This window comes from Phyllobates terribilis, unplaced genomic scaffold (assembly GCF_046119375.1).
Source record: "Phyllobates terribilis strain yellow unplaced genomic scaffold, ASM4611937v1 Scaffold_11__3_contigs__length_659146591, whole genome shotgun sequence".
In the NCBI taxonomy this organism is placed as follows: domain Eukaryota; kingdom Metazoa; phylum Chordata; class Amphibia; order Anura; family Dendrobatidae; genus Phyllobates; species Phyllobates terribilis.
This window is the reverse complement of record NW_027362771.1, coordinates 496772093-497925525: the sequence shown is the minus strand read 5'-3', so window position 1 is coordinate 497925525 and position 1153433 is coordinate 496772093.

The following is a 1153433-nucleotide window of genomic DNA, read 5'->3' as shown; positions in this document are numbered from 1 at the left end:
GAAAAAAATTATATTCAATTTGCAATCTGATGGAGGTCAGTATAGATGGAAAAATAGACCAAGTCCAACACACTGCTCGAAGCCCAAATATTTTTTCAGAGCTAGATGCAGAAAAAAATTATATTCAAATTGCAACCTGATGGAGGTCAGTATAGATGGACTATTAGAACAAGTCCCACACACTGCTAGAAGCCCAAATATTTTTTCAGAGCAAGATGCAGAAAAAAATTATATTCAATTTGCAACCTGATGGAGGTCAATATAGATGGACTAATAGACCAAGTCCCATACACTGCTAGAAGCCCAAATATTTTTTCAGAGCTAGATGCAGATGAAAATTATTTTTAATTTGCAACCTGATGGAGGTCAGTATAGATGGACTAATAGAACAAGTCCCACACACTGCTAGAAGCCCAAATATTTTTTTCAGAGCAAGATGCAGAAAAAAATTATATTCAATTTGCAACCTGATGGAGGTCAATATAGATGGACTAATAGAACAAGTCCCACACACTGATAGAAGCCCAAATATTTTTTCAGAGCTAGATGCAGAAAAAAATTATATTCAATTTGCAACCTGATGGAGGTCAGTATAGATGGACTAATAGAACAAGTCCCACACACTGCTAGAAGCCCAAATATTTTTTCAGAGCTAGATGCAGAAAAAAATTATATTCAATTTGCAACCTGATGGAGGTCAGTATAGATGGATTAATAGACCAAGTCCCACACACTGCTAGAAGCCCAAATATTTTTTCAGAGCTAGATGCAGAAAAAAATTATATTCAATTTGCAACCTGATGGAGGTCAATATAGATGGACTAATAGAACAAGTCCCACACACTGCTAGAAGCCCAAATATTTTTTCAGAGCTAGATGCAGAAAAAAATTATATTCAATTTGCAACCTGATGGAGGTCAGTATAGATGGACTAATAGACCAAGTCCCACACACTGCTAGAAGCCCAAATATTTTTTCAGAGCTAGATGCAGATATAAATTATATTCAGTTTGTAACCTGATGGAGGTCAGTATAGATGGACTAATTGAACAAGTCCCACACACTGCTAGAAGCCCAAATATTTTTTCAGAGCTAGATGCAAAAAAAAAATATATTCAATTTGCAACCTGATGGAGGTTAGTATAGATGGTCTAATAGACCAAGTCCCACACACTGCTAGAAGCCCAAATATTTTTTCAGAGCTAGATGCAGATAAAAATTATTTTTAATTTGCAACCTGATGGAGGTCAGTATAGATGGACTAATAGAACAAGTCCCACACACTGCTAGAAGCCCAAATATTTTTTTCAGAGCAAGATGCAGAAAAAAATTATATTCAATTTGCAACCTGATGGAGGTCAGTATAGATGGATTAATAGAACAAGTCCCACACACTGCTAGAAGCCCAAATATTTTTTCAGAGCTAGATGCAGAAAAAAAATATATTCAATTTGAAACCTGATGGAGGTCAGTATAGATGGACTAATAGACCAAGTCCCACACACTGCTAGAAGCCCAAATATTTTTTCAGAGCTAGATGCAGAAAAAAATTATTTTCAATTTGCAACCTGATGGAGGTCAGTATAGATGGACTAATAGAACAAGTCCCACACACTGCTAGAAGCCTAAATATTTTTTCAGAGCTAGATGCAGGTAAAAATTATTTTTAATTTGCAACCTTATGGAGGTCAGTATAGATGGACTAATAGACCAAGTCCCACACACTGCTAGAAGCCCAAATATTTTTTCAGACCTAGATGCAGAAAAAAATTATACTCAATTTGCAACCTGATGGAGGTCAGTATAGATGGACTATTAGAACAAGTCCCACACACTGCTAGAAGCCCAAATATTTTTTCAGAGCTAGATGCAGAAAAAAATTATATTTAATTTGCAACCTGATGGAGGTCAGTATATATGGACTAATAGAACAAGTCCCACACACTGCTAGAAGCCCAAATATTTTTTCAGAGCTAGATGCAGAAAAAAATTATATTCAATTTGCAACCTGATGGAGGTCAGTATAGATGGACTAATAGACCAAGTCCCACACACTGCTAGAAACCCAAATATTTTTTCAGAGCTTGATACAGATAAAAATTATTTTTAATTTGCAACCTGATGGAGGTCAGTATAGATGGACTAATAGAACAAGTACCACACACTGCTAGAAGCCCAAATATTTTTTCAGAGCTAGATGCAGAAAATAATTATATATAATTTGCAACTTGATGGAGGTCAGTATAGATGGACTATTAGAACAAGTCCCACACACTGCTAGAAGCCCAAATATTTTTTCAGAGCTAGATGCAGAAAAAAATTATATTCAATTTGCAACCTGATGAAGGTCAGTATAGATGGACTAATAGAACAAGTCCCACACACTGCTAGAAGCCCAAATATTTTTTCAGAGCTAGATGCAGAAAAAAATTATATTCAATTTGCAACCTGATGGAGGTCAGTATAGATGGACTAATAGAACAAGTCCCACACACTGCAAGAAGCCCAAATACTTTTTCAGAGCTAGATGCAGAAAAACATTATATTCAATTTGCAACCTGATAGAGGTCAGTATAGATGGACTAATAGACCAAGTCCCACCCACTGCTAGAAGCCCAAATATTTTTTCAGAGCTAGATGCAGAAAAAAATTATATTCAATTTGCAACCTGATGGAGGTCAGTATAGATGGACTAATAGACCAAGTCCCACACACTGTTAGAAGCCCAAATATTTTTTCAGAGCTAGATGCAGAAATTTTTTTTATTCAATTTGCAACCTGATGGAGGTCAGTATAGATGGACTATTAGAACAAGTCCCACACACTGCTAGAAGCCCAAATATTTTTTCAGAGCTACATGCAGAATAAAATTATATTCAATTTGCAACCTGATGGAGGTCAGTATAGATGGACTAATAGAACAAGTCCCACACACTGCTAGAAGCCCAAATATTTTTTCAGAGCTAGATGCAGGTAAAAATTATTTTTAATTTGCAACCTGATGGAGGTCAGTATAGATGGACTAATTGAACAAGTCCCACACACTGCTAGAAGCCCAAATATTTTTTCAGAGCTAGATGCAAAAAAAAAATATATTCAATTTGCAACCTGATGGAGGTTAGTATAGATGGTCTAATAGACCAAGTCCCACACACTGCTAGAAGCCCAAATATTTTTTCAGAGCTAGATGCAGATAAAAATTATTTTTAATTTGCAACCTGATGGAGGTCAGTATAGATGGACTAATAGAACAAGTCCCACACACTGCTAGAAGCCCAAATATTTTTTTCAGAGCAAGATGCAGAAAAAAATTATATTCAATTTGCAACCTGATGGAGGTCAGTATAGATGGTTTAATAGAACAAGTCCCACACACTGCTAGAAGCCCAAATATTTTTTCAGAGCTAGATGCAGAAAAAAATTATATTCAATTTGCAACCTGATGAAGGTCAGTATAGATGGACTAATAGAACAAGTCCCACACACTGCTAGAAGCCCAAATATTTTTTCAGAGCTAGATGCAGAAAAAAATTATATTCAATTTGCAACCTGATGGAGGTCAGTATAGATGGACTAATAGAACAAGTCCCACACACTGCAAGAAGCCCAAATACTTTTTCAGAGCTAGATGCAGAAAAACATTATATTCAATTTGCAACCTGATAGAGGTCAGTATAGATGGACTAATAGACCAAGTCCCACCCACTGCTAGAAGCCCAAATATTTTTTCAGAGCTAGATGCAGAAAAAAATTATATTCAATTTGCAACCTGATGGAGGTCAGTATAGATGGACTAATAGACCAAGTCCCACACACTGTTAGAAGCCCAAATATTTTTTCAGAGCTAGATGCAGAAATTTTTTTTATTCAATTTGCAACCTGATGGAGGTCAGTATAGATGGACTATTAGAACAAGTCCCACACACTGCTAGAAGCCCAAATATTTTTTCAGAGCTACATGCAGAATAAAATTATATTCAATTTGCAACCTGATGGAGGTCAGTATAGATGGACTAATAGAACAAGTCCCACACACTGCTAGAAGCCCAAATATTTTTTCAGAGCTAGATGCAGGTAAAAATTATTTTTAATTTGCAACCTGATGGAGGTCAGTATAGATGGACTAATTGAACAAGTCCCACACACTGCTAGAAGCCCAAATATTTTTTCAGAGCAAGATGCAGAAAAAAATTATATTCAATTTGCAACCTGATGGAGGTCAGTATAGATGGACTAATAGACCAAGTCCCACACACTGCTAGAAGCCCAAATATTTTTTCAGAGCTAGACGCAGAAAAAAATTATATTGAATTTTCAACCTGATGGAGGTCATTATAGATGGACTATTAGAACAAGTCCCACACACTGCTAGAAGCCCAAATATTTTTTCAGAGCTAGATGCAGAAAAAAATTATATTCAATTTGCAACCTGATGGAGGTCAGTATAGATGGACTAATAGACCAAGTCCCACACACTGCTAGAAGCCGAAATATTTTTTCAGAGCTAGATGCAGAAAAAAATTATATTCAATTTGCAACCTGATGGAGGTCAGTATAGATGGACTATTAGAACAAGTCCCACACACTGCTAGAAGCCCAAATATTTTCTCAGAGCTTGATGCAGATAAAAATTATTTTTAATTTGCAACCTGATGGAGGTCAGTATAGATGGACTATTAGAACAAGTCCCACACACTGCTAGAAGCCCAAATATTTTTTCAGAGCTAGATGTAGAAAACAATTATATTCAATTTGCAACCTGATGGTGATCAATATAGATGGACTAATAGACCAAGTCCCACACACTGCTAGAAGCCCAGATATTTTTTCAGAGCTAGATGCAGAAAAAAATTATATTCAATTTGCAACCTGATGGAGGTCAGTATAGATGGACTATTAGAACAAGTCCCACACACTGCTAGAAGCCCAAATATTTTTTCAGAGCTAGATGGAAAAAAAAATTATATTCAATTTGCAACCTGATGGAGGTCAGTATAGATGGACTAATAGAACAAGTACCAAACACTGCTAGAAGCCCAAATATTTTTTCAGAGCTAGATGCAGAAAAAAATTATATTCAATTTGCAATCTGATGGAGGTCAGTATAGATGGACAAATAGACCAAGTCCAACACACTGCTCGAAGCCCAAATATTTTTTCAGAGCTAGATGCAGAAAAAAATTATATTCAAATTGCAACCTGATGGAGGTCAGTATAGATGGACTATTAGAACAAGTCCCACACACTGCTAGAAGCCCAAATATTTTTTCAGAGCAAGATGCAGAAAAAAATTATATTCAATTTGCAACCTGATGGAGGTCAATATAGATGGACTAATAGACCAAGTCCCATACACTGCTAGAAGCCCAAATATTTTTTCAGAGCTAGATGCAGATGAAAATTATTTTTAATTTGCAACCTGATGGAGGTCAGTATAGATGGACTAATAGAACAAGTCCCACACACTGCTAGAAGCCCAAATATTTTTTTCAGAGCAAGATGCAGAAAAAAATTATATTCAATTTGCAACCTGATGGAGGTCAATATAGATGGACTAATAGAACAAGTCCCACACACTGATAGAAGCCCAAATATTTTTTCAGAGCTAGATGCAGAAAAAAATTATATTCAATTTGCAACCTGATGGAGGTCAGTATAGATGGACTAATAGAACAAGTCCCACACACTGCTAGAAGCCCAAATATTTTTTCAGAGCTAGATGCAGAAAAAAATTATATTCAATTTGCAACCTGATGGAGGTCAGTATAGATGGATTAATAGACCAAGTCCCACACACTGCTAGAAGCCCAAATATTTTTTCAGAGCTAGATGCAGAAAAAAATTATATTCAATTTGCAACCTGATGGAGGTCAATATAGATGGACTAATAGAACAAGTCCCACACACTGCTAGAAGCCCAAATATTTTTTCAGAGCTAGATGCAGAAAAAAATTATATTCAATTTGCAACCTGATGGAGGTCAGTATAGATGGACTAATAGACCAAGTCCCACACACTGCTAGAAGCCCAAATATTTTTTCAGAGCTAGATGCAGATATAAATTATATTCAGTTTGTAACCTGATGGAGGTCAGTATAGATGGACTAATTGAACAAGTCCCACACACTGCTAGAAGCCCAAATATTTTTTCAGAGCTAGATGCAAAAAAAAAATATATTCAATTTGCAACCTGATGGAGGTTAGTATAGATGGTCTAATAGACCAAGTCCCACACACTGCTAGAAGCCCAAATATTTTTTCAGAGCTAGATGCAGATAAAAATTATTTTTAATTTGCAACCTGATGGAGGTCAGTATAGATGGACTAATAGAACAAGTCCCACACACTGCTAGAAGCCCAAATATTTTTTTCAGAGCAAGATGCAGAAAAAAATTATATTCAATTTGCAACCTGATGGAGGTCAGTATAGATGGATTAATAGAACAAGTCCCACACACTGCTAGAAGCCCAAATATTTTTTCAGAGCTAGATGCAGAAAAAAAATATATTCAATTTGAAACCTGATGGAGGTCAGTATAGATGGACTAATAGACCAAGTCCCACACACTGCTAGAAGCCCAAATATTTTTTCAGAGCTAGATGCAGAAAAAAATTATTTTCAATTTGCAACCTTATGGAGGTCAGTATAGATGGACTAATAGAACAAGTCCCACACACTGCTAGAAGCCTAAATATTTTTTCAGAGCTAGATGCAGGTAAAAATTATTTTTAATTTGCAACCTTATGGAGGTCAGTATAGATGGACTAATAGACCAAGTCCCACACACTGCTAGAAGCCCAAATATTTTTTCAGACCTAGATGCAGAAAAAAATTATACTCAATTTGCAACCTGATGGAGGTCAGTATAGATGGACTATTAGAACAAGTCCCACACACTGCTAGAAGCCCAAATATTTTTTCAGAGCTAGATGCAGAAAAAAATTATATTTAATTTGCAACCTGATGGAGGTCAGTATATATGGACTAATAGAACAAGTCCCACACACTGCTAGAAGCCCAAATATTTTTTCAGAGCTAGATGCAGAAAAAAATTATATTCAATTTGCAACCTGATGGAGGTCAGTATAGATGGACTAATAGACCAAGTCCCACACACTGCTAGAAACCCAAATATTTTTTCAGAGCTTGATACAGATAAAAATTATTTTTAATTTGCAACCTGATGGAGGTCAGTATAGATGGACTAATAGAACAAGTCCCACACACTGCTAGAAGCCCAAATATTTTTTCAGAGCTAGATGCAGAAAATAATTATATATAATTTGCAACTTGATGAAGGTCAGTATAGATGGACTATTAGAACAAGTCCCACACACTGCTAGAAGCCCAAATATTTTTTCAGAGCTAGATGCAGAAAAAAATTATATTCAATTTGCAACCTGATGAAGGTCAGTATAGATGGACTAATAGAACAAGTCCCACACACTGTTAGAAGCCCAAATATTTTTTCAGAGCTAGATGCAGAAAAAAATTATATTCAATTTGCAACCTGATGGAGGTCAGTATAGATGGACTAATAGAACAAGTCCCACACACTGCAAGAAGCCCAAATACTTTTTCAGAGCTAGATGCAGAAAAACATTATATTCAATTTGCAACCTGATAGAGGTCAGTATAGATGGACTAATAGACCAAGTCCCACCCACTGCTAGAAGCCCAAATATTTTTTCAGAGCTAGATGCAGAAAAAAATTATATTCAATTTGCAACCTGATGGAGGTCAGTATAGATGGACTAATAGACCAAGTCCCACACACTGTTAGAAGCCCAAATATTTTTTCAGAGCTAGATGCAGAAAATTTTTTTATTCAATTTGCAACCTGATGGAGGTCAGTATAGATGGACTATTAGAACAAGTCCCACACACTGCTAGAAGCCCAAATATTTTTTCAGAGCTACATGCAGAATAAAATTATATTCAATTTGCAACCTGATGGAGGTCAGTATAGATGGACTAATAGAACAAGTCCCACACACTGCTAGAAGCCCAAATATTTTTTCAGAGCTAGATGCAGGTAAAAATTATTTTTAATTTGCAACCTGATGGAGGTCAGTATAGATGGACTAATTGAACAAGTCCCACACACTGCTAGAAGCCCAAATATTTTTTCAGAGCAAGATGCAGAAAAAAATTATATTCAATTTGCAACCTGATGGAGGTCAGTATAGATGGACTAATAGACCAAGTCCCACACACTGCTAGAAGCCCAAATATTTTTTCAGAGCTAGACGCAGAAAAAAATTATATTGAATTTTCAACCTGATGGAGGTCATTATAGATGGACTATTAGAACAAGTCCCACACACTGCTAGAAGCCCAAATATTTTTTCAGAGCTAGATGCAGAAAAAAATTATATTCAATTTGCAACCTGATGGAGGTCAGTATAGATGGACTAATAGACCAAGTCCCACACACTGCTAGAAGCCGAAATATTTTTTCAGAGCTAGACGCAGAAAAAAATTATATTCAATTTGCAACCTGATGGAGGTCAGTATAGATGGACTATTAGAACAAGTCCCACACACTGCTAGAAGCCCAAATATTTTCTCAGAGCTTGATGCAGATAAAAATTATTTTTAATTTGCAACCTGATGGAGGTCAGTATAGATGGACTATTAGAACAAGTCCCACACACTGCTAGAAGCCCAAATATTTTTTCAGAGCTAGATGTAGAAAACAATTATATTCAATTTGCAACCTGATGGTGATCAATATAGATGGACTAATAGACCAAGTCCCACACACTGCTAGAAGCCCAGATATTTTTTCAGAGCTAGATGCAGAAAAAAATTATATTCAATTTGCAACCTGATGGAGGTCAGTATAGATGGACTATTAGAACAAGTCCCACACACTGCTAGAAGCCCAAATATTTTTTCAGAGCTAGATGGAAAAAAAAATTATATTCAATTTGCAACCTGATGGAGGTCAGTATAGATGGACTAATAGAACAAGTACCAAACACTGCTAGAAGCCCAAATATTTTTTCAGAGCTAGATGCAGAAAAAAATTATATTCAATTTGCAATCTGATGGAGGTCAGTATAGATGGACAAATAGACCAAGTCCAACACACTGCTCGAAGCCCAAATATTTTTTCAGAGCTAGATGCAGAAAAAAATTATATTCAAATTGCAACCTGATGGAGGTCAGTATAGATGGAGTAATAGAACAAGTCCCACACACTGCTAGAAGCCCAAATATTTTTTCAGAGCAAGATGCAGAAAAAAATTATATTCAATTTGCAACCTGATGGAGGTCAGTATAGATGGACTAATAGACCAAGTCCCATACACTGCTAGAAGCCCAAATATTTTTTCAGAGCAAGATGCAGATAAAAATTATTTTTAATTTGCAACCTGATGGAGGTTAGTATAATTGGACTAATAGAACAAGTCCCACACACTGCTAGAAGCCCAAATATTTTTTCAGAGCTAGATGCAGATAAAAATTATATTCAATTTGCAACCTGATGGAGGTCAGTATAGATGGACTAATAGAACAAGTCCCACACACTGCTAGAAGCCCAAATATTTTTTCAGAGCTAGATGCAGGTAAAAATTATTTTTAATTTGCAACCTGATGGAGGTCAGTATAGATGGACTAATTGAACAAGTCCCACACACTGCTAGAAGCCCAAATATTTTTTCAGAGATAGATGCAGAAAAAAATTATATTCAATTTGCAACCTGATGGAGGTCAGTATAGATGGACTAATAGACCAAGTCCCACACACTGCTAGAAGCCCAAATATTTTTTCAGAGCTAGATGCAGAAAAAAATTATATTCAATTTGCAACCTGATGGAGGTCAGTATAGATGGACTAATAGACCAAGTCCATAACACTGCTATAAGGCCAAATATTTTTTCAGAGCAAGATGCAGATAAAAATTATTTTTAATTTGCAACCTGATGGAGGTTAGTATAAATGGACTAATAGAACAAGTCCCACACACTGCTAGAAGCCCAAATATTTTTTCAGAGCTAGATGCAGGTAAAAATTATTTTTAATTTGCAACCTGATGGAGGTCAGTATAGATGGACTAATTGAACAAGTCCCACACACTGCTAGAAGCCCAAATATTTTTTCAGAGATAGATGAAGAAAAAAATTATATTCAATTTGCAACCTGATGGAGGTCAGTATAGATGGACTAATAGACCAAGTCCCACACACTGCTAGAAGCCCAAATATTTTTTCAGAGCTAGATGCAGAAAAAAATTATATTCAATTTGCAACCTGATGGAGGTCAGTATAGATGGACTAATAGACCAAGTCCATAACACTGCTAGAAGCCCAAATATTTTTTCAGAGCAAGATGCAGATAAAAATTATTTTTAATTTGCAACCTGATGGAGGTTAGTATAAATGGACTAATAGAACAAGTCCCACACACTGCTAGAAGCCCAAATATTTTTTCAGAGCTAGATGCAGATAAAAATTATATTCAATTTGCAACCTGATGGAGGTCAGTATAGATGGACTAATAGACTATGTCCCACACACTGCTAGAAGCCCAAATATTTTTTCAGAGCTAGATGCAGATAAAAATTATTTTTAATTTGCAACCTGATGGAGGTCAGTATAGATGGACTAATAGAACAAGTCCCACACACTGCTAGAAGCCCAAATATTTTTTCAGAGCTAGATGCAGAAAAAAATTATATTCAATTTGCAACCTGATGGAGGTCAGTATAGATGGACTAATAGAACAAGTCCCACATACTGCTAGAAGCCCAAATATTTTTTCAGAGCTAGATGCAGAAAAAAATTATATTCAATTTGCAACCTGATGGAGGTCAGTGTAGATGGACTAATAGAACAAGTCCCACACACTGCTAGAAGCCCAAATATTTTTTTCAGAGCTAGATGCAGAAAAAAATTATATTCAATTTGCAACCTGATGGAGGTCAGTATAGATGGACTAATAGACCAAGTCCCACACACTGCTAGAAGCCCAAATATTTTTTCAGAGCTAGATGCATAAAAAAATTATATTCAATTTGCAACCTGATGGAGGTCAGTATAGATGGACTAATAGAACAAGTCCCACACACTGCTAGAAGCCCAAATATTTTTTCAGAGCTAGATGCATAAAAAAATTATATTCAATGTGCAATCTGATGGAGGTCAGTATAGATGGACTAATAGACCAAGTCCCACACACTGCTAGAAGCCCAAATATTTTTTCAGAGCTAGATGAAGTAAAAAATTATATTCAATTAGCAACCTGATGGAGGTCAGTATAGAAGGACTAATAGACCAAGTCCCACACACTGCTAGAAGCCCAAATATTTTTTCAGAGCTAGATGCAGAAAAAAATTATATACAATTTGCAACCTGATGGAGGTCAGTATAGATGAACTAATAGTACAAGTCCCACACACTGCTAGAAGCCCAAACATTTTTTAAGAGCTAGATGCAGAAAAAAATTATATTCAATTTGCAACCTGATGGAGGTCAGTATAGATGGACTAATAGTCGAAGTCCCACACACTGCTAGAAGCCCAAATATTTTTTTCAGAGCTAGTTGCAGATAAAAATTATTTTTAATTTGCAACCTGATGGAGGTCAGTATAGATGGACTAATAGAACAAGTCCCACACACTGCTAGAAGCCCAAATATTTTTTCAGAGCTAGATGCAGAAAAAAATATATTCAATTTGCAACCTGATGGAGGTCAGTATAGATGGACAAATAGAACAAGTCCCACACACTGCTAGAAGCCCAAATATTTTTTCAGAGCTAGATGCAGAAAATTTTTTTATTCAAGTTGTAACCTGATGGAGGTCAGTATAGATGGACTATTAGATCAAATCCCACACACTGCTAGAAGCCCAAATATTTTTGTAGAGCTAGATGCAGAAAAAAATTATATTCAATTTGCAACCTGATGGAGGTCAGTATAGATGGACTAATAGAACAAGTCCCACACACTGCTAGAAGCCCAAATATTTTTTTAGATCTAGATGCAGAAAAAAATTATATTCAATTTGCAACCTGATGGTGGTCAGTATAGATGGACTAATAGACCAAGTCCCAAACACTGCTAGAAGCCCAAATGTTTTTTCAGAGCTTGATGCAGAAAAAAATTATATTCAATTTGCAACCTGATGGAGGTCAGTATAGATGGACTATTAGAACAAGTCCCACACACTGCTAGAAGCCCAAATATTTTTTCAGAGCAAGATGCAGAAAAAAATTATATTCAATTTGCAACCTGATGGAGGTCAGTATAGATGGACTAATAGACCAAGTCCCATACACTGCTAGAAGCCCAAATATTTTTTCAGAGCTAGAGGCAGATAAAAATTATTTTTAATTTGGAACCTGATGGAGGTCAGTATAGATGGACTAATAGAACAAGTCCCACACACTGCTAGAAGCCCAAATATTTTTTCAGAGCTAGATGCAGAAAAAAATTATATTCAATTTGCAACCTGATGGAGGTCAGTATAGATGGACTAATAGACCAAGTCCCACACACTGCTAGAAGCCCAAATATTTTTTTCAGAGCTAGATGCAGAAAAAAATTATATTCAATTTGCAACCTGATGGAGGTCAGTGTAGATGGACTAATAGAACAAGTCCCACACACTGCTAGAAGCCCAAATATTTTTTTCAGAGCTAGATGCAGAAAAAAATTATATTCAATTTGCCACCTGATGGAGGTCAGTATAGATGGACTAATAGAACAAGTCCCACACACTGCTAGAAGCCCAAATATTTTTTCAGAGCTAGATGCAGAAAAAAATTATATTCAATTTGCAACCTGATGGAGGTCAGTATAGATGGACTAATAGACCAAGTCCCACACACTGCTAGAAGCCCAAATATTTTTTTCAGAGCTAGATGCAGAAAAAAATTATATTCAATTTGCAACCTGATGGAGGTCAGTGTAGATGGACTAATAGAACAAGTCCCACACACTGCTAGAAGCCCAAATATTTTTTTCAGAGCTAGATGCAGAAAAAAATTATATTCAATTTGCCACCTGATGGAGGTCAGTATAGATGGACTAATAGAACAAGTCCCACACACTGCTAGAAGCCCAAATATTTTTTCAGAGCTAGATGCAGAAAAAAATTATATTCAATTTGCAACCTGATGGAGGTCAGTATAGATGGACTATTATAACAAGTCCCACACACTGCTAGAAGCCCAAATATTTTTTCAGAGCTAGATGCAGAAAAAAATTATATTCAATTTGCAACCTGATGGAGGTCAGTATAGATGGATTAATGGACCCAGTCCCACACATTGCTAGAAGCCCAAATATTTTTTCAGAGCTAGATGCAGAAAAAAATTATATTCAGTTTGCAACCTGATGGAGGTCAGTATAGATGGACTAATAGAACAAGTCCCACACACTGCTAGAAGTCCAAATATTTGAAGCCCAAATATTTTTTCAGAGCTAGGTGCAGAAAAAAATTATATTCAATTTGCAACCTGATGGAGGTCAGTATAGATGGACTAATAGAACAAGTCCCACACACTGCTAGAAGCCCAAATATTTTTTCAGAGCTAGATGCAGGTAAAAATTATTTTTAATTTGCAACCTTATGGAGGTCAGTATAGATGGACTAATAGACCAAGACCCACACACTGCTAGAAGCCCAAATATTTTTTCAGACCTAGAAGCAGAGAATAATGATACTCAATTTGCAACCTGATGGAGGTCAGTATAGATGGACTATTAGAACAAGTCCCACACACACTGCTAGAAGCCCAAATATTTTTTCAGAGCTAGATGCAGAAAAAAATTATATTTAATTTGCAACCTGATGGAGGTCAGTATATATGGACTAATAGAACAAGTCCCACACACTGCTAGAAGCCCAAATATTTTTTCAGAGCTAGATGCAGAAAAAAATTATATTCAATTTGCAACCTGATGGAGGTCAGTATAGATGGACTAATAGACCAAGTCCCACACACTGCTAGAAACCCAAATATTTTTTCAGAGCTTGATACAGATAAAAATTATTTTTAATTTGCAACCTGATGGAGGTCAGTATAGATGGACTAATAGAACAAGTCCCACACACTGCTAGAAGCCCAAATATTTTTTCAGAGCTAGATGCAGAAAATAATTATATATAATTTGCAACCTGATGGAGGTCAGTATAGATGGACTATTAGAACAAGTCCCACACACTGCTAGAAGCCCAAATATTTTTTCAGAGCTAGATGAAGAAAAAAATTATATTCAATTTGCAACCTGATGGAGGTCAGTATAGATGGACTAATAGAACAAGTCCCACAAACTGCAAGAAGCCCAAATACTTTTTCAGAGCTAGATGCAGAAAAAAATTATATTCAATTTGCAACCTGATGGAGGTCAGTATAGATGGACTAATAGACCAAGTCCCACACACTGCTAGAAGCCCAAATATTTTTTCAGAACTACATGCAGAAAAAAATTATATTCAATTTGCAACCTGATGGAGGTCAGTATAGATGGACTAATAGAACAAGTCCCACAAACTGCAAGAAGCCCAAATACTTTTTCAGAGCTAGATGCAGAAAAAAATTATATTCAATTTGCAACCTGATGGAGGTCAGTATAGATGGACTAATAGACCAAGTCCCACACACTGCTAGAAGCCCAAATATTTTTTCAGAGCTACATGCAGAAAAAAATTATATTCAATTTGCAACCTGATGGAGGTCAGTATAGATGGACTAATAGAACAAGTCCCACACACTGCTAGAAGCCCAAATATTTTTTCAGAGCTAGATGCAGGTAAAAATTATTTTTAATTTGCAACCTGATGGAGGTCAGTATAGATTTACTAATTGAACAACTCCCACACACTGCTAGAAGCCCAAATATTTTTTCAGAGCTAGATGCAGGAAAAAAATATATTCAATTTGCAACCTGATGGAGGTCAGTATAGATGGACTAATAGAACAAGTCCCACACACTGCTAGAAGCCCAAATATTTTTTCAGAGCTAGATGCAGAAAACAATTATATTCAATTTGCAACCTGATGGTGGTCAATATAGATGGACTAATAGAACAAGTCCCACACACTGCTAGAAGCCCAAATATTTTTTTCAGAGCTAGATGCAGAAAAAAATTATATTCAATTTGCAACCTGATGGGGGTCAGTATAGATGGACTAATAGACCAAGTCCCACACACTGCTAGAAGCCCAAATATTTTTTGAGAGCTAGATGCAGAAAAAAATTATATTCAATTTGCAATCTGATGGAGGTCAGTATAGATGGAAAAATAGACCAAGTCCAACACATTGCTCGAAGCCCAAATATTTTTTCAGAGCTAGATGCAGAAAAAAATTATATTCAAATTGCAACCTGATGGAGGTCAGTATAGATGGACTATTAGAACAAGTCCCACACACTGCTAGAAGCCCAAATATTTTTTCAGAGCAAGATGCAGAAAAAAATTATATTCAATTTGCAACCTGATGGAGGTCAATATAGATGGACTAATAGACCAAGTCCCATACACTGCTAGAAGCCCAAATATTTTTTCAGAGCTAGATGCAGATGAAAATTATTTTTAATTTGCAACCTGATGGAGGTCAGTATAGATGGACTAATAGAACAAGTCCCACACACTGCTAGAAGCCCAAATATTTTTTTCAGAGCAAGATGCAGAAAAAAATTATATTCAATTTGCAACCTGATGGAGGTCAATATAGATGGACTAATAGAACAAGTCCCACACACTGATAGAAGCCCAAATATTTTTTCAGAGCTAGATGCAGAACAAAATTATATTCAATTTGCAACCTGATGGAGGTCAGTATAAATGGACTAATAGAACAAGTCCCACACACTGCTAGAAGCCCAAATATTTTTTCAGAGCTAGATGCAGAAAAAAATGATATTCAATTTGCAACCTGATGGAGGTCAGTATAGATGGATTAATAGACCAAGTCCCACACACTGCTAGAAGCCCAAATATTTTTTCAGAGCTAGATGCAGAAAAAAATTATATTCAATTTGCAACCTGATGGAGGTCAATATAGATGGACTAATAGAACAAGTCCCACACACTGCTAGAAGCCCAAATATTTTTTCAGAGCTAGATGCAGAAAAAAATTATATTCAATTTGCAACCTGATGGAGGTCAGTATAGATGGACTAATAGACCAAGTCCCACACACTGCTAGAAGCCCAAATATTTTTTCAGAGCTAGATGCAGATATAAATTATATTCAGTTTGTAACCTGATGGAGGTCAGTATAGATGGACTAATTGAACAAGTCCCACACACTGCTAGAAGCCCAAATATTTTTTCAGAGCTAGATGCAAAAAAAAAATATATTCAATTTGAAACCTGATGGAGGTCAGTATAGATGGACTAATAGACCAAGTCCCACACACTGCTAGAAGCCCAAATATTTTTTTCAGAGCAAGATGCAGAAAAAAATTATATTCAATTTGCAACCTGATGGAGGTCAGTATAGATGGATTAATAGAACAAGTCCCACACACTGCTAGAAGCCCAAATATTTTTTCAGAGCTAGATGCAGAAAAAAAATATATTCAATTTGAAACCTGATGGAGGTCAGTATAGATGGACTAATAGACCAAGTCCCACACACTGCTAGAAGCCCAAATATTTTTTCAGAGCTAGATGCAGAAAAAAATTATTTTCAATTTGCAACCTGATGGAGGTCAGTATAGATGGACTAATAGAACAAGTCCCACACACTGCTAGAAGCCCAAATATTTTTTCAGAGCTAGATGCAGGTAAAAATTATTTTTAATTTGCAACCTTATGGAGGTCAGTATAGATGGACTAATAGACCAAGTCCCACACACTGCTAGAAGCCCAAATATTTTTTCAGACCTAGATGCAGAAAAAAATTATACTCAATTTGCAACCTGATGGAGGTCAGTATAGATGGACTATTAGAACAAGTCCCACACACTGCTAGAAGCCCAAATATTTTTTCAGAGCTAGATGCAGAAAAAAATTATATTTAATTTGCAACCTGATGGAGGTCAGTATATATGGACTAATAGAACAAGTCCCACACACTGCTAGAAGCCCAAATATTTTTTCAGAGCTAGATGCAGAAAAAAATTATATTCAATTTGCAACCTGATGGAGGTCAGTATAGATGGACTAATAGACCAAGTCCCACACACTGCTAGAAACCCAAATATTTTTTCAGAGCTTGATACAGATAAAAATTATTTTTAATTTGCAACCTGATGGAGGTCAGTATAGATGGACTAATAGAACAAGTCCCACACACTGCTAGAAGCCCAAATATTTTTTCAGAGCTAGATGCAGAAAATAATTATATATAATTTGCAACTTGATGGAGGTCAGTATAGATGGACTATTAGAACAAGTCCCACACACTGCTAGAAGCCCAAATATTTTTTCAGAGCTAGATGCAGAAAAAAATTATATTCAATTTGCAACCTGATGAAGGTCAGTATAGATGGACTAATAGAACAAGTCCCACACACTGCTAGAAGCCCAAATATTTTTTCAGAGCTAGATGCAGAAAAAAATTATATTCAATTTGCAACCTGATGGAGGTCAGTATAGATGGACTAATAGAACAAGTCCCACACACTGCAAGAAGCCCAAATACTTTTTCAGAGCTAGATGCAGAAAAACATTATATTCAATTTGCAACCTGATAGAGGTCAGTATAGATGGACTAATAGACCAAGTCCCACCCACTGCTAGAAGCCCAAATATTTTTTCAGAGCTAGATGCAGAAAAAAATTATATTCAATTTGCAACCTGATGGAGGTCAGTATAGATGGACTAATAGACCAAGTCCCACACACTGTTAGAAGCCCAAATATTTTTTCAGAGCTAGATGCAGAAAATTTTTTTATTCAATTTGCAACCTGATGGAGGTCAGTATAGATGGACTATTAGAACAAGTCCCACACACTGCTAGAAGCCCAAATATTTTTTCAGAGCTACATGCAGAATAAAATTATATTCAATTTGCAACCTGATGGAGGTCAGTATAGATGGACTAATAGAACAAGTCCCACACACTGCTAGAAGCCCAAATATTTTTTCAGAGCTAGATGCAGGTAAAAATTATTTTTAATTTGCAACCTGATGGAGGTCAGTATAGATGGACTAATTGAACAAGTCCCACACACTGCTAGAAGCCCAAATATTTTTTCAGAGCGAGATGCAGAAAAAAATTATATTCAATTTGCAACCTGATGGAGGTCAGTATAGATGGACTAATAGACCAAGTCCCACACACTGCTAGAAGCCCAAATATTTTTTCAGAGCTAGACGCAGAAAAAAATTATATTGAATTTTCAACCTGATGGAGGTCATTATAGATGGACTATTAGAACAAGTCCCACACACTGCTAGAAGCCCAAATATTTTTTCAGAGCTAGATGCAGAAAAAAATTATATTCAATTTGCAACCTGATGGAGGTCAGTATAGATGGACTAATAGAACAAGTCCCACACACTGCTAGAAGCCGAAATATTTTTTCAGAGCTAGATGCAGAAAAAAATTATATTCAATTTGCAACCTGATGGTGATCAATATAGATGGACTAATAGACCAAGTCCAACACACTGCTCGAAGCCCAAATATTTTTTCAGAGCTAGATGCAGAAAAAAATTATATTCAAATTGCAACCTGATGGAGGTCAGTATTGATGGAGTAATAGAACAAGTCCCACACACTGCTAGAAGCCCAAATATTTTTTCAGAGCAAGATGCAGAAAAAAATTATATTCAATTTGCAACCTGATGGAGGTCAGTATAGATGGACTAATAGACCAAGTCCCATACACTGCTAGAAGCCCAAATATTTTTTCAGAGCAAGATGCAGATAAAAATTATTTTTAATTTGCAACCTGATGGAGGTTAGTATAATTGGACTAATAGAACAAGTCCCACACACTGCTAGAAGCCCAAATATTTTTTCAGAGCTAGATGCAGATAAAAATTATATTCAATTTGCAACCTGATGGAGGTCAGTATAGATGGACTAATAGAACAAGTCCCACACACTGCTAGAAGCCCAAATATTTTTTCAGAGCTAGATGCAGGTAAAAATTATTTTTAATTTGCAACCTGATGGAGGTCAGTATAGATGGACTAATTGAACAAGTCCCACACACTGCTAGAAGCCCAAATATTTTTTCAGAGATAGATGCAGAAAAAAATTATATTCAATTTGCAACCTGATGGAGGTCAGTATAGATGGACTAATAGACCAAGTCCCACACACTGCTAGAAGCCCAAATATTTTTTCAGAGCTAGATGCAGAAAAAAATTATATTCAATTTGCAACCTGATGGAGGTCAGTATAGATGGACTAATAGACCAAGTCCATAACACTGCTATAAGGCCAAATATTTTTTCAGAGCAAGATGCAGATAAAAATTATTTTTAATTTGCAACCTGATGGAGGTTAGTATAAATGGACTAATAGAACAAGTCCCACACACTGCTAGAAGCCCAAATATTTTTTCAGAGCTAGATGCAGGTAAAAATTATTTTTAATTTGCAACCTGATGGAGGTCAGTATAGATGGACTAATTGAACAAGTCCCACACACTGCTAGAAGCCCAAATATTTTTTCAGAGATAGATGCAGAAAAAAATTATATTCAATTTGCAACCTGATGGAGGTCAGTATAGATGGACTAATAGACCAAGTCCCACACACTGCTAGAAGCCCAAATATTTTTTCAGAGCTAGATGCAGAAAAAAATTATATTCAATTTGCAACCTGATGGAGGTCAGTATAGATGGACTAATAGACCAAGTCCATAACACTGCTAGAAGCCCAAATATTTTTTCAGAGCAAGATGCAGATAAAAATTATTTTTAATTTGCAACCTGATGGAGGTTAGTATAAATGGACTAATAGAACAAGTCCCACACACTGCTAGAAGCCCAAATATTTTTTCAGAGCTAGATGCAGATAAAAATTATATTCAATTTGCAACCTGATGGAGGTCAGTATAGATGGACTAATAGACTATGTCCCACACACTGCTAGAAGCCCAAATATTTTTTCAGAGCTAGATGCAGATAAAAATTATTTTTAATTTGCAACCTGATGGAGGTCAGTATAGATGGACTAATAGAACAAGTCCCACACACTGCTAGAAGCCCAAATATTTTTTCAGAGCTAGATGCAGAAAAAAATTATATTCAATTTGCAACCTGATGGAGGTCAGTATAGATGGACTAATAGAACAAGTCCCACATACTGCTAGAAGCCCAAATATTTTTTCAGAGCTAGATGCAGAAAAAAATTATATTCAATTTGCAACCTGATGGAGGTCAGTGTAGATGGACTAATAGAACAAGTCCCACACACTGCTAGAAGCCCAAATATTTTTTTCAGAGCTAGATGCAGAAAAAAATTATATTCAATTTGCAACCTGATGGAGGTCAGTATAGATGGACTAATAGACCAAGTCCCACACACTGCTAGAAGCCCAAATATTTTTTCAGAGCTAGATGCATAAAAAAATTATATTCAATTTGCAACCTGATGGAGGTCAGTATAGATGGACTAATAGAACAAGTCCCACACACTGCTAGAAGCCCAAATATTTTTTCAGAGCTAGATGCATAAAAAAATTATATTCAATGTGCAATCTGATGGAGGTCAGTATAGATGGACTAATAGACCAAGTCCCACACACTGCTAGAAGCCCAAATATTTTTTCAGAGCTAGATGAAGTAAAAAATTATATTCAATTAGCAACCTGATGGAGGTCAGTATAGAAGGACTAATAGACCAAGTCCCACACACTGCTAGAAGCCCAAATATTTTTTCAGAGCTAGATGCAGAAAAAAATTATATACAATTTGCAACCTGATGGAGGTCAGTATAGATGAACTAATAGTACAAGTCCCACACACTGCTAGAAGCCCAAACATTTTTTAAGAGCTAGATGCAGAAAAAAATTATATTCAATTTGCAACCTGATGGAGGTCAGTATAGATGGACTAATAGTCGAAGTCCCACACACTGCTAGAAGCCCAAATATTTTTTTCAGAGCTAGTTGCAGATAAAAATTATTTTTAATTTGCAACCTGATGGAGGTCAGTATAGATGGACTAATAGAACAAGTCCCACACACTGCTAGAAGCCCAAATATTTTTTCAGAGCTAGATGCAGAAAAAAATATATTCAATTTGCAACCTGATGGAGGTCAGTATAGATGGACAAATAGAACAAGTCCCACACACTGCTAGAAGCCCAAATATTTTTTCAGAGCTAGATGCAGAAAATTTTTTTATTCAAGTTGTAACCTGATGGAGGTCAGTATAGATGGACTATTAGATCAAATCCCACACACTGCTAGAAGCCCAAATATTTTTGTAGAGCTAGATGCAGAAAAAAATTATATTCAATTTGCAACCTGATGGAGGTCAGTATAGATGGACTAATAGAACAAGTCCCACACACTGCTAGAAGCCCAAATATTTTTTTAGATCTAGATGCAGAAAAAAATTATATTCAATTTGCAACCTGATGGTGGTCAGTATAGATGGACTAATAGACCAAGTCCCAAACACTGCTAGAAGCCCAAATGTTTTTTCAGAGCTTGATGCAGAAAAAAATTATATTCAATTTGCAACCTGATGGAGGTCAGTATAGATGGACTATTAGAACAAGTCCCACACACTGCTAGAAGCCCAAATATTTTTTCAGAGCAAGATGCAGAAAAAAATTATATTCAATTTGCAACCTGATGGAGGTCAGTATAGATGGACTAATAGACCAAGTCCCATACACTGCTAGAAGCCCAAATATTTTTTCAGAGCTAGAGGCAGATAAAAATTATTTTTAATTTGGAACCTGATGGAGGTCAGTATAGATGGACTAATAGACCAAGTCCCACACACTGCTAGAAGCCCAAATATTTTTTCAGAGCTAGAGGCAGATAAAAATTATTTTTAATTTGGAACCTGATGGAGGTCAGTATAGATGGACTAATAGACCAAGTCCCACACACTGCTAGAAGCCCAAATATTTTTTCAGAGCTAGACGCAGAAAAAAATTATATTAAATTTTCAACCTGATGGAGGTCATTATAGATGGACTATTAGAACAAGTCCCACACACTGCTAGAAGCCCAAATATTTTTTCAGAGCTAGATGCAGAAAAAAATTATATTCAATTTGCAACCTGATGGAGGTCAGTATAGATGGACTAATAGACCAAGTCCCACACACTGCTAGAAGCCGAAATATTTTTTCAGAGCTAGATGCAGAAAAAAATTATATTCAATTTGCAACCTGATGGAGGTCAGTATAGATGGACTATTAGAACAAGTCCCACACACTGCTAGAAGCCCAAATATTTTCTCAGAGCTTGATGCAGATAAAAATTATTTTTAATTTGCAACCTGATGGAGGTCAGTATAGATGGACTATTAGAACAAGTCCCACACACTGCTAGAAGCCCAAATATTTTTTCAGAGCTAGATGTAGAAAACAATTATATTCAATTTGCAACCTGATGGTGATCAATATAGATGGACTAATAGACCAAGTCCCACACACTGCTAGAAGCCCAGATATTTTTTCAGAGCTAGATGCAGAAAAAAATTATATTCAATTTGCAACCTGATGGAGGTCAGTATAGATGGACTATTAGAACAAGTCCCACACACTGCTAGAAGCCCAAATATTTTTTCAGAGCTAGATGGAAAAAAAAATTATATTCAATTTGCAACCTGATGGAGGTCAGTATAGATGGACTAATAGAACAAGTACCAAACACTGCTAGAAGCCCAAATATTTTTTCAGAGCTAGATGCAGAAAAAAATTATATTCAATTTGCAATCTGATGGAGGTCAGTATAGATGGACAAATAGACCAAGTCCAACACACTGCTCGAAGCCCAAATATTTTTTCAGAGCTAGATGCAGAAAAAAATTATATTCAAATTGCAACCTGATGGAGGTCAGTATAGATGGAGTAATAGAACAAGTCCCACACACTGCTAGAAGCCCAAATATTTTTTCAGAGCAAGATGCAGAAAAAAATTATATTCAATTTGCAACCTGATGGAGGTCAGTATAGATGGACTAATAGACCAAGTCCCATACACTGCTAGAAGCCCAAATATTTTTTCAGAGCAAGATGCAGATAAAAATTATTTTTAATTTGCAACCTGATGGAGGTTAGTATAATTGGACTAATAGAACAAGTCCCACACACTGCTAGAAGCCCAAATATTTTTTCAGAGCTAGATGCAGATAAAAATTATATTCAATTTGCAACCTGATGGAGGTCAGTATAGATGGACTAATAGAACAAGTCCCACACACTGCTAGAAGCCCAAATATTTTTTCAGAGCTAGATGCAGGTAAAAATTATTTTTAATTTGCAACCTGATGGAGGTCAGTATAGATGGACTAATTGAACAAGTCCCACACACTGCTAGAAGCCCAAATATTTTTTCAGAGATAGATGCAGAAAAAAATTATATTCAATTTGCAACCTGATGGAGGTCAGTATAGATGGACTAATAGACCAAGTCCCACACACTGCTAGAAGCCCAAATATTTTTTCAGAGCTAGATGCAGAAAAAAATTATATTCAATTTGCAACCTGATGGAGGTCAGTATAGATGGACTAATAGACCAAGTCCATAACACTGCTATAAGGCCAAATATTTTTTCAGAGCAAGATGCAGATAAAAATTATTTTTAATTTGCAACCTGATGGAGGTTAGTATAAATGGACTAATAGAACAAGTCCCACACACTGCTAGAAGCCCAAATATTTTTTCAGAGCTAGATGCAGGTAAAAATTATTTTTAATTTGCAACCTGATGGAGGTCAGTATAGATGGACTAATTGAACAAGTCCCACACACTGCTAGAAGCCCAAATATTTTTTCAGAGATAGATGCAGAAAAAAATTATATTCAATTTGCAACCTGATGGAGGTCAGTATAGATGGACTAATAGACCAAGTCCCACACACTGCTAGAAGCCCAAATATTTTTTCAGAGCTAGATGCAGAAAAAAATTATATTCAATTTGCAACCTGATGGAGGTCAGTATAGATGGACTAATAGACCAAGTCCATAACACTGCTAGAAGCCCAAATATTTTTTCAGAGCAAGATGCAGATAAAAATTATTTTTAATTTGCAACCTGATGGAGGTTAGTATAAATGGACTAATAGAACAAGTCCCACACACTGCTAGAAGCCCAAATATTTTTTCAGAGCTAGATGCAGATAAAAATTATATTCAATTTGCAACCTGATGGAGGTCAGTATAGATGGACTAATAGACTATGTCCCACACACTGCTAGAAGCCCAAATATTTTTTCAGAGCTAGATGCAGATAAAAATTATTTTTAATTTGCAACCTGATGGAGGTCAGTATAGATGGACTAATAGAACAAGTCCCACACACTGCTAGAAGCCCAAATATTTTTTCAGAGCTAGATGCAGAAAAAAATTATATTCAATTTGCAACCTGATGGAGGTCAGTATAGATGGACTAATAGAACAAGTCCCACATACTGCTAGAAGCCCAAATATTTTTTCAGAGCTAGATGCAGAAAAAAATTATATTCAATTTGCAACCTGATGGAGGTCAGTGTAGATGGACTAATAGAACAAGTCCCACACACTGCTAGAAGCCCAAATATTTTTTTCAGAGCTAGATGCAGAAAAAAATTATATTCAATTTGCAACCTGATGGAGGTCAGTATAGATGGACTAATAGACCAAGTCCCACACACTGCTAGAAGCCCAAATATTTTTTCAGAGCTAGATGCATAAAAAAATTATATTCAATTTGCAACCTGATGGAGGTCAGTATAGATGGACTAATAGAACAAGTCCCACACACTGCTAGAAGCCCAAATATTTTTTCAGAGCTAGATGCATAAAAAAATTATATTCAATGTGCAATCTGATGGAGGTCAGTATAGATGGACTAATAGACCAAGTCCCACACACTGCTAGAAGCCCAAATATTTTTTCAGAGCTAGATGAAGTAAAAAATTATATTCAATTAGCAACCTGATGGAGGTCAGTATAGAAGGACTAATAGACCAAGTCCCACACACTGCTAGAAGCCCAAATATTTTTTCAGAGCTAGATGCAGAAAAAAATTATATACAATTTGCAACCTGATGGAGGTCAGTATAGATGAACTAATAGTACAAGTCCCACACACTGCTAGAAGCCCAAACATTTTTTAAGAGCTAGATGCAGAAAAAAATTATATTCAATTTGCAACCTGATGGAGGTCAGTATAGATGGACTAATAGTCGAAGTCCCACACACTGCTAGAAGCCCAAATATTTTTTTCAGAGCTAGTTGCAGATAAAAATTATTTTTAATTTGCAACCTGATGGAGGTCAGTATAGATGGACTAATAGAACAAGTCCCACACACTGCTAGAAGCCCAAATATTTTTTCAGAGCTAGATGCAGAAAAAAATATATTCAATTTGCAACCTGATGGAGGTCAGTATAGATGGACAAATAGAACAAGTCCCACACACTGCTAGAAGCCCAAATATTTTTTCAGAGCTAGATGCAGAAAATTTTTTTATTCAAGTTGTAACCTGATGGAGGTCAGTATAGATGGACTATTAGATCAAATCCCACACACTGCTAGAAGCCCAAATATTTTTGTAGAGCTAGATGCAGAAAAAAATTATATTCAATTTGCAACCTGATGGAGGTCAGTATAGATGGACTAATAGAACAAGTCCCACACACTGCTAGAAGCCCAAATATTTTTTTAGATCTAGATGCAGAAAAAAATTATATTCAATTTGCAACCTGATGGTGGTCAGTATAGATGGACTAATAGACCAAGTCCCAAACACTGCTAGAAGCCCAAATGTTTTTTCAGAGCTTGATGCAGAAAAAAATTATATTCAATTTGCAACCTGATGGAGGTCAGTATAGATGGACTATTAGAACAAGTCCCACACACTGCTAGAAGCCCAAATATTTTTTCAGAGCAAGATGCAGAAAAAAATTATATTCAATTTGCAACCTGATGGAGGTCAGTATAGATGGACTAATAGACCAAGTCCCATACACTGCTAGAAGCCCAAATATTTTTTCAGAGCTAGAGGCAGATAAAAATTATTTTTAATTTGGAACCTGATGGAGGTCAGTATAGATGGACTAATAGAACAAGTCCCACACACTGCTAGAAGCCCAAATATTTTTTCAGAGCTAGATGCAGAAAAAAATTATATTCAATTTGCAACCTGATGGAGGTCAGTATAGATGGACTAATAGACCAAGTCCCACACACTGCTAGAAGCCCAAATATTTTTTTCAGAGCTAGATGCAGAAAAAAATTATATTCAATTTGCAACCTGATGGAGGTCAGTGTAGATGGACTAATAGAACAAGTCCCACACACTGCTAGAAGCCCAAATATTTTTTTCAGAGCTAGATGCAGAAAAAAATTATATTCAATTTGCCACCTGATGGAGGTCAGTATAGATGGACTAATAGAACAAGTCCCACACACTGCTAGAAGCCCAAATATTTTTTCAGAGCTAGATGCAGAAAAAAATTATATTCAATTTGCAACCTGATGGAGGTCAGTATAGATGGACTAATAGACCAAGTCCATAACACTGCTAGAAGCCCAAATATTTTTTCAGAGCAAGATGCAGATAAAAATTATTTTTAATTTGCAACCTGATGGAGGTTAGTATAAATGGACTAATAGAACAAGTCCCACACACTGCTAGAAGCCCAAATATTTTTTCAGAGCTAGATGCAGATAAAAATTATATTCAATTTGCAACCTGATGGAGGTCAGTATAGATGGACTAATAGACTATGTCCCACACACTGCTAGAAGCCCAAATATTTTTTCAGAGCTAGATGCAGATAAAAATTATTTTTAATTTGCAACCTGATGGAGGTCAGTATAGATGGACTAATAGAACAAGTCCCACACACTGCTAGAAGCCCAAATATTTTTTCAGAGCTAGATGCAGAAAAAAATTATATTCAATTTGCAACCTGATGGAGGTCAGTATAGATGGACTAATAGAACAAGTCCCACATACTGCTAGAAGCCCAAATATTTTTTCAGAGCTAGATGCAGAAAAAAATTATATTCAATTTGCAACCTGATGGAGGTCAGTGTAGATGGACTAATAGAACAAGTCCCACACACTGCTAGAAGCCCAAATATTTTTTTCAGAGCTAGATGCAGAAAAAAATTATATTCAATTTGCAACCTGATGGAGGTCAGTATAGATGGACTAATAGACCAAGTCCCACACACTGCTAGAAGCCCAAATATTTTTTCAGAGCTAGATGCATAAAAAAATTATATTCAATTTGCAACCTGATGGAGGTCAGTATAGATGGACTAATAGAACAAGTCCCACACACTGCTAGAAGCCCAAATATTTTTTCAGAGCTAGATGCATAAAAAAATTATATTCAATGTGCAATCTGATGGAGGTCAGTATAGATGGACTAATAGACCAAGTCCCACACACTGCTAGAAGCCCAAATATTTTTTCAGAGCTAGATGAAGTAAAAAATTATATTCAATTAGCAACCTGATGGAGGTCAGTATAGAAGGACTAATAGACCAAGTCCCACACACTGCTAGAAGCCCAAATATTTTTTCAGAGCTAGATGCAGAAAAAAATTATATACAATTTGCAACCTGATGGAGGTCAGTATAGATGAACTAATAGTACAAGTCCCACACACTGCTAGAAGCCCAAACATTTTTTAAGAGCTAGATGCAGAAAAAAATTATATTCAATTTGCAACCTGATGGAGGTCAGTATAGATGGACTAATAGTCGAAGTCCCACACACTGCTAGAAGCCCAAATATTTTTTTCAGAGCTAGTTGCAGATAAAAATTATTTTTAATTTGCAACCTGATGGAGGTCAGTATAGATGGACTAATAGAACAAGTCCCACACACTGCTAGAAGCCCAAATATTTTTTCAGAGCTAGATGCAGAAAAAAATATATTCAATTTGCAACCTGATGGAGGTCAGTATAGATGGACAAATAGAACAAGTCCCACACACTGCTAGAAGCCCAAATATTTTTTCAGAGCTAGATGCAGAAAATTTTTTTATTCAAGTTGTAACCTGATGGAGGTCAGTATAGATGGACTTATAGACAAAGTCCGACACACTGCTAGAAGCCCAAATATTTTTTCAGAGCTAGATGCAGAAAAAAATTATATTCAATTTGCAACCTGATGGAGGTCAGTATAGATGGACTATTATAACAAGTCCCACACACTGCTAGAAGCCCAAATATTTTTTCAGAGCTAGATGCAGAAAAAAATTATATTCAATTTGCAACCTGATGGAGGTCAGTATAGATGGATTAATGGACCCAGTCCCACACATTGCTAGAAGCCCAAATATTTTTTCAGAGCTAGATGCAGAAAAAAATTATATTCAGTTTGCAACCTGATGGAGGTCAGTATAGATGGACTAATAGAACAAGTCCCACACACTGCTAGAAGTCCAAATATTTGAAGCCCAAATATTTTTTCAGAGCTAGGTGCAGAAAAAAATTATATTCAATTTGCAACCTGATGGAGGTCAGTATAGATGGACTAATAGAACAAGTCCCACACACTGCTAGAAGCCCAAATATTTTTTCAGAGCTAGATGCAGAAAAAAATTATATTCAATTTGCAACCTGATGGAGGTCAGTTTAGATGGACTAATAGACCAAGTCCCACACACTGCTAGAAGCCCAAATATTTTTTCAGAGCTAGATGCAGAAAAAAATTATATTCAATTTGCAACATGATGGAGGTCATTATAGATGGACTATTAGAACAAGTCCCACACACTGCTAGAAGCCCAAATATTTTTTCAGAGCTAGATGCAGAAAAAAATTAGATTCTATTTGCAACCTGATGGAGGTCTGTATAGATGGACTAATAGAACAAGTCCCACACACTGCTGGAAGCAAAAATATTTTTTCATAGCTAGATGCAGAAAAAAATTATATTCAATTTGCAACCTGATGGAGGTCAGTATAGATGGACTAATGGAACAAGTCCCACACACTGCTAGAAGCCCAAATATTTTTTCAGAGCTAGATGCAGAAAAAAATTATATTCAATTTGCAACCTGATGGATGTCAGTGTAGATGGACTTATAGAACAAGTCCCACACACTGCTAGAAGCCCAAATATTTTTTTCAGAGCTAGATGCAGAAAAAAATTATATTCAATTTGCAACCTGATGGAGGTCAGTATAGTTGGACTATTAGAACAAGTCCCACACACTGCTAGAAGCCCAAATATTTTTTCAGAGCTAGATGCAGAAAAAAATTATATTCAATTTGCTACCTGATGGAGGTCAGTATAGATGGACTAATAGAACAAGTCCCACACACTGCTAGAAGCCCAAAAATTTTTTCAGAGCTAGATGCAGAAAAAATATATATTCAATGTGCAACCTGATGGAGGTCAGTATAGATGGACTAATAGACCAAGTCCCACACACTGCTAGAAGCCCAAATATTTTTTCAGAGCAAGATGCAGAAAACAATTATATTCAATTTGCAACCTGATGGAGGTCAGTATATATGGACTAATAGAACAAGTCCCACACACTGCTAGAAGCCCAAATATTTTTTCAGAGCTAGATTCAGAAAAAAAATATATTCAATTTGCAACCTGATGGAGATCAGTATAAATGGATTAATAGACCAAGTCCCACACACTGCTAGAAGCACAAATATTTTTTCAGAGCTAGATGCAGAAAAAAATTATATTCAATTTGCAACCTGATGGAGGTCAGTATAGATGGACTATTAGATCAAGTCCCACACACTGCTAGAAGCCCAAATATTTTTTCAGAGCTAGATGCAGAAAAAAATTATATTCAATTTGCAACCTGATGGAGGTCAGTATAGATGGACTAATAGAACAAGTCCCACACACTGCTAGAAGCCCAAATATTTTTTCAGAGCTAGATGCAGAAAAAAATTATATTCAATTTGCAACCTGATGGACGTCAGTATAGATGGACTAATAGACCAAGTCCCACACACTGCTAGAAGCCCAAATATTTTTTCAGAGCTAGATGCATAAAAAAATTATATTCAATTTGCAACCTGATGGAGGTCAGTATAGATGGACTATTAGAACAAGTCCCACACACTGCTAGAAGCCCAAATATTTTTTCAGAGCTAGATGCAGAAAAAAATTATATTCAATTTGCAACCTGAAGGAGGTCAGTATAGATGGACTATTAGAACAAGTCTCACACACTGCTAGAAGCCCACATATTTTTTCAGAGCTAGATGCAGAAAAAAATTATATTCAATTTGCAACCTGATGGAGGTCAGTATAGATGGACTATTAGAACAAGTCCCACACACTGCTAGAAGCCCAATTTTTGAATCCCAAATATTTTTTCAGAGCTAGATGCAGAAAAAAATGATATTCAGTTTGCAACCTGATGGAGGTCAGTATAGATGGATTAATAGACCAAGTCCCACACACTGCTAGAAGCCCAAATATTTTTTCAGAGCTAGATGCAGAAAAAAATTATATTCAATTTGCAACCTGATGGAGGTCAGTATAGATGGACTAATAGACCAAGTCCCATACACTGCTAGAAGCCCAAATATTTTTTCAGAGCTAGATGCAGAAAAAAATTATATTCAATTTGCAACTTGATGGAGGTCAGTATAGATGGACTAATAGACCAAGTCCCACACACTGCTAGAAGCCCAAATATTTTTTCAGAGCTAGATGCAGAAAAAAATTATATTCAATGTGCAACCTGATGGAGGTCAGTATAGATGAAAGAATAGACCAAGTCCCACACACTGCTAGAAGCCCAAATATTTTTTCAGAGCTAGATGCAGAAAAAAATTATATTCAATTTGCAACCTGATGGAGATCAGTATAGATGGACTATTAGATAAAGTCCCACACACTGCTAGAAGCCAAATATTTTTTCAGAGCTAGATGCAGAAAAAAATTATATTCAATTTGCAACCTGATGGAGGTCAGTATAGATGGACTAATAGAACAAGTCCCACACACTGCTAGAAGCCCAAATATTTTTTCAGAGCTAGATGCAGAAAAAAATTATATTTAATTTGCAACCTGATGGAGGTCAGTACAGATGGACTAATAGAACAAGTCCCACACACTGCTCCAAGCCCAAATATTTTTTCAGAGCTAGATGCAGAAAAAAATTATATTCAATTTGCAACCTGATGGAGGTCAGTATAGATGGACTATTAGAACAAGTCCCACACACTGCTAGGAGCCCAAATATTTTTTCAGAGCAAGATGCAGAAAAAAATTATATTCAGTTTCCAACCTGATGGAGGTCAGTATAGATGGAATAATAGACCAAGTCCCATACACTGCTAGAAGCCCAAATATTTTTTCAGAGCTAGATGCAGATAAAAATTATTTTTAATTTGCAACCTGATGGAGGTCAGTATAGATGGACTAATAGAACCAGTCCCATACACTGCTAGAAGCCCAAATATTTTTTCAGAGCTAGATGCAGAAAAAAATTATATTCAATTTGCAACCTGATGGAGGTCAGTATAGATGGACTAATAGACCAAGTCCCACACACTGCTAGAAGCCCAAATATTTTTTCAGAGCTAGATGCAGAAAAAAATTATATTCAATTTGCAACCTGATGGAGGTCAGTATAGATGGACTAATAGAAAAACTAACACACACTGCTAGAAGCCCAAATATTTTTTCAGAGCTAGATGCAGAAAAAAATTATATTCAATTTGCAACCTGATGGAGGTCAGTATAGATGGACTAATAGAAAAACTAACACACACTGCTAGAAGCCCAAATATTTTTTCAGAGCTAGATGCAGAAAAAAGTTATATTCAATGTGCAACCTGATGGAGGTCAGTATAGATGGACTAATAGACCAAGTCCCACACACTGCTAGAAGCCCAAATATTTTTTCAGAGCAAGATGCAGAAAACAATTATATTCAATTTGCAACCTGATGGAGGTCAGTATATATGGACTAATAGAACAAGTCCCACACACTGCTAGACGCCCAAAGATTTTTTCAGAGCTAGATTCAGAAAAAAATTATATTCAATTTGCAACCTGATGGAGGTCAGTATAAATGGATTAATAGACCAAGTCCCACACACTGCTAGAAGCCCAAATATTTTTTCAGAGCTAGATGCAGAAAAAAATTATATTCAATTTGCAACCTGATGGAGGTCAGTATAGATGGACTATTAGATCAAGTCCCACACACTGCTAGAAGCCCAAATATTTTTTCAGAGCTAGATGCAGAAAAAAATTATATTCAATTTGCAACCTGATGGAGGTCAGTATAGATGGACTAATAGAACAAGTCCCAAACACTGCTAGGAGCCCAAATATTTTTTCAGAGCTAGATGCAGAAAAAAATTATATTCAATTTGCAACCTGATGGAGGTCAGTATAGATGGACTAATAGACCAAGTCCCACACACTGCTAGAAGCCCAAATATTTTTTCAGAGCTAGATGCATAAAAAAATTATATTCAATTTGCAACCTGATGGAGGTCAGTATAGATGGACTATTAGAACAAGTCCCATACACTGCTAGAAGCCCAAATATTTTTTCAGAGCAAGATGCAGAAAAAAATTATATTCAATTTGCAACCTGATGTAGGTCAGTATAGATGGACTAATAGAACAAGTCCCACACACTGCTAGAAGCCCAAATATTTTTTCAGAGCTAGATGCAGAAAAAAATTATTTTCAATTTGCAACCTGATGGAGGTCAGTATAGGTGGACTATTAGAACAAGTCCCACACACTGCTAGAAGCCCAATATTTGAAGCCCAAATATTTTTTCAGAGCTAGATGCAGAAAAAAATGATATTCAATTTGCAACCTGATGAAGGTCAGTATAGATGGATTAATAGACCAAGTCCCACACACTGCTAGAAGCCCAAATATTTTTTCAGAGCTAGATGCAGAAAAAAATTATATTCAATTTGCAACCTGATGGAGGTCAGTATAGATGGACTAATAGACCAAGTCCCATACACTGCTAGAAGCCCAAATATTTTCTCAGAGCTAGATGCAGAAAAAAATTATATTCAATTTGCAACCAGATGGAGGTCAGTATAGATGGACTTATAGACAAAGTCCGACACACTGCTAGAAGCCCAAATATTTTTTCAGAGCTAGATGCAGAAAAAAATTATATTCAATTTGCAACCTGATGGAGGTCAGTATAGATGGACTATTATAACAAGTCCCACACACTGCTAGAAGCCCAAATATTTTTTCAGAGCTAGATGCAGAAAAAAATTATATTCAATTTGCAACCTGATGGAGGTCAGTATAGATGGATTAATGGACCCAGTCCCACACATTGCTAGAAGCCCAAATATTTTTTCAGAGCTAGATGCAGAAAAAAATTATATTCAGTTTGCAACCTGATGGAGGTCAGTATAGATGGACTAATAGAACAAGTCCCACACACTGCTAGAAGTCCAAATATTTGAAGCCCAAATATTTTTTCAGAGCTAGGTGCAGAAAAAAATTATATTCAATTTGCAACCTGATGGAGGTCAGTATAGATGGACTAATAGAACAAGTCCCACACACTGCTAGAAGCCCAAATATTTTTTCAGAGCTAGATGCAGAAAAAAATTATATTCAATTTGCAACCTGATGGAGGTCAGTTTAGATGGACTAATAGACCAAGTCCCACACACTGCTAGAAGCCCAAATATTTTTTCAGAGCTAGATGCAGAAAAAAATTATATTCAATTTGCAACATGATGGAGGTCATTATAGATGGACTATTAGAACAAGTCCCACACACTGCTAGAAGCCCAAATATTTTTTCAGAGCTAGATGCAGAAAAAAATTAGATTCTATTTGCAACCTGATGGAGGTCTGTATAGATGGACTAATAGAACAAGTCCCACACACTGCTGGAAGCAAAAATATTTTTTCATAGCTAGATGCAGAAAAAAATTATATTCAATTTGCAACCTGATGGAGGTCAGTATAGATGGACTAATGGAACAAGTCCCACACACTGCTAGAAGCCCAAATATTTTTTCAGAGCTAGATGCAGAAAAAAATTATATTCAATTTGCAACCTGATGGATGTCAGTGTAGATGGACTTATAGAACAAGTCCCACACACTGCTAGAAGCCCAAATATTTTTTTCAGAGCTAGATGCAGAAAAAAATTATATTCAATTTGCAACCTGATGGAGGTCAGTATAGTTGGACTATTAGAACAAGTCCCACACACTGCTAGAAGCCCAAATATTTTTTCAGAGCTAGATGCAGAAAAAAATTATATTCAATTTGCTACCTGATGGAGGTCAGTATAGATGGACTAATAGAACAAGTCCCACACACTGCTAGAAGCCCAAAAATTTTTTCAGAGCTAGATGCAGAAAAAATATATATTCAATGTGCAACCTGATGGAGGTCAGTATAGATGGACTAATAGACCAAGTCCCACACACTGCTAGAAGCCCAAATATTTTTTCAGAGCAAGATGCAGAAAACAATTATATTCAATTTGCAACCTGATGGAGGTCAGTATATATGGACTAATAGAACAAGTCCCACACACTGCTAGAAGCCCAAATATTTTTTCAGAGCTAGATTCAGAAAAAAAATATATTCAATTTGCAACCTGATGGAGATCAGTATAAATGGATTAATAGACCAAGTCCCACACACTGCTAGAAGCACAAATATTTTTTCAGAGCTAGATGCAGAAAAAAATTATATTCAATTTGCAACCTGATGGAGGTCAGTATAGATGGACTATTAGATCAAGTCCCACACACTGCTAGAAGCCCAAATATTTTTTCAGAGCTAGATGCAGAAAAAAATTATATTCAATTTGCAACCTGATGGAGGTCAGTATAGATGGACTAATAGAACAAGTCCCACACACTGCTAGAAGCCCAAATATTTTTTCAGAGCTAGATGCAGAAAAAAATTATATTCAATTTGCAACCTGATGGACGTCAGTATAGATGGACTAATAGACCAAGTCCCACACACTGCTAGAAGCCCAAATATTTTTTCAGAGCTAGATGCATAAAAAAATTATATTCAATTTGCAACCTGATGGAGGTCAGTATAGATGGACTATTAGAACAAGTCCCACACACTGCTAGAAGCCCAAATATTTTTTCAGAGCTAGATGCAGAAAAAAATTATATTCAATTTGCAACCTGAAGGAGGTCAGTATAGATGGACTATTAGAACAAGTCTCACACACTGCTAGAAGCCCACACATTTTTTCAGAGCTAGATGCAGAAAAAAATTATATTCAATTTGCAACCTGATGGAGGTCAGTATAGATGGACTATTAGAACAAGTCCCACACACTGCTAGAAGCCCAATTTTTGAATCCCAAATATTTTTTCAGAGCTAGATGCAGAAAAAAATGATATTCAGTTTGCAACCTGATGGAGGTCAGTATAGATGGATTAATAGACCAAGTCCCACACACTGCTAGAAGCCCAAATATTTTTTCAGAGCTAGATGCAGAAAAAAATTATATTCAATTTGCAACCTGATGGAGGTCAGTATAGATGGACTAATAGACCAAGTCCCATACACTGCTAGAAGCCCAAATATTTTTTCAGAGCTAGATGCAGAAAAAAATTATATTCAATTTGCAACTTGATGGAGGTCAGTATAGATGGACTAATAGACCAAGTCCCACACACTGCTAGAAGCCCAAATATTTTTTCAGAGCTAGATGCAGAAAAAAATTATATTCAATGTGCAACCTGATGGAGGTCAGTATAGATGAAAGAATAGACCAAGTCCCACACACTGCTAGAAGCCCAAATATTTTTTCAGAGCTAGATGCAGAAAAAAATTATATTCAATTTGCAACCTGATGGAGATCAGTATAGATGGACTATTAGATAAAGTCCCACACACTGCTAGAAGCCAAATATTTTTTCAGAGCTAGATGCAGAAAAAAATTATATTCAATTTGCAACCTGATGGAGGTCAGTATAGATGGACTAATAGAACAAGTCCCACACACTGCTAGAAGCCCAAATATTTTTTCAGAGCTAGATGCAGAAAAAAATTATATTTAATTTGCAACCTGATGGAGGTCAGTACAGATGGACTAATAGAACAAGTCCCACACACTGCTCCAAGCCCAAATATTTTTTCAGAGCTAGATGCAGAAAAAAATTATATTCAATTTGCAACCTGATGGAGGTCAGTATAGATGGACTATTAGAACAAGTCCCACACACTGCTAGGAGCCCAAATATTTTTTCAGAGCAAGATGCAGAAAAAAATTATATTCAGTTTCCAACCTGATGGAGGTCAGTATAGATGGAATAATAGACCAAGTCCCATACACTGCTAGAAGCCCAAATATTTTTTCAGAGCTAGATGCAGATAAAAATTATTTTTAATTTGCAACCTGATGGAGGTCAGTATAGATGGACTAATAGAACCAGTCCCATACACTGCTAGAAGCCCAAATATTTTTTCAGAGCTAGATGCAGAAAAAAATTATATTCAATTTGCAACCTGATGGAGGTCAGTATAGATGGACTAATAGACCAAGTCCCACACACTGCTAGAAGCCCAAATATTTTTTCAGAGCTAGATGCAGAAAAAAATTATATTCAATTTGCAACCTGATGGAGGTCAGTATAGATGGACTAATAGAAAAACTAACACACACTGCTAGAAGCCCAAATATTTTTTCAGAGCTAGATGCAGAAAAAAATTATATTCAATTTGCAACCTGATGGAGGTCAGTATAGATGGACTAATAGAAAAACTAACACACACTGCTAGAAGCCCAAATATTTTTTCAGAGCTAGATGCAGAAAAAAGTTATATTCAATGTGCAACCTGATGGAGGTCAGTATAGATGGACTAATAGACCAAGTCCCACACACTGCTAGAAGCCCAAATATTTTTTCAGAGCAAGATGCAGAAAACAATTATATTCAATTTGCAACCTGATGGAGGTCAGTATATATGGACTAATAGAACAAGTCCCACACACTGCTAGACGCCCAAAGATTTTTTCAGAGCTAGATTCAGAAAAAAATTATATTCAATTTGCAACCTGATGGAGGTCAGTATAAATGGATTAATAGACCAAGTCCCACACACTGCTAGAAGCCCAAATATTTTTTCAGAGCTAGATGCAGAAAAAAATTATATTCAATTTGCAACCTGATGGAGGTCAGTATAGATGGACTATTAGATCAAGTCCCACACACTGCTAGAAGCCCAAATATTTTTTCAGAGCTAGATGCAGAAAAAAATTATATTCAATTTGCAACCTGATGGAGGTCAGTATAGATGGACTAATAGAACAAGTCCCAAACACTGCTAGGAGCCCAAATATTTTTTCAGAGCTAGATGCAGAAAAAAATTATATTCAATTTGCAACCTGATGGAGGTCAGTATAGATGGACTAATAGACCAAGTCCCACACACTGCTAGAAGCCCAAATATTTTTTCAGAGCTAGATGCATAAAAAAATTATATTCAATTTGCAACCTGATGGAGGTCAGTATAGATGGACTATTAGAACAAGTCCCATACACTGCTAGAAGCCCAAATATTTTTTCAGAGCAAGATGCAGAAAAAAATTATATTCAATTTGCAACCTGATGTAGGTCAGTATAGATGGACTAATAGAACAAGTCCCACACACTGCTAGAAGCCCAAATATTTTTTCAGAGCTAGATGCAGAAAAAAATTATTTTCAATTTGCAACCTGATGGAGGTCAGTATAGGTGGACTATTAGAACAAGTCCCACACACTGCTAGAAGCCCAATATTTGAAGCCCAAATATTTTTTCAGAGCTAGATGCAGAAAAAAATGATATTCAATTTGCAACCTGATGAAGGTCAGTATAGATGGATTAATAGACCAAGTCCCACACACTGCTAGAAGCCCAAATATTTTTTCAGAGCTAGATGCAGAAAAAAATTATATTCAATTTGCAACCTGATGGAGGTCAGTATAGATGGACTAATAGACCAAGTCCCATACACTGCTAGAAGCCCAAATATTTTCTCAGAGCTAGATGCAGAAAAAAATTATATTCAATTTGCAACTTGATGGAGGTCAGTATAGATGGACTAATAGACCAAGACCCACACACTGCTAGAAGCCCAAATATTTTTTCAGAGCAAGATGCAGAAAAAAATTATATTCAGTTTCCAACCTGATGGAGGTCAGTATAGATGGAATAATATACCAAGTACCATACACTGCTAGAAGCCCAAATATTTTTTCAGAGCTAGATGCAGATAAAAATTATTTTTAATTTGCAACCTGATGGAGGTCAGTATAGATGGACTAATAGAACCAGTCCCACACACTGCTAGAAGCCCAAATATTTTTTCAGAGCTAGATGCAGAAAAAAATTATATTCAATTTGCAACCTGATGGAGGTCAGTATAGATGGACTATTAGAACAAGTCCCACACACTGCTAGAAGCCCAAATATTTTTTCAGAGCTAGATGCAGAAAAAAATTATATTCAATTTGCAACCTGATGGAGGTCAGTATAGATGGACTAATAGAACAAGTAACACACACTGCTAGAAGCCCAAATATTTTTTCAGAGCTAGATGCAGAAAAAAATTATATTAAATTTGCAACCTGATGGAGGTCAGTATAGATGGACTAATAGAACAAGTCCCATACACTGCTAGAAACCCAAATATTTTTTCAGAGCTAGATGCAGAAAAAAATTATATTCAATTTGCAACCTGATGGAGGTCAGTATAGATGGACTAATAGAACAAGTCCCACACACTGCTAGAAGCCCAAATATTTTTTCAGAGCTAGATGCAGAAAAAAATTATATTCAATTTGCAACCTGATGGAGCTCAGTAAAGATGGACTAATAGACCAAGTCCCACACACTGCTAGAAGCCCAAATATTTTTTCAGAGCTAGAGGCATAAAAAAATTATATTCAATTTGCAACCTGATGGAGGTCAGTATAGATGGACTAATAGAACAAGTCCCACACACTGCTAGAAGCCCAAATATTTTTTCAGAGCTAGATGCAGAAAAAAATTATATTCAATTTGCAACCTGATGGAGGTCAGTATAGATGGACTTATAGACCAAGTCCGACACACTGCTAGAAGCCCAAATATTTTTTCAGAGCTAGATGCAGAAAAAAATTATATTCAATTTGCAACCTGAAGGAGGTCAGTATAGATGGACTATTAGAACAAGTCCCACACACTGCTAGAAGCCCAAATATTTTTTCAGAGCTAGATGCAGAAAAAAATTATATTCAATTTGCAACCTGATGGAGGTCAGTATAGATGGACTATTAGAACAAGTCCCACACACTGCTAGAAGCCCAATATTTGAAGCCCAAATATTTTTTCAGAGCTAGATGCAGAAAAAAATGATATTCAATTTGCAACCTGATGGAGGTCAGTATAGATGGATTAATAGACCAAGTCCCACACACTGCTAGAAGCCCAAATATTTTTTCAGAGCTAGATGCAGAAAAAAATTATATTCAATTTGCAACCTGATGGAGGTCAGTATAGATGGACTATTAGAACAAGTCCCACACACTGCTGGAAGCCCAAATATTTTTTCAGAGCTAGATGCAGAAAAAAATTATATTCAATTTGCAACCTGATGGAGGTCAGTATAGATGGACTAATAGAACAAGTAACACACACTGCTAGAAGCCCAAATATTTTTTCAGAGCTAGATGCAGAAAAAAATTATATTCAATTTGCAACCTGATGGAGGTCAGTATAGATGGACTAATAGAACAAGTCCCATACACTGCTAGAAACCCAAATATTTTTCAGAGCTAGATGCAGAAAAAAATTATATTCAAATTGCAACCTGATGGAGGTCAGTATAGATGGACTAATAGACCAAGTCCCACACACTGCTAGAAGCCCAAATATTTTTTCAGAGCTAGATGCAGAAAAAAGTTATATTCAATTTGGAACCTGATGGAGGTCAGTATAGATGGACTATTAGAACAAGTCCCACACACTGCTAGAAGCCCAAATATTTTTTCAGAGCAAGATGCAGAAAAAAATTATATTCAATTTGCAACCTGATGGAGGTCAGTATAGATGGAATAATAGACCAAGTCCCAAACACTGCTAGAAGCCCAACTATTTTTTCAGAGCTAGATGCAGATAAAAATTATTTTTAATTTGCAACCTGATGGAGGTCAGTATAGATGGACAAATAGAACCAGTCCCACACACTGCTAGAAACCCAAATATTTTTTCAGAGCTAGATGCAGAAAAAAATTCTATTCAATTTGCAACCTGATGGAGGTCAGTATAGATGGACTAATAGAACAAGTCCCACACACTGCTAGTAGCCCAAATATTTTTTCAGAGCTAGATGCAGAAAAAAATTATATTCAATTTGCAACCTGATGGAGGTCAGTATAGATGGACTAATAGAACAAGTCCCATACACTGCTAGAAGCCCAAATATTTTTTCAGAGCTAGATGCAGATAAAAATTATTTTTAATTTGCAACCTGATGGAGGTCAGTATAGATGGACTAATAGAACCAGTCCCACACACTGCTAGAAGCCCAAATATTTTTTCAGAGCTAGATGCAGAAAAAAATTATATTCAATTTGCAACCTGATGGAGGTCAGTATAGATGGACTAATAGACCAAGTCCCACACACTGCTAGAAGCCCAAATATTTTTTCAGAGCTAGATGCAGAAAAAAATAATATTCAATTTGCAACCTGATGGAGGTCAGTATAGATGGACTATTAGAACAAGTCCCACACACTGCTAGAAGCCCAAATATTTTTTCAGAGCTAGATGCAAAAAAAAATTATATTCAATTTGCAACCTGATGGAGGTCAGTATAGATGGACTAATAGAACAAGTAACACACACTGCTAGAAGCCCAAATATTTTTTCAGAGCTAGATGCAGAAAAAAATTATATTCAATTTGCAACCTGATGGAGGTCAGTATAGATGGACTAATAGAACAAGTCCCATACACTGCTTGAAACCCAAATATTTTTTCAGAGCTAGATGCAGAAAAAAATTATATTCAAATTGCAACCTGATGGAGGTCAGTATAGATGGACTAATAGACCAAGTCCCACACACTGCTAGAAGCCAACTATTTTTTCAGAGCTAGATGCAGAAAAAAATTATATATAATTTGCAACCTGATGGAGGTCAGTATAGATGGACTAATAGATCAAGTCCCACACACTGCTAGAAGCCCAAATATTTTTTCAGAGCTAGATGCAGAAAAAAATTATATTCAATTTGCAACCTGATGGAGGTCAGTATAGATGGAATAATAGACCAAGTACCATACACTGCTAGAAGCCCAAATATTTTTTCAGAGCTAGATGCAGATAAAATTTATTTTTAATTTGCAACCTGATGGAGGTCAGTATAGATGGACTAATAGAACCAGTCGCACACACTGCTAGAAGCCCAAATATTTTTTCAGAGCTAGATGCAGAAAAAAATTATATTCAATTTGCAACCTGATGGAGGTCAGTATAGATGGACTAATAGAACAAGTCCCACACACTGCTAGCAGCCCAAATATTTGTTCAGAGCTAGATGCAGAAAAAAATTATATTCAATTTGCAACCTGATGGAGGTCAGTATAGATGGACTAATAGAACAAGTCCCACACACTGCTAGTAGCTCAAATATTTTTTCAGAGCTAGATGCAGAAAAAAATTATATTCAATTTGCAACCTGATGGAGGTCAGTATAAATGGACTATTAGAACAAGTCCCACACACTGCTAGAAGCCCAAATATTTTTTCAGAGCTAGATGCAGAAAAAAATTATATTCAATTTGCAACCTGATGGAGGTCAGTATATATGGACTAATAGAACAAGTCCCACACACTGCTAGAAGCCCAAATATTTTTTCAGAGCTAGATGCAGAAAAAAATTATATTCAATTTGCAACCTGATGGAGGTCAGTATAGATGGACTAATAGACCAAGTCCCACACACTGCTAGAAGCCCAAATATTTTTTCAGAGCTAGATGCAGAAAAAAATTATATTCAATTTGCGACCTGATGGAGGTCAGTATAGATGGACTATTAGAACAAGTCCCACACACTGCTAGAAGCCCAAATATTTTCTCAGAGCAAGATGCAGAAAAAAATTATATTCAATTTGCAACCTGATGGAGGTCAGTATAGATGGACTAATTGACCAAGTCCCACACACTGCTAGAAGCCCAAATATTTTTTCAGAGCTAGATGCAGATAAAAATTATTTTTAATTTGCAACCTGATGGAGGTCAGTATAGATGGACTAATAGAACAAGTCCCACACACTGCTAGAAGCCCAAATATTTTTTCAGAGCTAGATGCAGAAAAAATATATATTCTATTTGCAACCTGATGGAGGTCAGTATAGATGGACTAATAGAACAAGTCCCACACACTGCTAGTAGCCCAAATATTTTTTCAGAGCTAGATGCAGAAAAAAATTATATTCAATTTGCAACCAGATGGAGGTCAGTATAGATGGACTAATAGACCAAGTCCCACACACTGCTAAAAGCCCAAATATTTTTTCAGAGCTAGATGCAGAAAAAAAATATATTCAATTTGCAACCTGATGGAGGTCAGTATAAATGGACTATTAGAACAAGTCCCACACACTGCTAGTAGCCCAAATATTTTTTCAGAGCTAGATGCAGAAAAAAATTATATTCAATTTGCAACCTGATGGAGGTCAGTATAGATGGACTAATAGAACAAGTCCCACACACTGCTAGAAGCCCAAATATTTTTTCAGAGCTAGATGCAGAAAAAAATTATATTCAATTTGCAACCTGATGGAGGTCAGTATAGATGGACTAATAGACCAAGTCCCACACACTGCTAGAAGCCCAAATATTTTTTCAGAACTAGATGCAGAAAAAAATTATATTCTATTTGCAATCTGATGGAGGTCAGTATAGATGGACTAATAGAAAATGTACCACACAGTTCTAGAAGCCCAAATATTTTTTCAGAGCTAGATTCAGAAAAAAATTATATTCAATTTGCAGCCTGATGGAGGTCAGTATAGATGGACTAATAGACCAAGTCCCACACACTGCTAGAAGCCCAAATAATTTTTCAGAGCTAGGGGCAGATAAAAATTATTTTTAATTTGCAACCTGATGGAGGTCTGTATAGATGGACTAATAGAACAAGTCCCACACACTGCTAGAAGCCCAAATATTTTTTCAGAGCTAGATGCAGAAAAAAATTCTATTCAATTTGCAACCTGATGGAGGTCAGTATAGATGTACTAATAGAACAAGTCCCACACACTGCTATTAGCCCAAATATTTTTTAAGAGCTAGATGCAGAAAAAAATTATATTCAATTTGAAACCTGATGGAGGTCAGTATAGATGGACTAATAGAACAAGTCCCACACAATGCTAGAAGCCCAAATATTTTTTTCAGAGCTAGATGCAGAAAAAAATTATATTCAATTTGCAACCTGATGGAGGCCAGTATAGATGGTCTAATAGAACAAGTCCCACACACTGCTAGAAACCCAAATATTTTTTCAGAGCTAGATGCAGAAAAAAATTATATTCAATTTGCAACCTGATGGAGGTCAGTATAGATGGACTAATAGACCAAGTCCCACACACTGCTAGAAGCCAAAATATTTTTTCAGAGCTAGATGCAGATAAAAATTATTTTTAATTTGCAACCTGATGGAGGTCAGTATAGATGGACTAATAGAACAAGTCCCACACACTGCTAGAAGCCCAAATATTTTTTCAGTGCTAGATGCAGAAAAAAATTATATTCAATTTGCAACCTGATGGAGGTCAGTATAGATGGACTAATAGAACAAGTCCCACACACTGCTAGAAGCCCAAATATTTTTTCAGAGCTAGATGCATAAAAAAATTATATTCAATTTGCAACCTGATGGAGGTCAGTATAGATGAACTAATAGAACAAGTCCCACACACTGCTAGAAGCCCAAATATTTTTTTCAAAGCTAGATGCAGAAAAAAATTATATTCAATTTGCAACCTGATGGAGGTCAGTATAGATGGATTAATAGACCAAGTCCCACACACTGCTAGAAGCCCAAATATTTTTTCAGAGCTAGATGCAGAAAAAAATTATACTCAATTTGCAACCTGCTGGAGGTCAGTATAGATGGAATATTAGAACAAGTCCCACACACTGCTAGAAGCCCAAATATTTTTTCAGAGCTAGATGCAGAAAAAAATTATATTCAATTTACAACCTGATGGAGGTCAGTATAGATGGACTAATAGACCAAGTCCCACACACTGCTAGAAGCCCAAATATTTTTTCAGAGCTAGATGCAGAAAAAAATGATATTCAATTTGCAACCTGATGGAGGTCAGTATAGATGAACTAATAGACCAAGTCCCACACACTGCTACAAGCCCAAATATTTTTTCAGAACAAGATGCAGAAAAAAATTATATTCAATTTGCAACCTGATGGAGGTCAGTACAGATGGACTAATAGACCAAATCCCATACACTGTTAGAAGCCCAAATATTTTTTCAGAGCTAGATGCAGAAAAAAATTATATTCAATTTGCAACCTGATGGAGGTCACTATAGATGGACTAATAGAACAAGTCCCACACACTGCTAGTAGCCCAAATATTTTTTCAGAGCTAGATGCAGAAAAAAATTATATTCAATTTGCAACCTGATGGAGGTCAGTATAGATGGAATAATAGAACAAGTCCCACACACTGCTAGAAGCTCAAATATTTTTTCAAAGCTAGATGCAGAAAAAAATTATATTCAATTTGCAACCTGATGGAGGCCAGTATATATGGACTAATAGAACAAGTCCCACACACTGCTAGAAACCCAAATATTTTTTCAGAGCTAGATGCAGAAAAAAATTATATTCAATTTGCAGCCTGATGGAGGTCAGTATAGATGGACTAATAGAACAAGTCCCACACACTGCTTGAAGCCCAAATATTTTTTTCAGAGCTAGATGCAGAAAAAAATTATATTCAATTTGCAACCTGATGGAGGTCAGTATAGATGGACTAGTAGACCAAGTCCCACACACTGCTAGAAGCCCAAATATTTTTTCAGAGCTAGATGCAGAAAAAAATTATATTCAATTTGCAACCTGATGGAGGTCAGTATAGATGGACTATTAGAACAAGTCCCACACACTGCTAGAAGCCCAAATATTTTCTCAGAGCTAGATGCAGAAAAAAATTATATTCAATTTGCAACCTGATGGAGGTCAGTATAGATGGACTAATAGACCAAGTCCCACACACTGCTAGAAGCCCAAATATTTTTTCAGAGCTAGATGCAGATAAAAATTATTTTTAATTTGCAACCTGATGGAGGTCAGTATAGATGGACTAATAGAACCAGTCCCACACACTGCTAGAAGCCCAAATATTTTTTCAGAGCTAGATGCAGAAAAAAATTATATTCAATTTGCAACCTGATGGAGGTCAGTATAGATGGACTATTAGAACAAGTCCCACACACTGCTAGAAGCCCAAATATTTTTTCAGAGCTAGATGCAGAAAAAAATTATATTCAATTTGCAACCTGATGGAGGTCAGTATAGATGGACTAATAGAACAAGTAACACACACTGCTAGAAGCCCAAATATTTTTTCAGAGCTAGATGCAGAAAAAAATTATATTAAATTTGCAACCTGATGGAGGTCAGTATAGATGGACTAATAGAACAAGTCCCATACACTGCTAGAAACCCAAATATTTTTTCAGAGCTAGATGCAGAAAAAAATTATATTCAATTTGCAACCTGATGGAGGTCAGTATAGATGGACTAATAGAACAAGTCCCACACACTGCTAGAAGCCCAAATATTTTTTCAGAGCTAGATGCAGAAAAAAATTATATTCAATTTGCAACCTGATGGAGCTCAGTAAAGATGGACTAATAGACCAAGTCCCACACACTGCTAGAAGCCCAAATATTTTTTCAGAGCTAGAGGCATAAAAAAATTATATTCAATTTGCAACCTGATGGAGGTCAGTATAGATGGACTAATAGAACAAGTCCCACACACTGCTAGAAGCCCAAATATTTTTTCAGAGCTAGATGCAGAAAAAAATTATATTCAATTTGCAACCTGATGGAGGTCAGTATAGATGGACTTATAGACCAAGTCCGACACACTGCTAGAAGCCCAAATATTTTTTCAGAGCTAGATGCAGAAAAAAATTATATTCAATTTGCAACCTGAAGGAGGTCAGTATAGATGGACTATTAGAACAAGTCCCACACACTGCTAGAAGCCCAAATATTTTTTCAGAGCTAGATGCAGAAAAAAATTATATTCAATTTGCAACCTGATGGAGGTCAGTATAGATGGACTATTAGAACAAGTCCCACACACTGCTAGAAGCCCAATATTTGAAGCCCAAATATTTTTTCAGAGCTAGATGCAGAAAAAAATGATATTCAATTTGCAACCTGATGGAGGTCAGTATAGATGGATTAATAGACCAAGTCCCACACACTGCTAGAAGCCCAAATATTTTTTCAGAGCTAGATGCAGAAAAAAATTATATTCAATTTGCAACCTGATGGAGGTCAGTATAGATGGACTATTAGAACAAGTCCCACACACTGCTGGAAGCCCAAATATTTTTTCAGAGCTAGATGCAGAAAAAAATTATATTCAATTTGCAACCTGATGGAGGTCAGTATAGATGGACTAATAGAACAAGTAACACACACTGCTAGAAGCCCAAATATTTTTTCAGAGCTAGATGCAGAAAAAAATTATATTCAATTTGCAACCTGATGGAGGTCAGTATAGATGGACTAATAGAACAAGTCCCATACACTGCTAGAAACCCAAATATTTTTCAGAGCTAGATGCAGAAAAAAATTATATTCAAATTGCAACCTGATGGAGGTCAGTATAGATGGACTAATAGACCAAGTCCCACACACTGCTAGAAGCCCAAATATTTTTTCAGAGCTAGATGCAGAAAAAAGTTATATTCAATTTGGAACCTGATGGAGGTCAGTATAGATGGACTATTAGAACAAGTCCCACACACTGCTAGAAGCCCAAATATTTTTTCAGAGCAAGATGCAGAAAAAAATTATATTCAATTTGCAACCTGATGGAGGTCAGTATAGATGGAATAATAGACCAAGTCCCAAACACTGCTAGAAGCCCAACTATTTTTTCAGAGCTAGATGCAGATAAAAATTATTTTTAATTTGCAACCTGATGGAGGTCAGTATAGATGGACAAATAGAACCAGTCCCACACACTGCTAGAAACCCAAATATTTTTTCAGAGCTAGATGCAGAAAAAAATTCTATTCAATTTGCAACCTGATGGAGGTCAGTATAGATGGACTAATAGAACAAGTCCCACACACTGCTAGTAGCCCAAATATTTTTTCAGAGCTAGATGCAGAAAAAAATTATATTCAATTTGCAACCTGATGGAGGTCAGTATAGATGGACTAATAGAACAAGTCCCATACACTGCTAGAAGCCCAAATATTTTTTCAGAGCTAGATGCAGATAAAAATTATTTTTAATTTGCAACCTGATGGAGGTCAGTATAGATGGACTAATAGAACCAGTCCCACACACTGCTAGAAGCCCAAATATTTTTTCAGAGCTAGATGCAGAAAAAAATTATATTCAATTTGCAACCTGATGGAGGTCAGTATAGATGGACTAATAGACCAAGTCCCACACACTGCTAGAAGCCCAAATATTTTTTCAGAGCTAGATGCAGAAAAAAATAATATTCAATTTGCAACCTGATGGAGGTCAGTATAGATGGACTATTAGAACAAGTCCCACACACTGCTAGAAGCCCAAATATTTTTTCAGAGCTAGATGCAAAAAAAAATTATATTCAATTTGCAACCTGATGGAGGTCAGTATAGATGGACTAATAGAACAAGTAACACACACTGCTAGAAGCCCAAATATTTTTTCAGAGCTAGATGCAGAAAAAAATTATATTCAATTTGCAACCTGATGGAGGTCAGTATAGATGGACTAATAGAACAAGTCCCATACACTGCTTGAAACCCAAATATTTTTTCAGAGCTAGATGCAGAAAAAAATTATATTCAAATTGCAACCTGATGGAGGTCAGTATAGATGGACTAATAGACCAAGTCCCACACACTGCTAGAAGCCAACTATTTTTTCAGAGCTAGATGCAGAAAAAAATTATATATAATTTGCAACCTGATGGAGGTCAGTATAGATGGACTAATAGATCAAGTCCCACACACTGCTAGAAGCCCAAATATTTTTTCAGAGCTAGATGCAGAAAAAAATTATATTCAATTTGCAACCTGATGGAGGTCAGTATAGATGGAATAATAGACCAAGTACCATACACTGCTAGAAGCCCAAATATTTTTTCAGAGCTAGATGCAGATAAAATTTATTTTTAATTTGCAACCTGATGGAGGTCAGTATAGATGGACTAATAGAACCAGTCGCACACACTGCTAGAAGCCCAAATATTTTTTCAGAGCTAGATGCAGAAAAAAATTATATTCAATTTGCAACCTGATGGAGGTCAGTATAGATGGACTAATAGAACAAGTCCCACACACTGCTAGCAGCCCAAATATTTGTTCAGAGCTAGATGCAGAAAAAAATTATATTCAATTTGCAACCTGATGGAGGTCAGTATAGATGGACTAATAGAACAAGTCCCACACACTGCTAGTAGCTCAAATATTTTTTCAGAGCTAGATGCAGAAAAAAATTATATTCAATTTGCAACCTGATGGAGGTCAGTATAAATGGACTATTAGAACAAGTCCCACACACTGCTAGAAGCCCAAATATTTTTTCAGAGCTAGATGCAGAAAAAAATTATATTCAATTTGCAACCTGATGGAGGTCAGTATATATGGACTAATAGAACAAGTCCCACACACTGCTAGAAGCCCAAATATTTTTTCAGAACTAGATGCAGAAAAAAATTATATTCAATTTGCAACCTGATGGAGGTCAGTATAGATGGACTAATAGACCAAGTCCCACACACTGCTAGAAGCCCAAATATTTTTTCAGAGCTAGATGCAGAAAAAAATTATATTCAATTTGCGACCTGATGGAGGTCAGTATAGATGGACTATTAGAACAAGTCCCACACACTGCTAGAAGCCCAAATATTTTCTCAGAGCAAGATGCAGAAAAAAATTATATTCAATTTGCAACCTGATGGAGGTCAGTATAGATGGACTAATTGACCAAGTCCCACACACTGCTAGAAGCCCAAATATTTTTTCAGAGCTAGATGCAGATAAAAATTATTTTTAATTTGCAACCTGATGGAGGTCAGTATAGATGGACTAATAGAACAAGTCCCACACACTGCTAGAAGCCCAAATATTTTTTCAGAGCTAGATGCAGAAAAAATATATATTCTATTTGCAACCTGATGGAGGTCAGTATAGATGGACTAATAGAACAAGTCCCACACACTGCTAGTAGCCCAAATATTTTTTCAGAGCTAGATGCAGAAAAAAATTATATTCAATTTGCAACCAGATGGAGGTCAGTATAGATGGACTAATAGACCAAGTCCCACACACTGCTAAAAGCCCAAATATTTTTTCAGAGCTAGATGCAGAAAAAAAATATATTCAATTTGCAACCTGATGGAGGTCAGTATAAATGGACTATTAGAACAAGTCCCACACACTGCTAGTAGCCCAAATATTTTTTCAGAGCTAGATGCAGAAAAAAATTATATTCAATTTGCAACCTGATGGAGGTCAGTATAGATGGACTAATAGAACAAGTCCCACACACTGCTAGAAGCCCAAATATTTTTTCAGAGCTAGATGCAGAAAAAAATTATATTCAATTTGCAACCTGATGGAGGTCAGTATAGATGGACTAATAGACCAAGTCCCACACACTGCTAGAAGCCCAAATATTTTTTCAGAACTAGATGCAGAAAAAAATTATATTCTATTTGCAATCTGATGGAGGTCAGTATAGATGGACTAATAGAAAATGTACCACACAGTTCTAGAAGCCCAAATATTTTTTCAGAGCTAGATTCAGAAAAAAATTATATTCAATTTGCAGCCTGATGGAGGTCAGTATAGATGGACTAATAGACCAAGTCCCACACACTGCTAGAAGCCCAAATAATTTTTCAGAGCTAGGGGCAGATAAAAATTATTTTTAATTTGCAACCTGATGGAGGTCTGTATAGATGGACTAATAGAACAAGTCCCACACACTGCTAGAAGCCCAAATATTTTTTCAGAGCTAGATGCAGAAAAAAATTCTATTCAATTTGCAACCTGATGGAGGTCAGTATAGATGTACTAATAGAACAAGTCCCACACACTGCTATTAGCCCAAATATTTTTTAAGAGCTAGATGCAGAAAAAAATTATATTCAATTTGAAACCTGATGGAGGTCAGTATAGATGGACTAATAGAACAAGTCCCACACAATGCTAGAAGCCCAAATATTTTTTTCAGAGCTAGATGCAGAAAAAAATTATATTCAATTTGCAACCTGATGGAGGCCAGTATAGATGGTCTAATAGAACAAGTCCCACACACTGCTAGAAACCCAAATATTTTTTCAGAGCTAGATGCAGAAAAAAATTATATTCAATTTGCAACCTGATGGAGGTCAGTATAGATGGACTAATAGACCAAGTCCCACACACTGCTAGAAGCCAAAATATTTTTTCAGAGCTAGATGCAGATAAAAATTATTTTTAATTTGCAACCTGATGGAGGTCAGTATAGATGGACTAATAGAACAAGTCCCACACACTGCTAGAAGCCCAAATATTTTTTCAGTGCTAGATGCAGAAAAAAATTATATTCAATTTGCAACCTGATGGAGGTCAGTATAGATGGACTAATAGAACAAGTCCCACACACTGCTAGAAGCCCAAATATTTTTTCAGAGCTAGATGCATAAAAAAATTATATTCAATTTGCAACCTGATGGAGGTCAGTATAGATGAACTAATAGAACAAGTCCCACACACTGCTAGAAGCCCAAATATTTTTTTCAAAGCTAGATGCAGAAAAAAATTATATTCAATTTGCAACCTGATGGAGGTCAGTATAGATGGATTAATAGACCAAGTCCCACACACTGCTAGAAGCCCAAATATTTTTTCAGAGCTAGATGCAGAAAAAAATTATACTCAATTTGCAACCTGCTGGAGGTCAGTATAGATGGAATATTAGAACAAGTCCCACACACTGCTAGAAGCCCAAATATTTTTTCAGAGCTAGATGCAGAAAAAAATTATATTCAATTTACAACCTGATGGAGGTCAGTATAGATGGACTAATAGACCAAGTCCCACACACTGCTAGAAGCCCAAATATTTTTTCAGAGCTAGATGCAGAAAAAAATGATATTCAATTTGCAACCTGATGGAGGTCAGTATAGATGAACTAATAGACCAAGTCCCACACACTGCTACAAGCCCAAATATTTTTTCAGAACAAGATGCAGAAAAAAATTATATTCAATTTGCAACCTGATGGAGGTCAGTACAGATGGACTAATAGACCAAATCCCATACACTGTTAGAAGCCCAAATATTTTTTCAGAGCTAGATGCAGAAAAAAATTATATTCAATTTGCAACCTGATGGAGGTCACTATAGATGGACTAATAGAACAAGTCCCACACACTGCTAGTAGCCCAAATATTTTTTCAGAGCTAGATGCAGAAAAAAATTATATTCAATTTGCAACCTGATGGAGGTCAGTATAGATGGAATAATAGAACAAGTCCCACACACTGCTAGAAGCTCAAATATTTTTTCAAAGCTAGATGCAGAAAAAAATTATATTCAATTTGCAACCTGATGGAGGCCAGTATATATGGACTAATAGAACAAGTCCCACACACTGCTAGAAACCCAAATATTTTTTCAGAGCTAGATGCAGAAAAAAATTATATTCAATTTGCAGCCTGATGGAGGTCAGTATAGATGGACTAATAGAACAAGTCCCACACACTGCTTGAAGCCCAAATATTTTTTTCAGAGCTAGATGCAGAAAAAAATTATATTCAATTTGCAACCTGATGGAGGTCAGTATAGATGGACTAGTAGACCAAGTCCCACACACTGCTAGAAGCCCAAATATTTTTTCAGAGCTAGATGCAGAAAAAAATTATATTCAATTTGCAACCTGATGGAGGTCAGTATAGATGGACTATTAGAACAAGTCCCACACACTGCTAGAAGCCCAAATATTTTCTCAGAGCTAGATGCAGAAAAAAATTATATTCAATTTGCAACCTGATGGAGGTCAGTATAGATGGACTAATAGACCAAGTCCCACACACTGCTAGAAGCCCAAATATTTTTTCAGAGCTAGAGGCAGAAAAAAATTATATTCAATTTGCAACCTGATGGAGGTCAGTATAGATGGACTAATAAAACAAGTCCCACACACTGCTAGAAGACCAAATATTTTTTCAGAGCTAGATGCAGAAAAAAATTATATTCTATTTGCAACCTGATGGAGGTCACTATAGATGGACTAATAGAACAAGTCCCACACACTGCTAGTAGCCCAAATATTTTTTCAGAGCTAGATGCAGAAAAAAATTATATTCAATTTGCAACCTGATGGAGGTCAGTATAGATGGAATAATAGAACAAGTCCCACACACTGCTAGAAGCTCAAATATTTTTTCAAAGCTAGATGCAGAAAAAAATTATATTCAATTTGCAACCTGATGGAGGTCAGTATAGATGTACTATTAGAACAAGTCCCACATACTGCTAGAAGCCCAAATATTTTTTCAGAGCTAGATGCAGAAAAAAATTATATTCAATTTACAACCTGATGGAGGACAGTATAGATGGACTAATAGACCAAGTCCCATACACTGCTAGAAGCCCAAATATTTTTTCAGAGCTAGATGAAGATAAAAATTATTTTTAATTTGCAACCTGATGGAGGTCAGAATAGATGGACTAATAAAACAAGTCCCACACACTGCTAGAAGCCCAAATATTTTTTCAGAGCTCGATGCAGAAAAAAATTATATTCAATTTGCAACCTGATGGAGGTCAGTATAGATGGACTAATAGAACAAGTCCCACACACTGCTAGAAGCTCAAATATTTTTTCAAAGCTAGATGCAGAAAAAAATTATATTCAATTTGCAACCTGATGGAGGCCAGTATAGATGGTCTAATAGAACAAGTCCCATACACTGCTAGAAACCCAAATATTTTTTCAGAGCTAGATGCAGAAAAAAAATATATTCAATTTGCAACCTGATGGAGGTCAGTATAGATGGACTAATAGAACAAGACCCACACACTGCTAGAAGCCCAAATATTTTTTTCAGAGCTAGATGCAGAAAAAAATTATATTCAATTTGCAACCTGATGGAGGTCAGTATAGATGGACTAATAGACCAAGTCCCACACACTGCTAGAAGCCCAAATATTTTTTCAGAGCTAGATGCAGAAAAAAATTATATTCAATTTGCAACCTGATGGAGGTCAGTATAGATGGACTATTAGAACAAGTCCCACACACTGCTAGAAGCCCAAATATTTTCTCAGAGCTAGATGCAGAAAAAAATTATATTCAATTTGCAACCTGATGGAGGTCAGTATAGATGGACTATTAGAATAAGTCCCACACACTGCTAGAAGCCCAAATATTTTTTCAGAGCACGATGCAGAAAAAAATTATATTCAATTTGCAACCTGATGGAGGTCAGTATAGATGGACTAATAGACCAAGTCCCACACACTGCTAGAAGCCCAAATAATTTTTCAGAGCTAGGTGCAGATAAAAATTATTTTTAATTTGCAACCTGATGGAGGTCAGTATAGATGGACTAATAGAACAAGTCCCACACACTGCTAGAAGCCCAAATATTTTTTCAGAGCTAGATGCAGAAAAAAATTCTATTCAATTTGCAACCTGATGGAGGTCAGTATAGATGTACTAATAGAACAAGTCCCACACACTGCTATTAGCCCAAATATTTTTTAAGAGCTGGATGCAGAAAAAAATTATATTCAATTTGAAACCTGATGGAGGTCAGTATAGATGGACTAATAGAACAAGTCCCACACACTGATAGAAGCCCAAATATTTTTTTCAGAGCTAGATGCAGAAAAAAATTATATTCAATTTGCAACCTGATGGAGGTCAGTATAGATGGACTAATAGAACAAGTCCCACACACTGCTAGAAGGTCAAATATTTTTTCAAAGCTAGATGCAGAAAAAAATTATATTCAATTTGCAACCTGATGGAGGCCAGTATAGATAGTCTAATAGAACAAGTCCCACACACTGCTAGAAACCCAAATATTTTTTCAGAGCTAGATGCAGAAAAAAATTATATTCAATTTGCAACCTGATGGAGGTCAGTATAGATGGACTAATAGACCAAGTCCCACACACTGCTAGAAGCCAAAATATTTTTTCAGAGCTAGATGCAGATAAAAATTATTTTTAATTTGCAACCTGATGGAGGTCAGTATAGATGGACTAATAGAACAAGTCCCACACACTGCTAGAAGCCCAAATATTTTTTCAGAGCTAGATGCAGAAAAAAATTATATTCAATTTGCAACCTGATGGAGGTCAGTATAGATGGACTAATAGAACAAGTCCCACACACTGCTAGAAGCCCAAATATTTTTTCAGAGCTAGATGCATAAAAAAATTATATTCAATTTGCAACCTGATGGAGGTCAGTATAGATGGACTAATAGAACAAGTTCCACACACTGCTAGAAGCCCAAATATTTTTTTCAAAGCTAGATGCAGAAAAAAATTATATTCAATTTGCAACCTGATGGAGGTCAGTATAGATGGACTAATAGACCAAGTCCCACACACTGCTAGAAGCCCAAATATTTTTTCAGAGCTAGATGCAGAAAAAAATTATACTCAATTTGCAACCTGCTGGAGGTCAGTATAGATGGACTATTAGAACAAGTCCCACACACTGCTAGAAGCCCAAATATTTTTTCAGAGCTAGATGCAGAAAAAAATTATATTCAATTTACAACCTGATGGAGGTCAGTATAGATGGACTAATAGACCAAGTCCCACACACTGCTAGAAGCCCAAATATTTTTTCAGAGCTAGATGCAGAAAAAAATGATATTCAATTTGCAACCTGATGGAGGTCAGTATAGATGAACTAATAGACCAAGTCCCACACACTGCTACAAGCCCAAATATTTTTTCAGAACAAGATGCAGAAAAAAATGATATTCAATTTGCAACCTGATGGAGGTCAGTACAGATGGACTAATAGACCAAGTCCCATACACTGTTAGAAGCCCAAATATTTTTTCAGAGCTAGATGCAGAAAAAAATTATATTCAATTTGCAACCTGATGGAGGTCACTATAGATGGACTAATAGAACAAGTCCCACACACTGCTAGTAGCCCAAATATTTTTTCAGAGCTAGATGCAGAAAAAAATTATATTCAATTTGCAACCTGATGGAGGTCAGTATAGATGGACTAATAGAACAAGTCCCACACACTGCTAGAAGCTCAAATATTTTTTCAAAGATAGATGCAGAAAAAAATTATATTCAATTTGCAACCTGATGGAGGCCAGTATAGATGGACTAATAGAACAAGTCCCACACACTGCTAGAAACCCAAATATTTTTTCAGAGCTAGATGCAGAAAAAAATTATATTCAATTTGCAGCCTGATGGAGGTCAGTATAGATGGACTAATAGAACAAGTCCCACACACTGCTAGAAGCCCAAATATTTTTTTCAGAGCTAGATGCAGAAAAAAATTATATTCAATTTGCAACCTGATGGAGGTCAGTATAGATGGACTAGTAGATCAAGTCCCACACACTGCTAGAAGCCCAAATATTTTTTCAGAGCTAGATGCAGAAAAAAATTATATTCAATTTGCAACCTGATGGAGGTCAGTATAGATGGACTATTAGAACAAGTCCCACACACTGCTAGAAGCCCAAATATTTTCTCAGAGCTAGATGCAGAAAAAAATTATATTCAATTTGCAACCTGATGGAGGTCAGTATAGATGGACTAATAGACCAAGTCCCACACACTGCTAGAAGCCCAAATATTTTTTCAGAGCTAGAGGCAGAAAAAAATTATATTCAATTTGCAACCTGATGGACGTCAGTATAGATGGACTAATAGACCAAATCCCACACACTGCTAGAAGACCAAATATTTTTTCAGAGCTAGATGCAGAAAAAAATTATATTCTATTTGCAACCTGATGGAGGTCTGTATGGATGGACTAATAGAACAAGTCCCACACACTGCTGGAAGCCCAAATATTTTTTCAGAGCTAGATGCAGAAAAATATTATATTCAATTTGCAACCTGATGGAGGTCAGTATAGATGGACTAATAGACCAAGTCCCACACACTGCTAGAAGCCAAAATGTTTTTTCAGAGCTAGATGCAGATAAAAATTATTTTTAATTTGCAACCTCATGGAGGTCAGTATAGATGGACTAATAGAACAAGTCCCACACACTGCTAGAAGCCCAAATATTTTTTCAGAGATAGATGCAGATAAAAATTATTTTTAATTTGCAACCTGATGGAGGTCAGTATAGATGGACTAATAGAACAAGTCCCACACACTGCTAGAAGCCCAAATATTTTTTCAGAGCTAGATGCAGAAAAAAATTATATTCAATTTGCAACCTGATGGAGGTCAGTATAGATGGACTATTAGAACAAGTCCCACATACTGCTAGAAGCCCAAATATTTTTTCAGAGCTAGATGCAGAAAAAAATTATATTCAATTTACAACCTGATGGAGGACAGTATAGATGGACTAATAGACCAAGTCCCATACACTGCTAGAAGCCCAAATATTTTTTCAGAGCTAGATGAAGATAAAAATTATTTTTAATTTGCAACCTGATGGAGGTCAGTATAGATGGACTAATAGAACAAGTCCCACACACTGCTAGAAGCCCAAATATTTTTTCAGAGCTCGATGCAGAAAAAAATTATATTCAATTTGCAACCTGATGGAGGTCAGTATAGATGGACTAATAGAACAAGTCCCACACACTGCTAGAAGCTCAAATATTTTTTCAAAGCTAGATGCAGAAAAAAATTATATTCAATTTGCAACCTGATGGAGGCCAGTATAGATGGTCTAATAGAACAAGTCCCACACACTGCTAGAAACCCAAATATTTTTTCAGAGCTAGCTGCAGAAAAAAAATATATTCAATTTGCAACCTGATGGAGGTCAGTATAGATGGACTAATAGAACAAGACCCACACACTGCTAGAAGCCCAAATATTTTTTTCAGAGCTAGATGCAGAAAAAAATTATATTCAATTTGCAACCTGATGGAGGTCAGTATAGATGGACTAATAGACCAAGTCCCACACACTGCTAGAAGCCCAAATATTTTTTCAGAGCTAGATGCAGAAAAAAATTATATTCAATTTGCAACCTGATGGAGGTCAGTATAGATGGACTATTAGAACAAGTCCCACACACTGCTAGAAGCCCAAATATTTTCTCAGAGCTAGATGCAGAAAAAAATTATATTCAATTTGCAACCTGATGGAGGTCAGTATAGATGGACTATTAGAATAAGTCCCACACACTGCTAGAAGCCCAAATATTTTTTCAGAGCACGATGCAGAAAAAAATTATATTCAATTTGCAACCTGATGGAGGTCAGTATAGATGAACTAATAGACCAAGTCCCATACACTGCTAGAAGCCCAAATATTTTTTCAGAACTAGATGCAGATAAAAATTATTTTTAATTTGCAACCTGATGGAGGTCAGTATAGATGGACTAATAGAAAAAGTCCCACACACTGCTAGAAGGCCAAATATTTTTTCAGATCTAGATGCAGAAAAAAATTATATTCAATTTGCAACCTGATGGAGGTCAGTATAGATGGACTTATAGACAAAGTCCGACAAACTGCTAGAAGCCCAAATATTTTTTCAGAGCTAGATGCAGAAAAAAATTATATTCATTTTGCAACCTGATGGAGGTCAGTATAGATTGACTATTAGAACAAGTCCCACACACTGCTAGAAGCCCAAATATTTTTTCAGAGCTAGATGCAGAAAAAAATTATATTCAATTTGCAACCTGATGGAGGTCAGTATAGATGGACTAATAGACCCAGTCTCACACACTGCTAGAAGCCCATACATTTTTTCAGAGCTAGATTTCAGAAAAAAATTATATTCAGTTTGCAACCTGATGGAGGTCAGTATAGATGGACTAATAGAACAAGTCCCACACACTGCTAGAAGTCCAAATATTTGAAGACCAAATATTTTTTCAGAGCTAAATGCAGAAAAAAATTATATTCAATTTGCAACCTGATGGAGGTCAGTATAGATGGACTATTAGAACAAGTCCCACACACTGCTAGAAGCCCAAATATTTTTTCAGAGCTAGATGCAGAAAACAATTATATTCAATTTGCAACCTGATGGAGGCCAGTATAGATGGACTATTAGAACAAGTCCCACACACTGCTAGAAGCCCAAATATTTTTTCAGAGCTAGATGCAGAAAAAAATTATATTCAATTTGCAACCTGATGGAGGTCAGTATAGATCGAATAATAGACCAAGTACCATACACTGCTAGAAGCCCAAATATTTTTTCAGAGCTAGATGCAGATAAAATTTATTTTTAATTTGCAACCTGATGGAGGTCAGTATAGATGGACTAATAGAACCAGTCGCACACACTGCTAGAAGCCCAAATATTTTTTCAGAGCTAGATGCAGAAAAAAATTATATTCAATTTGCAACCTGATGGAGGTCAGTATAGATGGACTAATAGAACAAGTCCCACACACTGCTAGTAGCCCAAATATTTTTTCAGAGCTAGATGCAGAAAAAAATTATATTCAATTTGCAACCTGATGGAGGTCAGTATAGATGGACTAATAGAACAAGTCCCACACACTGCTAGTAGCTCAAATATTTTTTCAGAGCTAGATGCAGAAAAAAATTATATTCAATTTGCAACCTGATGGAGGTCAGTATAGATGGACTAATAGAACCAGTCCCACACACTGCTAGAAGCCCAAATATTTTTTCAGAGCTAGATGCAGAAAAAAATTATATTCAATTTGCAACCTGATGGAGGTCAGTATAGATGGACTAATAGAACTAGTCCCACACACTGCTAGTAGCACTAATATATTTTTTCAGAGCTAGATGCAGAAAGAAATTATATTCAATTTGCAACCTGATGGAGGTCAGTATAGATGGACTAATAGAACAAGTCCCACACACTGCTAGAAGCCCAAATATTTTTTCAGAGCTAGATGCAGAAAAAAAATATATTCAATTTGCAACCTGATGGAGGTCAGTATAAATGGACTATTAGAACAATTCCAACAAACTGTTAGAAGCCCAAATATTTTTTCAGAGCTAGATGCAGAAAAAAATTATATTCAATTTGCAACCTGATGGAGGTCAGTATAGATGGACTAATAGAACAAGTCCCCCACACTGCTAGAAGCCCTTTTTTTTTTTTCAGAGCTAGATGTAGAAAAAAATTATATTCAATTTGCAACCTGATGGAGGTCAGTATAGATGGACTAATAGACCAAGTCCCACACACTGCTAAAATCCCAAATATATTTTCAGAGCTAGATACAGAAAAAAATTATATTCAATTTGCAACCTGATGGAGGTCAGTATAAATGGACTATTAGAACAAGTCCCACACACTGCTAGAAGCCCAAATATTTTTTCAGAGCTAGATGCAGAAAAAAATTATATTCAATTTGCAACCTGATGGAGGTCAGTATATATGGACTAATAGAACAAGTCCCACACACTGCTAGAAGCCCAAATATTTTTTCAGAGCTAGATGCAGAAAAAAATTATATTCAATTTGCAACCTGATGGAGGTCAGTATAGATCGACTAATAGACCAAGTCCCACACACTGCTAGAAGCCCAAATATTTTTTCAGAGCTAGATGCAGAAAAAAATTATATTCAATTTGCGACCTGATGGAGGTCAGTATAGATGGACTATTAGAACAAGTCCCACACACTGCTAGAAGCCCAAATATTTTCTCAGAGCAAGATGCAGAAAAAAATTATATTCAATTTGCAACCTGATGGAGGTCAGTATAGATGGACTAATTGACCAAGTCCCACACACTGCTAGAAGCCCAAATATTTTTTCAGAGCTAGATGCAGAAAAAAATTATTTTTAATTTGCAACCTGATGGAGGTCAGTATAGATGGACTAATAGACCAAGTCCCACACACTGCTAGAAGCCCAAATATTTTTCCAGAGCTAGATGCAGAAAAAAAATATATTCAATTTGCAACCTGATGGAGGTCAGTATAAATGGACTATTAGAACAAGTCCCACACACTGCTAGTAGCCCAAATATTTTTTCAGAGCTAGATGCAGAAAAAAATTATATTCAATTTGCAACCTGATGGAGGTCAGTATAGATGGACTAATAGAACAAGTCCCACACACTGCTAGAAGCCCAAATATTTTTTCAGAGCTAGATGCAGAAAAAAATTATATTCAATTTGCAACCTGATGGAGGTCAGTATAGATGGACTAATAGACCAAGTCCCACACACTGCTAGAAGCCCAAATATTTTTTCAGAACTAGATGCAGAAAAAAATTATATTCTATTTGCAATCTGATGGAGGTCAGTATAGATGGACTAATAGAACATGTACCACACAGTTCTAGAAGCCCAAATATTTTTTCAGAGCTAGATTCAGAAAAAAATTATATTCAATTTGCAGCCTGATGGAGGTCAGTATAGATGGACTAATAGACCAAGTCCCACACACTGCTAGAAGCCCAAATAATTTTTCAGAGCTAGGTGCAGATAAAAATTATTTTTAATTTGCAACCTGATGGAGGTCAGTATAGATGGACTAATAGAACAAGTCCCACACACTGCTAGAAGCCCAAATATTTTTTCAGAGCTAGATGCAGAAAAAAATTCTATTCAATTTGCAACCTGATGGAGGTCAGTATAGATGTACTAATAGAACAAGTCCCACACACTGCTATTAGCCCAAATATTTTTTAAGAGCTAGATGCAGAAAAAAATTATATTCAATTTGAAACCTGATGGAGGTCAGTATAGATGGACTAATAGAACAAGTCCCACACACTGCTAGAAGCCCAAATATTTTTTTCAGAGCTAGATGCAGAAAAAAATTATAATCAATTTGCAACCTGATGGAGGTCAGTATAGATGGACTAAAAGAACAAGTCCCACACACTGCTAGAAGCTCAAATATTTTTTCAAAGCTAGATGCAGAAAAAAATTATATTCAATTTGCAACCTGATGGAGGCCAGTATAGATGGTCTAATAGAACAAGTCCCACACACTGCTAGAAGCCCAAATATTTTTTCAGAGCTAGATGCAGAAAAAAATTATATTCAATTTGCAACCTGATGGAGGTCAGTATAGATGGACTAATAGAACAAGTCCCACACACTGCTAGAAGCCCAAATATTTTTTCAGAGCTAGATGCATAAAAAAATTATATTCAATTTGCAACCTGATGGAGGTCAGTATAGATGGACTAATAGAACAAGTCCCACACACTGCTAGAAGCCCAAATATTTTTTTCAAAGCTAGATGCAGAAAAAAATTATATTCAATTTGCAACCTGATGGAGGTCAGTATAGATGGACTAATAGACCAAGTCCCACACACTGCTAGAAGCCCAAATATTTTTTCAGAGCTAGATGCAGAAAAAAATTATACTCAATTTGCAACCTGCTGGAGGTCAGTATAGATGGACTATTAGAACAAGTCCCACACACTGCTAGAAGCCCAAATATTTTTTCAGAGCTAGATGCAGAAAAAAATTATATTCAATTTACAACCTGATGGAGGTCAGTATAGATGGACTAATAGACCAAGTCCCACACACTGCTAGAAGCCCAAATATTTTTTCAGAGCTAGATGCAGAAAAAAATGATATTCAATTTGCAACCTGATGGAGGTCAGTATAGATGAACTAATAGACCAAGTCCCACACACTGCTACAAGCCCAAATATTTTTTCAGAACAAGATGCAGAAAAAAATTATATTCAATTTGCAACCTGATGGAGGTCAGTACAGATGGACTAATAGACCAAGTCCCATACACTGTTAGAAGCCCAAATATTTTTTCAGAGCTAGATGCAGAAAAAAATTATATTCAATTTGCAACCTGATGGAGGTCACTATAGATGGACTAATAGAACAAGTCCCACACACTGCTAGTAGCCCAAATATTTTTTCAGAGCTAGATGCAGAAAAAAATTATATTCAATTTGCAACCTGATGGAGGTCAGTATAGATGGACTAATAGAACAAGTCCCACACACTGCTAGAAGCTCAAATATTTTTTCAAAGCTAGATGCAGAAAAAAATTATATTCAATTTGCAACCTGATGGAGGCCAGTATAGATGGACTAATAGAACAAGTCCCACACACTGCTAGAAACCCAAATATTTTTTCAGAGCTAGATGCAGAAAAAAATTATATTCAATTTGCAGCCTGATGGAGGTCAGTATAGATGGACTAATAGAACAAGTCCCACACACTGCTAGAAGCCCAAATATTTTTTTCAGAGCTAGATGCAGAAAAAAATTATATTCAATTTGCAACCTGATGGAGGTCAGTATAGATGGACTAGTAGACCTAGTCCCACACACTGCTAGAAGCCCAAATATTTTTTCAGAGCTAGATGCAGAAAAAAATTATATTCAATTTGCAACCTGATGGAGGTCAGTATAGATGGACTATTAGAACAAGTCCCACACACTGCTAGAAGCCCAAATATTTTCTCAGAGCTAGATGCAGAAAAAAATTATATTCAATTTGCAACCTGATGGAGGTCAGTATAGATGGACTAATAGACCAAGTCCCACACACTGCTAGAAGCCCAAATATTTTTTCAGAGCTAGAGGCAGAAAAAAATTATATTCAATTTGCAACCTGATGGAGGTCAGTATAGATGGACTAATAGACCAAGTCCCACACACTGCTAGAAGACCAAATATTTTTTCAGAGCTAGATGCAGAAAAAAATTATATTCTATTTGCAACCTGATGGAGGTCAGTATAGATGGACTAATAGACCAAGTCCCACACACTGCTAGAAGCCCAAATATTTTTTCAGAGCTAGATGCAGATAAAAGTTATTTTTAATTTGCAACCTCACGGAGGTCAGTATAGATGGACTAATAGAACAAGTCCCACACACTGCTAGAAGCCCAAATATTTTTTCAGAGATAGATGCAGATAAAAATTATTTTTAATTTGCAACCTGATGGAGGTCAGTATAGATGGACTAATAGAACAAGTCCCACACACTGCTAGAAGCCCAAATATTTTTTCAGAGCTAGATGCAGAAAAAAATTATATTCAATTTACAACCTGATGGAGGACAGTATAGATGGACTAATAGACCAAGTCCCATACACTGCTAGAAGCCCAAATATTTTTTCAGAGCTAGATGAAGATAAAAATTATTTTTAATTTGCAACCTGATGGAGGTCAGTATAGATGGACTAATAGAACAAGTCCCACACACTGCTAGAAGCCCAAATATTTTTTCAGAGCTCGATGCAGAAAAAAATTATATTCAATTTGCAACCTGATGGAGGTCAGTATAGATGGACTAATAGAACAAGACCCACACACTGCTAGAAGCTCAAATATTTTTTCAAAGCTAGATGCAGAAAAAAATTATATTCAATTTGCAACCTGATGGAGGCCAGTATAGATGGTCTAATAGAACAAGTCCCACACACTGCTAGAAACCCAAATATTTTTTCAGAGCTAGATGCAGAAAAAAAATATATTCAATTTGCAACCTGATGGAGGTCAGTATAGATGGACTAATAGAACAAGACCCACACACTGCTAGAAGCCCAAATATTTTTTTCAGAGCTAGATGCAGAAAAAAATTATATTCAATTTGCAACCTGATGGAGGTCAGTATAGATGGACTAATAGACCAAGTCCCACACACTGCTAGAAGCCCAAATATTTTTTCAGAGCTAGATGCAGAAAAAAATTATATTCAATTTGCAACCTGATGGAGGTCAGTATAGATGGACTATTAGAACAAGTCCCACACACTGCTAGAAGCCCAAATATTTTCTCAGAGCTAGATGCAGAAAAAAATTATATTCAATTTGCAACCTGATGGAGGTCAGTATAGATGGACTATTAGAATAAGTCCCACACACTGCTAGAAGCCCAAATATTTTTTCAGAGCACGATGCAGAAAAAAATTATATTCAATTTGCAACCTGATGGAGGTCAGTATAGATGGACTAATAGACCAAGTCCCATACACTGCTAGAAGCCCAAATATTTTTTCAGAACTAGATGCAGATAAAAATTATTTTTAATTTGCAACCTGATGGAGGTCAGTATAGATGGACTAATAGAAAAAGTCCCACACACTGCTAGAAGGCCAAATATTTTTTCAGATCTAGATGCAGAAAAAAATTATATTCAATTTGCAACCTGATGGAGGTCAGTATAGATGGACTTATAGACAAAGTCCGACAAACTGCTAGAAGCCCAAATATTTTTTCAGAGCTAGATGCAGAAAAAAATTATATTCATTTTGCAACCTGATGGAGGTCAGTATAGATTGACTATTAGAACAAGTCCCACACACTGCTAGAAGCCCAAATATTTTTTCAGAGCTAGATGCAGAAAAAAATTATATTCAATTTGCAACCTGATGGAGGTCAGTATAGATGGACTAATAGACCCAGTCTCACACACTGCTAGAAGCCCATACATTTTTTCAGAGCTAGATTTCAGAAAAAAATTATATTCAGTTTGCAACCTGATGGAGGTCAGTATAGATGGACTAATAGAACAAGTCCCACACACTGCTAGAAGTCCAAATATTTGAAGACCAAATATTTTTTCAGAGCTAAATGCAGAAAAAAATTATATTCAATTTGCAACCTGATGGAGGTCAGTATAGATGGACTATTAGAACAAGTCCCACACACTGCTAGAAGCCCAAATATTTTTTCAGAGCTAGATGCAGAAAACAATTATATTCAATTTGCAACCTGATGGAGGCCAGTATAGATGGACTTATAGACCAAGTCCGACACACTGCTAGAAGCCCAAATATTTTTTCAGAGCTAGATGCAGAAAAAAATTATATTCAATTTGCAACCTGATGGAGGTCAGTATAGATGGACTATTAGAACAAGTCCCACACACTGCTAGAAGCCCAAATATTTTTTCAGAGCTAGATGCAGAAAAAAATTATATTCAATTTGCAACCTGATGGAGGTCAGTATAGATGGACTAATAGACCAAGTCCCACACACTGCTAGAAGCCCAAATATTTTTTCAGAGCTAGATGTAGAAAAAAATGATATTCAATTTGCAACCTGATGGAGGTCAGTATAGATGGACTATTAGAACAAGTCAAACACACTGCTAGAAGCCCAAATATTTGAAGCCCAAATATTTTTTCAGAGCTAGATGCAGAAAAAAATTATATTCAATTTGCAACCTGATGGAGGTCAGTATAGATGGACTATTAGAACAAGTCCCACACACTGCTAGAAGCCCAAATATTTTTTCAGAGCTAGATGCAGAAAAAAATTATATTCAATTTGCAACCTGATGGAGGTCAGTATAGATCGACTAATAGAAAAAGTCCCACACACTGATAGAAGCCCAAATATTTTTTCAGAGCTATATGCAGAAAAAAATTATATTCAATTTGCAACCTGATGGAGGTCAGTATAGATGGACTATTAGAATAAGATCCACACTCTGCTAGAAGCCCAAATATTTTTTCAGAGCAAGATGCAGAAACAAATTATATTCAATTTGCAACCTGATGGAGGTCAGTATAGATGGACTATTAGAACAAGTCCCACACACTGCTAGAAGCCCAAATATTTTTTCAGAGCTAGATGCAGAAAAAAATAATATTCAATTTGCAACCTGATGGAGGTCAGTATAGATGGACTAATAGAACAAGTCCCACACACTGCTAGTAGCCCGAAGATTTTTTCAGAGCTAGATGTAGAAAAAAATTATATTCAATTTGCAACCTGATGGAGGTCAGAATAGATGAACTAATAGAACAAGTCCCACACACTGCTAGTAGCCCAAATATTTTTTCAGAGCTAGATGCAGAAAAAAATTATATTCAATTAGCAACCTGATGGAGGTCAGTATAGATGGACTAATAGAACATGTCCCACACACTGCTAGTAGCCCAAATATTTTTTCAGAGCTAGATGCAGAAAAAAATTATATTCAATTTACAAACTGATGGAGGTCAGTATAGATGGACTAATAGAACAAGTCCCACACACTGCTAGAAGCCCAAATATTTTTTTCAGAGCTAGATGCAGAAAAAAATTATATTCAATTTGCAACCTGATGGAGGTCAGTATAGATGGACTAATAGACCAAGTCCCACACACTGCTAAAAGCCCAAATATTTTTTCAGAGCTAGATACAGAAAAAAATTATATTCAATTTGCAACCTGATGGAGGTCAGTATAAATGAACTATTAGAACTAGTCCCACACACTGCTAGAAGCCCAAATATTGTTTCAGAGCTAGATGCAGAAAAAAATTATATTCAATTTGCAACCTGATGGAGGTCAGTATAGATGGACTAATAGACCAAGTCCCACACACTGCTAGAAGCCCAAATATTTTTTCAGAGCTAGATGCAGAAAAAAATTATATTCAATTTGCAACCTTATGGAGGTCAGTATAGATGGACTAATAGACAAAGTCCCACACACTGCTAGAAGCCAAAATATTTTTTCAGAGCTAGATGCAGATAAAAATAACTTTTAATTTGCAACCTGATGGAGGTCAGTATAGATGGACTAATAGAACAAGTCCCACACACTGCCAGAAGCCCAAATATTTTTTCAGAGCTAGATGCAGAAAAAAATTATATTCAATTTGCAACCTGATGGAGGTCAGTATAGATGGATTATAGCACAAGTCCCACACACTGCTAGTATCCCAAATATTTTTTCAGAGCTAGATGCAGAAAAAAATTATATTCAATTTGCAACCTGATGGAGGTCAGTATAGATGGACTATTAGAACAAGTCCCACACACTGCTAGAAGCCCAAATATTTTTTCAGAGCTAGATGCAGAAAAAAATTATAATCAATTTGCAACCTGATGGAGGTCAGTATTGATGGACTAATAGAACAAGTCCCACCCACTGCTAGAAGCCCAAATATTTTTTCAGAGCTAGATGCAGAAAAAAATTATGTTCAATTTGCAACCTGATGGAGGTCAGTATAGATGAACTAATAGAACAAGTCCCACACACTGCTAGAAGCTCAAATATTTTTTCAAAGCTAGATGCAGAAAAAATTATATTCAATTTGCAACCTGATGGAGGCCAGTATAGATGGGTTAATAGAACAAGTCCCACACACTGCTAGAAACCCAAATATTTTTTCAGAGCTAGATGCAGAAAAAAATTATATTCAATTTGCAACCTGATGGAGGTCAGTATAGATGGACTAATAGACCCAGTCCCACACACTGCTAGAAGCCCAAATATTTTTTCAGAGCTAGATGAAGAAAAAAATTATATTCAGTTTGCAACCTGATGGAGGTCAGTATAGATGGACTAATAGAACAAGTTCCACACACTGCTAGAAGTCCAAATATTTGAAGCCCAAATATTTTTTCAGAGCTAGGTGCAGAAAAAAATTATATTCAATTTGCAACCTGATGGAGGTCAGTATAGATGGACTAATAGATCAAGTCCCACACACTGCTAGAAGCCCAAATATTTTTTTCAGAGTTAGATGCAGAAAAAAATTAGATTCAATTTGCAACCTGATGGAGGTCAGTATAGATGGACTAATAGAACAAGTCCCACAAACTGATAGAAGCCCAAATATTTTTTCAGAGCTAGATGCAGAAAAAAATTATATTCAATTTGCAACCTGATGGATGTCAGTATAGATGGACTATTAGAACAAGTCCCACACACTGCTAGAAGCCCAAATATTTTTTCAGTGCTAGATGCAGAAAAAAATTATATTCAGTTTATAACCTGATGGAGGACAGTATAGATGGACTAATAGACCAAGTCCCACACATTGCTAGAAGCCCAAATATTTTTTCAGAGCTAGATGCAGATAAAAATTATTTTTAATTTGCAACCTGATGGAGGTCAGTATAGATGGACTAATAGAACAAGTCCCACACACTGCTAGGAGCCCAAATATTTTTTCAGAGCTAGATGCAGAAAAAAATTATATTCAATTTGCAACCTGATGGAGGTCAGTATAGATGGACTAATAGAACAAGTCCCACACACTGCTAGTAGCCCAAAGATTTTTTCAGAGCTAGATGTAGAAAAAAATTATATTCAATTTGCAACCTGATGGAGGTCAGAATAGATGGACTAATAGAACAAGTCCCACACACTGCTAGTAGCCCAAATATTTTTTCAGAGCTAGATGCAGAAAAAAATTATATTCAATTAGCAACCTGATGGAGGTCAGTATAGATGGACTAATAGAACATGTCCCACACACTGCTAGTAGCCCAAATATTTTTTCAGAGCTAGATGCAGAAAAAAATTATATTCAATTTGCAACCTGATGGAGGTCAGTATAGATGGACTAATAGAACAAGTCCCACACAATGCTAGAAGCCCAAATATTTTTTTCTGAGCTAGATGCAGAAAAAAATTATATTCAATTTGCAACCTGATGGAGGTCAGTATAGATGGATTAATAGACCAAGTCCCACACTCTGCTAGAAGCCCAAATATTTTTTCAGAGCTAGATGCAGAAAAAAATTATATTCAATTTGCAACCTGATGGAGGTCAGTATAAATGGACTATTAGAACAAGTCCCACACACTGCTAGAAGCCCAAATATTTTTTCAGAGCTAGATGCAGAAAAAAATTATATTCAATTTGCAAACTAATGGAGGTCAGTATAGATGGACTAATAGAACAAGTCCCACACACTGCTAGAAGCCCAAATATTTTTTTCAGAGCTAGATGCAGAAAAAAATTATATTCAATTTGCAACCTGATGGAGGTCAGTATAGATGGACTATTAGAACAAGTCCCACACACTGCTAGAAGCCCAAATATTTTCTCAGAGCTAGATGCAGAAAAAAATTATATTCAATTTGCAACCTGATGGAGGTCAGTATAGATGGACTAATAGACCAAGTCCCACACACTGCTAGAAGCCCAAATATTTTTTCAGAGCTAGAGGCAGAAAAAAATTATATTCAATTTGCAACCTGATGGAGGTCAGTATAGATGGACTAATAGACCAAGTCCCACACACTGCTAGAAGACCAAATATTTTTTCAGAGCTAGATGCAGAAAAAAATTATATTCTATTTGCAACCTGATGGAGGTCAGTATAGATGGACTAATAGACCAAGTCCCACACACTGCTAGAAGCCCAAATATTTTTTCAGAGCTAGATGCAGATAAAAGTTATTTTTAATTTGCAACCTCACGGAGGTCAGTATAGATGGACTAATAGAACAAGTCCCACACACTGCTAGAAGCCCAAATATTTTTTCAGAGATAGATGCAGATAAAAATTATTTTTAATTTGCAACCTGATGGAGGTCAGTATAGATGGACTAATAGAACAAGTCCCACACACTGCTAGAAGCCCAAATATTTTTTCAGAGCTAGATGCAGAAAAAAATTATATTCAATTTACAACCTGATGGAGGACAGTATAGATGGACTAATAGACCAAGTCCCATACACTGCTAGAAGCCCAAATATTTTTTCAGAGCTAGATGAAGATAAAAATTATTTTTAATTTGCAACCTGATGGAGGTCAGTATAGATGGACTAATAGAACAAGTCCCACACACTGCTAAAAGCCCAAATATTTTTTCAGAGCTAGATACAGAAAAAAATTATATTCAATTTGCAACCTGATGGAGGTCAGTATAAATGAACTATTAGAACTAGTCCCACACACTGCTAGAAGCCCAAATATTTTTTCAGAGCTAGATGCAGAAAAAAATTATATTCAATTTGCAACCTGATGGAGGTCAGTATAGATGGACTAATAGACCAAGTCCCACACACTGCTAGAAGCCCAAATATTTTTTCAGAGCTAGATGCAGAAAAAAATTATATTCAATTTGCAACCTTATGGAGGTCAGTATAGATGGACTAATAGACAAAGTCCCACACACTGCTAGAAGCCAAAATATTTTTTCAGAGCTAGATGCAGATAAAAATAACTTTTAATTTGCAACCTGATGGAGGTCAGTATAGATGGACTAATAGAACAAGTCCCACACACTGCCAGAAGCCCAAATATTTTTTCAGAGCTAGATGCAGAAAAAAATTATATTCAATTTGCAACCTGATGGAGGTCAGTATAGATGGATTATAGCACAAGTCCCACACACTGCTAGTATCCCAAATATTTTTTCAGAGCTAGATGCAGAAAAAAATTATATTCAATTTGCAACCTGATGGAGGTCAGTATAGATGGACTATTAGAACAAGTCCCACACACTGCTAGAAGCCCAAATATTTTTTCAGAGCTAGATGCAGAAAAAAATTATAATCAATTTGCAACCTGATGGAGGTCAGTATTGATGGACTAATAGAACAAGTCCCACCCACTGCTAGAAGCCCAAATATTTTTTCAGAGCTAGATGCAGAAAAAAATTATGTTCAATTTGCAACCTGATGGAGGTCAGTATAGATGAACTAATAGAACAAGTCCCACACACTGCTAGAAGCTCAAATATTTTTTCAAAGCTAGATGCAGAAAAAATTATATTCAATTTGCAACCTGATGGAGGTCAGTATAGATGGACTATTAGAACAAGTCCCACACACTGCTAGAAACCCAAATATTTTTTCAGAGCTAGATGCAGAAAAAAATTATATTCAATTTGCAACCTGATGGAGGTCAGTATAGATGGACTAATAGACCCAGTCCCACACACTGCTAGAAGCCCAAATATTTTTTCAGAGCTAGATGAAGAAAAAAATTATATTCAGTTTGCAACCTGATGGAGGTCAGTATAGATGGACTAATAGAACAAGTTCCACACACTGCTAGAAGTCCAAATATTTGAAGCCCAAATATTTTTTCAGAGCTAGGTGCAGAAAAAAATTATATTCAATTTGCAACCTGATGGAGGTCAGTATAGATGGACTAATAGATCAAGTCCCACACACTGCTAGAAGCCCAAATATTTTTTTCAGAGTTAGATGCAGAAAAAAATTAGATTCAATTTGCAACCTGATGGAGGTCAGTATAGATGGACTAATAGAACAAGTCCCACAAACTGATAGAAGCCCAAATATTTTTTCAGAGCTAGATGCAGAAAAAAATTATATTCAATTTGCAACCTGATGGATGTCAGTATAGATGGACTATTAGAACAAGTCCCACACACTGCTAGAAGCCCAAATATTTTTTCAGTGCTAGATGCAGAAAAAAATTATATTCAGTTTATAACCTGATGGAGGACAGTATAGATGGACTAATAGACCAAGTCCCACACATTGCTAGAAGCCCAAATATTTTTTCAGAGCTAGATGCAGATAAAAATTATTTTTAATTTGCAACCTGATGGAGGTCAGTATAGATGGACTAATAGAACAAGTCCCACACACTGCTAGGAGCCCAAATATTTTTTCAGAGCTAGATGCAGAAAAAAATTATATTCAATTTGCAACCTGATGGAGGTCAGTATAGATGGACTAATAGAACAAGTCCCACACACTGCTAGTAGCCCAAAGATTTTTTCAGAGCTAGATGTAGAAAAAAATTATATTCAATTTGCAACCTGATGGAGGTCAGAATAGATGGACTAATAGAACAAGTCCCACACACTGCTAGTAGCCCAAATATTTTTTCAGAGCTAGATGCAGAAAAAAATTATATTCAATTAGCAACCTGATGGAGGTCAGTATAGATGGACTAATAGAACATGTCCCACACACTGCTAGTAGCCCAAATATTTTTTCAGAGCTAGATGCAGAAAAAAATTATATTCAATTTGCAACCTGATGGAGGTCAGTATAGATGGACTAATAGAACAAGTCCCACACAATGCTAGAAGCCCAAATATTTTTTTCTGAGCTAGATGCAGAAAAAAATTATATTCAATTTGCAACCTGATGGAGGTCAGTATAGATGGATTAATAGACCAAGTCCCACACACTGCTAGAAGCCCAAATATTTTTTCAGAGCTAGATGCAGAAAAAAATTATATTCAATTTGCAACCTGATGGAGGTCAGTATAAATGGACTATTAGAACAAGTCCCACACACTGCTAGAAGCCCAAATATTTTTTCAGAGCTAGATGCAGAAAAAAATTATATTCAATTTGCAAACTAATGGAGGTCAGTATAGATGGACTAATAGAACAAGTCCCACACACTGCTAGAAGCCCAAATATTTTTTTCAGAGCTAGATGCAGAAAAAAATTATATTCAATTTGCAACCTGATGGAGGTCAGTATAGATGGACTATTAGAACAAGTCCCACACACTGCTAGAAGCCCAAATATTTTCTCAGAGCTAGATGCAGAAAAAAATTATATTCAATTTGCAACCTGATGGAGGTCAGTATAGATGGACTAATAGACCAAGTCCCACACACTGCTAGAAGCCCAAATATTTTTTCAGAGCTAGAGGCAGAAAAAAATTATATTCAATTTGCAACCTGATGGAGGTCAGTATAGATGGACTAATAGACCAAGTCCCACACACTGCTAGAAGACCAAATATTTTTTCAGAGCTAGATGCAGAAAAAAATTATATTCTATTTGCAACCTGATGGAGGTCAGTATAGATGGACTAATAGACCAAGTCCCACACACTGCTAGAAGCCCAAATATTTTTTCAGAGCTAGATGCAGATAAAAGTTATTTTTAATTTCCAACCTCACGGAGGTCAGTATAGATGGACTAGTAGAACAAGTCCCACACACTGCTAGAAGCCCAAATATTTTTTCAGAGATAGATGCAGATAAAAATTATTTTTAATTTGCAACCTGATGGAGGTCAGTATAGATGGACTAATAGAACAAGTCCCACACACTGCTAGAAGCCCAAATATTTTTTCAGAGCTAGATGCAGAAAAAAATTATATTCAATTTACAACCTGATGGAGGACAGTATAGATGGACTAATAGACCAAGTCCCATACACTGCTAGAAGCCCAAATATTTTTTCAGAGCTAGATGAAGATAAAAATTATTTTTAATTTGCAACCTGATGGAGGTCAGTATAGATGGACTAATAGAACAAGTCCCACACACTGCTAGAAGCCCAAATATTTTTTCAGAGCTCGATGCAGAAAAAAATTATATTCAATTTGCAACCTGATGGAGGTCAGTATAGATGGACTAATAGAACAAGACCCACACACTGCTAGAAGCTCAAATATTTTTTCAAAGCTAGATGCAGAAAAAAATTATATTCAATTTGCAACCTGATGGAGGCCAGTATAGATGGTCTAATAGAACAAGTCCCACACACTGCTAGAAACCCAAATATTTTTTCAGAGCTAGATGCAGAAAAAAAATATATTCAATTTGCAACCTGATGGAGGTCAGTATAGATGGACTAATAGAACAAGACCCACACACTGCTAGAAGCCCAAATATTTTTTTCAGAGCTAGATGCAGAAAAAAATTATATTCAATTTGCAACCTGATGGAGGTCAGTATAGATGGACTAATAGACCAAGTCCCACACACTGCTAGAAGCCCAAATATTTTTTCAGAGCTAGATGCAGAAAAAAATTATATTCAATTTGCAACCTGATGGAGGTCAGTATAGATGGACTATTAGAACAAGTCCCACACACTGCTAGAAGCCCAAATATTTTCTCAGAGCTAGATGCAGAAAAAAATTATATTCAATTTGCAACCTGATGGAGGTCAGTATAGATGGACTATTAGAATAAGTCCCACACACTGCTAGAAGCCCAAATATTTTTTCAGAGCACGATGCAGAAAAAAATTATATTCAATTTGCAACCTGATGGAGGTCAGTATAGATGGACTAATAGACCAAGTCCCATACACTGCTAGAAGCCCAAATATTTTTTCAGAACTAGATGCAGATAAAAATTATTTTTAATTTGCAACCTGATGGAGGTCAGTATAGATGGACTAATAGAAAAAGTCCCACACACTGCTAGAAGGCCAAATATTTTTTCAGATCTAGATGCAGAAAAAAATTATATTCAATTTGCAACCTGATGGAGGTCAGTATAGATGGACTTATAGACAAAGTCCGACAAACTGCTAGAAGCCCAAATATTTTTTCAGAGCTAGATGCAGAAAAAAATTATATTCATTTTGCAACCTGATGGAGGTCAGTATAGATTGACTATTAGAACAAGTCCCACACACTGCTAGAAGCCCAAATATTTTTTCAGAGCTAGATGCAGAAAAAAATTATATTCAATTTGCAACCTGATGGAGGTCAGTATAGATGGACTAATAGACCCAGTCTCACACACTGCTAGAAGCCCATACATTTTTTCAGAGCTAGATTTCAGAAAAAAATTATATTCAGTTTGCAACCTGATGGAGGTCAGTATAGATGGACTAATAGAACAAGTCCCACACACTGCTAGAAGTCCAAATATTTGAAGACCAAATATTTTTTCAGAGCTAAATGCAGAAAAAAATTATATTCAATTTGCAACCTGATGGAGGTCAGTATAGATGGACTATTAGAACAAGTCCCACACACTGCTAGAAGCCCAAATATTTTTTCAGAGCTAGATGCAGAAAACAATTATATTCAATTTGCAACCTGATGGAGGCCAGTATAGATGGACTTATAGACCAAGTCCGACACACTGCTACAAGCCAAAATATTTTTTCAGAGCTAGATGCAGAAAAAAATTATATTCAATTTGCAACCTGATGGAGGTCAGTATAGATGGACTATTAGAACAAGTCCCACACACTGCTAGAAGCCCAAATATTTTTTCAGAGCTAGATGCAGAAAAAAATTATATTCAATTTGCAACCTGATGGAGGTCAGTATAGATGGACTAATAGACCAAGTCCCACACAATGCTAGAAGCCCAAATATTTTTTCAGAGCTAGATGTAGAAAAAAATGATATTCAATTTGCAACCTGATGGAGGTCAGTATAGATGGACTATTAGAACAAGTCAAACACACTGCTAGAAGCCCAAATATTTGAAGCCCAAATATTTTTTCAGAGCTAGATGCAGAAAAAAATTATATTCAATTTGCAACCTGATGGAGGTCAGTATAGATGGACTATTAGAACAAGTCCCACACACTGCTAGAAGCCCAAATATTTTTTCAGAGCTAGATGCAGAAAAAAATTATATTCAATTTGCAACCTGATGGAGGTCAGTATAGATCGACTAATAGAAAAAGTCCCACACACTGATAGAAGCCCAAATATTTTTTCAGAGCTATATGCAGAAAAAAATTATATTCAATTTGCAACCTGATGGAGGTCAGTATAGATGGACTATTAGAATAAGATCCACACTCTGCTAGAAGCCCAAATATTTTTTCAGAGCAAGATGCAGAAACAAATTATATTCAATTTGCAACCTGATGGAGGTCAGTATAGATGGACTATTAGAACAAGTCCCACACACTGCTAGAAGCCCAAATATTTTTTCAGAGCTAGATGCAGAAAAAAATAATATTCAATTTGCAACCTGATGGAGGTCAGTATAGATGGACTAATAGAACAAGTCCCACACACTGCTAGTAGCCCGAAGATTTTTTCAGAGCTAGATGTAGAAAAAAATTATATTCAATTTGCAACCTGATGGAGGTCAGAATAGATGAACTAATAGAACAAGTCCCACACACTGCTAGTAGCCCAAATATTTTTTCAGAGCTAGATGCAGAAAAAAATTATATTCAATTAGCAACCTGATGGAGGTCAGTATAGATGGACTAATAGAACATGTCCCACACACTGCTAGTAGCCCAAATATTTTTTCAGAGCTAGATGCAGAAAAAAATTATATTCAATTTACAAACTGATGGAGGTCAGTATAGATGGACTAATAGAACAAGTCCCACACACTGCTAGAAGCCCAAATATTTTTTTCAGAGCTAGATGCAGAAAAAAATTATATTCAATTTGCAACCTGATGGAGGTCAGTATAGATGGACTAATAGACCAAGTCCCACACACTGCTAAAAGCCCAAATATTTTTTCAGAGCTAGATACAGAAAAAAATTATATTCAATTTGCAACCTGATGGAGGTCAGTATAAATGAACTATTAGAACTAGTCCCACACACTGCTAGAAGCCCAAATATTTTTTCAGAGCTAGATGCAGAAAAAAATTATATTCAATTTGCAACCTGATGGAGGTCAGTATAGATGGACTAATAGACCAAGTCCCACACACTGCTAGAAGCCCAAATATTTTTTCAGAGCTAGATGCAGAAAAAAATTATATTCAATTTGCAACCTTATGGAGGTCAGTATAGATGGACTAATAGACAAAGTCCCACACACTGCTAGAAGCCAAAATATTTTTTCAGAGCTAGATGCAGATAAAAATAACTTTTAATTTGCAACCTGATGGAGGTCAGTATAGATGGACTAATAGAACAAGTCCCACACACTGCCAGAAGCCCAAATATTTTTTCAGAGCTAGATGCAGAAAAAAATTATATTCAATTTGCAACCTGATGGAGGTCAGTATAGATGGATTATAGCACAAGTCCCACACACTGCTAGTATCCCAAATATTTTTTCAGAGCTAGATGCAGAAAAAAATTATATTCAATTTGCAACCTGATGGAGGTCAGTATAGATGGACTATTAGAACAAGTCCCACACACTGCTAGAAGCCCAAATATTTTTTCAGAGCTAGATGCAGAAAAAAATTATAATCAATTTATAACCTGATGGAGGTCAGTATTGATGGACTAATAGAACAAGTCCCACCCACTGCTAGAAGCCCAAATATTTTTTCAGAGCTAGATGCAGAAAAAAATTATGTTCAATTTGCAACCTGATGGAGGTCAGTATAGATGAACTAATAGAACAAGTCCCACACACTGCTAGAAGCTCAAATATTTTTTCAAAGCTAGATGCAGAAAAAATTATATTCAATTTGCAACCTGATGGAGGCCAGTATAGATGGGTTAATAGAACAAGTCCCACACACTGCTAGAAACCCAAATATTTTTTCAGAGCTAGATGCAGAAAAAAATTATATTCAATTTGCAACCTGATGGAGGTCAGTATAGATGGACTAATAGACCCAGTCCCACACACTGCTAGAAGCCCAAATATTTTTTCAGAGCTAGATGAAGAAAAAAATTATATTCAGTTTGCAACCTGATGGAGGTCAGTATAGATGGACTAATAGAACAAGTTCCACACACTGCTAGAAGTCCAAATATTTGAAGCCCAAATATTTTTTCAGAGCTAGGTGCAGAAAAAAATTATATTCAATTTGCAACCTGATGGAGGTCAGTATAGATGGACTAATAGATCAAGTCCCACACACTGCTAGAAGCCCAAATATTTTTTTCAGAGTTAGATGCAGAAAAAAATTAGATTCAATTTGCAACCTGATGGAGGTCAGTATAGATGGACTAATAGAACAAGTCCCACAAAACTGATAGAAGCCCAAATATTTTTTCAGAGCTAGATGCAGAAAAAAATTATATTCAATTTGCAACCTGATGGATGTCAGTATAGATGGACTATTAGAACAAGTCCCACACACTGCTAGAAGCCCAAATATTTTTTCAGTGCTAGATGCAGAAAAAAATTATATTCAGTTTATAACCTGATGGAGGACAGTATAGATGGACTAATAGACCAAGTCCCACACATTGCTAGAAGCCCAAATATTTTTTCAGAGCTAGATGCAGATAAAAATTATTTTTAATTTGCAACCTGATGGAGGTCAGTATAGATGGACTAATAGAACAAGTCCCACACACTGCTAGGAGCCCAAATATTTTTTCAGAGCTAGATGCAGAAAAAAATTATATTCAATTTGCAACCTGATGGAGGTCAGTATAGATGGACTAATAGAACAAGTCCCACACACTGCTAGTAGCCCAAAGATTTTTTCAGAGCTAGATGTAGAAAAAAATTATATTCAATTTGCAACCTGATGGAGGTCAGAATAGATGGACTAATAGAACAAGTCCCACACATTGCTAGTAGCCCAAATATTTTTTCAGAGCTAGATGCAGAAAAAAATTATATTCAATTAGCAACCTGATGGAGGTCAGTATAGATGGACTAATAGAACATGTCCCACACACTGCTAGTAGCCCAAATATTTTTTCAGAGCTAGATGCAGAAAAAAATTATATTCAATTTGCAACCTGATGGAGGTCAGTATAGATGGACTAATAGAACAAGTCCCACACAATGCTAGAAGCCCAAATATTTTTTTCTGAGCTAGATGCAGAAAAAAATTATATTCAATTTGCAACCTGATGGAGGTCAGTATAGATGGATTAATAGACCAAGTCCCACACACTGCTAGAAGCCCAAATATTTTTTCAGAGCTAGATGCAGAAAAAAATTATATTCAATTTGCAACCTGATGGAGGTCAGTATAAATGGACTATTAGAACAAGTCCCACACACTGCTAGAAGCCCAAATATTTTTTCAGAGCTAGATGCAGAAAAAAATTATATTCAATTTGCAAACTAATGGAGGTCAGTATAGATGGACTAATAGAACAAGTCCCACACACTGCTAGAAGCCCAAATATTTTTTTCAGAGCTAGATGCAGAAAAAAATTATATTCAATTTGCAACCTGATGGAGGTCAGTATAGATGGACTAATAGACCAAGTCCCACACACTGCTAAAAGCCCAAATATTTTTTCAGAGCTAGATATAGAAAAAAATTATATTCAATTTGCAACCTGATGGAGGTCAGTATAAATGAACTATTAGAACAAGTCCCACACACTGCTAGAAGCCCAAATATTTTTTCAGAGCTAGATGCAGAAAAAAATTATATTCAATTTGCAACCTGATGGAGGTCAGTATAGATGGACTAATAGAACAAGTCCCACACACTGCTAGAAGCCCAAATATTTTTTCAGAGCTAGATGCAGAAAAAAATTATATTCAATTTGCAAACTGATGGAGGTCAGTATAGATGGACTAATAGAACAAGTCCCACACACTGCTAGAAGCCCAAATATTTTTTTCAGAGCTAGATGCAGAAAAAAATTATATTCAATTTGCAACCTGATGGAGGTCAGTATAGATGGACTAATAGACCAAGTTCCACACACTGCTAAAAGCCCAAATATTTTTTCAGAGCTAGATACAGAAAAAAATTATATTCAATTTGCAACCTGATGGAGGTCAGTATAAAAGAACTATTAGAACAAGTCCCACACACTGCTAGAAGCCCAAATATTTTTTCAGAGCTAGATGCAGAAAAAAATTATATTCAATTTGCAACCTGATGGAGGTCAGTATAGATGGACTAATAGAACAAGTCCCACACAGTGCTAGAAGCCCATATATTTTTTCAGAGCTAGATGCAGAAAAAATTATATTCAATTTGCAACCTGATGGAGGTCAGTATAGATGGACTAATTGACCAAGTCCCACAAACTGCAAGAAGCCCAAATATTTTTTCAGAGCTAGATGCAGAAAAAAATTATATTCAATTTTCGACCTGATGGAGGTCAGTAAAGATGGACTATTAGAACAAGTCCCACACGCTGCTAGAAGCCCAAATATTTTTTCAGAGCAAGATGCAGAAAAAAATTATATTCAATTTGCAACCTGATGGAGGTCAGTATAGATGGACTAATAGACCAAGTCCCATACACTGCTAGAAGCCCAAATATTTTTTCAGAGCTAGATGCAGATAAAAATTATTTTTAAATTGCAACCTGATGGAGGTCAGTATAGATGGACTAATAGAACAAGTCCCACACACTGCTAGAAGCCCAAATATTTTTTCTGAGCTAGATGCAGAAAAAAATTATATTCTATTTGCAACCTGATGGAGGTCAGTATAGATGGACTAATAGAACAAGTCCCACACACTGCTAGACGCCCAAATATTTTTTCAGAGCTAGATGCAGAAAAAAATTATATTCAATTTGCAACCTGATGGAGGTCAGTATAGATGGACTAATAGACCAAGTCCCACACACTGCTAGTATCCCAAATATTTTTTCAGAGCTAGATGCATAAAAAAATTATATTCAATTTGCAACCTGATGGAGGTCAGTATAGATGGACTATTAGAAAAAGTCAAACACACTGCTAGAAGCCCAAATATTTTTTCAGAGCTAGATGCAGAAAAAAATTATAATCAATTTGCAACCTGATGGAGGTCAGTATTGATGGAATAATAGAACAAGTCCCACCCACTGCTAGAAGCCCAAATATTTTTTCAGAGCTAGACGCAGAAAAAAATTATGTTCAATTTGCAACCTGATGGAGGTCAGTATAGATGAACAAATAGAACAAGTCCCACACACTGCTAGAAGCTCAAATATTTTTTCAAAGCTAGATGCAGAAAAAAATTATATTCAATTTGCAACCTGATGGAGGTCAGTATAGATGGACTAATAGAACAAGTCCCACACACTGCTAGAAGTCCAAATATTTGAAGCCCAAATATTTTTTCAGAGCTAGGTGCAGAAAAAAATTATATTCAATTTGCAACCTGATGGAGGTCAGTATAGATGGACTAATAGATCAAGTCCCACACACTGCTAGAAGCCCAAATATTTTTTTCAGAGCTAGATGCAGAAAAAAATTATATTCAATTTGCAACCTGATGGAGGTCAGTATAGATGGACTAATAGACCAAGTCCCACACACTGCTAGAAGCCCAAATATTTTTTCAGAGCTAGATGCAGAAAAAAATTATATTCAATTTGCAACCTGATGGATGTCAGTATAGATGGACTATTAGAACAAGTCCCACACACTGCTAGAAGCCCAAATATTTTTTCAGAGCTAGATGCAGAAAAAAATTATATTCAGTTTATAACCTGATGGAGGACAGTATAGATGGACTAATAGACCAAGTCCCACACACTGCTAGAAGCCCAAATATTTTTTCAGAGCTAGATGCAGATAAAAATTATTTTTAATTTGCAACCTGATGGAGGTCAGTATAGATGGACTAATAGAACAAGTCCCACACACTGCTAGAAGCCCAAATATTTGAAGCCCAAATATTTTTTCAGAGCTAGATGCAGAAAAAAATTATATTCAATTTGCAACCTGATGGAGGTCAGTATAGATGGACTATTAGAACAAGTCCCACACACTGCTAGAAGCCCAAATATTTTTTCAGAGCTAGATGCAGAAAAAAATTATATTCAATTTGCAACCTGATGGAGGTCAGTATAGATCGACTAATAGAAAAAGTCCCACACACTGATAGAAGCCCAAATATTTTTTCAGAGCTATATGCAGAAAAAAATTATATTCAATTTGCAACCTGATGGAGGTCAGTATAGATGGACTATTAGAATAAGATCCACACTCTGCTAGAAGCCCAAATATTTTTTCAGAGCAAGATGCAGAAACAAATTATATTCAATTTGCAACCTGATGGAGGTCAGTATAGATGGACTATTAGAACAAGTCCCACACACTGCTAGAAGCCCAAATATTTTTTCAGAGCTAGATGCAGAAAAAAATAATATTCAATTTGCAACCTGATGGAGGTCAGTATAGATGGACTAATAGAACAAGTCCCACACACTGCTAGTAGCCCGAAGATTTTTTCAGAGCTAGATGTAGAAAAAAATTATATTCAATTTGCAACCTGATGGAGGTCAGAATAGATGAACTAATAGAACAAGTCCCACACACTGCTAGTAGCCCAAATATTTTTTCAGAGCTAGATGCAGAAAAAAATTATATTCAATTAGCAACCTGATGGAGGTCAGTATAGATGGACTAATAGAACATGTCCCACACACTGCTAGTAGCCCAAATATTTTTTCAGAGCTAGATGCAGAAAAAAATTATATTCAATTTACAAACTGATGGAGGTCAGTATAGATGGACTAATAGAACAAGTCCCACACACTGCTAGAAGCCCAAATATTTTTTTCAGAGCTAGATGCAGAAAAAAATTATATTCAATTTGCAACCTGATGGAGGTCAGTATAGATGGACTAATAGACCAAGTCCCACACACTGCTAAAAGCCCAAATATTTTTTCAGAGCTAGATACAGAAAAAAATTATATTCAATTTGCAACCTGATGGAGGTCAGTATAAATGAACTATTAGAACTAGTCCCACACACTGCTAGAAGCCCAAATATTTTTTCAGAGCTAGATGCAGAAAAAAATTATATTCAATTTGCAACCTGATGGAGGTCAGTATAGATGGACTAATAGACCAAGTCCCACACACTGCTAGAAGCCCAAATATTTTTTCAGAGCTAGATGCAGAAAAAAATTATATTCAATTTGCAACCTTATGGAGGTCAGTATAGATGGACTAATAGACAAAGTCCCACACACTGCTAGAAGCCAAAATATTTTTTCAGAGCTAGATGCAGATAAAAATAACTTTTAATTTGCAACCTGATGGAGGTCAGTATAGATGGACTAATAGAACAAGTCCCACACACTGCCAGAAGCCCAAATATTTTTTCAGAGCTAGATGCAGAAAAAAATTATATTCAATTTGCAACCTGATGGAGGTCAGTATAGATGGATTATAGCACAAGTCCCACACACTGCTAGTATCCCAAATATTTTTTCAGAGCTAGATGCAGAAAAAAATTATATTCAATTTGCAACCTGATGGAGGTCAGTATAGATGGACTATTAGAACAAGTCCCACACACTGCTAGAAGCCCAAATATTTTTTCAGAGCTAGATGCAGAAAAAAATTATAATCAATTTATAACCTGATGGAGGTCAGTATTGATGGACTAATAGAACAAGTCCCACCCACTGCTAGAAGCCCAAATATTTTTTCAGAGCTAGATGCAGAAAAAAATTATGTTCAATTTGCAACCTGATGGAGGTCAGTATAGATGAACTAATAGAACAAGTCCCACACACTGCTAGAAGCTCAAATATTTTTTCAAAGCTAGATGCAGAAAAAATTATATTCAATTTGCAACCTGATGGAGGCCAGTATAGATGGGTTAATAGAACAAGTCCCACACACTGCTAGAAACCCAAATATTTTTTCAGAGCTAGATGCAGAAAAAAATTATATTCAATTTGCAACCTGATGGAGGTCAGTATAGATGGACTAATAGACCCAGTCCCACACACTGCTAGAAGCCCAAATATTTTTTCAGAGCTAGATGAAGAAAAAAATTATATTCAGTTTGCAACCTGATGGAGGTCAGTATAGATGGACTAATAGAACAAGTTCCACACACTGCTAGAAGTCCAAATATTTGAAGCCCAAATATTTTTTCAGAGCTAGGTGCAGAAAAAAATTATATTCAATTTGCAACCTGATGGAGGTCAGTATAGATGGACTAATAGATCAAGTCCCACACACTGCTAGAAGCCCAAATATTTTTTTCAGAGTTAGATGCAGAAAAAAATTAGATTCAATTTGCAACCTGATGGAGGTCAGTATAGATGGACTAATAGAACAAGTCCCACAAACTGATAGAAGCCCAAATATTTTTTCAGAGCTAGATGCAGAAAAAAATTATATTCAATTTGCAACCTGATGGATGTCAGTATAGATGGACTATTAGAACAAGTCCCACACACTGCTAGAAGCCCAAATATTTTTTCAGTGCTAGATGCAGAAAAAAATTATATTCAGTTTATAACCTGATGGAGGACAGTATAGATGGACTAATAGACCAAGTCCCACACATTGCTAGAAGCCCAAATATTTTTTCAGAGCTAGATGCAGATAAAAATTATTTTTAATTTGCAACCTGATGGAGGTCAGTATAGATGGACTAATAGAACAAGTCCCACACACTGCTAGGAGCCCAAATATTTTTTCAGAGCTAGATGCAGAAAAAAATTATATTCAATTTGCAACCTGATGGAGGTCAGTATAGATGGACTAATAGAACAAGTCCCACACACTGCTAGTAGCCCAAAGATTTTTTCAGAGCTAGATGTAGAAAAAAATTATATTCAATTTGCAACCTGATGGAGGTCAGAATAGATGGACTAATAGAACAAGTCCCACACATTGCTAGTAGCCCAAATATTTTTTCAGAGCTAGATGCAGAAAAAAATTATATTCAATTAGCAACCTGATGGAGGTCAGTATAGATGGACTAATAGAACATGTCCCACACACTGCTAGTAGCCCAAATATTTTTTCAGAGCTAGATGCAGAAAAAAATTATATTCAATTTGCAACCTGATGGAGGTCAGTATAGATGGACTAATAGAACAAGTCCCACACAATGCTAGAAGCCCAAATATTTTTTTCTGAGCTAGATGCAGAAAAAAATTATATTCAATTTGCAACCTGATGGAGGTCAGTATAGATGGATTAATAGACCAAGTCCCACACACTGCTAGAAGCCCAAATATTTTTTCAGAGCTAGATGCAGAAAAAAATTATATTCAATTTGCAACCTGATGGAGGTCAGTATAAATGGACTATTAGAACAAGTCCCACACACTGCTAGAAGCCCAAATATTTTTTCAGAGCTAGATGCAGAAAAAAATTATATTCAATTTGCAAACTAATGGAGGTCAGTATAGATGGACTAATAGAACAAGTCCCACACACTGCTAGAAGCCCAAATATTTTTTTCAGAGCTAGATGCAGAAAAAAATTATATTCAATTTGCAACCTGATGGAGGTCAGTATAGATGGACTAATAGACCAAGTCCCACACACTGCTAAAAGCCCAAATATTTTTTCAGAGCTAGATATAGAAAAAAATTATATTCAATTTGCAACCTGATGGAGGTCAGTATAAATGAACTATTAGAACAAGTCCCACACACTGCTAGAAGCCCAAATATTTTTTCAGAGCTAGATGCAGAAAAAAATTATATTCAATTTGCAACCTGATGGAGGTCAGTATAGATGGACTAATAGAACAAGTCCCACACACTGCTAGAAGCCCAAATATTTTTTCAGAGCTAGATGCAGAAAAAAATTATATTCAATTTGCAAACTGATGGAGGTCAGTATAGATGGACTAATAGAACAAGTCCCACACACTGCTAGAAGCCCAAATATTTTTTTCAGAGCTAGATGCAGAAAAAAATTATATTCAATTTGCAACCTGATGGAGGTCAGTATAGATGGACTAATAGACCAAGTTCCACACACTGCTAAAAGCCCAAATATTTTTTCAGAGCTAGATACAGAAAAAAATTATATTCAATTTGCAACCTGATGGAGGTCAGTATAAAAGAACTATTAGAACAAGTCCCACACACTGCTAGAAGCCCAAATATTTTTTCAGAGCTAGATGCAGAAAAAAATTATATTCAATTTGCAACCTGATGGAGGTCAGTATAGATGGACTAATAGAACAAGTCCCACACAGTGCTAGAAGCCCATATATTTTTTCAGAGCTAGATGCAGAAAAAATTATATTCAATTTGCAACCTGATGGAGGTCAGTATAGATGGACTAATTGACCAAGTCCCACAAACTGCAAGAAGCCCAAATATTTTTTCAGAGCTAGATGCAGAAAAAAATTATATTCAATTTTCGACCTGATGGAGGTCAGTAAAGATGGACTATTAGAACAAGTCCCACACGCTGCTAGAAGCCCAAATATTTTTTCAGAGCAAGATGCAGAAAAAAATTATATTCAATTTGCAACCTGATGGAGGTCAGTATAGATGGACTAATAGACCAAGTCCCATACACTGCTAGAAGCCCAAATATTTTTTCAGAGCTAGATGCAGATAAAAATTATTTTTAAATTGCAACCTGATGGAGGTCAGTATAGATGGACTAATAGAACAAGTCCCACACACTGCTAGAAGCCCAAATATTTTTTCTGAGCTAGATGCAGAAAAAAATTATATTCTATTTGCAACCTGATGGAGGTCAGTATAGATGGACTAATAGAACAAGTCCCACACACTGCTAGACGCCCAAATATTTTTTCAGAGCTAGATGCAGAAAAAAATTATATTCAATTTGCAACCTGATGGAGGTCAGTATAGATGGACTAATAGACCAAGTCCCACACACTGCTAGTATCCCAAATATTTTTTCAGAGCTAGATGCATAAAAAAATTATATTCAATTTGCAACCTGATGGAGGTCAGTATAGATGGACTATTAGAAAAAGTCAAACACACTGCTAGAAGCCCAAATATTTTTTCAGAGCTAGATGCAGAAAAAAATTATAATCAATTTGCAACCTGATGGAGGTCAGTATTGATGGAATAATAGAACAAGTCCCACCCACTGCTAGAAGCCCAAATATTTTTTCAGAGCTAGACGCAGAAAAAAATTATGTTCAATTTGCAACCTGATGGAGGTCAGTATAGATGAACAAATAGAACAAGTCCCACACACTGCTAGAAGCTCAATTATTTTTTCAAAGCTAGATGCAGAAAAAAATTATATTCAATTTGCAACCTGATGGAGGTCAGTATAGATGGACTAATAGAACAAGTCCCACACACTGCTAGAAGTCCAAATATTTGAAGCCCAAATATTTTTTCAGAGCTAGGTGCAGAAAAAAATTATATTCAATTTGCAACCTGATGGAGGTCAGTATAGATGGACTAATAGATCAAGTCCCACACACTGCTAGAAGCCCAAATATTTTTTCAGAGCTAGATGCAGAAAAAAATTATATTCAATTTGCAACCTGATGGAGGTCAGTATAGATGGACTAATAGACCAAGTCCCACACACTGCTAGAAGCCCAAATATTTTTTCAGAGCTAGATGCAGAAAAAAATTATATTCAATTTGCAACCTGATGGATGTCAGTATAGATGGACTATTAGAACAAGTCCCACACACTGCTAGAAGCCCAAATATTTTTTCAGAGCTAGATGCAGAAAAAAATTATATTCAGTTTATAACCTGATGGAGGACAGTATAGATGGACTAATAGACCAAGTCCCACACATTGCTAGAAGCCCAAATATTTTTTCAGAGCTAGATGCAGATAAAAATTATTTTTAATTTGCAACCTGATGGAGGTCAGTATAGATGGACTAATAGAACAAGTCCCACACACTGCTAGAAGCCCAAATTTTTTTTCAGAGCTAGATGCAGAAAAAAATTATATTCAATTAGCAACCTGATGGAGGTCAGTAAAGATGGACTAATAGACCAAGTCCCATACACTGCTAGAAGCCCAAATATTTTTTCAGAGCTAGATGCAGATAAAAATTATTTTTAATTTGCAACCTGATGGAGGTCAGTATACATGGATTAATAGAACAAGTCCCACACACTGCTAGAAGCCCAAATATTTTTTCAGAGCTAGATGCAGAAAAAAATTATATTCAATCTGCAACCTGATGGAGGTCAGTATAGATGGACTAATAGAACAAGTCCCACACACTGCTAGAAGCTCAAACATTTTTTCAAAGCTAGATGCAGAAAAAAATTATATTCAATTTTCAACATGATGGAGGCCAGTATAGATGGACTAATAGAACAAGTCACACACACTGCTAGAAACCCAAATATTTTTTCACAGCTAGATGCAGAAAAAAATTATATTCAATTTGCAACCTGATGGAGGTCAGTATAGATGGACTAATAGAACAAGTCCCACACACTGCTAGAAGCCCAAATATTTTTTTCAGAGCTATATGTAGAAAAAAATTATATTCAATTTGCAACTTGATGGAGGTCAGTATAGATGAACTATTAGAACAAGTCCCACACAGTACTAGAAGCCCAAATATTTTTTCAGAGCTAGATGCAGAAAACAATTATATTCAATTTGCAACCTGATGGAGGTCAGTATAGATGGACTTATAGACCAAGTCCCACACACTGCTAGAAGCCAAAATATTTTTTCAGAGCCAGATGCAGATAAAAATTACTTTTAATTTGCAACCTGATGGAGGTCAGTATAGATGGACTAATAGAACAAGTCCCACACACTGCAGAAGCCCAAATATTTTTTCAGAGCTAGATGCAGAAAAAATTATATTCAATTTGCAACCTGATGGAGGTCAGTATAGATGGACTAATAGCACAAGTCCCACACACTGCTAGTATCCCAAATATTTTTTCAGAGCTAGATGCAGAAAAAAATTATATTCAATTTGCAACCTGATGGAGGTCAGTATAGATGGACTATTAGAAAAAGTCCCACACACTGCTAGAAGCCCAAATATTTTTTCAGAGCTAAATGCAGAAAAAAATTATAATCAATTTGCAACCTGATGGAGGTCAGTATTGATGGACTAATAGAACAAGTCCCACCCACTGCTAGAAGCCCAAATATTTTTTCAGAGCTAGATGCAGAAAAAAATTATGTTCAATTTGCAACCTGATGGAGGTCAGTATAGATGAACTAATAGAACAAGTCCCACACACTGCTAGAAGCTCAAATATTTTTTCAAAGCTAGATGCAGAAAAAAATTATATTCAATTTGCAACCTGATGGAGGTCAGTATAGATGGACTAATAGAACAAGTCCCACACACTGCTAGAAGTCCAAATATTTGAAGCCCAAATATTTTTTCAGAGCTAGGTGCAGAAAAAAATTATATTCAATTTGCAACCTGATGGAGGTCAGTATAGATGGTCTAATAGATCAAGTCCCACACATTGCTAGAAGCCCAAATATTTTTTTCAGAGCTAGATGCAGAAAAAAATTATATTCAATTTGCAACCTGATGGAGGTCATTATAGATGGACTAATAGACCAAGTCCCACACACTGCTAGAAGCCTAAATATTTTTTCAGAGCTTGATGCAGAAAAAAATTATATTCAATTTGCAACCTGATGGATGTCAGTATAGATGGACTATTAGAACAAGTCCCACACACTGCTAGAAGTCCAAATATTTGAAGCCCAAATATTTTTTCAGAGCTAGGTGCAGAAAAAAATTATATTCAATTTGCAACCTGATGGAGGTCAGTATAGATGGTCTAATAGATCAAGTCCCACACACTGCTAGAAGCCCAAATATTTTTTTCAGAGCTAGATGCAGAAAAAAATTATATTCAATTTGCAACCTGATGGAGGTCATTATAGATGGACTAATAGACCAAGTCCCACACACTGCTAGAAGCCTAAATATTTTTTCAGAGCTAGATGCAGAAAAAAATTATATTCAATTTGCAACCTGATGGAGGACAGTATAGATGGACTAATAGACCAAGTCCCACACATTGCTAGAAGCCCAAATATTTTTTCAGAGCTAGATGCAGATAAAAATTATTTTTAATTTGCAACCTGATGGAGGTCAGTATAGATGGACTAATAGAACAAGTCCCACACACTGCTAGAAGCCAAAATATTTTTTCAGAGCTAGATGCAGAAAAAAAATATATTCAATAAGCAACCTGATGGAGGTCAGTAAAGATGGACTAATAGACCAAGTCCCATACACTGCTAGAAGCCCAAATATTTTTTCAGAGCTAGATGTAGAAAAAAATTATATTCAATGTGCAACCTGATGGAGGTCAGTATAGATGGACTAATAGAACAAGTCCTACACACTGCTAGAAGCCCAATTATTTGAAGCCCAAATATTTTTTCAGAGCTAGATGCAGAAAAAAATTATATTCAATTTTCGATCTGATGGAGGTCAGTAAAGATGGACTATTAGAACTAGTCCCACACGCTGCTAGAAGCCCAAATATTTTTTCAGAGCAAGATGCAGCAAAAAATTATATTCAATTTGCAACCTGATGGAGGTCAGTATAGATGGACTAATAGACCAAGTCCCATACACTGCTAGAAGCCCAAATATTTTTTCAGAGCTAGATGCAGATAAAAATTATTTTTAATTTGCAACCTGATGGAGGTCAGTATAGATGGACTAATTGACCAAGTCCCACAAACTGCAAGAAGCCCAAATATTTTTTCAGAGCTAGATGCAGAAAAAAATTATATTCAATTTTCGACCTGATGGAGGTCAGTAAAGATGGACTATTAGAACAAGTCCCACACGCTGCTAGAAGCCCAAATATTTTTTCAGAGCAAGATGCAGAAAAAAATTATATTCAATTTGCAACCTGATGGAGGTCAGTATAGATGGACTAATAGACCAAGTCCCATACACTGCTAGAAGCCCAAATATTTTTTCAGAGCTAGATGCAGATAAAAATTATTTTTAATTTGCAACCTGATGGAGGTCAGTATAGATGGACTAATAGAACAAGTCCCACACACTGCTAGAAGCCCAAATATTTTTTCTGAGCTAGATGCAGAAAAAAATTATATTCTATTTGCAACCTGATGGAGGTCAGTATAGATGGACTAATAGAACAAGTCCCACACACTGCTAGACGCCCAAATATTTTTTCAGAGCTAGATGCAGAAAAAAATTATATTCAATTTGCAACCTGATGGAGGTCAGTATAGATGGACTAATAGACCAAGTCCCACACACTGCTAGTATCCCAAATATTTTTTCAGAGCTAGATGCAGAAAAAAATTATATTCAATTTGCAACCTGATGGAGGTCAGTATAGATGGACTAATAGACAAAGTCCCACACACTGCTAGAAGCCAAAATATTTTTTCAGAGCTAGATGCAGATAAAAATAACTTTTAATTTGCAACCTGATGGAGGTCAGTATAGATGGACTAATAGAACAAGTCCCACACACTGCCAGAAGCCCAAATATTTTTTCAGAGCTAGATGCAGAAAAAAATTATATTCAATTTGCAACCTGATGAAGGTCAGTATAGATGGATTATAGCACAAGTCCCACACACTGCTAGTATCCCAAATATTTTTTCAGAGCTAGATGCAGAAAAAAATTATATTCAATTTGCAACCTGATGGAGGTCAGTATAGATGGACTATTAGAACAAGTCCCACACACTGCTAGAAGCCCAAATATTTTTTCAGAGCTAGATGCAGAAAAAAATTATAATCAATTTGCAACCTGATGGAGGTCAGTATTGATGGACTAATAGAACAAGTCCCACCCACTGCTAGAAGCCCAAATATTTTTTCAGAGCTAGATGCAGAAAAAAATTATGTTCAATTTGCAACCTGATGGAGGTCAGTATAGATGAACTAATAGAACAAGTCCCACACACTGCTAGAAGCTCAAATATTTTTTCAAAGCTAGATGCAGAAAAAAATTATATTCAATTTGCGACCTGATGGAGGCCAGTATAGATGGGTTAATAGAACAAGTCCCACACACTGCTAGAAACCCAAATATTTTTTCAGAGCTAGATGCAGAAAAAAATTATATTCAATTTGCAACCTGATGGAGGTCAGTATAGATGGACTAATAGACCCAGTCCCACACACTGCTAGAAGCCCAAATATTTTTTCAGAGCTAGATGAAGAAAAAAATTATATTCAGTTTGCAACCTGATGGAGGTCAGTATAGATGGACTAATAGAACAAGTTCCACACACTGCTATTAGTCCAAATATTTGAAGCCCAAATATTTTTTCAGAGCTAGGTGCAGAAAAAAATTATATTCAATTTGCAACCTGATGGAGGTCAGTATAGATGGACTAATAGATCAAGTCCCACACACTGCTAGAAGCCCAAATATTTTTTTCAGAGTTAGATGCAGAAAAAAATTAGATTCAATTTGCAACCTGATGGAGGTCAGTATAGATGGACTAATAGACCAAGTCCCACACAATGCTAGAAGCCCAAATATTTTTTCAGAGCTAGATGCAGAAAAAAATTATATTCAATTTGCAACCTGATGGATGTCAGTATAGATGGACTATTAGAACAAGTCCCACACACTGCTAGAAGCCCAAATATTTTTTCAGTGCTAGATGCAGAAAAAAATTATATTCAGTTTATAACCTGATGGAGGACAGTATAGATGGACTAATAGACCAAGTCCCACACATTGCTAGAAGCCCAAATATTTTTTCAGAGCTAAATGCAGATAAAAATTATTTTTAATTTGCAACCTGATGGAGGTCAGTATAGATGGACTAATAGAACAAGTCCCACACACTGCTAGGAGCCCAAATATTTTTTCAGAGCTAGATGCAGAAAAAAATTATATTCAATTTGCAACCTGATGGAGGTCAGTATAGATGGACTAATAGAACAAGTCCCACACACTGCTAGTAGCCCAAAGATTTTTTCAGAGCTAGATGTAGAAAAAAATTATATTCAATTTGCAACCTGATGGAGGTCAGAATAGATGGACTAATAGAACAAGTCCCACACACTGCTAGTAGCCCAAATATTTTTTCAGAGCTAGATGCAGAAAAAAATTATATTCAATTAGCAACCTGATGGAGGTCAGTATAGATGGACTAATAGAACATGTCCCACACACTGCTAGTAGCCCAAATATTTTTTCAGAGCTAGATGCAGAAAAAAATTATATTCAATTTGCAACCTGATGGAGGTCAGTATAGATGGACTAATAGAACAAGTCCCACACAATGCTAGAAGCCCAAATATTTTTTTCTGAGCTAGAAGCAGAAAAAAATTATATTCAATTTGCAACCTGATGGAGGTCAGTATAGATGGATTAATAGACCAAGTCCCACACACTGCTAGAAGCCCAAATATTTTTTCAGAGCTAGATGCAGAAAAAAATTATATTCAATTTGCAACCTGATGGAGGTCAGTATAAATGGACTATTAGAACAAGTCCCACACACTGCTAGAAGCCCAAATATTTTTTCAGAGCTAGATGCAGAAAAAAATTATATTCAATTTGCAAACTGATGGAGGTCAGTATAGATGGACTAATAGAACAAGTCCCACACACTGCTAGAAGCCCAAATATTTTTTTCAGAGCTAGATGCAGAAAAAAATTATATTCAATTTGCAACCTGATGGAGGTCAGTATAGATGGACTAATAGACCAAGTCCCACACACTGCTAAAAGCCCAAATATTTTTTCAGAGCTAGATACAGAAAAAAATTATATTCAATTTGCAACCTGATGGAGGTCAGTATAAATGAACTATTAGAACAAGTCCTACACACTGCTAGAAGCCCAAATATTTTTTCAGAGCTAGATGCAGAAAAAAATTATATTCAATTTGCAACCTGATGGAGGTCAGTATAGATGGACTAATAGAACAAGTCCCACACACTGCTAGAAGCCCAAATATTTTTTCAGAGCTAGATGCAGAAAAAAATTATATTCAATTTGCAAACTGATGGAGGTCAGTATAGATGGACTAATAGAACAAGTCCCACACACTGCTAGAAGCCCAAATATTTTTTTCAGAGCTAGATGCAGAAAAAAATTATATTCAATTTGCAACCTGATGGAGGTCAGTATAGATGGACTAATAGACCAAGTTCCACACACTGCTAAAAGCCCAAATATTTTTTCAGAGCTAGATACAGAAAAAAATTATATTCAATTTGCAACCTGATGGAGGTCAGTATAAATGAACTATTAGAACAAGTCCCACACACTGCTAGAAGCCCAAATATTTTTTCAGAGCTAGATGCAGAAAAAAATTATATTCAATTTGCAACCTGATGGAGGTCAGTATAGATGGACTAATAGAACAAGTCCCACACAGTGCTAGAAGCCCATATATTTTTTCAGAGCTAGATGCAGAAAAAATTATATTCAATTTGCAACCTGATGGAGGTCAGTATAGATGGACTAATTGACCAAGTCCCACAAACTGCAAGAAGCCCAAATATTTTTTAAGAGCTAGATGCAGAAAAAAATTATATTCAATTTTCGACCTGATGGAGGTCAGTAAAGATGGACTATTAGAACAAGTCCCACACGCTGCTAGAAGCCCAAATATTTTTTCAGAGCAAGATGCAGAAAAAAATTATATTCAATTTGCAACCTGATGGAGGTCAGTATAGATGGACTAATAGACCAAGTCCCATACACTGCTAGAAGCCCAAATATTTTTTCAGAGCTAGATGCAGATAAAAATTATTTTTAATTTGCAACCTGATGGAGGTCAGTATAGATGGACTAATAGAACAAGTCCCACACACTGCTAGAAGCCCAAATATTTTTTCTGAGCTAGATGCAGAAAAAAATTATATTCTATTTGCAACCTGATGGAGGTCAGTATAGATGGACTAATAGAACAAGTCCCACACACTGCTAGACGCCCAAATATTTTTTCAGAGCTAGATGCAGAAAAAAATTATATTCAATTTGCAACCTGATGGAGGTCAGTATAGATGGACTAATAGACCAAGTCCCACACACTGCTAGTATCCCAAATATTTTTTCAGAGCTAGATGCAGAAAAAAATTATATTCAATTTGCAACCTGATGGAGGTCAGTATTGATGGACTAATAGAACAAGTCCCACCCACTGCTAGAAGCCCAAATATTTTTTCAGAGCTAGATGCAGAAAAAAATTATGTTCAATTTGCAACCTGATGGAGGTCAGTATAGATGAACAAATAGAACAAGTCCCACACACTGCTAGAAGCTCAAATATTTTTTCAAAGCTAGATGCAGAAAAAAATTATATTCAATTTGCAACCTGATGGAGGTCAGTATAGATGGACTAATAGAACAAGTCCCACACACTGCTAGAAGTCCAAATATTTGAAGCCCAAATATTTTTTCAGAGCTAGGTGCAGAAAAAAATTATATTCAATTTGCAACCTGATGGAGGTCAGTATAGATGGACTAATAGATCAAGTCCCACACACTGCTAGAAGCCCAAATATTTTTTTCAGAGCTAGATGCAGAAAAAAATTATATTCAATTTGCAACCTGATGGAGGTCAGTATAGATGGACTAATAGACCAAGTCCCACACACTGCTAGAAGCCCAAATATTTTTTCAGAGCTAGATGCAGAAAAAAATTATATTCAATTTGCAACCTGATGGATGTCAGTATAGATGGACTATTAGAACAAGTCCCACACACTGCTAGAAGCCCAAATATTTTTTCAGAGCTAGATGCAGAAAAAAATTATATTCAGTTTATAACCTGATGGAGGACAGTATAGATGGACTAATAGACCAAGTCCCACACATTGCTAGAAGCCCAAATATTTTTTCAGAGCTAGATGCAGATAAAAATTATTTTTAATTTGCAACCTGATGGAGGTCAGTATAGATGGACTAATAGAACAAGTCCCACACACTGCTAGAAGCCCAAATTTTTTTTCAGAGCTAGATGCAGAAAAAAATTATATTCAATTAGCAACCTGATGGAGGTCAGTAAAGATGGACTAATAGACCAAGTCCCATACACTGCTAGAAGCCCAAATATTTTTTCAGAGCTAGATGCAGATAAAAATTATTTTTAATTTGCAACCTGATGGAGGTCAGTATAGATGGATTAATAGAACAAGTCCCACACACTGCTAGAAGCCCAAATATTTTTTCAGAGCTAGATGCAGAAAAAAATTATATTCAATTTGCAACCTGATGGAGGTCAGTATAGATGGACTAATAGAACAAGTCCCACACACTGCTAGAAGCTCAAATATTTTTTCAAAGCTAGATGCAGAAAAAAATTATATTCAATTTTCAACATGATGGAGGCCAGTATAGATGGACTAATAGAACAAGTCACACACACTGCTAGAAGCCCAAATATTTTTTTCAGAGCTATATGCAGAAAAAAATTATATTCAATTTGCAACTTGATGGAGGTCAGTATAGATGAACTATTAGAACAAGTCCCACACAGTACTAGAAGCCCAAATATTTTTTCAGAGCTAGATGCAGAAAACAATTATATTCAATTTGCAACCTGATGGAGGTCAGTATAGATGGACTTATAGACCAAGTCCCACACACTGCTAGAAGCCAAAATATTTTTTCAGAGCCAGATGCAGATAAAAATTACTTTTAATTTGCAACCTGATGGAGGTCAGTATAGATGGACTAATAGAACAAGTCCCACACACTGCAGAAGCCCAAATATTTTTTCAGAGCTAGATGCAGAAAAAATTATATTCAATTAGCAACCTGATGGAGGTCAGTATAGATGGACTAATAGAACATGTCCCACACACTGCTAGTAGCCCAAATATTTTTTCAGAGCTAGATGCAGAAAAAAATTATATTCAATTTGCAACCTGATGGAGGTCAGTATAGATGGACTAATAGAACAAGTCCCACACAATGCTAGAAGCCCAAATATTTTTTTCTGAGCTAGAAGCAGAAAAAAATTATATTCAATTTGCAACCTGATGGAGGTCAGTATAGATGGATTAATAGACCAAGTCCCACACACTGCTAGAAGCCCAAATATTTTTTCAGAGCTAGATGCAGAAAAAAATTATATTCAATTTGCAACCTGAAGGAGGTCAGTATAAATGGACTATTAGAACAAGTCCCACACACTGCTAGAAGCCCAAATATTTTTTCAGAGCTAGATGCAGAAAAAAATTATATTCAATTTGCAAACTGATGGAGGTCAGTATAGATGGACTAATAGAACAAGTCCCACACACTGCTAGAAGCCCAAATATTTTTTTCAGAGCTAGATGCAGAAAAAAATTATATTCAATTTGCAACCTGATGGAGGTCAGTATAGATGGACTAATAGACCAAGTCCCACACACTGCTAAAAGCCCAAATATTTTTTCAGAGCTAGATACAGAAAAAAATTATATTCAATTTGCAACCTGATGGAGGTCAGTATAAATGAACTATTAGAACAAGTCCCACACACTGCTAGAAGCCCAAATATTTTTTCAGAGCTAGATGCAGAAAAAAATTATAATCAATTTGCAACCTGATGGAGGTCAGTATAGATGGACTAATAGAACAAGTCCCACACACTGCTAGAAGCCCAAATATTTTTTCAGAGCTAGATGCAGAAAAAAATTATATTCAATTTGCAAACTGATGGAGGTCAGTATAGATGGACTAATAGAACAAGTCCCACACACTGCTAGAAGCCCAAATATTTTTTTCAGAGCTAGATGCAGAAAAAAATTATATTCAATTTGCAACCTGATGGAGGTCAGTATAGATGGACTAATTGACCAAGTCCCACAAACTGCAAGAAGCCCAAATATTTTTTCAGAGCTAGATGCAGAAAAAAATTATATTCAATTTTCGACCTGATGGAGGTCAGTAAAGATGGACTATTAGAACAAGTCCCACACGCTGCTAGAAGCCCAAATATTTTTTCAGAGCAAGATGCAGAAAAAAATTATATTCAATTTGCAACCTGATGGAGGTCAGTATAGATGGACTAATAGACCAAGTCCCATACACTGCTAGAAGCCCACATATTTTTTCAGAGCTAGATGCAGATAAAAATTATTTTTAATTTGCAACCTGATGGAGGTCAGTATAGATGGACTAATAGAACAAGTCCCACACACTGCTAGAAGCCCAAATATTTTTTCTGAGCTAGATGCAGAAAAAAATTATATTCAATTTGCAACCTGATGGAGGTCAGTATAGATGGACTAATAGACCAAGTCCCACACACTGCTAGTATCCCAAATATTTTTTCAGAGCTAGATGCAGAAAAAAATTATATTCAATTTGCAACCTGATGGAGGTCAGTATTGATGGACTAATAGAACAAGTCCCACCCACTGCTAGAAGCCCAAATATTTTTTCAGAGCTAGATGCAGAAAAAAATTATGTTCAATTTGCAACCTGATGGAGGTCAGTATAGATGAACAAATAGAACAAGTCCCACACACTGCTAGAAGCTCAAATATTTTTTCAAAGCTAGATGCAGAAAAAAATTATATTCAATTTGCAACCTGATGGAGGTCAGTATAGATGGACTAATAGAACAAGTCCCACACACTGCTAGAAGTCCAAATATTTGAAGCCCAAATATTTTTTCAGAGCTAGGTGCAGAAAAAAATTATATTCAATTTGCAACCTGATGGAGGTCAGTATAGATGGACTAATAGATCAAGTCCCACACACTGCTAGAAGCCCAAATATTTTTTTCAGAGCTAGATGCAGAAAAAAATTATATTCAATTTGCAACCTGATGGAGGTCAGTATAGATGGACTAATAGACCAAGTCCCACACACTGCTAGAAGCCCAAATATTTTTTCAGAGCTAGATGCAGAAAAAAATTATATTCAATTTGCAACCTGATGGATGTCAGTATAGATGGACTATTAGAACAAGTCCCACACACTGCTAGAAGCCCAAATATTTTTTCAGAGCTAGATGCAGAAAAAAATTATATTCAGTTTATAACCTGATGGAGGACAGTATAGATGGACTAATAGACCAAGTCCCACACATTGCTAGAAGCCCAAATATTTTTTCAGAGCTAGATGCAGATAAAAATTATTTTTAATTTGCAACCTGATGGAGGTCAGTATAGATGGACTAATAGAACAAGTCCCACACACTGCTAGAAGCCCAAATTTTTTTTCAGAGCTAGATGCAGAAAAAAATTATATTCAATTAGCAACCTGATGGAGGTCAGTAAAGATGGACTAATAGACCAAGTCCCATACACTGCTAGAAGCCCAAATATTTTTTCAGAGCTAGATGCAGATAAAAATTATTTTTAATTTGCAACCTGATGGAGGTCAGTATAGATGGATTAATAGAACAAGTCCCACACACTGCTAGAAGCCAAAATATTTTTTCAGAGCTAGATGCAGAAAAAAATTATATTCAATTTGCAACCTGATGGAGGTCAGTATAGATGGACTAATAGAACAAGTCCCACACACTGCTAGAAGCTCAAATATTTTTTCAAAGCTAGATGCAGAAAAAAATTATATTCAATTTTCAACATGATGGAGGCCAGTATAGATGGACTAATAGAACAAGTCACACACACTGCTAGAAACCCAAATATTTTTTCACAGCTAGATGCAGAAAAAAATTATATTCAATTTGCAACCTGATGGAGGTCAGTATAGATGGACTAATAGAACAAGTCCCACACACTGCTAGAAGCCCAAATATTTTTTTCAGAGCTAGATGCAGAAAAAAATTATATTCAATTTGCAACTTGATGGAGGTCAGTATAGGTGAACTATTAGAACAAGTCCCACACAGTACTAGAAGCCCAAATATTTTTTCAGAGCTAGATGCAGAAAACAATTATATTCAATTTGCAACCTGATGGAGGTCAGTATAGATGGACTTATAGACCAAGTCCCACACACTGCTAGAAGCCAAAATATTTTTTCAGAGCCAGATGCAGATAAAAATTACTTTTAATTTGCAACCTGATGGAGGTCAGTATAGATGGACTAATAGAACAAGTCCCACACACTGCAGAAGCCCAAATATTTTTTCAGAGCTAGATGCAGAAAAAATTATATTCAATTTGCAACCTGATGGAGGTCAGTATAGATGGACTAATAGCACAAGTCCCACACACTGCTAGTATCCCAAATATTTTTTCAGAGCTAGATGCAGAAAAAAATTATATTCAATTTGCAACCTGATGGAGGTCAGTATAGATGGACTATTAGAAAAAGTCCCACACACTGCTAGAAGCCCAAATATTTTTTCAGAGCTAGATGCAGAAAAAAATTATAATCAATTTGCAACCTGATGGAGGTCAGTATTGATGGACTAATAGAACAAGTCCCACCCACTGCTAGAAGCCCAAATATTTTTTCAGAGCTAGATGCAGAAAAAAATTATGTTCAATTTGCAACCTGATGGAGGTCAGTATAGATGAACTAATAGAACAAGTCCCACACACTGCTAGAAGCTCAAATATTTTTTCAAAGCTAGATGCAGAAAAAAATTATATTCAATTTGCAACCTGATGGAGGTCAGTATAGATGGACTAATAGAACAAGTCCCACACACTGCTAGAAGTCCAAATATTTGAAGCCCAAATATTTTTTCAGAGCTAGGTGCAGAAAAAAATTATATTCAATTTGCAACCTGATGGAGGTCAGTATAGATGGTCTAATAGATCAAGTCCCACACACTGCTAGAAGCCCAAATATTTTTTTCAGAGCTAGATGCAGAAAAAAATTATATTCAATTTGCAACCTGATGGAGGTCATTATAGATGGACTAATAGACCAAGTCCCACACACTGCTAGAAGCCTAAATATTTTTTCAGAGCTAGATGCAGAAAAAAATTATATTCAATTTGCAACCTGATGGATGTCAGTATAGATGGACTATTAGAACAAGTCCCACACACTGCTAGAAGTCCAAATATTTGAAGCCCAAATATTTTTTCAGAGCTAGGTGCAGAAAAAAATTATATTCAATTTGCAACCTGATGGAGGTCAGTATAGATGGTCTAATAGATCAAGTCCCACACACTGCTAGAAGCCCAAATATTTTTTTCAGAGCTAGATGCAGAAAAAAATTATATTCAATTTGCAACCTGATGGAGGTCATTATAGATGGACTAATAGACCAAGTCCCACACACTGCTAGAAGCCTAAATATTTTTTCAGAGCTAGATGCAGAAAAAAATTATATTCAATTTGCAACCTGATGGAGGACAGAATAGATGGACTAATAGACCAAGTCCCACACATTGCTAGAAGCCCAAATATTTTTTCAGAGCTAGATGCAGATAAAAATTATTTTTAATTTGCAACCTGATGGAGGTCAGTATAGATGGACTAATAGAACAAGTCCCACACACTGCTAGAAGCCCAAATATTTTTTCAGAGCTAGATGCAGAAAAAAATTATATTCAATTAGCAACCTGATGGAGGTCAGTAAAGATGGACTAATAGACCAAGTCCCATACACTGCTAGAAGCCCAAATATTTTTTCAGAGCTAGATGCAGATAAAAATTATTTTTAATTTGCAGCCTGATGGAGGTCAGTATAGATGGATTAATAGAAAAAGTCCCACACACTGCTAGAAGCCCAAATATTTTTTCAGAGCTAGATGTAGTAAAAAATTATATTCAATGTGCAACCTGATGGAGGTCAGTATAGATGGACTAATAGAACAAGTCCCACACACTGCTAGAAGCCCAAATATTTGAAGCCCAAATATTTTTTCAGAGCTAGATGCAGAAAAAAATTATATTCAATTTTCGATCTGATGGAGGTCAGTAAAGATGGACTATTAGAACAAGTCCCACACGCTGCTAGAAGCCCAAATATTTTTTCAGAGCAAGATGCAGCAAAAAATTATATTCAATTTGCAACCTGATGGAGGTCAGTATAGATGGACTAATAGACCAAGTCCCATACACTGCTAGAAGCCCAAATATTTTTTCAGAGCTAGATGCAGATAAAAATTATTTTTAATTTGCAACCTGATGGAGGTCAGTATAGATGGACTAATTGACCAAGTCCCACAAACTGCAAGAAGCCCAAATATTTTTTCAGAGCTAGATGCAGAAAAAAATTATATTCAATTTTCGACCTGATGGAGGTCAGTAAAGATGGACTATTAGAACAAGTCCCACACGCTGCTAGAAGCCCAAATATTTTTTCAGAGCAAGATGCAGAAAAAAATTATATTCAATTTGCAACCTGATGGAGGTCAGTATAGATGGACTAATAGACCAAGTCCCATACACTGCTAGAAGCCCAAATATTTTTTCAGAGATAGATGCAGATAAAAATTATTTTTAATTTGCAACCTGATGGAGGTCAGTATAGATGGACTAATAGAACAAGTCCCACACACTGCTAGAAGCCCAAATATTTTTTCAGAGCTAGATGCAGAAAAAAATTATATTCAGTTTATAACCTGATGGAGGACAGTATAGATGGACTAATAGACCAAGTCCCACACATTGCTAGAAGCCCAAATATTTTTTCAGAGCTAGATGCAGAAAAAAATTATATTCAGTTTATAACCTGATGGAGGACAGTATAGATGGACTAATAGACCAAGTCCCACACATTGCTAGAAGCCCAAATATTTTTTCAGAGCTAGATGCAGATAAAAATTATTTTTAATTTGCAACCTGATGGAGGTCAGTATAGATGGACTAATAGAACAAGTCCCACACACTGCTAAAAGCCCAAATTTTTTTTCAGAGCTAGATGCAGAAAAAAATTATATTCAATTAGCAACCTGATGGAGGTCAGTAAAGATGGACTAATAGACCAAGTCCCATACACTGCTAGAAGCCCAAATATTTTTTCAGAGCTAGATGCAGATAAAAATTATTTTTAATTTGCAACCTGATGGAGGTCAGTATAGATGGACTAATAGAACAAGTCCCACACACTGCTAGAAGCTCAAATATTTTTTCAAAGCTAGATGCAGAAAAAAATTATATTCAATTTTCAACATGATGGAGGCCAGTATAGATGGACTAATAGAACAAGTCACAAACACTGCTAGAAACCCAAATATTTTTTCACAGCTAGATGCAGAAAAAAATTATATTCAATTTGCAACCTGATGGAGGTCAGTATAGATGGACTAATAGAACAAGTCACACACACTGCTAGAAGCCCAAATATTTTTTTCAGAGCTAGATGCAGAAAAAAATTATATTCAATTTGCAACTTGATGGAGGTCAGTATAGATGAACTATTAGAACAAGTCCCACACAGTACTAGAAGCCCAAATATTTTTTCAGAGCTAGATGCAGAAAACAATTATATTCAATTAGCAACCTGATGGAGGTCAGTATAGATGGACTTATAGACCAAGTCCCACACACTGCTAGAAGCCAAAATATTTTTTCAGAGCCAGATGCAGATAAAAATTACTTTTAATTTGCAACCTCATGGAGGTCAGTATAGATGGACTAATAGAACAAGTCCCACACACTGCAGAAGCCCAAATATTTTTTCAGAGCTAGATGCAGAAAAAATTATATTCAATTTGCAACCTGATGGAGGTCAGTATAGATGGACTAATAGCACAAGTCCCACACACTGCTAGTATCCCAAATATTTTTTCAGAGCTAGATGCAGAAAAAAATTATATTCAATTTGCAACCTGATGGAGGTCAGTATAGATGGACTATTAGAAAAAGTCCCACACACTGCTAGAAGCCCAAATATTTTTTCAGAGCTAGATGCAGAAAAAAATTATAATCAATTTGCAACCTGATGGAGGTCAGTATTGATGGACTAATAGAACAAGTCCCACCCACTGCTAGAAGCCCAAATATTTTTTCAGAGCTAGATGCAGAAAAAAATTATGTTCAATTTGCAACCTGATGGAGGTCAGTATAGATGAACTAATAGAACAAGTCCCACACACTGCTAGAAGCTCAAATATTTTTTCAAAGCTAGATGCAGAAAAAAATTATATTCAATTTGCAACCTGATGGAGGTCAGTATAGATGGACTAATAGAACAAGTCCCACACACTGCTAGAAGTCCAAATATTTGAAGCCCAAATATTTTTTCAGAGCTAGGTGCAGAAAAAAATTATATTCAATTTGCAACCTGATGGAGGTCAGTATAGATGGTCTAATAGATCAAGTCCCACACACTGCTAGAAGCCCAAATATTTTTTTCAGAGCTAGATGCAGAAAAAAATTATATTCAATTTTCAACCTGATGGAGGTCATTATAGATGGACTAATAGACCAAGTCCCACACACTGCTAGAAGCCTAAATATTTTTTCAGAGCTAGATGCAGAAAAAAATTATATTCAATTTGCAACCTGATGGATGTCAGTATAGATGGACTATTAGAACAAGTCCCACACACTGCTAGAAGTCCAAATATTTGAAGCCCAAATATTTTTTCAGAGCTAGGTGCAGAAAAAAATTATATTCAATTTGCAACCTGATGGAGGTCAGTATAGATGGTCTAATAGATCAAGTCCCACACACTGCTAGAAGCCCAAATATTTTTTTCAGAGCTAGATGCAGAAAAAAATTATATTCAATTTGCAACCTGATGGAGGTCATTATAGATGGACTAATAGACCAAGTCCCACACACTGCTAGAAGCCTAAATATTTTTTCAGAGCTAGATGCAGAAAAAAATTATATTCAATTTGCAACCTGATGGAGGACAGTATAGATGGACTAATAGACCAAGTCCCACACATTGCTAGAAGCCCAAATATTTTTTCAGAGCTAGATGCAGATAAAAATTATTTTTAATTTGCAACCTGATGGAGGTCAGTATAGATGGACTAATAGAACAAGTCCCACACACTGCTAGAAGCCCAAATATTTTTTCAGAGCTAGATGCAGAAAAAAATTATATTCAATTAGCAACCTGATGGAGGTCAGTAAAGATGGACTAATAGACCAAGTCCCATACACTGCTAGAAGCCCAAATATTTTTTCAGAGCTAGATGCAGATAAAAATTATTTTTAATTTGCAGCCTGATGGAGGTCAGTATAGATGGATTAATAGAAAAAGTCCCACACACTGCTAGAAGCCCAAATATTTTTTCAGAGCTAGATGTAGTAAAAAATTATATTCAATGTGCAACCTGATGGAGGTCAGTATAGATGGACTAATAGAACAAGTCCCACACACTGCTAGAAGCCCAAATATTTTTTCAGAGCTAGATGCAGAAAAAAATTATATTCAATTTTCGATCTGATGGAGGTCAGTAAAGATGGACTATTAGAACAAGTCCCACACGCTGCTAGAAGCCCAAATATTTTTTCAGAGCAAGATGCAGCAAAAAATTATATTCAATTTGCAACCTGATGGAGGTCAGTATAGATGGACTAATAGACCAAGTCCCATACACTGCTAGAAGCCCAAATATTTTTTCAGAGCTAGATGCAGATAAAAATTATTTTTAATTTGCAACCTGATGGAGGTCAGTATAGATGGACTAATTGACCAAGTCCCACAAACTGCAAGAAGCCCAAATATTTTTTCAGAGCTAGATGCAGAAAAAAATTATATTCAATTTTCGACCTGATGGAGGTCAGTAAAGATGGACTATTAGAACAAGTCCCACACGCTGCTAGAAGCCCAAATATTTTTTCAGAGCAAGATGCAGAAAAAAATTATATTCAATTTGCAACCTGATGGAGGTCAGTATAGATGGACTAATAGACCAAGTCCCATACACTGCTAGAAGCCCAAATATTTTTTCAGAGCTAGATGCAGATAAAAATTATTTTTAATTTGCAACCTGATGGAGGTCAGTATAGATGGACTAATAGAACAAGTCCCACACACTGCTAGAAGCCCAAATATTTTTTCTGAGCTAGATGCAGAAAAAAATTATATTCTATTTGCAACCTGATGGAGGTCAGTATAGATGGACTAATAGAACAAGTCCCACACACTGCTAGACGCCCAAATATTTTTTCAGAGCTAGATGCAGAAATAAATTATATTCAATTTGCAACCTGATGGAGGTCAGTATAGATGGACTAATAGACCAAGTCCCACACACTGCTAGTATCCCAAATATTTTTTCATAGCTAGATGCAGAAAAAAATTATATTCAATTTGCAACCTGATGGAGGTCAGTATAGATGGACTATTAGAAAAAGTCCCACACACTGCTAGAAGCCCAAATATTTTTTCAGAGCTAGATGCAGAAAAAAATTATAATCAATTTGCAACCTGATGGAGGTCAGTATTGATGGACTAATAGAACAAGTCCCACCCACTGCTAGAAGCCCAAATATTTTTTCAGAGCTAGATACAGAAAAAAATTATGTTCAATTTGCAACCTGATGGAGGTCAGTATAGATGAACAAATAGAACAAGTCCCACACACTGCTAGAAGCTCAAATATTTTTTCAAAGCTAGATGCAGAAAAAAATTATATTCAATTTGCAACCTGATGGAGGTCAGTATAGATGGACTAATAGAACAAGTCCCACACACTGCTAGAAGTCCAAATATTTGAAGCCCAAATATTTTTTCAGAGCTAGGTGCAGAAAAAAATTATATTCAATTTGCAACCTGATGGAGGTCAGTATAGATGGACTAATAGATCAAGTCCCACACACTGCTAGAAGCCCAAATATTTTTTTCAGAGCTAGATGCAGAAAAAAATTATATTCAATTTGCAACCTGATGGAGGTCAGTATAGATGCACTAATAGACCAAGTCCCACACACTGCTAGAAGCCCAAATATTTTTTCAGAGCTAGATGCAGAAAAAAATTATATTCAATTTGCAACCTGATGGATGTCAGTATAGATGGACTATTAGAACAAGTCCCACACACTGCTAGAAGCCCAAATATTTTTTCAGAGCTAGATGCAGAAAAAAATTATATTCAGTATATAACCTGATGGAGGACAGTATAGATGGACTAATAGACCAAGTCCCACACATTGCTAGAAGCCCAAATATTTTTTCAGAGCTAGATGCAGATAAAAATTATTTTTAATTTGCAACCTGATGGAGGTCAGTATAGATGGACTAATAGAACAAGTCCCACACACTGCTAGAAGCCCAAATTTTTTTTCAGAGCTAGATGCAGAAAAAAATTATATTCAATTAGCAACCTGATGGAGGTCAGTAAAGATGGACTAATAGACCAAGTCCCATACACTGCTAGAAGCCCAAATATTTTTTCAGAGCTAGATGCAGATAAAAATTATTTTTAATTTGCAACCTGATGGAGGTCAGTATAGATGGACTAATAGAACAAGTCCCACACACTGCTAGAAGCTCAAATATTTTTTCAAAGCTAGATGCAGAAAAAAATTATATTCAATTTTCAACATGATGGAGGCCAGTATAGATGGACTAATAGAACAAGTCACACACACTGCTAGAAACCCAAATATTTTTTCACAGCTAGATGCAGAAAAAAATTATATTCAATTTGCAACCTGATGGAGGTCAGTATAGATGGACTAATAGAACAAGTCCCACACACTGCTAGAAGCCCAAATATTTTTTTCAGAGCTATATGCAGAAAAAAATTATATTCAATTTGCAACTTGATGGAGGTCAGTATAGATGAACTATTAGAACAAGTCCCACACAGTACTAGAAGCCCAAATATTTTTTCAGAGCTAGATGCAGAAAACAATTATATTCAATTTGCAACCTGATGGAGGTCAGTATAGATGGACTTATAGACCAAGTCCCACACACTGCTAAAAGCCAAAATATTTTTTCAGAGCCAGATGCAGATAAAAATTACTTTTAATTTGCAACCTGATGGAGGTCAGTATAGATGGACTAATAGAACAAGTCCCACACACTGCAGAAGCCCAAATATTTTTTCAGAGCTAGATGCAGAAAAAATTATATTCAATTTGCAACCTGATGGAGGTCAGTATAGATGGACTAATAGCACAAGTCCCACACACTGCTAGTATCCCAAATATTTTTTCAGAGCTAGATGCAGAAAAAAATTATATTCAATTTGCAACCTGATGGAGGTCAGTATAGATGGACTATTAGAAAAAGTCCCACACACTGCTAGAAGCCCAAATATTTTTTCAGAGCTAGATGCAGAAAAAAATTATAATCAATTTGCAACCTGATGGAGGTCATTATAGATGGACTAATAGACCAAGTCCCACACACTGCTAGAAGCCTAAATATTTTTTCAGAGCTAGATGCAGAAAAAAATTATATTCAATTTGCAACCTGATGGATGTCAGTATAGATGGACTATTAGAACAAGTCCCACACACTGCTAGAAGTCCAAATATTTGAAGCCCAAATATTTTTTCAGAGCTAGGTGCAGAAAAAAATTATACTCAATTTGAAACCTGATGGAGGTCAGTATAGATGGTCTAATAGATCAAGTCCCACACACTGCTAGAAGCCCAAATATTTTTTTCAGAGCTAGATGCAGAAAAAAATTAAATTCAATTTGCAACCTGATGGAGGTCATTATAGATGGACTAATAGACCAAGTCCCACACACTGCTAGAAGCCTAAATATTTTTTCAGAGCTAGATGCAGAAAAAAATTATATTCAATTTGCAACCTGATGGAGGACAGTATAGATGGACTAATAGACCAAGTCCCACACATTGCTAGAAGCCCAAATATTTTTTCAGAGCTAGATGCAGATAAAAATTATTTTTAATTTGCAACCTGATGGAGGTCAGTATAGATGGACTAATAGAACAAGTCCCACACACTGCTAGAAGCCCAAATATTTTTTCAGAGCTAGATGCAGAAAAACATTATATTCAATTAGCAACCTGATGGAGGTCAGTAAAGATTGACTAATAGACCAAGTCCCATACACTGCTAGAAGCCCAAATATTTTTTCAGAGCTAGATGCAGATAAAAATTAGTTTTAATTTGCAGCCTGATGGAGGTCAGTATAGATGGATTAATAGAAAAAGTCCCACACACTGCTAGAAGCCCAAATATTTTTTCAGAGCTAGATGTAGAAAAAAATTATATTCAATGTGCAACCTGATGGAGGTCAGTATAGATGGACTAATAGAACAAGTCCCACACACTGCTAGAAGCCCAAATATTTGAAGCCCAAATATTTTTTCAGAGCTAGATGCAGAAAAAAATTATATTCAATTTTCGATCTGATGGAGGTCAGTAAAGATGGACTATTAGAACAAGTCCCACACGCTGCTAGAAGCCCAAATATTTTTTCAGAGCAAGATGCAGCAAAAAATTATATTCAATTTGCAACCTGATGGAGGTCAGTATAGATGGACTAATAGACCAAGTCCCATACACTGCTAGAAGCCCAAATATTTTTTCAGAGCTAGATGCAGATAAAAATTATTTTTAATTTGCAACCTGATGGAGGTCAGTATAGATGGACTAATAGAACAAGTCCCACACACTGCTAGAAGCCCAAATATTTTTTCAGAGCTAGATGCAGAAAAAAATTATATTCAATTTGCAACCTGATGGAGGTCAGTATAGATGGACTAATAGACCAAGTCCCACACACTGCTAGAAGCCCAAATATTTTTTCAGAGCTAGATGCAGAAAAAAATTATATTCTATTTGCAACCTGATGGAGGTCAGTATAGATGGACTAATAGAACAAGTCCCACACACTGCTAGACGCCCAAATATTTTTTCAGCGCTAGATGCAGAAAAAAATTATATTCAATTTGCAACCTGATGGAGATCAGTATAGATGGACTAATAGACCAAGTCCCACACACTGCTAGAAGCCAAAATATTTTTTCAGAGCTAGATGCAGATAAAAATTACTTTTAATTTGCAACCTGATGGAGGTCAGTATAGATGGATTAATAGAACAAGTCCCACACACTGCTAGAAGCCCAAATATTTTTTCAGAGCTAGATGCAGAAAAAAATTATATTCAATTAGCAACCTGATGGAGGTCAGTAAAGATGGACTAATAGACCAAGTCCCATACACTGCTAGAAGCCCAAATATTTTTTCAGAGCTAGATGCAGATAAAAATTATTTTTAATTTGCAGCCTGATGGAGGTCAGTATAGATGGATTAATAGAAAAAGTCCCACACACTGCTAGAAGCCCAAATATTTTTTCAGAGCTAGATGTAGAAAAAAATTATATTCAATGTGCAACCTGATGGAGGTCAGTATAGATGGACTAATAGAACAAGTCCCACACACTGCTAGAAGCCCAAATATTTGAAGCCCAAATATTTTTTCAGAGCTAGATGCAGAAAAAAATTATATTCAATTTTCGATCTGATGGAGGTCAGTAAAGATGGACTATTAGAACAAGTCCCACACGCTGCTAGAAGCCCAAATATTTTTTCAGAGCAAGATGCAGCAAAAAATTATATTCAATTTGCAACCTGATGGAGGTCAGTATAGATGGACTAATAGACCAAGTCCCATACACTGCTAGAAGCCCAAATATTTTTTCAGAGCTAGATGCAGATAAAAATTATTTTTAATTTGCAACCTGATGGAGGTCAGTATAGATGGACTAATAGAACAAGTCCCACACACTGCTAGAAGCCCAAATATTTTTTCAGAGCTAGATGCAGAAAAAAATTATATTCAATTTGCAACCTGATGGAGGTCAGTATAGATGGACTAATAGACCAAGTCCCACACACTGCTAGAAGCCCAAATATTTTTTCAGAGCTAGATGCAGAAAAAAATTATATTCTATTTGCAACCTGATGGAGGTCAGTATAGATGGACTAATAGAACAAGTCCCACACACTGCTAGACGCCCAAATATTTTTTCAGCGCTAGATGCAGAAAAAAATTATATTCAATTTGCAACCTGATGGAGATCAGTATAGATGGACTAATAGACCAAGTCCCACACACTGCTAGAAGCCAAAATATTTTTTCAGAGCTAGATGCAGATAAAAATTACTTTTAATTTGCAACCTGATGGAGGTCAGTATAGATGGATTAATAGAACAAGTCCCACACACTGCTAGAAGCCCAAATATTTTTTCAGAGCTAGATGCAGAAAAAAATTATATTCAATTTGCAACCTGATGGAGGTCAGTATAGATGGACTATTAGAACAAGTCCTACACACTGCTAGAAGCCCAAATATTTTTTCAGAGCTAGATGCAGAAAAAAATTATAATCAATTTGCAACCTGATGGAGGTCAGTATTGATGGACTAATAGAACAAGTCCCACCCACTGCTAGAAGCCCAAATATTTTTTCAGAGCTAGATGCAGAAAAAAATTATGTTCAATTTGCAACCTGATGGAGGTCAGTATAGATGAACTAATAGAACAAGTCCCACACACTGCTAGAAGCTCAAATATTTTTTCAAAGCTAGATGCAGAAAAAAATTATATTCAATTTGCAACCTGATGGAGGCCAGTATAGATGGGCTAATAGAACAAGTCCCACACACTGCTAGAAACCCAAATATTTTTTCAGAGCTAGATGCAGAAAAAAATTATATTCAATTTGCAACCTGATGGAGGTCAGTATAGATGGACTAATAGACCCAGTCCCACACACTGCTAGAAGCCCAAATATTTTTTCAGAGCTAGATGAAGAAAAAAATTATATTCAGTTTGCAACCTGATGGAGGTCAGTATAGATGGTCTAATAGAACAAGTCCCACACACTGCTAGAAGTCCAAATATTTGAAGCCCGAATATTTTTTCAGAGCTAGGTGCAGAAAAAAATTATATTCAATTTGCAACCTGATGGAGGTCAGTATAGATGGACTAATAGATCAAGTCCCACACACTGCTAGAACCCAAATTTTTTTTTCAGAGCTAGATGCAGAAAAAAATTATATTCAATTTGCAACCTGATGGAGGTCAGTATAGATGGACTAATAGACCAAGTCCCACACACTGCTAGAAGCCCAAATATTTTTTCATAGCTAGATGCAGAAAAACATTATATTCAATTTGCAACCTGATGGATGTCAGTATAGATGGACTATTAGAACAAGTCCCACACACTGCTAGAAGCCCAAATATTTTTTCAGAGCTAGATGCAGAAAAAAATTATATTCAGTTTATAACCTGATGGAGGACAGTATAGATGGACTAATAGACCAAGTCCCAAACACTGCTAGAAGCCCAAATATTTTTTCAGAGTTAGATGCAGATAAAAATTATTTTTAATTTGCAACCTGATGGAGGTCAGTATAGATGGACTAATAGAACAAGTCCCACACACTGCTAGAAGCTCAAATATTTTTTCAAAGCTAGATGCAGAAAAAAATTATATTCAATTTGCAACCTGATGGAGGCCAGTATAGATGGACTAATAGAACAAGTCACACACACTGCTAGAAACCCAAATATTTTTTCAGAGCTAGATGCAGAAAAAAATTATATTCAATTTGCAACCTGATGGAGGTCAGTATAGATGGACTAATAGAACAAGTCCCACACACTGCAAGAAGCCCAAATATTTTTTCAGAGCTAGATGCAGATAAAAATTATTTTTAATTTGCAACCTGATGGAGGTCAGTATAGATGGACTAATAGAACAAGTCCCACACACTGCTAGAAGCCCAAATATTTTTTCAGAGCTAGATGCAGAAAAAAATTATATTCAATTTGCAACCTGATGGAGGTCAGTATAGATGGACTAATAGACCAAGTCCCACACACTGCTAGAAGCCCAAATATTTTTTCAGAGCTAGATGCAGAAAAAAATTATATTCTATTTGCAACCTGATGGAGGTCAGTATAGATGGACTAATAGACCAAGTCCCACACACTGCTAGAAGCCAAAATATTTTTTCAGAGCTAGATGCAGATAAAAATTACTTTTAATTTGCAACCTGATGGAGGTCAGTAAAGATGGACTAATAGACCAAGTCCCACACACTGCTAGAAACCCAAATATTTTTTTCAGAGCTAGATGCAGAAAAAAATGATATTCAATTTGCAACCTGATGGAGGTCAGGATACATGGACTATTAGAACAAGTCCCACACACTGCTAGAAGCCCAAATATTTTTTCAGAGCAAGATGCAGAAACAAATTATATTCAATTTGCAACCTGATGGAGGACAGTATAGATGGACTAATAGAACAAGTCCCACACACTGCTAGAAGCCCAAATATTTTTTCAGAGCTAGATGCAGAAAAAAATTATATTCAATTTGCAACCTGATGGAGGTCAGTATAGATGGACTAATAGAACAACTCCCACACACTGCTAGTAGCCCAAATATTTTTTCAGAGCTAGATGCAGAAAAAAATTATATTCAATTTGCAACCTGATGGAGGTCAGTATAGATGGACTAATAGAACAAGTCCCACACACTGCTAGAAGCCCAAATATTTTTTTCAGAGCTAGATGTAGAAAAAAATTATATTCAATTTGCAACCTGATGGAGGTCAGTATAGATGGACTATTAGAACAAGTCCCACACACTGCTAGAAGCCCAAATATTTTTTCAGAGCTAGATGCAGAAAAAAATTATATTCAATTTGCAACCTGATGGAGGTCAGTATAGAAGGACTAATAGAACAAGTCCCACACACTGCTAGAAGCCCAAATATTTTTTCAGAGCTAGATGCAGAAAAAAATGCTATTCAATTTGCAACCTGATGGAGGTCAGTATAGATGGACTATTAGAACAAGTCCCACACACTGCTAGAAGCCCAAATATTTGAAGCCCAAATATTTTTTCAGAGCTAGATGCAGAAAAAAATTATATTCAATTTGCAACCTGATGGAGGTCAGTATAGATGGACTATTAGAACAAGTCCCACACACTGCTAGAAGCCCAAATATTTTTTCAGAGCTAGATGCAGATAAAAATTACTTTTAATTTGCAACCTGATGGAGGTCAGTATAGATGGACTAATAGAACAAGTCCCACACACTGCTAGAAGCCCAAATATTTTTTCAGAGCTAGTTGCAGAAAAAAATTATATTCAATTTGCAACCTGATGGAGGTCAGTATAGATGGACTAATAGCACAAGTCCCACACACTGCTAGTATCCCAAATATTTTTTCAGAGCTAGATGCAGAAAAAAATTATATTCAATTTGCAACCTGATGGAGGTCAGTATAGATGAACTATTAGAACAAGTCCCACACACTGCTAGAAGCCCAAATATTTTTTCAGAGCTAGATGCAGAAAAAAATTATAATCAATTTGCAACCTGATGGAGGTCAGTATTGATGGACTAATAGAACAAGTCCCACCCACTGCTAGAAGCCCAAATATTTTTTCAGAGCTAGATGCAGAAAAAAATTATGTTCAATTTGCAACCTGATGGAGGTCAGTATAGATGAACTAATAGAACAAGTCCCACACACTGCTAGAAGCCCAAATATTTTTTCAGAGCTAGATGCAGAAAAAAATTATATTCTATTTGCAACCTGATGGAGGTCAGTATAGATGGACTAATAGAACAAGTCCCACACACTGCTAGACGCCCAAATATTTTTTCAGAGCTAGATGCAGAAAAAAATTATATTCAATTTGCAACCTGATGGAGATCAGTATAGATGGACTAATAGACCAAGTCCCACACACTGCTAGAAGCCAAAATATTTCTTCAGAGCTAGATGCAGATAAAAATTACTTTTAATTTGCAACCTGATGGAGGTCAGTATAGATGGACTAATAGAACAAGTCCCACACACTGCTAGAAGCCCAAATATTTTTTCAGAGCTAGATGCAGAAAAAAATTATATTCAATTTGCAACCTGATGGAGGTCAGTATAGATGGACTAATAGCACAAGTCCCACACACTGCTAGTATCCCAAATATTTTTTCAGAGCTAGATGCAGAAAAAAATTATATTCAATTTGCAACCTGATGGAGGTCAGTATAGATGGACTATTAGAACAAATCCCACACACTGCTAGAAGCCCAAATATTTTTTCAGAGCTAGATGCAGAAAAAAATTATAATCAATTTGCAACCTGATGGAGGTCAGTATTGATGGACTAATAGAACAAGTCCCACCCACTGCTAGAAGCCCAAATATTTTTTCAGAGCTAGATGCAGAAAAAAATTATGTTCAATTTGCAACCTGATGGAGTTCAGTATAGATGAACTAATAGAACAAGTCCCACACACTGCTAGAAGCTCAAATATTTTTTCAAAGCTAGATGCAGAAAAAAATTATATTCAATTTGCAACCTGATGGAGGCCAGTATAGATGGGCTAATAGAACAAGTCCCACACACTGCTAGAAACCCAAATATTTTATCAGAGCTAGATGCAGAAAAAAATTATATTCAATTTGCAACCTGATGGAGGTCAGTATAGATGGACTAATAGACCCAGTCCCACACACTGCTAGAAGCCCAAATATTTTTTCAGAGCTAGATGAAGAAAAAAATTATATTCAATTTGCAACCTGATGGAGGTCAGTATAGATGGATTTTTAGAACAAGTCCCACACACTGCTAGAAGCCCAAATATTTTTTTCAGAGCAAGATGCAGAAACAAATTATATTCAATTTGCAACCTGATGGAGGTCAGTATAGATGGACTAATAGAACAAGTCCCACACACTGCTAGGAGCCCAAATATTTTTTCAGAGCTAGATGCAGAAAAAAATTATATTCAATTTGCAACCTGATGGAGGTCAGTATAGATGGACTAATAGAACAAGTCCAACACACTGCTAGTAGCCCAAAGATTTTTTCAGAGCTAGATGTAGAAAAAAATTATATTCAATTTGCAACCTGATGGAGGTCAGAATAGATGGACTAATAGAACAAGTCCCACACAATGCTAGAAGCCCAAATATTTTTTTCTGAGCTAGATGCAGAAAAAAATTATATTCAATTTGCAACCTGATGGAGGTCAGTATAGATGGATTAATAGACCAAGTCCCACACACTGCTAGAAGCCCAAATATTTTTTCAGAGCTAGATGCAGAAAAAAATTATATTCAATTTGCAACCTGATGGAGGTCAGTATAAATGGACTATTAGAACAAGTCCCACACACTGCTAGAAGCCCAAATATTTTTTCAGAGCTAGATGCAGAAAACAATTATATTCAATTTGCAACCTGATGGAGGTCAGTATAGATGGACTTATAGACCAAGTCCGACACACTGCTAGAAGCCCAAATATTTTTTCAGAGCTTGATGCAGAAAAAAATTATATTCAATTTGCAACCTGATGGAGGTCAGTATAGATGGACTATTAGAACAAGTCCCACACACTGCTAGAAGCCCAAATATTTTTTCAGAGCTAGATGCATAAAAAAATTATATTCAATTTGCAACCTGATGGAGGTCAGTATAGATGGACTAATAGACCAAGTCCCACACACTGCTAGAAGCCCAAATATTTTTTCAGAGCTAGATGTAGAAAAAAATGATATTCAATTTGCAACCTGATGGAGGTCAGTATAGATGGACTATTAGAACAAGTCCCACACACTGCTAGAAGCCCAAATATTTGAAGCCCAAATATTTTTTCAGAGCTAGATGCAGAAAAAAATTATATTCAATTTGCAACCTGATGGAGGTCAGTAAAGATGGACTAATAGACCAAGTCCCACACACTGCTAGAAGCCCAAATATTTTTTTCAGAGCTAGATGCAGAAAAAAATGATATTCAATTTGCAACCTGATGGAGGTCAGGATACATGGACTATTAGAACAAGTCCCACACACTGCTAGAAGCCCAAATATTTTTTCAGAGCAAGATGCAGAAACAAATTATATTCAATTTGCAACCTGATGGAGGACAGTATAGATGGACTAATAGAACAAGTCCCACACACTGCTAGAAGCCCAAATATTTTTTCAGAGCTAGATGCAGAAAAAAATTATATTCAATTTGCAACCTGATGGAGGTCAGTATAGATGGACTAATAGAACAACTCCCACACACTGCTAGTAGCCCAAATATTTTTTCAGAGCTAGATGCAGAAAAAAATTATATTCAATTTGCAACCTGATGGAGGTCAGTATAGATGGACTAATAGAACAAGTCCCACACACTGCTAGAAGCCCAAATATTTTTTTCAGAGCTAGATGTAGAAAAAAATAATATTCAATTTGCAACCTGATGGAGGTCAGTATAGATGGACTATTAGAACAAGTCCCACACACTGCTAGAAGCCCAAATATTTTTTCAGAGCTAGATGCAGAAAAAAATTATATTCAATTTGCAACCTGATGGAGGTCAGTATAGAAGGACTAATAGAACAAGTCCCACACACTGCTAGAAGCCCAAATATTTTTTCAGAGCTAGATGCAGAAAAAAATGCTATTCAATTTGCAACCTGATGGAGGTCAGTATAGATGGACTATTAGAACAAGTCCCACACACTGCTAGAAGCCCAAATATTTGAAGCCCAAATATTTTTTCAGAGCTAGATGCAGAAAAAAATTATATTCAATTTGCAACCTGATGGAGGTCAGTATAGATGGACTATTAGAACAAGTCCCACACACTGCTAGAAGCCCAAATATTTTTTCAGAGCTAGATGCAGATAAAAATTACTTTTAATTTGCAACCTGATGGAGGTCAGTATAGATGGACTAATAGAACAAGTCCCACACACTGCTAGAAGCCCAAATATTTTTTCAGAGCTAGTTGCAGAAAAAAATTATATTCAATTTGCAACCTGATGGAGGTCAGTATAGATGGACAAATAGCACAAGTCCCACACACTGCTAGTATCCCAAATATTTTTTCAGAGCTAGATGCAGAAAAAAATTATATTCAATTTGCAACCTGATGGAGGTCAGTATAGATGGACTATTAGAACAAGTCCCACACACTGCTAGAAGCCCAAATATTTTTTCAGAGCTAGATGCAGAAAAAAATTATAATCAATTTGCAACCTGATGGAGGTCAGTATTGATGGACTAATAGAACAAGTCCCACCCACTGCTAGAAGCCCAAATATTTTTTCAGAGCTAGATGCAGAAAAAAATTATGTTCAATTTGCAACCTGATGGAGGTCAGTATAGATGAACTAATAGAACAAGTCCCACACACTGCTAGAAGCCCAAATATTTTTTCAGAGCTAGATGCAGAAAAAAATTATATTCTATTTGCAACCTGATGGAGGTCAGTATAGATGGACTAATAGAACAAGTCCCACACACTGCTAGACGCCCAAATATTTTTTCAGAGCTAGATGCAGAAAAAAATTATATTCAATTTGCAACCTGATGGAGATCAGTATAGATGGACTAATAGACCAAGTCCCACACACTGCTAGAAGCCAAAATATTTTTTCAGAGCTAGATGCAGATAAAAATTACTTTTAATTTGCAACCTGATGGAGGTCAGTATAGATGGACTAATAGAACAAGTCCCACACACTGCTAGAAGCCCAAATATTTTTTCAGAGCTAGATGCAGAAAAAAATTATATTCAATTTGCAACCTGATGGAGGTCAGTATAGATGGACTAATAGCACAAGTCCCACACACTGCTAGTATCCCAAATATTTTTTCAGAGCTAGATGCAGAAAAAAATTATATTCAATTTGCAACCTGATGGAGGTCAGTATAGATGGACTATTAGAACAAATCCCACACACTGCTAGAAGCCCAAATATTTTTTCAGAGCTAGATGCAGAAAAAAATTATAATCAATTTGCAACCTGATGGAGGTCAGTATTGATGGACTAATAGAACAAGTCCCACCCACTGCTAGAAGCCCAAATATTTTTTCAGAGCTAGATGCAGAAAAAAATTATGTTCAATTTGCAACCTGATGGAGTTCAGTATAGATGAACTAATAGAACAAGTCCCACACACTGCTAGAAGCTCAAATATTTTTTCAAAGCTAGATGCAGAAAAAAATTATATTCAATTTGCAACCTGATGGAGGCCAGTATAGATGGGCTAATAGAACAAGTCCCACACACTGCTAGAAACCCAAATATTTTATCAGAGCTAGATGCAGAAAAAAATTATATTCAATTTGCAACCTGATGGAGGTCAGTATAGATGGACTAATAGACCCAGTCCCACACACTGCTAGAAGCCCAAATATTTTTTCAGAGCTAGATGAAGAAAAAAATTATATTCAATTTGCAACCTGATGGAGGTCAGTATAGATGGACTAATAGACCCAGTCCCACACACTGCTAGAAGCCCAAATATTTTTTTCTGAGCTAGATGCAGAAAAAAATTATATTCAATTTGCAACCTGATGGAGGTCAGTATAGATGGATTAATAGACCAAGTCCCACACACTGCTAGCAGCCCAAATATTTTTTCAGAGCTAGATGCAGAAAAAAATTATATTCAATTTGCAACCTGATGGAGGTCAGTATAAATGGACTATTAGAACAAGTCCCACACACTGCTAGAAGCCCAAATATTTTTTCAGAGCTAGATGCAGAAAACAATTATATTCAATTTGCAACCTGATGGAGGTCAGTATAGATGGACTTATAGACCAAGTCCGACACACTGCTAGAAGCCCAAATATTTTTTCAGAGCTTGATGCAGAAAAAAATTATATTCAATTTGCAACCTGATGGAGGTCAGTATAGATGGACTATTAGAACAAGTCCCACACACTGCTAGAAGCCCAAATATTTTTTCAGAGCTAGATGCATAAAAAAATTATATTCAATTTGCAACCTGATGGAGGTCAGTATAGATGGACTAATAGACCAAGTCCCACACACTGCTAGAAGCCCAAATATTTTTTCAGAGCTAGATGTAGAAAAAAATGATATTCAATTTGCAACCTGATGGAGGTCAGTATAGATGGACTATTAGAACAAGTCCCACACACTGCTAGAAGCCCAAATATTTGAAGCCCAAATATTTTTTCAGAGCTAGATGCAGAAAAAAATTATATTCAATTTGCAACCTGATGGAGGTCAGTAAAGATGGACTAATAGACCAAGTCCCACACACTGCTAGAAGCCCAAATATTTTTTTCAGAGCTAGATGCAGAAAAAAATGATATTCAATTTGCAACCTGATGGAGGTCAGGATACATGGACTATTAGAACAAGTCCCACACACTGCTAGAAGCCCAAATATTTTTTCAGAGCAAGATGCAGAAACAAATTATATTCAATTTGCAACCTGATGGAGGACAGTATAGATGGACTAATAGAACAAGTCCCACACACTGCTAGAAGCCCAAATATTTTTTCAGAGCTAGATGCAGAAAAAAATTATATTCAATTTGCAACCTGATGGAGGTCAGTATAGATGGACTAATAGAACAACTCCCACACACTGCTAGTAGCCCAAATATTTTTTCAGAGCTAGATGCAGAAAAAAATTATATTCAATTTGCAACCTGATGGAGGTCAGTATAGATGGACTAATAGAACAAGTCCCACACACGGCTAGAAGCCCAAATATTTTTTTCAGAGCTAGATGTAGAAAAAAATTATATTCAATTTGCAACCTGATGGAGGTCAGTATAGATGGACTACTAGAACAAGTCCCACACACTGCTAGAAGCCCAAATATTTTTTCAGAGCTAGATGCAGAAAAAAATTATATTCAATTTGCAACCTGATGGAGGTCAGTATAGAAGGACTAATAGAACAAGTCCCACACACTGCTAGAAGCCCAAATATTTTTTCAGAGCTAGATGCAGAAAAAAATGCTATTCAATTTGCAACCTGATGGAGGTCAGTATAGATGGACTATTAGAACAAGTCCCACACACTGCTAGAAGCCCAAATATTTGAAGCCCAAATATTTTTTCAGAGCTAGATGCAGAAAAAAATTATATTCAATTTGCAACCTGATGGAGGTCAGTATAGATGGACTATTAGAACAAGTCCCACACACTGCTAGAAGCCCAAATATTTTTTCAGAGCTAGATGCAGATAAAAATTACTTTTAATTTGCAACCTGATGGAGGTCAGTATAGATGGACTAATAGAACAAGTCCCACACACTGCTAGAAGCCCAAATATTTTTTCAGAGCTAGTTGCAGAAAAAAATTATATTCAATTTGCAACCTGATGGAGGTCAGTATAGATGGACTAATAGCACAAGTCCCACACACTGCTAGTATCCCAAATATTTTTTCAGAGCTAGATGCAGAAAAAAATTATATTCAATTTGCAACCTGATGGAGGTCAGTATAGATGAACTAATAGAACAAGTCCCACACACTGCTAGAAGCCCAAATATTTTTTCAGAGCTAGATGCAGAAAAAAATTATATTCTATTTGCAACCTGATGGAGGTCAGTATAGATGGACTAATAGAACAAGTCCCACACACTGCTAGACGCCCAAATATTTTTTCAGAGCTAGATGCAGAAAAAAATTATATTCAATTTGCAACCTGATGGAGATCAGTATAGATGGACTAATAGACCAAGTCCCACACACTGCTAGAAGCCAAAATATTTTTTCAGAGCTAGATGCAGATAAAAATTACTTTTAATTTGCAACCTGATGGAGGTCAGTATAGATGGACTAATAGAACAAGTCCCACACACTGCTAGAAGCCCAAATATTTTTTCAGAGCTAGATGCAGAAAAAAATTATATTCAATTTGCAACCTGATGGAGGTCAGTATAGATGGACTAATAGCACAAGTCCCACACACTGCTAGTATCCCAAATATTTTTTCAGAGCTAGATGCAGAAAAAAATTATATTCAATTTGCAACCTGATGGAGGTCAGTATAGATGGACTATTAGAACAAATCCCACACACTGCTAGAAGCCCAAATATTTTTTCAGAGCTAGATGCAGAAAAAAATTATAATCAATTTGCAACCTGATGGAGGTCAGTATTGATGGACTAATAGAACAAGTCCCACCCACTGCTAGAAGCCCAAATATTTTTTCAGAGCTAGATGCAGAAAAAAATTATGTTCAATTTGCAACCTGATGGAGTTCAGTATAGATGAACTAATAGAACAAGTCCCACACACTGCTAGAAGCTCAAATATTTTTTCAAAGCTAGATGCAGAAAAAAATTATATTCAATTTGCAACCTGATGGAGGCCAGTATAGATGGGCTAATAGAACAAGTCCCACACACTGCTAGAAACCCAAATATTTTATCAGAGCTAGATGCAGAAAAAAATTATATTCAATTTGCAACCTGATGGAGGTCAGTATAGATGGACTAATAGACCCAGTCCCACACACTGCTAGAAGCCCAAATATTTTTTCAGAGCTAGATGAAGAAAAAAATTATATTCAATTTGCAACCTGATGGAGGTCAGTATAGATGGACTAATAGACCCAGTCCCACACACTGCTAGAAGCCCAAATATTTTTTTCTGAGCTAGATGCAGAAAAAAATTATATTCAATTTGCAACCTGATGGAGGTCAGTATAGATGGATTAATAGACCAAGTCCCACACACTGCTAGCAGCCCAAATATTTTTTCAGAGCTAGATGCAGAAAAAAATTATATTCAATTTGCAACCTGATGGAGGTCAGTATAAATGGACTATTAGAACAAGTCCCACACACTGCTAGAAGCCCAAATATTTTTTCAGAGCTAGATGCAGAAAACAATTATATTCAATTTGCAACCTGATGGAGGTCAGTATAGATGGACTTATAGACCAAGTCCGACACACTGCTAGAAGCCCAAATATTTTTTCAGAGCTTGATGCAGAAAAAAATTATATTCAATTTGCAACCTGATGGAGGTCAGTATAGATGGACTATTAGAACAAGTCCCACACACTGCTAGAAGCCCAAATATTTTTTCAGAGCTAGATGCATAAAAAAATTATATTCAATTTGCAACCTGATGGAGGTCAGTATAGATGGACTAATAGACCAAGTCCCACACACTGCTAGAAGCCCAAATATTTTTTCAGAGCTAGATGTAGAAAAAAATGATATTCAATTTGCAACCTGATGGAGGTCAGTATAGATGGACTATTAGAACAAGTCCCACACACTGCTAGAAGCCCAAATATTTGAAGCCCAAATATTTTTTCAGAGCTAGATGCAGAAAAAAATTATATTCAATTTGCAACCTGATGGAGGTCAGTAAAGTTGGACTAATAGACCAAGTCCCACACACTGCTAGAAGCCCAAATATTTTTTTCAGAGCTAGATGCAGAAAAAAATGATATTCAATTTGCAACCTGATGGAGGTCAGGATACATGGACTATTAGAACAAGTCCCACACACTGCTAGAAGCCCAAATATTTTTTCAGAGCAAGATGCAGAAACAAATTATATTCAATTTGCAACCTGATGGAGGACAGTATAGATGGACTAATAGAACAAGTCCCACACACTGCTAGAAGCCCAAATATTTTTTCAGAGCTAGATGCAGAAAAAAATTATATTCAATTTGCAACCTGATGGAGGTCAGTATAGATGGACTAATAGAACAACTCCCACACACTGCTAGTAGCCCAAATATTTTTTCAGAGCTAGATGCAGAAAAAAATTATATTCAATTTGCAACCTGATGGAGGTCAGTATAGATGGACTAATAGAACAAGTCCCACACACTGCTAGAAGCCCAAATATTTTTTTCAGAGCTAGATGTAGAAAAAAATTATATTCAATTTGCAACCTGATGGAGGTCAGTATAGATGGACTATTAGAACAAGTCCCACACACTGCTAGAAGCCCAAATATTTTTTCAGAGCTAGATGCAGAAAAAAATTATATTCAATTTGCAACCTGATGGAGGTCAGTATAGAAGGACTAATAGAACAAGTCCCACACACTGCTAGAAGCCCAAATATTTTTTCAGAGCTAGATGCAGAAAAAAATGCTATTCAATTTGCAACCTGATGGAGGTCAGTATAGATGGACTATTAGAACAAGTCCCACACACTGCTAGAAGCCCAAATATTTGAAGCCCAAATATTTTTTCAGAGCTAGATGCAGAAAAAAATTATATTCAATTTGCAACCTGATGGAGGTCAGTATAGATGGACTATTAGAACAAGTCCCACACACTGCTAGAAGCCCAAATATTTTTTCAGAGCTAGATGCAGAAAAAAATTATATTCAAATTGCAACCTGATGGAGGTCAGTATAGAAGGACTAATAGAACAAGTCCCACACACTGCTAGAAGCCCAAATATTTTTTCAGAGCTAGATGCAGAAAAAAATGCTATTCAATTTGCAACCTGATGGAGGTCAGTATAGATGGACTATTAGAACAAGTCCCACACACTGCTAGAAGCCCAAATATTTGAAGCCCAAATATTTTTTCAGAGCTAGATGCAGAAAAAAATTATATTCAATTTGCAACCTGATGGAGGTCAGTATAGATGGACTATTAGAACAAGTCCCACACACTGCTAGAAGCCCAAATATTTTTTCAGAGCTAGATGCAGAAAAAAATTATATTCAATTTGCAACCTGATGGAGGTCAGTATAGATGGACTATTAGAACAAGTCCCACACACTGCTAGAAGCCCAAATATTTTTTCAGAGCAAGATGCAGAAAAAAATTATATTCAATTTGCAACCTGATGGAGGTCAGTATAGATGGACTAATAGAATAAGTCCCACACACTGCTAGAAGCCCAAATATTTTTTCAGAGCTAGATGCAGAAAAAAATTATATTCAATTTGCCACCTGATGGAGGTCAGTATAGATGGACTAATAGAACAAGTCCCACGCACTGCTAGAAGCCCAAATATTTGAAGCCCAAATATTTTTTCAGAGCTAAATGCAGAAAAAAATTATATTCAATTTGCAACCTGATGGAGGTCAGTATAGATGGACTATTAGAACAAGTCCCACACACTGCTAGAAGCCCAAATATTTTTTCAGAGCTAGATGCAGAAAAAAATTATATTCAATTTGCAACCTGAAGGAGAACAGTATAGATAGACTAATAGAACAAGTCCCACACACTGCTAGAAGCCCAAATATTTTTTCAGAGCTAGATGCAGAAAAAAATTATATTCAATTTGCAACCTGATGGAGGTCAGTATAGATGGACTATTAGAACAAGTCCCACACACTGCTAGAAGCCCAAATATTTTTTCAGAGCAAGATGCAGAAAAAAATTATATTCAATTTGCAACCTGATGGAGGTCAGTATAGAAGGACTATTAGAACAAGTCCCACACACTGCTAGAAGCCCAAATATTTTTTCAGAGCAAGATGCAGAAAAAAATTATATTCAATTTGCAACCTGATGGAGGTCAGTATAGATGGACTAATAGAATAAGTCCCACACACTGCTAGAAGCCCAAATATTTTTTCAGAGCTAGATGCAGAAAAAAATTATATTCAATTTGCCACCTGATGGAGGTCAGTATAGATGGACTAATAGACCAAGTCCCACGCACTGCTAGAAGCCCAAATATTTGAAGCCCAAATATTTTTTCAGAGCTAAATGCAGAAAAAAATTATATTCAATTTGCAACCTGATGGAGGTCAGTATAGATGGACTATTAGAACAAGTCCCACACACTGCTAGAAGCCCAAATATTTTTTCAGAGCTAGATGCAGAAAAAAATTATATTCAATTTGCAACCTGAAGGAGAACAGTATAGATAGACTAATAGAACAAGTCCCACACACTGCTAGAAGCCCAAATATTTTTTCAGAGCTAGATGCAGAAAAAAATTATATTCAATTTGCAACCTGATGGAGGTCAGTATAGATGGACTATTAGAACAAGTCCCACACACTGCTAGAAGCCCAAATATTTTTTCAGAGCAAGATGCAGAAAAAAATTATATTCAATTTGCAACCTGATGGAGGTCAGTATAGAAGGACTAATAGAACAAGTCCCACACACTGCTAGAAGCCCAAATATTTTTTCAGAGCTAGATGCAGACAAAAATTATATTCAATTTGCAACCTGATGGAGGTCAATATAGATAAACTAATAGAACAAGTCCCACGCATTGCTAGAAGCCCAAATATTTTTTCAGAGCTAGATGCAGAAAAAAATTATATTCAATTTGCAACCTGATGGAGGTCAGTATAAATGGACTATTAGAACAAGTCCCACACACTGCTAGAAGCCCAATTATTTTTTCAGAGCTAGATGCAGAAAAAAATTATATTAAATTTGCAACCTGATGTAGGTCAGTATAGATGGACTTATAGACCAAGTACGACACACTGCTAGAAGCCAAATATTTTTTCAGAGCTAGATGCAGGAAAAAATTATATTCAATTTGCAACCTGATGGAGGTCAGTATAGATGGACTATTAGAACAAGTCCCACACACTGCTAGAAGCCCAAATATTTTTTCAGAGCTAGATGCAGAAAATAATTATATTCAATTTGCAACCTGATGGAGGTCAGTATAGATGGACTAATAGACCAAGTCCCACACACTGCTAGAAGCCCAAATATTTTTTCAGAGCTATATGCAGAAAAAAATTATATTCAATTTGCAACCTGATGGAGGTCAGTATAGATGGACTAATAGAACAAGTCCCCCACACTGCTAGAAGCCCAAATATTTTTTCAGAGCTAGATGCAGAAAAAAATTATATTCAATTTGCAACCTGATTGAGGTCAGTATAGATGGACTAATAGAATGATGCTATGCCCAAAAGATTTTACTTCACTATGTGCAGTAAAAAAATTGGTATTCTATACGCAGGTGGTATAGCTTGCAACACAGATAGGCTACTCCACTGACTAACACACTCTGCAATAGGCCAAAAAGGATTAGCTTTGCTAGATTTAGCCAAATGCTGTGAAAAAAAACTTGCACAGCACTGGCACAGACCTGCCTGGCAAAAACTGATAGGAAATGATGTAACTTAGTCCTGAAAATGACTGCAATTACAATTAGTCTTTACTCCCAACCTATCTATTTAAGAGCACAGACCTGCCTGATAAAAGTCGCAGGAAATGCTGTAACCTAGTCCTTAAAAGGACTGCAATCACAACTATTCCCTACTCCCAAGCTATCTTTAGATTTGTGCGAAAATTGGCTTGAAATTAACAAGGTATAGTGCACACAGCAACAGCGGTGCCGTCTAACACGCAGCTGCAGCAGTGAGAAAATGGTGGCGACGGGGAAAATGGCTGGGTCTTATAGGGCAAGGACATGTGACATACACTGCCAATGACACATGCCCTTGCTTGTGTGAAAAAAAGCAGTTCGCTCCGTGTGTGCTCTCCTGATAGGCTGACAGATTGCACCTCCCCACTGTAAATGCGGGAAAGAGAAAAAAAAATGGAGATCTTCATTATTCCTGCAGAGATCCATCCCCTGCCCCTCCCCCCGCCCCACTGTACACTCAAACTGCGTATTAACATTAATTTTCATCATTACTGAGAAAAAATCCAGTTATGATTTTGGTGCACGAACAGTTATCGAACATAACCTCTAACAGCCGAATTTTGTTCAAATCGTTCGTGTTCGCCGAACGGCTCGAACACCGCCCAAAACAGCTCGAATTTGAGATTGGCGAACAGTTCGAGTCGAACAACGCTCATCTCTACTTAATACATGCTGCGTAACACATGCAACTCCCTAACTCACCAAAATATAATCAAATATATAGACTAGGCTCCACACTATAGTGACACATAACTTTACTAATTGACTGCTAACTCCTTTTCCTTTCCAGTGTGAACAGGCAGCAAATAACATGATTGACCTTGAAGAACAAACAAACGTAATAACAGAGTTTTGTCTAACTTTGCTGATGGCTAGTAACAGTCAATCCAATTTCACCGGTATGCTATTAGAACCCAATTTAAAAGTACATCATAGTAAATCTGCCGATGCAGGTGCTGTGTCTTAATGAGCTCATTTATCCACAAAGACTACAAATTATATTTGGACAACCATTATTCAATCCCCTTATTCTAAGGACTTCAAAAGATCAATACATTAAAGGGTAAAAACTTTAAAAATAAGTTTATTGGTCTTCCTTATGGCAATATGAAAAGATGAATACATGGTGACCAGCATGCACACTAATGCCACAATGCTTGTTAAAAAAAAGACACTGTTCAATAAAAGTCAAAAACCCAAGTGTATTATCAAATACAATAAATACATTGGTGAGGTAACCCACTGTGCTGTTGGTGGTTTGAAAATACAAAAATAAATTCACCTTCTGGAGCGCTGCCAAAATGTTGCCCATGTTCCCCTCTGTACTAATTGTTTCTTCATTGAGCGAGACACATCATGTGCAGCAAAACAGTGACCTCAGTGGTGGCAATAGGAAGAGAGACAAGATTGGAAAAGGGGACTTCAAACAACTACCCTGAAACCTAGGTGAGTAGTTGAGTATTAAGGATAAATGCTTCATAGTAACATATGCAAATTGCCTCTTGAGAGAGGAAGATGCCTCAAACTGTAAGTAGCAATCCTAAAAGTCAATATCAACCCTTTAAAGGGTTTTGCCACACCAGAACCTCCATTTGCAGACACTTGCTTTGGGTTATTTGCCCCTCATCAGTGCAAAGTAGGAAAACTGATTTGGCTTGTTGTGTGGCATCTGACCAGTGGTAAATGTTCTTCTTCTGGAGAGCGCCAAGTCAGCATAAGGAGATACTACTCTTGGAATTTAAATGTGCTATAGCCTCTTTAGAGATTAAGAGAACAGGAACTCTGATGCCACCTTTTGGAAGTAGCACTCCTAATAGTAATTATCAACTGTTTTAAGTTTCTTACCCCTTATGATTAAGGCTAAGAAAGCAACCAGAAACTCCATTTGCAGACACGTGATTCTAGATATTTGCCATTTATGAGTCAAAACAGCAGAACTTATTTGGCTGGATGAGAGACCTCTGACGGGGTCTAAGGGTTAAAGTTTCTTCAGGAAGATGCCAATGAGCTGTATAAGCCATGCAATGCTCCTGAGAATCTATATATGCAAATAACCTCATCAGGGAGCACGAGGACAGGAACTCTAGTACCATGAAACTGTCTTTTGTAGGGCATTCTACAGTCTCTAACTGTAAAGAAATCTTAACAATTTATATATTGGAATTACCTTTCCTCCACATGTAATGAATCTCAGTCATATTTAGGGATACTCAATACTCAGTTTTATTGCCCTCATGTTCTTTCCTTGCCACCCAGATGTCTTGTTGGATACTTTAGCACCTTTTAGGCTCACTGAGGCCGACATAAGGATGGATCCTATTTGTAGACATTTTGAGCAGATGATAGCTCCAAATTAATAGTTATATGTACTAAATAAAAGTTAGTTGTGTTTTTTGGGTCCTTACCATTTATTCTTAAAAATGTTTTATGCTTTAGATGTATCATTTGTAAGTGGTTTTTTTTTCATAGGCTTATTATAGAGGATAAAACTGCATTAAAAAAGTAGTAAAAAAATAAAATTAAAAAAGTCTGTGTAAAGGATGCCTTAATGTTATTAATCCAAGGTGTAATCTTAATGATGATAATCTGTGTTGTACTATAACTTTAAATGATTTTCGTAATTTTTCAATTAAGCTTTAAAGTGTTATATCCACAGCACAGCGTCTTATAAACTTGGAGTCATTAATTAACTCATATTCTCCAGCTAATCATCTCAATCTATATTTAATCAGGTCATAAGAACCAATTAATTAGATAAAAACTATGTAGCTTGTTAAAAGATCACCTGTACTCTGGGGAATAAGTTAATAATACAAGCAAACAATTTATGGTTGCCCTTCAAATGGGTGTAATAAATTTTCTGTCCTGGTCATGTGTTGATTACCAGGTACCCAGCTTGTTTTAGTACACTTGTTATATCTTGTAATCAATCATTCACCTGTCAAAGATGGTTCCTGTGCAATGACTACAAGCAAATATCTTCAAAATGTTATGAATTGATATTGAAGGCATGTTGCAAAATTGTTAAAATAAATGTTAAAAATATACAATTTATAGCAAAAAGGCTGTGCAATTAAATAATCCCTGACATTTTAGGTGACATTAGAATAAGTTTTTATGTGTGTACCTGATGAAAAATTATCTGGCCAATATGACTTGTATCCTGCATTTTTCCCAATCATCACCCAATCACCAATTTCACGCACTGCGCATGACAGGCGCTCTTGATCAAACGCAGGCTAAGTAATTAACACACAGGTACCGGCTATATAAACAGGCAGATTTGTCTCGTTACCCTGCACAAACCCCCGTCGCCGGCACCTATCTTATGGGCACTCTCCCCAATGAGCTGGTATGTATATGAGTCACAGAGCTCGCACACTAGTGGTTACTACCAGTGATCATTTTTATAAACTTGTGAAATCCAGGTCCTCTCTATATGGCTTTTTTTCTTTTGCACAAAGTCTTATACCCTGTCAGTATCGGATGTGTTACCATATTTCTACTCAAACCTTCATCCAGTGAGTTTAACATTTATTATAAATCCTTCCTATTTTTATGTTTATTTTTTTCTTACTGTAATTTGTATGTTACAATAATGCTACTATAGATGTCTTCTGTTCCATATGAACTAATTGAAATTCTACATGTAGCCATTCATGTCACATATACAATATTACACTATAAGTATGTTTTCACTTTGACAGCCTCTTATATCTGTGTTGTGATGTCGTATCTCTTGGATTTTTATGCCCCTGTTTTTCTCTTTTAGAACAAACCTTGATAAAGACCAAAACTGGTCGAAATGTCTGTTTATGATCACAAAGGTTACTGATAACAAAGTGGTTTATGATCACGAAGGTTCATGTTAACTAAATTTTGATACAAATATATATATGAATTTTTGCCGCAGAGGGGCTTCTTGTTACACGAATAAACTATTTCTCTAGTATCTGAATAATTGTAGAAAAAGACACGAGACACACATCCAAAAATCATATAATGATCTATTGTGGCTAAGCAAAAATGTACAAAACTAAACATGAGGTTCTTACTTTACCATTCTGATCAGACTGTAGGAAGCCACTGCCACATCATGGTGAACCTCTCAGTGAGTTCCTGACTTAGAAGGTGCAGTGCCATGTGGCAGCCACCACCGAAGCAACAGTGCACCAGCAGGGGGAGTAACCAAGTCCCTACAGCACCCATGCTGCAAAGTAAAGCCCCCATGGCTACAGGTCACACCACCCCACAGGCACAGCATCACAGTTATAACGGCCGCCACACAGTACCAAGACCAAATGAAAGGCGCTAAAAACTCACCTTCAACATATCAGACTGTAGCAAATCAAATTTCTCACACTAAAAGCAAGCAAATTGTATAATTTATGTGTTAGTACAAGATGTCAGGGCATATGATAGTTTATGAATATTGTACATGGATAGTACAGTCTACTTTTCTATAGGAGGACGGAATGAAGAATGATTTTATGAAATACTGGTTCAGCACAACTCTCTATGCAGGTGACGTTCATACTATAAACTAGTGCTTATAGCCCTAGATCTTTGATTCATAGCTTACTTGTGCTTGTTCCTTTCCCTGCTGATAAGTATCTGAACCATAAAGTCATTAAATTGTCCTCACAGTGCACAGATTTTTTTTTTTATCATATCACATTGTGTGTAGGTGTTCAAAAGAGACAAAGCGAACAAAGTTAGTAGTGTTTGACAGTTTTATGAAGACAACAGGCTGTGACTTTGCTCAAAGTCTGCTTAAGATAACAAAAAAAAATCACAGTTTTATAGATGATCTTGCAATATGTAACATTTGTCCAATCACACATGATAAAAAGGTCCACTGCTATTCTGCAGGATGGTGCCATAAATCCTAACGAGCTTTGCATTGATGGTTGAATCCACTTGAAGAAAAAAATTCACCATTACTGGAGAAGTATCAGGTATGATGGCAGATAAGAGGTGTCATCCATTGTTTTTCTATTTCAAAAGAAAAAAAAAGACAAGAAGTGTAATAATATTGAGGCTTTGTTTTGTTTCATATTTTTGGTCAAATGCAAAGTCTTTTTTCACTTTTTCTGTATGTCATAGACTAGATAAATTGGTCAGCATTGGTGTGATATCTTAGATTTACTCTGTCTTACTTTCCTTAAGCATTCCAATTTCTCACATTACAAATGCTTTACTTATCCTGGAATATCTCAAGCCAAGAGGAAAAGTAAGAAAGAATTTATTCATCTTATTTTTTAAGATTAGATTGCCGTAAGACAAAAGTGTCAACCTCAGAAGATCAATTATAGAGTGATCAGCTAGTATCCTGTGTAGTAGGCTGGGACAAAATTGGATCTGGCATGCTGTATGTGTACATTTCTAAATAGGAATCAGTGTTCCTAAATTATATTACTACACGGTGCCTAATTATACCCTCATCTGTATTTATTTGTGATATACTACCTACGTGAGTAGATCTCAATACGTTATTGTAATACGTGTATGTAGAATTTCATTCATTTTAATCCATTTTTTGTTCAGTTTATAAATGTTATAATATGCAGTAGTATCCTTACAGAGATTAGGGCTCAGTTACTCCAATAGAAAGCTCAGATATCTCTTCTTTTTTCACCTCCCCATATAGTGATAACAATGTGCCTGGCTAAGTCTACCACTATAAGAAGAGTTCAATGCATATAAGTTGATACAGATATCAGTAAAGTTGATGCTAATAGCCTATTTAGGGAAAAAGGGTTTTATAAGAAGGGAAAATTGACATCTTGATCATCTTCTAGTCTGTACTTTACCTTTCACTGACTATACAGGGTGGGCCATTTATATGGATACACCTAAATTAAATGGGAATGGTTGGTGATATCAACTTCCTGTTTGTGGCACATTAGTATAAGGGAGGGGGAAAACTTTTCCAGATGCGTGGTGACCATGGCGACCATTTTGAAGTCGACCATTTCGGATCCAACTTTATTTTTTTCAATGGGAAAAGGGTCATGTGACACATCAAACTTATTGAGAATTTCATAAGAAAAACAATGGTGTGCTTGGTTTTAACGTAACTTTATTCTTTCATGAGTTTTTTACAAGTGTATGACCACTTATAAAACAACAGATACAGGAAGCCTGTGCTAGCATTTCTTCTGCGGTGTTGCTATCAGTGTGTCAAGAGTGGGAGAAGAGGGTTGCATTGACAATCCAACACAATGGGCAGCACTTTGAACACATTTTATAAGTGGTCATAAACTTGTAAAAAACTCATGAAAAAATAAAGTTACGTTAAAACCAAGCACACCATTGTTTTTCTTATGAAATTCTCAATAAGTTTGATGCGTCACATGACCCTCTTCCCATTGAAAAAAATAAAGTTGGATCCAAAATGGCCGACTTTAAAATGCCCGCCATGGCCACCACCCATCTGGAAAAGTTTTCCCCCTCCCATATACTTATGGGCCACAAACAGGAAGTTGATATCACCAACCATTCCCATTTAATTTAGGTATATCCATATAAATGACCCACCCTGTACATTTTCTAAGGGCTCGCTCACACTATCAGTATTTGGACAGTTTTTTACATCAGTATTTGTAAGCCAAAACCAGAAGTGGGTGAAAAATGCAGACATTGTGACGTGTTTCTTTTATACTTTTCCTCTGATTGTTCCTCACCTGGTTTGGCTTACAAATACTGACCAAATATTGATAGTGGGAGAGAGCCCTTAATGTTCAAAACATATCTATGGTTGGGTTCACACATGGTCGGTGTTGTGCAGTCATTTTCATCTGACTCTTCCATTGATGGAAACTTATGGAGAAGCTGATCTCATTGTTTACAGTAGGATTATTTCCATTTATCCGGGGCAGTCCCCGGTCTGTTGACCTCATTACAAGTTTTTATATAATCAAATTTGGCTGTGGACCACCACCTGGGAGTAAATGGTAAAAAAAGCCTTATGGCATATGATGAATTGTAGTATGAATTATTTTATTATCAGTTCTAACCCATAGAGTTAAATCAGGCTTTAAAAACAAAGACTAATGCAATAGATATATGTGAACCTAGCCCAAGTCCTCAAAAATCTGTCTGCAGTAACCGCACCTCCTAAAATTACATTTAAAGGGAAGCTGGCACATGAAAAAACAGTTTTAGCCTGCAGGGTTAATCTGCAGGTTAATAAAATTCTGAATCTACCCAGCGCCTGCACTGTAGCCCCACTGCAGGGAGGAAATTAACTGTATTCCCCCTTGCAGCGTTCGGCGTTTAGTCATGGGGATGACGCCGGCGAGGGTTCAGTCACTGCTCAATGTATAGAGAGTGGCAGCTGTAAGCTACACTGACTGACAGCAGGCCCTAATGTTGAATGAGCTGTCAGTCAATGCTTTAGTGAAGTTACAGCCGCCGCTTTCTATATACAAAGCGGTGACTGAACTCCACCAGCACCAACCCTTTGACTGAAACCTGAACGCTACCAGGGGGGAATAAAGTTGGTTTCCTTACGGCAGCAGGGATCTAAATGCAGGCACCGGGCAGATTTAGAATGTTATTAACCTGCAGTCTTAATATCTGTAGGTTATTAGCATTTTTTCACATGGCAGGTTCCCTATAAAGTGATCAAAGCATTACATGTACCCGAATATGGAAGCAAAAGAAACATCAGCTTGGCATACAATAAAGCAAGTCTTTACACAGCTCCATTAACCAAAGAATAAAAGTCACGAGTCTTGGAAAATGGCGACACCAACACAAAAAATATATTTTTTTAGGCACTGAATTGAGTTAGTGCAAATTGATTTACAGGATCCAGTGCATTTATCACATCAGCAGTCTGTTACCAGATACAGATTATATAACAACAACGGAAAAGCACTTCATAGGGAAAGTACCTTTGCACCAGGGTGAAAATGAGTGATTTCTTACCCCCATTTATTTTCTGTGGTCTGTTGTGCTAAGAATATAACACCTAGTATTGCTTCTGAGTCTGTGTGGAGATTGCTGTTGCTGACCCCATTCCTGGATCTAATCTGGTCCGTTTGCAGCAATCCAAAATCCCAAATAAACAGTACAAAAAATAATCTTTTATTGAATGTTTATGCATTTCAGATCATTGTCAAAATGTCCTTACAAAGGGATTGGTGCGACGTTGAAACACATAGACCATTCAGTAAAATATTAATTTTTAATAAAGTACGATCACTTGAACTTAGCGGGGCGACTGCTACTCCCATATTTTACAATTTATTTGGGATTTTGGATTAATTGTAGTAATCTATAGCCTTTGAACAGGAGTCCTGAGAAACACGTTTTACATGTCAGCATCTGCAGCTCTTCTTTTGATTATCCGGCCTGATGCAATGTCAAATTCCATCACACTGCAACAATGACGTAACGCCAGCCCAGTGTACATATAAAGAGGAGCCACGGATGCTGTCAGATAAGATGCGGCTTTCAGGTCTTTTGTCCATTAGCCACTGAATACTGACAGGACCGATTGCGCAGGTCTTGCCAATCAATTCACACCATCTCTATCACTAAATTAATCACCATTTAAACCTACTTTGAAAATGTTCTCGTTTCTTTCAGGACATTGTATGGTAAAATGAAAAGAACCATTCTAAACTACTCTTCCAGTAAAAAACAATCCCTCGTACAGCTATGTTGGCAGAAAAATGTTAAAAATGTTGGCTCGTAAACAAAAAACTATGGTAAGCAGCAAAAATGAACAATCGTCTGGTCATAAAAGGGTTATTTAACATATATTTTGTAGATAACTCTGTTTAAAGTGCACCTTTTATAAAAATAATCCCTTGCTTGATAAGGACAGGTGCAGAATGAAATGTTTTATATATAGTTTTTGGAGGCACAATTATAGAATAAGCCATATACCTGTAAGTGTAATGTTTTAAAGATACAATGAAAATTGAAAAAAACTTGTAAAATAAAAATGCATCAGAATTTCTAACTTTGCCTTTGTGATATGTTGAAAATATTTTTAAAAAGTAAGCATTATTATAGGATCTAGTAAAGAAACAAAGCTGCCGTTTTGTTGAGATAATCTCTATTTGCCCCCATGAGAGATATAACCAGTAGTGCATTACATGAGATTAAAAAGTCTTTTTCCAGATAATGATAGAATAGGAAGTTGTTTTATTATCTCTGTGCATTCACAGCATTATGGTGTGGGGTAATTAAGATTTTTGCAGTTTTGTAGACTTGTTATTAAGCCGTTGCGAGGAATGTGATTTTATGAATAATAGAACCTTTGTGAAAAAGTGTCGTGGGTATTTCATAACCTACATCTGACCTTTTTTTTTGAAAGGTAACTAACATCATTTCAACCAAAAGAACTGTGAAATAAAGGGTTAATTATGTATTTCATTATAGATACATGTAAAGAATTTACTGTACTTTCTGAGCCCCATATAACAACTTACAAATGTTGTACCAGTTTCGAGATCGTTAGTTAATTAGTAACTGTTGCTTTGACAAACTTTTCATAAATTAATTACATAAATCAATAAAAGAAACTTTGCAGTCAAGGCCAAAAGTGTTGGCACCCTTGAAATTGTTCGAGAAAATGAAATATTTTTCTCAGAAAATTAATGCAATTATTCATGTTTTGTTATTCATGTTTATTTCCTTTGTGTGTATGTGAACAACTCAAAAACGAGAAATGAAGGCACATTTCACACAAAACCCCAAAATTAGGTTGGACAAAATTGTTGGCACCCTCAACTTAATATTTGGTTTCACACCCTTTGGAATAAATAACTGCAATCAATCAGTTCCCATAACCATTAAATCGTTGGCCTTTTTCCAAAATTGTGGGTAAACAATTTTATTTCAAGCATGTGATGCTCATTCAAACTCACCTGTGGCAAGTAACAGGTGTGGGTAATATGAAAATCACACCTAAAATAAGATAAAAAGGGGAGAAGTTGACTCAATATTTCATGGTGTGTCTGTGTGTGCCTCAGGGAGCATGGAAAACAGAGAAGAGACCTGTCTGAGCATTTGAGAACCAAAATTGTTGAACAATATCAACAATCTCAAGGTTACAAGTCCATCTTCAGAGATCTTGATGTTTCTTTGTCCATGTTGTGCAACATAATCAAGGAGTTTACAACCCATGGCACAGTGACTAATCTCCTTGGATGTGGATGACAGAGAAAACTTGATGAAAGGTTGCAACGCAGGATAGTCTGGATGGTGGATAAGCAGCCCCAATCAAGTTCCAAAGAAATTCAAGCTGTCCTGCAGGCTCAGGGTGCATCAGTGTCTGTCCACGAACTATCCATCGACTTTTGAATGAAATTAAATGCTGTGGCAGGAGATCGAGAAGGACCCCGCTGACACAGATATAAAAAAGCTAGACTGCAGTTTGGCAAGATGTTCTTGAGTAAACCAAAATCCTTCTGGGAAAGCATCTTGTGGACAGATGAGACCAAGATAGAGCTTTTTGGTAAAGCACATCATTATATTGTTTAACGAAAATGGAATGAGGTCTACAAAGAAAAGAACACAGTGCATACAATTAAATATGGTGGAGGTTCAAAGATGTTTTGGTGTTGTTTTGCTGCCCCTGGCACTGGGTGCCTTGACTGTGTGCAAGGCATCATGAAATCTGAAGATTACCAAAGGATTTGGGGTAGTACCCAGTGTCAGAAAGCTTGGTGTGTGGACTAGGTTATGGGTCTTCCAGGAGGAAAATGACCCCAAAATATACTTCAGGAAGCACCCAGAAATGGATGGAAACAAAGCACAGGAGAGTTCTCAAAGTGGCCAGTAATGAGTCTAGATCTAAATCCCATTAAACACATGTGGAGAGATCTTAAAATTGCTGTTGAAAGAAGGCATCCTTGAAATATGACAGACCTGGAGCAGTTTGCAAAAGAAGAGTGGTCCAAAATTCCAGTTGAGAAGTGTAAGAAGCTTGTTGATGGTTATAGGAAGCAATTGATTGAAGTTATTTATTCCAAAGGATGTGAAACCAAATATTAAGTTGAGGGTGGCAACAATTTTGTCCAGACCATTTTTTGGGTTTTGTATGAAATTATGTCCAATTTGGCTTTTCCCAATACACACAAAGGAAATAAACGTGAATAACAAAACGTGTAATTGCAATAATTTTTTGGGCAAAATACTTCATTTTCTAGAACAATTTCAAGGGTGCCATGACTGTATACATTCTGCACCATTGAAATTGCAACACCAAGAAGGAAAAGCTGTGGAATTCTGTAAATCACAGGATGGACAGACATGTTTATGATAGGCAAATAATGAAAAAAAATGTAAAAAACATTTGATTTTTTTCAATATCAAGTGTGAGCAACACACATACAAATTCTTGCACTTACAGCCTTGGCTGTTATCACTGAGGTTATTAATGGTGATCTGAGGAATGTTATCAATATCCGTTGCTGGCAGCTCCCTTTGAAATTGCTGATCAATGATGTCCCGGATGTGCTTGATGATAGAGAAGTTCATATATGCTGTAGGCCATGGTAGCATATTTACGTCACGGAGGCTGCTCACAGTAACAATTGCAATATGGTGCCAGGTGTTCTAGTATTAATAAATAGCTTCAAGGATACATTTCATAAATGGCCATACTAATGGTTACATGACCAAATCAATGTAATGGCGTACTGTTTGTGTAATTGGAATAAATACTAGTACTGTACTTTATGCTATCTCACTGTATAATCACAGGAGTATGATGGGTGTGATGTTCCCTTGTGAAGGCCTCTTTATGGAGTTGCCCACATTGTCTCCTGACCAATCCCAGGCTATCCTGGAGTCTAAGACAAAACCAGGACTCATCTCTGAAGAGCATATTAATGATATTAACTAAAAATATTGTCATAAAAATTAATTATTGGTATTAAAGTCAAGACCTCAAACAGCAGTGTCAGCAAAAATAGTTATCACTCCTAAAATGCAGTGAAACAATAATATGCTGCAGTATGAAGAGTAGAATTAAATAATTTAACGAACAGCTATTTTATCCAATGTAGTAGTAGACTACCAAATGATTTATTTTCCCTAGAGACTAGAGATGAGTCAATCAGGAAAAAACTTAAATTTGCTTGTTTTCACCACAAAATTAATGTCCCTTATTATGCTCCTGATTCTACATAATTAATGCAATATGTAACAGTACAGACCAAAATTTTGTACACACCTTCTCATTTAAAGATTTTTCTGTATTTTCATGACTATGAAAATTGAACATTCACACTGAAGGCATCAAGACTATGAATTAACACATGTGGAATTATATACTTAACAAAAAAGTGTGAAACAATTGAAAATATGTCTTATATTCTAGGTTCTTCAAAGTAGCCACCTTTTGCTTTGATGACTGCTTTGCACACTTTTGGCATTCTCTTGATGAGCTTCAAGAGGTAGTCACCGGAAATGGTCTTCCAAAAATCTTGAAGGAGTTCCCAGAGATGATTAGCACTTGTTGACCCTTTTGCCTTCACTCTGCGGTCCTGCTCACCCCAAACCATCTCGATTAGGTTCAGGTCTGGTGACTGTGGAAGCCAGGTCATCTGGCGTAGCACCCCATCACTCTCCTTCTTGGTCAAATAGCCCTTACACAGCCTGGAGGCTTGTTTCGGGTCATTGTCCTGTTGAAAAATAAATGATGGTCCAACTAATCGCAAACCGGATGGAATAGCATGCCGCTGCAAGATGCTGTGGTAGCCATTCTGGTTCAGTATGTCTTCAATTTTGAAGAAATTCCTAACAGTGTCACCAGCAAAGCACCCCCACACCATCACACCTCCTCCTCCATGCTTCACGGTGGGAACCAGGCATGTAGAGTCCATCCGTTCACCTTTTCTGCGTCGCACAAAGACACGGTGGTTGGAACCAAAGATCTCAAATTTGGACTCATCAGACCAAAGCACAGATTTCCACTGGTCTAATGTCCATTCCTTGTGTTCTTTTGGCCAAACAAGTCTCTTCTGCTTGTTGCCTGTCCTTAGCAGTGGTTTCCTAGCTGCTATTTTACCATGAAGGCCTGCTGCACAAAGTCTCCTCTTAACAGTTGTTGAAGAGATGTGTCTGCTGCTAGAACTCTGTGTGGCATTGACCTAGTCTCTAATCTGAGCTGCTGTTAACCTGCGATTTCTGAGGCTGGTGACTCGGATAAACTTATCCTCAGAAGCAGAGGTGACTCTTGGTCTTCCTTTCCTGGGGCGGTCCTCATGTGTGCCAGTTTCTTTGTAGCGCTTGATGGTTTTTGCTACTGTACTTGGAGACACTTTCAAAGTTTTCCCAATTTTTCAGACTGACTGACCTTCATTTCCTAAAGTAATGATGGCCACTCGTTTTTCTTTATTTAGCTGCTTTTTTCTTGCCATAATACAAATTCTAACAGTCTATTCAGTAGGACTATTAGCTGTGTATATACCAGACGTCTGCACAGCACAACTGATGGTCCCAACCCCATTTATAAGGCAAGAAATCCCACTTATTAAACCTGACGGGGCACACCTGTGAAATGAAAAGCATTTCCGGTGACTACCTCTTGAAGCTCAACAAGAGAATGCCAAGAGTGTGCAAAGCAGTCATCAAAGCAAAAGGTGGCTACTTTGATGAACCTAGAATATAAGACATATTATCAGTTGTTTCACACTTTTTTTTTAAGTATATAATTCCACATGTGTTAATCCATAGTTTTGATCCCTTCAGTGTGAATGTACAATTTTCATAGTCATGAAAATACAGAAAACGCTTTAAATGAGAAGGTGTGTCCAAACTTTTGGTCTGTGCTGTGTATATATATATATATATATATATATATATATATATACTGTATATATGTATAAAAATATATATATATACTCACCTAATCGCTCACCTCTGTGGCTCCTCCAGCACCTCTGCTCCTCACCGTCAACCGTCTGGTCTTCGATGCATCTTCATCCCTTGCTGAAATCCCCAGCCTCTCACTGGGATGGGATTACTGGCTTTAATGAAGCCCAGGAGAGCTCTGCACATGAAAGCAAGGTCAAAGCACATGTTGTGACTTCATGACACCATAACCTTTCACACGCTTGAACAGGACCCTTATCACTGCCAGGAGTCACAGGGCAAAATGGTGGCTCAGTGGTTAAGACTGCAGCTTTGCAACGGTGGAGTCCTAGGTTCAAATCTTACTAAGGACAACATGTGCAAGGAGTTTGTATGTTCTCCCCATGTTTTTGTGGGTTTCCTCACACACTCCAAAGACATACTGATAAGGATCTTAGATTGTGACCCCGAATGGGGACAGTACTAACAATATCTGTAAAGCACTGTGTAATATGATGACGTTATACTGTATAAGTATAAAAAATAAATAAAAATAAGTCCTAGCCCAATGCGAGAGGACCGGGTCTTTCAACGCGAGCAGAAGCGTCTGAAGATGCAGTGAAGACTGGATGGGTAACACGGATGGGCCGGATTGGTGAGTGTAAGGAATTTTTTTTTTACATTTTGATGGCCTGTAACACTTTAGAAAAATGGCTGCTAGCAGCCATTAATTTGCTGAATCTGTGCAAAAGCAAATTACAAAAAATCCGCATTTTGATTTTACTCTTATTGTAAAATTTGAGTGAAATTTAATTCCAATCAAATTTATTTGCTCCTATCTACTAGAAGTGAAATTAGGGAAAATAAAACTCCAAAACACCCAATCTTTCTTTCATTTGCCATCTGCCATTGACTGATAGTCTAGAGGTCTCCTACATGTCAAATCTTGAGCCAATCCCTAAAGATCATTGGGTTCATCCAACTTTTCACTAATTTGTAAGGGTGACCTTACTACTCACTGAGAGAGAGAATTCATTAATTCTAATAGTTGTTTTGAATGTTCACAGTACATTTAGAATTATGGAAGGCAATTAGTCAGCACCCCAGAGTCAGTTGAAGTGAGGACCAAGAAAGACAGACCCCAAAACGAGTTTCCTTATCTTCTCTGGAATTAAAATTCTTGCTCAAATTTTTACGGCAATAAATAACAAAAATCTTAGATGTTACAGTATGTAGCATCAGTTTTATCTTTTTCTATGTGCTTGGAGCAGATAATGTATGAGTAGGAAAGTTGAGAAGATGATTTTTGTGTATATATTACAGTATATAATACAGAAACATAAGAAAATACAAACAGCTTTCTAACTAAACATAACATCTTCTCACTTCTAAGTCTGGTAATACTGCAAAAGATTCCAGATCGGAAGATAAGATCATTCTTTGCTGAATTCTTCTTGGCTATGGAAACCAGCAAAAAATCTATGTAAACAAGATTACATTAAGATTTAGTCATTGCATATCAGTGAAGTAGTATTTTCTAGTAACTGTGGACACATTAGTCTTTGGGGAAAAAAAGCTAAATGAAAAAGCAATACTGAAACATGCAAATGGGGAAAGAAATTAGCCGCAAGATCAAACTGACGGACTGTATTTCTGAAACGAGGCTCAATTCGATGCCTCCCACTCCTCTCTGAGACCCATCACACATAAATACTTCATCTATAATGCATTTAACTCAATTTCTTGTTCAGTTAAATTAATTGCTCTAAGGTCGACCACATCTGTTGCTAGCGAGCAGACTGTGGAAATAAAATGTGCCAGTTAAAAGCCGTAGGCAAATCCTATCTTGTTTTCTATGTGTTGCTGTATAGCATGTTACAATATGTCATTTTCATTTAGTTTTTTATTGAACTATGAGACATAAAACTATCCACAATATTGCATTGGATTTTACACACAACATCATCTACTGGCACGCTACCCAAAATTCAAGCAAATATTGTGACGTAAAACCAGCAGAGTTGTATCAACGTAAATGCATCGACTAGAGCAAATAAAAAATGTGAAAAATGGAGGTGACTTAAGAAACTGACCTTTCAATCAACAGTTTATAGAGATAAAAGAATCACCTTGAAGTTAAATTTTTCTTGTGATTTGCTTCATGTGAATTCAGCCAAAATGGCGCCTAGGTGGCTGCCACTTACAATACAGACATTACAGCAGGGGATCACAGAGGAATCATATTGTGAGGTAAAACATTTCACTGACTGTTTTTAAACAAGATTTTACCTCACAAAATGAATCCTCTGTGATCCCCTGCTGTAATGTCTGTATACTCTTTTGCTTCCTCCCCTGCCCAGGAGCTGTGGTCCCATGTAATGTCTGTATACTCTCTTGCTTCCTCCCCTGCCCAGGAGCTGAGGTATGCTCTGTGCACGGTCAGACACAGTTTTTAAAATTAACATTTGTTCGTGGGAAAACCCCTTTAATATTCTTCTATCAGGCAGATTTATTCTCTTGTTTACTTGTGCATTTGTTTTGGCTGGTTTTGCACTTGCACTTTACTTATGGCCCCTACATATTCTAGTCATGTGCCTGTTATATTGTTTTGTACCTTCATTGTATTTAATTATGTACTTACCAAAGTAATCATTCAGCAGCAAATTTTTGAGTCATCCATCTTTGTTCTTTCAATTGTTCTTTCTTTGTGGCTGTGTAATAGTTAGGGATTATCCCTTCCTTTCAAGGGGTTGTCCAGTACTTTATATCCCCCCCCCATGTATCTCCCCGGCGCCCCTAAGAATTATTGTAAATACCTTTATGTTGCAGATAATGCCTGTGAGCGGCGCTATCGGTGGCCGCTCACAGGCATCTCGTGACCCCCGGCTACAGCCGGCTCTGACATCCAATGATGTCACGACAAGTGCTGGCAGCAGCCGGGTGTCTTTGTCTTCCTGGTTCCACAGTGGATGCCAGGCTGTGGGTGGGGTTACCCCCCCGCGTCACACCCGGCATCCACCGCGCGCTCTGCCTCTCCCCATTCATTGGGAAAGTGCGCGGTGGATACTGGGTGTGACATGGGGGGTAACCCCGCACACAACCCAGCAGCCACTGCGGGGACCCCAGCACTGAGTCACACCTCAACTGTCGTGACATCGGCTCAGGAGTCATGTGATGCCTGTGAGCGGCCACCGATAGCGCCGCTCACAGGCATTATCAGCAACAGAAGGTATTTACAATAAGTCTTAGGGCGCTGGGGGGATACAATGATGGGGTGGGAAATAAAGTACAGGACATATTCTTTAATACAAACATTCTATTTATCTATTTTTCAATCTAATACACTTTTATATGTCTTTTGGTCTTGTACCCAGTACTTTACAGTACTTTACTCAAAATGGCCTGACTTTTTCTATAAAGTTAACAAGAGTCAGGTCTGAAATTTAGGGTTATTGGATCCAGGCATGCAGAGTGGGATACCACAGTCCTCCATGGACCTCTTGCAATGAAAGCTAAAGATGTTGCGTGTTATAACATTGGTCCATATTTAGAAAAATCAACAATCTGATTTTTAATCAGGTACTCTTGAGGACTGCAGTGGGTTGAGAATTTGTACTATACCCTGTAATACTTTAGTATTGCAGTCTAATTATTTACAATCACTTTTGAAGGCCATCCCCAGAATGGATATTATATGAGTGCAAACATGGCAGTCATGGGTAGGTCCTTGGCTGCCATGACAAAACCAGCTGCAGCCCACCATCGGTTTGGGGAGAAGGTGATTGGTGAATAAAATGACCCCCATCCAGGTTTAAAAACTTAAATGCCACTGTCAATGATTGTCCGTGGCACTTAATGGGGTTATCACTGATCATAGAGGCCACTGTTAGCTTTCTAGCATAGCCAGCATTCACCATTTCTTGAGCATTTGTGTTGAAGGAGTTAAATTACCTAATTAGTTTTATTTTTTTGTAATGTTCTGGGAAATTTTTAGTGCTCAATCTTCCCTGTTTCATTGCAGGGACTCCACATTAGAGAAAGCATAAGTGCAGATGAATACTAATTTATTATTAAGGAGAATATTAACTGTATAAGTCTGTGACTGGTCCTCTTATGGTAAGGTATTTTATAATCCATTCCATTGTTTTATGTAATCTACTAGTATAGGTATCGCAGAATGATTTTCCCCGGACCTTCAGGAGGGCAATACATGGCATTATCTGGTGCCCTGTATTCCTCTGGTACTGAAAGGGTTAAATGGAGGGAAGATGTTTTCCCGCTATTTTTCTTGAGTCAAGTCCACAAGGTGATAGGGTTAAGTGATTGGCCACTCAGGGGTCAGTAGTAGGGCAGATAGTAGTTTCTGCCCTGGTGACTGCCCTTGATTGGTCTGGACTTTGGTTACCGGGGGGAGTGCAGGGTGATATAAGTGTGCAGCGCCGGGGGGTGTGTGTCTGTTCTCAGGCGCTGTCATACCTGGGAACTGCAGGATATTAGAATATGGAGGCTCTCCTGGATGAGTTGCGGGTGAAGATGGGAGAAGAGGGAGCGCGGGCGGTGATCCAGCAGTGCCTTACCGAAGCAAGCGCTGATGTTGCTGTGCCGGTGGTCGGAGCGCAAGTGAGCCAGGACCAGAAAGTGAGCGGGGACGTCACAGATAATGCGAGGCCTGGTGAGGGAGCGTCATCAGGACCCGCCGGTGTGCTCGCTGGAGCACGCATGAAGAGGAGGTGGATTGCCTTTTCACCACCGCAGGGCACCGGGGCCAGACGGTCTGACAGGAGGAGGAAGCGGAGAGCACCAGGAGCAGGTGCAGAGAGTCTGCGGGCTGGCAAGGGCTCGGTTGACCTCCGGCTGCCTAAAGCCATTGATGGTCCTGGGTCAGGCAGCGTGCAGGCTGGAGGTGCTGGCGGTCACAGCGGCAGGATCCAGAAAAGCACAACGGGTGGTGAGTATGACACTGCTCATCCCCACTACCATGTCTCAGCTAGTTAGTTTATTAGGGTCGCTGAAGGGTATGCTCCCCTGTCAGTCTGACATGTCAGCCTCAGTGAGCCAGTCTTCTCAGCTTCAGGATGCTGCTGAAGTATGGAGGCATTTGGATGAGGGTCTGGACGGGCCAGTTGGGGGGCATGACTCAGTAGTGACACCCATAGAGTCAGGAGTCAAAGGGGTTGGGGAGGCACTAACATGCGTAGTTTCGCTGTTAGGTTACCATTTGCCTATGTCTATTAAAGAGAAAATATGGCACAGTGAGTTTATAAATGTATTGTCATTGCTACCGGCGTCTAAAGAAGAGTTAGCACGTATAGAGAGGAAAGATGAGGATAATAGGAGGAGACCTAACCTATTGCGAGATCTTTTAATAATTGGTTGCAGGCGTTTTGTATATACGCTAGCATAATGGGGGAAAGTTCCCTGGCTGATGTTCAGGCTTACAGTATGTAGACATTGTCCTTGAAGCATCTAAAAATTTTGGCGGATTAAGCTGGTTCTTCTATGACGAGAATTTCAGGCAGAAATTAGCTGTGTACCCGTCCTTAAAATGGGGGGTTAAAGATGTGGGGCTGTGGTTAAATTTAATGACACCTACTAAGGTTAATAATTTTCAGAAACCACAAACCCAGAAGGTGAGTTCGGACACACGGAGTGCTTATTTGCTGAGAAAAGGGACTTGTTTTGTATTTAATGAAAATCAGTGTAAATGGCCTAACACCTGCAGATATAGACACGAGTGCTCCTTTTGTGGAGAGGCGCACCCGATGGCGAGATGCTTTAAAAAAGCCAGCTTGCCAGGGCAGCCCTCCACAAGGGAGTACCTTAATAAGGGCATTGACGCCGGTAAAAGTGGAGAGTATGCGGGTATGGTTAAATCAGTACCCAAATCACAAGATAGCCAGGCTGCTAAGTGACAGGTTTACAAATGGATTTGATATACCGTCTTTTGGTGGTACTGGTTGTCAATGGGTAAATAATTTAAAGTCTGTAGCTTTGCATCCTGAAGTGATGAAGGCGAAAATTGTTAAGGAAATTGCGGCAGGGAGAGTGGCGGGACCATTTGATGTTCCACCTTTTGCCAATTTTCGGTTATCATCGCTTGGGGTTGTACCCAAGAAAGAACCTAATGCTTTTAGACTTATTCGTCACTTGTCTTATCCTTATGGTGCATCCCTTATTGACAGTATTGATGAGCATCTAAAGACAGTGTGTTATACTTCATTTGATACAGCAGTGGAGATAGTAAAGAGGTTTGGGCCTGGTGCTTTGATGGCTAAGGCTGATGTGGAAGCTGCATTCAGATTATTGCCTATTCATCCAGATAGTTTTAGCTCTTTAGGTTATCAGTTTGACGGTTCATTTTATGTGGATAAATGTCTTCTGATGGGTTGTGCGTTGTCATGTTCATATTTTGAGGCATTTTCTACTTTTATAGAATGGGTTGTTGCTATGCAGTGTGCTAAAAGTGGTGTGGCTCATTATTTTGACGATTTCTTGTTTGTAGGGCCTAAGGAGAGTGAGGTTTGTTTGGAATTGTTGAGGACATTTGAGAATATTTGTCATGATTTTGGGATTCCACTAGCATTTGAAAAGACAGTTTATCCAACTTGTTGTATGGAATTTTTAAGAATTGTCATTGATTAGTTGAGAGGTGAGCTCAGGTTGCCAACTAATAAGGTTGAGAAATGTAAGACGGCAATATTAGTGCTGTATGTTAAGAAGAAAACTAAAGTTAAGGAAATTTAATCAGTTCTCGGATTATTAGCTTTTGCTGCTAGAGTGATTCCTATGGGTAGAATATTTTGTAGAAGATTGTCATTGCATATAGCAGGTTTTAGGAATTCATCATTTCATGTCCGTGTTACCAAGGAAATTAAGGAGGACCTTGAAGTATGGTTGGAATTTTTACAGGATTTTAATGGAAAGACGGTTTGGCAGGAGCCATTTATAAAAAAGTGATGAGTTGAATTTGTGTATAGATGCTTCAAGTGCAGTAGGTTTTGGAAACCTGAACCCAATCGAGATGGTTTGGGGTGAGCTGGACCGCAGAGTGAAGGAAAAAGGGCCAATAAGTGCTTAGCATCTCTGGGACTTCCTTCAAGATTGTTGGAAGACCATTTCCGGTGACTACCTCTTGAAGCTCATCAAGAGAATGCCAAGAGTGTGCAAAGCATAAGGAGGCTACTTTAAAGAACCTAGAATATTAGACATATTTTTAGTTGTTTCACACTTTTTTGTTAAGTATATAATTCCACATGTGTTAATTCATAGTTTTGATGCCTTCAGTGTGAATGTACAATTTTCATAGTCATGAAAATACAGAAAAATCTTTAAATGAGAAGGTGTGTCCAAACTTTTGGTCTGTACTGTATATTGTAACGGTAATTGGTGCGTGGAGGGTTGGCAGCATATGTGGGTAGCTAACAATGTTACAAAGAGGTGTTGTTGGAGCTTTTTCTAGTGGTGGTCACCTTGGTTTTGTGGGGGTGGAGTTTGGCTAATAGAGGTATTTTGTTACAGTCAGATAGCAAAGGATTAGTTTTCGCTATTAATTGTGTTTCCTCTAAATGCTCTTGCGTCATTTAGTCCTTATTTGCCTCAAGCGTAATATTTGGTTGAAGGCTGTGTATGTTGAAGGGAAGGTGAATTTAATTGCCAATGTGCTTTCTCATTTGCAGTTCTGCAAGTTTCTCGAGCTGGTGCCAGAGGCCAGAGCAACGGGAGAAAAGTATCCGGATTACTTATGGGGCTTAATATGGTCCTTATTATGGAACTGTTGGAGCGTTCGGTTGCAGCGTCAACATAGAAAGGTTATTTAGCAGCGTGGGAAGTGTGGGTTTCATTTTGTAGCAGTAGAAGTTGGAATAGGTTTAGGAGTACTAAAACAAGGGCTATTTCTTTTTGCATGTCGATCTGTGATAAAGGTGTGGCATATAGTACGTTAGTGAAGCAGTTGGCAGGCGTTTCATTTTTTCTGAAAATAGCAGGTAAGAGTCCTTTGAATAGTTATTTTATAGTTAAACAGGTATGGAAAGGTTATAGAAAGGATCATTGTGTAAGAGATGGTAGGTGTCCTATCACTCCGGGTATTCTATTTGATTTATGTAAAGCAGCCGAGTCCTGTTGTTATAATGCTTTTGAAGCAGTGCTTTTTTCCCCAGCAGCATCTTTGTTATTTTTTGGGGCCTTTAGAATTGGGGAATTGTTACCTAGAGGGAAAAGAGGAGGCAACGGTTTGAAGATGGGGAGCATATCAGTTGGATCAGGCTATATGTTAATTAATATTGCTAGATCCAAAACTGATCAGTTAGGCAAAGGGATTTGTTTAAAATTGATATGTTTTCCGGAAAGCAATATATGTCCAATATGTTTAACACGTAAATATTTGAGTATGCGCCCTATCAAGGGTGAGCTTTTATTGTTCCACCAGTCTGGCGTGCCTCTGACGCAGTTTCAATTTAGAAGCATCTTTCACAAGTGTATAGCTGATCTAGGTTTAGGTCATAAATACTTCTCCACACATTCTTTTCGCATTGGAACTGCTACAGAGGCTGCGAGACTGGGTTTGGACGCATCAGTTATTAACCCTCCGTCACATACAATAGGCCTGACAGGCACATCTCTTTTACTTTCATTTCTCCTTCCTCACCAGATTGTGAGGAAATCCCCTCCCTCCAGGTAGTCTCCTGTCTCTAGCAGCTCTGTGAAACCTCATACCTCAGTTGGATTGCAGAGCTTCAGGAGGACAGATATAACTGCGCTAATCTCTCAGGCTCATTGTATGTGAACACGTCACACTCAATAAGGTTGGTATTTTATGTTTTTATTCATCACAATTGTTTATTTAGCTTGTTTTATGAATGTATAGCACAAAGTGTGAGGATATTTCATAGAAATAAGGCAGATTAAAAAAGAAAGTGTGCTGCTCAGGCATATACAGTAGTTCCCTAACACATATTCCTTCTCTTGCTTCAGATTATCTGCTGAAATGGAGAGGAAAATGTACAATTTATCAAAAAAACTTGATGTTGAGGAAGTAACAAACATGCTGTTAGATGATGCAGACCCCACACTGAATGAGGATTTAGGAGAGGAAAGTGAGATTGATTCTCATGATGAGGTGGAAGTATGTGAAGTGGATTCTTAAACAGAGCAAGATGGTGACAGTAATGAGGATGAAGATGTAGAATCTTATTATATGGGAAAAGATAAAAAAAAAACAATGGAACAAGAAGCCACTCCAGAAAAAACATAGGGAACCTCAAAACATTATTACTCACCTTCCTGCAGTTATAGGAACTGCAAGTAATGCAAAAACTGCAGTTGAATGCTGGAATAGTTTATTCACAGATGACATTCTGGACTCTATTGTCACATATACCAACCAATATATAGACATTATAAAGGACAAGTTCATCTGCAACAGAACCATCAAGGCCACAGATGAAATAGAACTGCGTGCTTGTTTTGGATTATTATACCTTGCAGGAGCTTATAGGGCAAATAGACAAAGTTTGGAGGAACTTTAGAGTAAAGATGGGGATGGAGTTAAAAAATTTGGCCTTGTTATGTCCATAAACAGATTCAAGCTTCTAATTCGTTGCCTTCGGTTTGACGACAGAACTACCCGAACCGAACGTAAAACACATGACCGACTTGCTCCAATTCGTGATATATTCCAAAAATTTGTTGAAAACTGTAACAAAAAAGCTATTGCCCTGGGGAGAATCTCACTCTTGACGAAATGCTCCCTGGTTTTCGTGGTAAATGTGCCTTTCGTCAATATATTCCATCAAAGCTTAACAAATATGGAATAAAAATGTATGCCCTTGTTGATGCCAGTAAGACCTACACTTACAACCTGGAAGTTTATGCAGGAAAACAACCAGAAGGTCCTTACTGTGTCAGCAACAAACCCAGTGATGTTGTAAAAAGACTGGCTGAGCCCTTGTTTGGATCGGGTCGCAATTAGAGATGAGCGGTGTTCGACTAGAACTGTTCGCCAATCACAAATTCGAGCTGTTTTGGGCGGTGTTCGAGTTGTTCGACGAACCCGAACGATTTGCAAAAAATTCGGCTGTTCGAGGTTATGTTCGATAACTGTTCGTGCACCAAAAGCGTGTCCTGCATGTCTGGCGCTATTTAGAGCACCAATCATGCAGGGATTGTCTGCCACTCACTGTAATGCCACAGCCATGGTGGTTGTGGCATTACAGTGATTGCCCAAATCGATGGGAACAGTGCTCACAGTGAAACATGAAAAGCCGGCAATTCAGCAGCGGCATACACCGGTACCCGACAATATAGAACAGAAAGAATAGAGCATCACACATAGATTAGATAGATATAAACATGTCAGCCACATATATACGAAGTACAGTGACAGTGTTGCTTACTGTACTTGTCATTTAGCGTAAAGGATTTATCAAAAAAAATAATAGTGTTTTCATGCACTGTCTCTTTAAAAAAGCCGGCCGGCAATTCAGCAGCGGTACCCGACAATTTATAACAGACAGAATAGAGCTTCACACATAGATTAGATAGATAGAAACATGTCAGTCACATATATATGAAGTACAGTGATAGTGTTGGTTACTGTACTTGTCATTTAGTATTAAAATAAAGGATTTATTATTAAAAAAATTGGCGTGGGGTTCCCCTTAATTTTAGGCTCTAGCGGAGGTTAAGCAGACGGCTGGGGCAGATGTTTGAAGCCTGGGAAGGGGGTAATACCCACGGAGCTTCCCAGGCTACTAATATCAGCCCCCAGCTGAATACATAGCCTTTACTAGCTATTAAAATGGGGGACCCCCCAAAAAAAATGACGTGGGGTCCCCCCTAATTTAATAGCTAGCAAAGGCTAGGCAGACAGCTGGGGGCTGATATTAATAGCCCAGGAAGGGAGCCATGAATATTGGCCCCCTCCCAGGCTAGAAACACCAGCCGTCAGCCGCCCCAGAAATGGCGCATCCATAGGATGCGCCAATTCTGGCACTTAGCCTCGCTCTTCCACGCTGCCCTGGTGCGGTGGCAGGGGGTAATAGGGTTGGGGTTGATGTCAGCTTATAATGCCAGCTGACATCAAGCCCAGGTTAGTAATGGAGAGGCGTCTATAAGACACCCCCATTACTAACCCCATAGTCAAAGTTAAAAAAAACACAAACACCCAGAATAAAGTCCTTTAATTGAAATAAAGACACAATCCTTTATTGTTCTAAATTAAACCATACTTACCATCACGCCCATTCCAGCTGAAGCCAACGATCTCCTGCAATAAAAGAAAAATAATAAACCAACCTCATCCTTACCTTTCCATGGTTCCCACGACAGCTTCAGCTCTGCTACATCGAGATGACAGGCTGGACCGCAGCAGAACGCTGCCATCCAGCCTCTCATCCCGCAGACACTGAGAAGCGCAGGCTTGCTTGCGCTGCTCAGCGTCTCTCTGTGACGACATCCAGATGAGCCGAGTTCATGTCCAATGAACTCAGCTCACCTCCTGCACGTCACTGACAGCGTGGGAGAATTCTCCTGCACTCAGCGCTTCAGCGAGAGAATTCTCCCGCTGAAGCGCTGAGTGCAGGAGAATTTTCCCACGCTGTCAGTGACGTGCATAAGGTGAGCTCATGTCCAATGAACTCAGCTCACCTCCTGCACGTCACTGACAGCGTGGGAGAATTCTCCTGCACTCAGCGCTTCAGTGTGAGAATTCTCCCACGCTGAAGCGCTGAGTGCAGGAGAATTTTCCCACGCTGTCAGTGACGTGCATGAGGTGAGCCGAGTTCATTGGACAATAACTCGGCTCATCTGGATGCCCTCACAGAGAGACACTGTGGAGCGCAAGCAAGCCTGCGCTTCTCAGTGTCTGCGGGATGACAGGCTGGATGGCAGCGTTCTGCTGCGGTCCAGCCTGTCATCTCGATGAAGCAGAGCTGAAGCTGTCATGGGAACCATGGAAAGGTAAGGATGATGTTGCTTTATTATTTTTCTTTTATTTCAGGAGATCGTTGGCTTCAGCTGGAATGGGCGTGATGGTAAGTATGGTTTAATTTAGAACAATAAAGAATTGTGTGTTTATTTCAATTAAAGGACTTTTTTCTGGGTGTTGTGTTTTTTTTAAATACTTTACTAGAAATTCATGGTGGTCATGTCTAATACTGGCGTGACCCCATGAATTTCGGGCTTAGGGCCAGCTGATAATGCCAAGCTGGCCCTAACCCCTTTATTACCCAGTGAGCCACCGCATCAGGGCCCTGGATGAGTTGGGTACAGCGCCAGAAGATGGCGCTTCTATGAACGCGCCATTTTCCGGGGTGGCTGCGGACTGCAATTTGCAGCGGGGGTGGCCCAGAAAGCTTGGGCCTCCCTGCGCTGCGGATTCCAGCCCCCAGCTGCCTAGTTGTACCTGGCTGGACACAAAAACAGGGCGAAGCCCCACGTCAATTTTCTTTAAATTATTTCATGAAATAATTAAGAAAAAAAGGGCTTCCCTATATTGTTGTGTCCGGCCAGGTACAAATAGGCAGCTGGTGGTTGGGGGCAGCCCGTTCCTGCCTGCTGTACCTGGCTGGACACAAATATAGTGCGAAGCCCCACGTCAATTTTTTTTAAATTATTTCATGAATTTCCTGAAATAATTTAAAAAAATTGAAGTGGGGCTTCGCACTATATTAGTGTCCAGCCAGGTACAGCAGGCAGGAACGGGCTGCCCCCATCCACCAGCTGCCTATTTGTACCTGGCCGGACACAACAATATAGGGAAGCCCTTTTTTTCTTAATTATTTTATGAATTTCATGAAATAATTAAAAAAAATTGAAGTGGGGCTTCGCACTATATTTGTGTCCAGCCAGGTACAGCAGGCAGGAACGGGCTGCCCCCAACCACCAGCTGCCTATTTGTACCTGGCCGGACACAACAATATAGGGAAGGCCTTTTTTTCTTAATTATTTCATGAATTTCATGAAATAATTTAAAAAAAAGTACGTGGGGCTTCGCCCTATTTTTGTGTCCAGCCAGGTACAACTAGGCAGCTGGGGGCTGGAATCTGCAGCGCAGGGAGGCCCAAGCTTTCTGGGCCCCCCCCGCTACAAATTGCAGTCCGCAGCCACCCCGGGAAATGGCGCGTTCATAGAAGCGCCATCTTCTGGCGCTGTACCCAACTCATCCAGGGCCCTGGTGCGGTGGCTCACTGGGTAATAAAGGGGTTAGGGCCAGCTTGGTATTATCAGCTGGCCCCAAGCCCAAAATTCATGGGGTCACGCCAGTATTAGACATGACCGCCATGAATTTCTAGTAAAGTATTTAAAAAAAACACAACACCCAGAATAAAGTCCTTTAATTGAAATAAAGACACAATTCTTTATTGTTCTAAATTAAACCATACTTACCATCACACCCATTCCAGCTGAAGCCAACGATCTCCTGCAATAAAAGAAAAATAATAAACCAACCTCATCCTTACCTTTCCATGGTTCCCACGACAGCTTCAGCTCTGCTACATCGAGATGACTGGCTGGACTGCAGCAGAACGCTGCCATCCAGTCTGTCATCCCGCAGACACTGAGAAGCGCAGGCTTGCTTGCGCTCCTCACTGTCTCGCTGTGACGGCATCCAGATGAGCCGAGGTCATGTCCAATGAACTCGGCTCACCTCATGCACGTCACTGACAGCGTGGGAAAATTCTCACGCTGAAGTGCTGAGTGCAGGAGAATTCTCCCACGCTTTCAGTGATGTGCATGAGGTGAGCTCATGTCCAATGAACTCAGCTCACCTCCTGCATGTCACTGACAGCGTGGGAAAATTCTCCTGCACTCAGCGCTTCAGCGTGGGAGAATTCTCACGCTGAAGCGCTGAGTGCAGGAGAATTCTCCCACGCTGTCAGTGACGTGCAGGAGGTGAGCTGAGTTCATTGGACATGAGCTCACCTTATGCACGTCACTGACAGCGTGGGAGAATTCTCCTGCACTCACCGCTTCAGCGTGAGAATTTTCCCACGCTGTCAGTGACGTGCATGAGGTGAGCCGAGTACATTGGACATGAACTCGGCTCATCTGGATGTCGTCACAGAGAGACGCTGAGCAGCGCAAGCAAGCCTGCGCTTCTCAGTGTCTGCGGGATGAGAGGCTGGATGGCAGCGTTCTGCTGCGGTCCAGCCAGTCATCTCGATGTAGCAGAGCTGAAGCTGTCGTGGGAACCATGGAAAGGTAAGGATGAGGTTGCTTTATTATTTTTCTTTTATTGCAGGAGATCGTTGGCTTCAGCTGGAATGGGCGTGACGGTAAGTATGGTTTAATTTAGAACAATAAAGGATTGTGTCTTTATTTCAATTAAAGGACTTTATTCTGGGTGTTTGTGTTTTTTTTAACTTTGACTATGGGGTTAGTAATGGGGGTGTCTTATAGACGCCTCTCCATTACTAACCTGGGCTTGATGTCAGCTGGCATTATAAGCTGACATCAACCCCAACCCTATTACCCCCTGCCACCGCACCAGGGCAGCGTGGAAGAGCGAGGCTAAGTGCCAGAATTGGCGCATCCTATGAATGCGCCATTTCTGGGGCGGCTGACGGCTGGTGTTTCTAGCCTGGGAGGGGGCCAATATTCATGGTTCCCTTCCTGGGCTATTAATATCAGCCCCCAGCTGTCTGCCTAGCCTTTGCTAGCTATTAAATTAGGGGGGACCCCACGTCATTTTTTTGGGGGGGTCCCCCATTTTAATAGCTAGTAAAGGCTATGTATTCAGCTGAGGGCTGATATTAGTAGCCTGGGAAGCTCCGTGGGTATTACCCCCTTCCCAGGCTTCAAACATCTGCCCCAGCCGTCTGCTTAACCTCCGCTAGAGCCTAAAATTAAGGGGAACCCCACGCCAATTTTTTTAATAATAAATCCTTTATTTTAATACTAAATGACAAGTACAGTAACCAACACTATCACTGTACTTCATATATATGTGACTGACATGTTTCTATCTATCTAATCTATGTGTGAAGCTCTATTCTGTCTGTTATAAATTGTCGGGTACCGCTGCTGAATTGCCGGCCGGCTTTTTTAAAGAGACAGTGCATGAAAACACTATTATTTTTTTAAATAAATCCTTTACACTAAATGACAAGTACAGTAAGCAACACTATCACTGTACTTATTATATATGTGACTGACATGTTTCTATCTATCTAATCTATGTGTGAAGCTCTATTCTTTCTGTTCTAAATTGTCGGGTACAGATGCTGAATTGCCGGCCGGCTTTTTTAAAGAGACGGTGCATGAAAACACTAATATTTTTTTTAATAAATCCTTTACACTAAATGGCAAGTGCAGTAACCAACACTGTCACTGTGCTTCTTATATGTGTGACTGACATGTTTCTATCTATCTAATCTATGTGTGATGCTCTATTCCTTCTTGTCTAAATTGTCGGGTACCGGTGTATGCCGCTGCTGAATTTGCCGGCCGGCTTTTTTAAAGAGAGTGTCTTCTGAGCAGTTTGTCAGCTTTTGGACACCTTTGCAGGTGTTTTCTATGTGTTTCTATGTGTTTTTGTTTGCCTGCCATTGGTTTTAACGGTGTTCGACGGTGTTCGACGAACAGTTCGACGAACAGTTCCTCGAACATCCCGGTGTTCGACGAACCGAACCGAACCCGAACACTACGGGGGTGGCTCAACACTAGTCGCAATATAACAGCTGACAATTGGTTTTCAAATTGTGATCTGATTGATTATCTGAAAATGCAGAAGCTTTCATATGTCGGAACTGTAAGAAAAAATAAAAAAGAATTGCCTACACAGTTTGTAAGTGTGAAAGGGAGACAACAGTACAGCAGTATGTTTGCCTTCCATAATGGAAAGGTTTTGGTTTCCTATGTACCACAAGCAAAAAAAATTATATTTCTTCTATCAACACTTCATGATGATGATGCCATCGATCCTGGGACTGAGGCAAAAAAAAAAAAAACGGAGATAATTACATTTTATAATGCAACCAAAGGGGGTGTTGATACAGCTGATCAGATGTGCTCAACTTTCAACATCAGCAGAAACACCAAACGCTGGCCAATGGTCAAATTTTTTGCTATGTTGAATTTGGGTGGTATAAATTCACAAGTCATTTACCTTGAAAACAAGCTTGAACCACTCCGTAGACGATTCTATCTGAAAAAATTGGCCCATGAACTAGTGCTTGGAGAGCTACGCAGGAGAAGTATGAAAACAATCGGTATCCCCTCTCGCCTTCAAGTTCAGCTCAAAAGATTCCGCCCAGAAGATGATATTGAAAATTCACCACCTGCACCACCTCCCAAAAAAAGGAGATGCACAACCTGCACCACGGAAGCGGAATCGGAAGGCTTTCTAATTATGAATGTCACAAATGTCATAATGCAATCTGCCTGACTCATGCAAAAATGATGTGTAATTCTCGCTCTTTGCTCTGCAAGTGTAATTTTTCTGGGGAAACTTCAGGATCTAATTCTGATTGAATATGTGTTTAATAGTACTTAAGGTACCTTAAAAGTAAGTTTGTTTCCATAAATTTTCTTTGTAGAGTTTTTGGACAGAGTCGAACTGGGGACTATTTGGCGGGAGTTTTGAAATGTTTGTATTTCAGAGTTATTAGTTTATGTTAAGTAAATGGGGTTTTTTTTGCACCTGATTATGTGTAGTCTCTTTTATTACATCCCTATGAAGGTCACTGATCACTTTTAGAGCACTGAAATTGCAAACATTAGATATTATAGGTATTTTTCTAGCCTGCGCCTGACAGTCACATTGTATGTGAATTCGTTAGAACCGATATTGTATGTGACGGATGGTTAAGAAGCTGCGGAAGTGGCAGTCAAATTGTTATAAATTGTATATTAGGAAGTAATATTTAATGTCCATTTATGTAGTTTTTACTGGTTTCACAGTTTGGATCCTAGGCCATTCGTTTGTACATTGGGCAGAACAGAGAGCACTGGAGAGGTGTTATGGACCCAATCTATCTTTGCCCATGGAGCGGGTAAGAGTATATTGGATGGGCGTGAGAGGGCAAAAATGGGATGGACTATTGGAGCAAATTTTGGTTATGGGTGATACCTTTCCAGCCCCGGACATTATAATTGTGCATCTTGGGGGGAATGATATCTGAAAATTAGGAACTGTGGACCTTTTGTTTATGATGAAAAAAAGTTTACAGAGAACCGACAGTTTATTTTCAGGAGTGAAGATCATCTTTTCAGAGATTATCCCTAGATTGTTGTGGTCGGAGTCGAAGGATCTGCGCTTTTGTAACAAGATTAGAAAAAGGCTGAATAGATATATGTGTAACTTTTTGCCATCCTTAGGAGGTTTTGCATTTCGACACATTGATTTAGAGGGTAGTGTCCGCGGCCTGTTTCGGAATGATTTGGTTCATTTATCGGATATCGGTAATGATATCTTTAATTTGAATTTGCAAGCAATGGTGGGGTGGGGCCATGCTTGCCTGCTTAGGCAAGATGGCCGGTTGGGGTTAGTCGTTCAGGGATCTGGCTGGACAGGTAATTTTGGTTAACGGGCTTGAGCCTTATGGCTAAGCTGTGGATTGGTAAATGTTTGAACTTGTTTTTAATAAAGTTGAAATATGTATTTGTTTATACTTAAATTTTATGAGTTTTTAATATTTAAAATATTTAAATAAAGGCCGTGGCCAATTGTTTTCCATCTAGTCAATGTGTCGAGTAGTTTGCTTTCTGCACTGTTTAGATAAAGGTTGGGGTAATGTATAATGCCAGGACTTTTACTTTATTACATGTTAAATCTATCTAAAGTTTCCACTTGCTTTATTACACTTTCAAGCCTACCCTATAAATGACCTAAATTTATGGTCAATGCTCAAGTTCCAATAAGAGAAAAATAGAAAAAAAACAAGACTTTAAACAGCATTTCAGAGACTCGGTTTGGTGTCAGGTACTCAGTATGGAGGTGTAATGAATGATATTTACTGAGCACTGTTCCTAAATTCTTTACCTATAACCTATTTAGCAAGTACAAGCCTTGACAGGAGAAAGTGACACAAACTACCATAAAAAATCAATCTCGTCTAGAACTAGCCTGAGATAAATAATGAATCACAGGCAACACAGTCTAGGCAGTATGAGATATTGAATAAAGATTATACTACATTGTTCCATAGTACACTAGAAATCCTCTGAGATAGGTAAAGATTAATCATAATTCTAAGAAGAAGAATTAGAAGAAGAAGAATCAGAAGAAGAAAATTTCGTTTGTTTTTTTTGTTTCCATGGCACCAAGATGGTTTGCAGTACTTTACAATTCCGAGGGTACACATACAAACAGTTTCAGACATTAGAGTAACACATAGCTCATCAGTTAAAACAAGAGTAGTTAGGACCTGTCAACAAAAGTTTACGAGAAAATAGGGGAAACACAAAGGGTAAAAAGTTCTTGTATTGTAAGGTCCAGCCAAGTCCAGATGTGTTGTGCTGTTGAGTGACTGAAGTGTATGATACACTGATAAAATGGACTAGACTCTGAGAAAACATGTTGAAAGTGATCACTGACTGTTAGATTTGTGAGGTAATGTCATAGGTCTGACAAAAGAGAATTGTTCTTAGGGCACGCTTAATCAAAGATCATTAGCAGAATGGAAAGCATGAGTAGGTTGGTGGACGGAGATAAGGGAGTGGATGTAGGATGGTGCAGAACAGTGGAGAGCTAGGTGTGATGAGTTTCTGTTGTGTTCTGAAGTGGATGGGCAGCCAGTGCAGTTACTGGCAGAGTTTGGAAACATCTGTATAGTGGCTGGACAGAAATATGAACTTGGCTGCTGCATTCAGTATAGATTGGAGAGGAGAGAGTTTAGTAAGTGGAAGATCAACTAATTATAGAGATGAGTGAATGTATTTGAGTGGAATTTAATTTTTCTTAAATATTTCAAAAATAATGCATTCCCCAAAATATGGATGTTTTGCAAATTGATTCCACATGGAAGTATAGGCTACTTTGCCAATTAGTTAAGAGGCATCAAAAGTTAGAAATGAAAAAAAAAAAACTATATTCACCTTGGCGCTCATTCTCAGGCTCTCCACTAGTGATGAGTGAGTATGTTTTGTTAACCCTTTTGGCGATCATGCTCGGGTGTTCGCCAAGTATCTTCAGCGTGCTTAGGTGTTATGTTTGAGTCACTTCGTGTGCATGATTTGCATCTGTTTGACAACTTTAATACATGTAAGGAATACATAAGAAACAAGCATTCCTCACTTGTATTAAAGCTGTCAAATAGTCACAAATCATGTGCACAGAGTGACTCAAATATAACACCCGAGCACCCTGAAAAGAACCGAGCATGCTCACTCATCACTACTCTCCTCTCGACACAATCGACTGTTCACCACCAAGCACTGAATCAATGTTCCTATTAATGCTAGGCCATAATCTCTGGCTCTGGCTCTGGTGAGGCCCAGAATGTTTCCATGCATGCAAGGTCACAGGGTACGTCATGATGTAATGACCTTATGCTCACTTGCTCAGAAATGTCCTAGGCCTCTTCATGGTAAGACGTGACTTCCGCTTCTGATGAGGCACGGGACATTTCTGCGCAAGCGAGCATAAGGTCATGACATGGTGATGAGAAGATGCTCTGAGGATCGTACGGATGATGGTGAGGAACAGAGGGGCCTAAGTATTTTTTTACCTCTTTCTGGAGAGAACCCAGAGCATAAGGTTCATTCAATTCGCAAAGAATAGCTTCGCTATGAATCAATTTTCAAGGGAAAATCTGTGAGAACAGGCAAATTTGAATTTTGCCTGATCTACTTATCTCTAATTACTAGTTAGATGCAGCAATCAAGACAAGAATGAATCAGTGACAGTGAGAGTTTCTATAGTTTCCATGATTAGAAAATGGTGAATTTTGGAGATGATTTTGAGCTGCAGGTGACAAGAGCATACAGTGTGACACAAATGATTGAATATAGTAAGTAAAGAAAAAATCTGAATTAAATATAACCCCAAGATCATAGGCATGCTTCCTGAAAGTTATAGTGGTAGTACGCAATGAAATAGAAATATGAGGTTTAGGTAAATTAATAGAGCAGAAACACAAAATGTTCAGTATGGGAAAATTTCCTTTTCAGATAGAGAGAACATGACGTTAGGGACATTATAGAGATAGTCACTGGTATTTTGTAATAGTGAAGTGGTAATGTCAGGAGAAGATGAGTATAATTTATTGTCATCTGCATAGAGATGCTACTGAGGTCACGTTTACTGGTATTTTGTTTACTAGGCCTGTATAGAAAGAAGAGCAGAGGCCCTTAAGAATAACCATGAGAAATACCAAGGAAGATGGAAAAAAAAGTCAACAAATGATGCACTGAAAGAGCGTTCAGAAAGATAGAAAGAAAACCAAAAGAGAGTGGTATCCTTAAAGCCAAAAGAGCCAAAAAGAGAGAAGCAGAGAAAGAGTAGTTTCTGATCTATGGTAACAATTAGTTTTTGGTGAGTTTTAGATATTTCAGATTTTCTGAACCATTTTGGCACCCATTAAGGAAAATAGATTACTTGCATTTTTCCAAAATATGCAGCTTTAAAAACTCACCAAAAAGTCATTGTGGGAACATAGCCTTAAAAACAGGATCAGCACAAACCTAGTAAAATCAATTCCCTCTCAACTTGTGCAAGACTCTTTCCAAAGGAATTGTCATGTTATCAATTACATTGAGTAAAGGGATTAGAATGGGAAAAAGCACACAACACATCAGTTCAGTATGGCAAACACAGCAATATAATCAGGGGAATTTAGAACTTTGATATTTTGCTATGGGTCCTCTCTTTTCTATGTGTGCTATTTTTTGATGCTCACTTATCCATACATTCTTGTTACAAACAAAATTCCTGCCTTGTAGGCCAGAAGCCACCGCTACATCCATGTTCATGGGTCCAGGAATAGCCACACACAAATTAGGAGACACTTGGTTCATTTTAATAAGTTTAACTTTACTGGACAGTATAGACACAACAGTCTGCAACATGCGGCATCGGGCACAGCACCCTCTGGTTTTTGTTCCATTCACACAGTACATTAAAAGGCTTTGCCTCCATTCCGCTTGGACTTTCTCTACCTCAACAGCTGGTGTTGGTCCTAAGTAGTGACGAGCGAGCATGCTCGCTACTGCTCGGTGCTGTCCCGAGCCTCTCACTGCTCGAGATGCTCGGCTCTCGCTGAGTATATCCGGGTTGCTCGGGCGGGAACTAGGGTCCCCTCCCTGCATGTTTGGCGCTCTTTAGAGAGCCAATGAACACGCAGGGATTGCCTGCCATGCACTGTAATGCCATAGCCATGTTTGTTGTGGGCATTACAGTGGTTGGCTGGCCGCACAGCTTCATCAGGTATATATCAGACCTGGCGCCGCCATGCTCGTCACAGTCACTCCAGATCAGACAGTGTAGGGAGAGCTGCTGCTGCGTTAGGGAGAGATTTGATTGTGTATTAAGTAGTGTAGGGAGAAAAAACACACATTACACATATCCATCTTAACAAACAGTCCTTCTGAGGACTAATCCATCTGCAGAGATATGAGGCAGGCAGGGTATATAGGCAGGCAGTGTATATAGCACAAGAGGCTCCATTCCAATTCTGCCTTCTGCTGCTGTTAGATATTTCTATACAAAGGCCAAGGTCTCAGGGGCCGGGAATACTTTTCTTTGGATCTTAATCCTCATTATTTGGTTAAAAAGCAATCCAGAGAACACCATTTTTTCTGGGCCATTTGCTTGTTGGCACTGCATAATACAGCTAGGTCCTTTCCATATTAGAGTGCTAGAAATCCAGCCAATTAAACTGTGTTTTCTCCGTCAAACGGATCACATATACGGTGCTTGAAAATACTGCCATTTCTGGCCTCCATTAAAAATTTCCTTTAGTGCGTCAGTGAAGCAATTCACCGCAGTTTGCTGGTCAAACTACTTACTTACAGGTCAGGTATTTAAAACTCTGTTTTCTCTATCACACGGATCACATATAAGTTCGCTCCAAACTCAGTCATTTGCAGTGAGCGTGGAAGATACTGTCCTCCATTTAAAATGGGCAAGGCATGTGGCAAGGGATGGGGAACTGGACGTGATGGTGATGGTGCATTCAGAGGCCGAGGACACGGCCGTGGGCAAGTCGAAATTGTGCCGCAACAAACACCCACATCTTCTCGCCTGACCTTCCTGTCCCAATTTCTATGGGACCACAGCACACCACTATTGAACCCAGAGCAGTGTCAAAAGGTTGTTGGTTGGATAGCGGATAATGCTTCCAGTCACTTAGCCACCACCACCACCCTGTCTACAGTACAGTCAAGTCTCAGTAGCCGTGAGTCTGGACCACATATTCCTCACTCTGATCCTCCTTCCTCCCACCATGCCGAGTACCCAGAGACAACTGATCCTACACTTGGACACTCTGAAGAGCTGTTCACTTTTCCATTTATAGATTCGGGCCTCTCGCCCGGTCCACTTGAAGCAGGGCAAGAAGAGATCGTGTGTAGCGATGCCCAAATATTTGAGCAGCCACGGTCACACGAAGGCGACGGTGGGAAAGTGTCACAAGAGGTGGAAGATGATGAGACACAATTGCAAGAATATCAGGAGGGGGACCAGGGTGCGGAAGTGGAAGACGAGGTGGTGGATGATATAATAACTGACCCAACCTGGCAGGAGGACATGCAAGCAAGGACAGCAGCATACAGGGGGAGGGAGGCAGAGCACCCCAACAGGCAGGAAGAAGAGGTGTGGTGGCCGCAGACAGAAGGCAGGCAACTGTTCCCCCTAACACCAACATGAAGGAAGTTGCCAGTACAACTGTTAGGTTTTAAAGACTCTGCCGATAACCCCAAAAAGGCCATTTGCACCACCTGCCAGGTCAGCATCAGCAGGGGTGGCAAAACGACCAGCCTGACCACCACCAGCATGATCAGGCACATGGAAGCAAAGCACCCAACTTTGTGGGCCGAACCCCAAGGTCCAGGAACAGTGTCTGCGGGTGGCACCATTGCTTCTTCCGCTATTGTGCACGCAAGCCAATCCCCTGTCCATGGTGCATGCGAAGACGCCTCCTGCCCTGCACCTGTCGTTGCACACTCTCAAGTAGCAGCATCAGGAATAACGTCCATATCCTTGTTCCAGCGCAGCGTTCAGTTGTCCATACCCCAGTCCTTGGAGGTGCTGGACTGCCCTGCCGCCAGCGTTTTTTCAGAGCGGGTTTTTAGTGCCACTGGTGGAATTATAACTGATAAGCGCATCCTCCTGTCAAATGAAAATGCTGACAGGCTGACTCTTATAAAAATGAACAAGGGCTGGATTAGGCCAGACTTCTCAACACCACCGAAAGATAGCAGCGTAACATAAACTCAAATCCAGTGTCTTTTCTTGGGGGGTGTATTCTCATGCACCTTTTCACACCCACACATGGGTATACGCTTCCTGATTTTTGCTATTTGCTCTTGTCCTCCTCCTTCTCCTCATCCACCACCACCATATCACTAGGGTGACCATGGTCCGTGATGCAGCACCCACATAATTTTTTTAAAGGGTGTTTATGAAGACTGTAAAAAAAAATTTTTATACAGTATGTTCATGTATACCTCCCAGGGGTAAATGTTTGTCAGCCCATACACTTAGTGCATGGGCACTACAAGTATAGCAGGCCGGCTCCTTTCTAATGGGAACATTTTTTATGAGGCCCTCCTCCACGTCTCTTCCAAGGGGCATTGAAGTGCCTCCAAATATTTGACAGCCCTTGCATTCACTGCATAGGCCAACACTATGGCAGACTCTCTCCTTTCTAATGGGAATTTGTCGTTAATGTGGCCCTGCTCTATGTGTCTTCAAATTCTTAGTGAGGTTTTTCCTAAAATTGGTCAGTCGTTGGACTCACTGCATACCCTATAACTGTAGAGCAAACTCTCTCCTTTCTAAATGGAATTTGTCGTTACTGTGGCCCTGCTCTACGTGTCTTTAAATTCTTAGTGGGGTTTTTCCCAAATTTTGGCAGCCCTTGCAGTCACAGCATGGGCATTACCACCCGCTCCTTTATAATGGGAACATTTTTTTTATTGAGACCCTCCTCTTTGTCTCTTCAAAGGGGTATTGGGTCGCGTCCAAATTTTTGGCAGCCCTTGCAGTCACTGGATACGCAATAACAGTATAGGAGACCCACTTGTTAATAATGGGAACAACAAAGCATAGCCGGCTGATGGCTCTCTAACAATAGCTACAGCCGACTGCTGGCCTTTTAAGGGCCATCTGATGTCCCTGTAAAAATAGGCTTTATGACTTTCAGAGTCCCTCCATCATAAATAAAACAAGATGTGTCTGATGATGTGTGACACACCACATTGCCAGATAAGGTTGTAAAATGTTAAAATGACATTTCCCGGTGAATGCATTTGTCTTAAAAAATAACGTAAAAAAAAACAAAACAATAGGATCTTTCTTTAGTATAAAGAACAGTGTCACCAATTTAACCTCAATGTAATCACATTGTTCAGCTCATGCACCTCCTCCTCCACCTCCGAAATGACTATATCAATCACAAGCTGACAGCACTGCAGCACTGCCTTGGCCAAGCGGCAACATGCTGTGCTGAAGATCACATGCTTAATGCATAATTGACAAACCGCCCAGCGATGCAGAGTTGTTGAAAGCTGTAACACAGCAGCCTGATCTGTGGCTCTCACCGCTGAACATATAGCCAGGCATGGTCGTGTGTGACAATGGGCGGAATATGGTGACGGAGAAATGACAGCCGGGGTAGATACGGTTTCCCTCTATGCCAGTCCTTTCACCGAGCTAAAGAATATGGCTGTGGTGAAATACAACTCCCACTAAGAAGCTGTTTCAGATTGAAAAACATTGTGCCCATCAGAGGATTTGATTCTGAGGGATAACCTTTCTCACCCGCTCAGGAGCCCCATAGTAGCTGTAAAGTTAGCGCTATCATGAACTCTCCTGAGGTAGAAGCCAAGGCACACCAGAGGATTCTCTGGTGGGACCGTTCAACCCTGCCGAGAAGCAGTCCTTGCTAAGAAAAGTGTGTGGGAAGGTTCCTGGACACTCTAGTTTTACTGAGGAAACACACGCAAACACGGGGAGAACATACAAAGTCCTTGCAGATGTTGTCCTTGTTGGGATTTGAACCCAGGATCCCAGCGCTGCAAGGCTTCAATGCTAACCACTGATCCAATGTGCTGCCGTTCACCCTCTAATATCTAAAAGGCTGGAGAAACTTGCACCTACTGCCACTCTATCTTCAGCTCCTTTGCGAGAAAATGTATTTGGGCAGCCACTCAGTCTACAAAATAAAATTCCTGAGAAGGAAATTGTGGATGGCTTCACTACTGGTACTGGGGGCAGTGCTAATACCATGGCGTTGTACTATAGTTTGCTGGAAATATTCCAGGCTGGTAGGAGGCAAGCAAATTCCCACAGAAAAGTACCAGCAGTAATGCTCAGGCCACATTTCAAATGCAAGCAGCTTTAGAAGACTTCCTGGGAGAAATGACACACAGGGTAGATACGGTTTCCCTCTATGCTAGTCCTTTCACCGAGCTAAATACAACTCTCAGCAAAAAAAGTTGTGGACTGGCTCCGTACCATCCCTGGCCACATTCACCTGTCCACGTGTTTGTGGTTAGGCGGTCCTTCCCAGTAAGTGCACTGGGGAGGGCACGGGTAATGTTGTGGGACCCGTGCTTGTGGAAGGCGGAGGTGATACCGGGAAATATAGTGGCGGCTGGGGTCAAAGTATGGACACCCAGCCACCACCGGCATGAGGTTGTGAAAAGTTTCCGCCTCCATGAGCTTAAAAGAACATATTTCAAGTGCAAAGAGCTGCCCAGAAATCTGGCAGCTTCGTGTTGCAGCCTGTGGGTGGCTGGCTGCATACTTGCGCTTGCATACCAAGTAACAAAAAACTAAGCAGATGGTGGCCTCTATCATCATCATGGCCTCACCTTGGCACTATGAACTCTCCTGAAGGAGAAGCCAGGGCCCACCGGAGAAGTCTCCGGTTCTCTGGTGGGTCCGTCCAGCCCTGGCTAAGAAAAGTGTGGGGGAAGGTTACCGGACACTCTATGGCTGCATTTTTATTGTGGATCGGCCATGCTTATGCATGATATTTCTCAAAACGCATTTCAGATCAGGCCATTGTCCAACTCTGTATTCAAGACATTAAATGTGCAAAGAAAGATGTGTGTGTGTGTCAAAGCACCACCGACAAGTTCGAGTTGATGTTGGATGGGCTGCCATTGCTTCTGCAACAAGCTCAATTACAGGACTTCCTGGGAGAAATGACACGCAGGGTAGATATGGTTTCCCTCTATGACAGTCCTTTCACCGAGCTAAATACCATTGTCAGCAAAAAAGGTTGTGGTCTGGCTCCGTACCATCCCTGGCCACATTCACCTGTCCACGTGTTTGTGGTTAGGTGGTCCTTCCCAGTAAGTGCACTGGGGAGGGCACAGGTAATGTTGTGGGACCCGTGCTTGTGGAAGGCGGAGGCGATACCGGGAAATATAGTGGCGGCTGGGGACCGAATATGGACACCCGGCCACCGCCGGCATGAGGTTATGAAAAGCTTCCACCTCCACGAGCCTAAAAGGCCACATTTCAAGTGCAAGCAGCTGTCAAAAATTTGGCAGTATAGTATTGCGGCCTGTGGGTGGGTGGCTGCCTGCATACTTGCGCTTGCATTCCAAGGAATGGTGTAGGGACAACTGAATGCTACAGTGGAACAAGGACATGGACGGTGATTGTTGCAAGTCTGCAATGACAGGTGCATGGCGGGGGGCATCTATGCATGCTCCAAGGATCACTTATGATGGGCACACTTTTAGGCAGTGACCTGGGAGTCAGAGATGCTTCCAGAGGTCTTCCCCATGCTGTTCCCATGTCTTTTCAGCACTGTATGCATGTGTCTGATAATGTGTCACACACCACATGGCCAGATAAGGTTGTAAAATGTTAAAATGACATTTCCTGGTGAATGCATTTGTCTTGGTTGGAAGCAATGCAAAAGTGCAAAAACGCATCAAAAACGCTACGTGTGAACATAGCCCAAGTTGTGGAGGAGTATTTTTGTTTTTGGTTATTGATTTTGCCTTATATACAAGTCATTACCCTAGAAAGGACGTTCCTTAACATATTTCCCAGGAATATCCATTTTGATTTAATTTTTGTATGTTTTATTGTGAGTCCGTAAAAGTGGCGTAATACTCTGACCACGTTGCTGACAGCAGTGATCTGGGAGTCAGAGATGCTTCCAGGGGTCTTCCCCATGCTGTTCCCATGTCATTTGAGCACTGTTCCCATCGATTTGGGCAATTTTTAGGCCCTCTGCAGACCTCCGGGGGGAGCCGCCTGAAAAATGCTTGAGTTTCCCATAGACTTACATTGGGCTCGTTGCTCGGGTCGAGCACCCGAGTATTCCAATGTGCTCGAGCTGAGCGACGAGTACCCGAGCATTTTAGTGCTCACTCATCACTAGTCCTAGGGACTCCCAATCCGGCAACACAGCTTTATTGAGACCCCCACCTTTCCCTCTTGCTTTTCCCCTTCCGCTTCAAAAAGAATAAGACATGCATTCCAGTGCCTAATCTGGACCACAGGCCCAAGACCTCTCAGGGATTTCCGCAAGACTTGTGGTGTGTCCTCATACTTTCCGAACAATATATACTGGTAGTGCCTACTGCTGCTTGCACCTCACTGTCTTAGACTCCAACTGCCTAAACAAGGAAATGCTCTCTCTTTTCAAGTGACCCCACCTTCTCCCTTGCTAGGTTGGTGCCAAACACATTAACTCTATGTTAACCTTCTCTGTCTGCCACAGCAGTCTACTGCTGGGGAAATGTAACCTTTCACCTACTTAACTAATTTGCTCAACACTGCATATTTCCCTTTCTTAATCTAACCTCTAAGTGATTTGCTATACCTTATGTCCTAAACCTAACTTTATGCTTTCCCTATTCACAACACAATACTCAAATTGTACAATCATTTAATTACCATACAGTAACCAAATCACTTAGTTCTTATAATGTTCCATGCATTTTCACAATTACGACAGTCAGCAAAATACAATAACATTACATGTCAGAACCATTTTGTAAACACTGTCTTTCAGGAGGGAAGGCACGTGACAGTCCCTGTCACCCCCTTACACTGCTTCAGTAAAACCAAAGCTGTTAGTCACGGAAGACAGGACTGTGAGAGATGAAAAACAAGTAGGTAGATAGATGCATTGAACTACTTGGCCACGCCAAGTATGTACTTAATGCCTGTGCTTGGTTTGCATAGTTATTTTGTTCTGACAGACTCCCTTTAATTTCCTTGAGGTAAATGTTTTTAGCTGTAAAACTGCATGTCAATTAACAGTCAAACTTATTTAAGCTGCGTTCAGTTTGAAAACCATATTAACTGCATGTCAACAAAGTTTTGGCAGCAATATGCAAACTCCTGCCATTAACAGAAAAGGATTTAGCTAATGTCTGCATGTAATCCAGCTGCTAAATCACTATCAAGGGTAGGGCGCAGTCAAATTGTCATTTAAATTGGACTAAGATCGGAACGCAGTGAATGGACCGGCCAGCGGCTCTCCAGACCTGAGTGCAACACCTTCATGTATTTCTATGCAGCTGTCACTCTCAGGTCAGGAGAGCCGCCAACAAGTCCCTGCACTGCGTTACGATTTTGGTCCGATTTATGTGGCCTTCTGACTGCGCCCTTATGCTGAGCCTGGATGTTTTTGCACCCTTCATCTGACTGATAAGTTTCAAAAATATAATTCCTTTGCTGTGTTGTAAGCAGTTTTCAGAATTTATGACTTTTGCTGTAAAATGCAACTAAGAAAATGTCAGGAAAATCCTACTAGAATAGCTAAATTTTATATGGGGTTAATCAGAATCACTATTAATGATGGCAGTTGTGCACTGACTACTATTCAACATGAGATTATTTTTGATTGCCTAATTCTGAATACAACCACAATCCAATTCACACTTATACAACCAAATTGTTTTTGTTTTGTTATATTTAATATCCCACTTTAAACTTTATTTCAGTTTCTCTATCAATGTTTTTGTAGATATAATGGATGACATTAAAGCTATGTTCACACTAGGCGTTTTTTCAGCATTTTTTTAATGCATTTTTTATGCAAATTTTCAGCTGCGTTTTACAGTACCAGCAAAGTCCATGAAATTTCAGAATTCTCATGCACACACATTGTTTTTTTTTGTTAATGGCTGTTGGAAAAACACTGCAAAAAAATGCAGGCATCAGGTTTTGCAGAGTTTTTTTGTGCAAAAACCTGATGAAATAGAATCAGATTATTATTTTTTTTTTGCACTAAACTTGCTTGCACAAGATTACAAATGTAGCATGACAAAAATGAACCAAAAAATGCGTTTTTGCTTCAGCTTCTTTCCTGCCAAGAGATCAGAATTAGCTGCCAATAAAAAATGCTGAAAAAATGCCTAGTGTGACTAAAGCTTAAAGGTGGAGAAAGTTCTAAAATGATTTTTCTTGGTATGTTTTTCATATGACAAAAAGCTGTAATTTTAACAGGGTTTTGTAGACTTTTTATATTTACTGTGTTACTTTTTTATAAAGCAGTTCCTCACAAAGAAACAATATAAAAAATCTGACAAGCGCCTTTAAAGAATATGAAGAAACAGTGGACAGGTGAAAGCTGCAGTGATGGTAGTAAATATAAATCTGAAAGTGCTAAGAATATGGTTGAGTGTGGCTATGAATATATGAAATGTAAGCTGTATTATTATTGGCATATATTACAGACTTGTAAATTTGAGGCACTTAGCACACGAATTGGCCAATTTGTGTGTGCTCACCAGCCAAGACAAGTGGTACATTTTTTGATGGGACCCTAACCTTTTCAATCAGACATACCTCTCCTGTGCCAAACTGCCACTTGTGAAATTTTTCTTGGCCTTTTACTTGGTAAGGAAAGCACACACTATAGCCATAAGGTTATTGTTATTCTGCTCCATTCCTTATGGTTTCTTTGTCTGCAATCTCAAATTGGCTGTCTCATCTATCAAACATATACTTCCTGCACTTGCTGTATGTGCGTGAGCAGTAGAGCATAGAAGATCACTGGCTCTGCAATGTTGGTGGTGTACAGCCTGGATATTGCTTCTGTCCATATCTAGTAGACCATCTGTGCACTGTTTTGCATCTTGCTACGCAGGATGTTTTCACAAATATAATGAGACCCCCAAGGTTTAAAGGTGAAACAGATTGCAAAGTAACATGAGGAAAGCAGGGCAGGAGACGAAAACTGCTACATCAGGAGAGTGGCTATCATCTGTTCAACACAGGGAATAAGAACGGCTTAATAAAAATATAGCCCACAATTAAAATTTCACATAACAAACGCTGAATAATTAATGAATGTTTGTGATTCTAATTGTTTCTATTTTTTTTTTAACTCAGCACTGTATCTGACAGTCTTTTCAGCTCATTCGATCTTCTACAAGCTCACCTGCTCACCTGAAGTTCTCAACTGTATCTTATTTTTAAATAATCCATGTCCTATATCTTCAAAGGAGTTTCCAGGAATATTTTAGGAAGTCTTTCAGTACAAAATGGCTGTGCAAACCAAGTAAAGGCGTTTGGTGCCCCCTTGGTATGTCTGAGCATTTCATCTTCCCACCTACTTGTTTTTTTCATCTATCTCTGCCCTTCTCTCACTCCTATAATACCACAACTGTTAAAAAAGAAGAGGATATTGGAGATTGATGGAAAACAAGTAGGTGGGAGGCGCACTGAACTGCTTGGCCACACCAAGGGGGCACCAAGCACCTGTACATGTTTTGAACAGTAATTTTATACTTACAGACTCCCTTTAAAGAAGCCCTCACATCTATGTAATTTTTTTATGAAATCTGTGTGTATATATGTGAATTTAATGTAGTGTGATTGTATTAATATACTCCCCTACCGCTCAGAAGCTTCCAAACACATGACATTATCATATGGGCAGTCCAGAATTGTTTAAAGGCATAGTATTCTTAGTGTAAATTTTGACTTTGCTGCTTGTAATAAAAATGCCTTAAATATTCTCTCTCTCTCATTATTCTGGCATTTGGCAAATATTAAACATTATGGTAATCCTACTTGACTTAAAACGGGAAAGGTTTATTCTGATTTCATGTCAGATATTGAGAAAAGCAAGCATATGTGTCTTTTTATATAGCGTATGTAAACTTCCGGTTTCAATTGTATATGTATTTGTATATATATATATATATATACAGTACAGACCAAAAGTTTGGACACACCTTCTCATTTAAAGATTTTTCTGTATTTTCATGACTATGAAAATTGTACATTCACACTGAAGGCATCAAAACTATGAATTACCACATGTGGAATTATATACTTAACAAAAAAGTGTGAAATAACTGAAAATATGTCTTATATTCTAGGTTCTATAAAGTAGCCACCTTTTGCGTTGATGACTGCTTTGCACACTCTTGGCATTCTCTTGATGAGCTTCAAGAGGTAGTCACCGGAAATGGTCTTCCAACAATCTTGAAGGAGTTCCCAGAGATGCTTAGCACTTGTTGGCCCTTTTGCCTTCACTCTGCGGTCCAGCTCACCCCAAACTATCTCGATTGGGTTCAGGTCTGGTGACTGTGGAGGCCAGGTCATCTGGCGTAGCATCTCATCACTCTCCTTCTTGGTCAAATAGCCCTTACACAGCCTGGAGGTGTGTTTGGGGTCATTGTCCTGTTGAAAAATAAATGATGGTCCAACTAAACGCAAACTGGATGGAATAGCATGCTGCTGCAAGATGCTGTGGTAGCCATGCTGGTTCAGTATGCGTTCAATTTTGAATAAATCCCCAACAGTGTCACCAGCAAAGCACCTTCACACCATCACACCTCCTCCTCCATGCTTCACAGTGGGAACCAGGCATGTAGAGTCCATCCGTTCACCTTTTCTGCGTCGCACAAAGACACGGTGGTTGGAACCAAAGATCTCAAATTTGGACTCATCAGACCGAAGCACAGATTTCCACTGGTCTAATGTCCATTCCATGTGTTCTTTAGCCCAAACAAGTCTCTTCTGCTTGTTGACTGTCCTTAGCAGTGGTTTCCTAGCAGCTATTTTACCATGAAGGCCTGCTGCACAAAGTCTCCTCTTAACAGTTGTTGAAGAGATGTGTCTGCTGATAGAACTCTGTGTGGCATTGACCTGGTCTCTAATCTGAGCTGTTGTTAACCTGCGATTTCTGAGGCTGGTGACTCGGATAAACCTATCCTCAGAAGCAGAGGTGACTCTTGGTCTTCCTTTCCTGGGGCGGTCCTCATGTGAGCCAATTTCTTTGTAGAGCTTGATGGTTTTTGCAACTGCACTTGGGGACACTTTCAATGTTTGCCTAATTTTTTGGACTGACTGACCTTCATTTCTTAAGCTGATGATGGCCACTTGTTTTTCTTTACTTAGCTGCTTTTTTCTTGCCATAATACAAATTTTAACAGTCTATTCAGTAGGACTATCAGCTGTGTATCCACCTGAATTCTGCACAACACAACTGATGGTCCCAACCCCATTTATAAGGCAAGAAATCCCACTTATTAAACCTGACAGGGCACACCTGTGAAGTGAAAACCATTTCCGGTGACTACCTCTTGAAACTCATCAAGAGAATGCTAAGAGTGTGCAAAGCCGTCATCAAAGCAAAAGGTGGCTACTTTGAAGAACCTAGAATATAAGACATATTTTCAGTTGTTTCACACCTTTTTGTTAAGTATATATTTCCACATGTGTTAATTCATAGTTTTGATGCCTTCAGTGTGAATGTACAATTTTCAAAGTCATAAAAATACAGAAAAACCTTTAAATGAGAAGGTGTCTCCAAACTTTTGGTCTGTACTGTATATATATATATATATACAAATATATATATATATATATATATATATATATGTACACATATGACTCGCCCCCCTGGGCCGTGGGGCACCCGGAACCGGGATTCAGGGTGGTCAGACCAAATGCTGTGGCAGTCTATTTTTAGAGCTATGAATGTCCGACTACGCCACCCGTGGATTGCGGTCAAGGATGATCGCCGCTGCAAGGCAGACCGCTGAGGCTGGTGTTAGTATGCAGCACAGGGATAGGATAACTCCCCACGGGAAGAGTGTAGCCTCAGGGCAGTGTAAGAGGATGCTGGGGGTGGTGGTGCAGGCGCTGCATAAATAACACAGAGTACAATGGTGCAGTTCAGGCCTTTTACTCACAGTTGGTATCCAAATCACTTCTGTCAGCAATGACTGCCCAAGCCGTGCTGCGTCCAGCTGGTGAGGGGCTCGATCAACCCCCAGGTAGTTCAGGAGTATGGCATAGGACCCCCTTCTATCCTTTCTCCGGCCTCTCGTGCCCCACCAGTGACCACGCTTCTGTCCAGCTGCCTCGGGCCTTCTCTTGGTGAAACTTGGCGCCAGTTTCCCTAACCCTATGTGGTGCCCTCCTAGCGGGTGTAGCAGGGGGTCGCACCAATAGATGATCACGACCTCCGGTTTTTGGCTGAGGGATAATTTACCTCCACCAACTTGGGAATCCGGTACCCTTCCACGACCTGACCCTTCACCCGATATAACGCGGGTTTTCAATGGTTGCTGTCCGTTCTGCTCTCTCTTAGGGTCCCTTCTGCCTTCTTGTTTCTGGAGCCTTTCTACTCCTCTGTCTCTCCTCTTTCCTTCCTTCTCCTTCTTCTCTTCTCTTCTCTGGCTCCGGCCTTCTCCCCAGGCCTGCCTCGTGGAGCTGAGCTCAGGCTGAGCCACAGCTCCCTGTCAGCCCTCTCTGGCTGAACTACTTCTCTCAACTGACCACTGACTAATGATGGCTCCCACCTTTTATCTGCCTCTGTGTCTGAGCCCAGGTGACCTGCACCTAATGAGCTCCTTCCTATGCTCCAGAAACCGTCCCCTCTGCTCCTACACCACTGGGTTCTCTCCCCCCTCCCCACTCCAGCCAGGGACATGGTCAGTTGTGTCTGCAATAAATGGGAGCACCGTTGAGCTGTCCCCCGGAAATGGGGAGTGTGTAAGTGTATGTATGCAGCTAACTGAGCCCTGGTCCACACTCCATCCTTACCTGGGAGTGGAATATCACACCTCTGGTTATGATGCAATACCCCTGTAGCAACCGAACCCTCGGGGCACTACATTCCCCCCTGGTAAACCACAGCACGTCCTCGGGCTGGAACAAAGCAAAAGACAATTCAAGAACATGCAATTTTATGTATCCATATACAAAACCATAAACCATTATTATTCATCCCTTTATGGGAGGCAACTTTTCTCTTTTCCAACACTTTTCTTTACTATGACATTATAAGGCATTTTTAATATTAACGGAACTTCTTTTATCAACAACATTTTCACTATTATGTAACTCTTTTAGCAGCATATAAAACTTTTCAGGTAAAACATTTAAATTCTCTTCTTCACTGGCCACTGTGCGACTTGCGACCAGGTGTCCATTTTTTTCAACAAGGTGCAAAACTTCAGCAAACTTTCAAACATGAGGGACGCTTTGTCCAGAGGTAGACGTTGCAGTACATTTATAAAATCAATAGGGGGCGCTTTAAAAAGCGCAACTATTTACAGGGATTGGCCTCTCCCAGTCCTCGGCTGGATGGGAACGGGGAATGGCTGCTCTCAGTCCTCAGCCAGGTGGGGAAGAGGGATGTCTGCTCTCAGTCCTCAGCCAGGTGACTTGGGGGTTAACTTTGAATGGGCAACAGTCCCAACGGGGGCAACAAAAAGAGTTCCTTGTACACACTTGCTCATTAGTAACGGTATCCTCCTGATGCTCCTCCTTCCTCCTCGTACTCTTCAGACCCGTCCGGGTCCTCTTGGTAACAATACTCCTGGTACTGCTCCTCCTCCACCCTCTGCACGTTGAGGGCATACCACCCTTTTAGGCCTCGATGCCGGGTGTATATTACCCGATCTCCCGAGAACAACTCCCGCTTCTTCCGCTGACTGGGGTGAACCCATCCCTCTGTTACAGGGACCGGCTCTCCATCAGGTCCGGCGAGCAGGCTCTACAGATCAGTCCCAAGGGGTGGTGGTTTCGGGACCGGGGGAGCACGCGGTTGGGAGGCACCTGTGGTGGTCAGGCCTTGCGACCGGGCCTGGAGCGGGCCCCTTCCTACCACGTCCGGGGTCAGAGGGCACGACGGGGGGCGTGCTTCAGCGGCGGTCTTCGCGGCTTGCGGCCCAGGTATTTGCGGCGGGAGCGTGGAAGCTGCAGCAGCTCCCGGGACTTCTGGCTCCGCGGCGGGATCCAGGGGTAAGGCTACGGTGTCCGGACCCGGAGCAGGGGCGTCCGCTTTACTTGCCTCCTCTGCAGCGTCGTGCTCGGCCTCCGGTCTCCTCTCTCCGTCCTTGGGGGCAGGCGCACTGCCGGGTGCTGGCAGTGTCTCTCGCAGCCGTGCCGCGACCCGCCGGGCCATTTCCTCTCTCCACCCGGCGACGACGTCCCTCTGCGCTCGGACCATCCTCCGGTCCAACTCCTCCAGCGCAGTCCGCAGGAACTCAGGGTCTTCTGCGGGGAGTTGAGCCATCAGCTCCGTGAGGCTGTACGGGGCCGCCTCGGCCTGCAGCAGGCCGCTTGCCAGGGTGCTGGAGTTGACACTCCTCTCCATCTCCGGGTGCGGTCTGGCGAGACTGATCCAAACCACACCCTGCCCCGCAGTTTTCTTCTCTTTCCGCCCCTGTAGAGGTGGTCCTGGGGCAATCTGCAGACAATCACTCTCAGGGGCAGCCCCCCCACATTGATGGACATCTCCACAGCTGCACTCATGGCTGTTGGGGGTGGGCTTCTTCTTTGGCGCCATTCTGGGACCTGGCCCACGATGGGAGGTGGCTTCCTGTTATCTTTTGGCGTGCACATTATGGCGTCCATTCTGCCGGGGCGGGCGCCATTTTCAATACAGTGAAACAGTCTCTTTTCGGGCACACAATACCCGTTTGAGGCGGGTTGGTCACAATCCTGCTGACTACGCCAAAGCTGACTCGCCCCCTGGGCCGTGGGGCACCCGGAACCGGGCTTCAGTGCGATGATGGGGGTAGTAGTGGCAACCCGATCCCGTGGCTCAGGGTGGTCAGACCAAATGCTGTGGCAGTCTATTTTTAGAGCTATGAATGTCCAACTACGCCACCCGTGGATTGCGGTCAAGGATGACCGCAGCTGCAAGGCAGACCGCTGAGGCTGGTGTTAGTGTGCAGCACAGGGATAGGATAACTCCCCACGGGAAGAGTATAGCCTCAGGGCAGTGTGAGAGGATGCTGGGGGTGGTGGTGCAGGCGCAGCATAAATAACACAGAGTCCAAAGGTGCAGTTCAGGCCTTTTACTCACAGTTGGTATCCAAGTCATTACTGTCAGCAATGACTGCCCAAGCCGTACTGCGTCCACCAGGTGAAGGGCTCAATCAACCCCCAGGTAGTTCAGGAGTATGGCACAGGACCCCCTTCTATCCTTTCTCCTGCCTCTCGTGCCCCACCAGTGACCAAGCTTCTGTCCAGCTGCCTCGGGCCTTTTCTTGGTGAAACTTGGCGCCAGTTTCCCTGACCCTATGTGGTGCCTTCCTAGCGGGTCTAGCTGGGGGTCGCACCAATAGTTGATCACGACCTCCGGTTTTTGGCTGAGGGATAATTTACCTCCACCAACTTGGGAATCCAGTACCCTTCCACGACCTGACCCTTCACCCGATATAACGCGGGTTTGCAACGGTTCCTGTCCGTTCTGCTCTCTCTTAGGGTCCCTTCTGCCTTCTTGTTTCTGGAGCCTTTCTACTCCTTTGTCTCTTCTCTTTCCTTCCTTCTCCTTCTTCTCTTCTCCTCTCTGGCTCCGGCCTTCTCCCCAGGCCTGCCTCGTGGAGCTGAGCTCAGGCTGAGCCACAGCTCCCTGTCAGCCCTCTCTGGCTGAACTACTTCTCTCAACTGACCACTAACTAAAGATGACTCCCACCTTTTATCTGCCTCTGTGTCTGAGCCCAGGTGACCTGCACCCAATGAGCTCCTTCCTATGCTCCAGAAACCGTCCCCTCTGCTCCTACACCACTGGGTTCTCTCCCCCCACCCCACTCCAGCCAGGGTCATAGTCAGTTGTGCCTGCAATAAATGGGAGCACAGTCGAGCTGTCCCCCGGAAATGGGGAGTGTGTAAGTGTATGTATGCAGCTAATTGAGCCCTGGTCCACACTCCATCCTTACCTGGGAGTGGAATATCACACCTCTGGTTGAGGTGCAATACCCTTGTAGCAACCGAACCCTCGGGGCGCTACACATACAGTACAGACCAAAAGTTTGGACACACCTTCTCATTTAAAGATTTTTCTGTATTTTCATGACTTTGAAAATTTTACATTCACACTGAAGACATCAAAACTATGAATTAACACATGTGGAATTATACACTTAACAAAAAAGTGTGAAACAACTGAAAATATATCTTATATTCTAGGTTCTTCAAAGTAGCCGCCTTTTGCTTTGATGACTGCTTTGCACACTCTTGGCATTCTCTTGATGAGCTTCAAGAGGTAGTCACCGGAAATGGTTTTCACTTCACAGGTGTGCCCTGTCAGGTTTAATAAGTTGGATTTCTTGAATATAAATGGGGTTGAGACCATCAGTTGTGTTGTGCAGAAGTCAGGTGGATACACAGCTTATAGTCCTACTGAATAGACTGTTAGAATTTGTATTATGGTAAGAAAAAAGCAGCTAAGTAAAGAAAAATGAGTGGCCATCATTGCTTTAAGAAATGAAGGTCAGTCAGACCGAAAAATTGGGCAAACTTTGAAAGTGTCCCCAAGTGCAGTTGCAAAAACCATCAAGCGCTACAAAGAAACTGGCTCACATGAGGACCGCCCCAGGAAAGGAAGACCAAGAGTCACCTCTGCTTCTGAGGATAAGTTTATCCGAGTCACCAGCCTCAGAAATCGCAGGTTAACAGCAGCTCAGATTAGAGACCAGGTCAATGCCACACAGAGTTCTAGAAGCAGACACATCTCTTCAACAACTGTTAAGAGGAGACTTTGTGCAGCAGGCCTTCATGGTAAAATAGCTGCTAGGAAACCACTGCTAAGGACAGACAGCAAGAAGAAGAGACTTGTTTGTGCAAAAGAACACAAGGAATGGACATTAGACAAGTGGAAATCTGTGCTTTGGTCTGATGAGTCCAAATTTGAGATCTTTGGTTCCAACCACCGTGTTTTTGTGTGACGCAGAAAAGGTGAACGGATGGACTCTACATGCCTGGTTCCCACCGTGAAGCATGGAGGAGGAGGTGTGATGGTGTGGGGGTGCTTTGCTGGTGACACTGTTGGGGATTTATTGAAAATTGAAGGCATACTGAACCAGCATGGCTACCACACATCTTGCAGCGGCATGCTATTCCATCCGGTTTGCTATTTGACCAAGAAGGAGAGTGATGAGGTGCTACGCCAGATGACCTGGCCTCCACAGTCACCAGACTTGAACCCAATCAAGATGATTTGGGATGAGCTGGACCGCAGAGTGAAGGCAAAAGGGCCAACAAGTGCTAAGCATCTCTGGGAACTCCTTCAAGATTGTTGGAAGACCATTTCCGGTGACTACCTCTTGAAGCTCATCAAGAGAATGCCAAGAGTGTGCAAAGCAGTCATCAAAGCAAAAGGTGGCTACTTTGAAGAACCTAGAATATAAGACATATTTTCAGTTGTTTCACACTTTTTTGTTAAGTATATAATTCCACATGTGTTAATTCATAGTTTTGATGCCTTCAATGTGAATGTACAATTTTCATAGTCATTAAAATCTTTAAATGAGAAGGTGTGTCCAAACTTTTGGTCTGTACTGTATACAGTACATGTCCACATTTTTTCACATTAAATCCACAAACTTAAATGTATTTTATTAGGATTTGATGTGACATACCAATAAAAAGTAGCAAGTATTTGTGAAGTGTAAAAGAAATCATAAATCGTTTGTTTGTTTCTAAATATTTTAGAAATACATCTGAAAATGTGAAGTGCATTTGTATTCAGCGCCCACCTTCCCCCTCTTTTCCCCCGAAACTGTACATTGTAGGACATCTTTTCACTTAAATTACTGCTGCAAGTCTTTTGGTGAATGTCTCTACCAGCTTTGCACATCTAAAGGAAGGAATTTTTGACCATTCTTCTTTACAAACTAGATTTAGCTTGGTGAGAGTGGATGGAGGAGTCTGTGAATGGCAATTTTCAAGTCTTGCCACAGATTCTCAACGTAATTTAGGTATGGACTGTAACTTTGCCATTCACACACATAAATATGCTTTGATCTAAACCATTCCTTTGTAGCTTTGGCAGTATGTTTAGGGTTGTTATCCTGCTGGAAGGTGAACCTACACCCTAGTCTCAAGTCTTTTGCTAACTCTTAACTGTTTTTTCTCCAGGGTTACCCTTTATATAGCACTATCCATCTTCCCATCAACTCTGACCATCTTCCCTGTCCCTGTTGAAGAAAAGCATCCCCACAATCCCCAGAGCACAATGCTGCCACCACCAAGTTTGACGGTGAGGATGGTTTTTCAGGATGATGTACAGTGTTAGTATTTTGCCACATGTAGGATTGTGCATTTAGCCGATAAAGTTCTACTTTGGTCTCATCTGACCAGAGCACCTTCTTCCACATGCTAGCTGTGTCCCTTACATGGGTTTTTGCAAACTGCAAATGGAACTTATTATGGCTTGCTTTCAAAAATGTCTTTTTTCTTGCTACTCTTCCATAAACGCCAGATTTGTGGAAAATATGACTAATATTATCTTGTGGACAGGTTCTCCCACTTAAGCTGTGGATCTCTGCTACTCCTCCAGAGTGGCAGTGGGCCTCTTGGCTGCTTCTCTAATTAGATCTCTCCTTGCTTAGGATGTTAGTTTAGGTGGACAGTTATGTCCTCGTATCTTTGAAGTTGTGCCATACTCCTTCAATTTTTTGATGATGGATTGAACAGTGATCTGTGAGATGTTCAGAGCTTGGGTTTTGTTTTATAACCTAACCCTGCTTTACTCTCCTCCACATCTTTTTCCCTGACCTGTCTGGTGTGTTCCTTGGTATTCATGATGCTGTTTGATCCCTAATGTTCTCAAAGAAGCCTCTGATGCCTTCAACGAACAGCTGTAGTTACACTGGAAAGAAATTATACAAAGGTGGACTCTATTTACTAATTATGTTACTTTTGGAGGCAATTAGTCACTCAGGGATTTGTTTAGGTGTAGCAGACCAGAGGTGGCTGAATCCAAATGGATAACACAATTTTCAGATCTATATTTGTAAAATATTTAGAATACCATGTATAATTTCCTTTACACTTCACAAATACTTGCTACTTTGTGTTTGTATATCACATTAAATTCCAATAAAATGCATATAAGTTTCCTGGGTGCAACGTGAAAAAATATGAAAAAGTGCACGATTACTTTTTCAAGGCACTATATATATATATATATATATATATTAGATCAGAAGAATTGACTGAACTGATTATATATATATAAAAAAAAAAAGTTATGGCAGGATTTCAGGAATCAGACAGCATAATAACCAGGTCATTAGCCACAGGGTGTTCCTACCTCTCATTTATAATTTGCAGCCTCTTTCTTGTATGTGATTGTAGATCGATAGAACAGGCACAGGGAGGTATCAGGGGAACTTCTTTTTCCCTTAATAAGCCCGTGAATGTCTGGCATCCATAGTTTTCCGCACAGATACAGGAGCTAGAAGGTTAAGGCAATGTTTCAGCTCCTTCTATCATGTAAAGTTTGCAGCCGTTCCTCCCGTCTTCTGGACAGCAGGAAGATTGTTTGGCACTTTATAATAACCTGTTGGAAAACCCTGATACGCACCTTTCTATTTTGCTCTGTTGGAAAGTCTGCATTTCACTTCTACATATTGAATACTGATTTCATTTTTTTTTTTGCTTTAAGTCACCGAGCAGAGCTTTACTTCACGGAAAATGCCACAATTCGCTTCGGGCTACAAACATGAGTCTTTTGATATTTTTAATGTTTTCATCCCTCTCAAAGGATGCCTGTCTCTTTAAGGGTAGAAGATTTATTGTTTCACGATTTCACACAGGGACTGTCCATCCTTTCTCTGATGGAAGCCATAGTCTGCTTCACTAAAGAGGTCAATATTCTCAATTCAGCACAGGTGTACAGGAATAGAGCTCAATACACTACACGTATAGGTATGCGGTGAATCCTTTTTCTTTTATAACCTATAAGAGGAAGCCATTTCCTTGTCGTCTGTTATCATATAGCAGGCTTTTTTTCTACACACTAACCATAAGTGACTGATAAAGATAATCACTGTGTGTAAAAGGGTTGATCATATCTATTGGATTTGGAAAGAATGACCTGTAATATTATCACTACAAGAAAAAAATCTAAGTGATTATCTTTATAGTAGACTCAATTATGCAGTCTTTATCAAGTGCAGAAATTACTTAAATGGCTCCAATCTTGACAAAATAATTCAGACCATTAATATGATAATAAATAATTGGATGTCAGGGTCAAACTCTAGAGAAATAAACCTGCATTAATACGAGCTATCACAAAAAGGTTTACTCTGATTTTCAGCACAGTTTAAAGAGCTGGAGAAAATGCAAAGACATGGGCCTTTATTCAATGAGAGACAGACAGAGCCATAGATAATGAACAAATAAAGTAGCACACTGTAACACTGAGTATATAAATATGAAATATGAAATATGAATAGCTTAACTGCTGTAGAAAAGAGAAATAAATGAAAAAAATTTTTGAAAATTTTTTTAGCGCATGTAAATATGAAGTATGGAAAATGAATAGCATTACTGCTGTAAATAAATGAGAAATCTTAGCGCATAAATTGGCCAATTCATGTGTACCTGACAGCCGCGGTAAGGCGTTTCTCGATGTCAGGACCTATCAATGTGAATACCTCTCTAAGAGACCTCCGTCTGCTTATGTGTGGGAAAGACAGATCCTGATGCATTTAAAACCACCTGCGGCATGGGGGTGGGGGTGGAGTGCTCAGTCAACGCTAAATCTAGTAACAAAGAAAATGACGGCACTTCCACTACAAAAACTAGGTGTGAACAGGTGCTTACTAAGAGCAGCTACCTCCATATATAATGAACAAATAAAGTAGCACACTGTAACACTGAGTATATAAATATGAAATATGAAATATGAATAGCTTAACTGCTGTAGAAAATAGAAATAAATGAAAAAAATTTTTGAAAATTTTTTTAGCGCATGTAAATATGAAGTATGGAAAATGAATAGCATTACTGCTGTAAATAAATGAGAAATCTTAGCGCATAAATTGGCCAATTCATGTGTACCTGACAGCCGCGGCAAGGCGTTTCTCGATGTCAGGACCTATCAATGTGAATACCTCTCTAAGAGACCTCCGTCTGCTTATGTGTGGGAAAGACAGATCCTGGTGCATTTAAAACCACCTGCGGCATGGGGGTGGGGGTGGAGTGCTCAGTCAACGCTAAATCTAGTAACAAAGAAAATGACGGCACTTCCACTACAAAAACTAGGTGTGAACAGGTGCTTACTAAGAGCAGCTACCTCCATATATAATGAACAAATAAAGTAGCACACTGTAACACTGAGTATATAAATATGAAATATGAAATATGAATAGCTTAACTGCTGTAGAAAATAGAAATAAATGAAAAAAATTAGAAAATTTTTTTAGCACATGTAAATATGAAGTATGGAAAATGAATAGCATTACTGCTGTAAATAAATGAGAAATCATAGCTCATAAATTGGCCAATTCATGTGTACCTGACAGCCGCGGTAAGGCGTTTCTCGATGTCAGGACCTATCAATGTGAATACCTCTCTAAGAGACCTCCGTCTTCTTATGTGTGGAAAAGACAGATCCTGATGCATTTAAAACCACCTGCGGCATGGGGGTGGGGGTGGAGTGCTCAGTCAATGCTAAATCTAGTAACAAAGAAAATGACGGCACTTCCACTACAAAAACTAGGTGTGAACAGGTGCTTACTAAGAGCAGCTACCTCCATATATAATGAACAAATAAAGTAGCACACTGTAACACTGAGTATATAAGTATGAAATATGAATAGCTTAACTGCTGTAGAAAATAGAAATAAATGAAAAAAAATTTTTAAAAATTTTTTAGCACATGTAAATATGAAGTATGGAAAATGAATAGCATTACTGCTGTAAATAAATGAGAAATCTTAGCGCATAAATTGGCCAATTCATGTGTACCTGACAGCCGCGGTAAGGTGTTTCTCGATGTCAGGACCTATCAATGTGAATACCTCTCTAAGAGACCTCCGTCTGCTTATGTGTGGGAAAGACAGATCCTGATGCATTTAAAACCACCTGCGGCATGGGGGTGGGGGTGGAGTGCTCAGTCAACGCTAAATCTAGTAACAAAGAAAATGACGGCACTTCCACTACAAAAACTAGGTGTGAACAGGTGCTTACTAAGAGCAGCTACCTCCATATATAATGAACAAATAAAGTAGCACACTGTAACACTGAGTATATAAGTATGAAATATGAAATATGAATAGCTTAACTGCTGTAGAAAATAGAAATAAATGAAAAAAAATTTTTAAAAATTTTTTAGTGCATGTAAATATGAAGTATGGAAAATGAATAGCATTACTGCTGTAAATAAATGAGAAATCTTAGCGCATAAATTGGCCAATTCATGTGTACCTGACAGCCGCGGTAAGGCGTTTCTCGATGTCAGGACCTATCAATGTGAATACCTCTCTAAGAGACCTCCGTCTGCTTATGTGTGGGAAAGACACCTGTTCACACCTAGTTTTTGTAGTGGAAGTGCCGTCATTTTCTTTGTTACTAGATTTAGCGTTGACTGAGCACTCCACCCCCACCCCCATGCCGCAGGTGGTTTTAAATGCATCAGGATCTGTCTTTCCCACACATAAGCAGACGGAGGTCTCTTAGAGAGGTATTCACATTGATAGGTCCTGACATCGAGAAACGCCTTACCGCGGCTGTCAGGTACACATGAATTGGCCAATTTATGCGCTAAGATTTCTCATTTATTTACAGCAGTAATGCTATTCATTTTCCATACTTCATATTTACATGTGCTAAAAAAAATTTCAAAAAATTTTTTCATTTATTTCTATTTTCTACAGCAGTTAAGCTATTCATATTTCATATTTCATATTTATATACTCAGTGTTACAGTGTGCTACTTTATTTGTTCATTATATATGGAGGTAGCTGCTCTTAGTAAGCACCTGTTCACACCCAGTTTTTGTAGTGGAAGTGCCGTCATTTTCTTTGTTACTAGATTTAGTGTTGACTGAGCACTCCACCCCCACCCCCATGCCGCAGGTGGTTTTAAATGCATCAGGATCTGTCTTTCCCACACATAAGCAGACGGAGGTCTCTTAGAGAGGTATTCACATTGATAGGTCCTGACATCGAGAAACGCCTTACCGCGGCTGTCAGGTACACATGAATTGGCCAATTTATGCGCTAAGATTTCTCATTTATTTACAGCAGTAATGCTATTCATTTTCCATACTTCATATTTACATGCGCTAAAAAAATTTTCAAAAATTTTTTTCATTTATTTCTATTTTCTACAGCAGTTAAGCTATTCATATTTCATATTTATATACTCAGTGTTACAGTGTGCTACTTTATTTGTTCATTATATATGGAGGTAGCTGCTCTTAGTAAGCACCTGTTCACACCTAGTTTTTGTAGTGGAAGTGCCGTCATTTTCTTTGTTACTAGATTTAGCGTTGACTGAGCACTCCACCCCCACCCCCATGCCGCAGGTGGTTTTAAATGCATCAGGATCTGTCTTTCCCACACATAAGCAGATGGAGGTCTCTTAGAGAGGTATTCACATTGATAGGTCCTGACATCGAGAAACGCCTTACCGCGGCTGTCAGGTACACATGAATTGGCCAATTTATGCGCTAAGATTTCTCATTTATTTACAGCAGTAATGCTATTCATTTTCCATACTTCATATTTACATGCGCTAAAAAAATTTTCAAAAATTTTTTTCATTTATTTCTATTTTCTACAGCAGTTAAGCTATTCATATTTTATATTTCATATTTATATACTCAGTGTTACAGTGTGCTACTTTATTTGTTCATTATATATGGAGGTAGCTTCTCTTAGTAAGCACCTGTTCACACCTAGTTTTTGTAGTGGAAGTGCCGTCATTTTCTTTGTTACTAGATTTAGTGTTGACTGAGCACTCCACCCCCACCCCCATGCCGCAGGTGGTTTTAAATGCATCAGGATCTGTCTTTCCCACACATAAGCAGACGGAGGTCTCTTAGAGAGGTATTCACATTGATAGGTCCTGACATCGAGAAACGCCTTACTGCGGCTGTCAGGTACACATGAATTGGCCAATTTATGCGCTAAGATTTCTCATTTTTTTACAGCAGTAATGCTATTCATTTTCCATACTTCATATTTACATGCGCTAAAAAAATTTTCAAAAATTTTTTTCATTTATTTCTATTTTCTACAGCAGTTAAGCTATTCATATTTCATATTTATATACTCAGTGTTACAGTGTGCTACTTTATTTGTTCATTATATATGGAGGTAGCTGCTCTTAGTAAGCACCTGTTCACACCTAGTTTTTGTAGTGGAAGTGCCGTCATTTTCTTTGTTACTAGATTTAGCGTTGACTGAGCACTCCACCCCCACCCCCATGCCGCAGGTGGTTTTAAATGCATCAGGATCTGTCTTTCCCACACATAAGCAGATGGAGGTCTCTTAGAGAGGTATTCACATTGATAGGTCCTGACATCAAGAAACGCCTTACCGCGGCTGTCAGGTACACATGAATTGGCCAATTTATGCGCTAAGATTTCTCATTTATTTACAGCAGTAATGCCATTCATTTTCCATACTTCATATTTACATGCGCTAAAAAAATTTTCAAAAATTTTTTTCATTTATTTCTATTTTCTACAGCAGTTAAGCTATTCATATTTCATATTTATATACTCAGTGTTACAGTGTGCTACTATATTTGTTCATTATATATGGAGGTAGCTGCTCTTAGTAAGCACCTGTTCACACCTAGTTTTTGTAGTGGAAGTGCCGTCATTTTCTTTGTTACTAGATTTAGCGTTGACTGAGCACTCCACCCCCACCCCCATGCCGCAGGTGGTTTTAAATGCATCAGGATCTGTCTTTCCCACACATAAGCAGACGGAGGTCTCTTAGAGAGGTATTCACATTGATAGGTCCTGACATTGAGAAACGCCTTACCGCGGCTGTCAGGTACACATGAATTGGCCAATTTATGCGCTAAGGTTTCTCATTTATTTACAGCAGTAATGCTATTCATTTTCCATACTTCATATTTACATGCGCTAAAAAAATTTTCAAAAATTTTTTTCATTTATTTCTATTTTCTACAGCAGTTAAGCTATTCATATTTTATATTTCATATTTATATACTCAGTGTTACAGTGTGCTACTTTATTTGTTCATTATATATGGAGGTAGCTTCTCTTAGTAAGCACCTGTTCACACCTAGTTTTTGTAGTGGAAGTGCCGTCATTTTCTTTGTTACTAGATTTAGCGTTGACTGAGCACTCCACCCCCACCACCATGCCGCAGGTGGTTTTAAATGCATCAGGATCTGTCTTTCCCACACATAAGCAGACGGAGGTCTCTTAGAGAGGTATTCACATTGATAGGTCCTGACATTGAGAAACGCCTTACCGCGGCTGTCAGGTACACATGAATTGGCCAATTTATGCGCTAAGGTTTCTCATTTATTTACAGCAGTAATGCTATTCATTTTCCATACTTCATATTTACATGCGCTAAAAAAATTTTCAAAAATTTTTTTCATTTATTTCTATTTTCTACAGCAGTTAAGCTATTCATATTTTATATTTCATATTTATATACTCAGTGTTACAGTGTGCTACTTTATTTGTTCATTATATATGGAGGTAGCTTCTCTTAGTAAGCACCTGTTCACACCTAGTTTTTGTAGTGGAAGTGCCGTCATTTTCTTTGTTACTAGATTTAGCGTTGACTGAGCACTCCACCCCCACCCCCATGCCGCAGGTGGTTTTAAATGCATCAGGATCTGTCTTTCCCACACATAAGCAGACGGAGGTCTCTTAGAGAGGTATTCACATTGATAGGTCCTGACATCGAGAAACGCCTTACCGCGGCTGTCAGGTACACATGAATTGGCCAATTTATGCGCTAAGATTTCTCATTTATTTACAGCAGTAATGCTATTCATTTTCCATACTTCATATTTACATGCGCTAAAAAATTTTTCAAAATTTTTTTTCACTTATTTCTATTTTCTACAGCAGTTAAGATATTCATATTTCATATTTCATATTTATATACTCAGTGTTACAGTGTGCTACTTTATTTGTTCATTATATATGGAGGTAGCTGCTCTTAGTAAGCACCTGTTCACACCTAGTTTTTGTAGTGGAAGTGCCGTCATTTTCTTTGTTACTAGACAGAGCCATAGGACACAGGCCTGGACTGGCCCACAGGAGAACAGGAGAATCCTCCGGTGGGCCCCCTTTGCAAGAATGGGCCACCACCCTCTTATATGAGCAGTACTTGCCACAGTATTCTTGAATCACTATGTACTGACAGAGGCAGCATCTTATTCAATTAGCAATCTACCTAGTTCATCATTATATAAATGTATGATTGAGGATAATGTCATATTTGCATGCAATTGAAAAGTAGGGCTCTGGAGTTACTAACTAGCGGGCCCTTGGCACCCAAGCCTGACACTGGGAGGACATCAACTGAGCAGCAGTTGTGCAAGGAGGAACAGGTGAAGCACTGCCAGAGTCTTTACAAAAAGACCTCCATTGGGCTACTGGCATCCATTTTTTTGATCAAACTGTCAGAAACAGACTACATGAGGGTAGCATGAGGGTCCAACATGGTGTTGTAAAACCTGCCCAGCCCAGTACCAGGAGCTCACTTGACATTCTTCAGAGAATACCAGAGTTGGCTCTCCGATCTCTTCACAAATGAGAACAGATTCACACTGAGCACATGTAACAGCAAACAAAAAAATAAATCCTTATATTAGGCCAAAGTACATTTAGGGTACTCCCAAACATCACAGAAAAAACTACAAAAAATGGAAGCAAAAGGCCCAACTAAAAGTAACAAGCTTTATTTATAATTCATCACAAAACATGAAATATGAAAAAAACTTGTAATAAAAGAGTGTAGCACATAGATCTACACCACCCAGGAAAACAAAATAAAAATGACACATATAGCTTACAATGCACGCTGTGTATATATATATATATATATATATATATATATATATATATATATATATACATAAATGTTATAATGGGCTAAGTGGCCAAATGACTAAGTCAAATATAGTTGAATAAATATAGCCCAAAAATGGCTGAAATAGTAGTACAAATATAACATAGTTTGTAAAGCCGAATAAAGACTTGCGTCCATCAAGTTCGACCTGTTAGTTCTGTAATTGCTAAAGTTGATCCAGAGGAGGGCAAAAACCCCAAATGATTTGGCCAATCTTCACCTGAGGAAAAATTCCCTCCCGACTCTGAAACCAGCAGTCAGAATAAATCCCTGTATCAACTTACTATTTTATTTTATTTTTAAGTATATGCTGAAATCTGCCTGGTATCTAGAAATGCATCCAGTCCCCGCTTGAACTGGTGTAGGGAATCTGACATTACCGTCTCCTCACTCAGTGAATTCCATATTCTCACTGCTCTTACCGTAAAGAACCCCTTCCTATGCTGGTGCTCAAACCTTTTCTCTTCCAGTCTTAGTGAATGCCCTCTTGTTACCGTAATATTCCTCATTTTGAACAAATCCCGGGCAAGATCTCTATACTGTCCCCTAACATATTTTTACACATTTATTATGTCCCCCCTCAACCTTCTCTTTTCCAGGCTGAATAGTTCTAGTTTTGCCAACCTCTCTGGGTATTGCAGTCCCTCCATTCCCTTTATTAATTTTGTTGCCCTCCTTTGTACCTTTTCAAGCTCATTTATATCCTTTCTATATATTGGGGCCCATAACTGAGCACAGTATTCCAAGTGTGGTCTGACCAGTGCTTTGTACAGTGGAAGAACAATGTTCTCATCCTTTGCAGCTATACCTCTTCTGATACATCCCATTACCCTGTTTGCCCTTACAGCAGCGGCCTGACTTTGGGCACTCCAATTTAGTTTGCTATCAATCAAGATGCCCAAGTCCTTCTCCATCTCTGAATTCCCCAATGATTTCCCATTCAGTGAGTACTGGTGACTTCCATTTTTCCTTCCCATATGTATGACCTTACATTTCTCCTCGTTAAACCTCATTTGCCATTTAATGCTCCACATACCCAGCTTATCCAAATCCCTCTGTAGGTCTGCACTGTCCTCTTTTGTATTAATTGTTTTACATAACTTTGTGTCATCTGCAAATATTGATATTTTACTATTTATCCCGTTGACTATGTCGTTAATAAAGATATTAAATAACATTGGGCCTAGTACAGACCCCTGTGGTACCCCACTAGTGACGCTTACCCAATCTGAGTATATTCCATTTATAACCACCCTCTGCCTTCTATCCTTTAGCCAGTTAGCTACCCACTTGCAGACATTTTCCCCCAGCCCCATCATTCTCATTTTGTATACCAACCTATTATGTGGCACGCTATCGAACGCTTTTGAGAAGTCGAGATACACGACATCCACTGTTTCCCCCTGATCTACTCGAGAGCTAACCTCCTCGTAGAAGTCAATCAGGTTTGTTTGGCAGGAGCGATTCCTCATGAATCCATGTTGGTTCGGGATTAAAAGATTATTAGCATCAAGATGCTCCGTAATTGCCTCTTTAATGAAGCTTTCAAAAATTTTGCCCGCAACGGACGTCAGACTCACCGGCCGATAGTTTCCGGCGTCACTTTTCGCTCCCTTTTTGAATATTGGCACTACATTCGCCTGTCGCCAATCAAGTGGCACAGACCCAGTCTCAACAGAGTCCTTAAATATAAGATATAATGGTCTGTCTATCACATTACTTAGTTCCCTTAGTACCCGTGGGTGTATGCCATCAGGTCCTGGTGATTTGTTTATTTTAATGTTACTGAGGCGTTTCTGTACCCCAGCTTGAGTTAGATTTGTCATACTTAGTGGAGGATTAAGTTTGTCACTTCTCATTTCTCCTGTTAGTTCTATTTCCTTTGTGAAAGTTGTCGAAAAAAAATTATTTAATAGATTAGCTTTATCCTCATCTTTCTCTATGATTTTGCCTTCCTCACTTTTTGTCGGTCCAATATTATCCGATTTAATCCTTTTACTATTTATATACGTAAAGAACAGTTTGGGATTTGATCTACTTTCCCTAGCAATACGTCTCTCTGTTTCCTCCTTCGCTATTTTTATTTGTTTTTTACAGGTTCTCGTTTTTTCCTTGTAACACATTAGTGCCTCCTTAATGTTTTCCTGTTTTAATCTCTTGAATGCCTCTTTTTTGCTATTTAACGCCCCTTTATACATAGTAAATAATTGGTAAGAAGAGTCTCAAGTGCAAATAGACCAATTTGCCAAAACAAAGCCGGAAAATAGCAGCACGGTCTTAAGTCAGTGGTGCAATCCTTAATATGGCAGTAGGTAAAAAAAATCCTCTGGATATATAGAAAAAAAGCCAAAACTGAAGGCAGAAGTCAAGGGGCCCAAGTGAGAAAAATTTGGAGTTTTATTAATTTGTCTAAGTGCAATGTTTCAGCTTCCAAAAGAAGGTCTCCAGATAAAACATTGCAGCTGGATTGGTGAATAAAACTCCATATTTTATTTCACTTGAACCCCTTGAGTGCTTTCTCCATTTTTTTGTATTTTTTTACATATCCAGAAAGCTATGTTGGCTACAGCCCCAGGAGGGATTGCTGTACAGCTATTGGTTTGTTTGCTGTTACATGTACTTAGTGGGAACCTGTTCTCATCTGTAAAGAGATAGGAGCACCAATTCTGGTATTCTTTGAAGAATGTCAATCAAACTGCTTGGTTCTGGGCTGTAATCACAAGATCTACTACAGAACGTCAGGCCCTCAATGGCCTACTTGTGGCCAGGAGCCCCGGCCAGGGTGAACAGAGGCCCAAAGATGTGGTGAGACAGATGCGTGGAGAACTGGAATGTGTTCAGGGAGCAGTGGAGATGCCCGAAAAGGTAAGCAGTGAGATGAGTATGTATTTTGCTGAATTTGTATGGAGCAAATTAAAAAAAATCCATATTCTTCAAAATGTGGATTTTTGCAAAATTTGAGTAGGATTAAATTCCACTTGAATCTGTCTCCTGAACTAACATGCAATCTGAAAAAAGTAATAAAATTGTTTGCAAAACAGTACAGATCGCCATGTCACTGAGGGTTCAAATTATAACTGCCTAATGATGTCTATACGAAAAAAAACAAGGGGAAGTCTAGGCAGAGAAAAAGGCAGAGAGATGGATCTGTATGCAGGGCTACACTGCTCAGTACTGATATGTCATGCTTTTCATATTGCTGCTGCTTCTTCGCAAGTGTTACATAGAGACAGGAGAGCTGGAATCCCTCATGTCTCTGACCTGTGTATGGAATATATCAGCTAGTCTCCACCTTCTTGCTCAAAGACATCTGAAAATCTGAGCAAGTGTCTGCAGAGAAGAAAACTCACTCTGGACAGTCACCTTCTGTATAACAACAGATACACTTTAAGTTGGGAGTATATCCACAATAGGGCAGAAACAACTAGTTCACTATGTCAAACAATGTATAAATTGGGTTATTTCCTAGTGAAACTAAGCATTTAGCTATATTCTTCTTATCAGTATTAACCATCTCAACATTTTTCTTACAAAATAATCTATTATTCAACTTTACTCTGTATTTGTACTTTTTACCAAAATAACTGCAGTGGTCTACCACTTTCACCTTGGCACATTTTCCCATTCTCCATCAGAAGCTATTTAAATTCTCATAGCATTTTGGAATGAAATACTCTGTAAACTGCTAACTTTTATAATAAGAATAAATCATTTACGGGCTCCGTAGCTTGCGGTGAAGCTTTTATTACGTCGCTTAACAGTTTTGTGTAAATAAATTTAATAGGCTTGTGATATCATAGAGTGCATAGTGCAGCGAGACATCGTAAATACAAGATGGGTTATGTTAGAAACAGGCGTTTCCCTCCCCTTATTGTCCTTGCTCAGAAATAATGATGTTATGCACAGCACCTAACACTTAACCCCCTCTGCATACCAGAGTCTTCTAAAATGTATTCTTCCAGTCTGGTAAGGTAACTTATGCACAGGAATATTCACATGGCAAAATATTGAATTAGGGTTTAATATTGTAAAGCGTGAAACAATAATGAATTCAATGCCATTAAATATTTACATACTATAAAATAGTTGGTTATCTAAGAAATGGGTATGTTGTACTTGTTTCAATGGCATAATACACTACTTGAGGATCATGTAGCTGCCATGAGCTTCTTGGGGAGAACATCCTTGGCTTCTGTTGCACCATCTTTCCAAGTTTCATATATATTGCTACTTCAATCAAAAGTAAAACTAATAAAGAAACTATGAAAGAGAGTAGTTTTTAATAATACAATTAATATAATTCTAACTCAAAAAAACTTAAAAGTTACTCCAGATGAAGAACAAATTTAGGGTTACAGACAATGGCAATTAGCTTAGCAGATAGGGTGTATTGTACCTAGGCTTGGCCAGAAGTTTTACAGTTACAGTATATGGTACAGCAGCTTGATGGTTACAATCTATGGTACAGAGGTTTGGCTTTTACAGTTTGTTTTCATTGGAAATTTGATTCGCTGAGAAGTTATTCTCCGCAAGAGATTAGCTTCACACAGGCGTCTTCAGTCACAGTACTCACAGGTAAATTGAGACTGTCTTTGATCATCCTGGAGCTGACCATTGGCTGAGCCTTTGCCATTCTGGCTATTTTTCGATCCATTCGAATGGTAGTCTTTAGTTTTTTCCACGTCTCTCTAGTGTTGCTTTCCATTTTAAAGCATTGGAGATCATTTTAGCTAAACAGCCTATCTTTGTTTGCACTTCATTATAAGCTTTACCCTCTCCAATCAGTATGCCATTCTTCTGAAAAATGTCTTGAATGACTCATGTTTGTCAGGCTTTCAAGGAGAAATGCATGTACAACATGTGCTGGCTTCACCCTTAAATAAAGGCCACCTGATTCATACCTGTTTCTTGACAGAATGATTGACCTCACTAATTGAACTCCACACTGCTATTATTTTTAACACACCCCCTTTCAATTAATTATTCAAATATACAGACTCAAAAACATGCAGATCATGAATGCAGAGTCTGGTGGTTTTCTTAGAATCTACAGCACCAACTGGTAAATTGTTTGACATGTGGTAATATAATTTATACCAAAAACAGTGATTAATCTGGTTAGTCATGTTGGACTGCTTTTTTTTTGGAACACCACTGTATGTCAAAGATAGCTGAGGGGTTAAAAATCCTTTCTTTTTTCATCAGTCTTGAGTGCCAAGTTTCTTACATCTTAATGAATGAAATGAGGCACAGGTTGAAAAGTACATGAAGAGATCACCTTCTAGGTAATATATAAGTTCCCATTTACACTTATTGAGTGCAATATTGACTGGTCAAATGCTGGTGATAAGATTTCAAAAGTTATCTGCACACAATGGAAAAGATTTATTACTAGCGCATCTTTCAAGAAGTATGTCGGACCTTCAGTAGGTATAGTATGCAGTAAATTTATTGCAACACATGGTCCAGCACTTCTTGGAATAAAAATGTCTTCTCTTATGAATCCATAGCAAAGTAAAAAGCAAAGGTCCATACATTATTATGCATTTCGAGCTCAAATCACTTTGCTTTCAAAACTAGTAAGAATTTAAGGATGTAATTTTTTATATTTGCTATGAATTAATGAAATAATAAATTTTTATTCGTAGAAGTTCTGAACTGTGTGTTACATGGTGTTATCTATGCAAGCTTGGATGTAAGATGTCGATGCATAGCACTTAGAAGAATTGGGATAAAGCTGGTGTTAATTCAAAAGCAAGAAATACGGTAAGCACACTTTGTTTCATAGATTTGGCACTATGCAATTTTATGGTAAAGACATAAAATAATTCCAGGTTAGACTTTAAAAAATTTAAAAGGTTGATAAAAATAAAATTTTCTGTTTAAAAAAGTGATTTTTTTTTTGTAATTATTGTGTTTGGTCATGTTTTTACTGTGTAAATAAAATTTGGAAATTAAAACTGCTATTAGATTCTAGCAGATCATTCTTACAACCTATCTAAGGTAGTACTCTATCAATCCGAGTGCTAACAAACTCTCTTGGATAAATGTTGACCAAACATGCTGATTTCGGTGGGAACAAACAAATTTTTAATATGTATGTATGCTTCCAGAATGTCCCCGGTAGATTATGTTGAATGATATAAGGGTTGGGAGGTTGGAATTCAACCACCAACCTTTGAGTATTCCAGGTAGTCAAGCGGAGCTTTTCTGTTTATTGAGAAGTTGGGAGTGATAGCTTTCAGTTAAACAGACAGTTCTGTTTATGACCAACTTCTTATGGATTTTTCCAAAATTCTGGCTTAGTATCTTTTATTTTCTCCACTACTTAGCTTTAAAAGAGTTTTTCTGGGCAAGGTCTAATGTCAGGCAGGTAGTCCAATAAGGAGAATCAGAACACTGTTAGGATTCTGTTCTATTTCACAGATCCAGAGGTTGTCACATGACTGCTCATATGAGATTTGCATACTTGCGGTCATGCACCCTATTGCTTTCTCTTCTGCTTCTATCAATGCATCATTGATAGAAACAGAAGAGAAAGAGCTGATTCATCAAAGATTTCATGACAGAATTCTGCAATAAACATTTGAAAAGTCGTAAAATTTAATTGCAACTAAGAGTTGTACCTAAATTTTGTGACTTTTGGTAGAGCTGGGGTCGAGTGGAGGCTTGACCAGGATGTGACGCAGCATCTCATCTAATGCATGATGAGCTGAGGCATTCCTTAAGCCAGATTTCTGGCGTAGCACATGGTGGGGCATGCTACTCGTCAGATACTCCATATTCATGAAGAGGTATGCACCTCTTCATGATTCAAGAGCGTCTGACTCCAGCATGTTCCCTCATCGATACCGGCGTGAACAACTCCAGTCCTGATGAATCGGGCCCAAGGTGTTCTGTTCTTGTCACAAATTTGCAAATCCCAAGCTGTTAGATATTGACTGCTGGACCCATGAATCACGGTCAGGATCCCATCTTAGTCTTCCTGCCTAATTTACACCTGGTCCAGAAATCGCCTTTAATAATTCTTCTCCCATATCTTGATTTCTTTGCATTATTGTATCTATCCACATGTTCCAATCTTTATTAATTTGGCAGTGCATGTTCTCGCTTTACACCTTCTCATACTGATTTTTGACAGTGTTGCCTACAAGATTCAATATTTTTATTAGCGGGGCTTAAATAGTTTAACTGAAGGCAATTATAAAACAAGTGCTAGTAAAATGACCTCCTATTTAGCCCTTAATGCAGTAAAATTATACCCAATTATTTTCTATTCCTCTCACCAAAGGTACAAACGCTTTATGATTAACAATAATACTTACATCAGAGAAAAGAGTGAAAAGTGAAGTTACAGAAGGAAAACAAAGAAAAAGATACCACAGCGGGCCCTGAATACCATTGTGGTCTATGATTAACACAGTGTTACCATAAGTAGCAAAGCAATATGAGGTCTACAAGTTAAAATTAAAATAAGACCTAATGATCCTTATGCAGAATATCTGTAAAATGATGATACTGTGGCACAATGACATGTGAAGATTACTGTATAATGATATATTCATGTATCATCAATGATTGAGAGAGAGACATTGTTAAACTTTGGCCTAATGTACAGATCTTTATACACATGTATCTACTATGCTGAAAAGGTTTGTAATTTTAGAAATATTACAGTGCAACTGTACAATATAGAAATAAAACGGTCTCCAGTTTTGTAGACTTTTGTATTTCTCTTAATACGGACATATTATAATTTCAGAATTTTAGGGACAATAAAGCCACAACCCAACCACACCCCTCCCATGAATATCCTGTAACGTGGTGCGGGGCGGTATCCATGGGCAAGGAATGCCACTGCATATTACATGAAGATGGGAGTCCTGGCTGGGTGTGTTGACCATTTATTTTGGTTGGCCAGGGCCAGATATTTGGTAATTCTAAGAGGGATACCACCAGTCAAAAATAAACTTTTTACTTAATGATAACTTTGTGGGAATTATATACATTAGATTGTGGATTCACATCCTGACGAACGTTTCCTTCGCAATAAGTAGCATTTTTCACATACAGTTTCAATCTTGTCCTCTTCTCTCATTACTATCTCTCAGTTTCCTCACTACTTCAACACAACCTAACTCAGCACTACAGTCCAACTAGCAAGAGTCCTTTACTCAACCCATGGTTCCGCGTCTTCTTTCCCCTCTATGGAACTATGTTGCCAGTATAACGGTACTTATCTTTTCTGAGGTTGACTCTCTGGAACTCTCGCCTGGGCACTCTTCATCTCACACACACTGTCCTGTCCTGGCCCGTTACCTCTTTGAGTTATAAACTCCTGGGCCATACTATTTGGCAATCTGACCCAGGACCGGTGTCTGATCGATCACTCTGTTCTTTTGGTCATTTCTTTCTCTTTCTCTTAGTTAGGATCTCTCTATCCTCTGTCTCTGTCTCCCCTCTCGTTAGGGACACCTATATCATTCGGCACTGCTCACATTAGACCTTAGGTCTGTTTTCTAGGCACTCTCAGCCCTTTCTGTCTTATTGACAGGAAACTGTCTCTTGTCCCTTCAGCTTAGATACTGCCACTCTGGGCTTTTCCCAACCATTAACTCTAACATTCTATACTGTCAAACAATTCACAATACCAACACCATTAACACATATCACAGTTCACATTACACAATATAACAATTCACATGCTTGTTAAAGCTGAATGTGGGCACTATGTCCATCTCTTTATAATCACACCTCTTCCATTAATGGCCACCTTTAGGTGAGGTTAACATAAATCCAGCCTCTTTGAGTTGAAGAGTCCTAAGAAATCCACAACAGTTCGCATCCTTGTAAGTTGGAGCAGTCAAGAAAATAGTTCTTTGAAACTTCTGCTGTTCACAGGGTGGAATTATTTTGCAGATCTTTAGTTAATATTACTGCAGATGTGAATGGTTCTATTATTTGAAGATGGTGAATAATTTTTCTATCTTTATTATTGTTAGTGATCTATAATGCAACCAGTAATCAAATGCACAGTGAACAAATCAATGTACATCCAATAATTAAAGGGAACCTGTCAGTAGGATGAACCCTCCTGGCTGTCACGTAGTGACTACGGAACGTTGGCACCTACGCAATCCCTCAAACTAGGGGCGTTCTAGTTTATCCATGTCCCTTGGATTACTCCTGAAGGTGGAGATGCTGGGTTCTCGTACCTATCTATGCTCTTATTTTAACCCTCATCTATTCCCTCTCCCCAGTCAGGGAGGTGTGAGGCCGAAGTTTATAGGATAACACTAACCAGAAAGACAAGGGAAGACATACAGGGATAAATGAAAACTACAATCATACAAAATACACTCACCAAACAACAGAGTGGAACATAGGGGAGATATAGGAAGGTGAAACCAAATAGGAGAAGATGAGGATGAACACACAAACAAACTCCACACTGAAACCTCCAGAACAACTCTCCAACCACCAAATCCAAACACTGAACACTGAACTTCACCTCCAAGTTCTAACCAGTCAGTAACAGTAAGAACTATCACTGGCAATTCCCCAAATTTATTAAAAAAGAAAAACTTAAATATCACATGGTCTTAAGTATTCAGACACTTTGCTCAGTATTGAGTAGAAGAACTCTTTTGAGCCATGAGTCTTCTAAGGAATGATGGAACAAGTTTTTCACACCTGGATTTGGGGATCCTCTGCCATTCTTCCTTGCAGATCCTCTCCAGTTCAGTCAGGTTGGATGGTGAACGTTGGTTGACAGCCACTTTCAGGTCTCTCCAGAGATGCTCAATTGAGTTTAGGTCAGGGCTCTGGCTGGGCCAGTCAAGAATGGTCATAATTTCCCTGATGAAGCTGTGGTTCACAGCGATACGTGTGGGGCTTATTATCTGATTCACAGGACTTAGCATCTGATCCACATATGACCCTTTGGTGATATGGCTATTTACATTCAGTGATTGTGCTTATTATATGACCCATACTTGACTTTTGAGTGGCGATATGGTTATCCCTATGCAATGACTTGATTGGGGTTTGGTTTATTCAGACTATGTTAAAAAGATATATATGTATGTAATCTGTGATATGCATGGTTGGTTCATGGCATATGCTGATATATATTAGAGGTTTGCGACTGGGATTGTATGGTATACATTGAGAATTAGCTGAATATTATTATATCATATGTGAGACTCTGTATAGGAGTTATTTGCATTGAGAATACTATCTTATGGCATGCCAGAGCTAACATTTATCATTATTATTGGGATTCAGTATATTTGAACCTTGCAATCAATTGTATATGAACTTTAATCATGTATTAGATTTGCATTTTGCATATGTCACGGGTGTGTTGCCACGAAGATCGTCACGAGTACACAGCCTGACTTCTCGCAGCTGACTTGTTGGTGCTTTGTGTTTCTCGGCAGTGAGGGAGTTAATTCTCTCTCTCTGGGCTAGATGAGGTCCAGCCTCGCCCAGCTGCAATCAATATTTCTGTAGTGAGACTCCTTCATATACCTGCTGGTCTGTTTGGGAGGTGTCGGTGAAAGCATTTCATTCAGACTGACAGAGCGGATCGTGGTGTTTGGAGTTGCTGAGATAAGTGTATTTGGAAGTGTTTTTTCCCTTTCCTCGCTTTATCATTTATCTCCTTTCCTGTTGGTTTTCCCTCTGTTGTAGTTGAGAAGTTGTTTGTATGCAAGGTGGTTTTGGTTTTTCCCTTGTACTGTCTCGTTCGTCTAAATACTGTGTTTGGGCATATTATTTCTTGTTCCCTTTGGTTGTGATCGGGGTCCTTCTCAGGACTAGATTACTTAGGTGCAGGGATCCTCAGGAGGTAGGGGTTACGCTGGCGGCCTGGACCTCTGTACCTTTAACAGTACCTCCAGGTTGAGGGATTAGTCAGGGCCCCAGCTTAGGGTCAGCTTAGGCCCCCTACCTCCAGTATACAGAGACAGCGTGACATTTTCACCGACCCACTTAATTTTTCTCCAGCTACTATGGATCCAGTAGCCGGTCTAGCTCGGCAATTGCAGAGTTTGTCCATGGAGCTGGCGGACGTTAGGTCCAAGGTTTGGCATCCTCAGGAGCAAGCCGGACCAGAACCTAAAGTAGCTCTCCCTGATAGGTTCACTGGGGGGCGGGACAAGTTTTTTGTTTTCCGGGAGGCATGTAAATTGTACTTTCGGCTGCGGCCTCGGTCATCGGGGAGTGAAGAACAAAGGGTGGGAATTGTTATCTCGCTCCTACAAGGGGACCCACAATCTTGGGCGTTCTCTCTTCCCCCGGGTTCCCCGGCTCTCCAGTCAGTGGATAGGTTTTTCGCTGCCCTGGGACTCGTATATGATGACCCAGATCGGATCTCCCTTGCTGAGTCTAAGTTACGTAGGATCCAGCAGGGAGATCGTCCGGCGGAGGAATTCTGTTCGGAGTTCCGTAGGTGGGCCACGGACACCCAGTGGAATGACCCGGCTCTTAGGAGCCAGTTTTGTCATGGTTTATCCGACAAATTACAGGATGTGTTGGCACAGTATGACTCTCCCGTGTCTCTGGAAGCCGCTATGGCCCTCGCTATTCGCGTGGACAGACGGCTTCGGGAGAGGTGCGGGATAACTCTACCCCCTGTGATGACTCCACCTCCTACAAGGTCCCCTCATATGGTGGTTCCCCTGGTCAGTCCTGAGGAGCCTATGCAATTAGGAGGGACATCATTTCGGGGGAGGGGACCGGTGGTGCGCCATAAGGCAGGAAGGTGTTTCTTCTGCGGGAGAAAGGGACATTTTATTGGGGGGTGTCCATCCCGTCCCTTGCAGAGTGAAGAGTCGTCGGAAAACTGTTGATCCCAGGTTGTGTGGTGGACGGCAATCTGGGAGTAGGTATTTCGTCCCTAGGTTCGTCTCAGTTTCTCGTACCGGCGGAGGTGGTGGTGGGTACGAGAACTGAGAGGATATCTGTTCTTCTGGATAGTGGGGCCGGGGCCAATCTGGTTGATGCTCGGTTTGCCCGGGTTCAAGGTATGCGGTTGAGTGAGTTGGCTAAACCCATCCCCATATTCTCGATCGATGCCAGGCCTCTCGGGCAGGGAAGTTTTTTGCAAGTTGTGCATGACGTAAAACTTCAAGTGGGGGCAATACATAAAGAACTGTTGTCTTGCTACGTGTTGGAGGGTCTTCCCACTCCTATTGTGTTGGGCCTTCCTTGGTTAGCTAAGCATAACCCGGTTATTAATTGGCAAACCAGGGAGATAAGCCAATGGAGTAAATTCTGTAATAAAAACTGCATGAACACGGTCATTGGTGCGGTTACTCCTTGGGTCTTACCTCCATTTCTGGCGGACTTTGAGGATGTATTCTCGGAGAAAGGGTGTCAGGAACTACCTCCTCATCGTGTGTATGACTGTTCTGTAAAACTGCTCCCTGAGGCCAAGTTACCTAAAGCTAGGTTGTATAACCTTTCTGGTCCTGAGAGGCAGGCCATGAAGGATTATATCTCAGAAAGTCTGGCTAAGGGGCATATTAGACCTTCATCTTCACCGGTGGCTGCGGGGTTCTTCTTTGTTAAGAAGAAAGATGGAGGCCTACGCCCTTGCCTGGATTTCCGTGAACTTAATCGGATTACGGTCCGAGATCCGTATCCGCTCCCACTTATTCCCGATCTCTTTAATCAGATCGTGGGCGCCAAATGGTTTTCTAAGTTGGATCTCAGGGGGGCGTACAATCTGATTAGGATGAAGGAGGGGGATGAGTGGAAGACGGCGTTTAACACTCCGGAGGGGCATTATGAGAACCTTGTCATGCCATTCGGTCTGACTAATGCCCCGGCGGTGTTCCAACACTTTGTTAATGACATTTTTCGCCGCTTGGTGGGACAGTTTGTTGTCATATATCTGGATGATATCCTAATTTACTCGCCGGATCTGGTGTCTCATCAGGAGCACGTTAGGCAGGTGTTACAGATCTTGCGGGATAATAAACTGTATGCCAAGTGGGAAAAGTGTGTGTTCGCCGTACAGGAGCTCCAGTTTTTAGGCTTCCTGGTTTCAGCGTCCGGTTTTCGTATGGACCCTGGGAAAGTGCGGGCAGTTCTTGAGTGGGATCGGCCAGAGAATCTTAAGGCACTACAACGTTTCCTGGGGTTTGCTAATTATTACCGGAAGTTCATTCGTAATTTCTCGTCCATGGTTAAGCCTCTCACTGACATGACTAAAAAGGGGACGGATTTTTCTAGGTGGTCTGACAAGGCTTGTCAAGCATTCTCCTCTTTGAAAAAATGTTTTGCCTCGGCGCCCATACTCGTTCAACCTGATGCGTCTCAGCCATTCATTGTAGAGGTAGACGCTTCCGAGGTAGGGGTGGGAGCAGTATTGTCACAGGGTTCGTCCCCTGGTAAGTGGCATCCGTGCGCCTTTTTCTCTAAAAAATTGTCGTCCGCTGAGAGGAATTACGATGTCGGCAATAGGGAACTCTTGGCCATTAAGTTAGCTTTTGAGGAGTGGCGCCATTTTCTGGAGGGGGCTGTTCATCCGGTCACCGTCATCACCGATCACAAGAACCTGCTATATCTGGAGTCCGCGAAACGTCTGAATCCCAGACAAGCTAGGTGGTCATTGTTTTTTACCAGGTTTAATTTTGTCGTTACATATCGTCCTGGGTCAAAAAATGTAAAGGCGGATGCCTTATCTCGTAGTTCCCCGGGGGCCGGGAATACGGACGACCCGATTCCTATCCTTCAGGAGGGGGTGGTGGTTTCGGCAGTATGCTCTGAGCTGGAGGAGGAGGTATTGGAGGCTCAGGGGGACGCCCCTGTTGGACCTCCAGGGAGATTGTTTGTTCCAGATCAGTTGCGACAAAAGGTGATCGAGGCACACCATAACTCAGTTTTTGCAGGACACCCGGGGAGTAAAGCTACTGTGGATCTCCTCTCGCGTCGGTTTTGGTGGCCTAATTTACATAAGGAGGTGGTAACTTTTGTCGCGTCCTGTGGGGTTTGTGCGCGCTCTAAGACCTCACATACCCGTCCGTCTGGGGCCCTCTTACCTTTGAAGATCCCGGAGCGTCCTTGGACTCATCTGTCTATGGACTTTATTACGGACCTCCCTCCGTCTTCGGGTAAAACGGTCATACTCGTTGTAGTGGACAGGTTCAGCAAGATGGCACATTTTATCGCTCTTCCGGCTCTCCCTAATGCTAAAACTCTTGCGCAGGTGTTCATTGGGGAGATTGTGAGGCTTCACGGGGTACCCTCCGAGGTGGTGTCTGATCGGGGGTCTCAGTTTGTGTCTAAGTTCTGGAAGGCGTTTTGTGCTCGGCGGGGGATGCAGTTGTCATTCTCATCGGCTTTTCATCCTCAGACCAATGGTCAGACGGAACGTATGAACCAGAGCTTGGAGACATATCTCCGGTGTTTTGTGTCAGAGAACCAGGAGGACTGGGCTTCTTTCTTACCTCTGGCAGAGTTTGCTCTTAATAATAGGCGGAGCGAGTCCACTGGTAAGTCCCCGTTTTTTGGGGCATATGGTTTTCACCCCCAGTTTTGTACTTTCAGTGGGGGGGGCTCTTCGGGGGTTCCTGAGGAGGAACGATTTTCCTCATCACTCGCTTCAGTATGGAGAGGGGTGCTGAAGAATCTGAATACTATGGGGAACCGATACAAACGTATGGCTGATAGGAGGAGAGTGTCTGGTCCGGACCTAAGTGTGAACGATCGGGTATGGTTGTCTACCAGGAATATAAAACTTAAGGTTCCCTCCTGGAAACTGGGTCCCAGGTTCATCGGGCCGTACAGAATCAGTTCTATTATTAATCCGGTGGCATTCCGTCTTGACCTCCCCCCTACGTTTAAAATTCACAACGTGTTTCACAGATCATTGCTTAAGAGGTATGTGGCGCCGGTGGTACCGTCACTTTTACCTCCCCCTCCAGTGGTTGTCAATGGTAACTTGGAGTTCCAGGTATCGAGGGTCATTGATTCACGCTTTAATCGCCGGTCCCTTCAGTACCTGGTTCATTGGAAGGGGTATGGTCCTGAGGAGAGGATGTGGGTTCCTGCGTCGGATATTAACGCAGACCGATTAGTTCGGGCCTTCCACACGACTCACCCGGATAAACCTGGCCCTGAGGGTCCGGAGGCCCCTCGTAGAAGGGGGGGTACTGTCACGGGTGTGTTGCCACGAAGATCGTCACGAGTACACAGCCTGACTTCTCGCAGCTGACTTGTTGGTGCTTTGTGTTTCTCGGCAGTGAGGGAGTTAATTCTCTCTCTCTGGGCTAGATGAGGTCCAGCCTCGCCCAGCTGCAATCAATATTTCTGTAGTGAGACTCCTTCATATACCTGCTGGTCTGTTTGGGAGGTGTCGGTGAAAGCATTTCATTCAGACTGACAGAGCGGATCGTGGTGTTTGGAGTTGCTGAGATAAGTGTATTTGGAAGTGTTTTTTCCCTTTCCTCGCTTTATCATTTATCTCCTTTCCCGTTGGTTTTCCCTCTGTTGTAGTTGAGAAGTTGTTTGTATGCAAGGTGGTTTTGGTTTTTCCCTTGTACTGTCTCGTTCGTCTAAATACTGTGTTTGGGCATATTATTTCTTGTTCCCTTTGGTTGTGATCGGGGTCCTTCTCAGGACTAGATTACTTAGGTGCAGGGATCCTCAGGAGGTAGGGGTTACGCTGGCGGCCTGGACCTCTGTACCTTTAACAGTACCTCCAGGTTGAGGGATTAGTCAGGGCCCCAGCTTAGGGTCAGCTTAGGCCCCCTACCTCCAGTATACAGAGACAGCGTGACAGCATACGGTTAATCATGTATTTTGGATCTTGGGTGTTGATGATCATGTGTGTAGTTTTTTAGTGTTTTTAATAAAGCTTGCATTTTTTATTAATTAGTGTATTGAGGTGTGCGCATTTCTATATATGTACCTTCTTGTCTCTTTGTTCCTTTATATTGTGGTTGGGTATATTATGACGCACACTATTTTATGACTGGGGTTGTGCATCCTTCTTTTTGAGTTTAAACATTGTCACAGAGTAGTTCTGAAGCCACTCCTTTGTTAATTTAGCTGTGTGCCTAGGGTCATTGTCTTGTTGGAAGATGAACCTTTGACCAAGTCTGAGGTCCAGAGCACTCTAGAAGAAGTTCTCATCCAGGATATCTCTGTACTTGGCCGCATTCATGTTTCCTTTAATTGCAACCAGTCGTCCTGTCCCTGCAGTTGAAAAACACCCCCATAGCATGATGCTGCCACCACCATGTTTCACTGTTCGGATTGTATTGCGCAGGTGATGAGCAGTGCCTGGTTTTCTCTACACATACCGCTTAGAATTATCACCAAAAAGTTCTATCTTCACCTCATCTGACCAGAAAATCTTATTTCTCATAGTCTGGGAGTCCTTCATGTGTTTTTGAGCAAACTCTATGCGGGCTTTCATATGTCTTGCACTGAGGAGAGGCTTCTGTTGGGCCACTCTGCCATAAAGGCCCAAATGGTGGAGGGCTGCAGTGACTTTATGGAACTTTCTCCCATCTCCCTACTGCATTTCTGGAACTCAGCCTTAGTGATCTTGGAGTTCGTCTTTATCTCTCTCACCGAGACTCTTCTCCCACGATTGCTCAGTTTGGCTGGACAGCCAGGTCTAGGAAGACTTCTGGTGGTCCCAAACTTCTTCCATTTAAGGATTATGGAGGTCACTGTGCTCTTAAGAACCTGGAATAATGCAGAAATTCTTTTGTAATCTTGACCAGATCTGTACCTTGCCACAATTCTGTCTCTGAGCACCTTGGGCAGTTCCTTTGAGCCCATGATTCTCATTTGGTCTGACATGCACTGTGAGCTGTGAGGTCTTATATAGACAGGTGTGTGCCTTTCCAAATCAAGTCCTATCAGTTTAATTAAACACAGCTGGACTCCAATGAAGGGGTAGAACCATCTCAAGGAGGATTCGCAAGGAAATGGACAGCATGTGACTTAAATATGAGTGTCTGAGCAAAGGGTCTGAATACTTATGACCATGTGATATTTTAGTTTTTCTTTTTTAATAAATTTGCAAAAATGTCTACATTTCTGTTTTTTTTCAGTCAAGATGGGGAGCATAGTGCACTTTAATGAGAAAAAAAAATGAACTTTTTAGAATTTACCAAATGGCTGCAATGAAACAAAGAGTGAAAAAATTAAAGGGGTCTGAATACTTTCCGTACTGTATGCAATGCAAATTATGTTTCCTGTTCTAAGTTGAGCAAAACTTACGAATCTGAATTCGTGCTAATCTGATAACTAATGTGATCTCTAAAAAAAACTGCAATTAACTGTTTTTACTTTTAAGTTTCTACCTAACAATCATTTTAAATTGGAGAAGACTAAAATTCCCATTTTCTCCTTATGTAACTTTTAGCGTTGAGAGAGTGTGCTCGGTTAACCCCTTCACCAAGCACGCTTGGGTGCTGCCCAAGTATTTTTGGCGTGCTCTGCATCTATACTCGAGCTACCGTGGCTGCATGTGTCTCGGCTGTTAGACAGCTCGAGAATAGATACCGAGCATGCCGCAAATACTCCGGCAGCACCCGAGGGTGCTCGGTGAAAGGGATAAACGAGCACACTCGCACAACACTAATAACTTTCTGTCCTCTGCCTGCTGTTATATGAAAAATCATTCTCCAGCAGCAGAACTGCTGAGAAGGGCTACCATAAGTGAGGATGGGTGTGGTCTCTCACCACCAGCTTTACTCACTGTCAAACTGCACACAGACATAACATAGAGTTGGGCTGTCATTTTGAGGCAGACATGTGATTGGACTGTAAGGAAGAAAATAAGGACCAGTGTGTATAGTGCTGGCAGGCTTCTAACATTGCATACAAACCCCCCAGAATGGAGTGGATAGTCAGACAAAGAGCAACAGACTCGGGCGGCTGTGAAGGGGAAAAATGAGGCAGAAGAGACACAATCTTTATGAATGCCATAGGTAAATTGAGTTGCATTAATTTCATATTTGAGCAAAAATGTCAGATGCAATGTATATATGCTCATAACAGTAAGTTATACAACATAATAATATATATAACACTTATCAAAGGTGATCCACAAGATAGGTGTTAACTTTTATATCTGTGGGGTTTAGCCACTGAGACTCCATATGATCCCCAGCTTGAGTCCAGTGGTACATGATCAACTGCTAATTCATTCCCTTTTGGTTGTCAAGAATCCCAAGCACTGTACAGCTATCTTTAAAAGTACTACTATATTGCCCAACGTTTCCATTTAAGAACAAGTATATTGTTGTATATTGTGTAATGTGAATTGTGCTATATGTTAAAAGTGTTAATGATGTGTGTTGTTTGACAGTAGGGAAGATAAGAGTTAATGATTGGGACAAGCCCAGAGTGAGAGGGGCTAAGCTGAAGGGACAGAGGTAGTTTCCAATCAGAATGTCAGAAATGTCAGTGTGTATAGAGTGAGCAATGTCGCATGACGTGGGTGTCCTTAATGAGAGAGAAATCAGAGACAGAGGATAGTGAGATCCTAGAGGAGACAAGAGAGAGACGTGACCAAAAGAACAGAGTGATTGATCAGAATGAGCAGTGCGGCTCAGAATTTATAACTCTGGAAGGTAATGGGCCAAGTCAGGACAGAGTACATAAGATGAAGACAGTTCCCCCTGGCTGGGGGTTCCAGAGCTTCAGAGACAATAAGTACCGGCCATACTGGCAATATAGTTACAAAAGGGGGAAAGAAGACGCAGAACCGCGAGTAGAGAAAAGGACTTTTGCTAACTGGACTCTAGCACTGAGCTGGGCTGTGGTGAAGTAGAGAGGAGCGTTGAAGGTACAGGACAAACAAGTAAAGAGGAAGGAATTAAAACTGTATGTGGAAAATTCTCCATATTATAAAGGAAACCTTCATCAAGTTATGTGCCCGCTAACTACTGTATATATTCCCCTCCAAGTTATTGTGGACTAAAAAGTAACTTTTGACTGGTGGTCTCCCTCATTGAACTGTCAAACATCTGGTCCTGGCCAACCAAAGTCATGGGTTACATGCGGCCTGCAAGGGTATAGTGTCCCCACTGTTAGAATCTTGTTCTTAGGTTTTTTTCCTTTGCTGGTCACATGACCTTGTTGGCCTATTTAATCCTGCTCCGCCCTTCTGGCTTTGCTGGACTTCATTGTTTAACTACTTTCTAGCTAGCCTGTTCTCTGTATCTAACTCTGTTAGTTTGCTTGGTCTACGGACCTCTATGTTCTATATATTTTGTTTGTTCGTCTGTCTGCTACTATTTCTGTTAGGAGGTGTCCCATTTTCCTCCCAGTCCTTAGTACTTGTAGGGATTCCTTCCCCACATCTATAGGTCTCCGTACAGACTAGCTTAGGACTTTAGCAGGTCTGATCGCAGGATCAGGTCCCCTGTTACATCGTAGGGATATAGCTGAGTTCTATTGTAGGGACAGATCTCCTCTCTTTCCTTAGCTCTGGTAGCAGAACATAACAGTAAGTCCAGCCTGCAAATTCTCTAAGGAAAGATTTTTCTGTTCCATCATGGTGTCAGTTCAGGATTTGGCTCATCGCCTGCAGGGACTCTCTCTGGAGGTGGCCGAGCTCCGTCAGCACGTGAGTAACTGTCCTGGAGCACATTTCTTGGAGCCTAAGGTATGTTTGCCGGATTTATTTTTTGGTGAACACCGAGAATTTTTTTCATTTAAAAATGCTTGCTTATTGTATTTTCGTTTGAGACCCAAGTCCTCTGGGGATGAATCCCAGCGCATAGGGTTCATAATGTCACTTTTGCGCAAAGAGCCTCAGGAGTGGGCCTTTTCTTTGCAACCTAGTGATACATGCTTCAGATCAGTGGATAGTTTTTTTTCTGCTTTGGGACTATTATATGATGATCCTGACCGTGTCGCATCAGCTGAGACTGAGTTGAGACATTTGAAACAGGGATCAGGTAATGTGGAAAAATATTGTACTCATTTCCGTCGTTGGTCTACTCAAACAGGGTGGAACGATTCTGCTCTGAAAAGTCTATTTCTTGCTGGGCTCAATGAAAGGGTTAAAGACCTGCTAATTGCTTATCCTACACCTGAAGATTTGCAACAGGCTATGCAATTAGCTATACGGGTGGATAGGAGACTGCGTGCAAGGGTTAATGAGAGCAAATCCTCTGCTATGTCAGTTTCTGGTTATGAGAATGTGTGTACTAACAGTGGTGAACCGATGGAGATTGGATCGGTGGCACCTCGCTCTCAAGAAAAAGACCGTAGATTTTTTGAAGGCTTGTGTTTCTATTGCGGAAAATCTGGTCATTTGATTAAAGGCTGTGAGCTTCGTATGAAGAAAGAAAAAAAAATGGTCAGTCATGCCCGTATTGCCTGTTTAAATTCCAAGGGTGTATTTTTAGCTGCTTCCACGATTGCTCAGGAAAAATTAATGGAATTTCGGGTGTTTGTTGATTGCGGGTCTACTCTGAATGTAATTGATGGGGGATTCTTGGAAAGACTCAATTTAAAACCCGAACCTTTATCATCCCCCATTGCTGTGGTTTCTGTGGATGGTTCCCCTTTGAAGAATATTACTCTCAAGGTCTGTGAATTTCCTCTCACTATTATTGGTGTTCACCATGAGAAATTGGATTTGGTAGTTTTGAATAACTTGCCTTCTCCAGTAATATTGGGATTGCCCTGGTTAAAATTTCACAATCCTGTACTGGATTGGTCTACCAGTGAAATTAAATCCTGGAGCCATAAATGTTATGACAAGTGTTGTAACAGGCGTATTGCAGTTTGGATAGGGGAGAATTGCCTGTTCCTATTCAGGATTTTTGGAGAGTTTTTTCTGAGAAGGAATCGCAGGTTTTGCCTCCCCATAGAGACTATGATTGTTCTATTGAATTTGTCCCTGGAGCGATTCTTCCTAAAAGTCGTTTATTTAACCTTACTATTCCTGAGAGGAAGGCTTTGGAGGAATACATACAGACAAGTTTGGCCGCCGGTCACATTAGGCCTTCTAAGTCTCCTGTGGCGGTTGGATTTTTTTTTGTAAAAAAAAAAGGACGGCGGTTTACGTCCTTGTCTGGATTTTCGTGAGATTAACAAAATTACTGTACGCAATCCTTACCCACTGCCATTGATTCCTGATCTGTTTAACCAGTTAATGGGGGCCAAGTGGTTCTCTAAAATTGACCTTATGGGGGCATACAATCTGTTGCGCATGAAGGAGGGTGACGAATGGAAGACTGCTTTTAACACTCCTGTGGGTCATTTTGAGAATCTGGTTATGCCTTTTGGTCTTACTAATGCTCCTGCATTTTTTCAGAATCTTATTAATGACATCCTTAGACCTTTGATCGGCAAAAATGTGGTTGTGTATTTGGATGACATTTTGATTTATTCGCCGGATCTGGAGTCTCATTGGCGGAGCGTACGTGAGGTACTACAGTTGTTAATGGACAATTCGCTTTTTGCTAAGCTGGAGAAATGTGAGTTCGCTGTACAGAGAATTAGTTTTTTGGGCTACATTATCTCCAGCGAAGGTTTTGAGATGGACCCGGTTAAAGTTCAAGCTGTACAGGAATGGCCTAGGCCTATTGGTTTGAAATCGATACAGAGGTTTTTGGGTTTCGCCAATTATTACAGAAAATTCATAAAAAATGTTTCTAGTATTGTCAAACCTCTGACCGATCTCACCAGGAAAGGTGCTGATGCGGTTCAGTGGTCTTCTGAGGCCATTGAAGCTTTTGTGTTTCTCAAGGAGAGGTTCACCTCTGCTCCCATCCTTATGCAGCCTGATGTGACTAAGCCGTTTTTGGTTGAGGTTGATGCTTCCTCTGTGGGGGTTGGCGCAGTATTGTCTCAGGATAACGGGGATGGATTACATCCCTGTGCCTTTTTTTCAAAAAAATTTTCGGAGACTGAACTGAATTACGATATTGGTAATCGGGAATTATTGGCTATTAAACTCGCATTTGAACACTGGCGCCACTTCTTGGAAGGTGCGGAATTTCCCGTTCAGGTTCTTACGGATCATAAAAATCTGATATATCTTGATGCTGCCAAGCGCCTGAATGCCCGTCAGGCTAGGTGGGCACTGTTTTTCTCGCGGTTTAATTTCTCCGTTACTTACATCCCTGGTACTAAGAATGTTAAGGCGGATGCCTTGTCTCGCAGTTTTTCTCCCATAGTCAGTGCTGAGAAAGAGGAGAACATTTTACAAGAAGGTGTTGTGATTAGTGTTGAGCCACCCCCGTAGTGTTCGGGTTCGGTTCGGTTCGTCGAACACCGGGATGTTCGAGGAACTGTTCGTCGAACTGTTCGTCGAACACCTTAGAACACCGTCGAACACCGTTAAAACCAATGGCAGGCAAACAAAAACACATAGAAACACATAGAAAACACCTGCAAAGGTGTCCAAAAGCTGACAAACTGCTCAGAATACACTCTCTTTAAAAAAGCCGGCCGGCAAATTCAGCAGCGGCATACACCGGTACCCGACAATTTAGACAAGAAGGAATAGAGCATCACACATAGATTAGATAGATAGAAACATGTCAGTCACACATATAAGAAGCACAGTGACAGTGTTGGTTACTGCACTTGTCATTTAGTGTAAAGGATTTATTTAAAAAAATATTAGTGTTTTCATGCACCGTCTCTTTAAAAAAGCCGGCCGGCAATTCAGCATCTGTACCCGACAATTTAGAACAGAAAGAATAGAGCTTCACACATAGATTAGATAGATAGAAACATGTCAGTCACATATATAATAAGTACAGTAATAGTGTTGCTTACTGTACTTGTCATTTAGTGTAAAGGATTTATTTAAAAAAATAATAGTGTTTTCATGCACTGTCTCTTTAAAAAAGCCGGCCGGCAATTCAGCAGCGGTACCCGACAATTTAGAACAGAAAGATAGAACATCACACATAGATTAGATAGATAGAAACATGTCAGTCACATATATATGAAGTACAGTGATAGTGTTGGTTACTGTACTTGTCATTTAGTATTAAAATAAAGGATTTATTATTAAAAAAATTGGCGTGGGGTTCCCCTTAATTTTAGGCTCTAGCGGAGGTTAAGCAGACGGCTGGGGCAGATGTTTGAAGCCTGGGAAGGGGGTAATACCCACGGAGCTTCCCAGGCTACTAATATCAGCCCCCAGCTGAATACATAGCCTTTACTAGCTAATAAAATGGGGGACCCCCCCAAAAAAAATGACGTGGGGTCCCCCCTAATTTAATAGCTAGCAAAGGCTAGGCAGACAGCTGGGGGCTGATATTAATAGCCCAGGAAGGGAGCCATGAATATTGGCCCCCTCCCAGACTAGAAACACCAGCCGTCAGCCGCCCCAGAAATGGCGCATTCATAGGATGCGCCAATTCTGGCACTTTGCCTCGCTCTTCCACGTTGCCCTGGTGCGGTGGCAGGGGGTAATAGGGTTGGGGTTGATGTCAGCTTATAATGCCAGCTGACATCAAGCCCAGGTTAGTAATGGAGAGGCGTCTATAAGACACCCCCATTACTAACCCCATAGTCAAAGTTAAAAAAAACACAAACACCCAGAATAAAGTCCTTTAATTGAAATAAAGACACAATCCTTTATTGTTCTAAATTAAACCATACTTACCATCACGCCCATTCCAGCTGAAGCCAACGATCTCCTGCAATAAAAGAAAAATAATAAAGCAACCTCATCCTTACCTTTCCATGGTTCCCACGACAGCTTCAGCTCTGCTACATCGAGATGACAGGCTGGACCGCAGCAGAACGCTGCCATCCAGCCTCTCATCCCGCAGACACTGAGAAGCGCAGGCTTGCTTGCGCTGCTCAGCGTCTCTCTGTGACGACATCCAGATGAGCCGAGTTCATGTCCAATGAACTCGGCTCACCTCATGCACGTCACTGACAGCGTGGGAAAATTCTCACGCTGAAGCGGTGAGTGCAGGAGAATTCTCCCACGCTGTCAGTGACGTGCAGGAGGTGAGCTGAGTTCATTGGACATGAGCTCACCTCATGCACATCACTGACAGCGTGGGAGAATTCTCCTGCACTCAGCACTTCAGCGTGAGAATTTTCCCACGCTGTCAGTGACGTGCATGAGGTGAGCCGAGTTCATTGGACATGACCTCGGCTCATCTGGATGCCGTCACAGCGAGACAGTGAGGAGCGCAAGCATGCCTGCGCTTCTCAGTGTCTGCGGGATGACAGACTGGATGGCAGCGTTCTGCTGCGGTCCAGCCAGTCATCTCGATGTAGCAGAGCTGAAGCTGTCGTGGGAACCATGGAAAGGTAAGGATGAGGTTGGTTTATTATTTTTCTTTTATTGCAGGAGATCGTTGGCTTCAGCTGGAATGGTCGTGATGGTAAGTATGGTTTAATTTAGAACAATAAAGAATTGTGTCTTTATTTCAATTAAAGGACTTTATTCTGGGTGTTGTGTTTTTTTTAAATACATTACTAGAAATTCATGGCGGTCATGTCTAATACTGGCGTGACCCCATGAATTTTGGGCTTGGGGCCAGCTGATAATACCAAGCTGGCCCTAACCCCTTTATTACGCAGTGAGCCACCAGGGCCCTGGATGAGTTGGGTACAGCGCCAGAAGATGGCGCTTCTATGAACGCGCCATTTTCCGGGGTGGCTGCGGACTGCAATTTGTAGCGGGGGGGGCCCCAGAAAGCTTGGGCCTCCCTGCGCTGCAGATTCCAGCCCCCAGCTGCCTAGTTGTACCTGGCTGGACACAAAAATAGGGCGAAGCCCCACGTACTTTTTTTTAAATTATTTCATGAAATTCATGAAATAATTAAGAAAAAAAGGGCTTCCCTATATTGTTGTGTCCGGCCAGGTACAAATAGGCAGCTGGTGGATGGGGGCAGCCCGTTCCTGCCTGCTGTACCTGGCTGGACACAAATATAGTGCGAAGCCCCACTTCAATTTTTTTAAATTATTTCAGGAAATTCATGAAATAATTAAAAAAAAATTGACGTGGGGCTTCGCACTATATTTGTGTCCAGCCAGGTACAGCAGGCAGGAACGGGCTGCCCCCATCCACCAGCTGCCTATTTGTACCTGGCCGGACACAACAATATAGGGAAGCCCTTTTTTTCTTAATTATTTCATGAAATAATTTAAAGAAAATTGACGTGGGGCTTCGCCCTGTTTTTGTGTCCAGCCAGGTACAACTAGGCAGCTGGGGGCTGGAATCCGCAGCGCAGGGAGGCCCAAGCTTTATGGGCCACCCCCGCTGCAAATTGCAGTCCGCAGCCACCCCAGAAAATGGCGCGTTCATAGAAGCGCCATCTTCTGGCGCTGTACCCAACTCATCCAGGGCCCTGATGCGGTGGCTCACTGGGTAATAAAGGGGTTAGGGCCAGCTTGGCATTATCAGCTGGCCCTAAGCCCGAAATTCATGGGGTCACGCCAATATTAGACATGACAGCCATGAATTTCTAGTAAAGTATTTAAAAAAAACACAACACCCAGAAAAAAGTCCTTTAATTGAAATAAACACACAATTCTTTATTGTTCTAAATTAAACCATACTTACCATCACGCCCATTCCAGCTGAAGCCAACGATCTCCTGAAATAAAAGAAAAATAATAAAGCAACATCATCCTTACCTTTCCATGGTTCCCATGACAGCTTCAGCTCTGCTACATCGAGATGACAGGCTGGACCGCAGCAGAACGCTGCCATCCAGCCTGTCATCCCGCAGACACTGAGAAGCGCAGGCTTGCTTGCGCTCCACAGTGTCTCTCTGTGAGGGCATCCAGATGAGCCGAGTTATTGTCCAATGAACTCGGCTCACCTCATGCACGTCACTGACAGCGTGGGAAAATTCTCCTGCACTCAGCGCTTCAGCGTGGAAGAATTCTCACGCTGAAGCGCTGAGTGCAGGAGAATTCTCCCACGCTGTCAGTGACGTGCAGGAGGTGAGCTGAGTTCATTGGACATGAGCTCACCTTATGCACGTCACTGACAGCGTGGGAGAATTCTCCTGCACTCACCGCTTCAGCGTGAGAATTTTCCCACGCTGTCAGTGACGTGCATGAGGTGAGCCGAGTTCATTGGACATGAACTCGGCTCATCTGGATGTCGTCACAGAGAGACGCTGAGCAGCGCAAGCAAGCCTGCGCTTCTCAGTGTCTGCGGGATGAGAGGCTGGATGGCAGCGTTCTGCTGCGGTCCAGCCTGTCATCTCGATGTAGCAGAGCTGAAGCTGTCGTGGGAAATATGGAAAGGTAAGGATGAGGTTGCTTTATTATTTTTCTTTTATTGCAGGAGATCGTTGGCTTCAGCTGGAATGGTCGTGATGGTAAGTATGGTTTAATTTAGAACAATAAAGGATTGTGTCTTTATTTCAATTAAAGGACTTTATTCTGGGTGTTTGTGTTTTTTTTAACTTTGACTATGGGATTAGTAATGGGGGTGTCTTATAGACGCCTCTCCATTACTAACCTGGGCTTGATGTCAGCTGGCATTATAAGCTGACATCAACCCCAACCCCATTACCCCCTGCCACCGCACCAGGGCAGCGTGGAAGAGCGAGGCTAAGTGCCAGAATTGGCGCATCCTATGAATGCACCATTTCTGGGGCGGCTGACGGCTGGTGTTTCTAGCCTGGGAGGGGGCCAATATTCATGGCTCCCTTCCTGGGCTATTAATATCAGCCCCCAGCTGTCTGCCTAGCCTTTGCTAGCTATTAAATTAGGGGGGACCCCACGTCATTTTTTTTGGGGGGTCCCCCATTTTAATAGCTAGTAAAGGCTATGTATTCAGCTGGGGGCTGATATTAGTAGCCTGGGAAGCTCCGTGGGTATTACCCCCTTCCCAGGCTTCAAACATCTGCCCCAGCCGTCTGCTTAACCTCCGCTAAAGCCTAAAATTAAGGGGAACCCCACGCCAATTTTTTTTAATAATAAATCCTTTATTTTAATACTAAATGACAAGTACAGTAACCAACACTATCACTGTACTTCATATATATGTGACTGACATGTTTCTATCTATCTAATCTATGTGTGAAGCTCTATTCTGTCTGTTATAAATTGTCGGGTACAGATGCTGAATTGCCGGCCGGCTTTCTTAAATAGACGGTGCATGAAAACACTATTATTTTTTTTGATAAATCCTTTACGCTAATTGACAAGTACAGTAAGCAACACTTTCACTGTACTTCGTATATATGTGGCTGACATGTTTATATCTATCTAATCTATGTGTGAAGCTCTATTCTTTCGGTTCTAAATTGTCGGGTACAGGTGTATGCCGCTGCTGAATTGCCGGCTTTTCATGTTTCACTGTTGGCACTGTTCCCATCGATTTGGGCAATCACTGTAATGCCACAACCACCATGGCTGTGGCATTACAGTGAGTGGCAGACAATCCCTGCATGATTGGTGCTCTAAATAGCGCCAGACATGCAGGACACGCTTTTGGTGCACGAACAGTTATCGAACATAACCTCGAACAGCCGAATTTTTTGCAAATCGTTCGGGTTCGTCGAACAACTCGAACACCGCCCAAAACAGCTCGAATTTGAGATTGGCGAACAGTTCTAGTCGAACACCGCTCATCTCTAGTTGTGATAGCTGCTTTGGACTCCGTTTTGGAAGATGAGATTCTTAAAGCACAGGAGAATGCCCCATCTAACACTCCTCATGGGAGGTTGTTTGTGCCTGGGACCTTTAGTAGAGATTTGTTTGTTGAGTGTCACGAATCTCGGTTGGCAGGTCATCCCGGAATCTCTGAGACCAAGAGACTGGTGGGTCGCAGTTTTTGGTGGCCTGGATGGCAGAAGGAAGTCATTAAGTCGGTGCGCCAATGTACTATTTGTGCTAGGTCTAAGTCCTCACATACTCCTGCTGCGGGGTTGCTTTGTCCTTTGGAGGTTCCCAGTGCTCCTTGGACACATTTGGCTATGGACTTTATAACTGACCTTCCCCCCTCTGAGGGTTTTACTGTCATCTATGTGGTCGTGGACCGTTTTAGCAAGATGTGTCACTTGGTTCCCTTCGTCAAACTGCCCTGCGCTAAAACTCTCGCTAAGGCCTTTGTCAAGGAAATTGTCAGACTTCATGGCGTTCCTACTGACATTGTTTCTGATAGAGGTCCTCAGTTCGTGGCTCGTTTTTGGCGTGCCTTTTGTGACAGGTTGGGAGTTCATTTGTCGTTCTCGTCCGGATATCATCCTGAATCTAATGGCCAGACAGAAAGGAAAAACCAGGATGTTGAGCAGTTCTTGCGTTGTTTTGAGGCAGACAATCAAGAGGGGTGGTCTGAGTTTCTGCCACTTGCTGAATTTGCTCTGAACAATCATACATCTTCTTCTGCTGGTTGTTCGCCTTTTTTCTGTTGTTCTGGGAGACATCCGTCGTTTGGGTCGTTCTCCAAGTTGGGATCTGCCGTGCCTGAGGAGGAGAATTTTTCCGGTGATTTGGAGAGAGTTTGGACGGATGTGCGTGGTAATCTTCAGGAGGCCAACAGAAAATCTAAAGACTACTTTGATAGGAAACGACAGGAGGTTTTGTTCGCTGTTGGTGACATGGTTTGGTTGTCCTCTAGGAATCTGCGGTTGAGGATTCCTTCTAAGAAATTGGGTCCCAAGTTTGTAGGGCCCCTTAAGGTGCTTCAGGTTGTCAACCAATCTGCTGTTAGGTTGGAGGTTCCTACCTCCTGGAGAATTAATCCGGTATTTCATGTCTCTCTGTTGAAAAAAGCTGTTGTATAGGATTGTGATGCCTCTGCCTCTGTTCCTCCGGTGGTGGAGGACGGGGAATATGAAATTTCTCGCATCCTTAACTCTAGACGGTATAGAGGTAGTTTGCAGTATCTTGTGGCCTGGAAAGGTTTCGGACCCGAGGATAACTCTTGGGTGAGGTCGGATGATGTTTCCGCGTCCAGACTTATCAGAGCATTTCACAGGAGATTTCCTGATAAGCCTGGTCCTAGGGGATCCGGAGGATCCTCTTAGAAGGGGGGGTACTGTTAGAACCTTGTTCTTAGTTTTTTTCCTTTGCTGGTCACATGACCTTGTTGGCCTATTTAATCCTGCTCCGCCCTTCTGGCTTTGCTGGACTTCATTGTTTAACTACTTTCTAGCTAGCCTGTTCTCTGTATCTAACTCTGTTAGTTTGCTTGGTCTACGGACCTCTATGTTCTATATATTTTGTTTGTTCGTCTGTCTGCTACTATTTCTGTTAGGAGGTGTCCCATTTTCCTCCCAGTCCTTAGTACTTGTAGGGATTCCTTCCCCACATCTATAGGTCTCCGTACAGACTAGCTTAGGACTTTAGCAGGTCTGATCGCAGGATCAGGTCCCCTGTTACATCGTAGGGATATAGCTGAGTTCTATCGTAGGGACAGATCTCCTCTCTTTCCTTAGCTCTGGTAGCAGAACATAACACCCACAGCACTAATCCACACACCAAGCCAGGACCCCCACCTTCATGTAACATGTCAGGGTGTAAGAGATGAGTACCTTGACCATGACTATCCCCCCGCGCCACGTTACACTACAGAGTAAGTATGTAGTTGTGGTTGAGTATGGGTTCTTGCTTCTTTAAAACAAATCTATGAGCAGGTTTATACAATGTAATCTGTGAGCAGCATGATATAGAGGCTGAGAGCTTGAGTCCAGTGATGTGTAACTTACTAGGTTGTGTGTTGCAATTTCAATAAAATCACTGTTTTATTAGCAGGAGATTATCACTATATGACTAGGTGTGTCGTGTCTTCTGGTCCAGCCACGCCTCCACCTCTGATTAGCAGCCTTCTGCCAATGTACAATATACGCAGACATCGGCCAATCAGTGGTGTGGGCGGGGTATACAGAGCTCACCATTCTAAGCACTGATAGATCTGCAGCCGAGAAAACACTGATTGTATCAAAATGAAAGCAAGCAGACCAGCAAGTGACACGTCGCTGGAATCAGGGTCTCAGCTCCTACATCATGCTGCCCTCAGATTCCATATCAAAAACCTGATAACATATTCCCTTGGGGACAATTTCAGGCCATTCGTGTGCCATTAGATTTTTCAGCATTTTGCATTGAGTGCTTTTGATTAGAGCTTATACCTTATTCTTCCCCAGTTCATTTGAGGCTTAGATATAACTCCCAGGTCCAGCTATGATATCTTTTTTTCTCGAAGTTAATCTTTCTGTAGCTTTCCAAATCTTCCCACCTCCCTCCTTTTTCTCTCTTGTGCATAAAGGTCTAATATTGCTGCTATTTTCTGTGACATTTTGACCAGTGGTTTCCAATAATGGTGCTAAACATAGGCCTGAACCTCAGCTCAGTACATAGGGATGAAATGAGTTTCCAAAAATAGAAAAGCAGTTGGAAACCATCAAACTCTTAAGTGTTGGAAAATGTGAAGAAAATCTGCTTTTTATGTGGCTAAAGTCTGGCAGTTAATACATAAATCTCCAGTTAAAATATGAGAGCCTTTCCCACCTTCTTCTCTTTAGCATTGGTTGCCAGGTAACGGTTCCATGCCAGTGTGTGCGCCCGTCTCCGCTCCCGGTCTGACAGGCTTGTACGAACCCTCTAGAGGGATGAAGTAACAGGCTGCATATCGTTAGATATACCTCAGTGTGTATAGGACGTTCTCTCTAGAAGCCATAAGGCCAAAGATCTTAGAAATAGCCTCAAAGCCCGATTATTTGCACGTCCATCCAATCTTCTGCATTAGGCTTAGTCCTGTCCTCATTAATTGTGATTTGCCACGCAGAGCTGACTTCTTTAAATATTTGACACTACTAGGTTTTTCCCATTTACATTAACATCTACCATAATTATTGGTAAAATGCTGCTTTTGTATGTTTTGGGACATTCTTTACATATGTTATACTATATGTCTCCAATATGACATTTTTCTAATTAGGAAGATGCATTACATACAGGGGAAAAAAATAAATCACATACAGGTGAAAAATAAATCACATACAGGAAAACAAAAATCACATGCAGGGGAAAAAAAAAACACATACAGGAAAAAAAGTAAATCACATACAGGGAAAAAAATAGATCACATACAGGGGAAAAAATGAAATCACATACAGGGGAAAAAAACATACAGGGGAAAAAAAGACACATACAGGGGAAAAAGAAATTACATACAGGGGAAAAATAAATCACATGCAGGAAAAAAAATAAATCACATACAGGGGAAAAAAAATCACATACAGGGAAAAAAAAACACATACAGGGGAAAAATAAATCACATACAGGAAAAAAAATAAATCACATACAGGGAAAAAAAACATACAGGGGAAAAAAACACATACAGGGGAAAAATAAATTACATACAGGGGAAAAATAAATCACATGCTAGAAAAATATAAATCACATACAGGGGAAAAAAAATCACATACAGGGGAAAAACACATACAGGGGAAAAATAAATCACATACAGGAAAAAAAATAAATCACATACAGGGAAAAAATAGATCACATACAGGGGAAAAAAATAAATCACATTCAGGGAAAAAAAAAAATCACATACGGCTGAAAAAACAAATCACATATCGGGGAAAAAAAAACACATACTGGAGAAAAAAAATAATTCACATACAGGGGAAAAACAGCAGTTTTTTTGTGTTTTTCTGATTTTCCTTCATAAACTGGAAACCTAATGCAAAAGGAGACAATCTGTACACTCATCAATGGAGTAAATGGTTTCTGGCTGCTCTTATAAGAAATAATACACAATATACAAGGTATTTCAAGTCAGGCCTCATTCTAACGCCAATGTTTGTCATACATGAGCTTTTCATTATTTCCAAGGATGTCACAGACAAACATAGACAGCCCACATTAAAACAAAGATATATTCTGCTCTGATTTATTTTGCAGACAGAAGTAGATTCACAAAAATACAGATATTTGGGAAACTTCTAGCCGATTTTGTTGTGTATGAGAAAGTTTTCTTTAGTGGTTTCCTGATCAACACCTGAGGTTATCCAGTGAAGCAATGTATCAAAAATGGATTTTCCTTGGAAAATATTCTGTGTATAGCTGATGAGTGAAAGCATACACCGTGAAAGTAAGCATGCTGTTACTCATCTGTTACTCTCTTGTGATGGCTGGCTCCAACACCAGGCTGTGCTCCATGTAGCAAGCGGCAAGCACCACTGATGTCCTCATTCAAAGTCTTTTAAGGCCAGCTTAGGCAGCTGCGCACTGCTTGATTATTGAGGTAGTAATGCACTCTACTATACTACAGTCATGGCCAAAAGTTTTGAGAATGACACCAAAATTATATTTTCACATGATCTGCTGGCCTCTGGTTTTTATTAGTGTTTGTCTGATGTTTATATCACATACAGAAATATAATTGCAATCATATTATGAGTACCAATAGGTTATATTGACAGTTAGAATGAGTTAATGCAGCAAGTCAATATTTGCAGTGTTGCCCCTTCTTCTTCAAGACCTCTGTAATTCTCCCTGGCATGCTCTCAATCAACTTTTGGACCAAATCCTGACTGATAGCAGTCCATTCTTGCATAATCAATGCTTGCATTTTGCCAGAATTTGTTGGTTTTTGTTTGTCCACCCGTCTCTTAATGATTGACCACAAGTTCTCAATGGGATTAAGATCTGGGGAGTTTCCAGGCCATGGACCCAAAATCTCTATGTTTTGTTCCATGAGCCATTTTGTTATCACCTTTGCTTTATGGCAAGGTGCTCCATCATGCTGGAAAAGGCATTTTTGGGCGCCAAACTGCTCTTGGACGGTTGGGAGAAGTTGCTCTTGGAGGACATTCTGGTACCATTCTTTATTCATGGCTGTGTTTTTAGGCAAGACTGTGAGTGAGCCGATTCCCTTGGCTGAGAAGCAACCCCACACATGAATGGTTTCAGGATGCTTTACAGTTGGCATGAGACAAGACTGGTGGTAGCGCTCACCTCTTCTTCTCCGAATAAGCTGTTTTCCAGATGTCCCAAACAATCGAAAAGGGGATTCATCAGAGAAAATGACTTTGCCCCAGTCCTCAGCAGTCCACTCCCTGTACCTTTTGCAGAATATCAGTCGGTCCCTGATGTTTTTTCTGGAGAGAAGTGGCTTCTTTGCTGCCCTCCTTGAAACCAGCCCTTGCTCAAAGAGTCTCCGCCTCACAGTGCGTGCAGAAGCACTCACACCAGCCTGCTGCCATTCCTGAGCAAGCTCGGCACTGCTGGTAGTCCGATCCCGCAGCTGAAACAGTTTTAAGATACGGTCCTGGCGCTTGCTGGTCTCTCTTGGGCACCCTGGAGCCTTTTTGACAACAATGGAAGCTCTCTCCTTGAAGTTCTTGATGATGCGATAGATTGTTGACTGAGGTGCAATCTTTGTAGCTGTGATACTCTTCCCTGTAAGGCCATTTTTGTGCAGTGCAATGATGGCTGCACGTGTTTCTTTAGAGATAACCATGGTTAACTGAAGAGAAACAATGATACCAAGAACCAGCCTCCTTTTAAAGTGTCCAGTGATGTCACTGCGAACAACCGCTTCCGGTAACCATCAATGAGTTTCTTACAATGCTCTGCTGGAATTGTAGACCATTCTTCTTTGGCAAACTGCTCCAGGTCCCTGATATTTGAAGGGTGCCTTCTCCAAACTGCCATTTTGAGATCTCTCCACAGGTGTTCTATGGGATTCAGGTCAGGACTCATGGCTGGCCACCTTAGAAGTCTCCAGTGCTTTCTCTCAAACAATTTTATAGTGCTTTTGGAAGTGTGTTTTGGGTCATTGTCCTGCTGGAAGACCCATGACCTCTGAGGGAGACCCAGCTTTCTCACACTGGGCCCTACATTATGCTGCAAAATTTGTTGGTAGTCTTCAGACTTCATAATGCCATGCACACGGTCAAGCAGTCCAGTGCCAGAGGCAGCAAAGCAACCCCAAAACATCAGGGAACCTCTGCCATGCTTGACTGAAGGGACCGTGTTCTTTTCTTTAAATGCCTCTTTTTTTTTCCTGTACACTCTATGTTGATGCTTTTTCCCAAAAAGCCCTACTTTTGTCTCATCTGACCAGAGAACATTCTTCCAAAACGATTTAGGCTTTCTCAGGTAAGTTTTGGCAAACTCCAGCCTGGCTTTTTTATGTCTCGGGGTAAGAAGTGGGGTCTTCCTGGGTATCCTACCATACAGTCCCTTTTCATTCAGACGCCGATGGATAGTACGGGTTGACACTGTTGCACCCTCGGACTGCAGGGCAGCTTGAACTTGTTTGGATGTTAGTCGAGGTTCTTTATCCACCATCCACACAATCTTGCATTGAAATCTCTTGTCAATTTTTCTTTTCCGTCCACATCTAGGGAGGCTAGCCACAGTGCCATGGGCTTTAAACTTCTTGATGAAGAAGACACAGGAACATTCTCAAGTCCTCAAACAGTTATTTGGTCTTCTTTCTTTTCTCAATGCTCAATGTGGTACACACAAGGACACAGGACAGAGGTTGAGTCAACTTTAATCCATGTTAACTGGCTGCAAGTGTGATTTAGTTATTGCCAACACCTGTTAGGTGCCACAGGTAAGTTACAGGTGCTGTTAATTACATGAATTAGAGAAGCATCACATGATTTTCCAAACAGTGCCAATACTTTTGTCCACCCCCTTTTTTAGGTTTGGTGTGAAATTATATCCAATTTGGCTTTAGGACAATTCTTTTTGTGTTTTTTCATTGAAGACAAATTAAATGAAGATAATAATACTAAAGAATTTGTGATTGCAATAATTTTCAGGAAGAAACTGAGTATTATCTGACAGAATTGCAGGGGTGCCAATACTTTTGGCCACCACTTTATAACTCTATGGAAAATAAGGTACCTGTTAAATGAGCTCATATCTGCTAAAACTGATGCTCTTCACAGCTACAACTCTTCTGCAAAAAGGTACCTGGTTTATGCTTTTCTGGTGCTACTGCAACTACAACACTGCTGTGTATTGGTACCTAATAACAAATTAGTTTCAGCGTCCTGGTGCTGCTGCATATACAACTCTGCTATGTCAAGTTCCTGATTACTAACACATCTAAGCTATCTTGGTGCAACTGCATGTTTTCTTCTGTTGTTTCAGTGCAGTCTGCACGTTTGTCTCTGCTGCATCTGGTGCTTCCTGCTTCATTTATCCATCTGTCTTCCTGAATTTCCAGCTGTATTACTCCGCACTGTTCCAGAAGTCATCTGACAAATCCAGCTGCACTGCATCTGCCTCTGATCTTTGCTGAAAAAAATGAGCCAAATGTGTTTTTTCCGCACTGCTGGTAGGCAATGAAGATCCAAATGGAAGAATAATAAAAGATTTTTTATTTCAAGTTCTTTAGTCCTGAGGATGAAGTCTGGAATGACTTTGAAACGCGTTGACTAAAGAACCTGGAATAAAAATCTTTTATTATGCATCCATTTGGATCTTCATTGCCTACCAGCAGTGCGGATAAACCACATTTAGTTCCTTTTTATCTCTTTCCTTGTCGGAAGACCGGTGGATCTGCAACAGCTGTTTTCAAGCGTATTCATGCTTCTGTGTCACAAACTTATAAGGTTATCATATCCTTTATTTGCATAATTGTTATTCTCAGATAAGACCCTATTTGTGCTTTTTTGCTTCTAGTTTTCTACTCAAATTTGAGTACTCACCCAATCGCATGGCTTACAGAATCCCCTTCACCAGGTGAGCCCAGAGCACATATAATCCTATAAGCTGACTATATTTGCAGTCACACTGTTATATATAGTGCACCATGCCACCTTGAAGACTATTAGTGATAACCATTCTCTTAGTTTATAGGAAAAGCAGCAGCACTGGAAAGTTGGAAATGGGGGGTGCTGTCATGCCAGGTGTGAGTGCAACACAGAGGGGAAAGGGAAAGGGAGCCAAGACACTAAGGAAAGGGGGAAGAAGTGACCTCCTAATCTGGAATAGCATCACCCTGTCTTCCCCTAATGTCCCTATACAGCCTCCGCAGCTGCCGCCGATCATGTGCCTCGCCCTACTATCCCTGGCTTAAGGCTACAGCTGAGGATGGAAGGAGATGAGCACTAGTCAACCTCCGCTAGTACTCTAAAGACAAAAGTGGAAGACAACACAGGGGAATAACAACTTAGCTTAAGAAGAACTCCAACAGTACACACGAATTCAAGACTTCAGAGAGGACGTGATGCTGCTTCAGCCAAGTTCCAAGTAGAAATGAGTATAACCGGCGACTCCCACCTAGACACACCAAGTATATATACACCCAGACTAAAGGGAAGCAGTCGCTGGGTCCTAAACACAGCCTCTTATTTAGACAACTGTCTACATTGCCAAACATGGAGATCTCCTGCAAACCACTGCAGGGTGACTGTCTGTCACCTCTGACACACCTGTGACAGGTGCACGCCTTTATGGACTTGATCCAGGAGTCACCAAAAATCAACAAATATGGAGAGTGAAACAGCACATCTAGTAAAATGAACTTTTTATTAACCCATGCGACATTTCACTTCCACTGAAATTTTCTCATTAGAGCTGAAACACGGCATGGGCTACTAGAAAGTTCATATCACTGGGTGCGCTGCCTCACTCTCTACATACATACTCTCAGATTAGGTGGTCTCAGCACCTTAAGAATACACGACACAAAGCCGTGACAAACCACTACCACCAAAAAGACAAATAATATACTGTAAAAATGTGGTATTACTTGATATTTAGTCAAAATACACAAACTCACAACCTGAATGTATGGAACTTGCGAAAAGAGCTCTGCTCATTGTTGAAATGGACCACTTTTCATCCATTTGGTGGTCTTTTTTTCATGTTTGCGCTTTCATGTCCTATTTTATCTGTCAACTTTTTTATATATAAATCGAATGGAGGTTTCTCGAGCATCCACTAGAAACTGGTCCATCTTGTTTGTAGATCCAGTTCAGTTCTTGGACGAAAGTAGAACATGTCTTCATTTTATGTATGTGGGCAATCTGTCTTTGTTGTCTTTTCGAGATCTAGTTATGTTCTGAGGACATCCAAACATTATGCACATTATTTGTAAAGAGTATAGTTTCATAAAGTATCTTCTGAATTGTTTTCCAGTCTTTGGGGACTTTCAATGTATGTATAAAATACCAAAACCTCCTTCTAATCAACAATAAACTTTTCTAAAAAATATCATTCAATGTAGCATTGTCTTCTTACTTTGTTAATTCTATTCTTCTTAATCTTTGCAGTGTCTGACGTCACAACTCATTCTTTGGGTGTCATTGTTTTCAGTCAACTTGTATCCTTCAGCTCCCATTCTTTTATGGCCTCTATGTACTCTTTTATAATATTTATATTATCTGTAAGCATTGTTCATGTTCAATGTTCTGAATTTTTTTCTTCAAAGTTTTGGATTCATGTATTTTCGAATCCTAGACTGAACAACTAACAAAGAAAATCTGAAAGCCACAATGATTACAGTGCGTTATGCTTAATGCAGGCAGAACCCCATAATAAATACTGTCTGAATTAATTTTACACTATTGTATTCCATCACACAAACTCAATGTACCCAGAGCATTTCTAGTCTTCTAATCATTTTGTATTCCACAACTTAACCTGCATGCACTTTAGGCTCTTGTTCTTTTCTTTATTTTCTCATCAAATTTATCTTCCCTTTTGCAATCTTTTGTATTTTTGTCCACTTCCCAGTAAACTCTTGCAATCTCCATCTGTACCATCCACTTTAATTTATTTTCCCCACTCTACATCTTTCTTATTTTAGTGTGCCCACGTCCCCCACTCCTATTAACTATCACAGCTCCACTTGAAAAACCACTTGAGTCAGAGCGCGCACACAGAGAAATGAATCACGCCCCGATGCTTGGATGCTCCAAAATCCCTATTTTTCTCATAAGAGCCCACACAGCTGAGAAAAACAAAATCCACTGCAGATGCCAAATGAATAAAACAAACAGACTATCTGGTCGACTTTTTATGAGTGCCCTTTTAGCCTCTTTGTTGTGAGTTTGCTTTGCCCATGGGGTCTTTCCTAATGTTTAGTGAACTGGACAAAAGGCTCCACTAGGCAACATAGCTTGGACGATTTTGCTTTGTGATGTTTGTGTTACATTTGCTCCTGGGTATAGGAGTTGGGTGGGAGGGGTAGGACTTCGGAGTAAAGAAAGACACAGGTGCACAAGAGGAAATAATTCGACATTTACCCAGATGTAGCAGAATGAACAATAAGATATTTTTTTTTCTGGTCAAACTCCTGAGACCCATCTGTTTTAAAACCTTTGTGTCATAAAGGGCTTCGCTGCGAGATGGATGATTATATCTTAATGCAGAAACCTCAGTTGGAAACACAAACAGCTCTTCCATACAAAGCACTTGTGTACACATGAGAACGACTGCATCCTTTAACCATGGAGATCCACATAATACACACACATTAACCATTAGAGGATATTTTTAGTTTAAAATCTACTTGTACGATACTGTGTTCAGTAGAGATGAGCAGCTCAAGCAAAATCCAAATTCCCCCCCTCACATGGATTTTATTTAGAAATTCGAATTGTAGAGAAGTTATTGTCTGTAAATTTAATGTCACTTATTAGACCCTAGAGCATATTAAATGTAAGATATAAAAAATAAAAAAAGGACCTCACTGATCACCGTTCTCACTGCCTCCGCTTCATCCTGCCCAGACCTGGCCTCCACAGTCATGTCACATCTCCAGCCAGGTGTTCACTCAAGGTCGGAGTTTCTGGCCACAAATACTCAAAACATCGGACTGTAGTTGTGACGCGGTGGAGGCACAAAGGACCGGACTGTCGTCAGGAAGCAGTGATGACTCCCAAAGAGGTGAGTGGTGAGATGAGTATTATTTTTTTCTTTTAACCTTTTGCCAGCCCTCTCCTATTCAGTTACATGGCGACCGCAGCTGGCCATTATTTTACTGAATTGACACAAATCGAATAACAGAAAACCTGTATTCTCTAGAATGTGGATTGTTGTAAAATTAGAGTAGAATTCAGTTCCACTGGAATAAATTCACCCGTCTCTAGTGTTTGGACAATTTGCCGATACACACAGTGTACCCCAGACATATTTACTGGTAAGCATGTATATCTGCCTGCCATTGATACCCACTGAGAAAACATATACCATGGGTTATACTTTTCTTTTTTTTCTGGCAAAGATATACTGGACAAATTTATAACAAACTGAGCAAAGCAGGTTTTATACATCAAACATTCTCAGCTAAGAAAACACAACCTGACTGCCAGGTCTTCTAGCCTGGGATAACTACCTCAAAAAATGCCTATGAGGACATTGAGTTCAGGTCAGGAGAATCACGGCAAGACACTTCACTTTCTGACTCCGGAGGGTGTGGACATGCCTGTCTGCCTCTCTGCTAGATTGTGGAGACAATACGGCGCCGGACTACTGGCAGCCCATTGCAGCAGCAGAAGCTTCTACTTTATTTCAGTTACAGTTTTGTTACAGTTATTTTATTTTATTATTTTATTACCTTCTCTGGATTGCAACGTTCCTGTATACTCGTCTATTGGGGATGGAAGATACAACACTTCCCACACTATCAACTGCTGCTGGGCACACAGCACGAGATCTGCACCTGGATCTTCTTCCACCACTTACAAGTCTCCTGCAGGTACAGACACTCTGGGGCACACAATACGGACCATCTCAGCTAATGCTACTGAAGGATGCATGCTGCTACCCACAGCCTGTGACAGGGATACAGCCATATGTGAGCGGTGGAGGTCACTGCATACGATTTGCCATGGAGAGGACTGGTGTGACGGGTGGAAACAATGACGGGATGGTGGACCCTAGGTCTGTTGCTAAACGAGCAGTGTATTCTAGGGATCGTCTTCTGGAACTGCGCAGGATAAAGTCTTGTCCAGCAGTGGCAATACTGAATGTTCCACAGGAAATAAGGAGACCTTTCAGAGGCTGCAGAGCAGGCAAGAAGATCAAGTCCTGGAGGAGAAGGTTTAAACCAGTGGTCCCATCCATTATCATGGGTAACGTACGATCGCTGGGAAATAAGTCGGATGAACTGCTGGCTCTGAGTAAGACCCAGAAGGAGTTTAGGGAATTCAGTCTCATGTGCTTTACAGAAACCTGGCTGCATGAGGAGGTCCCAGATTCATGTGTCTCGGTACCAGGGTTTCAAATGGTTCGGGCTGATAGAGAGAGAGTTAGATGCGGCAAGAAAAAAGGTGGAGGAGTGATACTCTACATTAACAACAGATGGTGCAATCAGGGGCATGTAACTGTTAAGGAGAAACATTGCTGTCCAAATATTGAACTGTTAGCAGTGGGCCTCAGGCCTTACTATCTGCCTAGAGAATTCACTCTTGTTATTGTAGTTGTGATGTATATACCACCATGTGCGAACCCAGAGGCTGCTGGGGATGTGTTGTCAGGGGTGATGGTCCGGCTTCAGACTAAACACCCAAACTCTCTAACTGTAATTTCTGGGGATTTCAATCGAGTAAAGATCTCATCTGCAATACCAAAGTTCTATCAATATGTCAAATGTCCTACATGGGACAACAACACACTGGATCTCCTCTTTGCTAATGTTAAGAATGCTTATTCATCGGCTGCATTACCCCCCCTGGGGAAATCTGACCACAACCTCATACTATTGTCTCCTGCTTACCAACCAGACGTCCGCAAACAACCAGTGACAATTAAAAAGATAAGGAAGTGGTGTCCAGCAGCAGAGGAGGCGTTACAAGACTGCTTTGATTGTACAGACTGGGAGGTGTTGTGTACCATGAAAGAGAATTGTGATGTTAATGAGATTACTGGCAGAGTTACTGATTACATCAACTTCTGTATGGACATTGTAGTACCTGTTCAAGAGATTCGGTGTTATGCAAACAATAAGCCATGGATTACAAAAGAGTTGAAACATTTACTAAACATGAAAAAACTGGCTTTTAAATGGAAGGACAAGGACGCATTGAAAATTATACAGCGAGACCTAAAGGGGAAAATTAAGATTGCCCGTGAGGCATTGAGAGTTAAATTAGAAAATCAATTTGCACAAAAAAGCTCCAGAGAGGTGTGGGCTGGAATGAAGCTAGTGACTGGGTTTAAGGCAAGGTCGGAGCAGGGGGGTGGTGGACTTAGAATGGCTAATGAAATGAATGAGTTCTTCAATAGATTCAGCAATAAAGGTGCGGTAGCAGCAGGGAAGGGGGAGGAGGCTGGGGAACAACTAGCTAAATTAACAGGGGGTGAAATAGATCATTTCTCGGTCTCCAAAAATGACGTGAGGGACCAGTTTAGTAAGCTGGCCATTGGCAAAGCAGCAGGGCCTGACGGTCTCAGTCCACGTGTCCTCAGAGTGTGTGCAAATGAGTTGTGTACTGTCTTCCAGCATCTCTTTAACCAGAGCTTACAATCAAAGAGAGTACCAGTGCTATGGAAGACTTACTGCCTGGTGCCGATTCCCAAGACTACCTTCCCGGCTTCCCCGGGGGACTATAGACCGGTGGCCTTAACATCGCATGCGATGAAGTCCTTGGAGAGAATAGTACTTGCTCACTTGTGTCCGAGGGTGATGGCGCATACTGATGCTCTTCAGTTTGCGTACCGGCAGGGACTGGGGGTGGACGATGCTGTAGCGTCTCTGCTACAAACAGTACATTCCTTTTTGGACAATGAAGGAACCACAGTGCGTGCTTTGTTCTTTGATTTCTCTAGTGCGTTCAACACATTACAGCCACTCTTACTGCGTGGAAAGTTGATTAAAATGGCGGTGGATGAGGGACTTGTGAATTGGATAATTGACTACCTGTCGGATAGGCCACAGTTTGTTAGGTGGGGGACGGCTACATCAGATAGTGTACTGAGCAGTGTCGGAGCCCCGCAGGGAACAGTGCTGTCGCCATTCCTCTTTACATTGTTCACAGCTGACTTTCAGTATAAATCAGACCGTTGTCACCTCCAGAAGTACTCGGATGACTCTGTGATAGTTGGCGGTATTGGGAAGGACCAGGATGAAGAGGAATATAGAAGGGTGGTTGCGGACTTTGTAGTATGGTGCCAGGCTAACCATCTAGAACTAAATGTTAAGAAAACCAGGGAGTTGGTGATGAGCTATGGAAGGTGCAAGAAGGTATGCCTACCTGTTACCATTGACGGTCAGGATGTGGAGATGGTGGACAGTTTCAAATATTTGGGGGTTTACCTGGATAGCAAGCTAGACTGGAAGTGCCACATGGAGAAGGTCTACAAGAAGGGGATGAGTAGATTGTACTTCCTAAGGAAGTTAAGGTCTTTTAATGTGTGTGGCAAAATGCTTGAGGTGTTCTACCAATCCATTGTGGCTAGTGCCACCTTTGCGGCAATAATTTGCTGGGGTAACAGTGTGCGTGTTGCTGACGCCAACAAGCTCAACAAACTTATAAAGAAGGCTAGCGCGACGGTGGGCCTACAGCTTGGGACTTTTGAAGAGGTGGTAGAGGATAGGATTAAGAAGAAGTGCAGAGCTATAATGGGCAACAACACACACCCGCTTTATGAACTGTTTGCGAAACAGAAGAGCACATTCAGCAATCGCCTAATACAACTAAGGTGTAAAAAGGAAAAATACAGGAGATCGTTTGTTCCAACAGCTATGGGGGTGTTTAACAAATGTCTGAAAAGCAATGTCTAAAGCATTCCAAATGTTATGTTATCATATGTGTCATGTTCAAGATCTGTGTTCTGCTGCTGTGATACCGCAATTTCCTCCGGGATAAATAAAGTATATCTTATCTTATCTTATCTACACTGCAGTTTGTTCTCGGAATTAATGCAGCATGTATCTGCTGATTAGTAGTCTCTTGAGATGTTATTCTTCCATGGTGCCTCAATGTAATGATGTTACAGGGCCTACTAATCGGAAAAGGTACCGGGGTTGCAACAGGTAGTAGGAAGTATGTAGTACTCAGGTCTGGAAGCCACGGACTACTCACATGGCTGCTTGACGAGAGTCCTCATAATCTTTTTGCTCAATTCTAGTAAACAGTGCTCTACATTTGGCAATAAGTTTGTGTGATATCTCTTCTGCTGGTGTACTAAAGACATATTACATCTAGTAAAGAAGTCCCTATGTCTCATACTAGAGATCCGTAGGCTCTCCCTATTGTGCAGGTGTAGAAAAATGTGTTGCCAAACACAGCATGCCATCCCAATAGAACATTCCATATTTTTGGTGCATGTTCTCATGGAAAGCCTGAAAAACTAAAAAAGTGTGCCATCATTTTTGCACTTACGTGCATCTTACAAATTCTTACAATGACCATATGCACGAGTCTCGTCATTCGGATACAACATGAAGTCAATTTTGTTAACATGTATATATATTTGAGGCATTGTAGCATTTTAATTATTTACATTATTATTTGACAAGGAGTTAAAATATAAAGAAAGCAAGGTTGTGTGTATATAGTTTTGTCTTCTATTGATCCAAAATACTTGTATACAGTAGGCGAGGAGCTCATAAAAGAAGTCCTATCAAGTAAACTATGCCTTGACTATTTTGGAGCGATTAGAACATAGGGGTTAATCTGATATTACCCCTCCTGTGAAATATTTGAACTCTTGTTTTTGCTCTAGATTGGACAGATAATGCCCCTTATGATTGCTTTTGAAGATACTGGATCTTCCTTGGTTATATATCAAATGTCAGTTTATTCTGCAACATAGTAATTTTGACTGAAATAGGTACTTATTGAGCTCAGTTTCCCTCAGGCTTCTGCACCATCCTATTATTGTTAAAATGAGACTCAACAAAGAGTGAAACAAAAGGCAGAGACGATCCGTAAACAGAGGACATCAGAATTAATCTGCATTAACAGGTTGCCATGCTAAGTATCTAGTGGTACTGACACCTTATGTTGATGGAGAACATTGATATGACCTTCAGTATCCTCGAGCCACACATACATTTTACCTTGTAGATAAAGTCAAATACTATAACTGCTCAGAATGGTAATATCTCATCGTAGCAGACAGCGAACAGATCTGAAAACTTTGCGGTAGCAATATTTTTATTCAAATGTCAAGTTTGTCAAGTTCTGGGATCAAAGAACTTCAGAAAGCGGGTATCTTACTGGAGTATTTTTAATAACAGGTTTCTGGTGTTCATATTGTTGCATTATGAATTTCACTAAACTCTAACGGAAATGGACATCATGTAACAAATGTCTGTTGCGAGTCATGACTGAGACAGACGTCTGTATATTAATATGGACCACTGGTAAAAGCGTGACCTTTTGAGTAGACATGATCACTGGGAAAGTAAGTATTCACCTCGCTAGAAAAAGAGCTATGGAAAGTAAGATAAATGGAGGGAACAGAAAAAGAGCAATAGGAGCCTCTTATAAGTCAGATATAGAATATTATATATATATTTATATATTAGCTTTTATATTTAAAATGTAGCCATGTTGCTTGAAATACCAAGTTAGCTAGGGCAATGTGATATTTCACACACATTTTTTTATTTTAAAAACTGCAATATGATCATAATTTTGACAGGGATAGTCATAGGAGTATGGGTTTGCACTGGGCACTACCATAAATTTTATTTGGCCATGCTGTATGTTAAGGGACGCATTGCATGTTGTGGGGCACTGTGGAGGGCAACTGTTGGCATCTAAGGCTATTGACTACCATAATCTTATTTGGCCATGCTGTATAATGTGGGGCTCTGTGGAGAGCTTCAGTTTGGCATGTAAGGCTATTGACTACTATGAATCTTAATTGGCCATACTGTATGTTGCGGGGCGCTGTGGAGGGCTTTAGTCTGGTATCGAAGGCTTTTGACTACCATAAATCTTATTTTGCCATGCTGTATTGTGGGGTGCTGTGTAGAGCTTTAGTCTGGTATCTAAGGCTATTGACTACCATGAATCGTATTTGGCCATGTTGTATGTTAGTTTTACCTGAAAACATTATAGTGGTGTTTACTTGGGTTATGTAATACTTTGGCACTGTACAGAAAAGTATTCAGGCAATGGATGGTGCCATTGTATAGCATGCCACACCGTGTAATTATGCACTGTATAGTATGTCTATTTCTACAATATTTGACTGTACACAATATTGAGGTAAAAGATGCTAGCCTGCGGCTCTCATTTTAGCAAATGTCAAATTTATTTGGAGAGATGTATGTCGCATACATATAGTGAGAAAAATTAATTACATTCCTGATTTAAAGGGGTTGTCTTATCATCATAAATGTGTAAAATGCAAAGTTCCTATAAAAATCAAGCAATTTTTCAATTTCACATTATTTGGTATTAAAAATACACTACTTTCTCAAGAATGTAGGGATTTTTAATTTTTATGTTTACTGCTCATTGCATACGTTACCTGCTACTGCTGCAGTGTAGTGGTGGCCAAGTAAGCACAATGCGTACAAGGTCTTCACTATAAAGCTAGTAAACACTGCTCTGATGGTGGCCACTGCCCTCCTCCGATATTGAATGAAGGCTGCATCTACTTGAACTATCAGAGAAAGTAGAGTTTGGCCAGTGGCACAGACATACTTCTGGTAAAGACTGTTGATGATCAAGAGAGTACTGCCCCTAGCAAGGAGAAAACCAAGAGGCAGTGGATGGGTGAGCTCCTAAAGAATGAAAAAGAGACAACCCTTTTAAAGACCTCGAGATTGTGGTTTCAACTAGATCCTAAAGTCCGAGGGGCATAAAAGGTCTCTCTGCACCATATGAGGGGACAAGTACTATAAAGTACACTACATGTGAAAATTTGGGGTCTACAGTTACTGATTTTCCATTGGTTCCATACAGCTTCAAATTACACATAAGGGAAAGATTAAGGAATTAGCTAGAGCTATGAATACCAGGAGATTTCAGCTCTGAAGTCTATAAACTTATGAATACAGGTTGTAACTTAAGATCAATACAAGATAAACAATACACTGCAAAGTAATTTACCTTATTACTTAGCTTTATTCCATATCAACTCTGGAAAATGGTGTCTAAAGGTGAGCATATGCTTAATGTAGACAGTAAAGCCCTCATATCAGAGCAGAAAGACGTATACATAACTCCTGGTGTTTACCTTTCTCCTTATGTCACCACTATTTGTCTTAGGAATTCAGAAGTATTTATGCATTCAATACGTTAGCCGAATCCCATACAAAAATAGAATGAAAAATTCTAAGACATCAATCTTACCGGGGAAATCAGGAGACAAGGGAAGGAAGCCAGTCTCAATCTATTCAGCTGTTTATTCCCTGCAACAAGAAAGACCATTTTCTTTCTGCAGTGGAAAAACACACAGCACTAACTGCATATTATCATAATTACACACTGATCCGTGCAATAAAAATATACAGGCAGTTAAAATGAATTAATTAGCTAATTTTATTGTCCATTCAACAGTTAGCTTGACGTTGGGTAGCATGCTCTGGGAGTGTCAAGATTAAGCAAAGCGACTGTCTCCTAAATTAACGCTTTCCTGCTCTGTTTTGAAGATTTTGTAAATTCTAAAAAAGCCTATGACTGGAGGATGGTGACAATTTTAGGATTATTATTCAAGCAAATCGGATATTGCGCAAATAACTAACAAAGCTCTACTAAGTGGACCCACATGGCCCTCCGTAAAAGTCAATAAAGCAATGCAAACAATGAAGTGGCTGCAGTACTTAGCCAAGTGCCATGGCTGAAAATGAGCAAATGTGTTTGAAGCAAATCAAACTCACCTCAAACTATTAAGAAAATTATGATTATCATTATTATGATCAGAATTTTTTTTTTGCGATTGGTTTTGGCAGATAGACTCCATTTTGTGGGAATAAAGAAGGTCAGGAAGAGTTTTTTTTAAAAAAAAAATCTTATACTCACCTCAAGTCAGCTCTCTCCATACTTGTTTCTCCGCCACTGGTCCTCCGATTGGCTCTTCTGTCTTCTTTCTTTAATCTTCTATCTTTCTTTCAGCAGGGTTTTCCATTCTATATACCTCCCCACTGTCCTGGATCCAGTAGGACAGTCTCAAATTTAGAGAGCAGTCCTGGGAGGTCAGGGGTATTATCCAACTATCTCTTAGAACACACATACTAATGAACACAGTGGCAGAGCAGGGAGCCATCAGCTCCCTCATCTACCATTTAATTTTGGTAAAAACTGAAGTACTTGAAAGAACCTTCAGGTCACCTCATTTACTTTGATCACATGTCTGGGAAACAGAAAGTAGCGCAGAAGAGAAGCAGGCTATACAGAGAAGTGGGATACTTCTGTGAGGGCCCCTATAAGAAATTTGTGCTGTGTGGGGAGACTGTAGTGAAATCATACTGTGAGGGCACTGTACTTTGAGTGGACCACTGTGTGGATTTCATTCTGTGTGTTGGGGGACTATGGGGAATTCATACTGTAAGAGCAGGGACTCTGTGAGGGAGACTGTGGTGGCATCATACTGTGTGGGAGTGACCGTGAGAGCATCATACTGTGTGTGGTGGCATCATATTGTGGGTGGTGGCATCATACTGTGTGTGGAGTTGACTGAGGGGCTGTCATACTGTGCGAGGGGGGAATGTCAGAGGATCATCCTGTGTGTGGGGGGACAGTGAGGGCATTATACTATTTGGTGGAACTGTGGGGGAATCATACTGTGTTTGTTGTAATATTGGGACTAGTGTTGAGCCACCCCCGTAGTGTTCGGGTTCGGTTCGGTTCGTCGAACACCGGGATGTTCGAGGAACTGTTCGTCGAACTGTTCGTCGAACACCTTAGAACACCGTCGAACACCGTTAAAACCAATGGCAGGCAAACAAAAACACATAGGAACACATAGAAAACACCTTCAAAGGTGTCCAAAAGCTGACAAACTGCTCAGAAGACGCTTTCTTTAAAAAAGCCGGCCGACAATTCAGCAGCGGCATACACCGGTACCCGACAATTTAGACATGAAGGAATAGAGAATCACACATAGATTAGATAGATAGAAACATGTCAGTCACATATATATGAAGTACAGTGACAGTGTTGCTTACTGTACTTGTCATTTAGTGTAAAGGATTTATTAAAAAAATATAATAGTGTTTTCGTGCACCGTCTCTTTAAAAAAGCCGGCCGGCAATTCAGCAGCGGTACCCGACAATTTAGACATGAAGGAATAGAGCATCACACATAGATTAGATAGATAGAAACATGTCAGTCACATATATATGAAGTACAGTGACAGTGTTGCTTACTGTACTTGTCATTTAGTGTAAAGGATTTATCAAAAAAAATAAGTGTTTTCATGCACCGTCTCTTTAAAAAAGCCGGCTGGCAATTCAGCATCTGTACCCGACAATTTATAACAGATAGAATAGAGCTTCACACATAGATTAGATAGATAGAAACATGTCAGTCACATATATATGAAGTACAGTGACAGTGTTGCTTACTGTACTTGTCATTTAGTGTAAAGGATTTATTAAAAAATATAATAGTGTTTTCGTGCACCGTCTCTTTAAAAAAGCCGGCCGGCAATTCAGCAGCGGTACCCGACAATTTATAACAGACAGAATAGAGCTTCACACATAGATTAGATAGATAGAAACATGTCAGTCACATATATATGAAGTACAGTGACAGTGTTGCTTACTGTACTTGTCATTTAGTGTAAAGGATTTATTAAAAAATATAATAGTGTTTTCGTGCACCGTCTCTTTAAAAAAGCCGGCCGGCAATTCAGCAGCGGTACCCGACAATTTATAACAGACAGAATAGAGCTTCACACATAGATTAGATAGATAGAAACATGTCAGTCACATATATATGAAGTACTGTGACAGTGTTGCTTACTGTACTTGTCATTTACTGCAAAGGATTTATTAAAAAAAATAATAGTGTTTTCATGCACCGTCTCTTTCAAAAAGCCGGCCGGCCATTCAGCATCTGTACCCGACAATTTATAACAGACAGAAAAGAGCTTCACACATAGATTAGATAGATAGAAACATGTCAGTCACATATATAATAAGTACAGTGACAGTGTTGGTTACTGTACTTGTCATTTAGTATTAAAATAAAGGATTTATTATTAAAAAAAATTGGTGTGGGGTTCCCCGTAATTTTAGTCTCTAGCGGAGGTTAAGCAGACAGCTGGGGCAGATGTTTGAAGCCTGCGAAGGGGGTAATACCCACGGAGCTTCCCAGGCTACTAATATCAGCCCCCAGCTGAATACCTAGCCTTTACTAGCTATTAAAATGGAGGACCCCCCTCAAAAAAATGACGTGGGGTCCCCCCTAATTTAATAGCTAGCAAAGGCTAGGCAGACAGCTGGGGGCTGATATTAATAGCCCAGGAAGGGAGCCATGAATATTGGCCCCCTCCCAGGCTAGAAACACCAGCCGTCAGCCGCCCCAGAAATGGCGCATCCATAGGATGCGCCAATTCTGGCACTTAGCCTCGCTCTTCCACGCTGCCCTGGTGCGGTGGCAGGGGGTAATAGGGTTGGGGTTGATGTCAGCTTATAATGCCAGCTGACATCAAGCCCAGGTTAGTAATGGAGAGGCGTCTATAAGACACCCCCATTACTAACCCCATAGTCAAAGTTAAAAAAAAACACAAACACCCAGAATAAAGTCCTTTAATTGAAATAAAGACACAATTCTTTATTGTTCTAAATTAAACCATACTTACTGTCACGCCCATTCCAGCTGAAGCCAACGATCTCCTGCAATAAAAGAAAAATAATAAAGCAACCTCATCCTTACCTTTCCATGGTTCCCAGGACAGCTTCAGCTCTGCTACATCGAGATGACAGGCTGGACCGCAGCAGAACGCTGCCATCCAGCCTGTCATCCCACAGACACTGAGAAGCACAGGCATGCTTGCGCTCCTCAGTGTCTGACTGTGACGGCATACAGATGAGCCGACAATGAACTCGGCTCACCTCATGCACGTCACTGACAGCGTGGGAAAATTCTCCTCCACTCAGCGCTTCAGCGTGAGAATTTTCCCACGCTGTCAGTGACGTACATGAGGTGAGCCGAGTTCATTGTCGGCTCATCTGGATGCCGTCACAGCGAGACACTGAGGAGCGCAAGCATGCCTGCGCTTCTCAGTGTCTGCGGGATGACAGGCTGGATGGCAGCGTTCTGCTGCGGTCCAGCCTGTCATCTCGATGTAGCAGAGCTGAAGCTGTCGTGGGAGCCATGGAAAGGTAAGGATGATGTTGCTTTATTATTTTACTTTTATTGCAGGAGATCATTGGCTTCAGCTGGAATGGGCGTGGCGGTAAGTATGGTTTAATTTAGAACAATAAAGAATTGTGTGTTTATTTCAATTAAAGGACTTTTTTCTGGGTGTTTGTGTTTTTTTTAAATACTTTACTAGAAATTCATGGTGGTCATGTCTAATATTGGCGTGACCCCATGAATTTCGGGCTTAGGGCCAGCTGAAAATGCCAAGCTGGCCTTAACCCCTTTATTACCGAGTGAGCCACCGCACCAGGGCCCTGGATGAGTTGGGTACAGCGCCAGAAGATGGCGCTTCTATGAACGCGCCATTTTCCGGGGCGGCTGCGGACTGCAATTTGCAGCGGGTGGGGCCCAGTAAGCTTGGGCCTCCCTGCGCTGCAGATTCCAGCCCCCAGCTGCCTAGTTGTACCTGGCTGGACACAAAAATAGGGCGAAGCTCCACCTATTTTTTTTTTAAATTCATGAAATTCATGGAATAATTAAGAAAAAAAGGGCTTCCCTATATTGTTGTGTCCGGCTAGGTACAAATAGGCAGCTGGTGGTTGGGAGCAGCCCGTTCCTGCCTGCTGTACCTGACTGGACACAAATATAGGGCGAAGCCCCACATCAATTTTTTTTTCATTATTTCATGAATTTCCTGAAATAATTTAAAAAAAATTGACGTGGGGCTTCGCCCTATATTTGTGTCCAGTCAGGTACAGCAGGCAGGAACGGGCTGCCCCCAACCACCAGCTGCCTATTTGTACCTGGCCAGACACAACAATATAGGGAAGCCCTTTTTTAAAAAAATTATTTCATGAAATAATTAAAAAAAAATTGACGTGGGGCTTCGCACTATATTTGTGTCCAGCCAGGTACAGCAGGCAGGGACGGGCTGCCCCCAAACACCAGCTGCCTATTTGTACCTGGTTGGACACAACAATATAGGGAAGCCCTTTTTTTCTTAATTATTCCATGAATTTCATGAAATAATTTAAAAAAAAAATGCGTGGGGCTTCGCCCTATTTTTGTGCCCAGCCAGGTACAACTAGGCAGCTGGGAGCTGGAATCCGCAGCGCAGGGAGGCCCAAGCTTTCTGGGCCCCACCCGCTGCAAATTGCAGTCCGCAGTCGCCCCAGAAAATGGCGCGTTCATAGAAGCGCCATCTTCTGGCGCTGTACCCAACTCATCCAGGGCCCTGGTGCGGTGGCTCACTGGGTAATAAAGGGGTTAAGGCCAGCTTGGCATTATCAGCTGGCCCGAAGCCCGAAATTCATGGGGTCACGCCAATATTAGACATGACCACCATGAATTTCTAGTAAAGTATTTAAAAAACACAACACCCAGAATAAAGTTCTTTAATTGAAATAAACACACAATTCTTTATTGTTCTAAATTAAACCATACTTACCATCACGCCCATTCCAGCTGAAGCCAATGTCTTCTGCAATAAAAGTAAAATAATTAAGCAACCTCATCCTTACCTTTCCATGGTTCCCACCACAGCTTCAGCTCTGCTACATCGAAATGACAAGCTGGACCGCAGCAGAAAGCTGCCATCCAGCCTGTCATCCCGCGGACACTCAGAAGCGCAGGCATGCTTGCGCTCCTCAGTGTCTCGCTGTGACGGCATAAAGATGAGACAAGCTCATGTCCAATGAACTCGGCGCACCTCATGCACGTCACTGACAGCGTGGGAGAATTCTCCTGCACTCAGCACTTCAGCCTGAAAATTCTCCCACGCTGTCAGTGACGTACATGAGGTCAGCTGAGTTCATTGGACATGAATGAGCTCACCTCATGCACGTCACTGACAGCGTGGGAAAATTCTCACGCTGAAGCGCTGAGTGCAGGAGAATTTTCCCACGCTGTCAGTGACGTGCATGAGGTGAGCTCATTCATGTCCAATGAACTCAGCTGACCTCATGCACGTCACTGACAGCGTGGGAGAATTCTCACGCTGAAGTGCTGAGTGCAGGAGAATTCTCCCACGCTGTCAGTGACGTGCATGAGGTGTGCCGAGTTCATTGGACATGAACTCGTCTCATCTTTATGCCGTCACAGCCAGACACTGCAGAGCGCAAGCATGCCTGCGCTTCTCAGTGTCTGCGGGATGACAGGCTGGATGGCAGCGTTCTGCTGCGGTCCAGCCTGTTATCTCGATGTAGCAGAGCTGAAGCTGTCGTGGGAACCATGGAAAGGTAAGGATGAGGTTGCTTTATTATTTTTCTTTTATTGCAGGAGATCGTTGGCTTCAGCTGGAATGGGCGTGACGGTAAGTATGGTTTAATTTAGAACAATAAAGGAATGTGTCTTTATTTCAATTAAAGGACTTTATTCTGGGTGTTTGTGTTTTCTTTTAACTTTGACTATGGGGTTAGTAATGGGGGTGTCTTATAGACGCCTCTCCATTACTAACCTGGGCTTGATGTCAGCTGGCATTATAAGCTGACATCAACCCCAAACCTATTACCCCCTGCCACCGCACCAGGGCAGCGTGGAAGAGCGAGGCTAAGTGCCAGAATTGGCGCATCCTATGGATGCGCCATTTCTGGGGCGGCTGACGGCTGGTGTTTCTAGCCTGGGAGGGGGCCAATATTCATGGCTCCCTTCCTGGGCTATTAATATCAGCCCCCAGCTGTCTACCTAGCCTTTGCTAGCTATTAAATTAGGGGGGACCCCACGTCATTTTTTTGGGGGGGGTCCTCCCTTTTAATAGCTAGTAAAGGCTAGGTATTCAGCTGGGGGCTGATATTAGTAGCCTGGGAAGCTCCGTGGGTATTACCCCCTTCCCAGGCTTCAAACATCTGCCCCAGCTGTCTGCTTAACCTCCGCTAGAGACTAAAATTACGGGGAACCCCACGCCAATTTTTTTTAATAATAAATCCTTTATTTTAATACTAAATGACAAGTACAGTAACCAACACTGTCACTGTACTTATTATATATGTGACTGACATGTTTCTATCTATCTAATCTATGTGTGAAGCTCTATTCTGTCTGTTATAAATTGTCGGGTACAGATGCTGAATTGCCGGCCGGCTTTTTTAAAGAGACGGTGCATGAAAACACTATTATTTTTTTTAATAAATCCTTTGCAGTAAATGACAAGTACAGTAAGCAACACTGTCACAGTACTTCATATATATGTGACTGACATGTTTCTATCTATCTAATCTATGTGTGAAGCTCTATTCTGTCTGTTATAAATTGTCGGGTACCGCTGCTGAATTGCCGGCCGGCTTTTTTAAAGAGACGGTGCATGAAAACACTATTATATTTTTTAATAAATCCTTTACACTAAATGACAAGTACAGTAAGCAACACTGTCACTGTACTTCGTATATATGTGGCTGACATGTTTCTATCTATCTAATCTATGTGTGATTCTCTATTCCTTCTATTCCAAATTGTCGGGTACAGATGCTGAATTGCCAGCCGGCTTTTTTAAAGAGACGGTGCATGAAAACACTATTATTTTTTTTGATAAATCCTTTACACTAAATGACAAGTACAGTAAGCAATACTGTCACTGTGCTTCTTATATGTGTGACTGACATGTTTCTATCTATCTAATCTATATGTGAAGCTCTATTCTTTCGGTTCTAAATTGTCGGGTACCGGTGTATGCCGCTGCTGAATTGCCGGCTTTTCATGTTTCACTGTGGGCACTGTTCCCATCGATTTGGGCAATCACTGTAATGCCACAACCACCATGGCTGTGGCATTACAGTGAGTGGCAGACAATCCCTGCATGATTGGTGCTCTAAATAGCGCCAGACATGCAGGACACGCTTTTGGTGCACGAACAGTTATCGAACATAACCTCGAACAGCCGAATTTTTTGCAAATCGTTCGGGTTCGTCGAACAACTCGAACACCGCCCAAAACAGCTCGAATTTGAGATTGGCGAACAGTTCTAGTCGAACACCGCTCATCTCTAATTGGGACATCATACTTTGTGTGAGGGACACAGTAGAGGCCATGAAAGTGGTATTATATTGTTTGGAAATGCTAAAGGACTTCACTAGTAGCAGTATTTCTGTGTGATCACATGTACTGAACTGACTGAGGTTAGGAAAATGGGTTAGTGCATACTAAAAAATTGATGTGTGGTCCTCTTTTCTAACTTTCAAAGTTAGTAGGTATGACTCCCCCACATGGTGTGGCGCAAGTCAGTGATGTGCATCGTACCCCATGTTGGTATAGGCCTAATGAATAGAAGAGGTAGGGAGAATTAAAAAACAGAGGATGTAATTGGCATTCCATCAGCAGTGAAATAGGTTTGGAAAGAACCAACGAGAGGTGAGTATAGGAAATTGTTTAACCCCTTCATGACCAGTTCAATTTGCACTTCAGTAAACTTTGATACGCCATCAGCTATTGATCATTAATATATAGCTTTGCTTTCCTCCAGATACTTCACTGCTCTTTTGTCAAGGTGTATCTAATATAGAATATCAGCCCCATTCACTTGAATAGAGGGAGCTTTAATGAGCTTAAATACTTGATACAACACCTGGACAATATTTTACATTTTTTTAATGCGACTTCAATGCTGCAGCTGATGAGGACTTGACAAAGGGAACCCCGTTTCTTTGTTAGCACAACAATCAGTGTTGATTGCACTGCTTGAGGGGCAAAACAGCCAGAGTTTTCAGTCACAGACAACCTCCTGCTGTTGTATCTGTGTGATCACCGTAACATATGAAATGTTCAGTTTGTATGTAATTTTGTAAAGAGAGGCTATATATGTAATTATACTATACAGTCTATGTATCGTAATGTACTAGGATGTTATAATGGTGTGTGAATGTATTCTCTGTATTCGGACAATGTCATGGTAATGTGTGTAGTTTCAGGCTGAACTCTATTGTGTAATTTATAGGCTGTGTTTGTTTGGTGTTTACATTTTTTATCCTCATTCTCAATGCTCTTCTAAAATGATGTCACAATGTGCTGCTTATGTTTGCAGTCTCTGCTTTATGACTTTTTTATGATGTCAAAACAGTTTAAAAATATATTCATCTCATCAGCTACACTATTGTGATGGTGTCACAATAGTATGTATTTGTAATTTTAGACATTATTATGATGAGAACACAACTGTGTGTGTATTTATAGGCTGTGCTATGTTGTAAACATGTCACAATAGTTATTGTTTTAGTGCGCGCATATGCATTCTACATTCTGTTGCAATAAGGCAAAATACAAGGTGATGTACTTACTATGTTACCACGAAAAATTGCTGTAGCTTCTAAAAGAGACGATCTATCTTACTGAAATTGGGACTGTACATACCTTGGGTTCATGAGAAACTGATATTTTAAAACAAGTGCTAAAAATGTTCACCGCTTGCATCCAAGCACGACTGCATGCGCCTTTCCATATTGTTGAATGTATTCCACAGGACTTCTGGGGTCACATCCTGAATTTCTTGCCGTACAGTCCTGCTCATCGTTATTTGCACCCATGAAGTTTAAGTACATTATGTAGAATATCTCCTGAACAAAATGAATCAAGTGAAACAGTTTTTTTGTATAGAGCTAATCATAAACAATAATTTAATGCACAAAACAATGGGAGGGAATAATAGAAAAACCTAAAGCTTGCTGTGACACTGGTATTGCCACCTTTTACATTAATTTAGTATGGAAACACATTTTGACTCAATCACAAAAGAGATTCTTCTCTGATTAATTGTCAGTGACCATGTGACATGAATTAGCCAATTAATGATGACTTCACTTTTTTAAAAAGCCACATGGTAGGATCTGTTCCTTTGTCACAATGGTAAAGACAAAGGAGCTGTCTGAGGACATCAGAGCTGCTATTATTAACAAACAAAAGACTTCCAAAGGGTATAAGGCCATATCCAAAGACCTTGGTATCCCAGTTTCAACAGTGCGCAATGTTATTAAGAAGTTTGCCAAGCATGGAACCGTCAAGGACTTCCCTGGATGTGGGGGAAAGAGGAAAATTGACAAGAGATGCCTTTGAAGGATGGTGCGAATGGTGGAAAAAACATCATGTCAAACATCCAAAGACCTGAAGGCCAACCTGGAAGAGTCTGGAGTCATGGTTTAAACAAGTACCATATGCCGTACACTAAACCAAGCAGACCTTTATGGGGGAATGCCAAGGAAGAAACCATTGCTGAAAAAAACACATAAAAAGGAACGATTGATCTTTGCCAAAGAGTACCTTTACAAACCACCATCCTTCTGGGAAAATGTTCTGTGGACAGATGAAAAAAATAGAGCTTTTTTGCAATGCAAATTCCAGCTGAGAAGTGCAAGAAGCTTATAGATGGCTAAAAGAAACGTTTGGAGGCTATCATAAATGCCAAAGGGTGTGCAACCAAATTTTAATTAGGATTGCGTTATTGCTACACATGCTGTTTATTCTGTTTCTTCTTTGAAATTGCAACATGGAAGTTGAAAAACAATGTTTTATTGTTGTATTACTTTGGACCACTAATTAAAAAATCCTGGGGATATAACTTTGGTACATTTCCATTTATTTCTAAAGATACTGTATAGTTTATGAAAAAAATGAAGGGGTGCCAATAATGGTGAGCGGAACTGTATGTTCTCTCGGAGTGACAGTAATGTTCATGGCTTGTTACTGTACACCCGACTGTTCAAATGGCCACATAGGGAAATATCCAGCAATAATAAATTATTTTCTCTTGATCGGGCTCTTTCAATTCATGTGGCCAGCAGCAGTCGCAGGTTTGCAGTTCGCAGGGGCGGCAAGGGTGCCTAGCCAGTGCCTTTTTTGAGACTACAAAGGATAACCCAGCTCACATTATCTGCCAACTTTGTAAAAAGCGACTCAGTAGAGGCAAAAAATCCAATAATTTGATTTGTACATGCATGGCACATGCGCGATAAACATGGATTAACCTGGGGATCTCACTGCGTTTATATGCGGACTAGTGGGCCTCGCCAACCACTGGCCTTCCTCCTCCGTCACCATGGTAAGTGTTCTCACACAAGACTCCGGCCGCAGAACCTCCACTTGTTTACCTGCTACAGTCAGGGTGAGTGAGAGCCTGTCAGCTGTTACGGAAGTGGACATGTTTGTTGTTTTTGTTTCACCATGCACACCACATCTTTTTCAATCCACCATAACTTCTCTGCCTGCACCTCTCTCACAATCAAGCTGTTTGTCACGTTCACCCTACTCCACCCTCTTTCAGCACAGCAGCCAGTCCTCAGTCCTGCAATTGTGGTCTCATAACAGATTGTTTCCTCAAACTCAAGCTAAAGCGAAGAACTTGAACTTTACCCTCTCCAATCTGTTGGCCATTGAAATGCTGCTTTTCCGGCTGGTGGATACAGATGGTTTCCGAAAGCTGACAGTCGTTGCAATCCCCTAGTACCAGTTTCCCAGTCACCATTACTTCTTTAAGAAAGCTGTGCCTGTGCTACACTCAGCATGTCACAGACAACATCAACCATTCCTTGAAAAAATCTATGTCAGACAGGGTGCATTTCACCACTGACACCTGGAAGAGCAAGCATGGCCAGGGGCGTCACTTCTCGCTGACTGGGCACTGGGTGACTCTGGTGGCTATGGGAGCAGGCGGAAAAGGGACTGCACCACAAGTGTTGGAATTCCCAAGGCTTGCATGGTGCTTGGGGATGGAGAACTAAACCACTACACACCAGAAGATGGAAAAATAAACAACTAGACAACAGGGGTTGGAGAACTAAACTACTAAACACCTTGGGTTGAAGAGCTAAACCTCTATACACTAGAAGATAGAAAAATAAACTACTAGATAACAGAGGTTGGAGAACTAAACTACTAAACACCTAGGGTTTGAGAACTAAACCACTACACACCAGGGGATGAAGTACTAAACCACTACACATCAAGCGATGGTAAACTAAACCATTAGACACTAAAGTGTCACTAGACACCAAGTCTTGGAATCCCCAAGGCTTGCGGGACAAACCTCTGTATTTAACACTTCCTCCACTACTTCTGCCTCCTCCACCTCCTCTAGGGTCTCCACCTGCACCCTTAACCTCTCCCTTAATGAGACACGCATTAGAACAATGCAACAGTACTTAAATTGATATGCCTTGGAGATCACAGTCACACAGCTCAAGAGTTGTGGACAGCTATCCATTCTGAGTTTGAGCAATGGCTGTCTCCACTAAACCTGGAGCCAGGGATGGCCATGTGCAATAATGGTTTGAACCTGGTGCCGGCCCTACACCTGGTCAACCTAACACACGTGCCTTCCGTGGCTTACGTCCTCAACCTGGTAGTACAGCAAATTCTCCACCACTATCCTGGCCTAGATGGGCTGCTGCAGAAAGCATGGTAACTGTGCTCACTTCCATCATTCTCACCCCGCGAGTCATCAACTTGCATTGCTACAAATATCTTTTTGGCCTACCAGTTAATCGATTGATATGCGATGTGTCAACACGGTGGAATTCCACTCTGCACATGTTGCAGCAACTGTGGCAGCAGTGACGAGCCATGGTGCAGTATATCATTTTGCATAGCTTGGGCCAAAACAGTATAGACTTGGTGCAAACCACACTTGCGGAGTGGGCACAGATGAAGGACCTCTGCACCCTTCTGCACAGTGTTGAAATGGCTGCTAAGATGGTTAGCGCTAACAATGCAATCAGGGGCGGACACAGACTGTAGTGGGCCCCTGTGCAAGAATTTTTTTGGGCCCCCCCCTGCCCTTCATAGGGGGCATGAAGGGCCCCCCCCATGCATCTCTCATCCCCCCGTGCATCTCTGATTCCCCCCACTCCCGGCTCCAGGTTTTTGTGGGCCCTAGGCGACAGAGTTTCAGTGGGCCCCTTTAACACATACCATGATTCATGATGCACAGATACCACAGAGAAATATATATATATATATAGTACAAGGCCAAGGATTTCACTTACTACATTACATGAGCGATATCTATTGTAAATTCTACAATAGCTCAGAAACAGGAAAATCCTCACAGCGCACAGTGCAGACCGGACAGTATAGTCCTCCATACAGTATTATGGGCATCATATAATGCTCCATACAGGATACTGACCCCCTTATAATGCTCCATACAGGATACTGGTCCCCATATAATGCTCCATACAGGATACTGGTCCCCATATAATGCTCCATGCAGGATACTCGTCCCCATATAACACTGCATACAGAATACTGGCCCCCATATAACGCTCCATACAGGATACTGTCCCCCATATAGCGCTCCATACAGAATATTGTCCCCCATGTAATGCTCCATGCAGGCTGTTTCCCCCTTATAATGCCCCATGCAGGATGACACCCCCCTTTTAATGTCCCATGCAGGATGTCACCTCCCCCCCCATATAATGCCCCTTGCTGGATGTCACTTCCCCTTTTTTCAATGCTCCATGCAGTATGTCAGGCCACCCCCTCCCTTATAATGCCCCATGCAGGAGGTCACACACACCCCCTCCTTATAATGCCCCATGCTGTATGTCACACACTCACCCTCCTTATAATACCCCATGCAGGATGTCAAATCCCCCCTCCCTCTCTTATAATGCCCCGTGCAGGATGTCACACCCCCTCCCTTATAATGCCCCATGCAGGATGTCACTACCCCCCTCCCTTATAATTCCCCATGCAGGATGTCACTTCCCCCCTTCCCCTCTTATAATGCCCCATGCAGGATGTCACACTCCCCCCCACCCCCATAAAATGCCCCATGCAGGATGTCACTTCCCCCCTCCCTTATAATGTCCCATGCAGGATGTCACTTCCCCCCTTCCCCTCTTATAATGCCCCATGTAGGATGTCACCCCCCCACTTATAATGCCCCATGCAGGATGTCACTTCCCCCCTTCCCCTCTTATAATGCCCCATGCAGGATGTCACTTCCCCCCTTCCCCTCTTATAATGCCCCATGCAGGATGTCACACACACCCCCACCCCCATATAATGCCCCCATGCAGGATGTCAATTCCCCCTCCCCCATATAATGCCCCATGCAGGATGTCACTTCCCCCCTTATAATGCCCCATGCAATATGTCACCCTCCCATATAATGCCCCATGCAGTATGTCAACCCCCGCCCATATAATGCCCCATGCAGGATGTCACACCCCCCTACCCTATAATGCCCCATGCAGGATGTCACCCCCCCATATATTGCCCCATGCAGGATGTCACACCCACTCTCCCCCCACCATATAATGCCCCATGCCCCCATACATAAAAAACAAAAATCAAATACTCACCTCACTTATCACCTGATGCTGATCCGGATTCCAGCATTGCCCGCGTCTTCGCGCTGTGACAGCTCAGGAGAGATCGCGTGCGGTGTAAACAAATCACCGCACCCTCTGACCTGAGACGTCACAGTCAGACGACGCGGAAGACACTGCGGAGGCACGGGAGGGGTAAGTATAGTGCCGGCGCCGTCACATGACCGGAGATGTCCCTGCGCTCAGCATGGGGCCGGGGAACCATGCTGAGCGCAGGGACATCTCCGGTCATGTGATGGCAGGGGGTCATGTGACGGCGGGGGGTCCTGCGGGGGGGCCCCATGAGGAGACGCACAAGCAGGGGGGCCCCAATGGGGCTCCGAGGGGGCCCCGACCGGCCAGTCCCCATGCTGGAGTCAGGGCAGTCATGCCCTGATGGCGGCCCTGCTGGAGGCTGGAGGGGCCCCCTCTCCCTCGGGGGCCCCCATTCAATGAACCGGCTGCACAGGCGGTAGGTCCGCCCCTGAATGCAATCATCAATATCACTATTCCGGTCATTTACATGCTGGAAAACACTTTAAATAGTGTGTGGGAGGAGGTGGTGGTCACAGAGGAAAAGGAGGAAGCAGAGGGGGATTCCGAGGGGATAACAATATGTCTAAGTTCTGGACTGGACTATCGTCACACAGTTGGGTGCCATAGGAGGGTGGATTACAGCGATCGAGGGGGGCTCATGGTAGCAGACAAACGGTTAGTGTAGGTGCAGGAGCCGAGGAACAAATGGAGGAAGACGAGGAGGAAAAGGTGATTGGTGCACAACAGTCAGGAGATGAAGTTAATAATGATCCTCTCTCTATTGTCCGTGGTTGGCGGAAGGGGATGTCATGGATCTCCAATGACTTTTGCACCCCAGTTGCAGACTAGGCAATGGTGTAGTTTTTAGTGTGCTGCAATGATCTCACATTATTGAAGTCTGTGACACTTTTGTCTTGGCTTCTGTGCCTGCTGTTGCTACTGTTGATGATGTTGTTACTAACAATTTTTGAAATGTGGAGATACCAAGTTGGGTTTCCATCTGGTGGGTTGTCTGTAGTGGAAAGAGTGTCAGAGCCCCATTATACTATTTCTACTGTTGGAAAATTGATGCCACTTTAGTGGTGTCTGCCCTGAATTTTTGGAAATGTTTAGACTCCAAGTTGGGTCTCCTTCATATGTGTTTCCTGAATTTGTCAGGACTCTCAGAGCACCAGGCCTACACCTGTCACTCATCCACCTGTTACTGATCAATGCATAAGATAGAAATGCTGGTCCAAGTCCTGTCCCAGGCCTGTCCCAGGCTGAAATATGGACTAATGTCTGGAGTCTGGTCCACACAATTAGCACAAAGGATTTAGATGCTGAAATGTGACCTGGTTTCTGGACCACCTTATTAGCAAACAGAATTTAGATTCTGAAATGTGGACTCCTGGCAGAAGCACAATTTAAGCACAAAAGAATTAAAAGAGGACCACGCTTTAAGCCCAAATAATTTATATTTTCAGATGTCTACTCCAGGCTGGAGCAAAACTATGAGGGCAAAATATTAATATACTGAAATGTGGCCTGATTTCTGAAGCACGCTATTAGCAGAAATGATTTTGATTCAGAAATATTGACTCCTGGCTTGAGCAAAAATTTGAGCACAAAATATTTATATGCTGAAATGTGGCCTGGTTTCTGGACCACGCTATTAGCACAAATAATTTATATTCTCAAATGTGGACTCCTGGCTGGAGCACAAAATTAGCAGCACAAAACAGTTTTATGCTGAAATGTGGCCTGGTGTCTTTGGAACACACAATTAGCAAAAAGGATTGATCTGCTGGAAGGTTGTTTTCACAGCCATACAGGATCCTATATGAACGATTTGACTGACAATCAACTGCCTAGATAGCTATCTGACTATCCTGTAGCCGCAGCAGGAGAAGCCTCTCTGCGCTGTTACACTGGCAAAATGGCGCCAAAATAACATGTCTGCTCTTTAAATAGAGAGGTACATGAGAATTCGGCAGCCAATGACACAAGCCCTTGTGTCTGGACGTTGTGGATGGTTTCTGTGCACTGATTGGCTGCTGAAATCTCCACACATTAGGTTAAGAAAAAAAATTAAGATTAACAGTCATCCGCTCCTCTGACTTCTCCCCACCCCCCTCATCAAACATATCCCCCACCCTCTAGCTCATCATATAGCACCACTATCCTAGCCAAAATCCAATCAAAAGCATTAGTAGAAATGCAAACATTTACTGAACTTGGACCGAATTTTGCCGATTTTGGGGAAAATGCTTCGGGGTCCGAACACGAATCCGAATGTGTAATGTTCGTGCCGACTTTAGGATTGGCGAACATTTTCAGAACAAGTTTGCTCATCTATAGACATCATATTTCAGTAGTAATCTATTATTAATTAAAGGAGTATTCCCATCTCAGTAAGAATTGGCATATTGATAGAAATTGTAAGTTTTGAGGGCAAAACCTATGAATGTAAAGTTTTATTTCACAGTGCTGCTGATGTATTGTATTACTACATCACAAATATCCTGATTCCAGCAATATATCATGTACTGGACTGCTTGCTGTAGTTTTTATAAAATCATTGTTTTATCAGTAGGAGGTTATCACTAGAGGGCTACCTGCCCCCAACACTGATTGGCAGCTTTCTGCCTATGCACAGTGTTCACAGAAAGCTGCCAATCAGGTGTGTGGGTGGAGTTATACGGAGCTCAGCATTTAGAGAACTGGTAGATCTGCAGAAAATAAAACAGTTTTTGATCAAACAATAGCACCTAATAAAGTAAGTAACACATTGCTGGAATCAATGTATCTGTTCCTTCATCATGCTGCTCTCAGATAGGGAGAAAACATGTGGTGACAGATTCCCTTTAATATAAGCACATTGCCTTAGTTATTTTTCATACATATGTGTAATTTTATGACACGTGCAAAATCTCATTACTAGACTGTAGATCAACTATTGCCTAAAACTACTGCTATTGCAGCTGCATCCTGAACCCTTGACCAAAACACATTGAAACACAAAGCAATTATGATTCCTTTCAATATCATGAAAACATATAAAGGAAATGGATATGCAGTAGCGGTGTAATTTGTTGTACTTGTATGGCCACTGCCTCGTATAATAAAATTAAGGTCAGTGAATGGCAGCCTAATGAAGCCACTTGTTGTTACCTAGTAAAAGCTTGATGGCATCATATATATTTCGTATGATCTGAGCATCCCATGTGCATCCTATTTGGAGAATATCCACGAGCTGTCACACACAGATTTGGCAGATGCCCGCAGCCTGTGGACAACGTTCCATCCCTGCAGCACAGCAATGACAAAATCACACAAGACTCAGCCCTGGATTATGTGCTCGAGACGTGGACCATTAGTCAATTTCCCTAGAAATTAAATGATTATAGATGTAAATTCACCTTCAGGAGTGACGGTGTGTTTCTAAACTCTCTGGCATTTGGGCACGCTTCAGTTGTAATAAGCTTGCCCATGTTCAGTTTTAATTTCCTTAAACCACTCAGGGCAAAATTTGTTTAGAAGATTCTTGGCAGAATGTGATAGCAGAAATTAATAAAAATAAAATTAAAAAAGGGGAAAAAATGGAAATGCCTTAAAGTCTCCTGAACAACTGATATAAATTAATGGTGGACTGCGGGCAAAGAGATGAATGATGTCATTGATGGATTCCTCCTGCAGATCTGTCATCTCCTGGTGGCATGGATGGATAGAGACCGGGAAAAATCATCCTCCCACACACAGGAAACCTTTGTATTATGTCCATATTAAATGACTGTGAAAGTTTTTTTTTTTATATTTGCACTCTATATATTTATATATAACAGCTTGTTTTCCATACTCTGGCTTCTAGATAGGGCCAGGGATATTTTGATGGGGATTATGTATGGTTTCTGGCAAATGCCTTTCTATTATTCACCCTGCTGTGATTGCACTGAAAGATCCATTGCTCTTTGCATCACTCCTCACTGAGATGTATGTGCAGCTATCTGTCACTCATCTCATGCCCTGCTCTGCACACAGCTCGGTAATGTAAATGCTTTAGCCTCGCTTAACTTTGTAGAGTAAAGGAGTTTAGTCAGTTGTGAATAAGTCCAAAGACGTATTTTTCAAGGATACAGACTCGCTTCATGAAGTATATCGGTTCAAAGGAAGAAGTGCTGAGCTGGTGGTATTAGCACCTTTTTTGTTGTGTAAATGTGCGTTCCTCAAAACTCCTAAAATTCTCCATTCTTCGCTCTCTTATGTATTAACGAGACAATCATTATTAGTGGGTTTATTCCTTGGTAGGAGAATATTATACAAGTTCAGGTACCCCTGTGGTCACGTAAGATAAAAGAAAACATTCAGTATTGCATCCTCCTAAATGCCAAAATTACCTATACTTCATCCCTTTTGCAATTTGGTTTGTGCCACAAAAATCTGGACTGTTGGCAAGTATGCTATTGGTGTCCAGTAGTGTTGAGCCACCCCCGTAGTGTTCGGGTTCGGTTCGGTTCGTCGAACACCGGGATGTTCGAGGAACTGTTCGTCGAACTGTTCGTCGAACACCTTAGAACACCGTCGAACACCGTTAAAACCAATGGCAGGCAAACAAAAACACATAGAAACACATAGAAAACACCTGCAAAGGTGTCCAAAAGCTGACAAACTGCTCAGAAGACACTCTCTTTAAAAAAGCCGGCCGGCAAATTCAGCAGCGGCATACACCGATACCCGACAATTTAGACAAGAAGGAATAGAGCATCACACATAGATTAGATAGATAGAAACATGTCAGTCACACATATAAGAAGCACAGTGACAGTGTTGGTTACTGCACTTGTCATTTAGTGTAAAGGATTTATTAAAAAAAATATTAGTGTTTTCATGCACCGTCTCTTTAAAAAAGCCGGCCGGCAATTCAGCATCTGTACCCGACAATTTAGAACAGAAAGAATAGAGCTTCACACATAGATTAGATAGATAGAAACATGTCAGTCACATATATAATAAGTACAGTGATAGTGTTGCTTACTGTACTTGTCATTTAGTGTAAAGGATTTATTAAAAAAAATAATAGTGTTTTCATGCACTGTCTCTTTAAAAAAGCCGGCCGGCAATTCAGCAGCGGTACCCGACAATTTAGAACAGAAAGATAGAGCATCACACATAGATTAGATAGATAGAAACATGTCAGTCACATATATATGAAGTACAGTGATAGTGTTGGTTACTGTACTTGTCATTTAGTATTAAAATAAAGGATTTATTATTAAAAAAATTGGCGTGGGGTTCCCCTTAATTTTAGGCTCTAGCGGAGGTTAAGCAGACGGCTGGGGCAGATGTTTGAAGCCTGGGAAGGGGGTAATACCCACGGAGCTTCCCAGGCTACTAATATCAGCCCCCAGCTGAATACATAGCCTTTACTAGCTATTAAAATGGGGGACCCCCCCAAAAAAATGACGTGGGGTCCCCCCTAATTTAATAGCTAGCAAAGGCTAGGCAGACAGCTGGGGGCTGATATTAATAGCCCAGGAAGGGAGCCATGAATATTGGCCCCCTCCCAGGCTAGAAACACCAGCCGTCAGCCGCCCCAGAAATGGCGCATTCATAGGATGCGCCAATTCTGGCACTTAGCCTCGCTCTTCCACGCTGCCCTGGTGCGGTGGCAGGGGGTAATAGGGTTGGGGTTGATGGCAGCTTATAATGCCAGCTGACATCAAGCCCAGGTTAGTAATGGAGAGGCGTCTATAAGACACCCCCATTACTAACCCCATAGCCAAAGTTAAAAAAAACACAAACACCCAGAATAAAGTCCTTTAATTGAAATAAAGACACAATCCTTTATTGTTCTAAATTGAACCATACTTACCATCACGCCCATTCCAGCTGAAGCCAACGATCTCCTGCAATAAAAGAAAAATAATAAAGCAACCTCATCCTTACCTTTCCATGGTTCCCACGACAGCTTCAGCTCTGCTACATCGAGATGACAGGCTGGACCGCAGCAGAACGCTGCCATCCAGCCTGTCATCCCGCAGACACTGAGAAGCGCAGGCTTGCTTGCGCTGCTCAGCGTCTCTCTGTGACGACATCCAGATGAGCCGAGTTCATGTCCAATGAACTCGGCTCACCTCATGCACGTCACTGACAGCGTGGGAAAATTCTCACGCTGAAGCGCTGATTGCAGGAGAATTTTCCCACGCTGTCAGTGACGTGCAGGAGGTGAGCTGAGTTCATTGGACATGAGCTCACCTCATGCACATCACTGACAGCGTGGGAGAATTCTCCTGCACTCAGCACTTCAGCGTGAGAATTTTCCCACGCTGTCAGTGACGTGCATGAGGTGAGCCGAGTTCATTGGACATGACCTCGGCTCATCTGGATGCCGTCACAGCGAGACAGTGAGGAGCGCAAGCATGCCTGCGCTTCTCAGTGTCTGCGGGATGACAGACTGGATGGCAGCGTTCTGCTGCGGTCCAGCCAGTCATCTCGATGTAGCAGAGCTGAAGCTGTTGTGGGAACCATGGAAAGGTAAGGATGAGGTTGGTTTATTATTTTTCTTTTATTGCAGGAGATCGTTGGCTTCAGCTGGAATGGGTGTGATGGTAAGTATGGTTTAATTTAGAACAATAAAGAATTGTGTGTTTATTTCAATTAAAGGACTTTATTCTGGGTGTTGTGTTTTTTTTAAATACTTTACTAGAAATTCATGGCGGTCATGTCTAATACTGGCGTGACCCCATGAATTTTGGGCTTGGGGCCAGCTGATAATACCAAGCTGGCCCTAACCCCTTTATTACCCAGTGAGCCACCGCACCAGGGCCCTGGATGAGTTGGGTACAGCGCCAGAAGATGGCGCTTCTATGAACGCGCCATTTTCCGGGGTGGCTGCGGACTGCAATTTGTAGCGGGGGGGGGGCCCAGAAAGCTTGGGCCTCCCTGCGCTGCAGATTCCAGCCCCCAGCTGCCTAGTTGTACCTGGCTGGACACAAAAATAGGGCGAAGCCCCACGTATTTTTTTTTTAATTATTTCATGAAATTCATGAAATAATTAAGAAAAAAAGGGCTTCCCTATATTGTTGTGTCCGGCCAGGTACAAATAGGCAGCTGGTGGATGGGGGCAGCCCGTTCCTGTCTGCTGTACCTGGCTGGACACAAATATAGTGCGAAGCCCCACTTCAATTTTTTTAAATTATTTCAGGAAATTCATGAAATAATTAAAAAAAAATTGACGTGGGGCTTCGCACTATATTTGTGTCCAGCCAGGTACAGCAGGCAGGAACGGGCTGCCCCCAACCACCAGCTGCCTATTTGTACCTGGCCGGACACAACAATATAGGGAAGCCCTTTTTTTCTTAATTATTTCATGAAATAATTTAAAGAAAATTGATGTGGGGCTTCGCCCTGTTTTTGTGTCCAGCCAGGTACAACTAGGCAGCTGGGGGCTGGAATCCGCAGCGCAGGGAGGCCCAAGCTTTCTGGGCCACCCCCGCTGCAAATTGCAGTCCGCAGCCACCCCGGAAAATGGCGCGTTCATAGAAGCGCCATCTTCTGGCGCTGTACCCAACTCATCCAGGGCCCTGATGCGGTGGCTCACTGGGTAATAAAGGGGTTAGGGCCAGTTTGGCATTATCAGCTGGCCCTAAGCCCGAAATTCATGGGGTCACGCCAATATTAGACATGACCACCATGAATTTCTAGTAAAGTATTTAAAAAAAACACAACACCCAGAAAAAAGTCCTTTAATTGAAATAAACACACAATTCTTTATTGTTCTAAATTAAACCATACTTACCATCACGCCCATTCCAGCTGAAGCCAACGATCTCCTGAAATAAAAGAAAAATAATAAAGCAACATCATCCTTACCTTTCCATGGTTCCCATGACAGCTTCAGCTCTGCTACATCGAGATGACAGGCTGGACCGCAGCAGAACGCTGCCATCCAGCCTGTCATCCCGCAGACACTGAGAAGCGCAGGCTTGCTTGCGCTCCACAGTGTCTCTCTGTGAGGGCATCCAGATGAGCCGAGTTAATGTCCAATGAACTCGGCTCACCTCATGCACGTCACTGACAGCGTGGGAAAATTCTCCTGCACTCAGCGCTTCAGCGTGGGAGAATTCTCACACTGAAGCGCTGAGTGCAGGAGAATTCTCCCACGCTGTCAGTGACGTGCAGGAGGTGAGCTGAGTTCATTGGACATGAGCTCACCTTATGCACGTCACTGACAGCGTGGGAAAATTCTCCTGCACTCAGCGCTTCAGCGTGGGAGAATTCTCACGCTGAAGCGCTGAGTGCAGGAGAATTCTCCCACGCTGTCAGTGACGTGCAGGAGGTGAGCTGAGTTCATTGGACATGAGCTCACCTTATGCACGTCACTGACAGCGTGGGAGAATTCTCCTGCACTCTCCGCTTCAGTGTGAGAATTTTCCCACGCTGTCATTGACGTGCATGAGGTGAGCCGAGTTCATTGGACATGAACTCGGCTCATCTGGATGTCGTCACAGAGAGACGCTGAGCAGCGCAAGCATGACTGCGCTTCTCAGTGTCTGCGGGATGACAGGCTGGATGGCAGCGTTCTGCTGCGGTCCAGCCTGTCATCTCGATGTAGCAGAGCTGAAGCTGTCGTGGGAACCATGGAAAGGTAAGGATGAGGTTGCTTTATTATTTTTCTTTTATTGCAGGAGATCGTTGGCTTCAGCTGGAATGGGCGTGACGGTAAGTATGGTTTAATTTAGAACAATAAAGGATTGTGTCTTTATTTCAATTAAAGGACTTTATTCTGGGTGTTTGTGTTTTTTTTAACTTTGACTATGGGGTTAGTAATGGGGGTGTCTTATAGACGCCTCTCCATTACTAACCTGGGCTTGATGTCAGCTGGCATTATAAGCTGACATCAACCCCAACCCTATTACCCCCTGCCACCGCACCAGGGCAGCGTGGAAGAGCGAGGCTAATTGCCAGAATTGGCGCATCCTATGAATGCGCCATTTCTGGGGCGGCTGACGGCTGGTGTTTCTAGCCTGGGAGGGGGCCAATATTCATGGCTCCCTTCCTGGGCTATTAATATCAGCCCCCAGCTGTCTGCCTAGCCTTTGCTAGCTATTAAATTAGGGGGGACCCCACGTCATTTTTTTGGGGGGGTCCCCCATTTTAATAGCTAGTAAAGGCTATGTATTCAGCTGGGGGCTGATATTAGTAGCCTGGGAAGCTCCGTGGGTATTACCCCCTTCCCAGGCTTCAAACATCTGCCCCAGCCGTCTGCTTAACCTCCGCTAGAGCCTAAAATTAAGGGGAACCCCACGCCAATTTTTTTAATAATAAATCCTTTATTTTAATACTAAATGACAAGTACAGTAACCAACACTATCACTGTACTTCATATATATGTGACTGACATGTTTCTATCTATCTAATCTATGTGTGAAGCTCTATTCTGTCTGTTATAAATTGTCGGGTACCGCTGCTGAATTGCCGGCCGGCTTTTTTAAAGAGACGGTGCATGAAAACACTATTATTTTGTTTGATAAATCCTTTACGCTAAATGACAAGTACAGTAAGCAACACTGTCACTGTACTTCGTATATATGTGGCTGACATGTTTCTATCTATCTAATCTATGTGTGAAGCTCTATTCTGTCTGTTATAAATTGTCGGGTACAGATGCTGAATTGCCGGCCGGCTTTTTTAAAGAGACGGTGCATGAAAACACTATTATTTTTTTTGATAAATCCTTTACGCTAAATGACAAGTACAGTAAGCAGCACTTTCACTGTACTTCGTATATATGTGGCTGACATGTTTATATCTATCTAATCTATGTGTGAAGCTCTATTCTTTCGGTTCTAAATTGTCGGGTACAGGTGTATGCCGCTGCTGAATTGCCGGCTTTTCATGTTTCACTGTTGGCACTGTTCCCATCAATTTGGGCAATCACTGTAATGCCACAACAACCATGGCTGTGGCATTACAGTGAGTGGCAGACAATCCCTGCATGATTGGTGCTCTAAATAGCGCCAGACATGCAGGACACGCTTTTGGTGCACGAACAGTTATCGAACATAACCTCGAACAGCCGAATTTTTTGCAAATCGTTCGGGTTCGTCGAACAACTCGAACACCGCCCAAAACAGCTCGAATTTGAGATTGGCGAACAGTTCTAGTCGAACACCGCTCATCTCTAGTGTCCAGGGGTTCCTATATTACATACCACTGCTTTATCAAGCTAAATGTGCCAGAATTTTCGCACACTTTGCACCTAAAAATTGGCCGCCATTTTTCTAAACCTAATAAAAAAAATACTTATACTGACGTTATTGCTCCCCTCTACACCCCCTCTGCTCCTCACTTCCGATGAGCACTAAATGTCTGGGACTCTTGTGGTAGGACAAGATATTCTGGCTCTGATGAAGCATGAAACGGTTTTGAGCATGGACGAGTAAGGTCACTATTCACCTCCCCGGCTCCACTACTCCTCACCGCCACTCATCCATTCCGTATGTTCTTATCTCCCCTTCCGAGCTGATTTCCTGGGCCTCTTATGCTAGAACAAGACATCCTGACTGTGATGAAGCTCGGGTGGTTTGTTGCATACGCGTTTATGGTCATAGTGCACATTCTATGCGCGCTTGTGCAGAAACAGCCTAGGCCTCTTATGCTTGTCCAGATCTTCAGCGCTCGGCAGTGGAAATAAGAAGATGTGGCGAGGACCTTATGGGTGATGGTGAGATGCAGAAGGACCAGAAAGGTGAGTGGTGAGGTGAGTATAAAGATTTTTTAACATATTTTACATGTATTATGCATTGAGGTCTGGAGATACTGCAGAGGGACATTCAATTTGCAGACAGTAACTTTACTGTGAATCAAATTTCTTGGGAAAATTCTCACAAAGAGTCAAATTTGAATATTGCCTGATCTGCTCATTTCTAAAACTAACCAATATATGGTGTAAACTTAGGGGAAGATGGATTCATCAACCTCTATGCGCAAGAAAAGTGGAATTACAAAATAACTATTTTTTGCTGAATAATTTGTCGACTTTCAATATTTTTATGCCAATACAAACAATTTTTGAAAAGCAATGGAACTTAGCTAAAGAGGCCATAGTCAATCACAACCCAAAATTTAAACACCAAAAAAGTGGTGCAAACTATAGCAGAAATGCATCCCAGTCAATGACTGCAGTACATTTCTTACTCTTGCACATGGATAGCTTCATAATGAATTGTACACGTCTTATTGCAGAGGGTCTTGGATCAAGACTAGAGTGTGAAACGCCAGTGTTGATGAATTTCCTCCCATAGACTAGACAGTCTAAAAATGTGCCTGATTTATCAAACAGCATGAGACACTTTAATATATTAAAAATATATCTGGCACATTTTAAGACTTTCTAGTCTACGTTTGCATTGTCTAAGAATTAGAAAGTCTTGATAAATATGACTCATTGTAACTGCCCAACTGGAAACTTACTGAATAAGTAATTTTTTTGTTTGTTTACCAAACTAAATATTGAAGTTTAGAAAGTCCGTTATGAGAACCAGGAATATAGCATATCTTTAATGGTGAGGTGGTATTTGGTCAGTTTTCGGTCAGTATTTTTTCTCAGGAGTGGGAAACAAAACGAGGTGAGGAACAATAAGAGAAAATGTATAATAGAAACAAGTCACCAATTCTGCATTTATCACCTGCTCTGGTTCTGGCTCCCGCTCCTGAGAAAAAATACTGACCGAATTCTGATAGTGCGGCCGTGACCTAAATCTGAAATTCCCCACCCAACAAGACCTTTGCTTGCTTGAGAGCATCTATGCTGTGTGATTTCAAAGGATCCATCAGTCAAATAAAGGAATGGATCTGGGAAGGGAATAGAGCTGGAGAGATAGAGGCTTCAGATTTGCTGTCTTATTTGCATATCAATACAAACGCTGAGTTCTCAGTAATGGAGGAATGGACTGGCCATGTAATGGTATTGCTGGTCTTGTCTTTGAAAGGGCTACATATAAAAAAACTAAAGATAAAAATAAAATAAGCAAACACCCTGTAGTAAGTAATTAAAGAAATAGGAATACTACATGTATATAATATACTGTACTTAGTTGACACTATTATGATCAAAAAAGCACAAAAGCTATCCCACCACGACAAGGTGTATCCAATCAGGACAGTCCTATCTGTAGTATTAAACCTGTCTATGTGTTAGCAGATTTTAATATAGATGGGGCAGAGCAGGACCTAAGCCCGACTTAACAATGCAAAGTTGTACAGACAAAATGCACAGCTCAAAAAGGGGGAGCCAAGCCCTTGTTTATGTAAAGAGCAAAAAAACTAAAGTAAAACCAAAAAATTGAGCTGGAACATATGTTGGTATAAGTGAAAAGTATAGATTTACGCATACAGTGGGTACGGAAAGTAATCAGACCCCTTTAAATTTTTCACTCTTTGTTTCATTGCAGCCATTTGGTAATTTCTAAAAAGTTCATTTTTTTCTCATTAAAGTACAGTCTGCACCCCATGTTGACTGAAAAAAAAACAGAAGTGTAGAAATTTTTGCAAATTTATTAAAAAGGAAAAACTGAAATATCATATGGTTATAAGTATTCAGACCCTTTGCTCATTATTGAGTAGAAGCACCCTTTTGAGCTAGTACATGAGTCTTCTTGGGAATGATGCAACAAGTTTTTCACACCTGAATTTGGGGATCCTCTGCCATTCTTCCTTTTAGATCCTCTTCAGTTCCGTAATATTGGATGGTGAACGTTAGTGGATAGACATTTTCAGGTCTCTCCAGAGATGCTCAACTTGGGTTTAGGTCAGGGCTCTGGCTGGGCCAGTCAAGAATGGTCACAGAGTTGTTCTGAAGCCATTCCTTTGTTATTTTAGCTGTGTGCTTAGGGTCGTTGTCTTGTTGGAAGGTGAACCTTCAGCCAAGTCTAGAAGAGGTTTTCATCCAGGATATCTCTGTACTTGGCCGTATTCATGTTTCCTTCAATTGCAACCAGTCATCCTGTCCCTGCAGCTGAAAAACACCCCCATAGCATGATGCTGCCACCACCATGTTTCACTGTTGGGATTGTATTGGGCAGGTGATGAGCAGTGCCTGGTTTTCTCCACACATACCGCTTAGAATTATCACCAAAAAGTTCTATCTTCATCTCAACAAACCAGAGAATCTTATTTCTCATAGTCTGGGAGGTCCTTCATGTGTTTTTGAGCAAACTCTATGCGGGCTTTTATATGTCTTGCACTGAGGAGAGGCTTCCGTCAGTGCAAGACATGCCAACCCATCGGCGACCCGCGGTCATGTGCAGTCCTTTCGCTGGATCGAGATTCCAACCGCGGCTGTTAGGGGCACATGACAGCTGTACAGATTAGCTGTCATGTCATCGCCGGAGCCCACACCAAAGTCATAGACCCGACATGTGCTGTACATATATGGCACATGTCGAAAAGGAGTTAAAATGATATCCATAAATATATATAAATGCTTAATTACTTTTTACTCCTGTTTAACAAGCTGATGTTCATCCTGTCAATAACTCTAAATTCTGGCATAAATGGTTTATAAATGTGTCACAGAGCAGAGTATACATGACTAGGGTATTGAAAAGCATCTACGGCATTAAGAACATTGTTCTACATATTTTCAAAAGTTGTCAGGTTAAGTTATGAAATGAGCCATTTCTTAATGATTTTGACCTCCTGAATTCAAATCTGACAATGAAAAATTTTAGTTGGCTCTTGTTTCTATGACATCAAAGCGTTTTCCTTTTACTGCTACATATAATTAATGCATAAAAGTTTCAGTACTTTGGAACATTATTATTTTTGCAAATATAAAGATGCAGAATATTTTGTTATGCCAAGTTTCTGATATTTATTTAAAGGAAACTTAGCAACAAATCAAAGAAGTAAAACATTTCAAAACACTATTGCAAATTATTGACAGTTACAGAAATTGCTCTACAAAATTTGGTCCTCATTCAGTGACAACTCTTTTTGCTTGTCTTTTGTACTCCTATATCTGATCATCTCTTACAATTGTCCAACAGTAATCTGCAAGCATTGATGGATTCCATTTTTCTTAATTTCTTTTCTCCGTAGCCGCAATATCTTGGTGAAATCTCTCATTGTGCTTGTCGATTACTGCTTCACAATTTGGTGGAAAAAAGTCTACATGCGAATGTAAGAAATGAATCTTTAAGGACGTTGAAATAAATGGCCACAGCAACCTTTATTGATTATAACATATATCAAACAAGCATGAATGCAATACTTCCTGAGAAGATCATGGATGGCCTGACACCATTGGGCAGCACCAGAATAAATACACCTCAGTTGCACCACTCCAACTCGGGATTGACAAATGTCACGGTGCTGTCCACTCTACAAATTTCAACCTGCACCCTGGGAACCGTCCCAGCGGCAATTAACCATAACTCAACCGTGAAGGGTGAAAAAACATACCTCCGATGTGAACCTATCCCCATTAACCAAGGCCATTCTTGACCTCCTCACTTCCAGATGCTATGACTAAAATATAGAATAGCCATTGACCGTCACAACAACACCAGAGATTATATGTTAGCAAAAATAAAAGGGGGAATAACATAAGGGCGGTTGGGTAGGTCATTCACTGGTCCTTGATCTGAAGAGAAGATGACATTCCCTAGCCTTATAACTAAAAGCACCATCTGGGACCTGGCTCCCTAAAAGGCCATTGAGGGGTTTCTTGTATCTCCTGAGGAACCAGATGGGAGGCCGCTGTGCAGAACTAACAGAAGAGGGAACGTGTGCAAAGGGATATGACCACCCAAGGTGATGAAACATAAAGCACATGCACAAAGGAGTTATAAGGAGAACTAAAAGAATACTAAATAAAAAAGGAATAATGTGCCATCAACCTAACTGAGTAGAAAGGAAAGGTGCTGGGATTGCAGACAAACAAACACACACGGAAATACAAATGGTGTTTGTCTAGCAGGGAAAATCTCTTCACTGAAAGCCTGGAACTCCTTAGCACCAATTCACTTAGAAATATAGCCAGCAAGGCTAGTGAAGGAAGTACATATATATAGCCCATCCCAGAATGTGATAAGGCAACCAAAATGGGACATGGGAAACACCTGAAGAGTGGCAAACCCAGAAAGGAAAAATGAAGGCAATAGGAACCATCAGTATGAGGAAAAGGAAGAAAAGGGCAATAGCTCAGCACAAAGGAGACGAGAACATGGAGCAAAAGGTCACTGGATCAAATCCCCAAGCAGAGGCATGACATATAGTGATTGAGAAGGGGTTGTCTGAGTTCGTGTCCTACCTCTAAGTGTTTTTTTTTAATTAATGGTATGATAGGATGGTGAGTTTGCTCAGTTATGCACTGTTTAGATATCTTTCTCTTTTTGGTCCATGAGGGACTGCATGAGGGTCAGTTACTATCTGTTTCTTTATGGAGCTTTTTCAGGTTTACTTGTCTGCTAAGAAATAAGATGGGTGTGGGGGGGTTAACCACAATTTTCATATTGAGTAGAGATTCATTCATCGTCCATTTTAGGTTGCCCTGTGAAAAGCTTTACAAGCTTTTGGGCCTTTTTAAGGGTTTCTTTTTGTATATAGAAATATCTTCCCTAAACATTAAAGGGTTGTTCAAATTACCTTTTATGGAGAGACATAATAGATGAAGAACAGGTTAAAGCAGTGGTAAAAATCTGAAGGATCTGATCATGGAAGATAGGGTCAGGCTTGATTAATACAAAGTGCTGTTGGTTTGAAGCAATAGTTTGTGAGCTATTGTCAGAAGGAAAGCGGGAGGGTTTAATTTGCCCTGCCCCATCTATGTTGGCTGGTAAATATTGCCTGCTATCACTTGTGCACATTTCTGTGGTTCCTGACAATAGGAATAGCCATGGTAATGCGTGGAGTGAATGTTGTGAGCTGGCTGGATGTGGAAAGCTTGACAATGGTGCAAAAGAGTACTTGCAGTGGAGGGAATTGGTGGTATTGGTGGTAGTTGCTCAGCATGTATCACCAGAAATTAATCAATACAAGTATATGGATCGAAGCCGTGTCAGCTAGTCGAGTTCTGGCCAGAAGTGTACATACCGCATACATCACCACCGTTCCTGGCTCAGAAACCAGCAAATCCTCGCAGCACACAGTGTATGCGCTGGGGAGATTTATAAGTCTGCAGTCACACATAGTGAATGAAGACTTATCATTTTAGACTGGACAACCCCTTTAATAACATTACTGCAGGACACAGAGGAGATCTATTCTGTTCTTCACCTTTTGAGTCGTCTTTGCTGTTTTTGTCTCTTTTTCTGATCGACAATAGTAGGGATACTTGCCCCATCATTCTGGCCAAACAAGGGGATTGTAAAAGTAGGATGTCACAGTATAAAATGATACTGGTTAGCTTTGATTCAGATGTTGTAAGTCAGACTCTTGTGGTCAAGGTAGGTGGATGTCCTTGGACAGTGTGCAGAGGCTGGCCTATACAGACAGTATTATTATGGAGTATATTGCTTTTAATTTCAGCGAATGCAATTTTATTATTTCTTACTTGAGAGTGACTCATTTTCAGTTCTGCTTGGTCATCCAGTGATGTTAGACAATAGCTTAAAGGGGTATTCCCATCTCCAAGATCCTATCCTAATATGTAGTAGGTGTAATATTTATAACATTACCATATAACTCCAATTAGAAATGTAGTATCGTTTTTCTGATTGGCTATGTCCATTTCCTCAGGTGCAGGCTTTGCAGGGCCTTAGGTATCCATGGTTACGACCACTAGGAACTAGCTAACTAACTGTCACTTTATCAGTGGACATAACCATGGATACCTAAGGTCCTGCAATGCCTGCACATGAGGAAATGGACATAGCCAATCAGATAAACTATACTTCTTTTCTAATTGGAGGTATTTGCTAATATTATTATTATTACGCCTACTGCATATTGGGAAAAGATCTTTTAGAGGGGAATACCTCTTTAATGAAGTCATTAAGGTGGGCCAGGCTAATTCTTATGCCCAGCTTATACAAAATCATGTTGTCATGGGTCTAGAGTCTATTAATTAAATGCTTTTGTCCTTTCAAGTTGGATAACTGGAGCCTCAAGAGGCATGATAGAGGCATTCAAACAAAAGTGATTTAAACATTTTAATCATGGACATGCACAAGCTCATTCAAACATCAGTATTTTCCACATATAAAAAAAAATTATTCTGATCATCCAATATTCTCATATGTGGAGAGAAAAAAAAAGTTTCTCCACCTTCTCCTTTCTGACAGTCCTTAAAAATCGGGCCGTACTCGTATGTCAGCTGAGTACGTAACAATTTTTTTCACAGACCCATAGACTTACAATACCGATTTTGATTCTACCCTGGGATCACAATTGGAAATGTCTCTGATATTTTCCGCTGACCAATTGGTGAGAGGAAAAAAAATTTACATTTGCACAGCCCCATAAACTATCATGGGTACAAGTGCTATCCATGAAAACCACAGATAGCACATGTATGAGAAAATTGGACTTGTGAATGAGCCCTAATAGAGATGATGGGTGGGGGTTGGAATTCCATATGTTGGTACATGGACTCTTCCTTAGAAGTTGGTGGTCATTGTGGAGATGAAGTGGTGGAGTTGAAGGCAGAATTGCTCACTGGGAGTTTGGTAGTCAGAATATTGCTGAAAATATATTAATAATTTACATAAGTCAACTGCTTTAATGTTTGAGTTTTAAATAATATCTGTGGATGACCCCACTACCATCAAGAATTCAGTATATGTGGTGCGTATTATTTAACTAAGAACAGCAGGAAGGACATCAACTGAAAGGGTAAAAATGTTTGTAGTATAGGAAAGTTTGTGGATACAGCTCACCCCATCCAATATATGTATGTTGTTCAATCTGGTTCCCTTCTGGTTGATGTCAGTTTATACTCACACAACACATTTTCTCTGCAATAGCCTAGCTATAATTCATAATTGTAGTGTAAAACAGGCTCACATTGATACAAAGTATTCACAAAAGACAGCTGTTGTCAGTTTGTACTGACACAATACAAATTCTTGTGAATAGCTGTATAGAGGTTTATATTGATATGAAATATTTACTGTCATGTGCTATCAATATGTGATATCATCTAATTAATGGGCTTTAGGCTATGTGCCAACGATCAGGAAATAGCAGGGCCCTCTAAAAACTATTATTATTAGGGCTTTGGACACAGCGTATTTTCATTGCGCCCAATAACGCAGTTAAATTGTGTTCATTGAATCATGCAGATATAATGCATTCAATACATTCTAGCGTCTCACCAACAGAAATGAACATGTTGCGGCTCGTAAACTCGCGCCACTGGTTACTTGATGCAGCCTCAAGTAGAAGCACAGTGAGCATGGGATTTCTATAAATCCCATCCACTGTGCTTGTAATGTAGAATGCATCCGTTTGGATGCAACGCAGATGAGCTTCATCCAAACCGCTGCTGTTCCTGATAGTGGGCACACAGACTTATGTGTTGTTATAACAGTAGTTTTTTCATTTTTGAACTTTTTCTACAACTAAAAATCAGTCTGTAAGGTGCGCAGGGAGGTAGTCAAGGTCAAGGGGCTGCTGTTTCTCCTCGCCCTGGCACTCCACAAATAAACAGTGTCCCAGTTTCCAGGTGCTGTTGGTGTTGTGCATAACACTCACATTTTGTCCGGAGGCCTCCGCTGTCTCCACGATCCCTGATCCAGGAGCAGCCACACATAAATCAAGGGACACTAGCTTCATAACCAACAGTTCAACCAGCAGCCCATGTTCAATTGATGTTATAGCACAGTACGTTTCCATGTTCTCTGTTCGTTCAGCCTGAGCTATCCCTTCGCTTTATGGCTCCCATGGCCCCTAGGATACTCCATCCGGCCCAGCAGCTCTCATGAGTCCCATCCCATCTCCTTCACACTTCTCTCCGTTCGCCTTCCACTTGAGGGAAGGGAATAAGACTCACTTTCCAGTGCCTAGTTGTGGCCGTAGGCCCTGAACACTGGAGGGATGTCCACAGAAGACAGTAGCCAACATTGTCATGCTGCCTGAACAGTGAGTACAGATCATGTCCTGCAGCCCTCTAGCCCCTTCTTTATATTTCCATCTAAGCTCCAACTATCTTTATCTGACTAAAATCAGGATGTGCTCCCCTCCTTAACTAACCCTGCCTCCTCACATGCTGGGGCTGTTCCCAAACATTTACCTGTGTACTAACCTGTCTTCCCCAGAAGTCTTTTGCCGAGGAAACTTCACATTTCACCTACTTAACTTCAGTCACCATCTTCTAACAGATGCACTGAACTTCCTATATTTTGCACTATTTCTTATGTCCTAAATCTTAATCCTATACTTTCCCTATACCTAATACATCAATACATTGTACATTTATCACAACACATTAGTAGAACCACATCACTTAGTACTTAAAAGACTATTGAATTTTACAGTATATATCATAACAATCACACAAATGCAATAAAATCACACACTTTATAGAAACACTGTCTCAAGAAGGAGAGGCATATGACAGCCTCAGTCACACCATTACAAGTCAGACTCGAAATGCGTCAGTATTTTCTATTGCCTTTCAATGAAGTCACAATAAAGAATTTTTTAATTTTAATTTGTTGTGCTGGATTGAAAAACCTTTATCATCAGTTCGTAAAAATGCTGGTCTCTGGAGTCTATTTTTGAAAGTACTGGTAAAAAAAATATCTTTGATACTTAACAGAAAATATACAAATATACATAAAAACCAATAGAGAGAAGGATGCCAGCACACCAATTACTAACAATGAGGGTCCAGTATGCACCCTCATTATGCACCCAGTTTGATATAATAACCTATTTCAGGACTCCAGTTTCTTATGAAGCAAATTTAATATATTATTGGGACATACTAGCAAAACCGTCGACAGGCTGCACTTCACAGCATAATCACTAGATGGCAGCATATCAAATATATAAAAACATCTAATGACAGAGTATCATCAAATTATATATTTTTTGTTCTTTCAGATCTGGTCAGCTAGGGCTGTACATCTTATTTATAATATATTGAACTGAGAAAAAACATAAAGAAGGAAATATCTGTAGTTATGGGGCAAGCATACCGTCAGTACTACTTGTGCTGTTACACAAGAGCTCAGTAGGAGAGGGAGCACACTGTCACCATGAAGCAACTTCTGCTGTCTTTTTCATGCAATGGTTAATGTTAATAAATACAGTTAGTGGTGGATTGCTAGAAAGACTAAAGAAAGTGATCAATCTTGGACCATTCAAGAACAAGTCATTGTGACAAAGTCACTGGCAGAATACTGGAGGGGAGATATGTTACACTGCGGCTGTTAGCTTCAGTGAATTGAAACATGGAAGTCTTCTCCAGCCTGTTATGTGCTGAGAGGATTAATCAGCCAATTTAAAAGGGTTTGTTTTTTTGTGAATGGCCATAGTGCAGGAAGGAGGCCATTCACCATATCTCCACCCCAGGGTGTGGTCTGGGCTGTAAATACTCAGCCTTGTGACACAGGTATGGGTCAGTATCTGGAAAGGCTTTCTCCAGAGAGGAGCTTGCATGTGTTGTACTAAAACTGAACTGTGTGTGGTGAACTTTGAGTGGCCGGACCCCGGCCAATATACGGACTGTGCTGTACCTTTTTATTTTGCTTTTTCCATGATGCCGAATGGGCTGTGTTTACTTCATGAACTCTAGGTTGGTTTATGACATTTTTAATACACCGATCCGAAACTTAAAGAGACTGTGTTCTGTGTCTACCTTCCCGTACAGCCGAGCAAGCCGCATTACCACACCATATATATAATTTTCTCAAGGAGGCACTATGACCTGCGTAATTCTCTACTTTAATATTTTCAAAAAAACTATAAAAATTGATTAGTTGAAAGAAAACATTATTTTAAGCTTTCATACTGGAATACATCATTTTTATTCTGTCACTTTCATATTTCTGTCCACAAAGTATCTGCAGCCTAAGCATACAGTAGCTTCCTTTTCAGAATGCTTTTCCTCCTATGATCTGTGACCCTGCATAGAGCGCAAGGACTTTGCAAGTTATCTTATTGGCAAAGGTTTGTCTCTCCCAATAGAGAACATTTGGTATCATGTCAATTAGACAGTTCTGCACAATGTTGAACAATACAGCCTCGATGCATGCCAGCTCCAAACTGCTTGCAGGGGCTTAATTTATGTAAATGGATTGCACCCCAAGGGCATAAAGGTCATGTGTGAACCAAAATTGTATTTGTCCAAAAGCTGACTGACCTTAATAAATGTCATTTTTCTGGAAATTAAATAATGTTAAATAGAAGAAATGTCTTCTAACGATGACAATTTTTACTGAAAGAGAATATCACCCAGATTAATAAATAAATAATAAAAATGAAATATTTAAAGTGGTTGTAAGGAGGAATTAGCACACTTGCACGATTTTCCGGTATTGCCAGTGCAATTGGGCAGTTATGTCACCGAATATATGCGATTTGTATACTTGTAGTCATGTGTCAATTAGACATGTTCAGCTTCTCTCATTAGAAGAGAATTGAGTAAAGACAGATAAGACTTATTGGAGCCGCAAGTGTGCAAATTGCATATATGTGGTCACAAGACCGGCTAGTCGCGTGGGCAATACCGGAGAATCATGCCGCAATTTGGCAGTCTGGAACCATATAGAGTGAATGCATTTCTGGGAGGTTAGAAACTCCATTCAGATCAGCCTCTTTTCTCCTTAAAGGGAATCTGTCATTAAGATCAACCCTACTAAGCAATCTATATGGGTATGCAGTTCATAGGAAGCTGAATAAAATGATATCTGCGATCCAATGTCTTATTCCAGAGAAATCTATGTTTTTCTTATATGCAAATGAGCTGTTAAGATTTATAGGCCTGATATAGATCTCCCTGAGAATCTGCCTCCAGAGCTTATTTTACATGAAAGGAGGTGTTACCAGTGTGAGACATGAAACTAACATAGGACAGTAGAACTGGACTTTGTCTCCTTATAATACAAACACATTAGCTGTTGCAGGTCTCACAGCTCTGTTGTATTTGAACAATATTTCAACCCTGTCTGCTAGTGAGATGGAAGCTGAAGCAATGAGACGACACCAGCAGATGTGTCAGTTATAATCACACACAGCTCTGCAGAGAGATCAGGAAAGCAGAGAGCGGCCATTACATGGCACACTGGTAACTTCCACTTGTGTATAAAATAAGCTCTGGGGGAGGATTCTCATGCACATTAGTGTTCTGCACATAGCCCTAAACAGCTGACTTACATATATTAAAAATGTGGATTTCTCAAGAATAAGACATCGGATCACAGAAATCAAGGTATCATTTTAATCAGCTTCCTATGAGACTGAACCAACAGAAAGCAGGATGTCAGAAATATATATGTTATACAGAGTTATATGTTGTACCAACAAACTTTGCATAAATTAATAATATAGGCGTATGCAAGAAAACTCTGTAATATATCTTATCAAATAAATATGCTTGCTTCTCCACTTATGAGCAACTTCTTCCCCTCCACCTCCTGTCATAGAACTCAACATCCACTCTGAAAAAAATAACTTAAATTCATCTTGGTCTAAGCAAGATGGACTGCCAGCACAGAATGTTGTCAGGTTACAACTTCTTTTATACGGTATGGAAAGGGAAGAAAAGTGAGCCGCACTCAACACAATGAGAGAGCAGCTCTACTGCCTCAAGTAAATTGTATCTCAGTCCAGTGCTGAATTCACAGACACAAAGCTCAGTACTGCTGTATATTGTCCTTTCTTCTGCCGATGCTGCTGTTGCTGCTTTTCTATATGTGTTACAAAGATAGAAGAGCAGGAATTCATCCCTATCTGTGTATCATGTATAGGAGATATTATACTAGCAACACCCCACCTAATAGCTCAAGGGGAACTGAAAATTAGAGATAGAGCCTGCAAAGTGGAATACCGGTAAAGAAACTGTGATGCTAGTAGTCACTACTCACAGACAAGCCGTGAGGCTGAATGATCAAAACGTCAGAGGTCAGAAGCCTGGAGGGTACGTCAAAGAGAGAGGGGTGGTACAAAAGAATATTCAGGTCATGGTCCAGGGATCAAAATACCAGGAAGACAGCGGATCAAGCAAATGGATGGTCAGAACAAGATCCAAGGTCAGACAGCAATAAGATCAGAGCACAAAGCCGCAAGGCAAACATACACCAGTGAGCAAGAAGCTACAATTGGCACTAGTCTGAGGCAGAGAGCAGGTTAAATAGCCATTATCTGCCAGCCAGCCATTATCTGAACAGGAGACACATAGAAGCTCAAGTAATACCCTAACTCTGATTGGACGGCTTAACTTTCAAATCAAGACGCTGACAGCTTAGCACGTCCCTGCTCTAGATTGAACGGCAGACAGTTAATTCACTGCATCCAGACACACAGAAAGGTAGAATTGTGACAGTACCAGAGGGAGGTGGGGCTACTGGACCCCCAGGTTTCCCAGGAAATCTGTGATGGAAAGCCTTGACCAGACGATCGGCCTTTACAGCCTGAGCTGGAACCCAGGATCTCTCCTCCGGTCCATATCCCTCCCAATGGATGGAATACTGAAGGGAATTATGGACTTTCTGAGAACCAAAAATTTTTTGTAACTTGTACTTTAAATTGTCATTAACAGAAACAGGAAGAGGCGGGGATGAGGGAGACAAAACCCCTAAGGAACAAACTTCTTTAACAGTGATCTATGGAACACATTCGGTATGCGAAAAGATTGAGGAAGTTTTAATCTAAAAGCCACCGGATTAACAACCTCCAAAATTTAATATAAACCAATAAACTTCGGACCCACTTTAAATTTAATATTTTTGGATGACAACCAAACTTTATCACCTATTTTGAATATGTCACCCGCCGAACATCTCCTATCAGCCTTCCGTTTCTGGCAAAGCTGAGCCACCCCAATATTTTTCAGAACCTCCCTCCAGACATTATCAAGTTTCTGTATGGCAACATCTACTCCACGATGAGAGGAGATAAGAAGCCGGGCTGATCCTCCGCGCTGGTCCAGAGACACACAAGGATTAATGATAAACCAAAACTTTCTTTATTACTTGGCCAAGTAATAAAGAAAGTTTTGGTTTATCATTAATCCTTGTGTGTCTCTGGACCAGCGCGGAGGATCAGCCCGGCTTCTTATCTCCTCTCATTGTTTACTGATCAGCGGGGTCTCCTGCAGCGGCCATCTGACAGGTGCTTCACAGTTGGTTGTGACTCACACAACCTCAGAAGGTGAGTCAGACTGATTGTGGGACCTGGCATTTACTTTTATACGGATAAAGCCCTATGTGCGCTGTCTTTCCTATCTTTTGCACCATCTACTCCACGACACCCAGAACTCATCCTAGAGAATTCACAAAAATGGGGATGAAAACCATAATTACAAAAAAAAGGCGAGATTCCATTAGACTGGTTAAAGCGACTGATAAACGCGAACTCAGCAAGGGATAAGAATGAGGACCAGTCCTCGTGCTGAGCTGCAACAAAACACCTAAGAATTTGTTCCAAAGATTGATTTGTACTCTGTCTGACCATTGATTTCAGGGTGGTAAGCGGAGGAAAATCACAAATCTATCCTCAATTTATTATGAAAAGATCTCCAGAATTTGGAGATAAATTGTACCCCCTCAGATACTCAGTTTAAAGGAATTCCAAGCAATCTTACTACATGATTGATATACAACCTGGAAAGTGTTTCAGCATTGGATAAACCTGATTAAGGAACAAAATGTTCTTGTTTACTGAATCAGTCAACTACCAACTAAATAACAGTCTTCCCTCCCAACAAAGGCAAATCTGTAATGAAATCCATAGACAAATGAGTCAATGGTCTTTCTGGAATTGGCAATGGAGCCAATTCACCGGCTGTCCGGTTATGACAGATTTTAGCGTGTGCTCAAACCTCACAAGTGGATACAAAATCTTTAATATCATTAAACATGGATGTCCACCAAAAGAACCTAGCAATCACTTTCTGCATAGTTGGTGACCACTCAAGATGGAATCATGAAATTCCTGAAACAGACATAATCTTAAATATACAGTCACATATAATTGATATTCTGGAGTAGCAGAAGGAGCTAACAACTGGACCTCACAGATTTTTGCTTCCAACTCAGAAGAAACCATAGAAAAAACAATACCCTGAGGAAAAATGGAGAACGGAGGATCTAGAGGAGAAACTGAATCAAAGCTGCGTGACAAAGCGTCAGCCCTAACATTCTGGGATCCCGACCTGAACCTGATGGAGAAATTGAATCTAGAAAAAAATAAGGACCATCTGACCTGTCTTGGGGTTAAATGTTTATCAGATTCAATATAAGCTAAATTTTTATGATCCATCAAAACAGTAACCTGATGAATAGCTTCCTCCAAAAATTGCCTCCATTCTTCAAAAGCCAACTTGACAGCGAGCAGCTTGAGATTCCTAGCATCATAATTTCTCTCAGCAGGCGAAAATTTCCTAGAAAAAAATGCACATGGCCGTAAATTGGTCAGAGTTTTGGGACCTTGAGACAAGACTGCCCTCATCCCAATCGCTTAGGCATCCAACGATCAATAGTTTCTGGAGATCGGGTTGGAACAAAACTGGAGCAGACATGAAACACTCTTAATTTTTTAAAGGCCCCAATAGCATCTGGTGACCAAACCTTAAGAGTCTCTCCCGTACATGTGAGGTCAGCAATAGAGATGAGCGGTGTTCGACTAGAACTGTTCGTCAATCTCAAATTCGAGCTGTTTTGGGCGGTGTTCGAGTTGTTCGACGAACAAGAACGATTTGCAAAAAATTCGGCTGTTCGAGGTTATGTTCGATAACTGTTCGTGCACCAAAAGCGTGTCCTGCATGTCTGGCGCTATTTAGAGCACCAATCATGCAGGGATTGTCTGCCACTCACTGTAATGCCACAGCCATGGTGGTTGTGGCATTACAGTGATTGCCCAAATCGATGGGAACAGTGCTCACAGTGAAACATGGAAAGCCGGCAATTCAGCAGCGGCGTACACCGGTACCCGACAATTTAGAACCGAAAGAAAAGAGCTTCACACATAGATTAGATAGATAGAAACATGTCAGTCACATATATATGAAGTACAGTGACAGTGTTGCTTACTGTACTTGTCATTTAGTGTAAAGGATTTATTTAAAAAAATAATAGTGTTTTCATGCACTGTCTCTTTAAAAAAGCCGGCCGGCAATTCAGCAGCGATACCCGACAATTTAGAATGGAAGGAATAGAGCATCACACATAGATTAGATAGATAGAAACATGTCAGTCACATATATAATAAGTACAGTGATAGTGTTGATTACTGTACTTGTCATTTAGTGTTAAAATAAAAGATTTATTTAAAAAAAAATTGGCGTGGGGTTCCCCTTAATTTTAGGCTCTAGCGGAGGTTAAGCAGACGGCTGGGGCAGATGTTTGAAGCCTGGGAAGGGGGTAATACCCACGGAGCTTCCCAGGCTACTAATATCAGCCCCCAGCTGAATACCTAGCCTTTACTAGCTATTAAAATGGGGGACCCCCCAAAAAAATGACATGGGGTCCCCCCTATTTTATTTGCTAGCAAAGGCTAGGCAGACAGCTGGGGACTGATATTAATAGCCCAGGAAGGGTGCCATGAATATTGGCCCCCTCCCAGGCTAGAAACACCAGCCGTCAGCCGCCCCAGAAATGGCGCATCCATATGATGCGCCAATTCTGGCACTTAGCCTCGCTCTTCCCACTGCCCTGTAGCGGTGGCAGTGGGGTAATAGGGCTGGGGTTGATGTCAGCTTATAATGCCTGCTGACATCAAGCCCAGGTTAGTAATGGAGAGGCGTCTATAAGACACCCCCATTACTAACCCCATAGTCAAAGTTAAAAAAACCCACAAACACCCAGAATAAAGTCCTTTAATTGAAATAAAGACACAATTCTTTATTGTTCTAAATTAAACCATACTTACAATCACGTCCATTCCAGCTGAAGCCAACGATCCCCTGCAATAAAAGAAAAATAATAAAGCAACATAATCCTTACCTTTCCATGGTTCCCACAACAGCTTCAGCTCTGCTACATCGAGATTAGTGTTGAGCCACCCCCGTAGTGTTCGAGTTCGGTTCGTCGAACACCCGTGTGTTCGCCGAACTGTTCGTCGAACTGTTCGTCGAACACCTTCGAACACCGTTAAAACCAATGGCAGGCAAACAAAAACACATAGAAACACATAGAAAACACCTTCAAAGGTGTCCAAAAGCTGACAAACTGCTCAGAAGACACAACTAACACATGGAAAAGTGACAAGTACATATAGTCATGCGAAAATAAAAGAGGTGGAGGAGTAAAAGGAGGGGGAGACACAGATATAGGCATGTCATGCCCTTCTAAAATCCAAAAAGTGAGAAGCCGACACGGCCAGTCCGCTCCTGCCCGTGCCACCTCCGTGTCGCCGGGTTTGTGCCAGAGCCGCGGTGAACCCTGATGGCCAGCCCCCCTCTCCCAATACTGGTGCCTGTCCGCTGGTGGGTCGAGCGAGCCCCCCTGTGGTGGAGGCAGCTCTAAGCTTTTTAATTTAAATTGTCTCTCTAATTTGAATGAATACACTTTAAATCCATTTACAAGGATCTATTGGAGGGCAAGTCTCATGCCAGCAGCCGCGTAATTCCAGCTCCAGTAGCGTCCACTAAAGCTGCTGCAGTTAAAAAGCTTTTATAAGGATCGAGCTCGGCTGTCCACCGCAAGGCATCCTCCTGCCAGTCCCAGCCCCTATGCCTTGGGGTGCCTCCTGATGCTCTTCACTGAGTATCCCATGGTCCCGAAGCATTTCCTTTGAAAAAATTAAGTGTCTAAACTACAGGTGGTGTAGCTTGCTTAACAGCCGGGATAATCCGCTGACTAGCAGACACTGCTACTAGGCACAAAGTATTTCCTGGGCTAGATGCAGTTAAAAATTTGTAATTAGATACTCTCGTTGGATGCTGAGAAAGCATTCCATAGAGTCTCCTGGCACGCCATATATGATTCTCTTAAAAAGCTTGGGGTAGGGGTCTAGGGGACCCTTTTATAGCCAAAATCACGGCCCTGTATCGCAATACGTCACCTAGGCTGAAGATAAATGGAACTGTAGCACCCTAAGGGCTCGGTTGCTACAGACATATTGCACCTCACCCAGAGGTGTGATATCTCACTCTCAGGTAAGGATGGAGTGTGGATCAGGACCCGACACCTGCATGCATTACACCACATTGCCGTGGGGCAGGGCGACCAATATGCCCCTGAGATGGGCACGACAGTCCCTGTCCCTGGCTGGAGTGGGGGGAGGGAACACTGAGGAAGGGGAACCCTGTAGTGCAGGAGCAGGGAGGAAGCAGTTCCTGGGTGCATTGAGAAGGGAGTATAAAAGGTGGGCACCATCTTAGTTCAGTGCAGAGAAGTCTGAGCAGAAGTGGCAGGGAGCAGGGGCTCTGCATGAGCTCTGCTCCGGAGGCGGGCCTAGTAACAGAGGCCCAGGCCTGGAAGAGGGAGAAGGAAGGAAGAGGAGCGGAGAAGGCTCCAGGAACGAGGAATGAAGGGATCCCAGGGGTGCGGACGGGCGAGTCGCCACCGCACGCCCGAATCCACCTTCGTGGAGGGGTCAGGCCAAAGGGGGAGACCGGTCCCCGAACTAGTGGAGGCAGGAAACGACCCTCAGCTAGAAACCGGAGGCTCTGACATTTTATGTGGCGCAGCCCCTCGCTACACCCGCTAGGAAGGCACCACATAGGGTCAGGGAAACTGGCGCCAAGTTTACCAAGAGGAGGCCCGAGGCAGCCGGACAGAAGCGTTGGTAAGAAAGGCCAAACAAAGGACACACAAAGGGGGTCCTGTGAAGTGCTCCAAAGTTATCTGGGAGTTGTCTGAGCCCCTCACCTGGTGAGCACAGTACGACGTGGGCAGCCGTTACCTGCAGACGTGGTCTGGATAATAAGAACTGTGAGTAAAGGCCCTGGACTGCATCACTGACTCCGTGTCGTTACTGCTGCTGCCCTGCACCATCACCCCCATCCTCCGCATACACTGCCCTGAGGCTATACTCCTCCCGTGGGGAGTTATGCTACGCTCTGCTGCACCCACAACACCAGCCTCAGCGGTCTGCCCTGTAGCGGCAGTTCACTCTGACCGCAATCCACGGGTGGCGTAGTCGGACATTTAAACATCAAAACCACATAAATAGTTCCGCCACTGGTTTGACCACCCTGAGCCACGGAACCGGGTCGCCGCCACGAAGACTACAACCACCAGCATCCACCAAAAAGGGTCCGGCTCCGGGTGTCCCAAGGCCCAGGGGGTGCGTCAGAACATTTTCATCACCTTTCACAATCACCAATGGGACAAGGCAGGGATGTCCTCTGTCCCCTCTCTTATACATCCTAGTGACGGAGCACCTGCTCTCATCAATTCGCCATAACCCCAATATTAGGTGGATTGAGGTGGGAGGCACCGAGTACAAGTGCTCTCTATTTGCTGATGATGTCCTAGTATATATCACTCAATCACATATATCCATCCATGCTGTTATGGCTGAAATAGATCACTTTGTTACATGGTAAAATTTTAAAATCAATGCAGCGAAGTCTGAGGCCCTCGATGTCTCCCTCCCCAAATCCATATAGGATTCCATCCAGTCCAACTTTCCCTTTGCCTGGCCCTCACAGGGTATCAAATACTTAGGAATTCCTATTCATAGAGACCTCTCCCATCTATGTTATCTTAATTTTGGGCCCTTTATTGAACAATTCCATACAGACCACGGTTGGCAAGTTAGAACTGTAAGATTCACTACGTGAACCGCTGGTGTTTTGTGGAAAAGCACATGTACACCGCGTTCCAAATTATTATGCAAAAAGTGTTTAGGAGTGATAAGGGAAGAATTTGTTTGTTTGTCAGTTAAACTCATTGATGGTGATGTGTGTCAGGGCTCTTTATATCACTGTAAGCAATTGCAGACACCTGTGCTAATTAGTTTGGCAGGTGTGTCCAATGAAAGGCAAGACTACTTAAGAAGGCTCTCTCACATTATTAAGCAGCCTACATTTTCTGCCAAAATGGGAAAGAAAAAGGATGTGTCGGCTGCTGAGAAGCAACAAATTGTGGAGTGTTTAGGTCAAGGCATGACTACAATCAACATTGTGCGATGATCAGGATGAAGTGTCTTGGCAATCAAGAAGTATGTAGCTGATTCACAGTACACACGTGTGCGTGCTGATAAGGGCAAATTGAGGACTCTTTCCTACAGGCAATTACGTCAGGTTGAAAGAGCAGCGGCAAAAAAGCCTTGTCATAGCAGCAGACAAGTTTTTGAAGCTGCTTGTGCCTCCAACGTCCCCCGAACAACAAGATGCAGGGTCCTTCAGAGGTTTGCAGCTGTGCATATGCCATCCTGTCGACCTCCTCTATCCACTTCACACAAGCAGAAACGGCTCCAGTGGGCCAAACATTACATGAAGACTGATTTCAAAACTGTTTTGTTCACGGATGAGTGCCGTGCAGCGCTCGATGGTCCAGATGGATGGAGTGGAGGATGGCTGGTTGATGGACACCCCACGCAAACACGGCTACAGCGCCAACAAGGAGGAGGTGGAGTAATGTTTTGGGCAGGAATCATGGGGAGAGAGATTGTCGGCCCCTTTAGGATCCCTGAAGGCGCTAAAGATGAACTCCATAATGTATGTGGATTTTCTCAAACAGCACTTCCTGCCATGGTTCAAGAAGAAGAACCGTGTATTTCACAGCAAGATCATTTTTCTGCATGATAATGCACCATCTCATGCTGCACATAAAACATCTGCATCTCTGGCTGATATGGGCATAAAAGGGGACAATCTTATGGTGTGACACCCATGCTCCCCTGACCTCTACCCCATTCAGAACCTTTGGAGCATCATTAAAAGGAGTGTCTATGATGGCGGGAGGCAGTTCACATCTAAGCAACAGCACTGGGAGGGTATTCTGTCCTCATGCAAAACAATTGAAGCAGAAACCATCCAAAACCTGACAAATTCAATGGACGAGAGAGTTCAGAAGCTCCTTTCGAACAAGGGGTCCTATGTGAAAATGTAACATCACCTAGAATAAAGTTTTGAGTTGAAAACTGTTTGATTTCAGTTTCTAACAACCTGCTAATGCTTATAATTTCAAAAATGACCATTTTTTTGGTCTTTATTAAAATGAAAAGGTTGATCGAAAAGTTTGGGGGATCTAAGAGTGTGGCAACCCAGTAGTCATGATTACTTCGAATTCTGACAATATGAGGGTCATGCTGCAGGTAGTGCAGCAAGAAGGCACTTATGTGTCTTGCGCATCTCGGAGCCCCAAAATTATTTTCCGGGCTAGATGCAGCTAAAAATTATTTTTAATTTTAAATCTGGTGGAGCTTATTATAGATGGCCTAATAGGATCAGTGCTGCACACTGCTACAAAGCCCAAATTATTTTCCAGTCAAGATACAGATAAACATGATTAGTAATTTGAAAGCTTAAAACGTTTGGTAGGGTGATTTTAACCAATCATCAAGCTTTTACTCTCCCCAGGATGACACAGGGGTAGAAAAGTCGTTTCGGATCCATGATTTGTTCATCTTTATGAATGTGAGTCTGTCTACATTATCAGTGGAGAACCGCGTGCGCTTATCTGTCAGCACACCACCAGCAGCGCTGAACACACGTTCAGACAGAACGCTGGCTGCGGGGCATGACAAGATCTCCAAGGCGTAAGTGGCTAGCTCCGGCCATTTATCCAGATTGGAAGCCCAAAAAGAGCAAGGGTCCAGTGACACAGTCGTGGCTTCAATGTTTACTTGGAGATACTCCTGTACCATCGTCTCTAGGCGTTGACTATGTGTCAGACTTCTTGTCTCCTGTGGCCTTGCAAAGGATGGGCTAAAAAAGTGGTGAAATGATTCCGCAAAATTGATGTTACCAGCAGATACTGTGGTTCTGTTACGGTTTGAGTGCTGAACACTTGACGGTCCCACGGTTGGCAAGTTGGAACTGTGAGATTCACTACGTGCACCACTGGTATTTTGTGGAAAAGCACATGTAAGATTCTGCAACAGTCTCTGCTGATACTCCTGCATGCGTGCATCCCTTTCTATGGCAGGAATAATTTCTGCAAATTTACTTTTGTACCGGGGATCTAACAGTGTGGCAACCCAGTAGTCAGGATTATTTCTAATTCTCACAATTCGAGGGTCATGTTGCAGGTAGTGCAGCAAGAAGGCACTCATGTGTGTTGCGCATCCAGGAGCACCAAGTCCCTGTTGTGTTGGTGGCGAGGTAACAATCATGCTTCCTTCCTCTGTCCTCTCCCCCAAACCTCGCACAACAGAAATGTGATCAAGGTCTCCCTCATCTGATGAGTCTTCCATCAGTTCGTCCTCCACTTCTTCCTGGGCTCCTGCACCTTCCTGTCACACTGTCACAGAATACTGGAGGTAGGGGGCCTAAGCTGACCCTAAGCTGGGGCCCTGACTAATCCCTCATCCTGGAGGTACTGTTAAAGGTACAGAGGTCCAGGCCGCCAGCGTAACCCCTACCTTCTGAGGATCCCTGCACCTAAGTAATCTAGTCCTGAGAAGGACCCCGATCACAACAATAGGGAACCAGAAATAATATGCCCACACACAGTATTTAGACGAACGAGACAGTACAAGGGAAAAACCAAAACCACCTTGCATACAACTTCTAAACAACTACAACAGAGGGAACACCAACGGGAAAGGAGATAAATGATAAAGCGAGGAAAGGGAAAACACACTTCCAAATACACTTATCTCAGCAACTCCAAACACCACGATCCGCTCTGTAAGTCTGAATGAAAAGCTTTCACCGACACCTCCCAAACAGACCTGCAGGAATATAAAGGAGTCTCACTAAAGAAGCATTGATTGCAGCTGGGCGAGGCTGGACCTCAGCTAGCCCAGAGAGAGAGAGAATTAACTCCTACACTGCCGAGAAAACACAAAGCACCAACAAGTCAGCTGCGAGAAGTCAGGCTGTGTACTCGTGACGATCTTCGTGGCAACACACCCGTGACACTTCCTCACTAGTTTGGCTGCTACCATGCGCCCTGGTAAAACCATCTCCCCCACCCTCACATGCCTGCCGCCTTGGTGCTGCCGACCTTCTGGACCTTGCAGATGTTAGCCCTTCCGCATACAACTCCTCCTCCTCTACTTCCTCCACCTCCTCTTGTGCCACCACCTGACTCCGAATTCTGTTTAACATGTGCTCCAGCATGTAAATCACTGGAATAGTCATGCTGATAATGGCATCGTCAGCACTAAACATCTTCGTCGCCATTTCAAAACTGTGCAGAAGGGTGCATAGGTCCCTGATCTGAGACCACTCCTCCAGCGTGATTTGCCCCACCTCTGAATCTTGTTGGCCCAGGCTATACTCAGAACGTATTGCACCAGGGCTTGTCGGTGCTGCCACAGTCGCTGCAACATGTGCAGAGTTGAATTCCACTGGGTATGCACATCGCATTTTAGCCGGTGAAGTGGCAGGCCCAAAGACTTCTGTAGAGATGTAAGTCGCTGAGCTGCGGGATGCGAACGGCGGAAGTGAGCACACAGCGACCGTGCCCTCTGCAGAAGGCCATCTAGTCTGGGATAGTGGGCTAAAAATTGCTGGACAACCAGGTTCAACATGTGAGCCATACAAGGCACGTGTGTGACATTGCCCCGGCGAAGGGCCGCACCCAGGTTTGCAGCATTGTCGCACACGGCCTTCCCTGGTTTCAGGTCCAGTGGAGACAACCATTCATGAAATTGGTTCTCCAGAGCTGACCACAACTCCTCAGCTGTGTGACTCACATTTCCCAGACATTTCAATGTAAAAACCGCCTGATGACGTTGAGCCCTACTGCCAGCATAGTAAGGAGGTGTGCAGGATCCCTTCTGCGCAGTTAGAAAGCTTGTGGCATGACCAGACAGGCTTTGGGTGCAGGTGGAAGACCGAGAGGAGGTTGAGGAGGCAGAAGCAGTGGAGGAACTTTGACATAAAGAGGATTGACGCACAACTCGTGGGGACGGCAAGACTTGGACAGCAGCCCCTTGTCCTGCTGTCACCATAGTTACCCAGTGCCCAGTCAGCGACATGTAACGCCCCTGTCCATGCCTACTCGTCCAAGTGTCTGTGGTGAAATGCACCCTGTCACACACAGAGTTTCTCAAAGAAGCGGTGATGTTGTGTGCGACATGCTGGTGGAGCGCAGGCACACCTTTCTTTGAGAAGTAGTGCCGACTGGGAATCTGGTACTGGGGCACTGCGACGGACATAAGGTCTCGAAAATCCTCTGTGTCCACCAGGCGGAAAGGCAGCATTTCTGTAGCCAAGAGCATGCAGATGGTGAAATTCAACCTCTTAGCTTTCTCATGGCTAGGAGGAAATGGTCTTTTACTTGTCCACATCTGAGGGACCGAGGGCTGGCTATTGTGCTTAGACGGGGTTGATAAGGGTGTCCCCGGCAAACTGCCGGTCTGTGAGGAAGATGCAGGCGGATATGTTAGGTTGCCTTCATCCAAAGGTGGTGCTATCGATGTCGGACAGCGCTCAACACCAGCTGGTGTTACCACCTCCAAAGAAAATGATGACCTGCCAATCACGCTGGCTGTTGAGGGTAAAGAGGTGGCAGGTCTGCGCCCCAAAACAGGTGTGACTGCTGTCCCCCCAGTCACAGAGGATGAAGAGGCCGCGGATGCACAAGATATGGCAGACGGTGGTTGGCCCGGCCGGCTAGGCCGCATTGTAGCACACTGAGCTTTCCACTGCAACTTATGCTTCATGTCCATGTGCCGGTTCATGCATGAAGTACTCAAACTATGTATTTTTTGGCCTCTACTTAGCTTTTGCTGACAAATGTTACAGATAACACGAGTTGGGTCATCTTTATCGATCTGAAAAAATGCCCAGGTTATGCAAGGCTTAGCACCCATGCGACCTGAAGAGCCACCACGACTTGTGGTGAGAGGCAGAGTTGTGTTTGAGGATGCAGTTGTTGACGTGCTTCCAGTACTACGTGTCTGTCCAGGAAGGCGCAACCTGACCTCGTCGTCGCTAGCATCTTCCTCCACCTCCTCTGCTGACCTCATCTCTTGGCTGACTGTGGGTTGACAGTAAGTGGGATCTCCGACCTCATCATCATCACCCTGTGCGTTATCACACCCGTCGTCCTCAGAGCCAACCTGTTCCTGCCCTGACAAAAAACTAAAGTTGTCGCTCCAATCAGGTATTTGAGTCTTATCATCGTCTTCCTCATTGTCTCCACCAACAGGAGTTACAGTTTGGGAATGAGGGTCTACATTATGGTCAGAACCTTCTGCGTCTGGTCCTGGATCCGACTCATAAAGATTCTGGGCATCAGTGCAGATCATTTCCTCGTCTGGATTCACAGAAGCGCTGGAGTCGACCTCTGATTCCCAGGCTATAGTATGAGTAAACAGCTCTGCAGACTCAACCATCTGTTCTACCTCATATTCAGACGGGCAGCTGGAGATTTGGGAGCTGTGAGGAAGCAAGTGCGATTTGGGTGACACCTTTGAGGACTGGAGTATTTGTGATGTTGAAGTTGATGTGGAGGAGAGCCCACTTAAAGGAGCACTTGATATCCGTTGAAGCACCTGCTGTTTTTGTGCCTCATCTGGAATTTGTAGCGATTGGCGTGGCCGTAAGAAAGGGATCTTATCACATTGTCCGCTAAAAGAAGTAGACATTTTAGTTTGGCTGGAAGATGGTCTTTCTTCTGCAGATGTTACTGTTGCTTTAACACCTACCCCACGGACACAACCTTTTTTCCCCTTCCCAACACGCCTATTCCCCTTTCCACCAGCAGCAGGCCTTTTTCCACTCATTTTGGTGGTTAACTAATTCACAACTCTGGAGTTGTTTGCACAAAAAAACAATGGATGGTAACCGAGCAGAGCTGAGTGGCCAAACTGTGGTATTAGGCCAAAACTATTGGCTGGGTTAGATGCAGAAAAAAATTATTTTGAATTTGCAACCTGATGGAGGTCAGTATAGATGGACTAATAGAGAAAGTCCGACACACTACTAGAAAGCCAAATATTTTTTCAGAGCTAGATGCAGAAAAAAATTATATTCAGTTTGCAACCTGATGGAGGTCAGTATAGATGGATTAATAGAACAAGACCCACACACAGCTAGAAGCCCAATATTTTTTCAGAGGTAGATGCAGAAAAAAATATATTCAGTTTGCAACCTGATGGAGGTCAGTATAGATGGACTAATAGAACAAGTCCCACACACTGCTAGAAGCCCAAATATTTTTTCAGAGGTACTGTAGATGCAGATAAAAATTAGTTTTAATTTGCAACCTGATGGAGGTCAGTATAGATGGACTAATAGAGAAAGTCCAACACACTACTAGAAGGCCAAATATTTTTTCAGAGCTAGATGCAGAAAAAAATTATATTCAGTTTGCAACCTGATGGAGGTCAGTATAGATGGACTAATAGAGAAAGTCCGACACACTACTAGAAGGCCAAATATTTTTTCAGAGGTAGATGCAGAAAAAAATATATTCAGTTTGCAACCTGATGGAGGTCAGTATAGATGGACTAATAGAACAAGTCCCACACACTGCTAGAAGCCCAAATATTTTTTCAGAGGTACTGTAGATGCAGATAAAAATTAGTTTTAATTTGCAACCTGATGGAGGTCAGTATAGATGGACTAATAGAGAAAGTCCGACACACTACTAGAAGGCCAAATATTTTTTCAGAGGTAGATGCAGAAAAAAATATATTCAGTTTGCAACCTGATGGAGGTCAGTATAGATGGATTTATAGAACAAGACCCACACACAGCTAGAAGCCCAATATTTTTTCAGAGGTAGATGCAGAAAAAAATATATTCAGTTTGCAACCTGATGGAGGTCAGTATAGATGGACTAATAGAACAAGTCCCACACACTGCTAGAAGCCCAAATATTTTTTCAGAGGTACAGTAGATGCAGATAAAAATTAGTTTTAATTTGCAACCTGATGGAGGTCAGTATAGATGGACTAATAGAGAAAGTCCGACACACTACTAGAAGGCCAAATATTTTTTCAGAGCTAGATGCAGAAAAAAATTATATTCAGTTTGCAACCTGATGGAGGTCAGTATAGATGGACTAATAGAGAAAGTCCGACACACTACTAGAAGGCCAAATATTTTTTCAGAGGTAGATGCAGAAAAAAATATATTCAGTTTGCAACCTGATGGAGGTCAGTATAGATGGACTAATAGAACAAGTCCCACACACTGCTAGAAGCCCAAATATTTTTTCAGAGGTACTGTAGATGCAGATAAAAATTAGTTTTAATTTGCAACCTGATGGAGGTCAGTATAGATGGACTAATAGAGAAAGTCCGACACACTACTAGAAGGCCAAATATTTTTTCAGAGGTAGATGCAGAAAAAAATATATTCAGTTTGCAACCTGATGGAGGTCAGTATAGATGGATTAATAGAACAAGACCCACACACAGCTAGAAGCCCAATATTTTTTCAGAGGTAGATGCAGAAAAAAATATATTCAGTTTGCAACCTGATGGAGGTCAGTATAGATGGACTAATAGAACAAGTCCCACACACTGCTAGAAGCCCAAATATTTTTTCAGAGGTACAGTAGATGCAGATAAAAATTAGTTTTAATTTGCAACCTGATGGAGGTCAGTATAGATGGACTAATAGAGAAAGTCCGACACACTACTAGAAGGCCAAATATTTTTTCAGAGGTAGATGCAGAAAAAAATATATTCTGTTTGCAACCTGATGGAGGTCAGTATAGATGGACTAATACAACAAGTCCCGCACACAGCTAGAAGCCCAAATATTTTTTCAGAGGTACTGTAGATGCAGATAAAAATTATTTTCAATTTGCAACCTGATGGAGGTCAGTATAGATGGACTAATAGAGAAAGTCCGACACACTACTAGAAGGCCAAATATTTTTTCAGAGGTTGATGCAGAAAAAAATATATTCAGTTTGCAACCTGATGGAGGTCAGTATAGATGGACTAATACAACAAGTCCCGCACACAGCTAGAAGCCCAAATTTTTTTTCAGAGGTACTGTAGATGCAGATAAAAATTATTTTTAATTTGCAACCTGATGGAGGTCAGTATAGATGGACTAATAGAGAAAGTCCGACACACTACTAGAAGGCCAAATATTTTTTCAGAGGTAGATGCAGAAAAAAATATATTCAGTTTGCAACCTGATGGAGGTCAGTATAGATGGACTAATACAACAAGTCCCACACACAGCTAGAAGCCCAAATATTTTTTCAGAGGTACTGTAGATGCAGATAAAAATTAGTTTTAATTTGCAACCTGATGGAGGTCAGTATAGATGGACTAACAGAGAAAGTCCGACACACTACTAGAAGGCCAAATATTTTTTCAGAGCTAGATGCAGAAAAAAATTATATTCAGTTTGCAACCTGATGGAGGTCAGTATAGATGGACTAATAGAGAAAGTCCGACACACTACTAGAAGGCCAAATATTTTTTCAGAGGTAGATGCAGAAAAAAATATATTCAGTTTGCAACCTGATGGAGGTCAGTATAGATGGATTAATAAAACAAGACCCACACACAGCTAGAAGCCCAATATTTTTTCAGAGGTAGATGCAGAAAAAACTATATTCAGTTTGCAACCTGATGGAGGTCAGTATAGATGGACTAATAGAACAAGTCCCACACACTGCTAGAAGCCCAAATATTTTTTCAGAGGTACTGTAGATGCAGATAAAAATTAGTTTTAATTTGCAACCTGATGGAGGTCAGTATAGATGGACTAATAGAGAAAGTCCGACACACTACTAGAAGGCCAAATATTTTTTCAGAGGTAGATGCAGAAAAAAATATATTCAGTTTGCAACCTGATGGAGGTCAGTATAGATGGATTAATAGAACAAGACCCACACACAGCTAGAAGCCCAATATTTTTTCAGAGGTAGATGCAGAAAAAAATATATTCAGTTTGCAACCTGATGGAGGTCAGTATAGATGGACTAATAGAACAAGTCCCACACACTGCTAGAAGCCCAAACATTTTTTCAGAGGTACTGTAGATGCAGATAAAAATTAGTTTTAATTTGCAACCTGATGGAGGTCAGTATAGATGGACTAATAGAGAAAGTCCGACACACTACTAGAAGGCCAAATATTTTTTCAGAGGTAGATGCAGAAAAAAATATATTCAGTTTGCAACCTGATGGAGGTCAGTATAGATGGATTAATAGAACAAGACCCACACACAGCTAGAAGCCCAATATTTTTTCAGAGGTAGATGCAGAAAAAACTATATTCAGTTTGCAACCTGATGGAGGTCAGTATAGATGGACTAATAGAACAAGTCCCACACACTGCTAGAAGCCCAAATATTTCTTCAGAGGTACTGTAGATGCAGATAAAAATTAGTTTTAATTTGCAACCTGATGGAGGTCAGTATACATGGACTAATAGAGAAAGTCCGACACACTACTAGAAGGCCAAATATTTTTTCAGAGGTAGATGCAGAAAAAAATATATTCAGTTTGCAACCTGATGGAGGTCAGTATAGATGGATTAATAGAACAAGACCCACACACAGCTAGAAGCCCAATATTTTTTCAGAGGTAGATGCAGAAAAAACTATATTCAGTTTGCAACCTGATGGAGGTCAGTATAGATGGACTAATAGAACAAGTCCCACACACTGCTAGAAGCCCAAATATTTTTTCAGAGGTACTGTAGATGCAGATAAAAATTAGTTTTAATTTGCAACCTGATGGAGGTCAGTATAGATGGACTAATAGAGAAAGTCCGACACACTACTAGAAGGCCAAATATTTTTTCAGAGGTAGATGCAGAAAAAAATATATTCAGTTTGCAACCTGATGGAGGTCAGTATAGATGGATTAATAGAACAAGACCCACACACAGCTAGAAGCCCAATATTTTTTCAGAGGTAGATGCAGAAAAAAATATATTCAGTTTGCAACCTGATGGAGGTCAGTATAGATGGACTAATAGAACAAGTCCCACACACTGCTAGAAGCCCAAATATTTTTTCAGAGGTACAGTAGATGCAGATAAAAATTAGTTTTAATTTGCAACCTGATGGAGGTCAGTATAGATGGACTAATAGAGAAAGTCCGACACACTACTAGAAGGCCAAATATTTTTTCAGAGGTAGATGCAGAAAAAAATATATTCTGTTTGCAACCTGATGGAGGTCAGTATAGATGGACTAATACAACAAGTCCCGCACACAGCTAGAAGCCCAAATATTTTTTCAGAGGTACTGTAGATGCAGATAAAAATTATTTTCAATTTGCAACCTGATGGAGGTCAGTATAGATGGACTAATAGAGAAAGTCCGACACACTACAAGAAGGCCAAATATTTTTTAAGAGGTAGATGCAGAAAAAAATATATTCAGTTTGCAACCTGATGGAGGTCAGTATAGATGGACTAATACAACAAGTCCCGCACACAGCTAGAAGCCCAAATTTTTTTTCAGAGGTACTGTAGATGCAGATAAAAATTATTTTTAATTTGCAACCTGATGGAGGTCAGTATAGATGGACTAATAGAGAAAGTCCGACACACTACTAGAAGGCCAAATATTTTTTCAGAGGTAGATGCAGAAAAAAATATATTCAGTTTGCAACCTGATGGAGGTCAGTATAGATGGACTAATACAACAAGTCCCACACACAGCTAGAAGCCCAAATATTTTTTCAGAGGTACTGTAGATGCAGATAAAAATTAGTTTTAATTTGCAACCTGATGGAGGTCAGTATAGATGGACTAACAGAGAAAGTCCGACACACTACTAGAAGGCCAAATATTTTTTCAGAGCTAGATGCAGAAAAAAATTATATTCAGTTTGCAACCTGATGGAGGTCAGTATAGATGGACTAATAGAGAAAGTCCGACACACTACTAGAAGGCCAAATATTTTTTCAGAGGTAGATGCAGAAAAAAATATATTCAGTTTGCAACCTGATGGAGGTCAGTATAGATGGATTAATAAAACAAGACCCACACACAGCTAGAAGCCCAATATTTTTTCAGAGGTAGATGCAGAAAAAACTATATTCAGTTTGCAACCTGATGGAGGTCAGTATAGATGGACTAATAGAACAAGTCCCACACACTGCTAGAAGCCCAAACATTTTTTCAGAGGTACTGTAGATGCAGATAAAAATTAGTTTTAATTTGCAACCTGATGGAGGTCAGTATAGATGGACTAATAGAGAAAGTCCGACACACTACTAGAAGGCCAAATATTTTTTCAGAGGTAGATGCAGAAAAAAATATATTCAGTTTGCAACCTGATGGAGGTCAGTATAGATGGATTAATAGAACAAGACCCACACACAGCTAGAAGCCCAATATTTTTTCAGAGGTAGATGCAGAAAAAACTATATTCAGTTTGCAACCTGATGGAGGTCAGTATAGATGGACTAATAGAACAAGTCCCACACACTGCTAGAAGCCCAAACATTTTTTCAGAGGTACTGTAGATGCAGATAAAAATTAGTTTTAATTTGCAACCTGATGGAGGTCAGTATAGATGGACTAATAGAGAAAGTCCGACACACTACTAGAAGGCCAAATATTTTTTCAGAGGTAGATGCAGAAAAAAATATATTCAGTTTGCAACCTGATGGAGGTCAGTATAGATGGATTAATAGAACAAGACCCACACACAGCTAGAAGCCCAATATTTTTTCAGAGGTAGATGCAGAAAAAACTATATTCAGTTTGCAACCTGATGGAGGTCAGTATAGATGGACTAATAGAACAAGTCCCACACACTGCTAGAAGCCCAAATATTTCTTCAGAGGTACTGTAGATGCAGATAAAAATTAGTTTTAATTTGCAACCTGATGGAGGTCAGTATACATGGACTAATAGAGAAAGTCCGACACACTACTAGAAGGCCAAATATTTTTTCAGAGGTAGATGCAGAAAAAAATATATTCAGTTTGCAACCTGATGGAGGTCAGTATAGATGGATTAATAGAACAAGACCCACACACAGCTAGAAGCCCAATATTTTTTCAGAGGTAGATGCAGAAAAAACTATATTCAGTTTGCAACCTGATGGAGGTCAGTATAGATGGACTAATAGAACAAGTCCCACACACTGCTAGAAGCCCAAATATTTTTTCAGAGGTACTGTAGATGCAGATAAAAATTAGTTTTAATTTGCAACCTGATGGAGGTCAGTATAGATGGACTAATAGAATGATGCTATGCCCAAAAGATTTTACTTCACTAGGTGCAGTAAAAAAATTGGTATTCTATACACAGGTGGTATATCTTGCAACACAGATAGGCTACTCCACTGACTAACACACTCTGCAATAGGCCAAAAAGGATTAGCTTTGCTAGATTCAGCCAAATGCTGTGAAAAAAACTTGCACAGCACTGGCACAGACCTGCCTGGCAAAAACTGATAGGAACTCATGTAACCTAGTCCTGAAAAGGACTGCAATTACAATTAGTCTTTACTCCCACAACCGATCTATTTAAGAGCACAGACCTCCCTGATAAAAGTCGTAGGAAATGCTGTAACCTAGTCCTTAAAAGGACTGCAATCACAACTATTCCCTACTCCCAAGCTATCTGTATATTTGTGCGAAAATTGGCTTGAAATTAACAAGGTATAGCGCACACAGCAACAGCGGTGCCGTCTAACACGCAGCTGCAGCAGTGAGAAAATGGTGGCGACGGGGAAAATGGCTTGGTCTTATAGGGCAAGGACATGTGACATACACTGCCAATGACACATGCCCTTGCTTGTGTGAAAAAAAGCACTTCGCTCCGTGTGTGCGATACTGATAGGCTGACAGATTGCACCTCCCCACTGTAAATGCGGGAAAGAGAAAAAAAAATGGAGATCTTCATTGTTCCTGCAGAGATCCATCCCCTGCCCCTCCCCCCACCCCGCTGTACACTCAAACTGCGTATTAACATTAATTTTCATCATTACTGAGAAAAAATCCAGTTATGATTTTGGTGCACGAACAGTTATCGAACATAACCTCGAACAGCCGAATTTTTCTCAAATTGTTCGTGTTCACCGAACGGCTCGAACACCGCCCAAAACAGCTCGAATTTGAGATTGGCGAACAGTTCGAGTAGAACAACGCTCATCTCTAATCGAGATGACAGGCTGGACCACAGCAGAAAGCTGCCATCCAGCCTGTCATCCCGCAGACACTGAGAAGCGCAGGCTTGCTTGCGCTCCTCAGCGTCTCTCTGTGACGGCATCCAGATGAGCCGAGTTCATGTCCAATGAACTCGGCACACCTCATGCACGTCACTGACAGCGTGGGAAAATTCTCACGCTGAAGCGCTGAGTGCAGGAGAATTCTCCCACGCTGTCAGTGACGTGCATGAGGTGAGCTCATGTCCAATGAACTCAGTTCACCTCATGCACGTCACTGACATCGTGGGAAAATTCTCCTGCACTCAGCGCTTCAGCGTGAGAATTCTCCCACGCTGAAGCTCTGAGTGCAGGAGAATTTTCCCACGCTGTCAGTGACGTGCATGAGGTGAGCCGAGTTCATTGGACATTAACTCGGCTCATATGGATGCCTTCACAGAGAGACACTGTGGAGCGCAAGCAAGCCTGCGCTTCTCAGTGTCTTCGGGATGACAGGCTGGATGGCAGCGTTCTGCTGCGGTACAGCCTGTCATCTCGATGTAGCAGAGCTGAAGCTGTCATGGGAACCATGGAAAGGTAAGGATGATGTTGGTTTATTATTTTTCTTTTATTTCAGGAGATCGTTGGCTTCAGCTGGAATGGGCGTGACGGTAAGTATGGTTTAATTTAGAACAATAAAGAATTGTGTGTTTATTTCAATTAAAGGACTTTATTCTGGGTGTTGTGTTTTTTTTAAATACTTTACTAGAAATTCATGGTGGTCATGTCTAATATTGGCGTGACCCCATGAATTTCGGGCTTAGGGCCAGCTGATAATGCCAAGCTGGCCCTAACCCCTTTATTACCCAGTGAGCCACCGCACCAGGGCCCTGGATGAGTTGGGTACAGCGCCAGAAGATGGCGCTTCTATGAACGCGCCATTTTCCGGGGTGGCTGCGGACTGCAATTTGCAGCGGGGGTGGCCCAGAAAGCTTGGTTCTCCCTGCGCTGCGGATTCCAGCCCCCAGCTGCCTAGTTGTACCTGGCTGGACACAAAAACAGGGCGAAGCCCCACGTCAATTTTCTTTAAATTATTTCATGAAATAATTAAGAAAAAAAGGGCTTCCCTACATTGTTGTGTCCGGCCAGCTACAAATAGGCAGCTGTTGGTTGGGGGCAGCCCGGTCCTGCCTGCTGTACCTGGCTGGACCCAAATATAGTGCGAAGCCCCACCTCAATTTTTTTTTAATTATTTCATGAAATAATTAAAAAAAAAAGGTCTTCCCTATATTGTTGTGTCTGGCCAGGTACAAATAGGCAGCCGGTGGTTGGGGGCAGCCCGTTCCTGGCTGCTGCACCTGACTGGACACAAGTATAGTGCGAAGCCCCACAGCTGGAGCTGTCCTGGGAACCATCGAAAGGTAAGGATGAGGTTGCTTTATTATTTTTCTTTTATTGCAGGAGATCGTTGGCTTCAGCTGGAATGGGCGTGATGGTAAGTATGGTTTAATTTAGAACAATAAAGAATTGTGTGTTTATTTCAATTAAAGGACTTTATTCGGGGTGTTGTGTTTTCTTTTAACTTTCACTATGGGGTTAGTAATGGGGGTGTCTTATAGACGCCTCTCCATTACTAACTTGGGCTTGATGTCAGCTGGCATTATAAGCTGACATCAACCCCAACCCTATTACCCCACTGCCACCGCTACAGGGCAGTGGGAAGAGCGAGGCTAAGCGCCAGAATTGGCGCATCCTATGGATGCGCCATTTCTGGGGCGGGTGACGGCTGGTGTTTCTAGCCTGGGAGGGGGCCAATATTCATGGCACCCTTCCTGGGCTATTAATATCAGCCCCCAGCTGTCTGCCTAGCCTTTGCTAGCTATTAAATTAGGGGGGACCCCACGTCATTTTTTTGGGGGGTCCCCCATTTTAATAGCTAGTAAAGGCTAGGTATTCAGCTGGGGGCTGATATTAGTAGCCTGGGAAGCTCCGTGGGTATTACCCCCTTCCCAGGCTTCAAACATCTGCCCCAGCTGTCTGCTTAACCTCCGCTAGAGACTAAAATTACGGTGAACCCCACGCTAATTTTTTTTTTAATAAATCCTTTATTTTAACACTAAATGACAAGTACAGTAACCAAAACTATCACTGTACTTATTATATATCTGACTGACATGTTTCTATCTATCTAATCTATGTGTGATTCTCTATTCTTTCTGTTCTAAATTGTCGAGTACAGATGCTGAATTGCCGGCCGGCTTTTTTAAAGAGACAGTGCATGAAAACACTATTATTTTTTTAAATAAATCCTTTACACTAAATGACAAGAACAGTAAGCAACACTGTCACTGTACTTATTATATATGCGACTGACATGTTTCTATCTATCTAATCTATGTGTGAAGCTCTATTCTTTCTGTTCTAAATTGTCGGGTACCGCTGCTGAATTGCCGGCCGGCATTTTTAAAGAGACGGTGCATGAAAACACTAATATTTTTTTTAATAAATCCTTTACACTAAATGACAAGTGCAGTAACCAACACTGTCACTGTGCTTCTTATATGTGTGACTGACATGTTTCTATCTATCTAATCTATGTGTGATGCTCTATTCCTTCTTGTCTAAATTGTCGGGTACCGGTGTATGCCGCTGCTGAATTGCCAGCCGGCTTTTTTAAAGAGAGTGTCTTCTGAGCAGTTTGTCAGCTTTTGGACACCTTTGAAGGTGTTTTCTATGTGTTTTTGTTTGCCTGCCATTGGTTTTAACGGTGTTCGACGGTGTTCTAAGGTGTTCGACGAACAGTTCGACGAACAGTTCCTCGAACATCCCGGTGTTCGACGAACCGAACCGAACCCGAACACTATGGGGGTGGCTCAACACTAGTCAGCAAGGGGTTTAATGTTCTAAGAAAAACCCCTGATAAATTTTCTATAGTAAATGGCGAATCTTAGAAAACGTTGCACAGCTTTAAGGTCCCGAGGTTGAACCCAATCAATTATAGCCTGCACCTTCCCTGGATCCATCTTAAGCCCTTCAGCAGATACAATGAACCCCAGAAACAATATTTCTTGAACAGAAAAAGTAAATTTTTCCAATTTCGCAAACAAGGAATTTTCCCAGAGTTTTTGTAAAACCACCAAAACATACTCATACATACTCATAGTGCAAATCCAGATTAGGTGTAAAAATTAGAACGTCATCCACGTATACCACAATAAACCTTCCAATAATTTCAGAAAAAAATGTCATTCATAAAATTTTGAGCATTTGTACATTGGTTAACCGAAAAGGCATGGCCATGATTCTCAAAGAGACCCTCTCAAAAAACGACGTCTTCCACTCTTCACCCTTCTGAATATGTATCAACTTTTAAGCCTCTCTAAGGTCAAGTTTAGAAAATCACTCAGCCCCAGTAAGCTGATTATAAAGGTCTGGGATGAGTAGAAGTGGGTATGTATTCTTAACTGTAGTCTTGCTTAATTCATGGAAATCGAGGCAAGGGCGGAGACCCCCATCTTTATTTTTCATAAAATAGAAACCAGCAGCTACAGGCAAGGAGGAAGGACAGATATGACCCTTCCGTAAATTTTCGCTCACATATTCTTTCATGGCGGTACATTCAGGTCCTGACAAATTGTACAAAGAGCTTTAGACAATTTAGCATTAGGAAAATCATAAGGATGATGGGAAGGTAGAATCTCTGACTCTTTTTCCGAGAACACATATCCGAAGTCTTTCAGGTATGCCGGCAGACCCTCCAGACTAGCGGAGCATATTTGTACAGAAATAAGACATTTCTTATGACAGTTCAATTCAAAGTATTCTAAATTTAATTGTGAAATCCACCATTTCCAGCTAGACAGAGTTGTGCAGCAATGGTGTCCTGTCAATGGCGACAATTTCAATGGGTCTTTCTAATCTGTCACAAATTGTAGACCGACAGTCAATGAAAGCATGTGTACATAACCACAGTTTCTGAAAACATAATTCCACATTAAGCAGTACTTTATTAGAGGAGTAAAAATGTACCTGAAAGCCTGGTTGACATCCTCGTAAAACACCCAGGCTAAGGTGTTTCCCACGGGCTTGCTTGCTTGAGGTCGTATCATGCAGTCCGGAAGAAAATGCCCAGCGCGACCACAGTATAAACACATTCCAAGATTGCACTTATGTCTCCTCTCAATGGCCCAAGAGCTGGCAGCTCAAACCTCCATCAGTTCCTCCTTAGACAAGTGGACAGGTTCGGAGGGAATGACCAAATCCCCCAGTCGTTCATCAGACCTCTCCCGAATTTGGTGATACAAATGAATAGCCTGGGTCATGGCCTCCTCCAAGGAACAAGGTGAAGTATGTAGAGCCAGAGCATCTTTGAGTGTATCTGAGAGGCCTCTGCGGAATTGACACCTGAGGGCTGCATCATTATACAGCACCTTAGTAGACCATTGCTGAAACACTGTACAAAAATCCTCAGCAGTGTAGTCCCCCTGTGTCAGTGTCATGATCTTAGCCTCTGCAACCTGGATCCTGTCCGGTTCAAAATAAATTAACCCTAACGTGTCAAAAAAGGCATTAACCAAAGACTGTTCTGGAGCTAGTGGGGGCAAAGAGAATGCCCAAGTCTACAGGCCTCCTCGCAATACGGACATCACTATTCCCACCCGCTGGGACTCATCCCCTGAAGACCGGGGTCATAGTGTAAAAAATAACCTACCGCTCTCCCTAAACACCCTGAACTGGTCTTTCTCCCAGAAAATGTATCTTCTCTGCTATTCATTGGTATTAGGGATGAGTAGTGATGAGCGAGCATACTCGCAAGTACTCGGTACTCGCCCGAGCATCTCGGTACTCGAGATGGTCGCAGCTCGCCGAGAACTTGCAAAATGCTCGGGCGGATGCTCGGGTCCCCTCCCTGCATGTTTGGTGCCAATCAACATGCAGGGATTGCCTGCCACTCACTGTAATGCCGCAGCCATGTTGGTTGTGGCATTACAGTGATTGGCTGGCCGCACAGCGTCATCAGGCCTATATCAGACCTGGCGCCGCTGTGCTTGTCAGTCTACTCCGCAATCAGGCAGTGTAGGGAGAAGTGCTGCTGAGTGAGGGAGAGATTTGGTTGTGTATTAGGTAGTATAGGGAGAAAACAACCACATTACACATATCCATCTCAACAAACAGTCCTTCTGAGGATTAAACCATCTGCAGAGATATCAGGCAGGCAGTGTATATAGGCAGGCAGGCAGTGTATATAGCAGACTGAAGTGCAAATAGCACAAGAGGCTCCATTCCAGTTCTGCCTTCTGCTGCTGTTAGACATTTCTAGACAAAGGACCAGGTTTCAGGGCCAGGCATAATTTTTTTTTGGATCTTAATCCTCATTATTTGCTTAAAAAGCAATCCAGAGAACACAGTTTTTCTGTGCCATTTGCTTGTTGGCACTGAAGAATACAGCCAGGTCTTTTCCATATTACAGCACTAAAAATCCAGCTATTTAAAACTGGTTTGTCCGGATCACATATAATTGCACTAAAAATTCTGCCATTTCTGGCCTCCATTCTAATTTTTTGTAAGTGTGTCAGCAAAGTTTTATACACCGGTTTGCTGTTCAAAATAGTTACCTACAGGCCAGGTATTTAAAACTGTGGTTTGTCCGTCACACGGATCACATATACATTTTCTGAAAATTCTGCCATTTCTGGCCTCCATTCTAATTTTTTGTAAGTGTGTCAGCAAAGTTTTTGACACCGGTTTGCTGTTCAAAATAGTTATCTACAGGCCAGGTATTTAAAACTGTGGTTTCTCCATCACACGGATGGCATAGAACTTCACTACAAATTCAGCCATTTTTAGTGAGCGTGGAAGATATTGTCTTACATTTAAAATGGGCAAGGCGCGTGGCAAAGGATGGGGAACTGAACGTGATGGTGCATGTAGAGGCCGAGGCCGAGGCCGTGGGCAAGCTGAAATTGTGCCACAACAAACACCCATATCTTCTCTCCCGACCTTCCTGTCCCAATTCCTAGGGGACCGCAGCACACCACTATTTAACCCAGAGCAGTGTCAAAAGGTTGTTGGTTGGATAGCGGATAATGTTTCCAGTCACTTAGCCACCACCACCACTCTGTCTTCCACATGGTCAAGTCTCAGTAGCCGTGAGTCGGGACTGCAAATTCCTCACACTGATCCTCATTCCTCCCACCATGCCAAGTGCCCGGAGACAACTGATCCCACACTTGGACACTCTGAAGAGCTGTTTACTTTTCCATTTATAGATTCAGGCCTCTCGCCCTGTCCACTTGAACCAAGGCAAGAGGAGATCGCATGTAGCAATGCCAAAATATTTGGGCAGCCACGGTCACACGAAGGCGACGGTGGGAAAGTGTCACAAGAGGTGGACAATGATGAGACACAATTGCCAGAAAGTCAGAAGGATGACCAGGGTGCGGAAAAGGAAGACGAATTGGTGGACGATATAGTAACTGACCCAAACTGGCAGGAGGACATGCAGAGTGAGGACAACAGCACACAGGTGGAGGGTGGCAGAGCACCCCATCAGGCAGGAAGAAGCAGTGTGGTGACCGCAGACAGAAGGCAGGCAACCATTCCCCGTAACACCAACACGAAAGAAGTTGCCAGTACAACTGTTAGATCTTCCCGAGTCTGGTTGTTTTTTAAACACTCTTCCGATAACCTCAAAAAGGCCATTTGCACCACCTGCCAGGCCAGCATCAGCAGGGGTGGCAAAATTAGCAGCCTCACTACCACCAGCATGATCAGGCACATGGCAGCAAAGTATACGACTTGAGGGTCAAACCGCAGGGTCCAGGAACAGTGTCTACTGGTGGCACCACTGCTTCTTCTGCTGTTATGCATGCAAGCCAATCTCCTGTCCATGGTGCATGCGAAGATGCCTCCTGTCCTGCCCTGCACCTGTCGTTGCACACTCTCAAGTAGCAGCATCAGGAAGCACGTCCACGTCCTTGTCCCAGCACAGCGTTCAGTTGTCCATACCCCAGTCCTTGGACCGCAAGCGCAAATACGCAGCCAACGCCCCAGAGGCTACACTACTAAATTTCCACATTTCACGACTGCTTGCGCTCGAAATGTTGCCTTTGAGGCTCATGGAGACGGGAGCATTCCTCAACCTGATGGCGGCAGCCATCTCTTTGTACTCGTTCCCCAACCGCTACTATTTATCCCGGTGTGTCGTCCCCGCATTACACAAGCACGTGTCCCAAAAAATTATCCGTATCCTCAACAACGCAGTTACCGGTAAAGTCCACCTAACCACGGACACGTGGACAAGTGCTTGTGGGCAGGGACGGTACATCTCGCTGACGGCACACTGGGTTAACATAGTGGAAGCCGGGACCCAGTCGGATCTTGGGACTGAACATGTACTCCCGACGCCGAGGATTGCAGGGCCTAGGTCAATCAGGGTTGCCCCCAAAGTCTACAGCTCCTGCACCTCATCCTCCTCAGCCTCCTCCTCCTCTTCAGCCTCCATCTCCAAAATGACTACATCAGTCAGAAGCTGGAAGCACTGCAGCACTGCCTTGGCCAAGCGGCAACAGGCTGTGCTGAAGCTAATATGCTTAGGTGACAAACCGCACAATACTGAAGAGTTGTGGACAGCTCAGGAAGAGCAGGCAGATCTGTGGCTCACAATACTGAACCTACTGCCAGGCATGGTCGTGTGTGACAATGGCCGGAAACTGGTGGCGGCTCTGAGGCGAGCTCACACATGTACCATGCCTGGCCCATGTGCTTAACCTCGTGGTTCAGCGGTTTCTCAAATCCTACCTGAAGCGGCCGGATCTGCTTGTTAAAGTACGCCGCCTGTGTGCCCATTTCAGAAAGTCACCTACAGCTTCTGCCGCCCTTGCTTGTTTCAGCAGCGTTTGCAGCTTCTGGCTCACAGACTGGTATGTGATATCCCCACACATTGGAACTCTACACTGCAGGTGTTGGGAAGAATTTGTGAGCAGAGGAGGGCAGCTGTTGAGTACCAGCATCAACAAGGCCGTCGTTATTCTGTTCATACTCCACACATAAGACCTCAGGAGTGGACATGGATGTCAGACACATGTACCATCCTCCAAAACTTTGAGGACTCCACCAAGATGGTGAGCGGTGATGACGCCATAATTACAGTTATGTGAAAAAGTTTGGGCACCCCTATTAATCTTAAGCTTAATGTTTTATAAAGATTGGTGTTTTTGCAACAGCTATTTCAGTTTGATATATGTAATAACTGTTGGACACAGTAATGTTTCTGCCTTGAAATGAGGTTTATTGTACTAACAGAAAATGTGCAATCTGCATTCAAACAAAAGTTGACAGGTGCATAAGTATGGGCACCCTTATCATTTTCTTGTTTTAAATACTTCTACCTACTTTTTACTGACTTACTAAAGCACTTTTTTTGGTTTTGTAACCTCATTGAGCTTTGAACTTCATAGCCAGGTGTATGCAGTCATGAGAAAAGCTACTTAAAGTGGCCACTTGCAAGTTGGTCTCCTGTTTGAATCTACTCTGAAGAGTGGCATCATGGGCTCCTCAAAACAACTGTCAAATGATCTGAAAACAAAGATTATTCAACATAGTTGTTCAGGGGAAGGATACAAAAAGCTGTCTCAGAGATTTAACCTGTCAGTTTCCACTGTGAGGAACATAGTAAGGAAATGGAAGAACACAGGGACAGTTCTTGTTAAGGCCAGAAGTGGCAGGCCAAGAAAAACATCAGAAAGGCAGAGAAGAATAATGGTGAGATCAGTCAAGGACAATCCTCAGACCACCTCCAGAGAGCTGCAGCATCAATTTGCTGCAGATGGTGTCACTGTGCATCTGTCAACTATACAACGCACTTTGCACAAGGAGAAGCTGTATGGGAGAGTAATGCGAAAGAAGCCGTTTCTCCAAGCACGCCACAAACAGAGTCGGCTGAGGTATGCAAAAGCACATTCGGAGAAGCCAATTTACTTTTGGAAGAAGGTCCTGTGGTCTGATGAAACCAAGATTGAGTTGTTTGGTCATACAAAAAGGCGTTATGCATAGCGGCAAAAAAACACAGCATTCCAAGAAAAATACTTGCTACCCACAGTAAAATTTGGTGGAGGTTCCATCATGCTTTGGGGCTGTGTGGCCAATGCCGGCACCGGGAATCTTGTTAAAGTTGAGGGACGCATGGATTCCGCTCAGTATCAGCAGATTCTTGACAATAATGTTCAAGAATCAGTGACAAAGTTGAAGTTACGCAGGGGATGGATCTTTCAGCAAGACAATGATCCCAAACACAGCTCCAAATCTACTCAGGCATTCATGCAGAGGAACAATTACAGTGTTCTGGAATGGTCATCCCAGTCCTCAGACCTGAATATCATTGAACATCTGTGGGATCAATTGAAGAGGGCTGTCCATGCTCGGCGACCATCAAACTTAACTGAACTGGAATTGTTTTGTAAAGAGGAATGGTCAAAATACCTTCATCCAGGATCCAGGAAATCATTAAAAGCTACAGGAAGCGACTAGAGGCTGTTATTTTTGCAAAAGGAGGATCTACTAAATATTAATGTCACTTTTCTGGTGAGGTGCCCATACTTATGCACCTGTCAAATTCTGTTTGAATGCAGATTGCACATTTCTGTAAGTACAATAAACCTCATTTCAAGGCAGAAACATTACTGTGTCCAACAGTTATTACATATATCAAACTGAAATAGCTGTCGCAAAAACACCAATTTTTATAAAACATTAAGCTTAAGATTAATAGGGGTGCCAAAACTTTTTCATATAACTGTAGCATCACCATCCCGCTTCTCTGTCTTCTGAAATGCTCTCTGCTCACAATCAAAGCGGATGCATTGCAGGCGGAGCACGATGAGATGGAGCAAGGAAACATACAGTGTGATTACACACAGCCCAGCCTCATCTCATCCCAACGTGGATTGGGTGACAATGAGGAAGAGGAGGAGGAAGAACAGGAGCTAGTCTCATGCGCTATAGTCAGTACTACCTGCACAACTGTCATACCGTCTATTCAGCGTGGATGGCCAGATGACAGAGAGGAGGAGGAGGAGAGCATGGTCAGTTATCCTCTTGGTGAGGACACAGAATTCTTGCTTGTTAGCAGTCTGGCACACATGGCTGAGATTATGTTATGCTGCCTTTCCCGTGACCCTCGCGTTCTCAAAATTTTGGGTTACAGTCATTACTGGTTGGTGACACTTCTAGACCCACGCTACAAGGAAAACATTATATCTCTTATTCCTGAAGCGGACTGGTCTACAAAATTGGGGCTGTACCAGAAGGCCCTTGTTGCGAAACTATTAAAAAAATTCCCATCTGAAAACGCTGGCGGCAGAAGTCACAGTTTGTTGGACAACCAAGGAGTACAGGTGAGAGAGACTCAACTTCAATCCAGCAGAGGCAGGGGAACACTGTCAAAGTTCTGGGAGAATTTTCTCAGCCCCTCCCATCACACAGGCCCTGAGGCGTGGGGTACTCTCACAAGGAGTGCAAAGTTTGGGAAGATGCTGAGGGAGTACCTTGCTGACTGTACCAACATCCTCTGGTGATTCCTCTGTGCCTTATAATTATTGGGTATCCAAGCTGGATACGTGGAATGACCGGGCTCTCTACGCCTTGTAGGTCCTGGCCTGACCTGCTGCTAGCGCTTTGTCAGAGCGGGTTTTTAGTGCTGCCTATAGAAATATAACCGAAAGGCGCAATCGCCTGTCAACTGAAAATGCTGACAGGCTGACTCATATAAAAATGAAGAAGGGCTGGACTGGGCCAGAATTCTCAACATCACCAAAACAGTGTAACATAAACTCAAATACAGTGTTTTTTTTGGGGAGGTCTAACTCTATTCCCATGCACATCTGTCTTCACACCCAGACATGGGTATACGCTTCCTGATTTTGACTATTTGCTCTTGTCCTCCTCCTTCTCCTCATCCTCATCCTCCACTACCATATCACCACCATATGTACCATATAACTTTGCTACGTCTCTATTAAGGGGCATTGGAGAGCTTCCAAATTTTTGGCAGCCATTGCATTCACTGCATAGGTAAACAGTATGGGAGACCCACTTTCTAATAATGGGAACATTTTTTTCAGGAGATCCTCCACTACATCTCTTGCCAGGGGCATTGGAGCGCCTCCAAATTTTTGGCAGCCGTTGCATTTACTGCATAGGAAAACAGTTTGGGAGGCCCACTTCATAATAATGGGAACATTTTTTTTAGGAAGCCCTCCTCCACGTCTCTTGCAAGGGGCATTGGAGTGCCTCAAAATTTTTGGCAGCCGTTGCAGTCACAGCATACACAAGAACAGTATGGGAGACCACTCCTTTCTAATGGGAACATGTCATTACTGACTCCCACCTCTATGTGTCTTTAAATTGTTATTGGGGTTTTTCCCAAATTTTGGCAGCTGTTGTCCTCACTGCATACCCTATAACTGGATAGCAGAACAGCTCCTTTCTAGGAGCATGTCATTACTGAGGCCCAACTCTATGTATATTTAAATTGTTATTGGGGTTTTTCCCTAGTTTTAGCTGACCTTGAAGTCACTGCATGGACATTACCACTATAGGAGACCCACTCCTTTATAATGGGAACGTTTTTTTTACTGAGGCACTCCTCTATGTCTCTTCAAAAGGGTATTGGGGTGTGTCCAAATTTTTGGCAGTCCTTGCAGTCACTGCATATGCAATAACAGTATGGGAGATCCACTCTTTATTAATGGGAACAACAAAGCATAGTCGGCTCATGTTCCTCTAACAATAGTGAAGGCCGACTGCTGGCCCTTTAAGAATATTAAGGGCCGCCCGATGGCCCTATAAAAATAGGCTTTGTCATTTTCAGAGACCCTCCTTCTTAAATGAAACAGGAAGTGTCTGATCATGTCTCACACACCACATGGCAAGATTAGGTAGTAAAATGATAAAATGACATTTACCGGTGAATGTATTTTTCATCGTTGAAAGCAATGCAAAAGTGAAAAAACACATCAACAACGCTATGTGTGAACATAGCCCAAGGTGTGGAGGAGCATTTTTGTTTTTGTATATTTATTTTGCCTTATATACAAGTCATTACCCTGGAAAGGATGTTCTTTAACATTTTTTCCAGGAAAATCCATTTTGGTTTCGTTTTTGTACATTTTATTGTGAGTCTGTAAAAGTGGCGTATTAGTCTGACAACATTGTTGACGGCAGTGACCTGGGAGTCAGAGATGCTTCCAGGGGTCTTCCCCATGCTGTTTCCATGTCATTTGAGCACCGTTCCCATCGATTTGATCAATTTTTAAGGCTCTCTGCTGACTGCCAGGAGGGGCCGCCAGAAAAAATGCTCACGTTTCCCATAGACTTACATTGGGCTCACTGCTCGGATCGAGCACTCAAGCATTCCAATTTGCTCGACCCGAGCAACAAATACACAAGCTTTTTAGTGTTCGCTCATCACTAATTGGTATATAAAGCTCATTCATCTGCTGTGTGTTAACCTTTCTGAAGTCTGTATTGCACTACCTTGCCTGTATTGCTCTACTATTCATTGGTTTTGTGGTAAGACGACTCACTCGGCCGCTTTCGGAAGTAGACTCAGGAATAGTGTTGAGCCACCCCCGTAGTGTTCGGGTTCGGTTCGTCGAACACCGGGATGTTCATGGAACTGTTCGTCGAACACCTTGGAACACCGTCAAACACCGTTAAAACCAATGGCAGGCAAACAAAAACACATGGAAACACATAGAAAACACCTTCAAAGGTGTCCAAAAGCTGACAAACTGCTCAGAAGACATGCCCTTTAAAAAAGCCGGCCGGCAATTCAGCAGCGGCATACACCGGTACCCGACAATTTAGACAAGAAGGAATAGAGCATCACACATAGATTAGATAGATAGAAACATGTCAGTAACATATATATGAAGTACAGTGACAGTGTTGCTTACTGTACTTGTCATTTAGTGTTAAAGGATTTATTAAAAAAATAATAGTGTTTTCATGCACCGTCTCTTTAAAAAGCCGGCCGGCAATTCAGCATCGGTACCCGACAATTTATAACAGAAAGAATAGAGCATCACACATAGATTAGATAGATAGAAACATGTCAGTCACATATATAAGAAGTACAGTGATAGTGTTGATTACTGTACTTGTCATTTAGTGTTAAAATAAAGGATTTATAAAAAAAAAATTGGCGTGGGGTTCCCCGTAATTTTAGTCTCTAGCAGAGGTTAAGCAGATGGCTGGGGCAGATGTTTGAAGCCTGGGAAGGGGGTAATACCCACGGAGCTTCCCAGGCTACTAATATCAGCCCCCAGCGGAATACCTAGCCTTTACTAGCTATTAAAATGGGGGACCACCCAAAACATGACGTGAAGTCCCCCCCTATTTTAATAGCTAGCAAAGGCTAGGCAGACAGCTGGGGGCTGTTATTAATAGCCCAGGAATGGTGCCATGAATTTTGGCCCCCTCCCAGGCTAGAAACACCAGCTGTCAGCCGCCCCAGAATTCTGGCACTTAGCCTCGCTCTTCCCACTGCCCTGTAGCGGTGGCAGTGGGGTAATAGGGCTGGGGTTGATGTCAGCTTATAATGCCAGCTGACATCAAGCCCAGGTTAGTAATGGAGAGGCATCCATAAGACACCCCAATTACTAACCCCATAGTCAAACTTAAAAAAAAAAAAACACAAACACCCAGAACAAAGTCCTTTAATTGAAATAAACACACAATTCTTTATTGTTCTAAATGAAACCATACTTACCATCACGCCCATTCCAGCTGAAGCCAACGATCTCCTGCAATAAAAGTAAAATAATAAACCAACATCATCCTTACCTTTCCATGGTTCCCACGACAGCTTCAGCTCTGCTACATTCACATGACAGGCTGGACCGCAGCAGAACGCTGCCATCCAGCTTGCCATGCCGCAGACACTGAGAGGCGCAGGCATGCTTGCGCTCTGCAGTGTCTGGCTGTGACGGCATAAAGATGAGCCGAGGTCATGTCCAATGACCTCAGCTCACCTCATGCACGTCACTGACAGCGTGGGAAAATTCTCCTGCGTATGCGGTGAGTGCAGGAGAATTTCTCCACGCAGTCAGTGACGTGCATGAGGTGAGCTCATGTCCAATGAACTCAGCTCACCTCATGCACGTCACTGGCAGCGTGGGAAAATTCTCAGCGCTCAGCGCTTCAGCAGGAGAATTCTTCCATGTTCGGATGGCATTGAGATGACAGGCTGGATCACAATACAGGCATTTGGAGGCCACACACAATACTGAGCCTCATTTTGACTTGTTTTAAGGACATTACATCAAAGTTGGATCAGCCTGTAGTGTGTTTTTCCACTTTAATTTTCGGGGTGACTCCAATTCCAGGCCTCCATTGGTTCATAAATTTGATTTCCATTGATGATTTTTGTGTGATTTTGTTGTCAGCACATTCAAGTTTGTACAGAACAAAGTATTCAATGAGAATATTTCATTCATTCAGATCTAGGATGTGTTATTTGAGTATTCCCTTTATTTTTTTGAGCAGTGCATATATCCATCTGAACTAACAGTCCTTCTGAGGACTAATCCAGCTGTATATTTTGAGTGGCGAAGGTGATTGCTGGAGTTAGGCAGGCAAGCAGGGTATTTTACAGACTGCACTGCATGATACAGCACAAGAGTGTCCATTGCATGTTCAACTTCTGTTCTGACTGATCCTGCTGTGACAAATATTTGTAGAAATAGCCCCAGATATGAGGGGCCAAGGCTAATTTTTTTTTATCTTAATTCTAATTATTTGCTTAAAAAGCAATCCAGAGTACACCACTTTTCTGTTTCATTTGCTTTCAAGCACTGCAGAATACAGCCAGATCTTTTCCATATTACAGCAATAAAAATCTAGAAATTTGAACTGAACGTGGAAAATATTGGCCTCCATTTCCATTTTGTTGCAGTGTGTTGGTCAAGCTATTCACATGAAGTCCCTGTGAAGAATAGTATTAGTAAACTACAGGCCTGCTATTTAAAACCGCGGTTCTCTGTCAGACGTATCACATATAACTGCGTTCCAAAATCAACCATTTCTAGTGAACGTGGAAAATATTGTCCTCCATTTAAAATGGGCAAGGTGCGTGGCAAGGGATGGGGAAGTGGACGTGATGGTGCATGCAGAGGCTGAGGCCGTGGCTGTGGGCAGGCTGAGATTGTGCCACAACAAACACCCACATCTTGTCGCTCGACCCTCCTGTCCCAATTACTAGGGCACCGAAGCACACCACTGTTGAACCCAGAGCAGTGTCAAAAGGTTGTTGGTTGGATATCAGATAATGCTTTCAATCACTTTGTCACCACCACCACCCTATCTTCCACATGGTCAAGTCTCAGTAGCCGTAAGTCTGGACCGCATATTTCTCACCCTGATCCTCCTTCCTCCCACCATGCCGAATGCCCAGAGACAACTGATCATACACTTGGACACTCAGAAGAGCTGTTCACTGTTCCATTTGTAGATTCGACCCTCTCGCCTGACCAGCTTCAAGTGAGTCAAGAGGAGAATGTGTGTAGCGATGCCAAATATTTGAGCAGCCACCGTCACATGAAGGCAATGGTGGGAAAGTGCAATTACTGTTGCAAGAGGTGGATGATGATGATGAGACACAATTGCCAGAAAGTCAGGAGGCGAACCAGGGAGCGGAAGTGGAAGACGAGGTGGTGGATGATATAGTAACTAACCCAACCTGGCAAGGGGACATGCAGAGTGAGGATAGCAGCACACAAGGGGAGGGAGGCGTAGCACCACAAAAGGCAGGAAGAAGCAGTGTGTTGGCTGCAGACACAAGGCAGGAAAGCATTTCCCATAATGCCAGCACAACGGAAGTTGCCAGTACAACTATTACGTTTTTCCGAGTCTGGTTGTTTTTTAAAGCTTCTACAGATAACCCCAAAAAGGCATTTTGCACCACCTGCCAGGCCAGCATCAGCTGGTGTTGCAAATCTAGCAGCCTGACTACCATCAGCATGAACAGGCACATGGCAGCAAAGTAATGTGGACAGAACCCCAGGATCCAGAAACAGTGTCTGCAGGTGACACAACTGCTTCTTTCGCTGTTGTGCGTACACGCCAACCCCCTGTTCATGGCGCATGTGAAGATGCTTCCCTCTCTGCACCTGTCTTTGCACACTTTCAAATAACACCATCAGCAAGCACGCCGACATCCTTGTCCCAGCGCAGCATTCAGTTTTCCCTTCCCCAGTCCTTGGAACGCAAGCGCAAATACGCAGCCAATGCCCCACAGGCCACACTACTAAATTCATACATATCCCGAATGCTTGGGCTCGAAATGTTGCCTTTTAGGCTCATGGAGACGGAAGCTTTCTGCAACCTGATGGCGGCTATCCCTCAGTATTTGGTCCCCAGCCACCACTATTTCTCTCTGTGTGTAGTTCCCGCATTACACGAGTACGTGTCCCACAACAGTAGCCGTGCCCTCAACAACGTAGTAACTGAGAAATTCCACGTGACCACGGACATGTGGGCAAGTGCTTGTGGGCAGGGATGGTACATCTCATTGAAGGCACACTGGGTTAATGTAGTGGACCCAGTTGATCCTTGGGACGGAACACGTCTTCCCGACAACGCGGATTGCAGGACCTGGGTCAATCAGTACAGCTCCTGCACCTCCTCCTCTTCTTCAGCCTCCATCTCCGAAATTACCACATCAGTCACAAGCTGGAAGCACTGCAGCACTGCCTCGGCCAAGCGGCAATATGCTGTGCTGAAGCTAATATGCTTAGGTGAAAAACCGCATAATGCTGAAGAGTTATGGACAGCTCTGAAAACGCAGGTAGATCTGAGGCTGACACCGTTGACTCCACAGCCAGGCATGGCCGTGTGTGACAATGGCTGGAACCTGATGGCGGCTCTGAGGCGAGGCGAGCTCACACACGTATCATGCCTGGTCCATGTGCTTTACCTCGTTGTTTAGTGGTTTCTCAAAATCTTCCCGGATCTGCCAGATCTCCTTGTCCAAGTATGCCTTGTGCCCATTTTAGAAAGGCAGCTATAGCTTCCGCCGCCTTTACCGTGCTTCAGCAGCTTTTGCAGCTTCCAGCTCACCGATTTTTGTGCGATGTCCCTACACTTTGAAACTCTACACTGCAGATGATGGGAAGGATTTGTGAGAAGAAGAGGGCAGTTTTTGACTACCAGCATCAACAAGACCATCGGTATTCAGGTCAGACTCCACACATAAGACCTCAGGAGTGGACATGGATGTCAGACATCTGTACCATCCTCTAAAACTTTGAGGACTCCACCAAGATGGTGAGCCATAATGATGATGATGATGATGCCCTAATTAGCGTCACCATTCCGCTTCTCTGTCTTCTGAAACGCTTTCTGCTCACAACTAAAGAGTATACATTGCAGGCGGAGCACGATGAGATGGAGCAAGAAGCCATACAGGGTGATTCTACACAGCCCAGCCTCATCTCATCCCACTGTGGATTGGGAGACAATGAGGAAGAGGAGGAGGAGGAAGAACAGGAGCTAGTTTCCTGCGCTATAGACAGTACTACCTGCACAAGTGTCATACTGTCTGTTCAGTGTGGATCGCCTGAGGACAGGGATAAGGAGGAGGAGGATGAGGAGGAGAACATGGTCAGTCGTCATCTTTTTGAGGACATGGAAGTCTTGCCTCTTTGCAGTCTGGCACACATGGCTTTATGTTTATGTTACGCTGCCTTTCCCATGACCCTCATGTTGTTCAAATTTTGAATGACATTCATTACTGGTTGGTGACACTTCTAGGTCAACAAACAAGGCATACTTTCTGTCTCTTATTTCCTCGCCAGGCAGGCCTAATAAAATGATACCGTACCAGAATGCCCTTGTTTTGGAATTATTAAAAAAATTCCCATCTGAAAACGCTGGCGGCAGAGGTCACAGTTCGTTGGACAACCAAGGACTACAGGCAAAAGAGACACAAATCCAACCCAGCAGAGGCAGGGAAACACTGTCAAAGTTCTGGGACAGTTTTCTCAGACCCTCCCATCGCACAGGCCCTGAGGCGCGGGGTACTCTCACAAGGAGGGAAAAGTTTCAGAAGATGCTGAGGGAGTACCTTGCCGACCGTACAAATGTCCTCCATGATTCCTCTGTGCCTTATAATTATTGGGTATCCAAGCTAGACAAGTGGCATGAACTGGCTTTCTACGTCTTGTAGGTCCTGGCCTGCCCTGCCGCTAGTGTTTTGTCAGAGCAAGATTTTAGTGCCGCTGGTGGAATCATAACCAATAGACTCATCCGCCTGTCAACTGAAAATGCTGACAGGTTGACTTAAAACAATGAACAAGGGCTGGATTGGGCCAGACATCTCAACATCACTGAATGATAGCAGCATAACATAAACTCAAATACAGTTTTTTTTAGGAGTTCTAACTCTATTCCCAGGCACTTCTGTCTTCACACCCAGACAAGGGTATACACTTCCTGAATTTATCTATTTGATCTTGTCCTCCTCCTTCTCCTCATCCTCATCCTCCACCACCATATCAGCTCCATATCTACCATATCACCATATCTCCGTCTCTTGCAAGGGGCATTGGAGTTCCTCCAAATTTTTGGCAGCCGTTACATTCACTGCATAGGCAAACAGTGTGGGAGACCCACTTCCTAATAATGGGAACTTTGTTTTCAGGAGGACCTCCGACCTTTACGTCTCTTACAAGGGGCATTGGATTTCCTCCAAATTTTTGGCAACCCTTGCATTCACTGCATAGGCAAACATAATAGCCCTCTGGAAGGTGGCAAGAGCCCCCTGTAGTCCGAACGGCATCCAAGTGTATTGAGAGCACCCATCAGGTGTCGAGAAAGCCATCTTCTCCTTAGCCAACTGGGACATGGGGATCTGCCAATAGCCCTTTGTCAGGTCGAGGGTGGTAATATACCTCGCCAGTCCCAGTTTCTCGATGAGCTAGTTGATGCGGGGCATCGCTTAAGCGTCGCACTTGGACACCTCATTCAGCCGGCAGTAGTCGTTACAAAACCTCCGCTGGATTTTGGCACGAGGACGATGGGGCTCAACCATCCATTCTTTGACTCATCTATCACACTGAGGTCTAACATCCTCTTCACTGCGGCCGAGATCAACTTCCGGTGGGCTTCAGGAATCCTGTACGGCTTCAGGTTCACCCTCACATGCGGCTCTGTTAGTACCTCATGTTCTACCACCTGGGTATGCCCCGGCAACTCTGAGAACAGGTCTTGATTCTGCTGGAGCAGTTCTCAACACTGTTGCTTCTGGGCTGGCGAAAGGGTCTCTGCTATTGTGACATCTTACACTTGGCCTTCGGGAGTGGCTCCCAGGCAATGAGTACCCACAGGTTCCCAATCTCACCACGGCTTGAGCAGGTTTACATGGTGTGGCTTTCTTCGGCCAGGCTGGTGGACTCTGTAAATCACTTCACCGAGTTTCTCCACCATCTCATATGGGCCTTGCCACTTGGAGAGGAATTTACTTTCAACGGTGGGAATGAGAACCAGAACATGATCCCCAGGCTGGAACTGTCTCAGTCTTGTTGACCGTTTATACACCCTCGCCTGGGCTTCTTGTTCCTGAAGGAGATGTTCCTTCATGATGGCCATCACTTTTGCCATTCTCTCCTGTAACTCGGCGACATGTTTCCTTGGCGATGTCTAGGAGATATCTTGCATGTGTTCCGTACAGGAGTTCAAACGGAGAGAAGGCAGTGGAGGCTTGAGGAACTTCTCTGACGGAGAAAAGTAGAAATGTGAGTAGGTAGCCCCAGTCTCGTCTATATTTTTCAATGACTTTCCTGAGCATCGCCTTTAAGGTCTTGTTGAAGCGCTCCACTAGGCTGTCCATCTGTGGATGATAAACTGAGGTCTGAATCTGGGCAATCTAAAGGACTCTGCATCGCTCCTTCATCACCTTGCTTATGAAGCGGGTTCCTTGGTCTGTCAAAATCTCTTTTGGCAGACCTCTCCAAGCAAAAATATGGACCAGCTCTCGGGCTATACTTTTACTGGACGAGTTCCTTAGGGGTATCGCTTCGGGGTAATGGGTCGCATAGTCCATGACCACCAGGATGTATTGGTGGCCCCAGGTCAATTTAACTTCGATTTAACTAAGGGACCCACGAGGACCCACGAGGTCCATGGCAATCCTCTCAAAGGGAACCTCTATCACAGGTAGTGGAACTAAGGGACTACGGAAGTGGGAGGTGGGCACGGTTATCTGGATGGTAAGACAGGACCTACAGTAGTTTAAGATCTCCCGGTAACATCCTGGCCAATAGAACCTCCTCACTATTCTCTCCGGAGTTTTCTCAACCCCTAGGTGCCCCCCCAGAACATGTGAGTGGGCAATGTATAATACCCTCTGACGGTATGCCCCTGGAACTAACAGCTGTTCCACTACCTCTTCACTTTTTAGTTTGGTCACCTGGTATAATAGCTCCCCCTGAACAGCAAAGTGTGGGTACCTAGTGTCCGCCCCCGGCTTTTAAGCAACACCATTACGAACAGTAACATTGTCCCATGCCCCGTTCAAGGTCAAGTCCCGAACTTGAGTTGACCCAAAGTTCTCACCGGGCACCTCTAGTTCAGGGAGATGGGCAACCTCAGTCACAATCTCGTCCTCGTTGCCGACAAGGACTCACAGTGGAAACTCATCCACTTCCGATGTCAACCGGGGTATTTCTCTAGGGTCCTGGCTTTTGTCCCCGTGACTCAGTCTGGATCCCTTCCCCCACAAATCCCAGAACAAGGGAAAATCATGCCCCAATATGACGGGATGTATCAGGTCCTTGACCACCCCGACATCATGGGATTGGGTGCCACAGTCTGTTCCGACTGTCACTCTGGCCACTGGGTAGTTATTGGCATCCCCATGTATGCAGTGGACATCCACAGATTTGGTAGGGATCAGCTGGTGGGGAAGGGTGGCACTAATTAAGGTTACCAGCCCCAGGACCATCACTCCATTAACAGATACGGCACACGCCTGCAGCCCCTCGCCAGGTTGACAGTCCACACTGCAGGCTGGGTAAGCATAATATGAACATCGTCTGCCTAGGCTTCAGTCCATTGGCTCAGCAGACATATAACACTGGGCGTCTACGTGTCGCGGATTGTGACACCGCCAACAGATCACATCCTTAACAACAATCCTTGTAGCACCTTCAGTGGAAGTGGGGCACCCCCCAGTTGTGGCCCTGAACCCCTTCCATAGTGAACCCACCCCCCTTTGAGCATTCCAGTACGGGGTGGTGACTATGTAGGGTTTCCCTAGGGATTTTTCAACCACTTGGTACCTCTTTACCAGAACCATGAGATCGTCTGTATTCCGAGGGTTGACCTGGGCAACCAAGGTCTGCACCGGGCTGGGTTGGGAATGGACGAACCTGTCCATCACCACGTGCTCAACCATCTAGGCAGCAGCGGAAGACTTTGGCTGCAGCCATTTCTGGACTAGATGTAGCAAGTCAAACATCTGTGAGCGTGGAGGTTTATCGCCAGCATACACCCAGTGGACCCTTTGCACTCTGACAGACATAGTCACTCCTGAGCGTGCCAATATCTCAGTTTTTAATTTGTCGTATTCCTTTATGTCCTATAAAGTTAGATCGTAATAGGTCTTCTGCGGCTCCCAGGTCAAATATGGCACCAGAACCCCCGCCCACTGCTCCGGAGGCAATCTCTCCCGTTCTGCCACCCTCTCAAAAACAGTCAGGAACACCTCAAGGTCATCCCCCGGGGTCATCTTTTGCAACGCTCTTTTTACCATCTTACTGATGTAAGAGTCATCACCTGGACTTGGGGGTGGGGCGGTTGTCCTGCTATGTAGCTCCCCTGCTAGGAGCTCCATCTGTCGTGGCTGCTGGATTTATGGTATCAGGAGTTTATTTGTCTCATGCTGCTGCTCTCATTCCTGCTGTAGTTGCTCTAGTTGCTGCTTTAGCTGCTCTCGGTTCTTCTGCTACAAGTTCTGCTGGCTGTCCGCATGCTCTGCTTGCTCTGCACCAGGTGCTTAATTAGCTCTTCCATGCTGCTGGACGTCTCCTGCTTGCTGACAGCCTTCACCCAGGATATCCATCGGTCTCTGTAGCAGGTACATGTGTTCCTGGAATCTTGCACACACTCTCGCACGAACTGTGGCAAGACGACTCACACATTTGGAAGTAGACTCAGGAACCCGCGTTTTCTCTGCAGGCTTCATTGTATGGCATAAAGCCCTGCAGCTCCAGCAGAGTAAAAACGGCCTTACTGGCAAAACAACAAAACAAAAGATAAAGGATTGCACAGTCCATAGGCGTGTGGGGGTCACCAACACAGGTTGTAGCCCAGCCTTCAGTTCCTTCCTGAGCTATGGCTACCAGACTGGAGACCTTGCCTCTCCAAACACAACAGAAAAAAACAGTGACTTAGCATTTAAGCTTGCTCAGCCACACCCTGAGGGGAGGTAGGGTGAATGACTTCCCACCCTCTTTGCCATTCACATAAAACCACACCCTTTAGGTGAGTTAACCTCCAACATATAACATGCAGGAGGAAAGTTTGAAGTTTCAGTTCACAGAGGCTAGCAGCTGGAGTGATACATACCTCCCCTCGCATATAACACCAGTGACTCTGTCACAGTATATATATCAAATTCATCTGCTGTGTGTTAACCCTTCTGAAATTTGCATTGCACTTCCATGCCTGTATTGCTCTGCTATTTATTGGTATATATATATCATTCATCTACATTTTTAAGCCATGATGCTTTAAGGTCATCACACTTACTTGACCAAGTTTATGATCCATGTTGATCTGCCAGTCTGTTTTTGTTTCTGCAGTATTATTGTCTCCTGCTGTCTTAACCTAGCTTATTGCTTGCTAACGAGTTAAATTTGTGTTATATCTAAGCACATACTTCCCTATATATTGAGACAAATCTAAGGGGCTGCATTTATGCGAGGTGCATTTTTACATATTTTATCAAAGTCCGAGCACAGTTAGACATGGCAGTTGGCCAGGAGACAGGTAAGACATGAAAGACAATTAAACAAACTAGCTTCTAGGTCATCTGTTTTGCTAACAGTGTTCACCATTTGAATTTGTGCCATTTATGTTCTGGCTGCTACAATCATCCACATTCACCGTTCTCCCACAAATTCGGCACATTTCATCCATATTAACTCCTCTCTCCTCTCTTTTACTATGTACAGCTCTCATGCTCTCTTCACATTGTTATACCGCACAGACCTATTCATTCCCACCATAAAACCCAAGAAATACTCTCACAAATCACTCAACCATCTGCTCATTCACTCTATTTTCCTTCTCTTAGTCGCAGGTGATATTTCTCCTAATCCAGGAGCGAGTGGCGGTTGTGTATCACCCTCCAGGATCCTCCCGTCAGTTTCTGGATCACTTTGCCACTTCGCTTCCAAACTTTCTATCCTGTGACATCCCCACTCTCATCATGGGGGACTTTATCATCCCAATTGGCGATCCCCTCTCCCCATCTGCAGCTCCTCTTTTATCGCTAACTTCCTCCTTCAGCCTTTCACAGTTTACTAATTCTCCTACACATGAAGATGGAAATACACTTGACCTGATCTTCACCTGGCTCTGTTCAATACATGACTTTACTAAGTCGCCTCTTCTGCTCTCTGACTACAACCTTCTTTCATTCTTGGTTAAGAACTGTCATCCTGCTCAAGACACACCCACTTTCCACACTTATAGAAATATATGTGCCATTAACACCCAGAAATTTGTGAAAACATTGCAATCATCATTGGCCCCCATCTCCTCCCTCTCATGCCCTGGATAAAGCTGCACCTCCTACATAGAGTACAACTCAGCACAGACGGTGACAACCCTGGAACATGCTGCAAACACGTTTTCTCCAGCGGTGCTCCAGGTGTGCCTAACGGCTGTGGAGAAACTCTAATCTGGCTGAAGATTTCCTCCATTATAAATTTATGCTTAAAACATATAACTCTGCCCTTCACCTCTCCAAGCAAACCTATTCATCATCTCACTATCCAATAATCTGAAACGCCTCTTTAACACTTTTCACTTTCTCCTTAATCAATCAGCACAGACCCTGACCACTGACCTCAGCACTGACGATCTGGCCAATTATTTCAAAGAAAAAATCGACCATATCCAACAGGAAATTTTTTCCCAATCCCCAAATGTTATGCATGCTCCTCCCTCCCACATTGCATCTTGCTCACTTTCTGACTTTGAACCAGTTGCGGAAGAAGAAGTGACTTGCATCTTCTCGCCCTACCACCTGCACCAGTGACCCTATTCCCTCACATCTCCTTCAGTCCCTTTCTCCAACTGTCACCACTCACCTAACTAAAATATTCAACCTCTCCGTCTCATCTGGTATCTTTCCCTCCTCTTTTAAACATGCCAGCATACATCCATTACTTAGAAAAACATCCCGTGACCAGAACTGCGCTGCTAACTACAGACCTGTTTCCAAATTTCCCTTTTTCTCTAAACTCCTGGAATGCCTGGTCCACTGCCGTCTAATCCACTATGTTTCAGATAACTCTCTTCTTGACCCTTTACAATCTGGTTTCTGCTCTTTACATTCTACTGAAACTGCACTCACTAATGTCTCTAATGATATACTAACAGCCATATCTAATGGTCACTACTCCCTGCTGATTCTCCTGGATCTCTCTGCAGCATTCGACACTGTGGATCACCAGCCCCTTCTTACTATGCTTGGCTCTATTGGCCTCAAGGACACTGTTCTCTCTTGGTTCTCCTTCTAGCTCTCTGTCTGCTCCTTCACTGTGTCCTTTGCTGGCTCCTCTTCCTCTCCCCTTCCCCTTATTGTCGGGGTTCCTCAAGGATCAGTCTTAGGCCCCCTTCTTTTTTCCTTATACACCGCTCCTATTGGACAAACAATCAGAAGATTCGGTTTTCAGTACCATCTCTATGCTGATTACACCCAATTATACACTTCTTCTCTGGACATCACCCCTGCATTATTACAAAATACCAGTGATTGTCTTTCCGCTGTCTCTAACACTATGTCCTCCCTCTATCTAAAATTTAATCTGTCATAAACTGAACTACTCGTATTTCCTCCCTCCATTAACCTATCTATGGCCGATATTGCCATTTCCGTTTGTGGCTCCACCATTATTCCCCATCAGCATGCCCGCTGTCTTGGGGTCACACTTGATTAAGATCTTTCCTTCACTCGTTCTTGCATCTATATCTCAAAAACATCTCTAGAATCAGAACTTTTCTTACCTTTGGCTCGGCAAAATCTCTTACTGTAGCTCTTATTCATTCTCATCTGGACTATTACAACTTTTTACTAATCGGTCTCCCTCTTTCTAAACTTTCCCCTCTCCAATCCATCCTGAACACAGCAGCAAGGATCATATTCCTCACCAACCGATACACCGATGCCTCTTCCCTGTGCCAGTCATTGCACTGGTTGCACATCCAATACAGAGTTCAATATAAACGTATCACTCTCACCCACAATGCTCTCCACGATTCAGCACCACTCTACATCTCCTCTCTTGTCTCAGTCTACCACCCTACCCGTGACCTCCATTCTGCTAATGACTTAAAACTAAAATCCTCCATAATCCTAACCTCCCACTCCCGTCTCCAAGATTTCTCGCGTGCTGCGCCAATTCTCTGGAATGCACTACCCTGGACAATTCGATTAATTACCAATACTCACATTTTTAAGCGTGCCGTAAAAACCCATTTCTTTAGACTGGCCTGTTGCCTCAACATAGTTATCTAACTGTCCCAGTTTGGCCCATATTAAAATTTTCTTCAAAATCATGTTCATACCATCCATGCACTTTAACAGCCTCTGTCTGGACTGTACACATATTGGCTATTGACAAGTTCATGTAGTGTTAAGTACTATTTATCATATTATGGCTGTATTATAGAATAAATGTACATTTTACCTTTTGTGTCTCCCCTATTTCCTTATAGACTGTAAGCTTGCGAGCAGGGCCCTCACTCCTTTTTAATATCTTTTTGTCTGTACAAGCCCCCCTAAAATTGTAAAGTGCTGCGGAATATGTTGGCGCTATAAAAAGAAAAATGATTACTATTATTATTATTATCATGGAGAGCTACTACTGGTTCGGGAGAGACCAACTATACATCAGAAGGTACAGCTGTCATAGTTAGAGGAGCAGAGGAGGGTTTGGGGTAGCATTCCTCATGCTAGTAAACTGACCCTGCAGTTGAGACTGTGATGCTTCTAATTTCTGGTGCTCCCTGGCCAGATCCTGAACAACTTGAGTCAGATTCATCACTTGATCGCAAAGTGTTTGAATTGGTTCCATACTGGAGGGAGGAGAGAGGAAAAAAAAAGAAAAAAGGTGTATGGCGAGTTGTAATGTGAAGTTTGTCACTACTCACGGAGAAGTCGAGAGGCTGGGTAATCAAAAGGTTCAAGGTCAGAAGCCAGGAAGGTACATCAAAGACAGAGGGGTGATGCAAAAGAATAGTCAGGTCACAATTCAGGGGTCAAAACACCAGGAAGACAGCGGATCAAGCAAAGGGTTAAAGCAAACGGATGGTCAGAAAGAGGTCCAAGGTTAGGTAGCAGTAGATCAGAGCACAAAGCAACATACACCAGTGAACAAGAAATTACAATTGGCACTAGTCTGACGCAGAGAGCTGGCTAAATACCCTGGTAATTATCTGAACAGGAGACACATGGATGAAGCTCAAGCAATACCCTAACTCTGATTGGACGGCTAAACTGTCAATCAAGACACTGACAGCTCAGCACGCCCCAGCATCCGATTGGGCAGATGAACTGTCCATCAAATACTGAGAGCTCAGAATGCCCCTGCTCTAGATTGAACGGCAGACAGTTAATTCACAGCATCCAGTCACACAGAAAGGTGGAATTCATGACAGAAACAAGTCAAATAATGTCCAGCAGTGTTATTCCTCTTGAACACACAAAAGTCTATTCTGAAAAGCTTCTTGAACAATAGACATTCTTTAACCCCTTAAGCCCCGAGGGTGGTTTGCACGTTAATGACCAGGCCAATTTTTACAATTCTGACCACTGTCACTTTATGAGGTAATTACTCTGGAACGCTTCAATGGATCCCCCTGATTCTGAGATTGTTTTTTCATGACATATTGTACTTCATGATTGTTGTAAAATTTCTTCGATATCACTTGCGTTTATTTGTGTAAAAAATGGAAATTTGGCAAAAATTTTGAAAATTTTGCAATTTTCAAAATTTGAATTTTTATGCCCTTAAATCAGAGAGATATGTCACACAAAAGAGTTAATAAATAACATTTCCCACATGTCTACTTTACATCAGCACAATTTTGGAACCAACATTTTTTTCTGTTAGGGAGCTATAAGGGTTAAAAGTTGAGAAGTGATTTCTCATTTTTCCAACAAAATTTACAAAACCACTTTTTTAGGGACCACATCTCATTTGAAGTCACTTTGAGAGGTCTTTATGACAGAAAATACCCAAAAGTGACACCATTCTAAAAACTGCACCCCTCAAGGTGCTCAAAACCACATTCAAGAACTTTATTAACCCTTCAGGTGCTTCACAGGAATTTCTTGAATGTGGAAGAAAAAAATGAAAATGTAACTTTTTTCACAAAAATGTTACTTTAGACCCAATTTTTTTTATTTTCACAGGGGTAACAAGAAAAAATGGACCCCAAAATTTGTTGTGCAATTTCCCCTGGGCACGCAGATACCCAATATTTGGGGAAAAAACACTGTTTGGGCGCACGGCAGGGCTCGGAAGGGAAGGAGCGCCATTTGACTTTTTGATTGTAAAATTTGCTTGAATAATTAGCGGACGCCATGTTGTGTTTGGAGAGCCCCTGTGTGCCCAAACATTGGAGCTCCCCCACAAGTAACCCCATTTTGGAAACTAGACCCCCAAAGGCACCTATCTAGATGCATAGGGAGCACTTGGAACCCCCAGGTGCTTCACAAATTGATTCGTAAAAATGATAAAGTGTTTTTTTTTTCACTTTTTCATTTTTACGAATCAATTTGCTCACTATGCATCTAGATAGGTGCCTTTGGGGGTCTAGTTTCCAAAATGGGGTCACTTGTGGGGGAGCTCCAATGTTTGGGCACACAGGGACTCTCCAAATGCAACATGGTATCCGCTAACAAATTGAATGGAAAATCGTCTCAAATTGTTAGCGGACACCATGTTGCGTTTGGAGAGCCCCTGTGTGCCCAAACTTTGGAGCTCCCCCACAAGTGACCCCATTTTGGAAACTAGACCCACCAAGGCACCTATCTAGATGCATAGTGAGCACTTGGAACCCCCAGGTGCTTCACAAATTCATTCGTAAAAATGAAAAAGTGAAAAAAATAACACTTTTTCATTTTTATGAATCAATTTGTGAAGCACCTGGGGGTTCCAAGTGCTCACTATGCATCTAGATAGGTGCCTTGGGGGGTCTAGTTTCCAAAATGGGGTCACTTGTGGGGGAGCTCCAATGTTTGTGCACACAGGGACTCTCCAAATGCAACATGATATCCGCTAACAAATTGTCGGCTCACATTGTTAGCGGACACCATGTTGCGTTTGGAAAGCCCCTGTGTGCCCAAACATTGGAGCTCCCCCACAAGTGACCCCATTTTGGAAACTAGACCCCCCAATGCACCCATCTAGATGCATAGTGAGCACTTGGAACCCCAGGTGCTTCACAAATTGATTCGTAAAAATGAAAAAATGAAAAAAAAAACACTTTTTCATTTTTATGAATCAATTTGTGAAGCACCTGGGGGGTCCAAGTGCTCACTATGGATCTAGATAGATGCCTTGGGGGGTCTAGTTTCCAAAATGGGGTCACTTGTGGGGGAGCTCCAATGTTTGGGCACGCAGGGGCTCTCCAAACACAACATGGCATCCGCTAACAATTTGAGACGATTTTCCATTCAATTTGTTAGCGGACACCATGTCGCGTTTGGAGAGCCCGTGATGTGCCTAAACAGTGGAGCTCCCCCACAAGTGACCCCATTTTGGAAACTATACCCCCCAAGGATTTTATTAAGGTGCATAGTGATCATTTTGAACCGAGAGGTATGACACAGAATTTGTTTACATTAGGTCATCATATTGAATAACTTGTCATTAGTCTTGAGCGCAAGTGCTCGCTACTTGAGTTTGCATCGGGTACTCAGGTATGCACCATGTACAGCGTGTGCTCGAGTGACATGCTCAAGTCCCTGCTCCGCATGTTTCACGGTTATTAGACACCCAAAAAAAAACATGCGGGGATCGCTCGTTCATGGCAGGCAATCCCCGTAAAGTTTTTTTGGCCGCGAAGCATATGGGGCAGAGACTCGAGCATGTCACTCAAATACCCAGGATACTCAATGCATACCAGAGCACCCGATGCAAACTCAAGTAGCGAGCACTTGCGCTCAACACTAGTCGCCATATCGTCATCTTTTTTTCTTACTTTTGAAAAAAATCCCAACCCCATCACAACCCCAGCCCTAACCCCAGCCCTAACTGTAGCACAACCCTAACCGTAGCACAACCCTAACCGTAGCACAACCCTAACCCTAGCACAACCCTAACCCTAGCACAACCCTAGCCCCAAACCCAGCCCTAACCCTAGTCCAATCCTAACCCTTGAGTTTATTTTTTACGCCGTTCCTTGTGCGGTATAAGTGATTAGATGACTTTATTCTTCGGGTCAGTGTGATTACAGCAATACCAGAATCATGTGGGGTTTTTATGACTGACAGCTGTCACACACTAAAAGACGCATTGTTTGTAAAATCTAGTTTTTGCATCGCCATATTTTGAGAGCTATAATTTTTCCAGATTTTGGCAGACAGTCATGTGATGGCTCGTTTTTTGCGGGATGACTTGACGTTTTTATTGGTGCCATTTTCAGGCACGTGACATTTTTTGATCGCTTTCTATTCCGATTTTTGGGAGGCAGAATAAACAAAAACCAACAATTCAGGAATTGTTTTTTTTGTTTTTTATTATTCTGTTCCGCGTGTGGTAAAATTGATAAGGGAGCTTTATTCTTCGGGTCAGTACGTTTACAGCGGTACCACATTTATATCGTTTTTCTATGTTTTGCACTTTTACATAATAAAAGCAATTTTATATAAAAAAATATTTTTTAGCATCGCTTTATTCTGAGAGCTATATCTTTTTTATTTTTCGGATGATGGAGCTGTATGGCAGCTTGTTTTTTGCGGGACGAGATGATGTTTTCAGCGGTACTTTTTTTATTTATATTTGTCTTTTTGATCGCGTGATATTCCATTTTTTGTTTGGCAGTATGGTGATAAAGCATTGTTTTTTGCTTCTTTTTTTTTTTTTTTTTTTTAGTGTTCACTGAAGGGGTTAACTAGTGGGACAGTTTTATAGGTCAGGTTGTTCCGGATGCGGCGATACCAAATATGTGTACTTTTATTGTTTTTTTTGTTTTTTTTTATAATAATATTTATTGATGGGTACATTATATTTTTATTTTTGGTGGATTATTTTTTTATTTTTTTTTAATATTTTTGCAATTTTTTTTTTTTTTACTTTCTGGAAGCTTATATAGTTTATTACTTTGTCCCACTCTGGGACTTTCACTTTTTTTTCTCTGATTGCCTGCATGGCACAGGAATGCAGCACCATCCCTGTGCCATGCAGGCTGTCAGCGCCGGACAGGGAGAAGATTGTTTGGAGATGCACTGCGCATGTCCAAACAATCTTCCTGCTGTCTGGTGACCCGGATGTTGTCATGACGACATCGGGTCGTCATGGCAACACCTGGGAAGCCTTTGCAGACAGCGCTGGAAGCCGAAGAGGAGGTGAGTATCTGCGATCACCTCCCCTTGCCCCCGCAATGCTGCGATCGACTTCGATCGCAGCATCGCGGAGGTTAATGTGCTGGGAGCGGTGCAGGACCGCTCCCTGCACATAGTATCGGGTGTCAGCTGTGACAATCAGCTGACACCCGGCGGCGATCGCGCCCGCACAGCCTGTGTGCGCGCGCGATAGCCATGACGTACTAATACGGGTCTGGCTCTTAAGTCCCAGGGCCCAGACGCGTATTAGTACGTCAGATGTTATAAAGGGGTTAAAAGAAGCACTCTCATCAAAATTGTTATCCTCTTCATTTATTGCAGCCATGATATTATATAGCACTGTGTACTTGCAAATGCTCATTTTGCCTTTCTACCCAGTTAATTCTTCTCTTTTCCATTACGTCTATGGCAATATATGATTATAAATTGACTAGCTGAATCCTTCTATGCTCTGTGTAGAAACAGGAAGTCAATTTTCTATGTATGAGTCATGAGTCACTGCAAAAGTCCCTGGCAGGGGGGAAAAGGGAGCATCTGAATCAGGAGTTTAAGAAGGGGATGATAAATGGAGGGAAAAAAAGACTTCCTGCTTCTACGAAGAGCAGAGAAAACAGAAGAATGAGCTGGTAGAAAGACAAAATTAGCAATTTTAAGTGCTATATAATATGATGACTGCAATATATTAAGAGGATAAAAACTTTGATGGGAGGAGGAGTGCTTCTTTAAGTCCTAATGAACTCAAGCAGCTTGAGGTGCATTGAAACATTTTTATGTTTTTAAACAGGATGAATTGATATATGTGAGAATGTGAAAGTTGATGTATAAGACATGGATGTACTGTACAGTGTCTTCTCTCCCAGCAGAGAAGTTTATGACAGGACAGACAGTGTTATCAATGAGAGAGAATCTGTTTTTCTTAAGCTGGAGCAAGACTGCAAAATGTAATTGTTCTCGGCAAGTAATTTTAATTGCAATATCTGGGAATGAAGTGTAAGGTTAATTAAAAAGCATAAAATATGAGTGGCATAAAACAAAACCACCTTACAAACGTGTGTGTGCTTTGCTGTACCTTGCATGCTTTCTTTTGTTGTACTTCAGTCTTTATGTGCTATGAGCAATGAAGAATACAATCAATTAGAAAGAGTAAAATGAGTGGGTGTTCAGTATTTTTTGTTTTCTCTAGTTTTTTTGTTTGTTTTATTATTTTTTACAGTCCATATTATCCACAATAAGAAAGTTTTACTTTTGAAGTTGTTACTTCGTAATTCATCATAATCTTGACTAGCGATGAACAAGCACTAAAATGCTCGGGTACTCGTTGTTCGAGTCGAGCAAATTGGAGTGCTTGAGTGCTCAGACCAAGTAACGAGCCCAGTGTAAGTCTCTGGGAAACTCGAGCATTTTTCCGGCGGCTTCCCCCGGCGGTCTGCAAAGGGCCTAAAAATTGCCCAAATCAAAGGGAACAGTGCTCAGATGACATGGGAACAGCATGGGGAAGACACCTGGAAGCATTTCTGACTCCCAGGTCAATGCTGTCAACAACATTGTCAGAGGTATTACAAAACTTTTACGGACTCACAATAAAACATACAAAAACTAAACCAAAATCGATTTTCCTGGGAAATACGTATGTTTCAAGAACATCCTTTCCAGGGTAATGACTTGTATATAAGGCAAAATAAATAACCAAAAACAAAAATGCTCCTCTACACCTTGGGCTATGTTCACATGTAGCGTTTTTGATGCATTTTTGCACTTTTGCATTGCTTTCAACCAAGACAAATGCATTCACCGGGAAATGTCATTTTAACATTTTACAACCTTATCTGGCCATGTGGTGTGTGACAATGGAACAGCATGGGGAAGACCTCTGGGGCTGGAAGCATCTCTGACTCCCAGGGCACTGCTTAAAACTGTGGTCATCTCAACAGACGTGATCCTATATTACTGCGGTAATAATACAGACATTTTTGGCAATGTGACAAATCATAAACTATATTTAAAATGGGCAAGGTGTGTGTTAAGGGACAGGAAAGTGGACATTATGATTATGGTGATGGTGATAGTGCATGCAGAGGCCGTGGGAAAGATGAAACTGTGCCTGCTGAGGGAGCAAAACAAACACCCTAGTCATATCGAACTACCTTCCTGTCTCAATTTCTAGGGGGCCATGGAACACCACTATAGAAGCCAGAGCAGTGTAAAAAGGTTTTTGGTTGGACAGCAGATAAAGCTTTCAGTCAGCTTGCCACTAGTGTTGAGCCACCCCCGTAGTGTTCGAGTTCGGTTCGGTTCGTCGAACACCCGTGTGTTCGCCGAACTGTTCGTCGAACTGTTCGTCGAACACCTTCGAACACCGTTAAAACCAATGGCAGGCAAACAAAAACACATAGAAACACATAGAAAACACCTTCAAAGGTGTCCAAAAGCTGACAAACTGCTCAGAAGACACAACTAACACATGGAAAAGTGACAAGTACATATAGTCATGCGAAAAGAAAAGAGGTGGAGGAGTAAAAGGAGGGGGAGACACAGATATAGGCATGTCATGCCCTTCTAAAATCCAAAAAGTGAGAAGCCGAGACGGCCAGTCCGCTCCTGCCCGTGCCACCTCTGTGTCGCCGGGTTTGTGCCAGAGCCGCGGTGAACCCTGACGGCCAGCCCCCCTCTCCCAATACTGGTGCCTGTCCGCTGGTGGGTCGAGAGAGCCCCCCTGTGGTGGAGGCAGCTCTAAGCTTTTTAATTTAAATTGTCCCTCTAATTTGAATGAATACACTTTAAATCCATTTACAAGGATCTATTGGAGGGCAAGTCTCATGCCAGCAGCCGCGTAATTCCAGCTCCAGTAGCGTCCACTAAAGCTGCTGCAGTTAAAAAGCTTTTATAAGGATCGAGCTCGGCTGTCCACCGCAAGGCATCCTAGTGCCAGTCCCAGCCCCTATGCCTTGGGGTGCCTCCTGATGCTCTTCACTAAGTATCCCGTGGTCCCGAAGCATTTCCTTTAAAAAAATTAAGTGTCCAAACTACAGGTGGTGTAGCTTGCTTAACAGCCGGGATAATCCGCTGACTAGCAGACACTGCTACTAGGCACAAAGTATTTCCTGGGCTAGATGCAGTTAAAAATTTGTAAGTAGATACTCTCGTTGGATGCTGAGAAAGCATTCCATAGAGTCTCCTGGCACGCCATATATGATTCTCTTAAAAAGCTTGGGGTAGGGGTCTAGGGGACCCTTTTATAGCCAAAATCACGGCCCTGTATCACAATACGTCACCTAGGCTGAAGATAAATGGAACTGTAGCACCGAGGGCTCGGTTGCTACAGACGTATTGCACCTCACCCAGAGGTGTGATATCTCACTCTCAGATAAGGATGGAGTGTGGATCAGGACCCGACACCTGCATGCATTACACCACATTGCCGTGGGGCAGGGTGACCAATATGCCTCTGAGATGGGCCCGACAGTCCCTGTCCCTGGCTGGAGTGGGGGGAGGGAACACTGAGGAAGGGGAACCCTGCAGTGCAGGAGCAGGGAGGAAGCAGTTCCTGGGTGCATTGAGAAGGGAGTATAAAAGGTGGGCACCATCTTAGTTCAGTGCAGAGAAGTCTGAGCAGAAGTGGCAGGGAGCAGGGGCTCTGCATGAGCTCTGCTCCGGAGGCGGGCCTAGTAACAGAGGCCCAGGCCTGCAAGAGGGAGAAGGAAGGAAGAGGAGCGGAGAAGGCTCCAGGAACGAGGAATGAAGGGATCCCAGGGGTGCGGACGGGCGAGTCGCCACCGCACGCCCGAATCCACCTGCGTGGAGGGGTCAGGCCAAAGGGGGAGACCGGTCCCCGAACTAGTGGAGGCAGGAAACAACCCTCAGCTAGAAACCGGAGGCTCTGACATTTTATGTGGCGCAGCCCCTTGCTCCACCTGCTAGGAAGGCACCACATAGGGTCAGGGAAACTGGCGCCAAGTTTACCAAGAGGAGGCCCGAGGCAGCCGGACAGAAGTGTTGGTAAGAAAGGCCAGACAAAGGACACACAAAGGGGGTCCTGTGAAGCGCTCCAAAGTTATCTGGGAGTTGTCTGAGCCCCTCACCTGGTGAGCACAGTACGACGTGGGCAGCCGTTACCTGCAGACGTGGTCTGGATAATAAGAACTGTGAGTAAAGGCCCTGAACTGCATCACTGACTCCGTGTCGTTACTGCTGCTGCCCTGCACGATCACCCCCATCCTCCGCATACACTGCCCTGAGGCTATACTCCTCCCGTGGGGAGTTATGCTACGCTCTGCTGCACCCACAACACCAGCCTTAGCGGTCTGCCCTGTAGCGGCGGTTCACTCTGACCGCAATCCACGGGTGGCGTAGTCGGACATTTAAACATCAAAACCACATAAATAGTTCCGCCACTGGTTTGACCGCCCTGAGCCACGGAACCGGATCGCCGCCACGAAGACTACAACCACCAGCATCCACCAAAAAGGGTCCGGCTCCGGGTGTCTCAAGGCCCAGGGGGTGCGTCAGAACATTTTCATCACCTTTCACAAACACCAATGGGACAAGGCAGGGATGTCCTCTGTCCCCTCTCTTATACATCCTAGTGACGGAGCACCTGCTCTCATCAATTCGCCATAACCCCAATATTAGGTGGATTGAGGTGGGAGGCACCGAGTACAAGTGCTCTCTATTTGCTGATGATGTCCTAGTATATATCACTCAATCACATATATCCATCCCTGCTGTTATGGCTGAAATAGATCACTTTGTTACATGGTAAAATTTTAAAATCAATGCAGCGAAGTCTGAGGCCCTCGATGTCTCCCTCCCTAAATCCATATAAGATTCCATCCAGTCCAACTTTCCCTTTGCCTGGCCCTCACAGGGTATCAAATACTTAGGAATTCCTATTCATAGAGACCTCTCCCATCTATGTTATCTTAATTTTGGGCCCTTTATTGAACAATTCCATACAGACCACGGTTGGCAAGTTGGAACTGTGAGATTCACTACGTGCACCACTGGTATTTTGTGGAAAAGCACATGTAAGATTCTGCAACAGTCTCTGCTGATACTCCTGCATGCGTGCATCCCTTTCTATGGCAGGAATAATTTCTGAAAATTTACTTTTGTACCGGGGATCTAACAGTGTGGCAACCCAGTAGTCAGGATTATTTCTAATTCTAACAATTCGAGGGTCATGTTGCAGGTAGTGCAGCAAGAAGGCACTCATGTGTGTTGCGCATCCAGGAGCACCAAGTCCCTGTTGTGTTGGTGGCGAGGTAACAATCATGCTTCCTTCCTCTGTCCTCTCCCCCCAACCTCGCACAACAGAAATGTGATCAAGGTCTCCCTCATCTGATGAGTCTTCCATCAGTTCGTCCTCCACTTCTTCCTGGGCTCCTGCACCTTCCTCACTAGTTTGGCTGCTACCATGCGCCCTGGTAAAATCATCTCCCCCACCCTCACATGCCTGCCGCTTTGGTGCTGCCGACCGTCTGGACCTTGCAGATGTTAGCCCTTCCGCATACAACTCCTCCTCCTCTACTTCCTCCACCTCCTCTTGTGCCACCACCTGACTCCGAATTCTGTTTAACATGTGCTCCAGCATGTAAATCACCGGAATAGTCATGCTGATAATGGCATCGTCAGCACTAAACATCTTCGTCGCCATTTCAAAACTGTGCAGAAGGGTGCATAGGTCCCTGATCTGAGACCACTCCTCCAGCGTGATTTGCCCCACCTCCGAATCTCGTTGGCCCAGGCTATACGTCAGAACGTATTGCACCAGGGCTTGTCGGTGCTGCCACAGTCGCTGCAACATGTGCAGAGTTGAATTCCACCGGGTAGGCACATCGCATTTTAGCCGGTGAAGTGGCAGGCCCAACGACTTCTGTAGAGATGTAAGTCGCTGAGCTGCGGGATGCGAACGGCGGAAGTGAGCACACAGCGACCGTGCCCTCTGCAGAAGGCCATCTAGTCTGGGATAGTGGGCTAAAAATTGCTGGACAACCAGGTTCAACACGTGAGCCATACAAGGCACGTGTGTGACATTGCCCCGGCGAAGGGCCGCACCCAGGTTTGCAGCATTGTCGCACACGGCCTTCCCTGGTTTCAGGTCCAGTGGAGACAACCATTCATGAAATTGGTTCTCCAGAGCTGACCACAACTCCTCAGCTGTGTGACTCACATTTCCCAGACATTTCAATGTAAAAACCGCCTGATGACGTTGAGCCCTACTGCCAGCATAGTAAGGAGGTGTGCAGGATCCCTTCTGCGCAGTTAGAAAGCTTGTGGCATGACCAGACAGGCTTTGGGTGCAGGTGGAAGACCGAGAGGAGGTTGAGGAGGCAGAAGCAGTGGAGGAAAAATGACATAAAGAGGATTGACGCACAACTCGTGGGGACGGCAAGACTTGGACAGCAGCCCCTTGTCCTGCTGTCACCATAGTTACCCAGTGCCCAGTCAGCGACATGTAACGCCCCTGTCCATGCCTACTCGTCCAAGTGTCTGTGGTGAAATGCACCCTGTCACACACAGAGTTTCTCAAAGAAGCGGTGATGTTGTGTGCGACATGCTGGTGGAGCGCAGGCACACCTTTCTTTGAGAAGTAGTGCCGACTGGGCATCTGGTACTGGGGCATGGCGACGGACATAAGGTCTCGAAAATCCTCTGTGTCCACCAGGCGGAAAGGCAGCATTTCTGTAGCCAAGAGCTTGCAGATGGTGAAATTCAACCTCTTAGCTTTCTCATGGCTAGGAGGAAATGGTCTTTTACTTGTCCACATCTGAGGGACCGAGGGCTGGCTATTGTGCTTAGACGGGGTTGATAAGGGTGTCCCCGGCAAACTGCCGGTCTGTGAGGAAGATGCAGGCGGACATGTTAGGTTGCCTTGATCCAAAGGTGGTGCTATCGATGTCGGACAGCGCTCAACACCAGCTGGTGTTACCACCTCCAAAGAAAATGATGACCTGCCAATCACGCTGGCTGTTGCGGGTAAAGAGGTGGCAGGTCTGCGCCCCAAAACAGGTGTGACTGCTGTCCCCCCAGTCACAGAGGATGAAGAGGCCGCGGATGCACAAGATATGGCAGACGGTGGTTGGCCCGGCCGGCTAGACCGCATTGTAGCACACTGAGCTTCCCACTGCAACTTATGCTTCATGTCCATGTGCCGGTTCATGCATGAAGTACTCAAACTATGTATTTTTTGGCCTCTACTTAGCTTTTGCTGACAAATGTTACAGATAACACGAGTTGGGTCATCTTTATCGATCTGAAAAAATGCCCAGGCTATGCAAGGCTTAGCACCCATGCGACCTGAAGAGCCACCACGACTTGTGGTGAGAGGCAGAGTTGTGTTTGAGGATGCAGTTGTTGACGTGCTTCCAGTACTACGTCTCTGTCCAGGAAGGCGCAACCTGACCTCGTCGTCACTAGCATCTTCCTCCACCTCCTCTGCTGACCTCATCTCTTGGCTGACTGTGGGTTGACAGTAAGTGGGATCTCCGACCTCATCATCATCACCCTGTGCGTTATCACACCCGTCGTCCTCAGAGCCAACCTGTTCCTGCCCTGACAAAAAACTAAAGTTGTCGCTCCAATCAGGTATTTGAGTCTTATCATCGTCTTCCTCATTGTCTCCACCAACAGGAGTTACAGTTTGGGAATGAGGGTCTACATTATGGTCAGAACCTTCTGCGTCTGGTCCTGGATCCGACTCATAAAGATTCTGGGCATCAGTGCAGATCATTTCCTCGTCTGGATTCACAGAAGCGCTGGAGTCGACCTCTGATTCCCAGGCTATAGTATGAGTAAACAGCTCTGCAGACTCAACCATCTGTTCTACCTCATACTCAGACGGGCAGCTGGAGATTTGGGAGCTGTGAGGAAGCAAGTGCGATTTGGGTGACACCTTAGAGGACTGGAGTATTTGTGATGTTGAAGTTGATGTGGAGGAGAGCCCACTTAAAGGAGCACTTGATATCCGTTGAAGCACCTGCTGTTTTTGTGCCTCATCTGGAATTTGTAGCGATTGGCGTGGCCGTAAGAAAGGGATCTTATCACATTGTCCGCTAAAAGAAGTAGACATTTTAGTTTGGCTGGAAGATGGTCTTTCTTCTGCACCTACCCCATGGACACAACCTTTTTTCCCCTTCCCAACACGCCTATTCCCCTTTCCACCAGCAGCAGGCCTTTTTCCACTCATTTTGGTGGTTAACTAATTCACAACTCTGGAGTTGTTTGCACAAAAAAACAATGGATGGTAACCGAGCAGAGCTGAGTGGCCAAACTGTGGTATTAAGCCAAAACTATTGGCTGGGTTAGATGCAGAAAAAAATTATTTTTAATTTGCAACCTGATGGAGGTCAGTATAGATGGACTAATAGACCAAGTCCCACACACCGCTAGAAGCCCAAATATTTTTTCAGAGCTAGATGCAGAAAAAAATTATATTCAGTTTGCAACCTGATGGAGGTCAGTATAGATGGACTAATAGAATGATGCTATGCCCAAAAGATTTTACTTCACTAGGTGCAGTAAAAAAATTGGTATTCTATACACAGGTGGTATATCTTGCAACACAGATAGGCTACTCCACTGACTAACACACTCTGCAATAGGCCAAAAAGGATTAGCTTTGCTAGATTCAGCCAAATGCTGTGAAAAAAACTTGCACAGCACTGGCACAGACCTGCCTGGCAAAAACTGATAGGAACTGATGTAACCTAGTCCTGAAAAGGACTCCAATTACAATTAGTCTTTACTCCCACAATCTATCTATTTAAGAGCACAGACCTGCCTGATAAAAGTCGTAGGAAATGCTGTAACCTAGTCCTTAAAAGGACTGCAATCACAACTATTCCCTACTCCCAAGCTATCTGTTTATTTGTGCGAAAATTGGCTTGAAATTAACAAGGTATAGCGCACACAGCAACAGCGGTGCCGTCTAACACGCAGCTGCAGCAGTGAGAAAATGGTGGCGACGGGGAAAATGGCTTGGTCTTATAGGGCAAGGACATGTGACATACACTGCCAATCACACATGCCCTTGCTTGTGTGAAAAAAAGCACTTCGCTCCGTGTGTGCGCTGCTGATAGGCTGACAGATTGCACCTCCCCACTGCAAATGCGGGAAAGAGAAAAAAAAATGGAGATCTTCATTGTTCCTGCAGAGATCCATCCCCTGCCCCTCCCCCCGCCCCGCTGTACACTCAAACTGCGTATTAACATTAATTTTCATCATTACTGAGAAAAAATCCAGTTATGATTTTGGTGCACGAACAGTTATCGAACATAACCTCGAACAGCCGAATTTTTCTCAAATTGTTCGTGTTCGCCGACCGGCTCGAACACCGCCCAAAACAGCTCGAATTTGAGATTGGCGAACAGTTCGAGTAGAACAACGCTCATCTCTACTTGCCACCACCACCACCCTGTGTTCCACATGGTCCAGTCTCAGTAGATGTCAGTCTGGATCACATTATTATTACTTTATTGCCATTTATTCCATGGCACTTTACATGTAAAAAAGGGGTATACATCGCAAAAACAATTACAATAATCTTGAACAAAAATATGAAAGCGACTGGTACAGGAGAGAAGAGGACCCTGCCCGCGAGGGGTCAGTCTACTAGGCATGGGTGAGGATACAGTAGGTGATGATAGAGCTGGTCTTGCACCAGTATGGTGGAGTGAGGGTTACTGCAGGTTGTACGAATGTCGCAAGAGGTGGGTCTCCAGCTTCTTTTTAAAGGTTTCAACAGTAGGCAAGAGTCAGAAATGGTGGGGTAGAGAGTTCCAGAGAAAGGGGGATGCACGGGAGAAGTCTTGTATGTGATTGTGGGAAAAGGAAATAAGAGGGAGTAGTAGGAGATTTTGTGAGGATCGGAGGTTGCGTGCAGGTAAATACCAGGAGATTTTGTCACAGATGTATGAAGGAGACAGATTGTGTATAGCTTTGCATTCCAAGGTTAGGGGTTTGAACTGGAGTTTCTGGGTAATGGGCAGCCAGTGAAGGAATTGTAAGAGAGGAGAGGCCAGGGAATAGAGACGGGATAGGTGGATTAGTCGGGCAACAGAGTTTAGGATAGAATGGAGGAATGCAAGAGTGTTAGAAGGGAGGCCGCAGAGCAGGAGGATGCAGTCATCGAGAATGGAGATGATGAGCGCATGCACTAGTGTTTTTGTAGAATTGTGGTTGAGGAATGTGTGGATCCTGGAGATTTTTTTACTTTTAGTCAACATCTTCCTCACCCTGATCCTCCTTCCTCCCACAATTCCGAGTGCCCTGAGACAACTGATCCCACACTTGAACACTTAGAAGAGCTGTTTGTTCATCTTTCCATTTATAGATTCTGGCCTCTCACTCGATCCACTTGGAAGTGGAAACAGCTTGGATATGTGGTTTGAAGGAGAGATTAGAGTCCAGGGTTACCCCAAGAGCTGTTCACTTTTCCATCAATAAATTTGGGCCTCTCGACCAGCCAGCTTCGAGCAGGGCAAAAGAAAATCACATGTAGCAATTTGAGGAGTCATGGTCACCTGAAGATGACGGTGGGAAAGTGCAAATACTGTCGCAAAAGGTGAATAATGATGAGACACAATGGACAGTAAGTCAGGAGGAGGACCAGGGTGTGGAAGTGGAAAACGAAGCGGTGGACAATGAAGTTACCAACCCAACCTTGCAAAGGGACATGTAGAGTGAGGACAGCAGCACACAGGGGGAGGGAGGCGTAGCATCACAACAGGCAGGAACAAGCAGTGTGGTGGCCACAGACACAAGGTGGGAAAATTCCCCCCAGAACACCAACATGACGAAGTTGCCAGTACAATTGTTAGGTCTTCCCCAGACTGATTCTTTTTTAAAGACTGTTTAGATAACTCCAAAAAGGCCATTTGCAACAATTGCCATCCATCACCAGCATGCTCAGGCACATGACAGCAAAGCACCTGCAAGCTAGGCCAAACACCAAGGTCCAGAAACAGTGTTTGCGGGTGACAACACTGCCGTATCCGCCTTCCACAAGCGTGAGTTCCAGAACATTACCTGTGCCCTCCCCAGTGCACTTAAGTGGGAAGGACCGCCAACCCACAAACACGTGGACAAGTGAATGTGGCCAGGGACGGTACATATCACTGACGCATGTCACTGCTTTAATACTGTGCTCGATCTCCTAGACAATGACCAAATTATTCCTGATGGTTGTATCATCCATCTCCTTAGCTTTGTGTTACTTGGTATGCAAGCACAAGTATGCAGCCAACCACCCACCCATCCACAGGCCGCAATACTAATCTGCCATATTTCTGAACTGCTTGCTTTCACTTGAAATGTTGCATTTTAGGCTCGTGGAGGCAGAAGCTTTTCACAATCTCATGCCAGCTGCGGCCGGGTGTCCATACTCGGTCCTCAGCTGCCACTATTTCTCCTGATATCATCTCCATCTTCCACAAGCTCGAGTCCCAGAACATTACCCGTGCTCTCCCCAGTGCACTTAAGTGGGATGGACTGCCTAACCACAAATACGTGGACAAGTAAATGTGGCCAGGGACGGTTCATCTCGCTGACATATTCCACTGGCTTAATATTGTGGCAGCCGGGACCCAGTGAGACCCTGGGATGAAACACATCCTCCCGACGCAGAGGATTGCGAGCCCTGGGTCAATCATTGTTACTCCTACATTTTACAGCTCCTAAACCACCTCCTCCTCCTCCTCTTGAGCCTCCATCTCCATCACTTGTTTCATTTTTTCAGGACATATTCCAGATTATTTACTTAAACTTTGTGTGTGGCAATAACAATAAGCAGGACTGTATGCTTAGGCGACAAACTGCACACCGTTGCAGAGTTGTTGAAAGCTGTATCACAGAACCTGGTGTCAGCTTTGAAGCTAGGCAAGCTCGCACATGTACCATGCATAGCCCATGTGCTCAACTTAGTGGTTCTGTAGTTTCTCAAAATTTACACGGATCTGCCAGTTCTGCTTGTGAAAGTGCACCGCGTGTGTGCCCATTTCAGAGAGTCAGCTACAGCTTCCTCCGCCCTGGAAGGGCTTCAGCGGTGTTTGCAGCTTCCAGATCACCGACTGATGTGCGTTGTGACTACGTGTTGCAAATCAATGTTGCAGATGTTTGAAATGATTTTGAGCAGCAGAGAGCAGTTCTTGAGTACCAGCTTCAACACGTCCGTCGGCATTCAGGTCAGCCTCCGCACATAAGAGCTGATGAGTGGGCATGGATGTCTGACATCTGTGCCCTCCTCCAAAACTTTGAGGACTCCACCATGATGGTGAGCAGCAATGACGCCATAATTAGCATCACCATCCCGCTTCTCTGTCTACTAAAACGCTCGCTGCTCACAATTAAAGAGGAGGCATTGCAGGCGGAGCAAGGAACTGAACAAGGTGATGCTACCCAGCCCAGCCTCATCTCAGCGCAGATTGAGTGATAATGACTGGCACAGGATAGAGGCGTCGGTGAAGCGGCTTGATAGAAATATGACCCTGGCTGCTGCATTCAGAAGGGATTGGAGAGGAGACAGTTTGTTTAGAGGGAGACCGATTAGAAAAGAGTTGCACTACTGAATAAGAATGACAGTAAGAGTTTTTGTAGTATCAAAGGTGAGAAAAGGTTGACTTTTGGAGAATTTTTAAGGTGCAGGTGATTTGAGCGAGTGTGAGATTTTCCAAGTTGAATAAAGGAAAGTTGTGTGTCAAATATGACTCCAAGATAGCAGGCGTGCCGAGTGGGAGTTATGGTGGTAGCGCTCAAAGAAAATTTCAGCCAGGTATAGCTAGGTTAGTAGAGGGAGGAAACCGAAGGAGTTCATTTTGGGAGATATTAAGATCAGGCTCTTGTTGAAGAATTATAGCAAAAAAAATTTCCATCTGACAACACTGGCGGCAGAGGTCACATTAAGATAGTTCATTGGAGACCCAAGGAGTACAAGCGAGGAAGACACAAACCAGATGCAGGGGCAGGAGAACGCTGTCAAAGGTCTGGGACAGTTTTCTCAGACCCTCCCAGCACCCAGACCCTGATACACGGGGTACTCTGACAAGCTGAACATGTGGCATGCTGAACATGTGGCATGAACTCTCTTTCTATGCCTTTGAGGTCCTGGCCGCTGGCGTTTTGTCAGAGATGGTTTTTAGTGCCACCAAGGGCATTATAACTGATAAAACTGATAGGCACATCCGCCAGTCAACTGAAAATGCTGACAGGCTGACTCTCATAAAAATGAACAAGGGCTGAATTGGGCCAAACTTCTCAACATCACCAGATGATAGCATCAAACATAAACTCAAATCCAGTAGTTATTTTTTGGGGGGTCTATTCCCAAGCACCCCTTCACACCCAGACATGGGTATACCCTTCAGGAATTGTTCTATTTTATGTCGCCCTCCTCCTTCTCCTCATCCTCCACCACCATATCACCAGGGAGACCATGATGCAACATCCACATAATTTTTTTAAGGGTGTTTCTGATTAGAAACTAGCGAATATTTCAATATTCGTTTCGGATTACAATCGCCATTTTTGCAATATTCACCAATGTAATTGTCGAATATTCGCCGAACATTGCCAAACACCATTGGATTCAATGGGTGCCAAAACCAAAAGTATACACAACACCTTCAAACGGGAACAAAAGCTGCCAAAACACATCAATTTAGGGGCAGTCACAAGGAAAGTGCCATCAATTGACCCAGAGTACAAGTAGTATAATTATTATTATTCATTATTATAGCATCATTTATTCCATTGCGCTTTACATGTGAAAAGAAGTCACTGACTCGTACAAGAGCAGAGAGGACCCAGTCCGCGAGGGGCACAAACAGTCTATAATGGATGAGTGAAGGTACAGTAGGTGAGGGTACACCTGGTCGTGCAGCGGTATGGTGGAGCGAGGGTTACTGCAGGTTGTAGGCTTGTCGGAAGAGCTGGATCTTCAGCTTCCTTTTAAAGGAGGTTTCAACAGTAGGCGATATGTTGGGGTACACAGTTCAAGAGTAGAATGGATGCAGAGGAAAAATCTTGTATGCGATTGTGGGAAGAGGAGAGAAGACGGGAGTAGAGAAGTAGATCTTGTGAGGATAGGAGGTTGCGTGCTGGTATGTACCGGTAGACTAGGTCACAGATATATGGAGCAGGCAGGTTGTGGATGACTTTGCATGTCATGGTTACAGTTTTGAACTGAAGTCTCTGGCCAATGGGGAGCTAGTGAAGGGATCATAGATTACAATCTTATAGATTGCTGGAGCCAGTCCACAGTAAAAAAGCAGCCATAGAGTGTTCAGGAACCTTCCCACACACTTTTCTTAGCCAGGGCTGCTTCTTATCAGGGTTTTACGAGCCCACCAGAGAATCATCAGGTGGGCCCTGGCTTCTCCATCAGAAGAGTTCATGATAGCGCAAACTTTGCAGCTCCTATGGGGCTCTTGAGTGGGAGAGAAAGGTGGGCCCTCAAAATCAAATCCTCTGGTGGGCCCAATGTTTTTCTCTGACACTGCTTCTCGGCGTGAGTTGTATTTCACCACAGCCATATTCCTTAGCTCAGTGAAAGGACTGTCATAAAGGGAAACCGTATCTACTCCTGCTCTCATTTCTCCACCTCCAGGTTCCGCCCATTGTCACACACGACCATGCCTGACTGTATGTTCAGCGGTGAGAGACACAGATCAGGCTGCTGTGTTACAGCTTTCAACAACTCTGCAGCGGTGGGCGGTTTGTCATCTAAGCATTAAGCATATAATCTTCAGCACAGCCTGTTGCCGCTTGGCCAAGGCAGTGCTGCAGTGCTTCCAGCTTGTGACTGATTTGGTCATTTTGGAGATGGAGGAGGTGCTGAAGCTGAACAATGTGATTACAATGAGGTTACATTGGTGAGTCTGGTTTTTATACTAAAGAAAGGTCTTATTGTGTTTTTTTTTTTTTTTGTCTCTTTAAATGTGTATTGGAATGCATCATAATTTTTGGCAACCCTTGAAATTGTTGCATATGCAATAACAGTATAGGAGACACACTCCTTTATCATGGGAAGGACAATTCAAATAGATTCTATGTTCTAGAATATTAACTGTCTTATCTGAAATTTTTTTATAGGTGAGGTATTGCAGTATGGATAGCGTATTACACCTATCCAACCAGGTATTATTGCTTTATATTGCGTGCTACTGGTGCTGCCAAAAAAATTTTAAAATCTATTTTATTCCCTATCAATAACGCTGTCAGATGCATTTACAATAGGAACAGGTGCTGCTGCTATGTGGTATCATCACCATCTACACATGAGTGTTCATTCTGGTCACATAAATGTCTTCCACAGTCCATAACGTTACTTTTTTTTATTTCTTTGGCCTTATATACAAGTCATTACCTTGGAAAGAATCTTTCTTAACATTTTTTCCATTTTACCTTGTTTTTTGTATGTTTTTCTTTTTGTCAGTCCGCAAAAGTGGCGTAATAATCTGAAATTTTTCTCAGATATGCTATTTGTCAGTGGCCAACGGAGAATAGGTTTGAACCCTCAATTGCAATACTTTAAATGGAGTGTAATATTTGACACGCTCACAATAATTGCTGGATTATTAGGGCAGTCATATGGGATAACGTCTGATGGCCACGGTTTCAGGCAGTTGCCTAATACTATGGTATTTGTCAGAGAACAAGTGTCAATTGGTTCAACAAAACACAGGTGGCTGACTTTAAAAGCACTGGAATATTTGGCACGCTCCACAGAATTTCTGCATTATTATGGCAGTCATATGGATCACGTGTATCTGATCACTGAAAAAAAGTTCCTGTGCTTCCACAATACAGTAACATGAATAAAAGGAAAAAAATCTGGCAGTATTCTGCGAACAAGCAAATGGAGCTGTAAAATGGTGTACACTGACACACTGCTACAATCTATAAATGGAGTACAATATTTTCCACGTTCACTACAAATGGCTGGATTTGAACCTCAGTTATATGTGATTCGTCTGACCTTGACCCACACACTGCAACAGAATGGAAAAGGAGGCCAATATTTTCCATGTTCAGTTTAAATTGGAAAATGGAGGAGAAAAATGGAGGAAATGGAGGAGAAAAATGGTGTACTCGGGAATACTTTTTAAGCAAATAACAAGGATTAAGAAAAAAAAAAAATTTCCCTGGCCCCTGATATCTGGGGATATGTCTACAAATATCTGTAAGAACAGCAGCAGGAGGAACGTTCAATGGACCCTCTTGCACTATATGCACTGCAGTCTGCCACATACACTGCCTGCCTGCCTGCCTTAATCCTGCTATCACCACTGAATATATGCAACCGGATTAGTCCTCAGAAGGACTGTTAGTTTAGTTGGATATATATATATATATATATATATATATACAGTACAGACCAAAAGTTTGGACACACCTTCTCATTTAAAGATTTTTCTGTATTTTCATGACTTTGAAAATTGTACATTCACACTGAAGGCATCAAAACTATGAATTAACACATGTGGAATTATATACTTATCAAAAAAGTATGAAACAACTGAAAATATGTCTTATATTCTAGGTTCTTCAAAGTAGCCACCTTTTGCTTTGATGACTGCTTTGCACACTCTTGGCATTCTCTTGATGAGCTTCAAGAGGTAGTCACCGGAAATGGTTTTCACTTCACAGTTGTGCCCTGTCAGGTCTAATAAGTGGGATTTCTTGCCTTATAAATGGGGTTGGGACCATCAGTTGTGTTGTGCAGAAGTCAGGTGGATACACAGCTGATAGTCCTACTGAATAGACTGTTAGAATTTGTATTATGGCAAGAAAAAAGCAGCTAAGTAAAGAAAAACAAGTGGCCATCATTGCTTTAAGAAATGAAGGTCAGTCAGTCTGAAAAATTGGGCAAACATTGAAAGTGTCCCCAAGTGCAGTTGCAAAAACCATCAAGCGCTACAAAGAAACTGGCTCACATGAGGACCGCCCCAGGAAAGGGAGACCAAAAGTCACCTCTGCTTCTGAGGATAAGTTTATCCGAGTCACCAGCCTTAGAAATCACAGGTTAACAGCAGCTAGGTTAGAGACCAGGCCAATGCCACACAGAGTTCTAGCAGCAGACACATCTCTGCAACAGCTGTTAAGAGGAGACTTTGTGCAGCAGGCCTTCATGGTAAAATAGCTGCTAGGAAACCACTGCTAAGGACAGGCAACAAGCAGAAGAGACTTGTTTGGGCTAAAGAATCTGTGCTTTGGTCTGATGAGTCCAAATTTGAGATCCAACCACCGTGTCTTTGTGTGATGCAGAAAAGGTTAACGGATGGACTCTACATGCCTGGTTCCCACTGTGAAGCATGGAGGAGGAGGTTCGGTGGTGTGGGGGTGCTTTGCTGGTGACACTGTTGGGGATTTATTGAAAATTGAAGGCATACTGAACCAGCATGGCTACCACAGCATCTTGCAGCGGCATGCTATTCCATCCAGTTTGCGTTTAGTTGGACCATCATTTATTTTTCAACAGGACAAGGACCCCAAACACACCTCCAGGCTGTGTAAGGGCTATTTGACCAAGAGGGAGAGTGATGGGGTGCTACACCAGATGACCTGGCCTCCACAGTCACCAGACCTGACCCAATTGAGATGGTTTGGGGTGAGCTGGACTGCAGAGTAAAGGCCAAAGGGCCAACAAGTGCTAAGCATCTCTGGGAACTCCTTCAAGATTGTTGGAAGACCATTTCCGGTGACTACCTCTTGAAGCTCATCAAGAGAATGCCAAGAGTGTGCAAAGCAGCCATCAAAGCAAATATTATAGAAAGTACAACAAAGACATTAATGAAGACAGGACAAGGAGGAAGTTAATGCCTGTAACAGTTTCTAGTCCAGTTTTGGAGTTTGCAGAACAGGACTAGAGGGCTCTTGTATGGTGTTGAGCCACCCCCGTAGTGTTCGAGTTCGGTTCGGTTCGTCGAACACCCGTGTGTTCGCCGAACTGTTCGTCGAACTGTTCGTCGAACACCTTCGAACACCGTTAAAACCAATGGCAGGCAAACAAAAACACATAGAAACACATAGAAAACACCTTCAAAGGTGTCCAAAAGCTGACAAACTGCTCAGAAGACCCAACTAACACATGGAAAAGTGACAAGTACATATAGTCATGCGAAAAGAAAAGAGGTGGAGGAGTAAAAGGAGGGGGAGACACAGATATAGGCATGTCATGCCCTTCTAAAATCCAAAAAGTGAGAAGCCGACACGTTCAGTCCGCTCCTGCCCGTGCCACCTCCGTGTCGCCGGGTTGGTGCCAGAGCCGCGGTGAACGCTGACGGCCAGCCCTCCTCTCCCAATACTGGTGCCTGTCCGCTGGTGGGTCGAGCGAGCCCCCCTGTGGTGGAGGCAGCTCTAAGCTTTTTAATTTAAATTGTCTCTCTAATTTGAATGAATACACTTTAAATCCATTTACAAGGATCTATTGGAGGGCAAGTCTCATGCCAGCAGCCGCGTAATTCCAGCTCCAGTAGCGTCCACTAAAGCTGCTGCAGTTAAAAAGCTTTTATAAGGATCGAGCTCGGCTGTCCACCGCAAGGCATCCTACTGCCAGTCCCAGCCCCTATGCCTTGGGGTGCCTCCTGATGCTCTTCACTGAGTATCCCGTGGTCCCGAAGCATTTCCTTTGAAAAATTAAGTGTCCAAACTACAGGTGGTGTAGGTTGCTTAACAGCCGGGATAATCCGCTGACTAGCAGACACTGCTACTAGGCACAAAGTATTTCCTGGGCTAGATGCAGTTAAAAATTTGTAATTAGATACTCTCGTTGGATGCTGAGAAAGCATTCCATAGAGTCTCCTGTCACGCCATATATGATTCTCTTAAAAAGCTTGGGGTAGGGGTCTAGGGGACCCTTTTATAGCCAAAATCACGGCCCTGTATCACAATACGTCACCTAGGCTGAAGATAAATGGAACTGTAGCACCCTGAGGGCTCGGTTGCTACAGAGGTATTGCACCTCACCCATAGGTGTGATATCTCACTCTCAGGTAAGGATGGAGTGTGGATCAGGACCCGACACCTGCATGCATTACACCACATTGCCGTGGGGCAGGGCGACCAATATGCCTCTGAGATGGGCACGACAGTCCCTGTCCCTGGCTGGAGTGGGGGGAGGGAACACTGAGGAAGGGGAACCCTGTAGTGCAGGAGCAGGGAGGAAGCAGTTCCTGGGTGCATTGAGAAGGGAGTATAAAAGGTGGGCACCATCTTAGTTCAGTGCAGAGAAGTCTGAGCAGAAATGGCAGGGAGCAGGGGCTCTGCATGAGCTCTGCTCCGGAGGCGGGCCTAGTAACAGAGGCCCAGGCCTGGAAGAGGGAGAAGGAAGGAAGAGGAACGGAGAAGGCTCCAGGAACGAGGAATGAAGGGATCCCAGGGGTGCGGACGGGCGAGTCGCCACCGCACGCCCGAATCCACCTGCGTGGAGTGGTCAGGCCAAAGGGGGAGACCGGTCCCCGAAACTAGTGGAGGCAGGAAACGACCCTCAGCTAGAAACAGGAGGCTGTGACATTTTATGTGGCGCAGCCCCTCGCTACACCCGCTAGGAAGGCACCACATAGGGTCAGGGAAACTGGCGCCAAGTTTACCAAGAGGAGGCCCGAGGCAGCCGGACAGAAGGGTTGGTAAGAAAGGCCAGACAAAGGACACACAAAGGGGGTCCTGTGAAGCACTCCAAATTTATCTGGGAGTTGTCTGAGCCCCTCACCTGGTGAGCACAGTACGACGTGGGCAGCCGTTACCTGCAGACGTGGTCTGGATAATAAGAACTGTGAGTAAAGGCCCTGGACTGCATCACTGACTCCGTGTCATTACTGCTGCTGCCCTGCACCATCACCCCCATCCTCCGCATACACTGCCTTGAGGCTATACTCCTCCCGTGGGGAGTTATGCTACGCTCTGCTGCACCCACAACACCAGCCTCAGCGGTCTGCCCTGGAGCGGCGGTTCACTCTGACCGCAATCCACGGGTGGCGTAGTCGGACATTTAAACATCAAAACCACATAAATAGTTCCGCCACTGGTTTGACCGCCCTGAGCCACGGAACCGGGTCACCGCCACGGAGACTACAACCACCAGCATCCACCAAAAAGGGTCCGGCTCCGGGTGTCCCAAGGCCCAGGGGGCGTGTCAGAACATTTTCATCACCTTTCACAATCACCAATGGGACAAGGCAGGGATGTTCTCTGTCCCCTCTCTTATACATCCTAGTGACGGAGCACCTGCTCTCATCAATTCGCCATAACCCCAATATTAGGTGGATTGAGGTGGGAGGCACCGAGTACAAGTGCTCTCTATTTGCTGATGATGTCCTAGTATATATCACTCAATCACATATATCCATCCATGCTGTTATGGCTGAAATAGATCACTTTGTTACATGGTCAAATTTTAAAATCAATGCAGCGAAGTCTGAGGCCCTCGATGTCTCCCTCCCCAAATCCATATAGGATTCCATCCAGTCCAACTTTCCCTTTGCCTGGCCCTCACAGGGTATCAAATACTTAGGAATTCCTATTCATAGAGACCTCTCCCATCTATGTTATCTTAATTTTGGGCCCTTTATTGAGCAACTCCATACAGACCATGGTTGGCAAGTTAGAACTGTAAGATTCACTACGTGAACCACTGGTGTTTTGTGGAAAAGCACATGTACACTGTGTTCCAAATTATTATGCAAAAAGTGTTTAGGAGTGATAAGGGAAGAATTTGTTTGTTTGTCAGTTAAACTCATTGATGGTGATGTGTGTCAGGGCTCTTTATATCACTGTAAGCAATTGCAGACACCTGTGCTAATTAGTTTGGCAGGTGTGTCCAATGAAAGGCAAGACTACTTAAGAAGGCTGTCTCACATTATTAAGCAGCCTACATTTTCTGCCAAAATGGGAAAGAAAAAGGATGTGTCGGCTGCTGAGAAGCAACAAATTGTGGAGTGTTTAGGTCAAGGCATGACTACAATCAACATTGTGCGATGATCAGGATGAAGTGTCTTGGCAATCAAGAAGTATGTAGCTGATTCACAGTACACACGTGTGCGTGCTGATAAGGGCAAATTGAGGACTCTTTCCTACAGGCAATTACGTCAGGTTGAAAGAGCAGCGGCAAAAAAGCCTTGTCATAGCAGCAAACAAGTTTTTGAAGCTGCTTGTGCCTCCAACGTCCCCCGAACAACAAGATGCAGGGTCCTTCAGAGGTTTGCAGCTGTGCATACGCCATCCTGTCGACCTCCTCTATCCACTTCACACAAGCAGAAACGGCTCCAGTCGGCCAAACATTACATGAAGACTGATTTCAAAACTGTTTTGTTCACGGATGAGTGCCGTGCAGCGCTCGATGGTCCAGATGGATGGAGTGGAGGATGGCTGGTTGATGGACACCCCACGCAAACACGGCTACAGCGCCAACAAGGAGGATGTGGAGTAATGTTTTGGGCTGGAATCATGGGGAGAGAGATTGTCGGCCCCTTTAGGATCCTTGAAGGCGCTAAAGATGAACTCCATAATGTATGTGGATTTTCTCAAACAGCACTTCCTGCCATGGTTCAAGAAGAAGAACCGTGTATTTCACAGCAAGATCATTTTTCTGCATGATAATGCACCATCTCATGCTGCACATAAAACATCTGCATCTCTGGCTGATATGGGCATAAAAGGGGACAAACTTATGGTGTGACCCCCATGCTCCCCTGACCTCTACCCCATTCAGAACCTTTGGAGCATCATTAAAAGGAGTGTCTATGATGGCGGGAGGCAGTTCACATCTAAGCAACAGCTCTGGGAGGGTATTCTGTCCTCATGCAAAACAATTGAAGCAGAAACCATCCAAAACCTGACAAATTCAATGGACGAGAGAGTTCAGAAGCTCCTTTCGAACAAGGGGTCCTATGGGAAAATGTAACATCACCTAGAATAAAGTTTTGAGTTGAAAACTGTTTGATTTTAGTTTCTAACAACCTGCTAATGCTTATAATTTCAAAAATGACCATTTTTTTGGTCTTTATTAAAATGAAAAGGTTGATCAAAAATTTGGGGGAGCTAAGAGTGTGGCAACCCAGTAGTCATGATTACTTCGAATTCTGACAATATGAGGGTCATGCTGCAGGTAGTGCAGCAAGAAGGCACTTATGTGTCTTGCGCATCTCGGAGACCCAAAATTATTTTCCGGGCTAGATGCAGCTAAAAATTATTATTAATTTTAAATCTGGTGAAGCTTTAGTATAGATGGCCTAATAGGATCAGTGCTGCACACTGCTACAAAGCCCAAATTATTTTCCAGTCAAGATACAGATAAACATGATTAGTAATTTTAAATCTGCTGGAGCTTATTATAGATGGCCTAATAGAATCAGTGCTGCACACTGCTACAAAGCCCAAATTATTTTCCAGCCAAGATACAGATAAACATGATTAGTAATTTGAAAGCTTAAAACGGTTGGTAGGGTGATTTTAACCAATCATCAAGCTTTTACTCTCCCCAGGATGACACAGGGGTAGAAAAGTCGTTTCGGATCCATGATTTGTTCATCTTTATGAACGTGAGACTGTCTACATTATCAGTGGAGAGCCGCGTGCGCTTATCTGTCAGCACACCACCAGCAGCGCTGAACACACGTTCAGACAGAACGCTGGCTGCGGGGCATGACAAGATCTCCAAGGCGTAAGTGGCTAGCTCCGGCCATTTATCCAGATTGGAAGCCCAAAAAGAGCAAGGGTCCAGTGACACAGTCGTGGCTTCAATGTTTACTTGGAGATACTCCTGTACCATCGTCTCTAGGCGTTGACTATGTGTCAGACTTCTTGTCTCCTGTGGCCTTGCAGAGGATGGGCTAAAAAAGTGGTGAAATGATTCCGCAAAATTGATGTTACCAGCAGATACTGTGGTTCTGTTACGGTTTGAGTGCTGAACACTTGACGGTCCCACGGTTGGCAAGTTGGAACTGTGAGATTCACTACGTGCACCACTGGTATTTTGTGGAAAAGCACATGTAAGATTCTGCAACAGTCTCTGCTGATACTCCTGCATGCGTGCATCCCTTTCTATGGCAGGAATAATTTCTGCAAATTTACTTTTGTACCGGGGATCTAACAGTGTGGCAACCCAGTAGTCAGGATTATTTCTAATTCTCACAATTCGAGGGTCATGTTGCAGGTAGTGCAGCAAGAAGGCACTCATGTGTGTTGCGCATCCAGGAGCACCAAGTCCCTGTTGTGTTGGTGGCGAGGTAACAATCATGCTTCCTTCCTCTGTCCTCTCCCCCCAACCTCGCACAACAGAAATGTGATCAAGGTCTCCCTCATCTGATTAGTCTTCCATCAGTTCGTCCTCCACTTCTTCCTGGGCTCCTGCACCTTCCTCACTAGTTTGGCTGCTACCATGCGCCCTGGTAAAACCATCTCCCCCACCCTCACATGCCTGCCGCTTTGGTGCTGCCGACCGTCTGGACCTTGCAGATGTTAGCCCTTCCGCATACAACTCCTCCTCCTCTACTTCCTCCACCTCCTCTTGTGCCACCACTTGACTCCGAATTCTGTTTAACATGTGCTTCAGCATGTAAATCACCGGAATAGTCATGCTGATAATGGCATCGTCAGCACTAAACATCTTCGTCGCCATTTCAAAACTGTGCAGAAGGGTGCATAGGTCCCTGATCTGAGACCACTCCTCCAGCGTGATTTGCCCCACCTCTGGATCTCGTTGGCCCAGGCTATACGTCAGAACGTATTGCACCAGGGCTTGTCGGTGCTGCCATAGTCGCTGCAACATGTGCAGAGTTGAATTCCACCGGGTAGGCACATCGCATTTTAGCCGGTGAAGTGGCAGGCCCAACGACTTCTGTAGAGATGTAAGTCGCTGAGCTGCGGGATGCGAACGGCGAAAGTGAGCACACAGCGACCGTGCCCTCTGCAGAAGGCCATCTAGTCTGGGATAGTGGGCTAAAAATTGCTGGACAACCAGGTTCAACACATGAGCCATACAAGGCACGTGTGTGACATTGCCCCGGCGAAGGGCCGCACCCAGGTTTGCAGCATTGTCGCACACGGCCTTCCCTGGTTTCAGGTCCAGTGGAGACAACCATTCATGAAATTGGTTCTCCAGAGCTGACCACAACTCCTCAGCTGTGTGACTCACATTTCCCAGACATTTCAATGTAAAAACCGCCTGATGAAGTTGAGCCCTACTGCCAGCATAGTAAGGAGGTGTGCAGGATCCCTTCTGCGCAGTTAGAAAGCTTGTGGCATGACCAGACAGGCTTTGGGTGCAGGTGGAAGACCGAGAGGAGGTTGAGGAGGCAGAAGCAGTGGAGGAACTTTGACATAAAGAGGATTGACGCACAACTCGTGGGGACGCCAAGACTTGGACAGCAGCCCCTTGTCCTGCTGTCACCATAGTTACCCAGTGCCCAGTCAGCGACATGTAATGCCCCTGTCCATGCCTACTCGTCCAAGTGTCTGTGGTGAAATGCACCCTGTCACACACAGAGTTTCTCAAAGAAGCGGTGATGTTGTGTGCGACATGCTGGTGGAGCGCAGGCACACCTTTCTTTGAGAAGTAGTGCCGACTGGGCATCTGGTACTGGGGCACTGCGACGGACATAAGGTCTCGAAAATCCTCTGTGTCCACAAGGCGGAAAGGCAGCATTTCTGTAGCCAAGAACTTGCAGATGGTGAAATTCAACCTCTTAGCTTTCTCATGGCTAGAAGGAAATGGTCTTTTACTTGTCCACATCTGAGGGACCGAGGGCTGGCTATTGTGCTTAGACGGGGTTGATAAGGGTGTCCCCGGCAAACTGCCGGTCTGTGAGGAAGATGCAGGCGGACATGTTAGGTTGCCTTGATCCAAAGGTGGTGCTATCGATGTCGGACAGCGCTCAACACCAGCTGGTGTTACCACCTCCAAAGAAAATGATGACCTGCCAATCACGCTGGCTGTTGCGGGTAAAGAGGTGGCAGGTCTGCGCCCCAAAACAGGTGTGACTGCTGTCCCCCCAGTCACAGAGGATGAAGAGGCCGCGGATGCACAAGATATGGCAGACGGTGGTTGGCCCGGCCGGCTAGGCCGCATTGTAGCACACTGAGCTTCCCACTGCAACTTATGCTTCATGTCCATGTGCCGGTTCATGCATGAAGTACTCAAACTATGTATTTTTTGGCCTCTACTTAGCTTTTGCTGACAAATGTTACAGATAACACGAGTTGGGTCATCTTTATCGATCTGAAAAAATGCCCAGGCTATGCAAGGCTTAGCACCCATGCGACCTGAAGAGCCACCACGACTTGTGGTGAGAGGCAGAGTTGTGTTTGAGGATGCAGTTGTTGACGTGCTTCCAGTACTACGTCTCTGTCCAGGAAGGCGAAACCTGACCTCGTCGTCACTAGCATCTTCCTCCACCTCCTCTGCTGACCTCATCTCTTGGCTGACTGTGGGTTGACAGTAAGTGGGATCTCCGACCTCATCATCATCACCCTGTGCGTTATCACACCCGTCGTCCTCAGAGCCAACCTGTTCCTGCCCTGACAAAAAACTAAAGTTGTCGCTCCAATCAGGTATTTGAGTCTTATCATCGTCTTCCTCATTGTCTCCACCAACAGGAGTTACAGTTTGGGAATGAGGGTCTACATTATGGTCAGAACCTTGTGCGTCTGGTCCTGGATCCGACTCATAAAGATTCTGGGCATCAGTGCAGATCATTTCCTCATCTGGATTCACAGAAGCGCTGGAGTCGACCTCTGATTCCCAGGCTATAGTATGAGTAAACAGCTCTGCAGACTCAACCATCTGTTCTACCTCATACTCAGATGGGCAGCTGGAGATTTGGGAGCTGTGAGGAAGCAAGTGCGATTGGGGTGACAACTTTGAGGACTGGAGTATTTGTGATGTTGAAGTTGATGTGGAGGAGAGCCCACTTAAAGGAGCACTTGATATCCGTTGAAGCACCTGCTGTTTTTGTGCCTCATCTGGAATTTGTAGCGATTGGCGTGGCCGTAAGAAAGGGATCTTATCACATTGTCAGCTAAAAGAAGTAGACATTTTAGTTTGGCTGGAAGATGGTCTTTCTTCTGCAGATGTTACTGTTGCTTTAACACCTACCCCACGGACACAACCTTTTTTCCCCTTCCCAACACGCCTATTCCCCTTTCCACCAGCAGCAGGCCTTTTTCCACTCATTTTGGTGGTTAACTAATTAACAACTCTGGAGTTGTTTGCACAAAAAAACAATGGATGGGAACCGAGCAGAGCTGAGTGGCCAAACTGTGGTATTAGGCCAAAACTATTGGCTGGGTTAGATGCAGAAAAAAATTATATTCAATTTGCAACCTGATGGAGGTCAGTATAGATGGACTAATAGAGAAAGTCCCACACACTGCTAGAAGGCCAAATATTTTTTCAGAGCTAGATGCAGATAAAAATTATTTTTAATTTGCAACCTGATGGAGGTCAGTATAGATGGACTAATAGAGAAAGTCCCACACACTGCTAGAGGGCCAAATATTTTTTCAAAGCTAGATGCAGATAAAAATTATTTTTAATTTGCAACCTGATGGAGGTCAGTATAGATGGACTAATAGAGAAAGTCCCACACACTGCTAGAAGGCCAAATATGTTTTCAGAGGTAGATGCAGAAAAAAATATATTCAGTTTGCAACCTGATGGAGGTCTGTATAGATGGATTAATAGAACAAGTCCCACACACAGCTAGAAGCCCAATATTTTTTCAGAGGTGGGTGCAGAAAAAAATATATTCAGTTTGCAACCTGATGGAGGTCAGTATAGATGGACTAATACAACAAGTCCCACACACAGCTAGAAGCCCAATATTTTTTCAGAGCTAGATGCAGAAAAAAATTATATTCAATTTGCAACCTGATGGAGGTCAGTATAGATGGACTAATAGAATGATGCTATGCCCAAAAGATTTTACTTCACTAGGTGCAGTAAAAAAATTGGTATTCTATACACAGGTGGTATATCTTGCAACACAGATAGGCTACTCCACTGACTAACACACTCTGCAATAGGCCAAAAAGGATTAGCTTTGCTAGATTCAGCCAAATGCTGTGAAAAAAACTTGCACAGCACTGGCACAGACCTGCCTGGCAAAAACTGATAGGAACTCATGTAACCTAGTCCTGAAAAGGACTCCAATTACAATTAGTCTTTACTCCCACAATCTATCTATTTAACAGCACAGACCTGCCTGATAAAAGTCGTAGGAAATGCTGTAACCTAGTCCTTAAAAGGACTGCAATCACAACTATTCCCTACTCCCAAGCTATCTGTAGATTTGTGTGAAAATTGGCTTGAAATTAACAAGGTATAGCGCACACAGCAACAGCGGTACCGTCTAACACGCAGCTGCAGCAGTGAGAAAATGGTGGCGATGGGGAAAATGGCTTGGTCTTATAGGGCAAGGACATGTGATATACACTGCCAATGACACATGCCCTTGCTTGTGTGAAAAAAAGCACTTCGCTCCGTGTGTGCACTGCTGATAGGCTGACAGATTGCACCTCCCCACTGTAAATGCGGGAAAGAGAAAAAAAAATGGAGATCTTCATTGTTCCTGCAGAGATCCATCCCCTGCCCCTCCCCCCACCCCGCTGTACACTCAAACTGCGTATTAACATTAATTTTCATCATTACTGAGAAAAAATCCAGTTATGTTTTTGGTGCACGAACAGTTATCGAACATAACCTCGAACAGCCGAATTTTTCTCAAATTGTTCGTGTTCGCTGAACGGCTCAAACACCGCCCAAAACAGCTCGAATTTGAGATTAGCGAACAGTTCGAGCAGAACAACGCTCATCTCTACTCTTGTGGTGTCCCCAGGCCATGCTTCCATCACAGATTTTTTCTCCCTCTCATGCTTCTCTTTTCATGGGATTGCTGCAAGTTGGTTCTTTTATGATATACCTGTTGCATGATGTCTGGGTACTGTTACAAATTGCATTAACTTCAGTGCCCAATTAAACCCTGTGGAGGCCCCTAAGCAGTAGAAATCTTGGGGCCACTCCAGTAGATTATTTCCTACTACATTTTAAATGTTCTAACAATTTTAAAACAATCAAAATTCATTGCATGGAACAAAAATTAAGTTCATCAAACTTCATAACCCAGAAAAGGTAATTAACTAAGGTTGACCTTGGGTGTCAGCCTGTATACACTCGTCTGTGTTCCTGAAGCTTCTACTCATAAATGTTCTATTGTGATCTAGAGTAGACGAGAACTGGCGGTCACTTACCTCTCCTCAACTCCCACTCCTCGTTCTAGCCAATCACACAGTTGCCACGTTCGATTGTGTAGCTGCCCCTCCTCTATTACTTGTAAATTCCCGACAACAGCCGAAACATGATTTCACATCCACGTTCTACAATGTTCACATAGGATCTTCATTGCTCAAGCTGACCTCCAATGTCAGCTGGCTGCGCTTGCACACTGATTGTAAATTTCTTTCAATAGCAAATCAATATTATTTTTCATCTGTTGTGCACGGCCCCCAAAGATGCAGGGACCATAGGCTGGTGCCTACTATGCAATTAGTAATCCAGCACTAAGTTCCTCTATTATGATGGCTCTGCTGTAGGCTGTTAGTGGATGCTGGCATTGTTCATGACTGGCACTGATATAGACTGGCTCAGTTATAGGTGCAATATTTTAGGTTGGCTCTGTTCTTTGGCTATGTGGCAGATTAGCTTGTTAGGACTAAAGATGAGCGTTGTTCTACTCGAACTGTTCGCCAATCTCAAATTCGAGCTGTTTTGGGCGGTGTTCGAGCCGTTCGGCGAACACGAACAATTTGAGAAAATTTCGGCTGTTCGAGGTTATGTTCGATAACTGTTCGTGCACCAAAATCATAACTGGATTTTTTCTCAGTAATGATGAAAATTAATGTTAATACGCAGTTTGAGTGTACAGCTGGGTGGGGGGAGGGGCAGGGGATGGATCTCTGCAGGAACAATGAAGATCTCCATTTTTTTTTTCTCTTTCCCGCATTTACAGTGGGGAGGTGCAATCTGTCAGCCTATCAGCAGCGCACACACGGAGCGAAGTGCTTTTTTTCACACAAGCAAGGGCATGTGTCATTGGCAGTGTATGTCACATGTCCTTGCCCTATAAGACCAAGCCATTTTCCCCGTCACCACCATTTTCTCACTGCTGCAGCTGCGTGTTAGACGGCACCGCTGTTGCTGTGTGCGCTATACCTTGTTAATTTCAAGCCAATTTTCGCACAAATCTACAGATAGCTTGGGAGTAGGGAAAATTTGTGATTGCAGTCCTTTTAAGGACTAGGTTACAGCATTTCCTATGACTTTTATCAGGCAGGTCTGTGCTCTTAAATAGATAGATTGCGGGAGTAAAGACTAATTGTAATTGGAGTCCTTTTCAGGACTAGGTTACATCAGTTCCTATCAGTTTTTGCCAGGCAGGTCTGTGCCAGTGCTGTGCAAGTTTTTTTCACAGCATTTGGCTGAATCTAGCAAAGCTAATCCATTTTGGCCTATTGCAGAGTGTGTTAGTCAGTGGAGTAGCCTATCTGTGTTGCAAGATATACCACCTGTGTATAGAATACCAATTTTTTTACTGCACCTAGTGAAGTAAAATCTTTTGGGCATAGCATCATTCTATTAGTCCATCTATACTGACCTCCATCAGGTTGCAAATTGAATATAATTTTTTTCTGCATCTAGCTCTGAAAAAATATTGGGCTTCTAGCTGTGTGTGGGACTTGTTCTATTAATCCATCTATACAGACCTCCATCAGGTTGCAAACTGAATTTATTTTTTTCTGCATCTACCTCTGAAAAAATATTGGGCTTCTAGCTGTGTGTGGGACTTGTTCTATTAATCCATCTATACAGACCTCCATCAGGTTGCAAACTGAATATATTTTTTTCTGCATCTACCTCTGAAAAAATATTGGGCTTCCAGCTGTGTGTGGGACTTGTTATATTATTCCATCTATACTGACCTCCATCAGGTTGCAAACTGAATATATTTTTTTCTTCATCTACCTCTGAAAAAATATTGGGCTTCTAGCTGTGTGTGGGACTTGTTCTATTAATGCATCTATACAGACCTCCATCAGGTTGCAAACTGAAAATATTTTTTTTCTGCATCTACCTCTGAAAAAATATTTGGGCTTCTAGCTGTGTGTGGGACTTGTTCTATTAATCCATCTATACAGACCTCCATCAGGTTGCAAACTGAATATATTTTTTTCTGCATCTACCTCTGAAAAAATATTGGGCTTCTAGCTGTGTGTGGGACTTGTTGTATTAATCCATCTATACTGACCTCCATCAGGTTGCAAACTGAATATATTTTTTTCTGCATCTACCTCTGAAAAAATATTGGGCTTCTAGCTGTGTGTGGGACTTGTTCTATTAATCCCTCTATACAGACCTCCATCAGGTTGCAAACTGAATATATTTTTTTCTGCATCTACCTCTGAAAAAATATTGGGCTTCTAGCTGTGTGTGGGACTTGTTGTATTAGTCCATCTATACTGACCTCCATCAGGTTGCAAACTGAATATATTTTTTTCTGCATCTACCTCTGAAAAAATATTGGGCTTCTAGCTGTGTGTGGGACTTGTTCTATTAATCCATCTATACAGACCTCCATCAGGTTGCAAACTGAATATATTTTTTTCTGCATCTACCTCTGAAAAAATATTGGGCTTCTAGCTTTGTGTGGGACTTGTTCTATTAATCCATCTAAACAGACCTCCATCAGGTTGCAAACTGAATATATTTTTTTCTGCATCTACCTCTGAAAAAATATTGGGCTTCTAGCTGTGTGTGGGACTTGTTGTATTAGTCCATCTATACTGACCTCCATCAGGTTGCAAACTGAATATATTTTTTTCTGCATCTACCTCTGAAAAAATATTGGGCTTCTAGCTGTGTGTGGGACTTGTTCTATTAATCCATCTATACAGACCTCCATCAGGTTGCAAACTGAATATATTTTTTTCTGCATCTACCTCTGAAAAAATATTGGGCTTCTAGCTGTGTGTGGGACTTGTTCTATTAATCCATCTATACAGACCTCCATCAGGTTGCAAACTGAATATATTTTTTTCTGCATCTACCTCTGAAAAAATATTGGGCTTCTAGCTGTGTGTGGGACTTGTTGTATTAGTCCATCTATACTGACCTCCATCAGGTTGCAAACTGAATATATTTTTTTCTGCATCTACCTCTGAAAAAATATTGGGCTTCTAGCTGTGTGTGGGACTTGTTCTATTAATCCATCTATACTGACCTCCATCAGGTTGCAAATTGAATATAATTTTTTTCTGCATCTAACCCAGCCAATAGTTTTGGCCTAATACCACAGTTTGGCCACTCAGCTCTGCTCGGTTCCCATCCATTGTTTTTTTGTGCAAACAACTCCAGAGTTGTGAATTAGTTAACCACCAAAATGAGTGGAAAAATGCCTGCTGCTGGTGGAAAGGGGAATAGGCATGTTGGGAAGGGGAAAAAAGGTTGTGTCCGTGGGGTAGGTGTTAAAGCAACAGTAACATCTGCAGAAGAAAGACCATCTTCCAGCCAAACTAAAATGTCTACTTCTTTTAGCGGACAATGTGATAAGATCCCTTTCTTACGGCCACGCCAATCGCTACAAATTCCAGATGAGGCACAAAAACAGCAGGTGCTTCAACGGATATCAAGTGCTCCTTTAAGTGGGCTCTCCTCCACATCAACTTCAACATCACAAATACTCCAGTCCTCAAAGTTGTCAACCCAATCGCACTTGCTTCCTCACAGCTCTCAAATCTCCAGCTGCCCGTCTGAGTATGAGGTAGAACAGATGGTTGAGTCTGCAGAGCTGTTTACTCATACTATAGCCTGGGAATCAGAGGTCGACTCCAGCGCTTCTGTGAATCCAGACGAGGAAATGATCTGCACTGATGCCCAGAATCTTTATGAGTCGGATCCAGGATCAGACGCAGAAGGTTCTGACCATAATGTAGACCCTCATTCCCAAACTGTAACTCCTGTTGGTGGAGACAATGAGGAAGACGATGATGAGACTCAAATACCTGATTGGAGCGAAAACTTTAGTTTTTTGTCAGGGCAGGAACAGGTTGGCTCTGAGGACGACGGGTGTGATAACGCACAGGGTGATGATGATGAGGTTGGAGATCTCACTTACTGTCAACCCACAGTCAGCCAAGAGATGAGGTCAGCAGAGGAGGTGGAGGAAGATGCTAGTGACGACGAGGTCAGGTTGCGCCTTCCTGGACAGAGACGTAGTACTGGAAGTACGTCAACATCTGCATCCTCAAACACAACTCTGCCTCTCACCACAAGTCGTGGTGGCTCTTCAGGTCGCATGGGTGCTAAGCCTTGCATAGCCTGGGCATTTTTTCAGATCGATAAAGATGACCCAACTCGTGTTATCTGTAACATTTGTCAGCAAAAGCTAAGTAGAGGCCAAAAAATACATAGTTTGAGTACTTCATGCATGAACCGGCACATGGACATGAAGCATAAGTTGCAGATGGAAGCTCAGTGTGCTACAATGCGGCCTAGCCGGCCGGGCCAACCACCGTCTTCCATATCTTGTGCATCCGCGGCCTCTTCATCCTCTGTGACTGGGGGGACAGCAGTCACACCTGTTTTGGGGCGCAGACCTGCCACCTCTTTACCCGCAACAGCCAGCGTGATTGGCAGGTCATCATTTTCTTTGGAGGTGGTAACACCAGCTGGTGTTGAGCGCTGTCCGACATCGATAGCACCACCTTTGGATCAAGGCAACCTAACATGTCCGCCTGCATCTTCCTCACAGACCGGCAGTTTGCCGGGGACACCCTTATCAACCCCGTCTAAGCACAATAGCCAGCCCTCGGTATCTCAGATGTGGACAAGTAAAAGACCATTTCCTCCTAGCCATGAGAAAGCTAAGAGGTTGAATTTCACCATCTGCAAGCTCTTGGCCACAGAAATGCTGCCTTTCCGCCTGGTGGACACAGAGGATTTTCGAGACCTTATGTCCGTCGCAGTGCCCCAGTACCAGATGCCCAGTCGGCACTACTTCTCAAAGAAAGGTGTGCCTGCGCTCCACCAGCATGTCGCACACAACATCACCGCTTCTTTGAGAAACTCTGTGTGTGACAGGGTGCATTTCACCACAGACACTTGGACGAGTAGGCATGGACAGGGGCGTTACATGTCGCTGACTGGACACTGGGTAACTATGGTGACAGCAGGACAAGGGGCTGCTGTCCAAGTCTTGCCGTCCACATGAGTTGTGCGTCAATCCTCTTTATGTCAAAGTTCCTCCACTGCTTCTGCCTCCTCAACCTCCTTTCGGTCTTTCACCTGCACCCAAAGCCTGTCTGGTCATGCCACAAGCTTTCTAACTGCGCAGAAGGGATCCTGCACACCTCCTTACTATGCTGGCAGTAGGGCTCAACGTCATCAGGCGGTTTTTACTTTGAAATGTCTGGGAAATGTGAGTCACACAGCTGAGGAGTTGTGGTCAGCTCTGGAGAACCAATTTCATGAATGGTTGTCTCCACTGGACCTGAAACCAGGGAAGGCCGTGTGCGACAATGCTGCAAACCTGGGTGCGGCCCTTCGCCGGGGCAATGTCACACACGTGCCTTGTATGGCTCACGTGTTGAACCTGGTTGTCCAGCAATTTTTAGCCCACTATCCCAGACTAGATGGCCTTCTGCAGAGGGCACGGTCGCTGTGTGCTCACTTCCGCCGTTCGCATCCCGCAGCTCAGCGACTTACATCTCTACAGAAGTCGTTAGGCCTGCCACTTCACCGGCTAAAATGCGATGTGCCTACCCGGTGGAATTCAACTCTGCACATGTTGCAGCGACTGTGGCAGCACCGACAAGCCCTGGTGCAATACGTTCTGACGTATAGCCTGGGCCAACGAGTTCCGGAGGTGGGGCAAATCACGCTGGAGGAGTGGTCTCAGATCAGGGACCTATGCACCCTTCTGCACAGTTTTGAAATGGCGACGAAGATGTTTAGTGCTGACGATGCCATTATCAGCATGACTATTCCGGTGATTTACATGCTGGAGCACATGGTAAACAGAATTCGGAGTCAGGTGGTGGCACAAGAGGAGGTGGAGGAAGTAGAGGAGGAGGAGTTGTATGCGGAAGGGCTAACATCTGCAAGGTCCAGACGGTCGGCAGCACCAAGGCGGCAGGCATGTGAGGGTGGGGGAGATGGTTTTACCAGGGTGCATGGTAGCAGCCAAACTAGTGAGGAAGGTGCAGGAGCCCAGGAAGAAGTGGAGGACGAACTGATGGAAGACTCATCAGATGAGGGAGACCTTGATCACATTTCTGTTGTGCGAGGTTGGGGGGAGAGGACAGAGGAAGGAAGCATGATTGTTACCTCGCCACCAACACAACAGGGACTTGGTGCTCCTGGATGCGCAACACACATGAGTGCCTTCTTGCTGCACTACCTGCAACATGACCCTCGAATTGTGAGAATTAGAAATAATCCTGACTACTGGGTTGCCACACTGTTAGATCCCCGGTACAAAAGTAAATTTGCAGAAATTATTCCTGCCATAGAAAGGGATGCACGCATGCAGGAGTATCAGCAGAGACTGTTGCAGAATCTTACATGTGCTTTTCCACAAAACACCAGTGGTGCACGTAGTGAATCTCACAGTTCCAACTTGCCAACCATGGGACCTTCAAGTGTTCAGCACTCAAACCGTAACAGAACCACAGTATCTGCTGGTAACATCAATTTTGCGGAATCATTTCACCACTTTTTTAGCCCATCCTTTGCAAGGCCACAGGAGACAAGAAGTCTGACACATAGTCAACGCCTAGAGACGATGGTACAGGAGTATCTCCAAGTAAACATTGAAGCCATGACTGTGTCACTGGACCCTTGCTCTTTTTGGGCTTCCAATCTGGATAAATGGTCGGAGCTAGCCACTTACGCCTTGGAGATCTTGTCATGCCCCGCAGCCAGCGTTCTGTCTGAACGTGTGTTCAGCGCTGCTGGTGGTGTGCTGACACATAAGCGCACGCGGCTCTCCACTGATAATGTAGACAGACTCACGTTCATAAAGATGAACAAATCATGGATCCGAAACGACTTTTCTACCCCTGTGTCATCCTGGGGAGAGTAAAAGCTTGATGATTGGTTAAAATCACCCTACCAACCGTTTTAAGCTTTCAAATTACAAATCATGTTTATCTGTATCTTGACTGGAAAATAATTTGGGCTTTGTAGCAGTGTGCAGCACTGATCCTATTAGCCCATCTATACTAAGCTCCACCAGATTTAAAATTAATAATAATTTTTAGCTGCATCTAGCCCGGAAAATAATTTTGGGGCTCCGAGATGCGCAAGACACATAAGTGCCTTCTTGCTGCACTACCTGCAACATGACCCTCATATTGTCAGAATTCGAAGTAATCATGACTACTGGGTTGCCACACTCTTAGATCCCCCAAACTTTTCGATCAACCTTTTCATTTTAATAAAGACCAAAAAAATGGTCATTTTTGAAATTATAAGCATTAGCAGGTTATTAGAAACTGAAATCAAACAGTTTTCAACTCAAAACTTTATTCTAGGTGATGTTACATTTTCACATAGGACCCCTTGTTCGAAAGGAGCTTCTGAACTCTCTCGTCCATTGAATTTGTCAGGTTTTGGATGGTTTCTGCTTCAATTGTTTTGCATGAGGACAGAATACCCTCCCAGAGCTGTTGCTTAGATGTGAACTGCCTCCCGCCATCATAGACACTCCTTTTGATGATGCTCCAGAGGTTCTGAATGGGGTAGAGGTCAGGGGAGCATGGGGGTCACATCATAAGTTTGTCCCCTTTTATGCCCATATCAGCCAGAGATGCAGATGTTTTATGTGCAGCATGAGATGGTGCATTATCATGCAAAAAAATGATCTTGCTGTGAAATACATGGTTCTTCTTCTTGAACCATGGCAGGAAGTGCTGTTTGAGAAAATCCACATACATTATGGAGTTCATCTTTAGCGCCTTCAGGGATCCTAAAGGGGCCAACAATATCTCTCCCCATGATTCCAGCCCAAAGCATTACTCCACCTCCTCCTTGTTGGCGCTGTAGCCGTGTTTGCGTGGGGTGTCCATCAACCAGCCATCCTCCACTCCATCCATCTGGACCATCGAGCGCTGCACGGCACTCATCCGTGAACAAAACAGTTTTGAAATCAGTCTTCATGTAATGTTTGGCCGACTGGAGCCGTTTCTGCTTGTGTGAAGTGGATAGAGGAGGTCGACAGAATGGCATATGCACAGCTGCAAACCTCTGAAGGACCCTGCATCTTGTTGTTCGGGGGACGTTGGAGGCACCAGCAGCTTCAAAAACTTGTCTGCTGCTATGACAAGGCTTTTTTGCCGCTGCTCTTTTAACCTGACGTAATTGCCTGTAGGAAAGAGTCCTCAATTTGCCCTTATTAGCACGCACACGTGTGTACTGTGAATCAGCTACATACTTCTTGATTGCCAAGACACTTCATCCTGATCATCGCTCAATGTTCATTGTAGTCATGCCTTGACCTAAACACTCCACAATTTGTTGCTTCTCAGCAGCCGACACATCCTTTTTCTTTTCCATTTTGGCAGAAAATGTAGGCTGCTTAATAATGTGAGACAGCCTTCTTAAGTAGTCTTGCCTTTCATTGGACACACCTGCCAAACTAATTAGCACAGGTGTCTGCAATTGCTTACAGTGATATAAAGAGCCCTGACACACATCACCATCAATGAGTTTAACTGACAAACAAACAAATTCTTCCCTTATCACTCCTAAACACTTTTTGCATAATAATTTGGAACACAATGTACATGTGCTTTTCCACAAAACACCAGTGGTTCACGTAGTGAATCTTACAGTTCTAACTTGCCAACCGTGGTCTGTATGGAATTGTTCAATAAAGGGCCCAAAATTAAGATAACATAGATGGGAGAGGTCTCTATGAATAGGAATTCCTAAGTATTTGATACCCTGTGAGGGCCAGGCAAAGGGAAAGTTGGACTGGATGGAATCCTATATGGATTTGGGGAGGGAGACATCGAGGGCCTCAGACTTCGCTGCATTGATTTTAAAATTTGACCATGTAACAAAGTGATCTATTTCAGCCATAACAGCATGGATGGATATATGTGATTGAGTGATATATACTAGTACATCATCAGCAAATAGAGAGCACTTGTACTCGGTGCCTCCCACCTCAATCCACCTAATATTGGGGTTATGGCGAATTGATGAGAGCAGGTGCTCCGTCACTAGGATGTATAAGAGAGGGGACAGAGGACATCCCTGCCTTGTCCCATTGGTGATTGTGAAAGGTGATGAAAATGTTCTGATGCACCCCCTGGGCCTTGGGACACCCGGAGCCGGACCTTTTTTGGTGGATGCTGGTGGTTGTAGTCTTCGTGGCGGCGGCCCGGTTCCGTGGCTCAGGGTGGTCAAACCAGTGGCGGAACTATTTATGTGGTTTTGATGTTTAAATGTCCGACTACGCCACCCGTGGATTGCGGTCAGAGTGAACCGCCGCTGCAGGGCAGACCGCTGAGGCTGGTGTTGTGGGTGCAGCAGAGCGTAGCATAACTCCCCACGGGAGGAGTATAGCCTCAGGGCAGTGTATGCGGAGGATGGGGGTGATGGTGCAGGGCAGCAGCAGTGACGACACGGAGTCAGTGATGCAGTCCAGGGCCTTTACTCACAGTTCTTATTATCCAGACCACGTCTGCAGGTAACGGCTGCCCACGTCGTACTGTGCTCACCAGGTGAGGGGCTCAGACAACTCCCAGATAACTTTGGAGCGCTTCACAGGACCCCCTTTGTGTGTCCTTTGTCTGGCCTTTCTTACCAACCCTTCTGTCCGGCTGCCTCGGGCCTCCTCTTGGTAAACTTGGCGCCAGTTTCCCTGACCCTATGTGCTGCCCTCCTAGTGGGTGTAGCGAGGGGCTGCGCCACATAAAATGTCACAGCCTCCGGTTTCTAGCTGAGGGTCGTTTCCTGCCTCCACTAGTTTCGGGGACCGGTCTCCCCCTTTGGCCTGACCCCTCCATGCAGGTGGATTCGGGCGTGCGGTGGCGACTCGCCCGTCCGCACCCCTGGGATCCCTTCGTTCCTCGTTCCTGGAGCCTTCTCCGCTCCTCTTCCTTCCTTCTCCCTCTTCCAGGCCTGGGCCTCTGTTACTAGGCCCGCCTCCGGAGCAGAGCTCATGCAGAGCCCCTGCTCCCTGCCACTTCTGCTCAGACTTCTCTGCACTGAACTAAGATGGTGCCCACCTTTTATACTCCCTTCTCAATGCACCCAGGAACTGCTTCCTCCCTGCTCCTGCACTACAGGGTTGCCCTTCCTCAGTGTTCCCTCCCCCCACTCCAGCCAGGGACAGGGACTGTCGTGCCCATCTCAGGGGCATATTGGTCGCCCTGCCCCACGGCAATGTGGTGTAATGCATGCAGGTGTCGGGTCCTGATCCACACTCCATCCTTACCTGAGAGTGAGATATCACACCTCTGGGTGAGGTGCAATACCTCTGTAGCAACCGAGCCCTCAGGGTGCTACAGTTCCATTTATCTTCAGCCTAGGTGACGTATTGCGATATAGGGCCGTGATTTTGGCTATAAAAGGGTCCCCTAGACCCCTACCCCAAGATTTTTAAGAGAATCATATATGGCGTGCCAGGAGACTCTATGGAATGCTTTCTCAGCATCCAACGAGAGTATCTAATTACAAATTTTTAACTGCATCTAGCCCACAAAATACTTTGTGCCTAGTAGCAGTGTCTGCTAGTCAGCGGATTATCCCGGCTGTTAAGCAAGCTACACCACCTGTAGTTTGGACACTTAATTTTTTCAAAGGAAATGCTTCGGGACCACGGGATACTCAGTGAAGAGCATCAGGAGGCACCCCAAGGCATAGGGGCTGGGACTGGCAGTAGGATGCCTTGCGGTGGACAGCCGAGCTCGATCCTTATAAAAGCTTTTTAACTGCAGCAGCTTTAGTGGACGCTACTGGAGCTGGAATTACGCGGCTGCTGGCATGAGACTTGCCCTCCAATTGATCCTTGTAAATGGATTTAAAGTGTATTCATTCAAATTAGAGAGACAATTTAAATTAAAAAGCTTAGAGCTGCCTCCACCACAGGGGGGCTCGCTCGACCCACCAGCGGACAGGCACCAGTATTGGGAGAGGGGGGCTGGCCGTCAGGGTTCACCGCGGCTCTGGCACAAACCCGGCGACACGGAGGTGGCACGGGCAGGAGCGGACTGAACGTGTCGGCGTCTCACTTTTTGGATTTTAGAATGGCACGACATGCCTATATCTGTGTCTCCCCCTCCTTTTACTCCTCCACCTCTTTTCTTTTCTCATGACTATATGTACTTGTCACTTTTCCATGTGTTAGTTGTGTCTTCTGAGCAGTTTGTCAGCTTTTGGACACCTTTGAAGGTGTTTTCTATGTGTTTCTATGTGTTTTTGTTTGCCTGCCATTGGTTTTAACGGTGTTCGAAGGTGTTCGACGAACAGTTCGACGAACAGTTCGGCGAACACACGGGTGTTCGACGAACCGAACCGAACTCGAACACTACAGGGGTGGCTCAACACTAGTTAGGACATTGGAACTGGCACTGTAATCACACTCAGAAGAATTCAGAAACAGAATAGGACAAAGACACAAAGAATCTATGAATTGTCACAATGAAGTATAAATGTCTGGGCTAAATTCAGATGCACAATAGTGGTGACAAGGTTTTTCTAATTCTGCCCTACCAGCGGAGGCAAAATTAAAGAAGTTGTTCAATACTTTATATTACCCCCCCCAATGTATTCCCCCGGGGCCCCTAAGGATTCTTGTAAATACCTTACGTTGCTGTTTCTGCCTGTGAGAGGCGCTATCCTTGGCCGCTCACAGGCATCACGTGCCTTCGCGCTGATGTCAAGACAAGTGAGGCGTCACTCAGCGCTGGGGTCCCCACGGTGGCTGCTGGGTTGTGGGCGGCGTTACCCCCCGAGTCACACCCAGCATCCACCGCACTCTTTCCCAATGAATGGGGAGAGGTATAGCGCGCTGTGGATGCTGGGTGTGACGTGGGGGTAACCCCACCCACAGCCTGGCTTTCACCGTGGAACGCAGAAGACAGAGACCCCCGGCTGCTGCCAGCACTTGTCGTGACGTCAGCGGATGTCATAGCTGGCTGCAGCCGGGGGTCACATGATGCCTGTGAGCGGCCAGTGATAGCACCGCTCAAAGGCAGAATCTGCAATGTAAGGTAATTACAAAATTCCTTAGGGGCACTGGGGGGATACATTGGGGGGGGGTAATATAAAGTACTGGAAATAAAGTACTGTATATAAGGTGGGTCAGAGCTTTTAGCACAGTAAGGCTATGTGCCCACGATGCAGAAATGCTCAGGATTTTTTCCTGAGCGTTTCTGCATCTCCCTGGCAGAAAAAACGCATGCGGATTGTACATGCGGATTGTACATTCGGATTGTACATGCGTTTTTCCTGCCAGGGCCAGGGATGTGAAGCGTTCTTCACTTGCATTTCCGCATGCAGGTTGACAAGCGCTTTCCAAGCGATTTTAGCATCACTTGGAAAGTGCTTGTCAACTTGGTCACACTATATAAATCCATGCAAACAGCATGGATTTATATACTGTGACTGAGAGAATCTAAAAAAATAAATATATACTTGCCCTCCGATGGCCCGCGTTGTCTTGCTTCACCGTCCCGGCTGCCGGCAGCGGTAGACTGAAGGACCTGCCGACGTCAGCGTCGCGTGACCCGTCACATGACTCTGACGTCAGCGCAGGTCCTTCATTCCATCACGAACTGCCGAGAAGCAAGGTGGAGCGCAGCGCGGGCCGCCAGAAGGTAAGTAAATATTTATTTTTTATTTTATTCTTTTTTTACAGTTTTCAATGGTACCCAGGTCCGGAGGAGAGTCTCCTCTTCTCTAGACCTGGGTACTATCCGCACATTAGAACGCATGGAATGTGCATCTACAGATCCAGTGATGTGTAATCCATGCGGTCTAATGCAAGTCAATGGCAGCGAAAACGCAGCACTTCCGCAAAATAATTGGTAGTGCTGCGTTTTTTCTGCAATGATAATCCGCAGAGGAAATTTCCGCAACAAGTGCACAGCACATGCGGATTATCATTGGGGAACATGGCAGGCCTTCTACCATTCGTTTTTTAAGTGTTTCTGCAGCGTTTTTGCCGCTGCGGAAACATTTAAAAAACGCATCGTGGGCACACAGCCTAACTGATATTCCAATGTTCTACTTTACTTTCCCCATGTGACAGTATGATCAAGGTCCAAAAAAACAAGGCATTAATATCTTGCTACTGTCATTATCCAAATTAAACTTTTTCTTTATCTATCTTGATGCATTGCTATGAAAAAAATCTGCACCATGATTGGAAAGTTAGCAGGTAAATTATTATCTTCTTGTTATCTCCTTTTTTAATGACTGAAAAATCACTTAACAACAACAATTGGCAACTTTACTGCCTTTATGGAGGACTCATTCGCTGATCATGGGCACTATATAATGATTATATGATTACAGGTAGGGCAGACTGAGGAGTCTCAGCCTCGATGTGGCCGTACATCATAGCAGCTGTGTGGTTTTATCAATCAATGAGACATTGAAGTGACTGCTGAACGCCATTGTTTTCAGTCGCAGCTGAACTGCGCTTGTGCCACATCCACACCATCTGAATGATGCCATCCATTACTCCATCACTGGTTGGTCCTATTACTTTCTCTCCAATTATAACCTTCCTGATAAAGCTCTGCCTTTCCAAAATGTTGCCAACTTTGCCCTTACTACTTGTAATCCATTTATACAATTTCATTTACTGTATACTTATTATCTGAATTCATTTCTTACATGAAAGCTTAGTGTAACATCACATACAGTAAGTTGCAAATAAAATGGAAGTTACTCTGTAGCATTGATATGCTTTCATTTCCAGAAAAATGTGAAATATTTCTGGTAAATTGAACAATATTTTGTCTTACCATTATTGCATCTCCAGCCTAAAAAGATAATACTTTCCAAAATAAATTACAAAATGTTCTATCTGCATTTCAATAGCTTTAACATTCGCGTCTAGTGGCCACAATGTGTATAAATCTATGTTATTATAGCACCTACCACAGTCATTTCTCGCAGATATTATAGTGCAATTAGAATACAGAGGTTATAATGATACGCATGGATAAGCAGTAATGTGGGATTGGGGACATATGCAAAGACTGATGCTATTTTTAAAACACTGCACCTTAAGAAATATCATTTTCTTCACTTTATTAATGTATCCACAATAACACCTGTGGGTGCTCTTTGTATCAAAGACTTTTCTTTATACCAACACGCGGCAATTTCAATTTAGTTCCAATTGAATTGAAGAAGCAAAAACATCAATCTTTCTTCAAATGACATAGTAAAATGACATAGTACAACCCTGACCACAGACTGACTTCACACTGGGGAGACGAATTTCCATACACCCTGGTTTTGTGGGTAACAGGGGCTGAGAAGTGATCAGTAATCAGATTGATTCCAAAAGGGCAGTAGCCTACTATGTAAATAAATCACTTTGGTAGAACAGGAGATAACCAAGTATCTTCAACATACAACTGATCCTCTTAAAGAATTTCTCTACTTTGGACAATCTCTACTTGACCTTCAGGGATCAGCTGTGATCTGTAGGAGAGTCTTGTCAGTACGTTTTCAGTTTCCCTACACTGCCCCCAGAGAGTAAATTAAGCATTACACAGTTCTCATTCTGGTTAGTGGGGTATTTGTGTATTGCTTGACAGTTCAGGTCCTCCAGAGCAAAAGACTATACATAACACCTCATTATGGTCAGGAACCTTGGATTCTAAACTGTTTATTCCTCTTTATAAAAGGGGTTCTCCAGTCATATAGGGATGACTATCCTTAGGATAATGTGACTATGCATCCTATCTTTAGGATTCGTGACAATTCCTTAAGATAGGTCATGAATAACAGATCAGTAGAGTCCAATACTCGGCATCCTCACCGATCGGTGGTGTAGTACCACAAGCAGCACAGCTCAATTCGATGTGTAGCAGCAGTTGTCGAGTCAGATCGAGATAACCAGCTGCTCTGTGGTGGTGGTAGGTGTCAGACACCCACCGACCAGATATTGATGGCCTATCCTAAGCATATCCAATGTATCTAACAGTTATAAGTTAGGTCTCAGACTTTGTCCTAGAAGTCCTCATTACCCATCCACTACCCTGACTGCTCTAGCAATATTCTACACAGTTATAGGCAGATTGATTACATTGTGCACCTGTCATACCTGATCCTCTCTAACCTTTGCCATGTGTTTCCCTCCCAATCCATAGTAATAGCCACTTCATTGTAGGCTGAGTATTACACCACTCTGCCTCCATTTCTTGGCTTCCACAAATGCTCCAGTGACAGATGTTCAAGGAGTAAAGGCTTGGCAAAAATAGAAATAAAAATTGCTTGTTCTTTTTATTATTATGCTTTGCTTAGAAGGTGCCATCATATTCCACAGCACTTTACAGATATTACCATCACTGTCCCCATCTAATTTCCCTATCAGTATGTTTTTGGAGTGTGGGAGGAAACTGTAGTACCCAGAGGAAACCCACACAAACACGGGGAGAACATACAAACGCCTTGCAGATGTTGTCCTTGGTGGGACTTGAACCCAAGGACCCCACTGATGCAAGGCTGCAGTGCTAACCACTGAGCCACCGTGCTGCCCATTTTCTTTAAACATTAGGAGGCTTGGGCTGTGATGCACATGTTATTCTAGCCATTACAATGGTAGCTGTGGCTCGGTCTACAGAGTCAGTGGAGCACAAGCAGATTGGTTTATGACATTTTTTTCTTTTGGCGTCCTCTTTTTTGTTTTACTATTAACCACATTTCAGATAATGTAATTTAAGTGCAGCCAAAGTCGTTATTCTCCATAGAAGATAATATGATTACGAGGGATAACCAGCATAATGTAGGTTAACAGAGCCCTGCAGAAAGTGCTGCATTGCAGCCAAATACTGACTGGCAGTGACGGCATTACACAGCTCTCTCTATTGAAAAAAAAAAAAATAGAATTTGAGTTTTTCTTCTAGCCCATCAAATAGAATGTGCTGGGAACATAAAAACATGAAGCCAATTACAATCGCAAAACCTATTTCCTTCCTTCTCTTGCGTTGTTGTATTTTTTTTTAATGTATAAAGAGGAATTTATTAACGGATTCTTGACTTGGCAGTTTATTATGTAAATTGATTCCATATAATGAAATCATAGGGCCATTTATTAAACTTACAACTGCCGTAATTATAAGCCTTTCACTGCCAATACCACGTCCTGGACTGACTGACAGATGGCAAGGAATGCCCGCTTGTTGGTAGCGGGAAGGTTTCTTAATTATCTCATTATTTCAACAAGTCATTGGTATTTGCGCCTGACACGTGGGATATGAGAGTGGGCTAGGATGGAATTTTATTAATGCTGCATAAGAGCTTGAGAATATATGGAACAAAAGGCAATAGCATCCTTCATACCAGAGCATTTATCGTCCACTGTATATCCTCCCCCACGGTTATTAAGAGAAATTACAGGAAGCAAAGTAATTAAAGGAGCAGTTTAGGAAATCACTTTGTCCTCCCCCATCCACAAATGAATATTCTAAACTGCACAGAGATGAGCTTCTAGTAGACTCTAAATGATGAACACCAAAATTAATATTCTTTACCTCTGTTTAAAATTAAAAGCAACATTGATTAGGTGCAAAAATACAGAAAGTTTTTTTTTTCCTTAACAACATCTTTGTGCTTAAATATATTTTATTGCAAATGGGTTTTTAAAGAGACAATTTCATAACTAGGTTTTGTTTCACAGGGGCAGAAATTCAGTTTACTGCATTAGATCGGTACTTTAAGGGGTACTTTCAGTATGAAGATGTTTTCCTCCTATTTTTGTACACAGCATAGGTGATAACTATACAATTCAGGGGCTGACTGCTGGGACCCCCAAGATTCACCAGAATGGGGCACTTTAATCCCTGTTATCTACCACTCCATTCATTCACTATGGGACTGCCGGAGTGCTGCACTTGGCTTTTTCCAACAATCCTAGTAATCTAGAAGTTATCACCTATCCAGAGAAATAACTTCTATCTTCTGTAATACACATTTAAAAAGAAACTTTCACAATTTTTGACCTTATTATTATTATTATTATTATTTATTGTTATAGCGCCATTTATTCCATGTCGCTTTACATGTAAAAAAGGGGTATACATACAAAAACAATTACAATAATCTTGAACAAAACGTGACGGAGACTGATACAGGAGGAGCGAGGACCGTGCCCGCGAGGGCTCACAATCTACAAGGGATGGGTGAGGATACAGTAGGTGAGGGTAGAGCTGGTCTTGCAGCGTTATGGTGGAGCGAGGGGTTACTGCAGGTTGAAGGCTTGTCGGAAGAGGTAGGTCTTCAGGTTCCATTTGAAGATTTCCACAGTAGGCGAGAGTCAGATATGTTAGGGTAGAGAGTTCCAGAGTAGGGGGATGCACGGGAGAAATCTTGTATGCGATTGTGGGAAGAGGAGATAAGAGGGGAGTACTGCAGGAGATCTTGTGAGGATCAGAGGTTGCGCTCAGCTATGTATCGGAAGACTAGGTCACAGTTATATGGAGGAGACAGGTTGTAGATGGCTTTGTATGCCGTGGTTAGGGTTTTGAACTGGAGTCTCTGGGCAATTGGGAGCCAGTGAAGGGATTGACAGAGAGGAGAGGCCGGGGAATAGCGGGGGGGCAGGTGGATTAGTCAGGCAGCAGAGTTTAGGATAAATTGGGGGGGTGCAAGAGTGTTGGAAGGGAGGCCACAGAGCAGGAGGTTGCAGTAGTCGAGGCAGGAGATGATAAGGGCGTGAACTAGTGTTTTTGCAGATTCGTGGTTGAGGAATGTGCGGATTCGGGAGATATTTTTGAGTTGGAGTCGGCAGGAAGTAGATGGGGCTTGGATATGTGGTTTGAAGAAGAGATCAGAGTTCAGGGTTACCCCAAGGCAGTAAACAGCCATTGATGTTGATAGATAGATCAGGTGGGAAGGATGAATGAGATGGTGCAAAGATGATGAATTCTGTTTTATCCATGTTAAATTTTAGAAATCTAGCAGAGAAGAAGGATGAATTGTGGGATTTTGGTTAGTAGGTTGGAGATATCGGGTCCAGAGAGGTAGATCTGTGTGTCATCAGCATAGAGGTGATACTGAAAGCCGTGAGACTCTATGAGCTGTCCCAGGCCAAAGGTGAAGATGGAGAAGAGCAGGGGTCCTAGAACTGAACCTTGGAGGACACTAACAGATAGGGGGCGAGATGAGGAGGTGGTGTGTGAGTGGGAGACACTGAATGTCATGTCTGTTAGGTATGAAGAGATCAAATATAGGGCCTAGTCTGTGATGCCGAGAGATGAGAGAGTCTGTAGTAAGAGGGAATAGTTCACTGTGTCGAAGGCAGATGACAGGTCTAGGAGGAGGAGGACAGAGTAGTGTCGCTTGTATTTGGCGGTTAGTAGGTCATTGGTGACTTTAGTCAGGGCAGTTTCAGCAGAATGGTGCAGTCGTAATCCAGATTGGAGGTGGCCAAAGAGCAGGAGGAGAGGTGGGAGGACAGTTCAGAGTGGACATGTTGTTCCAGTAGTTTGAGGCATAAGGGAGAAGTGATATGGGGCGATAGCTAGTCAGATAGGATGAGTCAATGGAGGGCTTTTTGAGGATGGGTGTGATCGAGGCATGTTTGAAGCATGAGGGGAAGACACCAGTTGTTAGTGACAGGTTGAAAAGGTGGGTTAGGGTTGGAATGAAGATAGTGGTAAAGTTGGGGATGAGGTTGGACGGGATTGGGTCAAGTTCACAGGTGGTGAGGTGTGATTTAGTGAGTAAAGAGGAAAGTTGATCTTCCATAATGGTGGAGAAGCTGGTTTTGGAGGAGGAGGATTAAGTAGGTGTGACTAGGGGCTGGGGGGACTTTAGGGAAAAACTTTGTCTGATAGTGTCAATATTCTGCTTGAAGAATGAGGCAAAGTCTTTGGCTGAGATGAGAGGAGAGGGAGGAGGCGCTGGGAGGCAGAGGAGCGAATTGAAAGTGTTGAATAGCTGTTTATGGCTGTGAGACAGAGAGGATATAAGAGATGAGAAGTATGTTTGTTTTGCTGCAGTGAGTGTAGACTTGAAGGTAGTGAGGGACTCTTTGAATGCGATGAACTGCTCATTGGAATGGAACCTTTTTCATCTATGCTCAGCAACCCTGGAGACCCGTTGCAGTTCTTTGGTTAGGTTGGTGTGCCAGGGTTGCCTGTTGATTGTGCGAGCTTTGGTATGTGTGAGGGGTCGACCAAATTGAGAGCTGCAGCTGTTGTGGTGTTATATAATGCGGCAGCAACATCTACTTCATGTAAGGAACTGATATCTGTAAGAGGGAGGAGGGATTCAGAGAGTGAGTGTAGGTCAAGGTGTTTAAGATTTCTGTGTGGGTATGCAAGTTTGTGGAGTGGGGATTATTGCCCTGGAGAGGAGAGGGTAGAGAATGTAAGTAGGTTGTGGTCAGAAAGAGGGAGGGGTGAGTTAGAGAGGTTAGACAGGGAACAGAGGCAGGTGAAGATGAGGTCCAGAGTGTGGCCATCTTTGTGAGTGGCTGCGTAAGACCATTGAGTAAGGCCGAAGGAGGAAGTGAGGGATAGAAACTTAGAGGCAGCTGAGAGAGAAGTGTCAATGGGGATGTTGAAGTCGCCCATGATGATAGTGGGATGTCAGCAGAAAGGAAATGAAGTAGCCAGGTGGTGAAATGGTCTAGGAAGGTGGTGGCTGGTCCTGGGGGGTGGTAAATGACAGCAAGTTGGAGGTTGGAGGGGGAGTTGATGCGCACATAGTGTACTTCAAAAGAGGAGAGAGTAATGGAGGGTGGCAGTGGGATTTTCGTTGAAGGAGCAGTTATCTGGCAGGAGAAAACCTACTCCTCCACCATGCTTGCCAATGGGATGGGGGTTGTGGGAAAGGTGGAATCCACTGTATGAAAGTGCAGCTGGAGAGGCAGTGTCAGAGGGGGTGAGCCACGTTTCATTAAGTGCCGAATAAGGAAAGTGTAACGGGTCTGGGAGGCGGAACCTCTGAGCTACTATACAAGGGGGCGGTCCTTGCAAGGGAGCGGGTGGCAATCAGGGATGACGGGCAGGCAGTCACAGCAGGTGACCGGGACAGTCTCTGAGTGGACGGGCAGGGAGTTACGGCAAGTGACCGGGGCAGTCTCTGGATGAACGGGCAGGGAGTTACGGCAAGTGACCGGGGCAGTCTCTGGGTAAAGGGTAGGTACGACCTGTGATGGCAGAGCCTCCGGGTAGGCTAGCAGGCAGATGGTAGATGTGTGCTCCCAGGTGAGCAAGCGAGAGTCTCTGGAATGGTAGGTGGTCACAGCACGTGACGGCGAAGCCTCCAGGTAGGCTAGCAGGCAGGTAACAGGTGGGCGCTCCCAGGTGAGCGGGCAGGAGTCTCTGGAAAGGCAGATGGTCACAGCACGTGACGGCGGAGCCTCCAGGTAGGCTAGCAGGCAGGTAGCAGGTGTGCGCTCCCAGGTGAGCGGGCAGGAGTCTCTGGAAAGGCAGATGGTCACAGCACGTGACGGCGGAGCCTCCAGGTAGGCTAGCAGGCAGGTAACAGGTGTGCGCTCCCAGGTGAGCGGGCAAGCTGGTCCATAGACAGACTGACAGGAGTTGGAAGGCAGACCGTCGGACCTCAGGCTAGCAGGCAGGTGACTGGATATCAGGCAGGACAAAGGCAGCAAGCTGGCAGGAATCTGGCAGGTAACTGGCAGGTAACTGGCAACGGGACCTGAGGGCTGAAGCACAGGTGAGACACAGGTGCAAACAACATTGCTCGGGCACCTCCATTTTGGAGGAGGTGCCCTTTATATGGGAGGTCCTCCGGCAATTGGCCGGGGACTCCTTAGGACGGCGCGCGCGGTCCCTTTAAGAGAGGGGGAGCGCGCGCGCGCGCGCCCTAAGCACACTGCCGGGGAAGGAGCGCGCGCCGGAAGCAGCGGGGAGAGCAGGGCTGGAGGACGCCGCGCCAGGAGCGGGGAGGTGAGAGGGACGGCGTCTCTGCCTAGAACGGGGCAGAGACGCCGATGCTACAGTACCCCCCCCTTTAGGCCCCCTCTTTTTTAGGCCAGAAAGAAATTTTTCAAGGAGAAGCGGGGCGTTGATGTTCTCCCTGGGTTCCCAAGTTCTCTCCTCAGGACCAAACCCCTTCCAATCTACCAGAAAAAAGGTTTTTCCTCTTACCCTCTTGGAGGCCAGAATACTCTCTACCTCAAAGATGTCATCAGCGGAAACCGGAGCAGGAGGGGCACCTGGATTTTTGGAAAAAGAGTTAAAGACAACGGGTTTGAGGAGAGATACGTGGAAGGAGTTGGGGATCCGTAGGGTGGCCAGGAGTTTTAATTTGTAGGCCACAGGGTTAATTTGCCTGAGGACTTCGAAGGGGCCGATGAATCGAGGACCCAACTTGTAGGAGGGTATTTTGAGCCGCACATGTTTGGATGAGAGCCAAACCTTGTCTCCCGGACGGAATTGGCGCGGATCCAGACGTCTCTTATCAGCATATCTCTTCATCCGCTCAGAGGAGAGAAGAAGAGCGGACCTGGTGCTCTCCCAAATAGTAGAAAATTCGCTGACAAGAGACTCCGCAGCAGGGTTGTCCACAGAAACGGAGACAGGAAGTGGAATCCGGGGATGTTGGCCACCAACTATAAAGAACGGGGATTAGGAAGAGGACTCGCTCTCATGGTTGTTATAAGAGAACTCGGCCCACGGTAGAAGATCCACCCAGTCCGAGTGGTGAGCATCCACGAAGTGCCGGAGGTAGCTGGACAAGATCTGATTGATCCGCTCCACTTGACCATTGGACTGAGGGTGGTAAGCGGAGGAGAAATCCAGGGTAATGTCCAGCAGCTTACAAGTGGCTCTCCAGAAACGAGAGGTGAACTGAACCCCACGATCCGACATGATGTGGAGGGGCAGACCATGGAGACGGAAGATGTGGCGGATAAAGTCTTTAGCCAACTCGGGTGCAGACGGAAGACCAGGCAGGGGAATGAAGTGGGCCATCTTAGAAAAACGGTCAGCGACAACCCAAATGACGGTACAACCGGCAGAAACTGGAAGGTCGGTGATAAAGTCCATAGCGATGTGTTGCCAAGGAGCAGCAGGTACGGGAAGGGGCAGGAGATGGCCGGCAGGTAGATGTCGGGGAACTTTGTTACGAGCACAGGATGAACAGGCCGCGACGAAGTCTACCACGTCCTTACGTAGGGTAGGCCACCAGTAATGCCGGGCAATAAGTTGAAAGGTCTTTTTTTGGCCAGCATGGCCAGCTAGTTTAGAAGAATGTCCCCAGCGAAGAACCCTCTCCCGATCTGGCACAGCTATGAACGTCTTACCGGGTGGAAGATGAGTTAGATCCAAGGGAGCCACATTCATCACCTTGGAGGAGTCGATGATGTGCGTAGGTTCCTCCTCTTGATCGGAGGACAGGAAAGACCGAGACAAGGCATCAGCTTTGACGTTCTTGTCCGCCGGACGGAAATGAAGAGTGAAGTCGAAGCGGGCAAAAAACAACGACCACTGGGCCTGACGAGGATTGAGCCTCTGGGCATTTTGGAGATATGCCAGGTTTTTGTGATCCGTGTAGATAATTACCGGGTAGAGAGCCCCTTCAAGCAGATAGCACCACTCTCCTAGTGCCAATTTGATGGCTAGCAATTCCCGGTCTCCAATGGAGTAGTTGCACTCCGACGAGGAGAAGATTTTGGAGAAGAAGCCGCACGTTACCATTCTCCCGGTAGAGGACTTCTGGGTGAGCACCGCTCCGGCTCCGGAGGAGGAAGCATCAACCTCCAGGTAGAATTGTTTATTACAGTCCGGACGGTGCAGGACGGGAGCAGAGGCGAAGGCTTTCTTTAGGGAAAGGAAGGCCTCCTCGGCTTCTGGCGACCATATCCTGGGGTTAGCCCCCTTACGGGTAAGTGCAGATATGGGAGCAGTCCGAGACGAGAAGTGTGGGATGAAAAGACGATAATAATTAGCGAAGCCCAGGAATCGCTGTATCGCCTTCAAACCTTCAGGACGAGGCCATTTTAGAACGGAAGAGAGCTTCTCGGGATCCATTTGCAGACCTGTTTGGGAGATGACATAGCCCAAGAACGGAAGGGAGGTCTGATCGAAGAGGCACTTCTCGTATTTGGCGTAAAGGTGGTTCTGCCGAAGCCTAAGCAGGACCTGACGAACATCCCTCCGGTGTGTGGGGAGATCCGGAGAGAAGACCAAGATATCATCCAGGTATACCACTACGCAGGAGTACAGGAGGTCACGGAAGATGTCATTGACTAGTTCCTGAAAGACCGCGGGAGCATTACAGAGACCGAAGGGCATCACAAGGTACTCGTAGTGACCGTCCCGGGTATTGAATGCCGTCTTCCACTCGTCTCCTTGACGGATACGGACCAGATTATACGCTCCTCGAAGATCCAGCTTGGAGAAGATCCTGGCGCCCTTGAGCCGGTCAAACAATTCGGAGATGAGTGGCAGGGGATATTTGTTTTTTACCGTAATGAGATTGAGTCCTCTGTAGTCAATAGAGGGACGTAGCGAGCCGTCTTTCTTTTTGACAAAGAAGAATCCGGCTCCAGCCGGGGAGGTAGATTTTCGGATAAATCCCCTAGCCAGATTCTCTTCAATGTACTCAGACATGGCTCACGTCTCGGCTGCAGATAACGGGTAGATACGCCCACGGGGAGGAGTGGTGCCAGGTACCAGGTCGATCGGGCAATCGTATGGCCTATGGGGCGGCAACGTCTCAGCTTCCTTCTTACCGAAGACGTCCGCATAGGGCCAGTAGGGAGCCGGGAGACCAGGTAAGTTAGCTGGAGTAGGCTGAGGGCGAAGTGGACGGACCGGAACCAGGCAGGTCCTATGGCAGTCAGGACCCCATCGGAGTACTTCACCGGACCGCCAGTTCAATACGGGTTCATGAGTCTGGAGCCAAGGTAGACCTAGCAACAAGGAGTGAGAAAGTCCGGACAGCACATGGAATGAGATCTCCTCAGAGTGCAGCATTCCCACCTGTAGGGTTATAGGTTCGGTGACGAGCAGGATGGTCTCTGAGAGAAGTCTTCCATCCACGGAAGCAACTGACAATGGCTCCGCCAGGGACTTGGTGGGAATATGGTATCTCTCTACCAGAGACTGGGCGATGAGGTTTCCAGCAGCTCCAGAATCCAGATGGGCGAGTTCGAAGAGACGGTTTTCTCCCCAAGCAATAGAGACCGGTAAGGTCAGAGACGGAGAGGACTTACTTTTGTCTAGGACGACCTCTCCGAGTGGTCCTAGACACTGGGGTTTCCCGGCTTTTCCGGGCAGGAACGGATGAAGTGCTTCTTACTGCCACAATAGAAACAGCTTCCCTCGGCTCGGCGAGATTCTTGGCGAGAACCGACCATCTTGGTCTGGTCGACCTGCATAGGCTCAGGAGAGACGGAGGGAGTGACGGGTTGCTGAAAAGTAGGAGCTAGGCGTGGAAACCTCCTCTCACGGGTGACCTCTTTGGCACGCTCCTGGAACCGCAGGTCAATCCGGGTGGCAAGAGCTATCAGGTCATCGAGGGTGGTAGGAATGTCCCGACCGGCAAGTTCATCTTTAATACGGCCGGACAGACCCTCCCAGAAGACTGAAACCAGAGCGTCATTATCCCAGGCCAGCTCCGAGGCAAGGGTACGGAACCGTATGGCATATTGGCCCACGGTGAGGCTTCCCTGACGGAGGCGTAGCAGTGACGATGCGGATGAGGTCTTCCGTCCGGGTTCGTCGAAGACTTTCCGGAAGGCCGTGAGAAAGTCAGGCAAGTTGGACACCAGGGGGTCTCCTCTCTCCCATAGAGGATTTAGCCAGGCCAGAGCCTCTCCGGTGAGATGGGACATGATGAAGGCAATTTTGGCCCGGTCGGAGTTAAACTGGTGGGACAGGAGTTCAAAGTGCAGGGTGCACTGATTTATGAAGCCCCGAGCCTGAGCGGAGTCGCCTCCGAAGCGAGGAGGTGCAGAAAGCCGGGGTCCGGGGTAGGATACCATAGTGTTGGTGGACAGCGGAGCTGTCAGATTGCGAATCATGGCACTGGCGGAGGTTGCTGGCGGAGCAGTCAGAGTGTCCAGGCGAGAATTGACATTCCGCAGGTGACCCAGGATGGACTCCTGTTGGGACCTCTGGCGGGACAGTTCATGACACAGGTCCGAGAGCGAGGGAGCTTGGGTGCCACCGGGTTCCATGGCCCGAGCAAACTGTAACGGGTCTGGGAGGCGGAACCTCTGAGCTACTATACAAGGGGGCGGTCCTTGTAAGGGAGCGGGTGGCAATCAGGGATGATGGGCAGGCAGTCACAGCAGGTGACCGGGACAGTCTCTGAGTGGACGGGCAGGGAGTTACGGCAAGTGACCGGGGCAGTCTCTGGATGAACGAGCAGGGAGTTACGGCAAGTGACCGGGGCAGTCTCTGGGTAAAGGGTAGGTACGACCTGTGATGGCAGAGCCTCCGGGTAGGCTAGCAGGCAGATGGTAGATGTGTGCTCCCAGGTGAGCAAGCGAGAGTCTCTGGAATGGTAGGTGGTCACAGCACGTGACGGCGAAGCCTCCAGGTAGGCTAGCAGGCAGGTAACAGGTGGGCGCTCCCAGGTGAGCGGGCAGGAGTCTCTGGAAAGGCAGATGGTCACAGCACGTGACGGCGGAGCCTCCAGGTAGGCTAGCAGGCAGGTAGCAGGTGTGCGCTCCCAGGTGAGCGGGCAGGAGTCTCTGGAAAGGCAGATGGTCACAGCACGTGACGGCGGAGCCTCCAGGTAGGCTAGCAGGCAGGTAACAGGTGTGCGCTCCCAGGTGAGCGGGCAAGCTGGTCCATAGACAGACTGACAGGAGTTGGAAGGCAGACCGTCGGACCTCAGGCTAGCAGGCAGGTGACTGGATATCAGGCAGGACAAAGGCAGCAAGCTGGCAGGAATCTGGCAGATAACTGGCAGGTAACTGGCAACGGGACCTGAGGGCTGAAGCACAGGTGAGACACAGGTGCAAACAACATTGCTCGGGCACCTCCATTTTGGAGGAGGTGCCCTTTATATGGGAGGTCCTCCGGCAATTGGCCGGGGACTCCTTAGGACGGCGCGCGCGGTCCCTTTAAGAGAGGGGGAGCGCGCGCGCCCTAAGCACACTGCCGGGGAAGGAGCGCGCGCCGGAAGCAGCGGGGAGAGCAGCGCTGGAGGACGCCGCGCCAGGAGCGGGGAGGTGAGAGGGACGGCGTCTCTGCCTAGAACGGGGCAGAGACGCCGATGCTACAGAAAGTTTGTTAGTGATAAAAAGGTCATGGATGTAGGAAAGTTTGTTGCAGATGGACCAAGCATTCTATAGAGCTCCTGTTAGTGGGACTGGGGAAGCAGGGGATGGGCTGATGTGTATTAGGTTATAAGGGTTGTGAGAGTTTGTGATAGATCATGGATAGGAGATGGTAGTGACTGTGGAGATGTGGTGAGGAGGGCCAGGATTTGGGAAGATATTGCCAGCAGTGAGGAGGAGCAGAGAAAGTGTTAGTAGGTGGGAGCAGAAGAGAGCATGAGGTGGCTGTCTGTGTTTAGAGACACAGAATTGAATGTTGAGGAATAGTTCTGAGGAGGAGGTGGGATGAATGGGGAGGATTGAGGGAGAGATGAAGAGTTCATTGCTAGGTGTACGGATTATGGGTGGATGTAAAAAGTGAAGGATTAAGGGAGTGAGAGTGAAAAACAAACACAAACATTGTTTACAGTGTCCAAGCATCAAGTTATCTTCAGTTCCCTTCAGGTTCAATTCACGTATAATTCATATTTCTCACACTTAAGCATGGACACTTAAGGCGATGGATTGCAGACACGTCTATAGCAGACTCCTTGTATATTATGTATTTCTGCAAACCAAGCCAGACATTTCACTTGAAACAAGGATCAGCAAGCTACGACTCGCCTACTTTAGACACATCAAACGAAGAAAGCAATCAATGGAGAAGGACATCATGGTTAGAAGACTAGACGAAATAAGGTGAAGAAGAAGACCAGAGGAAGATGACTTCATGCTATCAAGATAACTGCGGAGAAAAATCTGGTAGACCTATCTAGGCTTGCACAAGATTAATCTTCCTTCAGAGTGTTCATCCATCAAGCCACCATGGCTCAACATCGAGTGAAGGTCATTATATAAGTAGCAGAAATGTAGATAGTGTAAAAACTTTTTTTCTCCATTGTTATTTTCTCCACACCATTGTGGAGATACAGGGCACTGAAAATAATCTGGTCCAATGTGTTTCATTGCTTATAATTAGTAGTGATGAGGGAGCATGCTCGCCACTGCTCGGTACTCGCCCGAGCATCTCAGTACTCGAGATGCTCGGAGCTCACCGAGTACTTTCAAAATGCTCGGGCGGGAGCTCGGGTCCCCGTCCTGCATGTTTGGCGCTATTTAGAGCACCAATCATGCAGGGATTGTCTGCCACTCACTGTAATGTCACAGCCTTGGTGGTTGTGGCATTACAGTGATTGCCAAAATCGATGGGAACAGTGCTCACAGTGAAACATGAAAAGCCGGCAATTCAGCAGCGGCATACACCGGTACCCGACAATTTAGTACAGAAAGAAAAGAGCATCACACATAGATTAGATAGATAGAAAAATGTCAGTCACATATATAAAAAGTACAGTAACAGTGTTGGTTACTGTACTTGTTATTTAGAGTTAAAATAAAGGATTTATTAAAAAAAAAATAATAGTGTTTTCATGCACCCATCTCTTTAAAAAAGCCAGCTGGCAATTCATCAGCGGCATACATCGGTACCCGACAATTTAGAACAGAAAGAATAGAGCATCACACATACATTAGATAGATAGAAACATGTCAGTCACATATATAATAAGTACAGTAATAGTGTTGGTTACCGTACTTGTCATTCAGTGTTAAATTAAAGGATTTATTAAAAAAAAAATTGGCGTAGGGGTCCATGTAATTTTAGTCTCTAGCGGAGAATAAGCAGACCGCTGGGGCAGATGTTTGAAGCCTGGGAAGGGGGTAATACCCACGGAGGTTCCCAGGCTACTAATATCAGCCCCCAGCTGAATATCTAGCCTTTACCAGCTATTAAAATGGGGGACCCCCCAAAAAAATGATGTGGGGTCCCCCCTATTTTAATAGCTAGCAAAGGCTAGGCAGACAGCTGGGGGCTGATATTAATAGCCCAGGAAGGATGCCATAAAAATTGGCCCCCTCCCAGGCTAGAAACACCAGCCGTCAGCCGCCCCAGAAATGGCGCATCCACAGGATTCGCCAATTCTGGCACTTAGCCTCGCTCTTCCCACTGCCCTGTAGCGGTGGCAGGGGGGTAATAGGGCTGGGGTTGATGTCAGCTTATAATGCCAGCTGACATCTAGCCCAGGTTAGTAATGGAGAGGCGTCTATAAGACATCCCCATTACTAACCCCATAGTCGAAGTTAAAAAACAAACAAACACCCAGAATAAAGTCATTTAATTGAAATAAACACACAATTTTTTAATGTTCTAAATTAAACCATGCTTACCATAACGCACATTCCAGCTGAAGCCAACGATCTCCTGCAATAAAAATAAAATAATAAACCAACCTCATCCTTACCTTTCCATGGTTCCCAGGAGGGCTCCAGCTCTGCTACATTCACATGACAGGCTGGATCGCAGCCGAAAGCTGCCATCCAGCTTGCCATGCCGCAGACACTGAGAAGCGCAGGCATGCTTGCACTCCTCAGTGTCTGGCTGTGACGGCATCCAGATGAGTTGAGTTCATGTCCAATGAACTCAGCTCACCTCATGCACGTCACTGACAGCGTGAGAGAATTCTCCTGTGCATGCGGTGAGCGCAGGAGATATCTCCCATGCTGTCAGTGACGTGCATGAGGTGAGCTCATGTCCAATTCTCCCACGCTGGGATGCCATTGAAAAGACAGGCTGTATCGCAGCTGAGCACTGCCTTCCAGCATGCCATCCTTCATAGACACTGCAGAGTGCAGGCATGCTTGCACTCTGCAGTGGCTCTGAAGGATGACAGGCTGGATGGCAGCGCTCAGCTGCGATCCAGCCTGTCATCAGAATGCCATCCCAGCATGGGAGAATTCTCCTGCTCAAGCGCTGAGCGCAGGAGAATTCTCCCACGCTGTCAGTGACGTGCATGAAGTGAGCTGAGTTCATTGGACATGAACTCGGCTCATCTGGATGCCATCACAACCAGACACTGAGGAGCGCAATCATGCCAGCGCTTCTCAGTGTCTGCGGCATGGCAAGCTGGATGGCAGCTTTCGGCTGTGATCCAGCCTGTCATGTGAATGTAGCAGAGCTGAAGCTGTCCTGGGAACCATGGAAAGGTAAGGATGAGGTTGCTTTATTATTTTACTATTATTGAATTTCATGAACTAATTAAAAAAAAAATACGTGGGGCTTCGCCCTATTTTTGTGTCCAGCCAGGTACAACTAGGTAGCTGAGGGCTGGAATCCGCAGCAAAGGGAGGCCCAAGCTTACTGGGCCCCCCCGCTGTAAATTGCAGTCCGCAGCCACCCCAGAAAATGGCGTGTTCATAGAAGCGCCATCTTCTGGCGCTGTACCCAACTCATCCAGGGCCCTGGTGTGGTGGCTAACTGGGTAATAAAGGGGTTAGGGCCAGCTTGGTATTATCAGGTGGCCCTAAGCCCGAAATTCATGGGGTCACGCCAATATTAGACATGACCGCCATGAATTTCTTGTAAAGTATTTAAAAAAAAACACAACATCCAGAATGAAGTCCTTTAATTGAAATAAACACACCATTTTTTAATATTCTAAATTAAACCATACTTACCATCACGCCCATTCCAGCTGAAGCCAATGTCTTCTGCAATGAAAGTACAATAATAAAGCCACCTCATCCTTACCTTTCCATGGTTCCCAGGACAGCTTCAGCTCTGCTACATCCACATGACAGGCTGGATCGCAGCCGAAAGCTTCCATCCAGCTTGCCATGCCGCAGACACTGAGAAGCGCAGGCATGCTTGCGCTCCTCAGAGTCTGGCTGTGACGTCATCCAGATGAGCCGAGTTCATGTCCAATGAACTCAGCTCACCTCATGCACGTCATTCACAGCGTGGGAGAATTCTCCTCTGCTCAACGCTTGAGCAGGAGAATTCTCCCACGCTGGGATGGCATTGAGAGGACAGGCTGGATCGCAGCTGAGTGCTGCCATCCAACTTTTCATCCTTCAGAGACACTGCAGAGCGCAAGCATGCCTGTGCTCTGCAGTGTCTACGAAGGATGGCAAGCTGGATGGCAGCGCTCAGCTGCGATCCAGCCTGTCATCTCAATGCCATCCCAGCGCGGGAGAATTCCCCTGCTCAAGCGCTGAGCGCAGGAGAATTCTCCCACACTGTCAATGACGTACATGAGGTGAGCTGAGTTCATTGGACATGAGCTCACCTCATGCACGTCACTGACAGCATGGGAGAATTCTCCTGTGCTCACCGAATGCGGAGGAGAATTCTCTCACACTCACCGCATGCGCAGGAAAATTCTCCTATGCTCTCAGTGACGTGCATGAGGTGATCTGAGTTCATTGGACATGAACTCGGCTCATCTGGATGCCGTCACAGCCAGACACTGAGGAGCGCAAGCATGCCTGCGCTTCTCAGTGTCTGTGGCATGGCAAGCTGGATGGCAGCTTTCGGCTGCGATCCAGCCTGTCATGTGAATGTAGCAGGTCTGGAGCCATCCTGGGAACCATGGAAAGGAAAGGATGAGGTTGATTCATTATTTTATTTTTATTGCAGGAGATCGTTGGCTTCAGCTGGAATGGGCGTGATGGTAAGTATAGTTTAATTTAGAACAATAAAGAATTGTGTGTTTATTTCAATTAAAGGACTTTGCTCTGGGTGTTTGTGTTTTTTTTAACTTTGACTATGGGGTTAGTAATGGGGATGTCTTATAGACGCCTCTCCATTACTAACCTGGGCTTGATGTCAGCAGGCATTATAAGCTGACATCAACCCCAGCCCTATTACCCCACTGCCAACGCTACTGGGCAGTGGGAAGAGCGAGGCTAAGTGCCAGAATTGGCGCATCCTATGGATGCGCCATTTCTGGGGCGGCTGACGGCTGGTGTTTCTAGCCTGGGAGGGGGCCAATATTCATGGCACCCTTCCTGGGCTATTAATATCAGCCCTCAGCTGTCTGCCTAGCCTTTTCTAGCTATTAAAATAGGGGGGACCCCACATCATTTTTTTGGGGTCCCCCATTTTAATAGCTAGTAAAGGCTAGGTATTTAGCTGGGGGCTGATATTAGTAGCCTGGGAAGCTTTGTGGGTATTACCCCCTTCCCAGGCTTCAAACATCTGCCCCAGCTGTCTCCTTAACCTCCGCTAGAGACTAAAATACGGGAACCCCACGACAATTTTTTTTTTTAATAAATCCTTTATTTTAACACTAAATGACAAGTACAGTAATCAACACTATCACTGTACTTATTATACATGTGACTGACATGTTTCTATCTATCTAATCTATATGTGATGCTCTATTCTTTCTGTTCTAAATTGTCGGGTAACGATGTATGCCGCTGATGAATTGCCGGCTTTTTTAAAGAGACGGGTGCATGAAAACCGGAGGGCACTATTGTGTTCCAATTGCCCTGCTATGTTTTTCTTGCACCCTCTTATATACCCTGCCTGCCTGTCTGCCTATATATTCTGCCTGCCTGCCATTTAATTGAGCACCGTTCCCATCGATTTGGGCAATTTTTGACCTTCTGCAGACCTCCTCGGGGACCACCAGAAAAATGCTCGAGTTTCCCATAGACTTACATTGGGCTCGTTGCTCGGGTCAAGCACCCAAGCATTCCAATGTGCTCGACCCGAGCTTCGAGCACCCGAGCATTTTAGTGCTCGCTCATCACTAATCATTAGTGATGAGCGAGCATGCTTGCCACTGCTCGGTACTCGCTCGAGCATCTCAGTACTCGAGATGCTCAGAGCTCGCCGAGTACTTGCGCGATGCTCAGGCGGGAGCTTGGGTCCCCGTCCTGCATGTTTGGCGCTATTTAGAGCGCCAGTCAACATTCATGGATTGCCTGCCACTCACTGTAATGCCACAGCCATGGTGATTGTGGCATTACAGCGATTGCCCAAATCGACGGGAACAGTGCTCAGTGAAACATGAAAAGCTGGCAATTCAGCGGCCGCATACAGTTATAACATCGGTACCCAAAAATTTAGAACAGAAAGAATAGAGCATCACACATAGATTAGTTAGATGGAAACATGTCAGTCACATATATAATAAGTACAGTGACAGTGTTGGTTACTGTACTTGTCAATTAGTGTTAAAATAAAGGATTTATTTTAAAAAAAATTGGTGTGGGGTTCCCCGTAATTTCAGTCTCTAGCGGAGGTTAAGCTGATGGCTGGGGCAGATGTTTGAAGCCTGGGAAGGGGGTAATACCCACGGAGCTTCCCAGGCTACTAATAGTACCCCTTAGCTGAATACCTAGCCTTTAATAGTTATTAAAATGGGGGACCCTCCAAAAAATGATGTGCGGTCCCCCTATTTTAATAGCTAGTAAAGGCTAGGCAGACAGCTGGGGGCTGATATCAATAGCCCAGGAAGGGTGCCATGAATATTGGCCCCCTCCCAGGCTAGAAACACCAGCCGTCAGCCGCCCCAGAAATGTCGCATCCATAGGATGTGCCAATTCTGGCACTTAGCCTCGCTCTTCGCACTGCCCTGTAGCGGTGGCAGTGGGGTAATAGGGCTGGGGTTGATGTCAGCTTATAATGCCAGCTGACATCAAGCCCAGGTTTGTAATGGGGAGGCGTCTATAAGACGTCCCCATTACTAACCCCATAGTGAAAGTGAAAAAAACACCAACATCCAGAATAAAATCTTTTAATTTAAATAAGCACACAATACTTTAATATTGTAAATTAAACTCTACTTACCATTACGCCCATTCCTGCTGAAGCCAATGTCTCCTGCAAGAAAAGTAAAATAATTAACCAACCTCATCCTTACCTTTCCATGGTTCCCACGACGGCTCCAGCTCTGCTACATTGAGATGGCAGGCTGGATCGTATTAGAACACTGCCATCCAGCTTGCCATGCTGCAGAGACACTGAGAAGCCTTGCGTTCCTCATTGTCTTGCTGTGACGGTATCCAGATTAACTCAGCTCACCTTATGCACGTCACTGACAGCATGGGAGAATTCTCCTGCGCATGCGGTGCCGGCAAATGACCCTGCTATGTTTTTCATGCACCCTCCTATATACCCTGCCTGCCTGACATGTTTCATTGTGCACTGTTCCCATTGATTTGGGCAATTTATGATCTTCTGCAGACCGTCGGGGGGGACCGCCTGAAAAATGCTCGAGTTTCACATAGACTTACATTGGGCTCGTTGCTCGGGTCGAGCACCCGAGTATCACGATGTGCTCGGCCCAAGCTTCGTGCACCCGAGCATTTTAGAGCTCGCCCATCACTATTTATCATTTAACTGGGTGTTTAATTTCTTTCAGTTCTGTGGGCTTGCACTTTTATTCCACTAGGACACTGTCCAATCATAAAAAGCCAGTGTCATAGGGAACAAAAAATAGATGCCCACTGTTCAGACCAAAATGAAATGCTCAGTGAGAAGGTAAGGGCTGTGCCAGTGTGGTGTGATTTCCTTTAATTGAGTGTATTTGGGGATTTAAATAATTTTTGCAATGGATTTCTGCAATGTGCACTGTTTGGCTTTTACAGGCTCTGTGTTTCCCTACACATTCAATTTTGATGTGGTCTGTAGTCATAAATTAGCTGAGAAGAACTGAAAACTATTGATATAAGACATAGAAATACTCCCATTGGACCATCAAAATGAGCTCACTCACAGATTCTCATTTAACCCATTCTGCAGCCAGCAAAGATAATACAATACACGTCAAACTGTGTGAAAGTTCTAATGAAATCCATTTACAAAAATTATTTTTAACCAAAAATATATGAATTTAAGAAAGAAAAATGTTTCCTTCGGGAGTACAACCCCTTTAATATAACTTTTAATTTTTTCATTTCATTTATCCTTGCTCAATTTGACTTTAGGAGTCTAGTAAGTGGCTCTAATCAGTGACTAACAGCTATTTTGGTTCCATCTTCATACAGGATAGGCTGTGAATAATTGTGCCACTCCTCCCACTGGACTCCTGAGACCAGAATGAGCAAAGATTTCAATCATTAAGTTACATGTTGGTAGATTAGATAGCATTTTGATGGTGAAAGGTTCCATTTAAAGATTTTTTAGCTAGGGACATTATATTGCTGTTATTTGATTGATGAGTTCAAAGTGTTTAGAAGAACCAGTCACTTTCTGACAGTTCATTGTTTTCTCATTCCCATCATCATCTGGCCACAATCAGTTTTTCCAAATTTCCTGGTATTTGCTTAGGAAAGTAACACTTCCCAACTCTTCTCCTTTCTTCTGAATGCCTTAAACTCAGTACTGTTCTATAAAGTTCATATCCGAGACTATACCATGAAATCAGCCTGCGCAGATTCTTCATGAGGTCCCTAGAAGAGGGACAGGTTTTATCTCCATATTAATAAATGGTGAGACCCTATGAAGATGGAATGAGGACAGTGGTCCTTGACAACTAAAATTGAGGTGATGTCAAGCATGACTTGAAATGGCTTTAATTTAGATGTTTGCATTAAGACTTCTATCGCTTTAACCATTAGGACTCTGGCTGACATAACAAACCAGTGGTACCCTGAATCAGGTTTCAGTGGACGAAAGAGGAAGGACCTTTCTCATGTCCAATCATGTAGATACTGCAATTGCAGTTTGCAGCATCTATGGGGTGTGACAAAGTCACTGCTAAAGTACTGAATGGGAGATATGTATCACTAAGGTTGTTAGCTTCTGTGATATGAACCTAGGGAAAATGCTCCAGCACACCAAGTGATGAGAGGGGTTAATCGAATGTTTCTCCTGAGCAGGAGGATCCACGCAACCATATAGACTGTGCTATATGTATCTTTTGCTTTCTCATTATGCCAGAAATACTGTGTTTGTTTTTGCTGAACTTTTCACTGGTTTATGCCGGACCTTTTAATAAACAAGGAGAAGACTCTAACAAGAAACATTCCTGTGTCTACCTCTGTGAGCAGCTGAGTGAACCAATCTACCACAGTTGGTGTTAGAAGTGAGAGCACAGGGAGCACCTGTGATAGCTGTGAATAACCTGAATGTCTTGGGTGAAGACAGCGGTAAGCTAAGAAAGTCAGACAGCATGGAAGAGCTGGTCAAGTACCTAGTCTAACTCCAACAGCAGCAGCAACAGCAGCAGTTAACACAACAGGAGATGAATAAACTGTTGGTGCTGCAGTTCCAACATCAGCAGCAACAGCAACATGAAGTGCTTATGTGGCAGATGGAACTCCTCGTGGAGGCCATTCATGGAAGGCTGACAACCCCTCCCCCAAGTCCAGGTGATGACTTATATGTCCAGAAGGCAGTAAGATGAGCCATGCAAAATATAACCCCAGGTTATTATGTTGAGGCATTTTGACTGTTTGAAAGGGTGGCAGAGGAGGAGAAGCTGCCGCCAGAGCAGTGGGCGGAAGTGCTGGCTGCCAATCTAACTGGCGAGCCCCAAAAATATTATTATGACGTGGCCTTGCAGAATGCCCAGGAGTGTGCCAAAGTTAGAATGAGTGAAATAAACTGCAAGTGAATAAGGTAGAGGCAATACAGAATTGGCGGCAACCGGTCTCCATGAAATAGATTGGGGCATTTCTGGGAATTGTGGCATACTATCGGTGATTTATCACAAATTTTGCCATGATAGCCGCCCCCCTGACTGATATTCTTAAGGCCAAATGGTCATCAATGTCAGTAAATGACATTCCAGGAGATGAAGCTCGCCATATTTAAATAGCCAGTCTTGGTCGCACCTGAGTTCAGTAAGGAGTCCGTGGTCCAGACAGATGCCTCTGAGGTCAACTTGGGAGCCATGTTTTGCCAGGAAATAGATGGGGATGAACATCCAGTCCTATACCTGAGTAGGAAACTCTCCTCCTGTGAAAAGAACTATGCCGTTGTAGATAAAGAATGCTTGTTCATCAAATCGGTAATTGACACGCTGAGGTACCACCTGTTGGGCTGGAAGTTCACGCAAGTGAAGACTCTAACAAGTAATGTTCCTGTGTCTACCTCTGTGAGTAGCTGAGTGAACCAGTCTACCACAGGGGTTAAACAGTCAGTATTGAAATTATTTACTTAGATTTTTTTTTTGATTTTTTAAATCATTTTTTTAATTTAACTTTAATTTTTAGTTTTCTTTAGGGACTTGAACGTCTGATCATTCAATAGAATGTACTGCAATACCATGGTATTGTAATATATGGGGGAATAACGGTTCTCCTATCCAGCTCAACTTGTAGTTGGGATTCACTGGAGGAGCATGATGGCATTGAGTGGGGCCTTCAGTAGGCTCAGTCTGCCATGGTAACATTGGTACCCCAAGATCGCAGCCAGTGACAAGACATTAATCATTTTAGGTCCACAGGACAGAATGTGATCCAACCTTGGCATTAAATATATGGCTAGAATCAAATTATACTTCTTCATAAATGGGTAGAGACAATATTCCATCTAATACATTTATTTTGCCGACATTGCTTTAAATTTGCTGGACCCATGTTTTCATTTAATTGTGTATATCCTTTGTTTGCCTTGTTGGGGAATAAATTGAAGCTGTGTATATGAATAATAATACTATTAATAATGGTCTGCTGGCATATGACAGCGCCCCTATTGCTTTAGAAATACTGAAACCAATTTTAATTAAAATCTTGTTTAAAGTTAACCAACCAGAAAAAAAATACAATATCTTCCTTTTAATTACTTGGTAAAAAGACTTGCTTTATTCCAAGGTTATCAAATCTTTTTGTATTCGTTTATAAATAGTCAAAGGAAACAGGAGTCGTACTCATGCGGTATGTAAATGCCTTTCATCTGACCATATAGGCTTTAGTATATTGGAATAAGTTTGTCTTTTATGCATTATTTTATGGAAGTAGATAATTCTAGAAAATATAACAAATTGCTGAAATTGTCTGTCCGTCTTTTCTAATCTCTGTTCTGTGATTCTCAATATTCTAGCAGTACATGGTAACATGGAAAGTGTTATCAAAAATAGAATTATATCATAACATGGATGAAAGCTGAAGCATTGCATCTGTTTGCAGACAGATGGTATATGATATGACACATCCCAAAATATTAAGAACATTGCAGTTTTCTAGTGTTTCTTTGTTGCATTGTGACAAAGTCTTGTACTCCAGCTATTGTGCTATCGTTGTGCTTCATGAGCTTTGTAGGCTTCTGTTAAATATTAATTATAGCATCATGGTTTTAAATTAAGTGGCTTATTTCACTGTTTTCTCTTTGTTCCTGGTGTTTTGTAATTCATTACTATGTAATAAAGTTTATATAGCATTAATTATATCAATTTATTCATTTTATAAAAGTTTAGACTGCAATATGAACTATTACTAGATACATCCTTTTTAGTAGGAACCAAGATGAGGTGATATATAGAAGGTGCTAGCAGGAAGTGAGTAGGTGTGTGGCAGAAGCCACATAGGTGGCTAAGTAAGAAGCACTGAAAGGTTCCCAAAGTTAAAGTCTCAGGGAAATCACCTACAGGTGTAGTGACTATTTTGATCACATTGGCGCTTTAAAGAAATTAGTACACAGTGGATGTTGTAGATTATATATTGCAAATATGCTATATTAGCGACTGATACGTAGCATCCTGCTTGGCTTCTGGAGACATGCACCCCATAAATTTTTAAGCAGGTTGTCCTAGACTTAACAATTGATGACCTATCTCAATATGAGATCAATGTGGGTCGAAAATTGTAACAATCAGCAGCTGAAGCAACGTCCATAACTAAGTGGTGTATTGACAGAGCACAGCAGCATCATGAATTGCTTAAGATACGTACACACGTTGAGTATTTGATCAGTATTTTACATCAGTATTTGTAAGCCAAAACCAGGAGTGGGTCAAAAATGCATGAAGATTGTTCCACTCCTGATTTTGGCTTACAAATACTGAGGTAAAAAATTCACTAAATATTCACCTACGTAGCTGCAGCAAAGTACTGTACTTTATCTCCTATTGATGTAAATGCAATACTGTCATTCCACGGAAGGGATGTCAGAATCCCACTAAGCTTATATTGAGGTAGGTCATCAATTGTTAAAGAGTTATTCCCAAAATCACAATGTGGTTGTTAAGAGGACGGTTGCAACAACTTTATTAAAATGGAAAGCAACCGAACCCGGGGTCCGCGATGCAGCCTAGAAGACTGCGGCTGAACACCCACCGGGAAAGAATGTAAAACAACCAACTAAAGTATAAATCCCTCCAGTGTTACTACACACCGGGACGGGAAAGGATTTGCACTATCTCCGTTAACTGCACGGGAGATGTGCGACAAATAACGTAGCGTAGCTCTGTTGACTACACAGAGACTACGCAACAGGCGCTAGGAAGTGTGTGTGACTCACGCTGGAGTGTACGTGCTCCCAGCCAGTGTGTGACCGGCCTGCGGAGTAATTCTCCAAGTGGCTAACAGACGGTGCCAGGGATATGGAACCCGCAGTCTGCTCGGGGTGTATAGCAACTCCCTTGCCAGAGCCAGACTGCAAAACGGGAACTATCTGCCTAAGCACATCTAAGCCTGCTTAAGCGACCTGTGCTAATCAGCCGAGCGAACTCTGGCATCGGCAGGTCACGGAGAGAGCAGCTAGGGAGCACGTGGAGCCTGCCTAAGTGACCAGTGCTAATCAGCCAAGCGAACTCTGGCATCAGAAGGTCACAGAGAGACCAGCTAGGGAGCACGTGGAGCCCAAATAGACAAGCGTCCACACAAGAACACAACCTAAACGGAATGATCAGAGCACACCGCCATGCTTGTGTTTTGGCTATTTAAAGACTAAGCCCTGCCCACAGTCGCATTATTGGTCGCACTACTCATGACGTCACCCGTGGCCAATCAGGCGGTACCGGGTCACCGGATAAGCAGATACCAAACCACCAATCACGGTCCGCCATGTCACGGGCATGCTCAGTGCAGTGCACCCTGGACTTAGGCTGTAGCAGCCCTGTTCCCCTCCGCAACCTATGCTTAACACTATTAGGAACAAAGACCCAAGGGACAGCTTGTACATCTCATGCACTAGCTAGGAGTTGGGACTAACGGTGATGCTGAGCAGCATCTGGACCAGAATGGGAGACCACAGAATCCACAGATGATTCTGACCCAGCTTCAGATCCAGCCAACACCCAACATCTAACAGTGGTCTTCTAATAATGTATGCAGTACATTAGGGGGATGAGTGGATTGTTTGAAATTCAAATTCACCCCTTTGTCCAGCACCATTCTGCTCCTCTTCTCCATGACATCACTGCTTTACAGTGACTATTTGGGTCAAACTGTTATCTCTGTGTCCTGGAAGTGTTTTTTGCAATGTAAGTCTATGGAGCATCAGAACAAGGCCTAATAGACTTACATTGTAAGGCCACGGCCCCACTATCAGTATTTGGTCAGTATTCAGTTAGTATTTTTTCTCAGAAGTAGGAGACAAAACCAGGTGAGGAACAATCAGAGAAAAGGTATAATATTATTATTATTTATTTAAATAGCGTCATTGATTCCATGGTGCTGTACATGAGAAGGGGTTACATACCAAATACAGATATCACTTACTGTAAACAAACTAACAATGATAGACTGGTACACAAGGGAGACCCTGCCGGGATGGTGGGGAAGGAGACAGTAGGTTGGGGGGTTGCAGTAGCTCCGGTGTTGTTGAGGTGGTGGCAAGGTCATGGAAGGCTGTAAGCTTGTTTGAAGAGATGGGTTTTCAGGTTCCGTTTGAAGGATCCAAATGTGGAGGCTGATCAGATGTGTTGAGGTACAGAATTTCAGAGGATGAGGGATATTCGGGAGAAGTTTTGGAGGCGATTAGGTGAGGAACGAATAAGTGTGGAGGAGAGAAGGAGGTCTTGGGAGGACCGGAGATTACGCTTGAGAAATATATTGGGACATTAGTTCGGAGATGTACAGAGGAGACAGGTTATGGATGGCTTTGTAGGCCAGTGTTAATGGTTTGAAATGAATATGCTGGGCAATTGGGAGCCAGTGAAGGGATTTGCAAAGGGGGGTAGCAGAGGAGTAGCGAGGTGAGAGATAAACTAGTCGAGCAGCAGAGTTAAAAATGGACTGGAGGGACGAGAGAGTGTTAGGAGGTAGGCCACAGAGGAGGATGTTGCAGTAGTCGAGGCGGGAGATGATTAGGTCATGCACAAGCAGTTTAGGAGATTGAGGGTTGAGGAAAGGAGCTGGACGCGACTGGAGGTGGCGAGAGCTTGGATGTGTGGTTTGAAGGACAGGACAGAGTCAAGGGTTACTCTGAGGCAGCGGATAGTCGGTACAGGGAAGAGCGTGATGTCATTTATTGTGATAGGAAGATCAGGTGGGGAAGATACGCAAGATGGAGGAAAAATTCTGACTTCAGATTTGTCCATATTGAGCTTGAGGAAGCGAGAGGAGAAGAAGGAAAATATGGCTGATAGACATGATGGGGTTCTGGACAGCAGAGAGGTAGATCTGGGTGTCATCAGCGTACATATCGTACTAGAAGCTGTGGGATGTTATGAGTTGTCCCAGGCAAAGAGTATAGTTTCAGAAGAGTAGGGGTCCTCGGACAGAGCCTTGAGATACTCCAACAGAGAAAGGGTGGGATGAGGAGGTAGTATGGCAGGCTCTGAGCTCTGAGGAAGGAAACCGGAGTTTCCGAAACACGTCAGTCTTTCTGATCTACCTAGGCCACAGCACCGGTACTCACCCACGTGACGTGATGTCACGCAGGTCCTAAAGCAGCCAGTGTGCACAAGCGCACAGGTCCTTTACTGCACCGTCGCGTGCCAACACACGGAGACTGGTGAGAGCGGTGGGTTTCCGGCCGGGACCCTGCCCCTAACCTCTCTGCACCACGCTACCAGCGTCCAGCTATACAGTGCAGGAAGCAACTTCCCCCACACGGACCGACAGCCTCATAGGTCTGCTGACACTAGATGTCCACCGTCGATGAGAGGAGCTCAACTTAACCGTAAGTCACATTGCTGACATTCTACAACATGTGCAGAACCCTGGAATAATGTACGCATGCTATATCTGCACCTCCTCTGATTAAGTATCTGCTCTCTTTCATCCACGCAAGGATTCAAATAACAGTGTTTAGGGGCCATCCCCTACTCCAAAGCACCAGTACAAACCAGACAAGCCATCCTCCATCTTTGCTGCAGGAATTTTATCCCGCTCTATTCCATCAAGGAACCTACCTGCTCCGAGCCACTCCTAGGTCCACATCTAAACCCACCAGTGTCTAACACCTGGTAACCAGTATATGCGGGTTTTTCTCTAAGCAGCACCAGCCATTAAACCGAGGTAGGTGATCCTGCCTACACAGGTATACCCTACTCCTGCTCTACAGTAGTTTTCGCTCCTCAAATTACTGCCATATTTCTACTAATCATTTTTCCCTGCTCCCTTTGACCCTTATCGCCTTCACCCTATACAATTGGAACTCGCTCCCTTCTCTGCATCAAAATCTTCCAACTACAATCAACCACTACAGGTACATGAACCTCCCCTAGATAACTAGGATCTCTTGCATTTGAGGCACCAACCCACTCTTGTTCTTCTACAGTCTACCTGAATCTGGATAACCCACACCTGACCGGACCTACCCAACCCTTTATAAATCCAATCAGGTAATTCTCTATCCTAATGATCCATGCAGGTAACCTCTAAAATCTGTCATTAAGCCAATTCCCCTCCTTTTTTCCATAGGGGTGACCCTCCGACGTGGTCGTCCACAAACCTTCCAGGAAGCTCGTATTGCACCTTAACCAGGACAAATCTCCAGTGTCCCTGCCCTTATTAACCTCCCTCTTTCCATCGTTTTTAAGTTCTCCAGTCACCATTTAAAAGAAATATTTTAAACCTTTTATAACTTACGTATTTAATAAATTTGGTTATTTTTTAATATCTTCATTGTTATTACTTCTCTTCACACCCTACGTACCAACGTAAGTTCACCTATTTTTAACACTGAAAATTCTCAGACAGCTGTGGTAGTTATCCTTTCTTGCTGTAGGCATAGGGCATACCCATTAGCACCACCATTCTATTTATTTATTTGAGCATAGAGAATTGTCTGTTAGATTTGGCTGTAAGTAAGTCATTAGTAATTTTGGTAAGGGCAGTGTAATGCACACGCCCGGGCTGAGTGGTTTGTGCGTGTATATGTAGTGATTCCACTGGACCGTGCCGGAGAGTTAATACCTGGAGGGGCGTAACTAAGTATCCACCCGTTCCGAACAGGGTCGCACGACCGCATACGACGCCAGTGCACCAAGGAGGAACCGAGCAGAGGGACCACGTGCTACTCCAGGACAGACCCCGGACACGGCTATTGACCCACACAGGGGAATACAGGAACAGGCAGGTTAGGCTGGCACACAGACTGCTGGGTATAGGCAGACACGGCTGGTATGCAGACTGGCGGATGCTGGTAAGCACGACTGGTATGCAGGCAGGGAGGTACTGGCAGGTACGACAGGTTGGAGCACCGAGTGGATAGGACCCAGTACAGACTAGGACTCAGGAACAGAACCGCAGATGTGGTGGACAAACAGCAGAGTGAGGCCGCCCAGAGCGGCGAGCAAGAGCAGAACAAGATGAGATCGCCTGGAGCGGTGAGCGAGAGAAGAGCAGGACAAGGCCGCCTTGAGCGGTGAGTGAGAGAGGAGCAGGACGAGACTGCCGAAGCAGCAGGCAAAGGGACAGAGCAGAGTGAGACTGCAGGAGCAGCGAGCAAAGGATCAGAGCAGAGCGAGACTGCAGGAGCAGCGAGCAAAGGGTCAGAGTAGAGCGAGACTGCCGGAGCAGCGAGCAAAGGGTCAGAGCACAGAGAGACTGCCGGAGCAGCGAGCAAAGGGTCAGAGCAGAGAGAGACTGCCGAAGCAGCGAGCAAAGGGTCAGAGCAGAGAGAGACTGCCGGAGCAGCGAGCAAAGGGTCAGAGCAGAGCGAGACTGCCGGAGCAGCGAGCAAAGGGTCAGAGCAGAGCGAGACTGCCGGAGCAGCGAGCAAAGGGTCAGAGCAGAGTGAGACTGCCGGAGCAGCGAGCAAAGGGTCAGAGCAGAGCGGAAACCGCAGGAGCGGTGAGCAAGGCAGAGCAGGCAAGAACCACTGGAGCGGTGAGCAAGGCAGAGCAGAGGGGACAGGGCTCTGTTCACACGGAACAGACTGGAAGGGAAAGGCAGAACCAGGTACACACAGGATACTTGCAATGAAGTAGCGAGTGGACTCTAAACTCACAAACGGGAGTACAGGGACAACGCGTAGGAGTTAGGTACGGGATGAGATTCTGCAGGAAAAGGGAAGGTACGGACATAGAGAAAAACAGATAACAGGCTAGGAGAGTATTCAGACAAGAACAGACACAGCAACAAGATACAGTAGCGGGTCTAGGTATGCGGCCCCTAGAAGGTGGAACGAAAAGGCTAGGAGCGTGTTCAGACAGGAACAGGCAAGATACAGGAACGGGTCTAGGTATGCGGCCCCTAGAAGGCGGAAAGAACAGGCTAGGAGCGTGTTCACACTGGCCTGGAAATACAGCCTCCAGGATAGGCAGAAGACAACAGGCTAGAAGATAGTTCAGACAGGACACAGTTCAGACACGGGAGCTGATACCGCAAGGCAGGAAGCATAGACAGGACCTGGCACATCAGTGACTGGAAGCCAACTGACAGAACATAATGCTCAGGCCTGGATTCCAGGAAGGTGCTGGGTTAAATACCAGGTGACAGACAGCAATAGGCTGAGGACGCCCAAGGGGTGTGCCTGCAGCAGCTACAAGAAGCAGGAAGTGATCAGGTGCTGCCCTTAAGCAGCAGAAACAGAGGCAAGCAGACAGCATGGAGGGAAGCCAGGCTAGCAGACTGGACTGGAGATCAAGTGTGCGCTCTTGCACAGAGGGAGATGGACCACTATGCAAGGATGCCGCCAGGTATGTTACAGGCAGATTCGGTGAAATGGTGGGGGCAGAAGCCAAATTGTCAGTTGTCGAAGAGAGAGTTAGATGAGAAGTGAGGGGAAAGTTCAGCGTGAACGTGTTGCTCAAGGAGTTTGGAAGCAAATGGGAGCAGCATTAAGGGGCGGTAGCTGGACAAGTCAGTTGGGACGAGGGATGGCTTTTTGAGGATGGGCGTGATTATGGCATGTTTGAAGGCAGAGGGGAAGTTACCAGAAGTTAGTGATAGGTTGAAGAGATGGGTTAGGGATGGGATGAGTGTGGGGGTGAGGTTGGGGAGGAGGTGGGATAGGATGGGGTCGAGTGCCAAAGTGGTGAGGTGTGATTTGGAGAGGAGATGAGTAAGGTCTCCTTCAGTGATGGAGAGGGAGGTTATGGGGTGGGGCAATGGTCTGGAAAACAAAGGGGTTGTGGTGGTCAGACAGTAAAGACTTGCCTTATTTGGTCGATATTGTTTTTGAAGTGAGTGGCAAACTCCTCAGCAGAGATGACCGAGGTTGGAGGGGCTAGTGGAGGGCAGAGGAGAGAGATAAAAGTGTTGAATAACTGTTTGGGGTTGTAGGATAGGGAAGATATGAGGGTCGTGAAGTAGGCCAGGTTTAACAAGGATGAGGGCTTATTTGAATGCGAGTATTGCTTGTTTGAATGCAGTGAAGTTATCTTGCGAATGTGTTTTCTACCAATGCCGCTCCGCAACACTGGACGCTGGCCGAAGCTGTTTAGTGAGGTTGTTGTGCCAGGGTTGCCTATTGACTCGTAGCACTCTGCCATGCACCAGAGGGGCGACCGAGGCAATAGCTAATACGAGAGTGGCATTGTAGAAAGCAGTGGCGCTGTGTGTGTCGTGGACTGAAGATATGGAAGTCAGTGGGGTATTAGAGTCAGAGAGTGTGTGAGTGTCTAGATGTGCAAGATTTCTGGGGGTGTGCTAGTTGCTGGACATGAGTGACAGGTGAGGAGTAGTGATGGGCAAGCATCTCGGGTGCTCGTTGCTCGGGTCGAGCACATTGGAATAATCGGGTGCTCGACCCGAGCAACGAGCCCAATGTAAGTCTATGGGAAACTCGAGCATTTTTCAGGCGTCTCCCCCTGGAGGTCTGCAGAGGGCCTAAAAATTGTCCAAATCGATGGGAGCAGTGCTCAAATGACATGGGAACAGCATGGGGAAGACCCCTGGAAGCATTTCTGACTCCCAGGTCACTGTTGTCAACAATGTTGTCAGAGGTATTACGAAACTTTTACAGACTCACAATAAAACATACTAAAGCGAAACCAAAACGGATTTTCCTGGGAACATCCCATCCAGGGTAATGACTTGTATATAATGCAAAATAAATAGCCAAAAATAAAAATATTCCTCCACACCTTGGGCTATGTTCACACGTTGCGTTTTTGATGTGTTTTTGCACTTTTGCATTGCTTTCAACCAAGACAAATGCATTCACCGGGAAAAGTCATTTTAACATTTTACAACTAGTGATGAGCGAGCTCTAAAATGCTCGGGTACTCGTTGCTCGGGTTGAGCAAATTGGAATACTCGGGTGCTCGACCCGAGCAACAAGCCCAATTTAAGTCTATGGGAAACTCGAGCATTTTTCAGGCGGCTCCCCCTGGCGGTCCGCAGAGGGCCTAAAAATTGCCCAAATAGATGGTAACAGTGCTCAAATGACATGGGAACAGCATGGGGAAGACGCCTGGAAGCATCTCTGACTCCCAGATCACTGCTGTCAGCAACGTGGTCAGAGTATTGCGGCCACTTTTACAGACTCACAATAAAACATACAAAAACAAATCCAAAATGGATTTTCCTGGGAAATATGTTAAGGAACATCCTTTCCAGGATAATGACTTGTATATAAGGCAAATTAAATAACCAAAAACAAAAATACTCCTCCACAACTTGGGCTATGTTCACACGTAGCGTTTTTGATGCGTTTTTGCACTTTTGAATTGCTTTCAACCAAGAGAAAAGCATTCACCAGTAAATGTCATTTTAACATTTTACAACCTTATCTGGCCATGAGGTGTGTGACACATCATCAGACACATGCATACAGTGCTGAAAAGACATGGGAACAGCATGAGGAAGACCTCTGGAAGCATCTCTGACTCCCAGGTCACTGCCTAAAAGTGTGCCCATCGTAAGTGATCCTTGGAGCATGCGAAGATGCCTCCCGCCATTCATCTGTCGTTGCACGTCCTTGTCCCACTGCAGCGTTCAGTTGTCCCTACCCTATTCCTTGTAATGCAAGCGCAAGTCTTCAGGCAGCCACCCACCAAACCACAGGCTGCAATACTATTATGCCAAATTTTTGACAGCTGCTTGCACTTGAAATGTGGCCTTTTAGGCTCGTGGAGGTGGAATCTTTTCACAACCTCATGCCGGCGGCGGCCGAGTGTCCATACTCGGTCCCCAGCCGCCACTATATTTCCCAGTATCGCTTCCGCCTTCCACAAGCACGGGTCCCACAACATTATGCGTGCCCTCCCCAGTGCACTTACTGGGAAGGACCGCCTAACCACAAACACGTGGATAGGTGAATGTGGCCAGGGACGGTACGGAGCCAGTCCACAACGTTTATTTGCTATGAGTTGTATTTAGGTCCGTGAAAGGACTGGCATGTACCCTGCGTGTCATTTCTCCCAGGAAGTTCTGTAATTGAGCTTGTTGCAGAAGCAATGGCAGCCCTTCCAACCTCAACTCGCACTTGTAGGTGGTGCTTTTACACGCACATCTTTCTTTGCGCATTTAATTTCTTGAATACAGAGTTAGACAATGGCCTGATCTGTAATGCGTTTTGAGAAATAACATGCATAAGCATGGCCGATCCAGATTAAAAAAGCAGACATAGAGTGTCCGGGAACCTTCCCCCACACTTTTCTTAGCCAGGGCTTCTTTTTCGGCTGGGTTGGATGGGCCCACCAGAGAAACGGAGACTCCTCCGGCAGGCCCTGGCTTCTCCTTCAGGAGAGTTCATAGTGCCGAGGTGAGGCCATGATGATGATAGAGGCCACCATCTGCTTAGTTTTCTGTTACTTGGAATGCAAGTGCAAGTATGCAGCCAGCCACACACCCACCCACAGGCCGCCACACTAAACTGCCAGATTTCTGGGCAGCTCTTTGCACTTGAAATATGGCCTTTTAAGCTCGTGGAGGCGGAAGCTTTTCACAACCTCATGCCGGCAGCGGCCGGGTGTCCATACTTGGTCCCCAGCCGCCACTATATTTCCCGGTATCGCCTCTGCCTTCCACAAGCACGGGTCCCACATTACCCGTGCCCTCCCCAGTGCACTTACTGGGAAGGACCGCCTAACTACAAACATGTGGACTGGTGAATGTGGCCAGGGACGGTACAGAGCCAGTCCACAACTTTTGGTACCATAGTACAAACTATGGTACGGCACCATGGTATTAGCACTGCCCCCGGTACCAGTAGGGAAGCCATCCCCTATTTCCTTCTCAGGAATTTTATTTGGTAGACTGAGTGGCTGCCCAAATACATTTTCTCACAAAGGAGCTGAAGATAGAGTGGCATTAGGTGCAAGTTTCTCCAGCCTGTTAGATATTAGAGGGTGAACGGCAGCACATTGGATCAGTGGTTAGCACTGAAGCCTTGCAGCGCTGGGATCCTGGGTTCAAATCCCAGCAGGGACAACATCTGCAAGGACTTTGTATGTTCTCTCCGTGTTTGCGTGTGTTTCCTCATCAGTAAAAAAGCAGCCATAGAGTGTCCGGGAACCTTCCCACACACTTTTCTTAGCCAGGACTGCTTCTCGGCAGAGTTGGACGGTCCCACCAGAGAATCCTCTGGTGTGCCTTGGCTTCTACCTCAGGAGAGTTCATGATAGCGCTAACTTTGCAGCTGCTATGGGGCTCTTGAGTGGGGGAGAAAGGTCAGCCCTCAGAATCAAATCCTCTGGTGGGCACAATGTTTTTCAATCTGAAACAGCTTCTCAGTGGGAGTGGTATTTCCCACAGCCATATTCTTTAGTTCGGTGAAAGGACTGGCACCAGGTTCCACCCATTGTCACACACGACCATGCCTGGCTGTATGTTCAGCGGTGAGAGCCACAGATCAGGCTGCTGTGTTACAGCTTTCAACAACTCTGCAGCGCTGGGCGGTTTGTCAATTAAGCATTAAGCATGTTATCTTCAGCACAGCCTGTTGCCACTTGGCCAAGGCAGTGCTGCAGTGCTGTCAGCTTGTGACTGATGTGGTCATTTCAGAGATGGAGGAGGAGGTGCATGAGCTGAACAATGTGATTACATTGAGGTTAAATTGGTGACGCTGTTTTTAATACTAAAGAAAGATCCTAATGTTTTGTTTTTTTTACGTTATTTCTTAAGACAAATGCATTCACCGGGAAATGTAGTTTTTACATTTTACAACCTTATCTGGCAATGTGGTGTGTGACACATCATCAGACACATCCTTTTTTATTTAAGATGGAGGGACTCTGAAAGTCATAAAGCCTTTTTTTATAGGGACATCAGGCAGCCCTTACTATTCTTAAAAGGCCAGCAGTCGGCCCTAGCTATTGTTACAGAGCCATCAGCCAACTATGCTTTGTTGTTCCCATTATTAACAAGTGGGTCTCCAATACTGTTATTGCATATCCAGTGACTGCAAGGGCTGCCAAAAATTTGGACGCAACCCAATACCCCTTTGCAGAGACATAGAGAAGGGTCTTAGTAAAAAAATTATTCCCATTAGAAAGTAGAGGGTCTGCTGTATAGTTATAGAGTATGCAGTGAGTCCAACGACTGACCAATTTTAGGAAAAACCCCACTAAGAATTTAAAGACACACATTGCAGGGCCACAGTAATGAAAAATTCCCATTAGAAAGGAGAGAGTCTCCCATAGTTTTGGCCTATGCAGTGAATGCAAAGGCTGCCAAAAATTTAGAGGCACTTCAATGCCCCTTGTAAGAGACGTGGAGGAGAGTTCATAAAAAAATGTTCCCTTTAGAAAGGAGCGGGTCTCCTATACTTGTAATGCCCATGTACTAAGTGTATGGGCTAACAAACATTTACCCTTGGGGGGTATACATGAACATACTGTATAAAAAATTTTTTTTACAGGCAACATAAACATCCTTTAAAAAAATTATGTGGGTGTTGCATTAGGACCACGGTCACCCTGGTGATATGGTGGTGAGGATGAGGAGAAGGAGGAGGACAAGAGCAAATAGACAAAATCAAGAAGCGTATTCCCATGTGTGGGTGTGAAAAGCTGCATGGGAATACACCTCCCAAGAAAAAATACTGGATTTGAGTATATGTTATGCTGCTATCATTCGGTGGTGTTGAGAAGACTGGCCCAATCCAGTTCTTGTTCATTTTTATAAGAGTCAGCCTGTCAGCATTTTCAGTTGACAGGCGGATGCGCTTATCAGTTATAATTCCACCAGCGGCACTAAAAACCCGCTCTGTTAAAACGCTGGCGGCAGGGCAGACCAGGACCTCCAAGGCATAGAGAGCCAGTTCATTCCACGCATCCAGCTTGGATACCCAATAATTATAAGGCACAGAGGAATCACGGAGGACGTTGTTACGGTCGGCAAGGTACTCCCTCAGCATCTTCCCAAACTTTGCACTCCTTGTGAGAGTACCCCGCGCCTTAGGGCCTGTGCGATGGGAGGGTCTGAGAAAACTCTCCCAGAACTTTGACAGTGTTCCCCTGCCTCTGCTGGATTGAAGTTGTGTCTGTCTCGCCTGTACTCCTTGGTTGTCCAACAAAGTGTGCCCTCTGCCGCCAGTGTTTTCAGATGGGAATTTTTTTAATAGTTCCTCAACAAGGGCCTCCTGGTACTGCCCCATATTTGTAGACCATTCCGCCTCAGGAATAATAGATATAAAGTTCTCCTTGTAGCGTGGGTCTAGAAGTGTCACCAACCAGTAATGACTGTCACCAAAAATTTTGAGAACGCCAGGGTCATGGGAAAGGCAGCGTAACATAAACTCAGCCATGCGTGCCAGACTACTAACATGCAAGACTTCCGTGTCCTCACTAAGAGGATGACTGACCATGCTCTTCTCCTCCTCCTCCTCTCTGTCCTCTGGCCATCCACGCTGAACAGACGGTATGACATCTGTGCAGGTAGTACCGTCTATAGTGCATGAAACTGACTCATGTTCTTCCTCCTCCTCCTCCTCTTCCTCATTGTCACCCAATCCAAGTTGGGGTGAGATGAGGCTTGGCTGTGTGTAATCACCCTGTATGGTTCCTTGCTCCATCTCATCGTGCTCCGCCAGCAATGCATCCTCTTTAATTCAGAGAAGAGAGTGTTTCAGAAGACAGAGAAGCGGGATGGTGACGCTAATTATGGCATCATCGCTGCTCACCATCCTGGTGGAGTCCTCAAAGTTTTGGAGCATGGTACATAAGTCTGACATCCATGTCCACTCCTGAGGTCTTATGTGTGGAGTCTGAACTGAATACCGATGGCCTTGTTGATGCTGGTACTCAACAACTGCCCTCTTCTGCTCGCAAATCCTTCCCAACATCTGCAGTGTAGCGTTTCAACGCGTGGAGACATCACACACCAGTCTGTGAGCCGGAAGCTGCAAACGCTGCTGAAATACTGCAAGGGTGGCGGAAGCTGTAGCTGACCTTCTAAAATGGGCACACAGGCGGCGTACTTTAACAAAAAGATCCGGCAGCTCTGTGTAGGATTTGAGAAACTACTGAACCACGAGGTTAAGCACATGGGCCAGGCATGGTACATGTGTTAGCTCGTCTCGCCTCAGAGGTGCCACCAGGTTCCGGCCATTGTCACACACATGCCTGGCTGTAGGTTCAGTGGTGTGAGCCACAGATCTGCCTGCTCTTTCAGAGCTGTCCACAACTCTTCAGTATTGTGCGGTTTTTCACCCAAGCATATTAGCTTCACCACAGCCTGTTGCCGCTTGGCCAAGTCAGTGCTGCAGTGCTTCCAGCTTGTGACTTATGTGGTAATTTTGGAGATGGAGGTTGAAGATGAGGAGGAGGCTGAGGAGGATGAGGTGCAGGAGCTGTAGACCGTGGGGACAACCCTGATTGACCTAGGGCCCGCAATCCTTGGCGTCAGGAGGACGTGTTCCGTCCCAAGGTCCGACTGGATCCCAGCTTCCACTATGTTAACCCAGTGTGCCGTCAGCGAGATGTACCTGCCCACAAGCACTTGTCCACGTGTCCGTGGTTAGGTGGACTTTACCGATCACTGCGTTGTTGAGAGCATGGCTAATGTTTTGGGACACGTGCTTGTGTAATGCGGGGACGGCACACCGGGAGAAATAGTGGCGACTGGGGACCGAGTACCGAAGGACAGCCACCGCCATCAGGTTGTGGAATGCTTCCGTCTCCACGAGCCTAAAAGGCAACATTTCGAGCGCAAGCAGTCACGAAATGTGGGAATTTAGTACTGTGGCCTGGGGGTCGTTGGCTGCGAATTTGTGATTGTGTTCCAAGGCCTGTGGTATGGACAACTGAATGCTGCGCTGGGACAAGGACATGCTTCCTGATGCTTCTAGTTGAGAGTGTGCAGGGCAGGTACAGGGCAGGAGGCATCTTCGCATGCACCATGGACAGGGGATTGGCTTGCATGCACAACAGCAGAAGAAGCAGTGGTGCCACCACAGACACTGTTCCTTGACCCTGGGGTTCGACCCACAAAGTCGGGTGATTTGCGTCCATGTGCCTGATCATGCTGGTGGTGGTCAGGCTGGTAATTTTGCCACTCCTGCTAATGCTTGCCTGGCAGGTGGTGCAAATGGCCTTTATGGGGTTATTGGCAGAATCTTTAAAAAACAACCAGACTCGGGAAGACCTAACAGTTGTACTGGCAACTTCCTTCGTGTTGGTGTTACGGGGAACGGTTGCCTGCCTTCTGTCTATGGACACCACACTGCTTCTTCCTGCCTATTGGGGTCCTCTGCCTCGCTCCCCCTGTGTGACGCTGTCCTCTCTCTGCATGTCCTCCTACCAGGTTTTGTCAGTTACTATATCATCCACCTCCTCGTCTTCCACTTTCGCACCCTGGTCCTCCTCCTAACTTTCTGGCAATTGTGTCTCATCATTGTCCACCTCTTGTAACACTTTCTCACCTTCAACTTCATGTGACCATGGCTGTCCAAATATTTGCGCATGGCTACATGCAATCTGCTCTTGACCCGCTTTAAGTAACATAGTAACATCGTAACATAGTTTTTAAGGTTGAAGAAAGACTAAGTCCATCTAGTTCAACCCATAGCCTAACATGTTGATCCAGAGGAATGAAAAAAAAAAACCATGTGGCAAACACTAAGCTCCACAATGGGGAAAAAATTCCTTCCCGACTCCATACAACAATCAGACTAGTTCCCTGGATCAACGCCCTATCAAGGAATCTAGTATATATAACCTGTAATATTATTCTTTTCAAGAAAGGCATCTAGTCCCTTCTTAAATTTTAATAGTGAATCACTCATTGATACATCATGCGGCAGAGAGTTCCATAGTCTCACTGCTCTTACAGTAAAGAATCCGCGTCTGTGATTATGATTAAACCTTCTTTCCTCCAGACGTAGAAGATGCCCCCTTGTCACCTTCTCTGGCCTCAGAGTAAAAAGAGCAGTAGACAGGTCTTTGTACTGTCCCCTCATATACTTGTACATAGTAATAAGATCACCCCTAAGCCTTCGTTTTTCCACAGTAAATAACCCCAAGTGTAATAACCTGTCTTAGTATTGCAGACCCCTCAGTCCTCTAATAACCTTGGTCCCTCTTCTCTGCACCCGCTCTAGATCAGTTATGTCTTTCTTATACACCGGAGACCAGAACTGTACACAGTATTCTAAGTGTGGTCGCACTAGTGACTTGTATAGAGATAAAATTATGTTCTCCTCATGAGCATCTATGCCTCTTTTACTGCATCCCATTATTTTGTTTGCCTTTGCAGCAGCTGCTTGACACTGGCCACTAAATGTGAGCTTGTCGTCCACCAATACACCCAGGTCTTTTTCAGTTACAGTTTTGCACAGTGTTTTACAATTAAGCATATAATTATACATTTTATTTCGTCTGACCACGAGCATTACCTTACATTTATCCCCATTGAAGCTCATTTGCCATTTATTAGCCCAAGCTTCTATTTTACATAGATCCTCCTGTAATATAAAATTGTCCTCCTCTGTATTGATTACCCTGCAGAGTTTAGTGTCATCTGCAAATATTGAAATATTACTCTGTAGGCCCCTACAAGGTCATTAATAAATATGTTAAAAAGAAGGGGGCCCAATACTGACCCTTGTAGTACCCCACTGTTAACTGAGACCCAGTCTGAGCGTTTTCCATTAATAACCACCCTTTGTTTCCTATCACTGAGCCAATTCTTAACCCACATACATATATTTTCCCCTATCCCCAATGTTCTCATTTTATGTATCAACCTTTTGTGTGGAACTGTATCAAAAGCTTTTGAAAAGTCCATATACACAACATCCACTGGATTTCCTTGGTCCAGTCCGGAACTTGCCTCCTCATAAAAACTGATCAGATTAGTTTGACAGGAATGGTCCCTCGTAAACCCATGTTGATATTGGGTCATGAGGTTATTCTTCTTCAGATACTCTAGTATAGCATCTCTTAGGAAACCCTCCAGGATTTTACCCACAGTAGAGGTTAAGCTTACTGGCCTATAATTTTCAAGTTCAGTTTTTGTCCCCTTTATGAATATTGGCACCACATTTGCTATACGCCAGTCCTGTGGTGCAGACCCTGTTATTATGGAATCTTTAAAGATTAAAAATAATGGTATATCTATGACGTTACTTAATTCCTGCAGTACTCGAGGGTGTATCCCATCCGGGCCCGGGGATTTGTCAACTTTAGTGATTTTTAGACGTCCCCGTACTTCCTGCTGGGTTAAGCAAGTGACATTTAATGGAGAATTTTTGTTCTCACTAATCATATTTTCTTGTGTAAATATGGTTGAAAAAAAATCATTTAGCATATTGGCTTTTTCCTCATCCTCATCCACCATTTCACCCAGACTATTTTTAAGGGGGCCAACACTATCATTTTTTAGTTTTTTACTATTTATGTAGTTAAAGAATATTTTGGAATTAGTTTTACTTTCTCTCTGTCTCAATCTTTGCTGCCTTGCATTGTTTTTTACAGATTTTATTTAATTTTCTATATTTATTTAATGCCTCGTCACTACCTACTTGCTTTAGTTCTCTAAATGCTTTCTTTTTGTCACTTATTGCGCCCCTTACAGCTCTATTTAGCCATAGTGGTTTCCTCCTACAGTATTTCTAGCATGTTTTTTCCCATAGGGTATATATTGTGCACAGGTCCTATTCAGGATGCTAATAAATGTCTCCCATTTGCTTTGTGTAGTTTTATGTCTCAGGATATCGTCCCAGTTTATTGCACTAAGATCATTTTTCAACCGTTGGAAATTTGCCTTCCTGAAGTTTAGTATCCTTGTAACCCCTCTACTACACATCTTATTAAAGGATACATGAAAACGTATTATTTTGTGATCACTATTATCCAAATTATAATGACCGGGCGATAGGCCCGAATCTATAAATGGAAAAGTGAACAGCTCTTTGGAGTGTCCAAGTGTGGGATCAGTTGTCTCTGGGCACTCGGCATGGGGGAGGAAGGAGGTTCAGGGTGAGGAATATGCGGTCCTGACTCACTGCTACTGAGACTTGACCGTGTGGAAGACAAGGTAGTAGTGGTGGTGGGGTAAGTGACGAGCTGTCAGAGATTGACAGCGGCATTTAACTGGTTAACAGCCGCGGGTGGATCGCGATTCCACCCACGGCTGTTGCGGGCACAAGTCAGCTGTATAAATCAGCTGACATGTGCCCGGAGCCCTCACTGAACCGGGGGTGATAGCCTGGTGCGTACTATTATGCCCCAGGCTTTAAAGGGGTTAAGCAAATAATGAGGATTATGATCCAAAAAAAAATTATTCCTGGCCCTGAGACCTGGACCTATTTCTTGAAATATCTAACAGCAGCAGTAGCAGCAGGCAAAACTGGAATGGAGCCTCTTGTGCTATACGCACTGCAGTCTGCTATATACACTTCCTGCCTGTCTGATATATCTCTGCAGATGGATTAGTCCACATAAGGACTATTTGGATAGATATGTGTCTCTAATATAGTCTGGTATACCTACACTTACTAGAAACAAGCAAATCTCTCCCTAGCTCAGCAGCACCTCTCCCTACACTGTCTGATTCCAGAGTGACTGTGATGAGTACAGTGGCGCCAGGTCTGATGTAGACCTGATGATGCTGTGCAGCCAGCCATTCACTGTAATGCCACAACCAACATGTCTGTGGCATTACAGTGAGTGGCAGACAATCCCTGCATGTTCATTGGCTCTGTAAAGAGCGCCAAACATGCAGGGAGGGGACCCGAGCTCCCGCTGAGCAACCCCGGAAATACTCGACGAGCACCGAGCATCTTGAGCAGTGAGATGCTTGGGCGTGCACCGAGCATTAGCGAGCATGCTCGCTCATCACTAGTGAGGAGGACAGGGATGAGAACAGTAGATGGTGGTCAGATAGGGGTGGGAGGGAGGTTGTGAGGTTAGATAGAGAGCAGAGTCGGGAGAAGATGAGGTCTAGTGTGTGCTCATCTGTGTGGGTGGCTGAGGAGGACCACTGAGTAAGTCCAAAAGATGAAGTAAGCGACAGGAGTTTGGATGCTGCTGACTGGCGAGTGTCAGTGGGGGTGTTGAAATTGCCCATGATGATTGTGGGAATGTCAGCAGCGAGAAAGTAAAGAAGCCAGGTGGAGAATTGGTCAATAAAGGCAGTGACCGGGCCCAGAGGTCAGTGTATGACAGCCACTTGGAGGTTGCAGGGAGAGTAGATGCGGACAGAGTGGACTTCAAAAGAAGAGACAATAAGGGAAGGTACAGGTGGGATAGGGCTAACGGTGCAGTTGGTAGAAAGGAGAAGACCCACTCCTTCACCATGTCTGTTACCAGGGCGAGGAGTGTGGGTGAAGTGGAGTCCACTGTAACACAGCGCAGCAGGGGAGGCAGTGTCGGAGGGTGTCAACCATGCCTCTGTGATGCCCAGGAAGGAGAAATTACGAGAGGTAAAGAGGTCGTGAATAACATGGAGATTGTTGCAGACAAAGCGGGTGTTCCAGAGTGCTCCATTGAGAGGGAGCAGGGGGGTGGACGTCAGGGGCACGGATTTTACGTAGGAGAAGTTGCGGTACCTTTCAGCTGGTTGAAAGCGATAGGAGGGGGAATTTGTGGAAGGTGTTAGCTGTGGGGGTCCAGGATTGGGAGATTTGTCACCAGCAGTGAGGAGAAGCATAGAGAGGGAGAGCAGGTGGGAGAAGGAGAGTATCTGGCTTGTTTTATGTTTTGGTAGGATAGATCTGAGGTTGAGGAGCAGGTCTGCAGATGAGGTCAGGTGGGGAGGTAAGGGGGAAGGAGAGATAACTATTTGGTTAGAGGGTGCTTGGGTTTGGGGATAGTGAAGGAGAGTAAGGATTAGTGGTTCAAAAACAGTAAGGGCATATGTAAGCATAATGAAAGTTTAAGTGTGAGTGAAAAAGGGAAGCCAAGGTCATATAATAAATACTCTTACCTTCTGTTCACTTCTGGCCCATTTATGGCATATTTCTAATTAGACACTTAAGAGCGACAATTCTGAGCCACAAGTGCACCAATTCTGCATTTAACAGCCACTCATGGTTTTGGCTCCCACTCCTGAGAAAAAATACTGACCAAATGCTGACCAAATACTGATAGGGGGGCCGTGGCCTAAAAGAGAATTCCGACTCACGTATAGCTCATGGAGTGAGCCAGCTAGTCGGAAGTGACGTCACGAAGAACTGAAGCCGAACGCCACTGGATCCTGGAGAGAGCAGCAGTAGGTGAGTATATTAATACACTCACACTACAATACATGCACATACACACACATTCAATTAAAACAATATAGAGAAGAGAGCTTCTTTGAATAAAAAAAAAATTACGGCACCATTTTCTGAGACCTGTAACATTTCTACTTTTGTAAAAAGAGTAGAACTGAAGTCTGAACTGAAACGTAAATTCATGTGCATGCAAAATGTAAATGCATGTTCACATAAGGCCATTAGACCGAAAAAAAACAAAGACAAAAGCGAAATACACAAATACTTAAAAATAAATGGATAAATCGCACAGTGCATAAAAATAATGATAAATAATAAGGGTATTTAGTTAACATAAATTTTGATCAAAATTATGTAAAAGCCATCCCGCAACATCATGGCAACCCTTATGGGATAGTCCTAACTCTAATATTAAAACCTTACCATTTGTCAAGTGACGTACATATGGATAAGGTTAGAGTGCGATTTATCCATTTACTTTTAGGTATTTGCGTATTTCGCTTTTGTCTTTGGTTTATTTCTATTTTTGTGTCCATGAAGATTCATTAGATCCTTTGAGGCTTCTTTTTTGCGAAGTGAGCTGAAATTTATATTGATACCATTTTGGGGTACATATGATTGCATTTTATTGCATTTTTTAAGGGAGGTGCGATAACTGAGAAAAACAATTCTAGCATTTTGATTAGTATTTTTCTGTTTATAGCATTTACTGTAGGAGTTAATAAATTTTACACTGGACTTTTACAAATGTGGCAATACAAAACATGTTTCTTTTTATTTATTTTTAATGGAAGAAAAGAGGGTTGTTTCAAATTGTATCTATTTTTTAACATATATTTGTTACACTTTTTCTTTCTAACTACTTAAAGTGCAGCAGTGAACGCTTCCCAACTACTGCATTGTGAACCCCAACTCAGATCTGCTTATGTGGCACCCCTGAGGGGTCGGTCACCACAAGGGTACTGCATCTCTTTAATGAGGTGTGGTATCTCTCCTTCGAGGTAAGGATGGTGCAGCTGTCAGGACCCCACCTCTGCATCCAACACTACACCTCTCCCACCTGAGGGGGGGCTTATATGCACCAGGGTGCTGCCCCAGCCGGGATAAGTGAAGATGGAGGAACCAAAGTTAGGGGGAACCTAGTAGTGGGTGAGGGTGGAGGCCCCACATTTAGGTTACACTTAATAATTCATATTTAATAGCCAGCCATCTTAAATTCAGGGTCTTTGATTGTGATCTTCATCACTGAACGTGGCTTTCTGTGTGAACCTGCAGCTGATTGAAGATACACGGTCCTCGTGCTCTGGCCTTGAGGCGAGGAGCGGGCTAGAGTTAACGGTTGTCTCTACCCGGTCAAGGTCCCTACCTAAGAAGGCCTGGAGGGGAACAGAGGAGACACGCTCCACAGGCAAAAGGATCCCAGGGGAATGCAGACGGAGCGGCATATGCCACCTGTCCTCACTATTCTGGCCTAGTCAGAGGGAATCCTGCTGCAAAATGGGTACCGGCCCCCGATATCTGGCATTGCTACTTCATGTCCCAGTCAGAAAAGCCCGGAGGCTTGGAGGATCCCACCGGGTAACGGACGGAGCGGAGTCGCCACCCGTACCCTTGTTCTGTGTATAGCCAGAGGGAGACCCAGCCTTGTAACACGTACCGCATACGGACAGGAGAGGACCTAGTGGGAAAGTCTAGGAACACTCTGGTGCAGGGGGTCCTGATTTATGCACCCGACCTACCCGGAGTGTGCTAAACCCCTTCCTGGTGGCCACAGCGCTCCGTGAGGAGCAAGGAGAAGCTTGCAGCTGACACCTAACAACGTGAGTAAAGCTTGGAAGACTGCATCCATTGCCTCCGGTCCCTTATTTCAGCGCGACACTACACCGCACCACCCACTACGACCCCCCTCATTCGTCTTCTCTGCCCTGAGGCCCTGCTCCGACCTGTGGGGAGTAGTACCATCTTCTGCTGCCACTACATCCCGCCTCAAAGGACTGCCTCTGTGCTGGTGGCGAATCACCAGACTCCACAGGTGGCGTAGTCATTTAATCCACTCGATTACCACCGTCCCTCCTAGCCCTTATTTTGAAGTGACGACCCTGGGCACGGGCCGGGCCTAGACCACGACTGCATCCACCTTCCACCTGGAGGCCCGGTTCCGAGTACCCCCATCTCTCAGGGTGGAACCAGGAAGATCCAGCTGAACAAATCTTCTAAAATCCATACTTTATTGGGTCATGCAAAAAATATTTTAAAAGTCCACCTTGGAGAAGAACAGCAAACGCGTTTCGAACTAAAAGTTCTTAATCATTGCAATGATTGATGCAATGATTAAGAACTTTTAGTTCGAAACGCGTTTGCTGTTCTTCTCCAAGGTGGACTTTTAAAATATTTTTTGCATAACCCAATAAAATATGGATTTTAGAAAATTTGTTCAGCTGGATCTTCCTGGTTCCTCATTGTTCGTCTAGTAGCACTCCTGGCTCCGTGCTGTTGATCTTCTAGGTGGGTGAGCTGATTTTTTCCTTTCTTTTTCTGCCATCTCTCAGGGTGGGCTAGCGAGTGAGGAGGCATCACACTTAGTCTGTGTAAAGCCTCGTTCAGACATGATGCATGGATGTCTTAATGAGGTTTTTTACTACCTCTGTGATGCGCTCCTTATGAGATGACTTTGTCACTGGTTACTGCAGTCTGTCCACTGAACTTGAATGTCTAGACCACTGTATGACTTTGCACAGACTGGAGTAAAGCCTCATTTAGTCGTCCATATATCACCTCTGAATGAGGCTTTACACTGACTGAGCAGACCTGAGTCAGTGTTAAGAGCACTGCCGTGTGATGATCACACTGCTAAGCTCTGAACATGGGTGACAGCAGCAGGGAGAAGAGATCGGGAAACCTGACATTGTACAAATGGCAGACTACTTATTTGTTCTCAATACCGGAAGAAGTTACCATCACAGCTCTGCTCTAGTACTGTAATAGGAGTAGGGCTGTCTTCTTGACTTTTTCCAGCAGTGAGACCAGGACATGTCCTCACCGCTGCTACACCGTCTCCATACCTTCTGTTGCCACTGTAAGTAGCGGTGATAGATAGATATTGCAATTTAGTACACAGCACTGAGCTACAAACAAATGGCGCTAGGCTCTCCCCACAGCTGTGAACAGCACATACCAAGGGTGTGCACAGTTCACAGATGTTACGACCAAGGTATAGGAGATGCGTTTGGTATCTGACCGCAGTCTTCTATGGCCTGGGTTTGCCTTAGATGAAGTGTATAAATATTGAGCCCTGACACTTACATGCCAGTAAATAAGAATGGTAGTCCCCAATAGGAAACAAAACTTTTTTTATACAGTAAATTTTATATTGTTTTAAGAATACATGTATGTATTTATTATAAATAAAAAAAAATTATGATAAATTCCTTTTAAGTCCTTGGCGACCTGTTTAAATATATATATGCAGTAATTTCTGGAAATGCAAATGGGATCAAAATAGTCTCTACACCTGTAGATGAAGTCACTGAGGTTTTAATTATGTCAGACGCCCTCTTTGGATCCTTTCAATGTTTCTGCAAATGGCGCTCACAAACTGCTCTAGGAAACTCTGTGCTCCAAAACCTAAATGATGTTCCTCCTCTTCTTAGTCCTGCCGTGTACCCAAAAAGTAGTGCCTGATCATGCAGGTACAGGTGCATCTCACTAAATTAGAATATCCTCAAAAAGTTAATTTATTTCAGTTCTTCAATACAAAAAGTGAAACTCATATTATATAGAGTCATTACAGACAGAGTGATCTATTTCAAGTGTTTATTTCTGTTAATGATTATGGCTTGCATCCAATGAAAACACAAAAGTCATTATCTCCGTAAATTAGAATACTTTATAACAACAGTTTGAAAAATGTTTTTAAAATTCTAAATGTTGGCCTACTGAAATGTATGTTCATTAAATGCACTCAATACTTGGTCGGGGCTCCTTTTGCATCAATTATTGCATCAATGCAGCGTGGCATGGAGGCGATCAGCCTGTGGCACTGATGAGGTGTTATGGAAGCCCAGGTTGCTTTGATAGCAGCCTTCAGCTTGTCTGCATTGTTGGGTCTGGTGTCTCATCCTCCTCTTGACAATACCCCATAGAATCTCTATGGGGTTAAGGTCAGGCGAGTTTGCTGGCCAATCAAGCACAGTGATAATGTTGTTTTTAAACCAGGTATTAGTACTTTGGGCAGTGTGGACAGGTGCCAAGTCCTGTTGGAGAATGAAATTTCCATTTCCAAAAAGCTTGTCGGCAGAGGGAAGCATGAAGTGCTCTAAAATTTCCTGGTAGATGGCTGCGCTGACTTTGGTCTTGATAAAACACAGTGGACCTACACCAGGAGATGACATGGCTCCCAAAACCATCACTGATTGTGGAAACTTCATACTAGCAGCTTGGATTGTTTCCTCTCCACTCTTCCTCCAGACTCTGGGACCTTGATTTCCAAATGAAAATTGGAACTCTGGGACCTTGTGGAGTGTGTCAATGACTGCCTTCTGGACTTCTGTCAAGTCAGCAGTCTTCCCAATGATTGTGTAGCCTACTGAAACAGACTAAGGGACCTTTTTAAAAGCTTAGGAAGCCTTTGCAGGTGTTTTTTGTTAATTATTTTAATTTACTGAGATAATGACTTTTGTGTTTTCATTGGCTGTAAGCCATAATCATCAACATTAACAGAAATAAACACTTGAAATGGATCACTCTGTCTATAATGACTCTGTATAATATATGTTTCACTTTTTGTATTGAAGAACTAAAATAAATTAATATTTTGATGATATTCTAATTTAGTGAGATCACCTGTATATAGGGATTCGCCACTGACACAAATAGCAATTTATGGGGTACTTACTAGCCATGTAAAAAATTAAACATTTTGAGCTAAATTTAGTCATTATAATAACAAATATAATTTTTCATTTTCACACAATCCAATGGTAAAGAAATCAGTAAAACACCTATAGGGTTAAAATGTTCATTCATCCCTAGAAAAATTCCCTGAACGGTGTAGTTTCTGAAATGGGGTCACTTTGGGGTTTTCTGTTGTTCTAGAACCTCAGAGGCTCTGCAAGTTATAGGCTCTGCCAGGATATATTCCTTCCAAATTTGCACTCCAAAAGGCTGAGCCTTGTGTCCAAACAATAGTTTACAACTACATATTGGGTATTGCCGCAATTAGAGACATTGATTTACAAATTGTTTGACTCTGTCAAGAAAGTGAAAGCTTGCTCCAATAGGAAGGGGTTAATCTTGATGTAATCATTTCGAGAGAGATCTTTTTTTTTATCCATTATCGTGAAAATAAAAGGAAGGACAGATTCTTATACATTGGTATGAATCAAGAAATCAGACCACTATTAAGTTAATAATTATAATTATTACCATGCTCTCAGAAGGCAGAACCTATAATTCAGAAAGTACTTAAGTCTTTTAGTCTTTAAAGAGAAATTACAGGCAGTAAATATGCAAAAAGCAAGGGAGAGACGGTAATAAAAATATCATACGAGTGCTAAAAATGACTTTAAATAGAATATTAGAACTATTTAAATGGACTGTGAGCTGCTGGACAATCCCTGATTGATCAATTCCCTAAGAAAAGAAAATATAAACAATGGATACTCACCTCCTAAAGCAGTATCGCTGTCTGTGCTAGTGTTCCCAGTGACAAGACATTGTTGTGTCATGTGACCGTGCTGCAGCCAGTCAGCGATTGTTGATCGGCTAATGCTCCTCAGAATTTTGTCAGAGTGGATATCCGCTCTAATGACATAGTAAAGGCTGCATCTGGTCAGCAACCACTGATTGGCTGCAGCCTTTATATGACATAATGTACTGGAAGTATAAGCTTTTATTTTACTTGAGAGTTGGGAATTTAAAAAGAGTATGTCAGCAGGTTTTTGCTATATAATCTGAAAACATAAACATGTCAGCCCTATATATGCAGAAAGCAAAACAGAATTTTTTTTTCTGATGAGCCTAGACCATGCCAGCATCAGCATGTACATACCAACCCCAAATGCATAATTGATACAGGAGAAAAGATAAGGGGCATAGAGGTAACAGTTATTATGTGTCATTTAAGTGTTTGATTACTATGTGATACTTATTGTTAATAAGTAATTATTTAATAAACTTATATATACCTGTTGTTACCTCTATGCCCCTTATCTTTTCTCCTTTATCAATAATCTGAAAGCAGCATGATGTGGGGAAGAGACCATGGTTCCAGCGATGTGTCACTTGTGTCACTTCCTGGGCTGTGTTTTGCTGTTTTAATACAATCAATGTTTTATCAGCAGGAGATTACCACTACAGTAAAACAGGCCTCATTTCTCCTAGTCGAATCATGCACCGACTACTGATTAGCAGCTCTCAGTCACTATACAACGTACACAGAAAGCTGCCAATCAGTGATGTGGGCGGGGTTATACACAGCTCAGCATTCTGAGCTCTGCTAGATCTGCAGCAGAGATAACTGTGATTCTATTACAACTGCTGCACCGAGCAAACTAAATGATACATCACTGAAAACAGGATCTCTGTCCATACTTCATGTTTCAGTCAGTGTTAAGCACCTGTCTCAGCTTGGCACTTCTCCTCTTCCTGCCCCTATGGCTGCAGTTTACTTCTGTGCTCCATGTTAAGTGTTACAAGTGGCCTGACATGCCTCCATGACATCATCTCCCTAGGCCTTTTAAAGCCCATATATACGCACCCCTATGTCTGAAGGTTAAACCAGAACTGTGTTCTATAGACCTGTGTTTGGACTTTGACTTTATCCCAGTCCCTGGTTTCTGTTGTCTCCTCAAGGCTTCTGTGAACTCTTCATAATTCCAGCAGGTTAACTCATTCCTTGCTGTATGCTCCTTGACCTATTATTGAAGTCTGTTTGCAATACATGTGTGGTAACCTCATGTGGTGTACGGCAGAGGGTTCTACTCCCGGAAGTGTATAATGTGCCTCATGGTGGCCAAGATTTCTGTCACGATGAGCCTCTTTCCCTCTCAGATTACACGTACACAAAGTTCCACAATATAATGTTTGCACAGTAGCAGCGCCTTTAAGTAGATGATGATGGTGGTGATGGTAGTTTGTTCAACCAAGCTCCAATTATGAAGAAGCCGTATGAACTTAAAGTGCATCTGTCAGCAGGATTGTGCTTAGGAAACTACATACACTGTCAGGTGGGCGCCGTTACACTGACTAATATGATACCTTAGTTGATGAAATCCATGCTGTGGTTCTTTTTTAATCTTTATTTTCATTCCTGAGATAATGTGATTCACGTGCTTCGGGCAGGTGCTTTATCTTGTGCTCTGCTTATGTATTCCATTGTATGGCTTCTGACAGGTCACTGTGCTTTCAGTGACCGGCCTACTGCTTGTGTAATCATGGTAGAAATCAAAAAATTTATATGTAGCAAAATGGCCCCGCCGCTCACGCATGCGCAGTAGCATCTCTTGTTTGGCGAGATATGCTACTGGTCAGGCGTGGCCGGCGGCGCCATGTTGATGCAGGGAAATTTCAAAGGAATAATGTTGGTGAAAGGCCCGATAAGCCCCAGGCCCATAGTGACTTTGGGAATGAATATCCTGAAGGAAGTGGAGGAGTTCCTGATTTGAGAACCACAAAGAAGCACCAGGAATCACGTGACCAGACGTCACGCTAGACGAAGGGTTTTTCAAAAACTCATCCGAGTGAGTGAAGTACAGAAGATACCAGACACCTCTTAGCTTCTTGACAAAGTGATTATACCATAATCATCTTCCCTGTAAGGGGATGTGTACCAATCAAGGGGGTGGAGGTGCAAATTGAGCCCATAGAAGGAGGCGAAACAATCCATGGGCTCCTGGCCGCCTGAACTCTCACTACAGTGCGTCACGGGCATGTGCCGATACGCTGTGTCAACTTGAGCGAAATAAATTTACCGTTGAACCCTAGGAAAGAAATCGCCCAGGTGAACGTAATGTCAGAGGATCTTCCCAAACCCGACTCCATTGAAATGACACCCCTGGAAGGAGATCCATGGACTCTGTCAGTGTCTCGCTATGAGAGTGAAAGAAGGGGGAGCACGGGTTGGTCGCTTTTTCCTGGAACAGATGAAGGCTGACCTTACAGAATTTTCCCCCAAGCAAGTAGAAGAAATTGAGGGCCTACTGCAGCATTATCAAGGGGTGTTTGCTTGTCATGAAGATGATTTAGAGTGCACTGCTATCCAGCGTGAGTTCCCTTTGGGAGACACCACTTCCATTAGACAGAGATACCGTCAGATTCCGCTGCAAATGTATCAAGAAGTGAAAGACCTCTTGTCCCATATGTTACGAAATGGAGTAATTTGAGAAAGTCAGAGCCCTTCGGCCGCACCCATTGTACTAGCTCGAAAGAAGGATGGGACCTTGAGGTTCTGCGTAGATTATTGGTGGTTAAATGCTTGCATGGTGTTGGATTCCTATCCCCTGCCATGGATTGAAGAGTCCCTGTCTGCTTTAGGAAAAGCTAAATATTTCTCCTCTCTCGATCCCTACCTTGAAAATCAAAGATCTTCACAAAGAGCCCCACAAGCTTCTGAGATGATCAGATGGGAAACATAAACAACGGGCCATTTAGTGGGGGTCCCGACAGGAATAAGCCTTTTGTGGCCTGAAGATGGCATTAACAAATGCTCCCATATTGGCCTATGCCGACTTCTCCCAACCCTTCTTACTATACACCATGGAAATCTGTATGGCTTAGGAGCAGTATTGGTGCAAATTCAAGAAGGCAAAGAACGAGTGATTGCATATGCTAGTCAGTCACTGAGAGAAACTGAAAGGAATCCTGATAACTACAGTTCATTCTAGTTAGAGCTGCTGGCGCTAGTCTGGGCCATGACTGAAAAGTTTGCTGAGTATCTGTCAAGGTCGGAGGTTCAGGTGAGAACTGATAACAATTTCTTAGCTCATCTTGATAATGAAAAGTTAGGAGCGCTGGAACAAAGGTGGGTTGCCAGAATGTCCAAGTACCTGTACAGAATTGCGTATAGGTCAAAAGCTCAGAATACCCATGCTCATGCACTGTCTCGAGTCACTCCAATAAGACCAAAGTGAGACACAGATGAAGATTAAGATCTAGAAGATGACGAGAAACTGGATTTCACTCATTTCGCAGCCACCGTTGCGGCTGCTCAAGAAAAAGAGGGAGAGCGTAAACCAGGCTAGGTCCTGGGATGCTCAAGGGTTGAGTGGATTTATCTCCAGCAGTCTAATCCTGAACTTGCGGAACTGAGGAAGTGGGTTTCCTTGGGCAAAAACATGATTAGGAGTTAAGAGCATCTCTATCAGCTAGTATGTTGCAGACCTTAGGCCAATGGGAACAACTTGCCTTGAAGAATTGTCTGCTGTGCCAAAAGATTCAGCTGCCTCGGGAGATGGACGTCACCTGGCAAGTGGTGATCTCTGAAGAAATGGCAATGAGTCTGGCAAAGGAAGCTCATTGCCCATTTCGGCACTGAAAAGACTTTCCGATGGCTGCAGCGATTGGTTTACTGGCCTCAGCTGTGATAGACAGTAGAAGAAGCTGTCGAGGGAGTTAACCAAGCCACCAGAAGAAAGGGCACTAGTCCAAACTATAAAGACGTCCCATTGGAAGTATTGATGGTGGATTACTTGATGATCGGAACATACTACAACAGGCATGAGCATTGTTTGGTAATGATTGACCACTTCACAAAGTTTGCTGTGGTCACTCCGACTCGAGATCAGACTGCTGAAACAGGCGCTAAATCAATTTGCCGAGATTTCATCCATGTGTATGGGTGCCCGAAGAGAATTCATTCAGATTAAGGAGCTTGTTTCCAAGGGAAGATAATGGAGGAAGTGCACCATCTCTATGGCATAGACAAATCCCGGGCCATTCCATACCACCAACAGGAAAATGGAGCTTGCGAACGCTTCAACAGAACTCTGTTACAAATGTATGGACAATGGAAGAAGATCAGAAAATGAGATGGCCTGAGTTTGTCTCCGAGCTGGTGTGGGTGTATAACAATTGGGTTCATGTGACCACTGGATACAGACCCTACACATTACTGTTCGGACGAGGTGGTTGAGAAATTACCAAATTAGGACTAGAGGTAGAGGATGAATATCCGCGAAGTCACGTAACTATCTAGGTTTGGGGAGATCGTCATCGACTTCAAATGATGAGACGCTTGTTGGAACAGAGACTTAAGGAGATACAATACCACGTCAAAAGTCCCACACAGAAAGAACCCATTTGGGCAGGAGAGCGGGCATTAATACAAGCCAAGCGACCCAAGAATAAGTTAGATTAAAAGTGGGAAGAAGTGCCCTATAGAATTATGAGGAGAGTCCTCCCAAATAGCCCAGTTTATGAAGTTCGACCGGAAGGTGAAGAGAGTGCTCAGACGCGAGTGTTGCACAGACATATGCTTCTCCCATGCCTTTCTGAGGTGCTTCTTCTGAAGACCCCACTAGAAACAGTTATTGAACTGGCGAACAATCATGATGAAGGGTGGATCAACGTACCGACAGAACTACTGGGCCAACACCCAGTGAACCAACTGAAACCTCAGATCTCTCGGAAGAACCTCTGTTGGGAGAACCACGCAGGAAAAAATGAGGCAATGCAGGCATTCTTCCTAGGCGGCACGCACAAGATGAGTTCATCTGGACACAAATCCAACAGAAAACTCAGGAATGTGTGCAGCTCAAGGCAGAATTCGGACTACCCTTAAAGAAACAACACACAATTGTAAACTTCCCTTGCCCAGGGACTGGCGAGATAAAAGAAGGGAGGAATGTAAGAAGACAAGACACTGTGGAACCAGAACAGCATGGAGGCATGGCAGAGGGGAGGAGTTTGATCAGGACTCTGGGTACAGCATTGTCAGGGAACCGACCTGAGGTTAAAAACAGCGTGTGCAAGTCCGGAGATGATTCTGACACCAAAGAGAGAGACGGGAGGAGCGACAGCTTTGTCCAGAGCTCCTGTCAGCAAGAAAGGTGCTTTTTATCTGCCCAGCACAGACGTCGATGGTCAAACCCCAAAGACTCAAGTGACATCACTCAAGGTTCCCAGCCCAGACGTCGACGGTCAAGCCCCAAATATCTGAGCAATAGTAATCAAGGTTCCTCACCTAAGTGACGTCGGTCGACAGAATGGGAACAGGCTGCTGCGGCATAGTTCTCAGAAGTGTGTGCCAGTGATATGACGTTGTAGAAACTCCAGAGGTGTCAGATCAGAGAGTCACGGTCGGGTCGGTGACCAGGAAGTATGCGCGAGATGGGACATTACCTCTTACAAAGACATATGGTACAAGGCACGGATAGAGGGAAAGAGTAGTCAGACGGGAGCCAGCAGACGCCAGAGCGACATCGCAAAAGTGGATAGAGAGTTACAAGGGAAACAGGCAGCGAGTATTGCCAAAGCTTTAAAAGACTGTCCCTCGCCCAGTAGAGTTAATGACAATCTAGTTCCCCTTCCATCCAGTAGATCATTTTAAACTACTAGCCCCTGAATTCTACTGTATTCTGATAATTTATTCTGTTTTGTGATATACTGCTTATTTTACTGTCAAATGATGTAAAGAAATTGTTACCATATAATACATATTTTACAATAATAATAATATTAGTTGATAAATAAAAGAAATATACTTTTGTTCCGCCTGTGTCTCCGCTGTTGCATTCTGGTACCTTCTTATACTCACACTGTACAGTAGGAGTGGACTGAAATCAAGTAGCGTAACTAAGAGTGAAATGGACTGATTGGAGCAGACAGGACTAAAATAACAGTTTACTACGAGACTGTAGTGATGAGTATGAATCACTTTTGTAAAAAGACTTATAAATTCCATGTCTTGATGGACTGTAATTCCAATAGACATGCAGTCTTTTGCAATTACAGTCTATCAGAACATGGAATTTGTAAGACCTTTTACAAAAATCAAAATCATTCATACTGATCACTACAGTCTCATAGTAAACTACCATTTTAGTCCTGTCTGCTGAAATTAAAACCTTGTTCTAGTTGTGGAATAATATGTGTGCAACCTCTTATTCCACAACTAGAAAAAGAGTTCAGGGTTTGTTCACACAAGTGTATTACATAATATAGTTTTCTAGATAAAAATAAGACATAAGGGCTTCACCACATGTCAGTATTTGGTCAGAATTTTGCATCAGTGTTTGTAAGCCAAAATCAGAAGTAAAACTTACAGAGAAAAACATTATTTGCAAGACTGACACCTGTCCTGCTTATGACATAGAATTACTGCTGTTGAAATGCTGATCAAAAATACGGATGCGTGGATAAAGCCTTAGGCCACGTGCACATGTTGAATATAAAAAACCATGAGAGGGTGATAAATACAGAAGTGGTGATGTGTTTCTATTATACTTTTCCTCTGACTGTTCCACTCATGGTTTTGAATTACAAATACTGAGATAAAAAAACTCACGAAATATTCAACGTGTGAACGTGGCCTTGATTTCAATGTGAGGAAGAGGACAAGAAAGAAGAATACAGTTGAAATTGATCCCTGGCAAGTGAACGACACCATCTGCTGGTCAAAGGCGAAAATAAAGTAAAGAAAGAATTGCAGTAGTAGGAACCTATTAGTGGGAACCTATGTTCCCACAAGAAGTAATTAAAGACGTGACCCGGTCAGGTGACACCTGTGTCACAGTAACTAATTATATAAGACGTGGCCGGCCCGAGAAGAGGCAGTTGGTGCCAGAACCTGTACCAGGACAGGTCGTTTCGCTTCTAAGTGGGCTTACAGACACCATCGCCAAAGAAGGGTCCGAGAGCGATCATATGCCAGAGAAGGCCTGAGCTGTGAGGAAGATTCGAATCCCGCACCAGTAGCAGTGCCACTTGAAAATCCGTGAGCAGCGCCAGTAAAAGATCAGTGAGCAGCGCCACTAGAAAATCCATGAGCAGCGCCAGTAGAATACCGTGCCCCGATCTGAACCAGGCTCGGGGGATGATCTGGCTGTAGCAGAGGATTGTTCCTGTGGGCCATTACTTCCAGTGTAGACATATGGTACAGGGTGTGGGCTGGGGCCGTGCTTCAGGGAATAGAGATGGCCAGTGTGATGAGAACACTGTATACCCAGTGACACACATAACTAGGAATTGTGGCCCAGCTGGCAATACCGTTGACCCTGCTAGGGCCAGTGTAATGATCAAAGGTGTTTATAGAGACTACGACAGGGACAGGCATAGTGCTGAGAGTGCCGCCCATTAAGCTGAGATATAAAGGTATTAATAGTCATTTAACTGCTATATAACAAGAACAGTGTATGTAATAAAACGTTGTATAGATATTGTGTTTAGTCGTATTGCTGTGTCATAATATACTGTATTGACCCTGTTACTGTAACCCGCCATATAGTGCTTACTTGTGTCTGCGTATGTTTGCGTGTATACATATACAGTACAGACCAAAAGTTTGGACACACCTTCTCATTTAAAGATTTTTCTGTATTTTCATGACTATGAAAATTGTACATTCACACTGAAGGCATCAAAACTATGAATTACCACATGTGGAATTATATACTTAACAAAAAAAGTGTGAAACAACTGAAAATATGTCTTATATTCTAGGTTCTTCACAGTAGCCACCTTTTGCTTTGATGACTGCTTTGCACACTCTTGGCATTCTCTTGATGAGCTTCAAGAGGTAGTCACCGGAAATGGTCTTCACTTCACAGGTGTGCCCTGTCAGGTTTAATAAGTGGGATTTCTTGCCTTATAAATGGGGTTGGGACCATCAGTTGTGTTGTGCAGAAGTCTGGTGGATACACAGCTGATAGTCCTACTGAATAGACTGTTAGAATTTGTATTATGGCAAGAAAAAAGCAGCTAAGTAAAGAAAAACGAGTGGCCATCATTACTTTAAGAAATCAAGGTCAGTCAGTGCGAAAAATTGGAAAACTTTGAAAGTATCCCCAAGTGCAGTTGCAAAAACCATCAAGCGCTACAAAGAAACTGGCTCACATGAGGACCGCCCCAGGAAAGGAAGACCAAGAGTCACCTCTGCTTCTGAGGATAAGTTTATCCGAGTCACCAGCCTCAGAAATCGCAGGTTAACAGCAGCTCAGATTAGAGACCAGGTCAATGCCACACAGAGTTCTAGCAGCAGACACATCTCTACAACAACTGTTAAGAGGAGACTTTGTGCAGCAGGTCTTCATGGTAAAATAGCTGCTAGGGAACCACTGCTAAGGACAGGCAACAAGCAGAGGAGACTTGTTTGGGCTAAAGAACACAAGGAATGGACATTAGACCAGTGGGAATCTGTGCTTTGGTCTGATGAGTCCAAATTTGAGATCTTTGGTTCCAACCACCGTGTCTTTGTGTGACGCAGAAAAGGTGAACGGATGGACTCTACATGCCTGGTTCCCACCGTGAAGCATGGAGGAGGAGGTGTGATGGTGTGCGGGGGCTTTGCTGGTGACACTGTTGGGGATTTATTCAAAATTGAAGGCATACTGAACCAGCATGGCTACCACAGCATCTTGCAGCGGCATGCTATTCCATCCGGTTTGTGTTTAGTTGGACCATCATTTATTTTTCAACAGGACAATGACCCCAAACACCTCCAGGCTGTGTAAGGGCTATTTGACCAAGAAGGAGAGTGATGGGGGGCTACGCCAGATGACCTGGCCTCCACAGTCACCAGACCTGAACCCAATCGAGATGGTTTGGGGTGAGCTGGACCGCAGAGTGAAGGCAAAAGGGCCAACAAGTGCTAAGCATCTCTGGGAACTCCTTCAAGATTGTTGGAAAACCATTTCCGGTGACTACTTCTTGAAGCTCATCAAGAGAATGCCAAGAGTGTGCAAAGCAGTCATCAAAGCAAAAGGTGGCTACTTTGAAGAACCTAGAATATAAGACATATTTTCAGTTGTTTCACACTTTTTTGTTAAGTATATAATTCCACATGTGGTAATTCATAGTTTTGATGCCTTCAGTGTGAATGTACAATTTTCATAGTCATGAAAATACAGAAAAATCTTTAAATGAGAAGGTGTGTCCAAACTTTTGGTCTGTACTGTATATATATATATATATATATATATACACAATATATTTATATATATCTATATATAGATATACAGTATATATATAGTTATAAATAGATTTTCCTTCTGCTACTGCTCGGTACTCGCCCGAGCATCTTACTGCTAGAGATGCTAGGCGCTTGGCGAGTGTTTCTAGGATGCTCGGGTGAGAACTTGAGTTCCCGCCCTGTATGTTTGGCACTCTTTAGAGAGCCAGTGAACATGCAGGGATTGTTTGCCACTCACTGTAATGCCGTAACAATCTTGGTTGTGGCATTACAGTGAGTGGCTGGCCGCATAGCGTCATCGGGTATATATCAGATCTGGTGACGCTATGCTCGTCACAGTCTAACCTTCAGACAGGCAGAGTAGGGAGAGGTGCTGCTTTGTGAGGGACAGAATTGGCGATGTAATAGTTAGGCATAGGTATTCTACACCAGGATACATATCCATCTGAACTAACAGTCCTTCTGAGGACTAATCCAGCTGCATATATTCAGTGGTGATAGCAGGAGTTAGGCATTCAGAGATTGTGAATAGAGATGAGCGTTGTTCTACTCGAACTGTTCGCCAGTCTCAAATTCGAGCTGTTTTGGGCGGTGTTCGAGCTGTTCGGCGAACACGAACGATTTGAGAAAAATTCGGCTGTTCGAGGTTATGTTCGATAACTGTTCGTGCACCAAAATCATAACTGGATTTTTTCTCAGTAATGATGAAAATTAATGTTAATACGCAGTTTGAGTGTACAGCGGGGTGAGGGGAGGGGCAGGGGATGGATCTCTGCAGGAATAATGAAGATCTCCATTTTTTTTTCTCTTTCCCTCATTTACAGTGGGGAGGTGCAATCTGTCAGCCTATCAGCAGCGCACACACGGAGTGAAGTGCTTTTTTCACACAAGCAAGGGCATGTGTCATTGGCAGTGTATGTCACATGTCCTTGCCCTATAAGACCAAGCCATTTTCCCGTCGCCACCATTTTCTCACTGCTGCAGCTGCGTGTTAGACGGCACCGCTGTTGCTGTGTGCGCTATACCTTGTTAATTTCAAGCCAATTTTCGCACAAATCTACAGATAGCTTGGGAGTAGGGAATAGTTGTGATTGCAGTCCTTTTAAGGACTAGGTTACAGCATTTCCTACGACTTTTATCAGGCAGGTCTGTGCTCTTAAATAGATAGATTGTGGGAGTAAAGACTAATTGTAATTGCAGTCCTTTTCAGGACTAGGTTACATCAGTTCCTATCAGTTTTTGCCAGGCAGGTCTGTGCCAGTGCTGTGCAAGTTTTTTTCACAGCATTTGGCTGAATCTAGCAAAGCTAATCCTTTTTGGCCTATTGCAGAGTGTGTTAGTCAGTGGAGTAGCCTATCTGTGTTGCAAGATATACCACCTGTGTATAGAATACCAATTTTTTTACTGCACCTAGTGAAGTAAAATCTTTTGGGCATAGCATCATTCTATTAGTCCATCTATACTGACCTCCATCAGGTTGCAAATTAAAAATAATTTTTTGTCTGCATCTAGCTCTGAAAAAATATTTGGCCTTCTAGCAGTGTGTGGGACTTTCTCTATTAGTCCATCTATACTGACCTCCATCAGGTTGCAAACTGAATATATTTTTTTTCTGCATCTACCTCTGAAAAAATATTGGGCTTCTAGCTGTGTGTGGGACTTGTTCTATTAATCCATCTATACAGATCTCCATCAGGTTGCAAACTGAATATAATTTTTTTCTGCATCTACCTCTGAAAAAATATTTGGGCTTCTAGCAGTGTGTGGGACTTGTTCTATTAGTCCATCTATACTGACCTCCATCAGGTTGCAAACTGAATATAATTTTTTTCTGCATCTAGCTCTGAAAAAATATTTGGCCTTCTAGCAGTGTGTGGGACTTTCTCTATTAGTCCATCTATACTGACCTCCATCAGGTTGCAAATTAAAAATAATTTTTTGTCTGCATCTAGCTCTGAAAAAATATTTGGCCTTCTAGCAGTGTGTGGGACTTTCTCTATTAGTCCATCTATACTTACCTCCATCAGGTTGCAAACTGAATATATTTTTTTCTGCATCTACCTCTGAAAAAATATTGGGCTTCTAGCTGTGTGTGGGACTTGTTCTATTAATCCATCTATACAGACCTCCATCAGGTTGCAAACTGAATATAATTTTTTTCTGCATCTACCTCTGAAAAAAATATTTGGGTTTCTAGCAGTGTGTGGGACTTGTTCTATTAGTCCATCTATACTGACCTACATCAGGTTGCAAACTGAAAATAATTTTTTGTCTGCATCTAGCTCTGAAAAAATATTTGGCCTTCTAGCAGTGTGTGGGACTTTCTATATTAGTCCATCTATACTGACCTCCATCAGGTTGCAAACTGAATATATTTTTTTTCTGCATCTACCTCTGAAAAAATATTTGGCCTTCTAGCAGTGTGTCGGACTTTCTCTATTAGTCCATCTATACTGACCTCCATCAGGTTGCAAACTGAATATATTTTTTTTCTGCATATACCTCTGAAAAAATATTGGGCTTCTAGCTGTGTGTGGGACTTGTTCTATTAATCCATCTATACAGACCTCCATCAGGTTGCAAACTGAATATAATTTTTTTTTGCATCTACCTCGGAAAAAATATTTGGGCTTCTAGCTGTGTGTGGGAGTTGTTCTATTAGTCCATCTATACTGACGTCCATCAGGTTGCAAACTGAAAATAATTTTTTGTCTGCATCTAGCTCTGAAAAAATATTTGGCCTTCTAGCAGTGTGTGGGACTTTCTCTATTAGTCCATCTATACTGACCTCCATCAGGTTGCAAACTGAATATAATTTTTTTCTGCATCTACCTCTGAAAAAATATTTGGGCTTCTAGCTGTGTGTGGGACTTTCTCTATTAGTCCATCTATACTGACCTCCATCAGGTTGCAAATTGAATATAATTTTTTTCTGCATCTAACCCAGCCAATAGTTTTGGCCTAATACCACAGTTTGGCCACTCAGCTCTGCTCGGTTCCCATCCATTGTTTTTTTGTGCAAACAACTCCAGAGTTGTGAATTAGTTAACCACCAAAATGAGTGGAAAAAGGCCTGCTGCTGGTGGAAAGGGGAATAGGCGTGTTGGGAAGGGGAAAAAAGGTTGTGTCCGTGGGGTAGGTGTTAAAGCAACAGTAACATCTGCAGAAGAAAGACCATCTTCCAGCCAAACTAAAATGTCTACTTCTTTTAGCGGACAATGTGATAAGATCCCTTTCTTACGGCCACGCCAATCGCTACAAATTCCAGATGAGGCACAAAAACAGCAGGTGCTTCAAAGGATATCAAGTGCTCCTTTAAGCGGGCTCTCCTCCACATCAACTTCAACATCACAAATACTCCAGTCCTCAAAGGTGTCACCCCAATCGCACTTGCTTCCTCACAGCTCCCAAATCTCCAGCTGCCCGTCTGAGTATGAGGTAGAACAGATGGTTGAGTCTGCAGAGCTGTTTACTCATACTATAGCCTGGGAATCAGAGGTCGACTCCAGCGCTTCTGTGAATCCAGACGAGGAAATGATCTGCACTGATGCCCAGAATCTTTATGAATCGGATCCAGGACCAGACGCAGAAGGTTCTGACCATAATGTAGACCCTCATTCCCAAACTGTAACTTCTGTTGGTGGAGACAATGAGGAAGACGATGATGAGACTCAAATACCTGATTGGAGCGACAACTTTAGTTTTTTGTCAGGGCAGGAACAGGTTGGCTCTGAGGACGACGGGTGTGATAACGCACAGGGTGATGATGATGAGGTTGGAGATCCTACTTACTGTCAACCCACAGTCAGCCAAGAGATGAGGTCAGCAGAGGAGGTGCAGGAAGATGCTAGTGACGACGAGGTCAGGTTGCGCCTTCCTGGACAGACACATAGTACTGGAAGCACGTCAACAACTGCATCCTCAAACACAACTCTGCCTCTCACCACAAGTCGTGGTGGCTCTTCAGGTCGCATGGGTGCTAAGCCTTGCATAGCCTGGGCATTTTTTCAGATCGATAAAGATGACCCAACTCGTGTTATCTGTAACATTTGTCAGCAAAAGCTAAGTAGAGGCCAAAAAATACATAGTTTGAGTACTTCATGCATGAACCGGCACATGGACATGAAGCATAAGTTGCAGTGGGAAGCTCTGCCATATCTTGTGCATCCGCGGCCTCTTCATCCTCTGTGACTGGGGGGACAGCAGTCACACCTGTTTTGGGGCGCAGACCTGCCACCTCTTTACCCGCAACAGCCAGCGTGATTGGCAGGTCATCATTTTCTTTGGAGGTGGTAACACCAGCTGGTGTTGAGCGCTGTCCGACATCGATAGCACCTTTGGATCAAGGCAACCTAACATGTCCGCCTGCATCTTCCTCACAGACCGGCAGTTTGCCGGGGACACCCTTATCAACCCCGTCTAAGCACAATAGCCAGCCCTCGGTCCCTCAGATGTGGACAAGTAAAAGACCATTTCCTCCTAGCCATGAGAAAGCTAAGAGGTTGAATTTCACCATCTGCAAGCTCTTGGCTACAGAAATGCTGCCTTTCCGCCTGGTGGACACAGAGGGTTTTCGAGACCTTATGTCCGTCGCAGTGCCCCAGTACCAGATACCCAGTCGGCACTACTTCTCAAAGAAAGGTGTGCCTGTGCTCCACCAGCATGTCGCACACAACATCACCGCTTCTTTGAGAAACTCTGTGTGTGACAGGGTGCATTTCACCACAGACACTTGGATGAGTAGGCATGGACAGGGGCGTTACATGTCGCTGACTGGGCACTGGGTAACTATGGTGACAGCAGGACAAGGGGCTGCTGTCCAAGTCTTGCCGTCCCCACGAGTTGTGCGTCAATCCTCTTTATGTCAAAGTTCCTCCACTGCTTCTGCCTCCTCAACCTCCTCTCGGTCTTCCACCTGCACCCAAAGCCTGTCTGGTCATGCCACAAGCTTTCTAACTGCGCAGAAGGGATCCTGCACACCTCCTTACTATGCTGGCAGTAGGGCTCAATGTCATCAGGCGGTTTTTACTTTGAAATGTCTGGGAAATGTGAGTCACACAGCTGAGGAGCTGTGGTCAGCTCTGGAGAACCAATTTCATGAATGGTTGTCTCCACTGGACCTGAAACCAGGGAAGGCCGTGTGCGACAATGCTGCAAACCTGGGTGCGGCCCTTCGCCGGGGCAATGTCACACACGTGCCTTGTATGGCTCACGTGTTGAACCTGGTTGTCCAGCAATTTTTAGCCCACTATCCCAGACTAGATGGCCTTCTGCAGAGGGCACGGTCGCTGTGTGCTCACTTCCGCCGTTCGCATCCCGCAGCTCAGCGACTTACATCTCTACAGAAGTCGTTGGGCCTGCCACTTCACCGGCTAAAATGCGATGTGCCTAACCGGTGGAATTCAACTCTGCACATGTTGCAGCGACTGTGGCAGCACCGACAAGCCCTGGTGCAATACGTTCTGACATATAGCCTGGGCCAACGAGATCCGGAGGTGGGGCAAATCACGCTGGAGGAGTGGTCTCAGATCAGGGACCTATGCACCCTTCTGCACAGTTTTGAAATGGCGATGAAGATGTTTAGTGCTGACGATGCCATTATCAGCATGACTATTCCGGTGATTTACATGCTGGAGCACATGTTAAACAGAATTCGGAGTCAGGTGGTGGCACAAGAGGAGGTGGAGGAAGTAGAGGAGGAGGAGTTGTATGCGGAAGGGCTAACATCTGCAAGGTCCAGACGGTCGGCAGCACCAAGGCGGCAGGCATGTGAGGGTGGGGGAGATGGTTTTACCAGGGCGCATGGTAGCAACCAAACTAGTGAGGAAGGTGCAGGAGCCCAGGAAGAAGTGGAGGACGAACTGATGGAAGACTCATCAGATGAGGGAGACCTTGATGACATTTCTATTGTGCGAGGTTGGGGGAAGAGGACAGAGGAAGGAAGCATGATTGTTACCTCGCCACCAACACAACAGGGACCTGGTGCTCCTGGATGCGCAACACACATGAGTGCCTTCTTGCTGCACTACCTGCAACATGACCCTCGAATTGTGAGAATTAGAAATAATCCTGACTACTGGGTTGCCAGACTGTTAGATCCCCGGTACAAAAGTAAATTTGCAGAAATTATTCCTGCCATAGAAAGGGATGCACGCATGCAGGAGTATCAGCAGAGACTGTTGCAGAATCTTACATGTGCTTTTCCACAAAACACCAGTGGTGCACGTAGTAAATCTCACAGTTCCAACTTGCCAACCGTAGGACCGTCAAGTGTTCAGCACTCAAACCGTAACAGAACCACAGTATCTGCTGGTAACATCAATTTTGCGGAATCATTTCACCACTTTTTTAGCCCATCCTTTGCAAGGCCACAGGAGACAAGAAGTCTGACACATAGTCAACGCCTAGAGACGATGGTACAGGTGTATCTCCAAGTAAACATTGAAGCCATGACTGTGTCACTGGACCCTTGCTCTTTTTGGGCTTCCAATCTGGATAAATGGCCGGAGCTAGCCACTTACGCCTTGGAGATCTTGTCATGCCCCGCAGCCAGCGTTCTGTCTGAACGTGTGTTCAGCGCTGCTGGTGGTGTGCTGACAGATAAGCGCACGCGGCTCTCCACTGATAATGTAGACAGACTCACGTTCATAAAGATGAACAAATCATGGATCTGAAATGACTTTTCTACCCCTGTGTCATCCTGGGGAGAGTAAAAGCTTGATGATTGGTTAAAATCACCGTACCAACCGTTTTAAGCTTTCAAATTACTAATCATGTTTATCTGTATCTTGACTGGAAAATAATTTGGGCTTTGTAGCAGTGTGCAGCAGTGATCCTATTAGCCCATCTATACTAAGCTCCACCAGATTTAAAATTAATAATAATTTGTAGCTGCATCTAGCCCGGAAAATAATTTTGGGGCTCCGAGATGCGCAAGACACATAAGTGCCTTCTTGCTGCACTACCTGCAACATGACCCTCATATTGTCAGAATTCGAAGTAATCATGACTACTGGGTTGCCACACTCTTAGATCCCCCAAACTTTTCGATCAACCTTTTCATTTTAATAAAGACCAAAAAAATGGTCATTTTTGAAATTATAAGCATTAGCAGGTTATTAGAAACTGAAATCAAACAGTTTTCAACTCAAAACTTTATTCTAGGTGATGTTACATTTTCACATAGGACCCCTTGTTCGAAAGGAGCTTCTGAACTCTCTCGTCCATTGAATTTGTCAGGTTTTGGATGGTTTCTGCTTCAATTGTTTTGCATGAGGACAGAATACCCTCCCAGAGCTGTTGCTTAGATGTGAACTGCCTCCCGCCCATCATAGACACTCCTTTTGATGATGCTCCAGAGGTTCTGAATGGGGTAGAGGTCAGGGGAGCATTGGGGTCACACCATAAGTTTGTCCCCTTTTATGCCCATATCAGCCAGAGATGCAGATGTTTTATGTGCAGCATGAGATGGTGCATTATCATGCAAAAAAATGATCTTGCTGTGAAATACAAGATTCTTCTTCTTGAACCATGGCAGGAAGTGCTGTTTGAGAAAATCCACATACATTATGGAGTTCATCTTTAGTGCCTTCAGGGATCCGAAAGGGACCGACAATCTCTCTCCCCTTGATTCCAGCCCAAAACATTACTCCACCTCCTCCTTGTTAGCGCTGTAGCCGTGTTTGCGTGGGGTGTCCATCAACCAGCCATCCTCCATTCCATCCATCTGGACCATCGAGCGCTGCACGGCACTCATCCGTGAACAAAACAGTTTTGAAATCAGTCTTCATGTAATGTTTGGCCCACTGGAGCCATTTCTGCTTGTGTGAAGTGGATAGAGGAGGTCGACAGGATGGCATATGCACAGCTGCAAACCTCTGAAGGACCCTGCATCTTGTTGTTCGGGGGACGTTGGAGGCACCAGCAGCTTCAAAAACTTGTCTGCTGCTATGACAAGGCTTTTTTGCCGCTGCTCTTTTAACCTGACGTAATTGCCTGTAGGAAAGAGTCCTCAATTTGCCCTTATCAGCACGCACACGTGTGTACTGTGAATCAGCTACATACTTCTTGATTGCCAAGACATTTCATCCTGATCATCGCACAATGTTGATTGTAGTCATGCCTTGACCTAAACACTCCACAATTTGTTGCTTCTCAGCAGCCGACACATCCTTTTTCTTTCCCATTTGGGCAGAAAATGTAGGCTGCTTAATAATGCGAGACAGCCTTCTTAAGTAGTCTTGCCTTTCATTGGACACACCTGCCAAACTAATTAGCACAGGTGTCTGCAATTGCTTACAGTGATATAAAGAGCCCTGACACACATCACCATCAATGAGATTAACTGACAAACAAACAAATTCTTCCCTTATCACTCCTAAACACTTTTTGCATAATAATTTGGAACACAGTGTACATGTGCTTTTCCACAAAACACCAGTGGTTCACGTAGTGAATCTTACAGTTCTAACTTGCCAACCGTGGTCTGTATGGAGTTGTTCAATAAAGGGCCCAAAATTAAGATAACATAGATGGGAGAGGTCTCTATGAATAGGAATTCCTAAGTATTTGATACCCTGTGAGGGCCAGGCAAAGGGAAAGTTGGACTGGATGGAATCTTATATGGATTTGGGGAGGGAGACATCGAGGGCCTCAGACTTCGCTGCATTGATTTTAAAATTTGACCATGTAACAAAGTGATCTATTTCAGCCATAACAGCATGGATGGATATATGTGATTGAGTGATATATACTAGTACATCATCAGCAAATAGAGAGCACTTGTACTCGGTGCCTCCCACCTCAATCCACCTAATATTGGGGTTATGGCGAATTGATGAGAGCAGGTGCTCCGTCACTAGGATGTATAAGAGAGGGGACAGAGGACATCCCTGTCTTGTCCCATTGGTGATTGTGATAGGTGATGAAAATGTTCTGATGCACCCCCTGGACCTTGGGACACCCGGAGCCGGACCCTTTTTGGTGGATGCTGGTGGTTGTAGTCTTCGTGGCGGCGACCCGGTTCCGTGGCTCAGGGTGGTCAAACCAGTGGCGGAACTATTTATGTGGTTTTGATGTTTAAATGTCCGACTACGCCACCCGTGGATTGCGGTCAGAGTGAACCGTCGCTGCAGGGCAGACCGCTGAGGCTGGTGTTGTGGGTGCAGCAGAGCGTAGCATAACTCCCCACGGGAGGAATATAGCCTCAGGGCAGTGTATGCAGAGGATGGGGTGATGGTGCAGGGCAGCAGCAGTAACGACACGGAGTCAGTGATGCAGTCCAGGGCCTTTACTCACAGTTCTTATTATCCAGACCACGTCTGCAGGTAACGGCTGCCCACGTCGTACTGTGCTCACTAGGTGAGGGGCTCAGACAACTCCCAGATAACTTTGGAGCGCTTCACAGGACCCCCTTTGTGTGTCCTTTGTCTGGCCTTTCTTACCATCCCTTCTGTCCGGCTGCCTCGGGCCTCCTCTTGGTAAACTTGGCGCCAGTTTCCCTGACCCTACGTGCTGCCCTCCTAGCGGGTGTAGCGAGGGGCTGCGCCACATAAAATGTCACAGCCTCCGGTTTCTAGCTGAGGGTCGTTTCCTGCCTCCACTAGTTTCGGGGACCGGTCTCCCCCTTTGGCCTGACCCCTCCATGCAGGTGGATTCGGGCGTGCGGTGGCGACTAGCCCGTCCGCACCCCTGGGATCCCTTCGTTCCTCGTTCCTGGAGCCTTCTCCGCTCCTCTTCCTTCCTTCTCCCTCTTCCAGGCCTGGGCCTCTATAACTAGGCCCGCCTCCGGAGCAGAGCTCATGCAGAGCCCCTGCTCCCTGCCACTTCTGCTCAGACTTCTCTGCACTGAACTAAGATGGTGCCCACCTTTTATACTCCCTTCTCAATGCACCCAGGAACTGCTTCCTCCCTGCTCCTGCACTACAGGGTTCCCCTTCCTCAGTATTCCCTCCCCCCACTCCAGCCAGGGACAGGGACTGTCGTGCCCATCTCAGGGGCATATTGGTCGCCCTGCCCCACGGCAATGTGGTGTAATGCATGCAGGTGTCGGGTCCTGATCCACACTCCATCCTTACCTGAGAGTGAGATATCACACCTCTGGGTGAGGTGCAATACCTCTGTAGCAACCGAGCCCTCAGGGTGCTACAGTTCCATTTATCTTCAGCCTAGGTGACGTATTGCGATACAGGGCCGTGATTTTGGCTATAAAAGGGTCCCCTAGACCCCTACCCCAAGCTTTTTAAGAGAATCATATATGGCGTGCCAGGAGACTCTATGGAATGCTTTCTCAGCATCCAACGAGAGTATCTAATTACAAATTTTTAACTGCATCTAGCCCAGGAAATACTTTGTGCCTAGTAGCAGTGTCTGCTAGTCAGCGGATTATCCCGGCTGTTAAGCAAGCTACACCACCTGTAGTTTGGACACTTAATTTTTTCAAAGGAAATGCTTCGGGACCACGGGATACTCAGTGAAGAGCATCAGGAGGCACCCCAAGGCATAGGGGCTGGGACTGGCAGTAGGATGCCTTGCGGTGGACAGCCGAGCTCGATCCTTATAAAAGCTTTTTAACTGCAGCAGCTTTAGTGGACGCTACTGGAGCTGGAATTACGCGGCTGCTGGCATGAGACTTGCCCTCCAATAGATCCTTGTAAATGGATTTAAAGTGTATTCATTCAAATTAGAGAGACAATTTAACTTAAAAAGCTTAGAGCTGCCTCCACCACAGGGGGACTCGCTCTACCCACCAGCGGACAGGCACCAGTATTGGGAGAGGGGGGCTGGCCGTCAGGGTTCACCGCGGCTCTGGCACAAACCCGGCGACACGGAGGTGGCACGGGCAGGAGCGGACTGAACGTGTCGGCTTCTCACTTTTTGGATTTTAGAAGGGCATGACATGCCTATATCTGTGTCTCCCCCTCCTTTTACTCCTCCACCTCTTTTCTTTTCTCATGACTATATGTACTTGTCACTTTTCCATGTGTTAGTTGTGTCTTCTGAGCAGTTTGTCAGCTTTTGGACACCTTTGAAGGTGTTTTCTATGTGTTTCTATGTGTTTTTGTTTGCCTGCCATTGGTTTTAATGGTGTTCGAAGGTGTTCGACGAACAGTTCGGCGAACAGTTCGGCGAACACACGGGTGTTCGACGAACCGAACCGAACTCGAACACTACGGGGGTGGCTCAACACTAATTGTGAACACTATACAGCACAATAGTGTCCATTACACATTCTGTCTGCTCCTGCTGTTACAGATATCCATAGACATAGCCCCAGATATCAGGGGCAAGGACTAATTTTTATTTTTATTTTAATCCTGATTATTTTCTAATAAAAAGGCCAACATTTTACTGTTCCATTTGCTTTTTACATTTGCTGGTAGAATACAGCCAGATCTTTTCCATCATCAGACATGATTCAATATTACAGCGATAAAAATTCAGAAATTTGTAGTAAACGTGGAAAATATTGTCCTTCATTTACAGTTTGGCAGCAGCGTGTCAGTGAATCTATTCACACTTGGTCGCTGTGAATAATAGGAAACTAAAAGCACGCTATTTAAAACTATGGGCGTCCGTCAGGTGTATCACAAATAACAGCAGTACAAATCCAGCCTTTTGTAGCGCACGGCCAGCTTCAAAAGGGGTAAGAGGGTAATGCATGTAGCGATGCCCAAATATTTGAGTAGCCATGGTCAAATGAACGCAACGGTGGAAAATTGCAATTACTGTCACAAGAGGTGGATGATGATGAGAAACACTTTCCAGAAGGTCAGGAGGAGGACAAGGGTGAGGAAGTGGAAGACGAGGTGGTGGATGATGAAATCACTGACCCAACCTAGTAAGGTGACATGCAGAGCAAAGACAGCAGCACACAGGGGGAGGGAGGCGTAGCACCACAACAGGCAGGAACAAGCAATGTGGTGGCCACAGACACAAAGCAAGCAACCGTTCCCCGGAACACTAACACAATGGAAGTTGCCAGAACAGCGGTTAGTTCTTCCCGAGTCTGGTTCTTTTTTAAAGACTCTATAGATAACCCCAAAAAGGCCATTTGTACCATCTGCCAGGCCAGCATCAGCAGAGGTAGCAAAACTAGCAGATTGACCACCACACGCATGCTCAAGCACATGACAACAAAGCACCTGACTAGGTGGGCCGAACACCAGGGTCCAGAAACAGTGTCTGAGGATAACACCACTGCTTGTTCCGCTGTTGTGCATGCACTCCAATCCCCTGTCCATGGTGCATGTGAAGATGCCTCCCACTCTGAGCCTGTCATTGCACACTCACAGCTAGCACTATCAGCAACCACATCCACATCCTTGTCCAGCGCAGCGTTCAGTTGTCCCTACCCCAGTCCTTGGAACGCAAGTGCAAATTTGCAGTCAACGCCCCACAGGCCACACTACTAAACATTTTGCGAATGATTGCACTCTAAATGTTGCCTTTTTAGGCTTGTGGAGACTGAAGCTTTCCGCAACCTGATGGCGATGGCCATCCCTCGGTACTCGGTCACCAGCCACCACTATTTCTCCCATTGTGCCGTCCCCGCATTACACAAGCACATGTCCCAGAACATTAGACGTGCCCTCAACAATGCAGTTACTGGGAAGGTCCACCTAACCACAGACACGTGGGTAGGGACAGCACATCTCGTTGACGGCACACTGGGTTAATATAGTGGAAGCCGGGACCCAGTCGGACCTTGGGACGGACCACGTCCTCCTGAAGCCTAGGATTGAGGGCCCTGGGTCAATCAGGGTTGCCCCCACATTCCACAGCTCTTGCATCTCCTCCTCCTCTTCCTGTTCAGCCCCATCTCCAAAATGACCACATCAGTTGCAAGCTGGAAGCACTGCAGCACTGCCTCGGCAAAGCGGCAACAGGCTGTGCTGAAGCTAATATGCTTAGGTGACAAATCGCACGCCGCTGAAGAGTTGTGGACAGATCTGAAAGAGCAGGTAGATCTGTAGCTGTCACAGCTGAACCTACAGCCAGGCATTGTCGTGTGTGACATTGGCTGGAACCTGATGGCTAGTTTCCAGCTAACAGACTGGTGTGCGATGTCCCCACGTGTTAGAACTCAATGTTGCATACAGTGGTGGCCAAAAGTATTGGCACCCCTGCAATTCTGTCAGATAATACTCAGTTTCTTCCTGAAAATGATTGCAATCACAAATTCTTTGGTATTATTATCTTCATTTAATTTGTCTTCAATGAAAAAACACAAAAAGAATTGTCGTAAAGCCAAATTGGATACAATTCCACACCAAACTTAAAAAAGGGGGTGGACAAAAGTATTGGCACTGTTTGAAAAATCATGTGATGCTTCTCTAATTCGTGTAATTAACAGCACCTGTAACTTACCTGTCGCACCTAACAGGTGTTGGCAATAACTAAATCACACTTGCAGCCAGTTAACATGGATTAAAGTTGACTGAACCTCTGTCCTGTGTCCTTGTGTGTACCACATTGAGCATGGAGAAAAGAAATAAGACCAAAGAACTGTCTGAGGACTTGAGAAACCAAATTGTGAGGAAGCATGAGCAATCTCAAGGCTACAAGTCCATCTTCAAAGACCTGAATGTTCCTGTGTCTTCCGTGCGCAGTGTCATCAAGAAGTGTAAAGCCCATGGCACTGTGGCTAACCTCCCTAGATGTGGACGGAAAAGAAAAATTGACGAGAGATTTCAACGCAAGATTGTGCGGATGGTGAATAAAGAACCTCGACTAACATCCAAACAAGTTCAAGCTGCCCTGCAGTCCGAGGGTACAACAGTGTCAACCCGTACTATCCATCGGCGTCTGAATGAAAAGGAACTGTATGGTAGGATACCCAGGAAGACCCCACTTCTTACCCCAAGACATAAAAAATCCAGGCTGTAGTTTGCCAAAACTTAACTGAGAAAGCCTAAATTGTTTTGAAAGAATGTTCTCTGGTCAGATGAGACAAAAGTAGAGCTTTTTGGCAAAAAGCATCAACATAGAGTGTACAGGAAAAAAAAAGAGGCATTCAAAGAAAAGAACACGGTCCCTACAGTCAAACATGGCGGAGGTTCCCTGATGTTTTGGGGTTGCTTTGCTGCCTCTGGCACTGGACTGCTTGACCGTGTGCATGGCATTATGAAGTCTGAAGACTACCAACAAATTTCTCAGCATAATGTAGGGTCCAGTGTGAGAAAGCTGGGTCTCCCTCAGAGGTCATGGGTCTTCCAGCAGGACAATGACCCAAAACACACTTCCAAAAGCACTATAAAACGGTTTGAGAGTAAGCACTGGAGACTTCTAAGGTGGCCAGCAATGAGTCCAGACCTGAATCTGATAGAACACCAGTGGAGAGATCTCAAAATGGCAGTTTGGAGAAGGTACCCTTCAAATATTAGGGACCTGGAGCAGTTTGCCAAAGAAGAATGGTCTACAATTCCAGCAGAGTATTGTAAGAATCTCATTGATGGTTACCGGAAGCGGTTGTTAGCAGTTATTTTGGCTAAAGGTTGTGCAACCAAGTATTAGGCTGAGGGTGCCAATACTTTTGTCTGGCCCATTTTTGGAGTTTTGTGTGAAATGATCAATGATTTGATTTTTGCTTCATGCTCTTTTGTGTTTTTTCCTTGCAAGCAAATTAAATGAAGATAATAAGACCAAAGAATTTGTGATTGCAATCATTTTCAGGAAGAAACTGAGTATTATCTGACAGAATAGCAGGGGTGCCAATACTTTTGGCCACCACTGTATGTTGGGAAAGATTTGTGAGCAGCACAGGGCAGTTGTTGAGTACCAGCTTCCAAACATCCATCGGTATTCAGGTCAGCCTCCGCACATAAGAGCTCAGGAGTGGGCAGGATTGTCAGACATCTGTGCCTTCCTCCCAAACTTTGAGGACTCCACCAAGATGGTGAGTGGCAATGGCGCCATAATTAGCGTCACCATCCCGCTTCTCTGTCTTCTGAAACTATCACTGCTCACAATTAAAGAGGAGGCATTGCTCACGATGAGATGGAGCAAGGAACCATACAGGGTGATTCCACACAGCCCATCCTCATCTCATCCCAATGTGGATTGAGTGACAATGAGGAAAAGGAGGAGGAGGAGGAAGAACAGGAGCTAGTTTCCTGCGCCATAGACGGTACTATCCACACAACTGTCATACCGTCTGTTCAGCGTGGATGGCCTGAGGAGAAGGAGGAGGAGGAGGAGAGCATGGTCAGTCATCCTCTTGGTGAGGACACAGAAGTCTTGCCTGTCAGCAGTCTGCTACACATGGCTAACTTTATGTTACGCTGCCCTTCCCGTGACCCTCGCGTTTTCCAAATGTTGGGTGACAGTCATTACTGGTTGGTGACATTTGTAGACCCACGCTACAAGGAGAACTTTCTATCTCTCATCCCCGTGGTGGACAGGTCTGCTTAAATGATGCCATATCAGAAGGCCCTTGTTGCGGAATTATTAAAAAAATTCCCATCTGAAAACGCTTGCTGCAGAGGTCACAGTTCATTGGACAACCAAGGAGTTCAGGCAATAGAGGCACAAATACAATCCAGCAGAGGCAGGGGAACACTGTCAAAGGTCTGGGAGAGTTTTCTCAGACCTTCCCATCACATAGGCCCTGATGCGCGGGGTACTCTCACAAGGAGGGATAATTTTACAAAGATGCTGAAGGAGTACCTTGCCGACTGTACCAACTTCTGTGATTCCTTTGTGCCTTATAATTATTGGGTATCCAAGCTGGACACGTGGCATGAAGTGGCTCTCTACAACTTGGAGGTCCTGGCCTGCCCTGCCGCTAGCGTTTTGTCAGAGTGGGTTTTTAATGCTGCTGGGGGAATTACTGATAGGCACATCCACCTGTCAGCTGAGAATGTTGACAGCATGACTCTTATAAAAATGAACAAGGGCTGGATTGGGCCAGACTTCTCAACACCACCGAATGATAGCAGTGTAACGTAACATAAACTCAAATACAGTGTCTTTTTTTTATGGAAGGTCTATTCCCATACACCTCTTTACACCCAGACATGGGTATACACTTCCAGATTTAGTCTATTTACTCTTGCCCTCCTCCTTCTCCTGATCCTCATCCTCCACCACCATATTAGCAGGGTGATCGTGATGCAACACCGACATAATTTTTTAAGGGTATTTATGATGCCCTTAGGAAATGTTTGTTATACAGTATGTTCATGTATACCCACCAGAGGTAAATGTTTTTCAGCCCATGCACAGTGCATGGGCATTACAAGTATAGGAGACCCTCTCTTTTATAATGGGAATATTTTTTTCATGAGGCCCTCCTTTACGTCTCTTGCAAGGGGCATTGGAGTGCGTCCAAATTTTTGGCATCCCTTTCAGTCACTGCATATGCAACAAAAGAATAGGAGACCCGCTCTTTTATAATGGGAACATTTTGTCACTGAGGCGGCCCTCCTCTACATCTCTTCCAAAGGGCATTGGAGTGCGTCTAAATTTTTTGCAACCGTTGCAGTCACTGCATTCGCAATAACTGTATAGCAGAACCGCTCCTTTATAATGGGAACATTTTGTTACAGAGGCACTCCTGTATGTGTCTTTAATTGGTATTGGGGTTATTCCTAAATTTAGGCAGTCGTTGCAGTCACTGCATACACTATAACACTATAGGAGACCCACTCCTTAATAATGGGAACAACAAAGCATAGCCGGCTGATGGCCCTCTAACAATAGTGAGGGCCGACTTCTGGCCCTTTAAGAATAGTAAAGTTCACCTGATGGCCCTATAAAAATAGGCTTTGTGACTTTCAGAATCCCTCCTTCATAAATGAAACAGGATGTGTCTGATTATGTCTCACACATCACATGGCCAGAAAAGGTAGTAAAATTTTAAAATGACATTTACTGATAAATTTTTTTTTTCACCATTTAAAGCAATGCAAAATTGAAAAAATGCATCAAAAACGCTACGTGTGAACATAGCCCAAGGTGTGGAGGATCATTTTTGTTTTTTGTAATTTATTTTGCCCTATATACAAGTCATTACCCTGGAAAGGATGTTCCTTAACATTTTTCCCATGAAAATCCATTTTGGTTTCGTTTTTGTATGTTTTATTGTGAGTTCGAAAAAGTGGCATAATACTCTGACAACATTGTTGACAGCAGTGACCTGGGAGTCAGATATGCTTCCAGGGGTCTTCCCCATGCTGTTCCCATGTAATTTGAACACTGTTCCCATCGAATTGGGCAATTTTAGACCCCCTGCAGACCGCCGGGGGGACCGCCGGCAATATTTGGCAAATATTTGTAAGCCAAAACCAGGTGAGGAACAATCAGAGAAAAGGTATAATAGAAACAAATACACCAATTCTGTATTTTTCACCCACTCCTTGTTTTGGCTTACAAATATTGAGGAAAAATACTGACTAAATACTGAGAGTGGGGCCGTAGCCTAAGTGATAGTTTCTATAGAGGTAAAAAGAATGTTTTTAAAAAAAAAAATAAAATTGTACCCTGAAGAAGTGTGAAAGATTCCTGGTCGAGCACCAACTGCATTGGTGTCAAAGTGTTGCCAATACAACTGAGTCCAGTGATAAAGCCGGCAGTCATAGGTAAGGCCCATAAGGCCCAGCAAATGGTATGCTTGCCAGTCCCATGGAGAGGTTAAGGCAGTTTTACAATCTACCCACGCGTAGAACTAACAGAGTGGAAGACAGTGCAGACACGGATACCACCCACACTCCCGTACTACGCAGGTCAACACGCAGTACGAAAGGCCAGGCCCCTGTCAGGTATAGAGGGTAAATAGAGAAATACCTGCAGTGTAAATAGTAACACAGTTGTGCATTGCTTACTGTTATTGTTTATTATATAAACTTAAATTTATATGTGCATTAATTTACCCGTAAGGGTACAGAGACTTGTAGGCTGAGGACTGTGAGCAGCCCAAAAACTGTCCTGCAAATAGTTGCACTCCCTGGAGTGCCCCCTTAAGTGACCACGGAACAAAAACCCGTTTGGCGTGGCCAAAGACGTGGTCCAGCACCTGGATCACCTATGTCCTGTAGCCACGCCCAGGGCCTACGTTGAGGGTTTTCAGGCGGGTCCCTCATGTTCCTTCATCGGTGAAATGGACACCAGGTTACGGGACTTATTGACCCCTTATTATTGTTATTATTGTCAAATGAACTCAGCTCACCTCATGCACGCCACTGACAGCGTGGCAGAATTCTCCTGTGCATGCGGTGAGCGTGAGAGAATTCTCCTACGCTCACGGCAAGCGCAAGCACAGGAGAATTTTCCCACGCTGTCAGTGACGTGCATGAGGTGAGCTGAGTTCATTGAACTCAGCTCACCTCATGCACGTCACTGACAGCGTGGGAAAATTCTCCTGCCCTTGCCGTGAGCGCAGGAGAATTGTCTCACGCTCACGGCAAGCGCAGGAGAATTTTCCCACGCTGTCAGTGACGTGCAAGAGGTGAGCCGAGTTCATTGGACATGAACTCGGCTCATCTGGATGCCGTCACAGCCAGACTCTGAGGAGCGCAAGCATGCCTGCGCTTCTCAGTGTCTGCCGCATGGCAAGCTGGATGGCAGCTTTCGGCTGCGATCCAGCCTGTCATGTGAATGTAGCAGAGCTGGAGCCATCCTGGGAACCATGGAAATGTTAGGATGATGTTGGTTTATTATTTTACTTTTATTGCAGGAGATCGTTGGCTTCAGCTGGAATGGGCGTGATGGTAAGTATGGTTGAATTTAGAACATTAAAAAATTGTGTGTTTATTTCAGTTAAAGGATTTTATTCTGGGTGTTGTGTTTTTTTTAAATACTTTACTAGAAATTCATGGCGGTCATGTCTAATAATGGCGTGACCCCATGAATTTCGGGCTTAGGGCCAGCTGATAATACCAAGCTGGCCCTAACCCCTTTATTACCCAGTGAGCCACCGCACCAGGGACCTGGATGAATTGGGTACAGCGCCAGAAGATGGCGCTTCTATGAACGTGCCATTTTCTGGGGTGGCTGCGGACTGCAATTTGCACCGGGGGGGGCAGAAAGCTTGGGCCTCCCTGCACCGCGGATTCCAGCCCCCAGCTACCTAGTTGTACGAAAAATACGAAGCCCCACGTATTTTTTTTTTTAATTATTTCATGAAATTCATGAAATAATTAAAAAAAAAAGGGCTTCCCTATATTGTTGTGTCAGGCCAGGTACAAATAGGCAGCTGGTGGTTGGGGGCAGCCCGTTCCTGCCTGCTGTACCTGGCTGGACACAAAAATAGGGCGAAGCCCCACGTCAATTTTTATTTGATTATTTCATGAAATTCAGCGTGGGAAAATTCTCCAGCGCTTGCGCTTGCCGTGAGCGCAGGAGAATTCTCTCACGCTCACCGCATGCGCAGGAGAATTCTCCCACGCTGTCAGTGACGTGCATGAGGTGAGCTGAGTTCATTGAGCATGAACTCGGCTCATCTGGATGCCGTCACAGCCTGACACTGAGGAGCGCAAGCATGCCTGCGGCTTCTCAGTGTCTTCGGCATGGCAAGCTGGATGGCAGCTTTCTGCTGTGATCCAGCCTGTCATCTCGATGTAGCAGAGCTGGAGCTGTCCTGGGAACCATGGAAAGGTAAGGATGATGTTGGTTTATTATTTTACTTTTATTGCAGTAGATCTTTGACTTCAGCTAGAATTGGCGTGATGGTAAGTATGGTTTAATTTAGAAAAATAAAGAATTGTATGTTTAATTCAATTAAAGGACTTTATTCTTGGTGTTTGTGTTTTTTTTTTAACTTTGGGGTTAGTAATAGAGGTGTCTTATACATGCCTCTACATTACTAACCTGGGCTTGATGTCAGCTGGCATTATAAGCTGACATCAACCCCAGCCCTATTACCCCACTGCCACCGCTATAGGGCAGTGGGATGAGCGAGGCTAAGTGCCAGAATTGGCGCATCCTATGGATGTGCCATTTCTGGGGCGGCTGACGGATGGTGTTTCTAGCCTGGGAGGGGGCAAATATTCATGGCACCCTTCCTGGGCTATTAATATCAGCCCCCAGCTGTCTGCCTAGCCTTTGCTAGCTATTAAAATAGGGGGGACCCCATGTCATTTTTTTTTGGGGTCCCCCATTTTAATAGTTAGTAAAGGCTAGGTATTCAGCTGGGGGCTGATATTAGTAGCCTGGGAAGCTCCGTGGGTATTACCCCCTTCCCAGGCTTCAAACATCTGCCCCAGCCGTCTGCTTAACCTCCGCTAGAGACTAAAATTACGGGGAACCCCACGCCAATTTTTTTTTTAATAAATCCTTTATTTTAACACTAAATGACAAGTACAGTAATCAACATTATCACTGTACTTATTATATATGTGACTGACATGTTTCTATCTATCTAATCTTTGTGTGATGCTCTATTCTTTCTGTTACAAATTGTCGGGTACCGATGCTGAATTTCCGGCCGGCTTTTTTTAAGAGAGTGTCTTCTGAGCAGTTTGTCAGCTTTTGGACACCTTTGAAGGTGTTTTCTATGTTTCTTTATTTGCCTGCCATTTGTTTTAACGGTGTTCGACTTTGTTCGACAGTGTTGTAAGGTGTTCGACGAACAGTTTCACGAACATCCCGGTGTTCCACGAACCGAACCGAACCCGAACACTACGGGGGTGGCTCAACACTAGTGTTGAGCGAGTATGTTCTGTTAACCCTTTCGCTGAGTATGCTCGGGCCGAGCACCGAGTATTTATAGCTGCTCAGTGACATGCTTGAATCACTCCCGTGTGCATGATTTGCGACTGTTTGACAGTTTTATTACATGTGAGGAATGTCTATTTCTTACACATTTCTCACATCTAATAAAGCTGCCAAACAGTTGCAAATCATGCACATGGGAGCGATTTAACCTTATCACTGAGCAGCTATAAATACTCGGAGCTCGGCCCGAGCATACTCGGACAGAACATACTCGCTCAACACTACTCAACACTATTCACGAATCTTCGGTAGTACCCGGCAAGTCCCAGGAAGGCCTGAACATCCTTCACTGTCTTCGGGGTAGGCCACTCCTGTACGGCGGCCACCTTTTCCCGGGAGGGCCTGACTCCTTCACCGGACACAGTATGACCTAGATATTCGATCTGTTTGCGGAACAGGTGGCACTTCTGGGGCTTCACCTTTAGGCCATGACTCTGTAGGTGACTCAGTACTTGCTCCAGTCGCTGGAGGTGCTCCTCGAAGGTGGCGGCATAGACAATTATGTTGGCAAGATAAATCAGTGTCGCCTCGAAGTTCAAATCGCCTAGGCACCTTTCCATCAGACGCTGGAATGTCCCGAGGGCATTAGTCAGGCTGAAGGGCATCCAATTGAACTCGAACAGTCCCATGGGTAATATGAACGCCGTCTTTGCATGGTCATGTTCGGCCACGGGCACTTGCCAATGCCCGTTGGCCAGATCCAAGGAGGAGAAGTATCTTGCCTTCCCTAAGGCCGACAGGGACTCTTCGATTCGGGGTAGTGGGTAAGAGTTTCGTACTGTATGTTACGCTCATGCCCAGACTGACTGGCGTGAGCGTGATTAGTGGTCCCACTGGGCCACGAACCGAGGAGTGTCTGGAGGGGCGTGACTAGGGGTATCGCCAGATCCGACCACGAACACACTGCGGCTTAATCGACTCTGTGGTCTGAGGAGGGACGTGGGAGGTGGCCTAGGTGCTACTCCAGGTCAGACCCCGGTCACAGCTGTTGACCCACACCGGGGAATGCAGGAACGGGCAGGCACGGCTGGTATGCAGACAGGTGGGTACTGGCAGGCATGGCTGGTATGCAGACAGGCGAGTACGACTGGTATGCAGACAGGCGGGTACTGGCAGGCACGGCTGGTATGCAGACAGGTGGGTACTGGCAGGCACGGCTTGTATGCAGACATGCGGGTACTGGCAGGCACGGCTGGTATGCAGACAGGTGGGTACTGGCAGGCACAGCTGGTATGCAGACAGGCAGATACTGGCAGGTAGAAACGCAGGCTGGATAGGGACCAGTACAGATTGGTATACAGGAACAGAGCCACAGGTGCGGTGGACAAGTAGAGCAGAACCGCAGGTGCGGAGGACAAGCGGAGCAGGGTAGAGCAAAACCGCAAGTGCGGAGGACAAGCAGAGCAGAGCAAAACTGAAGGTGTGGAGGACAAGCAGAGCAGAGCGAAACCGCAGGTGCGGTGGACAAGCAGAGCAGAGCGAAACCGCAGGTGCGGTGGACAAGCAGAACAGAGCGAAACCACAGGTGCGGTGGACAAGCAGAGCAGAGCGAAACCGCAGGTGCAGAGGACAAGCAGAGCCAAGGTGCAGGCAGATAGGACAGGGCTCTGTTCACATGGAACAGACTGGGAAACACAGGAAGATAGTTAGAACACAGGAGGTAGATACGGAGGCAGGGAAACGGGACAAGCAGAAGCAGATACACACAAGGTACTTACAATGAAGTAGCGAGTGGACACAAAACTCACAAACAGAAGTACAGAGACAACGAGTTGGCGTTAGGTGCAGGTTCAGACACTGCAGGAAAAGGGAAGGTACGAACATAGATACAAACAGGTAACGGGCTAGGACACAGTTCAGACAGGAACTGAACCCAGAACAAGATACAGGAACGAGCCTGGGAACTCAGACCCAGGGTGGCAGAAACAGACTAGAAGTCACAGATACAGGTAACAGGCCTGGGTATACAGCCCCCAGGGTGGCGGAACAGAGTAGAAGTCACACATACAGGTAACAGGCCTGGGTATACAGCCCCCAGGGTGGCAGAACAGACAAGATACAGGACAGGACCTGGCAACTCAGTTGCACAGAACACACTGAAAGAAAGTGTTGCTCAGGCACCTTCTACTGGGTGGAGGGGGTTTAAGTATCCAGTGACTCACAGCAATAGGCAGGGACGCATTAGGAGTGCGCACACTGTAACTTTAAGAATCAAGCAGTAACCGTGCCACCGCCCTAATCAATCAGACAAGAGACATGCACACAGCAAGTACTGAAGCAAAGTGTGCAGCCTGGACTGATAGGTAAGTTGGCGGTCTTGCATGGTGGGAGATGGTAAGCCATGCCAGCACGCCGCCAGGGATGTTACACTGTACAGGCATTCAGTCGTCTATAGTCCACACAGAACCGCAGGGTCCCATCTTTCTTCCTGACCAGGACAATAGGGGCTGCCCACGGACTCTGACTCTCCCATATCACACCATTCTGTAACATATGGGCTAGCATTTCCTTGACCTCTTTATACATCTAGGGAGGTATCTGCCGATATCTCTCCCACACTGGGGCAGTGCTCCCCGTGGGAATCTCGTGGGTAATTGCTTTGGTGCTCCAGTACCTCCTCAACCTGCTGCACCTGTCGAGGTGAAAGTTCAGTCAATTCAGCCCTCATTTGTTCTAGGATTCTTCGTCTCCCCTTCGCACTAGCACGGTGGTATTCCGTCGGCACCGTGACCGCCAGAGTCCCGGGGTCTCCTCATACAGCGGACAGCTGTACCACATCAGGTCGCAACAACTTCTCTGGCATTCCATGAATCTGAACTATTTCCGCCCTGGGAGGGAGTGTGAGAACACCTTTGCCCAGATTAACGCACCGCACTATAACATTGCAACCCTGGACGGTGGCCAGTGTCTGAGCCACCAGGAGTCCGGGGGGTACTTTGTCCATCAATGTTGGTTCTATCTGAACTTCGACCCCCTCAAGACGCGTGCAGGCCCGTGCGGGTAACGTGAGTACAGTTTCTCCTGGAGGTAAGGTGAGCTCCGTAGCTGCTGGTACTATTATTTTCCCCAGGTCCTTCCCTTCACTCGATGTCTCCTGAGCCTGGGGGGCTCGGATTAATTGTTGAAAAAGCCTCCTTTGGGGGGTTTGTGGGTTCCACCGGTCTAGAGGAATCTCCTTCGGCTCACTAATCAGGATTTGCCCGATCTCTTTCAGCACATTCATTCCGAGGGTCACCGGGGGTCCACTTCCGGTTTCCCCTGCGACCAAGACGACCCCTTTTTTTCCCACATCTTTTCCATACACTCGGATCTTCATCCATACCACCCCTGCGACCGGGATGGGTAATTGATTAGCTTCCGTGAGTCTAATTACTGGTACCCATTCAGGCCGCGCTATCTCTGGAAATTGCTGTTGAAAGTAGGTTTCTGTCATTGTAGTCACCTGGGATCCCGTGTGAATCAGGCAGTGAACAGCCCGACCGCTTATTTCAGCCCAGACAGTCGGGCTGGTGGAAACTAGGTCTTTGGGACTTCCTCTTTTTCTTTCCCCTTCCTTAGGCTCCGGGCTGTGTCCTCCAAACACGGAGCCCGTTAGCTTAACGGCTGCGGCGACAGGGGTCGCCCTCGGTTTGCACAGCCCCTGGCGTAATGTCCTGCGCCTCCGCACTTCCAGCAGGTCGTGTCTCTGTCTGTGTAGGGCTGCCTCACTTCTCTACGGAACTCTTCTGCAGGGCGGGGCCTGAATTCAATTCTTTCCCTAACTGGGGCAATCGATCCGGGTATCTCTGGTGTCAGTGCAGGGGTCTTCTTGAGACTAGACCATTCACCTGGCATTTCCTGTATCTCCTTTCGCATCTCTCGAGCCCATTCCGGTTCAGCTGCAGGCAGGGTGGGTACCTCATTACTCCGGACCATCCCTGCCAGGGCCGTCACCCCCATCTACTGCTCTCTCACACGTGCCTCCGCCCCCACTTCTAGAAAAGTCATACATGTGTTAGCGTGCAGGCGCTCCCGCAAGGCCTGCTTCAGCTGTACATCCCTGAGGCCTACCACAAATTGGTCCCTTAAGATCACATCAGGGGGGCCCATTCCCAAATTCCCCATGTCGTCTTTTCTAGTGATATAGGCATGCATCCTCTGTAATGCATTAATATACTGCGTCACAGTCTCCCCCTCCTGCTGCACTTGGTGAAACAGCAGTATCCTCAGCTCTCCTACATTGGTGGGATCCCCATGCATCTCCTCCAATATCCGCACCACTTTTTCTACAGTATCCCGGTCATGAGGAGGGCAGTACATCACGGAGTGCCGGGCCTCGCCGTCTAGGGCCAGTAGGGCTATTTTGGCTTGCATAGCTGGGTTCATCGGATGCATACGTAACATACTCCTAACTCTCTCAACCCAGTCCGACAGCATCATGTTGTCCCCGGTGAATTTTGGGAGCTTGCTGAGCATGGCCCCCAGCGGCAAGCTAGATACAGGGACTCCCATGAGGGACTGATCTGCAGTGTTTGTGTCTAAAGACAGCATACTGCCGATTATGCCAAATGTAACACAGGTACTTTAGATGCAGTGACACAGAAACACAGAGCAGTCAGTACAGGGTTAATAAACAAGGGGGATTTACTGTAACAGGGTCAATCTCCACACAGGGAGTAACAGGGGAAATATGGGGAGTAGCAGGTAACAGAGTATAAACGACAATTCACAGTTTGGCCAGAAGTAGCAGAGTCAACACGGTTGTAATCGGCAGTTTTACACTTAGCTGACTCTTGTTCCCAACAAGGCAGATGCCGGCTGATGCCGGTGTTGTTTTCTTCTGGCTTCCCCGCCTAAACAATGCTCCGTCTTCTGGCGGTAGCGGGCGGTCTCCGGTTTGACCCGCTGAGCCCCTAGTCCATAACACTGCACCTCACTTGCTCGGCTCCACATCTTCTGGCGGCATTGGTCGGTTTCCGGTTTGACCCGCTGAGCCCCTTGTCTATAACACTGCACCTCACTTGCTCGGCTCCAGGGATCCTGCGTCTCTTCTCCTTCTAGTCGGGCTTGACTCTCACTGTCAACTGCCTGCTTTCCCGCTCAAAACTCCTTTTTCTCCCTCTTCCTAGACACGCTTCCAGCTCCCCGGTCACCTGACCCCTGAGCTCTGGCTCTAAACACGCCCCCAGCTTCCCGGTCACCTGACTCCTGTGCTCACAGTCTGTCTTCCCCCTGCAACCAGAGGCACGGCCCCGGCAGTTCCGGATCCCTTGTTCTGAAAGTACTTACCCCCAGGTCTTCTCCCTTACACACGGACACACATATGACACGCGGATAACACATGGATGACACACTGATGGTAAAAATGGACACACAGATGACACGCTGATGACACACTGATGACACATGGATAACACACTGATGACATGATGACACAATTATGGTAAAAACAAACACACAGATGACACATGGATGACACACTGATGACATATGGATGGAAGACTGATGACACTCTTATGGTAAAAACAGACACACAGGTGACACACGGATGACACACTGATGGTAAAAACGGACACACAAGTGACACACAGATGACACACGGATGACACACTGATGGTAAAATCGGACACACAGATAACACGCTGATGACACACTGATGACACATGGATAACACACTGATGACATGATGACACAATTATGGTAAAAACAAACACACAGATGACACATGGATGACACACTGATGACATATGGATGGCAGACTGATGACACACTGATGGTAAAAATGGACACACAAGTGACACACGGATGACACACGGATGACACACTGATGGTAAAAACGGACACACAGATGACACATAGCTGTCCTTCATTTTCTTTTAATAGATCCATCCATATATACAGTATATAAACCCATCAAGTTCAGCTAAGAGATAAAGAGCCAAAAACCTAACAGACAAGTAGTTTTGAACATGAAACGTAGAGATGCAGAAAGCTTTTAATATTCAAGAAGTATGAAGCCTGATAAGCAGAGCGCCATCTGGTGACAAAAAGCAGGATTGCCTTTTTTACTTTATTTTTTGGAAGTATTTTCTGTGCTTTGAGGATTTTGGGCCTCTATTAAAGACAATACGAGTAAGGCAGAACTGCTAACACATTAACACAGTGGTACAAAGAGTAATTAAATAAATAAAAGTCTGCAAGAAACATTTTTGTCAGTCTGAAGGTCATGGCTTCTCTGTCAGCTGTAGCAGGCCTGAGAAGCCCAGAGACATGCTGCCAGCCAACCCTCTAGGACTCCTCTTAATCCATTTGTTTTTCCATTTCTTTCTTGGCACTAGCTCACACTGAGCACCGAGCTGCCACCTCTTGATACTCCTAAGCAATTAGTCCCCAACGCTTACTGGAAACTGCATAGCACAAACCTTAATGATTCCTGATTTCTCGATTCAGCTCTTTTCTTTCTGTCTCATTACTCTAGCTGTTTCATCATTTTTTTTTTTAAATAAAACTGGGCCATGTCTGATCTGAAAGTATAAGATTAATTCCTGCTCACTCTGCACCACTTCCTTCATTCTGTCTTTTACAATGACAAACACATCCCCTCCCTCCTCATTCTCTGCAACTCACAATGTGTCCTTTACTGGAAACTGATTTTCAGCTTAAAATACACTTTGAAGAGCTTCGCGGCAGCGGGATCTCAGCGAGGAGCAATGACAATCACTTCAGACCCATTTCTGTTCCCTATTGGACGGCAGAATGAGCGTCCCTTATGTATCGACAGGGAATCCTGATGTGCGGACTGAAATCACCTGTCCTCTAGACAGCGGTGAAGAAGACGATCATCATCGTACAGAACGCAGTGACTAAAAGTCCTAGGGTGATTTAACCCCGTGTGGTATTTCTTGACATTGTCATCAAAATTCCATGTTAAATCCTGTTATGAGACACTGGTGACCTCACTTCAAGCTTAGTGACCACCTAATCCAAAAATTCACTATGCTGTAGCTGACAGAGGGTAGTAATCTAAATATGAAGATAGGAACAGGTCTCTGGAGGACACAAAGGCTTCAATCGCAACTAGGTCTGTGCCTGGAGCCAATCCGATTGTTGTGCGATTAGACTAGCCTTTTTGATGGAAACTTTTTAGGGCTGGGAGGGGTTAAATAAAAACAGTATACTCATCCATCACCTGATGAGTCATGACATCATGAGTGATGTCATGACCTCGAAGGGCGACCCTCCTCAAGACGTTGTGTGAGGGGTAGAGACTCGGCATCATGGGACATCATAACAAGAGTTGCCCAAGATGTCGTTACATTATGTGAGGCCTAGTCAACGCCAAAAGGTAAACAGGAGAGAAGAACACCAGAACGAGAGGGAGGTCCAGAGAAGGAGCTCCAGCAGAAAGAGATAGGTGAAAGGCGAGTTGAGTGTACTGTTTTATCATCTTTTATCAGCCACCGGGGCTTCTTTTCCTCAGTCTTTAATCTGTAGTAATTGTCATCGACTAGGCCTCGAGTGACATCATGACATTTCAGCACAACCTCCATTAAGATGCCATTAGATCGCATTAGGCCTAGTGATTAGATCTCGTGTGATGTCATTACCCCCCACCGTGTCATTATATTCAGTGACGCTGAGAAGTAAAAACTGAAGAGAAGAAGACCAGAGCCAGAAGGAGAGCCAGGCAATAAGCTGCGGCAGTGCGACACATAATTTTTTTTTCATTTTGTTTTAAGTCTTTTACAGGCTATTGGGTCACATTCAATTTGGGGCCCATTTCCTGTCCAAACATGAGCAAAGTTTCTGAATTTGAATTTCGGCAGATCTGTTCATGTATTAACATAAATTTGGTCCTCTCTTGGAGATTTGGCAGTAGCAAGTCAGTAGATTTCTGTGCAGACTTGTTATATTTGCACAAGATTATTCATGAGTCATTTGTGTAGGGAATGCTACATCTGACCCACAGATGAAAATTACACTACTACAATTTTTGTAGGGAGTTCTAAAAATGCCATAATCTTAACTATATCATTGCCTTTCAGTTAAATATCCCTTATGTACAGGAGACATATCAGTGGCGGACACAAACAGAAGAGGGCCCCATTGCAAAAACAGAATACTGTATGTGTCCTTTACAGCCCAATAGCTCATCATAATGAACTATTCCACCTGCTTTGGAGGTAGATGTTGGCCCCCTTACCCCTCAGCCCCAGATAGCACCAATGGTATATCTGCCCCTGAGACATAGTATACAACTTCATTTACAATTCATGCTCTGGAGCACTGTACCACTTAGAACTTTAATGAATATAGTCCTGAAGCAACATCTCTATTCCCAATCAGTCCTTCTGAGAGGGGCGACATGTGCCACGCAAGTCTGAATACAATAAAAAGAAGTCTAGTAAAAAAAATATATATTATGAATTTAGCACCCAAAAGGGTAAAAAAAAAGCCAAGTGCCTGATACAATCAAACAAAACACTTCCTAATCCTTTTATTTTCCAAAAATTACTGGAAACAATAACTCAAGTGATTGGAGAAGAAACCAATGGCAGGATAACTGACAGGCAGAGTTGGCAGTCACCGAGGGTGTCATTGTGGATTGGGGCTCAATTGAATTTTCTTTAAAACATTGATATTTCTTTAGTTTTTACATCTCTGCTTCCCCATTTTAATAAAAACAGCCAAGATTTGTAGGAAAGGTGCATAGGGGGGGGGGGGGCATTTAAATGAATTACTGTCCAACATGCTACCCTTGAGGGGCAGAAGATCGTGAGGCTCATTCTGAAACCTCTATCTATGGCAACTAAAAAACTCTTCCAGCCTTTATCATCTTATGTTTTCATATAATAAGTGTTAAATCCTGTCGTTGTGCATTCAGGTCAGTGCTCGGTAAGTAATAGCGAGTCACATCAAGTTGTCTATATCCAGCCGATATTGATACATGCTTCAGTGCAATATTTGACCTTTTCTAGCCAAGCAGAAGAAGCAATATGGAAAAATTAGCCTATTCTACAGCACTCCTAAAACTATCAATCTTGTAGAAGAACTGCTTGGCCACTCTATAATACATTTATTGGTTTCACACTCTAGATTAACAGCAGACGATAAAGCATGCTTCATGACGGATGAACAGCAGGAAGCGCTCAGCACTTTCATCAGAACGATGGTTTTCCTCTGAGATAAAAGTGACAGATCACCGAGGAGAAGAAAAAAAAACACAAAAGGGAAATTGTGGCATCATCTGTGATTGTGTTTTTACATAGCGCCAGGCAGCATATGTGAAGAATTGCTTCAAGGGAAACAAGGAATGACACGGGGGTTACAAGATTGGAGAAGATTTCCTGTGACCAACGTGTAGTTAAGTTATAACACATTTACATAGGTGGTTCTTACTGGTAGTTTCTTCCAGTGTAGTCTGACTTCTCTATCATCATTTTTAATTTTTTAGGGGGGAAAAAGCTATAATATGGTAAGCCTATAGCACTTCTGTGCCATCTGTAAGTCCCCACACTCTCCCAGTGCTGTCACTCTTTACTCTGTAGGGCGCTGGCCATGATACTTCAAAGTGGCGCACTTGTAGCTATCGGGACAGACAGAAAAGAGAGTGTCATAATAAAATCTGCCTTTAACATCCCATTAAACTTATTGAATGATTCAAGTACATTGCCCAGCCTACATTTTTGCTGTATCCATTGGACTCCAACATGACTGACTAAATCAGGGCATTATAGACAACTTTTGTTGCTATGTGTTGTCTCACAACAGACATTTATGGCATATCCCAATATATTCGGGTCCTAGCTCCAGGACTCCCTGAATTCTCCATTTCAACTAATAACCAACTGCAGAGACAGGATAGTTTACTGTGCATGCACGATCTCTCCCCATTACCACTCTGCACCTATAGCAGGTAATGAAGAGAGACGGGAATGCAATGCCACCTCTCCTTTCTTTGCGGTTGATGACTAGTCAGGACGGTGGATTGGGAGGTCCCCCCCATCTGCACACTGGCATTGGCCACAGAAGTGGGTCACACATCTAATTATTTTTTGTTGTGTGGCGCCCCTGAGGGTTTCGATCGCCACAGAGGTACTGCACTTCAGCCAGAGGTGTGGTGTCTCCCTTCTTTCATGTAAGGAGGGAGTGCTGCATGGGACCCCAACACCTACATCCAACACTACACTACCCCAGGCAGCAGGAGGGGCACTGTAGTTTTCTGCTGAGCTCTGACCCTGGCTGGGGTGGGGGGAACCCAAAGGTTGGGGGGAACCAGTAGTGGATGTGGGTGGAGGAAGTAGTTTAGGGGAGCACTCATACAGTAGATATATAAAAGGTAGACATCTTAACGGTAGTGTTGGTTGAGTGGGAACAGTCTGGGAGCAGAGTCTCTAGGACTGAGGCCCAGGAAGGGAGCAGGGAGTAAGCTCCGTTCTGCAGAAGGGATCCTAGGGGGGTACGGCAAGTGCAGGCGGCACCTGTACACCCCGAACCTGCGAAGTGTCTTGAGGATCTAGGCCGCAAGAAGGGGACCGGCTCCTGGCCCAGTCGAGCAGCTTCAAGCCTCGGCTGGAAAAACCGGAGGCTTCTGGCTTCTATAGCCAGAAGCCAAACCCCCACTTCAATCCACGTAAGGTCAAGCAGGTCTGTGCAACTCTGAAGAACAGGGGGGACCTCGCAGCACCCGAACAGGAGTCACAGTGGGAAGAGCAGGGCAGGAGAGAGTAAGACCCAGTGTGAAGTCGGTCTAGAGAGGCACATAAGAAAGTGGGGTTCTGCCAGGTACACCCGAGCTGCCTGAGGAAGGACTGAACCCCTGCCCGGTGAATGCAGTGTAACGCGGGAGGCTTGCACCAGTACAGTACCCCTGTGGACTGTCTAAGAACTGTGAGTAAATCTTGGATGACTGCACTGAGCTGCCTCCGTTCCTTTCTTTTGCCGGCGCCATTTCCCTCCCTGCACTACAACGCCCAGCGCACCTCCATTTATTCTACACTGCCCTGAGGCCTGCTCCACCTGTGGGGAGCCGTTCCATCTTAAGCTGCCCTAACACCTGCCTCAGAGGACTGTCGCAGCGCTGGTGATCATCACCAGACACCACAGGTGGCGTCACGACAAATCCCCTATAAATATCCCCTTTTTGCACTGACCGCCCTGGGTCACGGACCAGGCCAGCCACCGTGATCTCCGCCAAAAGCAGCCATAAGGCCCGGCTGCCGAGTAACCCATGGCCCTGGGGGCAAGTCAGTTGCATATGCCACAAATGTCTGTCACGAGACAACCTCCACAAAGAGTGTGACCTGCAAGCACCTACAGTCCTGTGCAAAAGTTTTAGGCAGGTATGGATAAAATGTTGCAAAGTAAGAATGCTTTCAAAAATAGAAGATTCCATATTCTATTTTTTTTATCAATTAACTAAATGCCAAGTGAATGAACAAAAGAGAAATCTAAATCAAATCAACATTTCATGTGACTATCCTTCATTTACAAAAAAGCATCAATTCTTCTAGGTACACTTCAACAAACTTGGGGACTTTGAAGGATTTATAGCCTTGTGTGTATCAGTAACCAATAATACCAACAGGTGATATTGATCATTAAATTTATATGTAGGCTCAGATACAGTCATTAACTGAACCAGAAAAAGGTGAGTAGAAGGCTTAAAACTGGATGAGGAACATTCAAAGTTTACACATAGGTGAGGTTGTGGATGATAGTTTCAGGTCAAAGGTCTTACACTATGGCAAAAGTGAGCATGGCAACATGGAGACAAGGAAGTTATACTGTATCAGCAAGGTTTTTCACAGACAAAGATTTGAAAGCAAACTTGAATTTTCGGATGTGCTGTTCACGCACTTTTAAAGAAGCACTAAAAAATGGGCAATGTTGGGGACCGGAAATGCAGTGAATGGTCAAAGAAATTTAATGCTGCAAATGACAAATGCCTACATCATGCTTACTTTCCTTCCATATTGGAAGATGTCCAGCAAAGCCATCGGGTTTGAACTGGCAGCAATGAGTGTGGCACTGCTACACTGATCTACTGTTTGAAGAAATTTGACCTTGATCTATATACAAGAATTGCATCCGCATAAAAACATACTTTTACCAGGAAAAACAGGCCATTGGATTTGGGGCACAGAAAAATGGCAGCAGGCATTCTGTACAGATGAGTCAAAATGTGAAATATTTGGTTATAACGGAAAGCACCACATCAGCATTTTTTGTTTATTTCGACACTGGAGTGGTAGCTTATTCCCTGCCCCTTATAATATACTTAACAGTCATCATCTGCTCTTTCCTGGCGCCACCCTGGTACCTATCAGCCATCGTGTGACCACAGCCTCGGACTGACCAGAAGTCAAAGACAACAATCACAAGCTCTCAATGCCGGTCTCTGAGAGCCTCATTCTGTCTCTCAAAGACTTACATTGTAAAGTGATCTCCACTGAGAGCCTCGGGCTCCGTGCAACAAGCTGGATTGCCCTCATTATTACCGCCCTGCAAGGAGGAGCATACATAGAGCTTTTACTATAGGGCTCTGTGATTTCTATCGATAAAACCTTTGCTAAGATTCAGCTCTGCTGGTTCCAGCACAGTCAGACTTGCAGTCAAGTGACAACTCGAGTGTCAGCTGTGTCGTTGAATAGAACATTGCAATACATGGCTGACTCTCTAGTTGGCACCTGACAGCAAGTGTGCATAGTGCATCCTCATGGTTATGTGATAACTGCTGGAACCGGCAGAACTCCACCAAGTACTGTATATATTATATTACATTATATGTCTAGTATTTTTAGTAATAAAAATATGGAACAGTGTAGTAGACTGCACTATTCCATACAACAGTATCCTGTAAAAGACGTACTACAGAAAGAGCCCTCACACAGCTCTCCCTATATACAATGTGTGCGCCCACATTGCCTCTCTATTTTCAATATAAGACCCTGCAGAGCCTCCTTATATACCGTATGAGCCCTCACATAGCCCCCTATACACAGCATGAGCCCCCACATATCTGCCTATATACAGTATGAGCCCCCACATAGCCTCCTATATACAGTATGAGCCTCCACATAGCTGCCTATATACAGTATGAGCCCCCACATAGCTGCCTATACACAGTGTAACAGTATAAGCCTTCACATAGCCCCCTATACACAGTTTGAGCCATCACATAGCGCCCTATATACAGTTTGAGCCATCCCATAGCCCCTTACGTACAGTATGAGCACCCACATAGCCCCCTATATACAACATGATGCCTTTATATACAGGAACAAATCCCACACCCACATTAAAAAAGAAAAAACAAACACACAGTCACCTCGATTCCCATTCCCCTGGCACTCTTCTCCGGTCTTTCCTGTGTGCACTGACTCTCCACACAGCAGATGCGATGTAGTGACGTCATTGCATCTGCTGTCTCAGTCACACATGCTGACTGATGGAAGGAGTCGGTGGTTACATCCTCCACCATTATATTCATTGCTTTCTGCATCCTAAAGATGCAGATAGCTGTGAAATCTGGATGCAGTGCGGTCTGTGGGTCAGTGTTTCGGGCTATCTAGGCTCTGAGGGCCGCACTTTGCCCAGGTCTGTTTTATATGAGCAGTATACTAATCTGTGTACTGGGTGTTCTGTACTATACTATGTGCACATACTGAATATACAGTGTTTTATGCACGGACTGAGCACTCCTGGACCAAGCTGCGGGACCTCACAAATTATAATCATACATCCCAACTTTTGAAGAACAGAAAGAGGGACAGAACATGCCCCTGGCCACACCCCAATCCACACCCATTTACTATTTCTTTCTCCCCCACCAGGAGGAGTTGTTAGAGGGGAGCTGGTAATGAGGGCATTCAGCAGACTCCATAGACTGCAGGTCGTAGACCCAAATCCAGGACTATCTGTTTTATCCGGGACGGTTGGGACTAGAGATGAGCGGATGGATTCCCGGTTCTCTGGTCCAGCGTCCAGGTCAGTGCTACCTGGCGGCTGGACAGGAGGCCCCAAATCTCTATCCATCCAGCGTCCCTGGCGGCTTTTGATCATCCAGGGCAGCGCAATGTCATCTGTGTGTCCTGCTCATCTCTAGTTGGGACCTGTGGATTATTTTTTGTTCGTTCATTTAGAGTCAGAGCCGCCAGAACTTTCTCATCTTTATGTAGTGACGCGCCCCCTAGGACCGTGGGGTACTAGCCACCGGGTCGGTCGGTTCCTTGGGATTGTCACGGGGGCTTGACCCGGTCCGGGGCCCTAGGCGGTCATTAAAAAAGCAAGGACAGTTTGTTTAGGAGAAAAGTTTTGTGATGCCACCAGTGGTATGGGGCTATAGGTGGCCGCTGCTGCTTAAAGAGACTGCTGGGGCCTTTGGTGATGCAGCTGGGATGGATTTTCTCCCTACTTGTAGAGCGGGGCCCCAGGGCTACCGGTACGGTTTATGCAGGTGACGCCCACCCTGGGCCGTGGGGTACTCGGCAGCCGGGCCTCTGGATGCCGGTATAGGGAATATCAGGGTGGCTGGCCCGGTCCATGACCCAGGGCGGTCAGTAAAAAGGGGAAATTATATATAGCGGATTTGGAAAGTTTGTGATGCCAACTGTGGATGCGGCTAAGGGGAGCCGCCTCTGCGGAGCAGTCCTCTGGAGCTGGTGATACGGCAGCATGGATGGGGTGGCTCTCCACAGGTAGAGCTAGCTCCAGGGCAGCGTGGGGTGTAATGGACGGCGGTGCAGGGGAGAGACGGCAGGACGGTCCCGGAGGAAAGACGGACACTCACACGGGGGTAAGCTTCAGTACCTTTACTGGTGATGTTGCAGGCACGGTCCAGGGTACTCCGGATGAAGGGCGCACTTTTGGACTCTCCCCAGTGAGTGGGTATAGGGCCTCCTCGCTACTTCTTCCTTCTCCTCTCGCCTTCGGCCACACTCAGAGCCCTCACTAGGCCTTCACACGTGCTGTAGGCCTTGGCTCGCCTAAGCACAGCAGCCAGCTTGCTGCCTCTTCGCTGCTCTCTGAGCGTCAGCACGCTCTCAGCTCAACTCTGAGCTCTGTCCATCTCTGTGTCTCAGTGGGAACTGCCTGCCTAACTCCACCCTCCGGTGTCTATATATGTCCCTAACAAGCCCTCTGCTGGTCTGAGTTGGTAGGGTGGAGGTGTGTGAATGTGTGAGGTCCTCTTGTGGAGAAGTCCATCCATGCACCCTTCTGGGTTCTGTGTCACCAGTGCGTAGCAGGGCGCAACACAGGGGGGCTGTGGATGTTGAGGTGCAGCACTGAAGGTGCAAATAATGACCAGACGACACAAGAATGGCAGTTTCTTCTAACTTTACTTGAGGTTTGATGGTGTAGACCGGGGCACTGGTGACAGTAGGTAATGGTGATCCGGGCGGCCGAGAAGCAATTTGGTAATCCACCTCGCCAGGTGGAGTTGTAGGCCTTCCTTCTGCGCTGTCCTCTTTGGCCCTGCTGCCTAAAGCTATGCTGCGGCCCTCTTTCCTATGCAATCATTTAATCCTTGCCCGTATAGCAGGCAGCTCGAGCCTTTTTCTGGTGTCGCTCCTTCGTGGCGGCTCCGGGCTCTGAGCCGCCGGACGTTTGGTGGGGCCAGGAGACCTGCAGTCTCCTGCCCTCCAGATTTAGCTGCCTGGACTTCAGTAACCGAACAACCACGGACTTCGGTGTCCGGTTCCTCACGCTTTTCTCTGGGGCGAGTTTGGTCACAGCTCCCGTCCCCTAGTTCTCCCTTGTCACTCTCCTGTCTCCAACTGACTTTTCTCACTCCAACCGACTTTTCTAAACCCCGCCTCCAGGCTCCAATTTAAAGGGGAAGCTCCCCTGAAACCGGGCTAGAGCTCCCCCTTCTGGTCTGGAGCCAGGAAATGTGTTGGATGCTGGTGTCACCTGATAAAGGGACCCCTCGTTCATTCCAGGCATGGCATCACCCCCTGTGAGGGAGGCAATGGCAATGTGGCAACCGGACTCCTGGGGTGTCACAGTAGCTTCACTATATGACATTTGGCTTCTGGTGCCTGTAAGGCCTTGTTCACACAGTGCAGAAATACTGTAGTTTTTGTTTTCTGCAGGATCTGCACTAAATTCCACAATAAGAATCAAAGCTTCACTGTACTGTTAAAAAGCGTTAAAAGCTCTGCTTCATTTCTTCCCCAAAATCGCATCAAATAAGCGGTAAAACGCAGAAAAGAAACGCAGAAAACACCAATAATCAGGAGAGATTGTTACTGTGTCGTCTGGTGTGGACACCTGCAAAAAAAAAGAAGCAGAAAGAATGCAGAATTTACGTGTGAACACGGCCTCACCATTACAGTTTTATTACATTTTTATGGGTTTAATAGAGAAAAATATAAATTCTGCAAATTTTTTTTACATCATTTACTGATTCCTATAAATAATCTGATCTCTGTGTCGTGTGGGCTGTTACGATTACACGGACACTAAATATGTCCATGTTATTTGCTGATTTGTGATGTGCATTATTTAAAAAAAAACGGATTAAAAATAACATTTTTTTTCGTTATCAAGTGTTTTTCATTATTATTTTTTTAGTAAGTTTATAAGATGAAAAAATCTCTTAGGGTACGTGCACACGATCCGGTGCTGCTGCGTGATATGCAGTATCCAACCTGCGGCAGCCAGCTTTTACAGCATAGTGGATGGGATTTGTAGAAATCCCATGTCTACTATGCATCACCATGCACCTGCAGATCACTCACGGAAAGTGACATGCAGCATGTCTTTTCAGACCCACAGCATGTCAATTTCTCTTGCGGGTCTACATGCTGGCTTTTTCCGTAGACCTAACCTTTATGAGGAAAGTCCACAGGTGAAAAAAAAATGGTGCCACTCATCTGCGTATAGAGCGAAAGCCGCCGGCTGGAACTTATCGTGCGCACAAACCCTGATTCTCACTGTAGAATAAAAATACATACATTGTACACAGCAGTGTATTCCTATCAGCATAGTCAGATTCTGCAGTACAGATCAAGTACATGGAATTCTGCACTGAAGCAAACAAGTGTTTGTGACTCAGCACACTAAAGCTCTCATCTATCTGTAGTGTGTGAAGGTTTGTGAGTTCAAGACTTGAGTAGACAATAACAAAAAAAAAAACTTTTTTAATTGCTTAATATTTTTAATACTTTTAAGCTACATTAACATGATCAGGAATAGCAGCGCTTTGGACGCAGCGTATTCTCACTGCTTCCAAAACGATGCATTGTAATCACACAGGTAAGTCCACATGTGTTCACTGAACCATCAAATGACATTTTATTGTGGAAATTTCATAGTGGAGACCAGCGTCACCTCAACAGAAATTGACATGCTGCGGTTTGTAAATCCACGCTGCTGGCGCGTTTACACAGCGCAGGTGAGCTGTGTCCAAAACGTTGCCATTATTAAATGTGGGCTTATAGCCTTATAGGAATGTGGCACCCCAGGGGTCTGGTTGCCACAGTGATAGAAATATCACATCTGAGAGCAAGTGGGAGTTTCCTGGTCAGGAGCCCTTAGACATGCAACACCTCCTGTCCCAGACCAGATAGGGGAGGAACCTGCCCTATATAAACTGGGTCTGGGGCGGGGTTAGGAGAGAGAACAGAGATAGAGTTCAGAGAGAGTGTAGTTCCAGACACAGGGAAAGCAACAGCTAGGAGCTCTGTAGGAGCAGGAGCTGAGTGCCAGGGACTGGAAGCAGATATTGCTCGTCCTGGCTGAAGACACTACGACCGGACAACGGAGTCCGAGGCTGTGAGGATCTCTAAGTCCAGCAGCAGAAACCAGCCGGCAGGGGATTCCAGGTCCTCTGGCCATAGAAGCCCGGAGGCTCAGTCACGAGCAAGGGACCAGCACCGCCATCGAGGAGCGGAGGCTATCAGAAGGCCCCAAGTCACCAGCCATACGGGTGAGCACCACACGGTATACTCAGGGACGTGGGCTACTTCCACTCGCTTACAGCAAGGTAGCCAGGAAGAGTGCAGACAGATGGGGAGGCCTATAGCTCCACCTCGCCAGGGGAACTCCTGTTTGTTCACAGACTGACCAGGCCTCTTATGCTAGCCAGTACTCCCGGGAGGGTCTGCCTTATCATCATCAGTAAAGACCCTGAACTGCACTGCAAAGACTCTGAGTCATTCCTGCTTCACCCGTGCACCATCACTCCCATCATCCACACTCACTGCCCTGAGGCTATACTCCTCCCGTGGGGAGTTGTCCCATCCTCTGCTGCGCACACAACACCAGCCTCAGTGGTCTGCCTCGCAGCGGCGGTACACCCTGACCGCAATCCACGGGTGGCGTAGTCGGACATTAACCTAAAACATATAAAAGACTGCCACTGGTTTGACCACCCTGAGCCACGGGACTGGGTCGCCGCCACGGAGACTACAACCCCCAGAGACCCGGCTCCGCGTAACCCACACGTGTGCACACATGGCCCAGGGGGCCCGTCAGGAACAAGATAAATATTTTTCTTCCCCTCAATATACAGCCACCATAAAAATACATTGTTATATATACAATGTATTTCTCTGGAGATGCAGACTTTGCTTCTGGACTTATTGCATTGTAGAGTCAAGATAACCAAAATCTCCTATCTTTGTCTTTATGGGCCATAGCTCAGTGGTTAGAGCACCCAGCCTGTGAGCAATTGGGAAACATGGTATGATGCTGTGATTGTGATGTGAGTTGGAGTCCTGGGTGAGACTGATAACAGGAGTGGGAGGAGGTGAATATATAATTTAACTTATGCACTAAGAAGAGATCCCTGCCCCTGAGGAGAATGAGAAGCTATGGAGCGATGAGAACATCGGAGAAGTAAGTATAGAAGCCTGGGGAACAGCTGAGCCGTGACGGGACTGTCCCACCAAAAACGGGACGGTTGGGAGCTATGTTATAATGTATATCTGATATATAGTGCAGGATGTCCTGGAGCAGGTTCAAGATCAGACAGTGGATTGACTCTGTATACTGGTGTCTGCAGTCTCTATCTGAGGATCACTGTGAGTTATTGCTGCTTGAACTTGCATACAGATAGGGTGATGCTGGTGCCGATGCCTCTCACTGACAGTGAGCTGATCTGTGTAAAAGTTTAAGATGGTGCAATAAATCTCAGATAGTGCCTCTGCAGAAACTAGACAGATCAGGCCCTGGCTCTCTGCTGACCTCATCTCTCCTCTCCAGCAGAATGAAGCAGGTGATGTAAGATCACAAACATGCGATCACACAGGCTGCAGTGTCTGCAATACTAGGATGGCCGGATTGGAACTTGTACACATTTAAAGTACAGTGCTGGCACCGGTCTACTGAAGCAGCAGAAAGCTGGGCCTTTTGCAATACACGCCTGCCTGCAAGGGTGATCCTCCACTTCCGGGCCCTCGTGCACCTGCATCAGTTGCACCAGGGGTATACCTGCCCCTTGTCCACACCAGAGAAGCTCTTGACGCAGATCTCCTGCAAATTGTGAAGATTAGAACAACCCCAAGTAGAAGAAGTAATTAAGTATGACAAATGAAATTGTGTGTTGTGGGCTGTTAAATAACTCTTAAGGTATTTGCACACAAATGTCTATTTCAGGCGGGTTCTGCTCCGAAACCCACCTTAAAAAATGCTAACTAAACACTCAAATGATGAACAGGTGCATTTCTATGTAAATAGAACTTGCTGTTCCTAAGTTCTGACTTATGAGCGTCTTTTAACACCTGCAGATTTTTAAAGATGCCAAGTGGTTAAAAGTGGTGATCAGTCCACTCTTCTGGCATTTTCTGGTCTGAAGATGCAGATACTTTATTAAAGAATTCAATTGGAAGGCTTGAAAAACACTTGGAAAACACATGGGAGACTTTTCTAAATGTTTTCCAGTGTTTTTGCTTCAAGAGCCACTTGCAATTTCTTCAGTGGTGAATGGAGTTAAACAAATAAATGTCTGGAAAACGTCAATACAGGAGAAATAACAAAAATAATGGAAAAATTATAGAAAAATGCTCAAAAAAATTGGTGGTCAAAAATGTTCAAAAAGCACCAAGGAAATGATTTTTATTTATTTTATTTTTTTTAAAAAAGATACTTTAGAAAAAAGCAACTTCCTCTAGAAAACTCAGTGGATTCCTGCCTGGAAAAAATGTCGTGTTCACATACCTTTAAAGCACCATTCAAGCGCATTTTTTTATTTCAGCGCTGGAGTGGTGCTACTAATGCAAGATAACTGCACCTAGTATAATACTGACCACTCGCCATCTTCAGCTCTTCCCGGCTCTTATTTGGTCCCATGTCGCCATTTTGTAACTGCAAGATGGCGGAAGTCAGTCACAAGCTGTCAATGCAAGTCTATGAGAGCCAGAACGAGGCTCCCATAGACTTCCATTATAATGTGACCTCCAGCTTGTCCAGCAAACACTGGAAAGATCATCCAGCAGGTCACAAACTGCTGGAGACCGACCGGAGCAGCATTTCTAAAAGATGAAGGTTGTGGTTGGTAAGTCTGAGAGTAGGGGCAGGAAACTTAGATTAGCAGCACCACTCCAGGGCGGCAATAAACAAAAATGCTGGTGTGGTGCTTTAAAGAGATGTCATATGGAGAACTGGAGACTTTTCATGTGTTAACAATAGAACACATTTGTGCAGATTGCAAATGTGAATGATGTTATGAAACTTTTTTGTAATAAGTATATAATTTATCATTTATTTTTTATCACATAGACTTGTAGACTGTGTAACCTTAGATACAGAAACATAATTTTATGAAAAAGCATATACCGTGACTGGAAAGCATTTAAAATAACAGGCATTATCTCAACGGCCTACGAACACCCTCAAAGCTGAATTTTCGAGAAGTGTTCCGAAGCTGTAACCAGCACCTGTGGAAATCAGTAAGCCTGCTGTAAGAATTGGCCTCAGACTGCCGTTGATATATAAAAATTAAGCTTGTAAACCACACCTAGTATTGATCACAAATCATTCGGAAATCATGCACACGGGAATGATTCAAACATATCACCGAGTACACTGAAGATACTCGGTACTCGCTCGAGTATACTCGGCGAAAGCGTTAACCGAACATACTCGCTCATCACTAATAATTACACAAAACATACACATAAAATAAATAATATATTACAATTGGTTACTTAACTAACCACAGAGACTAGCACGTTTTGTTAACAATGACAATTTCTTTGCTATTGGAAATCACAAACCTGTGAATCAGGTCATAAAAATATGATTCTTAATGATTTCCAAAGGCTAATATTTGTGATAATAATCTGTGATATTGCGATGATATCCAGCACAATTGCTAAGTGTGGTAATCAAGGTATGTATGATCGCAGAGTCGCCAAGTTTTTGAGGTCGAGGTTTTTTTAGGCTGTTAGAAGTTGCATATGTTAGCAATATACTGCTCCAGTCTTGGGTGCAAGAAAATATTATATAACATTCTTTAGAAATTCTGCGTTTTCTCACATTGTCAACTACATCCGAGAAAACAATTAAAATTGACCTAGACGTAAATTCCTTCCACCGCATTACCCCGAACCACTCATCTATCTCTCGCTAAGATCGAGGCTATAAAATATGCAGCTCCACTCAGCAATTACATATCTGAAGTATATGTATTCTTTGCTCCTAGTACTCTATACCAGAGGCGAACGTTATCAGTAATGCCAATCAAGGCAAGTGGCATCGCACTGGCAGGGAGGAGGGAGCGTGGAGGCATCTGATGAGGGACTTAGCAGCTTTTTTTTGCCTTCTGTTCTGCTAAACATTAGCATGACTGTGGCAGTTGAAGAGCTGGCATGTTCGCTAACATAGTTTCATGTTTGATATTTAATGGGGAGCAGAGCAGACGGGCGCCTGATCAGTTTTCGTCGTGTTTACAGAAACAATAGCTGTCATGAGGCGTCTCATACCAATTCTTGTTTGCTTCCTGTCAATTATTTGGGGGGTTAAGTTAGAGAAGTGTGAAACGTTCAGAGAACACAGCAAGTGAAATTTCAGGATAATGAAACCTCTACATGTGGCATCCACACGAGACATCTGATAGACCAGCAATTCATTACTAGAGTTTTCGGCTGTTATGCCCATTGCACAATTCATAACAGTTCGATTGGCGCTGCCACCTGAACGTTATTTGTCTGCATTAATGGTTGATGTAAATGGCTAATCAATTCCTAAATTTATACTTTAACTCATTAATGACCGGAGTGAATTAGTTCTTGAAAGGTTATTCCAGTAGCATATACATAAATTCTGTTCACAGTCATGAGATGAATACACAGATGTACAGCTCATTACGAGATTCTGATCTAATACTTACAACGTACCAGATCTGTTATCATTCCAGTGCCTATGTGTCCATCAGATGATGAGGACAGATTGTTATCCCAACTGGAAGAATGCAAGCAGAGATATTAAAAATCACAAGAAATTATAAACTGATAATACATTTCATTATACAAATAATAACATTATTTTGCCGAAACTAATAAAATAATGGGGTTGTTTAAACTTCGTGTAAAACTGAAATTTTGCAATTTACCTTTTGAAGGAGTTGCCCGGTCTAAAATGAAATGTTTGCAGTCACTCTGAGCAGTGCAGGCATGTGTGGCGCCCCTGTGGGTTCAGTCGCCACAGAGGTACTGCATCTCACCCAGAGGTGTGGTACCCCACTCACAGGTAAGGAGGGAGTACTGCCCGGGACCCACCCACCTGCATCCAACACTACACCATTCCAGACCAGCAGGTGGGGCAAGATGCACTGGCTTATGCTGAGCCCTGTCCCTGGTTGGAAGTGGGGGGAACCGAGAGAGGGGGAAACATGTAGTGGGTGTGGGTGGAGAAAGCAGACAAGGGGAGCACTTGAGTAGGAGTATAAAAAGGGGAACCATCTTGAGAGAGAGAGGCCAGTCAGAGAGTTCAGTCTGAGGAACAGTCCAGTCTGAGAGGAGAAGGAGTGGGAGCAGGAGCTCTGTAGGAGTTCTGCTCAGAGGAGATGGTCTAGATTGAGAGGCCCAGGAGTACAGGCTAGAAGAGGACGGGAGCAGAGGGAAGGCTCCAGGAGTGAGGGGATCCCAGGGGCACGGCGGAAGCCACCCGTGCGCCCGAATATACCAGAACGTGGAGGGATCAGGCCACAAAGGGGACCAGCCCCTAACTAGTGGAGAACTATAAGGCTCAGCTACAAACCAGTGGCTGCAGTATTTTCAGGGTGCAGCTGCTCACATCCGCAACTAAATTTCTAAAAAGGTAGCCGCATAGGATTCAGGGGACTGCACGTTGCCCGCCAAAATCCGAGGTTACCGGCTTGGGACACTGGTTGCGAGGCGCAGGGCAGGAGGGTGAGAGCCAGTGCAGGAAGACGACAGAGGAAGGCACACAGAATGGGGTCCCGTTATGTATTCCTGAAACACCTGGGAGATTGCTGAACCCCTGCCTTGGTAAACAAAGGACGGCTTGGTAGGTTACTATGGCGCTGGGAACCTGGAGTCTGACAACTGTGAGTAGACCTGAAGACTACACCCTACTGTGTCCTAGAATTATTATCTGCGCCATCACCTGCACTACACTGCACAGCAACATCTACCTCATTAAGTCATCACTACACTGCCCTGGAGCTTAGCTCTGCCTGTGGAGAGCTGAATCAACTCTGCTGCGTCACCATCAGCTCCAGAGGATCTGCACCGCAGCGGCGGCTCCATATAGCCGCATACCACAGGTGGCGTCATGAACAATATACATAAGGCTATGTGCCCACATTGCAGAAATGAAGCAGAAAATTTCTGCTTCAGTTCTGCAAGTCCTCTCCCGGAAAAACGCATGCGGAATTCCGCACGCGTTTATTGCGCGTTTTTCGTGCGTTTATCGCGTGTTTTCCACATACGGAATTGCCTTGCGTTTTTAATGCATTGCACAAGGCAATTCCGCTTGTGGAAACGCAAAATTAATGAACATGCTGCGAATTTTTGAACGCAGCATAAACGCTGCGGAAAAATCCGCAGCATGGGCATAGAACTTGCGGAATCCCCTTGGGGACCATGGGGAGCGGATTACCTAGCGTTTCACAAGCGTTTACACTGCGGAAATTCCGCAGCATATACGCTTGAAAAATGCTACGTGGGCACGCAGCCTAAAAACTTTATTCCCCTTTCACTAATCCCCTTTTATTGACCACCCTGGGTCACGGACTGGGTCACTGCCACCGTGACATCCCCTAGCAACGACCGGCCCGGCTGCCGAGTACCCCACGGCCCAGGGGGGATGTCACATGCACTGTACGCTGAGAGATTTCTCCGGTGTCTGAGCGGGGAACGGTGGTGATGTGTGCAATGTGCATACTCCCGGGCAGAGCCTGTCTATTGGGCTCAGCCTCACTCTATATAATTACCTGGAGCGAGGCCGAGCCACTACACATTCGTGCCCATTGGATGACTGAGTTACTAGAAGTGGCGCGGCCTCACTCAATAAATGTTTAAAGGGCGTGTTTGCACCCACTAGAAGGGCTCTGGACAGGATTATGCATAACACATAGTTCACCGCCATTCCCAGCTCAGAAACCGGGGAATCCTCGCAGTGCACAGTGTGTGCCTGGAGGGATTCATAAGTCTACAGTCACATCAATTTAGACTTGACAACCCCTTTAAGGTTATGTTCCCACAATGAGTATTTGCTGAGTTTTTTTATTTTCTGCATAATTCTCAACCTATTCTATACTGTTTGGAGTTTTGATTATGTGGTTGCTTCATAACTTTATTTCATTTTTTCGGTTTCACTTTACATAATGTTTATAGTGAAAAATTTGACTGTTTTACTGTGATTTTATATTGTTAAAAAAGCACTCCCATCAAAGTTTTTATCCTCTTAATATATTGTAAACATCATATTATATAGCATTGCGTATTTACAATTGCTCATTTTGCCTTTCTACCCACCTAATTATTCTCTTTTCTCTGCTCTATGTAGAAACAGGAATTCTCTTGTTCCTGTATTTATCATCCCGTCTTCAATTCCTGACCCAGCCAGCTGCTGCCTCCCCCCCCGCCAAGGATTTTTGCAGTGACTTATGATTCATGCAGGGAAAATTGACCTCCTGTTTCTACATAAAGCTTAGAAGGATTGAGCTAGTCAGTTTTTAATTTTAGTTTTTTTTTAATCAGCTGCTGCTCTAAGATGTCTTCCCACTGAGAATGAATGGAGCAGATAGATGCATGATCAATCAATTTTCCATTCTCACAGGGCTCTTCAGAGCCCCAGTTATCAAGATGAGAACTGGGGGTCTCCATGTTTTTCTTAATATGTATATGAGCATTTAGGATCTATGAGCAAGACACAGATTTCCCTGAAAATCTGTGCCCAAAGCTTATTTTAAATTAATGGGGGCACTACCAGTGTGAGACATGTAGATCAAGAGAAAAGACTGTCAGTCATTACAAGTCTCACTGGTAATGCCGCCTTTCATTTAAAATAATCTCTTAACAGCTCAATTACATATTCAGAAAAATGTGGATGTCTCTGGAATAAAACATCGGATCACAGATATCTTTCTATGACCTACATGCCTATATAGACGGCTTACCGGTTGACCCTACTGAAAGATTTCTTTTAATTCTTTCCAAATTGTCTAAGCACCAAGTTCCATCCACCTCATACCAGTAGTGATCCAAAGGCAGGAAATATAGTTTAGCTCTAGAAATTCTATTGACTTCCTATGGCAAAAAAAATTAAAAATGTATTATGTGTCCGTTTTGCAGAAAAAAGAAACATATCATAATATCACACGCTTATGATTCTTGTTTGTGTGTCTCTACCAGATCTGTATTTAAGACTGAGTTGGTCATCATTTATGATCAATTACAAGCAGCATTCCCTGGAGAGAGCACTCGGAACATGGAGAATAACCCTGTCTCGATAGTTTAGGAGCTCATAAGTAAGCTGTCTGCATACATTAGGTAATGCAAATAGAATCAGACAGAGATTTAGCACTGTGTTGTGTGATGGTTCAAACTCAGAGAGACAATTTAGTGGCAGCCCAAGCATACAAGGAAATCCGATATAAATCTAAATGTTCATTTTTTTTATTATGTGGTTAATCAAGTCATACAAGATACATTTACCAAGACTTGTATTGTGCAATGCCAAGAGTTGGCTCTATGCTACGCCATAGACCCCAGTACAACAAAAGTAAACATTTCACAAAATTAGGGAAGACTAAATGAAGAGGGACATGACAAATTTAGGGTTGCGTTATGACAAAATATGCAGTTTTATGCACTTTACCTCAGGAAAACAATGAACAAATCCTTCCTAATAATGATTTGGCTGAAATTTTTCTCATGGGGCCCATAGACAATTAGCTTAGACACACAACGTAAATACTTTACAGGAAATCAGTAGAAATATCAATGCTAATCAAAATGGTAATGATTTTTATTAGCTGGAGATCAGGCAAAATGCTATAGAATAGTAATGTAAAGATTCCAGAAATAATCTACTCTAAATGCTCCCCCTAGATTTGGATATGCAAACCTATAGTAATTTACTTGAAAGGGAAGGAACCCATTGTGTTGAAAATGCAGTGTAGTCCGCAGGCAGCATGTTATAGAGCAGAAGGAGCTGAGAAGACTGAAAAGATTGATAAATTGTTTAATGGGGAAAAAAACAATAAAACTAGTTATCAGAAATGAGCAAATTGTAAAAAATTCTATTTCGACTCGATTCATCTTATTCAACAGAAATATTTGATTCAGGCTGAATTGATTTGCTGACATTTATTATGCTTTTTTTAGACCCCAAAATATAATAATTGGAAAACTGAGAAGGTGTTAGAAAAAAATAAAATCTTATACTTGCCTATCCTGCTATGCATCTCACTGCTTGGTCCTTTGGTCTTCATTGGTCTTCAGATCTTCTTCCTACTTACTTTGTTTTTCTCTTTGGGTCTTCCAATATTGATTAAGCCTCATGCAGGCACATGCACGCAATGCTTGTCAATGGCTTGTCTGCCCTCAAAAGAATCCAGCAAAATGGTGGTCGGTTGGCCTCAATTTTTATGGGTTAGGTTGAATCGAATCACCAAAAATTTGAATTCTGACATCCAAATTGTCCATGAAGTTTTTGATCAATCCAGTTAGTATAGAATTGATTCACTTACCTCTAGAAATAATTTGTTAATTTAAATCATTCTTCATTCTGAACTTCGAAGTCCAGTTAGTCTAATCCATACATGTTAACCTCTGGCCCGTGGGCCAAATATGGCCCTCGGGGATTATACTTGGCCCACAACACCAGAATCACCACCCCTATGTGGGGCCATTATTCTGTATGGAGGACTTTGTGGAGCCCATTATACTGTATAGAAGGCAATGTGTGGCCCATAACACTATAAGGAGGACTATGTGGGGCCCATTATACTGTTTGGAGGACTATGTGGGGACAATATTTTGTATGGAGGACTGTATGGCGCCCATTATACTGTATACTAGTTGGCCCACGACTTTGTCCAAGTTTTTCATTTTGGCCTTCTGTGTGTTTCAGTTTGACATCCCTGGTATAATCTAATTCATTTACATAGGGATCACACTTGTTTTTCATCAGAAAAAATGTTTAGCTTTAAAGGGACTCTGTCACCAGGTTTTTTCTACCTCATCTGAGAACAGCACAATATAAATAAAGAGACATTGATTCCAGCAATGTATCACTTAGTTTACTGGGTGCAGCAGTTGTGACAAAATCAGAGTTTTTAGATGTAGCATGTAGCAGAGCTCAGAAAGCTGACCCTGCCCACACTACAGCTCTCTATGTATATTGTCTATTGACAGTGAACTGTGTGGCACAGCGCGGCTAGTCCTACATCCACGTTACTTCTCCCATATACTGGCCTGCATATGACACAGATACCCTTGATAAAAGCCTAGGTGGCTGAAACATCAGTTATCTGTTTCATTAGTTGGAGACTAATAATAAAATATCACCAGAGCAAATTACAATTTTTCTCTACTAGTGCCGAAGTTATCTACCTATATACTTAGATCTTTACTCAGTCCTACAGGACATCTATCTCCCATGTCTTTGCTTTTTGATCTAACTCAGTCCCATCTTCAGATGCTACAGTGCAATTCTTCTGGTGCTACATGTTAGGTGCAGGACACCAATGCGAGGGCCCCTTTTGGTTGACATCTCATTCTCCTGTAAGATGACAGCAGTTGTGTAAATTGAGTTTCTTCGACCCCAATGTAAAATCTCCTACAAGACTCCATCTACCACAGGTTTCTCATAGTGTTGGTCTTCACTATTACGAAGAGACCTTTTGGGTCATGTGCAAAAACAACCCCTGTAACCCTATAGTTACACCCCTGGATGTTGTAGGTATCTTCAACCAGTTTCTACTGAACGCGCTAATCATTGCCTGGATTCTGTGGGACAAGTTATCAAACAGAACAGTAAGGAACAACACATTGTCACATACGGGGCTCAGGGGTATAATTGAATAATGGTTCTCTATGCCTGTCATAAATTATAGTGGGCTATAATGGGATGAGTGATTAACTCTTTCAGTTCAACGCCTTACATATGGTCCACTTATAGGAAAAATAAAATGTATATATGATGTAGAGAGCGGTGTATCATGATCTATAGTTAAACACCTGAAAGAACATCCATCCAGTGGTGTCTTCGAGAGTAGATGTTCACGCTCAGTGGCACAGTACGGTCGGTGGCATGGTAGTGCATTGCTGCCTTTTAGTCCTCTACGTTTTACTTTCAAACTGCCTGGAGCTGTTCATTATTTATTCATCCTTTCAGCCCTGATAAAGATAAATGGCAAAGAATTTGCGCATGATTTACGATTCCTGAAAGGTGTTAAGTAAGCAGTATTATATTCAGGGTTTGCATTAATGGTTCGTGATGCAGACTGTGTTTTGTGAATGTAATTATTAGGGAATTATATATCACGCTTCCAAATACTGAGTAAGACAAAGATTATTAAGAGTAAAATACCTCTGATTCACTTAGGTCACTTAATATAAATAGAATAATATTAATTATAGCGTGGGAGTTATTTATCTCGCGCAGAACCTGAAAGCCATCTGTGCCATTATGAATTATATTGAATTGTGTGCTACACAAAGGAAAAATACTTCACTCCATCTGTGCCATCCATACTAAATTAGTGGCAAGATAAGAGCAGATGTTAATCACAACATGAGCCCATGTATGTGGAGGAGATGGGCGCTTGGGGTGCAGAGACTATGGCCCAGATTCATAAAAGTGTTTGAGCTAAAAATCGCTAAAAACACTTTGATAACTCTCACAAATGAGACTTTTAGAGTTTTTATGCCAGTTTCATCCCAGCGGTGCCAAAATAGGCAAAGCTGGGGCCGAAAAGGAGATGTAAGGGGAGAAACAGGGATGTGACGCCATGGCTCATTTAAATAATGGGAATCTAACTTCAGTTCCTGACTGGAGTAAGTTTTGTGGTGAGACACACAGACTCACGTGACATTTTTCAGATGCAACTAATTTCTTAAGAGACATGTGCCTCTTAATGAATCAGGCTTGTCTGATTCCAGCACAGCCCCTCATCAAGACCAGTGTGAACAATGCCGGTCTTGATGAATTAAGGCCTGCATTTAAGAAAATGTTTTCGCTTCCGCCACAGATCCTGTTTTAGGCCATGTCTTTCACACCTCTAATATGCTCACTCCACACATTTAACGTGCCCACTTCCACACCAGTAACACACCCCATGAAGAAACATTTGAGTATTGCCAAATCCTTCCAAATCCTCTTTAATAGGAAGTTCAGGACTATTTTCTGTGGTGATCAGAAAATTTGCCAAATCTTGTGGGAGTTTGGGTGGCATCCTGTTTTTCTGGGAGCCTTCTGGATGTGTGAGAAGAGTTGGCAAGTATGTATTTATTTACCCAAGATCATTCCTGTATTCGGCACAAGAATGGATGGCGGACCCCAGACCATTGGAAGGGGAACACATGGCATTACCATGTATTAGGTGTTCCTCTCCTTAAAGGGTTAATTGTCAGGAAAGGTACCTTTCTCACCATTTTTTCTCTGCATGTCCATGAGACCCAGGGATGGTGAAGGATCAGGAAATGTAACCAGTCAACCAGCCGACGCTGTGGAAGGTTAAAGTTTCTTCCCCGCTGATGGCTATTGATTTGGTTGGTTTATTTGTAAATATGAAGGCAGTGCAGGCATAAAATATGGCGACGCCGAGGTTAGGTCAAGTTATGTCATGGCTTTGGGGTCAGTCGTTCAGGCAACTGAATGGAGAGCATATCTTTTTGGGGGGGTTAATTAGCTTGAACATTGATTATTTGGTGTACAAGTTTAAAACATGGGTTTTTGATGAATTTTGGATATCTCTCTTTGTTAATAATTTAAATAAAGGCCGTGGCCAAAATGTTATCCTCTAAGTCAGTGTGTCATGTTATTAATTGGTATTTTGTTATATTGTATTGGTCTAAATAATATACTGTGTATTGCCATAACCAGTGATAAACCTAGTACATTATACTACTATTCTGCCATTGATTTCAGTTAATCCATGTGTATAGCCTGCAGTTATTATGATTATTGCTACTAAACAGTTTACAAATTTCACATAAAATAGATTATTGAAAAAGAATATGTTGTGCAGATGATTTTTATATTTAGCATAGCAACATAAACCCAGAAAATGTTCTCTCTTGAGACTTATAAAAATATGTGAAGAAATTTGACAGTAAATTGATAGTATTGAGGAAATAACCAAAATAGGTGCCTGTTTTCCACCTAATATAATAGTAATAATTCAAGGGAATATCACACATATGTTATTGTGATTAAATAGATGTAAATCTGTTCTAGATAAATTCTGTTTATTATTTTTTATATTTTTTATTTAATGTTGCAACTATTTATTTTTTATTCTTATGAACTCCCATGGCAGCTTCCATATTGGAAATACATTCTTCATTCATCGTCTGTATAGATATTGGAGCAGAGTTTTGTATGTTTTATGGCAGCTGCATCAAAAAGGAGTTAAAGGGGATATTCGGGACTTTAAAAACAATGCATGTTGTTTCTACAGAGGCAACTATCTGCCTGTTGTACCCGACACCGGTCATTGTCCGCTCCTGCCAGAGATTCAGCTGCTCACTGTCAACAGAGCAGCGGTTTCTCTTCCTGTTGACAAGATGGGACTTCTTGTGTCATGCTGATTGACAGCCGGCTTCCCCCAATTAGGCAGCAGAGAGCTGGCTGTCAATCAGCATGACACAAGAAGTCCCATCTTGTCAACAGGAAGAGAAACCGCTGCTCTGCTGACAGGGAGCAGCTGAATCTCTGGCAGGAGCAGACAATGACTGGTTTGGGGTACAACAGGCAGATAGTTGCCTCTGTTACTCCCGGAAATCTCCTTGAACAGTCAGAAAAGTGTCAATAGCCTACCCATATCTCTAAAAAGTGAATGCATCGCCAATGGAGAACAGAGATTAGTAGAGAAGAGCCTTATCCTTATGTATAGAGTATGGTGTAGTTATCCTGTCTTATGTAGTCCACCAGCAGTAAAATTGAACTGTCATTTGCCTTTTAAAGGATTCTGTCAGAACAATCCCCACAAACTGTTTATATGGTCATGTTGTTCTCTGAAAGAAAATATCCTTCATGCCTTTAATAATGTTGCTCCCAGATTGAAAAATATGTGTATTAATCCGTATGCAAATGAGGCTTAAGTGCTCTTGGAGTTTCAAAGTATTTCCCAAGCCTCTTCCTCCCTAGATCTTTTCCCCATCCCACCCCACCTTCCTTGGTTTGACTGACAGCTCATTGACTGTGTAGTCAAGTCAGTAAGCCATAACTGGAGAAGAGGAAGGTGTGACTGGTCGGGGAATCCAGAGATGCTTGGAGTTAGTAAGTGCTTTGACACCCCCAGAGCACTTAATCCTCCTTTGCATATGAATTAATACAGAGATTTTTCAGTCAGGGAGCAACATGATTAAAGGCATGGATGATATTATCTTTCAGAGCGCAATATGACCATATAAACAGTGGATTGTTTTTACAGATTATTTTTAAAGTATTCCATATATCGTTGATGATAAAGAGCTGACTATGCAGATGGTGGCAAGGCAGAGATTATCAAAATGTGTGGTCTGCGCTCACGGAAAGGATGAGATCCGGAGACTATAAGCAAGGTTTTTTTTATTCACACCAACACATTTCAGCACCACACAAGCACTTTTCTCAAGGTAAAAAAACAAGTGTCACATTTGATTTTTTTACCTTGAGAAAGGAGCCAAAGCCCAAAATGCGTAGGTGTGAATAAAAAACCTTGCTTATACTCTCCAGAAATCATCCTTTCTGTGAGCAAAGTCCACACCTCATGATAATCTCTGCCTTGCCAAACTGCTCTCTGGACAGTGCTCTCATCCAGCAACGGGGGCTGCAGCTCCTGCACATCAGACTTCTACAGGTTTTGTGTCCCTACACAACCCTTACAGGTGAGCGTTACCTTCACCCTCACCCCCATCTTGTTATATGGCACTGCCCTATGTGTGCGCATTTGTCCCATCCAGATCTTCCCAACTATGCAGATCTTGTCTCCGTACATACAGCAAAGCTACAAAGTGACACAAAACTGAACATTTTCAGATTTGTTTATATGTATAGTCAAATTGTAAAATATTTTTTTCCACTTAGAAATGCTTTGCTAGGTCTAACAACATACCCCAATCTATATTATAAGTATCCGTATGACCTGTTTTTGACTCCAGCAGTGCTCTGTAATAGTTAATATATCACAGATCAAATAGTAGGAAAAAAAAAAAGAAAGTGATGGAGGAATTTCAGAGATATTTGGAGTTTTTATGAAGAAGGGGCTTTCTATAGTGTTATTTCTTTTCAGAAATGTTATTATCTTCGAGAAGCAGGCTGGTGATTACAGTGCGTGAAAAGTATTGTTTTAGGGTTCTGGACAAACCAATATTGCAACACAAACAAATTTTTATCCAGTTGAGCTAAGGAAAAAAATCAATATATGGCAGCCATATTTCAACATAAGCCTGCTGAGTATGTCTTAAAGCTGTTTTCTGTTGTGTGCTCAAAAGGCACAACATTGCAGAAAGCAGCTAATTTTACAGGGTCCATTGTGTAGCCATGTGCTATAGAGTGAAGTGCAATACGCAATAGCTTGTGTTGCTAAATCAATGTAAAACTCTGTAGTTTGTTGCCTACAGCAAGGATTGTTCCAATGATTATTGACAACAGTAGACTATGTGAGAAATTGGCATGAACACCTGAAGCCCTACGTGCTGAATGTTTTGCTCAGTTTCTAAGCTGGTGGAGATTTCATTTTTGAAAGAGACCCAAAATGACCATACGTATATTAGTAAATCAGTTTAGTGCAAATATTAAAGTTTAGTAGATATTGTTCTTCTACTTACAGATATATTTAAATAGCGGTCATTTTTTGCAAAAGTGATGATAGAAAGCCATGTTGATCTTAACTTATGAACTACCTATGCTACAGTCGACTACAAGTAGCCTGGAGTTTCATCAGCAGAATACACCTAGAGCATACATGTCAAACTCTGGCCCATGCGCCAAAGCTGGACTGCAAGGTGATTATATTTGGCTCGCAAAACCCACTCTGCCCCCCCCTAGCATCACACTTTCAACTGTATTAGCATCCTGCATGGAAAAGGGAGCAGCAGGGGAACGAGTAAAGGTGCGTAATTATTATTATTTTTTTAATGTGGGGGCCAATTATACAATATAGAGGACTATATGGACCCATACTATTTAGAGAACTACGTGGGGCCCATTATACTGTATAGAGAACTATGTGGGGCCCATTATACTGTAAGGAGGACCATGCGGGGCCCATTATACTGTGTGAAGGGTTGTGTGTAGAGATGAGCGGTGTTCGACTAGAACTGTTCGCCAATCTCAAATTCGAGCTGTTTTGGGCGGTGTTCGAGTTGTTCGACGAACCCGAACGATTTGCAAAAAATTCGGCTGTTCGAGGTTATGTTCGATAACTGTTCGTACACCAAAAGCGTGTCCTCATGTCTGGCGCTATTTAGAGCACCAATCATGCAGGGATTGTCTGCCACTCACTGTAATGCCACAGCCATGGTGGTTGTGGCATTACAGTGATTGCCCAAATCGATGGGAACAGTGCCAACAGTGAAACATGAAAAGCCGGCAATTCAGCAGCGGCATACACCTGTACCCGACAATTTAGAACCGAAAGAATAGAGCTTCACACATAGATTAGATAGATATAAACATGTCAGCCACATATATACGAAGTACAGTGAAAGTGCTGCTTACTGTACTTGTCATTTAGCGTAAAGGATTTATCAAAAAAAATAATAGTGTTTTCATGCACCGTCTCTTTAAAAAAGCCGGCCGGCAATTCAGCAGCGGTACCCGACAATTTAGAATAGAAGGAATAGAGAATCACACATAGATTAGATAGATAGAAACATGTCAGTCACATATATAAGAAGTGCAGTGACAGTGTTGCTTACTGTACTTGTCATTTAGCGTAAAGGATTTATCAAAAAAAATAATAGTGTTTTCATGCACCGTCTCTTTAAAAAAGCCGGCCGGCAATTCAGCAGCGGTACCCGACAATTTATAACAGACAGAATAGAGCTTCACACATAGATTAGATAGATAGAAACATGTCAGTCACATATATATGAAGTACAGTGATAGTGTTGGTTACTGTACTTGTCATTTAGTATTAAAATAAAGGATTTATTATTAAAAAAATTGGCGTGGGGTTCCCCTTAATTTTAGGCTCTAGCGGAGGTTAAGCAGACGGCTGGGGCAGATGTTTGAAGCCTGGGAAGGGGGTAATACCCACGGAGCTTCCCAGGCTACTAATATCAGCCCCCAGCTGAATACATAGCCTTTACTAGCTATTAAAATGGGGGACCCCCCCAAAAAAATGACGTGGGGTCCCCCCTAATTTAATAGCTAGCAAAGGCTAGGCAGACAGCTGGGGGCTGATATTAATAGCCCAGGAAGGGAGCCATGAATATTGGCCCCCTCCCAGGCTAGAAACACCAGCCGTCAGCCGCCCCAGAAATGGCGCATTCATAGGATGCGCCAATTCTGGCACTTAGCCTCGCTCTTCCACGCTGCCCTGGTGCGGTGGCAGGGGGTAATAGGGTTGGGGTTGATGTCAGCTTATAATGCCAGCTGACATTCAGCCCAGGTTAGTAATGGAGAGGCGTCTATAAGACACCCCCATTACTAACCCCATAGTCAAAGTTAAAAAAAACACAAACACCCAGAATAAAGTCCTTTAATTGAAATAAAGACACAGTCCTTTATTGTTCTAAATTAAACCATACTTACCGTCACGCCCATTCCAGCTGAAGCCAACGATCTCCTGCAATAAAAGAAAAATAATAAAGCAACCTCATCCTTACCTTTCCATGGTTCCCACGACAGCTTCAGCTCTGCTACATCGAGATGACAGGCTGGACCGCAGCAGAACGCTGCCATCCAGCCTCTCATCCCGCAGACACTGAGAAGCGCAGGCTTGCTTGCGCTGCTCAGCGTCTCTCTGTGACGACATCCAGATGAGCCGAGTTCATGTCCAATGAACTCGGCTCACCTCATGCACGTCACTGACAGCGTGGGAAAATTCTCAATCTGAAGCGGTGAATGCAGGAGAATTCTCCCATGCTGTCAGTGACGTGCATAAGGTGAGCTCATGTCCAATGAACTCAGCTCACCTCCTGCACGTCACTGACAGCGTGGGAGAATTCTCCTGCACTCAGCGCTTCAGCGTGAGAATTCTCCCGCTGAAGCGCTGAGTGCAGGAGAATTTTCCCACGCTGTCAGTGACGTGCATAAGGTGAGCTCATGTCCAATGAACTCAGCTCACCTCCTGCACGTCACTGACAGCGTGGGAGAATTCTCCTGCACTCAGCGCTTCAGTGTGAGAATTCTCCCACGCTGAAGCGCTGAGTGCAGGAGAATTTTCCCACGCTGTCAGTGACGTGCATGAGGTGAGCCGAGTTCATTGGACATTAACTCGGCTCATCTGGATGCCCTCACAGAGAGACACTGTGGAGCGCAAGCAAGCCTGCGCTTCTCAGTGTCTGCGGGATGACAGGCTGGATGGCAGCGTTCTGCTGCGGTCCAGCCTGTCATCTCGATGTAGCAGAGCTGAAGCTGTCATGGGAACCATGGAAAGGTAAGGATGATGTTGCTTTATTATTTTTCTTTTATTTCAGGAGATCGTTGGCTTCAGCTGGAATGGGCGTGATGGTAAGTATGGTTTAATTTAGAACAATAAAGAATTGTGTGTTTATTTCAATTAAAGGACTTTTTTCTGGGTGTTGTGTTTTTTTTAAATACTTTACTAGAAATTCATGGTGGTCATGTCTAATATTGGCGTGACCCCATGAATTTCGGGCTTAGGGCCAGCTGATAATGCCAAGCTGGCCCTAACCCCTTTATTACCCAGTGAGCCACCGCATCAGGGCCCTGGATGAGTTGGGTACAGCGCCAGAAGATGGCGCTTCTATGAACGCGCCATTTTCCGGGGTGGCTGCGGACTGCAATTTGCAGCGGGGGTGGCCCAGAAAGCTTGGGCCTCCCTGCGCTGCGGATTCCAGCCCCCAGCTGCCTAGTTGTACCTGGCTGGACACAAAAACAGGGCGAAGCCCCACGTCAATTTTCTTTAAATTATTTCATGAATTTCCTGAAATAATTTAAAAAAATTTAAGTGGGGCTTCGCACTATATTTGTGTCCAGCCAGGTACAGCAGGCAGGAACGGGCTGCCCCCATCCACCAGCTGCCTATTTGTACCTGGCCGGACACAACAATATAGGGAAGCCCTTTTTTTATTAATTATTTCATGAATTTCATGAAATAATTAAAAAAAATTGAAGTGGGGCTTCGCACAATATTTGTGTCCAGCCAGGTACAGCAGGCAGGAACGGGCTGCCCCCAACCACCAGCTGCCTATTTGTACCTGGCCGGACACAACAATATAGGGAAGGCCTTTTTTTCTTAATTATTTCATGAATTTCATGAAATAATTAAAAAAAAAGTACGTGGGGCTTCGCCCTATTTTTGTGTCCAGCCAGGTACAACTAGGCAGCTGGGGGCTGGAATCTGCAGCGCAGGGAGGCCCAAGCTTTCTGGGCCCCCCCCCCGCTACAAATTGCAGTCCGCAGCCACCCCGGAAAATGGCGCGTTCATAGAAGCGCCATCTTCTGGCGCTGTACCCAACTCATCCAGGGCCCTGGTGCGGTGGCTCACTGGGTAATAAAGGGGTTAGGGCCAGCTTGGTATTATCAGCTGGCCCCAAGCCCAAAATTCATGGGGTCACGCCAGTATTAGACATGACCGCCATGAATTTCTAGTAAAGTATTTAAAAAAAACACAACACCCAGAATAAAGTCCTTTAATTGAAATAAAGACACAATTCTTTATTGTTCTAAATTAAACCATACTTACCATCACACCCATTCCAGCTGAAGCCAACGATCTCCTGCAATAAAAGAAAAATAATAAACCAACCTCATCCTTACCTTTCCATGGTTCCCACGACAGCTTCAGCTCTGCTACATCGAGATGACTGGCTGGACCGCAGCAGAACGCTGCCATCCAGTCTGTCATCCCGCAGACACTGAGAAGCGCAGGCATGCTTGCGCTCCTCACTGTCTCGCTGTGACGGCATCCAGATGAGCCGAGGTCATGTCCAATGAACTCGGCCCACCTCATGCACGTCACTGACAGCGTGGGAAAATTCTCACGCTGAAGTGCTGAGTGCAGGAGAATTCTCCCACGCTGTCAGTGATGTGCATGAGGTGAGCTCATGTCCAATGAACTCAGCTCACCTCCTGAACGTCACTGACAGCGTGGGAAAATTCTCCTGCAATCAGCGCTTCAGCGTGAGAATTTTCCCACGCTGTCAGTGACGTGCATGAGGTGAGCCGAGTTCATTGGACATGAACTCGGCTCATCTGGATGTCGTCACAGAGAGACGCTGAGCAGCGCAAGCAAGCCTGCGCTTCTCAGTGTCTGCGGGATGACAGGCTGGATGGCAGCGTTCTGCTGCGGTCCAGCCTGTCATCTCGATGTAGCAGAGCTGAAGCTGTCGTGGGAACCATGGAAAGGTAAGGATGAGGTTGCTTTATTATTTTTCTTTTATTGCAGGAGATCGTTGGCTTCAGCTGGAATGGGCGTGATGGTAAGTATGGTTTAATTTAGAACAATAAAGGATTGTGTCTTTATTTCAATTAAAGGACTTTATTCTGGGTGTTTGTGTTTTTTTTAACTTTGACTATGGGGTTAGTAATGGGGGTGTCTTATAGACGCCTCTCCATTACTAACCTGGGCTTGATGTCAGCTGGCATTATAAGCTGACATCAACCCCAACCCTATTACCCCCTGCCACCGCACCAGGGCAGCGTGGAAGAGCGAGGCTAAGTGCCAGAATTGGCGCATCCTATGAATGCGCCATTTCTGGGGTGGCTGACGGCTGGTGTTTCTAGCCTGGGAGGGGGCCAATATTCATGGCTCCCTTCCTGGGCTATTAATATCAGCCCCCAGCTGTCTGCCTAGCCTTTGCTAGCTATTAAATTAGGGGGGACCCCACGTCATTTTTTTTGGGGGGTCCCCCATTTTAATAGCTAGTAAAGGCTATGTATTCAGCTGGGGGCTGATATTAGTAGCCTGGGAAGCTCCGTGGGTATTACCCCATTCCCAGGCTTCAAACATCTGCCCCAGCCGTCTGCTTAACCTCCGCTAGAGCCTAAAATTAAGGGGAACCCCACGCCAATTTTTTTTAATAATAAATCCTTTATTTTAATACTAAATGACAAGTACAGTAACCAACACTATCACTGTACTTCATATATATGTGACTGACATGTTTCTATCTATCTAATCTATGTGTGATGCTCTATCTTTCTGTTCTAAATTGTCGGGTACCGCTGCTGAATTGCCGGCCGGCTTTTTTAAAGAGACAGTGCATGAAAACACTATTATTTTTTTAAATAAATCCTTTACACTAAATGACAAGTACAGTAAGCAACACTATCACTGTACTTATTATATATGTGACTGACATGTTTCTATCTATCTAATCTATGTGTGAAGCTCTATTCTTTCTGTTCTAAATTGTCGGGTACAGATGCTGAATTGCCGGCCGGCTTTTTTAAAGAGACGGTGCATGAAAACACTAATATTTTTTTAAATAAATCCTTTACACTAAATGACAAGTGCAGTAACCAACACTGTCACTGTGCTTCTTATATGTGTGACTGACATGTTTCTATCTATCTAATCTATGTGTGATGCTCTATTCCTTCTTGTCTAAATTGTCGGGTACCGGTGTATGCCGCTGCTGAATTTGCCGGCCGGCTTTTTTAAAGAGAGTGTCTTCTGAGCAGTTTGTCAGCTTTTGGACACCTTTGCAGGTGTTTTCTATGTGTTTCTATGTGTTTTTGTTTGCCTGCCATTGGTTTTAACGGTGTTCAACGTTGTTCTAAGGTGTTCGACGAACAGTTCGACGAACAGTTCCTCGAACATCCCGGTGTTCGACGAACCGAACCGAACCCGAACACTACGGGGGTGGCTCAACACTAGTTGTGTGGGGATCAAAAATGGGACATCATACTGTGTTTCATAATATTAATATCTTTTGGTTCTCATGCCATTTTGGGCAAGGACAGGAGTGTGGCTACCACCACTTTTCAAGTTCATGAGAAGTGCCGACATTCGTTACACCACAAATAGTCCAGCAGGGACTAGAGAGGCAGACACAGTGGTGCTTTCCACTCATCTGGTGCTCCTGATTCACGAAGAGGTACATGCTTCTTTATAAATCAGAAGTGTGTGACTCCAGCCCATCTCCACATGAAGATCCGCATGAACAAAACCTGTCTTAATGTATTGGGCCCTTTGTGACTTCTCGAGTTTACCATTAAACTTTAAGTAGTGCTTAAACTGAAATAGGGCTTGTGGGACACTTTTGTAAATGTTCCCTCAGACCCATATGCTCAGAACTCTCCTGGTTTCTGTGGGTTTTGTTTTTCCTATTTATGAAGAAAAAATGAGATTTGAATGTAGCCATAAACACTGTGTACCATGCCACACAAAAACATCCACATTGGTGAATGAAAAATCTAACTGGCAATACAATATGTTCTGTTCTCGAACTTTGATTCTGAGAACACTTGCTGGAGTGGTGATGGGCTCAATTAACCTCAATTAGTTCCAAGTCACTGGACAAAAGGCTTAATTAGATACTGTTAAGGAAAAAGAGGACCCTATCCAGAAACATTGTAGGTGGCAATCTGTATTTAAAGCATGCAAAGAGAGAACAAAAGATATATTGTTATTGTGTTGGCTTGGCGTGAGGGAAAAACAAAATCATTTTACAGCTTTCATGACGTTAATGGACTTTTCACAATGCTGTTATTTTGAGGACTGTGTACTTGAGTTTTGACCTCATTATTAGCCACAAATACAATGTGCATAAGATGAAAAACAAAAATTCTTTTGATTATTATGGTTAGGTCACTAAGCATTGCCAGAGCATTTATCAGTCAATGAATTAATAGATCATTGTGAGCCCTTCACCTAACCTGGTCAAATATGGATGTTTACCGTAAGTGGCAATTTAAAGATTTAACAATTCATAGAGTTGTTGGCGAGGTTAGAGGTCACTGTCAATGATCAAATCACTTATAGAGATTACACAGTAACTTCAATGTAATAATTATATTATAAGATCACAGATTATGCTAATGGAACAGTCATGTATTAAGGTTAGAGTTCACAGTTTTCTACCATAGAAGTGGTCCCTTAAATTAGAATATTAGTTAATTCAAATACAGTCATTGTAAGTTTAAAATATTGTAAACTGAAACCATAACTGTATAGAGAACAAGTAAGTGGTGTCTAAGCCCCCCAAAATAAAATAAAAATTCGTAAAAAAAATCACATAAATTTTATGAATAAAGCAACTTCTTACATATGACGGACAAAATATAAAAGCTGTGAATCACTTTCTATGAAGAGGACAGTTTCTTCTTCAGTATCATCTACAATATACACAGTGTGCAGTATTTGTTACATAAAGCTACACTTACATGGGGCAGAAAGGAGCAGAAGGTACAGGTAAAGAGCAGAAGAGAACATGACTACATGAGCTGTACTATATTATAGGAAGTCTATGCGGGAACGCTCTTTCTTGTAAAGAGTGTCAAGCCAGAGTAAGGAGACTTGTATGCAATGCAATGCTCCTCTGGGAATGTAAATATGCAAATAGCCTCTTCAAGGAGAAAAAGGACTTGAACTTTAGCATCACTCATTGCATTTAGCAATCCTAAAAGTCAATATTGACCCTTTAGCTTGTCTTGCCACATGACATAGGATAAGAAGCCATACTAGGAACTCCATTTGCAGATATATATTTTGGGGTATGTGCCCTTCTTCAGTACAAAGCAGGAGATCTGATTTGGCTAAGTGAGAGGCCTCTGACTAGGGGCTTAAGGACAGACATTTCTCCTTCTGGAGAGTGCAAATCCAATGTAAGGAATCTTATAGGCCATGCAATGCTCCTCTGGGAATTTAAATATGCAAATTGTCCAGAGAGAAAGAGGACTTGAACTCTATACTCACCTATTGGATGTAGCCAATAAAAGTCAATATCAACTCTTTAACAAGGTCCTAAGTAGAGATGAGCGGTGTTCGACTAGAACTGTTCGCCAATCTCAAATTCGAGCTGTTTTGGGCGGTGTTCGAGTTGTTCGACGAACCCGAACGATTTGCAAAAAATTCGGCTGTTCGAGGTTATGTTCGATAACTGTTCGTGCACCAAAAGCGTGTCCTGCATGTCTGGCGCTATTTAGAGCACCAATCATGCAGGGATTGTCTGCCACTCACTGTAATGCCACAGCCATGGTGGTTGTGGCATTACAGTGATTGCCCAAATCGATGGGAACAGTGCCAACAGTGAAACATGAAAAGCCGGCAATTCAGCAGCGGCATACACCGGTACCCGACAATTTAGAACCGAAAGAATAAAGCATCACACATAGATTAGATAGATATAAACATGTCAGCCACATATATACGAAGTACAGTGAAAGTGCTGCTTACTGTACTTGTCATTTAGCGTAAAGGATTTATCAAAAAAAATAATAGTGTTTTCATGCACCGTCTCTTTAAAAAAGCCGGCCGGCAATTCAGCAGCGGTACCCGACAATTTATAACAGACAGAATAGAGCTTCACACATAGATTAGGTAGATAGAAACATGTTAGTCACATATATATGAAGTACAGTGACAGTGTTGCTTACTGTACTTGTCATTTAGTGTAAAGGATTTATTAAAAAAAATAATAGTGTTTTCATGCACCGTCTCTTTAAAAAAGCCGGCCGGCAATTCAGCATCTGTACCCGACAATTTATAACAGACAGAATAGAGCTTCACATAGATTAGATAGATAGAAACATGTCAGTCACATATATATGAAGTACAGTGATAGTGTTGGTTACTGTACTTGTCATTTAGTATTAAAATAAAGGATTTATTATTAAAAAAATTGGCGTGGGGTTCCCCTTAATTTTAGGCTCTAGCGGAGGTTAAGCAGACAGCTGGGGCAGATGTTTGAAGCCTGGGAAGGGGGTAATACCCACGGAGCTTCCCAGGCTACTAATATCAGCCCCCAGCTGAATACATAGCCTTTACTAGCTATTAAAATGGGGGACCCCCCAAAAAAAATGACGTGGGGTCCCCCCTAATTTAATAGCTAGCAAAGGCTAGGCAGACAGCTGGGGGCTGATATTAATAGCCCAGGAAGGGAGCCATGAATATTGGCCCCCTCCCAGGCTAGAAACACCAGCCGTCAGCCGCCCCAGAAATGGCGCATTCATAGGATGCGCCAATTCTGGCACTTAGCCTCGCTCTTCCACGCTGCCCTGGTGCGGTGGCAGGGGGTAATAGGGCTGGGGTTGATGTCAGCTTATAATGCCAGCTGACATCAAGCCCAGGTTAGTAATGGAGAGGCGTCTATAAGACACCCCCATTACTAACCCCATAGTCAAAGTTAAAAAAAACACAAACACCCAGAATAAAGTCCTTTAATTGAAATAAAGACACAATTCTTTATTGTTCTAAATTAAACCATACTTACCGTCACGCCCATTCCAGCTGAAGCCAATGATCTCCTGTAATAAAAATAAAATAATAAAGCAACCTCATCCTTACCTTTCCATGGTTCCCACGACAGCTTCAGCTCTGCTACATCGAGATGACAGGCTGGACCGCAGCAGAACGCCGCCATCCAGCCTGTCATCCGGCAGACACTGAGAAGAGCAGGCTTGCTTGCGCTCCACATTGTCTCTCTGTGACGGCATAAAGATGAGCCGAGGTCATGTCCAATGAACTCGGCTCACCTCATGCACGTCACTTACAGCGTGGGAGAATTCTCACGCTGAAGCGCTGAGTGCAGGAGAATTTTCCCACGCTGTCAGTGACGTGCATGAGGTGAGCCGAGTTCATTGGACATGACCTCGGCTCATCTGGATGCCGTCACAGCGAGACACTGAGGAGCGCAAGGCATGCCTGCTCTTCTCAGTGTCTGCGGCATGACAGGCTGGATGGCAGCGTTCTGCTGCGGTCCAGCCTGTCATCTCGATGTAGCAGAGCTGAAGCTGTCGTGGGAACCATGGAAAGGTAAGGATGAGGTTGGTTTATTATTTTTCTTTTATTGCAGGAGATCGTTGGCTTCAGCTGGAATGGGCGTGATGGTAAGTATAGTTTAATTTAGAACAATAAAGAATTGTGTGTTTATTTCAATTAAAGGACTTTATTCTGGGTGTTGTGTTTTTTTTAAATACTTTACTAGAAATTCATGGCGGTCATGTCTAATACTGGCGTGACCCCATGAATTTTGGGCTTGGGGCCAGCTGATAATACCAAGCTGGCCCTAACCCCTTTATTACCCAGTGAGCCACCGCACCAGGGCCCTGGATGAGTTGGGTACAGCGCCAGAAGATGGCGCTTCTATGAACGCGCCATTTTCCGGGGTGGCTGCGGACTGCAATTTGCAACGGGGGGGCCCAGAAAGCTTGGGCCTCCCTGCGCTGCAGATTCCAGCCCCCAGCTGCCTAGTTGCACCTGGCTGGACACAAAAATAGGGCGAAGCCCCACGTATTTTTTTTTTAATTATTTCATGAAATTCATGAAATAATTAAGAAAAAAGGCCTTCCCTATATTGTTGTGTCCGGCCAGGTACAAATAGTCAGCTGGTGGTTGGGGGCAGCCCGTTCCTGCCTGCTGTACCTGGCTGGACACAAATATAGTGCGAAGCCCCACTTCAATTTTTTTTAATTATTTCATGAAATTCATGAAATAATTAAGAAAAAAAGGCCTTCCCTATATTGTTGTGTCCGGCCAGGTACAAATAGGCAGCTGGTGGTTGGGGGCAGCACATTCCTGCCTGCTGTACCTGGCTGGACACAAATATAGTGCGAAGCCCCACTTCAATTTTTTTTAATTATTTCAGGAAATTCATGAAATAATTAAAAAAAAATTGACGTGGGGCTTCGCACTATATTTGTGTCCAGTCAGGTGCAGCAGGCAGGAACGGGCTGCCCCCAACCACCAGCTGCCTATTTGTACCTGGCCGGACACAACAATATAGGGAAGCCCTTTTTTTCTTAATTATTTCATGAAATAATTTAAAGAAAATTGACGTGGGGCTTCGCCCTGTTTTTGTGTCCAGCCAGGTACAACTAGGCAGCTGGGGGCTGGAATCCGCAGCGCAGGGAGGCCCAAGCTTTCTGGGCCACCCCCGCTGCAAATTGCAGTCCGCAGCCACCCCGGAAAATGTCGCGTTCATAGAAGCGCCATCTTCTGGCGCTGTACCCAACTCATCCAGGGCCCTGATGCGGTGGCTCACTGGGTAATAAAGGGGTTAGGGCCAGCTTGGCATTATCAGCTGACCCTAAGCCCAAAATTCATGGGGTCACGCCAATATTAGACATGACCACCATGAGTTTCTAGTAAAGTATTTAAAAAAAACACAACACCCAGAAAAAAGTCCTTTAATTGAAATAAACACACAATTTTTATTGTTCTAAATTAAACCATACTTACCGTCACGCCCATTCCAGCTGAAGCCAACGATCTCCTGAAATAAAAGAAAAATAATAAAGCAACATCATCCTTACCTTTCCATGGTTCCCATGACAGCTTCAGCTCTGCTACATCGAGATGACAGGCTGGACCGCAGCAGAACGCTGCCATCCAGCCTGTCATCCCGCACACACTGAGAAGCGCAGGCTTGCTTGCGCTCCACAGTGTCTCTCTGTGAGGGCATCCAGATGAGCCGAGTTAATGTCCAATGAACTCGGCTCACCTCATGCACGTCACTGACAGCGTGGGAAAATTCTCCTGCACTCAGCGCTTCAGCGTGGGAGAATTCTCACACTGAAGCGCTGAGTGCAGGAGAATTCTCCCACGCTGTCAGTGACGTGCAGGAGGTGAGCTGCGTTCATTGGACATGAGCTCACCTTATGCACGTCACTGACAGCGTGGGAAAATTCTCCTGCACTCAGCGCTTCAGCGTGGGAGAATTCTCACGCTGAAGCGCTGAGTGCAGGAGAATTCTCCCACGCTGTCAGTGACGTGCAGGAGGTGAGCTGAGTTCATTGGACATGAGCTCACCTTATGCACGTCACTGACAGCGTGGGAGAATTCTCCTGCACTCAGCGCTTCAGCGTGAGAATTTTCCCACGCTGTCAGTGACGTGCATGAGGTGCGCCGAGTTCATTGGACATGAACTTGTCTCATCTTTATGCCGTCAAAGCCAGACACTGCAGAGCGCAAGCATGCCTGCGCTTCTCAGTGTCTGCGGGATGACAGGCTGGATGGCAGCGTTCTGCTGCGGTCCAGCCTGTCATCTCGATGTAGCAGAGCTGAAGCTGTCGTGGGAACCATGGAAAGGTAAGGATGATGTTGCTTTATTATTTTTCATTTATTGCAGGAGATCGTTGGCTTCAGCTGGAATGGGCGTGATGGTAAGTATGGTTTAATTTAGAATAATAAAGGATTGTGTCTTTATTTCAATTAAAGGACTTTATTCTGGGTGTTTGTGTTTTCTTTTAACTTTGACTATGGGGTTAGTAATGGGGGTGTCTTATAGACGCCTCTCCATTACTAACCTGGGCTTGATGTCAGCTGGCATTATAAGCTGACATCAACCCCAGCCCTATTACCCCCTGCCACCGCTACAGGGCAGCGTGGAAGAGCGAGGCTAAGTGCCAGAATTGGCGCATCCTATGAATGCGCCATTTCTGGGGCGGCTGACGGCTGGTGTTTCTAGCCTGGGAGGGGGCCAATATTCATGGCTCCCTTCCTGGGCTATTAATATCAGCCCCCAGCTGTCTGCCTAGCCTTTGCTAGCTATTAAATTAGGGGGGACCCCACGTCATTTTTTTGGGGGGGGTCCCCCATTTTAATAGCTAGTAAAGGCTATGTATTCAGCTGGGGGCTGATATTAGTAGCCTGGGAAGCTCCGTGGGTATTACCCCCTTCCCAGGCTTCAAACATCTGCCCCAGCTGTCTGCTTAACCTCCGCTAGAGACTAAAATTAAGGGGAACCCCACGCCAATTTTTTTTAATAATAAATCCTTTATTTTAATACTAAATGACAAGAACAGTAACCAACACTGTCACTGTACTTCATATGTATGTGACTGACATCTTTCTATCTATCTAATCTATGTGTGAAGCTCTATTCTGTCTGTTATAAATTGTCGGGTAGAGATGCTGAATTGCCGGCCGGCTTTTTTAAAGAGACGGTGCATGAAAACACTATTATTTTTTTTAATAAATCCTTTACACTAAATGACAAGTACAGTAAACAACATTGTCACTGTACTTCATATATATGTGACTGACATGTTTCTATCTATCTAATCTATGTGTGAAGCTCTATTCTGTCTGTTATAAATTGTCGGGTACAGATGCTGAATTGCCGGACGGCTTTTTTAAAGAGACAGTGCATGAAAACACTATTATATTTTTTAATAAATCCTTTACACTTAATGACAAGTACAGTAAGCAACACTGTCACTATACTTCATATATATGTGACTGACATGTTTCTATCTATCTAATCTATGTGTGAGGCTCTATTCCTTCTTGTCTAAATTGTCGGGTACCGGTGTATGCCGCTGCTGAATTGCCGGCCGGCTTTTTTAAAGAAAGCGTCTTCTGAGCAGTTTGTCAGCTTTTGGACACCTTTGAAGGTGTTTTCTATGTGTTTCTATGTGTTTTTGTTTGCCTGCCATTGGTTTTAACGGTGTTCAACGTTGTTCTAAGGTGTTCGACGAACAGTTCGACGAACAGTTCCTCGAACATCCCGGTGTTCAACGAACCGAACCCGACCACTACGGGGGTGGCTCAACACTAGTCCTAAGTCAATTGGTAAGGCTCATTAAAGTATCAAAATTGAATTTTAGGTTCCTTATATCCAATAAGTGGCATTTTAGCACAAATCTTCTCTCTCTGATGAGTCTACTTGCATATACTATAGAAGGGCACTAATAGACATACAACCAGTGCATACACTTCAGTAAAATGTAATTTACCTGTAAAATACCCATATCAATTGACTGGAACTTCCAGTCAATTACATGCACTGCCGATCGGCACAAATGTATGGTGAATGCGGTTACAAGGCCAGGACGAATTATTGAATACTTAAATTATTGCAGCCTGAGATCTCTGTGACCTAGAGACAAGTATAAAGGCATACTGGAGATAAGGTGCAAATTTTGGGACATACAGTCCGGTTCATCGTTATTGGCACCCATGAAGTGTAAGTACATAAGGTGGAATATCTCCTAAAAAATGAATCAAGTGAAACAGTTTTTTGTATAAAGTACTCGTGTTAAATACAAAAGAGCAAATGGAAAAACAATAATTTAAAACCAAAAACAATGGGAGGGAAAAATAGAAAAACCTAAAGCTTGCTGTGACACTTGTATTGGGACCCTTAACATTAATTTAGTATGGAAACACATTTTGACTCGCCTGTGGTAAATCACAAAAGAGATTCTCCTGTGATTAATTGTCAGTGCCCATGTGAATTAAATTAGGAAATGAATGACAACTTCAGTGTTTTAAAAAGCCACATGGTAGGTTCTGTTCCTTTGTCACAATTGTGAAGACAAAGGAGCTGTCTGAGGACATCAGAACTGCTACTTGTTATGCACACGCCCGGACTGACTGGCGTGAGCATGATTAGTGATCCCACTGGACTATGAACCGAGGATTGCCTGGAGCGGCGTAACTAAGTATCTACTCGGTATGACCAAGGTCACACGGCGGCTCAATCGACTCCGTCAACCAGGGAGGAACCGAGCAGAGGGACCAGGTGCTACTCCAGGTCAGACCCCGGTCACAACTGTTGACCTACACCGGGGAATGCAGGAACAGGCAGGTTAGGCTGGCATTCAGACAGGTGGATACTGGCAGGCACGGCTGGTATGCAGACAGGTGGGTATTGGCAGGCACGGCTGGTATGCAGACAGGTGGGCCCTGGCAGGCACAGCTGGCATGCAGACAGGCAGGTGCGGTAGACAAGGAGAGCAGAGCAAAACCTGCAGATCCGGTAGACAAGCAAAGCAAAGCAAAACCCACAGATGTGGTAGACAAGCAGAGCAGAGGAAAACCCGCAGATGCGGTAGACAAGCAGAGCAGAACAAAACCCGCAGATGCGGTAAATAAGCAGAGCAGAGCAAAACCCGCAGATGCGGTAGACAAGCAGAGCAGAGCAAAATTCGCGGATGCGGTAGACAAGCAGAGCAGATCAAAACCCGCAGATGCGGTAGACAAGCAGAGCAGATCAAAACCCGCAGATGCGGTAGACAAGCAGAGCAGAGCAAAATCCGCAGATGCGGTAGACAAGCAGAGCAGAGCAAAACCCGCAGATGCGGTAGACAAGCAGAGCAAAACCCGCAGATGCGGTAAATAAGCAGAGCAGAGCAAAACCCGCAGATGCGGTAGACAAGCAGAGCAGAGCAAAACCCGCGGATGCGGTAGACAAGCAGAGCAGATCAAAACCCGCAGATTCGGTAGACAAGCGGAGCAGAGCAAAACCCGCAGATGCGGTAGATAAGCAGAGCAAAACCTGCAGATGCGGTAGACAAGCAGAGCAAGGCAAAACCTGCAGATGCAGTAGACAAGCAGAACAGAGCAAAACCCGCAGATGCGGTAGACAAGCAGAGCAGAGGAAATACCCGCAGATGCGGTAGACAAGCAGAGCAGAGCAAAACCCACAGAAGCCGTAGACAAGCAGTGCAGAGCAAAACCCACAGATGCGGTAGACAAGCAGAGCAAATCCCGCAGATGCGGTAGACAAGCAGAGCAGAGCAAAACCCGCAGATGCGGTAGACAAGCAGAGCAGAGCAAAGCCCGCAGATGCGGTAGACAAGCAGAGCAGAGCAAAACCCACAGATGCGGTAGACAAGCAGAGAAGAGCAAAACCCGCAGATGCTTTAGACAAGCAGAGCAGAGCAAAACCCGCAGATGCAGTAGACAAGCAGAGCAGAGCAAAACCCGCAGATGCGGTAGACATGCAGAGCAAAGCAAAACCCGCAGATGCGGTAGAAAAGCAAAGCAGAGCAAAACCCACAGAAGCGGTAGACAAGCAGAGCAGAGCAAAACCCGAATAAGCAGTAGACAAGCAGAGCAGAGCAAAACTCGCAGATGCGGTAGACAAGCAGAGCAGAGCAAAACCCGCAGATGCGGTAGACATGCAGAGCAGAGCAAAACCCAGAGATGCAATAGACAAGCAGAGCAGAGCAATACCCACAGATGCGGTAGACAAGCAGAGCAGAGCAAAACCCGCACATGCGGTAGACAAGCAGAGCAGAGCAACACCCGCAGAAGCGGTAGACAAGCAGAGCAGAGCAAAACCTGCAGATGCGGTAGACAGGACAGGGCTCTGTTCACATGGAACAGACTGGAAAACACAAGAAGATAACTAGAACACAGGATTTAGATACAGAGGCAGGGAGACAGAACGATCAGAACCAAATACACACAAGGTACTTGCAATGAAGTAGCGAGTGGACACAAAACTCACAAACAGAAGTACAGAGAAAACGAGTTGGAGTTAGGTGCAGGTTCAGATACTGCAGGAAAAGGGGAAGGTACAGACATAGGAACAAGATACAGGAACGAGCATGGGAACTCAGCCCCCAGGGTGGCGGAAACTGACTAGATACAAGACAGGACTTGGCAACTCAGTTGCAAGGAACACACAGATGGAAAGTGTTGCTCTGGCACCTCCTACTGGGTGGAGGATGTTTAAGTATCCAGTGACTCACAGCATTAGGCTGGGGACGCATAAGGACTGCGCACACTGTAGCTTTAAGAATCAAGAAGTAACAGCCCCACCACCCTAAGCCAGCAGACAAGAGACATACAAACAGCAGGTACTGGAGCAAAGTGTGTAGCCTGGCCTGATAGGTAAGATTGCGGTCTTGCATGGTGGGAGGTGGTAAGCCATGCAAGCATGCCGCCAGGGATGTTACAGTACCCCCCCTTTACGCCCCCTCTTCTTCAAGCCTGCAAGGATTTCCAGCAGAGAATTTGGAGGCCGATCCTTCTCTTCAAGAAGATTACCTCTTCTGTCCACTAGAGGGAACGAAACTGGTCTCACCATCTTGGTGACTAGGATGCTTCCTCCCATCGAGCCATCCTCAGCAACAGATGAAGTGGGTGAAGTACCAGGAACAGGACACCAGAAAGTCTCTCTCCATTTGTTAATATCGGGTAGTACCCCAAAAGATTCACGGGAGAACTGGAGGTCCTCCACCAGGTTGGAGGCATGCAGAGACTCGGGGTTAACCACCACTTTGACATACACTTTGCCAAGCTTACTGGATGAAGTGGGCGAAGTACCAGGTACAGGGTGTAGAAAAGTCTCACTCCATTTGTTATCAGGTAGAACCCCGGAGGATTCAGGAGACAACAGGAGGTCCTCCGCCTGGTTGGAGGGGTGAAGAGACTTGGAGGTAGCCTCTGCCTTGATGGACGTATTGCCAGATTTATTAGAGATAGAGGATCCTTGCTTAGGGACCAACTTCAGTCTGGTTTCTGAGATAACACGTCTGCGAGTCGGGGCGGTACCTGAAGCCAGATCATTGGTACAATCGTCGAGACTGTGTGGGGACATTGCCTCCGCTTCCCTTCCTTCGGAGACTTCAGCGCACAGCGAGTCAGCGACTAGCAGATCTGGTGAAGAAGAAGAAGAAACTGCTGACTGTCCTGAAGATATGGGGACTGGACACCCCTTGCACCTCAGCAGTCCCCCAGGAAACACCATACAGGATCTCCAGACCTGAGCGGGCACTAGATCTCTCGGCTCTGGGCAACCTGTGGGTAAACCAGACAGCACCTGGATTGTGAACTTCTTCATGTGTAATGCTCCAATCTGGAGCTTAATTTGTAGAGACATATTTTGACTGTTTCTGAGTAGGGCTTGTCCTTCCGCTGACAATTCCCAAACCGGCTTTTGGAGTTGTCGGATGGGAATCAGACACCGACTCTTCAAGGCTTTAAGCCCGAAACTTCCGGTTAATCCGAGGCCTTCACTTGCCACGGAGACAGTCATGGTCATCTGTGGAGAGGAAACACTAACGCCAAGGGCAGCCTCCCCTACAGGCCTAATGTCTTGGGATTCTCCAACCTTCGCTGGACAAAGACGGTCAGGGGGTCCCAAACAACCGCAGCGGGACCGCAATCCAATTTTGTGACTGAGTTCTGGCCTCTGCTTTGCCTGACAAACAAAGTCATCCTTCATGGATTCTTTGCGGATAGCTGCATCTACAGGTTGGGGAACAGGAGGTCTTAGGGAGGACAGAACCTGACGTGACGGTTTACCTCTACGCCTTGCACGTCTGGACTGCCTCTTGAGGTTGGGAAGAGAAGTATCCTGTGGAGCATTGTCATCCTGTGTAGATTCTGTGTGGGCAGCAGTGTCTTCAGGCTGGAGAACTGGTAGGCTACCTACACACATTACCCATCGGGGCTGCTCCAAGATATTGGGAAGGGAAGCTTTAGCAGAAGCTTCAGGATTAGGGTCATCGAAGACCATTACAAAGGCCACCAGGAAGGCCTGCAGGTCCAAGACGATAGGATCCCATGCTTCCTATAGGGGGGTGATCCATTTCAAGGCATCACCTCTAGGTAGGACATCAGAAATGCTACTTTAACCTGATCAGTGGGAAAATAGTGAGCATAAAATTTGAAATGTAGCATGCATTGCTCCACAACCGCAGACTGTTTTGGGTCCCCATAATACTGTGGTGGATCCGCAGGAGCGAGTGCTGATAGCTCCATTTGGGCTGGTGCGTAAATCGCCTGAACCTCAGCTTGAGAAAAAAATTTTCCTTGGTGCATGTATTTGCCAGACAAGGATTCAAATGTCTCTGAGAGCGAAGGGCCGTGGGGCTCAACGGGAACCATGGCCTGAACAAACTGTTACGCACACGCCCGGACTGACTGGCGTGAGCAAGATTAGTGATCCCACTGGACTATGAAACGAGGAGTGCCTGGAGGGGCATAAATAAGTATCAATTCGGTCTGACCAAGGTCACACGGTGGCTCAATCGACTCTGTGAACCAGGGAGGAACCGAGCAGAGGGACCAGGTGCTACTCCAGGTCAGACCCCGGTCACAGCTATTGACCCACACCGGGGAATGCAGGAACAGGCAGGTTAGGCTGGCATACAGACAGGTGGATACTGGCAGGCACGGCTGGTACGCAGACAGGTGGGAATTGGCAGGCATGGCTGGCATGCAGACAGGTGGGCCCTGGCAGGCACGGCTGGCATGCAGACAGGTGGGCACTGGCAGGCACGGCTGGCATGCAGACAGGTGGGCACTGGCAGGTAGAAATGCAGGCAGGATAGGGACCAGTACTGACTGGGAAACAGGAACGGAGCCGCAGGTGCGGTAGACAAGCAGAGCAGAGCAAAACCCGCAGATGCGGTAAACAAGCAGAGCAGAGCAAAACCCGCAGATGTAGTAAACAAGCAGAGCAGAGCAAAACCCGCATATGCGATAGACAAGCAAAGCAGAGCAACACCCGCAGGTGCAGTAAATAAGCGGAGGAGTGCAAGACCCGCAGATGCGGTAGACAAGCAGAGCAGAGCAAAACCCGCAGATGGGGTAGACAAGCAGAGCAGAGCAAAAATCGCAGATGCGGTAGACAAGCAGAGCAGAGCAAAACCCGCAGATGCGGTAGACAAGCAGAGCAGAGCAAAACCCACAGATGCGGTAGACAAGCAGAGCAGAGCAAAACCCACAGATGCGGTACACAAGCAGAGCAGAGCAAAACCCGCAGATGCGGTAGACAAGCAGAGGAGAGCAAAACTCGCAGATGCGGTAGACAAGCAGAGCAGAGCAAAACCCACAGATGCGGTAGACAAGCAGAGCAGAGCAAAACCCGCAGATGCGGTAGACAAGCAGAGCAGAGCAAAACCCGCAGATGCGGTAGACAAGCAGAGCAGAGCAAAACCCGCAGATGCGGTAAACAAGCAGAGCAGAGCAAAACCCGCAGAAGCGGTAGACAAGCAGAGAAGAGCAAAACCCGCAGATGTGGTAGACAGGACAGAGCTCTGTTCACATGGAACAGACTGAAAAACAAAAGAAGATAGCTAGAACACAGGAGTTAGATACAGAGGCAGGGAAACAGAACGAGCAGAACCAGATACACACAAGGTACTTGCAATGAAGTAGCGAGTGGACACAAAACTCACAAACAGAAGTGCAGAGACAACGAGTTGGAGTTAGGTGCAGGTTCAGATACTGCAGGAAAAGGGGAAGGTACAGACATAGAGACAAACAGGTAAAGGACTAGGATACTGTTCAGACAGGATCTGAACCAGGAACAAGATACAGGAACGAGCCTGGGAACTCAGCCCCCAGGGTGGCGGAAACTGACTAGAAGTCACAGGTACAGGTAACAAGCCTGGGTATACAGCCCCCAGGGTGGCAGAAACAGACTAGATACAGGACAGGACCTGGCAACTCAGTTGCAAGAAACACACAGATGGAAAGTGTTGCTCAGGCACCTCATACTGGGTTGAGGGGGTTTAAGTATCCAGTGTCTCACAGCAATAGGATGGGGACACATAAGGACTGCGCACACTGTAGCTTTAAGAATCAAAAAGTAACAGCGCCGCCACCCTAAGCCAGCAGACAAGAGATATAAAAACAGCAGGTACTGGAGCAAAGCGTGCAGCCTGGCCTGATAGGTAAGATTGCGGTCTTGCATGGTGGGAGGTGGTGAGCCAAGCAAGCACGCCACCATGGATGTTACACTATTATTAGCAAACATAAGACTTAAAAAGGGTATACGGCTATCTCCAAAGACCTTGGTATCCCAGTTTCAACAGAGCACAATGTTATTAAGACGTTTGCCAAGCATGAAACAGTCAAGAACCTCCCTGGATGTGGGGGAAAGAGGAAAATTGACAAGAGATGTCTTCAAATGTTGGTGTGAATGGTGGAAAAAACACCACGTCAAACATCCAAAGACCTGAATGCCAACCTGGAACAGTCTGGGGTCATGGTTTCAACCATTACCGTATGCCGCACACTAAACCAAGCAGAGCTTTATGGGCTTAGGCCAAGGAAGAAACCATTGCTGAAGAAAAGACGTAAAAAGGAATGACTGATGTTTGCCAAAGAGTACCATGACAAACCACAATCCTTCTGGGAAAATGTTCTGTGGACAGATGAAACAAAAATAGAGCTTTTTGGAAATACAAAGCAACAGTTTGTTTACAGACAGTGCAATGAAGCTTATAAGGTAAAGAACACCTTACCAACAGTTAAGCATGGTGGAGGATCCATAATGCTGTGGGGTTACTTTGCTGCATCTGGTACTGGAGGCCTTGACTGTATCACAGTAATCATAAAATCAGAGAATTATCAAGAGATTTTAGAGCGAAATGTCCTACCCAGTGTAAGAAAAATTAGTTTGAGTCAAAGATTATGGGTCCTCCAGCAAGATAATGACCCAAAGCACAAATACAAAAGTACACAGGAATGCTTGAAAATTATGGACTGTTTTAAAATCGCCAGCAATGAGTACTGACCTCAATCCCATTGAAAATCTTTGGGGTGAGCTGAAATCTGCCATTGGGAAAAAGAACCCTGCAAACATCCAAGAGCTTGAACAAACTGCAAAGGAAGAGTGGGAGAAAATACCAGCTGAGAAATGCAAGAAGCTTATAGATGGCTAAAAAAAATATTTGAAGGCTATGGTGAAATGATGTTCTTTCTACTTCTGGATTATAGCCCCATCAGTGATGACTGGAACCTTCAGAAGTTTAGAAATTCTTCTGTAACCAATGGCATCAGTATGTTTTGCAACAATAAGGTTGCAAAGGTATTGAGGCAGCTCACTGGTTTTACCCATCATGAGATATTTGTTGCGTGGCACCTTGGTAATGAGTCACCTTTTTATAGGCCATCAGTTGAACCAAATGTTGTTAAGTTGCAGGATTGCTTTCTAATTACTGATATATTTCAGCTGGTGCCATGACTTTTAATGGCTTTTCGCACCTCTCTTGCTTCATGTGTTCAATAATGCTTTCCTGTGTCATTTCTCAATATTATTACACATAACTTAATTTATGGACATCTATGGTTTGATTTCTTTGCCTGTGTGGATTGGATGGGTAGATACTGAGATTTGGTGAGAATTTTATGTCAATAGCACTTAGAAATATATTTACGTATAAAATTGATGACGTCTTCAATACTTATTTCATCCGCTGTATTACTATCATATTCAGCAATGATAATACCAGAATACTGGAATACTGATTAGTAACCAAAACTACTGCACTAAGAATAATATTATCACCATACAGTGACCATATAATGGGAGATATCAGTTGTAAACCAGTAAGCTCTGCAAAGCAAAAATGTGTGTACTTTACACTTAAGTCCAGTGACTCGCTGCTGATGGTCACGCTAATTATAGTAATTTATTTTTCACTTTATCCTTCCATTTGGCCCAGACTGCCATCAATGAGTTGTCTCTGCAGAACACAACACACAGACATAGTTGGCTTGTCACGTTTCCATCCTCCTCCTCACATTACCCACCTCTGCAAAAAACATATTTATTAGTTTTATATCCAGTGCCCTAAAGACAGTAATAATGCTCCCTATGTGCCTCCACATTCCGTAGTAGTAGTGGAACCTTCTATAACTCCTCAAAGTAATAATGCCCCTATGTGCCTCCTTAGGTCTCGCTCCCACTTTAGAATAAAATCGGAAAGTGCAATGTGATACAAAAAATGGCATTGCACTTGTAGCAATGTTATTCAATGGGGCAGTGTTCATCTGCGAGTTTCTCCTCAGTTGAGGAAAAAAAAGCAGCATCCTATGAGTAGCCGCGAATATCAGGCGAGATTCGACAATTTAAGTCAATGGGTGCGAGAAAAAACAAACGGACGGCACACGTACCATTCATATGCCATCTGATTTGTATGCACATATCTCAAAGGAACCACAAAATTTCATCAGCCAAGTACAGTAAATTCACATCCAGAACTCTCAGAATAGATAGATAGATGATAGATATATAGATATCCTGCAGGTATACAGTACAGACCAAAAGTTTGGACACACCTTCTCATTTAAAGATTTTTCTGTATTTTTATGACTATGAAAATTGTACATTCACACTGAAGGCATCACAACTATGAATTAACACATGTGGAATTATATGCTTAACAAAAAAGTGTGAAACAACTGAAAATATGTCTTAGATTCTAGGTTCTTCAAAGTATCCACCTTTTGCTTTGATGACTGCTTTGCACACTCTTGGCATTCTCTTGATGAGCTTCAAGTGGTAGTCACCGGAAATGGTCTTCCCACAATCTTGAAGGAGTTCCCAAAGATGCTTAGCACTTGTTGGCCCTTTTGCCTTCACTCTGCAGTCCAGCTCACCCCAAACCATCTCAATTGGGTTCAGGTCTGGTGACTGTGGAGGCCAGGTCATCTGGCATAGCACCCCATCACTCTCCCTCTTGGTCAAATAGCCCTTACACAGCCTGTAGGTGTGTTTGGGGTCATTGTCCTGTTGAAAAATAAATGATGGTCCAACTAAACGCAAACCGGATGGAATAGCATGCTGCTGCAAGATGCTGTGGTAGCCATGCTGGTTTAGTATGCCTTCAATTTGGAATAAATCCCCTGCAGTGTCACCAGCAAAGCACCCCCACACCATCACACCTCCTCCTCCATGCTTCACGGTGGGAACCAGGCATGCAGAGTCCATTCGTTCACCTTTTCTGCGTCGCACAAAGACACGGTGGTTGGAACCAAAGATCTCAAATTTGGACTCATCGAACCAAAGCACAGATTTCCACTGGTCTAATGTCCATTCCTTGTGTTATTTAGACCAAACAAGTCTCTTCTGCTTGTTGCCTGTCCTTAGCAGTGGTTTCCTAGCAGCTATTTTACCATGAAGGCCAGCTGCACAAAGTCTCCTCTTAACGGTTGTTGAAGAGATGTGTCTGCTGCTAGAACTCTGTGTGGCATTGACCTGGTCTCTAATCTGAGCTGCTGTTAACCTGCGATTTCTGAGGCTGGTGACTCGGATAAACTTATCCTCAGAAGCAGAGGTGACTCTTGGTCTTCCTTTCCTGGGGCGGTACTCATGTGAGCCAGTTTCTTTGTAGCGCTTGATGGTTTTTGCAACTGCACTTGGGGACACTTTCAAAGTTTTCCCAATTTTTTGGACTGACTGACCTTCATTTCTTAAAGTAATGATGGCCACTCGTTTTACTTTACTTAGCTGCTTTTTTCTTGCCATAATACAAATTCTAACAGTCTATTCAGTAGGACTATCAGCTGTGTATCCACCAGACTTCTGCACAACACAACTGATTGTCCCAACACCATTTATAAGGCAAGAAATCCCACTTATTAAACCTGACAGGGCACACCTGTGAAGTGAAAACCATTTCCGGTGGCTACCTCTTGAAGCTCATCAAGAGAATGCCAAGAGTGTGCAAAGCAGTCATCAAAGCAAAAGGTGGCTACTTTGAAGAACCTAGAACATAAGACATTTTCAGTTGTTTCACACTTTTTTGTTAAGTATATAATTCCACATGTGTTAATTCATAGTTTTGATGCCTTCAGTGTGAATGTACAATTTTTATAGTCATGAAAATACAGAAAAATCTTTAAATGAGAAGGTGTGTCCTAAGTTTTGGTCTGTACTGTATAATTTCACAAACTTTTACCCTTTAGTGCCTTTCATATGGCACTAAAGGGTATTAAACTTTGTTTAACCTAATAAATAATTTTAAAAAATGCTGTGCGGTCCCCCCTATTTTTTGATAACCAGCCAAGGTAAATCACATTAGATTCGCCAATTCTGGCCATTTGCCCGAACCTTCCCGATTGCCCTGGTGGGGTGGCAATCGTGGGTAAAGCTAGTTGGGGTTGATGTCAGCTGTGATTTGTCAAAAATCACATCTGACATCAAGCCCTGGGGTTTGTAATGGAGAGGTGTTTATCAGACACCATCATTCCTAACCCAGCAATCAAAACTAAAAACACACACACACAAAAAATACTTTATTTGAAAAAAACACTCCCAGACACTTTCCCTGGTTCCCCAATTTATAAAAAAAAGCCATGCAGGTCGGCTGTAGTCCAGGAAATCCGCCGTAGTCCACTGAATCTGCCATAGTCCAAAAATGTAAACCTGAAAAACATAAAAAGAAAGAAATAAAAACAAGACACTGTCCCTCGTTCACCAATTATTAGAAAACAAAAAGTTCCCAAGCCGGTCCGACGCAGTCCTTGGCGTTCCCACGATGATCCCCTAATCTGATGTCCAAAGTCTATGGAGCCTCGTTCAGAGAACAAAGCTCCATAGGCTGTAGCAGCAGCCACTCTGGGTCTCTCTTTGTTCAGTAACTATACCACACATCAGAATCGCCAAGTCTCATAGAGGGCAGCGTGACTCTGCGAATCTGATGAGTAGTATAGCTACTAACGTCACTGCGGTTCAGAGCCGTCAGGTCTTGCGGAGCAGAACGGGACCCAGAGTTGCTGCTTCTAATGTCTATGGAGCTTCGTTCTCTGAATGAGGCTACATAGCCTTTGGACGTCTGATTTGTGGATCGTTATGAGAACGCCAAGGACGATGTCGGGCCTGCATGGGAACTTTTTGTTTTCTAATAAATTGGTGAACGAGGAATGGTGTCTTGTTTTTATGCCTCTCTTTTTATGTTTTCAGGTTTCCATTTGGGGACTACGGTGGATTTGGTGGACTACGGTGGACATGCATTGTTTTTTTTTTAATAAATTGGGAAACCACAAAAAGTGTCCGGAGTGTTTTTATCAATTATTATATTTTGATATTTTGATTACTGGGTTAGTAATGGTGGTGTCTGATAGACCCCACGGCTTGATGCCAGCTGTGATTTTTCACAAATCACACCTGACATCAACCTCAACTACCATTACTCTGATTGCCATCGCACCAGGGCAATCAGCAAGAGCCGGGCAAAGCACCAGAATTGGCACATCTAATGTGATGCTCCACTTTTGGGGCGGCTGTGCAGGGCCGACGTCAACACCCGGCGCACCCGGGCAAGTGCCGAGGCCCTGAGCAGGCAGGGGGGCCCACTGGCGGTCGCGCACCCCGCTGGGCTATGGGCGGAGGACAGCGGTGTTAGCGCCCGCCCTTCTCTGCCGCTTGCTCAGGGCCCCAGCAGCTTGATACTTACCTCTCCCCGTGCCTCCGCAGATCCGCTGTCTTCCTGCTCTGCGCTCCCTGTGACGTCTCAGGTCAGAGGGCGCGGTGACATCTTTCCACCGCGCGCTCCCCTGAGCCGTCACAGGGAGCGCAGAGCGGGATGACGCCGGGAATGCTGGAGTCCGGACACGAGCAGCAGGCAGCAGGTGAGAAGGAGGGAGGTGAGTATTGGATTTTTTTTTTTTTTTTTTTAATGTATGGAGACATGGGGCATAATATGGGGGGGTGACATCCTGCATGGGCCATAATATGGAGGGGTGACATCTTGCATGGGGCATTATAAAGAGAGGGGGGGTGACATCCTGCATGGGGCATTATAAAGAGAGGGGGGGTGACATCCTGCATGGGGCATTATAAAGAGAGGGAGGGTGACATCATGCATGGGGCATTATCGAGAGAGGGGGTGACATCCTGCATGGGGCATTATAGAGCTCCATATGGAGCCTTATATGGAGGCCAGTATTCTGTATGGAGCCTTATATGGGGGCCAAGTATTCCGTATGGAGCCTTATATGGGGGCCAAGCATTCCGTATGGAACCTTATATGGGGGCCAGTATTCCGTACGGAGCCTTATATGGGGGCCAGTATTCCGTATGGGGCCTAATATGGGGGCCAGTATTCCATATGGGGCCTTATATGGGGGCCAGTATTCCGTATGGGGCCTTATATGGGGGCCAGTATTCCGTATGGGGCCTTATATGGGGGCCAGTATTCCGTATGGGGCCTTATATGGGGGCCAGTATTCCGTATGGGGCCTTATATGGGGGCCAGTATTCTGTATGGGGCCTTATATGGGGGCCAGTATTCTGTGTGGAGCGATTCGCTGGTTTCTGAGCTATTGTAGAATTTACAATAGATATCGCTCATGTAATGTAAGAAGTGAAATCTTTGCATTGTACTTTATATATATATATATATATATATATATATATATATATATATATATATATTTCTCTGCGGTATATGTACATCATGAATCGTGGTATGTATTAAAGGGGCCTACTGAGACTCTTTTGCCCGGGGCCCAGAAAAACCTGGAGCGGGCCCTGCGGCTGTGGGCTGGTATTTTTAGGCTGGGAAGGGCCTAATAACCATGGACCTTCTCAGCCAGATAATATCACCCCACAGCTGTCTACTTTACCTTTGATGGTTATCAAAAATAGGGGGGACCCCACGTTGGTTTTTATATATTTATTTATTAGGTTAAACAAGGCTAAGCACCCTTTAGTGTGGCTTGAAAGGCACTAAAGGGTGAACGTTTATATTTAGGGGGCTGGTAAAAGTATATATCTTTAGGACATCTATCTATTCTATTTATCTATTCTATCTATTTATTATCTATCCATTATATATCTAATATCTTTCTATTATCTATCTACTGTATTTTTCGGACTTTAAGATGCACTGGACCATAAGACACACCTAGGTTTTAGAGGAGGAAAATAGAAAAAAAATGTAAGCAAAAAATGTGGTCATGATGCACTGTTAAGGGGGAGGGGGGTGCTGCTGGCACTGGTATAGGGGTAATGTCCCCCAATTCTGTTAATATCCCCCATCCTGGTATATATGCCCCCCTTCCTATTACACGTGGCCTCCATCCCCATCCTGGTATGCATGATACCCCTCATCCCTATCCTGGCATGCATGGCACAGCAATTCCCATCCTGGTATGCATGACACCCTTCATCACTATCCTGGTATGCATGGCACCCCTTGTCCTCATCCAGGTATGCATGGTACCCCTCATCCTTATCCAGGTATACATGGCCCCCTCATCCTTATCCAGGTATACATGGCCCCCTCATCCTTATCCTGGTATGAATGGACCCCTCATCCTTATCCTGGTATTCATGGCCCCCTCTTTCTTATACTGATATGCATGGCCCCCTCATCCTTATCCTGGTATGCATGATCCCCTCATCCTTATCCTGGTATGCATGGCTCCCCATGGATGTGGGGAGTAGTGAATATTCATTTTTTTAGCAGTGGGGACAGTGTAGGTCGCTACCTCTCTCCCCAGACCCCACACAGTATATATATATATATATATATATATATATATATATATATATATATAGTACAGACCAAAAGTTTGGACACACCTTCTCATTTAAAGATTTTTCTGTATTTTCATAACTATGAAAATTGTACATTAACACTGAAGGCATCAAAACTATGAATTAACACATGTGGAATTATATTCTTGACAAAAAAGTGTGAAACAACTGAAAATATGTCTTATATTCTAGGTTCTTCAAAGCAGCCACCTTTTGCTTTGATGACTGCTTTGCACACTCTTGGCATTCTTTTGATGAGCTTGATTGGTAGTCACCGGAAATGGTCTTCCAACAATCTTGAAGGAGCTCCCAGAGAAGAGGAAAAGGGTGCATCTTATAGTCTGAAAAATACAGTATATCTTTATATAAGATTTATTTATTAGGTTTGTAATCTATCTTTAAGTTACATAGAGTATTACAGTATGTAAAAGATGATGTTAAAAACAAATTGCATGTGCATGTCATATGGATGCCTCGTGAGAAAAAAAATTGCACACTTGCATTGCACTTGAATGACATATAAAGTGGCATAAACAGGACACTCACATTACACTCATTCAAATTTTCAGAATGCACATCAGAGCGATTTTTTATACGCTTTTTCATTTTTACCCCTACTTACAATGCTCCCCATTTTGCCTCTTTATTATAGTAATTCCCCATTGTGCCTTGAAAAGAATGAAAATAAATGAATTTACCCCTGATGCCTCTCCCACATCAAGCAGTGATGCACTCCTCCACTGCAGTCTATGGACTGTTACATAGTTACATAGTTGCATAGTTTATAAGGCCAAAAAAAGTCAAGCGTCCATCCAGTTCAGCCTATTTCTTGTGCACTGCAGCTATTCCGCAGTGTTGATCCAGGGGAAGGCAAAAAAAACCCATGCGGTATAGGCCAATTTACATCATTGAGGAAAAATTCACTTCCCGACTCCAATCTGGCAGTCAGATTAAATCCCTGGATTAATTAACTATCACTAAGCATAAAATGTAATTTTATTGTTCTTAAGAAAGGCGTCCAGGCCTCTTTTGAACTCATTAAGTGAGTTGGACATCACCGCTTCCTCTCCCAGAGAGTTCCAGAGTCTCACGGCTCTGACCGTAAAGAATCCCCTTCTATGCTAGTGCAGGAACCTCCTTTCCTCCAGACGCATAGTGTGCCCCCTGGTCTTTGTCACCATCCTTGGTATAAACAGGTCCTGGGAGAGATCTCTGTACTGCCCCCTGATGTATTTATACATGTTTATGAGGTCTCCCCTTAGCCTTCTCTTTTCCAACGTAAATAGGCCTAATTTTGACAACCTCTCTGGGTATTCTAGTCCCTTCATTCACTTTATTACCTTAGTCGCCCTCCTTTGTACCCTCTCTAGCTTCAATATGTCTTTCCTGAGCACCGGAGCCCAGAACTGTGCACAATATTCTAAGTGCGGCCTTACCAGCGCTTTATACAGAGGAAGAACAATGTTCTCATCATATGACCCCATTCCTCTTCTGATGCATTCCATGACTCTATTTGCCTTCGCAGCTGCTGCCTGACACTGGGCACTCCAATTTAATTTGCTGTTAACCAAGACGCCCAGGTCGTTCTCCATGTCAGATTTCCCCAACGGTTTCCCATTTAATATGTGTGGGTGACTGCTGTTTTTCTTTCCCATGTGCATGACCTTACATTTATTGGCATTGAACCCCATTTGCCATTTTTTTGGCCCAACTCCCCAATTTATCTAAATCCTCCTGTAGCTGTGTAGCTATGTAGCTGTGTAGCTGTGACTGGCTCAGGTGGTGCTAAGAAGTAATTTAATTTAACCTCCTGATGTCTACTGCAGATCATCAACACATTACAGGCCACTGGCCAAAAGGAACTACTTGAGTAACTGGCAGACTAGGGAACCGATGACTCTCTGCTCTGCTATAGTTGTTAAAGTGAACCTGTCACCAGGACAAAAATGGCCAGTCTTTGCTCTTAATTTATTCTAGCTGCTCCCTGAGGTTTTTCAATTGTTTTCTTTCTTTTTAATTTGCTTCTTAAATTCACCATAAGGTTCCAGAGATATGTTTTTTTTTATTCAGTACAAATTTTTATGGATTTTACAAGGGAACGTGGCTCACAGGATTCTCCAGAGTGTTTCCTTAGACTTCTTTGCATTATTACCCTGTGAGCACTGCCCCCTTAGTATAGACCTTAAAAATTAGCACAAAATAAAAATGTCCATATCTCTGGGACCATATAGCAAATTTTAAAGAATCAAAAAAACAGAATAGTCAGGGGAATAGTGGGAATAAAATAAGAGCATGAACTGGTTGGTCACTTTTGACCTGGTAACAGGTCCTCTTTAACAGTATTCCATCCTGAGCTCAAGGATACCATTAAAAGTGTTGTGAGGTTTGCATCCAACTGTTGGCCTTGCCCATATGGCATGTGGTAGAATTGACAGATGGCAGTCTTGCCCTAGTGACTATATAATAAAGTAAAAAGTAGTAGTAAAGTAAAAACGTTGATATATAGATTATGAAAAATAAGTATATTTCGTAGTTTCCCTCTCCAAAATTACCTATGGTCATGTGGGATTTATTTTTGGAATTTTTTTTTTGTCTTAGATATGAACTGACCATTAACCCCTTAGCGATGTACGTTGGCCATGGGCTATCACCGTATGGAGCGGGCTCTGATACTGAGCACATACCATGTAGTGCGGGTAGCAGATGTGTTACATAGCCAGTATCTGACAATAACTGATGCGATCGGAGCTAACTTAATCTTGTAGATGCAACATTTTAAAACATTTCAAGATGGTAGCCATCAATTCTGATGATTGTATGGTGTTGATTGTTTACGGTGGCATCCAAGGACCTTCTGAAGACTGGGCTTTGTGTACCTGGGCTACATAGGAGATTGTCTATTTTGGAATACACTGCAATACTATCGTATTTAAAAAGACTTATTAAAAATGAAAAAAATGTTTAAATATAAAAAAATATAAATATAAGTTTATATCAATCTATTTATCCTCAAACATAAATAACAAAATGTATAAAATAAAAAAGTTACATATTTGATATTACTGTGTGTGTAATTGCCTAAACTAATAAAAAATATTAAATATGTATCATAGTGGTAAAGACAGAATTGGGGAAAAAATGCAAAAAGCTACAGTTGGCATTTTTCGATCATCTCAATTCCACTTAAAAATTCAAGAAAATTCATCAAAATGTAATACGTACCCCAAAATTGTATAAATAAACATCATCTCATTGTGCAAAACAAGCCCTCATAAAGTCCCATCAATGTCAGAGAATGACGAGACAAACCAAATTTTTCAGCAAATTTCTAAATTTGTTTTCACCACTTAGATAAAATAAAACTATGCATGTTTGCCATCACTGTAGTCATTCTGACATGGAAAATTATGTTGTTGGGTTATTTTTAAAGCACAATGAATGGCATAAAAAAAAAAGCAATTGCGGAATCTTTTTTCACCATTTATCGCCACTTGGAATACTTTTTCCTGTTTTTCAGTAAATCTTAGCTTAATTGGTTAGTTTTAGTCAAAACTACAACTCATTCTGCAAAAAAACAAGCCCTCATATGGCTGTGCCAATCGAAAAATAAAAAAGTCATGCCTCTTGGAAGATGGGAAGGAAAAACACATGTGCAAAAACTAAAAAATTGCCTAGTCCTTAAAGAGAACTTGTAAGCATGATTTTTGAAAGTTAAATTAAGGATATGACTGTAATGGTGCAGTTATGCAGAATAAAATTGATACCTTCAGTGAAGAAATCTGCTTTGTTGTTATTCTTTAATCTAATTTGAAATTTCGCACTAGGTCCATTCTTGCTGTGGGCTGTGCGTATAAACAGGATGGGCCATTTATATGGATACACCTAAATTAAATGGGAATGGTTGGTGATATCAACTTCCTGGTTGTGGTACATTAGTATATGGGAAGGGGAAAACTCTTCCAGATGGGTGGTGACCATGGCAGCAATTTTGAAGTTGGCCATTTTGGATCCAACTTTATTTTTTTCAATGGGAAGAGGGTCATGTTTCACATCAAACTTATGGAGAATTTCATACGAAAAACAATGGTGTGCTTGGTTTTAACGTAACTTTATTCTTTCATGAGTTTTTTACAAGTTTATGACCAGTTATAAAATGTGTTCAAAGTGCTGTCCATTGTGTTGGATTGTCAATGCAACCCTCTTTTCCCACTCTTGGCAACACCATAGAAGAAATGCTAGCACAGACTTCCAGTATCCATTGTTTCAGATGCTGCACATCTCGTATCTTCACAGCATAGACAGTTGCCTTCAGATGACCCCAAAGATAAAAGTCTAAGGGGGTCAGATCGGCAGACCTTGGTGGCCATTCAACTGGCCCATAACGACCAATCCACTTTCCAGGAAACTGTTCATGTAGGAATGCTCGGACCTGACACACATATTGTGGTGGTGCACAATCTTGTTGGAAAAACTCAGGGAACGTGCCATCTTCTGTGCATAAAGAGGGCAACACATCATCATGTAGCAATTTCAGATATCCAATGGCATTGAGGTTTCCATTGATGAAGAATGGCCCCTCTATCTTTGTACCCCATAAACCACACCATACCATCAAGATACGAGACCCACCCTGTAGATGAATTTCCCAGCTGATCTTCAAAAAAAGAAAATGGTGCTGGTAGTGGTGCATACATAAGTTCAGATCTCCGCTCAATAATGTTTCTTAGAAATGTTAATCAGCCAAAATCTGCGCATGCGCTGCCCCTACCGCCACCCGCAGCAAGAATGGTGAAAGCGTGACATTTGAAACAGAAGGCAGGTCGCTGAAAAAGCTTTGACCTATTATTCAAACACTGGAGAAAGACAGAGGGGCAGGGGCAGGAGCAGAAGGCCCAGTGCACGGTCTCCTCCACAACTTGGGCTATGTTCACACGTAGAGTTTTTGATGCGTTTTTGCACTTTTGCACTGCTTTCAACCGTGACAAATGCATTCATCGGGAAATGTCATTTTAACATTTTACAACCTTATTTTGCCATGTGGTGTGTGAGACATGATCAGACACATCCTGTTTCATTTATGAAGGAGGGACTCTGAAAGTCACAAAGCCTATTTTTATAGGGCCATCAGGTGGCCTTTACTATTCTTAAAGGGCCAGCAGTGGCCCTCACTATTCTTAGAGAGCCATCAGCCGGCTAGGCTTTGTTGTTCCCATTACTAAAGAGTGGGTTTCCTATACTGTTATTGCGTATGCAGTGAGTGGCAGGGCTGCCCAAAATTTGGACGCACCCCAATACCCCTTTGAAGAGACTTAGAGGAAGGCCTCCTGAAAATAATCTTCCCATTATTAGGAAGTGGGTCTCCCATTGTGTTTGCATATGCAGTGAATGCAAGGGTCTCCAAAAATTTGGAGGCACTCCAATGCCCCTTGGAAGAGACATAGAGGTCAGAGAGCCTCCATAAAAAATGTTCTCATTATTAGGAAGTTGGTCTCCCATTGTGTTTGCCTATGCACTGAATGCAAGGGTTGTCAAAAATTTGGAGGCACTCCAGTGCCCCTTGGAAGAGACGTGGAGGTCAGAGGGCCACCTGAAAAAATGTTCCCATTATTAGGAAGTGGGTCTCCCATTGTGTTTGCCTATGCAGTGAATGCAAGGGTTGCCAAAAATATGGAGGCACTCCAATGCCTCTTGGTAGAGACGTGGAGGTCAGGGGGCCTCCTGAAAACAATGTTCCCATTATTAGGAAGTGGGTGTCCCATTGTTTTTGCATATGCACTGAATGCAAGGGTTGCCAAAAATTTGGAGGCAGTCCAGTGCCCCTTGGAAGACACGTGGAGGTCAGAGGGCCCCCTGAAAAAATGTTCCCATTATTAGGAAGTTGGTCTCCCATTGTGTTGGCCTATGCAGTGAATGCAAGGGTTGCCAAAAATTTGGAGGCACTCCAATGCCCCTTGGAAGAGACATGGAGGTTAGAGAGCCTCCAGAAAAGATGTTCTCATTATTAGGAAGTGGGTCTCCCATTGTGTTTGCCTATGCACTGAATGCAAGGGTTGCCAAAAATATGGAGGCACTACAATGCCTCTTGAAAGAGACGTGGAGGTCAGAGGGCCTCCTGAAAATAATGTTCCCGTTATTAGGAAGTGGGTCTCCCATTGTTTTTGCCTATGCAGTGAATGCAAGGGTTTCTAAAAATTTGGAGGCACTCCAGTGCCCCTTGGAAGAGACGTGGAGGTCAGAGGGCCACCTGAAAAAATGTTCCAATTATTAGGAAGTGGGTGTCCCATAGTGTTGGCCTATGCAGTGAATGCAAGGGTTGCCAAAAGTTTAAAAATTTGGAGGCACTCCAATGCCCCTTGGAAGAGACATGCAGGTCAGGGAGCCTCCTGAAAAAATGTTCCCATTATTAGGAAGTGGGTCTCCCATTGTGTTTGCCTATGCAGTGACTGCAAGGGTTGCCAAAAATATGGAGGCACTCCAATGCCTCTTGGTAGAGACGTGGAGGTCAGGGGGCCTCCTGAAAACAATGTTCCCATTATTAGGAAGTGGGTCTCCCATTGTTTTTGCCTATGCAGTGAAAGCAAGGGTTGCCAAAAATTGGGAGGCACTCCAATGCCCCTTGGAAGAGACGTAGAAGGCCTCATGAAAAAATGTTCACATTATTAGGAAGTGGGTCTCCCATAGTGTTGGCCTATGCAGTGAATGCAAGGGCTGCCAAAAATTGGGTGGTACTCCAATGCCCCTTAGAAGAGACGTGGAGGAGGGCCTAATAAAAAAAATGTTCCCATTAGATAAAAGCAAGACTCCTACACTTGTAATGTCCATGCATCATTCGGTGGTGTTGAGAAGTCTGGCCCAATCCAGCCCTTGTTCATTTCTATAAGAGTCAGCCTGTCAGCATTTTAAGTTGACAGGCGGATACACTTATCTGTAATAATTCCACCAGCGGCACTAAAAACCTGCTCTGATAAAACGATACCGGCAGGGCAGGCAAGAACGTCCAAGACATAGAAAGCCAGTACATTCCATGTATCCAGCTTGGATACCCTATAATTATAAGGCACCGAGGAATCACGGAGGACGTAGGTACGGTCGGCAAGGTACTCCCTCAGCATCTTCCCAAAATTTGCACTCCTTGTGAGTGTACCCCGCGCCTCAGGGCCTGTGCGATGAGAGGGACTGAGAAAACTGCCCCAGAACTTTGACAGTGTTCCCCTGCCTCTGCTGGATTGGAGTTGTTTCTCTCTCGCCTGTACTCCTTGGTTGTTCAACGAACTGTGACCGCTGCCGCCAGCGTTTTCAGATGGGAATTTTTTTAATAGTTCCGCAACAAGGGCATTCTGGTACTGCCCCATTTTTGTAGACGTGTCTGCCTTAGGAATAAGAGATATAAAATTCTCCTAGTAGCGTGGTTCTAGAAGTGTCACCAAGTAATGACTTTCACCCAAAATTTTGAGAACGCGAGGGTCATGGGAAAAGAAGCGTAATATAAACTCATGCGTGCCAGACTGCTAACAGGCAAGACTTCCGTGTCCTCATCAAGAGGATAACTGACCATGCTCTCCTCCTCCTCCTCTCTGTCCTCAGGCCATCCATGCTGAACAGACGGTATGACAGTTGTGCAGGTAGTACCCTCTATAGCACAGGAAGCTAGCTCCTGTTCTTCCTCCTCCTCTTCCTCATTGTCACCTAATCCATGTTGGGATGAGATAAGGCTGGGCTGTGTGTATTCACCCTGTATGGTTCCTTGCTCCATCTCATCGTACTCCGCCTGCAATGCATCCTCTTAGATTGTGAGCAGAGAACGTTTCAAAAGAGAGTGAAGCAGGATGGTGATGTTAATTATGGCAGCTTACCATCTTACCCTCTTGGTGGAGTCCTCAAAGTTTCGGAGGATGGTACATATGTCTGACATCAATGTCCACTCCTAAGGTCTTATGTGTGGAGTCTGAACTGAATACCGATGGCCTTTTTGATGCTGGTACTCAACAACTGCCCTCTTCTGCTCACAAATCCTTCCCAATATCTGCAGTGTAGAGTTCCAACGCGTGGGGACATCACACACCAGTCTGTGAGATGGAAGCTGCAAATGCTGCTAAAACACACCAAGGGTGGCGGAAGCTGTAGGAGACTTTATAAAATGGGCAAACAGGAGGCGTACTTAAACAAGCAGATCTGGCAGCTCCGGGTAGGATTTGAGAAACCTCTGAACCACTAAGTTAAGCACATGGGCCAGGCATGGTACGTGTGTGAGCTCGCTTTGCCTCACCTCAGAGCCGCCACCTGGTTACGGCCATTGTCACACACAACCATGCCTGGCTGTGGGTTCAGCGGTGTGAGTCACAGATCTGCCTGCTCTTTCAGAGCTGTCCACAACTCTTCAGCATTTTGCGGTTTGTCACTTTAGCATATTAGCCTCAGCACAGCCTGCTGCCACTGGGCCAAGACAGTGATGCAGTGCTTCCAGCTTATGACTGATGTGGTCATTTCGGAGATGGAGGATGAAGAGGAGGAGGAGGCTGAGGAGGAGGTGGTGCAGGAGCTGTAGACTGTGAGGGTAACCCTGATTGACCTTGGGCCCGCAATCCTTGGCGTCGGTAGGACGTGTTCCTTCCCAAGGTCCGACTGGGTCCCGGCTTCCACTATATTAACCCAGTGTGCAGTCAGAGAGATGTACTGTCCCTTCCCACAAGCACTTGTCCACGTGTCCTTGGTTAGGTGGACTTTCCCTGTAACTGCATTGTTGAGGGCATGGTTAATGTTTTGGGACACGTGCTTGAGTAATGAGAGGACCGCACATGGGAAAAAATAGTGGCGGCTGGGGACCAAGTATCGAGGGTCGACCGCCGCTATCAGGTTGCGGAATGCTTCCGTCTACATGAGCCTTAAAGGCAACATTTTGAGAGCAAGCAGTCACGAAATGTGCAAATTTAGTAGTGTAGCCTGTGGGGCATTGGCTGCTTATTTGTGCTTGCGTTACAAGGACTGGGGTATGGACAACTGAACACTGCACTAAAACAAGTGACTAGCCCAGGGGATGGGGATAACTCGGTACCCGGGCCTTTAGCCTGGCCTTGGGGATGTCGCGGTGGTCGGCTCCTGGGCCCGTACCCTGGGGTCTCTCTTTAAAAGGGTGGATATTTGTTAAGTTTATAAAAGTTTGTGACGCCACCTGTGGCTTCTGGTGAGAATCACCAGCGCTGCGCAGTCCACTGAGGCCGATGATAAGGCAGCTCGATGGTATAGCTCCCCACAGGTGGAGCTAGGCCTCAGGGCAGCGTACGTAAAGGGGTTGCATGACAGGCGAGACCCAGCCGGGTCAGAGCAAGAACAGGGACAGACACGATAGTCACTTCAGTACCTTTTACTGATGGGAATTCAGGCACGTCCCGGAGCACTGTAGGGTGAAAGGTGCATGTCAGGATCCTCCGCAATGAGCGGGTGTAGGGCCTCCTGTTTCTTGCCTCTGCGTAGTAAGTTTCTGACCTGCCTGGAGCTAGGCCTAACTTTATCTCTGTCCTGCGCTGGCTGACCTTGTGGTAGGGCCTTCTCTTGGAATACACGCTCCTCAGCTTGCGGGGCCTATGTGTCTCCCGGCTCTGTTACGTATCAGCTCTCTAGCGATCCTGGGAGCTGTAGTTCTGCAGGGATTCCAGTTCTGCCTTACTGGGTCGTAGAGATCCCGGTAAGCTTCGGACTCGGAGTCTGGTAAATTCTTTGGGGTGAGCTAGTTAAGCTCCTCTGCCCCCTATGTACTAACTCTCCACTCGCCTTCGGCCTACTCGGGCCCTCACTAGGCTACTCACACTAACGGCAGCTTGCTGCGCTTCACCGATCTTATGGCACCGGCACACCTAAAGCTCACTTCTCTGAGCTACACTGAGTCTTGGTCTGGATAAGCTCCACTGCAGGATAGCAATTGCAGGAACTGGAACAGGCTTTTGTCCTCTGAGGTAACTCTTCTCAGACTGTACTGGACTCACTGCTAAACCAGAATAGACTAGACTCTGACTGACTGCTGCCTGGCTCCACCTTCCCTATATATCTATCCCTAACGGGCTCCCTCTGCTCGTCTGAGGTGGAAGGTGAAGATGTGTGAATGGTTATGGGGGCCTCTTGTGGAGGAATCCATCAATGCACTCTTCCAGGATCTGTGATACCAAGCGCAGCTGGGCATCACACAAGGACGTGGCATGCTTCTTGATGCTGCTACTTGACAGTGTGCAATGACAGGTGTAGGGCAGGAGACTTCTTCACATGCACAATGGACAGGGTATTGGCTTCCATGCACAACAATTGAAGAAGCAGTGGTGCCACCCGCAGACACTGTTGCTGGACCCTGCGGTTCGGCCCACAAAGTCGGGTGCTTTGCTGCCATGTGCCTGATCATGCAGGTGGTGGACAGACTGGTAGTTTTGCCACCCCTGCTGATGCTGGCCTGGCAGGTGATGCAAATGTCCTTTTTGGGGATATCGGCAGAGTCTTTAAAAAACAACCAGACTCAGGAAGACCTAACAGTTGTACTGGCAACTTCCTTCGTGTTGGTTGGCCTTGTGTCTGTGGCCACCACACTGTTTCTCCTCTGCCTCCCTCCCCCTGTGTGCTGCTGTCCTCGCTCTGCATGTCCTCCTGCCAGGTTGGGTCAGTCACTATATCATCCACCACCTCATCTTCCACTTCTTCTTCTGCACCCTGGTCCTCCTCCTGGCTTTCTGGCAATTGTGTCTCATCATCCACCTCTTGTGACACGTTCCCACCTGAGAACTAGGCCTATGTTTAGAAATATCTAACAGTAGCAGACAAAATTGGAATGGAGCCTCTTGCGCTATATGCACTGCAGTCTGCTATATACACTGCCTGGTTGCCTATATACACTGCCTGCCTGATATCTCTGCAGATGTATTAGTCCTCAGAAGGCCTGTTTGTTGATATGGATGTGTGTAATATACTTCTGTTCTACCTACATAGAATCATAGAATCATAGAATCATAGAATGGTAGAGTTGGAGGGGACCTCCTGGGTCATCTGGTACAACCCCCTGCTCAAAGCAGGATTCACTAAATCATCTCAGACAGATATCTGTCCAGCCTCTGTTTGAAGACGTCCATTGTAGGGAAACTCACCACCTCTCATGGCAGCCTGTTCCACTCATTGATCACCCTCACTGTCAAAAAGTTTTTTCTAATATATAATCTGTGTCTCCTCCCATTCAGTTTCATCCCATTGCTTCTAGTCTTTCCTTGTGCAAATGAGAATAAAGATGATCCTTCTACAATGTGACAGCCCTTGAGATATTTGTAGACAGCTATTAAGTCTCCTCTCAGTCTTCTTTTTTGCAAGCTAAACATTCCCAAATCCTGTAACCGTTCCTCATAGGACATGGTTTGCAGACCGATCACCATTCTGGTCGCTCTTCTCTAAACTTGCTCCAGTTTGTCGATGTCTTTTTTAAAATGTGGTGCCCAAAACTGGACCCAGTATTCCAGATGAGGTCTGACCAAAGAGGAGTAAAGTCCGATAATGACTTCACGTGATCTAGACTGTATGCTTCTGTTAATACATCCCAGAATTGTATTTGCCTTTTTTGCTGCTGCATCACACTGTTGACTCATGTTCAGTCTATGATCTATTAGTATACCTAAGTCTTTTTCACATGTACTGTTGCTTAGCTCTATTCCTCCCATTTTGTATATGCTTTTTTCATTTTTATTGCCCAGATGTAGTACTTTACATTTTTCCCTGTTAAAAACCATACTGTTAGTTACTGCCCACTGCTCCAGTTTATTTAGGTCTTTTTGAATCCTCTCTCTCTCTTCTCTAGTATTAGCTATCCCTCCTAGTTTTGTGTCATCAGCAAATTTAATCAGTTTACCCATAATGCCTTCATCTAAATCAGTGATAAAGATGTTGAACAATACAGGTCCCAGGCCAGAGCCCTGTGGTACCCCACTTGAGACATTCATCCAACTGGATGTGAAGCCATTTACGACCACTCTTTGAGTCCGATCACTAAGCCAGTTATGAATCCACCTAAAAGTTGCCTTGTCCATTCCATACTTGGTAATTTTTTCAATAAGGATGGTGTGAGATACTTTGTTAAATGCTTTGCTGAATCAAGATATACTATATCTACAGCATTTCCCTGATCCACCCAGTCAGTGATTCTGTCATAGAAGGAAATTAAGTTAGTCTGACATGACTTGTTAGTTACAAACCCATGCTGACTCTGGTTAATCACTTCATTCTTATCCAGGTACTTACATACATGTTGTTTAATAATTTTTTCAAAGATTTTTCCTGGTATAGAAGTCAGACTCACCAGCCTATAGCTCCCTGGGTCCACCTTCTTCCCCTTTTTGAAGATAGGAACAACATTTGCTCTTCTCCAGTCTTCTGGGACTTCTCATGTTCTCCAAGAATTTTCAAAGATTATGTAGAGTGGTTCAAAAATTTCTTCTACGATCTCCTTTAGTACTCTAGGGTGTAATTCATCTGGACCTGGAGACTTGAACTCATTTATGTTAGCTAAATATTCCCTCACAATCTCTCTGTTTACAGATAACTTGGATTCTTCTATCCCTTTAATAGGACAGTGAAGATCAGTTGATGTTACATTTTCTTTCTGAGAGAAAACAGATGCAAAATAGGAATTAAAAAGTTCGGCCTTCTCAACATCCTTTCTTACCATTTCACCATTTTCATCCTGTAAAAATCCTATAGCATCTTTGACTTTTCTTTTACTTTTGACATACCCCCAAAATCCTTTTTTACTGCTTTTGACATCTCTTGCAAGCCTTAATTCATTGTCAGTTTTAGCTAACCTGATACGTGCCCTGCAGGATCTGCAGACTGCATTATAATCTTCTTTAGATATCTCCCTCTTTCCATTTGATAAACATTTATTTCTTTCTTTTTAGCATGTGTTTAAGTTCTGTGTTCATCCATCCTGGTTTCCTTAAATGCTTCCCATTCTTCCTACTTTTCGGGATTGTTAGCAATTGTGCTTTGAGAATCTCATTTTTAAAAATTTCCCATCCTTCCTGGACATTTTTGTTCTTAAGGACATCCAGCCATTGAATCCCTCCTATTCTCTTTCTGAGTCGCTTAAAATCTGCCTTTCTGAAATCTTACCTAAGAAACAAGCGAATCTCTCACTAGCTCAGCAGCAGGTCTCCATACACTGTCTGATTCCGGAGTGACTGCGACGAACCTAGCGGCGTCAGGTCTGATATAGACCTGATGACGCTGTGTAGCAAGCCAATCCCTGTAATGCCACAACCAACATGGCTGCGGCATTACAGTGAGTGGCACACAATCCCTGCATGTTCATTGGCTCTGTAAAGAGTGCCAAACATGCAGGGAGGGGACCCGAGCTCCTGCCGATCAACCCCAGAAATACTCCCCGCGAGCTCCGAGCATCTCGAGCAGTGAGATGCTCGGGCGAGCACCAAGCAGTAGCACGCATGCTCGCTCATCACTACTGATTACAGAAGAACCACAAAGCGGACTTCTTCACTAAATGTATCAATTTAATCTGTATTACAGCACCATTACTGCTATGTCTTTACCTTACATTACAAAATCATTCTGACTGGTTCCCATCAGGAATTAATTTTCTTAATTATTCAAATGCACGATACTCAAATCAAGTTATACGCATAGCATGTAAATAAAAGCTGTTATGTACATTGTCCATGTGCTAAGAAATATCAAATGTACAATAAACATAACATTTGTGCTTCATGTGGGTCATTTAAAGTGGATTTTAATATCCTACCCACTGCTGGAGTGGATCAGAGAATACATTTGATGATGTTGATACAGATTATGCAATTCAAGTGGAATCTAACATTTCAATGTCTGTAAATTCCTGGTTGGTATTTTCTTAAGACAGAACATGGAGAGGCTGAAAAAATATGTTTCTGTTGACATTAAGAGTCATATTACCCCAAGGCCAAATATCAGTCTAGATATATATTTCTGCTATTGCTTTATGTGCTGTGTATTTGTTAGTTCCGCTTCTGTATCATTTGGCCTCAGTAAAGTTCAAGCAAAGCTTATCAAACAATGCCCCTGGTTGACTATCACTGTCATGCATTCCGGTAAAGCACTGTATTAAACCCTCTCTTTTAATCCTTCTCAATTCCTAAAAGTCTTTCTCTTCTACATGCTGAGAACCTAAAATCAGTTCTCTGACTGGCAGACAGTTTGCCTGTCTAAGAGGACTGATACAAATCAGCTGCTTCATGCCACCTGAAATAAGTGGCGTTAGCAATGGGTCAGATAAAAAAATTTAGAATATGGTGCAAATGGTTTGTTTTGATAATGGTATCTTAAACCACAACTTCGAAAACTTTAAAACCCACATTTGATTAACGCAATCTACCACTTCTCCCCAAGTAATATTCGTCATCGTGGGGGCCTGATCATTGCCATGGTGTCTCGATGTCACCATGGTGATATTTGGGTCACCAGAGCTATCAAGCTTGTTACACCATGCTCAGAGCATGGAGTATCAAGCTTGTATGTCAATGCATCACTGACAGTTCATAAAGGATAGGAATGCTTGTGCATTGCAGTGCTTTATAAGCAGTTAAAGTGAAAAAAGTGAAAGTCCAATAAAGGGACAAAGTTAGAAAGCAAAAATTAAAAAAAAAAAAAAAAATCAACAGATAATAATAAAAAAATATATAACTATATGTTGTACCCATAAATAAATATTTTTAGGAAAAAATTAATAAACAAAAAAAGTACACATATTTGTTAATGCTGCCTAGGGAATGACCTGACCTATAAAAGTGTCCCACTAGTTCAACCCTTCAGTGAACACCGTTAAAAAATAAAAATGAAAAAGGCGAGGCAAACAAAGGATACTTTATCATCATACCGCCAAACACAAAGTGGAATAAATCAAGATCAAAAAGATGAATGTAAATAAAAATAGTATCTCTAAAAACTAAATCTTGCCCCGCAAAAAGCAAGCTGCCATACAGCTCCATCAGCGGAAAATTAAAAAAGTTATAGCTCTCAGAACAAAGCGATGCAAAACTAATTTTTTTTTGCTATGAAAAAGTTTTTGTGTAGAAGCACCAAAACATAAAAAAACTATATAAATGTGGTATCGCTTTTATCGTACTAACCCAAAGAATAAAGCTGCCTTATCAATTTTACCACATGTGAAATGGCATAAAAAAAACAAAAAAAAACACTCCCTGAATTGCTGGTTTTGTTCATTCTGCCTTTCAAAAATCAGAACAGAAGGCGATAAAAAAATGTGATCTGCCCGAAAATAGTACCAATAAAAACGTCAAATTGTCCTTCAAAAAACAAGCCCTCACATGACTTTGTTGGCAAAATTTATAGCTATCAAAATATGACAGTGCTCAGTAAAAATCATTTTTTAGTGTGTGCCAAACAGAAAAACATGATATAAATCTGATATTGCTGTAATCACACTAACCCAAAGAATAAAGTCATCTAATCACTTATACCGCACAAGGTACAGCGTAAAAAATAAATAAAACCAAATCTTTACCTGCTGTTGATTTGTTCACTCTGCCCCCCAAAGATCATAGTAAGGTTGGGCTCACATATATCCTGTGCTCTATGCTGAGCACTTACACTGGGGATTCCATGTAAATCTCTTAAATACGTGATTCAGGTAGCACTCCCAGCAGAAGATTCCTTATAATGAGGCAGAAGGAGGCACTGTGGACTCTGTCTGGTCTGTGATCCAGTGGTATCCGTCTTTTTAGGCGTGCATAAAAGCGCGGTCGGTCACAGTTTTGTGCACTTCTGAAAAGAAGGACATCACTGAACAAAGGCCAGGCAGAGGCCAGAATAACTCTGCTGCCTCATTATAGTGAATGGATCCCTTTGGGGTTTCATCTGAATCATGTCACTTGAAGATCTAGATGGAAACCCTAAACTAAGTGCTCAGAATAGATAAATGTGATCAATAAAAGCTTCAACTCGATCCTCAGAAAAAAAGCAAGTCTCTACTCAGATCCTTCATCTATCAACGGAAATATAGGGGACTTCAACATTACTGGAGATACAAAGGCTCTGGAAAAGTGAAATAGCTCTTTGCTCCCCCCAAAAAATTAAGCAATTCTGCACTCCCAAATCCAAATGCCCCACTCCCTTCTGAGCCCCAGTGTGCCTAAACCACATTTAGCATCCACATGCTCAGCATTTCTGTAGAGATGAGAGCCCACCTAATTTATGGCTGTGTGTCTCCAGAAGCATGAGTTGGGCACTACCACATACTGGGCACAACAATGGCAGTTATCAATTTTCACTTTGCTTGTTTCTGAGTCAAAATCCTCACTACACCTGTACATCTGTAGATTAATTCCCAAAGGGGTATAATATCCAAAATGGGGTCACTTGATGGGGAATTCTGCTCTTTTAGCACGTAGCTGTATATGGAGTCCACAAACTATTCTAGGAAAATCTGCGCTCCAGGAGGAAAATAGCTCTATGTCCCTCTCGAGTCTCGCCTTGTGGTTAAGCAGTACTGTACAGCCACATATGGGGTATTTCTAAATTCAGGAGAAATTGTGGGACAAATTTTGGTGCCATTGTTTCCCATTTCACAGTGTTAAAAGGTAAAATCTTGGGCTAAAACAGAACTTTGGTGGTAAAAATGTAATTATTCTTTCTTCACAGCCCAGTGGTATAAAATTCTGTGACACACCTATGATTGCAATATGATCACTACATCCCTAGATGAATTCATTAAGAGGTGTAATTTGCAAAATGGGGTCACTTATAGGGGTTTCTGTTGTTCTGGCAGCTCAGGGGCTTTGCCAATGTGACATGGCACTCTCACATCAGTCGAGCAAAATCTGAACTACAATTTGTTCCTTCTTCCCTTCTGAGCTTTGCACTGTGCCTCAAAGTAGTTTTCGACCACTTATGGGGTATCGTTGTACTCAGGAGAAATTGCACAACAAATATTAGGGACCATTTTCTACTGCTATACTTGGGAAAATTAAAGAATTTGGAGATAAAACAATTTTGAGGGGAAAACATATATTTTTCATTTTCATAGATCATTATAAAATTCCATGAAGCTCCTGTGGCTTCAAGGTGCTCACCACACATCTAGATAAATTATTTGAGGAGTCTAGTTTCCAAAAGGGGTTCACTTGTGTAGGGTATTCACTGTTTAGGCAAATCAGGGGCCCTTCAAATGCGACATGACACCTGCAGACAATTCCATCAAAGTCTGCATTCCAAAATGTTACTCCTTCCTTTCTGAGCCCTGCAGTGCGCCCAAACAGTAGTTTTCCCCCATATATGGTGTATTTTTGTACTCAGGAGTAATTTCACCTTGTGAAAATAAAAAAATTGTGGCTGAAAGAAAATTTTTGTTGGAAAAATATGATTTTTTTATCATCACGGTATTACATTATAAACTTCTGAAGCACCTTGAGTGTTCACGGTGCTCACTACACATCTAAAGAAGTTCATTTATTGGTCTAATTTCCAAAATGGGGTCACTTATGGTTGGTTTCCACTGTTTAGGCACATCATGGGCTCTCCAAGCACGACATGGCTTTCAATAATTATTCCAGCAAATTTTGCATTCAAAAAGTCAAATGACTCTCTTTTACTTCCAAGCCCTGTCGTGCGCCCAAAAAGTAGTTTTCCTCTACATATTGGTTATTGGCATACTCAGGAGAAATTGCACAACAAATTGTATGGTGCATTTTCTCCTTTAACCCTTGTGAAAATAAAAAATTGGAGCTAAAGTAAATTTTTGGGGAAAAAAGTTAACATGTTCACTTTTTCCTTCCACATTGCTTCGGTTCCTGTGAAGCACCTGAAGGGTTTATAAACTGTTTGAATGTGGTTTTGAGCACCTTGAGGGGGTGCAGTTTTTAGAATGGTGTTTTATGGGGTATTTTCTGTCATATAGATCCCTCAAAGTCACTTCATGTCTGATGTGGTCCCTAAAAAAATGGTTTTGTAAATTTTGTTGCAAATATCAGAAATTGCTAGTCAACTTGCATAAGCACTCAGAAATCACATCCACTTTGCTGGTATTGTAAAACCTGTGTTTTTTTCCCACTGCAAAAAACATAGTTGCATAGGTTGAAAAAAGATCTTGTTCCATCAAGTTCAACCTTTCTCCATCAATTAAACATTTTTTTTTCACTAAATTAACAATAACTCACAATATTATTTGTACTGAGGAAATCATCCAGTCCTTTTTTAAAATCTGTTATAGTGTCTGCCATTACTACCTTTTGTGGTCGGCATTTCACAGTCTGACTGCTCTGACTGTAAAGAACCCTTTCCTGTATAGCTGCCGAAATCGCCTTTCTTCCACCTGTAATGAGTGCTCCCTGGTCCTTAGTGTGGTCTGTGGAAGGAATAAGTCATGTGCCAGTCCTTTGTACTGACCACACGTATATTTATGCATATAAATGAGAACACTTCTGAGGTGTCGCTTTTCCAAGCTAAAGAAGCTCAACTTTTCCAACCTCTCATCATATGAGAGGCCTTCCATCCCTTGTAATCTAGTTGGCACCTTTGAACTGACTCTAACTTCTGAATATCCTTTTTAAAATGTGGAGCCCAGAACTGGATCCCATAGTCTAGATGTGGCCTCACCAGTGATTTATAAAGGAGTAACAGTACTTTGGGATCGGAGAATTTTGTCTCTCTTTTTATACATCGTAAAATCTTGTTTGCTTTTGCGGCTGCTGCTTGACATTAAGTACTGCTGTTCAGCTTACTTGTAACCAGAATACCCAAGTCCTTCTCCTGTTCTGTAGTCCCGAGTATACTCCCATTAAATGTATGTGCAACAATAGGATTACTCCGTCCTTGGTGCATTACTAAATGGGTGGAAAAAAACAAAGCATGTTTTGGCTCACTCATTTGAGAAAGGACTAGACAGCCAAGCTTTAAAAATCAGAAAATATTAAATAATTTGTTATTCACCATTTTAAAATGAAGTAATTAAAGAAGCAAAACAGAAATTAAGAATTATTGCTCGGAGGAAAAAAAAACCTGGGGTGTTGAATTACTACTAAACCCTTAAGCCCCCACCCCTACTTGCTATTTTTTATAACCTAACCATGGTCTCCCCAAATCTGTAGCTCATTTTCCATTAACAAAGTATGTGAAGAACTATAAATTCTTTTGCCTCCTATTCAAACCTGTCACTCCTTTCTCCTAAACTGGGAGGCTATCCTTATCCATTTTAATGGCACACTGGTACTGGCAGTATAATATCTGGAAGTTCACTTTTTTTCCCCTGAGATGCTAGGTCAATTAGGCAATGCAAGCCATCACTGTTGCCTGTAAAATAAAAAATATATAGTAGGAAAAAAAACTGTGAGATAATAATCTGACAAACCCAACATGGATTTTCCAGACAGGGTTAAATAATGGATCAAAAAGCCAGAAAGAACAGTCAGTCAGTAAAAGGACAAGATCAACGTGAAAAAATAAAAACATCATTAAAAGAGAAAGCAGAAAGTCTATAATCAAAGGGACATAACTTTGAAAGAGAAAGCTGGGGCCAGAGACCGACAAGTTCATGACCAAGGCTAGAATAAAACAACAGAGGCTGGAGACTGGGCCATAACATAGTGAATCAGCAATGCTGTGATGCCAGTACAGTAAAATCTTTATGTAGCTGCTGGAGGATATTGGAAACTAGTGCAATTTTTCACATTTTTAACTCTAAAGCTGCGGTCTGTGGTTCTTCACCTGCCTTTTCTAGTTATTCTTTTAGACAGCTTGAAGACTAAGGGGAAATAGTTGATGTGTAATGTGGGCAACAATAATCATCTGTGGAATGCATCCTACCTTGTTTAGGAATAGCAAAACACACAGATAACTATGTTAGACCACAGCCCCATTATCAATATTTCGTCAGTATTCGGTCAGTATATTTTCTCAGGAGTGGGAGCCCAAACCAGGTGAGGAACAATCAGAGAAAAGGTATAATAGAAACAAGTCACCAATTCTGCATTTATCACCCACTCCTGGTTTTGGCTCCCACTCCTGAGAAAAAATACTGACCAAATACTGATAGTGAGGCCGTGGCCTTAAAGAAGCACTCCTCCTATCAATGTTTTTATCATCTTAATATATTGCAATCATTATATTATATAGCACTGTGTACTTACAATTGCTCATTTTGTCTTTCTACACAGCTCATTTTTCACTTTTCTCTGCTCTATGTAGAAGCAAGAAGTCTCTTTTCCCTTCATGAGTCACCCCCTCTTCATCTCCTGATCCGCTTATCCTCCTTCCATGGACTTTTGCGGTGACTTATGACTCATTCAGGGAAAGAAGACCTGCTGTTTCTACATAGAGCTTAGAAAGATTCAGCTAGTCAGTTTTTAATCACATGATAGCATAGACCTAATTAAAGAGAATAATTAACTGGGTAGAAAGGCAGAATGAGCAATTGTAAGTACACAGTGCTATATAATATGATGAATGCAATATATTAAGAGGATTAATTTGCCCGTGATTCTTTAACAAGTTTTTTAAGTATTTTACCAGCTCATGAATGAGAGTCTGAAAGAGGCAGGAGGACTTCAGAGATGGCACATTACAACTGCTGGCCGGGACATAATTACAATAGATGTATATGTAGAAATTGCTCCCAGGGCTTGAAGGCAGAGGGCGCCCAATGTCCACTCTACCACATAATGAGACACTAATATTATAAAGGCACAGGAATACGTAAGCCCTGTTAACCTTTTTTTTTGTATTGAGTTGCTCAGGAGCTTCAATTTATGTGTCTGAAGACTAAACATGCTACATGTAATGGATATACATTTTGAACTGGCAAGTAACATTCTATATTGCTCAGTAAACCCCAAGAATGCATACCAACGGTGTTATGCCAGAATTTTCATTGCTTTTTCCAGTAAAACTGTACTTTACCCTGGGAAAGTTCAGCTTTATAAAGGACAAGTAGCATAATGGAAAGCTATTTTGTTCATAACAGTGGAACAGGCAGAACCATTTGATCGACAATTGCTTGGAACGCTATACAATAGTTATAGGTATCCTGTGTAGCGTACGCTCCTTTCTTGCTCATCTTTTTACGTTGTAACTTTGAAATATGCCTCATGCAGTTCTGTAAAGCTCCCAGTCCACTTCTTAAAACAACTTACCAAAGCAAACACGCACTCGACAAACAAAAGCAGACGGTTATAGCGCAAATCAAACAGAACTTCTCACCTGGGTCAGATTCTGTTTTCTTACGCTTCCTTACCTCTCTTTATTTTAGTATCTCAACTGTTAGTTTGATGTTCACAAAACACAAGTACTAGAAAATATAAGATAAAGAATACAATGTCAAAGTATGACTAAACCCTGCGATTGGCATGCAATTGGCACTGCTTTCTTACGTGTGCATCAAGTCAAAGCTCTTAACTCAATCTTGGTTGGTAGAACACAGGCACTATTCAGATTACAGCGGGCATTAGGATAAAGACAAGTCTTGATCATTTTTCTACTGAAGAACTTGATATGACTTTAAACAAGAACATATATTGTTGCAAGAAACACCATCGATGATTTGGGTGTTGGGTGATATATTGATTAGGCAAGATACCTGGAATTTCAGAGCATCAGTCCATGGAGGAGCTCCTTCAACTAATAGTCAAAGGTGTTCCTTACTTCCAACCGATTATGTGGTACACTGTACCTACAGATGTAGCAATTCTGACACATTTCACAAATATAACAAACATTCATTGGGCGGCACCTGATTGTTTTAATGAAAAGTAAATGTGCATACATGCCCTTAATACTGCCTAGGTGTTCCACATTAATGGCTTAGCGCACCGTGCAAGTTAGTTTTAGGTTTGCTACTGTCTAATTTACAGTACACACAAGTCCATCTTTCCCAATCTTTTACTTTACATTATAATCATACTTTATGAACCCTTTAAGAGGTTTCATAGCGTCTCCAAAATTAGAAAAATGTGGCTGCTTTTCAAGCAGAGTCACACCTGTCTCATAAGTTTTGTCTAGCACAAGAGTCATCTTAACCTGCATAGGGCCTTTGTGAAAGGAAGGTATATGGGCCTCTGCTCCTTTGTAGCTTGATATAGAGTACCCCATTATGTCTCTTGAACTATCAAGATTTGAAATGAATTATCTCAGGAATTGCTTACAATCTCATACATGTGCAGAGCTAATTTTAAAGTGGCATTACACTTCTTTACGTATCGATATGTCCTCCCATGGTTTGATATAGCAGCTTAGCTGATATCAACTGTTTAGCAGAGATGGCATGGTTGTGAAAATAATTTTGGCATCCAGATCTTAGAAACTGCATATTATTAATATACTTTTTTATACATTGATTTATGATACTTTGTGGCACGGCAGATGGAGTATTTCCTAAAAAGGATCCCAGGTAATACAAGCTTAAGCTTCTTGTAAGAAGGTTGTTTTGGAGTGTGGCTGATGACCTTTAACTCAGTACTAGAGATGAGCATTGTTCGACTAGAACTGTCCGCCAATCTCAAATTCGAACTGTTTTGGGCGGTGTTCGAGCCGTTCGGCGAACACGAACGATTTGAGAAAAATTCGGCTGTTCGAGGTTATGTTCGATAACTGTTCGTGCACCAAAATCATAACTGGATTTTTTCTCAGTAATGATGAAAATTAATGTTAATACGCAGTTTGAGTGTACAGCGGGGCGCGGGGAGGGGCAGGGGATGGATCTCTGCAGGAATAATGAAGATCTCCATTTTTTTTTTCTCTTTCCCGCATTTACAGTGGGGAGGTGCAATCTGTCAGCCTATCAGCAGCGCACACACGGAGTGAAGTGCTTTTTTTCACACAAGCAAGGGCATGTGTCATTGGCAGTGTATGTCACATGTCCTTGCCCTATAAGAGCCAGCCATTTTCCCCGTCGCCACCATTTTCTCACTGCTGCAGCTGCGTGTTAGACGGCACTGCTGTTGCTGTGTGCGCTATACCTTGTTAATTTCAAGCCAATTTTCGCACAAATCTACAGATAGCTTGGGAGTAGGGAATAGTTGTGATTGCAGTCCTTTTAAGGACTAGGTTACAGCATTTCCTACGACTTTTATAAGGCTGGTCTGTGCTCTTAAATAGATAGGTTGTGGGAGTAAAGACTAATTGTAATTGCAGTCTTTTTCAGGACTAAGTAACATCAGTTCCTATCAGTTTTTGCCAGGCAGGTCTGTGCCAGTGCTGTGCAAGTTTTTTTCACAGCATTTGGCTGAACCTAGCAAAGCTAATCCTTTTTGGCCTATTGCAGAGTGTGTTAGTCAGTGGAGTAGCCTATCTGTGTTGCAAGATACACCACCTGTGTATAGAATACCAATTTTTTTACTGCACCTAGTGAAGTAAAACCTTTTGGGCATAGCATCATTCTATTAGTCCATCTATACTGACCTCCATAAGGTTGCAAATTGAATATAATTTTTTTCTGCATCTAGCTCTGAAAAAATATTTGTCCTTCTAGCAGTGTGTGGGACTTGTTCTACTAGTCCATCTATACTGACCTCCATCAGGTTGCAAATTCAAAATATTTTTTATCTGCATCTAGCTCTGAAAAAATATTTGGGCTTCTAGCAGTGTGTGGGACTTATTCTATTAGTCCATCTATACTGACCTCCATCAGGTTGCAAATTAAAAATATTTTTTTCTCTGGATTTAGCTCTGAAAAAATATTTGGGCTTCTAGCAGTGTGTGGAACTTGTTCTATTAGTGCATCTATACTGACCTCCATCAGGTTGCAAATTAAAAATATTTTTTATCTGCATCCAGCTCTGAAAAAATATTTGGGCTTCTAGCAGTGTGTGGGACTTGTTCTATTAGTTCATCTATACTGACCTCCATCAGATTGCAAACTGAATATAATTTTATTGTGCATCTGCCTCTGAAAAAATATTTCGGCTTGTAGCAGTGTGTGGGACTTGTTTTATTAGTCCATCTATACTGACCTCCATCAGGTTGCAAACTGAATAAAAAATTTTTCTGCATCTACCTCTGAAAAAATATTTGGGCTTCTAGCAGTGTGTGGGACTTGTTTTATTAGTCCATCTATACTGACCTCCATCAGGTTGCAAATTAAAAATAATTTTTATCTGCATCTAGCTCTGAAAAAATATTTGGCCTTCTAGCTGTGTGTGGGACTTGATCTACTAGTCCATCTATACTGACCTCCATCAGGTTGCAAATTAAAAATAATTTTTTGTCTGCATCTAGCTCTGAAAAAATATTTGGCCTTCTAGCAGTGCGTGGGACTTGTTCTATTAGTCCATCTATACTGACCTCCATCATAATGCAAATTGAATATCATTTTTTTCTGCATCTAGCTCTTAAAAAATATTTGTCCTTCTAGCAGTGTGTGGGACTTGTTCTACTAGTCCATCTATATTGATCTCCATCAGGTTGCAAACTGAATATAATTTTTTTCTGCATCTACCTCTGAAAAAATATTTGGGCTTCTAGCAGTGTGTGGGACTTGTTTTATTAGTCCATCTATACTGACCTCCATCAGGTTGCAAGTTAAAAATAATTTTTATCTGCATCTAGATCTGAAAAAATATTTGTCCTTCTAGCAGTGTGTGGGACTTGTTCTACTAGTCCATCTATACTGACCTCCATCAGGTTACAAACTGAATATAATTTTTTACTGCATCTACCTCTGAAAAAATATTTGGGCTTCTAGCAGTGTGTGGGACTTGTTTTATTAGTCCATCTACACTGACCTCCATCAGGTTGAAAATTAAAAATATTTTTTTGTCTGCATCTAGCTCTGAAAAAATATTTGGCTTTCTAGCAGTGTGTGGGACTTGGTCTATTAGTCCATCTATACTGACCTCCATCAGGTTGCAAATTAAAAATATTTTTTGTCTGCATCTAGCTCTGAAAAAATATTTGGCCTTCTAGCAGTGTGTTGGACATGTTCTATTAGTCCATCTATACTGACCTCCATCAGGTTGCAAATTAAAAATAATTTTTATCTGCATCTAGCTCTGAAAAAATATTTGGGCTTCTAGCAGTGTGTGGGACTTGTTCTATTAGTCCATCTATACTGACCTCCATCAGGTTGCAAATTAAAAACATTTTTTATCTGCATCTAGCTCTGAAAAAATATTTTGCCTTCTAGCAGTGTGTGGGACTTGTTCTATTAGTCCATCTATACTGACCTCCATCAGGTTGCAAATTAAAAATAATTTTTTGTCTGCATCTAGCTCTGAAAAAATATTTGGCCTTCTAGCAGTGTGTGGGACTTGTTCTATTAGTCCATCTATACTGACCACCATCAGGTTGCAAATTGAATATATTTTTTTCTGCATCTAGCTCTGAAAAAATATTTGTCCTTCTAGCAGTGTGTGGGACTTGTTCTACTAGTCCATCTATACTGACCTCCATTAGGTTGCAAATTCAAAATAATTTTTTGTATGCATCTATCTCTGAAAAAATATTTGGCCTTCTAGCATTGTGTGGGACTTGTTCTATTAGTCCATCTATACTGACCTTCATCAGGTTGCAAACTGAATATAATTTTTTTCTGCATCTACCTCTGAAAAAATATTTGGGCTTCTAGCAGTGTGTGGGACTTGTTTTATTAGTCCATCTATACTGACCTCCATCAGGTTGCAAACTGAATATAATTTTTTTCTGCATCTACCTCTGAAAAAATATTTGGCCTTCTAGCAGTGTGTGGGACTTGTTTTATTAGTCCATCTATACAGACCTCCATCAGGTTGCAAATTAAAAATAATTTTATCTGCATCTAGCTCTGAAAAAATATTTGGCCTTCTAGCAGTGTGTGGGACTTGTTCTATTAGTCCATCTATACTGACCTCCATCAGGTTGCAAATTCAAAATATTTTTTATCTGCATCTAGCTCTGAAAAAATATTTGGGCTTCTAGCAGTGTGTGGGACTTATTCTATTAGTCCATCTATACTGACCTACATCAGGTTGCAAATTAAAAATATTTTTTTCTCTGGATTTAGCTCTGAAAAAATATTTGGGCTTCTAGCAGTGTGTGGAACTTGTTCTATTAGTGCATCTATACTGACCTCCATCAGGTTGCAAATTAAAAATATTTTTTAACTGCATCCAGCTCTGAAAAAATATTTGGGCTTCGAGCAGTGTGTGGGACTTGTTCTATTAGTTCATCTATACTGACCTCCATCAGATTGCAAACTGAATATAATTTTATTGTGCATCTGCCTCTGAAAAAATATTTCGGCTTGTAGCAGTGTGTGGGACATGTTTTATTAGTCCATCTATACTGACCTCCATCAGGTTGCAAACTGAATAAAAAAATTTTCTGCATCTACCTCTGAAAAAATATTTGGGCTTCTAGCAGTGTGTGGGACTTGTTTTATTAGTCCATCTATACTGACCTCCATCAGGTTGCAAATTAAAAATAATTTTTATCTGCATCTAGCTCTGAAAAAATATTTGGCCTTCTAGCTGTGTGTGGGACTTGATCTACTAGTCCATCTATACTGACCTCCATCAGGTTGCAAATTAAAAATAATTTTTTGTCTGCATCTAGCTCTGAAAAAATATTTGGCCTTCTAGCAGTGCGTGGGACTTGTTCTATTAGTCCATCTATACTGACCTCCATCATAATGCAAATTGAATATCATTTTTTTCTGCATCTAGCTCTGAAAAAATATTTGTCCTTCTAGCAGTGTGTGGGACTTGTTCTGCTAGTCCATCTATATTGATCTCCATCAGGTTGCAAACTGAATATAATTTTTTTCTGCATCTACCTCTGAAAAAATATTTGGGCTTCTAGCAGTGTGTGGGACTTGTTTTATTAGTCCATCTATACTGACCTCCATCAGGTTGCAAGTTAAAAATAATTTTTATCTGCATCTAGCTCTGAAAAAATATTTGGCCTACTAGCTGTGTGTGGGACTTGATCTACTAGTCCATCTATACTGACCTCCATCAGGTTGCAAATTAAAAATAATTTTTTGTCTGCATCTAGCTCTGAAAAAATATTTGGCCTTCTAGCAGTGCGTGGGACTTGTTCTATTAGTCCATCTATAGTGACCTCCATCATAATGCAAATTGAATATCATTTTTTTCTGCATCTAGCTCTTAAAAAATATTTGTCCTTCTAGCAGTGTGTGGGACTTGTTCTACTAGTCCATCTATATTGATCTCCATCAGGTTGCAAACTGAATATAATTTTTTTCTGCATCTACCTCTGAAAAAATATTTGGGCTTCTAGCAGTGTGTGGGACTTGTTTTATTAGACCATCTATACTGACCTCCATCAGGTTGCAAGTTAAAAATAATTTTTATCTGCATCTAGCTCTGAAAAAATATTTGTCCTTCTAGCAGTGTGTGGGACTTGTTCTACTAGTCCATCTATACTGACCTCCATCAGGTTGCAAACTGAATATAATTTTTTACTGCATCTACCTCTGAAAAAATATTTGGGCTTCTAGCAGTGTGTGGGACTTGTTTTATTAGTCCATCTACACTGACCTCCATCAGGTTGCAAATTAAAAATATTTTTTTGTCTGCATCTAGCTCTGAAAAAATATTTGGCTTTCTAGCAGTGTGTGGGACTTGGTCTATTAGTCCATCTATACTGACCTCCATCAGGTTGCAAATTAAAAATATTTTTTGTCTGCATCTAGCTCTGAAAAAATATTTGGCCTTCTAGCAGTGTGTTGGACATGTTCTATTAGTCCATCTATACTGACCTCCATCAGGTTGCAAATTAAAAATAATTTTTATCTGCATCTAGCTCTGAAAAAATATTTGGGCTTCTAGCAGTGTGTGGGACTTGTTCTATTAGTCCATCTATACTGACCTCCATCAGGTTGCAAATTAAAAACATTTTTTATATGCATCTAGCTCTGAAAAAATATTTGGCCTTCTAGCAGTGTGTGGGACTTGTTCTATTAGTCCATCTATACTGACCTCCATCAGGTTGCAAATTAAAAATAATTTTTTGTCTGCATCTAGCTCTGAAAAAATATTTGGCCTTCTAGCAGTGTGTGGGACTTGTTCTATTAGTCCATCTATATTGACCACCATCAGGTTGCAAATTGAATATATTTTTTTCTGCATCTAGCTCTGAAAAAATATTTGTCCTTCTAGCAGTGTGTGGGACTTGTTCTACTAGTCCATCTATACTGACCTCCATCAGGTTGCAAATTCAAAATAATTTTTTGTATGCATCTAGCTCTGAAAAAATATTTGGTCTTCTAGCAGTGTGTGGGACTTGTTCTATTAGTCCATCTATACTGACCTTCATCAGGTTGCAAACTGAATATAATTTTTTTCTGCATCTACCTCTGAAAAAATATTTGGGCTTCTAGCAGTGTGTGGGACTTGTTTTATTAGTCCATCTATACTGACCTCCATCAGGTTGCAAACTGAATATAATTTTTTTCTGCATCTACCTCTGAAAAAATATTTGGCCTTCTAGCAGTGTGTGGGACTTGTTTTATTAGTCCATCTATACAGACCTCCATCAGGTTGCAAATTAAAAATAATTTTATCTGCATCTAGCTCTGAAAAAATATTTGGCCTTCTAGCAGTGTGTGGGACTTGTTCTATTAGTCCATCTATACTGACCTCCATCAGGTTGCAAACTGAATATAATTTTTTTCAGCATCTACCTCTGAAAAAATATTTGGCCTTCTAGCAGTGTGTGGGACTTGTTCTACTAGTCCATCTATACTGACCTCCATCAGGTTGCAAATTCAAAATAATTTTTTGTATGCATCTAGCTCTGAAAAAATATTTGGCCTTCTAGCAGTGTGTGGGACTTGTTCTATTAGTCCATCTATACTGACCTTCATCAGGTTGCAAACTGAATATAATTTTTTTCTGCATCTACCTCTGAAAAAATATTTGGGCTTCTAGCAGTGTGTGGGACTTGTTTTATTAGTCCATCTATACTGACCTCCATCAGGTTGCAAACTGAATATAATTTTTTTTTCTGCATCTACCTCTGAAAAAATATTTGGCCTTCTAGCAGTGTGTGGGACTTGTTTTATTAGTCCATCTATACAGACCTCCATCAGGTTGCAAATTAAAAATAATTTTATCTGCATCTAGCTCTGAAAAAATATTTGGCCTTCTAGCAGTGTGTGGGACTTGTTCTATTAGTCCATCTATACTGACCTCCATCAGGTTGCAAACTGAATATAATTTTTTTCAGCATCTACCTCTGAAAAAATATTTGGCCTTCTAGCAGTGTGTGGGACTTGTTCTATTAGTCGAACTATACTGACCTCCATCAGATTGCAAATTAAAATAATTTTTTGTCTGCATCTAGCTCTGAAAAAATATTTGGGCTTCTAGCAGTGTGTGGGACTTGTTCTATTAGTCCATCTATACTGACCTCCATCAGGTTGCAAATTAAAAATAATTTTTATCTGCATCTAGCTCTGAAAAAATATTTGGCGTTCTAGCAGTGTGTGGGACTTGTTCTATTAGTCCATCTATACTGACCTCCATCAGGTTGCAAATTAAAAATAATTTTTTGTCTGCATCTAGCTCTGAAAAAATATTTGGCCTTCTAGCAGTGTGTGGGACTTGTTCTATTAGTCCATCTATACTGACCACCATCAGATTGCAAATTGAATATAATTTTTTTCTGCATCTAGCTCTGAAAAAATATTTGTCCTTCTAGCAGTGTGTGGGACTTGTTCTACTAGTCCATCTATACTGACCTCCATCAGGTTGCAAATTCAAAATAATTTTTTGTATGCATCTAGCTCTGAAAAAATATTTGGCCTTCTAGCAGTGTGTGGGATTGTTCTATTAGTCCATCTATACTGACCTCCATCAGGTTGCAAACTGAATGTAATTTTTTTCTGCATCTACCTCTGAAAAAATATTTGGGCTTCTAGCAGTGTGTGGGACTTGTTTTATTAGTCCATCTATACTGACCTCCATCAGGTTGCAAACTGAATATAATTTTTTTCTGCATCTACCTCTAAAAAAATATTTGGGCTTCTAGCAGTGTGTGGGACTTGTTTTATTAGTCCATCTATACAGACCTCCATCAGGTTGCAAATTAAAAATAATTTTATCTGCATCTAGCTCTGAAAAAATATTTGGCCTTCTAGCAGTGTGTGGGACTTGTTCTATTAGTCCATCTATACTGACCTCCATCAGGTTGCAAATTAAAATAATTTTTTGTCTGCATCTAGCTCTGAAAAAATATTTGGCCTTCTAGCAGCGTGTGGGACTTGATCTATTTGTCCATCTATACTGACCTCCATCAGGTTGCAAACTGAATATAATTTTTTTCTGCATCTACCTCTGAAAAAATATTTGGCCTTCTAGCAGAGTGTGGGACTTGTTCTATTAGTACATCTATACTGACCTCCATCAGGTTGCAAATTAAAATAATTTTTTGTCTGCATCTAGCTCTGAAAAAATATTTGGCCTTCTAGCAGCGTGTGGGACTTGATCTATTTGTCCATCTATACTGACCTCCATCAGGTTGCAAATTGAATATAATTTTTTTCTGCATCTAGCTCTGAAAAAATATTTGTCCTTCTAGCAGTGTGTGGGACTTGTTCTACTAGTCCATCTATACTGACCTCCATCAGGTTGCAAATTCAAAATAATTTTTTTTCTGCATCTAGCTCTGAAAAAATATTTGTCCTTCTAGCAGTGTGTGGGACTTGTTTTATTAGCCCATCTATACAGACCTCCATCAGGTTGCAAATTAAAAATAATTTTATCTGCATCTAGCTCTGAAAAAATATTTGGCATTCTAGCAGTGTGTGGGACTTGTTCTATTAGTCCATCTATACTGACCTCCATCAGGTTGCAAACTGAATATAATTTTTTTCAGCATCTACCTCTGAAAAAATATTTGGCCTTCTAGCAGTGTGTGGGACTTGTTCTATTAGTCGATCTATAATGACCTCCATCAGGTTGCAAATTAAAATAATTTTTTGTCTGCATCTAGCTCTGAAAAAATATGTGGCCTTCTAGCAGCGTGTGGGACTTGATCTATTAGTCCATCTATACTGATCTCCATCAGGTTGCAAATTGAATATAATTTTTATATGCATCTAGCTCTGAAAAAATATTTGTCCTTCTAGCAGTGTGTGGGACTTGTTCTACTAGTCCATCTATACTGACCTCCATCAGGTTGCAAATTCAAAATAATTTTTTTTCTGCATCTAGCTCTGAATAAATATTTGGGCTTCTAGCAGTGTGTGGGACTTGTTCTATTAGTCCATCTATACTGACCTCCATCAGGTTGCAAATTAAAAATAATTTTTATCTGCATCTAGCTCTGAAAAAATATTTGGCCTTCTAGCAGTGTGTGGGACTTGTTTTATTAGTCCATCTATACTGACCTCCATCAGGTTGCAAACTGAATATAATTTTTTTCTGCATCTACCTCTAAAAAAATATTTGGGCTTCTAGCAGTGTGTGGGACTTGTTTTATTAGTCCATCTATACAGACCTCCATCAGGTTGCAAATTAAAAATAATTTTATCTGCATATAGCTCTGAAAAAATATTTGGCCTTCTAGCAGTGTGTGGGACTTGTTCTATTAGTCCATCTATACTGACCTCCATCAGGTTGCAAATTAAAATAATTTTTTGTCTGCATCTAGCTCTGAAAAAATATTTGGCCTTCTAGCAGCATGTGGGACTTGATCTATTAGTCCATCTATACTGACCTCCATCAGGTTGCAAATTGAATATAATTTTTTTCTGCATCTAGCTCTGAAAAAATATTTGTCCTTCTAGCAGTGTGTGGGACTTGTTCTACTAGTCCATCTATACTGACCTCCATCAGGTTGCAAATTCAAAATAATTTTTTTTCTGCATCTAGCTCTGAAAAAATATTTGTCCTTCTAGCTGTGTGTGGGACTTGTTCTACTAGTCCATCTATACTGACCTCCATCAGGTTGCAAATTAAAAATAATTTTTATCTGCATCTAGCTCTGAAAAAATATTTGGGCTTCTAGCAGTGTGTGGGACTAGTTCTATTAGTCCATCTATAATGACCTCCATCAGGTTGCAAATTTAAAATAATTTTTATCTGCATCCAGCTCTGAAAAAATATTTAGCCTTCTAGCAGTGTGTGGGACTTGTTCTACTCGTCCATCTATACTGACCTCCATCAGTTTGCAAATTCAAAATAATTTTTTGTCTGCATCTAGCTCTGAAAAAATATTTGGCCTTCTAGCAGTGTGTGGGACTTGTTCTATTAGTCCATCTATACTGACCTCCATCAGGTTGCAAATTGAATATAATTTTTTTCTGCATCTAACCCAGCCAAAAGTTTTGGCCTAATACCACAGTTTGGCCACTCAGCTCTGCTCGGTTCCCATCCATTGTTTTTTTGTGCAAACAACTCCAGAGTTGTGAATTAGTTAACCACCAAAATGAGTGGAAAAAGGCCTGCTGCTGGTGGAAAGGGGAATAGGCGTGTTGGGAATGGGAAAAAAGGTTGTGTCCGTGGGGTAGGTGTTAAAGCAACAGTAACATCTGCAGAAGAAAGACCATCTTCCAGCCAAACTAAAATGTCTACCTCTTTTAGCGGACAATGTGATAAGATCCCTTTCTTACGGCCACGCCAATCGCTACAAATTCCAGATGAGGCACAAAAACAGCAGGTGCTTCAACGGATATCAAGTGTTCCTTTAAGTGGGCTCTCCTCCACATCAACTTCAACATCACAAATTCTCCAGTCCTCAAAGGTGTCACCCCAATCGCACTTGCTTCCTCACAGCTCCCAAATCTCCAGCTGCCCGTCTGAGTATGAGGTAGAATAGATGGTTGAGTCTGCAGAGCTGTTTTCTCATACTATAGCCTGGGAATCAGAGGTCGGCTCCAGCGCTTCTGTGAATCCAGACGAGGAAATGATCTACGCTGATGCCCAGAATCTTTATGATTCAGATCCAGGACCAGACGCTGAAGGTTCTGACCATAATGTAGACCCTCATTCCCAAACTGTAACTCCTGTTGGTGGAGACAATGAGAAAGACGATGATGAGACTCAAATACCTTATTGGAGCGACAACTTTAGTTTTTTGTCAGGGCAGGAACAGGTTGGCTCTGAGGAAGACGGGTGTGATAACGCACAGGGTGATGATGATGAGGTTGGAGATCCCACTTACTGTCAACCCACAGTCAGCCAAGAGATGAGGTCAGCAGAGGAGGTGGAGTAGAATGCTAGTGACGACGAGGTCAGGTTGCGCCTTCCTGGACAGAGACGTAGTACTGGAAGCACGTCAACAACTGCATCCTCAAACACAACTCTGCCTCTCACCACAAGTCGTGGTGGCTCTTCAGGTCGCATGGGTGCATAGCCTGGGCATTTTTTCAGATCGATAAAGATGACCAAACTCGTGTTATCTGTAACATTTGTCAGCAAAGCTAAGTAGAGGCCAAAAAATACATAGATTGAGTACTTCATGCATGAACCGGCACATGGACATGAAGCATAAGTTGCAGTGGGAAGCTCACTGTGCTACAATGCGGCCTAGCCGGCCGGGCCAACCACCGTCTGCCCTATCTTGTGCATCCGCGGCCTCTTCATCCTCTGTGACTGGGGGGACAGCGGTCACACCTGTTTTGGGGCGCAGACCTGCCACCTCTTTACCCGCAACAGCCAGCGTGATTGGCAGGTCATCATTTTCTTTGGCGGTGGTAACACCAGCTGGTGTTGAGCGCTGTCCGACATCGATAGCACCACCTTTGGATCAAGGCAACCAAAATGTCCGCCTGCATCTTCCTCACAGACCGGCAGTTTGCCGGGGACACCCTTATCAACCCCTTCTAAGCACAATAGCCAGCCCTCGGTCCATCAGATGTGGACAAGTAAAAGACGATTTCCTCCTAGCCTTGAGAAAGCTAAGAGGTTGAATTTCACCATCTGCAAGCTCTTGGCTACAGAAATGCTGCCTTTCCGCCTGGTGGACACAGAGGATTTTCGAGACCTTATGTCCATCGCAGTGCCCCAGTACCAGATGCCCAGTCGGCACTACTTCTCAAAGAAAGGTGTGCCTGCGGTCCACCAGCATGTCGCACACAACATCACCGCTTCTTTGAGAAACTCTGTGTGTGACAGGGTGCATTTCACCACAGACACTTGGACGAGTAGGCATGGACAGGGGCGTTAAATGTGGCTGACTGCGCACTGGGTAACTATGGTGACAGCAGGACAAGGGGCTGCTGTCCAAGTCTTGCCGTCCCCACGAGTTGTGCGTCAATCCTCTTTATCTCGAAGTTCCTCCACTGCTTCTGCCTCCTCAACCTCCTCTCGGTCCTCCACCTGCACCCAAAGCCTGTCTGGTCATGCCACAGCCTTTCTAACTGTGCAGAAGGGATCCTGCACACCTCTTTACTATGCTGGCAGTAGGGCTCAACGTCATCAGGCGGTTTTTACTTTGAAATGTCTGAGAAATGTGAGTCACACAGCTGAGGAGTTGTGGTCAGCTCTGGAGAACCAATTTCATGAATGGTTGTCTCCACTGGACCTGAAACCAGGGAAGGCCGTGTGCGACAATGCTGCAAACCTGGGTGCGGCCCTTCGCCGGGGCAATGTCACACACGTGCCTTGTATGGCTCACGTGTTGAACCTGGTTGTCCAGGAATTTTTAGCTCACTATCCCGGACTAGATGGCTTTCTGCAGAGGGCACGGTCGCTGTGTGCTCACTTTCGCCGTTCTCATCCCGCAGCTCAGCGATTTACATCTCTACAGAAGTCGTTGGGCCTGCCACTTCACCGGCTAAAATGCGATGTGCCTACCCGGTGGAATTCAACTCTGCACATGTTGCAGCGACTGTGGCAGCTCAGACAAGCCCTGGTGCAATACGTTTTGATGTATAGCCTGGGCCAACGAGATCCAGAGGTGGGGCAAATCACGCTGGAGGAGTGGTCTCAGATCAGGGACCTATGCACCCTTCTGCACAGTTTTGAAATGGCGACGCAGATGTTTAGTGCTGACGATACCATTATCAGCATGACTATTCCGGTGATTTACATGCTGGAGCACATGTTAAACAGAATTCGGAGTCAGGTGGTGGCACAAGAGGAGGTGGAGGAAGTAGAGGAGGAGGAGTTGTATGCGGAAGGGCTAACATCTGCAAGGTCCAGACGGTCGGCAGCACCAAGGCGGCAGGCATGTGAGGGTGGGGGAGATGGTTTTACCAGGGCGCATGGCAGCAGCCAAACTAGTGAGGAAGGTGCAGGAGCCCAGGAAGAAGTGGAGGACGAACTGATGGAAGACTCATCAGTTGAGGGAGACCTTGATCACATTTCTGATGTGCGAGGTTGGGGGGAGAGGACAGAGGAAGGAAGCATGATTGTTACCTCGCCACCAACACAACAGGGACTTGGTGCTCCTGGATGCGCAACACACATGAGTGCCTTCTTGCTGCACTACCTGCAACATGACCCTCGAATTGTGAGAATTAGAAATAAACCTGACTACTGGGTTGCCACACTGTTAGATCCCCGGTACAAAAGTAAATTTGCAGAAATTATTCCTGCCATAGAAAGGGATGCACGCATGCAGGAGTATCAGCAGAGACTGTTGCAGAATCTTACATGTGCTTATCCACAAAACACCAGTGATGCACGTACTGAATCTCACAATTCCAACTTGCCAACCGTGGGACCGTCGAGTGTTCAAAACTCAAACCGTAACAGAAACACAGTATCTGCTGGTAACATCAATTTTGCGGAATCATTTCACCACTTTTTTAGCCCATCCTTTGCAAGGCCACAGGAGACAAGAAGTATGACACATAGTCAACGCCTAGAGACGATGGTACAGGAGTATCTCCAAGTAAACATTGAAGCCATGACTGTGTCACTGGACCCTTGCTCTTTTTGGGCTTCCAATCTGGATAAATGGCCAGAGCTAGCCACTTACGCCTTGGAGATCTTGTCATGCCCTGCAGCCAGCATTCTGTCTGAATGTGTGTTCAGCGCTGCTGGTGGTGTGCTGACAGATAAGTGTACTCGGCTCTCCACTGATAATGTAGACAGACTCACGTTTATAAAGATGAACAAATCATGGATCCGAAACGACTTTTCTACCCCTATGTCATCCTGGGGAGAGTAAAAGCTTGATGATTGGTTAAAATCACCTCACCAACCATTTTAAGCTTTCAAATTACTAATCTTGTTTATCTGTATCTTGGCTGGAAAATTATTTGGGCTTTGTAGCAGTGTGCAGTACTGATTCTATCAGGCCATGTATACTAATCTCCACCAGATTTAAAATTACTAATCATGTTTATCTGTATCTTGTCTGGAAAATAATTTGGGCTTTGTAGCAGTCTGCAGTACTGATTCTATTAGGCCATCTATACTAAGCTCCACCAGATTTAAAATTAATAATAATTTTTAGCTGCATCTAGCCCGGAAAATAATTTTGGGGCTCCGAGATGCGCAAGACACATAAGTGCCTTCTTGCTGCACTACCTGCAACATGACCCTCAGATTGTCAGAATTCGAAGTAATCCTGACTAATGGGTTGCCACACTCTTGGATCCCCCACACTCTTCGATCAACCTTTTCATTTTTATAAAGACCAAAAAATTGGTCATTTTTGAAATTATCAGCATTAGCAGGTTGTTAGAAATAGAGATGAGCGTTGTTCTACTCGAACTGTTCGCCAATCTCAAATTCGAGCTGTTTTGGGCGGTGTTCGAGCCGGTCGGCGAACACGAACAATTTGAGAAAAATTCGGCTGTTCGAGGTTATGTTCGATAACTGTTCGTGCACCAAAATCATAACTGGATTTTTTCTCAGTAATGATGAAAATTAATGTTAATACGCAGTTTGAGTGTACAGCGGGGCGGGGGGAGGGGCAGTGGATGGATCTCTGCAGGAACAATGAAGATCTCCATTTTTTATTCTCTTTCCCGCATGTGCAGTGGGGAGGTGCAATCTGTCAGCCTATCAGCAGCGCACACACAGAGCGAAGTGCTTTTTTTCACACAAGCAAGGGCATGTGTGATTGGCAGTGTATGTCACATGTCCTTGCCCTATAAGACCAAGCCATTTTCCCCGTCGCCACCATTTTCTCACTGCTGCAGCTGCGTGTTAGACGGCACCGCTGTTGCTGTGTGCGCTATACCTTGTTAATTTCAAGCCAATTTTCGCACAAATATACAGATAGCTTGGGAGTAGGTAATAGTTGTGATTGCAGTCCTTTTAAGGACTAGGTTACAGCATTTCCTACGACTTTTATCAGGCAGGTCTGTGCTCTTAAATAGATAGATTGTGGGAGTAAAGACTAATTGTAATTGGAGTCCTTTTCAGGACTAGGTTACATCAGTTCCTATCAGTTTTTGCCAGGCAGGTCTGTGCCAGTGCTGTGCAAGTTTTTTTCACAGCATTTGGCTGAATCTAGCAAAGCTAATCCTTTTTGGCCTATTGCAGAGTGTGTTAGTCAGTGGAGTAGCCTATCTGTGTTGCAAGATATACCACCTGTGTATAGAATACCAATTTTTTTACTGCACCTAGTGAAGTAAAATCTTTTGGGCATAGCATCATTCTATTAGTCCATCTATACTGACCTCCATAAGGTTGCAAACTGAATATAATTTTTTTCTGCATCTAGCTCTGAAAAAATATTTGGGCTTCTAGCAGTGTGTGGGACTTGGTCTATTAGTCCATCTATACTGACCTCCATCAGGTTGCAAATTAAAAATAATTTTTTTCTTCATTTAGCTCTGAAAAAATATTTGGGCTTCTAGCAGTGTGTGGGACTTGTTCTATTAGTCCTTCTATACTGACCTCCAGCAGGTTGCAAATTGAATATAATTTTTTTCTGCATCTAGCTCTGAAAAAATATTTGGGCTTCTAGCGGTGTGTGGGACTTGGTCTATTAGTCCATCTATACTGACCTCCATCAGGTTGCAAATTAAAAATAATTTTTTTCTGCATCTAGCTCTGAAAAAATATTTGGGCTTCTAGCAGTGTGTGGGACTTGGTCTATTAGTCCATCTATACTGACCTCCATCAGGTTGCAAATTAAAAATAATTTTTTTCTTCATTTATCTCTGAAAAAATATTTGGGCTTCTAGCAGCGTGTGGGACTTGTTCTATTAGTCCATCTATACTGACCTCCATCAGGTTGCAAATTAAAAATAATTTTTTTCTGCATCTAGCTCTGAAAAAATATTTGGGCTTCTAGCAGTGTGTGGGACTTGGTCTATTAGTCCATCTATACTGACCTCCATCAGGTTGCAAATTAAAAAGAATTTTTTTCTGCATCTAGCTCTGAAAAAATATTTGGGCTTCTAGCAGTGTGTGGGACTTGGTCTATTAGTCCATCTATACTGACCTCCATCAGGTTGCAAATTGAATAAAAAAATTTTCTGCATATAGCTCTGAAAAAATATTTGGGCTTCTAGCGGTGTGTGGGACTTGGTCTATTAGTCCATCTATACTGACCTCCATCAGGTTGCAAATTAAAAATAATTTTTTTCTGCATCTAGCTCTGAAAAAATATTTGGGCTTCTAGCGGTGTGTGGGACTTGGTCTATTAGTCCATCTATACTGACCTCCATCAGGTTGCAAATTAAAAATAATTTTTTTCTGCATCTAACCCAGCCAATAGTTTTGGCCTAATACCACAGTTTGGCCACTCAGCTCTGCTCGGTTACCATCCATTGTTTTTTTGTGCAAACAACTCCAGAGTTGTGAATTAGTTAACCACCAAAATGAGTGGAAAAAGGCCTGCTGCTGGTGGAAAGGGGAATAGGCGTGTTGGGAAGGGGAAAAAAGGTTGTGTCCGTGGGGTAGGTGCAGAAGAAAGACCATCTTCCAGCCAAACTAAAATGTCTACTTCTTTTAGCGGACAATGTGATAAGATCCCTTTCTTACGGCCACGCCAATCGCTACAAATTCCAAATGAGGCACAAAAACAGCAGGTGCTTCAACAGATATCAAGTGCTCCTTTAAGTGGGCTCTCCTCCACATCAACTTCAACATCACAAATACTCCAGTCCTCAAAGGTGTCACCCAAATCGCACTTGCTTCCTCACAGCTCCCAAATCTCCAGCTGCCCGTCTGAGTATGAGGTAGAACAGATGGTTGAGTCTGCAGAGCTGTTTACTCATACTATAGCCTGGGAATCAGAGGTCGACTCCAGCGCTTCTGTGAATCCAGACGAGGAAATGATCTGCACTGATGCCCAGAATCTTTATGAGTCGGATCCAGGACCAGACGCAGAAGGTTCTGACCATAATGTAGACCCTCATTCCCAAACTGTAACTCCTGTTGGTGGAGACAATGAGGAAGACGATGATAAGACTCAAATACCTGATTGGAGCGACAACTTTAGTTTTTTGTCAGGGCAGGAACAGGTTGGCTCTGAGGACGACGGGTGTGATAACGCACAGGGTGATGATGATGAGGTCGGAGATCCCACTTACTGTCAACCCACAGTCAGCCAAGAGATGAGGTCAGCAGAGGAGGTGGAGGAAGATGCTAGTGACGACGAGGTCAGGTTGCGCCTTCCTGGACAGAGACGTAGTACTGGAAGCACGTCAACAACTGCATCCTCAAACACAACTCTGCCTCTCACCACAAGTCGTGGTGGCTCTTCAGGTCGCATGGGTGCTAAGCCTTGCATAGCCTGGGCATTTTTTCAGATCGATAAAGATGACCCAACTCGTGTTATCTGTAACATTTGTCAGCAAAAGCTAAGTAGAGGCCAAAAAATACATAGTTTGAGTACTTCATGCATGAACCGGCACATGGACATGAAGCATAAGTTGCAGTGGGAAGCTCAGTCTGCTACAATGCGGTCTAGCCGGCCGGGCCAACCACCGTCTGCCATATCTTGTGCATCCGCGGCCTCTTCATCCTCTGTGACTGGGGGGACAGCAGTCACACCTGTTTTGGGGTGCAGACCTGCCACCTCTTTACCCGCAACAGCCAGCGTGATTGGCAGGTCATCATTTTCTTTGGAGGTGGTAACACCAGCTGGTCTTGAGCGCTGTCCGACATCGATAGCACCACCTTTGGATCAAGGTAACCTAACATGTCCGCCTGCATCTTCCTCACAGACCGGCAGTTTGCCGGGGACACCCTTATCAACCCTGTCTAAGCACAATAGCCAGCCCTCGGTCCCTCAGATGTGGACAAGTAAAAGACCATTTCCTCCTAGCCATGAGAAAGCTAAGAGGTTGAATTTCACCATCTGCAAGCTCTTGGCTACAGAAATGCTGCCTTTCCGCCTGGTGGACACAGAGGATTTTCGAGACCTTATGTCCGTCGCAGTGCCCCAGTACCAGATGCCCAGTCGGCACTACTTCTCAAAGAAAGGTGTGCCTGCGCTCCACCAGCATGTCGCACACAACATCACCGCTTCTTTGAGAAACTCTGTGTGTGACAGGATGCATTTCACCACAGACACTTGGACGAGTAGGCATGGACAGGGGCGTTACATGTCGCTGACTGGGCACTGGGTAACTATGGTGACAGCAGGACAAGGGGCTGATGTCCAAGTCTTGCCGTCCCCACGAGTTGTGCGTCAATCCTCTTTATGTCATTTTTCCTCCACTGCTTCTGCCTCCTCAACCTCCTCTCGGTCTTCCACCTGCACCCAAAGCCTGTCTGGTCATGCCACAAGCTTTCTAACTGCGCAGAAGGGAACCTGCACACCTCCTTACTATGCTGGCAGTAGGGCTCAACGTCATCAGGCGGTTTTTACATTGAAATGTCTGGGAAATGTGAGTCACACAGCTGAGGAGTTGTGGTCAGCTCTGGAGAACCAATTTCATGAATGGTTGTCTCCACTGGACCTGAAACCAGGGAAGGCCGTGTGCGACAATGCTGCAAACCTGGGTGCGGCCCTTCGCCGGGGCAATGTCACACACGTGCCTTGTATGGCTCACATGTTGAACCTGGTTGTCCAGCAATTTTTAGCCCACTATCCCAGACTAGATGGCCTTCTGCAGAGGGCACGGTCGCTGTGTGCTCACTTCCGCCGTTCGCATCCCGCAGCTCAGCGACTTACATCTCTACAGAAGACGTTGGGCCTGCCACTTCACCGGCTAAAATGCGATGTGCCTACCCGGTGGAATTCAACTCTGCACATGTTGCAGCGACTGTGGCAGCACCGACAAGCCCTGGTGCAATACGTTCTGACGTATAGCCTGGGCCAACGAGATTCAGAGGTGGGGCAAATCACGCTGGAGGAGTGGTCTCAGATCAGGGACCTATGCACCCTTCTGCACAGTTTTGAAATGGCGACGAAGATGTTTAGTGCTGACGATGCCATTATCAGCATGACTATTCCGGTGATTTACATGCTGGAGCACATGTTAAACAGAATTCGGAGTCAGGTGGTGGCACAAGAGGAGGTGGAGGAAGTAGAGGAGGAGGAGTTGTATGCGGAAGGGCTAACATCTGCAAGGTCCAGACGGTCGGCAGCACCAAGGCGGCAGGCATGTGAGGGTGGGGGAGATGATTTTACCAGGGCGCATGGTAGCAGCCAAACTAGTGAGGAAGGTGCAGGAGCCCAGGAAAAAGTGGAGGACGAACTGATGGAAGACTCATCAGATGAGGGAGACCTTGATCACATTTCTGTTGTGCGAGGTTGGGGGGAGAGGACAGAGGAAGGAAGCATGATTGCTACCTCGCCACCAAAACAACAGGGACTTGGTGCTCCTGGATGCGCAACACACATGAGTGCCTTCTTGCTGCACTACCTGCAACATGACCCTCGAATTGTGAGAATTAGAAATAATCCTGACTACTGGGTTGCCACACTGTTAGATCCCCGGTACAAAAGTAAATTTGCAGAAATTATTCCTGCATAGAAAGGGATGCACGCATGCAGGAGTATCAGCAGAGACTGTTGCAGAATCTTACATGTGCTTTTCCACAAAATACCAGTGGTGCACGTAGTGAATCTCACAGTTCCAACTTGCCAACCGTGGGACCGTCAAGTGTTCAGCACTCAAACCGTAACAGAACCACAGTATCTGCTGGTAACATCAATTTTGCGGAATCATTTCACCACTTTTTTAGCCCATCCTTTGCAAGGCCACAGGAGACAAGAAGTCTGACACATAGTCAACGCCTAGAGACGATGGTACAGGAGTATCTCCAAGTAAACATTGAAGCCACGACTGTGTCACTGGACCCTTGCTCTTTTTGGGCTTCCAATCTGGATAAATGGCCGGAGCTAGCCACTTACGCCTTGGAGATCTTGTCATGCCCCGCAGCCAGCGTTCTGTCTGAACGTGTGTTCAGCGCTGCTGGTGGTGTGCTGACAGATAAGCGCACGCGGCTCTCCACTGATAATGTAGACAGACTCACGTTCATAAAGATGAACAAATCATGGATCCGAAACGACTTTTCTACCCCTGTGTCATCCTGGGGAGAGTAAAAGCTTGATGATTGGTTAAAATCACCCTACCAACCATTTTAAGCTTTCAAATTACTAATCATGTTTATCTGTATCTTGACTGGAAAATAATTTGGGCTTTGTAGCAGTGTGCAGCACTGATCCTATTAGGCCATCTATAATAAGCTTCACCAGATTTAAAATTAAAAATAATTTTTAGCTGCATCTAGCCCGGAAAATAATTTTGGGGCTCCGAGATGCGCAAGACACATAAGTGCCTTCTTGCTGCACTACCTGCAGCATGACCCTCATATTGTCAGAATTCGAAGTAATCATGACTACTGGGTTGCCACACACTTAGATCCCCCAAACTTTTCGATCAACCTTTTCATTTTAATAAAGACCAAAAAAATGGTCATTTTTGAAATTATAAGCATTAGCAGGTTGTTAGAAACTGAAATCAAACAGTTTTCAACTCAAAACTTTATTCTAGGTGATGTTACATTTTCACATAGGACCCCTTGTTCGAAAGGAGCTTCTGAACTCTCTCATCCATTGAATTTGTCAGGTTTTGGATGGTTTCTGCTTCAATTGTTTTGCATGAGGACAGAATACCCTCCCAGAGCTGTTGCTTAGATGTGAACTGCCTCCCGCCATCATAGACACTCCTTTTAATGATGCTCCAAAGGTTCTGAATGGGGTAGAGGTCAGGGGAGCATGGGGGTCACACCATAAGTTTGTCCCCTTTTATGCCCATATCAGCCAGAGATGCAGATGTTTTATGTGCAGCATGAGATGGTGCATTATCATGCAGAAAAATGATCTTGCTGTGAAATACACGGTTCTTCTTCTTGAACCATGGCAGGAAGTGCTGTTTGAGAAAATCCACATACATTATGGAGTTCATCTTTAGCGCCTTCAGGGATCCTAAAGGGGCCGACAATCTCTCTCCCCATGATTCCAGCCCAAAACATTACTCCACCTCCTCCTTGTTGGCGCTGTAGCCGTGTTTGCGTGGGGTGTCCATCAACCAGCCATCCTCCACTCCATTCATCTGGACCATCGAGTGCTGCACGGCACTCATCCGTGAACAAAACAGTTTTGAAATCAGTCTTCATGTAATGTTTGGCCCACTTGAGCCGTTTCTGCTTGTGTGAAGTGGATAGAGGAGGTCGACAGGATGGCATATGCACAGCTGCAAACCTCTGAAGGACCCTGCATCTTGTTGTTCGGGGGATGTTGGAGGCACAAGCAGCTTCAAAAACTTGTCTGCTGCTATGACAAGGCTTTTTTGCCGCTGCTGTTTCAACCTGACGTAATTGCCTGTAGGAAAGAGTCCTCAATTTGCCCTTATCAGCACGCACATGTGTGTACTGTGAATCAGCTACATACTTCTTGATTGCCAAGACACTTCATCCTGATCATCGCACAATGTTGATTGTAGTCATGCCTTGACCTAAACACTCCACAATTTGTTGCTTCTCAGCAGCCGACACATCCTTTTTCTTTCCCATTTTGGCAGAAAATGTAGGCTGCTTAATAATGTGAGAGAGCCTTCTTAAGTAGTCTTGCCTTTCATTGGACACACCTGCCAAACTAATTAGCACAGGTGTCTGCAATTGCTTACAGTGATATAAAGAGCCCTGACACACATCACCATCAATGAGTGTAACTGACAAACAAACAAATTCTTCCCTTATCACTCCTAAACACTTTTTGCATAATAATTTGGAACGCGGTGTACATGTGCTTTTCCACAAAACACCAGTGGTTCACGTAGTGAATCTTACAGTTCTAACTTGCCAACCGTGGTCTGTATGGAATTGTTCAATAAAGGGCCCAAAATTAAGATAACATAGATGGGAGAGGTCTCTATGAATAGGAATTCCTAAGTATTTGATACCCTGTGAGGGCCAGGCAAAGGGAAAGTTGGACTGGATGGAATCCTATATGGATTTAGGGAGGGAGACATCGAGGGCCTCAGACTTCGCTGCATTGATTTTAAAATTTTACCATGTAACAAAGTGATCTATTTCAGCCATAACAGCAGGGATGGATATATGTGATTGAGTGATATATACTAGGACATCATCAGCAAATAGAGAGCACTTGTACTCGGTGCCTCCCACCTCAATCCACCTAATATTGGGGTTATGGCGAATTGATGAGAGCAGGTGCTCCGTCACTAGGATGTATAAGAGAGGGGACAGAGGACATCCCTGCCTTGTCCCATTGGTGATTGTGAAAGGTGATGAAAATGTTCTGACGCACCCCCTGGGCCTTGGGACACCCGGAGCCGGACCCTTTTTGGTGGATGCTGGTGGTTGTAGTCTTCGTGGTGGCGATCCAGTTCCGTGGCTCAGGGCGGTCAAACCAGTGGCGGAACTATTTATGTGGTTTTGATGTTTAAATGTCCGACTACGCCACCCGTGGATTGCGGTCAGAGTGAACCGCCGCTACAGGGCAGACCGCTAAGGCTGGTGTTGTGGGTGCAGAAGAGCGTAGCATAACTCCCCACGGGAGGAGTATAGCCTCAGGGCAGTGTATGCGGAGGATGGGGGTGATGGTGCAGGGCAGCAGCAGTAACGACACGGAGTCAGTGATGCAGTTCACGGCCTTTACTCACAGTTCTTATTATCCAGACCACGTCTGCAGGTAACGGCTGCCCACGTCGTACTGTGCTCACCAGGTGAGGGGCTCAGACAACTCCCAGATAACTTTGGAGCGCTTCACAGGACCCCCTTTGTGTGTCCTTTGTCTGGCCTTTCTTACCAACACTTCTGTCCGGCTGCCTCGGGCCTCCTCTTGGTAAACTTGGCGCCAGTTTCCCTGACCCTATGTGGTGCCTTCCTAGCGGGTGGAGCAAGGGGCTGCGCCACATAAAATGTCAGAGCCTCCGGTTTCTAGCTGAGGGTCGTTTCCTGCCTCCACTAGTTCGAGGACCGGTCTCCCCCTTTGGCCTGACCCCTCCACGCAGGTGGATTCGGGCGTGCGGTGGCGACTCGCCCGTCCGCACCCCTGGGATCCCTTCATTCCTCGTTCCTGGAGCCTTCTCCGCTCCTCTTCCTTCCTTCTCCCTCTTGCAGGCCTGGGCCTCTGTTACTAGGCCCGCCTCCGGAGCAGAGCTCATGCAGAGCCCCTGCTCCCTGCCACTTCTGCTCAGACTTCTCTGCACTGAACTAAGATGGTGCCCACCTTTTATACTCCCTTCTCAATGCACCCAGGAACTGCTTCCTCCCTGCTCCTGCACTGCAGGGTTCCCCTTCCTCAGTGTTCCCTCCCCCCACTCCAGCCAGGGACAGGGACTGTCGTGCCCATCTCAGGGGCATATTGGTCGCCCTGCCCCACGGCAATGTGGTGTAATGCATGCAGGTGTCGGGTCCTGATCCACACTCCATCCTTATCTGAGAGTGAGATATCACACCTCTGGGTGAGGTGCAATACGTCTGTAGCAACCGAGCCCTCGGTGCTACAGTTCCATTTATCTTCAGCCTAGGTGACGTATTGTGATACAGGGCCGTGATTTTGGCTATAAAAGGGTCCCCTAGACCCCTACCCCAAGCTTTTTAAGAGAATCATATATGGCGTGCCAGGAGACTCTATGGAATGCTTTCTCAGCATCCAACGAGAGTATCTACTTACAAATTTTTAACTGCATCTAGCCCAGGAAATACTTTGTGCCTAGTAGCAGTGTCTGCTAGTCAGCGGATTATCCCGGCTGTTAAGCAAGCTACACCACCTGTAGTTTGGACACTTAATTTTTTCAAAGGAAATGCTTCGGGACCACGGGATACTTAGTGAAAAGCATCAGGAGGCACCCCAAGGCATAGGGGCTGGGACTGGCACTAGGATGCCTTGCGGTGGACAGCCGAGCTCGATCCTTATAAAAGCTTTTTAACTGCAGCAGCTTTAGTGGACGCTACTGGAGCTGGAATTACGCGGCTGCTGGCATGAGACTTGCCCTCCAATAGATCCTTGTAAATGGATTTAAAGTGTATTCATTCAAATTAGAGGGACAATTTAAATTAAAAAGCTTAGAGCTGCCTCCACCACAGGGGGGCTCTCTCGACCCACCAGCGGACAGGCACCAGTATTGGGAGAGGGGGGCTGGCCGTCAGGGTTCACCGCGGCTCTGGCACAAACCCGGCGACACGGAGGTGGCACGGGCAGGAGCGGACTGGCCGTCTCTGCTTCTCACTTTTTGGATTTTAGAAGGGCATGACATGCCTATATCTGTGTCTCCTCCTTCTTTTACTCCTCCACCTCTTTTCTTTTCGCATGACTATATGTACTTGTCACTTTTCCATGTGTTAGTTGTGTCTTCTGAGCAGTTTGTCAGCTTTTGGACACCTTTGAAGGTGTTTTCTATGTGTTTTTGTTTGCCTGCCATTGGTTTTAACGGTGTTCGAAGGTGTTCGACGAACAGTTCGACGAACAGTTCGGCGAACACACGGGTGTTCGACGAACCGAACCGAACTCGAACACTACGGGGGTGGCTCAACACTAGTTAGAAACTGAAATCAAACAGTTTTCAACTCAAAACTTTATTCTAGGTGATGTTACGTTTTCACATAGGACCCCTTGTTCGAAAGGAGCTTCTGAACTCTCTCGTCCATTGAATTTGTCAGGTTTTGGATGGTTTCTGCTTAAATTGTTTTGCATGAGGACAGAATACCCTCCCAGAGCTGTTGCTTAGATGTGAACTGCCTCCCGCCATCATAGACACTCCTTTTGATGATGCTCCAGAGGTTCTGAATGGGGTAAATGTCAGGGGAGCATGGGGGTCACACCATAAGTTTGTCCCCTTTTATGCCCATATCAGTCAGAGATGCAGATGTGTTATGTGCAGCATGAGACGGTGCATTATCATGCATAAAAATGATCTTGCTGTGGAATACACGGTTCTTCTTCTTGAACCATGGCAGGAAGTGCTGTTTGAGAAACTCCACATACATTATGGAGTTCATCTTTACCCCTTCAGGGATCCTAAAGGGGCCGACAATCTCTCTCCCCATGATTCCAGCCCAAAACATTACTCCACCTCCTCCTTGTTTTCGCTGTAGCCGTGTTTGCGTGGGGTGTCCATCAACCAGCCATCCTCCACTCCATCCATCTGGACCATCGAGCGTTGCACGGCACTCATCCGTGAACAAAACAGTTTTGAAATCAGTCTTCATGTAGTGTTTGGCCCACTGGAGCCATTTCTGCTTGTGTGAAGTGGAAAGAGGAGGTCAACAGGATGGCGCATGCACAGCTGCAAACCTCTGAAGGACCCTGTATCTTGTTGTTCGGGGGACGTTGGAGGCAACAGCAGCTTCAAAAACTTGTCTGCTGCTATGACAAGGCTTTGTAGCCGCTGCTCTTTTAACCTGACGTAATTGCCTGTAGGAAAGAGTCCTCAATTTGCCCTTATCAGCACGCACACGTGTGTACTGTGAATCAGCTACATACTTCTTGATTGCCAAGACATTTCATCCTGATCATCGCACAATGTTGATTGCAGTCATGCCTTGACCTAAACACTGCACAATTTGTTGCTTCTCAGCAGCCGACACATCCTTTTTCTTTCCCATTTTGGCAGAAAATGTAGGCTGCTTAATAATATGGGACAGCCTTCTTAAGTAGTCTTGCCTTTCATTGGACACACCTGCCAAACTAATTAGCACAGGTGTCTGCAATTGCTTACAGTGATATAAAGAGCCCTGATACGCATCACCATCAATGAGTTTAACTGACAAACAAACAAATTCTTCCCTTATCACTCCTAAACACTTTTTGCATAATAATTTGGAACACAGTGTACATGTGCTTTTCCACAAAACACCAGTGGTTCACGTAGTGAATCTTACAGTTCTAACTTGCCAACCGTGGTCTGTATGGAGTTGTTCAATAAAGGGCCCAAAATTAAGATAACATAGATGGGAGAGGTCTCTATGAATAGGAATTCCTAAGTATTTGATACCCTGTGAGGGCCAGGCAAAGGGAAAGTTGGACTGGATGGAATCCTGTATGGATTTGGGGAGGGAGACATCGAGGGCCTCAGACTTCGCTGCATTGATTTTAAAATTTGACCATGTAACAAAGTGATCTATTTCAGCCATAACAGCGGGGATGGATATATGTGATTGAGTGATATATACTAGGACATCATCAGCAAATAGAGAGCACTTGTACTCGGTGCCTCCCACCTCAATCCACCTAATATTGGGGTTATGGCGAATTGATGAGAGCAGGTGCTCCGTCACTAGGATGTATAAGAGAGGGGACAGAGGACATCCCTGCCTTGTCCCATTGGTGATTATGAAAGGTGAAGAAAATGTTCTGACGCGCCCCCTGGGCCTTGGGACACCCGGAGCCGGACCCTTTTTGGTGGATGCTGGTGGTTGTAGTCTCCGTGGCGGCGACCCAGTTCCGTGGCTCAGGGCGGTCAAACCAGTGGCGGAACTATTTATGCGGTTTTGATGTTTAAATGTCCGACTACGCCACCCGTGGATTGCGGTCAGAGTGATCCGCCGCTGCAGGGCAGACCGCTGAGGCTGGTGTTGTGGGTGCAGCAGAGCGTAGCATAACTCCCCACGGGAGGAGTATAGCCTCACGGCAGTGTATGAGGAGGATGGGGGTGATGGTGCAGGGCAGCAGCAGTAACGACACGGAGTCAGTGATGCAGTCCAGGGCCTTTACTCACAGTTCTTATTATCCAGACCACGTCTGCAGGTAACGGCTGCCCACGTCGTACTGTGCTCACCAGGTGAGGGGCTCAGACAACTCCCAGATAACTTTGGAGCACTTCACAGGACCCCCTTTGTGTGTCCTTTGTCTGGCCTTTCTTACCATCCCTTCTGTCCGGCTGCCTCGGGCCTCCTCTTGGTAAACTTGGCGCCAGTTTCCCTGACCCTATGTGGTGCCTTCCTAGCGGATGTAGCGAGGGGCTGCGCCACATAAAATGTCACAACCTCCGGTTTCTAGCTGAGGGTCGTTTCCCGCCTCTACTAGATTCGGGGACCGGTCTCCCCCTTTGGCCTGACCCCTCCACGCAGGTGGATTCGTGCGTGCGGTGGCGACTTGCCCGTTTGCACCCCTGGGATCCCTTCGTTCCTCTCCTCTTTCCTGGAGCCTTCTCCGCTCCTCTTCCTTCCTTCTTCCTCTTCCAGGCCTGGGCCTCTGTTACTAGGCCCGCCTCCGGAGCAGAGCTCATGCAGAGCCCCTGCTCCCTGTCACTTCTGCTCAGACTTCTCTGCACTGAACTAAGATGGTGCCCACCTTTTATACTCCCTTCTCAATGCACAAAGGAACTACTTCCTCCCTGCTCCTGCACTACAGGGTTCCCCTTCCTCAGTGTTCCCTCCCCCCACTCCAGCCAGGGACAGGGACTGTCATGCCCATCTCAGGGGCATATTGGTCGCCCTGCCCCACGGCAATGTGGTGTAATGCATGCAGGTGTCGGGTCCTGATCCACACTCCATCCTTACCTGAGAGTGAGATATCACACCTCTGGGTGAGGTGCAATACCTCTGTAGCAACCGAGACCTCAGGGTGCTACATTTCCATTTATCTTCAGCCTAGGTGACGTATTGCGATACAGGGCCGTGATTTTGGCTATAAAAGGGCCCCCTAGACCCCTACCCCAAACTTTTTAAGAGAATAATATATGGCATGCCAGGAGATTCTATGGAATGCTTTCTCAGCATCCAATGAGAGTATCTAATTACAAATTTTTAACTGCATCTAGCCACGGAAATACTTTGTGCCTAGTAGCAGTGTCTGCTAGTCAGCGGATTATCCCAGCTGTTAAGCAAGCTACACCACCTGTAGTTTGGACACTTAATTTTTTCAAAGGAAATGCTTCGGGACCACGGGATACTCAGTGAAGAGCATCAGGAGGCACCCCAAGGCATAGGGGCTGGGACTGGCAGTAGGATGCCTTGCGGTGGACAGCCGAGCTCGATCCTTATAAAAGCTTTTTAACTGCAGCAGCTTTAGTGGACGCTACTGGAGCTGGAATTACGCGGCTGCTGGCATGAGACTTGCCCTCCAATAGATCCTTGTAAAAGGATTTAAAGTGTATTCATTCAAATTAGAGAGACAATTTAAATTAAAAAGCTTAGAGCTGCCTCCACCACAGGAGGGCTCGCTCGACCCACCAGCGGACAGGCACCAGTATTGGGAGAGGGGGGCTGGCCGTCAGGGTTCACCGCGGCTCTGGCACAAACCCGGCGACACGGAGGTGGCACGGGCAGGAGCGGACTGGCCGTGTCGGCTTCTCACTTTTTGGATTTTAGAAGGGCATGACATGCCTATATCTGTGTCTCCCCCTCCTTTTACTCCTCCACCTCTTTTCTTTTCGCATGACTATATGTACTTGTCACTTTTCCATGTGTTATTTATGTCTTCTGAGCAGTTTGTCAGCTTTTGGACACCTTTGAAGGTGTTTTCTATGTTTTTCTATGTGTTTTTGTTTGCCTGCCATTGGTTTTAACGGTGTTCGAAGGTGTTCGACGAACAGTTCGACGAACAGTTCAGCGAACACACGGGTGTTCGACGAACCGAACCGAACTCGAACACTACGGATATCAAGTGCTCCTTCAAGTGGGCTCTCCTCCACCTCAACTTCAACATTACAAATACTCCAATCCTCTGAAGTGTCATCCCAATCGCACTTGCTTCCTCACAGCTCCCAAGTCTCCAGCTGCCCGTCTGAGTATGGGGTAACACAGATGGTTGAGTCTGCACAGCTGTTTACTCATACTATAGCCTGGGAAACGGAGGTCTGCTCCAGAGCTTCTGTTAATCCAGACGAGGAAATGATCTGCACTGATGCCCAGAATCTTTATAAGTCGGATCCAGGACCAGATAAAGAAGGTTCTGAGCATAATGTAGACCCTCGTTCCCAAACTGTAACTCCTGTTGGTGAAGACAATGATGAAGATGATGATGAGACTCAAATACCTGATTGGAGTGACAACTTGACTTTTCGGTCAGGGCAGGAAGAGGTTGGCTCTGAGGACGACGGGTGTGAGAACACACAGGGTGATGATGACGAGGTTGGAGATCCCACTTACTGTCAACCCACAGTCAGCTAGTCGATGAGGTCAGCAGAGGAGGTGGAGAAGGATGTGACTAGCCCAGGGGATGGGGATGACTCGGTACCTGGGCCTTTGCCTGGCCTTGGGGATGTCGCGGTGGTCGGCTCCCGGGCCCGTACCCTGGAGTCACTCTTTAAAAGGGTGGAAAATTGTTAATTTTTTAAGAGTTCATGACGCCACCTGTGGTATCTGGTGAGAAGCACCAGCGCTGCAGCAGTCCACTGAGGCCGGTGATAAGGCAGCTCGATGGTATAGCTCCCCACAGGTGGAGCTAGGCCTCAGAGAAGCGTATGCAGGGGGAATGCAGGACAGGCGAGACCCAGCTGGGTCATAGCAAGAATGGGAAAGGACACGGTAGTCACTTCAGTACCTTTTACTGGAGGAAATTCAGGCACATCCCGGAGCACTGTAGGGTGAAGGGTGCATTTCAGGATCCTCCCCAATGAGCGGGTGTAGGGCCTCCTGTTTCTTGCCTCTGCGTAGTAAGTTTCTGACCTGCCTGGAGCTAGGCCTAACTTTGTCACTGTCCTGCGCTGGCTGACATTATGGTAGGGCCTTGTCTTGGAGTTCACGCTCCCAGTATGCGGGGCCTAAGCGTCTCCTGGCTCTGTTACGTATCAGCACCTTAGCAATCCTGGGACTTGTAGTTCTCCAGGGATTCTGGTTATGCCTTACTGGGTCATAGAGATCCTGGTAAGCTCGGATCCGGTGTCCGGTAAATGCTTTGGGGTGAGCTGGTTAAGCTCCTCTGCCCCTTATGTACTAACTCGCCACTCGCCTTCGGCCTACTCGGGCCCTCACTTGGCTATGCACACTAACGGCAGCTTGCCGTGCTTCACCGATCTTATGGCGCTGGCACACCTTAAGCTCTAACTGGGCTCCCTGAATCTAGCTAGCAGGAGCCTCGTGCTCCACTGCTAACTATTAACTGAGTTCTCTAGACTAGACTGAGCTCCACTGCAGACTGACCTCTCTTAGGCTTCTCTACTGCACGAACTCTTCAGAGGAACTGAACTGCCTAGCTCCACCTTCCCTATTTATATCCCTAACGGGCTCCCTCTGCTGGTCTGAGGTGGAAGGTGGAGATGTGTCAATGTTTATGGGGGCCTCTTGTGGAGGATTCCATCAATACACTCTTCTAGGAACTGTGATACCAAGCACAGCGGGGCATCACACATGCTATTGACGACGAGGTTAGGTTGCTTCCTGGACAGAGACGGAGTACTGGAAGCACGTCAACAACTGCATCCTCAACCACAACTCTGCCTCTGACCACAAGTTGTAGTGGCTCTTCAGGTCGCATGGGCTCTAAGCCTTGCATAGCCTGGGCATTTTTTCAGATCGATAAGGATGACCCAACTCGTGTTATCTGTAATATTTGTCACCAAAAGCTAAGTAGAGGCCAAAAAATCCAGAGTTTGAGTACTTCATGCATGAACCGTCACATGGATATGAAGCATAAGTTGCAGTGGGAAGCTCACTGTGTTACAATGCGGCCTAGCCGGCTGGGCCAACCACCATCTGCCCCATCTTGTGCAACCGCGGCCTCTTCATCCTCTGTGACTGGGGAGACAGCAGTCACACATGTTTTTGGACGCAGACCTGCCACCTCTTTACCCGCAACAGCCAGTTTGATTGGCAGGTCGTCAGTTCATTTGGAAGTGGAAACACCTGCTGGTGTTGAATGCTCTCTGACATCGAGAGCACCACCTTTGGATCAAGGCAACCTAACATGTCCGCCTGCATCTTCCTCACAGACCTGCAGTTTGCTGGGGACACCCTACTCAACCCCGTCTAAGCACAACAGCCAGCCCTCAGTCCCTCAGATGTGGACAATTAAAAGACCATTTCCTCCTAGCCATGACAAAGCTAAGAGGTTGAATTTCACCATCTGCAAGCTGTTGGCTACAGAAATGCTGCCTTTCCGCCTGGTGGACACAGAGGATTTTCGAGACCTTATGTCCGTCGCAGTGCCCCAGTACCAGATGCCCAGTCGGCACTACTTCTCAAAGAAAGGTGTGCCTGCGCTCCACCAGCATGTCGCACACAACATCACCTCTTCTTTGAGAAACTATTTGTGACAGGGTTCATTTCACCACAGACACTTGGACGAGTAGGCATGGACAGGGGGGTTACATGTCGCTGACTGGGCACTGGGTAACTATGGTGACAGCAGGACAAGGGACTGCTGTCCAAGTCTTACCGTCCCCACGAGTTGTGCGTCAATCCTCTTTATCTCGAAGTTCCTCCACTGCTTCTGCCTCCTCAACCTCCTCTCGGTCCTCCACCAGCACCCAAAGCCTGTCTGGTAATGCCACCTGCTTTCTAACTGCACAGAAGGAATCCAGCACACCTCCTTACTATGCTGGCAGCAGGGCTCAACGGCATCAGTGTTTACTTTGAAATGTCTGAGAAATGTGAGTCACACAGCTGAGGAGTTGTGGTCAGCTCTGGAGACCCAGTTTCATGAATGGTTGTCTCCAATGGACCTGCAACCAGGAAAGGCCGTGTGCGACAATGCTGCAAACCTGGGTGCGGCCCTTCGCCGGGGCAATGTCACACACGTGTCTTGAATGGCTCACGTGTTGAACCTGGTTGTCCAGCAATTTTTAGCCCACTATCCCAGACTAGATGGCCTTCTGCAGAGGGCACGGTCGCTGTGTGCTCACTTCCGCCGTTCGCATCCAGCAGCTCAACGACTTACATCTCTACAGAAGTCGTTGGGCCTGCCAGTTCACCGGCTGAAATGCGATGTGCCAACACGGTGGTATTCAACTCTGCACATGTTGCAGCGACTGTGGCAGCACCGACAAGCCCTGGTGCAATACGTTCTGACGTATAGCCTGGGCCAATGAGATCCAGAGGTGGGGCAAATCACGCTGCAGGAGTGGTCTCAGATCAGGGACCTAAGAAGTTGACGTGCCCCCTAGGCCGTGGGGTACCCAGAGCCGGGCCGGTAGACGCTGGGGGTTGTAGTCACTGTGGCGGTGACCCGGTCCGTGACCCAGGGCGGTCAATCCAAGGGTAATTTGTATATATGGGTTTTATAATGTCCGACTACGCCACCTGTGGAGTGCGGCCAAAGGGGCTGCTGCTGTGGAACAGTCCTCTGAAGCTGGTGGTTTTGCAGCAATGGTATTATTACTCCCCACAGGAAAAGTGTAGCTTCAGGGCCGTGTGGGTGGATGATGGTGGTTGTAGTGCAGGGAGTCAGTAATGAACACAGAGTCCGTGTGATGCAGTCCCAAGATCTTTACTCACAGTTGTTGCAGTCCAGATTACAGGTACCAGAGCAATCTCCCCCGTCGTGCTGTGCGTACTCAGTGAGGGGCTCAGTCCACCCCCATATAGCTCCGGAGTACTTAGCAGGAACCCCTTCTGTGTGTCCTTTCTCTGGCCTTCTCCCTGCACCTCACACCCAGTGACACTTCTATCCGGTATCCTCGGGCCTTGGCGGGCGACGTGTGTTCCTTCCCCTCGGTCCTATGTGGCTACCTTCTTAGTGAGACTGGTGTGTAGAGATGAGCGTTGTTCTACTCGAACTGTTCGCCAATCTCAAATTCGAGCTGTTTTGGGCGGTGTTCGAGCCGTTCGGCGAACACGAACAATTTGAGAAAAATTCGGCAGTTCGAGGTTATGTTCGATAACTGTTCGTGCACCAAAATCATAACTGGATTTTTTCTCAGTAATGATGAAAATTAATGTTAATACGCAGTTTGAGTGTACAGCGGGGTGGGGGGAGGGGCAGGGGATGGATCTCTGCAGGAACAATGAAGATCTCCATTTTTTTTTCTCTTTCCCGCATTTACAGTGGGGAGGTGCAATCTGTCAGCCTATCAGCAGCGCACACACGGAGCGAAGTGCTTTTTTTCACACAAGCAAGGGCATGTGTCATTGGCAGTGTATGTCACATGTCCTTGCCCTATAAGACCAAGCCATTTTCCCCGTCGCCACCATTTTCTCACTGCTGCAGCTGCGTGTTAGACGGCACCGCTGTTGCTGTGTGCGCTATACCTTGTTAATTTCAAGCCAATTTTCGCACAAATATACAGATAGCTTGGGAGTAGGGAATAGTTGTGATTGCAGTCCTTTTAAGGACTAGGTTACAGCATTTCCTACGACTTTTTTCAGGCTGGTCTGTGCTCTTAAATAGATAGGTTGTGGGAGTAAAGACTAATTGTAATTGGAGTCCTTTTCAGGACTAGGTTACATCAGTTCCTATCAGTTTTTGCCAGGCAGGTCTGTGCCAGTGCTGTGCAAGTTTTTTTCACAGCATTTGGCTGAATCTAGCAAAGCTAATCCTTTTTGGCCTATTGCAGAGTGTTAGTCAGTGGAGTAGCCTATCTGTTTTGCAAGATATACCACCTGTGTATAGAATACCAATTTTTTTACTGCACCTAGTGAAGTAAGATCTTTTGGGCATAGCATCATTCTATTAGTCCATCTATACTGACCTCCATCAGGTTGCAAACTGAATCTAATTTTTTTCTGCATCTAGCTCTGAAAAAATATTGGGCTTCTAGCTGTGTGTGGGTCTTGTTCTATTAATCCCTCTATACTGACCTCCATCAGGTTGCAAACTGAATATATTTTTTTCTGCATCTACCTCTGAAAAAATATTGGGCTTCTAGCTGTGTGTGGGACTTGTTGTATTAGGCCATCTATACTGACCTCCATCAGGTTGCAAACTGAATCTAATTTTTTTCTGCATCTAGCTCTGAAAAAATATTGGGCTTCTAGCTGTGTGTGGGTCTTGTTCTATTAATCCATCTATACTGACCTCCATCAGGTTGCAAACTGAATCTAATTTTTTTCTGCATCTAGCTCTGAAAAAATATTGGGCTTCTAGCTGTGTGTGGGTCTTGTTCTATTAATCCATCTATACTGACCTCCATCAGGTTGCAAACTGAATATAATTTTTTTCTGCATCTAGCTCTGAAAAAATATTGGGCTTCTAGCTGTGTGTGGGTCTTGTTCTATTAATCCATCTATACTGACCTCCATCAGGTTGCAAACTGAATATAATTTTTTTCTGCATCTAGCTCTGAAAAAATATTGGGCTTCTAGCTGTGTGTGGGTCTTGTTCTATTAATCCAACTATACTGACCTCCATCAGGTTGCAAACTGAATATAATTTTTTTCTGCATCTAGCTCTGAAAAAATATTGGGCCTTCTAGCAGTGTGTGGGACTTGTTCTATTAGTCCACCTATACTGACCTCCATCAGGTTGCAAACTGAATATATTTTTTTCTGCATCTACCTCTGAAAAAATATTGGGCTTCTAGCTGTGTGTGGGACTTGTTGTATTAGTCCATCTATACTGACCTCCATCAGGTTGCAAACTGAATCTAATTTTTTTCTGCATCTAGCTCTGAAAAAATATTGGGCTTCTAGCTGTGTGTGGGTCTTGTTCTATTAATCCATCTATACTGACCTCCATCAGGTTGCAAAGTGAATATAATTTTTTTCTGCATCTAGCTCTGAAAAAATATTGGGCTTCTAGCTGTGTGTGGGTCTTGTTCTATTAATCCATCTATACTGACCTCAATCAGGTTGCAAACTGAATATAATTTTTTTCTGCATCTAGCTCTGAAAAAATATTGGGCCTTCTAGCAGTGTGTGGGACTTGTTCTATTAGTCCACCTATACTGACCTCCATCAGGTTGCAAACTGAATATATTTTTTTCTGCATCTACCTCTGAAAAAATATTGGGCTTCTAGCTGTGTGTGGGACTTGTTGTATTAGTCCATCTATACTGACCTCCATCAGGTTGCAAACTGAATATAATTTTTTTCTGCATCTAGCTCTGAAAAAATATTGGGCCTTCTTGCAGTGTGTGGGACTTGTTCTATTAGTCCACCTATACTGACCTCCATCAGGTTGCAAACTGAATATATTTTTTTCTGCATCTACCTCTGAAAAAATATTGGGCTTCTAGCTGTGTGTGGGACTTGTTGTATTAGTCCATCTATACTGGCCTCCATCAGGTTGCAAACTGAATCTATTTTTTTTCTGCATCTAGCTCTGAAAAAATATTGGGCTTCTAGCTGTGTGTGGGTCTTGTTCTATTAATCCATCTATACTGACCTCCATCAGGTTGCAAACTGAATCTAATTTTTTTCTGCATCTAGCTCTGAAAAAATATTGGGCTTCTAGCTGTGTGTGGGTCTTGTTCTATTAATCCATCTATACTGACCTCCATCAGGTTGCAAACTGAATATAATTTTTTTCTGCATCTAGCTCTGAAAAAATATTGGGCTTCTAGCTGTGTGTGGGTCTTGTTCTATTAATCCATCTATACTGACCTCCATCAGGTTGCAAACTGAATATAATTTTTTACTGCATCTACCTCTGAAAAAATATTGGGCTTCTAGCTGTGTGTGGGTCTTGTTCTATTAATCCATCTATACTGACCTCCATCAGGTTGCAAACTGAATATACTTTTTTTCTGCATCTAGCTCTGAAAAAATATTGGGCTTCTAGCTGTGTGTGGGTCTTGTTCTATTAATCCATCTATACTGACCTCCATCAGGTTGCAAACTGAATCTAATTTTTTTCTGCATCTAGCTCTGAAAAAATATTGGGCTTCTAGCTGTGTGTGGGTCTTGTTCTATTAATCCATCTATACTGACCTCCATCAGGTTGCAAACTGAATATAATTTTTTCTGCATCTACCTCTGAAAAAATATTGGGCTTCTAGCAGTGTGTGGGACTTGTTGTATTAGTCCATCTATACTGACCTCCATCAGGTTGCAAATTGAATATAATTTTTTTCTGCATCTAACCCAGCCAATAGTTTTGGCCTAATACCACAGTTTGGCCACTCAGCTCTGCTCGGTTCCCATCCATTGTGTTTTTGTGCAAACAACTCCAGAGTTGTGAATTAGTTAACCACCAAAATGAGTGGAAAAAGGCCTGCTGCTGGTGGAAAGGGGAATAGGCGTGTTGGGAAGGGGAAAAAAGGTTGTGTCCGTGGGGTAGGTGTTAAAGCAACAGTAACATCTGCAGAAGAAAGACCATCTTCCAGCCAAACTAAAATGTCTACTTCTTTTAGCGGACAATGTGATAAGATCCCTTTCTTACGGCCACGCCAATCGCTACAAATTCCAGATGAGGCACAAAAACAGCAGGTGCTTCAACGGATATCAAGTGCTCCTTTAAGTGGGCTCTCCTCCACATCAACTTCAACATCACAAATACTCCAGTCCTCAAAGGTGTCACCCCAATCGCACTTGCTTCCTCACAGCTCCCAAATCTCCAGCTGCCCGTCTGAGTATGAGGTAGAACAGATGGTTGAGTCTGCAGAGCTGTTCACTCATACTATAGCCTGGGAATCAGAGGTCGACTCCAGCGCTTCTGTGAATCCAGACGAGGAAATGATCTGCACTGATGCCCAGAATCTTTATGAGTCGGATCCAGGACCAGACGCAGAAGGTTCTGACCATAATGTAGACCCTCATTCCCAAACTGTAACTCCTGTTGGTGGAGACAATGAGGAAGACGATGATAAGACTCAAATACCTGATTGGAGCGACAACTTTAGTTTTTTGTCTGGGCAGGAACAGGTTGGCTCTGAGGACGAGGGGTGTGATAACGCACAGGGTGATGATGATGAGGTTGGAGATCCCACTTACTGTCAACCCACAGTCAGCCAAGAGATGAGGTCAGCAGAGGAGGTGGAGGAAGATGCTAGTGACGACGAGGTCAGGTTGCGCCTTCCTGGACAGAGACGTAGTACTGGAAGCACGTCAACAACTGCATCCTCAAACACAACTCTGCCTCTCACCACAAGTCGTGGTGGCTCTTCAGGTCGCATGGGTGCTAAGCCTTGCATAGCTTGGGCATTTTTTCAGATCGATAAAGATGACCCAACTCGTGTTATCTGTAACATTTGTCAGCAAAAGCTAAGTAGAGGCCAAAAAATACATAGTTTGAGTACTTCATGCATGAACCGGCACATGGACATGAAGCATAAGTTGCAGTGGGAAGCTCAGTGTGCTACAATGCGGCCTAGCCGGCCGGGCCAACCACCGTCTGCCATATCTTGTGCATCCGCGGCCTCTTCATCCTCTGTGACTGGGGGGACAGCAGTCACACCTGTTTTGGGGCGCAGACCTGCCACCTCTTTACCCGCAACAGCCAGCGTGATTGGCAGGTCATCATTTTCTTTGGAGGTGGTAACACCAGCTGGTGTTGAGCGCTGTCCGACATCGATAGCACCACCTTTGGATCAAGGCAACCTAACATGTCCGCCTGCATCTTCCTCACAGACCGGCAGTTTGCCGGGGACACCCTTATCAACCCCGTCTAAGCACAATAGCCAGCCCTCGGTCCCTCAGATGTGGACAAGAAAAAGACCATTTCCTCCTAGCCATGAGAAAGCTAAGAGGTTGAATTTCACCATCTGCAAGCTCTTGGCTACAGAAATGCTGCCTTTCCGCCTGGTGGACACAGAGGATTTTCGAGACCTTATGTCCATCACAGTGCCCCAGTACCAGATGCCCAGTCGGCACTACTTCTCAAAGAAAGGTGTGCCTGCGCTCCACCAGCATGTCGCACACAACATCACCGCTTCTTTGAGAAACTCTGTGTGTGACAGGTTGCATTTCACCACAGACACTTGGACGAGTAGGCATGGACAGGGGTGTTACATGTCGCTGACTGGGCACTGGGTAACTATGGTGACAGCAGGACAAGGGGCTGCTGTCCAAGTCTTGCCGTCCCCACGAGTTGTGCGTCAATCCTCTTTATGTCAAAGTTCCTCCACTGCTTCTGCCTCCTCAACCTCCTCTCGGTCTTCCACCTGCACCCAAAGCCTGTCTGGTCATGCCACAAGCTTTCTAACTGCGCAGAAGGGATCCTGCACACCTCCTTACTATGCTGGCAGTAGGGCTCAACGTCATCAGGCGGTTTTTACATAGAAATGTCTGGGAAATGTGAGTCACACAGCTGAGGAGTTGTGGTCAGCTCTGGAGAACCAATTTCATGAATGGTTGTCTCCACTGGACCTGAAACCAGGGAAGGCCGTGTGCGACAATGCTGCAAACCTGGGTGCGGCCCTTCGCCGGGGCAATGTCACACACGTGCCTTGTATGGCTCACGTGTTGAACCTGGTTGTCCAGCAATTTTTAGCCCACTATCCCAGACTAGATGGCCTTCTGCAGAGGGCACGGTCGCTGTGTGCTCACTTCCGCCGTTCGCATCCCGCAGCTCAGCGACTTACATCTCTACAGAAGTCGTTGGGCCTGCCACTTCACCGGCTAAAATGCGATGTGCCTACCCGGTGGAATTCAACTCTGCATATGTTGCAGCGACTGTGGCAGCACCGACAAGCCCTGGTGCAATACGTTCTGACGTATAGCCTGGGCCAACGAGATTCAGAGGTGGGGCAAATCACGCTGGAGGAGTGGTCTCAGATCAGGGACCTATGCACCCTTCTGCACAGTTTTGAAATGGCGACGAAGATGTTTAGTGCTGACGATGCCATTATCAGCATGACTATTCCGGTGATTTACATGCTGGAGCACATGTTAAACAGAATTCGGAGTCAGGTGGTGGCACAAGAGGAGGTGAAGGAAGTAGAGGAGGAGGAGTTGTATGCGGAAGGGCTAACATCTGCAAGGTCCAGACGGTCGGCAGCACGAAGGCGGCAGGCATGTGAGGGTGGGGGAGATGGTTTTACCAGGGCGCATGGTAGCAGCCAAACTAGTGAGGAAGGTGCAGGAGCCCAAGAAGAAGTGGAGGACGAACTGATGGAAGACTCATCAGATGAGGGAGACCTTGATCACATTTCTGTTGTGCGAGGTTTGGGGGAGAGGACAGAGGAAGGAAGCATGATTGTTACCTCGCCTTCAACACAACAGGGACTTGGTACTCCTGGATGCACAACACACATGAGTGCCTTCTTGCTGCACTACCTGCAACATGACCCTCGAATTGTGAGAATTAGAAATAATCCTGACTACTGGGTTGCCACACTGTTAGATCCCCGGTACAAAAGTAAATTTGCAGAAGTTATTCCTGCCATAGAAAGGGATGCACGCATGCAGGAGTATCAGCAGAGACTGTTGCAGAATCTTACATGTGCTTTTCCACAAAATACCAGTGGTGCACGTAGTGAATCTCACAGTTCCAACTTGCCAACCGTGGGACCGTCAAGTGTTCAGCACTCAAACCGTAACAGAACCACAGTATCTGCTGGTAACATCAATTTTGCGGAATCATTTCACCACTTTTTTAGCCCAATCTTTGCAAGGCCACAGGAGACAAGAAGTCTGACACATAGTCAACGCCTAGAGACGATGGTACAGGAGTATCTCCAAGTAAACATTGAAGCCACGACTCTGTCACTGGACCCTTGCTCTTTTTGGGCTTCCAATCTGGATAAATGGCCGGAGCTAGCCACTTACGCCTTGGAGATCTTGTAATGCCCCGCAGCCAGCGTTCTGTCTGAACGTGTGTTCAGCGCTGCTGGTGGTGTGCTGACAGATAAGCGCACGCGGCTCTCCACTGATAATGTAGACAGACTCACGTTCATAAAGATGAACAAATCATGGATCCGAAACGACTTTTCTACCCCTGTGTCATCCTGGGGAGAGTAAAAGCTTGATGATTGGTTAAAATCACCCTACCAACCATTTTAAGCTTTCAAATTACTAATCATGTTTATCTGTATCTTGGCTGGAAAATAATTTGGGCTTTGTAGCAGTGTGCAGCACTGATTCTATTAGGCCATCTATAATAAGCTCCACCAGATTTAAAATTACTAATCATGTTTATCTGTATCTTGACTGGAAAATAATTTGGGCTTTGTAGCAGTGTGCAGCACTGATCCTACTAGGCCATCTATACTAAAGCTTCACCAGATTTAAAATTTATAATAATTTTTAGCTGCATCTAGCCCGGAAAATAATTTTGGGGCTCCGAGATGCGCAAGACACATAAGTGCCTTCTTGCTGCACTACCTGCAGCATGACCCTCATATTGTCAGAATTCGAAGTAATCATGACTACTGGGTTGCCACACTCTTAGATCCCCCAAACTTTTCGATCAACCTTTTCATTTTAATAAAGACCAAAAAAATGGTCATTTTTGAAATTATAAGCATTAGCAGGTTGTTAGAAACTGAAATCAAACAGTTTTCAACTCAAAACTTTATTCTAGGTGATGTTACATTTTCACATAGGACCCCTTGTTCGAAAGGAGCTTCTGAACTCTCTCGTCCATTGAATTTGTCAGGTTTTGGATGGTTTCTGCTTCAATAGTTTTGCATGAGGACAGAATACCCTCCCAGAGCTGTTGCTTAGATGTGAACTGCCTCCCGCCATCATAGACACTCCTTTTAATGATGCTCCAAAGGTTCTGAATGGGGTACAGGTCAGGGGAGCATGGGGGTCACACCATAAGTTTGTCCCCTTTTATGGCCATATCAGCAAGAGATGCAGATGTTTTATGTGCAGCATGAGATGGTGCATTATCATGCAGAAAAATGATCTTGCTGTGAAATACACGGTTCTTCTTCTTGAACCATGGCAGGAAGTGCTGTTTGAGAAAATCCACATACATTATGGAGTTCATCTTTAGCGCCTTCAGGGATCCTAAAGGGGCCGACAATCTCTATCCCCATGATTCCAGCCCAAAACATTACTCCACCTCCTCCTTGTTGGCGCTGTAGCCGTGTTTGCGTGGGGTGTCCATCAACCAGCCATCCTCCACTCCATCCATCTGGACCATCGAGCGCTGCACGGCACTCATCCGTGAACAAAACAGTTTTGAAATCAGTCTTCATGTAATGTTTGGCCCACTGGAGCCGTTTGTGCTTGTGTGAACTGAATAAAGGAGGTCGACAGGATGGCGTATGCACAGCTGCAAACCTCTGAAGGACCCTGCATCTTGTTGTTCGGGGGACGTTGGAGGCACAAGCAGCTTCAAAAACTTGTCTGCTGCTATGACAAGGCTTTTTTGCCGCTGCTCTTTCAACCTAACGTAATTGCCTGTAGGAAAGAGTCCTCAATTTGCCCTTATCAGCACGCACACGTGTGTACTGTGAATCAGCTACATACTTCTTGATTGCCAAGACACTTCATCCTGATCATCGCACAATGTTGATTGTAGTCATACCTTGACCTAAACACTCCACAATTTGTTGCTTCTCAGCAGCCGACACATCCTTTTTCTTTCCCATTTTGGCAGAAAATGTAGGCTGCTTAATAATGTGAGACAGCCTTCTTAAGTAGTCTTGCCTTTCATTGGACACACCTGCCAAACTAATTAGCACAGGTGTCTGCAATTGCTTACAGTGATATAAAGAGCCCTGACACACATCACCATCAATGAGTTTAACTGACAAACAAACAAATTCTTCCCTTATCACTCCTAAACACTTTTTGAATAATAATTTGGAACGCAGTGTACATGTGCTTTTCCACAAAACACCAGTGGTTCACGTAGTGAATCTTACAGTTCTAACTTGCCAACCGTGGTCTGTATGGAGTTGTTCAATAAAGGGCCCAAAATTAAGATAACATAGATTGGAGAGGTCTCTATGAATAGGAATTCCTAAGTATTTGATACCCTGTGAGGGCCAGGCAAAGGGAAAGTTGGACTGGATGGAATCCTATATGGATTTGGGGAGCGAGACATCGAGGGCCTCAGACTTCGCTGCATTGATTTTAAAATTTGACCATGTAACAAAGTGATCTATTTCAGCCATAACAGCATGGATGGATATATGTGATTGAGTGATATATACTAGGACATCATCAGCAAATAGAGAGCACTTGTACTCGGTGCCTCCCACCTCAATCCACCTAATATTGGGGTTATGGCGAATTGATGAGAGCAGGTGCTCCGTCACTAGGATGTATAAGAGAGGGGACAGAGGACATCCCTGCCTTGTCCCATTGGTGATTGTGAAAGGTGATGAAAATGTTCTGATGCACCCCGTGGGCCTTGGGACACGCGGAGCTGGACCCTTTTTGGTGGATGCTGGTGGTTGTAGTCTTCGTGGCGGCGACCCGGTTCCGTGGCTCAGGGTGGTCAAACCAGTGGCGGAACTATTTATGTGGTTTTGATGTTTAAATGTCCGACTACGCCACCCGTGGATTGCGGTCAGAGTGAACCGCCGCTGCAGGGCAGACCGCTGAGGCTGGTGTTGTGGGTGCAGCAGAGCGTAGCCTAACTCCCCACGGGAGGAGTATAGCCTCAGGGCAGTGTATGCGGAGGATGGGGGTGATGGTGCAGGGCAGCAGCAGTAACGACACGGAGTCAGTGATGCAGTCCAGGGCCTTTACTCACAGTTCTTATTATCCAGACCACGTCTGCAGGTAACGGCTGCCCACGTCGTACTGTGCTCACCAGGTGAGGGGCTCAGACAACTCCCAGATAACTTTGGAGCGCTTCACAGGACCCCCTTTGTGTGTCCTTTGTCTGGCCTTTCTTACCAACCCTTCTGTCCGGCTGCCTCGGGCCTCCTCTTGGTAAACTTGGCGCCAGTTTCCCTGACCCTATGTGGTGCCTTCCTAGCGGGTGTAGCGAGGGGCTGCGCCACATAAAATGTCACAGCCTCCGGTTTCTAGCTGAGGGTCGTTTCCTGCCTCCACTAGTTTCGGGGACCGGTCTCCCCCTTTGGCCTGACCCCTCCACGCAGGTGGATTCGGGCGTGCGGTGCCGACTCGCCCGTCCGCACCCCTGGGATCCCTTCATTCCTCGTTCCTGGAGCCTTCTCCGCTCCTCTTCCTTCCTTCTCCCTCTTCCAGGCCTGGGCCTCTGTTACTAGGCCCGCCTCCGGAGCAGAGCTCATGCAGAGCCCCTGCTCCCTGCCACTTCTGCTCAGACTTCTCTGCACTGAACTAAGATGGTGCCCACCTTTTATACTCCCTTCTCAATGCACCCAGGAACTGCTTCCTCCCTGCTCCTGCACTACAGGGTTCCCCTTCCTCAGTGTTCCCTCCCCCCACTCCAGCCAGGGACAGGGACTGTCGTGCCCATCTCAGAGGCATATTGGTCGCCCTGCCCCACGGCAATGTGGTGTAATGCATGCAGGTGTCGGGTCCTGATCCACACTCCATCCTTACCTGAGAGTGAGATATCACACCTCTGGGTGAGGTGCAATACCTCTGTAGCAACCGAGCCCTCAGGGTGCTACAGTTCCATTTATCTTCAGCCTAGGTGACGTATTGTGATACAGGGCCGTGATTTTGGCTATAAAAGGGTCCCCTAGACCCCTACCCCAAGCTTTTTAAGAGAATCATATATGGCGTGCCAGGAGACTCTATGGAATGCTTTCTCAGCATCCAACGAGAGTATCTAATTACAAATTTTTAACTGCATCTAGCCCAGGAAATACTTTGTGCCTAGTAGCAGTGTCTGCTAGTCAGCGGATTATCCCGGCTGTTAAGCAAGCTACACCACCTGTAGTTTAGACACTTAATTTTTTCAAAGGAAATGCTTCGGGACCATGGGATACTCAGTGAAGAGCATCAGGAGGCACCCCAAGGCATAGGGGCTGGGACTGGCAGTAGGATGCCTTGCGGTGGACAGCCGAGCTCGATCCTTATAATAGCTTTTTAACTGCAGCAGCTTTAGTGGACGCTACTGGAGCTGGAATTACGCGGCTGCTGGCATGAGACTTGCCCTCCAATAGATCCTTGTAAATGGATTTAAAGTGTATTCATTCAAATTAGAGAGACAATTTAAATTAAAAAGCTTAGAGCTGCCTCCACCACAGGGGGGCTCGCTCGACCCACCAGCGGACAGGCACCAGTATTGGGAGAGGGGGGCTGGCCATCAGGGTTCACCGCGGCTCTGGCACAAACCCGGCGACACAGAGGTGGCACGGGCAGGAGCGGACTGGCCGTGTCGGCTTCTCACTTTTTGGATTTTAGAAGGGCATGACATGCCTATATCTGTGTCTCCCCCTCCTTTTACTCCTCCACCTCTTTTATTTTCGCATGACTATATGTGCTTGTCACTTTTCCATGTGTTAGTTATGTCTTCTGAGCAGTTTGTCAGCTTTTGGACACCTTTGAAGGTGTTTTCTATGTGTTTCTATATGTTTTTGTTTGCCTGACATTGGTTTTAACGGTGTTTGAAGGTGTTCGACGAACAGTTCGACGAACAGTTCGGCGAACATACGGGTGGTGTTCGACGAACCGAACCGAACTCGAACACTACGGGGGTGGCTCAACACTACTCGGAAGTGCCGTCTGCACAGTCAACACTTGCTGCCATGTCATTGGGGTTCAGTAAGGTCAGCTGTTCCCCTGCTGTGCGGACGGCAATTTCTCCTGCTCTGTCCACATTCTCACTACTACAGATTTTAAAGTTGCTCCAATTACACCTCTGGCTCCTCTGTTTTCAGTATTATCCCTGAGCTCCAACACCGCCAGTTGGTGCTCGGAAGTGCCGTCTGCACAGTCAACACTTGCTGCCGTGTTATTGGGGTTCAGTAACGTCAGCTGTTCCCCTGCTGTGCGGCCGGCAATTTCTCCTGCTCTGTCCACATTCTCACTACTACTGATTTTAAAGTTGCTCCAATTACACCTCTGGCTCCTCTGTTTTCAGTATTATCCCTGAGCTCCAACACCGCCAGTTGGCGCTCGGAAGTACCGTCTGCACAGTCAACACTTGCTGCCGTGTTATTGGGGTTCAGTAACGTCAGCTGTTCCCCTGCTGTGCGGACGGCACTTTCTCCTGCTCTGTCCACATCCACTGTACTACTGATTTAAAACCTCCTCCAAATACACCTCTGGCTCCTCTGTTTTCAGTATTATCCCTGAGCTCCAACACCGCCAGTTGGCGCTCGGAAGTGCCGTCTGCACAGTCAACACTTGCTGCCATGTTATTGGGGTTCAGTAACGTCAGCTGTTCCCCTGCTGTGCGGACGACAATTTCTCCTGCTCTGTCCACATCCACTGTACTACTGATTTAAAACCTCCTCCAAATACACCTCTGGCTCCTCTGTTTTCAGTATTATCCCTGAGCTCCAACATCGCCAGTTGGCGCTCGGAAGTGCCGTCTGCACAGTCAACACTTGCTGCCATGTTTTTCGGGTTCAGTAACGTCAGTTGTTCCCCTGCTGTGCGGATGGCAATTTCTCCTGCTCTGTCCACATTCTCACTACGACAGATTTTAAAGTTGCTCCAATTACACCTCTGGCTCCTCTGTTTTCAGTATTATCCCAGAGCTCCAACACCGCCAGTTGGCGCTCGGAAGTGCCGTCTGCACAGTCAACACTTGATGCCGTGTCATTGGGGTTCAGTAACGTCAGCTCTTCCCCTGCTGTGCGGTCGGCACTTTCTCCTGCTCTGTCCACATCCACTGTACTACTGATTTAAAACCTCCTCCAAATACACCTCTGGCTCCTCTGTTTTCAGTATTATCCCTGAGCTCCAACACCGCCAGTTGGCGCTCGGAAGTGCCGTCTGCACAGTCAACACTTGCTGCCATGTTATTGGGGTTCAGTAACGTCAGTTGTTCCCCTGCTGTGCGGACGGCAATTTCTCCTGCTCTGTCCACATCCACTGTACTACTGATTTAAAACCTCCTCCAAATACACTTCTGGCTCCTCTGTTTTCAGTATTATACCTGAGCTCCAACACCGCCAGTTGGCGCTCGGAAGTGCCGTCTGCACAGTCAACACTTGCTGCCATGTCATTGGGGTTCATTAACGTCAGCTGTTCCCCTGCCATGCGGACGGCAATTTCTCCTGCTCTGTCCACATTCTCACTCCTACAGATTTTAAAGTTGCTCCAATTACACCTCTGGCTCCTCTGTTTTCACTATTATCCCTGAGCTCCAGCACCGCCAGTTGGCGCTCGGAAGTGCCGTCTGCACAGTCAACACTTGCTGCCGTGTCATTGGGGTTCAGTAACGTCAGCTGTTCCCCAGCTGTGCGGACGGCAATTTCTCCTGCTCTGTCCACATTCTCACTATTACAGATTTTAAAGTTGCTCCAATTACACCTCTGGCTCCTCTGTTTTCAGTATTATCCCTGAGCTCCAACACCGCCAGTTGGCGCTCGGAAGTGCCGTCTGCACAGTCAACACTTGCTGCGGTGTTATTGGGGTTCAGTAACGTCAGCTGTTCCCCTGCTGTGCGGACGGCAATTTCTCCTGCTCTTTCCACATCCACTGTACTACTGATTTAAAACCTCCTCCAAATACACCTCTGGCTCCTCTGTTTTTAGTATTTACCCTGGGCTCCAATACCGCTAGTTGCTGCTCAGAAGTGCTGTCTGCACAGTCAACGCTTGCTCCAGTGTTATTGGGGTTCAGTAACGTCAGCTGTTCCCCTGCTGTGTGTCCGGCAAATTCTCCTGCTTTGTCCACATCCACTGTACTACTGATTTAAAACTTGCTCCAATTACACCTCTGGCTCCACTCTGTTTTTAATATTTACCCTGGGTACCAGCACCGCCAGCTGGTTCTCGGTAGTTCCATTTGCTCTTGTACCTTCTACTACCCATCCGGGTTCCAGTACCGTCAGCTGGTTCTCGGCAGTGCCTTTGGATTAGGTGCCTCCTTCTCGGTATCCAAGTTCCACCAACATCTGCTGGTTCTTGGTAGTGCTTTCTGGCACAGGTACCTCCTGCTTAGTAACCGAGTTCCAGTACCGTCAGCTGGTCTTCGGCAGTTCCATTGGCTCTTGTACCTTCTGCTACCCATCTGGGTTCCAGTACCGTCAGCTGGTCCTCGGTAGTTCAATTTGCTCTTGTACCTTCTACTACCCATCCGAGTTCCAGTACCGCCAGCTGGTTCTCGGCAGTGACTTTGGCACGGGTTCTCCCTCCTGCCCAGCCTGGTTCCAGCACGCCAGCTGTTTCCGGGTAGTGTCAACGTCACTTTGCCTCCAATGCGTTGCCCTGTCGTGTTGCGGTCGGGTTAGCCGACTCTATGGTGCCTGCAGTTTAGGTGACTCCTATGTGGGCTGCGGGATCTGGCAATGAAGGCTGGTTCCATAGTGCCAATAGGACAAGCACCCCCTGTAGGACTGTGGGTTTTGGCAACTGCGGCCGGCTCGCGGCCTTGAACTTTTTTTTACATGGTACCTTCTGCTACCCATCCAGGTTCCAGTACCGTCAGCTGGTTTTCGGCAGTGTCTTTGGATTAGGTGCCTCCTTCTCGGTATCCAAGTTCCACCAACGTCTGCTGGTCCTTGGTAGTGCTTTCTGGCACAGGTACCTCCTGCTTAGTAACCGAGTACAGGTACCGTCAGCTGGCCTTCGGCAGTTCCATTGGCTCTTGTACCTTCTACTACCCATCCGGGTTCCAGTACCATCAGCTGGTTCTCGGCAGTGTCTTTGGCACGGGTACTCCCTCCTGCCCAGTCTGGTTCCAGCACGCCAGCTATTTCCGGGTAGTGTCAACGTCACTTTGCCTCCAATGCGTTGTTCTGTCGTGTTGCGGTCGGGTTAGCCGACTCTATATTGCCTGCAGTTTAGGTGACTCCTATGTGGGCAGCGGGATCAGGCAATGAAGGCTGGTTCCATAGTGCCAATAGGACAAGCACCCCCTGTAGGACTGTGGGTTTTGGTAACTGCGGCCGGCTCGCGGCCTTGAACTTTTTTTTACATGAGTACCTTCTGCTACCCATCCGGGTTCCAGTACCGTCAGCTGGTTCTCGGCAGTGCCTTTGGATTAGGTGCCTCCTTCTCGGTATCCAAGTTCCACCAACGTCTGCTGGTCCTTGGTAGTGCTTTCTGGCACAGGTACCTCCTGCTTAGTAACCGAGTTCCAGTACTGTCAGCTGGTCTTCGGCAGTTCCATTAGCTCTTGTACCTTCTACTACCCATCCGGGTTCCAGTACCGTCAGCTGGTTCTCGGCAGTGTCTTTGGCACGGGTACTCCCTCCTGCCCAGCCTGGTTCCAGCACGCCAGCTGTTTCCGGGTAGTGTCAAAGTCACTTTGCCTCCAATGCGTTGTCCTGTCGTGTTGCGGTCGGGTTAGCCGACTCTATGGTGCCTGCAGTTTAGGTGACTCCTATGTGGGCTGCGGGATCTGGCAATGAAGGCTGGTTCCATAGTGCCAATAGGACAAGCACCCCCTGTAGGACTGTGGGTATTGGTAAATGCGGCCGGCTTGCGGCCTTGAACTTTTTTTTACATGGGTACCTTATGCTACTCATCCGGGTTCCAGTACCGTCAGCTGGTTCTCGGCAGTGCCTTTGGATTAGGTGCCTCCTTCTCGGTATCCAAGTTCCACCAACGTCTGCTGGTCCTTGGTAGTGCTTTCTGGCACAGGTACCTCCTGCTTAGTAACCGAGTTAAAAAAGTACCGTCAGCTGGTCTTCGGCAGTTCCATTGGCTCTTGTACCTTCTGCTACCCATCCGGGTTCCAGTACCGTCAGCTGGTCCTCGGTAGTTCCATTTGCTCTTGTACCTTCTACTACCCATCCGGGTTCCAGTACCATCAGCTGGTTCTCGGCAGTGACTTTGGCACGGATACTCCCTCCTGCCCAGCCTGGTTCCAGCACGCCAGCTGTTTCCGGGTAGTGTCAATGTCACTTTGCCTCCAATGCGTTGTCCTGTCGTGTTGCGGTCGGGTTAGCCGACTCTATGGTGCCTGCAGTTTAGGTGACTCCTATGTGGGCTGCGGGATCTGGCAATGAAGGCTGGTTCCATAGTGCCAATAGGACAAGCACCCCCTGTAGGACTGTGGGTTTTGGTAACTGCGGCCGGCTCGCGGCTTTGAACTTTTTTTTACATGGGTACCTTCTGCTACCCATCCGGTTTCCAGTACCGTCAGCTGGTTCTTGGCAGTGCCTTTGGATTAGGTGCCTCCTTCTCGGTATCCAAGTTCCACCAACGTCTGCTGGTCCTTGGTAGTGCTTTCTGGCACAGGTACCTCCTGCTTAGTAACCGAGTTCCAGTACCGTCAGCAGGTCTTCGGCAGTTCCATTGGCTCTTGTACCTTCTGCTACCCATTCGGGTTCCAGTACCGTCAGCTGGTCCTCGGTAGTTCCATTTGCTTTTGTACCTTCTACTACCCATCCGGGTTCCAGTACCGTCAGCTGTTTCTCGGCAGTGACTTTGGCACGGGTACTCCCTCCTGCCCAGCCTGGTTCCAGCACGCCAGCTGTTTCCGGGTAGTGTCAACGTCACTTTGCCTCCAATGCGTTGTCCTGTCGTGTTGCGGTCGGGTTAGCCGACTCTATGGTGCCTGCAGTTTAGGTGACTCCTATGTGGGCTGTGGGATCAGGCAATGAAGGCTGGTTCCATAGTGCCAATAGGACAAGCACCCCCTGTAGGACTGTGGGTTTTGGTAACTGCGGCCGGCTCGCGGCCTTGAACTTTTTTTTACATGGGTACCTTCTGCTACCCATCCGGGTTCCAGTACCGTCAGCTGGTTCTCGGCAGTGCCTTTGGATTAGGTGCCTCCTTCTCGGTATCCAAGTTCCACCAACGTCTGCTGGTCCTTGGTAATGCTTTCTGGCACAGGTACCTCCTGCTTAGTAACCGAGTTCCAGTACCGTCAGCTGGTCTTCGGCAGTTCCATTGGCTCTTGTACCTTCCGCTACCCATCCGGGTTCCAGTACCGTCGGCTGGTTCTCGGTAGTTCCTCAGCTTTCTTGTACCTTCTGCTACATTTCCAAGTTCAAGCTTTTTGAAATGGTTCTTGGTAATCACTCTGGATCTCCCTGACGAGGACCCTGAAGACGAGGACCCTGAAGACCAACCCTAAGAAGACGAGGACCCCGAAGACAATGACCCTGAAGACGAGGACCCTGAAGACCACCCCGAAGAAGACGAGGACCCTGAAGACCACCCCGAAGAAGACGAGGACCCTGAAGACCACCCCGAAGAAGACGAGGACCCCGAAGACGAGGACCCAGAAGACCAACCCGAAGAAGACAAGGACCCCGAAGATGAGGACCCCCGAAGACGATGACCCTGAAGACCACCCCGAAGAAGACCAAGAAGATGACCCTGAAGAAGTTGACCAAGAGGACAAAGAAGAGAAGACAAGCACCAAGATACAGAAGAACAAGAGACAGAAAACCAAGAAGCAGAAATACAAGAAGCTGCAGAACAAAAAGCGGAAAAACATTAAGCATAAGACTAAAAATCAGAGCAAAAGATAATATCTAAATTATAAGCAGAAGATGACTAAGCAGTGTATGGGGGTGAGTCCGTTCCTCCTCGTGGTGCCCCTGGAAAAGACCTGCTGCTGCAGGCCAAACTGAACGCGGACAAATCCTGTTGTAAATCTTTTGTGACGGGCAGAACGAAAGGTGTAATGTCCAACCTTTTATAGATAACAACTACAGGAATGCCTGTCACAAATAAGAATATGATGAAGAAGAAGAATATGAAGAAGATGAAGAAGTAGAATATGAAGAATGTAAAAAAAAAAGAATAATACGAAGAAGGTGAAGAAGAATAAGATGAAGAAGGTGAAGAAGAAGATGAAGAAGGTGAAGAAGAAGAGGATGAAAAAGATACTGAGGATGATGAAGGAGAAAGTGTGGGAGAAGTAAAAAAGAAGGTGAAGAGCATGGAAGTAGTGAAACATAAATATCTGACAAAATATAAAAATACTTAACATAGTCAATATTTCCGTAACTCAGAACGTCTTAAAAAAAATATTAATTCCTGCTATTCCATTTGATTGGGCTAAACCTCTATGCCTTTATTGTCTCCCCCACCTCCCCCAATACATTCTACAATATTCTTAGTTGTTTTCCTTCATGTAGAATTAACCTACAAGGAAAGAAAGGGTTTATTTTCATTCCGATATTTCTGTCCCATTGACTTGCATTGGTTTCCGGTATCGGAATCGGCGATATCCGATACTTTTTCGGTATCGGTCCGATCCAATCTGATCCGATATTTCCCGATATCGGAAGGTATCGCTCAACACTAGTCATCTCCCATTGTGTCCCCATGTCATCTCCAATTGTGCTTAATGTCTCTATTCTTCCCCCAATGTCATTTCCCATTGTGCCCCCATGTCATCTTCCATTGTGCCCCAATTTCTCTCCATGCTGCCTACATGTCATCTGCCTTGCTGCCCCTATGTCATCTCCCATGCTGCCCCCATGTCTCCATTCTGCCCTCATGTCATCTCCATGCTGCGGCTTTACCAAAAAATAAAAAAATAAATAATAAAGTACTCCTTACCTTGCCGCCGGTCCAACGACATCTCTCCTTTTTCGATCAGAGGCGCGGACCCCAGCCAGTCACAGGCTGGCAGTGACGTCATATGCCAGTGATGTGCACGCTGACATCAGCTGCCGGCTGTTAACTATTTCTGTGCGGGAAGTTCGCTGGGGCCCGGTGAGCAGATGGGGACCCCATCTAGGTCCCTCTACTCACCGGGCCCCATATGCCAGAAAGGGCAGGAATGCCCCTGTTGGTACCTATCTGGGAATGGACATAATTTCTATACTTAATGAATTCAAACCATGATCTATACTTTCACTGACATATACCTATATGCAATTTGGGATTTGTATTAAGAAGAATATCCTTAATGACAAGTATACTGACACTTGATGTAATTTCTCTCAAATAAAACTACATTGAAATTAATTTATATTTCTTAAACATACTTAAATAATAAAAAATAAATAAATAATAAATAAATATAATAACATATTGCCTTTATGGATTATTATTCCACACTAATTTAGGACAGAGCAGATCTGTTATGATTATGTTGGTTTATGAGTTTATTCCAAATTATATTGATGGTATATGAAAGTTTATTTAGATCCAGTGATATGCACAGTAACAATATAAGCAAATTGATTAGAGTCCAATGATATATGCAATAGGACCTGCACAGTAATGATGCAAAAAGACTGAATGTTGTCTCTGTTTTACAGGACCTTAGCATGTGACTGTGACATCATCGCAATCCTGGTTTGGCGATTGGCCTGCGATCACCGTAGGACTGAATGTGGTCACTGTTTTACAGGACCTTAACATGTGACTGTGACATCATCGCAATCCTGGTTTATCAATTGGCCTGCGATCACAGTAACAATACAATAGGCATGAATGTAGTCTCTGTTTCACAGGACCTTAGCATTTGACTATGACATCATCGCAATCCTGGTTTGGCTATTGACCCATGAACACCATGTGATTGGGTGACATAATTTGTTGATGTCACAACAGAAGCCTTAAAGACCTTGCACTCTGTTTTAGCTCAGATTAGCCTCAGTCCCCTGATGAAGCTAATCATGGGGAAACATGTTGAGGAGACTGAGTGAATTTTAATCAGCTCTAGTGGTCTTGCAACTAACATCTTTAATTGTCCTTAGAAAAGCTATCCTAGCTAGTTGACTGCAGCCATTAATCAAGGTAGGAGATATATTAGCTGTAAGAGAGTTCTATCCCATAAAGGAGTCCCAAAGAAATGCTACACAGCAAAACCTCCTGAGTTATTTTAATATTTATTTGTTAGACCATATTAATCAATTGCTAGTGATGAGTGAGCACTACAATAGTCAGGTACTCGGGTTGAGTAAATTGCAATGCTCGGGTGCTCGACCCGAGTAACAAGTATAATGGAAATGAATGGGAGGGGTCTAAAAATTGCTCGAATGGGTGGAATCATCGCTGAAATGATATGGGAAAAGCATGGGGAAGACCCCTAGAAGCATTTCTGAAACCCAGGTCGCTGCTGGGAACAATGTTGTCAGAGGTATTACTCCACTTTTACGGACTGACAATAAAACATACAAAAATGAAGCTAAAATGGATTTTACTGGAAAGAATGTCAAGAAACATTCTTTCTAGGATAATGACTTGTATATAAGGGAAAATAAATAAGAGAAAATAAAATGCTCCTCCACACATTGGACTATTTTCACACATAGTGTTTTGGCTGCATTTTTGCATGTTCACATTGTTTTCAATGGTGAAAAAAACATTCACCAGTAAATGTAATTTTAACATTCTAATACCTTATCTGGCCATGTGGTGCTTGAGACATGACCAGACACATTCTGTTTCATTTATGAAGGAGGGACTCTGAAAGTCTCATATATTTTTTTTAGAGCAATCTGGTGTCCCTCACTATTTGTAAGGGGCCATCAGGTGGCCCTTACTAATGTTAGACAGCCAGCAGTTGGGCCTCACTATTGTTAGAGGGCTAGCAGGTTGTCCTCACTATTGTCAGAGCCAGCAGCCGGCTATGCTTTGCATAGCTTTATATATTGTTACTTCAATATAATGTATCCATCTGAGGTGGTCAAATTTCCTTTTTTGTATATATTCTGTAAAGTTTGAAACTTGGAGGGCCAGCAGGTGGCCCTCACAATATATAGAGTGCCAGCATATCATTCAGCTATTTACTGTAAATGGAGTGAGGCCTAAAAAAAACACACTGGGTGTCTTGATTGTGAGCAAGGAATCATGAAATGTGAAGATTCCCAAAGGATTTTGGTTTGCAATGTAGTACCCATTGTTATAAAGCTGGGTTTGCATCCCAGGTCATGGGTTTTCCAGCAGGACAATGAACCCAAACATACTTCAAGAAGCACCCAGAAATCGATAGAAACCAAGCAGTGGTAATTCCAGCTCCAGTAGTGTAAAGTCTCCCACTACTATCTTTTATATACAGAAGGTACAGAGAAACTGCTAATGGACACATTAAATAAGTTAATGTTGCCTGCTTTGATGAATTTCTGAGTACAGATCACTGTAAAAATCATAAATTTGTCAATGAAATGTTTTGAAAAATGTAATAGTTATAGACAGTGGAATAGATGTATGTGACTAGAATGAAGACTCATTTCCAGAAGATGATACCTAGCACCTGTCCCTATACTAAATGCAGCTAACAGCGGTATTAATAGGGAATAGAATATAATTTTTTTTCCATTGCAGCAGCAAGGACTATGAGGCAATAATCCCTGACTAAATGCCTATAATACGCTATCCCTAGTTCAACAACTCACCATACACAAATTGCAAATAAGAGAGGTAATATTGTAGAATACAAAATAGATTTGAATCGGTCCTGAAAAGAGTTTTTTTGGTACGTGGTAGCAACAAACTGTGGACGAATGCAAGCAACCCTGCCTGCGTTGATGAATTTCTGAGTGCAGATCACAGTAAAAAACACATCTGTCAATTAGTTTTTTTGAAAAAAATCAATCAAGTTATAGACAGTGGAAGAGATGTATGTGACCAGAATGAAGACTCTTTTCCAGAAGATGATACCTAGCACCTGCCCCTATACTAAATACAGCTAACAGCGGTTTTAATAGGGAATAGAATATGATTTTTTTTCCCTTGCAGCAGCGTGGACTATAAGGCAATAATCCCTAACTAGATGCCTGTAGTATGCTATCCTTAGTGCGACAGATCACTATATGCGAATTGCAGATAAGAGAGGTAATAAAACAATTAATATTGTAGAATGGAGAATAGATTTCAATCATTCCTGAAAAAAAAAATTTTGTTACGTCGCAGCACCAAGGACTGATATTTCATCAACCCTGCTAGGAATATAGTCTAGCGTTTCTCATCTACTGAGCCTGTTATGGAGGAGATCAGGATCGTATGTACTTACTGTACAAGTCTTCTGTCCCAGCTGTGACATTCTATCTGCAGTGTGAGAACTCCCTATATTATAACCAACTGACAGCCCACAACAAGGAACTGAATGATACACTAATAGAACCTAGAAACCACTGGCTCTTTAGGTTTCTAAAAATGTTCACTCAACTAGAAGGTGGAGTCTCAGAAAAAGTTTTCTTCACATTAAAAGGCAGTAGGTCTCCTAGACTGGTAAAGAATATGCACTATGTGCAAGGGATGGTAAAAATTAGAAGGGGGCATGTAGTAAGAGCACCCACCTCTCGTCAACACGCCCACTTCCATTTTTTGACAGGTACCCCGCCCCTTTTTGGCACCTGTCCGGCCTCCACTTCTGGTTTAACCCCTCCCCTCTCCTCCCCATTCTCCGCCCACTCTCCGCCCCTATGTGTGTCAATATCTGTTACGTCAGTTCCGTCCCCGCCCCCGGAAGCAAACCCTTACCGCCCCTATGTGTGTCAATATCTGTTCCGTCAGTTCCGTCCCCGCCCCGGAAGCAGCCCATGTTCAGACTCTGTTACGTCCCCCATGACCGCCCACATGCCCTTCACCCTAGGTTGTAGGTTAAAATGTAAGCGCCATATGTAAGAAAAACATGTCAAGACATGTTTTTGTGAGAAGAGGCAGCCCCAGGATCCCTAGGGTTAGCTTTCTGTAGTGTTCATAATAATGACGGAATTAAAGTGTTTGAAAAAAATATACATTTATTGTAGATTCACTTAGAGGTATACACAAATCAAGAAATGGAAAAAGGTGTAAATAGATTTCAAAATACAATATTATACAAGCAAATCTATAGGTTACAATACATTTCAATGGTAGTATTTAAAAAGTTAACCATGCGCTCGGCGACAGCGTCTCTGTAAGGTTGTAGGATAATGTGCGTCGAATTTTTGCTTTCCGGAGATGTGAACGAGAGCCATATATTCCCTCACAGCATGTTCAGCGTTAAAATTAGGGTGAAACAGCTTGGCGGGGATCTGCTGTCTGTCCAAATACAGAGCAGCGTGGTTGATCCTATAATGGTGAAAGCAAAGTCGGTTTTTCTGGTAACTGCCGCTGAAGGCCTCGTTGTCCACAAAGCAAAGAATCACCATTTTTGGTATCTGGCCCAGAAAAAGATTTTCATGATTACTATTTCTCGTTCCTCCAGGGATGCTATAGACTTTCAAACAGGCTCTGTCTAGAGAGTATTTAGCGGGGCTTGATAGAAGAGCTTGGCTGTGACCGATCCTGATGGCTGGAGGGACTTGTACTCTTTTTACGTAGAGGGCTGCGTTCACGATCTGAACTTTAACCCTCCGTCACATACAATAGGCCTGACAGGCTCATCTCTTTTACTTTCATTTCTCCTTCCTCACCAGAATGTGAGGAAATCCCCTCCCTCCAGGTAGTCTCCTGTCTCTAGCAGCTCTGTGAAACCTCATACCACAGTTGGATTGCAGAGCTTCAGGAGGACAGATATAACTGCGCTAATCTCTCTGGCTCATTGTATGTGAACACGTCACACTCAATAAGGTTGGTATTTTATGTTTTTATTCATCACACTTGTTTATTTAGCTTGTTTTATGGATGGAATGTATAGCACAAAGTGTGAGGATATTTCATAGAAATAAGGCAGATTAAAAAAGAAAGTGAGCTGCTCAGGCATATACAGTAGTTCCCTAACACATATTCCTTCTCTTGCTTCAGATTATCTGCTGAAATGGAGAGGAAAATGTACAATTTATCAAAAAACCTTGATGTTGAGGAAGTAACAAACATGCTGTTAGATGATGCAGACCCCACACTGAATGAGGATTTAGGAGAGGAAAGTGAGATTGATTCTCATGATGAGGTGGAAGTATGTGAAGTGGATTCTGAAACAGAGCAAGATGGTGACAGTGATGAGGATGAAGATGTAGAATCTTATTATATGGGAAAAGATAAAAAAAAAACAATCGAACAAGAAGCCACTCCAAAAAAGACGTAGGGAACCTCAACACATTATTACTCACCTTCCTGCAGTTATAGGAACTGCAAGTAACGCAAAAACTGCAGTTGAATGCTGGAATAGTTTATTCACAGATGACATTCTGGACTCTATTGTCACATATACCAATCAATATATAGACATTATAAAGGACAAGTTCATCTGCAACAGAACCATCAAGGCCACAGATGAAATAGAACTGCGTGCTTTTTTTGGATTATTATACCTTGCAGAAGCTTATAGGGCAAATAGACAAAGTTTGGAGTAACTTTGGAGTAAAGATGGGGATGGAGTTTATAAATTTGGCCTTGTTATGTCCATAAACAGATTCAAGCTTCTAATTCGTTGCCTTCGGTTTGACGACAGAACTACCCGAACCGAACGTAAAACACATGACCGACTTGCTCCAATTCATGATATATTCCAAAAATTTGTTGAAAACTGTAAAAAAAGCTACTGCCCTGGGGAGAATCTCACTATTGACGAAATGCTCCCTGGTTTTCGTTGTAAATGTGCCTTTCGTCAATATATTCCATCAAAGCCTAAAAATATGGAATAAAAATGTATGCCCTTGTTGATGCCAGTAAGACCTACACTTACAACCTGGAAGTTTATGCAGGAAAACAACCAGAAGGTCCTTACTGTGTCAGCAACAAACCCAGTGATGTTGTAAAAAGACTGGCTGAGCCCTTATTTGGATCGGGTCGCAATATAACAGCTGACAATTGGTTTTCAAATTGTGATCTGATTGATTATCTGAAAATGCAGAAGCTTTCATATGTCGGAACTGTAAGAAAAAATAAAAAAGAATTGCCTACACAGTTTGTAAGTGTGAAAGGGAGACAACAGTACAGCAGTATGTTTGCATTCCATAATGGATTCCTATGTACCACAAGCAAAAAAAATTGTACTTCTTCTATCAACACTTCATGATGATGATGCCATCGATCCTGGGACTGAGGCACAAAAAAACCCGGAGATAATTACATTTTATAATGCAACCAAAGGGGGTGTTGATACAGCTGATCAGATGTGCTCAACTTTCAACGTCGGCAGAAACACCAAACGCTGGCCAATGGTCATATTTTTTGCTATGTTGAATTTGGGTGGTATAAATTCACAAGTCATTTACCTTGAAAACAAGCTTGAACCACTCCATAGACGATTCTATCTGAAAAAATTGGCCCATGAACTAGTGCTTGGAGAGCTACGCAGGAGAAGTATGAAAACAATCGGTATCCCCTCTCGCCTTCAAGTTCAGCTCAAAAGATTCCGCCCAGAAGATGATAGTGAAAATTCACCACCTGCACCACCTCCCAAAAGAAGGAGATGCACCACCTGCACCACGGAAAGCGGAATCAGAAGGCTTTCTAATTATGAATGTCACAAATGTCATAATGCAATCTGCCTGACACATGCAAAAATGATGTGTAATTCTTGCTCTTTGCTCTGCAAGTGTAATTTTTCTGGGGAAACTTCAGGATCTAATTCTGATTGAATATGTGTTTAATAGTACTTAAGGTACCTTAAAATTAAGTTTGTTTCCATAAATTTTCTTTGTAGAGTTTTTTGACAGAGTCGAACTGGGGACTATTTGGCGGGAGTTTTGAAATTTTTGTATTTCAGAGTTATTAGTTTTATGTTAAGTAAATTGTTTTTTTTTGCACCTGATTATGTGTAGTCTCTTTTATTACATCCCTATGAAGGTCACTGATCACTTTAAGAGCACTGAAATTGCAAACATTAGATATTATAGGTATTTTTCTAGCCTGCGCCTGACAGTCACATTGTATGTGAACTCGTTAGAACCGATATTGTATGTGACGGAGGGTTAAACTGTTCCTGTTCGGGAGTCATAAGTCAAAACGAGTCCTTATTTCTTGATAACTTGATCTTAAGATCTAGACCGTTCAAAATGAGTTTCGATTGATTAAAAATGTCACCGAAGATCGGGCCCACGAGTTCCACAGGCCTTGAGAGACGGGTTGCGTGGGCTCTGCGTGTGAACCCATGATTTTGATTTTCGCCGTCGAGTACGGTGGTCTGGTGATGGCCTGCAGTGTCTTTATAGAATAACCCCTCTGTAAATTGCGATCTCAATGCTTGCGTACTGTAGTTTAAAAGCGTTTCAATGTAGGCCCGGTAACTATAAAGGTTATCAGATTGTGAAATCAAACGGTCCCCCAGAGTAATGTCCACCTGATTGAAAAGTGTGGCTATGGGGTAATTAATAAGTCCCACATACGTGCCAGCACCGAGAACCGTACCGTCCTGTTTCAGGATGCGGCAACGGACGTTCAAGAGTGTATTATTTAAATCGTAATAATATTCTCCGCTTCCCGATACGAAAAATTCCAGGGGTGTGCTATCGGCTAGAGCAGCGATGGGTTGCACCTCGACAAAAAACGATTTTTCGACGCCAGTTTGCGTGGGAGGCACGGTAAAGATATCCAGTTTGCTTTTAGCGCACTCTATCGATGCATCGTGAATAAACGCCATGACCTGTTATTAGAAGATGTCACTCGTGAGGCGTCTTGCGGACTTCTGACACGAACTCGATTTACGTTGAGCGGTGTTATTCATGAGGCGCGGCGGGAATCATGGTGAACGGGGTCTTTTCGCTCGTGGTAAAGAGTTTCTTTCTCTTTTTCTTTTACGCGATTTTGTGGTTACGTAGATTAGTCCGTCGCCCTCTTGATTGTTTTTAGAGGTACGATTCAATCTGTCCACTACGGCCGTAGACATAGTCATGATAGCGTCTTTAGCAATGTTTCTTACGGCTGTTTTTACATGCGGTTTGACTAGTTCTAGGCCTTTTCTGAAAAGCGGTACTGCTCTTCTAAAAAGATTTCTAAACAGACCACTGAGACCGGCGCCGTACATGTATTCATCACCGCGAAACCCTTCTAAACCATGCCCTGCTTGAGCTACATAGTACTGGGGGTACAAGGCGGCATCGCCGTAAACTCTTTGAGACATAATTTTTACCGTGGCGTAGTCTTGGGAGGCCTAAAATGTAATCGCACTATACACTTTCCATATCTGAATTTAACCGGCGTACCCTGGTCCGACATGACAGTAACAGTTACGGAGTCAAAGTGTAGTTTGCACAGCGGTATGTAATCTGGCCGCAAGTAGCGCACTGTGACAATATCGTTATCATCGCCGCTAACTTCTACGGTCCGTAACAGTTGAACGTAGCTGTCGCCCACAAGCTGATGTTGAATTATATCAGTGTATACAAAAAGCGAATAAAAACCTGCCTTTGAATCGGGGTAAAAGCAGCGATTCCACGGCATTAAAGCTGTGGGTAAATCATTGACGGTCTGTAGTCCGAAAATAAATTTTAGCTTAGTACCCAGAGCAAACTGTATAGGGGATGGGTCGGGTAGGATTACCTCTCGACGTAGATCATAATAACGTATCCTATAGGCAGGCGTGGATAAATTCAGTGATTCTATTCGTGCATTGACTGTACCGTCCAGCTTTTGAATGTTCGGGTAAAATCCTGATTTTACATGATAAACCGCTAACGGCTCGTTGTGTTTAGCAGCGTAGAAGTACCCTTCAAAAGCGTCGAACGTGTTCCACGTATGGGGGTACTGTATGTCCGTTAACGCCACTTCATAAGCTCCTGAAAGATGAACGGCCTTTGCTAGCTTGGTGGTGTAACTCGAAATAGTATTTTCGGGGTAGATTTTGGATGGTGAATTGCTAGGTAGTGTAACGTAAAACGAATCGTCTTCCATGCTTTATACGGTCATTAATTGATTTTCTTCTATCCAACTATTGAATTTATCGGGATATCCGAGCCACTTCACAAAATAATGAGTTGCACCGCGACGCCTGCGTTTTTTCAACTTTGTAGATCCTATTAGCGTCTTGCGGCACCTTTTGTAGTTCGTCTTCATAAAAAGACCCTTCTACATTTTCAACGCTCAAATCGTTTAATGCGTAGAGAGGTTTTCTGAATCGTGTATTTACGGACGAGACCACGAAAATTTCATGCTTGTAGGTTTGCTCGTAGCCTTTTGAAAAGATATGCTTATGCCATACAATCCGGACGTTATCCCCCGGTTTTAATAGAGGTTTAAATCTTTTCGCTGTAGAGACGCCTTGATAAGCGCTGCGCCATACGGTCATGGAGTTAGCTTTCGTGACAGAGGCAGGACTGCATCTTATAGTGCGATGATAAGCGTTATTGTAAGAGTGCACTAAATCAGGTAATACGTCTATATATCTCAATGTTTTATGAGCCGTTAATTAGCGCCACATATGAGCTTTCAACGTGCGATTAAATCTTTCCACGACCGCAGCTTTCACCGTATTATTCGTAAAGAACTGATGTACGTCATACTCTTTACAAAGCGTAGCGACGGGCTTATTCATAAATTCTTTCCCGCGATCAGTTTGTAGTTTTGGTGGGATACGTCGTTCGCTTTTAAAAATCATCTCAAAAGGCCGATGACCCAGACGTATTTGGATAGAACATCTATGACTGTTAAAATATATTTTAAACCGTCGTTATCGTTAGCGTAGTTATTCATGCAGACGAGATCCGCCTGCCAGAGACTATCCACATCGCTAACTATGATCCGATTTCTGATAAACTGTCTTCTTACGGATTTGTGTAGAGAATACGCTTCTTGATCGCTAAGCCACTCTGCGACAGTCTTTCTACGCACGCCATATTTCTTAACGGCATTATAGAGCGGCTGTATCCCTCGGTAGGAACCAGGGCTCTTTGCTGTATAATAATGCTTGTGTAACAGAGTTTCGACGTTAGGCATTTTGAAAACAAAATGGTGTCGGATTTAGATTCAATCCTTAATTAACTAGCTATTATAGTTATACATGGTAAAACTGGTATGGATTGATTTTCCCATTCTAGGTAACATTTTTAGTATGACGCAGCAAAAAAACTATTCCCAGGCTATGAAGTAACATTAACTAGCCATATCAATCAATACAATAATGTTAATGATTATTGGTTTCTGACAAGATAATTAAGGGCAGTCCTTAATTAACTAGCTAATATAGTTATACATGGTAAAACTGGTATGGATTGATTTTTCCCAACCTAGGGTACATTTTTTTAGTATACCGCAGCAAAAAACTGCTCACGTGACATAGTCAACCGTGTATATATATCCGTGCGAATTGTTCTTTCAGATTATCAGAACACTCAGTCTGAAAAGGTGACAAGATATTGAATACCGTCAATGTAAGTAATTATGTTTTAGCATATCATGGGGCTGTATAATGTTTATTTAATACTGAATGCCTGATTGTCACCATTATTATGTCTTGTTTATTAATTTTTAATTGTAATTGTTGTAAGTATTTTTTAGTTTATGCGCTTATTTTGTCGCTATATAGTGTATGACGTTATGCGTTTGTTACAGAAGAACCATAATTTTAATGATCACGGCGCCGGCGAAGAGCAACTCATGAACAGCCAACTAAGTAAGTAAAGTTTTAGAGAGAATGTGTGTAAATGAAGTTATAGGATGGGGGATACCTACCACGCTTTTATTTTATTTTCAAAGCTAGATTCCTAGGCGCCGATATGGCAGAGGAATGCCACGCAGCGACACAGTGTCTGATGGCTGAAACGCAACGTGAAATGGTCTCTGGGGACCGTCATGTTAATTTCGATCTAGCGGAAGATCCGCAATACCCAGACTCACAGAAACTACTGACCGAATCGCAGCAATTGGACGCTTAAGTAATGGCCGAGTGGTCCCAGGATAACTCCAGGACCTTGGATATACACAGCATACCTATGTATGGTAAGTCCGGTAACAAAAAGCTCTTTGTACTCTACATTATCTTGTGAAGTTTTGTTGTAATTCGATGTCTATTTATTTCAGAGAGTTTCATTGATTGTACAGTCTCTGACGATGACCGTCCGTCCGCCACCACCAGCGACGATGAAGCTTGTACGCAACAACATGTATATTCAGTCACAGGCCGGGATATCTGGAGCCCTACGTACCCGTCAACATCTACGGAAGGTATTGTCAACTACAAATGTCGCCGTGCTCTACAATAGAACGGACAGCTTGTGGTAAATCACCGGTTATTTATTTCAGAGACCATCATTGATTTAACCGGATCAGACGATGAAACAGAAGACAAAGAAAATGCTTCACCACTTCGTACCGGTACAAGAACCGAAGAAAATTATACACACCCGTCAACGTCTTATTCATACCCCACCCAACTGCTCTGGAGACCTATCAACCTGACGTGTAAGTTGCAACAATGTTTACTCTCATTTTCCTATTTTGCTAAGATGCACCATAGATTAATTACGAGCTCTCCATTTTCTTACGCAGACGCGCCTAGAAAGACAGCACGTAGACAAGCCTTCAGAACTATTTTTGAGAAAAAAGAATTTGAACGCAGGCCGCCGCTGGAACATCTGTGGAAGCAACCCACTCAACTTAAAGAAGTAAACCCTCCGCACCCCTCAGAGCAAAAAGCCACAAGTAACTCATTTCATCCAAGCCCTAAAACCAGATCTGTCAACAAAAGCGGCAATCTAAATGCAGGAACCTCGACATTCCATGATTCTGAAACAATCTCTGCGGGACCCTCAGGTAGGTCAATGAGTATTGAACCAAAGGTATTACGGGTTTGTGACATTATAGCTACACCACAGAAGCCTAAAGTTAAGAAACAACCGCGTAACACCACAATACGGCCGATAAAACCAAAAAAACTGAAAACTCGAGACAGTATATCATCGTGCAAACAATGTCCCCTAGATGTAAAAAGAGTATTTAACAACCTATACAGTCATACCATGACGGTTATCAGCGCACACCATCATTTAGCTTACCTGTTGGATCGTTGTACAGAGATGTCCGCACAGCATCCGGATAAAGCCAGCATTTCAGAAATAATGGCTTTAGAACCGCTGTACACAGAGGCTGTTGAAGCTGTTAAAAACCTACTGAGGACTCGTACATTATGACTAGGCATGACGGGTCGCGGTATGAAACGTTGTATTAAAAAAGCAACAAGCGCTACACGCGCGTTAAAGAGGCGAAAAAACTAAAGAATAGGGTAAAGCGCACTGCTATTGACTCACCACATGTTACGCAAGGACGACCCCCACAGAACACTACAACTCTTCAGCTTTCGCCGACAGTCGGCAGTAAGACGGCAGAACGCGAATCCTCGGTAGATTTTCAATTCCTAGACACGCCGCAGAATTCCGCGTCGGATACACCTAAAGTCTCCGGCGTTGAAATCTCGAACGATGATCAACAAGATGCAGCGCCACAGTTTTCACCTCCTCATACACCGGCCATAAGCGAACATTCACGCTTTTTGGAACACTTATTTCATGTTCGTAGGGAGATGAGTAACCTCAACGCCTATCAGTATATCAATCATTTAAGATTTGTTAATTTAGACCGTATACGCTCCTTTGAAGAAAGTTTGGAGATCATACATGGTTCTATTCAAACGTTACTGGATAGGATCGTGAGGGATATCGAGCCGGGCGCCTTAACAATGTAGAGAACAATTTGACGCGACTGCTTTCCTAAATGCCGTGGGCAACGCGTTGCAAAGCAACGCCGAGTGCATAGCCGGAGACTGCTTGAAATTGATAGCAAGCATCGTTAGGAATAGACGGGGAGGTATGAAATGCAGACGACTGAGATCTATAGTTTATACACGAATTATTCATCAGAAACGTCAAATGTTGTTTGATTTTAACAATTACGGCTCTAATCAGTGTTTGGCCGCGTCTCTCTACACCTTACTGGCTGAAGACGACCCGCCTGACGATGATTTAATGAAACGTACGGCGGAGCTGCACAGAAATTTGAAACTACCTGACGATCAACTAGTGAGCTTTAGCGACATTAGAGCGTTTGAGACGCATTTGAACGTTACCATTAAAGTTCTATACTTTAGTCAGGGAGACTGGCGCTATTTTCACACGGATAAAGAACCCACAGACAAAATATTATATATTCTACATCATGATAATCATTATTATGGTATAAAAAATATAAAAGGATTCATAGGAGCTAAATTCTTTTGTGAATAGTGCAGTTCTGCATTTCATCACAAAAATAATCACTCTTGTCAATACTTTTGCTCCGCGTGTCAGAGGTCGGATTGCTCTGATACAGCTGCAGAGCATCTGCAATGCCCACGCTGCCATGTATTTTGTCATTCAGAAAGCTGCTTAGAACTCCACAGAAGTCTCGCTGAGACTGACTGGTCATTTTGTAAACTTAAATTTTTCTGCGAGCGATGCTATCGCTATGTGCCCCAAATCGTAGATGATGAACACCGATGCGTCGGTGTACGATGCTCCGTTTGCGGTGTTCCGGTGAGCAGATTCGATAATCATCTATGTTACATGCAGCGCTATACACCGAAGAAATCTACGGAACAATACATCTTTTACGATTTTGAATGTACGCAAGAGACGGGAACGCACCATCCCAATTAAGTTTTTGCCACAGATTTGCACGGGATATCTAGCTGGGAGTTTGTGGGTAAAACATGTACTACCGACTTTGTACATTTTTTTACAAAGGGTGGGTATGTAGGTTACACTTTTATAGCTCACAATGCTGCTCGATACGATTCCTACTTTATCGTTAAAGAGCTGATCCGTGAGAAGCTGCGCGTCAACATGATAGCACAAGGCGGTCGCCTTTTGTGTGTATCATTACCCGATTTAGACATGAGATTCATCGACTATTTAAATTTCATTCCCATGAAGTTCAGTAAGTTGCCGCAAGCTATGGGATTTTCAGGCGCTAAGGGTCACTTTCCACATTTTTTTAACACTGATGAAAATCAGTCCTATGTAGGGCCTATGCCAGATGCTAACTATTATGGCGTAGAGTACATGACGCACAGTGAGAAAAAGGAATTCACAACATGGTACGAATCGGTGAAAAACAATACGTTTGATTTGCAAGCAGAGCTCAAAGCATACTGTCAACAGGACGTAGAGGTCTTAAGACGCGCCTGCGTAGTGTATCGCGAGTAGAGATGAGCGTTGTTCTACTCGAACTGTTCGCCAATCTCAAATTCGAGCTGTTTTGGGCGGTGTTCGAGCCGATCGGCGAACACGAACAATTTGAGAAAAATTCGGCTGTTCGAGGTTATGTTCGATAACTGTTCGTGCACCAAAATCATAACTGGATTTTTTCTCAGTAATGATGAAAATTAATGTTAATACGCAGTTTGAGTGTACAGCGGGGCGGGGGGAGGGGCAGGGGATGGATCTCTGCAGGAACAATGAAGATCTCCATTTTTTTTTCTCTTTCCCGCATTTGCAGTGGGGAGGTGCAATCTGTCAGCCTATCAGCAGCGCACACACGGAGCGAAGTGCTTTTTTTCACACAAGCAAGGGCATGTGTCATTGGCAGTGTATGTCACATGTCCTTGCCCTATAAGACCAAGCCATTTTCCCCGTCGCCACCATTTTCTCACTGCTGCAGCTGCGTGTTAGACGGCACCGCTGTTGCTGTGTGCGCTATACCTTGTTAATTTCAAGCCAATTTTCGCACAAATATACAGATAGCTTGGGAGTAGGGAATAGTTGTGATTGCAGTCCTTTTAAGGACTAGGTTACAGCATTTCCTACGACTTTTATCAGGCAGGTCTGTGCTCTTAAATAGATAGATTGTGGGAGTAAAGACTAATTGTAATTGGAGTCCTTTTCAGGACTAGGTTACATCAGTTCCTATCAGTTTTTGCCAGGCAGGTCTGTGCCAGTGCTGTGCAAGTTTTTTTCACAGCATTTGGCTGAATCTAGCAAAGCTAATCCTTTTTGGCCTATTGCAGAGTGTGTTAGTCAGTGGAGTAGCCTATCTGTGTTGCAAGATATACCACCTGTGTATAGAATACCAATTTTTTTACTGCACCTAGTGAAGTAAAATCTTTTGGGCATAGCATCATTCTATTAGTCCATCTATACTGACCTCCATCAGGTTGCAAACTGAATATAATTTTTTTCTGCATCTAGCTCTGAAAAAATATTTGGGCTTCTAGCAGTGTGTGGGACTTGGTCTATTAGTCCATCTATACTGACCTCCATCAGGTTGCAAATTAAAAATAATTTTTTTCTTCATTTAGCTCTGAAAAAATATTTGGGCTTCTAGCAGTGTGTGGGACTTGTTCTATTAGTCCTTCTATACTGACCTCCAGCAGGTTGCAAATTGAATATAATTTTTTTCTGCATCTAGCTCTGAAAAAATATTTGGGCTTCTAGCGGTGTGTGGGACTTGGTCTATTAGTCCATCTATACTGACCTCCATCAGGTTGCAAATTAAAAATAATTTTTTTCTGCATCTAGCTCTGAAAAAATATTTGAGCTTCTAGCAGTGTGTGGGACTTGGTCTATTAGTCCATCTATACTGACCTCCATCAGGTTGCAAATTAAAAATAATTTTTTTCTTCATTTATCTCTGAAAAAATATTTGGGCTTCTAGCAGCGTGTGGGACTTGTTCTATTAGTCCATCTATACTGACCTCCATCAGGTTGCAAATTAAAAATAATTTTTTTCTGCATCTAGCTCTGAAAAAATATTTGGGCTTCTAGCGGTGTGTGGGACTTGGTCTATTAGTCCATCTATACTGACCTCCATCAGGTTGCAAATTAAAAATAATTTTTTTCTGCATCTAGCTCTGAAAAAATATTTGGGCTTCTAGCAGTGTGTGGGACTTGGTCTATTAGTCCATCTATACTGACCTCCATCAGGTTGCAAATTAAAAATAATTTTTTTCTTCATTTATCTCTGAAAAAATATTTGGGCTTCTAGCAGCGTGTGGGACTTGTTCTATTAGTCCATCTATACTGACCTCCATCAGGTTGCAAATTAAAAATAATTTTTTTCTGCATCTAGCTCTGAAAAAATATTTGGGCTTCTAGCAGTGTGTGGGACTTGGTCTATTAGTCCATCTATACTGACCTCCATCAGGTTGCAAATTAAAAATAATTTTTTTCTTCATTTATCTCTGAAAAAATATTTGGGCTTCTAGCAGCGTGTGGGACTTGTTCTATTAGTCCATCTATACTGACCTCCATCAGGTTGCAAATTAAAAATAATTTTTTTCTGCATCTAGCTCTGAAAAAATATTTGGGCTTCTAGCAGTGTGTGGGACTTGGTCTATTAGTCCATCTATACTGACCTCCATCAGGTTGCAAATTGAATAAAAAAATTTTCTGCATCTAGCTCTGAAAAAATATTTGGGCTTCTAGCGGTGTGTGGGACTTGGTCTATTAGTCCATCTATACTGACCTCCATCAGGTTGCAAATTAAAAATAATTTTTTTCTGCATCTAGCTCTGAAAAAATATTTGGGCTTCTAGCAGTGTGTGGGACTTGGTCTATTTGTCCATCTATACTGACCTCCATCAGGTTGCAAATTGAATAAAAAAATTTTCTGCATCTAGCTCTGAAAAAATATTTGGGCTTCTAGCGGTGTGTGGGACTTGGTCTATTAGTCCATCTATACTGACCTCCATCAGGTTGCAAATTAAAAATAATTTTTTTCTGCATCTAACCCAGCCAATAGTTTTGGCCTAATACCACAGTTTGGCCACTCAGCTCTGCTCGGTTACCTTCCATTGTTTTTTTGTGCAAACAACTCCAGAGTTGTGAATTAGTTAACCACCAAAATGAGTGGAAAAAGGCCTGCTGCTGGTGGAAAGGGGAATAGGCGTGTTGGGAAGGGGAAAAAAGGTTGTGTCCGTGGGGTAGGTGCAGAAGAAAGACCATCTTCCAGCCAAACTAAAATGTCTACTTCTTTTAGCGGACAATGTGATAAGATCCCTTTCTTACGGCCACGCCAATCGCTACAAATTCCAGATGAGGCACAAAAACAGCAGATGCTTCAACGGATATCAAGTGCTCCTTTAAGTGGGCTCTCCTCCACATCAACTTCAACATCACAAATACTCCAGTCCTCAAAGGTGTCACCCAAATCGCACTTGCTTCCTCACAGCTCCCAAATCTCCAGCTGCCCGTCTGAGTATGAGGTAGAACAGATGGTTGAGTCTGCAGAGCTGTTTACTCATACTATAGCCTGGGAATCAGAGGTCGACTCCAGCGCTTCTGTGAATCCAGACGAGGAAATGATCTGCACTGATGCCCAGAATCTTTATGAGTCGGATCCAGGACCAGACGCAGAAGGTTCTGACCATAATGTAGACCCTCATTCCCAAACTGTAACTCCTGTTGGTGGAGACAATGACGAAGGCGATGATAAGACTCAAATACCTGATTGGAGCGACAACTTTAGTTTTTTGTCAGGGCAGGAACAGGTTGGCTCTGAGGACGACGGGTGTGATAACGCACAGGGTGATGATGATGAGGTCGGAGATCCCACTTACTGTCAACCCACAGTCAGCCAAGAGATGAGGTCAGCAGAGGAGGTGGAGGAAGATGCTAGTGACGACGAGGTCAGGTTGCGCCTTCCTGGACAGAGACGTAGTACTGGAAGCACGTCAACAACTGCATCCTCAAACACAACTCTGCCTCTCACCACAAGTCGTGGTGGCTCTTCAGGTCGCATGGGTGCTAAGCCTTGCATAGCCTGGGCATTTTTTCAGATCGATAAAGATGACCCAACTCGTATTATCTGTAACATTTGTCAGCAAAAGCTAAGTAGAGGCCAAAAAATACATAGTTTGAGTACTTCATGCATGAACCGGCACATGGACATGAAGCATAAGTTGCAGTGGGAAGCTCAGTGTGCTACAATGCGGTCTAGCCGGCCGGGCCAACCACCGTCTGCCATATCTTGTGCATCCGCGGCCTCTTCATCCTCTGTGACTGGGGGGACAGCAGTCACACCTGTTTTGGGGCGCAGACCTGCCACCTCTTTACCCGCAACAGCCAGCGTGATTGGCAGGTCATCATTTTCTTTGGAGGTGGTAACACCAGCTGGTCTTGAGCGCTGTCCGACATCGATAGCACCACCTTTGGATCAAGGCAACCTAACATGTCCGCCTGCATCTTCCTCACAGACCGGCAGTTTGCCGGGGACACCCTTATCAACCCCGTCTAAGCACAATAGCCAGCCCTCGGTCCCTCAGATGTGGACAAGTAAAAGACCATTTCCTCCTAGCCATGAGAAAGCTAAGAGGTTGAATTTCACCATCTGCAAGCTCTTGGCTACAGAAATGCTGCCTTTCCGCCTGGTGGACACAGAGGATTTTCGAGACCTTATGTCCGTCGCAGTGCCCCAGTACCAGATGCCCAGTCAGCACTACTTCTCAAAGAAAGGTGTGCCTGCGCTCCACCAGCATGTCGCACACAACATCACCGCTTCTTTGAGAAACTCTGTGTGTGACAGGATGCATTTCACCACAGACACTTGGACGAGTAGGCATGGACAGGGGCGTTACATGTCGCTGACTGGGCACTGGGTAACTATGGTGACAGCAGGACAAGGGGCTGCTGTCCAAGTCTTGCCGTCCCCACGAGTTGTGCGTCAGTCCTCTTTATGTCATTTTTCCTCCACTGCTTCTGCCTCCTCAACCTCCTCTCGGTCTTCCACCTGCACCCAAAGCCTGTCTGGTCATGCCACAAGCTTTCTAACTGCGCATAAGGGATCCTGCACACCTCCTTACTATGCTGGCAGTAGGGCTCAACGTCATCAGGCGGTTTTTACATTGAAATGTCTGGGAAATGTGAGTCACACAGCTGAGGAGTTGTGGTCAGCTCTGGAGAACCAATTTCATGAATGGTTGTCTCCACTGGACCTGAAACCAGGGAAGGCCGTGTGCGACAATGCTGCAAACCTGGGTGCGGCCCTTCGCCGGGGCAATGTCACACACGTGCCTTGTATGGCTCACGTGTTGAACCTGGTTGTCCAGCAATTTTTAGCCCACTATCCCAGACTAGATGGCCTTCTGCAGAGGGCACGGTCGCTGTGTGCTCACTTCCGCCGTTCGCATCCCGCAGCTCAGCGACTTACATCTCTACAGAAGTCGTTGGGCCTGCCACTTCACCGGCTAAAATGCGATGTGCCTACCCGGTGGAATTCAACTCTGCACATGTTGCAGCGACTGTGGCAGCACCGACAAGCCCTGGTGCAATACGTTCTGACGTATAGCCTGGGCCAACGAGATTCAGAGGTGGGGCAATTCACGCTGGAGGAGTGGTCTCAGATCAGGGACCTATGCACCCTTCTGCACAGTTTTGAAATGGCGACGAAGATGTTTAGTGCTGACGATGCCATTATCAGCATGACTATTCCGGTGATTTACATGCTGGAGCACATGTTAAACAGAATTCGGAGTCAGGTGGTGGCACAAGAGGAGGTGGAGGAAGTAGAGGAGGAGGAGTTGTATGCGGAAGGGCTAACATCTGCAAGGTCCAGACGGTCGGCAGCACCAAGGCGGCAGGCATGTGAGGGTGGGGGAGATGATTTTACCAGGGCGCATGGTAGCAGCCAAACTAGTGAGGAAGGTGCAGGAGCCCAGGAAGAAGTGGAGGACGAACTGATGGAAGACTCATCAGATGAGGGAGACCTTGATCACATTTCTGTTGTGCGAGGTTGGGGGGAGAGGACAGAGGAAGGAAGCATGATTGCTACCTCGCCACCAACACAACAGGGACTTGGTGCTCCTGGATGCGCAACACACATGAGTGCCTTCTTGCTGCACTACCTGCAACATGACCCTCGAATTGTGAGAATTAGAAATAATCCTGACTACTGGGTTGCCACACTGTTAGATCCCCGGTACAAAAGTAAATTTGCAGAAATTATTCCTGCCATAGAAAGGGATGCACGCATGCAGGAGTATCAGCAGAGACTGTTGCAGAATCTTACATGTGCTTTTCCACAAAATACCAGTGGTGCACGTAGTGAATCTCACAGTTCCAACTTGCCAACCGTGGGACCGTCAAGTGTTCAGCACTCAAACCGTAACAGAACCACAGTATCTGCTGGTAACATCAATTTTGCGGAATCATTTCACCACTTTTTTAGCCCATCCTTTGCAAGGCCACAGGAGACAAGAAGTCTGACACATAGTCAACGCCTAAAGACGATGGTACAGGAGTATCTCCAAGTAAACATTGAAGCCACGACTGTGTCACTGGACCCTTGCTCTTTTTGGGCTTCCAATCTGGATAAATGGCCGGAGCTAGCCACTTACGCCTTGGAGATCTTGTCATGCCCCGCAGCCAGCGTTCTGTCTGAACGTGTGTTCAGCGCTGCTGGTGGTGTGCTGACAGATAAGCGCACGCGGCTCTCCACTGATAATGTAGACAGACTCACGTTCATAAAGATGAACAAATCATGGATCCGAAACGACTTTTCTACCCCTGTGTCATCCTGGGGAGAGTAAAAGCTTGATGATTGGTTAAAATCACCCTACCAACCGTTTTAAGCTTTCAAATTACTAATCATGTTTATCTGTATCTTGACTGGAAAATAATTTGGGCTTTGTAGCAGTGTGCAGCACTGATCCTATTAGGCCATCTATAATAAGCTTCACCAGATTTAAAATTAAAAATAATTTTTAGCTGCATCTAGCCCGGAAAATAATTTTGGGGCTCCGAGATGCGCAAGACACATAAGTGCCTTCTTGCTGCACTACCTGCAGCATGACCCTCATATTGTCAGAATTCGAAGTAATCATGACTACTGGGTTGCCACACTCTTAGATCACCCAAACTTTTCGATCAACCTTTTCATTTTAATAAAGACAAAAAAAATGGTCATTTTTGAAATTATAAGCATTAGCAGGTTGTTAGAAACTGAAATCAAACAGTTTTCAACTCAAAACTTTATTCTAGGTGATGTTACATTTTCACATAGGACCCCTCGTTCGAAAGGAGCTTCTGAACTCTCTCGTCCATTGAATTTGTCAGGTTTTGGATGGTTTCTGCTTCAATTGTTTTGCATGAGGACAGAATACCCTCCCAGAGCTGTTGCTTAGATGTGAACTGCCTCCCGCCATCATAGACACTCCTTTTAATGATGCTCCAAAGGTTCTGAATGGGGTAGAGGTCAGGGGAGCATGGGGGTCACACCATAAGTTTGTCCCCTTTTATGCCCATATCAGCCAGAGATGCAGATGTTTTATGTGCAGCATGAGATGGTGCATTATCATGCAGAAAAATGATCTTGCTGTGAAATACACGGTTCTTCTTCTTGAACCATGGCAGGAAGTGCTGTTTGAGAAAATCCACATACATTATGGAGTTCATCTTTAGCGCCTTCAGGGATCCTAAAGGGGCCGACAATCTCTCTCCCCATGATTCCAGCCCAAAACATTACTCCACCTCCTCCTTGTTGGCGCTGTAGCCGTGTTTGCGTGGGGTGTCCATCAACCAGCCATCCTCCACTCCATTCATCTGGACCATCGAGCGCTGCACGGCACTCATCCGTGAACAAAACAGTTTTGAAATCAGTCTTCATGTAATGTTTGGCCCACTGGAGCCGTTTCTGCTTGTGTGAAGTGGATAGAGGAGGTCGACAGGATGGCATATGCACAGCTGTAAACCTCTGAAGGACCCTGCATCTTGTTGTTCGGGGGACGTTGGAGGCACAAGCAGCTTCAAAAACTTGTCTGCTGCTATGACAAGGCTTTTTTGCCGCTGCTGTTTCAACCTGACGTAATTGCCTGTAGGAAAGAGTCCTCAATTTGCCCTTATCAGCACGCACACGTGTGTACTGTGAATCAGCTACATACTTCTTGATTGCCAAGACACTTCATCCTGATCATCGCACAATGTTGATTGTAGTCATGCCTTGACCTAAACACTCCACAATTTGTTGCTTCTCAGCAGCCGACACATCCTTTTTCTTTCCCATTTTGGCAGAAAATGTAGGCTGCTTAATAATGTGAGAGAGCCTTCTTAAGTAGTCTTGCCTTTCATTGGACACACCTGCCAAACTAATTAGCACAGGTGTCTGCAATTGCTTACAGTGATATAAAGAGCCCTGACACACATCACCATCAATGAGTTTAACTGACAAACAAACAAATTCTTCCCTTATCACTCCTAAACACTTTTTGCATAATAATTTGGAACGCGTTGTACATGTGCTTTTCCACAAAACACCAGTGGTTCACGTAGTGAATCTTACAGTTCTATCTTGCCAACCGTGGTCTGTATGGAATTGTTCAATAAAGGGCCCAAAATTAAGATAACATAGATGGGAGAGGTCTCTATGAATAGGAATTCCTAAGTATTTGATACCCTGTGAGGGCCAGGCAAAGGGAAAGTTGGACTGGATGGAATCCTATATGGATTTAGGGAGGGAGACATCGAGGGCCTCAGACTTCGCTGCATTGATTTTAAAATTTTACCATGTAACAAAGTGATCTATTTCAGCCATAACAGCAGGGATGGATATATGTGATTGAGTGATATATACTAGGACATCATCAGCAAATAGAGAGCACTTGTACTCGGTGCCTCCCACCTCAATCCACCTAATATTGGGGTTATGGCGAATTGATGAGAGCAGGTGCTCCGTCACTAGGATGTATAAGAGAGGGGACAGAGGACATCCCTGCCTTGTCCCATTGGTGATTGTGAAAGGTGATGAAAATGTTCTGACGCACCCCCTGGGCCTTGGGACACCCGGAGCCGGACCCTTTTTGGTGGATGCTGGTGGTTGTGGTCTTCGTGGCGGCGATCCGGTTCCGTGGCTCAGGGCGGTCAAACCAGTGGCGGAACTATTTATGTGGTTTTGATGTTTAAATGTCTGACTACGCCACCCGTGGATTGCGGTCAGAGTGAACCGCCGCTACAGGGCAGACCGCTAAGGCTGGTGTTGTGGGTGCAGCAGAGCGTAGCCTAACTCCCCACGGGAGGAGTATAGCCTCAGGGCAGTGTATGCGGAGGATGGGGGTGATGGTGCAGGGCAGCAGCAGTAACGACACGGAGTCAGTGATGCAGTTCAGGGCCTTTACTCACAGTTCTTATTATCCAGACCACGTCTGCAGGTAACGGCTGCCCACGTCGTACTGTGCTCACCAGGTGAGGGGCTCAGACATCTCCCAGATAACTTTGGAGCGCTTCACAGGACCCCCTTTGTGTGTCCTTTGTCTGGCCTTTCTTACCAACACTTCTGTCCGGCTGCCTCGGGCCTCCTCTTGGTAAACTTGGCGCCAGTTTCCCTGACCCTATGTGGTGCCTTCCTAGCGGGTGGAGCAAGGGGCTGCGCCACATAAAATGTCAGAGCCTCCGGTTTCTAGCTGAGGGTCGTTTCCTGCCTCCACTAGTTCGGGGACCGGTCTTCCCCTTTGGCCTGACCCCTCCACGCAGGTGGATTCGGGCGTGCGGTGGCGACTCGCCCGTCCGCAACCCTGGGATCCCTTCATTCCTCGTTCCTGGAGCCTTCTCTGCTCCTCTTCCTTCCTTCTCCCTCTTGCAGGCCTGGGCCTCTGTTACTAGGCCCGCCTCCGGAGCAGAGCTCATGCAGAGCCCCTGCTCCTTGCCACTTCTGCTCAGACTTCTCTGCACTGAACTAAGATGGTGCCCACCTTTTATACTCCCTTCTCAATGCACCCAGGAACTGCTTCCTCCCTGCTCCTGCACTGCAGGGTTCCCCTTCCTCAGTGTTCCCTTCCCCCACTCCAGCCAGGGACAGGGACTGTCGTGCCCATCTCAGGGGCATATTGGTCGCCCTGCCCCACGGCAATGTGGTGTAATGCATGCAGGTGTCGGGTCCTGATCCACACTCCATCCTTATCTGAGAGTGAGATATCACACCTCTGGGTGAGGTGCAATACGTCTGTAGCAACCGAGCCCTCGGTGCTACAGTTCCATTTATCTTCAGCCTAGGTGACGTATTGTGATACAGGGCCGTGATTTTGGCTATAAAAGGGTCCCCTAGACCCCTACCCCAAGCTTTTTAAGAGAATCATATATGGTGTGCCAGGAGACTCTATGGAATGCTTTCTCAGCATCCAACGAGAGTATCTACTTACAAATTTTTAACTGCATCTAGCCCAGGAAATACTTTGTGCCTAGTAGCAGTGTCTGCTAGTCAGCGGATTATCCCGGCTGTTAAGCAAGCTACACCACCTGTAGTTTGGACACTTAATTTTTTCAAAGGAAATGCTTCGGGACCACGGGATACTTAGTGAAGAGCATCAGGAGGCACCCCAAGGCATAGGGGCTGGGACTGGCACTAGGATGCCTTGCGGTGGACAGCCGAGCTCGATCCTTATAAAAGCTTTTTAACTGCAGCAGCTTTAGTGGACGCTACTGGAGCTGGAATTACGCGGCTGCTGGCATGAGACTTGCCCTCCAATAGATCCTTGTAAATGGATTTAAAGTGTATTCATTTAAATTAGAGGGAAAATTTAAATTAAAAAGCTTAGAGCTGCCTCCACCACAGGGGGGCTCTCTCGACCCACCAGCGGACAGGCACCAGTATTGGGAGAGGGGGGCTGGCCGTCAGGGTTCACCGCGGCTCTGGCACAAACCCGGCGACACGGAGGTGGCACGGGCAGGAGCGGACTGGCCGTCTCGGCTTCTCACTTTTTGGATTTTAGAAGGGCATGACATGCCTATATCTGTGTCTCCCCCTCCTTTTACTCCTCCACCTCTTTTCTTTTCGCATGACTATATGTACTTGTCACTTTTCCATGTGTTAGTTGTGTCTTCTGAGCAGTTTGTCAGCTTTTGGACACCTTTGAAGGTGTTTTCTATGTGTTTCTATGTGTTTTTGTTTGCCTGCCATTGGTTTTAACGGTGTTCGAAGGTGTTCGACGAACAGTTCGACGAACAGTTCGGCGAACACACGGGTGTTCGACGAACCGAACCGAACTCGAACACTACGGGGGTGGCTCAACACTAGTCTGGAGGCTTCATAGGGCCGCTTCTAGCTATTGCTATACCGCTAATAATGAGTTTAATAACCAGTAGATGATGGACTGTGCTGAGAAAATGTACTTGGTTCCGGCGCATGAGATTAACAGACTAAAAAACGTGGGTCCGCCGGTGCCTGCCGTGCGTCAGACGACACTCCAAAGGTTAGATGACGAAATCGGCGACATTCTACGCCGCACTGATTTGCCTGACGACGAAAAGATTAAAAGATACACCGAAATACTACAGAGAAGTTTGCTGCATGCTAAGCGCGAAGGTTCTGAACTTACACGTTTAAACCTTGTGATCCCTCCTGACGGTGAACAAGCACCATCACCAGCGGGTGAAATAGAGATACGCCCCTCTGCCCCTCAGTTTGTAGATCACCTCAACCCCCGTTTCCGAAAAAATGCAGATATACTACTCAACAGTTTCTTGCAACACAAAGACATTGCTACATGGACTGTGAAAGGTGAATTTGTCTACAAAGGGACCGTCATTCCCGGCACCCATATGTTGGACCTTGTACGGAGCACTCTGCAAAGTCACAGACTAACCAAAAAGAACACTCCACAAGGATGGTACGTTTTTATGAGGGCTATGGCCGAGTTAAACATACCTTCGAACGTGTTAGGTCACCATACGACCAGAGACGCTCTGAACGAATTAAAAATGATGTTGAGTGCGCCGTCAAATCCCTTCAAAAGACCATCACAAGTACTCGCCACCTCAACCCCAGCCACTAGAGGACGTTTGCTGTCGAAACAGGAAATCGCGCCGCTGTCGCCGAGCGCATGGTTAACTTTTTAAATATTAGCAATGAAATGTATTGTAACCTATAGATTTGCTTGTATAATGTTGTATTTTGAAATCTATTTACACCTTTTTCCATTTCATGATTTGTGTATACCTCTAAGTGAATCTACAATAAATGTATATTTTTCTATACACTTTTATTACGTCATTATTATGAACACTACAGAATGCTAACTAGTGTTGAGCCACCCCCGTAGTGTTCGGGTTCGGTTCGGTTCGTCGAACACCGGGATGTTCAAGGAACTGTTCGTCGAACTGTTCGTCGAACACCTTAGAACACCGTCGAACACCGTTAAAACCAATGGCAGGCAAACAAAAACACATAGAAACACATAGAAAACACCTGCAAAGGTGTCCAAAAGCTGACAAACTGCTCAGAAGACACTCTCTTTAAAAAAGCCGGCCGGCAAATTCAGCAGCGGCATACACCGGTACCCGACAATTTAGACAAGAAGGAATAGAGCATCACACATAGATTAGATAGATAGAAACATGTCAGTCACACATATAAGAAGCACAGTGACAGTGTTGGTTACTGCACTTGTCATTTAGTGTAAAGGATTTATTAAAAAAAATATTAGTGTTTTCATGCACCGTCTCTTTAAAAAAGCCGGCCGGCAATTCAGCATCTGTACCCGACAATTTAGAACAGAAAGAATAGAGCTTCACACATAGATTAGATAGATAGAAACATGTCAGTCACATATATAATAAGTACAGTGATAGTGTTGCTTACTGTACTTGTCATTTAGTGTAAAGGATTTATTTAAAAAAATAATAGTGTTTTCATGCACTGTCTCTTTAAAAAAGCCGGCCGGCAATTCAGCAGCGGTACGCGACAATTTAGAACAGAAAGATAGAGCATCACACATAGATTAGATAGATAGAAACATGTCAGTCACATATATATGAAGTACAGTGATAGTGTTGGTTACTGTACTTGTCATTTAGTATTAAAATAAAGGATTTATTATTAAAAAAATTGGCGTGGGGTTCCCCTTGATTTTAGGCTCTAGCGGAGGTTAAGCAGACGGCTGGGGCAGATGTTTGAAGCCTGGGAAGGGGGTAATACCCACGGAGCTTCCCAGGCTACTAATATCAGCCCCCAGCTGAATACATAGCCTTTACTAGCTATTAAAATGGGGGACCCCCCCAAAAAAATGACGTGGGGTCCCCCCTAATGTAATAGCTAGCAAAGGCAAGGCAGACAGCTGGGGGCTGATATTAATAGCCCAGGAAGGGAGCCATGAATATTGGCCCCCTCCCAGGCTAGAAACACCAGCCGTCAGCCGCCCCAGAAATGGCGCATTCATAGGATGCGCCAATTCTGGCACTTAGCCTCGCTCTTCCACGCTGCCCTGGTGCGGTGGCAGGGGGTAATAGGGTTGGGGTTGATATCAGCTTATAATGCCAGCTGACATCAAGCCCAGGTTAGTAATGGAGAGGCGTCTATAAGACACCCCCATTACTAACCCCATAGTCAAAGTTAAAAAAAACACAAACACCCAGAATAAAGTCCTTTAATTGAAATAAAGACACAATCCTTTATTGTTCTAAATTAAACCATACTTACCATCACGCCCATTCCAGCTGAAGCCAACGATCTCCTGCAATAAAAGAAAAATAATAAAGCAACCTCATCCTTGCCTTTCCATGGTTCCCACGACAGCTTCAGCTCTGCTACATCGAGATGACAGGCTGGACCGCAGCAGAACGCTGCCATCCAGCCTGTCATCCCGCAGACACTGAGAAGCGCAGGCTTGCTTGCGCTGCTCAGCGTCTCTCTGTGACGACATCCAGATGAGCCGAGTTCATGTCCAATGAACTCGGCTCACCTCATGCACGTCACTGACAGCGTGGGAAAATTCTCACGCTGAAGCGCTGATTGCAGGAGAATTTTCCCACGCTGTCAGTGACGTGCAGGAGGTGAGCTGAGTTCATTGGACATGAGCTCACCTCATGCACATCACTGACAGCGTGGGAGAATTCTCCTGCACTCAGCACTTCAGCGTGAGAATTTTCCCACGCTGTCAGTGACGTGCATGAGGTGAGCCGAGTTCATTGGACATGACCTCGGCTCATCTGGATGCCGTCACAGCGAGACAGTGAGGAGCGCAAGCATGCCTGCGCTTCTCAGTGTCTGCGGGATGACAGACTGGATGGCAGCGTTCTGCTGCGGTCCAGCCAGTCATCTCGATGTAGCAGAGCTGAAGCTGTCGTGGGAACCATGGAAAGGTAAGGATGAGGTTGGTTTATTATTTTTCTTTTATTGCAGGAGATCGTTGGCTTCAGCTGGAATGGGTGTGATGGTAAGTATGGTTTAATTTAGAACAATAAAGAATTGTGTCTTTATTTCAATTAAAGGACTTTATTCTGGGTGTTGTGTTTTTTTTAAATACTTTACTAGAAATTCATGGCGGTCATGTCTAATACTGGCGTGACCCCATGAATTTTGGGCTTGGGGCCAGCTGATAATACCAAGCTGGCCCTAACCCCTTTATTACCCAGTGAGCCACCGCACCAGGGCCCTGGATGAGTTGGGTACAGCGCCAGAAGATGGCGCTTCTATGAACGCGCCATTTTCCGGGGTGGCTGCGGACTGCAATTTGTAGCGGGGGGGGGGGGCCCAGAAAGCTTGGGCCTCCCTGCGCTGCAGATTCCAGCCCCCAGCTGCCTAGTTGTACCTGGCTGGACACAAAAATAGGGCGAAGCCCCACGTACTTTTTTTTTAATTATTTCATGAAATTCATGAAATAATTAAGAAAAAAAGGCCTTCCCTATATTGTTGTGTCCGGCCAGGTACAAATAGGCAGCTGGTGGTTGGGGGCAGCCCGTTCCTGCCTGCTGTACCTGGCTGGACACAAATATAGTGCGAAGCCCCACTTCAATTTTTTTTAATTATTTCATGAAATTCATGAAATAATTAAGAAAAAAAGGGCTTCCCTATATTGTTGTGTCCGGCCAGGTACAAATAGGCAGCTGGTGGATGGGGGCAGCCCGTTCCTGCCTGCTGTACCTGGCTGGACACAAATATAGTGCGAAGCCCCACTTCAATTTTTTTTAATTATTTCATGAAATTCATGAAATAATTAAGAAAAAAAGGGCTTCCCTATATTGTTGTGTCCGGCCAGGTACAAATAGGCAGCTGGTGGATGTGGGCAGCCCGTTCCTGCCTGCTGTACCTGGCTGGACACAAATATAGTGCGAAGCCCCACTTCAATTTTTTTAAATTATTTCAGGAAATTCATGAAATAATTTAAAAAAAATTGACATGGGGCTTCGCACTATATTTGTGTCCAGCCAGGTACAGCAGGCAGGAACGGGCTGCCCCCAACCACCAGCTGCCTATTTGTACCTGGCCAGACACAACAATATAGGGAAGCCCTTTTTTTCTTAAATATTTCATGAAATAATTTAAAGAAAATTGACGTGGGGCTTCGCCCTGTTTTTGTGTCCAGCCAGGTACAACTAGGCAGCTGGGGGCTGGAATCCGCAGCGCAGGGAGGCCCAAGCTTTCTGGGCCAACCCCGCTGCAAATTGCAGTCCGCAGCCACCCCGGAAAATGGCGCGTTCATAGAAGCGCCATCTTCTGGCGCTGTACCCAACTCATCCAGGGCCCTGATGCGGTGGCTCACTGGGTAATAAAGGGGTTAGGGCCAGCTTGGCATTATCAGCTGGCCCTAAGCCCGAAATTCATGGTGTCACGCCAATATTAGACATGACCACCATGAATTTCTAGTAAAGTATTTAAAAAAAACACAACACCCAGAAAAAAGTCCTTTAATTGAAATAAACACACAAATCTTTATTGTTCTAAATTAAACCATACTTACCATCACGCCCATTCCAGCTGAAGCCAACGATCTCCTGAAATAAAAGAAAAATAATAAAGCAACATCATCCTTACCTTTCCATGGTTCCCATGACAGCTTCAGCTCTGCTACATCGAGATGACAGGCTGGACCGCAGCAGAACGCTGCCATCCAGCCTGTCATCCCGCAGACACTGAGAAGCGCAGGCTTGCTTGCGCTCCACAGTGTCTCTCTGTGAGGGCATCCAGATGAGCCGAGTTAATGTCCAATGAACTCGGCTCACCTCATGCACGTCACTGACAGCGTGGGAAAATTCTCCTGCACTCAGCGCTTCAGCGTGGGAGAATTCTCACACTGAAGCGCTGAGTGCAGGAGAATTCTCCCACGCTGTCAGTGACGTGCAGGAGGTGAGCTGAGTTCATTGGACATGAGCTCACCTTATGCACGTCACTGACAGCGTGGGAAAATTCTCCTGCACTCAGCGCTTCAGCGTGGGAGAATTCTCACGCTGAAGCGCTGAGTGCAGGAGAATTCTCCCACGCTGTCAGTGACGTGCAGGAGGTGAGCTGAGTTCATTGGACATGAGCTCACCTTATGCACGTCACTGACAGCGTGGGAGAATTCTCCTGCACTCACCGCTTCAGCGTGAGAATTTTCCCACGCTGTCAGTGACGTGCATGAGGTGAGCCGAGTTCATTGGACATGAACTCGGCTCATCTGGATGTCGTCACAGAGAGACGCTGAGCAGCGCAAGCAAGCCTGCGCTTCTCAGTGTCTGCGGGATGAGAGGCTGGATGGCAGCGTTCTGCTGCGGTCCAGCCTGTCATCTCGATGTAGCAGAGCTGAAGCTGTCGTGGGAACCATGGAAAGGTAAGGATGAGGTTGCTTTATTATTTTTCTTTTATTGCAGGAGATCGTTGGCTTCAGCTGGAATGGGCGTGACGGTAAGTATGGTTTAATTTAGAACAATAAAGGATTGTGTCTTTATTTCAATTAAAGGACTTTATTCTGGGTGTTTGTGTTTTTTTTAACTTTGACTATGGGGTTAGTAATGGGGGTGTCTTATAGATGCCTCTCCATTACTAACCTGGGCTTGATGTCAGTTGGCATTATAAGCTGACATCAACCCCAACCCTATTACCCCCTGCCACCGCACCAGGGCAGCGTGGAAGAGCGAGGCTAAGTGCCAGAATTGGCGCATCCTATGAATGCGCCATTTCTGGGGCTGCTGACGGCTGGTGTTTCTAGCCTGGGAGGGGGCCAATATTCATGGCTCCCTTCCTGGGCTATTAATATCAGCCCCCCGCTGTCTGCCTAGCCTTTGCTAGCTATTAAATTAGGGGGGACCCCACGTCATTTTTTTGGGGGGGTCCCCCATTTTAATAGCTAGTAAAGGCTATGTATTCAGCTGGGGGCTGATATTAGTAGCCTGGGAAGCTCCGTGGGTATTACCCCCTTCCCAGGCTTCAAACATCTGCCCCAGCCGTCTGCTTAACCTCCGCTAGAGCCTAAAATTAAGGGGAACCCCACGCCAATTTTTTTAATAATAAATCCTTTATTTTAATACTAAATGACAAGTACAGTAACCAACACTATCACTGTACTTCATATATATGTGACTGACATGTTTCTATCTATCTAATCTATGTGTGAAGCTCTATTCTGTCTGTTATAAATTGTCGGGTACCGCTGCTGAATTGCCGGCCGGCTTTTTTAAAGAGACGGTGCATGAAAACACTATTATTTTTTTTGATAAATCCTTTACGCTAAATGACAAGTACAGTAAGCAACACTGTCACTGTACTTCGTATATATGTGGCTGACATGTTTCTATCTATCTAATCTATGTGTGAAGCTCTATTCTGTCTGTTATAAATTGTCGGGTACCGCTGCTGAATTGCCGGCCGGCTTTTTTAAAGAGACGGTGCATGAAAACACTATTATTTTTTTTGATAAATCCTTTACGCTAAATGACAAGTACAGTAAGCAGCACTTTCACTGTACTTCGTATATATGTGGCTGACATGTTTATATCTATCTAATCTATGTGTGAAGCTCTATTCTTTCGGTTCTAAATTGTCGGGTACAGGTGTATGCCGCTGCTGAATTGCCGGCTTTTCATGTTTCACTGTTGGCACTGTTCCCATCGATTTGGGCAATCACTGTAATGCCACAACCACCATGGCTGTGGCATTACAGTGAGTGGCAGACAATCCCTGCATGATTGGTGCTCTAAATAGCGCCAGACATGCAGGACAAGCTTTTGGTGCACGAACAGTTATCGAACATAACCTCGAACAGCCGAATTTTTTGCAAATCGTTCGGGTTCGTTGAACAACTCGAACACCGCCCAAAACAGCTCGAATTTGAGATTGGCGAACAGTTCTAGTCGAACACCGCTCATCTCTAATGCTAACCCTAGGGATCCTGGGGCTGCATTTTCTCACAAAAACATGTCTTGACATGTTCTTCTTACATATGGCGCTTACATTTTAACCTACAACCTTGGGTGAAGGGCATGTGGGCGGTCATGGGGGACGTAACAGAGTCTGAACATGGGCTGCTTCCGGGGGTGGGACGGAACTGACGGAACAGATATTGACACACATAGGGGCGGTAAGGGTTTGCTTCCAGGGGCGGGGACGGAACAGATATTGACACACATAGGGGCAGAGAGTGGGTGGAGAATGGGGAGGGGAGGGGTTCAGACCGGAAGTTGAGGCAGGGCAGGTGTCAAAAAGGGGCGGGTCACTTGTCAAAAACCGGAAGTGGGCGTGTTGACGAGAGGTGGGTGCTATTACTACTACTGGGGCACAGTGTAACCATCCCGCTTCTCTGTCTACTGAAATGCTAACTGGTCACAATTAAAGAGGAGGCTTTGCAGACAGAGATGGAGCAAGAAACCACCTCCAGGTTACGGCCAATGTCACGCACGACCATGCCTGGATATAGGTTCAGGGGCAAGAACCACTGATCAGTATAGTCTGCTAGACCTTTCAATAACTCTGCGGCGGTGTGCGGTTTGTCACCTACACAGATTAGCTTCAGCAAACCCTGTTGCCACTTGGCTGAGGCAGTGCTGCACTGCTTCCAGCTTGTGACTGATGTTGATGTTCCAGAGATGGAGGGTGAGGAGATGCAGGAACTGCTGTAAAAGGTGGGGTCAACCCTGATTGAACCAGGGCCCGCACTCCTCAGCGTCAATAGCACGTGTTCCATCCCAGGGTCCGACTGGGTCTGGGATCGGCTTCTACAATATTCACCCAGTGTGTCACCATGGAAATGTAGCATCCCTGGCAACAAGCACCTGTCCATGGTAAGTGTACCTTCCCAGTAACAGCATTTTTCAGGGCATGGCTGATGTTATAAAGCATATCCTTGGTAAGGCCGGGACGGCACTCCGGGAGAAATAGTGTTGACTGGGGACCAAGTACCGAGGGACGGCCTCCGTCATGAGGTTTTGGAAAGCTTCCATCTCTACAAGCCTTAATCGCAACATTTTCAGTACAAGCATTCTGGAAATGTGGCTGGTCAGTATTATGGCCTGTGGGTTGATGGCTGTATATTTATATTTGCGTTCCAAGGTCTTGAGTAGACTCAACTGAATGCTGCACTGGGACAAATGTGTAAACGTGGTTGCTGACAGTGGTTGCAATGGTGCAACCTCAGGTGCAGGGTGGGAGGCATCTTTGCTTGCGTCATGGACAGGGAATGGGTGTGCACGTAGAACAGGGGAAGAGGCAGTGGTTTCACCCACAGACACTGTTTCTGGACCCTGGCGTTCAGCCCAACTAGTCGAATGCTTTGCTGTCATGTGCCTGAGCATGCTGGTGGTGGTAAGGCTGGTAGTTTTATTGCCACTGCTGATGCTTGCATGGCAGATGTTGCAAATGGCCTTTTTTGGTTTTACTGGACAGTCTTTAAAAAATCACCAGACTGAGAAAACTTTTCAGTATTTCTTGAACAGAAAATTTAGCACACCTCAGATGGACTTTTTCACTGCTTGCACTTATTAGCGATGCTATTCCAATCAACCAAGTCTGGCTTTATGCTTTTAACGCACAACTTGAGCAGTGTAAATGGCGAATAATACTGTATGTCTTTTAACAACAATTTGCAGGATTACGAGTAAAAAGCTAATTATTAGCCCCCAGATGGGCTATTAGATATGAGTTCCAGCAGCAGAAAGGAAAAGGAAAAGGATATATTGTCCTACACTATCCCTCCACAATCTCTTCCTAACTACTGCTAACAGCAGTATTAGTATTCATTAGAATGAGCCCTAATAAGGGCTGTTGATGCAGATTTCAGAAATAAAAGTAGTGTGGAATCCCTGCCTAAATGCAGCTAAATGTCTCTTTCTGGGGTAGACTGTGATGGGCATAAGGTCCCGGGTTTTATATAGACCCGATGATGCTATGCGGCCAGTCAATCACAGTAATGCCACTACCAACATGGATACGGCATTACAGTGACTGGCAGGTAATCCCCGCATGTTTATTGGCTGTCTAAAAAGCACCAAACATGTGAGGCGGGGTCTCAAGCTTCCATCCGAGATTTAAAAAATACTCGCCGAGTAAAGAGCATCTCCATCACAGTGATGCTCGGGCGAGTTACGAGTAGTGACAAGCCTGCTCGCTCATCACTATTAATTACAATAAAAGTCAAATTTTAATCACATTATCCCTTAAGTTGGGTCAATTTAATTTCTATCGGCACACTCATATGACTGAAAACTAGTGGCTCCTGGGATAAGTTAATTTTCTCCCATGTGCTACACTTCCAGTACAGTGGCTGGGCAACTTTCTAACACTCTTAACTTGCAGGTTAACCCCTCATTTGCAAGTTATTAAAGTTGTCTGGCCTAAAAGTTGACTTATTATAGTCAGTGGGGACAGTCGGGCTCTGCTGTGTGTTCAACGACAAATTTGTTCCCAGCTGTTTTCCATCGTTGTTCTCCTAAAATGTACAGAGCAGGGAAAAAGGTTTAGCAGTAATGTAAACACAGCCTTCAAAAGGTTGTCCATCATTTTTTAAACTTTTCACAATGTGATCAGGTGAATGAATGAAATGGTAAATGGGTGTGGCTGTGGGTGTGGTTAAGGACATGATCTAAAATATTCTGTCCCTTTTTCTCTTCTTTAAATGTGGGGAGATATGAAAAAGGGGGCAGTAATATTTCCCCTCTGCCTTCTGCTGGAATTTATTATCTTGTGTAAAGTTACTTTTCCACTATTAGTGGAAGTTGGCATCAATGTATCCAAAAACCCCTTAAGGAGAATCTGTCAGCAGCGTTTTGTTATGTAATCTGAGGCAAAACCAAAAGTAATGAACTGGAGTATAAATTGGTATACATGCAATGTGCAGGAGCATGTTCACACTGGCCATTAAACAGACAAAACTTGAACATATACCCTGCTGTAATTAAAATACACTGGTGCATTTGTATTGCTTTTAACTTACTTATAGCAGGGTATATGTTCATTATGTTTTTATGTAATCTGAGGGCCATATGAGGTAGCGGCTGAGACCATAATTTCAGCAATATATCACTTATTAGGCTCTGTGCTGTTGTTTCCAGACAATGGGTGTTGTTGCATAAAGCAGGCTCATTGGGTGAGATGGATCCCTTAAGCCCAAGAACCAGGTGGGCACATCGCCACGGGCATCAATACAGCAGCTACGTGGAGCACATGGAATGCAGACATCTGAGGGACTTGAAACCAATCAAGCAGGTGGGATGCTGGAAACAGCTAGCTGGCGGGAGATGTCCAGGGGACCACAGGCAAGTAGGCAGGATTCTGGAAATTGCTGGAATGCAGAAAGCGTCCAGGAGACCGCAGGAAGCAGACAGAATGCTGGAAACCGCAGTCAGACGGGAGACATCCAGGAGACCAAATTCAAGGAGGCAGATGCTGGAATCCGCTGGCAGTTGGGAGACATCCAGGAGATCACAGGCAGATTTCAAAGTTACTGAAATCCTCAGACATATTGCAGAGTTACTGAAGAATGCAGGCAGACTGGAGAATTGATGACTAGAAGTCTAGGCTAACAGGAGGTGTCATGAAGATGCATACAGGTAGAAGACAAAACTCTTGAGTAACATGAAAGTCCAAATACCATGGAAGCTGCAGATGGCTAGGAGATGTCCTGGTAACCGTTGAACATGCAGCAGAAGTCCTAGAAGGCCAGGAGCAGATAGCAGAAAGAACTACAAAGTAATCACAAAATCTCAAAATCATGGAAGCAGAATGGAGAAGTCCTCCATTGACAGCAAGATAACTTTAAACAGGAGACAAACAGGTGAAGTCCTCCACTGACCAGTAGCAAGGTTACTGGAAACATCAGACAAGTAGCGCATGGACGGGAAGCCATAGACAGCCAGGAGACTTCCTGATTAGTGGGAACTAGACTTGCGTGCAGACAACTAAAAGAGTTACTAGCAAGTCTTACTACAACACCAAGACACAGGTTTGAGTATTGGTAGGCCTTATATAAGCCTATGAAATACAATACATGGGAGCAAGGCAGGCTAATTGCAAAACCTGACATGGAGTACAAAAAAGTTTAATGAACTGGGGTAGGTGCGTAACAGGCATTTTATCAGCAGGATAGTATAACTGCCAGAATAGCTTCCAAGTGCATCCTAGTCCAACCATGCCCTCAGCACTGATTAGCAACTTTCTGTTAATGTACACAGAGAGCTGTTAATCATGGGTGTGTTGGGTCAACTTTCTGCGCTCTTCTACATACTACATCTACAAATCTGATTGTTTCACAGCTACAGCACGCCATAAACTAAGTGATACATCACTGGAATCAGGGTCTCTTTCCCTACGTTAACCTGCTCTAAGATGAAGTAGCAAAAACCTGGTGACAGTTTTCCTTTCAAAGTTGTATTTGCCCCTGGAAATTGTTAGTTCTGTTGGCGCACTGAAAATTTTGAAGTCGACGTACATATTTATATACTCACATTATGAGTCACACATTCTTTTCTTAGGGAACGTTCAAACAGAAAACAGCATCACACCCCTATCGTTAACTTTTTTTTAAAACATTTCCTTCATTACAGACTCACATTGTACAAAAAAAAGGAAAAAAAAAGGTTGTCACGAATAACAATGCTGTAAGTTTGAGTGTAGTTATTAAGTTTATTTCTGGTAATCAGTCTTTCTTGCTTTTAAGGTTATGTTGTTGTTCCGTTACTATGAACTGAAATCCTTCACACCTCCACTGTAAAAAGTTAGTGTTAATGATTACACACACAGCACAGCTTTCATGAGCAAGTTTTATTCCTGATAAACCTGGAAATGGAGGGGCAAAGTAAATTAAAGAAGCACTACTCCTCACATCAAAGTTTTTATTCTCTTAATAAATTGCAGTTGTCATATTATATGACTTTCTATCCAGCTAATTCTTCTCTATATATTGTGACTCTAATGTCAGACCTCTGAAAACTCAAGATAATACAAACTTCATTATCCACTCATGACTATTGTCATAGATTTTAACGGTCTCTTCAGGGGTCTCATAAGATACTGCAGAGGTCCCCATTTAAACCGCCTTACATCAGCATCCGTTCCTCCACAATGTGCAAGATCCAGGGCAATAGTCTTCCTACTTTTAAAGGGCAAACAGATATCCAATCATAGGAAATTATTTTACTCGATTCAATATTTTTTCCTGCTACTGCAAATTTGTAGGTGTCTTTCTCAGATTTCTGTTTTGTAGCTGCAAGTTCATGTTGGCACAATAAATGGAGGGATCGACGCAGTAAATTTTGTCATGAACAACATTGCATTCCTAGACGGGCTAGAGACGCATTCTCTATGACTAAGGGTGCACAGAGCGCCAAACGCACTTCAAAATGTTTTTCTATCTCTAATATGTGGATTTTAATTTTTTGGACATATATGGAATAAAATGTGAAGATTTTATCTATTTTACCTATTTTGAATTTGACAATCAACTTTATTTTTCAAGGACATATTTTCTGGCTGTCAGCAGTATTTGAAATGGCAACCATCGTATATAAAGGACAGATTTCATCATACATTGCACGGTGAGCGATTTATCTAATATTTTTCAAAGTCTAATACTTTTCCGGGAGCATTTTTCTATTTTTGAAGTCATCTTTCATCTTGATCCTCTTCTTAATCACATCGCTGGTACAATAGGGAGGTAAGGGAAAGTAGTAGACAGAGCCATTAGTAAGATCATCACCAACCTTCAACACCATGCATGCAATCCCAGGATGTTCATCTTGTTGGGTCACCCAACAGTTTACAGTCCACAATTACAGCAGCAGTGATGGCATCCGAGGCACCTTCCGGCATGGCCAGGATGCCTGTGGGTGCAGATTTGTCATATGCATCTACATGGGTTTCCATTGATTCTAATGCTAATTGTAATTTGTTTATGAATATTTTGGACACGTTTGTGGTTGAAATGTGGTGCCCCTGAGGGTTCGACCGCCACAGGGATGCTGCACTTCTTTAATGGAGTGTGGTGTTCCTCCTCCGAGGTAAGTCCAGTATGATAGTTGTGACCTAATCTTTTGCATCCAACACCACACTTCTCCACCAGAGGGAGCAAGTATGCACTAGGTGCTGCTCCCCTGGTTACAGGGAGACTGGGAAACACAAAGTAGTAGGAACCAGTTAGTGGGTGAGGGTGGAGGACTTACTAGTTAGTTACACTTCAGATTTCATATTTAATAGAATGCCATCTTTGATCCTGGTCCGTTCTTCGCTGGTCCTTTGGTCTAGCCTTTGCTAGTCTGTCGGCTGTCACTGTGCTGTCAAAATACTGTGTGTAATGTGACTTCCCTCCGGGAGCGCAGATCATGTGTGGGCCTGCACCGAGAAGGGACACAGCCCTCGTACCCTGGCCTTGGGATAAGAGGTAGGTTGCAGACAAGGAATGTCTCAACCCGGCCGAGGACCAGGATCAAGAAGGGCCAGGGAGCTTTAGAGTGTGGCTCCCTAGCAAATGGGTCCCGGGGAGGATGCAGACGGAGCGGAGTACGTCACCTGTCCTCGCCTACCTGATCTATTTAGAGGGATTCCGGCTGCAAGAGGGGTACCGGCCCCCGACACCCGACCTTGTACTCCATGTCCTGGATGGGAAAGCCCGGTTAGGCCCTGAGGATCCCACTGGGCATCGGATGGAGAGGAATTGCCACCTGTGCCCTAGTCCTGAGAGGAGATCAGAGGGAGACCCGGCCTATCCACACATGCACAGACGGGAAAGGGTGAAGTCTGAAGTGCAGGAACACTCTGGTGTAGGGTCGCTACCGAACACTGGACTTTCTCGGAGGTAATCGGACCCCCATCCCTGGTGGCCGCAGGACTCTGCGGGGAGCCGGGAGTCGCCTTCCCGCTGACTTCTGTAAGTGAGTAAAGCCTTGGAAGCTTACCCCTATGGCCTCCGGACTGTTCATTATGCGCCATACCATGCGACGCGGTGCCCGTACTCCCCGCACTACTACTACCCCCCCTCCATCCTGTCTTGCCTGCCCTGAGGCCCTGCTCCGCCTGCGGGGAGCAGTGAGAACTTTAGCCGTCACGACATCGGGCCTCAGCGGACTGCGGCGGCGCTGGTGACCCTTCACCAGGCACAACAGGTGGCGTAGTCGTTAATCAGCCACTCAAACCGGACAAGCCCACACCATCTCTTTCTAATGTGACGGCCCTGAGCACGGGTCGGGCCTGGGCCATGGCTGCATCCCATCTCTCCATCACAGGGCCCGACACCGAGTCCCCCAACACCCAGGGCAAAACACGGGCTTCTCTGAGTAGAGGCGTCACAGAAACAGAACGGTTTCTCTTTGTGTTATGCTAGTAAGGCAAATACACCTTCAGCAGTGTAGTTCTCTAGCAGGTTTCAAGCTCAAAAACTTCATATTTTGTGGAGTGCCCCTGTCTAGCACACATTTGTCGGCCAAGTTTAAACAAAAAATCTGGAAGCAGGAATTTGTTCTTGTCTGATTCTTGGTTTCGGTTGACCATCTGAACCCTTGATAAAGAATGTTTTAAGTGAGGAAAAAATAGAAAATTGAAGGTAGCGTAAACTTTTGGCAACAGGCTACAAGGTTTTACAACCGTGGCATGTCATTTGCCAATGTTTCCTAGAAAATGGTACTACTGAAATGACTAGAAAATTGATAAAAGTTAGGATCTCATGTATTTTAAATCTTTTGATGGAATATCCTTTCACCGTCACATGCTGGAAGGTGATATCGTGGATCTGTTGTGCTGAAATTGAGTTGATCTGAATGACATTGGCAATGACATTTTGATTTCTGGTTTCCAGGATGGTGGAAAAGCTCTAGCTTTTCTTGATGAGGTTGGTCTGAATGAACAGTGGTTGTTCACAGCATCCTTCTTGGCGAAAAATGTTCGGTCCTGAAAATGGTTCCTGGTAGGATGCCTAACTACATGAATGCTGCGTGACAGCGATAGCATTTCAGGTTAGGGGATTAACAGAGGGTTAATAAGCTATGAATCAACTTTTCTTCAGGATGATGGTTTTCTTGTTAAACCACCACTCCAGCATTTTTTTATTGCAGCCCTGGAGTGATGCACCTAATTTAAGTTCCCTGCCTCTACTCTTATACATATCTGCTGCCTTCACATTTTATCCGTGCCACTCTAGTCATTCTCCAGAAGATTATGACCTGCATTGAGAGCTTGTGACTGTTACTTCTGACTTCTGATCAGTCAGAAGTTGTGGTCACAAGATGGTGGTGAGGGACCGGAGAGGTGATGGGAAGAGCTGAAGACAGCAGGTGGTGAGTATAATATTAGGTGCAGAGACCTTACGTTAGTATCACCACTCCAGCGCTGGAATAAAAACCAAATACTAGAATGGTGATTTAATGTTCTAAGAAAGTTGAAGAAATGAATCTGTGGCCACCCACCACTTTCCAATAAACTATGGTTGTCTGTGTTATTTAATAGTAGCGGCAACTAAGGTCGGTGGGGAATAGTTAGTCTCTCAAGTCCACACAACTGCAAATAGAGACTGCAACTGCAAAGATGCTTTGGAAATGAGTATTAGTCATTTGCTTTCAACAAAAGGAATTGTGAGTCCTAGCTTCATCAGTAGAGATGAGCGTTGTTCTACTCGAACTGTTCGCCAATCTCAAATTTGAGCTGTTTTGGGCGGTGTTCGAGCCGTTTGGCGAACACGAACGATTTGAGAAAAATTCGGCTGTTCGAGGTTATGTTCGATAACTGTTCGTGCACCAAAATCATAACTGGATTTTTTCTCAGTAATGATGAAAATTAATGTTAATACGCAGTTTGAGTGTACAGCGGGGTGGCGGGAGGGGCAGGGGATGGATCTCTGCAGGAATAATGAAGATCTCCATTTTTTTTTCTCTTTCCCGCATTTGCAGTGGGGAGGTGCAGTCTGTCAGCCTATCAGCAGCGCACACACGGAGCGAACTGCTGTTTTTCACACAAGCAAGGGCATGTGTCATTGGCAGTGTATGTCACATGTCCTTGCCCTATAAGACCAAGCCATTTTCCCCGTCGCCACCATTTTCTCACTGCTGCAGCTGCGTGTTAGACGGCACCGCTGTTGCTGTGTGCACTATACCTTGTTAATTTCAAGCCAATTTTCGCACAAATCTACAGATAGCTTGGGAGTAGGGAATAGTTGTGATTGCAGTCCTTTTAAGGACTAGGTTACAGCATTTCCTATGACTTTTATCAGGCAGGTCTGTGCTCTTAAATAGATAGATTGTGGGAGTAAAGACTAATTGTAATTGCAGTCCTTTTCAGGACTAGGTTACATCAGTTCCTATCAGTTTTTGCCAGGCAGGTCTGTGCCAGTGCTGTGCAAGTTTTTTTCACAGCATTTGGCTGAATCTAGCAAAGCTAATCCTTTTTGGCCTATTGCAGAGTGTGTTAGTCAGTGGAGTAGCCTATCTGTGTTGCAAGATATACCACCTGTGTATAGAATACCAATTTTTTTACTGCACCTAGTGAAGTAAAATCTTTTGGGCATAGCATCATTCTATTAGTCCATCTATACTGACCTCTATCAGGTTGCAAATTGAATATAATTTTTTCCTGCATGTAACTCTGAAAAAATATTTGGGCTTCTAGCAGTGTGTGTGACTTGTTCTATTAGTCCATCTATACTGACCTCCATCAGGTTGCAAACTGAATATAATTTTTTTCTGCATCTAGCTCTGAAAAAATATTTGGCCTTCTAGCAGTGTGTGGGACTTTCTATATTAGTCCATCTATACTGACCTCCATCAGGTTGCAAATTAAAAATAATTTTTATCTGCATCTACCTCTGAAAAAATATTTGGGCTTCTAGCTGTGTGTGGGACTTGTTCTATTAGTCGATCTATACTGACCTCCATCAGGTTGCAAACTGAATATAATTTTTTTCTGCATCTAGCTCTGAAAAAATATTTGGCCTTCTAGTAGTGTGTGGGACTTTCTCTATTAGTCCATCTATACTGACCTCCATCAGGTTGCAAATTAAAAATAATTTTTATCTGCATCTACCTCTGAAAAAATATTTGGGCTTCTAGCTGTGTGTGGGACTTTTTCTATTAGTCCATCTATACTGACCTCCATCAGGTTGCAAACTGAATATAATTTTTTTCTGCATCTACCTCCGAAAAAATATTTGGCCATCTAGTAGTGTGTGGGACTTTCTCTATTAGTCCATCTATACTGACCTCCATCAGGTTGCAAATTAAAAATAATTTTTATCTGCATCTACCTCTGAAAAAATATTTGGGCTTCTAGCTGTGTGTGGGACTTTTTCTATTAGTCCATCTATACTGACCTCCATCAGGTTGCAAACTGAATATAATTTTTTTCTGCATCTATCTCTGAAAAAATATTTGGCCTTCTAGCAGTGTGTGGGACTTTCTCTATTAGTCCATCTATACTGACCTCCATCAGGTTGCAAATTAAAAATAATTTTTTTTCTGCATCTACCTCTGAAAAAATATTGGGCTTCTAGCTGTGTGTGGGACTTGTTCTATTAATCCATCTATACAGACCTCCATAAGGTTGCAAACTAAATATAATTTTTTTCTGCATCTACCTCTGAAAAAATATTTGGGCTTCTAGCTGTGTGTGGGACTTGTTCTATTAGTCCATCTATACTGACCTCCATCAGGTTGCAAACTGAATATAATTTTTTTCTGCATCTAGCTCTGAAAAAATATTTGGCTTTCTAGCAGTGTGTGGGACTTGTTCTATTAGTCCACCTATACTGACCTCCATCAGGTTGCAAATTCAAAATAATTTTTTGTCTGCATCTAGCTCTGAAAAAATATTTGGCCTTCTAGCAGTGTGTGGGACTTTCTCTATTAGTCCATCTATACTGACCTCCATCAGGTTGCAAACTGAATATATTTTTTTCTGCATCTACCTCTGAAAAAATATTTGGGCTTCTAGCTGTGTGTGGGACTTGTTCTAGTAGTCCATCTATACTGACCTCCATCAGGTTGCAAACGAATATAATTTTTTTCTCCATCTAACCCAGCCAATAGTTTTGGCCTAATACCACAGTTTGGCCACTCAGCTCTGCTCGGTTCCCATCCATTGTTTTTTTGTGCAAACAACTCCAGAGTTGTGAATTAGTTAACCACCAAAATGAGTGGAAAAAGGCCTGCTGCTGGTGGAAAGGGGAATAGGCGTGTTGGGAAGGGGAAAAAAGGTTGTGTCCGTGGGGTAGGTTTTAAAGCAACAGTAACATCTGCAGAAGAAAGACCATCTTCCAGCCAAACTAAAATGTCTACTTCTTTTAGCGGACAATGTGATAAGATCCCTTTCTTACGGCCAAGCCAATCGCTATAAAATTCCAGATGAGGCACAAAAACAGCAGGTGCTTCAACGGATATCAAGTGCTCCTTTAAGTGGGCTCTCCTCCACATCAACTTCAACATCACAAATAATCCAGTCCTCAAAGGTGTCACCCCAATCGCACTTGCTTGCTCACAGCTCCCAAATCTCCAGCTGCCCGTCTGAGTATGAGGTAGAACAGATGGTTGAGTCTGCAGAGCTGTTTACTCATACTATAGCCTGGGAATCAGAGGTCGACTCCAGCGCTTCTGTGAATCCAGACGAGGAAATGATCTGCACTGATGCCCAGAATCTTTATGAGTCGGATCCAGGACCAGACGCAGAAGGTTCTGACCATAATGTAGACCCTCATTCCCAAACTGTAACTCCTGTTGGTGGAGACAATGAGGAAGACGTTGATGAGACTCAAATACCTGATTGGAGCGACAACTTTAGTTTTTTGTCAGGGCAGGAACAGGTTGGCTCTGAGGACGACGGGTGTGATATTGCACAGGGTGATGATGATGAGGTTGGAGATCCCACTTACTGTCAACCCACAGTCAGCCAAGAGATGAGGTCAGCAGAGGAGGTGGAGGAAGATGCTAGTGACGACGAGGTCAGGTTGCGCCTTCCTGGACAGAGACGTAGTACTGGAAGCACGTCAACAACTGCATCCTCAGACACAACTCTGCCTCTCACCACAAGTCGTGGTGGCTCTTCAGGTCGCATGGGTGCTAAGCCTTGCATAGCCTGGGCATTTTTTCAGATCGATAAAGATGACCCAACTCGTGTTATCTGTAACATTTGTCAGCAAAAGCTAAGTAGAGGCCAAAAAATACATAGTTTGAGTACTTCATGCATGAACCGGCACATGGACATGAAGCATAAGTTGCAGTGGGAAGCTCAGTGTGCTACAATGCGGCCTAGCCGGCCGGGCCAACCACCGTCTGCCATATCTTGTGCATCCGCGGCCTCTTCATCCTCTGTGACTGGGGGGACAGCAGTCACACCTGTTTTGGGGCGCAGACCTGCCACCTCTTTACCCGCAACAGCCAGCGTGATTGGCAGGTCATCATTTTCTTTGGAGGTGGTAACACCAGCTGGTGTTGAGCGCTGTCCGACATCGATAGCACCACCTTTGGATCAAGGCAACCTAATATGTCCGCCTGCATCTTCCTCACAGACCGACAGTTTGCCGGGGACACCCTTATCAACCCCGTCTAAGCACAATAGCCAGCCCTCGGTCCCTCAGATGTGGACAAGTAAAAGACAATTTCCTCCTAGCCATGAGAAAGCTAAGAGGTTGAATTTCACCATCTGTAAGCTCTTGGCTACAGAAATGCTGCCTTTCCGCCTGGTGGACACAGAGGATTTTCGAGACCTTATGTCCGTCGCAGTGCCCCAGTACCAGATGCCCAGTCGGCACTACTTCTCAAAGAAAGGTGTGCCTGCGCTCCACCAGCATGTCGCACACAACGTCACCGCTTCATTGAGAAACTCTGTGTGTGACAGGGTGCATTTCACCACAGACACTTGGACGAGTAGGCATGGACAGGGGCGTTACATGTCGCTGACTGGGCACTAGGTAACTATGGTGACAGAAGGACAAGGGGCTGCTGTCCAAGTCTTGCCGTCCCCACGAGTTGTGCGTCAATCCTCTTTATGTCAAAGTTCCTCCACTGCTTCTGCCTCCTCAACCTCCTCTCGGTCTTCCACCTGCACCCAAAGCCTGTCTGGTCATGCCACAAGCTTTCTAACTGCGCAGAAGGGATCCTGCACACCTCCTTACTATGCTGGCAGTAGGGCTCAACGTCATCAGGCGGTTTTTACATTGAAATGTCTGGGAAATGTGAGTCACACAGCTGAGGAGTTGTGGTCAGCTCTGGAGAACCAATTTCATGAATGGTTGTCTCCACTGGACCTGAAACCAGGGAAGGCCGTGTGCAACAATGCTGCAAACCTGGGTGCGGCCCTTCGCCGGGGCAATGTCACACACGTGCCTTGTATGGCTCACGTGTTGAACCTGGTTGTCCAGCAATTTTTAGCCCACTATCCCAGACTAGATGGCCTTCTGCAGAGGGCACGGTCGCTGTGTGCTCACTTCCGCCGTTCGCATCCTGCAGCTCAGCGACTTACATCTCTACAGAAGTCGTTGGGCCTGCCACTTCACCGGCTAAAATGCGATGTGCCTACCCGGTGGAATTCAACTCTGCACATGTTGCAGCGACTGTGGCAGCACCGACAAGCCCTGGTGCAATACGTTCTGACGTATAGCCTGGGCCAACGAGATCCAGAGGTGGGGCAAATCACGCTGGAGGAGTGGTCTCAGATCAGGGACCTATGCACCCTTCTGCACAGTTTTGAAATGGCGATGAAGATGTTTAGTGCTGACGATGCCATTATCAGCATGACTATTCCGGTGATTTACATGCTGGAGCACATGTTAAACAGAATTCGGAGTCAGGTGGTGGCACAAGAGGAGGTGGAGGAAGTAGAGGAGGAGGAGTTGTATGCGGAAGGGCTAACATCTGCAAGGTCCAGACGGTCGGCAGCACCAAGGCGGCAGGCATGTGAGGGTGGGGGAGATGGTTTTACCAGGGCGCATGGTAGCAGCCAAACTAGTGAGGAAGGTGCAGGAGCCCAGGAAGAAGTGGAGGACGAACTGATGGAAGACTCATCAGATGAGGGAGACCTTGATCACATTTCTGTTGTGCGAGGTTAGGGGGAGAGGACAGAGGAAGGAAGCATGATTGTTACCTCGCCACCAACACAACAGGGACTTGGTGCTCCTGGATGCGCAACACACATGAGTGTCTTCTTGCTGCACTACCTGCAACATGACCCTCGAATTGTGAGAATTAGAAATAATCCTGACTACTGGGTTGCCACACTGTTAGGAATAATTTCGGCAAATTTACTTTTGTACCGGGGATCTGCCATAGAAAGGGATGCACGCATGCAGGAGTATCAGCAGAGACTGTTGCAGAATCTTACATGTGCTTTTCCACAAAACACCAATGGTGCACGTAGTGAATCTCACAGTTCCAACTTGCCAACCGTGGGACCGTCAAGTGTTCAGCACTCAAACCGTAACAGAACCACAGTATCTGCTGGTAACATCAATTTTGCGGAATCATTTCACCACTTTTTTAGCCCATCCTTTGCAAGGCCACAGGAGACAAGAAGTCTGACACATAGTCAACGCCTAGAGACGATGGTACAGGAGTATCTCCAAGTAAACATTGAAGCCATGACTGTGTCACTGGACCCTTGCTCTTTTTGGGCTTCCAATCTGGATAAATGGCCGGAGCTAGCCACTTACGCCTTGGAGATCTTGTCATGCCCCGCAGCCAGCGTTCTGTCTGAACGTGTGTTCAGCGCTGCTGGTGGTGTGCTGACAGATAAGCGCACGCGGCTCTCCACTGATAATGTAGACAGACTCACGTTCATAAAGATGAACAAATCATGGATCCGAAACGACTTTTCTACCCCTGTGTCATCCTGGGGAGAGTAAAAGCTTGATGATTGGTTAAAATCACCCTACCAACCGTTTTAAGCTTTCAAATTACTAATCATGTTTATCTGTATCTTGGCTGGAAAATAATTTGGGCTTTGTAGCAGTGTGCAGCACTGATTCTATTAGGCCATCTATAATAAGCTCCACCAGATTTAAAATTACTAATCATGTTTATCTGTATCTTGGCTGGAAAATAGTTTGGGCTTTGTAGCAGTGTTCAGCACTGATCCTATTAGGCCATCTATACTAAGCTCCACCAGATTTAAAATTAATAATAATTTTTAGCTGCATCTAGCCCGGAAAATAATTTTGGGGCTCCGAGATGCGCAAGACACATAAGTGCCTTCTTGCTGCACTACCTGCAACATGACCCTCATATTGTCAGAATTCGAAGTAATCATGACTACTGGGTTGCCACACTCTTAGATCCCCCAAACTTATCGATCAACCTTTTCATTTTAATAAAGACCAAAAAAATGGTCATTTTTGAAATTATAAGCATTAGCAGGTTATTAGAAACTGAAATCAAACAGTTTTCAACTCAAAACTTTATTCTAGGTGATGTTACATTTTCACATAGGACCCCTTGTTCGAAAGGAGCTTCTGAACTCTCTCATCCATTGAATTTGTCAAGTTTTGGATGGTTTCTGCTTCAATTGTTTTGCATGAGGACAGAATACCCTCCCAGAGGTGTTGCTTAGATGTGAACTGCCTCCCGCCATCATAGACACTCCTTTTGATGATGCTCCAGAGGTTCTGAATGGGGTAGAGGTCAGGGGAGCATGGGGCTCACACCATAAGTTTGTACCCTTTTATGCCCATATCAGCCAGAGATGCAGATGTTTTATGTGCAGCATGAGATGGTGCATTATCATGCAAAAAAATGATCTTGCTGTGAAATACACGGTTCTTCTTCTTGAACCATGGCAGGAAGTGCTGTTTGAGAAAATCCACATACATTATGGAGTTCATCTTTAGCGCCTTCAGGGATCCTAAAGGGGCCGACAATCTCTCTCCCCATGATTCCAGCCCAAAACATTACTCCACCTCCTCCTTGTTGGCGCTGTAGCCATGTTTGCGTGGGGTGTCCATCAACCAGCCATCCTCCTCTCCATCCATCTGGACCATCGAGCGCTGCACGGCACTCATCCGTGAACAAAACAGTTTTGAAATCAGTCTTCATGTAATGTTTAGCCCACTGGAGCCGTTTCTGCTTGTGTGAAGTGGATAGAGGAGGTCGACAGGATGGCGTATGCACAGCTGCAAACCTCTGAAGGACCCTGCATCTTGTTGTTCGGGGGACGTTGGAGGCACCAGCAGCTTCAAAAACTTGTCTGCTGCTATGACAAGGATTTTTTGCCGCTGCTCTTTTAACCTGACGTAATTGCCTGTAGGAAAGAGTCCTCAATTTGCCATTATCAGCACGCACACGTGTGTACTGTGAATCAGCTACATACTTCTTGATTGCCAAGACACTTCATCCTGATCATCGCACAATGTTGATTGTAGTCATGCCTTGACCTAAACACTCCACAATTTGTTGCTTCTCAGCAGCCGACACATCCTTTTTCTTTCCCATTTTGGCAGAAAATGTAGGCTGCTTAATAATGTGAGACAGCCTTCTTAAGTAGTCTTGCCTTTCATTGGACACACCTGCCAAACTAATTAGCACAGGTGTCTGCAATTGCTTACAGTGATATAAAGAGCCCTGACACACATCACCATCAATGAGTTTAACTGACAAACAAACAAATTCTTCCCTTATCACTCCTAAACACTTTTTGCATAATAATTTGGAACACAGTGTACATGTGCTTTTCCACAAAACACAAGTGGTTCACGTAGTGAATCTTACAGTTCTAACTTGCCAACCGTGGTCTGTATGGAGTTGTTCAATAAAGGGCCCAAAATTAAGATAACATAGATGGGAGAGGTCTCTATGGATAGGAATTCCTAAGTATTTGATACCCTGTGAGGGCCAGGCAAAGGGAAAGTTGGACTGGATGGAATCCTATATGGATTTGGGGAGGGAGACTTCGAGGGCCTCAGACTTCGCTGCATTGATTTTAAAATTTGACCATGTAACAAAGTGATCTCTTTCAGCCATAACAGCATGGATGGATATATGTGATTGAGTGATATATACTAGGACATCATCAGCAAATAGAGAGTACTTGTACTCGGTGCCTCCCACCTTAATCCACCTAATATTGGGGTTACGGCGAATTGATGAGAGCAGGTGCTCCATCACTAGGATGTATAAGAGAGGGGACAGAGGACATCCCTGCCTTGTCCCATTGGTGATTGTGAAAGGTGATGAAAATGTTCTGATGCACCCCCTGGGCCTTGGGACACCCGGAGCCGGACCCTTTTTGGTGGATGCTGGTGGTTGTAGTCTTCGTGGCGGCGACCCTGTGCCGTGGCTCAGGGTGGTCAAACCAGTGGCGGAACTATTTATGTGGTTTTGATGTTTAAATGTCCGACTACGCCACCCGTGGATTGCGGTCAGAGTGAACCGCCGCTGCAGGGCAGACCGCTGAGGCTGGTGTTGTGGGTGCAGCAGACCGTAGCATAACTTCCCACGGGAGGAGTATAGCCTCAGGGCAGTGTATGCGGAGGATGGGGGTGATGGTGCAGGGCAGCAGCAGTAACGACACGGAGTCAGTGATGCAGTCCAGGGCCTTTACTCACAGTTCTTATTATCCAGACCATGTCTGCAGGTAACAGCTGCCCACGTCGTACTGTGCTCACCAGGTGAGGGGCTCAGACAACTCCCAGATAACTTTGGAGCGCTTCACAGGACACCATTTGTGTGTCCTTTGTCTGGCCTTTCTTACCAACCCTTCTGTCCGGCTGCCTCGGGCCTCCTCTTGGTAAACTTGGCGCCAGTTTCCCTGACCCTATGTGGTGCCTTCCTAGCGGGTGTAGCGAGGGGCTGCGCAACATAAAATGTCAGAGCCTCTGGTTTCTAGCTGAGGGTCGTTTCCTGACTCCACTAGTTTCGGGGACCGGTCTCCCCCTTTGGCCTGACCCCTCCACGCAGGTGGATTCGGGCGTGCGGTGGCGACTCGCCCGTCCGCACCCCTGGGATCCCTTCATTCCTCGTTCCTGGAGCCTTCTCCGCTCCTCTTCCTTCCTTCTCCCTCTTCCAGGCCTGGGCCTCTGTTACTAGGCCCACCTCCGGAGCAGAGCTCTTGCAGAGCCCCTGCTCGCTGCCACTTCTGCTCAGACTTCTCTGCACTGAACTAAGATGGTGCCCACCTTTTATACTCCCTTCTCAATGCACCCAGGAACTGCTTCCTCCCTGCTCCTGCACTACAGGGTTCCCCTTCCTCAGTGTTCCCTCCCCCCACTCCAGCCAGGGACAGGGACTGTCGTGCCCATCTCAGAGGCATATTGGTCGCCCTGCCCCACGGCAATGTGGTGTAATGCATGCAGGTGTCGGGTCCTGATCCACACTCCATCCTTACCTGAGAGTGAGATATCACACCTCTGGGTGAGGTGCAATACCTCTGTAGCAACCGAGCCCTCAGGGTGCTACAGTTCTATTTATCTTCAGCCTAGGTGACGTATTGTGATACAGGGCCGTGATTTTGGCTATAAAAGGGTCCCCCAGACCCCTACCCCAAGCTTTTTAAGAGAATCATATATGGCGTGCCAGGAGACTCTATGGAATGCTTTCTCAGCATCCAACGAGAGTATCTAACTACAAATTTTTAACTGCATCTAGCCCAGGAAATACTTTGTGCCTAGTAGCAGTGTCTGCTAGTCAGCGGATTATCCCGGCTGTTAAGCAAGCTACACCACCTGTAGTTTGGACACTTAATTTTTTCAAAGGAAATGCTTCGGGACCACGGGATACTCAGTGAAGAGCATCAGGAGGCACCCCAAGGCATAGGGGCTGGGACTGGCAGTAGGATGCCTTGCGGTGGACAGCCGAGCTCGATCCTTATAAAAGCTTTTTAACTGCAGCAGCTTTAGTGGACGCTACTGGAGCTGGAATTACGCGGCTGCTGGCATGAGACTTGCCCTCCAATAGATCCTTGTAAATGGATTTAAAGTGTATTCATTCAAATTAGAGAGACAATTTAAATTAAAAAGCTTAGAGCTGCCTCCACCACAGGGGGGCTCACTCGACCCACCAGCGGACAGGCACCAGTATTGGGAGAGGGGGGCTGGCCGTCAGGGTTCACCGCGGCTCTGGCACAAACCCGGCGACACGGAGGTGGCACGGGCAGGAGCGGACTGAACGTGTCGGCTTCTCACTTTTTGGATTTTAGAAGGGCATGACATGCCTATATTTGTGTCTCCCCCTCCTTTTACTCATCCACCTCTTATCTTTTCGCATGACTATATGTACTTGTCACTTTTCCATGTGTTAGTTGTGTCTTCTGAGCAGTTTGTCAGCTTTTGGACACCTTTGAAGGTGTTTTCTATGTGTTTCTATGTGTTTTTGTTTGCCTGCCATTGGTTTTAACGGTGTTCGAAGGTGTTCGACGAACAGTTCGACGAACATACGGGTGTTCGACGAACCGAACCGAACTCGAACACTACGGGGGTGGCTCAACACTATTCATCAGTACATACGTGCCATACAGTGGCCTGACAGATCCACTTAAATGTTAATCGTATGTATAATGTGCGCTGTGATTAAAGCATTCCAGGTTAAAAATAATAACACATTTAATGCTAATCAGAGATTTAAGGAAAAAGAACTAACATTTTGAATGTCTAATCTATTTATATTCATCAGTAGTTAAAGAGGACCTGTCACTTGTCATCAATGTGTAATTTATTTTACCTAGTTTAAATGCCACTATTCTTCTGGATCTGGCACTGCTTTTTTGGTCGTGTGCCTCTGTGTTCTCGACATATGTGCTTTTGTATTCCTATGTATAAATCTAATTTTGTTAGTCAAGGGATTGTGATGCGCAAGTAGATGCCCATTAAGATAAATCTAAATAAAAAGGACCAATGTTATTCCCATTATTATCAAATGGGAGTGCTAAAGCAGCGCTGCAGCTATGTCCTTAGTAGGCTTGTTGAGGAATCAGACCCCTATCTCACAATGCAATGCTTCAACTTAGTGCTGAACCAGTACTTTATGTTATAAAGATACTCTGTCACATTGCAAACTATATAACGTAATATACTGATTTGTTTCCCATTTATATAGTACCCTCTTTGCGTTACCGCTTAAGGGTTTTCCATATTTTAGGATAGCTACTAGTGTTGAGCATTCCGATACTGAAATATCGGGTATCGGCCGATATTCGCAGTATCGGAATTCCGATACTTAATTCCGATACTTTTGCAATATCGTATACCGGAATCTGAAGTTCCCATAATGCAATGAGCCATTTTCATTTTATTCAGCCAATGAGGATCCTAAGAAGTGTGGGCACATCCTGTTAGGCATGTAGGCATCTTAACTAATGGCATGGCTGTGATTGGCTGCTGAAATGATGTCATGATGCACTATAAAAGCCGCCGCCGCCATTTTGAGCTCACTCTGCTGTGAATTCAGTTAGGGATATGACGCTGTTGTTCTGAGGGATAGTTTTAGCTACCTATTTGGTCTATTCTGCTTTACCCAAGCTACTTTATAAATCGCTGTGCCTTGCAGTGTTGTGCACAGTTCTCTGTGCTGTTCACCGATTTCTGCAAGGTCTCTGTGTGTGAGTGCAGCTCACCCTGTAGTGTGTGCTTCAACCACGTCTGGTTGTAGTGCACTCAGTGTGTGTCACTGCCTCATACATTGTCCTTTTTTGCCAATTCATAATTTTTCCTGATATCTCCTATTAGTGTGGTGGTTCCATCCGTATTCAGCTAAATTGGTTCCAAACACACTATATAGGAGTAGATAGAGAAATTTTTTGGGGCTTGCAGCGCTAGTGCACAGTGCTCTGCATCTGTACTGTTCACCGCTGTCTGCAAGGTCTGGTGTGTGAGTGCAGCTCACCCTGTAGTGTGTGCTTCAACCCCGTCTGGTTGTAGTGCACTCAGTGTGTGTCACTGCATCATACATTGTCCTTTATTGCCAATTCATAATTTTTCCTGATATCTCCTATTAGTGTGGTGGTTCCATCTGTATTCAGCTAAATTGGTTCCAAACACACTATATAGGAGTAGATGGAGAAATCTTTTTGGTCTTGCAGCGCTAGTGCACAGTGCTCTGCATCTGTACTGTTCACCGCTGTCTGCAAGGTCTGGTGTGTGAGTGCAGCTCACCCTGTAGTGTGTGCTTCAACCCCGTCTGGTTGTAGTGCACTCAGTGTGTGTCACTGCCTCATACATTGTCCTTTATTGCCAATTCATAATTTTTCCTGATATCTCCTATTAGTGTGGTGGTTCCATCCGTATTCAGCTAAATTGGTTCCAAACACACTATATAGGAGTAGATAGAGAAATTTTTTTGGTCTTGCAGCGCTAGTGCACAGTGCTCTGCATCTGTATTGTTCACCGCTGTCTGCAAGGTCTGGTGTGTGAGTGCAGCTCACCCTGTAGTGTGTGCTTCAACCACGTCTGGTTGTAGTGCACTCAGTATGTGTCACTGCCTCATACATTGTCCTTTATTGCCAATTCATAATTTTTCCTGATATCTCCTATTAGTGTGGTGGTTCCATCCGTATTCAGCTAAATTGGTTCCAAACACACTATATAGGAGTAGATAGAGAAATTTTTTTGGTCTTGCAGCGCTAGTGTACAGTGCTCTGCATCTGTACTGTTCACCGCTGTCTGCAAGGTCTGGTGTGTGAGTGCAGCTCACCCTGTAGTGTGTGCTTCAACCCCGTCTGGTTGTAGTGCACTCAGTGTGTGTCACTGCCTCATACATAGTCCTTTATTGCCAATTCATAATTTTTCCTGATATCTCCTATTAGTGTGGTGGTTCCATCCGTATTCAGCTAAATTGGTTCCAAACACACTATATAGGAGTAGATAGAGGAGCCTTTCTGCAGCATTGGGCCCTGCAGCCCCAGCCAGATTAGTATTAGCCTATTTTTTGCAGTCTCATCTATTGCATTGTAGGTTTCCTTCCTACATTGTAATAGCTACAAAAAGTTTGTGATACTATCGTTATTACATCTTTAGGCACATTCAGTGTCTTTTTGTGACAAAAAAAACCTAAATAAAGATCACCAAACACTCCACTTTACAGTTGTGTAGGCCACATTAGCTCATATTAAAGTGTAGTCCACACTTTATAAAATTAGTGTTTCTTATACCTGTTAGCAGCTGTTCAGGAATAAGCACACTAAGCCCTTAGTACTTTTCTGCCTATCTTTATCAGTCTACCAAGATGAATAAGGCAGGGAGTAAGGCAAGTGGGCGTGGGCGTGGGCGTGGAGTTTCTGCAGGGAGAGGACATGAGGATTCTGTGCCTGCAGGGAGAGGACATGGGGATTCTGTGCCTGCTGCGGGCACCAGTGATTCAGCATCCCCCAGTTTTACCAGGGAACAGTCCTTTATGCGCAGCTTTGTAGGAGCTAGCCGTACCCCACTGCTGCGCGAGGACCAAATTGAAGCCGTTGTCGGATGGATGGCAGCTAACGCATCGACTTCAATTAGTTCCAGATCCTCTCAGGTCCTGAGCACTGAAGAGCACCCATCTGTCTCTTCACCACCTGCCAAATTGCCCAGGCAGTCAGAGAGCCCTGGACAGGAGCCATCTCTACTTCTGTTCTCTGAATCTCTTGGCTTGGAAAGAGGGGGCCAGCCAAGCAGAATTCTAGAATTTGAAGAAGAGGTAGTATGCAGTGATGCGCAACCGTTTTGTCTCTCTGAATCTGAAGAGGCGGGTGGGCCAGTGCCTATGGTCAGCAGCACACCTCAGTACGCATCTGATGATGAGACTCAGGTGCCACTTTCTGGTGCGTACTGTGCTGTCGAGACTACCCAGGAGAAGCAGTTGTTTGAAGAGGGTGGTGTAGATGATGAGGTCCTTGACCAATCATGGCGTGAGGGACAGGAAGGTGGTGGGAGCAGCTCTGAGGAAGAGATTCCCCGAACGGCCCAAAAAGGAGGGAGAGGGAGGGGGCAGACTTGGTTGCCTGTAGCCTCCACTTAGGCACCCATTAGGAGCATGGCTCTTCCAAAATCCAAAGCGGGCGCTCCCAAGACTTGCAGTGCCTGGTCCTTTTTTGACACAGTTGCAGATGACATTTGCTTTGTCAAATGCAAGCTGTGTAATCAGAAGGTGAAAAGAGGGAAAAGTGTCAGCAACCTCAATACCACAAATATGTGGAAACATGTGCGGACCAAGCACGTGGTGGAGTTACAAAAACACACTGAAGACCTAGGCCAACCTAAAGCGCCACCTACCACCTCTTCAGCTCATGTTGTAGCCTCTTCCTCCAGCTCACACACGGCTGGTTCGGCTTCCTCACAGGATCGCCATGGAAGAATCTCTGGCACTGTTGTACAGAGACACAGTGTAATTCCACCCACAGCACCACTTTCCCAGTCATCCTCACCCTCCCAGGCTAGTCTACAGCCATCGTTAGCACAGGCATGAGAGAAAAGGCGCCCATACTCGGCAAACCACCCCCGAGCACAGGCTCTGAATGCTGGCATTGCTAAACTACTGGCCCTTGAAATGCTATCATTCAGGCTGGTGGAGACTGACACATTCCGTAACTTTATGGCATTGGCAGTCCCACAATACAACGTGCCCAGCCGCTTTTATTTCAGCAGGCAAGCCGTCCCTGCCCTGCAACATCATGTGGAGGGAAAAATTAAACATGCGCTACAAAACGCCGTCAGTAGCAAGGTCCACCTGACCACCGATGCGTGGACCAGTAAGCATGGACAGGGACGATACCTTTCCCTCACTGCCCATTGGGTAAATGTTGTGGAGCCGGGTACAAATCTTGAGAGTGTCGCTGTACGTGTTCTGCCAACTCCAAGTATTGCAGGAATCCAGTCTGTACACATTGACTCCTCCTCATACTCCAGTTCCTCTGAATCAGCGCTGCAGGAGCCGTCACGGTCTACCTCCACATCGACCCGTGAACGGTTACCTGTTATGATGACCGATATGAACACAGCCGTGGCCAAACGTCAACAGGCCGTATTAAAATTAATTTCTTTGGGGAATCGAAGCCACACAGCGCAGGAGCTCTGGAATGCCATCAAGCAGCAGAGCGACGTGTGGTTTGTGCCAGCGAATCTCCAGCCAGGCATGGTAGTGTGTGACAATGGCCGAAATCTGGTGGCAGCTCTGGGCCTAGGCAACCTCACTCACATCCCATGTCTGGCACATGTGCTCAACTTGGTCGTGCAGAGTTTTTTGAGGGACTATCCGGATCTTGATGCACTGCTTCACAAGGTCCGCATAGAGTGCTCTCACTTGCGGCGTTCCAGCAATGCAAGATCACGCATTGCAGGTCTGCAGCGCCGATTACGTCTTCCGGAACATCGCATCATATGTGACCTACCCACCAGGTGGAATTCAACGTTACATATGTTGGAGAGGTTGTGTGAGCAGCAGGCAGCAGTAATGGAGTACCAGCTGCAGCAGGTAGTCCCAGTGCGCGCCGTTCACACTTCACCACCACTGAGTGGGCCTCTATGAAGGACATTTGCCACGTTTTGCGTGCCTTCGATTATTCCACGCGGATGGCGAGTGCAGATGATGCACTAGTCAGCATGACTATCCCCCTTATCTGCCTGCTTGAAAAAACACTGCAAGCACTAAGGGACGAGGTTTTGGAAGAGGTGGAGGATGAGGAGTCACAAATGCCATCTGCTTCTCTACAGTCTGCGCAACGTGGTTCCTCACAAAGGCCTAGGCAGGGGACACTTTGTGAGGAGGATGAGGAGGAGTCAATGGATGAGGAAGACATCTGTCCAGAGGAGGGAGGTACACAATGCTCTAGTAGTCAGTATCTAGAGCGAGGGTGGGGTGATGCAGAACAGGCAGAGATCACGCCTCAAGCAGGGGACAGTGTTTCTTGGCCAGTTGGCAGTCTGCAGCACATGGTTGATTTCATGCTGCAGTGCCTGAGAAACGACCGCCGCATCGCCCACATTCTCAACACGGCTGATTATTGGGTGTCCACCCTCCTAGATCCTCGCTACCGGGACAATTTACAAAGCCTCATAACACCGTTGAACCGGGAGCGTAAAATGCGGGAGTACCAAGACGCACTGGTGCATTCCATCATGTTCTCCATTCCAACCGAGAGCAGTGCTGCTAGTGCTTTACAAAGCAGCTCAGTGCGTCGAGGCAGTGGAGGAAGCTCTGCACAAAGAGGGAGCAGAAGCAGCGCCTCAGCACAAGGCAAAACCAGTATGGCCGAAATGTGGCAAAGTTTTGTGTCCCCGCCGCCACAAATGTCTACACCATCACAGACGGCTCCAGTCAGCAGGAGGCAACGTTTCCGTCAGATGGTGACAGACTACATATCTTGCCCTCTTAGTGTACTCCCAGACAGCTCTTCTCCCTTCAAGTTTTGGGTCTGTAAGCTGGATACATGGCCAGAGCTTAGTCAGTATGCATTGGAGGTGCTAGCTTGCCCTGCTGCTAGTGTATTATCGGAACGCGTCTTTAGTGCCGCAGGTGGTGTACTAACAGACCGTCGCATGCGACTATCCTCCGATAACATTGACCGGCTTACTTTTCTCAAAATGAACAAGGCCTGGATCTCTCATGAATTTGCCAGTCCTCTTCCAGAATAAATAATTGGTTGGCAACAGTATCCAGGTCTCCTGTTCTGTTCATGTTTCTACCACCTGAACTGTAATCCCTGAGCTCCAACACCGCCAGTTGGCGCTCGGAAGTGCCGTCTGCACAGTCAACACTTGCTGCCGTGTTATTGGGGTTCAGTAACGTCAGCTGTTCCCCTGCTGTGCGGACGGCAATTTCTCCTGCTCTGTCCACATTCTCAGTACTACAGATTTGAAAGTTTCTCCAATTACACCTCTGGCTCCTCTGTTTTCAGTATTATCCCTGAGCTCCAACACCGCCAGTTGGCGCTCGGAAGTGCCGTCTGCACAGTCAACACTTGCTGCCGTGTTATTGGGGTTCAGTAACGTCAGCTGTTCCCCTGCTGTGCGGACGGCAATTTCTCCTGCTCTGTCCACATTCTCACTACTACAGATTTGAAAGTTTCTCCAATTACACCTCTGGCTCCTCTGTTTTCAGTATTATCCCTGAGCTCCAACACCGACAGTTGGCGCTCGGAAGTGCCGTCTGCACAGTCAACACTTGCTGCCGTGTTATTGGGGTTCAGTAACGTCAGCTGTTCCCCTGCTGTGCGGACGGCAATTTCTCCTGCTCTGTCCACATTCTCACTACTACAGATTTGAAAGTTTCTCCAATTACACCTCTGGCTCCTCTGTTTTCAGTATTATCCCTGAGCTCCAACACCCCAGTTGGCGCTCGGAAGTGCCGTCTGCACAGTCAACACTTGCTGCCGTGTTTTTGGGGTTCAGTAACGTCAGCTGTTCCCCTGCTGTGTGGACGGCAATTTCTCCTGCTCTGTCCACATTCTCACTACTACAGATTTGAAAGTTTCTCCAATTACACCTCTGGCTCCTCTGTTTTCAGTATTATCCCTGAGCTCCAACAACGCCAGTTGGCGCTCGGAAGTGCCGTCTGCACAGTCAACACTTGCTGCCGTGTTATTGGGGTTCAGTAATGTCAGCTGTTCCCCTGCTGTGCGGACGGCAATTTCTCCTGCTCTGTCCACATTCTCACTACTACAGATTTGAAAGTTTCTCCAATTACACCTCTGGCTCCTCTGTTTTCAGTATTATCCCTGAGCTCCAACACCGCCAGTTGGCGCTCGGAAGTGCCGTTTGCACAGTCAACACTTGCTGCCGTGTTATTGGGGTTCAGTAACGTCAGCTCTTTCCCTGTTGTGCGGACGGCAATTTCTCCTGCTCTGTCCACATTCTCACTACTACAGATTTGAAAGTTTCTCCAATTACACCTCTGGCTCCTCTGTTTTCAGTATTATCCCTGAGCTCCAACAACGCCAGTTGGCGCTCGGAAGTGCCGTCTGCACAGTCAACACTTGCTGCCGTGTTATTGGGGTTCAGTATCGTCAGCTGTTCCCCTGCTGTGCGGACGGCAATTTCTCCTGCTCTGTCCACATTCTCACTACTACAGATTTGAAAGTTTCTCCAATTACACCTCTGGCTCCTCTGTTTTCAGTATTATCCCTGAGCTCCAACACCGCCAGTTGGCGCTCGGAAGTGCCGTTTGCACAGTCAACACTTGCTGCCGTGTTATTGGGGTTCAGTAACGTCAGCTCTTCCCCTGTTGTGCAGACGGCAATTTCTCCTGCTCTGTCCACATTCTCACTACTACAGATTTGAAAGTTTCTCCAATTACACCTCTGGCTCCTCTGTTTCAGTATGATCCCTGAGCTCCAACACCGCCAGTTGGCGCTCGGAAGTGCCGTCTGCACAGTTAACACTTGCTGCCGTGTTATTGGGGTTCAGTATCATCAGCTGTTCCCCTGCTGTGCGGACGGCAATTTCTCCTGCTCTGTCCACATTCTCACTACTACAGATTTGAAAGTTTCTCCAATTACACCTCTGGCTCCTCTGTTTTCAGTATTATCCCTGAGCTCCAACACCGCCAGTTGGCGCTCGGAAGTGCCGTCTGCAGAGTCAACACTTGCTGCCGTGTTATTGGGGTTCAGTAACATCAGCTGTTCCCCTGCTGTGCGGACGGCAATTTCTCCTGCTCTGTCCACATTCTCACTACTACAGATTTGAAAGTTTCTCCAATTACACCTCTGGCTCCTCTGTTTTCAGTATTATCCCTGAGCTCCAACACCGCCAGTTGGCGCTCGGAAGTGCCGTCTGCACAGTCAACACTTGCTGCCGTGTTATTGGGGTTCAGTAACGTCAGCTCTTCCCCTGCTGTGCGGACGGCAATTTCTCCTGCTCTGTCCACATTCTCACTACTACAGATTTGAAAGTTTCTCCAATTACACCTCTGGCTCCTCTGTTTTCAGTATTATCCCTGAGCTCCAACACCGCCAGTTGGCGCTCGGAAGTGCCGTCTGCACAGTCAACACTTGTTGCCGTGTTATTGGGGTTCAGTAACGTCAGCTGTTCCCCTGCTGTGCGGACGGCAATTTCTCCTGCTCTGTCCACATTCTCACTACTACAGATTTGAAAGTTTCTCCAATTACACCTCTGGCTCCTCTGTTTTCAGTATTATCCCTGAGCTCCAACACCGCCAGTTGGCGCTCGGAAGTGCCATCTGCACAGTCAACACTTGCTGCCGTGTTATTGGGGTTCAGTAACGTCAGCTGTTCCCCTGCTGTGCGGACGGCAATTTCTCCTGCTCTGTCCACATTCTCACTACTACAGATTTGAAAGTTTCTCCAATTACACCTCTGGCTCCTCTGTTTTCAGTATTATCCCTGAGCTCCAACACCGCCAGTTGGCGCTCGGAAGTGCCGTCTGCACAGTCAACACTTGCTGCCGTGTTATTGGGGTTCAGTAACGTCAGCTGATCCCCAACTGTGTGTCCGGCAAATTCTCCTGCTTTGTCCACATCCACTGTACTACGGATTTAAAACCTCCTCCAAATACACCTCTGGCTCCTCTGTTTTTAGTATTTACCCTGGGCACCAATACCGCTAGTTGCTGCTCAGAAGTGCCGCCTGCACAGTCAACGCTTGCTCCAGTGTTATTGGAGTTCAGTAACGTCAGCTGATCCCCAGCTGTGTGTCCGGCAAATTCTCCTGCTTTGTCCACATCCACTGTACTACGGATTTAAAATCTCCTCCAAATACACCTCTGGCTCCTCCGTTTTTAATTTTTACCCTGGGCTCCAATACCGCTAGTTGCTGCTCAGAAGTGCCGTCTGCACAGTCAATGCTTGCTCCAGTGTTATTGGGGTTCAGTAACGTCAGCTGATCCCCAGCTGTGTGTCCGGCAAATTCTCCTGCTTTGTCCACATCCACTGTACTACGGATTTAAAATCTCCTCCAAATACACCTCTGGCTCCTCCGTTTTTAATTTTTACCCTGGGCTCCAATACCGCTAGTTGCTGCTCAGAAGTGCCGTCTGCACAGTCAATGCTTGCTCCAGTGTTATTGGGGTTCAGTAACGTCAGCTGATCCCCAGCTGTGTGTCCGGCAAATTCTCCTGCTTTGTCCACATCCACTGTACTACGGATTTAAAACCTCCTCCAAATACACCTCTGGCTCCTCCGTTTTTAGTATTTACCCTGGGCTCCAATACCGCTAGTTGCTGCTCAGAAGTGCCGTCTGCACAGTCAACACTTGCTCCAGTGCTATTGGGGTTCAGTAACGTCAGCTGATCCCCAGCTGTGTGTCCGGCAAATTCTCCTGCTTTGTCCACATCCACTGTACTACGGATTTAAAACCTCCTCCAAATACACCTCTGGCTCCTCCGTTTTAAGTATTTACCCTGGGCTCCAATACCGCTAGTTGCTGCTCAGAAGTGCCGTCTGCACAGTCAATGCTTGCTCCAGTGTTATTGGGGTTCAGTAACGTCAGCTGATCCCCAGCTGTGTGTCCGGCAAATTCTCCTGCTTTGTCCACATCCACTGTACTACGGATTTAAAACCTCCTCCAAATACACCTTTGGCTCCTCCATTTTTAGTATTTACACTGGGCTCCAATACCGCTAGTTGCTGCTCAGAAGTGCCGTCTGCACAGTCAACGCTTGCTCCAGTGTTATTGGGGTTCAGTAACGTCAGCTGATCCCCAGCTGTGTGTCCGGCAAATTCTCCTGCTTTGTCCACATCCACTGTACTACGGATTTAAAACTTGCTCCAATTACACCTCTGGCTCCTCCGTTTTTAGTATTTACCCTGGGTTCCAGCACCGCCAGCTGGTTCTCGGCAGTTCCATTTGCTCTTGTACCTTCTACTACCCATCCGGGTTCCAGTACCGTCAGCTGGTTCTCGGCAGTGCCTTTGGATTAGGTGCCTCCTTCTCGGTATCCAAGTTCCACCAATGTCTGCTGGTCCTTGGTAGTGCTTTCTGGCACAGGTACCTCCTGCTTAGTAACCGAGTTCCAGTACCGTCAGCTGGTGTTCGGCAGTTCCATTGGCTCTTGTACCTTCTGCTACCCATCCGGGTTCCAGTACCGTCAGCTGGTCCTCGGTAGTTCCATTTGCTCTTGTACCTTCTACTACCCATCCGGGTTCCAGTACCGTCAGCTGGTTCTCGGCAGTGACTTTGGCACGGGTACTCCCTCCTGCCCAGCCTGGTTCCAGCACGCCAGCTGTTTCCGGGTAATGTCAACGTCACTTTGCCTCCAATGCGTTGTCCTGTCGTGTTGCGGTCGGGTTAGCCGACTCTATGGTGCCTGCAGTTTAGGTGACTCCTATGTGGGCTGCGGGATCTGGCAATGAAGGCTGGTTCCATAGTGCCAATAGGGCAAGAACCCCCTGTAGGACTGTGGGTTTGGTAACTGCGGCCGGCTCGCGGCCTTGAACATTTTTTTACATGGGTACCTTCTGCTACCCATCCGGGTTCCAGTACTGTCAGCTGGTTCTCGGCAGTAGTGTTGAGCCACCCCCGTAGTGTTCGAGTTCGGTTCGGTTCGTCGAACACCCGTGTGTTCGCCGAACTGTTCGTCGAACTGTTCGTCGAACACCTTCGAACACCGTTAAAACCAATGGCAGGCAAACAAAAACACATAGAAACACATAGAAAACACCTTCAAAGGTGTCCAAAAGCTGACAAACTGCTCAGAAGACACAACTAACACATGGAAAAGTGACAAGTACATATAGTCATGCGAAAAGAAAAGAGGTGGAGGAGTAAAAGGAGGGGGAGACACAGATATAGGCATGTCATGCCCTTCTAAAATCCAAAAAGTGAGAAGCCGAGACGGCCAGTCCGCTCCTGCCCATGCCACCTCCGTGTCGCCGGGTTTGTGCCAGAGCCGCGGTGAACCCTGACGGCCAGCCCCCCTCTCCCAATACTGGTGCCTGTCCGCTGGTGGGTCGAGAGAGCCCCCCTGTGGTGGAGGCAGCTCTAAGCTTTTTAATTTAAATTGTCCCTCTAATTTGAATGAATACACTTTAAATCCATTTACAAGGATCTATTGGAGGGCAAGTCTCATGCCAGCAGCCGCGTAATTCCAGCTCCAGTAGCGTCCACTAAAGCTGCTGCAGTTAAAAAGCTTTTATAAGGATCGAGCTCGGCTGTCCACCGCAAGGCATCCTAGTGCCAGTCCCAGCCCCTATGCCTTGGGGTGCCTCCTGATGCTCTTCACTAAGTATCCCGTGGTCCCGAAGCATTTCCTTTGAAAAAATTAAGTGTCCAAACTACAGGTGGTGTAGCTTGCTTAACAGCCGGGATAATCCGCTGACTAGCAGACACTGCTACTAGGCACAAAGTATTTCCTGGGCTAGATGCAGTTAAAAATTTGTAAGTAGATACTCTCGTTGGATGCTGAGAAAGCATTCCATAGAGTCTCCTGGCACGCCATATATGATTCTCTTAAAAAGCTTGGGGTAGGGGTCTAGGGGACCCTTTTATAGCCAAAATCACGGCCCTGTATCACAATACGTCACCTAGGCTGAAGATAAATGGAACTGTAGCATCGAGGGCTCGGTTGCTACAGACGTATTGCACCTCACCCAGAGGTGTGATATCTCACTCTCAGATAAGGATGGAGTGTGGATCAGGACCCAACACCTGCATGCATTACACCACATGGGGCAGGGCGCCCAATATGCCCCTGAGATGGGCACGACAGTCCCTGTCCCTGGCTGGAGTGGGGGGAGGGAACACTGAGGAAGGGGAACCCTGCAGTGCAGGAGCAGGGAGGAAGCAGTTCCTGGGTGCATTGAGAAGGGAGTATAAAAGGTGGGCACCATCTTAGTTCAGTGCAGAGAAGTCTGAGCAGAAGTGGCAGGGAGCAGGGGCTCTGCATGAGCTCTGCTCCGGAGGCGGGCCTAGTAACAGAGGCCCAGGCCTGCAAGAGAGAGAAGGAAGGAAGAGGAGCGGAGAAGGCTCCAGGAACGAGGAATGAAGGGATCCCAGGGGTGCGGACGGGCGAGTCGCCACCGCACGCCCGAATCCACCTGCGTGGAGGGGTCAGGCCAAAGGGGGAGACTGGTCCCCGAACTAGTGGAGGCAGGAAACGACCCTCAGCTAGAAACCGGAGGCTCTGACATTTTATGTGGCGCAGCCCCTTGCTCCACCCGCTAGGAAGGCACCACATAGGGTCAGGGAAACTGGCGCCAAGTTTACCAAGAGGAGGCCCGAGGCAGCCGGACAGAAGTGTTGGTAAGAAAGGCCAGACAAAGGACACACAAAGGGGGTCCTGTGAAGCGCTCCAAAGTTATCTGGGAGTTGTCTGAGCCCCTCACCTGGTGAGCACAGTACGACGTGGGCAGCCGTTACCTGCAGACGTGGTCTGGATAATAAGAACTGTGAGTAAAGGCCCTGAACTGCATCACTGACTCCGTGTCGTTACTGCTGCTGCCCTGCACCATCACCCCCATCCTCCGCATACACTGCCCTGAGGCTATACTCCTCCCGTGGGGAGTTATGCTACGCTCTGCTGCACCCACAACACCAGCCTTAGCGGTCTGCCCTGTAGCGGCGGTTCACTCTGACCGCAATCCACGGGTGGCGTAGTCAGACATTTAAACATCAAAACCACATAAATAGTTCCGCCACTGGTTTGACCGCCCTGAGCCACGGAACCGGATCGCCGCCACGAAGACTACAACCACCAGCATCCACCAAAAAGGATCCGGCTCCGGGTGTCCCAAGGCCCAGGGGGTGCGTCAGAACATTTTCATCACCTTTCACAATCACCAATGGGACAAGGCAGGGATGTCCTCTGTCCCCTCTCTTATACATCCTAGTGACGGAGCACCTGCTCTCATCAATTCGCCATAACCCCAATATTAGGTGGATTGAGGTGGGAGGCACCGAGTACAAGTGCTCTCTATTTGCTGATGATGTCCTAGTATATATGACTCAATCACATATATCCAACCCTGCTGTTATGGCTGAAATAGATCACTTTGTTACATGGTAAAATTTTAAAATCAATGCAGCGAAGTCTGAGGCCCTCGATGTCTCCCTCCCTAAATCCATATAGGATTCCATCCAGTCCAACTTTCCCTTTGCCTGGCCCTCACAGGGTATCAAATACTTAGGAATTCCTATTCATAGAGACCTCTCCCATCTATGTTATCTTAATTTTGGGCCCTTTATTGAACAATTCCATACAGACCACGGTTGGCAAGTTAGAACTGTAAGATTCACTACGTGAACCACTGGTGTTTTGTGGAAAAGCACATGTACACCGCTTTCCAAATTATTATGCAAAAAGTGTTTAGGAGTGATAAGGGAAGAATTTGTTTGTTTGTCAGTTAAACTCATTGATGGTGATGTGTGTCAGGGCTCTTTATATCACTGTAAGCAATTGCAGACACCTGTGCTAATTAGTTTGGCAGGTGTGTCCAATGAAAGGCAAGACTACTTAAGAAGGCTCTCTCACATTATTAAGCAGCCTACATTTTCTGCCAAAATGGGAAAGAAAAAGGATGTGTCGGCTGCTGAGAAGCAACAAATTGTGGAGTGTTTAGGTCAAGGCATGACTACAATCAACATTGTGCGATGATCAGGATGAAGTGTCTTGGCAATCAAGAAGTATGTAGCTTATTCACAGTACACACGTGTGCGTGCTGATAAGGGCAAATTGAGGACTCTTTCCTACAGGCAATTACGTCAGGTTGAAACAGCAGCGGCAAAAAAGCCTTGTCATAGCAGCAGACAAGTTTTTGAAGCTGCTTGTGCCTCCAACGTCCCCCGAACAACAAGATGCAGGGTCCTTCAGAGGTTTGCAGCTGTGCATATGCCATCCTGTCGACCTCCTCTATCCACTTCACACAAGCAGAAACGGCTCCAGTGGGCCAAACATTACATGAAGACTGATTTCAAAACTGTTTTGTTCACGGATGAGTGCCGTGCAGCGCTCGATGGTCCAGATGAATGGAGTGGAGGATGGCTGGTTGATGGACACCCCACGCAAACACGGCTACAGCGCCAACAAGGAGGAGGTGGAGTAATGTTTTGGGCTGGAATCATGGGGAGAGAGATTGTCGGCCCCTTTAGGATCCCTGAAGGCGCTAAAGATGAACTCCATAATGTATGTGGATTTTCTCAAACAGCACTTCCTGCCATGGTTCAAGAAGAAGAACCGTGTATTTCACAGCAAGATCATTTTTCTGCATGATAATGCACCATCTCATGCTGCACATAAAACATCTGCATCTCTGGCTGATATGGGCATAAAAGGGGACAAACTTATGGTGTGACCCCCATGCTCCCCTGACCTCTACCCCATTCAGAACCTTTGGAGCATCATTAAAAGGAGTGTCTATGATGGCGGGAGGCAGTTCACATCTAAGCAACAGCTCTGGGAGGGTATTCTATCCTCATGCAAAACAATTGAAGCAGAAACCATCCAAAACCTGACAAATTCAATGGACGAGAGAGTTCAGAAGCTCCTTTCAAACAAGGGGTCCTATGTGAAAATGTAACATCACCTAGAATAAAGTTTTGAGTTGAAAACTGTTTGATTTCAGTTTCTAACAACCTGCTAATGCTTATAATTTCAAAAATGACCATTTTTTTGGTCTTTATTAAAATGAAAAGGTTGATCGAAAAGTTTGGGGGATCTAAGAGTGTGGCAACCCAGTAGTCATGATTACTTCGAATTCTGACAATATGAGGGTCATGCTGCAGGTAGTGCAGCAAGAAGGCACTTATGTGTCTTGCGCATCTCGGAGCCCCAAAATTATTTTCCGGGCTAGATGCAGCTAAAAATTATTTTTAATTTTAAATCTGGTGAAGCTTATTATAGATGGCCTAATAGGATCAGTGCTGCACACTGCTACAAAGCAGAAATTATTTTCCAGTCAAGATGAGTGTTGAGCCACCCCCGTAGTGTTCGAGTTCGGTTCGTTTCGTCGAACACCCGTGTGTTCGCCGAACTGTTCGTCGAACTGTTCGTCGAACACCTTCGAACACCGTTAAAACCAATGGCAGGCAAACAAAAACACATAGAAACACATAGAAAACACCTTCAAAGGTGTCCAAAAGCTGACAAGCTGCTCAGAAGACACAACTAACACATGGAAAAGTGACAAGTACATATAGTCATGCGAAAAGAAAAGAGGTGGAGGAGTAAAAGGAGGGGGAGACACAGATATAGGCATGTCATGCCCTTCTAAAATCCAAAAAGTGAGAAGCCGAGACGGCCAGTCCGCTCCTGCCCGTGCCACCTCCGTGTCGCCGGGTTTGTGCCAGAGCCGCGGTGAACCCTGACGGCCAGCCCCCCTCTCCCAATACTGGTGCCTGTCCGCTGGTGGGTCGAGAGAGCCCCCCTGTGGTGGAGGCAGCTCTAAGCTTTTTAATTTAAATTGTCCCTCTAATTTAAATGAATACACTTTAAATCCATTTACAAGGATCTATTGGAGGGCAAGTCTCATGCCAGCAGCCGCGTAATTCCAGCTCCAGTAGCGTCCACTAAAGCTGCTGCAGTTAAAAAGCTTTTATAAGGATCGAGCTCGGCTGTCCACCGCAAGGCATCCTACTGCCAGTCCCAGCCCCTATGCCTTGGGGTGCCTCCTGATGCTCTTCACTAAGTATCCCGTGGTCCCGAAGCATTTCCTTTGAAAAAATTAAGTGTCCAAACTACAGGTGGTGTAGCTTGCTTAACAGCCGGGATAATTCGCTGACTAGCAGACACTGCTACTAGGCACAAAGTATTTCCTGGGCTAGATGCAGTTAAAAATTTGTAAGTAGATACTCTCGTTGGATGCTGAGAAAGCATTCCATAGAGTCTCCTGGCACGCCATGTATGATTCTCTTAAAAAGCTTGGGGTAGGGGTCTAGGGGACCCTTTTATAGCCAAAATCACGGCCCTGTATCACAATACGTCACCTAGGCTGAAGATAAATGGAACTGTAGCACCGAGGGCTCGGTTGCTACAGACGTATTGCACCTCACCCAGAGGTGTGATATCTCACTCTCGGATAAGGATGGAGTGTGGATCAGAACCCGACACCTGCATGCATTACACCACATTGCCGTGGGGCAGGGCGACCAATATGCCCCTGAGATGGGCACGACAGTCCCTGTCCCTGGCTGGAGTGGGGGGAGGGAACACTGAGGAAGGGGAACCCTGCAGTGCAGGAGCAGGGAGGAAGCAGTTCCTGGGTGCATTGAGAAGGGAGTATAAAAGGTGGGCACCATCTTAGTTCAGTGCAGAGAAGTCTGAGCAGAAGTGGCAGGGAGCAGGGGCTCTGCATGAGCTCTGCTCCGGAGGCGGGCCTAGTAACAGAGGCCCAGGCCTGCAAGAGGGAGAAGGAAGGAAGAGGAGCGGAGAAGGCTCCAGGAACGAGGAATGAAGGGATCCCAGGGGTGCGGACGGGCGAGTCGCCACCGCACGCCCGAATCCACCTGCGTGGAGGGGTCAGGCCAAAGGAGGAGACCGGTCCCCGAACTAGTGGAGGCAGGAAACGACCCTCAGCTAGAAACCGGAGGCTCTGACATTTTATGTGGCGCAGCCCCTTGCTCCACCCGCTAGGAAGGCACCACATAGGGTCAGGGAAACTGGCGCCAAGTTTACCAAGAGGAGGCCCGAGGCAGCCGGACAGAAGTGTTGGTAAGAAAGGCCAGACAAAGGACACACAAAGGGGGTCCTGTGAAGCGCTCCAAAGTTATCTGGGAGTTGTCTGAGCCCCTCACCTGGTGAGCACAGTACGACGTGGGCAGCCGTTACCTGCAGACGTGGTCTGGATAATAAGAACTGTGAGTAAAGGCCCTGAACTGCATCACTGACTCCGTGTCGTTACTGCTGCTGCCCTGCACCATCACCCCCATCCTCCGCATACACTGCCCTGAGGCTATACTCCTCCCGTGGGGAGTTATGCTACGCTCTGCTGCACCCACAACACCAGCCTTAGCGGTCTGCCCTGTAGCGGCGGTTCACTCTGACCGCAATCCACGGGTGGCGTAGTCAGACATTTAAACATCAAAACCACATAAATAGTTCCGCCACTGGTTTGACCGCCCTGAGCCACGGAACCGGATCGCCGCCACGAAGACTACAACCACCAGCATCCACCAAAAAGGGTCCGGCTCCGGGTGTCCCAAGGCCCAGGGGGTGCGTCAGAACATTTTCATCACCTTTCACAATCACCAATGGGACAAGGCAGGGATGTCCTCTGTCCCCTCTCTTATACATCCTAGTGACGGAGCACCTGCTCTCATCAATTCGCCATAACCCCAATATTAGGTGGATTGAGGTGGGAGGCACCGAGTACAAGTGCTCTCTATTTGCTGATGATGTCCTAGTATATATCACTCAATCACATATATCCATCCCTGCTGTTATGGCTGAAATAGATCACTTTGTTACATGGTAAAATTTTAAAATCAATGCAGCGAAGTCTGAGGCCCTCGATGTCTCCCTCCCTAAATCCATATAGGATTCCATCCAGTCCAACTTTCCCTTTGCCTGGCCCTCACAGGGTATCAAATACTTAGGAATTCCTATTCATAGAGACCTCTCCCATCTATGTTATCTTAATTTTGGGCCCTTTATTGAACAATTCCATACAGACCACGGTTGGCAAGTTAGAACTGTAAGATTCACTACGTGAACCACTGGTGTTTTGTGGAAAAGCACATGTACACCGCGTTCCAAATTATTATGCAAAAAGTGTTTAGGAGTGATAAGGGAAGAATTTGTTTGTTTGTCAGTTAAACTCATTGATGGTGATGTGTGTCAGGGCTCTTTATATCACTGTAAGCAATTGCAGACACCTGTGCTAATTAGTTTGGCAGGTGTGTCCAATGAAAGGCAAGACTACTTAAGAAGGCTCTCTCACATTATTAAGCAGCCTACATTTTCTGCCAAAATGGGAAAGAAAAAGGATGTGTCGGCTGCTGAGAAGCAACAAATTGTGGAGTGTTTAGGTCAAGGCATGACTACAATCAACATTGTGCGATGATCAGGATGAAGTGTCTTGGCAATCAAGAAGTATGTAGATAATTCACAGTACACACGTGTGCGTGCTGATAAGGGCAAATTGAGGACTCTTTCCTACAGGCAATTACGTCAGGTTGAAACAGCAGCGGCAAAAAAGCCTTGTCATAGCAGCAGACAAGTTTTTGAAGCTGCTTGTGCCTCCAACGTCCCCCGAACAACAAGATGCAGGGTCCTTCAGAGGTTTGCAGCTGTGCATATGCCATCCTGTCGACCTCCTCTATCCACTTCACACAAGCAGAAACGGCTCCAGTGGGCCAAACATTACATGAAGACTGATTTCAAAACTGTTTTGTTCACGGATGAGTGCCGTGCAGCGCTCGATGGTCCAGATGAATGGAGTGGAGGATGGCTGGTTGATGGACACCCCACGCAAACACGGCTACAGCGCCAATAAGGAGGAGGTGGAGTAATGTTTTGGGCTGGAATCATGGGGAGAGAGATTGTCGGCCCCTTTAGGATCCCTGAAGGCGCTAAAGATGAACTCCATAATGTATGTGGATTTTCTCAAACAGCACTTCCTGCCATGGTTCAAGAAGAAGAACCGTGTATTTCACAGCAAGATCATTTTTCTGCATGATAATGCACCATCTCATGCTGCACATAAAACATCTGCATCTCTGGCTGATATGGGCATAAAAGGGGACAAACTTATGGTGTGACCCCCATGCTCCCCTGACCTCTACCCCATTCAGAACCTTTGGAGCATCATTAAAAGGAGTGTCTATGATGGCGGGAGGCAGTTCACATCTAAGCAACAGCTCTGGGAGGGTATTCTGTCCTCATGCAAAACAATTGAAGCAGAAACCATCCAAAACTTGACAAATTCAATGGACGAGAGAGTTCAGAAGCTCCTTTCGAACAAGGGGTCCTATGTGAAAATGTAACATCACCTAGAATAAAGTTTTGAGTTGAAAACTGTTTGATTTCAGTTTCTAACAACCTGCTAATGCTTATAATTTCAAAAATGACCATTTTTTTGGTCTTTATTAAAATGAAAAGGTTGATCGAAAAGTTTGGGGGATCTAAGAGTGTGGCAACCCAGTAGTCATGATTACTTCGAATTCTGACAATATGAGGGTCATGCTGCAGGTAGTGCAGCAAGAAGGCACTTATGTGTCTTGCGCATCTCGGAGCCCCAAAATTATTTTCCGGGCTAGATGCAGCTAAAAATTATTTTTATTTTTAAATCTGGTGAAGCTTATTATAGATGGCCTAATAGGATCAGTGCTGCACACTGCTACAAAGCCCAAATTATTTTCCAGTCAAGATACAGATAAACATGATTAGTAATTTGAAAGCTTAAAACGGTTGGTAGGGTGATTTTAACCAATCATCAAGCTTTTACTCTCCCCAGGATGACACAGGGGTAGAAAAGTCGTTTCGGATCCATGATTTGTTCATCTTTATGAACGTGAGTCTGTCTACATTATCAGTGGAGAGCCGCGTGCGCTTATCTGTCAGCACACCACCAGCAGCGCTGAACACACGTTCAGACAGAACGCTGGCTGCGGGGCATGACAAGATCTCCAAGGCGTAAGTGGCTAGCTCCGGCCATTTATCCAGATTGGAAGCCCAAAAAGAGCAAGGGTCCAGTGACACAGTCGTGGCTTCAATGTTTACTTGGAGATACTCCTGTACCATCGTCTCTAGGCGTTGACTATGTGTCAGACTTCTTGTCTCCTGTGGCCTTGCAAAGGATGGGCTAAAAAAGTGGTGAAATGATTCCGCAAAATTGATGTTACCAGCAGATACTGTGGTTCTGTTACGGTTTGAGTGCTGAACACTTGACGGTCCCACGGTTGGCAAGTTGGAACTGTGAGATTCACTACGTGCACCACTGGTATTTTGTGGAAAAGCACATGTAAGATTCTGCAACAGTCTCTGCTGATACTACTGCATGCGTGCATCCCTTTCTATGGCAGGAATAATTTCTGCAAATTTACTTTTGTACCGGAGATCTAACAGTGTGGCAACCCAGTAGTCAGGATTATTTCTAATTCTCACAATTCGAGGGTCATGTTGCAGGTAGTGCAGCAAGAAGGCACTCATGTGTGTTGCGCATCCAGGAGCACCAAGTCCCTGTTGTGTTGGTGGCGAGGTAGCAATCATGCTTCCTTCCTCTGTCCTCTCCCCCCAACCTCGCACAACAGAAATGTGATCAAGGTCTCCCTCATCTGATGAGTCTTCCATCAGTTCGTCCTCCACTTCTTCCTGGGCTCCTGCACCTTCCTCACTAGTTTGGCTGCTACCATGCGCCCTGGTAAAATCATCTCCCCCACCCTCACATGCCTGCCGCCTTGGTGCTGCCGACCGTCTGGACCTTGCAGATGTTAGCCCTTCCGCATACAACTCCTCCTCCTCTACTTCCTCCACCTCCTCTTGTGCCACCACCTGACTCCGAATTCTGTTTAACATGTGCTCCAGCATGTAAATCACCGGAATAGTCATGCTGATAATGGCATCGTCAGCACTAAACATCTTCGTCGCCATTTCAAAACTGTGCAGAAGGGTGCATAGGTCCCTGATCTGAGACCACTCCTCCAGCGTGATTTGCCCCACCTCTGAATCTCGTTGGCCCAGGCTATACGTCAGAACGTATTGCACCAGGGCTTGTCGGTGCTGCCACAGTCGCTGCAACATGTGCAGAGTTGAATTCCACCGGGTAGGCACATCGCATTTTAGCCGGTGAAGTGGCAGGCCCAACGACTTCTGTAGAGATGTAAGTCGCTGAGCTGCGGGATGCGAACGGCGGAAGTGAGCACACAGCGACCGTGACCTCTGCAGAAGGCCATCTAGTCTGGGATAGTGGGCTAAAAATTGCTGGACAACCAGGTTCAACACGTGAGCCATACAAGGCACGTGTGTGACATTGCCCCGGCGAAGGGCCGCACCCAGGTTTGCAGCATTGTCGCACACGGCCTTCCCTGGTTTCAGGTCCAGTGGAGACAACCATTCATGAAATTGGTTCTCCAGAGCTGACCACAACTCCTCAGCTGTGTGACTCACATTTCCCAGACATTTCAATGTAAAAACCGACTGATGACGTTGAGCCCTACTGCCAGCATAGTAAGGAGGTGTGCAGGATCCCTTCTGCGCAGTTAGAAAGCTTGTGGCATGACCAGACAGGCTTTGGGTGCAGGTGGAAGACCGAGAGGAGGTTGAGGAGGCAGAAGCAGTGGAGGAAAAATGACATAAAGAGGATTGACGCACAACTCGTGGGGACGGCAAGACTTGGACAGCAGCCCCTTGTCCTGCTGTCACCATAGTTACCCAGTGCCCAGTCAGCGACATGTAACGCCCCTGTCCATGCCTACTCGTCCAAGTGTCTGTGGTGAAATGCACCCTGTCACACACAGAGTTTCTCAAAGGAGCGGTGATGTTGTGTGCGACATGCTGGTGGAGCGCAGGCACACCTTTCTTTGAGAAGTAGTGCCGACTGGGCATCTGGTACTGGGGCACTGCGACGGACATAAGGTCTCGAAAATCCTCTGTGTCCACCAGGCGGAAAGGCAGCATTTCTGTAGCCAAGAGCTTGCAGATGGTGAAATTCAACCTCTTAGCTTTCTCATGGCTAGGAGGAAATGGTCTTTTACTTGTCCACATCTGAGGGACCGAGGGCTGGCTATTGTGCTTAGACGGGGTTGATAAGGGTGTCCCCGGCAAACTGACGGTCTGTGAGGAAGATGCAGGCGGACATGTTAGGTTGCCTTGATCCAAAGGTGGTGCTATCGATGTCGGACAGCGCTCAAGACCAGCTGGTGTTACCACCTCCAAAGAAAATGATGACCTGCCAATCACGCTGGCTGTTGCGGGTAAAGAGGTGGCAGGTCTGCGCCCCAAAACAGGTGTGACTGCTGTCCCCCCAGTCACAGAGGATGAAGAGGCCGCGGATGCACAAGATATGGCAGACGGTGGTTGGCCCGGCCGGCTAGACCGCATTGTAGCACACTGAGCTTCCCACTGCAACTTATGCTTCATGTCCATGTGCCGGTTCATGCATGAAGTACTCAAACTATGTATTTTTTGGCCTCTACTTAGCTTTTGCTGACAAATGTTACAGATAACACGAGTTGGGTCATCTTTATCGATCTGAAAAAATGCCCAGGCTATGCAAGGCTTAGCACCCATGCGACCTGAAGAGCCACCACGACTTGTGGTGAGAGGCAGAGTTGTGTTTGAGGATGCAGTTGTTGACGTGCTTCCAGTACTACGTCTCTGTCCAGGAAGGCGCAACCTGACCTCGTCGTCACTAGCATCTTCCTCCACCTCCTCTGCTGACCTCATCTCTTGGCTGACTGTGGGTTGACAGTAAGTGGGATCTCCGACCTCATCATCATCACCCTGTGCGTTATCACACCCGTCGTCCTCAGAGCCAACCTGTTCCTGCCCTGACAAAAAACTAAAGTTGTCGCTCCAATCAGGTATTTGAGTCTTATCATCGTCTTCCTCATTGTCTCCACCAACAGGAGTTACAGTTTGGGAATGAGGGTCTACATTATGGTCAGAACCTTCTGCGTCTGGTCCTGGATCCGACTCATAAAGATTCTGGGCATCAGTGCAGATCATTTCCTCGTCTGGATTCACAGAAGCACTGGAGTCGACCTCTGATTCCCAGGCTATAGTATGAGTAAACAGCTCTGCAGACTCAACCATCTGTTCTACCTCATACTCAGACGGGCAGCTGGAGATTTGGGAGCTGTGAGGAAGCAAGTGCGATTTGGGTGACACCTTTGAGGACTGGAGTATTTGTGATGTTGAAGTTGATGTGGAGGAGAGCCCACTTAAAGGAGCACTTGATATCCGTTGAAGCACCTGCTGTTTTTGTGCCTCATCTGGAATTTGTAGCGATTGGCGTGGCCGTAAGAAAGGGATCTTATCACATTGTCCGCTAAAAGAAGTAGACATTTTTGTTTGGCTGGAAGATGGTCTTTCTTCTGCACCTACCCCACGGACACAACCTTTTTTCCCCTTCCCAACACGCCTATTCCCCTTTCCACCAGCAGCAGGCCTTTTTCCACTCATTTTGGTGGTTAACTAATTCACAACTCTGGAGTTGTTTGCACAAAAAAGCAATGGATGGTAACCGAGCAGAGCTGAGTGGCCAAACTGTGGTATTAGGCCAAAACTATTGGCTGGGTTAGATGCAGAAAAAAATTATTTTTAATTTGCAACCTGATGGAGGTCAGTATAGATGGACTAATAGACCAAGTCCCACACACCGCTAGAAGCCCAAATATTTTTTCAGAGCTAGATGCAGAAAATTTTTTTATTCAATTTGCAACCTGATGGAGGTCAGTATAGATGGACTAATAGACCAAGTCCCACACACTGCTAGAAGCCCAAATATTTTTTCAGAGCTAGATGCAGAAAAAAATTATTTTTAATTTGCAACCTGATGGAGGTCAGTATAGATGGACTAATAGACCAAGTCCCACACACTGCTAGAAGCCCAAATATTTTTTCAGAGCTGGATGCAGAAAAAAATTATTTTTAATTTGCAACCTGATGGAGGTCAGTATAGATGGACTAATAGACCAAGTCCCACACACTGCTAGAAGCCCAAATATTTTTTCAGAGCTAGATGCAGAAAAAAATTATTTTTAATTTGCAACCTGATGGAGGTCAGTATAGATGGACTAATAGAACAAGTCCCACACGCTGCTAGAAGCCCAAATATTTTTTCAGAGATAAATGAAGAAAAAAATTATTTTTAATTTGCAACCTGATGGAGGTCAGTATAGATGGACTAATAGACCAAGTCCCACACACTGCTAGAAGCCCAAATATTTTTTCAGAGCTAGATGCAGAAAAAAATTATTTTTAATTTGCAACCTGATGGAGGTCAGTATAGATGGACTAATAGAACAAGTCCCACACGCTGCTAGAAGCCCAAATATTTTTTCAGAGATAAATGAAGAAAAAAATTATTTTTAATTTGCAAGATGATGGAGGTCAGTATAGATGGACTAATAGACCAAGTCCCACACACCGCTAGAAGCCCAAATATTTTTTCAGAGCTAGATGCAGAAAAAAATTATATTCAATTTGCAGCCTGCTGGAGGTCAGTATAGAAGGACTAATACAACAAGTCCCACACACTGCTAGAAGCCCAAATATTTTTTAGGAGCTAAATGAAGAAAAAAATTATTTTTAATTTGCAACCTGATGGAGGTCAGTATAGATGGACTAATAGACCAAGTCCCACACACTGCTAGAAGCCCAAATATTTTTTCAGAGCTAGATGCAGAAAAAAATTATTTTTAATTTGCAACCTGATGGAGGTCAGTATAGATGGACTAATAGACCAAGTCCCACACACCGCTAGAAGCCCAAATATTTTTTCAGAGCTAGATGCAGAAAATTTTTTTATTCAATTTGCAGCCTGATGGAGGTCAGTATAGATGGACTAATAGACCAAGTCCCACACACTGCTAGAAGCCCAAATATTTTTTCAGAGCTAGATGCAGAAAAAAATTATTTTTAATTTGCAACCTGATGGAGGTCAGTATAGATGGACTAATAGACCAAGTCCCACACACTGCTAGAAGCCCAAATATTTTATCAGAGCTAGATGCAGAAAAAAATTATTTTTAATTTGCAACCTGATGGAGGTCAGTATAGATGGACTAATAGAACAAGTCCCACACGCTGCTAGAAGCCCAAATATTTTTTCAGAGATAAATGAAGAAAAAAATTATTTTTAATTTGCAACCTGATGGAGGTCAGTATAGATGGACTAATAGACCAAGTCCCACACACTGCTAGAAGCCCAAATATTTTTTCAGAGCTAGATGCAGAAAAAAATTATTTTTAATTTGCAACCTGATGGAGGTCAGTATAGATGGACTAATAGACCAAGTCCCACACACCGCTAGAAGCCCAAATATTTTTTCAGAGCTAGATGCAGAAAAAAATTATATTCAATTTGCAACCTGCTGGAGGTCAGTATAGAAGGACTAATAGAACAAGTCCCACACACTGCTAGAAGCCCAAATATTTTTTCAGAGCTAAATGAAGAAAAAAATTATTTTTAATTTGCAACCTGATGGAGGTCAGTATAGATGGACTAATAGACCAAGTCCCACACACTGCTAGAAGCCCAAATATTTTTTCAGAGCTAGATGCAGAAAAAAATTATATTCAGTTTGCAACCTGATGGAGGTCAGTATAGATGGACTAATAGAATGATGCTATGCCCAAAAGATTTTACTTCACTAGGTGCAGTAAAAAAATTGGTATTCTATACACAGGTGGTATATCTTGAAACACAGATAGGCTACTCCACTGACTAACACACTCTGCAATAGGCCAAAAAGGATTAGCTTTGCTAGATTCAGCCAAATGCTGTGAAAAAAACTTGCACAGCACTGGCACAGACCTGCCTGGCAAAAACTGATAGGAACTGATGTAACCTAGTCCTGAAAAGGACTCCAATTACAATTAGTCTTTACTCCCACAATCTATCTATTTAAGAGCACAGACCTGCCTGATAAAAGTCGTAGGAAATGCTGTAACCTAGTCCTTAAAAGGACTGCAATCACAACTATTCCCTACTCCCAAGCTATCTGTATATTTGTGCGAAAATTGGCTTGAAATTAACAATTTATAGCGCACACAGCAACAGCGGTGCCGTCTAACACGCAGCTGCAGCAGTGAGAAAATGGTGGCGACGGGGAAAATGGCTTGGTCTTATAGGGCAAGGACATGTGACATACACTGCCAATCACACATGCCCTTGCTTGTGTGAAAAAAAGCACTTCGCTCCGTGTGTGCGCTGCTGATAGGCTGACAGATTGCACCTCCCCACTGCAAATGCGGGAAAGAGAAAAAAAAATGGAGATCTTCATTGTTCCTGCAGAGATCCATCCCCTGCCCCTCCCCCCGCCCCGCTGTACACTCAAACTGCGTATTAACATTAATTTTCATCATTACTGAGAAAAAATCCAGTTATGATTTTGGTGCACGAACAGTTATCGAACATAACCTCGAACAGCCGAATTTTTCTCAAATTGTTCGTGTTCGCCGATCGGCTCGAACACCGCCCAAAACAGCTCGAATTTGAGATTGGCGAACAGTTCGAGTAGAACAACGCTCATCTTTAGTCAAGATACAGATAAACATGATTAGTAATTTGAAAGCTTAAAACGGTTGGTAGGGTGATTTTAACCAATCATCAAGCTTTTACTCTCCCCAGGATGACACAGGGGTAGAAAAGTCGTTTCGGATCCATGATTTGTTCATCTTTATGAACGTGAGTCTGTCTACATTATCAGTGGAGAGCCGCGTGCGCTTATCTGTCAGCACACCACCAGCAGCGCTGAACACACGTTCAGACAGAACGCTGGCTGCGGGGCATGACAAGATCTCCAAGGCGTAAGTGGCTAGCTCCGGCCATTTATCCAGATTGGAAGCCCAAAAAGAGCAAGGGTCCAGTGACACAGTCGTGGCTTCAATGTTTACTTGGAGATACTCCTGTACCATCGTCTCTAGGCGTTGACTATGTGTCAGACTTCTTGTCTCCTGTGGCCTTGCAAAGGATGGGCTAAAAAAGTGGTGAAATGATTCCGCAAAATTGATGTTACCAGCAGACACTGTGGTTCTGTTACGGTTTGAGTGCTGAACACTTGACGGTCCCACGGTTGGCAAGTTGGAACTGTGAGATTCACTACATGCACCACTGGTATTTTGTGGAAAAGCACATGTAAGATTCTGCAACAGTCTCTGCTGATACTCCTGCATGCGTGCATCCCTTTCTATGGCAGGAATAATTTCTGCAAATTTACTTTTGTACCGGGGATCTAACAGTGTGGCAACCCAGTAGTCAGGATTATTTCTAATTCTCACAATTCGAGGGTCATGTTGCAGGTAGTGCAGCAAGAAGGCACTCATGTGTGTTGCGCATCCAGGAGCACCAAGTCCCTGTTGTGTTGGTGGCGAGGTAGCAATCATGCTTCCTTCCTCTGTCCTCTCCCCCCAACCTCGCACAACAGAAATGTGATCAAGGTCTCCCTCATCTGATGAGTCTTACATCAGTTCGTCCTCCACTTCTTCCTGGGCTCCTGCACCTTCCTCACTAGTTTGGCTGCTACCATGCGCCCTGGTAAAATCATCTCCCCCACCCTCACATGCCTGCCGCCTTGGTGCTGCCGACCGTCTGGACCTTGCAGATGTTAGCCCTTCCGCATACAACTCCTCCTCCTCTACTTCCTCCACCTCCTATTGTGCCACCACCTGACTCCGAATTCTGTTTAACATGTGCTCCAGCATGTAAATCACCGGACTAGTCATGCTGATAATGGCATCGTCAGCACTAAACATCTTCGTCGCCATTTCAAAACTGTGCAGAAGGGTGCATAGGTCCCTGATCTGAGACCACTCCTCCAGCGTGATTTGCCCCACCTCTGAATCTCGTTGGCCCAGGCTATACGTCAGAACGTATTGCACCAGGGCTTGTCGGTGCTGCCACAGTCGCTGCAACATGTGCAGAGTTGAATTCCACCGGGTAGGCACATCGCATTTTAGCCGGTGAAGTGGCAGGCCCAACGACTTCTGTAGAGATGTAAGTCGCTGAGCTGCGGGATGCGAACGGCGGAAGTGAGCACACAGCGACCGTGCCCTCTGCAGAAGGCCATCTAGTCTGGGACAGTGGGCTAAAAATTGCTGGACAACCAGGTTCAACACGTGAGCCATACAAGGCACGTGTGTGACATTGCCCCGGCGAAGGGCCGCACCCAGGTTTGCAGCATTGTCGCACACGGCCTTCCCTGGTTTCAGGTCCAGTGGAGACAACCATTCATGAAATTGGTTCTCCAGAGCTGACCACAACTCCTCAGCTGTGTGACTCACATTTCCCAGACATTTCAATGTAAAAACCGACTGATGACGTTGAGCCCTACTGCCAGCATAGTAAGGAGGTGTGCAGGATCCCTTCTGCGCAGTTAGAAAGCTTGTGGCATGACCAGACAGCCTTTGGGTGCAGGTGGAAGACCGAGAGGAGGTTGAGGAGGCAGAAGCAGTGGAGGAAAAATGACATAAAGAGGATTGACGCACAACTCGTGGGGACGGCAAGACTTGGACAGCAGCCCCTTGTCCTGCTGTCACCATAGTTACCCAGTGCCCAGTCAGCGACATGTAACGCCCCTGTCCATGCCTACTCGTCCAAGTGTCTGTGGTGAAATGCACCCTGTCACACACAGAGTTTCTCAAAGAAGCGGTGATGTTGTGTGCGACATGCTGGTGGAGCGCAGGCACACCTTTCTTTGAGAAGTAGTGCCGACTGGGCATCTGGTACTGGGGCACTGCGACGGACATAAGGTCTCGAAAATCCTCTGTGTCCACCAGGCGGAAAGGCAGCATTTCTGTAGCCAAGAGCTTGCAGATGGTGAAATTCAACCTCTTAGCTTTCTCATGGCTAGGAGGAAATGGTCTTTTACTTGTCCACATCTGAGGGACCGAGGGCTGGCTATTGTGCTTAGACGGGGTTGATAAGGGTGTCCCCGGCAAACTGCCGGTCTGTGAGGAAGATGCAGGCGGACATGTTAGGTTGCCTTGATCCAAAGGTGGTGCTATCGATGTCGGACAGCGCTCAAGACCAGCTGGTGTTACCACCTCCAAAGAAAATGATGACCTGCCAATCACGCTGGCTGTTGCGGGTAAAGAGGTGGCAGGTCTGCACCCCAAAACAGGTGTGACTGCTGTCCCCCCAGTCACAGAGGATGAAGAGGCCGCGGATGCACAAGATATGGCAGACGGTGGTTGGCCCGGCCTGCTAGACCGCATTGTAGCACACTGAGCTTCCCACTGCAACTTATGCTTCATGTCCATGTGCCGGTTCATGCATGAAGTACTCAAACTATGTATTTTTTGGCCTCTACTTAGCTTTTGCTGACAAATGTTACAGATAACACGAGTTGGGTCATCTTTATCGATCTGAAAAAATGCCCAGGCTATGCAAGGCTTAGCACCCATGCGACCTGAACAGCCACCACGACTTGTGGTGAGAGGCAGAGTTGTGTTTGAGGATGCAGTTGTTGACGTGCTTACAGTACTACGTCTCTGTCCAGGAAGGCGCAACCTGACCTCGTCGTCACTAGCATCTTCCTCCACCTCCTCTGCTAACCTCATCTCTTGGCTGACTGTGGGTTGACAGTAAGTGGGATCTCCGACCTCATCATCATCACCCTGTGCGTTATCACACCCGTCGTCCTCAGAGCCAACCTGTTCCTGCCCTGACAAAAAACTAAAGTTGTCGCTCCAATCAGGTATTTGAGTCTTATCATCGTCTTCCTCATTGTCTCCACCAACAGGAGTTACAGTTTGGGAATGAGGGTCTACATTATGGTCAGAACCTTCTGCGTCTGGTCCTGGATCCGACTCATAAAGATTCTGGGCATCAGTGCAGATCATTTCCTCGTCTGGATTCACAGAAGCGCTGGAGTCGACCTCTGATTCCCAGGCTATAGTATGAGTAAACAGCTCTGCAGACTCAACCATCTGTTCTACCTCATACTCAGACGGGCAGCTGGAGATTTGGGAGCTGTGAGGAAGCAAGTGCGATTTGGGTGACACCTTTGAGGACTGGAGTATTTGTGATGTTGAAGTTGATGTGGAGGAGAGCCCACTTAAAGGAGCACTTGATATCCGTTGAAGCACCTGCTGTTTTTGTGCCTCATCTGGAATTTGTAGCGATTGGCGTGGCCGTAAGAAAGGGATCTTATCACATTGTCCGCTAAAAGAAGTAGACATTTTAGTTTGGCTGGAAGATGGTCTTTCTTCTGCACCTACCCCACGGACACAACCTTTTTTCCCCTTCCCAACACACCTATTCCCCTTTCCACCAGCAGCAGGCCTTTTTCCACTCATTTTGGTGGTTAACTAATTCACAACTCTGGAGTTGTTTGCACAAAAAAACAATGGATGGTAACCGAGCAGAGCTGAGTGGCCAAACTGTGGTATTAGGCCAAAACTATTGGCTGGGTTAGATGCAGAAAAAAATTATTTTTAATTTGCAACCTGATGGAGGTCAGTAAAGATGGACTAATAGACCAAGTCCCACACACCGCTAGAAGCCCAAATATTTTTTCAGAGCTAGATGCAGAAAATTTTTTTATTCAATTTGCAACCTGATGGAGGTCAGTATAGATGGACTAATAGACCAAGTCCCACACACTGCTAGAAGCCCAAATATTTTTTCAGAGCTAGATGCAGAAAAAAAATATTTTTAATTTGCAACCTGATGGAGGTCAGTATAGATGGACTAATAGACCAAGTCCCACACACCGCTAGAAGCCCAAATATTTTTTCAGAGCTAGATGCAGAAAAAAATTATTTTTAATTTGCAACCTGATGGAGGTCAGTATAGATGGACTAATAGACCAAGTCCCACACACTGCTAGAAGCCCAAATATTTTTTCAGAGCTAGATGCAGAAATTTTTTTTATTCAATTTGCAACCTGATGGAGGTCAGTATAGATGGACTAATAGACCAAGTCCCACACACTGCTAGAAGCCCAAATATTTTTTCTGAGCTAGATGCAGAAATTTTTTTTATTCAATTTGCAACCTGATGGAGGTCAGTATAGATGGACTAATAGACCAAGTCCCACACACCGCTAGAAGCCCAAATATTTTTTCAGAGCTAGATGCAGAAAATTTTTTTATTCAATTTGCAACCTGATGGAGGTCAGTATAGATGGACTAATAGACCAAGTCCCACACACTGCTAGAAGCCCAAATATTTTTTCAGAGCTAGATGCAGAAAAAAATTATTTTTAATTTGCAACCTGATGGAGGTCAGTATAGATGGACTAATAGACCAAGTCCCACACACTGCTAGAAGCCCAAATATTTTTTCAGAGCTAGATGCAGAAAAAAATTATATTCAGTTTGCAACCTGATGGAGGTCAGTATAGATGGACTAATAGAATGATGCTATGCCCAAAAGATTTTACTTCACTAGGTGCAGTAAAAAAATTGGTATTCTATACACAGGTGGTATATCTTGCAACACAGATAGGCTACTCCACTGACTAACACACTCTGCAATAGGCCAAAAAGGATTAGCTTTGCTAGATTCAGCCAAATGCTGTGAAAAAAACTTGCACAGCACTGGCACAGACCTGCCTGGCAAAAACTGATAGGAACTGATGTAACCTAGTCCTGAAAAGGACTCCAATTACAATTAGTCTTTACTCCCACAATCTATCTATTTAAGAGCACAGACCTGCCTGATAAAAGTCGTAGGAAATGCTGTAACCTAGTCCTTAAAAGGACTGCAATCACAACTATTCCCTACTCCCAAGCTATCTGTATATTTGTGCGAAAATTGGCTTGAAATTAACAAGGTATAGCGCACACAGCAACGTCTAACACGCAGCTGCAGCAGTGAGAAAATGGTGGCGACGGGGAAAATGGCTTGGTCTTATAGGGCAAGGACATGTGACATACACTGCCAATCACACATGCCCTTGCTTGTGTGAAAAAAAGCACTTCGCTCCGTGTGTGCGCTGCTGATAGGCTGACAGATTGCACCTCCCCACTGCAAATGCGGGAAAGAGAAAAAAAAATGGAGATCTTCATTGTTCCTGCAGAGATCCATCCCCTGCCCCGCCCCCCGCCCCGCTGTACACTCAAACTGCGTATTAACATTAATTTTCATCATTACTGAGAAAAAATCCAGTTATGATTTTGGTGCACGAACAGTTATCGAACATAACCTCGAACAGCCGAATTTTTCTCAAATTGTTCGTGTTCGCCGACCGGCTCGAACACCGCCCAAAACAGCTCGAATTTGAGATTGGCGAACAGTTCGAGTAGAACAACGCTCATCTCTACTCGGCAGTGCCTTTGGATTAGGTGCCTCCTTCTCGGTATCCAAGTTCCACCAACGTCTGCTGGTCCTTGGTAGTGCTTTCTGGCACAGGTACCTCCTGCTTAGTAACCGAGTTCCAGTACCGTCAGCTGGTGTTCGGCAGTTCCATTGGCTCTTGTAGCTTCTCCTACCCATCCGGGTTCCAGTACCGTCAGCTGGTCCTCGGTTGTTCCATTTGCTCTTGTACCTTCTACTACCCATCCGGGTTCCAGTACCGTCAGCTGGTTCTCGGCAGTGACTTTGGCACGGGTACTCCCTCCTGCCCAGCCTGGTTCCAGCACGCCAGCTGTTTCCGGGTAGTGTCAACGTCACTTTGCCTCCAATGCGTTGTCCTGTCGTGTTGCGGTCGGGTTAGCCGACTCTATGGTGCCTGCAGTTTAGGTGACTCCTATGTGGTCTGCGGGATCTGGCAATGAAGGCTGGTTCCATAGTGCCAATAGGACAAGCACCCCCTGTAGGACTGTGGGTTTTGGTAACTGCGGCCGGCTCGCGGCCTTGAACTTTTTTTTACATGGGTACCTTCTGCTACCCATCCGGGTTCCAGTACCATCAGCTGGTTCTCGGCAGTGCCTTTGGATTTGGTGCCTCTTTCTCGGTATCCAAGTTCCACCAACGTCTGCTGGTCCTTGGTAGTGCTTTCTGGCACAGGTACCTCCTGCTTAGTAACCGAGTTCCAGTACCGTCAGCTGGTGTTCGGCAGTTCCATTGGCTCTTGTACCTTCTGCTACCCATCCGGGTTCCAGTACCGTCAGCTGGTCCTCGGTAGTTCCATTTGCTCTTGTACCTTCTACTACCCATCCGGGTTCCAGTAGCGTCAGCTGGTTCTCGGCACTGACTTTGGCACGGGTACTCCCTCCTGCCCAGCCTGGTTCCAGCACGCCAGCTGTTTCCGGGTAGTGTCAACGTCACTTTGCCTCCAATGCGTTGTCCTGTCGTGTTACGGTCGGGTTAGCCAACTCTATGGTGCCTGCAGTTTAGGTGACTCCTATGTGGGCTGCGGGATCTGGCAATGAAGGCTGGTTCCATAGTGCCAATAGGACAAGCACCCCCTGTAGAACTGTGGGTTTTGGTAACTGCGGCCGGCTCACGGACTTGAACTTTTTTTTACATGGGTACCTTCTGCTACCCATCCGGGTTCCAGTACCGTCAGCTGGTTCTCGGCAGTGCCTTTGGATTAGGTGCCTCCTTATCGGTATCCAAGTTGCACCAACGTCTGCTGGTCCTTGGTAGTGCTTTCTGGCACAGGTACCTCCTGCTTAGTAACCGAGTTCCAGTACCGTCAGCTGGTGTTCGGCAGTTCCATTGGCTCTTGTACCTTCTGCTACCCATCCGGGTTCCAGTACCGTCAGCTGGTCCTCGGTAGTTCCATTTGCTCTTGTACCTTCTACTACCCATCCGGGTTCCAGTACCGTCAGCTGGTTCTCGGCAGTGACTTTGGCACGGGTACTCCCTCCTGCCCAGCCTGGTTCCAGCACGCCAGCTGTTTCCGGGTAATGTCAACGTCACTTTGCCTCCAATGCGTTGTCCTGTCGTGTTGCGGTCGGGTTAGCCGACTCTTTGGTGCCTGCAGTTTAGGTGACTCCTATGTGGTCTGCGGGATCTGGCAATGAAGGCTGGTTCCATAGTGCCAATAGGACAAGCACCCCCTGTAGGACTGTGGGTTTTGGTAACTGCGGCCGGCTCGCGGCCTTGAACTTTTGTTTACATGGGTACCTTCTGCTACCCATCCGGGTTCCAGTACCGTCAGCTGGTTCTCGGCAGTGCCTTTGGATTAGGTGCCTCCTTCTCGGTATCCAAGTTCCACCAACGTCTGCTGGTCCTTGGTAGTGCTTTCTGACACAGGTACCTCCTGCTTAGTAACCGAGTTCCAGTACCGTCAGCTGGTGTTTGGCAGTTCCATTGGCTCTTGTACCTTCTGCTACCCATCCGGGTTCCAGTACCGTCAGCTGGTCCTCGGTAGTTCCATTTGCTCTTGTACCTTCTACTACCCATCCGGGTTCCAGTACCGTCAGCTGGTTCTCGGCAGTGACTTTGGCACGAGTACTCCCTCCTGCCCAGCCTGGTTCCAGCACGCAAGCTGTTTCCGGGTAGTGTCAACGTCACTTTGCCTCCAATGCGTTGTCCTGTCGTGTTGCGGTCGGGTTAGCCGACTCTATGGTGCCTGCAGTTTAGGTGACTCCTATGTGGGCTGCGGGATCTGGCAATGAAGGCTGGTTCCATAGTGCCAATAGGACAAGCACCCCCTGTAGGACTGTGGGTTTTGGTAACTGCGGCCGGCTCGCGGCCTTGAACTTTATTTTACATGGGTACCTTCTGCTACCCATCCGGGTTCCAGTACCATCAGCTGGTTCTCGGCAGTGCCTTTGGATTAGGTGCCTCCTTCTCGGTATCCAAGTTCCACCAACGTCTGCTGGTCCTTGGTAGTGCTTTCTGGCACAGGTACCTCCTGCTTAGTAACCGAGTTCCAGTACCGTCAGCTGGTGTTCGGCAGTTCCATTGGCTCTTGTACCTTCTGCTACCCATCCGGGTTCCAGTACCATCAGCTGGTCCTCGGTAGTTCCATTTGCTCTTGTACCTTCTACTACCCATCCGGGTTCCAGTAGCGTCAGCTGGTTCTCGGCACTGACTTTGGCACGGGTACTCCCTCCTGCCCAGCCTGGTTCCAGCACGCCAGCTGTTTCCGGGTAGTGTCAACGTCACTTTGCCTCCAATGCGTTGTCCTGTCGTGTTGCGGTCGGGTTAGCCGACTCTATGGTGCCTGCAGTTTAGGTGACTCCTATGTGGGCTGCGGGATCTGGCAATGAAGGCTGGTTCCATAGTGCCAATAGGACAAGCACCCCCTGTAGAACTGTGGGTTTTGGTAACTGCGGCCGGCTCACGGACTTGAACTTTTTTTTACATGGGTACCTTCTGCTACCCATCCGGGTTCCAGTACCGTCAGCTGGTTCTCGGCAGTGCCTTTGGATTAGGTGCCTCCTTATCGGTATCCAAGTTGCACCAACGTCTGCTGGTCCTTGGTAGTGCTTTCTGGCACAGGTACCTCCTGCTTAGTAACCGAGTTCCAGTACCGTCAGCTGGTGTTCGGCAGTTCCATTGGCTCTTGTACCTTCTGCTACCCATCCGGGTTCCAGTACCGTCAGCTGGTCCTCGGTAGTTCCTCAGCTTTCTTGTACCTTCTGCTACATTTCCAAGTTCAAGCTTTTTGAAATGGTTCTTGGTAATCACTCTAGATCTCCCTGACGAGGACCCTGAAGACGAGGACCCTGAAGACCAACCCTAAGAAGACGAGGACCCCGAAGACGACGACCCTGAAGACGAGGACCCTGAAGACCACCCTGAAGAAGACGAGGACCCTGAAGACCACCCCGAAGAAGACGAGGACCCCGAAGACGAGGACCCAGAAGACCAACCCGAAGAAGACGAGGACCCCGAAGACAAGGACCCCTGAAGACGACGACCCTGAAGACCACCCCGAAGAAGACCAAGAAGATGACCCTGAAGAAGTTGACCAAGAGGACAAAGAAGAGAAGACAAGCACCAAGATGCAGAAGAACAAGAGACAGAAAACCAAGAAGCAGAAATACAAGAAGCTGCAGAACAAAAAGCGGAAAAACATTAAGCATAAGACTAAAAATCAGAGCAAAAGATAATATCTAAATTATAAGCAGAAGATGACTAAGCAGTGTATGGGGGTGAGTCCGTTCCTCCTCGTGGTGCCCCTGGAAAAGACCTGCTGCTGCAGGCCAAACTGAACGCGGACAAATCCTGTTGTAAATCTTTTGTGACGGGCAGAACGAAAGGTGTAATGTCCAACCTTTTAGAGATAACAACTACAGGAATGCCTGCCACAAATAAGAATATGATGAAGAAGAAGAAGATGAAGAAGATGAAGAAGTAGAATATGAAGAATGTAAAAAAAAAGAATACTACTAAGAAGGTGAAGAAGAAGAAGAAGATGAAGAAGAAGTGGATGAAAAAGATGCTGATGCTGAGGATGATGAAGGAGAAAGTGTGGGAGAAGTAAAAAAGAAGGTGAAGAGCATGGAAGTAGTGAAACATAAATATCTGACAAAATATAAAAATACTTAACATAGTCAATATTTCCGTAACTCAGAACGTCTTAAAAAAAATATTAATTCCTGCTATTCCATTTGATTGGGCTAAATCTCTATGCCTTTATTGTCTCCCCCACCTCCCCCAATACATTCTACATTATTCTTAGTTGTTTTCCTTCATGTAGAATTAACCTACAAGGAAAGAAAGGGTTTATTTTCATTCCGATGTTTCTGTCCCATTGACTTGCATTGGTTTCCGGTATCGGAATCGGCGATATCCAATACTTTTTCGGTATCGGTCCGATCCAATCCGATCCGATATTTCCCGATATTGGAAGGTATCGCTCAACACTAATAGCTACTAATTAAAACTGGTGAAAAAATTAATAGCCTCAATACTGAATGAAAACACAAAAGAGCAAGATATCTATGTTCAAAGCAATTCTACCCTGTGCCCCAATACACAATATATCATTAGAAACAGTACCACTGTTTCCCTACCTTTACAGAAAACTTAAGGCACTTAATACATTTTTTAGTCAGGCACATATATGATAAACAATGTTAAGGCCTCATTCAGACATCTGATTTTCATGTACAAATGCTATCTGTGTTTTTCACGGAGAGCACATGTGTGGAGACACGAGGGTCAGTGGGTGCTCTCATGCGCTCTCCTGGCTGTCTTTAGAAAGACCGTATAGGCCAGGGCTCATCCCACTGAAGGCCCATCCTCCTTTTCCGTGGGCAGAACACTACTCAGACAACACAGGGTGAGGGTACCACACTTTGGTAAAAAATTTTTGGATCACCAATAGTCAACAACATATAGTACATTACCAGCAAGTACACAAGATGGTGCAAATTATAGAATCTCACCCTTCCGCTGTCTCAATGGGGATTATAATCTCCGTAACTTTGGGGCACCCAGGGACAACTACCCCAACCAGTAGCACCCCACTTTTGGAGGGCACCCACAGAGAAGAGGTAGTGACAAGCTTTGGAAGCTGACCGAGCACAGCGAGGTATGTGGTCAGGTGACCTGATTGTCCCAACCTGAGTTCTCTAAATGACATAGTGGGTTCAGTGTTGGGCAGTGGAGCAGATATGTATTCCACCAGCTTGAACCGTGGTTCCTGGGCTGACATCCTGTAGATTTATACTAGTGACAGGAACAGAGTCTTTTCTTATCCCACAACTCTGATTTCATGGCATTGTCCCACAGGATTTTCGGGAGATGGGGGTAATCCCTCATTGTTTGATTGATCAATCAGACTGCATATTTGTCCTCCAAGTTGTGTTGACTAGTATACTGTAGGGGACTAATGTAATATGTAATCAGCAGGCATTCCACAAATTAACATACCACAAGGGTCAATATATAGTCTGAAATGAAACAATTCACTTATTGACGGGTCTGTGGAAAATCAAGGAGGCATGTCCCATTTTGATCTGAACATAGGATCAAGATTAGCAATGCAAATCTATGGGTCCATTGTAAAACGGACAAATTGAATGTAATCTGAGTATAGTTCGATTTTTATGGACTGTGACATAGGAGAAGGTTGAGAAACTTCTTTTTTTTTGCTCCTCAACGTATTAGAAAAATGGATGACACTTGGACAACACTCTGATCAAAGTCTGATCAAACTCTGATCAAAATAATTAATCAGTTTTTCTCATATGTGAGAAAACGGATGTCTGAATGAAGCCTATAGTAATGAACATTTTTTTTCTAAAGCAGTCCATCCCTGAATATCTGAAGCATATAAAAAAAAGGATGGACACATCTGTAATTAGGCTTTTCTTTACATATGTGAAAAAAAAATCAGTTTTTGTCTTAGATCTGGCCAAAACCAATGGCTTTATTGTGCCCCATAGTTGGTGCCCTATGCCCCTCAAACCCCCCTAAACTTGTCTTTAAAGTTACTAATTTTCAAGCGACGAACAGATGTTTTTATTTTCACTTGTAACTCATATTTTAGCTGGTAAACTTGTGAAGATGCGTCAATAAAACCTCGATCCACTAAAGAATCAGATGTTTCACAAGCACAGAACCAGGGTTGGATTAGTCGAGGAGTATTGCCACTAGTCATCTTTTCATATTTTCTTTCTGCCCTCAGCTGTCTGCTTTTTCTTGTCTGGTTATCAAAAGCTGGGGGCTGGGAAGATCAATGGATATTTGGCCCTTCCCAGTCTAAAAATAGCAGTTCGCAGACGCCTCAGAAAAGGCACATCCATTGAATGCTTCAATTCTAGCACTCTACCTGTCTCTTCCCGCCATCCCCGGTGTGTTGGCAAGCAGGGTATATGTGAGAAAGTTCTCAGAACAAGACTTCATAGTTCACTCGCGGTCAGCAGCAGGCACGGAAATTCTCACGCTCCAGCCTGCCGCTGATCACGAGTATCCCTATTGAGCCTCGCTCTGAGAATGTTCCGAGAATGAGCATCAATAGGGTTATTCTGAGAACTTTCTCACAAGGAGACTCCATCGGTTTCGATGAGTGTCATGGGACATTTCATTAATGGATTACCATCGGAACTTCCTGAATTTATTTTTAATTAATAAATGGGTAAACACGGGAGTGTGGGAGAGTTTTTATTCAAATAAAGTAATTTTTCCTGTGTGTCTGTGTTTTTTTAACTACTCAATTTTTGGGTTAATAATGGGGGGTGTCTGATAGACGCCGCCCCGTTACTAACCTCTGGGCTTAATGTCAGTGGACATATTACACAGCTGACACCAACCCCAAAATATTACCCAGCTTGCCAAAGCACCAGGGCAAGCAGAAAGAGCCAGGGAAAGTGCCTGAATTGGCGCATTTTCTGGGGAAGCTGCCTGCTGCTATTTTTGGCTGGGGAGGGCCAAATATCCATGGGCTTTTCCAGCCTAATACCAGTCCCCAGCTGTCTGCTTTAGCTTGGCTGGTATCAAAAATAGGGGGGACCCCATGTTGTTTTTTTAATTTATTTATTTATTTAATACTAATTAATAAATAAGTGAATGAAAAATACTAATAAATAAATGTAAAAAATGACCTCGGGCCCCCCTTATTTTTAATAACCAGCCAATGGAAAAGCAGACAACTTTTAACTGGTGGTATTATTCTGGGAAGGGGCCAATATCCATGGACCTTCCCAACCTATTATTATCAGGCCCCTGCTGTCTGCTTTGCCTTTGATGGTTATTAAAAATGACATGGGGTCCCTCCTATTTTTAATAACCAGCAAAGGCAAAGCAGACAGCTGAGTCTGATATTAATAGGCTGCGAAGGTTATTAGATATTCGCCCATTCTCAGCCTAATAGACCAGCCTTCAGCCGCCTCAGAAATGGCACATCCATTAAGTAGCTGTTTAGTCACTTAGAATAGGGAACACCTGAAGAAAGCTCAGCATCTCACAGTTTCAGATTAGATTGCTTTGCTGTCTATCAAAATACTTACAGTTTAGAATACCCCTGCATTAAATTGGACAACTAAGCTGTATCTCACTGCAACCAAGGCACACTGAGTGGAGGAATCCTGACATTTTTTACTTTACTGGAAACTTCCCTTGCCATGAGCACCACAGAAGGATGGAGTGTTGACTGATTTACTTCCACTCTTTTCTCATTTAAAAATGTATTTTCTGTCTTACTCTTAACTAAAATATAAGTGAATCTTAACAAATCCTGATGAAATCCATAAGTTGTTTGGATTGTATTTCCTTCAGGGTTCAAAATTTTTGACAGTAAAAGTAGCACTGCAAAATACACTATACGTTCCTTAAAAATAACAGAAACTTAACAAAGAGCATAAAACACAATTGTGAACAGAACCTTACTCCGGCTGATATTAGAAAGCTTCACAGAAGTCTGTTTCATGTGAAGATTACTCCATGCATATTTTAATCATGCCTGTACTTTTAGACAACCTTGTATACGAGGTTTCAAGTCATGTGGCTCAGGGTACTATAAGTAGTCCTTTTTATTTTATTATCAGTTTCTTCTAAATTAATGCTGATACTGCCAATCCAGTGCAACAAGAAGAAAAAATACACAACCCTCCATTCCTAGAATGAGCGTAATCAGATTCCCATCTTCTGTCATACAGGTGCATCTCACTAAATTAGAATATCGTCAAAAAGTTAATTTATTTCAGTTCTTCAATACAAAAAGTGAAACTCATATATTATATAGAGTCATTACAAACAGAGTGATCTATTTCAAGTGTTTATTTCTGTTAATGTTGATGATTATGGCTTACAGCCAATGAAAACACAAAATTAATTATCTCAGTAAATTAGAATACTTTATAACAACAGCTTAAAAAATGTTTCTAAAATGTTGGCCTACTGAAATGTATGTTCAGTAAATGCACTCAATACTTGGTCGGGGCTCCTTTTGCATCAATTACTGCATCAATGCGGCGTGGAATGGAGGCAATCAGCCTGTGGCACTGCTGAGGTGTTATGGAAGCCCAGGTTGTCTCATATAATATGAGTTTCACTTTTTGTATTAAAAAACTGAAATAAATTAACTTTTTGATGATATTCTAATTTAGTGAGATGCACCTGTATTAGGATACGTTCCTACAATGAAAATGTAATGAGTTTTTGATGTTTGCAGAATTTCTGCACCTATTAGCTAAATTAATTTACTTGATTTTTTATGTCTTTTTATTACATTTTTGTCTCTTTTTGGTATGTCATGTTTTAAACTGTGACACTTTGCTTTTGATTAGTGATGAGCAAATGTGCTCACCACTGATTAGTACTCGCCCAAGCATCACTGTGTTCAACGAGCTTGGCGCTCGGCGAGTATTTCCCGGGTTGTTCAGGTGGGAACTCGGGTCCCCTCCCTGCATGTTTGGCGCTCTTTAGAGAGCCAATGAACATGCAGGGATTGCGTGCCATGCACTGTAATGCCGTAGCCATGTTGGTTGTGGGCATTACAGTTATTGGCTGGCCGCACAGCGTCATCAGGTCTATATAAGACCTAGAGCCGCTATGCTCGTCACAGTGTACCCCGGAATCAGGCAGAGTAGGGAGAGGTGCTGCTGCTTCAGGGAGAGATTTGCTTCTTTATAGTTAGTATCGGTATTCCACAACATCCTGTATATACAGTATATATCCATCTGAACCAACAGTCCTTCTGAGGACTAATCCAGCTGCATATATTAAGTGGTGATAGCAGGAGTTAGGCAGGGAGGTAGGGTATGTGGCAGACTGCAGTGCTTATAGTGCAAGAGGGTCCATTGAATGTCCTGTTAGTAAAGGAACTCCACAACATATATATATATATATATATATATATATATATATATATATATATATACATATCCATCTGAACTAACAGTCCTTCTGAGGACTAATCCAGCTGCATATAATCAGTGCTAGGCAGGGAGGTATATGTGGCAGACTGCAGTGTATGATACAGCACAAGAAGGTCCAGTGAATGTCCTGTCTGCTGCTGCTGTAATAATTAGAGATATTTGTAGACATAGCCCCAGATATCAGGGGCCAGGGCAAATTTTTTTTTATCTTAATCCTGGTTATTTGCTTAACCCCTTTACAGACCATGACGTATTAATATGGGTCTGTGCCCTGGGCTTTAAGAGCCTGACCCGTATTAGTACGTCATGGTGATCGTGTGCGCACACAGGCTGTGCGGGCGCGATCGCCGCTTGGTGTCAGCTGATTGTCACAGCTGACACCCGGTACTATGTGCAGGGAGTGGTCCTGCACCGCTCCCGGCACATTAACCTCCGCAATGCTGTGATCGAAGTTGATCGCAGCATTGTGGTGGCAAGGGGAGGTGATCGCAATACTCACCTCCTCTTCCGGCCTCCAGCGCTGTCTGCCGCGGCTTCCCAGGTGTTAACATGACGACCCAATATCGTCATGACAACATGCAGGTCACCAGAGAGCAGGAAGATTGTTTGGTCATGCGCAGTGCATGACCAAACAATCTTATCACTGTGCAGCGCTGACTGCCCGCATAGCACATGGATGATGCTTCATCCCTATGCTGTGCAGGCGATCAGAATAAAAAATGTGAAAGTCCCAGAGGGGGACAAAGTAAAAAAGTGTAAAAACTGTCAGAAAGTGAAAAAAAAAAAAAAATTGTAAAAATATAAAAAAAAAATAAAATAAAATAATTCACCAAAAATAAAAATATAATGTACCCATCAATAAATATTATTATGAAAAGAAGCAAACAAACAATAAAAGTACACATATTTGGTATCGCCATGTCTGGAACGACCTGACCTATAAAACTGTCCCACTAGTTAACCCCTTCAGTGAACATGGTAAAAAAATAAAAAATGAAGCAAAAAACAATGCTTTATCATCATACTGCCAAACAAAAAATGGAACAACACGCAATCAAAAAGACGAATATAAATAAAAATGGTACCGCTGAAAACGTCATCTTGTCCCACAAAATACAAGCCACCATATAGCTCCATCATCCAAAAAATCAAAAAGTTATAGCTCTCAGAATAAAGCGATGCAAAAAAATAATTTTTTCTATAAAATATCTTTTATTGTGTAATAGCGCCAAAACATAGAAAAACGATATAAATGTGGTAGCACTGTAAACGTACTGATCAAAAAAATAAAGCTGCCTTATCAATTTTACCACACGCACAACAGAATAAAAAAAAAAACAATTCCTGAATTGGTGGTTTTTGTTTATTCTGCCTCCCAAAAATCGGAATAGAAAGCAATCAAAAAATGTCACGTGCCTGAAAATGGCACCAATAAAAACGTCAACTCATCCCGCAAAAAATTAGCCATCATATGACTCTGTCTGCCAAAATATGGAAAAATTCTAGCTCTCAAATTATGACGATGCAAAAACTAGATTTTACAAAAAATGCGTCTTTTAGTGTGTGACAGCTGTCAATCATAAAAACCCCATATGATTCTGGTATCTCTGTAATCGCACCGACCCGAAGAATAAAGTCGTCTAATCACTTATACCGCACGAGGAACGGCGTAAAAAATAAACTCTTGGGTTAGGGTTGTGCTAGGGTTAAGGCTGGGGTTGGGGTTAGGGTTGGGGTTAGGGTTGTGATGGGGTTGCGATTTTTTTCAGAAGTTAGAAAAAAAGATGACGATATGGCGACTAGTGTTCAGCGCAAGTGCTCGCTACTTGAGTTTGCAACGGGTGCTCTGGTATGCATTGAGTATCGTGGGTATTTGAGTGACATGCTCGAGTCTCCGCCCCATATGCTTCGCGGCCAAAAAAACTGTGCGGGGATTGCCTGCCATGCACGAGCGATCCCCGCATGTTTTTTTTTGGGTGTCTAATAACCGTGAAACATGCGGGGCAGGGACTCGAGCATGTCACTCGAGCACACGCAGTACATGGTGCATACCTGAGTACCCGATGCAAACTCAAGTAGAGAGCACTTGCGCTCAAGACTAATGGCAACTTATTCAATATGATGACCTAATGTTATCAAATTCTGTGTCGTACCTCTGGGTTCAAAATGTTCACTATACCCCTTGATAAAATCCTTGAGGGGTCTAGTTTCCAAAATGGGGACACTTGTGGGGGGTTTCCACTGTTTAGGCACACAGGGGCTCTCCAAACGCGACATGGTGTCCGCTAACAAATTGAATGAAAAATCGTCTCAAATTGTTAGCAGACTCCATGATGCGTTTGGAGAGCCCCTGTGTGGCTAAACATTGGAGCTCCCCCACAAGTGACCCCATTTTGGAAACTAGACCCACCAAGGCACCTATCTAGATGCGTAGTGAGCACTTGGAACCCCCAGGTGCTTCACAAATGGATTCGTAAAAATGAAAAAGTGGAAAAAAAAATACTTTTTAATTTTTAAGAATCAATTTGTGAAGCACCTGGGGGTTCCAAGTGCTCACTATGCATCTAGATAGGTGCCTTGGGGGGTCTAGTTTCCAAAATGAGGTCACTTGTGGGGGAGCTCCAATGTTTAGACACACAGGGGCTCTCCAAAAACAACATGGTTCCAATTTGTTAGCAGACACCATGTCGCATTTGGAGAGCCCTGTGTGCCTAAACATTGGAGCTCCCCCACAAGTGACACCATTTTGGAAACTAGACCCCCCAAGGCACCTATCTTGAGGCATAGTGAGCACTTGGAACCCCAAGGTGCTTCACAAATTGATTCGTAAAAATGAAAAAGTGGAAAAGAAAACACTTTTTTATTTTTACGGATAAATTTGTGAAGCACCTGGGGGTTCCAAGTGCTCACAATGCATCTAGATAGGTGCCTTGGGGGGTCTAGTTTCTAAAATGGGGTCACTTGTGGGGGAGCTTCAATGTTTAGGCACACAGGGGCTCTCCAAACACAGCATGGTGTCCGCTAACAATTTGAGCCGATTTTCCATTCAATTTGTTAGCAGACACCATGTCGCGTTTGGAGAGACCCTGTGTGCCTAAACATTGGAGCTCCTCCACAATTGACCCCATTTTGGAAACTTGACCCCCAAAGGCACTTATCTAGATGCATAGTGAGCACTTGGATCCCCCAGGTGCTTCACAAATTGATTCGTAAAAATGAAAAAGTGGAAAAAAAAATACTTTTTCATTTTTACGGATTAATTTGTGAAGCACCTGGGGTTTCAAAATGCTCACCACCCATCTATATAAGTTCCCAGGGGGGTCTAGTTTCCAAAGTTTGGTCACTTGGGGGGAGATTCCACTGTTTAGGCACATCAGGGGCTCTCCAAACGCAACATGGCGTCCGCTAATTATTCAAGCAAATTTTACAATCGAAAATTCAAATGGCGCTCCTTCCCTTCTGAGCCCTGCCGTGTGCCCAAACAGTGTTTTTTCCCCACATATGGGGTATCTGCATGCCCAGAGGAAATAGCACAACAAATTTTGGGGTCCATTTTTTCCTGTTACCCCTGCAAAAATAAAAAAAAATTGGGTCTAAAGTAACATTTTTGTGAAAAAAAGTTAAATGTTCATTTTTTTCTTCCACATTCCAAAAAGGCGGAAAAGCATTCCTCGTAATGCCAACACGACGGAAGTTGCCAGTAAAACTGTTAGGTCTTCCCGAGTCTGGTTGTTCTTTAAAGGCTCTGCAGATAACCCCAAAAGACCATTTGCACCAACTGCCAGTCCAGCATCCGCAGGGGTAGCAAAACTAGCAGCCTGACCATCACCTGCATGATTAGGCACATGGCAGCAAAGCACCCAACTAAGTGGGCCGAACCCCAGGGTCCAGCAACAGTGTCTGTGGGTGAAACCACTGCTTATTCCACTGCTGTGCGTGCATGCCAATTCCCTGTTCATGGCACATGCCAAGATGCCTCCTTCCCTGCACCTGTTGTTGAACACTCTCAACTAGCACCATTAGCAAGCAAGTCCACATCCTTGTCCCAGTGCAGCGTTCAGTTGTCCCTACCCCAGTCCTTGAAACGCAAGTGCAAACAGGTAGCCAACGCCCCACAGGCTACACTACTAAATTCCCACATTTTGTGTATGTTTGCACTCGAAATGTTGCCTTTTAGGCTCGTGGAGACAGAAGCTTTCCGCAACCTGATGGCAGCGGCCGTCCCTCGGAACTCGGTCCCCAGCTGCCACTATTTCTCCCGGGGTGCCATCCCCGCAATACACAAGCATGTGTCCCAAAACATTAGACATGCCCTCAACATTACAGTTAACGGGAAAGTCCACCTAACCACTGACACCTGGACAACTGCTTGTGGGCAGGTACGGTGCATCTCGCATATGGCACAATGGGCTAATATAGTGGAAGCCGGGACCCAGTCGGACCTTGGGACGGAACACGTCCTCCTGATGCCGAGGATTGCGGGCCCTTGGTCAATCAGGGTTGCCCCCACATTCTACAGCTCCTGCAGCTCCTCCTCCTCCTCTTCAGCCTCCATCCCTGAAATGACCACATCAGTCGCAAGCTGGAAGCACTGCATCGGCCAAGTGGCAACAGGCTGTGCCGAAGCTAATATGCTTAGGTGACAAACCGCACAATGCTGAAGTATTGTGGACAGCTCTGAAAGATCAGGCAGATATGTGGCTGACACTGCTGACCTTACAGCCAGGCATGGTCGTGTGTGACAATGATCGGAACCTGGTAGCGGCTCTGAGGCGAAGCGAGCTCACACACATACCATGCCTAGCCCATGTGCTTAACTTCATGGCTCAGCGGTTTCTCAAAACCTATCCGGATCTGCTTGTCAAAGTATGCCACATGTGTGCCCATTTTAGAAAGTCAGCTACAGCTTCCGCCGCCCTTGCCGTGCTTCAGCAGTGTTTGCAGCTTCCGGCTCACTGACTGATCTGCGATGTCCCCATGCGTTGGAACTCTACATTGCAGATGTTGGGAAGGATTTGTGAGCAGAAGAGGGCAGTTGTTGATTACCAGCATCAACAAGGCCATCAGTATTCATGTCATTCTCCACACATAAAACCTCAGGAGTGGACATGGATGTCAGACATATGTACTATCCTCCAAAAGTTTGAGGACTCCACTAAGATGGTGAGCGGAGATGACATAATTAGCGTCGCCATCCCGCTTCTCTGTCTTCTGAACATTATCTGCTCACAATTAAAGAGAATGCATTGCAGGCGGTGCACGATGAGATGGAGCATGGAACCAGACATGGTGATTCCACACAGCCCAGCCTTATCTCATCCCAACATGGATTACGTGACAATGAGGAAGAGGAGGAAAATGAACAGGAGCTAGTTTCCTGTGCTATTGACAGTACAGCCGGGACAACTCTCAAACGGTCTGTTAAGCATGGATGGCCTGAGGACATGGAGGAGGAGGAAGAGGAGGATGAGGAGAGTGAGGAGGAGAGCATGGTCAGTCATTCTCTTGGTAAGTACACAGAAGTCTTGCCTCTTCGCAGTTTGGCACACATGGCTGAGTTTATGTTACGCTGCCTTTCCCGTAACCCTTACATTGTCCAAATTTTGGCTGACAGTCATTATTGGTTGGTGACACTTCTAGACCCACACTACAAGGAGAACTTTCTGTCTCTTATTCCCATGCAGAACAGGCCAAATAAAATGGTGCAGTACGAGAAGGCCCTTGTTGTGGAATTCCCATCTGAAAACGCTAGCGGCAGAGGTCACAGTTCGTTGGACAACCAAGGAGTACAGGCAAGAGAGACACAAATGCAATCGAGCAGAGGCAGGGGAACACTGGCAAAGTTCTGGGACAGTGTTCTCAGACCCTCCCATCGCACAAGCCCTGATGAACGGGGTATTCTTCCAAGGAGGGAAAAGTTGCGGAAGATGGTGAGGGAGTACCTTTCCGACAGCACCAACGTCCTCCGTGATTCCTCTGTGCCTTATAATTATTGGGTATCCAAGCTGGACACGTGGCATGAACTGAATCTCTACGCTTGGATGTCCTGGCCTGCCCTGCCGCTAGCATTTTGTCAGAATGGGTTTTTAGTGGCGCTGGTGTAATTATAACTGATAGGTGCATCCGCCTGTGAACTGAAAATGCTGACAGGCTGACGCTTATGAAAATTAACAATGGCTGGATTGAGCCAGACTTCTCAACACCACTGAATGATAGCAGCATAACAGAACTCATATCCAGTGTCCTTTTCTTGTGAGGTTTAACTCTATTCCCATGGGTTTACGCTTCCTGATTTTGTCTATTTGCTCTTGTCCTCCTCCTTCTCCGCATCCTCATCCTCTTCCTCCACCACCATATGTACCATATCAATATATCTACTTCCTTGTAAGGGACATTGGAGTTCCTCCAAATTTTTGGCAGCCGTTGCTTCCCTGTATAGGCAAACATTATGGAAGACCCACTTATTAATAATGGGAAAATTGTTTTCAGGAGGCCCTCTGACCTTTACTTCTCTTGCAAGGGGGAATTGGAGTTCCTCCAATTTTTTGGCAGCCGTTGCTTCACTGCATAGGCAAACCGTAAGAGACACACTTCCTAATAATGGGAAAAAAAAATTTCAGGAGGCCCTCTGACCTCTGCATCTTTTGCAAGGGACATTGGAGTTTCTCCAAATTTTTGGCAGCCGTTGCTTCACTGCATAGGCAAACAGTATGGGAGACAAACTTCCTAATAATGGGAACATTGTTTTCAGGAGGCCCTCCGACCTCTACGTCTCTTGCAAGGGGCATTGTAGTGCCTCAAAATTTTTGGCAGCCCTTGCAGTCACTGCATACGCAATAACAGTATAGGAGACCCACTAGTTAATAATGGGAACCACAAAGCATAGCCAGCTGATGGCTCTCTAACAATAGTGAGGGCCGACTGCTGGCCCTTTAAAAATAGTAAGTCTGTAAAAATAATGTTTGTGACTTTCACAATCCCTCCTTCATAAATGAAACAGGATGTGTTTGATGATGTTTCACACAACACATGGCCAGATAAGGTTGTAAAATGTTAAAATGACATTTCCTGGTGAATGTATTTGTCTTGGTTGAAAGCCATGCAAAAGTGCAAAAAAGTGCATCAAAAACGCTACGTGTGAACATAGCCCAAGGTGTGGAGGAGCATTTTTGCATTTGGTCATTTATTTTGCCGTATATACAAGTCATTATCCTGGAAAAGATGTTCCTTAACATATTTCCCAGGAAAATCCATTTTGGTTTCGTTTTTGTATGTTTTATTGTGATTCCGTAAAAGTGGCGTAATACCTCTGACAACACTGTTGACAGCAGTGACCTTGAAGTCAGAAATGCTTCCAGGTGTCTTCCCCATGCTGTTCTCGTGTCATTTGAGCACTGTTCCTATTGATTTGAGCAATTTTTAGGCCCTCTGCAGACCGCAGGGGAGAGCCGTCAGAAAAATGCTCGAGTTTCCCATAGACTTACATTGGGCTCATTACTTGGATTGAGCACTCAAGCACTTCAATTTGCTCAACTAGCACAATGAGTACCCGAGCATTTTAGTGCTCGCTCATCACTACTTTTGATACTTCTTGGTGTTTGTCTCTGACAAAGGTTTATTGATACAGCCATGTGCGGATTACATGCATTTCTAGTGCATTTGTAGCACCCTGAGGATTCGGCTGCTACAGGAGTATTGCACCTCAACCCAGAGGTGTGGTATTCCACTCCCGGGTAAGGATGGAGTGTGGAACTGAGCTAGTTGGCTGCATGCACTACACACATCCCATTTCCGGGGGACAGACCGACGGTACTCCCACTTAATAAATGTGCAGGTACGACCGAGTCTGTCCTTGGCTGGAGTGGGAGGGGGGGTGGAACATCCCAGTTGTGTAGGGGCAGATAGGGGGAGCAGCCTGGGTAAAGCTAGGAGCTCATTGGGTGCTGGTCACCTGAGCTCACACATAGAGGGAGTATATAAGGTGGGCACCATCTTAGATCAGGGTCAGTCAGTCAGTCAGCCACAGTCAGTCAGTCAGACAGTCTGTCTGAGAGCCTGAGAAGCAGAGCAGAGGAGAAGGAAGAGGGACCCAGAGGCGCAGGAAGAGGGGACCCCAAGAGCCCATAAGAGAGCTAATAGGGTGAAGGGTCGGCAACAGGGTACCGGATCCCAAGCTGGTGGAGGCTACAGCACTAATCCTCAGCCAGAGACCGGAGGTCGTGGGCAGGATCTGCCACGACCACCCACTAAATCCACCCGGAAGGCAGACCAAGAATAGGGTCAGGGAACCCAGAGACAAGGGTTTACCAACAAGAGGCCCGAGGGAGCCGGACTTAGGTGGATCCCTGGTGGGAACTGCCAGAAGAAGGGAGAGTCAGAAAGGAGCTCAGGACCACACTCCGGAGTTGCCTGGGAGTTGACCGAGTCCAGGACCTGGTGGACGCAGCACGGCTCGGGTGGTCACTGCTGTACACAGTGACCCGAGCAACACCAGTAAGTAAAACCCTGGAACTGCATTTTATGCCTCTGAGTCTCTTTGCTGCACCTTCACAACCACCATCCTCCACAGCTGACCCCCTGAGGCTATACCCCTCCCGTTGGGGGTTATACTACCAAAGCTGCACACATACCAACAGCCTCAGCGGACCCTGCTGCAGCGGCGGCCTTTTGACCGCAAATAAACGGGTGGCGTAGTCGACATAAAAGAACATCTAGTAACATCTATAAGGACTGCCACACACTGAGTTTGACACCCTGGGCACGGACCGGGTCACAGCCACTCGGAGACTACAACCCCCATCTGATCCGGCTCCGGGTATCCCTAACAGCACTGGCCCAGGGGGCGCGTCACATTTCCCCAGCAGAAACACACTAAAAATGCATATGCGTTCTTTACCTGCATTTTTTCTGTATCTAATGCAATTTTATGGGGAAAATCCGCACATAAAACACAACATACCAGCAAGAGAAATTGCCTTTTTGCAAATTTCAAAAATGCACCGCAGGTCAGTTTACGCTCCATAAAAAAGCACAGCAGGCAAGACATTTCCATCCACTTTGCTGGAACTGTAAGATGTTGCATTTTTTGCACATCATCAAAAACTCATTGAGGAAATTTATCCTTAGTTAATGAGTAGGTAACATACTATGTTTCTATACTTATTTCTATTTTTGTGCTGCATTTGCCATACCAGAGCTAACAGGAGTGGGATTAGAAGGATTTTCCCAAAATCAAAAGTTATAGCTTATCTAAAAGATGGCGGATAACTTGCTGTTTGTTTTGGATCTGAGAGTTGGAAATTCAGGTGATCCTGAAAATGGCGCTCTGCTGCTTTTATAATGGAACAGAAGAGATGTGTATGTTAAACATCCACTTTATTCATCATCAATGGCACTGTTGGAAATAACTGCGAACTGTACTCTACTTTCTCTGGCACTTTCACAGTCAAATAATGGAAAGTAGGTCGAGTGTGTGTACATCTGATCAATTCAAGAAGTGTCAGGAACCCATTTTAAGGATCGCTAGGTGTTCAACCACAGGATAAAGTATAACTGGGGATTTTGGGAAAAAAAACCTTTAATCAAAGTAAACTTGCCCTTTTGCCAAATGGATTCACCACAATTAATACCCAGATGTGTATTATTAATTATTGTTATTTTTGTGGTTTCAGCTCTTGGAAATCATATAGAATATTTTTCACCAAAATTTTTTACATACCTTTGGCTTGTCAGGTTTCCTTGTTACCATCCACTGGCTATTTGTGTATTCCATCCATATGCTTTAAAAAATGTCACCGATTGGTAATAAATCCTAACATTTACACTATACAGTCATAGATATACGCAATATTGGAATTCATCCAAACACTCATAGACCCTTGTACAGATAGCATTGAAAAACAATGTCTACTAATTAGAAGCACTTCAGTTCCTGCGCAGATATTGGCTTTTTTATTAGTCTTGCTACTTTATTCAGAATAAGTACTAACAGTAAACCAAAGGATGCACATTTCTCTCCTACCTTCAGGGAGCAGCACAATTAATATTTAATAAATGCTGTTATTTTGGTGTGAGGGAGCGGTCTCGTTAATGTGCAGCAGAATACCACTAATAAAAATTTAATCGGGATACAAATATCATGGTCAACCAAGGCAACATAAAAAAAGCAGTGCAGACATGTAATAAACATTGAACTTGGCAGTGCACAACGGGTGAAGCGTGTGCGGAATTCATTTATTACAAATAGAACAATTTAATAGAATATAAAAATTAGATATTGTTGAGCCACAAAAGTATGAAGGAATTGTATAAAGGGCTAGAGATAATCTACTTCCTGACTGTAAATGGTAGGGGTGAGACAAGCTCTTTTGTGCCCAAAGCTCAGAAAGAGCACGCCTACATCGTCAGTACCTAAGAAATGGAGAATCCTTCCACAATCCCCAACACACACATTTAGTTCTTAAAAGGAATCTGTCACCAGGTTTTACTACCCCATCCGAGAACAGCATGATATATGAGCAGAGACCCTGATTCCAGTGACGTGCCACTTATTGGGCTGCTTGCTTTGGTAAGATCTCAGTTTTATCTGCTGCTGATCTACCAGTTCTCTGAATGCTGAGAAATGTGTAAGTATTGGCAGCTTTCTGTGTAAACTGTGCATAGGCAGAAAGTCGTCAATAAATGGTGTGGAGAGGGATATACAGAGCTCATGAATATGTAGGACTATATGGGAGAAAGTTTACCAGTCCCCTACCGATAATCTCCTGCTGATAAAAAGGATTTTATCAAAACTACAGCAAGCAGCCTATTAAGTGCCACCTCACTGCAATCAGGGCTTCTCTCCTTTATTATGCTGCTCTCAGATTACGTGCCAAAATCCTAGTGATGGATTCTCTTTAATACATAGCCCACTGCATTCTCTTCTACATATATAACCTACAAAAGACAAAAAATATATCACATACCCTACCATCATTATATATAAATGTAAAGCAAAGTTGCATAAGAACAATTTGGTACTTAGTGAACTATTTTTGATCAAAAAAGTATACAAGCCGCCCCACCAGTGACAAGGTGACCCTATTTGGGACGGTCCTACACTATCTATATTGAAAACCTTACTGTATATCAAAGTTGAAGTAATGCATATAAAAGGGTAGACAAATAGAACCGGGTCCCAAAATCAGACCACCTAAGCCCATGGTAAGCTACATATATACTGACCAGCTCAACAAGGGGGATGCCACACCCCTAATTTGCACAGAATGCAAACAAGACAAAAAAACAAGCAATGTGAACTGAGGTCTAAGATGGTACACATGCAAGAAATAAGAGCATGTTTACACTAGCAAAAAGATACAAAACCTACAAAAGACAAAAAATATATCACATACCCTACCATCATTATATATAAATGTAAAGCAAAGTTGCATATGAAATATAGGGTACTTAGTGAACTATTTTTGATCAAAAAAAGTATACAAGCCGTCCCATCAGCGACAAGATGACCCTATTTGGGACGGTCATACATTGTCAATATTAAAAACCTTACTGTATATCAAAGTTGAAGAAATGCATATAAAAGGGTAGACAAATAGAACCGGGTACCAAAGTCAGACCACCTAAGCCCGTGGTAAGCTACATATAAACTGACCAGCTCAACAAGGGGGATGACACACCCCTAATTTTCACAGATTGCAAACAAGACAAAAAAACAAGCAATGTGAACTGAGGTCTAAGATGGTACACATGAAAGAAATAAAAGCATGTTCACACTAGCAAAAAGATACAAAACCTGCAAAAGACAAAAAATATATCACATACCCTACCATCATTATATATAAATGTAAAGCAAAGTTGCATATGAAATATAGGGTACTTAGTGAACTATTTTTGATCAAAAAAGTATACAAGCTATCCCATCAGCGACAAGGTCACCCTATTTGGGACGGTCCTACACTGTCTATATTAAAAACCTTACTGTATATCAAAGTTGAAGTAATGCAGATAAAAGGGTAGACAAATAGAACCGGGTCCCAAAATCAGACAACCTAAGCCCGTGGTAAGCTACATATATACTGACCAGCTCAACAAGGGGGGTGCCACACCCCTAATTTGCACAGAATGCAAACAAGACAAAAAACCAGGAAATGTGAACTGAGGTCTAAGATGGTACACATGCAAGAAATAAGAGCATGTTCACACTAGCAAAAAGATACAAAACATACAAAATACAAAAAATATATCACATACCCCCTGCGCTCTGCAGTGTCTATGAAGGATGGCATGCTGGATGGCAGCGCTCAGCTGCGATCCAGCCTGTCACCTCAATGCCATCCCAGCGTGGGAGAATTCTCCTGCGCTCACCGCATGCGCAGGAGAATTCCCCCACGCTGTCAGTGACGTGCGTGAGGTTAGCTGAGTTCATTGGACATGAACTCGGCTCATCTGGATGCCGTCACAGCGAGACACTGAGGAGCTTCACTGAGAAGCTTCTCAGTGTCTGCGGCATGGCAAGCTGGATGGCAGCGTTCTGCTGCGGTCGAGCCTGTCATCTCGATGTAGCAGAGCTGAAGCTGTCCTGGGAACCATGGAAAGGTAAGGATGAGGTTGGTTTATTATTTTATTTTTATTGCAGGAGATCGTTGGCTTTAGCTGGAATGGGCGTGATGGTAAGTATGGTTTAATTTAGAACATTAAAGAATTGTGTGTTTATTTAAATTAAAGGACTTTATTCTGGGTGTTTGTGTTTTTTTTGAACGTTCACTATTAGGTTAGTAATGGGGGTGTCTTATAGACGCCTCTCCATTACTAACCTGGGCTTGATGTCAGCTGGCATTATAAGCTGACATCAACCCCAACCCTATTACCCCACTGCCACCGCTACAGGGCACTGGGAAGAGCGAGGCTAAGTGCCAGAATAGGCGCAACCTATGGATGCGCCATTTCTGGGGCGGCTGACGGCTGGTGTTTCTAGCCTGGGAGGGGGACAATATTCATGGCACCCTTCCTGGGCTATTAATATCTGCCCCCAGCTGTCTGCATACCCTTTGCTGGCTATTAAAATAGGGGGGACCCCACGTCATTTTTTTTTGGGGTCCCCCATTTTAATAGCTAGTAAAGGCTAGGTATTCAGCTGGGGGCTGATATTAGTAGCCTGGGAAGCTCCGTGGGTATTACCCCCTTCCCAGGCTTCAAACATCTACCCCAGCCATCTGCTTAACCTCCGCTAGAGACTAAAATTACGGGGAACCCCCGCCAATTTTTTTTTAATAAATCCTTTATTTTAACACTAAATGACAAGTACAGTAACCAACACTATCACTGTTCTTATTATATATGTGACTGACATGTTTCTATCTATCTTATCTATGTGTGATGCTCTATTCTTTCTGTTCAAAATTGTCGGGTACCGATGCTGAATTGCCGGCCGGCTTTTTTTAAAGAGACAGGTGCATGAAAACACTATTATTTTTTTCTAATAAATCCTTTAACAGTAAATGACAAGTACAGTAACCAACACTGTCACTGTACTTCTTATATATGTGACTGACATGTTTCTATCTATGTAATCTATGTGTGATGCTCTATTCTTTCTGTTCTAAATTGTCGGGTACCGGTGAATGCCGCTGATGAATTGCCGGCAGGCTTTTTTAAGGAGACGGGTGCATGAAAAATGGAGGGCACTAGTGTGTTCCAAGTGCCCTGCTATGTTTTTCATGCACCCTCCTATATACCCTGCCTGTCTGTCTGCCTATATATTCTGCCTTCCTGACGTTTAATTGAGCACTGTTCCCATAGATTTGGGCAATTTTTGACCTTCTGCAGACTGCTGGGGGGGACCGCCAGAAAAATGCTGGAGTTTCCCATAGACTTACATTGGGCTCGTTGCTCGGGTCGAGCACCCGAGTATTCTAATGTGCTCGACCCGAGCTTCGAGCGCCCGAGCATTTTAGTGCTCGCTCATCACTAGTCCTGATCTGGGTGCATATCCATTAGTCAAAGCCAATTTTGTGTGAGAAGCAACGTTTTTTGTACTTCCCCCTACTAATGCAAGAAGGGAAGGCTCATCATACACCAAAAGCTAAAAATCTTATAATTAGCTTAAACAGCAGGTCCGTTTACTTAAAAATAAAAAGATGTTTTTTTTTCTAAATGTTTAAGTTATGTGCAAACTTAATATAGCCCTTTGGTTGCAGCCGGCTTGGTGATAGATTGACACAACCTTCTAAGTTGGACTGTACTGTAATCAGTCATACCAGCAGTTTGTTCTTGCAAATATAAATGTGCACACAAACAAACCACCACCCACTTGTCTCCATACATGAAGATATCCTTTCCTAAATTGTCTCTTTGCATGACATGTCCTGAAATGTGTAGAGTGATCTGATAAACAAACATGAAAAAACGAATACTTCGGACAGGTGCATTGAAAGCTTCAGTTCATTGGCCATTCATCAACTACAGGTTCCTACAGTGACAGATTCACTGGTGATATACGTGAGGGGAGATATGTTTCACTGCGGATGTTAGCTTCAGTGAACTGAATCTTGAAGTTTTCTCCAGCATGTTATGTGCTGGGGGGTTAAACCACCATTTTAAAAGGGCTTGGTTTTTTGTGAATGACTATAGAGCAGGAGGGAGGTCATTCACCATATCTCCACTTCAAGGGTGTAGCTGTGGAAGTTAAATGCTCAGTCACTGTTCTTTTTTTCTCTGGTATGGTTTGGAGAAGAAAGTCTCCAGACAGTGTGTGGAAGCCAGAGAGCTCCACAGAAGGACTCTGCTGAACTGTTTTGTGTTACCCAGGAGCGGGCGAAACCCCACTCACCTATGAACTGTGCTATACTTTATCTTTCTGTTTCCGGTTATCCTGGAGAGGCCGTGTTTATTTTGCGAAACCCTGATGTGGTTTATACCGTATATTAATAAACCCACAGGAAGTTAACCCAAGAAGTGTTTCCTGTGTCTTCCTCTGTGAGAGCTGAGCAAGTCGCTTTACCATACTACGTATAGAAAGTATCTTTGTTTTACGAGATGACTGGTGACAGGTGCCTCAAACAAATGTTATCCATCAACCATCCACTGGCCATTAGTCACCCATGGGCTCCTATGTTCCCTTTACTGTTAAGGGGAAGCACGGTGTCTCAGTGGTTAGCACTGTTGCTTTGCAGCGCTGGGGTCCCAACGAGGACAACATCTGCAAAGAATTTGCATGTTTGCGTGGGTTTCCTCCGGATACTCTGGTTTCCTCCAAAGACATACTGAGAGGGAATTTATTTTGTGAGTCCCAATGGGGACAGTAAACTTAACATCTGTAAAGCCCTGCAGAATATAATCAAGCTATATAAGTAAACATAATAAATAAGGGCAGACAGTAGAAATGTGCTGATCTGATGAAATTCAAATTCATCAATCGAGCAGATTTTCCCAAGAAATTTGATTTGCTGCAAAATCATTCTGTGAGAAATGAATGTCCCTTATTATGCTCGGGGGTCTCTTTAGAACCCAGAGCAAAACAAACATAAGATGTAAAAAGAAAAAAAAAACTGAAGCTCCACTCACGGCACACCCATTCTGCTTCTCTGTTGTCTACTGAAAGCCGCTCACCATTTAGTTCTCTGAGCAGTCTCTTCTTTTGTTATCACGAACCACATTTCCCAGCCTGTTCATTATAGGCTGGACTTCCAGTCACGACTAGACCTCAGAGGATACTGTGCATCACAATGTGTGACATCACAGACGTGCAATGTGCAGTGACCTCTGTGGCCTGGTTGCAGCTGGAAGATTTGGCCTAGAGTGAACATGCCAGAGCAACGACAGCAAGAAGAAGAGGCTCTAAGGACTGGTTATTGGGCTGTGAGCAGCATTGCCTGCCATCCAGTCCTCTTCTTTTCGCTGCAGTATCTTTGACCTCTTCAATCAGAACTTCCGGGCGCAAACAAGCTTTAGAGGTCACTATGCAACGCACACCATGACATCATGTTGTGCTGCGTACAGTGATTTCCAAGGGGGGGTGGAAAAGTGGGTGCTGAGGTGAGTAAATATAAAAGCAAAAAAAACTTTTGAAACTGTGTCCAGGTTTTTTTTTTCTTAAATTTTTTAAAGCATCTACAGTTTAGCACAATGGGGGCCTGCCTGTCGCCATTTTACTGAGTTTGTGCAAATTTGCACTCATCAGCCCAGAAGCTGCACATGGGACTTACTTAGATGTTCCAACATGACAACGATCCAAAACACAAGGCCAAGTCGACCTGTCATTGGCTACAGCAGAACAAAGTGAAGGTTCTAGAGTGGCCATCTCAGTCTCCTGACCTTAATATCATTGAGCCACTCTGGGGAGATCTCAAGAGTGCAGTTCATGCTAGACAGCCTAGGAATTTACAGGAACTGGAGGCTTTTTGCCAAGAAGAATGGGCAGCTTTGCCATTTGAGAAATTAAAGAACCTCATCCACAAAAGACTTCAAGCTGTCACTGATGTTAGAGGGGGCAATACACGGTATTAAGAACTGGGGTATGTGAACTTTTGATCAGGGTCATTTGGATGTTTTTGGTTGTCATTAAGATTTAAAAAGAGAAAACACAGTAGTTTGACAATAAATGGCTTCACCCAGCCAATAACCATGAGTGGAGAAAAATGTTTTTTGTTATCATTCATATTCTCTGAAACAAGGCCAAGAAAGGAATAATTCTGCCAAGGTATGTAAACTTTTGAGCCCAATTGTACGTATGTGCCTTTTTGTAAAGTAGAAGATGATTTGAAAACCAAGCTTTGTATCTGCTGTCTACGCTATGTATGTTACACCGGTTACAACAGTAAAGTTCACTTTAACCCTCCGTCACATACAATAGGCCTGACAGGCACATCTCTTTTACTTTCATTTCTCCTTCCTCACCAGATTGTGAGGAAATCCCCTCCCTCCAGGTAGTCTCCTGTCTCTAGCAGCTCTGTGAAACCTCATACCACAGTTGGATTGCAGAGCTTCAGGAGGACAGATATAACTGCGCTAATCTCTCAGGCTCATTGTATGTGAACACGTCACACTCAATAAGGTTGGTATTTTATGTTTTTATTCATCACAATTGTTTATTTTGCTTGTTTTATGAATGTATAGCACAAAGTGTGAGGATATTTCATAGAAATAAGGCAGATTAAAAAAGAAAGTGAGCTGCTCAGGCATATACAGTAGTTCCCTAACACATATTCCGTCTCTTGCTTCAGATTATCTGCTGAAATGGAGAGGAAAATGTAAAATTTATCAAAAAACCTTGATGTTGAGGAAGTAACAAACATGCTGTTAGATGATGCAGACCCCACACTGAATGAGGATTTAGGAGAGGAAAGTGAGATTGATTCTCATGATGAGGTGGAAGTATGTGAAGTGGATTCTGAAACAGAGCAAGATGGTGACAGTGATGAGGATGAAGATGTAGAATCTTATTATATGGGAAAAGATTAAAAAAAAACAATGGAACAAGAAGCCACTCCAGAAAAAACGTAGGGAACCTCAAAACATTATTACTCACCTTCCTGCAGTTATAGGAACTGCAAGTAATGCAAAAACTGCAGTTGAATGCTGGAATAGTTTATTCACAGATGACATTCTGGACTCTATTGTCACATATACCAACCAATATATAGACATTATAAAGTACAAGTTCATCTGCAACAGAACCATCAAGGCCACAGATGAAATAGAACTGCGTGCTTGTTTTGGATTATTATACCTTGCAGGAGCTTATAGGGCAAATAGACAAAGTTTGGAGGAACTTTGGAGTAAAGATGGGGATGGAGTTGAAAAATTTGGCCTTGTTATGTCCATAAACAGATTCAAGCTTCTAATTCGTTGCCTTCGGTTTGACGACAGAACTACCCGAACCGAACGTAAAACACATGACCGACTTGCTCCAATTCATGATATATTCCAAAAATTTGTTGAAAACTGTAAAAAAAGCTACTGTCTTGGGGAGAATCTCACTATTGACGAAATGCTCCCTGGTTTTCGTGGTAAATGTGCCTTTCGTCAATATATTCCATCAAAGCCTAACAAATATGGAATAAAAATGTATGCCCTTGTTGATGCCAGTAAAACCTACACTTACAACCTGGAAGTTTATGCAGGAAAACAACCAGAAAGGTCCTTACTGTGTCAGCAACAAACCCAGTGATGTTGTAAAAAGACTGGCTGAGCCCTTATTTGGATCGGGTCGCAATATAACAGCTGACAATTGGTTTTCAAATTGTGATCTGATTGATTATCTGAAAATGCAGAAGCTTTCATATGTCGGAACTGTAAGAAAAAATAAAAAAGAATTGCCTACACAGTTTGTAAGTGTAAAAGGGAGACAACAGTACAGCAGTATGTTTGCATTCCATAATGGTAAAGGTTTTGGTTTCTTATGTACCACAAGCAAAAAAAATTGTACTTCTTCTATCAACACTTCATGATGATGATGCCATCGATCCTGGGACTGAGGCACAAAAAAACCCGGAGATAATTACATTTTATAATGCAACCAAAGGGGGTGTTGATACAGCTGATCAGATGTGCTCAACTTTCAACGTCAGCAGAAACACCAAACGCTGGCCAATGGTCATATTTTTTGCTATGTTGAATTTGGGTGGTATAAATTCACACGTCATTTACCTTGAAAACAAGCTTGAACCACTCCGTAGACGATTCTATCTGAAAAAATTGGCCCATGAACTAGTGCTTGGAGAGCTACGCAGGAGAAGTATGAAAACAATCGGTATCCCCTCTCGCCTTCAAGTTCAGCTCAAAAGATTCCGCCCAGAAGATGATAGTGAAAATTCACCACCTGCACCACCTCCCAAAAGAAGGAGATGCACCACGGAAAGCGGAATCAGAAGGCTTTCTAATTATGAATGTCACAAATGTCATAATGCAATCTGCCTGACACATGCAAAAATGATGTGTAATTCTTGCTCTTTGCTCTGCAAGTGTAATTTTTCTGGGGAAACTTCAGGATCTAATTCTGATTGAATATGTGTTTAATAGTACTTAATGTACCTTAAAATTAAGTTTGTTTCCATAAATTTTCTTTGTAGAGTTTTTTGACAGAGTCGAACTGGGGACTATTTGGCGGGAGTTTTGAAATGTTTGTATTTCAGAGTTATTAGTTTTATGTTAAGTAAATGGTTTTTTTTGCACCTGATTATATGTAGGCTCTTTTATTACATCCCTATGAAGGTCACTGATCACGTTTAGAGCACTGAAATTGCAAACATTAGATATTATAGGTATTTTTCTAGCCTGCGCCTGACAGTCACATTGTATGTGAACTCGTTAGAACCGATATTGTATATGACGGGGGGTTAATATTATAAAAGGAACTTAGATCTTCCGTGTGAACTTCATATACTGAAGGTTTCCATGCCATCGTATAATATTTGGCCAGAGTGAGGGTTAGCAGAGTAAGCCAGTAATGCACACAAACCCAAAGGAACCCATCTCACTGGTGTTTAGGGTTCCAACAGATCACCTTGGGCCGTGTGACCCTTATACAAACTTTTCATAAACTACTATAGCCAATGAATCTGACCATCATTTCAGTGAACGGAATAGTTAGGTAGCATATAGCTAGAATAATATAATCCATGACATTTTTTAATAACAATATTGTATTTATTAGTTCACTCCTTGACTCATCTCTACAGGGCAAATAGCTGAAGCAATATACAGTAGATCCTGTTAAAGCGAACTATTGTGCACCGAAGGACAACTTCTTATTGTAGTATTTCCAGATGAACTATTCTTACACAGTGACACATCTGACATCTTGCTATGACCTATAATGTCTACATACAGCCTTGAACTGTTCTGTTATTAGTTATTAAATGTGACCCACCCCCTGGGCCGTGGGGTACTCGATGCTGGGTCGGTCGTTGCTAGGGGAGATGTCACAGTGGCGGTGACCCGGTCCTTGACCCAGGGCGGTCACTAAAAAGCGGATTTTTATAGGGGATTTATATACAAAGTTTGTGACGCCACCTGTGGTATGCGGCTAAAGGGAGCCGCCGCTGCGGGGCAGGTCCTCTGGAGCTGATGTTAGTGGAGCAAAGCTGATGTGGCTCTCCACAGGTAGAGCTTAGCTCCAGGGCAGTGTAGATGTTATAGGTGATGCTGGGCGTTGTAGTGCAGGGGTGATGGCACGGATAATAACCACAGAGACAGTGGGGTGCAGTCTTCCGAGTTTACTCACAGTTGATAAGTTCCTCAGTTTACAGGTTCCGGACTACAACATCCCACGTCATGCTGCATTCACCAGGCAGGGGTTCAGCAATCCCTCAGGTAGTTCAAGAGGGTCTGACAGGACCCCTTTCTATGTGCCTTCTTCAGTTGTCTTCCTGCGCTGGCTCTCGCCCTCCTGCCCTGCGCCTCGCAATCTGTATCCCAAGCCTTGGGTCTTGTCAGGTGACCTGTAGTCCCCTGGACCCTCTGTGGCCACCTTCTCAGTGATATAATTGTGGATGTGGCCACTGCACCTTGCAAGTACAGCAGCCTCCGGTTCCTAGCTGAGCCTTGTAGTTCTCCACTAGTTTAGGGGCCGGTCCGCTCTGCGGCTCGATCCCTCCACTGCCTGGCTGATTCGGGCATATGGGTGGCCTCCAGCACTTCCCGTACCCCTGGGATCCCTTCTGTTCCTGGAGCCTTTCTCCTGCTCCCTCTCCTCTCTTAGTCCTGGGCTCACTAGGCCCGCCTCCGGAGCAGAGCTCCTGCAGAGCCTCTGCTCCTTTCACTTCTCCTCTCTGACTGAACACTCTCTCTCAAGATGGCTCCTCGTTTTATACAGCTACTGAAGTGTTCCCCTGATCTATGTCCTCCACCCACACCCACTACATGGTTCCCCCTCACTAGGTTCCTTTCCACTCCAGCCAGGGACCAGGGACTGTGCTCTCCCATAGGAGAAATCTCGCCCTGCCCTACTGAAGTGGATGTGTTGGATGCAGGTGTTAGGGTCCAGGGCAGCACTCTATCCTTACCTGAGAGTGGGATACCATACCTCTGGGTGAGATGCAGTACCTCTGTGGTGACTGAACCCTCAGGGGCGCCACAAATGCATATAATTAAGGACAAAATATACAGTAAGGGTATTTGTAAGTGAAGAAGGAAACAATATTGTATTTGTTTGCATCATTTATAATGAAAGCTCATGTGTACACCATGAGTGAGCTCTTTTCAACAAGAATAATGATACGTTCACTGAGTTACTTTGAATGCCACTTCTATATCCAGGCACAGAGTGTCCCACTGGAGGAATCTCCAGATGGGCCTTCTGTCTCTGGTGGACCATGGAGCTGTGGCATAATGTCGCATAAGGTGCCTCCGGGCCCAGTGTAGAGAGGGGCCCACTGCTGTCAATGGCTTCCTGTCTTGCAATACCTACCAATGCTACCTGCTTATAAGAGGCCAGCAGCAGCAGATGATGTCTCAGACAGAGCAATGACATCACCACTTGGTGCTACCTACAACATGCAATGGAGTAGGAAGAGGGAGCAGGTATAGGTGAGTAGAACCATGTTGATTATTTTAAATTTCTATGTAAACATTGCCACAGAGGAGGCCATTATACTAAATAGAGGCTCAAAGGGGAGACATTACACTAAATGGGGTCAATTATACTAAATGGGGGCAAAAGAGGGGGACATTATGCAATATAGGGGCTGCAATGGAGGACATTATACTGTATGAGGGCCACAGAGAAAGACATTATTCTGAATAAGGGCTGCAGACGGGGATAGTATACTGTATGGGAGCAATAGAGGGGGATGTTATTATTGAATTAGGGACCAAATGGGACACATTATTCTATATGAGGGTACTTTATTAATGAATCGGGCAACAATGGGAGACATTACCAATGCCCTTATTGTGGCCACATGCATTAATAATAAAAGAAGAAACGATCCAGCGGAAATGGAGGCTTTCTTTAAAAAATAAAAACTGATTTACTGCTGACACTTGTCTGCTGGCATATCACATGATATTTGAACACACCCTACCAATTTACATCTTTGATCTATATATTTCCCGACAACCAGCAGACAGGACAGACCATGAATAAGACAGAGTGTCGAAACTACTAGGTCCTGTTAACAGTTTTTTATACTACATCACTTGTATACTTGGAGGTTTTTTTACTTGAATTAATGTTAAGTTTTATTTCTGGAAGAAATCCTCTATTTCCGCTGAATTGTTTCTCCCTTCATTTTTGTACATGTGCAGCAGCTCTGACTGGATCCGTGCGTGGCTTCTGATAACTCCACTTCTACTACGCCCTTCTATTTGGTGAGCTGATCTACCACTGTTTTTTTTCTTTACATTAATAATATCCCCATTGTGGCCTCATTCATTAAAATGCCCCTCTTACTGCCTCATACATTATTCATTTATGGGGTCATACATTAAAATGCCCCTCTCACGGCCTCATACATTATTCATTTATGGGGTCTCAATTTTCCATGCTCCAATTATATCAAGGCAAAAAAGGTGGACGCTAATACTATATGGGTGCCACTGGGGGGGTGTGCATTACTGCTATATTTGAGCATAAAAACAGACATTACTACTCTATGGGGGCACAAAGTGGAATTCTATTATTGTATGGGCCCATAAAAGTAGACATATGCATAAATACTGTATGGAAGCTACAAGGAGGGGGCGGACACTTCTACTGTCTGATGGTCACAAAAGGACACCATTGTCACTACTGTAAAATATTTCATTTTTGGGTATACTGTTACTGTGCAGGATGCCAGGGTAGCATAGTGGCACTTTTCCTCTTCATTTGGTGGAGTGCAGAAGTTGGGGTCAAAGTGGAGAAGGTAATTGAGAAGCAATCAGCCAAAGATGTATGTTTTATTCTGCAGACAAATCTTGGCTGGAAAAATGTAATAGCTGTCACAATGCATGAAGAAGAAAAGCAAATATTAATTCAATAAGAGACATCACTCCACTGGTACAGTAAGTCACTGTATTACCTGTACACTGACACTATATACTATCTATAGAGCTCCCGTGTATAACATCACCGGTAATCATTGTATATTACCTGTACACTTATATTATATACAGTTGAAACATTATGGTAATCCTAACTGACCACAGGAAAGGTTTATTCTAATTTCATGTTAGATATTGAGGAAAACATGCATATGTGTCTATTTATATAGTGTATGTAAACTTCTGGTTTCAACTGTACTTTCTATACAGCTCGTGTGTATAATGTCACCAGTGATCACTGTATCACCTACACACTTACACTATATACTATATATAGAGCTCCTGTGTACAATGTCACTGGTGATCATTGTATTGCCTGTACTCTGAAACTATATACAGAACTCCTGTGTATAATGTCACTGGTGATCATTGTATTACCTATACACTGGCACTATATACTATCTATAGGGCTCCTATGTGTAATGTCACTGGTGATAATATTAGTGTTACTACTGTGGTTTTTGTTCATCATCACTGTGGTAGTATTTTTCAGTCATTAAATGGTGGTGATAAGTGGTCTGGTCATGGAGAGGCTGTTATTGTTCTTTGTATGTGGTATTATTTGTATATTGGTATTGGTATGGTGGATTTTGTTGTGTAGATGTGCACAGTGATAACTTGTACTCTATGCTATTAATAAGGAGAATATTCTTTATTTCCATTAGAATTTAAATACTTTAAACCGCTCCCTGTCCTATGACTATTACATAGTGACAAAGATGCACTTAAAGGGGTTCTCAGGTGATAACAACTTAACACCTATCCATAGGATATTTGATATTTTATTGATCGATGGGCATCCGACTCCCGGACCTGCACTGATCATCAGAATGGGGAACTTTTATCCCCATTGGAATGGAGAGGCATGTTTAACTACTGTTCATTTCCTATAAAGCTCCCATGTGCTGTGGCTTTTTCTGACATCCCCTTAGAGTATGAATGGAGTAACAGTAAGATATCCGACCTACCATTCCATTTTGAAATGGGGATAAAAGGGTCCTTTTAGGAATAAAAGTCATACCTCCACGATCATTAAGGCATCCTGTGAATAACTTGTTTTCCCCAAAGAACCCCTTCAATGCAAATCGTAACTGTACATCACAGTTGTGGTGTGGGAACAGTGTAGAAGTTATCTGTATTTTAGAGTCGATGCTCCACTCTGATGGGAATAATGCATAGCAGGTCTATATTGTGGGCCAATTGCCTATATCATATACAGATGGTAGTGATTCCAACCACTTTGGGTAGGCAGGATCTGTCTGCTAACCGATAACATTATACCCCTGCACTGGAAGCAACAGAATGCTATAGAGCTATATGAAAAAAATGCATGCACAATGTCCTTCAGTCTGAACACAGTTTTACAAACAGCATTTCACACTTCTAATCTATTGATATTGCAGACATAAATATTAAATTGCGGTGACAGATATCTCATCCCATGACTTTTACTGACATTAAAAAGATATGTGCCCTCAATGATGGAAATTCCCATATTACTGTTTATTTTATGTTTCTCTGTAATGCAATGTTAATATTTACTCTCGTATAGTTTGTGCAATAAAAATAAAAATCTTGGCTACTGTTTTTCATCATTTAATTGCCGATAAAACAATGTAGATAAGTAGATTATGAACCCCTTACATATGCTAACATAATATCTACTGAATATACAGTACAGACCAAAAGTTTGGACACACCTTCTCATTTAAAGATTTTTCTGTATTTTCATGACTTTGAAAATTGTATATTCACACTGAAGGCATCAAAACTATGAATTAACACATGTGGAATTATATACTTAACAAAAAAGTGTGAAACAACTGAAAATATGTCTTATATTCTAGGTTCTTCAAAGTAGCCACCTTTTGCTTTGATGACTGCTTTGCGCACTCTTGGCATTCTCTTGATGAGCTTCAAGTGTTAGTCACCAGAAATGGTTTTCACTTCACAGGTGTGCACTGTCAGGTTTAATAAGTGGGATTTCTTGCCTTATAAATGGGGTTGGGACCATCAGTTGTGTTGTGCAGAAGTCTGGTGGATACACAGCTGATAGTCCTACTGAATAGACTATTAGAATTTGCATTATAGCAAGAAAAAAGCAGCTACGTAAAGAAAAATGAGTGGCCATCATTACTTTAAGAAATGAAGGTCAGTCAGTCCTAAAAATTGGGATAACTTTGAAAGTATCCCCAAGTGCAGTTGCAAAAACCATCAAGCGCTACAAAGAAACTGGCTCACATGAGGACTGCCCCAGGAAAGGAAGGGCAAGAGTCACCTCTGCTTCTGAGAATAAATTTATCCGAGTGACCAGCCTCAGAAAATACAGGTTAGCAGCAGCTCAGACTAGAGACCAGGTCAATGCCACACAGAGTTCTAGCAGCAGACACATCTCTTCAACAACTGTTAAGAGGAGACTTTGTGCAGCAGGCCTTCATGGTAAAATAGCTGCTAGGAAACACTGCTAAGGACAGGCAGCAAGCAGAAGAGACTTGTTTGGGCTAAAGAACACAAGGAATGGACATTAGACCAGTGGAAATCTGTGCTTTGGTCTGATGAGTCCAAATTTGAGATCTTTGGTTTCAACCACCGTGTCTTTGTGCGACGCAGAAAAGGTGAACGGATGGACTTTACATGCCTGGTTCCCACCATGAAGCATGGAGGAGGAGGTGTGATGGTGTGGGGGTGCTTTGCTGGTGACACTGTTGGGGATTTATTCAAAATTGAAGGCATACTGAACCAGCATGGCTACCACAGCATCTTGCAGCGGCATGCTATTCCATCAGGTTTGCGTTTAGTTGGACCATTATTTATTTTTCAACAGGACAATGACATCAAACACACCTCCAGGCTGTGTAAGGGCTATTTGACCAAGCAGGAGAGTGATGGGGTGCTACGCCTAATGACCTGGCCTCCACAGTCACCAGACCTGAACCCAATCGAGATGGTTTGGGGTGAGCTGGACCGCAGAGTGAAGGCAAAAGGGCCAACAAGTGCTAAGCATCTCTGGGAATGCCTTCAAGATTGTTGGAAGACCATTTCCGGTGACTACCACTTGAAGCTCATCAAGAGAATGCCAAGAGTGTGCAAAGCAGTCATCAAAGCAAAAGGTGGTTACTTTGAAGAACCTAGAATATAAGACATATTTTCAGTTGTTTCACACTTTTTTGTTAAGTATATAATTCCACATGTGTTAATTCATAGTTTTGATGCCTTCAGTGTGAATGTACAATTTTCAAAGTCATGAAAATACAGAAAAATCTTTAAATGAGAAGGTGTGTCCAAACTTTTGGTCTGTACTGTATATTTGGGGAATATTGAGGGTTTCTTGTGTTTGCAGAGTTACATTCAAGTATGCAACTCTCAAGGTAAGGTGATAGAGCTTATAATCTGCACAGTAATAGCCTAGGGTCAGCCGAGAGAATCGGGCCCATAATGCAAATGACAATCTGATCAAACTCTGATCAGAGTGTGTTCATAGTGTGATTCGATTCTCTCGGGTGAGGAGAAAATGGAAAAAAATGTCTCCATCTTCTCCATTCTGTCATTATGTAGAAATAGAACTGAACTCATATGTCATCGGAGTGCAGTTCGATGGTTTACACTCACTCATTAACTTGCATGGCTGAGTGTGATCCGAATATCAGATCAAACTCGGACATGTGCGCGGCCCCATAGAATAACATTGGTCTGAGTGCAATCCGATGTTTTCTCATATCACACATGGACCAAAAATACGATGGCGTGAGCAAGCCATGAGAAGAGCAATTTCTTGGACATGCAATGCTTGAATTACATTGTGTTTGTAGTGAATTTCAGAGGTATTCATTTAAAAAAAAATGCTGTAATCTAGAGTTGATCAGATCGATCCACGGCAAAATACATTCTACTCAAAATTCTTTAAATTCACTGGTCCCAGTGAATTTGAACAGTTTCAAAAACAATCACGTGGATCAGCAAAAAAAGTATATATATAATAAATATATATATATATATATATATATATATATATATATATATATATACACAGTATATATATACACACACATATATTTCACACGTTTCTGAAGAGTGACAGAGCGAGTTAATGATGACAGCCATCACATCACATGGTCTGGCACTACCTGTCATGGGGGACTGTCACAGCCAGTATAAAAGATTTAGTAGGCCAAGCAGTGCCATTTTATGATTTTACAGTGTAGGAATAGGGAGGTCAGAGAGAAGAGCTCATTCCACAAAGGGACAGAAAAAGGCAGCATTGTTGATGAACATTTAGTTGCACCAATGAGCAGAGAGATGTGGTATCAGCAGTGTCAGTGTAATTGATTAATGGATTCCAATTACGCATAATTCTTATCCTTCTTGCAGTACAAAAGTTTGGTCTCTCTCTCTCTTTTTCCCTAAGACTCTTTTGCCAATAAAACAGTTTGAGTACAGTACTAGGGGAATGGCAAAATGTTTTACACACCTTTCCAAGGAAATTGGACTACTTGACGTTTACCATGAATTAAATTTTTGGGAAAAATATTCAGAACTTGGCGAATTCCAATTTTAAAAGGTTTGATTATCTCCAATGTAAAATAATGTACACTGAAAAGACAGAGACACCCAATCACAAGCACATTGAACAGAATTGCAACAAGAATATTGGCCTATATGGACAGGAAAGCTTCCTGCACCTGCCAAAGTTTAGATGGAGGTACTGACATCCTCTAAACAGCTCGCTCTACTTCTTCCCAGAGATGGTCTTCAGGAGTCTTGACATCATCCTCTAACCCATTTTATCAATGAGCCATTAACAGCCACAGTATCCACTTTTGCATGGGCATTTTTCCTTGACCCCATTATTCTCAGTATAATCTCTGCACCAATGCATGAGAAAACCCATAGTTTTTTGCAGTTTTTAAAATACTAGTCCTGGCTGGTCTAACAGCGATGGCCGTTTGAAAGTTATCAAATCAATCGAGTTTCCTATTCTAATGTGCATTCACAAAGAAACTAATTCACGGAAAATTTGGCAACTTGAACCTTTGCTGCCCTATGGGGTCATTTGTCTAATTTCCATAAAGGGAAGTTCCATTTGTTAAAGAGCCGTTGTCTGTAATAAAGTGGCCATTGATTGTATATGTTTTTTGAATATTTTCCCAGTAAGCAGCGAAGTTGAATTGAGTTTTTGGCTCATGGAATAGGTTGAACAGGATATTACCTGGAGGTAAAAACTTGTATACTGCGCTTTGGCTGTGGTGTAAGTGGGGCACTTTATAACACAGAGATTCTCTCTTTGGTTTTCTGCGCTACTTTTTTTCTTGAGTGTTTCTTGAAGTTGCTCTACCTATGGAGCCCTACATAAAAAGAAAATACCATAAAAAGATTTCCCCTGTAATAAAGTTAAGGAACAGATACACAAAATCGAAGTGAAAGAGCGGTATTGTCACGTTTTGGATAGATTTACCGACACAATGGCTGTAACTTGTACATAAAGATACAGAATACAATTGAAATTCATAGTTTAGGAAAATAAACCATATGGTAATGTACAAATTGTAATTAAATTAAACAAACAGTGTCTGTCTCTGCCTTTCTGAGCAGTGCCCTTATGCGTTATTCAAGCATAATGTTTACATCCATAGATAAGATCCAAAAACTAAATAACAGCAATGTTCTTCCAAATTCCAGACCTCTCTTCTTTCATCCACACTCCTCTCATGTATAAGATGAATGTGCAGACGTGAAAATTCTCTTTATTTATCTGGGAGATGGGAAGATTTATCTTTGGCTGGAAAATTATATCCACATACTCGACTTTTTTGTCTCATTTCCCAACTAATCATGTACAGAACATTTCAAAATAGAATTAATGGTAGTTCTCTTCCATACGGTCTCTCCCCGGTTTCACGGATATTTAATTAAAAGTTACATGTAGTGTTGAGCGAACATGCTCGACACTGCTCGGTACTCGCCCGAGCATCACGCTACTCGGGATGTTCGGCGAGCACCGAGCATTTCCGGGTTACTCGGGCGGGAGCTCGGGTCTCCGCCCTGCATGTTTGGCGCTCTTTACAGAGCCAATGAACATGCAGGGATTGCCAGCCAGTCACTGTGATGCCGCAGCCATGTTGGTTGTGGGCATTACAGTGATTGGCTGGCCGCACAGCGTCACCTCGACTATTTAAAACCGGGCGCCGCCATCTTGAACACAGTCGCTCCGGATCAGACAGTGTAGGGACAGCGCTGCTGATTTAGGGAGAGATATAAACTGCAAAATAGTTAGTGTAGGGTCTGTAAAGGCTGCCAGATCAAACAAACAGTCCTTCTCAGGACTAATATCCATCCCAGATATCAGGCAGGCAGGCTGTATAGGAGACGCAGTGGTTATACCAGCAAACGCTGCATTACAGTCCTGTGTGCTGCTCCTGTTGCTGAAATTGCGGGACTTAGCTCCAGGTCTCAGGGGACAGGAAAAATCCTTTTTTTTTCATCTAAATCCTCTTTTTTTTCCCTCCTTCACACTGTACAAATACCAGTCTTATTAACCTTTTGGTGTCCCCCCCCCAAAAAAAAAGCGTGTCTCTGATTTTTCAGACACAAATATATCTGTTGAAAATAGTCAGGTGTAGGCTAGAGAAACAGAAGTGTTGTTTTGCACTTCCACAGTTCAAACCTCTGTATTATCCACTTTTGGGCCATTTGTATCTATAAAAAAAACAGTTTGAGTGTGTCGCTCACTGTTCAGCTGCAATTATATCTATTTAAAAAAATCTGGTATACCCCAGTAAACAATAACTGTTGTTTTGCCATCCATCCCACGGTAAAAAAATCTCTATTATTCAGGTTTTGGTATATTTTCTGTAAAGAAAAACAGTTGTGTCTCCTGACTGTTGTGACACAAAAATATATCTGTTGATAATAGTCTGGTGTAGGCCTGACAAATCCCAGTGTGGTTTTGCAGTTCCACGGGTCAAATCTCTGCACTATCCAGTTTTGGGCCTTTAGTATCTAAAAAAACACAGTTTGAGTGTGTCGCTCACTGTTCAGCCGCAATTATATCTATTTTAAAAAGTCTGGTATACCCCAGTAAACAATAACTGTGGTTTTGCCATCCCACGGTAAAAAATCTCTATTATTCAGGTTTTGGTATATTTTCCGTAAAGAAAAACAGTAGTGTCTCCTGACTGTTGTGACACAAAAATATATCTGTTGAAAATAGTCTTGTGTTGGCCCGACATCCCAGTGTTTTTTCGCAGTTCCACAGGTCAAATCGCTGTACTATCCAGTTTTGGGCCTTTGGTATCTAAAAAAAAAGCAGTTTGAGTGTGTCGCTCACTGTTCAGCCGCAAATATCTCTATTTAAAAAAGTGTGGTATACCCCAGTAAACAATAACTGTGGTTTTCCTCTTCCACGGTTCTAATCTACTCTTTATTACCCTTTTTCCATTGATAGTGCAAGTGTAAGCTATTTTACTTCATTTACAATGGGCAAGGCGCGTGGCAAGGGACGTGGAAGTGGACATTCTGGTGATGGTTCGTGCAGAGGACGGGGCCGTGGCCAAGGTGAAAATGTGCCACAACCAACAGCCACATCTTCTCGCTCCCACTTCTTGACCGAATTACTAGGGAAGCACAGAACAACACCAGTATTGAGAACTGATCAGTGTGAACAGGTTATTAATTGGATAGCAGATAATACTTCCAGTTACCTGGGCACCACCACCTCCGGTCTGTCTTCCACACGGTCAACTCTTAGTAGCCGTTAGTCTTGACCGCATACTCCTCCTCACCCTGATGCTCCTTCCTCCCACCATGCCGAGTGTCGTCAGACAGCAAGTGATCCCACACTTGGATACTCTGAAGAGCTGTTCACTGGTCCATTTCCATATTTGGGCCCCTCGCCTGATACGCTTGAAGTGGTGGAAGAGGAGATCCCATGTTGCGATGCCCAAATATTTGAACAGCCATGGCCACAGGAAGTCGACGTTGGCAATTTGTCACAAGAGGTGGATGATGACGAGACACAATTGCCAGAAAGTGAGGAGGAGGATCGTGGTGCGCAAGTGGAAGAGGAGGAGGTAGTGGATGATCTAGTAACTGACCCAACGTGGAAGGAGGACATGCAGAGTGAGGCCAGCAGCACACAGGGGAGGGAGGCAGAGTACCCCAACAGGCAGGAAGAAGCAGTGTTTTGGACGCAGACAGAAGGCAGGCAACCATTCCCCGTAACACCAACACGAGGGACGTTGCCAGTACAAGCGGTAGGTCTTCCAGAGTCTGTAATTTTTTTAAAAACTCTGCTGATAACCCCAAAAAGGCCATATGTTCCACCTGCCATGCCAGCATCAGCAGGGGTGACAAAACTACCAGCCTGACCACCACCAGCATGATCAGGCACATGGCAGCAAAGCACCCAACTTTGTGGGGCGAAACCCAGGGTCCACGACCAGTGTCAGCGGGTGTCACCACTGCTTCTTCCACTGTTGTGCATGCAATAGAACCCCCTGTTGTGTGTGCAAGGCAATCCCCTGTCCATACTGCATGTAAAGATGCCCCCTCCTCTCAGTCTTCACTTGTTATGGCAGTTTCTCAAGAAACAGCATCAACGTCCAAGTCCCACCGCAGCGTTCAACTGTCCATATCCCAGACCTTTGAACGAAAGCGGAAATTCGCAGCTAACGCCCCACAGGCCACAGTCCTAAATTCGCACATTTCACGACTGCTTGCGTTGGAAATGCTGCCTTTTAGGCTGCTGGAGACGGAATCCTTCCGCAATCTTATGGCAGTGGCCGTCCCTCGGTACTCGGTCCCCAGCCGACACTATTTTGCCCGGTGTGCCATCCCCGCACTACACAAGCACGTGTCCCAAAGCATCTGCCGTGCCCTCAACAATGCAGTTAATGGGAGAGTCCACCTGACAACGGACACGTGGACAAGTGCTTGTGGCCAGGGACAGTACATCTCTCTGACGGCACACTGGGTAAACATAGTGGAAGCCGGGACCCAGTCGGACCTTGGGACGGAACACATCCTCCCCACACCGAGGATTGCGGGCCCTATGTCAGTCAGAGTTGCCCCCACAGTGTACAGCTCCTCCGCATCATCCTCCTCCTCCTCATGTTCAGCCTCCATCTCAGATATCACCACATCTGTTGCAAGCTGGAAGCTTTGCAGTACTGCCTCCGCCAAGCGGAAACAGGCTGTGCTGAAGCTCATAAGCTTAGGTGATAAACCTCACACTGCTTGTGAGTTGTGGACAGCTGTGAAAGAGCAGGCAGATCTGTGGCTGAGACCGCTGAAACTACATCCCGGCATGGTCGTGTGTGACAATGGCCTTAACCTGGTGGCGGCTCTGAGGCTAGGTGAGATCACACACGTACCATGCCTGGCTCATGTGCTTAACCTCGTGGTTCAGCGGTTTCTTAAATCGTACCCCGAGTTGCCAGATCTGCTCGTGAAAGTACGCCGCCTGTCAGCTCATTTTCGCAAGTCGGCTACAGCTTCCGCCGCCCTTGCTGTGTTGCAGCAGCGTTTGCAGCTTTCAGCACACCGACTGGTGTGTGATGTCCCCACACTTTGGAACTCTACCCTCTACTTGTTGCAAAGGATTTGTGAGCAGAAGAGAGCAGTTGTGGAGAACCAGATGCAACAAGGCCGTCAATATTCAGGTCAGACTCCACATATAAGACCTTAGGAGTGGACCTGGATGTCTGACATATGTAACATCCTGACAAACTTTGAGGAGGCCACCAAGATGGTGAGTGGCGATGACGCCATCATTAGTGTCAGCATCCCACTTGTCTGTCTTTTGCAACGCTCTCTGCAGAGAATTCAAAAGGAGGCATTGCAGCCAGAGTATGATGAGATGGATCAAGAAGCCATAGTGGGCGATTACACACAGCCCAGCCTCATCTCATCCCAACGTGCATTGGGGGACAATGAGGGAGAAGAGGAGGAGGAGGAGGAGGAAGAACAGAAGCTGCTATCATGCGCTGTAGACGGTAGTACCTGTACAAGTGTCATACCGTCGGTTCAGCGTGGGTGGCCTGAGGACAGGGGGGAGGAGGAGGAGGAGGAGGAGAGCATGGTCAGTCGTCATCTTGGTGAGGACATGGAAATCTTGCCCATTACCAGTCTGGCACGCATGGCGGACTTTAAGTTATGCTGCTTTAACCGTGACCCTCACGTTGTCAAAATGTTGGGCGACAGTCATTACTGGTTGGTGACACTTTTAGACCCCCGCTACAAGGAGAACTTTCACTCTCTTATTCCTGAGGTGGAGAGGTCTACAAAAATGGGACAGTACCAGAAGGCCCTTGCTGCAGAACTGTTTATAAAATTCCCATCTGAACACGCTAGCGGCAGAGGTCACATTTCGTTGCCCAACCAAGGCGTACAGGCGAGAGAGATGCAACTCCAATCCAGCAGAGGCAGGGGAACACTGTCAACGTTCTGGGACAGATTTCTGACACCCGTCCAGCTTACAGGCCCTGAGGCGCGGAGTACTCTCACAAGGAGTGGAAAGTTTCAAAAGATGGTGAGGGAGTACCTTGCCGATCGTACCAGCGTCCTCCGTGATTCCTCTGTGCCTTTTAATTATTGGGTATCCAAGCTGGACACTTGGAATGAACTCTCTCTGTACGCCTTGGAGGTCCTGGCCTGCCCTGCCGTTAGCGTGTTATTGGAGCGTGTTTTTAGTGCCGCTGGGGGAATTATAACTGATAAGCGCACTCGCCTGTCAACTGACAATGCTGACAAGCTGACCCTTATCAAAATGATCAAGGGCTGGATTGGGCCAGACTTCTCATCACCACCAAATGACAGCAGAGTAACATAAAGTCAAATCCACTGTGTAATTTCAGGAGGTGTATTCACATGCACCGCTTCACACCCACACATGGGTATACGCTTCCTCATTTCAGCTGTTTTATGTTCTTCTCCTTATCCTCAGCCTCCACCACCACTATACCACCAGGGTGCCAGCATTGCAAGTTCCTCCGTCCTTATTTTTGTCAGCTTTTGCTTGGAAGGCATAAGCAAATCCTATGGGGGACCCACTCCCCAATAATGGGACTTATGTTTGTAATATGCTGTACTGCATGGTTCTTGTAAGGGGCATTGCAAGTTGCTCTGTCCTAATTTTTGGATGCTTTTGCTTGGAAGGCATAAGCAAATCCTATGGGAAACCAACTCCCCAATAATGGGACTTATGTTTGTAATATGCTGTACTGCATCGCTCTTGTAAGGGGCATTGCAAGTTGCTCCGTTCTAATTTTTGGATGCTTTTGCTTGGAAGACATAAGCAAATCTTATGGGAGACCCACTCCCCAATAACGGGACTTATGTTTGTAATATGCTGTACTGCATGGCTTTTGTAAGGGGCATTGCAAGTTGCTCCGTCCTAATTTTCGGAAGCTTTTGCTTGGAAGGCATAAGCAAATCCTATGGGAGACCCACTCCCCAATAATGGGACTTATGTTTGTAATATGCTGTACTGCATGGCTATTGTAAGGGGCATTGCAAGTAGCTCCATCCTAATTTTTGGAAGCTTTTGCTTGGAAGGCATAAGCAAATCCTATGGGAGACCCATTCCCCAATAATGGGACTTATGTTTGTAATATGCTGTACTGCATGGCTCTTGTAAGGGGCATTGCAAGTTGCTCCGTCCTAATTTTCGGAAGCTTTTGCTTGGAAGGCATAAGCAAATCCTATGGGAGACCCACTCCCCAATAATGGGACTTATGTTTGTAATATGCTGTACTGCATGGCTCTTGTAAGGGGCATTGCAAGTTGCTCCGTCCTAATTTTTGGAAGCTTTTGCTCGGAAGGCATAAGCAAATCCTATGGGAGACCCACTCCCCAAAAATTGGACTTATGTTTGTAATATGCTGTACTGCATGGTTCTTGTAAGGGGCATTGCAAGTTGCTCCGTCGTAATTTTTGGATGCTTTTGCTTGGAAGGCATAAGCAAATCCAATGGGAGACACACTCCCCAATAGTGGGACTTATGTTTGTAATATGCTGTACTGCATGGCTCTTGTAAGGGGCATTGCAAGTTGCTCCGTCCTAATTTTTGGAAGCTTTTGCTTGGAAGACATAAGCAAATCCTATGGGAGACCCACTCCCCAATAATGGGACTTATGTTTGTAATATGCTGTTCTGCATGGCTCTTGTAAGGGGCATTGCAAGTAGCTCCGTCCTAATTTTTGGAAGCTTTTGCTTGGAAGGCATAAGCAAATCCTATGGGAGACCCACTCCCCAATAATGGGACTTATGTTTGTAATATGCTGTACTGCATGGCTCTTGTAAGGGGCATTGCAAGTTGCTCCGTCCTAATTTTCGGAATCTTTTGCTTGGAAGGCTTAAGCAAATCCTATGGGAGACCCACTCCCCAATAATGGGACTTATGTTTGTAATATGCTGTACTGCATGGTGTTATGCACACGCCCGGGCTAAGCGGCGTGTGCGTGTGATTGTAGTGATTCCACTGGACCGTGCCGGAGAGTGAATGCCTGGAGGGGCGTGACTAAGTATTCACCCGATCCGACCAGGGTCGCACGACGGCATACGACGCCAGTGCACCAAGGAGGAACCGAGCAGAGGGACCAGGTGCTACTCCAGGACAGACTACGGACACGGCTGTTGACCCACACAGGGGAATACAGGATCAGGCTGGTAGGCTGGCACACAGACTGGTGGGTATAGGCAGGCACGACTGGTATGCAGGCAGGCGGGTATGCAGGCAGGGGGGTAAAGGCAAGCACAGCTAGAGTGCAGACAGGGAGGCACTAGCAGGTAGGAACACAGGCGGGATAGGACCCAGTACACACCGGGACTCAGGAACAATACAGGCAGAGGGTTACAGGCAAGCACAGCTAGAGTGCAGACAAGGCTGAGCAGGGAGGACAGGGCTCTGTTCACACGGAACAGACAGGAAGGGAAAGACAGAGCCAGATACTCACACAGTACTTGCAGAGACAACAAGCAGGAGTTAGGTACGAGTTCAGACTCTGCAGAAAAAGGAAGGGAACGGACATAGAGGCAAAACAGGTAAAGGACAGGAGAGAGATCAGACTGGAACTGAGTGTACGGAGGAGACCGACACTGCAGAGGGATACAGGAGCGGGTCTGGGAATACGGCCCCCAGAGAGGCGGAACGAACAGGCAAGGAGCGTGTTCAGACAGGACAGACCAGACGCAGGAGCGGGTCTAGGAAATCGGCCACTAGAAGGCGGAACGAACAGGCAAGGAGCGTGTTCAGACAGGACAGACCAGAGAACACAAAAAGGACACAGTTCAGACACGGGAGCTGATACCGCAAAGCAGGAGACATACAGGACTCAGTTCAGACACGGGAGCTGAAACCGCAAAGCAGGAGACATACAGGACTCAGTTCAGACACGGGAGCTGATACCGCAAAGCAGGAGACATACAGGACACAGTTCAGACACGGGAGCTGATACCGCAAAGCAGGAGACATACAGGACTCAGTTCAGACACGGGAACTGATACAAAAAGCAGGAGACAAGAGACGGGACCTGGCACCTTCAGAGTGCAAGCACACACTGAAGGAAACACTATGCTCAGGCAGGGATAGAAGGGAGCTGCTGAGCTATATACCAAGTGACAGACAGCAATAGGCTGAGGACGCACAAGGGGTGTGACCCACAGCAGGTACAAAAGGCAGGAAGTGATCGGGCGCCGCCCTTAAGCAGCAGAAACAGACACAAACAGACAGCATGGAGGGAAGCCAGAGAGACATTCTGGACAGGAGATCAAGTGCGCCCTCTTGCACAGTGGGAGATGGACCACCATGCAAGGACGCCGCCAGGTATGTTACAGTACCTCCCCCCTTACGCCCCCTCTTCTTCAGGCCTGCCAGAATCTTCCGCAGGGAATTCGAGGGCCAGTCGTTCACTGGGTTGGAGGGGGACAGAGACTTAAGGGTAATCTCTGCTTCGAGGTACATCTTGTCAAGCTCACAGGAAGAAATAGACGGGTTATCAGGTACATAATGAGGAAAAGTCACTGTCTCTTTGTTATCTGGTGGTATCCCGGAGGATTCAGGAAACAACTGGAGGTCCTCCGCCGGGTCAGAAGAGTGCAGAGGCTCAGAGAAAACAACTGCTTCAGAGTACACTAGGTCGGACTCACTGGAGGAAGCAGGCGAGGTATCGGGTACCGAGTATAGGAAAGTCTCTGTCCATTCACCACCAGGTGGCACCCCGAAGGGTTCTGGAGACAGCTGGCGGTCCTCCGCCTGGTCAGAGGGGTGTAGAGACTCACGGGTAACCTCTGCTTCAGAGTACACTAGGTCGGACTCACTGGAGGAAGCAGGCGAGGTATCGGGTACCGAGTATAGGAAAGTCTCTGTCCATTCACCACCAGGTGGCACCCCGAAGGGTTCTGGAGACAGCTGGCGGTCCTCCGCCTGGTCGGAGGGGTGTAGAGACTCAGGAGTAACCTCTGCTTCGGAGTACACTAAGTTGGACTCACTGGACGAAGCGAGCGAGGTATCAGGTACAGAGTATAGGAGAGTCTCTGTCCTTTCGCTACCAGGTAGCACCCCGAAGGGTTCAGGAGACAACTGGAGATCCTCCGCCTGGTCGGAGGGGTGTAGAGACTCGGAGGTAACTACCACTTTGGGGTACCCATTGTCAGGCTCACAGGACGAAGCGGACAAAGTATTGAGTACCGGGTGTAGAGAAGTCTCTCTCCATTTGTCATCGAGTGGTATCCCGGAGGGTTCAGGAGGCAACAGGGGATCCTCCGCCAGGTAGTAGAGGTGCACAGACTCTGAGGTAACCACAGCTTTGGAGCATCCTTGGACATGCACACCGGTTAAAGAGAAAGAAGCATCTGATGCCGGGTGCAGGAAGTTCTCCTGTGTGGAGTCTGGATGGGCAGAAGTCTCTTCGGCCAGGAGAACTGGTGCACTACCCACGCACATTACCCATTGGGGTTTCTCCGGGATACAGGGAGATGAAGCTTCAGTAGGGACTTCAAGGTTGGGGTCAGGAGGTCTCAGGGAGGACAGACCCTGGCGTGACGGCTTGCCTCTAAGTCTAGCACGTCTGGACTGCCTCTTGAGGTTGAGAGAAGTATTCCGGAAAGCGTAGTCACCCTGTGAGGATTCTGGGTGGGCAGTAGTCTCATTGGGCTGGAGGACTATTGCGCTACCCACACACATTACCCGTCGGGGCTGCTCCGGGATATTGGGAAGTGAAGCTTCAGCAGGGGCTTCAGAGTTAGGGTCCTCGAAGACCATACGAAAGGCCACCAGGAAGGCCTGCAGGTCAAGGATGACAGGATCCCATGCTTCCCATAGGGGGGTGACCCATTTCAAGGCATCACCCGCTAGGTAGTCAATCATAAAGGCCACTTTAGCCCAATCGGAAGGAAAATAGAGAGGGTAGGCCTTAAAGTGTAGCATGCATTGCTCCACAAATGCACGACACTGTCTTGGATCCCCATAGTAACGTGGCGGATCCGCAGGAACGAGGGCTGATAGATCCATCTGGACGGGTGCGTAATTCGCCTGGAACTCAGCTAAAGGGGGAAAAAAATTTATTTATTTTATTTTAATGCATGTATTCGCTGGAAAAACTTCTCAAAGAGCGAAGGCCGTGGGGCTCAACGGGAACCATGGCCTGAGCATGCTGTTATGCACACGCCCGGGCTAAGCGGCGTGTGCGTGTGATTGTAGTGATTCCACTGGACCGTGCCGGAGAGTGAATGCCTGGAGGGGCGTGACTAAGTATTCACCCGATCCGACCAGGGTCGCACGACGGCATACGACGCCAGTGCACCAAGGAGGAACCGAGCAGAGGGACCAGGTGCTACTCCAGGACAGACCCCGGACACGGCTGTTGACCCACACAGGGGAATACAGGATCAGGCTGGTAGGCTGGCACACAGACTGGTGGGTATAGGCAGGCACGACTGGTATGCAGGCAGGCGGGTATGCAGGCAGGGGGGTAAAGGCAAGCACAGCTAGAGTGCAGACAGGGAGGCACTAGCAGGTAGGAACACAGGCGGGATAGGACCCAGTACACACCGGGACTAAGGAACAATACAGGCAGAGGGTTACAGGCAAGCACAGCTAGAGTGCAGACAAGGCTGAGCAGGGAGGACAGGGCTCTGTTCACACGGAACAGACAGGAAGGGAAAGACAGAGCCAGATACTCACACAGTACTTGCAGAGACAACAAGCAGGAGTTAGGTACGAGTTCAGACTCTGCAGAAAAAGGAAGGGAACGGACATAGAGGCAAAACAGGTAAAGGACAGGAGAGAGTTCAGACTGGAACTGAGTGTACGGAGGAGACCGACACTGCAGAGGGATACAGGAGCGGGTCTGGGAATACGGCCCCCAGAGAGGCGGAACGAACAGGCAAGGAGCGTGTTCAGACAGGACAGACCAGACGCAGGAGCGGGTCTAGGAAATCGGCCACTAGAAGGCGGAACGAACAGGCAAGGAGCGTGTTCAGACAGGACAGACCAGAGAACACAAAAAGGACACAGTTCAGACACGGGAGCTGATACCGCAAAGCAGGAGACATACAGGACTCAGTTCAGACACGGGAGCTGAAACCGCAAAGCAGGAGACATACAGGACTCAGTTCAGACACGGGAACTGATACAAAAAGCAGGAGACAAGAGACGGGACCTGGCACCTTCAGAGTGCAAGCACACACTGAAGGAAACACTATGCTCAGGCAGGGATAGAAGGGAGCTGCTGAGCTATATACCAAGTGACAGACAGCAATAGGCTGAGGACGCACAAGGGGTGTGACCCACAGCAGGTACAAAAGGCAGGAAGTGATCGGGCGCCGCCCTTAAGCAGCAGAAACAGACACAAACAGACAGCATGGAGGGAAGCCAGAGAGACATTCTGGACAGGAGATCAAGTGCGCCCTCTTGCACAGTGGGAGATGGACCACCATGCAAGGACGCCGCCAGGTATGTTACACATGGTTCTTGTAAGGGGCATTGCAAGTTGCTCCGTCGTAATTTTTGGAAGCTTTTGCTTGGAAGGCATAAGCAAATACTATGGGAGACTCACTCCCCAATAATGGGACTTATGTTTGTAATATGCTGTACTGCATGGCTCTTGTAAGGGGCATTGCAAGTTGCTCCGTCCTAATTTTTGGAAGCTTTTGCTTGGAAAGCATAAGCAAATACTATGGGAGACCCACTCCCCAATAATGGGACTTATGTTTGTAATATGCTGTACTGCATGGCTCTTGTAAGGGGCATTGCAAGTTGCTCCGTTCTAATTTTTGGAAGCTTTTGCTTGGAAGGCATAAGCAAATCCTATGGGAGACCCACTCCCCAATAATGGGACTTATGTTTGTAATATGCTGTACTGCATGGCTCTTGTAAGGGCCATTGCAGTTCCTCATAATTTTTGGAAAGCCTTCCATTCACTGCTTAGGCCAACAGTGCACAGGAGACCAAGTTGCTATAAATGGAAAAAAAGGTTTAGTTAAGGCCCCCTGACCTCCATGTCATTTCCAAGGGGCCTTGGAGTGCCTCGAAATTTTTGGTAGGCATTGCACTCACTGTATGCCCTATAACTGTGTAGCCGAACCGCTCCTTTTGTTACAGAAACATATCCTACAAGACATATCTGGTTGACTGGCCTGATATTGATGTGAATGGTCCCTGTTCCTCCTGCTCTTTCTCCTTTGCCACTACCTCATCCATAATTTATCATCTGAAGCTTTGCTTTAACGGGAGTCATAGAACTTGCATAGTAGAAGGGAAACATCCAGCAATCCTCGGAGGAGGTAGGATAAAATGACATTTCCCGGTGAATGCATTTTTCACAGTTGAAAGCAATACAAAAGTGCAAAAACGCATAAAAAATGCTACTTGTGAACATAGCCCAAGGTGTGGAGGAGTATTTTTGTTTTTGGTTATTTATTTTACCTTATAGACAAGTCTTTACCCTGGAAAAGAAATTCCTTAACATATTTCACAGGAAAAAAGTTTCAGTTTTGTTTTTGAACGTTTTATTGTGAGCCCGTAAAAGTGGCTTAATACCTCTGACCACCTTGTTGACAGCAGTGACCTGGGGGTCAGAAATGCTTCCTGGGGCGATCCCCATGCTGTCCCCATGTCATTTGAGCACTGTCACTATCGTTTTGGGCACTTGTTAGGATTTTAAAAGACTGCCGGGGGTGCCACCGCAAAAGTGCTCGGGTCTACCATAGACTAACATTGGGCTCATTGCTCGGGTCGAGCACCCGAGTATCACGGCGAGCTCGGCCCGAGCTTGGAGCACCCGAGCATTTTAGTGCTCGATCAACACTAGTTATATGTGAATATCTGTGTGTATAGTAAATAGTTATTAACAGTGCTTTTTTCACATATGTGCTTTGTTGGGCGTCCTGCTTGGGGAATGTATCATTTTGGACACAAAAATTATGGTAACACTAATGGAAACTTGACTAACCTCATTATTAGTGTTGAGCGATACCTTCCGATATCGGGAAATATCGGATCGGATTGGATCTGACCGATACCGAAAAAGTATCGGATATCGCCGATTCCGATAGCGGAAACCAATGCAAGTCAATGGGACAGAAATATCGGAATGAAAATAAACCCTTTCTTTCCTTGTAGGTTAATTCTACATGAAGGAAAGCAACTAAGAATAATGTAGAATGTATTGGGGGAGGTGGGGGAGACAATAAAGGCATAGAGGTTTAGCCCAATCAAATGGAATAGCAGGAATTAATATTTTTTTTAAGACGTTCTGAGTTACGGAAATATTGACTATGTTAAGTATTTTTATATTTTGTCAGATATTTATGTTTCACTACTTCCATGCTCTTCACCTTTTTTTTTACTTCTCCCACACTTTCTCCTTCATTATACTCAGCATCAGCATCTTTTTCATCCACTTCTTCTTCACCTTCTTCATCTTCTTCTTCTTCACCTTCTTCGTATTATTCTTTTTTTTTACATTCTTCATATTCTACTTCTTCATCTTCTTCATATTCTTCTTCTTCATCATATTCTTATTTGTGACAGGCATTCCTGTAGTTGTTATCTATAAAAGTTGGACATTACACCTTTCGTTCTGCCCGTCACAAAAGATTTACAACAGGATTTGTCCGCCTTCAGTTTGGCCTGCAGCAGCAGGTCTTTTCCAGGGGCACTACGAGGAGGAACGGACTCACCCCCAAACACTGCTTAGTCATCTTCTGCTTATAATTTAGATATTATCTTTTGCTCTGATTTTTAGTCTTATGCTTAATGTTCTTCCGCTTTTTGTTCGGCAGCTTCTTGTACTTCTACTTCTTGGTTTTCTGTCTCTTGTTCTTCTGTATCTTGGTGGTTGTCTTCTCTTCTTTGTCCTCTTGGTCAACTTCTTCAGGGTCATCTTCTTGGTCTTCTTCGGGTTGGTCTTCAGGGTCGTCGTCTTCGGAGTCCTCGTCTTCTTCGGGGTGGTCTTCAGGGTCCTCGTCTTCTTCGGGGTTGTCTTCAGGGTCCTCGTCTTCTTCTGGGTGGTCTTCAGGGTCCTCGTCTTCAGGGTCCTCGTCTTCGGGGTTTTCGTCTTCTTCGGGTTGGTCTTCAGTGTCCTCGTCTTCAGGGTCCTCGTCAGGGAGATCCAGAGTGATTACCAAGAACCATTTCAAAAAGCTTGAACTTGGAAATGTAGCAGAAGGTACAAGAAGGCTGAGGAACTACCGAGGACCAGCTGACGGTACTGGAACCCGGATGGATAGCAGAAGGTACAAGAGCCAATGGAACTACCGAGGACCAGCTGACGGTACTGGAACTCGGTTACAAAGCAGGAGGTACCTGTGCCAGAAAGCACTACCAAGGACCAGCAGACGTTGGTGAAACTTGGATACCGAGAAGGAGGCACCTAATCCAAAGGCACTGCCGAGAACCAGCTGACGGTACTGGGACCCGGATGGGTAGCAGAACGTACAAGAGCCAATGGAACTACCGAGGACCAGCTGACGGTACTGGAACTCGGTTACTAAGCAGGAGGTACCTGTGCCAGAAAGCACTACCAAGGACCAGCAGACGTTGGTGGAACTTGGATACCGAGAAGGAGGCACCTAATTCAAAGGCACTGCCGAGAACCAGCTGACGGTACTGGAACCCGGATGGGTAGCAGAAGGTACCCATGTAAAAAAAAGTTTCAAGGCCGTGAGCCGGCCGCAGTTACCAAAACCCACAGTCCTACAGGGGGTGCTTGTCCTATCGGCACTATGGAACCAGCCTTCATTGCCAGATCCCGCAGCCCACATAGGAGTCACCTAAACTGCAGGCAACATAGAGTCGGCTAACCCGACCGCAACACGACAGGACAACTCATTGGAGGCAAAGTGATGTTGACACTACCCGGAAAGAGCTGGCGTGCTGGAACCAGGCTGGGCAGGAGGGAGTACCCGTGCCAAAGACACTGCCGAGAACCAGCTGACGGTACTGGAACCCGGATGGGTAGTAGACGGTACAAGAGCAAATGGAACTACCGAGGACCAGCTGACGGTACTGGAACCCGGATGGGTAGCAGAAGCTACAAGAGCCAATGGAACTACCGAGGACCAGCTGACGGTACTGGAACTCGGTTACTAAGCAGGAGGTACCTGTGCCAGAAAGCACTACCAAGGACCAGCAGACGTTGGTGCAACTTAGATACCGAGAAGGAGGCACCTAATCCAAAGGCACTGCCGAGAACCAGCTGATGGTACTGGAACCCGGATGGGTAGCAGAAGGTACCCATGTAAAAAAAAGTTTCAAGGCCGCGAGCCGGCCGCAGTTACCAAAACCCACAGTCCTACAAGGGGTGCTTGTCCTATTGGCACTATGGAACCAGCCTTCATTGCCAGATCCCGCAGCCCACATAGGAGTCACCTAAACTGCAGGCACCATAGAGTCGGCTAACCCGACCGCAACACGACAGCACAACGCATTGGAGGCAAAGTGACGTTGACACTACCCGGAAACAGCTGGCGTGCTGGAACCAGGCTGGGCAGAAGGGAGTACCCGTGCCAAAGACACTGCTGGGAAACTGCTGGCCGTGCTGGAACCCAGGGTAAATACTAAAAACAGAGTGGAGCCAGAGGCGTAATTGGAGCAACTTTAAAATCTGTAGTAGTGTGAATGTGGACAGAGAAGGAGAAATTGCCGTCCGCACAGCAGGGGAACAGCTGACGTTACTGAACCCCAATAACATGGCAGCAAGTGTTGACTGTGCAGACAGCACTTCCGAGCGCCAACTGGCGGTGTTGGAGCTCAAGGATAATACTGAAAACAGAGGAGCCAGAGGTGTAATTGGAGCAACTTTAAAATCTGTAGTAGTGAGAATGTGGACAGAGCAGGAGAAATTGCCGTCCGCACAGCAGGGGAACAGCTGACGTTACTGAACCCCAATAACACGGCAGCAAGTGTTGACTGTGCAGACAGCACTTCCGAGCGCCAACTGGCGGTGTTGGAGCTCAAGGATAATATTGAAAACAGAGGAGCCAGAGGTGTAATTGGAGCAACTTTAAAATCTGTAGTAGTGAGAATGTGGACAGAGCAGGAGAAATTGCCGTCCGCACAGCAGGGGAACAGCTGACGTTACTGAACCCCAATAACACGGCAGCAAGTGTTGACTGTGCAGACGGCACTTCTGAGCGCCAACTGGCGGTGTTGGAGCTCAGGGATTACAGTTCAGGTGGTAGAAACATGAACTCAACAGGAGACCTGGATACTGTTGCCAACCAATTATTTATTCTGGAAGAGGACTGGCAAATTCATGAGAGATCCAGGCCTTGTTCATTTTGAGAAAAGTAAGCCGGTCAACGTTATTGGAGGATAGTCGCATGCGATGGTCTGTTAATACACCACCTGCGGCACTAAAGACGCGTTCCGATAATACACTAGCAGCAGGGCAAGCTAGCACCTCCAATGCATACTGACTAAGCTCTGGCCATGTATCCAGCTTACAGACCCAAAACTTGAAGGGAGAAGAGCCGTCTGGGAGCACACTAAGAGGGAAAGACATGTAGTCTGTCACCATCTGACGGAAACGTTGCCTCCTGCTGACTGGAGCCGTCTGTGATGGTGTAGACATTTGTGGCGGCGGGGACACAAAACTTTGCCACATTTCGGCCATACTGGTTTTGCCTTGTGCTGAGGCGCTGCTTCTGCTCCCTCTTTGTGCAGAGCTTCCTCCACTGCCTCGACGCACTGAGCTGCTTTGTAAAGCACTAGCAGCACTGCTCTCGGTTGGAATGGAGAACATGATGGAATGCACCAGTGCGTCTTGGTACTCCCGCATTTTACGCTCCCGGTTCAACGGTGTTATGAGGCTTTGTAAGTTGTCCCGGTAGAGAGGATCTAGGAGGGTGGACACCCAATAATCAGCCGTGTTGAGAATGTGGGCGATGCGGCGGTCGTTTCTCAGGCACTGCAGCATGAAATCAACCATGTGCTGCAGACTGCCAACTGGCCTATAAACGCTGTCCCCTGCTTGAGGCGTGATCTCTGCCTGCTCTGCATCACCCCACCCTCGCTCTAGATACTGACTACTAGAGCATTGTGTACCTCCCTCCTCTGGACAGATGTCTTCCTCATCCATTGACTCCTCCTCATCCTCCTCACTGTAACGGGTCTGGGAAGCGGAACCTCTGAGCAACTATACAAGGGGGCGGTCCTTGTAAGGAAGCGGGTGGCTCCCAGGGAAGATGGGCAGGTAGTCACGGCAAGTGACAGGGACAGTCTCTGGGTAGAAGGGCAGGTTGTCACGGCAAGTGAAAGGGACAGTCTCTGGGTAGAAGGGCATGTAGTCATGGCAAGTGACAGGGACAGTCTCTGGGTAGAAGGACAGCAGGCAGGTGGCTGGTGAGCACTCCCAGGTGAGCGGGCAAGAGTCTCAGGACGGGCAGGTGGTCACGGTAAGGGACGGCAGAGCCTCCAGGTAGGCTAGCAGACAGGTAGCAGGTGAGCAGGCAAGAGTCTCTGGACAGACAGGTGGTCACGGCAAGAGACGGCGGAGCCTCCAGGTAGGCTAGCAGACAGGTAGCAGGTGAGCGCTCCCAGGTGAGCAGGCAAGAGTCTCTGGACAGGCAGGTGGTCACGGCAAGAGACGGCGGAGCCTCCAGGTAGGCTAGCAGACAGGTAGCAGGTGAGCGCTCCCAGGTGAGCAGGCAAGAGTCTCTGGACAGGCAGGTGGTCACGGCAAGTGACGGCGGAGCCTCCAGGTAGGCTAGCAGACAGGTAGCAGGTGAGCGCTCCCAGGTGAGCGGGCAGGCTGGTCCATAGACAGACTGACAGGTGTCGGAAGGCAGACCGTCGGACCGCAGGCTTGCAAGCAGGTAAACGGATATCAGGCAGGTATCAAGCAGGAATCTGGCAGGTGACTGGCAGGTAACTGGCAGGAATCTGGCAGGTGACTGGCAGGTAACTGGTAATGGGACCTGAGGGCTGAAGCAGAGTGAAGGCTTTGCAACAACATTGCTCGGGCACCTCCATTTTGGAGGAGGTGCCTTATATATGGTGAGGTCCTCCGGCCATTGGCCGGGGACTCCTTAGGACGGCGCGCGTGGCCCCTTTAAGAGAGGGGGAGCGCGCGCGTGCCCTAAGCACAGTGGCCGGGAAGCAGCGCGCGCTGCCAGCAGAGCGGGAGGAGGACGCTGGGCACGGAGTGGAGAGGTGAGGGGAACAGCGTCCCTGCCTAGCAGGAGGCAGGGACGCCGACGCTACACTAACAAAGTGTCCCCTGCCTAGGCCTTTGTGAGGCACCACGTTGCGCAGACTGTAGAGAAGCAGATGGCATTTGTGACTCCTCATCCTCCACCTCTTCCAAAACCTCGTCTCTTAGTGCTTGCAGTGTTTTTTCAAGCAGGCAGATAAGGGGGATAGTCATGCTGACTAGTGCATTATCTGCACTCGCCATCCACGTGGAATAATCGAAGGCACGCAAAACATGGCAAATGTCCTTCATAGATACCCTCTCAGTGGTGGTGAAGTGTGAACGGCGTGCACTGCAACTTGTTTGCGCCTGCTGCAGCTGGTACTCCATTACTGCTGCCTGCTGCTCACACAACCTCTCCAACATATGTAACGTTGAATTCCACCTGGTGGGTAGGTCACATATGATGCGATGTTCCGGAAGACGTAATCGGCGCTGCAGAGCTGCAATGCGTGATCTTGCGCTGCTGGAACGCCGCAAGTGAGCGCACTCTATGCGGACCTTGTGAAGCAGTGCATCAAGATCCGGATAGTCCCTCAAAAAACTCTGCACGACCAAGTTGAGCACATGTGCCAGACAAGGGATGTGAGTGAGGTTGCCTAGGCACAGAGCTGCCACCAGATTTCGGCCATTGTCACACACTACCAAGCCTGGCTGGAGATTCGCTGGCACAAACCACACGTCGCTCTGCTGCTTGATGGCATTCCAGAGCTCCTGCGCTGTGTGGCTTCGATTCCCCAAATAAATTAATTTTAATACGGCCTGTTGACGTTTGGCCACGGCTGTGCTCATATCTGTCATCATAACAGGTAACCGTTCACGGGTGGATGTGGAGGTAGACCGTGATGGCTCCTGCAGCGCTGATTCAGAGGAACTGGAGTATGAGGAGGAGTCATTGTGTACAGACTGGATTCCTGCAATCCTTGGAGTTGGCAGAACACGTAGAGCGCCACTCTCAAGATCTGTACCCAGCTCCACAACATTTATCCAATGGGCAGTGAGGGAAAGCTATCGTCCCTGTCCATGCTTACTGGTCCACGCATCAGTGGTCAGGTGGACCTTGCTACTGACGGCGTTTTGTAGCGCATGTTTAATTTTTCCCTCCACATGATGTTGCAGGGCAGGGACGGCTTGTCTGCTGAAATAAAAGCGGCTGGGCACGTTGTATTGTGGGACTGCCAATGCCATAAAGTTATGGAAGGTGTCAGTCTCCACCAGCCTGAATGATAGCATTTCAAGGGCCAGTAGTTTAGCAATGCCAGCAATCAGAACCTGTGCTCCATGGTGGTTTGCCGAGTATGGGCGCCTTTTCTCCCATGCCTGTGCTAACGATGGCTGTAGACTGGCCTTGGAGTGTGAGGATGACTGGGAACGTGGTGCTGTGGGTGGAATTACACTGTGTCTCTGTACAACAATGCCAGAGATTCTTCCATGGCGATCCTGTGAGGAAGCTGAACCAGCTGTGTGTGAGCTGGAGGAAGAGGCTACAACACGAGATGAAGAGGTGGTAGGTGGTGCTGTAGGTTGGCCTAGGTCTTCAGTGTGTTTTTGTAACTCCACCACATGCTTGGTCTGCACATGTTTCCACATATTTGTGGTATTGAGGTTGCTGACACTTTTCCCTCTTTTCACCTTCTGATTACACAGCTTGCATTTGACAAAGCAAATGTCATCTGCAACTGTGTCAAAAAAGGACCAGGCACTGCAAGTCTTGGGAGCGCCCGCTTTGGATTTTGGAAGAGCCATGCTCCTAATGGGTGCCGAAGTGGAGGCTACAGGCAACCAAGTCTGCCCCCTCCCTCTCCCTCCTTTTTGGGCTGTTCGGGGAATCTCTTCCTCAGAGCTGCTCCCACCACCTTCCTGTCCCTCACGCCATGATGGGTCAAGGACCTCATCATCTACACCACCCTCTTCAAACAACTGCTTCTCCTGGGTAGTCTCGACAGCACAGTACGCACCAGAAAGTGGCACCTGAGTCTCATCATCAGATGCGTACTGAGGTGTGCTGCTGACCATAGACACTGGCCCACCCACCTCTTCAGATTCAGAGAGACAAAACGGTTGCGCATCACTGCATACTACCTCTTCTTCAAATTCTCGAATTCTGCTTGGCTGGCCCCCTCTTTCCAAGCCAAGAGATTCAGAGAACAGAAGTAGAGATGGCTCCTGTCCAGGGCTCTCTGACTGCCTGGGCAATTTGGCAGGTGGTGAAGAGACAGATGGGTGCTCTTCAGTGCTCAGGACCTGAGAGGATCTGGAACTAATTGAAGTCGATGCGTTAGCTGCCATCCATCCGACAACGGCTTCAATTTGGTCCTCCCGCAGCAGTGGGGTACGGCTAGCTCCTACAAAGCTGCGCATAAAGGACTGTTCCCTGGTAAAACTTGGGGATGCTGAGTCACTGGTGCCCACAGCAGGCACAGAATCCCCACATCCTCTCCCTGCAGGCACAGAATCCTCACGTCCTCTCCCTGCAGAAACTCCACGCCCACGACCACGACCACATGCCTTACTCCCTGCCTTCTTCATTTGGTAGACTGATAAAGATAGGCAGAAAAGTACTAAGGGCTTAGTGTGCTTATTCCTGAACAGCTGCTAACAGGTATAAGAAACACTAATTTTATAAAGTGTGGACTACACTTTAATATGAGCTAATGTGGCCTACACAACTGTAAAGTGGAGTGTTTGGTGAACTTTATTTACGTTTTTTTTGTCACAAAAAGACACTGGATGTGCCTAAAGATGTAATACCGATAGTATCACAAACTTTTTGTAGCTATTACAATGTAGGAAGGTAACCTACAATGCAATAGATGAGGCTACAAAAAATAGGCTAATACTAATCTGGCTGGGGCTGCAGGGCCCAATGCTGCAGAAAGGCTCCTCTAACTACTCCTATATAGTGTGTTTGGAACCAATTTAGCTGAATACGGATGGAACCACCACACTAATTGGAGAAATCAGGAAAAATTATGAATTGGCAAAAAAGGATAATGTATGAGGCAGTGACACACACTGAGTGCACTACAACAAGACGTGGCTGAAGTACACCCTACAGGGTGAGCTGCATTCACACACACAGACCTTGCAGACAGCGGTGAACAGTACAGATGCAGAGCACTGTGCACTAGCGCTGCAAGACCAAAAAAATTTCTCTATCTACTCCTATATAGTGTGTTTGGAACCAGTTTAGCTGAATACGGATGGAACCACCACACTAATAGGAGATATCAGGAAAAATTATGAATTGGCAAAAAAGGACAATGTATGAGGCAGTGACACACACTGAGTGCACATTCCACCAGACGTGGTTGAAGCACACACTACAGGGTGAGCTGCACTCACACACACAGACCTTGCAGACAGTGGTGAACAGCACAGAGAACTGTGCACTAGCGCTGCAAGGCACAGCGATTTATAAAGTAGCTTGGGTAAAGCAGAATAGACCAAATAGGTAGCTAAAACTGTCCCTCAGAACAACAGCGTCCTATCTCTAACTGAATTCACAGCAGAGTGAGCTCAAAATGGCGGCGGCGGCTTTTATAGTGCATCATGACATCATTTCAGCAGCCAATCACAGCCATGCCATTAGTTAAGATGCCTACATGCCTAACAGGATGTGCCCACACTTCTTAGGATCCTCATTGGCTGAATAAAATGAAACTGGCTCATTGCATTATGGGAACTTCCGATTCCGGTATATGATATTGCAAAAGTATCGGAATTAAGTATCGGAATTCCGATACCGCGAAAATCGGCCGATACCCGATATTTCAGTATCGGAATGCTCAACACTCATAGAATCATAGAATCATCATAGAATCATAGAATGGTAGAGTTGGAAGGGACCTCCTGGGTCATCTGGTCCAACCCCCTGCTCAAAGCAGGATTCACTAAATCATCTCAGACAGATGTCTGTCCAGCTTCTGTTTGAAGACGTCCATTGAAGGGGAACTCACCACCTCTCGTGGCAGCCTGTTCCACTCATTAATCACCCTAACTGTCAAAAAGTTTTTTCTAATATCTAATCTGTGTCTCCTCCCATTTAGTTTCATCCCATTGCTTCTAGTCTTTCCTTGTGCAAATGAGAATAAAGATGATCCTTCTACAATGTGACAGCCCTTGACATATTTGTAGACAGCTATTAAGTCTCCTCTCAGTCTTCTTTTTTGCAAGCTAAACATTCCCAAATCCTGCAACCGTTCCTCATAGGACATGGTTTGCAGACCAGTCACCATTCTGGTCGCTCTTCTCTGAACTTGCTCCAGTTTGTCTATGTCTTTTTTAAAATGTGGTGCCCAAAACTGTACACAGTATTCCAGATGAGGTCTGACCAAACAGGAGTAAAGACAGATAATGACTTCACGTGATCTAGACTGTATGCTTCTGTTAATACATCCCAGAATTGTATTTGCCTTTTTTGCTGCTGCATCACACTGTTGACTCATGTTCAGTCTATGATCTATTAGTATACCTAAGTCTTTTTCACATGTACTGTTGCTTAGCTCTATTCCTCCCATTCTGTATATGCTTTTTTCATTTTTATTGCCCAGATGTAGTACTTTGCATTTTTCCCTGTTAAAAACCATTTTGTTGGTTGCTGCCCACTGCTCCAGTTTATTTAGGTCTTTTTGAATCCTCTCTCTCTCTTCTCTAGTATTAGCTATCCCTCCTAGCTTTGTGTCATCAGCAAATTTAATCAGTTTACCCTCAATTCCTTCATCTAAATCATTGATAAAGATGTTGAACAATACAGGTCCCAGGACGGAGCCCTGTGGTACCCCGCTTGAGACATTCATCCAGCTGGATGTGAAGCCATTTACAACCACCCTTTGAGTCCGATCACTAAGCCAGTTATGAATCCACCTAACAGTTGCCTGGTCCATTGCATACTTGGTCATTTTTTCAATAAGGATGGTGTGAGATACTTTGTCAAATGCTTTGCTGAAGTCAAGATATACTATATCTACAGCATTTCCCTGATCCACCCAGTCAGTGATTCTGTCATAGAAGGAAATTAAGTTAGTCTGACATGACTTGTTAGTTACAAACCCATGCTGACTCTGGTTAATCACTTCATTCTTATCCATGTACTTACATACATGTTGTTTAATAATTTGTTCAAAGATCTTTCCTGGTATAGAAGTCAGACTCACCGGCCTATAGTTCCCTGGGTCCACCTTCTTCCCCTTTTTGAAGATAGGAACAACATTTGCTCTTCTCCAGTCTTCTGGGACTTCTCCTGTTCTCCAAGAATTTTCAAAGATTATGGAGAGTGGTTCTACTCATTATTAGTCAATAGGGTCAATAGGTGATCACAAGGCACTATTGTGCAACAGATCCTTCACAGTGTCATGGCTTAGATAGATTTAAAGCAACAGTGGTGCTTTAAATGTAGTTCCCCAGCTCACTGTCTCATACTCACCTGCCACCGCCTTCATCTTTTTCCAACGTCGCTCACGTTGGTCTCCGGCGAAAAAAGACCTGCCGGCAGCGCCAGTGTTTCGTGAAGGTAATTTTTCAATACATCTCTATGAGAGTGTCATTCTGGTTCTCATAGACTTGTATTGAGCTCTTGTGACATAACTTATGACTTTTGGCTACTCAGAAGTTACGGGCACAAGATGACACCGTGGGACTGATCGGCGTCGGTAAAAAGTGAAGCCACTGGGAGATGAGTATAAGAATAGGCGCAGGGGGCTTACATTTAAAGCACCACTTCAGCACTGAAAAAAAAATGCTGGAGTGGTGCTTTAAGATAGTAGTGTTTTCCAGACTCCAATCCTCAGGGCCCCCAAAAGATCATGCTTTCAGGATTTCCTTAGTATTGCACAGTTGATGCAATTAATATAAAGATATCAGAAATTGCCACATGTTCGTTCACCTGTGAAATACTAAGGAAACCCTTGAAACATGATCTGTTGAGGGCCCTGAGGACTGGAGTTTGGGAAACACTGATTTAAGGTATCCAAACAGCTTAAAAACTGTTATGTCTCACCTGCTAAGGTAAATTCATGAAGCCCAGGTTCGGATGAGCAGCAGACATGCAGCATTGACAGATGACACTGGTGCAGCAGGATATTCCAATTGGCAAAACAAAGGCAAAACAAAGGCAGTAACAATTGTTAGGCAACCAGAAGAGTAGAGTAGTGGTCATCTAGGAAGTCACAGTTTCAACATGGGGAGACAACTGAAGCACAGTTGAAACTTATTAGAATAGACTTGGCAATGATGCAGATTATATAACAGAGCCCCTTGTGGAATTATGCTATAGCAGAATGTGACAGTATAGCAGAGCCAAACGATGTAGCAGAGCTGTACATGTCAGGGGGCACAATGTAGAGCCATGCAGCTGATTTGAGGGATGTAGTAAAGTTTGGTAGGTCAGCAGGCATAATTTAATGCAGGACAACAAATTTAAGTGATGTAGCAGAGCTAAGTATGTCAGGCAGCTCAATTTAGTTCTGTGCAGGAGAAGCGTAGCTAGGGCTTCAGCATAGGGCAGGGCTGGGCAAAATATCTGAGTGAACCCTTATACAGGTAACCTTAATTGTAACTACACTGGCGCACCCTAATTTTGGTTATTGGGGAATGTCAACATAAGACCAGACTGTTCCTGGAAATCTCTATTCAAATACCAATATCGATATTACCTCTATGCAGTGACCATCCATATAGGGGTACATACCAGTCCTCCAGAACATGTTAATAGATTACTGTACAGTTACAGTGACTTAAAGTTGATGTTCTTTCTAATGAAGTCATGCACTTTTATAGTTTTTTTCATCCACCATGGCAACTTCTTTCATCCATAACTCATCCAAACACATGCATTTGCCTTTTTCTAATTTCAGCACCTTCACCATCTATCCCCAACCTTCACAAATTGCTCATTCTACTGTCAACTCAATGTTGAGCCTTCTACTGATGTGATTGTCCCTGTTACTGGACCTGCTGTGTGGCACAAAAACAGTTCTGCTCTTAGTCCCACACATTTTTTTCCCTCAAGTTCGTAAAATGACCCCATAGAAAATATTATTGCTCTGTGCAACTGCCCTAGAAAAACAGTGCCCATATTTTGCCCCTTGAAAGTAATAATGACTAGTGATGAGCGAGCACTAAAATGCTCGGGTACTCGTTGCTCGGGTCGAGCATATTGGAATACTTGGGTGCTCGAGCCCAATGTAAGTCTATGGGAATCTCGAGCATTTTTCAGGCGGCTCCCCCCGGCGGTCTGCAGAGGGCCTAAAAATTGCCCAAATCAATGGGAACAGTGCTCAAATGACATGGGAACAGCATGGGGAAGACCCCTGGAAGCATCTCTAACTCCCAGATCACTGCTGTCAGCAATGTGGCCAGAGTATTACACCACTTTTACGGACTCACAATAAAACATACAAAAACAAAGCCAAAATGGATTTTCCTGGAAAATATGTTAAGGAACATCCTTTCCAGGGTAATTGCTTGTATATAAGGCAAAATAAATAACCAAAAACAGAAATACTCGTCCACAACTTGGGCTATCTTCACACGTAGCGTTTTTGATGAGTTTTTGCACTTTTGAATTGCTTTCAACCAAGACAAATGCATTCACCAGGAAATGTCATTTTAACATTTTACAACCTTATCTGGCCATGTGGTGTGTGACACATCATCAGACACATGCATACAGTGCTGAAAAGACATGGGAACAGCATGGGTAAGACCTCTGGAAGAATTTCTGACTCCCAGGTAACTGCCTAAATGTGTGCCCATCATAAGTGATCCTTGGCGCATGCGACGATGCCTCCCGCCATGCACCTGTCATTGCAGACGTGCAACAATCACTGTCCACGTCCTTGTCCCACTGCAGCGTTCAGTTGTCCATACTCCATTCCTTGGAATGCAAGCGCCAGTATGCAAGCAGCCACCCACCAACCCACAGGCTGCAATACTATACTGCCAAATTTTTGACAGCTGCTTGCACTTGAAATGTGGCCTTTTAGGCTCGTGGAGGCAGAAGCTTTTCACAAGCTCATGCCGGCGGCGGCCGAGTGTCCATACTGGGTCCCCAGCGGCCCCTATATTTCCCGGTATCGCCTCCAACTTCCACAAGCACGGGTCTCACAACATTACCCGTGCCCTCCCCAGTGCACTTTCTAGAAAGGACCGCCTAACCACAAACACGTGGACAGGTGAATGTGGCCAGGGATGGTACAGAGCCAGTCCACAACTTTTTTTGCTAAGAGTTGTATTTAGCTCGATGAAAGAACTGGCATAGAGGGAAACCGTATCTACCCTTCGTGTCATTTCTCCCAGGAAGTCCTGTAATTGAACTTGTTGCAGAAGCAATGGCAGCCCATCCAACATCAACTCGCACTTGCTGGTGGTGCTTTGACACACACACACATATTTCTTTGTGCATTTAATTTCTTGAATACAGAGTTGGACAATGGCCTGATCTGTAATGCGTTTTGAGAAATAGCATGCATAAGCATGGCCGATCCACATTAAAAAAGCAGCCATAGAGTGTCCAGGAACCTTCCCCCACACTTTTCTTAGCCAGGGCTGCTTTTCGGCAGGGTTGGACGGGCCCTCCAGAGAACTGGAGACTCCTCCGGCGGGCCCTGGCTTCTCCTTCAGGAGAGTTCAAAGTGCCGAGGTGAGGCGATGATGATGATAGAGGCCACCATCTGCTCAGTTTTCTGTTAATTGGAATGCAGGTGCAAGTATGCAGCCAGCCACCCACCCCAGGCCGCAACACTAAGCTGCCAGATTTCTGGGCAGCTCTTTGCGCTTGAAATATGGCCTTTTAAGCTCGTGAAGGCGGGAGCTTTTCACAACCTCATGCCGGCGGTGGCCGGGTGTACATACTCGGTCGCCAGCCGCCACTATATTTCCCGGTATCGCCTCCGCCTTCCACAAGCACGGGTCCCACAACATTACCCGTACCCTCCCCAGTGCACTTACTGGGAAGGACCGCCTAGCCAAAAACACGTGGACAGGTGAATGTGGCCAGGGACGGTTTGGAGCCAATACACAACTTATTTGGCTGAGAGTTGTATTTAGCTCTGTGAAAGGACTGGCATAGAGGGAAACCGTATCTTCCCTGAGTGTCATTTCTCCAAGGAAGTCCTCTAAAGCTACTTGCCCTTGAAATGTGGCCTGAACATTACTGATGGTACTTTTCTGTGGGAATTTGCTTGCCTCCTACCAGCCTGGAATATTTCCAGCAAACTATGGTACGACGCCATGTTATTAGCACTGCCCCCAGTAACAGTAACGAAGCTATCCCCAATTTCCTTCTCAGGAATTTTATTTGTTAGACTGAGTGGCTGCCCAAATACATTTTCTCACAAAGGAGCTGAAGATAGAGTGGCAGTAGGTGCAAGTTTCCCCAGCCAGTTAGATATTAGAGGGTGAACAGCAGCACATTGGATCAATGGTTAGCACTGAAGCCTTGCAGTGCTGGGATCCTGGGTTCAAATCAAAGCAAGGACAGCATCTGCTAGGACTTTGTATGTTCTGCCCGTGTTTGCATGTGTTTCCTCCTCAGTAAAACAGCAGCCATAGAGTGTCCGGGAACCTTCCCACAAACTTTCCTTAGCCAGGACTGCTTTTCAGCAGGGTTGGACGGTCCCACCAGAGAATCCTCTGGTGTGCCTTGGCTTCTACCTCAGGAGAGTTCATGATAGTGCTAACTTTGTAGATGCTATGGGGCTCTTGAGCGGGTGAGAAAGGTTAGCCCTCAGAATCAAATCCTCTGGTGGGCACAATGTTTTTCAATCTGAAACAGCTTCTCAGTGGGTGTTGTATTTCACCACAGCCATATTCTTTAGCTCAGTGAAAAGACTGGCATAGAGGGAAACCATATCTACCCCGGCTCTCATTTATCCATCACCAGTTTCCGCACATTGTCACACACGACCATGCCTGGCTGTATGTTCTGTGTTGAGAACCGCAGATCAGGCTGCTGTGTTATAGCTTTCAACAACTCTGCCACGCTGGGTGGTTTGTCAATTAAGCATTAAGCATGTTATCTTCAGCACAGCCTGTTGCTGCTTGGCCAAGGCAGTGCAGCAGTGCTGTCAGCTTGTGACTGATGTGATCATTGCGTACATGGAGGAGGAGGTGCATGAGCTGAACAATGTAATTACATTGAGGTCAAATTGGTGACACTGTTTTGCTAAATACTAAAGAATGATCCTATTGTTTTGTTTTCTTTACGTTATTTTTTAAGACAAATGCATTCATTGGGAAATGTGATTTTAACATTTTACAACCTTATCTGGCAATGTGGTGTGTGACACATAATCAGACACATCCTTTTTTATTTATGATGGAGGGACTCTGAAAGTCATAAAGACTATTTTTACAGGGACATCAGATGGCCCTTAATATTCTTAAAAGGCCAGCAGTCGGCTGTAGCTTTTGTTGGAGAGCCATCAGACGGCTATGCTTTGTTGTTCCCATTATTAACAAGTGGGTCTCCTATACTGTTATTTCATATGCAGTGACAGCAAGGGCTGCCAAAAATTTGGACGCAACCCAATACCCCTTTGAAGAGACATAGTGACGGGTCTCAGTAAAAATAATGTTCCCATTATAAGGGATCGGGTCTCCTATATTGGTAATGGCCATGATGTGACTGCAAGGGCTGCCAAAATTTGGGAAAAACCCCACTAAGAATTTAAAGACACATAGAGCAGGGCCACAGTAACAAGGCACGACATGTTCCCATTAGAAAGGAGAGGGTCTGCTATACAGTTATTAGGTATGCAGTGAGTCCAACTGCTGACCAATTTTAGGAAAATCCCCACTAAGTATTTAAAGACACATGGAGCAGGGCCACAGTAACAAGGTAAAACATGTTCCCATTAGAAAGGAAAGGGTCTGCTATACATTTATAGGGTATGCAGTGAGTCCAACAGCTGAAGAATTTTAGGAAAAACCCCACTAAGAATTTAAAGACACACGGAGCAGGGCCACAGTAACAAGGTACGACATGTTCCCATTAGAAAGGAGAGGGTCTGCTATACAGTTAGAGGGTATGCAGTGAGTCCAACGGCTGACCAATTTTAGGAAAAACCCCACTAAGAATTTAAAGACACACGGAGCAGGGCCACAGTAACAAGGTACGACATGTTCCCATTAGAAAGGAGAGGGTCTGCTATACAGTTAGAGGGTATGCAGTGAGTCCATTGGCTGACCAATTTTAGGAAAAACCCCACTAAGAATTTAAAGAAACACAGAGAAGGACCACAGTAACAAGTACGACATGTTCCCATAAGAAAGGAGAGGGTCTGCTATACAGTTATAGGGTATGCAGTGAGTCCAACGGCTGACGAATTTTAGGAAAAACCCCACTAAGAATTTAAAGACACATAGAGCAGGGCCACAGTAAAAAGTTACGACATGTTCAGATTAGAACGGAGAGGGTCTGCTATACAGTTAAAGGGTATGCAGTGAGTCCAACGGCTGACCAATTTTAGGAAAAACCCCACTAAGAATTTAAAGACACACAGAGCAGGGCCACAATAATGACAAATTCCCATTAGAAAGGAGATAGTCTCCCATAGTGTTGGCCTATGCAGTGAATGCAAGGGCTGCCAAAAATTTGGAGGCACTTCAATGCCCCTTGGAAGAGACGTGGAGGAGGGCCTCATAAAAAATGTTCCCATTAGAAAGGAGCGGGCCTCCTATACTTGTAATGCCCATGCACTAAGTGTATGCGCTGACAAACATTTACCCCTGGGGGGTATACATTAACATACTGTATAAAAAAAAATTTTCACTTCCATCATAAACACCCTTTAAAAAAATTATGTGGGTGTTGCATCATGGACCACGGTCATCCTGGTGATTTGGTGGTGGAGGATGAGGAGAAGGAGGAGGACAAGAGGAAATTGTCAAAATCAGGATGCGTATACCCATGTGTGGGCGTGAAAAGGTGCATGGGAATACACCTCACAAGAAAAGACACTGGATTTGAGTTTATGTTACGCTGCTATCATTCGGTGGTGTTGAGGAGTCTGGCCCAATCCAGCCCTTGTTCATTTTTACAAGAGTCAACCTGTCAGCATTTTCAGTTGACAGGCAGATGCCCTTATCAGTTATAATTCCACCAGCGGCACTAAAAACCCACTTTGATAAAACACCCTGCGGCAGGGCAGGCCAAGGCTTCCAAGGCATAGAGCGCCAGTTCATTCCACGTATCCAGCTTGGATACCAAGTAAGTATAAGGCACAGAGGAATCACGGAGGAACGGTCGGCAAGGTACTCCCTCAGCATCTTCCTAAACTTTGCACACCTTGTGAGAGTACCCCGTGCCTCAGGGCATGTGTGATGGGAGGGTCTGAGAAAACTCTCCCAGAACTTTGACAGTGTTCTCCTGCCTCTGCTAGATTGAAGTTGTGTCTCTCTCTCCTGTACTCCTTGGTTGTCCCACGAAGTGTGCCCTCTGCCGAGAGGTTTTCAGATGGGAATTTTTTTAATAGTTTCGCAACAAGGGCCTTCTGGTACTGCCCCATTTTTGTCTACCTGTCCGCCTCAGGAAAAAGAGATATAAAGTTCTCCTTGTAACGTGGGTCACCAACCAGTAATGACTGTCACCCAAAATTTTGAGAACACGAGGGTCATGGGAAAGGCAGCGTAACATAAACTCAGTCATGTGTGCCAGACTACTAACAGGCAAGACTTCCATGTCCTCACCAAGAGGATGACAGACCATGCTTTCCTCCTCCTCCTCCTCTCTGTCCTCTGTCCATCAATGCTGAGCAGACGGTATGACAGCTGTGCAGGTAGTACCGTCTATAGTGCATGAAACTAGCTCCTGTCCTTCCTCCTCCTCCTCCTCTTCCTCATTGTCACCCAATCCACGTTGGGATGAGATGAGGCCTGGCTGTGTGCAGTCACACTGTATGGTTCCTTGCTCCATCCCATCATGCTCCGCCTGCAATGCATCCTCTTTGATTGTGAGCAGAGAGCATTTCAGAAGACAGAGAAGCGGGTTGGTGACGCTAATTATGGCGTCATCGCCGCTCACCATCTTGGTGGAGTACTCAAAGTTTTGGAGGATGGTACATATATCTGATATCCATGTCCTCTCCTGAGGTCTTATATGTGGAGTCTGAACTGAATACCGATGGCCTTGTTGATGCGTGTACAAAACAACTGCCCTCTTCTGCTCACAAATCCTTCCCAACATCTGCAGTGTAGAGTTCCAGCGCGTGGGGACATCACACACCAGTCTGTGAGCCGGAAGCTGCAAATGCTGCTGAAACACTGCAAGAGCGGCGGAAGCTGTAGCTGACTTTCTAAAATGGGCACACAGGCGGAGTACTTAAACAAGCAGATCCGGCAGCTCCGAGTAGGTTTTGAGAAACCGCTGAACCACGAGGTTAAGCACATGGGCCAGGCATGGTACGTGTGTGAGCTCGCCTCGCCTCAGAGCCGCCACCATGTTCCAGCTATTGTCACACATGACCATTCCTGGCTGTAGGTTCAGCGGTGTGAGCCCAGATCTGCCTGCTCTTTCAGAGCTGTCCACAACTCTTCAGCATTGTGCTGTTTTTCACCTAAGCATATTAGCTTCAGCACAGCCTGTTGCCGCTTGGCCAAGGCAGTGCTGTAGTGCTTCCAGCTTGTGACTGATGTGGTCATTTCGGAGATGGAGGCTGAAGAGGAGGGGAAGGCTGAAGAGGATGAGGTGCAGGAGCTGTAGACCGTGGGGGCAACCATGGGGGCCCGCAATCCTTGGCGTTGGGAGGACGTGTTCCGTCCCAAGGTCCAATTGGGTCCCGGCTTCCACTATGTTAACCGAGTGTGCAGTCAGTGAGATGTACCGACCCTGCCAACAAGCACTTGTCCATGTGTCTGTGGTTAGGTGGACTTTACCGGTAACTGCGTTGTTGAGAGCACGGCTAATGTTTTAGGATACGTGCTTGTGTAATGCGGGGACCGCACACCGGGAGAAATAGAGGCGGCTGGGGACCGAGTTCCGAGGGACAGCCGCCGCCACCAGGTTGCGGAATGCTTCCGTCTCCACGAGCCTAAAAGGCAACATTTCGAGCGCAAGCAGTCGGGAAATGGGAGAATTTAGTAGTGTGGCCTGTGGTACGTTGGCTGCATATTTGCGCTTGCATTCCAAGGACTGGGGTATGAACAACTGAGCGCTGCGCTGGGACAAGGACATGATCGTGCTTCCTGATGCTGCTAATTGAGAGTGTGCAATGACAGGTGCAGGGCAGGATACGTTTTCCCATGCACCATGGACAGGGGATTGGCTTGCATGCTCAACAGCGGAAGAAGCAATGGTGCCACCCGCAGACACTGTATCTGGACACTGGGGTTCGGCCCACAAAGTCTGGTGCTTTGCTGCCATGTGCCTGATCATGCTGGTGGCGGTCAGGTAGGTCGTTTTGCCACCCCTGCTGATGCTGGCATGGCAGGTGGTGCAAATGGCCTATTTGGGGTTATCGGCAGAGTCTTTAAAAAACAACCAGACTCGGGAAGATCTAACAGTTGTACTGGCAACTTCTTTCATGTTGGTGTTACGGGGAACGGTTGCCTGCCTTCTGTCTTCGGCCACCACACTGCTTCTTCCTCCCTGTTGGGGTTCTCTGCCTCCCTCCCCCTGTGTGCTGCTGTCCTCGCTCTGCATGTCCTCCTGCCAGGTTGGGTCAGTTACTATATCATCTACCACCTCGCCTTCCACTTCCGCACCCTGGTCCTCCTCCTGACTTTCTGGTAATTGTGTCTCATCATCGTCCATCTCTTGTGACACTTTCTCGCCTTCATGTGACCATGGCTGCTCAAATATTTGGGCATCGCTACACGCGATCTCTACTTGCCCCGCTTCAAGTGGACCGGGCGAGAGGCCAGAATCTATAAATGGAAAAGTGAACAGCTCTTCAAAGTGTCCAAGTGTGGGATCAGTTGTTTCTAGGTACTCGGCATGGTGGGAGGAAGGAGGATCAGGGTGAGGAATATGCAGTCCAGACTCACGGCTACTGAGACTTGACCATGTGGAAGACAGGGTGGTGGTGGTGGTGGCTAAGTGACAGGAAGCATTATCCGCTATCCAACCAACAACCTTTTGACACAGCTCTGGGTTCAATAGTGTGCTGCGGTCCCCTAGAAATTGGGACAGGAAGGTCAGGCGAGAAGATGTGGGTGTTTGTTGTGGCACAATTTCAGCTTGCCCACGGCCTTGTCCTCGGCCTCTGTATGCACCATTACCATCACGTCCAGTTCCCCATCCCTTGCCACGTGCCTTGACCATTTTAAATGGAGGACAGTATCTTCCAAGCTCACTACAAATGACTGAGTTTGGAGCGAAATTATATGTGATCCGTGTGATCCGTGTGATAGAGAAAGCAGAGTTTTAAATACCTGGCCTGTAGGTAACTAGTTTGAACAGCAAACTGGTGTGAATTGCTTCAATGACACACTAAAGGAAATTTTTAATGGAAGCCAGAAATGGCAGTATTTTCTGATAATGTATATGTGATCCGTGTGACGGAGAAAACAGAGTTTTAAATACCTAGCCTATAGGTAACTAGTTTGAACAGCAAACTGGTGTGAATTGCTTCAATTGCACACTAAAGGAAATTTTTAATTGAAGCCAGAAATGGCAGTATTATCTGACTATGTACTGTATATGTGATCCGTGTGATGGAGAAAACAGAGTTTTAAATACCTGGCCTGTAGGTAACTAGTTTGAACAGCAAACTGGTGTGAATTGCTTCAATGACACACTAAAGGAAATTTTTAATGGAGGCCAGAAATGGCAGTATTTTCTGACAACGTATATGTGATCCTTTTGACGGAGAAAACACAGTTTTAAACAGCTGGATTTCTAGCGCTCTAATATGGAAAGGACCTGGCTGTATTCTCCAGTGCCAACAAGCAAATGGCGCAGAAAAAATGTTCTCTGGATTGCTTTTTAAGCAAATAATGAGGATTAAGATCCAAAGAAAAGTATTCCTGGCACCTGAGACCTGGGCCTTTGTATAGAAATATCTAACAGCAGCAGAAAGCAGAATTGGAATGGAGCCTCTTGTGCTATATGCACTACAGTCTGCTATATACACTGCCTGCCTGCCTGCCTATACACCCTGCCTGCCTGATATCTCTGCAGATAGATTAGTCCTCAGAAGGACTGTTTGTTAAGATGGATATGTGTAATGTACGGTTTTTCTCCCTACACTACCTAATACATGATCAAATCTCTCCCTGACACAGCAGCAGCTCTCCCTACACTGTCTGATCTGGAGTGACTGTGACGAGCATGGCGGCGCCAGGTCTGATATAGACCTGATGACGCTGTGCGGCCAGCAAATGACTGTAATGCTCACTATCAACATGGCTATGGCATTACAGCGCATGGCAGGCAATCCCTGCATGTTCATTGGCTCTCTAAAGAGCACCAAACATGCAGGGAGGGGACCCGAGTTCCCGCCCGAGCAACCCGGAAATACTTGGCGAGCGCCGAGCATCTCGAGCAGTGAGATGCTCGGGCGAGCACCGAGCAGTAGTGAGCATGCTTGCTCATCACTAATAATGACCCTTTCAAAAATGCTCCTTTGCTAGTCAGAATACTTGGAGTGCCTCTATAACAATGATGCTTCTCAAGTGCCCACTTGTCATTTAATAATGTCCCCTCACATTTTGTAATAATCTTCCGTAAGTGCTCCCTCACATCGAATGTAATGTCCAACCCCTCTAGGCACAGTATGATGCCCCCACAGCTCCCCAATACACACTATGATGCCCATGCTGCTCCTCTATTCACAGTGAGATACCCTCATAGCTCCCATATACACAATGTGATGCAACAAGAGCAACTCTATACACAATATAATGCCCCCACATTTCCCCCATACACAGTATGATGACCCCACAGCTCCCCTATATACAATGTGATGTCCCCATGGCTACCATATACAGAGTTTAATAAGCCCACAGCCCTTTATACACAGTATGATGGATCCACTGCTGCCCTACACACAGTATGAAGGGCCCACAGCTCCTCTATACACAGTGTGATCTCCTCATTGCTCCCCATAAACTTTATGATATTCCCACAGCCTCCTATACACGGTGTAATGCCTCCACAGCTCCCTAAACACAGTATGACATCCCAAACACATTTAGATTTGAGAGTCCTCAGTGGTTGATAACTTTTAATGGCTAACTGAAAAAGCGGTAACAAATTGCAAGCTTTCGTGACTACTCTGGTCTCTTCATCAGGCATAGTATAACACAGATAACACATAGTATAACACAGAACTCTTCAGATTTTGTGTTATACTATGCCTGATGAAGAGACCTGAGTAGTCTTTAAAGCTTGCAATTTGTTACCACCTTTCAGTATCAACCACTGAGGACTCTCAAATCTAAATATTTTTCTATCTACGGGCTAATATGGTATAAAGATATGTAGCACCCCGAGGGCTCAGCTGCTACAGGGGTATTGCACCTCAAACCAGAGGTGTGATATTCCACTCCTGGGTAAGGATGGTGTATGGACCAGGACTCGTTAGGCTGCATGCACCACACACACCCCATTTCCGAGGGACAGCTCAACGGTGCTCCCACAGAAGTGCAGGCACGACAGCTTCTGTTCCTGGCTGGAGTGGGGAGGGGGAGAAAAACCCAGTGGTGTAGGAGCAGATAGGGGTGGGTCTCTGGGCATAGGCAGGAGCCCATTGGTTGCTAGTCACCTGGGCTCGGGTGCTAGAGGGAGGTATATAAAGTGGGCACCATCTTAGAACAGTGTTCAGTCTGTGAGGAGAGCAAACAGGGAGCAGCAGCTCAGGCTGGGTGCTGCTCCAGAGGCAGGCCTAGAGAAGAGGCCGGAGCCTGAGAGGAGAAGGAGAAGTAGGAACTGGAACTGGAACAGAAAGGAGATAAGGGAACAAGAACACAGAGAAAGGCCCAGAGACAGGAGGACAGAAGGAACCCCATAGGCCCAGGAGATTGAGGGTGAAGGGTTGGCAGAGCAGGGTACCGGAACCCAAATTGGTGGAGGCAACAGATTCCTCAGCCAAAGACCGGAGGTTGTGACCACATCTTGGTGCGACCCCTCACTACATCCACCAGGAAAGCATACCACATAGGGTCAGAGAAACCGGAGATAGGTTTCGCCAAGAGAAGGACCGAGGGAGCTGGACAAAGGTGGGTCACTGGTGGGGACGGCCAGAGAAGGGAAGAGAAGGGAGCCCTGTGCCACGCTCTGGAATTGCCTGGAAGTTGGTCGAGCCCCCTGCCTGGTGGACGCAGCACGGCTTGGGCAGTCATCGCCTGGAGGATTGACACGAATAACAACTGTGAGTAAAGCATTGGAAACTGCAGCCCCACGTCTCTGTGTTTCATCGTCGCACCAGCACCATCAGTACTGGGACGCTCACACCATCGCTCCCATTATCTCCACACTAACTGCCCTGAGGCTATACTCCTCCCGTGGGGAGTCATCCCATTCTAAGCTGCACACATAATACCAGCCTCAGCGGTCTGCCCTGCAGCGGCGGTCCCCATTGACCGCAATCCACGGGTGGCGTTGTCGGACATTTGTTGCATTATTAAGACTGCCACTGGTTTGACCGCCCTGGGCACGGACCGGGTCACAGCCACGGAGGACTACAACCCCCAGCGGTCTGGCTCCGGGTATCCCCTGCACAGCACAGGCCCAGGGGGCGCGTCAGATACTTATATATATTTTCCTGCACTTAAACACAGTATGATGTCCTCATAGTTCCGCTATACACAGTATGTTGTCCACTCCTCACTGCTCCCCTGTACACAGTATGGTATCCCCATAGCTCCCCTATATACAGTATAATGTCCCCTTAGCTCCCCTACATTCAGTATGATGTCCCCTTAGCTCCCCTATGCACTTTATAATGTCCCCAAAGCTCCTTATTCACAGTATGATAACACTTAAAGCCCCCTATACCCAATATAATGCATCCTACAAAAATATAATGCCCCCACAATCACACAGTATGATATCCCCAGCAGTGGTCCTCACATAGTATAATGTCCTCAGAGTTCCCTTATACACATAATAATTAGTGTTGAGCCACCCCCGTAGTGTTCGAGTTCGGTTCGGTTCGTCGAACACCCGTGTGTTCGCCGAACTGTTCGTCGAACTGTTCGTCGAACACCTTCGAACACCATTAAAACCAATGGCAGGCAGACAAAAACACATAGAAACACATAGAAAACACCTTCAAAGGTGTCCAAAAGCTGACAAACTGCTCAGAAGACACAACTAACACATGGAAAAGTGACAAGTACATATAGTCATGCGAAAAGAAAAGAGGTGGAGGAGGAAAAGGAGGGGGAGACACAGATATAGGCATGTCATGCCCTTCTAAAATCCAAAAAGTGAGAAGCCGACACGGCCAGTCCGTTCCTGCCCGTGCCACCTCTGTGTCGCCGGGTTTGTGCCAGAGCCGCGGTGGACCCTGACGGCCAGCCCACCTATCCCAATACTGGTGCCTGTCCGCCGGTGGGTCGAGGCCCCCGACGGTGGGGGGGGAGTAACATCTGCAGAAGAAAGACCATCTTCCAGCCAAACTAAGATGTCGACTTCTTTTCATGGACAATGTGATACGATCCCATTCTTATGGACACGCCCATCGCTACAAATTCTAAATGAGGTACAAAAACAGCAGGTGCTTCAACGGATATCAAGTGCTCCTTCAAGTGGGCTCTCCATCACCTCAATTTCAACATCACAAATACTCCAGTCCTCAGAGGTGTCACCCCAATCGCACTTGCTTCCTCACAGCTCCCAAGTCTCCAGCTGCCCGTCTGAGTATGGGGTAGCACAGATGGTTGAGTCTGCACAGCTGTTTACTCATACTATAGCCTGGGAAACGGAGGTCTGCTCCAGAGCTTCTGTTAATCCAGATGAGGAAATGATCTGATCTGATGCCCAGAATCTTTATAAGTCGGATCCAGGACCAGATGAAGAAGGTTCTGAGCATAATGTAGACCCTTGTTCCCAAACTGTAACTCCTGTTGGTGGAGACAATGATGAAGACGATGATGAGACTCAAATACCTGATTGGAGCGACAACTTGACTTTTCGGTCAGGGCAGGAAGAGGTTGGCTCTGAGGACGACGGGTGTGATAACACACAGGGTGATGATGACGAGGTTGGAGATCCCACTTACTGCCAACCCACAGTCAGCCAGTCGATGAGGTCAGCAGAGGAGGTGGAGGAGGATGTGACTAGCCCTGGGGATGGGGATGACTCGGTACCCAGGCAATTCCCTGGCCTTGGGGATGTCGCGGTGGTCGGCTCCCTGGCCCGTACCCTGGGGTCTCTCTTTAAAAGGGTGGATAATTGTTAATTTTATAAGAGTTCATGACGCCACCTGTGGTATCTGGTGACAAGCACCAGCGCTGCAGCAGTCCACTGAGGCCGGTGATAAGGCAGCTCGATGGTATAGCTCCCCACAGGTGGACCTAGGTCTCAGGGCAGCGTATGCAGGGGGAATGCAGGACAGGCGAGACCCAGCTGGGTCAGAGCAAGAACGGGAATGGACACGGTAGTCACTTCAGTACCTTTTACTGGTGGAAATTCAGGCACATCCCGGAGCACTGTAGGGTGAAGGGTGCATATCAGGATCCTCCCCAATGAGCGGGTGTAGGGCCTCCTGTTTCTTGCCTCTGCGTAGTAAGTTTCTGACCTGCCTGGAGCTAGGCCTAACTTTGTCTCTTTCCTGCGCTGGCTGACCTTGTGGTAGGGCCTTCTCTTGGAGTTCACGCTCCCAGTATGCGGGGCCTAAGCGTCTCCTGGCTCTGTTACATATCAGCACCTTAGCGATCCTGGGACTTGTAGTTCTGCAGGGATTCCAGTTATGCCTTACTGGGTCATAGAGATACCGGTAAGCTCGGATCCTGTGTCCGGTAAATGCTTCGGGGTGAGCTGGTTAAGCTCCTCTGCCCCTTATGTACTAACTCGCCACTCGCCTTCGGCCTACTCGGGCCCTCACTAGGCTATACACACTAACGGCAGCTTGCCGCGCTTCACTGATCTTACGGCACCGGCACACCTTAAGCTCTATCTGGGCTCCCTGAATCTAGCAAGCAGGAGCCTCGTGCTCCACTGCTGAACTATTAACTGCGTTCTCTAGACTAGACTGAGCTCCACTGCAGACTGACCTCTCTTAGGCTTCTCTACTGCAGGAACTCTTCAGAGGAACTGAACTGCCTAGCTCCACCTTCCCTATTTATATCCCTAACGGGCTCCCTCTGCTGGTCTGAGGTGGAAGGTGGAGATGTGTGAATGTTTATGGGGGCCTCTTGTGGAGGATTCCATCAATGCACTCTTCTAGGATCTGTGATACCAAGCGCAGCGGGGCATCACAGATGCTATTGACGACGAGGTTAGGTTGCGCCTTCCTGAACAGAGACGGAGTACTGGAAGCACGTCAACAACTGCATCCTCAACCACAACTCTGCCTCTGACCACAAGTCGTAGTGGCTCTTCAGGTCACATGGGCTCTAAGCCTTGCATAGCCTGGGCATTTATTCAGATCGATAAGGATGACCCAACTCGTGTTATCTGTAATATTTGTCAGCAAAAGCTAAGTAGAGGCCAAAAAATCCATAGTTTGAGTACTTCATGCATGTACCGTCACATGGATATGAAGCATAAGTTGCAGTGGGAAGCTCACTGTGCTACAATGCGGCCTAGCCGGCTGGGCCAAGCACCGTCTGCCCCATCTTGTGCATCCGCAGCCTCTTCATCCTCTGTGACTGGGGGGACAGCAGTCACACATGTTTTTGGACGCAGACCTGCCACCTCTTTACCCGCAACAGCCAGTGTGATTGGCAGGTAGTCAGTTCATTGGGAAGTGGAAACACCTGCTAGTGTTGAGCGCTCTCCGACATCGAGAGCACCACCTTTGGATCAAGGCAACCTAACATGTCCGCCTGCATCTTCCTCACAGACCGGCAGTTTGCCGGGGACACCCTACTCAACACCGTCTAAGCACAACAGCCAGCCCTCGGTCCCTCAGATGTGGAAAAGTAAAAGACCATTTCCTCCTAGCCATGAGAAAGCTAAGAGGTTGAATTTCACCATCTGCAAGCTGTTGGCTACAGAAATGCTGCCTTTCCACCTGGAGGACACAGAGGATTTTCAAGACCTTATGTCCGTCACAGTGCCCCAGTACCAGATGCCCAGTCGGCACTACTTCTCAAAGAAAGGTGTGCCTGCGCTCCACTAGCATGTCGCACACAACATCACCGCTTCTTTGAGAAACTCTGTGTGTGACAGGGTGCACTTCACCACAGACACTTGGACGAGAAAGCATGGACAGGGGCATTACATGTCGCTGACTGGGCACTGGGTAACTATGGTGACAGCAGGACAAGGGGCTGCTGTCCAAGTCTTACCGTCCCCACGAGTTGTGCGTCAATCCTCTTTATCTCGAAGTTCCTCCACTGCTTCTGCCTCCTCAACCTCCTCTCGGTCTTCCACCTGCACCCAAAGCCTGTCTGGTAATGCCACCTGCTTTCTAACTGCGCAGAAGGAATCCTGCACACCTCCTTACTATGCTGGCAGCAGGGCTCAACGGCATCAGTGTTTACTTTGAAATGTCTGGGAAATGTGAGTCATACAGCTGAGGAGTTGTGGTCAGCTCTGGAGACCCAGTTTCATGAAAGGTTGTCTCCACTGGACCTGCAACCAGGGAAGGCCATGTGCGACAATGCTGTAAACCTGGGTGCGGCACTTCGCCGGGGCAATGTCACACACGTGCCTTGTATGGCTCACGTGTTGAACCTGGTTGTCCAGCAATTTTTAGCCCTCTATCCCGGACTAGATGGCCTTCTGCAGAGGGCACGGTCGCTGTGTGCTCACTTCCGCCGTTCGCATCCCGCAGTTCAACGACATACATCTCTACAGAAGTCGTTGGGCCTGCCAGTTCACCGGCTGAAATGCGATGTGCCGACACGGTGGAATTCAACTCTGCACATGTTGCAGCGACTGTGGCAGCACCGACAAGCCCTGGTGCAATACGTTCTGACGTATAGCCTGGGCCAACGAGATCCAGAGGTGGGGCAAATCACGCTGCAGGAGTGGTCTCAGATCAGGGACCTATGAAGTTGACGCGCCCCCTGGGCCATGGGGTACCCTGAGCCTGGCCGGTAGACGCTGGGGGTTGTAGTCACTGTGGCGGTGACCCAGTCCGTGACCCAGGGCAGTCAATCCAAGGGTAATTTGTATATATGGATTTTATAATGTCTGACTACGCCACCTGTGGAGTGTGGCCAAAGGGGCCGTCGCTGCGGAACAGTCCTCTGAAGCTGGTGGTTTTGCAGCAACGGTATTATTACTCACCACAGGAAGAGTGTAGCTTCAGGGCAGTGTGGGTGGATGATGGTGGTTGTAGTGCAGGGAGTCAGTAATGAACACAGAGTCCGTGTGATGCCGTCTCAAGATATTACTCACAGTTGTTGTAGTCCAGATTACAGGTACCAGAGCAATCTCCCCCGTTGTGCTGTGCATACTCAGTGAGGGGCTCAGTCCACCCCCAGATAGCTCCGGAGTACTTAGCAGGACCCCCTTCTGTGTGTCCTTTCTCTGGCCTTCTCCCTGCACCTCACACCCAGTGACACTTCTATCCGGTATCCTCGGGCCTTGGCGGGTGACGTGTGTTCCGTCCCCTGGGTCCTATGTGGCTACCTTCTTAGTGAGACTGGTGTGGACTTTGGCCTGCAGTACATGAAATGCAGCAGCCTCCGGTTTCTAGTTGAGCCTTGCTGTTTCTCCGCTAGTTGAGGGACCGATTCCCCTTATCTGGCCTGACCCCTCTACCTCCTGGTAGCAGCGGGAGTACGGGTGGCCTTCTGCACGGCCCGTAGCCGTAGGGTCCCTTCGGTTCCTGGAGCCTTCCAGCTCCCACTCCTCTCTTCTCTCCTTCAGTCCTGGGCCTCCCAGGCTAGGCCCTCCTCCGGAGCAGAGCTCATGCCTAGTCTCTGCTCCTGTCACTTTTCCTCCTCTGTCTGGCTTGCTCTTTCTAAGATGGCTTCCTATTTATACTCTCCTTGTCATGTGCTCCCCTAAGCTGCTCCCCTAAGCACCCACTACATAGGACCCTCAAACCCGCTAGGGACCTGGGACTGTGCTCTCCCTTAGGAGCAATCTCGCCCTACCCCCACTGCGGGTATGTGTTGGATGCAGGAGTCAGGGTCCCGAGCCATACGCCTTCCTTACCTGAGGGTGAGATACCACACCTCTGGGTGAGATGCAGTAACTCTGTGGCGACTGAACCCTCAGGGGCGCCACACACCCTTCTGCACAGTTTTGAAATGGCGACGAAGATGTTTAGTGCTGACGACGATGCCATTATCAGCATGACTATTCCGGTGATTTACATGCTGGAGCACACATTAAACAGAATTCAGAGTCAGGTGGTGGGACAAAAGGAGGTGGAGGAAGTAGAGGAGGAGTCGTATGCGGAAGGGATAACATCTCCAAGGTTCAGACGGTTGGCAGCACCAAGGCGGCAGGCATGGGAGGGTGGGGGAGAGGGATTAACCAGGGCGCATGGTAGCAGCCAAACTGTTGAGGAAGGTGCAGGAGCTGAGGAAGAAGTGGAGGATGAACTGGCGATGGGCATGGAAGACTCATCAGATGAGGGAGACCTTGATCACATTTCTGTTGTGCGAGGTTGGAGGGAGAGGGCAGAGGAAGGAAGCATGATTCTTACCTCGCTACCAACACAACAAGGACTTGGTACTTCTGGATGCGCAAGACACATGAGTGCCTTCTTGCTGCACTACCTGCAACATGACCCCCGGATTGTCAGAATTCGAAGTAATCCCGACTACTGGGTTGCCACACTCTTAGATCCCCGGTACAAAAGTATATTTGCCGAAATAATTCCTGCCATAAAAAGGTATTGACGAATGCAGGAGTATCTGCAGACGCTGTTGCAGAATCTTACATGTGCTTTTCCACAAAACACCAGTGGTGCACGTAGTGTATCTCACAGTTCTAACTTGCCAACGGTGGGACTGTCGAGTCTTCATCACTCAAACAGTAACAGTAACACAGTATCTGCTGGTAACAGCAATTTTGTGGAATCGTTTCACCCCTTTTTTAGACCATCCTTTGCAAGGCCACAGGAGACAAGAAGTCTGACACATAGTCAATGCCTAGAGAGGATGGTACAGGAGAATCTCCAAGTGAACATCGAAGCCATGACTGTGTCACTGGACCCTTGCTCATTTTGGTATTCCAATCTGGAATAATCGCCAGAGCTCGCCACTCACGCCTTGGAGATCTTGTCATGCCATGCAGCCAGCGTTCTCTCTGAACGTGTGTTCAGCGCTGCTGGTGGTGTGCTGACAGATAAGCGCACGCGGCTGTCCACTGAGAATGTAGACAGACTCACGTTCATAAAGATGAACAAATCATGGATTCGCAAGGACATTTCTACCCCTGTGTCATCCTTGGGAGACTAAAAGCTTGGGGATTTGGTAAAAACACCTCACCAACCATTTTAAGCAACAGTGGGGCAATTGATGCCACTTAACCCTAACAACGCATGACCATAAAAATCTACACTTTCACATACCTGGGGCCCTTTAGGCCCGTGTGCAAATAACATGGAATAACTCAAACTCAAATGACAAACAACTATATACATGAAGAATACCTAGAGTTTCAAAATTCTAACTAAAGTAATCTTGCAGAAAATAGAAAACAATTAACTGGGCGGGCCTGCAAGGCCACAGGTATGCGTTCTAGGGTTAAGTGGTGTCTGTGCCACAATTTTGGGAGTGTCCTTGCTGTGTCTTACGTGACGTTGGCATCGTCAATTCCAGGTGGGTTGGGTCGCACCCCCCCCCTTTTAACTGTAAGAAACTACATACACTATGGCTTGGGGTAACAGAGATGGTTGAGTCTGAAGAGCTGTTTACTCAGAGGTCTGCTCCAAATCTTCAGTGTCTGCTAGTCAGCGTAGAATTTTTAACTGCATCTAGCCTAGGCAATACTTTGGGCGTAGTAGCCCAGCTGCGAAGCAAGCTGCACCGCCTGTGTATCTAATAAGAATTTTTAAATGAATCTAGCCTAGGCAGAATGTGGGGACCCCCAACCAAACCCAGACGCTCAGCCCCCCTACCGCCCCCCTTTCATGGACAATACAATAATGTAACTCTTACAACTGGATGGGTGAGGATCGGTCACAGCTTTATTAACTCTTTATAATCATTCCATTAGAAAGGCATTTTATTTCTAAAATAATTCAGCTTGTTGCAGCATGCCCTGGGTCCCCACTCCGGCAAGTTGGCCAACAAGTGTAACTCTCCAACATGTCCTTTCTATTTCCAGGCAACGGAGGATCCAGCGTACTCGTATGCAGGACTCTGACCCCCACCCATCACTCTTAACGCTTGTTCCACTCCGTCCTGGAGTCCTGACAGGAATATGTCCAGTCCAATATCTATTAAGTGAACACCGTCGGGCCGTATGAGGCCTGCTTTATCTCCTTCCAGTTGTAGGTGTCGTATCACTACACCGCCTCTGTCTCTTCTAAATTTTGCCATCCGAATATTTATTACCCGCCATGTCCAATCGATGGCCGCGATGTCTCGCTCACCTTGCCATACCGCTATCGGCACAATCTCTGACCATACTATAGCTAATTTTGTGAAAAATTCTCTGAAGCGCTCAGTGTCTAGTCTCATTATTGCCATTAGTTATGCGCTCTTGTGATGACCTAGGTTGTTTCCCCCAGCCTGTATAACTAAGATGACCGGACCTCTTGCCTCTCTCCCTACCTTGAGTACCTCCATTAGTACCTGTGGCCATAGCAGGCCTCTAATACCTCTCCAGTTGAAATATGTGTTATGAAACTCTAATTTCCTCCCGCCTGGGCGGACTTTCGCCCTTTTTTGTGCCCAATATATATACGAGTGGCCTATCACTCACACTGTTGGCTTAGCGTCACCTGTAAAAGAAACAAACCACGTTAGGATAACAAGTCCGGTCTTATGTATCTCGCCAAACACGTGGATCGCCATCTCCCTATCATCTGAACTTCCGTTTCTGACAGTCCTGCTCTTGCTGCTTCCGTGGCCGCACCTATGCGGAATGAGTGTGTCCCGTAATCTTTGGGGTGGTTCCCTGCCAATGTTATGCATTTATTAAATATAGCTTGGAACAGGTATCTTGATAATGGCGTTCCATCAATGTGTGATAGGAAGAAATTACTTTGCGATCTGATGGTTAGATATGTTTTTACTATTGTTACCCGACTCAGTGTACCGTTTGTGGGTTGTAGAAGTACCCAAGTACCCCTGCCCGCTGGAACCATTTTCGATTGGTGTATGCGTAGACGTATTGCATTATTGGCTATGACTACGTCCTGGTGTAATAAGCCTCCACTGGTGGTAATTTTGGATTGAGGGACTAATTCGCTTATACATAGCGCCCCGAAGAAGGCGATCACAAATGCAGTAGACATTAGTGTTGCTTCAAATTGTGAGTGTCATGTTAATGGTGTTAGGGATATGATGTGAGAAATCAGTTTTATTGACACGGGACGGGACGTCTACATTCCTGACTTGGCTGACCCCTTTTCCACCCTTTTATGGATTGTCTGATGATGAATCTTTGTCACATCTCCCCAATTCAGTAGTTGGAAGTGAAATGCTACTTCGGTCAGACACCGCTGCGCTGACGCTCCTGATATGCCCCTCATCATTAGCTGGTGGAGAAATTCTATGGTGACTTGTGATCTGGCTTGTTCACATTGGTCAACCCGTCTGCCTGCTACTAGTCATGTCCACTCTTCCCATGCCTTACCGTACGCTTGCCACGTTGACGGGGCAACTGACGCTCTGATTAATGGCATCAACTATTCGCCACTAGATCCCATAGGGAGGGTGGACAACTGTTGCCCGATGGGTGGGCGTTGTGGAAGAGCTCTGTGAAAATCTGGCAATTGAATTGTTATAAAGCGTTAGCAGCAGCTTTATACACCTCAGCATAGTGGCTAGCGCGGACCCATACATTGTGTTTTAGGCACAGGAATGCTAGCCTGCGTAGTAGGCCTAGCACTGGGAGAGACGATGATGCCATCTTATTAATGCAGTGCGCTAGGCTGGTGTTTTGTGTTATGAACCGTATATTTTTGTTAGCCAGGCGCGCGCCCCATATTTCTATTGCTACCACTATTGGGAAAAATTATTTTCAGGGCTAGATGCAGCTAAAAATTATTATTAATTTAAAAGCTGGTGGAGCTTGATATAGATGGCTTAATACAATGAGTCCCACACACTGCTAGAAGCCCAAATATTTTTTCAGAGCTAGATGCAGATAAAAATTATTTTTAATTTGCAACCTGATGGAGATCAGTATAGATGGACTAATAGACCAAGTCCCACACACTGCTAGAAGCCCAAACATTTTTTCAGAAGTAGATGCAGAAAAAAATGATATTCAATTTGCAACCTGATGGAGGTCAGTATAGATGGACTAATAGAACAAGTCCCACACACTGCTAGAAGGCCAAATATTTTTTCAGAGGTAGATGCAGATAAAAATTATTTTAATTTGCAGCCTGATCGAGGTCAGTATAGATGGACTAATAGAGAAAGTCCCACACACTGCTAGAAGGCCAAATATTTTTTCAGAGCTAGATGCAGATATAAATTATTTTTAATTTGCAACCTGATGGAGGTCAGTATAGATGGACTAATAGAGAAAGTCCCACACACTGCTAGAAGGCCAAATATTTTTCAGAGCTAGATGCAGAAAAAAATGATATTCAATTTGCAACCTGATGGAGGTCAGTATAGATGGACTAATAGAACAAGTCCCACACACTGCTAGAAGGCCAAATATTTTTTCAGAGGTAGATGCAGATAAAAATTATTTTAATTTGCAGCCTGATCGAGGTCAGTATAGATGGAATAATAGAGAAAGTCCCACACACTGCTAGAAGGCCAAATATTTTTTCAGAGCTAGATGCAGACAAAAAATTATTTTTAATTTGCAACCTGATGGAGGTCAGTATAGATGGACTAATAGAGAAAGTGCCACACACTGCTAGAAGGCCAAATATTTTTTCAGAGCTAGATGCAGATATAAATTATTTTTAATTTGCAACCTGATGGAGGTCAGTATAGATGGACTAATAGAGAAAGTCCCACACACTGGTAGAAGGCCAAATATTTTTTCAGAGCTAGATGCAGAAAAAAATTATATTCAGTTTGCAACCTGATGGAGGTCAGTATAGATGGACTAATAGAACAAGTCCCACACACAACTAGAAGCCCAAATATTTTTTCAGAGCTAGATGCAGATAAAAATTATTTTTAATTTGCAACCTGATGGAGATCAGTATAGATGGACTAATAGACCAAGTCCCACACACTGTTAGAAGCCCAAACATTTTTTCAGAGGTAGACGCAGAAAAAAATGATATTCAATTTGCAACCTGATGGAGGTCAGTATAGATGGACTAATAGAACAAGTCCCACACACTGCTAGAAGGCCAAATATTTTTTCAGAGGTAGATGCAGATAAAAATTATTTTTAATTTGCAGCCTGATGGAGGTCAGTATAGATGGACTAATAGAGAAAGTCCCACACACTGCTAGAAGGCCAAATATTTTTTCAGAGCTAGATGCAAACAAAAAATTATTTTTAATTTGCAACCTGATGGAGGTCAGTATAGATGGACTAATAGAGAAAGTCCCACACACTGCTAGAAGGCCAAATATTTTTTCAGAGCTAGATGCAGATATAAATTATTTTTAATTTGCAACCTGATGGAGGTCAGTATAGATGGACTAATAGAGAAAGTCCCACACACTGCTAGAAGGCCAAATATTTTTCAGAGCTAGATGCAGAAAAAAATTATATTCAGTTTGCAACCTGATGGAGGTCAGTATAGATGGACTAATAGAACAAGTCCAACACACAGCTAGAAGGCCAAATATTTTTTCAGAGGTAGATGCAGATAAAAATTATTTTTAATTTGCAGCCTGATGGAGGTCAGTATAGATGGACTAATAGAGAAAGTCCCACACACTGCTAGAAGGCCAAATATTTTTTCAGAGCTAGATGCAGACAAAAATTTATTTTGAATTTGCAACGTGATGGAGGTCAGTATATATGGACTAATAGAACAAGTCCCACACATTGCTAGAAGGCCAAATATTTTTTCAGAGCTAGATGCAGAAAAAAATTATATTCAGTTTGCAACCTGATGGAGGTCAGTATAGATGGACTAATAGAACAAGTCCCACACACTGCTAGAAGCCCAAATATTTTTTCAGAGCTAGATGCAGAAAAAAATTATATTCAATTTGCAACCTGATGGAGGTCAGTATAGATGGACTAATAGAATGATGCTATGCCCAAAAGATTTTACTTCACTAGGTGCAGTAAAAAAATTGGTATTCTATACACAGGTGGTATGTCTTGCAACACAGATAGGCTACTCCACTGACTAACACACTCTGCAATAGACCAAAAAGGATTAGCTTTGCTAGATTCAGCCAAATGCTGTGAAAAAAACTTGCACAGCACTGGCACAGACCTGCCTGGCAAAAACTGATAGGAACTGATGTAACCTAGTCCTGAAAAGGACTGCAATTACAATTAGTCTTTTCTCCCACAATCTATCTATTTAAGAGCACAGACCTGTCTGATAAAAGTCGTAGGAAATGCTGTAACCTAGTCCTTAAAAGGACTGCAATCACAACTATTCCCTACTCCCAAGCTATCTGTAGATTTGTGCGAAAATTGGCTTGAAATTAACAAGGTATAGCGCACACAGCAACAGCGGTGCCGTCTAACACGCAGCTGCAGCAGTGAGATAATGGTGGCGACAGGGAAAATGGCTGGGTCTTATAGGGCAAGGACATGTGACATACACTGCCAATGACACATGCCTTTGCTTGTGTGAAAAAAAGCACTTCGCTCCGTGTGTGCACTGCTGATAGGCTGACAGATTGCACCTCCCCACTGTAAATGCGGGAAAGAGAAAAAAAAATGGAGTTCTTTATTATTCCTGCAGAGATCCATCCCCTGCCCCTTCCCCCACCCCGCTGTACACTCAAACTGCGTATTAACATTAATTTTCATCATTACTGAGAAAAAATCCAGTTATGATTTTGGTGCACGAACAGTTATCGAACATAACCTCGAACAGCCGAATTTTTCTCAAATCGTTCGTGTTCGCCGAACGGCTCGAACACCGCCCAAAACAGCTCGAATTTGAGATTGGCGAACAGTTCGAGTAGAACAGCGCTCATCTCTAATAATAATGCCCTCATACTATATTGAAGTTGTGTGGGCCATCAAGCATATTATGAGGCCCCAATACTGCATGGACACAAGTCCTTACACAGTATAATGCCGCCAAATCCCCCCACATAGAATGATGCCCCCAAAGCTCCCCCATACATGGTATATGCCCCCACTTTGATGGCATTTCCCACAGCTTCCTAAACATCACACTGTATTATGGCCCACAAAGTAGTCCCACACTGCATGACAGCCCAGTAGTCCTCACACTGTATAATGCCCCCTAAATTCCAGTATAGATACTAATAAAAATTTCAAATAATCATATATTCACTTAACCCCAGATCATGGAATGTCTGCCAGCAGTCAGTGGCAAAGCTCGGGCGGACTAACACGGTAATGTCACTGTGCCAGGGCACATACAGGACCTTATAGTCCTAGCGCGATAACATCATCTTGTCATCCAGAGACTTGCTAGTGTGTCATCCTGTTGTTCAGACTTACAGCGACCTGTGGCCTACAGAATGACGAACAGGGTAGTGCAGGAAGACCATGTCTTAAACTTTATCAGCGTGCTACACTCACCAATATAGTTAAAGGGAATCTGTCAGCATGTTTTTGCTATATAATCTGAAGATAGATTAAAAAAACAGATTTCAGAGATGCCTCACTTTTCTTTGTTTGCTTACAATGATTGTTTTAGTACCAGTAACTTATCATTGTTTTGATTAGCTGATCTGAGCCCTGTTCAAACACGCCCCCTCCATTAATAGGCAGCTCACAATCTATGGACTTTATACAGACTTTCTTTATACAGACTTTCTCAGCTCTGCTTCATGCTAAATCTAAAAGCTCTGATGGTGTCAGAATGGCTGCATTCAGTAATCTAAGTGATACATTGATGGATTCAGCTTCTCTTTGCCTATATCAGGCTGCTCAAAGTTGAGGTAGCAAAAACCTGCTGACAGATTCCCTTTAAGAGTGGCGGTTGCTCTAGGTGGGCTTTTCTAAGTGAGGAGCAAGGGTGACCATCCGCACTTCCTCCCACCCCACCCTGGTAGGTATATGCTACTGCTATACAGTGATGTACAGTATATTAGTGGTGAGGACAACAACTACCCGAATTCTCAGGTGACGTGGTCCTGCTTTTGCCAGCCTATAAAACCTGAGCTTACTTTTAAGAGCTTAGTCACATTATAGTATAATACGGAGGAGTGCAATGCGAGAAAACATTGCCTTGCACTCTGACCAATGTTATACAATGATTCAGTGCTCATCTGCAAGTTTTTTCTCAGCTCGGATCGGACTGAGGAAAAAATTGCAGCACGCTGCGATTGTCTGTGAGAATCGGATTGCAATCGCCAATGCAAGTCAATAGGCGCAGGAAAAAAATTAGTGAGAGACAGAAACACAGATGCAAACAACACAGTGAAGATAAATCTAATCCCAATGGACCCATGTTATTGCATATAGGACTAATAAAGAGAACGGGCCATCATCTTGTAACAGTAAAGGAAAGGGGGGATTGTTCCTCTGTGAAGCAGAGAAACAAAAAGATGGCCACACAAGTTCAAAATTGTAAAGAAGTAAGAAAATTCCTTTATTAACACATGTAGTAAACACAAATTACAAAGATAAATGCGGACGACAGAGTAGACACAGAGTGCTGCATACACATGAATAAAACAATGTTAAAAACTGTGGCACAGCGCCCGAAAGGTCAGCCTATATAGCAAGTGGAAATATAAGGGGGACAGCAACAGGGTCACATGTATTAATAAATATATACCACCCATCAAGAATACCTTTTCCAAATTGTAACCCCAAAACAATAATATTCCATCACAATCAAAATACCCAGAAACAAAAGGGTTAAAACCCTTATACAGATGGAAGTAATACAAACAATTGGTCATGAATAAGCTAAAATAGCTATGTACCTGGGTAAGGCCACCAGACAGGCTCTGCTACCGTCACCCCGACGCACGTTTCTGTAGGAAAACCTTTTTCAAGGCAAAAAAAAAATTGCACACCACACAGATCATGAGTGTACCGTCCCATTTTCATGTATACATTTCAAAGGAAACCCAACATTTCATCAGCAAAGTACAGTAAATTTGCAGCCTGAATTGTCAGAATAGAATAAATGGAATAGATAGATAGATAGATAGATAGATAGATAGATAGATAGATAGACAGCTGCGAGGTGGTGTTATTATTCTGTGAATATTATGGATGTCCCACGATGATCCCCAACTCTGCTACATCCAGAGGCTGTGATGAGTAATGACATCATTAAGATTGCCACACGTCACAGCTGGCAGTTCTCACAGTAACCTCTATGAACTACAGTGAACTCCATAAGGTTACCGCAGTTCACAGCTGGCAGACTCACACGCGGTTCTCAGTATCTCACACAGAGGTTACCGTAAGAACCGCCGGCTGTGACCTGTGGACACCTTAGTGACATTACCGTTCATCACTGCTGCTGGTTCTCACACTGCTCTCAGTGTGTTTCAGCAGTTGTGGTGAGCGGTAACATTACTGTTGTCACTGCTCATCACTGCCTTCGGATGTAGCAGAGTTGGGGATCATCTTGGGACCTCCATATGGACTTAAGCGGATTATTATTTTTTGCTAATGAGTAAAAGAGGATAGTTTTTGGGGAGTGCTTTTTACAGTTAAAGGACTTTATTATGTGTTTTTATTTCTTTTGACAACAGGGTTAGTTATGGAGGTGTCTGACAGACACCTTTCCATTACTAACCTCTGGGCTTGATGTCAGCGAACATTACACAGCTGACATCAACCCTAAAGCAATTACACCAATGGTCTCAGCACCAGGGCAATCAGAAGGAGCTGAGGCTAAGCTCCAGAACTGGTGCATCTAAGAGATGCTCCATTTATGAGGCTAATGAGAGTTGGTGTTATTAGTTTGAGAAGAGATCAATATCCATGGCCCTACCCAGTCTATTAATATCAGCCCACAGCTGCCTGCTTAGCCTTTGCTGGTTATTAAAAATACGGGAGACCGCACATCATTTTTTTTGTGGTCCCTCTTTTTATTAGCCAGTAAAGGCTACGCTGTGAGCTGTTGTTAATAGACTGGGAAGCTCTATGGATATTGACCCTTTCCAAGAATAATAAAACCAGCTCACAGTTGTCTGCTTTCCCTTAGTTGGTAATTAAAAAAAGGGGAGACCACATGCCATTTTTTTTAAATTTATTATTAGTGATGAGTGAGCACTAAAATGCTCGGGTACTCGTTGCTCGGGTCGAGCACATTGGAATACTCGGGTGCTCGACCCGAGCAATGTGCCCAATGTAAGTCTATGGGAAACTCAAGTATTTTTCAGGTGGTTCCCCCGGGCGGTCTGCAGATGGCATAAAAATTGCCCAAATCGATGGGAACAGTGCTCAAATGACATGGGAACAGCATGGGGAAGACCCCCTGGAAGCATCTCTGACTCTCAGATCACTGCTTTCAGTAACGTGGTCAGAGTATTACACCACTTTTACGGACTCACAATAAAACATAAAAAAACAAAACCAAAATGGATTTTCCTGTGAAATATGTTAAGGAACATCCTTTCCAGGGTAATGACTTGTATATAAAGCAAAATAAATAGCCAAAAACAAAAATACTCCTCCACAACTTGGGCTATACTCACACGTAGCGTTGTTGATGCGTTTTTTGCACTTTTGAATTGCTTTCAACCAACACAAATGCATTCACCAGGAAATGTCATTTTAACATTTTACAACCTTATCTTGCCATGTGGTGTGCGACACATCATCAGACACATGCATACAGTGCTGAAAAGACATGGGAACAGCATGGGTAAGACCTCTGGAAGCATCTCTGACTCCCAGGTCACTGCCTAAAAGTGTGCCCATCATAAGGGATCCTTGGTGCATGCAAAGATGCCTCCCGCCATGCACCTGTCATTGCAGACTTGCAACAATCACCGTCCACGTCCTTGTCCCACTGCAGCGTTCAGTTGTCCCTACCCCATTCCTTGGAATTCAAGCGCAAGTATGCAGGCAGCCACCCACCCACAGGCTGCAATGCTATACTGCCACATTTTTGACAGCTGCTTGCACTTGAAATGTGGCCTTTTAGGCTTGTGGAGAAGGAAGCTTTTCAAAAACTCATACCGGCGGCGGCCGAGTGTCCATACTCGGTCCCCAGCCGCCACTATATTTCCCGGAATCGCCTCCGCCTTCCAGAAGCACGGGTCCCACAACATTACCCGTGCCCTCCCCAGTGCACTTACTGGGAAGGACCGCCTAACCACAAACACGTGGACAGGTTAATGTGGCCAGTCCACAACTTTTTTTGCTAAGAGTTGTATTTAGCTCGGTGAAAGGACTGGCATAGAGGGAAACCGTATCTGCCTTGCGTGTCATTTCTCCCAGGAAGTGCTGTAATTGAACTTGTTGCAGAAGCAATGGCAGCCCATCCAACGTCAACTCACACTTGTCAGTGGTGCTTTGACACACATACACATCTTTCTTTGCGCATTTAATTTCTTGAATATAGAGTTGGACAATGTCCTGATCTCTGTTACGGATCCAGGTGGTGGAACCTCTGTGCTGCCGTGCAAGGAGGGACCCAGAGGGGCGGAACTAAGTATCAACCCGGACCGACCCTGGTCGTACGGCGGCAACGACTCCGTGACTAGGGAGGGACCGAGCAGAGGGACCAGGTGCTACTCTGGGGATGACCTTGTAAGAGAGCAGGTGACTCCCACGGTTCAGATGGCTGAGACTGACCGATACTGCAGGTGGGCACAGCAGGCAGGCTGAAGAGAGGTCCGGGTAGATGAACTGGCAGAGACAGCAGGTGATAGGCGGAAGTCTCTAGGTAGGCTGTCAGGTGGTCACGGCAAGTGACAGGCGGGAGCCTCTAGGTAGGCTGTCAGGTGGTCATGGCAAGTGACGCGCAGGAGCCTCCAGGTAGGCAGACAGGTGGTCACGGCAAGTGACAGCCAGGAGCCTCCGGGTAGGCAGACAGGTGGTCACGGCAAGTGACAGGCAGGAGCCTACGTGTAGGCAGGCAGGAGGTCACGGAAAGTGATGGGCAGGAGCCTCCAGGTAGGCTGACAGGTAAGCAGGCGGGTCAGGCCCATAGACAGATTGGTGGACTCAATGGAAGTCAGACTGTCGGGCTGGAGAGTAGTCAGACTGGCAGACTGGACTGATAGTCAGGCTGGCGGACTAGACTGATAGTCAATAATCAATAAAGAGTAAGCGAGAGAAGAAAAAGGGAGGGGGGGGGAATGGTAAGGGAGAACAACAGGAGTGGAGGGAAGAGGGAGCGATGTACATACAGAACAAAGGAGCGGATCGATGTAAAATAGAAGGAAAAGGATACCTAGTTGCTATGCACTGCTTAGTATCTGGGAGAATATCCCTGTGGCTGCAGGGAAGCTCAGGATAAATTACAATAAAGAGAACCAGTCGTTGTAGTGGTAAGGGAAAAAGAAATCTGCCGGCAATAGTAGCTGTGAACAGACAGCAAAGGGAAAATGAGACACCAGTAACCAGATAAAACCAGTATCTAATCAAAAAATGACTTGCCTTGAGTGAAAAAAAGTGGTCAGTATACAGAAGCCTGAAGGAATAGCGGAGGAGATATGCCTGCGGGGTATGGTAGGTAGACCTGAGAGCAAAGAAAGTGGGTAAATACCGGAGAATATATGGGGACAAACGGGATGACAGGCCTAGAAGGCTCTTACCTATGTGTAATAATGGAAGTATATCCGGCCGATGGTGGTGTAGTGTGAAGAGCGTTGGCGGTGTTTAAAAAGCGCTGTGTGACTTCCTGTTTCCGGAGTGCGGTGACGCAACTTCCGGTCTAGTGGAACGCAACTTCCGGTAGCGTGGAACGCATAACCGCGCATGCGCGCGGCCCAAAGGGAGAGGTATACAAAGAGGAAAGAAGGCACAACGGCGCGTGCACGGGATGTGTATAAAGGAGCTGAGTGAACCACAAGGAAGAAATAAGAAACAGGGGGAGCGGTAGCTCCGAAAGGATGGGGGTAATATGGATGAGGGGGAGGAGCATATGGGGGAAAAAAAGGCCATGTCTATGTGAAGAGAAGGGACAAAACATGTGTATAAAAATAAATAAAAATAAATAAGAGGGGAAAGGCAGGGGAGACATATACAGTAAGGATATGACTGTACATGTAGGGAGAAGGGGAAAGAGGTAGGGGGGGGGAATAGATATATAGAAATACATACAAATCCAAATGTGAGGAGAAAGGCAGGGGAAATATTTGTTATACAAAGTGCATGTAATATAACATCTGCAGCATAATAAGTAATACAGTGTAACATGGAAATTATTATATACGGTGACAAAAAGGATATATCCGGTTCAAATATGTAGGGTCTGTGAAAGAAGTAAAAACATAATATAAGGAATACAGAACAAAGCGATAATAATGGGCAATAAGCATATTACCCAATCTACCTGTATAAACATCAGGAAGAACAAAGGATCAACGCTATATCGACGACGTCTTTGTCATCTGGGACAACACCGAGATTAAACTTATAGAATTTGTCAACTACCTTAACAATTGTACCCCTCAAATTTCCTTTACCATGAATCATGACCAACATCGCATTAACTTCCTTGATATTACCATCATCAAAGAAGAAGGAGGCCACTTCACAACGGATCTGTTTGTTAAACCCACAGACCGTAATAGTCTACTTCACTACAACAGTTGCCATCCCCGACATATTAAAAATTCCCTACCCATTTCACAACACACCAGAGTCAGTAGAATTGTTTCGGATCCAACTTCACGCACCCTACGACACATGGAAATGGGACAAAAATTCATTAACAGAGGTTACCCATCTTCCACAGCTTTTCCACCACTTACCCCCCGACAGCAGACACCCAAGACAAACCGCATGACTTTCGTTAACACCTACCATCCTTATCAGACCCTAATCCGTGATATCCTGAGGACTCATTGGCCAATACTGAGCAATTCATACCCTAAGATCCCGGACTTTCAAGAGCCAGTCATGGTATGTAACAAAAGACATCTAAACCTTAGGAACAAACTTGTACGGGCCGACATTGGTAGTTCTAACCCAAGGACACACCAGACGACATTATCTAAACCACCCTCAGGCAATTTCCCATGTCTAGGCTGCCGTCAATGTTCCAACATAACCCGAGGTAGTTCATTTACACACCCTCTGACAGGCAAAAGGTTCCCAGTTAAGAGTTACTTTACATGTGATTCTTCATTCGTAGTGTATTTGATCAAGTGTCCATGCGGTCTAGGATATGTGGGTGAAACAACACAGCACATCAGAGATAGGATTAGCAAACATAAATCCACTATTCGATGTAAGTATAATTTATTACCAATCCCTAACCATTTCCTTGCCCATCATCACTCTATTGCACAATTATGCTACCAGGTGATTGACCATGTCCCACCAGGCAGGAGAGGGGGCAACAGGATCCAGAGGCTCAAAGAAAGGGAGGCCTTCTGGATCTTCACCCTAAAGACATTAGAACCTCATGGCCTCAACAGAGAATATGAGGTTCACATTTGAGATACCTTCTCTTTTGAAAGCTTACCAGTGTTGATCCTTTGTTCTTCCTGATGTTTATACAGGTAGATTGGGTAATATGCTTATTGCCCATTATTATTGCTTTGTTCTGTATTCCTTATATTATGTTTTTACTTCTTTCACAGACCCTACATATTTGAACCGGATATATCCTTTTTGTCACCGTATATAATAATTTCCATGTTACACTGTATTACTTATTATGCTGCAGATGTTATATTACATGCACTTTGTATAACAAATATTTCCCCTGCCTTTCTCCTCACATTTGGATGTGTATGTATTTCTATATATCTATTCCCCCCCCTCCCTCTTTCCCCTTCTCCCTACATGTACCGTCATATCCTTACTGTATATGTCTCCCCTGCCTTTCCCCTCTTAATTATTTTTATTTATTTTTATACACATGGTTTGTCCCTTCTCTTCACATAGACATGGCCTTTTTTTCCCCCATATGCTCCTCCCCCTCATCCATATTACCCCCATCCTTTCGGAGCTACCGCTCCCCCTGTTTCTTATTTCTTCCTTGTGGTTCACTCAGCTCCTTTATACATATCCCGCGCACGCGCCGTTGTGCCTTCTTTCCTCTTTGTATATCTCTCCCTTTGGGCCGCGCGCATGCGCGGTTATGCGTTCCACGCTACCGGAAACAGGAAGTCACACAGCGCTTTTTAAACACCGCCAACGCTCTTGACACTACACCATCATCGGCCGGATATACTTCCATTATTACACATAGGTAAGAGCCTTCTAGGCCTGTCATCCCGTTTGTCCCCATATATTCTCCGGTATTTACCCACTTTCTTTGCTCTCAGGTCTACCTACCATACCCCGCAGGCATATCTCCTCGGCTATTCCTTCAGGCTTCTGTATACTGACCACTTTTTTTCACTCAAGGCAAGTCATTTTTTGATTAGATACTGGTTTTATCTGGTTACTGGTGTCTCATTTTCCCTTTGCTGTCTGTTCACAGCTACTATTGCCGGCTGATTTCTTTTTCCCTTACCACTACAACGACTGTTTCTCTTTATTGTAATTTATCCTGAGCTTCCCTGCAGCCACAGGGATATTCTCCCAGATACTAAGCAGTGCATAGCAACTAGGTATCCTTTTCCTTCTATTTTACATCGATCCGCTCCTTTGTTCTGTATGTACATCGCTCCCTCTTCCCTCCACTCCTGTTGTTCTCCCTTACCATTTCCCCCCCCCTCCCTTTTTCTTCTCTCGCTTACCCACCCCTTTTCTTTCCCCCTTGTCTTGTTCCATCCACATATACTTATTTTGGTGTATATTACTCATTGTATTGTCTACTATATTGTATCACACTTATGTCTTTATTTTTGTTTATTTTCTGGTTTTTAAGCTCCTCTGATGCCCCTGAGGAAAACCCCTTTGGGGTTGAAACATTGGGCAACTGTATACTGACCACAATTTGAACCAGTTGATATTGGAGAAATAAAGCATCTATTAGTTCATCACCTATATGAGACTTTTCTATATTATTTGGTGTGCCGGAATCTTTATCTACATAGACTGATAGTCAGGCTGGTGGGCAGGACAAGTAGTCAGGCTAGCAGCGGGACCTGAGGGCTGAATCAGAGGTTAGAACACTGTGCATCAACTATTGCTCGGGCACCTCCATTTTGGAGGAGGTGCCTTAAATATGGGAGGACCTCCGGAAATTGGCGGGGGACTCCTTAGGGCGGCGTGCGCGGCCCCTTTAAGAGGAAGGGAGCGCAAACGCGCACTAAGCACAGTGCCCATGAAGCTGCGCGCACCGGCAGCCGAAGCAGGAAGAGGAGCGCTGGAGGACGCAGGGCAGGGAACGCAGCGGTATGAGGGATGGCATCTTTGCCTGGCAGAGGGCAGAGACGCTGATGCTACAATCTGTAATGCGTTTTGAGAAATAACATGCATAAGCATGGCCGATCCACATTAAAAAAGCAGCCATAGAGTGTCTGGGAACCTTCCCCCACACTTTCCTTAGCCAGGGCTGCTTTTCGTCAGGGTTGGACGGGCCCACCAGAGAACCGGAGACTCTTCCGGCGGGCCCTGGCTTCTTCTTCAGGAGATTTCATAGTGCCAAGGTGAGGCCATGATGATCATAGAGGCCACCATATGCTTAGTTTTCTGTTACTTGGAATGCAAGTGCAAGTATGCAGCCAGCCACCCACCCACAGGCCGCAACACTAAACTGCCATATTTCTGGGCAGCTATTTGCACTTGAAATATGGCCTTTTAAGCTCGTGAAGGTGGAAGCTTTTCACAACCTCATGCCGGCGGCAGCCGGGTGTCCATACTCTGTCCCCAGTCGCCACTATATTTCCCGGTATCGCCTCCGCCTTCCACAAACACGGGTCCCACAACATTCCCCTTCCCTCCCCAGTGCACTTACTAGGAAGGACCGCCTAACCACAAACACGTGGACAGGTGAATGTGGCCAGGGACGGTACGGAGCCAGTCCACACCTTTTTTTGCTAAGAGTTGTATTTAGCTCGGTGAAAGGACTGGCATAGAGGGAAACCGTATCTACCCTGCGTGTCATTTCTCCCAGGAAGTCCTGTAATTGAGCTTGTTGCAGAAGCAATGGCAGCCCATCCAACATCAACTCGCACTTGTCTGTGGTGCTTTGACACACATACACATCTTTCTTTGTGCATTTAATTTCTTGAATACAGAGTTGGACAATGGCCTGATCTGTAATGCGTTTTGAGAAATAACATGCATAAGCATGGCAGATCCACATTAAAAAAACAGCCATAAAGTGTCCAGGAACCTTCCTCCACACTTTTCTTAGCCAGGGCTGCTTTTCGGCAGGGTTGGACGGGCCCACCAGAGAACCGGAGACTCCTCTGGCGGGCCCTGGCTTCTCCTTCAGGAGAGTTCATAGTGCCGAGGTGAAGGCATGATGATGATAGAGGCCACCATCTGATTAGTTTTCTGTTACTTGGAATGCAAGTGCAAGTATGCAGCCAGCCACCCACCCACCCACAGGCCGCAACACTAAAATGCCAGATTTCTGGGCAGCTCTTTGCACTTGAAATATGGCCTTTTAAGCTCGTGAAGGCGGAAGCTTTTCACAACCTCATGCCGCAGCAGCCGGTTGTCCATACTCGGTCCCCAGCCGCCACTATATTTCCCAGTATCACCTCCGCCTTCCACAAGCACAGGTCCCACAACATTACCCGTACCCTCCCCAGTGCACTTACTGGGAAGGACCGTCTAACCAAAAACATGCGTGTCATTTCTCCCAGGGAGTCCTCTAAAGCTACTTGCCCTTGAAATGTGGCCTGAACATTACTGATGGTACTTTTCTGTGGGAATTTGCTTGCCTCCTACCAGCCTGGAATATTTCCAGCAAACTATGATACGACACCATGGTATTAGCACTGCCCCCAGTACCAGCAGCGAAGCCATCCCCAATTTTCTTCTGAGCAATTTTATTTGGTAAACTGAGTGGCTTCCAAAATACATTTTCTCACAAAGGAGCTGAAGATAAAGTGGCAGTAGGTGCAAGTTTCTCCAGCCTGTTAGATATTACAGGGTGAACGGCAGCAGATTGGATCAGTGGTTAGCACTGAAGCCTTGCAGCACTGGGATCCTGGGTTCAAATCCCAGCAAGGACAACATCTGCAAGGACTTTGTATGTTCTCCCCGTGTTTGCGTGTGTTTCCTCCTCAGTAAAAAAGCAGCCATAGAGTGTCCGGGAACCTTCCCACACACTTTTCTTAGCCAGGACTGCTTCTCAGCAGGGTTGGACGGTCCCACCAGAGAATCTTCTTGTGTGCCTTGGCTTTTACCTCAGGAGAGTTCATGATAGCGCTAACTTTGCAACTTTTATGGGGCTCTTGAGCAGGTGAGAAAGATTAGCTCTCAGAATAAAATCCTCTGGTGGGCACAATGTTTTTCAATCTGAAACAGCTTCTCAGTGGGAGTTGTATTTCACCACAGCCATATTCTTTAGCTCAGTGAAAGGACTGGCATAGAGGGAAACCATATTTACCCCGGCTGTCATTTCTCCGTCACCAGGTTCCGCCCATTGTCACACACCACCATGCCTGGCTGTATGTTCAGCGGTGAGAGCCACAGATCAGGCTGCTGTGTTACAGCTTTCAACAACTCTGCAGCGCTGGGCGGTTTGTCAATTAAGCATTAAGCATGTTATCTTCAGTACAGCCTGTTGCCGCTTGGCCAAGGCAGTGCTGCAGTGCTGTCAGCTTGTGACTGATGTGATCATTTCGGATATGGAGGAGGAGGTGCATGAGCTGAAAAATGTGACTACATTGAGGTTAAATTGGTGACGCTGTTTTTTTTATACTAAAGAAAGATCCTATTGTTTTGTCTTTTTACGTTATTTTTTAAGACAAATGCATTCACCGGGAAATGTCATTTTAACATTTTACAACCTTATCTGGCAATGTGGTGTTGTATTGCCAAGTTTTTAGCAATAAGGTTCGGATACAGCTTTAAAGAAGGCAACCACTTGTAATATAACGCAATTTTATTTATAATAGTTAATTTGAAAGATAAAATACAGAATCAAAGGAATAGTGTGATATTATGATATTGCGTACACTTTTGTAGATTAAAGGTTACAAAGTTTAAATACTTATTAAGGTTACATACTTACTATTAGATAGAAGAAGAAAAAGATCTCCCTAGTAGCATGTACATCATCTGTCCGGAAACATCTGCTGGAGAAGCGTTCAGCGATGGGCAGAGAATGCGTCCTAGGTCCTACAGTGTAAACAGCATCCTCTTCACAGGTCCACAATGCTTCTACCATAACTGAATTCTTCAACAGCTTTTATATTTTATAAAAATGCTTACCCAACCTAATATTACGTAAGCATGAAAATTCATAGGTTGTTGTCCAACATTCCAATCCTGTGACAGTGGCCAGCTATCACAGATAAGCAATACCAGACAAGACCTGTTCACGGACCATTCTACTTCTGTCATAATGTTTACATATGATAAGAGTAAATCCTAAACCGGGTTATAAATCAGAACAAGGTTTTCTTCCCAGACAGCATATTGTGTTAAGAAGCTATGTATCAGTGAGATACATTCACAGATAAAGTATACCTTAACACAGAATATATAATCAGAATATTAATTAAAGGTTGGATACATCATAATGGGTTTCAGATAGCCACTTATACTTTTGGTACTACAATAAGCTTCTCCATCTTAAGCCATAAGGGCCCCGTCACACTAAGCGATGCAGCAGCGATCCCGACAACGATACGACCTGTCAGGGATCGTTGCTGCATCGCTAATACATCGCTGGTGAGCTGTCAAACAGGCAGGCTCACCAGCGATCAGGGGAGCAGCGATATCGTGGAAAGAATCGTTCCACGATGTCCTGCTCCCGTTACCAGCCTGCTGCAAGCAGGAGCAGGCTGGTAACTATGGTAAACATTGGGTTACTAAGTGCGCGTGTGCCCCTAGTAACCCGCTGTTTACCATGGATACCACTCTGCTACGGTGCGCGGGAGCCTCCGCGCACCGTAGCAGAGTGGTGTCCATGGTAAATAGCGGGTTACTAAGTGCGCGCGTGCCCCTAGTAACCCGATGTTTACCATAGTTACTAGCCAGATCGTTGGTCCCGCTGGTCACACACAGCGATGTGTGCTGGCCAGCGGGAGGCCAACGACCAAAAAATGGTCCAGGACACTTTGCAACGATCAGCGACCTCACAGCAGGGGCCTGATCGTTGCAAAGTGTCACACACAGCGACATCGCTGGTGAGGTCGCTGGTGAGTCACCAAAACCGTGACTCAGCAGCGATATCACTAGCGATATCGCTATGTGAGACGGGGGCTTTAGCCTGTAGTCTTATTTACAATATTGTGCAATCGTCTGTCTCTGATTCTAGCAAACACAGTGTATACAAAGGCTAATTCCCTTAAGTAATAAAGATTAAACCTCAGACTGTTAGCTATGTTTAGTATGTCTGGACTAATGACCCCTAGTCTACTGAGGTAAGATACCTACAAATGCTGACATGTCTAATTCCTGTTTTATTTCAATATGGAATTGAAATATGAAATAGCCATTTTTCATGTTCATACTACAGGTGTGTGACACATCATCAGACACATCCTTTTTTATTTATGATGGAGGGACTCTGAAAGTCATAAAGCCTATTTTTACAGGGATTTCAGATGGTCCTTAATATTCTTAAAAGGCCAGCAGTCGGCTGTAGCTATTGTTAGAGAGCCTTCAAGCCATTAAGAATGTTATCTTCAGTACAGCCTGTTGCCGCTTGGCCAAGGCAGTGCTGCAGTGCTGTCAGCTTGTGACTGATGTGATCATTTCGGAGATGGAGGAGGAGGTGCATGAGCTGAACAATGTGATTACATTGAGGTTAAATTGGTGACGCTGTTTTTTTAACTAATGAAAGATCCTATTGTTTTTTTTTTTTACTTTATTTTTTAAGACAAATGCATTCACTGGGAAATGTAATTTTAATATTTTACAACCTTATCTGGCAATGTGGTGTGTGACACATCATCAGACACATTCTTTTTTATTTATGATGGAGGGACTCTGAAAGTCATGAAGCCTATTTTTACAGGGACATCAGACGGCCTTAATATTCTTAAAAGGCCAGCAGTCTGCTGTAGCTATTGTTAAACAGCTATCATCCGGCTATGCTTTGTTGCTCCCATTATTAACAAGTGGGTCTTCTATACTGCTATTGCGTATGCAGTGACTGCAAGAGCTGCCAAAAATTTGGACGCAACCCAATACCCCTTTGAAGAGACATAGAGAAGGGTCTCAGCAAAAATAATGTTCCCATTAAAAAGGAGCGGGTCTCCTATAGTGATAATGCCCATGATGTGACTGCAAGGGCTGCAAAAATTTGGGAAAAACCCCACTAAGAATTTAAAGACACATAGAGCAGGGCCACAGTAACAAGGTACGACATGTTCCCATTAGAAAGGAGAGGGTCTGCTATACAGTTATAGGGTATGCAGTGAGTCCAATGTCTGACCAATTTTAGGAAAAGCCCCACTAAGAATTTAAAGACACATGGAGTAGGGCCACAGTAACAAGTACGAAATGTTCCCACTAGAAAGTAGAGGGTCTGCTATACAGTTATAGGGTATGCAGTGAGTCCAACGGTTGACCAATTTTAGGAAAAACCCCACTAAGTATTTAAAGACACACGAAGCAGGGCCACAGTAACAAGGTACAACATGTTCCCATTAGAAAGGAGAGGGTCTGCTATACAGTTAACGACAAATTCCCATTAGAAAGGAGAGAGTTTCTCATAGTGTTGGCCTATGCATTGAATGCATGGGCTACCAAAAAGGAGGCACTTCAATGCCCCTTGGAAGAGACTTGGAGGAGGGCCTCATAAAAAAATGTTCCCATTAGAAAGGAGCGAGCCTCCTATACTTGTAATGTCCATGCACTAAGTGTATGGGCTGACAAAATTTACCCCTGGGGGGTATACATGAACATACGGTACAAAAAAAAAAATTTCACGGGCATCATAAACACCCTTTAAAAAAATTATGTGGGTGTTGCATCATGGACCACGGTCACCCTGGTGATATGGTCGTGGAGAATGAGGAGAAGGAGGAGGAAAAGAGCAAGTAGACAAAATCAGGAAGCTTATACCCATGTGTGGATGTGAAAAGATGCATGGAAATACACCTCCCAAGAAAAGACACTGGATTTGAGTTTATGTTACGCTGCTATCATTCGGTGGTGTTGGGAAATCTGGCCCAATCCAGCCCTTGTTCATTTTTCTAAGAGTCAGCCTGTCATCATTTTCAGTTGACAGGCAGATGCCCTTATCAGTTATAATTCCACCAGCGGCACTAAAAACCCACTTTGATAAAACACCCTGCGGCAGGGCAGGCCAAGGCTTCCAAGGCATAGAGCGCCAGTTCATTCCACGTATCCAGCTTGGATACCAAGTAAGTATAAGGCACAGAGGAATCACGGAGGAACGGTCGGCAAGGTACTCCCTCAGCATCTTCCTAAACTTTGCACACCTTGTGAGAGTACCCCGTGCCTCAGGGCATGTGTGATGGGAGGGTCTGAGAAAACTCTCCAAGAACTTTGACAGTGTTCCCCTGCCTCTTCTGGATTGAAGTTGTGTCTTTCTCTTCTGTACTCCATGGTTGTCCAACGAAATGTGTCCTCTGCCGCCAGCGTTTTCAGATGGGAATTTTTTTAATAGTTCCGCAACCAGGGCCTTCTGGTACTGCCCCATTTTTGTAGACCTGTCCGCCTCAGGAAAAAGAGATATAAAGTTCTCCTTGTAGCATGGGTCTAGAAGTGTCACCAACCAGTAATGAACGTCACCCAAAATTTTGAGAACGCGAGGGTCATAGGAAAGGCAGCGTAACATAAACTCAGTCATGCGTGCCAGACTACTAACAGGCAAGACTTCCGTGTCCACACCAAAAGGATGACTGACCATGCTCTCCTCCTCCTCTCTGTCCTCTGGCCATCCACGCTGAACAGACGGTATGACAGCTGTGCAGGTAGTACCGCCTATAGTGCATGAAGCTAGGTCCTGTCCTTCCTCCTGTTCCTCCTCTTCCTCATTGTCACCCTATCCACATTGGGATGAGATGAGGCTTGGCTGTGTGTAATCACCCTGTATGGTTACTTGCTCCATCTCATCGTGCTCCACCTGCAATGCATCCTCTTTGATTGTGAGCAGAGAGCATTTCAGAAGACAGAGAAGCAGGTACTCACAGCTACTGAGACTTGACCGTGTGGAAGACAGGGTGGTGGTGGTGGTGGCTAAATGACTGGAAGCATTATCCGCTATCCAACCAACAACCTTTTGATACTGCTCTGGGTTCAATAGAGGTATGCTGCGGTCCCCAAGAAATTGGGACAGGAAAGTCAGGCGAGAAGATGTGGGTGTTTGTTGTGGCACAATTTCAGCTAGCCCACTGCCTTGTCCTCGGCCTCTGCATGCACCATTACCATCACGTCCAGTTCCCCGTCCCTTGCCACGTGCCTTGCCCATTTTAAATGGAGGACAATATGTTCCACGCTCATTACAAATGACTGAGTTTGGAGCGAACTTATATGTGATTCGTGTGATAGAGAAAACAGAGTTTTAAAAACCTGGCCTGTAGGTAAGTAGTTTGAACAGCAAACTGGTGTGAATTGCTTCAATGACACACTAAAGGAATTTTTAATGGAGGCCAGAAATGGCAGTATTTTCTGACAACGTATATGTGATCCGTTTGACGGAGAAAACACAGTTTTAAATAGCTGGATTTCTAGCACTCTAATATGGAAAGGACCTGGCTGTATTCTGCTGTGCCAACAAGCAAATGGCGCAGAAAAAATGGTGTTCTCTGGATTGCTTTTTAAGCAAATAATGAGAATTAAGATCCAAAGAAAAGTATTCCTGGCCCCTGAGACCTGGGCCTTTGTATAGAAATATCTAACAGCAGCAGAAGGCAGGATTGGAATGGAGCCTCTTGTGCTATATGCACTGCAGTCTGCTATATACACCACCTGCCTATGCAACCTGCCTGCCTGATATCTCTGCAGATGGATTAGTCCTCAGAAGGACTGTTTGTTAAGATGGATATGTATAATGTACGGTTTATCTCCCTACACTACCTAATACACGATCAAATCTCTCCCTGACACAGCAGCAGCTCTCCCTACACTGTCTGATCCGGAGTTACTGTGATGAGCATGGCGGCGCCAGGTCTGATATAGACCTGATGACGCTGTGCGGCCTGAAAATTACTGTAATGCCCACAGCCAGCATGGCTACGGCATTACAGTACATGGCAGGCAATCCCTGCATGTTCATTGGCTCTATAAAGAGCACCAAACATGCAGGGAGGGGACCCGAGTTCCCGCCCGAGCAACCTGGAAATACTTCGGTGAGCGCCAAGCATTTTGAGCAGTGAGATGCTCAGGGGAGCATGCTCGCTCATCACTATTTATTATATAGGTTAAATAAGGCTAAAAACCCTTTAGAGCCATGTGAAAGACACTAAAGGGTGCTAGTTTATTACATGTAGGGGGTTTGTGACATTAAATATCTACAGGACATCAATCCTATTTATTCTATCTTTCTATTCTATCAATATCTGTATATAAAATTGCTTTATTAGTTTGAAAACTATATTTAAATGAAGGGGAATTATAGTATGTAAAAGCTGATGTTAAAAACGCATTGCATACGGATTGCATATGCACGTCATATGGATGTCATATGAATGCTAGGCAAGGAAAAAAAATCGCACACTCGCATAGCACTCGCATGGCATAAGTTGAGACATACGGATTCCACTCGTCCAACATTTTGGGAGCACAATAGGAGCTATTTTTTAAAAGCTAATGTGAACGAGCCCTAACAAACAGATCAAAAAATAATCTTTACAGCTGTCAGGTGCCCCTAACAGCCGTGGGTTGAATCGCCATCCACCTGTACCTGTTAACATGTTAAATGCTGCTGTCAAACTCTAACAGCAGCATTTAATATGATCGCGCCGGAAGAACGCCATTAGCTCCACTCATTGGCGACTCAGTCAAATGATCGCAGGTGGCCGATGGGTTGCCATGACAACCCGGGGTATGCAGGAGACCTCTGTGGTTGTCATAGCCATTCTGCTATGAGCGCCACCCAGCCGTCGGTGTTCATAGCTGATGAGCACTTTTGTTACACATAGAAGAGCTGCAGCCCTATGTGTAACACAGACGATCGGATGATTGTAGAATCTAGTCTCCTATGGAGACTATTGAAGCAAGTGTAAAACAGAAAAAAAAATATATAAAAAAATAGAATAATATAAAAGTTCAAATCACCCCCTTTTTCCCCATTCAAAATAAAACAATAACATAAAATACACATATTTGATATCGCCGATTTCAGAATCACCCGATATATCAATATTAAAAAAAAATTAATTGGATCGGTAAACGGCATAACGAGAGAAAAATATCAATGCCAGAATTAGGTTTTTTTGGTAGCTGCCACATTGCAATAAAATGCAATAACAGGCGATTAAAAAATCGTACCTACCCCAAAATGGTATCAATAAAAACATCAGCTCAGCGCTCAAAAAATAAGCCCTCACCCGGCCCCATATCCCAAAAAATGGAAATGCTATAGGTCTTGGAAAATGGCGCCATTTTTTTTTTTAAACAAACTTTGGATTTTTTTTTCACCACTCAAATAAAAAACCTATACATGTTTTGTGAACTCGTAATAACCTGTAGAATCATAATGGCAGGTCAGTTTTTAGCATTTAGTGACCCTGCCCTTTATAAACTGGATCTGGGGCGGGGTTAATTAGTTAGTTCCAGAGGAAGGGACAGAGGAGCAGCAAGGAGCTCTGTAGGAGCCAGGAGCTGAAAGCCAGGGATTGGAGCTGATAGAGCTCATCCTGGCAGAAGACGCAGAGAACCAGACACCGGAGTCCGGGGCTGTGGGGATATCCACATCCAGCAGCAGAAGCCACCTGGCAGGGGATTTCAGGTCCTCTGGTCATAGAAAGCCCGGAGGCTCAGTCACACGCAATGGACCGGCACCGCGATCGAGGAGCGGAAGGTACCAAAGGCCCCAAGTCACCAGCCATACGGGTGAACACCACACGGTACACTCAGGGACGTGGGCTACTACACGACTACAGCAGGGTAGCCAGGAAGAGTGCAGTCAGACGGGAAGGCCTACACCTCCACCTGGCCAGGGGGACTCTTGTTCGCTCACAGACTGACCAGGCCTCTAATGTTAGCCAGTAATCCCGGCAGGGCCTTCTTCATGCGCCCATGCACCACAACCCTCACCATCTACAGACGCTGCCCTGAGGCTATACTCCTCCCGTAGGGAGTTATACTACCCTCTGCTGCGCACACATCAGCCTCAGCGGTCTGCCCCGCTGCGGCGGTTCTCAGTGACCGCAATCCACGGGTGGCGTAGTCGGACACTTCAACATTAAAAACCAAGTAAACAGATCCGCCACTGGTTTGACCACCCTGAGCCACGGGACCGGGTCGCCGCCACGGAGACTACAACCCCTAGCATTACACAGAGACCCGGCTCCGGGTATTCCCCTACACACGGCCCAGGGGGCGCATCAAAAGGGGGTATTCAAAAGCAATCAACCAGTTCAAGATTTGCTTCACCTAGTTTTGCTTTGTGAGACACACTCATTTATTTATATGAGTACTAGCTATTACCCCCCGCTTCGCTCGCGTGGAATTTGGTCTGTCACATTAAGTTTCGTGACAGATCATTTTAATAGTAAAAAAAAATAATCTTAATAGTAAAAAAAAATAATCTTATTTAGTTACTCGTACATCCAAAATTTCAGATGTCTAACTTCAAAACTGACGGATTCCATACAATCTTTGAACCCCTATAATATGAAGAGGGAAACTCTTGAGGGTGGAATTATCAAAATTCCTTTCTTAGTGCTCATTTAAGCTATAATAGAACCTATCTGCAAATTTCAAGATGCTAAGTTCAGTGGTTTCGGCTGTGCGTTGACCGCTAGGTGTGTCAGTCAATCAGGTTTACAGTTTTATAGAATCTTCGCCTGTATGGTGTGTTTATAAAAAGTAGCCCTATGTCCTTCCCCAGGCTTGAAATTATCCACATCAAATTTCATCACAAACGGATTACTAAACACTGATTAATAAACAGGACGGACTGAAGTTACTTGCGTTTAATATTGTTCGTGTTAGTAAAGAATTAGTATGTAATTGGAATAATGGACATCTGCAGGTAATTTATCTATGTGTTTTTACTGCAATATACTCCTGTAAACTATGTTATTTGATTTCTTTCGTTCAGCGAAAATAAGTAGATTTTGCGATTTAGAAACACGTGAGCAAGCTACGTATAGCTGACCGTGGGAAAAGCAGGGCGTGCCTAAATGTATCCCCGCTACCTTCAAAGTTTGCCCTTGCGATTTATTGATGGTCATTGAAAATGCAACTTTAAGTGGGAACTGCAAACGTTTGAAATTAAAGGGTAAGTTATTGGGTATTATTGGGATGCGTGGTATAAGAATATTTTCACCCTTAGCTTCTCCAGTTAAAATTGTGGCCTTTACAATGTGCCTGCCTAGTTCAGTGACTCGCAATCTAGTGCCATTACATAATCTCGGGGCGTCCAAGTTGCTCATTAACAAAACGGGTATACCGACCTTTAATTCGAGCTTATGAGATGGGACCCCGGATAGCTCCAAAGAGTTAAGAAACTCCACGGGGTAGCTCGTACAGTCTTCAGATGACATGACTGTGTCGATGGAGTTGTAGGTTGTTGCATCGCTGGTTACTTGGTCCAAGATAATTTTATTGATTTTTGCAACTGTTTCATTTCTTGGTGCTAGTATAGTTCTTTCACATAGCCAATTTTCATCGTGGATGTTTTGTTGCAAATTTGGAAAAACTTGAGCAATAAGTGCGTCTTCCGAATCCACAACATGACAAAATTGGTTAGTGAATAGAACCATACCTTATTCGTCAGTTTCGATTCGACCTTCACCGATCTCGAGCAGTTTCTCAGCATACGCGCCCGACTCTAGATCACTGAATAACTGGACACGCATGTTGGTGGTGAGGTGCAGCTTTTCAACTTTGGTCCATAAATATGAGGATTTCAGACATGCGTTAATTTCGTCTGCTGCAGTGCCTCGCTCGATGACAGGCAAAGTTTGCCTAAAGTCCCCAGCCAATAAAACAACGACACCACCCATTATTGTTTGTTTACTGTATAAGTCTTGTAGACAACGATCAAGAGCTTCGATGGCGCGTTTGTGTGACATTGTGCACTTGTCCCACACGATTAGTTTGCACTGTTGCAACAGGAGGCCACGGGCGCTGCTCTTGCTGATATTACATGATGGGGTTTCTTCGTTCACCAGATTAAGAGGTAATTTAAAGACTGAATGTGCCGTCCGTCCACCGCTTAGCAATGTTGCAGCAATTCCAGAGGAAGCCACAGCTAATGCAACGTTATGACCGCTACGAATTTTTGCTTAAAGTAAATTAAGCAAGAAAGTTTTTCCTGTACCACCCGGGGCATCAAGGAAAAAAAGTCCGCCTTCACCATTCTCAACTCGTCCTACTATTTTGTGATAAATCTCTCTTTGATCAGGTAGCAAACGTGGCTCAGTTTCGCAAACGTGAGCGTCTAACTGGTGGGTATCATAGCTTAGCTCTTTTATCAACTCGTTCGACAGCTCTCCTCTACGCTGCGGTGAGGGTAGACCAAAATCGGACAATTTCTTTCCAGAAATTGTTAATATTTTGTCCTCGATAAGCCCCAACGCCTCATTGAAACAGAGATCATTGTTAACGTGATCCATTCTTTCAAATCTGTGCATGATATCCTCTGATAACGCAGTTTTATACTTGTGCCAGAGTTGTAGAGGATTGGATAAACCGCAAGTGCATATCAATATGGCAAACAGCTCTCTTATTTGCGCCGGGGAGCGACATAGCACGGCCTCTTCTAAGGTGGTATCCCAGTGGTTATCATCTTCCAACAACCCCATCTTCTCACACACCTGCCGAAAGTTGCAAGTTCTTGAACTTCAAATGTTTTTAAATCCGAGAAGTTGGTTGGACCCCTTATTACATTCAGCAGCATACGCAAGCAATAACATTCAAAATTGCTAACGTGCACCGTGTAAATGCGACTCCTGCCTTCACACCTGGCCAGCCATCGACAGGTGTTCCTTGTAAACGACGTTTCCATTGCTTCCGTGCCACATTCCAAGTATAGTAGCGAGGCACGTCAATGTAAAGTAATGTTTTTGCAAAAGTATCACTTTGGCACAACAGGAAAAATGCAGTTAGTGTAGTTTTAGGTGGTGCTTCTAATCTCTCTCTAAAATTATTTTCCGTAAAGTAAACCCTCTCGCCATTGGGTAAATGAATCGCGAGATGAGTGACGGTTGGGTGTCTCTCGTGCAGAGGCAGACCTAAGATCCGCCACGCTGCTTCGTTACTACTAACATATCGGCCGGTTCTAAAGGTCTGCACCTCATCTCTTGGGTCAATGTTAACATTCCCTTGCTGGCGGATGTTAAAAATAGCCTGGTCGCTACCCTTATTAATATATTTACAAATAGATTTTATCGCCTGTACCGTATTACAGAACTCTACATTTAAATGAGAATTAAAAATATTTGATAAGAGTGGAGAATATGGGACCACCCAGCTATTGTCCACCAATATTTCCTGTGTTCCTCTACGGGTTTTTATAATCGTCGTGCGTCCACCATTCTCTGGTGCTCTGCGCCTGTACAAAGGATAACCATTGCAATTGGTTTGAGTATCTTTTAAAAGCTTCCTCGGATATTTTTTGGTACATTTTCCTTCCTTCATGGATGGCGATGAAGAATTGAATGTACCACATGGCCCGTGAATCATATTCTTTGTCACTGTATCATAGAGCTTTTGATCGGTTACTGGGTTTGGAATCTTAGCACATATGATTTCGTCAATTTGGTTCAGATGCAATTTTTCCTTTAACCACAGCAGTAAGTGCACATGAGGCAAACCTCTCTTTTGCCACTCGATCGAGTACATGAAGCATTGCATATCACCAAATATGTTACCTTTTGTAAGTAGAGCTACCAACTTCTGTACTTTCATTCTAAATACTCGAGCTGTTAAGTCATGTCTGTCCGTTGAATTTTGACCAGCCATAAGCTCTTTGGTGATTTCTGGCCAAGCGGGGTTGCAAGTCATTGTAATAAATAAATCAGGCCTCCCATAATTACGTACGTATGTGAACGTATCTTGTGTGTATTCGTGTAGGTATCTCCGGCTATTTACAAATGATGACGGGAGAATCACCATCTGACCTAAGTTATTTGGATCCAAATCCGCATCATTTCTTATTGCATCTTGCAAGTGAATATAATTTTCTGCGCGCAGTTTTTTTTTATTTAAAGAAATGAACCTTAAGCACTCACTTTCCATCTTTACATACATGTCGACCAGAAACTGATGAAGTAGGAGCCTACACTTAAGCATCAAATTAAAATCGCTGCGACCGACCATCAAGTGAAAGGCATAAAAATCTTTGCAGGACACCTTTTTGCTTGGCATTGCTTGTTTGGTAATTGGATTTATCTGAGGAATATCAATGCTGTACCCCTCTTGTCCTTTCCAAAAAATTATTGGGTACTCGAGAGCGTCATAGAATCTATGTGTATCGGGAACCCTAGTGAGCATACCATCGCGCGGCTGCACAACGATGTCCCGAGACATAGTTTGTTCGCTACTAACTATTACAGCAGCTATTTCATTTGTAGTAGGGGCATTGAATCGTCTCTCATGTTGACCACGTGGTACACGGTCTGGGTGAATCACTACTTTGAAATGATTGTCATTGATCATTCTGTCTCTAGCCATTTTAAATTCATGCACCAAAATGTTGTGGACTCGTGAAGTACTCGTTGTAATTTTTTAACTATGTTTCTATCTACGCTTTGCACGCACTCAGTACGCATGTTGATTTGTTCTTCTTCGTCACCTATGAAATAAACTTGTAAAAATTGTGGCTGCGAAATGGACGTAGGAATTAAAGAACCGATACGGTGGTATACTTGCCCTTGTATTGTAAAGGTCGGGCAAAACCTTGGCATTGAGACAATTTGATCTGCTCCAAAAGACGTCATATGAAAGCACATGTTGTATTTTCTTATATTATTTAGAAAAAGGCGAGATTCATCAGTTTCATTACAGAAAAGCTCTTTTAAAGGTTGAACTGGCTCGTCTATATAAGGAAGAGCTACTTTCCCGCCCAAACAACACATACCTGCTGCTTCCTCTTTCCACTTAAGAGCTCCGCAATATTTGCAATCTATGGTCATTGCTTCTATTTTTATAAGCTTGTGAGTTTCATAATCAAGAGTCTCGTCATACTCAAATGCAGCTTTATTAAACAATATCCATGTATTTCTTGTAAATGTTTGACGTCGCTGTGCTGCCCTTTCAGCAACAGTGCGTCTGCGAGATTCGGCCATTTCATAAGTTTCAGTGGCTCTTTGGGACGCCATGTAAGTTGCTTGCTGCTGACGTCGAGCTTGGGACTGTTCTAGAGTTTCAGCAGCCCGTTGAGATGCCAGATACTCCGCATGCTGTTCACGTCGGGCTTGGGACTGTTCTTGAGTTTCAGCAGCCCGTTGAGACGCCAGATACTCCGCATGCTGTTCACGTCGGGCTTGGGACTGTTCTTGAGTTTCAGCAGCCCGTTGAGATGCCAAAAACTCCGCATTCCATTCACTTCGGGCTTGGGATTGTTCTGGAGTCTCTGCAGCTCTATGTGCCGCACAACGCACCGCCTGCTCAAGCCTTCATTGCTCGGCTTGTTGAGACGTCTCATCACGTCTAATTATTTTCATAGCTCGGGCTTTATTAGAGCTTTGCGAAATGTTAGACTTACGCTTTCGCGGCATTTTTATAAGTACTAATTACAAAATAGGTACTTAGTAAAGTTCAAACAAAATACTAAAACAATCTAATTAGCTATATTACGATCACTGTACAGACGATATCAGTTGTATATGACTGGTCTATGAGGAGCAGCTGTGGCGCGGTTACACATAGCAACCATTCCCAGTGCTCTGTGGGAGCTGAGAGCAGTCTGCTGGTGCTGTGGGTGACATGCTGCGCTGCACACACACAGGGCTGTGCTGCACACAGGAGGGGAGGACGCCATTTGTGCTGCTGCCGGTGCTGTCAGGCTGCAGTGTGTGCATCCTCCATGGAGCCGCGCTCAGGTTACTGCCCCTCCCCGTGTGTGAGTCACTTCCCCTCTGCCCAGGTGAGGCGCTCGGAACTTTCCCGGCTGCAGCAGCTGGCGCAGGTGAGCGCATGTTTTATTATACGGTGTTATGTGGAGGGACAATGGCGGCGGGGACCCCCTGTGTGAGGACAATGACCGCCCGGTGCCCCCGGGCAACCTGCAGGAGGAAGCCTCACACTCCCTCCGGGCCGTGGGCGCGGGCAGGCCGTGCTGGGACGTGTAGTTCCCTAGTAACCTGTTCCTGACATATGGGCTGTTTTCTGTGTTTTTTTTTTAAGTCTGAGAAAATGTCATAAATTATCCTTCTCCCTTCAGCTGTTTCCAGAGTGTAATGTATCAGGGTGAGCTCATGACTGACAGCTGCCAAAGTTTCTAGGAAATGTCAGTCCCTGGGGGTCGTGTGTGGACCCCCTGTGCCACACTTGTACCTGGCCACGGTATATGATCACCCCTGTATTCTGACTGTGGACAGGCGGCAACTGTGACCTCACTATACAATGATCCACTATGGGCAAATTATTGTATTATCAATCTCTTCTGACTGCTGTAAATCAGCCATTTAAATATCACCTGTGTGTGTGTGAATATAAGAGAGCTCTCAGAGGCCAGATTTTTTTCCGACTTAATTGACAAGTATCGTTATATTACGACCAAAATTACATAAAATCATTACAAAATGTAGCCTATATGTTATTCCGATGTATAATCTATATTACTGTAAAGTTTAATGCAAATCCGTCCAGTAGTTTTTTCGTGAAAGAGTAACAAACATACATACTCACAAACTTTCGCATTTATAATATTAGTAGGATTACAAAATGGGAAAACTCCATGTACTGTTTATATGGAAAGAGCAAAGAAGAATTCTAATAACCAAAATGGTGTTTACTACTAGTGTTGAGCCACCCCCGTAGTGTTCGGGTTCGGTTCGGTTCGTCGAACACCGGGATGTTCGAGGAACTGTTCGTCGAACTGTTCGTCGAACACCTTAGAACACCGTCGAACACCGTTAAAACCAATGGCAGGCAAACAAAAACACATAGAAACACATAGAAAACACCTGCAAAGGTGTCCAAAAGCTGACAAACTGCTCAGAAGACACTCTCTTTAAAAAAGCCGGCCGGCAAATTCAGCAGCGGCATACACCGGTACCCGACAATTTAGACAAGAAGGAATAGAGCATCACACATAGATTAGATAGATAGAAACATGTCAGTCACACATATAAGAAGCACAGTGACAGTGTTGGTTACTGCACTTGTCATTTAGTGTAAAGGATTTATTAAAAAAAATATTAGTGTTTTCATGCACTGTCTCTTTAAAAAAGCCGGCCGGCAATTCAGCATCTGTACCCGACAATTTAGAACAGAAAGAATAGAGCTTCACACATAGATTAGATAGATAGAAACATGTCAGTCACATATATAATAAGTACAGTGATAGTGTTGCTTACTGTACTTGTCATTTAGTGTAAAGGATTTATTTAAAAAAATAATAGTGTTTTCATGCACTGTCTCTTTAAAAAAGCCGGCCGGCAATTCAGCAGCGGTACCCGACAATTTAGAACAGAAAGTTAGAGCATCACACATAGATTAGATAGATAGAAACATGTCAGTCACATATATATGAAGTACAGTGATAGTGTTGGTTACTGTACTTGTCATTTAGTATTAAAATAAAGGATTTATTATTAAAAAAATTGGCGTGGGGTTCCCCTTAATTTTAGGCTCTAGCGGAGGTTAAGCAGACGGCTGGGGCAGATGTTTGAAGCCTGGGAAGGGGGTAATACCCACGGAGCTTCCCAGGCTACTAATATCAGCCTCCAGCTGAATACATAGCCTTTACTAGCTATTAAAATGGGGGACCCCCCAAAAAAAATGACGTGGGGTCCCCCCTAATTTAATAGCTAGCAAAGGCTAGGCAGACAGCTGGGGGCTGATATTAATAGCCCAGGAAGGGAGCCATGAATATTGGCCCCCTCCCAGGCTAGAAACACCAGCTGTCAGCCGCCCCAGAAATGGCGCATTCATAGGATGCGCCAATTCTGGCACTTAGCCTCGCTCTTCCACGCTGCCCTGGTGCGGTGGCAGGGGGTAATAGGGTTGGGGTTGATGTCAGCTTATAATGCCAGCTGACATCAAGCCCAGGTTAGTAATGGAGAGGCGTCTATAAGACACCCCCATTACTAACCCCATAGTCAAAGTTAAAAAAAACACAAACACCCAGAATAAAGTCCTTTAATTGAAATAAAGACACAATCCTTTATTGTTCTAAATTAAACCATACTTACCATCACGCCCATTCCAGCTGAAGCCAACGATCTCCTGCAATAAAAGAAAAATAATAAAGCAACCTCATCCTTACCTTTCCATGGTTCCCACGACAGCTTCAGCTCTGCTACATCGAGATGACAGGCTGGACCGCAGCAGAACGCTGCCATCCAGCCTGTCATCCCGCAGACACTGAGAAGCGCAGGCTTGCTTGCGCTGCTCAGCGTCTCTCTGTGACGACATCCAGATGAGCCGAGTTCATGTCCAATGAACTCGGCTCACCTCATGCACGTCACTGACAGCGTGGGAAAATTCTCACGCTGAAGCGCTGATTGCAGGAGAATTTTCCCACGCTGTCAGTGACGTGCAGGAGGTGAGCTGAGTTCATTGGACATGAGCTCACCTCATGCACATCACTGACAGCGTGGGAGTATTCTCCTGCACTCAGCACTTCAGCGTGAGAATTTTCCCACGCTGTCAGTGACGTGCATGAGGTGAGCCGAGTTCATTGGACATGACCTCGGCTCATCTGGATGCCGTCACAGCGAGACAGTGAGGAGCGCAAGCATGCCTGCGCTTCTCAGTGTCTGCGGGATGACAGACTGGATGGCAGCGTTCTGCTGCGGTCCAGCCAGTCATCTCGATGTAGCAGAGCTGAAGCTGTCGTGGGAACCATGGAAAGGTAAGGATGAGGTTGGTTTATTATTTTTCTTTTATTGCAGGAGATCGTTGGCTTCAGCTGGAATGGGTGTGATGGTAAGTATGGTTTAATTTAGAACAATAAAGAATTGTGTCTTTATTTCAATTAAAGGACTTTATTCTGGGTGTTGTGTTTTTTTTAAATACTTTACTAGAAATTCATGGCGGTCATGTCTAATACTGGCGTGACCCCATGAATTTTGGGCTTGGGGCCAGCTGATAATACCAAGCTGGCCCTAACCCCTTTATTACCCAGTGAGCCACCGCACCAGGGCCCTGGATGAGTTGGGTACAGCGCCAGAAGATGGCGCTTCTATGAACGCGCCATTTTCCGGGGTGGCTGCGGACTGCAATTTGTAGCGGGGGGGGGGGCCCAGAAAGCTTGGGCCTCCCTGCGCTGCAGATTCCAGCCCCCAGCTGCCTAGTTGTACCTGGCTGGACACAAAAATAGGGCGAAGCCCCACGTACTTTTTTTTTAATTATTTCATGAAATTCATGAAATAATTAAGAAAAAAAGGGCTTCCCTATATTGTTGTGTCCGGCCAGGTACAAATAGGCAGCTGGTGGATGGGGGCAGCCCGTTCCTGCCTGCTGTACCTGGCTGGACACAAATATAGTGCGAAGCCCCACTTCAATTTTTTTAAATTATTTCAGGAAATTCATGAAATAATTAAGAAAAAAAGGGCTTCCCTATATTGTTGTGTCCGGCCAGGTACAAATAGGCAGCTGGTGGATGGGGGCAGCCCGTTCCTGCCTGCTGTACCTGGCTGGACACAAATATAGTGCGAAGCCCCACTTCAATTTTTTTAAATTATTTCAGGAAATTCATGAAATAATTAAGAAAAAAAGGGCTTCCCTATATTGTTGTGTCCGGCCAGGTACAAATAGGCAGCTGGTGGATGGGGGCAGCCCGTTCCTGCCTGCTGTACCTGGCTGGACACAAATATAGTGCGAAGCCCCACTTCAATTTTTTTAAATTATTTCAGGAAATTCATGAAATAATTTAAAAAAAATTGACGTGGGGCTTCGCACTATATTTGTGTCCAGCCAGGTACAGCAGACAGGAACGGGCTGCCCCCAACCACCAGCTGCCTATTTGTACCTGGCCGGACACAACAATATAGGGAAGCCCTTTTTTTCTTAATTATTTCATGAAATAATTTAAAGAAAATTGACGTGGGGCTTCGCCCTGTTTTTGTGTCCAGCCAGGTACAACTAGGCAGCTGGGGGCTGGAATCCGCAGCGCAGGGAGGCCCAAGCTTTCTGGGCCACCCCCGCTGCAAATTGCAGTCCGCAGCCACCCCGGAAAATGGCGCGTTCATAGAAGCGCCATCTTCTGGCGCTGTACCCAACTCATCCAGGGCCCTGATGCGGTGGCTCACTGGGTAATAAAGGGGTTAGGGCCAGCTTGGCATTATCAGCTGGCCCTAAGCCCGAAATTCATGGGGTCACGCCAATATTAGACATGACCACCATGAATTTCTAGTAAAGTATTTAAAAAAAACACAACACCCAGAAAAAAGTCCTTTAATTGAAATAAACACACAATTCTTTATTGTTCTAAATTAAACCATACTTACCATCACGCCCATTCCAGCTGAAGCCAACGATCTCCTGAAATAAAAGAAAAATAATAAAGCAACATCATCCTTACCTTTCCATGGTTCCCATGACAGCTTCAGCTCTGCTACATCGAGATGACAGGCTGGACCGCAGCAGAACGCTGCCATCCTGCCTGTCATCCCGCAGACACTGAGAAGCGCAGGCTTGCTTGCGCTTCACAGTGTCTCTCTGTGAGGGCATCCAGATGAGCCGAGTTAATGTCCAATGAACTCGGCTCACCTCATGCACGTCACTGACAGCGTGGGAAAATTCTCCTGCACTCACCGCTTCAGCGTGGGAGAATTCTCACACTGAAGCGCTGAGTGCAGGAGAATTCTCCCACGCTGTCAGTGACGTGCAGGAGGTGAGCTGAGTTCATTGGACATGAGCTCACCTTATGCACGTCACTGACAGCGTGGGAAAATTCTCCTGCACTCAGCGCTTCAGCGGGAGAATTCTCACGCTGAAGCGCTGAGTGCAGGAGAATTTTCCCACGCTGTCAGTGACGTGCATGAGGTGAGCCGAGTTCATTGGACATGAACTCGGCTCATCTGGATGTCGTCACAGAGAGACGCTGAGCAGCGCAAGTAAGCCTGCGCTTCTCAGTGTCTGCGGGATGAGAGGCTGGATGGCAGCGTTCTGCTGCGGTCCAGCCTGTCATCTCGATGTAGCAGAGCTGAAGCTGTCGTGGGAACCATGGAAAGGTAAGGATGAGGTTGCTTTATTATTTTTCTTTTATTACAGGAGATCGTTGGCTTCAGCTGGAATGGGCGTGATGGTAAGTATGGTTTAATTTAGAACAATAAAGGATTGTGTCTTTATTTCAATTAAAGGACTTTATTCTGGGTGTTTGTGTTTTTTTTAACTTTGACTATGGGGTTAGTAATGGGGGTGTCTTATAGACGCCTCTCCATTACTAACCTGGGCTTGATGTCAGCTGGCATTATAAGCTGACATCAACCCCAACCCTATTACCCCCTGCCACCGCACCAGGGCAGCGTGGAAGAGCGAGGCTAAGTGCCAGAATTGGCGCATCCTATGAATGCGCCATTTCTGGGGCGGCTGACGGCTGGTGTTTCTAGCCTGGGAGGGGGCCAATATTCATGGCTCCCTTCCTGGGCTATTAATATCAGCCCCCAGCTGTCTACCTAGCCTTTGCTAGCTATTAAATTAGGGGGGACCCCACGTCATTTTTTTGGGGGGGTCCCCCATTTTAATAGCTAGTAAAGGCTATGTATTCAGCTGGGGGCTGATATTAGTAGCCTGGGAAGCTCCGTGGGTATTACCCCCTTCCCAGGCTTCAAACATCTGCCCCAGCCGTCTGCTTAACCTCCGCTAGAGCCTAAAATTAAGGGGAACCCCACGCCAATTTTTTTAATAATAAATCCTTTATTTTAATACTAAATGACAAGTACAGTAACCAACACTATCACTGTACTTCATATATATGTGACTGACATGTTTCTATCTATCTAATCTATGTGTGAAGCTCTATTCTGTCTGTTATAAATTGTCGGGTACCGCTGCTGAATTGCCGGCCGGCTTTTTTAAAGAGACGGTGTATGAAAACACTATTATTTTTTTTGATAAATCCTTTACGCTAAATGACAAGTACAGTAAGCAACATTGTCACTGTACTTCATATATATGTGACTGACATGTTTCTATCTATCTAATCTATGTGTGATTCTCTATTCTTTCTATTCTAAATTGTCGGGTACCGCTGCTGAATTGCCGGCCGGCTTTTTTAAAGAGACGGTGCATGAAAACACTATTATTTTTTTTGATAAATCCTTTACGCTAAATGACAAGTACAGTAAGCAGCACTTTCACTGTACTTCGTATATATGTGGCTGACATGTTTATATCTATCTAATCTATGTGTGAAGCTCTATTCTTTCGGTTCTAAATTGTCGGGTACAGGTGTATGCCGCTGCTGAATTGCCGGCTTTTCATGTTTCACTGTTGGCACTGTTCCCATCGATTTGGGCAATCACTGTAATGCCACAACCACCATGGCTGTGGCATTACAGTGAGTGGCAGACAATCCCTGCATGATTGGTGCTCTAAATAGCACCAGACATGCAGGACACGCTTTTGGTGCACGAACAGTTATCGAACATAACCTCGAACAGCCGAATTTTTTGCAAATCGTTCGGGTTCGTCGAACAACTCGAACACCGCCCAAAACAGCTCGAATTTGAGATTGGCGAACAGTTCTAGTCGAACACCGCTCATCTCTATTTACTACCACCTCAACATGTTTCTTACAGGACAAATCCCAGATGTTCTGCCCTTTTCTGGGACTAATGATCCTGGCATCTGCTTAACATGGTAACCTAGGATATATGGGCTCTGTGTGTCAGGCAATCATTTTCAGTCAATAACAAGATAGAGCAGTGCAGGAGCTATGATAACCTTATAATGAAGGTCACTCTTCCAGAGCAGGACCCTCATGAGTGGATGTAAGCAGATGTCCTCTTCTACACTTGTCCGCTCTATCCAATCAGTTCACTAATGACTTTATCCTTGTTTATTGTCTGCGTGGAGAAGAAAACAACAAAATCAACAGGATATTCCGAGAAGATATAATAGACCAGAAGTAGACCCGTCTCTCCTTGTCTTTTAAATAAATCATTTTTAGTAAACTTGCAGAGTTCTGGCTAGAATCTGATGCTGATTTAACCATTCCTGGTAAAAATAAAGCATTACAGGGAAGTAACGTATTATCAAATCTAGTAGTGTATTAAAAATATTATTTAACGTGAAGTAATTTTATGTTTGCCAAGGTCATTCAAACTTTGGAATGCAGGAATTTATTTTTTATTTTTTTTCCCTTTTTGGATTGCATATTGAAAGGTTTGAATACAGTTTAATATTGATCTGTTTATCTATCTATCTATCATGACATGATGTCACGACTTGCGCTGTGAAAAATCTAGTGTTTGCATCGCCATATTTTGAGAGCTATCATTTTTCCATATTTTGGCCGACAGTCATGTCATGGCTTGTTTTTTGCGGGACGAGTAGACATTTTTATTGGTACCATATTTGGGTACGTGACATTTTTTGATCGCTTTCTATTCCGTTTTTTGGGAGGTAAAATTAACAAAAACCCAACAATTTAGGAATTGTTTTTTGAGGTTTTTTTTTATGCTGTTCTACGTGTGGTAAAAGTGATAAAGCAGTATTATTCTTCGGGTCAGTACGTTTACAGCTATACTACACTTACCGTATATTTTTTTTATGTTTTGGCGCTTTTACACAATAAAACAATTTTATAGAAAATATAATAATTTTTTGCATCGCTTTATTCTGAGAGCTGTAACTTTTTTATTTTTCAGCTCATGGAGCTGTATGGCGGCTTTTTTTTGCGGAACAAGATGACGTTTTCAGCGGTACCATTTTTATTTCCATTTTGCTTTTTGATCGCATTTTTTTCCACTTTTTATTGGGCGATATGATGAAAAAGCCTTGTTATTTGCTCCGTTTTTTATTTATTTTTATTACTGTGTGCACAGAAGGAGTTAATTAGTTTGACAGTTTTACAGATCGGGTTGTTTCAGACACGGCAATACCAAATATGTGTACTTTTTTTGTTTTTACAGAAATATATGGATTTAATATTTTATTTATTTATTTTTATTTATTTTGTGATTTTTTTTAAACAGTTTGAAAACATTTTTTAGACTTTTTTTTACACTTTTACTTAGTCCCTGTATGGGACATTAATTTTTATTTTTCTAATCACTGTTCTCAAGCAATGTAATAGACATGTATTGCATTGCATGAGAGTTTTGCTGTCAGTTGCAGGCTGAGTCTAGCAGGACACCATACATGGCAGACCCGGAGGCGGTCATGTGACCTCCGGCTGCCATGACAACGGCGGGTCCTCTCAGACATCAGAAGGCCATTGGAGAGGTAAGTGGACGACCCCCTCTCCTCTCACTATCTTCTAAATGCAGCGATCGCTATAGATCGCGGCATCTAGAAGATAGCAAAGGGTTAACATCATTGGGACCTGATCCAATCATTTCCCAATGATTTCCCCTGTCACTGCTACTCATCTGAACTGCAACCACAGTGCCTGCAGGACTCTGGGGGTCCTGAGCGCTTCGGGACCACCGACCGTTTATAAACGTCGGCGCTGCACAGAGCCCAGGCAGCGCCGATGTTTATGTACAGTGGGCGGTCGGGAAGCGGTTAAAGAAAATGCCCTGAGGTGAGCAACGGGGCAGCAGGACAGGTGAGCAGTGATGTTAATATTGGTATATTTTATTTGTTTTTTATGGAAACACGTTGTGGAATAAAAAACGCTTCTTTGTATAATTGGATCAAGGCTTTTCATTTTGTTTAGTGCATTCCTAAACCAAGAATTGTCTTTTCTTCAAACATCATCTTGTTCATCCCCCAGCCACGGGGCAGCAGCAATCGTTATTGAGCTTTCACAGTAGCTGGCCCACACAACTTGCTCAGTTGAGCAAATAACCTGAATCTATTTTATCTTTTTATAAAGGTATCACCTAATGGTTTGGTGCATTCTGTTTCCCAACAGTCTTTATCTATTCATCTAATTCCCGGCAGACTCAATGATGTTGAGATTAAGGCTCTGTAGGGGCCATATCATCACTGACAGGACTCCTTGTTTTTTTTATGAAGATAGTTTTTAGTAACATTGGCTGTATATATGGAGTCATTTTCCTGCTAGAGAATACATTTTAACCAATTATACACCTCCCTGGTAGTTTTACATGATGGATAAGTATCTAGGCATATACAAAGTTGTGTCTTTTTGCTGTGTCCAGTCATGAAAAAACAAAGCATTTTGGGAGTAATGATATGGCCCCCACATAGTCCTGATCTTAACAAAATCGAGTCTGTCAGTAATTACATGAAAAGATAAAAGGATTTGCATGAGCCTACATGCACAGAAGATCTGTTGTTAGCTCTCCCAGATGTTTGGAACAACCTCCCTGCTGAGTAGCTTCAAAACTATGCACAGTAGTGTTTAAAATAATAGCAGTTTGTTCAAAAACATGAGTTTAACACAAAATCTTTATATTAGTTTTTATTTCCATGCATTGAGAACATTGCACACTGTTTTCTAATTCAAAACATGAAGAGAAATGCATATAATTTTTAACTACTTTACAGAAAGTAACAAAAAATGAACATTGGACTGTTAAAAAATAGCAGTGTCTTCATTTGTCTTTAAAAACTCACTATATGTACTCTTTTTACAGAATTTAGCATTCCTGGGAATCACTAACCTAATGTTTAATTACATAACCACAGTTTTTTAGAACTGCTTCACATCTGTGTTGCATAGAGTCAACCAACTTCTGGTACCTGTCAACTGTTATTTCAGCCTAGGATGCTTTGACTACATCCCACAATTTTTTGCCATTTTTTTGGCTTTTTTGGCTTTGTCATTTTTTATGTCACCCCAGAAGTGTTTTATTGGATTAAGGTCCGGGGATTGGACTGGCCACTCCATAACCTCAATTTCATTGGACTGGAACCAAGATTTTACTCGTTTACAGGTGTGTTTAGGGTCATTGTCTTGTTGAAACACCGATTTCAAGAGCATATCGTCTTCAGCATAAGGTAACATGACCTCTTCAAGTATTTTAATATATGCCAACTGGTCCATGATCCCTGATATGTGGTAAATAGGTTTGGCACCATAGTAAGAAAAAAATGCCCATATCATGATGCTTCCACAACCATGCTTCACTGTCTTCAGAGTGTACTGTGGCTTGAATGCAGAGTTTGGGGGTCATCTGACAAACTCACTGCGGCACATGGACACAAAAAGAATGATTTTACTTTCATCAGTCCACAAAATGTTTCTCCATTACTCTTTAGACCAGTTGATGTGTTCTTTTGCAAATTCTATCCACTTCAGTACATGTCTTTTTTTATTAGTGGGACTTTGCAGGGACTTCTTACTAAGAGATTAGCATCATACAAATGTCTTCTAACTGTCAAGGTACTCACAGGTAACTTGAGACGGTCTTTGATCATCCTGGAGCTGATTATTGGCTGAGCCTTTGCCATTCTGGCTATTCTTCGATCCATTTGAATGGTAGCCTTCTGTTTTCTTCCACTTCTCTCTGATTTTGCTTTCTATTTTAAAGCAGTGGAGATCATTTTAGCTGAACAGCCTATCATTGTCTGCATTTCTTTATAAGTTTTACCCTCTGCAATCAACTTTTAAATCATAGTATGTCGTTCTTCTGAACAATGTCTGGAATGACCCATATTTCTTAGGCTTTCAAGGAGAAATACATGTACAACATGTACTGGCTTCACCCTTAAATAATGGCTACCTGATTCACACTTGTTTCTTCACAGAATGATTGACCTCACTAATTGAACTCCACACTGCTATTATTTTGAACACAGCCCCATTCAGTTAATTATTCAAATACACAGACTCAAAAACATGCAGATCATGAATGCGGAGTCTGTTGGTTTACATAGAATCTACTGCACCAACTGGTAAATTGTTTGACATGTGGTAATATAATCTATGCCAAAAACAGTGATTAATCTGGTTAGTCATATTGGACTGCTATTATTTTGAACACTACTATACAAGTGTATCTAGAAGAACTGATGCTATTGTGAAAGCAGAGTTATCACACCAATTTATTATTTGATTTAGATTTTTCTTTTGTTCATTCACTTTGAATTTTGAACGCATTTTAATTTTGCAGCATTTTTTCACACCTTCCTAAAACGTTTACACAGTACTGTAATTACACCACATAATTGAAAACTCGACCCATAGTGATCAGCTGACAGTATCTCCAATTTCAAAAGAGATAACCCTGTTAATACAATCAGAACAAACTTTTCCTAGATATTTTTCCTTTTTTCCTTATCCCTCTCTCTGATGTCTGTGATAGAGATGAGGATGTATTCAAATGGAATTGAATTCTACTCATATTTTAAAAAATTCTGTATTTTGGATAATACTGTTCTTTTTAAATTTGCTCCACATGAATCCAGTAATATGGCAGCCAGCTGCGGCTGCCATGTTGCACAAAAAGTAGAGGGCCGGCAAAAAATTAAAAAGGAAAAAAACATATTCACCTTGCTGCTCACCTCTCCAGCCACTCCGTTTCTCATCTGTCCTCTGTGACTCTATTATATCACATCTCTGGCCCAGTGTTTACTCTAGGCTGCCAGCAGATCCCAGAGATCACTGTGCATGCTGCAGTGCCTACTCAAGGCCTGGATCCGGGCCTAGAGTGAACATTGGGCTGGAGATGCAATGTGATGGAGGCATGGAGGATCAGACAGCAGGCAGGAAGCAGTGGGTCAGATGGAAAGGTGAGCAATGAGGTATATTTATTTTTAACCTTTTGCAAGCTACTTATCCTATCCACACCTCTTTTGCATCTCTTGCCTACTGTTCATGTTTCCAGATGTGAACAGGCCCTTGAGTTCGCTGTTCATGCTCTGGGGTCTACTCAATTCTGGAAGCCTAGGCCTAAAGTAAACACCAGATCCAAAATGCAACTCAATGGATGCATGGAAGATCAGACAGCGGGAAGCAAGCAGACAGAGCACCTGGAGGGTTGAGCGGTGAGGTGAGTATATTTGTAATTTATTTTTACATATTATATTTCTACAGACCCCAAAGCATTCTAAGGGACATCATTTAAATTTAGAATAACGTCTATGCAAATTAAATTTCCCAGCAAAATCAACATTTTATCTGGACTAGTGTTGAGCCACCCCCATAGTGTTCGGGTTCGGTTCGGTTCGTCGAACACCGGGATGTTCGAGGAACTGTTCGTCGAACTGTTCGTCGAACACCTTAGAACACCGTCGAACACCGTTAAAACCAATGGCAGGCAAACAAAAACACATAGAAACACATAGAAAACACCTTCAAAGGTGTCCAAAAGCTGACAAATTGCTCAGAAGACACTCTCTTTTAAAAAGCCGGCCGGCAAATTCAGCAGCGGCATACACAGGTACCTCGACAATTTAGACAAGAAGGAATAGAGCATCACACATAGATTAGATAGATAGAAACATGTCAGTCACATATATACAGTGACAGTGTTGGTTACTGCACTTGTCATTTAGTGTAAAGGATTTATTAAAAAAAATATTAGTGTTTTCATGCACCGTCTCTTTAAAAAAGCCGGCCGGCAATTCAGCAGCGGTACCCGACAATTTATAACAGAAAGAATAGAGCATCACACTTAGATTAGATAGATAGAAACATGTCAGTCACATTTATTATAAGTACAGTGACAGTGTTGGTTACTGTACTTGTCATTTAGTGTAAAGGATTTATTTAAAAAAATAATAGTGTTTTCATGCACCGTCTCTTTAAAAAAGCCGGCCGGCAATTCAGCAGCGGTACCCGACAATTTATAACAGAAAGAATAGAGCTTCACACATAGATTAGATAGATAGAAACATGTCAGTCACATATATAATAAGTACAGTGACAGTGTTGATTACTGTACTTGTCATTTAGTGTAAAGGATTTATTTAAAAAAATAATAGTGTTTTCATGCACCGTCTCTTTAAAAAAGCCGGCCGGCAATTCAGCAGCGGTACCCGACAATTTATAACAGAAAGAATAGAGCATCACACTTAGATTAGATAGATAGAAACATGTCAGTCACATTTATTATAAGTACAGTGACAGTGTTGGTTACTGTACTTGTCATTTAGTGTAAAGGATTTATTTAAAAAAATAATAGTGTTTTCATGCACCGTCTCTTTAAAAAAGCCGGCCGGCAATTCAGCATCTGTACCCGACAATTTAGAACAGAAAGATAGAGCATCACACATAGATTAGATAGATAGAAACATGTCAGTCACATTTATAATATGTACAGTGACAGTGTTGGTTACTGTACTTGCCATTTAGCGTTAAAATAAAGGATTTATTAAAAAAAAAATTAGCGTGGGGTTCCCCGTAATTTTAGTCTCTAGCGGAGGTTAAGCAGATGGCTGGGGCAGATGTTTGAAGCCTGGGAAGGGGGTAATACCCATGGAGCTTCCCAGGCTACTAATATCAGCCCCCAGCTGAATACCTAGCTTTTACTAGCTATTAAAATGGGGGACCCCCCAAAAAAATGACGTGGGGTACCCCCTATTTAATAGCTAGCAAAGGCTAGGCAGACAGCTGGGGGCTGATATTAATAGCCCAGGAAGGGTGCCATGAATATTTGCCCCCTCCCAGGCTAGAAACACCAGCCGTCAGCCGCCCCAGAAATGGCGCATCCATAGGATGCGCCAATTCTGGCACTTAACCTCGCTCTTCCCACTGCCCTGTAGCGGTGGCAGTGGGGTAATAGGGCTGGGGTTGATGTCAGCTTATAATGCCAGCTGACATCAAGCCCAGGTTAGTAATGGAGAGGCGTCTATAAGACACCCCCATTGCTAACCCCATAGTGAAAGTTAAAAAAAACACAAACACCCAGAATAAAGTCCTTTAATTGAACTAAACACACAATTCTTTATTGTTCTAAATGAAACCATACTTACCGTCACGCCCATTCCAGCTGAAGCCAACGATCTCCTGCAATAAAAGAAAAATAATAAACCAACATCATCCTTACCTTTCCATGGTTCCCAGAGACGTTGCATGAAAACACTAATATTTTTTTAAATAAATCCTTTACACTAAATGGCAAGTACAGTAATCAACACTGTCACTGTACTTCTTATATATGTGACTGACATGTTTCTATCTATCTAATCTATGTGTGAAGCTCTATTCTTTCGGTTCTAAATTGTCGGGTACCGGTCTACGCCGCTGCTGAATTACCGGCTTTTCATGTTTCACTGTGACCACAGTTCCCATCGATTTGGGCAATCACTCTAATGCCACAACCACCATGGCTGTGGCATTACAGTGAGTGGCAGACAATCCCTGCATGATTGGTGCTCTAAATAGCGCCAGACATGCAGGACACGCTTTTGGTGCACGAACAGTTATCGAACATAACCTCGAACAGCCGAATTTTTTGCAAATCATTCGGGTTCGTCGAACAACTCGAACACCGCCCAAAACAGCTTGAAATTGAGATTGGCGAACAGTTCTAGTCGAACACCGCTCATCTCTAATCTGGACTGCTGATCTCCAGTCTATGTATTCTAAAAAGACAAAAAGACAAGGGATACCTTTATGGTACTGATGGAGATGGTCGAAAGCTCTACTGGGCTGTCTCCATCAGTGCCATAGACTTAGAGTCTGCATGAAAGCTTGATACCTGCTCTTATTAACCCCCTCACGACATTTGATGTAAGTTCACATCATGGTCAGGAAGAGGTTTCTACAAATTTGCGTAAATTTAAGCCATGGAGATCATGCAGGAACTGGAGTTGTGTCTGCACAATTGCCACTGGGAGCTCTGCGTAAGGTAGAGTAAGCTCTGGCTGTCACTGCCAGGAGCGATGCCAGGACCACCTTGGACAATTTAACCGCAAAAATGCTGTGATCTATAGCTATCGCAGCATTTAGAAGACTGGGAGAAGAAGGGGGCTCCCTCTCCAGATCGACGCCCCCATGATGTTATCACGAGGTCGGATCATTGCCAGTGCACCCCCAGGTTGTCATGACAACCTTCAAGTCAGCCATCTACTGCAAGCCTGTTGGATCACTAACAGGTACAATGCATTGCAGTGCTAGTGCATTGCAATTCATTATACAAGCAGTCAGACTAATAAAAGTTAACGTCCTATAGAGATTAAGTAAAAAGTTAAAAAATAGTTAAAGAAAATTGTAAAAATATTTTAAAAAAGTTCGTAAAATAAATGAACAGAAAATGAAAAAAAAATATATAAAAGCAACTGTGGTAGATTGACTCACTTGAGCTATCAAAGATAGACACAGGAACAGTTGTTTGCTGGTTTATTAAAAATGTGACATAAACCAAAGCAGTAGTTAGCAAAATAAACACGGCCTTTCATAACGGCAAAACAAAAAGATAACATATAACACAGTCCATATTTTTGCAGGCCAGTCCTGGCAAAAATATCGACAAGTTCCCAGGCTATGCTCCTGGCCAACGAGTTCTTTAGTGGCATCTCCTCTAGGTACCTGGTCGCATAATGCGTGACCACAAGGATGTATTGATGCCACCGTGCCAATTTAACTAAGGGACCCATTAGGTCCATGATCATCCTCTCAAATGGGATCTCTATCACAGGTAAAGGGACTAAGTGACTGCGGAAGTGGGAAGAGGAAACGGTTATCTGGTGGGGCAGGACATACAATAATCTGGGATCTCCCGGTAACATGCTTGCCAGTAGAACCTCTGGCTCTAATAAGTTCTCAACTCCCAGATATCCCCCAAAACATGCAAATAGACCATGTCTAATACCCTTCTCTGGTAGGGTCCTGGAACAAAACAGCTGCTTTACTATCTCACCACCGCTCAGTTTGGTCACCTGATGCAATAATTCCCAATTAACAGCAAAGTGTGGGAATCTGGTGTCTGCCCCCGGCTTTTGAACAACTTCATTACAGACAGTAACATTATCAAACGCACCCTTTAACACTAGGACTACTGGACTCGTGACCCCGCCTAGAACTACTGAAAGGAGTCATTTTGACTCCTTGCTTGTTTTCGTTTATTTTTAGAGTTTCATTTGTGGTTATTTTTAATAATTATATTTTTTGTAATGTATTATTATTGTGAGATCCAACAGTAATGCTTTTGATTGTTTTTTTTTCTGCTTTTCTTATTTTTCTACAGAAAATAACAATAATTATAATAGACGTTTTTCAAACATTTTTTTTTATTCAAGTGCACACATATAAACAACAACTGAAGAACAAAAAGCAGGGAAAATGTAGGTGGAGGAGCATAAAAATGAAAATATGGCGCAGAATTCACCTTCTAAACATTTGGTGTTTTGCATTTTAGGCATTGCCTTTGATTTATCGCAGTACATTGCCCACACAAAGACTTACCACAAGTCTTACAATTTCCGACAGATCTATTTTTCTTGCACTTTTCTTTGATCTGGCAAAATTTTGTTTGAACCATCACTTCTGAGCATGTAGAAACTTGGGACATGGAACCCTTTTCCCTATCTGTGACATAAGGAAAACTCAACTCTCTCACAAGCGTTTGCAAAAATGCCTTGCGTGACATTTTTTGGTGGGTAATCTCCTTGAATATTATCCATGCATTTATACCCGCAAAGTCTAAGGCATTTTCAAATGCATGAACAGGCCATCTCCTTGTGCATGTTCGTGTGGTATATTTTCGTGCCATCTGATCCACTACATCTACTCCATATTTTGTTTCATTGTAAAACTTTACCGTTTCTGGAGTTTTTTTAGCGGAATCAGACGCAACAACAACATCTGGATGGACGGAACTCAAAATGACAACATTTTTGTTGGGCTTTCCTTGATATACTGTAAGTGTAAAATTGTCTTCATTTCTACACACTTTAGTATTGTACAATTCCTCTTTCATGGATTTTATTTCTTTAGGCACTTCTCGCCTCATCTTGTTCAGTGTTCCCACGATGGTTGTTCCTTTGCTTTTTAGCTGTTTAGCTAATTTTACTGAAGTAAAATAATTATCGGTTGTAACATTGCGACCTTTTTTCAAAAACGGGTCCAATAACTTCATTACCACATGGTCAGCTAAACGGTCCTCAGCACGGCGTGTGTCATCTTTGCCTAGATAAGGGAAGCCATTTGCCAGATATTTGCTCCTCTTATCAACAGCTAGCCAATATTTGTGGCCATATTTATCTGGTTTGGAAGGCATGTACTGCGTGAATGGACACCTAGTTTTGCTTGGGAAAAGTTGCTCATCCACCATTATGTATGGGCCAGGTTTGTAACACGCAATACAATTTTCAATAAACCTGTCCCACACAGTAGAAAATAGAGCAAACTTGTCCGTTTGCAGTCTCTCCGATCGAGTAGATTTCTCATCAAATCTGAGAAACCTCATAATTTCAACAAAGCGGTCCCTAGACATTGTCGCTTTGCAAAACGGTATTCCCCAGTCATTACACCAAATACTGCTAATCGAGTGACGGTTCGTGCCAGATATTCCACGAGCATAGAATATCGCAATGAATGCATCTAGCTCCTCATCAGATAGAGTTTGTTCAGCATTACACAGTAATACAAGCAAGTAAAACACAAGGAAAATGTGAAAAGTTGACATGTAAATTGAACTACATCTATATGAACATCAGGGTAAATAAGACAGAGTGAAAAAATTATGCACAAAACTTTATAGCAACATTTAGTGACAAAAGGACCTCAAAATATAGCAGGGAGTCAAAATGACTCCCTTCAGTAGTTCTTGGTAAATTTTGAAAAAAACACGCAAATTTTTCACCAAAATTATTTATTCTCACAAAATCTTTTTTCACATCATATTTGAGGAAAAGTCACCGAGTTTCAAGCCGGAATTCTGAAAAATGTAGTCACAGAAGAGAAATAAAAAACGAAAGGAGTCAAAATGACTCCATCAGTAGTTCTAACTCAGGGAGGTCAGTCTCCTTGGTCACCATCTCATCCTCTTTCCCGGCAAGGACACACAGGGGGGAACTCATCCACCTTTGATTTCGACGGGGTTTCTTTCCAAGAGGTTTGGCTTTTGTCTGACCAGCTCAATATGGTCCCCTTTTCCCATAAGTGCCAAAATAAGGAAAAATCCTGCCCCACTATGATGGTATGTATCAGGTCCTTGACTACCTCAACATCATGGGACTGGGCACAACAGTCTGTTCCCACGGTTAATATGACTTCAGGGTAGTCCTTGGAGTCCCCATTATTAACCAAACGCCCACGGTTTTGGCAGGGATCAACTGGTGAGGAAGCACTGATTAGGGTTACCAGACTCTCAGAGTCCAACAGTCCAAGCACCCTCACCCCATTAATGGACACGGCACATGCCTGTGGCTTCTCACAAGGTTGACAGTCCACACTTCAGGCTGGATAGATTTAATAGGAACAAAGTCTGCCTAGATTGCAGTCCATTGGTTTTGGGTACATATTACATCGGCAACTATGTGTCCAGTATGGTGACAACACCAGCAGACCACATCCTTAACAACAGTTTTTGCGGGACCCTCAGCGGAATTGAGATGCCCCATTTTTTACTCTTGACCCCTACAACCCTTTAGTTAATTCAGTATGGGAAAGTGACTATGTCTGTTTTCCTGAGGGATTTCTTGACTACCTGGTACCTTTAAACTAGGCTAACGATGTTGTCCACGTTATGAGGTTTGCCCTTGGCATCCCGGGTTTGCACTGGCCTGGGAAGGGAGTGGATGAATCAGTCCATCACCACACCCTCAACTATCTGGGCAGGAGTGGAAGAGTCTGGCTGCAAGCACTTCTGGACTAGATGTAGCAACTTAAGTCAAGGGGGGGTTAATCACTAGCAAATGTCCAGTGGTGGACTCGTTGGTCTCTCACCCACATAGTTTATCCCAGACGTGCCAAGATTTTTCTTTAGCTTGGCGTACTCCTTGGCATCCTGTAGTGCCAAGTCATAGTATGCTTTTGGGGTTCGTCAGTCAAATATGGCGCCAGCACCTCCATCCACTGCTTTGCCGGAAGCTTCTCTCGATCATCCACACTCTCGAAAACCGTGAGAAAGGCCTCCACATCATCCCAAGGGGTCTTACCACCTTCCGGATGTGGGAGTCATCAGCTGGACTTGAGGTTGGGATGCTCATCCTGCCCTGGATGGCAGTTGACAGAAGCTGCATCTGCTGCTGCTGCTCCTGCTGATGCTGTTGTATTTACTGTAGCAACAGCCTGTTGGTCTACTGCTGCGACTGGATAAAGTGCTTATTTACATCCTCCATGCTGCCAGACTTACCTTGCAGGCAGTCTTCACCCAAGACATATGCTGTTTCCTGTAGCAGCTACAAGTGTTCATGGATCGATGCATGCATTCAACACACCAACTGTGATAGATTGACTCACTTGAGCTCTCAGAGGTAGACATAGGAACAATTCTTTTGCTGGTTTATTAAAAATGAGGCATAAACCAGAGCAGTGGTGAGCAAAATAAACACGGCCTTTCCGGCATAATGGCAAAACATAAAGATAACTTATAACACAGTCCTTTATATGCGGGATTTGCCACCTCAGGATACAACTGGTTTCAGTTCTCCCTGGGGATCCACCCTGGAGACTCCTCTATCTCCAAACACACCACAGTAAAAAAAACTCAGCAGCTAGGGATCACACCTACTCACAAAAAAACCAACCCAAACATGGCTGATTAGCCTCTTCAGTACCTAACATACTGGAGAAAAGCTTCTGGATTTCACATCATGGAAGATAGCAACCTCCGTGACACATATCTCCCCTCACATACATCACCAGTGACCCTATCCACAAAAAATATGCAAAAACAAAAATAAACAAAAAATATATATGTGGCACCCCAGGGGTCTGGTTACCACAGTAATAGCAATATTACGTCTGAGAGCAGGTGGGAGGTCTCCTGGTCAGGAACCCTAAGCATGCAACACTTCCTGCCCAGTCCTGGGAGGGGAAGAACTTCCCCTATATAAACTGGGGCTGAGGCGGGGTTAGAGGAGAAGAAGAGGAGTCCCAGACAGAGACACAGTCTGGTCTGGAGTGGAGCAGATACAGAGAGAGCAAGATCAGGAGCTATGTGGGAGCAGTGATAAAAGGGGTCAGAGACTGGAAGCTGTAGAGCTCGTCCTGACTGAAGAGATCTCACCGGACACGGAGTCCGAGGCAGTGGGGACTGATCCATACCCAGCAGCAGAAACCGACCGGCAGGGGATTTCAGGTCCTCTGGCCAAGAAACCCGAAGGCACGGTCACACGCAAGGGACCAGCACCGCCGTTGTGGAGCGGAGGCTACCAGAAGGCCCCGAGTCACCGGCCATACGGGTGAGCACCACACGGTACACTCAGGGACGTGGGCTACTTCTACCCGCTTCTAGCAAGGTAGCCAGGGAGAGTACAATAAGTCGGGGAGGCCTACAACTCCGCCTGGCCGGGGGAGATCCTATCTGCTCACAGACTGACCAGGCCCCGATCGCTAGCCAGTACTCCCGGGAGGGTCTACCTTTGCCACCAGTAAAGACCCTGAACTACACCGCACCGTCTCTGAGTGGTTCCTATCCCCATCATCCACGTCCGCTGCCCTGAGGCCATACCCCTCCCGTTGGGGGTTATACTATCCACGCTGCACACCCGTACCACCGGCCTCAGCGGTCTGCCCTGCAGCGGCGGCTTCATAGCAGCAATCAACGGGTGGCGTAGTCGAACAATATAACATCTTATTCTAAGTTCTGCCACTTGGTTTGACACCCTGGGCACGGACCGGGTCACCGCCACGAGGACTACTACCCCTATCAGATCCGGCTCCGGGTATTCCCCGCATGCGCAGCGCTGCACAACAGAGGCCCAGGGGGCGCGTCATATACATATTTGGTATTGACACATCCAGAACTTCATGATTTAAACAACTGTCACGCTATATAACCTTTAGTGAACTCCATAAAACAATTAATAAAAAACGCAGCCAAAAAACAATGCTTTTTCATTAAACCGCATAGAAAGTAGAATAAAACGCGACCAAAATGTTGCATATAAATAAAAATGGTATCTCTCAAAATGTCATCTTATCCCACAAAAAACAATCCACCATACAGCTCCATCAGCAGAGAAGTAAAAAAAGTTATAGCTCTCAGAACATAGTGGTGCAAAAACTATTTTTTTCCATAAAATTGTTTTTATTGTATAAAACCAGCAAAACAGAAAAATAATTTGTATAAATGTGGTATCGTTGTAATCATACTGACCCGAGGAAAAAAGCAGTCATATCAATTTTACCATGCCTGGACCTGTTGGTTTTTACACTTGATAAAGATGCCAGCACGGTAATGAAACGTGTAGTGGATAATAAAGAGCCTTCTAAGAATATCACAGCAAGAGACATCTTCCCAGCAATGCAGCTAATTTTTAAACAAATTTTTATCCTGCTTTTGACCATATAATGAACTGCATAAAAAAAAACTTCTCAATTGCTGGTTTTTGTTCATTCTGCCTCTCAAAAATTGGAATAGAAAGCGATCGAAAAATATTGATACCAATAAAAATATTAACTCATCTCGCAGAAAACAAGCCCTCACATGACTCTATTAGCAGAAATATAAAATTATAGCTCTCAAAATATGGGTATGCAAAAACTTTATTTCGCAATAAAAGTGTTTTTTAGTTATAGCTGCAAAACATAAAAAAACAATATAAGTCTGGTATCGCTGTCAACACACCGACCCAAAGAATTAAGTTGTAATATCGCTATAGAAATTTGGGGCAAAACCAGCATTTTTAGGGGAAAAATTTGTTTTTTTAATTTTCACAGCTCAACGTTACAAAATTCTATAAAGCAGCTGTGGGTTCAAGGTGCTCACTACATCTCTAGATAAGTCCTTTGAGGGGTGTATTTTATAAAATTGTGTCACTTGTGGGAGTTTTCCACTGCTTAGGCATATCAAGGGCTCTGCAAATCGAACATAGTGATACCTATTTATTCCAGACAATTTTGCTCTACAAAAGTCAAATGATGCTCCTTCTTTTCCGAGCCTTGCCGTGCGCCTATAAAATAGTTTTCCACCACATATGTGGTATTGGTGTAATTAAGAGAAATTGCATAACAAATTCAGTGGTCCATTTTCTCCTGTTAACCTTGTGAAAATAAACAATTGGGGCTAAATCAACATTTTTAGAGGGAAAAGTAAAATTTTTATTTTTTCTTTCCACATTTCTTTAAATCCTGTGTAGCACCTGAAGGGTTAATAAACGTATTAAATGCAGTTTTGAGCACTTTGAGGTGTGCAGTTTTTAGAATGGTGCCACTTTTGGGTACTTTCAGCAAAAAGGTCCCTCAAAGTCACTTCAAATGTGATGTGGTCACTAAAAAAATAGTTTTTGTAAATTTTGTTGGAAAATTGAAAAATTGTCGATAAACCTTTAACCCTTCTAACTTCATAACAAAAAAAATATGTTTCAAAAATGATGTTGATGTAAAGTAGACATGTTGCAAATATTATTTGTCAGATACTTTGCATGAGATAACAGTCTGGTTTAAGGGCATACAAATTAAAAATTTGAAAATTGCAAAAAATTTTGCCAAAATTCCAATATTTTCACCAATAAATGCAAAAAATAACGGCCTAAATTTTCCACTAATATTAAGTACAATGGGTCAAGAAAAATCATTCTAAGAATCGCTAGTTTATTTTAAAGTGTTTATAGAGTTATTACCATATAAATTGACACTGGTCAAAATTGTAAAATTTGGCCTTGTCAGGAAGGTGAAAACGAGCTGAGGTGAAGGGGTTACACAGGAGACATACTGTACAACCTCCTTTCTTGTGATTGTGACACATTATGTATGTACAGTATTGTATTCTGCTTTTAACCTTTTTTTTGAGAACTTTTTATCATTTATAATCAAATTATATCAAATTATGAATTGCAGCTCCACATCTGAGAACTCTGTCCATTGAGTCAGCAAATCTAATATTGTATCTGTATAGCAATAATTTTTAGGACCTTTAATGAGATTTTTACTTTATTTTATTTTGTATTTTAACTCTAAAGAAAGTTTTGCATTGCTACCTGGAAATAGCAACAGTTGATGACTTTTTTATTTATATTGTATTCTCTGTGGATTTACCCTATTGATCCTGGAGTCATGATGTGTTCATTAAAAGTAAGTGCATCTTTTGAAATTCGAATTCGCCAGTTTTGCTTAATTTTGTCTAGAATTTTGATTAATTATCAATTTGCCACAAATTAAAATACACCAAAGCCTCCAACTGCCCTGAAATGATGTATGCGATTGAATTCCAGAAGCATTATAACATCGATCAAGCAAGCAGAATATGTCAGCAATGTGTCCCTCATTGCCCATGCCTTACAGACACAGTGACTCTCTTGTTTCATCTTTGGCCTATGGCTTTTTCTTCCAATCTCTGTGGTTAAGATGTGAATAGTGACTTCCTCTCACTATCCAGTTTGACCACAAAATGGCTGCTGCATTATCTGCTTCTGCATTTATACATCTATGACAGTCCCAACTGGCTGTGCTACACCATGTGATGTTACAGCTGCAAAGCATTATAGGGAAGCCCACCCCACTTTGCTTGAGGTCATGAATTCCTTCTCTAGTTGATGCAATCACAAATTGTTCTAATGCTCTATGTTCAGCAAATTCTTAGGAATTTAGTTTGCATGAAATCAGTTCTCTGATCGCTAGTATTCAAGTATTTCTCAGGTCTTTTGACTAGCCTGCTTGCTAATTATTTCCATAGAGAAACAGATTTATAGATTTTATAGACCATGAACTAAGGATATGTGCACGCGACACCTTCTTCAGGATGGCAAACCCATAGTTTTTCAAGAAGTAAAAGTTTCAAGAAATTCCTGCATTTTTAATCCTGAAGTGCCATTCTTATAATTTATTGGTCCTTTTCTAAGCGATTTTTCTAAGTTGTTGACCGCTACCATTTTTTTCATTCATTTTTGAGTTGGATAGTTACTAGTATTTTCTGGCCAATTTTTTAGCTCGATTCAACAATGAAGAAACATCTAGTGGTTTTCAAAACAAAAACACTGCTATGACATCTCTTGAACCATCCCATTTTTTTTTTTTTGTAAAGTGAAAATTGTCTCCAAAGCGAAAAATGCTTGATAAATGTACAGCTCACTTGTTTTAATCGCTTGACTTCTTTAGAAACCTGAAACGGTTAAAAGACACTCAAAAACTGAGCATATGAACAGCAGATCGGGTTTTTTTGAGCATTTAATTAGCAATTAGTGCGTTTTCAGCTGGTTTTAGGAGTGTAAACCACTTGAAAAAGTCAATGTATGGACATACACTAAAATTGACCTACAAAATAGGTTAAAACAGCAATTGTGGCAATAAAAAATATAAAAAAAATATGCATTTTACTTATTTTAATCGAATTCCAATCTTTACATTTAAATAATGGATTTTCCTTTTGTTATATGCATAACATTGTCACTATAATTCCATTTGCGTTGTAGGAGGTATACATATTGTGTGTCCTAGAAGTGAGAGAACAGAAGCATACAATTTTAAGTTTTGTGACCTGAACTCTGTCAAAAGCCAATGATTTCCAGCAGTACATTTCCTGACAAAAGGTCATTAAAGATGTAATAACAGTGGAGGAACCATGGTTGCCAAACCCAAAAGTGGTTGTAAAAGTACAAGATTGTGAGACATACATTGTTGTGAAAGGCCAAAGACTGGAGGATTTCAACTTTTTGTAATTTTTTAAAAGATCCCCTTGGTACAAACTAATAACAATAACCTTTCAGAAAACAAAACTACTAGGAGCTTCACATATAGTTTATTTTTACCACTTACCTACAATTGACATTTAATCTACCTGCATAGACGTGCTAACATTTCTCTATGCTGTACTAAAGCTAAAGGTTAAAAAGTAAGGTCTTTTGAAATAAGGTTGCAAAATTAATTGTTTTCTTTTTTTTTTCTTACATTTTACTTTTGGAAAGAATTTATGTTATTCATGGATAACTCTTCTATATTCTTATTTTTGCCCAGTACATTATTCACTATAAGCTGACCACTACTCTTAACTGGTTCCAAAGTTAGCATTACTTTGAATGAACTCATGCAATAGTTTTAGAGTTGTTGCTCTTTTATTGGGGCAATTTATTGAAGGTTTGCACCTTCTGGAAAGATTTGAGAAAAAAAACTATGATTCCTTTCTGTGTTATCCAAATGTGCACATGAGATATCATAGATTGAAAATGTGTACACCATAGATGCTAAATGTGTAAGTCGTGAAGTGAGAAAACTATAGGAATAAATTGAATTTATGGGAACAAATAACTAAAAATTGGCATGTACATGTGTATTCACTCCTTTTGCTACGAAGCCCCTTAAAATTTCTGGTGCAAGCAATTACCTTCATAAGTCACATGCTTAGTGAATGGAAGTCCATCTGTGTGCAGGCGAAGTGTCACATGGTCTATCAGTATATACACACCTTTTCTGAAAGGCCACAGAGGCTGCAACACCATTAAGCAAGAGCCACCACTAACCAAACAACACTATGAAGACCAAGGAGATCTCCAAACAAATCATGGGCAAAGTTTTTGAGAAGTACAAGTCAAGGTTGAATCAAAAAATATCACAATCTCTGATGATCCCTTGAGTACAGATGAGCGAATGTTTCAATATTCGATTCAGATTACGATCGCCGAATTTGCAATATTCATTGATTTATTCTTCGAATGTGCATCAAACGTTACAGAACACCATAGGATTCAATAGGGGGACAAAAAAACACATACACAACACCTTCATATGGGCCCAAAAGCTGCCAAAACACATCAAATTAGGGGTAGACACCTGGAAAATGCGATCAATTGACCCAGAGTACAAGTACTATAATTATTATTACTATTACAGCGCCATTTATTCCGTGGCACTTTACATGTGAAAGAGAGTCACCATCGGTGACTCACTGACTGGTGCAAGAGGAGAGAGGGCCCTGCCCGCGAGGGTGCACAAACAATCTACAAGGGATGGGTGAGGGTTCACTAGATCAGGGTACAGCTAGTCGTGCAGCGACATGCTGGAGAGAGTCTTCGGCTTCCGTTTCAAGGTTTCCATGGTAGGCAACAGTCTGATGTGTTGGGGTACAGCATTATCACAGTAGGGGAGATGCACGGGACAAATCTGTCAAGAGCCGAAATCACGTTAAGCTTCCAGAAGCTTACAACTGAGCAGATTAACCCCTGCACCGAAGGCGAAAGGCTTCTTTCTAATGACTGCAGGAGTGGGAGGAATCAGCTGCTGCGGTCTTCTGGCTCCTCTCTGTCACAGTAAACCTGTGACACCATGCAAGCTTCAACACAATGTTCACAAAGTAGGCAGCAGTGGTGGTAGGTCTCCTAGACAACAAGCTAACTCCTTTATGATGATAGAGGACCACATCTGCAAGTAGTTTGAATGTTGTAACCGTGTTTACCGGGGTTTCCTCCAGGTTCTCCTGTTACCTCCTCTGTAAAAAAGCAGCCATACAGTAGTGTTCACAGTTCAAAAAATTAGGGCCTGTCACCACCATTTCCGTGGCCAATAGATTGGAGATGGTGGATTTCCACCCCTTATCTTGGTCATGTGTGGGAGGAAACCATCTTTTACGTGACCACAAATGTGGGACCGAGAGCTGGCTGCAGTGCTGAGAGAGGGCGGAGTATGGTGAAATGCACAAACTGCTGGACCGTGAGTATTGAGAAAGATGTGGTGTGCTCGGTGAAACAAACACATGCATGCATGTCCACTTCCTTTATAGTTGACGGGCTCTCACTGAGTCTGACTGGAGCAGGAAGAGAAGCAGAGGTTCTGCGGTGGGAGACCTGCATGCCAATACTTGGCATGGTAACAGAGGAGGAGTAAGAAGCAGCGGATGCGGTTGATGGGGCAGCTGATGGTTGTTGAGGTCCGCTGGTCCGCATTTTATCGCAGTGAGATTACCAGAGTAACGCATGTTGATTGAGCATGTGAAGGTTCATGCATGTAGTAGTCAAGTTATTGCACTTTTTCCCTCTAATGAGTTTTTTCTTGCAAAGTGTGCAAGTTGGCTCATCCTTTGTGGTCTTAGAAAAGGCCCAGGCTATGCAAACCTTCCAACCCCTGCGAGCTGCAGAACTGCAACCGTTTCTGGGCACAGTTGTGGCTAAGGATTCAGTGCTCCTCGTGCTTGCATCACTCCATGTCTGTGCCGCAGGGTGGATGGTAACCTCTTTGTCTTCCTCCTCCACCTCTTCAGATGAGCTACTCAGCTGCGTGACTCTGGGCTCACACCAAGTAGGATCTTCAACCTTGTCATCATCTAATATGTTATCCCATTCCTCACCCTCAGAGTGACCCTTTTCCTCTTGTTGCCCTGATAGCACAGTACAGTCCGCATGAGCCTCAGGTATCTGAGTATCATCAGGATCACCTCCCTCCCTGGTGGTTAACATCTGGTGACGAGGGTCAGGAACCTTCTTGGATCCTACTCTGTCCTGCCCAAAATCCAACGTAAACAATTTTTGTGCATCGGTGCTGATGCTTTCATACTCTTCTTGACTCTGTGAATGTTTGGAGTACACTTCTGATGCCCATGGTATAGAATGGGTGAACAGTTCTACAGACTCGCCCATCTGTGGTTTGCTACAGTCAGTTGGGCAGTTGGACAGTTGTGACAAGGGGGAAGCAAGGGTAATTGGAGTGCCACCTCTGTGGACTGTACTGTTTGTGATGTTGAGGTGGAGGAAGAGGAGGAGAGGCCACTTGAAGCAGCACTTGCCATCCACTGGAGCACCTGTTCTTTCTGGCCCTTATCAACAAGGCTTATCACTGTGCAGCTGCCAAAGAAAGGGAGTGGAGTAGCCCGTCTAGTAACAGAAGTTGTCAGTTGTCTTTGGATAGGACATGACGGTGTTTGTTTACTAGTGCTTTCACTAACATTACCACCTACCCCAGGTATACCTTGAATACCAAGCCTATTCCCCCTTCCAACACAACCTCTCTTTTTCCCACTCCTGTTGCTCAGATACTGTAGTAGGAGTATGCTATTAGCAGAACAAAATTAGATTTTTTCCTTTGCAACAGCTCTGCACACACCTGAATTTCAGTGGCACTAAATGACAAGGTAAGATATGGCTTGCTGTATAACGTTACTAACCGAACAAATTTTTTTTTTTACTGCGAATGACGCCTATATAACATAGGAGATTTTCTCCAAACTATTTCAAACTTAGATGTTCCTGCTGTGTAGTGTTAGGAACCGAGCAAAGTATTTATTTTTACTGTGGAAGACGCCTATATAGCATAGAAGATTTTCTCCAGACTATTTCAAACTGAGATGTCCCTGCTGCATAACATTAGGAACCGAACAAAGTATTTTTTTTACTGTAGATGATGCCTGTATAACATAGGAGATATTCTCCAAACTATTTCAAACTGAGATGTCATTGCTGTATAATGTTAGGAACCAAACAAAGTATTTTTTACTGTAAATGATGCCTGTATAACATAGGAGAAATTCTCCAAACTGTTTCAAACTGAGATGTCATTTCTGGTATAATGTTAGGAACCAAACTAAGTATTTTTTTATTACTGTGGATCATGCCTGTATAACATAGGAGATATTCTCCAAACAATTTCAAACTCAGATCTAGCCTGCTGCACAACGTTAGCAACAGCAAAAAATAGAATTTTTGACTCTGCACAAGCTCTGAATACAGCTGAATTTCACCTCCACTAAAAGGAATAGGTGGCTTATAGTAGAGTGTAATACGTTTGCGACAGAAAAAATATTTTTTTTACTCTGAAAACAGCTGTAGTTCACCTTCACTAACGTAGTAGCTGACGTATAACAGAGTGTATGACGTTTGCCACACAATAAAATCATTTGTGGACTGTGGCTAGCAACAGAGAAAAACTTTTTTTTTTTACTCTGAAAAAAGCTGAAGTTCAGATGAAGTGGTAGATGAAGTATAGCACAGTGTATAATGTTTGCCACACAAAAAAAACTTTGGTAGACTGGGGCTAGCAACAGCAATTTTTATTTTTTTTTTAAAGGTGGCTTATAGTAGAGTGTAACATGTCTGCGGCACAAAAAAATCTTTGGTGGACTGTGGCTAGCAATAGAAAAAATATTTTTTTTACTCTGAAAACAGATGAATGAACACAGCTTGCACTATCACATTAGCAAATGAAAGAAAAAGGTTTTTGAGCTCTGCACTCAGAAGCTCTTCACTGACAAGCTCTGCAGCTGAATTTCAACACCACAAAACCAAAAAGTGGCCTACAAGGGCTAGCTTGCTTGTTTGATTTATCACATTAGCAAATGTAAAAATAGATTGAATGTCTGCATGGAGCACAGACAGTACAACCGGTGCACAACACTGTTCTATGCCATAGGACCTGCTCTTTCAGTCAGAATCTCAGTAATTGCACAAAAAAAAAAAAAATGGGCTGCAAGGTCGATTGATCAGGTACACAGCACAGGACTTATCTACACTTTCTGACTTCCACAGAAGCGCCCATCTATCTAGCAAATATCTCTCATTACTAGAGATGAGCGTTGTTTGACTCGAACTGTTCGCCAATCTCAAATTCGAACTGTTTTGGGCGGTGTTCGAGCCGTTCGGCGAACACGAACGATTTGAGAAAAATTCGGCTGTTCGAGGTTATGTTCGATAACTGTTCGTGCACCAAAATCATAACTAGATTTTTTCTCAGTAATGATGAAAATTAATGTTAATACGCAGTTTGAGTGTACAGCGGGGTGGGGGGAGGGGCAGGGGATGGATCTCTGCAGGAATAATGAAGATCTCCATTTTTTTTTCTCTTTCCCGCATTTACAGTGGGGAGCTGCAATCTGTCAGCCTATCAGCAGCGCACACACGGAGCGAAGTGCTTTTTTTCACACAAGCAAGGGCATGTGTCATTGGCAATGTATGTCACATGTCCTTGCCCTATAAGACCAAGCCATTTTCCCCGTCGCCACAATTTTCTCACTGCTGCAGCTGCGTGTTAGACGGCACCGCTGTTGCTGTGTGCGCTATGCCTTGTTAATTTCAAGCCAATTTTCGCACAAATCTACAGATAGCTTGGGAGTAGGGAATAGTTGTGATTGCAGTCCTTTTAAGGACTAGGTTACAGCATTTCCTACGACTTTTATCAGGCAGGTCTGTGCTCTTAAATAGATAGATTGTGGGAGTAAAGACTAATTGTAATTGCAGTCCTTTTCAGGACTAGATTACATCAGTTCCTATCAGTTTTTGCCAGGCAGGTCTGTGCCAGTGCTGTGCAAGTTTTTTTCACAGCATTTGGCTGAATCTAGCAAAGCTAATCCTTTTTGGCGTATTGCAGAGTGTGTTAGTCAGTGGAGTAGCCTATCTGTGTTGCAAGATATACCACCTGTGTATAGAATATCAATTTTTTTACTGCACCTAGTGAAGTAAAATCTTTTGGGCATAGCATCATTCTATTAGTCCATCTATACTGACCTCCATCAGGATGCAAATTGAATATAATTTTTTTCTGCATCTAGCTCTGAAAAAATATTTGGGCTTCTAGCAGTGTGTGGGACTTGTTCTATTAGTCCATCTATACTGACCTCCATCAGGTTGCAAACTGAATATAATTTTTTTCTGCATCTAGCTCTGAAAAAATATTTGGCCTTCTAGCAGTGTGTGGGACTTTCTCTATTAGTCCATCTATACTGACCTCCATCAGGTTGCAAATTAAAAATAATTTATATCTGCATCTAGCTCTGAAAAAATATTTGGCCTTCTAGCAGTGTGTGGGACTTTCTCTATTAGTCCATCTATACTGACCTCCATCAGGTTGCAAATTAAAAATAATTTTTTGTCTGCATCTAGCTCTGAAAAAATATTTGGCCTTCTAGCAGTGTGTGGGACTTTCTCTATTAGTCCATCTATACTGACCTCCATCAGGTTGCAAACTGAATATATTTTTTTTCTGCATCTACCTCTGAAAAAATATTGGGCTTCTAGCTGTGTGTGGGACTTGTTCTATTAATCCATCTATACAGACCTCCATCAGGTTGCAAACTGAATATAATTTTTTTCTGCATCTACCTCTGAAAAAATATTTGGGCTTCTAGCTGTGTGTGGGACTTGTTCTATTAGTCCATCTATACTGACCTCCATCAGGTTGCAAATTAAAAATAATTTTTATCTGCATCTAGCTCTGAAAAAATATTTGGCCTTCTAGCAGTGTGTGGGACTTTCTCTATTAGTCCATCTATACTGACCTCCATCACGTTGCAAACTGAATATATATTTTTTCTGCATCTACCTCTGAAAAAATATTGGGCTACTAGCAGTGTGTGGGACTTTCTCTATTAGTCCATCTATACTGACCTCCATCACGCTGCAAATTCAAAATAATTTTTTGTCTGCATCTAGCTCTGAAAAAATATTTGGCCTTCTAGCAGTGTGTGGGACTTTCTCTATTAGTCCATCTATACTGACCTCCATCAGGTTGCAAATTAAAAATAATTTTTATCTGCATCTACCTCTGAAAAAATATTTGGGCTTCTAGCTGTGTGTGGGACTTGTTCAATTAGTCCATCTATACTGACCTACATCAGGTTGCAAACTGAATATAATTTTTTTCTGCATCTAGCTCTGAAAAAATATTTGGCCTTCTAGCAGTGTGTGGGACTTTCTCTATTAGTCCATCTATACTGACCTCCATCAGGTTGCAAATTAAAAATAATTTTTATCTGCATCTAGCTCTGAAAAAATATTTGGCCTTCTAGCAGTGTGTGGGACTTTCTCTATTAGTCCATCTATACTGACCTCCATCAGGTTGCAAATTAAAAATAATTTTTTGTCTGCATCTAGCTCTGAAAAAATATTTGGCCTTCTAGCAGTGTGTGGGACTTTCTCTATTAGTCCATCTATACTGACCTCCATCAGGTTGCAAACTGAATATATTTTTTTTCTGCATCTACCTCTGAAAAAATATTGGGCTTCTAGCTGTGTGTGGGACTTGTTCTATTAATCCATCTATACAGACCTCCATCAGGTTGCAAACTGAATATAATTTTTTTCTGCATCTACCTCTGAAAAAATATTTGGGCTTCTAGCTGTGTGTGGGACTTGTTCTATTAGTCCATCTATACTGACCTCCATCAGGTTGCAAATTAAAAATAATTTTTATCTGCATCTAGCTCTGAAAAAATATTTGGCCTTCTAGCAGTGTGTGGGACTTTCTCTATTAGTCCATCTATACTGACCCCCATCAGGTTGCAAACTGAATATATATTTTTTCTGCATCTACCTCTGAAAAAATATTGGGCTACTAGCAGTGTGTGGGACTTTCTCTATTAGTCCATCTATACTGACCTCCATCACGCTGCAAATTCAAAATATTTTTTTGTCTGCATCTAGCTATGAAAAAATATTTGGCCTTCTAGCAGTGTGTGGGACTTTCTCTATTAATCCATCTATACTGACCTCCATCAGGTTGCAAATTAAAAATAATTTTTATCTGCATCTACCTCTGAAAAAATATTTGGGCTTCTAGCTGTGTGTGGGTCTTGTTCAATTAGTCCATCTATACTGACCTACATCAGGTTGCAAACTGAATATAATTTTTTTCTGCATCTAGCTCTGAAAAAATATTTGGCCTTCTAGCAGTGTGTGGGACTTTCTCTATTAGTCCATCTATACTGACCTCCATCAGGTTGCAAATTAAAAATAATTTTTATCTGCATCTAGCTCTGAAAAAATATTTGGCCTTCTAGCAGTGTGTGGGACTTTCTCTATTAGTCCATCTATACTGACCTCCATCAGGTTGCAAACTAAAAATAATTTTTTGTCTACATCTAGCTCTGAAAAAATATTTGGGCTTCTAGCAGTGTGTGGGACTTTCTCTATTAGTCCATCTATACTGACCTCCATCAGGTTGCAAATTCAAAATAATTTTTTGTCTGCATCTAGCTCTGAAAAAATATTTGGCCTTCTAGCAGTGTGTGGGACTTTCTCTATTAGTCCATCTATACTGACCTCCATCAGGCTGCAAATTAAAAATAATTTTTATCCGCATCTACCTCTGAAAAAATATTTGGCCTTCTAGCTGTGTGTGGGACATGTTCTATTAGTCCATCTATACTGACCTCCATCAGGTTGCAAACTGAATATAATTTTTTTCTGCATCCAGCTCTGAAAAAATATTTGGCCTTCTAGCAGTGTGTGGGACTTTCTCTATTAGTCCATCTATACTGACCTCCATCAGGTTGCAAATTAAAAATAATTTATATCTGCATCTAGCTCTGAAAAAATATTTGGCCTTCTAGCAGTGTGTGGGACTTTCTCTATTAGTCCATCTATACTGACCTCCATCAGGATGCAAATTAAAAATAATTTTTTGTCTGCATCTAGCTCTGAAAAAATATTTGGCCTTCTAGCAGTGTGTGGGACTTTCTCTATTAGTCCATCTATACTGACCTCCATCAGGTTGCAAACTGAATAATTTTTTTTTCTGCATCTAACTCTGAAAAAATATTTGGGCTTCTAGCTGTGTGTAGGACTTGTTCTATTAGTCCATCTATACTGACCTCCATCAGGTTGCAAACTGAATACAATTTTTTTCTGCATCTACCTCTGAAAAAATATTTGGGCTTCTAGCTGTGTGTGGGACTTGTTCTATTAGTCCATCTATACTGACCTCCATCAGGTTGCAAATTGAATATAATTTTTTTCTGCATCTAACCCAGCCAATAGTTTTGGCCTAATACCACAGTTTGGCCACTCAGCTCTGCTCGGTTCCCATCCATTGTTTTTTTGTGCAAACAACTCCAGAGTTGTGAATTAGTTAACCACCAAAATGAGTGGAAAAAGGCCTGCTGCTGGTGGAAAGGGGAATAGGCGTGTTGGGAAGGGGAAAAAAGGTTGTGTGCGTGGGGTAGGTGTTAAAGCAACAGTAATATCTGCAGAAGAAAGACCATCTTCCAGCCAAACTAAAATGTCTACTTCTTTTAGCGGACAATGTGATAAGATCCTTTTCTTACAGCCACGCCAATCGCTACAAATTCCAGATGAGGCACAAAAACAGCAGGTGCTTCAATGGATATCAAGTGCTCCTTTAAGTGGGCTCTCCTCCATATCAACTTCAACATCACAAATACTCCAGTCCTCAAAGGTGTCACCCCAATCGCACTTGCTTCCTCACAGCTCCCAAATCTCCAGCTGCCCGTCTGAGTATGAGGTAGAACAGATGGTTGAGTCTGCAGAGCTGTTTACTCATACTATAGCCTGGGAATCAGAGGTCGACTCCAGCGCTTCTGTGAATCCAGACGAGGAAATGATCTGCACTGATGCCCAGAATCTTTATGAGTCGGATCCAGAACCAGACGCAGAAGGTTCTGACCATAATGTAGACCCTCATTCCCAAACTGTAACTCCTGTTGGTGGAGACAATGAGGAAGATGATGATGAGACTCAAATACCTGATTGGAGCGACAACTTTAGTTTTTTGTCAGGGCAGGAACAGGTAGGCTCTGAGGACGACGGGTGTGATAACGCACAGGGTGATGATGATGAGGTTGAAGATCCCACTTACTGTCAACCCACAGTCAGCCAAGAGATGAGGTCAGCAGAGGAGGTGGAGGAAGATGCTAGTGACGATGAGGTCAGGTTGCGCCTTCCTGGACAGAGACGTAGTACTGGAAGCACGTCAACAACTGCATCCTCAAACACAACTCTGCCTCTCACCACAAGTCATGGTGGCTCTTCAGGTCGCATGGGTGCTAAGCCTTGCATAGCCTGGGCATTTTTTCAGATCGATAAAGATGACCCAACTCGTGTTATCTGTAACATTTGTCAGCAAAAGCTAAGTAGAGGCCAAAAAATACATAGTTTGAGTACTTCATGCATGAACCGGCACATGGACATGAAGCATAAGTTGCAGTGGGAAGCTCAGTGTGCTACAATGCGGCCTAGCCGGCCGGGCCAACCACCGTCTGCCATATCTTGTGCATCTGCGGCCTCTTCATCCTCTGTGACTGGGGGGACAGCAGTCACACCTGTTTTGGGGCGCAAACCTGCCACCTCTTTACCCGCAACAGCCAGCGTGATTGGCAGGTCATCATTTTCTTTGGAGGTGGTAACACCAGCTGGTGTTGAGCGCTATCCGACATCGATAGCACCACCTTTGGATCAAGGCAACCTAACATGTCCGCCTGCATCTTCCTCACAGACCGGCAGTTTGCCGGGGACACCCTTATCAACTCCGTCTAAGCACAAAAGCCAGCCCTCGGTCCCTCAGATGTGGACAAGTAAAAGACCATTTCCTCCTAGCCATGAGAAAGCTAAGAGGTTGAATTTCACCATCTGCAAGCTCTTGGCTACAGAAATGCTGCCTTTCCGCCTGGTGGACACAGAGGATTTTCGAGACCTTATGTCCGTCGCAGTGCCCCAGTACCAGATGCCCAGTCGGCATTACTTCTCAAAGAAAGGTGTGCCTGCGCTCCACCAGCATGTCGCACACAACATCACCGCTTCTTTGAGAAACTCTGTGTGTGACAGGGTGCATTTCACCACAGACACTTGGACGAGTAGGCATGGACAGGGGCGTTACATGTCGCTGACTGGGCACTGGGTAACTATGGTGACAGCAGGACAAGGGGCTGCTGTCTAAGTCTTGCCGTCCCCCCGAGTTGTGCGTCAATCCTCTTTCTGTCAAAGTTCCTCCACTGCTTCTGCCTCCTCAACCTCCTCTCGGTCTTCCACCTGCACCCAAAGCCTGTCTGGTCATGCGACAAGCTTTCTAACTGTGCAGAAGGGATCCTGCACACCTCCTTACTATGCTCAACGTCATCAGGCATTTTTTACTTTGAAATGTCTGGGAAATGTGAGTCACACAGCTGAGGAGTTGTGGTCAGCTCTGGAGAACCAATTTCATGAATGGTTGTCTCCACTGGACCTGAAACCAGGGAAGCCCGTGTGCGACAATGCTGCAAACCTGGGTGCGGCCCTTCGCCGGGGCAATGTCACACACGTGCCTTGTATGGCTCACGTGTTGAACCTGGTTGTCCAGTAATTTTTAGCCCACTATCCCAGACTAGATGGCCTTCTGCAGAGGGCACGGTCGCTGTGTGCTCACTTCCACCGTTCGCATCCCGCAGCTCAGCGACTTACATCTCTACAGAAGTCGTTGGGCCTGCCACTTCACCGGCTAAAATGCGATGTGCCTACCCGGTGGAATTCAACTCTGCACATGTTGCAGCGACTGTGGCAGCACCGACAAGCCCTGGTGCAATACGTTCTGACGTATAGCCTGGGCCAACGAGATCCAGAGGTGGGGCAAATCACGCTGGAGGAGTGGTCTCAGATCAGGGACCTATGCACCCTTCTGCACAGTTTTGAAATGGCGACGAAGATGTTTAGTGCTGACGATGCCATTATCAGCATGACTATTCTGGTGATTTACATGCTGGAGCACATGTTAAACAGAATTCGGAGTCAGGTGGTGGCACAAGAGGAGGTGGAGGAAGTAGAGGAGGAGGAGTTGTATGCGGAAGGGCTAACATCTGCAAGGTCCAGACGGTCGGCAGCACCAAGGCGGCAGGCATGTGAGGGTGGGGGAGATGGTTTTACCAGGGCGCATGGTAGCAGCCAAACTAGTGAGGAAGGTGCAGGAGCCCAGGAAGAAGTGGAGGACGAACTGATGGAAGACTCATCAGATGAGGGAGACCTTGATCACATTTCTGTTGTGCGAGGTTGGGGGGAGGGGACAGAGGAAGGAAGCATGATTGTTACCTCGCCACCAACACAACAGGGACTTGGTGCTCCTGGATGCGCAACACACATGAGTGCCTTCTTGCTGCACTACCTGCAACATGACCCTCGAATTGTGAGAATTAGAAATAATCCTGACTACTGGGTTGCCACACTGTTAGATCCCCGGTACAAAAGTAAATTTGCAGAAATTATTCCTGCCATAGAAAGGGATGCACGCATACAGGAGTATCAGCAGAGACTGTTGCAGAATCTTACATGTGCTTTTCCACAAAACACCAGTGGTGCACGTAGTGAATCTCACAGTTCCAACTTGCCAACCGTGGGACCATCAAGTGTTCAGCACTCAAACCGTAACAGAACCACAGTATCTGCTGGTAACATCAATTTTGCGGAATCATTTCACCACTTTTTTAGCCCATCCTTTGCAAGGCCACAGGAGACAAGAAGTCTGACACATAGTCAACGCCTAGAGACGATGGTACAGGAGTATCTCCAAGTAAACATTGAAGCCATGACTGTGTCACTGGACCCTTGCTCTTTTTGGGCTTCCAATCTGGATAAATGGCCGGAGCTAGCCACTTATGCCTTGGAGATCTTGTCATGCCCCTCAGCCAGCGTTCTGTCTCAACGTGTGTTCAGCGCTGCTGGTGTTGTGCTAACAGATAAGCGCACGTGGCTCTCCACTGATAATGTAGACAGACTCACATTCATAAAGATGAACAAATCATGGATCCGAAACGACTTTTCTACCCCTGTGTCATCCTGGGGAGAGTAAAAGCTTGATGATTGGTTAAAATCACCCTACCAACCGTTTTAAGCTTTCAAATTACTAATCATGTTTATCTGTATCTTGGCTGGAAAATAATTTGGGCTTTGTAGCAGTGTGCAGCACTGATTCTATTAGGCCATCTGTAATAAGCTCCACCAGATTTAAAATTATTAATCATGTTTATCTGTATCTTGACTGGAAAATAATTTGGGCTTTGTAGCAGTGTGCAGCACTGATCTTATTAGGCCATCTATACTAAGCTCCACCAGATTTAAAATTAATAATAATTTTTAGCTGCATCTAGCCCGGAAAATAATTTTGGGGCTCCGAGATGCGCAAGACACATAAGTGCCTTCTTGCTGCACTACCTGCAACATGACCCTCATATTGTCAGAATTCGAAGTAATCATGACTACTGGGTTGCTACACTCTTAGATCCCCCAAACTTTTCGATCAACCTTTTCATTTTAATAAAGACCAAAAAAATGGTCATTTTTGAAATTATAAGCATTAGCAGGTTATTAGAAACTGAAATCAAACAGTTTTCAACTCAAAACTTTATTCTAGGTGATGTTACATTTTCACATAGGACCCCTTGTTCGAAAGGAGCTTCTGAACTCTCTCGTCCATTGAATTTGTCAGGTTTTGGATAGTTTCTGCTTCAATTGTTTTGCATGAGGACAGAATACCCTCCCAGAGCTGTTGCTTAGATGTGAACTGCCCCCCGCCATCATAGACACTCCTTTTGATGATGCTCCAGAGGTTCTGAATGGGGTAGAGGTCAGGGGAGCATGGGGGTCACACCATAAGTTTGTCCCCTTTTCTGCCCATATCAGCCAGAGATGCAGATGTTTTATGTGCAGCATGAGATGGTGCATTATCATGCAAAAAAATGATCTTGCTGTGAAATACACGGTTCTTCTTCTTGAACCATGGCAGGAAGTGCTGTTTGAGAAAATCCACATACATTATGGAGTTCATCTTTAGCGCCTTCAGGGATCCTAAAGGGGCCGACAATCTCTCTCCCCATGATTCCAGCCCAAAACATTACTCCACCTCCTCCTTGTTGGCGCTGTAGCCGTGTTTGCGTGGGGTGTCCATCAACCAGCCATCCTCCACTCCATCCATCTGGACCATCGAGCGCTGCACGGCACTCATCCGTGAACAAAACAGTTTTGAAATCAGTCTTCATGTAATGTTTGGCCCACTGGAGCCGTTTCTGCTTGTGTGAAGTGGATAGAGGAGGTCGACAGGATGGCATATGCACAGCTGCAAACCTCTGAAGGACCCTGCATCTTGTTGTTCGGGGGACGTTGGAGGCGCCAGCAGCTTCAAAAACTTGTCTGCTGCTATGACAAGGCTTTTTTGCCGCTGCTCTTTTAACCTGACGTAATTGCCTGTAGGAAAGAGTCCTCAATTTGCCCTTATCAGCACGCACACGTGTGTACTGTGAATCAGCTACATACTTCTTGATTGCCAAGACACTTCATCCTGATCATCGCACAATGTTGATTGTAGTCATGCCTTGACCTAAACATTCCACAATTTGTTGCTTCTCAGCAGCCGACACATCCTTTTTCTTTCCCATTTTGGCAGAAAATGTAGGCTGCTTAATAATGTGAGACAGCCTTCTTAAGTAGTCTTGCCTTTCATTGGACACACCTGCCAAACTAATTAGCACAGGTGTCTGCAATTGCTTACAGTGATATAAAGAGCCCTGACACACATCACCATCAATGAGTTTAACTGACAAACAAACAAATTCTTCCCTTATCACTCCTAAACACTTTTTGCATAATAATTTGGAACACAGTGTACATGTGCTTTTCCACAAAACACCAGTGGTTCACGTAGTGAATCTTACAGTTCTAACTTGCCAACCGTGGTCTGTATGGAGTTGTTCAATAAAGGGCCCAAAATTAAGATAACATAGATGGGAGAGGTCTCTATGAATAGGAATTCCTAAGTATTTGATACCCTGTGAGGGCCAGGCAAAGGGAAAGTTGGACTGGATGGAATCCTATATGGATTTGGGGAGGGAGACATCGAGGGCCTCAGACTTCGCTGCATTGATTTTAAAATTTGACCATGTAACAAAGTGATCTATTTCAGCCATAACAGCATGGATGGATATATGTGATTGAGTGATATATACTAGGACATCATCAGCAAATAGAGAGCACTTGTACTCGGTGCCTCCCACCTCAATCCAACTAATATTGGGGCTATGGCGAATTGATGAGAGCAGGTGCTCCGTCACTAGGATGTATAAGAGAGGGGACAGAGGACATCCCTGCCTTGTCCCATTGGTGATTGTGAAAGGTGATGAAAATGTTCTGATGCACCCCCTGGGCCTTGGGACACCCGGAGCCGGACCCTTTTTGGTGGATGCTGGTGGTTGTAGTCTTCGTGGCGGCGACCCGGTTCCGTGGCTCAGGGCGGTCAAACCAGTGGCGGAACTATTTATGTGGTTTTGATGTTTAAATGTCCGACTACGCCACCCGTGGATTGCGGTCAGAGTGAACCGCCGCTGCAGGGCAGACCGCTGAGGCTGGTGTTGTGGGTGCAGCAGAGCGTAGCATAACTCCCCACGGGAGGAGTATAGCCTCAGGGCAGTGTATGCGGAGGATGGGGGTGATGGTGCAGGGCAGCAGCAGTAACGACACGGAGTCAGTGATGCAGTCCAGGGCCTTTACTCACAGTTCTTATTATCCAGACCACGTCTGCAGGTAACGGCTGCCCACGTCGTACTGTGCTCACCAGGTGAGGGGCTCAGACAACTCCCAGATAACTTTGGAGCGCTTCACAGGACACCTTTTGTGTGTCCTTTGTCTGGCCTTTCTTACCAACCCTTCTGTCCGGCTGCCTCGGGCCTCCTCTTGGTAAACTTGGCGCCAGTTTCCCTGACCCTATGTGGTGCCTTCCTAGCGGGTGTAGCGAGGGGCTGCGCCACATAAAATGTCACAGCCTCCGGTTTCTAGCTGAGGGTCGTTTCCTGCCTCCACTAGTTTCGGTGACCGGTCTCCCCCTTTGGCCTGACCCCTCCACGCAGGTGGATTCGGGCGTGCGGTGGCGACTCGCCCGTCCGCACCCCTGGGATCCCTTCATTCCTCGTTTCTGGAGCCTTCTCCGCTCCTCTTCCTTCCTTCTCCCTCTTCCATGCCTGGGCCTCTGTTACTAGGCCCGCCTCCGGAGCAGAGCTCATGCAGAGCCCCTGCTCCCTGCCACTTCTGCTCAGACTCCTCTGCACTGAACTAAGATGGTGCCCACCTTTTATACTCCCTTCTCAATGCACCCAGGAACTGCTTCCTCCCTGCTCCTGCACTACAGGGTTCCCCTTCCTCAGTGTTCCCTTCCCCCACTCCAGCCAGGGACAGGGACTGTCGTGCCCATCTCAGAGGCATATTGATCGCCCTGCCCCACGGCAATGTGGTGTAATGCATGCAGGTGTCGGGTCCTGATCCACACTCCATCCTTACCTGAGAGTGAGATATCACACCTCTGGGTGAGGTGCAATACCTCTGTAGCAACCGAGCCCTCAGGGTGCTACAGTTCCATTTATCTTCAGCCTAGGTGACGTATTGTGATACAGGGCCGTGATTTTGGCTATAAAAGGGTCCCCTAGACCCCTACCCCAAGCTTTTTAAGAGAATCATATATGGCGTGCCAGGAGACTCTATGGAATGCTTTCTCAGCATCCAACGAGAGTATCTAATTACAAATTTTTAACTGCATCTAGCCCAGGAAATACTTTGTGCCTAGTAGCAGTGTCTGCTAGTCAGCGGATTATCCCGGCTGTTAAGCAAGCTACACCACCTGTAGTTTGGACACTTAATTTTTTCAAAGGAAATGCTTCGGGACCACGGGATACTCAGTGAAGAGCATCAGGAGGCACCCCAAGGCATAGGGGCTGGGACTGGCAGTAGGATGCCTTGCGGTGGACAGCCGAGCTCGATCCTTATAAAAGCTTTTTAACTGCAGCAGCTTTAGTGGACGCTACTGGAGCTGGAATTACGCGGCTGCTGGCATGAGACTTGCCCTCCAATAGATCCTTGTAAATGGATTTAAAGTGTATTCATTCAAATTAGAGAGACAATTTAAATTAAAAAGCTTAGAGCTGCCTCCACCACAGGGGGGCTCGCTCGACCCACCAGCGGACAGGCACCAGTATTGGGAGAGGGGGGGCTGGCCGTCAGGGTTCACCGCGGCTCTGGCACAAACCCGGCGACACGGAGGTGGCACGGGCAGCAGCGGACTGAACGTGTCGGCTTCTCACTTTTTGGATTTTAGAAGGGCATGACATGCCTATATCTGTGTCTCCCCCTCCTTTTACTCCTCCACCTCTTTTCTTTTCGCATGACTATATGTACTTGTCACTTTTCCATGTGTTAGTTGTGTCTTCTGAGCAGTTTGTCAGCTTTTGGACACCTTTGAAGGTGTTTTCTATGTGTTTCTATGTGTTTTTGTTTGCCTGCCATTGGTTTTAACGGTGTTCGAAGGTGTTCGACGAACAGTTCGACGAACAGTTCAGCGAACACACGGGTGTTCGCGAACCGAACCGAACTCGAACACTACGGGGGTGGCTCAACACTACTCATTACACAGGACTCTGAGCAGTGTCTATCTCCTTCAGTGACATGCATAAAATAGCGCAAAGGGATCATGGCCAGGTTTTACATGGAGAGGACATGTGATTTCAGCAGCCAATTGCCGAAGCCCTTGTGTCTGGGACACTGTGGATGCTTCTTGCGCTCTGATTGGCTAGCCGCTCTTTCCTGACTTAAAGTTACCGCCTACAGGAGAGAAAAAAAAAACAGAGTGCCGCTGATCTGACCTGTTCTGAACTAACACCAGCCCCCCCACTCATCTGCCCCGTCTCCCTGCTCATCATACACAAGCACTATGCTAGCAAAACTGTAAAAAATACTGTAGTTGCCCCGCAATCACCTAATCCCGGAAATTCGCAGAACATTACAGATTCTCCTGAATTTAACAAATTTTGCTCGCTTTTCCGATCACGAATCCGAATGTGTCACATTCGTGTTGAACTTAAGTTTGGAAAATTGGATCTCGAACATATTCGCTCATCACTACCCCTGAGCACCATCAAATCCATTATCATCAAATGGAAAGAACATGCCAAGAGAGGGCCACCCACTAAAACTCTCAGCCCGGGCAAGGAAGGTATTAATCAGAGAGGCAGCACAGAGACCAAAGATAACCCTGAAGGAGTTGCCGATTTCCCAAGCAGAGACTGAAGTATCTGCCCATATGAGCAAAGTAAGCCATACACTCCATAGAGGTGGCCTTTATGGAAAAGTTGGCTGAAAAAAACCTTTACTTACACACAAAAATTGTAAGGCTGATTTTGAGTTTGCCAAAAGACATGTAGGAGAATCCCCAAATGTATGGAGGAAGGTTCTTTGGTCAGAGCACAGCAAAGTTGAACTTTTTGGCCACCAAAAGTAAACACTAAGTCCTGGGCCAAACCAACAAAGCTCATCATGCCAAAAACATCATCCCCACAGTGAAACATGGTGGTGGCAGCATCATGCTATGGGAATTTTTGTCAGCAGCAGGGACAGGGAAAATGGTCTAAGTTGAGGGGAAAATAGATGGTGCGAAATACAGGGATATTCTTGAGCTAAACCTGCTTCAGTCTGTCACTGATTTTGAACTGAGACGTAGGATCACCTTCCAACAAGAAAATGGCCCAAAGCATATTGCTAAAGCAACACTCACGTGCATTAAGGGGAAACGTGTAAATGTTTTGGAGTGACCTAGTCAAAGCCCAAACCTTAAACCAATTGAGAATCTGTGGTCAGATTTGAAGATTACTGTTCACCAGAGTAAACCATCTAACTTGATGGAGGTGGAGCAGTTTTGCCTTGAGGAATGGGCAAAAATCCCAATGGCAAGATGTGAAAAGCTTATAGATAATTATGGGCTGACCCATGGATGTTCGTGTTCTGTGGGTTTTGCCAAAAATCTATTAAAAGTTTGGATTTTGGAAACAGAACAGTACCCGAACCCGGAACCCATTCAATAATTGGGGGGCCAGAAGATCTGTGGTTTCCCGCACTGCAATCTGTGTGACAGAGCGGGAAACAGGGGCTCTGATCGGCAGTAACATTGTGGGAAACTGTGACCACACATACCAGAGACACTGACGTGTGAAAGAGGCCTTACACTGATTTGGTCGTGGATCCAGTAGTATGGACATTTCTTCAAAGTGTCCCAGGATTTGTTTTTCAAAATGACAGTACCATTCCTCATGTTGCTTGTGCTTCTATGAGCAACAAACATAGCTGAAATTTGCTTCAATGGACTTTAGAATCTCTGGATTGAGTTATTTCTCATTGAGCATATCTAGGATGCCATTATGCAGCAACTGCAAAGGGTGCTTCCAACATTGGATCTTGAAGATTTCCATGTCCAAGTCCTTCAGTATGGCAGTACATTCCTCGAACAACCATTGATAGCATGTCAAATTGTTTAAGTGTGTGTATTTAAGCACATTGCACTAATACTCGATACTGAATAAACTGAGATGTTTTGAAAATTGTATTTCTATTTTTTCATCATTTGCATATCACTAACATTTCTATCCTTCCTGTGGTTTTCATAACTCCATGATTTTTACCTTCTTGTTGCAATTTCAATGTTGAGGAGGGAGTATACAGTGAATAGAACAACCACACACTTCTGTTAAATACCATTTTTTGTCATGTAAAGAAATCATACTAAGAAAAATCATTTCAGGACATTTTCCAACTTTAATCTGTTGAAATCCGTTGAGAAGTAAACTGAAATAATTTTGATGTAAAAATAAGAATAACAAAACTAAAATAATGTGGAGGCATAAGTGTGAACACCCTCTTATAATTGGAGATGTGGTTGTGTTTAGAATTAACCAATCACATTTAAATTCATTTTAAATAGTAGTCAGTACCATAAATGAGCAGAAATATTCTCAGAGGAAACATATTGTTGGGTGGAAGAAAACACATTAGTTTTCTGTACCTACATACAATAACCACCTTAATATTAATTATAGATGAGCCGATCGATCCACTGAGGATTGAGTTTTATTAGAATTTTCGGAAATGTGAAGTTTTACGTGAATTTAAACACTTTGATTCGCAATTTGCAAACAAAACCTTGCCAAGCAACATTTCCCACACTGCTGAAGCATCTAAGAGCTGAAGCACCAGAAAGCATCATAAAATGTGATTTTGCATTTCCACGCAGGTCTCCACATAATTTCCTGCTGCTATGACATCTAACGGATTATTTATCATACCTTGTACAGAGGTGGTCAGCTGTTCCCACAGCAGAACTGTTAGGAGGAGGGTTGCAAACAACTTTAATATAATGGAACGCAACCGACCCTGGGGTCCGCGATGCAGCCTGGTGGACTGCTGCTTAACACTTTCCGGGTGGAAAGGAAAGTAACCAACTTAAATGTTAAACCCTTCCATGTTTCTGCATACTGGAACGGGTATAGCAATTCGCACTATCTCCGTTAGCAGCACGAGAGATAGGCGGAGAAAAACTATCTGTAGTCCTGTTACTGCACAGAGACTACAGTGGAAGCGCAAGGATGCGTGTGTGACTACGCCGACGGGTACACGTGCCTCCAGCCGGCATGCTACCGGACTGAAGGGTACTACTCCACGTGGCTGACAGGCGATAACCGTGGACAGGATGTCTGCAGGCTGCTCGGGGTGTTAGGCGACCCCTTTGGCAGAGCCAGACTGCTAGACGTAGCTACCTGCCTATTTCCACTAGCCTGCCTACTTTCACTACACTACACAGTCGTCCACAAAATGGCAACACTTGCTCAATGATCAGAGCACGCCGCCATGTTTGTGGGCGGGCCTTTTAAAGACTAAGCCCTGCCCACTGACTCGTCATTGGTGATGCCACCCGTGGACCAATCAGGCGGTGCCAGGCCACCGGGTCAGGTGGGTGCCAAACCACCAATCACAATCTGCCAGGTCACGGGCATGCTCAGTGCGGCGACTCCTGGACTTAGACTCCAAAAGCCCTGTCTCCCTCTGCAACCTATGCTTAACATTGCTAGGCACAAATACCCAGGAGACAATCTGTACCTCTCGTGGACCAGCTAGGTGTTGGGGCTGATGACGATGCTGAGCAGCATCAGCCCCAGCTGGACCAAAATGAGAGACCACAGAAGGTTCTCAATACATTTTGAATCCAGCAACAGACCAACGCCTAACAAGAACCATTACAGTTCAGCTGTTCCCAGCAGAGCACAATTTGAATGGTCATTTTTCATCTCCAGAGTCTCTGGGCAAGTCTCTCTCTCCTCTAGAGTGTAAGCTCTTAGTTATGATCAGCGGGGTCCAGTCTCTCTCTCGTCTGTAGACTGTAAGGTCTTATGGTCCCTCTCTCTCTCATTGAGTATAGGCTCCTATGGTCAGCAGGGTCCTCTCTCTCTTTCTCTCCTCTCCCTCTCCCCTATGTACAGTATGTATTCTGAGCAGTTACAAGCTTTGCAATATTGAGACTCACATGAATTTATGCAAATCTAATTTTGTGGGAAAATTCAGCATAGTCCGCTCCTGTCTAGCCAATACACAGTTGCAATAACTTAAAGTGATTTTGATTACCTCCATATAATGTTTAGGTGTTCTAGTATGATTTTCCTGACATATTCTTTTTGCTCCAGCCACTCTTAAAGGACAGCAATGGAATATAACTTTCAGCAATTATCAGTTAGATAGATGCAAAAAAAATTACAAAACATTAGATATACCATGAAGCATTATGAAGACAATCATCAAGAAGTGGCTTAAATTTATCATAATAGTAAGATTACATAGATCTGGATTGCTGCCAAGAAGCCTACAGCAACATTAAAGGAGCTGCAGGAATTTATGGCAAGTTCTGTACAAACTTACCAGTTATGTACAAACTGTATATCAAGTCCATCAAAGCATATGGGAAAACATGTTCTGGTCTGATGAGACCAAGGTTAACTTTTTGGCTATAATTTCAAAAAGAATGTTTGGCACAAAGCCAATACTGAACATCACCAAAGGAAGACCATACCCACAGTGAAGAATGTTGGGAGCAGCATTATGCTTTGGGGCTATTTTTTGTCAGATGGAACCGGGCATTTACTCATGGAAGGAGGGAATTTTGAACAGTTCAAAATATCTGTAAATTGTGCATTAAAACTTTCAGACATTTGCTAAAATGCTGAATATGAGGAATTTCACCTTTCAGCATGACGAAGACCCAAAGCGACCTTCAAATCAACAAAAGAATGGCTTCGGATGATAGACTCCTATCCAAGACTAAATACTGTCAAAAATTCAAAAGTTACTTAAACAAAATGTTAGTTTAAGCCTGTGCATATTTATGCAACCACTTTATCTTAGTTCATTATTTTTCTTTTTCAAGCAGAAAAGATTTCAATTTGGTTTTAAATTAAATTGTACTGATAATGAGTAACATTAAAGGTGGAAAAAAAATATAAGCTACAATGCCAATTGTTGTGAGAAAAGCATTCAGAATTCTTACAAATGCTGATTAAGTATCTGTCATTACCACCTCTATTGACAGTGCATTCCTCAGTTGGACAGCTCTAACTGTAAAGAACCCTTTCCTATTTAGATGTCAGAACTGTTTTTCCTCCACAAGAAATGAAAGCCTCCTGGTGCTTTGTAATGTCCTTGGACTGAATAAATCAATTTTCAGCTCTATGTATTGACTAGAGATGAGTGAACATGTTAAAAAAATTACTGCCAATTTCAAATTCAGCACGAACATTGCACATTCGGATTCATGATCAGACACACGAGCATTTTTATTTAAAATCTGCAAAATTCGGTAAAAGTGCGGGAAATGATTGTGTTTCCACTACTGTATTTTTATCACTTTGGCTAGGACAGTGGTGCTCTATGATGAGTGGGGGAGATGTGTTTGATGAGGGGAAGGGGTGGGGAGAGCTCAGAGGAACGGTGTACTTGTAATCTAATTTATTTTCTTAACTTTATGTGTGCAAATTGTGGCTAGCCAATCAGAGCGCAGGAACCATCCAAAATGTTCAGACACAAGGGCTTGTGCCATCACATGTCCCTCTCTGTAAAAAGAGCAGACATGTTGTTTTAGCACCATTTTGTGACTATAACAGATCAAAGAGGCTTCTACTGATCTGCTCCTTGATACTGAAAATGTAGCTAGTTAGCTAGACGGTTGCTTCTAAGTCAGATAGTTTAGATAGATAGGGTTCTGTGTGGCTGTGAAATTGACCTTCCAGTAGATTATTTTTCTTGTGCCATTAGTGAGGTCCAGACAAAGACAGTAGGGCACATTTCAGCATAGAATTCTGTTGTGCACTGCTGCTATTGTACTCCATGCATGAGTACACCTTTAAAAATCTAATTTTGCCTGTTACAAAAATGATACAGCACGCTATATCTCAGTTTGTCATTTTGTGGCGCTGAAATTCAGCTGTATGCAGAGCTAATTCAGAGTAAAAAAATCAATTTTTTTCTGTGACAAATGTGATACAGCACGCCGTATCTCAGTTTGTCATTTTGTGGCATTGAAATTCAGCTGTATGCAGAGCTCATGCACAGTAAAAAAAGTCTATTTTTTTCTGTGACTAACATGATGCAGCATATATTCTATGTTATACAGGCCTTATCCACAGTGAAAAAAATAATTTATTCTGTTGCTAAGGTGATACAGCAGGCTAGATCTCATTTTGAAATAGTTTGAAGCATATATTCTATTGTATACAGGCCTCATCCACAGTAAAAAAAATAATTTCTTCTGTTACTAAGGTGATAAAGCAGGGAAGATCTCATTTTGAAATAGTTTGAAGCATATATTCTATTGTATACAGGCCTCATCCACAGTAAAGAGAAATAATTTCTTCTGTTAGTAACGTCATACAGCAGGCCAGATGTCGGTTTGAAATTTTTGGGTGCTGAAATTGGTCTCCATACAGGGGTACACGTGATAAAATCTAACTTTGTTGTCTTACTATCATGATACATCTGTTTGACTATCCACCACACTCAGATCCTTCAGATGGAACATGAAAACCCATCTCTTCAAGAAAGCTTACAGCCTGCAATGACTCTGTTGCCTCCTCAACACCACTGGATGTTAAGTGTCAGGCAGTTGCTGGACCTGAAATTGGGTGAGAATCATCTATGGTCTCCCATTCTGGTCCAGCCATGGAAGATGCTGCTTAGCATCACCATCAGTCCCAACGCCTAGCCAGTGAATGAGAAGTACAGGCTGTCTCTTGGGTTCTTGTTCCTAGTAGTGTTAAGCATAGGTTGTGGATGGGAAAAAGGGCTGCTACAGCCTAAGTCCAGGACCGTAATTGGTGCTTTGGTGTCAGCTGATCCGGTGACCTGGCACTGCCTGATTGGCCGCGGGTGACGTCATCAGTAGTGCGACCAATAATGCGACAGTGGGCAGGGCTTAGTCTTTAAATAGGCCACACACAAGCATGGCGGTGCGCTCTGATCATTGAGCTAAGGTTGTGTTCATGTGTGGATGCTTGTCTGTTTGAGCTCCACGTGCTCTCTTGCTGCTCTAGCTTCGGACAGGCAGGTTTAGTTGGGGATAGGCAGTCTTAGCTGGAGGGAGGCAGGTAGTTCCGTTTGACAGTCTGGCTCCGACAAGGGGGTCGCTATACACCCCAAGCTGACTGCGGACTCTGTATTTCTGGCACCGCCTGTTAGTCACTTGGAGAGTGACTCCGCAGTCCAGTCGCACACCGGCTGGGAGCACGTATATGCCGGTGTAAGTCACACACACTTAGTGTCTACTGTGTAGCCTCTGTGCAGTTAACAGGGCTACGGCTACTTTATTTGTCACACATCTCTCATTCAGTTAACGGAGATAGTGTGAATCCCTTTTCCCGTCCCGGTGTGAAGTAACACTGGAGGGATTTATACATTAGTTGGTTGTTCTACCTTCTTGCCTGGAAGGTGTTCGGCCGCAGTCCTCTAGGCTGCATCGCGGACCCTGGGTTCGGTTGCTTTCCATTATTAATAAAGTTGTTTGCAACCGTCCCCTTAACAGTATCAGAGCACCAGGGTCTTGCTGAACATGGCTGACAACCCGCCACTGCAGCGCTATATACAGCAACTTGAGGCCAGACTTAGAACTCTAGAACAAGCTGCCCCGGTGGAAAAATGGAAAAAGTGAAAAGCTCTTTGGAATGTCCAAGTGTGGGTGGGATCAGTGGTCTCCTGGCACTCGGCATGGTTGGAGGAAGGAGGATCAGGGTGAGTATTATGGCGTCCAGACTCACGGCTACTGAGACTTGACAGTCTGGAAGACAGGGTGGTGGTGGTAGTGGCAAAATGACTGGAAGCATTATCTTCTATTCAACCAACAACCTTTTGACACTGCTCTGGATTCAATAGTGGTGTGCTGCAGTCCCCAGCAATTGGGACAGGAAGGTCGGGCGACAAGATGTGGGTGTTTGTTGTGATGCAATTTCAGCTTGTCCACGGCCTCGGCCTCTGCATGCACCATCAGCATCACGTCCACTTCCCCATCCCTTGCCACGCGCCTTGCCTATTTTAAATGGAATGCAATATTTTCCACGGTAGTTACAAATAGCTGGATTTGTACCGCAATTTTATGTGATACGTCTGACGGACGCACATGGTTTTAAATAGCGGGCTTGTAGTTTCCTATTGTTCTCAGCAACCATGTGTGAATAGCTTCACTGACACACTGCTACAAACTGTAAATGGAAGACAATATTTTTCACGGTCGCTACAAATGGCTGGATTTGTACCTCAGTAATATGTGATACGTCTGACGGATGCCCACGGTTTTAAATAGCGGGCATCCATCAGACTATTATTCACAGCGACCACATGTGAATAGCTTCACTGACACACTGCTACAAACTGTAAATGAAGGATAATATTTTCCACTTTCACTACAAATTTCTGGATTTTTATCGCTGTAAAATGGGATCATGTCTGATGATGGAAAAGATCAGGCTGCATTCTGCAGTGCTAACAAGCAAATGGAGCACTAAAATGATGTACTCTGGATTGCTTTTTAAGCAAATAATCTGGATTAAGATAAAAAAAAAATAGCCCTGGCACCTAATATCTGGGGCTATGTCTACGGATATGTGTTACAGCAGGAGCAGACAGAACGTGCAATGGACCCTCTTGTGCTGTATACAATGCCACAAACCCTGCCTGCCTAACTCCTGCTATCAGGATTAATATATGCAGCTGGATTTGTCCTCCGAAGGACTATTAGTTCAGATGGATAAATACTCCTTGAGTACCACTACCTATATGTAACTATTACACCGCTAATTCTGTCCCTCTCACAGCAGCGCCTCTCCCTACTCTGCCTGTTTCTGGGATAGACTGTGATGAGCCTAGTGTCACCAGGTCTTATATAGACTCGATGACGCTATGCGGCCAGCCAATCACTGTAATGTCACAACCAACATGGCTATGGCATTACAGTGCGTGGCAGACAAACCCTACGTGTTCATTGCCTCTCTAAAGAGCACCAAACATGCAGGGTGGGGAACTGAGCTCTCGCCCGAACATCCCGGAAAGACGCGCCGAGCATGTCGAGCAGAGTGATGCTCGAATGAGTACTGAGCAGTGGCAAGCATGCTCGCTCATCACTATCCTCCATCCAAGGGTTCAAATTACAAAATCTCAATTTTTCCTGCTACTACAGTCCTACACAAACTGGGCCACATTAGAGATTTTACTTCTTTGGTGTTGATATTCTTCTCCATGCAGGGGTTGACATGATAAAATATTAATTTGTTCTGATACTACCATGCTATTAAAAGTAGGCCATATCTGAGGTTGTAATTCATTTGCACTGAGATTCTGCTGTATCCAAGGCTTGTTCACAGTAAAAAAATCTAATTTTTGCTTTTACTAACATACTACATAAAGCAGGTCACATTTTATCTTTTAATTATTTTGTGCTATTATTGTGATCCAGCCAGGAGTCCACATTTCACAATATAAATATTTTGTGCTAATAGCGTGGTCCTGAAACCATGCCACATTTAAGCATTGGCCAGGGATTGGAGCAATATTTCAAGTTTAAATTTTGATCAGTAACTAGTAGATGAGTGACAAGTGTAGGCCTGGTGCACTCAGATCTCTGCCAAATGCAGGCAACACAAATGAAGGAGACCGAACTTGGAGGCCAAACATTTCCAATAATTATGGGTACATACCACTAAAGTGGCATAAATTTCTATTTATTCATTTTATTCACTTGTATAGCACCAAAAATTTCACAGAGCTTTACAGACAATTACAGACAATAGTGCCTGTGTCCCCATTGGATCTTACAATCTAAATTTCCTATCATTATGTCTTTGGAGTGTGGGAAGAAAAAGGAGTACCCAGAGGAAACCCTCGCAAACATGGGGAGAACATAAAAACTCCTTGCACATGTTGTCCATGGTAGGGTTGGAATCCTAGACCCCATCACTGCAAGGCTGCTAATGTTTTTGCATTGATGACCCAACGTTCCCGGGGTTAGAAGTCTATCACAGTGATGCACACTGTGTGCCTCACTGCTGTCTTAAGAAAAAACACTCTCAAAATTGTCTTCAAGCATGTTTTGATACTGCAGCATGGGCGCATCCCTTTCCAAGGGAAGGAAGCAACTGGCAAAATTTACTTTTGGACCATGGATCGAACTGAGTGACAACTCAGTAGTCAGCACTATTTTGAATCCTAACAAAATGGGCAACAATCATGTAGCAAATAATGCTGGAAGAAGGTGGTCATAGGTTGATCTCTTTCATGAGGTCCAAGTACATAGTGTGTTGGTGGCGGGGTAAAATTCAAGCTTGCTTACTCCATCCCCCCAATGGTAAACACGGACAACAGAGAGGGAATCATAATCCTCTTCATCTCCTAAGTGATGCACGTCCATCACCTTTTCTTCCTTGTCCTCCTCCATTTGTTCCCCCATGGCAACCTCATGGGAGACGACAGACAGGAACTAAGTGATATTTTTAACCCTTCCGCATCCTCCTCTGCTTCCTTCTCTTCCTCCTTTTCCCCTGGGACCACCACCTGCTCCCGCAGACTTTTCAAAGTGTGCTCCAGAATGTAGATGACCAGAATAGTGATGCTGATGACGTCATATTCAACGCTAATCATCTTAGCAGCCATTTTGAAAATGTCCAGAAAAGTGCAGAGGCCTTTCATCTGTGTCCACTCCACAAGTGTGATTTGCACCACGTCCATTATGCATTTGCCCAGGCTATATGACATGAGATACTGCGTCAGGACTCGGCGCTGCTGTAACATGTGCAGAGTTGAATTACACCATGTCAGCACTTCGCGTATAAAACGGTTAACTGGTAAGCCGAAAGATCTCTGTAGCGATGCAAGTCGATGACCCGCAGGTTATGAATGGCGGAAGTGAGCACCCAGAGACTGTGGTCTCTGCAGCAACGCATCCAGGCCAGGATAGTGGCAGAAAAATTGCTGTACCATCAGGTTGAGGATGCGAGCCATGCAAAGAACATGTGTGAGGTTGCTCCAGCTTATGGCCGCCACCTGGTTTGCACCATTATCGCACATGGCCTTCCCTGGTTACAGGTTCAGTGGAGACAGCCATTGCTCAAACTTGGCATTGATAGCTATCCACAACTCTTGATCTGTATGACTGCAATATCCAAGGTTATATTAATTTAAATACTGGCTGATTGCGGTGAGCCCTGGCTGCGCAGTACGGAAGTGGGGGGGGGTTCTCTCTGCACTGTTGGAATGGGTGTCTAATTAAGGCAGAGTTTAAGGGCGAAGGTGGAGCCCCTACAGGGGAGGTGGAGGAGGCAAAAGCACTGGAGGAAGTGTAAGATACAGATGTTTGCCCCGCAAGCCTTGGGGATTCCAAGACTTTGTGTTTAGTGACACCTTGGTGTCTAATGGTTTAGTTTTCCATCACCAGGTGTGTAGTAGTTTAGTTCTCCAACCCTAGATGTTTAGTAGTTTAGTTCTCCAACCCCTGTTGTCTACAAGTTTAGTTCTCCATTCTCCGTGTGCTGGTGTGTATTTGCTTAGTTCTCCAACCTTAGCTGTTTAGTAGTTTAGTTCTCCAACACTTGTATAATTAGTTTAGTTGTCGATGTTCTGGTGTGTATTTGTTTCTTTCTCCAATCCCAGGTGTTTAGCAGTATAGTTCAAACCCCTGTTGACTAGTAGTTTAGTTTTTGATCTTCTGGTGAGTAGTGGTTTAGTTCTCTATCCCCAAACGCCCTGCAAGCCTTAGGGATTCCAAGACTTGTGGAGCAGCCTATTCACCGAATGCCCCCTCAGCCACCAGAGTCACCCAGTGCCCAGTCAGCGAGATCTAATGCCCCTGGTCATACTTGCTTGTCCAGGCTACAGTAGTGAAATGCACAATGTCAGACCTAGATTTTTTCAAGAAACAGGTAATGTTGTCTGTAACATGCTGGTGTAGCGCAGGCACAGCTTTCTTTGAGAAGTAATGGTGACTGGACAACTGGTTCTGGGGGACTTTGATGACCATCAGCTTTCCGAAACCGTCTGTATCCACCAGGTGGAAAGGCAACAATTTCCCTCTCCAAAAGATTGGAGATGGTGAAGTTCAATCTCTTTGTTTTGGCATGTGTAGGAGGAAACAATCTTTTATGTGACCACAATAGTGGGATTGAGGGCTGGCTGCTGTGCTGAGAGAGGGTGGAGTAGAGTGAACACGACAAGCTACTGGACTGTGAGAGAGGTGCAGACGAAGATGTTACAGTGGATTGAGAAAAATAGGGTGTCCTCAGTGTCTGAGATCAGTCAAAAACAGCAGGCTTGTCCACTTCTCTAACAGCTGATGGGCTTTCACTCACCCTGACTGTAGCAGGTAAGCAAGTCGAGGTTCTGCTGCCTCAGACATGTGTGAGTACACTTGGCATGGTGATAGAGGAGGAAGAAGCAGAAGATGCGGTTGATGGGGCGCCCGGTGGTTAGCGAGGCACGCTAGTCTGCATTTTAGCACAATGAGATTCCCAGATTAACTCATGTTGATCGCGCATGTGCCAGTTCATGCATGTAGTAGTCAAATTATTGCATTTTTTTTACTCCACTCTGTTGTTTTTAACAAAGTTGCCAGATAACGTGAGTTGTGTAATTTTTTGCAGTCTCAAAAAAGACCCAGGCTAGGCAACTGCAGACCCACAAATGCTGCTGGCCACTGCCAGAGTTTGGGCTGAGGATGCAGTGCTTGTCTTGGTTGCATAACTCTGTGTCTATGCGGGAAGCCGAAACGTAACCTCCTCATCCACCTCCTCTGCTGAGCTACTCAGCTGCATGCCTCTGGGTTCACACCAAGTGGGATCGACAACCTCATCATCATCCTCTCCGTTCTCCTACTCCTTGCCCTGAGTGTCACCCTCCTTCTCTTGATGCCCTGACAGCACAGTACAGTCTGCGTGCGCCTCAAGTATCTGAGTCTCATCAGTATCATCTCACCCCATGGGGGTTAAAGACTAGTGATGAGTTTGGATTCTGCTCGCACCCTAGTTCGTCCAGCCACTGATCAACTGAAAAAAATTTTGGGCATTGCTGCACATGCTTTCCTCCTCTTGAGTCTGTGGATCAGACCTCTGGTGCCCCAGAATTGAATGTGTGAAAAGCTTTGCAGACTCGCTCATCTGTGGTTCCCCACAGTCAGTTGGGCGGTTGGAGAGTTGTGATGCAGGGGGAAACAAGGGTAATTGGGGTGCCACTTCTGAGGATTGTATTGTGTTAAGGTAGAGGAAGAGGAACAGAGGCCACTTGATGCAATGCTTGCCATCTATTGGAGCACATGTTCTTTCTGGCCCTCATCTACAAAGCGTACCGCTGTGCTCCTGCCAAAGAAAGGGAGTGGAGTAGCCGTCCAGTAACAGAAGTTTTCAAAATGCTGCACAATTGCTTACTGCAGCAAAACAAACCTACTTCTCATCTCTCATATCATATTTGTCTCACAATCCTAAACTGCTATTCAATTAAGCTGAAGACTTTGCCTCATTCTTCAAGCAGAAGATTGACAACATAAGGCAAAGCTTTTGCTTAAAGTCCCCACAGTCCTTCTTTATAACTACTAAACTATCCTCCTCCAAAACCAGCTTCTTGGCCATCACGTAAGATCAACTTTCCTCTTTACATTTCTCACATATTTCTCAAAATGTTATCACATCTCACCACCTGTGAACTTGACCCAATACCGTCCCACCTCATTCCAAACCTTACCACAGTCTTCATCCTAAGCGTAACCCACCTCTTCAACCTGTCACTAACAACTGGTATCTTCCCCTCATGATTCAAACAGACCTCGATCACACCCATCCTCAAAAAGCCCTCCCTTGACCCATCCTCTGTGTCTAGCTATCACCCCATCTCACTTCTCCCCTATATCTCCAAACTACTGGAACTACACGTCCATTTTGAACTGTCCCCCCACCTCTTGTCCTGTTTCTTCTTTTACCGCTTACAATTTGGCTTCCGACCACACCATTCCACTGAAACTGCCCTGACTAAAGTCATCACTGACCTACTAAATGCCAAATCCAAGCAACACTAGTTTGTCATCCTCCTCCTGGACCTGACATCTGCCTTCGCAACAGTGGACCATTCTCTCTTACTACAGACTTTCTGATCTCTTGGCATTACAGACTTGGCCCATTGTTGGATCTCCTTGTACCTAACAGACAGGATATTCAGTGTCTTCCACTCACTCACCACCTCCTCATCTCACCCCCTATGAGTCGGCATCCCCCAAGGTTCAGTTCTAGGACCTCCGCTCTTCTCCATCTACACCTTCGGCCAAGGACAGCTCATAGAGTCTCACGACTTTCACTATCTCCTATATGCTGATGACACACAGATCTATCTCTCTGGACCTGATATCACCTCATTACTAACCAGAATTCCGCAATGTGTGTACGCAATTTAATTTTTCTTCTCTGCTAGATTTGTAAAACTTAACATGGATAAAACTGAAAGCATTATCTTTTCACCATTTCATTCATTCCCCCAACTGACCTATCCATCAACGTCAATGGCTGCCTACTCTCCCCAGTCCCACAAGCTTGACTCTGTTTTCTCCTTCAAACGTCAGGTCCAAGCCCTTTCCTCTTGCTGCCGACTCGAACACCAAAATATCTCCGAGATTTGCACGTTCCTCATCCATGAATCTGCAAAAACACCAGTGCAAGCCCTCATCATCTCCTGCCTAGACAACTGCAACCTACTGCTATGTGGCCTCATTTTAGCCACTCTCGCATCCCTCCAATATATCCTAAACTGTGCTGGAGGACTAAATCACCTGTCACCCAGCTATTCCCCAGCTTCTCCCTTCGGTCAATCCCTGCACTTGCTCCCCAAAGTCAAGAGACTCCAGATGAAAACCCTAACTTTGGCATACAATTTCATCGAAAACCTGCCTCCTCCATACATCTGTGACCTAGTCTCCCTGTACTTACATGCGCGCAACTTTCCATCCTCACAAGATCTCCTTCTCTACTTTCCTCTTATCTCTTCTTGTCACAATCGTGTGGTTCTCTCTCACACATATCACCTATAACAGTGTTCCAAAATCAGCCATTTCTTCCATTTTCATTTTGTTGCAGTGTGTCAGTCAAGCTATTCACACTAAGTCTCTGTATATAATAATATTAGTAAATTACGGGCCTGCTATTTAAAACCTTGGTTCTCTGTCAGATATATCACCTATAACAGTGTTCCAAAATCTGCTATTTCTTTCATTTTTATTTTGTTGCAGTGTGTCGGTCAAGCTATTCACACTAGGTCTCTGTATAGAATAATATGAGTAAATTACAGGCCTGCTATCTAAAACCGTGGTTCTCTGTCAGATGTATCACATATAACTGAGTTCCAAAATCAGCCATTTCTCATGAACGTGGAAAATATTGTCCTCCATTTAAAATGGGCAAAGTGCGTGGCAAGGGACGGGGAAGTGGATGTGATGCTGATGGTGCATGCAGAGGCCAAAGCCGAGGACATGGCTGTGGACAAGCTGAAATTGTGCCACAATAAAAATTCACATATTGTCACTCGACCTTCCTGTCCCAATTACTAGGGGACCGTAGTACACCACTATTGAACCCAGAGCAGTGTCAAAAGGTTGTTGGTTGGATAGCAGATAATGGTTCCAGTCACTTTGCCACCACCACTACCACCCTGTCTTACACACAGTCAAGTCTCAGTAGCCCTGAGTCTAGACCGCATTTTCCTCACCCTGATCCTCCTTACTCCCACCAGGCCGAGTGTCAGGAGACAAGTGCTCCGATACTTGGACACTCAGAAGAGCTGTTCACTTTTCCATTTGTAGATTCGGCCTCTCACCTGGCCAGCTTCAAATGAGTCAAGAGGAGAACGCATGTAGCAATGCCAAAATATTGGAGCAGCCAAGGTCACACGAAGGCAATGGTGGAAAAGTGCAATTACTGTCACAAGAGGTGGATGATGATGATGATGATGATGATACACAATTGCCAGAAAGTCAGGAGGAGGACCAGGGTGTGGAAGTGGAAGACGAGTTGGTGGATTATATAGTAACAGACCCAACCAGGCAGGGGGACATACAGAGCGAGGACAGCAGCACACAGGGAGAGGGAGGTGTAGCACCACAACAGGCAGAAAGAAGCAGTGTGGTGGTCATAGACAGAAGATGGGAAAGCATTACTCGTAATGCCAACATGACAGAAGTTGCCAGTACAACCGTTAGGTTTTCCCGAGTCTGGTTGTTTTTTAAAGACTCTCCCGATAACCCCAAAATGGCCATTTGCACCATCTGCCAGGCCAGCATCAGCAGGGACATCAAAACTACCAGCCTGACCACCACTAGCATAATCAGGCACATGGCAGCAAAGCACCCGACTAAGTGGACCGAACCCCAGGGTCCAAAAACAGTGTCTGCGGGTGACACCACTGCTTCTTCTGCTTTTGTGCATGCATGCCAATCCCTGTCCATGGCGCATGCAAAGATGCCTCCCGCCCTGCACCTGTCATTGCAAACTAGCACCATCAGCAAGCACATCCACATCCTTGTCCCAGTGCAACGTTCAGTTGTCCCTACATCAGTACTGGGAATGCTAGCTCAAATACGCAGCCAACGCCTCACAGGCCACACTACTAAATTTACACATTTCACGACTGCTTGCGCTTGAAATGTTGCCTTTTAGGCTCTTGGAGATGGAAGCTTTCCGCAACCTGATGGCGGCGGCCGTCCCTCAGTACTCGGTCCTCAGCCACCACTATTTCTCCCTGTGTGCCGTCCCTGCATTACACGAGCACGTGTCCCACAACATTAGCCATGCCCTCAAAGTTCACCTAACCACGGACACGTGGACAAGTGCTTTTGGACAGGGATGATACATCTCGCTGACGCCACGCTGGATTAATATAGTGGAAGCCGTAACCCTGTCGGACCTTAGGACGGAACATGTCCTCTCGACGCCAAGGATTACAGGCCCTAGATCAATGAGGGTTGCCCCCACATTCTACGGCTCCTGCACCTCCTCCTTCTCTTCAGCCTCCATCTCCAAAATGACCACATCAGACTGAAGCTGGAAACACTGCAGCACTGCCTCGGCCAAGCAGCAATAGGCAGTGCTGAAGCTAATATGCTTAGTTGACAAACCGCACAACTCTGAAGAGTTGTGGACAGCTCTAAAAGAGACTGCAGATCTGTGGTTGACACCGCTGACCTTACAGCCAGGCATGGTCATGTGTGACAATGGCCAGAATGTGATGGCGGCTCTGAGGCGAGGTGATCTCACACAGGTACCATGCCTGGCCCATGTGCTTAACCTCATGGTTCAGCGGTTTCTCAAAACCTACCCAGGTCTGCCATATCTGCTTGTCAAAGCACGGCACCTGTGTTCCCATTTTAGAAAGTCAGCTACAGCTTCCCCCACCCTTGCCGTGCTTCAGCAGCGTTTGCAGATTCCAGCTCACAGACTGATCTGCGATGTACCCATGCTTTGAAACTCTATATTGCAGATGTTGGGAAGGATTTGAGAGCAGAAGATGGTAATTGTAGACTACCAGCAACAACAAAGCCGTCGGTATCAAGTTCAGACTCCACACATAAGACGTCAGGAGTGGACATGGATGTCAGACATATGTACCATCCTCCAAAACCTTGAGGAGTAGCGTTGAGCCACCCCCGTAGTGTTCGGGTTCGGTTCAGTTCGTCGAACACCGGCATGTTCGTCGAACGGTTCGTCGAACACCATCGAACACCGTCGAACACCGTTGAACACCGTTAATACCAATGGCAGACAAACAAAAACACATAGAAATACATAGAAAACACATAGAAAACACCTTCAAAAGTGGAGGAGTAAAAGGAGGAGGAGACACAGTTCAATTCACAATTCACAATTCAGCAGCGGCATACACCGGTAGCCGACAATTTAGAACAGGAAGAATAGAGCATCACACATAGATTAGATTGATAGAAACATGTCAGTCACATAAGTATAGTGACAGTGTTGGTTACTGTACTTATCATTTAGTGTTAAAATAAAGGATTTATTTTAAAAAATAATAGTGTTTTCATGCACCCGTCTCTTTAAAAAAGCCAGCTGGCAATTCATCATCGGTACCCGACAATTTAGAACAGAAAGACTATAGCATCACACATAGATTAGATAGATAGAAACATGTCAGTCACATATATAATAAGTACAGTGACAGTGTTGGTTACTGTACTTGTCATTTAGTGTTAAAATAAAGGATTTATTAAAAAAAAAATTGGTGTGGGGTTCCCCGTAATTTTAGTCTCTAACGGAGGTTAAGCAGACGGCTGGGGCAGATGTTTGAAGCCTGGGAAGGGGGTAATACCCATGGAGCTTCCCAGGCTACTAATATCAGCCCCCAGCTGAATGCCTAGCCTTTACTAGCTATTAAAATGGGGGACTCAAAAAAAAAATGACGTGGGGTCCCCCCTATTTTAATAGCTAGCAAAGGCTAGGCAGACAGATGGGGGCTGATATTAATAGCCCAGGTTGGGTGCCATAAATATTGGCCCCGTCCCAGGCTGGAAACACCAGCCATCAGCCACCCCAGAAATGGCGCATCGATAGGATGTGCCAATTCTGGCACTTAGCTTCGCTCTTCCCACTGGCTGTAGCGGTGGCAGTGGGGTAATAGGGTTGGGGTTGATGTCAGCTTATAATGCCAGCTGACATCAAGCCCAGGTTAGTAATAGGGAGGCGTCTATAAGACACCCCCATTACTAACCCCATAGTCAAAGTTAAAAAAAAACACAAACACCAAGAAAAAAGTCCTTTAATTGAAATAAAGACACAATCCTTTAATATTCTAAATTAATCCCTTCTTACTGTATCGCCCATTCCAGCTGTACCCAATGTCTTCTGCAATAAAAGTAAAATAATAAACCAACCTCATCCTTACCTTTCCATGGTTCCCAGGACGGCTTCAGCTCTGCTACATTGACATGACAGGCTGGAGCGCAGCAGAACGCTGCCATCCAGCTTGCCATGCCGCAGACACTGAGAAGCGCAGGCATGCTTGCGCTCCTCAGTGTGTCGCTTTGACGGCATCCAGATGAGCCGAGTTCATGTTCAATGAACTCAGCTCACCTCATGCACGTCACTGAAAGCGTGCGAGAATTCTCCTGCGCATGTGGTGCCGGCAAATGACATCACCGCTTGAGCAGGAGAATTCTCCCACGCTGGGATGGCATTAAGATGACAGCCTGCCATCTCAATGCCTTCTCAGCGTGAGAAAATTCTCCTGCTCAAGCGGTGACTTCATTTGCCAGCACCGCATGCGCAGGAGAATTCTCCCACGCTGTCAGTGATATGCATGAGGTGAGTTGAGTTCATTGGACATGAACTCGGCTCATCTGGATGCCGTCAAAGCGACACACTGGGGAGCGCAAGCATGCCTGCGCTTCTCAGTGTCTGCAGCATGGCAAGCTGGATGGCAGCTTTCTGCTGCGGTCCAGCCTGTCATGTCAATGTAGCAGAGCTGAAGCCATCCTGGAAACCATGGAAAGGTAAGGATGAGGTTGGTTAGTTATTTTACTTTTATTACAGAAGACATTGGCTTCAGCTGAAATGGGCGTGACGGTAAGTAGAGTTTAATTTAGAACATTAACGAATTGTGTCTTTATTTCATTTAAAGGACTTTATTCTGGGTGTTTATCTTTTTTTTAACTTTCACTATGGGGTTAGTAATGGGGGCGTCTCATAGACGAATCTCCATTACTAACCTGGGCTTGATGTCAGCTGGCATTATAAGCTGACATCAACCCCAGCCCTATTACCCCACTGCCACTGCTACAGGGCAGTGGGAAGAGCGAGGCTAAGTGCCAGAATTGGCGCATCCTATGGATGCGCCATTTCTTGGGTGGCTGATGGCTGGTGTTTCTAGCCTGGGAGGGGGCCAATTTTCATGGCATCCTTTCTGGGCTATTAATATCAGCCCCCATCTGTCTGCCTAGCCTTTGCTAGCTATTAAAATAGTGGGGACATCACGTCATTTTTTTGAGGGGTCCCCCATTTTAATAGCTAGTAAAGGCTAGGTATTCATCTGGGGGCTGATATTAGTAGCCTGGGAAGCTCCGTGGGTATTACCCCCTTCCCAGGCTTCAAACATCTGCCCCAGCCGTCTGCTTAACCTCCATTAGAGACTAAAATTACGGGGAACCCCACGCCAATTTTTTTTTTAAATAAATCCTTTATTTTAACACTAAATGACAAGTACAGTAACCAACACTGTCACTGTACTTATTATATAAGTGACTGGCATGTTTCTATCTATCTAATCTATGTGTGATGCTCTGTTCTTTCTGTTCTAAATTGTCGGGTACCGATGATGAATTGCCGGCTGGCTTTTTTTAAAGAGACGGGTGCATGAAAACACTATTATTTTTTTTTAATAAATCATTTATTTTAACACTAAATGACAAGTACAGTAACCAACACTGTCACTATACTTAGGTGACTGACATGTTTCTATCTATGTAATCTATGTGTGATGCTCTATTCTTTCTGTTCTAAATTGTCGGGTACCGGTGTATGCTGCTGATGAATTGCCGGCTTTTCATGATTCACTGTGAGCACTGTTCCCATCGATTTGGGCAATCACTGTAATGCCACAACCACCATGGCTGTGACATTACAGTGAGTGGCAGACAATCCCTGCATGATTGGTGCTCTAAATAGCGCCAAACATGCAGGACGGGGACCCGAGCTCCCTTCCGAGCATTGCGCAAGTTCTCGCTCGCTCATCACTAATTAACAGTATTACTGTGAAAAAATCCAGTTACGCTTTTGGTGCACGAACAGTTATCGAACATAACCTCGAACAGCAGAATTTTTTGCAAATTGTTTGAGTTCGTCGAACGACTCGAACACGGCCCAAAACAGCTCGAATTTGAGATTGGCGAACAGTTCGCTTCGAACACCACTCATCTCTATTGAGGACTCCACCAAGATGGTGAGTGGCGATGAAGCCATAACCAGCGTCACCATCCCGCTTCTTTGTCTTCCGAAACGCTTTCTGCTCACAATTAAAGAGAATGCATTGCAGGCGGAGCATGATTAGATGGAGCAAGGAACCATACAGGGTGATTCTACAGAGTCCAGCTCTATCTCATCCCAATGTGGATTGGGTGACAATGAGGAAGAGGAGGAGAAGGAAGAACAGGAGCTAGTTTCCTGCCCTATAGACCGTACAACCTGCACAACTGATGTACCGTCTGTTCAGCGTGGATGGCCTGAAGACAGGGCAGAGAAGGAGAAGGAGGAGGAGGATGAGGAGGAGAGCATGGTCAGTCTTCCTCTTGGTGAGGACACGGAAGTATTGCCTGTTAGCATTCTGGCACACAAGGCTGAGTTTATGTTACGCTGCCTTTCCCTTAACCCTCGCGTTGTCCAAATTTTGGGTGACAGTCACTACTGGTTGGTAACAATTGTAGACTCACGCTACAAGGAGAACTTTCTGTCTCTTCATCCCTTGCAAGACATTCCTAATAAAATGGTGGAGTACGGGTAGGCCCTTGTTGTGAAATTATTTTAAAAATTCCCATCTGAAAAAGCTGGTGGCAGAGGTTACAGTTCGTTGGGCAAACAAGGAGAGCAGGCAAGAGAGACACAAATGCAATCCAGCAGAGGCAGGGGAATACTGTCAAAGTTCTCGGACAGTTGTCTCAGACCCTCCCATCGGGCAGGCCCTGAGGCACGGGGTACTCTCCCAAGGAGAGAAAAGTTTCAGAAGATTCTGAGGGAGTACCTTGCCGACCGTACCAAAGTCCTTCCTGATTCCACTGTGCCTTAGAATTATTGGGTATCTAAGATGGACACGTGAAATGAAATGACTCTCTACTAGTGATAAGCAAGCACTAAAATGCTCGGGTACACGTTGCTCGGGTCGAGCAAATTGGAATACATGGGTGCTCCACCCGAACAACGAGCCCAATGTAAGTCTATTGGAAGCTCGAGCATTTTTCAGGCGGCTCCCCCCGGCGGTCAGCAGAGGGCCTATAAATTGCCCAAATCAACGGTAACAGTGCTCAAATGACATGGGAACAGCATGGAGAAGACCCCTGGAAGCATTTCTGACTCCCAGGTCACTGCTGTCAACAACGTTGTCAGAGTATTAGGCTATGTGCCCACAATGCAGAAATGAAGCAGAAAATTTCTGCAGCATTTCTGCATCTCTCTGGCAGAAAAAAACGCATGCAGATTGTTCATGCGTTTTTCCTGCAGAATACATGCGGAATACATGCGGATTCACATGCGTACCCACATGCGTTAACGCATGTGTTTCCGCATGCGGACTGACAAGCACTTTCCAAGCGATAGCATCACTTGGAAAGTGCTTGACAACTAGGTCACACTATATAAATCCATGCATAAGGCATGGATTTATACAGTGTGACCGTAAAAAAAAAAAAAAAGCTATACTTACCCCCGATCCCCCGCCGCGTGTGCTGTCGCGCTCGTCCTGGCTTCTTCCGGGTTGCCGGCATCTCGCGAGACAGCCTGCGGTCACATGACCGTGACGTCATCTCAGGTCCTGGAAGGAGAAGCGCTGCAGGGGCCGCCGGACAGGTGAATATACACTTTATTTGTTATTTTATTCTTTTTTTCACAGGTTCTATGGTACCCAGGTCTGGATGAGAGTCTTCTCTCCTCCAGAACTGGGTACCATCCGCACATAGAGACGCATATAATCCGTGTGTACAAATGTACAGACACGGATTCTATGCGTCTCAATGCAAGTCAATGGCGGCGCTTCCGCTGCGCTTCCGCAAAATTAATGAACATGCTGCGGATTTATTTGCGCTGCAGAAACGCTGCGGAAAAATCCGCAGCATATGCATTGACATTGCGGAATGCCATTGGGGACCACGGGGTGCGGATTACCATGCGTTTTTGATGCGTTTCCGCTGCGGAAATTCCGCAGCATAAACGCATGAAAAACGCATCGTGTGCACGCAGCCTTATTCCACTTTTACGGACTCAAAATAAAGCATACAAAAATGAAACCAAAATGGATTTTCCTGGGAAATATGCTAAGGAACATCCTTTCCAGGGTAATGACTTGTATATAAGGCAAAATAAATAACCAAAACAAAAAATACTCCTCCACACATTGGGCTATGTTCACACATAGCGTTTTTGATGCGTTTTTGCACTTTTGCATTGCTTTCAACCAAGACAAATGCATTCACTGGGAAATGTAATTTTAACATTTTACAACCTTATCTGGCCATGTGGTGTGTGACACATCATCAGACACATGCATACAGTGCTGAAGAGACATGGGAATAGCATGGGGAAGACACCTGGAAGCATTTCTGACTCCCAGGACACTGCCTAAAAGTGTGCCCATCATAAGTGATCCTTGGCGCATGCGAAGATTCCTCCCGCCATGCACCTGTCATTGCAACAATCACAGTTCACATCCTTGTCCCACTGCAGCATTCAGTTGTTCCTACCCCATTCCTTGGAATGGAAGCGCAAGTATGCAGCCAGCCACCCACCCTCCCACAAGCTGCAATATTATACTGCCAAATTTTTGACAGCTGCTTGCACTTAAAATGTGGCCTTTTAGGCTCGTGGAGGTGGAAGCTGTCCAAAATGGCGGCGCCTGGGTATCCATACACGGTCCCCAGCCGCCACTATATTTTAAGGTATCGTCTCCACCTTCCTCAAGCACGGCTCCCCCAACATTACCTGTGCCCTCCCCAGTGCACTTACTAGGAAGGACTGCCTAACCACAAACACGTGGACAGGTGTATGTGGCCAGGGACGGTACGGAGCCAGTCCACAACTTTTTTTTCTGAGTTGTATTTAGCTCGATGAATGGACTGGCATAGACGGAAACTGTATCTACTCTGGGTGTCATTTCTCCCAGGAAGTTCTCTAATGCAGCTTGTTGCAGAAGCAATGGCAGCATGTCCAACATCAGCTCGCACTTGTCGGTGGTGCTTTGACACACAAACATCTTTCTTTGCGCATTTAATTTCATGACTACAGAGTTGGGCAATGGCCTGATCTGCAATGCGTTTTGAGAAATAACATACATAAGCACGTCCGATCCACATTAAAAAAGCAGCCATAGAGTGTCCGGGAATCTTCCCAAACACTTTTCTTAGCCTGGACTGCTCCTCGGCAGGGTTGGACTGTCCCACCAGAGAATCCTCTGGTATGCCCTGTCTTCTACCTCAGGTTTGTTCATGATAACGCTAACTTTGCAGCTGCTATGGGGCTCTTCAGCGGGGGAGAAAGCTAAGCCCTCAGAATCAAATCCTCTGGTGGGCTCAATGTTTTTCAATCTGAAACAGCTTCTCAGTGGTAGTTGTATTTCACCACAGCCATATTCTTTAGCTTGGTGAAAGGAATTTCATAGAGGGAAACTGCATCTACTCTGGTTGTCATTTCTCCGTCACCAGGTTCCGCCCATTGTCACACATGACCATGCCTGGCTTATGTTCAGCGGTGATAACAACAGATCAGGCTGCTGTGTTACAGCTTTCAACAACTCTGCAGCGCTGGGCAGTTTGTTACCTAAGCAATAAGCATGTTTTCTTCAGCACAGCCTGTTGCCGCTTGGCTAAGGCATTGCTGCAGTGCTGTCAGCTTGTGACTGATGTGGTCATTTCGGAGACAGAGGAGGAGGTGCAGGAGCTGAACAATGTGATTACATTGAGGTTAAATTGGTGACGCTGCTTTTTACACCAAAGATAGATCCTATTGTTTGGGGGTTTTTATACGTTATTTTTCAGGACAAATGCATTCACCGGGAAATGTCATTTTAACATTTTACAACCTTATCTGCCAATGTGGTGTGTGACACATCATCAGACATATCCTATTTTATTTAGGATGGAGGGACTCTGAAAGTCATAAAGCCTATTTTCATAGGACTATCAGAAGGCCTTTACTATTCTTAAAAGGCCAGCGGTCAGCCCTCGCTATTGTTAGAGAGCCATCAGCCGGCTATGGTTTGTTGTTCCCATTATTAACAAGTGGGTCTCCTATACTGTTATTGCGCATGCAGTGACTGCAAGGGCTGCCAAAAATTTGGACGCAACCCAATACCCCTTTGAAGAGACAGAGAGGAGGGTACCAGTAAAAAATTTTTTCCCATTATAAAGGAATGGGTCTCCTATAGTGCTAATGCCCATTCTGTGACTGCAAGGGCTGCCAAATTTTGGGGAAAACTCCACTAAGAATTTCAAGATCCATAGAGCCCGGCCACAGTAACGACAATGTAGCGCTGGCGTCCCTGCCCTCTGCTAGGCAGGGACGCTGCTCCCCTCACCGCTCTGCTCCGTGCCCGGCGTCCTCTCCCCGCTCTGCTGTCAGCGCGCGCTCCTGCCCGGCGTCCTCTCCCCGCTCTGCTGTCAGCGCGCGCTCCGTCCCGGCGTCCTCCTCCTGCTCTGCTCTCGGCGCGCGCTCCTTCCCGGCCCCTGTGCTTAGGGCGCGCGCGCGCGCGCTCCCCTCCTCTTAAAGGGGCCGCGCGCGCCGCCCTAAGGAGTCCCCGGCCAATGGCCGGAGGACTTCATCATATAAAAGGCACCTCCTCCAAAATGGAGGTGCCCGAGCAATGTTGTTTGCACCTGTGTCTCACCTGTGCTTCAGCCCTCAGGTCCCGTTGCCAGTTACCTGCCAGTTTCCTGCTAGTTACCTGCCAGTACCTGCCAGTTACCTGCCTGATTCCTGTCTGAATACTTGTTACCTGTCTGCCAGTCTGAGGTCCGACGGTCTGCCTTACTACTCCTGTCAGTCTGTCTAAGGACCAGCCTGCCCGCTCACCTGGGAGCGCATATCAGCTACCTGCCTGCTTGCCTGAGGTCCGACGGTCTGCCTTACTACTCCGGTCAGTCTGTCTATGGACCAGCTTGCCCGCTCACCTGGGAGCGCTTCTCCGTTATCTGCCTGCTTGCCAGCCCGGAGGCTCCGTTGTCACGTGCTGTGACCACCAGCTATCTCAGAGACTCTTGCCCGCTCACCTGGGAGCGCATCTCCGTTACCTGCCTGCTTGCCAGCCCGGAGGTCCCGTTGTCACGTGCGGTGACCATCAACTATTCCAGAGACTCTTGCCCGCTCACCTGGGAGCGCTTCTCCGTTACCTACCTGCCTGCCAGCCCGGAGGGTCCGCCGTCACGTGCCGTGACCACCTGCTATTCCAGAGACTCTCGCTTGCTCACCTGGGAGCACACATCTACCACCTGCCTGCTAGCCTACCCGGAGGCTCTGCCATCACAGGTCGTACCTACCCCTTACCCAGAGACTGCCCTGATCACTTGCCGTAACTCCCTGTCCGTTCACCCAGAGACTGCCACCCGCTCCCTTACAAGGGCCGCCCCCTTGTATAGTAGCTCAGAGGTTCCGCCTCCCGGACCCGTTACAGTTTGCTCGGGCCATGGAACCCGGTGGCACCCAAGCTCCCTCGCTCTCGGACCTCTGTCTTGAACTGTCCCGTCAGAGGTCCCAACAGGAGACCATCCTGGGTCACCTGCGGAATGTTAATACTCGCCTGAACACTCTGTCTGATCCACCAACAACCTCCGCCAGTACCATGGTATCCTTTTCCGGACCCCGGCTCTCTGCACCTCCTCGCTTCGGAGGCGACTCCGTCCTGGCTCGGGGCTTCATAAATCAGTGCACCCTGCATTTTGAACTATTATCCCACCAGTTTAACTCCGACCGAGCCAAAATTGCCTTTATCATGTCCCATCTCACCGGGGAGGCCCTGGCCTGGCTAAATCCTCTATGGGAGAGAGGAGATCCCCTGGTGTCCGACTTGCCTGCCTTTCTCATGGCTTTCCGGAAAGCCTTCGACGAACCCGGACGGAGGACCTCATCCGCATCTTCTCTGCTTCGCCTCCGTCAGGGAAGCCTCACCGTGGGCCAATATGCCATACGGTTCCGTACTCTTGCCTCGGAGCTGGCCTGGGATAACGAAGCCCTGGTATCCGTCTTCTGGGAGGGTCTGTCCGGCCGTATTAAAGATGAACTTGCTGGTCGGGACATTCCTACCACTCTCGATGATCTAATAACCCTTGCCACCCGGATTGACCTACGGTTCCAGGAGCGTGCCAAAGAGGTCACCCGTGAGAGAAGGATTCCACGTCTAGCTCCTACTTTCCAGGAACCCGTCATTCCTTCCGTTTCTCCACAGGTACACTCTCCTGAGCCTATGCAGGTCGACCAGACCAAGATGGTCAAATCCCGTCAGGATTTCCGCCGTGCCGAGGGGAGCTGCTTCTACTGTGGCAGTAAGGAGCATCTGATCCGTGCCTGCCCGGAGAGGTCGGGAGAACGTCTGTATCTAGGTTCACTCAGAGGGGTCGATCTAGACAAAAATAAATCCTCTCCATCCCTGCTGTTGTCAGTCTCAATCATCTGCGGGGAGAATCGTTATTCCGAACTAGCCCAACTTGACTCTGGAGCAGCCGGAAATCTTATTTCACAGTCCCTGGTGGAGAAATTCCGCATCCCCACCAAACCTCTGGCTGTACCCTTGTCTGTTGTTGCCGTGGATGGGGGCCTCTTACCTCGCCCCATCCAATTCATCACCGAATCCATTACTCTGCAGGTGGGAATGCTGCATTCAGAGAGTATCTCCTTTCACGTTCTGCCTGGTCTCCCTCACGCCCTCTTGCTAGGTCTGCCTTGGCTCCAGAGACATGCACCCGTGCTTGACTGGCAAACCGGAGAAGTCCTTCACTGGGGACAGGCCTGTCATAAAACCTGCCTGGTTCCCGTCCATTCCGTCCGTCCCTCTCCTATCCCAGCTAATCTACCTGGACTTCCGATTCCTTATTGGTCTAGTGCTGATGTCTTTGTTAAGGAGGAGGCAGAGACATCACCACCTCATAGACCATGTGACTGCCCCATTGATCCCGCCAGAGTAGTGCAGGTGGCTCCCGTGAGTCTAAATTGTCTCCCTCCTGGTAAGACGTTCGTATCGGTACCTGATCGGGAGAGAATCCTACACTGGGGTCATTCGTCTAAACTAGCTGACCACGCCGGTCGGAAAAAGACCCTCCAGCTTATTACCCGACACTACTGGTGGCCTAACCTGCACAAGGATGTTATGGACTTTGTTTCTGCCTGTGTGTCCTGCGCCCGCAACAAAGTTCCGAGACACCTGTCGGCCGGCCGCCTTCTTCCTCTGCCAGTACCTGCTGCCCCCTGGCAGCATTTAGCGATGGACCCTCCTCAATTCCGTCCTGGGGATAAAGTCTGGCTCTCGTCCAAATATGTCCGACTCAAGATCCCTTCCTATAAGTTAGGGTCTCGGTTCATCGGCCCACTGGTGGTCATCGGTCAGATCAACCCGGTAGCCTATAAATTGAAACTCCCGGCCAACTTACGGATCCCTAACTCCTTCCATGTATCTCTCCTCAAACCTGTGGTACTTAACTCTTTTTCTAAGTCTACAGGTACGCCTCCTGCTCTGGTTTCTGCTGAGGACAAGTTTGAGGTAGAGAACATTCTTGCCAGCAAAAGGGTAAGAGGAAAGACCTTTTTTCTGGTAGATTGGAGGGGGTTTGGTCCTGAGGAGAGAACGTGGGAGCCCCGGGAGAACATCCATGCCCCTCTCATCCTAGCTAAATTTCTGTCTGGCCTAAAAAAGGGGGGGCCTAAAGGGGGGGGTACTGTAGCGCTGGCGTCCCTGCCCTCTGCTAGGCAGGGACGCTGCTCCCCTCACCGCTCTGCTCCGTGCCCGGCGTCCTCTCCCCGCTCTGCTGTCAGCGCGCGCTCCTGCCCGGCGTCCTCTCCCCGCTCTGCTGTCAGCGCGCGCTCCGTCCCGGCGTCCTCCTCCTGCTCTGCTCTCGGCGCGCGCTCCTTCCCGGCCCCTGTGCTTAGGGCGCGCGCGCGCGCGCTCCCCTCCTCTTAAAGGGGCCGCGCGCGCCGCCCTAAGGAGTCCCCGGCCAATGGCCGGAGGACTTCATCATATAAAAGGCACCTCCTCCAAAATGGAGGTGCCCGAGCAATGTTGTTTGCACCTGTGTCTCACCTGTGCTTCAGCCCTCAGGTCCCGTTGCCAGTTACCTGCCAGTTTCCTGCTAGTTACCTGCCAGTACCTGCCAGTTACCTGCCTGATTCCTGTCTGAATACTTGTTACCTGTCTGCCAGTCTGAGGTCCGACGGTCTGCCTTACTACTCCTGTCAGTCTGTCTAAGGACCAGCCTGCCCGCTCACCTGGGAGCGCATATCAGCTACCTGCCTGCTTGCCTGAGGTCCGACGGTCTGCCTTACTACTCCGGTCAGTCTGTCTATGGACCAGCTTGCCCGCTCACCTGGGAGCGCTTCTCCGTTATCTGCCTGCTTGCCAGCCCGGAGGCTCCGTTGTCACGTGCTGTGACCACCAGCTATCTCAGAGACTCTTGCCCGCTCACCTGGGAGCGCATCCCCGTTACCTGCCTGCTTGCCAGCCCGGAGGTCCCGTTGTCACGTGCGGTGACCATCAACTATTCCAGAGACTCTTGCCCGCTCACCTGGGAGCGCTTCTCCGTTACCTACCTGCCTGCCAGCCCGGAGGGTCCGCCGTCACGTGCCGTGACCACCTGCTATTCCAGAGACTCTCGCTTGCTCACCTGGGAGCACACATCTACCACCTGCCTGCTAGCCTACCCGGAGGCTCTGCCATCACAGGTCGTACCTACCCCTTACCCAGAGACTGCCCTGATCACTTGCCGTAACTCCCTGTCCGTTCACCCAGAGACTGCCACCCGCTCCCTTACAAGGGCCGCCCCCTTGTATAGTAGCTCAGAGGTTCCGCCTCCCGGACCCGTTACAGACAAATTCCCATTAGAAAGGAGAGAGTCTGCTATACAGTTATGGGGTATGCAGTGAGTACAACAGCTGACCAATTTTATGAAAAACCGCACTAAGAATTTAAAGACACAAAGAGCAGGGCCACAGTAACAAGTACGACATGTTCTCATTAGAAAGGAGAGGGTTTGCTATACAGTTATAGGGTATGCAGTGAGACCAACGGCTAACCAATTTTAGGAAAAACCCCACTAAGAATTTAAAGACACATAGAGCAGGGCCACAGTAACGACATAATCTCATTAAAAAGGAGAGGGTCTCCCATAGTATTGGCCTATTCAGTGAATGCAAGGGCTGCCAAAAATTGGGAGGCACTCCAATACCCCTTGGAAGAACCATAGAGGGCCTCATAAAAAATGTTCCCATTAGAAAGGAGTGGGTCTCCTATACTTGTAATGCCCATGCCCTAAGTGTATGGGCTGACAAACATTTACCTCTGGCGGGTAAACATGAACATAAAGATATCATTTTTTTTTTTTTTTACGGGCATCATAAACACCCTTTAAAAAAATTATGTGGGTGTTTCATCATGAATCACAGTCACCCTGGTGATATGGTGGTGGAGGATGAGGATGAGGAGAAGGAGGAGGACAAGAGCAAATAGCCAAAATCAGGAAGCGTATACCCATGTGTGGGTGTGAAGAGGTGCATGAGAATACAACTCCCAAAAAAAGACACTGTATTTCAGTTTATGTTACGCTGCTATCATTCAGTGGTGTTGAGAAGTCTGGCCCAATCCATCCCTTGTTAATTTTTATAAGAGTCAGCCTGTCAGCATTGACAGGCGGATGCGCTTATCAGTTATAATTCCACCAGCGTCACTAAAAACCCGCTCTGATAAAACACTAGCGGCAGGGCAGCCCAGGACCTCCAAGGCGTAGAGAGACAGTTCATTCCACGTATCCAGCTTGGATACCCAATAATTAAAAGGCACAGAGGAATCATGGAGTACGTTGGTACGGTCAGCAAGGTACTCTCTCAGCATCTTCCCAAAGTTTGCACTCCTTGTGAGAGTACCCCACACAACAGAGCCTGTGCGATGGGAGGGTCTGAGAAAACTGTCCCAGAACTATGACAGTGTTCCCCTGCCTTTGCTGGATTGCATTTGTGTCTCTTGCCTGTACCCCTTGGTTGTCCAACGAACTGTGACCTCTGCCGCCAGCGTTTTCAGATGGGAATTTTTTTAATAGTTCCGCAACAAGGGCCTTTTGATACTACCCCATTTTTGTAGACCTCTCCGCTTCAGGAATAGGAGACATAAAGTTCTCCTTGCAGCGTGGGTCTAGAAGTGTCACCAACCAGTAATGACTGTCATTCAAAATTTTGAGAACGCGATGGTCATGGGAAAGGCAGCGTAACATAAACTCAGCCATGCGTGCCAGACTGTTAACAGGCAAGATTTCCGTGTCCTCCTCACAAAGAGGATGACTGACCATGCTCTCCTCCTCCTCCTCTCTGTCCTCTGGCCATCCACGCTGAACAGACGGTATGACAGTTGTGCAGGTAGTACTGTCTATAGCGTATGAAACGAGCTCCTGTTCTTCCTCCTCCTCCTCTTCCTCATTGTCACCCAATCCACATTGGGATGACATAAGGTTGGGCTGTGTGTAATCACCCTGTATGGTTCCTTGCTCCATCTCATTGTGCTCCGCCTGCAATGCATCCTCTTTGATTGTGACCAGAGAGCATTTCAGAAGACAGAGAAGTGGGATGGTGACGCTAATTATGATGTCATCGCCACTCACCATCTTGGTGGTGTCCTCAAAGTTTTGGAGGATGGTACATATGTCTGACATCCATGTCCTCTCCTGAGGTCTTATGTGTGGAGTCTGAACGGAATGCCGATGGCCTTGTTGATGCTGATACTCAACAAATGCCCTCTTCTGCTCACAAATTTTTCCCAACATCTGCAGTGTAGAGTTCCAACGCGTGGAGACATGACATACCAGTCTGTGAGCCGGAAGCTGCAAATGCTGCTGAAAGATGGCAAGGGCGGCGTAAGCTGTAGGTGACTTTCTAAAATGGCTACACAGGCAGCGTACTTAAACAAGCAGATCCGGCAGCTCCGGGTAGGATTTGAGATACCGCTGAACCTCGAATTTAAGCACATGGGCCAGGCATGGCATGTGTGTGAGCTCGACTTGCCTCAGAGCCGCCACCAGGTATCTGGCCATTGTCACACATGACCATGCCTGGCTGTAGGTTCAGTGGTGTGAGTCACAGATCAGCCTGCTCTTTCAGAACTGTCCACAACTCTTTTTTCATTGTGTGGTTTGTCACCTAAGCGTATTAGCTTCAACACTGCCTGTTGTCGCTTGGCCGAGGCAGTGCTGCACTGCTGCAGCTTGTGACTGATGTGGTCGTTTCGAAGATGGAGGCTGAAGAGGAGGAGGAGGCTGAGGAGGATGAGGTGCAGGATCTGTAGACTGTGGAGGCAACCCTGATTAACCTAGGGCCTGCAATCCTCGACGTCGCGAGGACGTCTTCCGTCCCAAGGTCCGACTGGGTTCCGGCTTCCACTATGTTAACCCAGTGTGCCGACAGCGAGATATACCTGCCCACAAGCACTTGTCCACGTGTCCTTGGTTAGTTGGACTTTCCCGTTAACTGCGTTGTTGAGGGCATGGCTAATGTTTTGGGACACGTGGCCATTTTGAGGTTTTCGGCAGAGTGTTTTAAAAACAACCAGACTAGGGAAGACCTAACAGTTGTACTGGCAACTTCCTTCGTGTTGGTGTTACGGGGAATGGTTACCTGCCTTCTTTCTGTGGCCATCACACTGCTTCTTCCTGCCTTTTTGGGTGCTCTGCCTACCTCCCCTGTGTGCTGCTGTCCTTGTTCTGCATGTCCTCCTGCCAGGTTGGGTCAGTTACTATATCATCCACCACCTTGTCTTCCACTTCCGCACTCTGGTTCTCCTCCTGACTCTCTGGCCATTGTGTCTCATCATCGTCCACCTCTTGTGACACTTTTCCACCGTCGCCTTCATGTGACCGTGGCTGCTCAAATATTTGGGTATTGCTACATGTGATCTCCTCTTGCCCCGCTTCAAGTGGACCGGGCGAGAGGCCCGAATCTATAAATGTGAAAGTGAACAGCTCTTCTGAGTGTCCAAGTGTGGGATCAGTTATCTCTGGGCACTCGGCATGGTGTTAGGAAGGAGGTTCAGGGCGAGGAATATGCGGTCCAGAGTCAAAGCTACTGAGACTTGACCATGTGGAAGACAAGCTGGTGGTGATGGTGACTAAGTGACAGGAAGCATTATCTGCTATCCAACCAATAACCTTTTCACACTGCTCTGTGTTCAATAGTGGTGTTCTGTGGTCCCCTATTATTTGGGACAGGAGGGTCGACGAGAAGATGTGGGTGTTTGTTGTGGCACAATTTCAGCTTTCCCACGGCTTCGGCCTCTGCATGCACCATCATCACCATCACATCCAGTTCCCCGTCCCTTGCCACGTGCCTTGCCCATTTTAAATGGAGGACAATATCTTCAAAGCTTAAAACAAATGACTGAATTTGGAGCGAACTTATATGTGATCCGTGTGACGGACAAACCATAGTTTTAAATACCTGGCCTGTATGTGACTATTTTGAACAGCAATCTGGTGTCAATTGCCTCACTGACACACTGAAACAAATTTTTAATGGAGGCCAGAAATGTCATTATTTTCTGAAAACGTATATGTGATCCGTGTGACGGAGAAAACACAGTTTTAAATAGCTGGATTTTTAGCGCTGTATTATGGAAAGGACCTGGCTGTATTCTGTAGTGCCAACAAGCAAATGGCGCAGAAAAACTGTGTTCTCTGGATTGCTTTTTAAGCAAATAGTGAGGATTAAGATCCAAAAAAGAATTATTCCTGGCCCCTGAGACCTGGGCCTATTTCTCGAAATTTCTAACAGCAGCAGCAGAGAGAACTGGAATGGAGCCTCTTGTGCTATATGCACTTCAGTCTGCTATATACCCTGCCTGCCTTCCTATATATACTGCCTGCCTGATATCTATGCAGATGGATTAGTCCTCAGAAGGACTGTTTGTTGAGATGAATATGTGTCTCTAATATAGTTTGGTACACCTACACTAACTAGAAACAAGCAAATCTCTCCCTAGCTCAGGAGCAGCTCTCCCTACACTGTCTGATTCCGGAGTGACTGTGACGAGCATGGTGGCGCTAGGTCTTATATAGATCTGATGACGCTGTGCTGCCAGCCAATCACTGTAATGGCACAACCAACATGGCTACAGCATTACAGTGAGTGGCAGGCAATTTCTGCATGTTCATTGGTGCTCTAAAGAGTGCCAAACATGCAGGGAGGAGACGCGAGCTCCCGCCAAGCAACCCCAGAAATACTCGGCGAGCCACGGTCATGTCGAGCAGTAGAGAACATGATCGCTCATCACTATTTATGCCTTTGAGGTTCTGGCTTGCCCTTCCGCGTTTTGTCAGAATGTTTTTTTAGTCCAGCTGGTGGAATTATAACCGATAGGCGCATCCGCCTGTCAGCTGAAAATGCTGACAGGCTGACTCTTATAAAAATGAACAAGGGCTGGATTGTGCCAGACTTCTCAACATCACCGAATGATAGCAACATAACATAAACTCAAATGCAGTGATTTTTTTGGGAGGTCTAACTCTAATCCCATGCACCTCTGTCTTCTTTCCCAGACATGGGTATACGCTTCCTGATTTTGTCTATTTGCTCTTGTCCTCCTCTTTCTCCGCATCCTCATCCTCCACCACCATATCACCACCATATGTACCACATCACCATATCTTCGTCTCTTGCAAGGGGCATTGGAGTTCCTCCAAATTTTTGGCAGCTGTTGCATTCACTGCATAGGCAAACACTATGGGAGACCCACTTCCTAATAATGGGAACATTGTTTTCAGGAGGCCCTCTGACTTCTACGTCTCTTGCAAGGGGCATTGGAGTGTCTCCAATTTTTTGGCAGCCATTGCATTCACTGCATAGGCAAACAGCATGTGAGACCCACTTCCTAATAATGGGAACATTGTTTTCAGGAGGCCCTCCTACCTTTTTGTCTCTTGAAAGGATCACTGGAGTTCCTCCACATTTTTGGCAGCTGTTGCTTTCTCTCCATAGGCAAACAGTATGGGTGACATACTCCTTTTTAATGGGAACATGTCGCACTCATTTCTGTAGCCTAGCTCCATGGGTCTTTAAATTGTTTGTAGGGTTTTTCCTAAATTTTGGTAGCAGTTGGACTCACTGCGTACCCTAGTACTGGTTAGCAGACCCTCTCCTTTCTAATGGGAACATATCAGTACTGTGGCCCAGCTCTATGTGTCTTCAAATTGGTATTGGGGTTTTTCACAAATTTTGGCAGCCCTTGCAGTCACTGCATGGGCATTACCACTATAGGAGACCTAATGCTTTACAATGGGAACATTTTTTTTTACTGAAACCCTCTTCTATGTCTCTTCATATGGGTATTGGGGTGCGTCCAAATTTTTGGCATCCCTTGCAGTCACTGCATACCCAATAACAGTATAGCAGACACACTTTTTAATAATGGGAGCAACAAAGCATAGCTGACTGCTGGCCCTTTAAGAATAGTAAGGGCTGCCTGATGGCCCTATAAAAATAGTGCTTGTGACTTTCAGAGTCCCTCCTTCATAAATGAGACAGGATGTGTCTGATCATGTGTCACACACCACATGGCCAGATAAGGTAGTAAAATATTAAAATGATATTTCTTGTTGAATGCATTTTTCACAGTTGAAAGCAATGCAAAAGCATCAAAAACGCTACGTGTGAACATAGCCCAAGGTGTGGAGGAGCATTTTTGTTTTTGGTCATTTATTTTGCTTTATATACAAGTCATTATCCTGGAAAGGATGTTCCTTAACATATTTCCCAGGTAAATCCATTTTGGTTTTGTTTTTGTATGTTTTATTGTGAGTCCGTAAAAGTGGTGTAATACCTCTGACAACATTGTTGACAGCAGTGACCTGGGAGTCAGAGATTCTTCCAGGGGTCTTCCCCATGCTGTTCCCATGTCATTTGAGCACTGTTCCCATAGCTTTGGGCAATTTTTAGACCCTCTGCAGACCGCCGGGGAAGGGGCGGGAGCTGGGAAAATGCTTGAGTTTCCCATTGACTTACATTGGGCTCGTTGCTCGGGTCGAGCACCCAAGTATTCCAATTTGCTCGACCCGAGCAACGAGTACCCGAGCATTTTAGTGCTCGCTTATCACTAGTTAAGATGACTTGTACAAGTAAAAGTGCACTTCAAAATTGTTTGCTTTTTATTGTCTTGTCATCCAGAATGTGATTCTAAAAACATTTTTAATAATAAAGAGTACCTTAGATAATGATAGACATTTAAATAGTCAGAATTGGATTATTTGGATTTAAGGAGTTACTACATAGAGTCAGTGCCCTAGATTTTCCCTTAGTTGTAAAGCAATTGGCACTGCACAAAAAACACAGCATACGTCTTTAAAGAAATAAGTACAAGGAATGGATTGATATGAGCTATAAAGGTCACTGATTCGGTGGCATTACTAGCCAAGATTAAACCTCATCAAACAGTTTCCAAGGCAGAATCTATTTCAGTCTAAAGTCAACCTCCTAGCCCAGGGACAATGGTGGGCACCTCATTCCTGCAACTAGTGGATGCTATCACAGCATCATTACAATTTAGAAATGACCAGACCTCAGCCTCTATTCTTAAACAACCTTTCATTTCAATAAACAGTCCAAATAACAGTCAGAATGTCAGGAAGATTATGTTTTAAAGGGGTATTCTGGCTTCAGCAACTGGACAGCATTTCATGTGATAGGGTTTTGTAAAATTAATTCTGCATCCATTTACTGTAGTTTTTATTTTTTCCTTCCTTTATTTCAAGAAGAATTCTCGCTCAAACTTTTATTCCACATTCCATACTAATTATCTCAGTAATGATGTGCAAGTATATTATAAATTCTTACCGATCACCATCTTTCCCAGTTTACAGTGCTTCCCTTGTCCCCTCCAGGTCCACGTGACCTGAAAATAAAGTAGCCGGATCGCACAGGGGTTTGTGTATGTACCCGAAATCAATGCAAGACTATCGAGCGTTGTTTTGAGTGTAATAGAATTACACTGGCAAAGCAGCTACCGTTCCACACAGTAGACACTATATGAGCCGCCAAAGTTGCAAAGCATTTATGAATGACCGGCAACATTGGAAACCGGAGAAGATGGCAATAGTTTTTTAAATACAATTACAATAGTTTTCAAATTCATAACAGTCCAATATGCCTAACCAGATTAATCACTGTTTTTGGTATAAATTATATTACCACACGTCAAACAATTTACAAGTTGGTGCAGCAGATTCTAAGAAAACCAAAAGACTCCGCATTCATGGTCTGCATGTTTCTGAGTCTGTGTATTTAAATAATTGATTGAAATTGAAAAAACAAGAAAAGTTGCACCTCAAAACAAGTGAAACTGGAAAATGTACAACTACTACTATATTTACGTAAACCTAAAGTCAGGTAAAAGGGACATAATGTGTTCTCAAATATCACACTGTTAACTGAAATTGCAGGCCTTTTCCGTCTGCTAGTACGATGGGGAGATTGGAATCACATAGCAGTCTTATGCTGGTTCAGATTAGAATATGGAGCTTCAAATACCCTTGCTATTTTATTCTGAGATATAGTGATAAATATAACCAGCCTTGTGTGAATATACCATATATCACTTTGCATTAAACCAATTGCTGCCTGCCAGGCATTGCAATATCCTATATCTTTATCCTGGAATTGTGGGATAAAGTGAATTATTATCTGAGAGCTCTAGAACCTTTTGAAGTATAGCTGGATTGGTCTGTTTACTTTTTATATGGAGTGATAAAACACAGTTGCTTAGAAGTTTGTTTTTTCTTCAATTTATTCGAAATTTGGCAATAACTTCTATCACAATGTATAGATATACACTAATGTTATGCATATATATATATATATATATATATATATATATATATATATATATATATGGATATATGTTTTAGTAAGAAACGTTATACATACTGGAAATTAAACTTTGTTGCTTTTCAGTTTGTTTATGATACTCTGTTTCTATTTTGTAGCCTGTGTTTTATTTCTCATAGTTTGTATCTTTCACCAAATTAGTTTCTTTTCTTGCATATCATTGAATATATTATTTAATGCCTAAGCCATTAATGTCTCTGGGCCTACATGTATGGCATCACAGGGAACTATAAATTGAATTTTAGCATAGATGAGTTTCCGGTGAAAATGCATGCATGCCAAAATGGCATAGAAGCAGAGCTGAAGGGGATGTGCACCTTTCACATGTTTTTTGTATTGTTCCCTAAATGCAACTTTCCATTTGCTGCTACAGAGCTTCTATAAATGTATAGCTTGCTCTACAAAAATGTTACAAATCTAGCAGAGCTCCTGCTCCTTGTTCTGATGGCTCTCACTGCTCTTCCACTATCTTCTCTTAGTTTAAGAGAGAGCAGCAGCAAGGAGAATATACACAGACTTCCCCAATATAAAGAGTGTACAAAATGCTCCAGGGAAGAAAAAACAGGCTATAGAAAAGGAGATTAGTAAATGAAGAGGAAATATGTTTGGGATTAGAACTATACTGCAAGATGGGCAGCTAAAACAGCAGTACCCTAGATGCACATGCATCTCACATCTGGCATGTATTACTGGGAGGGCATTCCCACAGAAGAATTCTGAAACTTGGATCAGGTTGAATATCAATGATGTAATAATGATTGCAGACTGAATTTTTTTACAGTTTTATTAACTAGAGGTAACCACTGGCATATTTTTTGCCATGTTAAATTTGTCCATCACTGTTAAATCTAATGGCTCCTGTACTGCTAAGATGTCAGCGTTATGTTAGATTATAGAAACATAGGGAGGGTGTCATCAGGTCCATTTCTATGTGACAGATTGAAGTACCACCCTCAATAGGATCATGCATTGCTACATTTCTCCTGAAAAATATCTGGCTAGACAAAAACAATTAATTGATCTTCACAGCAGCAGCAATGTGAAACTGATTATTTTTTCTTATGTCAAACCCTAGTTTCTGAGCCGTATGCCGTATAATGTTTTGACTACTTGAATGGGTATGCACTATTCTGTGGTCAGATATCTCATGGTATGCTGTTTCTCCAGTTGGGTTTCTTTCAGGTTTATATAGTTCTTTTTTATCACCTGGTGAGGTTTTTCTTGTATTTTTATACTTCTACTATCTTTTTTATATGTTGGGGGTAATTGCTAGTCTGTAGTGTATATGTGATAGGTCCTTCACACCTTTACACATACCTTTGTATTGCTTATTATCTGATTTTCATTCCTATTATACCTGGACCACATTAAAAGGGTTGTCCAGTACATTATGTTGATGTCCTATCCTTAGTATAGGTCATCAATACCAGATTGTCGGGGGTGCATAGATCTGCAGTAACCCACTGCAGCCACTGTAAAATTGACAATGTTATGTAGTTGCACGCCACAGCTGAACACATTCATCCACCACTGGATGGTTGTCAGGGGTACTGGTGTCGCATCCCCACCAATCTGATATTGATAACTTATCCTTAGGATAGGCTATTAGTACAAGGTACTGGACAACCCATTTAACTGTTACATCATATATGGTGGTACTCTTGCTCTTATCAGTGTGTGCACATTCCATTTTTATCTGTGTGTCCATTGTATTACTGTTTATATTGTATTTTTATATGAGTAAAGTACATTATTTTTATAATGTATGGAGTGGTGTTTGCTCTTATTGTATAGCAATTGCAGGTAGTTTTCAGAGAGTCACGATCAATGATTACTAAGTTTAAATAGGATATTTTGCCTTTTTAATGTTCTGCTATGCATTATGAAAAATACATACTTAATATCCAGTAGTATATGAATATTATTCCTCATGCTTAGTTTTTTTTTATTGTTTTTGGGTTTTATTTTTTGGTTCTGTCAGTACAACAAATGTGACTAACAGAAAGATGAAAAATTTGTCCTATTAAACCAGTAAGAGTTAATGGAACAAAGCCCCGGGATATTGGAACATTTCCATAAGATTGTCTTCTTATCTGTGTTTAATTAAATCCAGTTGCTGCACTCATTATTTATTCAATTATAGCCCATTGTTATATTCCAGGTCTGTGTAAGACGATCAAGGAACATTTTAAAGGACAGCTCAATAATCCTTTTTATTCCGTGGTTGAGTCAGAAAATGTTCTTCCTGACTCCTTCCTCTGATCATGAAACAACACAAATTAAAAAGACAGGTGGCTCTAGTAAGAAAGACCAATTGTAATGGTTCAGATAGGTGAAGTCAATTTTGAATTTTGAGAATGGGAATTCTGAGATGTGTCAAGTGAGTGTCACTCTTTGGACTGGAGTGAGACTGATATCTGCTTTGCTACTATTGCCATATTGCAGATGAATATCAGCAAGCGATCTGCCTTTAATGGATAAGTACATTGATTCAATGTACAAGTCAATATACTGACTTTAATAGAGCCAGAAAAGATAATATTACCACATATATATTACTTCTTTCCTCTGTTAATCACTTAAGTACACAGCCATTTTCCATTTTTGCTCTTTCGTTTATCCTTGTCTTTTTCCAAGAGGATCTGGCAAAAAGTGATATCTAAAATATAACTTTTAATAATATAGCTGAAAGCAATGACCATTACCATTACCTATAGGCAAAAAAGAAAAACACATAAACCTAACTACAGGTCAACAGATAGACATACAAATGAAACTGACAGTGATTCATATCATACATAAAAATACTATGGTGTTGATGCTATCAAAAAGTGACATAGTCATATGTAAATATTGCAATGCACTAACATTAAAGTATTAAAAATAACAGTTTGGGATTACTCTCATCCAATCATCGGTATTCAAGGACAGAGGGAGGCGACCATCACATCATACACCTTTCTTGGGCAAATCAGTTTTCCTCAGTCAGGTGGAGCCAGGCGAAAGACCTAGCCGACTCTAGGCATGCTATCATGGCCCTATTTCCTCAAAGCTCCTGCCATGACAAGGGCAGTTCACATCTGGCCCTGAAAGTGAAATGCCCTACAATAGAAGCATGCATCTCCTGACGTGTTTCTCCCTATAGGGTTCCTCAGGGGAGACAGATATACTGTAAAACATTAGAAATATCTCATTATTATTATTTATTATAATTTATTATTATAGCGTCATTCATTCCATGGCGCTTTACATGTGAAAGGGATATACATAGCACAAACAATTACAATAAATTTTGAACAATACAAGTCGGCAACTGGTACAGGAGGAGCAAGCACCCTGCCCGCGACGGCTCACAATCTACAGGGGATTGGTGAGGATACAGAAGGTGAGGGTAGAGCTGGTCGTGCAGTGAATAGTGTAGTGAGGGTTACTGCAGGTTGTAGGCTTGTCGGAAGAGGTGGGTCTTCAGGTTCCTTTTGAAGGTTTCCATAGTAGGCGAGAGTCTGATGTGTTGGGGTAGAGGGTTCCAGAGTAGGTGGGATGCACAGGAGAAATCTGGTATATGATGGGAAGAGAAGATAAGAGAGGAGTAGAGAAGGAGTTATTGTGAGGATCGAAGGTTGCATGTAGGTAAGTACCGGGAGACTAGGTCACAGATGTATGGGGGAGACAGGTTGTGGATGGCTTTGTATGCCATAGTTAGGGTTTTGAACTGGAGTCTCTGGGCAATGGGGAGCCAGTGAAGGGATTGACAGAGAGGAGAGGCCGGGGAATAGCGGGGGGACAGGAGGATTAGTCGGGCAGCAGAGTTTATGATATATTGGAGGGGTTCGAGATTGGGAGAAGGGAGGCCACAGAGCAAGAGGTTGCAGTGGTCGAGGCGGGAGATGATGAGGGCATGCAATAGTTTTTTTGCAGATTCGTGGTTGAGGAATGTGCGGATCCAATAGATATTTTTGAGTTGGAGTCGGCAGGAAGTGGAAAGGACTTGGATATGTGGTTTAAAGGAGAGGTTAAAGTCGAGGGTTATGACATGCCCCCTTGGCCGTGGGGTACTCGGTGCCGTGCCGGTCGTTGCTAGGGGAGATGTCACAGTGGCGGTGACCCGGTCTGTGACCCAGGGGGGTCAATCAAATGGGGAATTATTTACAGGGGATTTATAGTTCTTATATACAGTTTGTGATGCCACCTGTGGTATGCGGCTAAAGGGAGCCGCCGCTGCGGAGCAGGTCCTCTGGAGCTGTTGTTAATGCAGCAGAGTTGGTTAAGCTCTCCACAGGTATAGCTTAGCTCCTGGGCAGTGTAGATGTTGCTGTTATGGAAATAGCTCTCGTGGTGCAGTGTAGTGTAGGGGGTGATGGCGCAGCAGTAATAAGTGACAGAGATAGTGGGGTGCAGTCTTCCGGATTTACCCACTGTTCTCACTTTGCTCCTGGTTACAACTGCAGATCATAACCTCCGACATTGTGCTGCGTTCACCGGACAGGGGCTCAGCCAACCCTCAGGTACCTCCGGAGTACATAACAGGACCCCCTTCTGTGTGTTCCTTCTGGCCGTCTCCCTGTACCTGACACCTAGTGTTCCAGTCCAGTGACCGCGGACCTTGCCAGGCGCCATCTTCTCTGTCCCCTGGGTCCTCTATGGCCACCTTCTTGGTGAGACAGATGTGGCAAGTGGCTGCAGTACCTGAAATACTGCAGCCTCCGGTTTCCTAGTTGAGGCTTAAAGAACTCCGCTAGTTTAGCGACCGGTCCCCTTTGTGCGACCAGACCCCTCCACCTCCTGGCCGATTCAGGCGTACAGGTGGCCTTAAGCACTACCCGTACGCCTGAGGTCCCTTCCACATTCCTGGAGCCTTTCTCCTGCTCCTCTCTCTCTTCAGTCTTGGGCCTCTCTGGCCATGCCCTCCTCCTGAGCAGAGTTCCTACAGAGCCCCTGCTCCTCTCACTGTCCTCCTCTGACTCCACTGACCTCCCAAGATGGCTTCCCTCTTTATACTATTCCTAACAAGTGCTCCCCTGATTTACTTCCTCCATCCACACCCACTACATGGTTCCCCCTACTTTGGTTCCCCCCCACTCCAGCCAGGGACAGGGCTCAGGAGGAAAGCGACGCATCTTGCCCCTCCCACTGGTCTGGAGTAGTGTAGTGTTGGATGCAGGTGTTAGGGTCCAGGGCAGTACTCATTCCTTACCTGAGAGTGAGATACCACACCTCTGGATGAGATGCAGTACCTCTATGGTGACTGAACCCTCAGGGGCGCCACAGTTACCCCGAGGCAGTGGGCTTGCAGGACTGGGGTGAGAGGACAGCCATTGACTTTGATGGATATGTCAGTTGGGGGGGGGTTGAGTGAAACAGTGGAAAGATGATGAATTCAGTTTTGTCCATGTTAAGTTTTAGAAATCTGTCAGAGAGGAAGGATGAGATAGCGGACAAACATTGTGGGATTTTGGTTAGTAGGGAGCAGATATCAGGTCCAGAGAGGTAGATCTGTGTGTCATCAGCATAGAGGTGATACTGAAAGCCATGAGCCATGAGCTCTATGAGCTGTCCCAGGCCAAAGTTGTAGATGGAGAAGAGCAGGGGTCCGAGGACTGAACCTTGGAGGACACCGACAGATACGGAGTGAGATGAGGAGGTTGTGTGTGAGTCCTGTCTGTTAAGTTTGAGTAGATTCAAGATAAGTCTTTGATGCCAAGAGAAGAGAGAGTCTGGAGTAAGAGGGAATGGTCCACTTTGTCAAAGGCAGATGACAGGTCCAGGAGGAGAGGGACAGAGTAGTGTCGCTTGGATTTGGCAGTGAGTAGGTCGTTGGTGACTTTTCAGTGGAGTGATGGGGTCGGAAGCCAGATTGGAGCTGGTCAAAGAGAGAGCAGTAGGAGAGGTAATGGTGGAGAAGCTGGTTTTGGAGGAGGATGGTTGAGTAGTTATGAGGAGGGGCTGTGGGGACTTTAGGCAAAAGCTTTGTCTGATGGTGTCAATCTTTTGCTTGAATAATGAGGCACAGTCTTCAGCTGAGATGAGAGGAGAGGGAGGAGGCACTGGGGACGAGGAGAGAATTGAAAGTTTTGAATTGCTGTTTAGAGTTGTGAGACAGGGAGGATATGAGAGATGAGAAGTATGTTTGTTTTACTGTAGTCAGTGTGGACTTGAAGGTAATGAGGGACTGTTTGACTGCAATGAAGTGCTCACTAGAGTGGGACCTTTTCCATTTCCACTCAGCAACCCTGAAGGCCCTTCGCAGTTCTTAAGTCAGGTTGGTGTGCCAGGGTTGCCGGTTGTGTGGGCGAGCTGTGGTATGTGTGAGGGGGGCGACCAAATTGAGAGCTGCAGCTGTTGTGGTGTTATATTAAGTGGCAGCAGCATTTGCATCATGTAATGAACTTATGCCTGTGAGGGGGAGAAGGGATTCAGAGAGTGAGTGTAGGTCAAGGTGTTTGAGATTTCTGGGAGGGTGTGCAAGTTTGTGGAGTGGGGCTTGTGCACCTGCAGGAAGAGTAGACAAGTGGACATGCTGATTAGAGTGCCATGGTCATAGATGACATCTCATCACAGTATCCTGTTATTGGATCTGAACGACAACTGATTGTTGTTTAGGTTTATGTGTCTTTTTTTCTATAAGCATTGGTAATAGTAATTGCTTTTAGCTATATTATTAAAAGTTATATTTTAGATAAACTCACTTATTGCTAGGTGCTTTATATTGTGGATTTGGGAGTTAATAGGATTTCAGGGGTTATTCGGCCTATCTTTTGCTTATTTCTTTTAGCGAGACAAAAAAGATATATATTTTTTCTATCTGCATAGTCATATGAGGGCTTTTTTTACTGTGGGACCTGTTGTAGTGTGTTTTGAATGTCATCATTCACTTTATTATATAAATGCTGTTTTGCTAAATTTACAGGGAGCAGATTGCTAAAATTCCACATTCTGGAAAATTCAGATTTCTAGAATAGCAAAGGTAAAATAGACTATAAACCATCTGGGATGTCCACACTTTAGTCTGCAATATAGCTCTAAAATGTTAATGCAGTATAAGAAGCTTGCAAAAGATTGTGCCGCTGTGAGGGTGAGGAGCTGGCTGTCAGGCACAGCCAGACTCTCCACATGGAAGCAAATATGTTTTTTTTCCATATTTATCTTCTCTAGTGTTGAGCCACCCCCGTAGTGTTCGAGTTCGGTTCAGTTCATCGAACACCCATATGTTCGCCGAACTGTTCATCGAACTGTTTGTCGAACACCTTCGAACACCGTTAAAACCAATGGCAGGCAAACAAAAACACATAGAAACACATAGGAAACACCTTTAAAGGTGTCCAAAAGCTGACAAACTGCTCAGAAGACACAACTAACACATGGAAAAGTGACAAGTACATATAGTCATGCGAAAAGAAAAGAAAAGAGGTGGAGGAGTAAAAGAAGGGGGAGACACTGATATAGGCATGTCATGCCCTTCTAAAACCAAAAAAGTGCGAAGCCGACACGGCCAGTCCGTTCCTGCCCGTGCGACCTCCGTGTCGCCGGGTTTGTGCCAGAGCCGCGGTGGACCCTGACGGCCAGCCCCCCTCTCCCATTACTGGTGCCTGTCCGCTGGTGGGTCGAGCCCCCCCGCGGTGGGGGGGAGTAACATCTGCAGAAGAAAGACCATCTTCCAGCCAAACTAAGATGTCTACTTCTTTTCGTGGACAATGTGATACGATCCCTTTATTACGGACACGCCCATCGCTACAAATTCCAGATGAGGCACAAAAACAGCAGGTGCTTCAACGGATATCAAGTGATCCTTCAAGTGGGCTCTCCTCCATCTCAACTTCAACATCACAAATACTCCAGTCCTCAGAGGTGTCACCCCAATCGCACTTGCTTCCTCACAGTTCCCAAGTCTCCAGCTGCCCGTCTGAGTATGGGGTAACACAGATGGTTGAGTCTGCACAGCTGTTTACTCATACTATAGCCTGGGAAACGGAGGTCTGCTCCAGAGCTTCTGTTAATCCAGACGAGGAAATGATCTGCACTGATGCCCAGAATCTTTATAAGTCTGATCCAGGACCAGATGAAGAAGGTTCTGAGCATAATGTAGACCCTCGTTCCCAAACTGTAACTCCTGTTGGTGGAGACCATGATGAACACGATGATGAGACTCAAATACCTGATTGGAGCGACAAATTGACTTTTCGGTCAGGGCAGGAAGAGGTTGGCTCTGAGGACGACGGGTGTGAGAACACACAGGGTGATGATGACGAGGTTGGAGATCCCACTTACTGTCAACCCACAGTCAGCCAGTCGATGAGGTCAGCAGAGGAGGTGGAGGAGGATGTGACTAGCCCAGGGGATGGGGGTGACTCGGTACCCGGGCCTTTGCCTGGCCTTTGGGATGTCGCGGTGGTCGGCTACCGGACACGTACCTTGGGGTCACTTTTTAAAAGGGTGGATAATTGTTAATTTTATAAGAGTTCGTGACGCCACCTGTGGTATCTGGTGAGCAGCAACAGCACTGCAGCAGTCCACTGAGGCCGGTGATAAGGCAGCTCGATGGTATAGCTCCCCACAGGTGGAGCTAGGGCTCAGAAAAGCGTATGCAGGGCAATGCAGGACAGGCGAGACCCAGCTGAGTCAGAGCAAGAACGGGAACGGACACGGTAGGCACTTCAGTACCTTTTACTGGTGGAAATTCAGGCACATCCCGGAGCACTGTAGCGTGAAGGGTGCATATCAGGATCCTCCCCAATGAGCGGGTGTAGGGCCTCCTGTTTCTTGCCTCTGCGTAGTAAGTTTCTCACCTGCCTGGAGCAAGGCCTAACTTTGTCTCTGTCCTGCGCTGGCTGACCTTATGGTAGGGCCTTGTTTTGGAGTTCATGCTCCCAGTATGCGGGGCCTAAGCGTCTCCTGGCTCTGTTACGTATCAGCACCTTAGCGATCCTGGGACTTGTAGTTCTCCAGGGATTCCGGTTATACCTTACTGGGTCATAGAGATCCCGGTAAGCTCGGATCCGGTGTCCGGTAAATGCTTCGGGGTGAGCTGGTTAAGCTCCTCTGCCCCTTATGTACTAGCTCGCCACTCGCCTTCGGCCTACTCGGGCCCTCACTAGGCTATACACACTAACGGCAGCTAGCCGTGCTTCACCGATCTTATGGCGCCGGCACACCTTAAGCTGTAACTGGGCTCCCTGAATCTAGCTAGCTGGAGCCTCGTGCTCCACTGCTGAACTATTAACTGAGTTCTCTAGACTAGACTGAGCTCCACTGCAGACAGACCACTCTTAGGCTTCTCTACTGCAGGAACTCTTCAGAGGAACTGAAATGTCTAGCTCCACCTTCCCTATTTATATCCCTAACGGGCTCCCTCTTCTCGTCTGAGGTGGAAGGTGGAGATGTGTGAATGTTTATGGGGGTCTCTTGTGGAGGATTCCATCAATGCACTCTTCTAGGATCTGTGATACCAAGCGCAGCGGGGCGTCACAGATGTTATTGACGACGAGGTTAGTTTGCGCCTTCCTGGACAGAGGCGAAGTACTGGAAGCACGTCAACAACTGCATCCTCTACCACAACTCTCCCTCTGACCACAAGTCGTAATGGCTCTTCAGGTCGCATGGGCTCTAACCCTTGCATTGCCTGAGCATTTTTTCAGATCGATAAGGATGACCCAACTCGTGTTATCTGTAATATTTGTCACCAAAAGCTTAGTAGAGGCCAAAAAATCCATAGTTTGAGTACTTCATGCATGAACCGTCACATGGATATGAAGCATAAGTTTCAGTGGGAAGCTCACCCTTGCTACTATGCGGCCTAGCAGGCTTGGCCAACCACCATCTGCCCCATCTTGTGCATCCGTGGCCTCTTCATCCTCTCTGACTGGGGGGACAGCAGTCACACATGTTTTTGGACGCAGAGCTGCCACCTCTTTACCCGCAACAGCCAGTTTGATTGGCAGGTCATCAGTTCATTTGGAAGTGGAAACACCTGCTGGTGTAAGCGCTCTCTGACATCAAGAGCACCACCTTTGGATCAAGGAAACCTAACATGTCTGCCTGCATCTTCCTCACAGACCGGCAGTTTGCAGGGGACACCCTACTCAACCCCGTCTAAGCACAACAGCCAGCCCTCGGTCCCTCAGATGTGGACAAGTAAAAGACCATTTCCTCCTAGCCATGGCAAAGCTAAGAGGTTGAATTTCACCATTTGCAAGCTCTTGGCTACAGAAATGCTGCCTTTCCGACTGGTGGACACAGAGGATTTTCGATACCTTATGTCCGTCGCAGTGCCCCTGTACCAGATGCCCATTCGGCACTACTTCTCAAAGAAAGGTGTGCCTGCGCTCCACCAGCATGTCGCACACAACATCACCGTTTCTTTGAGAAACTCTGTGTGCGACAGTGTGCATTTCACCACAGACACTTGGACGAGTAGGTATGGACAGGGGCGTTACATGTTGCTGACTGGGCACTGGGTAACTATGGTGACAGCAGGACAAGGGGCTGCTGTCCAAGTCTTACCATCCCCACGAGTTGTGCGTCAATCCTCTTTATCTCGAAGTTCCTCCACTGCTTCTGCCTCCTCAACCTCCTCTCGGTCCTCCACCTGCACCGAAAGCCTGTCTGGTAATGCCACCTGCTTTCTAACTGCACAGAAGGAATCCTGCACACCTCCTTAATATGCTGGCAGCAGGGCTCAACGGCATCAGTGTTTACTTTGAAATGTCTGGGAAATGCGAGTCACACAGCTGAGGAGTTGTGGTCAGCTATGGAGACCCAGTTTCATGAATGGTTGTCTCCACTGGACCTGCAACCAGGGAAGGCCTTGTGCGACAATGCTGCAAAGCTGGGTGCGGCCCTTCGCCGGGGCAATGTCACACACGTGCCTTGTATGGCTCACGTGTTGAACCTGGTTGTCCAGCAATTTTTAGCCCACTATCCCGGACTAGATGGCCTTCTGCAGAGGGCACGGTCGCTGTGTGCTCACTTCTGCCGTTAGCATCCCCCAGCTCAACGACTTACATCTCTGCAGAAGTCGTTGGGCCTGCCAGTTCACCGGCTGAAATGCGATGTGCCGACATGGTGGAATTCAACTCTGCACATGTTGCAGCGACTGTGGCAGCACTGACAAGCCCTGGTGCAATACGTTCTGACGTATAGCCTGGGCCAACGAGATCCAGAGGTGGGGCAAATCACGCTGCAGGAGTGGTCTCAGATCAGGAACCTATGAAGTTGACGTGCCCCCTGGGCCGTGGGGTACCCGGAGCCGTGCCGGTAGACGCTGGGGGTTGTAGTCACTGTTCTGGTGACCCAGTCCGTGACCCAGGGCGGTCTATCCAAGGGTAATCTGTATATATGCGTTTTATAATGTCCGACTACGCCACCTGTGGAGTGCGGCCAAAGGGGCCGCCGCTGCGGAACAGTCCTCTGAAGCTGATGGTTTTGCAGCAATGGTATTATTACTTCCCACAGGAAGAGTTTAGCTTCAGGGCAGTGTGGGTGGATGATGGTGGTTGTAGTGCAGGGAGTCAGTAATGAACACAGAGTCCGTGTGATGCAGTCCCAAGATCTTTACTCACAGTTGTTGCAGTCCAGATTACAGGTACCAGAGCAATCTCCCCCGTCGTGCTGTGCGTACTCAGTGAGGGGCTCAGTAGACCCCCAGATAGCTCCAGAGTACTTAGCAGGACACCCTTCTTTGTGTCCTTTCTCTGGCCTTCTCACTGCACCTCACACCCAGTGACACTTCTATCCGGTATCCTCGGGCCTTGGCGGGCGACTTGTGTTCCGTCCCCTGGGTCCTATGTGGCTACCTTCTTAGTGAGACTGGTGTGGACTTTGGCCTGCAGTACATGAAATGCTGCAGTCTCCGGTTTCTAGTTGAGCCTTGCTGTTTCTCCGCTAGTTGAGGGACCGGTTCCCCTTATCTGGCCTGACCCCTCTGCCTCCTGGTAGCAGCGGGCGTACGGGTGGCCTTCTGCACGGCCCGTACCACTAGGGTCCCTTCGGTTCCTGGAGCCTTCCTGCTCCCACTCCTCTCTTCTCTCCATCAGTCCTGGGCCTCCCAGGCAAGGCCCGCCTCCGGAGCAGAGCTCATGCAGAGCCTCTGCTCCTGTCACTTCTCCTCCTCTGACTGGCTTGCTCTTTATAAGATGGCTTCCTATTTATACTCTCCCTGTCATGTGCTCCCCTAAGCTGCTCCCCTAAGCAGCCACTATATAGGACCCTCCCGCCCGCTAGGGACCTGGGACTGTGTTCTCCCTTAGGAGCAATCTCGCCCTACCTCCACTGCGGGTATGTGTGGGATGCAGGTGTTAGGGTCCGGAGCCATACTCCTTCCTTACCTGAGGGTGAGATACCACACCTCTGGGTGAGATGCAGTAACTCTCTGGCGACTAAACCCTCAGGGGCGCCACACACCCTTCTGCACAGTTTTGAAATGGCGACGAAGATGTTTAGTGCTGACGAAGAAGCCATTATCAGCATTGCTATTCTGGTGATTTACATGCTGGAGCACACGTTAAACAGAATTCACAGTCAGGTGGTGGGACAAGAGGAGGTGGAGGAAGTAGAGGAGGAGTCGTATGCGGAAGGGATAACATCTCCAAGGTCCAGACGGTCGGCAGCACCAAGGCGGCAGGCATGGGAGGGTGAGGGAGAGGGATTAACCAGGGTGCATGATAGCAGCCAAACTGTTGAAGAAGGTGCAGGAGCCGAGGAGGAAGTGGAGGACGAACTGGCGATGGGCATGGAAGACTCATCAGATGAGGGAGACCTTGATTACATTTCTGTTGTGCGAGGTTGGGGGGAGAGGGCAGAGGAAGGAAGCATGATTCTTACCTCGATACCAACACAACAAGGACTTGGTCCTCCTGGATGCGCAAGACACATGAGTGCCTTCTTGCTGCACTACCTGCAACATGACCCTTGGATTGTCAGAATTCGAAGTAATCCCGACTACTGGGTTGCCACACTCTTAGATCCCCGGTACAAAAGTAAATTTTCCAAAATAATTCCTGCCATAGAAAGGGATTGACGCATGCAGGAGTATCTGCAGACGCTGTTGCAGAATCTTACATGTGCTTTTCCACAAAACACCAGTGGTGCACGTAGTGAATCTCACAATTCTAACTTGCAAACAGTGTGACTGTCGAGTCTTCATCACTCAAACCGTAACAGTAACACAGTATCTGCTGGTAACAGCAATTTTGTGGAATCATTTCACCACTTTTTTTGACCATCCTTTGAAAGGCCACAGGAGACAAGAAGTCTGACACATAGTCAACGCCTAGAGAGGATGGTACAGGAGTATCTCCAAGTGATCATCGAAGCCATGACTGTGTCACTGGACCCTTGCTCATTTTGGGATTCCAATCTGGAAAAATGGCCGGAGCTCGCAACTCACGCCTTGGAGATCTTGTCATGCCCTGCAGCCAGCATTCTCTCTGAACGTGTGTTCAGCGCTGCTGGTGGTGTGCTGACAGATAAGCGCATGCGTCTGTCCACTGAGAATATAGACAGACTCACGTTCATAAAGATGAACAAATCATGGATTCGCGATGACTTTTATACCCCTGTGTCATCCTGGGGAGACCAAAAGCTTGAGGATTTGGTAAAATCACCTCACCAACCGTTTTAAGCAACTGTGGGGCAATTGATGCCACTTAAGTGGTGTCTGTGCCAAAATTTCGGGAAAAAATGGAGACTCTTTTTGGAGTCCCCTTGCTGTGTCTTACGTGACTTTGGCATCGTCAATTTCAGGTGGGTTGGGTCGCTCCCCCCCCCTTTAACTGTAAGAAACTACATACACTATGGCTTTGGGTAACACAGATGGTTGAGTTCGAAGAGCTGTTTACTCAGTGGTCTGCTCCAAAGCTTCAGTGTCTGCTAGTCAGCGTAGAATTTTTAACTGCATCTAGCCTTGGCAATACTTTGGGCGTAGTAGCCCAGCTGCGAAGCAAGCTGCACCGCTTGTGTATCGAATAAGAATTTTTAAATGCATCTAGCCTAGGCAGACTGTGGGGACCCCCAACCAAACCCAGACGCTCAGCCCTCCTACCGCCCCCCTTTCCTTGACAATACAATAATGTAACTCTTACAACTGGATGGGTGAGGATCGGTCACAGCTTTATTAACTCTTTATCCTCATTCCATTAGAAAGGCATTTTATTTCTAAAATAATTCAGCTTGTTGCAGCATGCCCTGGGTCTCCACTTCAGCAAGTTGGTCAACAAGTGTAACTCTCCAACATGTCCTTTCTATTTCCAGGCCACGGAGGATCCTGCGTACTCGTATGCAGGACTCTGACCCCCACCCATCACTCTTAACGCTTGTTCCACTCCATCCTGGAGTCCTAACAGGAATATGTCCCGTCCAATATCCATTACGTGAACACCGTCGGCCGTATGAGGCCTGCTTTATCTCCTTCCAGTTGTCGGTGTCGTATCACTACACCGCCTCTGTCTCGTCTAAATTTTGCCATCCGAATATTTATTACCCGCCTTGTCCGTTCGATGGCCGTGATGTCTCGCACACCTTGCCGTATCGCTATCGGCACAATCTCTGACCATGCTATAGTTAGTTTTGTGAAAAATTCTCTGAAGCGCTCAGTGTCTAGTTTCATTATTGCCATTAGTTATGCGCTCTTGTGATGACCTAGGTTGTTTCCCCGGCCTGTATAACTAAGATGACCAGACCACTTGCCTCTCTCCCTACCTTGATTACCTCCATTAGTACCTGTGGCCATAGTAGGCCTCTAATACCTCTCCAGTTGAAATATGTGTTATGAAACTCTAATTTCCTCCCGCCTGGGCGGACTTTCGCCCTTTTTTCTGCCCAATATATATACGAGTAGCCTATCACCAACACTGTTGGCTTAGCGTCACCTGTAAAAGAAACAAACCACGTTAGGATAACAAGTCTGGTCTTATGTATCTCACCAAACACATGGATCGCCATCTCCCTATCCTCTGAACTTCCGTTTCTGACAGTCCTGCTCTTGCTGCTTCCGTGGCCGCACCTATGCGGAATGAGTGTGTCCCATAATCTTTGGGGTGGTTCCCTGCCGATGTTATGCATTTATTAAATATAGCTTGGAACTGGTATCTTGATAATGACGTTCCATCAATGTGTGATAGGAAGAAATTAATTTGTGATCTGATGGTTATATATGTTTTTACTATTGTTACCCGACTCAGTGTACCGTTTGTGGGTTGCAGAAGTACCCAAGTGCCCCTGCCCGCTGGAACCGTTTTTGATTGGCATATGCGTAGACGTATTGCATTATTGGCTATGACTACGTCCTGGTGTAATAAGCCTCCACTGGTGGTAATTTTGGATTAAGGGACTAATTCGCTTATGCATAGCGCCCCGAAGAAGGCGATCGCAAATGCAGTAGACAGTAGTGTTGCTTCAAATTGTGAGTGTCATGTTAATGGTGTTAGGGATATAATGTGAGAAATCGGTTTTAGTGACACGGGACGGGACGTCTACACTCCTGACTTGGCTGTCCCCTTTTCCACCCTTTTATGGATTGTCTGATGATGAATCTTTGTCACATCTCCCCAATTCAGTAGTTGGAAGTGAAATGCTACTCCGGTCAGACACCGCTGCGCTGACGCCCCTGATATGCCCATCATCATTAGCTGGTGGAGAAATTCTATGGTGACTTGTGATCTGGCTTGTTCACATTGGTCAACCCGTCTGCCTGCTACTAGTCGAGTCCACTCTTCCCATGCCTTACCGTATGCTTGCCACATCGACGGGGCAACTGACGCTCTGATTAATGGCATCAACTATTCGCCACTAGATCCCATAGGGAGGGTGGGCAACTGTTGCCCCATGGGTGGGCGTTGGGGAAGAGCTCTGTGAAAATCTGCCAATTGAATTGTGATAAAGCGTTAGCAGCAGCTTTAGACCCCTCAGCATCGTGGCTAGCACGGACCCATGAATTGTGTTTTAGGCACAGGAATGCTAGCCGGCGTAGTAGGCCTAGCACTGAGGGAGACAATGATGCCATCTTATTAATGCAGTACGCTAGGCTGTTGTTTTTTGTTATGAAGCATATATTTTTGTTAGCCAGGCTCGCGCCCCATATTTCTATTGCTATCACTATAGGGAAGAAAAATTATTTTCCGGTCTAGATGCAGCTAAAAATTATTATTAATTTCAAAGCTTGTGGAGCTTGGTATAGATTGCCTAATACAAAGAGTACCACACACTGCTTGAAGCCTAAATATTTTTTCAGAGCTAGATGCAGAAAAAAATTATATTGAATTTGCAACCTGATGGAGGTCAGTATAGATGGACTAATAGAACTAGTCCCACACATTGCTAGAAGCCTAAATATTTTTTCAGAGCTAGATGCAGAAAAAATTATATTAAATTTGCAACCTGATGGAAGTTAGTATAGATGGACTAATAGAAAAAGTCACACACACTGCTAGAAGCTGAAATATTTTTTCAGAGCTTGATGCAGAAAAAATTATATTGAATTTGCAACCTGATGGAGGTTAGTATAGATGGACTAATAGAACAAGTCCCACACACTGCTAGAAGCCGAAATATTTTTTCAGAGCTAGATGCAGAAAAAAATGATATTGAATTTGCAACCTGATGGAGGTCAGTATAGATGGACTAATAGAACAAGTCCCACACACTGCTAGAAGCCTAAATATTTATCAGAGCTAGATGCAGAAAAAAATTATATTGAATTTGCAACCTGATGGAGGTCAGTATAGATGGACTAATAGAACAAGTCCCACACACTGCTAGAAGCCTAAATATTTTTTCAGAGCTAGATGCAGAAAAAAATTATATTGAATTTGCAACCTGATGGAGGTTAGTATAGATGGACTAATAGAACAAGTCACACACACTGCTAGAAGCTGAAATATTTTTTCAGAGCTAGATGCAAAAAAAAATTAGATCGAATTTGCAACCTGATGGAGGTCAGTACAGATGGACTAATAGAACCAGTCCCACACACTGCTAGAAACCTAAATATTTTTTCAGAGCTAGATGCAGAAAAATATTATATTGAATTTGCAACCTGATGGAGGTCAGTACAGATGGACTAATAGAACAAGTCCCACACACTGCTAGAAGCCTAAATATTTTTTCAGAGCTAGGTGCAGAAAAAAATTATATTGTATTTGCACCCTGATGGAGGTTAGTATAGATGAACTAATAGAACAAGTCACACACACTGCTAGAAGCTGAAATATTTTTTCAGAGCTAGATGCAGAAAAAAATTATATTGAATTTGCAACCTGATGGAGGTCAGTATAGATGGACTAATAGAACAAGTCACACACACTGCTAGAAGCCTAAATATTTTTTCAGAGCTAGATGCAGAAAAAAATTATATTGAATTTGCACCCTGATGGAGGTCAGTATAGATGGACTAATAGAACAAGTCCCACACACTGCTAAAAGCCTAAATATTTTTCAGAGCTACATGCAGAAAAAAATTATATTGAATTTGCAACCTGATGGAGGTTAGTATAGATGGACTAATAGAACAAGTCACACACTCTGCTAGAAGCTGAAATATTTTTTCAGAGCTAGATGCAGAAAAGAATTGTATTGAATTTGCAACCTGATGGAGGTCAGTATAGATGGACTTATAGAACAAGTCCCACACACTACTAGAAGCCTAAATATTTTTTCATAGCTAGATGCATAAAAAAATTATATCGAATTTGCAACCTGATGGAGGTCAGTATAGATGGACTAATAGAACAAGTCCCACACACTGCTAGAAGCCTAAATATTTTTTCAGAGCTTGATGCAGAAAAAAATTATATTGAATTTGCAACCTGATGGAGGTTAGCATAGATGGACTAATAGAACAAGTCACACACACTGCTAGAAGCTGAAATATTTTTTCAGAGCTAGATGCAGAAAAAAATTATATTGAATTTGCAACCTGATGGAGGTCAGTATAGATGGACTAATAGAACAAGTCCCACACTCTGCTAGAAGCCGAAATAGTTTTTCAGAGCTCGATGCTGGAAAAAATTATATTGAATTTGCAACCTGGTGGAGGTTAGTATAGATGGACTAATAGAATGATGCTATGCCCAAAAGGTTTTACTTCACTAGGTGCAGTAAAAAAAATCGTATTCTATACACAGGTGGTGTAGCTTTCAACACAGATAGGCTATTCCACTGACTAACACACTCTGCAATAGGCCCAAAAGGATTTGCTTTGCTAGATTTAGCCAAATGCTGTGAAAAAAACTTGCACAGCACTGGCACAGACCTGCCTGGCAAAAAGTGATAGGAACTGATGTAACCTAGCCATGAAAAGGACTGCAATTACAATTAGTCTTTACTCCCAACCTATCTATTTAAGAGCACAGACATGCCTGATAAAAGTCGTAGGAAATGATGTAACCTAGTCCTTAAAAGGACTGCAATCACAACTCTTCCCTACTCCCAAGCTATCTGTAGATTTGTGCGAAAATTGGCTTGAAATTAACAAAGTATAGCGCACACAGCAACAGCGGTGCCGTCTAACATGCAGCTACAGCAGTGAGAAAATGGTGGCGACGGGGAAAATGGCTGGGTGTTATAGGGCAAGGACATGTGACATACACTGCCAATGACACATGCCCTTGCTTGTGTGAAGAAAAGCACTTCGCTCCGTGTGTGCGCTGCTGATAAGCTGACAGATTGCACCTCCCCACTGTAAATGCGGGAAAGAGAAAAAAAAAATGGAGATCTTCATTATTTCTGCAGAGATCCATCCCCTGCCCCCCCCCCGCCCCGCTGTACACTCAAACTGCGTATTAACATTAATTTTCAGCATTACTGAGAAAAAATCCAGTTATGATTTTGGTGCATGAACAGTTATCGAACATAACCTCGAACAGCCGAATTTTTTTGAAATCGTTCGTGTTCGCCGAACGGCTCGAACACCGCCCAAAACAGCTCGAATTTGAGATTGGCGAACAGTTCGAGTCGAACACCACTCATCTCTAATCTTCTCATTCTTTATATAAACAGTGCTGAACCAATGCTTTTGTATACAGATTAAAAAGCACTGATAGCGCTTCCCCCTCTGGACCCAGTGATCATGTGATTGCTGGATATAGGGAGGGAGCAGGAACTGTGGTTTCTTGGAGATCCATAAAGCTCTGATATGCAGCCTGGAGGCTAAATTCTTCCTTAAAATAGGGGCTAATATACCAGCCCCTGTTAAAGGCAAAATCAGCAATACAAATGTATTAATATGTTAAAATGTTCCCCTAGGGCATTTAAACACCTAATGAATTTCAGTGTGTGAAATAAGTGAAAAATAATTATAAAAAAAAGCAAAAATAAAAAAGAGAAAAAGCTAAAATAAAACAAAAGTTAAAAAAAGAGACACTGCAAGTCTTAATTGCTGTTTATATACCCTCCCCCATTGAAAAAAATATGTCCAATATATAAAACTAAAGTCCACGAAAAGAGAATGCAATTTTCAAATGTTTTAGCTGTCCTTTGTGGTAAAAAAAAATGTAAAAACGTGAAAATATATACTTACAGCCAGACAATTCTCTGTACTCCTTCTTCTTGACCTGTCCTCTGCCTTCGACACAGTTGACCACTACCTCCTATTACAGATCCTCTTTTCCTTTGGCGTCAAAGACCTTGCCCTATCTTGGATCTCCTCATACCTTTCTAACCGCACATTTAGCCTCTCCCGATCCCACACTAACTCTTACTCCCGCCCCCTCTTTGTTGGAGTCCCTCAAGGCTCTGTCCTAGGACCCCTACTCTTCACAATCCATACCCTTGGCCTGGGACAGCTCATAAAATCCCATGGCTTCCATTACCATCTGTACGCTGAGGACACTTAGATCTACCTCTATGGCCCTGATGTCACCTCTCTGCTGTCCAGAATCCCAGCATGTTTATCAGTCATATCCTCCTTCTTCTCCTCTCGCTTTCTCAAGCTCAATGTGGACAAAACTGAACTCATTATCTTTCCCCCATCTCGCATATTTTCCCCACCTGACCTTTCTATCACAATAAATGACATCACACATTTCCCTGTACCGGCAATCCTCTGACTCGGAGTAACTCTTGACTCTGCCCTGTCCTTCAAACCCCACATCCAAGCTCTCGCCACCTCCTGTCGCCTGTAGCTCAAAAATATTTCCATGCTTGTGCATGCCCTCATCATCACCCGCCTCGACTACTGCAACACCCTCCTCTGTGGCCTACCTGCTAACACTCTCGCACCCCTCCAATCCATCCTTAACTCTGCTGCGCTACTAGTTTATCTCTCGCCTCGCTACTCCTCTGCTAGCCCCCTTTGCAAATCCCTTCCCTGGCTCCCAATTGCCCAGCATATCCAGTTCAAACCACTAACACTGACCTACAAATCCATCCATAACCTTTCTCCTCCCTACATCTCTGAAATAATCTGCCTATGTATTCCCTTATGTATTCTCCGGTCCTCTCAAGACCTCCTTCTCTCCTCCACACTTATTTGTTCCTGACCCAATCACCTCCAAGATTTCTCCTGAATATCCCCCATCCTATGGAATTCTGTGCCTCAACTTGTCTGATTAGCCTCCACATTTGGATCCTTCAGATGGAACCTGAAAACCCATTTCTTCAAACAAGCTTACAGCCTGCTATGACCTTGCTTGCTGCCACCTTAAAAACACCGGAGCTTCTGCAACCCCCCAACCTACTGTCTCCTTCCCAATTCCTGCAGAATGTAAGCACACAAGGGCAGGGTCCTCTTCCCTCTATACCAGTCTATCATTGTTAGTTTGTTTACTGTGTTATCTGTATGTGGTATGTAACCCTTTCTTATGTACAGCACCACGGAATCAATGGTGCTATATAAATAAATAATAATAATATTTCCTATTTTTCATTACATTTTCCCTCAATTTCCCTCCTCAAAAATATAAAAATGACATCAAAATAAAGCCCCATATTGCAAAAAAAGTGGCAAAAATTATTTGAATATCAAAATGATAATTTTTTTAGAGCTATTAAAATCGCCTGTACGAAAAAAAAAGTACTTGGTCACTAACAGGGAAAAATGGCCCGGTCTTGAATTGGTTGAATTGAAAGTTAAATTACGGTAAACTAAGATTTATAATTATTTGGCTGTACATGAATTTGCAAGGGATTTCTACCAATAATTGTGAGGTATATGTCCACATCTTTATGGACTTTCCTTAAAGGGGGATTATAGACTAAAAAAGTTATCACATATCCACTGGATAGAAGATAACTGTTAGATTAGTGAGAGTCCCACTAATGGGATACTTATAGATTGCTAGAAGGGGTTGCTTTTGTACCTTGTACTTTCTTCGCCACAAGATGGCTTCCTCTATATATCCTACTAAAAAGGAATATGTAAAGACATTATGTTAAGTACAAAAGTGTCCTTCTTTACTGTTCCTCTTGGCTGGACATCATAAGATATGTGACCTGAGATGACTAACTATGATAAAATAAACATGATTTGCAATACTTTGTCGAGAGATGTGTATGCTATAGGTGTCTATATGTGGCCACCCAGTAGTCATAATTTAATGTATTGAATTTTATATCACTTCTTGACCACCCATGGATTTTAAATGTACGGGGTCTGTGTTCCACTCTACAGTGACGTTCTTAAACATCACTGCATTGTAGAACAGCTGCGCATACAGTGGGGAAAATAATATTTGATACACTCCCAATTTTGCATGTTGTCCCACCTACAAAGAATGAAGAGGTCTGTAATTTTTATCGTAGGTACACTTCAACTGTAAGAGACAGAATCTCTGATTGATTTGCATTTTATTGCATAAATAAGTATTTGATACAATAGAAAAACAGAACTTCATATTTGGTACAGAAACCTTTGTTTGCAATTACAGAGGTCAGACGTTTCCTGCAATTCTTCACCAAGTTTGCACACACTGCAGCTGGGATTTTGGCTCACTTCTCCATACAGATCTTCTGCAGATCTTTCAGGTTTTGTGGCTGTCACTGGGCAACATTGAGTTTCAGCTAAATCCACATATTTTCTATTTGGTACATATCTGGAGACTAGCTAGGCCACTCCAGGACCTTGAAATGCTTCTTATGGAGCCACTCCTTAGTTGCCTTGGGTGTGTGTTTTCGAGTTATTGTCATGCTGGAAGACCCAGCCATGACCCATCTTCAATGTTCTTACTATAGGAAGAAGGTTGCTGGCCAAAATATTGCTATACATGACGCCATCGATCCTCCTTTCAATACAGTGCAGTCGTCCTGACCCCTTTGCAGAAAAGCACCCCCAAAGTATGATGTTTCCCCCACCATGCTTGATGGTTGGGACAGTGTTTTCGGGGTTGTACTCATCCTTCTTCTTCCTCCAAACATGGCGAGTATAGTTGACTCCAAAAAGTTCTATTTTAGTCTCATCTGATGACATGACCATATGACCTTCTCCCATGCCTCCTCTGGATCATCAAAATGCTCACTGGCAAACTTCAAACGGGCCTGGACATGTGCTGGCGCGAGCAGGGGGACCTTGCGTGCCCTGCAAGATTTACAGTAAATCCATAACAGCATAGTGTGTTACTAACAGTAATGTTTGAGACTGTGGTCCCAGCTCTCTTCACGACCTTGACCAGGTCCTCCCATGTAGTTCTGGGCTGATTCCTGCCTTTTCTCAGAATCATCCTTACCCCAAGAGGCGAGATTTTGCATGGAGCACCAGATCGAAGAAGATTGACAGTCATCTTGTGTTTCTTCCTTTTTCTAATAATTGTGCCACAGTTGTTGCCTTCTCACCAAGCAACTTTCATATTGTCCTGTAGCCTATCCCACCCTTGTGCAGGTCTGCAATTTTGTCCCTCATGTCCTTAGACAGCTATTTTGTCTTGACCATGGTGAAGAGGTTGGAGTGTGATTGATTGAGTGTGTGGACAGCTGTCGTTTATACAGGTAACAAGTTCAAACAGGTGCAATTAATACAGGCAATGAGTGCAAAGTAGAAGGGATATTTAAAGAAAAACTAACAGGTCTGTGAGAGCCAGCATTGTAGCATGTTGGTAGGTGATTAAATATGTATTCCATGCAATAAAATGCTATTTAATTATTTAAAAACCATAAAATGTCATTTTCTGTTTTTTCTTTTTAGATTCTGTCTCTCACAGTTGAAGTGTACCTACAATAAAAATTTTAGACCTCTCCATTTGTGGTGGAAAAGTGTGAAAAATTGGCAGTGAATCAAATACTTAATATCCGCACTGTAATTGTGTGCAGTAGTTGGGAGCCAAGCTCCCTATAGGGAGGTCAGCGTCAGTTTTTTACCGTCTCTGCCTCTCTGATCACTGTATACACCACGCTGAACAAATGTGTGTATACAGCATATAGGAAGTGGTAAATGTGCTTCCTCTTCTTGACCCAACTGTCATGTAATTGCTGGCTCTTAGGAGACCCTGTCAGCTTTTCCAGGAGGCTTAATTTCCAATGTAACTGATGCTAACATAAGACCCCCAGTTGCAGGGAAAAGTTATGTAAAATAAAAAAATAATTACATGTTAAAATGCTCCCCCCCGCCCAAGGTTTTTTATAGAGGGCAGAATATATAAAATAAAAAAACACAAATAAATAAATATGAAGCAGATTAAAAAAAATACATTTTAAAAAAAGCAGCTACCAATCCGAATAGTTGTTTCTAGCCTCATCAAAAAAGTGTCCGATATATAAGAGTACTCATTACAGAAGTGATCAAATTTTAAAATGTATTTCACTGGTTCTTTATGGTCATAAAAAAAATAAACAATATGAAAAATAGTCACTTATTTCCCTTATTTTCCCATTGATATTGCCCAACATTGGCAAAAAAATAAAAAAATAGAGTTTAAAAATAACATGACAATTAAGCCCCATGTATCACAAAAAAATTTCCTATGGTGGAAATTATGGAAATTCATCAGCTAGCACGGAAATGCAAGAAATGCAAGGCTTTCGTATCTAGACAAAATCATATAAAGTTGTGTAATAAAAAGTAATAGTGCAGCCTGAAACTAGAAAGACTATAACATGGAATGAAATCATACAATTCTTGTATGACAAGCCTCAAGGGAGAGATAGACAAACCATATGGAGTCTTAGCGGTAGCACCATACTATATGACAGAAGTGTGTTAGTAGCAGCATGCTGCTTGTTATAAGGTACACAGGAGGTCCATTGACCTTCACTGATGGAAATATATTCTTTTAATATCATCTAACCAACCAACATCAATATGTGACTATAAAAGACATATGGACTCCACAACGACATTCTGAGCAAATAAATACAGTTTTCTTTCTATTACAGGATAGATGTTATGAATGCAGTGCTCATTTCATAAATACTTTATAGCTTCGCTATTGATTTTCTTACTGTAGTGAAGGGTAAATATTTGACTTTGTCCATTGACCTTGAAGTTTATTGTTTTCTTCGATGAAAAGCAGATACAAATGAATGCAAAGATTTACACTGGAAACATGAGAAAATAGCCACTAGCCAATGAAAGTAGATGACGTTTGTTTTTCTAGTGGCAAAACCTCAAGTGTCAACATAGCCTTTGGCTTGCTGATCCAAAACAGCTGGAGGGCCTTAAGATGGCCAGAATGATATACAGCATTATTAATAATCATCAATAAACATGACAACCTTTGTTCACTTGTCACTTACTCAAGGAACAAAATGTATCTATCACACATTGTTAGAACCTTGCTGTTAGGTTTTTTTTCCTTTGCTGGTCACATGACCTTGTTGGCCTATTTAGTCCTGCTCCGCCCTTCTGGCTTTGCTGGACTACATTGTATATCTACTTTCTAGCTAGCCTGTGCTCTGTATCTAACTCTGTTAGTTTGCTTGGTCTACGGACCTCTATGTTCTATCTATTTTGTTTGTTCGTCTGTCTGCTACTATTTCTGTTAGGAGGTGTCCCATATTCCTCCCAGTCCTTAGTACTTGTAGGGATTCCCTCCCCACATCTATAGGTCTTCGTACAGACTAGATTAGGACTTTAGCAGGTCTGATCGCAGGATCAGGTTCCCTGTTACATCGTAGGGATTCAGCTGAGTCTCATAGTAGGGACAGATCTCCTCTCTTTCCTTAGCTTTGGTAGCAGAACATAACAGTAAGTCCAGCCAGCAAATTCTCTAAGGAAAGATTTTTCTGTTCCATCATGGTGTCGGTTCAGGATTTGGCTCATCGCCTGAAGGGACTCTCTCTGGAGGTGGCCGAGCTCCGTCAGCACGTGAGTAACTGTCCTGGAGCACATTTCTTGGAGCCTAAGGTATGTTTGCCGGATTTATTTTTTGGTGAACACCGAGAATTTTTTTCATTTAAAAATGCTTGCTTATTGTATTTTCGTTTGAGACCTAAGTCCTCTGGGGATGAATCCCAGCGCGTAGGGTTCATAATGTCACTTTTGCGCAAAGAGCCTCAGGAGTGGGCCTTTTCTTTGCAACCTAGTGATTCATGCTTCAGATCAGTGGATAGTTTTTTTTCTGCTTTGGGACTATTATATGATGATCCTGACCGTGTCGCATCAGCTGAGACTGAGTTGAGACGTCTAAAACAAGGATCGGGTAATGTGGAAAAATATTGTACACATTTTCGTCGTTGGTCCACTCAAACAGGGTGGAACGATTCTGCTCTGAAAAGTCTATTTCTTGCTGGGCTAAGGGAAAGGGTTAAAGACCTGCTAATTGCTTATCCTACACCTGAAGATTTGCAACAGGCTATGCAATTAGCTATACGGGTGGATAGAAGACTGCGTGCTAGGGTTAATGAGAGCAAATCCTCTGCTATGTCAGTTTCTGGTTATGATAATGTGTGTACTAACAGTGGTGAACCGATGGAGATTGGATCGGTGGCACCTCGCTCTCAAGAAAAAGACCGTCGTTTTTCGCAAGGCTTGTGTTTCTATTGCGGAAAATCTGGTCATTTGATTAAAGGCTGTGAGCTTCGTATGAAGAAAGAAAAAAAAATGGTCAGTCACGCCCGTATTGCCTGTTTAAATTCCAAGGGTATATTTTTAGCTGCTTCCACGATTGCTCAGGAAAAATTAATGGAATTTCGGGTGTTTGTTGATTGCGGGTCTACACTGAATGTAATTGATGGGGGATTCGTGGAAAAACTCAATTTAAAACCTGAACCTTTGTCATCCCCCATTGCAGTGGTTTCTGTGGATGGCTCCCCTTTGAAGAATATTACTCTCAAGGTCAGTGAATTTCCTCTCACTATTAATGGTGTTCACCATGAGAAATTGGATTTGGTAGTGTTGAATAACTTGCCTTCTCTAGTAATATTGGGTTTGCCCTGGTTAAAATTTCACAATCCTGTACTGGATTGGTCTACCAGTGAAATTAAATCCTGGAGCCATAAATGTTATGACAAGTGTTGTAACGGGCGTATTGCAGCTTTGGATAGGGGAGAATTGCCTGTTCCTATTCAGGATTTTTGGAGAGTTTTTTCTGAGAAGGATTCGCAGGTTTTGCCTCCCCATAGAGACTATGATTGTTCTATTGAATTTGTCCCTGGAGCGACTCTTCCTAAGAGTCGTTTATTTAACCTTACTATTCCTGAGAGGAAGGCTTTGGAGGAATACATACAGACAAGCTTGGCCGCCGGTCACATTAGGCCCTCTAAGTCTCCTGTGGCGGTTGGATTTTTTTTTGTAAAAAAAAAGGACGGCGGTTTACGTCCTTGTCTGGATTTTCGTGAGATTAACAAAATTACGGTACGCAATCCTTACCCACTGCCATTGATTCCTGATCTGTTTAACCAGTTATTGGGGGCCAAGTGGTTCTCTAAAATTGACCTTAAGGGGGCATACAATCTGTTGCGCATGAAGGAGGGTGATGAATGGAAGACTGCTTTTAACACTCCTGTGGGTCATTTTGAGAATCTGGTTATGCCTTTTGGTCTTACTAATGCTCCTGCATTTTTTCAGAATCTGATTAATGACATCCTTAGACCTTTGATCGGTAAAAATGTGGTTGTGTATTTGGATGACATTTTGATTTATTCGCCAGATCTGGAGTCTCATTGGCGGAGCGTGCGTGAGGTATTACAGTTATTAATGGACAATTCGCTTTTTGCTAAGCTGGAGAAATGTGAGTTCGCTGTACAGAGAATTAGTTTTTTGGGCTACATTATCTCCAGCAAAGGTTTTGAGATGGATCCGGTTAAGGTTCAGGCTGTGCAGGAATGGCCTAGGCCTATTGGTTTGAAATCGATACAGAGGTTTTTGGGTTTCGCCAATTACTATAGAAAGTTCATAAAAAAATTTTCTAGTATTGTCAAACCTCTGACTGATCTCACCAGGAAAGGTGCTGATGCGGTTCAGTGGTCTTCTGAGGCCATTGAAGCTTTTGTGTATCTCAAGGAGAGGTTCACCTCTGCTCCCATCCTTATGCAGCCTGATGTTACTAGGCCGTTTTTGGTTGAGGTTGATGCTTCCTCTGTGGGGGTTGGCGCAGTATTGTCTCAGGATAACGGGGATGGATTACATCCCTGTGCCTTTTTTTCAAAAAAATTTTCGGAGACTGAATTGAATTACGATATTGGTAATCGGGAATTATTGGCTATTAAACTCGCATTTGAACACTGGCGCCACTTCTTGGAAGGTGCGGAATTTCCCGTTCAGGTTCTTACGGATCATAAAAATCTGATATATCTTGATGCTGCCAAGCGCCTGAATGCCCGTCAGGCTAGGTGGGCACTGTTTTTCTCGCGGTTTAATTTCTCCGTTACTTACATCCCTGGTACTAAGAATGTTAAGGCGGATGCCTTGTCTCGCAGTTTTTCTCCCATAGTCGGTGCTGAGAAAGAGGAAAACATTTTACAAGAAGGTGTTGTGATAGCTGCTTTAGACTCCGTTTTGGAAGATGAGATTCTTAAAGCTCAGGAGAATGCCCCATCTAACACTCCTCATGGGAGGTTGTTTGTGCCTGAGACCTTTAGGAGAGATTTGTTTGTTGAGTGTCACGAATCTCGGTTGGCAGGTCATCCCGGAATCTCTGAGACCAAGAGACTGGTGGGTCGCAGTTTTTGGTGGCCTGGATGGCAGAAGGAAGTCATTAAGTGGGTGCGCCAATGTACTATATGTGCTAGATCTAAGTCCTCACATACTCCTGCTGCGGGGTTGCTTTGTCCTTTGGAGGTCCCCAGTGCTCCTTGGACACATTTGGCTATGGACTTTATAACTGACCTTCCCCCCTCTGAGGGTTTTACTGTCATCTGGGTGGTCGTGGACCGTTTTAGCAAGATGTGTCACTTGGTTCCCTTCGTCAAACTGCCCTGCGCTAAAACTCTCGCTAAGGCCTTTGTCAAGGAAATTGTCAGACTTCATGGCGTTCCTACTGACATTGTTTCTGATAGGGGTCCTCAGTTCGTGGCTCGTTTTTGGCGTGCCTTTTGTGACAGGTTGGGAATTCATTTGTCGTTTTCGTCCGGATATCATCCTGAATCTAATGGCCAGACAGAAAGGAAAAACCAGGATGTTGAGCAGTTCTTGCGTTGTTTTGTGGCAGACAATCAAGAGGGGTGGTCTGAGTTTCTGCCACTTGCCGAATTTGCTCTGAACAATCATACATCTTCTTCTGCTGGTTGTTCGCCTTTTTTTTGTTGTTCTGGGAGACATCCGTCGTTTGGGTCGTTCTCCAAGTTGGGATCTGCCGTGAGGAGGAGAATTTTTCCGGTGATTTGGAAAGAGTTTGGACGGATGTGCGTGGTAATCTTCAGGAGGCCAACAGAAAATCTAAAGACTACTTTGATAGGAAGCGACAGGAGGTTTTGTTCGCTGTTGGTGACATGGTTTGGTTGTCCTCTAGGAATCTGCGGTTGAGGATTCCTTCTAAGAAATTGGGTCCCAAGTTTGTAGGGCCCTTTAAGGTGCTTCAGGTTGTCAACCAATCTGCTGTTAGGTTGGAGGTTCCTACCTCCTGGAGAATTAATCCGGTCTTTCATGTCTCTCTGTTAAAAAAAGCTGTTGTGTCGGATGGTGACGCCTCTGCCTCTGTTCCTCCGGTGGTGGAGGACGGGGAATATGAAATTTCTCGCATCCTTGACTCTAGACGGTATAGAGGTAGTTTGCAGTATCTTGTGGCCTGGAAAGGTTTCGGACCCGAGGATAACTCTTGGGTGAGGTCAGATGATGTTTCCGCGTCCAGACTTATCAGAGCGTTTCACAGGAGATTTCCTGATAAGCCTGGTCCTAGGGGATCCGGAGGATCCTCTTAGAAGGGGGGGTACTGTTAGAACCTTGCTGTTAGGTTTTTTTTCCTTTGCTGGTCACATGACCTTGTTGGCCTATTTAGTCCTGCTCCGCCCTTCTGGCTTTGCTGGACTACATTGTATATCTACTTTCTAGCTAGCCTGTGCTCTGTATCTAACTCTGTTAGTTTGCTTGGTCTACGGACCTCTATGTTCTATCTATTTTGTTTGTTCGTCTGTCTGCTACTATTTCTGTTAGGAGGTGTCCCATATTCCTCCCAGTCCTTAGTACTTGTAGGGATTCCCTCCCCACATCTATAGGTCTTCGTACAGACTAGATTAGGACTTTAGCAGGTCTGATCGCAGGATCAGGTTCCCTGTTACATCGTAGGGATTCAGCTGAGTCTCATAGTAGGGACAGATCTCCTCTCTTTCCTTAGCTTTGGTAGCAGAACATAACACACATGAGCTGTGGTATAAAATAGCGCTATATGTAAAACTCTTTTATTTTGTGCCATTTTTCAACAATTTTTTATTGTTTTGACGTGAAAAATCTGAAAAATGCAGGCTAAAAGTCAAATAATGACCAGAAATATTGTTATTCCTCATGAACACAGATATGATATCTTATGTGGAAAAGTCATTTGAAACTTCAAGTACAATTTAAGATTCTTGCAAGAGCAAATTCAATATAGATGCACTTTTCTTCATTGTCTTTTAGATCTCCAACTTCTAGTTAATAAGAAAGATTTAAAGTTAATAAAAGACATAAAAAAAAACGATACAAAGGAAAAGAAAACACATTTTAGCATCAGAAAAAATAATTGATTTCTATGTATCCGGCTTTCTGAATGTTTTTACAGTGTAACTCTTCTGAAGATTGTTTCATTAACCTAACATAGCATTGTAGCAGTGCAGCATGCGTCAATTGATTTGTTTTTGTTATACAATGAGTTATTTAGTTTGTCACAAAGAGCATCTGAATACTCAATTGATTGCTCAAAATAAGGTTTCTGAATCCTGTACACAAACACTTTCAGATAAATTAATTTCAGAACAATCTATACTTGTCTGTAGCAGACAGGAGTAATTTACACCTACTCTGCAAGGTGTTATTGTTAACGTGGTTTGACTTTGGACCTATTGAGCTAGATGTGCTGCCTCAGGTGCCATATCATCTGGCTACCTTAAAGATAAAACCTGCAACAATGTTCAGTACATGCAATTCATTTGTGACCTTAAGTAATATAATATAGGCCCCTGGATTAACATGACCCACTTTTGGGACTTGTTTGTCTATCACACGTTTATGGAAATTGTATACAAGTGTAAAGGTTTGTAGTAGCAATGACCAAACCTTTTGAAATTTGAAACTGCTGTGTTCAATTTTTTTTCAAAATTTTTATTTGCAACAAATACATTTTCCACATATCAAAGGTACTCTGAGGTCTCCTACCATTATATCCAACCCCTATCAATCTCTTTAACACAGAATTGGGTAGTAACCTGATAATAACTAACTGCCCATTTAAAAATAGCCCATTTAATAACACAATAAAATAGCAGACTTTATATGTTATTTATTAATTAAAAAAAGGATCCAAAAATTATCTCTTTTAGACATTTGTAGAGATGAACAGATCGATTTGAGGATGATTAAGTTTGAATGTAAATTCGAACATTTTAAAATTCGATTTACAATTCGCAAAAAAAAAAAAAACTTGCCTGGCACCATTCCTAACACTGCTGAAGCAACAGAGAGCAGGCAAACATCATTTTGCATTGCTGAGCAGTCCTCCTATAATGCACTACAACTATGACCTCTTACAGATTATCATACCGTGCACATTAGTGGGCATTACATGTACCATTACAGATCAGTGGTTCCCAGAGAAGAACAGTTTGTACGGCAGAGTTATATTTTATCTCCAAAGTCACTGGGTAGAGTGTAAGGTCTTATGATCAATGGAGTCCTCTCTCTCCTATGGAGTATTAGCTCTTATGGTCAGCAGTGTCCTCTTCCGCTTGTAAAGTGGAAGATCATATGGTCAGCATTGTACTTCCTTTCTTGCCTTTAAAGCATAGCATGTTATGGTCAGCGGGGTTCTCGCTCTCCTATCCACCAAGTGTATTTTACAAGCAATTTCTGGTATTGAATTATATGCAAATTTATTTCCTACAAATCAAATTTTTGTGCAAAGTCGTAAAATTTGAATTTCAAAAGATCATCTCTTTTCTAGTCATATGTGATCAGGTAGACCATTCTGTGAAGAACACTGACTCACACTGATGGTGTCGCTGTTAAGGTTAACATCATCTTGCTGTGACTCAGACAATGTCCATGCCGATGGCAAAAAAGGCCATTTGCGACCTATATTTGGTGGTACTACTGCCCGGACAGCTAGTGTTAGTGGTAGTGCTCATACACACATCCATAGATCTCGGTCCGATCACGGACTGCAATGCACAGACTGTCCATGGGTTTCCTGACTCAAAATTTACAGCCTCATAGCAATATATGAAGCTGTCAAGCTCCAGTCCGGAGACCCGCAGCCAGTCCGTGCATTGCCGTCCTTGATCGGACAAAGATCTACGGATGTCTGTATGAGCCCAAAGGTTGAGTCATTTCTTCAATTGTAACTTAGTTAAAAATTCTATGTGTTCCTAGTCTTAAAATTAAATGTATCATAAAGTTGTAACTGTAGTATTGGACGTTGATTGAGATCGAGATATTTAATAATAGTCTTAATATTATATCATGTACTGATCCATAAGTATTTTAGTATTATGCTAGCATACCTTTTTGCATTACTCTGCCTTTTTACCCTTAATTGTTGGTGACCTACAGCTACAGGAACTTGACACCCCTCCCAACATGTGCTTTAAGCCATCAGTATCACCATCTTGACTGCAAATGAAAAAAGCTATCAATACGAATTGCATTCAGAGTTATGTTATTGATTCGTGCCTCAGGTGAGTATGTTAATGAGACATGAGTGTGAAAAACTTAGTTTCGTGATCACAATTTAGAAACTTGCAAGGTTGTTATAAATCCTTATGTAGAACCACAAAAGACTATAAACTGACTTGCTTGTTATGGAAATTCTCAACGAAACATTATACCATATACATCAATCAAATGAAATATTAGGTAAACATTTTTAGAAGGGAATAATAATAAATGGGATAAAAACACACCTCTCAATAGGGGGATAGTTAGAAGAAGGGGGGGGGTGTATCCACCTGATAGCTGAGCAGCAGAATGTGTGGTATACACCTATCAATAGTGTACGTTAAACAGTAATATATTAATTAATACCCCCGTGCTATAGCTGGACCCTATAAAATGCTACTTCATAATATATTTTTAAATAATTGATTTAATAAAGGATTTATATATTTACATACATATATCTGTATACATATCTAGATTTTTTTTATATACCGTATACACATTATTTTTTCAACATTATAACATCTCATACTGATACTGACACTGATAGGAATCCAGGTACTAATTGCTTTTAAGAAAGCCCAATTGAATGCAGTAGGTAATTACCAATCAGTTTAGGTTACTGCAGGTACTTATAGCCAGTTGGATCAGCGTGATCACAACCTTCTCTGATGAAGGAAGCCAGAGTTTCTGAAACGCGTAAGGAAAAGGAAGTGTGGACTCTTTCATCTTCCGTACCTCAAGACTGTGTGACGACACATGCTGCCTTCAGCTCAGTGCCTTGCTTTCGTCACCAGGGATGTTTCCAGCCGGGGCCCCTTGTTTGCTGCATCACACTCATGCGCGCTGTTTCTTCTGGAATCTGGAAATCTTCAGACGCCCAACCACTGCCAGAACTCCATTCTCCATATGCACAGATTCAGCCTAAAACCCTGGGATTTTCTATCGTCGTATGTAGGGTAGTGGGACTCTGTTAGAACACGTTTGGCCAACTACTGTTTTTTATCAAAATTTTATTCAACCTGTTTTTTTTCTGATGGCCTCTGTTACTTAGACGACTACTTGTATACACCTATGGTCTATAATTGCACTATTTATTCAGTATATTTTGTGTGCTTTCAATCTATTATTTCATCAACCTTCTGTTAAACTGGACTTATATTGATACTATTTAGTTTAGTTTTAATGTTTTTACTGTCCAACACCATCTGTCTGTTATTTATGTACACATCATTCTTCAGCACACTGTATGAAGTAGCATTTTATAGGGTCCAGCTATAGCGTGGGGGTATTATTTCATTTATTATTTTTGGAGAGGAATCCGTTGATAAAAGAATATTGCAAAAAAAAAGTCATTTTCCATACAGAATGAAAAAAATCTATTGCTGAATCTTTCTGGCTGCCATACAAAATGGAAAACTTGGAATGATTATAGACATCAAAACCACTTTAGAGTGAAGTCAGATAACAGTAAGAAAAAATTACAGTATTTAGGAGTTCCACTAGTGGGATGCCTCGTATGTCTGAGCCTCCCTTTATTTTAACTACATAGTCTTTATAAACTTTCACTTCAGTAGATTTCTTGCAAAAGCAAGAGTATGTTAGTACCACATTTTTTTCAGATTTTTTTTGAGTGAGTCTGATCTGAAAAAAAAAGCCTAAAAACTGCGTTCTTGAAGCATTCTTGCATTTAATTCCATTCTATTGAAAATATATATTGACGTTCATATCTTCAGGTTTTCAAACTTATTTTAATGCTTCAGGTTTCATGTTCAAAGAAGTTAGCAGAGCATTTTTCAGGCATTTTCTGTTATGAAGTCATTCCAAACTTTACAATAGAAGTAAATGGGAAGGCTAAAATAATGTATAATGTAATAAAGGAAGAAGTCATGACATTTTTTGAGCTTTTTGTAGCCTTGAAAAAAACACTAGCATTTTATTAATTGCTTAGTCGATTTCAAAAAGATTTTAAAAAATGCAACAAGATGGCCAATTAATACTGAAAACAAACATTAAAGAATAACTAAACTTTTAAACATTTTTTTTAGAAATTTGTCCAGCGCGTAAAGTTATGAGACTTAGCAAATCGCTTTATTAGAGCATTTGTATTCATTCCTGTAAAAAGATTGCATGTAAGTGGCTTCCAATCCAATGTTTCTCTCCAGTCTATTTCCCTGCCTTCAGCTGCATTGATATCAGAACTGGAGTACAGGTGTTGGCAGTGAAAGGGTCAGCTCAGCACCTGTGTCTCACTAACTGGAGATTAACTGATGCCGGAGATTGTTCTGATGAGCACAACACTCAGAGGAGAAGACAGGAGCTAACCCATCACTGCCATCATCTGTACTCCAAGGGAGTAAGTTCTGATATCTTAGTGGCTGAAGGCATTCAAATAGACTGAGGAAAAACAGGGGTTTGGAAGCCATTTACATGCAATGATTTTACAGGAATGAAGACACATCCTCAAATAAAGTGAATTGCAAAGTTTCAAAACTTTCCATACTGGATAAAAATATATATGAAAAAAAATCTTTAATTACTCTTTAATCAGTTCAGGACTGATCCAGTTTCCCAGTTCCTGACCAGGCATATTTTCTCTTTATTTTGTACATGCGCTTTTAAAGGCTCTGAAAAATGTACTTCTTCTGAAATTCAAATAATTTTTGTCTCTTTTGTTCATGATGCAAAAGGTTTTATATTTGTCATTTTATGTTCTTTTTTTTTTGTTTATTTAGCTAGTATGGTGAAAATTTTAAAGAAAAATAGGAAATGCGTATCAATTTTTCACATTTATTTTTTATGACCACAAAGGACAGCTAAGAAACATTTTAAGTTGCATTTCCCTTTTCATAAAAAATATTTTTGGGTATTACACATTGTTTTTTTCTACAGAGATGGGCTTAAAAACAGATTCTTACTTTTTATTTATTTTTTATTTTTTTTCTTCTCTGCGGCGGGAACTTACTAAAATAGCATGTAATACACACATGAAGTTTTCTCAAACACAAATACCAGGAAGTAGCAAAAACAAAGTAGCTTTATTTAAAACATGACACTAGAGATGAGCGGTGTTCGACTAGAACTGTTCGCCAATCTCAAATTCGAGCTGTTTTGGGCGGTGTTCGAGTTGTTCGACGAACCCGAACGATTTGCAAAAAATTCGGCTGTTCGAGGTTATGTTCGATAACTGTTCGTGCACCAAAAGCGTGTCCTGCATGTCTGGCGCTATTTAGAGCACCAATCATGCAGGGATTGTCTGCCACTCACTGTAATGCCACAGCCATGGTGGTTGTGGCATTACAGTGATTGCCCAAATCGATGGGAACAGTGCCAACAGTGAAACATGAAAAGCCGGCAATTCATCAGCGCATACACCGGTACCCGACAATTTAGAACCGAAAGAATAGAGCTTCACACATAGATTAGATAGATATAAATATGTCAGCCACATATATACGAAGTACAGTGACAGTGTTGCTTACTGTACTTGTCATTTAGCGTAAAGGATTTATCAAAAATATAATAGTGTTTTCATGCACCGTCTCTTTAAAAAAGCCGGCCGGCAATTCAGCAGCGGTACCCGACAATTTATAACAGACAGAATAGAGCTTCACACATAGATTAGATAGATAGAAACATGTCAGCCACATATATACGAAGTACAGTGACAGTGTTGCTTACTGTACTTGTCATTTAGCGTAAAGGATTTATCAAAAAAAATAATAGTGTTTTCATGCACTGTCTCTTTAAAAAAGCCGGCCGGCAATTCAGCATCTGTACCCGACAATTTATAACAGACAGAATAGAGCTTCACACATAGATTAGGTAGATAGAACCATGTCAGTCACATATATATGAAGTACAGTGACAGTGTTGCTTACTGTACTTGTCATTTAGTATTAAAATAAAGGATTTATTATTAAAAAAATTGGCGTGGGGTTCCCCTTAATTTTAGGCTCTAGCGGAGGTTAAGCAGACGGCTGGGGCAGATGTTTGAAGCCTGGGAAGGGGGTAATACCCACGGAGATTCCCAGGCTACTAATATCAGCCCCCAGCTGAATACATAGCCTTTACTAGCTATTAAAATGGGGGACACCCCAAAAAAAATGACGTGGGGTCCCCCCTAATTTAATAGCTAGCAAAGGCTAGGCAGACAGCTGGGGGCTGATATTAATAGCCCAGGAAGGGAGCCATGAATATTGGCCCCCTCCCAGGCTAGAAACACCAGCCGTCAGCCGCCCCAGAAATGGCGCATTCATAGGATGCGCCAATTCTGGCACTTAGCCTCGCTCTTCCACGCTGCCCTGGTGCGGTGGCAGGGGGTAATAGGGTTGGGGTTGATGTCAGCTTATAATGCCAGCTGACATCAAGCCCAGGTTAGTAATGGAGAGGCGTCTATAAGACACCCCCATTACTAACCCCATAGTCAAAGTTAAAAAAAACACAAACACCCAGAATAAAGTCCTTTAATTGAAATAAAGACACAATCCTTTATTGTTCTAAATTAAACCATCCTTACCGTCACGCCCATTCCAGCTGAAGCCAACGATCTCCTGCAATAAAAGAAAAATAATAAAGCAACCTCATCCTTACCTTTCCATGGTTCCCACGACAGCTTCAGCTCTGCTACATCGAGATGACAGGCTGGACCGCAGCAGAACGCTGCCATCCAGCCTCTCATCCCGCAGACACTGAGAAGCGCAGGCTTGCTTGCGCTGCTCAGCCTCTCTCTGTGACGACATCCAGATGAGCCGAGTTCATGTCCAATGAACTCGCCTCACCTCATGCACGTCACTGACAGCGTGGGAGAATTCTCCTGCACTCAGCGCTTCAGCGTGAGAATTCTCCCACGCTGAAGCGCTGAGTGCAGGAGAATTTTCCCACGCTGTCAGTGACGTGCATAAGGTGAGCTCATGTCCAATGAACTCAGCTCACCTCCTGCACGTCACTGACAGCGTGGGAGAATTCTCCTGCACTCAGCGCTTCAGTGTGAGAATTCTCCCACGCTGAAGCGCTGAGTGCAGGAGAATTTTCCCACGCTGTCAGTGACGTGCATGAGGTGAGCCGAGTTCATTGGACATTAACTCGGCTCATCTGGATGCCCTCACAGAGAGACACTGTGGAGCGCAAGCAAGCCTGCGCTTCTCAGTGTCTGCGGGATGAGAGGCTGGATGGCAGCGTTCTGCTGCGGTCCAGCCTGTCATCTCGATGTAGCAGAGCTGAAGCTGTCATGGGAGCCATGGAAAGGTAAGGATGATGTTGCTTTATTATTTTTCTTTTATTTCAGGAGATCGTTGGCTTCAGCTGGAATGGGCGTGATGGTAAGTATGGTTTAATTTAGAACAATAAAGAATTGTGTGTTTATTTCAATTAAAGGACTTTTTTCTGGGTGTTGTGTTTTTTTTAAATACTTTACTAGAAATTCATGGTGGTCATGTCTAATATTGGCGTGACCCCATGAATTTCGGGCTTAGGGCCAGCTGATAATGCCAAGCTGGCCCTAACCCCTTTATTACCCAGTGAGCCACCGCATCAGGGCCCTGGATGAGTTGGGTACAGCGCCAGAAGATGGCGCTTCTATGAACGCGCCATTTTCCGGGGTGGATGCGGACTGCAATTTGCAGCGGGGGTGGCCCAGAAAGCTTGGGCCTCCCTGCGCTGCGGATTCCAGCCCCCAGCTGCCTAGTTGTACCTGGCTGGACACAAAAACAGGGCGAAGCCCCACGTCAATTTTCTTTAAATTATTTCATGAAATAATTAAGAAAAAAAGGGCTTCCCTATATTGTTGTGTCCGGCCAGGTACAAATAGGCAGCTGGTGGTTGGGGGCAGCCCGTTCCTGCCTGCTGTACCTGGCTGGACACAAATATAGTGCGAAGCCCCACGTCAATTTTTTTTAAATTATTTCATGAATTTCCTGAAATAATTTAAAAAAATTGAAGTGGGGCTTCGCACTATATTTGTGTCCAGCCAGGTACAGCAGGCAGGAACGGGCTGCCCCCATCCACCAGCTGCCTATTTGTACCTGGCCGGACACAACAATATAGGGAAGCCCTTTTTTTCTTAATTATTTCATGAATTTCATGAAATAATTAAAAAAAATTGAAGTGGGGCTTCGCACTATATTTGTGTCCAGCCAGGTACAGCAGGCAGGAACGGGCTGCCCCCAACCACCAGCTGCCTATTTGTACCTGGCTGGACACAACAATATAGGGAAGGCCTTTTTTTCTTAATTATTTCATGAATTTCATGAAATAATTAAAAAAAAAGTACGTGGGGCTTCGCCCTATTTTTGTGTCCAGCCAGGTACAACTAGGCAGCTGGGGGCTGGAATCTGCAGCGCAGGGAGGCCCAAGCTTTCTGGGCCCCCCCCGCTACAAATTGCAGTCCACAGCCACCCCGGAAAATGGCGCGTTCATAGAAGCGCCATCTTCTGGCGCTGTACCCAACTCATCCAGGGCCCTGGTGCGGTGGCTCACTGGGTAATAAAGGGGTTAGGGCCAGCTTGGTATTATCAGCTGGCCCCAAGCCCAAAATTCATGGGGTCACGCCAGTATTAGACATGACCGCCATGAATTTCTAGTAAAGTATTTAAAAAAAACACAACACCCAGAATAAATTCCTTTAATTGAAATAAAGACACAATTCTTTATTGTTCTAAATTAAACCATACTTACCATCACACCCATTCCAGCTGAAGCCAACGATCTCCTGCAATAAAAGAAAAATAATAAACCAACCTCATCCTTACCTTTCCAGGGTTCCCACGACAGATTCAGCTCTGCTACATCGAGATGACTGGCTGGACCGCAGCAGAACGCTGCCATCCAGTCTGTCATCCCGCAAACACTGAGAAGCGCAGGCATGCTTGCGCTCCTCACTGTCTTGCTGTGACGGCATCCAGATGAGCCGAGGTCATGTCCAATGAACTCGGCTCACCTCATGCACGTCACTGACAGCGTGGGAAAATTCTCACGCTGAAGTGCTGAGTGCAGGAGAATTCTCCCACGCTGTCAGTGATGTGCATGAGGTGAGCTCATGTCCAATGAACTCAGCTCACCTCCTGCACGTCACTGACAGCGTGGGAAAATTCTCCTGCAATCAGCGCTTCAGCGTGAGAATTTTCCCACGCTGTCAGTGACGTGCATGAGGTGAGCCGAGTTCATTGGACATGAACTCGGCTCATCTGGATGTCGTCACAGAGAGACGCTGAGCAGCGCAAGCAAGCCTGCGCTTCTCAGTGTCTGCGGGATGACAGGCTGGATGGCAGCGTTCTGCTGCGGTCCAGCCTGTCATCTCGATGTAGCAGAGCTGAAGCTGTCGTGGGAACCATGGAAAGGTAAGGATGAGGTTGCTTTATTATTTTTCTTTTATTGCAGGAGATCGTTGGCTTCAGCTGGAATGGGCGTGATGGTAAGTATGGTTTAATTTAGAACAATAAAGGATTGTGTCTTTATTTCAATTAAAGGACTTTATTCTGGGTGTTTGTGTTTTTTTTAACTTTGACTATGGGGTTAGTAATGGGGGTGTCTTATAGACGCCTCTCCATTACTAACCTGGGCTTGATGTCAGCTGGCATTATAAGCTGACATCAACCCCAACCCTATTACCCCCTGCCACCGCACCAGGGCAGCGTGGAAGAGCGAGGCTAAGTGCCAGAATTGGCGCATCCTATGAATGCGCCATTTCTGGGGCGGCTGACGGCTGGTGTTTCTAGCCTGGGAGGGGGCCAATATTCATGGCTCCCTTCCTGGGCTATTAATATCAGCCCCCAGCTGTCTGCCTAGCCTTTGCTAGCTATTAAATTAGGGGGGACCCCACGTCATATTTTTTGTGGGGTCCCCCATTTTAATAGCTAGTAAAGGCTATGTATTCAGCTGGGGGCTGATATTAGTAGCCTGGGAAGCTCCGTGGGTATTAACCCCTTCCCAGGCTTCAAACATCTGCCCCAGCCGTCTGCTTAACCTCCGCTAGAGCCTAAAATTAAGGGGAACCCCACGCCAATTTTTTTAATAATAAATCCTTTATTTTAATACTAAATGACAAGTACAGTAACCAACACTATCACTGTACTTCATATATATGTGACTGACATGTTTCTATCTATCTAATCTATGTGTGATGCTCTATCTTTCTGTTCTAAATTGTCGGGTACCGCTGCTGAATTGCCGGCCGGCTTTTTTAAAGAGACAGTGCATGAAAACACTATTATTTTTTTAAATAAATCCTTTACACTAAATGACAAGTACAGTAAGCAACACTATCACTGTACTTATAATATATGTGACTGGCATGTTTCTATCTATCTAATCTATGTGTGAAGCTCTATTCTTTCTGTTCTAAATTGTCGGGTACAGATGCTGAATTGCCGGCCGGCTTTTTTAAAGAGACGGTGCATGAAAACACTAATATTTTTTTTAATAAATCCTTTACACTAAATGACAAGTGCAGTAACCAACACTGTCACTGTGCTTCTTATATGTGTGACTGACATGTTTCTATCTATCTAATCTATGTGTGATGCTCTATTCCTTCTTGTCTAAATTGTCGGGTAACGGTGTATGCCGCTGCTGAATTTGCCGGCCGGCTTTTTTAAAGAGAGTGTCTTCTGAGCAGTTTGTCAGCTTTTGGACACCTTTGCAGGTGTTTTCTATGTGTTTCTATGTGTTTTTGTTTGCCTGCCATTGGTTTTAACGGTGTTCGACGGTGTTCTAAGGTGTTCGACGAACAGTTCGACGAACAGTTCCTCGAACATCCCGGTGTTCGACGAACCGAACCGAACCCGAACACTATGGGGGTGGCTCAACACTACATGACACACCAAAATGAGACAAAAACTGCAATGTAAAAACATGATAAAAGTGCAGGTTATCTAATTTACTTAACCCCATATTCTGTTTACACCATCCTGACCAGGCCAAATTTTACAGTGTCAATTTATGTGGTAATAACTTTAAAAAGTTTCAATGGATCCCAGTGATTCTGAGACATATTGTAATTCATGAAAATGGTAAAATTAGCTTGATATGACTTGTGTTTATTTGTGAAAATATTGAAAATTTGGCCAAAATTTCACAATTTTCAAACTTTTTATATTTATGTTCTTAATCAGACAATTATGTTACACAAAAAAGTTAATGAATAACATTTCCCACATGTCTACTTTTCATCATACTCATTTTTTTAAAATATTTTTTTTTTGTTAGGAAGTTAGAAGGGTTTAAAGTTGATGAGCAATTTCTCATTTTTCTAACAAAATTTACAAACCATTTTTTAGGGACCTTATCACATTTGAAGTGACTTTGAGGGGCCTATGTGACAGGAAATACCCAAAAGTGACACCATTTTAAAAACTGAACTCCTCAAGTTGCTCAAAACCTCACTCAAGAAGTTTATTAACCCGTTAGTAATTAATACAATATGGAAGGAAAAAACGTAACATTTAACTTTTTTCACAAAAATATAACTTTATCCCAAATTTTTCTGTTTTCACAAGGGTTCAGGAAAAAGTACACTGCAAAGTTTATTGTGCAATGTTTCCTGAGTATGCCGATGCCCCATATGTGGGAGAAAACTACTGTTTGGGTTATGCAAGGGCTTGAAAGGGAGAGAGCACCATTTGACTTTTTGTAAGCAAAATTGTCTGGAATCAAAAGTGGACCCCATGTTGCATTTGGAGAGGCCTTGATGTAAATAAACAGTGGACACCCCAAGCAAGTGACCCCATTTTGAAAATTAGACCCCCCCAAGGAATTAATCTAGATGTGTGGTTAGCACCTTCAATCCACAGGTGCTTCACAGAATTTTATAACATTGAGCCATGAAAATAAAAACATTTTTTTCCCACAAAAAATGTTTTTTAGCCCGAATTGTTTTTATTTTCATAAGAATAACAGCAGAAACTGGACCTCAAAATTTGCGTACAATTTCACCTGAGTACGCCAGTAGCCCATATGTGGGAAAAAAAATGACTGTTTGTGCGCAAGGAATGGCTGGGAAGGGAAGGAGGACCATTTGAATTTTTGAACGCAAAATTGGCTGGAATCGATAGATGACACCAATGGAGAACCTCTGATGCACCTAAACAGTGGAAGCCCACCACAAGTGACAAGATTTTGGAAACTAGACCCCTCATGGAATTTATTGAGATTTATGGTGAGCACCTTGAACCCAAGGTGCTTCACAGAATTTTACAACAATGAGCCCTGATAATGAAAAAGCACATTTTTTCTTCAAAAATTTTGTTTAGTCCCAATTTTTTTTATTTTCACAAGGGTAGAAGAAGAAAACTTGTTGTGCAATTTCTCCTGAGTATTCCTATTCCCCATATGTGGATGAAAACTGCTGTTTGGGCACACGGCAGGGCTCAGAAGGGATGGAGCACCATTTGACTTTTTAAATGCAAAATTGGCTGGAATTAATAGCGGATGTCATGTCTCGTTTGGTGAGCCCCTGATGTGGTGCCTAAACTGTGGAAACCCTTCATAAGTCACCCCATTTTGGAAATTGTACTCAATAATTTTGTCTAGATGTGCAGTGAGCACATTGAACCCCCAGGTGCTTCACGGAATTTTATAACATTGAGTTGTGAAAATATAAAAAACATTTTTCCCCCAAAAAATGTTGTTTAGCCCTAAATATTTTTATTTTCACAAGGTTAACAGCAGAAAATGGACCCCAAATTTATTGTGCAATTTATCCTGAGCACGCCAATACCCCATATGTGTTAGGAAACTACTGTTTGGGCACACTGCCGAGCTCAGAAATGAAGGAGTGACGTTTTGGTACACAGATTTTGATGAAATTGTTTGTGGGTACCATGACCCATTTGAGAGAGTCCTTGAGGTGCTAAAGCAGTAGAAATCCCCCATAAATGATCCTTTATTGGAATTTATCTACTGCTTTCTTGGTATGTGATTTTTTTAATGTGGTGGCATATGTGAATTGTGTAGAGTGCATCAGGTTGGCATATGTAATGTCACATGACTGTAATTTGATATCCCAGGGCTAAGGACTCCTTTCTTATCACGAAAAACTAGGGGCACCCAGCTATCCCTGCTCCCCAGATTACTTCTAATGGTGGAGAGGCCGGGGCCACGTACCTTGCTGAGCTCCTGAATCAGCCCTTATCTGTCCCCTCCCCCACCCAGGAAGTGGGAAGTAGTTGTATATAAGAATGCACAAACCAGACTAACAAGGGAAGACGTACAGAGATAAATGAAAATAACAATCATACAAATATGCACTCACAAACAACAGAGTGGAACATTGGGAAGTAGAAGGAAGGAATAACCAAATAGAAGAGGACGAGGATATGCACACAGAAAAATCACCAAGCAACAGTCTTTAGATAAACACACACCAAACGCCTGCTCAACAAACACCTCCAACTCCACTCCAGGCAGTATAAAACTAACACTGGCAATCCTGATTGCCAGAGGCGAGTGGTCAACACTGAATAGCTGAGATCATCAAAGCAGGAAAGCATCAGAGACTCTTAACTGAGCAGATTTAACCCCTGCACTGCTATCAGAAACCTGCACTGTCTAATATGATGGTGAAGTTCTTCTAATCAGTGCAAGAGTTTGGGGAATCAGAAACCTCTGTTTTCTTGCCCCTCTCTGTTGTGATAAACCTGTGACATGTAAGTTGTGCAGAGTGCATCAGGTTGGCATATGTTAGTTATGTAGAGTTCATCAGGTTGACATATGTAATTTGTGCAGAGTGCAGCTGCTTGGCATATAGAAGCTGTGTAGAGTGCATCAGGATAGCATTTGTAAGCTGTGTAGAGTGCATCAGGATAGTATATGTGATTTGAGTAAAGTACATCAGATTGACATGCGAAATGTATAAAGTGCATTAGGTTGGCATATGTAAGTTGTGTAGAGTACATAAAGTCGTACAGAAATAAATTTAGTCATCCATGGATGAGTGGTAGACTTTGAAACAGTCTTTTATACACAGGACAGGTTTGTTAGGGCAAGTGCAACACTGAAAAAATGTGTCCTTTTGTATCCCCCTTCTGTAACACACTTTGCATCTTTTTTGCAACCTTCCTCTCTTTGCAGTTTGAGGAACCTCACTGGGGGAATGTTGCCCTGGTACTAAATGTGCACCTTCAGTTCCAGACTTTCCCTTCCTGACTTCAAATATTAGGGACGTGATCACTACCGCCTGAAACTGAAGGAATGTGCCCGTCTGGACTGCAGATCGTGATAGCACATAAGCGTTCAACATTGCCATCTGTATGATGGTCAAGAAAAGGACATCCCTGATGTCCTTGTACTTGACCACCAGCATGTTGTTGCTTCATTTGGCTCTGTTCCCACCCTTTCATAGCAGCTGCCCGATTAGCGTTATAGGGAGTCCTCCCCAATTTTTGAGGACAGTACTGCAAGCTGCGGTAGCTCTGGCAGTGAGGGATTTGAAAAGTGGAATGCTGGTGTAAAGGTGTAAACCCTGATCCAGAAGTGTTTGCACCAATTCCCACACAATTTTCCTACTCACTCCCAAGACAGGTGGGGATTCAGGGTGTTGAATCTGGGTGTCCTCCCCTTTATAAACCCTACATTTTGTGGGTGTACCCTGAGATACTTTCACACAGCTTGTAGAATTCTGTACCTTGCACTCTTACTGTTTTAGGGACTCATCCATGCAGATGTCCTTTTGGAGAATATACACCTCTACAAGTTTGTTACTGAAATGATCAGTGACCGGTTTAACTTTGAAAAGTCATTCAAAATTCGGATCATCTTGGGGTGAACATTATGCATTATAGTTGTAATGCAAAAATTTGTGAATGGCCTCAAAGTGTGTCCGGTGCATAGCCATGCTGAAAACTGGAGTGTTATATAAAACGTCAACACCCCAATATTGCTGAATTTCTGGCTACTTCACTAGCCCCATGTGAAAAACAAGGTCCAAAAACTTCATAATTTCTACTGTGTCTACAGGGGTCCAGTTAGCAGATGATGAAGTGGGATTTTGAGATAAAAATTGTTGGGCATACAAATTTGTCTTGGCCACCATGAGGTCTACAAAATTGTCAGAGAAAAAGACTTTGAAAAAGTCGATCTTTGTGAGGCCGGTAGTGTCAAATTGGATTCTGGATTGCACCACAAAATCAGGAATTGGTGGTTCATAATCTTTAAGGGGTGAGGTCCACAGGGAGACACTTATGGTGGTTTATGGCTCATTTGCTGTCCTGAGGCATCTGCGTGGGGGTTATTGTTAGAGGAAGAGGAGGAAAAATAAAGGATGGTGGCATATTCTCCCTATCAGTGTCAGAGGCAAGGAAGGCACATACCTCCTTGGCTGAATACCATGTTTGGAACGAGCAGGACATTTGATTTTTCAATTGTGTGTTTGTGTGTATCAAATTTTATTTAGGCGTGTCTTTAGTATAAACTTGTTTTTCATTAAATTTAGAATAGAAGAAAAGATTTGGTAAAATAAAAAAAACTTACTAAACAGTTGACAGCAAAACAGTTACTGAGCGCCATCAACTTAATTTTGCTAATCGTAATTCTTTGCAGTAGACAAAAACTGTACTATAATTACTACAAGAATTTTTCACTAAAATACTGAAACTAGTATTACTAGACGGACGTCAGTAAAAAAAAAATTACTGAGCGCCCGCAACTATCTGATGCGGATTGTGATTATATTTTAGTAAAAAAATACAGTATTATAAGTTGATTACTACAGCATATTTTTTACTGTAGATTACACGGTCCCTAATCTAGCTCCATCAACTAATCTAAATAAATTTTATTTGATTCTTTTTTTTTCAACTTCAACATCTGACATTAATTCTGATTATATTTTAGTAAAAAATACTATAGTAGAAGCTGATTGCTGCAGTATATTTTTACTGTCCCTAATCTAGCCTTATCAACTAATCTAAATTATTATTTATTCAATTCTTTTTTCACACTTTAAAAAAAAAAATTAGAAAAACACATCTGGATGCAAATCAGAGATGTGCATCAGTGATCAGCTCTCAGTGGCTGCAGAATGCACCCATGGAGGCAGTGAAAAGGGGGGTGGATAAATAATAGGTAAAAAAAATAAGTCCTGGAAAAAAGCGAGCATGGACGAGGCTAGAATGAGGCGGAGCAGAGCACTCACTGTACTTTGAGGTCAGACCATGTCTCTGTTAAGTGATTGGTGCGATCGGACATCATCGTCCAATTGCGCCAATCATTGCTGGGGCTGCTGATGCTGCTGTTGCCTAGCTCCAGATAGGTGCTGTTACAATGTCGATCACAGCTGTATCAGTGTAACAGGCAATTTAATTTGCCGAAACACTAAAATTGCTGTGATTGGCTGTTCAGAATTAAACAGCCCATGTTAGCGATAGTAGTTGCGGAGGAGGGTGGTGACACCAAGTTTGGCGACGAGGTCTGGTGCCCTGCTGTCAGAAACAGCAGGCACCTTCATGTGACCATCGTGCCTTCAGTCACGATGGTCGCGTGATCGCCATGACGTACCTATATGTCATTGGTTGGGAACTCCTTAATAGATTAATATGTGCAGATAATCTGCAACATCAGTTAATCATCAAAAGCTCATTGTGGGAACAAAGCCTAGAGCTACATCATGATGGGACAAAAATAAATCACAAAAAATCTCCTCGGGATTTTGAATAGATTGTATCCCTTTAAAACGTACCCAGATTTAGCATTGATTTTTTTTTAGCAACATTTAGAAAGATTGTAAAGAAAGCTCACAGCATATCCACCCTATGTGATCAAGCAGTATTGTAATTAGAGATGAGCGAATATGTTCGTCGAACGATCGCAAGTTTCAAATTCGGCACAAATATTGCACATTCGGATTTGTGTTCGGGTTACTGAGTTTTTGTGCAAAAATTGGCAAAAGTTGGCCCCGAACATGAACATGGCCATGAACATCCCTGGTTTCCCAAGCTGTCATCTGCGTGACAGAGCGGGAATCCGGGGCAGTGACCAGTGGTAAGATTATTACCGCCGGTCACAGCGCTGCAGGGATCATGCTGTCAGCTGTGAGCATGATCCCCGCAGCTGTGTCAGTCACCCATAGTAAAAAGCTTACCATGGGTGACAGGCGCCGGCTGATGGGATTACTAGCCCCATCATCTGGCTTCTCCTTTCACTGTACACAAGCGCCGCTGATGGGGGAAGTAATCCCATGCCCACTGTGCTTGTTTTTAATGCTGCATAAACTCACCCGCAGCATGTCAATTGTTGTAGCCTCCACTGCAGATTTTGACCGATTGAAATGTCATTACATGCGGTGGCATTAGAACACAGCATTTTGGATGCAGCAAAAATACTCAACCCTAGTTCGACGGTAATCCAAAGGTTAGGGTATGTGCCAAAAATTGGGGGCACTCCAATGCCCCTTGGAAGAGACTTAGAGGGCCTCATAAAAAATGTTCCCATTAGAAAGAAGCGGGTCTCCTATTCTTGGAATTCCCATGCACTAAATGTATGGGCTGACAAACATTTACCCCTGGGGGGTATACATGAACATGCTGTATAAATTATTTTTTTTTACAGGCATCATAAACACCCTTTAAAAAAATTATGTGGGTGTTGCATTATGGACCACGGTCACCCTGGTGATATGGTGGTGGAGAATGAAGAGAAGGAGAAGGAGGAGGACAAGAGCAAATAGCCAAAATCAGGAAGCGTATATCCATGTGTGGGTTTGAAGAGGTGCATGGGAATACACCTCCCAAAAAAAGAGACGGGATTGGAGTTTATGTTACGCTGCTATCATTCAGTGGTGTTGAGAAGTCTGGCCCAATCCGGGCCTTGTTCATTTTTATAAGAGTCAACCTGTCAGCATTTTCAGTTGACAGGCGGATGCGCTTATCAGTTATAATTCCACCAGCGGCACTAAAAACCCGCTCTGATAAAACGCTAGCGACAGGGCAGCCCAAGACCTCCAAGGCATAGAGAGCCAGTTCATTCCACGTATCCAGCTTGGATACCCAATAATTAAAAGGCACAGAGGAATCACGAAGGACGTTGGTACGGTCGGCAAGGTACTCGCTCAGCATCTTCTCAAACTTTTCATTCCTTGTGAGAGTACACCGCACTTCAGGGCCTGTGTGATGGGAGGGTCTGAGAAAACTGTCCCAGAACTTTGACAGTGTTTCCCTGCCTCTGCTGCATTGCATTTGTGTCTCTCTCGCCTGTACTCCTTGGTTGTCCAGCTTACTGTGACCTCTGCCGCCAGCGTTTTCAGATGGGAATTTTTTTAATAGTTCCGCAACAAGGGCCTTCTGGTACTGCCCCATTTTTGTAGACCATTCCGCCTCAGGAATAAGAGATATAAAGTTCTCCTTGCAGCGTGGGTCTAGAAGTGTCACCAACCAGTAATGACTGTCACCCAAAATTTTGAGAACGCGAGGGTCATGGGAAAGGAAGCGTAACATAAACTCAGCCATGCATGTCAGAATGCTAACAGGCAAGACTTCTGTGTCCCACCAAGAGGATGACTGACCATGCTCTCCATCTCCTCCTCCTCTCTGTCCTCTGGTCATCCACGCTGAACAGACGGTATGACAGTTGTGCAGGTAGTACCGTCTATAGCGCATGAAACTAGCTCCTGTTCTTCCTCCTCCTCCTCCTTTTCCTCATTGTCACCCATTCCACATTGGGATGAGATGAGGCTGGGCTGTGTGTAATCACCCTGTATGGTTCCTTGCTCCATCTCATCGTGCTCCGCCTGCAAAGCATTCTTTTTTATTGTGAGCAGAGAGCATTTCAGAAGACAGAGAAGCGGGATGGTGACACTAATTATGGCGTCATTGCCGCTCACCATCTTGGTTGAGTCTTCAAAGTTTTGGAGGATGGTACATATGTCTGACATCCATGTCCCCTCCTGAGGTCTTATGTGTGGAGTCTGAACTGAATGCCGACGGCGTTGTTGATGCTGGTACTCAATAACTGCCCTCTTCTGCTCACAAATCCTTCCCAACATCTGCAGTGTAGAGTTCCAACGCATGGGGACATGACTTACCAGTCTGTGGGCCAGAAGCTGAAAACGCTGCTGAAACATGGCAAGGGCGGCGGAAGCTGTAGGTGACCTTCTAAAATAGGCACACATACTTTATCAAGCAGATCTGGCAGCCCCGGGTAGGATTTGAGAAACTGCTGAACCACGAGGTTAAGCACATGGGCCATGCATGGTACGTGTGTGAGCTCGCCTCGCCTCAGAGCTGGCACCAGGTTACGGCCATTGTGACACACGACCATGCCTGGCTGTATGTTCAGCGGTGTGAGCCACAGATTTGCCTGCTCTTTCAGAGCTGTCCACAACTCCTCAGCATTGTGCTGTTTGTCACCTAAGCATATTAGCTTCAGCACAGCCTGTTGCCACTTGGCCGAGGCAGTGCTGCAGTGCCTCCAGCTTGTGACTGATGTGGTCATTTCGAAGATGGAAGCTGAAGTGGAGGAGGAGGCTGAGGAGGATGGGGTGCAGGAGCTGTAGACTGTGGGGGCCACCCTGATTGACCCAGGGCCCACAATCCTCGGCATCGGGAGGACGTGTTCCGTCCCAAGGTCCTACTGGGTCCCGGTTTCCTCTATGTTAATCCAGTGTGCTGTCAGCACACAAGCACTTGTCTACGTGTCCATGGTTAGGTGGACTTTCCCGGTGACTGCGTTGTTGAGGGCAAAGCTAATGTTTTAGGAAATGTGCTTGTGTAATGCAGGGACGGCACACCGGGAGAAATAGTGGTGGCTGGGGACCGAGTACCGAGGGACGGCCGACGCCATCAGGTTGCGGAATGCTTCCGCCTCCACAAGCCTAAAAGGCAACATTTCGAGAGCAAGCAGTCGTGAAATGTGGTAATTTAATTCTGTGGCCTATGAGGGTTTGGCTGTGTATTTGCGCTTGCGTTCCAAGGACTGGGGTATGGACAACTGAACGCTGCACTGGACAAGGACGTGGACATTCTTCCTGATGCTTCTACTTGAGAGTGTGCAGCGACAGGTGCAGGGCAAGAGGCATCTTCGCATGCACAATGGACAGGGGATTGGCTTGCATGCACAACAGCGGAAGAAGCAATGGTTCCACCCGCATACACTGTTCCTGGACCCTGGGGTTCAGCCCACAAAGTCCGGTGCCTTGCTGTCATGTGCCTGATCATGCTGGGGGTGGTCAGGCTGGTCGTTTTGCCACCCCTTTTGATATTGGCCTGGCAGGTGGTGCAAATGGCCTTTTTGGGGTTATCGGCAGAGTCTTTAAAAAACAACCAGACTCGGGAAGACCTAACAGTTGTACTGGCAACTTCCTTCGTGTTGGTGTTACAGGGAACGGTTGCCTGCCTTCTTTCTGCAGCTACCACACTGCTTCTTCCTGCCTGTTGGGGTGCTCTGCCTCCCTCCTCCTGTGTGCTGCTGTCCTTGCTCTGCATATTCTCCTGCCATGTTGGGTCAGTTACTTTATCATCCACCAACTTGTCTTCCACTTCTGCATTCTGGTCCTCCTCCTGACTTTCTGGCAATTGTGTCTCATCATCATCCACCTCTTGGGACACTTTCCCACCGTCGCCTTTGTGTGACCCAGGCAGCTCAAATATTTTGGCATTGCTACATGCGATCTCCTCTTGCCCCGCTTCAAGTGGACCCAAATCTATAAATGGGAAAGTAAACAGCTCTTCGGAGTGTCCAAGTGTGGGATCAGTTGTCTATGGGCACTCGGGATGGTGGGAGGAAGTAGGTTCAGGGTGAAGAATATGCAGTCCAGACTCACAGCTACTGAGACTTGTCCGTGGGGAAGACAAGGTGGTGGTGGTGGAGGCTAAATGACTGGGAGCATTATCTGCTATCCATTATCTGCTATTGACACTGCTCTGTGTTCAATAGTGGTGTTCTGCGGTCCCCTATTAATTGGGACAGGAAGGTCGAGCGAGAAGATGTGGGTGTTTGCTGTGGCACAATTTCAGCTTGCCCACGGCCTCGGCCTCTGCATGCACCATCATCACCATCACGTCCAGTTCCCCTTCCCTTGCCACATGGAGGACAATATTTTCCAAGCTCACAACAAATGACTGAATTTGGAGTAAACTTATATGTGATCTGTGCGGCGGACAAACAACAGTTTTAAATACTTGACTTGTACGTAACTATTTTGAACAGCAAACTGGTGTCAATTGCTTCACTGACACACTGTAACAAATTTTTAATGTAGATCCGAAATGGCAGTATTTTCTGAAAACGTATATGTGATCAGTGTGATGGAGAAAACACAGTTTTACATACCTGGACTTTAGGTAACTATTTTGAACAGCAATCTGGTGTCTATTTCTTCAATGACACACTGCAACAAATTTTTAATGGAGGCAAGAAATGGCAGTATTTTCTGAAAATGTATTTGTGATCCGTGTGACTCAGAAAACAGTTTTAAATATCTGGCCTGTATGTAACTGTTTTGAACAGCAAACCGGTGTCAAAAACTTTACTGATACACTGCAGCAAATTTTTAATGAAATCCGAAATGGCAGTATTTTATGAAAGCGTATATGTGATCTGTGTGACAGGGAAAACAGTTTTAAATACCTGGCCTGTAGGTAACTATTTTGAACAGCAATCTGGTGTCAATTACTTCACTGACACATTGTAACAAATTTTTAATGGAGGCCAGAAATGTCAGTATTTTCTGAAAACGTATATGTGATCCGTGTGACGCAGAAAACAGTTTTAAATACCTAGCCTGTAGGTAACTATTTTGAACAGCAATCTGGTGTCAATTACTTCACTGACACATTGTAACAAATTTTTAATGTAGATCCGAAATGGCATTATTTTCTGAAAACATATATGTGATCCGTGTGACGGAGAAAACACAGTTTTAAATACCTGGCCTGTACGTAACTATTTTGAACAGCAATCTGGTGTCTATTGCTTCACTGACACACAACAAATTTTTAATGTAGATCCGAAATGGCAGTATTTTCTGAAAACGTATATGTGATCAGTGTGACTCAGAAAGCACAGTTTTAAATACCTGGGCTGTAGGTAACTATTTTGAACAGAAATCTGGTGTCAATTGCTTCACTGACACACTGCAACAAATTTTTAATGAAGATCCGAAATGGCAGTATTTTCTGAAAACGTATAAGTGGTCCGTGTGACGGAGAAAACACAGTTTTAAATACCTGGGCTGTAGGTAACTATTTTGCACAGCAATCTGGTGTCAATTGCTTCACTGACACACTGAAACAAATTTTTAATGGAGGCTAGAAATGGCAGTATTTTCTGAAAACGTATATGTGATCCGTGTGACGCAGAAAACACAGTTTTGAATATCTGGCCTGTAGGTAACTATTTTGAACAGCAAACCAGTGTCAAAAACTTTACTGATACACTGAAACAAATTTTTAATGGAGGCCAGAAATGGCAGTATTTTCTCAAAACGTATATGTAATCCGTGTGATGCAGAAAACACACTTTTAAATACCTGGCCTGTAGGTAACTATTTTGAACAGCAATCTGGTGTCAATTGCTTCACTGACATACTGCAACAAATTTTTAATGGAGGCCAGAAATGGCAGTATTTTCTGAAAACGTATATGTGATCTATGTGACGCAGAATCACAGTTTTAAATACCTGGCCTGTAGGTAACTATTTTGAACAGCAATCTGGTGTCAATTGCATCACTGACACATTGTAACAAATTTTTAATGGGGGCCAGAAATGGCAGTATTTTCTGAAAACATATATGTGATCCGTGTGGCGGAGAAAACACAGTTTTAAATACCTGGCCTGTAGGTAACTATTTTGCACAGCAATCTGGTGTCAATTGCTTCAATGACACACTGAAACAAATTTTTAATGGAGGCCAGAAATGTCAGTATTTTCTGAAAACGTATATGTGATCCGTTTGACAGAGAAAACACAGTTTTAAATACCTGGCCTGTAGGTAACTATTTTGATCAGCAATCTGGTGTCAATTGCTTCACTGATACACTGCAATAAATTTTTAATGAAGATCCGAAATGGCAGTATTTTCTGAAAACGTATATGTGATCCGTATGACGGAGAAAACACAGTTTTAAATACCTGGCCTGTAGGTAACTGTTTTGAACAGCAATCCGGTGTCAAAAACTTTGACACACTGAAAAAAAATTTAATGGAGGCCAGAAATGTCAGTATTTTCTGAAAACGTATATGTGATCCATGTGACGGAGAAAACACATTTTTAAATAGCTGGATTTTTAGCGCTGTAATATGGAAAGGACCTGGCTGTATTTTGCAGTGCCATCAAGCAAATGGCGCAGAAAAGCGGTGTTCTCTGGATTGCTTTTTAAGCAAATAATGAGGATTAAGATCCAAAAAATGTATTCCTGGCCCCTGAGACCTGGGCCTTTGTCTAGAAATATCTAACTGCAGCAGAAGGCAGAACTGGAATGGAGCCTCCTGTGCTATGTGCACTGCAGTCTGCTATATACACTGCCTGCCTCCCTATGTACACTGTCTGCCTGATATCTCTGCAGATGATTTAGTCCTCAGAAGGACTCTTTGTTGAGATGAATTTGTGTAATATACTTGTTTTCTCCCTACACTACCTAATACACAACCAAATCTCTCCCTAGCTCAGCAGCAGCTCTCCCTACACTGTTTGATTCCGGAGTGACTGTGATGAGCATGGCCTGATGATGCTGTGCAACCAGCCAATCACTGTAATGCCACAACAAACATGGCTACAGCATTACAGTGAGTGGCAGGCAATCCCTGCATGTTCATTGGCTCTCTAAAGAGCGCCAAACATGCAGGGAGGTGACCCGAGCTCCCGCCGAGCAACCCCGGAAATACTCGCCGAGCATGTCGAGCAGTGAGATGCTCGGGAGAGCACCGATTAGTAGCTAATATGCTCGCTCATCACTAGTGCTCAACTACACATGAGTGTATATAATCAGTCAGATGCATGATCACTGGCTGAGATCCTGGGCGTAATCAGGTGGACAACTCATTAATTAACCAGGCACTATTAAAACAAAATATGGGCTGAGACAGAAAATAATGTTAAAAACCACATAATAAAATACAATAACACTTGTGCAAAGGCATAATAACATGAAATTGACTGAGCAGTCAGATATGAAAAAGAGAAAATACATTGAACCAAACGAAATTCCCACACAGCACTAATGCCATAAGAGAGATCACGGGAGTTCTCAGCTGATCATCAGCTGTTTAAACTCCGGTGACCTCAGCCAGCAGCTGCTCGTGATACACTGTGGGAGCCATAGCGCTTCTGTCAGTGTATTGACAGCTGCCAGATAGGACGGTCACATCTCCGGCCGTCCTATCACTAGATCGTCGTGGGACTCTTGCAATATGGACTACGGCGGACAGGTGAGGATGAGGTTGGTTTAATATTTTACCTTTATTGCAGGAGACATGGACTTCGGGGATTAGCTGTATGGTGAGTATATGGTGTTTTTTTCTTTTTTACAAGGGATGAGAATATCGGAGTCAAGGTGCAGGTAAGTGGTAGGTGAGTATGATGTGTTTCTTATTTTTATTAAATAGTTATTTATTTTAACTTTTTTTTTTGCTTTCACTTTCATTGTGCAAATGCACTGATACGAGATTACTTCTCCCATCAGTGGCACTTAAGTACAGTGACAGGAGGTGCCGGATGATGGGGCTAGTCCCATCAGCTGGCGCCTGTCACCCCAGGTAAGCTTTTTAGTATGGGTGACTGTCGCAGCTGCGGGGATCATGCTGACAGCTGGCGATAGTGATATTACCACGCGGTCATCTGAGGAATTGTAGTTAATCTCTAGTCACTAAATTTCTTAAGAGTCTTAAAAATAAAATGTTGAGACAATGTATTTCAATGAACTAAACATGGCATTAAATATTTTTTTTACAAATATTCTGGTATGTAGAGTAGAGGCAATGTTTGATGCTAAATGAGTGAGTTGGGTGTGCGCTGTCAGGCACATGATGTGCTACAGTTAACTTCTTTGAGTTCTGCCTTCAAAAAATAAGCCAACTTTATTTGGGGAGATGAAGTGTTTGCTCAGCATGTCCTCGGGATACAACTAGGTGAAGCTGGAGGCCTTGCAAACACTGCTGCCTCTAAACTGTACTCTTTGAAAATCATAGTTAAAAGTTCCAAAGCTTATAGACGGGCTGCAGTCAGAGGTGATATTGGGTTCGATAATCCTCCAGTTTAGATGGAATAAAGCTTGCGACTCTTAAAATAGAGATATTTTTGCCCCCATAAGGAGCCTCTGTTACATTGGGCAAAGCAATATATGAGCCCAGTAGTCAGTGAGAACGGTTGACTGGATAAAAGTCCTTAGAAACTGTGTGCGAGCCAATATTAGAGGAGAATAAAGATAGGAACTCAATTAGCACTAGTGAAAGATCAGTACTGTATTTATCAGTGAACCTTCCGCCCGTAATGAGCATCTGACACCAACTGTACTGTGTGACAGAGTTTAAACTGTTAAAACAGAAACATAATGTCACGCAGGGTGTGGGAAAGACTTAGTGTAACACAGAGGGAAGAGGTTAAAGGAGCCCAGACACTAGGGAAAGGAGGGAGTGGAGACCTCCTAGTCTGGTCTAGTGTCATCCTGTCTCAACTACCTGCCCTATATTGGCTCTTCACCAATCGCTGCACACGTGCCTCGCCCTAACCTTCAGTGGCATATAACTAAGGCTAGTCGATCTCCACTAAACTCTATAGACAACAAGGGTAGACAAACAGGGGGGGATTGCTTAGCTTTAGATGTCTCCAGACAAATGAGCACACGGCCTAAAGCTCCAGAGAGGACTAAGTACTGCTCTTGCTAAAACCTTACAAGTAGTAATGAATCACCGGTACCTCCCTCTCAGACACACCAGGTATTTATACACTCTGGCCAGGGAGCTAATATTCCAGTGGGAGGTAGCCGCTGGGTCCTAGAGACAGCCAGCCTCTAAGAAGATGTCTGTAATGCCAAACATAGAGAGCTCCTTCAACCAACTGCAGGGCGACTGTCTGTCACCTCTGATGCACCCGTGACACATAAGTGTCAAGTTGACCTTAGGCAAAGTTCATATGTGTAAGTTTTACTCTTAAAGAGAATTCCTCAATGACAGACTCATACTTGAACTGTTTGGACCACCTGGTGGTTTGGAACCATATAATTTTAGTGTAAAATAGTTGTACATTCTCAAGAAGTACTTTTGTGGAGAGTAGTGGTCTAGCATATGCAAGAACTCAAGGGTGGCTAGTGCATTCTCACAACTAACACCGACACTTTGTGCAGAATTATTAGGCAAGTGAGTATTTTGACCATATGATAATTTTCATGCATCTTTCCCAACTCCAAGTTATATCAACTTGAATACTTGTTGGCTGAAGCCATCAGGTGATATGTATTTGGGTAATGAGGGAGGATGTGGCCTAAGGATACAGCACAATGTAAGGTGGCTCTGTCAGTGGTCATCTGGCAGCTTAAAATGGCTATCACTAACAGGCTTAGTGCAAACTACTCTGTTTTGCACAACTATGGGGTTGCCTTGGACTTCACGCTTTAACCCCTATACAGGGATCTGGAATCACACAGAGGTTCCTGGGTAAGGGCCAAAGAGTCAGCTGCTGTTACGCAAGGTGTGGTAAATAAATAAGTGCAACACAAAGAGAAGAGGGCAAGGGATCCCAGACTCTAGGGAAAGGGGGGAGTGGAGACCTCCTAGGCTGATCTAGTTTCACCCTGTCTCCACTAACATCCCTATAAGGTTCTTCACAAATTGCCGGACGCGTACCTCGCCCTGTCTTTCCCTGGCGTTAGGCTCAGGCTAGGGAATGGAGGGGATGAGCACTAGTCCATCCCCACTGAACACTAAAGACAACAAGGGGGGACAAACAAGGGAAAATCGCTTAGGTTTAGTCGACTCCGGACAAATGTGCCCACGTCCTCTGACACCAGAGAGGAAGAAGTACTGCTCTTGCTCAAGCCTTCACAAGGGGTAATGAATATCATCGGCACCTCCCTCTGGCACACAGCAGGTATTTATACACCCAGGTCAGGATGTTAATTAGCAAGAGGAAGGTAACCGGTGGGTCTTAGAGATACAGCTTCTAAGAAGTTGTCTGTAATGCCAAACGAAGAGATCTGATCTCCTGCAACCAACTGCAGGGTGACTGTCTGTCACGTCTGACACACCCATGACAGCTGCTGTTCATTGGCAAGAATGATGGTCAGGTAGCCAGGTCAAAGCCAAGAGTGCAGAAAAGGTACAAAATCTTCAGGCTGGAGAAGCATCAATAAATAAGCCGACCTCAAAAAAGGAAAGCACAAATACAATATGATACAAATACAAGACAGGAGCAGAAACCACAGACCCATACCAGGGAAGCACAAAGCTACAACCCCTGGCAAAAATTATGGAATCACCGGGCTCGGAGGATGTTCATTCAGTTGTTTAAAGATCACAGAAATGGCACAAAACTAAAGTCATTTCAAATGGCAACTTTAGGGCTTTAAGAAACACTAAAAGAAATCAAGAAATCAAGATTAAAAATGTGGTACTCAGTAAGGGTAATTTTTTCAGACCAAGCAGAGGAAAAAAATTATGGAATCACTCAATTATGAGGAAAAAATTATGGAATCATGAAAAACAAACACACAAAAGAACACTCCAATACATCACTAGTATTTTGTTGCACCACCTCTGGCTTTAATAACAGCTTGCAGTCTCTGAGGCATGGACTTAATGAGTGACAAACAGTACTCTTCATCAATCTGGCTCCAACTTTCTCTGATTGCTGTTGCCAGATCAGCTTTGCAGGTAGGAGCCTTGTCACGGACCATTTTCTTCAACTTCCACCAAAGATTTTCAATTGGATTGAGATCTGGACTATTTGCAGGCCATGTGTCTTCTTTCAAGGAATGTTTTCACAGTTTTTGCTCTATGGCAGGATGCATTATCATCTTGAAAAATTATGTCATCATCCCCAATCATCCTTTCAATTGATGGGATAAGAAAACTGTCCAAAATATCAATGTAAACTTGGGCATTTATTGAAGATGTAATGACAGCCATCTCCCCAGTGCCTTTACCTGACATGCAGCCCCATATCATCAATGACTGTGGAAATTTGCATGTTCTCTTCATGCAGTCATCTTTTTAAATCTCATTAGAACGGCAACAAACAAAAGTTCCAGCATCATCACCTTGCCCAATGCATATTCGCGATTCATCACTGAATATGACTTTCATCCAGTCATCCACAGTCCACGATAGCTTTTCCTTAGCCCATTGTAACCTTGTTTTTTTCTGTTTAGATGTTAATGATGGCTTATGTTTAGCTTTTCTGTATGTAAATCCCATTTCCTTTAGGCGGTTTCTTACAGTTCGGTCACAGACATTGACTCCAGTTTCCTCCCATTCGTTCCTCATTTGTTTTGTGTGCATTTCCTGTTTTGGAGACATATTGCTTTAAGTTTCCGGTCTTGATGCTTTGATGTCTTCCTTGGTCTACCAGTTTGTTTGCCTTTAGCAACCTTCCCATGTTGTTTTTATTTGATCCAGATTTTAGACACAGCTGACTGTGAACAGCCAACATCTTTTGCAACATTGCGTGATGATTTACCTTCTTTTAAGAGTTTGATAATCCTCTGCTTTGCTTCCATTGACATCTCTCGTGTTGGAGCCGTGATTCATGCCAGTCCACTTGGTGTAACAGCTGTACAAGGTGTGATTACTCCTTTTTAGATGCAGACTAACGAGCAGATGTAATTTGATGCAGGTGTTCGCTTTGGAAATGATAATTTACAGAGTGATTCCATAATTTTTTCCCTCTGCTTGGTCTGAAAAAAATTACCCTTACTGAGTACCACATTTTTAATCTTGATTTCTTTAAGTGTTTCATAAAGCCCTAAAGTTGCCATTTGAAATGACTTTAGTTTTGTGCCATGTCTGTGATCTTCTTTTTTTCAACAACATTAAACAACTGAATGAACATCCTCCGAGCCCGGTGATTCCATAATTTTTGCCAGGGGTTGTATAACTGGAAACTTCCAGCAGTAAGCTGGAAACTTAAGTAGGGTGTGTTGCTCTTCAATTGGCTGGAGCAGGGGGCTGATAATTCCAACTGGACAGCACACACACCCATGCTGCTAAACTTCACTGCAGATCCCAGCCACCCAAATCTAAGTGGCTGGACAGAACCTGCGCCATCCTGAACTTTTTGCTCCAACGTCTCTTCTATCACCAGAATGAATACCTCGGTGCCTGGTGATAGAAGCAGATGTCGCATGGGCAGGTTCTGGTGGAGATGTGACACACCCTTTATCAAAGTGTGTAGAATTATAAGGCAGCTTTTGTTCCTCAGGCAAAATATCCAAAAAAAGATTTAACTGACTCTAAAAGGTAAAAAAATGTATTATATAAGGTGTTGGAGCGTGACCACAGAACCATCAAAAGTTTTGTTGCAAATAGTCAACAGGGTCGTAAAAAATGTGTTTAGAAAAATAGACGCAGATTACGTGCCAATGGTTTGAGAAGAATCAAAGATTGTACATTGAAAAAAACAAACAAACTGCACGTGTGCAAGAACATAAGCATCCCAGAAAACAGATCCCATACCAGTTGTTCAGAGACCGCTACCCCCAATAAAATGAAATATTTTGTCAAAAAGCTTCAGAATTATGCAGGCGAGCCCGAACACCTGGTTTTGTATAAATATGCAAATATTTACAATAAACAATTTCCATGATAGTTAAATGGTACATTTATCCCCTTCAGAATTCCACAATTGTTTCCCTCTTGTGCTGGCGTGAGCATTGTAAATATGCAGTATCTCTTCTTACTTCATCCACAACTTGCAAATAAATACCATCCAAATAGACTTTTTGAGAAAATGTCTGCCCGTGGCACCATCTTGCAGGCCCAGCTGGGCTGTCTTGTGCATTTATATTGACATTAATGCTGAATTTAATAAACATCACCGGGCCGTACTTGAAGCCTCCCAATACACTCCTTTATTACATTTTATGATAGAAGCAATATTAAATCTCGGTGTCAGAGTGAATCTGGGTTTACTACAACATCGGCAGTTTGGGAAAGGTTATTCAAAACTAATGTGTATTTTTCACCATAAGAAGCAGATAATCAGTCCCGAGAAAAATACTCTTCTCCCAAGTGCCGGCAGCGAGAGAGCAGCTCCGTGCTACCATAGAAACAGCCTCCGAAATGTGACAGATGCAGCTTTGTTTGTACATATGGTAGGGACACAAATAGAATTAGGTGGGGATTTTATAAGAGAGACAGAGGGACAATAAATTGTACTGTAGTGTATACTTTTTGTTCATATTTCCAGGAGAGTTCTTTGTACAAACGCCTATGGGCAGCAAAGCTTGCATCAGGAGGGGACGAGCTGAGAAATAAAAGGGAAATATCTTGATTACATAGCAAGCATAAAGAGGAGACAAGCTAACTTATTAGCAATGTGTAAATTGAGGAAATTAGTTAAATCCGTGATTAAGACATTTTATAAAAATGAAATGCTTACTGAACACACCTCCATATAAAATACATTTATTTCCCTGCTGCCCTTAGCACATTTACAGTAAATGAACAGTCTTTGGTACAATTAGTATACCAGTACAGTACATTGTACAGTACAATCAAAATATGTCAAAATACAATAGAACAGAATAATATTGTAACAGGAAGTCCAGAACATGAACAGGGCTGCCTTTTTTGGGAGTGAGGAAAACTTTGCAATTGACCTGGACTCCATCGTTTGCAATTGCCCTAGTAAGGTCCATCAAGGCAAGTCTATGGGCTGTCTGCCTTCAAAAGACATCCAAAAACTGCGCTGATAATGTCAATCCAGCATTATCAGTGCAGTTTCAGGTTAGCATGGTAGAAGGATTTCTGGTAATATTATGGACACATGACCAAAAATCCTTCATATTGTGGGAGTAACAAGGGAACTGAAGAGGAGGAGACAGACCGGTATGTTCTCTACACTCTTCCTGTGTATATTTTGACTATTTGTATATATAACCTGATTTTAAAAAAAAGTGGGATACTGTATAAAATGTAAAGAAAGCAAGAATGCAATGATATGGAAAACACTTATAGACCTATTTAGTCACAATCCAAATTAGTACAGTGATCAGAAGGTGAACATTAGATATTTTTCCTTTTCATTTGAAAAAATTGCTAACTAAACAATTGATGGCATCAACACATCTCAGAAAAGTTGTCATGTCGATCATTGTGTAGCACCCCATTGTTTTGTTACAACCATCTATAACATCTGGGAAGTTAGGAGACCAATTGCTGGAGTTTTAGGAGAGGAATTTTGTCCCATTCTTGTCTGATGTAGGATTCTAGCTGCTAAACAGAAGCAGACAGGAAGGCTGACAGCACTCAATTATGTAGGACGCCCGTTCAAAGTTCCAAGGAATCCACTTGGAGAATATAGATGATAAAGGAGCAAATAAGCAGTGTCCAATCCAGGGTGATATTATCCAAATCTGTAGTTTATTCAAATACAATGTTTCAACCACTTGTAGGTCTTTAACAAATATGATAAAGACCTACAAGTGGTTGAAATGGTCTAGCTGCTAAACAGTCCTTGTTCTTCTTTGCAGATTTTTTTGTGGCAAAATGCACCAAAGGCCTAGACAGGCCAGTTCATCACCCAAACTATTCGTCTGTGAAGCTATGCTGATTTGATGAATGCTGCATGTAGTTTAGCATTGTCTTGATGAAATATACAAGACCTGGTCTTCCCTGTTTGGATGGAAGCATATGTTTGTACTACATCCTGTAAATAATGCTTAGCATTGATAATGCCTTTCCAGATGTGTAATCTGTTCATGCCATAGGCACAAGTGCATCCCCATTCCATTAGAAATGCAGGCTTTTGAACTGTGTGCTGAAAACAAGTTGGATGGTGACCATGGCATTAATAAAGAATGTAATATTTTTATTTATCTGACCACAGCACAGTTTTCAATTTTGCCTAATCATATTAATAATTTATATAACACCTACATATTCCACAGCGCTTTACAATTCAGACAATTTACAGATATTATCATCACTGTCCCCATTGGGGCTCACAATCTACATTAGAAGCCAGGGCACACCAGAGGATTCTCTGGTGGGACCGTCCAACACTGCCGAGAAGCAGTCTTGGCTAAGAAAAATGTGTGGGAAGGTTCCCGGACACTCTATGGCTGCTTTTTTACTGAGGTGGAAACCCACGCAAACACTGGGAAAACATACAAACTCCTTGCAGATGTTGTCCTTGGTGGGATTTGAACCCAGGACCCCAGCGCTGCAAGGCTGCAGTGCTAACCACTGAGCCACAGTGCCGCCCTTTCAATGAGCTTGACCCAGAGAAGACTACAATGTTTCTGGATTATGATGATGTATTTCCATGTATTTGGCGTTTTCTCCTTTGCATGATGGAGCATTAACTTGCATTTGTGGATAGCACGAAAAACGTTTATCACAGACAATGATGGAACTATTCCTGAGCCCATGCAGTTATTTGCATGATAAATTATGCCTGTTTTTAATGCAGTGAAGCCAAAAGGGTCCTTAGATCACAAGCAACCAATATTGACCAAAGTCCTTGTGCCTTGTGGACATGGATTTCTTCAGAATCTCTGAATTTTTTCAGAATATATATTATATATTACAGATGGCACGAAAGTCTTTGCAATTTTATACTGAGGAACATTTTTCTGAAATTGTTTAACAATTTTTAGACGCAGTTGTTCACAGATTGGTGAACCCCTAACCACCTTTTCTTCTGAGAGACTCTGCCACTCTAACCTGCTTTTTTATACAGTCATGTGACTTACAGTAGTTGAAAATGAATTCTTCAGTTGTTTTTAGTTTGACACTTACTTTTTTAGCCTTCTATTAACTGTCCCAACTTTTTTTGAAATTTGTTACTGCCATCAATTTTTAAATGAGTTAATTTTTTCAAATGAAATGGAAAAATGTCTAATTTTCAAATTCTGATATGTGTTTTACATTGTGTTGTGAATAAAATATATGGTTGTAAGAAATTTCCAAATCATTGCATTCTTGTTTTCTTGACATTTTACACAGCATCCCAACTCTTTGGAATTGGGGTTGTATTATAGATTATGTAAATATATTATAGACTGATTGTATATAGCACAGATTGAGTGTATATAGTATAGATTATGTAAATATAATATAGACTACATATATATGTGTGTGTGTGTGTGTGTCTGCATATTTATATATATATATATATATATATATATATATGTATATATATATATATATATACACTGCTCAAAAAAATAAAGGGAACACTCAAATAACACATCCTAGATCTGAATGAATGAAATATTCTCATTGAATACTTTGTTCTATACAAAGTTGAATGTGCTGACAACCAAATCACGCAAAAATCATCAATGGAAATCAAATTTATTAACCAATGGAAGCCTGGATTTGGAGTCATGTCGTCAATTTTCAGTGCTGAAAAACTATCACCAGTGGGTGCTGATTCCACAGGTAAGCGCAGCATTCAAGTTAGACAAGATTAGGGTAATCTTTGTCACAACTATCTAGTAATAAAACAAATTTCCCTATTTCCCTTTACCCCCCAAGGTGGTTTGCACGTTAATGACCATGCCAATTTTTTACAATTCTGACCACTGTCAATTTATGAGGTAATTACTCTGGAACGCTTCAACGGATCCCACTGATTCTGAAGTTGTTGCTTCGCGACATATTGCACTTGATTGTGGTAAAATTTCTTCAATATCACTTGCGTTTATTTGTGAAAAAATTGGAAATTTGGCGAAAATGTTGAAAATTTTGCAATTTTTTACATTTTAATTTTTATGCCCTTAAATCAGAGAAATATATCACACAAAATAGTTAATAAATAACATTTCCCACATGTCTACTTTACATCAGCACACTTTTGGTACCAAATTTTTTTTTTATTAGGGAGCTATAAGGGTGAAAAGTTGACCAGCGATTTCTCATTTTTCCAACAAAATTTACAAAACCATTTTTTTAGGGACCACATCACATTTGAAGTCACTTTGAGGGGTCTTTATTAGTGTTGAGCCACCCCCGTAGTGTTCTGGTTCGGTTCGTCGAACACTGGGATGTTCGAGAAACTGTTCGTCGAACACCTTAGAACACCGTCGAACACCGTTAAAACCAATGGCAGGCAAACAAAAACACCTAGAAACACATAGAAAACACCTTCAAATGTGTCCAAAAGCTGACAAACTGCTCAGAAGACACTCTCTTTAAAAAAGCCGGCCGGCAATTCAGCAGCGGCATACACCGGTACCCGACAATTTAGACGAGAAGGAATAGAGCATCACACATAGATTAGATAGAAACATGTCAGTCACATATATAAGAAGTACAGTGGCAGTGTTGGTTACTGTACTTGTCATTTAGTGTTAAAGGATTTATTAAAAAAAAATATTAGTGTTTTCATGCACCGTCTCTTTAAAAAAGCCGGCCAGCAATTCAGCATCGGTTCCCGACAATTTATAACAGAAAGAATGGAGCATCACACATAGATTAGATAGCTAGAAACATGTCAGTCACATTTATAAGAAGTACAGTGATAGTGTTGATTACTGTACCTGTCATTTAGTGTTAAAATAAAGGATTTATTAAAAAATAAAGGCTGGGGCAGATGTTTGAAGCCTGGGAAGGGGGTAATACCCACGGAGCTTCCCAGGCTACTAATATCAGCCCCCAGCTGAATACCTAGTCTTTACTAGCTATTAAAATGGGGGACCCCAAAAAAAATGACGTGTGGTCCCCCCTATATTAATAGCTAGCAAAGGCTAGGCAGACAGCTGGGGGCTGATATTAATAGCCCAGGAAGGGTGATATGAATATTGGCCCCCTCCCAGGCTAGAACCACCAGCCGTCAGCCGCCCCAGAAGGGGGCAGCTTATAATGCCAGCTGACATCAAGCCCAGGTTAGTAATGGAGAGGCGTCTATAAGACTCCCCCATTACTAACCCCATAGTCAAAGTTACAAAAAAACACAAACACCCAAAATAATTGAAATAAAGACACAATTCTTTATTGTTCTAAATTAAACCATACTTACCATCACGCCCATTCCAGCTGAAGCCAACGATCTCCTGCAATAAAAGTAAAATAATAAAGCAACATCATCCTTACCTTTCCATGGTTCCCACGACAGCTTCAGCTCTGCTACATTCACATGACAGGCTGGACCGCAGCAGAACGCTGCCATCCAGCTTGCCATGCGGCAGACACTGAGAAGCGCAGGCATGCTTGCACTCCTCAGTGTCTCGCTGTGACGGCATCCAGATGAGCCGAGTTCATGTCCAATGAACTCAGCTCACCTCATGCACGTCACTGACAGCGTGGGAGAATTCTCCTGCGCATGCGGTGAGTGCAGGAGAATTTTCCCACGCTGTCAGTGACGTGCATGAGGTGAACTCATGTGCAATGAATTTGGCTCACCTCATGCACGTCACTGACAGCGTGGGAAAATTCTCAGCGCTCAGCGTTTGAGCAGGAGAATTCTCCCACGCTGGGATGGCATTGAGATGACAGGCTGGATCACAGCTGAGCTCTGCCATCCATCTTGTCATCCTTCAGAGACACTGCAGAGCGCAAGCATGCCTATGGATGCACCATTTCTGGGGCGGCTGACGGCTGGTGTTTCTAGCCTGGGAGGGAGCCAATATTCATGGCACCCTTCCTGGGCTATTAATTTCAGCCCCCAGCTGTCTGCCTAGCCTTTGCTAGCTATTAAAATAAGGGGGAACCCACTTCATTTTTTTGGGGGTCCCCCATTTTAATAGCTAGTAAAGGCTAGGTATTCAGCTGGGGGCTGATATTAGTAGCCTGGGAAGCTCCGTCGGTATTACCCCCTTCCCAGGCTTCAAACATCTGCCCCAGCCGTCTGCTTAACCTCCGCTAGAGACTAAAATTACGGGGAACCCCACGCCAATTTTTTTTTTTAATAAATCCTTTTTTTTAACACTAAATGACAAGTACAGTAATCAACACTATCACTGTACTTCTTATATATGTGACTGACATGTTTCTATCTATCTAATCTATGTGTGATGCTCTATTCTTTCTGTTATAAATTGTCGGGTACCGATGCTGAATTGCTGGCCGGCTTTTTTAAAGAGAAGGTGCATGAAAACACTAATATTTTTTTTAATAAATCCTTTACACTAAATGACAAGTACAGTAAGCAACACTGTCACGGTACTTCTTATATATGTGACTGACATGTTTCTATCTATCTAATCTATGTGTGATACTCTATTCTTTCGGTTCTAAATTGTCTGGTACCGGTGTATGCCGCTGCTGAATTGCCGGCTTTTCATATTTCACTGTGAGCACTGTTGCCATCGATTTGGCAACCACTGTAATGCCACAACCACCATGGCTGTGGCATTACAGTGAGTGACAGGCAATCCCTGCATGATTGGTGCTCTAAATAGCTCCAGACATGCAGGACATGCTTTTGGTGCAAGAATAGTTATCGAACATATCCTCGAACAGCCGAATTTTTTGCAAATCGTTCGCGTTCATCGAACAACTCGAACACCGCCCAAAACAGCTCGAATTTGATATTGGCGAACAGTTCTAGTCGAACACCGCTCATCTCTAGTCTTTATAACAGAAAATACCCAAAAGTGACACCATTCTAAAAACTGCACCCCTCAAGGTGCTGAAAATCATATTCAAGAACTTTATTAACCCTTCAGGTGATTCACAGAAATTTTTGGAATGTGGAAGAAAAAAATTAACATTTAACTTTTTTCACAAAAATGTCACTTTAGACCCATTTTTTTATTTTTGCAGGGGTAACAGGAAAAAATGGACCCCATAATGTGTTGTGCAATTTCCTCTGAGCACGCAGATACCCCATATGTGGGGAAAAAACTGTTTGGGCGCACAGCAGGATTCGAAAGGGAAGAAGCGCCATTTGACTTTTTGAATGTAAAATTTTCTTGAATAATTAGCAGACGCCATGTTGCGTTTGGGGAGACCCTGATGTGCCTAAACAGTAGAAACCCCTCACAAGTGACACAATTTTGGAAGCTAGATCCCTCAGGGAACTTATCTAGATGTGTGGTGAGCACCTTAAACCCCCAGGTGCTTCACAGAAGTTTATAACATTGAGCCGTAAAATTAAAATTTTCATATTTTTCCCACAATACTGTTTTTCAGCCCCCAGTTTTGCATTTTCATAAGGGTAACAAGAGAAGTTGCACCATGCAATGTGTTGTGAAATGTCTCCTGAGTAAGCAGATACCCAATATGTGGGAAAAAAAATCACTGTTTGGGCGCACGGCAGGGTTCGGAAGGGAAGGAGCACTATTTGACTTTTTGAATGTAAAATTTGCTTGAATAATTAGCAGACGCTATGTTGCGCTTGGGGAGCCCCTGATGTGCCTAAACAGTGGAAACCCCCCACAAGTGACACCATTTTGGAATTTAGACCCCTCATGGAACTTATCTAGATGTGTGGTGAGCACCTTGAACCCCCAGGTGCTTCCCAGAAGTTTTTAACATGGAGCCGTGAAAATAAAATTTTCACATTTTTCCCACAAAAATGTTTTTCAGCCCCCAGTTTTGCATTTTTATAAGGGTAACAGGAGAAATTGCACCATGCAGCTTGTTTTGAAATCTCTCTTGAGTAAGCCGATACCCCATATGTGGGGTAAAACTACTGCTGGGGCATACGGCAGGGTTCAGAAGGGAAGGAGCACCATTTGACTTTTTGAATGTAAAATTTGCTTGAATAATTTGCGAATGTGCCCCTGATGTGCCTAAACAGTGGAAAACCCCCACAAGTGACACCATTTTGGAAACTAGACCCCTCAGGGAACTTATCTAGATGTGTGGTGAGCACCCTGAACCCCCAGGTGCTTCACAGAAGTTTATAACATGGAGCCGTGAAAATTTAAAAATCTAACTTTTTCCACAAAAATTATGTATTTAGCCCAAATTTTTTTAATTTCATAAGGGTAAGAGGAGAAAATGGACCCCAAAAACTTTTGTGCAATTTCTCCTGAGTATGCCAATACCCAATATGTGGGGGAAAATAAAGTGCTTGGGCGCACGGCAGAGTTCAGAAGGGAAGGAGCAATGTGTGACTTTTTGAACGCAAAATTGGCTGGAATCGAGAGCGGACGCCATGTCGCGTTTGGAAAGCCCCTGATGTGCCTAAATAGTGGAAACCCCCCACAAGTGACCCCATTTTGGAAACTACACCCCTCAAGGATTTTATCAGGGGATATAGTGAACATTTTGAACCCAGAGGTGCGACACAGAATTTGATAACATTAGATCATCATATTGAATAAGTTGTCATTAGTCTTGAGTGCAAGTGCTGGCTACTTAAGTTTGCAATGGGTACTCGGGTATGTGCCATGTATCGCGCATGCTGGAGTGACATGCTCGAGTCCCCGTCCGCATGTTTCACGATTATTAGACACCCAAAAAAAAACATGCGAGGATCGCTCATGCATGCCAGGCAATCCCAGCCAGGTTTTTTTGGCCGCGAAGCATATGGGGCGGAGACTCGAGCATGTCACTTGAGCACCCACGATACTCAGTGCATACCCGAGCACCCGATGCAAACTCAAGTAGCCAGCACTTGCGCTCAACACTATCGCCATATCGTCATCTTTTTTTTTTACTTTTGAAAAAAATCCCAACCTTAACCCCAACCCTAAACCTAGCCCAACCCTAACCCTAGCCCAACCCTAACCCCAACCCCAACCCTAACCCTAGCCCAACCCTAACCCCAACCCTAACCCTACCCTAACCCTGACCCTAGTCCAAACCTAGCCCAACCCTAATCCTAGACCAACCCTAACCCTAACCCCAACCCCAACCCCAACCCCAACCCTAATCCTAATCCTAGCCCAACCCTAACCCCAACCCTAACCCTAACCCTAGAAAAACCCTAACCCTAGAATTTATTTTTTACGCTGTTCCTCGTGTGGTATAAGTGATTAGACAACTTTATTCTTCGTGTCGGTGCAATTACAGTGATACCAAATTCATATCAGGTTTTTATGATTGACAGCTGTCACACACTAAAAGACACATTTTTTTTTATAAAATCTAGTTTTTGCATCGCCATATTTTGAGAGCTATAATTTTTCCATATTTTGGCCGACAGAGTCATGTAATGGCTTTTTTTTTGCGGGATTAGTTGACGTTTTTATTGGTGCCATTTTCAGGCACGTGACATTTTTTGATCGCTTTCTATTCCGATTTTTGGGAGGCAAAATAAACAAAAACCAACAATTCAAGAATTATTATTTTTTTTTTTTTATTCTGCGTGTGTTAAAATTGATAAGGTAGCTTTATTCTTCTGGTCAGTACGTTTACAGCAGTACCACATTTATATAGTTTTTCTATGTTTTGGCGCTTTTACACAATAAAAGCTATTTTATAGAAAAAATTATTTTTTTGCATTGCTTTATTCTGAGAGCTTTAACTTTTTTGTTTTTCTGCTGATGGAGCTGTGTGGCGGTTTGTTTTTTGTGGGACAAGTTGACGTTTTCAGTGGTACCATTTTAATTTATATTTGTCTTTTTGATCGCGTGTTATTCCATTTTTTGTTTTGCGGTATGATGATAAAGCATTGTTTTTTGCTTCGTTTTTTATTTTTTATTTTTTACCGTGTTCACTAAATGGGTTAACTAGTGGGTAGTGTTGAGCCACCCCCGTAGTGTTTAGGTTCGGTTCGGTTCGTCGAACACCGGGATGTTCTAGGAACTGTTCGTCGAACACCTTAGAACACCGTCAAACACCGTCGAACAACGTTAAAACCAATGGCAGGCAAACAAAAACACATAGAAACTAATAGAAAACACCTTCAAAGGTGTCCAAAAGCTGACAAACTGCTCAGAAGACACTCTCTTTAAAAAAGCCGGCAGGCAATTCAGCAGCGGCATACACCGGTACCCGACAATTTAGACAAGAAGGAATAGAGCATCACACATAGATTACATACAGTTATATGAAAAAGTTTGGGCACCCCTATTAATCTTAAGCTTATTGTTTTATAAAAATTGGTGTTTTTGCAACAGCTATTTCAGTTTGATATATGTAATAACTGTTGGACACAGTAATGTTTCTGCCTTGAAATGAGGTTTATTGTACTAACAGAAAATGTGCAATCTGCATTCAAACAAAATTTGACAGGTGCATAAGTATGGGCACCTCACCAGAAAAGTGACATTAATATTTAGTAGATCCTCCTTTTGCAAAAATAACAGCCTCTAGTCGCTTCCTGTAGCTTTTAATGAGTTCCTGGATCCTGGATGAAGGTATTTTTGACCATTCCTCTTTACAAAACAATTCCAATTCAGTTAAGTTTGATGGTCGCCGAGCATGGACAGCCCTCTTCAAATTATCCCACAGATGTTCAATGATATTCAGGTATGGGGACTGGGATGGCCATTCCAGAACATTGTAATTGTTCCTCTGCATGAATGCCTGAGTAGATTTGGAGCGGTGTTTTGGATCATTGTCTTGCTGAAAGATCCATCCCCTGCGTAACTTCAACTTTATCACTGATTCTTGAACATTATTGTCAAGAATCTGCTGATAATGAGTGGAATCCATGAGTCCCTCAACTTTAACAAGATTCCTGGTGCCGGCATTGGCCACACAGCCCCAAAGCATGATGGAACCTCCACCAAATTTTACTGTGGGAAGCAAGTGTTTTTCTTGGAATGCTGTGTTTTTTTGCCGCCATGCATAACGCCTTTTTGTATGACCAAACAACTCAATCTTGGTTTCATCAGTCCACAGGACCTTCTTCCAAAAAGAAATTGGCTTCTCCAAATGCGCTTTTGCATACCTCAGCCGACTCTGTTTGTGGCGTGCTTGCAAAAACGGCTTCTTTCGCATCACTCTCCCATACAGCTTCTCCTTGTGCAAAGTGCGTTGTATAGTTGACCGATGCACAGTGACACCATCTGCAGCAAGTTGATGCTGCAGCTCTCTGGAGGTGGTCTGAGGATTGTCCTTGACTGATCTCACCATTCTTCTTCTCTGCCTTTCTGATGTTTTTCTTGGCCTGCCACTTCTGGCCTTAACAAGAACTGTCCCTGTGTTCTTCCATTTCCTTACTATGTTCCTCACAGTGGAAACTGACAGGTTAAATCTCTGAGACGGCTTTTTGTATCCTTCCCCTGAACAACTATGTTGAATAATCTTTGTTTTCAGATCATTTGACAGTTGTTTTGAGGAGCCCATGATGCCACTCTTCAGAGGAGATTCAAACAGGAGAACAACTTGCAAGTGGCCACTTTTTCTCATGATTGCATACACCTGGCTATGAAGTTCAAAGCTCAATGAGGTTACAAAACCAAAAAAAGTGCTTTAGTAAGTCAGTAAAAAGTAGGTAGGAGTATTTAAAACAAGGAAATGATAAGGGTGCCCATACTTATGCACCTGTCAAATTTTGTTTGAATGCAGATTGCACATTTTCTGTTAGTACAATAAACCTCATTTCAAGGCAGAAACATTACTGTGTCCAACAGTTATTACATATATCCAACTGAAATAGCTGTTGCAAAAACACCAATTTTTATAAAACAATAAGCTTAAGATTAATAGGGGTGCCCAAACTTTTTCATATAACTGTAGATAGAAACATGTCAGTCACATATATAACAAGTACAGTGACAGTGTTGGTTACTGTACTTGTCATTTAGTGTTAAAGGATTTATTAAAAAAAATATTAGTGTTTTCATGCACCGTCTCTTTAAAAAAGCCGGCCGGCAATTCAGCATCGGTACCCGACAATTTATAACAGAAAGAATAGAGCATCACACATAGATTAAATAAATAGAAACATGTCAGTCACATTTATAAGAAGTACAGTGATAGTGTTGATTACTGTACTTGTCATTTAGTGTTAAAATAAAGGATTTATTAATAAAAAAATTGGCGTGGGGTTCCCCGTAATTTTAGTCTCTAGAGGAGGTTAAGCAGACGGCTGGGGCAGATGTTTGAAGCCTGGGAAGGGGGTAATACCCACGGAGCTTCCCAGGCTACTAATATCAGCCCCCAGCTGAATACCTAGTCTTTACTAGCTATTAAAATGTGGGACCCCCCCCCAAAAAATGGCGTGGGGTCCCCCCTATTTTAATAGCTAGCAAAGGTTAGGCAGACTGCTGGGGGCTGATATTAATAGCCCAGGAAGGGTGCCATGAATATTGGCCCGCACCCAGGCTAGAAACACCAGCCGTCAGCCGCCCCAGAAATGGAGCATCCATAGGATGCAGCGCTCAGCTGTGATCCAGCCTGTCATCTCAATGCCATCCCAGCGTGGGAGAATTCTCCTGCTCAAGCGCTGAGCGCGGAGAATTCTCCCACGCTGTCAGTGACGTGCATGAGGTGAGCTGAGTTCATTGGATATGAACTCGGCTCATCTGGATGCCGTCACAGCCAGACACTGAGGAGCGCAAGCATGCCTGCGCTTCTCAGTCTCTGCGGCATGGCAAGCTGGATGGCAGCGTTCTGCTGCGGTCTAGCCTGTCATGTGAATGTAGCAGAGCTGAAGCTGTCATGGGAAACAGGAAAGGTAAGGATGATGTTGCTTTATTATTTTACTTTTATTGCAGGAGATCGTTGACTTCAGCTGGAATGGGCGTGATGCTAAGTATGGTTTAATTTAGAACAATAAAGAATTGTGTCTTTATTTCAATTAAATGACTTTATTCTGGGTGTTTGTGTTTTTTTGTAACTTTGACTATGGGGTTAGTAATGGGGGAGTCTTATAGACGCCTCTCCATTACTAACCTGGGCTTGATGTCAGCTGGCATTATAAGCTGACATCAACCCCAGCCCTATTACCCAACTGACACCCCTACAGGGCAGTGGGAAGAGCGAGGCTAAGTGCCCGAATTGGCGCATCCTATGGATGCGCCATTTCTGGGGCGGCTGACGGCTGGTGTTTCTAGCCTGGGAGGGGGCCAATATTCATGGCACCCTTCCTGGGCTATTAATATCAGCCCCCAGCTGTCTGCTTAGCCTTTGCTAGCTATTAAAATAGGGGGGACCCCACATCATTTTTTTTGGGGTCCCCCATTTTAATAGCTAGTAAAGGCTAGGTATTCAGCTGGGGGCTGATATTAGTAACCTGGGAAGCTCCGTGGGTATTACCCCCTTCCCAGGCTTCAAACATCTGCCCCAGCCGTCTGCTTAACCTCCGCTAGAGACTAAAATTACGGGGAACCTCGCACCAATTTTTTTTTTAATAAATCCTTTATTTTAACACTAAATGACAAGTACAGTAATCAACACTATCACTGTACTTATTATATATGTGACTGACATTTTTCTATCTATCTAATCTATGTGTGATGCTCTATTCTTTCTGTTATAAATTGTTGGGTACTGATGCTGAATTGCCGGCCGGCTTTTTTAAAGAGATGGTGCATGAAAACACTAATATTTTTTTTAATAAATCCTTTACACTAAATGACAAGTACAGTAACCAACACTGTCACTGTACTTCTTATATATGTGACTGACATGTTTCTATCTATCTAATCTATGTGTGATACTCTATTCTTTCAGTTCTAAATTGTCGGGTACCAGTATATGCCGCTGATGAATTGCCGGCTTTTCATGTTTCACTGTGAGCACTGTTTCCATCGATTTGGGCAACCACTGTAATGCCACAACCACCATGGCTATGGCATTACAGTGAGTGGCAGACAATCCCTGCATGATTGGTACTCTATATAGCGCCAGACATGCAGGACACGCTTTTGGTGCACGAACAGTTATCGAACATAACCTCCAACAGCCGAATTTTTTGCAAATCGTTCGTGTTGGTCGAACGACTCGAACACCTCCCAAAACAGCTCGAATTTGAGATTGGCGAACAGTTCTAGTCGAACACCGCTCATCTCTACTAGTGGGACAGTTTTATAGGTCAGGTCATTCTGGACATGTCAATACCAAATATGTGTACTTTTATTTTATTTTTTTCATAATAATATTTATTGATGGGTACATTATGTTTTTCTTTTTGGTGGATTATTTTTTTTAATTTTTTTTATATTTTTCCAATTTTTTTTTATTTTTTAAAATTTTTTAACACTCTTTTTACTTTTATTCTTTGTCATACTATGGGACTTACACTTTTTTTATTCTGATCGCCTGTATTGCATAGGGATGGAGCACCATCCCTGTGCTATACATGCTGTCAGCGCTGCAGATGCAGAAGATACCTTGGTCATGCACTGTGCATGACCAAAGTATCTTCCTGCTGTCTGGTGACCCGGCTGTTGTCATGACGACATCAGGTCGTCATGGCAACTTCCGGGAAGCCGCGGCAGACAGCGTTGGACGTCGGCAGGAGAGGTGAGTATCGCGATCAGCTCCCCTTGCTACCGCAATTCTGCAGTCGACTTCGATCGCAGCATTTTGGAGGTTAATGTGCCGGGAGCGCAGCGGGACCGCTCCCAGCGCATAGTACCTGGTGTCAGCTGTGATAATCAGCTGACACCCAGTGGCGATCGCGCCCACACAGCCTGTGTGCGGGATCGATCACCATGACGTACTATTCCGTACCTGGCTCTTAAGTTCCAGGGCGCAGGTATGTATTAGTACGTCTTGGGCTTTTAAATTGTTAAGAATGTCTGAAAACAGAGTGGATCCATCGATAAAATTGAATCTGACATGTTTGTAGCAATATATTCCCTTAGTCGCAGTTTGTAACAAACTGTACACAGCCTCTTTTTGAATGCATAGGAGAAAATCACACTTACACATACAGAAACCAATCAAATTGCAAATAGCAGAAATTATGCTTAACAACAGCTGGAAGGAAATAAAGGTCATCGCAACTACCTACAGGATTCTGATATTTACTTCAATATACCGTACATAAAAAAAGATTTTTGAGGTTCATACCTTTAGGAGTCTTCGTATCAAGCGTTAAAATCCAATAAGTAATTTTTACCATCCTCCTCCTATTTTTGGGAATACCACCTTCTCTATTTCTTAAAAGGTAGAGCTAGAAAGGTCAGAATTGTGATCATTAACAAAATGCTACACCGCACCGGAGTAAGTGCTATTCCGATTGGCAATATTGGCAATGCGTATTTTTAGTTTAAGTTTGCGGGTTGTGCTTCCTATATAACGCTTTTGACAAAACATCACATTCTATACAATATATCCTGTATAACCTTGTTCAATATGACAGCTTGGTTAATAATAGGTAGATACTTAAAAATATTGTTTTTTTTTTTTCCTAGGTTTAGCATAAGCTTTTTTGAATGTAGAATGACTTTATATGACTTATATGCTGTACATTACCATAATACATTACATAAGATGCACATCACTATTACATGTAAAACCGCATGACATTATACACATGGCGCGATTGTTGTCATCATGTGCAGAAACTTAGTAAGAAAGTCAACAACTCTACAAAACTACCACCAGAATTGCGACAAGTGTGAGAAAAGCCAAATGCCTATATTGTGTCTTGTTCCTTTAGGAAACTTTTGTTTCTACAAGAGACTACCCCAAACATACTACCTCTATAAGGGAACTATTAAAGTACTACCTGTAACATTCAAAAACGTTTGCTTTCCTGTAAGTATAATCAAACATTCAGTTGTCAATTGACTTGTCTGAGTCCCCTTATATCCTCTGAAGAGGAACTATTACACCTATTTGGGCCACTAAATCTTGATTAATTAAAGAAGCTACTCTTCATCATCCTTGAGATCTCTTATATGCTGATATTGATACCCCATGCTGCCAGATCTTGTGCCAAATCTAGGGAGTTGGGAGTGTGGAGTTGAAGCATGATCTGCTAGCACAGAATGCTGAAGGCCTGTATGGATCTTTGGAGAAGACTCACCTGCTAGAGAGTAAGTAGTCCTTGGAAAGAAAAGTATATGGAATGTACAGTATGCCACAGAGTACTTGTGAACCTACTTAGATAAAATAAATTAGAACATAAATAAATGTTCAGACATGCACATTGACTTAAAGCTTAATAAACTACTATATAATCTTTAACAGAACCAGGAGGATCTTTATATCAGATTCAATGCAGCATCCAAATGGAGGAAGGCCTGTCAATGTCAGTATGAAAGAACTTTTCTAGAGTCTGGGGAGTGTGTCAAGGCTCAGACTACAATTTCAACACTTCATTTGAAAGCTACTTGGATGCATGATGAATGTGTGTGTACTGTGGTCAAGTAGCTTCCATCACACATGTTGAGATGAGGCTTGATGTGAAGCTTGACAACACATGTTGGCATTTATCAAAGAAATATCCAAAGTGTAAGGGTACATCTAATCTCAGTTGAATTAACAGTTTTCACCTTTTAGCTGTCTCCTGGGTCTTGCGCCACCTGTGCCGAAGAAGACAAAACAGCAGACACAAAGGAACCAATTGAAGCCACAAAGTAGTATACTTTTCAACATCGGTTAATGGCAGAAAGGAAGGCTGACGCTTTCATAACATGATTAAAATGATCTTTAGTCTTCTCTCAGTGCAATGCAAAGTAGGTTGGCATTGGCTTTCCTTCTGCATAAACACTTTCATTGTGTGAATGTGAATTCATTATCATATATATAGCAACACAGAAGACCAACAGTCATAAAGAGCAAATTTGTAATAAGTTTTATTGGGTCAGTGACAATGGACTGGCACTCAATTCTCATAGCTATCCATTCATAGCTACATATCACATTGTACCAAGGATATCGGTGTCCTTATAATCTGCCTTCAGGATGTTTAGAAATTGTAATATAGCTGATATTGTCGGCCATTTGACACTGTATATGTCGAAGAAAGAAACAGAGTCATTTAGGTCTTTGTGACTATCTTAAGTATAGTCCCAAAAATAAGAGATGAGACATAGCCATGAGCATTTTTTGGCTTGTAACATGGTTCTTAAGCGTAATCTTTCAAGGACATAAACTTAATTTTGGTTTGTCTGTGCTTTCTTAGGAGTGAATACTCCTGTAATACTCATTACAAATTTAGATTCACAAAAAATGCCTGAAAATTACTCAAAGTGGTTATCCCCTCAACAATCCGGTGATATTCTTTTTGCCCTGTGTGTCCCCTCATCCTTCTGTATGCTATGTGCCACATGTTGGGCGTTCTGACTCAGACTAAGCCTTGGTCTTGTGAGATGACTGCAACAATCCTCCTCCAAGAATAATACAAAAAAGGAGTGATTCACATAAAGAGAATCAATATTGTCATTAAGAGCCTCATTAGAGTGTTAGAATAATAGATTTAGTAACCTCTTGTAGTGATGTTGCCACAAGGTGGATAGCTGGAAATTTCTACTATAAGCAAGGTGAAAAAGTTTTGTGGTGTACTGTAATTCAAGTGTGTAGTGAAGTGATCAGTAAGTTTGGTTTGCATTTTTAAAGGAACTGGTGAGATAATTAAGGGTGTATGGACAGTTTTTTTTGTGGAAAAGGAAAAATAGTAAACTCACTTGCATGTCATTTTCAAGCGGTTAGGAGCACAGGCGGTTTCTTAGCCTGGACGCAATAAATTCAATAAGGAATGGAGAGTTCAGCTGTCATGCTGGGTATGGGGAGAACCCAGCGTATATTGTCAGGAAAAGGAAAAGGTGCCCTACAAGTGGGGAAAGGGGGAGTAGAGACTCCTAAATAGCCCAAACGAAAAACCTTAACTCTCCTATGGACCTATATAGGTCTTGCACCTATTCCCGAGCAGGAAACCTGGCCCTAGCTGACCCTAAATCAAGGCCCTAGCTAGGGAGGGGGAGGGGTGAGCACTAGTCAGGCTCACTGCAAACTAAAGTACACACAAGGGAAACAAACAAGGGAATGCACTTAGCTTAATGAAGACACCAGGGAAAACACAGCAACACTCCACAAAGCCGACTACTAGAATTCCAGGCCTGAATAAAACAAGAACACAAGAAGGTAAAGATCACTGCTGGGTCCTAAAGGTATAATCCTCAAGCAAGGTGAGGATCACGGCTGGATCTTAGAGAGAGAGGGATCATGAAAGGATGAGGAAGATGTTTGCAAGGCCAATCGCAGCGACCTTCTACAGCCGAACCCCGTATGACTGTCTGTCAAACCTGACACACCAGTGACACCAGCTTCACGAACATGCAGCAGTCTTTATTTATGGATAGATGCAAATGCCATACGAAAATTAAAATATCATGACAGAGACATGGTTAAACCAATAATCATGAATGATATTTTAACTTTCATATGGCTTTTGTATCTATCCACAAATAAAGGCTCGTGCACGTTCATGAAGGTGGACCCTTCTCTGCTTATTAAAGGTATTTTGTGCTATCTAAAGATCCCTAGCCTGTACACTTGCTTTGCAATGTACGTAAGCAAGAGAAATCCATGGCACACCAAAAAAGTTGGAACCATTCTTACATAGTATAAATGGGCAAAAGTTTGTACATTCAGTATACATTAAAAGCTATATGAAGTGAATTAATCTTCTGACATTTACATTAGACTTAGAAAACAGAAAATTCAGATCAGCGCTATAGTACTTTTAGGCTGTAGTTAGAAATGGGCAAACCCGAACAGTAAAGTTTGTGGTCCGTACCGAACACCTACGGTTTGGGCTCGAACCCCAAACACAGACTTCCTCAGGAAGTCCGTGTTACTGTTCGAGTTCGGGTGTTTCCTTATTGTTACCCTGGGTCAGAGCTCTGCTGGATCACACTGTCAGACATCAGTGTGATCCAGCAGCTTTGACACTGACCCATAGTAAAAGCTTGCCACAGGTCATAAGGTCTTAGGCGCCGGTTGATGAGACTACTGTCCTCATCAGTCAGCGCCTGCTGTCACTGTAAACAGCGAGAGCAGGCGCAGCTGGATGGGAGCAGCAGTCTCTCATCAGCAAACGGCTGTGCTGAAAGTAAAAAAAAAAAAGTTAAAATTACTAAATAAATATTCACATAAAAATAAAAAACACATATAAAGGAAAAATTAAAAGACTTCCAAAGCCCACTGGACACACCAATTACATTGCCAGAAATAACAGAAAGGCTCACACTAATAAAACGTAAAAATGCCAGAGGCTCAGATGGGATCCTCCCAGAAATGCTGAAGTACAGCCCACCAGACATCCAGGCTGCGATAGCAAAACTATTCAATATTGTACTGCAGGCTGGCTACTTCCTCAAAGACTGGAACCAAGGACTCATAATCCTGATACACAAAAACAGCGACAAGTACAACCCAGCAAAGTACCGGGGAATATGTGTCAGCAGCAACCTGGGGAAACTCTTCAACTGCGTCTTGAACAAGAGGATCCTCACCTTCCTCACCCAACACAACGTCCTCAGCAAAAGTCAAGCAGGTTTTATGACAAATCACCGCACCATAGACCACATCTACACCCTGCACAGCCTCATGAAGAATCATGTTCACAATACAAAGCATGGGAGGATCTATGCTTGCTTTGTGGACTTCAAGAAAGCATTCGACTCAGTGTGGCACCCAGGGTTATTCATAAAACTGCAGGTAAGCGGAGTACAAGGCAAAACATATGATGTAATCTGAAGCTCCTACACTGAGAACAGCTGCAGCGTGAGGGTAAATGGAAGGAGTTCAGCCTATTTCCAACAGAGCCGAGGAGTGAGACAGGGCTGCAGCCTAAGTCTAACGCTCTTCAGCAATTACATCAACGAGCTGGTGGTGGCCTGGAGTCCTTCTCAACACCAGGACTCACCCTCCATGACACAGAGGGTAAATTTTTGCTGTATTCTGATGACCTTGTGCTGTTATCACCATCTAATAAAGGCCTCCAAGATAATTTGAAAATCCTAGAGACCTTCAGCGTCACATGGGCACTGCCAATCAACCGGAAGAAAACTAATTTCATGGTGTTCCAGAAAAGAAAGGAGAAACCAGGGGTCATCTGACCTTCATAATAGACAACTGCAGGGCTGTACATTGAAATTATGGGGCCCCATAGCAAAAGTTATAATTGGCCCCCCTCTACCACCTTAATATTTGGCGAGGTCACAGAAGAGCATATCTCACAATTTTGCAGACCTTACAAAGTCATTTTCCTCTGATTGAAGCCCACTAGACTGCCCTTTCATTGCCCCCATAAAGTATGCTTGCAACTATAGTATCCCCCCGAAACACAGTATGATACCCCCACAGTGAATTCTTCCACAGTTACTCTCCATACACAAGGTATGATGACCCTATTGTATCCCCTTACCCCGGCAAAGTATGGTGACCTCAACACAGTATGATGCACCAACTGTGACCGCCACACAGCTCTCCATACAGTATAATGGCCCCCACTCCCCTCCACTCAGTATGATAGCCCCAATACAACCATCCACACTGTATAATGGCCCCCACCCAGCCCTCCAAACAGCATACTGACCCCCACATGGCCCTCTACACAGTGTTATGGACACCACAAAAACCTTCACACTGTATAGTTGCTTGCATACAGTATAATGGCACCACATAGCCCTCCAAAAAGTAAAATGGCCCAGACATAGCCATGCAAACAGCATAATGCTCCCCACATAGACCTGCAAACAGTATAACACCCTCTACATAGACCTGATGCTGCAAAAATTATAATGATCCTCACATAGTCTAGCAAACAGCATAATTCCCTCCCCTACATAGAACTGCAAACAGTAAAATGCACACACATTGTCCTGGAAAAAGCATAATGGACCCCACATAGCCCTCCATACAGTATAATGGGCCCCACATAGCCCTTCATACAGTATAATGGGCCCCACATAGCCCTTCATACAGTATAATGGGCCTCACACAGTTCTCCATAAAGTACAATGGCCCCACAGTCCTCCACACAGTACAATGGCCCCACAGTCCTCCATACAGAATAATGGGCCCCACATAGTCCTCCATACAGAATAATGGCCCCACATAATACTCCATACAGAAAAATGGCCCCACATAGTGTTCCATACAGAATAATGGGCCTCACATAGTCCTCCATACAGAATAATAGGCCCACTTAGTCCTCCATACAGAATAATGGGCCCACATAGTCCTTTGTACAGTATAATGGGCCCACATAGTGCTCCATACAGTATAATGGTCTCACATAGTCCTCAATACAGAATAATGGGCCCCACATAGTCTTCCATACAGTATAATGGCCCTACATAGTGCTCCATACAGAATAATGGTCCCCACATAGTCTTCCATATAGTATAATGGTCCCACATTATCCTCAATACAGAATAATGGACCCCACATAGTCCTCTATACAGTATAATGGGCCCCACATAGTCCTCAATACAGTATAATGGGCCCCACATAGTCCTCTATACAGTATAATGGCCCCCACATAGTCCTCCATACAGAATAATGGGCCCCACATAGTCCTCTATACAGTATAATGGGCCCCACATAGTCCTCCATAAGGTATAATGGGCCCCATATAGTCCTCTATACAGTATAATGGCCCCCACATAGTCCTCCATACAGAATAATGGGCTCTACATAGTCCTCTATACAGTATAATGGGCCCCAAATAGTCCTCTATACAGTATAATGGGCCCCACATAGTCCTCCATAAGGTATAATGGGCTCCATATAGTCCTCTATACAGTATAATGGCCCCCACATAGTCCTCCATACAGAATAATGGGCTCTACATAGTCCTCTATACAGTATAATGGGCCCCAAATAGTCCTCTATACAGTATAATGGGCCCCACATAGTGCTCCATACAGAATAATGAGCCAGGACCTGGATGCCGATACAGTTGACTGTACGATGCAGGGAAGCCTGGTGCTGGCACTGGCGCAACGGTACTCCTGATTTATGGGCCCCATCGTGGCTGTGTGGTCTGCCATCATTGGCAGTATGCCACTGTATCTGTCATTCTGTCTTGTATAGATCTATCACAGATCCGATCCCACTTTCAGTTGAGCTCTTAACCCCTAAACACACAATACAATTGCCTCTGACGTCTGCCTGCTGAGAATGACATCATGAGGAAGAGACTGTGTCCTCCGCAGTTACGGAATATGAACATAACTATTAAAATCCATGCAGGATGTCAGAAAGTCACAACTAATCAGCAGGGTTCTATGGGAAATCCACTCCCGGTGAGCCTAGTATAGCAGCCGCTGTCCCTTTAATTGTTGCAGGGGGGAGACCCCCTCACACTGATATCTGACTGGGTCTATAACAAGAATGCCATCATGTAAGATCTCCACTTGATTACATCCTCTTGTTGTTGTTGATGATGGTCTTCAGATCCTCGAGCGCTTACCGTCTCCCGGCTGCTGCACCCACGCTGTCCACTCCTCTGCGGCACTTTCACAACATCTGTGGCATGATGAGATGACCTCATCAAGCTGCACGTCGGGCAGGGAGAAGTCGGGCAGCGCTGACTGGTGGTGTGGACCCTGGGAGAGGGAGTTTCACATGATGCTCCCTCCTCCATCAATGCTTTTAACTGTATCGGCATCTGCCGATACAGTTGAATGCGGAGCTGGTTGGGGGGCAGCCCATGCGGGGGGTGCATGGTGCAAGCGCTGAAACCAGGTCCCCCTGGCTCAAGGGCCCCATAGAAGCCGCGTGGCCTTCCGCCATCGACGGTACGCCACTGGACAACTGTCTACTTACGGAAACCAACAAGTGCACATACCTGGGCATAGAACTCAGCCTATCAAGGAGCTTTAAGCAAGCCATACAGTTGCTGAAAGACAAGGCATGCAAAGCTTTCTATGCTATCTGAAGACATCTGTACCATCTCAAGGTACCTGTAACAGTTTGGCTAAAACAGTCTGGCTAAACTGACAGTCTGGCCATCTGAAGACATCTGTACCATCTCAAGGTACCTGTAACAGTCTGGCTAAATACCATCATTGTCTCAATCCTTCTGTACGGCAGCGAAGTCTGGGGTCCAGTCTCATACCCAAACTGAACAAAGTGGGATGCTGGACCAACTGAAATATTCCACCTAGAATTCTGAAAACACCTCCTCAAAGTCCATCGGAGCACATCAAAAAGTGCCTGCCGAGCAGAGCAAAGCAGATTTCCACTACATCTTACATAGTTACATAGTTTATAAGGCCGAAAAAAGACAAGCGTCCATCCAGTTCAGCCTATTTCTTGTGCACTGCAGCTATTCCGCAGCGTTGATCCAGGGGAAGGCAAAAAAACCCCATGCGGTATAGGCCAATTTACATCATTGAAGAAAAATTCACTACCGACCCCAATCTGGCAGTCAGATTAAATCCCTGGATTAATTAACTATCACTAAGCTTAAGATGTAATTTTATTGTTCTCAAGAAAGGCGTCCAGGCCTCTCTTGAACTCATTAAGTGAGTTGGAGATCACCACTTCCTCTCCCAGAGAGTTCCAGAGTCTCACGGCTCTGACCGTAAAGAATCCCCTTCTATGCTGGTGCAGGAACCTCCTTTCCTCCAGACGCATAGTGTGCCCCCTCGTCTTTGTCACCATCCTTGGTATAAACAGGTCATGGGAGAGATCTCTCTACTGCCCCCTGATGTATTTATACATGTTTATGAGGTCTCCCCTAAGCCTTCTCTTTTCCAACGTAAGTAGGCCTAATTTTGACAACCTCTCTGGGTATTCTAGTCCCTCCATTCCCTTTATTACCTTAGGCGCCCTCCTTTGTACCCTCTCTAGCTCCAATATGTCTTTCTTGAGCACCGGAGCCCAGAACTGTGCACATCTTGCCATCATTCAAGGCTCCTCTACAAAGTAATACAACAAAAAATCCCAAAGGCATATTGCCTAGTAGCACACTATATGAACCACAGGTAGTGTGCAATAACAAGTACTAAACTCCAAAAGCATGTATACCACCAAGTAGTAGTCCCAGCTGATACCATCTCAAAGCCTTCCTACACCATGAAGCCCCAAGAGAGCGAAGCCCCCCAACACAAATTACCCCAAACCAGCCTGACCAAGCCACCAAACTGCATGGCCTGACCAAAGGGGAAATCCAGAAGATGGTACACAAAGACAAAGAGGAATATCTCAGCGTCTAGAGGAACGACATAAACAAATCACAGAAACTGACGATATACTGATGATATACCAGAACCTACAGAGGGAATACAATCTGACCCCATATCTAAAGAAACTATCAAACCCCAAAGAGGGACAGATCCTGAGCCAGTACAAACTGAGCACCCACAGCCTACTCATCGAATCTCGGGGCACCGTCAGAACTACAAGCCCTGAGAGTGCAGACTCTGCCAGCAGTGCCCCCAGGAGGCCGTGGAGGATGAGGCCCACTTCTTACTGAGGTGCCCCAAATACTCCACAGTGACAGACAATCACTTCAGGAGACTGTCTGATCTCCTTCCAGAATTCAATTTCATGGAGGAGGAAGAGAAACTACATATATTACTGAGGGAAGAGGAAAGAGCAGCAGACTTAGCATCGCAATGTGTCAGTGCCTGCCAGACTAAGAGGAGCCTGATATGTCATAGATCCCGATATCCCACCGAGAATGTGTCCCTATCCCAATCCTCCCATTATTTTACCCCTTGCTTTGGCAATGCTAACATGTACTTAGTCCTGCCAATAAAGCCCATTTGAATTTGAATTTGACTGATAGATAATAGATAGATATATGGATAGATAGGTAGATAGTAGTGATGAGCGAGCTCAAAAATGTTGTTCGAGTTCAGCAAATTGGAATGCTTGAGAGCTCAGTCCCAGTAACAAGCCCAATGTAAGTCTATGGGAAACTCAAGCATTTTTCCGGAGGCTCGCCCTGGCAGTCTGCAGAGGGCCTAAAAATTGCCCAAATCGATGGGAACAGTGCTCAAATGACATGGGAACAGCATGGTGAAGACCCTTGGATGCATTTCTGACTCCCGGGTCACTGCTGTGAACAACGTTGTCAGAGGTATTACGTCAATTTTGCGGACTCACAATAAAACGTACAAAAACAAAAAGGATTTTCCTGGGAAATATGTTAAGGAACATCCTTTCTAGAATAATGACTTATATACACTGCTCAAAAAAATAAAGGGAACAATTAAACAACAGAATATAACTCCACGTAAATCAAACATCTGTGAAATCAAACTGTCCACTTAGAAAGGAAAACTGATTGACAATCAATTTCACATGCTGTTGTACACATGGAATAGACAGTAGATGGAAATTGTTGGCAACTATCAAGACACCCTCAATAAAGGAATGGTTCTGCAGGTGGGGACCACAGACTACATCTCGTACCAATGCTTTATGGCTGATGTTTTGGTCACTTTTGAATGTTGGTTGTGCTTTCACACTCGTGCTAGCATGAGACGGACTCTACAACCCACAGAAGTTGTTCAGGATGGCAGGATGGCACATCAATGCGAGCTGTGGTAAGAAGGTTTGCTGTGTCTGTCAGCGTAGTGTCCAGAGGCTGGAGGCGCTAACAGGAGACAGGCCAGTACACCAGGAGATGTGGAGGGGGCCATAGGAGGGCAACAACCCAGCAGCAGGACCGCTACCTCCGCCTTTGTGCAAGGAGGAACAGGAGGAGCACTGCCAGAGGCCTTCAAAATGACCACCAGCAGGTTACAAATGTGCATGTGTCTGCGCAAACGGTTATAAACCGACTCCATGAGGGTGGTATGAGGGAGTGACGTCCACAGATGGGGGTTGTGCTCACAACCCAACCCCGTGCAGGACGCTTGGCATTTGCCACAGAACACCAGGATTGGCAGTCGCCACTGGCGCCCTGTGCTCATCATAGATGAAAGCAGGTTCACACTGAGCACATGTGACAGACGTGACAGAGTCTGGAGACGCCATGAAGAGCTATCTGCTGCCTGCAACATCCTTCAGCATGACCGGTTTAGCAGTGGGTCAGTAATGGTGTGGGGTGGCATTTCTTTGGTGTGCCGCACAGCCTTCCATGTGCTGCCATTAGGTACCGAGATGAGATCCTCAGACGCCTTGTGAGACCATATTCTGGTGCGGTTGGCCATGGGTTCCTACTAATGCAGGACAATGCCAGACCTCATGTGACTGGATTGTGTCAGCAGTTCCTGCAAGATGAAGGCATTGAAGCTATGGACTAGCCCGCCCGTTTCCCAGACCTGGATCCGATTGAGCACATCTGGGACATCATGTCTCGCTCCATCCACCAACGTCATGTTGCACCACAGACTGTCCAGGAGTTGGCGGATGCTTTAATCCAGGTCTGGGAGGAGATCGCACAGGACACCATCCGCAACTTCATCAGGAGCATGCCCAGGCGTTGTAGGGAGGTCATACAGGCACGTGGAGGCCACACACAATAATGAGCCTCATTTTGACTTGTTTTAAGCACATTACATCAAAGTTGGATCAGCTTGCAGTGTGTTTTTCCACTTTAATTTTGGGGGTGACTCCAAATCCAGGCATCCATTGGTTAATAAATTTGATTTCCATTCATGATTTTTGTGTGATTTTGCTGTCAGCACATTCAACTTTGTACAGAACAAAGTATTCAATGAGAATATTTCATTCATTCAGATCAAAGATGTGTCATTTGAGTGTTCCCTTTATTTTTTAGAGCAGTGTATAAGGCAAAATAAATAACCAAAAAAAATGCTCCTCCACACCTTGGGCTATGTTCACACGTAGCGTTTTTCATGCATTTTTGCACTTTTGCATTGCTTTCAACCAAGATAAATGCATTCACAGGGAAATCTCATTTTAACATTTTACAACCTTATCTGGCCATGTGTTGTGTGAAACATCATCAGACACATCCTGTTTCATTTATGAAGGACGGATTGTGAAAGTCACAATCACTATTTTTACAGCCTTACTATTCATAAAGGGTCAGCAGTCGGCCCTCGCTATTGTTAGAGAGCTATCAGCCGGCTATGCTTTGTTGTTCCCATTATTAACAAGTGGGTCTCCTATACTGTTATTGCGTATGCAGTGACTGCAAGGGCTGTCAAAAATTTGAACGCAACCCAATACCCCTTTGAAGAAACATAGAGGAGGGTCTCAGTTAAAAAAAAAGTTCCCATTAAAAAGGAGCGGGTCTCCTATAGTGGTAATGCCCATGGTTTGACTGCAAGGGCTGCCAATACTTGGGACAAATCCCAATATCAATTTAAAGACACATAGAGCTGGGCCACAGTAATGACATGTTCCCATTAGAAAGGAGAGGGTCTGCTATTCAGTTATAGGGTATGCAGTGAGTACAACGGCTGTCAAAATGAAGGAAAAACCCTACTAACAATTTAAAGACACACAGAGCTGGGCCACAGTAGCAACTAGAGGGTCTCCCATACTGTTTGCCTATACAGTAACTGCAATGGCTGTCAAAAATTTGGAGGCACTCCTATGCCACTTACAAGAGATGTAGAGATCAGAGATCCTCCTGAAAACAGTGTTCCCATTATTACAAAGTGGGTCTCCCATATTGTTTGACTATGCAGTGAAGCAACGGCTGCCCAAAATTTGGAGGAACTCCAATGTCCCTTGCAAGAGATATGTTGATATGGTACATATGGTGGTGATATGGTGGTGGAGGATGATGAGGCGGAGAAGAAGGAGGACAAGAGCAAGTAGACAAAATCAGGAAGCATATACCCATGTCAGGGTGTGAAGACAGAGGTGCATGGGAATAGAAGTAGACCACCCAAAAAAAGACACTGTATTTGAGTTTATGTCACTCTGCTATCATTCGGTGATGTTGAGAAGTCTGTCCCAATCCAGCCCTTGTTCTTTTTTATAAGAGTCAGCCTGTCAGCATTTTCAATTGACAGGCAGATGCGTCTGTCGGTTATAATTCCACCAGCGGCACTAAAAACTCACTCTGACAAAACGTTAGTGGCAGGGCAGGACATGACCTCAATTGTGTAGAGAGCCAGTAAATGCCATGTGTCCAGCTTGGATACCCAATAATTAAAAGGCACAGAGGAATCACGGAGGACATTGTTATAGTCCACAAGGTACTCCCTCAGCATTTTCCGAAACTTTTCCTTCCTTGGGAGAGTACCCTGTGCCTCAGGGCCCCAGGGAGAGTCTGAGAAAACTGTCCCAGATCTTTGACAGTGTTCACTTGCCTCTGCTGGATTGCATTTGTGTCTCCCTTGTCTGTACTCCTTTATTGTCCAATGAACTGTCACCTCTGCAGCCAGCGTTTTCAGCATGGAATTTTTTTAAGAATTCCGCAACAAGGGCCTTCTCTTACTGCCCCATTTTATTGGGCCTGTCTTGCGCGAGAATAAGAGACAGAAAGTTCTCCTCGTAGTGTGGATCTAGAAGTGTCATCAACCAATAATGACTGTCACCCAAAATTTGGACAACGCGAGGGTCACGGGAAAGGCAGCGTAACATAAACTCAACCATGTGTGCCAGACTGCAAAGAGGCAAGACTTCCGTGTTCTCACCAAGAGGATGACTGACCATGCTTTCCTCCCCATCCTCCTCCTATGTCTCCTCCTCCTTGTCCTCAGGTCATCCACGCTGAACAAATAGTATGACAGTTGTGCAGGTAGTACCGTCTATAGTGCAGGAAGCTAGCTCCTGTTCTTCCTCCTCCTCCTCTTCCTCATTGTCAGCCAGTCCACACTGGGATAAGATGAGGCTGGGCTGTGTGGAATCACCCTCTATGGTTCCTTGCTCCATCTTGCTCCGCCTAAAATGCATCCTCTTTAATTGTTAGCAGAGAGTGTTTCAGTACACAGAGAAGCGGGATGGTAACGCTAAATATGGCGTCTTCGCCGCTCACCATCTCGGTGGAGTCCTCAAAGTTTTGGAGGATGGTACATATGTCTGACATCCATGTCCACTCCTGAGGTTTTATGTGTGGAGTCTGACCTGACCTGAATACCAACGGCCTTGTTGATACTGGTAGTCAACAACTGCCCTCTTCTGCTCACAAATCATTCCCAACATCTGCAATGTGGAGTTCCAACGCGTGGGGACATCGCAGATCAGTCGATGAGCTGGAAGCTGCAAACGCTGCTGAAGCACGGCAAGGGCGGCTGAAGGTGTAGCTGACCTTCTAATTTGGGAACACAGGTGGCGTACCTTGACAAACAGATCCGACAGATTCAGATAGGTTTTGAGAAAATGCTTAACCACTAGGTTAAGCACATGGGCCAGGCATGGTACGTGTGTGAGCTCGCCTCGCCTCAGAGCCACCACCAGGTTGTGGCCATTGTCACACACAACCATGCCTGGCTGTAGAGTCAGCGGTGTCAGCCACAGATGCCTGCTCTTTCAGAGCTGTCCACAATGCTTCAGCATTGTGAAATTTGTCACCTAAGCATATTGGCTTCAGGACAGCCTTTTGCCACTTGGCCGAGGCAGTGCTGCAGTGCTTCCAACTTGTGACTGATGTGGTCATTTTGGAGATGGAGGCTGAAGAGGAGGAGGAGGTGCAGGAGCTGTAAAATGTGGGGCAACTCTGATTGACCCAGGGCCCGTAATCCTCGGCGTCAGGAGGACCGCCTTACAGCATGTTGTGAGAATGCGGGCATTGTGACTGAGGCATACCCCAGCGGCAGCAGCATAACAAAAATCCGGCCAGCCACCTTTCAGCCCAACCCTGTGGACAAAATGGAGGAGCTGTAAAGCAGCGGTGTTCACACAATGACCGCACCGGGCCGCTCAGAACCTGATGGGTGCAGAGCCTTCCCAGGCGTAGGTTCAGCTACACACAGGCCCGCCAAGCTTTCCTGCTATGTATAGCAGGTCCCAACACTGAACAACACTAATCCTTATAGCAGGGTTTTTAAAGGACCTGTGGCAAGAGCCACTGGAAAACCCGGGTTGGAGGGAGGTGGCCGCCCCACTGCCTTCCTAGAGCCTCCCCCAAGAAATGAAGGCCCTGCCGGGTTTTACTTAATCTGCCTTAGACAGGTCAATGCTCACCTTCATTCCTGCATTGCAGCCGCAGGTGAGTTTGTGACTGCAATGCACTCCAATGGATTTAATAGGTCTCTGTAAACATTCTGGAGGATATATAATGTCCCTCGTATACGATCCGGGTCACTGCCTCACAACAGAGATCTAGTGTTAATAGATTGACCTGCAAACTGCAACAGAATAGAAATGAAAGAAATGTCTGATTTTGGAGCAGTCTTATAGGTGATATGTCTGACAGAGAACCACGGTTTTAAATAGCAGGCCTGTAATTTACTAATACTATTCTTCACAGACACCTAGTGTGAATAACTTGACCGACACACTGCACTGGAATGAAAATGGTAGAAATGTCTGATTTTGGAACAGTCTTAAATGTGATATGTCTTACAGAGAATCACGGTTTTAAATAGGAGGCCTGTAATTTGCTAATACTATCCTTCACAGACACCTAGTGTGAATAGCTTGACCGACACACTGCACTGGAATGAAAATGGTAGAAATGTCTGATTTTGGAACAGTCTTATAGGAGATATGTCTGACAGAGAACCACAGTTTTAAACAGCAGGCATGTAGTTTACTAATTCTATTCTTCACAGACACCTAGTGTGAATAACTTGACTGACACACTGCAACAGAATGGAAATGGAATAAATGTCTGATTTTGGAATAGTCTTAGAGGTGATATGTCTAACAGAGTACCACGGTTTTAAATAGCAGGCCTGTAATTTACTAATACTATTCTTCACATATACCTATTATTAGCAGTGCTCCAATATTAAAGGTGGGCTCCCTTTAATATTGGAGCACTGTTAATAATACTGGAAAGCTAAGTAGTGGTTTCTTTCTATTGAGCTATGAGTGTCTTCTATTTTTCGCAAATCTAGTGATTGTGTGGATGTACAGCAGTTTGTGAGAGATAGCTGTAACCACTGACTCAGATATATTGCTGTGACTATATGACCAGGTAGCCTTCAATGTGCACTGTCTATTTTTTGGTACAATTAGAGATGGTAGATCTGTATGGTCCGAGTGGTATATGACATTGCCTAACCACTATCCATTATCATACTCAAACAATTATGTGGTATTATTACGCATTTAGTGCGTCGATCTATGTGTACTGTTTTTTAAATTTGTGGTAGTGTATGTGTCACATGATTTTCACATTGTATGGGTCCTTATGACCATTGGTGAGACACATATTTGCCTGGAGGGGCTTATATTGTTAGGGGTTCCACCACATTATACCATTTGGTTTAGTCAGGTCAAGCCTCAATTAGGCTGACCTAACATTTGTGATCACTTCTTCAATCAGTACACTGTGTGTGTCTATTACATGCTTTGTGTCTAGTATTGTCCAGCATCCAGCTGTTTTAAATAAGGTATAATAAAGAGACATTGTTTTATCTTTTGCTAATTATAATCTAATATTGGGTACCACCTTTTTCGCTACATATTTGCAATCCGGAAATACTCGCCGAGCTCCGAGCTTGTAGAGCACCAGGATGCTCGGGCGAGTACCGAGCAGTGCGATCACGTTCGCTCATCACTAGTAGATAGATAATGGATAGATAGATAGACTGATAAATAATAGATAGATAATTAGATAGATAGACAGATAGAATGATAGAATGATAGATAATAGACATCTATCAGTCTATCTAGCCATCTATTTATTTAGCCATCGATCTATCTTTCTCTTTATCTATCTATTATATATCCATCTAATTATCTATTATCTATTTATCTATTTATCTATTATCTCATGCAGCGGTTGTGCCGTAAGTGAGGTCACCTGAGCTCATCAGCTGATTGAACTTTGGTGCCAGCAGCTCAGTGCTATACACTGCAGGAGCAATCATGTTCCTGTCAGTGTATTGCCGGCTGCTGAATAGAGCGGTCACATCTCAGGATGTGGCTGTTTTATAAGTGAGATCACCGTGAAACACTAGGGATTACGTGGATTACGGCAGATAGGTGAGGATTATGGTGGTTTATTATTTTTTCGTTATTACATGTGACATAAGCATTGGTGATTAGGGATTAAGGTGAGTACATGGTGTTTTTTTATTTTTTACAGAGGACAAGGGCATCGAGGATTAGGTGTAGGTGAGTATAATGTGTTTTTTATTTTTATTTGAATATTTATTTATTAATTGTAACTTTTTTTTCTTACTTTCAGCACAGGCGCCTGCTGATAAGAGACTACTGTTCCCATCCAGCGGCACCTGCTCTCTCTCTGTTTACAGTGACAGCAGGTGCCGGCGGATGAGGGTAGTAGTCTCATCAGCCAGCGCCTATGACCTGTGGTAAGTTTTTTACCGCGAGTCACTATCACAGCTGCCGAATCACGCTGACATTGAACAGCGTGATCCTGCAGCACTCTGACCTGCGCTAACAATGTTACCACCAATCAGAGTCCCTGTTTTCTGTGCTGTCACACAGATGACAGCCCAGGAAACCACGGATGTTCAGGTCCCACATTCATATGAATGGGATCTGGGTTTGGATTCGGGTTCACTTCTGGTACCTGAACCCGAACCCGAACTTTTAATAAACTGTTTGGCGTTCGACAGAATCTGCCATCCCAAACAGTCAGGGGTTCGCCCATCACTAGCTGTAGCCATGAAATGGGTGAATTACTGCTGCACGTTTAGTAAAACTTTACGATACAACTTGTCTTATATTTTATAAAGGTCACCCAACTACCTTATGCTAATGAAATTAGCCTCTCTGAAGTCTTTTCCAATCTTTACTTTTTTTTTTCTATTTGAAAACTTTGAGTTTTTCTATAATACATCTAGCAACGGTGGGTTGTTGTTTTTTGTGTATGGCATCAGGAAGCTTGAGAGTTAACAATTTTTCATCCTGTTAAATATTGGATAACAAAAATTACCATACTTTTATATAAATAATGAAACCTGCATATTGCTAATCATTCATGTTTGAAATCATTGAGCCGGTAAAGGATTAAACAGGTTTATAAAGATTAGTGAGCTTTTTAATAAATTTACACCTATTGCTGGGAATTTACAGTAAACTACCATTTGCAGTAGTTTTATATTTACCATCAGGAAGGTACAATGAAAAATAAAATAATCCTGCCAGCATATAATTATACATCACTTTATATAACTTTGAACTGCTATCTCTATTTTCAAGAGAATCTTCTAGAAAATGCGGTATTTAAAAAAGACTGCTACTCCTTGAACACCTACTTTATTTGTTTTTTTTTACATCTAAAATTTAATTCTGTGCTTTGTTATTTTTTTTTTAGCAGTTGAAACGCTATTATAATTATACAGCGTACCAATTCAGCGCATACGAGAAAACATGGTTTAGATCTACAGATATGCCTTTCTTTATCTATTCTCCTGACTCCACATATCCCGAATTGAGTAGCAAGAGACAACTATCTCAGTATAAAGCTTTTGATATTGCAGTATGCAGTACTCTGTAAGGAGATGTTTATGTTATATGTGCTATATGTAGTCATGCATTAATTGTGATGTGAATTTCAGCCTTTTGAGGTTTTACCAACACCATACAATAAAATATTAAAGTTGTTTGGTAAGAAATTAGGGGTGGGCAAACATCTGTATCATTTCTTCCCCTTTGTCTAATAAATCATTTACAAATGTAATTTTGATCTGCAGGGAACCCAGCATTCTTCATTAAGGAGATATACAGAATCAAACAAATCATTTATTATATATGCTCTTGCATTATTTGGATGTAATTAGTATTAGTATTATAATATGTTCCATCTGCGACATGGGTTGAAAAAGTGCTAAAGAAAAATCTTTACAACAAACACAATTTTTCTGTGATATTTTCCAGCTCTGACATGGATGGCCTAATCCAATTGTTTAGTGCTTTTCATTTTGGAGCATTACAAGAGTTATTTTTGTCCATATATAACATGGCAAAATGCGCAAGTGAATAATTAGTGTAATTTTTTATACCATATTTGCAAAATGTTAGCATATTTACCTGATAAATATTTTACCATATTTTCCTGCATTATTTGACAGTTAAGTATTCATAGAATTACGTTTTGTAAGGCTGCAGTGTTCACACCGTGCAGTAAATGAGGCAGTGACCCAAGCAAGTCCAACATAAGCAGCTTTTATTCAGCAAAACTTACAGGTAAGCAAAAAGTCCTCCGGTTCGCAGCCGGGTTAACACAAGTCCATAACAATGTTTATGGAGCAATGGCGGCGCTCGGCCGCTCAAAGCCTGACGGGTGCAGAGCCTTCCCAGGCGTGAGTTCAGCTGCTCACAGGCCCGCCGAGCTTTCCTGAAATGCTCCTAGCAGGTCCCAACACTGAACAACACTAATCCTTAATGCAGGGTTTTTAAAGGACCTGTGGCAAGAGCCACTGGAAAACCCGGGTTGGAAGGATGAGTCCGCCCTACTGCCTTCCTGTAGCCTCCCCCAAGAAATGAAGGCCCTGCCGGGTTTTACTTAGTCTGCCTTAGCCAGATAGTGTTAGAACCTTGCTCTTAGGTTTTTTCCTTTGCTGGTCACATGTCCTTGTTGGCCTATTTAATCCTGCTCCGCCCTTCTGGCTTTGCTGGACTTCATTGTATATCTACTTTCTAGTTAGCCTGTGCTCTGTATCTAACTCTGTTAGTTTGCTTGGTCTACGGACCTCTATGTTCTTTATATTTTGTTTGTTCGTCTGTCTGCTACTATTTCTGTTAGGAGGTGTCCCATTTTCCTCCCAGTCCTTAGTACTTGTAGGGATTCCTTCCCCACATCTATAGGTCTCCGTACAGACTAGCTTAGGACTTTAGCAGGTCTGATCGCAGGATCAGGTTCCCTGTTACATCGTAGGGATTCAGCTGAGTTCTATCGTAGGGACAGATCTCCTCTCTTTCCTTAGCTCTGGTAGCAGAACATAACAGTAAGTCCAGCCTGCAAATTCTCTAAGGAAAGATTTTTCTGTTCCATCATGGTGTCGGTTCAGGATTTGGCTCATCGCCTGCAGGGACTCTCTCTGGAGGTGGCCGAGCTCCGTCAGCACGTGAGTAACTGTCCTGGAGCACATTTCTTGGAGCCTAAGGTATGTTTGCCGGATTTATTTTTTGGTGAACACCGAGAATTTTTTTCATTTAAAAATGCTTGCTTATTGTATTTTCGTTTGAGACCCAAGTCCTCTGGGGATGAATCCCAGCGCATAGGGTTCATAATGTCACTTTTGCGCAAAGAGCCTCAGGAGTGGGCCTTTTCTTTGCAACCTAATGATACATGCTTCAGATCAGTGGATAGTTTTTTTTCTGCTTTGGGACTATTATATGATGATCCTGACCGTGTCGCATCAGCTGAGACTGAGTTGAGACGTTTGAAACAGGGATCAGGTAATGTGGAAAAATATTGTACTCATTTCCGTCGTTGGTCTACTCAAACAGGGTGGAACGATTCTGCTCTGAAAAGTCTATTTCTTGCTGGGCTCAATGAAAGGGTTAAAGACCTGCTAATTGCTTATCCTACACCTGAAGATTTGCAACAGGCTATGCAATTAGCTATACGGGTGTATAGGAGACTGCGTGCAAGGGTTAATGAGAGCAAATCCTCTGCTATGTCAGTTTCTGGTTATGAGAATGTGTGTACTAACAGTGGTGAACCGATGGAGATTGGATCGGTGGCACCTCGCTCTCAAGAAAAAGACGGTAGATTTTCTGAAGGCTTGTGTTTCTATTGCGGAAAATCTGGTCATTTGATTAAAGGCTGTGAGCTTCGTATGAAGAAAGAAAAAAAAATGGTCAGTCATGCCCGTATTGCCTGTTTAAATTCCAAGGGTGTATTTTTAGCTGCTTCCACGATTGCTCAGGAAAAATTAATAGAATTTCGGGTGTTTGTTGCTTGTGGGTCTACTCTGAATGTAATTGATGGGGGATTCTTGGAAAGACTCAATTTAAAACCCGAACCTTTATCATCCCCCATTGCTGTGGTTTCTGTGGATGGTTCCCCTTTGAAGAATATTACTCTCAAGGTCTGTGAATTTCCTCTCACTATTAATGGTGTTCACCATGAGAAATTGGATTTGGTAGTTTTGAATAACTTGCCTTCTCCAGTAATATTGGGATTGCCCTGGATAAAATTTCACAATCCTGTACTGGATTGGTCTACCAGTGAAATTAAATCCTGGAGCCATAAATGTTATGACAAGTGTTGCAACGGGCGTATTGCAGCTTTGGATAGGGGAGAATTGCCTGTTCCTATTCAGGATTTTTGGAGAGTTTTTTCTGAGAAGGAATCGCAGGTTTTGCCTCCCCATAGAGACTATGATTGTTCTATTGAATTTGTCCCTGGAGCGACTCTTCCTAAAAGTCGTTTATTTAACCTTACTATTCCTGAGAGGAAGGCTTTGGAGGAATACATACAGACATGTTTGGCCGCCGGTCACATTAGGCCCTCTAAGTCTCCTGTGGCAGTTGGATTTTTTTTTGTAAAAAAAAAGGACGGCGGTTTACGTCCTTGTCTGGATTTTCGTGAGATTAACAAAATTACTGTACGCAATCCTTACCCACTGCCATTGATTTCTGATCTGTTTAACCAGTTAATGGGGGCCAAGTGGTTCTCTAAAATTGACCTTAAGGGGGCATACAATCTGTTGCGCATGAAGGAGGGTGACGAATGGAAGACTGCTTTTAACACTCCTGTGGGTCATTTTGAGAATCTGGTTATGCCTTTTGGTCTTACTAATGCTCCTGCATTTTTCCAGAATCTTATTAATGACATCCTTAGACCTTTGATCGGCAAAAATGTGGTTGTGTATTTGGATGACATTTTGATTTATTCGCCGGATCTGGAGTCTCATTGGCGGAGCGTACGTGAGGTATTACAGTTATTAATGGACAATTCGCTTTTTGCTAAGCTGGAGAAATGTGAGTTCGCTGTACAGAGAATTAGTTTTTTGGGTTACATTATCTCCAGCGAAGGTTTTGAGATGGACCCGGTTAAAGTTCAAGCTGTACAGGAATGGCCTAGGCCTATTGGTTTGAAATCGATACAGAGGTTTTTTGGTTTCGCCAATTATTACAGAAAATTCATAAAAAATTTTTCTAGTATTGTCAAACCTCTGACCGATCTCACCAGGAAAGGTGCTGATGCGGTTCAGTGGTCTTCTGAGGCCATTGAAGCTTTTGTGTATCTCAAGGAGAGGTCCACCTTTGCTCCCATCCTTATGCAGCCTGATGTGACTAAGCCGTTTTTGGTTGAGGTTGATGCTTCCTCTGTGGGGGTTGGCGCAGTATTGTCTCAGGATAACGGGGATGGATTACATCCCTGTGCCTTTTTTTCAAAAAATTTTTCGGAGACTGAACTGAAGTACGATATTGTTAATCGGGAATTATTGGCTATTAAATTCGCATTTGAACACTGGTGCCACTTCTTGGAAGGTGCGGAATTTCCCGTTCAGGTTCTTACGGAACATAAAAATCTGATATATCTTGATGCTGCCAAGCGCCTGAATGCCCGTCAGGCTAGGTGGGCACTGTTTTTCTCGCGGTTTAATTTCTCTGTTACTTACATCCCTGGTACTAAGAATGTTAAGGCGGATGCCTTGTCTCGCAGTTTTTCTCCCATAGTCGGTGCTGAGAAAGAGGAGAACATTTTACAAGAAGGTGTTGTGATAGCTGCTTTGAACTCCGTTTTGGAAGATGAGATTCTTAAAGCACAGGAGAATGCCCCATCTAACACTCCTCATGGGAGGTTGTTTGTGCCTGGGACCTTTAGGAGAGATTTGTTTGTTGAGTGTCACGAATCTCGGTTGGCAGGTCATCCCGGAATCTCTGAGACCAAGAGACTGGTGGGTCGCAGTTTTTGGTGGCCTGGATGGCAGAAGGAAGTCATTAAGTGGGTGCGTCAATGTACTATATGTGCTAGATCTAAGTCCTCACATACTCCTGCTGCGGGGTTGCTTTGTCCTTTGGAGGTTCCCAGTGCTCCTTGGACACATTTGGCTATGGACTTTATAACTGACCTTCCCCCTTCTGAGGGTTTTACTGTCATCTGGGTGGTCGTGGACCGTTTTAGCAAGATGTGTCACTTGGTTCCCTTCGTCAAACTGCCCTGCGCTAAAACTCTGGCTAAGGCCTTTGTCAAGGAAATTGTCAGACTTCATGGCGTTCCTACTGACATTGTTTCTGATAGGGGTCCTCAGTTCGTGGCTCGTTTTTGGCGTGCCTTTTGTGACAGGTTGGGAGTTCATTTGTCGTTCTCGTCCGGATATCATCCTGAATCTAATGGCCAAACAGAAAGGAAAAACCAGGAGTTGAGCAGTTCTTACGTTGTTTTGTGGCAGACAATCAAGAGGGGTGGTCTGAGTTTCTGCCACTTGCTGAATTTGCTCTGAACAATCATACATCTTCTTCTGCTGGTTGTTCGCCTTTTTTTTGTTGTTCTGGGAGACATCCGTCGTTTGGGTCGTTCTCCAAGTTGGGATCTGCCGTGCCTGAGGAGGAGAATTTTTCCGGTGATTTGGAGAGAGTTTGGACGGATGTGCGTGGTAATCTTCAGGAGGCCAACAGAAAATCTAAAGACTACTTTGATAGGAAACGACAGGAGGTTTTGTTCGCTGTTGGTGACATGGTTTGGTTGTCCTCTAGGAATCTGCGGTTGAGGATTCCTTCTAAGAAATTGGGTCCCAAGTTTGTAGGGCCCTTTAAGGTGCTTCAGGTTGTCAACCAATCTGCTGTTAGGTTGGAGGTTCCTACCTCCTGGAGAATTAATCCGGTATTTCATGTCTCTCTGTTAAAAAAAGCTGTTTTGTCGGATGGTGACGCCTCTGCCTCTGTTCCTCCGGTGGTGGAGGACGGGGAATATGAAATTTCTCGCATCCTTAACTCTAGACGGTATAGAGGTAGTTTGCAGTATCTTGTGGCCTGGAAAGGTTTCGGACCCGAGGATAACTCTTGGGTGAGGTCAGATGATGTTTCCGCGTCCAGACTTATCAGAGCGTTTCACAGGAGATTTCCTGATAAGCCTGGTCCTAGGGGATCCGGAGGATCCTCTTAGAAGGGGGGGTACTGTTAGAACCTTGCTCTTAGGTTTTTTCCTTTGCTGGTCACATGACCATGATGGCCTATTTAATCCTGCTCCGCCCTTCTGGCTTTGCTGGACTTCATTGTATATCTACTTTCTAGCTAGCCTGTGCTCTGTATCTAACTCTGTTTGTTTGCTTGGTCTACGGACCTCTATGTTCTTTATATTTTGTTTGTTCGTCTGTCTGCTACTATTTCTGATAGGAGGTGTCCCATTTTCCTCCCAGTCCTTAGTACTTGTAGGGATTCCTTCCCCACATCTATAGGTCTCCGTACAGACTAGCTTAGGACTTTAGCAGGTCTGATTGCAGGATCAGGTTCCCTGTTACATCGTAGGGATTCAGCTGAGTTCTATCGTAGGGACAGATCTCCTCTCTTTCCTTAGCTATGGTAGCAGAACATAACAGATAGCCTGACCAAGTCAATGCTCACCTTCATTCCTGCATTGCAGCAGCAGGTGAGTTTGTGACTGCAATGCACTCCAATGGATTTAATAGGTCTCTGTACATATTCTGGGGATATACAACGTCCCTCATATACGATCCCAGTCACTGCCTCACAGTTTTTTTTCTATCTGTGACAGAGATATGCAATGTTAAATAAAAATTGATATGTTGGAAAAATAAGTACAGCGCTAATAGGGTGATATCGTTTTAAAAGAAAAAGGGAGAAGATTTAAACGATTACCAAATTCTCCTTTAAAGCACCACTGCAGTGGTTTTTTTCAGCACTGAAGTGACACTTTAAATCTAAGCCCTCGGTCATAAACTCACCCTCCGACATCATCACAGTTTTTTCAGTACGGCTCCGGATCCCCTGCGCCATCTTGTGAGCGCAACTCTTGACTGACCGGAAGTCAGAAGCTATGTCACAAGTGTAGTGATGAGCGAATTTGTTTGAAATCCGAACTTGAAACTTAAATTCAACATGAATATTGCACATTCGGATTCGTGATCGGAAAGGCTAGCAAATTTTCTTCAATTCGGGTGAAATCGGCAAATAAATGCGGGAACGTGATTGCGGGGCAACTACAGCATTTTTAACAGTTTTGCTAGCATAGTTCTTTTGTATGATGAGTGGGAGGACGTGGTAGATAAGTGGGGGTCTGGTGATAGCTCAGAACAGGTCAGATCAGCGGCACCCTTGAAATTTTGTTTTCTTCCTGTAGGCGGCAACTTTAAGTCATGAAAGCGCGGCTAGCCAATCAGAGCGCAGGAAGCATCCACACTGTCCAGACACAAGGGCTTCTGCAATTGGCTGCTGAAATCACGTCCTTTCTATATAAAAAAGTGGCCATGTTCCCAAAGCGCAATTTTATGCTTGTCATTGCTGATAGACGCTGCTGCTGAGTGTGCTCCTGTTTAATGAGAGATATTAGCTAGATAGATGGGCGCTTGTTTGAAAGTCAGATAGTGTAGATAAGTCATCTGCTGTATACCTGTTCAATCGACCTTGCAGCACTTTTTTTTTTCTTGTGCAATTACTGAGATTCTCACTGAAAGAGCAGGACCCATGCAAAAGAACAGTGTTGTGCATCGGTTGTATTGTGCTCCATGCACGAGTATACTTTCAATCTATTTTTGCACTTGCTAATGTGATAAAGCTAGCAAGCCATTGTAAGCCACTTTTTGATTTTGTGGGGTTGAAATTCAGCTGCAGAGCACAAAAACCCTTCTTTTTTCTTTTGCTAATGTGAAAATGCAAGCTGTGTTAGCCCAGTTGGTAATTTTTTTGGTTGGTGAAATTCAGCTGTATGCACAGTAAAACAAATATATTTTTCTGTTGGCAGGCAGTCCACAAAAGTTTTTTTTGTGTTGCAAACATGATACACTCTGCTAAAAGCCACCTACTATTTTAATTGCGTTGAACTTCAGCTGTTTCCAGGGTAAAAAAATAGATTTTTTTTGTCTTGCTAGGCAGAGTCAACTAAAGATTTTTTTTGCGTCACAAACGTGATACACTCTGCTAAAAGACACCTACTACATCAGTTGCGGTGAACTTCAGCTGTTTTCAGAGTATAAAAGTTGATTTTTGTTGTCTTTGCTAGGCCAAGTCCACAAAAGATTTTTTGTGTCGCAAACGTGATACACGCTGCTAAAAGCCACCTATAATTTTAGTGACGGTGAACTTTAGCTGTTTTCAGAGTAAAAAAATTGATTTTTTTGTCTTGCTAGGCAGAGTCCACAAAAGATTTTTTGCGTCGCAAATATGATACTCACTGCTAAATGCCACCTACTACATTAGTTGCATTGAAGTTCAGCTGTTTTCAGAGTAAAAAAATTGTTTTTTTGTCTTGCTAGTCAGACTGAACAAACATTTTTTTTGTGTTGCAAACGTGATACTCACTGCTAAAAGCCACATACTACATTAGTGGTGTTAAAGTTCAGCTGTTTTCAAATAAAAAAAAAATGATTTTTTTCTCTTGCTAGACAGAGTAAAAAAAAATTAATTTTGTTTTGCTAATAGCGTGCTCCTACCACAGCATCTGAGCAACATGAGTGGGAATAATAGAGGTCATGGTGGAAAGGGTAATGGGCTTGGTGTTTAAGGTATACATGGGGTAGTTGGTAATGTTAGTGAAAGCACTAGTGAATAGTGATGAGCGAGCACTAAAATGCTCGGGTTCTCGTTGCTCGGGTCGAGCAAATTGAAATGCTCGAGTGCTCGGTCCAAGTAACACGCCCAATGTAAGTCTATGGGAAACTCTAGCATTTTTTATGCATTTTTGCACTTTTGCATTGATTTCAACGGTGAAAAATACATTCACCGGTAAATGTCATTTTAACATTTTACTATGTTATCTTTCCATGTGGTGTGTGAGACATTATCAGACACATCCTGTTTCATTTATGAAGGAGGGACTCAGAAAGTCACAAACACTATTTTTATAGGGCCATCAGGCAGCCCTTACTATTCTTAAAGGGCCAGCAGTCGGCTATGCTTTGTTGTTCCCATTATTAAAGAGTTTCAAACCAAAATCCAGCGAGTGAGGAGACTCCAGTGATGTGGTGTAATTAAAATTTGCATTTATTTGAAGGATGATATTTCCATAAAAAATGCACTTACAAAAAGAGCCAATTCACACCATATGGGCAAACAGAGTAAAAAAAACACTACGCATTTCAGCTTAGAAAAGCCTTAATCAGGGTACCGAAACGCGTAGCGTTTTTTTTTACTCTGTTTGCCCATATGGTGTGAATTGGCTCTTTTTGTTAGTGCATTTTTTATGGAAATATCATCCTTCAAATAAATGGAAATTTTAATTACACCACATCTCTAGAGTCTGTTCACTCGTTGGATTTTGGTCTGAAGTTGTGTTCAATGCAGCAGTCTGTTGCTATCCAAGCAGAAAGGAGGAAACACCGGAAGGAGTTTATAGGTGAGCGGACTTTATCATTTTCTTTGTATAGCTATTATTAAAGAGTGGGTCTCCTATACTGCTATTGGGTATGCAGTGACGGCAAGGGCTGCCAAAAATTTGGATGCACCCCAATATCCCTTTGAAGAGACATAGAGGAGGGCCTCCGTAAAAAAAAATGTTCCCATTATAAAGGAGTGGGTCTCCTATATTGGTAATGTCCATGCAGTGACTGCAAGGGCTGCTAAAATTTGGGAAAAACCCCAATAACTATTTAAAGACACATGGAGGTGAGCCTCAGTAGTGACATGATCCCATTAGAAAGGAGTGGGTCTCCCATACTGTTTGCCTATGCAATGAATGCAACAGCTGCCAGAAATTTGGAGAAACTTCAATGTCCCTTGCAAGAGATGTAGAGGTCGGAGGGCCTCCTGAAAGCAAAGTTCCCATTATTAGGAAGTGGGTTTCCCATACTGTTTGCCTAAGCAGTGGATGCAACAGCTGCCAAAAATGTGGAGGAACTCCAATGTCCCTTGCAAAAGAGGTAGAGGTCGGACAGGCTGAGTGGTAAGAGCCCGTCAGCTGTAACTGAAGCGGATATGCCTGCTGTGTTTGTTTCACCAAGCACACCACATTTTTTTCAATCCACCGTAATCTCCACCTGCACCTCACTCACGGTCCAGCAGTTTGTCCGGTTCACCGTATTCCACCCTCTCTCAGCACTGCAGCCAGCCCTTGGTCCCACAGTTGTGGTCACGTAAAAGATTGTTTCATCCTGCACATGACAAAGCTAAGAGGCTGAACTCCACCATCTCCAATCTGTTGGAAATGGTGGTCTTAGGCCCTATTTTTTTTAAATTTGAACACTCCTGATTGTATTCCATCTGCTGCGTTGGCTGTAGTGGAAGAGGTGTCAGTCCCCATGATAATACTTATACTCAATTTAATCTAATGGTTTGGTGCAGATATTGTTCTCACAGGAGAACACATGATAAAATAGAAATTGGTATTTGTTCTACCATGGTATATAAAACAGGCTACATCTCCGTTTGAAATTGTTTGGGGCAGATATTCTTCTCCACACAGGGGTACACAGACATGATAAATTCAAAATGGGTATATAAATCAGGCTAAATCTCCGCTTAAAATTGTTTGGGGCAGATATTCCTCTCCACACAGGGGTACACAGACCTGATAAACTCAAAACTGGTATATTAAGAAGACTATATCTCAGCTTAAAATTGTTTGGGGCATATATTGTTCTCCATGCAGGGGAAAAAAAAAAGGTTGGGTACGAGTAGCTTTCTGACCATCAACTCTACTGTACTGTCAGGGCAAGAAGAGGAGAAGGGTGACTCTGAAGGCGAGGAATGGGATTACACATTGGATGATGATGAGGTTGTACATGTAACTTAGTGTGAACCCAGAGGCACGCAGCTGAGTAGCTCATCTGAGGAGGTGGATTAGGAGGAAGACGAGGAGGTTATGTTGCACATATGGCGAAGACACAGAGTGATGCAAACAAGAGGAGCACTGCATCCTTAGCGACAACTGTGGCAGTGACCAGCAGCGGTCACGGGTTTGCAGCTCGCAGGGGTTGCAAGGGTTGCCTAGCCTTGGCCTTTTTAGAGGCCGCAAAGGATAAGCCAGCTCACGTTATCTGCAAACTTTGGGGAAAAAAACTCAGTAGAGGGAAAAAATGCAATAATTTGACTACTACATGCATGAACCTTCACATGCACAATCAACATGTTTTACGCTGGCAATCTCACTGCGACAAAATGCGGACCTCAATAACCATCAGCCACCTCATCAACCACATCCACTTCTTCTTCATCCTCCTCTGTTACTGTGCCAAGAATTGTCATGGAGGTCTTCCACCGCAGAACTTATGGTTGAATCACCGCTCCAGTTAGGCTGATTGAGAGCCCGTCAGCTGTAACGGAAGCGGACATGGCAGCTGTGTTTGTTTCACCGAGCACATCACATGTTTCTCAAACCACTCTAACATCTGCACCTCCACCTCACTCATGGTCCAGCAGTTTGTCCTTTTCACAGTACTCCTCCCTCTCTCAACACTGCAACCAGCTCTCGAACCCGCAGTTGTGGTCACGTAAAGATTGTTTCCTCCCACACATGACAAAGCTAAGAGGTGGAAATCCACTATCTCAAAACTGTTGGCCACAGAAATGGTGGTGTCAGCCCTGATTTTTTGAACTGTGAATAGTGTTGAGCGATACCTTCCGATATCAGGAAATATCGGATCGGATTGGATCGGGCCGATACCCAAAAAGTATCGGATATCGCCGATTCCAATACCGGAATCCAATGCAAGTCAATGGGACACAAATATCGGAATGAAAATACACCCTTTCTTTCCTTGCAGGTTAATTCTACAAGAAGGAAAACAACTAACAATAATGTAGAATGTATTGGGGGAGGTGGTTGCCCAAATCGATGGGAACAGAGCTCACAGTGAAACATGAAAAACCGGCAATTCATCAGCGGCATATACCGGTACCCCGACAATTTAGAACAGAAAGAATAGAGTTTCACACATAGATTAGATAGATAGAAACATGTCAGTCACATATATAAGAAGTACAGTGACAGTGTTGGTTACTGTACTTGTCATTTAGTGTTAAAGGATTTATTTAAAAAAATAATAGTGTTTTCATGCACCGTCTCTTTAAAAAAGCCGGCCGGCAATTCAGCAGCGGTACCCGACAATTTAGAACAGAAAGATAGAGCATCACACATAGATTAGAAAGATAGAAACATGTCAGTCACATATATATTAAGTACAGTGACAGTGTTGGTTACTGTACTTGTCATTTAGTGTTAAAATAAAGGATTTATTAAAAAAAAATTTGGCGTGTGGTTCCCTGTAATTTTAGCCTCTAGCAGAGGTTAAGCAGATGGCTGGGGCAGATGTTTGAAGCCTGGGAAGGGGGCTAATACCCACAGAGCTTCCCTGGCTACTAATATCAGCCCCCAGCTGAATACCTAGTCTTTACTAGCTATTAAAACGGGGACCCCAAAAAAATGACGTGGGGTCCCCCCTATTTTAATAGCTAGCAAAGGCTAGGCAGACAGCTGGGGGCTGTTATTAATAGCCCAGGAAGGGTGCCATGAATATTGGCCCCCTCCCAGGCTAGAAACACCAGCCGTCAGCCGCCAGAAATGGGCAATTCTGGCACTTTGCCTCGCTCTTCCCACTGCCCTGTAGTGGTGGCAGTGGGGTAATAGGTCTGGGGTTGATGTCAGCTTATAATGCCAGCTGACATCAACCCCAGGTTAGTAATGGAGAGGCGTCCATAAGACACCCCCATTACTAAACCCAGTCAAAGTTAAAAAAACACAAACACCCAGAATAAAGTCCTTTAATTGAAATAAACACACAATTCTTTATTGTTCTAAATTAAACCATACTTACCATCACGCCCATTCCAGCTGAAGCCAACGATCTCCTGCAATAAAAGTAAAATAATAAAGAAACCTCATTCTTACCTTTCCATGGTTCCCAGGATTTCTTCAGCTCTGCTACATTCACATGACAGGCTGGATCTCAGCAGAAAGCCGCCATCCAGCCTGTCATGCCGCAGGCAGACACTGAGAAGCGCAGGCATGCTTGCGCTCCTCAGTGTCAGGCTGTGACGGCATCCAGATGACGATGTTATTCATCTTTTCACATAACCCATTGGTTTGGGGGTGGTACGGTGTAGTCCGAATCTTCTTACACCCGTAGAGATGGCAGAACTCCTTGAACAATTCGGTTTCAAAGGCAGGGCCTTGATCTGTCAGCACCTGCTCCGGGTATCCATGGGGCATGCAGAAGAACGCCTGAAAGGTCTTCGCCGCAGTTTCTGCCGTCAGATCCGTGATGGGGACGACCACCAGGAACCGGTAGTAGTGATCCACCATGGTCAGGGCATAGGAATATCCTGACCTGTTGGGTGACAGCTTGACATGATCCAGGGCCACAATCTCCAATGGTCGAGTTGTCTTGATGGGTTGCAGGGGTGCCTTCTGGCTGCTGTAGTCTTTTCTTCTGAAGCTACAGGGTCCACAATCCCGGCACCATCTCTCTATGGAACTGCACATTCCAACCCAATAAAACCGACCTTTTAGCAGGGTTTCTAGCTTCCAGCCAAAGTGCCCTGCTTGATCGTGGTAGGCCTCCAACACCATCTGAATGTCCGTCCTAGGCACTACGATCAGCCATACCCTCTCATGGGTCCTCGGGTTGACGTACCTTCGGCATAGCTTCTCTCTATAGATGAACAGCCGGCTTCTCTCATTCCACAGTGGCTGGGCTTGTGGAGACGCGTCCTTCTCCAGGGAGGAACCTTCCTGGGTTATCAGTTCTTTGATACGGCTAACAACCGGGTCACTGTCCTGGGTCTCCTTCCAGCTGTGGTGAGGCAAAGGGTTTAACATCTTACCGCGATGCCTCCTGGAGGCTCATTGCTCGTGGACCATTCAATTATGGTTGAAGGCAGGTAGCTCAATCTCCTCCAGGTCATCCACTTCTTCTTCAGTGTCCGACTGGTGAGACATCCTGGACAGGGCATCGGCGTTGGCATTCTTGCGGCCTGCCCGGTACTTAATGGTGAACTGGTAGTTTGACAGCCGAGCCATCCATCGTTGTTCCATGGCTCCTAACTTGGCTGTTTCTAGATGAGTCAAGGGGTTATTATCAGTGTAGGCAGTGAATTTACTGGAGGCTAGGTAGTGCTTGCACCACTCGGTGATGGCCCAGACCAGGGCCATGAACTCCAACTTGAAGCTGCTATAGTTCTCTGGGTTCCTCTCGGTTGGGCGGAGCTTCCTGCTTGCATAGGCGATCACCTCTCGGCCATTCTGCTTCTGACTTAACACAGCTCCTAATCCCTCGTTGCTGGCATCAGTGTATAGCAGGAACGGTTGGCTGTAGTCAGGGTAGGCTAGGATCTCTTCGCCTGTCAGGATCTCCTTCATAACCTTAAAGGATTCAGCTTGCTCCTTACCCCACTGGAAAGGGGGGTTTCTGCCTCTCCCGGACTGTCCTACCTGGAGATCTTGCAAAGGCGCCGCTTTCTTGGTATAGTCCTTCACAAACCTCCGGTAATACCCGACAAGTTCCAGGAACAGACGTACCTCAAAGAGGCTCTTTGGCTCTGGCCATTTCTGGATGGCAGTGGCCTTCTCTGGGTCCGGTGCTACTCCTTCTGGACTGACGATGTGCCCCAGGTACTGTACCTTTCGCTTGAGCAGGTGGCACTTGGAGGGCTTCAGCTTCATCCCATACCGGGACAGTGACTCAAATACCTCTGCCAGGTGCTTCAAATGGTCCTCGTACGTTTTGGAGTACACTATCACGTCATCCAGGTATAGCAGTACAGTCTCGAAGTTGCGGTGTCCCAGGCAGCACTCCATCAATCTCTGGAACGTTCCGGGGGCGTTGCAGAGTCCGAACGGCATACTGTTGAACTTGCAGAGTCCCATCGGGGTAGTGAAGGCCATCTTCTCCTGATCCTCCTCAGCAACAGCTACTTGCCAGTACCCACTAGTGAGGTCAAGGGTGGAGAATTAATTTGCAGACTTTAATGCAGCCAGGGATTCCTCTATACAGGGCAAAGGGTATGCATCCTTGTATGTTGTGCGATTTACCTGTCTGTAATCTACACACATTCTCATGCTTCCATCCTTTTTCCTGACTAGGACTAGGGGAGCTGCCCAGGGACTACAGGTATCCCTTACTACCCCTGCCTTCTTCATGTCATGCAACATCTCCTTCGCCTTCTGGTAGTGTGCTGGTGGTATGGGCCTGTAATGTTCTTTGATGGGTGGATGGTCACCTGTGGGTATATGGTGTTGTACCACTTTAATCCTCCCAAAGTCAAGTGGGTGTTTACTGAGTACCTGCTCGTATTCCTAAACCACTCGGTGTACACCCTGTTTCTGATGGGCAGGAGTGGTGTCTGTCCCAACATGGAGCTGTTGACACCAATCCTCCACCTGGGTTCCCGGGTCATTATCCTCCACTTCGTCTGGTGAGGCGAAGGACTCCGCCGTGTGTATAGAGTTGTTATCTACTGTGTACAGTTTGGCAACAGTGGCGTAGCGTGGTAATCTAATCTCGTCCTCCCTATAGTTTAGGAGGCGTACGGGCATCCTCCCATTGCGTACATCCACCACCCCTCTGGCAGTCAAGAGTGTAGGTCTATGCTCCGAGATAAGGGGCTCTACTACCGCCTGGTAGCTCCATCCTTTGAGACCTATTGCTGCTCTACACTAAATCAGCATCTCACTCATGGGGGGGATCACAATGGGTATTGGGTCTGTCACCCGTACATTACCAATTTCACCACCTGTTAGCTTTACCTGTTGCTGGTACATAAGGGCTCGGATCTCTTTCTGGAGCACCCTCCTCTGCCCTGGTCTGGCGGTGTCAGCCATCTGTTGGAGCAAGAACAACATTTCTCCCAAACAGTTACTAACAATATTTGTGCCAAGTACCATATACAAGTCTGTATCATCAGGATTAGTCTATACTACAATTAACCCCGACTAGGGGGAGGCCATTAGAGGCATACACGGAAAGGTTTGGAGCTGGCGGGCAGAGTTCGTCTATGGACCAGAACCTTTTGTAGAGGACATGATGGTTACCTGAGATCCTGTTTCCAGCAGGGCAGTTGTCGCGATGCCGTCCAGCACAATGGACAGGAAAGGTCTTCCTCCCATGAACCGGCGGTACCAGTTTGATGGGCCTGGTTGATCTACTCCTGAGTGTCGGCCCTCGGCCCCAGGGTTTCCTCATTTAAAGGGCAGGTCCGCATGGTGTGGCCTGCTTTATGGCAGCGGTAGCAGATGAAGTCCTCTCGGGGGCACCGTTGGTCATTGGTCCTCCCACGAGGTGACATTGTCCTCCTCCGGGGTGGCATTGTCCCCCTTCTTCTCATCCAAGGGACATCCTCAGGGCTATCGGCTAGCAGGATTCTTCCTTCCGGCTCAGTCTCCGTCTGTAGCTGCAGGGTGCTCATGACAATGGCCAGGGTTTTACTTAGCTGGCGCACTTCAGAGCGTAGACTGTCCAGCTCGCTAGGGGGCACTGTTTGCATTCTTGTTTCAGCCGTCAATGGAGGAGCAGTGGGTGCTGCGGGCACTGGGGTGGCCCCACCCTGGTAACGCTGGATAACAGTGTCTGTCGTTTCCAGGGGCTGCAGGCCCTTTATAGCCATGTCCTTAAGGGTGTCAAAAGTGGCATCTGGATGGTCTAAGGCCCACCACCGTACAGTTCTGCTCTCTTCCTGGGACTTCAACCCCCGAATGAACTGTTCCGTCAGCATTTTATTTTCCTCATGGATGCTGGCTGGACTAACCTGTTTCAGGGCCCGCAGGGCCTCCTGTAAACGCCAGGCATAGTCCGGGACACTGTCCTCAGGTTTCTGGACACACTGGTCGAACCTCATCCGGAGATCTGTCTCAGTGCGGTTTTCAAACGCTGTTTGCAATCTTTTAAAGATGATGGACACTGATTCTTGGTCTGCGGCTGGCCAGGTTTCAACTTCTCGCTCAGCAGCACCAGTCAATTGTCCTAACATTACAGCGGCTCTCTGCTTGCCAGTCATAGAATACATATCCAGTATGCCGCATATTTTCCACTTGAACCCGGACAGTGTGTCTGGCTTACCACTATACTGGGGGAACCACTTCGCTCCAGGGATATACGGCAGGGCCATAGGTATCAACGGAGTTACGACGCCTGCTGGTGGGGCGGCAGCTCCGGCCTGTGCGGCGCCGGGCGCAAGTTGGGCATCAGGAGCGTTAACCGGTGCTCCGGCGGCTTGCTGGTCGTCGGCTATTGTTGCGCCCCCCTAGTGAACCGGAGCCTACCTTCTTTTACCAGGTAGGCCGCAGCTCCACGGGCGACAGTCTTCTTCCAGAACCCTGCGTCGCTCGCGTCTGACGTCAGAGCATCCTCTGGCTCCCTCCAGGACCTGATGCTTTCTGATTCGATGTCAGGGGCGGGGCGTGTCCTCGGCTTTGCGCACTTCCAGCGGTTGCGCCCCTCTTCTTCCCACGCGACAACAGGAAAAATGGCGGATACGGCGGGAAAATATCAGGAATGGCGGGAAAATTTCACTACAGTAAGGGTTACAGTCTCTTAAGGCGTACAGTACCCAGTGGCAACGGGCACGCAATCCTGTTCGTGACGCCAAGATCTGACTCGCCCCGAGGGCCATGGGGTACTCGGCAGCTGGGCAATATGGCTGCTTTTGGGGGAGATCACGGTGGCTGGCCTGGTCCGAGACACAGGGCGATCAGTGCAAAAAGGGGATATTTATAGGGGATTTGTCGTGACGCCACCTGTGGTGTCTTGTAAGGATCACCAGCGCTGCAACAGTCTTCTAAGGCAGGTGTTAGCTTGAGATGGAACGGCTACCCACAGGTGGAGCAGGCCTCAGGGCAGTGAGAACGATGCAGATTGCGCTGGGCATTGTGGTGCAGGGGAAGCGATGGCGCAGCAGAAGTAACAGACAAAGACAGGGGCTTTGCTTCATTACATTTACTGGTGCTGTTGATAGGTATGGTCCAGGGTACTCCAGGTGAATGGCGCACTTTTGGACTTCACCCCAGTGAGTGGGTATAGGGCCTCCTGATCCGTGTCTGTCTCTGTGTATGTTCCCGGCCAGCCTGCAACTGAGCCTAGACTATGTGTCCTGCTTTTACTTCACCTGTTGCTCAGAAGTAGGACCTCTGGTTGGTAACCACTTTCCCTGGACGTCGGGGCCTTCGTCTTTCCTGGTCCTGTAGGTGTCTAGCTTCAGGTTTGCCAGGGACTTGTAGTCCTCCTGGGATTCCTGTTATCCCTACTGGGTGTAAAGAGTCCCTGTAGGCTCGGACCCAGTGTCCGGTTTGTTTAACGGGGTGAGCTTACTAGGCTCCTCTGCTCCCTTAGCTCCACTCTCTTTTTCTCCTCGCCGTCGACCACACTCGGGGCCCTCACTGCTCGGCAGCTGTCGTGCTGCGTCTTCACCGCTCTCTGAGCGTCAGCACGCTCTCAGCTCACAGACTCACGTCTGTCTGAGCTAACAACTAACTTCTCACTGACTGACTGGCTCCACCCTCCCTATATATGTCCGTAACGGGCTCCCTCTGCTGGTCTGAGGTGGTAGGGTGGAGGTGTGTGAATGTGTGAGGGTCTCTTGTGGAGAAGTCCATCCATGCACCCTTCTGGGTTCTGTGGCACCAATGCGCAGCAGAGCGCCACACATACAATCTGCAGTAACCCTTGCTCCAGCATACCGCTGCACGACTAGCTGTACCCTAACCTACTGTCATCCCTTGTAGATTGTTTGTGCACCCTCGCAGGCAGAGTCCTCTTTCCTCTTGTACCAGTCGGTGACCCCTTTTCACATGTAAAGCGCCACAAAATAAATGTCGCTGTAATAGTAATAATTATTATAGTACTTGGACTTTGGGTCAATTGATGGCACTTTCCTGGTGTCTACCCCTAATTTGGTATGTTTTGGCAGCTTTTTGACCCGGTTGAAGGTGTTGTATATGCTTTTTTGTTCCCTCCATTGAATCCTATGGTGTTCGGAAATGTTCGTCAAATGCTCGACGAATAAATTCGGCGAATGTCTAAACATTTCCTAACCGAACATTGAAATGTTCACTCATCTCTACACAAGAGCGCAATGCAAATCTATGAGAACCAGAATGAGGCTCTCATAGACTTGTGTTGTAAAGTGATCTCCGCGCAGCTCTATAAAACACTGAAGCTGCGAGCAGGTCACTTTTCGCCGAAGACCGACGGGAGCGGCGGTGAAAAGGGATGAAAACGCCGGAAGGTGACAGGGACAGGGAACTTACCACTCCAGCGGTGCAATAAAAAAAAAACTGAAATTGTGCTTTAAATCTTGCGTTAAGGCACAACTCCTATAGTAGCATAGATGTAATATGACTGAGCTGTTGCTGCTCCAGCCAAGAGAAAATCAGTTCTTCTGTTGCTTACCAATTTTGTGAAAGAGAATCTGAAGGATCCTGTGGCTGCGCTGTTCGGAAGAGTCATTGGTTCAAGCACAAACACCCCTATTGATGAGCAGGCATACAGTTGGTCGACTATATCCTGACTTTTCATTAAAAGTGTTTTTGCTACAACCAGCGATTCTTCCAAGCAGTGCAGCCACAGAATCCTTCAGATTCTCTTTCACACAATAAAAGTTGATGTTAGCACCACATACAATTTTTCATCTGTGACACAGAAGGTTAGTCCAGCAGTTGTTCAATATGGTTCTTTTTGGTGCAAATTTTGTAAAAATAAGTGCGAAATTGGGTAAATGGGACTTATATTTGTATTATTTTACAAATGTGGGCTCTTACATATTTATATTGAAAATCTGTCAATATCCATAATATTTTGCGGAAATGTATGTTATTGCTAAAAATTTGGCATAAAGGCCCCTTTCAGACACAGCAGAAATTTCTTATTACTTTGTATTATTCTGGATGTTTTCTATTAAAAAAAAAATAAACCAGACATATAAATACAATCAAATCTTTTTTGCTGATTGAATTGGTGGAAAACCCCCTGAGGATGCGTTATGTAATCCAGAGAGAGAACTGAGCTTATTACAGGCACTGAAGACTCGAAAGGCTGACAGGGACGTAAGTAATTATAATACTGTTATCGTTGAGAAAAAATACATGTAAAATTACATTTGCAGGAAATTTTCTCTTTTTCTGCAGACTTGCAATTTCATGCAGAGGATTTGTAACAACAAAACCCTTTTTTCAGCAATAAAGTTAATGCATTTCTATCTCCCTTTTTACTATTTAAATAGCTCAGTAAATGTTGTTTTTTCCTTGTAGTAAATGTCTTAACGCATATGTTGCCATAGATACATTTTGACCCACTTTCAGATTTTTGCAACCATCTTGACAATATAGAAGCCATTTAAAGTAAGTTAACACTTTGTCTAACAGTAAAATGTATACAAATTTTAATTAATATTATGGAAAGCAAAATTTTCATGGCGTGATAATAATGATATACTGAACAATTCTATAGTACGAGGGTCAGTCAATAAGTAATGCCTCCTATTTTTTTTCTCCTTTTAATTGGCAAGAAATTCAAATGCAATTACATAGGTTGAAAACCACAACATTAACGATTAATTTGTCACTTTTCGATATAATCTCCATCCATTTCCACAGTCTTGGTCCACCGTTTAACAAAGGCATGTATTCCAGCATGGTAAAAAGCCTTCTTGGGACCCACCGTGCACAAACTTTTCTGTATCCTAGTTGTCCAATAATTTTCATCACACTGCCTTTAGGAGGCAGATAATGCCACACAATTCATCTGCAGTCACCCGGCGGTCACCACGAATGATGTCATCGACTCGCTGAATGTTGCTTGGAGTCACTGCGGTTACTGGCCTGCCACTCCGCATTTTGTCAGCCAACGGTGATGGCCCTTCAGCTGTGTTACAGCGACGAACCCATCGTTTAACAGTACTGACATCCACTGTTGCATCACCGTACACATTTTTCAGTCTCTCATGAATTCGAATGGGAGTTTCACCTTCTGCATGCAAGAATTCAATCACAGAACGTTGTCTAATACAAACATCGATGTCAGCCATTTTGCAAACGGATACAGTCCTGCCACCTGTTGGTGCAGGAAGTTGCAATTGCTGTGGATTGGAGAAGAAGGTTTGAGGAATTGTGCCAAATTCGAATATTTAACATAACTACCTTATTTAAGGAGAAAAAAAATAGGAGGCATTACTTATCGACTGAGCCTCGTAGTATGTAGAGATGCATGAATATATTAGAGTGTGTAGCGTCGGCGTCTCTGCCTCCTGCCGATCCCCTCACCGCCGTGGTCCCGGTCCGGCGTCCTCTGGCTCCCCTCCTGTGTCTGCCCGGGGTGCGCTCACTGTGCGCAGTTCCCGGGGCACCGTGCTTAGGGCGTGCGCGCGTGCGCTCCCTTCCTCTTAAAGGGGCCGCGCGCAGCATCCAAAAGAGTCCCCGGCCAATGGCCGGAGGACTTCCCCTATATAAGGCACCTCCTCCAAAATGGAGGTGCCTGTGCAAGATTGTTGTTTTTTGTGCTAACACTCTCCTCAGTCCTCAGGTTCCAGTGCCCGCCAGCCTGTCTATCAGCCGTGCCCGCCTGTCTGTTTATCAGCCGTGCCCACCAGCCTGTCTATCAGCCGTGTCCGCCAGCCTATCAGTCGTGCCTGCCAGCCTGTCTATCAACCGTGCCCGCCAGCCTGTCTACCTGCTGTGCCCGCCTGCTTGCCTACCCACATCACCTGCCTGTCTACCGGCCATGCTCATCTGCTGTGCCTGTCAGCTTCAGCCATCAGTCCCGTGGGAGTCGCCTGCTCTCACAAGGTCGGCCCCAGAGTGGCACCTGGTTCACCTTCTCGGTCCCTCCTTGGTTCAAGGAGTCAACTAAGCCGCCATGTGGCCAGGGTCGGTCCGGGAAGGCACTTAGTTACGCCCCTCTGGTCCCTCCTTGCATCACAGCACAGAGGTTCCACCACCCGGATCTGTAACAGAGTGGAATTCAATTCTACTCAAATTTTACAAAACTCGGCATTCGTCAGGATGTAGAATTTTTGTCATTTGTCATTGTTGTTATGAATCGTAAAGGGCTTTCTAAAGGTTAAAAAATAAAAAAAAATGTGTACACTCTCTTCCCCTCTCACTTCCCTAGCACCCCCACTTCTCACTGTCTCTTACTCGGTCATTTTCGCATTTTCTTATCACCGCAGCTCGTTCCGAAATCACGACCTTTTGTGCTCTTGCTCTTTCCACACCTCATCAGAGACAGAAGTCCTGGCCCATTATGAATGGTGGTGATAAGAAGATGCGGCAAGGAGCGGAGGAGCCGGAGAGTGAGCAGTGAGGTGAAAATAAGTGTTTTCTTTATTTTTTACATCTTAAATTTATTATGCTCTGGCATCTAAAGAGACCATAGAGGGTAATAAGGGACATTAAATTTGTGGAGAATAACTTCACTGTGAATCTAATTTCTTGAAAAATTCAAGTGAAATTCGAGACAATAGATGGAAATTATTGGCAATTATTAAGACACCCTCAATAAAGGAGTGGTTCTGCAGGTGGAGACCACAGACCACATCTCAGTACCATTGCTTTCTGCCTGATGTTTTGGTCACTTTTGAATGTTGGTTGTGCTTTCACACTCGTGGTAGCATGAGATGGACTCTACAACCCACAGAAGTTGCTCAGGTAGTCCAGCTCATCCAGGATGGCACATCAATGCGAGCTGTGGCGAGAAGGTTTTCTGTGTCTGTCAGCGTAGTGTCCAGAGGCTGGAGGCGCTACCAGGAGACAGGCCAGTACACCAGGAGATGTGGAGGTGGCCGTAGGAGGGCAACAAAAAATGCAGCAGGAGCGCTACCTCCGCCTTTGTGCAAGGAGGAAAAGGAGGAGCATTGCCAGAGCCCTGTAAAATGACCTCCAACAGGCCACAAATGTGCATGTGTCTGCACAAACGGTTAGAAACCGACTCCATGAGGGTGGTATGAGGGCCCAACGTCCACAGATGGGGGTTGTGCTCACAGTCCAACACCGTGCAGGACGCTTGGCATTTGCCACAGAACACCAGGATTGGCAATGTCGCCACTGGCACCCTGGGTTTTCACACATGAAAGCAGGTTCACACTGAGCACATGTGACAGACGTGACAGAGTCTGGAGATGTCGTGGAGAGCAATTTTCTGCCTGCAACATCCTTCAGCATGACCGGTTTGGCAGTGCGTCAGTAATGGTGTGGGGTGGCATTTCTTTGGAGGGCCACACAGCCCACTATGTGCTCGCCAGAGGTAGCCTGACTGCCATTAGGTACCGAAATGAAATCCTTAGACCCCTTGTGAGACCATATGCTGGTGCAGTTAGCCCTGCGTTCCTCCTAATGCAGGACAATGCCAGACCTCATGTGGCTGGAGTGTGTCAGCAGTTCCTGCAAGATGAAGGAATTGAAGCTATGGACTGGCCCTCCTGTTCCCTAGACCTGAATCCGATTAAGCACATCTGGGACATCATGTCTCGCTCCATCCACCAACGTCACGTTGCACCACAGACTGTCCAGGAGTTGGCGGATGCTTTAGTCCAGGTCTGGGAGGAGATCCCACAGGAGACCATCCGCAACCTCATCAGGATCATGCCCAGGCGTTGTAGGGAGGTCATACAGGCACGTGGAGGTCACACACAATACTGAGCCTCATATTAACTTGTTTTAAGGACATTACATCAAAGTTGGATCAGCCTGTCGTGTGTTTTTCCACTTTAATTTTCGGAGTGACTCCAAATCCAGGCCTCCATTGGTTAATAAATTTGGTTTCCATTGATGATTTTTGTGTGATTTTGTTGTCAGCACATTCAACTTTGCACAGAACAAAGTATTCAATGAGAAAATTTAATTCATTTAGATCTAGGATGTGTTATTTGAGTGTTCCCTTTATTTTTTTGAGCAGTGTATATCGCAAAAATCCTGAAGGATTTCATTTTTTACTGTATCTGCGTGCACACAAATGTAAGCTCCCATTTCCAGCTTTGTTGTGCAGACTGGGACAGAGTCAGCACAATATTTGCCTTATTATTAAAGGATAGGGGATTTAAATATAATTAAAAGGTTTGTTGTGTTAATGTACAATATAAGCAAAAAGTATAGTCGGCACTCCACAGTCCTTGGTGGTGCACGTGGATGGTTTCTATTTGTTGTCTTGATGTAGAATTAATGTACACATTAGAGATGAGTTGGAGAGCCTACTGCTTTCAACAGGTCTGACCCACCATCAAATGTGTTTGAGGGTCTCCTCACTCTCCTGTGACAGAATATGTAATGGAAAATAAGAAACAGGCAGTTTAATCTCTAATAGTAGCATCCATGTGTGATCATGCTCCTGCCATGCCGGCCACAACTACTAGGTGAAACAGAGTTAGGGCCGCAGTTGCCACAGGGCAGCATAAGCATTGGTCAGCTAAAACTCAGACCTGCTGAGACGTGTGTTTTACTTTCTGTTTTGTTCTGGCACTTCAGTGGTTAACCTATTAATTATCTGCTGCAGTTATTGATTGGGTTCCTTGCAATTTAAGGGAATCTGTCAGAAGGTTTTGCTATGTAATCTGAGGACAGCATGATGTAGGGGCTGAAACCCAGATTTCAGGGATGTGTCACTTATTAGGCTGTGTGATGTTGTCTACATACAATAAAGGTTTTATCACTAGGAGATTATCACTAGTGTTGAGCGAATTTGTTTGGCATTTCAAATTCGGGTTCGTGTTCGGGGTTCCGGCTTGTTCGTGTCAAAAAATCGGCTCCGCCCATGAACATCCCTGATTTGCCACGCTGTCATGCAGATAACGTGATGTGGTTCTGGTTCGACCGCGATCCCCTCTTCTGATGAGCAGCTTACTGTCAATAGACAATATACACAGCAAACTGTAATGTGGGCAGAGTTAGATTTCTGAGCTCTGCTACATGTTACATCTAAAAACTCTGTGTCACAACTTCTGCACTCAACAAACTAAGTGATACATTGTTGGAATCAGGATCTCTTTTCCTACATTATGCTCCTCTCAGATGAGGTAGCAAACACCATTTAATCCCTTCAGGACCTATACATCATGATCGGATGAGGGTTCTTGACCGATGTGGTATGTCTTGGCAATAGTGTGCGGCACAGGAGTTGTGCCTGCACGATCGTCGCCAAAAGCTCAGCTTACTTGATAGCTGAGCCCCGGGCTCTCACTGCCAGGAGCGGTTCCCGCACCGCCCCCAGCTGTTTAGCCCCTAAATGCCAAGATCAATACCGATCGCAACATTTAGGAAGCTGTGAGAGGGAGGAGGCTCCCTCTGCCATTCAATCAGTGTCCCTGAAAGTGCCAGAGGGTGGTAGCCATGGTCGAGCTGCTTCTCCATAACGCCTTGGCACATTATAAAAATATTATGTCCCAGTCAATATATGTAGTGCTGGGTATGGTGCATTAAACTCACTTGCAGGCCAGAGGCCTTCACTGTCTCCATGTCCTGAGATCCAGGAACAGCGGCACACATCAGGGGACACCCGGTTCATTTTAGCACGTTCAACTTTACTGGACATCATTCTTTAAAACGCAGTACTGGTCACAGCACCTTTTACCACTTGCTTCATTATCAGAGTACATTTCCAACATTTCTTTACGTTCAGCTCGGACTATCCCTACTCTTGACCCTCCTGTCAGCCCCAGGAATTGCCTGTCTGGCACCGCAGTACTCCCGAGATCTGTTACGTTTCCCTCACGTGGTACCACGTCCATTTTCTGGTGTACAGAAGGGGCTAAGGTGCTCTCCATAGCATCTTTTTTGAGCCGTAAGCTTCGGATGTTGCAGGAATGTCCTCAGGGAGTCTTGTAAGGCCTCATACTGCCAGAATGATCTGTTCACACCATGCTTCCACTGAACCTTGAACTTGACCTGGTTACTAGCAAACACTCTAACTTCTTTCTTAATCAGGAAGTGATTCCCCTTTTTATCACCACTAGTTACCACCTGCATTGTAAGCTATTCCAAAGTATTAACTATATCCTAGCCAATCCTTTCCTATCCTATCCTATCCAATAACTTATGTTTTTTCCTATACTTTCCCTATACCTAAGGTAAATGTACCTGAATCCCCTTAGTACTCACACATCAGCATCAGTAACCAGAACACTAGGTATTACTTACATTCCTAAAATCCACATGACATAGTTTACACTACAGCAAGCCTGTGAGCTGGCCCGGCGTCAGCACCCGGTGCACCCGGGCAAGTGTCGGGCCCTGAGCAGGCAGGGGGGTGCACACTCACCTTCGGACAACCCTGCATGCTATGGGACCCGTGAGCGGTGCCGGTGCCAGCGTCCGCCACCCCTGCTTGCTCAGGGCCCCGGCAGCTGGCTGCATAATACTTACCCCTGCCCGTACATCCGTAGTAGCTCCGATGTCTTCCGCATCCTCTGACTGTGACGTCTCAGGTCAGAGGGTGTGGTGACGTCTTTCCACCGCGCCCTCTGCTGAGCCGTCACAGACAGAGCAGAGCGGGAAGATGCTGGCGTGGGTGAGGAGGCTGGAGCAGCGGCAGCAGGTGAGGAGAAGTGAGGTGAGTATTTGATTTTTTTTTTTTCTTTATGTATGGATGCATGGGGCATTATATGGAGGGGGCGGTGTGATGACAGCCTGCATGGAGCATTATATGGGGGGGAAGTGACATTCTGCATGGGGCATTATATGGGGGGTGACATCTTGCATGGGGTATTATATGGGGGGGAGTGACATCCTGCATGGGACATTATATGGGGGGAGTGACATCCTGCATGGGACATTATATGGGGGGTGACATCCTGCATGGAGCATTATATGGGGGGAAGTGACATCCTGCATGGGGCATTATATGGGGGGGGTGAAGTGACATCCTGCATGGGGCATTATTTGGGGGGAAGTGACATCCTGCATGGGGCATTATATAAGGGGGAGTGACATCCTGCATGGGGCATTATATGGGGGGAGTGAAATCCTGCATGGGGCATTATATGGGGGAGTGACATCCTGCATGGGGCATTATATGGGCGAGAGAGTGACATCCTGCATGAGGCATTATATGGGGTGAGGAACATCCTGCAGGGGGCATTATATGAGGAGGGTGAAGTGACATCCTGCATGGGGAATTATATGGGGGGAGTGACATCCTGCATGGAGCATTATATGGGAAGGAGTTATATCCTGCATGGGGCATTATATGGGGTGGAAGTGACATCCTGCATGGGGCATTATATGGGGGGAGTGACAAACTGCATGGGGCATTATATGGGGGGAAGTGACATCCTACATGGGGCATTATGTGGGGGAATGACATTCTGTATGGGGCATTATATGGGGGGGAGTGACATCTTGCATGGGGCATTAGATGTGTGAGGGGGGTAACAGCCTGCATGGGGCATTATGTGGGAGGGACAGCCTGCATGGGGCATTATGGCATTATATGCATCCTGTATGGAGCGTTATATGGGGGCAAGTATCCTGTATGGAGTGTTATATGGGGGCCAGTATTCTGCATGGAGCATTATATGGGGTCCATTATTCTGTATGGAGCAATACATGGGGCCCATAATACTGTATGGAGGACTTTGTGGTACCCATAATACTGTATGGAGTACTATATTGTCCGTTCTGCACTGTGAGGCTGCGTGCCCACTATGCGTTTTTCAAGCGTTTTTGCCTCTGAATTTCCGCAGCGAAAATGCTTAAAAATTCTTGGTAATACGTGCCCAATGATAATCAGCATGTGCTGTGCACATGCTGCGGAAATTTACGCTGCGGATTATCAGTGCAGAAAAATAAACAGAATGTCCATTAATTTTGCGGACACGCTGCGTAATTGCCGCCATTGACTTGCATTGAATCGCTTAATATCCGCATGACTACATGTGCACATGCGGATATTAAGCGATTCAATGTGCGGATGGTACCCAGGTCTGGCGAAGAGGAGAGTCTCCTCCAGACCCAGGTACCATAGTACCTGTTAAAAAAAAAGAATTTAAAATAAAAAATATAGATTATTCTTACCTTTCAATAGCCCCCGGTCTCCTCAGTGATGCGTCCGGTCTCTTGTACGGCTCGCGATGGTCTAAAAGGACGTTCCATGACATCATTTGGTCATGTGACAGGTCATGCGACCGCTGACTTCGGCAGTCGCGTGACCTGTCACATGACTAAATGATGTCATACAAGAGACCGGACGCAGTGGAGAAAAGACAGGGGGCCATCGGAAGGTGAGTATAATCTTTATTTTTTATTTTATACCATTTTTATTCTTTTTTTTAAATATTACTTGGTCACACTACACTGTGTGCAGAATTATTAGGCAAGTTGTATTTTAGAGGATTATTTTTATTATTGATCAACAACTATGTTCTAAATCAACCCAAAAGACTCATAAATATCCAAGCTTAATATTTTTGGAAGTTGGAGTGTTTTTTTTTTTTCGATTTGGCTATCTTAGGAGGATATCTGTTTGTGCAGGTAACTATTACTGTGCAGAATTATTAGGCAACTTAATAAAAACCAAATATAATCCAATCTCAATTGTTTATTTTCACAAGTTAAACCAATATCAGTGCACAAAATTTAGAAATAAACATTTCTGACATGCAAAAACAAAAACAAAAAAATAGTGATGAATATAGCCACCTTTCTTTATGATGACACTCAACAGCCTTCCATCCACAGATTCTGTCAGTTGCTTGATCAGTTTTCAACATTGTGTGCAGCAGCCACCGCAGCCTCCCAGACACTGTTCCGAGAGGTGTACTGTTTTCCCTCCCTGTACATCTCACATTTTATGATGGACCACAGGTCCTCTATGGGGTTCAGATAAGGTGAACAAGGGGGCCATGTCATTATTTTTTCTTCTTTTAGACCTTTACTGGCCAACCACGCTGTAGAGTAGTTGGATGCATGTGATGGAGCATTGTCCTGCATGAAAATCATGTTTTTCTTGAACGATACCGATTTCTTCCTGTATCACTGCTTAAAGAAGTTGTCTTCCAGAAACTGGCAGTAGGTCTGGGAGTTGAGCTTCACTCCATCCTCAACCCGAAAAGGTCCCACAAGTTCATGTTTGATGATACCAGCCCATACCAGTACCCCACCTCCACCTTGCTGGCGTCTGAGTCGGAGTGGAGCTCTCTGCCCTTTACTGATCCAGCCTCTGGCCCATCCATCTGGCCCGTCAAGAGTCACTCTCATTTCATCAGTCCATAAAAACTTTGAAAAATCAGTCTTAAGATATTTCTTGGCCCATTCTTGACGTTTTATCTTATGTTTCTTGTTCAAAGGTGGTCATTTTTCAGCCTTCCTTACCTTGGCCATGTCCCTGAGTATCGAACACCTTGTGCTTTTTGATACTCCAGTAACGTTGCAGCTCTGAAATATGGCAAAACTGGTGGCGAATGGCATCTTGCCAGCTTCACGCTTGATTTTCCTCAATTCATGGGCAGTTATTTTGCGCCTTTTTTGGCCAACACGCTTCTTGCCACCCTGTTGGCTATTTACCATGAAACGCTTGATTGTTCGGTGATCACGCTTCAAAAGTTTGGAAATTTCAAGACTGCTGCATCCCTCTGCAAGGCATCTCACGATTTTGGACTTTTCAGAGCCCATCAAATCTCTCTTCTGACCCATTTTGCCAAAGGAAAGGAAGTTGCCTAATAATTAAGCACACCTTATATAGGGTGTTGATGTCATTAGTCAACACCCCTCCTCATTACAGAGATGCACATCACCAGATTTCCTTAATTGGTAGTTGGCTCTCAAGCCTATGCAGCTTGGAGTAGGACAATATGTATAAAAAGTATCATGTGATCAAAATACGCATTTTCCTAATAATTCTGCACGCGGTGTATATAAATCCATGCCGGTTGCATGGATTTATATAGTGTGACCAAGTTGTCAAGCACTTTTCCAAGTGATGCTAAAATCGCTTGGAAAAGCGCTTGATAACCTGCATGCAGAAATGCATGCAAAAACGCTTGACAAACGCTTTTAACTGGCAGGAAAAACGTATGTAAAATTCGCATGCATTTTTCCTGCCAGGGAGATGCGGAAAATATTTGCAGCATTTCTGCATCATGGGCACTAAGCCTGAGGATTCGCCGGTTTCTGAGCTATTGTAGAATTTACTATAGATATCACTCATGCAATGTAAGAAGTGAAATCTTTGGCCTTGTACTGTATATAGAATCTTTCGCCCAGGGCCCACAAAAACCTGGAGCCGGCCCTGCCTGTGAGGCCTCTGTCACTGCAGCACTGTCATGTATAATGCATTGCAATGCTGTTACAAGTTTAAAAAAATAGTAAAAGTATAAAAAAAAAAAAAATCACAAAAAAAAAATAAACACATTTTTATGAGAAAGAAAAATAATGAAAAAAAAGTACATATATTTGGTATTGCCGCATCTGGAACAACCTGATCTATAAAACTATCATACTAGTTAGCCCATGCAGTGAACACCATAAAAAAAATAAAAACACAATGCAAAAAAGTAAGCTTTTTCATCATAACGCCGAACAAAAAGTAGAATAGAAGCGATCAAAAAGACAAAAATAAATAAAAATGTTATCGCTGAAAATGCCACACATCTTCATCAGTGGAAAAATAAAAAAGCTATAGCTCTCAGAATTCAGTAATGAAAAAATAATTATTTTTTCTATAAAATACGAGGAACGGCGTAAAAAATAAATAAATAAATTCTTGACTTGCTGTTGATTTGTTAATTCTGTCTCCCGCAAATAACAATAAGGATCGGCGCACATATATATATCCTGCACTCTATGCTGAGCACTTATACCTGGGTTTCCGTGTATATTTCTGAAATATGTGATTCAGACCGAACCCCCAGCAGAAGATTCCCCTTTGGAAGTGCATTGAGCTGTAGGTTGGATTGCTGCTACAAGGGAAAAGAAAAACTCTTTAAATCTTCTTCCTTAGCGAGTGTGAGCGAGCTGAGTGTGACCGGAGCGTAAATGCAAACGGAAGTGTGTGAATTGTTTTTCAGTGAAGAGAGGTATTTGGGAATCCTGCAGAAAATACCTGTGTGAATTGCTGTGAGTTGTTGAATTGTGAACTGCTGAGTGCTTTTCTACCTGTTTAGTTTTATTGGGCTTTTTAATACCTATTTTCTCTCTACAGTTTTACAGTCTCTTATTTTACTACCTGTGTATTTAATGGTTAACTACATTGCACTAAAATCCTGAGGTGTAGCTATACTCAAAAGGGGTTAATTAAGGGTGAGGGGTCATAATTAAGGGTTTATAAGGGGCAGCTGGTTGGGGCATCCAGTCCTTTGGAAGTGCATTGAGCTGTAGGTTGGATTGCTGCTAAAAGGGAAAAAAAAAACCTCTTTAAATCTTCTTCCTTAGCGAGTGTGAACGAGCTGAGTGTGACCAGACAGTAAGTGCAAATGGAAGTAAGTGTGTGACTTGTTTTTCAGTGACTTGGATTCAGGGAGTTTGGAAGGGTGAAATTTGGACTGAATTGCTGTCTGTATTTTATTAATTCTTTACATTTCTTTTTATCTAACATTTCTGTCTACTGCAATCCCCATTAGGAAATGAGCTCGATTATTGACAATGCTATCCAGGGTACATCGTGCCACATGTATGCAATCCTTGAACAGCCGGTCATGGGTTCATACTGCTGTGCGAGATGTGTGCACGTTGTGAGTTTGGAAGCCCAGGTACTGGATCTAAATGAGCAGCTGGCAACACTGAGATCCATTGACAATATGGAAAGGAGTCTGCTGCTCACTGAGCAGCTGCTCACTGGGGTAGATGTGGGGGAGGGTGGTAGTAGGGAGCTGCAGGACAGTGAGGCAGCTAGCTGGGTGACAGTAAGAAGAGGGGGTAGAGGGAAGAGTGCCAGGGAGGCTAGTCCTGATCTGGCACACCTCAATAAGTTTGAAAAGTTGGCAAATGAGGGGGGTGTCGGTACAGGGGTAGCACTGCTGCAGCAAGGCATGTCCTTTGAATGCCGGAGGAGTGTCAGCTCCAGTAAGGGGGAAATAGGAAAGCAAGGCAGGCCAGGCAGGTGCTGGTAGTGGGGGACTCAATTATAAGGGGAATAGATAGGGAAATCTGTCACAAAGACAGGGATTGTCGAACAGTGTGCTTCCTACCTGGCGCTCGAGTCCGGCACATCGCTGATCGGGTTGACAGATTACTGGGAGGGGCTGGTGAGGACCCAGTGGTCATGGTGCACATTGGCACAAATGACAAAGTTAGAGGTAGGTGGAAGGTCCTTAAAGATGATTTCAGGGAACTAGGCTGCAAGCTTAAAGCAAAGACCTTCAAGGTGGTATTCTCTGAAATACTACCGGTACCACGTGCCACGCCAGAGAGGCAATGGGAGATTAGGGAGATAAATATGTGGCTCAGGAACTGGTGTAGGAAGGAGGGGTTTGGGTTCCTGGAGAACTGGGCTGACTTTTCAGTCAGCTACAGATTCTATGCTAGGGACGGGCTGCACCTCAATGGGGAGGGTGCAGCTGTGCTGGAGGAGAAAATGGATAGAAGGTTGGAGGAGTGTTTAAACTAGGGATTGGGGGGGAGGGTATTCATTTTATAGGTGGGGAAGATAGTGCAGATAGTGACCTGGGCACTAGAGATGAGCGGTGTTCGACTAGAACTGCTCGCAAATCTCAAATTCGAGTTGTTTTGGGTGGTGATCGAGTCGTTCGACGAACGTGAACGATTTGCAAGAATTTCGGCTGTTCGTGGTTTTGTTTGATAACTGTTCATGCACCAAAAGCGTAACTGGATTTTTTCACAACATGCAAGGATTTTCTGCCACTCACTGTAACGCCACAGCCGATGGGAACAGTGTTCAGTGTAACATGAAAAGCCGGCAATTCAGCAGCGGCATACACCGGTACCCGACAATTTAGAACAGAAAGAATAGAGCATCACACATAGATTAGATAGATAGAAAAATGTCAGTCACATATATAAGAAGTACAGTGACAGTGTTAGTTACTGTACTTGTCATTTAGTGTTAAAGGATTTATTAAAAAAAAATAATAGTGTTTTCATGCACCCGTCTCTTTAAAAAAGCCGGATGGCAATTCAGCATCGGTACCCGACAATTTAGAACAGAAAGAATAGAGCATCACACATAGATTAGATAGATAGAAACATGTCAGTCACATATATAATAAGTACAGTGATAGTGTTGATTACTGTACTTGTCATTTAGTGTTAAAATAAAGGATTTATTAAAAAAAAAAATTGGCGTGGGGTTCCCCGTAATTTTAGTCTCTAGCGGAGGTTAAGCAGACGGCTGGGGCAGATGTTTGAAGCCTGGGAAGAGGGTAATACCCACAGAGCTTCCCAGGCTACTAATATCATCCCCCAGCTGAATACCTAGCCTTTACTAGCTATTAAAATGGGGGACCCCCAAAAAAGTGACGTGGGGTCCCCCCTATTTTAATAGCTAGCAAAGGCTAGGCAGACAGCTGGAGGCTGATATTAGAAGCCCAGGAAGGGTGCCATGAATATTGGCCCCCTCCCAGGCTAGAAACACCAGCCGTCAGCCGCCCCAGAAATGGCACATCCATAGGATGCGCCAATTCTGGCACTTAGCATCGCTCGTCCCACTGCCCTGTAGCGGTGGCAGTGGGGTACTAGGGCTGGAGTTGATGTCAGCTTATAATGCCAGCTGACATCAAGCCCAGGTTAGTAATGGAGAGGCGTCTATAAGACACACCCATTACTAACCCCATAGTCAAAGTAAAAAAAAACACAAACACCCAGAATAAAGTCCTTTAATTGAAATAAAGACACATTCCTTTAATGTTCTAAATTAAACAATACTTACCGTCACGCACATTCCAGCTGAAGCCAACGATCTCCTGCAATAAAAATAAAATAATAAACCAACCTCATCCTTACCTTTCCATGGTTTCCAGGACAGCTTCAGCTCTTCTACATTCACATGACAGGCTGGATCGCAGCAGAAAGCTGCCATCCAGCTTGACATGCCGCAGACACTGAGAAGTGCAGGAATGCTTGCGCTCCTCAGTGTCTCGCTGTGACGGCATCCAGATGAGCCGAGTTCATGTCCAATGAACTCAGCTCACGTCATGCACATCACTGACAGCGTGGGAGAATTCTCCTGCTCAAGCGCTGAGCGCAGGAGAAATCTCCCACCCTGTCAGTGACTTGAGAATTCTCCTGCGCATGCGGTGAGCGCAGGAGAATTCTCTCACGCTCTCTGCATGCGCAGGAGAATTCTCCTACGGTGTCAGTGACGTGCATGAGGTGAGCTGAGTTCATTGGACATGAACTCGGCTCATCTGGATGCCATCACAGCGAGACACTGTTGAGCTTCAGTGAGGAGCTTCTCAGTGTCTGTGGCATGGCAAGCCAGATGGCAGCGGTCTGCTGCGGTCCAGCCTGTCATCTCGATGTAGCAGAGCTGAAGCTCTCATGGGAACCATGGATAGGTAAGGATGAGATTGGTTTATTATTTTATTTTTATTGCAGAAGACATTGGCTTCAGCTGGAGTGGGAGTGACGGTAAGTAGGGTTTAATTTAGAACATTAAAGAATTATGTCTTCATTTAAATTAAAGGACTTTATTCTGGGTGTTGTGTTTTTTTGAATACTTTACTAGAAATTCATGGCGGTCATGTCTAATATTGGCGTGACCCCATGAATTTCGGGCTTGGGGCCAGCTGATAATACCAAGCTGGCCCTAACCCCTTTATTAACCAGTGAGCCAATGCACCAGGGCCCTGGATGAGTTGGGTTCGAACCGAACCCGAACACTACGGGGGTGGCTCAACACTACTGGGCACAAATAGAGAAATTGGGGGAGTTCACTAATGCCAGAAGCATCACCAACAAAATGGAGGAATTAGAATTATTTTTGTTCGAAAATAATTATGACATGGTGGGGATATCTGAGATATGGCTGCACGAGAGCCATGACTGGGCAGTTAATTTACAGGGCTATAGGCTGTTCAGAAATGGCCGTACAAACAAGCGAGGGGGAGTGTGTGTTTATATGTAAAATCATCCTTAAAACCCATCGTGCGTGAGAATATATGTGAATCTAAAGAAAATGTAGAGTCCCTGCGGGTGGAGTCAAGGGGAGAGGGAAAAAATAATAAATTACTTATAGGGGTTTGTTGTAAGTCTCCAAAAATAATGGAAGCAGCGGATAATACCCTAATAAAGCAAATAGGTGAAGCAGCGACTCAAGGAGAAGTCATTATTCTGGGGGACTTTAACTACCCTGAAATACATTGGGGAACAGAAACCTGTAGTTCAAGCAAAGGTAATAGGTTTTTGACAACTATGAGAGACAATTACCTTTCACAACTGGTTCAGGACTCAACAAGAAGGGGGGCACTGCAAGACCTAATATTAACCAACAGGCCAGACCGCATATCAAATATACGAGTTGGGAGTCACTTGGGTAAAAGTGATCACAAAATAATAAGTTTTCAGATATTCTTTAATAAGATGTGTAGTAGAAGGGTGTTAGGCTGGTACGCAGGAAAAGGGCTTTCTCGCAGCGTCCGGCAAGGCCCTTTCCTGCTGGTCAGTAATTGTCAGCATTTAGGTTCCGTTCTAGGGATTCTAAGTGTGGTTTCTGCGTTTTGGCTCATGTGCCGCTAAGCCACGCCTCCTTGTGGTCATGTGCCGCTAAATCACGCCCCCTGTGATAATGTGCCGCTAAGCCACGCCCCCTGCTGTCTGGTACAGCGTGGTTGGTTGTCCTGGGGGGCTGGGTCTCTAGTGCATTGAAGGGGCTGTCTCTAGTGTATTTAAGAGCTCCGTGGGCTCCGCCCCTGCGCCTAGTCTATCTCTTTCTAACCTGGGGTGAGGTCTCTGGAGTAAATGCAGTGTGTGTGAGTCGTTGTCAAGGGTTCCTGCTGAAAGCTCCCTAGTCATCCGAGCCATCAATTAGGGCTAGGGGAATGCTGTGAGCAGCACGCTCTACCGTGTCGGTTCACCTTGCTACCCATCCAGCATTCCAGGGTCCGCCATTGTATGTGTGGTCACACTGCCGCTTTTACACCCATGTGTTGGGTGCTGCAGAGATCCTCCTCCTCTTTAGGAACTTAGGTTCCAGGCCTTTGCTGTCCTGCAGCTATCTGCAGCTCTATAGTTTATTAGTTTAGTTTCTGGAGTGTTGTTAACTCCCAGCATTGTACCTTGTTTAGTTACTACTAGAGATGAGCGTTGTTCTACTCGAACTGTTCGCCAATCTCAAATTCGAGCTGTTTTGGGCGGTGTTCGAGCCGGTCGGCGAACACGAACAATTTGAGAAAAATTCGGCTGTTCGAGGTTATGTTCGATAACTGTTCGTGCACCAAAATCATAACTGGATTTTTTCTCAGTAATGATGAAAATTAATGTTAATACGCAGTTTGAGTGTACAGCGGGGCGGGGGGAGGGGCAGGGGATGGATCTCTGCAGGAACAATGAAGATCTCCATTTTTTTTTCTCTTTCCCGCATTTGCAGTGGGGAGGTGCAATCTGTCAGCCTATCAGCAGCGCACACACGGAGCGAAGTGCTTTTTTTCACACAAGCAAGGGCATGTGTGATTGGCAGTGTATGTCACATGTCCTTGCCCTATAAGACCAAGCCATTTTCCCCGTCGCCACCATTTTCTCACTGCTGCAGCTGCGTGTTAGACGGCACCGCTGTTGCTGTGTGCGCTATACCTTGTTAATTTCAAGCCAATTTTCGCACAAATATACAGATAGCTTGGGAGTAGGGAATAGTTGTGATTGCAGTCCTTTTAAGGACTAGGTTACAGCATTTCCTACGACTTTTATCAAGCAGGTCTGTGCTCTTAAATAGATAGATTGTGGGAGTAAAGACTAATTGTAATTGGAGTCCTTTTCAGGACTAGGTTACATCAGTTCCTATCAGTTTTTGCCAGGCAGGTCTGTGCCAGTGCTGTGCAAGTTTTTTTCACAGCATTTGGCTGAATCTAGCAAAGCTAATCCTTTTTGGCCTATTGCAGAGTGTGTTAGTCAGTGGAGTAGCCTATCTGTGTTGCAAGATATACCACCTGTGTATAGAATACCAATTTTTTTACTGCACCTAGTGAAGTAAAATCTTTTGGGCATAGCATCATTCTATTAGTCCATCTATACTGACCTCCATCAGGTTGGAAATTAAAAATAATTTTTTTCTGCATCTAGCTCTGAAAAAATATTTGGGCTTCTAGCAGTGTGTGGTACTTGGTCTATTAGTCCATCTATACTGACCTCCATCAGGTTGCAAATTAAAAATAATTTTTTTCTTCATTTATCTCTGAAAAAATATTTGGGCTTCTAGCAGCATGTGGGACTTGTTCTATTAGTCCATCTATACTGACCTCCATCAGGTTGCAAATTAAAAATAATTTTTTGTCTGCATCTAGCTCTGAAAAAATATTTGGGCTTCTAGCAGTGTGTGGGACTTGGTCTATTAGTCCATCTATACTGACCTCCATCAGGTTGCAAATTAAAAATAATTTTTTTCTGCATCTAGCTCTGAAAAAATATTTGGGCCTCTAGCAGTGTGTGGGACTTGGTCTATTAGTCCATCTATACTGACCTCCATCAGGTTGCAAATTGAATAAAAAAATTTTCTGCATCTAGCTCTGAAAAAATATTTGGGCTTCTAGCGGTGTGTGGGACTTGGTCTATTAGTCCATCTATACTGACCTCCATCAGGTTGCAAATTAAAAATAATTTTTTTCTGCATCTAGCTCTGAAAAAATATTTGGGCTTCTAGCAGTGTGTAGGACTTGGTCTATTAGTCCATCTATACTGACCTCCATCAGGTTGCAAATTAAAAATAATTTTTTTCTTCATTTAGCTCTGAAAAAATATTTGGGCTTCTAGCAGTGTGTGGGACTTGTTCTATTAGTTCTTCTATACTGACCTCCAGCAGGTTGCAAATTGAATATAATTTTTTTCTGCATCTAGCTCTGAAAAAATATTTGGGCTTCTAGCGGTGTGTGGGACTTGGTCTATTAGTCCATCTATACTGACCTCCATCAGGTTGCAAATTAAAAATAATTTTTTTCTGCATCTAGCTCTGAAAAAATATTTGGGCTTCTAGCAGTGTGTGGGACTTGGTCTATTAGTCCATCTATACTGACCTCCATCAGGTTGCAAATTAAAAATAATTTTTTTCTTCATTTATCTCTGAAAAAATATTTGGGCTTCTAGCAGCGTGTGAGACTTGTTCTATTAGTCCATCTATACTGACCTCCATCAGGTTGCAAATTAAAAATAATTTTTTTCTGCATCTAGCTCTGAAAAAATATTTGGGCTTCTAGCAGTTTGTGGGACTTGGTCTATTAGTCCATCTATACTGACCTCCATCAGGTTGCAAATTAAAAATAATTTTTTTCTTCATTTAGCTCTGAAAAAATATTTGGGCTTCTAGCAGTGTGTGGGACTTGTTCTATTAGTCCTTCTATACTGACCTCCAGCAGGTTGCAAATTGAATATAATTTTTTTCTGCATCTAGCTCTGAAAAAATATTTGGGCTTCTAGCGGTGTGTGGGACTTGGTCTATTAGTCCATCTATACTGACCTCCATCAGGTTGCAAATTAAAAATAATTTTTTTCTGCATCTAGCTCTGAAAAAATATTTGGGCTTCTAGCAGTGTGTGGGACTTGGTCTATTAGTCCATCTATACTGACCTCCATCAGGTTGCAAATTGAATAAAAAAATTTTCTGCATCTAGCTCTGAAAAAATATTTGGGCTTCTAGCGGTGTGTGGGACTTGGTCTATTAGTCCATCTATACTGACCTCCATCAGGTTGCAAATTAAAAATATTTTTTTTCTGCATCTAACCCAGCCAATAGTTTTGGCCTAATACCACAGTTTGGCCACTCAGCTCTGCTCTCTTACCATCCATTGTTTTTTTGTGCAAACAACTCCAGAGTTGTGAATTAGTTAACCACCAAAATGAGTGGAAAAAGGCCTGCTGCTGGTGGAAAGGGGAATAGGCGTGTTGGGAAGGGGAAAAAAGGTTGTGTCCGTGGGGTAGGTGCAGAAGAAAGACCATCTTCCAGCCAAACTAAAATGTCTACTTCTTTTAGCGGACAATGTGATAAGAACCCTTTCTTACGGCCACGCCAATCGCTACAAATTCCAGATGAGGCACAAAAACAGCAGGTGCTTCAACGGATATCAAGTGCTCCTTTAAGTGGGCTCTCCTCCACATCAACTTCAACATCACAAATACTCCAGTCCTCAAAGGTGTCACCCAAATCGCACTTGCTTCCTCACAGCTCCCAAATCTCCAGCTGCCCGTCTGAGTATGAGGTAGAACAGATGGTTGAGTCTGCAGAGCTGTTTACTCATACTATAGCCTGGGAATCAGAGGTCGACTCCAGCGCTTCTGTGAATCCAGACGAGGAAATGATCTGCACTGATGCCCAGAATCTTTATGAGTCGGATCCAGGACCAGACGCAGAAGGTTCTGACCATAATGTAGACCCTCATTCCCAAACTGTAACTCCTGTTGGTGGAGACAATGAGGAAGACGATGATAAGACTCAAATACCTGATTGGAGCGACAACTTTAGTTTTTTGTCAGGGCAGGAACAGGTTGGCTCTGAGGACGACGGGTGTGATAACGCACAGGGTGATGATGATGAGGTCGGAGATCCCACTTACTGTCAACCCACAGTCAGCCAAGAGATGAGGTCAGCAGAGGAGGTGGAGGAAGATGCTAGTGACGACGAGGTCAGGTTGCGCCTTCCTGGACAGAGACGTAGTACTGGAAGCACGTCAACAACTGCATCCTCAAACACAACTCTGCCTCTCACCACAAGTCGTGGTGGCTCTTCAGGTCGCATGGGTGCTAAGCCTTGCATAGCCTGGGCATTTTTTCAGATCGATAAAGATGACCCAACTCGTGTTATCTGTAACATTTGTCAGCAAAAGCTAAGTAGAGGCCAAAAAATACATAGTTTGAGTACTTCATGCATGAACCGGCACATGGACATGAAGCATAAGTTGCAGTGGGAAGCTCAGTGTGCTACAATGCGGCCTAGCCGGCCGGGCCAACCACCGTCTGCCATATCTTGTGCATCCGCGGCCTCTTCATCCTCTGTGACTGGGGGGACAGCAGTCACACCTGTTTTGGGGCGCAGACCTGCCACCTCTTTACCCGCAACAGCCAGCGTGATTGGCAGGTCATCATTTTCTTTGGAGGTGGTAACACCAGCTGGTCTTGAGCGCTGTCCGACATCGATAGCACCACCTTTGGATCAAGGCAACCTAACATGTCCGCCTGCATCTTCCTCACAGACTGGCAGTTTGCCGGGGACACCCTTATCAACCCCGTCTAAGCACAATAGCCAGCCCTCGGTCCCTCAGATGTGGACAAGTAAAAGACCATTTCCTCCTAGCCATGAGAAAGCTAAGAGGTTGAATTTCACCATCTGCAAGCTCTTGGCTACAGAAATGCTGCCTTTCCGCCTAGTGGACACAGAGGATTTTCGAGACCTTATGTCCGTCGCAGTGCCCCAGTACCAGATGCCCAGTCGGCACTACTTCTCAAAGAAAGGTGTGCCTGCGCTCCACCAGCATGTCGCACACAACATCACCGCTTCTTTGAGAAACTCTGTGTGTGACAGGGTGCATTTCACCACAGACACTTGGACGAGTAGGCATGGACAGGGGCGTTACATGTCGCTGACTGGGCACTGGGTAACTATGGTGACAGCAGGACAAGGGGCTGCTGTCCAAGTCTTGCCGTCCCCACGAGTTGTGCGTCAATCCTCTTTATGTCAAAGTTCCTCCACTGCTTCTGCCTCCTCAACCTCCTCTCGGTCTTCCACCTGCACCCAAAGCCTGTCTGGTCATGCCACAAGCTTTCTAACTGCGCAGAAGGGATCCTGCACACCTCCTTACTATGCTGGCAGTAGGGCTCAACGTTATCAGGCGGTTTTTACATTGAAATGTCTGGGAAATGTGAGTCACACAGCTGAGGAGTTGTGGTCAGCTCTGGAGAACCAATTTCATGAATGGTTGTCTCCACTGGACCTGAAACCAGGGAAGGCCGTGTGCGACAATGCTGCAAACCTGGGTGCGGCCCTTCGCCGGGGCAATGTCACACACGTGCCTTGTATGGCTCACGTGTTGAACCTGGTTGTCCAGCAATTTTTAGCCCACTATCCCAGACTAGATGGCCTTTTGCAGAGGGCACGGTCGCTGTGTGCTCACTTCCGCCGTTCGCATCCCGCAGCTCAGCGACTTACATCTCTACAGAAGTCGTTGGGCCTGCCACTTCACCGGCTAAAATGCGATGTGCCTACCCGGTGGAATTCAACTCTGCACATGTTGCAGCGACTGTGGCAGCACCGAGAAGCCCTGGTGCAATACGTTCTGACGTATAGCCTGGGCCAACGAGATTCAGAGGTGGGGCAAATCACGCTGGAGGAGTGGTCTCAGATCAGGGACCTATGCACCCTTCTGCACAGTTTTGAAATGGCGACGAAGATGTTTAGTGCTGACGATGCCATTATCAGCATGACTATTCCGGTGATTTACATGCTGGAGCACATGTTAAACAGAATTCGGAGTCAGGTGGTGGCACAAGAGGAGGTGGAGGAAGTAGAGGAGGAGGAGTTGTATGCGGAAGGGCTAACATCTGCAAGGTCCAGACGGTCGGCAGCACCAAGGCGGCAGGCATGTGAGGGTGGGGGAGATGATTTTACCAGGGCGCATGGTAGCAGCCAAACTAGTGAGGAAGGTGCAGGAGCCCAGGAAGAAGTGGAGGACGAACTGATGGAAGACTCATCAGATGAGGGAGACCTTGATCACATTTCTGTTGTGCGAGGTTGGGGGGAGAGGACAGAGGAAGGAAGCATGATTGTTACCTCGCCACCAACACAACAGGGACTTGGTGCTCCTGGATGCGCAACACACATGAGTGCCTTCTTGCTGCACTACCTGCAACATGACCCTCGAATTTTGAGAATTAGAAATAATCCTGACTACTGGGTTGCCACACTGTTAGATCCCCGGTACAAAAGTAAATTTGCAGAAATTATTCCTGCCATAGAAAGGGATGCACGCATGCAGGAGTATCAGCAGAGACTGTTGCAGAATCTTACATGTGCTTTTCCACAAAATACCAGTGGTGCACGTAGTGAATCTCACAGTTCCAACTTGCCAACCGTGGGACCGTCAAGTGTTCAGCACTCAAACCGTAACAGAACCACAGTATCTGCTGGTAACATCAATTTTGCGGAATCATTTCACCACTTTTTTAGCCCATCCTTTGCAAGGCCACAGGAGACAAGAAGTCTGACACATAGTCAACGCCTAGAGACGATGGTACAGGAGTATCTCCAAGTAAACATTGAAGCCACGACTGTGTCACTGGACCCTTGCTCTTTTTGGGCTTCCAATCTGGATAAATGGCCGGAGCTAGCCACTTACGCCTTGGAGATCTTGTCATGCCCCGCAGCCAGCGTTCTGTCTGAACGTGTGTTCAGCGCTGCTGGTGGTGTGCTGACAGATAAGCGCACGCGGCTCTCCACTGATAATGTAGACAGACTCACGTTCATAAAGATGAACAAATCATGGATCCGAAACGACTTTTCTACCCCTGTGTCATCCTGGGGAGAGTAAAAGCTTGATGATTGGTTAAAATCACCCTACCAACCGTTTTAAGCTTTCAAATTACTAATCATGTTTATCTGTATCTTGACTGGAAAATAATTTGGGCTTTGTAGCAGTGTGCAGCACTGATCCTATTAGGCCATCTATAATAAGCTTCACCAGATTTAAAATTAAAAATAATTTTTAGCTGCATCTAGCCCAGAAAATAATTTTGGGGCTCCGAGATGCGCAAGACACATAAGTGCCTTCTTGCTGCACTACCTGCAGCATGACCCTCATATTGTCAGAATTCGAAGTAATCATGACTACTGGGTTGCCACACTCTTAGATCCCCCAAACTTTTCGATCAACCTTTTCATTTTAATAAAGACCAAAAAAATGGTCATTTTTGAAATTATAAGCATTAGCAGGTTGTTAGAAACTGAAATCAAACAGTTTTCAACTCAAAACTTTATTCTAGGTGATGTTACATTTTCACATAGGACCCCTTGTTCGAAAGGAGCTTCTGAACTCTCTCGTCCATTGAATTTGTCAGGTTTTGGATGGTTTCTGCTTCAATTGTTTTGCATGAGGACAGAATACCCTCCCAGAGCTGTTGCTTCGATGTGAACTGCCATCCGCCATCATAGACACTCCTTTTAATGATGCTCCAAAGGTTCTGAATGGGGTAGAGGTCAGGGGAGCATGGGGGTCACACCATAAGTTTGTCCCCTTTTATGCCCATATCAGCCAGAGATGCAGATGTTTTATGTGCAGCATGAGATGGTGCATTATCATGCAGAAAAATGATCTTGCTGTGAAATACACGGTTCTTCTTCTTGAACCATGGCAGGAAGTGCTGTTTGATAAAATCCACATACATTATGGAGTTCATCTTTAGCGCCTTCAGGGATCCTAAAGGGGCCGACAATCTCTCTCCCCATGATTCCAGCCCAAAACATTACTCCACCTCCTCCTTGTTGGCGCTGTAGCCGTGTTTGCGTGGGGTGTCCATCAACCAGCCATCCTCCACTCCATTCATCTGGACCATCGAGCGCTGCACGGCACTCATCCGTGAACAAAACAGTTTTGAAATCAGTCTTCATGTAATGTTTGGCCCACTGGAGCCGTTTCTGCTTGTGTGAAGTGGATAGAGGAGGTCGACAGGATGGCGTATGCACAGCTGCAAACCTCTGAAGGACCCTGCATCTTGTTGTTCGGGGGACGTTGGAGGCACAAGCAGCTTCAAAAACTTGTCTGCTGCTATGACAAGGCTTTTTTGCCGCTGCTCTTTCAACCTGACGTAATTGCCTGTAGGAAAGAGTCCTCAATTTGCCCTTATCAGCACGCACACGTGTGTACTGTGAATCAGCTACATACTTCTTGATTGCCAAGACACTTCATCCTGATCATCGCACAATGTTGATTGTAGTCATGCCTTGACCTAAACACTCCACAATTTGTTGCTTCTCAGCAGCCGACACATCCTTTTTCTTTCCCATTTTGGCAGAAAATGTAGGCTGCTTAATAATGTGAGAGAGCCTTCTTAAGTAGTCTTGCCTTTCATTGGACACACCTGCCAAACTAATTAGCACAGGTGTCTGCAATTGCTTACAGTGATATAAAGAGCCCTGACACACATCACCATCAATGAGTTTAACTGACAAACAAACAAATTCTTCCCTTATCACTCCTAAACACTTTTTGCATAATAATTTGGAACGCGGTGTACATGTGCTTTTCCACAAAACACCTGTGGTTCACGTAGTGAATCTTACAGTTCTAACTTGCCAACCGTGGTCTGTATGGAATTGTTCAATAAAGGGCCCAAAATTAAGATAACATAGATGGGAGAGGTCTCTATGAATAGGAATTCCTAAGTATTTGATACCCTGTGAGGGCCAGGCAAAGGGAAAGTTGGACTGGATGGAATCCTATATGGATTTAGGGAGGGAGACATCGAGGGCCTCAGACTTCGCTGCATTGATTTTAAAATTTTACCATGTAACAAAGTGATCTATTTCAGCCATAACAGCAGGGATGGATATATGTGATTGAGTGATATATACTAGGACATCATCAGCAAATAGAGAGCACTTGTACTCGGTGCCTCCCACCTCAATCCACCTAATATTGGGGTTATGGCGAATTGATGAGAGCAGGTGCTCCGTCACTAGGATGTATAAGAGAGGGGACAGAGGACATCCCTGCCTTGTCCCATTGGTGATTGTGAAAGGTGATGAAAATGTTCTGACGCACCCCCTGGGCCTTGGGACACCCAGAGCCGGACCCTTTTTGGTGGATGCTGGTGGTTGTAGTCTTCGTGGCGGCGATCCGGTTCCGTGGCTCAGGGCGGTCAAACCAGTGGCGGAACTATTTATGTGGTTTTGATGTTTAAATGTCCGACTACGCCACCCGTGGATTGCGGTCAGAGTGAACCGCCGCTACAGGGCAGACCGCTAAGGCTGGTGTTGTGGGTGCAGCAGAGCGTAGCATAACTCCCCACGGGAGGAGTATAGCCTCAGGGCAGTGTATGCGGAGGATGGGGGTGATGGTGCAGGGCAGCAGCAGTAACGACACGGAGTCAGTGATGCAGTTCAGGGCCTTTACTCACAGTTCTTATTATCCAGACCACGTCTGCAGGTAACGGCTGCCCACGTCGTACTGTGCTCACCAGGTGAGGGGCTCAGACAACTCCCAGATAACTTTGGAGCGCTTCACAGGACCCCCTTTGTGTGTCCTTTGTCTGGCCTTTCTTACCAACACTTCTGTCCGGCTGCCTCGGGCCTCCTCTTGGTAAACTTGGCGACAGTTTCCCTGACCCTATGTGGTGCCTTCCTAGCGGGTGGAGCAAGGGGCTGCGCCACATAAAATGTCAGAGCCTCCGGTTTCTAGCTGAGGGTCGTTTCCTGCCTCCACTAGTTCGGGGACCGGTCTCCCCCTTTGGCCTGACCCCTCCACGCAGGTGGATTCGGGCGTGCGGTGGCGACTCGCCCGTCCGCACCCCTGGGATCCCTTCATTCCTCGTTCCTGGAGCCTTCTCCGCTCCTCTTCCTTCCTTCTCCCTCTTCCAGGCCTGGGCCTCTGTTACTAGGCCCGCCTCCGGAGCAGAGCTCATGCAGAGCCCCTGCTCCCTGCCACTTCTGCTCAGACTTCTCTGCACTGAACTAAGATGGTGCCCACCTTTTATACTCCCTTCTCAATGCACCCAGGAACTGCTTCCTCCCTGCTCCTGCACTGCAGGGTTCCCCTTCCTCAGTGTTCCCTCCCCCCACTCCAGCCAGGGACAGGGACTGTCGTGCCCATCTCAGGGGCATATTGGTCGCCCTGCCCCACGGCAATGTGGTGTAATGCATGCAGGTGTCGGGTCCTGATCCACACTCCATCCTTATCTGAGAGTGAGATATCACACCTCTGGGTGAGGTGCAATACGTCTGTAGCAACCGAGCCCTCGGTGCTACAGTTCCATTTATCTTCAGCCTAGGTGACATATTGTGATACAGGGCCGTGATTTTGGCTATAAAAGGGTCCCCTAGACCCCTACCCCAAGCTTTTTAAGAGAATCATATATGGCGTGCCAGGAGACTCTATGGAATGCTTTCTCAGCATCCAACGAGAGTATCTACTTACAAATTTTTAACTGCATCTAGCCCAGGAAATACTTTGTGCCTAGTAGCAGTGTCTGCTAGTTAGCGGATTATCCCGGCTGTTAAGCAAGCTACACCACCTGTAGTTTGGACACTTAATTTTTTCAAAGACATGCTTTGGGACCACGGGATACTCAGTGAAGAGCATCAGGAGGCACCCCAAGGCATAGGGGCTGGGACTGGCACTAGGATGCCTTGCGGTGGACAGCCGAGCTCAATCCTTATAAAAGCTTTTTAACTGCAGCAGCTTTAGTGGACGCTACTGGAGCTGGAATTACGCGGCTGCTGGCATGAGACTTGCCCTCCAATAGATCCTTGTAAATGGATTTAAAGTGTATTCATTCAAATTAGAGGGACAATTTAAATTAAAAAGCTTAGAGCTGCCTCCACCACAGGGGGGCTCTCTCGACCCACCAGCGGACAGGCACCAGTATTGGGAGAGGGGGGCTGGCCGTCAGGGTTCACCGCTGCTCTGGCACAAACCCAGCGACACGGAGGTGGCACGGGCAGGAGCGGACTGGCCGTCTCGGCTTCTCACTTTTTGGATTTTAGAAGGGCATGACATGCCTATATCTGTGTCTCCCCCTCCTTTTACTCCTCCACCTCTTTACTTTTCACATGACTATATGTACTTGTCACTTTTCCATGTGTTAGTTGTGTCTTCTGAGCAGTTTGTCAGCTATTGGACACCTTTGAAGGTGTTTTCTATGTGTTTCTATGTGTTTTTGTTTGCCTGCCATTGGTTTTAACGGTGTTCGAAGGTGTTCGACGAACAGTTCGACGAACAGTTCGGCGAACACACGGGTGTTCGACGAACCGAACCGAACTCGAACACTACGGGGGTGGCTCAACACTAGTTACTACTTGTGTGTGCACTTAACACACTAGTTAATTTCTTTCTCTGTGCTTAGCTGAATATTCCTCTGGGACTCAGCCGGTGGACCCCGACATGTCCTTTAAGTTTTATTTTATTTTATTAAAGGACACGTCAGCATAACATTAGACTAGGCCAGGGTCTGGCTGAGTATGACGGCTACTGCACAGAGTCAGAACGGCTCATCCTCGATGCAACGCCATATCCAGCAGCTGGAGTCTCGGTTGCAAAAATTAGAACAATGTCCGCCGACTCAGGACATTCCGACTCTGACCGCTCAGGCTGTGGGCCAGACGGTAGCAACCCTAATACCCTCCCCTGTCCCAACTCCTCGCCTAGTGCTTCCAAGTAAGTTTTCTGAGAGCGCTCGGACCTGTCGGGGGTTTCTCAATCAATGTGCGGTGCACTTGGAGTTACAACCGCAGGTGTACCCCACTGATAGGTCTAGGGTAAGATTTATATTTTCCTTGCTCTCCGAGTGGGGGCGCTGGAGTGGGCTACTCCACTCTGGGCTACTCCACTCTACTCCAGTTGTGCAGACTGTAGCCGGTTTCACAACAGCCCTCAAACAGGTCTTTTTGGGTCCTGAGGTCACCAATGAAACTGCCATGCGTCTTCTCGCTATTAGTCAGGCTACGTCTTCCGTAAGCGACTATGCTGCGCTTTTCCACACCCTAGCAGCTGAGTTGGATTGGCCAGACAAAGCTCTGATTCCCATTTTCTGGAGATGGCTGGCCTCCCATGTAAAAGATGCGTTGTCTACCCGAGAGGTGCCAGTAACGATTGAGGCATTGATTAATCTTGCTACAGAATTGACCTTCGGTTTGCTGAGAGACGACTGGAGGTGACTGCTGAGGAGCTACGGGAGCGTTCTGCTCTTACCTTCTAAGTGCCTCTGAGTGAGGGTTCGGGCAATTTCGACCCCGCTGTGCCCATGGAGGTGTTCTGCACGGAGGGTCTTTGTCCTCCCAAACAGTCAATAAAATCCGGTCTATTGTTCCACACCCGTCAGGGGCCTGGGAGATGCGCCAGTCGCTCTCCGTATGTTAAACGGGGAGTTCTAGTGTCTGTTCGAGGCGAGTCACTAGAAAATGAATTTGTTTCCTCCAAAATTCTGTTGCCCTCCTCAGTCATTTTTGATCAGAAGACTGTGGAGATAGGAGCTTGTGTGGACTCGGGAGTAGAGGCAAACTTTATGTCCGTGTCTTTCGCTCATAGCCACTCAGTTCCATTAATTTTACTTCCTAATCCAGTTAAAATCTGAGTAGTTAACGGGTTTGTTCTGCCTAAGGAGGTTACCCATCGTACTGAGGCTATTCAGCTCCAGATAGGAGCTCGCCATTTCGAATTGATTTCTTTTCTAGCGATGGAGGAGGGGGTGGATTCTGTAATTTTGGGCCTGCCCTGACTCCGGAGGCATTCCCCCCATCTGGACTGGTCGACTGGTCAAGTTATCCAGTGGAGCTCTTCCTGCCAGGGGAATTGTATTTGTTCGGCGCTTATGGTTTCTCATTCTGAGTTACCTCCGGAGCTCTCAGCATTACCCGTTCAATACATGGAGTATGCAGATGTTTTCTCCAAAAAAGCTGCAGAGACTCTACCACCTCACTGGGCGTATGATTGCGCCATATATTTACTACCGGGTTCGGAACCCCCAAGAGGCACGGTATATCCTTTGTCGGTCCCTGAGACGAAAGCAATGTCAGAATACATTGCAGATAATCTGGCAAGGGGGTTTATCTGTAAATCTAATCCTTGAGCAGATGCTCTGTCTCGCTCTTTTGACCCCCTTGGTGAAGAGTCGGAACCGCGGCTTATTGTCCCATCCGAGAGTTTACTCTCTGTGAACCCTGTCACCTTGCAGGGACTTCTGCCTGGGAGGACCTTTGTGCCAGAGTATCTTAGGCAAGAGGTTCTCCATTGGGGTCACTCCTCCAAGATTTGAGGGCACTTTGGGGACAAACGGACCAAAGAGCTAATTTCTCGGTCCTATTGGTGGCCCAAGATGTCTACTGATATCTCCCATTTTTGTCTCCCCCTGCGTCTCTTGTGCGCGAAATAAGCCGTCTAGGGAACAGTCGGCGGGGCTTCTTATGCCTCTTCCGGCTGTGGAGGATTGGGCAACGAATGCCAGGGATATCTGGGATCAGACTCAGGAGTCTTTGCGTGCTTATAAGGAGCGTATGAGGGTCACGGCAGATAGGCATCGGCGTCCTGCTCCAAGATATGCTCCTGGGGACTTGGTGCGGCATTCTGCACGCAATATTCGCCTCCAGGTGGTTTCGACTAAATTTGCTCCCCGGTATTTGGGGCCATTTAGAATCTTGGCCAAAGTGAATGATGCGGCCTATCGGCTGAAATTGCCGGCCGCTTGGTGAAATTCTAACACCTTCCATGTTTCTTTACTCAAGCCGGTTACTCTCAATGAATTCTCTGTTTCCTTTCCGGCTGAATCAGAATCTGCACAGGATAACTTTGAGGTAAATGAAATCATTGCTTCTAAGGTGGTTAGGGGCAAGAAGTTTTATTTGGTGGACTGGTGGAATTATGGTCCGGAGGATAGGACTTGGGAGCCGGTAGACAATATCAGCGCTCCGGATCTTATTGCCGCTTTTGAGCGTATCCATAATTCCGGAGGGGAGCTTCAGAGAGGGGGGTAATATTAGGCCGGTACGCAGGAGAAGGGCTTTCTCGCGGCGTCTGGCCAGGTCCTTTCCTGCTGGTCAGTAATTGTCAGCATTTAGGTTCCGTTCTAGGGATTCTAAGTGTGGTTTCTGCATTTCTGCTCATGTGCCGCTAAGCCACACCTCCTTGTGGTCATGTGCCGCTAAGTCATGCCCCCTGCTGTCTGGTACAGAGTGGTTGGTTGTCCTGGGGGGCTGGGGCTGTCTCTAGTGTATTTAAGGGCTCCGTGGGCTCCGCCCCGGTGCCTAGTCTATCTCTTTCTAAGCTGGGGTGAGGTCTCTGGCAGTAAATGCAGTGTGTGAGTCGTTGTCAAGGGTTCCTGCTGAAATCTCCCTAGTCATCCTAGCCATCAATTAGGGCTAGGGGAAAGCTGTGAGCAGCACGCTCTACTGTGTCGGTTCACCGGTTGGTGTCCACGCCACGGAGGCGTCCTTGCTACCGATCCAGCATTCCAGTGTCCGCCATTGTATGTGTGGTCACACTGCCGCTTTTACACCCATGTGTTGGTTGCTGCAGAGATCCTCCTCCACTTTAGGAACTTAGGTTCCATGCCTTTCCTGGCCTGCAGCTAGCTATCTGCAGCTCTATACGCCGCCATCTAGTGCTCAGTCGTTTCATGCTACCAAATCCTTCCTGCTCTACACAGCGGTGTCTTGCAGTGCAGAAGTTTATTAGTTTCATTTCTGAAGTGTTGTTAACTCCCAGCATTGTACATTGTTTAGTTACTACTTGTGTGTGCACTTAACACACTAGTTCATTTCTTTCTCTGTGCTTAGCTGAACATTCCTCTGGGACTCAGCTGCTGCAGCTCCTCTGCAGTCCGGTGGACCCCGACATGTCCTTTAAGTTTTATTTTATTTTATTAAAGGACACACCAGCATAACAAATGATTACAAGGACACTAAAATTCAGGAAGGCAAATTTCCAACGGTTGAGAGATGATATTAGCGCAATAAACTGGGATGATATCTTGAGACATAAAACTACACAAAGCAAATGGGAGACATTTATCAGCATCCTGAATAGGGCCTGTGCACATTATGTACCCTATGGGAATAAACATGCTAGAAATAGGAGGAAACCACTATGGCTAAATAGAGCTGTAAGGGGTGCAATAAGTGACAAAAAGAAAGCATTTAGAGAACTAAAGCAAGTAGGTAGTGATGAGGCATTAAATAAATACAGAAAATTAAATAAATTCTGTAAAAAACAAATCAAGGCAGCAAAGATTGAGACAGAGAGACTCATTGCCAGAGAAAGTAAAAAATAATCCCAAAATATTCTTTAACTACATAAATAGTAAAAAACTAAAAAATGATAGTGTTGGCCCCCTTAAGAATAGTCTGGGTGAAATGGTGGATGAGGATGAGGAAAAAGCCAATATTCTAAATTATTTTTCTCAACAGTATTTACACAAGAAAATCGCATGACAGAAAACATGATTAGTGATGACAAAAATTCTCCATTAATTGTCACTTGCTTAACCCAGCAGGAACTACCGTATGGAGGCGTCTAAAAATCACTAAAGTTGACAAATCCCCGTGCCCGGATGGGATACACCCGCGAGTACTGCAGGAATTAAGTAACGTCATAGACCATTATTTTTAATCTTTAAAGATTCCATAATAACAGGATCTGTACCACAGGACTGGCGTATAGCAAATGTGGTGCCAATATTCAAAAAGGGGACAAAAACTGAACTTGGAAATTATAGGCCAGTAAGCTTAACCTCTACTGTGGGTAAAATCCTGGAGGTTTTCCTAAGAGATGCTATACTAGAGTATCTGAAGAAGAATAACCTCATGACCCAATATCAACATGGGTTTACGAGGGACCGTTCCTGTCAAACTAATCTGATCAGCTTTTATGAGGAGGCAAGTTCCGGACTGGACCAAGGAAATGCAGTGGATGTTGTGTATATGGACTTTTCAAAAGCTTTTGATACGGTTCCACACAAAAGGTTGATACATAAAATGAGAACAATGGGGATAGGGGAAAATATATGTATGTGGGTTAAGAACTGGCTCAGTGATAGGAAACAAAGGGTGGTTATTAATGGAACACACTCAGACTGGGTCTCAGTTAACAGTGGGGTACCACAGGGGTCAGTATTGGGCCCACTTCTTTTTAACATATTTATTAATGACCTTGTAGTGGGCATACAGAGTAATATTTCAATATTTGCAGATGACACTAAACTCTGCAGGATAATCAATACAGAGGAGGACAATTTTATATTACAGGAGGATCTATTTAAAGCTTGGGCTGATAAATGGCAAATGAGCTTTAATGGGGATAAATGTAAGGTAATGCACTTGGGCAGAGGAAATAAAATGTATAATTATATGCTTAATTGTAAAACACTGGGCAAAACTGTAACTGAAAAAGACCTTGGTGTATTGGTGGATGACAAGCTCACGTTTGGTGGCCAGTGTCAGGCAGCTGCTGCAAAGGCAAATAAAATAATCGGATGCATTAAAAGAGGCATAGATGCTCATGAGGAGAACATAATTTTACCTCTATACAAATCACTATTGCGATCATACTTAGAATACTGTGTACAGTTCTTATCTCCGGTGTATAAGAAAGACATAGCTGAACTAGAGCGGGTGCAGAGAAGAGCAACCAAGGTTATTAGAGGACTGGGGGGTCTGCAATACCAAGACACGTTATTACACTTGGGGTTATTTACTTTGGAAAAATGAAGGCTTAGGGGTGATTTTATTACTATATACAAGTATATGAGGGGACAGTACAAAGACATTTCTACTAATCTTTTTACTCTGAGGCCTGAGACTGGGACAAGGGGGCATCTTCTACGTCTGGAGGAAAGAAGGCTTAATCATAATCACAGATGCGGATTCTTTACTGTAAGAGCAGTGAGACTATGGAACTCTTTGTTGCATGATGTTGTAATGAGTGATTCACTACTAAAATTTAAGAAGGTCATGGATGCCTTTCTTGAAAAGTATAATATTACAGATTATATATACTAGATTCTTTCATAGGGCGTTGATCCAGGGAACTAGTCTGATTGTCGTATGGAGTCAGGAAGGAATTTTTTTCCCCAATGTGGAGCTTAGTGTTTGCCATATGTTTTTTCTTTGCCTTCCTCTGGATCAACATGTTAGGCTATGGGTTGAACTAGATGGACTTAGTCTTCCTTCAACCTTAAAAACTATGTTACTATGTTACTATATTAAGGCAGATGGAGACACTGTGGACTCTGTCTGGCCTGTGATCCGGTGGTGTCCGTCATTTTAGGCGTGCACAAAAGTGCCGTCTGCCACAGTTTTGTGCATCTCTGAAAAAAAAGGACACTGCTGAACAGAGGCCAGACGGAGTCCAGAATAACTCTGCTGCCTCATTATAGTGAATGAATCCCTCGGGGGTTTCATCTGAACCACGTCACTTGGAGATTTAGAAGGAAACCCCTATTTAAGTGCTCGATGAAGTGCTGTGATTCAAAATATTAAGAAAAATGTTCCCAATAAAAGCTTCAACTCAATCCACAAAAAAGCAAGCCTCCACTCAGGTCTGTGATCTGTTATATAGGGGGCTTCCACATTACTGGCAAGACAAAGGCCCTGGAAATGTGAAATGGCTAACCCCAAAAGAAATGCCTCATTCACATTAAGTGTCCACATGTTTGGCATTTCAGTAGCGATGAGAGCCCAATTAATTGACAGGTGCATGTCTCCAGAAGCATGATCTGGGCATAATGTACTGGCCACTACAATGTACTGGTCACTACAATGTACTGGGCACTATAATGGAAGATTTGCAATTATCTCTCAACATCCACTGTTGCTTGTTTGTGGAAAACACCCATGGAGTCAAATCATCACTACACCTGAAAGTAAATTCCCAAAGGGGTATAATTTCCAAAACGGGGTCACTTAAAGGGGAGTTCTGCTCTTCTATCACTTAGTTGCTCTGTATATGGAGTCCACAAATTATTCTACAAAAATTTGTGCTCCATGAGTCAAATAGCTCTCCGTCCCCCCTGAGTCTCACCGTGTGGTTAAGCAGTACTGTACAGCAACATATGGGGTCTTCCCAGGTTCAGCAGAAATTGTTTGACAAATTTTGGTGCCATTTTTACCCATTGAAAATGTAAAATCTGTGGCTAAAACAACATTTTTGTGGTTAAAACGTAATTATTTTTTCTTCACTGCCTAATGGAATAAAATTATGTGACACACCCATTGTTAGAACCCTCCTTTTAGTTTTTCTATCTTGTGGTTTGCAGTCATGTGGTCATCTGCCTTTATATTCCAGCTCCGCCCTTCTGGCTGTGCTGGACTTCAGTGTTCTACTGTGTCTCTAGCCTGGTGCTTCTGTGCCTTTCTCTGTCAAGTTCGCTTGGTCCTCTGGGACCTCTAGTACTATTTGTCAGTTTGTCTTTTTGTGTTCTGCAACAACTTCTGTTTAGGAGGTGTCCCTTTTTTGTCCCAGTCCCTAGTTCTTTTAGGGACCCCTCCCTTAATTCTATAGGTCTTCGTTCAGACTAGCCGAGGACTAAGGCGGGTGGGTCTGTTCACAAGGAACAGGCAGCACGCTACATCGTAGTGATTCAGCTTAGTCTTACTGTAGGGACAGCTTTCCCCTATCTTTCCTTAGTCTTTGTTACAGATCATAACAGTAAGTCCAGCCCAAAAAAAAAACCTAAAAGGAAAGAAATTCGGGGATCAGTATGGTTTCCATCCAGGATTTGGCTCAACGCCTGCAGGGATTGTCTCTGGAGGTGGCCGAGCTTCAGCAACACATGAGTAGCTGTCCTGGAGTGCATTTTGTTGAACCCAAGGTATGACTGCCTGATTTTTTTTATGGTAAACTGCAAGATTTTTTTTCCTTTAAAAATGCTTGCTTGTTATATTTTCATTTAAGACCAAGGTCCTCTGGGAATGAATCACAGCACATTGGTTTTATTATGTCACTTTTGCACAAAGAACCTCAGGGGTGGGCCTTTTCTCTCCAGCCTAATGATCCATGTTTAAGGTCTGTTGATGATTTTTTTTCTGCTATGGGGCTATTATGTGACGATCCTGATCGAATCTCACCTGCTGAATCAGAACTTACACGTTTGAATCAGGGGTCAGATGATGTTGAAAATTATTGCACACACTTCAGGAGATGGGCTTCAGAAGTTAAGTGGAATGATTCGGAGCTGAGATGGTTAAAGATTTGCTAATTGCATTCCCTGCACATGAGACTCTGCAGGAAGCTATGCAGTTAGCTGTTCGTATAGACAGGAGACTGAGGTGCAGGCTCAATGAGGTAAAGACTCCTGCAATGTCAGGCCCCAGTCCCCAGAAAATCTGCTCTGACAGTGGGGAACCAATGGAGGTTGGGGGGATGTCACTCCGCTCTCAGGAAAAAGACCGGAGATTCGCCGAGGGATTGTGTCTTTATTGTGGTAAAGCTGACTATTTGATTAAGTATTGTGAGCGTCGTTTAAGTAAAGAAAAAAAAAAGGTCAGTTACGCCCGTATAGCCTGTTTACGCTCTGCAGGAGTGTTTCTTTCTGGGAGTACTACTCTGCAGGGAGATTTGATTGAATTTCAGGTATTTGTGGATTGTGGTTCAACATTTAATGTGATTGATAAAGGGCTTTTGGAAAACCTTAAGTTGAAATCCAAACCTTTGTCATCACCTATTTCTGTGGTTGCAATTGATAACACTCCTTTGAAATGTATTACTCACAAGACTGCTGCATTTCCTCTCTCTATCAATGGAGTTCACCAAGAAATTTTGTACTTGGTTGTTTTTGATAATTTGCCCTCCCAAGTTGTTCTAGGATTGCCTTGGTTAAGGCTGCACAATCCTTTATTGGACTGGTCTATTAATGTGATTAAGTCTTGGAGTCCGAAGTGCTATGATAAATGTTGTAATGGTCGCATTGCGGCTGTGGAAAAAGGGGAATTACCGGTACCTATTCAAGATTTTTGGAGGGGTTTTTCGGAGGAGGAGTCGCAGGTTTTGCCTCCTCATAGGGATTATGATTGAGCCATTGAGCTTATTCCGGGTGCTACTTTTCCCAAAAGTCGCTTGTTTAATCTGACTATCCCTGAAAGAAAGACCTTGGATGAGTACATAGAGACTAGCCTGGCTGCTGGTCACATTAGACCTTCTAAGTCGCCTGTGGCAGTTGGATTCTTCTTTGTTAAAAAAGAGGACGGCAGTTTACGTCCATATCTGGATTTCGTGGAATTAATAAGATTACCGTACGCAATTCCTACCCATTACCGTTAATTCCTGACTTGTTTAACCAGTTAGTGGGAGCCAAGTGGTTCTCCAAAATTGATCTCCGGGGGGGCATACAATTTGTTACGTGTGAAGGAGGGTGATGAATGGAAAACTGCTTTTAACACTCCGGTAGGTCATTTTGAGAATCTGGTGATGCCTTTTGGTCTTACCAATGCACCTGCAGTTTTTCAGAACCTTATTAATGACATCCTGAGACCTCTGGTAAGAATGTGGTTGTGTATTTGGATGACATTTTGATTTATTCACCAGATCTAGAGTCCCATTGGCAGAATGTATGTGAAGTTTTGCAGTTATTGAGTGATAATTCACTCTTTGCTAAGCTGGAGAAATGTGAGTTCGCTGTGCAGAAAATTAGTTTTTTGGGCTACATTGTCTCCAGCGAGGGCTTTGAGGTGGACCCTGTGAAGGTTCAGGCTGTGCAGGAATGGCCTAGGCCTATTGGTTTGAAATCTATACAGAGATTTTTGGGTTTTGCCAATTATTACAGGAAATTCATTAAGAATTTTTCTGTAATTGTTAAACCTCTAACCGATCTCACCAGGAAAGGTGCGAATACGGCCCAGTGGACTACTGAGGCTATTGAAGCGTTTGAATATCTCAAAGAGAGGTTCAGTTCTGCCCCTATCCTTATGCAGCCTGATGAGACCAAGCCTTTTTTGGTCGAGGTCGATGCTTCATCGGTGGGGGTCGGAGCAGTTTTGTCTCAGGAGAACAAGGGTGGAGTACATCCTTGTGCCTTCTTTTCGAAAAAAATTTCGGAAACCGAACTGAGTTATGATGCTGGAAATCTGGAGTTGCTGGCTATTAAACTCGCGTTTGAACATTGGCGTCATTTTTTGGAAGGCGCTAGATTTCTTATTCAGGTTTTCACAGATCATAAGAATTTGATCTATCTTGATGCTGCCAAGCTCTTGAATACCCGTCAAGCTAGGTGGGCACTTTTTTTTTCTCGGTTTCATTTTTCTGTTACCTATATCCCTGGTACTAAGGATGTTAAAGCCGATGATTTATCTCGCAGCTTCTTTCCTACGGTCGGTGCCGAGGAGGAGGAGAGCATTCTACAGAAAGGAGTTGTGGTGGCGGCTTTGGACTCCGTTTTGGAGAATGGGATTCTGAAATCTCAAGATGATGCTCAATCTATCACTCCCCATGGGAGGTTGTTCGTCCCTAGAGCCTTTAGGAAAGATTTGTTTGTGGAGTGTCATGAGTTTTGGTTGGCAGGTCATTCAGGAATTTCAGAGACTAAGAGACTTATCAGTCGCAGTTTTTGGTGGCCTGGATAGCAGAAGGAAGTCATCAAGTGGGTGCGTCAGTGTACTGTGTACGCGAGGTCAAAGGCTTCAGATACTCCTGCTGCGGGGTTGCTGTGCCCTCTGGAGGTTCCTAGTGTGCCTTGGACGCATCTCACTATGGATTTTATTACTGATCTTCCTGTGTCCGAGGGTTTTACTGTCATCTGGGTGGTCGTGGACCGTTTTAGTAAGATGTGTCATTTGGTTCCATTCATTAAGTTGCCCTGCACCAAGACACTCGCTAAGGTGTTTGTTAAGAAGATTGTCAAGCTCCATGGCATTCCCACGGATATTGTTTCTGATAGTGGACCTCAGTTTGTGGCTCGCTTTTGGCGTGCTTTTTGTGACAGGTTGGGAGTCCATTTGTCATTTTCGTCTAGTTATCATCCTGAGTCTAATGGACAAACTGAAAGAAAGAACCATGATGTTGAACAGTTTTTGTGTTGTTTTGTGGCGGACAATCAAGAGGTGTGGTCTGAGTTTCTGCCTCTCAAAGAATTTCCTCTTAACAATCATACATCCTCCTCTGCTGGGTGTTCTCCTTTTTTTTGTTGTACTGGGAGACAACCGTCTTTTGATTCGTTCTCCAAATTGGGGTCGGCGGTGACGGAGGAGGAGAATTTTTCCGGTGATTTGGAGAGAGTTTGGACTAATGTACGTTGTAACCTTCAAGAGGCTAACAGAAAGTTCAAGAAGTATTTTGACAGGAAACGTAAAGAGGTTTTGTTTACTGTGGGTGACATGGTTTGGTTGTCCTTGAAGAACCTGCAGTTGAGGATTCCCTCTAAAAAACTGGGTCTTAAGTTTGTGGGTCCATTTAAAGTGCTTCAGGTTGTTAACCAGTCTGCTGTCAGGTTGGATGTCCCTACTTCCTGGAAGATTAATCCTGTGTTTCATGTTTCCTTGTTGAAAAAGGATGACGTTTCTGATAGGGATGCCACTGTCACAGTTCCTCCTGTGGTGGAAGACGGCAAATATGAAATTTCTCGTATCTTGAATTCTAGATGGCATAGAGGGAGATTACAGTATCTTGTCTCCTGGAAGGGTTTCGGTCCCAAAGACAACTCCTGGGTAAGGACAGATGATGTCTCTGCTCCTAGGCTTGTTAAAGCTTTCCACAGGAGGTTTCCAGATAGGCCTGGGCCTGGAGGATCCGGAGGATCCTCATAAAAGACGGGGTACTGTTAGAACCCTCTTTTTAGTTTTTCTATCTTGTGGTTTGCGGTCATGTGACTATCTTCCTTTATATTCCAGCTCCACCCTTCTGGCTGTGGTGGACTTCAGTGTTCTACTGTCTCTCTAGCCTGATGCTTTTGTGCTTTTCTCTGTCAAGTTCGCTTGGTCCTCTGGGACCTCTAGTACTATTTGTCAGTTTGTCTTTTTGTGTTCTGCAACAACTTCTGTTTAGGAGGTGTCCCTTTTTTGTCCCAGTCCTTAGTTCTTTTAGGGACCCCTTCCTTAATTCTATAGGTCTTCGTTCAGACTAGCCGAGGACTAAGGCGGGTCTGTTCAAAAGGAACAGGCAGCCCGCTACATCGTAGGGATTCAGCTTAGCCTTACTGTAGGGACAGCTTTCCCCTATCTTTCCTTAGTATTTGTTGCAGATCATAACACCCATGGTGTCAATATGATCAGCACACACTTAGATCAATTCATTGATAAGTGTAGTTTGTCACCTATGGGCACCTGGCTTATGGGTTCTGGCACCTCAAGGGCTCTTCCAGTGGATCATGGCACCCACAAACCGTAACAGTAAAATTTGCACTACAATTTGGCGGTCCATCCTTTCAGAGCTTTCCACTGTGCCTGAAAAGTATATCCTGATTACTTGTAGGGTATTGGCACACTTCAGAGAAATTGCACAACAAACTGTGAGGCCCTTTTTTTCCTATTAGCCCTTATAAAAATAAAACATTTGGGGCTAAACAACATTTTAGTGTTAAAAATGTAATTATTCTTTCTTCACCGCCCAATGATATAAAATTCTGTGAGCCACTTGTGGTGTCAACATGCTCACTACACTCCTATATTAATTCATTGGGGGGTGTAGTTTTTAAAATGGGGTTTCTTATGGAGAGGATCTGCTGTTCTTGTACCTCTAAGGGCTGCCAATGTGAGATGACAATCCTCAAACCATTCTAGCAACATCTGAACTCCAACTCCACTTCTTCCCTTCTGAGCTTTGCACTGTGCCTCAAAAGTTTTTTTTGTCACATATGGAGTATTGGCGCACTTAGGAGAAATTGCGTAACAAATTTTACTGTTCAATTTCTCCTATAATCTCTTTTGAAAACTAAAAACTTGGGGCCAAAGCAACATTTTAGTGGAAAAAAATATAATTTTCCATTAACATTCCATACAAAATTGCACTCCAGAAATCAATTGGCGCTCCTTCCATTCCAAGCCCTGACATGTTCCAAAACAGTAGTTTTTCATCACATATGGGTTATCAACATACTCAGGAGAAATTTCACCACAAATCATATGGTTGATTTTCTTCTGTTACCCTTGTCAAAATGACAAATGTGGAGCTGAAACAACATTTTTGTGGGAAAATGTATTTCTTTATTTTCACGGCTCAACATTCTGTGAAGCCCCTGTGGGTTCAAGGTGCTCACCACACCTCTAGGTAAGTTCCGCTAGGGGGGCAGATTTCAAAATGGGGTCACTTGTGGAAGTTTCTACTGTTTAGACACATTAGGAGCTCTGTAAATCCAACATGGCATCCACTATCTATTCCAGTCAATTTTACACTCCAAAAGTCAATTGGTGCTCCTTCCCTTCTGAGCCCTGCCGTACACCCATTCAGTTGTTTTCCACCGCATATATGGTATTGGTGTACTTATGAGAAATTGCACAACAAATTGTATGGTCCATTTTCCCCTGTTACCCTTGTGAAAGTGAAAATTTTGAGGAAAAAATGTATTTTTCAATTTTCATGGCTCAACGTTATAAAATTCTGTGAAGCACCTGTAGGTTCAAGGTGCTCACCTTAGCTTTAAATAAATCCCTTGTGGGGCGAAGTTTCCAAAATGGGTTCACTTGTGGGGGATTTTCACTGTTTAAGCACATCAGGGGCTCTACAAAGATGGCATAGCAATGAATGAAGTGGCAGTGAGGCAACAAGGATAAAAGTGCCCTGTCGGGGATAAAATTTGTCAATGTACCAATTTGTGCAATTCACAGCTGCCGGACTCCATTGCTTAGCAAGTTATTACTTATCTTGTGGAAAGGTAAAAACTTATTTTCAGTGGACATTCAATTTGAGGAGTTGAGAAATTCACTACAAACGTCAAAAGTTAGCACTATAGTCTAGAACCACTGGGGTCCTGGGTTTAAGTCCCAGCGAGGACAATATCCGAAAGGAGTTTGGATGTTCTCCCCGCTTTTGCGTGGATTACCACTGGCTTCTCTGGTTTCCGCTAACACTCCTAACACTCAAATTAACACTGGCGCCAGTTAGTTTCCAACATAAAAATCACCTGCTGCAAAATAACAATCCCACTCACCATGAAATCAACAATAATATTAAATAATAACACTCTACTTGTGCATAGTGAGAGTGGCAAAAACACACTAATTTATAACACCCACAATATAATATATAAAGCACTATACAGTCATGTACAGTGGGTAAGGAAAGTATTCAGACCCCTTTAAATTTTTCACTCTTTGTTTCATTGCAGCCATTTGGTAAATGCTAAAAAGTTTTTTTTTCTCATTAAAGTACACTCTGCACCCCATCTTGACTAAAAAAAAAACAAAAATGTAGACATTTTTGAAAATTTATTAAAAAAGAAAAACTGAAATATCACATGGTCATAAGTATTCAGACCCTTTGCTCAGTAGTGAGTAGAAGCACCCTTTTGAGCTAGTAAAGCCATAAGTCTTCTTGGGAAAAATGCAACAAATTTTTCACACCTGTATTTGGGGATGCTCTGCCATTCCTCCTTGCAGATCCTCTCCAGTTTTGTCAGGTTGGATGGTGAACGTTGGTGGACAGCTATTTTCCGGTCTCCCCAGAGATGTTCAATTGGGTTTAGGTCAGGGCTCTGGCTGGGCCAGTAAAGAATGGTTACAGAGTTGTTCTGAAGCCACTCCTTTGTAGAGATGAGCGTTGTTCTACTCGAACTGTTCGCCAATCTCAAATTCGAGCTGTTTTGGGCGGTGTTCGAGCCGTTCGGCGAACACGAACAATTTGATAAAAATTCGGCTGTTCAAGGTTATGTTCGATAACTGTTCGTGCACCAAAATCATAACTGGATTTTTTCTCAGTAATGATGAAAATTAATGTTAATACGCAGTTTGAGTGTACAGCGGGGTGGGGGGAGGGGCAGGGGATGGATCTCTGCAGGAACAATGAAGATCTCCATTTTTTTTTCTCTTTCCCGCATTTGCAGTGGGGAGGTGCAATCTGTCAGCCTATCAGCAGCGCACACACGGAGCGAAGTGCTTTTTTTCACACAAGCAAGGGCATGTGTCATTGGCAGTGTATGTCACATGTCCTTGCCCTATAAGACCAAGCCATTTTCCCCGTCGCCACCATTTTCTCACTGCTGCAGCTGCGTGTTAGACGGCACCGCTGTTGCTGTGTGCGCTATACCTTGTTAATTTCAAGCCAATTTTCGCACAAATATACAGATAGCTTGGGAGTAGGGAATAGTTGTGATTGCAGTCCTTTTAAGGACTAGGTTACAGCATTTCCTACGACTTTTATCAGGGAGGTCTGTGCTCTTAAATAGATAGGTTGTGGGAGTAAAGACTAATTGTAATTGGAGTCCTTTTCAGGACTAGGTTACATCAGTTCCTATCAGTTTTTGCCAGGCAGGTCTGTGCCAGTGCTGTGCAAGTTTTTTTCACAGCATTTGGCTGAATCTAGCAAAGCTAATCCTTTTTGGCCTATTGCAGAGTGTGTTAGTCAGTGGAGTAGCCTATCTGTGTTGCAAGATATACCACCTGGGTATAGAATACCAATTTTTTTACTGCACCTAGTGAAGTAAAATCTTTTGGGCATAGCATCATTCTATTAGTCCATCTATACTGACCTCCATCAGGTTGCAAATTAAAACTAATTTTTATCTGCATCTACAGTACCTCTGAAAAAATATTTGGGCTTCTAGCTGTGTGTGGGACTTGTTGTATTAGTCCATCTATACTGACCTCCATCAGGTTGCAAATTAAAAATAATTTTTATCTGCATCTACAGTACCTCTGAAAAAATATTTGGGCTTCTAGCTATGTGTGGGACTTGTTGTATTAGTCCATCTATACTGACCTCCATCAGGTTGCAAACTGAATATATTTTTTTCTGCATCTACCTCTGAAAAAATATTTGGGCTTCTAGCTGTGTGTGGGACTTGTTGTATTAGTCCATCTATACTGACCTCCATCAGGTTGCAAACTGAATATATTTTTTTCTGCATCTACCTCTGAAAAAATATTGGGCTTCTAGCTGTGTGTGGGACTTGTTGTATTAGTCCATCTATACTGACCTCCATCAGGTTGCAAACTGAATATATTTTTTTCTGCATCTACCTCTGAAAAAATATTGGGCTTCTAGCTGTGTGTGGGTCTTGTTCTATTAATCCATCTATACTGACCTCCATCAGGTTGCAAACTGAATATAATTTTTTTCTGCATCTAGCTCTGAAAAAATATTTGGCCTTCTAGCAGTGTGTCGGACTTTCTCTATTAGTTCATCTATACTGACCTCCATCAGGTTGCAAATTAAAACTAATTTTTATCTGCATCTACAGTACCTCTGAAAAAATATTTGGGCTTCTAGCTGTGTGTGGGACTTGTTGTATTAGTCCATCTATACTGACCTCCATCAGGTTGCAAATTAAAAATATTTTTTATCTGCATCTACAGTACCTCTGAAAAAATATTTGGGCTTCTAGCTGTGTGTGGGACTTGTTGTATTAGTCCATCTATACTGACCTCCATCAGGTTGCAAACTGAATATATTTTTTTCTGCATCTACCTCTGAAAAAATATTTGGGCTTCTAGCTGTGTGTGGGACTTGTTGTATTAGTCCATCTATACTGACCTCCATCAGGTTGCAAACTGAATATATTTTTTTCTGCATCTACCTCTGAAAAAATATTGGGCTTCTAGCTGTTTGTGGGACTTGTTGTATTAGTCCATCTATACTGACCTCCATCAGGTTGCAAACTGAATATATTTTTTTCTGCATCTACCTCTGAAAAAATATTGGGCTTCTAGCTGTGTGTGGGTCTTGTTCTATTAATCCATCTATACTGACCTCCATCAGGTTGCAAACTGAATATAATTTTTTTCTGCATCTAGCTCTGAAAAAATATTTGGCCTTCTAGCAGTGTGTCGGACTTTCTCTATTAGTCCATCTATACTGACCTCCATCAGGTTGCAAATTAAAACTAATTTTTATCTGCATCTACAGTACCTCTGAAAATATATTTGGGCTTCTAGCTGTGTGTGGGACTTGTTGTATTAGTCCATCTATACTGACCTCCATCAGGTTGCAAACTGAATATATTTTTTTCTGCATCTACCTCTGAAAAAATATTTGGGCTTCTAGCTGTGTGTGGGACTTGTTGTATTAGTCCATCTATAATGACCTCCATCAGGTTGCAAACTGAATATATTTTTTTCTGCATCTACCTCTGAAAAAATATTGGGCTTCTAGCTGTGTGTGGGACTTGTTGTATTAGTCCATCTATACTGACCTCCATCAGGTTGCAAACTGAATATATTTTTTTCTGCATCTACCTCTGAAAAAATATTGGGCTTCTAGCTGTGTGTGGGTCTTGTTCTATTAATCCATCTATACTGACCTCCATCAGGTTGCAAACTGAATATAATTTTTTTCTGCATCTAGCTCTGAAAAAATATTTGGCCTTCTAGCAGTGTGTCGGACTTTCTCTATTAGTCCATCTATACTGACCTCCATCAGGTTGCAAATTAAAACTAATTTTTATCTGCATCTACAGTACCTCTGAAAAAATATTTGGGCTTCTAGCTGTGTGTGGGACTTGTTGTATTAGTCCATCTATACTGACCTCCATCAGGTTGCAAATTAAAAATAATTTTTATCTGCATCTACAGTACCTCTGAAAAAATATTTGGGCTTCTAGCTGTGTGTGGGACTTGTTGTATTAGTCCATCTATACTGACCTCCAGCAGGTTGCAAACTGAATATATTTTTTTCTGCATCTACCTCTGAAAAAATATTTGGGCTTCTAGCTGTGTGTGGGACTTGTTGTATTAGTCCATCTATACTGATCTCCATCAGGTTGCAAACTGAATATATTTTTTTCTGCATCTACCTCTGAAAAAATATTGGGCTTCTAGCTGTGTGTGGGACTTGTTGTATTAGTCCATCTATACTGACCTCCATCAGGTTGCAAACTGAATATATTTTTTTCTGCATCTACCTCTGAAAAAATATTGGGCTTCTAGCTGTGTGTGGGTCTTGTTCTATTAATCCATCTATACTGACCTCCATCAGGTTGCAAACTGAATATAATTTTTTTCTGCATCTAGCTCTGAAAAAATATTGGGCTTCTAGCTGTGTGTGGGACTTGTTGTATTAGTCCATCTATACTGACCTCCATCAGGTTGCAAACTTAATATATTTTTTTCTGCATCTAACCCAGCCAATAGTTTTGGCCTAATACCACAGTTTGGCCACTCAGCTCTGCTCGGTTACCATCCATTGTTTTTTTGTGCAAACAACTCCAGAGTTGTGAATTAGTTAACCACCAAAATGAGTGGAAAAAGGCCTGCTGCTGGTGGAAAGGGGAATAGGCGTGTTGGGAAGGGGAAAAAAGGTTGTGTCCGTGGGGTAAGTGTTAAAGCAACAGTAACATCTGCAGAAGAAAGACCATCTTCCAGCCAAACTAAAATGTCTACTTCTTTTAGCGGACAATGTGATAAGATCCCTTTCTTACGGCCACGCCAATCGCTACAAATTCCAGATGAGGCACAAAAACAGCAGGTGCTTCAACGGATATCAAGTGCTCCTTTAAGTGGGCTCTCCTCCACATCAACTTCAACATCACAAATACTCCAGTCCTCAAAGGTGTCACCCAAATTGCACTTGCTTCCTCACAGCTCCCAAATCTCCAGCTGCCCGTCTGAGTATGAGGTAGAACAGATGGTTGAGTCTGCAGACCTGTTTACTCATACTATAGCCTGGGAATCAGAGGTCGACTCCAGCGCTTCTGTGAATCCAGACGAGGAAATGATCTGCACTGATGCCCAGAATCTTTATGAGTCGGATCCAGGACCAGACGCAGAAGGATCTGACCATAATGTAGACCCTCATTCCCAAACTGTAACTCCTGTTGGTGGAGACAATGAGGAAGACGATGATAAGACTCAAATACCTGATTGGAGCGACAACTTTAGTATTTTGTCAGTGCAGGAACAGGTTGGCTCTGAGGACGACGGGTGTGATAACACACAGGGTGATGATGATGAGGTTGGAGATCCCACTTACTGTCAACCCACAGTCAGCCAAGAGATGAGGTCAGCAGAGGAGGTGGAGGAAGATGCTAGTGACGACGAGGTCAGGTTGCGCCTTCCTGGACAGAGACGTAGTACTGGAAGCACGTCAACAACTGCATCCTCAAACACAACTCTGCCTCTCACCACAAGTCGTGGTAGCTCTTCAGGTCGCATGGGTGCTAAGTAGAGATGAGCGGTGTTCGACTAGAACTGTTCGCCAATCTCAAATTCGAGCTGTTTTGGGCGGTGTTCGAGTTGTTCGACGAACCCGAACGATTTGCAAAAAATTCGGCTGTTCGAGGTTATGTTCGATAACTGTTCGTGCACCAAAAGCGTGTCCTGCATGTCTGGCGCTATTTAGAGCACCAATCATGCAGGGATTATCTGCCACTCACTGTAATGCCACAGCCATAGTGGTTGTGGCATTACAGTGATTGCCCAAATCGATGGGAACAGTGCCAACAGTGAAACATGAAAAGCCGGCAATTCAGCAGCGGCATACACCTGTACCCGACAATTTAGAACCGAAAGAATAGAGCTTCACACATAGATTAGATAGATAGAAACATGTCAGCCACATATATATGAAGTACAGTGAAAGTGCTGCTTACTGTACTTGTCATTTAGCGTAAAGGATTTATCAAAAAAAATAATAGTGTTTTCATGCACCGTCTCTTTAAAAAAGCCGGCCGGCAATTCAGCAGCGGTACCCGACAATTTAGAATAGAAAGAATAGAGAATCACACATAGATTAGATAGATAGAAACATGTCAGTCACATATATATGAAGTACAGTGACAGTGCTGCTTACTGTACTTGTCATTTAGCGTAAAGGATTTATCAAAAAAAATAATAGTGTTTTCGTGCACCGTCTCTTTAAAAAAGCCGGCCGGCAATTCAGCAGCGGTACCCGACAATTTATAACAGAAAGAATAGAGCTTCACACATAGATTAGATAGATAGAAACATGTCAGTCACATATATATGAAGTACAGTGATAGTGTTGGTTACTGTACTTGTCATTTAGTATTAAAATAAAGGATTTATTATTAAAAAAATTGGCGTGGGGTTCCCCTTAATTTTAGGCTCTAGCGGAGGTTAAGCAGACAGCTGGGGCAGATGTTTGAAGCCTGGGAAGGGGGTAATACCCACGGAGCTTCCCAGGCTACTAATATCAGCCCCCAGCTGAATACATAGCCTTTACTAGCTATTAAAATGGGGGACCCCCGAAAAAAAATGACGTGGGGTCCCCCCTAATTTAATAGCTAGCAAAGGCTAGGCAGACAGCTGGGGGCTGATATTAATAGCCCAGGAAGGGAGCCATGAATATTGGCCCCCTCCCAGGCTAGAAACACCAGCCGTCAGCCGCCCCAGAAATGGCGCATTCATAGGATGCGCCAATTCTGGCACTTAGCCTCGCTCTTCCACGCTGCCCTGGTGCGGTGGCAGGGGGTAATAGGGTTGGGGTTGATGTCAGCTTATAATGCCAGCTGACATCAAGCCCAGGTTAGTAATGGAGAGGCGTCTATAAGACACCCCCATTACTAACCCCATAGTCAAAGTTAAAAAAAACACAAACACCCAGAATAAAGTCCTTTAATTGAAATAAAGACACAATCCTTTATTGTTCTAAATTAAACCATACTTACCGTCACGCCCATTCCAGCTGAAGCCAACGATCTCCTGCAATAAAAGAAAAATAATAAAGCAACCTCATCCTTACCTTTCCATGGTTCCCACGACAGCTGCAGCTCTGCTACATCGAGATGACAGGCTGGACCGCAGCAGAACGCTGCCATCCAGCCTCTCATCCCGCAGACACTGAGAAGCGCAGGCTTGCTTGCGCTGCTCAGCGTCTCTCTGTGACGACATCCAGATGAGCCGAGTTCATGTCCAATGAACTCGGCTCACCTCATGCACGTCACTGACAGCGTGGGAAAATTCTCACGCTGAAGCGGTGAGTGCAGGAGAATTCTCCCACGCTGTCAGTGACGTGCATAAGGTGAGCTCATGTCCAATGAACTCAGCTCACCTCCTGCACGTCACTGACAGCGTGGGAGAATTCTCCTGCACTCAGCGCTTCAGCGTGAGAATTCTCCCACGCTGAAGCGCTGAGTGCAGGAGAATTTTCCCACACTGTCAGTGACGTGCATAAGGTGAGCTCATGTCCAATGAACTCAGCTCACCTCCTGCACGTCACTGACAGCGTGGGAGAATTCTCCTGCACTCAGCGCTTCAGTGTGAGAATTCTCCCACGCTGAAGCGCTGAGTGCAGGAGAATTTTCCCACGCTGTCAGTGACGTGCATGAGGTGAGCCGAGTTCATTGGACATTAACTCGGCTCATCTGGATGCCCTCACAGAGAGACACTGTGGAGCGCAAGCAAGCCTGCGCTTCTCAGTGTCTGCGGGATGACAGGCTGGATGGCAGCGTTCTGCTGCGGTCCAGCCTGTCATCTCGATGTAGCAGAGCTGAAGCTGTCATAGGAACCATGGAAAGATAAGGATGATGTTGCTTTATTATTTTTCTTTTATTTCAGGAGATCGTTGGCTTCAGCTGGAATGGGCGTGATGGTAAGTATGGTTTAATTTAGAACAATAAAGAATTGTGTGTTTATTTCAATTAAAGGACTTTTTTCTGGGTGTTGTGTTTTTTTTAACTTTGACTATGGGGTTAGTAATGGGGGTGTCTTATAGACGCGTCTCCATTACTAACCTGGGCTTGATGTCAGCTGGCATTATAAGCTGACATCAACCCCAACCCTATTACCCCCTGCCACCGCACCAGGGCAGCGTGGAAGAGCGAGGCTAAGTGCCAGAATTGGCGCATCCTATGAATGCGCCATTTCTGGGGCGGCTGACGGCTGGTGTTTCTAGCCTGGGAGGGGGCCAATATTCATGGCTCCCTTCCTGGGCTATTAATATCAGCCCCCAGCTGTCTGCCTAGCCTTTGCTAGCTATTAAATTAGGGGGGACCCCACGTCATTTTTTTTGGGGGGTCCCCCATTTTAATAGCTAGTAAAGGCTATGTATTCAGCTGGGGGCTGATATTAGTAGCCTGGGAAGCTCCGTGGGTATTACCCCCTTCCCAGGCTTCAAACATCTGCCCCAGCTGTCTGCTTAACCTCCGCTAGAGCCTAAAATTAAGGGGAACCCCACGCCAATTTTTTTAATAATAAATCCTTTATTTTAATACTAAATGAAAAGTACAGTAACCAACACTATCACTGTACTTCATATATATGTGACTGACATGTTTCGATCTATCTAATCTATGTGTGATGCTCTATCTTTCTGTTCTAAATTGTCGGGTACCGCTGCTGAATTGCCGGCCGGCTTTTTTAAAGAGACAGTGCATGAAAACACTATTATTTTTTTAAATAAATCCTTTACACTAAATGACAAGTACAGTAAGCAACACTATCACTGTACTTATTATATATGTGACTGACATGTTTCTATCTATCTAATCTATGTGTGAAGCTCTATTCTTTCTGTTCTAAATTGTCGGGTACAGATGCTGAATTGCCGGCCGGCTTTTTTAAAGAGACGGTGCATGAAAACACTAATATTTTTTTTAATAAATCCTTTACACTAAATGACAAGTGCAGTAACCAACACTGTCACTGTGCTTCTTATATGTGTGACTGACATGTTTCTATCTATCTAATCTATGTGTGATGCTCTATTCCTTCTTGTCTAAATTGTGGGTACCGGTGTATGCCGCTGCTGAATTTGCCGGCCGGCTTTTTTAAAGAGAGTGTCTTCTGAGCAGTTTGTCAGCTTTTGGACACCTTTGCAGGTGTTTTCTATGTGTTTCTATGTGTTTTTGTTTGCCTGCCATTGGTTTTAACGGTGTTCGACGGTGTTCTAAGGTGTTCGACGAACAGTTCGACGAACAGTTCCTCGAACATCCCGGTGTTCGACGAACCGAACCGAACCCGAACACTACGGGGGTGGCTCAACACTAGTGCTAAGCCTTGCATAGCCTGGGCATTTTTTCAGATCGATAAAGATGACCCAACTCGTGTTATCTGTAACATTTGTCAGCAAAAGCTAAGTAGAGGCCAAAAAATACATAGTTTGAGTACATCATGCATGAACCGGCACATGGACATGAAGCATAAGTTGCAGTGGGAAGCTCAGTGTGCTACAATGCGGCCTAGCCGGCCGGGCCATCCACCGTCTGCCATATCTTGTGCATCCGCGGCCTCTTCATCCTCTGTGACTGGGGGGACAGCAGTCACACCTGTTTTGGGGCGCAGACCTGCCACCTCTTTACCCGCAACAGCCAGCGTGATTGGCAGGTCATCATTTTCTTTGGAGGTGGTAACAGCAGCTGGTGTTGAGCGCTGTCCGACATCGATAGCACCACCTTTGGATCAAGGCAACCTAACATGTCCGCCTGCATCTTCCTCACAGACCGGCAGTTTGCCGGGGACACCCTTATCAACCCCGTCTAAGCACAATAGCCAGCCCTCGGTCCCTCAGATGTGGACAAGTAAAAGACCATTTCCTCCTAGCCATGAGAAAGCTAAGAGGTTGAATTTCACCATCTGCAAGCTCTTGGCTACAGAAATGCTGCCTTTCCGCCTGGTGGACAAAGAGGATTTTCGAGACCTTATGTCCGTCGCAGTGCCCCAGTACCAGATGCCCAGTCGGCACTACTTCTCAAAGAAAGGTGTGCCTGCGCTCCACCAGCATGTCGCACACAACATCACCGCTTCTTTGAGAAACTCTATGTGTGACAGGGTGCATTTCACCACAGACACTTGGACGAGTAGGCATGGACAGGGGCGTTACATGTCGCTGACTGGGCACTGGGTAACTATGGTGACAGCAGGACAAGGGGCTGCTGTCCAAGTCTTGCCGTCCCCACGAGTTGTGCGTCAATCCTCTTTATGTCAAAGTTCCTCCACTGCTTCTGCCTCCTCAACCTCCTCTCGGTCTTCCACCTGCACCCAAAGCCTGTCTGGTCATGCCACAAGCTTTCTAACTGCGCAGAAGGGATCCTGCACACCTCCTTACTATGCTGGCAGTAGGGCTCAACGTCATCAGGCGGTTTTTACATTGAAATGTCTGGGAAATGTGAGTCACACAGCTGAGGAGTTGTGGTCAGCTCTGGAGAACCAATTTCATGAATGGTTGTCTCCACTGGACCTGAAACCAGGGAAGGCCGTGTGCGACAATGCTGCAAACCTGGGTGCGGCCCTTCGCCGGGGCAATGTCACACACGTGCCTTGTATGGCTCACGTGTTGAACCTGGTTGTCCAGCAATTTTTAGCCCACTATCCCAGACTAGATGGCCTTCTGCAGAGGGCACGGTCGCTGTGTGCTCACTTCCGCCGTTCGCATCCCGCAGCTCAGCGACTTACATCTCTACAGAAGTCGTTGGGCCTGCCACTTCACCGGCTAAAATGCGATGTGCCTACCCGGTGGAATTCAAATCTGCACATGTTGCAGCGACTGTGGCAGCACCGACAAGCCCTGGTGCAATACGTTCTGACGTATAGCCTGGGCCAACGAGATTCAGAGGTGGGGCAAATCACGCTGGAGGAGTGGTCTCAGATCAGGGACCTATGCACCCTTCTGCACAGTTTTGAAATGGCGACGAAGATGTTTAGTGCTGACGATGCCATTATCAGCATGACTATTCCGGTGATTTACATGCTGGAGCACATGTTAAACAGAATTCGGAGTCAGGTGGTGGCACAAGAGGAGGTGGAGGAAGTAGAGGAGGAGGAGTTGTATGCGGAAGGGCTAACATCTGCAAGGTCCAGACGGTCGGCAGCACCAAGGCGGCAGGCATGTGAGGGTGGGGGAGATGGTTTTACCAGGGCGCATGGTAGCAGCCAAACTAGTGAGGAAGGTGCAGGAGCCCAGGAAGAAGTGGAGGACGAACTGATGGAAGACTCATCAGATGAGGGAGACCTTGATCACATTTCTGTTGTGCGAGGTTGGGGGGAGAGGACAGAGGAAGGAAGCATGATTGTTACCTCGCCACCAACACAACAGGGACTTGGTGCTCCTGGATGCGCAACACACATGAGTGCCTTCTTGCTGCACTACCTGCAACATGACCCTCGAATTGTGAGAATTAGAAATAATCCTGACTACTGGGTTGCCACACTGTTAGATCCCCGGTACAAAAGTAAATTTGCAGAAATTATTCCTGCCATAGAAAGGGATGCACGCATGCAGGAGTATCAGCAGAGACTGTTGCAGAATCTTACATGTGCTTTTCCACAAAATATCAGTGGTGCACGTAGTGAATCTCACAGTTCCAACTTGCCAACCGTGGGACCGTCAAGTGTTCAGCACTCAAACCGTAACAGAACCACAGTATCTGGTGGTAACATCAATTTTGCGGAATCATTTCACCACTTTTTTAGCCCATCCTTTGCAAGGCCACAGGAGACAAGAAGTCTGACACATAGTCAACGCCTAGAGACGATGGTACAGGAGTATCTCCAAGTAAACATTGAAGCCACGACTGTGTCACTGGACCCTTGCTCTTCTTGGGCTTCCAATCTGGATAAATGGCCGGAGCTAGTCACTTACGCCTTGGAGATCTTGTCATGCCCCGCAGCCAGCGTTCTGTCTGCGGGGCATTCTGGCCTAATAGGATCTGTGCAGCACTGATCCTATTAGGCCATCTATAATAAGCTCCACCAGATTTAAAATTAAAAATAATTTTTAGCTGCATCTAGCCCGGAAAATAATTTTGGGGCTCCGAGATGCGCAAGACACATAAGTGCCTTCTTGCTGCACTACCTGCAGCATGACCCTCATATTGTCAGAATTCGAAGTAATCATGACTACTGGGTTGCCACACTCTTAGATCCCCCAAACTTTTCGATCAACCTTTTCATTTTAATAAAGACCAAAAAAATGGTCATTTTTGAAATTATAAGCATTAGCAGGTTGTTAGAAACTGAAATCAAACAGTTTTCAACTCAAAACTTTATTCTAGGTGATGTTACATTTTCACATAGGACCCCTTGTTCGAAAGGAGCTTCTGAACTCTCTCGTCCATTGAATTTGTCAGGTTTTGGATGGTTTCTGCTTCAATTGTTTTGCATGAGGACAGAATACCCTCCCAGAGCTGTTGCTTAGATGTGAACTGCCTCCCGCCATCGTAGACACTCCTTTTAATGATGCTCCAAAGGTTCTGAATGGGGTAGAGGTCAGGGGAGCATGGGGGTCACACCATAAGTTTGTCCCCTTTTATGCCCATATCAGCCAGAGATGCAGATGTTTTATGTGCAGCATGAGATGGTGCATTATCATGCAGAAAAATGATCTTGCTGTGAAATACACGGTTCTTCTTCTTGAACCATGGCAGGAAGTGCTGTTTGAGAAAATCCACATACATTATGGAGTTCATCTTTAGCGCCTTCAGAGATCCTAAATTGGCCGACAATCTCTCTCCCCATGATTCCAGCCCAAAACATTACTCCACCTCCTCCTTGTTGGCGCTGTAGCCGTGTTTGTGTGGGGTGTCCATCAACCAGCCATCCTCCACTCCATCCATCTGGACCATCGAGCGCTGCACGGCACTCATCCGTGAACAAAACAGTTTTGAAATCAGTCTTCATGTAATGTTTGGCCCACTGGAGCCGTTTCTGCTTGTGTGAAGTGGATAGAGGAGGTCGACAGGATGGCGTATGCACAGCTGCAAACCTCTGAAGGACCCTGCATCTTGTTGTTTGGGGGACGTTGGAGGCACAAGCAGCTTCAAAAACTTGTCTGCTGCTATGACAAGGCTTTTTTGCCGCTGCTCTTTCAACCTGACGTAATTGTCTGTAGGAAAGAGTCCTCAATTTGCCCTTATCAGCACGCACACGTGTGTACTGTGAATCAGCTACATACTTCTTGATTGCCAAGACACTTCATCCTGATCATCGCACAATGTTGATTGTAGTCATGCCTTGACCTAAACACTCCACAATTTGTTGCTTCTCAGCAGCCGACACATCCTTTTTCTTTTTCATTTTGGCAGAAAATGTAGGCTGCTGAATAATGTGAGAGAGCCTTCTTAAGTAGTCTTGCCTTTCATTGGACACACCTGCCAAACTAATTAGCACTGGTGTCTGCAATTGCTTACAGTGATATAAAGAGCCCTGACACACATCACCATCAATGAGTTTAACTGACAAACAAACAAATTCTTCCCTTATCACTCCTAAACACTTTTTGCATAATAATTTGGAACACAGTGTACATGTGCTTTTCCACAAAACACCAGTGGTTCACGTAGTGAATCTTACAGTTCTAACTTGCCAACCGTGGTCTGTATGGAGTTGTTCAATAAAGGGCCCAAAATTAAGATAACATAGATGGGAGAGGTCTCTATGAATAGGAATTCCTAAGTATTTGATACCCTGTGAGGGCCAGGCAAAGGGAAAGTTGGACTGGATGGAATCCTATATGGATTTGGGGAGGGAGACATCGAGGGCCTCAGACTTCGCTGTATTGATTTTAAAATTTGACCATGTAACAAAGTGATCTATTTCAGCCATAACAGCATGGATGGATATATGTGATTGAGTGATATATACTAGGACATCATCAGCAAATAGAGAGCACTTGTACTCGGTGCCTCCCACCTCAATCCACCTAATATTGGGGTTATGGCGAATTGATGAGAGCAGGTGCTCCGTCACTAGGATGTATAAGAGAGGGGACAGAGAACATCCCTGCCTTGTCCAATTGGTGATTGTGAAAGTTGATGAAAATGTTCTGACGCGCCCCCTGGGCCTTGGGACACCCGGAGCCGGACCCTTTTTGGTGGATGCTGGTGGTTGTAGTCTCCGTGGCGGCAACGCGGTTCCGTGGCTCAGGGCGGTCAAACCAGTGGCGGAACTATTTATGTGGTTTTGATGTTTAAATGTCCGACTACGCCACCCGTGGATTGCGGTCAGAGTGAACCGCCGCTACAGGGCAGACCGCTGAGGCTGGTGTTGTGGGTGCAGCAGAGCGTAGCATAACTCCCCACGGGAGGAGTATAGCCTCAGGGCAGTGTATGCGGAGGATGGGGGTGATGGTGCAGGGCAGCAGCAGTAATGACACGGAGTCAGTGATGCAGTTCAGGGCCTTTACTCACTGTTCTTATTATCCAGACCACGTCTGCAGGTAACGGCTGCCCACGTCGTACTGTGCTCACCAGGTGAGGGGCTCAGACAACTCCCAGATAACTTTGGAGTGCTTCACAGGACCCCCTTTGTGTGTCCTTTGTCTGGCCTTTCTTACCAACCCTTCTGTCCGGCTGCCTCGGGCCTCCTCTTGGTAAACTTGGCGCCAGTTTCCCTGACCCTATGTGGTGCCTTCCTAGCGGGTGTAGCGAGGGGCTGCGCCACATAAAATGTCACAGCCTCCTGTTTCTAGCTGAGGGTCGTTTCCTGCCTCCACTAGTTTAGGGGACCAGTCTCACCCTTTGGCCTGACCCCTCCACGCAGGTGGATTCTGGCGTGCGGTGGCGACTCGCCCGTCCGCACCCTTGAGATCCTTTCATTCCTCGTTCCTGGAGCCTTCTCCGCTCCTCTTCCTTCCTTCTCCCTCTTCCAGGCCTGGGCCTCTGTTACTAGGCCCGCCTCCGGAGCAGAGCTCATGCAGAGCCCCTGCTCCCTGCCACTTCTGCTCAGACTTCTCTGCACTGAACTAAGATGGTGCCCACCTTTTATACTCCCTTCTCAATGCACCCAGGAACTGCTTCCTCCCTGCTCCTGCACTACAGGGTTCCCCTTCCTCAGTGTTCCCTCCCCCCACTCCAGCCAGGGACAGGGACTGTCGTGCCCATCTCAGGGGCATATTGGTCGCCCTGCCCCTCGGCAATGTGGTGTAATGCATGCAGGTGTCGGGTCCTGATCCACACTACATCCTTACCTGAGAGTGAGATATCACACCTCTGGGTGAGGTGCAATACCTCTGTAGCAACCGAGCCCTCAGGGTGATACAGTTCCATTTATCTTCAGCCTAGGTGACGTATTGCGATACAGGGCCGTGATTTTGGCTATAAAAGGGTCCCCTACCCCAAGCTTTTTAAGAGAATCATATATGGCGTGCCAGGAGACTCTATGGAATGCTTTCTCAGCATCCAACGAGAGTATCTAATTACAAATTTTTAACTGCATCTAGCCCAGGAAATACTTTGTGCCTAGTAGCAGGGTCTGCTAGTCAGCGGATTATCCCGGCTGTTAAGCAAGCTACACCACCAGTAGTTTGGACACTTCATTTTTTCAAAGGAAATGCTTCGGGACCACGGGATACTCAGTGAAGAGCATCAGGAGGCACCCCAAGGCATAGGGGCTGGGACTGGCAGTAGGATGCCTTGCGGTGGACAGCCGAGCTCGATCCTTATAAAAGCTTTTTAACTGCAGCAGCTTTAGTGGACGCTACTGGAGCTGGAATTACGCGGCTGCTGGCATGAGACTTGCCCTCCAATAGATCCTTGTAAATGGATTTAAAGTGTATTCATTCAAATTAGAGAGACTATTTAAATTAAAAAGCTTAGAGCTGCCTCCACCACAGGGGGGCTCGCTCGACCCACCAGCGGACAGGCACCAGTATTGGGAGAGGGGGGCTGGCCATCAGGGTTCACCGCGGCTCTGGCACAAACCCGGCGACACGGAGGTGGCACGGGCAGGAGCGGACTGGCCGTCTCGGCTTCTCACTTTTTGGATTTTAGAAGAGCATGACATGCCTATATCTGTGTCTCCCCCTCCTTTTACTCCTCCACCTCTTTTATTTTTGCATGACTATATGTACTTGTCACTTTTCCATGTGTTAGTTATGTCTTCTGAGCAGTTTGTCAGCTTTTGGACACCTTTGAAGGTGTTTTCTATGTGTTTCTATGTGTTTTTGTTTGCCTGCCATTGGTTTTAACGGTGTTCGAAGGTGTTCGACGAACAGTTCGACGAACAGTTCGGCGAACACACGGGTGTTCGACGAACCGAACCGAACTCGAACACTACGGGGGTGGCTCAACACTACTCCTTTGTTATTTTAGCTGTGTGCTTAGGGTCATTGTCTTGCTGAAAGGTGAACCTTCGGCCAAGTCTGAGGTCCAGAGCACTCTGGAAGAGGTTTTCATCCAGGATATCTCTGTACTTGGCCGTATTCAAGTTTCCTTCAATTGCAACCAGTCGTCCTGTCCCTGCAGCTGAAAAACACCACCATAGCATGATGCTGCCACCACCATGTTTCACTGTTGGGATTGTATTGGGCAGGTGATGAGCAGTGCCTGGTTTTCTCCACACATACCGCTTAGAATTATCACCAAAAAGCTCAATCTTCGTCTCATCAGACCAGAGAATCTTATTTCTCATAGTCTGGAAGTCCTTCATGTGTTTTTTAAGCAAACTCTATGTGGGCTTTCATATGTCTTGCTCTGAGGAGAGGCTTCCGTCGGGCCACTCTGTCATAAAGGCCCGACTGGTGGAGGGCTGCAGTGATAGTTGACTTTGTTGAACTTTCTCCCATCTCCCTACTGCATCTCCGGAGCTCAGCCACAGTGATCTTGAGGTTCTTCTTTATCTCTTTCACTAAAGCTCTTCTCCCACGATGGCCAGGTCTAGGAAGACTTCTGGTGGTCCCAAACTTCTTCCATTTAAGGATTATGGAGACCACTGTGCTCTTAGGAACCTTAAGTAATGCAGAAATTCTTTTGTAACCTTGGGCAGATCTGTGCCTTGCCACAATTATGTCTCTGAGCTCCTTGGCCAGATCCTTTTGAGCTCATGATTCTCATTTGGTCTGACATGCAGTGTGAGCTGTGAGGTCTTATATAGACAGGTGTGTGCCTTTCCAAATCAAGTCCTATCAGTTTAATTAAACACAGCTGGACTAAAATGAAGGAGTAGCACCATCTCAAGGAGGATCGCAAGGAAATGGACAGCATGTGACTTAAATATGAGGGTCTGAGCAAAGGGTCTGAATACTTATGACCATGTGATATTTTAGTTTTTTCTTTTTTAACAAATTAGCAAAAATTTCTATATTTCTGTTTTTTTCAGTCAAGATGGGGTGCAGAGCGTACTTTAATGAGAAAAAATATGAACTTTTTAGAATTTATCAAATGGCTGCAATGAAACAAAGAGTGAAAAATTTAAAGGGGTCTGAATACTTTCCGTAACCACTGTAAACTAAAAGAAATTAAATTGACACATACATGTAATATGCAGACTTATCTAGAATATGCGGTGGATGCGCCAACCTGTTTCTGCATGTGAGTCCACAAGGCCGGATCTGTGTTTGGAAATTGTCCTGCTCAACTTAGTTTAAAATCCAGAAAATGATATGTTGAGTAATAACAGTAGTTCCTCGGCCGTCGGCTACTACCTAAAAGTCCATCTCCACAGATGAATGTCCCATATGAAGCGCCTGATTGCTTTTTGGAATGTCACTTGCAAACTACGAGATATGGCTTAAAACACATTTAATCCTTCCCGTTTCAGAGAACACCTGTCTCCTTCATCAAGAATGTCTTGTATATACAGTGAAGGAAATTATTATTTGATCCCTTGCTGTTTTTGTAAGTTTGTCCACTGACAAAGACATGAACAGTCTATAATTTTAAGGGTAGGTTAATTTTAACATTGAGAGATAGAATATCCAAAAAAAAATCAAGAAAATCACATTGTATAAATTAAATACATTTATTTGCATTTTGCAGTGAGAAATAAGTATTTGATCCCCTACAAACCATTATGAGTTCTGGCTCCTACAGACCAGTTAGACGCTCCTAATCAACTTGTTACCTGCATTAAAGACAGCTGTCTTACATAGTCACCTGTATAAAAGACTTTTGCCCACAGACTCAATTAATCAGTCAGACTCTAGCCTCTACAACATGGGCAAGACCAAAGAGCTTTCTAAGAATGTTAGGGACAAGATCATGCACAAAGCTGGAATGGGCTACAAAACCATAAGTAATATGCTGGGGCAATCGACATTGATCTGGGGCACCATGAAAATCTCACCTCATTGGGTATCATTGATCATGAGGAAGGTGAGAGATCAGCCTAAAACTACACGGGGGGGGACTTTTTAATGATCTTAAGGTAGCTGGTACCACAGTCACTAAGAAAACCTTTAGTAACACATTACACCTTAAGGTTTAAAATCCTGCAGTGCCCGCAAGGTCCCCCTGCTCAAGAAGGCACATGAACAGGCCCATCTGAAGTTTTTCAATGAACACCTGGATAATTCTGTGAGTTATTGGGAGAAGGTGTTGTGGTTAGATGAGGCAAAAATTGAGCTCTTTGGCATTAACTCAACTTGCCGTGTTTGGAGGTAGAGAAATGCTGCCTATGACCCAAAGAACACCATCCCCACTATCAAGCATGGGATGGAAACATTGTTTTGGGGGTGTTTCTCAGCTAGGGGCACAGGACTACTTCACCGCATCAATGGGAGAATAGATGGAGCCATGTACCATAAAATCCTGAGTGACAACCTCCTTCCCTCCACCAGAACATTAAAAATGGGTCGTGGCTGGGTCTTCCAGCAAGACAATGACCCAAAACATACAGCCAAGGCAACAAAGGAGTGCCTCAAAAAGAAGCACATTAAGGTCATGGAGTGGCTTTGCCTGTCTCCAGACCATAATCCCATAGAAAACTTATGGAGGGAGTTGAAGCTCCGAGTTGCCAAGCGACAGCCTCAAAATCTTAATGATTTAGAGATGATTTGCAAAGAGGAGTGGACCAAAATTCCTCCTGACATGTGAGCAACCCTCATCATCAACTACAAAAAATGTCTGACTGCTGTGCTTGCCAACAAGGGTTTTGCCACCAAGTATTAAGTGTTGTTTGCCAGAGGGATCAAATACTGATTTCTCACTGCCAAATGCAAATAAATGTATCTAATTTATACAATGTGATTTTCTTGATTTTTTTTTTGGATAGTCTATCTCTCAATGTTAAAATTAACCTTCCCTTAAAATTATAGACTGTTCATGTCTTTGTCAGGGGGCAAACTTACAAAAACAGCAAGGGATCAAATACTTATTTCCTTCACTGTAGCTTCCTCATCCTTTTATAGGAGTTTCTCCCTCATACATAATTAACAGGATCAGGTGTACAAACCCACACATGTTATAATTAATTTATCAACGGCAAACAACTCTATCTCTTTATTCAGCCCACAAAGTTTTAATACGTCTAGCTCAAATATCTATTTGGTCTCTGCCCTTGACATATTTTTTATGTAGTCTGCCCACATTGTGGATGGGCTCTAACTGATTGTATAGCCCAGATTTCTGACCCTATAAAATATCTCCATGGTCTTGCGTATTACGCTTTGATAAGGGGTGATTTTTTTACAACGTTATTCATTTATTCATATGTTCCCTGTTGAGCTTCTGCAATTGTTTTTTGGTGCATCCCACATATTTTATCAAATCTATTGACTTTGTTCATTATGTGTATGGACCATGATAAGTAGATTATGAGACATTGTTTGGATCCATGGACCGGATGTCATGATTTGCATTAGAAAAGTAACCCACAGGATAGATCTGACAAGAGCCTTATTTTAACAAAAAAACTTGGGCAGAATTAGCCCATTCTCCTGTATGTTGCTTTTTCATGTGGATATTTTAGTTGTCTGCACCCTCTTTATTATTCTAGACTGAGTAATTAGCTAAGCTCATTAATATTATTTCTACCAGTTTTAGTAACATAATATAATCATAATAATTAATTGCGCATTATATATTTAACCTTGGTTCTAATCTTGGCTAATCTGCTTTTTTAAATGTTAGACCCTTAGCTTCTACCACTTTTAAACAATAAAAATGTTTATTTGCATTATTTATTTCACATAATTTTTTTCTAGCATTTTGGAACCATAAGTGGTCAACTATAAAAATTACTACTTAAATAGAGAAATAATCTTTCTCGGGCAATGTTAGAATATTGTTACACTTAAATAGAATCATGCTTATAGTAGAAATTAAAGTAGAATTTTACTAGAAGACAGTCTGTCTAGTTTTGAAAATCAATTTTCAATTAGAATATTGAGAAATTTTGGAGTAGTAGTCTCATCCAGCATTACATAGACAGAGCACTAATGTCAATGGGCACTGTGTAATACTTAATTTGCCCTGTGGTGGTGCTGCAGGGGAATTGAACACTGACTGCTGAATTTCCACACTGATTATAGACGATCCCCTGGGGTATTAGCAGGAGAACTCTTCGTGATCTAGTTATTGTCAAGATACCATTATAATAAATAATATTTTTACAGAAACAAACAATCTTTTAGTATCACGTGGAAATGCAAAGTTAATAGGAAGTTGTTTTTTCTTAGGCCTTGTGGAAAATCTTCTCGGGCTAACAAATTTTTGAACAAAAATAATAATCAACATTTCGGTATCAACATTTGAGTAATTAATAATCCATAAATGCTTAACACTGGAATTTCTATTTATCACATAGTTTAATGCTGGTTTAATGTAACATTTTAAAGCTTATTAGTGTTATTTTGATTCCAAAGGTCAATAGTAAAATTTCAGTTTCCTAGATGTTTAAGAGTATAATGCCAATCAGTTAAGGGACTGTGATGATTAGGTTACACACAGAGTATGCTTAATTGTAATATTGAAAGGAACAAGAAGCACGCTATGGCAATCACATAGTATTCATGTGCCCTCTGCAGAATTCAGGCCTCCTGTGCTCCTCAATGTCACAGACATTGATGGGATGATAACTGTATGCTCAACCATTAAAATCAGTTTTTATTTAGAGACTTTGTGGTAGTTGGCTGGGCACTTTAAATGGGAGTACAACAATACATTATATTAAAACATGTCAAAGGTGCACTAAGAACCTGTGCTTGATTTGAACAGACATTTTGTGCTGAAAAACATCCTTTAATTAAAAATCTATAGCTATTTTGAGTACAGAGCTTCAGTGCAGTACATTGACCTAGATTCAAGAAAAGCCTTGTTCATCCCAGTCTTGATTAGGGGTATGGTGAAGTCAGGGCCACCATGGAGTAAGATTGTGTCTTAAGCTATGCCATAACTTGTCAAGAATTAGATGAGCAGGTGTCGTCGTGCCCCGTACTGCCCAGCATGCCAATTTTGGTGGAACGGGCCAAAACTGGCATGAAAACACCAAAAGATTTGTGGCATAAACACTTCGCTGAATGTAACTTATATGTTTCAATGTAATAAAATACTTAACAAATATTTTTCATTTTGTTCTTAAAGTGATCTAGCCTCTACTTCTTGCCTGCTTTTAATACATTCAAACAGGAAGACTTGTCCTACATACTTTAATAATTGAGGAACATTTGCCCATATTTAGGACCTAGACTACATGACTACTTCCTGATGTGAATGGTTGGATTGCCTCGTAAAAATATTATACTTTCAGTTATCCCTCTGAAAGCACTCTTGGGGAAACCCAATACTTGCTACAAAAAAAGAACTATCAATTGCTATATACAATATTGCCAAGACAGAAATGTATGAATCTTTTCTCCAGTTCTGACCTTCTCATGAGCAAAGTTCTTATCTCCTTGTAGAGATGAGCGGATAGCTTAATGCTACCCCAGTCCACTGACCAGGTCAATCAATGCTCACTGGCTGTGGATAGGAGCTTGCATACTATCTGGGATCCCAGGCTTATCGTGTGGCTAGCAGGGCTGGCGAGACATCACTTGTGTGCCACAAGCTGCCCCAGTGACAACACGCCAAACTGGCAAATAACTCATCACACTGGAGAACCCAAAAGCTGGGATTAGCACAACTCCTGTCCAGTCAGTGAGCACTTACTTGGACCATGGCTTTGCAAAGCGATCCGCTCATCTATATCTCTTAGTAATAAAAAGAGCAGGACCAACTAGGGCTGTGTTTCCTCTCCAAAGACTCACAAGCAGCTCCATAATCAGCCTCTATAGTAGATGTGTTTCTGCATATAAATAAATATCTCTATGACCATTGCTATACTAAGTGATAAAGTTCTCCATCAAAAATGGCTAAAATAGAATTTTGAGGTCTTCTAAGTGCTCTACTGTTAAATGTGTTTTTATGAATGTTGTCATGTAATGATTGAATTCTTAAGTTATATAAGACTTAAAGAATTCATATTCTGAGTCTTCTTGAAGACACATTTACTTAACTGATTTTCTGCCTGTGTCTCCTCTTGTGACCGCATTAGGCTGTCAGAAATAGATGCGAGAATGTATAACTTTTTTAGTTACTGTTCATTTGAAAAGTTCATAACACATGAAGTGTATCAAATTAAGGTGACAGTATTAATGCACAATTTGTCTACAGCGAAAGCTGCCTGTTCCATTCAGCATTTATAATTTATTATCAAACTGCGCCTTTTTGGAGAGAGTTCATGTATTTCTAAAATGCATAACAGACATCGGTGGCCACTTTTGGCTGCTGTGGAGAAACCATCAAGAGCATAAGTAATCAGCTGGGCATTAATGTCATTAATATCAGAATGTTGCTGCAAGCATACAGATACTGTGAGAGTACAGGCAAATGTCAGCTTGTGTTACACTTTACGTCGTCAATTAATGGGAAAAGAAAACCATGATGCATTTATTTTAACATAGAAATTGGCAAATAAATTAAGATATATAGTTCAAACTTGCAAAAACAAAGTAAGTAAATCAAATGTAATTACCCGGATTTTAGTATTGATTACTATAATTGTCTATAATTGTGACATAACTAATAATTAGTAGTGTTGAGCGAGCATGCTCGACACTGCTCGTTACTCGCCCGAGCATCATGTTACTCGGGATGTTCGGTGAGCACCGAGCATTTCCAGGTTACTCGGCGGGAGCTCAGGTCTCCGCCCTGCACGTTTGGCGCTCTTTACACAGCCAATGAACATGCAGGGATTGCCAGCCAGTCACTGTAATGCCACAGCCATGTTTTTTGTGGGCATTACAGTGATTAGCTGGCCGCACAGCATCACCTCGAGTATTTAAAACCGGGCTCCGCCATCTTGGACACAGTCGCTCCGGATGAGCCAGTGTAGGGTCAGTGCTGCTGAGTTAGGGAGAGATATAGTGCGAAATAGGTAGTGTAGGATCTCTAAAGCCTGCCAAATCAAACAAACAGTCCTTCTCAGGACTAATATCCATCCCAGATATCAGGCAGGCAGGCTGTATTGGAGACGCAGTGGTTATACCAACAAACGCTGCATTACAGTCCTGTGTGCTCCTGTTGGTCAAATTGCTAGACTTATCACCCCGGTCTCAGGGGCCAGGAAAAATTATTTTTATTTTCATCTAAATCCTGTATTTTTTTTTCCTCAGTCAGACTGTCCAAATACATGTCTTATTAACCTTTTGGTATTCACCCCCCCCCCCCAAAAAAAAAAAATTGAGTGTGTCTGTGACTGTTCAGACACCAATATATCTGTTTAAAAGAGTCTGGGGTAGGTCAGAAAAATATAACTGTGGTTTTTGAGTTCCACGGGTCAAATCTCTGTATTATCCTGTTTTTGGCATTTTTTGCCGTAAAAAAAAACTGTAATAGTGTCTCCCTGACTGTTCAGACACCAATATATCTGTTTAAAAGAGTCAGGTGTCGGCCAGAAAAATGGAACTGTGGTTTTGCAGTTCCACGGGTCAAATCTCTGTATTATCTACTTTTGGGTCTTTTTTACATAAAAAAAAACAGTTTGAGTGTGTCGCTGACTGTTCAGCCCCAAATATATCTATTTAAAAAAGTCTGATATACACCAGTAAATTAGAACTGTGGTTTACAACTCCACGGTTCAAATCTCTGTATTATCCAACTTTTGGCCTGTTATACGTAAAAAAAAAACAGTAATAGTGTCTCCCTGTCTATTCAGTCACAAATATATCTGTTTAAAAGAGTCTAATGTAGGCCAGAGAAATAGAACTGTGGTTTACCTCTTCCACTGTTCTAATCTCCTTTTTATTACCCTTTTTCCATTGATAGTGCGAGTGTAAGCTATTTTACTTCATTTACAATGGGCAAGGCGCGTGGCAAGGGACGTGGAACTGGACGTTCTGGTGATGGTGCGTATAGAGGACGGAGCCGTGGCCAAGGTGAAAATGTGCCAAAACAAGCAGCCACATCTTCTCGCTCCCACTTCTTGATCGAATTTCTAGGGAAGCACACTACAACACCAGTATTGCGAACTGATCAGTGTGAACAGGTTATTAATTGGATAGCAGATAATACTTCCAGTTACCTGGGCACCACCTCCTCCGGTCAGTCTTCCACACGGTCAAGTTTTAGTAGCCGTGAGTCTTGACCGCATACTCCTCCTCACCCTGATGCTCCTTCCTCCCACCTTGCCGAATGTCGTCAGACAGCAACTGATCCCACACTTGGACACTCTGAAGAGCTGTTCACTAGTCCATTTCTATATTTGTGCCCCTCGCCTGCTCCGCTTGAAGTGGTGGAAGAGGAGATCACATGTAGTGATGCCCAAATATTTGAACAGCCACGGCCACAGGAAGTCGACGCTGGCAATTTGTCACAAGAGGTGGACGATGTTGACACACAATTGCCAGGAAGTGAGGAGGAGGATCGTGGTGCAAAAGTGGAAGAGGAGGAGGTGGTGGATGATCTAGTAACTGACCCAACGTGGCAGGAGAACACGCAGAGCGAGGCCAGCAGCAAACAGGGGGAGGGAGGCAGAGTACCCCAACAGGCAGGATGAAGCAGTGTGGTGGCCGCACACAGAAGGCGGGCAACAGTTCACCGTAACACGAACATGAGGAACGTTGCCAGTACAACTGGTAGGTCTTCCAGAGTCTGGAATTTTTTTAAAGACTCTGCTGATAACCCCAAAAAGGCCATTTGTACCACCTGCCATGCCAGCATCAGCAGGGGTGACCAAACTACCAGCCTGACCACCACCAGCATGATCAGGCACATGGCAGCAAAGTAACCGACTTTGTGGGGCGAACCCCAGGGTCCACGACCAGTGTCAGCGGGTGTCACCACTAGTGTTGAGCCGCCCCCGTAGTGTTCGAGTTTGGTTCGTCGAACACCCGTGTGTTCGCCGAACTCTTCGTTGAACTGTTCGTCGAACACCTTCGAACACCATTAAAACCAATGGCAGGCAAACAAAAACACATAGAAACACACAGAAAACACCTTCAAAGGTGTCCAAAAGCTGACAAACTGCTCAGAAGACACAACTAACACATGGAAAAGTGCCAAGTACATATAGTCATGCGAAAAGAAAAGAGGTGGAGGAGTAAAAGGAGGGGGAGACACAGATAAAGGCATGTCAAGACCTTCTAAAATCCAAAAAGTGAGAAGCCGACACGGCCAGTCCACTCCTGCCCGTGCCACCTCCGTGTCGCCGGGTTTGTGCCAGAGCCGCGGTGAACCCTGACGGCCAGCCCCCCTCTCCCAATACTGGTGCCTGTCCGCTGGTGGGTCGAGCAAGCCCCCCTGTGGTGGAGGCAGCTCTAAGCTTTTTAATTTAAATTGTCTCTCTAATTTGAATGAATACACTTTAAATCCATTTACAAGGATCTATTGAAGGGCAAGTTTCATGCCAGCAGCCGCGTAATTCCAGCTCCAGTAGCGTCCACTAAAGCTGCTGCAGTTAAAAAGCTTTTATAAGGATCGAGCTCGGCTGTCCACCGCAAGGCATCCTACTGCCAGTCCCAGCCCCTATGCCTTGGGGTGCCTCCTGATGCTCTTCACTGAGTATCCCGTGGTCCCGAAGCATTTTCTTTGAAAAAATTAAGTGTCCAAACTACAGGTGGTGTAGCTTGCTTAACAGCCGGGATAATCCGCTGACTAGCAGACCCTGTTACTAGGCACAAAGTATTTCCTGGGCTAGATGCAGTTAAAAATTTGTAATTAGATACTCTCGTTGGATGCTGAGAAAGCATTCCATAGAGTCTCCTGGCACGCCATATATGATTCTCTTAAAAAATTGGGGTAGGGGTCTAGGGTATCCTTTTATAGCCAAAATCACGGCCCTGTATCGCAATACGTCACCTAGGCTGAAGATAAATGGAACTGTAGCACCCTGAGGGCTCGGTTGCTACAGAGGTATTGCACCTCACCTAGAGGTGTGATGTCTCACTCTCAGGTAAGGATGGAGTGTGGATCAGGACCCGACACCTGCATGCATTACACCACATTGTCGTGGGGCACGGCGACCAATATGCCCCTGAGATGGGCACGACAGTCCCTGTCCCTGGCTGGAGTGGGGGGAGGGAACACTGAGGAAGGGGAACCCTGTAGCGCAGAAGCAGGGAGGAAGCAGTTCCTGGGTGCATTGAGAAGGGAGTATAAAAGGTGGGCACCATCTTAGTTCAGTGCAGACAAGTCTGGGCAGAAGTGACAGGGAGCAGGGGCTCTGCATGAGCTCTGCTCCGGAGGCGGGCCTAGTAACAGAGGCCCAGGCCTGGAAGAGGGAGAAGGAAGGAAGAGGAGCGGAGAAGGCTCCAGGAATGAGGAACGAAGGGATCCCAGGGGTGCGGACGGGCGAGTCGCCACCGCACGCCCGAATCCACCTGCGTGGAGGGGTCAGGCCAAAGGGGGAGACCGGTCCCCGAAACTAGCGGAGGCAGGAAACGACCCTCAGCTAGAAACCGGAGGCTGTGACATTTTATGTGGCGCAGCCCCTCGCTACACCCGCTAGGAAGGCACCACATAGGGTCAGGGAAACTGGTGCCAAGTTTACCAAGAGGAGACACGAGGCAGCCGGACAGAAGGGTTGGTAAGAAAGGCCAGACAAAGGACACACAAAGGGGGTCCTGTGAAGCGCTCCACAGTTATCTGGGAGTTGTCTGAGCCCCTCACCTGGTGAGCACAGTACGACGTGGGCAGCCATTAACTGCAGACGTGGTCTGGATAATAAGAACTGTGAGTAAAGGCCCTGGACTGCATCACTGACTCTGTGTCGTTACTGCTGCTGCCCTGCACCATCACCCCCATCCTCCGCATACACTGCCCTGAGGCTATACTCCTCCCGTGGGGAGTTATGCTACGCTCTGCTGCACCCACAACACCAGCCTCAGCGGTCTGCCCTGCAGCGGCGGTTCACTCTGACCGCAATCCACGGGTGGCGTAGTCGGACATTTAAACATCAAAACCACATAAATAGTTCCGCCACTGGTTTGACCGCCCTGAGCCACGGAACCGGGTCGCCGCCACGGAGACTACAACCACCAGCATCCACCAAAAAGGGTCCGGCTCCGGGTGTCCCAAGGCCCAGGGGGTGCATCAGAACATTTTCATCACCTTTCACAATCACCAATGGGACAAGGCAGGGATGTCCTCTGTCCCCTCTCTTATACATCCTAGTGACGGAGCACCTGCTCTCATCAATTCGCCATAACCCCAATATTAGGTGGATTGAGGTGGGAGGCACCGAGTACAAGTGCTCTCTATTTGCTGATGATGTCCTAGTATATATCACTCAATCACATATATCCATCCATGCTGTTATGGCTGAAATAGATCACTTTGTTAAATGGTCAAATTTTAAAATCAATGCAGCGAAGTCTGAGGCCCTCAATGTCTCCCTCCCCAAATCCATACAGGATTCCATCCAGTCCAACTTTCCCTTTGCCTGGCCCTCACAGAGTATCAAATACTTAGGAATTCCTATTCATAGAGACCTCTCCCATCTATGTTATCTTAATTTTGGGCCCTTTATTGAACAACTCCATACAGACCACGGTTGGCAAGTTAGAACTGTAAGATTCACTACGTGAACCACTGGTGTTTTGTGGAAAAGCACATGTACACTGTGTTCCAAATTATTATGCAAAAAGTGTTTAGGAGTGATAAGGGAAGAATTTGTTTGTCAGCTAAACTCATTGATGGTGATGTGTGTCAGGGCTCTTTATATCACTGTAAGCAATTGCAGACACCTGTGCTAATTAGTTTGGCAGGTGTGTCCAATGAAAGGCAAGACTACTTAAGAAGGCTGTCCCACATTATTAAGCAGCCTACATTTTCTGCCAAAATGGGAAAGAAAAAGGATGCGTCGACTGCTGAGAAGCAACAAATTGTGGAGTGTTTAGGTCAAGGCATGACTACAATCAACATTGTGCGATGATCAGGATGAAGTGTCTTGGCAATCACGAAGTATGTAGCTGATTCACAGTACACACGTGTGCGTGCTGATAAGGGCAAATTGAGGACTCTTTCCTACAGGCAATTACGTCAGGTTAAAAAAGCAGCAGCAAAAAAACCTTGTCATAGCAGCAGACAAGTTTTTGAAGCTGCTGGTGCCTCCAACTTCCCCAGAACAACAAGATGCAGGGTCCTTCAGAGGTTTGCAGCTGTGCATACGCCATCCTGTCGAACTCCTCTATCCACTTCACACAAGCAGAAACGGCTCCAGTGGGCCAAACATTACATGAAGACTGATTTCAAAACTGTTTTGTTCACGGATGAGTGCCGTGCAACGCTCGATGGTCCAGATGGATGGAGTGGAGGATGGCTGGTTGATGGACACCCCACGCAAACATGGCCACAGCGCCAACAAGGAGGAGGTGGAGTAATGTTTTGGGCTGGAATCATGGGGAGAACGATTGTCGGCCCCTTTAGGATCCCTGAAGGGGTAAAAATGAACTCCATAATGTATGTGGAGTTTCTCAAACAGCACTTCCTGCCATGGTTCAAGAAGAAGAACCATGTATTCCACAGCAAGATCATTTTTATGCATGATAATGCACCATCTCATGCTGCACATAAAACATCTGCATCTCTGGCTGATATGGGCATAAAAGGGGACAAACTTATGGTGTGACCCCCATGCTCCCCTGACCTCTACCCCATTCAGAACCTCTGGAGCATCATCAAAAGGAGTGTCTATGATGGCGGGAGGCAGTTCACATCTAAGCAACAGCTCTGGGAGGGTATTCTGCCTCATGCAAAACAATTGAAGCAGAAACCATCCAAAACCTGACAAATTCAATGGACGAGAGAGTTCAGAAGCTCCTTTCGAACAAAGGGTCCTATGTGAAAATGTAACATCACATAGAATAAAGTTTTGAGTTGAAAACTGTTTGATTTCAGTTTCTAATAACCTGCTAATGCTTATAATTTCAAAAATGACCATTTTTTTGGTCTTTATTAAAATGAAAAGGTTGATCGAAAAGTTTGGGAGATCTAAGAGTGTGGCAACCCAGTAGTCAGGATTACTTCGAATTCTGACAATATGAGGGTCATGTTGCAGGTAGTACAGCAAGAAGGCACTTATGTGTCTTGCGCATCTCGGAGCCCCAAAATAATTTTCCGGGCAAGATGCAGCTAAAAATTATTATTAAATTTAAATCTGATGGAGCTTAGTATAGATGGCCTAATAGAATCAGTGCTGCACACTGCTACAAAGCCCAAATTATTTTCCAGCCAAGGTACAGATAAACATGATTAGTAATTTTAAATCTGGTGGAGCTTAGTATAGATGGCCTAATAGAATCAGTACTGTACACTGCTACAAAGCCCAAATTATTTTCCAGCCAAGATACAGATAAACATGATTAGTAATTTTAAATCTGGTGGAGCTTATTATAGATGGCCTAATAGTATCAGTGCTGCACACTGCTACAAAGCCCAAATTATTTTCCAGCCAAGATACAGATAAACATGATTAGTAATTTGAAAGCTTAAAACGGTTGGTGAGGTGATTTTAACCAATCATCAAGCTTTTACTCTCCCCAGGATGACACAGGGGTAGAAAAGTCGTTTCTTATCCATGATTTGTTCATCTTTATGAACGTGAGTCTGTCTACATTATCAGTGGAGAGCCGCGTGCGCTTATCTGTCAGCACACCACCAGCAGCGCTGAACACACGTTCAGACAGAACGCTGGCTGTGGGGCATGACAAGATCTCCAAGGCGTAAGTGGATAGCTCCGGCCATTTATCCAGATTGGAAGACCAAAAAGAGCAAGGGTCCAGTGACACAGTCATGGCTTCAATGTTTACTTGGAGATACTCCTGTACCATCGTCTCTAGGCGTTGACTATGTGTCAGACTTCTTGTCTCCTGTGGCCTTGCAAAGGATGGGCTAAAAAAGTGGTGAAATGATTCCGCAAAATTGATGTTACCAGCAGATACTGTGTTTCTGTTATGGTTTGAGTGCTGAACACTCGACGGTCCCACGGTTGGCAAGTTGGAACTGTGAGATTCACTAAGTGCACCACTGGTGTTTTGTGGAAAAGCACATGTAAGATTCTGCAACAGTCTCTGCTGATACTCCTGCATGCGTGCATCCCTTTCTATGGCAGGAATAATTTCTGCAAATTTACTTTTGTACCGGGGATCTAACAGTGTGGCAACCCAGTAGTCAGGATTATTTCTAATTCTCACAATTCGAGGGTCATGTTGCAGGTAGTGCAGCAAGAAGGCACTCATGTGTGTTGCGCATCCAGGAGCACCAAGTCCCTGTTGTGTTGGTGGCGAAGTAACAATCATGCTTCCTTCCTCTGTCCTCTCCCCCCAACCTCGCATAACAAAAATGTGATCAAGGTCTCCCTCATCTGATGAGTCTTCTATCAGTTCGCCCTCCACTTCTTCCTGGGCTCCTGCACCTTCCTCACTAGTTTGGCTGCTACCATGCGCCCTGGTAAAACCATCTCCCCCACCCTCACATGCCTGCCGCCTTGGTGCTGCCGACCGTCTGGACCTTGCAGATGTTAGCCCTTCCGCATACAACTCCTCCTCCTCTACTTCCTCCACCTCCTCTTGTGCCACCACCTGACTCCGAATTCTGTTTAACATGTGCTCCAGCATGTAAATCACCGGAATAGTCATGCTGATAATGGCATCGTCAGCACTAAACATCTTCGTCGCCATTTCAAAACTGTGCAGAAGGGTGCATAGGTCCCTGATCTGAGACCACTCCTCCAGCTTGATTTACCCCACATCTGGATTTCGTTGGTCCAGGCTATACGTCAGAACGTATTGCACCAGGGCTTGTCGGTGCTGCCACAGTCGCTGCAACATGTGCAGAGTTGAATTCCACCGGGTAGGCACATCGCATTTTAGCCGGTGAAGTGGCAGGCCCAACGACTTCTGTAGAGATGTAAGTCGCTGAGCTGCGGGATGCAAACGGCGGAAGTGAGCACACAGCGACCGTGCCCTCTGCAGAAGGCCATCTAGTCCGGGATAGTGGGCTAAAAATTGCTGGACAACCAGGTTCAACACGTGAGCCATACAAGGCACGTGTGTGACATTGCCCCGGCGAAGGGCCGCACCCAGGTTTGCAGCATTGTCGCACACGGCCTTCCCTGGTTTCAGGTCCAGTGGAGACAACCATTCATGAAATTGGTTCTCCAGAGCTGACCACAACTCCTCAGCTGTGTGACTCACATTTCCCAGACATTTCAAAGTAAAAACCGCCTGATGACGTTGAGCCCTACTGTCAGCATAGTAAGGAGGTGTGCAGGATCCCTTCTGCGCAGTTAGAAAGCTTGTGGCATGACCAGACAGGCATTGAGTGCATGTGGAGGACCGAGAGGAGGTTGAGGAGGCAGAAGCAGAGGAGGAACTTTGAGATAAAGAGGATTGACGCACAACTCGTGGGGACGGCAAGACTTGGACAGCAGACCCTTGTACTGCTGTCACCATAGTTACCCAGTGCCCAGTCAGCGACATGTAACGCCCCTATCCATGCCTACTCGTCCAAGTGTCTGTGGTGAAATGCACCCTGTCACACACAGAGTTTCTCAAAGAAGCGGTGATATTGTGTGCGACATGCTGGTGGAGCGCAGGCACACCTTTCTTTGAGAAGTAGTGCCGACTGGGCATCTGGTACTGGGGCACTGCGACGGACATAAGTTCTCAAAAATCCTCTGTGTCCACCAGGCGGAAAGGCAGCATTTCTGTAGCCAAGAGCTTGCAGATGGTGAAATTCAACCTCTTAGCTTTCTCATGGCTAGGAGGAAATAGTCTTTTACTTGTCCACATCTGAGGGACCGAGGGCTGGCTATTGTGCTTAGACGGGGTTGATAAGGGTGTCCCCGGCAAACTGCCGGTCTGTGAGGAAGATGCAGGCGGACATGTTAGGTTGCCTTGATCCAAAGGTGGTGCTATCGATGTCGGACAGCGCTCAACACCAGCTGGTGTTACCACCTCCAAAGAAAATGATGACCTGCCAATCACGCTGGCTGTTGCGGGTAAAGAGGTGGCAGGTCTGCGCCCCAAAACAGGTGTGACTGCTGTCCCCCCAGTCACAGAGGATGAAGAGGCCGCGGATGCACAAGATATGGCAGAGGGTGGTTGGCCCGGCCGGCTAGGCCGCATTGTAGCACAGTGAGCTTCCCACTGCAACTTATGCTTCATGTCCATGTGGCGGTTCATGCATGAAGTACTCAAACTATGTATTTTTTGGCCTCTACTTAGCTTTTGCTGACAAATGTTACAGATAACACGAGTTGGGTCATCTTTATCGATCTGAAAAAATGACCAGGCTATGCAAGGCTTAGCACCCATGCGACCTGAAGAGCCACCACGACTTGTGGTGAGAGGCAGAGTTGTGTTTGAGGATGCAGTTGTTGACGTGCTTCCAGTACTACGTCTCTGTCCAGGAAGGCGCAACCTGACCTCGTCGTCACTAGCTTCCTCCTCCACCTCCTCTGCTGACCTCATCTCTTGGCTGACTGTGGGTTGACAGTAAGTGGGATCTCCAACCTCATCATCATCACCCTGTGCGTTATCACACAGGTCGTCCTCAGAGCCAACCTGTTCCTGCCCTGACAAAAAACTAAAGTTGTCGCTCCAATCAGGTATTTGAGTCTCATCATCGTCTTCCTCATTGTCTCCACCAACAGGAGTTACAGTTTGGGAATGAGGGTCTACATTATGGTCAGAACCTTCTGCGTCTGGTCCTGGATCCGACTCATAAAGATTCTGGGCATCAGTGCAGATCATTTCCTCGTCTGGATTCACAGAAGCGCTGGAGTCGACCTCTGATTCCCAGGCTATAGTATGAGTAAACAGCTCTGCAGACTCAACCATCTGTTCTACCTCATACTCAGACGGGCAGCTGGAGATTTGGGAGCTGTGAGGAAGCAAGTGCGATTGGGGTGACACCTTTGAGGACTGGAGTATTTGTGATGTTGAAGTTGATGTGGAGGAGAGCCCACTTAAAGGAGCACTTGATATCCGTCGAAGCACCTGCTGTTTTTGTGCCTCATCTGGAATTTGTAGCGATTGGCGTGGCCGTAAGAAAGGGATCTTATCACATTGTTCGCTAAAAGAAGTAGACATTTTAGTTTGGCTGGAAGATGGTCTTTCTTCTGCAGATGTTACTGTTGCTTTAACACCTACCCCACGGACACAACCTTTTTTCCCCTTCACAATATGCCTATTCCCTTTTCCACCAGCAGCAGGCCTTTTTCCACTCATTTTGGAGGTTAACTAATTCACAACTCTGGAGTTGTTTGCACAAAAAAACAATGGATGGTAACCGAGCAGAGCTGAGTGGCCAAACTGTGGTATTAGGCCAAAACTATTGGCTGGGTTAGATGCAGAAAAAAATTATATTCAATTTGCAATCTGATGGAGGTCAGTATAGATGGACTAATAGAACAAGTCCCACACACAGCTAGAAGCCCAAATATTTTTTCAGAGGTAGATGCAGATAAAAATGATTATTAATTTGCAACCTGATGGAGGTCAGTATAGATGGACTAATAGAGAAAGTCCCACACACTGCTAGAAGGCCAAATATTTTTTCAGAGCTAGATGCAGATAAAAATTATTTTTAATTTGCAACCTGATGGAGGTCAGTATAGATGGACGAATAGAGAAAGTTCCACACACTGCTAGAAGGCCAAATATTTTTTCAGAGCTAGTTGCAGATAAAAAATTATTTTGAATTTGCAGCGTGATGGAGGTCAGTATAGATGGACTAATAGAACAAGTCCCACACACTGCTAGAAGGCCAAATATTTTTTCAGAGCTAGATGCAGATAAAAATTATTTTTAATTTGCAACGTGATGGAGGTGAGTATAGATGGACTAATAGAGAAAGTCCCACACACTGCTAGAAGGCCAAATATTTTTTCAGAGCTAGATGCAGAAAAAAATTATATTCAGTTTGCAACCTGATGGAGGTCAGTATAGATGGACTAATAGAACAAGTCCCACACACAGCTAGAAGCCCAAATATTTTTTCAGAGGTAGATGCAGATAAAAATTATTTTTAATTTGCAACCTGATGGAGGTCAGTATAGATGGACTAATAGAGAAAGTCCCACACACTGCTAGAAGGCCAAATATTTTTTCAGAGCTAGATGCAGACAAAAAATATTTTGAATTTGCAACCTGATGGAGGTCAGTATAGATGGACTAATAGAACAAGTCCCACACACAGCTAGAAGCCCAAATATTTTTTCAGAGGTAGATGCAGAAAAAAATTGTATTCAGTTTGCAACCTGATGGAGGTCAGTATAGATGGACTAATAGAACAAGTCCTACACACAGCTAGAAGCCCAAATATTTTTTCAGAGGTAGATGCAGAAAAAAATTATATTCAGTTTGCAACCTGATGGAGGTCAGTATAGATGGACTAATAGAACAAGTCCCACACACAGCTAGAAGCCCAAATGTTTTTTCAGAGGTAGATGCAGACAAAAAATTATTTTGAATTTGCAACCTGATGGAGGTCAGTATAGGTGGACTAATAGAACAAGTCCCACACACTGCTAGAAGGCTAAATATTTTTTCAGAGCTAGATGCAGAAAAAAATTATATTCAGTTTGCAACCTGATGGAGGTCAGTATAGATGGACTAATAGAACAAGTCCCACACAAAGCTAGAAGCCCAAATATTTTTGGAGAGGTAGATGCAGAAAAAAATTATATTCAATTTGCAACCTGATGGAGGTCTGTATAGATGGATTAGTAGAACAAGTCCCACACACAGCTAGAAGACCAATATTTTTTCAGAGGTAGATGCAGAAAAAAAATATATTCAGTTTGCAACCTGATGGAGGTCAGTATAGATGGACTAATAGAGAAAGTCCCACACACTGCTAGAAGGCCAAATATTTTTTCAGTGCTAGATGCAGACAAAAAATTATTTTTAATTTGCAACCTGATGGAGGTCAGTATAGATGGACTAATAGAGAAAGTCCAACACACTGCTAGAAGGCCAAATATTTTTTCAGAGCTAGATACAGAAAAAAATTATATTCAGTTTGCAACCTGATGGAGGTCAGTATAGATGGACTAATAGAACAAGTCCCACACACAGCTAGAAGGCCAAATATTTTTTCAGAGGTGGATGCAGATAAAAATTATTTTAATTTGCAGCCTGATGGAGGTCAGTATAGATGGACTAATAGAGAAAGTCCCACACACTGCTAGAAGGCCAAATATTTTTTCAGAGCTAGATGCAGACAAAAAATTATTTTGAATTTGCAACCTGATGGAGGTCAGTATAGATAGACTAATAGAGAAAGTCCCACACACTGCTAGAAGGCCAAATATTTTTTCAGAGCTAGATGCAGACAAAAAATTATTTTTAATTTGCAACCTGATGGAGGTCAGTATAGATGGACTAATAGAGAAAGTCCCACACCCTGCTAGAAGGCCAAATATTTTTTCAGAGCTAGATGCAGATAAAATTTATTTTTAATTTGCAACCTGATGGAGGTCAGTATAGATGGACTAATAGAGAAAGTCCCACACCCTGCTAGAAGGCCAAATATTTTTTCAGAGCTATATGCATAAAAAAATTATATTCAGTTTGCAACCTGATGGAGGTCAGTATAGATGGACTAATAGAACAAGTCCCACACACAGCTAGAAGCCCAAATATTTTTTCAGAGGTAGATGCAGATAAAAATTATTTTTAATTTGAAACCTGATGGAGGTCAGTATAGATGGACTAATAGAGAAAGTCCCACACACTGCTAGAAGGCCAAATATTTTTTCAGAGCTAGATGCAGACAAAAAATTATTTTGAATTTGCAGCGTGATGGAGGTCAGTATAGATGGACTAATAGAACAAGTCCCACACACTGCTAGAAGGCCAAATATTTTTTCAGAGCTAGATGCAGAAAAAAATTATATTTAATTTGCAACCTGATGGAGGTCAGTAGAGATGGACTAATAGAATGATGCTATGCCCAAAAGATTTTACTTCACTAGGTGCAGTAAAAAATTGGTATTCTATACACAGTTGGTATATCTTGCAACACAGATAGGCTACTCCAATGACTAACACACTCTGCAATAGGCCAAAAAGGATTAGCTTTGCTAGATTTAGCCAAATGCTGTGAAAAAATTTGCACAGCACTGGCACAGACCTGCCTGGCAAAAACTGATAGGAACTGATGTAACCTAGTCCTGAAAAGGACTGCAATTACAATTAGTCTTTACTCCCACAATCTATCTATTTAAGAGCACAGACCTGCCTGATAAAAGTCGTAGGAAATGCTGTAACCTAGTCCTTAAAAGGACTGCAATCACAACTATTCCCTACTCCCAAGCTATCTGTAGATTTGTGCGAAAATTGGCTTGAAATTAACAAGGTATAGTGCACACAGCAACAGCGGTGCCGTCTAACACGCAGCTGCAGCAGTGAGAAAATGGTGGCGACGGGGAAAATGGCTTGGTCTTTTAGGGCAAGGACATGTGACATACACTGCCAATGACACATGCCCTTGCTTGTGTGAAAAAAAGCACTTCGCTCCGTGTGTGCGCTGCTGATAGGCTGACAGATTGCACCTCCCCACTGTAAATGCGGGAAAGAGAAAAAAAAAAGGAGATCTTCATTAATCCTGCAGAGATCCATCCCCTGCCCCTCCCCCCGCCCCGCTGTACACTCAAACTGCGTATTAACATTAATTTTCATCATTACTGAGAAAAAATCCAGTTATGATTTTGGTGCACGAACAGTTATCGAACATAACCTCGAACAGCCAAATTTTTCTCAAATCGTTCGTGTTCGCCGAACGGCTCGAACACCGCACAAAACAGCTCGAATTTGAGATTGGCGAACAGTTCGAGTCGAACAACGCTCATCTCTAGCGGCCACCACACTGCTTCTTCCTGCCTGTTAGGGTACTCTGCCTCCCTCTCCCTGTGTGCTGCTGGCCTCTCTCTGCATGTCCTCCTGCCACTTTGGGTCAGTTATTAGATCATCCACCACCTCCTCCTCTTCCACTTGCGCACCACGATCCTCCTCCTCACTTCCTGGCAATTGTGTCTCGTCATCGTCCACCTCTTGTGACAAATTGCCAGCGTCGACTTCCTGTGGCCGTGGCTGTTCAAATATTTGGGCATCGCTACATGGGATCTCTTCTTCCACCACTTCAAGCGGAGCAGGCGAGGTGCACAAATCTGGAAATGGACCAGTGAACAGCTCTTCAGAGTGTCCAAGTGTGGGATCAGTTGCTGTCTGACGACACTCGGCATGGTGGGAGGAAGGAGCATCAGGGTGAGGAGTAGTATGCTGTCGAGACTCACGGCTACTAAGAGTCGACCGTGTGGAAGACTGACCGGAGGTGGTGGTGCCCAGGTAACTGGAAGTCTTATCTGCTATCCAATTAATAACCTGTTCACACTGATCAGTTCGCAATACTGGTGTTGTTCTGTGCTTCCCTAGTAATTCAGTCAAGAAGTGGGAACGAGAAGATGTGGCTGTTGGTTGTGGCACATTTTCACCTTGGCCACGGCCCCGTCCTCTGCACGCACCATCACCAGAACGTCCACTTCCACGTCCCTTGCCACGCGCCTTGCCCATTGTAAAGTAAGTAAAATAGCTCACACTCGCACTATCAATGGAAAAAGGGTAACAAAAAGTAGATTAGAACAGTGGAAGAGGAAAACCACAGTTCTATTTCTCTGGCCTACACACGACTCTTTTAAGCAATCTGAACAATCAGTGAGAAAATATTACTGTTTTTCTTTACAGAAAAAATACCAAAGGCTGAATAATAGAGATTTCTTACCGTGGAACAGCAAAACCACAGTTATAATTTACTGATGTATGTATACCAGACTTTTTTAAATATATATATTTACGGCTGAACAGTGAGCGACACACTCAAACTGTTTTTTTTAGATACAAATGGCCCAAAAGTGGATAATACAGAGGTTTGAACCGTGGAACTGCAAAACCACAGTTCTAGTTATCTGGCCTACACCAGAAACTTTTAAACAGATATATTGGTGTCTGAACAGTCAGGGAGACACTATTACTGTTTTTTTTTACGGTAAAAATGCCAAAAGCAGGATAATACATAGATTTGAACCGTGGAACTGCAAAACCAAAGTTCTAGTTATCTGGCCTACACCAGACTCTTTTAAACAGATACATTGGTGTCTGAACATTCACAAACACATTCAATTTTTTCTTTTTTTTTGGGGGAGTGGGGAATACCAAAAGGTTAATAAGACGCGGATTTGTACAGTCTGACTGAGGAAAAAAAAAATACAGGATTTAGATAAAAAGAAAGGATTTTTCCTGGCCCCTGAGACTGGGGGATAAGTCTAGCAATTTGACCAGCAGGAGCACACAGGACTGTAATGCAGCATTTGCTGGTATAACCACTGCGTCTCCTATACAGCCTGCCTGCCTGCCTGCCTGATATCTGGGATGGATATTAGTCCTGAGAAGGACTGTTTTTTGATTTTGCAGGCTTTAGAGACCCTACACTACCTATTTTGCACTATATATCTCTCCCTAACTCAGCAGCACTCTCCCTACACTGTCTGATCCGGAGCGACTGTGTCCAAGATGGCGGCGCCCGGTTTTAAATACTCGAGGTGACGCTGTGCGGCCAGCCAATCACTGTAATGCCCACAAACAACATGGCTGCGGCATTACAGTGACTGTCTGGCAATCCCTGCATGTTCATTGGCTCTGTAAAGAGTGCCAAATATGCAGGGCGGAGACCCAAGCTCCCGCCCGAGTAACCCGGAAATGCTCGGTGCTCGCCGAACATCCCGAGTAGCGAGATGCTCTTGCGAGTACCGAGCAGTGTCGAGCATGCTCGCTCAACACTAATTTTAACCAATTACTTTTCCCGGATTCGTCCATTTTAGACCTTGCCATATATAGTATAACAGAATCTGTCCTAACAGCGACGTGCTCAAAGTTTGTACCTTCCATTCCCTTTCTGTCTCTTGGTAATAGCTCCTCTATGCATAGAGCCCCAAAAAACAATAATTAAGAGGCTGTGCAGAATAGTTGTGCTTCAAGAATATTCTAACAGCATGAAAATGAAACCACACATAACTCCTTTAACATAGAAGAAGTGATAGAGCATTTGCCATCACGGACACAATGATCCTTCATAAATACTTTTAGCACCTATTTAACTAAAAAAATAACAAATTTAGAAGTTATTCTCCAATAAATTTAAGGAAAAAGTAGACACCAGCTAGATTTTTTGCTACTGTGGAATATGCAAGCCCTTTAACAAAAAATTACATAGTAAACAACAAAGCTGCCTGCGCTTAACTTTTATCCATTTCTCAAATTTCTGGTATTACAAAAACTGACCCAAAGCTCCCAAGCCGCCAGCTGACCCCTCCGGGTTGAACCCGCTACTGACAACTGCAAAAGCTCTATAACTAGGACCAAATTAATTCCCCTAGATATTCCAGGCAATCCTATCCTATTTGTTGGGTGCCTGGCACGAGATTAAAGAATTTCCTGAAATAAAAACGAGAGCGTGAATCAGCAATAAAACTGCATTTGTATTCCGCCTGTACTGCTTTGAACCAGATGTTCCATTTTAAACATACGACCAAATGTCTAAGCAGTTTTACCACTAGACTACATTTACTTGACAGACAATTTACAGCAAACATTACACCCTTATTGCCTGACTTGAGTAAAATATTCTTGTTCGCAACGTTTTTTTCCCAAATGACCACCGCTACTACGATCGGGATTCGGGAACAACTATAATTAAACGAGTTCTTTGTGACTCAATTTTCTACCCAAGCCCAATGCCACATTCTCGCACACCATCTCCTGTTCTAAAAACGGCCGTAACCTTCTGATGTGACTGCATCCAAAGCCAGATTCTTCTCCTCAGCTGTCATAAAGGGGTCTCGCCACAAAGCCTCACCGTTAAAGTATTTCAGAAACTCCAGCCACACTTCCAAATCCTCTTTTATCTCTCTAGAAATACGAACATGAAGTCATGGATTTCTTATGCCAACTATGTGTAAAGCTAAACATCTTAAAAAGACTCTTCCCATCGGCATTATCCTAGAAGCGAAAGCTAACAAACCCAGTAGAGATTCATCCTTTTATAACAGTAGATTTTTTCTTTTTAGAAATAGAGATAAGGGCCCTAATGCATTTTTCTACTTTGCTAATGGCAAATGAAATGCACCTGTGACCGGGTCTATAACTATTCCTAAATAATCAATACAACTACCTGGAGGAATTTTCTTCTCTTTGGCCAAAGGGATACAGAACTCGCTGCATGTTGGCTCAAAAGTAAACAACAGTTCACTACACATATCTGAATCCCTTGACCCAACAAAAAGGAAATCATCGAGTGCGCTAACCCGCCTTTCATACACCGAACTGCTGTTACCCATTCATTAAATGATGAAAATGCTTCAAAATAAAAACAAGATTGAGAACAATCCATTGGTAAACATTTATCAACATAGGAAAACTCAGAGAATTGAAACCATCCAGATGAATTGAAAGCAGCCTAAATGCCGATTCAATGTCGGCCTTAGCCATCAGAAACCCTGGCTCGAAACTTTTAACCAAGGGCTCTGGACATTAAAAAGGCTGTGTTTACTTTACAGAGATCAAAATGAATTCAGTAAACTACAAGGAGAATTTCCAGGCAAATAAAGGCATTTAAGCTTTGTGATTTGTGGCAAATAGCAAATCAATTTTTTTTTATTTCGGTAATATCTGCAAATTTGAATTTCAAAAGATCCACTCATCTCTGGTGCCCTTGCTGTAAAGAAAGAAATTGTGCTTTACTTACGCTCCCAAGCATCAGTGCAGGTCTACGCTGCTGTATTGGTCCTTGTTACTTGACTGAGTTTGACATTTATACACCAACCATTGATGTCAGCAGTAGTGTTGAGCCACCCCCGCAGTGTTCGAGTTCGGTTCGGTTCGTCGAACACCCGTGTGTTCGCCGAACTGTTCGTCGAACTGTTCGTCGAACACCGTTAAAACCAATGGCAGGCAAACAAAAACACATAGAAACACATAGAAAACACCTTCAAAGGTGTCCAAAAGCTGACAAACTGCTCAGAAGACACAACTAACACATGGAAAAGTGACAAGTACATATAGTCATGCGAAAATAAAAGAGGTGGAGGAGTAAAAGGAGGGGGAGACACAGATATAGGCATGTCATGCCCTTCTAAAATCCAAAAAGTGAGAAGCCGACACGGCCAGTCCGCTCCTGCCCGTGCCACCTCCGTGTCGCCGGGTTTGTGCCAGAGCCGCGGTGAACCCTGATGGCCAGCCCCCCTCTCCCAATACTGGTGCCTGTCCGCTGGTGGGTCGAGCGAGCCCCCCTGTGGTGGAGGCAGCTCTAAGCTTTTTAATTTAAATTGTCTCTCTAATTTGAATGAATACACTTTAAATCCATTTACAAGGATCTATTGGAGGGCAAGTCTCATGCCAGCAGCCGCGTAATTCCAGCTCCAGTAGCGTCCACTAAAGCTGCTGCAGTTAAAAAGCTTTTATAAGGATCGAGCTCGGCTGTCCACCGCAAGGCATCCTACTGCCAGTCCCAGCCCCTATGCCTTGATGCTCTTCACTGAGTATCCAATGGTCCCGAAGCATTTCCTTTGAAAAAATTAAGTGTCTAAACTACAGGTGGTGTAGCTTGCTCAACAGCTGGGATAATCCGCTGACTAGCAGACACTGCTACTAGGCACAAAGTATTTCCTGGGCTAGATGTAGTTAAAAATTTGTAATTAGATACTCTCGTTGGATGCTGAGAAAGCATTCCATAAAGTCTCCTGGCACGCCATATATGATTCTCTTAAAAAGCTTGGGGTAGGGGTCTAGGGGACCCTTTTATAGCCAAAATCACGGCCCTGTATCGCAATACGTCACCTAGGCTGAAGATAAATGGAACTGTAGCACCCTGAGGGCTCGGTTGCTACAGACGTATTGCACCTCACCCAGAGGTGTGATATCTCACTCTCAAGTAAGGATGGAGTGTGGATCAGGACCCGACACCTGCATGCATTACACCACATTGCCGTGGGGCAGGGCGACCAATATGCCCCTGAGATGGGCACGACAGTCCCTGTCCCTGGCTGGAGTGGGGGGAGGGAACACTGAGGAAGGGGAACCCTGTAGTGCAGGAGCAGGGAGGAAGCAGTTCCTGGGTGCATTGAGAAGGGAGTATAAAAGGTGGGCACCATCTTAGTTCAGTGCAGAGAAGTCTGAGCAGAAGTGGCAGGGAGCAGGGGCTCTGCATGAGCTCTGCTCCGGAGGCGGGCCTAGTAACAGAGGCCCAGGCCTGGAAGAGGGAGAAGGAAGGAAGAGGAGCGGAGAAGGCTCCAGGAACGAGGAATGAAGGGATCCCAGGGGTGCGGACAGGCGAGTCGCCACCGCACGCCCGAATCCACCTGCGTGGAGGGGTCAGGCCAAAGGGGGAGACCGGTCCCCGAACTAGTGGAGGCAGGAAACGACCCTCAGCTAGAAACCGGAGGCTCTGACATTTTATGTGGCGCAGCCCCTCGCTACACCCGCTAGGAAGGCACCACATAGGGTCAGGGAAACTGGCGCCAAGTTTACCAAGAGGAGGCCTGAGGCAGCCGGACAGAAGTGTTGGTAAGAAAGGCCAGACAAAGGACACACAAAAGGGGTCCTGTGAAGTGCTCCAAAGTTATCTGGGAGTTGTCTGAGCCCCTCACCTGGTGAGCACAGTACGACGTGGGCAGCCGTTACCTGCAGACGTGGTCTGGATAATAAGAACTGTGAGTAAAGGCCCTGGACTGCATCACTGACTCCGTGTCGTTACTGCTGCTGCCCTGCACCATCACCCCCATCCTCCGCATACACTGCCCTGAGGCTATACTCCTCCCGTGGGGAGTTATGCTACGCTCTGCTGCACCCACAACACCAGCCTCAGCGGTCTGCCCTGTAGCGGTGGTTCACTCTGACCGCAATCCACGGGTGGCGTAGTCGGACATTTAAACATCTAAACCACATAAATAGTTCCGCCACTGGTTTGACCGCCCTGAGCCACGGAACCGGGTCGCCGCCACGAAGACTACAACCACCAGCATCCACCAAAAAGGGTCCGGCTCCGGGTGTCCCAAGGCCCAGGGGGTGCGTCAGAACATTTTCATCACCTTTCACAATCACCAATGGGACAAGGCAGGGATGTCCTCTGTCCCCTCTCTTATACATCCTAGTGATGGAGCACCTGCTCTCATCAATTCGCCATAACCCCAATATTAGGTGGATTGAGGTGGGAGGCACCGAGTACAAGTGCTCTCTATTTGCTGATGATGTCCTAGCATATATCACTCAATCACATATATCCATCCATGCTGTTATGGCTGAAATAGATCACTTTGTTACATGGTCAAATTTTAAAATCAATGCAGCGAAGTCTGAGGCCCTCGATGTCTCCCACCCCAAATCCATATAGGATTCCATCCAGTCCAACTTTCCCTTTGCCTGGCCCTCACAGGGTATCAAATACTTAGGAATTCCTATTCATAGAGACCTCTCCCATCTATGTTATCTTAATTTTGGGCCCTTTATTGAACAATTCCATACAGACCACGGTTGGCAAGTTAGAACTGTAAGATTCATTACGTGAACCGCTGGTGTTTTGTGGAAAAGCACATGTACACCGTGTTCCAAATTATTATGCAAAAAGTGTTTAGGAGTGATAAGGGAAGAATTTGTTTGTTTGTCAGTTAAACTCATTGATGGTGATGTGTGTCAGGGCTCTTTATATCACTGTAAGCAATTGCAGACACCTGTGCTAATTAGTTTGGCAGGTGTGTCCAATGAAAGGCAAGACTACTTAAGAAGGCTCTCTCACATTATTAAGCAGCCTACATTTTCTGCCAAAATGGGAAAGAAAAAGGATGTGTCGGCTGCTGAGAAGCAACAAATTGTGGAGTGTTTAGGTCAAGGCATGACTACAATCAACATTGTGCGATGATCAGGATGAAGTGTCTTGGCAATCAAGAAGTATGTAGCTGATTCACAGTACACACGTGTGCGTGCTGATAAGGGCAAATTGAGGACTCTTTCCTACAGGCAATTACGTCAGGTTGAAAGAGCAGCGGCAAAAAAGCCTTGTCATAGCAGCAGACAAGTTTTTGAAGCTGCTTGTGCCTCCAACGTCCCCCGAATAACAAGATGCAGGGTCCTTCAGAGGTTTGCAGCTGTGCATACGCCATCCTGTCGACCTCCTCTATCCACTTCACACAAGCAGAAACGGCTCCAGTGGGCCAAACATTACATGAAGACTGATTTCAAAACTGTTTTGTTCACGGATGAGTGCCGTGCAGCGCTCGATGGTCCAGATGGATGGAGTGGAGGATGGCTGGTTGATGGACACCCCACGCAAACACGGCTACAGCGCCAACAAGGAGGAGGTGGAGTAATGTTTTGTTCTGGAATCATGGGGAGAGAGATTGTCGGCCCCTTTAGGATCCCTGAAGGCGCTAAAGATGAACTCCATAATGTATGTGGATTTTCTCAAACAGCACTTCCTGCCATGGTTCAAGAAGAAGAACCGTGTATTTCACAGCAAGATCATTTTTCTGCATGATAATGCACCATCTCATGCTGCACATAAAACATCTGCATCTCTGGCTGATATGGGCATAAAAGGGGACAAACTTATGGTGTGACCCCCATGCTCCCCTGACCTCTACCCCATTCAGAACCTTTGGAGCATCATTAAAAGGAGTGTCTATGATGGCGGGAGGCAGTTCACATCTAAGCAACAGCTCTGGGAGGGTATTCTGTCTTCATGCAAAACAATTGAAGCAGAAACCATCCAAAACCTGACAAATTCAATGGACGAGAGAGTTCAGAAGCTCCTTTCGAACAAGGGGTCCTATGTGAAAATGTAACATCACCTAGAATAAAGTTTTGAGTTGAAAACTGTTTGATTTCAGTTTCTAACAACCTGCTAATGCTTATAATTTCAAAAATGACCATTTTTTTGGTCTTTATTAAAATGAAAAGGTTGATCGAAAAGTTTGGGGGATCTAAGAGTGTGGCAACCCAGTAGTCATGATTACTTCGAATTCTGACAATATTAGGGTCATGCTGCAGGTAGTGCAGCAAGAAGGCACTTATGTGTCTTGCGCATCTCGGAGCCCCAAAATTATTTTCCGGGCTAGATGCAGCTAAAAATTATTTTTAATTTTAAATCTGGTGGAGCTTATTATAGATGGCCTAATAGGATCAGTGCTGCACACTGCTACAAAGCCCAAATTATTTTCCAGTCAAGATACAGATAAACATGATTAGTAATTTGAAAGCTTAAAACGTTTGGTAGGGTGATTTTAACCAATCATCAAGCTTTTACTCTCCCCAGGATGACACAGGGGTAGAAAAGTCATTTCGGATCCATGATTTGTTCATCTTTATGAACGTGAGTCTGTCTACATTATCAGTGGAGAGCCGCGTGCGCTTATCTGTCAGCACACCACCAGCAGCTCTGAACACACGTTCAGACAGAACGCTGGCTGCGGGGCATGACAAGATCTCCAAGGCGTAAGTGGCTAGCTCCGGCCATTTATCCAGATTGGAAGCCCAAAAAGAGCAAGGGTCCAGTGACACAGTCGTGGCTTCAATGTTTACTTGGAGATACTCCTGTACCATCGTCTCTAGGCGTTGACTATGTGTCAGACTTCTTGTCTCCTGTGGCCTTGCAAAGGATGGGCTAAAAAAGTGGTGAAATGATTCCGCAAAATTGATGTTACCAGCAGATACTGTGGTTCTGTTACGGTTTGAGTGCTGAACACTTGACGGTCCCACGGTTGGCAAGTTGGAACTGTGAGATTCACTACGTGCACCACTGGTATTTTGTGGAAAAGCACATGTAAGATTCTGCAACAGTCTCTGCTGATACTCCTGCATGCGTGCATCCCTTTCTATGGCAGGAATAATTTCTGCAAATTTACTTTTGTACCGGGGATCTAACAGTGTGGCAACCCAGTAGTCAGGATTATTTCTAATTCTCACAATTCGAGGGTCATGTTGCAGGTAGTGCAGCAAGAAGGCACTCATGTGTGTTGCGCATCCAGGAGCACCAAGTCCCTGTTGTGTGGGTGGCGAGGTAACAATCATGCTTTCTTCCTCTGTCCTCTCCCCCCAACCTCGCACAACAGAAATGTGATCAAGGTCTCCCTCATCTGATGAGTCTTCCATCAGTTCGTCCTCCACTTCTTCCTGGGCTCCTGCACCTTCCTCACTAGTTTGGCTGCTACCATGCACCCTGGTAAAACCATCTCCCCCACCCTCACATGCCTGCCGCCTTGGTGCTGCCGACCTTCTGGACCTTGCAGATGTTAGCCCTTCCGCATACAACTCCTCCTCCTCTACTTCCTCCACCTCCTCTTGTGCCACCACCTGACTCCGAATTCTGTTTAACATGTGCTCCAGCATGTAAATCACCGGAATAGTCATGCTGATAATGGCATCGTCAGCACTAAACATCTTCGTCGCCATTTCAAAACTGTGCAGAAGGGTGCATAGGTCCCTGATCTGAGACCACTCCTCCAGCGTGATTTGCCCCACCTCTGAATCTCGTTAGCCCAGGCTATACGTCAGAATGTATTGCACCAGGGCTTGTTGGTGCTGCCACAGTCGCTGCAACATGTGCAGAGTTGAATTCCACCGGGTAGGCACATCGCATTTTAGCCGGTGAAGTGGCAGGCCCAACGACTTCTGTAGAGATGTAAGTCGCTGAGCTGCGGGATGCGAACGGCGGAAGTGAGCACACAGCGACCGTGCCCTCTGCAGAAGGCCATCTAGTCTGGGATAGTGGGCTAAAAATTGCTGGACAACCAGGTTCAACACGTGAGCCATACAAGGCACGTGTGTGACATTGCCCCGGCGAAGGGACGCACCCAGGTTTGCAGCATTGTCGCACACGGCCTTCCCTGGTTTCAGGTCCAGTGGAGACAACCATTCATGAAATTGGTTCTCCAGAGCTGACCACAACTCCTCAGCTGTGTGACTCACATTTCCCAGACATTTCAATGTAAAAACCGCCTGATGACGTTGAGCCCTACTGCCAGCATAGTAAGAGGTGTGCAGGAACCCTTCTGCGCAGTTAGAAAGCTTGTGGCATGACCAGACAGGCTTTGGGTGCAGGTGGAAGACCGAGAGGAGGTTGAGGAGGCAGAAGCAGTGGAGGAACTTTGACATAAAGAGGATTGACGCACAACTCGTGGGGACGGCAAGACTTGGACAGCAGCCCCTTGTCCTGCTGTCACCATAGTTACCCAGTGCCCAGTCAGCGACATGTAACGCCCCTGTCCATGCCTACTCGTCCAAGTGTCTGTGGTGAAATGCACCCTGTCACACACAGAGTTTCTCAAAGAAGCGGTGATGTTGTGTGCGACATGCTGGTGGAGCGCAGGCACACCTTTCTTTGAGAAGTAGTGCCGACTGGGCATCTGGTACTGGGGCACTGCGACGGACATAAGGTCTCGAAAATCCTCTGTGTCCACCAGGCGGAAAGGCAGCATTTCTGTAGCCAAGAGCTTGCAGATGGTGAAATTCAACCTCTTAGCTTTCTCATGGCTAGGAGGAAATGGTCTTTTACTTGTCCACATCTGAGGGACCGAGGGCTGGCTATTGTGCTTAGACGGGGTTGATAAGGGTGTCCCCGGCAAACTGCCGGTCTGTGAGGAAGATGCAGGCGGACATGTTAGGTTGCCTTGATCCAAAGGTGGTGCTATCGATGTCGGACAGCGCTCAACACCAGCTGGTGTTACCACCTCCAAAGAAAATGATGACCTGCCAATCACGCTGGCTGTTGCGGGTAAAGAGGTGGCAGGTCTGCGCCCCAAAACAGGTGTGACTGCTGTCCCCCCAGTCACAGAGGATGAAGAGGCCGCGGATGCACAAGATATGGCAGACGGTGGTTGGCCCGGCCGGCTAGGCCGCATTGTAGCACACTGAGCTTCCCACTGCAACTTATGCTTCATGTCCATGTGCCGGTTCATGCATGAAGTACTCAAACTATGTATTTTTTGGCCTCTACTTAGCTTTTGCTGACAAATGTTACAGATAACACGAGTTGGGTCATCTTTATCGATCTGAAAAAATGCCCAGGCTATGCAAGGCTTAGCACCCATGCGACCTGAAGAGCCACCACGACTTGTGGTGAGAGGCAGAGTTGTGTTTGAGGATGCAGTTGTTGACGTGCTTCCAGTACTACGTCTCTGTCCAGGAAGGCGCAACCTGACCTCGTCGTCACTAGCATCTTCCTCCACCTCCTCTGCTGACCTCATCTCTTGGCTGACTGTGGGTTGACAGTAAGTGGGATCTCCAACCTCATCATCATCACCCTGTGCGTTATCACACAGGTCGTCCTCAGAGCCAACCTGTTCCTGCCCTGACAAAAAACTAAAGTTGTCGCTCCAATCAGGTATTTGAGTCTCATCATCGTCTTCCTCATTGTCTCCACCAACAGGAGTTACAGTTTGGGAATGAGGGTCTACATTATGGTCAGAACCTTCTGCGTCTGGTCCTGGATCCGACTCATAAAGATTCTGGGCATCAGTGCAGATCATTTCCTCGTCTGGATTCACAGAAGCACTGGAGTCGACCTCTGATTCCCAGGCTATAGTATGAGTAAACAGCTCTGCAGACTCAACCATCTGTTCTACCTCATACTCAGACGGGCAGCTGGAGATTTGGGAGCTGTGAGGAAGCAAGTGCGATTGGGGTGACACCTTTGAGGACTGGAGTATTTGTGATGTTGAAGTTGATGTGGAGGAGAGCCCACTTAAAGGAGCACTTGATATCCGTCGAAGCACCTGCTGTTTTTGTGCCTCATCTGGAATTTGTAGCGATTGGCGTGGCCGTAAGAAAGGGATCTTATCACATTGTTCGCTAAAAGAAGTAGACATTTTAGTTTGGCTGGAAGATGGTCTTTCTTCTGCAGATGTTACTGTTGCTTTAACACCTACCCCACGGACACAACCTTTTTTCCCCTTCCCAACACGCCTATTCCCCTTTCCACCAGCAGCAGGCCTTTTTCCACTCATTTTGGTGGTTAACTAATTCACAACTCTGGAGTTGTTTGCACAAAAAAACAATGGATGGTAACCGAGCAGAGCTGAGTGGCCAAACTGTGGTATTAGGCCAAAACTATTGGCTGGGTTAGATGCAGAAAAAAATTATTTTGAATTTGCAACCTGATGGAGGTCATTATAGATGGACTAATAGAGAAAGTCCGACACACTACTAGAAGGCCAAATATTTTTTCAGAGGTAGATGCAGAAAAAAATATATTCAGTTTGCAACCTGATGGAGGTCAGTATAGATGGATTATTAGAACAAGACCCACACACAGCTAGAAGCCCAATATTTTTTCAGAGGTAGATGCAGAAAAAACTATATTCAGTTTGCAACCTGATGGAGGTCAGTATAGATGGACTAATAGAACAAGTCCCACACACTGCTAGAAGCCCAAATATTTTTTCAGAGGTACTGTAGATGCAGATAAAAATTAGTTTTAATTTGCAACCTGATGGAGGTCAGTATAGATGGACTAATAGAGAAAGTCCGACACACTACTAGATGGCCAAATATTTTTTCAGAGGTAGATGCAGAAAAAAATATATTCAGTTTGCAACCTGATGGAGGTCAGTATAGATGGATTAATAGAACACGACCCACACACAGCTAGAAGCCCAATATTTTTTCAGAGGTAGATGCAGAAAAAACTATATTCAGTTTGCAACCTGATGGAGGTCAGTATAGATGGACTAATAGAACAAGTCCCACACACTGATAGAAGCCCAAATTTTTTTTCAGAGGTACTGTAGATGCAGATAAAAATTAGTTTTAATTTGCAACCTGATGGAGGTCAGTATAGATGGACTAATAGAGAAAGTCCGACACACTACTAGAAGGCCAAATATTTTTTCAGAGGTAGATGCAGAAAAAAATATATTCAGTTTGCAACCTGATGGAGGTCAGTATAGATGGATTAATAGAACAAAACCCACACACAGCTAGAAGCCCAATATTTTTTCAGAGGTAGATGCAGAAAAAAATATATTCAGTTTGCAACCTGATGGAGGTCAGTATAGATGGACAAATACAACAAGTCCCACACACAGCTAGAAGCCCAAATATTTTTTCAGAGGTACTGTAGATGCAGATAAAAATTAGTTTTAATTTGCAACCTGATGGAGGTCAGTATAGATGGACTAATAGAGAAAGTCCGACACACTACTAGAAGGCCAAATATTTTTTCAGAGCTAGATGCAGAAAAAAATATATTCAGTTTGCAACCTGATGGAGGTCAGTATAGATGGATTAATAGAACAAGACCCACACACAGCTAGAAGCCCAATATTTTTTCAGAGGTAGATGCAGAAAAAACTATATTCAGTTTGCAACCTGATGGAGGTCAGTATAGATGGATTAATAGAACAAGACCCACACACAGCTAGAAGCCAATATTTTTTCAGAGGTAGATGCAGAAAAAACAATATTCAGTTTGCAACCTGATGGAGGTCAGTATAGATGGACTAATAGAACAAGTCCCACACACTGCTAGAAGCCCAAATATTTTTTCAGAGGTACTGTAGATGCAGATAAAAATTAGTTTTAATTTGCAACCTGATGGAGGTCAGTATAGATGGACTAATAGAGAAAGTCCGACACACTACTAGAAGGCCAAATATTTTTTCAGAGGTAGATGCAGAAAAAAATATATTCAGTTTGCAACCTGATGGAGGTCAGTATAGGTGGATTAATAGAACAAGACCCACACACAGCTAGAAGCCCAATATTTTTTCAGAGGTAGATGCAGAAAAAAATATATTCAGTTTGCAACCTGATGGAGGTCAGTATAGATGGACTAATAGAACAAGTCCCACACACTGCTAGAAGCCCAAATATTTTTTCAGAGGTACTGTAGATGCAGATAAAAATTAGTTTTAATTTGCAACCTGATGGAGGTCAGTATAGATGGACTAATAGAATGATGCTATGCCCAAAAGATTTTACTTCACTAGGTGCAGTAAAAAAATTGGTTTTCTATACACAGGTGGTATATCTTGCAACACAGATAGGCTACTCCACTGACTAACACACTCTGCAATAGGCCAAAAAGGATTAGCTTTGCTAGATTCAGCCAAATGCTGTGAAAAAAACTTGCACAGCACTGGCACAGACCTGCCTCGCAAAAACTGATAGGAACTCATGTAACCTAGTCCTGAAAAGGACTGCAATTACAATTAGTCTTTACTCCCACAACCGATCTATTTAAGAGCACAGACCTCCCTGATAAAAGTCGTAGGAAATGCTGTAACCTAGTCCTTAAAAGGACTGCAATCACAACTATTCCCTACTCCCAAGCTACCTGTATATTTGTGCGAAAATTGGCTTGAAATTAACAAGGTATAGCGCACACAGCAACAGCGGTGCCGTCTAACACGCAGCTGCAGCAGTGAGAAAATGGTGGCGACGGGGAAAATGGCTTGGTCTTATAGGGCAAGGACATGTGACATACACTGCCAATGACACATGCCCTTGCTTGTGTGAAAAAAAGCACTTCGCTCCGTGTGTGCGCTGCTGATAGGCTGACAGATTGCACCTCCCCACTGTAAATGCGGGAAAGAGAAAAAAAAATGGAGATCTTCATTGTTCCTGCAGAGATCCATCCCCTGCCCCTCCCCCCACCCCGCTGTACACTCAAACTGCGTATTAACATTAATTTTCATCATTACTGAGAAAAAATCCAGTTATGATTTTGGTGCACGAACAGTTATCGAACATAACCTCGAACAGCCGAATTTTTCTCAAATTGTTCGTGTTCGCCGAACGGCTCGAACACCGCCCAAAACAGCTCGAATTTGAGATTGGCGAACAGTTCGAGTAGAACATCGCTCATCTCTAGTCAGCAGCTCTGCCTATGTAGATGGATCGAGCCAATTAGAGTCACTGAGCTCAGTGATTGGCTGGTAATAGCCAAGTAATGGAGACTTCGACAGTGGCAGGAACTCAGACATGGACCCAAGGAGGGTAAGTAAAGCTCAATTTGTTTTTTAACAAGAAACTGTACACATCAGATACGGTTTTCTCAAAGGGGACACCCCTTTAAAAAAATGTCTTACACTCTACATACAATTCTTTAAATAGTTTAAAAGTGTTTAGATACAGTGACTTATTATAGACAGCCTATAAGGTAGTTCAGGTGGATATTTTCAGTATAAAAGTTTTTGTGACAGCAGATGGTTTAATAATGAAAAAATAAGGAACATAACAGCAGTGATATCACAGCTTGAAGTGGAATGTCACACTTTGGTTGCTCGCTTTCCACCTTCTCTGCTAGATTATAAGACTAGTGTTCCTCTAATTGCACCCATGTCACTGCCTGCGAGATAAACACTCTCCTCTATCACACGTATTTTCCTCGCTGAGGCCCTGTCATCGACTTCAAAACTCATCTGCTCTTCTGGAGAAATGAAAACCAAAGTCACCTGTTTAATTGCTTCAGAGAGAGAAACGGAAAGCTGTGATTATTGTATCGGACTCATAACAAGCACGGGAGGCTTCCATTATGTTCCTGACAGGCAAATATTACTCTGCCTACAGCCTACGTCTTTCTTCATAACAAGATTGGGTTTGTCAACAAGAAGATGTTTGCTGGGAAGTTAACTCAGAAAGTACATGTCACTGTCTTCTGGGAGCAGGCTGTACCATAACACAAGCAGATACTGTTATCTGCCATGTTACAGCCTTCCACTCCAGAGAAGGTAGCACTACTTCAGAGCCGAGATTGAGAGAGATCAGACACCTCAAGGTTTTCGGCCCTTTTAACTACATACATTATAAACACTGTACACTTCTTGCACTTTTTTTTGTACCTACAGTATGTTTGGCACATGTAATAGCAAGGGCTTAAGTAGAGTTAGCTCTGAGGCAGTTGTAGAGATACACTATATGGAGGAGCTTTTATGACATCACATTTTAGATCCATAGACATTAATATGGAGTTTTCCATCTATAACAGCTTCTACTTTTTTTTGGGAGGCTTTGTGGAAATTTTTTCCCGTTTGCCCTGAAGAGCATTTGTGAGGTCAGACACTGACATTGGATAAGAGGGTCTTGATCATGCTAGTTCATGAAAAAGGTGTTGGATGAGGTTGAGGTCAGGGCTCCGTGCGCTTATACACAAGTGCAGAGGAGCACATTAATTCTGGATAAGAAAAGAGCCATCCCCAAACTGTTCTCATAAAGTTAAAAGCTACAATTGTCCATAATATATTGGTACGATGAAGTATTAAGATTTCCCTTTGCTGGAACTAAGGGTCTTGGACAACCCCTGAATAATTTCCCCATAGCATCATACCTCCTTCACCAAATGCTACAATTGGTACAATGCTGTCAGGCAGGAAACATTCTCTTGTCATTCACCAACTCCAGTCTCATCAATCAGATGCCAGATAGAAGCATGATTCACCACTCCACAGAACACTTTGAACTGTTCCATCTGATGGGACCTGAGTGCGATTGGTGCCATAGACATCAATGATATCTGTGTGGTCTAGACAGTTTCGAAAGAGGGTTCAAGTGAAGGCGCAACGGTGACAGAGCAGGTGGGGTGAGTATAATATTTGATCATTTTAAACCCCTTCCTGGCCCTAAAAAGAGTATAGTATTGCAGAATATATTAATTTACTAATTTCTTATGGTACCAAGATAGCATTAAAGGTAGATTTCAGCTGGTCCCTGGCTTCTATGGTAACTCACCTGCACCATACTAGGAGGATTATTGAATGGGAAGGTGTTTTAGAAAATGGATCTAATCACTTAAATGCTGCTGCCAGCTGTTGGCAATAGCCTCTTGAGCCCACTTTATACTCATGCACCCAATCTCCGTTGTACGTGTATGGCAAGTTGCAGGATGTTTTATAGCTTCCTTCTTTACACCTCATCTATCTGGCACTGTTATTCATTTTCAGGGGTCAAAATTATTGTCAGATTCCCTTTAAATCACCACTCTAGCATTTTTTTTATTACAGTGCCGGAGTGATGCTTCTACTCAAAGGTTACTGACCCGAGTATTATACTCACCTGCCGCTGTCCTCACCTTCTTTCACCGCCAATCCCGTCGGTCCCCGGCAGTTTGCGGTCTGCCTGATCACTTCAGTGTTTGCCAGGTCATTTTTCAATACAAGCCTCGTTCTGTCTTTCATAGATTTGTATTGAGAGCTTGTAACTGTTACTTTTGACTTCCGAGCAGTCATAAGTTGTGGTTACAAGAAGGTGCTGAAGGATCCGAGCGGCACAAGAAGGATCTGAGCGGTACCAAAAAGGTGAAGGGTGTTGAGTTAAAGAGTAGGGGAAGGGTCCTTAGGTTAGAAGCACCACTCCAGCACTGAAAAAACCCAATGCTGAAGTGGCGCTTTAAAGAGAATCTGCATTTAAGTTTAGGCTTCCCTTTGTGAAAGCAGCAGAAAGACAGACACCCTGGTTATAATGATGTGTCACTTACATATTTCAGTAGTTTTCTTAATATCCCAGTTGGAAAGCTACAACACACATTGAGTCAGTAGTCCTGTCACCAATGTGTGCACGCTCAGGAGTCTAATGTATTCATGAACTACTTGCTGATCCCACCCACCTGCAGCAGATTGACAGCTCTCTCCCGATGCACAATAATAGGATAAAATCTGTCAATCAGCGGCAGGTGCGTGGGGAGAAGCTGTCACTCATGATTACATGGACTCCTTGCTTGGTTTGCTGGGCAACATTTCCACTGTCATTTAATGGAAAACAACACCAGTGTGACACGTTTTTTTATAGATAAATCTGTTTTTAGAAACATTATTTATATCTTTGCTATTTATAAATACATAGCGCTAGAAGGAAGATTAGAACCGAAAAATAAGTTACCAAACAAATATATAAAGGAGATAACAAGTATCTCCATAATGGGAACTATTCAGAGGACTATGTATATAGGGCCATTCGTATAAATAACATATGTCACGGAGTGCCTAAGCAGGAAAATACGAATATATGGCCAAACAATATAGTAAAGAGTATCTTTATTGAAAAAATATACATATAAATAAATAATCACAATATCATTACAGGTAATGGTGGCACAACATATGTAAGAAAACATTTACAGAGACAAAAATAAAACATACTTAAAAACAACCACCAGGTGTCGCCACAGAGTGCAGATACCGCATGCCTTAAATAGCATTATGAGTAATAGCCATATCAATAAGTGTAATCATATATAAATGATGAGTGGCTAACAAATATATCGACAGCACAGCCACCTAAAGATGTGCACCTTCATTATGTATATATAGTGTATAAAGAAACACCAAGAGAAGGAAATGACACATCAAACATATGATTCACCTTAATATTGCGGTCAAGACTGCACGCTGTGTCGCTCCCCGACGCGCGTTTCGGCGCTCCTGCCTTTTTCAAGGGGATAGCTATATCCGGAGACATTTCCCCTATAAATACCCCCGCACAGGGGTGGGACCTGCCGCTAGTACCGGAACTCGATGGTCATGTGACCGTTGTCATAGTAGCATATAATGCCATCAGCTGTGAATAGAGACACAGTGAAAGGAAACCTAACGCTGATACCGGAAACAGACGGTCATGTGACCGTAGTCATAGTGGCACATGACGCTATCCATAATGCACTGGGATCCGGAAGTAACATGACCATGTGATTATTACCATAGCAGCGCATAGCACACATTATGCACCGCAACCCGGAAGCCACACAGCCATAGACCGTTACTATGGTAGCATAGAACGCTAGAACGCTAGCCACTGCATCCTACGGGTAAACAAAACAAATAGACCATCATCCTATAGTCATGAGGACATATGTATGTGACTGGGGCAGCACAGAAAATGCCTACCCTACAACTGACCCGAGAAAATACGCAAGATGCCACGCTGCAAGGGGACGACGGACTACATCAGCGTCGCAGCAGCAAGCCGCCCAGGACACCTATGGAGTCAGAAGCCACAGACAGGGAGGCATCTGCGTACGGAGTCATCAAGGTGAGTGTACATATATAACACACTAATGTATACTACTAAGGGGGGGGGGGGGGAAAGAGAAAGGAGGGGGGGGGGGAGGGTAGGAAGAGGAAGGGGAAAAGGGGAAAGGGGGGGGGAGAGAGAAAAAGAGGGGGAAGGGAATGAAAAGAAGGAAAGGGAAGACAGGGGGAAGAAAAAGAGGAAAAACATCAACCCAGTGATGGCAATGACCAAAAGGGCATAATACACACCCTATATAGCACAAAAAACATATATCAACCCTAGCATGACTAATTTTTAAACATATAAATTACCTTTGATGCTGACATACTGTCTATACATATACACTATGCACATATAACACGTCACACCATACCGCATAGATATAATATATATATTAATAGGGATATAACCATCTATTAATTAATATGACTATGACATATGGCACCTACACAATATATATACAGCTCGAATAAGGAAAAAGAGATATATTGCATATTATAGGATAACATAACACGTGGTGTCTCATCAAGGAATTGTCTGCTACCCATGTGTAAGACAACATAGTCCAGTATAGATACAGGGGGATAGAGCAGCAGGTACACATAGCGTGGTCCAATATGAAGAGGGGAAACATGTCCAATCAAAGATCACAGATTCATAGCACCTGATAAAAAATCAAGAAAATACGTACAATTAAAAGAACGAAAGAACACAGAAAGAATCACTGTAAATTATCTACTACATATGTTAAGATGACATAGTGGGACCGGATTCACAAGTATGGGGCGAAGCTGTTATGTTCATTTAAACCATTTGGATTTATTGTATTAAGGGCCCAAATCCACCTTGTTTCCATACGTGCCAGTCTCTGCGAAACAGGACCACCACGTATACCCACCTCCACTAAATCAATCCCTTTAACTCTTAACAACCCTGGATTACAATTATGGTATCTTTTGAAGTGTTTTGGTATTGTTTTTAGTGTAGATATGTCGTTTTGCTCAGATGCCGCTACTATCCCTAGAACGTGTTCCCTAATACGTGTTTTAAGGCAGCGTGTGGTCATCCCCACGTAGATGAGGCCACAGGGACATGTAGCATGATATATAACATTCTGAGAGCTACATGTAATGCGTTTCTTAATATCATATACATATTTCCCCGTAGAGTCCACAAATGTGGTGCTCCTCACCACGTTGGGGCAGGCCACACACCGACCACATGGGGTGCATCCCGGGTGGTTCCTGAAATTATCCAGAAAAGTACCAACCCTGCCCCCCTCATAATGACTGCGAACCAGGTGATCACGGAGATATTTGCTGCGACGAAATACCAAAGTGGGTTTAGTTGTAGTATACTTAGCTAATACCGGATCTGCTCTAAGTATCGGCCAAGCCTTTCGCAAGGCATTCCTTACAGCCGGTATTTGGGAATGAAAAGTTGTGATAAACCTAACAACATCGCTTTCCTTCTTGGTGTTAGATTTATATAATAAATCATGGCGGGAAGAATGTCTAGCTCGATTATATGCTTTCTTTACACACCTACGACTATAACCTCTTGCATAGAAACGCTCCCTCAATACATGAGATTGCAATTCAAAATCCCGGTCATTGGAGCAGATTATTCAATCTATCCCGGTGGGGCAGTTTCTGCGTCTTCGCAGAATCTGCTCCAATGACCGGGATTTTGAATTGCAATCTAACACCAAGAAGGAAAGCGATGTTGTTAGGTTTATCACAACTTTTCATTCCCAAATACCGGCTGTAAGGAATGCCTTGCGAAAGGCTTGGCCGATACTTAGAGCAGATCCGGTATTAGCTAAGTATACTACAACTAAACCCACTTTGGTATTTCGTCGCAGCAAAAATCTCCGTGATCACCTGGTTCGCAGTCATTATGAGGGGGGCAGGGTTGGTACTTTTCTGGATAATTTCAGGAACCACCCGGGATGCACCCCATGTGGTCGGTGTGTGGCCTGCCCCAACGTGGTGAGGAGCACCACATTTGTGGACTCTACGGGGAAATATGTATATGATATTAAGAAACGCATTACATGTAGCTCTCAGAATGTTATATATCATGCTACATGTCCCTGTGGCCTCATCTACGTGGGGATGACCACACGCTGCCTTAAAACACGTATTAGGGAACACGTTCTAGGGATAGTAGCGGCATCTGAGCAAAACGACATATCTACACTAAAAACAATACCAAAACACTTCAAAAGATACCATAATTGTAATCCAGGGTTGTTAAGAGTTAAAGGGATTGATTTAGTGGAGGTGGGTATACGTGGTGGTCCTGTTTCGCAGAGACTGGCACGTATGGAAACAAGGTGGATTTGGGCCCTTAATACAATAAATCCAAATGGTTTAAATGAACATAACAGCTTCGCCCCATACTTGTGAATCCGGTCCCACTATGTCATCTTAACATATGTAGTAGATAATTTACAGTGATTCTTTCTGTGTTCTTTCGTTCTTTTAATTGTACGTATTTTCTTGATTTTTTATCAGGTGCTATGAATCTGTGATCTTTGATTGGACATGTTTCCCCTCTTCATATTGGACCACGCTATGTGTACCTGCTGCTCTATCCCCCTGTATCTATACTGGACTATGTTGTCTTACACATGGGTAGCAGACAATTCCTTGATGAGACACCACGTGTTATGTTATCCTATAATATGCAATATATCTCTTTTTCCTTATTCGAGCTGTATATATATTGTGTAGGTGCCATATGTCATAGTCATATTAATTAATAGATGGTTATATCCCTATTAATATATATATTATATCTATGCGGTATGGTGTGACGTGTTATATGTGCATAGTGTATATGTATAGACAGTATGTCAGCATCAAAGGTAATTTATATGTTTAAAAATTAGTCATGCTAGGGTTGATATATGTTTTTTGTGCTATATAGGGTGTGTATTATGCCCTTTTGGTCATTGCCATCACTGGGTTGATGTTTTTCCTCTTTTTCTTCCCCCTGTCTTCCCTTTCCTTCTTTTCATTCCCTTCCCCCTCTTTTTCTCTCTCCCCCCCCCTTTCCCCTTTTCCCCTTCCTCTTCCTACCCTCCCCCACCCCTCCTTTCTCTTTCCCCTCCCCCCCCCTTAGTAGTATACATTAGTGTGTTATATATGTACACTCACCTTGATGACTCCGTACGCAGATGCCTCCCTGTCTGTGGCTTCTGACTCCATAGGTGTCCTGGGCGGCTTGCTGCTGCGACGCTGATGTAGTCCGTCGTCCCCTTGCAGCGTGGCATCTTGCGTATTTTCTCGGGTCAGTTGTAGGGTAGGCATTTTCTGTGCTGCCCCAGTCACATACATATGTCCTCATGACTATAGGATGATGGTCTATTTGTTTTGTTTACCCGTAGGATGCAGTGGCTAGCGTTCTAGCGTTCTATGCTACCATAGTAACGGTCTATGGCTGTGTGGCTTCCGGGTTGCGGTGCATAATGTGTGCTATGCGCTGCTATGGTAATAATCACATGGTCATGTTACTTCCGGATCCCAGTGCATTATGGATAGCATCATGTGCCACTATGACTACGGTCACATGACCGTCTGTTTCCGGTATCAGCGTTAGGTTTCCTTTCACTGTGTCTCTATTCACAGCTGATGGCATTATATGCTACTATGACAACGGTCACATGACCATCGAGTTCCGGTACTAGCGGCAGGTCCCACCCCTGTGCGGGGGTATTTATAGGGGAAATGTCTCCGGATATAGCTATCCCCTTGAAAAAGGCAGGAGCGCCGAAACGCGCGTCGGGGAGCGACACAGCGTGCAGTCTTGACCGCAATATTAAGGTGAATCATATGTTTGATGTGTCATTTCCTTCTCTTGGTGTTTCTTTATACACTATATATACATAATGAAGGTGCACATCTTTAGGTGGCTGTGCTGTCGATATATTTGTTAGCCACTCATCATTTATATATGATTACACTTATTGATATGGCTATTACTCATAATGCTATTTAAGGCATGCGGTATCTGCACTCTGTGGCGACACCTGGTGGTTGTTTTTAAGTATGTTTTATTTTTGTCTCTGTAAATGTTTTCTTACATATGTTGTGCCACCATTACCTGTAATGATATTGTGATTATTTATTTATATGTATATTTTTTCAATAAAGATACTCTTTACTATATTGTTTGGCCATATATTCGTATTTTCCTGCTTAGGCACTCCGTGACATATTTATAAATACATGAAGGGTTAAACTCCCCCAAAGCCTGATAGGAGGACACGCTGTTGGCATTTCACGACCATTGACTTTTTCCATTTCCTGAAAAACATTAACAGCCATGGTAAAGAGAGAGCAACTTTGCTGGAAACCAGCCGGAGAATAAAAGCCAGTACTAACTCTTAATTAGTGTAATTACTGTCGTTGTAATTTTCAGCTAATTGCAAAGCCTTGCACTGCTGTAACATCCGACCTGCCACATTTGCAAACTGTTTAATTATATGTCTTAGTCCATAACTACATAACCTTGCTGTTCTCAAAAGTCACCTCCTAGGAAGATGAGATATGGTACATTTAGGGTGAAATGCAGCAATCAAGACAGAATGTATTTGCCAACTATGCGAAGGAGGAGAAGCCCAGAGTGATTGAGCAAGACCCAGTTGGGAGCATGTTGAACTGTTAGTAGCAGGGTGCTATCTCAGAATTTCCAACCCAAAGCACAATTTCACACCTGTCAACCTCATAGGACAAAGAAATATGATCCTAGAAAATTCTAGTATATGCATAAATTTAGCTTAAATTTTGAATAAAGATTATATCTCTGGACTTTGACTCAACTAGCAAAAATATGGTGGCATTTTCTTAGGTTGTAACATCTTCAAAAAATCAACACTTCTGACTTTCTAACACTATACACAGATCAAAACCTGTGACAGGTGAAGTGAAAAACATTGATTATCTAGCAATAATTACACCTGTCAAGAGGTGGTATATATTAGGCAACAAGTGAAAAGTCAGTTCTTGACATTGAGGTGAGAAAAATGAGCCTACGTAAAGATCTTAGTGAGGTTTGACAAGGGCGACTTTGCAATAACTTGGTCAGAGCATCTCTAAATTGGCCGGTCTTGTTGAATGTTTACTGGAGTTCTGAATGACTATGATTTCATAGGGTAGCATGCAGATGATTTTACTGTTAGTTTCCATTTGAATACAACAATCACGGTCAAATGGAGATGCATTATACGGGTATTCTTTGCTAGTAACATGGCTTCTAAGGCAGACTATGGCACTTAGAGTGCCTACGGCTCCATAGTATGATGCCATAGAAACTATGGCCCTGATTCATTTACATTTTTAAGTTTTGCTTCTTATTTGTCTTATGGTTTATAGTGAACCTATTAGGTCAGAAAATGCTATTAGCCTACCTGCAGATAAAGGTTAATCTGCAGTTTAATATCGTTATAAAGGTGCTTGGAAACTGTACTGGAAGTGGAGCACCCGGGAGAAAATGAACTTTATTAATCCTGGAAGCTTTCAGTCATATAGGCCTACCAGCACAGCTACAGTCACCATTCACAGCACTGAGCGCAAAGGCTGATAGCACTCCCTAGCACTGACTAACAGCCATCTTGGTATTGATGTACTGCTGAGCCAGATGTCGGTCAAAGAGCAGAAGTGTTTTACCAGTCTTCGATCTCAGTGCTTTGAGCAGTGACTGTGGCTGCACCAATACGCCTGCATGACTGAAAGCATAAAGTTCATGTTCTCCTCGGTGCCACACTTTAAGTACAGAGGCCAAGTACCTTTTTACCACTATTAACCTACAGATTAACCCTACATTTGTAGGTTAGTAGTGTTTTCTGACTTGAAAGGTTCGCAATTTTTTGCGCCAAATTCCTTAAAATGGCATAAGTGCTTCATGAATTTTGCAAAAGTTGAAAAACAAGGTTCTTTGTTTGCCGTTGACCAGTTTTATGACTTTATAGCTCAAAAGGTTATGCATTTTACACCAAAATATTTGGACTAACATAAATTCACTCCAGGGAGGACTGGATTACATTTTTTAAAAAATTTTGCAACAACATTTTCGCATTTGATGAATTAGTTTAAAACATCTGGAATAGCCTCATTGACATTAAAATCAGAAAACGAACTAAACAACATAAGACAAGTTTAAGAAGGAGCAAATCATTTGATGAATTTGTCCAAATCAAAAAGCCATTAATATTATCGCAGATATTCATGCAAAAAAAAAAAACAACTGGTGAAAATGCAATGATTAATGGGGTTTGTGTGCCTATGTACAGCCTCAGTTTACAAAGCTTATATAGTCAGCAGCATTCTCACATGATTTTTTTGTGTTTTCAGGAGACTTTTGAAAATTTATGAAAAAAATGATTGCCATTAAAAACACAATAAAACATGCATGCTGAAAATTGTTACTTATTCACATATGGAGAAATATACTATTATGATACTTATAAAGTGGTAGTACCCTCAATTCTCTAAGGCAACACCATTTTTATTCCAATAGGTCTCAAATATGCATTACTTTAATTGACATTTACAGGTTTCAGCTGTTTGAAAGGAATATATTGCTGCAAACAGCCTAATTATCACTTCACTACCCAGCAATTTTCCTTTTTTTCATTTTAGTTTTTTCCTCCCCTTCTTCCAAGTGCCATAACTTTTTTATTTTTCTGTATGAGGGCTTGTTTTTTGTGGGACGAGTTTTACTTTTGAATCACACTATTTACCCCTTTACCCCCGAGGGTGGTTTGCACGTTAATGACCAGGCCAATTTTTACAATTCTGACCACTGTCACTTTATGAGGTAATTATTCTGGAATGCTTCAACGGATCCCCCTGATTCTGAGATTGTTTTTTCATGACATATTGTACTTCATAATTGTGGTAAAATTTCTTCGATATCACTTGCGTTTATTTGTGAAAAAAATGGAAATTTGGTGAAAATTTAGAACATTTTGCAATTTTCAAAATTTGAATTTTTATGCCTTTAAATCAGAGAGATATGTCACACAAAATAGTTAACAAATAACATTTCCCACATGTCTACTTTACATCAGCACAATTTTGGAACCAAAATTTTTTTTTGTTAGGGAGCTATAAGGGTTAAAAGTTGACCAGCGATTTCTCATTTTTCCAACAAACTTTACAAAACCATTTTTTTAGGGACCACATCACATTTGAAGTCACTTTGAGAGGTCTTTATGACAGAAAATACCAAAAAGTGACACTATTCTAAAAACTGCACCCCTCAAGGTGCTCAAAACCACATTCAAGAACTTCATTAACCCTTCAGGTGCTTCACAGGAATTTTTGGAATGTGGAAGAAAAAAATGAACATTTAACTTTTTTCACAAAAATGTTACTTTAGACCCAATTTTTTTTATTTTCGCAGGGGTATCAAGAAAAAATGGACCCCAAAATTTGTTGTGCAATTTCCCCTGGGCACGCAGATACCCCATATGTAGGGAAAAACCACTGTTTGGGCGCACGGCAGGGCTCGGAAGGGAAGGAGCGCCATTTGACTTTTTGATTGTAAAATTTGCTTGAATAATTAGCGGACGACATGTTGAAATTGGAGAGCCCCTGATGTACCTAAAGAGAGGAAACCCCCCACAAGTGACCCCATTTTGGAAACTAGACCCCCCAAGGCACCTATCTAGATGCATGGTGAGAACTTGGAACCCCTAGGTGCTTCACAAATTGATTCGTAAAAATGAAAAAGTTTTTTTTTTCCAATTTTTATTTTTTACGAATCAATTTGTGAAGCACCTGAGGGTTCCAAGTGCTCACTATGCATCTAGATAGGTGCCTTGGGGGGTCTAGTTTCGAAAATGGAGTAACTTGTGGGGGAGCTCCAATGTTTAGGCACACAGGGACTCTCCAAACGCAACATGGTGTCCGCTAACAAATTGAATGGAAAATCGGCTCAAATTGTTAGCGGACACCATGCTGCATTTGGAGAGCCCCTGTGTGCCTAAACATTGGAGCTCCCCCGCAAGTGACACCATTTTGGAAACAAGACCCCCCAAGGCACCTATCTAGATGCATAGTGAGCACTTGGAACCCCCAGGTGCTTCACAAATTGATTCATAGAATTGAAAAAGTGGAATAAAAACACTTTTTCATTTTTACGAATCAATTTGTGAAGCACCTGGGGGTTCCAAGAGCTCACTATGCATCTAGATAGGTGCCTTGGGCGGTCTAGTTTCCAAAATGGGGTCACTTGTGGGGGAGCTCCAATGTTTAGGCACACAGGGGCTCTCCAAACGCAACATGTTGTCTGCTAACAAATTGAATGGAAAATCGGCTCAAATTGTTATCGGACACCATGTTGCATTTGGAGACCCCTGTGTGTCTAAACATTGGAGCTCCCCCACAAGTAACCCCATTTTGGAAACTAGACCCCCCCAAGGCACCTATCTAGTTGCATAGTGAGCACTTGAAACTCCCAGGTGCTTCACAAATGAATTCGTAAAAATGAAAACGTAAAAAAAAAAAAACACTTTTTCATTTTTACGAATCAATTTGTGAAGCACCTGGGGGTTCCAAGTGCTCACTATGCATCTAGATAGGTGCCTTGGGTGGTCTAGTTTCCAAAATGGGGTCAATTGTGGGGGATCTCCAATGTTTAGGCACACAGGGGCTCTCCAAACGCAACATTGTGTCCGCTAACAATTTGAGCCGATTTTCCATTCAATTTGTTAGTGGACACCATGTCGCGTTTGGAGAGCCCCTGATGTGCCTAAACAGTGGAGCTCCCCCACAAGTGACACCATTTTGGAAACTAGACCCCTCAAGGATTTTATTAAGGGGTATAGTGAACATTTTGAACCCAGAGGTACGACACAGAATTTGATAACATTAGGTCATCATATTGAATAAGTTGTCATTACTCTTGAGCGCAAGTGCTCGCTACTTGAGTTTGCATCGGGTACTCAGGTATGCATCATGTATCATGGGTGCTCAAGTGAAATGTTCGAGTCCCCGCCCACATATTTCACGGTTATTAGACACCCCGAAAATAACATGCGGGGATCGCTCGTGCATGGCAGGCAATCCCCGCAAGGTTTTCTTGTCCGCGAAGCATATGGGGCGGAGATTCGAGCACCCACGATACTCAATGCATACCCGAGCACCCGATGCAAACTCAAGTAGCGAGCACTTGCGTTCAACACAAGTTGCCATATCGTCATCTTTTTTTTTTTTTTACTTTTGAAAAAAAAAACAACCCCAACCCTAACATTAGCACAACCCCATATCTTTTACGCCGTTCCTCATGCGGTATAAGTGATGAGATTACTTTATTCTTCGGGTCGGTGCGATTACAGCGATACCAGAATCATATCGGGTTTTTATGATTGACAGCTGTCACACACTAAAAGACACATATTTTGTAAAATCTAGTTTTTGCATCGCCATATTTTGGCCGACAGAGTCATGTGATGGCTTGTTTTTTGCGGGATGAGATGACGTTTTTATTGGTGCCATTTTCAGTCATGTGACATTTTTTGATCGCTTTCTATTCCAGCTTTTGGGAGGCAGAATAAACAAAAACCAACAATTCAGGAATTGTTTTTTTACATTTTTTTATTCTGCTCCGGGTGTGGTAAAATTGATAAGGTAGCTTTATTCTTCGGGTCAGTACGTTTACAGCGGTACCACATTTATATCGTTTTTTATGTTTTGCCGCTTTTACACAATAAAAGCTATTTTATAGAAAAAATTATTTTTTCGCATCGCTTTATTCAGAGAGCTGTAACTTTTTGATTTCTTGGATGATGGAGCTGTTTGGTGGCTTGTTTTTTGCGGGACGAGATGTCGTTTTCATCAATACCATTTTTATTTATATTCATCTTTTTGATTGCGTGTTATTCCATTTTTTGTTTGGCGGTATGATGATAAAGCATTGTTTTTTGCTTTTTTTTTTTTTTTTTTTTTTTACCGTGTTCACTGAAGGTGTTAACTAGTGGAAAAGTTTTATAGGCCAGGTCGTTACGGATGCGGCGATACCAAATATGTGTACTTCTATTGTTTGTTTGTTTTTTTTCATAATAATATTTATTGATGGTTACATTATATTTTTATTTTTAGTGGATTATTTTTTTAATTTTTTTTTAAATATTTTTACATTTTTTCTTTCACTTTCTGGGAGTTTTTTTTACTTTTTTACTTTGTCCCACTATGGGACTTTCACTTTTTTTATTCTGATCGCCTGCATGGCACAGGAATGCAGCACCATCCCTGTGCCATGCAGGCAGTCAGCGCTGGACAGGGAGAAGATAATTTGGAGATGCACTGCGCATGTCCAAACAATCTTACTGCTTTCTGGTGACCCGGATGTTGTCATGACGACATCGAGTCATCATGGCAACACCCGGGAAGCCGCGGCAGACAGCGTTGGAGGCTGGAAGAGGAGGTGAGTGTACCGATCACCTCCCCTTGCCACCGCAATGCTGCTATCGACTTCAATCACAGCATTGCGGGGGTTAATGTGCTGGGAGCAGTGCGGAACCGCTCCCTGCACATAGTACCATGTGTCAGCTGTGACAATCAGCTGACACCCGGCGGCGGTCGCGCCTGCACAGCCTGTGTGTGTGCGCGATCGTGATGATTTACTAATACGGGTCAGGCTCTTAAAGCCCAGGGCACAGACGCGTATTAGTACGTCATGGGCTTTAAAGGGGTTAATTTTACTTTATAGTGTATTGGAAAAAAAAAAATTCCAAGTGTGTTGAAATTGCAAAAAAAAGTACAATTTCACAAGTGTTTTTTAGGTGTTTTATTTACCATGTTCAGTATATGGTAAAACTTACCTGGCAATATGAACCCACAGGTCAGTGCAAGTCACAGATACCAAATATTTATAGATTTTTTTTTATTTAGGTGGTGAGAAAAAAATCTGTAATTTGTAAAAAAAATAATGTAGATTTTGTCATCATTTTCCGAGACGAGTAACATTTCCATTTTTCAGGATATAGGGCTGTGCTAGAGCTTATTTTTTGCTCCCTGAGGTTATATTTTTAATAAAAGCATTTTGGTGTAGATACAATGTCTTGATCGCCCGTTATAGCATTCTATTGCAATGTTGTGGCAGCCCCAAAAACGTAATTCTGACATTTAGATTTTTTTCTTGTTGCGTCGTTTACCGATCAAATTAATTTATTTTATATTTTGATAGATCGGACTTTACTGAATGTAGCGATACCAAATATGTGTATTTTTTTAATTGTTTTATTTTTAATGAGGCAAATTGGGGGTGATTTCAACTTTAATGCTTTTTTTTTGCCATATTTAAAAATTTATTTTTTTACTTTTTAATGAATTTAATAGTAGAGATGAGCGTTGTTCTACTCGAACTGTTCGCCAATCTCAAATTCGAGCTGTTTTGGGCGGTGTTCGAGCCGTTCGGCGAACACGAACAATTTGAGAAAAATTCGGCTGTTCGAGGTTATGTTCGATAACTGTTCGTGCACCAAAATCATAACTGGATTTTTTCTCAGTAATGATGAAAATTAATGTTAATACGCAGTTTGAGTGTACAGCGGGGTGGGTAGGAGGGGCAGGGGATGGATCTCTGCAGGAACAATGAAGATCTCCATTTTTTTTTTCTCTTTCCCGCATTTACAGTGGGGAGGTGCAATCTGTCAGCCTATCAGCAGCGCACACACGGAGCGAAGTGCTTTTTTTCACACAAGCAAGGGCATGTGTCATTGGCAGTGTATGTCACGTGTCCTTGCCCTATAAGACCAAGCCATTTTCCCCGTCGCCACCATTTTCTCACTGCTGCAGCTGCGTGTTAGACTGCACCGCTGTTGCTGTGTGCGCTATACCTTGTTAATTTCAAGCCAATTTTCGCACAAATCTACAGATAGCTTGGGAGTAGGGAATAGTTGTGATTGCAGTCCTTTTAAGGACTAGGTTACAGCATTTCCTACGACTTTTATCAGGCAGGTCTGAGCTCTTAAATAGATAGATTGTGGGAGTAAAGACTAATTGTAATTGGAGTCCTTTTCAGGACTAGGTTACATCAGTTCCTATCAGTTTTTGCCAGGCAGGTCTGTGCCAGTGCTGTGCAAGTTTTTTTCACAGCATTTGGCTGAATCTAGCAAAGCTAATCCTTTTTGGCCTATTGCAGAGTGTGTTAGTCAGTGGAGTAGCCTATCTGTGTTGCAAGATATACCACCTGTGTATAGAATACCAATTTTTTTACTGCACCTAGTGAAGTAAAATCTTTTGGGCATAGCATCATTCTATTAGTCCATCTCTACTGACCTCCATCAGGTTGCAAACTGAATATATTTTTTTCTGCATCTACCTCTGAAAAAATATTGGGCTTCTAGCTGTGTGGGACTTGTTCTATTAATCCATCTATACAGACCTCCATCAGGTTGCAAACTGAATATATTTTTTTCTGCATCTACCTCTGAAAAAATATTGGGCTTCTAGCTGTGTGTGGGACTTGTTGTATTAGTCCATCTATACTGACCTCCATCAGGTTGCAAACTGAATATATTTTTTTCTGCATCTACCTCTGAAAAAATATTGGGCTTCTAGCTGTGTGTGGGACTTGTTCTATTAATCCATCTATACAGACCTCCATCAGGTTGCAAACTGAATATATTTTTTTCTGCATCTACCTCTGAAAAAATATTGGGCTTCTAGCTGTGTGTGGGACTTGTTGTATTAGTCCATCTATACTGACCTCCATCAGGTTGCAAACTGAATATATTTTTTTCTGCATCTACCTCTGAAAAAATATTGGGCTTCTAGCTGTGTGTGGGACTTGTTCTATTAATCCATCTATACAGACCTCCATCAGGTTGCAAACTGAATATATTTTTTTCTGCATCTACCTCTGAAAAAATATTGGGCTTCTAGCTGTGTGTGGGACTTGTTGTATTAGTCCATCTATACAGACCTCCATCAGGTTGCAAACTGAATATATTTTTTTCTGCATCTACCTCTGAAAAAATATTGGGCTTCTAGCTGTGTGTGGGACTTGTTGTATTAGTCCATCTATACTGACCTCCATCAGGTTGCAAACTGAATATATTTTTTTCTGCATCTACCTCTGAAAAAATATTGGGCTTCAAGCTGTGTGTGGGACTTGTTCTATTAATCCATCTATACAGACCTCCATCAGGTTGCAAACTGAATATATTTTTTTCTGCATCTACCTCTGAAAAAATATGTGGCCTTCTAGCAGTGTGTGGGACTTTCTCTATTAGTCCATCTATACTGACCTCCATCAGGTTGCAAACTGAATATAATTTTTTTCTGCATCTAGCTCTGAAAAAATATTTGGCCTTCTAGCAGTGTGTGGGACTTTCTCTATTAGTCCATCTATACTGACCTCCATCAGGTTGCAAATTAAAAATAATTTTTATCTGCATCTACAGTACCTCTGAAAAAATATTTGGGCTTCTAGCTGTGTGTGGGACTTGTTCTATTAGTCCATCTATACTGACCTCCATCAGGTTGCAAATTGAATATAATTTTTATCTGCATCTAGCTCTGAAAAAATATTTGGCCTTCTAGCAGTGTGTGGGACTTTCTCTATTAGTCCATCTATACTGACATCCATCAGGTTGAAAATTCAAAATAATTTTTATCTGCATCAAGCTCTGAAAAAATATTTGGCCTTCTAGCAGTGTGTGGGACTTTCTCTATTAGTCCATCTATACTGACCTCCATCAGGTTGCAAACTGAATATAATTTTTTTCTGCATCTAGCTCTGAAAAAATATTTGGCCTTCTAGCAGTGTGTGGGACTTTCTCTATTAGTCCATCTATACTGACCTCCATCAGGTTGCAAATTAAAAATAATTTTTATCTGCATCTACAGTACCTCTGAAAAAATATTTGGGCTTCTAGCTGTGTGTGGGACTTGTTCTATTAGTCCATCTATACTGACCTCCATCAGGTTGCATATTGAATATATTTTTTATCTGCATCTAGCTCTGAAAAAATATTTGGCCTTCTAGCAGTGTGTGGGACTTTCTCTATTAGTCCATCTATACTGACCTCCATCAGGTTGCAAATTAAAAATAATTTTTATCTTCATCTAGCTCTGAAAAAATATTTGGCCTTCTAGCAGTGTGTGGGACTTTCTCTATTAGTTCATCTATACTGACCTCCATCAGGTTGCAAATTGAATATAATTTTTTTCTGCATCTAACCCAGCCAATAGTTTTGGCCTAATACCACAGTTTGGCCACTCAGCTCTGCTCGGTTCCCATCCATTGTTTTTTTGTGCAAACAACTCCAGAGTTGTGAATTAGCTAACCACCAAAATGAGTGGAAAAAGGCCTGCTGCTGGTGGAAAGGGGAATAGGCGTGTTGGGAAGGGGAAAAAAGGTTGTGTCCGTGGGGTAGGTGTTAAAGCAACAGTAACATCTGCAGAAGAAAGACCATCTTCCAGCCAAACTAAAATGTCTACTTCTTTTAGCGGACAATGTGATAAGATCCCTTTCTTACGGCCACGCCAATCGCTACAAATTCCAGATGAGGCACAAAAACAGCAGGTGCTTCAACGGATATCAAGTGCTCCTTTAAGTGGGCTCTCCTCCACATCAACTTCAACATCACAAATACTCCAGTCCTCAAAGGTGTCACCCCAATCGCACTTGCTTCCTCACAGCTCCCAAATCTCCAGCTGCCCGTCTGAGTATGAGGTAGAACAGATGGTTGAGTCTGCAGAGCTGTTTACTCATACTATAGCCTGGGAATCAGAGGTCGACTCCAGCGCTTTTGTGAATCCAGACGAGGAAATGATCTGCACTGATGCCCAGAATCTTTATGAGTCGGATCCAGGACCAGACGCAGAAGGTTCTGACCATAATGTAGACCCTCATTCCCAAACTGTAACTCCTGTTGGTGGAGACAATGAGGAAGACGATGATAAGACTCAAATACCTGATTGGAGCGACAACTTTAGTTTTTTGTCAGGGCAGGAACAGGTTGGCTCTGAGGACGACGGGTGTGATAACGCACAGGGTGATGATGATGAGGTTGGAGATCCCACTTACTGTCAACCCACAGTCAGCCATGAGATGAGGTCAGCAGAGGAGGTGGAGGAAGATGCTAGTGACGACGAGGTCAGGTTGCGCCTTCCTGGACAGAGACGTAGTACTGGAAGCACGTCAACAACTGCATCCTCAAACACAACTCTGCCTCTCACCACAAGTCGTGGTGGCTCTTCAGGTCGCATGGGTGCTAAGCCTTGCATAGCCTGGGCATTTTTTCAGATCGATAAAGATGACCCAACTCGTGTTATCTGTAACATTTGTCAGCAAAAGCTAAGTAGAGGCCAAAAAATACATAGTTTGAGTACTTCATGCATGAACCGGCACATGGACATGAAGCATAAGTTGCAGTGGGAAGCTCAGTGTGCTACAATGCGGCCTAGCCGACCGGGCCAACCACCGTCTGCCATATCTTGTGCATCCACGACCTCTTCATCCTCTGTGACTGGGGGGACAGCAGTCACACCTGTTTTGGGGCGCAGACCTGCCACCTCTTTACCCGCAACAGCCAGCGTGATTGGCAGGTCATCATTTTCTTTGGAGGTGGTAACACCAGCTGGTGTTGAGCGCTGTCCAACATCGATAGCACCACCTTTGGATCAAGGCAACCTAACATGTCCGCCTGCATCTTCCTCACAGACCGGCAGTTTGCTGGGGACACCCTTATCAACCCCGTCTAAGCACAATAGCCAGCCCTCGGTCCCTCAGATGTGGACAAGTAAAAGACCATTTCCTCCTAGCCATGAGAAAGCTAAGAGGTTGAATTTCACCATCTGCAAGCTCTTGGCTACAGAAATGCTGCCTTTCCGCCTGGTGGACACAGAGGATTTTCGAGACCTTATGTCCGTCGCAGTGCCCCAGTACCAGATGCCCAGTCGGCACTACTTCTCAAAGAAAGGTGTGCCTGCGCTCCACCAGCATGTCGCACACAACATCACCGCTTCTTTGAGAAACTCTGTGTGTGACAGGGTGCATTTCACCACAGACACTTGGACGAGTAGGCATGGACAGGGGCGTTACATGTCGCTGACTGGGCACTGGGTAACTATGGTGACAGCAGGACAAGGGGCTGCTGTCCAAGTCTTGTCGTCCGCACGAGTTGTGCGTCAATCCTCTTTATGTCAAAGTTCCTCCACTGCTTCTGCCTCCTCAACCTCCTCTCGGTCTTCCACCTGCACCCAAAGCCTGTCTGGTCATGCCACAAGCTTTCTAACTGCGCAGAAGGGATCCTGCACACCTCCTTACTATGCTGGCAGTAGGGCTCAACGTCATCAGGCGGTTTTTACATTGAAATGTCTGGGAAATGTGAGTCACACAGCTGAGGAGTTGTGGTCAGCTCTGGAGAACCAATTTCATGAATGGTTGTCTCCACTGGACCTGAAACCAGGGAAGGCCGTGTGCGACAATGCTGCAAACCTGGGTGCGGCCCTTCGCCGGGGCAATGTCACACACGTGCCTTGTATGGCTCACGTGTTGAACCTAGTTGTCCAGCAATTTTTAGCCCACTATCCCAGACTAAATGGCCTTCTGCAGAGGGCACGGACGCTGTGTGCTCACTTCCGCCGTTCGCATCCCGCAGCTCAGCGACTTACATCTCTACAGAAGTTGTTGGGCCTGCCACTTCACCGGCTAAAATGCGATGTGCCTACCCGGTGGAATTCAACATTGCACATGTTGCAGCGACTGTGGCAGCACCGACAAGCCCTGGTGCAATACGTTCTTACGTATAGCCTGGGCCAACGAGATCCAGAGGTGGGGCAAATCACGCTGGAGGAGTGGTCTCAGATCAGGGACCTATGCACCCTTCTGCACAGTTTTGAAATGGCGACGAAGATGTTTAGTGCTGACGATGCCATTATCAGCATGAATATTCGGGTGATTTACATGCTGGAGCACATGTTAAACAGAATTCGGAGTCAGGTGGTGGCACAAGAGGAGGTGGAGGAAGTAGAGGAGGAGGAGTTGTATGCGGAAGGGCTAACATCTGCAAGGTCCAGACGGTCGGCAGCACCAAGGCGGCAGGCATGTGAGGGTGGGGGAGATGGTTTTACCAGGGCGCATGGTAGCAGCCAAACTAGTGAGGAAGGTGCAGGAGCCCAGGAAGAAGTGGAGGACGAACTGATGGAAGACTCATCAGATGAGGGAGACCTTGATCACATTTCTGTTGTGCGAGGTTGGGGGGAGAGGACAGAGGAAGGAAGCATGATTGTTACCTCGCCACCAACACAACAGGGACTTGGTGCTCCTGGATGCACAACACACATGAGTGCCTTCTTGCTGCACTACCTGCAACATGACCCTCGAATTGTGAGAATTAGAAATAATCCTGACTACTGGGTTGCCACACTGTTAGATCCCCGGTACAAAAGTAAATTTGCAGAAATTATTCCTGCCATAGAAAGGGATGCACGCATGCAGGAGTATCAGCAGAGACTGTTGCAGAATCTTACATGTGCTTTTCCACAAAATACCAGTGGTGCACGTAGTGAATCTCACAGTTCCAACTTGCCAACCGTGGGACCGTCAAGTGTTCAGCACTCAAACCGTAACAGAACCACAGTATCTGCTGGTAACATCAATTTTGTGGAATCATTTCACCACTTTTTTAGCCCATCCTTTGCAAGGCCACAGGAGACAAGAAGTCTGACACATAGTCAACGCCTAGAGACGATGGTACAGGAGTATCTCCAAGTAAACATTGAAGCCATGACTGTGTCACTGGACCCTTGCTCTTTTTGGGCTTCCAATCTGGATAAATGGCCGGAGCTAGCGACTTACGCCTTGGAGATCTTGTCATACCCCGCAGCCAGCGTTCTGTCTGAACGTGTGTTCAGCGCTGCTGGTGGTGTGCTGACAGATAAGCGCACGCGGCTCTCCACTGATAATGTAGACAGACTCACGTTCATAAAGATGAACAAATCATGGATCCGAAACGACTTTTCTACCCCTGTGTCATCCTGGGGAGAGTAAAAGCTTGATGATTGGTTAAAATCACCCTACCAACCGTTTTAAGCTTTCAAATTACTAATCATGTTTATCTGTATCTTGGCTGGAAAATAATTTGGGCTTTGTAGCAGTGTGCAGCACTGATTCTATTAGGCCATCTGTAATAAGCTCCACCAGATTTAAAATTACTAATCATGTTTATCTCTATCTTGACTGGAAAATAATTTGGGCTTTGCAGCAGTGTGCAGCACTGATCCTATTAGGCCATCTATACTAAAGCTTCACCAGATTTAAAATTAATAATAATTTTTAGCTGCATCTAGCCCGGAAAATAATTTTGGAGCTCCGAGATGTGCAAGACAAATAAGTGCCTTCTTGCTGCACTACCTGCAGCATGACCCTCATATTGTCAGAATTCGAAGTAATCATGACTACTGGGTTGCCACACTCTTAGATCCCCCAAACTTTTCGATCAACCTTTTCACTTTAATAAAGACCAAAAAAATGGTCATTTTTGAAATTATAAGCATTAGCAGGTTGTTAGAAACTGAAATCAAATCAAACAGTTTTCAACACAAAACTTTATTCTAGGTGATGTTACATTTTCACATAGGACCCCTTGTTCGAAAGGAGCTTCTGAACTCTCTCGTCCATTGAATTTGTCAGGTTTTGGATGGTTTCTGCTTCAATTGTTTTGCATGAGGACAGAATACCCTCCCAGAGCTGTTGCTTAGATGTGAACTGCCTCCCACCATCATAGACACTCCTTTTAATGATGCTCCAAAGGTTCTGAATGGGGTAGAGGTCAGGGGAGCATGGGGGTCACACCACAAGTTTGTCCCCTTTTATGCCCATATCAGCCAGAGATGCAGATGTTTTATGTGCAGCATGAGATGGTGCATTATCATGCAAAAAAATGATCTTGCTGTGAAATACACGGTTCTTCTTCTTGAACCATGGCAGGAAGTGCTGTTTGAGAAAATCCACATACATTATGGAGTTCATCTTTAGCACCTTCAGGGATCCTAAAGGGGCCGACAATCTCTCTCCCCATGATTCCAGCCCAAAACATTACTCCACCTCCTCCTTGTTGGCGCTGTAGCAGTGTTTGCGTGGGGTGTCCATCAACCAGCCATCCTCCACTCCATCCATCTGGACCATCGAGCGCTGCACGGCACTCATCCGTGAACAAAACAGTTTTGAAATCAGTCTTCATGTAATGTTTGGCCCACTGGAGCCGTTTCTGCTTGGGTGAAGTGGATAGAGGAGGTCGACATCGACAGGATGGCGTATGCACAGCTGCAAACCTCTGAAGGACCCTGCATCTTGTTGTTCGGGGTACGTTGGAGGCACCAGCAGCTTCAAAAACTTGTCTGCTGCTATGACAAGGCTTTTTTGCCGCTGCTCTTTCAACCTGACATAATTGCCTGTAGGAAAGAGTCCTCAATTTGCCCTTATCAGCACGCACACGTGTGTACTGTGAATCAGCTACATACTTCTTGATTGCCAAAACACTTCATCCTGATCATCGCACAATGTTGATTGTAGTCATGCCTTGACCTAAACACTCCACAATTTGTTGCTTCTCAGCAGCCGACACATCCTTTTTCTTTCCCATTTTGGCAGAAAATGTAGGCTGCTTAATAATGTGAGACAGCCTTCTTAAGTAGTCTTGCCTTTCATTGGACACACCTGCCAAACTAATTAGCACAGGTGTCTGTAATTGCTTACAGTGATATAAAGAGCCCTGACACACATCACCATCAATGAGTTTAACTGACAAACAAACAAATTCTTCCCTTATCACTCCTAAACACTTTTTGCATAATAATTTGGAACACAGTGTACATGTGCTTTTCCACAAAACACCAGTGGTTCACGTAGTGAATCTTACAGTTCTAACTTGCCAACCGTGGTCTGTATGGAGTTGTTCAATAAAGGGCCCAAAATTAAGATAACATAGATGGGAGAGGTCTCTATGAATAGGAATTCCTAAGTATTTGATACTCTGTGAGGGCCAGGCAAAGGGAATGTTGGACTGGATGGAATCCTGTATGGATTTGGGGAGGGAGACATCGAGGGCCTCAGACTTCGCTGCATTGATTTTAAAATTTGACCATGTAACAAAGTGATCTATTTCAGCCATAACAGCATGGATGGATATATGTGATTGAGTGATATATAGTAGGACATCATCAGCAAATAGAGAGCACTTGTACTCGGTGCCTCCCACCTCAATCCAACTAATATTGGGGTTATGGCGAATTGATGAGAGCAGGTGCTCCGTCACTAGGATGTATAAGAGAGGGGACAGAGAACATCCCTGCCTTGTCCCATTGGTGATTGTGAAAGGTGATGAAAATGTTCTGACGCGCCCCCTGGGCCTTGGGACACCCGGAGCCGGACCCTTTTTGGTGGATGCTGGTGGTTGTAGTCTCCGTGGCGGCGACCCGGTTCCGTGGCTCAGGGCGGTCAAACCAGTGGCGGAACTATTTATGTGGTTTTGATGTTTAAATGTCCGACTACGCCACCCGTGGATTGCGGTCAGAGTGAACCGCCACTCCAGGGCAGACCGCTGAGGCTGGTGTTGTGGGTGCAGCAGAGCGTAGCATAACTCCCCACGGGAGGAGTATAGCCTCAGAGCAGTGTATGCGGAGGATGGGGGTGATGGTGCAGGGCAGCAGCAGTAACGACACGGAGTCAGTGATGCAGTCCAGGGCCTTTACTCACAGTTCTTATTATCCAGACCACGTCTGCAGGTAATGGCTGCCCACGTCGTACTGTGCTCACCAGGTGAGGGGCTCAGACAACTCCCAGATAACTTTGGAGCGCTTCACAGGACCCCATTTGTGTGTCCTTTGTCTGGCCTTTCTTACCAACCCTTCTGTCCGGCTGCCTCGGGCCTCCTCTTGGTAAACTTGGCGCCAGTTTCCCTGACCCTATGTGGTGCCTTCCTAGCGGGTGTAGCGAGGGGCTGCGCCACATAAAATGTCACAGCCTCCTGTTTCTAGCTGAGGGTCGTTTCCTGCCTCCACTAGTTTCGGGGACCGGTCTCCCCCTTTGGCCTGACCCCTCCACGCAGGTGGATTCGGGCGTGCGGTGGCGACTCGCCCGTCCGCACCCCTGGGAGCCCTTTGTTCCTCGTTCCTGGAGCCTTCTCCGCTCCTCTTCCTTCCTTCTCCCTCTTCCAGGCCTGGGCCTCTGTTACTAGGACCGCCTCCGGAGCAGAGCTCATGCAGAGCCCCTGCTCCCTGCCACTTCTGCTCAGACTTCTCTGCACTGAACTAAGATGGTGCCCACCTTTTATACTCCCTTCTCAATGCACCCAGGAACTGCTTCCTCCCTGCTCCTGCACTACAGGGTTCCCCTTCCTCAGTGTTCCCTCCCCCCACTCCAGCCAGGGACAGGGACTGTCGTGCCCATCTCAGGGGCATATTGGTCGCCCTGCCCCACGGCAATGTGGTGTAATGCATGCAGGTGTCGGGTCCTGATCCACACTACAACCTTACCTGAGAGTGAGATATCACACCTCTGGGTGAGGTGCAATACCTCTGTAGCAACCGAGCCCTCAGGGTGCTACAGTTCCATTTATCTTCAGCCTAGGTGACGTATTACGATACAGGGCCGTGATTTTGGCTATAAAAGGGTCCCCTAGACCCCTACCCCAAGTTTTTAAGAGAATCATATATGGCGTGCCAGGAGACTCTATGGAATGCTTTCTCAGCATCCAACGAGAGTATCTAATTACAAATTTTTAACTGCATCTAGCCCAGGAAATACTTTGTGCCTAGTAGCAGTGTCTGCTAGTCAGCGGATTATCCCGGCTGTTAAGCAAGCTACACCACCTGTAGTTTGGACACTTAATTTTTTCAAAGGAAATGCTTCGGGACCACGGGATACTCAGTGAAGAGCATCAAGAGGCACCCCAAGGCATAGGGGCTGGGACTGGCAGTAGGATGCCTTGCGGTGGACAGCCGAGCTCGATCCTTATAAAAGCTTTTTAACTGCAGCAGCTTTAGTGGACGCTAATGGAGCTGGAATTACGCGGCTGCTGGCATGAGACTTGCCCTCCAATAGATCCTTGTAAATGGATTTAAAGTGTATTCATTCAAATTAGAGAGACAATTTAAATTAAAAAGCTTAGAGCTGCCTCCACCACAGGGGGGCTCGCTCGACCCACCAGCGGACAGGCACCAGTATTGGGAGAGGGGGGCTGGCCGTCAGGGTTCACCGCGGCTCTGGCACAAACCGGCGACGCGGAGGTGGCACGGGCAGGAGCGGACTGAACGTGTCGGCTTCTCACTTTTTGGATTTTAGAAGGGCATGACATGCCTATATCTGTGTCTCCCCCTCCTTTTACTCCTCCACCTCTTTTCTTTTCGCATGACTATATGTACTTGTCACTTTTCCATGTGTTAGTTGTGTCTTCTGAGCAGTTTGTCAGCTTTTGGACACCTTTGAAGGTGTTTTCTATGTGTTTCTATGTGTTTTTGTTTGCCTGCCATTGGTTTTAACGGTGTTCGAAGGTGTTCGACGAACAGTTCGACGAACAGTTCGGCGAACACACGGGTGTTCGACGAACCGAACCGAACTCGAACACTACGGGGGTGGCTCAACACTATTTAATAGTCCCCTTAGGAGACTTGAAGCTGCGATCATCCGATTGGTGGTGCTATACATGGCAGTGCTGATGCACTGCTATATATAGCTAAAATCATGACTTCCTATGAACGCTGGCCACAGGCCAGCATTCATAAGAGGCTCATAACGACAGGCACGGGGTTCATTAGCAGACCGCTGGCTGTCATGACAACCCATTGGCGCCCCGCGATTATGTCACGAGCGCGCTGATGGGAGCGTGGAAAGATGTGCTCCCTGCCGGCGCGAGTTGAGTGCCACTGTCAGTGATTGACAGCGACATTTAACTGGTTAACAGCCACGGGTGTAGCACCATTCCACCCGCGGCTGTTATAGGCACATGATGGGTGATTAAATCAGCCATCAAGTGCAGGGAAGGATGTGGGCTCTGTGTATGAGCTCACTTAAAAGGCAGGGTCACTCTCTTTGACATTCAAATACATCAAATGTAGTGAAGGGGTTAAATTCACATTGCACCACTCATTTTAGGACAGTAATCAGTGTGATAGGCAAATTCTGAAACAACTAATTTCTTAAGTAAGCTACCAATAAAAAGAGCAACAATGATACTTGTCTTTTTGCTGTAGTTTGAATAATACTATTCTTTTATCTGCCAGTCCTCTAAAAGATTTTTTTTAAACATGCCTGCAACATTGATTGACAGCTTTCTTTCTACACAGTGCATAGGCAGAAAGCTTCCAATGAATAGTGGTGACTAAGATAGTCAGAGTTCATGTATATCAAGGACCACATAGCAGGAGCTCATTATTGAGAAGACTAGCAAAACTGCAGCAGATAAAACAATGATTTATCAAAACTTGCCCTACTTCATGCTTCGCTAAGATAAGACAGCAAAAATCTGATGACAGATTCTCTTTAAAGAGATCCTTTCTTCTACATAATGCTGTTTACCTACAGATATAGTGGTAATCTGCAGGAAAATAGCATATAAATCATGCCTTACTGACTAAGTTAAACACCCTACAGAGCAGGCTGTCAATCAATGTGCCATAGAGCGATATCAGTGGGTTCACAGTTCCTTGCACCGCCCTTATGACTGGAAGCAAGTAGCTGCAGGGAGAATATAAATTAATTCTCCCTGTAGTCCCTCCTCCAGTAAAGCAGACAGGCATGATTTAAACTACTATATCTGTGTGTAAATAGCATTTATGGAGGTGACAAGTTCCATATAACTAGGTTTTCTAGGATAATATTAATTGTTTTTTTTTAGTATAGGAAAGCAATATAAGACCATGGAGGTCCAACTCTTTGTATCCCTGCCATTTAGTTAGTTGTAGGAGCTGTGGCATTCTTGTAGGTGTTGTGCCCCTGTCCTTAGAGATTAGCTAATTGAGTCAAAGCAAATGGAATTCACTTTGAATTTTTCAACAAATAGGGATTTACCAGAATTATTATATTTTACGAACCATGTTAGCTCAAATCCAACAAAAACAGTAGCCAACCAGCTGTTATTTTTCTGGATTAATTTTAAGGCTGGAAAATTTTAAAAAAATAACATAATATCCACCTCTTCCGCTCACCCTTTCCGCTGTACACCTCCCCTCTGGCTCTGATCAATCTCTGGGCTCTTTGGCGCCTCGAGTACTGACTGTGTCTCACAAAGCCATGAAGTCGATTGATGATTAGAATCTGTTGAATTTTAATTTCAGGAAATTAGCTCATCTCTACCTTTGACTCTTTGCCAGATACAGCTCCATTTTTCTGGCTATGCCTGGCACTTCACCTCATTGCACCTGAGCACCATTCAATATCAGACACAACCACTATAAAATGCACACAACTATGCCCGGTAAACAATGAAGTTGGCCCAGCATTTGCTGTAGCGCTACATCCCCATAGGCAGCATGGTGGCTCAGTGGTTAGCACTGCAGTCTTGCAGCTCTGGGGTCCTGGGTTCAAATCCCACCAAGGACAACATCTGCAAGGAGTTTGTATGTTCTCCCCGTGTTATCATGGGTTTCCTCCGGGTTCTCCGGTTTCCTCTCACACTCCAAAGACATACTGATAGGGAGTTTAGATTGTGAGCCCCAATGGGGACAGTGATGAATAAGTATGTAAAGCGATGCGGAATATGTTAGCGCTATATAAAAATAAAGATAATTATTATTATCTCCTTCAATCAGTTGATTATCGATGGTGGTGGGAGTTGAAGAGAAGCCTTAAATATGCATAGCGTGTTGTGGATCGATAACTAAAGTAAATTTGCCAAAATAGCCTACTTTCATAAAGCATTTTCCTATCTTTTTGCTTCTGCATTTTGCTCTACTACTTTCTTTGTCCATCTGAGCTCAATTATTAGGGAAATAAAGGCAGATAACTACAAGTGTGTCATAACACCATTGACAACCACCAAGGCACAACTGCACTTAGATGTCATCATCTATGATAGGGTGTATGCACATCCAGAGCTGTATTCACCTCCTTTTGGCTGCATTTTTTGGGCTGGGAAAAATTGAGAACAAGGTACCCCGAATCTGGTGATCAGTGGAAGTCTCAATAGTTTGGCACACACCGATCTAACAGTTACCATTAATATACTATATGTTGTGTGACGTTTTCTTCTTATGTAAACAATAATCAAGTGTCAAAACCGATATGCGCCTATTAATACAGCCTTATATTTAACTCCTCATTGTTGTGGGCTCTTCTTATGCAGAATTAAGCCAATATAACAAATCAGTAGTCATTCATGCCTCACTCACAGAATGAAAATAAAAACAGCTGCTTAAAATTCATGGAAATGCAAATCCGTAGAGAGACAAAGCAAAGGGCGCAATGTAAACTGCTGTCATATATATTTTTTCTCTGCTTTATTATGCAAAGACAATAACATTTATCACAGTCCAAAGATTTGCAAATAAAATAGCAGCCATGAGGATGGGATCACAGGCATGGTAAACATGATGTATTGATGGCTTGAAATACCAAGACAAGTGACACAATAAAGGAGAAGGAAAGAAATATGGTTTAATGGAATGATACTTTCTCAAAAATGTCTTGAGACAACCTCCTAGTAACATCAAGGAATTTTATTAACCATTTTAGGAATACGTAGCTGATAGAATGTGAAATTGAGCTATTTTTTAAAGTATAATCAGTTGCGTCTCTAAGTCAGGGCATTTGCCCTCGGCACAATCAGCAGGAGGACACAGTCAGGCTTCCAGGTGACAACATTCTGCAGTTCCCCAGGAGTGGGATTCATCCATTCTCCTGGCCGGTTGTCAAACTGACAGCCAGCTCAGAGAACTTGAATTATTATGGCTCCAGCACTCCATTGTATTCTCGTATTTCATGGTTGAGCACAATTGAAGCTCTGACCACCAATACATGAGGAGGAGAGATGGCAGTGGAGTTTTGGGGGACAGTATGAGGGAGAAAATTGTGAAGGGAAAGTATGAGAAGGAGAAATATGGAAGGGGACAGTATGTAGGAAGAGTGTGTTAAACAGAAAGGGATGAGAAAAGTGTGATAGGACATTGTAGGTGGAAGTGCGAAGGGCCATTATGAGGGAATTCTGACTGAACAGTATAGGGGGAAATGTGTGAGGGGGCACTATGGGAGGAAAAGTATGAGGGAACAGTTTGAGGATTAAAATTTTGAGACAGCAGTAAGGGGGGAGTGTGAGGTGACAATATGGGGAGAAAAGTATGAGAGGACAGAATGGGGAGGAAAAGTGTAAGGAGACATCATGTGGGGAGGAATACAGTATAGAGCGTGTGATGGGACAATATTGGAGAGAAATGTGTGAGGGGAAAGTGTGAGAGGACAGTATAGGGAGGAAATGGAAAATGTTAGGGGACAGTATGGGGAAATATTGTGAGATTCAGTATAGGGGAAAGAAATGTGTAAGAAACAGTACAGGGGGAATTGTGAGGGGACAGTATGGGGAGAAAAGTATGAGGGTTGTGAGGTGTCAGTATGGGGGAAAAATGTGTGAGGGAACAGTATGGGGAAAAGTGTGAGGAGACAACATGAGGGGAAGTGTGAGAAGTCACAGTATAGTGACTGGGTAATGTGCAAGAGCAGTATAGAAAAGGGCAGTGTGGGGAGACAGTGTGATAGCACAGCAAATAGGTGAAAGTATACAGAGGGGGGAGTATGATGAGTGGTCAGAGTATAGAGACTGGGCTGTATAACGGGGACACAGTTTGAGGGCTCAGTATGGAAAGAGGGCAGCATGGTGGTGGACACCTAAGATAGGGACAATGTAGTTGTTATAATTAAAAGGGCAGACAGTGGCAGTTATAGTTCAAATGGGCAGACAGTGTGGAAACAATATTTTATAGGATAGGACAGTGTGGAGAGCTTGAACCATAAAAGTGACAGTGTGTAGTTCATATTTTGTCCAGAGAACACAAATAGGGGCAGATACTTATTCAGGAGAACAGCGTAGGGCAGATATTTTTATTTAGGAGCATTATAATCACATTGTTTTGGCACCATGTTGGGTTATGATGCAGAAGATAAGAGAAGATGAGCTTCTGCAGACACAAGCTATGGATGTGAAAAGTCATTATGGCATCGGGACCAGATGGAGAAGAAGAGAAAGGCAATGACTGCAGAAAAGATGTAATTTGTAAGGTTACTGGATGTAAATGTTTATTTGTAATATTGACTGTCTTAATGCTGTGGTTCTTGTATCATCTGTAGCCTGATGGTGGCTAACAACAACCAGTATCTCCTTCCCATTGTTAAGGACATACAAGGACTTGTAGGTTCATGCCATACCTTTGTATATGGAGCTGACCTGACACTGTAATTCATCACTGTACTATAATTTGTGATGTGTTCATGTACTGATATGGTTCTGGTGATGTATTGTTATACTGATATGGTTTTGGTGATGTATTGATGGTTCTTTTGCTGATGTTTTCATGTACTGATGGTGGTTGTGATACTGTATTTATCAACTGTTGGTGCTTCTGCTGATTTATTTCTGTAATGCTGATGCTTCTGGTGATTAATTAATTTCCTGGATTTGATTCTGATTTTCTACACTCATAGCAATCCATAACTTGCCAGATAACATAATATGTAGATATGTTAATAATGTATTGTGCTATCTGACAAGTTAATAATCAATACATCTGTATTTATGTAAGGACCATTAATTATAAAATTGAGCAATGTAGCATGGCAGATCCTAGCTGTGTGAAATACAGTTGAAACCAGAAGTTTACATACACTATATAAAAAGACACATATGCATGTTTTTCTCAATATCTGACATGAAATCAGAATAAACCTTTCCCGTTTTAGGTCAATTAGGATTACTATAATTTTTAATTTTTGCCAAATGCCAGAATAATGAGAGAGAATGTTTTAAGGCATTTTTATTACTTACTGCAAAGTCAAAAGTTTACATACACTAAGGTTACTATGCCTTTAAACAATTCTGGACTGCCCATATGATGATGTATTGTGTTTGGAAGCTTCTGATAGTTTTTTGGCAACATCGGTTTTAAGTAGAGACACACCTGTGGATGTATTTTAATGCACACCTGAAACACACTGCTTTTTGTGCAGTATCTTGGGAAAGTCTAAATAAATCAGCCAAGATACATTGAACATTGTGAGGATTAGGAAGAGTAGCTAGTCAATATGTGACTATAAGTAAGCAAATTGCATATGAGTAGTTACATGATGAATACTCAAACCCCTTAAGTTGTGTATAGGACGGGTTAACAAGCTGAATTTTTGTCCCGAGTGCAGAAAAAAACTAAATTTTCCTCTTGTACAATACAACCATAATCAACCAGGTATGTGAAAATATACTAAATTGTCTTTTTCATTCCTTGAAACAGTACCAATCTTGTCTATAGAATATATCTAGTATTGTAGCTGCAGGTAAGGAATTACATCGGAATTGTTTTTAGATATTATATTAAGTTTTTAATTGTATCCTTGTATATAATGAAAGGAAATGTAATGAAATATCCACAAAGTTTTAAGTAGAAGACATTTAACTTCTAATATATCAAAAACCTCGAAGTCCATTTAATTACCTTGTTGCCATAGAGATTACTTAATGAAACTTTGAAGAAACTAGAAACAAAGCAACAGTTAGTGAAATCCACTATGTTATGTCTTTCATGCATATCCTACTTAAGCTACAAGAAAATTGATCAAACTGATATTAAAATACCACCACATAATCTTATGATTTAAGAAATATTGTTTATTTGGGGTCATTAACCAGATGCTCATTCTGTAAAATCAATATAAAATTGTTATAATTGGGTTACATTCCATCTAGTTGATGTCAGCTGTAGTGGCACTAGTGATCAATCATTTTTTAATCTATAAAGAATCCTCATCCTTAAATGTTCATAAATTCAGGAAAATCCTCAACTGTCTAACATACAACTGGAGAAAAAGAAATTAAGCAAAGGGTTAGTTTGCCATTTTACCATAACCAATACACTTTAAGGGGGTTGTCCAGGTTCAAAACAATTTTGCCCCCTGGCTTAAACTCAGTGAAATGAATATAATGTTCCATGCACACATTTTATAACAGTCTATGGATATGTTGACCAAACACAGGACCACTATGACCAGTCATTGGTGGTAGTTATCTGGTGACTAGAGCTGTGTGTCATCAGAAGCTTCTCTCCTGACATGGTGTTCAAATCACCTAACTACTGCCTTCAGCAGTCTTGTGACAGGTTAATGGTAAAATAACCACTTCCACAGGCCATGAAGCAGCTTCCGCTGGATCCACAGGAATGAGAGTTGGTCAGTATGGCACCAATTTTTTATTTCCATAATATTAGAACTTAGGGGCAAGCCCGTACATCTCCCTTAATGGCATCAAATCCTACCGAAGAGCCTTATGGTCTTGTTTTATGAAGCCTTATTCTTAATCGTTCTAAGCATTGCAACAAGTCTTTAGCCATTCACGTTAGTGCTGTGCCATATCCTTCAAATGCTCAGCCTTTTCAGGTTTACCAGGCTCCACCATAACTTTCTTACCACTTCCTCTGAACTCCCCAACTGCAATATTAAAGGTATGAAAATAGGTGCTGTATGTCATGGTATATATATTATTCTCCATCATAAAAATTGATCTTCCTTCACTTATACACCTGTAATCATTCAAAGCCCTAAATATATATAGTAACTCATTCCTGTCCAACAATGCAGTGAAAGAGTCACATATAATTGCGCTGAATATTCTGCCATTTCTGGCCTCCATTGAAATTTTTTTACAGTGTGTCAGCGAAGTTATTGACACGAGGTCGCTGTTAAAAATAGTTACCTACAGGCCAGCTATTTAAAACTGTGGTTTGTCCGTCACACTGATCACATATAATTGCGCTTAAAATTCTGCCATTTCTAGCCTCCATTGAAATTTTGTTGCAGTGTGTCAGCGAAGTTATTGACACGAGGTCGCTGTTAAAAATAGTTACCTACAGGCCAGCTATTTAAAACTGTGGTTTGTCCGTCACACTGATCACATATAATTGCGCTGAAAATTCTGCCATTTCTGGCCTCCATTGAAATTTTGTTGCAGTGTGTCAGCGAAGTTATTGACACGAGGTCGCTGTTAAAAATAGTTACCTACAGGCCAGCTATTTAAAACTGTGGTTTGTCCGTCACACTGATCACATATAATTGCGCTGAAAATTCTGCCATTTCTGGCCTCCATTGAAATTTTGTTACAGTGTGTCAGCGAAGTTATTGACACGAGGTCGCTGTTAAAAATAGTTACCTACAGGCCAGCTATTTAAAACTGTGGTTTGTCCATCACACTGATCACATATAATTGCGCTTAAAATTCTGCCATTTCTAGCCTCCATTGAAATTTTGTTGCAGTGTGTCAGCGAAGTTATTGACACGAGGTCGCTGTTAAAAATAGTTACCTACAGGCCAGCTATTTAAAACTGTGGTTTGTCCGTCACACTGATCACATATAATTGCGCTTAAAATTCTGCCATTTCTAGCCTCCATTGAAATTTTGTTGCAGTGTGTCAGCGAAGTTATTGACACGAGGTCGCTGTTAAAAATAGTTACCTACAGGCCAGCTATTTAAAACTGTGGTTTGTCCGTCACACTGATCACATATAATTGCGCTGAAAATTCTGCCATTTCTGGCCTCCATTGAAATTTTGTTGCAGTGTGTCAGCGAAGTTATTGACACGAGGTCGCTGTTAAAAATAGTTACCTACAGGCCAGCTATTTAAAACTGTGGTTTGTCCGTCACACTGATCACATATAATTGCGCTGAAAATTCTGCCATTTCTGGCCTCCATTGAAATTTTGTTACAGTGTGTCAGCGAAGTTATTGACACGAGGTCGCTGTTAAAAATAGTTACCTACAGGCCAGCTATTTAAAACTGTGGTTTGTCCATCACACTGATCACATATAATTGCGCTTAAAATTCTGCCATTTCTAGCCTCCATTGAAATTTTGTTGCAGTGTGTCAGCGAAGTTATTGACACGAGGTCGCTGTTAAAAATAGTTACCTACAGGCCAGCTATTTAAAACTGTGGTTTGTCCGTCACACTGATCACATAATTGCGCTGAAAATTCTGCCATTTCTGGCCTCCATTGAAATTTTGTTGCAGTGTGTCAGCGAAGTTATTGACACGAGGTCGCTGTTAAAAATAGTTACCTACAGGCCAGCTATTTAAAATTGTGGTTTGTCCGTCACACTGATCACACATAATTGCACTGAAAATTCTGCCATTTCTGGCCTCCATTGAAATTTTGTTGCAGTGTGTCAGCGAAGTTATTGACACGAGGTCAGTGTTAAAAATAACAACAAAGATTTGCCATAAATAACACTTAATGAAAACAAGAGGAGTGGGCAGTACCCTTTAAAGTAAACAGAATGCTGTCCACGTGCAAGCTGAGCGTAAAGACTTGTTGAAAAAATTGGAGTACAACACAGCAAAATCTACTTGCATATGAATAACAATGTTTTATTATATAAAACACACAGTATGGATAGAATACATACAAGGTGCCGAATGGTGTATTACATCACGGTAGGATAAAATTTACAATTTATAAATTCATGGTGCTAAGAGACAACCCAATTGCACAATGCCCGTACAGGCCATGCTATTATTCTTAAGTTGTAAACCCACCAGGATCAGGATTACAGGCTGGGGTCACAATGCGTGCCAAAGGTGTCCCAAAATATTTATTAGAAAAGTCCACCCTCCCCTGCAGCCACTACAAAAATAACAGTGATAAACACAATGAGTAGAAGAGGTCATCACCTATGGTTCATACAGACCTACATATCAGAAAATTAGAGTACTCTCTGCCTTGAGAGAGCAGCGTGGGCCGCGAAACGTACGTTGGGCATTCCTTTCTTCACTCCCATGCTCCCCCTGTGACGAGTGGTGCTTCATAGGTAGGTTACCAGGTTACCTCTCCTTATGCCACCACTAATTTTCTGATATGTGGGTCAAGGCCGTGGCCGTGGGCACTAAAATGCTCGGGTGCTCGATGCTCGGGTCGAGCAAATTGAAATGCTGGAGTGCTCGGTCCGAGCAACGAGCCCAATGTAAGTCTACGGGAAACTCGAGCATTTTTCCGGCAGCCCTTCCCCGGCGGTCTGCAGAGGGCTTAAAAATTGCCCAAATCGATGGGAACAGTGCTCAAATGACATGGGAACAGCATGGGGAAGACCCCTGGAAGCATCTCTGACTCCCAAGTCACTGCTGTCAGCAATGTTGTCAGAGGTATTACGGCACTTTTACCGACTCACAATAAAACATACAAAAACTGGATTTTCCTGGGCAACATGTTAAGGAACATCCTTTCCAGGGTAATGACTTGTATACAAGGCAAAATAAATAACCAAAAACAAAACTGCTCCCCCACACCTTGGGCTATGTTCACACGTAACGTTTTTGATGTGTTTTTTCACTTTTGCATTGCTTTCAACGTGGAAAAATGCATTCACCAGGAAATGTAATTTTAATATTTTACTACCTTAACTGGCCATGTGGTGTGTGAGACATCTTCAGACACATCCTGTTTCATTTATGAAGGAGGGACTCTGAAAGTCACAAACACTATTTTTATAGAGCCATCAGGCGGCTCTTACTATTCTTAAAGGGCCAGCAGTCGTCTATGCTTTGTTGTTCCCATTATTAAAGAGTGGGTCTCCTATACTATTATTGCATATGCAGTGACTGCAAGGGCTGCCAAAACAATTTAAAGACACATAGACGTGAGCCTCAGTAACGAGTTCGACATGTTCTCATTAAAAAGGAGCAGGTCTGCTATCCAGTTATAGGATATGCAGTGAGTCCAACTGCTGCCAAAATTTAGGAAAAAACCCCAATAACAATTTAAAGACACATAGAGGTGGCCCACAGTAATGACATGATCCTATTAGAAAGGAGAGGGTCTGCTATACAGTTATTGGGTATGCAGTGAGTCCAACAGCTGCCAAAATTTAGGAAAAACTCCACTAACAATTTAAAGACACATAGAGCTAGACCACAGTAATGAGTACGACATGTTTCCATTAGAAAGGCAAGTGTCTGTTATACAGTTATAGGGTATGAAGTGAGTCCAACGGCTGCTAAAATTTAGAAAAAAAAACACTAACAATTTAAAGACACATACAGCTGGGCCACTGTAACAAGTATGACATGTTCCCATTGAAAAGGCGAGGGCCTGCTATACAGTTATAGGGTATGCAGTGAGTCTAACGGTTGCAAAAATTTAGAAAGAACCCTACTAAAAATTTAAAGACACATAGAGCTGGGCCACAGTAATGACATGTTCCCATTAGAAAGGAGAGGGTCTGCTATACAGTTATAGGATATGCAGTGAGTCCAACGGCTGCCAAAATTTAAGAAAAACCCCACTAACAATTTAAACACACATAGAGCTGCGCCACAGTAATGAGTATGACATGTTCCAATTAGAAAGGAGAGGGTCTGCTATACAGTTATAGGGTATGCAGTGAGTTCAACGGCTTCCAAAATTTAGGAAAAACTTCACTAACAAATTAAACACACATAGAGCTAGGCCACAGTAATGAGTATGACATGTTCCAATTAGAAAGGAGAGGGTCTGCTATACAGTTATAGGGTATGCAGTGAGTTCAACGGCTTCCAAAATTTAGGAAAAACGCCAATAACAATTTAAAGACATAGAGCTGGGCCACAGTAGCGACATGTTCCCATTAGAAAGGAGAGGGTCTGCTATACAGTTATAGGATATGCAGTGAGTCCAACAGCTGCCAAAATTTAAGAAAAACCCCACTAACAATTTAAACACACATAGAGCTTGGCCACAGTAATGAGTATGACATGTTCCAATTAGAAAGGAGAGGTTCTGCTATACAGTTATAGGGTATGTAGTGAGTTCAGCGGCTTCCAAGATTTAGGAAAAACCCAACTAACAATTTAAAGACATATAGAGCTGGGCCACAGTAATGACATGTTCCCATTAGAAAGGAGAGGGTCTGCTATACAGTTATAGGATATGCAGTGAGTCCAACGGCTGCAAAAATGTAGGAAAAACCCTACTAACAATTTAAACACACATAGAGCTGGGCCACAGTAATGACATGTTCCCATTAAAAAGGAGTGGGTCTCCCATACTGTTTGCCTATGCAGTGAATGCAACGTGTGCCAAAAATTTAGAGGCACTCCAATGTCCCTTGCAAGAGATGTAGAGGTTGGAGGGCCTCCTGAAACAATGTTCTCTTTATTAGTAAATGGGTCTCCTATACTGTTTGCCTATGCAGTGAATGCAACGGCTGCCCAAAATTTGGAGGAACTACAATGTTCCTTGCAAGAGATGTAGAGGTTGGAGGGCCTCCTGAAAACAATGTTCCCATTATTAGGAAGTGGGTCTCCAATACTGTTTGCCTATGCAGTGAATGCAACGGCTGCCAAAAATTTTAAGGAACTCCAATGTCCCTTGCAAGAGATGTAGATATGTTGATATGGTAGATATGGTGGTGATATGGTGGTGGAGGATGAAGATGAGGAGCAGGAGGAGGACAAGAGCAAATAGACAAAATCAGGTGGCATATACCCATGTCTTGGTGTGAAAACAGAGGTGCATGGGAATACAGATAGACCTCCCAAAAAGAAGACCCTGAATTTGAGTTTATGTTATGCTGCTATCATTTGGTAGTGTTGGGAAGTCTGGACCAAACCAGCCCTTGTTCATTTTTATAACAGTCCGCCTGTCAGCATTTTCAGTTGACAGGCGGATGTGCCTATTGGTTATAATTCCACCAGCTGCACTAAAAACCTGCTCTGACAAAACGCTACCGGCAGGGCAGGCCAGGACTAGTGTTGAGCAAATTTGTTCGGCGAATGTTCGAAAGTTTCAAATTCGGCACATTCGGATTCGTGATCGCAAAGGTGAGCAAATTTTCTTAAAATCAGAAAAGTTTGACGAATTTTCACGGGACAGCCAATACAGGGCAACCACGGCATTTTAAACAGTTTTATTAGCATAGTGCAAATGTATGATGAGCGGTGACATGCCAGGTGAGCGTGGGGGCTGTGAAGTGCTTAGAACAGGTCAGATCAGAGGCGCACTGTTTTTTTTTCCTGTGGGCGGTAACTTTAAATGAGGAAAGCGCTGCCAGACAATCATAGCGCAGGAAGCATCTACACTGTCCAGACATAAGGGCTTCAGCAATTGATTGCAGGAATCAGATGTCCTCTCAATACAAAAAGCGACCATGTTCCCTCAGCGCCATTATATCCATGTCACTGCTGGAGTCAGACGCAGCTCAGTGTTCTGTGTAATGAGAGATATTAGCTAGATAGATGGGTGCTTGTGTGGTAGTCAGATAGTGTAGATAATTCCTGGCCTCTGTACCTCTGTAACCGCTGGTGCAGCACATTTTTGGTGTTCTTGTGCGAGTACTGAGATTCTGACAGAAACAGAGGGCCCGTGCCCTACAATAGTGCTATCCACTGCTGGTATAGTGCTCCGTGTCTCACTATACCTTGAATATTTTTTTGCACTTGCTAATGTGATCAAGCAAGCACAGTGCACCTTTTTATTTAGTGGGGTTGAAATTGTGCTCTGCACAGTATGCAGAGCTTCTTATTGCAGAACACAAAATCTATTTTTTTTTGTTGCTATTGTGATATTGAAAGCTGTGTGCACTAAAGTTTTTTTAGTGTCAGATACTATTTTTGTGGAGTTGAACTTCAGGTGGTTTCAGAGTAAAAAAGACATTTTTTCTCTTGCTATGCCCAGTCCAAAAAACATTTTTTCCTGTGCCAAAAGTCATACAGTGCTATAAGCCAGCTAGTGCATCAATGGCGGTCAAATTCTGCTTGTACGCACAGTCAAACCTATATATATTTTTGGTTGGCAGGCAGAGTCCACCAAAGATTTTTTACTGTCGCAAAGTTGATCCAGTCTACTAAAAGGCAGATCCTATTTTAGTGGCGTTGAACTTGTCCTAGTTTCACAGTAAAAAAAATCTTCTCTTACTAGTCCCAGTCCAAAAAATTTTTTTTCCTGTGCCAAAAGTCATACAGTGCTATAAGCCAGCTACTACTTCAGTGGTGGTCAAAGTCAGCTGGACGCAGAGCTTATGCAGCGTAACCTAAAAATATTTTTTTGCTCTGAGTAAAGTGATACAGCTGGCTAGATTTGAGTTTGAAATATATTGGGGCATATATTCATACTGGCCTCATCCACATTCCCCAAAAAAATTTCTTCTGTTCCTAAAGTAATACAGCAGGGGACATCTCAGTTTTAAATTGCTTGGAGAATATATCGTAGGTTTTATCGGCCTCATGCACACTAATAAACTTCTTTTGTCTGTTAGTAACGTTATATGGCAGGCCATATCTTATGTTGTCATTTAGTGTCGCTGAAATTCAGGTGTGTGCTGAGCTATTGCACAGGAAAAAAACATATTTTTCTTTAGTTAATTGCGTGCTTCTACCACTGTATCTGACCAACATGAGTGGGGAAAAAGAGAGGGCGTGGTGGAAGGGGGAATAGGCTTGGTGTTCAAGGTGTACGTGGGATACATGGTAATGTTAGTGACAGCACTAGTGAACCAACAGAAACAGGTCCTATTCAAAGACAACTGACAACTTATGTTAGTGGGTGGCCTACTGCACTCCTTTCCTTTGGCAGCCGCACAGCGATACGCCTTGTTGATAAGGCCCAGAAAGAGCAGGTGCTCCAGTGGATGGCAAGCTCTGCTTCCAGTTCCCCCTCCTCTTCTTCCTCCACATCAACATCACACGCAGTACAGTCCACAGAGGTGGCACCCCAATTACCCATGTTTCCCCCCGCATCACAACTGCCCAACTGACTGTAGCGAACCACAGATGGGCGAGTCTGTAGAACTCTTCTACACCATGGGCATCAGAAGTGTACTCCAAACAGTCACAGAGTCAAAGGGAGGAAAGCATCTGCACTGATGCCCAAATTTTTTTTAGCTTGGATTCGGGCAGGACGAAGTAGGGTCCCAGCAGGTTCCTAACCCTCATCACCAGACGTTAACCGCAGGGGAGGTAGGTGATCCCAATGAGACTCAGATACCTGAGGCTCATGTGGACTGTACTGTGCTGTCAGGGCAACAAGAGGACAGGGGTCACTCTGAGGGCAAGGAATGGGATAAAACATTGGATGATGACAAGGTTGAAGATCCTACTTGGTGTGAACCCAGAGTCACGCAGCCAAGTAGCTCATCTGTGGAGGTGGAGGAGGAAGCCGAGGAGGTTATATTTCGCCCTACGGCGCAGACACGGAGTGATGCAAGTGTGACACACAGGCCCTCCCTGGGATCTTGGGGTACTCGGAGCCGGGTCAGTGCAGGTGTTACGGGGGATGCAGTTATGGCCTGGACCCGTTCCGTGCCCAGGGCAGTCACATAAAAGATGTAATGGGTTTTCAAGTAAGAGTGGTATTTTTCGACTACGCCACCTGCGGTTACCGGTGATGGGCACCGGCGCTGCTTCGGTCCACTGAGGCCAGTGTCACGGGCAGCTAAGATGGGACGGCTCCCCACAGGCGGAGCAGGCTTCAGGGCAGCTTGAGAGAAAGGTATGGTGGGTGCAGCACCGCGCAGGAAATAACAGGCTGAGGTGGTGTGTGAAGTCATCCAGGGTTTTTACTCACGTTCAGATGAACTTTAGCCGCAAAGCTTCTCTCTGCTACTCGCGGTGTACTGCGGCCACCAGGAAGGGGGTCCAGCACTTTCCAGGTAGATCAGGAGCACCTGTCGAGACCCCTCTGGTGTGTGTTCCTCTCCTTGGTAGGTTGTTCTCCCACTAAGTCTTCTCCTGACTATGTGTGGTTCGAACGTGGTGTAAGGCCGGATCCCACTGGATAAACGCAGTGTAAGAGATACAGGTGGCGTAGGCCGCTCCATCCGTATTCCCCTGGGATCCACTAAGCCTCCGGGATTTTCTGACTGAGACGTGAAGTAACAAAGTCAAATATCGGGGGCCGGTCACCCCTCTTGCAGCAGGAATCCCTCAGACCAGGCCAGAATAAAGAATACAGGTGGCGCAGGCGGCTCCGTCCGTATCCCCCTGGGATCCTTTTGTCTGTGGAGCCTATCTCCTCTGCTCCCCTCCAGGCCTTCTTAGGTAAGGACCTTGACCGGGTAGAGACAGTGGTTAAATCTGACCCGCTCCTCGTCTCAAGGTCAGAGAACGAGGACCGTGTATCTTCAGTCGGCTGCGGCCTTATGCTGAACTCTGGTGGGTGACCACAATCAGAGACGAAGACCACAATCACAGACGAAGATCACAATCAAAGACCTTGAACTTAAGATGGCCGTAGGTTAAATATGAAAGAATAAGTGTTTCCTAAAAGTGTGTCCTCCACCCTCACCCACTACATGGTTCCCCCTATCTTTGGTTCCCCCCGTCTCCTCTTTCCCGGGCCGGGGCAGCACCCTGGTGCATTTAGGCCCCCTACAGGACAGGATTGGTGTAGTGTTGAGTGGTAAAGTGGGGTCCTGAGTGATGCTCCATCCTTACCTGAAAGAGGAGATACCACACCTCATCTGAGGTGCAGTACCCCTGTGGGGACTGAACCCTCAGGGGCGCCACATCCACCCCCCTCCCCCAGTGAATCACAGCACGTCCGCTGGCTGCAACAGAGTAAAGAGTTGGTACAGACATTCAATTTTTAAAAATTTTTTGCAAACGGTAAAACATTCTTCCCTTTATGGGAGGTTAAGACACTTTAACATTGCATGATATATATATATATAATATAAATATAGAAAACATCAAAGAGACATTATGCATGTATGGAAGACATTATGCATATATGGAAGACATTAAAGAGACATTACGCAAGTAGACAGTTCTGTAGAAAAATACGGTAGAAAGTGTCAGTTCAGCAGCATGAGGGACCTGTCCCAAACCCTCAACATAGGCCCTGGGGTGGCTGCAGGGCATGAAGATCCCGAGTTGGACCTCCATAAAAGCCACTCCAGACAGGGTTTGCTTCTGAGGTCTGAGGTAGAAGTGGTTTTGCATAAAACCTATAGGGAGCACCTAAATAGATGCAGAAACTATATACAATAATGAGTCTGTCTACTGCCAGTGTCCGCAGGGAAAAATGTCTCTATAAACTCAAATCCGGGTGAAGAGAAAAAAAAAAAGGAAAACACAAAACTCTTCACACAACTGGGAGATGCATCTCCCAGGGCTGCTTAAAAGTGATATCCCCACCGGGGGAATGGCTCATCTTTCCCGACGGAGCCCGACCGGTCCTCTGTGGGCAGGTGAGTGGAGGTATCCTCCTTGAACACCCTGTGGACATCCAGGGCATACCACCCACGCTCCCCTTGGTGGCGGGTGTAGGACACCAAATCGCCCGGGTAGAGGTTACTGCCAGGGTGGCCCTGCTCCTGCTGCTGCTCGACGTCCCGCCGGTTCACAAACACGTCCCGGTCGAATTGTGGGCTGCGGATGAAGCCCCATCCTGCCACCAGGTGGAAGCGCACAGCGACGCCTTCTTCCCGGGGGCTTGGACGGGTGGCCTCCGCCTGATGGGCCTGAGCTTTTGCAGCCTTGGCACGCACCTCCAGGTGCTCACAGCGGACCCGCTTCTCCCGTCGCCCCTTCTCATACAGAAGGAGTTCTTTGTGACAGGTATCCTCCCGCCTCCGCACTTCAGCTTTGGTTTCCCAGGGGAAGCCCATCAGGTCGCCCCCCCCCCCCCGGTTATCCCAGGCAAACTCTTCTGCCGCCGGGCAAACGACCGATGGCATGGGCAGCGGCAGTAACGGGGGTTGCTGCGTGTGCTCTGTGGATGCGGCCCAGTCCGGGTTGGGGCAGGTGGACACCCAGGTTAATGCAGGCGCTTCCGGATCGGGGATCGAGAGGCATAACAGGTCCCCGACTGTGGCGGTGGTTTGGGCCTCGGCATCTGGAGCCAGGAGCTGTTCCCACAAGATGGCGCCCGAGGATAGGCGTGCCGGCAGGATGCTTAGGATGGCTTCAATGCGTCCCGTGCCCGGGATAGGGGTTTTTGCCTTACCCGCACTTGGGCTGCACGGGGCCTCTTGGGCTTCCTCCGCCTGGGCTGGAGCCTCACTTGACAGGCGTAACGAGCTCTGGCGGCGGTCCCGGATCCTCCGCAACGCGTCCTCTCTCCACTCTGCGGCGGCCAGTCGCTGTATCTCTGCGACCCTCCAGGTCAGGCCCTGCGATTCACCACGGAGGAACCCGGAATCCTCCGTGGTCAGGTGGATTCCCTCCATACCAAGGCAGGTAGCAGCAAGTGGGCCAGCGACGGAGGACTTCTCCTTTGCTGCTTCCATCTTGGCTGCTGGGTGCGGTCTTCTTCTCCTCCTTCTTTTGGGGTGGCTCCAGGGCGGCTGGCTGACGGGTACTCCTTGGGACTTCCCATCCGTCTTGACGGACACAACTATGCTGACTGTCTCTGCTGGAGGGGGCGGTCTGCTCTTTTGACGCCATTGGGGAGCCAGGCCCACGATGGGAGGACTTTGGTTGCTGTGGTTTTTGCACATAATGGTGTCCGTTCTTCTTGGGCGGCGCCTCTTTAAGTGTGAAAAACAGTCTTTTTGTGTAAAGGCGCACTGTACCCGTCGTCAATGAAGATTATCTTCTTCCGTTGCTGTGGGCACGATATCCTGCCGACTACGCCAAGTTGTGATACACAGGCCCCCCCCTGGGATCTTGGGGTACTCGGAGCCGGGTCAGTGTAGGTGTTACGGGGGATGCAGTCGTGGCCTGGACCAGTTCCGTGCCCAGGGCAGTCACATAAAAGATGTAATGGGCTTTCAAGTAAGAGTGATATTTTTCGACTACGCCACCTGCGGTTTCCGGTGATGGGCACCGGCGCTGCTTCAGTCCACTGAGGCCGGTGTTATGGGCAGCTAAGATGGGACAGCTCCCCACAGGCGGAGCAGGCTTCAGGGCAGCTTGAAAGCAAGGTATGGTGGGTGCAGCGCCGCGCAGGAAATAACAGGCTGAGGTGGTGTGTGAAGTCATCCAGGGTTTTTTCTCACATTCAGATGAACTTTAGCCACAAATGTTCTCTCTGCTACTCGCGGTGTACTGCGGCCACCAGGAAGGGGGTCCAGCACTTTCCAGGTAGATCAGGAGCACCTGTCGAGACCCCTCTGGTGTGTGTTCCTCTCCTTGGTAGGTTGTTCTCCCACTAAGTCTTCTCCTGACTATGTGTGGTTCGAACGTGGTGTAAGGCCGGATCCCACTGGATAAACGCAGTGTAAGAGATACAGGTGGCGTAGGCCGCTCCGTCCGTATCCCCCTGATATCCACTAAGCCTCTGGGCTTTTCTGACTGAGACATGAAGTAACAAAGTCAAATATCGGGGGCCGGTCGCCCCTCTTGCAGCAGGAATCCCTCTGACTAGGCCAGAATAAAGAATACAGGTGGTGTAGGCCACTCCGTCCGTATCCCCCTGGGATCCTTTTGCCTGTGGAGCCTATCTCCTCTGCTCCCCTCCAGGCCTTCTTAGGTAAGGACCTTGACTGGGTAGAGACAGTGGTTAACTCTGACCTGCTCCTCGTCTCAAGGCCAGAGAACGAGGACTGTGTATCTTCAGTCGGCTGCGGCCTTATGCTGAACTTTGGCGGGTGACCACAATCAGAGATGAAGACCACAATCACAGATGAAGATCACAATCAAAGACCTAGAACTTAAGACGGCCGTAGGTTAAATATGACAGAATAAGTGTTTCCTAAAAGTGTGTCCTCCACCCTCACCCACTACATGGTTCCCCCTATCTTTGGTTCCTCTTTTCTCCTCTATCCCGGGCAGGGGCAGCACCCTGGTGCATTTAGGCCCCCTACAGGACAGGAGTGGTGTAGTGTTGAGTGGTAAAGTGGGGTCCTGAGAGGTGCTCCATCCTTACCTGAAAGAGGAGATACCACACCTCATCTGAGGTGCAGTACCTCTGTGGCGACTGAACCCTCAGGGGCGCCACAAAAGCACGAGGAGCACTGCATCCTTAGCCACAAACGTGGCTGTGGCCAGCAGAGGTCATGGGTCTGCAGCTCGCAGGGGCAGCAAGGGTTGCCTAGCATGGGCCTTTTTGTCACTACAAAGGATGAGCCAACTCTCGTTATCTGCAAACTTTGCGATGAAAAACTCAGTAGAGGGGAAAACTGCAATAATTTGACTACTACATGCATGAACGTTCACATGCTCAAACAGCATTCTTTACGCTGGGAATCTTACCGCACTGAAATTCGGACCAGCGCACCTCAACAACCATCAGCTGCCCCATCAAACGCTTCCCTCTTCTTTCTCCTCCTCTGTTACCGTGCCAAGTATTGTCATGCAGGTCTCCCATCGCAGATACTCCAGTTCTTTACCCACTCCAGTCAGGCTGAGTGACAGCCCGTCAGCTGTAATGGAAGCGGACACACCTGCTGTGTTTTTCTCACCGAGCACAACGCATGCTTCTCAATCATCCGTAACATCTCCGCCTGCACCTCACTCACGGTCTATCGGTTTGTCCGTTTCACCATACTCTGCCCTCTCTCACAACTGCATCCAGCCCTCAATCCTGCTGTTGTGGTCACGTAAAAGATTGTTTCATCCTACACATGAGAAAGCTAAGATGTTGAACTCCACCATCTCCAATCTGTTGGCCACGGAAATGGTGGTCTTAGACCCTATTTTTTTAAATGTAAACACTTCCGATTGAGTCTGCATCTCCTGTGTTGGCTGTAGTGGGACAGGCATGGGTCTGGGTTAAACTGCTTGTAGTCTGATGACATTGATGCCACTTCGGTGGTGTTAGACCCTCATTTAGGGCAATGTGAACACTCCTGGTTAGGTTTCCTTCTCCTAGGTTGGCTGTACTGGAAGAGGTGTGGGTCTTATTTACACTATTTCTACAGTAGCGAAACTGATGCCACTTTGCTAGCGTCTGCCACTAATTTTTTTTAAATGTGGGGAATTCTGATTGGGTCTCCATCGATTGGGTTGGCTGTAGTGAAATATTCTGGTTATGCAGTCTAAGTTGTGCAAGGTTGTGTACAAGTTCTTGCTGCACTCCTGGTACAGACTCTGCTTGCTGCACTCCTGATACAGACTCTGCCTGCTGCACGCCTGATACAGACTCTGCCTGCTGCACTCCTGATACAGACTCTGCCTGCTGCACTCCTGATACAGACTCTGCCTTCTGCACTCCTCATACAGACTCTACCTACTGAACTCCTGATACAGACTCTGCCTACTGCACTCCTGATACGTACTCTGCCTACTGCACTCTGATACAGACTCTGCCTGCTGCACTCTGATACAGACTCTACCTGCTGCACTCCTGATGCAGACTCTGCCTGCTGCACTCCTGATACAGACTCTGCCTGCTGCACTCTGATACAGACTCAACCTGCTGCACTCTGATACAGACTCTGCCTGCTGCACTCTTGATACAGACTCTGCATGCTGCACTCTGATACAGACTCTACCTGCTGCATCATCTAGTCTGTCCTACTGGGTCCAGCTGATGCGCATCTGTTGGTCTGTCCTGGAGTGGCACCTAGCTTTCATCGGGAGCCAAGTCTAATCTCAACATCAGAGGTTCTATTGAACAGTCCGGTGCTCGCTTAGTCACGTTCCACCAGGCTATCCAGGGTCCAAGGCACAGTGGCTCCACAAACCACGTCCCTGACAGTGCGCCCTCGCAGGCAGGGTCCTTTCTCCTGTTGTACCAGTCGGTGAACCCTTTTGACATGTAAAGCGCAACTGAATAAATGTCGCTGCCACACTAATAATAATTATAGTACTTGTACTCTGGGTCAATTGATGGCACTTCCCTGGTGTCTGCACCTAATTGGATGTGTTTCGGTAGCTTTTGGTCCCATTTTTAGGTGTTGTATATGCATTTTTTTGGACCCCCATTGACTCCTATAGGATTCGGAAATGTTCGATGAACAGACGATATGACAGTTGTGCTGGTAGTACCAGCTATCATGCATGAAACTAGCTCCTGTTCTTCCTCTTCCTCCTCCTCTTCCTCATTGTCAGCCAATCCACATTGGGATGAGATGAGGCTGGGCTGTATGGAATCACCCTGTATGATTTCTTGGTCCATCTCATTGTGCTCCACCTGCAATGCATCCTCTTTAATTGTGAGCAGAAAGCATTTCAGAAGACAGAGAAGCGAGATGGTGATGCTAATTATGGCATCATCGCCGCTCACCATCTTGGTGGAGTTCTCAAAGTTTTGGAGGATGGTACAGATGTCTGACATCCATGTCCACTCCTGAGGTCTTATGTGTGGAGTCTGACCTGAATACCAACGGCCTTGTTGATGCTGGTAGTCAACAACTGCCCTCTTCTGCTCACAAATCCTTCACAACATCTGCAATGTAGAGTTCCAATGCGTGGGGACATTGCATGCCAGTCGGTGAGCTGGAAACTGCAAATGCTGCTGAAGCACGACATGGGCGGCGGAAGCTGTAGCTGACTTTCTAAAATGGGCACACAAGCTGCATACTATGACAAGCCGATACGGCAGATCTGGGTAGGTTTTAAGAAACCGTTGAACCACGAGGTTAAGCACATGGGTCAGGCATGGTACATGTGTGAGCTCACCTCGCTTCACAGCCGCCACCAGGTTCCGGCCATTGTCACACATAACCATGCTTGGCTGTAGGGTCAGTAGTGTCAGCCACAGATCTGTCTACTTTTTCAGAGCAGTCCACAACTCTTCAGTGTTGTGCGGTTTGTCACCTAAGCATATTAGCTTCAGCACAGCCTGTTGCCGCTTGGCCGAGGCAGTGCTGCCGTGCTTCCAGCTTGTGACTGATGTGGTCATTTCGGAGATGGAGGCTGAAGAGGAGGAGGAAAAGGAGGAGGTGCCAGAGCTGTAGAATGTGGGAGCAATCCTGATTGACGCAGGGCCCGCAATCCTCGGTGTCGGGAGAACGTGTTCCGTCCCATGGTCCGACTCGGTCCCGATTTAAACTATATTAACCTAGTATGCCATCAGTGAGATGTACCGTCCCTGCTCACAAGCACTTCTCCACGTGTTCGTGGTTAGGTGGACTTTCCCAGTAACTGCGTTGTTGAGGGCATGGCTAATGTTGTGGGATACGTGCTCATATAATGCGGGGACGGCACACCGGGAGAAATAGTGGCAGCTAGGGACCGAGTACCAAGGGATGGCCTCCGCCATCAGGTGGCGGAAAGCTTCCGTCTCAATGAGCCTAAATGGCAACATTTCAAGTGCAAGCATTAGCGAAATGTATGAATTTATTAGTGTGACTTGTGGGGCGCTGGCTGTGTATGTGCGCTTGCGTTCCAAGGACTGGGGTAGGGACAATTGAACGCTGTGCTGGGACAAGGACATGGACGTGCTTGCTGATGGTGCTAGTGGAGAGTGTGCAAGGACACTTGCAGGCATCTTTGCATGCCTCATGGACAGGGGATTGGCGTGCACGCACAACATTGGAAGAAGCAGTACTGTCACCCGCAGATACTTTCTGGACCCGCAAAGTCGGGTGCTTTGCTGCCATGTGCCTGATCATGCTGGTGGTGGTCAGGCTGCTAGTTTTGCTACCCCTGTGGATGCTGGGCTGGCAGGTGGAGAAAATAGCCTTTTTGAGGTTATCCGCAGAGTCTTTGAAAAACAACCAGACCCGGGATGACCTAACAGTTGTGCTGGCAACTTCTGCCGTGTTGGTGTTACGGGGAATGCATTCCTTTCTTGTGTCTGCGGCCTCCACACTGCTTCTTCTTGCCTGTTGTGGTGCTTCACCTCTCTCCCCTGTGTGCTGCTGTCCTCGCTCTGCATGTCCCCCTGCCAGGTTGGGTCACTTAGTATATCATCCATCACCTCGTCTTCCACTTCCACACCCTGGTCCTCCTCCTGACTTTCTGGCAATTGTGTCTCATCATCATCATCCACCTCTTGCGACAGTAATTTCACTTTCCCACCATTGCCTTCATGTGACCATGGCTGCTCCAATATTTGGGCATTGCTACACACGTTCTCCTCTTGACTAGCTTGAAGCTGGCGGGCGAGAGGCCTGAATGTACAAATGGAAAAGTAAACAGCTCTTCTGAGTGTCCAAGTGTAGGATCAGTTGTCTCTGGGCACTTGGCATGGTGGGAGGATGGAGGATCATGGTGAGGAATATGCGGTCCAGACTTGCGGCTACTGAGACTTGACTGTGTGGAAGACATGGTGGTGGTGGTGGTGGCAAAGTGACTGGAAGCATTATCTGCTATCCAGCCAACAACCTTTTGACATTGCTCTGGGTTCAAAAGTGGTGTGCTCCGGTCCCCTAGCAATTGGGACAGGAAGATCAAGCAACAAGATGTGGGTGTTTGTTTTGGCACAATTTCAGCTTGGCCACCGCAACGTCATCGGCCTCGGCCTCTGCATGCACCATCACCATCACTAATAATATTCTTCACAGAGACCTTGTGTGAATAGCTTGACCGACACGCTGCAATGAAATGGAAATAGAAGGCAGAAATGGCTGATTTTGGAACGCTGTTATATGTGATACATCTGACAGAGAACTACGGTTTTAAATAGCGGGCCTGTAATTTACTAATACTATTCTTCACCGAGACATAGTGTGAATGTCTTGACTGACACACTGTAACAAAATGGAAAAGGAGGCCAATATTTTCCACGTTCAGTTCAAATTTCTGGATTTTTATCGCTGTACTATGGAAAAGATCTGGCTGTATTCTGCAGTGCTAACAAGCAAATAGAGCAGAAAAATGGTGTACTCTGGATTGCTTTTTAAGCAAATAACCAGGATTAAGATAAAAAAAAATTGCCCTGGCCCCTGATACCTGGGGCTATGTCTACAAATATTTGTCACAGCATGATCACTCAGAAGTTGAACATGCAATAGACCCTCTTTTGCTGTATCATGCACTGCAGTCTGCCACATATACTGCCTACCTGCCTGCCTACCTCCTTCTATCACCACTGAATATATGCTGCTGGATTAGTCCTCAGAAGGATTGTTAGTTCAAGTGGAATACAGCTCTGGATAAAAATTAAGAGACCACTGCAAAATTTTCATTTTCTCAGATTTTTCTCTTTATAGGTATATTTTTGAGTAAAATGTACATTGTTGTTTTAGTCTATAAAATACTGACAACATGTCTCCGAAATTCAAAGCTAAAAATTTTGTATTTATTTGCAGCAAATGATAAAGCGTCAAAATACTAAAAAAGAAACAGTGCTTTCAGACCTCAAACTACTCATGTTTTAACTCATGAACAGTTCAGAAATCAATATTTGGTGGACTAACCATGATTTTTAATCACAGCTTTCATGCGTCTTGGCATGCTTTCCACCAGTCTTTCCATGCTTTCCAATAGAAAACTGTTCAGTGGTCTCTTAATTTTTGCCAGAGCTGTATATATGTTGTGGAATTTCTATACTAACTATAAACAAGCAAATCTCTCCATGACTTAGCAGCAGCTCTCCCTACTCTGTCTGGTTCCGGAGTGACTGTAACGAGCATAGCGGCACCAGATCTTATATAGACCTGATGATGCTGTGCAGCCAGCCAATCACTGTAATTACCAAAACCAACATGGCTACAGCATTACAGTGCATGGCAAGCAATCCCTGCATGTTCATTGGCTCTCTAAAGAGTGCCAAACATGCAGGGCAGGGACCTGAGTTTCCGCCTGAGCAACCCGGTAATACTTGCCAAGCGCCGAGATTGTCGAGCACCGTGATGCTCTGGCGACTATTGAGCAGTGGCGAGCACGTTCTCTCATCACTACTGCTCTGTCATTTCTAAACTGTCTAAAGCTACCAAAACTTGTGGAATCCGGCACTCAATAGTAGAATTTTATTTTGGATCAAAGAATAGTGTATAAAAGTATTATTTGACGTTTCGGTCTGTGCGACCTTCTTCAGATTATACTCTAGAGATATATAATTTCATAACAAGCATAAATACATGGAATTAAGATCCCGGCTGATATCAATTCAAATAGCAGCCCCCATATTTCTGGGCTATGTGCCTGGTGCGGTGGCATAAAGGCAACCTGCGTCACATGTGATCAAAGACAAAGTTCATACATCTCTCAAAAAAAACACACAAATAACATTTTTTTAAGCAAAGTTGATATAGAAAATATTCAGTAAATAAAGTTATTAAAAGAAGAAAGAAAAACTGTGTCCATGTATATTTGTTTAACATGTCTCTTGTCGGGTTTGAACTTAGTATGACAACTGTTTCACTCAGCAGTTGTAGAACAGGTACCGGGATACCACAAAAAGCTGTGTGCTGCTCAATACACAACTTGAGATTAACCCTTTAACAAAAGGACTCAGGATTCCAATCATTAAAGGCCTAGATACATTGTAGACTATATTAAACTAATCCTGGTAATTTTGTCTATTCTGGCCTACCATCTACAGTATATGAGCACCTTTCAAATCTTTCCCATCAGATGATTTTGAGGGAAAGAAGGATAGGCAAATTGATTTTCATTGCCTGATCTTTTGTTTTAGACATGACAATCTAATTGTGCCAATTTGATGCTTTTTTGACTGTCCTAAAGTAAGAAGATGATTTTTTTGCCAATATTTGCACCATTTTCAAGACATATTAATGATATATATGTCTTTGACCATATAACCAACAACAACCTCAACACATGAAAATGATCCCCTCTAACATGAGCATAAACAATCACGAAAAATAAAAGAAGCAACAGATCTAGATTATTTGTATAAAAAAATTATATTTATTGATAAAATATATTATATAAAAGTAATTACACAGATACTATAGTATACACGAAAAGGAGACATGGCACAGCAAAAAAGCATATGAAGACCAGTGAGCAGCCCTATTGAATGGTGTGACTTCACCCCTGCGTCTCGGGTATGGAAATGATGAACAATAATGTCAAACCTATATTCAGCCCTATAATCACCATAATATAGAGAATCAGTCAAGTATATAAATACAAGTAGTATAAATATGGGCAATATAATGATACAGAGAAATGAATAAGCATAGACGAAGAATCCATTACCTGTAGACATGGTGATGGCTGGGAATAGGAAGCTCATTAGCCACCTCAACGCGCGTTTCACCGCTACTGCTGTTTTGTCAGGAGGTATCAATGTTTCTTTGACCATGCCCACTGCATGGAAGACCCCTCCACTTTTTATCTTTACTTTTCAAAACCGAGTAAAAATGGCGTGCACAGTACTCGCTTCTTTTTTGTGTTTTTAGTTTACTTCAAAAGCTGGCGCAACTGCTGTATGTTACTAATGGTGGACGGGATGTTTGACATTTTCTGGAAGGCTGTGAGCAGAATTATCAGCAATGCCTACAAGAAAAATGATCTTTGCTGCCCATAGCAACCATTATAGTGGGGCTTATATCTCGGCAAAGCAGAGCTGAGCTCGGATTGGTTGCTATGGACAACAAAGACAGCATTTCTTTCAGTTTAAATAAACAAACCTCAATATCTTTATAATTTCTTGCCAAAATAGTAAAACTTGCTTAACCTTCCGTTCTGTAAAAAATTCTTTAATTTTCTTGACATCTAGAAAGATGGTTGTAAATGTACCTTTTTTTTTTTTTGTAATCGCTAATTTGCAGCAGCGTGTTGCCAGGACAACCACTGTCCTCTTTATTTGGCCAGACAAAACATACTGTAGCGTCGCCTTTGAATACATACACTGCGCCCCGGCTGTGTCGCACACTCCCTTGTATCTGACTTCGAATGCTACCAGGCAGAGAATGGACTGGTCTCTTTCAAAGGAAATTTTACCCAATTACTATGCAATTGTTCCAAGTGTCTTTCTCACAAGTATTATCTGCAGGCAAGCACTTTTTTTTTTGCTTTTTGTCCTGGAAAGCTGGATGAGGAGAGAAAAGTGTTTTGAAGTTAAATTACTCTCCGCTTTCAAACCTTGAAGAGCAGAATGACCATGGTGACATTTGTCTCCAGTTCCTGACCCGGATAGCAGTCGATTGCTTGGATCAATAGGATCTCAAACTTAGCCTGATAAAAGCATATTGTATTCTACATGGAAATTGCCCTCGCTGTTATCTGCGCTGACTGCAGACAACCACACTGCAATTCTTTCACCTCTCCTGTCGACATGACTCTGTGGTAGCTGCAAATGAAAACTGAGAGCATCAGTACAAAGTTTGATTTAACTCCACAGAAAATATATTAGATGGAGTTCTCTAAGTACTTCAAGTCATACAAGTCATATTTCTATAATGTCTCTTTGGGAAAAGTTTTTTTGAACTCAAATGGTTTTATATTAGATTGAAAGCCTGTCTACAGTTGTTTCCTAGCAAAAGCCAACACCAATCTAAACATGGTGGGGCTTAGCGTCCAAAATCAAGACAAAATTACTACAGTGACACATGTGTAACATCTTAAGGGGCAGATTCATTATTGTTTTTGCACTTTTTTTTCTTGAGCATTATTGTTTTAATAGAGACTTTTTTTTTAATTTGCACCTTATTCATTATTTGATTTGCAACTTTTTTTTCACCTTTCCTGCCACGGCAAATTTCCTTTTTTTGCTGTAGTAAAATCCAAGGCACCAGAACGTCACAATTTTCTTTTTTTGAGTTTTACATTTTTTTTCCGAGAGTCAGATATTTTTAATTTTGTCATGTACATCACCATATGTTGGTTTGATTTTTTGCAGGAAGAGTTGCCGATTTAAATGCCACCATTCATATTACCATAGAATATATACAAATAAAATTCCAAGTGCTCTGAAATGGTGAAATAAATGCAATTCTGCCATTGTTTTTTTTATTTTTATGATAGTCATTGTATGGTAAAATAACTTGGCAACATGATTCTTTGGTCAATACAATTACGCTGATATCAAACTTATAGAGGCTATTATTAGTGTGGTGAAAAAAATTCAGAAAATTTGTAAAAAGAAAAAAAAAGGTTTTGTGGCACTATATTTTGAATCTAGTCACTTTTTTATTTTTACAATGATGGAGCCATGTCATGACTTGCTTTATGTGTGCAAAAAGAAAAAAATAGTGCTTCTTGGTGCGGAACCATAGAGATAGAATGAAAGATAGGGGTACAATATGTTGCTCAGTTGAGACAGTTGTGCTGTGGGCACATCATCAAACATACACAAGGCATCCACAAGGGAGTACTGCTGTGCTTCTGCTACCAACTGTCAAGAAACAGACTCCCACCGAGGGAGAAACAAAAGAAGGACAAGAAAAATAGTTCTATGAGGAACTAAAGAAGCTCACAGAAGAAATCTGGGAGATGCTAGTAAGTACTGCACTGCAGAGAATCTCAACTGCACAGAAATCACAAGTTTGGAGCTTGATGAAGACCTCAAGTTAGAAGTTGCTCCAGTGCCAATAAATGTTAAAGTGAATGTTTCATTTAAAAAACATCAATGACCCTGCAGACATGAGGTTAATCTGCCGTTTAATAGTGGTCTAAATCTGTGCTGCTATCACATTTAAAGCCTGGCTACTTGGAAAAAATAAACTTTATTCCTCCCGGTAATCTCTGGCTTTCAGTCATAGAGGCATGGCCAGCACGGCCTTTGTCACCACTCAATACATAGTAAACGGCAGCTTTAACCATGCCCCGGCGCTGACTGACATCCAGCTCACCAGTGTACTACTGATTGGTCTCATGTGGTCTCTTGTGGAAATGGTTGGCACATGTCATTAATGTATATCACTTTCCTTGCTATCGCATGAGGCCAATCATTGGCCTCACTGCTAGAAAGGAAAAATTCTAAACCGACACAAAGGATTGGAAAACTGTCAAATAATCAAAATTTTGGATGTGCTAGAATCCTACATTTTTGTGAAATTTGTAATGAATGAATCTGCCAGCCAAATCAACCTGATTTTCTAGAAAGAAACTTCAGGAGATTCGCTAATCTCTTGTTGGAAGAGTTTTTTACAAGTCAAATGCAAGCCACTAGCCTGATATGAACAAAGCATTAAATTGGCATAGAAAAAGGAAAGGGAGCCTCATAACAAAGATGATAGACAAATCTTAGGTATTATTTGACACAACCACAGTAATAACTACTGCCACAAGAGGCCTTAATGCGCATTATGCTTTGTTTTCTAATACTGCAGCAATTGTAGAGACCACATTCCCATAAAGTTCTGGCCTCAGATAAAAATGAAGGGAAAACCAACATGCAATTTTCAAACATTCTACAGAAGCCCCATATACTTCATTTTATACTTCCTAATTACCTAATTAATATTTTACTCTTATATATCTAACTATCTACAAGTGATAAGCAAATCTGTTAAAATTCATATTTTTATTCATTTTTCCAAGTCTGTTCTTTGTTGAATATGAATGTCTTTCAATAAAAATTACAATTATTAAAAAAAAATAATATCGATCTTTAAAAAAAAAAAAAAAAAATTGCATGCTCACTTCGCAACTCACCTGTCTCACAGCTGCAGCTCCACTTCTGGTCCTCCACTGGTTGCCTTTGATTCCAGTCACTTCTGGTCATAATAACAGTCAACGTCCTCTACCATGTCTTCCTTCAATCTGTGCTGACACATCCAAGTGCCGGACTAGGTGCCCAATCTCTACTCAGCGTAGGAGACAACCCCACAGAATGAAGATAGATATGGTAATGCATTTCATCTGCCATAAAAAACAGAAGTCATCAGAGTTGAGAGCCAGCAGAGGACAGGATGGGAAGCTACAGTGGGGGAACAAGTTTTTCTGAACCCCTTTTTTGGACCCCTACGACCAAGCAAAATTTAACCCATATACTCAAATTTTTAGTAAAATTTGAGGTGAGTTTGTTATAATATTTACCAATGGCTAATACCCTTCAATAATCTTGATACTTAGTTTTTACTTTTTTTACTCTTTGTAATGTTATTTTTCCAGAGATATCAGCAGTTAGATCTTGAAATGAATTTATACTACAATCAGCGAAAATGACATTTATTCTACTCTTATGGTTGTTCCAATGGCTGTTCCGGTGATGATTAATATTCATCACATTATTAAAGGTGAGTAATTATGAATTCAATTATTTTCTGTTTAGTATTATTTTTGTGATTTCTGGTTTAGTTCTGTATATTACTTAGACAGGATTAGTTGAGCCTGTTTCTATTGATAAGTGTCAAATGTTGCTGCAAAGTGAAACCTAAAAAATATAAGAGTGGCGAGTAATGTATGAATTTAAAGTGTCAAAACATGTAAGTATGTATTACAGATTAGCAAATCTTTTGAAACTTGAATTCCTCAGCTTTGCCAAATGTTTCCCAAAAATGTGATTTGCGGTACTGCAAAGCCTCCAATTACCTTGAAAAGACACAAATCGCTCCCTGAGATCTGTATTCAACCCCTTTCAAGCTCTCTAATGCAAAAAATGGCCTTAAAGTGACCTCAACATATATGGATAGAACATGAAGAGCACACAGGCTATGCCTGATTGAGTAGAACCATCTGAAATGGAGACAGCAGTACACTATAGGACTTAATGGACAGGTACAGTGGGGAAAAAAAGTATTTAGTCAGCCTCCAATTGTGCAAGTTCTCAAACTTAAAAAGATGAGAGAGGCCTGTAATTGACATCATAGGTAGACCTCAACTATGAGAGACAAAATGAGAAAACAAATCCTGAAAATCACATTGTCTGATTTGGAATGAAATTTTTTTCAAATTTTGGTGGAAAATAAGTATTTGATCAATTACAAACAAGCTAGATTTCTGGCTCTCATAGACCTGTAACTTCGTCTTTAAGAGGCTCCTCTGTCCTCCACTTATTACCCGTAGTACTGGCACCTGTTTGAACTTGTAGCAGTTTAAAAGACACCTGTTCACAACCTCAAACAGTCACACTCCAAACTCCACTATGGTGAAGACCAAAGAGCTGAATCTTCAATGGATACTGGAAGCCTGTGCTAGCATTTTTTCTGCAGTGTTGCTATCAGTGTGTCAAGAGTGGGAGAAGAGGGTTGCATTGACAATCCAACACAATGGGCAGCACTTTGAACACATTTTATAAGTGGTCACAAACTTGTAAAAAACTCATGAAAGAATAAAGTTATGTTAAAACCAAGCACACCATTGTTTTTCTTATGAAATTCTCAATAAGTTTGATGTGTCACATGACACTCTTCCCATTGAAAAAAATAAAGTTGGATTCAAAATGGCCGACTTCAAAATGGCCGCCATGGTCACCACCCATCTGGAAAAGTTTTCCCCCTCCCATACACTAATGTGTCACAAACAGGAAGTTGATATCACCAACCATTCCCATTTAATTTAGGTGTATCCATATAAATGGCTCACCCTGTACTTATTTTCCACCAAAATTTAAAAAAAATTTCTTTCCAAATCAGACAATGTGATTTTCAGGATTTATTTTCTCATTTTGTCTCTCATAGTTGAGGTCTACATATGATGTCAAATACAGGCCTCTCTCATCTTTTTAAGTGGGAGAACTTGCACAATTGGTGGTGACTAAATACTTTTTTTCCCCACTGTAGGTAGATGCTGCAGCCAATCTAATTATTGGCAAATGTAAAGTTTTCTACACTTGTAAAGGACAATCTCGTCTGCTGAAGCATTACAAAGCCACCTCGCACACTGAATACCCTCACTAATAATGCACTGGGGGCTGAAAAAGGAAGTATACCCAAGGCAAACTGGTAAGATTTGTGGTCGGCGGGTATCTGTTCATGAAAGCTTATCCAGTAATATAGCAATTTTCGCCTTCATTTTGCTTTTATAGCAAGAGTCTAAAAGTATTGTAATCTAAATGTTATCCCTTTGCTGAATGCTAGCATTACACATGTCAACCCACAAGCAATTGAACCTTAAATTTTCCATGCTTGTCAGCAGGACCAAAGATCCCATTGATTCAAATTCAGCCACCTAATGTTACAGTCGGTCATTATAGCCAGTATAATCATCTTTGGAGATAAGCAGATCGATCCATGGAGGATTAAATTTGAGTATAATTTCCTGAAATTCATGCTTTCACTTAAATTTAATATGTAAATTACCTCTTCAAAGAAAAAGAGGACTTGAACTCTACAGCGCCACCTATTGGAAGCAGCAATCCTGCAAGTCACAATCAACCCTTTAACGAGTCGTGCAATATGACTTAGGAAAAAAGCCAAATTAGAACTTAAATTTAAACAAACTGTGATTCGATTCGCGAGGATCGGCAAAATTTTTTAAAAAATGCCGGGCGCCATTTCACATATCCTGCGCACTCAGTTAGCGGACCAATGGCATCTGTTATGGCAGCGCAGACTTACCCATAATGCCCTAAAGCAATCCGATCACATGCTGTAGCACAGCCAGTCAGGGAGGCTATAACAGGCAGAATAAAACATAAGGGCCAGCCAAGGAACACCATTTTATGCTTGTACTGTGTAGGGATAGAAGCACTCAAATCACACTGCATAGCATTTTGGCATGCTACTTCAGTGCTGTAGTACAGTTCCTTTGAAAACTATTCATACCCTGTGAACTTTCTTCACGTTACACTCACAAACTTAAATCTATTTTATTGGGATTTTATGTGACATACCAACACAAAATAGCGAGTACTTGTAAAGTGAAGTGAAGGAAATGATACAAGGTTTTCAAATTATTTTAATAATATAAATATGAAAATTGAGACGTGCATTATTATTCAGCCCCTATAGTCTGAAACCACAAAATAGAATTCTGAGTAATCAATTGCCTCAAGAAGTCTCATAATCAGTAAATTGAGTCCATCTGTGTGTAACCTATTCATAGTATAACTACAGCTGCTCTGTGAAGGCCAAAGGTTTGTTTAAGAACATTAGGGATTTATCAGCAGGGGCGTATCGACCATGGTCGCAAAGGTCGTGACCGGGTTCGGACGCACATCCAATTGAATGTGCCAATCAGAGGCCAGCAGCTGACATCGGCGTGCACATGATGGGGCATGTGGCAACAATATCATGCGCTCTTGTCGCTTGCATGCTGAATTCAGCTGCCAGCTTCAGAAGAGGACTTCGCACGGTGGGGGAGCAGAGGGGAGGTGAGTATAATAGTTTATTTTTTTCTATGCATTAAAGAACAACGGTAGAACATTGTGGCCCAGGATAAGGGACTACCAGGATAAGGGACATACTACCAGGATGGGGCCCAGGATAAGGAACATATATATCAGGATGGGGGATATATATAGAAGGATGGGGCCCAGGATAAGGGACATATATACCAAGATGGGGGATATATATACCAAGATGGGACACAGAATAAGGGACATATAGTATATACCAGGATGGCGGATATATGTACCAGGATGGAGGGGGCCCAGTCCAAATCTTGCACTTAGGCCTATCGGACTCTAGTTATGCCACTGTCAGTCAGCATAATTGAAAACCAAGGAATACACCAGACAGGTCAGAGAGAAAGTTATGGATGAGAGTAAAGCAAGGTTAGGTTATTAAAAAAACTTGGTAATCCACCTAAACTGACATCTCAAGCAATGAGAGCACCAATTACAGAAGCAACCAAGAGGCCCACATTCACTCTGGAAGAGCTGTAGAAATCCACAGCTGCACAAATCTGGCATTTATGGAAGAGTGGAAAGAAAAAAGACATTTTTGAAAGCAAGCCATATAAAGTCCTTCCTATTTGCAGTTTATAAAAAACCATGTAGCAAGAAGGTGCTCTGGTCAGATGAGACCAAAGTAGAACTTTTTGGGCTAAATGCAAAATACTATGTGCGGTGGAAAACTAACTCTGCAAATCACCCTGAAATAATCATCCCCACAGTAAAATATGGTGGTGAAAACATAATGCTGTGAATATGCGTTTCATTAGGGCCAGGGAAGCTGTCCAGATTAGATTGGAAGGTGGATGGATCTAAATACAGAGTAATCATAGAAGAAAACCTGTTGGAGGCTGCAAAAGACTTGAGATTCTTATTCCAACAGGACAATAGAGTAAACATACTGTCAGAGGTACAGTGGAATGGTTTAGATCAAAGAAAGCATATTCACGTGTGTGAATGGCCCAGTCATATTCCAGACCTAAATCCCATTGATAATCTGTGTCAAGACTTGAAAATTGCTGTTCACAGATGCTCTCCATCCAATCTTACTGATCTAGAGCTAGTTTGCAAAGAAGAATGGGTAAAGATTTCCACCTCTAGGCTTCAAAGATGGTAGAGATATACCTCAAAAGGGTAGCAGCAGTAATTGCAGAGAAAGATAGTCCTACAAAAGTATTGGTTTAGGGGGGCTGAATGCAAATGCCTGTCATAATTTTCAGATTTATATTTTTAAAATAATTTGAAAACCTTGTATCATTTCCTTTACACTTAACTATTACTATATTTTGGGATTTCTACTCACTTGGGTGCATCAGGAGGCACAGCAGGAAGCGTTTCTGTTTAAATGGCCATGTCAGTTTATTGCTTCATAAACCGTTCATAAGCAAAAAACAGCCTTCAGTGCAGGCAAAACAAAGAAAACAGTCCTTTAGACAAAGTCTCTGGTTAGCTATTTCTGTGGGCACACACGCTGGAGAGCATCCAGTACCCTGGCTCACTCTGGATATCACACAGGAGGCCTTTTCCCTCCGCACACACAGACTATGTGTCAAACAACGGACTCCATTTTACCTTGTTAACCACACCCACAGGTGTGGAGGTATGTGGGAGCCAGACCCGCCCATCTATCCAGCTACCCGTAAAACCTGGCCCAGATGCACCAAACAATCCTCTTAGTGTTTATGCACTAGAGGAACATTCCAGGATTATATTACAGACGACAACCATCTCTGTGATACATATCTCCCATCAACTATGTGTCCGTTATCTACCTTATATTCCTCGCCCTCTGCTTTAACCGTGAGGCTTGGCACCTTCTACTACTAGGCAGTGGATTCTCGTGAGGGCCTCCCATCAACTATGTGTCAGATAGCTACCTTACAATATATATATATATATATATATACATACACACATAATTACATTTACCAAGCACTACAAAACAATATGATTTTTTTGCTCATGCAGTGACAAGTAGAGCAATTAAACTACCAGACTCTGTATATAAAGACAAAGAGGTTTGCTTAGGCAATAAACATAATCCGCCTACAGCTGCATAAATTACAACAAGCTTATTAATCAAATTCCTTTCACAGGATACAGATTATTACACAAGCAGGTTTAAGCCACTTCAGTCCTGCTGGCGTTTTAGTGCTGGAGGAAAATAATGCACAACAAGCAGAATATGATATATCCAATTATAATATGTGAGTTGTTTAACTTTCCCTAACTGACTCTATTGACATTCCCCAAAGGGCTAAATAGCGAAAGTAAATTAAGCATTTTGAATATTTTTCTCCATGTCTATTTCTCTCTGCCCTGTGGCGACAGTTCTGAAATGAAGGAATGGCTCCATAAAGTTTGATGTGAAACATAGGATGGAAAAATCAAAACAGATAATTTTAGTGGTAAATTAGGTAAAATTCTTGCCAAGCTGTTAGCAATCTCCTCCAAAATTCTTTGGGTGTGCATTTACCACACTCTATGCTCCAGTATCCCCATTGTCAGCAATGAATACTTGGGTTCTCTACATTAAGGCTAAGTTCCCTTGATGACAATTTGGTGCTTTTTTGATGTTGCAGATTTTCTGCAGAATTTTTGCACCAATATTTCATTGGAATTTTGAGAGCATTTTTTTCATGCCAGTAGGAGATTAATCTGCAGATTTATACCGTTCTGAAGCTGCCCAGCACCCGCACTAAGAGCCCTGCTGCTGGGAGGAAATAAACTTTATTCCTCCTGGCAGACTCGGACATTCAATTATATTTCTGGGCCAACGCAGCTTCAGTCACCATTTTCGTGCATTGTGAGCAGAGTCTAAAACCACACCCCAGGCACTGACTGTCAGATCTAATGTGGAGCCGGCTTTCAGTCAGTGCTATGGGCGACTGTACACTCACGCCATGCAAATTAATGGTTGATTATTCAGGGTGTTGTGGATTTCCCCAATCTAATCCTCCCTCTTATCATGTAAGCATGCTCCTATGGGTGTGAGAGACATGATTCCCAAGAGCAAAGTCATTGCCAGACCATTGCAAATCTTCCACATGCATGCGATGTTCTGCCTCCCTGGAAATGCACAATGAAGCCTATTATACATCCCCAGATTCATCGTTGCAATTAGTAAGAGCAGAGAGGTAGCAGGGATGCCGGACATCCTCAGAGGAGCTCCATATTTACTGACCAAAAATGTAAGATCGGTCTTACAGCCCCCATATGCCACCAATGAACAATGAAACACACAAACCTCCAATAATAACTATATTTACATTGATGATTTTGACCTGTAAATGTGGTGCTACTTCATGGCTGTCAAAGTTCGGATATGCGCAGTGCGTCAATGAAACCAGGGATGTATACCTTGCTGCATTGCACATTCCCAGGGAGGGAGAACATCGAGCGTTGAAATTAGAAAATAATGCACTCTAATGCTGCTGTGCCATCCTTGGATTTTTACTTATTGTCTGGAGATTTTTTAACCAGAATCTGAAGGCTAGTACCATATTATAATTTCACACTGCTGTTACAGTTTTGTGTAATTTTTCTAGCTATTTTCATATATTTATATTATACTGCTTTTGATTACTAGATAGATGGATAGATATTAAAAAAAAGCAATGACCTAAAGAGTTAAAACTAGTTTAAAAAAAGGAGTTATATTAGCTCAGGCAAAAGAGCATTTCAGCACAGGTCGAGAGCTGATCAAATCTTTAAAATTAAAATTCTCCATGTTCAACAAATTTTCCCATAAATTGTATTCTCAACTAATCAATTTGCTGTGAATCGCCACTACTAGTGCTAAATCTTTAATTGCCAAGAAAAAAATTGTAACGCTTTGAAGTTCCCTAGGACTGTATGAAACCCATTTCATGCTTTTTAATGCAAATACAGCCTTAGAAATGTGACAGTCACCTCACCATGTAAATGGATGGTAACTGATGGTAACCGATAATCTGTTTAACATCACATAGCACTAATGACGCGCCCAGGGGATGGGGACGACTCGGTACCCGGGCCTTTGCCTGGTTTGGGGATGTCGCAGTGGTAGGCTCCCGGGCCCGTACCCTGTGGTCACTCTTGTAAAAGGGGATTGTAACTTGGATAGAGATAAAAATAAAGTAAATAGTTTGTGACGCCACATGTGGTACCTGGTAAGGATTTCCAGCGCTGCTTCAGACCTTCGGGGGGTGATAGGATGGCAGCTGGGATGTTTCTGCTCCCCACAGGCAGAGCGGGCCCCAGGGGCAGTGTAGAGTTTGATGGTGGGTGGTGATGCTGGGACTTGTAGTGCAGAGGGAGAGATGGCGCAGCTGAAATAATTGACGGAGGCAGTGAAGTGCAGTCGTCCGAATTTTTACTCACAGTCCTTATGTAAGTTCCACACATACTGTACGGGTGTCATCCTCCCACGTCGCGCTGCGTTCATCAGCTCTTCCTCAGATGTGTCAGGAGTGCTTGACGGAACCCCGCTTTCCTTATGTTCCTTGTTAGATCGACTTCTCTCTCTGGGTCTTCTCCCTCCTGCCCTGCGCTTCCCCACTAACTGTCCCGATCGGGTGCTCTGAAGTCCCTCTGGGCAACCTGGAGTTCCCGGACCTACTTGACCCTCATGGTGACCAAGATGAGGCTGTGGCAACTGCACCATAAAAGTCAGAAGCCTCCGTTTTTTTTAGCCGAGACCTGGAGTAACACGGCTGGTCCAGGGGCTGGTCCCCTTCTTGTGGCCTGATCCCTCTGACACCTGGCAGATTCGGGGTGTACGGGTGCCGTCCTGCACTCTCTGTACCCCCTGGGATCCCTTCTATAGAATGGAGCCTTCCTCCTCTGCTCCCCTCCTGGGCCTCTATCACTAGGCCCCACTTGTGGAGCAGAGCTCCTGACGAGACTCTGCTCCCTGACTGACTGTCTTCACTGTCTGACCGTCTTCTGTCCTCTTACTGACTGACCTGCCACCCTAAGATAGCCTCCCTTTATATACCTCCTACTATGGTGCTCCCCTACTCTACTTCCTCCACCCGCACCCACTACTGGTTCCCCCTTTCTTTGGTTCCCTGCACTCCAGCCAGGGACAGGGCTCAGCAGGAAGCACAGTGCATCTTGCCCTTACAGCCGGCCTGGAGTAGTGTTGAATGCGGGTGTTGGGGTTACGGGCAGCACTCCCTCCTTACCTGAGAGAAGAAAACACCACACCTCTGGGTGAGGTGCAGTACCTCTGTGGTAACTGAACCCTCAGAGGTGCCACACTAACATTTAGTGATGAGCGAGCACCAAAATGCTCGGGTACTCGTTGTTCAAGTCGAGCAAATTGAAATGCTCGAGTGTTCGGACCGAGTAACGACCCCAATGTAAGTTTATGGGAAACTCAAGCATTTTTCAAGCGGCTCCCCCCGGCGGTCTGCAGAGGGTCTAAAAATTGCCAAAATCGATGGGAACACTACTCAAATGACATGGGAACTGCATGGGGAAGACCCCTGGAAGCATTTCTGACTCCCAGGTCACTGTTGTCAACAACGTTGTCAGAGGTATTACGCCACTTTTACGGACTCACAATAAAACATAGAAAAACGAAACCAAAATGGTTTTTCCTGGGAAATATGTTAAGAAACATCCTTTCCAGGGTAATTACTTGTATATAAGGCAAATAAATATGCAAAAGCAAAAATGCTCCTCCACACCTTGGGCTATGTTCACACGTAGCGTTTTTGATGCGTTCTTGCACTTTTGCATTGCTTTCAACCAAGAAAAAAGCATTCACTGGTAAATGTCATTTTAACATTTTACAGCCTTATCTGGCCATGTGATATGTGACACATCATCAGACACATCCTTTTTCATTTATGAAGGAGGGACTCTGAAAGTCACAAAGACTATTTCATAGGGCCATCAGGCGGACCTTACTACTTAAAGGGTCAGCAGTCGGCTATGCATTGTTGTTCCCATTGTTAACGAGTGGATCTCTTATACTGTTATTGCATATGCAGTGACTGCAATGGCTGCCAAAACTTTGGAGGAACTCCAATGCCCCTTGCAAGAGACGTAGAGGTCGGAGAGCCTCCTGCAAAAAATGCTCCCATTATTAGGTAGTGAGTCTCCCATACTGTTTGCATATGCAGTGAAACAACGGCTGCCAAAAATTTGTAGGAATTCCAGTGCCCCTTGCAAGAGACGTAGAGGTTGGAGGGCCTCCTGAAAACAATGTTCCCATTATTAGGAAGTGGGTTTCCCATACTGTTTGCCTATGCAGTGAAGCAACGGCTGCCAAAAATTTGGAGGCACTCCAATGTCCCTTGCAAGAGACGTAGATATATTGATATGGTACATATGGTGGTGATATGGTAGTGGAGGATGAGGATGCGGAAAAGGAGGAGGACAAGAGCAAACAGACAAAATCAGGAAGCGTATACCCATGTCTGGGTGTGAAGATAGAGTTGCATAGGAATAGAGTTAGAAAAAAAAGACACTCTATTTGAGTTTATGTTACGCTGCTATCATTCGGAGGTGTTGAGAAGTCTGGCTCAATCCAGCCCTTGTTCATTTTTATAAGAGTCAGCATGCCAGCATTTTCAGTTGACAGGCGGATGCGCCTCTCGGTTATAATTGCACTGGCGGCACTTAAAACCCGCTCTGACAAAACGCTAGCAGCAGGGCAGGCCAGGACATCCAAGGGGTAGAGAGACAGTGCATGGCAAGTGTCCAGCTACAATACCCAATAATTAAAAGGCACAGAGGAATCATGGAGGACGTTGGTACGGTCGGCAAGGTACTCCCTCCCTCCCCATCTTCAGAAACTTTTCATTTCTTGAGAGAGTACCCCACGCATCAGGGCTTGTGTGATGGGAGGATCTGAGAAAACTGAACTTTGACAGTGTTCCTCTGCCTCTGATCAATTGCATTTGTGTCTTTTTTGCCTGTACTCAAAGGTTGTCCAACGAACTGTGACCTCTGCCGCCAGCGTTTTCAGATGGGAATTTTTTTTAATAATTCCACAACAAGAACCTTCTTGTACTGCACCATTTTATTAAGCCTGCCCTGTGCGGGAATGAGAGACAGAAAGTTCTCCTTGCAGCGTGGGTCACCAACCAATAATGACTGTCACCCAAAATTTGGACTACGCAAGGGTCACGGGGAAGGCAGCGTAACATAAACTCAGTCATGTGTGCCAGACTGCAAAGAGGCAAGACTTCTGTGTCCTCACCAAGAGGACGACTGACCATGTTCTCCTCCTCATGCTCCTCCTCCCTGTCCTCAGGCCATCCACGCTGAACAGACGGTATGACAGTTGTGCAGGTAGTACCATCTATAGTACAGGAAGCTAGGTCCTGTTCTTCCTCCACCTCTTCCTCATTGTCACCCAATCCACGTTGGGATGAGATGAGTATTATGTTCTGCAACTTAGAACTAAGGAATAGGAGGGAAAAGCTGTCCCTGTACTGAGACTCAGCTTTACCATATGATGGCGTGGGTGCCCTATTCCTTATGAATAGCCCCACCGAAACTCCTGCACTGAACTCAAACAAAGACCTGTAGGAATGGGAAAGGGGTCTCTAAAAGATCTAAGGACTGGGAGCAAAAGCAGGAGACCTTCTAACAGAAAAGTTAGTTGCAGAAACGATAATTAAAGGAAACAAAACTGGTGGAACAAGAAGTCCCAGGATAGCAATAGTCCAAAGCAAGAAGAGCTAAACAAGGCTATTTAGCCAGAGCACGAGAATTACAACACTGATGTACAGCGGGGAATGAGAGCCAGGTGCTGAGTAATAAAGGGTGCAGAGATCACGTGACGAAGAAACTCAGCACCAGAGGAAAAGACTAGAAGCCAGCAAACAACAACAAGATGGCCGATAGTAAAACAACATAGATTCTAACAATGAGATTGGGCTGTCTGGAATCACCCTGTATGCTTCCTTGCCTTATCGAATCGTGCTCCGCCTGCAATGCATCCTCTTTAATTGTGATCATAGAGCGTTTCAGAAGACAGAGAAGCGGGATGGTGACACTAATTATGGCGTCATCGCCGCTCAGCATCTTGGTGGAGTCCTTAAAGTTTTGGAGGATGGTACATAAGTCTGACATCCATGTCCACTCCTGAGGTCTTAAGTGTGGAGTCTGACCTGAATACCGACAGTCTTGTTGATGCAGGTAGTCAACAACTGCCCTGTTCTACTCACAAATCCTTCCCAATATCTGCAATGTAGAGTTCTAATGCGCGGGGACAAAAAGAGATCAGTCGGTGGGCTGGAGGCTACAAATGCTGCTGAAGTATGGCAAGGGTGGCAGAAGCTGTAGCTGACTTTCTAAAATGGGCACACAGGTGGCAAGCAGATCCGACAGATCTGAACCACGAGATTAAGCACATGGGCCAGGCATGGTACGTTTGTTAGCTCGCCTCGCCTCAGAGCCGCCACCAGGTTCTGGCCATTGTCACACACAACCATGCCTGGCTATAGGTTCAGCAGTTTTAGCCACAGATTTGCCTGCTTTTTCAGAGCTGTCCACAACTCTTCAGTGTTGTGTGGTTTGTTACCTAAGCATATTAGCTTCAAAACAGCCTGTTGCCGCTTGGCCGAGGCAGTGCTTCCAGCTTGCGACTGATGTGGTCATTTCGGAGATAGAGGCTGAAAAGGAGGAGGAGAAGGATGTGCAGGAGCTGTAGAATTTGGGGCAACACTGATTGACCCAGGGCCCGCCATCCTCGGCATCGGGAGAACGTGTTCCGTCCCAAGGTCTGACTGGGTCCCGGCTTCCCCAATAAACCCAGTGTGCCGTCAGCAAGATGTACCGTCCCTGCCCCCATACCCTTGTTCACGTGTCCGTGGTTAGGTGGACTTTCCCAGTAACTGCGTTGTTGAGGGCACGTCTAATGTTGTGGGACACATGCTCGTGTAATGCGGGGATGGAACACCGGGAGATATAGTGGCAGCTGGATGGGGACCGAGTAACGAGGGACGGCCACCGCCATCAGGTTGTGGAAAGCTTCCATCTCCATGAGCCTAAAAGGCAACATTTCGAGCGCAAGCAGTCGCAAAATGTGTGAATTTAGTAGTGTGGCCTGTGGGGCATTGGCTGCGTATTTGCGCTTGCATTCCAAGGACTGGGGTATGGACAACTGAACGCTGCGCTGGGGCAAGGATGTGGATATTCTTGCTGATGGTGCTAATTGAGAGTGTGCAATGACAGGTACAGGGCGGGAGGCATCTTGGCATGCACCATGGCGTTCATGCACCACAGTGGAACAAGCAGTGGTGTCACCCGCAGACACTGTTGCTGAACCCTGGGGTTTGGCCCACAAAGTCCGGTGCTTTGCTGCCATGTGCCTGATCATGCTGGTGGTCGTCAGGTTGCCAGTTCTGCTACCACTGCTGATGCTGGACTGGCAGGTGGTGCAAATGGCCTTATTGGGGTTATGGACAGAGTCTTTAAACAATAAACAGACTCGGAAAGACCTAACAGTTGTACAGGCAACTTCTGTCATGTTGGCGTTATGAGGAATGCTTTCCTGCCTTGTGTCTGCAGCCACCATGCTGCTTCTTCCTGCCTGTTGTGGTGCTACAATACTCTCCCCCTGTATGCTGCTGTCCTCACTCTGCATGTCCCCTTGGCAGTTTGGGTCAGTTACTATATCATCCACCACCTCGTCTTCCACTTCCGCACCCTGGTCCTCCTCCTGACTTTCTGGAAATTGTGTCTCAACATCATCATCATCCACCTCTTGCAACAGTAATTGCACTTTCCCACCGTCGCCTTCGTGTGACCATGGCTGCTCCAATATTTGGGCACTGCTACACGCATTTTCCTCTTGACTTGCTTAAACAGGCCGGGCGAGAGACCCGAATCTACAAATGGAAAAGTGAACAGCTCTTCTGAGTGTCCATCTGAGGGATCAGTTGTCTCCGGATACTCGGCATGGTGGGAGGAAGGAGGATCAGGGTGAGGAATATGCGGTCCAGACTCATGGCTACTGAGACTTGACCGTGTGGAAGACAGGGTGGTGGTGGTGGTGGCTAAGTGACTGGAAGCATTATCTGCTATCCGACCAATAAACTTTTGACACTGCTCTGTGTTCAATAGTTGTGTTCTACGGTCCTCTATTAATTGGGACTGGAAGGTCGAGCGACAAGATGAGGGTGTTTGTTGTGGCACAATTTCACTTTGCCCACGGCCATGTCCTCGGTCTTCATGCACCATCATGTCCACTTCTGTCCCTTGCCACGCACCTTGCCCATTTTTATTGGAGGACAATATTTTCCACCTTCACAAAAAATAGCTGATTTTGGAACGCAGTAAAAAGTGATAAGTCTGACAGAGAACCACAATTTTAAATAGTAGGCCTGTAATTTACTAATATTATTCTACACAGAGACCTAGTGTGAATAGCTTGACCGACACACTGCAACGGAATGAAAATGGAGGAAATTTATGATTTTTGAACAGTCTTATATGTGATATGTCTGATAGAGAACCCCGGTTTTAAATAGTTGGCCTGTAATTTACTAATATTTTTCTACACAGAGACCTAGTGTGAATAGCTTCACCTACACCCTGCAACAGAATGGAAAAGGAGGCCAATATTTTCCACGTTCAGTTCAAATTTCTGGATTTTTATTTCTGTAATATCCAACAGATCTGGCTTTATTCTGCAGTGAGAACAAGCAAATTGAGCAGAAAAATGGTGTACTCTGGATTGCTTTTGAAAGAAGTTGTCCACTACTTTTACATTGATCAGTAGGATAGGGCATCAATGTATGATCATCGGGGTCCCATACGCGGCACCCCCGCCAATCAGATGCTATCGGTGCCGGTGGCGGCTGGCGGCCTGAAGTGCTCACCTGCGGGGCTCCACCATCAAGTGGTAGTGGCTGGCGCTTGTTACTGCACATCCGCCTCCCATTCAATTGAATGGAAAGCGGAACTGCAGAACACCGCGACAGCCACTACCACTTGAAGGCGGAGCCCCGCAGGCGAGCACCTCTGGCCCACGGCGGCCACCGCCGGCACCGATAACATCTGATCGGTGGGGGTGCCGTGTGCGGTGCCCCGGCCGATCATACACTGATGCCCTATCCATAGGATAGGGCATCAATGTAAAAGTAGTGGACAATCCCTTTAAGCAAATAACCAGGATTAAGATAAAAAAAAATTTGCCTTCTATGTCTACAAATATCTTTAATTATTACAGCAGCAGACAGGACATTTAATGGACCCTCTTGTGCTATATCACACGCTACAGTCTGCCACATACACTGCCTGCCTGCCTAGCACTGATGATATGCAGCTGGATTAGTCCTCAGAAGGACTGTTAGTTCAGCTGGATATAGATATATGTTGTGGAATACCTATACTAACTACAAACAAGCAAATATCTCTCTGACGCAGCAGCAGCTCTCCCTACTGTGCCTGTTTCCATGGCGGCGCCTGGTATTATATAGACCTGATGATGCTGTGCGGCCAGCCAATCACTGTAATGCCCATAACCAACATGGCTACAGCATCACAGAGCTTGGCAGGCAATCCCCGCATGTTCATTGGCTCTCTAAAGAGCGCCAAACATGCGGGGAGGGGACCCGAGTTCCCACGCGAGCAACCCGGATATACTCAGCGAGCGCCAAGCTTGTCGAGCACAGTGATGCTCGGGCGAGTACCGAGCAGTGGCGAGCACGTTCGCTCATCACTACTAACATTCTTTTTAGGCTTCTTTTTAGGCTTTTTTTTTACTTTAAAAAACGTCCAAAAATCATTCTTATTTTGTGACAGATATCTGTCTTGCAGGTGTTTATAAAAAAGCAGTGCATACAGAAGAAACTGGATGTTTTTTTCACAGGTGATTGGGTACAAAATGTATCTCTGCTTGGGGAGTATCAAGAGGTTTGTTCTTTTGTTCTTTACTAAATGAAATGATAGCCTTTCACAAGCCATCCAAAAATTATATCTGTTTTGGCATCAGCAGACAGATTCACTGTTAAAATAGAAGAGAAGCTACAGCAAGGTCTTAGCAAGTCATACAAAAATTATAACTATTTTGGGATCTCCTCAAATTCGTAGTTCCCGCAAATTCAAACATTTTGTAACTCGATTTGTGAGGATTACATAAATAAAAAATATTTCCAGAGCCATTTTATACACTGCTGAAGAGTAAGAGAGAAAGTTAATAACATCAGGCATGGCTTTTTGGGCTTCCCGATAATGTCTTGTAACTATCACTTCACATAGTGTAGCCCAGGCAATCAGGGTGCACTATGACTGCAGACGCCAGTATAAAAGATGACGGCCATTTTAGACATTTCCAGCAAAGAGATCCAAGGTCAAAGTGCGCAGCTCACTTCATTTAGGGATAGAAAAAATCCTCCTCTGACTGCAGTGTACTACTGTAGTGCTGAAGCAAATTAAAAATAGGCCTGGTAGTCTTTGTCTGCAAATAATAATCAAAGACTCAAGTGATATAGTGAGGTGCTGTGCCTGCATAGTAAGTCATTGTGACTTTGAATTGAATGATTAGTGATATACTGCAGTAAGAGCACCTTAATTACTGCCCTTTTTATTCTTATACTGAAAACAATGATGACATCTTAATACCCTTTTGTCCTAATTTTATTACTAAATCAAAATCTGGAAACCAAGTCTAGTGTGCACAGAAAGTACCGTATATTTCCTGCATTGTGAGATGGGCAAGCCATATATTTTTTTGTTTCCATAAATTTAAATATAACTGTTTACCTAACAATGTGTATATGTTGTAAAAAGAAAAAAATATATATATATATTTTTCCACACTTTCTTGTTGTAATATTATACCCATACATGCAATCCGAATGCCGCTGTTGATAAGCCAGAGCTGATCGCAGAACAAACAAATTTTCCCCTGGTTGAACTTTCAGCCGCACCTTGCTTTTGCACTTTATTACCAAGACCAATACTCTCCTCTAGTGATGAGTGAGTACTAAAATGCTTGGGTCGAGCAAATTGAAATACTCGGGTGCTCGATCCGAGCAACGAGCCCAATGTAAGTCTATGGGAAACTCGAGCATTTTTCAGGCGGCTCTCCCCGGCGGTCTGCAGAGGGCCTAAAAATTGCCCAAATCGATGGGAACAGTGCTCAAATGACATGGGAACAGCATGGGGAAGACCACTGGAAGCATTTCTGACTCCCAGGTCACCGTCCACGTCCTTGTCGCAGTGCAGCGTTCAGTTGTCCCTACCCCATTCCTTGGATTGTAAGCGCAAGTATGCAGCCAGCCACCCACCCACAGGCTGCAATACTATACTGCCAAATTTTTGACAGCTGTTTGCACTTGAAATGTGGCCTTTTAGGCTCGTGGAGGCGGAAGCTTTTCCTAACCTTATGCCGGCGGCGGCCGGGTGTCCATACTTGGTCCCCCGCCGCCACTATTTCTCCCGGTATCGTCACCGCCTTCCACAAGCACGGGTCCCACAACATTACCCGTGCCCTCCCCAGTGCACTTACTGGGAAGGACCGCCTAGCCACAAACACGTGGACAGGTTAATGTGGCCAGGGACGGTACAGAGCCAGTCCACAGCTTTTTTTGCTGAGAGTTGTATTTAGCTCGGTGAAAGGACTGGCATAGAGGGAAACCGTATCTACCCTGAGTGTCAATTCTACCAGGAAGTCCTCTAATGCAGCTTGTTGCAGAAGCAATGGCAGCCCATCCACCATCAACTCACACTTGTTGGTGGTGCTTTGACACACAAACATCTTTCTTTGCGCATTTAATTTCATGAATACAGAGTTGGACAATAGCCTAATCTGCAATGCGGTTTAAGAAATAACATGCATAAGCATGTCCGGTCCACATTAAAAAAGCAGCCATAGAGTGTCCGGAAACCTTCCCCCACACTTTTCTTGGCCATGGCTGCTTCTCGGCAGGGTTGGACAGGCCCACCAGAGAACCGGAGACTCCTCCCGTGGGCCCTGGCTTCTCCTACAGGAGAGTTCATAGTGCCGAGGTGAGGCCATGATGATGATAGTGGCCACCATCTGCTTAGTTTTCTGTTACTTGGAATGCAAGCGCAAGTGTGCAGCCAGCCACCCACCCATCCACCCACAAGCCGCAACGCTAAACTGCCTGATTTCTGGGCAGCTTCTTGCACTTGAAATGTGGCCTTTTAGGCTCTTGGAGGTGGAAGCTGTGCACAATCTTATGGCGGCAGGGACCGGGTATCCATACTCGGTCCCCAGCCGCCATTATTTTTCCCGGTATCGTCTCCTCCTTCCTCAAGCACCGGTCCCACAACATTACCTGTGCCCTCCGCAGTGCACTTACTGGGAAGGACCGCCTACTCACAATCACGTGGACAGGTGAATGTGGCCAGGGACTGAGAGTTGTATTTAGCTCGATGAAAGGACTGGCATAGAAGGAAACCGCATCTACTCTGGGTGTCATTTCTCCGTCATCAGGTTCCGCCCATTGTCACACACGACCATGCCTGGCTGTATGTTCAGCGGTGAGAGCCACAGATCAGGCTGCTGTGTTACAGCTTTCAACAACTCTGCAGCGCTGGGTGGTTTGTCAATTAAGCATTAAGCATGTTATCTTCAGCACAGCCTTTTGCTGCTTGACCAAGGCAGTGCTGCAGTGCTGTCAGCCTGTGACTGATGTGGTCATTTCGGAGATGGAGGAGGAGGTGCAGGAGCTGAACAATGTGATTACATTGAGTTTAAATTGGTGAAGCTGTTTTTTATACTAAAGAAAGATCCTATTGTTTTGGTTTTTTTACGTTATTTTTTAAGACAAATTCATTCACCGGGAAATGTCATTTTAATCTGGTATTATTTATGATGGAGGAACTCTGAAAGTCATAAAGCCTATTTTTACACTGTGTTCCAAATTATTATGCAAATAATATTTTCTCAGATTTTCCAAAATTACCTATATGAATTGCAGTCATTGTAATTTTCCAGTCAAATAACTATTAGAGTACAATTGAAAGGTTTTTGTACAAACTGCCTATGATAACAGTATATTTTTTATACTGTCTCATGCACATAACACATCTGCATCTCTGGCTGATATGGGAATAAAATGGGACAAACTTATGGTGTGGCACCCATGCTCCCCTGACCTCAACCCCATTGAGAACCTCTGGAGCATCATCAAAAGGAGTGTCTATGATGGCGAGAGGCAGTTCACATCTAAGCAACAGCTCTGGGAGGGTATTCTGTCCTCATGCACAACAATTGAAGCAGAAACCATCCAAAACCTGACAAATTCAATGGACGAGAGAGTTCAGAAGGTCCTTTCGAACAAGCGGTCCTATATGCAAATGTAACATCACCTAGAATAAAGTTTTGAGTTGAAAACTGTTTGATTTCAGTTTGTAATAACCGGCAAATGCTTATAATTTCAAAAATGACCATTGTTTTGTTCTTTATTAAAATGAAAAGGTTGAAAACTCTGCTATGCATAATAATTTGGAACATGTATTTTGAGTGCAGTTTGAGTTTTTTATTTTTTTAAAAATATACTGTTATCATGGGCAGTTTGTACAAAAACCTTTCAATTGTACTCTAATAGTTATTTGACTGGAAAATTACAATGACTGCAATTCATATAGGTAATTTGGGAAAATCTGAGAAAATATTATTTGCATAATAATTTGGAACACAGTGTATAGGGCCATCAGACGGCCCTTACTATTCTTAAAAGGCTATTATTAGAGAGCCATCAGCCAGCTATGCTTTGTTGTTCCCATTATTAACAAGTGGGTCTCCTATACTGTTATTGCATATCCAGTGACTGCAAGGGCTGCCAAAAATTTGGACGCAACCCAATACCCCTTTGAAGAGACATAGAGGAGGGTCTCAGAAAAAAAAATGTTCCCATTATAAAGGAGAGGTTCTCCTAAAGTGGTAATGCCCATGCTGTGACTGCAAGGGCTGCCAAAATTTAGGAAAAACCCCACTAAGAATTTAAAGACACATAGAGCAGGGCCACAGTAACAAGTACGACATGTTCCCATCAGAAAGGAGAGGGTCTGCTATACAGTTATAGGGTATGCAGTGAGTGCAACGACTGACCAATTTTAGGAAAAACCCCACTAAGAATTTAAAGACACGTAGAGCAGGGCCACAGTAATGACAAATTCCCATTAGAAAGGAGAGAGTCTGCTATACAGTTATAGGGTATGCAGTGAGTCCAACTCCTGACCAAAGTTAGGAAAAACCACACTAACAATTTAAAGAGACATAGAGCAGGGCCACAGTAATGACAAATTCCCATTAGAAAGGAGAGAGTCTCCCATAGTGTTGGCCTATGCAGTGAATGCAAGGGCTGCCAAAAATTTGGAGGCACTTCAATGCCCCTTGGAAGAGACATGGAGGAGGGCCTCATAAAAAAATGTTCCCATTAGAAAGGAGCGGGCCTCCTATACTTGTAATGCCCATGCACAAGTGTATGGGCTGACAAACATTTACCCCTAGGGGGGATACATGAACATACTGTATAAAAATTTTTTTTTACGGGTATCATAAACACCCTTTAAAAAAATTATGTGGGTGTTGCATCACGGACCACAGTCACCCTTTTGATGTGGTGGAGGATGAGGAGAAGGAGGAGGACAAGGGCAAATAGCCAAAATCAGGAAGCGCATACCCATGTGTGAGTGTGAAAAGGTGCATGGGAATACACCTCCCAAGAGAAGACACTGGATTTGAGTTTATGTTACGCTGCTATCATTCGGTGGTGTGGAGAAGTCTGGCCCAATCCAGCCCTTGTTCATTTTTATAACCCAACAGACGAATAACCGTTGGGTTATGTATATGTCCTGAATTGATCTAGTCTGATGCATATGTGGTCTCAAGACTAGTAGAGATGCATATAAGAAATCTGTTTAATGCAGTTTTTGTATCAAGTATAATAATTCTTGTTCATTTTTAAAAGAGTCAGCCTGTCAGCATTTTCAGTTGACAGGCGTATGCGCTTATCAGTTATAATTCCACCAGCGGCACTAAAAACCCGCTCTGATAAAACGCTGACGGCAGGGCAGGCCCGGAACTTCAAGGCATAAAGAGCCTGTTCATTTCACGTATCCAGCTTGGATACCTAATAATCATAAGGCACAGAGTAATCACGAAGGACGTTGGTGCGGTCGGCAAGGTACTCCCTCAGCATCTTCCAAAACTTTGCACTCCTTGTGAGAGTACCCCGTGCCTCAGGGCCTGGGTGATGGGAGGGTCTGAGAAAACTCTCCGAGAACTTTGACAGTGTTCCCCTGCCTCTGCTGGATTGAAGTTGTGTCTACCTCGCCTGTACAACTTGGTTGTCCAACGAAGTTTGCCCTCTGCCGCCAGCGTTTTCAGATGGGAATTTTTTTAATAGTTCTGCAACAAGAGCTTTCTGGTACAGCTCCATTTTTGTAGACCTGTCCACCTCAGGAATAAGAGATATTAAGTTCTCCTTGTAGTGTGTGTCTAGAAGTGTCACCAACCAGTAATGTCTGTCACCCAAAATTTTGAGAACGCGAGGGTCATGGGAAAGGCAGCGTAACATGAACTCTGCCATGCCTGCCAGACTACTAACAGGCAAGACTTCCGTGTCCTCACCAAGAGGATGGCTGACCAAGCTCTCCTCCTCCTCCTCTCTGTCCTCTGTCCATCTACGCTGAACAGACGGTATGACAGCTGTGCAGGTAGTACCGTCTATAGTGCATGAAACTAGCTCCTGTCCTTCCTCCTCCTCCTCATTGTCACCCAATCCGCGCTGGGATGAGATGGGGCTTGGCTCTGTGTAATCACCTTGTATGGTTCCATCCTTCTCATCGTGCTCCGCCTGCAATGCATCCTCTTTGATTGTGAGCATAGAGTGTTTCAGAAGACTGAGAAGTGGGATGGTAACGCTAAATATGGCATAATCGCCGCTCACCATCTTGGTGGAGTCCTGAAAGTTTTGGAGGATGGTACATATGTCTGACATCCATGCCCACTCCTGAGGTCTTATGTGTGTAGTCTGAACTGAATACCGATGGCCTTGTTGATGCTAGTACTCAATAACTGCCCTCTTCTGCTCACAAATCCTTCCCAACATCTGCAGTGTAGAATTCCAACGCGTGGGGACATCACACACCAGTCTGTGAGCCGTAAGCTGCAAACGCTGCTGAAAAACGGCAATGGCGGCGGAAGTTGTAGCTGACTTTCTAAAATGGGCACACAGGCGGCGTACTTTAACAAGCAGATCCGACAGCTCTGGGTAGGATTTGAGAAACCGCTGAGCCACGAAGTTAAGCACATAGGCCAGGCATGGTACATGTGTGAGCTCGCCTCGCCTCAGAGCCGCCACCAGGTTCCGGCCATTGTCACACATGACATGCCTGGCTGTAGGTTTAGCAGTGTGAGCCACAGATCTTCCTGCTCTCTCAGAGCTGTCCACAACTCTTCAGTATTGTGCGGTTTGTCACCTAAGCATATTAGCTTCAGCACAGCCTGTTGCCGCTTGGCCGAGGCAGTGCTGCAGTGCTTCCAGCTTGTGACTGATGTGGTCATTCTGTAGATGGAGGCTGAAGAGGAGAAGGAGGCTGAGGAGGATGATGTGCAGGAGCTGTAGACCATGGGGGCAACCCTGATTGACCTAGGGCCCACAATCCTTGGCGTCGGGAGGACGTGTTCCATCCCAAGGTCCAACTGGGTCCTGGCTTCCACTATGTTAACCCAGTGGGCCGTCAGCAAGATGTACCGTCCCTGCCCACAAGCACTTGTCCACGTGTCTGTGGTTAGGTGGACTTTTCAGGTAACTGCGTTGTTGAGGGCACGGCTAATGTTTTGGTACACGTGCTTGTGTAATGCGGGGACAGCACGCCGGGAGAAATAGTGATGGCTGGGGACCGAGTACTGAGGGATGGCCGCCACCGTAATGTTGCGGAATGCTTCCGTCTCCACAAGCTTAAAAGGCAACTTTTCGAGCGCAAGCAGTCGTGAATTGTGAGAATTTAGTAGTGTGGCCTGTGGGGCGTTGGCTGCATATTTGCGCTTGCGTTCCAAGGACTGGGGTATGGACAACTGAATGCTGCGCTGGAACAAGGACATGGAAGTGCTTCCTGATGCTGCTGCTAGAGAGTGCGCAACGACAGGTGCAGGGCAGTAGGCACCTTCGCATGCACCATGGACAGGGGATTGGCTTGCATGCACAACAGCGGAAGAAGCAATGGTCCCACCTGCAGACACTGTTCCTGGACCCTGGGGTTCGGCCCACAAAGTTGGGTGCTTTGCTGCCATGTGCCTGATCATGCTGGTGGTGGACAGGCTGGTCGTTTTGCCACCCCTGATGATGCTGGCCTGGGAGGTGGTGCAAATGGCCTTTTTAAGGATAACGGCAGAGTCTTTAAAAAACAACCAGACTCGGGAAGACTTAACAGTTGTACTGGCAACTTCCGTCGTGTTGGTGTTACGGGGAACGGCTTCCTGTCTTCTGTCTGCAGCCACCACACTACTTTTTCCTGCCTGTTGGGGTGCTCTGCCTCCCTCTCCCTGTGTGCTGCTGTCCTCGCTCTGCATGTCCTCCTGCCAGGTTGGGTCAGGTACTATATCATCCACCACCTCGTCTTCCACTTCCGCGCCCTGGTCCTCCTCCTGACTCTCTGGCAATTGTGTCTCATCATCATCCACCTCTTGTGACACTTTCCCACCGTCGCCTTCGTGTGACCGTGGCTGCTCAAATATTTGGGCATCGCTACACGCGATCTCCTCATCAAGTGGACCGGGCGAGAGGCCCGAATCTATAAATGGAAAAGTGAACAGCTCTTCAGAGTGTCCAAGTGTGGGATCAGTTGTCTCCGGGCACTCGGCATGGTGGGAGGAAGGAGGATCAGGGTGAGGAATATGCGCTCCAGACTCATGGCTACTGAGACTTGACCGTTGGGAAGACAGGGTGGTGGTGGTGGTGGCAAAATGACTGGAAGCATTATCCGCTATCCATCCAACAACCTTTTGACACTGCTCTGGGTTCAATAGTGGTGTGGTGCGGTCCCCCAGGAATTGGGACAGGAAGGTCAGGCGAGAAGATGTGGGTGTTTGTTGTGGCACAATTTCAGCTTGCCCACGGCCTTGTCCTCGGCCTCTGCATGCACCATCACCATCATGTCCCCTTCCCCATCCCTTGCCACGTGCCTTGCCCTTTTTAAATGGAGGACAGTTTCTTCCACGCTCATTACAAATGACTGAGTTTGGAGCGAACTTATATGTGATCCGTGTGACGGAGAAAACAGAGTTTTAAATACCTGCCCTGTAGGTAACTAGTTTGAACAGCAAACTGGTGTGAATTTCTTCACTGACACACTGAAAGAAATTTTTAATGGAGGCCAGAAATGGCAGTGTTTTCTGACAACGTATATGTGATCCGTGTGATGGAGAAAACAGAGTTTTAAATACCTGGCCTGTAGGTAAGTAGTTTGAACAGCAAACTGGTTGAATTGCTTCACTGACACACTGAAGGAAATTTTTAACGGAGGCCAGAAATGGCAATATTTTCTGACAACGTATATGTGATCCGTTTGACGGAGAAAACACAGTTTTAAATAGCTGGATTTCTAGCTCTGTATTATGGAAAGGACCAGGCTGTATTCTGCAGTGCCAACAAGCAAATGGCGCAGAAAAACGGTGTTCTCTGGATTGCTTTTTAAGCAAATAATGAGGATTAAGATCCAAAAAATAGTATTCCTGGCCCCTGAGACCTGGGCCTTTGTATAGAAATATCTAACAGTAGCAGATGGCAGAATTGGAATGGAGCCTCTTGTGCTATATGCACTGCAGTATGCTATATACCCTGCCTGCCTGCCTATATACACTGCCTGCCTGATATCTCTGCAGATGGATTAGTTAGTCCTCAAAAGGACTGTTAAGATGGATATATGTAATGTACGGTTTTTCTCCCTACACTACCTAATACACAAGCAAATCTCTCCCTGACGTAGCAGCACCTCTCCCTACTCTGCCTGATTCCGGAGTGACTGTGACGAGCACAGCGGCGCCAGGTCTGATATAGACCTAAAGACGCTGTGCGGCCAGCCAATCACTGTAATGCCACAACCTACATGGCTATGGCATTACAGTGAGTGGCACTCAATCCCTGCATGTTGATTGGCGCTCTAAAGAGCGCCAAACATGCAGGGAGGGGACCCGAGCTCCCACCGAGCAACCCCGCAAATAATGGGCGAGCGCCGAGCATCTCGAGCAGTGAGATGCTCGGGCGAGCAACGAGCAGTAGCGAGCATGCTCGCTCATCACTACTCTCCTCCTCTGATTGTAATAGGAAGGAGGGAGGGGGAAGTTTGGAAGCTAACCACGTTGCCGATCATGAAATCACAGTTCAAGCTGGAGTTTGTCCTGTGCGTGCCGCACCCACAGGTGATCACTGTCAAATGGTAAAAGAAAAAGGAAGTTCATTGGCACATCCGACCAGGATATAATTAAAAAGATTGATTTATTTTGAAAAATTAAAACATGTTAAAATTGAAACCTTAAGAGACCTGACGCATTTCAGGTGTATGACAACACCCTCATTCATAGGTTAGCAGAGGTAAAAGACTGAATACCACAATTTATACCAACTTTACATCAATCAGTGTGAATAATTAATCTAATTAAAATCAACACACTAGCACAACCACTGCTTATTAAGTGTGGTATACTGTATGTCAATTATATAACATAGGATATACCACACGCAAACTAAAAAAGAGAATAGCCGAGCATATCAGTAATATTAACAACAACAATTCAGGCTACTCTGGAGCTGTCAAGCATTTCACTATGGTGCATAAAGGTGATATTTCTCATTTTTCTTTCTTTGGTACTGAGAGAGTTGATTGATCAGTCCGAGGGGGTAACTGGCAAAATTAATTAGCTTTGCATGAAGCCCATTGGATATCAAATACCACCATGGCATGAACCTTTATTTTCATTTATTGAAAACCATGATGTATTTATAATTATTTATCCTTGACAGTCATTATTTATTTTATTTTATCTTGCTATGCATTCATTTGGTTGATTTTGATTTATTTTTTCACTTACTTAAATGTGTGTCATATAGGTTACAGTATCATGCATTGTTTTGCATATTCTTATGATCATGCTTTTAATTTGCTCGACGTCGTCAAGTTCATTTATCATTGTTGAGCAAAATAATCAGTTAATGTGTTGCGTATGATATAGCATTATTTATTGTCTTCATATATTTTCAATATTATGTACTTATTAGCCCTGTGTTGCTAGGCTCACATTCTAATGTTGGATAAGATAAGCAGCTGGTGTGTTGATTTTTAATTAGATTAATTATTCACACTGATTGATGTAAAGTTGCTATAAATTATGGAGTCTTTTACCTCAGCTATCCTATGAATAAGGATGTTGTCATACACCAGAAACGCGTCAGGTCTCTTGAGGTTTCTATTTTAACATGTTTTAATTTTTCAAAATAAAGCAATCTTTTTTATTATATCCTGGTCCGATGTACCGATGAACTTCCTTTATCTTTTACCCTCTTTCTCTTATGGCACTACCTCCTCGGCACCCCTGTCTGGTTCTCAGGCCTTGTCCACCATCATCCCTGATTTGGCTGACAGTGGACTATTGTGCAGGGAGCTCAGAAGATTTTTCACAAAAAGCATGATTGCCGTCTTTAGATTGACCCTGACTCTGAGTGCACTTCCAGTCCATTTCAGTTAACAGTGATAAGACCCGCTTCTTCGAGACTGCCTATCTGGAATCCGGAGCCGCTGGGAATCTCATTCAACAGGCCGTTCTGGAGCGTTATCAGATTCCTACCATACGTCTGGCTGATCCTTTAGCGATATTCTCTGTGGATGGAAAGCTTCTCTCTGAGACTATCTTATTTGTCACTGAGCCTATAACTCATCAGGTGGGGATGCTACATTCGGAGAAGATCTCCTTTTACGTGCTGTCTTGTTTCTCTCCTCCCCTCTTGCTTGGCCTGCCTTGGTTACAGAAACATGAGCCCGTCCTGAATTTGAGCTCAGGTGAGCTGCTACGTTGGGGTCAAGAATGTCTGGTTCCGGTTCATCGTGCTCAACCTCCGTCTACTCCAGCTAACCTACCAAGCTTGCCGGTACTCTACTGGTCATATGCGGACATCTTTGATAAAAAGGAGGCAGAGACACTACCACCTCATAGGCCGTATGATTGCCCCATCGACCTATTACCTGGTGCTTCACCTCCTCGTGGGCGAATCTACCCCTTGTCGCTGACCGGGACCCGTGCTATGTCTGAATACATAGAAGAGAATCTTGCTAGGGGATTTATCCTGAAATCCACTTCTCCGGCAGGAGCAGGATTCTTCTTTGTCAAAAAGAAAGACAGCTCTCCTCGTCCATGTATCGACTATAGAGGTCCAAACCAGATTACCATCAAAAATAAGTACACCCTGCCTCTCATCTCGGAGCTGTTTGACTGCCTAAAAGGCGTGAAGATCTTCACTTAGCTCGATCTTCGCAGGGCGTACAATCTGGTCCGGATTCGCCAGGGAGACGAGTGGAAGACGGCATTCAACACTCGGGATGGTCACTATGAGTACCGCCTGATGCCCTTCGGTCTCTGTAATGCTCCAGCCATCTTCCAGGAGTTAGTAAATGACATCTTCCGAGATCTCCTGTATTCCTGCGTGGTGGTGTACCTGAACGAAATCTTGGTGTTCTCCCTTGATCTGCCCTCTCACCGGAGGGATGTTCGTCAGATACTACTGCAGCTCCAGAAGAATCGCCTGTATGCTAAGTACGAGAAATGCCTATTTTAAGCAGAATTCCCTACCATTTTTGGGGTATATCATCTCTGAGACCGGACTGCAGATGGATCTCGAGAAGGTGTCTGCCGTCTTAAAGTGGCCCCGACCTGAGGGGTTGAAGGCTATTCAGCGGTTTCTGGGATTCGCTAACTATTACCGCCTCTTCATTCCTCATTTCTCCTCCCGGACTGCTCCCATCTCTGCTCTCACCCGTAAAGGAGCAAATCCCAGGGAATGGACTTCCGAGGCGGAAAATGCCTTTGTCTCTCTTAAGCAAGCCTTCTCCTCCGCACCAGTGCTACATCGTCCTGATTGCAATAAACAGTTCTTCCTGAAGGTTGATGCCTCTTCCTCCGGGGCCAGAGCAGTGCTCACCCAAAAATCCTCGTCTGGGTGAATGGTGACCTGCGGCTTCTTCTCCAAACTCTTTTCTTCGTCCGAGCGCAATTACTACATAGGAGACCGAGAACTGCTGGCCATCAAATTAGCGCTGGAGGAGTGGCGCTACTTGCTTGAGGGGGCTCTGCACTCGATGGTCCTCTACACTGACCATAAAAACCTTGCTTACTTGCAGACCGCCCAAAGACTAAATCCGCGTCAGGCCAGATGGTCTTTGTTCTTTGCTTGTTTCAGCTTCTCTCTCCATTACCGCCCGGAAGACAAGAATATTAAAGCTGACGCTCAATCCCGCTCTTTTCTGTCTACCGACAAAGAGGAGGAGCCTTTTCACATCTTTGACCCCTCCAGAATAATGACTGTTGCTCCGTTTGACCTGTCTCATCTACCTCCTGGTAACACCTTCGTAGCAGCTCAGGATTCGAAGAGGGTCTTACTCTGGGGTCATTCGTCCAAACTGGCTGGTCATGCCGGCCAGAGGAAGATGCTTCTGCTCATTGCCCAACATTATTGGTTGCCCACCCTGCGCAAGGATGTTGTGGATTTTGTTGTGGCTTGTTCCTCTTGTGCCCATAACAAGATACCTAGGCACCTTCCAGCTGGTAATCTTCTTCTTCTTCCCGTGCCTTCTGCTCCTTGGCAACACATTGCTATGGACTTCATCACTGATCTCCCTGTATCTTCCGGTTCTACCGTCATTTGGGTGGTCGCTGACCACTTCTCCAAGATGGCTCACTTCATCCCTCTGCCTGGTCTTCCATCTGCACTTGTGCTGGCTAAGGACTTCATCCGCCACATCTTTCATCTCCACGGCTTACACCTGCACATTGTCCCGGAGCGAGGAGTTCAGTTCACTTCTCACTTCTGGAGAGCCACGTGCAAGCTGCTGGATGTCTCTTTGGACATTTCTTTGGCCTATCATCTTCAGTCCGATGGTCAAGTGGAACGTATTAATCAGATCCTTACCAGTTTTCTTAGGCACTTTGTCAACGCTCACTATAGCGATTGAGTAGAACTCCTGCCTTGGGCCGAGTTTTCTTATAACAACCATGTGAGTGAGTCTTCTGCTAAGTCTCCGTTTTTTGTGGTTTACGGTCGACACCCCCGAATTCCGTTTCCCGTCTCCTCTTCAGTGGACAATACAGTCGCGGAGTCTCTCGTCAGTGAATTTTTGGTGACTAGGGAAGACACTAGATCTGCGCTTCTTCAGTCCTCCGAGCGGATGAAGAAGCATGCTGATAAGAGACATCTGGATATGCCTCTATTTCGTCAGGGAGACAAGGTCTGGCTTTCCTCCAAATATGTCAGTCAGTTCATCGGTCCTTTCGAGATTCTGAACCAAATAAATCCAGTGGCGTACAAGCTGAAACGCCCTGCCTCCTTACGGATATCCAATTCCTTTCATGTGTCTCTCCTCAAGCCTGTTGTCCTTAATCCTTTCTCTGACGATCCAGGTACCACTCCAGCTCCAGTCTCCACTGAGGATGTCTTTGAGGTAGAGAACATTTTGGCCATCAAGAGGGTAAGAGGAAAGACTTTCTTTCTTGTGAATTGGAAGGGGTTTGGTCCTGAGGAGAGGTCTTGGGAGCCCAGGGAGAACATTCATGCTCCTCATCTTCTAGAAAAATTTCTTGCTGGCCTAAAGAAGAGGGGGTGTAAAGGGGGGGTACTGTAGCGTTGGCATCTCTGCCTCGTGCCCGGCAGAGATGCTGATCCCCTCGTCGCGGTCCCGGTCCAGCGTCCTCCAGCTTCCCTGCTGCATCTGCCCGGGATGCGCGCAACACGCGCAGATCCCCGGGCACTGTACTTAGGGCGCACGCGTGCGTGCCCTCCTCTTAAAGGGGCCGCGTGCGCCGTCCTAAAGAGTCCCCAGCCAATGGCTGGAGGACTGCTCCTATATAAAGCACCTCCTCCAAAATGGAGGTGCCTGTGCAAGGTTGCTGTTTGTGTGCTCACACTCTCCTCAGCCCTCAGGTTCCAGTGCCCGCCAGGCTGTCTATCAGCCATGCCCGCCGGCCAGCCTGTCAGCCGTGTCAGCCTGCCTGTCTACCTGCCGTGCCCGTCTGCTTGTTTACCCGCATCACCTGCCTGTCTACCAGCTGTGCTCATCTGCTGTGCCTGTCAGCTTCAGCCATCAGTCCCGTGGGAGTCGCCTGCTCTCACACAAGGTCGGTCCCAGAGAGGCACCTGGTTCACCTTCCCGGTCCCTCCTTGGTTCACGGAGTCAACTAAGCCGCCATGTGGCCAGGGTCGATCCAAGTAGGCACTTAGTTGCGCCTCTCTGATCCCTCCTTGCATCAAAGCACAGAGGTTCCACCACCCGGATCCGTAGCACGATATAGTGTACAAAAACACTAACATTTCGGTCTTTATGACCTTCCTCAGAATATACACTAGTGATCTAAACATTTATGTGTAGAACTAAGGTCTCGGCTGATCAAAATATTTCAAAAGCAGCCTGTATAATCTTGAGTTAAGGGGTATATATTTCTGGTAAGTCTGCTCAGCAGTGCTAGATCCCGTAGAAGGTAACTTTCCCCTTAACTTCCTTATTCCAGGACATGGATCCGTGTTGTATTCAGTAGCGCGACCTGGATCGCAGTGTCAGCCCATATTGGAGCAGTGGGCGGGCACCATCATATAGCACTTTAATCAGGTAAATAAATCCATTATTAACCTATACTAGATGGTGGCATGATTCTAACGCATCGGGTAATCTAGAATATGTATACGGCCGACCGGGCGCAATCAGCAGAGCGGTGTTTAAATTTGGCGCCAAAATCGCTGATTGGTTGCGGCCGGCAACCGCAACCAATCAGCAGAGCGGGGTTTAAATTTGGCCCCAATATCGCTGATTGGTCGCGGTCGGCAACCGCGACCAATCAACAGAGCGGTGTTTAAATTTGGCGCCAGTACTGCTGATTGGTCGCGGCCGGTGACCGCGACCAATAAGCAGAGCAGGGTTTAAATTTGGCGCCAATACTGCTGATTGGTTGCTGGTGGCGGCCGTGACCAATCAGCGAACCGTGTTATTGAGGACTGGATTGCGTATTTAAATTTGGCACCCAAATCGCTGATTAGTCGCGACCGCGACCAATCAGCAAAGCGGTGTTTAAATTTGGTGCCAATATCACTGATTGGTCACGGCCGGCGACCGCGACTAATCAGCAGAGCGGTGTCTAAATTTGGCGCCAATACTGCTGATTGGTCGCGGCCGGCAAACACGACCAATCAGCAGAGCGGGGTTTAAATTTGGCGCCAATAATGCTGATTGGTCGCGGCCGGCGACCGCGACCAAACAGAAGAACAGTGTTTAAATTTGACAGCAAAATCGCTGATTGGTCACGGCCGGCGACCGCTACTAATCAGCAGAGCGGTGTTTAAATTTGGCGCCAATACTGCTGATTTGTCGCGGCCGGTGACCGCGACCAATCAGCATAGCGGGATTTAAATTTGGCGCCAATACTGCTGATTGGTGGCGGCCGGCAACCGCGACCAATCAGCAGAGTGGGGTTTAAATTTGGCGCCAATAATGCTGATTGGTCGCGGCCGCCAGTCGCGACTAATCAGCAGAGCGGGGTTTAAATTTGGCACCAAAATCGCTGATTGGTCACGGCCGGCCACCGCGACAAATGAGCAGAGCGGGGTTTAAATTTGGTGTCAATAGTGCTGATTGGTTGTGGCCGGCAACCGCGACCAATCAGCAGAGCGGGGTTTAAATTTGGCACCAATACTGCTGACTGGTCACGGCCGGCGATTGCGACCAATCAGCAGAGCGGTGTTTAAATTTGGCGCCAATACTGCTGATTGGTCGCGGCCGGCGACCCCGACCAATCAGCTGAGCGCTGTTTAAATTTGGCGCCAATAATGCTGATTGGTCGCGGCCGGCGGTCGCGACTAATCAGCAGAGCGGGGTTTAAATTTGGCGCCAAAATCGCTGATTGGTCACGGCCGGCCACCGCGACCAATGAGCAGAGCGGGGTTTAAATTTGGCGCCAATAGTGCTGATTGGTTGTGGCTGGCAACCGCGACCAATCAGCAGAGCGGCGTTTAAATTTGGCGCCAAAATCGCTGATTGGTTGCGGCCGGCGGTCGCGACCAATCAGCAGAGTGGGGTTTAAATTTGGCACCAATATTGCTGATTGGTCGCGTCCGGCGACCGTGACCAATCAGCAGAGCGTTGTTTAAATTTGGCGCCAATAATGCTGATTAGTCGCGGCAGGCCACCGCGACCATCAGCAGAGCGAGGTTTAAATTTGGCGCCAATAATGCGGACTGGTCGGGGCCGGCGACCATGACCAATCAGCAGAGCGAGGTTTAAATTTTGGGCCAATAGTGCTGATTGTTCTCGGTTGCCGGCAGGGATCAATCAGCAGAGCGGGGTTTAAATTTGGCGCCAATAATGCTGATTGGTGGCGGCGGTGACCAATCAGCAGAGCGGGGTTTAAATTTGGCGTCAATACTACTGATTGGTCGCGGCCGGCGACCGCGACCAATCAGCAGTGCGGGGTTTAAATTTGGCGCCAATACTGCTGATTGGTCACGGCCGGGGACCTCGACCAATCAGCAGATCGGTGTATAAATGTGATCCAAAATCGCTGATTGGTCGCGGCCAGCAACCGCGACCAATCAGCAGAGCGGGGTTTAAATTTGGCACCAATAATGCAGATTGGTCGCGGCCGGCGACCGCGACCTATCAGCAGAGCGGCGTTTAAATTTGCCGCCCATATTACTGATTGGTAGCAGCCGGCGGCCACAACCAATCAGCGTCATATTAGCGAGGACCAGGGAGCGGCGCTGCTTGTGCGGGTACTTCCGCTGCGAGCAGCTGGGAAATGAGCGGCTGCTCGCAGCAGAAGCATCCCGACAGGCGGCGTCGCTCCCCGGTCCTCCGTTCATACTTGCTAATCAGCAGAGCGAGGTTTAAATTTGGCGCCAAAATCGCTGATTGGTCACGGCCGGCCACCGCGACCAATGAGCAGAGCGGGGTTTAAATTTGGCGCCAATAGTGCTGATTGGCTGTGGCCGGCAACCGCGACCAATCAGAAGAGCGGGGTTTAAATTTGGCACCAATACTGCTGATTGGTCGCGGACGGCGACTGCGATCAATCAGCAGACCGGTGTTTAAATTTGGCGCCAATACTGCTGATTGGTCGCGTCCGGCGACCGTGACCAATCAGCAGAGCGGTGTTTAAATTTGGCGCCAATAATGCTGATTGGTCGCGGCCGGCGGTCGTGACTAATCAGCAGAGCGGGGTTTAAATTTGGCGCCAAAATCGCTGATTGGTCACGGCCGGCCACCGCGACCAATGAGCAGAGCGGGGTTTAAATTTGGCGCCAATAGTGCTGATTGGATGTGGCCGGCAACCGCGACCAATCAGCAGAGCGGGGTTTAAATTTGGCGCCAAAATCGCTGATTGGTTGCGGCCGGCGACCGCGACTAATCAGCAGAGCGGTGTTTAAATTTGGCGCCAAAATCGCTGATTGGTTGCGGCCGGCAACCGCAACCAATCAGCAGAGCGGGGTTTAAATTTGGCCCCAATATCGCTGATCGGTCGCGGTCGGCAACTGCGACCAATCAACAGAGCGGTGTTTAAATTTGGCGCCAATACTGCTGATTGGTCGCGGCCGGTGACCGCGACCAATAAGCAGAGCAGGGTTTAAATTTGGCGCCAATACTGCTAATTGGTTGCTGGTGGCGGCCGTGACCAATCAGCGAACCGTGTTATTGAGGACTGGATTGCGTATTTAAATTTGGCACCCAAATCGCTGATTAGTCGCGACCGCGACCAATCAGCAAAGCGGTGTTTAAATTTGGTGCCAATATCACTGATTGGTCACGGCCGGCGACCGCGACTAATCAGCAGAGCGGTGTCTAAATTTGGCGCCAATACTGCTGATTGGTCGCGGCCTGCGACCGCGACCAATCAGCAGAGCGGTGTTTAACTTTGGCGCCAATAATGCTGATTAGTCACGGCCGGCAAACACGACCAATCAGCAGAGCGGGGTTTAAATTTGGCGCCAATAATGCTGATTGGTCGCGGCCGGCGACCGCGACCAAACAGAAGAACAGTGTTTAAATTTGACAGCAAAATCGCTGATTGGTCACGGCCGGCGACCGCTACTAATCAGCAGAGCGGTGTTTAAATTTGGCGCCAATACTGCTGATTTGTCGCGGCCGGTGACCGCGACCAATCAGCATAGCGGGATTTAAATTTGGCGCCAATACTGCTGATTGGTGGCGGCCGGCAACCACGACCAATCAGCAGAGTGGGGTTTAAATTTGGCGCCAATAATGCTGATTGGTCGCGGCCGCCAGTCGCGACTAATCAGCAGAGCGGGGTTTAAATTTGGCACCAAAATCGCTGATTGGTCACGGCCGGCCACCGCGACAAATGAGCAGAGCGGGGTTTAAATTTGGTGTCAATAGTGCTGATTGGTTGTGGCCGGCAACCGCGACCAATCAGCAGAGCGGGGTTTAAATTTGGCACCAATACTGCTGATTGGTCACGGCCGGCGATTGCGACCAATCAGCAGAGCGGTGTTTAAATTTGGCGCCAATACTGCTGATTGGTCGCGGCCGGCGACCCCGACCAATCAGCTGAGCGGTGTTTAAATTTGGCGCCAATAATGCTGATTGGTCGCGGCCGGCGGTCGCGACTAATCAGCAGAGCGGGGTTTAAATTTGGCGCCAAAATCGCTGATTGGTCACGGCCGGCCACCGCGACCAATGAGCAGAGCGGGGTTTAAATTTGGCGCCAATAGTGCTGATTGGTTGTGGCTGGCAACCGCGACCAATCAGCAGAGCGGCGTTTAAATTTGGCGCCAAAATCGCTGATTGGTTGCGGCCGGCGGTCGCGACCAATCAGCAGAGTGGGGTTTAAATTTGGCACCAATATTGCTGATTGGTCGCGTCCGGCGACCGTGACCAATCAGCAGAGCGAGGTTTAAAT